Source organism: Ambystoma mexicanum, chromosome 6q (genome assembly GCF_040938575.1).
Source record: "Ambystoma mexicanum isolate Mex_15411 chromosome 6q, UKY_AmexF1_1, whole genome shotgun sequence".
Taxonomy (NCBI): domain Eukaryota; kingdom Metazoa; phylum Chordata; class Amphibia; order Caudata; family Ambystomatidae; genus Ambystoma; species Ambystoma mexicanum.
The window spans coordinates 20,820,118-21,731,646 of NC_090937.1; the positions used below are offsets into that span (position 1 = coordinate 20,820,118).

Below are 911,529 nucleotides of genomic sequence, written 5' to 3' on the forward strand. Positions count from 1 at the left end.
TCTTAGTGAGGAAGAATTTGCCACAATTGATTTATCAATCAGACCAAAATTGCCAATGCATTTCAGAAATAGATTTCCTTCGTCAGGGCCAGTCTGAGAATGGTAAGTTGCATGCAGAGTGTGTGGCACTCTCAACACACTATTTAACAAGCTGAAATGCCCGCCAGCAACTTGGAACCCCAACACCTTGGACGCTCCTGTTTCATACACACAAAGGTGTAGGTGCTGGTGCAAGTTTCACTCACTCCATTTGCCGCTTACTGCGGAGCTGTAGCAAGCCAGCAACGGAATCCAGTATATCCGTGTCAATAATGATGCAGTCGGTGGGGCCAGCAATCATTGGTAAAAGAAACCAGAACTCAGAATAGACACCACAAAATTCCACGGTAAAACAGCGGGATACACCTGAAAGCACCCACGCGCCAAACACTGCAAGCCGGTTATAGGAATGACCTAGCAACATGGAGACATAGGAACATGTCAAACTGCACTGAGTGGAATGGAGCAAAGAATTCAGCCTCTACCGACATGAGAATCCATTCAACCCATATTATCTATGTATAACACCTTCACTAAAATAAAGTTACGCTTTACATGACAAACACTTAACCTTTCAATATCAAGGAGCCAGCCAGTTTATTTTTTTACCGTTACAGTTTAACCACCCCATTCCCTGAATCTATTACCAAAAACATTCATCTTCATACACAGTCCATTCCACTCTTGGCCATCACATTCTGGGGTTTTACCTGTGGTGCAAACAGTATATTGACACCCAGGCAACTAAACCCGCCAAACTTCCAGGATTGTTTGTATTGGTTGGCTAGTTGGGGAGGGAAAGGCAGGATTATAGCACTTTTGTGTGGATGTTGCAGATTAGAATTAGCCCAAGCTCTGCATGCTTGTAAGCCTTCTAGGTATAAAGCAGCGTAGGAGGCAAGGAAGGATTGGTCTAGAGGGGTAGCTTTATGCCTGTAGTGTGGCGTGTGTTGTCCAGGGGTGCAGCAAGTCAGTTTTAGCAAGGTAGTCTGTGATGTTTGAAATATGGGAAAGGGTCTTTCTGTGCATGTGGCTGTGGTTGGTTTAAGTAAGGTGGATAGAAATTGAGGGTTAGTCAAATGGTGGGGTTTTATTTAGTTTGACCAATAATTAGTCTTGCTGTTGATTGTTATGATGAGAGGCGTTTGGTTTGAATGGTTGATGCATTAGAGATTTTTTCTATTGATGTTTCAATATTCTGAGACCGGAAGTGCCATGCAATGTGTTCTAGGCAGGTCGGGGGGGGGGGGGAGGGGGGGGGAGTATTCTGCCCCTTCGGTTGTTCTGTGCATGAAGTCCAACAATTGAGTCTTTTTCAGTGCTTAATGGGTGTCGGTTAAACTTGGTAGGTTTCTAAGACCTACATTTCAGGTGGTGGTGGTTTTGGGGTTGCAAATTTCGATTGGTAGCAGCATACTGAGATACATGCGGTTTGCATAATCTATTCTTGAAAACCACCAGTACATTGTGTGCCTACTAGTTTGCCAAATCCAACTTATAAACAAACCAATTGCATCACTTTCAGACATCTGCCACTTCCCCTTTTACAAAGTATCTCCCTGCAGCACCACTCCCTATGTTTATAGAAGCCTTTTAATCTTTCCCATCCTGACTTACTCTTCCTCATCATCTTTCTTCAGCAGTCTGTGGTCTGGATACCCCAGGCATGGGCACGGACAAGCCTAGGTGCTCCAATACCAGAGCCGTCAAATGACTCACAGTTTTGGCCAACAATAAAAGACCAAACCCTTGAGGCCACAAACAGTGTCAGGAAACCAACGAGCAGGACAAGCCAAGAAAACAAATACAAAAAAACCTTGTAAAGGGACGATCCTTTTAACATGCAAAAAAAGCCTCTCATGTTCATATGGCTTTGAGGTGTGCCTCTTCCTCATGCGACCTCCTTAAGTTGAGATTTTGCAGACCAGAAGTGTCTATGTCAGTGGTCTTCAAACTGTGGGGCTGGACCCCCGGGAAAGGGGGGGGGGCACAAAGCTCTTTCTAAAGGGATTATGGCGACTGCTTATAATAGCAGGTATGGCGTGGGGGAGGGCTACGAGAGGGGCTCGACAGCAATATTTTTACTCAAGGTGGCTTAGTATAAAAACGTTTGAATACCACTGGTCTATATATGGACGTGCTGTCAGATCACCAAAACGAGCATTGTCAATGACAACAGTTTGGGCTTTTGTGAAGGCACAGGAAAGGCACTTGTCCAGCACTGCTGTAGAGGTATTAAATGACTCGATGGTAGCAGTTGCAAAATGGTGTGAGTACCTTGGCAACTAATAGCAGTGCCTTGCAAATACTCAAAACATCCCCGGGCAACTTTGTCGGCTTTACCAATGCTTGATTTTAACAGGACTTCAGTGACAAAAATACAGTTGTCTGAAGGTAGAGCTGGTTAAGACATTGCACCAGCAGCGCGTTTACAACTCCAATTAAGTCATTAACTCTCTTAAGACTGTGCTCAGCCGGTCTGCCAGTGTTTTCTCAAGCAAGGCTTCATTAAAGCAAGCTCAAAGAGGTCCCATGAGTGGCATTTTGGGAGGGACAGGAACTGCTTGGGAATGGCCATAAGGATTAGCATGGCCATAGGCATGAAAATAACCAAACACCTACAAGCTTCGTGTCCTTCCCATTTCTCCTTAGCTTTCCTTTAATGCAATAGTTTATGCTTCTAGGACGCCACCTAATTGCTCAAACTAAAAAAACGATGGAAGTGCTTTGGGGGTCAGGTAATGGTGGCGCTGGGTTGAAAATAATGCTAACTTCTGAAAAGCCATGCACTGATAAATAGGTACTTACAATTGGGTTAGTTGCAAGTCCAGGTAATTGCATTTGTGCCATCACTACATACATGTATTGCTGATGTTTCACTATGCCAAGATAGCCACTGCTGGTGAACATATTCCCAGTTTTGCCCAATAGCACAAGACACTCCAGTGTGAAGATGCAGTGCTGGTCTGTCAAACTAAGAACAAATCTGTCAGCAAACGGCCACCCTTATGTTGGGGAAAATACACTTATCTACGCTATTAAAAAATAACTGAAAAAAGGTAAATGAGGAGAACTCTGCTGGTTTCTAATCATAATGCAATTGATGTGGTGGGGTCAAAGGGCATCTTGAACGTTTCGTGAGCTGGGTGGAGGTATGCAACCTTTTGGAGTGCAGGCAACACCTAAGTGAGCCCCTGAAAAGTTGGCATCTATGCAATAATACTATGGGAGAGATTTGGCACAGTACAAGAGCATATTAGCCCATCATTTATTACTGTGTATCACAGGGCTTCTCATACTACGGTTGCCCCTCTGATTCAAACGCTGTTGAACTGTAATCCCTACCACAGCATGTTGATTTGCTCTGTGCTTCACCTGGCAGAGGCAGACTTTGGATGATTGGATACTTAAGTGACTGCACTGGACTTGGAGATTGCCGAGCTTCTGAATGAACTAGCAATTGCTTGCCATGTGACAAAAATGATGTTACTCACTTTTTCCCCCCTAGTACTCTTAAGGCTCTCTGTCCAACAAGCAAAGAGAGAATTGGAGGCAATATTGTGCCGTTTAGTCGCTCTAGCAACACCCAACAGCAGTCTATCGAGTTAACCAAAAAATACAGGGTTTAAAAAGCCAGCAAACAAGGTGTACATATTGTGCACACAATGGGCAAAAGCATTTGCCCTTCTAACACAATGGAGCGTTAACTAAAATGAGCACAGCGGATTGTTGGCTTCAAGACTCACAAGTATACTACATAACAGATACCACCACAATCAAACACGAGCAGAAAAGTACTTGAAGAAACTGCACAGCCAGGTTTTTACAATCCTTTCATAAGAATTATGCTGCCACACATGTATAAGAAATTGGTCCAAAAAATGAAGAATTAAGATCCAGCAGGCAAAAACCAAGCAAACAGTTTTTTAAAAAAATAATTTTATTCTGATATGTAAAGGTACCAAGGAAGCGGTTTAGGTGATGCCAATCTCCAAGAAAAGAAAACACCTAGTTAGTTTCCGATTGAGTTTACAGCCACGTAAGTGGGAAATGACACTCAACAGCCCTGCACCACAACCAGACAACTTTAGCAAGGACGAAGTGTGTCCAATACGTAATAGACTGGCCCAAGATCACATGTAGGACACAATCAATTATATATAGCACTGCACCTATAAAACGAAACACAGGAGACAGTAAACAAATAAACGGCCGAGAGTATAGCTGATATCAACGTGGGCTTGGTTTATTTTAACCATACTAATGTACACTTCATCTGACGTTTCACCTAGCAAATCACTCTGGTTATTTGGTAATGTGGCCTCGCTTCTAGAGTAAGGTGCAATGGGGCAGTTTAGAGCCATATTGAGACACTACTGACAAAGGTATGGAGCATAAATCAAAAAATAAATGGAAGGAAATAATCAGTTAAGTAAGCCAATGGCAAAGGTGTAAGAACATGTAGACTGGTGGGACAGTGGGGAAATAATGGGAGGGTGTGCAGGGGGGAGGGGGGAGAGGGGTAGACACAGGCGAGGAGGAAAAAAAGTGCCCCAAAGACTGTTTTAAAAATTCCCAAATGCACAAGTTAATGTCACAAGGTATGTTTGTAGGTCACCAGTTGGCCCGGGGACTAAATACATCTCCTGGTCAATGTTGGTGTCAATGTAACCAAGCTCTCCTAGGCTAGGAGCAGGAGCTAAATAGCTCCTATCAATTTCAAACCCTGTGATAGGAAGTGAAAAGTATGGACCATGAGGCCAAAGAGCAATTCCTAGGGCATTTGTACATAAACAGCTTCATAAAGCTGTTTCTCAAAGCCCTGGGGGGAAAACCTCATGTCAGTTACTTGCACACAAAAAGCGATAGTTCAACCTGGTACATCAAGCCCATCAGGACATAAAAGTAACAAAATAAAGTACCTTGTTGGCCACATCCAATGCATCATAGTCCGGAGCTAGATGCACGTATGCCTTCTTCTCACCATCAGGCCTGAAAAGGAGAACCATTAGTACTACATACACTTTAGATAAGCTTCCCATTAAAATGTTCTTATGTGCATCAGTGGTTCCTTGGAAACATCACTGCTTTCAGTATAAATTACGTTTTCCATCATCAGAGACCAACTAACACTGAACAGGTACTACTAATGCCCACATACAAAACAGAGACCCCGGGGATCTATGCAAGTGGGTGCCCCTGGATTCTGGTTCTTTATAAACAAACACACATGCAAAATATATACCAAAAGAAAGTGAGCTGGTAAAAACAGTAACACAGATGCTAATACGCACACACAAAAAACAAGCAACGCCTAAAATGAATCATACCCGATTAGCGTGTTGACCTTGGCTACATGGATATCATACAGCTTCTTCACTGCCTGCCTAGGCTGATTCTTGTTGGCCTTCACATCAACAAAGAAGACCAGAGTGTTATTGCCCTCATTCTTCTTCAAGGCAGATTCTGTAGTAAGCTGAACTTTATGATGGCATACTGATCAAGTCTGGGAAGATTCGAGGAAGGGTAGGAGGGGGGCAAAAGCAAAGCAACATCACTTATCCAATCACAATCAGTCCAAATTAAGTGCATTAGTAAAAAAAAAAAAGTTGTAAGCAATGTTTGTTCAGGCTTTGATCACAATGAAACATCATTTGCACTTACACTGCAGTATATTGTGGAGGGCAAAGCTGCTGCCATGTTTGAGGCAACAGGTCTTAAAAAAAACAAGATGCTTGAAACAAAATTCTGCATAACCTAAACAAGTCTTGCAGCTAATTCTCTGAAGGCCAACCAAGGAGACCGTTCAGTTTTTTCCAGATACGTTTTTATGGGAGGGCACAAGGGGCCCTTGCCCCGGGCCCCCACCTTGGAGGGGGGTCCCACAAGGCTGTCTGATCTAAAGAAGTAAGATTCCGTTGTTCACCAGACTTAAATAGCACACGTTAGGATAATTTATGGCATGCTGCTGAGGCTCCAATCCTATTGCCTGCCAGTTGTTAAAAAGCACATTCTGCCTTGATCAATTCATCATGTTATGCTTTCTGTGCTCACTGTGGTATACAGTGTTCACTACTGCACAACTCCTGTAGCATTATTTTCTTCATGGGGAAATTATGTTGATCATGTGCAATAGCCAAAGCTAAAATTCATATTGATAAATTGAGTGCCACAATGGTTCAGAAGTTAGCTCAGTGTGTTAAGGACACATTGAAAAGGTATGTGTTCATATGTAAGATTAGAATAGCACATTCCAGCAAGGCTGGCTGAGCCTTTCCCATGGCTGAAGTTTATAAACCTACCTGCATATGTACTTGGTGTTGCAGCACAACATATGATATTATCAGCAATGCACCTGCAACAGATAGGGGTTGTTATACAAACTAACATGTCATCTGCACTGTGGAGGTGTAGAAATTGCTTTGTTCAGATGGGGTGTTTTAAACCCTAGGCAATCACCTACAGCGATGAGCATAAACTGTCAGACCAAGAGGTGAATAAGTATCCAAATTCAATACTGTGGAACCCAAAGCGTTCATGCTTGTATCCTGGCTTTGCCAGCAGATGACGGTGATCCTGGTCGAATCATCTTATATCTCTAACAATACTGCACTGTCTTCTGTGAGGTTTGTCTTTTCATGTGCTGGTAGCATCGTCTAGCCTATTACTTGATCTTTTTTCTTATCTAGGCCATTTGAGTGAAAGGGGTGGTAGACAGAAGAGAGCGGACCAGTGCTTCTAGGCTTCAGGCAAGCATATTTTAAAGTCTGCTCATTGGACACAAAACATTGTTTGCTTTTTCATAAAAAGTCAAAGGTTTTTCTGCACGTTTGTAAATGGCAATTTCCACAAGCCAGTGTTTTGGAAGTATTTAAAGCTTTAAAATACAAAAGACAAACCCAGGTTAAATCTGTTAAATCATATCAATTGGTATGCTGGTACTCGGATACTTCCCTTGATGACGGAGAGAATGAAGCTAGAATCATTCCCATTTTGCGTAAAACACCCTTATATATTATTTTGTTTTAAAACATTAATGTATGCTAATTTGATTTGTGTACTTTCCAAGTCCGTTTTATAAAATTAGATTATTTTAGTTCATGGTAAGAACTGGAAAAGAAAGTGTTCAAATGCAGACATTGCACAGTTGATATACATCCCAGCTTAACCCCATACCAATGTGTGATCCTGGGTATCTCATTTAATCTTATATTGCTGAACCTCTGAACATTGTCAGTCCCTAAACCTTTCAAAATTGCCAGCCCTTCAGAGTGATTTCCTTCTCAGGCCATGATCTTCAAAAAAGCCTCACTATTTGTTTCACTGAAATAGTGTTGCTTCCACTATAATAGTGAGCATTGCTATATTGCACATCACAGGCACGTGTTATTTTGATCTCTAATGGCAACACTATTTGACAACCATGCCCCACTTCTAATCCCAGTCTGTCTGAATACAGACACCCTCCAGGTAGCCTCTAATCTACATGCATTATCCATGCTACAGTATGGGTAGCTTTCTCTTCCCTTCCAATTGGTCTCCTCTATCCATGCTTGAGCACTTTTGCATTCTACGAGGCAGCTAATGTAAATTCTGTCTATTCTGGATTACATGTACCTTTTACATATGGTCCTGCATTAATACTAGAGGCTGCATACCTTCCTGGATGCTATTGATAAAACGTATCCTGTATCTATACTAGAACTGAAGTAACCTCTCCGTAGACTGCTAATGTTGGCCTTCAAATGCTACTTGTTTATCATTCTGATAAGAGCAAGAATAAAGAGGGTAAGGGGTCTTAAGGGAGTAAACATGCTTATTTTCAAAGCTGGAGGCAGCATATCAACCTATATGTTATAGGTTGTGATCACAACGAGGAGGCGGGGGGATTGAGAACAGATATTCTTGATCACTTCATTTCATTGATTTGGTGGAGGTGGTCCCAAAGGTGTCTGTGCCCAGGGTCCCAAAAGTGCTTAAAATGGCCCCGGTTTGTCCTCTTAATCCAGAATCATGTGCACATGAGGTCTAAAAACTTGCTCTAAAAATCACGTGGACGAGCCACCAGTGGGCGCTGAGATGGACTGACGCATCTCGGCCAGTCTCCTCATAATGGGCTGAAAATTATTGGGGATTGAGACCTCCCTATCCCCCCAGGAGTGAGCATCTGACACCTCTAGGAGCATCACAGAGCTCAGGAGCACTGGCGGGGAGAAAACCCAAAGCTTCTGCGTCCCGTATCTCCTGAGAACCGAGCATACGCAGTGGGGGCGGAGTTCCCGTGTCCTGCGGCCCGCATATCACCTCCGCAGTGGGCGTCCAGGGCCCGAGGTGTTCGCGAGGCCCCATCACCGGAGAAGGCTGTTTTCCGACGGGGAGATCAGTTGCCCCCCCCTCCGGGCCAGGCAAGCCCGAACCCCTGGGGAGCTGTAAATGGCTACTGGGGAGGCCACGGTGCAGAGCACGAGTGTCACTGAGTCTTGGTCACCCCTGCAGTGGTGCTTGGAGGCCTCTACTGCTCCACCCTTGGACCTCGTCGCTTCGGAGAGGGCCCCTATGCAAGGGGGGGCAGCACACGGATCCCTCCTTCCCCTGAACCTCTGACCGGCGCCTACCATCCCCTGCTGAGCAACAGAGGAAAGAGAGGGGACTTGCGGCAACTCCCGCTGCAACCGCCGTCCGGCACTACCGTCCGGCCACACCAGAACAGCAGAGTGGCCACCTTGCGAGGGACCCTAGTAAGTGACAGCTAGGCTGGAATGAAAGGGAGAAAACTGTTTAAAAGGCGAGCCTCCAGGAGTGGAAGGAGAGTCGACCACTGGAACGAAAGAACCGAAGACGAGCTGGAAGAGGACGGCTGCTGCAACCACTGGACCATTGGTTTGCCTGGTGAAGCCCTGCTGCAGGTCGAATTGTCAAACTCCATTCGGCAGAGAAGCTCCTTCAAGGACGGCTTCTTCCTTTGAGTTGGTGGGACCAATCAACTCATAAGACACCTGTATACCATTCTCAAAGCTGGTTAAGTTTAACCAGGGAGAGGGACACCAGTTCGTGTTCTTGAATCTACAGTTACTGGAACTGAAGGGACTCCATTTTGTTTGCTTTCTTCAATGTTCCCGTGCAGTGCAGGAGTCCCCCGACGTCCTCCCTCTTGTCACCACGGCTGAGGTTCAGGAACAGCGAGATCTGCAGGAACTGCCAGGAATCACGACTTCAGCAACATTTGTTTTCTTCACAAAAAGGTACTGTGCCAACCCGATTTGAGAGAACGCCACTCTTGTGGAGAACCCTGGGTGGGAAACGCTATGAACACTGCCACCTGTCCCAAGGGTACTGTGAGAGCCCCAGTATTTTTAACAGGATACTACATGAAGATCTAGGGAACATCCAAGTGCCCAGCACGATAATTCAATACGTAGATGACCTACTGGTCTGCAGCGACAGCGAGCAGAGCTGTCGAAGGGACTTCATTGCACTACTGCAGCTACTAGCAAGAAAATGGTACAAAGTAGATAAGGTCAAGCTCCTGTACTGCCAACTAGAAGTGCTTTACTTAGGGCAACTCATTTCCAAGGATGGTAAGCAGATAATTCCTGACCGGGCAGCTACAGTACGTGCCACTTCCAAGCCACTTACAGTGAAAGGCATGCACAAATTCCTAGGGTTATGCAACTATTGCAGAGCATGGATCTTAGACTATGCAGCATACACCAGCCCACTCCTACAAGGCCTCAAGGAAGCTCAAAAGGAGAGTAACAAAATAGAGTGGACAGCAGAGATGATAACCCATTTCAATGACTTAAAAGAGTTCAACAGCTCCTGTCCTTGCCACCCCTGATTACACACAGGATTTTTTTCAAACTTTATTTAGTGTAGTGACAGGCATACAACCTCGAAACACATGCATATATGAATTTGCTACAATCTAGTTTGAGCACAGTAATAATCAAACAAGCAGTGTATATTCGCATAAAAGTATTAGACATAACAACTTGTGATACAGTTACTAGATATTCCCGGAATGGTTCCCCTATGTCCTTAGTTCTGCAGCTGGGTGTCACCAGTGAGACGTGCCCTCCTCTCTTTTGTTAGCAAAAGTCAGTTCTCTGAACCATACAATAATATCAGGAGAATCTTTTGATTTCCAGTTGTTAATATACATTTTTTGTCAATCGTACATCGTACATCCCAAATTAAAGAGGCGGCGTATTTTAACGGGTACCTTTCCAATGTCTCCAAACAGGTATTTGGCGGGAGAGAGTGTGGGGGGATGTCCGTAATCCCAAGCAAGCTGTCTGCAACTGATCGCCAGAACTGGGCAATCCGGTGGCAGCTCCAGTACATGTGCATAGAGTCCGCCGCATCAGCACCCCATTTGGCACATTTGCTACTGGACGAGGGTGCAAACCTAGCCACATGTGCAGGTGTGTAATGGAGCTGGATTAGTACCTTAAATTGTATCAGTCTGAACCTAGCATTTAGTGCCATCTTTTTCATCAGTTGGCACCACCAAAGTCACGTTTCGTTGTCAGCCACGCTATTTAAATCTATTTCCCCACTTTGCTCTAGTGCTATGAGAGAACATTTGAGCGACCTGACATGTCTTATACAGCCTGGATATCAGCCTTATGGAGTCCCTGCCGGACACCACCATCTCCAGTGGTTCACAGTCATTGGGTTCTATGAGGAACGAGGGCCATCACATCCAGACCGCCGCTCTCATTCTGAAGTATTGCAATGACTTTATTGGGTTCTTACCCAGTTTTTCAGAAAAGTCCTCATGGGTGACAAAAGTCCTGTCTGGGAAAAGGTTGTGTAGCGTCAGCGTTTCCCCTGGGTCCCACGCTCTCTGAATGTCTTTGTCATATGTCGGGGGAAGGCCAGGGCCGTTCCACAATGGTAGCGCTCCACAATATGGAGCCAACACCGTTTTTTTCAACAATCTTGCCCACGCATTCATAGTTGTGTGGACCGGATTTAATGTGCAAGTATCAGCATGCTGGTTAGCTAGGCAATGGATTTCAGGCTCGAGGGGGAGGCACTGTACCTCTCCAAGGCCGTATGAATCAGGCACTCCTGGGGGGAATACCAGTAGCCGGCAAACTGTGCCTGCAAAACAATGTAGTATAGTTCTAAGTCAGGGGCTTGTAGGCCACCTTGTTCAGTCGGTCTGGTCAATCCCTCCCACTTCATCCACGGGGCACCAGATCGCCACACATAACCAATTGCCAAGGATTGTAATTTATAAAAGAACGTTCGCCCCGGCCAGATGGGAATGTTGTTAAAATAGTACAGTAATTTAGGGACCATGATCATCTTCATTATAGAGAGCTGGCCATATAGCGAGATGAGGAATCTTGCCCCGAGACCCAGTTTTTCCGCCAGTATCAGTAAGTATACTTTGCGGTTGTCTGTCAGCAAAGAGTGATGTGTACGAGAAACCACTATGCCCAAATATTGAAACTTGTGCGGGACCTATCTGAATCAGGTCAGTCGGGCACAAGTGGCATCGGTAAGTGTCAACAGCTCAGATTTGGATTTGTTGATACGATACCCTGAATGTGTAGAGAACTTACAGATCTCCTCCAACAGCAGAGCAAGATTTTGTGCCAGATTCCGGATGTACAGCAGCATGTCGTCCGCGTACAGAGGTATTATTTGTGGCGGGCCTGCTACATGTAAGCCTCTGTGGATGCATTTGAGTCGCATTATACATGCAAGGGGTTCGTTTGTCAGAGTGAAAAGTAAAGGGGATAAAGGGCAGCCCTGTCATGTACCGCGACCCATCACAAAGACAGGTGAGAGCGTGCCTACAGTGCGGACTCTGGTGGCTGGATAAGCAAATAGCAGACAGATAAACTGCACAAAAGAGTCCCCTAATCGCATCCGCTGGAGTACCGCAAATAGAAAGTGACAGGATACTGAATCGAAAGCCTTTTCGGCATCAAGCGAGGCAGCCACGGTCTGTGCTGGTGGATTAATTTGGGAAATGATGCTGAATAACCTGCGTAGATTAAACGCCGTGGAGCGGCCGGGAATGAACCCAGATTGGTCTGGGTGTACAAGAGACGACATTCAGGGCAGGAGACGGGTGGCCAGTAATTTAGCAAAGATCTTACTATCAGGGATCACAAGACCATCTCAATGCTGGTCTGTTGGGCTTTAATAAAACTGTAATTACAGCCTCTGAGACCGAGGGGGTAGCCGACCAAGCTAGAGAGATTCCTCCCATACCCTCAGCATTCTGGGGGCAAGGATGTCACAGAACTCCTTGCAGAATTCGATGCCTAAACTGTCGGGAGCCTTACCGAACAGGAGTGCCATGATCTCCTCCAGAGTTAGAGGTTGAGTCAGTGCCTGCTGAGCTTCTTGCGGCAACGCAGGAAGTGGTATCTCATTTAAATAACTCTCCGGCTCTGCACTAGTGCACCCATACGAGTTTGCATATAGAGTCTTGTAGTACTAATGGAATTCACCATTACTTGCCCCCTGAGTGGTGAGGAGAAGTCCAGATGGCCCCCTGAACCCTGTGATATGTTGGACCCCCTTCTCAGATCTAATAGCGTGAGCAAGAAATCGGCCCGGTCTATCCACCTCCCGATACCTCCTTGCCTGAATGGGCTAATATATCAGACGGACCTCCTTGTCTGCCAGTTCCATACATTTTAGTAAGTTTCCTTTAATGAGACCCAGTAGTGCTCTGTTGTGTATGGTGCCATATTCATTCTTCAGTCTTCTCAGGTCGGACTCGACTCTATCGAGCTCCCATCTTGTTTCCTTCAAGGCGCCCGAGGATATGGAGATAACCTCCCACCTAACCCACACCTTAAAGGCCTCCCAAACGGTAGAGTGGTGCTGTACAGAACAATCATTTCTATGAAAAAAATCGGCCACCCCTTTACGGAGTGTTTCCAAAAAGACAGGGGGCCTCATTACGGATCCGGCGTTAACAGTGCCGGTAAAACCGACAGGTAGCTGCTGGACTCGTAATGAATTACCAGCGCCAGACTTCCTGGTGCCACTGGGCTATTCCAAGTCTGGTGGCCGGGAAGTCAGGCGCCGGCAATTTCCTTAGTCCCCATTCCCATGGAGTCCCATAGAACTCCAATGGAATGGAGATACGGGAGCATGTGGAAGGCATGCGGCAGGGGGAGGCTGGCTGATCCCAGAGTACTGTCAGAGCAACGGGAGAATGATCCGAGATTGTCTGGGGGTGAATCCTGCAGTCCTGTACTTGTACCATAAACGTGGCCGGACCCGGGTAGTAGGTATATTCTCGCATACCAGGGTTGCGATCTCTCAATGAGTTAACTAGGTTGAGTTGTTACATAATATTCAGAATTGTGAGGCCTGCATTCGTCAAATCACGCTTTGTAGCCCTGAAGCGGTCGAGCACACAGTCCAGGATTGAGTTGAAATCTCCTCCCCAAACAATACATGAGCAAACTCCCCCGCCCAACAGAATGCCCAGCACCTGGCCATAGAACCCGGGGTCCTCTAGATTGGGACTGTATGTATCCACCAGAATTGCGTCTATGCCAGCCAAATCACCCTATAAGATCACGTACCTCCCTTGTGGATCTACGCAGCGCTTGGTTTCCTGAAAGGGAATCGAGCGATGTATGAATGCCATCACCCATCTAGCTTGGGAAGAGTAGTTAGTATTACAGCGTTGTGATCCCCAGCTTGCGGAAAACCGTTCATTAAGCGCTCCTTGGGCATGTATTTCCTGGAGCATCACCACTTTGGGGGCCTGACTGTTAATATATGCAACCATCTTGCGCGACTTGATAGGATGGTTGAGGCACCGGACATTTCAGGTCATGAATGAGATTTTATTGTCGATAGGGTCATGATTGTATTAAGTGAGGGCCCAAACCTATATGTAGAGAAACAAAGGATAATACTGCAATGTGCAATTGAGGGACAGTCTGCACTGGTATTTAGTAAAGAACATAATAATACAATGACAAAACATTTGGACCCCTGTACCTGTTGATTTACTTGTACATCAGTAACCCCAAACTCAACGCACTTCCTTTCCACCACCCACATCATCACCCCCAACTTGACGATGGACCCCATAATAGAATGAAAACTAATTGGAAATCCCCTGGGGTGCACTGTCACTATCACTAAGAATGCTGCAGTGTCTGCAGCAGGCCCCAGAAACACGGGGATTGCATATCCATGTTCAGGACTGTGAAGGGGAAGAACATTGCACCACAGATGTTGGTCATTGTCCATTGTATCAGGATCATTGTTGCGGGGGCTGTGGCCACCTTCACTGTCTCGCCTTAGAAGCGGTATGAAAATGGAGGCTTCTTTGTAAGCTGTGGCATCAGCTGGGCTCTCAAAGAAGTCTGCGTGTCCACCATGCCGGATACACAATTTTGCCGGATACAGTAGTGCGTAGGGGATTTGTCTCATGCATAGCAGTCTTTTAACCGGATCGTATGATTTACGCTTAGCTTGTACATTGGCGGAGAAGTCAGGGTATATGTGGATATCAGAGGCCTCATATCGCAGTACACCCTTTTCCCTGTCCAAGCGCAAAATGAGAGATCCCTGTCACGAAATTTGAGTAGTTTAGCCAGGGTAGTGCACAGGAGCAAATACATGATGCACCCTCTCCACCAGGAAATGTTGGGAGAAGGGTTGAACATTGATTTCAGTAAGTCTTCGATGAACGGTTCCATCGGGCCCTTGCAGGCCGACTCTGTGATCCCAATAATGCAGATATTATTGTACCTGGAGCACGACTCCAAGTCTTCACATTTATTGCGGATCTGTTGACCTCTTGTTGCAGCTGCGCTATATCGCGATCATGCCTGTCGACCTTATCCTCTGTGTCGCCAATCCTTGTCTCCGCCTCCATTATGCGTGCACCCTCCTTCTCCAATTTAGATTTCAGGGAGCCGATGTTGGGCACAATATCGTCCAGTTTCATATTGACTGCCATGAATCCATTTTGCATAGCCGCCAGCAGATGGTCATCTCCAGTAGCATCTGAAGCAGAGGGCTGATCATCACCAGTCGCCGATTCAGAAAGATACTCCGTAGGATTTGGCGGGGGTGTTGGTATAGGAGCCCATTGGGCCTTTTTTCTTGCCACCAGACCCGTTCGTCATGTTGCCTTTCTGCAAAGACAGAGCGAGATGCGTTGTATGCACAGGGGCGACAACGGGTTCCAGAGGGAAGTGAAGAGGGGTCTGTGTCCAGAGGGGTGATGCCGCAGCTATCTACCGGTAGAAGGTCAACCTATCCGCCTCCCAGCACTGTGTCCACTGGAGCATAGTTGGTGGAGCCCCGCAGTTATTCCCACATGTAGAAAATGCGTTGTACACTCAACAGAATTTGATGCAGGGCCTAATCGTCTTTGTAGCAGAATTCTTTGAGGCCCAGGCTGGTGTTATACGGATCAGGGTGCCTCCTGAAGATCTCTAGGGCAGCTTGTCAACAGTGCCCCATGCAGTGTAGTTTCATCAATGTACAGCTCATGAACAGGGGACCGTGCATGCCAGCAATCCCTCCGGGACCAAGTATGGGCTTCTGTGGGTACCTACGTAGGATCCAGTCGTGTAGATTTAATAGCACGCCCAGTGCGAGTGTTGGTGTGATTCACCGGGGAATTGAAACTGCTCCATAACACCCTCCGTACCACAGATGTATGCACAAGCCAGTTGCCCCTTCCTGAGATCGCATCAAGGGAGGGGCAGGGGCCCGATTCCAGGACCGGCCACAACAAAGAGGCTGCGCTGCGCTATGCTGCGGTATCCCCAAAGCATCTGGCTAACATGTGATGGTGAGCAATGCACGTTGCTCACGATAAACTATGGGTGCCCAATCGCGGAACAAAGGCAGTTTGGCAGGCATCCATGCAGGGCTTCTAATCTTGTATGCTGAGTGGTTTACCACTCAGGGACATCATACATACTTGAATTGACATTATTTGGGTTTAACACACACATGTACTTTATTATCTTGCTTTTGAATGCTGTGTAATCCTTGTTTATTTTTGATCAGGTGACAAAGGCCCTGATGAAGGACCATTGAGTTCAAAATGCATAGGTCGAGCTCGCATTTGCAACTAATTTCATTTTTAGGAAATACATTCTATATACCTGTACATTGGAAGCATCGTATTATTAAGACAATTGAAGCTACCCTAAAATTGAATGATCTTGAAGACAACATTAACGTACCCCAAGTGGGAAATATGGTGTGCGGCCCACACCAAATGCTAATCTGCCTAGGTCCTCTTTCATTGCATTACACTGAGTGCACAACACTGTGGCACTACTCAGTGGGCTGCACCCCACACACAAGTAGTGACTATACTTTACCTACTAGAATAAGTTTACATCAAGAACAAAGCTGTGCCCACTCACCTAGTCAATATTGATTTATCCACTGCTGTGTGATTCTTCTCTGAGTGGAGGCACGCAACTATGTCGTATGACGAAATTGAACACCTTACAGAAAATAGAGCTACAACACTTGGTTTCTCAACCGATGAAGCTAATGCGATATTGAGCCTGATCAAGAAAACTAATCAATCAACACAGCACTCAGACCCACATAAGAGGATTAAACAACTTGAATATGTCATATGTAAACCGATTAACAGGAAATTACATGCAGTAACCCTAGGTCAATATTACAGAGCACAAAGGATACCTCCAGGACTCCGAATTTCGCTTATACCTACGTTACGCAAAGAGAATAAAGATTTCATACAAAAATGGGAGCAAATCGTCATTAAATGTTCACTAGATCTAATCTTACTCACCATCAAAGAACTATCCACCAATATCGAAACCCGGGAGAAAGAAATTAATGAACTGTCTTCAGAGATCACAGCATTGATGACGACTGATGTCGAAACATTTACCGATATTTTGGCCGGAATTAACAACCGTCTACAAGGATATAAAACTGATTTAGAAGTAAGGAAAATCAGAAAATGTTGTCGTGACACATACGACTACTTAAATGACGAAGTGTATCCATGGGCAGATAAGTATCAGTTTCAGCCTCCAAGAACAAACAATCCAACATCAGACAACAGTAGCTCTGACTCTTATAGCACTAGTGGCAACAAAATCCCTGCAGTACCCACACAGGAACAGATGTCGACAAGTACAGTAACAAAGCAAGCAGGCAGTAGCAAAGCAGGAGGCGCAAGACCTTTTTTAGAAGGAGGTCAAATGGGAAAAGAACGAGGAGGGCGAAAAGGAAAAAAACAGGGAATGATGGCAAGATTTCAAATGCAGCAGACCTAATAGTTAATTTATCCAACAGAACACTCACCAAACAAGAAAATGACACTCTGCAAAAAGGATTGAAATTTGTTGCAACCTACAGTACGAGCATGTATGACACTAAGGTAGAATGACATACGTTGACTCGCAAACTCAAATTAAAAGATTTACTTCCCAAATTGCCTCCTCAAGAAACCAGAAAGACACTGTCAACAGACTATGTAGACTTCAAACCTAAGAGCAGCTTTATCACACATATCAACATACCAGCGATCGACATTTTCAAAAAAATGGTACTCACCGACCTCATAAAGATTCACTTTAGGAAATTCAAAAACAACAATCTGAGCAGAGGTGAGATGTCAATCATCAGAACACTCTACACAGATGAACAAATTACCATAAAACCAGGTGACAAAGTAGGAGCCTTCGTTCTACTCAACACGGATGATTATAAGAAGCAGTGTGCACGCCAACTAGAGGACAACAAAATCTATTCCAAAATTGATCAAGATCCAATTAATGACATTATGAATTTATCTCACACAAAACCAAGACGTTTCTGCTGACTAAACAACCACAAGTTCCATATTTCTATCTGCTTCGCAAAATCCACAAGAACATGACCGATCCTCCAGGTCAACCAAAAGCAGCAGCTACAGGAGGAAAACTGCAGCCACTGGGAACATATATTGACTACTTCCTCCAACCGTTCATACAGAAAACCGACACATATGTAAAAGACAGCATGCACTTTCTCAACATTTTAAATAAGAACAATCAGATGAAAGAAGACATCATTTTCACCATAGATGTAAATAGCTTATACACCACCATACCACACGACCTAGGGCAAGAAGCCATGGAATGGCTACTACTGCAAGAAGGAGAGATCAGAGCAGCTAAAGAATTTATTATGACTCTGCTCGAATATATTTCTGTTTACTCTTACTTCAGACAAGAGAAACAGTTTTACCTACAGACATCAGGAATGGCCATGGGAGGCCACAATGGCACCAACGTACGCAAATTGCTTTATGTACCAGTTCGAGAAAACTCACATACTGGAGAACCTATGATGGAAAAATCACATCAAAACATGGGTGAGATGTGTGGGATATATTGCCCCACTCAACAGGATTTCACCACATCACCAAGCTGCTTGTGCGCAAGAAACAGCAAATGGCTGCGCTGGCTCCTGTGCACACCAGGACCTCAAAACTGCATTTTTGCAGCAACAAAAAGATGGCTGCACCGTCCTGCCAAGCACACATCAGGCAGGATGGAACAAGGGGACACACTGAAGGAGCGTGCCAGTGTGTTCTGAAACATATAAATGGAAGAAAGTGAAAAGGCAGCACTGCTTTGCTGAAAACCCCAAATTCCCCTTCTAAATGAAACTTTTTCACCCTTTAAAAATGCTGCTTTGATGCTAATTCCATTTGTTCTCTCTTAAACCACTGTGATTAAAAAAACCCTGCCATGCCCAGGATATTTCATTGTGCCTCAGCAAAACCAATGACAGGCCCTGTCAAACCAACTCTGAGAGAACTCAACAAAAAACTTCACTTTCTGCTGTGCACGGGAAATGCTTTATTTTGTGCTATAAAGTGTCAAAGGAATGAACCCTGCAAAAGGAATCATAGCTCTGTGCACATGTCCATTCCAGGAGACCTTTGCCTTGTACAAACTGTTGTGTACAAGAAACGAACTATGGCGGCAAGGCAATATTGGGAAGGCAGATGGCAAAATCGAATTTGAAAGGAAATACTAGCAGTTTTCAACACATGTGTAAAAATGGGCTTTTGCAAAACTAAAGGAGAAAAATGCCCATGTATAAAGTAAACTGTTGAAGGAAAGCCTGCTATTACCTATCAATACAAAGGGGTTTGTGGCTGGTGAAAATATATACTGGGGCTATTTTTATTCCACAGGTTTGTTTTAATTCCGGACCCAAAATAAGAAAATAAAGATTTAAAACACATGGCCTGAATTTGCAAGCTCCCAAAAAAACCAGTTATTTCAGTTCCCAGCCCTGAAACTTCCCCCTAGGAAGGGGGAAACACCATAAACTTCCAGGACACGAAAGTGATAATTGCCAGTCTGAAAAACTTTGAATGGGCCAGGATAAAGAAAGTTCACACGCTCGTCAGACATTCACCTGCGCTCCAGGCTGGGACATTAGTAGTCCTGGGACACTAACCTGTGAAGTGTGAAGGGGCAATAAAACCTTCAATTAAGCTAAGAAACCACCACCTTGCTTTGAAGGAAATGACAGTTGATAACAGTTGAAGGAAGGAAAAAAAAATATCCAGTGACATGGACTGCCATCTGCTTCCAAAGACTATTTTATAAATAAACTTTAAAGACATTTTATCTCTGCAGCAAGAATTAGTAAAATTGTAAAAAGTTAGCAGTTTTAAATATAATGTTATGGGCTTTCTTATCAGACTTGGTAGAATTCATTAACACCTTGAGGACAGAAATGGCAAAATATGGCAGATTGCGAGAAAAGCATCCATATTGCAAATGCACATTTGTGTACATGCATCCCTTATGATAACCCATACCGATGTACAAAGTTATAGAATTTTGAGTAATATGAATCCCATTGAAACGTGTGGAAAACTGGTTGAAGGGCGAAACAAGGTCTCACAGACGGGAGGATTGGCTGCAATGTGCTGCACAAAATATGTAACCTGTGTGTATAATTTGCTAAGAGATTTCAATTGTATAAATGTATGTTTGTGGCAAAATCGGATTTTGGTTAAAGTAACTATGGGAGGTTTTTGGACATTGTAAAACTCACACCATAAATCTGACATTTTTTTTAATTCCAACCAGCTGAGAGCGAAGCAGAGACTATCACCCCTGTCCAATTCCGTTGTTAGAGGCATGTGTAGTTAAGCCTGCTCCAGTGATATACTTTGATGATGTCACTAGGCATTATAAATAAGACTGTGGGAGAAACTACAAGCGTGGCAATGCCCAGCGGAACTCCTCCAACCATTGTAGCCCTACACAACAATACTAGAATGCAGGTCCGCCTAAATCATCAAGACACATCATCGGAAGAAATATCAACAAACCGAGGAGTAAAACAGGGCTGCCCGCTGGCCCCAGCACTTTTCCTGTTTTACATGGGAGACTACTAGGAAGTAGAGGCAAGAGTCAGAGTGTTCCCTCCTCAACTTGGCCAAGAAAAAATATCCAGACTGCTATACGCGGACAATGTCATACTTCTCGACCAGACGGCTATTGGTCTCCAGAGACAACTGACCAACTTTGCGCAATATATTGCCACTAAACACCTGTAAATCAATAAGAGCAAGACGAATGTCTCTAGGAAAGGGGAGCGCAAGATCAGAAAAATTCAACTGGCAGCTTGACTGCGCAACAATTGAAAAGGTACCGGAATTCAAATACCTCAGAGTCATGCTGGACAGCTCACAGCAAGATATGGCTATGCAAAACACCTTTAAAGAAAAAATGAGAAGCTTAACTTCTCAGGCACAAGCAGTTGACAAAAAGTATGGCCGGTTCTCACTACTGCCTGTCATAAACTTCTACAAAGCCAAAGTTGTCCCATCGATCTGCTACGGTGCGGAAGCCCTGCCAACCCTGCCCAAAAAGATCTGGAAATCACTCGAAAGCTGCTTCTGGAGAAAGGTTCTCAACCTGCCAAATTAAACACCAATGGTTTTGATAAGACGCAAACTGAGCCAGCTGTCGCTGGAGGCAGTGGTGGAACGAAATGCCATGATGTTATGTAGGAAAACTCTGCTGGAAAACCACCCAGAGTTACTTGTGGCTATAAACGCGGAGCTAATGAGCAGACGCTGCAAACTTCTAAACCAGATGGAAAAAGAACAGGAGACAAAACTTTGTCAGATCCAAAGTTCGCAAAAAGAATTGATAGAGAATCCAACAAGGATCGAAAAGAAAATGAACAAATCGGACTGGATCGTAACGTGCGACTCGTCTGCAACATACAAACTGGTCGCCCATTTGCCGCTACAAGCACGGAAACTCCCCAAACTACAATCTTTCGTGGTCAAATATCCAAACGGAAAGCTCAGAAACACATTTTTGAGAGCCTGTCTGAATCTCCTCTATACAAATGAAATCCTAGCAATCAGAGGCCTGTCTCCATCCAATAAATGCAGTTTGTGCAAAAACCAGAATGAGGTCGAAACAACGAGACATCTCTTGCTATCCTGCCCTGGGATCGAAAACATTAGGAAACCCTACCTGGGAAACATCCTAGCCTCAGCCCACATCTACAAAGAAGACATTTGGTGGAGAAGGCGGATTGGAGGTGAAAAGACTGCATGGGTGACAGCCACAGCCAAAATCATGAATCTGATTTTAACAACTATGACAACAGACAAAGGAAACAAAAATGAAACAGAGACCTAAGCAAAACCTGTCGACTCATCAAGTAAAAACCACTTTGTGGTTAAACCAAGAATAAAAATAAAAAATAAAATAAAAAATAAATAAAAAATTATAAATAAGAGTCCCTGACAAGACTCTACACACTCTTCCTGATCTTCCTACGCCGGCGTCCTGTTCCTGTTCCATCCATCCAGATTCCAGATCTCAACTACAAGGCCAAAGCATTGCTGACCCTACTCCAGGGCCCACTGCAAAACGCAAGCATTGCTGATCCTGCTCCAGTAAGGCCTAAATTCTGAAATCCCACTAAAAAAAATAAGCCCCTGGAGGAACAGGAGGTCGCCACAGTGCACCTACCTCAAGGAGGGGGCAGCAGCAGCCGGGCGCGGCCACAGATGATAAGGGAAGATGGCAAGGTCAGATGTTGCAGGACATCATGTTCCGTGATACCAAAGAAGTATGAGACTATTAGAGGCACTGGGGCCTTCGTGAGGGGGCTGGCTAAAGCCTGCCGCTCATGAGTTGGCTGAGGAGAGGCACACAGGAAAAAATCACAGTGAAGTGGGGAGAAGAAGACAGCTCTAAAATACTTCCTTGAGCACAACAAGAAAATGGCGGCCATATTCAAAGTGCTGCAAGTATAATAAATAAAGCAGGCACAAAGTGAACCATGAGGACTTCCAGGTAAAGACAGCTCAGAATAATTCAGGAAAAACTCCAGCCAGCGCTTCGGCAATGCATGGCAATTACTGTTATTGAACTATGATTTTAAATGCTTTTTTTCCTAAATGTACAATTTTTGTAGAAACATCTTCTTTAATCCCCTGCAGGTACAGGGGGTCTCCACAGTGTACCTACCTAAAGGGAGGAGGGGCAGCAGCAGCCGGGCGCAGCAACAGATAAGGGAAGATTGCAAGGTCAGATGTTGCAGGACCTTGGGCTCCGTGATACCGAAGAAAGGATGACTCTATCAGAGGCAGTGGGGCCTTTGTGAGGTGGCCGGCTAAAGCCTGCCGGTCGTGAATTGGATGAGAAGAGGCACACAGGAACCGAACCAATCACAGTGAAGTGAGGGAGAAGAAGGCAGCTCTAAAATACTTCCTGGAGCACAACAAGAACAGGGCGGCCACATTCAAAGTGCTACAAGTATAACAAACAAAGCAGGCACAAAGTGAACCACGAGGACTTCCAGGTTAAGACAGCTCAGATTAAATCAGGAAAGACTCCAGCCAGCGTGTTGGCAATGCGTGCCAATTACTGTTATTGAACAATGATTTTAAATGCTTTTTTCCCAAATTTACATTTTTTGCTGAAAATTAAGCCCCTGGAGGAACAGGAGGTCGCCACAGTGCACCTACCTCAAGGAGGGGGCAGCAGGAGCCCGGCATGGCCACAGATGATAAGGGAAGATGGCAAGGTCAGATGTTGCAGGACATCGTACTCCGTGATATCGAAGAAGGATGAGCCTATCAGAGGCAGTGGGGCCTTCGTGAGGGGGCCGGCTAAAGCCTGCCGGTCCTGAGTTGGCTGAGAAGAGGCACATAGGAACCAATCACAGTGAAGTGGGGGAGACAAAGGCAGCTCTAAAATATTTCCTTGAACACAACAAGAACAGGGCTGCCATATTCAAAGTGCTGCAAGTATAACAAACAAAGCAGGCACAAAGTGAACCACGAGGACTTCCAGGTAAAGACAGCTCAGATTAAATCAGGAAAGACTCCAGCCAGCGCGTTGGCAATGCATGGCAATTACTGTTATTGAACAATGATTTTAAATGCTTTTGTCCCAAATTTACAATTTTTGCAGAGACATCTTCTTTAAGCCTCTGGAGGTACAGGGGGTCACCACAGTGCACCTAGCTCAAGGGACGGGGGCAGCAGCAGCCTGGCACAGCAACAGATAAGGGAAGATTGCAAGGTCAGATGTTGCAGGACCTTGTGCACCGTGATACCAAAGAAGGATGATTCTATCAGAGGCAGTGGGGCCTTTGTGAGGTGGCCGGCTAAAGCCTGCTGGTCCCTAGTTGGATGAGAAAAGGCACACGGGAACCAATTACAGTGAAGGGGAGAAGAAGGAAGCTCTAACATACTTCCTTGAACACAAAAAGAACAGGGCGGCCATCCTCAAAGCACTGCAAGTATAACAAACAAAGCAGGCACAAAGTGAACCACAATGTCAACGTTAGAGGGTCTCACCTGTGTCTCGCCATCGCTGTCGCTGGTGGAAACCTCGGATTCTGATAGGGCAGTTCGGAGTTCCTCTGGAGATCCCTTCTTCTTGAAGAGATAGGGTCTGTTCTGGGAGCTCGTCGCTTTTGTTGACCGTGAAACAGCACCATCACGAAGGGCGTACTCCCAGGACAGCCCTGAAAGGGAAAAAAAGCCAAGCGGCACAAAAAAACCCTGTTTGGTGTTTCGGAGTAAAATAAGGTTCAGTCCAGAATCCAGTTCTCCTGAGTCTGTAGAAGAAGGCACTGAGTAGAGGGAAGAATCAGTTCTGTAATACAGTAAATGAGTCTTAAGAAGTCGGCACTTGTTTAAGGGATGATTCAGTTCTGGAATACAGTAAACGAGTCTTAAGAAGTAGGAACTGAGTAAAGGGCTGCAGATAGGACCTAATGTGAGGTGGAAGCGGAACCCAAACTGAATAGGAGTTCCAAGAGGGAAGGTTCTTAGGCAAAGTAAACAAAGAATAGAGGAGGAGTGGGAAAAGAACAGAAGCCAGTCAACACCACAGCCAAAAGGGAAAGGAATGCAAGGAAGCAAGCAGTCAGGAGAGCAAGTAAGGGCGCTGCGTACCATTAGAGAGATGCAGAAGCGTAATAAACAGCTCCAGCAGGTACGCGTGCTGGCACTTAAGTGGAAGGAAAGCAAAGGCCGAAACAATGAGCCGAAGTAAACAGCAATGTGCCCCGATTCTGCGCAGATGGTAAAAAGCAAGGGAATCAGAAAGCAGCCCAAGGGAGGACGAAATGAAAAACGTGAAAGGGGAGAGAAGGGAAGAGATAAGAACAAGAGAGAGAGAGAGAGGATCACCGTGGAAGAGAGGGCCATAACAGGGAGGGCAAGAGATGAGGATCGCGACCAGCAGAAATTAATAACTGAAGGAACAAACACGAAAGGAGGTAGAAGAACTGCACAAAGAGATTGGAACACAACGAGGCATTGAGAAGCAGGGAGGATTACCCAAAGGCAATACGGAGCGAGCAGGAACGGAGAGAAAGTAACTCCTAAAGTTGCAATGCACAGAGGGGTGGCGCCAAAGAGCTAAAATAGGAAGCAATGCTAAAGGTCTAGACCGACACTCTGAACAATAATGGCAAGTTAATGGTGGACCTTCCACCTTGACCAGTGCTTCCAGTATCTGGCCCTCATGACACACGAGGACTTCCAGGCAAAGACAGCTAAGATTAAATCAGGAAAGACTCCAGCTAGTGCATTGGCAATGCGTGGCAATTATTATTATTGAGCAATTATTTTAAACGCTTTTTTTCAAAAACTATGATTTTTGCAGAAAATTCTTCTTTAAGCCCCTAAAGGGGTCGCAGGTCGCACAGTGCACCTACCTCAAGCTAGGGGCTAGCAGTAGCCCGGCACAGCCACAGAAAAGGAAAGATGGCAAGGTCAGATGTTGCAGGACCTCATGTGTCATGATCACTGCTTCCAAGGAGCCAGGACCAGCCCAACGTCCTTGGAAGCAGGCCCCTAACCCTAATCCTAGGCACCAGCCGGTCCCCACTGGGACCTTTTGGACCTTGTCCTGGCGCCGATGGCACCAGGCTCATCAAAACCATCGGTCCCGGCACTGGAAGCGCCGGGCTCATAATATGTGTGAAGATGCTTGGGTGGACTTACCTGCAGCAGACCATGCTGCTTACTTACCAGCCACTTAGAAGTCCTCTGTGAACAGGAACTACTTTCTTACCTGGGTGGGGCAAGCTCCACTCCCTGGATACAGCACTGGATCTCTTCTGGAACTGGAACTCTTTTTCTTACCTAGGCGGGGCCGTGGAGGAAGACGCCTCATCACTCCAAGGCTATTTAAACCACACCCGATAGATGAAACGTGCTTCGCGTTATTCTGCATCTGCAGCAGAACGCTCACCGAGTCTGTTCCAGCCTTTCTTCTTTCGATCCTGAACCTGCAAGAATTATACTTACCATTCCTGTATCCAGTCAACAGCAGCACCTGCAAAGACAAGAAACAACGGGTTAGCAAGGCAACCTTTACTCGCAGTGCTTACTCACCTGATCCATCGGCTGCAGCCATTTCTTCACGCTGCACCTCCGCCTGTGAAGACAAAAGCATTGTTATTACTTACCGGCACTCCGCGAATTCCGGATTTCTTCACGCTGCATCGCCGCCTGTGAAGACAAAAGCATTGTTATTACTTACCGGCACTCCGCAAATTCTGGATTTCTTCACGCTGCATCGCCGCCTGTGAAGACAAAAGCATTGTTATTACTTACGGGCATTCCGCGGACTCCGGCGCTGCAACCCAACTTCTGAAAGACAAAAGAAGAGACATTAGGCAGGTATTTACTAACGCCCATCGCGCTCGTCGCAATAGAACGCCTGCAAATACTCCGGCGTCTCTTCAGCACGAATTAAGCTGCAAGGGAAAAAGACAGTTAGAGCGCTTGCATTTACTTACGCATTTCCAGGGGCTCACTCCATCTTCCATCTCAAGAGACCTGCAAGACAAAAAGGGAAAAGCATTATACAGAGTCCTGTTCAATATTAACGTGCCACGCACCTAAAGACTATAAAGACTAAAAAGGTGTCTGGAAACTCACCGCTCGTGCAGTTAACGACGGTAACGATCCTCTGAGTTCAAGAGGCGTATGTTTCACCAGTGAAGGAACTGGCAACGGCACCCTGCACCAGACGCAGATGGAGAGTCCAGCATTCACCTATCTAAGGTGAGCACATTGACCTGGGGGCTCTACGGAGAAGCTAGGAAGAGAGAGAGAGAGAGAGGGACATTCAACAACCCAGACCATTAACCCCCATATTCTTTCACCTGCAGAAACCTCACCCTACGAGTTAGACACACAGTGCGAAGAGGTTCGACCCCAGAAGCCAATCGAGTCCTGCACATCACTTTTCGAGTCACAGACACCTTCCTGCCAAGACCAGCGCCTCCGTGGGAATCAGGTGAGCGTTACAGAACGCGAAGCCCACCGCAAAACTCCTACCCAGGCGCAATGGAAACCTCAGACACTGATCAATTAGCCCAGTTGCTCGGGGAATTAAGAGCAGAAGTACATGCAGCTCGTCAGGAAACAAACTCTCTAAGAAGAGAACTGATAATTTCCAAGGAGCGAACAGAGGACCTCGCTAGGCAATTGCTACAAACGCAGGCAGGACAGACACCTCTGCCCACTCCAGGAGGAAGTTATCCTTCTGCATCATCTTTAAATCCAGTGCAAATCAATCTACCCGGTAATGTGCCCTTAGCTCCGCCCGAACGCTTTTCTGGTGACCCAAAGAAATTTGCAGTGTTCATCAACCAGTGCCGCCTACACTTCTTATGTCGACCAGCTGCATTCCCAACAGACCAGACCAAGGTCGCTTTCGTGCTTTCTTATCTCAGTGGCAGCGCCGCAGATTGGTCGATCCCTTTAGTCCCCCAGGATGATCCGGTTTTACATGATTTCCAGGCCTTCCAGTCCAGCATGGAGAAACTGTTCGCAAGACATGCACAAGGGCAGGCCTTGGACAATGAACTTCTTTCATTACGACAGGGTAATCAAGACCTCTTGACTTATATAGCCTCATTCAACAGACTTATAGTGGAAACTCAATGGCCCGAGGATAAGAGAATAAAGCTTTTCTACAGAGGCCTGCGTGGAGAGCTCAAGGATGTGTTAGCTCAAGTTGTGAACCCTCCACAAGAATGCTCAGACTATATTGACTTAGTTTTCCAATTGGACCACAGATTACAGAACAGGAAGGCTGATCGTTCTAAATTTGATACCCAAGTGTTTCCTAAACCACAGACCTCTACTAAGGGAGCTGACACTGTGGAACCCATGCAAATAGGGGGCATGAAAGGTCCTTTAACCCAAAAGGAGCGGGAAAGAAGAAGACAGCTGCAATTATGCCTCTATTGCGGGAACTCAGGGCACTTTCTTCGAGACTGTCCAGTGAAACCAGCTAAGAAGGCTGTAGGAGCCGCAGATACCTGTACCACAAGTTCTGAGCAGGGAAACGACCTAGCCCGGCAAGTGTAGAGGTCCTCTTGCCGAGCGTTAAGTTCTGTCCCGTGACCTCGCATTTCGTGGTGCCCATGGTCCTCATTAGTCCTGAACGTCCGGATCGTTTGCATGCAATTGAAGCTTACATCGACAGCGGAGCAATCGGTAATTATGTGGACCGTGAAATGGTATCAAGGATGAATCTACCCCTTGTCCCTAAGGCAGTAAAAGACGTCATTACTACAGTGGATGGCACGGAGATAGCCTCCGGACCAGTAACGCACGCCACCCAAGAAGTGACGCTAGTGAGCCAAGATGGACACCGGGAGAAAATCGTGTTCGATGTGATCAAGGCCCCTCAGTTCCAGATCATTCTGGGAATCCCTTGGTTAGAGAAGCACAATCCTCAGATCGATTGGCGAGCAAAGACGGTTCAGTTTCGAGAATGTTTTACCACTTGTTATCCTCGGCCTGATGTTTCACTGGCGGCAATCTCTTCTGAGGTTCCCAAATTACCTCCCGAATACCAGGAATTCCAAGATGTCTTTCGGAAGGATCAAGCTAACACCCTGCCTCCTCATAGGTCTTACGACTGTCAAATAGATCTGATACCCGGAACAACTCCTCCTTGCAGTAGGATTTATGCCCTCACCGAGCCAGAGAATCTTCACCTCAGACAATATCTGGACCAATACCTAGCTAACGGTTTATCCGTCCTTCAAAATCTCCAGCTTCATCGGCTTTGTTCTTCGTTCCGAAAAAGGAAGGAGACCTTAGGACTTGTATAGATTACCGCGCCCTGAATCAAATCACCGTTAAAAACAGATACCCGTTACCTTTGATCCCTGAACTCCTGGACCAAGTCAAAGACGCATGTATATATACAAAGTTGGATCTCAGAGGAGCCTACCACTTGGTACAAATAAAAGAGGGCGATGAATGGAAGACGGCCTTCCGCATCAAGTATGGGCTATTCGAATATCAAGTGATCCACATCGCTGCGCGCCACAGGAGCAACATCTGCGGCCACCGAGATGCCGTGCTGCAGAGGTAAGCTCCAGGCATATTACCAGCTGCCTTAGAGCCCCTCATGCACATTGTGTCGCTTTCACTCCCAAGCCTCCTAAAATCGTTTTCAATGCCCAGCACCCTGCCTGCTTCATCCAGGTAAGCTGCCCACCTATCTGGATGCAATATCCACAAGCTTACCACCCCTGTGCAAACAAGATTGCCTGAAAGCCGGCTGATTTGTGCCTTTAAAGATGGCCGCCGCGCTTTGTGCCTCCCGCGCCTGACCTTGTCTGTTTTGTTTGCCTGACCTCACACGAGCCGCTGCTGCGACCGGATTGGCCCAATCCTCCTACTTTTTCTGGCACCAATCACCGGCAGGCGAGAGCCGGCCAAAGAGGTAAGGCCTAGAGACAAGGCCCACCTCTGACTGAGCGGACCGAGCGCTACCGCTAGGCGATGCCCCTATGCTCAATTTGGTGCAACTTCATCACGCTTCCATTGCCCTTCCTGCCCATCAACCAGCGGTACGTGCCCATTCGCAATGCAAGGTATACCTGCCACCTGCACTACCACTAACCTGCACTATTGACTGTGAATACTTTGTGACTCTGCCCACTTGCGATGCTCCCCTGTTGCGCCGGCCCACAGGCAGCGTGACACGTAAATCAGCCACTTTACTCTCGGCAGTGTCCTAACACTAATGTGTCCCCGCGCAACATACTTTTATAGCCACTAAACTCAATGCTGTGCTTAATCTGCTCTAAGTGCTACTCTGAATCTAGGTGTTACCTTGAACTAAGTGTTACTCTGAACCTAGGTGCTATTCCCAACCCAGGCGCTATTCTGAATACATGCTACTCTGATCCAAGATGTTAATTGGTACACTGGCGCAATTCTAAACCTAATGCTGTGCTAATTGACAAACGCTTACCATGACCACTTTGCTTACCTGTACCTGAGTCAGATGCCAACCTGCAACCTTGCGCTACATGGATTAGGTAGTATTCTGCTACTCCAAGCAGGCCGCACTGTCCACTGCTAGATTTCGACCCTAGACAGGACACACACTGCACCTTACCCCCTCACACAATGTTCCTCCCGGCCCTTTACTCTATACTACTGAGAACCATTCTCCACTTCACCAATTCCGCATGCCTGCACAGCTCACCCCTTAACTTGACCAGCCTAGGCACCGCATCACCCACCCTCACAGAGCCCAGCACCACAATCATGCTTACCCTACTCGCTCCCCCATGCCTTTCGGACAGGCTGACCAGATTACGAGCCAGACTTCCCAAAATACACGAGCCTAGAGCCAGGGACTCCACACAATCCATACTCACACACCGAACATCCATTAGCTCCTGCGCTAACCTTACGCTAAAAAAACCCGAACCTAAACCCGTCAACTCCACTACAACCAACAATAGAGCGCTCAGCACAGCTACCACCCCCACCCCTGCCAAAGCCAAAACCCTACCTATAAAAGGTGCCCTCATCAACGCACGCTCCATGATTGCCCATGCCACGGACATCGCTGATCTCATTTTAGCTGAAGATCTAGACTTCCTAGCCATAACAGAGTCCTGGCTTCATGCAGCCGCAGGCCCAGCCCTTTCGCTAGCCATCCCCACTGACTACACCATCATCCGAGCGGACAGAACTGAAGCTAAAGGCGGTGGTCTGGCCATCATTGCCAAGACCCACCTTAACATCAGACTCAACTCCGCCACACACCTCCCATCATGTGAATCACTTACAGCCAAGCTACCCATCGCTAACTCCCAAACAATATCCATTCACTTACTATACAGACCGCCCGGACCCCCGGGATCTTTCGAGGAAGACCTCAATGCCATCCTTACCGACAACCTAAAAAACTCCTCACAATGCCTTCTCTTAGGAGACTTCAATTTAGGCTACAAAGACCCCAAAGACAATCAAGCCACTCTCATCAGTAACACCCTGTCTGAATTAGGCTTCACACAAAAAGTAACCAACCCCACCCATAACAAAGGGAGAACCCTTGATTGGATAGCAGACTATAACTGTGCCGTATCGATCACTAACAACACTCCCCAATCCTGGACCGACCACCACCTCCTCTCCTTCTCACTTGAGGCCTCAAGCCCTACAACCAACATGGCACTAGCCCCAGCCATCCACACGAGAAGCAAAAAAAATATTACAGTAGAAAAACTGATCCCGCTCATTCTTCCTACACTAAGCCAACTCCAAGACTCTAATCCCTATGACCTCGTAGAAGGCTATAACAACACCATGCGCATAGCCTTAGACGCCATTGCACCATTGAAACTTAGAAAATCCAAACCAAAAAAGCACCTCAACCAATGGTTCTCCAGCCATCTTAAAACCCTTAGATTGGAAAAGAGTAAACTGGAACAAGTCTGGAGACAATCTCCGACTGACCACAACAAACTATTGCTTAACAAAATAACGGCCAACTATAAAAAAGAAATCATAGCGGCCAAACAAGAATCCTATAACCAGAGAATCTCCCAATCCAACTCCAGCTCCAGAGAATTATTTACTATCCTGAAAGAATTGGAAACCCCGGTAACAATCCCAGATACTTGCGTTAAAAACAAACAATGGTGCACCAGTGTCCAAAATGCACTAAACAACAAAGTCACTGGCCTTCAAACAAAAATTAAAAATAAGAAAGACTCCCTCACCAATCTTACCAACCCCATCAACGCCCACTCGAGCCCTCCACCCTCACACCACACACCTAACACTGCTCGCTTCAGCTTTTCCAAAGTCTCTTCTCTCGAAGTAGAAAAAATAATTCTTGGCCTTAAACCCTCCAACTGCAAAGGTGACCTCTGCCCCCCACAAATCATTAAAGACGCGGCACGAGACCTCTCGCCATTCATCACCAGACTCATCAATGCCTCTTTTTCCTCAGGATCAGTCCCCAGTAACCTTGAAGAGTCCTGGGTCCTCCCTCTCCTCAAAAAACCCTCCCTTGACCCGTCCATCCCAACCAACTACAGACCGATTACCACCGTCCCATTCCTGCTCAAGATACTAGACAAGACAGCATACCAACAAATCCAAAAGTATCTTGAAACAAACCACCTTCTAGGAATAAGACAATCCGGCTTCAGACCCCAACATGGAACTGAAACAGCCCTGATAGATCTGAAAGCCCAAATAGACGTCCTTAGAGATAACGGGAAAACTGCATTACTACTCCTGCTAGACCTCTCTGCGGCGTTTGACCTAGTTGACCATAAAATCCTATGTAATCATTTAGACTCAGCTGCCCACTTCTCACAAGAAGCCATCAGTTGGATTGAGTCATTCCTCAGCAACAGATCCATGCGAGTCTTCTCCTCCTCTGCCGCCGCCGAACCCATCCCCATTACATGTGGAGTCCCACAGGGCTCGTGCGTCTCCCCCACTCTGTACAACGTGTTCACAAAGCCCCTGTTTGATGATCTAGATGGCCTGGGTATCACCTACACTAACTACGCCGATGATACACAAATCCTCATCCCGTTGACGGGAGATTACAACCAGGATTTGGCCTTGGTGAACAGGGTGTATCTCATCATCCAGGCATGGATGGCTTCGCACAGTCTATGCCTGAATGATGACAAAACTGAACTCATCATCCTTGGTTCCACGTCCAACCTAACCAAACTCGACCACAATTATGCCAACTTCATCATAGATGGGAACCTAATCAAGGTTTCGAAAGAAGTAAAAACCCTAGGAATATACCTTGACTCCTCCCTAACCTTCCACAAACAGGTTAGCTCGATGGCATCCTCTACGGCCTACACATGTAAGCTCATAAGAGCAGCCAAACCCTTCCTCTCCACTCACAGCTGCACTACACTAGCCAGAGCACTGGTATTATCCAAACTGGACTATTGTAACGCCCTCTACATAGGAGCCACCAAGCAAATCACCAACAAAATTCAGACACTTCAAAACAACGCCCTTAGGGCAGCACTCAATATTCCCAGGAGGGAACACATTTCCAATATCAGGAAATCCCATAACTGGCTCAGCACAACAGACAAAATCCTGCTTAAAGTAGCATCGCTCACCCACAAATGCCTGAATAATGCTGCCCCACGCTATCTGGCAGACAGAATATGCAAACACACCCCCATCAGACCCACCAGAACCTCCAATGCTAATCTGCTCACCGTCCCCAGGTTTAAACGCACCAAAATGGGTGGCAACAGCTTCCAGGTGAAAGCACCTCAACACTGGAACTCCCTACCACCATCGCTCAGAACTCCCCAACCTTACTCACTTTTTAGACGCAACTACATCCATTGGTTAAAGAACACGAACCACTAACACCTCTAACACCACACGGCTGCTCTCCGCGTTGCATGCTTTAAGTGAATCTGTAAATTTGTAATACTAAACTTGTATATATTTGTAATTCTTTAAATACATTTACTGCATTCTCTCCTGCCAAACTGTACACATGTTCCTTCATCGTCACACTGTAATTATGTAATGTAAAGTACAATTATGTAATGTAAAGTATAAGCAACCTGTAACCAAGCTTTGAATCACCTTGCTGCTCATGCGCCCTCATACCCTCGGGTCTGGTGCGCAATACAAATGAATAAACTAAACTAAACTAAACTAAACTAAGCCCTTGGACTTTGTAACGCTCCTGCCGCTTTCCAGTATTTTATGAACGATGTCCTTAGAGAACTCATAGATGTGTGTGTTGTTGTCTACATTGATGACATCCTTGTCTATTCATCATCTGAAGAGGAACATCAGAGACACGTTAAAAAGGTTCTCGAGAGATTGCGTCAACATAACCTTTTTGCTAAGCTTGAAAAATGCGTTTTCAACGTAACTGAAGTTGAGTTCCTGGGATTCATATTGTCACCTAACAGAGTCCATATGGATTCAAAGAAAGTCGATGCAATCATCAAGTGGCCATCACCAACCTCTGTAAAAGGAGTTCAAAGCATGTTAGGCTTCGCTAACTTTTACCGCAGATTCATTCCCGAATTCTCTCGGATAGTCCAGCCCATCACCGCTCTGTTAAAGAAGAACAAACGTTTTGAGTGGTCTACTGAAGCAGAACAAGCTTTTCAGGACTTAAAAGCTAAATTCATTTCTGCACCTGTTCTAAAACATCCTCGCCCAGAACTCCCCTACATCGTGGAAACGGATGCTTCTAGTCTTGCTATGGGGGCAGTTTTATCACAAAGAGATCCGGTCACACACCAATTACATCCTGTAGCCTTTTGGTCCCGCAAATTCTCGGCTCCCGAGATCAACTATTCAATTACAGACAAGGAACTTTTAGCTATCAGATCGGCCTTTAAAGCCTGGCGGCATTATCTTTTGGGAGCCAGACACACAGTCACCGTAATGACTGATCACCGCAATTTACAATATCTGAAGACGGCCAAAGCTCAGTCTTCCAGACAGCTTCGCTGGGCTCTGTTTCTGGCTGAGTTTGACTTTATAATTACTTATCGACCAGGCAGTAAAAACGGAAAAGCAGATGCCCTCTCCCGGATGGGAGTAGATGAACATTTGACCAATCCAGAACCAATACCCATAATCCCAGAACAAAGGATTTTGGGTTTGGTCAGCGCTCAATCATTTGAAGACATCAAGACTACAGTCAAATCACTCCTAACTCCGGCCGATTTGCAGGACTGGCAATTAAAGGGAAAAGAATTCTCAGTGGATCAAGACCTACCATATTTCCGACGACGATTGTACTTGCCCTGTGAGAAAATACAAAAACAAGTAATCTCCTGTTATCACGACTCTCTAATGGAGGGTCACCCTGGCATTACCAAAACCATGGAAAACATCAAAAGACATTTCTGGTGGCCATCATGGAAGAAGGATATTAGAGACTTTGTAATCTCCTGCGGTGTGTGTGCCCAGAATAAAAGTCAGAAGGAGAAACCAGCCGGCCTATTTCACCCTCTAGACATTCCTCCTTGTCCATGGCATACCTTGTCCATGGATTTCATCACGGACTTACCTCCATGCTCAGGGTATAATACCATTTTAGTAGTCGTGGATCTATTCTCCAAGATGGCTCACTTAATTCCCCTGAAGGGCCTACCTTCGGCTTCAGTATTGGCCCGAGAATTCTTAGAAAACATCGTTCGGTTACACGGTTTTCCCTCGGTTTTAGTCTCCGATAGGGGAAGTCAATTCATCTCCCACTTTTGGCAAAGTTGCTGTCGTCTAGCCCAAATTGATGTAAGACTTTCAACCAGTCACCATCCCCAAACTGACGGACAAACCGAGAGGACAAATCAGACTCTAGAGCAATATCTACGTTGCATGCTCCAACAAACTGAAAACCCTTGGAAGGATATTCTTTGGATCGCTGAATACGCTTACAACAATTCGACTCATTCTGGAACCGGGAAGACTCCCTTCTTCCTATTATACGGACACCATCCTAGAACCTCTAACCTGGATCCTCCCCAAGAATTCAAAACACCTGCTGTGGATCACTTGCACTCGGCGATCACCCGTGCTTTTAAGGAAGCCACTGTCCATCTGCAAAGAGCTAAAGCTCAATTCAAAAAAGGAGCAGATCGACACCGTAAAGAGGCCCCTCACTACGCAGTAGGAGATCAGGTCTGGTTATCCACTAAGCACCTGCCTCTAAAAGGACCCCGCACCTTCATCCCGAGATACCTTGGACCCTATCTCATCTCTACCATAGTTAATCCGGTGGCTGTCAAATTGGAATTACCTGCGCATATGAAAATACATCCAGTATTCCATGTCTCCTTATTAAAACCAGTACAACCAGAAACCCGATTGACTGAACTCCCAGAACCTGTTTTGGTAGATGGAGAACTTGAATTCAAAGTAAAGAACATCCTAGACTCCAAAATCTCCAAATCTAAGTTATATTATCTGGTTGATTGGAAAGGATACGGCCCCCAGGAAAGGTCTTGGGAACCCACAGAATATGTCCACGCACCTCGTCTGGTCAAGAAATTCCATCTGAATCACCCCGACAAGCCAAAACCCCCGGAGAAGACACGCTTAGGAGGGGCCTTGAGGGGGGGTGCTGTCATGATCACTGCTTCCAAGGAGCCAGAACCAGCCCAACGTCCTTGGAAGCAGGCCCCTAACCCTAATCCTAGGCACCAGCCGGTCCCCACTGGGACCTTTTGGACCTTGTCCTGGTGCCGGTGGCACCAGGCTCATCAAAACCATCGGTCCCGGCACTGGAAGCGCCGGGCTCATAATATGTGTGAAGATGCTTGGGTGGACTTACCTGCAGCAGACCATGCTGCTTACTTACCAGCCACTTAGAAGTCCTCTGTGAACAGGAACTACTTTCTTACCTGGGTGGGGCAAGCTCCACTCCCTGGATACAGCACTGGAACTCTTCTGGAACTGGAACTCTTTTTCTTACCTAGGCGGGGCCGTGGAGGAAGACGCCTCATCACTCCAAGGCTATTTAAACCACACCCGATAGATGAAACGTGCTTCGCGTTATTCTGCATCTGCAGCAGAACGCTCACCGAGTCTGTTCCAGCCTTTCTTCTTTCGATCCTGAACCTGCAAGAATTATACTTACTATTCCTGTATCCAGTCAACAGCAGCACCTGCAAAGACAAGAAACAACAGGTTAGCAAGGCAACCTTTACTCGCAGTGCTTACTCACCTGATCCATCGGCTGCAGCCATTTCTTCACGCTGCACCTCCGCCTGTGAAGACAAAAGCATTGTTATTACTTACCAGCACTCCGCGAATTCCGGATTTCTTCACGCTGCATCGCCGCCTGTGAAGACAAAAGCATTGTTATTACTTACAGGCATTCCGCGGACTCCGGCGCTGCAACCCAACTTCTGAAAGACAAAAGAAGAGACATTAGACAGGTATTTACTTACGCCCATCGCGCTCGTCGCAATAGAACGCCTGCAAATACTCCGGCGTCTCTTCAGCACGAATTAAGCTGCAAGGGAAAAAGACAGTTAGAGCGCTTGCATTTACTTACGCATTTCCAGGGGCTCTCTCCATCTTCCATCTCAAGAGTCCTGCAAGACAAAAAGGGAAAAGCATTATACAGAGTCCTGTTCAATATTAATGTGCCACGCACCTAAAGACTATAAAGAATAAAAAGGTGTCTGGAAACTCACCGCTCGTGCAGTTAACGACGGTAACAATCCCCTGAGTTCAAGAGGCGTATGTTTCACCAGTGAAGGAACTGGCAACGGCACCCTGCACCAGACGCAGATGGAGAGTCCAGCATTCACCTATCTAAGGTGAGCACGTTGACCTGGGGGCTCTACGGAGAAGCTAGGAAGAGAGAGAGAGAGAGGGACATTCAACAACCCAGACCATTATCCCCCATATTCTTTCACCTGCAGAAACCTCACCCTACGAGTTCGACACACAGTGCGAAGAGGTTCGACCCCAGAAGCCAATCGAGTCCTGCACATCACTTTTCGAGTCACAGACACCTTCCTGCCAAGACCAGCGCCTCCGTGGGAATAAGGTGAGCGTTACATCATGCTCCGTGATACTGAAGAAAGATGATTCTATCAAAGTCAGTGGGGCCTTGGTGAGGGGCCCGGCTAAAGCCTGCCAGTCACCAGTTGGATGAGAAGAGGCACACAGGAACCAATCACAGCTCTAACATACTGCCTTGAGCACAACAAGAAAGGGGCGGCCATCCTCAAAGTGCTATCTCAAGAGGGTGCGGGGGGGGGCAGCAGCTGCCTGGCACGGCCACAGATGATAAGGGAAGATGGCAAGGTCAGATGTTGCAGGACATCGTGCTCTGTGATACTGAAGAAGGATGATTCTATCAAAGTCAGTGGGGCCTTGTGAGGGGGCCAGCTAAAGCCTGCCGGTCCTGAGTTGGATGAGACGAGGCACACGGGAACCAATCACAGTGAAGGGGAGAAGAAGGCAGCTCTACATACTGCCTTGAGCACAACAGGAACAGGGCGGCGATCTTTAAAGTGCCCCAAGTATATCTAAGAAAGCAGGCTCAAAGTGAACAACATCGACTTTCAGGCATAGACAGCTCAGTTTAAATCAGGAAAGACTCCAGCCAGTGCCTTGGCAATGTGTGGCAATTACTGTTATTGAACAATGATTTTGAACGCTTTTTCCCCAAATGTACGATTTTTGCAGAAAATTATTTTTTATGCCTCAAGAGGAACAGCAGGTTGCCACAGTGCACCTACCTCTCAAGGGGAGTAGGGGGCTTGCAGCAGCCCGGCATGGCCACAGATGATATGGGAAGATGGCAAGGTCAGATGTTGCAGGCACTGGTGCTCCATGATACCGAAGAAGGATGCAGTGGGGCTTTGGTGAGGGAGGCGGATAAAGCCTGCCGGTCCCCAGGTGGATGAGAAGAGGCACAAGGGAACCAATCACAGTGAAGTGGGGGAGAAGAAGGCAGCTCTAACATACTGCATTGAGCACAGGGCGGCCATCTTCAAAGTGCTGTAAGTATAACAAACAAAGCAGGCACAAAGTGAACCACAAGGACTTCCAGGCAGAGACAGCTCAGATTAAAACAGGAAAGGCTCCAGACAGTGCATTGGCAGTGCATGGCAATTACTGTTATTGAACTATGATTTTAAATGCTTTTTTCTAAATGTACGATTTTTGCAGAAAATTCTTCTTTATGCCCCTAACCTACAGCAGGTCGCCACAGTGCACCTACCTGAAGCTGGGGGCTAGCAGCAGCCCAGCAAGGCCACAGGTAAGGGAAGATGGCAGGGTCTAATGTTGCAGGCACTCATGCTGCGTGATACCAAAGAAGGATGCTGTGGGGCCTCGGTGAGGGGGCCGGCTAAATCCTGCCGGTCCCCAGTTGGATGAGAAGAGGCACACAGGAACAAATCACAGTGAAGGGGATACGAAGGCAGCTCTAACATACTGCATTGAGCACAACAAGAACAGGGCAGCCATCTTCAAAGTGCCGCAAGTATAACAAACAAAGCAGACACAAAGTGAACCACGACAGCTTATATTAAATCAGGAAAGTCTCCAGCCAGCGCGTTGGCAATGCACAGCAAATACTATTATTAAACAATGATTTTAAATGCTTTTTGTCCATCTTTACGATTTTTGCAGAAAATTCTTCTTTAAGCCCCTAAACGTACAGCAGGTCGCCACAGTGCACCCACCTCAAGCTGGGGGCCAGCAGCAGCCCGGCACGGCCACAGATAAGGGAAGATGGCATGGTCTGATGTTGCAGGCACTCATGTTCCGTGATACCGAAGAAGGATGCGCTGGGGCCTTTGTGAGGTGGTCGGCTAAAGCCTGCCGGTCCTGAGATGGATGAGAAGAGGCACACAGGAACCAATCACAGTGAAGGGGAGAAGAAGGCAACTCTACATACTGCCTTGAGCACAACAAGACCAGGGCGGCCATCCTCAAAGTGCCCCAAGTATAACTAGTAAAGCAGGCACAAAGTGAACGACAAGGACTTCCAGGCAAAGACAGCTCAGATCAAATCAGGAAAGACTACAGCCAGCTTGTTGGCAATTACTGTTATTGAACAATGATTTTAAACGCTTTTTTCCCAAATTCATGATTTTTGCAGAAAATTCTTTTTATGCCCCGAGAGGTACAGCAGGTTGCCACAGTGCACCTACCTCCCAAGGGGAGTGGGGGGCTTGCAGCAGCTCGGCACGCCACAGATGATATGGGAAGATGGCAAGGTTAGATGTTGCAGGCACCTGTGCGCCATGATACCGAAGAAGGATGCAGTGGGGCCTTGTGAAGGGGCCGGCTAAAGCCTGCCGGCCCCCGTGTGGATGAGAAGAGGCACAAGGGAACCAATCACAGTGAAGTGGGGGAGAAGAAGGTATCTCTAAAATACTGCCTTGGGCACAACAAGAAGAGGGCAGCCATATTCAAAGTGCTGCAAGAATAACAAACAAAGCAGGCACAAAGTGAACCACGAGGACTTCCAGGCAAAGACAGCTCAGATTAAATCAGGAAAGACTCCAGCCAGTGCATTGGCAATTTGTGGCAATTAGTGTTATTGAACAATGATTTTAAACGCTTTTTTTCCAAATTTACAATTTTTGCAGAAAGTTCTTGTTCATGCCCCTAAACAAACAGCAGGTCGCCACAGTGCACCTACCTCAAGCTGGGGGCCAGCAGCAGCCCGGCACGGCCACAGATAAGGGAAGATGGCATGGTCTGATGTTGCAGGCACTCATGCTCTGTGATACCGAAGAAGGATGCAGTGGGGCCTTGGTGACGAGGCCGGCTGAAGCCTGCCGGTCCCCAGTTGGATGAGAAGAGGCACACAGGAACAAATCACATTGAAGGGGAGAAGAAGGCAGCTCTAACATACTGCATTGAGCACAACAAGAACAGGGCAGCCATCTTCAAAGTGCTCTAAGTATAACAAACAAAGCAGGCACAAAGTGAACCACGAGGACTTCCATGCAAAGACAGCTTAGATTAAATCAGGAAAGTATCCAGCCAGCGCATTGGCAGTGCGCGGCAATTGCTTTTATTAAGCATTGATTTTAAATACTTTTTGTCCAGCTTTACAATTTTTGCAGAAAATTAAGCCCCTGGAGGAACAGGAGGTCGCCACAGTGCACCTACCTCAAGGAGGAGGCAGCAGCAGCCCGGCAGGGCCACAGATGATATGGGAAGATGGCAAGGTCAGATGTTGCAGGCACTGATGCTCCGTGATACCGAAGAAGGATGCAGTGGGGCTTTGGGGAGGGGGCGGATAAAGCCTGCCAGTCCCCAGTTGGATGAGAAGAGGCAGACAGGAACAAATCACAGTGAAGGGGATAAGAAGGCAGCTCTAACATACTGCATTGAGCACAACAAAAACAGGGCGGTCATCTTCAAAGTGCTGCACCTATAACAAACAAAGCAGGCGCAAAGTGAACCACAAGGACTTCCAGGCAAAGACAGCTTAGATTAAATCAGGAAAGTGTCCAGGCAGCGCCTTGGCAATGCATGGCAATTACTGTTATTAAACAATGATTTTAAATGCTTTTTGTCCAACTTTACGATTTTTGTAGAAAATTAAGCCCCTGGAGGAACAGGAGGTCGCACCAGTGCACCTACCTCAAGGAGGGGGCAGGAGCAGCCCGGCACAGCCACAGATGATAAGGGAAGATGGCAAGGTCAGATTTTGCAGGATATTGTGCTCCGTGATACCGAAGAAGGATGAGTTTATCAGAGGCAGTGTGGCCTTCGTGAAGGGGCTGGCTAAAGCTTGACGGTCCTGAGTTGGCTGAGAAGAGGCACACAGGAACCAATCACAGTGAAGGGGAGAAGAAGGCAGCTCTACATACTGCCATGAGCACAACAAGAACAGGGTGGCCATCTTCAAAGTGCCCCAAGTATAACAAACAAAGCAGGCACAAAGTGAACCATGAGGACTTCCAGGCAAAGACATCTCAGATTAAATCAGGAAAGAATCCAGCCAGCGCATTGGCAATGCGTGGCATTTACTGTTATTAAACAATGATTTTAAAGGCTTCTTTCCCAAATTTACGATTTTGCAGAAAATTCTTCTTAAGACCGTAGAGGTACAGCAGGTCGCCACAGTGCACCTTCCTCAAGGGGGGAGTTGGGTGCAGCAGCAGCCCGGCACGGCCACAGATGCTAAGGGAAGATGGCAAGGTCAGATGTTGCAGGACATCGTGCTCTGTGATACCGAGGAAGGATGATTCTATCAAAGTCAGGGGGCCTTGGTGAGGGGGCCAGCTAAAGCCTGCCGGTCCTGCGTTGGATGAGAAGAGGCACACGGGAACCAATCACAGTGAAGGTGAGAAGAAGGCAGCTCTACATACTGCCTTGAGCACAACAAGAACAGGGCGGCCATCTTCAAAGTGCCCCAAGTATAACTAACAAAGCAGGCACAAAGTGAATCACGAGGACTTCCAGGTAAAGACAGCTCAGATTAAATCAGGAAAGACTCCAGCCAACGTGTTGGCAATGTGTGGCAATTACTGTTATTGAACAATGATTTTAAATGCTTTTTTACCAAATTTACAATTTTTGCTGAAAAGTAAGCACGTGGAGGAACAGGAGGTCGCCACAGTGCACCTACCTCAAGGAGGGGGCAGCAGCAGCCCGGCACGGCCACAGATGATAAGGGAAGATGGCAAGGTCAGATATTGCAGGAGATCGTGCTCCGTGATACCGAAGAAGGATGAGTCTATCAGAGGCAGTGGGGCCTTCGTGAGGGGGCCGGCTAAAGCCTGCAGGTCCTGAGTTGGCTTAGAAGTTGGAACAGGAGGTCGCCACAGTGCACCTGCATCACAGTGAAGTGGGGGAGAAGAAGGTAGCTCGAAAATATTTCCTTGAGCACAACAAGAACAGGGCGGCCATATTCAAAGTGCTGCAAGTATAACAAACAAAGCAGACACAAAGTGAACCACGAGGGCTTCCAGGTAAAGACAGCTCAGATTAAATCAGGAAAGACTCCTGCCAGCGCGTTGGCAATGCGTGGCCATTACTGTTATTGAACAATGATTTTAAATGCTTTTGTCCCAAATTTACAATTTTTGCAGAAACATCTTCTTTAAGCCCCTGGAGGTACAAGGGGTCACCACAGTGCACCTAGCTCAAGGGACGGGGGCAGCAGCAGCCCGGCACAGCAACAGATAAGGGAAGATTGCAAGGTCAGATGTTGCAGGACCTTGTGCACCGTGATACCGAAGAAGGATGATTCTATCAGAGGCAGGGGGGCCTTTGTGAGGTGGCCGGCTTAAGCCTGCCGGTCCCTGGTTGGATAAGAAAAGGCACACGGGAACCAATCACAGTGAAGGGGAGAAGAAGGCAGCTCTAACATACTGCCTTGAGCACAACAAGAACAGGGCGGCCATCCTCAAAGCCCTGCAAGTATAACAAACAAAGCAGCACAAAGTGAACCACAATGTCAACGTTAGAGGGTCTCACCTGTTTCTCGCCATCACTGTCGCAAACCTCGGATTCTGATAGGGCAGTTGGGAGTTCCTCTGGAGATCCCTTCTTCTTGAAGAGATAGGGTCTGTTCTGGGAGCTTGCCGCTTTTGTTCACCATGAAACAGCACCAACACGAAGAGCGTATTCCCAGGACAGCCCTGAAAGGGGAAAAAGCCAAGCGGCACAAAAAAACCCTGTTTGGTGTTTCGGAGCAAAATAAGGTTCAGTCCAGAATCCAGTTATTCTGATTCTCTAGAAGTAGGCACTGAGTAGAGGGAAGAATCAGTTCTGTAATACAGTAAATGAGTCTTAAGAAGTCGGCACTTGTTGAAGGGATGATTCAGTTCTGGAATACAGTAAACAAGTCTTAAGAAGTAGGTACTGAGTATAGGGCTGCAGATCGGACCTAATGTGAGGTGGAAGCAGAACCCAAACTGAATAGGAGTTCCAAGAGGGAAGGTCCTTAGGCAGAGTAAATAAAGAATAGAGGAGAAGTGGGAAAAGAATAGAAGCCAGTCAACACCACAGCCAAAAGGGAAAGGAATGCAAGGAAGCAAGCTGTCAGGAGAGCAAGTAAGGGCGCTGCGTACCATTAGAGAGAGGCAGAAGCGTAAAAAAACAGCTCCAGCAGGTACGCGTGCTGGCACTTAAGTAGAAGGAAAGCGAAAGCCGAAACAACGAGCCAAAATAACCAGCAATGTGCCCCGATTCTGAGCAGATGGTAAAAACCAAGGGAATCGGAAAGCAGCCCAAGGGAGGATGAAATGAAAAACCTGAAAGGGGAGAGAAGGGAAGAGATAAGAACAAGAGAGAGAGAGTATCACCGAGGGAGAGAGGGCCATAACAGGGAGGGCAAGAGATGAGGCTCGCGACCAGCAGAAATTAATAACTGAAGGAACAAACATGGAAGGAGGAAGAAGAACTGCACAAAGAGACTGGAACACAAGGAGGCAATGAGAAGCAGGGAGGATTACCCAAAGGCAATACGGAGCGAGCAGGAATGGAGAGAAAGTAACTCCTAAAGTTGCAATGCACAGAGGGGTGGGGCCAAAGAGCTAAAATAGGAAGCAATGCTAAAAGTCTAGACCGACACTCTGAACAGTAATGGCACGTTAATGGTGGACCTTCCACCTTGTCCAGTGCTTCCAGTATCCGGCCCTCATGACACATGAGGACTTCCAGGCAAAGACAGCTAAGATTAAATCAGGAAAGACTCCAGCTAGTGCATTGGCAATGCGTGGCAATTATTGTTATTGAACAATGATTTTAAACGCTTTTTTTTCAAAAACTACGATTCTTGCAGAAAGTTCTTCTTTAAGCCCCTAAAGGTACAGCAGGTTGCCACAGTGCACCTACCTCAAGCTGGGGGCTAGCAGCAGCCAGGCATGGCCACAGAAAAGGAAAGATGACAAGGTCAGATGTTGCAGGACATCGTGCTCCGTGATACCGAAGAAAGATGATTCTATCAAAGTCTGTGGGGCCTTGGTGAGGGGGCCCGCTAAAGCCTGCCAGTCCCCAGTTGGATGAGAAGAGGCACACAGGAACCAATCACAGCTCTAACATACTGCCTTGAGCACAACAAAAAGGGCGGCCATCCTCAAAGTGCTGGACAAAAATAAGTTCCCAAGATAGGAACTTACGTCCCCTGCACACTATCTAGTATCTGGATGACCAGACCAACATTTATAGAAAGAGTAGTAAAGTAATGTAATAAAGTCTTAATACAAGTCGTGTTGGTATGAAAACAACAAATTCTTAATAAAGGACAACATTCAATCGTTTAAGGTCACAAGAAACAATCTTCATTATTTATTCTTGGTGGTGGAGCTGTGGTAGGCCCAACGCGTTTCGAGTGAAACAGACACTCTTCATCAGGGGCAAAAACAATGATTCTAGGAAAATATGCACAATATTTAGTTTAGAGTGATGTATAAATCCAAATGAAAACATTAACCAAATGTCTTTTCTGACTCGACAAAGCAAGTGGTCCCACGATTTTGTACAGTAATTCAATCCCTAGAACATTTAACATGTATGAGATTTGCTGGGTGCAGAAAAATAACTAACAACAAATATATACTTATTCATATATTTTGGAAAAAAGCAGACATTAGTTATTTAGATAATATATTACATAATTTAGTGTTTATGTGGATCACAAAACAAATAAGTCACAAAAGTATGAAAGATAAAAGTATGAAAGATAAAAAAGGAGGAAAGAGAAAAGTCTAACCTTGTGTGTTATATATAAAAAAGGGACTGGACGGGGACTGTGACAGGAAACCCAGTCATTCATGTATGCAAGGAACCCTTTATCTGAAAAAGTAGAGCATAACAGAACTCAGTTCAGTCAGAAGTGAGTTAGAGGTCTGAAGCAAATCAAAACATGGAGATTCACTTACATGCTTAATTGGTCATCCGAATGGGAGAACCCATCAATTGAAAAAATAAGCGGATAAGTAAGCAGAGGGTCTTGTAGTAGTGCAGGGCTTGAACACTATGGATGAAAGTCCAAAGACAGAAAGTCAGGGTGAGGAAAACTATATGGAAGGAGAAAAGCGGGTTCAACAGAACCCAAGGGTAATATAACTTACCTAACTTAATGCAGCGTTGCAGACAGAGGGCAGGAGACCGGCAGGTAATCCTATTCCTCCTACAACGCCGCCGCCATTATGTACTATTCGTTTGTATGACGTCACCACGCGCATGCGCGTGATCCGTCATTATTAGAGCTGCTGTGAAAGCGCAATGAAATTATGCGCGAATAGATGGCATTGCCCCGTGTACGGAACGGATAATGCCTTTGTATAAAAAGAGCGAAAAATAGGTATAGGTGAGTGACTACCAGCCTGGGAGTGTTTACACTCTGACGTCATCACGCAAACGTGTGCATGACGCCACTTGTAAACACACAGTTGGTATAGGAAAGAACAACTTAGAGGAAAGGAGGCGCTATGTTCAACAATGCCTAGAAGTTGTCCACGAAGTGGCATGGAACGATCAAATGTCAAAATACTGTACTCAAGGAATCGCTAAAGGTAAGGTATGAATAGAGCAGCACCTAAGGAAGGGCAAAAGCCGAAGGAGGCGTAGAAGTGTACGTCGGGGAATTTAAGAGGAGCTCACTGCAATCTGATGACTTAGTAGAGACAGTTAATGTTAGATGGTATAGTAAAGGTGTTTCTCAGGATTGACATAGTCCAGAACTGAAGAAGGACATCAATTCAAAAGATCATGGAACTGATGACTATAGAGGTATTAATCAAAAAATATGATTGTTATAAGGTGCCTTAATACATGTTCCATTAGGTCACATCTTAACAACATGTCTCAACATGTTAACATCTTACATTAGGTCACTTTTTAACAAAATGTCTCAAGCTCTAAAAGGCACTCTGAATGCACCACCAGCGCTATTGTCTAGCTTTATATGTAGTCAAAACATAGGAAAAAACACTGCCCACATATGTGGTTCACATACTTATGATTCTGTTATATTCTATTTAACAGAGAAACCTCATATATGGAAATGTCAGATGTGTCTACATGAAATCTTTGAGCTGATAGACATTTTGGACAAGTGTACCCTACAGATGAATGCCAACAGACTGCCCCTTAGAATGGTTCACAGTCTTTAGGTTAGGATCTGGTCTTCTCAACTATCATTAGTTGTAGAAGAATTTGCCTAATATTCACATGGAAAGATCCAGGTAATAGGAAGAGGAAGGAATAGTATATGTTCAGATAAATGGGCCTAGGTAGTAGTCCTCATTGAGCCCAAGAGGGGCCATTGCATCTAGCCTATGTATCCAGTACAGTTCCTTTTGTGCCAGTAGTTTTGGTAAGTCACCACCTCGTTGGAGGGGATGTACCACTTCTAGTACTGCAAATCTCAACTGTGAGATGTTGTGTTTATGGTCTCTAAAATGCCTGAAAACCGGTGATTTGACATTTTTAGTTCTGATTTGGGATTTATGTTCAGTCCACCTTTCCTTAGCTTTTCTACTGGTTTTCCCAACATAATATTTCCCACAAGGGCATCTGATAGTGTAGATGACATTTTTGGAATCGCAAGTAGCAAAGTTTTTTAAGGGGATCTTGTTGCCATTATTCGGGTGCCTAATATAATTGCCTTTAATGATGTTTGAGCAATGCTGACAATTTAAGCATGGAAAAGTGCCATTTTTTTAATTTTGTCAATACCCTTTGGGTGGATTTCTTAGGTCTTTCTGCTCTGATTAGCGTATCTCTGAAGTTTCTTCCCCTTTTATACGCTAACATTGGAGGAGTTGGAAAAAGGCGGTTGAGATTGGGATCTCATTTGATCAGGTCCCAATTCTTCGTAATGATTTTTTTGACTTGGTAACTCTGTGCAGAGTATTTCAATGTATAGATCAGATTCGATTTCTTTTGTGTGGGCTCAATGAGGACTACTACCTAGGCCCATTTATCTGAACATATACTATTCCTTCCTCTTCCTATTACCTGGATCTTTCCATGTGAATATTAGGCAAATTCTTCTACAACTAATGATAGTTGAGAAGACCAGATCCTAACCTAAAGACTGTGAACCATTCTAAGGGGCAGTCTGTTGGCATTCATCTGTAGGGTACACTTGTCCAAAATGTCTATCAGTTCAAAGATTTCATGTAGACACATCTGACATTTCCATATATGAGGTTTCTCTGTTAAATAGAATATAACAGAATCATAAGTATGTGAACCACATATGTGGGCAGTGTTTTTTCCTATGTTTTGACTACATATAAAGCTAGACAATAGCGCTGGTGGTGCATTCAGATTGCCTTTTAGAGCTTGAGACATTTTGTTAAAAAGTGACCTAATGTAAGATGTTAACATGTTGAGACATGTTGTTAAGATGTGACCTAATGGAACATGTATTAAGGCACCTTATAACAATCATATTTTTTGATTAATACCTCTATAGTCATCAGTTCCATGATCTTTTGAATTGATGTCCTTCTTCAGTTCTGGACTATGTCAATCCTGAGAAACACCTTTACTATACCATCTAACATTAACTGTCTCTACTAAGTCATCAGATTGCAGTGAGCTCCTCTTAAATTCCCCGACGTACACTTCTACGCCTCCTTCGGCTTTTGCCCTTCCTTAGGTGCTGCTCTATTCATACCTTACCTTTAGCGATTCCTTGAGTACAGTATTTTAACATTTGATCGTTCCATGCCACTTCGTGGACAACTTCTAGGCATTGTTGAACATAGCGCCTCCTTTCCTCTAAGTTGTTCTTTCCTATACCAACTGTGTGTTTACAAGTGGCGTCATGCACACGTTTGCGTGATGACGTCAGAGTGTAAACACTCCCAGGCTGGTAGTCACTCACCTATACCTATTTTTCGCTCTTTTTATACAAAGGCATTATCCGTTCCGTACACGGGGCAATGCCATCTATTCGCGCATAATTTCATTGCGCTTTCACAGCAGCTCTAATAATGACGGATCACGCACATGCGCGTGGTGACGTCATACAAACGAATAGTACATAATGGCGGCGGCGTTGTAGGAGGAATAGGATTACCTGCCGGTCTCCTGCCCTCTGTCTGCAACGCTGCATTAAGTTAGGTAAGTTATATTACCCTTGGGTTCTGTTGAACCCGCTTTTCTCCTTCCATATAGTTTTCCTCACCCTGACTTTCTGTCTTTGGACTTTCATCCATAGTGTTCAAGCCCTGCACTACTACAAGACCCTCTGCTTACTTATCCGCTTATTTTTTCAATTGATGGGTTCTCCCATTCGGATGACCAATTAAGCATGTAAGTGAATCTCCATGTTTTGATTTGCTTCAGACCTCTAACTCACTTCTGACTGAACTGAGTTCTGTTATGCTCTACTTTTTCAGATAAAGGGTTCCTTGCATACATGAATGACTGGGTTTCCTGTCACAGTCCCCGTCCAGTCCCTTTTTTATATATAACACACAAGGTTAGATTTTTCTCTTTCCTCCTGTTTTATCTTTCATACTTTTATCTTTCATAATTTTTTGTGACTTATTTGTTTTGTGATCCACATAAACACTAAATTATGTAATATATTATCTAAATAACTAATGTCTGCTTTTTTCCAAAATATATGAATAAGTATATATTTGTTGTTAGTTATTTTTCTGCACCCAGCAAATCTCATACATGTTAAATGTTCTAGGGATTGAATTACTGTACAAAATCGTGGGACCACTTGCTTTGTCGAGTCAGAAAAGACATTTGGTTAATGTTTTCATTTGGATTTATACATCACTCTAAACTAAATATTGTGCATATTTTCCTAGAATCATTGTTTTTGCCCCTGATGAAGAGTGTCTGTTTCACTCGAAACGCGTTGGGCCTACCAAAGCTCCACCACCAAGAATAAATAATGAAGATTGTTTCTTGTGACCTTAAACGATTGAATGTTGTCCTTTATTAAGAATTTGTTGTTTTCATACCAACACGACTTGTATTAAGACTTTATTACATAGAGTTACTTTACTACTCTTTCTATAAATGTTGGTCTGGTCATCCAGATACTAGATAGTGTGCAGGGGACGTAAGTTCCTATCTTGGGAACTTATTTTTGTCCTGTTATATATAGAGCAACCTAGGTGTCAAGGTTGCCTTTCTCTCCTCTGCACCTCTTACCTCTTTTTACTTAGTTTCCTAACAAACTTGAAACCAACCCCATCTTCTCAAACTTGTTACTCCTGTTACTAGGGTGTGCCTGTGGGTCCTACTCTCCTCTTTCCATCCTCAAAGTGCTGCAAGTACAACAAACAAAGCAGGCACAAAGTGAACCACGAGGACTTCCAGTCAAAGACAACTCAGATTAAGTCACAAAAGTCTCCAGCCACTGCATTGGCAATGCGTGGCAATTATTTTTATTGAACAATGATTTTAAATGCTTTTTTCCCCAAATTTACAATTTTTGCACAAAGTTCTTTTTTATGCCCCTAAACATACAACAGGTCGCCACAGTGCACCTACCTCAAGCTGTGGGCCAGCAGCAGCCCAGCACGGCCACAGATAAGGGAAGATGGCATGGTCTGATGTTGCAGGCGCTCATGTTCCGTGATACCAAAGAAGGATGCGGCGGGGCCTTGGTGAGGTGGGCCGGCTAAAGCCTGCCGGTCCCCAATTGGATGAGAAGAGGCACACGGGAACCAATCACAGTGAAGTGGGGAAGAAGGCAGCTCTACATGCTGCCTTGAGCACAACAAGAACAGGGCAGACATCTTCAAAGTGCCCCAAGTATAACAAACAAAGCAGGCACAAAGTGAACCACGAGGACTTCCAGGCAAAGACAGCTGATATGAAATCAGTAAAGACTGCAGCCAGCGCATTGGCAATGCGTGGCAATTACTGTTATTGAACAATGATTTTAAACTCTTCTTTCCCAAATTTACGATTTTGCAGAAAATTCTTCTTTAAGCCCCTAGAGGTACAGCAGGTCACCACAGTGCACCTACCTCAAGGGGGTAAGGGGTGGCAGCAGCTGCTCGGCATGGCCACAGATGATCAGGGAAGATGGGAAGGTCACATGTTGCAGGGCATCATGCTCCGTGATACCGAAGAAGGATGATTCTATCAAAGTCAGTGGGGCCTTGGTGAGGGGGCCAGCTAAAGCCTGCCGGTCCTGTTTGGATGAGAAGAGGCACACGGGAACCAATCACAGTGAAGGGGAGAAGAAGGCAGCTCTACATACTGCCTTGAGCACAACAGGAACAGGGCGGTGATCTTCAAAGTGCCCCAAGTATAACTAAGAAAGCAGGCACAAAGTGAACAACATGGACTTCCAGGCATAGACAGCTCAGTTTATATCAGGAAAGACTCCAGCCAGTGCATTGGCAATTTGTGGCAATTACTGTTATTGAACAATGATTTTAAACCCTTTTTCCCCAAATGTACGATTTTTGCAGAAAATTCTTCTTTATGCCTCAAGAGGAACAGCAGGTTGCCACAGTGCACCTACCTCTCACGTGGAGTGGGGGGCTTGCAGCAGCCTGGCACGGCAACAGATGATGTGGGAAGATGGCATGGTCAGATGTTGCAGGCACTGGTGCTCCGTGATACCGAAGAAGGATGCAGTGGGGCTTTGGTGAGGGGGCGGATAAAGCCTTCCGGCCCCCAGGTGGATGAGAAGAGGCAGAAGGGAACCAATCACAGTGAAGTGGGGGAGAAGAAGGCAGCTCTAAAATACTGCCTTGAGCACAACAAGAACAGGGCGGCCAGATTCAAAGTGCTGTAAGTATAGCAAACAAAACTGGCACAAAGTGAACCACGAGGACTTCCAGGCAAAGACAGCTCAGATTAAATCAGGAAAGGCTCCAGGCAGTGCATTGGCAGTGCGTGGCAATTACTGTTATTGAACAATGATTTTAAATGCTTTTTTTCCAAATTTACGATTTTTGCAGAAAATTCTTCTTTATGCCCCAAAACGTACAGCAGGTCGCCACAGTGCACCTACCTGAAGCTGGGGGCCAGCAGTAGTCCAGCAGGGCCACAGATAAGGGAAGATGGCATGGTCTAATGTTGTAGGCACTCAAGCTGCGTGATACCAAAGAAGGATGCTGTGGGGCCTCAGTGAGGGGGCCGGCTAAAGCCTGCCAGTCCCCAGTTGGATGAGAAGAGGCACACAGGAACAAATCACAGTGAAGGGGAGAAGAAGGCAGCTCTAACATACTGCATTGAGCACAACAAAATCCGGGCGGTCATCTTCAAAGTGCAGCACCTATAACAAACAAAGCAGGCGCAAAGTGAACCACGAGGACTTCCAGGCAAAGACAGCTTAGATTAAATCAGGAAAGTGTCCAAGCAGCGCCTTGGCAATGCGTGGCAATTACTGTTATTAAACAATAATTTTAAATGCTTTTTGTCCAACTTTACGATCTTTGCAGAAAATTAAGCCCCTGGAGGAACAGGAGGTCGCCACAGTGCACCTACCTCAAGGAGGGGGCAGGAACAGCCCGGCACAGCCACAGATGATAAGGGAAGATAGCAAGGTCAGATGTTGCAGGACATCGTGCTCCGTGATACCGAAGAAGGATGAGTCTATCAAAGGCAGTGCGACCTTCGTGAGGGGCCCGGCTAAAGCCTGCCGGTCATGACTTGGCTTTGGAGAGGCACACAGGAACCAATCACAGTGAAGTGGGGGAGAAGAAGGCAGCTCTAAAATACTGCCTTGAGCACAACAAGAACAGGGTGGCCAGATTCAAAGTGCTGCAAGTATAACAAACAAAGCAGGCACAAAGTGAACCACAAGGACTCCGTGCCAAAGACAGCTCAGATTAAATCAGGAAAGACTCCAGCCAACGCATTGGCAATGCGTGGCAATTACTATTATTGAACAATGATTTTAAACGCTTTTTTCCAAAATTCACGATTTTTGCAGAAAATTCTTCTTTATGCCCCTAAAGGTACAGCAGGTCACCACAGTGCACCTATCTCAACGATGGGGCAGGAGCAGCCCGGCACGGCCACAGATGATAACAGAAGATGGCAAGGACAGATGTTGCAGGACATCGTGCTCCGTGATACCGAAGAAGGATGAGTCCATCTGAGGTAGTGGGGCCTTTGTGAAGGGGCCGGCTAAAGCCTACCGGTCCTGAGTTGGCTGAGAAGAGGCACATAGGAACCAATCACAGTGAAAGGGAGAAGAAGGCAGCTCTACATACTGCCTTGAGCACAACATGAACAGGGCGGCCATTTTCAAAGTGCCCCAAGATAACTAACAGAGCGGGCACAAAGTGAACAACAAGGACTTCAAGGCAAAGACAGCTCAGATTAAATCAGGAAAGACTAAAGCCAGCGCATTGGCAATGTGTGGCAATTACTGTTATTGAACAATTAATTTAAATGCTTTTTTCCCAAATTCACGATTTTTGCAGAAAATTCTTCTTTATGCCCCGAGAGGTAGGGCAGGTTGCCACAGTGCACCTACCTCTCAAGGGGAGTGGGAGGCTTGCAGCAGCTCGGCACGGCCACAGATGATATGGGAAGATGGCAAGGTCAGATGTTGCAGGGACTCGTGCTCCGTGATACCGAAGAAGGATGCAGTGGGGCCTTGGGGAGTGGGCCGGCTAAAGCCTACCAGCCCCCAGTTGGATGAGAAGAGGCACACAGGAACAAATTACAGTGAAGGGGAGAAGAAGGCAGCTCTAACATACTGCATTGAGCACAACAAGGACAGGGCGGCCATCTTCAAAGTGCCGCAAGTATAACAAACAAAGCAGGCACAAAGTGAAACAAGGAAATCCAGGCAAAGACAGCTTAGATTAAATCAGGAAAGTCTCCAGCCAGCGCGTTGGCAATGCGCGGTAATTACTGTTATTAAACAATGATTTTAAATGCTTTTTATCCAACTTTACGATTTTTGCAGAAAATTAAGCCCAGGGAGGAACAGAAGGTCGCCACAGTGCACCTACCTCAAGGAGGGGGGGTCAGCAGCAGCCCGGCACAGCAACAGATGGGGGAAGATGGCAAGGTCAGATGTTGCAGGACCTTGTGCTCTGTGATACCGAAGAAGGATGATTCTATCATAGGCAGTGGGGCCTTTGTGAGATGGCCGGTTAAGCCTGCCGGTTCCTAGTTGGATGAGAAGAGGCACACAGGAACCAATCACAGTGAAGGGGAGAAGAATGCAGCTCTAACATACTGCCTTGAGCACAACAAGAACAGGGAGGCCATCTTCAAAGCGCCACAAGTATAACAACAAAGCAGGCACAAAGTGAACCATAATGTCAATTTTAGAGGGTCTCACCTGTGTCTTGCCATCGCTGTCGCTGGTCTAAACCTCGGAATCTGATAGGGCAGTTGGGAGTTCCTCTGGAGATCCGTTCTTCTTGAAGAGATGGGGTCTGTTCCAGGAGCTTGCCACTTTTGTTGACCGTGAAAAAGCCAAGCGGCACAAAAAAAACCCTGTTTTGTTTTCCGAATAAAATAAGGTCCTGTCCAGTTCTTCTAAGTCTGTAGAAGTAGGCACTGAGTAGAGAGAAGAAGGCAGCTCTAACATACTGCATCGAGCACAACAAGAACAGGGCGGCCATCTTCAAAGTGCCGCAAGTATAACAAACAAAGCAGGCACAAAGTGAACGACAAGGACTTCCAGGCAAAGACAGCTTAGATTAAATCAGGAAGGTCTCCAGCCAGCGCGTTGGCAATGCGCAGCAATTACTGTTATTAAACAATGATTTTAAATGCTTTTTGTCCAACTTTACGATTTTGCAGAAAATTCTTCTTTAAGCACTTGGAGGTACAGGAGGTTGCCATAGTGCACCTACATCAAGGGGGTAGGGGGCAGCAGCCCAGCATAGCCACAGATGATAAGTGAAGATGGCACGGTCAGATGTTTTACATTCAATGGCGGATAAATTGAGATGTCTTTGTGCAAATACAAGTGGGACCCAAAAACTTGTGAACTGTATATGCACCAAACTAACCAGTCCACCTTCCTCTGTAGTGTACTTATTCCTAAAAGTAGAAAAATGAGCCCTAGGAGAGATTATACTGTCAGGTGATTTCAACCTAGCCTGGGATCCCACTGGGGTCCGGAGCTCAAATAGTGCTCACGGTAACGGTTCCCCTCCTAAAAGCTTAAAAGAAGCCTCTGAGAACTGGCCCTCTAGGATGCCTGGCGAACAGTGATGGTTGTGGACAGTGGGTTCACCTGTTTTTCACATGTACACCAGACGCTTTCCAGAATCGACATTTGGGTCCCGTGTCCCTGTTGGACAGGTCGAACATATGGACCATGGGGCAATCTCTTTATCAGATCATGCACCGTCTCAATATGCAGATGGGAACTACGCAGAGGACTATGGGCACGGGCGCTCCCCAGGGAGATTATGGCCCTCATTACGACCCTGGCGGTAAGTAATCTACATTACCGCTATGGTGTAATCATCGTTTACGCCATGGACCGATGGCGTAAAGAGCGCCATATTCCGACCCATCGCGCACGAGCATTACGCCATGGCGGTAATGTAAACTACGCCATGGCGTAAACAGCCCTTACCGGCATCGAATGCCGCGCTAGGTGACCTACCGCCACCCATCATTGCACCGACCGTAATCAGCGGGCCCCGTAATTAGCGGGCCGCGTAGATCAGCGGGCACCACAATTAGCGGTCACCACAAATAAGCGGAACCGGAAGTAGCGTCATCGCGGCGGAACGGGAAAGAGCACAGCGGCCATCTTTAAAAACACAATCCATTGCCATCCTACCCAACCACACTACATTCGACCCTGAAACCCTGTGAATCCCATTACCCACCCATTTCCTCACCAAACCATGCCAAAAGTTGTCAAAAAAGCCTGCGACAGGCAGCGGCAGGACCGCTTCAGTCGCAAAGAGTTAACCATGCTTGCAGAAACGCTGCAGGAGAAGGCAGACGTCGTCTTCTCATCAGAGATGACGAGACCAGCCATAGCCCGGAAAAAAGCAGCATGGGAACTCGTGGCACAACGCGTCAGTGCCGTAGGTACCACCCCCCGCCAGACAGTGCCGCAAAAGGTGGGATGACCTCCGGCTCCGAGTAAGGGGCATACTGTCAGCAAACCGCAACCTGGGACTGGCAACTGGCGGTGGAGCAGACTCCCCACTGAAGATGCAGCCATTGGAGGAGACATGTGCCTCATTGATCGGCATAGAGTGCATTGAGGGCGTCGGCGGAATGGAGAGAGGAGCCCCGACATCAGGAGACACAGGTAGGTTCCTCCAATGCAGCCTTGCAAAACACCCTGAATCACAATTACATGGGAATCACAATGTCGCCCCATATGGCAAACGCAACACATCAGCAGAAGACCCACACCCTGCACACATGCAGCATGTACACTCTACAGCAGGCACACACATTCCTGCATGCTCAACCCACCCAAATGTGAGACAACCTGTATGTCACGGCCTACCATCTATCCATCAACCATGGCACTCATCACAATGCCTGCTCAATGTCCGTTGAACCATCAATAACACTTTCCCTCCTCTGCTCCACCACAGGCTCACACTCGGACACCGGCAGGGACGTGAGTGGCACCACCCCAGCCAAGAAGACCAGGACAGAGGGAAGAGGCCACCAACCATCCACCTCTGCTGGACCCATGGCCAACCCACAGCAGGCCAAAATTCCTGTTGCCGAACAGCCCAGGGCAGCAATTCCCCCCGAGAAAAAGGGACATGATGGCCCCCACGGCAGACCCACAACCACTGCCGCCCACTGATGGGATCGTGTCTGCGGGGAGCAGTACAGTCGGGGAGACTGCAGCCATCGCAGCCTGTTCTGACAGCGATGTGGCGAATGGGGATGATGACATGGAAGGTCCCCCCAACACCCAACCTACCTCCCCACACCTGTCCCCATGTAGCCTGCATGGACAGGACACACAGAGGCAATCCCCTGGAGGTTCATGGCCAGCCACTCCAAGCCCAGTGGGAGTAGGGGAAGAGGGGAGTAGTCCCATTGGGCCTGCAATTGCAACCTCCATTGTGCCTGATTTCAGCCAGGTGCTGGACCAAATATCAGCGAGGCAAGAACAACTGGCGTCAATCCTAACGCAGCATGTTGCTGATTGTGGAGGTGCCAGTTCAGGCATGGAGAGGTGTGCTGACAGCATCAAGGCAGCCATCCAATCAGCAAGCACGAACATATGCACAGAACTAGCCGCAGTGCGGAATATGATTGCTGAACTGATACGGACAATCATGGACACAAGGCGTACCGAGCAGGCCGGTACCTCCTCAGCTGCAAGTTCGGCCCCATCCAGCCCCGTCCGCAGGTCATCCAGGACCCGGAGGAGTACAGGCAGGGGGGCCCCAGGTTCCGGGACAGGGGGCTGCCAATAGTGCCCGCCCAGTGGACCACTAAAACATTACCCACTTCACCACAGGCACTGGCACTGCTTTGCAGGGATTTCTGGGGGGAGGAGGAGGGGGGATTGGGTGTGTTGGGGTGTTCAGGGGGGAGGGGGGATTGGGTGTGTTGGGGTGTTCAGGGGGGAGGGGGGATTGGGTGTGTCATAACTTTTCAGAAGCACAATAAACTTTTTCGTTTATCACAAACCAAATGTGTGGACATTGCTCATTGTGTATGTGTGCTTTATTGTTGTACAGTCTACAGTGTGCATATACCAGACACACACAGTGCCCCAAGTGCCGTCCACATGTTACACGCACACGCTGTGTGTGCTAGAAGTATTTGTCAATGAGATTCTGACGCATTTCACGCCCCTCCTGTGCATCGCTGCCTCCTTGAGGTGCTGCCCCATCCCCACCCTTATCATCCTCATCATCAGGTGGTTGCAGTTCTGCGTCAGGGGGCATAGGCATGCCATGACGATCTTTGCAACCTTCTCATGGCGGTACAGGAGTGCCCCGCCAGACCTGCTGAGGCAGCGGAAACGTGCCTTCAGTAGGCCAAAGGCCTGCTCTATCACCACACGGGTACGTGCATGGGCACTGTTGAAGTCCTCCTCATGCTGGTTCTGTGGGTTCCGGACTGGTGTAAGGAGCCACCTCTTCAGGGGATAGCCTGCATCACCTGTAAATGGGCAACAATGCATGTGTCAGGAATGAGATCGCTTTCTGAACATAACGCGCCACCATGCCTTGCATTCAACTGTTACTTTGCACCAAATTTAGTTGTGCTAATGGATTCACACTATGCAACCGGTATATGTTCATGGCTCTCATGTACTGTTTTGCATGCCAAGACACAATGCAGGGGGGACAATTACCTTGTGAGTGCCCATCCACTGTGTCCGTTCAGGCCGTTACTTTATGTGACCTGGCACGTGTCCTGTGATGTCAAAGCTCACATGATTGCAACATTGCTGTCTGGCTCATTATGACCCCAGGAAACAATACTGGTGTCAATGGGAGGAGTTTGTGGGTCTTGCTGTCTGTGTAGTGGTGCGTTGATGTTCCTGTCCGACATGTGCCTCCTTTGTGCGCAGTTATGGGGGACAGGCCTTTCAGTTGATGGTGTTTGGTGACATGCATGTAGGTGCGTTCCTTTGGAGTCAATGTGGTCACATTTCGTACGATGCACTTGCAGATGGTTGTGTCATGGTTGGGGTACACTTTCATTCACATGTTAGGGCTGATTAGATCAGGCATCATGTATACAGTTGTCAGATGACGTGAGTGCTGCCTCAGGGTATGATCTGGCTAGGCTAGTCGCAGCCATGTGACGTATGCATCATCCCCCCCCCTTTCTGCCAGGTGAAATATGCATTGGTACGTCGATCACCTACACACTTCGCATTTCCATGCTCATGACATTAGACTCACTGAGTAGGCAGGATCTTGGGCCTGCATGTCGCTCCATGTAGCGTGGCATTGTGGAGTTCCGAAGGACCATTGAATCATGGGTTGATCCGGGGAATCGGGCACAACAATGTGTGAAGATCCTGTTGGAGTCGCAGACCATTTGCACGTTGATTGAGTGAAATAGTTTACGGTTGCGGTATGGTACCTCCATGGCATGTGGGACCACCAATTCAACATGGGTGCAGTCGATGGCACCAATGCAACCAGGTATGCCAGCTAGTGCATGGAAAGCCACTTTGGTGTTGGCAATCTCTTGGGCAGACCGTGGCAATGAGATGTGGTCGTCTGTGTGCTTGAGGAGGGCATCGAGCACTTGGATCAGTGTACGTGAGAATAATGGTTGGGATATGCCATGCAAGTGGCCCACTGTGTGCTGGTAGGTGCCTGTGGCCAGGAAGTGGAGCACGGACACGACCTTCAGTAGGGGCGGGATGGCGGTGGGTGTTTCTATCATGCTGATGATGTCGTTGTGTATCATGTGCACAATGTTGGTGGTGGTGTCCCGGTCCAGTCGGTACAGGGTGTGGATCTGCTCTGCGGTGAGGTTGAATGGACTGGCTCTGATGCGTGGGATTGGGAGCTGCCTGCGTGGTGCCACTGGCTGTGCTGGTGGGGCTTGCTGGCCCTGCCTTGCCCTCCTTCTCCTCCTGCGTCTCCTCTGTGCAGCTTGTTGTTGTTGTTGTTGTTGCAGTTGTAGCACTCGCATTGCTATCAGGTCCTCCAGCCCCAACATTTCTAGTCCTATTGGTATCATTGTGGAGTGTGACTGGGGCTGGTAGGGGTGGGGTGTGCTCTTTTTGCACTGGGAGAGTCTGTATTGCCTCCACCTGTGCTGATTCTTTGACCTGTGGCAGCTGGGTACACTGCACATGGCCATTTACGGTTGGTTCGCAATGGCGGAATTAGCGCCATGGCGGTAAGGTACTTTACGGCCTTGGTGATGGCGTTGGGGGCATGTCCGCTTGGTTTGTGATCTGCGTACCTTTGCGCCATGCCGGTATTTACGGCATGGTGGGTCGCGCGCGCGACCTTGGTGCTGTTAGCGGCACCGTAAACTACGATGTCGCTAATTGCACTTTCGCAGGTCATAATCGGACCTAGCGGAAAACGATGCCGGTATTCATTTACCGGCATCGTTTTCCGCTTACCGCCTGGGTCGTAATGAGGGCCTATGTCCGATAATGTGGCTCTGGGCACCCTGGGAGACGAAATACACAAATACTTAGAAGAAAATGAGAACTGTAGGATTCACTGGAAGGGGTCTGGGAGGCCTTCAAGGTGGTTTTTTGGGGGTGTATAGTTAATAGAAGATGAGGCAAAGCGTACTATAACAGCCCTGAGGATGAGTGATGGCACGTTGTCGATCGAAATGGGCAAAATAGCCAACGCCTTTGAACTATATTATGGTGCCCTATATAAATCAGATCATGCCGACCAACAAGAGGTGAAACAGTACACTAGTGAGGAAGTGGATGCAGTGATTAGAGGTCTACCGAGAAGTAAGACCCTGGGTCCAAATGGCTACCCAGCGGGCTTTTCCCAAAACGTTCTGAACAAAGATGAGCCCCATACTAGCAAGACTCTACAACACGTTCGCTCACAGTGGCAGAATGACCCCCCTCAATGTCAGAGGCAAAACTTATAGTGCAGAGTAAATCCAATAAGGACACAAAGTTATGCGGATCCTACCAGCCCATAGTGCTTTTAAACTCAGATGCCAAGATTTATATGTGGGTGTTGGTGGCGTGTTTGGCACCCCTCTTACCAAGGCTAGTGGGAATGGACCAAGCTGGCTTCATAAGAGGGAGACACACATGGGACAACACTAGAAAGATGTTCCACCTGGTGGAGGCTAAGCACTGCTGCATTTCAGCACTATTAATCACGATCGATGTCCGGAAGGTGTTCGACCAAATTGAATGGCCATTTCTAATGGAGACACTTATAGACATGGGGGTGAGTTCGGGATTTGTACAAATGATAAAGCTCGTTTATAATAACCCCACCATGAGAATTTCTATAAACTCATGCCTATCTGACTCTATACAATTATCCCGAGGGACAAGACGGGTGCCCCTTGTCACCCCTATTATATGCTATATATCTGGAGCCATTCCTCTGGCCCATTGGACAAACTCCAGCTATACAGGGATGAGGCAGACAACACAGAGCTCACAGTGTTTGAAAAATTCATAACATCACACGCAGGGGACAAACAACTGGTATCGAACCTATACGCAATTTTACATGGGGTGGAGCCAGACCATATTTGGCCATACATGTTGAAATGGCAGAACACATAAGGTGTAGATATACTGATGCAGCAATGGGAATTTCTATGGGCACAGATCCCCAAACGTACTTGATCCATGCAAACTAGGGAAGCAGTGGCACTACACCCCGGAAACACGGCACGCCACGTACCCAGGAGAAAATCAGGAATGCTGGCGGGGTGTTTGGGGAGGGAGGATTGGAGACACATCTGGTGGGAGTGCTCAGTGGTGCCGAAAAACTTCTCAGGTAGCAATTGAATAGTCAAAAAATGTGTATTACTAGCTGCATGCAATGTTAGTGCTCATTTTATTTTCATGTTGTCACAGACTACTGTCTTCCATGGGCCTCCATCCACCACAGTGCCCCAGTTGTTTTTGTGTTTGTGCATTACCCTGTCTGCACGTTATGCCAGATAGCATACAATTCTTTAGTGCTGTTATCTTGCCTCTTAGGTCCGTGCTGTCGCTCTCATTCCGTTTGCATTGGTTTTCTAGCTTACTTATCTGGTAATGCCTTCTGAGTTGGGCTATTGCACGCCTTATTAGCCCACTGTCACAACTGCCTGTGCTCATACTCACACAGCAAATGTATGTAATGCCCACCTATCTTGCATTGTATGGAAACTAGCTATTGAACTCCTACTTAGCCTACCCGCTTGATTATTCTGTAGCATTTATTTTAGATGAATTGCTTAGCATGCTTATCCTTACAATACTGCCCTCTGCACTATACGATTGCAATTGTTTGTAAGTCCCAGTGATTTTGCCACCATGCACCTGTCTCCAACAGTCACTCACACTTTCCAGCCTCCTCTCCAAAAGTTACTTGCACTAGCCTTGGCTACCATACTCTACCTCACCCTCCACCTAGTGTTTGCATTCAAACACACCGCGACTTTGTTACCTTACACACGTTACCTCAACACTACAACTATGCCTATGTCCACCCATGACAATAATCCATACCATAACAACCCCGCCCTATGGCTCCAACATTTTACATCTAGACCCACTCCTATCCTACCATGCTCACTTGCTCTGAGAAACACCAGACTCGGCACCAGACTCACCCACGCCTCTTACCACCATTTGACACACATCCGCAAAAATAAACACCCTCAGCCTATCGCTAGAACTGTCTCCTCCCCACACACACTGACCTCCCAACCTAACAACCCTGTTGCTAACACTATCAAAGTGGCATTAATTAATGCTAGATCCCTCACAGCCCATGCTCTACAGGTAGCAGACCTCATCTTAACTCATGACCTGGACTTTATGGCCGTCACGGAAACTTGGCTTCATGCTGCTTCTGGACCTCTACTCTCACTAGCTATTTCAACAGGCTATAATTGTCGTAAATCTCCCCCCGTCTCACCTGTGATCGGGATCTCCCTTGTTCGGCCGCAGGACTCTTCCTGTGGATGGTTTGGCTCTTGAATAGGCTCGCCCGAGCCTCGTCAGGTTGCAGGACGCGTTCAAAGTTCCGGGAAGTTCGTGGTTCCAGGATATCCAGGATTAACGTAGAACGAGTAAGTAGGAGGGGGAAATCCGGGAACAGGATAAAGGCAAGGAAGGAAGCAAGAGGATCAAGGAAATCAATATAGAGGGTAAGCACACGTCGGGTCACTACTGTTGAGACGCGCGGACCCGCAGAGGCGTGACCAATTTATAGTACGTGCCACGACGTGAAAGCTAGTGCGTAGCACGGAGCTTGGTATGGCCATGTTGGGGGGAAGAAGGAGTACAAGCCCTTCGTGACAATGACCATGAGGTCCAGAAGGGGCAATTTCGCCGGGTCATTACAGCATGCCCCCTCCGAAGACTGGTTCCTCCAGGCTTGCCTGGGTGAATAAGATGGAATCTTCTGAGCAAACGAGGGGTCTTTAAATTAGAAACTGGTTCCCATGTTCTCTCGCTAGGGGCGTAGCCTTTCCACTCGACCAGATATTGTAGTCGACCCCTCCTATAACTGGAATCACATATCCTGGACACCTCATATTCCAAATGGTCGTCCACAACCACAGGTGTGGGTTTGAAGGGTTTTCGAGTAGAACTAACGTAGGGTTTTAACAGGGAAGTATGGATGAATGGATGAATCTTTTTCCAGGAATCTGGAAGCTTAAGTCGGAAGGAGACAGGATTGATGACCTCCTTTATAGAAAATGGACCATAATAGCGAGGAGCTAATTTGTTTGGTCGTAGATGTCGAGGTAACATTTTCGAGGCTAACCAGACTTGATCGCCAACTGAATAGGAAGGTGATGGTCTTCTCTTAGAGTCTGCATATCTTTTGGTTCGAGTCTGGGCCTGTTCTAACTGATCCTTTGCCTCTCTTTGTAAGTCGATCAGCGTCTGAATCCAAGAGTCAAGGGTAGGTACCGGAGTAGATTCGGGAAGAACTGATGGTAAAACAGACGGGTGATAACCTTGACTGCAATAGAAAGGGCTGATCTTGAGAGCTGAATGATCTGAGTTATTGTAGGAGAATTCGGCTAAGGGTATAAGGAGAGACCAATCGTCGAAGATATTGTTCCAGGGTTTCATTTATTTGTTCCGTTGCCCCATTGGTTTGTGGATGATAGCCTGAAGAAAGGGCACGTTGGATTCCTAGAACACGACAGAGATGTTTCCAGAATTGTGAAATATACAGGGGTCCCCGATCCGAAATAATCTTGGAAGGAAGGCCATGAAGACAAAAAATATGTTCCAGGAAAATTCCAGCAAGTTCCGAGGAAGATAGTAGTTTATACAATGGTGTAAAATGAGCTAGATGAGTGAACAAGTCAATGGTTATCATAATGGTTGAATATCCTCGGGAAGGTGGTAATTCAACAATAAAGTCAGTGGCAATAACTTCCCAGGGCGGGTTGGCAACGTAGGTTCTAGAAGCAGTCCCGCCGGCCTCTGATTATCGTACTTGTTCTGACTACAAATAGCACATGTCTTGATGTGTTGAACTACACTGGACTTCATCCCTGGCCACCAGAATTGTCCTTGTATAAGACGGAAGGTGTTGGTTACTTCTCGATGGCCGGAGTGAAGAGTATCATGGCATAGATTCATTACCTTCTGTTGAAGTTCTTTTGTCGGAATGACCACTGAATTGTTCTTGGATAAATATCCTTCCTTGATTGTCAGACGCCAGGGATTTTTCTTCGATATGTCCTTCCAGAGTTCAGATAATTGAGTCTGTGCTCTGATTTCTTTCAGGAGATTGATCGCTTGAGCTACAAAGATTGTGGGTGGAAACATTATTCGATAGATCTTATCCTCCAAGGGAACATAGTCGGGACGCCGAGAAAGGGCATCGGCAATCAAGTTTTGCGATCCAGGAACATGTGAAATTTGAAATTGATATTGAGCAAAGAAGTAGGCCCATCGAGCTTGTCTACTATTCCTGCACTCCATGGATTGTAGGACCTGAAGATTTCGGTGATCAGTACGGACTTGAACTGGATATTTAGCACCCAGGAGTAAATGTCTCCATTCAGTGAAGGCAGGACGAATAGCCAATAACTCCTTCTCCAGAACTGAGTAGTGAGTCTCGCTGGTGGTCAGGGTCCGTGAGAGATAAGCAATGGGATGTTCCAACTTATCATCGGATTCTTGTTTTAAAACTGCTCCTATGACGTAATTGGAGGCATCAGTTTCCACTAGAAAAGGACGATTTATGTCAGGTTGGGCCAGGATGGGGGCCTGGGTGAATTCTGCTTTCAAGCGTTGGAATGCCTTGTCTTGTGGTATAGACCAGTTAAATGGAACGTCTTTCTTCAGGAGATTAACAATGGGTTGAACAATCTCGGAAAAGGTGGGAACAAATTTCCGGTAGAAGTTGGCAAGCCCCAGGAAGGATTGTATTTGCTTAACAGATGTTGGGGCGGGCCAAGCCAGTATGGCCTTCACCTTTGAAGGGTCCATACTAATTCCTTCTGAACTGAGGAAAATCCCAGATAGTGAACTGATGTGACATGAAACAAACATTTTTCTGGTTTGGCTAAGAGTTGATTTTCACAGAGACATTGAAGTACTGCTTTTACATGTTCTTCATGTTTCAAGGAGTCCTTGGAGAAGCTCAATATGTCATCCAAGTAGACGATAACATTGAGAAATAACATGTCAGAGAACACCCTATCAATAAAACGCTGGAAGACTGCGGGAGCATTGGTCAGACCAAAGGGCATGACTAGGTATTCAAAGTGACCAAAGGATGTTCTAAAGGCTGTTTTCCATTCGTCTCATTCCTGAATACGGATCAAATGGTAAGCACCTCGGTGATCCAGTTTCGTGAATATCACTGCACCTCTCACAGCTTCAAGGATATCCAAGATCAGGGGTAGAGGGTATCTGTCTTTCAGGGTGTATTGATTTAGGCCCCGATAGTCCAAGCAAGGTCTGAGCTCTTTAGTATCCTTTTTCGGAACAAAGAACGATGAAGCACCAGCTGGTGATTTTGAAGGTCTTATGGTGCCGTTCTCAAGATTAGTGTCTAAGTATTCCCGGAGGGCTCTCTTTTTGGGTTCTGAAAGGATAAACATCCTGCCAAAAGGAATCACTGCTAAGGGTTCAGTATCTATGGCACAGTCTTCGGGTCTATGTGGAGGTAAGGCTTGAACAATGGAAGTAGAGAATACATCAGCATACCCTTGATAGATCTCTGGAACTTGTACAATATTGGAAACCATGAGTGGTGTCTCTGGACACCTTGGTAGACTTATAGGAGCTGTGACTGACGTATCCAGGTTTAAACAATGGTTCATACAGAATTCCGAGCCCAGGAATAAGGATCCGGCCATCCAGTTAATATATGGATTGTGCCTTTGTAACCAGGGCATGCCCAGAACCAAGGGGTAATGGGCTGATTTTATAATGTCAAACACAATCCTTTCTTGATGATGATTTATGGAAAGATGGATCTCCCTTGTTTGCAGACTTATGGGTCCTGAGGAAAGAGGTCTTCCGTCAATTGCTTCCACTGGCTGTGAAAAACGTCTTGCTTCATATGGAATGTTATGACTTCTTACCCAATCTTGATCAATGAAGACTCCCATTGCTCCGCAATCCACCAAGGCCAGTATGGGGTAGACCTTGTCCTTGGATGGCGATAAAAAGGCCTGTAATATCACCAATTTGTTTTGTCCAGGAGAGTTCAAGGATGGAATTGATGTGGGGCAAACATCGCTCTCCCGAAACCTTGCTCCATTTAGGATCGGGAGCTGCCGTTTCCCGAGCGTCGGGGCGGAGCCAGAGGACACTCTTTAACTAGATGTTTATCTGAGGCACAATACATACATAAGCCTGTGTGTATCCTTCTTAACCTTTCCTGCGGGGAAATTGGTCCACGAAAGGCTCAGAGTTGCATGGGTTCAGAATCAGTGCTCGGATTTTTGGCAGATTCGGTCCTTCTAGTATTCTCTAGGGAGTTTCTTTGAACTGAGACTTTATTCTTTTTCTTTTCAGCCTTTCTTTCTTGGATTCTGAAGTCTATTTGCATAGACAAGTCCAGGAGGGCCTGGAATGAACTGGGACGTGCCACTCTGGCTAATTCGTCCTTAATCTCTTCATTTAGACCTCTGCGAAATAAGGTAAAACTGGCTTCCAGGGGCCAGTCCGCCTCTTTGGCTAGCTGTTTGAATCTGGTAACATAGGTCAACATGTCTTGGGATCCTTGTTGGAAGTCGAGTAACTTCTCTTGAGCACCATGGACCAGCTCTGGACGTTCGAACATGGTCTTGAGTTCCGCGATGAAGCCTTCATAATCATCCAGGAGTGCATTCCCTGAATTGAGTAAAGGAGTGGCTCATGTAAGGGCATTACCGGAAAGATGCGATATTATGAAGCTCACCTTAGCCCTAGGAGTTGAGAAATAGTAGGGCTTGAAGGTAAAATGTACCAAACAAGAATCCAGGAATCCACGTAAGGTCTTTGTTGAACCGTCGTATTTATCAACCATTCCTCCCAATAGTACGCTGTCCTTGTTCGCGGAGTCACGTGACAAGACAAGCTGTCTTAGCGCCGCATTCTCGGCTTTTAAATTCTGCATCTCTGTGGAAAGTTCTTGCATTCTGCGCATCAGGTCCTGAATAGCATTCTCCATGGTAGAATCCGTATTGATCGTTTGGCGTCTCAAACTGTCGTAAATCTCCCCCCGTCTCACCTGTGATCGGGATCTCCCTTGTTCGGCCACAGGACTCTTCCTGTGGATGGTTCTGGTCTTGAATAGGCTCGCCCGAGCCTCGTCAGATTGCAGGACGCGTTCAAAGTTCCGGGAAGTTCGTGGTTCCAGGGTATCCAGAATTAACGTAGAACGAGTAAGTAGGGGGGGGAAATCCGGGAACAGGATAAAGGCAAGGAAGGAAGCAAGAGGATCAAGGAAATCAATGTAGAGAGTAAGCACACGTCAGGTCCCTACCGAAGATAGCGTTGAGACGCGCGGACCCACAGGGACGTGACCAATTTATAGTACGTGCCACGACGTGAAAGCTAGTGCGTAGCACGGAGCTTGGTACGGCCATGTTGGGAGGAAGAAGGAGTACAAGCCCTTCGTGACAACGGCCATGAGGTCCAGAAGGGGCAATTTCGCCGGGTCATGACAATAATATCATTAGTCATGACCGCAATACTAGTCAATCCATAGGTGGTGGCACAGCCATTACCCACAAAAACTCCCTTAACTTCCGCCTCTCCACTGTACATCAAATCTCATCTATGGAAGCTCTAACAGCCAAATTCACCCTTACTCCCAACCACACCATCTCACTTCTCCTACTCTACAGGCCCCCAGGGCCTTTATCCACTTTCACTGAAGACCTCTCCAGCATTCTGGCAGACCACACTAAAACCAACTCCCAAATTATTGTACTAGGTGACTTTAACTTGGGCCTTGCCGACCCCAACGATTCTGCTGCCATGACGATTGACAACCTGCTCACTAACTCAGGCTTTACTCAGCACATCAACACACCCACACACTCCAAGGGTAGAATCCTTGATTGGATAGCTGACTTCAATTGTGGAATTAATGTGGTATCTAACCAACCTTGTTCTTGGACTGACCACCACTTAATCACCTTCACCATCCCTGCCAAAACCATCAGTTCCACTCCAGACGTCGCTCCTGCTATTCCCACACGTAATAAGTGTGACATAGCTCGTGACAAACTTCTCCCGCTCATCCTGCCAGTCCTAAATGAACAAGCTTTATTAAGCACGAACCCTACGGTCCTGGTTGACACCTTCAACCATGCTATGCAAAAAGCCCTTGACCTCATTGCCCCATCTAAACTGAGAAAACTGAAACCACAATCTCACCTCAACTTGTGGTTTACACCCCAACTCAGAATCCTTCACAAAGAAAAACAAATCGGTGAATCACACTGGAAGAGTAAACCTACTGAAACTAAAAAATCTAGCAATCTAGCATTGTCCTAGCAACGTTAAACTATAAGGAAGCTATACTCCAGGCAAAAAGACCCTTATAACAAACAGATTGAGCATGCCAAATCCAATACTAAAGAACTCTTCAGAATCTTAAAAGAATTGGAAACCCCTGTCATGGCACCTGACACCTGCATCAAAGATAGCACTTGGTGCATATCCAAAACGCTCTCCATGGCAAGATTGCCACCCTCCAAATCAAAATTAACGATAAACAGACAAATCTACAATCTAACTTGCAACCCACTCTCTCCCAACTGTAAACACCTCTATCCCAGATTCTTTGACTCCGTTCAGCTTCTCATCCCTATCTATCACTGAAGTGGAAAATATTATGAATAGCCTTAAATCTTCCAACTGCCAAGGGGACCTCAGCCCTGTGCCCATCATCAAGGAAGCTGCACACGAGCTAGCTCCCTTCATTACCACTCTCATCAACTCCTCCTTCAGTACAGGGATTGTACCGGACAATTTGAAGGATACCTGGGTTATCCCGCTTCTAAAAAACTGTCATGAAACACCAGTGGAGCCTGTGGGAGAGATGGAAGCAATGGAAGAAGGACTGAGCTCCTCCTTTACCTGGACGTTACGTTCTAGCCTCACTGGAACAGAGGCTATAATTAGCTGTCAGGTGTGGCAACCGGTGCGTTGCAACTGATTTCTTTCCCGACGCTAGTTCACAGTGCTCCTGTCTCGTGCTACTTGTTATTTCACCCATTTGCCTTTACTCTGTATGTTTCCCTGCTTTTTATCGTGCATTTTGCCGCAGCGCTCCCTGCGGGGCATTTTTCTTCTTTATTTTTTATCTTTACCGGCTCGCGCTTTCTTGCTATTTTCCCAGCGTGTGTGTCTGTTATTTTTGCTGGAGTCAGCAGACACCTGCGTTCACTCTGGGGCCATTACTCAGCGAGCGTGAACTTGCTATCTGCAGTTCTTTTCTAACACACGCTTTTACATGCAGCTGCCACTTTCAACTCGCGACCCCTGAGTTGTGTGCTTCCTCTGACCTGTGTCACCTCCCCTTCTGTTTATTTACTCAACCTTGCTCACAGGGTTCTTGGAATCTTTTCCAAAGCCTAGACATTGCACCCAAGTGCATTCTGGTATATGTAGTACTCTCAAGAAGTCGGATTCCAAGAAGGATTGCGAATTACCCACTCACTGAACAGTATTCCAAGAAGGATTGAGAATACTTATATGAATTTAAGCTGTATTCCAAGAAGGATTGTGAATACCTATTTGAACAGACCAACTCACCTGAAACTACCCAGGGTTTTTCTGCTGCGGCTTTTCCCTGGTTTGGGGTGGGCTCCCCGGAGTCCCCACTGCCGGGCATATTGCCTTACTGGCAAAGTGGCCTCGGGAGGAGCTCGGCCCTATCTCTTCAAACAAAAGGGCAAGACGGTGAAGAAGAAGAACCCAAGAGCCTGGAGAGAGAAACCTGTGGAGACTTCTTCAGACGAGCCTTCGGAAGCCAACTCAGAAACCTCAGGTGAGGAGTGGGAGAGTGATACGGGTACAATTGTAGACACTAAACAGCCCAAACCTGAGAGATTGTAACGCCCAGAAACCATGGCAAGCCTTGAGCAATACCAGGAAATGGTTAATGCTATTCAAGCCCTCACAGTGGAAGTACAGTCACTAAGAGCTGATAAACCAGCTCTGCGACAACGGGTACAAGAGAGATAAGATAACCGAGGGGATCTACCTCCCATTGCATTACCTTGTGGCAAGTTTGACGGCAATCCCAGAAGAATGAAGGAATTCTTGGTTCCCTTTTTGGTACACTATACCTTTCACCCGAAAACATATGAACTGGATAGGGCCAAGGTGGGATTTTTGATTTCTAACTTAGTGGGGAATGTGTTGGCATGGGCTACTCCACTAGTTACCAACTCTGACCCAGCCCTCAATGATTACAGTAATTTTGTTCAATGCTTCTGGGATAGGTTTGAGAGACCCGAAGTTCTGTACTCTACTTTTGAAACTTTATTAGACATACGCCAAGGACCAGCTGATGTTCAAACCTATGTGATCAATTTCCAGAGGGTCGCTACAGAAGCAGGTTGGCCTGAGACGGCACAGCAAGCCATATTCCGTTGTGGTTTACATGACGATATCAAGGATGAATTAGCTTGTGTCGCTAGACCTTCTACGTTTCAGGAACTAGTCTCCTTAGTTCTGCAAATTGAGTTCCGTATGGCCGAAAGGAAGGAAGAAAGGAAGAGACCCAGATCTACTGTACCCAATCCTCACCTCCCTTCCTTACCTGAAAAAGGGTCTGCAGATGAGCCTATGCAGATCGGTACGGCCAGAGGCCCCCTCACCGCTAGTGAAAGAAAGAGGCGTAAGGATCTAGGACTGTGTATGCACTGCGGATCTGATACACATTTATTACGGGATTGTCCTGAAGTTCCACCCAGGAAACAGGGAAACAACAAACCCCGACCTTGAACAGGGAAAAGGGAGGGGTGTCTACAGTGAATGCCTGTGAAACTACTCAGCCAGCTATGATCAATAATTGGAGCCTGATGGTCATTAAGATCCACTTAGACTGGAAAAAGGAAAGCCCGGTGGAATGTTTGGCAATGCTGGATTGCGGTGCCGCGGGCAATTTAATTGATGACAAATGGGCAGGGGAACATCAAATCCCCAGGCACCAAAAGATACGTCCAATACCCGTGGAAGGGGTTGACGGCACACCTCTAACGTCTGGTCCTATTGTTCATGAAACCCAGGAATTAAAAGTCAGGATGGTTGCTCATCAAGAATACATGACTTTCGATTGAATACGCGCTGCTCATTTCCCGGTTATACTGGGAGCAGAATCCTTGTATTGATTGGAGACTTAATACAGTAGGATTCCAGTCTCAATATTGCGAGCAGAATTGTTTAGTACTGGTGGAAGCACCTCCTCTGATACACACGTCCCTTCAAGATACTTCATGCAGTTTAAACACAGTTCCAATACAATATCAGGAATTCTCTGATGTGTTTGCAGACACTCAACCACAAAGCCTTCCGCCCCATTGAAAAGAGGACTGTAAGATTGATCTTGTGCCTGATGCAGTAGTGCCATTTGGTAGGATGTTCCCGCTTTCCTTACCTGAAAAGGAAGCACTTAAAGAATATTTGGCAACCAATTTTCAAAATGGCCTCATCAGAGAGTCATCCTCTTCAGCCGGAGGTTCTCCTTTTTTTTATTTCCAAGAAGGGAACCACAGAACTCAGACCATGCATTGATTTCAGGGGCTTAAACAGCCTTACAGTACGGGAAAGATATCCCATGCCTTTGATGAAAGACATCATAGAGGCTGTCCAAGGGGCTCGTGTATTCACAAAGCTTGATCTCTGAGGGGCCTATCATCTTCTAAGAGTTTGTGAGGAGACGAATGGAAGACGGCATTTAAAACTCCTCTGGGCCACTACGAATACAGGGTCATGCCGTTTGGGCTGGTCAACGCTCCTGCACAGTTCCAGCGTTTTATGGATAACATCTTTGCAGATATGCTGTATAATACATTAGTGATTTATCTAGATGATATACTTGTTTATTCAACTTCCCTAGCAGAACATAGTCATCATGTTAAGGAAATTTTACAACGACTGCGACAACACAGTCTGCTAGCCAAGCCGGAGAAATGCGTTTTTGAAACAACCACAGTTCCTTACCTGGGGTTTATCCTTTCAGCTGACAAGGTGCAAATGGATCCAGCCAAGACTAAGGCCATCTCACATTGGCCTGTACCTAGTTGTGTCAAGGACACACAGAGATTTCTGGGACTCTCAAACTTTCATAGAAAATTCATCCCAAATTTCTCCGACAGTGCTCCCGATCACGCACCTACTCAAGAAAGGGGTTACGTTTGTATGGTATACGACGGCAGAGCAGGCTTTCCGACAACTTAAAGAAACATTTGTTATAGCTCCTATTCTCAGGCAACCAGACCAATCCCAGCCTTTTATAGTAGAGACCGACACTTCAGGTGGTGCAATTGGAGCAGCTCTGTTGCAGAGAAAAGAGGACGGGTTGGAACATCCCATCGCATATTTTTCTAGAACACTCAGTCGCATCGAACGGAATTATTCTGTACTTGAAAAGGAGCTTTTGGCCATAACACAAGCCTGTGAAGAATGGAGGCATCTGCTTCAAGGAGCTGTTTACCCATTCCAAGTATGTACAGATCATCGGAACCTAAAGGTCCTTCATCAGATGAAATGTCGAAATTCTAGACATGCAAGATGGGCTTACTTCTTTTCCCATTTCGATTTTGAAATCACTTATTTGCCTGGTAAAGACAATCAATTAGCGGATGCATTATCCCGAAGCATGGGAGAAGATACAGAGGGATTTCAAGGCCATGAAATCCTGCTTGAAGGAAAAAGATTCATTAACACAGTAAATTCCTTCCTCCAACAAGTACAAGCAGCTCAAAGGGAGCAGGGACAACAGACCAATCTAAGACTACTACGCAAGGGCGACTACCTCTTTAAAGATGAATCCCTATATATACCAACTCAGGAGTTACGTGATCTTGCTATGTCATGGTGTCACAACCTTCCCACCGCTGGACATAAAGGACAGAAAGCTACCCTAGAACTGACCTCTCATCATTTCTGGTGGCCTACGATCACCAAGGATGTTAAAGAGTATGTCACTACCTGCCCTAAGTGTGCCCAAAACAAATATCCATACTGCAAGCCCTTGGGTCTTCTACAACATGAGCTTCCAGCGGCAGGTCCCTGACAACACATTTCGACTGACTTCATAGTAGATCCCATTTCTCAAGGATACTCTGCTATGATGGTTACGGTGGACTCCTTCAGTAAGCTGGCTCATTTTTCACCACTCAAGGGAACACCGACAGGCTTCTACTACAGCTGAGGTATTGTTAAGGGATGTGGTTAGGTTACATGAACTTCCCAACACTATAGTCTCTGACAGAGGCACGCAATTTACATCCAAATTCTGGACAAGTCGGTGTAAATTGTTGGAGATAAAAAGATCCATGTCCTCAGGATTCCAACCAGAGAGCAATGAACAGACCGAACGCCTAAAGGCCACTTTGGAGCAATACATCAGACGGTTCTGTAATCAAGAACAGAATGACTGGTATCATCTTCTACCCCTGCCTGAATTTTCATACAATAACACAAGACATTCAACCACAGGTATGAGTCAATTTAATTTTACCTATGGCTATGATCCAAAACACATACCACTGTTCGGACATGTCTCTTCTAATGTTCCCTCTGTGGAAACACTTCTGAACAACCTACAGAACCGACAAAAGGACGCCCAGACCAATCTACAAAAGGCTCATGAAGACTACAAGAGATGGCCAGACCAGAAGCGAAGACCTAACCCCTCATGGGAAATTGGGTCGAAAGTATGGTTGTCGACCAAGTTTTTACCCAGATGGGTACATCATGGCAAGTACTCACCTAGATTCATTGGACCTTTTAAGATAACGGCGAAGATGAACCCAGTCACCTTTCATTTAGCTCTACCACCCAAGCTGAGGAGAATCCATCCAGTATTCCACACATCTTTACTGAAGGCATATATATGTACGAGATCCTCATGCTAGAAAGATGAAGAAGGCGAACTGCCAGCTCCTTAATGTGGATAAGGAATATGAAGTCTCTAGATTGCTCGATTCCAGATACAAGGAGGGTACATTACAGTACCTTGTGTTGTGGAAAGGATATCCCAGGTCAGAAAGCTTGTGGGAACCGATTCGCAACATATCAGCACCTAGACTCATTCAGAGATTCCTTCGAATGTATCCGGGTAAACCTAGAAGAAGGCCGTTGAGAAGGGGTCATACTGTCATGAAACACCCGTGGAGCTTGTGGGAGAGATGGAAGCAATGGAAGAAGGACTGAGCTCCTCCTTTACCTGGACGTTACGTTCTAGCCTCACTGGAACAGAGGCTATAATTAGCTGTCAGGCGTGGAAACCGGTGCGTTGCAACTGATTTCTTTCCCGACGCTAGTTCACAGTGCTCCTGTCTCGTGCTACTCCTTGTTATTTCACCCATTTGCCTTTACTCTGTATGTTTCCCTGCTTTTTATCGTGCATTTTGCCGCAGCGCTCCCTGCGGGGCATTTTTCTTCTTCATTTTTGACCTTTCCTTGCTTGCGCTTTCTTGCTACCTTCCCAGCGTGTGTGTCTGTTATTTTTGTTGGAGTCAGCAGACACCTGCGTGCACTCTGAGGCCATTACTCAGCGAGCGTGAACTTGCTATCTGCAGTTCTTTTCTAACACACGCTTTTACAAGCAGCTGCCACTTTCAACTCGTGTCCCCTGAGTTGTGTGCTTCCTCTGACCTGTGTCACCTCCCCTTCTGTTTATTTACTCAACCTTGCTCACAGAGTTCTTGGAATCTTTTCCAAAGCATAGACATTGCACCCAAGTGCATTCTGGTATATGTAGTACTCTCAAGAAGTGGGATTCCAAGAAGGATTGCGAATACCTATTTGAACAGACCAACTCACCTGAAACTACCCAGGGTTTTTCTGCTGCGGCTTTTCCCTGGTTTGGGGTGGGCTACCCGGAGTCCCCGCTGCCGGGCATATTGCCATACTGGCAAAGTGGCCTCCGGAGGAGCTCGGCCCTATCTCTTCAAACAAAAGGGCAAGATGGTGAAGAAGAACCCAAGAGCCTGGAGAGAGAAACCTGTGGAGACTTCTTCAGACGAGCCTTCGGAAGCCAACTCAGAAACCTCAGGTTAGGAGTGGGAGAGTGATACGGGTACAATTGTAGACACTAAACAGCCCGAACCTGAGAAAAACCCACTTTGGATGCCAACATACCTACGAACTACAGGCCTATCACCACGGTGGTGTTCCTTCTAAAAGTTCTTGACCAAGCTGCATATCTACAGATTCAAGACTACTTCGAATCTAATAAACTCCTGGGTCTAAGGCAATCCGGGTTCCGGCCGCGACACAGAACGGAAACTGCCCTTATCAACCTCAAAACTCAGATCAAAGATTTAAGAGACAAGGGTAAAATTGCTTTACTACTTCTTCTCAATCCCTCTGCAGCTTTTGATCTCGTCAATCATCAAATACTGTGTCGACACCGTAAACAAACTGCTCAACCCTACTGTTACCTGTGGCTAGACGTGTGCACCGTAGCTCGCCTTCGTGGAACTCTGTTTTCCTGGTTGCCGGACCTCCGCTTCATTCTATCCTCTCTCCTTCTTACCCAATCTTCTCCCGCATCCGTGCACCCGCCTCCGAGTGCTCCCTTCCTTTTTCCTGGATTTCCTGAAGTTTCCTATCGCTCCCGGACAAGAAGCTAAACGAACACTGGAAGCCGAAGACGGCCGAGCGGGATTGTACAAGACCCAAACCATAAGGAAGAAAAATTCTACTAAGGATCCCATCAAGCAGCGAAAACAGGTGAGAAAGGGGGAAACTTGTGACAGAATGCCGAAGAAGGGACAGCAGGAGAAGAAAGGAAATTGATGAGGCGCAGGAAGTGTCTATCAAAGAGGAAAAGGTTGGCTTGAGGGCCGTGGACCAAGACAGTACCCTTCAAGTAAACATTCATGATTACCTTAGAGGAGTAGAAGGAGGCCAGGTGATCCTCCCACCGGGTGCCACCATTAATGGGAGAAGAAGAGAAAGAAAAAGGTGAGAGCACAGAGACCATATGTAGAGTCCATAGGTCTGGTGAGGGAACGACAAAGAGGATGTCAGTGAGGGTTTGCCTGGAGGAAGCACTGGTATAGGTATCAGCAATGGGAAGGCCTGGGTTGGAGACAAGGATGTCCTTTTTAAAACTTTTCCTACCAGATTTAGTGAGGAGAGCAGGATAGCCGATAGAGAAGCAGTTAGAAAAGATGGGAGAGACATAGAGTGCCATAGAGTAGGTCAAGAGAGGATAGAAAACAAAGGGAGTAGGAAGGTGTGGGGGAGGGTGCGGGGAGAAACACTAGGGGAGAACACAGGGCGGGGCACAAGCAGACTAGACAGTGAGACTTGACAAGTAGACAGTTGAACAAGACAACAGGAGCTTAGATATGGTAGAGAAGTATGAGAGATGATTGCTTAGCTAGGAGGCAAAAAACCAAAGAATGGCAATACTTTCACAGAAGTTTTAAAAACCAGGGGAAAAACATACCTAAGTCAGAGAGTCCTGTGTCATGGGGAAAAAGCCTAGGTTTCACAATGCAATTTTAAATACCGGAGAAAAACACACCTAAGATTAAGATTGCTGTAACTAGGGGAAAAAGCCTAGGTTTCACAATGCAATTTTAAATATTTTCACAATTCAATTTTAAATACATTCACAGTGCAATTTAGATACCAGAGAAAAACACACCTAAGTCTGAGAATCCTGTAACAAGGGGAAAAGGCCTAGGTTTCATAATGCAATTTTAAATATTTTCACAATGCAATTTTGCAATCTCAGGGGATCATGCAATCTCGGGGGCTCATGAAAGCAATGGTTCCTTGTCGAAAAGGTCCAGGGAACTTCCCTCCTTGCAATACCCTTCTGTTTTGCAGTCTTTCTCCTCTTGTTAAACTGCCATCTTGGAAATGCTGTTTCCTCGTGTGCTTTGCCTCGCTGTCAAGGAGTTCCCCCCTTCTCAATTGAATCCGTTCTTTACCGGCGTCCTTGGATGCTGCCTTCCTTCGGATGGATCAGGTTTTGAAGAAGGCGGCCCGTGTCTCTGCCGAATCCAGAATGCGTTCAGTTTTCCAGGACGCCCAATCCAGGAATCCAGGAGGCAAGGTAAGTTTGCTAGAACTCGAATCCAGGAGGAAGGAGAAGGGGGGGTTCAAGGAAGGGAAAGCGGAGTGGAAAGGAGAAGAACCGCAAGCTACGGAGCACACGTCTGGTCGCTACTTCGCAATAGCATTGAGACGTGCGGAGCCGCGGAAGGCGTGGTCTAGAAATAGAGAAAGGTTACGTCCAACGCATGGAGCGAGAAGGGAATGTATTGGACGGCTATGGCCATGGACGGTATTAATGTGTATAAGCCCGTTGTGACAGGGACCATGAGGCCCAAAAGGGGTGCACCCTGTGATTCATGACAGCATGCCTCCTCCAAAGACCCTTCCCTCCTGGTTTGCCCGGGTGGATGAGGTGGAACCTTCTGAGCAGCCGTGGGGCCTTGATGTTTGAGAGAGGTTCCCAGGTTCTTTCGCTAGGAGGATATCCTTTCCACTCAACCAGGTATTGAAGCTGGCCCCTTCTATACCTGGAATCACAAATCCGAGATACCACATATTCCAATTGGTCATCGACCAGTATAGGAGGAGGTCTGGAGGTTTTTTGGGAGGATGGATAGTAGGGTTTCAGTAAAGATGTGTGAAAGACTGGGTGTATCTTCTTCCAGGATTCAGGCAACTTGATCCGATAAGAACAGGATTTATAATTGCTTTAATGGAAAATGGACCATAGTACTGAGGGGCCAGTTTACTTGGCCGTAGATGTAGGGGTAGTAATTTTGAGGACAACCAGATCTGATCACCAACTGCATAAGAAGGGCCAGGTCTTCCTCTGGAATCTGCATATTTCTTGGACTGTTTCCTGGCCTTCTCCAAAAATTCCTTGACTTCTTTATGTATGTTGACAAGGGTTTTGATCCAGGAGTCAACTGTAGGTACTGGTGTAGATGGAGGAAGAACAGAAGGTAGGACTGATGGATGAAATCCTTGACTGCAATAAAAGGGACTGCCGAATGGTCAGAATTATTGTAAGCAAATTCAGCCATGGGTATCAGGAGCGACCAGTCATCCTGGACCTTGGTGGCGAAGCATCGAAGATACTGTTCCAGGGTTTGATTGACACGTTCTGTGATTCCGTTGGTTTGAGGGTGGTAACCTGACAAAAGGGCACATTGGATCCCTAAGCATTGACAGAGATGTTTCCAGAATTGTGAGATGTATTGAGGTCCGCGATCCGAAATGATCTTGGAAGGGAGCCCATGCAAACAGAATATGTGTTCCAGGAAGATTCCTGCTAGTTCAGAAGAGGATGATAATTTACGCAGGGGCGTAAAATGAGCCATATGAGTGAACAAGTCTATGGTAACCATGATGGTGGTATACCCACGGGAGGGTGGCATTTCCTGTCAAGGAGTTCCCCCCTTCTCACCTGGGTCCGATGTTTGCCGGTGACTTTGATCGCTGCCTTCTTGCGAACGCTCCTGGTCTTAAACAGCACTGCTCGAGATTCGTCTGGTTCCAGGTTGCGTTTAGTTCCGGGATCAAGGAGTCCAGAAATCCGGGAGAGTGGAAAAGGCTAGAAAAACTCAGAAACAGGAAGGGGGAAAGGAAAATGAATGGGTAATAGCACTAGGACAAGGGAAACAATACAGCGACGAACACACGTCTGGGCTACTCTGCAATAGCATTGAGACGTGCAGAGCCGTGGAAGGCGTGGTCTATAAATAGACCACGCCGCGTTCAGCGCATGCAGCGAGCAAGGGCTTCAGCTCTGGACGGCCATGTTGGAAGTAGTACGGAATGCAAGCCCCGTTGAGACAAGGACCAGGAGGTCCAAAAGGGGCGTGATCTGAAGTTCATGACAGCATGCCTCCTCCGAAGGCCTTTCCCTCCAGGTTTGCCCGGGTGTATTAGGTGAGCAAGCGAGTTAGCCTTGATATTTGATATAGGTTCCCAGGTCCTTTCGCTAGGAGGATATCCTTTCCACTCCACTAGATATTGAAGATGGCCCCGCTTATACCTGGAGTCAGAAATCCGGGACACCTCATATTCCAGTTGGTTGTCAACCAGTAGAGGAGGTGATCTACTGGGATTTCGAGAGAACTGGATGCAGGGTTTCAATAGCGATGTGTGAAAGACTGGATGAATTATTTTCCAGGAGTCAGGGTGCTTGATTCGATATGAGACAGGATTGATAATCTCCTTGATGGGAAATGGACCATAGTAGCGGGGAGCCAGCTTGTTTGGTCGTTAAGTGTCGGGGGAGTAGTTTTGATGACAACCACACTCGGTCACCGACCATATAGGACGGACCTGGTCTTCTCTTGGAATCTGCATACCTCTTGGTCTGTAATCTGGCTTTCTCTAAGTGTTCTTTAGCCTCCCGGTGAATGTTGATAAGAGTTTCGACCCAGGAGTCAACAGTAGGTACTGGTGTAGGGTCAGGAAGAACCGAAGGTAAGACCGATGGATGGAACCCCTGACTACAATAAAAGGGGCTGGCCTGTAACGCTGAGTGTTCGGAGTTGTTGTAAGCGAATTCCGCAACGGGTATCAGGAGAGACCAGTCATCCTGGACCTTGGTAGCGAAACATCTGAGATATTGTTCCAGGGTCTGATTTGCACGTTCTGTGGCTCTGTTGGTTTGGGGGTGATATCCTGAAGAGAGGGCACGTTGAATTCCTAATACCCGACAGAGGTGTTTCCAGAATTGTGAAATGTATTGGTGACCCCGGTCAGATATGATCTTGGAAGGAAGCCCATGTAGTCGGAATATGTGTTCCAGAAATATTCCAGCTCGTTCTGAAGAGGAGGGTAGTTTCATTAGTGGCGTAAATGGGCCATATGGGTAAACAAATCTATGGTGACCATGATGGTAGTATATCCTCGGGAAGGTGGTAACTCCACTATGAAGTCTGTAGCGATGATTTCCCATGGTTTAGAGGGTAGAGTGGGCTGCAGAAGAAGACCCGCCGGTCTCTTGTTTTCATGTTTATTTTGGGCACAGGTTATACAAGTCTGGATGTATTGCTGAACGTCAGACTTCATTTTAAGCCACCAGAACTGTCTCTGTATAAGACGGAGGGTGTTGTTGATACCTCGATGCCCGGAATGGAGTGTGTCATGACAAAGGTTTCTTATGTTTTGCTGTAGCTTCGGTGTAGGAATGAATAGTGTGTTGTCCTTGAATAAGTAGCCTTCCTTGGCTGTTAATTTCCAGAGATTTCATGTTGAAATGTCCTTCCATAATTCCGAGGATTGGGTTTGCGATCGGACTTCTTCCAGGAGATTAACTGCTTGGGCTACGAATATTGTGGGAGAGAACATTTTAGGAAATGCTTTATCTTCAGTGGTCACGTAGTCAGGACGGCGAGACAAGGCGTCAGCGATCAGGTTCTGTGATCCAGGGACATGGGTAATGTGGAACTGATACTGGGCAAAAAAGTAAGCCCAACGTGCCTGACGACTGTTCCTGCACGCCAGTGACTGTAGAATCTGTAGGTTTCGGTGATCAGTACAGACTTGGACAGGATGTCTGGCTCCTAGAAGTAGGTGTCGCCATTGAGTGAAAGCTTGGCGAATGGCTAAGAGTTCCTTTTCCACGACGGAGTAGTGCGTTTCACTAGGAGTTAAGGTTCTTGACAGATGAGCAACGAGGTGTTCCAAATCGTCCTCCATCTTCTGCTTCAACACTGCTCCTATGGCGTAATTAGAGGCATCCGTTTCCACTAAAACGGGACGACTTGTATCGGTTTGAGCCAATATGGGAGCTTGTGTGAACTCAGTCTTTAAACACTGGAATGCAGTTTCTTGTAAAGTTGACCAGACAAATGGGATGTCCTTCTTTAGCAGAGCCACTATGGGTTGTACAATCTCGGAAAAGGTGGCTATGAACTTCTGATAGAAATTGGCTAGTCCTAGGAAGGATTGGATTTGTTTCACAGACGTGGGAGTAGGCCAGGCGAGAATGGCCTTTACTTTTGAAGGGTCCATGCCAATCCACTCTGGACTAACGATAAATCCCAGATAGTGCACAGAGGTAACGTGAAACAAACATTTTTCAGGCTTGGCTAAAAGGTCATGTTCCCGGAGTCTTTGTAGAACTGCCTTGACATGTCCTTCATGCTTTTGAGGGTCCTTGGAAAAAATCAATATGTCGTCCAGATAGACAATGACGAAGAGAAACAACATATCAGAGAACACCCTATCCATGAAACGTTGGAAAAGTGCTGGGGCATTGGCTAGTCCAAAGGGCATGACCAGGTACTCGTAGTGGCCAAAGGGTGTTCTAAAGGCGGTCTTCCACTCATCTCCTTCCCGGATACGGATCAAATGGTAGGCACCACTGAGATCCAATTTGGTGAATATTACGGCTCCTCTCACAGCTTCCAGGATATCCGAGATCAGGGGCAGTGGGTACCGATCCTTGAGAGTGCATTGATTTAAGCCTCTATAGTCGAGGCAAGGTCTGAGTTCCTTGGTATCCTTCTTGGGAACGAAGAACAATGAAGCACCTGCAGGAGATTTCGAGGGTCTTATGATGCCATTTTCAAGATTAGTGTCTAGGTATTCCCAAAGGGCCTTTTTCTCGGGTTCGGAAAGAATGAACATTCTGCCGAAAGGAATTACAGCTGAGGGATCAGTATCTATGGCACAGTCTTCGGGCCTGTGAGGTGGTAAGGCCTGGACTATGGCAGTAGAGAATACATCAGCATATCCCTGATAGACCTCTGGAACTTGTATGATATTGGAAACCATGAGTGGTGTTTCTTGGTCTCTTGGTGGTTCCTTAGGAGTTACCGAGGAGGGATCCAGGGACAGACAGTGGGACATACAGAACTCTGAGCCCAGGAATAATGATCCTGCTGTCCAATTGATATACGGATTGTGCTTTTGTAACCAGGGCATTCCCAAAACCATGGGGTAATGGGCTGACTTAATGATGTCGAATGTAATCCGCTCTTGATGATGGTTTATGGAAAGTTGGATCTCTTTAGTCTGCAGGCTTATGGGCCCTGAAGAGAGTGGTCTTCCGTCTATTGCTTCCACCGGCTGCATGGTGTTTCGGGTCTCGTACGGAATATGATGACTAACCACCCAGTCTTAATCAATGAAGATTCCCATAGCTCCGCAGTCCACCAAGGCCAGAATGGGATAGGTCTTGTCTTTGGAGGGCGACAGGAAAGCCTGTAGTATCACCAAACTGTTTTGTCCAGGAGAGTTCAAGGATGGAATTGATGTGGAGAAAACATCTCTCTCCCAAATATATCTCTCTCCCAAATATCTGTTCCATTTAAGATCGGGAGCTGGCGTTTCCCGAACGCTGAGGAGGTGCCAGAGGACATTCCCTGACTAAATGGTTGTCTGAAGCACAATACATACACAAACCCGTATGGATCCTTCTCAATCTTTCTTGAGGCAATATGGGTCCACGAAAGGCTCCAATTTGCAATGGTTCAGGTTCTGGGGCTGGACTTGGGTTTGCGTCCGATCTGGCTGTGCTCTCAAAAGACGTCTTGGGTGGGTTTCCCATGGATTTCTTTCTTTCGGCCTTCCTTTCCTGGATGCGAAAGTCTATTTGCAAGCCAGGTCCATTAGTGCTTGGAATGTATTTGGTCTGGCCACCCTGGCCAGTTCATCCTTGATCTCTTCGTTTAGGCCTCTCCTGAACAGGGTAAAACTAGCCTCAGGGGACCAGTCTGCTTCCTTGGCCAATTGTTTAAATCTGGTCACATAAGTGAGCATATCTTGGGAGCCTTGTTGAAAGTCCAACAAGCATTCTTGGGCAATATAGACCTGCTCTGGACGGTCAAGCATGCCTTTAAGGGCCTGTATGAACCCATTGTAGTCGTCTAGGAGGGCATCGCCGGAGTTGACAAGGGGTTTTGCCCAAGTTAAGGCGTTGCCGGAAGGGGGGATATGATGAAACCCACCTTAGCCCTAGGAGTCGAAAAATAATAGGGCTTGAAGGTAAAGTGGACCAGGCATGAATCCAGGAGTGTTTTTGCCGAACCATCATACTTCTCAAGAATACCGCCCAACAGGGCACCCTCCTTTGTAGCAGAATCCCGGGATAAGACCAATTTTTTGAGCGCAGCGTTTTCCGCCTTAAGATTTTGAACCTCGGTTGATAGTTCTTGCATGCGTAGCATTAAGTCCTGCACGGCGGCTTCCATCTCGTTTTTAGGTTCGGTCGGGTGGTGTCAAGTTGGCCCGACTCGTGATCAGGAGGCCTGGTAGAAGAACTCGAAGTGTAGCCGTTGAGTTCTTCCTACCAATGTGTCCCTTTGTATTTCTAAGTAAAATTACAAAGGAACCAATTAGTCGAAAGATGGTTCTACTGTTGTAGCTGGAGATGGAGACAGACGCCGTGGAGCGTAGAAAAGCAGCTGATCAAGGAACAATGTAATGATGGCTGATGAACACTGAGAATAGAGGCTGTAGGGGTTAAACCATATATCAGAAGACTCAGAGCATGGAGCGGAAAACAAACAATTTCAGGAAAGGACAAAAATGACAATTAGGAATTAGGTAATAGGCAGTGAAACTTACCAATGGTAGACAAGGGAAGGACACTACTGAGCAAACTCTGCAACCCAACCTATCCTAACTCACGACGAAACGAGGACACCTAGACAGAGTTTGGCAGTCTCAAGTCCACAGACTATCCGGACGAAACGAGGACGCCTAACGACCTGAGCGCCATGAATCAGTCTCTAGTTCGTTGCGCTATTCTTTCGGGCATGCAGATTTGCTCAGGTAGGTGATGATAGTGCCACAGTGTAAAGAGTTGTTGTTCCTTAATCCGGCGTGTTGACTCCGAAATGTTGAAAAGGATTTTGCTGGAAAGCCGGTGAGAACAGTAGAGGCAGAGCAGGTCCAATAACGTTCTGGGGTTCGGCAGCGTGCGCACAAAAGGCAGAACAGAATCAGCAGGGAAGGCAGGTCAAATTGCGTTCCGGGGTTCGGCAGCGTGCGGACAGAGATGCAGATCAGAATCAGCAGGCAAGGCAGGTCAAATAGCGTTCCGGGGTCTGGCAATGTGAAAGCAGTTCAGTAAGTAACAAACAGTAAACAAGAGTTCAAGAAACACAGACTGTGGTCAAAAAAGACCAGGAAAGGATAAGCGCAGTCACAGGGAACAAGACGTGGGTTCGGGAGCTTGCAGCGATTTTGACGAAAATCAGAAGCAGCGAGTACAGCTACCCGGAAGCGTTATAACGGGTAGCTGCAAATTTGATTGGCCCCTCCTCTTCCTTGCAGCATGATAGTTTGTTTGTGGAGAGGACGCCATAGTCACCATGGCAACATGGCAGCACGGGCTCGGAAAGGGTGTTTTGGCTTTTTATAAAAGGAACGGTTTTTCTTTGAAACGGGCAAGGGCCGTCGTCGAACACTTTGGGTTGGATGTTTTGCGGTGATCTTGACAGTTCCCCGCCCCAAAGAAGGCCTTCCTCTCCTGGACCAGAAATCTGCAACCAACCGGGGAGCATGTATATTCACAGCAGGCTCCCAGGTTCTGTCCTCCGGACCATAGCCCTTCCAATCCACCAAATAAAGATGAACCCCCCCTCGCCAGAAACGAGAGGTGAATTGTGATCGACGATCTGTTACAATCACCCGAGGAAGACCAAAAAATCTAAAAACATGGTGCAGGAATAGTTTAGCCAAAGCAGGTGCCGTAGGAAGCCCATTGCAGGGCACAAAAAGAGCCAATTTCGTGAAGTAGTCAATGACGACCCAAATGGTATCATGGCCGCGATCGCATGGCAATTCGACAACGAAATCCATCGAGATCATGACCCATGGTTCTCCAGGAGTCGGCAATGGTTGTAAGAGACCAATAGGTTTGGTTGGAATACACTTGCATTGAGCACATATTTCACAATAGGCTACATACTCCACAACGACCTTAGACATTGTTGGCCACCAAGACCAGCGTCGTAGCAACTCCAACGTTTTCCGACTGCCAGGATGAGCTGAGAATTTGGTCTCATGACACCAACGCATAGCAGTGGTACCAGTCTCCGAGTCAGGGAGATACACCATTCCATCATGGTAAGGAACGCCATGGACCACAGTCAAATTCAATTCTTGAATGAGTTGTGGACTGGATTTAACCCAATGTTCTAGGGCTAATCGTAAAGGTTTTTGTATTCCACAAGCACATGCTACTTGAGCAGGTCGAAGAACTGTTCGTTCGTCCCCTGATAAACGAGAAACACCATGTAATCTGGAAAGAGCATCTGCTTTAGAGTGTCGGGAACCAGGTCTGTAGGTGATCTGGAAATGATACATGGAGAAAAATTCATGCCAACGGGCATGTCTGGCGGTAGTGCATTTTACTGATTGCAGGGCCAAGAGATTGCAGTGATCCGTGAACATTTGAACTGGTAGAGCAGTCCCCAAATGATGAAGACGCCATACGAGGAAGGCATCCCTAATGGCCAAAAGTTCCTTTTCTGTAATAGTATAGTTCGCCTCATAAGTGGTGAGTTTCCGTGAATGAAAGGCTACCGGATGTAACCGAAGACTATCCTTGCATTCCTGTGAAAGGATGGCCCCGACCGCAATGTCTGAGGCGTCAGCCTCTACCACGAATGGTAGATCTGGATTCGGATGCATTAACACAGGAGCGGAGGTGAACGAGGATTTCAGATGATCAAAAGCCGTTTGGGCTGCTGGAGTCCACCAGAAGGTTTGTTTAGAACTGGTCAAAGAAGTAAGGGGAGCAGCGATAGTGGAAAAAGAATTTATGAAACGCCGGTAGAAGTTGGAAAACCCTAGGAAGGATTGTAACTGCTTAAGGGTAGAAGGAACCGGCCATTCCAAAACCGCTTTGACCTTGGTGTCATTCATTTGTACACCCTTGTCAGTGATGTTATACCCTAAGAACTCAATTGAGGTAGCATGAAATACACATTTCTCTAACTTTGCATACAAGTGGTTGTCTCTTAGTCGTTGGAGGACTGCAGAGACATGTTCAATGTGGGTCTGGTATGATGGAGAATAGATGAGAATGTCGTCAAGATATACCACCACATAAGTGTCCAACATGTCTCAAAAGACGTCATTGATGAAATGCTGAAAGGTAGCAGGAGCATTACACAGCCCAAAGGGCATAACACAATACTCATAGAGACCGTATTTTGTTTTGAATGCGGTCTTCCATTCATCTCCTGAACGCATTCTTACAAGATTGTATGCACCTCTTAGATCCAATTTCGTGAATATCTTGGAACTGCCTAATTGGTCTAAGAGTACCAAAATCAACGGTATTGGATATTGATTTCGGACTATGACTGCGTTCAATTCCCGGTAATCAATACAGGGGCGAAGATCCCCTTCTTTCTTGGGTACAAAGAACATAGGTGAGGCTGCAGGAGACCGTGATGGACGGATAAAGCCCGTACTCAGGGCTTTATCTATGTATTCTTTTAAGATAACATCCTCTTTGGTAGTTAAGGAATACACCCTTCCGTTAGGTATTTTAGCACCAGGGATTAGATCGATAGGGCAGTCATACGGCAGATGGGGTGGTAGAACCTCAGCTCCTTTGGCATCAAAGACATCCTGATAGGCTGAATACTCGGGAGGCAAGGACATGACAACAAGAGCACCCACCGCTGATGCTACTTCAATAAGAGCTCGACAAGGAGCTTCCTTAGCCACTTGGTGAGTTTTACAATGCTTTTCACAGTACTTAGAGTCAAAATAAACCCTCCCTTTGATCCAGTCAACAGTAGGGTTGTGAGTTCTGAGCCACGGTAAACCAAGGATGATTCTTAAATGTGGTGCTGCGATGACATCAAAGGTGATAGTTTCAACATGACCCGTGAGTGTGGTCATAATCAAGGGCACGGTTTGTTCAGTGACTAAGCCAGACAATAACGAAGTACCATCTACGGCATTCACTACTTCTGGGTGGGTTTTGGTCACAAGATTCACACCTTTCTCACAAGCGTAAGAGAGATCAATATAGTTTCCAGTGGCTCCCGAGTCCAGAATCGGATCACCAAACCAAGAAGAACCCGACACGGGTTGGAAACAGACATTGAGCGTGACCGGAGAGTGCATCATGGAGTCTTGGGGCACTGGACTGAGTAGGGGGACCCCTTCCACTACCGAGTCAATGCGTTTTCCGACTTCTTGGGCTTCTTTGGGCAAGCCTTCAAAAGATGGTTGGGAGACGCACAGTAGAAACAGAGATTATTCAAACGTCTCCTTTCTCTTTCCATGGAGGTTAAACGACCCCGCACGGCACCTATTTGCATAGGCTCAGGTGCATTAGAAAATGCAGTAGAAGGGGTGACAAAGACAGGCATTGTTCCTCTTGTTTCACCCTTCCTCTCCGCTCTCCGAGCATCTATCTGGAGGACGAGGTCTAACAATTCATGGAAGGCCGTAGGCACCACTGGAACCGTAGCAAGGATGTCTTTCATATTATCCGATAAGCCCTTATAGAATAATGAGGCCTTCTTGTCCTGAGGCCAAGCTGTTTCAGCTACCAGTTGGTTGAATTTAGCTATATATGATAACAAAGACGAGTCCCCTTGTTGAATAGCCAGAAGCTCAAGTTCGGTGGCTTGGGTTCTATAGCGAGCGTCAAACACCCGACCCATTGCCTCCAGCAAGGCATTACAGTCAAAGAGCAGCGGGCTCCCTGCCTCCAATAGAGGGTTAGCCCACGTGGCCTATCACAGGCTAAATGTGACAAGACAAAGGCTGCCTTTGTAGCCGAGTCAGGAAAGGCCGTGGGGCGACACAAGAAGTGCAGGTGACATTGCTTTAGAAAGGTCCGGTAAACTTTAGGGTCGCCATGAAAACGCTCAGGGGGAGCTAATGGAAAATGGGTGGCCATGACCACCGAAGGCTGTACAGCTGGCTGGAGATTCAGAGAGGCAGAACCTGAGGCCACTGCCGGTGGGGGCACTGGTGCAATAGAAGGGGCACGTGCTTGTAGTTCATCAATTCTTGCTTGAGTGGCATTATGAGCGGCCGTCATATCGGTCCTCAATTCAGCCATCAACTGCATAAGATTGACCAGAGTATCAATGACATCCATCTTTCTATTTTGTAGGCTTCTGATTATGTCAAGTTGGCCCGACTCGTGATCAGGAGGCCTGGTAGAAGAACTCGAAGTGTAGCCGTTGCGTTCTTCCTACCAATGTGTCCCTTTGTAAAGTAAAATTACAAAGGAACCAATTAGTCGAAAGATGGTTCTACTGTTGTAGCTGGAAATGGAGACAGACGCCGTGGAGCGTAGAAAAGCAGCTGATCAAGGAACACTCTAACGATGGCTGAACACTGAGAATAGAGGCTGTAGGGGGTAAACCATATATCAGAAGACTCAGAGCATAGAGCGGAAAACAAACAATTACAGGAAAGGACAAAAATGACAATTAGGAATCAGGTAATAGGCAGTGAAACTTACCAATGGTAGACAAGGGAAGGACACTACTGAGCAAACTCTGCAACCAAACCTATCATAACTCACGACGAAACGAGGACGCCTAGACGGAGTTTGGCAGTCTCAAGTCCACAGACTATCCCGACGAAACGAGGACGCCTAACGACCTGAGCGCCGGGAATCAGTCTCTAGTTTGTTGGGCTTTTCTTTCGGGCATGCAGATTTGCTCAGGTAGGTGATGATAGTGCCACAGTGTAAACAGTTGTTGTTCCTTAATCCGGCGTGTTGAGTCCGAAATGTTGAAAAGGACTTTGCTGGAAAGCCGGTGCGAACAGTAGAGGCAGAGCAGGTCCAATAACGTTCTGGGGTTCGGCAGCGTGCGGACAAAAGGCAGAACAGAATCAGCAGGCAAGGCAGGTCAAATTGCGTTCCGGGGTTCGGCAGCGTGCGGACAGAGATGCAGATCAGAATCAGTTGGCAAGGCAGGTCAAATAGCGTTCCGGGGTTTGGCAACGTGAAAGCAGTTCAGTAAGTAACAAACAGTAAACAAGAGTTCAAGAAACACAGACTGCGGTCAGAAAAGACCAGGAAAGGATAAGCGCAGTCACAGGGAACAAGATGTGGGTTCGGGAGCTTGCAGCGATTTTGACGAAAATCAGAAGCACCGAGTACAGCTACCCGGAAGCGTTATAACGGGTAGCTGCGAACTTGATTGGCCCCTCCTCTTCCTTGCAGCGTGATAGTTTGTTTGTGGAGAGGACGCCATAGTCGCCATGGCAACATGGCAGCACGGGTTCGGAAAGGGTGTTTTGGCTTTTTATCAAAGGAACAGAGTTTCTTTGAAACGGGCAAGGGCCGTCGTCGAACACTTTGGGTTGGATGTTTTGCGGTGATCTTGGCAGGTGGCGTCTCAAACTGTCAAGGAGTTCCCCCCTTCTCACCTGGGTCCGATGTTTGCCGGTGACTTCGATCGCTGCCTTCTTGCGAACGCTCCTGGTCTTGAACAGCGCTGCTCGAGATTCGTCTGGTTCCAGGTTGCGTTTAGTTCCGGGATCAAGGAGTCCAGAAATCCGGGAGACTGAAAAAGGACTTCAGCTCTGGACGGCCATGTTGGAAGTAGTACGGAATGCAAGCCCCGTTGAGACAAGGACCAGGAGGTCCAAAAGGGGCGTGATCTGAAGTTCATGACAGTTCCACAATGAAGTCTGTAGCGATAATCTCCCAAGGCCTAGTTGGCAATGTAGGTTGTAGTAGAAGGCCCACTGGTTTCTTGTTATTGTGTTTATTTTGGCTGCAGACAACACAGGATTGAATGTACTGCCGTACGTCGCGTCTCATCCTAGGGCACCAGAATAGCCTTTGTATCAGACAGAGGGTATTGGTGACACCACGATGTCCGGAGTGTAGGGTATCGTGACAGAGATTCATTATTCTCTGTTGTAGTCTTTTTGTAGAGGTGACTAACAGATTGTCTTTGAACAAATAACCTTCCCGGACCTTTACATTCCAAGGATTTCTTTTGGATTTATCCTTCCACAGATCAGAGGATTGGGTTTGGGCTAGGATTTCTTCAAGGAGGTTGACTGCCTGGGCCACAAAGATCGTGGGGGAAAACATCTGAGGATATGCCTTGTCTTCAGTGGGCTCGTAGTCAGGTCTTCGAGATAAGGCGTCGACGATCAGGTTTTGTGATCCAGGAACGTGAGTGATATGGAACTGGTACTGGGCAAAGAAATATGCCCAAAGCGCCTGACGACTGTTCCTACACTCCAAAGACTGTAGAATCTGGAGGTTCCGGTGGTCAGTACAGACCTGAACTGGATGTTTAGCTCCCAAAAGTAGATGACGCCATTCAGTGAAGGCTTGGCGAATGGCTAACAATTCTTTTTCCAGGACTGAATAATGTGTTTCACTAGGAGTCATAGTTCGTTTCAGGACTGCGCCAATGGCATAATTTGAAGCGTCCATTTCTACCAGGAAAGGACGGCTAGTATCGGGTTGAGCCAAGGTAGGAGCTTGCGTAAACTCTGTTTTTAAATGCTGGAAAGCCATATCTTGTGGTGTTGACCAGAGGAAAGGAATGTCTTTCTTCAGGAGAGCAACAATCGGTTGAACTATCTCAGAGAAATTAGATATGAATTTCTGCTAGAAATTGGCAAGTCCCAGGAAAGATTGAATTTGTTTCATGGACGTAGGAGCAGGCCAGGTCAATATGGCTTTTACCTTTGAATGGTCCATACCAATTCCTTCTGGGGTAAGAATAAACCCTAGGTAGTGAACGGATGTCACATGAAACAAGCATTTTTCAGGTTTGGCCAGGAGTTTATGGTCTCGGAGTCTCTGCAAAACTGCCTTCACATGCTCTTTGTGTTGTTTAGGATCCTTGGAAAAGATCAGTATGTCATCCAGATATACAATAACAAAGAGAAACAGCATGTCAGAGAACACCCTATCAATAAAGCGTTGGAAAATTGCCGGGGCGTTAGCCAATCCGAAGGGCATGACTAGGTACTCAAAATGGCCAAAGGGTGTTCTGAAGGCAGTTTTCCATTCGTCTCCTTCCCTGACACGGATCAAATGATAGGCGCCCCTGAGATCCAGCTTGGTGAATATCACTGCGCCTCTCACGGCTTCCAGGATATCCAAAATCAGGGGTAACGGGTACCGATTCTTGAGGGTACATTGATTTAGCCTGTGATAATCAATGCAGGGTCTGAGTTCCTTGGTATCCTTCTTGGGAACAAAGAATAGAGAAGCACCAGCAGGAGATTTCGAAGGTCTTATGGTGCCATTTTCAAGGTTGGTATCCAGGTATTCTCTTAGGGCCTTCTTCTCTGGTTTAGAAAGAATGAACATCCTGCCGAAGGGAATCACTGCAGAGGGTTCCGTATCTATTGCGCAGTCTTCAGGTCTGTGTGGGGGTAAGGCCTGGACAATGGCAGTCGAAAACACATCAGCATAAGCTTGGTAGACTTCAGGAACGTGCATGATATTGGATACCATTAGTGGTGTCTGTTGTTCCTTTGTTGGTTCCTTTGGGTGTGTTAATGGAGGTTCTATGGATAGACAATGAGACATGCAAAACTCCGAGCCTAGGAATAGAGAACCCGCAGACCAGTTGATATATTGGTTGTGTTTCTGTTTCTGTAGCCAGGGCATGCCCAATACCAAGGGGTAATGAGCTGACTTAATAATGTCAAACCTGATCAGCTCTCGATGGTGATTTATTGAAAGCTGGATCTCCTTGGTCTGAAGGCTTATGGGTCCTGATGTGAGGGGTCTTCCTTCGATAGCCTCTACAGGCTGCATGGTGCTTCGTGTTTCGTTGGGAATCTGATGTTTATCAACCCACTCATGATCGATGAATATTCCCATAGCTCTGCAGTCTATCAGGGCCAAAATGGAATAGTTCGTATTCTTGGATGGTGATAAAAAGGCCTGTAGTACCACCAAATTGTTTTTTCCAGGAGAGTTCAAGGATGGAATTGATGTGGAGCAAACATCTCTCTCCCGAAGCTCTGCTCCATCTAGGTTCGGGAGCTGGCATTTCCCGAACGCCGAGGGGGTGCTAAAGGACACTCCCTAACCAAATGCTTATCTGAGGCGCAGTACATGCACAAACCCGTATGAATTCTCCTCATTCTCTCTTGTGGAGATATGGGTCCACGAAAGGCCCCAATCTGCATGGGCTCGGATTCTGAGACTGGGTTTGGGTTGATTTCCGGTCTGGAGGTACCCTCAAATGATACCTTGGAAGGAGTTCCCCGGGATTTCTTCTTTTCTGACTTCCTTTCCTGGATACGGAAGTCAATCTGCATGGCAAGATCCATTAATGCCTGGAATGAGCTTGGTCGTGCCACTCTGGCCAGCTCATCCTTAATTTCTTTGTTCAACCCTCTCCTGAACAGGGTAAAGCTTGCCTCAGTGGATCAGTCAGCTTCCTTTGCCAGTTGTTTAAATCAGGTCACATACGTGAGCATATCCTGGGAACCTTGCTGAAAATCTAACAAGCGTTCTTGTGCGCTGTAGACCTGCTCAGGGCGGTCAAACATGTCTTTCAGGGCCCGTATAAACCCATCATAATCGTCCAGGAGGGCATCACTAGAGTTAACAAGGGGAGTGGCCCAAGTCAAGGCATTCCCAGAAAAGTGAGAGATTATAAAACCCACCTTAGCCCTGGGGGTCGCAAAATAGTAAGGCCTGAAGGTAAAGTGACCAAGCACGAATCCAGGAATGCACGAAGGGTCTTTGCTGAGCCTTTTTTATGTATTTATCCACGACTCCGCCCAGTATAACACTCTCTTTTGTAGCAGAATCCCAGGATAGGACCAATTGTTTGAGAGCAGCGTTCTCCGCTTTCAGATTCTGTACCTCGGTTGATAGTTCCTGCTTACGACGCATCAAGTCCTGCACGGCAGCCTCCATGTCGATATCGCTTTCGATTGGGTGGCGTCTCAAACTGTCAAGGAGTTCCCCCCTTCTCACCTGAATCCGTTCTTTACCGGCGTCCTTGGATGCTGCCTTCCTTCGGATGGATCAGGTTTTGAAGAAGGCGGCCCGTGTCTCTGCCGAATCCAGAATGCGTTCAGTTTTCCAGGAGGCCGAATCCAGGAATCCAGGAGGCAAGGTAAATTCGCTAGAACTCGAATTCAGGGGGAAGGAGAAGGGGGGTTCAAGGAAGGGAAAGCGGAGTGGAAAGGAGAAGAACCACAAGCTACGGAGCACACGTCTCGCTACTTCGCAATAACATTGAGACGCGCGGAGCCGCGGAAGGCGTGGTCTACAAATATAGAAAGGTTACGTCCAACGCATGGAGCGAGAAGGGAATGCGTTGGACGGCCATATTGGAGGTATTAATGTGTATAAGCCTGTTGTGACAGGGACCATGAGGCCGAAAGGGGCGCACCCTGCGATTCATGACACTCGTCCAGAGTGTGCTCTCGTGCTCGGCTTTTTATCCATTTGGGGAAGCTTAATGGAAGTCAGGTGTGTGTGATGGTCAGTAATTGCCTGACCTTGCCTGACCATTGTATTGGGACACGTCAGGTATTCGGCTCGGATGTTAGTCCGTTTTCTCTCATAGCGGGCTGTCCATGAGAAAGTGTTTGCGTTGTAACGGGGGGTGGGTGGTTGGAGTTCCTAAATATCCTAATTGGTAGGATGGGGTAAATGTGTTATAAAGAAGGGGATCCCGAGCCTCACCATACGTATTCCAATCCCATTCTCCGAAGAGCACTCACCCAGATGATCCTCCCGTACTAGTCCACCCCCAGGAACTGGATCCAAAAGCGATGGCCGTGGGGAGTCGATAAGGGGAGTGGAACCCCACATTTAACAAATAAAATGGTCAGCAAATGGGCAAACCTTCTCATTTTAGGGCATTTGGGAAGACCTAAAAATCACCAAAGTCTCAAGCAACTCTGTGGACAGCTATCATCTCTGTGTGATGTCACAACAGCCATTCAAATTAGACGACTGTAGTTTAGACTTTAGCATAGGAACATTTTAGAATAAACATCAGCACTAGATATTCGCCAGTGACGACAGATATAAAAACGTTTATAACGTTTGTACATCTGAACTTCGGTGACATACTGCGGTGGACTGTAAAGGACCTACAAAAGTGGGTAAAATTAGAGGACTGTCTCCGAGGTGGGGTCTGAGAGCCCTAATGCAGCCCAGCACACTGCCATGCATTAGAGTGCTGATGGCCTTGGGCAGGAAGAGATTGGGTGCATGTAGTCTCCAAGGGTATTCCAAGGCTAAGCAGCCGTGGACTGTGGAAAGGTGCAAATCACTGAGTCGTGCTCCTGGAGAGTCTTCTTGTTGCGGCTTTTGTCCTCTTGAACTGAACAAGCGCAACAATACACGCTTAATATGAGTAATAAGTAGACAAAACCCCCAACAAGCAACCTGCAAAAATTATAAGTGACTTTGGGCAAAAAGAAGCCCAAAGACGCTTATAATAAGCAGACCTGGAGTGAAGAAGAGAATCAGCCATTCCCAGTGACAGAGCTGTTGGAGGCCGGGGTGTATCCGCGTGGCCATGCTGTATTTTTCATTTTCATGCTGTATTTATGGCTCTAATCATCTGTGGGTGGGCGGGGCTACCCTGTTGCCCTATAGGCCAGTCTGACCTTAGTACCTGCATGCAGCAGAAAGTGGTTTACCATTTAACCTTGACGGGAAGGTGAATTGTACAACCGCTGGATTCCAGTCATGGTGGAATGTGCTCCTCGGCCAGCTGTAGTTTGGGAGGGAAGGTGGAGTAGACCAGGCGAGCCCAGGGCTTTGGATGCCATGCGCTGCAAGGCACACTTGTTCGCACAGCAGGATTTATTTTTCCCATGTGAACTTCCGTTTGGCTGCTTGCAAGCTAATTTCATTTTCACACTATCATCTAGGTATTAAAGGGAGTTTTCTTTGGATCCCAGCCACTTTTTGGGAAAGAATTTCACAGAGGTCAAGGTTTAACTCCTAGGCGAGAAGCCTGTAAATGAAAATCTGTTAAAAAGGTATACAGGAGTGACATAATAAGATATATGTAGCACTGTGCTTAAACTTCATGCTTGTGGCTAGTAAAAAGCACAGGATATGTGTGTGCTCTGTTACACGCATAGAATGCATTTTAAAATGATGGAAACAAGATACCCGTGGAGGTGAGGACCACAAGTAAGCTATGCAGTCCCCATATTTAAGTCCTTCGAATGGCAGTGTTGTTCAGGGGCGCAACGAAACCTACATTTCGGGGTGGGCTAACCGTTGATGGGAGGGAAAATGGGCGAGGCAAACTTGGAGGCTCTGCCCCCACTGTTCTACGCCCAAGTTGCCCATGGTCTGGTGTGGGGACCAACTACCAAATAGTATATTTTAAAGCGCAATATGCAGAGAGGCGATGAAAGTCTTTCTTGAAAGTATCAGCTTTAAAGATTTACTGAGTTTGTTCAAGTACATTTTTCTGAACAAGCACAGTAACATTTTAACACCGCCAGTTTTCGGCGAAATGCTTCCCTCACCTCTCTGCCTAACAAAATGCAAGTGCGCACATCCAGGGGTGCACCTAGACTAAACTTTAGGCTGGGGCTAACCCTTTAAATATTGGCCGAGGCGCTAACTTCAGAGACGTTGGAGGCGTGACAAACATACTTGTGTAGGGGCATCTAACTTGTTTACTCATTGTAATGAGACTATTATAGTGCAGCTTCAATGTTACAATGAGTTAAATCTCTCCTTTAAGTCTGAAAACACCCACTTCTTGCAGATCCTGACGGTTCTAGAAAGTGTGAAAATGGCAGATTTTGTGCAATGAAAGACTTAATATCATAGCATTACATTACATAGCAGAGTGTGGGGCAGTACTCTGGACGGCCCAAGCAACTTCAGTGGTTGGGAGCAACAGGAGAGAAAATGTAATGTTGGTTCTACCATAGTTAGTCCGCTACACTAGAATCTCTGGTGCACTGACTGGATTGTGAGATTATGGGCTTCATTATGAGTGTGCCGGTCCGGTAACAATGGTGCTGGTAAGCCTACCGGCACCGTTGTTACTGGACCAGCACACTATGCGCCTGGGGCGGGTGCCGTCCTGCCCACCAGGGTCAGACCTGGTGGGCGAACCAGTACCCGCCCGCAGACTTTCACGGAAGCACTGCCACTGTTATTATTGGTTCTGGTGCTTCCGTCATGCACATTGAGTCCTATGGGACTCAAATGGGAATGGGGATTTACCATTTACCGGTGCCTGACTTCGGGAACACGGGGGTCGTAATCCCCCAGTGTTTCCGGCAAGCCAGATGCCGGTAAATATTGCAAGTCCGGCGGCAACCCGCCAGTACCACCAGCAGGGTTACCGCCGGATTTGTAATGAGGCCCAGTGTGAGATTACATTATTTGCCTAGGATCACCCACTTACGCTAAACGGCGAAGCAGGGATTTTAACCCACTCTGCAATTTGGGCACGGACACCTTCTTCCATGCTTTACTTGGAACAAATATTTAAGTTTTGGGTGTCAAGACCTACAATAATACTGTCCTATACAGTTTACTTGCAAAATCCACAAATTGCATAGTAAAGCATCATGACAACATGTAAATACTTATAGCAGCAGCATGTTGGGCCACAATAATATCAGTGTACCTTTATTTTCCACATCCTGAATGGAAAACTATAAGATGCAAAAGGCAAAATATCTATGTGCCCACTTTATTTTCAGCGCTTTAAGACACACAATAAAAGAGGCGTAAAAAACTCACTTAGGTTTGGAGATTTGTCACAAACCTTCAGCGTGTTGTTATGTATGGTTTTAAGAATATTCAACTAAGGACATGAAAGCACACTTTACGTTTTAGGATATCAAGTTATTAGACATTATGGGTGTGAACATATTTTCAAAGGGTGCTTTATTTTGTTGCTCGCTTTAACTGTCACAGATTTGCAAGGTGAATGGTGGTCTTTCGTTGGAAATTCACCATTATGCATAAGAAAGCCTCTGCTGCTGATGACAAAAGAAACGTGTTGTCAGGTTTATTACGCAGCCTGTGTGTCTCGGGGGGCTGTGACACTGGGAAACGGGTAGTGCTTGATGAGCCCAGCAGATAGTAGATTTGCCTCAGAAGAGACAAAATGCATCCAGAAGCATGTTCCTGATCCTTTGAACTGTTAGCAGCTAACATTTCATTGCGCTACTGGCGTTTACATGTTATTCTGCATTCCCCACAGATGACAGGAATCGTCAGGGGCGGAGCTACAAAGACATCACTGGCCAATCCCAGGAACGGATTTGTTGGAGGGTGGGCTATCACGCTGTATTTTTACATTTTTCATTTTTACGCTGTTTGTATGGCTGTAGCCATCTGTGAAGATTGCCAAACACTCCCTCCTTCATGTTGCCATGGGGATGCATGATACCATACAACACTGTCTTGAACCCAGGACTGCGAGACTGAAGGAAGAGTTAACCACAAGGCCATAGAGATCTTAGCGGTTTCATATGCACAAGTTATATATATATTAATGTAAGTCATTTTTCAGAAAAACTTGTCCATATGAAAACGATAAGATCTCTATGGCCGTCTCGTTAACTCTTCGGACTGTCCTCATGCCTGGGTTCGTGACGGACCAATAAAAAAAAATATAGTCATGAGTGACATTTATTTTATTTATTGTTCACTTTTTAGGTGCTTATACAAGAAGCAATACTGTTTCAAAGCACCCACAGCGCAACAGGCAGGGGACAGGGGGAGATAAAATGCAGCTACAACACTGTTAAATAATTAAGCACAACAAATAAGAGGCAATGCGGAGGGGAAGACAAACCTACTACACCTTGTATGTGTTCAGAACGTGCAAGTGCTTAGGGGAGGGGGATATGGTATAGGTGCTGTGGTGCTCATGGAGAGCAGCAGGTGAAGTGCCAGGAGGAGAGTAAGTGCAATCTCCAGTGATGAAGGTTGAGCCAAGGCAAGTGCAGAGGATAGACAGCAGCTGGAATGATAGTATGTGGGAGGACAGAGCCCCGAGGATGCATGAGGGCCCTGCACACCAGTCAAACTTCTGTGCGATTAGCAGGGGGGAGAGGGAGGGAAGGAAGAGGTAAAGAGGAAGGTCTTGAGACATTTCCGGAATTTACAGAGGTTCTGTCCAAGGCGAAGATGGAGCAGCCGGCTGTTCCAAAGAAGGGAGCCAGCTGAGGAACGTGCTCTCTGTTTAGCAAACTGCTTCACACGCAAATGAGTTGGTGCCAGAAGAGCGCAGGCAGGTGTCTAGGGGCGAGTATTTACTCAGAAAGAGTTGCAGATAGAGTGGTCTCCGGCCCCAGACAGCCTTGTGGATGATGCAGAGGGATTTTAATTTAATCCGCGCTTTGATCAGGAGCCAGTGGAGACTTTGTAGGGCAGGAGAGATGTGGTTCCTGGGCATGAGGCCAAGGATAAGTCTCGCTGCCCTATTCTGGATTAGCTGGAGGGGTGACAGAGTGGACAAAGGTAGATTAAGGAAATTAATTGTTGTGCCCAAACATGCTGGCTCCAAAAGATTCCTGAGCCGGACTGGGCGTGACAAAACGGGTCGTGCAGTCAAACACTGGTGCCCAACCGGCCCGCACCGAACGGACTGTGCCGAAATTGGGTGTACCGCTCAGCTGCATGGGCCTTTTGGCAGTCACAACCTCCATCTAGTGGTGACAAATGGCGCTCCTCAAGCCTGTTTCCACGCATTGAGCATCTATTTTATTTCTCACTATGTTCAGGTTGTAAAGTTCTTTAAGGACTGTTGACTGCGGGCAGAGCTCAGGGATCCTGCTTTACACCCATCTAAAGAGCTTGTGCACACTGCCTAACTGCCCTTTTTAGGGCAAACCTGAGCTGTTTCAACTTTGCAATTACCCTTTTCAGGGTAATCAAGAGCTACCTAAACCTCTGACAAACTGTTCTGATAAGAGCAATTACCAGCCCCTACAAAGGGCGACAAGAGAACTCTACCTTCTCCCGCTGTCTCCCACTTTGTACGTCCCTCCTGACCTTCCTCCGTCCGTCTCCCATCTTCTATCCCACTCCTTTCCTGCTTTCCACTCCCATTCCACTTTCATTTCCCTTCTCTCCACTCTTCTCTCTCTCTTTCCCTAGAGTAATCATGGCTGCAGAGACATCCGAGACTCCCCACCTCCAGGACACTAAAGAAGACATGGTAGACATGAAAACAGTGCGACACAAGTGTAAGACTTCTGCAAACACATCACCAGCCTCATCACCACAAAAGCACAAGAAGTTGGCTGGACCATTAGCTGTGGGCCTGAGCACCAGCAACCCGTATGCTGCTCTGGAGCAGGAAGAACCCAGCACAGAACTGGGCAACACAGCGGATAAGCAGACGCACCTCCCACCCAAGAAGAACCAGATCCCGCCAGTCTTTGTGAAGAGCCTGTAGACTCACAAGGACCTGGTCGACTTTCTCTGTGAGCTGTGCGCCGCACCAACCTTCCCAACCAAGCCTCATGGTGAGCACGTGAAGATATTACTTACCACAGTGGAGGACTACAGGAGAGCGACGGGCGCCTTCACCAAGCAGGGTAGGGCAGTATTACACCATAACACTGCAGCAGGTGAGGTCCCAGGGGTTTGTGATCCGTGGCCTCCTGGCAAACGCCAGCATTAGAAACATAACAGAGGAGCTTGAGGAACACAACCTCCCAGTGAAGAGCATCGTACAGCTGACATAACCGGCGGACAAGAGCAAGGCGTTTCCTGTTTGTTGCCACGCTGGCATCAACCAGCGATGGACTGCCCACCAACCTTACAAAGGTCACATGGCTATTCAGCTGTGCAGTCACCACGGAAGTGCCAAAAGGGGAGCAAAGGACCGATCATGCGCTTCAACTGTCAGCGCAGCGGCCACACATCCGCCTTCTGTCACCATGAGCTATGCTGCGTGCAATGTGGGGAGAAGAACACAGCACAACACTGCCCCTCAGATCAAAACGAGTCGATAACGTGTGCCAACTGCAAAGGACCTCACCTTGTCAGCTACTGTGGATGTCAGGTCCTAGCCAGAGCCAAACAGGATGAGCAGCAGAGGAGGGTACCACAACCACTGCAGATACTATGGAACCCAGCAGCCACTGCACAGGACACACAGAAGAAGACCCTCACGCAAAGGAGCAGCGGACCAATCCAAGGAACTGCACCACACATCACCAGCACTCAGAACAGACAACTGCCACGCAGAGGAACAACCCACCTCGCCCGCCACAAGCCGAAGGCCAAGCAAAGACCCAGGGGACACCCACCACATCCAGGCTAAGCTACGCTGATGTTCTAAAGACGTCACCCAACCTGCCACAAGCTGTCACTCCAGCACAGGAAGAGAGAGCAACAAGCTCCATCAACTTTAAGACAATCATTGCGAAGATTGCAGCTGTTGCCGCAGAGCTGAACATCGACCCCAACATGACAATGGTGGCAAGGTTTGTCCTGAGCCTATTCCAGAGAGAAGAAGCAAACCAACATGGCATTTAAACGCAGCTACGCCATCATGATGTGGCATGCCAACGGTATCCAGAAGAAGACAGATGAACTCCTTCACCTGAAGGAAACAAGGAACATGAGGGCTGCCTTGCTGGCAGAGACCCACCTGCAAGGAAACCAGAAGCTGAGTCTGGCGAACCACATAGTGTACCGGACAGACCGAGCAGGAGGGGGCACACCAGTCATAGTGAAGAAGGTCGATCGACCATCGTGAGATTGCGCTCCCACCCCTCAGAAGTATCGATGCCGCTGGAGTGCAAGTAAAGACTGCGACAGGACCACTATGGCTGATTTCAAATCACTGATTCGACAATCAACAGAGACCTGAATACCAAACATCGATGCTGGAACTTCAGGACCGCCAACTTGAGGGAACGGACACTGCGGGTGTACTCCAGGAAGAACAACTGTGTGGTAGCAGGTCCCACTGACCCCACGCACTATCCAGGTGAAGCAAGTCACAACCCAGATGCCCTAGACATTGTGCTACTGAAGAACCTGCAACACTCAGTGGAGCTGGAAACACTGGAAGAGTTGACCTCGGACCACAACACAGTAGCAATCACAGTGGGAGATGAGATGGAACCCTACCAGCAGGCTGAGAGGTACAACTTCAGAAGAGCTGACTGGGGCCGCTACAAGGAAGAGCTGAGCAGCATGGTCACACCTAACCCCCCTGAGCACTAAGGAAGACAACAGCAAGGCTGTCGAGAGCAGCGTCACAAAGCAGAAGATGATGTGATGTTCCATCTACGACCTACCAAGAGGCATCCAGCATTCAATCGCTGATAAGAACCAGGTCTGCAGCCAGTGGCAGAAGCTCCATACACCTGATCTCCTGCTGTTGTACAAGGCGCTCACAAGGCTCCTGCGGGAGCAAATCAGACAGCACCGTGGAGAGAAGTGGAAGGTCTGCAACAGCCAAACTGAAGGAGGCAGACAACTCAGTGTGGAGAATGACTCATCGCCTGACTGGGAAGAAGGAGTCAAGCCCACTAATCCAGGGACGTACCCACCTCTCATGCAGCTACAAGGACAAGGCAGAAATCTGGAGGCTTTATTTACCCCGAACAAGGCAAGCAGGATTTCAGATGGAGTGGAGGAAGAAGTTGACAAGAATCTTGCAGAAGACCAAACCAGATGGGAGCAGAAGATATCAAGGAGTGTACAGGCTCTGAGGTAGCAGGACTTGCAGAGAAGCTGGCAAATGGCACCAGGGAGCAACGGAATAACCAACCTGGCATTCAAGAACCTCCCACCGGCATCAATGGAACACCTCACAGAGATCTTCAATGCATGCATGATACTTCAGTACTTCCCGCAATTCTGGAAAGAAGCAAGGGTCATTGTATTCCCAAAGGCCGGCAAACCACTGAGGGATCCTGCAAACTACCGCCCCATCAGCCTGTTCTCTAGATTATAGCAGCTCCTGGAGAAGGTCCTTCTTGTCCGCCTCAGCGACTTCGCATCCGAAAGAAACCTACTAGCAAAGGAACAGCTTGAATTTCGAAAAGGATCGTGCAATGACCCATCAGCTGCTGAGAGTGGTGGACACCATCAGCCACGTATTCAACATCAACAAGTCCAAAGGAATCATCTCCTTGGATATCGCCAAAGCATTCAACTGAGCCTGGCACAAGGGTGCACAAGATGATCGGCCTGGGTTTTCCGAACTACTTGGTGAAGACGATTGCAAGCTACTTGGGCGACCGCACCTTCCATGTCACCATATGGTCTGATATGTCCTCATCACGTCCCATCCGAGCGGGCATGCCACTGGGATCGAACCTTGGGCCCTTTCTGTTCAACATCTTCACCAACGACATTCCGACAGATCTCCACAAGACTGATCTGGCACTGTATGGGGACGATGTTGCAGTCATCTCCCAGTCATTCAGTCAAAAGGAAGTGGCAAAGAACCTGCACGCTTCATTGGACACCATCTTGATGTGATACAGCGATTGGTGAATAGAACTCAAAACCAGCAAGACAACTGCCACACTGTTCACGAGAAAGAAGATCAAGGAGCACCCGCACATCAGCTTCAATGGGGGGACCATCAAGTGGGAGAGCAGCAGCCTCTACCTCAGTGTGACCCTGGACAGCAAACTCAACTGGTGAAGGCATATCGAGAGGACTCAGCAGAAGGCATCAGGAAAGCTGGCGGCGCTGTACCCACTCCATAATACCAAGTCTGTGCCCCTCTGGACAAACATCAACATCTAAAAGGCGATCATCAGACCTACCATGACATATGCCTCCACAGCATGGATGACCTGCCAAGAGCGACAACGAAAGAGTCTTCAGATAGTCCAGAACAAGGCCCTGCAGATAGCGGCTGGTGCTACACTCTTCACAAGGACAGCTGACCTGCATAGAGAACTGGACATCGAGATGTTGGATGAGCATCTAGTGAAGCTGAGCAATAACTTCTGTCAAGGACTGGATCAGAACCCAACCCCTCTGATCAGGAGACTCACTGCCACAACTGCAAACCCTTTCGACCGCTACCCACAGCCCATCACAGTGAAGACTCTTTCAAACCAGCCTTATTGTGACAAGACCACATAGACTATGAAGAAAACCCACCCACGACTACACGCTAATGCCTTGGTATCCAATAATCATAGCGGATAGAGAATATCTGTCAGCAAAGAGAAGAAAGAAGCCGCACCTGCTTGGCAGTATAACTTCTGACTCCAGCATGTTATTGCAGCCACTGGCTGTGGCGCACTGTGCGCCACTCTGGAGGCAGCAGGCCTGCACCACACATACCTGCCATAACAAGTGCCGGTAACCACATCGCTGTGTCAGCTGGATACCGCCGATCCTCGTGGCCTTGCCGAGCACCCTCCTCACTGTTACCTGCTTCCCGGCAAACCAACAACTGGTGACAAGATATTGACAACCTGCGTCTATCCCAGGTCACAATCTCTGTCGGATCTGGCCGGATGACCATCTGCACCACTGGCGAGTTCCCGTGGTGCACGGGCACCCGTGCTGAATGTTATGTCCGCCTTACATCCCGCTTCTCGGTGACGTAAGGCGTCATCAATAAAAGCCCTGCCCCCGTGCAGAGAGGGCAGTTCCGGGGCATGACAGCAACGCAGCTGTGTCCATGTCTTGATTGTTCCTGCTGGAGCTGCGCAGCGCGGCCTGGTAGCCCCAGGCCCTCATCCCTGTTTCCCGCTGACACATCGGCTGGGAACAGGAACATAACATTTGCAACGAGGCAAGTGATACGAACGGCGCACGCAATGCCCAGCTAATTAAGCTCTCAGCAGGGGCACCATTTTTTGGAAGCACAGTGGGGGGCCCAACCCCCACCAGAAAAAGAAAAAGACCTTTTTTTTTCCTCCTCGTCTCCCTGTCTCCCTCATTCCACTCTCCAAATGGACTGGAACTGATTGGCACACATCCAGTAATTTGAACACAGTGGCCACACATCCAACCCTGAAGGCCCAGAAACAACTGGAAGGCGCTTTTGGGGCCCACCTGTTTGAAAAGAGGAGACAGGCAAGAGCATCGAACCCATACCTCCACCACACAACGTGGGAACCAAGCTGGGCTGCGAATACCAAGGTGAGGGGGCATCGTAACACGTGCACACAAGCAAGCACCGGAGCCATGCACCATGGCGACAGGAAGCTCGACTCCCAGGACTAACACGCCCTCCAGAATGGCCCCAAATTTGTCACCATCCACGCCACACGCACGCCCACAAGGGGGAACGTCGCTCGCACTTGGCCCTTTCGATCCATACACTGACCCGTCATTGGTTGGCCCCTAATGGCAGCTGTGGTTGCAAAAATTTGAGATGGCCATGGATTGCAAAGACATTACCACATCAAGGAAATTGAGGTCGCACCTCCTACTGAATGTTGGGGATGAGGTCCTACGCATATACAACTCGCTGGCAATAGCAGATGGCCTTGACGTCTACCAACAAACCAAGGACGCGCTCACGGCCCACTTCATGCCGCAGCTCAATCCCGACTATGAGACATTTATATTCTGCACCACTATTCAGCTAGAGGACGAGACACTGGATGCCTATCACACCAGGCTACGGAAACTCGCAATCTCATGTGAATTTACCAATGTTGAAAAGGAAATCCGATGACAGATCATTAATGGGATGCACTCAGAAAAGCTGAGGAGGATGGTGCTCAGTGAAAAAGGCATATCTCTGACCAGAATCCTGGCACTTGGCCGCCAGAGGGAGTTGGCATATGCCAGAGCAGCGCACATGGGCACGACCCTGCAGAAACTCCAACCGGCACTCATGACGGCGACGGTGGCCGAAATCACGAACTGTCAATACACGAGGGGTGAGGCTGGCGGTAACAATGCACACTCCAGATGGCAACCAAGGACACCAGGACCCACGGAATGTGGGTGGTGCGGAGGACCTCGCCATGGCAGACGCAATTGCCCGGCCCAAGGCACCACGTGCACGGCATGCGGCAGAAAAGACCACTACGCCAAGGTTTGCAGATCATCGGGGCTGCCACAACAACCCCAGACTCCCCAAGAGAGGACCGTAACCTCGGCAAAGAAGAAGAAACAAGCCAGTGCTCGTCGAGTTGAGACTGCAGATTCATCGACCGAGGAGGAAGGGGACGATGTAACACAATCCCAGCAAGGGGCCGCAAACGAGCAATGGAAAAAAGGATAGAAAGTGTACCTGGTCTCAGCACTGAACTACGGTGACACCACACCCAAACAGAAACTGAGAAGGCGGAAATGCCAAATAGCCATCCAAGGACAAGACACACAAATGACTATAGACACAGGGGCGTCCGTAAATGTCATGCCGCTCACCGCATTCAGCAAACTATGTCCCCCACCAGTCCTGAAAACCATGGACTCACTGTTGTTCTGCGTACGGGTGCAAAACTCCACTGGCCATAGTAGGCCGTTTCCAGACCACACTCAGCAAGGGTGACAAGTCCCTGCAGTCCAAAATCTATGTCTTAAACGCCGGAATCGAGTGTCTACTAAGCGGAGATGCAGCAGAGGACCTCGGTCTCATAAGCTTCATATGCGAGGTGACCGAGTCACAAGACGTTGACAGCATTCTCGGGAGATATCCGAACCTCCTCAAGGGGATTGGATGCCTAAAAGGGAATTCCATGAAGCTGCACATTGATGAGTCCGTCCACCCACGAGCAATACGACACTGAAGAACACCATTTCACATACGATGGCAGGTGGAGAAAGAGCTCCAGGGACTCGAGAAAGCGGGCATCATTGAGGAAGTGACAGTACCCACACCATAGGCGTCGCCCATGGTCGTCACCAAGAAACCCAAACAACCCGGGAAAGTGAGAATATACATTGATATGCGCCTCCTCAACGCAGCGATAAAATGGGAGCATCACATCACCCCGACCCTTGATGAGATAGTGGCGGACCTCACAGGCTCCAAGGTATTCTTGAAGGTCGACCTCAATGCCGGGTATCACCAACTGAAACTGCACTGTGATTCCAGGTACATCACAACATTTTCCACTCACATTGGCCTACGCAGATACAAGCGGCTCAGCTTCGGGATCTCCTCTGCAGCCAAAGTATTTCAGCAAATGATCCAGGAGGTGATACGCGGCATCCCGGGGGTATTAAACGTCAGTGACAACATCCTCATACACGCAGAGAACAAGGAAGAACACATACGACGGCTCCACATGCTACTTACCAGGCTAGAGGATGCAGGCCTAACAATCCACAAGGACAAGTGCGAGTTCCTAAAGGAGGAGATCTCTTTCTTTGGGTACACTTTCAACAGTGCAGGCATCTCGGTGGATCCCCAAAAAGTAGCAGACATCCAAGCCGCTTCACCCCCATGACACCAACGGAGGTACACAGTTTCCTTGGAATGGCAACATACTGCAGGAGGTTCATCCCCAACCTTGCGACGCTATCAGAACCATTAAGAGAACTCATAAAGGCCAGCCCGAAATGGGCGTGGGGCCCTGCCTGCCAAGAAGCGTTCAAGCAAATCAAGGCATCACTCTCGGCAGACACCACCATGGCATATTATGATCCCACATTATCGACCGAGCTGTACGTTGATGCCAGCCCAGTGGGCCTAGGAGCCATCCTCATACAAGTGGCCAACACAGGAGAGTCAATGCCGATCGTATATATGCCTCCCGCGCCCTGACGCTGACGGAGCAACGGTACTCCCATATTGAAAAAGAAGCGATCGCAGTGTTGTGGGTCTGCCGCCATTTTCATCTCTATCTACGGCTGAAAATTCAAGGCCTACACGGACCACAAACCGCTACTCCCCATCTTCACTGGCTCATCCTCACATCCTCCGGCTAGGATAGGAAAATGGTTACTACATCTACAACAATATGACTTTGAGTTAGCATATCAGCCAGGCACTGGAAACCCAGCCGACTTCCTATCGAGACACCCGCGAGCAGCCACACCAGGGAGATACACGCAGCGGAAGAAATGGAGGAACACATTTGCCAGGTGATACACACAATGAAGCCAAGGGCCATCGGCATTGAAGACATTGTAGAGGCCACGCAAGCCGACCCGTGTTGTGACTTAGTCAAAGACACGATCATCTCGGGGGAATGGAGGTCCTTCCTATGTAACATCCACAATCGAACGGCTGAGGAAAAAGAATTCCTACCTTGCATCTTCGCAGTGAGACAAGACCTATCGATCATAGAAGAAGGGCTCATTCTAAGAGGGACCCGATTCGTCATCCCCACAAGCATGCAGAACAGAATTGTGGCATTGGCGCACGAGGGTCATCAAGGAATTGTAAGAACTAAGGCCAGGATCAGACACCGCGTCTGGTTCCCACAGATCGATGGGAAAGTGGAGCAACTGATCAACACATGTCTCCCATGCCAAATAACGGGGGCGCCGCCCACTCCGAGCCCATACTATCAGCGGAGCGAGGGTCCTCAAGATGGAACGCCATCAGCATAGACTTTTGTAAGATACAAGAAGGCATACACCTATTGGTGGCGATCGACGACCACTCCAGGTACCCAGAAGTCGAAATTGTGACCTCCACAGTGGCGGAGGTGCTCATACCAGCGATGGAGAAAATGTTCGCCACTCACGGCCTCCCAAGGCGGATTCGGAGTGACAATGGTCCACCATTCCAAGGAGTTCAGGAAGTACCTAACCGAACTCAACATTCAGTACCATCACATTATGCCAAGATGGCCACAAGCCAACGATGACGTAGAATATTTCATGTGAACAATAAACAAAGTCCTGCGCCTGTCGCGTGAAAACTCAAGCCCCTGGAGAGTGGACCTCTACAGATTCTTGAGGAATTACAGGGTAGCACCACACAGCACCACAGGGATACATGAGCAACAAGAGGAACGCCAAGAGATCCCGCCACCGAGTAGGCGACCAGGTGGTGATGGTGAGAAACCCATCCAAGTCCCAACTAGACAAACAGTATGACTCCTTCCCATGGACTATAACACAAAGGCACGGGACCATGGTAAGAGCCAGGAGGGGACAGAAACAATTCACTAGAAACGCGTCTTGGTTCAAAACAGTCCCAAAAGATCTATGGATGGATGGTGCACCGCAACACGAAGAAGAAGATGACCAGCTAAGAGGAGAGGAGAGTAACCACCAGGAAGGAGAAATGTCCCGCGAAGACAGAATGGAAGAATTGCTGAGTGAACCAGAGCTGGGTGAGCCGAACTATGAAGGTGAGTGACCCGAGGGGAGTCAGGGGATAGCACCCAGGGGTGGACGATATGAGCTAAGAACTGCGCACCGGCCCCCAGCCAGGCTCAGAGACTATGAGTGGTAGAAGAACAGCCCGATTGACTACCGAACTCACTGTAAGAAACACTACCAATGTTGCATTGTTTTGTTAATGTTTTGGTTAAAATAAAGGAGGAATGTTATATCCGCCTTACGTCCCGCTATGCAGTGGCGTAAGGCGTCATCACTAAAAGCCCCGCCCCTGCGCAGAGAGGGCAGTTCCAGGGCATGACAGCAACACAGCTGTGTCTGTGGCTTGAGTGCTCCCGCTGGAGCTGCGCAGCGCGGCCTGGTAGCCCCGAGGCTCTCAACCCTGTTTCACGCCGACGCATCGGCTGGGAACAGGAACATAACACTGGAGTCCCCAGTCCGGGCACAAAGGGATTAAGGGCTGCACACGCTTCCGGAGAGCCCAGGACGCCTGTGGCTGAGAAAGAAAAATAACCCCTTCCCGACTGGGGGAGAGAGGAGCGGCGCAGCGAGGACCACTGATGCATTACAATATATTGAACTCCTGACTGGGGGAGAAGAACGGCACGGCAAGGACCACCACTGCAGTAACTTTTACAAAGGACCCAACAAGGACACTGCTGATTCTTGCAGCTAGGAGCAAGACATGTCGCTGGGTCCTTCCCAAGCACCTTTGACGTCACAGGCGAAGCCATTCCAGAGCCCCCCAACAATGACCCTGCCGATCCTTGCAGCACTGTCTGCTGCAGCATGCACCAGGAGCAGGCCGTGCCACGTGGACCTCCCAAGATCCCTCATCAGTGCAGCTCCGTGCACTGCGCCGCTGCTGCTGCCAAATAATGCTCCAGAGTGAAGGGGGCCCACTGAGCCGGCAATATGTGGTTCTTCCTATGTTGGGCCTTACCCGACCCCGTGGCATGCGGGCTCACACCGCTGGGGTCAGCTGAGCATGCCTACATGAAATGTCACCCGTTTCCACAGCGACCAGTGACGCAGGTACAGAGCTGCCTCCTGCATGACCGTAGTGCTTAAAGTGGACTCAGCATTTATGCACGTTGGATGCTGTGACCCCACACGGGTTACCGGGCTTAAAGTGGCAGCGGCAATGGTTTGGCTTAAAGGTGTGACCCTGCATGAGTGCAGCATGCTCAAAATGGACCCAGTAAGTTGCCTGGTGTTGGCGGTTGCAGAACCTCCCCCTCCACACGTTTCTTTCACTAACACAGTATGCAGCATTTTGTCTACAGCCTCCTAGTGAAGATGAGTGCCAGCACGTCCAGTGCACTCAAAGTGGGCCTCGCCAGCTTCGCCTACTGTTGCTGATCTTGCCCCACATTTCCTGGATTAACAAGGAGGGGCTGTCCCAAGGACTCAGATGCTGATGTATCCCTGGGTGCGGCTTTGCTGGCCAGTGGGGCGCTCCCCACTCCTCCCGTGGACTAATAAAGTTTTCCCCAATGGCAATGCCCCATGTGCCCACTGACTGAGTTGGAAATTTATTGATTTTGGATGTATGTCATTTTGCTTGGCGCAGGGTCCCCAAGTGCACCGCCGGTTGATGTATGTTTTATTGGATGTGCAATTATTATCATGTATCGTCGTTTCATTTTATACCATTGGCATGGGATGTTGTAACTTAAGCCCTGTGCCGAGGGCTCATGCTTTACAACATGTTTTTGCACCATGTGATGGACCCAATAAAAGGGCCAATTGGCTTCATGCTCGGCAGTCCAACCACTGACATGTCATTGCAGTCACTGACTGCGACGTGCTGCTCACCGATCTGGAGCCAAAGGGCCTGCACCACACAGCCCTGCCACAACGAGTGCTGGGAACCCTAGTGTTAAGACTGATTTCTGCACTCTGACCTGGTGGGCAGAGGTTCAGAAGGCCAGCCTAGTTTCTTGGAACAGGGTAACCTTCTGGACAAGCCAGACCAATCAAGGTAGCATTGGTGGTGGTCAAGACTAGGTCTCAGGTGGGGTGAAGGTGATTGAAAGCCCACAATGAGCACACACAGTAAATGACACTACAAATGACTGTCAGGTTTATATATCAAAAATACATATACATTTATTTCAAGGCCTTTGAGATTCAACACAAAAAAAAATCACAGTAATATTTCTAAGCCAACACAATCCTATCATTATACACATATACAAGATCAAAGGGGCCTAAAGGGTTAACACACGAAATGGGCCCACAACCTAGAAAAGGAAGGAAGCAGGTAGTGCAAATAGTATTTAGGCAGTTCTGCATCAAACACAATCCTAATTGAAAGGCAGTCCAATCCCTAAGATGTGGGGAGCCTAGTGCTCAAATGTGCTTGCGATGCTGGCGCACGCGGTAGTGCAGATGGGCGAAACAGGGTCTTTTGTAGGGGCTGTAGCAGCTCAGGGATGCAGGTGAGGTGATGCAGAATAGGTTCCCACTATTCGAGGAGGGTATCCCCTTGAGGGCATAACAGGTTCCAAGAGTTGGGAATAGTTTGCTAGTTTGCACTAGCAGTGGAAAGGAGAGGGGCACTCAGGCTAAAAATGAATGGATGTGCTACGGGCCACCGGTAAGGGCTGCAATTACTCACCGACCCCCAGCGCACTGCAGACCAAACTTCGGCAGTCGAGTCCACTTTGGTTGCAGGTTCAAATGCGGCAATCTGGCAGCGCTGCGGCTTTCAGCAACAAAGTTACAGCGATGATTCCCATATGGGACAGTGGCAATTTCTCTGCTCCTGGATGGGGCAGGGCAGTTTCACTGTAGCAGGCTTCAGGGCACAGAGGGGCACAGCTGCAATGAACTTGTGAACTTCATCTTCACGGCTGGGCGACACAGTAACCGTGTATACTCAGGTTCGGGCGCTCTCTCTCTACTCCAGACCTGGGAACGCCAAGTGTACAAAATTTGGTGTGAGAGTCCCGTGAACACAGAGCTTGCGATGTGCCAAGTTTCAAGGGCCTCCTTGAAACAGCGGCAGTATCAGGGCAAAAGTCTTGCGCAAGCTGGCCAGCCATTGGTTGGCCCAGGGGTACTTCCGAAAATATTACTTGCAGATTTGAATGAAGGTGCCGAGAATAGTTGGTCCCACTATTCCAATGGGTCGAAGCGTGTTTGCAGACCTTCTAGGATGGCTAGATGCAGAGGGGTCCAGCGGGACGACATCAGGCTCAGTGTGCCAAACCTTCCAGCGGGTCACCAGAGGTTCCTCGACTCAGCTTCTTAGTTTCAGGATACTTGGATCCTATCCTTCGTTCAGTGAGAATTCCAGAGATCAACATGGTATGGGTGTTTGGAGCCTTCTCTTACCCAAAATCTCCTTCGTGCCAAAACGAAGAGGACCCAATGGGAGATCTGCTTACATACAGGCATACCATATGTGGACCAATCATGGGCCACGGTGGTCCCAGGCATTCACAGCACACCAGACTCTCTGGCATCCAGGATGTGTATTGGAATCAGACAGTCCAGCCCACAACCTGGAAGCACACACACAAGGCATGCAGAAGCCTGCGAAAGCTTGGTGTTCCGAGGGAGAATGCATGCCCAAATAAGGACTGACCCGGGTCGGCTCAACCTGGGGAAGGTGAAGGGGCAAGAGGGCCAAAGGACAGGACAAAGAACCTTGTGGCATGGTCATTTTGGAGCTAGGCCAATGTGTGCCAAACGCGGTAAAGACGATTTACCTGGCAGGAAAGGGTTAAAATTATAAGAACGGATAAGCTGCCACCAGCCCTGTCCAGGGCACACCTGCACTTCTCCTAAAAAAACCTTCGAGAGTATCTAGGGCCTTTAGAAATGACAGGAAGACCCAAGTGCACTATACTCGAAGGTACATTGTGCACTTGCAAAATGTTGCAGAAAATAGGCAACATTGAAAAGGACTAAGGGAAACAAAGTCTCCCAGTACTGACGGTCTTTAAGGGCATGTCAGTTTTCCCATAACAAAGTGAGCGAAAAGCCCAGGGGAATGCAGCAGAAGGCTGGGCTCCCCTGGTAAAGTCAGACTGTGGTGTTCAAACAAAGCAAAACGTTGGGGGTACCGTTGGGGGTACACAACTGGAGGGAAAATTACACATGAAATGGAAATCTTTCCTAACACTCGCCCCTACCAGACCAAGGACAGGGGGAATTAATCTACCCCTGGATGAGTCTTATGATCTTGTTGGTTAAACATTCTGGACAACCAATCAGCTTTGCTATGTTGGACACCTGGCCTATGCTCAATAGTGAAGTCAAAGCCTTGAAGGCTTATGGACCACCTGAGCAACTTTGGATTCTCTCCCTTCATATTCATTAGCCACTTTAAGGGCTTATGGTCAGTTTGCATGGTGAAGTGGGTCCCATAGAGGTAGGGCCTCAGCTTCCTTAGGGCCCACACAACAGAGAAACATTCTTTCTCTACCTGTCCTCTCTGTCCTTAAGCTGGCGATTAATGAATCCAATAGGGTGTTTCTTACCCTTCTCATCTACTTGTGATAGTACAGCTCCTATCCCAGTGTCAGGGGCATCTGTCTGCACATCAAAGGCATTTGGTAATCAGGGGCCCGGAGAACAGGGGCCTGGCACAAGGAGTCTTTTAAGCCATTGAAGGCCTTCCCACACTCTTAAGACCAAGTTACCTTCTTGGGTTTCTTAGGAGTTGTGAGAGCAGTCAGAGGGGCAGCTATGGTGCCATAGTCTCCCATGAAATTCCTGTAGTACCCAGTGAGTCCTAAAAGGCTCTCACTTGGGTTTGAGTAGTGGGGGTAGGCCAGTCTTGTACTGCTTGTACTTTACTGGGTAAAGGCTGTATCCTCCCTCCACCTACTACATGTACAAGGTAGACCACTGAACCTTGTCCAATCTGGCACTTACTGGCCTTTATGGTCAAGTGGGCTTAAGAGCCTACAACACAATCCTAAGGTGTTTCACATGATCCTCCCAGGTGGCACTGAAAACTGCTATATCATCCAGATATGCTAGACAGAATTCACCCATAAAGGACGTGATTCACAAGCCTCTGGAAAGTCGCAGGGGCATTCCTCAACCCAAAAGGCATTACCCAGGACTGGTAAAAACCCTCTGGTGTTGAGAATGCTGTCTTCTCCTTGGCATGTTCTGCAAGGGCTATTTACCAATAGCCTGCAGTGAGGTCAAATGTGCTGAAGTATTTGGAAGCATCCAAAGTATCCACCAGCTCACCTTTTCTAGGCACATCTGTCTTGGTGACAGCATTCAGAACCCTGTAATCCACAGAGAACCTCAACTCAGAGGTGCCTGCCTTTGGAACCAAAACCACAAGGCTGGACCAAGGACTACTGGAGGGTTCAATCAACCCAAGATCCAACATTTTGTTGACCTCTGTTTTAATGTAAGACCTTAATTTGTCTGACATTCTGCATCCCCTACTTTTATGTTTGCACCAAGGTGTCAAACCAGGAGTTTGCCTGGGCGTGGCTTGAGGCTCCAACGATGCGGATGCCTCTCTAAGAGCTCAGTGGGATGCCAAGTTTCCCTGCCACTAAATGCCCATTAATAGCTTAAACTCCGGCATGGAGAGAGTCTAGCAAGCAGCGGAACACTCCAGGAAGCTGCAGTCCGACTCTGTGCCGAAATCGGAGCGGGGAAGCCCCCGTTTGCCTGGCTGAGGAGACCCGACCCAGGTCATGGAGGATTTGCCCAAGATGGCGGCCGCAGGGGGACGCAGACTCAGTGCTTCGAAACTGGCAATAGCAGCGTGAACAGAATCCATGCTGAGCCCCCCCCATCCAGCCTACCAACGCGGACTGCAGCTGCGGAGTGGCGAGCCCCTGAGAGCCGCAGCAACATCAGCGGAGTGGCTGCCGTCCTCAAGCCAGCCCACTGTCCGGCAGCCGGTGACAGTGGGGAAAGCCGTTTCTGGAGAGGCGAAGCACAGGAGGGCTGCGGCGGCCCAACGGATCTAGGGCCCAGCAGTGTGGGACCTCAAGCTGCTCCTTTACCCTGTGACCCCTGGGGCCTCGTGGTGTCACGGGGGGACCTCGGTCCGCCTGCCCTACGAAAGAATGGACAAGGTTGCAGCATCCATGCTCATGCTCCTAGACCTGTCAGTCGCATTCAACCTGGTCGATCATGCGATCCTGGCTGACAGGCTAGGGGAAGTAGCTAACCTTTCGCCTGAAGCAATTCAATGGACCAGATCCTGTGACTATCATTTGGAGTGCCCCAGTGGGTCTGCCTGTCCCCCTTTATCTATGACATCTTCACTGCCCCAGTTTTTAACACTTAAGAACAAGAGGGTGTGCTGTTTGCCAACTACGCCGATGACACCCATTGTGTCGACCCTCTGGCAGGCTCCCACTCCTGCGACGAGGAGGAACTCAATAGAGTTTATTCCATAGTGGAAGATAGAAAACAACTTCGCCCTTAATAGGGACAAAACGGAATTAATGTTGATAGGCACACAATCTATGATCAAGAAGTTGGGATCATGTTACTCTGAATTTCATCTGGGCGATGTTATCATTAAACCACAGAAGAAAGTGAAAACTCTAGGTGTAATATTTGACCAACATCTAGACATGCAAGCTCACGTGAAAAGTCTGGTTTCATCGGCTGTCTACTTTATTAAATTGCTCGCTCATCTGCACCCTTTCATCACTCAAGCTAATGCCGAGACTCTGGCTAGAGCTATTATGGGATCAAAGATGGATTACTGTGGCAGCCTTCTCATTGGATGTAGCAATAATACCATTAATAGACTTCAAGTAGTGCAGAACGGGGCTGTCTGAATAGTAGTTGGACTGACCCGCCGTGATCACGTCTCTCAAGCAAGAAGGTCCTTGCATTGGCCACCTGTGGCATCCCAAATCCAGTTTCGGTTATTAACAATAACCATGAAATGCAGGCTTGGCCTAATGCCAAACTACCTTCAAGGTCTGATCTCGAAATCGAACAGCTGGCCCTTTAGATCTAGCTTCCAGAACCTAATGAATATTCCTAGAAGCAAATCTAATAAAATGGAAAAGGGAGCTTTCTCTACGGCAGCCCCAGCAGCCTGGAACGCTCTTCCTCCAGATTTGCGGGATCACACGTTGCTTACTAGTTTCAAGAAGAAATTGAAGACCTGGCTCTTTGCATAGATCCCCCTCTGACGTACATTCTCTGGCCCTTCACTATGATTCCAACTCTGTGTTTTCTTGTTGCTGTCTCTGTTAAGTTTGTGCCCTAACGCCCATGGGTTCAAGGTTGCGCGGTATAAATGACATAAAGTAAAGTAAAGCTGAACACAATTTAACCTCCTGCGAAAATTTGGAATCGACATAGCAAAAGTGGTAGCACGTTTGTTTCATAGGATACAGGGAATAGACGAAGAGGCATTTTGGAAATACTTTCTCAATTCGTGTAATGTCTCTTTTATGATTGCTTTATAAAAATGTATAGAAGGAAGCTGGATCTATCTCTTCCTTGAATGCACATGACATTAATGAGGGTTTGGTTTTAAGTTATCTATGTTTCAAAATGTTTATCTTTGTTTAAGAATAACAGTGCACATGTATATTCTTTCTTTTGATGTGTTTTTATGTGATATGTGGAATCGATCTTTCAACTAATATACACATTATATCAAATCAAAACTTTCATCTGCTGATATTGCTCCTCCTGAAATCATTTAAAAAACTTTACAGTCGCAAGTGAAAGAGTTACGGATACCACAAATGTACCTGGAATTAAAAAACAAACGCTGATATAAAAGATCTTCTATCTGCGAGGTTTCACAAATGTTTCTGCCATATGTATGTTTTAGGTGATCAGCATTTATGTCCTACTATGTCTAATATACTGGCTTTATAAACTGGCCCCGGTTTTTTATTACACAAATCTGGTCACGCTATATCATTCCTGGTGCGTTTAGAAACACGTGTACCAAAACAGCAAATCACACTCCTTTGACAATGACTGTTAATTTATCAGATGATTTAGTCTCACAGAAGCGGCACATGACTACATCTCCCAGAACTCGCTCGTTGTAAATAAACCTTGGGTCTGGAAAAGCGGCGGCCTGTTGGAATGATGTCATCTAGGGGCTGTAGTCCAGAAGCCGCGGCGCCACAGAGCCACAGAACCTCGCGGAGCTGAAGTTTACGGAACCCGTGCTGTGAGTGGGAAGGATTGTAAGGGTTCTCCCCACCTGGGCAGCTGCCAGGAGTCATTATCTGGGAGGAGCAATGGGGGTGTGTCGGCGAAGGAGGAACTCGTTTTTTCTCTGCAACTTTGTTTTCTCCCGTGAAGTCAAAGATCAAGACGAACACGTCGCAGCAGGTAGAGCGTGAGGCTGCCGAGGTGTCGGCGGGTCGGCTCTCTGGGTGGCAGCAATGGAGTACTTCTTAGCGGTGGCGCTGCACATACTGTCGGTATGGCTGGCACTGATGTTGGTGCTAATAATGGTGCCCTCCATGTTCGGCTTCTCACTGGGGATCTCCGAGTTGTACATGAGGATTTTAGTTAAAACCTTAGAGGTGAGTTGCTGTTTCGGTAATATTGTGTTAACAAATGGGAAGCAGAGTTGTGTGGCTATAATATTTGTTTAAAAGTATGCGTGTTTACAGTTTCGGCTCTAATTCTGCAACAGTGCAAAATCAAAAGGGACAGTGGAGCATGAATGCTGGCACCGGGCAATGTGGACAGTTCCTCCGCTACCTCATTTGACAACCGAATGCCCGGGGCCTTTTTTCCTTTTTTCCATTTTTTCTTCTATTGGTGATACTTATTTAAGTCCAAAGTCAAGTGGGATACGCTGTTTGAGTTGTGAATTTCCGCGTCTAGAGCGAGTCGCACACCCCGCACTTTTATAATGTGTTAACGGTGCATAGTCGCCAACATTCTGTGACCAAAAAGATGTATGATTTTTCAGATATCAAAAATATTATTTAGCATAATAATGACATCACAGGAAATTACAAAACATACACTGTTGGCACCATTGGAGCATTCAAAAATGTGCAACCCAGCAAACAGCACAACATGGAAAGATGCTCACATGTTTAAAATGTATAATTGTGGTAATGGTAAGTTAACAGTGTTAGGAAAGATTTCATGATTGTATGTCATTTTCCCTCCATGTGTCAACCCCCAAACTTTTTGCTGCTGTTTTACACCTTGATCTAGACTTTGCCAGAGAAGCGCAGCCTTCCTCTGCACTCCTCTGGGCTTTCGCTCAATTCTTATGGAGAAACTGACATGCCCTTAAGACAGTCAGTACTGGGAGACTTTGTTTCCCTTAGTCATTTCCTCATATTGCAGCTTTTGTGCAACATGAAACAAGAGTGCACTGTAACTTAATTTACTGCGATCTTGGGTCTCTAGTCATTCCAAAGGCCCTAGAAACTCTTGCTGGACTTATTATGAACTGTGCAAGTGTGTCACGGACAGGACTGGTGGCAGCTATGGTTTCTCTTGTGTTTTGAACCCTTTTTTGCCATGTTATCCGCGCTTACCGCGTTTGGCACAAATAAGTGGCCTGGCTCCAAAATGGCCATGCCACGAGGTTCTTTGGCCATCTTGCCCCTTCACCTTCCCCAGGTCGAGCCGACCCAGGTCAGTCCTTATTTGGTCATGCACTTTCCCGCGAAACCCAAAGCTTTCGTGGGCTTCTGCATGTCTTGTGTGTATGCCTCCAGGATGTGGGCTAGGATGTCTGTTCCCGATACACATCCTGGGTGCCAGAGAGTCTGGAGTGTCCTGAATGCCTGGGACCACTGTGGTCCGTGATAGGTCCACGTATGTTGTGAGTGTTTGTGAGCAGATCTCCCATTGGATCCTCTACGTTTTGGCGCGAAGGGAACTTTGGATAAGAGGAGGCTAAAAACACCACTATCATGTCGATCTCCTGAGTTCACACCGAACGAGGGATAAGGAACCAAGTATCCTGCAACAAGAAGCTGAGTCGAGGAACCGCTGGTGACCCGCTGAAGTTTTGGCACCCTGAACCGCTGTCGTCCTGCGAGACCCCTCTGCATTGGATCGTCCTAGAAGGTCTGAGAAGGTGCTTCGACCCATTGGAATAGTGGGATCAACTATTCCTGGCACCTTCATCAAACCCTGCAAGTAAGCCTCTTCGGAAGTGTCCCTGGGCCAACCAGTGGGCTGACCAGCTTACACAGGACGTTTGCTCTGTCACCGCTGCCGTTTCGGGGAAGCCCTCGAAACTTGTCCTACTGCTAGCTCTGTGTCCATGGCACTCTCACACCAAATATTGTACACTTGGCAATCCCAGGTCTGAAGTGAGACGAGTGCGACCGGAAGTCTGGGTCTGCCTGCGTTGGGGACCGCTGAGTAGTCCATATCCCAACTGGTGGCCCCTAGCGCAGGAGCCCTTTCTTTTCTACCGCTGTTGCGAAATAGCGGATCCTTCCCGCACTCTCACTCTGCCTCTGCCCGCAAGTGGAGGCCTTGTTCGAGTAGTGGGGGACCTGTTCTTCATTGCTTCATCTACCTTCCTGAACTGTCAGAGACCCTTGAAGAGACCCTAATTTGTCCATTGGCACAAGCGCGTGCAGGTACTTTTGAGCATAAGGCTCCTCTCTTCGTAGGGCTCAGACTTCCTCCTAGTTAGGTGTATTTCTGATGTCAAACTGGGTCTAATGATTACTTGCACTGCCTGTTTTCCTCCCCATCTAGGTGGTCTACATATTACGTGCTCATAACTCCTTAGACCCCTCGGTCTTGTATATATATTGTATTGATTGTGATGTGTTGGTTTACTTTAGTATTATTGTGATTCTTTACTATCGTCGATGTTACAAAGGCCTTGTATTAAATGGGTCTATATTTTTAATGTAACGCCTGTCTGGAGCAATTTCTAAGTGTCCTTGCTTTGTGTGCTCATTGAGGTCTTTCAGTCACCCTCGCCCCTCTTGAGACTTAGTCTTGACTGCCGCCATCGCTATCCTGATTGGTCTGGCTTGTCCAGAGGTTACCCTGTTCCAAGAAACTAGGCTGGCCTTCTGAACCTCTGCCCCTCCAAGTCTGAGTTCAGAAATCCATCTTAACAAACACTGAATTCAATTACCTAACTTCACAGAAAATAATCACAAAGAGCTGGTAGGCAACGTTTTCCACTGCTCTGTAGCAGCAACCTGGGCAGTACATATGCATTACTGCAGTGCAGGATGAACACTGAACTACATGTAGACTGATACCCTCCCCAGTCTGATAGGCAGACGCTATGTGATGGTGGTATGCTCTGCCACTTGCCTTCACTGGTGGTTCACCTATGGTCTGTCCCGACAAGAGTGCAGGGCACAGTCATGTAGCGGTCAGGTCAGTGTATTGATCTGCGCCCATCACTCAAATGTATCGCTTACTCGCCCACCGCACAGACAGATTCATTGCCTTAGAGTCACATAACTTACCTGCCACTGTAAAAAGCAGTAGGATCTGTCACCCAAATCTGTAGGCGGTAGGACTTTTCAAAAAGCAGTAGCCTACTGCCTAAATCACTAGGGTTGGCAAGTATGACGGTGGTGTCTTGAAGCTGTTTTTGGAAAGCGGGGGATCAAGAGGAACTGGGTGATGATTATCTAGATATTAAAAATAATGCCACATCCCTCCCTTTAGTGTTTTTGATTATTTTTTTTTGTATTAACCAATGCAAAAAGTCAGTGTGAATTTGTAAGCTGTCTCCTCCATTATGTATCTCACAATGTCACTACTCCCCAAACTCATCGGCCAATACTCGCGTTAGCCCACGAGAGTCGGCCTACCGTCACCTTAAACGGATAGTTAGTAACCTTGTGTGTTTTCTTTGTTCACAAATCATTTAAGATGCTAAGGAGGAGTGCTCATCCGGATGCAATGCAATAGGCATCCGGATGAGCAGTGACCCATATCTGACATCCTGGTCCCCTCAAGACTAACTTGAGCTTTGTTTAAACTGCCCAGATTCCCATTTCCTTGAGGGGGGATGGCCTGCTTTTTAAGCTGGTACATACACATTGATCTCTAACAATATGAGCATGCAGGCCCCCGTTCGCTAGATGTCTGGTCAGCGATTTCTCAACCCCTCTATACTTTTGAGGGTTGAGGGCCTATGGAGATTATTGTTGCATTCATGCTGGGCCACCTTTCTTAGAAATTGTATCTGACCTGAAGTGATGGGGGGGGTTACAAGCCAACATCCAAGGATCCTAAGCTATAGCAACATGTAACATGCACAATGCTGTCCCATGCAGAAGGTTTTTGCATGCTGTCCTTATTGGTTGGGTCTTACCAGGCCTCTTCCCATGAGGGAGCTTTTTAACGCTATCTGCGGCATAGGCTTTTTCCGGTTGTCAAAGAGTGCGGGAACAGAATGAAGGAGCATGGCCTTAAATACTCCGATAATGGCAGAATCAATTGGCTGCCAAAGCCCTATATTATGGAATATGCAGAATATTGAATTGTATGTCAGTGTAAATTTCTCTGTGTCCTGAGGAAGTCTGAGTCTGAGGCAGTATGCCGGACAAAAATATGTGTAAATTGAGGTTTTGGGACATGACTCTGGCTGAAGATTACCACAGTTAAATAAAGGTTTGAGCTACAAGGTAAATCTACTTTCGCCCCTTTTTAGGATGGGTGTAAGAGATTGGATCTTGGGTGGTATAGCTGGAGTGCAGTGATTTCATTGGAGGGTTGCATAGAAAAGATTCGGCACACAATCAATAGATGTACCTTTTTTAGAGCAAACTCATATTGGGTGGCGGAACATGTATATGCATTGCTATATTTCAACTAGTTTCACGATTTGTTGTATATTACATGGATAAGGAATAATGGTTTAACTAAATTACTGATCTAGCCAGATTTGTTTGGCACAGGACTAACAAGGCAAATCAATCGGGGGTGCATATTTAATCAATGCTTAAAGATATAAAAAGCTTTTTGAATTTTTTAAATTGTTGTGTTTTAAACCTTCCAATATATATATATATATATATATATATATATATATATATATATATATATATATATATATATATATATATATATCTCAAAAACACACAACGTATCAAAAACCTGTGACAAGTAACATTTTTAAAAGGCAAAATGCAGGTGTTGGACACATGTTAAATATCCCTTTTTAGAGTCTAAGACCCTAGGGTCCTCTCACAGCTGACCCAATTATCAAGGACCATTACTTTATCCTCTGAAAACATTGAATATAGGTCCAGATACAGAGAATTTTGACAAGGGTCCAGAACTTTCCAATACAACGCCAGGGTTCTCCAGGTGACGAGCGCACCCAGAGAAATTTGTCCCAGTTTGTACCTCGTGGCCACCATGGCCATGCATTTGGGGAGGGTTAATGTCCTCCTCCAGATGATCCCTCTGAGTCTGGTCCAAAATTCGCTCATCATAATTTAGTATGAGCTCAGCTTCGTAAAGTAAACTTGGAATTACCTTCATTTTATATTATGTTAACACAGGTGTTGGAGAAAAGTGGCTGAATCTGGAATTGTCTTCATTTGAGATGAACATTTTATGCATTTATTACAAAGCCTATGAAATGTAAGCGAAGTCACAGGTTTTTTTAAAATCAAAAGTCAAACCTAGATAGGTGAATTATCAACTACTTCCAATTTAGTGTCTTCTAAGTGGCCATGAAAAGCTGCCCTTCCATCTGGCTTTACTAAAGATGAAACTCTTGGGTTTATTACAGTTAATCTTAAAATCATTTTGTAGTATACAATCGCGAAGGGCAGTCAGACTTCATTGAAGCCCGATAAATGTTCTGTTAAAGATCACCTGATCATCTGGATAGGCCAGGTAATGAATCTGCAGCTGATTTAGTCTAGGCGGGAATGCTTGTTATATTTAGTCTGTGACCCATGCCAGATCTATAAATGTTAAACCGGGCAGGGGCCAAGGCACACCCCAGTGAGTGCCAATTGGGTCAGACACCCTGCCTGAACGATTGAGCCTGATATTGATGTTTGTGTTAGAATGAAGTTGGCTAATAAAGCTTTAGCGTAGTATCCGGGGGACCCCAGAACTTCAGCATATTCCACCGTGTGTTCCTATTGGCCATATGGAAAGCACTTGATGGGTCAATGAAGGCCATGTAGATAGGCCAGTATTTACCAAAGGATTCTTGTATAAGGAGACGGAAAGCCATTTTGTTGAGCATCTCATCCCTTTGCGAAAACCTGAATGAAACTTATCACAACAGTCGTAAGATTTTGTCCAGTCCTTTTAGTTTTTGTTGTTGTTTTTTTGCAAATATATCCAGTGTTTTCTTATTTCTTTTTAAAAAAAAAATTATTTATAGAAATTATACATACAGTATATATGAATATCAATAACCTCACACACCTCAAAAGATTCGAATACTACAATATAGATCCCAATACATTGGTTAATAGAACCTACTATAAAACAGTCATAACAACATTTAGTAAACACTGTCCTATTATATTAAATAGCAGTTACCTCCTATATTGCGAATCTATGGACACAGAGTACAAAGACACATACAGCACAATACTAAATAAAAAGAAAATCATTCATTTCAGTTACTGAAAGGGCCCCATAATGTGAGATACAAGTCTTCACGATCCTTATTTAATAATAGTATTTTTTTCATATTTTGATAATATCTGCATCTCTACTATCCAATCTTCTGCAGTAGGCTTTTTCCTAGTTTTCCAAACTCTCACAATCAACTGCACAGCAACCACCAAAGCCTTATCAATCCATTCACCATATTCTTTTAAATTTTAGCATCTCCCACTACGTACCAATAAGACCACGTGCAGCTGACCTAGGGAAAACAGTATCCCAGATCATATCTATTCTGTCCAAAACCTCCTACCAAAAAGTAAACGCATGTGAACAACTCCAAAGTTGATGCAACAATGGTCCTCTACCATTTCCACAGCCTCTTCAATTTTAATATATAAATTCTTGGCGGAGTCCAATAAAGTCGCTCTACAATTTTTGTTGTCTTATTAATCACAAACATGTATCCATCTTTGACTTTGGGCCGTAATTTGTAATTGTAATGAGTAATTTATGTCTTCTGACCATGCCTCTCTCAATTATGTCCAGGATTCTACATGAACAGATTCCATAGGCATAACATTCATATAAGTATACACACCATGCTCCATCCCATCAAATGACGTACACATTTCTGTTCTAGATTCTAAAGCTTTATCAAGCATTCCAATTCTCTGGGTCAACTTTGACGGTAGTTCTACATAACAGTTCAACTCTTATTCCCAGACTAAATCTCCTCTGCAATTTGTAAAAATCCAATATTCTTTCATCCTTTAGCATGTAGCTCACTCTCAAAATGCCTCTCGTTATCCAACTATAACAATGTAGACTTGTATTTTGAACTTGAAATGCCGGATTATGCCAAATTGAAGCATCGTAATGTAGCCACACGGATTGTTCTCTTTAAATCATGTTACCAAGGCTGTTTTAGTTGCAGCTATCGTTTGTAATCTTCTATTTTTCCGTGATAGCTTTTCCATTGTGTATTTCACTCCAGTCGGTGACCACCTACAATTCCATGATGCCAATACGCCCTCAGCATTAATCGCAAAAAAGGCAGTTGAAAACTAAAAACTGGAAAAAGGAAATTTCCCAAGCTGCAATGTATGGTCCCAGAAATGACATATTGTTTAGTAATGGTGCATTAGACACCAAGATAATACTTAACGTTGAATTGGAAACAGTGGGTGGTGACATAACTAAAAAGATGGTGGCCATTAATCCAGGTAATGGGGGTTCTAGTTTAAAAAAGCCTGATGATAAGGTGAATACTGTGTTCGAGATACATCGTAACGCGATTTTAGCTGGTACAAGTCAGGCTGAGGAAATAGTACCAGTGAATAATATTCACAAATATCTGATTGACCCTGTTGGTGAGCCTGGACAACCAAGTAGAGAAATAATGAATTCTGGTGCTGTTGTCCAATTGAAAAAAATGTAGAAAGAAAACACCAATAATCAGATCTGGGTGTAAGAGATATTGGGCCTGATTCATGGAAGTGTTTTATAATGGTGCAATCCCATAGGAAAGCGTTCCATGTATCGGGGCCATTGAGTATTAGAAGCAGTGAAATTTATTTTTGTCGAAGGAGGTGAACAGGAAGCAGGCTGTTCTCTGCCTGCAGATGATATAGCACAAAAGAGAGTTGTGACACCTGGTGTGCAGACTGATGTTTCCCTTGTTAATACAGCCTCTCAAACACACCAAATTGGTGAGATTCAACAGACTGTAGATGATAACAAGAAACAAGTGTTGAGAAACAGTAATGGAAAGAGTGTGTTGGAGAAGGTGGAAATGATTAGAGCACTGCAGATGAGGTCTGTCTCCGGAATAGATTGACATCTTGCGCTAAATAGAGTAGCGGTGCGGCACATATTACACCAAATGTTCCCACTTTGTCATAACGAGTGATGATGTTTTGATTGTGGACCAACTAGAGGATGAGATCTATGTTACCTCTAACATATGGTGTAGATCAAAAACCACTATGGATTACATTTTAGTATATGAAGATGAGCTATTTAAACTAGGTTGTTGCTGTGCAGACGTTTGTATGAAGACGATCATATATAGTGCTGGTACCTCGCGTATAAATATAGATGGCATAAAGGAAGTGATATCAAAGCCACAGAGGGTAGGTGCCATGCCTATAGAAACTGGAACAAGTGTCAGGCCTTACATTAGTAGATATGAAATTATAACTGGAGGGGGTGTAGGCCTGACCTTTCCTGAGTGGATTCCTAAAAATGATTTCATTCCAGGGTTGCCCCACGCTAAGGTGATGATCCCTCCTACCAAGTGAGGATACAATTATATATATTCAGCCAAAGGAAGGGATAAACAAACTATGAATGATACAACATAATGTACCCTAAGATACGAAGTATCTTTACGTAACCACTTCCCAAATATGGGCTGCGTACCGTGTAGTCAATAGCAAACCAGATGTTTCCTAAAATATAATTTTTTAATTCATTCACTTATTCAAGCACAAGTCACAAAGAACATGTTTTTAAAAAAACACATATACACAACATAGCAGTAAACAATAATACTATTTTTCCGCCTCACAGAATCAAGTTCACAAATGCTTGATACAGAAAACACAGTGGCAACTTAATTTCTCTTGTTCCCCACTGTGTCAGTATAGCCCAACTTATATAAGTTTATGTCCTCAGTGTTGCAAGTTACAGACATTCTTCAGGGGCAGAAATTTGTCTTGTGTGTCAAGTATTTTTTTTTCCATTCCTCTACACACCAGATTCCTATATCTAAGGGTACATACAAAGACAAACCCATTACTAAATGGGCATTTTGGGTCCGATTATTCAACCTAGCCAAACCCTAATCACCAATAGGGTGGAAAGGTATACAATTAATAATATACCTAAACCAAAGGTTTGTAGCGATAAATGTCTTCAAACTTTCTCACAATTCCAATTCTTGTTGCTCTTCACTTATCTAGTAGGTAAGAGTTCACACTACTAGGACCGATACCTAAGACCAATTACTAACAGTTAACCTCAAAGAAAATGGTGTATGATTTCCCAACTTCCTCCACCAATTAGACCAACCCAAAAGGGACAATAAACAAACCCTGCCACTATCATTCCCACTCAGATTTACTCCTCTTTCGAATGCCTTGTCTGCAGGCTCTCAATCTCTCCTAGTCACTCTCTTACTGTTGCTACTCTCTACCTGCCCCCTTTTCAAATCTCCTCTTTTCTCTCTGAGTGGGCTGACCTCTCCTCCTACCTCCTGGTCTCAACCACTCAGCTGCTCCTCCTTGGTGACCTCAACATCCACCTCGATTCTCCCTGTCCCCCCATCTCTGCTCCTTCGCAACCTCTGCGATTCTATCTTTCCCTCTGGCACTACACACTCTGCAGGACACACACTTGATGTCTTCATCTCCTCTGGCCTCCCTTGCCCTATCCCTCTAACCACTCCTCTCTCCTGGCGTGACCACTGCCTTCTTTCCTTGCATCTCTAACTCTCTTCCCACCCCTCCAATCCCCAGCCAAGCTCACCCCAACACTGCCACCTACCTTCTCAGACATCCGACCTATGAAGCTCGTGTCAGTTGAGGCTTTCACTGCCACCTTCTCTTCCCTCCCCTACCCTCCTCCCCTGGCTGACTCACAGCACTGTCCCTTCTGTAATCTTCTATTTGTGATGCTCTTTCCCCGTCATGAGGAGCTGCTTGAAGTCCAAAGCCAAGTGCAGTTCCTGGTATGACTCCGACCTAGCTACACTTAAATGTAAGTGTAGGGTGGCTGAGAGGAAATGGAGGGCTTCCTGCTCATCCTCGGACATACTGGCCTGTCGCCTGCTCCAAAGGCAATACCGACTCTTTGTCCCCACCAAGAAGAGAGTCCACTTTCAAGCCTGTGTCTCTGCGTGTTAGGGAGAATTCTCTGTTTAGGCTGAATTTCCCTACCTAGTGAGTCCCCCAGCAGCTTTGCTGGATTTCTGGGGTTTAATTTTTTTCTCCTGCCAAGAGTGAGACTCTTTTTCCCTCACTCTTGGACATGTTGAAGTGTGTTATCTTGGTTAAACCTTGTGTTGAATGGGCTATGGGGTCTTTTACTCCATAGGGCCTCATGTATTTTTGTGATGTGGGTCACACAGCACCCTCTGTGCCGTGACCCAGGGGTGTCCTAGGGACTCCCCAACATAGACTCCATACCCTGGGACTGACTACTGTCTCCCAGGGCATGTAAAGTCACCAAAGACTTTGCTAGTCTTGAATCCTGAACAGAACCAGTACCAACCATCATATTGTGGACGTACTGGCTGGGGCAATTCGATTGCCCCAGGGTCTGTTAGTCGAGGGGGCACGTCTCCGTCCCCCCTGATCGAGTTTTGGCTGGTGGCAGTGGAAACTACTTTTTATATTCGACCGCGAATATTTCCCTATGGGATTTCCCATTGTTTTAGGCTAACACATTTAATTATTTATTTACGGTAGCCTTAAACACACCGCCGGTTTATATATTTATTTTTATAACTCCGGTTGGGACTTTTTGCCAAAACTTGATTCTAAAATGGCGTTGGTGTTCGCCTCTGTAACTCTGACCCAAAGTGGAGCCCTTTGTTCCACTTTTGGCGGGCTTCTCCACAGAAGCCCTCCAAAGTGGTGCCACTCTGTCTGGGGTACTTAGGAGGGGTGGAGGGGGATTTAGGCACCCTGGACTGAGTTACCTTGGTAACTCAAGTCGCACTCCGTCCTGATTGGCCCAAGTGGTGAGCCGCCCGGCTCACCACTTAGCATGTTTGAGTGACAGCTAGGCTGGGTGAATGGGGGTTTGCTGCATAAAAGCAGGGCTTTGGGGACTGGGACTTCAGAAGTCGCCACAGGACCAAGAATCCGACGAGGGAAGAGCTGAGCCGACCTGCTTCGACGACACCACCCGGTGGAGCCCTGCTGAACCGTCTCACCACTTTTTCCCGACGACCGAGGAGAACTCTTAACGGAGTGGCTCCTTCCCTTGACTGGTGGGGACAACCAGTTTTCGCCTTCTTTCCGTTCTTTTGAGGTATCTCGTGGCCGCCTTGCCTGTGCCAAGCACCCCGGCATCCGGAATACCACCCTTTACCCCCATACCGCGAAAGTCGGTACCAACCCTTTAACCGGAGGACTCCGCGGCTGGTTTCTTCCCGGGCAGTGCTACGACCTTTCTCTTCTGCTCTTCAGCGAGATATTCTTCTCCCCTGACCGACGTCGAGCCTTGCTGTCACTGCCTGGAACAACTGCCCCCGCTGGAGGATCCTTTCCGCTTAAGGTACTGTGTTCCGCCTGGCTTCCCTTGCTACCGACTGTACGGGGTAGATTTAGTCCCCGGCTTTCGAACCTGGGAGTGCCTGGGACACTTTGGCTAAACTTTCTGAGCCACTCTAAACTCTTTTTGACTCTTTGCAAGACTTTGAATCTCTAACTAACAGTGTGATCTTGGGCACATTTTCGCTCCGGCTACTCTAAGAGTGGGCCCTGCCTAGTGACTTTTGCTCACCTGTGACTTTATTCTTCTTTAAGCCTATTGCAAGTGTTCTGGACCTTAGAGTGGTGTGTCTAACCTATTTCTGCTTTTTCTCTCCCTTTCTTGGAAACTACTAGAGTGTCATCTAACGTTAAGCACTCACCTCTGTTTTAATTAAGTGGTGTTAACCTAGAGTTGTCTAGATAGGAGAAAGGATTGAATTTACTTTCATTATAACTGTGTTGGAGTGTTTTTACCATATTCGTTGTTAGAGTGTTTTTACTTATGTGTGTTTTTAAATAAATAACTATATTCTTTTGAAACCAAGCTCTGGTCAGTGTTTGCTTGTGCTATTGTGTTTTGGTACATATTGTGTATACTTTGCATACTGCCTAACTCTTCTTGAGAGAAGTCTGACTGCTCAGCCACAGCTACCAGGTAAATCTGGGTGGTGCGGACTGCTACCAAAGGGGTTTACTGCTCTACCTGTGGTCTTAAATCTTTTGCAGTGTTCCCCAAGGGAACTGCACAGGTTTCTGCCTAACACTGGTGTACAGCGGTGGGATTTGTATTGAGTATACATTTTATTGTGCTTTAGATACCTTAGTGCAACTAACCACAAAGCTTAGCACTGAAAAAGTAAAACCTCTAACATGTCAGTTATAGAAAGCTATAGTCAAGAGTCCCTTGCAGCCAAAACTGCTGATTGTTTAAGAGTGCTCTGTAAACATAAGGATCTCCTGACTAAGGGCAAGAAAATGGAGCTGATTGAAAGATTGTTAGCTAACCAAAGTCTGGGTGATGGTTCAGAGGAACCTACCACTCCAGCAACTGTAGATGACAGTATTGAAGTTAACATGGAGCAAAATGTTGATGATTCTGAGGAAGAGTCAGAAGAGGAGGGTGAGGCTGTTGTAACTGTCCCCCCTAGGCCTCTGCCTGCTCTACCTGCTGTGCCTACTGGACCTTTACCAGGTCCCACATTTAGTCCTCAGTACTTTGAACTGGAGAAAATGAAGCTAGAATTGGAGTATAAGAAACTTAATGCTCAAACTGACAAAGAACTAAGGCTAAGGGAAATGGAGCTCAAGTATGACTTAGAAATGAAGAAATTATCTGTTGAGAATGTTTCTCTCTCTGGCTCCTCTAGAAGTTCCAGTCCTAAAAGACCCCGGATGCCTAAAGAATTGGTTGGTATGTATGAGCCTAAGTTGGATGTGTTGGATTGGTTGTCTCTGTTTGAATATAATCATGGGCTCCAGAACATCACAGGAAATGACTTACTCACCTGGTTGTTCTCTAGGCTTCCCCCTGTTGCAACTGATGTGGTAATGGAGATGGGGGAGGAGGATAGGAAGGACTATGAATGTGTGAAACTAGCTTTGATAGCTAGGTTTGGGAAGACCCCTTCCCAGTATCTTAAGAGGTTTAGGAACCTCAAAAAGCATGATGGTACCCCTTGGGCTACCTGGGTGAGTGAATGTTTGAAAAACTTAGAGGGATGGATTAAGGGTTACAAGGTGAACACTTATGAAGGTATGAAGAATTTGTTTATGTTGGAGACTATTTATGATGCCTGCTCTCCTGAGCTCAGACAACACTTGGCTGATTCCAAGGAATTGGATTCCCGGAAACTGGCTAGGGCTGCTGACTTGTGGGTTGCCAACAGGGCCACTCACAAGGATTCTGGGGTAACTCAGAAGAAGGATGGGGAGAAACAGCCAAAAAAAGACTCCAAAGAGAATTCTAATAATTCCTATCCCAAAGAGGGCCCCAAACCACAAAATAACCAGGGTAAGCCACATGGGAAACCTAGTCAGGCTACTGTACCTTCTGGCCACAAGCCAGAAGGAGGTCAGAACAAGCCACCCTTCCAGAGAGCATTTGGACAATGCTATGTCTGTCAGGGTACTGACCATATCAAAGGAGATCCCAAGTGCAAGGGTAAACCTGCAGGGATCAGCACAGTCTCCTTAGCCTTCACTCCTGAGGATGAAGTACAGGTGGCTAGTGCCCACTTTGAACTCTTTGCTGAAGAACCCTTGGGTCTTCAAGCAACTGTAAACTTAGAGCCTATGGGTCTGGTTAGTCCCCAGAATAGGGTTGTGTATAACTCCCTACCTGTTAACTCGAAGGTGTATTATGTGGACAGTGTTCTTGTCAATGGCCAGGATACTCCTGCCAGGAGAGACACTGGGGCCAGCAGAACAGTAGTGGATGAAAGCTTCTTTCAACCTGAGGATGTGGCCAAAGCACCCAAAGGTCCCACTAAAATGTCTGGAGGCCCTGTCCAAATGGTTCCTATTCTACCAGCCCTCATTCAGTGTAACAACATGACAGTGAGGATCCCTGTCAGTGTTCAGGCTGAGGTACCTGGGAAGGTCCTGTTAGGGAATGACCTAAGAACTCTAGGAGTAGTGTCACATACCCCCAGGCCTCCCAGCATGGAGAAGCAGAACTTAACCAAATTGGCTAGAAAGGCTACCTTGAAGGACCCTTCTAAGCCTGTGGGACCCTCTACTGAGAACCCCACTACAAGCCCTGGTTTTAGTAAGTTGACCTCTAACCCAGGCACAGTTCAGGATAGTATGCTAGGAACATGGGAGCCCCAACCAAGCTCCACCCTTGTTCCCCTAGTTTCAGAGTCTCTGACCCCCCCTGCTTCTGAGGAAGAGGTGGATAGACCAACTAGGCCCCTATCTGCACCTGAGAGAACTGGTAATTCTCAGTGCTGGTGGAAAACCAGAAAAGAAAAGTCTAAGGCCAGAAACCTTCAGACTGTTGGACCTTCTACTGAAGACCCCAACTCAAATCCTAATATTAGGGGGGAAACTCCTAAAATAGGTAAGGGTAGATCTAAGAGGAAGGGGAAGCAGGTACATTGCCTAACCCCAACCCCTCCAACCAAGAGGCCTAAGACCCAACCTGCTCCCACAAGAGAGGTGGTGAGGAACCTTGGAGGCCCCTCTAGATCTCAGGGAATCCTTTATAGGGACCCCTTGAAAAAGCCTAACATAGGTTCAGAAGTTGTACCAACTTCTGAGGGACTGGTCAACCAGATCCCCTATAACAAAAAGACTGATGTTCCTCAAAGGGTCTGTAGGTCCATTAGCTTGCAAAAGAAAACCTTTGAGTTCTCCATTGAACATAGGTCAAGGTGTCACCATCAAAATGCTGATGGACTCTCTAGGATGTATATCATCGACTAGAGGTATGAGGTTCATCCAGGAGTGGATTAAATCCTCCTGTCCCTTAGTCTGGGGGGGGCGAGTGTTAGGGAGAATTCTCTGTTTAGGCTGAATTTCCCTACCTAGTGAGTCCCCCAGCAGCTTTGCTGGATTTCTGGGGTTTAATTTTTTTCTCCTGCCAAGAGTGAGACTCTTTTTCCCTCACTCTTGGACATGTTGAAGTGTGTTATCTTGGTTAAACCTTGTGTTGAATGGGCTATGGGGTCTTTTACTCCATAGGGCCTCATGTATTTTTGTGATGTGGGTCACACAGCACCCTCTGTGCCGTGACCCAGGGGTGTCCTAGGGACTCCCCAACATAGACTCCATACCCTGGGACTGACTACTGTCTCCCAGGGCATGTAAAGTCACCAAAGACTTTGCTAGTCTTGAATCCTGAACAGAACCAGTACCAACCATCATATTGTGGACGTACTGGCTGGGGCAATTCGATTGCCCCAGGGTCTGTTAGTCGAGGGGGCACGTCTCCGTCCCCCCTGATCGAGTTTTGGCTGGTGGCAGTGGAAACTACTTTTTATATTCGACCGCGAATATTTCCCTATGGGATTTCCCATTGTTTTAGGCTAACACATTTAATTATTTATTTACGGTAGCCTTAAACACACCGCCGGTTTATATATTTATTTTTATAACTCCGGTTGGGACTTTTTGCCAAAACTTGATTCTAAAATGGCGTTGGTGTTCGCCTCTGTAACTCTGACCCAAAGTGGAGCCCTTTGTTCCACTTTTGGCGGGCTTCTCCACAGAAGCCCTCCAAAGTGGTGCCACTCTGTCTGGGGTACTTAGGAGGGGTGGAGGGGGATTTAGGCACCCTGGACTGAGTTACCTTGGTAACTCAAGTCGCACTCCGTCCTGATTGGCCCAAGTGGTGAGCCGCCCGGCTCACCACTTAGCATGTTTGAGTGACAGCTAGGCTGGGTGAATGGGGGTTTGCTGCATAAAAGCAGGGCTTTGGGGACTGGGACTTCAGAAGTCGCCACAGGACCAAGAATCCGACGAGGGAAGAGCTGAGCCGACCTGCTTCGACGACACCACCCGGTGGAGCCCTGCTGAACCGTCTCACCACTTTTTCCCGACGACCGAGGAGAACTCTTAACGGAGTGGCTCCTTCCCTTGACTGGTGGGGACAACCAGTTTTCGCCTTCTTTCCGTTCTTTTGAGGTATCTCGTGGCCGCCTTGCCTGTGCCAAGCACCCCGGCATCCGGAATACCACACTTTACCCCCATACCGCGAAAGTCGGTACCAACCCTTTAACCGGAGGACTCCGCGGCTGGTTTCTTCCCGGGCAGTGCTACGACCTTTCTCTTCTGCTCTTCAGCGAGATATTCTTCTCCCCTGACCGACGTCGAGCCTTGCTGTCACTGCCTGGAACAACTGCCCCCGCTGGAGGATCCTTTCCGCTTAAGGTACTGTGTTCCGCCTGGCTTCCCTTGCTACCGACTGTACGGGGTAGATTTAGTCCCCGGCTTTCGAACCTGGGAGTGCCTGGGACACTTTGGCTAAACTTTCTGAGCCACTCTAAACTCTTTTTGACTCTTTGCAAGACTTTGAATCTCTAACTAACAGTGTGATCTTGGGCACATTTTCGCTCCGGCTACTCTAAGAGTGGGCCCTGCCTAGTGACTTTTGCTCACCTGTGACTTTATTCTTCTTTAAGCCTATTGCAAGTGTTCTGGACCTTAGAGTGGTGTGTCTAACCTATTTCTGCTTTTTCTCTCCCTTTCTTGGAAACTACTAGAGTGTCATCTAACGTTAAGCACTCACCTCTGTTTTAATTAAGTGGTGTTAACCTAGAGTTGTCTAGATAGGAGAAAGGATTGAATTTACTTTCATTATAACTGTGTTGGAGTGTTTTTACCATATTCGTTGTTAGAGTGTTTTTACTTATGTGTGTTTTTAAATAAATAACTATATTCTTTTGAAACCAAGCTCTGGTCAGTGTTTGCTTGTGCTATTGTGTTTTGGTACATATTGTGTATACTTTGCATACTGCCTAACTCTTCTTGAGAGAAGTCTGACTGCTCAGCCACAGCTACCAGGTAAATCTGGGTGGTGCGGACTGCTACCAAAGGGGTTTACTGCTCTACCTGTGGTCTTAAATCTTTTGCAGTGTTCCCCAAGGGAACTGCACAGGTTTCTGCCTAACACTGCGGCATCGAACAACTCGGCCAAACCCTTTTTTAAAATCTGCAAGGAGCTTGCCAACCCTGCTGCAGTCTCTACCCCTCCCAGGCTCTCTGCAATGCCCTTGCCTCTCACTTTATCACAAAAATCCAGGACATCCTGTCCACCCTCTCCTCCCCTTCCCCTCCTATTCCCTCTGAGTCTGTGCTTGCTGAAACCCCTTTACCCACACCCCAACCCTCCTTCTCATCCTTTACTCTTTTCTCCCCTGATGAGGTCGCTAGACAAGTCCGATCTATGAAAACCTCGTCAAAATAGGTTCATCCCTCTTCCTCTAAAAACATCAAGGACCACATTGACACCCTCGCTCCGGGCCTTTCCAATTTTTGAAACCACTCCTTTGCCTCAGGTTCATTCCCCTCTCCTCTGAAGCACTCCCTTGTGCATCCCTTTCTCAAGAAACCCACAGCTGATCCTTCCTGTCCGGCTAACTATCGCCCAATTTCCATTGCTCCCTTTTTGGGCAAACTCCTGGAAAAGCTGGCCATGTCTCCATGACCACTAGTCTGGCTTCAGAGCTGCCAGAAGCACAGAAACCGCTCTCCTGAACATCTGTGAAGATATGCTCTCTAACCTTGACTCTCACATTCCGTCTTTCCTCATCCTGCTCAATCTCTCTTCTGCCTTCGACACAGTCAAACCTACCATCCTGCTCAACCATCTCCGTGATAACCTGGTTATCACTGATCAGGCTCTGGCCTGGCTGACCTCTTTCCTCTCTGATCAACCCTCCCAGGTCCAACTTGGGTCCTTCCTATCATTTCAGCGCCACAATGTCTACGGGCTGCTGTGCGCTATATAAATGTTAATAAATACATCTATCTTCCTCTATACCTGTGGTGTTCCCTAGGGGTCTAACCTCTCCCCCTGGCTTTTAAACCAATAACTGGCAACTCTCACTGCATTGCCATTTTCTGCTCAAATTTCCAGTGCTATGCTGATGTTACAAATGCCATATCATATCATATCATATCATATCACTCTTCAGGCTGCCCTCGGCCACCCCCTCTCCATCTCTCATCTCTAATTGCCTAACTGTCATTCAAGATTGGTGTGCCGCCAATGATCTTTGTCTGAACGCCAGCAAGACAGAGATCCTCCTCATCTGCACACCTTCACCATCCTTTTCCCTCACTCTCTGGTCGGCCTCCTTTGGCCCTCCTCCTACCCCCACCTGCGAGGCCAAGGACCTCGTGGTCATCTTTGACTCCACACTTTCCTTCTCCACCCACATCTCTGAGATCTCTAAAAAGTCAAATTTCCTACTGCACCTCCTCAGAGGTACTCTGCCTTTCCTTTCCTTCCCCCAGAAGCTCACTGTCTCCCAAGCTCTGGTTCTCTCTAGGTTGGACTATTGTAACAGCCTCTTTCTAAATCTACCTGCCTCTACTCTCCGCACTCTGCAACTAATCCAGAACAGGACTGCGAGACTTGTCCTTGGCCTCAAGCCCTGGGATCGTATCTCTCCAGCTCTGAAATCTCTCCATTGGCTCCAAGTGGATGCAAGGATTAAATTCAAAACCCTCTGCATTGTCCACAAGGATTTCTGGGGCCTGGATCCAAAATACCTTCAGCTATCCCTCTGCAAATGCCTCTCCTCGCGAGCTCTTCGCTCCTCTACCTCTAACTCCCTCAGGGTCAGTCGTTTTTCAAAGAAACTGGCTGGGTGTAGATCTCTATCTTCGGCTGGGTCCTCCCTCTGGAATAGCCTCCCTGCCACTCTAAAACCTGAGAACCATCTCTGGTTCTGGAAGCACCTCAAGACCTCCCTCTTTGCTTCTGCCTACGCTCCCCCTATCCCCTGCTGATCTGCTCTCTTGGCACTGTGCACCTGGCCACCCTATGTCCCCTGGGCCCAGGTACCTGCTCACCCTGCCACCCTACTGGCCCCCCCTTGCTCTGGGGACTGTATCTGTACCCATAGAGTCCCCCACCCCGCCCCCATTTTCTTCTTTTTCTGCACTTCCCAACACAGCACTTGCTGGCTGCACTACCACTCTTTATTGCCTCTATTATCTATTTATTTTTATTTATTATTGATCTGTTCTCCTCTGCTCCACTCTCCACTCTCCCCCTCCATGCACTTCCCCCTTTCCCATGCACTTGCGCGTTCTCAATGTCACTGGGCCTAGTAAGATCGTTGTGTTCTCCCCTGTTCCCCTCCCTTGCCTTGTCGCGCTCTGAAACACTTGTGTATGAGCGCGATACAAATAAAATATTATATATATTATAACTAAACACGGCGAAGTGTGTGATAATGATGGCTATTGGCAATGGCTTCCAAAACCCTTTAAGGCCCATTTTGCCAAAACATCTCGATAACAAAAGTATTGTATGCCTGTGAAACACTAGGGCATTTGCCCATCTCTCAGCAGATGATGGGCTTTTTGGAAAACTCTTGATTTGCTTAGTATTGTAGCCCTTCAGGAGACCTGGATGATTGGGATCTGCGAAATTGATTGTCGTAGTACTTCACAGATGAAGGCAGTATGGGGTCCCATTGGTAGACGGAAAGGTGGACTGTTGGTTACTGTCCGACATCCCTGGAGTATAATTGAAACTCGGTGGTCGACCTCGATGGTACAAGTGGTAATAATTATCTAATTCCAACATCAAATCCACTGCAACAACATTGCGGGCCAAGGGCGCCTCTTTGTACTCCGCGAGCTTCAGGAGAGCGTTCCAGGCACTTCCACCATCAAAGGTAAAGCCCTGGGGTTATTAATATAAATGTAACATGGAGGATAAAAAATATTGAATGTGCACGCCGAGCTTCTCATGCACTTGTAATCTGCCTTATGCTGTCTTTTGCTGCCTCTCACTGTTACGCTCATCTGTGGTTAGCGCACTGAAAGTGTTTCGCCTCCCTGCAGCCAGTTGGCCTCGTCGCAGCATTGCCATTCCGAAATGGCCAACACAGTCTTTGTTTAGAGGAGCCACCTTCCAGGAGCAAGCTGCCCCCTGTGATTGGGCACCCTTGGCTACTAAGCAATCAATCACGGTCACCGGCAGGCGGAAGCACACAAGGCCCTTAGTAAGGCTCCTGTCTGGGCATTGTGGGCGCACACGTTTTCTTTGTTCCCAACTCCTCATCATGCACCTAGACGCTGGGTACCCTATCCTGGCGTCCTGGGATATTCTGATCACCCCCTCAGCAATCATGTAAGTGTGGTCCTTTTTCTTATGCTGCCTGCATCATTTTCTGTACTTCGAGCCTTTCCCGACACTCTATTAACTATCATCTGAGTACACCTTTCGTCTCAGTGTTGTCTGAAAAATACTGAAGCTTATCTACCACATCTTCCTGGACGTGTACCTCCACTGCTACACCCCTGTACTGTCCTGCTCATATACCTGATGACATGAAAAAGAAAACCTTTCTCTGGGCGCATATCCTGATTGCCTGCTGCTGCTTACATTTGTTATTAGCTGTGTGCACAACCTGATTTTCATGACAATATGTTGACAAGCCCATCCCCTCTGTACTCTGTCTAGTCTACCTGTTCCCTGACCCCCCTCAGCTCCCACTGTCTCGCTGTGCTGTTATTTCCCTCAGCCCTACACCCGCTACCCCCCTTCCTCTGCGTTCTCTGTTTTTCTGTGCATATTACCTCCTCCCAGCTCCCAGTGTTTTTCTCCCAGTCTTGTGCCCTGCCTCCCCACCCCCACCTACTGCTTTCCCCACGCCTCTGTGGCCTCAGCCGGGTTAGGTGTACCTCACTCTCTGCATTTTGCTATGGTGCTCTCAATCTCTCCTATCTTCACAAATTGCTTTTCTCTCTTATCCTTCACCCCTTACTAAGTCCGACAGGAAGAAACTCAAGAAGGATATACTGGGCTCTAACCCAGGCCTTCTGATTGCTGACACCTATGTCACTGCCTCTGCCGGAGAGACTCTCCCCGACATCCTCTTTGTTGTTCCCACACCGACCTATGGACTCTCCATATGATCGCTCTTCTCTCTCCTTTCGTTTCCTCACTCATCAATGGTTGCACCCGCTGGGAGTTCCTTCTTGCCCTCTGCACCCCTGGGGTCATCAGCAATGTTTACTGCAATGGTACCATCATGGTGTAGGGTCCTCATCCCGACCCTCTAGTCTTTGATAGACTGCTCCCTTGCCTTATCAACCTTCCTTCTCCTTATGCGCCAGCTCCTACGGCATCCATGGGTCCCTTGCCAGCTTTGCCTCCCTTGGTTCCTTGCCGCCTCCTAACTGCCTCTCTAACCTCCCTCCTTGACGTCACTCCCCACTGACAACCTCGTCAGCCGCCTCCGCTTTGCTGCACCTGCCACCCACTAACACTGTATCTGGGGCCCCTCTTGCACTGGCGCCTTTCTCAACCACTGTGGTCCCGGCTCCCCTGCCGACCTTGGCTCCTCTGGCCCCTTCTACCTCTGTCCTTCAGGCACTCTTACTACTTATGGGGGAGGGCATTGTCCCCTGCTCCCTCGTAAGTCTCTTACTGATGGCAATCTGCTCCACATTGCCACACTTAACACTCGCTCAGCTGTCAAACACTCCTCTGACATCTGCAACCTCCTTGAACTCCTGAATCTTGATGTTCTTGCCCTCACTGAAACCTGGTTCAAGGATAGCTCTGTCACGAGTTTTGACACACTTCTCCCAGAAGACTACAGGATACTCTCTCTTCCTAGACCAAACAGACCATGTGGGGGAGTAGCATTGATCCTTCCTGAGTAGATCCCTGTGTCTGGCATTCCCACTCCTCCTTTGAGTGCCTGGTCTGCAGGCTCTTCCTCTCTCCTAGCTGTTCACTCCTGCTGGCCACCTGGTCAGCCCTCCCACTTCCAATCAGAATGGGCTGACCTGGCCTCCTCTCTCCTTTCCTCCTCTTCTCAACTCCTCCTTGTGGGTGATCTCAACATCCATCTAGTCTCACCTGATTCCTCAGGACCTTTCCGCAATCTCTACGACTCCCTCTCTCTTTCCATCTTACCCTCTGGCACAACGAACACCATGGCCACACCTTGGATGCTCTCATCTCAACTGACATGCCTCTATCTATCCCTTGCACTACTTCTCTTTCCTGGACTGACCACTCTCTACTCTCTTCTCACCTGAAGCTCTCGTCTCCTCTGGCATCGGTAAGCCTGGCACTGCCTCCTGTTTACAAGGTCAGCTGACCCATGAAAAGAGTGTCTGTGGCTGCCTTTGCCTCTACCTACTCTGCCCCTTCTACTCCTGCGGCTGACTCCCATCCGGACACAGCCCTCTCTAATTTTAACCTCTCTGTTTCTAACAGTCTTGATGTTCTTGCCTCTGTCATGAGGGTACGTCTTTAGCCTACTAAAAAGTGCAACTCTTGGTATGACTCCGAACTGGCTACCCTTAAACGCTAGTGCAGGGCAGTCGAACGGAAATGGGATTCCTCGAGCGCACCCTCTGACAAACTGGCCTACCGCCTCCTTCAAAGGCAGTATAGACTCTGCATTCGCTCCAAAAAGTCTTTATTCAAGCCCGAATATCTGCAGCATCCAGTAACACGGCCAAATCTTTCAAAGTCTGCAAGGAACTAGCCAATCCTACTGCAGCCTCTTCCACCATTTCACCTAGCCAGGCCCTTTGCTCGGCCCTGGCTGCACACTTCACCTCAAAAACTCAGGATATCCTATCCCCTCTCTCTCTCTCTTCCTCTCCTCTGCATACACTAACATCTCTTGTATCACCCTTGGCCACACTGACCCCTCCGTATCTCTTCTCTCTCCCCTGTCACACCTGAGGAAGTTGCTAGACCAGTCCGGTCTACGAAAGCTTCCTCCAAACAGGTGGACCCCTGTCCTTCCAGAACCATTGAGGACCACATTGATTCTCTCACCCGAGTCTTGGCCGACCTCTGCAACCTCTCCTTCACCACTGGAATTTTTCCAACTGCTTTTAAGCACTCACTAGTGCACTCTCTCCTCAAAAAGCATTCTGCTGACACTTCCATTCCAGCAAACTATCGCCACGATCTCTATCACTCCTTTCCTGGGCAAACTCCTGGTGAAGTTGGCTATTTCTCAGCTTACCCTACACACTGAATCTGTTGGTTGCTTCCATGACCACCAGTCTGGCTTTAGAGCACCCAGATGCACGAAAACTGCTCTTCTGAACACCTATGTAGATCTGCTCTCAAATCTTGATTCTAACTCTCCCTCTGTCCTCATTCTACTCGACCTCTCCTCTGTTTTCGATACAGTGAACCACAGCACCCTGATCGTGAGTCTCTGTGATATCTTGGGCATCACTGATCAGACCCTGTTGTAGCTAATCTCCTTCCTTTCTGACCGCCCATCCGAGTTGGAATTGGGGTCTTTTCTCTCCTCGAGCACTCGCTCTACGTGCAGTGTCCACCAGGGATCTAACCTATCCCCTTGGTTTTTTAATGGCTACATGGACCCCTTGGCCCGTATGATAGCCACCTTTACCTCCAACTTCACTTCCAGTGCTATGTGGATGACACACAACTCTTCTTCAGGCTACCCTCGGCCTCTTCCTCCTCCTCACTCATACCCGACTTTCTGTCTGCAATTCAGTTGTGGTGTGCTGCAAACAACCTTTGCCTCAATACCAATAAGACAGAGATTGACCTCATCGGGACCCCTGCTCCCCACCCCCTTCACCCTTTCGCTCTGGCCGGCCTCCCTTGGCCCTGCCCCTCCACCTACCATTGAGGCAAAAAATCTGGGGGTCATCCTTGACTCCTCTCTGTCTCCTTCACGTCCTACATAACGGACATCTCTAAAAAGTCCCACTACCAACTGCGCCTTCTGAGAGGTATTCTACCTTTCCTCACTTTCCCCCAGAGGCTCGCCATCTCCAGAGCCCTGGTCCTCTCTAGGCTGGACTACTGCAACAGCCTCTTTCTCAACCTGCCCTCTTCTACCCTGCGTCCTCTTCAACTCATCCAGGAACTGCCTCTCTCTGGTGCTGAAATCCCTTCATTGGCTCCCTGTGGCAGCAAGGATTACGTTCAAGACACTTTGCATTGTCCACAAAGCTTTCTGGGCCCTGGGCCCATTCTATCTGCAATGCTCTCTTTCTAAATACTCTCCTTTTGAGCCCTCCGCTCGTCTTCCTCCAACTCTCTGCAGGTGAGCCTCTTCTCCAAGGCAGAGACATGGGTGCCGATCTATATTCTCTGCAGGTGCCTTCCTCTGGAATAGCCTCCCTACCTCTCTCCATCTTGAGACAGATCTCCTTAAGTTCCGGAAACTCCTCAATAATTTCCTCTTCGCCTCCTCCTTCTCTCTCCTTCTACCCTGCTACCCACCTCCTTCTGCTCTCTCTCTGCTACATCTGCTCAGTCTCGCTGATTGGCTGCCTAGGGTACCTTCAGAGCCTCACAGGTCCCAAGCCTTCCTCGCCAGTCTCCTGCACTTGCCCCCGGGCCTTGCACTTGCCACAGCACTACTGCACTTCGGTTACGACCCATGTGAGTGGCATCTCTCTGCACTTAACCCATGTTCTGACGGGACTGGGCGCACTTGGTCCTTTTTGCCCCCCCAGTCCCCCACACGCACTTCCTGCTCTGTTCACGTGCTTGATCTGAATGTACCATGCCTAGTAAGATCGTCTGTCCTGTCTCTCCTATGTCTTCCCGTCCCATGCATTGTTGCGCTTTTGAAACACTTGTTTGTAAGCACATAATAAATAATCAATCAATCAACGTCATTGAGTTTAGTAAGCTCCTTCTCATTAATGTGTATGATCACCCCCCCCCCCCCAAATGCAGTTGCGAGTAAACAAATATCTCAACAGTAAAAAATAACTCCTAGATGAGTTTAGTCGTGGAACACCAATATTGGTTCTTGGTGATTTTAATGCGAGAATAGGGCTAAAAATGGAGTCTTTCCATGATAACGGCGACTCTGGTCCTCTTAAATTGCTGGATTTTAATAAACGGACTGTAATGATCCCAGTCAGTGAGCATAGTCCTCATTCAGGCTAGGCAGAGCACATTATATCAATCGGCAGGTCAAAGGTCGGTGTTAGCCTGCCACATATGGCATTAAACCATTTACAGCATCTACTTGCATAGACTCCAGTGATGTTCAATAGTAATTTCATACACTTAAGATGGCCGCCCACAAAACCCTTTACAAGAAGCAGCACAGTTCTTTTCATATTAGCAGAGGGCGCTACTTAAGCCCTGCCGCCGCTGGAACGCGCGCTTCACGTCTGCTCCGCTGACAGTAGGTAACGCTACCGGCGTGTCTCCTCACAGAACCTGAGAAAAAGAAGATAATCGAGACATTAGTTTTACGAAGAGTTACAGAGTACCATAGTTCACAGAAGAGACTTCTTTTCAACATTGTTATATTCAGTTACAAACTTTTATTTGCTCGCAGTCGCAGCATCTTCAGTCAGAAGTTTCATCCGCAGCCACTGCATCTTCCTAAGGTTTTTTACTCAGCTTTCTGAAAACCTGCAGACAACACAAGAGGTATTTAATTAAAAAACAAACTTAACAGTTTAATAGGGAAGAAGTTTTATAAGCGTTTACATACCTGAAGGTTCCTCAAGTTTCCACCTCACGGTTGTTACCGCTCTCCACCTTGCAGGCGGCAGTTACTCTGTGTTGGTGAACTTAGGTTTAAAACGTTTTCTCATCCAGAGTAACTCCTCAGCCATAATTCTCTTCCGAAATTCCTTGAACCTGAGAAAAAGACAAAAGTAATTAGAAAGAGAGATCTCTCCAACGTAGGAATCAATTCAAGCCCTTAAAGATTACAGTATCTTCACCTGCTGACTTACCCAAAGACTCATTCTTAAAAGAATAGATCTTTCAAGGCAAGAAGCTAGAGTTCATCAGCATCCCAAGTTACCATTGTTTCTCCATCCCAACGCGCCCCTGTAGAAAAGCAGGATGGAGAGCTCCACAATAATAAAAAACGGGTGAGAAGGGAATTCAGCCAGAGAGTTAGAAGGGAGTATACACACCTCATATAGTATTATCTCAGTTAATAGATGTTCTAGCATTTCTATTGTTGTCATTTGTTTGTTCAAACAGAAAAATTATGTGGCATTAGGACTGGTGCACAATATGGCCATACTGATACGTGATGAAAGTGATAATTTGCATGTTTGTGTTTTGATAATGGCACATGAGAGCAGTAGTCAATTTGAATTAAACGGTGACAGCTATATAAATAACGGAACAAATCGAATAATGTGAAATCCGGTTAAACTGGAGAAGGCCAGCGCTGTCGCAGAGAGTTATCCCTCTGTTCTCAGAGGGATGGTGTAATGGGACTGGGAGTAATGGTTTGCCTTTTATTAGAGGATTTTTCCAAGTTGGTCATCTCCATCAAAGAGGTTACTCTAAAAAAACGTACCTATAAGAGCTCAAGTGAGCGTTGGAATCATGAAAACAGTCGAAATTGACACTGACCATAAAATACAGGCTGCTAAAAAGAAATTGAGGTTCGACATTGCTCAGACACTACAAATGGGAACCAGAGCTTTGATGGCTATTGACATACCTAAAAATATTAAAGTCCTTAAAACTATTAATCGTGGGTGGTTGAGAAGACCTAAGACCAAGGGAAAAAATTAGCTTTGGATGCGCATGGCATATCATGCCAGGACTAAAAATAATATTGGAATTTGGTCGGTTGTGAGGGGGGCCGTAAAGAAATATTTATCATCAATAGTGTCTCTGTGGAGTGGTGGGATATCCACATAGGAAATATATTGGGGGCTGTAGAACCAGCTGATGAAGTACATAACAATGTTGATCAGAAGTGGAAATGTAAATCCACAGTTTCTGATATTACCAAGATGATTGCTATTTTTTAAAAAAATGTAATGTTTGTTACAAACTTTTAAAAATAAAACTCATGTTATGAAAGAAGGAATATATTAAAATGATTCTTAAAGTTCAACGGCAATTTTTAGCATTTTCCCGGATCATCACCCAATGAAGAGACCTATTCGCCTCTAACTTTGCTTTCCGCAAAAGACTTTATCAAGGGCTGATCGCAGGGGCCGTCTGCATGTTATTAATCGGAGGGCAAGTGTATGGGTTTGGAAGGCAGAGCATTGTCAAAAAGGGGGAACAGAAGGAAGGGAATCATGATTGCTATACTACTAACCTCTCATGCTGTTGGGCCAAATGGTACTTGTAATGCTCACTTAAGGTTGTCCCCGGGGCTTTGTGCTAAAGCCCTGCATACCCTGTTTGTATGTATTGGGAATTATGGACAAGTGCCAATGACTTGGAACAAGAGCGCAATTTAAAAGGGGTTGCTGGAAAAACCCATCTAATTACTGCATGCTTGCCATGCTTGATATTCCAGCCAAAATATTTGCTAAGGTACTTTTGAAGGAAGTAAACCAGTGGAATAAAGAACACAAGATTCTCCCACCTAATCAGACAGGCTTTAGAGAAAAATCGAGCACTATCCATAATCTCTTGACATTGGTGTCAACCATAAAGTATGCTTGGGATAGACGCCAACTCCCGGTATATGGGGCATTCATACACTTCAGCACAGCTTTTGATATGGTCATGAGGAATAGACTATGGAACAAATTTGCTTCATGGAATATTCTTCAGGGACTGTTGAAAATGATTAGGCTGCTGCATACTGAAACTAACGGTAGAATTAGGCTTGATGGAGAGGGGAGGGTGTCTAACTTATTCCCTACTTCGAGAGGAGTTAAACAAGGATGCATTTTGGCATCCACCCTCTTTAACCTGTACTTAGCAGATTTTGGAGTGGGCTTAAATCTTGTAGCTGCTTGTCCAGTAAAAATTTTAGGCCTTCAAATCAATTGGCTTGTTTATGCGGATGTCCTTCTCCTGCTTGATTACACGCCAAAGGGGCTTTAATCAAACTTGATGTGCTGGTTGAGGGGCTTCAATCCAAACTTGATGCCCTAGGTGACAATGCAAGGGAAAATGGTCTATGCAAGGGAAAATGGTCTATGCGTTAATATTGATAAAACTAAAATAGTGGCATTCCTTGGGAAAAGGAAGATCAAAAAAACCACCTAGAACCATTTGGAAGTTAGATCAGAAAGTGGTTGAAACTGTGGAATGTTATAAGTACTTGGGTGTCCTTATTGTCAACAAGCTAAAGTGGACGTTACAATGTTACAATGGGAAGAGAATAAGGCCAACTGTATGAGAATAACACATGCTTTGAGTCATTTTGTTGGTAGACAGGGTGGATGTTCCATTAAGACCATATTGTTACTCTACACAGCTAAATTTGTATCATGCATTGTGTCGCAGTTTGGGGGACTACATTTAGATTGGAGCTGAATAAATTTGAAACAAAAATTCTGTGACTATTGTTTAGGATGCCAACATCCCTTCCAGTCGAATACTGATTGCTGGAATTGGACTTATTGAGAATATCAGCAGTACTCGACTGTAAATTACCCTTGGGATATGAGAAACTTATGAAGTTGGACAATGGTACCATAATGGTTGATGTTATACAGTTTTATAAAGCAATAGATGATTATGAGAGATTTGGCCCCATTGGCTATGTGTGGGCAAAACGAAATTCCTGGATGAAAGGATATGAATCTCAAAGCCTGGGTCCAGCTAAGGAGGTGTTGAAAGGATGGTTAAAGAAAAATATACGTAACTATAGTATGGAAAATGATCTTGCCCGGTTATCATCAAATGTCAACAGTGGACCCTTTATTCCGTATTGGATGACACAAAAGGTTGTTCTGAAATATATTGGGGCCTATCACAATAGTGGAATAATCGGGCAGTATATTCTGCTCAAATGTAATGGTACACAAGTCCTTGAGATTGAAGGTGCAAATCTGGGCATGTCACGGTATGAGAGACTCTGCAGACTGTTTTGAGAGACTGTAATTGAATCAGCCGAACATATTGTGTGCCAATGTAATAGTCTAAATGCTACTAGGATGAAGTATATTACAATGTATCATATTGTTAAATGCTTTCATACACTTCATCCTAATAGCATTTAGACTATTACATTGTATGTATATAATACATTTAAACAAAATAAAAATATGCCCTTATCACATGCAGCCGAGAGAGGGAACATTTCTGTTTTTTCTCCAATGAATTTTATGTCCTGGCATTTCCCAACCTCTTCAAAAATCAGTTTTAGAGCCGGCCCACACTCTGATGGGTTCGAAAGAAGTACCGTCATATCATCTGCATATGCCAGTATTTTCAATTCATTATCTCCTATTCTAATTCTATGTATTCTTCCACTTTGTCTAATGTATGCTGCCAGCGGTTCTAGAGCTAAGTAAAATAAAAAACCATTCCATCCTCCTAAAACGACTGTGACCCTGGCTCGGCATCACTGACCGGGCATTGGCTGGCTGATCTCTTTCCCCACTAACCGCCCTTTCTCCTCCACCACCACCCTCTCTACCTGTGGTGTCCTGCAGGGCTCTATATCTCGCCCCTCTTGCTCACCCGATCTCCTCCTTCTCTCCTCATTTCCAGTGTTATGCTGATGTTGCACAGTTTTCCTTCAAACTTCCCTCTACCCCCCCTCACCCACCCTTCTTCCTACTCTCATCCCGACTTGTCTGTCCGCCTTTCAGGCATGGTTTGCAGCGAACAATCTGTCTTAATGACAGTTAGACGGAGATCCTTCTCATCGGGACACCTGTGCCCTCTTTTCCTCCTACCCTCTGGCCACCCTCTTTGACCCTCTACCCCACCATCTTGTGAGGCCAAAAACCTCAGGGTCATCTTTGCCTCCGCTCTCTCCTTCACTCCTCACATCATGTATCATACCAGAAAGTCCCACTTCCAGCTTCACCTCCTCAGAGACATTCTTCCTTTTCTCACCTTCCCCCAGAAGATCAATATCTCCAGAGCTCTGGTCCTCTCCAGGCTGGACGAATGCTGCAGCCTCTTTCTCAATCTCTCCCTCTCTCTGCCCTTCGCCCCCTCCAGCTAATCCAGAATAGGGCTGCAAGACATATCCTTGGCCTCAAGCCCTAAAATATCTTCACTGGCTCTCGTGGCTTCAAGGATCAAATTGAAAACCCTCTGCATCATCCACAAAGCTTTCTGGGGTCTGGGGCCACGCAATCTCCAACTCTCCCTCCCTAAATATTCCCCTGCTAGAGCCCTACGCTCCTGTAATTCTGACTCTGACTGTCAAATGCTTCAGCAAGCAGAGAGTGGGGGCCCAGGAGATGGGGGGTTGGTCTCTCTCCTCAGCTTGTGCCTCCCTTAGGAACAGCCTCCATGACTTTCTCAGATTTGAGCCGGACCTCCTTTAATTCCAGAACTGCTCAAAACTCTGCTCTTCTCTCTTTCCCTTCCTTGCTAATCACCCCACTGCTGCTGTGACCGGTGGCCTGATCCTCATGAACCTCACAGGATCTCGGGCCCTTCATCGCCATGCATACCAGCACCCCTGCCCTGTGCCCACCCCCCAGTGCACTGCTCTGTGGGCCCCTGCCTGGTGGCTCCACATACCACCTCTGAGAGTTGCCTGTACTAACACTTAACCTGAGGCTCTCCTCCTGGCTCCCCTTAGCGCTTACCTCCCGGACCCTCCTCCAGCACTTGTCATCTCCTCTTCCTTCCATCCCCTCCCCTGCACTTCTCTTCAATGCACTTGAACGGCCGAATGCCACAAGGCCTAATAGGACCACAACTGTGTATATATATTACTGTTGTATTTTTGTGCCACTTATTATTTCCCCTGTTCTCTTCCCATTTAGGCTTGTGGTGCTTTGAAACAGAATTATATTGTATAAAGCCCTTTACAAATGACAGAATGTTGGGTAGGAGGGGGCACACCTGAAGGATAGTTTAGAGAGGAGTGTAGATAATATTAGGAGGTGGACAGTTCATATCGGGAGATGTTTGAGCAAAAGCTCAAGAGTGGGCAGAAAGAAGCTGAAGGCTAGGGGGTGAATGGACTAACCATATTGAAAGTAATGAAACATGAATCCAGCGGAGGAGAAGGATCTCAAAAGGAGACCAACAGTCATGAGTGAAAGAAACTGCAAGGAGGTGAGTAGTAAAAAGCATAAAATTGCTAAGGAGGTAGGAAGAGGAGGATACCGGGTGGCGGTTGAAGTGGAGGCATAATGTTTGTTTGGGAGAGTAGGCTGGGGGAGCGAGAGGGACCCAAAGGGGCGGAGGAGAGTATGGAGTGTAACATCAGATGAGAGGTAGAGTAGGAAGGCGAGAATCTAATGGCGAGATGAGGAATAATGGTAGCAGTTGATAAAGGAAGTGCAAAGCATACAGGATAATGGCAAGAAGAGTCGGGAGGGCTGAAGTAGCGAGTGCTAGGTCTAGAAGTCTGGATAACTTCTCCTAAGCACAGGAGTGCAGTTGGTCACCCTCGTCATGTAATGGCCTATATCTGGGCCTTTGAGACCGTGATATCCGCCAGGTTCCTGTTGCCTGGAGGACCCGCAAGAAGCCCAAACGAGAACCAGTACCGGACAGTGGGAGCATTATGAAACTATCAAGAGAGGAAGGCGTAGAGAGGTAGCAAGAGACGAACCAAGAAGGGTGTGGGAACTCATTAAGCCAGAGGCTGTGAAAGGAGGAAAAAAACAGACAAACCAAAGAAGCCAGAAAGACTGGCACAGACTTTGTCAAAAAGGCTCAGCCCAACTAGGACCCTGAAATGAGTCAGACTATGTAGAATCATCCTGAACGTTTTGTTTTTCTTGAATGTTTGTTTTCCTGAACCTTTACTCCCTTGAAGATGTGGGTTATTCTGATCAAATGTACATGTATGTTGCATTGCTGTGTATTATGTCCATATTTTAGAGGTCCCCTAATAAAATTGCAGTGAACCTGAATGTATTGATCATAACTGGTTATTCAATTCTGGTCACAGAGATTAGGACTTTGATAAAGATCATGGAACTGGGTCTGTGAAGGACTGTGACCCGGTCTTGGTCTGTGACCAGGTATATGATTAGGGCAAGGACTAAGGCCAGGAGTAGGACCAGACTGTGAACAACCTCCTTTTTTTTTTCTCATTAGTTTACTTCTGCCTCGATGGAGACCTGCTGGCAGAAGAAAGGCATGATCAGCAGCAGTACACACAAATATACATTCTTTGATGAATCCAATATATTCCAATAGCATTTCTAGGTGCCATGCTGCCCACATTTTCTGCTTCTCTTTTCCTTTTCTCAGTAGGATTGTTTTGGCCACATGGTCAAAAACAAAACGTTGCAAGGAGGTCTAGAATGACAAATGGTAAAGTTCTATTTGAGGAATATTTTTCTTTCATTATAACGGGTCAAAGAAATGTAAACCCGTTTAGTAGCAATTTGGTCTTTATGATGGAGCTGGAAGATGTAATGTTACACAGTTGATAACCCATAACTGGGGTTAATCATTTTTCATCAGCTGATACTCTAATCGCACAAGAGTGAGTATTCTCTAAAGTCTACCAGAATTGAGTTTAAGAACAAGAAAAAGAAAAAAGTACAAAATTGAAGGCATAGTAAACTATATGATAAGAAAATTCTGGCTCATTGTCTGCCCCACAGCAGGTCTTCAGCCATACACAGAGTAAAGTTCATACTTGTCCCAAATATCCTTTTAATGTTGACAGCAGATGAGAGGCTGCATGTCTGGGAAATAAAATATGTCTTGAAGGTAGCAATGGCCTTATCTATGGATCTATATAGTATATGTATGATACAGTTGCAAAATTGAAAAAAGTGCTCATCTGATGGGCAGTCAGTTTTAAGAAGGGGAGTGATGCTCCCTGTGACCTATTTCTATATTGAACAAGTGGCAGCATTTGTATTTGATGCATCGCCAAAATAGTCTATTTTAGATGCAGTGATGTCTTGGATCAATGCACTTGATTATTCAGAACTTTGAAGCCTGTTGAGGTGAAACGAATGTACTGCTACAGGTGCAACAGTCAGATTTTTCAGATTAATCACCTATTTTTGATTCATCGCACAATCGCCCAAGAACAGTTTCACATTAACTATTAAAAAAGCCAGTTGGTTGGGGTGGCCATAAACTGGGCGTCCCCGCATGAATCCATAATCTGAGCGGCAATGTTTTAGTTTGCTGGAAAATTGAAGTAATCCACTCCCGAATGCACTTTCTGCTCCAATGTATACACTTGGAGCAGAATGTATGAGTTTGAACCGCTGCTGAAGGCTTAGTTTTAAATTATTGTGCCCGAGGCCCCTGAAAAATGTCCCCCTTTTCAATTTAGTACATTGCATGCGACTAGAGATTACAAATGTAGCAATGTGCCTGTTTCAGCGACCTATCTTGCATTTTGGTGAGTTACTGCTTACATATTTAATTATTTTGCCCCTACAGTGGTTAGACCTGAAGTAAACTGACTATTTCGACAGTGTGGCCCGTGACTACCAATGTGAAGGTATTTAGCTATTCCTAAAATGTTGACTGACTGTACTGCAGTGGAGTCACTGAAGGTTATCTTCAAGATGGTGTCCCGGTGTATGTTGACGTATTGTGCTCTCCATTCACCTATTGTATACACTTGTAACATGAGCATTGCTGGTGTAGTGGTTTGAACTTGACTTTGAAAGGGGAGTAGCGTTGCACGCTTGGTTCAAACTTCTTTTCCAATCACTGTAATTTCGTTTTTTTGTTGAACTATTTTTATGCCTTTGATAGGGCAGATAGCATTTAGTATGTTAATGTATGTATGCTGCACATATCCCATGCTCGAAAATAGGCTAATGGTGTTTCATAAATAAAAAAACTTTAAACAAAATATTGCTACAAGCCACAGTGACCATGTACAGTAGGCAAAGGAGCTAGACTGTGGTGTAAACTGCTGCATGTACCTCAGATGTAATCTTAATGCTGTTGGTGTGTATAGAGAAGGATTGAAAGATGGAGTGGGAAGATGAGGCATAGCCGAACAAATAATTTATGTATACCTGGACCACATTGCCGTAATTTATTTAATGTAAAGACCTCTGGACAGATATGCTGTTTTTCTTGAAACAGGACATTATTTTGTACTAGTAGCTACCTTTTGACATAGTCGATCCAAAAATTGATGTGCCTACATTTTACAGAAATGATTCTTAGAAAACAAAATTCAAATAAAAATGGCTTAGTAGCCCTGGCAATGGAGCCCCTGGCCATAGCGGTCAGGAACGACTCGGAAATCACGGGAATACAGTGCGGTGAGTGTGACTTTAAACTTTCCCTATTTGCAGACGACATACTGAGTTATTTAACCAATATTCCAAAATCCCTACCGCGGTTGTTTGATCTCATACATTATTTTGGCTCCTTCTCTGGGCTGAGAATATACACATCTAAATCAAGTATCATGCCTATGGGCGCGGGGGACCAAGACAACGGGAGCAAAGAGGATATTCTGGGGGTCAAAATTGAACGAAAATCCACTAGATACCTGGGCACCACCATCCCCAGAGATTTATCACAACTATACCAGTGCAACTTCCCGGGGATCCTCGCCCAGGTCAGTAGCGATCTTAAAAGATGGGCACCCCTCACGCTTTCTTGGCTGGGGCGCATGGTCACGGTGAAGATGAATATCCTGCCACGCCTACTGTATCTTTTCACAGCTCTTCCCGCTGTGATACCCGAGACCTTTTTCGAGGTGCTCCAATCCCGTATCCTCCATTTTATTTGGAACGGTAAAAGGCCAAGGGTTAAAACATCCACCCTGACCCTCCCAAAGACTCATGGTGGCTTTGGACTCCCCGACTTCAGGATATATTACAAAGCAGCGCAGCTCAGGGTGATGTTGGAGCATATGCGGGACGACATGCGAACGTATTGGACATATGTCGAAGACATTCACGCTCACCCGAGAAAGGTTAGGGATTTTTTTTTGGACCGCTCCTAGGGCTATCCCCGTACAGCTCAGAAGGCATCCTACCCTATCAGCCCTGTGGGCGCTATGGAAACCCAGTAAAGCTAATAAACTATTGTCTACTTGTCCTTCGCCGCTTTCTTCGCTCTGGGGCCCTCCCATTGACCTGGGCACAAAGGGTTTCCGTGACACTCAGGCCTGGTCTGATATGGCGTTGGAAAGAGTCTCCCAACTCTCACGTGAAGAGGGCTTCATAGAGTACGACAACTTGGCCGAGGCTCTGGTGGATAGGCCCCCCACGGTCTTCGAATACTTGCGGTTGAAAGGGATTTTGTCCCAACCCCGGTGGACCGAACAGCTTAGTCGCCCCTCACCCCATTTGAACTCATATTGGCTAAAAGTACATCTCGAAAGGGCTCGCTGTCCAAGCTTTATAGTGTACTGATAACATCAGATCTAGAGGGTAGACAACCCTTCAAACGCGTATGGGAAGAGAGGTTGGGGATGGGATGACACTGGATGATCACACTTGGAGGGCGGTTTTTAAATGCATCTTTACGGGTTCCCTGTACACGGCTGCCATGGAACACAGCTTTAAAATCCTCCACTCTTGGCATCGCCCCCCGGCCCTGTTGTCCAGGATGTTTCGGGATGTGTCCCCCTTCTGCCCTAGGGGATGTCACCAAAGGGGAACCTGGTTTCATATGTGGTGGAGCTGCCCGGTTATACAGGTTTACTGGACGGAATTACTTAGCTGGTTCAAAGATATTGAGGGGTTTGGTCTGTCTCTGCACCCGCTGGAAAGCCTACTGGGCATCCCCATGCCGGAGTCGGAAGTAAATGTTTACCCCAAGGTCATCGGTGCCATGCTGCGAGCAGGGAGGTTGGCGCTAGCCCAAAAATGGAAGAGTGTCTCGGCCCCCTCCAAAGAGGAATGGCTCTGCAAACTCAGGGTGATTTTTACATATGAAAAACTCACTGCAATAGCAAATGATACCATGTCTGATTTTGCACAAGAATGGACTGCAGTTCTACTGCATAATGACTGTGTTTCCATGCGCCTGTAAATGGGAGATTGAACGGGAGAGAACATGGCACATTCCTTCATACCCCTCAAAGTCCCGTTCTGGCCCTTGCCTAACGGTTTCCCGGTTGTACCCCACTGTTTCAAGGAATGCTCTTAACCATGTGGTACGCAAGCGTCCTCCCCAATGTTATAACTATTAGCAACACCTCTAAACTTGGCATGTTAATCGTTTGGGGGTGTGGGACGGGAGGGGGGAAACGGGGAAGGGAGTTAAGGTAATGAAAAAGAAAATGTTACTGACAATGTGGTTCATTTTGCTGTTTTTGCCGGTTGGGTCGGCCGTTAGGCCCAACTTAATTTGTCAATTGTCAATAATAAAAACAAATTAAAAAAAAAAAAAAAAAAAATGGCTTAGTAGCGATACCCTCTGAAAACAAGTACATTCTTTTGTCATGACTGTTAGCGGTCACCGTGTGCCGTGAGCCCCCACACCCCTGGACACAGACATGCGGACACGGTACTGCTGGTGCAGGCTCCCCGGTGGCTCTGAGGCCGCTGGGAACGCGTCCCGTTTATTTGCCACTCCGTCGCGTGCGTGCCCTTAAAGGGCCAGCGCCACACTCCTCGTTTTCCATAACAACAACTGAAAAGGAGGACCTAGCTATCAAACATCACAGCACACAATGTCAACATGTCCCCATAAACCCCTTCAATGATACCCACCCTCGGTCCCCCGGTGGCATCATCTTCCACAGGCTCTGGGATCTTGACACCCTGACAAACATCGCTTAGTCCATGACATAGTCCCCAAGACGGGCAGGTTTCCCTCGTCCTGTCCTCGGGTGGTACCCCCTGCCTGTCTCTCTGGTTGGTGTTCCTTCACCATGCACAACACAGGTCGGGGACTCCACTTGGACTGGGGGTCCTCCTCCTTTGTCGGGCACCTCCTCCAGGTCCATGTCCACCATAGTCTCTACCATGGGCTCACCCAGCCTCCTAAAGAAACTGGCATTCCTGGTGACAGATGCCGTCCCATCGGACGCAGCCACCATTGACCCCTCGACCGCCACCACGACCAACGGAGCCGGCTCATAGATGAGGGAGAGCTTGCCCTGAGGGTGATGGTTTGTCACCAGAACTTCATCCCCCGGGGTGAGTCTTGGTGGTCTGAAGCCCCTCCGGGCATTCTCCATCTCTGTCCGTGCCCTTCTCTCCTCTTCTACCTGCTCATTATTGATGACGGGAGGTTCTCGCTCCCCCACCTCTGGTATTATGTCTCTCAGGCACCGCTGGAACAACGCCTCCGCTGGCGCCACTCCCTTGGATGAGTGTGGGGTGGCCCTGTACCCCCTCAGGAACACATATAGTGCTCTTTGTAGGCACTCGCCTTTGCCTTGTGCGATCCGGACGACTTTATTCAGCGTGCGCATCAACTGCTCCGCTTCTCCGTTCGCTCGGGGCCACAGCGGAGTGACCTTCCTATGGTGGATGCCATATCCTTTTATTAGGCCAGCAAAACTCTCACCCTGGAATGGGGCACCGTTATCGGAGCATATTACCTTGGGCAGTCCATGGGTGGTGAAGATTTTCTCCAACGCTAACGCCACTCTTTCAAACACGACCGACTCCACAAATTCTACCTCTGCATATCGGGACCACTCATCGACAACCACCAGGAAGTGGGTAACCTGGTCGTGGACCCAAAGTCTGTGTGGACCACTACCCACGGCCTTGTCCCTCTGGGCATGGTCTCGATGGTTGGCTCGCGCAGTGCCGGTGAGGCTGCCTGGCACCAAACACAGGAGGCCACAAATTCCTCCACGCTCCTTTCTAGCTCAGGGAACCACACTGTCTGCCGGAGGCCGGCCTTCGTTTTGGCCGAGTCTTGGTGTCCTCGGTGACATACAGTCAGAAATGTCTGCAGTCCCACAGCACAGCCAGCGCCTTCCGCTTGAATTGCGAATAACGCTGCTCAGTCTCAAAGTGCCTTGCTGGCATACGCTACCGGGCGGACTTCTTGGTCAGGCCCCACTTGAGTGAGGACTGCTCCAAGCCCGTAGGGGCTGGCATCCACGATGATCTCCGTCTGTAACGCTGGGTCAAAAAACGGCATAGTGTCCTCTGCAGTGAGGGTGCCCTTGATGTTGTCGAAGGCAGTTTGTTCAAGTGACCCCCACTGCCAGGTGACGTCCTTCCTTGTTAGTGTCCGCAGTGGCTCAGAACGGGATGCCAGGTTCCGAATGAACCAGCCACAGTACGTGACCATGCCCAAAAAGCTCCTCACCTCAGCCACGTTCTCTGGCTGCCTGGAATCCTTAATGTCTCTCACCCTGGCGGATCAGGGGACACTCCATCCGCCTTGAAAACAAAGCCGAAAAATTCTATGTTGGTTTTAAGAAATTTGCACTTGTCCCTGTGCAGTGTGAGTCCCAACGAGCGCAGGCGTTCAAATGTCTTTGCCAGACGGGCTAGATGTTCTGCCTTCGATCTCACGAACACCAGGGTATCATCACTGATATTAAGCACCCCTTCCAGGTCTGCAAGGGCTCCTCTGATGATGTTTTGAAAGACTTCTGCTGCTGACGACACCCCAAAACTGAGCCTTTTGTATCTATACAGCCCCCGGTGAGTGGTGAAGGTGGGGATGTAGCTTGATTTGGGGTGGCGCACCACCTGATGGTACCCGGCTCTGAGGTCCAGTTTGGAAAAGAACCTAGAACCCTGTAGCTCTGTTTTAATGTCCTCAATTTTGGGGGGGGGGGGGTAGGTGTCTCTCACGCTTTATCGCTTTGTTGGGCAGGCGCATATCCACACAAGTTCTCACCGAATCGGGCTGTTTGGGTTTCCGGGCAATCACAATTGGTGAGATCCATGGGGTGGGGCCCTCCATCTTTTCGATAATGTCCAGCTTGACGAGGGTATCTAGTTCATTATCCACCAGGTCCCTGAGGTGGAATGGCACTCGCCGATGTTTGAGCGCCACTGGCTGGAGGGACTCGTCAATGTGTAGCCAGACAGGTTCGCCAGCCATCTGTCCTATGCCTTCAAACAGAGGTGAGTGTTTGCTCAGCAGCACCTGGATGTCATCCACGTACACAGAGTATGCAAAGGTCACGATGCCCAGAGCCTCTGCCACCGCACCGCACAGTAAGGTGTTGTTACTCACTGGTGTGACGTAGAACCTGGCCCGGATTTTGGCTCCACCATACTTCACATCTGCGATGATCGCACCGTCCATCAGGATTGGCTGTTCCCCTCCGAACGTGAAGATGCACGCCTTTGGTGTGGATAGGCAAGGTGGGGATTGCATGGTGTCATAATGTTCTCTGGCCATTACGTTGACCGATGCGCAAGTGTCCACAAGCATTGTTATAGAGTCCCCATTCACCAGGACATTACATTTGGGCTGTCGCTTGGAGTTGGACCGCAGGACACCCACGCTGGATACGAAGAATACATTTTCTTCCTCTTCCTCCTCACCTTCCGGACCATTTCCATTGTCCCCTTGGTGCACCTGAGCCACATTTGACGATCGATGTTGGCGGAAGAAGCCCGCCCAGACCGGCCCTCTGGGAACAATTGTCGGTGTCGCGGTCTTGCACACGCGGGCGTAGTGATCAGCACCTCCACAGCGGCCACAGGTTTTTCAATGGCTGGGCACTCTGCCGGATGTGGGAGGTCGTACCCGCACTTCAGACACAAGTTGATTGATGACTGCCCTCTTAACCCTTGGTTGCCTGCTGGGCGTCTAAACCCTATGCCTCTGCTAATGGCGCAGATGTCCTCCACTTTGCTGGGGCGCACTCCTGCCTCCATTCGGGTCGCCCGCAACTCCGAGACCTCATGGCACCTCCCCAATTCCAGGATGCAAAGAAGGGTGATGCCCGGTTCCCTCAGGATCTGGCGGTGCAACTTGCCAGACACACACCCCTGGATGAGTTGGTTTCTTATCGTTAGGGGTCATTCCAGGCGCAGGGGACTGCCAGCCTGCGCAGTCTCCCATAAAATACATCCAGTGTCTCATTGTCCTTTTGGTGTGCTGCGCCCATGAGGAATTGTTCGTAATCAGCATTTGCCATGGGTAGAAAATGATTGTGGAGAGCGTCCTTGGCCGCTGCATATGAACCATTTGCCAGTTGGAGGGACAGGAACACCTCATGTACTGCAGGGGCTAGCACAGTACAAGAGTGTGGCCACCTTACTGTCATCACTGATCTCCATGGTGGCTCTAAAGTACATCTCCAACCTGTCCATCCACATTTTCCACCTTGGCCCCAGACTTGATGGCGCGCCTGAGATATCAAACTCGGGCATTGGCTGCAGGGCGCCAGGTGGTTTAAGCAATGGTCCTGGTGGTAATGCTGGCGGTGGATGTTGGCCCACTGCTGGAGGGGCTTGCTGTTGGTCAGCAGATGCAGCTTGTCCGGCATTCATGATGGCGAGCGCACAGGCAGCCCTGATGTAGTGAAAATAAACAGGGGGCGCAACTCATCACCATCTCCTACGCAGAAGGGCCTAGGCAGGCCTTGGGTGATTGACGGGCACCAGATGTAGCCAGTAGCTTCCAGGATCCGGATTCCCCACAGTCAAAATGCCCCTCAGTATGGCAGGGTAGATGCCAGGCAGTTAGAGGTCCGGAAAATTGAGCAGGGTGGGCCCAGGGTGTGCACACAACAGCAGGCCTTCCCTGGCTCCACACCCAACACTCGATGAAAAACAGTGCAAATGGCTGCCGACCGCATGGATCATTCCCCTCTCCGCGGCATGTTTCATGAAGTGCGCTTCACATCCGATCATTTGCGCAATGATGAAAGTCACTGCCTTTCCCGGGTATCATTAGTCGCCACAGTTGGCGGTCACTGTGCGCCGCACGCCCAGTGAGCCCCTACACCCCCGGACACAGTACTGCTGGTGCGGGCTCCCCGGTGGCTCTCAGGCCGCCGGGAACGCCCCATTTATTTATACAGGCACGCGACTGAGTGAGACGTCACTCCGTCGTGTGCGCGCCCTTAAAGGGCCGGCACCACAAATACAGTATTAAAGAAATTAGTGCATTGATAGCTTGGGGATTCACTTTTTATTGAAGCTACTGCAGTGGAGCACCAAGATCTGACTTTATTATTGGACGTCTTCTGCAAAACCCACGTTTGGCAGAATGTAGTTTAACTTAATAGAACGTGCCTCGTTTCTCATGCCATAGAATTTTGAGCATTGCGATTTGTCCATTTGAGGAAACTGCACAGATGTAAATGGAATTTGTTTCTCTGACTTTGCCAGTGATATAAAGAATAACATACACATTCTATATTGAGTGGACACTATGTGGTTTGATTAGTCTAATAATGTAACCATTATATTGTACATTTCTCACAGGACCAACTTTTATGTACTTATATTACCAACCTCTGCTAGGAATACCCATTCTTTAAAACTCCTGCTACAGTTTCTGAATGTGTCAATCATGTGACATCCCATGTTAGATACTGTCAATGTTTCTCACCTGTGATGAATTTAGGATGGAATGCTTATTTATATATTGATATCTTGCGGTGCGTAGTTCCTTATGCACATGTATGTGTCGCATGGATGGCATCAAGTACTTTTTGAGAAACCGATCTGCTACAGTGAGGTAATCCTTTTTTATTTTATTTTAGCGACTATTCCTGTAAACCAGTGAGTGGCGCCGCGGGGGGGCGGGGGCAGCAACCTTGCACCCTCCATGGCACTAATGGAAATTGGTGCTGTGGCTTTAATGCTTGCCCTAATGTCACCAAAAATAACCTACAAAAAGATGGCCAGCAAGGAAATACTAACAGTAAAGTTATTAAGGCTATTCTATTTTGATCTGGAAACTTGCTGCTGCTGTTTTCTATCTACTGAAAGCCACTTCAACTTCATACCTTTTGCTGAGGGACACTACGGGCTCCAGTCTGCTTTGCGGCAAATGGTGGCAACTGCTGGGTCAAAGCTCTTTGAACCACCCATTCTACAGTGCTGATAACCCCACATGAAGCGCTGAAGCAGCGCTTTTTAGAGCATGACAGCAAAGCTTGCACCATGCTCCATGCGCGGCGCTGCCACGTGTGAATTCTATGGAGGATGGCACAAAATGTTATCCGAAAGAAGTAGAGGCTTGCTGTTTGGCCTTAGAATCCACTGATATGATATGATCGTTTATTTATATAACGCCTATACACAATGTGTTTCAAAGCACTTCAAGGCAAGGGAGGGAACAAGGGAAAATACAATGACATTCTTACAGGCCATGAAAAATAAGGATGTGAAATTAACTATCGTACTCGGCCTGACGACATTTCAGATAGTGCAAGAGCTAAGGAAGGGAGGGGGAGAGTGGGAAGGAAATGGAAACAGACAGGTGACTACCGTACTAGGCCTGACGACATTTCTGGTAGAGATGGAGAAAAACAAAAGGTGAGGGAGAGGGGTGCAGAAAGGGATGGGAGGAACAAAACAAAGACTGATCATACTAGGCCTGACGACATTTCAGATAGTGCTGGAGTGAGGAAAACAGTAATGCGAGGGTGGAGGAAACAGACAAGGTTGCTATCATATTAGGTCCAGGGACAATTCTGATAGAGTAAGTGCATAGAAGAAAGTAAGGGGAGGAGATATGAAAAGGGAGAAGGGAAAGGAGGAGGGAACAGAGAGTAAGCAGTCAAAAAAGAGTGGAGAAGCAAGAGTGGAGAGCGAATACAATTGCAGAAGTCAGTAGTAACACATAATTTTGCAAGCCAGGATACACGATGAAGATGGGAACAGCATGATTCAGGGCCACCATGAGTACAAGATGCAAAGGAAGTCCAGCATGAGAGTTGAGAAAGAGTGACGCACCGTGAATGAATAAAGTCCATAAAAGTCAAATCTAGCATTGGCCACAAGACGGTGATGGTGAAACGAGAATGTATCAGGACAGACTCCTACAGAACTAGGCTGGAGGAGGTTGAGGGGGAGCAGATAGAAGAATCAAGCAAAACAGGCAACACCTGTGTGCGGGAAGGGGGGGGGCACAAGGGAACATCACAGGGGGGCCAGAAGGGGTGGAGTTGGCCTGTGGGGACAGAGGGGGTAACACATGTTGGTGCATGCTTACCTGCTGTCTGAGCAGGGGGGTCGGGCCCTGGGTCCTCCTGATCCGAACAGGTCCAAACAGGAATTGCCCTTTTCTTCATCTGCCCTTCACTGCAGACACCCGGGCGAGAGACGCCCTTGATCTAATAGTTAAGAGCAGGAAGGAAGAGGCAGGGCTAAGAAGGTGAGTAGTGCTTAGACCAGGTGACCTAGATCCACTTGCACCTGCTCCCCAACTGCAAAGGAAAAGAGGCTGGAGGGCTCCTTAAGTAGGGAAACGGAGGCACCAGGTGGGCGGGGCTTGCTAAGTGTTGAAAAAGAGCGGCAAGCAGGAAGGCACCAGGTGGGCGGGGCTTAGGCCAGGTGACCTCCACTTGCACCTCCTCCCCATGATCCCTTGGACATTCCTTGTGACTCTGTTGTGAGTGACAAATCTGCTTCAGATATCAGAAGTGCGATCATGTGTTTGTCCACCAAAAATTATAAAGGTTCCTGCTAAACCGCCTGCGGATTAATCTTCGGTGGATAAGATCACAAAGTTTTTCCCTTTGAGGGAAGAGTCTGTTGTTACTAATTCCTATTCTATTGAAGATGAGCTTAAAAATGCCTTGTCTTGTTTGAGTCCTAAATACCCTCGTCTGATATTGTTATTATTTCATGATTCGGACTCGCAAAGCGGTGCACAGGTGGTAATTCAGTCCATTAACACAAATGTGTCAAGTCCATTCCTGTGCAGATGCCGAAGGCTGTAATAGCGATAGCTGACTTGCATAATATGTTTGAACTTGAATCGTACATCGCTCTCTAAAGTGGGATCCCCTCAGGACCCGATAATTATCGATTGTAACCCCACTGCAAATGATTCAAATGTCTATAGCCCTTGTATTTATTTAACGTTTGTAGACTGTGCCAAACCCTTAGGCATCAGGGTGCTGGTTACATGAGTATAAACAGTATTGTACATCAAAGGGTCACAATCAACAGCAAAATACCTTTACGTGTGGGAAGAAAGAGTGAGATGATCTTGGCGAGCGGGCTACCACAGGATATGATATGATATGATATGGCATTTGTAACGCTCTTATACACAAGTGTTTCAAGGCGCGAGAGAAGCATCGTGGGTGAACGGCTGTGTCTGGAGGTGCTTGCAGAAAACCCAATATGATTGTTCAGCTCTGGGTTTGTGTGGGAGACCACTCCAGTGTTCTGTGGAGAAGCTTGCATCCCCAGCTCTTTTCAGTCTGTACCTACGGATCCCTCACTAACTCCCTGCCTAAAGTCTCCCCCCAGGTGGCAAGGGAAAGGCAGATGCTTCCTGATCCTGACCATGCGGGTGGTGTTCTGTGGGAGGATCACCTGGGCAGAGAAATGGCCCTGGGGAGCGTGAGGAATCTGTGGGATGAGGCATGGTATTGATCCTTTTATAGAGGATGGTTCCAGACATGCCAAAGTTTGTAATGGCTTGTAACAAACATCTGGTTGGCCCACGCGATATCCATACAAATAAGGGTAACCCCCCACCCCCCCATACATTCCTGGACTTGGAAAGTAATCAAAGTCCTTCTCAAGTTTGGGAAACCTACAAAATTAAGAACCTCCCTTACAACCAAGGAAGCGACTAAAGAAGGGAATAACAGTGTAAAAGAGTTGCCTTTTTCGGAACAAATCTGGGTTAATGACTCATTCTTATAAAGTTCCTTTAAAGAATGTTACCAGGAGCAAATTGGGGTTCGAACGTAGAACAACAGGAGTAAGAAAATCAAATGTTTCCTTTATGGACTTAAGTCCCAGAATTCCTTAAGTACTGCGATGAGGAAGAGGGCTAAAGACGCAATGTGGCAGGATTGGTCAGATCATTCGTGTAGATGACCCACACCTGAGGGAGATTGAAAAGCTTAAAAGGCCCCTTAAGGTGCAGGCCATAGAGAAGGAGCTGACTCTGCTAGTGAGCATCAGAGGAAGTCGGAAGCAGAAAGCATGTGGTTCGTGTTGGCAGCCCAAACAGAAGCTGGAGAAAGGACAGGACGTTTGGGCCATTACAAGGTAGATTTCAGCTGCCGGTCCTGACAGGGTCTGTTGACCCAGAAAACTGATGTGCAGAGGCTGCGCAGCAAAAAGCATGTGGAACAACGGCTGTCCGCAGAGCTGAGCAACGGGAAGCATGCAGGAGGCTGTTACGGGTGGCCGGTATGCACTTGTAAGCCTCAAGGCTGTCTCCGGTGGCTAGTGTGCACAAGGTCGTCTCTGCAGCAAGTGGCACTCCAATTGGAAGTGGCGCAAATGAAGACAGGCTTACCAGAGAAGTTTGCTGAATCGTGAAGAGTCAGAGAAGCAGAAGTCATGTGGACCGCAAGGGGAGCAGAGGTGCATGTTGAGACGGTGAGTGACCCCGGACTGCTCTGTCCCTGCACACAGGCGCGAAGCAGGCATGCGAGTGGGAGGCACTCGCATAGTAGCAGAACGAGGGCAGAGCTGCACGCGCATTTGAATAAAATTAACTTGCACGCTGATTTTTCAATACCGAACGTTATTTAAACAGAAGCAGTACTCTCAGAAGAGTAAAAGCGGTTTCCAAGCAATTGGTGGATATGTAGCTGGGGGAAAAGCAGCTAAGACTTGATGACAAAAGCCAAATTACTGTAATCTTGAAAGTGGGAGTTTTTGGAAAACCCAAACAACTGTGGGGTTGGTGTCAATAAGCAATACACAAGCCAAGAGAGTTTGGAAAGAAGACCAAATCAATCTTGCCAATATTCCAAACAGCAGAAGGGGTCTAATGCAAGGGATGTGAACTCGGAAACGAAGTGGCCATATTGTATACAACATCTGGTACATGTTGGGAGACCCACAGTTTGTCGAAACCAGGCAAGAGGTAAAAGGAGATCTTATCCCTGTCAGTCTTTGGTTGTTTGTGAAGTGGGGAACCAAGAGTGGTGGAAAGGCTACCCTTCTGGGGGCAGGTATTCAGAAGGACAGGAACATCATTTACAGAAAAGTGTCGAACATCCATGTGAACATAGCTTTAAGACTCTCAACACCTTTTTAGGGAAAACTGTCGGTTGTTGATTGCTGTTGAGCTGTTAACATCACTTGTCAGTTGCCATTTTAAATATCCAAAGCACTGTTGTGAAAAACAGTTTGGTCATGGGACATGGGAATATACCTGAATGGAAACCCTTTTGTGATAATAGGCCTGGCAAGGAAGAAGGGTGAGTCAAATTTGGAGAAGGGTTACAAGGTGGTCCTAACAGAGGCATTGTTTGTTTTGGTAGTACTGGAGAAGTTATATTTTCTGGAGATGTTGAAGCGGCTGAACATCCAGGAGCTCCTGCCCGGCTCCCAGAGTCTCCACTGCCCTTCTTGCTCGCACGCTGGGTTTCTCCTCCTGTTCCGGCGGCCTTCTCTGTTCCACCACACCTGTCCGTGTGACTCACGCTCGTGAGCCTCAGCATGAGGTTCAACGCCTTCTCCTGCACTGCTCGACTCAATAGTGCGGTTGCCATCTTTAAATATCCCACGCACTGAAGACTTGGTAAACCAACTAGCCTGCATGTTGTACTTGGAGTTCCTGTCACTTTGCACAAACTCCCTCTTCTCAGTACCTGGGTGGTTATGGGAATTGGAGTCCATGGATATTATTGGACTTTTAACTCTTGGATGGTTTTTCTCACAGATTTCACACAAAGGCACACAAAAACAAAGTGTTATGTGCGAGTTGCAGGTGCAGCCAACATTATCTGCTCTAACAGAGCAAATAACTAATGGAGCAACCTTAATGTAAGGCGATAGACACTTCTTGCAAAGCATGACCACCTAATCCTCAACCCGGGCAAATTGGAGATCCTAATATGTAGCAAAACTGCTTTGATCCTCCACCCTTTAGTGTGGCTGGCTGCCCTTGGAGCCCGACCTGTCGCCTCCTCGGTCAAAATTTTTGGATGCACCATGGACACAGACCTATCCCTCTCCAAGCACGTTAACTACGTATCAAGAACCTGTCATTTCCACCAATGCATCCTAATGCATCTACCAGGTACAATCTACCCTCCCAAGATATTTCCTCTACTTCTACCCTGTGCCTACATTTGCCTGCACACGTGCCGCCTGTGATGCTGAATACATCCTTTGCATACCTCACAACAAAGTGTACACCAATGCACAGGCATACCAAACATTTAATCTCTACCTCAGGACTATCTTCACACGCGGCAATTAAAATCCCTTCATTGCTACACAAACTCTGAGCAGTCTGCAAGTGATTCCACTCTTCATCACCACAAATTACCGGTGCCCATTGAATGACTAAGTGCATCCTACTGTAGCCAAAAGTAACTTAGAAATGTTGTGTTTCACACTGGTGCATGCTTTCCATGCTTGGAATGTGCAATCCCTAGCTACCATGCCATTGATTATATCCTTCTGACATGCTATATACATATAATGCCATTTGTATTCGTGGTTCTACATAGCCTGCCTACAACCATTTGAATGTTGATCTTACCGTATATTATCACATTCTCGTATTTTCCTGCACCACTGTACACGTATACTCGCCCTAAATTGAACAAGCCCATTGAAGTGTATTGCTATGCTATGCCTTGATATTGACCAAATGCCGAATTTGCTTATTGTGCTGCTAGGTACATCTGAACTGTGCTGCGATTACATGTCTAGATATTTCTGATGCCTAATGCCTAAATTAGCCTACTGTGCTACCAGGGACATTTGAACTGTGCTGAGATTACATGTCTAGATATTGCAGATGCCTATTGCCTAAATTAGCCTACTGTGCTACCAGGCACACTTAAACTGTGCTATTACTCCACCTGTTAAGCCAGTCATAACCAGCCTACAGCCTGCACATATGTACTATGTTGGTATACCTATCTGAACAAACTAACTGTGCCGCTGCGTTAATTTGATCTAGTCTAAAGTGCCCTTATGCCCACTTCACTTGAACAAGCCCACTGCCGACCTTGTGACTATCTTGAATTCTCTATTGAGTGTTGCTCAAAGGGCCATACGACGAACTTCCCGTCTGCCAAACATGCACATCATTACTCATAGCCTATGCACAACCAGCTTATTGTGCATAACCAGCCTCCTTACTGCCACACTACCCTTACCCAACCCGACTATGTCAGCAAATAACCCTCCTTTCATTAGTCATCCCGACCATCTAAATACCGTAAAACCTGACGGAAGCAACCCTTGCACCGTAATAGACAGAAACCGCAGACTCCGAGCCAGACTTACTAAACTACACGAACCACTCACGAGATCTCTACCCTCGACAAATAAGAAAACTAACCTCTGACTAATAAAAGGTTTAACACTACCAAACATGCCACCATCATGTCTTTTTTGCATGCCAACCCCAAGCAGCAGTCTGGACAACCCCAAGCAGCAGTCTGGACATATAGCTGAGATAGTTGAATGCACACCACCAACTTTAGCCATCCCACAGCCTTATTGGAGACACACCCTCTTAAAGCCCTCATAAATGCCAGATCCCTGGTGGCCCACACCACAGATATATCTGACAAGATACTAGCAGATAATCTAGATTTCCTTGCTATAACGGAATCCTGGCTACATGACGCTGCAGGGCCATTGCTATCACTAGCCATCCCAGACAGCTACACAATACTGAGACAGGACCGAGTGGAAACTTGAGGTGGCGGTATCACCTTCATAGCTAGATCAAACCTTTCTCTGAGACCGACCCCCCCGCCCCTTCCACTCATTTTACAATCCTGCAAAGCCCTTACAGTTAAACACCCCCTAATCAACTCCCAGACCCTTACCATTCACTTAATCTACAGACCACCTGGTCCACGTGGGACATTTGAGGAGGACCTCATACCCTTCTCTGCAACAACCTCAAAACCACCACCCAACTACTTTTAATAGGGGACTTTAAACTAGGTTTCAATAACCCAGCAGACAAAAACGCTACTACTATAGTCAATATCTTATCAGAATTAGGCCTTTCCCAAAAAATAAACAAACCCACCCATAACAAAGGCAGAACCCTAGACTGGTTGGCTGATCATAACTGCTCTGCCACCATCATCTCGATCACTCCTCAACTGTAGACAGACCATTTCCTCGTGTCTGTCACACTAGACCACTCCCAATGGTCTCACCTACCACCCCACCTTGCCTAACCAGGAATAAAAAGAATATTACAGTGGAGAAAGTGATCCCTGCCTGGACCACTGGTCCACGTGTATAACAAAATCATGCTTACTGCTCTCGATAAAATTGCTCCACTCAAACTCAGACCCAGCAAACCTAAAGCCCATCTAAACAAATGATTCACCCCCCAGCTAAATTACCTACGACTCCTCAAAAGGAAAAGTGAAACCACCTGGAGACTATTCCCATCAGAAGGCAACAAAACAAAGAAACCAACAAAGATAACTAAAATCTCCTCCATACAAAAAGGATATATATAGCTAAACGGAATTCATACAACAAACGTATTTCCAATGCCAATTACACTATGAAGGAGCTATTCCCCAGTCCCACACCAGATAGTTGCACCAAAAATAAAACCTGGTGCTCTGACATTGAACAGGCATATCAATAAAGTAACCACTCTCCAGAACAAAATACCCCTAAAGAAAGCTGACCTTAATATGCAACAACAAGCTCCCAACCTTATACTTCCAACTAGTGAAATACTATTTGACCGTCCCGCCAGATTCCACTTTACCAAAACAACTACATTAGAGGTAGACAGTTATTCTTTCACTTCAACCGTCCAATTGCCAAGGCGACCTTTGCCTAGCTAAGATTATAAAAGATGCTGCAAGAGATCTTGCCCCTTTTATCTCTAAACTGATCAATTCCTCCTTCTCAACTGGCACGATTCCCACCAATCTGAAGCAATATTGGGTACCCCCACTGCTAAAGAAACAAACACTAGACCCTCTCATCCCCACCAACTATCGTCCCATTACGACGGTGCCATTTTTGCTCAAGATACTTGACATGGTTGCCTACACCCAGATCAAAAATATCTGGAATTCCACAAGCTCCTGGGAACAAGACCATCCGGATTCCGTCCTCGTCATGGGACATAAACCACTCTCATCGACTTAAAAACTCAAGGGAAAACAGCCCTCCTCCTACAGTTAGACCTCGCAGCCGCATTTGACCTGGTGGATCACAAGGTCCTATGCGGCCACCTGGATTCAGCAGCCCACTTTTCCACAGAGGCTATCGGATGGATAGAATCATTTTTGAGTGATAGAACCATGAGGGTCTTCTCCCCCTCGGCAGCGGCTGACCCTACCCCTATCACGTGCGGTGTCCCCCAGGGTTCCTGTGTCTCCCAAACATTGTACAATATATTCACCAAGCCCCTGTTCGACGATCTGGACCTTCTGGGTATCACCTACACTAATTATGCAGATGATTCAGATTCTCCTCCCGCTTTCTGGGGATTAGAACAAGGATTTGGCACTGGTGAATAGTGTATCTCATCAACCATGCATGGCTGGCCAGCCACGGTCTATGCCTGAAAGATGACATGACCAAGCTCATCATCCTGGGCACCCACCTTAACCTCAAGAAACTAGGTCAGGAATACTCCTCATTTTCCATTGATGGGAACATTATTAAAGTGGCTAAGGAAGTAAAAAACCCTTATTTTCTATCTGGACTCCACCCCCTCCTTTGATAAACAACTGAAATCTATGGCCTCTACCACTGCCTACACGTGCAAGCTCATTAGGACTGGCAAACCCTTCCTATCAAACAGCTGCATGATCCTGGCCAGAGCACTAATATTCTCTAGGCTTGATTATTGTAACGCTCTTTACACTGGCGCCAACAAAGACATTGTCCAAAGGATACAAATCCTCCAAAATAATGCATTAAGATCCACCTTGGGTATCAATAGACAAGCACACACCTCTGTGATTAGACGCCAAAACAACTGGCTCTCGACCCACAACAAAATCCTTCTAAAAACTGCATCCCTGACTCATAAAGCACTAAATAACGCAGCCCCCAGCTATCTTGCAGATAGACTACACAGGAAAACGTCTATCAGACCCATGAAAACCAACAACGTCAACTGCCTCACTGTATCTAAATTCAGACTTACCAAGGTTGGCGGCAGTAGCTTTCCCGTGAAAGCAGCCAAACTTTGGAATTCCCTGCCACACCATCTTCGAGAAGATCAGCCCTACCAAAACTTCAGACAAAATTCCACTAACCTACTCAATTCCACAGACTCTTAGGTTGGATCTCTGCACATTATATTTAGGAAGTATAAATATACTGTACTGGAATGCTTGTTTCACCCGCTTACTATGATTATGTACCTACCGGTTGACAACTTACATATATATATGTAAATCACCTTGACCTCACCCTGTAACTTTGTAACTCAATAAGCTCTGTTACTTGTGATGGCATATATGCATGTGCAAAGCTAAGAAGGCATTTTTGCTACTGCCGACGGTAAAAAGCAAGATTCACCAAAACACTGAACTGGGACAAATCATGAAGAGCTGATTCCCCAGATTAGTCTTCAGGTGACCTGGTAAGTCTATGCTTAGTTTCTACACCATATCACCAAGGAAATACCACCAATGAAATATCACTAAAGTAGAAAATTGGGTCCTAGTGTGCACCAGGTACAGTTTTTAGCTTGCAGCTCATGATCCCAATATAAGAATAACATCAAGTAGCCTTGTGGCCTTGGGTCTGATAACATACCACAACGGCCTTGGCTTCATACTTCTCAACCAGACCTCAGGACATCCTGCCCTCACTCTCTTTTGCCCCCTGCTCAACCTGCTCTCCAGCCGCCTTTTGGCCCCTCTTTCCCCCCGCCTTCCTTCTCTCCTCCTTCTCACTCATTGTACCAGGTGAGGTTACCAAGACTGTTCGCTCTATGAAAGTCTCATCCAAACAAGTGTGTCTCTGCTCCTCAAGAACTATTGAGGACAATATTGCCACCCATGCTCCCTCTTTGAATGACTGAAACCACTCTTTTGCCACTGGCTCCATCCTACAACCTCTCAAGCCTCTCTTAAAAAAAGCCATCTGCGGACCCTTCCTGCCCAGCTAACTAACGCCTTATTTTGACTAGCCCCTTCTTAGGCAAACTGTCGGAGAAGTTGGCCATCTCCCAATTTACCCACTACACTGAAGCTGTTGGCTGCCTCCATGACCACCAGTCTGGCTTCAGAGCAGCCAGAGGCACGGAAACTGCACTCCTGAACACTCGTGATGATTTGCTCTCTAATCTCGACTCCTGCTCTCCCTCTGTCCTCATCCTTCTGGATCTGTCATCTGCCTTCAACACTGTCAATCATGTCACCCTCTTAAGTCACCTCTGTGATACCCTGTGCATCACGGACCGGGCACTGGCTTGGTTGACCTCGTTCCTTTCCAATAGGCCCTTCCAGGTACAAATGGGCCCTTTTCTCTCCTCTATCTCACTACCTGTGGTGTTCCACAAGGCTCTATCCTCTTGCCGTGGCATTTCAACATCTGCCTTGCCCCTCTTATCCACTTGATATCCACCTTCTCCCCTCATTTCCAGTGTTATGCCAATGATGCACAGGTTTCCTTTTAAGCTGCCCTCCCCTACCTCTTCTTTCTTCTCTCCTTGCCGATTGCCTGACTGCTATTCATGCAATGTGCGTTGCTAATGATCTTTGGTTTAATGGCAGTAAGACTGAGATCCTTCTCATTAGAACTCCTGCCTCTTTGTTCCCTCCTAATCTCGGCGGCCCTCCTTAGGCCCCCTTCCCTCACCCTCTTGTGAGGCAAAAAACCTTGGAATCCTCTTAGATTCCTCTCTCCTTCTCTCCTCACATCCCAGACCTTGCCAAGAAGGCCCACTTTCAGCACTACCTCCTCAGAGGCATTCTCCCTTTCCTCACCTTCCCCCAGAAACTCAATGTCTCCAGAGCTCTGATTCTCTGCAGGCTGGACTACTGCAACAGCCTCTTCCTGGCTCGTTCCTGCCTCCGCTCTCTCCAAATGATCCAGAATAGGACTGCAAGACCTATCCTTGGCCTCCAGCCCAGGGACTGCATCTCTCCAGCCCTAAAATCTCTTCACTGGCTCCTTGTGGTTGCAAGGATCAAATTGAAGACTCTTTGCATCATCCACAAGGCTTTCTGTGGCCTGGGACCACACAACATCCAACTTTCCCTCCCTAAATACCTCCCTGTTAGAGTCCTTTGGTCCTCTAGCTGCAGGTCAAACGAGAGAGTGGGTGGTAGATCTCCTTCCTCAGCAGGTGCCTCCCTCTGGAATGGCCTCCCTGCTCCTCTCAGACTTCAGCTGGATCTCCTTAGGTTCTGTAAACTCCTTAAGACTTCCCTCGTCTCCTCCTCCTTCCCTTGCCCCCTCCCCTGCTAATGTCCCCCCCACCCTGCAACGACTGTCTGCCTGGTCCTTTCCGACTCCTAAAGAGCTAGGACATCCTCCTACCAGTCTTCTGCAGTACCCCACTACCAGCATTTGCCTTTGGGCTCCTCTTTCTGACTAGCCTACTGAGCCTACTGAGTCTGTTCCTGAAAAAGGAGGATTAGCCTTCGTTGTGGGCTGCACACCCTATAACTCACCAGGGGTTTCTTTAAGCTATCCTGAAAGTCAGGAAAATCTTGCAATAAATTATGAATTATTGAATTTCTTTGAATGGACATGTGAGTAGTAGGATTTCGTGCTGTATTTAATTCATATCAATTTCTGTGCATATGCGAGAAATTGCCTATTCATTTTGGACATCAACATCCTTCATCAGGGCTTATTCTCCTAGCCTAATCAAAACCTTAATCAATCATAATTATTGGTCCTAAACGTCAATCAAAAATTCATGCAGAAATAATAAATCCATTACCAAAGCAATTTCATACATCCAATAAATGTATGTATACCGGCGCAAAAGATGTGTTGTGCATCATGGTGACATGATGCAGTAGTTCAGATATAAATCAGGAGTGCGAATCAATATTAGAGTATTATATCACATCATCGTTTCAACAGAACATTTCAAAATGTGTCATCAGAACATTAAATCGCCACAATACAAATGTACGCTTGGATCTACTTATGGATCAATCGTGCTATGATTCTGTTTCACCTCGTGCCTCTGTTCATCTCTAATTCCTGTTGAAAACTGCTACACCTTGTGTTTTTATTATCACATTACTAATGCTAAAACTGTTTGAGAAATAGGGTTCCTCACACTTTTACCCTTGCCAGGGTTCGCAGAAGACGCTGCCTGATGAAACATAGCACGTTTGCTACGTCCACGCTTCCGAGCCTATATAATTCAAGGTTCGGACCCTTTGCAGCAAAGCCCTTGCAGGACAAGCCTGCAGTGTTGAGCGACGCAGGTGCGCAGGAGACGCTGCCTAATGAAAGGTAGCACGTTTGCTACTTTCATGATTCCGAGCCTATATAATTCGAGGTTCAGACCCTCTGCAGCGAAGCCCACGCAAGACAAGTCTGTGTTGTGGAGTGACGCAGGTGTTTTGGCGGTGAAGGGTTCTGCGGTGTAGACGGTGAGCGCGGACGCCTCCTGCTCCTGTTTGCAGCTGCCAGGTAAGAAGTTGTGGGGAGCTTGCTTGCTTTGCGCTTCTTGCCCCTCTGTGCCCTTCTCCCCTGACTTGCATCCCCTTCCCCCGAGCCCTGTCCCTCTGCCTGTCCCCCTTGGCTGGGAGCACGATTCCTTCCTTGTGTTGCGCTCCCTCGCCCCTTCCATCCTTGGCTCCGCTCATGCCTGCGCGTTTTCTGCCTGCATGGGTCTCTCGCAATAATAATAATAATAATTTGGCACTTGTATAGCGCTACGAACCCTCAGGTATCTGAGCGCTGCTTATTACCCACGGTGTGTGGTGCTCATTTATAGACCTCGGAAGGATGAAAGGCTGAGTTTGGCCCCGCCGGGATTCGAACCTGCGTTAGCAGGCTCTGCACGGATGTCAAAGCGAGCGCTCTACTCGCTGTGCCACTTGACCGGCAATCCTTCATTGCGTGGCTCCTCACCCCTTCCATCCCTGCTTTGCTTGCGCCTGTGCGTCCTCTGCCCACGTGGTTCCCTCGCAATCCTTGATCGGGTGTGCTCCGCGCCCCTTCCATCCTTAGCTACACTCGCGCCTGCGTGTCAGCTTCGCATTCCTGCCCCCCCTGCAGGCCCCTTCCCTCCCTCCCCTCTCCTTTTCCCCATCCCACCCCCTGTTGCTACTCTGTGCTCTTCTGCTTTTTCTTTTCCTTCTAGGACCCTTTTTTTGCTTGACTGCACTGTTCTTGTGTCTGCTATGTTTGACTGGTGTATACTGTTCTTGTGTCTGCTATGTTTGACTGGTGTATACTTGTACTGCCTACTTCTGTATGTTATTCACTATTCTCCTTAGGTACCCTTGATCATTGTTCTTTCACTTGGTCCCACTCTGCCTGCTTGTTCTTTGTTGTTTCCTTTTTCTCTCATGTTCCCTCATTCGTATTCTGTTAACTGGCTTGTTTTTCACATTCTACATGACATTCTCTTCTTTTTTGTCTCATCAAGCCCATTGTGTATTTTATTAATTTGTTTGTCTTGTTCTTGTCTCGTTTGCTTGCACCCCTCCTCTTGTGCCCGCCTCTAGTGTCTCCTCCCCTTACCTCTGCTCCCCCTCCGACCCCCATTTTTCTTCACTCTCCCCTCCCTCTGCATCCTCCTATGGCGCTCTCTGTCTCTCCTATCTTCTCTAACTGCTTCTCTATTGACTACCCTGTCCTGCTCTCTAAGTCTAGTAGGAAGAAGTTCAAAAGGAATATCCTGGTCTCCAACCCAAGCCTCCGTATCACTGATACCCACACCAGCGCTTCCTCCAGACAGACCCTCACCAACCTCCTCTTTGTCGTTCTTCGCCAGACCGATGGACTCCACATATGGTCTCTGTGCGCTCTCCTTTTTCCTCCTCTCCCATTAATGGTGGCACCCGGTGGGAGGCACTTCTGGCCACCTTCCACTCCTCCAAGACAATCATTAATGTTGACCTAAATGGCACTGTCTTGGTCCGAGGGCCTTAGGCCAACCACCTCCTCTTCGATAGACGCTTCCCGCGCCTCATCAACTTCCTTTCTTCTCCTGCTGTCCCCTCTTTCCCTTCTCCGGCTCATTTGCCTCCACCCTCTTCCACCTCTCTGGCACCTTCATCCTCCTCTTTGGCTACCTTGCCCTCTCCTCCTTACTCTTCTGCCCACCCTTGGGCTCCTTCTAGACTTCTGCAGGGCGTACTTCTGACCTGTACCCCTCCACAGACATTTTTTCAAGGGTGGCTGCCTTGTCCACATTGCCACTCTCAACTCTCACTCAGCTGTCAAGCACTCCTCCGACATCTGCTGTCTCCTGAAAGAACTCGACCTTGATGTTCTTGGCCAGGTCAGATCTGTCACGAGTTTTGACCCTCTACTCCTTGGTGGCTCCAAGATCCTCTCTGTGCCCAGATTCAACCGTCCCCGTGAGGTGTGTAGCCTTGATCTTCCCGGAGTGGATCCCTGCCTCCATCATTCCTATGCAGGTGTACTCCTTCTTTGAATGCCTGGTCTGCAGCCTCCTCCCCTATCTCCCTATCTCCCTATCTCCCTATCTCCCTATCTCCCTATCTCCCTGTGGCTACTATCTACCTGACACCTGGTCAGATAACCTCATTCCTCTGAGTGGGTGGACCTCTCCTCCTCCTCAGAGATCTCAACATCCACCTGTTTGCTTCCTGTCCCTCCTCTGGACTCTTTTGCAACCTCTGCAATTCTATTTCTTTCTCTATTCTTCCATTTGGCCTGACTCACTCTGCATAGCACACCCTGGAGGTTCTGATCCCCTCAGACCTCCGCCTCTGTAACCTTTTTGCCACTCCTCTCCTCTGGAGTCACCACTTTCTCCTCTCCTCTTTCTCTACCCCTCAGGCTGAGCCAACCCCTGCACTGCTACCCACCTTCTCGGTCATCCGACCCATGAAACGTGTCAGCTGAGGCTTTCGTCACCACGTTCTTTCCCCCTTTCTGCACCTCTGGCTGACTCGCCTCCTGACACAGCCCTTGCCAACCTCCATTCTTCTATCTCTGACACTCTTGATGTACTTGCCCCTGTCATGAGGATCCGCTTGAAGCCTAAAACCAAGTGCAACTCTTGGTACCACTCCGACCTCGTAACCCTTAAACGCAAGTGTAGGGTGGCTGAGAGGAAATGGCAGACATCTTGTGCACCCTCTGACAAACTGGCCTGCCTCCTGCTCCAAAGGCAGTACCGACTCTGTCCACACTAAGAAGAGAGCACACATCCAAGCCCGCATCTCTGCCACATCTAACAACTCGGCCCAACTCTTTAACACATTGACACCCACGTTCCAGCCTTGGCCGGCTTCTGCAACCACTCTTTCACCACTGGAACCTTCCCTTCCCCCCTCAAGCACTCTTGTGAACCCTCTTCTTAAGAAACCCTCAGCCGACCCCTCCGGTCCGGCTATCTATCGCCCGATCTCCATTACTCCTTTTCTGGGCAAACTCTTGGAAAAGCCGGCCATCTCCCAGCTTAACCTTCACACTGAATCTGTTGGTTGTCTCCATCACCATCAGTCTGTCTTCAGAGCGGCCAGAAGCAGGGAAACTGCTCTCCGGAACATCCGTGAAGACCCGCTCTCAAACTTTGATACCAGCCACCCTTCTGTCCTCATCCTACTTGATCTCTCTTCTGCATTTGATACTGTCAGCCATGCCATCCTGCTCAACCAGCTCCTTGTTAACCTGGGTATCACTGATCAGGCCCTGGCCTGCCTGACCACCTTTCCTCTCGGACCGACCCTCCCAGGTACAACTTGGGTTGTTCCTCACCTCTAGCTCTCTCTACCTGTGGTGTTCCCCAGGGATCTAATCTTTCTCTCTGGCTGTTCAACCAATACCTGTGTAACGCTCACCTGGTATCCACGGGGAAGTCATTCAGCCTGTTCTGACCTCTTACGACCTCAAACCCTTCACTGGAGTCTACTCGACTGGAGACTGGGCCTTGTTTTCTTGGAAAGTGTGCTCTCCGTCCTGCTTTCAGCGCAGGGGCGCGTTGATTGATGCAGGCTCATTGCTGCCTAGTTACTTCACTGGCAAGAGTCTGACAGGTAAGTATAATGAGTCTTTTGAACTGTTCTCTAACTTCGTTCCTTTCCTTCTTTTGATGATGGCCGGCGTCCGGGGATGGCGACGTGCTGATGAGTTGAGTAGCGCTGAAGGTGAGTGAGAGTGCGATGCGCGATGCGACCCTTTCGTATTTGTATTGAACTGAGTTCCTTTTCTGTGTCTTTTAGGTGCCGCGACGTTTTCAGCGTGGAGGCCGGTTATGAAGAAGAAATGCGGTGAGTAAGCGTGGTATGCGGCGCCTCTAGATGTTTCCACGCTAACCTTGAGTGTCTTTTCCCTCTTGCAGATGGATGAGAAGTTCCGGAGACAGAGTTCCCCCAGAGCGGCTGGGATTCAGGTAAGCGTTTGAAGCTCGTACAGTCTTTAAAAATAAGCAAAGATTTGCTGAATGCTTACTAATGGCTTTTTTCTGTTCTTTTCCCTTTTCCTTAGGAAGCAGCGTGCCAGGATGGGAATGACACTGCCGAAGATGCCCGCAGAACAGAAGGAGCGATGAATGATGGGCAGAAGCGCCGCAAGGTAAGGCTGTTCCTAACGGTGTTCTTGTTCTTGCAGGAGCTGAGCGCAGAAGAAAGATGCAGGCCTTGTTCTTGCAGGAGCTGAGCGCAGAAGAAAGATGCATGCCTACTGGAGACCGATCCGAACACGGTGAGTGTCACGCTGCAGGTGCAGAAAACACAAAGCATGTTTCTCAGCCTGGGCATGGCTTAAATAGTCTCTGGGTATCCCAGGTGTCTCTGGGCTGAACCACACCCAAAAGACTAGACTGCATATGTAGTTCTGGGAACCGAAATATGTGGGGGCATCCATCTTGTCCCCATCAATGCACTTCAAGTCCAATCCCCAATGTTATCCTATGGGAGTGAGTGAGTGAGTGAGTCTGGTGCCACAAGCGCCAAGTCTGACTCAAGTGGGTCTTTGGAGGGATGGAGAGGCCCTTGAGGGCCATGTAGGTGATCGTGGCCTGGCTCCAGCCTGACATCTTGGAGGGCTGGAGACATGAGGGGCAGGAATCATGACAACCTGGCACCTCTCACCCATCGCATAGCTGCTTTCTGCTCCAACTTTGTGCTATGTGGATGACACTCAACTCTCTTTCAGGCTTGCTTTCGGGCTCTCCTCAGCCACCTCTTCTCCCTCATCCCGGATTGTCTGTCCGCAATCCAGGAGTGGTGTGCCGCCTATGATCTCTGCCTTAATTCCAGTAAGACAGATCCTCCTCATCGCCTCAACAGCACCTTCCTTTCCTGCCACTCTGTGGCTGCCCGCTCTTGGTCCTCTTCCTGCTCCCACCTGTGAGGCTAAGAACCACTGGGTCATCTTCAACTCCACACTCTCATTTTCTCCTCACATATCTGACGTCTCTAAGAAGTCACAATACCAGCTGCACCTCCTCAAAGGTATTCTTCCTTTCCTCACTTTCCCCCAGAAGTTCACGGTCTCCAGAGCTGTGGTTCTCTCCAGGCTGGACTACTGCAAAAGCTTCTTTCTAAATCTGCCTGCCTCTATTCTTCGTCCTCTACAACTCATCCAGAACAGGACTGCAAGACTTTTTCCTTGGCCTCAAGCCCAGCGATTGCATCCCTCCAGCTCTGAAATCTCTCCATTGGCTTCCAGTGGCGGCAAGGATCATGTTCAAGACCCTCTGCAGGGTCAGTCGCTTCTCCAAGCAATGAGTTGGGGGCAGATCTTTCTTCAGCTGGTCCCTCCCTCTGGAACAGCTTCCCTGCCTCTCTGAAACTTGAGCAGCACCCTCTCTGGTTCCCGAAGCACCTCAGACCTTCCTCTTTGCTTCTGCCTTCTCTCTTCCTCTCACCCTGCTGATCTCCTGTCTGAAATATGCACTGGTCACCTGGCTACCCTCTGAATTCGGGCTCAGGTCACTTGGTTGTCCAGCTGCATACCCGCACTGCCTCCTGGCACCCCCTGCACTTCTTATCTGTAACCCTACAGTCCCCTTTCCTGCACTTATTAGACACCTTTTGTCTGCACTTATAACACCTGCACTTGCCACCTGTTGGCTGCACTACTTGTTGTGTTGATTACTTGTCCTGCACTTGTCCATCCTCCCACTCCCACCCCTCACCTGGCACTTCTCCCCTCCCTACTCCCTTGCACTTGAGTGATCTGAATGTCACTAGGCCTAGTAATATTGTTGTTTGTCCTCTGTTTCCCCTCCCTTGTCGCTCCTTGAAACACTTGTGTATAGGCGCATTATAAATGCCCTATCATATTGTGTATCATATCATACCCCTTCCTCCCTTCCTAGGGCCTCCTCTTCCCCCCCTAACCCCCCATGCACTTTATTTAATACACTTGCACGAACCAATTGTCACAAGGCATAGTAGGACCGTTTCTTGTTGTGTTATCCTCCCCTGTTCATCCCCCTCCACCTTTGTCTTGTGGCACCTGAAAACACTTTCTGATGTGCAGGCACCATACAAACGTCCAAAAAAGAAGTTTTATTTTTATTTTTTATTAACTGCAATAAATCACAGTGCTCCAGTGTCTTCCTGTTTGCCTGTATTTCTTTTTTCACCAAGAAGCAAACAAAGAAATCCTCTGGGGACTTTGTGGTGGGATAGAAATTCTTGCTGAATCATGGGTGTGGGAGGTGGGCAGGTTTCAGCAATAGCGTTAGGAATGGAGTGAGAAGAGCAGGCATTTTTGTGACAGATATCAATGACTGATCACACGTGTGATATCTAAACAAAGCTTCATTTTTCTGTAACAGTATTTTGGGTGTTGGGTTGGCCCTCATCTGTCTGAAATCTATGCTGCTATGGATAATACATTTTCTCTTTTCCTGCCTGGACTTTGATTCTCTCTCCCAGTATGAAGCACTTTAAGGAAAGCAGAATTACATTTGTTCTGCAGTTTAAGACTCCCTTTTCCATCTTGCAGATTTTTTTTTTTTTGACAAATCTTGTGTTTGCTCCTGTTATGCAGTGTTAGACAAATGACTGCTCAATTGGGCTTTAAGAGACAGTTTCACGCTAATGTAGAGTTTGATGCACAGCCTCCCATTGCCTCACAGAATTTCATCTAACCACGATTCTTCGGGTGTCCTTCCTCCACCCCGTTTTGCAGTTTTACTCCTGGTCTGGCCTCCTTTCTCCCCTGGCTCTCCCAGTGTAGTCTTGTCCTTACTCGCTGAACACATACTGAGTTGCAAGTGCCTTTCTGTTCATCCCTGGGTAGAGTTTGGGATGTCTCATTTTTTCTGGCTTTCACCCCCCTCTCCCCTCTTCTCTGTTTGGGCAGTGTGACAAATCAAGGGAATTCGTCCGTTCTCCCCAAAGGGGGACCACCACCCTGCCCGTGAAGCTAGGGAGGTGAGTCTGCTCCACAACACCCTTCCTAGGGCTCATGGCAAGTGGGACCTTACCAGGAGAGTCTCCTTCCTGCCCCCCTTTTCCCCTCAGACCCCCACCTCCATTTAGGGGACAAGGACTTCCGTTCCTGTGAGGAACTCCCTAAAGCTTTACACACAGTGGCCAACATGGGATGCTCTAAAATACCAGAGACCTTTAAACAACAAGACTGGGATAAAGACATCACAAAAACAAAATATCCCTTTAAATCGAAGTATCCAATCCGCTGGGATGAGTACATTGAATAGCATGTACTTGACGAGCAACAGAAAGAGAGGAACGTATACGCAGGCAAGGTAAGGCCCCAAGCTGCGTAACATTGGAGAAGGTGGAGTATGCGTGAGCCGGGACGCCTGCAAGTTTCAACCTCGGACTATACTGCACAGGGAGACAGATGCCAGACCTACGGCGAATCCCTAGCATAAGAAGCCGAAAGGGCAGGATCCCAGAGGAAGGTGGTGGCGAGACCACGAAGGATCCGTGGTGGACAGCCGGTCCACAAACCATCGCTGATACCGCCGCAATCTTACACCGCAGGCATACAACAGCAGGGTGTCTGGTCACTCAGCAGAACACTGCGAGGAGAAAAGAAAACCAGAGTAAGAAGTACAGAGTAAGAGAGAAGCTCCCTGAGGAACAAGGAGCCCAAAGGCATTCTCCTTTACGTTTGAAGGTAACTTGGAGAACGGGAATAACGGGACGCCCAGAGGGAATCATTATACCGTGCAAGCAATTCATCCCAGTAGATGTCATGAGGCAACATTAAATCTGAAACTGAAAAGTGTTGGGATATAAGAGCACACATTACTGCAAATCTAAATACTGAGAAAAAAGAACAGGAGATAACAATACCCTGGGGAAAAAGGGAAAGAAACTTGATATTCTGTGCATGAAGAACATGACATAAAAGAGAGCAAACTTTAGGTGCCAGAGTTCAGAGGAACTATTCAGTTGAACAATGTGCAAAATCAAGTAGGCCAGAATAAGCTGAACTTGTCCGTCCAGAACAAGCAGGACTATTATTGCGTAGAAGGGAAAGCCTACCGGAGAAATGGGATTTGTCAAGGATACTCTGATACCAGCAACCAGAAATAGTGTTTACAAAAGATCCACGAAAGGTTTTCAAAAGGAGGGGGGGGGGCTAATCATTGAAGAGTTGCAGAGACTGATCCAAGAAATTACGAGAGAATATTTGAAGATTATGTATTCATAAAGAATACTACAGACTGGTACCAGAAGTTCCCTCCCGCAGAAGGGAGTCATTCTCTTGACCCAAGTTAGTTCTCTTAGTGGGAGGGTTGGTTGGGTTTGTTTTGGACAGTGGATGTATTCCTTTGGACATTCTCAAATGACTGATTCGCACCTTAGTTAGTAACGTAGGCAGGGACTACCCATAGTGATAGGTAAAGTTAGGCCTTATAATTTTACCTTAAATAAAATCTTGTGAAACATGCCCTCGGAGTGTCCACGTCCTCCTTCTGGCTCACCAAAGTAGGCTTATCTGTAGGCCCCCCCTCTGCTTTAGTTTCACAGCCAAAGAAGCTCTTGGGGTCGTTCTTTACTTGCCAGGGTTTACTGTCTTCTTACCTGGAACTCGCAGCTTCTGCATGAGACATCAAGAAGCCTTTCTGCTGAAGGCCTTGCCTATGGATTTCTTTTGTGCTTTCAGCTCTCTGAGTGACACGTTGTGCAAGTTCCTTTGGTTTGCTGGTGGAGTCTCTGAATCTGCTATCCTCTGAAGGGCCAGCCTACCTACAACTGGTAGATGAAGACTCTGCCACTCTTTCACAGTCTGCCTTTTGAAGCTGTCGCTGTGTCAGTAGTTTATACCCTCACTCCGGATTGTGCCGTTTTAGTGAAGCAAGCCAGGCTGCACAAATGCTCAACAGGAAGGAAAGGGTGAATTGAGCTATGCTGTGTCCTTCTACAATTCCAAATGCTCACGCTAAGGGATTACATTGGCCTACGTTACATACAGTACATGCCTTAAGTGATTCCATGACTCTTTATTAACTGCTGCGTCTCCGCCAGTGCTTGACAAGTCATGTGATGCCGTCCTGATGAAAACACCATAGAATATTTGATGCTCTGTTCAGGGTGGCACTGAATTGTTCTGCTTTGTCCTGTGCTAGGCTGTGGTCAGACCCACCATGATCCTCTGACACACTACACCACAATCTGTTTGAGAAAGCAAACCTATGCCATAATTACCTAATTGGGCTGTACTGTTATCCAATATATCATGGAATGCCGCAATAGGCTTTGCTATATAGAATGGCACAACCACTGTGCCATGACTGCCGCTTTGTCAGATGGTGGTGACGCTTTCCGTCTTAATTAAGGTATCCATCTTTATTCTGCGACTAGCACCAGCTCCAAACATTGATTACCTGAGCATGCCATGTACCATAACCGGCATGCAGGAACCCAGTGCCTTCATGCCAAACACCTAAACCCTAAAGCAGCATGATTGTACACCGGACATGCAATCTGAAATCCGAGAGATGCAGGCAGTGGGCCCCTGTCTGCGCCAATGCTCTAACCCACAGTGCTCCAGAATAGCCATGTGCACAGACCTGCTCCTGGCTTGCCTCACAGCAAATCAAGTATCGAAATATGCTCTCTACCTTAGACCCCAATAACACACTAGCCACTCCCAATCGCCCTGCCACTTACTTCATGCTAAGAGGCCATGCAAATGGCAGAAGCAGCTATATAGGAAGACCCAGTACCATGTTTTCAAGCCTTGCTCCAGGGACGTCTTTTGGGGGTCGCCAAGGGTTGCATCTGCGACCCCTGGGCGTCACAGTTGCAACCCCTGGGGACTCCCTTGAGAACCCAAAAATATATAGATTTCTTTTTGCAAAAAAATAAATAAAAACGGGTGCTTCTGGTATAGTGGGCCTTCCCACGGTACATGGGGCCCGCCACACCTGGTCTGGTGGGTCCTCGGCCGGGTCCTCACCCATCAGGGTGAAGGCTGGGACGGGGAGGCAGTCAGTAGGGGTTGGAGCTGACTGTGACATGTGGCACGTGTTACATGCCACGTTCAGTTCCAACCCCTTCTCCCTCGCTCCCTTGCAGCTCACATACAGGAATCCGGAAGCTCTTGCAGCTTCCTGGTTCCTGTTTGTGAGCAGCACGGAGGACCCGAGGGGTTCTGGAAGGAGGGACCAAAGCTGCAAGAAAAAGGTAAGAAGGCTTTTTTTGTGTAATATGTGTGTTTTGCATGTGTGAACCTGTGTCAGATGTGTATATATGTGAAAGGTGGGTGAGTGAGAAGTGATGTGATGTGTGTTTTTGAATTTTCTGGCTGAGTGCGTGTGTGCCTGTGTAGGGAATGCAATGAGTGGATGGGTGTGTGCCTGTGTAGAGAATGCAATGAGTGGATGTAAGAGAATGTGTGTGAGTGATTGCTGGGTGAATGAGTATGAATGTGATGTGCGTTTGAACGTTCTGGGTGGGTTGGTGTGTGCCTGTGTAGAAAATGCAATAGGTGGAGGTAAAAGGTGTATGATTGAGTGACTGGTGGGTGAATGAGTATGAATGTGATGGTATGTTTTTGAATGTTCTGGGTGAGGGGTGTGGGGGCTGTGTAGAGAATGCAATGAGTGCATGTAAGAGAAGGTGTGAGTGAGTGACTGGTGGGCGAATGAGCATTCATGTGATAGTGTGTGTTTGAATGTTCTGTGTAGGGTTTGGTGTGTGCCTGTGTGGTGAATCCAGTGTGAGTGAGTGTGAGAGGAGATGTATGGGTGAGTAACTGGTGGTTGAAAGGGGATGCATGTGTGTGTAAGGCCCTGGGAGACTGGGGATCACTGGAACATTTTTGCCACATCCTTTATTGACTTTGCATGTTTTCTGGTATTTTTGGGCAAAGGCAAGTTCATGTGTGCCATTCCCTGGCTAGACTGGCATTTTGATGCAGTCAGTCTAGCCATTGCTTACTGTGGCATGACATTTATTACTTGGCATGATAATGCATTGGGAAATGCCCTGTGCACTTTTGGTGACTTGCATCTATTATATATTTTTTTCATGATTTATCCTATACCCTACAAAACTGATTGTTGGCCTTTTACCCACATTGTTGGCCTTTTACCCAAATTATCCCAGAAAGTGTGCTATGTAATGCACCATTTTAACCCATTATTCAAAACATTTACTCTGGGGAGAGAGAAGGATCCCCCCCCCGACCCTCCCCAACCTATTTTCGTTAGTTCAGGCTCCCTAGCTATGCTCAGTCGCAATCACATCCTTGTGGTAAATATTTACACCCACCAAAAATACAACTCACCAGCCGCCACTGGTGACTGGTATATTTTTGGACCAGGTACCGCCCCCTTTTCTCTGTTAACGTTAAAGATTTAAGCTTTGATTGAAAAATATATTTACTTCTTTCAGTTTCAGTAGTGCTTCATGCCCCTGTAGCGGCATAATCATCATGGACATTGCGCACAGGTGGTGGTCCGGCCCGGTCCCGGGCGTGGTGTGCCATGTGCTTTAAGGAGCGGGCGGGGAGGGGGCCCACAGGATGGATCACATGGGAGCTGCCAAAGTTTGTGCTACGCCATTGGGCACCACTGGCTCTGACAAAGGGGTAGTGTGCAGTGCGTGCCTTGAAGTCTGCTAGTGAGTCCCTGGGTGAGAACAGTGTGTGTTTTCAATTTTAAATAGCTGTGTGGTGCTAGTATTACACATAGATGATACAAACTATGGGGGGTCTTGGGTATATTGAAAAAAACCTTCCCAGGTATTATACTCCAGCAAAGATAACATTATCAGTGCACTCCCCTCTATGCACACAGACCAGTCTAATAGGATTCTTCTATTGTAGTGGTAGCTGAATAATATCTGCATTTATAAATGGGGGATTTGGTTGATACTAAATCCTGGTCAATGATTTAATTTTCAGGGCTTGCTTGTGCAACATTTTTCTCTTGGTTAAACAGCAGCTCACGCCTCTGAAGGGGGTGTGGGGATACTCGCTGCCCTGTGTTACTTATAACGAAGTTACTTTCAATACTGTCATTATGAGCTGCACAAACGTCAGTATTTTATAAGCGTTCTCAGTTTTCAGTAATAACACACACTATACATTTCATAATGAATATCAATCTGGCTTTGAAGAGGTAAGTGTTGGCAGTATTTTAAAATGTCTACTACCTTTCCAGCTGTCCTCAATTTTAGCAACTGAAGTTCCCCGTAAAGATTAGTATGTCAAGAAATTAGCTTAAACATGTATCCATCATGTATTCTCTATAGTTTGGAACGAATTCTTTGTTTAATTAAAATAAGCCTTTATTCGTTTTTCAGTGGGCCACCTTGCGGATCCAGAGAGGGGTGAAAGATCGGCAAAAACTTCAAGCCAATGGTAAGAACTGGGGGTGGTCTTTTTTTTTTGTTTGTTCTATACGAGTGATTTCAGAGCAGAGCATTTGGTCTTGTTTACATATGCGTTCCTATTGGCTATAAATAGTACGATGTGTAGCGTCACGGCATGTGCTAATAAGGGTGGCGGGGGGGTTCACACCTGCATTGAATGTCCGTTTCCCATGTCTTTATAATTAAACGTTTCTTTAGAATTCAACTATACGAACACGGCGACCATGTACTGTATAGCCGACTTTCCACTTACATTCAGCTAAACCGAACAGGGCGTGTGCCAGTCTTACAAACGTGTCCTTAAAAAAAAAAAATGCACTGCTCTGGCGGCGGTAAACAAACACGACATACCTCTAGCGTGCTTGCAAGCACACTGGAGCGGGCTGGTGTTTGAATCAAACAAATGCACACATTACATTTTTTTAAACATTACGTTGTTCGTACTACATTTCAAAATTCATTGTAATGAGTTTTTTTTTTTTACTTCATTTTTTTTAGGTGTAGACACAGTTTACACCATAACGATTTTCTTTAGATAGGGGATTGCCTTCCATATTGAAGGTGCAGTAAAGAAGTGATACTCTCAGAGAGGGAGACTCGTGGAAAGAAATCTTACTGGGAAATTGCTTGGCTATTTCTTGAATGTAGAGAAATGCATCTGCAGATTCCTTGTCTGCTCCTGAATCGGAATGCGGTCGATAACCGTAGATGTTGACGCCATTTTGAGCATTCTGACTGGCACAGAGGAAGTCCGGGATACATTTCATGTGACGATGCACATTATGGAGAAATGTCCTTGACTCCTAAAAAGCTACACTAATTTGTCAATAATAGCGGTAAGGCACCCGGACAATACATAGTTTGTTTTCGATACTGCTGGCCCATTCTAAAGTGGCATCATTTTTTAATTTTTTTTTTATTCAATCCGTTGTTGTATTAGTTTGGTCAACAAACTTGACACATTTTTTTTGGTTATATATATTTCATATTTCTGCTTAATTTTTTTTTTTTTGCATGCAATGTCAATCTTTCTTTTCATCTCATTACAATTTGAATGAGTATACAAGTGATTAGTATTTTAGTATAGATTCTTAATAATAATAAAATAATATTGCAGCAGTTAATTACTGCATATGGTCACCTTTTAAAACACAATAATATTTGTCACAATGGATATAGTTTCCAATTAGACCGTGTTTAAGAACACATCCGTGGCAGATTCTCTACTCTGTATAACACATTTGGATATACATTAATTGATGTACAAATGCCAATATGGAAACCATACAAATATAAAATCAAATGACAAACTTATATTCAGTCCTATACAGACAAATCATATACTGACAATCATCATAAGCTATTATTTCAATCATTCAAGGTTTGATACATGGTTTCAAGTTTCAGATTAATAATTGTTAAAAATCTACAAAGTGCCAGAATAAGTCTTATAGTGTTGCCCCACATGCAAGCTAACCAAAGCCATTCTCTTTTGAGTGAATTCAAGCCTAATCCTTCTGTGTCAAATATTTGTAGGCAAGTTTCCTCAAAGTGTGGACAGAAAATGACTACATGTTTGGTTGATTCAACCTGCGCCCCGTTGTTGCAGAACCTACAGCCCAATAGACTAGCAGGTTTTAGAAGTGATTGCCAGCATCCAATTCTTCCAAGGGTCAGCAGTTGATTTAGTTTAAACCGGAAATAGGTTTCTCTAGCTTTATTACAAATAAATGGAATTATGTATGGTTTATTCGGTAATCTTGTAGTGCTAAATTTTGCTGCCTCTTTGTACAAGTTGAATTCAGACATACCATTTAAAGTCTTGCACCAATCGTGATCAAATATACAAAGTTTAACATGTGCTAATCTAAATTCCAAATCTGATGGTTTTAGTGCAATTTCAGCAAGTAAGGAAACCATACGATCGTAATATTTTGTAATTGACGGAAGGGAGGAGGCAATCGGCATCTGGCCCAGATCCTCATATAAGGAGTTAGTTGGAGGATATAACATTTTGGCTAAGTTTGACAATAGCCGCCAGTTATAGCATACAGACAAAGCTGGAAGTAATTCCTGCCTCAGTACTATGTTGGGGATAGACTTAGCTAAGCGCCGAGTACCTTTCCATAACTGTCTTTGAAGTTGATCAAGGAAATTATCGATGTGTACAAGGCACGCGTCTAGGGCAAACAAAAGTACGGATTCAACTTTAATGATATAAAATTGGATTAATGAAATTCATGAAAACTTACAGTACTTCACATAGACCATTCGCATTTGGGTTGCAAGGGGGGCCGCTTTTTTGTTCAATGTCTCTTTCCACATTGCTAAAGAATTTGAGTCTGAGCTTGTATAGCCAAGGTTTCGAATTGAGGGGACTACAGCAATTGGAAAATCTTCAAGGGTCCATTTATATGAAGAATATTTCCTCTTGATATTTCTAAATACCACAATGTTTGATTTTTCTACATTGCAGTAAAGATTATGGTTGCTACAGTAAGAGGCAAATAATGACAATTTGGCTTGTTGACCCCTAGGGGTGCGGTCAACAACGACGATATCATCGCAAAAAGCTAGCCAATGGATTTTTAAATGATCAAGTCTCGCCGGATACAAGATCTGCTTATGCCAAATTGCATTTATACCACATGTATAAGTTGAAGAGGTTGGCTGCTAAATTGCATCACTGCTTCACACCAATGTCGATAGTAATGGCATTAGTGGTTGCACCAGCATTGTTAACTCTTAAAAAATATGAGGTGTTTGCGTGAAGTTTAGAAATTAAGTATATAATATAGGGAGGTATGTTCATAGATGCCATTTTTTCCCAGAGCAGTGAACGTATCACGCAATCAAAGGCGGATGTAAGATCTATTGATGCCATATACAAAGGACCAGAGTTCTGCACTTTTGTTTTCGCTAAGAGATGGGCCTTTACTGTTGCATTAATTGCAGTCCCCATCCTTGCACGAAACCCAATTTGGAACTGTGACAGGATTTTGAGCTGTCCGATCACAGTTTGCAGCTCACGAAGCAATAGAATGGCAAAAACTTTAGCGGCGGTATCAATTGGGGCAAATGGTCAAAAGTTGGAAGGGTCAGAAGTTGGAAGGGTCCGATCTTAAGCCCTTTTTGTATATAGGAACAATGATAGAAGATAACCAAGAGACCGGAATAGATGCAGTCGCTAAGATATTATCAAATTGTTTTTTGAGAATCTGAGCCCACATTGCTGGGTTACGTTAAACGACACAAGAAGGAATGCCATCTGGGCCAGCTGCTCAGGAGTAGTTCAATGCGTGTATCCTATTTTCAATATCAATTGCGGACCATAATGGAAAGGAGCGGGTTACCGACCCAATATTCTTTAATCCTCGATCAACAAAACTTACAGGGAGGGACATTTTTTTTTTTTCTAAAATATTTTCCATAAGTCCGCAGATATCATTGATGCCCGGTCTGTTGGTAATGCAATTGAACTCGCCCTGAGCATAGCCCAGGTAGATCGTCTATGTGGCAAAGTGTGACAAACGTTTTTTGATTATTTAGATTATGCAAGAACTGTTTATGGTTTCTGCATTTGTTGAGATATGTATGAAGATTAGGTTTTTTTCTCTCAGAAATTCCTCCCATGGCAGGGAAGCTTTTCTAAGTTCACTCAGAGCCATGTTCTTGATTTTTTTTTTTTTTTTTTTTGGCTACAGAAATTGTTAGTATTAAATTCTTGTGGTAGAGGCAAAGGAGCATTACACATCTCTTGCAAGGTGGTTGTTACATTAGATATGATATTTGATAACCTACAAAGTTCAGCTTGCGCAGAGCAGTGAATGTGGGGGAATCTATGAAGATTCGAGAGTTGTGTAGTGATCATGTCATTCATTTTATCACAGTTTTGTAGACCAGCGAATTGATAAACCAGGATGATCCCCTTCAAGAAAAGATTGTTGCTGGTCATTGCGAAGCATAGCCCCATATACCAATAGAGACAACTGGATTATGAAGTGGTCACTACAGCCAGGATCGTAAATAGCAATTTTACTAGATATTTTCTGTAAGTTCGCTGAAATAGCAAAATAGTCAATACAGGAAGCAGCCAAACCCCTCCTCCACGTGTAGTAACCATCCTTGGCATCAAAAGAAAGAAAATCAAGTTCCCAAGGTGCTAAATAGTCTTGCCATAATTGATCTCTATAACTCTCTTGATATTGAGCATCAGTAGTACCATTATGCATATTCAATTTTAAGCAATAGGCATTAAAATCTCCTCCCAACAGTATGCCGCAATTTGGATATAATGCTATAACTTCATCAAAAAGTTTATCAAGCTCTTGGAAGACGGTTATTTTTAGTAGTGCTAGGCTGTGATAAAGAGGGACAATGAGCAAGGGATCCTACCTTTTTGTCATTGAATGTAACCAACAAGGCCAGTGTTGCCATAGATGTATATTCTGCTATAATGTGTATTTATAAATTGGTATTCACTCAAATGGCTATACCGGCATATGGCCTTCCAGTAAGGCCTCGTTTAGCTTTAATTTGGTAAACAGTATATCCAGGCATCAAAAGTTCTTGCTCGCACATAGTTTCCTGGCATAACATAATATCACATCTAATGCCTGAGTGCACATTATTAATCCATGTAAACAAGTTTCTAAAATCACATGAGTTCCATGACAGAATGTATAATGCCAAAGAGTGGTTACTGGGGAATGTTGTCCATCGCTGGATTTAAGGTAATGGCTAAAGCAGATAACCAAGACCAGTCCTTGCTAATATTTGATAGGCCTACAAGCTGAGCAATTAGAACCGCATTAATGCCGCCCTGTGAGTCGCCTAAATTTGTCTTAGGAGAATTTGGAGTGATGACCGTAATTGGAGTTTCATTAAAACAAATCACATCGTCAATAGAATCAAAAAGATGCGGCATCAGGCCAATAAATCGTAATTCTTCCATGTATTGCATCAGCAAGTTAGTAATAATGGCTGATTGCACTTTGCACACCATATGATGATTCTGAATTGGCGGCAAAGTAACCCACTCGATATCAGCTGTATTCAATGCGCATAATGCTGGAATTCTGCTAAATGCTTGCAACAAAGCAGAAGGATTAAGGCGTTTAATTCCATTTTTATCCAAAATAATTTCCCCACCTATGATAGTCATAGAATACTTATTTGTTTCACCCATCCCATCGTCCTCCCACTTTGACGCTTTGGAGATGGGGACCGTTGACAGTTCCCCAGTGAGGGACCCTGCGAATTGGGAAAGTTGATAGCAGACTCGCGGCCATTTTCGATATTTTGCAACTGAGAGGGCACATCAGTAGGTACCAATGCCAATCGGGGTGCATCGTTGACAAAATTTGAATTACTGGAGGTGGATGTCATAACCACCACCTTCCCTGTTTGGATGATTTTATTCTCGATGGGTTTAAAAAAATTTGATAAATGCGTCTTGAGAGGAGGGCTGTGATTTACCATCTGTATTCAGGTGAGTTGAGGGGAAGGAACATAGCCACAGCCATTCGAGTTTTCGACCGCCCTAGAGGTTTTTTTGGGAATGGTTATACCAATGCCAGTGCCACCTCTAAGAGCGATCTGTTCATCTGGGCTAAGGTGTTGCAGGGCATTTTTGGATTCAATGGACAGTTCCTCCAAATGAATACCTTTTTGTTCATTGGTGTCTAACTGACCATCAATGTTCATAGAGATATTGTGCTCATTGAGCTTTGAGTTTTTTTTTGATAGATTTATTTTGAACAGCAGTGTCTGGGCAAGGCACTTGGGCTGCAGTCTTCCGGTCAGCTTTTCTTTTCAGGGCTCGAAAGAAAAGTCTTTTTTCCTTCCTTGAGATAAAATTGCGCTCTGTACCTATCAAGGGAACTTCAGGGGGTGCGATAGCAATGCTGGCAGTAGTAGAATCGATTTGAACATTAGCATCCAACAGTTTTGTTATGGCTGAAGGACTATCCGGGTGGAAACTTTGAAAATCTTCGCTATTACCTGAGAAGGGTCCCACCTTCTGTTTGTCAGGTCCAGAATGTAAAAAAAAATAAGACCTGTTCTAGTTTCTCAGCATGTAAAGCAACCTCTTGGCATAGTTGGGCATGAGTGAGAATATGACAAGATGTTTCAGCCAGTGGAGCACTTACAGTCTGGGCAAATGATTGAGGAAATGTGTAGGTGAGACAAGGTGCCTCTTGATTCGATGTTTCATATACATCAGGTGATATGACATCTGTTTGCATAGTCACAGAAGCATAACAAGGCGCAGTTGCTTTCAGAGGCAGCTGAACACCGGGTTCACGTCTGAGACTATCTGCAAATATAAAACCCTCCAATTTATTGATTTTTAGAAGAATCTGAGTCAAGGAGGACTTGCAATCTCTGATCTCGTAATGCGTGTATTCATGTCCTCTATCTAACAAGTTTAATATCCTTGTTAGTACAGGACAAGAGGCTTCCAGGGATTGCGTGTCCTCAGATGGCTCCAACAAATCAAAACCCAAAGGATGATTCAGATGTTTTTTAGTGGGTGAAAAAACAAGACCTAATGCAGGATCCAAAGCTGCAGTTGGGTTTGAAGTTGGAGAAGAGGGACAAGAACTAGAGTAGGGAAGATTATGCGGGTTCATTTTGCGGACCTCTATTTCAGAGGGAATATTGAAATCATCAGAGTCAACAGCTTTCTTGCAATGAATATGCACGTCAGCTCTCTTACTACTTGGAAGTGTGACAGGAGTAGAGGGACCAACCGAGAGCCGTACCCGTTTTTCAAGTGCAGCAAGCACAACTGGAGCGAGAATAGAATTGTCAGAAGGAGAGGAGGGTAATTCCTCGTTTGGGCGGTTATCTGCAGCAAGTGGATCATCCATACGTATGCTAAGGAAGCTCTTCCGCGCGGCTTTTAAGAACATGTTAGCATTGCTTGAAGTGGAAGTGGTAGGCGGACAGGCACTACCGTCCTCTGCGGCGGCTTGCGCATGTGCATAGGAAAATTCTACCTCATGGCGTACCAAATCCTGATCAGTAATGGTGCCCCACGTTGCTGGCAATCAAGATACCTTACTGGGAATAGGGACAGTGTCATTACCAACATGCTTGGACAGCGCCATTCGTTTCCTTAATTGTGCTTTGGTTGTTTTTGTTTTTTTTAGAGTCGGTGAGGTAAGAGCATGGCCACTGCGAAGACTAGATACCATTTGTAATCAGTACGCTGGAATCGGCCAAAAACAGCCTTTGAGCCACAGGAAATGCAACAAATTTTGGAACACAATGTTAGTGCAAAATCACAATCTTTAAGTAAGCATGACCCACCTCCTCACCCTCTCATACTAACAGCCCAACAGCACTTGCAAGGCACTTCCAGGTACGCGCGCAGGTGCGCGTGCACAGTGCTCTTGAAGGCTGCTGGGAAGTGGGAGGCGTGGTCACAGAGGCGGGTGCAAAACTGAAAAAAGGAAAAGAAAAAACGTCGTAAGAGCGTATAATTATGTGCCAGCACAAGAATGAGAACAAGCACACTCACAAGGTGCCCACTGAAGCCTATAGGGCTCGAGCAAAGTCCATGGAGATAGCAAAGCCCAAAACTATGTAAATGCTACTGGCAAAAAGAATTACTTAGATCCGTAGTTGTTTCGCCTGGGCGAGTGAAAGCGGCTTCCTCTTGCTGACTGGAGACCTCGCAGCAAAGCAAAGCAGACCACACCGACCAGTGTTCCTCGTCGGGAAATGCAGGGAAATGCAGGGAAAAGCAACACGGCACACAAGGCGGGCAGGGAATAGCCAGTAAGTCAGCCCAACAGAACTTGCAAGGCACTTCCAGGTGCGCGCGCAGGTGCGCTTCCACAGTGCTCTTGAAGGCTGCTGGGAAGTGGGAGGCGTGGTCAGAGAGGCGGGCGCAAAATTAGATCCTTAGTTGTTTCGCCTGGGCGAGTGAAGCTGCTTCCTCTTGCCAACTGGAGACCTCGCAGCAAAGCAAAGCAGACAACACCGACCAGCGTTCCTCGTCGGGAAATGCAGGGAAAAGCAACACGGCACACAAGGCGGGCAGGGAACAGCCAGTAAGTCCGCCCAACAGCACTTGCAAGGCACGTCATCATTTGACCCTTGACCTCTGACATCACAGGAAGTGATGTCATTTGACCCCACCCCAGTGTGACACGGAAATCGATGGAACACGACCTTTCACCCTTTGACCAAACAGGAAGTGGCATCACATATATGGTTATGATATCACTGTAGTGATATACATTTAGCAAGAATGGATCTCCATAAGTACCATTAATATCAGCGAGTATAGGTCCATATTACCAAATTACTGTGAATGCCAGCAGACCTCGAAGGCCAAATGATAATGATGTGTTATTATGTAGCATTTACGCTTAAGTGCTTCACATAGAACAAATATACATACAATAGTACCCAACCTGTGTTTGCTACTCATTTATCAGCCTCCGCAGGATGAAAGGCTGAGTTGACCTTGCCGGGAGTCGAACCTGCAGATCACACACGCATTGCAGAAGCTAGCGCTCGACCCACGGAGCTATCGTAACGGCTATAGATGTCAGAAAACCAGCCACTCCAGAAACAAAGAGCCACATGCTGCTGGCCACAGCCTGGGAGCCCCGATTATTTATTTATTTATTTATTCGTATATATATATATATATATATATATATATATATATATATATATATATATATATATATATATATATATTTAACATTTTTTCATTTTTTTTAGGGGTAGCAAGGGAGACCTAAATGATGTCCCCGCTCTCTACGGGGAAGTCGTGTGCAAAGTCTGCCCAAAGGAGCAGTTTTGCAGTGGGCTCGTGGCCCAGGACCTGGACCACTGGTGTTCAACTTGTCCTATTATCTGGTAGGTGATCTACAGCTTGTCGTTGGGCACTGTGAAAAAGGCCTCAGCTATTTGAGCATGCAGGCTGCTCCCGGTGGCTGCTAAACAGGCTGGTTATTTCAATTTGCCAATTTATTTAGTTCTTCTGTTTTATTATAAATTAACAAAATAACTATTTATGACTTAAGGAGAGGTGCAAAAATTGGCCTGTTGGTAACCTCACAGACGCCTCAGCAGCGATGTCCTTAGCATTGGAATTACCATTACCTGTGTCGCTTGATGCGGCTGTGGTTGGCCTCCCCCAAGTCTGACCACCCTCTTATGCAGGCTAGGTTACAGGGGATTGTTGGGGCAGTGCCCAAGGAAGAAAATATGGGCTCCAAATCAATCGCCACCTATTTGTCAACAATGCAGAAAATTAAAGTGATGGACCCACAATGTCCTACCACATCAGGAGTGACTGGGGCCCATTGCTTGCGGATTTGGCCCAAAGGGGGCAAGTCTATTTGGTAACAGATCGGGTTTGCCGGATCAGAGGAAGATTTTGTTTTCTAAATACGCCTATTTTTTCTGAAGCTGCAGTTACATACTCATTGATAACATCTTCCTCTTCAACCCCTGCACAGCACAAAGGACTCACCAATAATTAAGAACATTGATCAAACGGGGGGTACAGACCTGATTCTGCTAGAATTAAATCAGTTCTTCAGTTCAATATTGTCGTTTAAGAACATCTACAGCGTGATTCTCAATCTCATGCCGTACTTTTGGATTTAATTTGGGGAAAATTGAATTCCATGCGTGTGAGTGCACAGAGTTCCACGGCGGAATTAATACCAAAGGACCAGGGTGTGGGGCATGAGTCTGTAGTAGAAAGGGGCACCTAACCCTGTTTATCTTTCGGCCAGGGGTCAAGACCACAGTTTAAGAACTGAGGATGTGGTTGTATTGGAGGGCCGTGGTATCTCAGATGCCCCCCATTCCATCTAAATGCTTGGTAAAATATATGGGCGAACAGCAAAGAAAAGCCTGAAATGTCAAATTAACAAAAAACTCCAATTCAAGTTCAAAGGTATTCTTTAATTCCCTATCAAATCCAGTAAGAAATGCACAGGCCTCTAAACCTAGGGGAAGACAGGAGGCGGCAGTGCTCTTTTCTGGGGAGGCTTTAGCCAGGGATAACCCTCCACTTGCCGTAGAGGGCGTAAGGGTCTCTACTAAGCAATCGGTGGCTCAGACTGTTTCTCTTGGTGAAAAACGAGCCCTCTGTGAACTTGGCCATCACATCTTAGTTTTGGTGGAGATGAGGCCACCTTGTGTCTTCATTTGTTGAGGGGGATGAGGGGGCAATTGGATCTGTGAATTGGGGAACATACAAAAGGAACATGGTCAGCTGTGAAGAGTTTCAAGGTGTGGGGAAGGGTAACGCAATGTGGTATACTAGGCAGGAGGCAGTGCTTCAAGCAAGACCCATTCAGATGGGCGTGTTGGGGTTATCAGATTCCCTTACGCAGGCACCTGGCTATGCCGGGTTGTCTGAAAATCTATTGAAGAATGAGGGGAGAAGATACGATTTTGCAACATTTGGTTCCCGCATAGGCCCAGGGGGCTAGGGATGAGTCGGGAGGAGGAAGAAGGCCCCTAATCCACCCTCTAGCATAAGTGGCAACTAGTTTGGGAAAAAGTGAACAAATGGTCAAACGCACAGTATGCAGAGGGGTCAGATGCTTAAAATTGACAGTGTACTGTATGAAAATAGACCTATTTTGCTGAATTGCTGTGGTATTCTGAGGGTGCTTTTCAGTGATCTTCTTAAGGGCTTTATCTACAAAAGACCTGGAAAAAGTTGATTTCCCCTATACCAATAGAACTGATCTTGCAACGAGTACAGTGCTTTCTAGGATTGTCTTTGACCTTCTATTGAGCGAAATAACCTCTCTCAGGCAACTGGGTTTCGAACTCACCCAGATGGAGCCCCAGGTGGTTCAGATTAGTGGGGAGGGGGAAGAGCGACGAGGTCAAATGACAGTGATTCATTTGAGTTAAGAGCTGGATTTAACTCAGAACCTAGGGATGGTACTATCATTCGGGAACAAAGGAGGGTGTTAAGATGGATTTCTGAACTCTGTTCTGGAGGGGCAGAGGTTCAGAAGGCCAGCCTAGTTTCTTGGAACAGGGTAACCTCTGGACAAGCCAGACCAATCAGGGTAGCGATGGCGGCGGTCAAGACTAGGTCTCAAGAGGGGTGAGGGTGACTGAAAGCCTTCAATGAGCACACAAAGCAATGTCGCTTACAAATTACTCCAAGCAGGTGTTATATTAAAAATATAGACACATTTATTACAAGGCCTTTGTAACATTGACCATAGTAAAGAATCACGGTAAAACCCAAGTAAACCAACACATCACAATCAAATACTATATTTATACATATATATACACATGTGTATATATATATATATATATATATATATATATATAAATTACCGAAGGGTCTAAAGAGTTTGAAGCACGAAATATGCAGACCACCTAGATGGGGAGGAAAATGGGCAGTGCAGGAAATCGTTAGACCCAGTTCGCCTTCAGAGGCCACCTAACTAGAAGGAAGTCCGAGCCCTACGAAGAGTGGAGCCTTGTGCTCAAAAGTACCCGCACACGCTGGTGCCAACGGGCCAAGGGGAGTCTCTTCAAGGAAGTCGGGCAGTTCAGAGCGGTGAACAAATGAGGACGAACAGATCTCCGCTACTCAAGCGCGGCCTCCACTTGCGGGCAGAGCACGAGTGGGGAAAAAGGCGTGCTGTTTAACACAGCGCGGAAAAGCTACAGGCTACTGCAGGAGGGCGACCGGTTCCTAGCGTTGCTACTCACCGGTCCCCGATGCAGGCAGACCCAGGCTTCTCCGTGTCAGTTTCAGTGCTGGCAGGTTCAGATACGAGCAGGGGACATCTCAGCATCGTGTAGATTCCGTGGCAGCAGAAGTTAGAGTTGAGGATATCCCAAACGCAGTGAACCCGCTCAGATTGTTACCACAGCAGGGCAACTAAGCGGCTGTGTGTATTTCAGCCCAATGTACACTTCTCACTTCAGACCTGGGAATGCCAAGTGTACGAATCGTGTGAGAGTGTTAAGGACTCGGAATACAGCAGCAACCTGACGGCGGTGACAGAGCAAGACTCCTTAGTAAGCTGGTCATTCCACTGGATGGCCCAGAGACGCTTCCGAAGGCTTACGTGCAGGAGATGAAGATGCTTCTAGGATGATCCGATGAAGAGGGGTCTCACAGGACGACAGCGGTTCAGGGTGCCAAACCTTAAGCGGGTCACCAGCAGTTCATCGACTCGGCTTCTTGTTGCAGGATACTTGGCTCCTTATCCCTCGTTCGGTGTGAACTCAGGAGATCGACATGGTAGTGGTATTTCCAGATTCCTCTTATCCAGAGTTCCCTTTGCGCCAAAACTGAGAGGACCCAATGGGAGATCTGCTCACAAAACACTCACACCATATGTGGACCTATCACAGACCACGGTGGCCCCAGGCATTCAAGCCACACTAGCCTCTCTGGCACCCAGGATGTGTATTGGGAGCAGACATCCCAGCCCACATCCTGGAGGCAAACACAAGGCATGCAGAAGCCTGCGAAAGCATCTGTGTTTCGCGGGAAAGTACATGCCCAAATAAGGATGGCCCCGGGTCGGCTCGACCTGGGGAAGGTGAAGGGGCAAGACGGTCAGCGGACAGGACAAAGAACCTCGTGGCATGGCCATTTTGGAAGACAGGCCACCCATTTTGGCCAAACGCAAGAAGCGCGGTTAACAGGGCAAAAGGGATTTCAAAACACAAAGAAACGATCGCTGCCACCAGTCCGTGACATACTTGCACAGTTCGTTATAAATCCATCGAGAGTTACTAGGGCCTGTAGAATGACTAGAGACCCAAGAGCGTGGTAATGTAAGTTACGGTGCCCTCTTGTGCCATGTTGCGCGAAAGCTGCAACATGAGAAAAGAACTACCCGGTACTGACTCTCTTAAGGGCATGTCAGTTTCCCCGTAAGGATGTAGCGAAAGCCCAGAGGAATGCGGCGGAAGGCTGCGCTTCTCTGGCAAAGTCTAGATCAGGGTGTAAAACAACAGCAAAAAGTTTGGGGGTTGCCACATGGAAGGAAAATTACCTACAAGTAAGAAATCTTTCCTAACCGAGGGGAAGGTCTTAGGAGAGCTACTGAGAGGAAGGACTGGAAGAGAGTTCAGTTCCAATAATGAAAATCCACAAGTGAGGCAGAGGGGTAATATGCTGTTTAACTATCAGTTCTATCTTGGAACAGTTGTCGTCATAGCCAATATACAAATATATACAAACCCTATTTTAGAGAAGTCTCTACGTCATTACCCTATTATCTTCATAAAAATACTTTGGGTGCTGTAGTCGCCTGTTGATGGATCTGTGTCACTATTCTGTCTGGCCAAGAAGGGGTCTAGGGTTAGACCCTCGGACGGTCTGGTAACACTAATAAAAGTAGCTGCTGGAGTAAGGGTTGACCATCAAACTTATGCGAATAAAAGCATGCTTGCTGGGCAAATGAGCATAATGAGGAGTGGTATTAAAAAATTATTCTTTTTTTTTAAAAAAAGGATGTTCTTGGTTAACATTTGCTGGTATAATGTAGCATGTAGATTGGAGACAATTGTGACTGAGGTGTCAGACTGTATAGGGAATTGGACCTCTATTTCGGTTGATGGATGCATAGTTGTGTCCGGTAGTCTGAATTTATTCTGCTTTCTTGAGGCGAGCAGTTGTGTTGGAGGGGGACAGAATCCATCAAAGTGGAACTCCAAAAATGGTAAGAGATGGCTGGAAATGTTAATATCATTGGGTTTGCATAGACTGGCCCGTTTGAGGGGGATCTTCCAAGCCAGATTACATGGGAAAGGGGACAGAAACAGTCCATTCTGGACTACATGTTTGTTGACGAGAGACCCCCACTTCAAAGTGATTCCTTGTGAGTGGAGTGATGATTGTCACAGAGTTTGATATTCTGCGTTGTAAGGATTTGGGTCTCAATCTTTCTCCAGTCTTGGTGAATCAGGGGGCCAACAGAATAACTTGGACAATCACAATGTGACGGTTAATAATAAAAGGGCATTGGAGATGTTGGGCTCGTCTACCTTTTGACTGGAAGATTGATACATTTAATTTGAACAACATTTTTCTCTTTTCCTTGGGATCTATTAACAGCAGCTGTGTCAAAGATTAAGTTGGGGCTTCCACAAACACTGCCATCAGTTTGACATTATGGTATGGGATGAAAAAGGGCCCACAGAGGAAAAATTAAGGTGAAACACTGAGTGGATCTCGTGTCCCAAGTAAAAGAAGTTAAGCAAGTCGAAGAAGTCTATCACAACTGAGCAAGATTGCATAAGGCTTAGCTTCTCCAAAATGATGCAGAATCAATATTGGAATCTCTTTCTAAGTTGGATACTATGTCTTTTTGGCACCTCATTAATGATTTAGGCAGAATGCAGTCGGGCTTACAAATGAATCCAATAGGGGAACAACAGTGGGTGACATTGTACGAGGCTAAATTTGGGCTGAATCGGGGTTTGGATGACCAATCTCCCATGGTGAGGGGGGAGAAAGGGGATTTCTGGCAGTTAACAATGACATTTGATGAAGTATTGGACATCATAATACGAATAAACGATATCTTATACCTAAGGACCCTGCAGCATTAATTGCTTTGCACAGAACCAATTACATGAGGGACTACTAAAAAAAGCTCCCACTTTTGGTAGCCATGATGTTAAATATCTATTGAACTACTATCAGGCATCTGTTTCTTTTTGCATCCCATCATTTGATACATATTCTTTTTTTAGTGAATTAACTAAATGACATTGTTCTCTTGCTCACTGTTTCTGCTTTTGCCATATGTTTGTCTCACAGTATTCCTTTGAACCTTTTGAATTCTTCACTATATGTACCATGTGGATGTATTTATTTTCTTTTATGCCCTTGGTTGAGATTGTAATCACATTGACTTTTTGTTATACGGTTTGCTAAAAATATATGATTTAAATCTTTTTTGAATTTAGAGTTGATTGTCTCTTCTTCCTATTCATAGTGTTTATTTACTTATTAACCACTGTTATTACCATTTAAATGCTATCCTTTCAAACATATAGCAAGTACACTCTATGAGTGGAAATTCCTGAATTGCGGTTGATTAAGTTTTAGGATTTCCGTTTTATGGAAACTTTACTTTGTTAAAGCTAGTTGACAGATATATAGAATCAGATATCTGTTCATCCCAATTTGTCTGTGTTCACTTTCTTAAAAGAACCATTAGTAAGGGTACATTCCGATGTTTAGATGTTGGACATTATAAAGGGCAAAGTCCAGAGCCCCGGGACCCAATAGATTAGCAAATATTCTTTTGAAAGACGACCCGGTCATCTGGTACACAATATTGACTATATATTTTTGCCAGATTATAAAAGAAACGCTTTTGCCGGACAATTGGCAGACGCTCACCAGATCCCCATTTTTAAGAGAGGTAATCCGAAGGACCAGAGGAATGACAGGCCTATTTCGGTATTAGACGCAGACAGCAAGGTCTTCGCAACCTTGCTGCTAAAATATCTGGAGGTCTGGTCATCCACCCAAGGTCTAATTCAGAAATGGCAAACCGGCTTCCGGAAACATACATTACTAATCTGATTGGCCTTTTGAGGTATGTCCAAAATCTTGCTCTTACTGGGAAAGGTAAGGCCACATATGTGGCCAGTATCAACCTAACAGCTGCGTCTGACATGGTGAATAGGAACCTTCTATGGCGGAAGCTGGCAAGCTGGAATATCCCGGGAAGGTTGCAAAGACTATTAATTGCTCTCCATGACAAATCAAATATCAGAGTTAGACTGAATGCCAAGGGTGAAGTTACAAGAGCTATCTCAACATTTCTAGGGGTTAGACAAGGGTGCATACTTGCTCTCTGTATTTTTAATTTGTATGTGTCAGATGTGGGCGAGACACTGGAACAGTCTTCTTTTTCATGCCCAGGCTTCATAACCAATGTCTAACGTGGCTCGCCTACGCAGACGATTTCTTCCTTTTTAATATGACCCGTATGGGGTTACAGAAACTAATTGAAGCTTTGGGGTTTATTCTTCGATAAACAATCTTATTATCAACCCTGATAAAACAAAGGTGATACGATTCACAAGGAAACGGAATAATAATTGTCTTGGTGGAGTGATGGGCATAAATTGGAGAATGTGGCTTTGTTGGTATATTTGGACTTTCATATAACTGTCAAGCCCTCTAGGGCATCTGCAAAAAAGGCATTGCTTGTAGAAAACCATTGGGTTAGTAAATCAAATGAAAAAGATGGACGGGAAGTATACGTTTTCAATTCTTCCGGTCTTGAAGTTCTATCAAGGCAAAATTGTTCCTAAATTACTGTATGGTATAGAGCTCTATGAATATGCAAGTTTGAGTCTGTTGACTGGCCTAGAATCTTGAATCTGGAGGAAATTGCTTAATCTTCCCAATTCACTTAGATCAAGGGGATGTGGAATTTCTTGAATTTAGACTGGAAAATGTTAACAGCAGAAGATGCCTCTCTTTATGGGGATGTCCTGAGGACAATAGTGCAATAATCCTTTGTATTTACAAAAGATTGTGAGAGCATGCTACAAGAGATAGGCTGCAATAGGGAGGAACTCAAAGTAAGACCAGAATATACCAAAAGAAGGTTAAGAATATGGGACTGGATCACAACAATAAATCAGTTGCATGGCTATCCCTCCTTGATACATCTTTGGATGGAGCATAAGAAACAGGGAATCCTAGCTCCAATTTTACCTATCTGCCAAAGTCGATCTGCTAGAAATTCCGGAGGTTTCGCTGGAACCTTAAACCGCAAAGTTTTACTGCGATACAAGACCATTGATCGAACTGAGACTATATGCTGATTTTGTGCGGAAGAGAAGGAGATTGAAACAATTAGGCACTTGGTGGTGGAGTGCCCTTCTCTTAAACTCCCTCGACAGAAATATTGTGGTCATTTCTTTTCATTGTTGGGACTTCACTTACCAGATCAATTTTTGAAATGGGTGCCTAGGAGGTCGAATAACCTCGGATCTGATATCAGTAGTGGGTTTCCTTAAGGTTCTGGTGTACTGGAAATTTGGATAGATTCTAATGCTTGATTGGGGTATTAATTCAGGCTTAGTTTTAAGAGTCAAATTGATTATGAATTTAGAAAATAAATAGAGCAATATTTTACTTTTAAAAATGTCTTTATAGGGTTAAATTGAAATAACTGAATTTTTAAGAAATATTTAATCAATTGTATGTGTTTAATTTGTTTAATCTGTTTAGTTTTTAGTCACACAAATTCAGATTTTGTATCCTTTCAGGAATTGTCTTATCAAGTGTTATTTATATTTTGTTAAAGATTGTCGGCCGTATAAAATACAAAATAAAACCTCTCTTCTACACAAGACCACAAGCAACCCCGACTTGTTTCAGCTGCATTGGGCATCTTCACCATGGTGCAGCTTCGGTCTCTAGTCTTCGCAGGCTCGTGACTCATGTCTGGGCATAACCTTCTCACTCTGGGTCACATTAAATGCAAATACTTTTAAATGACGTCTAGTTTCACAATGGTCGGGCGCATGTGTCTTATAACAGGGTCTTGCTGTTGTCTGTCAAACAAGAGTCGCAGGGTCAAAGCAAGCAGTCTGCAAGCCAGATTTTCTTTCCTGTCTCGTAAATCTTAGTGAAGTTATTGGGGAGGCACGGGGCTATGCCACGATCATTCTTGAGCCTAAAAAGTTAGCACAAAACTGCAGTTTTGTGGGAGTATCGACTTGCGTTTGTGTGGACCGACATTATATGCAGCAATATGATCATAGCTTAGATAGCTACATTAACACGTTATTTCAACATATAATTCACGGACAGTGTGCCTTATTATAATTTTGCTGGTCCGGTAACTACGGTACCGGTAAGCTTGCCAGTACCGTAGTTACCGGACTGGCAAACTACGAGTTCTGCTTTCGGGTGCATTCCCGCACGCCAGGACTGGCTTTGCCGCTTTTACCGGCAAGGCTACTGCCAAACTTGCAATGAGGCCCAGTAGGTGAAAGTGAAATGCTTTGCTAAAACGATTACTCTGAATGTGTTAAGACGGATTTCTGACCTCTGTCCTGGCGGCGCAGAAGTTCAGAAGGCCAACCTAATTACTTGGACCAGGGTAACCTCTGGACAAGCCAGACCAATCAGGGTAGCGATCGCGGCGGTCAAGACTAGCTGCCTCATTACGACCCAGGCGGTAAGTTACCGCCTGGGTCGTACCTTTACCACCATGGCGTAAACTACGTTTACGCCATGGTGGTTGGCGGACTTACCGCCCCATTCCGAGGTGAGTGGGGCGGTAAGTCCCCATTAACCCATTTACCCTTCCCCATTCCCTTTTTTGCCCCATAGGCCATAATGGGAGTGGGGAAGGCGTTAATTACGCCACCGTAAATTACGGTGGCGTAATTAACAACAAGGTCCCTTAGCGCCATGGATTTTAACACCTGCTAAAAGCAGGTGTTAAAACCTCCATGGCGCTAAGGGACCTCGGAATCAGGCGGTAAGGGTCGGCGCTGTTTACGCCGCCGTAAACCCCTTACCGCCTGGGTCCTAATGAGGCCCTAGGTCTCAAGAGGGGTGAGGGTGACTGAAAGCCCGCAATGAGCACACAAAGCAAGGACACTTACAAACTACTCCAAACAGGTGTTATATTAAAAATATATACACATTTATTCCAAGGCCTTTGCAACAATGACCGTAGCGAGAAATCACAATAAAACTCTAGTAAACCAACACATACCAAACCAATACAATATATATACAAATACAAACAAGTCTAAAGCGTTAGATGCACGAAATGTGTAGTCCTCCTAGAAGGGGAGGAAAACGGACAGTGCGAAATAATGATTAGACCCAGTCCGCCTTCAGAGGCACCTAACTAAAAGGAAGTCCAAGCCATACGAAGAGTGGAGCCTTGTGCTCAAAAGTACCTGCACACGCTGGTGCCAACGGGCAAAAAGGGGAGTCTCTTTGAGGGAATCAGGCAGTTCAGTGCACAAATGAAGAAGAACAGAGTTCCGCGACTCAAGCGCAGCCTCCACTGTGAGCAGAAGCAGAGCACGAGTAAGGAAAGGCATGCTGTTTTGACACAGCGGGGAAAAGCTATGGGCTCCTGCAGGAGGGCGGCCAGTTCCTAGATATGCTACTCACCGGTCCCCGATGCAAGCAGACCCAGGCTTCTCCGTGTCAGTTTCAGTGCTGGCAGGTTCAGGGGAGCAGGAGACGTCTCGTCGTTGTGTAGATTCTGCAGCAGCAGCAGAGTTGAGTTAAAGATGTCCCAAACGAAGTGAACCCGCAGTTTGTTACCACAGCAGGGCAACGGAGCGGCCGTGTGTATCTCAGCCAAATGTACACTACTCACTTCAGACCTGGGAATGCCAAGTGTACGAATCGTGTGAGAGTGACAAGGACTTGAAATACAACACAACCTGGCGTCGGTTACAGAACAAGTCTCCTGGGTAGGCTGGTCAGTCTGCTGGATGGCCCAGAGACACTTCCGAAGGCTTACGTGCAGGAGATGGTGAAGATGCCGAGAATAGCTGTTCCCGCTATTCCAAGGGTCGAAGTACCAGTACAGGCCTTCTGGTTCGATCAGAGGTAGAAAGGGTTTCACAAAGCGACAGCAGTGCAGAGGAGCAGTCCTTCAGCGGGTCACCAGTGATTCCTCGGTCCAGCCTCGTGGTTGCAGGATACTTGGCTCCTGTATTCCTTTGTTCGTGAGAACTCAGGAGATCGATATGGTAGTGGCGTTTCCAGCCCCCTCTTATCCACGGTTCCCTTCGCGCCAAAACAGAGGGGACCCAATGAGAGATCCGCTCATCAAACACTCACACCATACGTGGACCTATCACGGACCACGGTGGTCCCAGGCATTCACACCATCCTAGACTCTCTGGCACCCAGGATGTGTATTGGGACCAGACATCCCAGCCCACATCCTGGAGGCACACACAAGGCCTGTAGAAGCCCGCGAAAGCATCTGTGTTTCGCGGGCAAGTACATGCCCAAATAAGGAAGGCCCCGGGCCGGCTTGACCTGGGGAAGGTGAAGGGAGCAAGACGGTCAGCGGACGGGACAAAGGAGCCTTGTGGACTGGCCATTTTGGGAGCCAGGCCACCATTTTGGGCTAAGCGCGAGAAACGCGCTTAAACAGCCAAAAGGAGCTCAAAACACAAACGATCGCTGCCACCATTCCCGTCCGTGATTCACTTGCACCGATCAGTTACAATCCAAAAAGAGTATCTAGGGCCTGTAGAAGGCTAGAGACCCAAGAGAGCAGTAACTTAGCTTACAGTGCCCTCTTGTGTCATGTTGCACGAAAGCTGCAACATGATAAAGAAACTACGGAAAACAGCGTTTCCCGGTACTGACTGTCTTAAGGGCATGTCAGTTTCCCCGTAAGAATGGAGCGAAAGCCCATAGGAGTGCGGCAGAAGGCTGCACTTCTCTGGCAAAGTCTAGATCATGGTGAAAACAACAGCAAAAAGTTTAGGGGTTGCCACATGGAAGGAAAATTACCCACAATTACGAAATCTTTCCTAACAGAATGCAAAGCGGAACGTCCTCTCTCCCATCTCGGCCCCCTTTGCTCCTCTCTCTCCCTCCCGTAGACATTGGTTTCAACTTCTCAAACGTATTGATGGGGCCCAGGGAGTGACGTGAAATCACCAAAATTGGAGCGGTAACGGAAGTGATGTCATGTGACGGTTGACTATGACAACTTCATAGGAAGTGGTATCACTGAACTTAAACCCGAATAATTGTTAGGAAAAGATCATCCTTTGTAAACCAGATAAAATGTGGAAGGAAGGCGTTTGTGTATATGATATACATACTGCTGCCTGAAAGGTAGCATTATAGTATTAATAGAATGTATTAATATAGTTTAAATGGGGTAGCACTGTTTTCTTTTAAAGCACGCCCGAATGACCTTTTTAAAGTACTTCTTAGAGATCCTAATTTCGGCACTAACATTGCTTAAATTTCCCAGGATGACCAGTTCAGTAAGGAAGCCAGGATTGTTTCCCTGTCCTATAGTCTGCAATGCAGCCAGAGCACACTACACCATCCTATTTTAAGACTGCTTAGTTGTTTTCAAAAGAAAAGCTTCGTTTAATTAGTCTGACTTGCTATATGGTAAATTAATATTTCAAAAGTAAAATCTTTATAAAAATATAGGTTCGGCAAAATAAGCTGGTTTCACTATAAAAGAGCACAAACGAAAATGGCCACATTCAAAGTGATTACAAGGCAATCCAATCAAGCATTGGCAATGCCAACAGTTTTGGCTTTTGTGTAGACATGGGAAAGGCACTTGCCAGGCACTGACTTAGTGGTATTAACTGGCGATCGATGGTAGCAGCTGTAAAATGGTGAGAGTACCTGGGCATATAATAGCAGTGCATGGCACATGCCTAATAATTACACAAGTTAAAACTATTGGCTTTGCTAATGTTTGTTTTCAACAGATCATCAGTAAAGGACAAGCATATAGTGCTTAAAAATAAATCGAATGGCTGAAGGCAGATCTGGATAAGGCATTTTTATTACACGAGAAGCAGGTTTACAGGCTTCTGTGATATTTCTGCATATTGAAGGTTAAACACAAGATTTTTATATATTTTTTTTTTCTTTTTGTGCGGCATTCAATTGTGGAAATGACATATCTGAATATTTGGGCGTGGGGGGGTTTCACCCCACCCTCTCCTGCGCTTAAGGGATATTAGAGTCTCCAAGCCCCCTTTCCTTCCCCGCCACCTCCCTTCCTCGCTCAAAACATTGCTACACTCCCCACCACAGACACGCAAACACACATAAATGTACCTGCTCCTGCTCCCCACCACAAACATTCCCCCTCCTCCCTCATAGAAGATTATATATATATATATATATATATATATTTTTTTTTTAATTTAGACTCGCACCATTTATCTCATGCACCTGTGACTTCCTTCTTCCGCTCGGCTACGCCTCTCAGCCCCCATGCGCACTCGTGTGCTTCCCGGGGCATGACAGTTTGATTTAGAAAAACCACTTGGAGCGTCTTTCTGAATTTTTGGGAGGATCATGGGTGAATCGGTTTTTCACTCCACCCGGTTTACAGCTCCAATTAAGTCATTAACTCTCAGAAAAATGCATTAAACATGGGCAGGTACTTCAAACACAAAGTTTTATGGTAAGGCTTGATGAAGCGTAGCTCAAAAAGATCCGAGGAGGATGTATTTTCGGCAGAGCCGGGCAGAAAGTGGGTGCATTGGCTTATCTGCATTAAAATGGCCAGGGGCAGTCAACAGGTGGGTAAATATCCAAACACCTACAATCTTTGTTTCCCTCCTCATATGCCATTTCTCCCAAGCTGTACTCAAATGCAATCGTTTTGGCTGATGGGTGGAACTTTTGCACCACGTAATAAGCAAAATAAAGGAGTTGGAATAAAAATGCACCTTGGGTGTTTTGATAGTACAATATCGGATGCAAAGAAGGTTAACAGTTGTATTTGTGTTTAAAATCCAAGCACTGCACTGATTCAATATAAATAACTATTTAAGATGTTGACATACTTCCACACATTTAAAATTGATTAGTGTTGAGCTATTTTCAAACTTGTAGCCCTCTGCATCATCTAAGGCAAATAACTTGGAAGCAGGTAATTAGCATAAGCTTGTGATCCCTCCTTCAGTATCGTGATGCAGCCTTGCCTGCGGTGCCGCGCTTACCTTCCGTGGCAGTGTCCCTTCCCGGGTGTCTGCTGTGACGGTCATTCACGACGGCCACTACCCAAGGCTATCACAGGCTTGCGCATGCGTCTGGGACCTCCAGCTGAGTTCTGCGCATTCGAAGTCCACTTGGCTTGTCTTGATTAAGGGTTAACCACTGCTACTGTGGAGCCTCGTTATCACCCTGGCATACAAAGAGGAAGCGAACGCGGCTATCGGCGCATCACAACTTCATATGTTTGGTGGAATAAGACGCTGCCGGTTATCTGAGACTTTTCCTGCCTTAGCCTGTGCCTGCCCTGTTCTTTCTGATTCTCCTTGCTCCAACAAGAGGTTCCTTCCCCTGCCTTGGTCCTGGCCTGCTTATTTTGCTAATCTATTGTTTCCTCTGCTCCCTCTGCATTCCATCTGTTTACCTTATCTCCTGGCTTCAGTATTTGCTTCGTCTTGCTTTCTTACCCTTGGGCTCCAACATCCGTGTGTCCACACTGCCCGACACTGCGCTAATACGTGGGTGGTCCATTCCTGTGGTGTTGGGAGAGGGCTCCCAGTCTCTTGCAGAGTATGCAGTATCTTACACTAAGTGCTGGGGTAATTTTCCATACCATTCTTTCCCTTGGGCCGGAGGGACACTAAACGTCTGAGGCATCCTGGACCATCGGTCATGACTTACAGGTACGCAGGAGTCCCGGGGGGGGGGGGAATGGGGAGAGTTGGGGGCGCACACCTTGACATTTGATCTAAAAGTCTTGGTGAAAATGAAGATATGGGTATTTTTTGTGATGAGAACAAGTTCTAGCAGAGTCCACCTGCAAAAGTGTACTTTTTAACTTATTCCAGATGCACTCCTCTATCCCCTGGGTAAAACAAAGGTAAATATCAGTCTCTGTGTGACACATAGGTTAGCCAGAAACCTCTGAAGTATAGCATGATGAGATTTTCCATCTAGCAATGTGGGTCACAGGTATATGTGAGAAACCAGAAGGTGTCTCACCCACTAGTCCCTGGGGTTCTGTCATCCAAGTGGCCACAAAATGGCCATCGCTTTTGGATCCAGTTCCTGGGGGGTGGACCAGTGCGGAACGATCACCTGGGTGAGGTGTCCTCTGGGAGTGAGACACTGGATGGTGAGACGCGGTATACCCTTCCTTGTAAGACCTTTTACCCCATTCTACCAGGTAAAATATTTAGGAACTATACACCCCCCACCCCTTTTTGTTTTGTAAAAAAAAAAAAAAAAAACACTTTCTCACGGACAGCCTGCTGTGAGAGAAAACAGACTAACACCCGAGCTGTATACCTAAAGTGTCCCAATAAAATGGTGAGGCGAGGCCAGGAAATTACTCACCCTCACACACACACACCTGACTTCCATTACACTTCCGTCAGCTGAGCAAGAGAGGAAAGATTGCAAAACCGAAGGGGATCACAAGGAGGGAAGTTATCTTGACCTTTTTGACAAGGGAACTGTTACATTCCAGAGACCTCGAGAATAGAAAGCGGAAGACCAGGTAACCAGGCTGAAGAATCCTGTATTGTGTGTCGGAGATAGCCGTGGCCCTCCCGCGCCAATCAAGGCGGGGAGAATCACCAGCCGCTGTGGTTCAGACCTTGGCTCCAAGAACAAAGCAGCGTTGGTGAAATCCACACAGCCGAGTTGGGGTGACTGATAAAAGTCTGTCTTGAAGCCGTGGGTGCAAGCAGCAACATTGTATGGCGAGTGCTGGAATGACCATTGTTAAAATGCGTGTGATAAGAGGCGCAAGTGAAGTTGAACTGATGATGAGTGATTGAACTTTTAAGCAAGCTACAATACCTTTGACAGTGTGGTCTGGCACAGCATGAGTGCTCAATCGAAGGTCTCTGTAAGGTACCCAGCTGAGAAGTGACAAAAGGAGATAATTTTGGTCCGAGCCTGTCGGAGGGAGACCAAGTGAAGATTTTGTGTTAAAGTGGGTCTGAACCGGGCAGAGGGGGATCGAGATGAATAGTGAATCACCTGAGAAATTGTGTGCATGTGAAATCATAAGAAGAAAGGAACTTTCATTTTTGTTGTGTTGCATCAGGCCCTCTGAAATAAGAGACTTTGACACAGAAGGCCCTGATGTTGAGGTTTTGAACTCGTGCTAGAGAAGCCAGAGAGTGTGTTAAGCTTGAGTGTGCCACCTTGTCCCGTGCTGAAAATGTGGGGAAGGGAAGCCAATGGCTGGAATATCCCGACATATCATTTCTTGAACACTTTTCTTTTGCATAACTTTCTTTCCCACACTGTTTGTATTTAGAAGTAATGATTGGCAATAGGTTTATTAGTATAGGCCCTTTTATTTTGACAGACCTGACTAGGACTGCATTATTATTATTTCATGGTCGTAGCTTTCTCCCATCTTTAGATTTAGGATTAGATAGGCGTTTTACCAACCCCTTTGAAGTTCAATAAACAAGCTTGAACGGTGATCACTTGTGTCTATCTTACTGTTTGATACCATGCCTTCCTTACATATGCTTTGGGCTGGTTAGTGACATAATAGTAGGCTACATGCAAAACAACATTTTGCAGGCCAGCAAATGTAGTAAAGATGACCATCTACTGACACTATTATCTAACATCACACCTTTATTTACACTTTTTCTCAAAACTATGGAGCTATAGTGCTGCAGTCTAGTCTAGATTTGAGATATTCTGCTGATCCTGTATTTTGGTTTGCATGATTTTTTCCAGTATTTGAAGTTTCCATTTTTATCTTTCATAAATGCAGAACTAGAAGTGGCAGATGTGCAGGTTGGTATGGGCCAGATACCATTGCTGTTGCAGTATTTCATACTTGAGCAAAACTGAGGGATGATGACTATGTTTTCAATTAATCACAAGAGGCATTGCTCTGGGCAACCCTCAAGACCATTGTTTAGTTTGCCAAGTAATTACAGAAGGAGAAATGCCATATGCAAACTAGAATTGCTCCCACCCTAAAAGGGATAGCCCACCCGAAATGCTAGGTCACACCCATCTTCTGCAAGAGAACACAACCAAACCCAGTCCTGATTTGGCCTCCTGTAGCATTGTAACTGAGCTGTAGTTTGGGTCGCTAGGTCAAGCAGGCTTGGGACCCACTTCTGGGCATTCCTGTCCCACTTCGAGTGAAAGTTGCAAAACTGAAGGGTGGTGGCTGTAATGTTTTTTGAATGAATCGGAACCTTAAACATTGCTCTAGCCAACACTACAGACCATCATTTTTCAGCCTACAAGGCCACTTCATAAGGGGAAACCCCATATGCAAATCAGGTTTGGTACCCCAAAAAGGGCAGTACAGCCAGAAGTCCTAGGTCGCATCCCTTCTGCACAAGCATCAAGCAACATCAGACACATTTCTATTTCATTGAATGTCTTCACTGAGGTGTACCTTGGGTCTTTAGGCTCAGTAGGCTCGGAACCCAAGTCTGGGCTTACCGTTCCCACTTAGGGTGACCATCGCACAATGGAACGGTGAGGGCCGAAACGTGTTCAATTAATCATAACCACAGATATTTCTCTGGGTAAATGCCCCTCCTTTAATGGTTTGACAGGCTGAAAACTGATTGAAGGGGAAAGACCATATGTAAGGCAGGCTTGGCCCCATCCCAAAAGAGAACAGCGAGGTTACATCTATTCTGCATGAGGCCACAAGCAACACCAGAAATATTTCAGCCTCGGATCTGGGCCCTTTGCGCATTACACTTCATAAGGCCAAACAAGGCCAGAACATGGCTTGCGTTACTTGTGTTTCCATGCAGATGGGACATGATGTAGCTGTTCCCATTGGTGGTAGTTCCAATACTGATTTTCCTATGGTTGATTAACTCCTCCTCCCCCTTCTGCAATGGCGCTGACAGGCTAACAAACGATAGTGTGGATGGATGCCCAGAGCAATGCCAGTGGTTAAGATCAAATCAAAACATTCCACCATCACGTATTTTGGTTCGATTTCGCACGCTATGAGACCAAGTTATAGAGAGGCAATTTAATTGTACCATTGCTTTGCGTTCCACTGAGTGACTGCATGACATTTGTTTACCAATAGTTGACTTTTAAGCCGCCGAACAAGTGAACGCAGTCACTTCATTGCACCGTCCAACTCTTTGATACAGCACTGGCGTTTGTCACCTGGTTTGCATTTTGTGACCTGTAGTTTTGCTTTCTCCTTGGGCATGGGCGTACAAATTATTAAGTGGAAAGGGCTATTGGCTAAAAGCAAGAACAGCCACCTGCTCTTTCCTACTATTACTGCCTACGTATTGCCTAAGGCTGTTGGGGAGGAGAAATCTACTCCCCCCACACCCTGTCGGGTGCGAGTGGTTCATCCGGCTTTGCCTCTATACTTTCTTCCAGCCACACCTTTCCCTTATTTCACTAGAAATGCAGAAGTAGAAGTGCAAGAATGGCAAGAAACTAGAATCTGGTCTGTTGACACGTGATATCAGACAGCTGAAGTTCCATTTAAAATGTGGGCTAATGGTGCACAGCACAGGTGGTGTAGAGCAGTTTGATAACCTCCCCATCCCTTGTGTCGGAGGAGAGGTGCAACCTGTACTGTTCGCTTGCATGCATTTTGGTGCTTGTAGTTTTTCTGTTCCATTAAAAAAGCAGGTTTAAATGTGACCACGTAAAGGAAGCAAATACAGATGTTCTGTTGCCACTGTCATGAGACAACTGGCAGTGTCTGCCGGCACTCCTGTGAGGTGTAGGATTAAGGCACCTTCCAAGGCATGTACATTGCAATGATGCATTATATGAAGAAAGTGTTTAATTTGTTCAAAACACGATTTTTTTTAATGCGTAGGCAATCAGCAAGGCTATGACATTTGCTTTAAAATGCATGCGACCTATCGGCGTTAGCCACCAAGTGAGCAGTTCTCGTGGCAATCGCGAACTGCACATAAAAAAGTCACTGGTTATGAACTTGCCCTCTCGACCCCTGCCCCTTAAGTGCTGCCCTTTCCGACGGAAACTGCAAATAAGAGCGCATAGTGGTGGCCCGCCACGATGGGCGGCGGGTGTGCCCCTCTGCCTGAGTGGCAGGCAGCAGAGTCCACCCATGTGCTCTATTTGCAAATGAAAGGCGACGGGGCATGGAACGTCGGGCCCCACCACCTCTTTATTCTCAGGGCAGTTTCTAGCCAACTTGGTGCCCAGGGCGAAACATCAGAATACGCCCCCTATCCCCCTCCAGACTGGCACAAGTCACTCCCAAACTACACCGATGTGTCGTGCGACAAAACCCCTACTCAATAGGAATGAATAATTGCTATGAAGCTGGTTTCATTACATTGTAATGCAAGTACTTTACAGAAGATTTCTAATGTGAAAACACAGCTGTTGCTGCCCAAGTAAATGGTTTTTCTGTCACCTGATCTTAGGGAAGGCCTTGTCTGAATGCAGTTTCAAAGTGTCCTTACTGGCACACTGCGGTGTGACCAGCCTACCGGGGTCTAAGGGCCCACTGACTACTGGCCCTGTGTTGCAGGTGTTCTATTCGTACCACCTCATTTGTATTTCGCAAGGGGCACTACTAGACTAACAATATGAATTAGTTGCTGATGCAAGGTTATCATTCCAAGATGGACAGTCTGGTAAACTCCTATTGTACTCGCTCAAAATACCTGAGAGTGGGAAAGGGGACCAATAGCACCAATGAGGGTTCATGTATGCTTTGCATTAAATCACAGAGCATTTCAGGACTGGAACAGTGATCAGAGATCTCTATATTGGATAAACAAGTCTGTGATAAAAGTATTGTATTTGTGAATCTCCAAATTCATAAAAGATTCATGGCTCTGTGCTCGCATCACTGTTCACAACACTCACCCCAACATTAAAATGTTGGATGCGAGTATAAAATGGCTGTAACATCAGACGCTCAAATGGGGCACAAAGGCGCTTTTGCCTTTGGTTTCCGAAGAATTTTAGATGAGGAATGGCTGGGTCTCAATGTGAGCATGCCCAGCCCCCAATACAGAAACATCTTTAGGGAATTGTACCTACAGACCGGACAGGATACTGCACAAGAGCGACCCAATAAACAGTGCACAGAAAGGCTACACAGAAAGTATGGTACCTCTTACAAACTTTAGCCTTACCATTAATAAGACAATGATGCGTTTTAAACAAAACCCGGCTTCTAATGCATGGTAAAGGGTCCACAATTCCTCATCCATTACCTCCTCACTATTTCGCAGGCCTTGGGGGTTATTTCTGCAAAAACTAGCAGACCCGTGCTTTATTTAACAGAGCTGGCTTTAACATCTCTCATTAGTGCTGGCCTGCAGCCAGTGGAAATCATGGCGTGGCAGTGTAGAAAGGGTGTTTGGCCTAATGGATGTACAATTTGAAGCAACTTCTTTGATTGCTTCCTGCATTTAGTGTGGGCACAGTATGGCATGCTCATCAGAGCCACATACACAAAACGTTTCAGTATGCTATTGTATGGACATTGCACACATCAAACAAAAACCGGCATATGTGCCGTTACATTCGGGAGCGCCACATAAACGCCATTAACCAGGGTGGTGTGTGCAGCACACAAAACATTGCTGCACACATCACTGCATTGATTTGCCATGGACTCATGTCTGCATGGTGACATACAATGAACTCTACTTTCCTAATCAAGGTGCAAAGTGACATTGAGCTGCCATCTGGTGTGTGTGCTAGGCAGTGGCTGGCTTGTTTAGAAAATTAGACGACGGTTGATGCTGAGCAGATGTATTTAGGCCATGTCCCAAAGCAGCCACTAGAATACTTGAGCAAGAAAATGACAGTTAACCTTCCCAGGGATGCGCCATGCTTAACTAAAAAGTAATGTACACAAAATAAAAGTTATGGTGTGTCAAATAGAGGCATGAAAATAGTTTAAAACTTTTTCTGTGTGGCATTTTAATTTTCTTTGAAGAATGCATAGGTTTGGTCAGCTTACTGATAATTTTGCTGGCCTGGTGAGTAAAAATGCCCCATGTTCAGGTTTTAACACTGAAATAGCACATACCGTGTAAAAACAATGGCATCACTTATAAATTGCCCCACTTGAAAGGCTGTTGGCACAAAGAACGAGGGGCACAGGGTGTGGGACACCAGAACATCTCACAGGCTGCGTTTGGAATATGCATTCCTTTGTCTGCATATTCCAACGCATCGCGGTCATCCACAAGTCTGCAGAGAGCAGCAGCCGAAAAACGCAGAGGAGCACTCGCCGGCAAAATCCGACTCTGCTTTCTGTGTGGGCCCCTTACTGCGCCACCCCTCCTGAGCTATTTAGCTCTGCGCCTCGGGCTGTCGCCCACTTTGCCCGGGACAAGAAACAGGGCTGTTTATTCTGCTAGCAGGATAGACATGACTGACGGGAGAGGACTCCTCTGCTGTCGGCGTGTTCACGTTGCAGAGAAGAGTGCCATCTGGTCCTCTGTTGGTGCGCCACGTGTGGAAGGTACATGAACGTATGTTTTAAAAAATGTGTAATGCTTGTTGGTGTGTGTGTTTTTATGATTACGTGCATACAAGGAGTAGTTTAAATCATGTGTGAATGCGTGGGTGAAAGTGTTGTGTGTCAGCCCTCAACCCTAGTTTACACGGCCTTGCTTAGTGGAGACCCTAAATGTAGGGGTGGGGTGCTGCTGGGGGCATGCCATTTTTTTTTTCCTTTTAACCTTGATACACAGTAACTGTATCAACGGTAAAGCAATCCTAAATAAAGTGTTATGTGGCTAGACTACTTTGAATACAGGGCAGTCTAGCCATGTAATAACACTTCACTTGTTATACAAATATTAAAACAATTCCTTACAATGAATCCAAGACGCAATTTTTTTTTTTTGTTTTTACTTATCTTTAGTACTTCGGGCTTCCTGTTTAAAATACGTGTAAGAAAATGCCCACACATGATGAAATTTATAACATCAGGGGAAAAGGGTCCTATCCTAGACCGCTGTTAAGATGTCAAAATATGTCTTAATTCCTTATAAATCCCATTATTCTTCATTAAGCTATCCACTCCCGCCACCCTTCCTCCGTGTTTCATTCCTCTTGGCATTGCAGAACGTTTTCAAGGGGTTGAGAGGTACATTTACCTGCTAAGGTCATATCTAAAGAGTTGTTTAATAAATCTCATTAAAAAAATAATCTGCTCAATAAATGGACGTGCACCGCACCTGCCTATACAGGGTGCAAACAACTCTGTGGATATGGGAAATACCCTCCTGCCAATACCCAAACCCACACTGGCCAAGAATGCCTGTAATGGTCACTGTGAACTAAACAAAACAAATGCCTATTTGTAATATCTTAACTACAGATCCTAAGTTAAAAAAAGGAAACAAGCTTTTGTCGGCTTTGGCTTGGGATCTAAACCACTGACCTTCAATTTTAGAGCTTCCCCTCTGCTGCTCTCCAAAATCCGTTAATTATTTTGTTGTCCTCGTTTTCTACCTCCTGTCATTCTTCTGATTTGTATCTGCATAATTGTCAGGAGCTGTGGTTGAATCCTAAGATAAGGTCTGTAGTGTCTGTGCTTTTCCTATGGGTTAATTGGACTGAGAACTGTTTTCCCCGAATCCGCTTAGTTCTCGTGCATGCTACTGTATTCATATAGTGTCGGAAATATCTATTTTAAATAATTCATAGTCAACTTTTGTATCCCTTGTAAATTCCAGGATTGACAAATGTTGTCCTGCAGTGCCTCTAATTTTTTTTGTTCTGCATTGGCTCAAAGGTTTCAATGTAGCGGAACCTAAAGTAGTCAATTAAAACGATAGTAGGGGACAAGGGGATGTGTGGGTGAATGCATATAGGCCAGTGCTTTGCCATGTCCCCAGCATATCCATGCTGCGATAGTTCAGGCCCCCTGTCGCAACAGGACATGGCCAGCATTTGTCATTGATGCTTTGTTGCTTCTATTCAGATTTTGCAAGTGCAAGCTATCCAGGAAAGCAGTGTTGCTGAGTTTCACCTCTTCTTGTAGGTCTTCATTGTCAAGTTAAATTAATTTGTATCAAGGTGATAGGCTGCAGAAGTTCACTTTGCTCGGTTATTCTACCGCTCGGAGAAGTGATACATCTGCCATTTGTATTACTTCTCCATAGATGCTTAACTTGATTTCCCTATATGGTGGTTTTAGGGACTTTTTTTAGTCTTAGGTCTGGGTCAGTGGTTAATGAAAACGAAGCCTGACGGGTGTTGGCGTCCTGTGCTGCCTGGAGGAGCTATGCTTCTGCCTCACTGCTTGGCCACGCCCCCACTACAAATGCAGCGGACTCCCCCACCCCCCCCGACAGGGACCATGGGCGGTGGGTGTTAGCGTCCTACAGAGTGTTAGTGGATCGCAGAGGTGAGCACCACCAACCTGTTTTCCCAGAAGCCCGAACATAGGCTGCTGTTGAGCCACGGAGCCCCAACGCAGGGGCAAGAAGGTAACTTTCTTGTGGCCCTAACATAGGGTACCTAAAGGATTGGAGAGTTGTTGACTCGCTTTGCTATATCGCGTTAACTTTGACTAGAGCACCGCAATCACCTGGACCTGCCTGTGCCCCCATAAAGAAACTCATTTGTGGGAGGGAGTCTATTACTTAGCTAACTGGGAGGCGGCCCGCTACTCTGTCACTCTGTTATCCTGCTATCCTAATATACTTACCATGCTGCAACCTTCAGGCCAAGGAAACGGGGAGACCCACGTACATGCTCCACTACTGTTTTATGGGCCCAAGCTTGGCCCTGGTCCAGAAGTAGTTTCAAAGCTGAAACTCCGGACACTAAAGGGGTGTAAAAAAAATAGCAACTACAGTTGCTTCGGCCCCCACATGTACTGTTGGTACTACCTCTACTATCGCTGACGCTTCAAACATTTTCGGCAATGCTCATATGATGATCAGGGAAATCCGACAGTTCCTCTGAGGCCCTGGGGAGAGGGGTCTCAATTCATCTGGCCTGACGACAGCTGTTCCAGCCCCTGAGTCCCAATTGTGCACCTAAGCCGCTCAGTACGGTGCAGACTGCTTGGGCTCTACAGAGGTGGTGAGGCCTGCTGACATTTACTCCAATGTTCAGCTCACACAGCACCAACAGAACCCTCTGACAAGGCCACCCTGTATCCCCAGCACCACCCCCCCACCCCCCCAGTTTAGCCCCGCTAGTTGCTTGCCCAACTATTGGATCTGGGCAGACAGAATTTGAACCCGCTGCATCGATAACAAAATGGGGAGAGGGCCCATGTACTATAAAACCAAAAGGAGGGGAGACCAACTACAACAAAAGGTGGAGTTGGATGAGATAACAATTCCACGCTATGCCCATATAGAGAAGGAGGGTGCCCTGTTATCTGACCCACAGCCCAATAATGCCTCTTCAACAACTGGCCTGGACAGGCCAACTGCCACTCCAGTGGCTTTCCCTACAGCAGAGTGGACAAAGGCGGTAGACTCTGGTACAAGGGCGCGCTGCTGCAACTGCAGCTTGGTTTTGGCCGAACTTTCCTGGATAAAGAAATTGGATCCGTCCTTCACTGAAGTCTTTGGTAAAGGGGTAGATCGGCTGTACAGGGAAAAGATGTATGTAGTAAGCCTAATGGCTCTGATCCGAACTCCCCCCGCTCCCCCCTTCACTCAGACATTATCTGGAATCCTCTGCCCATCACACTGAACATCACACAGGTAAACAACCAGGAGATAGCCCCAGGGGAGGGGTGGGGGGGGTCGTCCTGCGACCAACTGCTATCGGACTCTGCCCCAAAGGGGCCCCTGCGCCATGGAGTCCCCACTAGGAAGGTGCCTCAGGACCTACGATATTCACTGCGCGAACAGAATAGGTTTTTGGCAACAAGGTCAATCGTTTGGTGTGGAGCACCCAAACCCCTCCTAAATCGTCCAGAACCAAGGGAAGCCCTTTATAACAAAAGCTTGCACTGGTTACGAACCACAGGGGGGGGTGCCCCTTTGTGAATGGGAATCATATCGTTGAGTGCACGAGAAGAATAAAGGTGGTAGTTATCTCAGACTTTGTGATACTGGAGTGGTAAGGAATATTCTGAAAGCCTATGGATCACACATTTTCCCTGCAAACTGCGTGATCAAACTGTGCCAATATATAGGGGTTCCTGAACAAGGGGCTCCGTCTCCAGAGGTGTAAATGCAACCACCTTGACAGGCGCCAATGTTACTCCCCTGGGGCGTACAAGGTCCAGCAGAATGTTCCAAATCCATTGGTGAACCTTGTGCGTCACGCCCAGAACTTTGATCATTTTTGCTAGCGGGTACAGCTGGAGATTCGATTACTGAGGTCCCGTCACAGTGCCATTCATCCGGACAACCATAAAATGCTAGGATTGTGGTGTATTATATGTTTGGAGATGTTTATACTTTCGTGGCTTTGAAACGAATAAAGTTATGTTGATTGCTAGAAAACTAAACCTAAATGCACAGATGAAAGGTTCGCATTGTACGATAAAAGGCTGCCGATTACTTTAAGGTTTCACAAACATTTTTTTTGTCGTTTTCATAGGCGTTTTATTTTTGATACTGCCTGTAAAATTCACTATATCCGGTTGTATTTATGTATTTTCATTGTTATTAGGTAATCTTATATGGAAGTAGAAGTGGCGTGACTGGTTAAAGTCTCTTTTTAAGAAGAGGCATTTAATTAGATGACGATTTGTTGTGCGTGTTTAGTATTATAGATCATGTACATGTAAGTAACATCTTTCCCCCCCTCATTAAAGGCTTTTTTGATGCTGCATAGAAGGAGCCCTTAACTGTACCTCGTTGTGTGTGAAGTGCTCTTCCGGCTCTATATGTGAGGGAAGCTTGTGCTGCCTTTTCTAGTGGCACAGCACTTCAGTGTGTCTGTCAGGAATTGCTTTACTTCTGGTCTGGGATTTTTGGTTCGAATTGCTTTCACATCATGTTACAGGGTACGAGCCAGTCACTTGTGGGTGCTATTTTAATAGATTTCTGTGGGTTTTAGGATCTGTTTATGCAGTAAATTTGAAAGATAGGCAGCACATGAACACCTTCTATGCAATTCACCCTACAGGCATCCTATTCCTGAAACTCCAGTGTGGCTGGGCCAGATATATTTACATGTTAGGCCTTGAAAATGCCATGCTAGTTGCTGTGTTTACATTGTATTGGTCAGTGCTTTAAGTGGGTCGGGCCCCGGAAGTCTCCCAAAAGTGGGGTTGAGCCGGGGCCCTACCGGCCCCTCTTCCCCCATCCCACCACAACATTGGCGGGATGCATTATCCCGGCGCAGCTCTGCACCCGCCATTAGGTCAGGTAAGCTGTCTGGCACTTCTGTCAGTCACTGTAACTTCCTATGGTTACCGCTCGCACGACGGGTTACCAGAGGAGGTTACTGTGCCTTTGTTTCCCCAGGTCGCGGAGGAGTCTTTAACCTTCGGCGAACCTGGGGACTCCTCAACATATTTCGAGGTTTATAAAAGATTGATTGAATTGTGCACTTTTTTAAGCCATCTTTTATAAACATAGAAATGTTTAACAGAGATGGCCTGGAACGTAAACAAACCATAAGGTACGCACACAAATATATAAATGCTATATATTTGTGTGCGTACCTTACTATGGTTTATGTACTCTTCAAGCCATCTTGAAGTACACAAACCATAGTAAGGCACGCAAACAAATATATAAATGTAAGCATTTATATATTTATGTGCGTACCTTACTATGGTTTGTGTAGTATGCAAGCCATCTTTTATAAACATAGACATGGGTAACATATTTCTGTTTATAAAAGATGGCTTGCATACTACACAAACCATAGTAAGGTACGCATACAAATATATAAAATATTTGCGTACTGTACTATGGTTTGTGTACGCTTTTAAGGCCACGCCCATCCCAGTAGCCACGCCCCCAAATGAGGGCCCCCTCGATTTCTTGGCCCACTTAAAGCCCTGGTATTGTTGTACGTAACGCCTTCTCAGCATTACAAAACGGGTGTTCAGAAGCAAGAATGTAACTTATTGCTCAAAGATTCATTTGTGGTGGTGCATGAAAAGCCTATCGATTTTCTATAGGTTACCTGATTGACAACTAAACACCTACATGTCGGCAAACCTTTTCATATTTTAAACATTTTCTAATTCTGAAAGTCTAGCAACACATGTCCAGATATGATAAAGTGCCGTGTGCAAGGCGATATATATGGTTTCTTCTGGATCAGTTGCATGTTTCAGCAACTCTACCAGCTAGGACACAAGTTTCGGTGCTGATTTTTGTCCCTGCCTGGCCATTGCAGCACCCACTTGCTCCCTGTGCGAACATATGTGCAGACAGCACCCATAGGGCCCCCCTCTTTCCCTCCTTCCCTCCCTCGCCCCTTTTCCTTCCCCCTCATGCTCTCCTTTTTGCTCGGTACTCGTTTCCCTCTTCCCCTTTCTTTTCGCTTCCGCCTCGTGGCTGCTTCCAAGGGCTTTGACATTGTAAGCATATTAGACATTTAGGAACGGTACGGTTGTCTTGCATAGCACCCTTCTGTCAGTAAAGTTGGCCTCGCTGCGTTTGGTTCTGTTAATAGCAAGGTTGTAGCACAGATTAGGCGGCCGGTTGGTGGTAGATGGGAGAGATTACTTTCTGTTTGAGGCGGTTAAAATATATTGATTTTGGGGGGCTTAAAAGGGAGCTATTTAAATTGGAGTTTTGTCGTAGGTTGTAGTCTACATATTGTCGGGGAAGAATACAACAGAAGACTTTAGGAGAATAAAGAACTCGTGTGACCCATGTACTCAAGGATGTCCTGCATGAGTACACGTAGACGATTTGTCTATTCAAAGGATGATTATGGCGCTCTATTGGCGATCTTGATGTGGTATTTGACATATAGCGCCAAAACCTGTTGGCTTTGCCAGTGCCATTTGAATGGTGAGCAAAAGAGCTGCGTTGAGAGCTGTTAAAGTTTTCCATTTTCAAAACGTGTCCACAAAAAGCTTAGAAAACAATTCTAGGTTGCAAAATACATTTGTAGCCTGTTACTCTGATGATGACTCATGTCATTTAACTCTAGTGAAAGTTGCACAACGAAGCCTGTTGGGCAGCTCAGCATTTCAGTATCTCTCCTCGGTTCTGCAACTTACTTTCACAACACTGGCCGGATGTCTTCCAAGTTCATGCCAGTCAAATCTGCTTTAAATTGCATTAAAATCGATGTCTTGTCCAAACACTTTGTATCTGTGCGAATGGCCCCCTTTGCTGCTACTATTTTTTTTGTTGTTTTTTTTACCTGTTAATAAAGGTGCTATGGCTTGTATGTAGCAGATTGCAAATGCTGCTGATATTGATATTGATATTTTATTCGTGTCGCGCTCGTACACAAGTGTTAAAGAGCGCAACAAGGCAAGGGATGAGAAAAAGGGAGAACAAAAAACGATCGTACTAGCCCCAGTGACATTGATAACGTGCAAGGGCATGGTAGAGGAAGAATGGGAAAGTGCATGGGAGGGAGGGGGAGGAGGAGAAGTGCTGAGCAAGGAGAAAAATAAATAAAACATAAATAAATAAGAGCAACAAACAGTGGCAGTGCAGCTGGCAAGTGCTGGGTATAAGGCAGCAGACGGGGTGTGCCAACAAAGTGCAGAAAAACAGGTGGGGTGGGGCTGTAGGCTAGCCAGGAGGCAGTGCGGGTGGGTGGCAGGGTGAGCAGGAACATGGGCCCGAACTTCATAGGATGACCAGGTGCACGATGCTGAGACAAAACAGATCAGCAGGGGAGAGGAAGAGAGAAGGCAGAAGCAAAGAGGATGGTCTTGAGGTGCTTCCGGAACCAGAGATGATTCTCCTCGAGTTTAAGAGTGGCAGTGAGGCGTTCCAAAGGAAGGCCCCAGCCATAGACAGAGATCTACCCTGAGCTAATTTCTTAGAAAAAAACGACTGACCCTAAGGGAGTTAGAGGTGGAGGAGCGAAGAGCTCAGGCGGGAAGGTATTTAAGGGAGGGAGAGCTGTAGGTATTTTGGGCCCAGGCCCCAGAAAACCCTGTGGGCAATGCAAAGGGTCTTGAAGTTAATTCTTGAAGCCACTGGGAGCCAGTGGAGAGATTTCAATGCTGGAGAGATACGATCTTAGGGTTTGAGGCCGAGGACAAGTCTTGCAGTTCTGTTCTGGATAACTTGCAAAGGGCGGAGAGTAGAAGCAGGTAGATTTAGAAAGTGACTGTTGCAATAGCCCAACCTAGAGAGAACCAGGGCTCGGGAGACAGGGCTCAGGGGAAAGGAGAGGAAAGGTAGAACACCTCTGAGGAGGTGCAGTAGGAAGTTTGATTTTTTTGAGACATCGGAGATGTGGGCAGAGAAGGAAAGCGTGGAGTCAAAGATGACCCTGAGGGTCTTAGCCTCACAGGTGGGGGTAGGAGGAGTGCCAAGGGAGGCCGGCCAAAGAGTGACAGGAAAGTAGGGTGAAGGTGTGCCGATGAGGAGGATCTCAGTCTTGCTGGCATTCAGGCAGAGATCATTGGTGGCACACCAATCCTAAATGGCAGATAGGCAGTCAGAGATGAGAGAAGGTGAAGAGGTGGCCAAGGGAAGCTTGAAAATGAGTTGTCATCTGCATAGCACTGGAAATTGGAGCAGAAAATGGCAATGCAGTGGGCTGGGCAAGAGTTGTCAGGTATTGGTTGAAAAGCCAGGGTGAGAAGTTAAACCCGTGGGGAACACCACAGGTAGAAAGGGAGATGGATGACAAGAAGGACCCAAGTTGGACCTGGGAGGGTCGATCAGAGAGGAAAGAGGTCAGCCAGGCAAGAGCCTGATCGGTGATAACCAGGTTGTCACGGAGACGGTTGAGCAGGATCGTATGGTTGACCGTGTCGAAGGCAGAGGAGAGATCAAGTAGGATGAGGACAGAGGGGATGTTACAGTCAAGGTTGGGGAGCAGATCTTCACGGATGTTCAGGAGAACAGTTTACATGCTTCTGGCCGCTCTAAAGCCAGACTGATGGTCATAGACAACCAACAGAGTAAGGGTGAAGGTTAAGCTGCGAGATGGCCAGCTTTTCCAGACGTTTTCACCAAAAAGGAGTGATTGAGTTTGGGCGATAGTTAGCTGGGCAAGAAGAGTCAGCTGTGAGTTTTTTGAGAAGAGGGTGCACAAGAGTGCTTCAGAGGGGAGGCGAGGGGAGGGGAAGGCTCCTGGGCTCCTGAGGCAAAGGAGTGGTTGCAGAAATCAGCCAGGGCAGGAGCAAGGGTGTCAATGTGGTCCTTGATGGTTTTGGAGGAACAGGGAAGAACCTGTCTTGATGACTTTCATAGATCAGACTTGTCTTGAGCCGTGGTCAGGGGAAAAAGAGGAAAGGACAAAAAAGTGGGAGATAGGTGGCTGTAGGAAGGCCAGAGTTTACAGAAGGAGACTGGAGGGGACAAGCAAGTTGACCGGATGTCCTGGGTTTTTAGATAAAGTGAGAGGCAAGGGCCGTGCAGATATTTTACTTATCAGAAAGACCAAGTAATAAAGGTCTCATATGTTTAACGAAGGGTAACTTGCCGTACTAGACTCTGGCGGCAAGCACTGCTAGTCTGAGATTTTTCCTCCTCTTTGCGTATTTGAGTTAACTATTTTGGAAAATTGTTTCAGAAATATTTTGGTAGATTCAGGGTGCAAATAGTCTAGCTTACTGACTGGGTGGAAGAGCTCGTTTTACTGCTGTGGCTGCATGGTAGGAGTCGAGATCTGCCTTTGGCTTTGCTCTCTTTTTCTTCACACAGTTTCACGAAGGAGGCTGCCCAAGGCCGAGAATAAGCACAACAGGTTGGTGGTGATCCCACCCATAACACTCCCTAATCAGTCTCCACTTTGCTGAAAGGTTGGGATGGGTGGGCCGCTAGGTGGGGACAGAAAGTAAATCTGGCTGAGGATCTGATTGCTTCGCCCCGTGCCCCCGGTTCCTACCCTTTGCAGCCTTCAATTTAGGTGTAGCAAGAGTAATGCAGTGGTAGCAAATCAGAGCCAGGGGCAGCAGCTACTCCCTTTGGCCACTCTCAAATGTGTCCAGTGGACTCCCATTGGAGGCTTGTGTAGTCCCCTACAGACTTCATATATGAGACCTTCCCAAATGTTTCTGGTGTCTAATACAAATTGCGACCCGCTTAGGCGGAGGCAAAACAGGGCGTAGATCGATGCAAGTGAATTGCCCTGATCTGATATTTTATTTGTATCGCACGCGTACACAAGTGTTTCCCTGAGCACACAAGGCCTTTTGACAACCTGTGGAATGGGGGGAACCAACAGAATGCCTTTTTCAATAGCCAAGCAAATGGAATAGATGGTGCTGGTCTCTGTAGGAAAGTGTCCTGTCCTAAAACCAATCCTGTGCCATCTACCTGCATAGCTTCTTAAAGTCCTCTGATATTCCAATTGTAGCTAGGACACATAGACCCTGGAGGAACAACGCAGAACGTCCAAGTGGAGCCATTCTGGAAGGGAAATAACTTGTTTTCCTTAGTTTATTTGACTCCTTTATAACATTTGGTTAGCAATTATCATGACAATTTTACTTGTCAACTTCTGGAACTGCGCTGTATTTCGCACACATTCATCTAATGCATTTAGGTAATTTAACTGCATGTGCTTTATCCCCCTGTTCGAAGGGTTCCTGTCCCTCTGATTCTGTTTGGCCTTGCCTGTGTGATGTGGTGACATTTTTTTTTATTATAATTATGAATAAATGTGTACATGCATTTTCTCAGATCTACAGTTTTCTGGAGTTTACGTGCCCACTTCAGACTTATTATCAAGACTACATGTAAATTAGAAACGGCACTCTGGTCATCTTTGTATGTACTGGATCGTGGCCATGCATGTCATCATTGTAAAGAGATTCTCTAGTAAAATGTTGCCTATTGTTTGGCACACCTTTGATTTGAGGTGAATAAAAATATGCACATAATCTAGTGGAAAATTGTGGGGTTGTGTGGTTCACAGTTCTGTGATCCACCGGACCTGTGTGCACCAGGTGATTTTCAGTTAGGTAGCATCTGCATGTCCTTGTAGTTGATCTCCTCTACTTGTGTCCGCTGTAACCTCTGCTGTGTGGTGGTACTTCCAGGAAATTGCTGCAAAGCTCCAATTATGTAACTGTCAGTAAGACATTTTAGTAAGCTGATATATGGCTTGTTGTTTAGGGTATCCCAGTTAAACAAATGCCGACTTGGTGGACTATAGGCTTACGGCATCAACAGGCTCATTGGATAAAGTGTCCCATGATTTTATGGGGTACATGACATGGAGGGACTTTTTGGATGCTGGGTACAAATCCTCCTCTCGAAAGGGTGAGTCCCACCCTTTAGTTTAACTTTAGAAATTAACCACTGGGGGCGCGCTGTTGAGCGCCAAACAAGATGGCCGCCTGAGCGTAGCTCTCCGTGGTCTGCAGATCCCATGATCCGTTTTTGGGCACCTTCCCGATCCGGCACCCTGCCCTGGAGGGCACGACTGATCCTCTGAGGGGACCTGGCACCACTTGGTCTTGCTCCTGTTTGAATCGGAGCTGGGGATCCTGAGATCCGGGCGCCCCTTCGCCCTTCCCCCTCCGTCGGCGCGGCTTCGCGCCAAATCCCGGCCTGAGGGAGACGCGCCTACCTTCCTGCGCTCCAGGGACTTCTGGCTGCTCTGGAGAGAGGCCGCGGTGCGCCCCGGGGCCCTGTCCCTCATCGCCTGCTCCTGTTTGGTCCCACCGTGTGTGATTGTGTCTCCCGGGGCCGCCTCCTACCGCTGCGGCCGCTGCTGCTGGGCGGCTCCTCGCCTCCCCTGGACTGGAGATCCTCCCCACACCTGTGTTGTGCCCACGGTCCCGGCCCTGTGGCTGCACGGGGACCCCGGAGGGTCTTCCTCTGCGCTGCCGCGCCCGGGCCTCCTCTGCCATTGGCCCGCACTCTGCTGGAAGGACCCCAGCGCCCTTGGACGCTGAGCCGGGAGTGATAAAGGTACGTCAAGGGGGGGTGCTGCTGCGCGCCACTCCCCTGCTTGATTCTGTGACTCCGGGGCAACCACAGACCCTTCCTGTGCTGGCTGTGCTCGGGCTGCGGGCCCTCCTGCTTTGTGGTTCCATCTTCACCTGTCCGCCCTACTGGGGGAGCCCTAATCTTCGCTGGCTGCCCGCATCCCTGCACTGGGGGGCCCTCTATCTCCTGAGTGAGCCGCGGCGCTCCTGGTGCCACTACTTCTTGCTGGATCTGTTGTTTACCTGGGGCCCGCCTTACCCCACATTGCTAACTTCGAGCCCGAGATCGGCCCGCCCTACTGCCAGGGCATTGAGCCGGGGTGCGCTCCTCCCTACTCAGTCATCTATGCCTGGGCCCCTGCTTTTACAGTGACCACTGGACATCGCCACCTCCCGCCCCTGTTGTCTCCTGCACCTGTGCTCCCCTGGCGTTGTCCCCCAGGTCTCCCTGGGCTAGCTAAGCTTCCACATTTTGCCCTGGCAGCTGCAATATCTTATACTCATTGATCCACGGCCTCTGGTCTCTTCGTGCTGCTCCCTGTTCCTAACCATACCTTGCACACTGTGTTACGAGGTGCGGGGTCCGTGCCCCCCCTGCCTTCTCCTCGACCTCCGTTATCGCCAGGATGACCAAGGGGGGCACGAGGAAACAGAGCTCCATCAACATGTTTGCGAAGGCGGCAGGGAGTCCGTCGGAGGAGGCTGCCGAGCAGGCCCCTGCTGCCTCATCTGACGCAGCTCCAGAATCCCAAAATATGTTGGACTTTATTCGGGAGGGCTTCACCGCACTACACTCCAAACTGGAGGACATGAACGGCACTATATCCTCTATTAAGGCCCACATTGAGAGGACTGATAGCCGGGTGTCGGAGGTCGAGACGCGGGTCGGCTCCGCTGAGGATGCGCTGGGTGCCCTGCGCTCTGAGGTTGTCGCCCTCTCCAACCGAGTCCTCGAGGTGGAAAAGAAAAACAAGGACTTGGAATCCCGTTCAAGGCGCAACAACCTCCGCATCATCGGGGTACCCGAGGATGAAGTCCGCGAGCCAATGGAAGATTTTGTTCAGCGCACACTGCTGTCGCTCCTCGACGAGCCCAAGCTTTCTCCACACTTCGCCATTGAGCGGGCACACCACGCTCTGACGGCTAAACCTAGGCCCGGTGCTCCGCCTCGGCCCATCATAGCTCGTGTGCTGAACTATCGTGACCGTGACGCCCTCCTCAGGGCCGCAAGGCTCAAAGGCGAGCTACTACTGGGCGGCGCAAGGATTCACCTTTACCTGGATTTTTCAACAGCCGTCCAACGGGAACGCAAGACTTTCCAAGCGGTGAAACGAAGGCTGCGAGACCACTCAATCAAATACGCTATGCTCTATCCCGCCAAACTTCGCATAGAACATGCTAACCAGGTGTTCTTCTTTACGATCCCAGAGGAGGCCTCCAAGTTCATTGACGAACATTTCCCTGGCTGATCCCCCTCCTCTGACCACGGTTCTGCAGTTACCCTAGGTTCCCGACGGGGAGTGGCCAGGCCCTGCCGCCTTCCCGTATCGGGGCCACGCTGATCCTCTATCCCGTAATCTGCTTGTTCTGCTCAACTTACAAAGGCGTGCCATATCACCATGTACAAGTACTTTGCCCAAGTTACATGCGACTCCTATTGTGGGCGCCTTTTGCTCTACTGGATCTGCAGCAGCCCGGAGCGACGCGGCCAGTCCGGCCTACAGGCCCCCAGGCGCTGATACCTCTGGTTTGGTTTTGGTTGATGGGGGTTGGGATTGTCATCCCTCTGTTTGGGGGGGGATGTGGGTGGGGGTGGGACATGTTTGGGGTTATGTTATTAAAAAGTTGGCGCTGGCAGCGAAGGCGGACTGTGGTGTGGCACTCAGGAACTGTTGCCACAGGGCTGCGAATCTGGCCCATTGGTTATTGACATTTTCTCTGTTTCAAACGCCACCGCATCTGTGATCCAGAGTGACTTGACCTTTATGAGCTGGAACGTTTGGGGGCTGGGTAATTATAAAAAGATGAGGCAACTCCAGTTGCAGGCCGAGCGCCACGGGTCCAAGATTCTTTTTCTACATGACACATGCCCGCTCGGAACAGTGCATGCGCTTCGCCAAAACCTGGGGCCCCCATAGATTTTTCACTGACTTCTCCACTCAAAGCCGTGGGGTCATGACCCTCATCCATAAGAGTCTCAAGTTCACCCTAATTTCCTCGTTAATTGACCCCCAAGGCAGATATGTACTGCTCCATGCCATGCTCCATCACAAGGAAGTGGTTCTGCTGAACATCTATGGCCCTAATCTAGATGACCCGGATTTTTATGTGCAGGTCACATCCCTCCTTGATGGCTTCCCCCTTGGTCCTATCCTCTGGGGGGGGTGACTTCAACACAATCTTTGATGTAGCTCTTGATAGATCTGGCTCCAAGCCCCGTCACCTCTCCAGGGCAGCTTACGCTGCACTATCATCCCTACCCCGTCTGGCCATGGTAGATGCATGGAGGTTCTTCTACCCGGATTCCCGCATCTACTCTTTCTACTCCTCAGTCCACGATTCCTGTTCCCGCATTGACAGATGGGTGATCTCCAACGAATTGGTTAAGAACGTTATACAGCTAATGATCCTTCCCAGAACCCTGTCTGACCATTCTCCAGTCGCTGTTACCATCGGTTGGGGTCCTGATCCCAGTCGGACTCGCAACTGGAGGTTGAAACCCCTTTCCTTACTGGACCCGGAGTTCTGTTCCGAGCTCGAGCTGTTGATTGAAGAGTTCTTCGAGACTAATACGGGTTCGGTAACATCTCAGGCCACTTTATGGGAGTCCTTTAAGGTTTAAATTAGAGGGATTGCGTTGTCCAAGGAGAATGGGGTCCTTAAGTCGATCCAGAGAGATCTTGCCGCTAGTGAATCTAGACTCTCGACCCTGGAAGCTACATGCTCACTTCACTCTACCCCGGGCAACCTGGCGGACATCGGGACGGAGTTGGACACGTTCCGATCCCTCGCAGATCGTGAACAAAGGTTTTTGGATAGCATGGCGAGGAGATACAGGGAGGGTGAACGCCCCGGTCGATTTCTGGCGCGACTGATCCGTCACGAGACGGGGTCCCCACACATACTTGGGATTGAGAGGCCTGACGGCTCCATGGCTGTCTCTTCGCAAGACATCAACAGGGAATTTTTCACATTCTACGAAACCCTATATTCTAACTCAGATGAGGTGTCAGTGGCGGAGATCGACTCCTTTCTCGATGCCCTTCCTCTGTCAATCCTGTCTCCGGAGACCGCGGGTTCCCTTGACTCCCCACTCACACTGGAGGAGCTGTCAGACGCTATTGACTCCTTATCCTCGGGGCGAGCCCCCGGCTCGGTCGGTATCCCAGTCGAATTTTAAAAGCATTTTAAGTCACAGCTGCTCCCTCACTTGCTTGCTCTTTGGGAGGAATCTGTGGAGGCCGGTGTATTCCCCCCTTCACTCCATGAGGCCACAATCACAGTACTACTTAAATCTGGTAAATCCCCTTCGCAATGTGGTTCATATCGCCTGCTCTCACTTATAAATTGTGATGTCAAAATATACGCCAAGGCTCTGGCGCTCCGGTTGGCTCCCTTCCTGCCATCTATCATCCATCCAGACCAGGCGGGTTTCATCCCAAGTCGCTCTACCTCCCTGAACCTGAGGCGTCTATTTAACATAATCAACAGAATCAGTCCCGAGACGCACGCAGTGGCTGTCACTCTTGACATGCAAAAAGCGTTTGACTCAGTTTCATGGAGGTACCTATGGCGGGTTCTCGAGAGTTGCAAATTCGGCCCCTCCTTTCTCTCCTGGGTCAGATTGCTTTACTCTACTCCTGTGGCTAGGGTCCGCACTGACGACCGTTGCTCCCCCCTCTTTGAGATCGCCAGGGGGACGAGACAGGGGTGCCCCTTCTCTCCCTTGATCTTCGCTATAGCAATAGAGCCCTTTGCTGATATGCTCCACCAATTCCACGCTCATAGAGGCCTCCGCACTGCGGGCCAGACGGACATAGGCCCTCATTACGACCCTGGCGGAAATCGAAAAACGATGGCGGAAATGCAATACCACCATCGAATAGCGCTCGGTGCGATTATGACCCGTCACCGTAAAGTACGATGCCATTAGCGACACCGTAGTGAACGCCAACGCTAACTGCACCAAGTACGCGCACGCGCGCCATGCGAAACCGTAATTACCACCATGGCGCAACGGTACGCGAATTCTGACCCTAGCGGACATATACCTAACGCCATCAAGCATGGCGGAAAGTACCATTCCGCCATGGTGAGAAGTATGGCATCGCGAACCAACCGTAAAAGGCCCTACTGAGTGCCTGTACACCACTCCCTGGCCACATTGCACAACTCCTCGTAGGTGCAATGAAGTCACAATGCAACCAGTGAAATGTACAAGTCACCCATGCATGCCAACGAACAAATGAATCTAGGGGCTCCAAGTGCCTTGTGAGTGGCCATCCATATTTGCCATGGCACCATTGCCGTACTGATGCAGCACAGGCATGTGAAGGTTCAAGTCCAGCAAAATGAACTGAAATATGAGACAAACAAAAACAGGCCCCCCATCGCTTGACACCAGTGTAAGGCAACATTCAAAGCAGTATCCTGAGTGAGACTGCACCAGCCCTGTACTCCTGCCAGTAAACAAACCAACCATCAGCATAAGCATGTACCACACAAGTTGGCAGAGTGACTGAGCAGCCAGGCTCATCTCAAGAGGGGCCAATGGGAGCTGCAGGGCACAGATGGCACGAATACAGAAGCTATTCCAATGGACATGACCTCAGTCTCCCTCCAAGAAACGCACGCAAACACAGGCACCTGTGACCAGCCATATTCTGATAATCACATCATTCCACCAATCCACCTGGCTGACCAGCATCTGTTACACAAAAGCTAATCCCCCGCCCCCGAGCATGACATCATTAAAACAGTCATAATGGCAGCCCCTATCCCTGACCTCACTGGGCTTCGTAGGCAAACGCGCCCAGTACAGTACCACGCAACTATACTCAGAAGCCGGAACCCAATGCAGATCTTCTCACAATACATCGCTCCACAAATAGGAATATGCTACATTACTTGCAAAGAATAACGCTACACGGTCAATATCATAATCAAAATTTAATGCACAACAAAATCACCAAGCCCATACAGCTATTAGGTCATGAACTCCAAAATATATTTCATTATTGTGGGCTGCATCCGCAATAAATGACCAGCTTCTTCTTGTGTGACGCCCTGTTCCTTCATGGTACACAGGGGCTACATTCACGTCCAAAAAGGCAACATGGAAGCGCCTAGAACCGCAGGGCCGTCCCATTAGGTAGGCACTAGTCCAGCTGAAAGGTCGATATGTTGCTCCTAGCCACTAGTACTGCGTAAGGGCATGTGGCCCATTGGCGATCGTCCCATAAGATCGTAATGGTGCTCCACTGATTAACACGAAGCAGCAGGTGTCGGGAGTAAAAGCCATCTGCAGGAGTGGCATACAGATGGCAGCGGCAAAAGGGGAGGAGATACCTGTCACCCAAATTAAATGAAAAAGAATAGTATGGGCATCAGAACTTCATTTGAATTACTCACTTCAATGATCACACTAAATCCACAGCCATATGCATGCTAGCCCACTCAAAAGGATTATTCCCACCCAAAAATCACTTGAGAATCATAACTATATAAATCGAGGTGAAAACACTATTACAAACGAGTGTTTGTGTGCATGCGTCTGTTAAAACAGAATCCATTAGATGGGATTAGTAACGTGCATAGACACAAGTGTTTGAAGGCGCGTCGAGACAGGGAGGGTTCAACAAGGGCAGATAGACGATGGTCCCACTATGGCAGCCCTGCATCACATAGCGCAGGGGAAGTGGATAGATTCCAAAAAGCCCTATACATGGCAAACTCTCCATTAAATCATCTGTCCATGCATCCATACATCATTCCCTCATCCCGGTATGAAAACGCCTGATTATTTACTCACATAACATGTGAAATTTCCATTGAGTCTGTGCGTAATGCAGTCTGCAAAATCCACTGTGCTCCAGCCCGGAATTCCAGTGTTGTGAAGTGACATGTATTTGGGAACGTCCTGCCTTATCGTCCACTACGCTATTGCGCATCCCATACTATTCATATCAATCATTGCATTCTCGCCATGGCCCCTGTCCGAAGGACATTAAACAATAGAACATTATATCTGCAGTCAGACCTGTGGGCGTCTCCTCGCCGCTAGCTGAAAACCGAAAGCGCTGTCCTTCGAATTCCTCATTTGCAACATCACGTCGAAAAGGCATCTGTGACCGCTTGAAATCACAAATTCATCCATGTAGTGCGGCAGTGTGTGAAAATGGCAACTGGCTTCACTCACAAATGGGACGCCCTGCCCGTCGGTGAACCTCGGTACAGTGCTGCATGAGGGTCCACCGTCAATAGAGTACTACATTCCACTGACCCTTCACAAGTTTGTTCGCGACTGCAAAGATGGTATGTGAAACAATAGGACCATAGCAGAATGAACATATGAACCAATATTTCACTGCCATCGGGATTAAATACATGATTGTAATAGCAAGATGCCATGCGTCGAATTGCAGCGTTGTGTGCGGGATGTGCTCGCCCAAAGGGGATTGCAGCTTGCACAGGTGGAATGAATCACCACAGGTGGAGGCTATACAGCCTGAAAACACATAAACTACACACCCAACCCCCTCCCACAACCACACCCACTCCAAAATGCTACCGGCAGGACTAGCGATGTTGGCCCTGGGGGACCTGATAGCACTGCAAGTACTCCAACTTCAAGAAGAAGACGAACACCAACTACTACAACAACCGGCCGCACAGAGGAGACGCAGGAGGAGGAGGAGGGCAAGGCAGGGCCAGCAAGGCCCACCAGCACAGCCACTACCACCACGCAGGCAGCCCGCAATCCCACGCCTCCGAGCACATCCGTTCAACCTCACTGATGAGCAGATCCACACCCTCTACCGTTTGGACCGGGACACCATAACCGCCATTGTGGACATGACACACGCTGACCTTGTCAGCATGATAGATAGCCCAACCGCCATCCCACCCCTACTGAAGGTGGTGTCTGTACTCCACTTCCTGGCCACAGGCACCTACCAGCACACAGTCGGACAGTTGCATGGCATTTCACAGCCACTGTTGTCACGGACACTATTGCAAGTGCTCGATGCCCTCCTGAAGCACGCAGACGACTACATCTCTCTACCACGCTCGGAGCAGGAAATTACGAACACAAAAGTGGGATTCCATGCACTTGCCGGCATACCGGGTTGCATTGGTGCCATCGACTGCACCCATGTGGAATTGGTTGTCCCACATGCCATGGAGGCCCAGTACCGCAACCGAAAACAATATCATTCTCTTAATGTACAAATGGTGTGTGACTCCAACAGGATCATTACACATTGTTGTGCCCGATTTCCTAGATCAACCCATGATTCTATGGTCTTGAGGAACTCTACAATACCACGCTACATGGAGCGACACGCAGGGAACAGATCCTGGCTACTCGGTGAGTCTCATTTCATGCATGATAATGTGGGGTATGTGATGCGGCAATAACCTGGCAGGAAGGGGGGGGTGCGTACGTAGCAATGTCATTCCACAAACATCCTTTATTGTCCACATACAGGTGATGCCGGGTATCCACTGAAGAGATGGCTCCTTACACCACTCCGGAACCCACAGAACCAGCATGAGGAGGACTACAACCATGCCCACTCACGTACCCGTGTAGTCATAGAACAGGCATTCGGCCTACTGAAGACTCGTTTCCGCTGCCTCAGCAGGTCTGGCGGGGCACTCCTGTACCGCCATGAGAAGGTTGCAAAGATGGTCATGGCATGTGTCATGCTACACATGTGCGTACGTAGAAATGTGCCCATGCCCCCTGACGCAGAACTGCAAGCACCTGAAGATGGTCATGATGAGGGTGGGGATGTGGCAGCACCTCAAGGAGTCCGGGAGGCACAGGAGGGCCGTGAAATTCGTCAGATTCTCATAGATTCATGCTTCTAGCACTCACGCCTGGTGGCTGATACATGGACACGGGACTTGTGGCACTGTGTGTGTCTGGAACATGCACAATATGGACTGTACGCCTATAAAGGCCTCGTACACAAAGATCAATGTCCACACATCTCATTGGATGATTGTGCAATGTTTATAGCATATGTGAAATTATGTTACACACCCCATCGACCCGCCACCCAAGTGAGCCCAACACACGCCCTCCACCCTCCTACCTCCCCCCCGAACACCAGTGTCCAAAGATGCTCATTGTCAGTGGGCAGACGCTATTGCAAGCCCCCTCTCCGGGTATCAGGGGCACCCCTGCCTGTGGAGCGCAGGTTCCTCCCAGATCTACGTTGGGGGCTGCCCTGGACGGAACTTGCAACGGATGATGTCTCTGCCTGCTCACGTCCATGCATGTCCCTAAGGGTTTGTGAGAGCTCAGTGAGCACACGGCGCACAGCGGCAAGTTCAGCACATACGTCTTTGGACGTCGCATGCAGTTCCCCCCTCAGGCTCTCGGTGCTTCTCTCCATTTGTACTCTCAGGCTCTCGGTGCTTCTCTCCATTTGTGCCCTTAGTGTCTCAGTTGATGTTTCTATGGCTGCCTTAGTACCCCCACATTCATCAGCATGGTCCTTGAGGAGCGTGGCCAGTTGCTGCTGTTGCACGATCACCTGGTCGAGGGACTGTTGCCTCTGCTGTGCCATGGCCATTTGCGGTGGTGTCACAGAGGGGCTGATCACCTCATGTTGCCTTACCACAGGGCTTGTGGGGGATGGCCAGTCGTCGTCTTGTGGGTGCCCCTGCGTGGTATCCTCATGGTGTACGGGATGAAACAAACAGGGGGATTGAGACAGGTCATGGATGGATCCTACATCGACATCACCGTTTTCTGTGTCGGAGCATGCTGCCATTAATGCAGTGTCACCTATGGTGCTGCTGCCACCAGAAGCAGTGCCTTCTGTGGCATCCATTGGGGGGACCTGTGGTGGTGCTGTTGTGGGCATGGTGGCTGCTGGGGTGCCTGTTGAAGTCCCCTCCTGTGTGCTGCCACTTGATTTGTGCTGCTGCCGTGTCTTGATCCGTGCAGCTGAGGTGGAGGGTCTTTGGCCGTTGGTCTTGGCCCTCTTTGCAGGTGTGCTGGTAGGGGTGTCCTGGAGCTCGTCGTTTGAATCGGACCCTGTGGTGGAGTAAAGGAGGGCGAGCGTTAATAATGAGTCTGTGGAAATTGGAATGGCAATGTATCACATGCATTGGGGTGGTACCTGAGGGTGATTTGGGTCAGGGCCTTGGAGGTGGTTTCATTTTTGTGTGGATTGAGGATGCAGTTGTTTTGCAGCCTGCAGTTAGGGTGTGCCTGCTGCACGTGTAGAGGGTGTTTTTAGGATTTTTAATTATTTATGTATTTAATGTGAGTTTTAAAGTGTGCTATCAGGCCAATGTATGTGGACGTTCTCCTGGCCATATGTTTCTGTTGCACTATGTGGACACATGGTACTTCACATGATTGGACATTGTGGATTTAGCATTGTTTTATTTGGGCCACCTACCTGATTCTTCGGATGTCTGCACTCCTTTCTCCATCCCTCCGACTCCCTCTATACTCTCCATTCCAATGGTGGAGGCACAGATTTCTTCCCAGGGGGTCAACTTGATGGGTGATTCCGATCCTCCCCCGGTAGCTGTGGCAATGTTACGGTTGGCGGATAGTATGCTCCGTACGCGTATCCGCAAGTCGTCCCATCGCTTTCTGCATTGCTGTGGGTTGCGGGGTGCGGTCCCCACCGCACTTACCCGCTGTGCCACCAGGGCCCATATGGCCTTCTTGTTCGCAAGTGCCGTCCTGGTCATTTGCGTCGAGAAGACGACGGCAGCATTCTCCTGGAGGGTCTCTGTGAGCACGGTGAGTTCCTCACGGGAGAAGTGGACCTGCCGTTTGCGGTCGCACGCTCATTTTGCTACTTTTCCCATTTTTATTGTTTTCCACTAGGGTGGATGACGGGTTGGGATGTGTCTCAGGGTAGTATTTTTAATGGTTGTGTGGGAATTCTGATTTTATAGGTGTACGGCGTGCTGTTTCCCGTTCCGGGACCATGTTTTTACTTCCGTTTCCGTATATTTACGGTGACCGTATTTTCCGATTGCCGCTCATTACGGTGACCGCTATGATGGGTGGCGGAATTGCACCTAGGGCGCCGTACGACGGCGGTGAGGGGCGTTTTGGGGACATTTCCGCCATCGCGGACTTTGCACTTCCGCCATGGCGTAGTGCTCGTGCCCGATGGGTCGGAATTAGCCGCACTTTACTCCGTCGTGCAATGGCGGAAACGCTATTTACGCTATGGCGGTCAGGTCAGTTACTTTCCGCCAGGGTCGTAATGAGGGCCATAGTGTCCCTATATGCGGATGTTGTTTGTGCGTTCTCCCTCCATCAACTTACCCCCAATACTGGAGGACATCATTCAGTTTGGTCGAATCTCGGACCTTAAAGTGAATTGCTCGAAATCCACTCTTCCCACTCACGGAATGCACTCTCCCTCCTCCTGACACCCTTGGTTTCACATGGGCTCAATCCACATTTACCTACTTGGGGATAGTGGTAACGCGCCAGCAGGTGCTGACCTTCCAGGAAAACTATCAGAAGTACCTCACACACCTGACGGCTAAGGTCCGGGTCTGGGACAAACTCCCGATTTCCCTGGCAGGCAGGATAGGGCTGTTGAAGATGGTGGTGTTGCCCCAGTTGCTTTTCAGGTTCACTAACGTACCCTTGTGGCCAGGGGGGGGGGCTTCTTCCGCGATTTGACCCGGACTGTGAATTCCTTTCTTTGGCACTCGGGTGCGGTCCGCCTAAAAATCCCTACCCTGTCTACCCCCATGACTAACGGGGACTTTGGTGCCCCTGACTTTCTTAAATACTGGCTGGTATCCCAAATACAATATACTTCTTACTCGTTTAATACAACAGACCTTCCCCCTCATGTCCGACTTGAGAAACTTGCGGTCTGCGACCGTGACATCCGCTCCTTGGTGATACAACCCGCTCCCTTGGCACTGGACTCACAGAGCCCGGTTGCCTGCACGTCCATCGCATTGCCGAAGATGTGGAGGCTGGCCGGAACTGCTTACGCCTTCCACGGCAACCTCCCTCTTTGGAATTTCCTCCCGGGGGTCCCGTGGGTTCCACCAGGCACGGTTCGTCGATGGGCGGACGCGGGCTACGAGTTGCTACGTGATGTGTTTGACCAGGGTATATTTGTTGAATGCCCCGATCTCCCATTGCCCTTGAGGAGCGGCCAGAGTGTATGGCTCCAATATACATCCCTCCGCAGGACCCTCAAGCGTAATTACCAAACGTTCCCCGCGTTGCCACCGGACGACCCTGCCATTGAGGAGCTCACCTCCCCCGGGCCCACAAGGGGCAAAATTTCCAGGTTATATACTATGTTACAATCCAGATCTGTCCCGGACTTTGTCAAATTGAAGCGTGCGTGGGAGGTAGACCTTGGTGTTGAAATGTAGGATGAGCGCTGGGCACACCTATGCGAGCGCACACATCGAGTGTCCTTCAACTCCCGGTTTAATCTCCTTCAGTTCAAAGTACTACATAGGTTTTATTACACCCCGATCAGACTACACCGCATGTCCAGTGATCACCCTTCCAGCTGCCCTAGATGCGGCCAGGACGATGCCGACTACATTCACATGATTTGGTCCTGCCCCCGCCTCTCACAGTTTTGGGAGGCAGTTTGCTCTACAGTGTCTGCTGTGCTCGACCATCCCATTGTTCCTTCCCCGGTGCTATGCCTCTTTCATGACCTCCCAGGCCTCTCCCGGGATTCCAAAAAACTAGCTGGCCTCTGCCTGCTTCTTGCGGTGCGCTCCATCCTGCTCTGCTGGCTTCGCCCCTCACCTCCCACGCATGCCCAATGGCTGAGAGCGGTCACGTGGGCCTCGGACTCTGAGGAAGCCTGGTCCGATATGCAACCCACCCACTTCAGGCCTAGGAATATCTGGCTCAGGTTCCGCCCTTATATGTCCGATCTTGTCGCGACACCAGATGCCTCCCCCCCCACCAGCTCGGGTCCTCACCCCTATCATAGTCTTCTGTTACCCTCTCCATGCTGTGATTGTGCCCATTGATTGTGTTATTATATGTAGCAACCTCTGCGCACCTACATTATGTACACTGTATTCATATTGTAATTGCCTGAAGCTGTTCGCCTGTGTTTTGCTGCCACGCTGAATAATAAAAAGAAGTTTAAAAAAAAAAAGAAATTAACCACTGGAGTCTAGTGCTTCTCAGGCACGTCATGATCCCCCTACAACGATTTGTGTCCTAAAGTTAAGTCAAAGTAAAAAAGCGCAAGTCTTCTTTTCAATTGTACATTTTTGGCAGCTACCCAGACAAACAAAAGTAAGCTCTGGTGCTCTACACCCTTTTAATCTTTTAACTGGTTGGTCTTGTGCCTCTGGATCCATGATTCCTTTGTTACACAGGGTGCTGGAGCTAATGGTGGTAATGTTGCAATGGGTGCGAGCCTCCCAATTGTTCCTGCTTCCAATTCCTTCATTTCAAGAGTACATCTTGATTAATCATATGGGATCAATGCATCCAATTTCTCTTCTGGTTTTGTAACCCTGGTACTGCTCAGATACCATATTGCCAGTATGCTGAAGCTTAATGCACTGAAAAAATATCCCTAACACCGATTTGGTGAACATCCCTTCCCTTTTTTTTTGTATACCAAAAGAAACATTGAAGGCCCTTATTCCCTCAGTAGATGAGTAACTAAATCCACATTTGGGTTTACCATTACAGCATCGGAAGTTCAGTCTCTCATTGGGTCCTATTTGGTATCACCACACACTGTGGGCTTTTCTAGCGTGGCAATCTTTGCCTAATGTGCCTTTTCTCTGTCTTTGGTCTTCTGGTATGGAAACATTCTTTTCACCTTAACCTCTGACATTGCTGTATGGGGCATGCTATGTGGTGCGATGGATTGATTTGAAATCACCACCTGACCTTATAATGAAGAGTGTGCGGTTTCTGCAGTATGCTATGTGAGGGGTCAGTAATGCAAGGCTTACAACTGCTTATAGATTTCTCAAAATATGCCATTTTACTAAAGAAATTATATAAATAAAACACCACTGCTACCCTACTCTACAGAGGAATTCTCTAACTGGTCTAAAGACTAAGGGAACATTCTCTAGCATGGGGAAACTGGCCTTCACACTAAAAAATAAACATGCAAAGGAAATTCAATAACAGAATATAATAAACTATATCAACACAATAGCTAAATGGCCTTCTCCTGTCCTGGAATTTCGTGGAATGCACTTTCCTCGTTAAGGAAAAATTGATCTCAATTGCACTTTATTCTGAAACTTAGAGGCCAATTCTCCGGAATAGTTGTGATTATCTCAAGGGCTGGTTTGCTAGCTGCTTCAAGTTGCTCCAGGAGCTTAATAGAACTAAAACACAGATAATACACTTCCCCTACTCTTGGGAAACCTCTGCTCTGGGAGTTAGGCTGTATAAGAACTTGTTAGGTCTTAAATAATTATAAGTTGTACAAGGATATTGCAGGCGTACTTAAAAAAACACGGAACTATACCCATCTACTTAAGTAAATTGCCTAATGCAAATCTGAGGTCGCTGTTCATGCGTTTTCACTTTAATCTGATATTGACTAGGGAAGCCAATTTTGCAAGAAAGTCTCTAAAAAGCAGACCTCGAGGCACTTAATGATTCGCAACAATTGTTTAGGGAAATATGCGCCTGACAGATTTCATTTTAGGCATCATTGCTTCACTGGCTCATTCGTTGCTCTGTCCATTAGTATACTTGGATTCTTGGGTCTCCTTGATGGTAAGATGAAACTTTTATTTTGCTGGACTGATTAAATTGATGGTATTCCATCTCACCCCGTAAAATCTTATACCCTCTTCTTCCCTCACATATGAAGAATTTGAAGGAGTGAGGGGGGGAGAGGATGAAAAGTTGCTAAAGGTAGGTGGGAGAAGAGTGTCGAAACAGATAAGCTGGAACATGGGAGGGGAGAAGAGGAAAGGGTGGGGGTCGGGGGGGGTCTAGGCAGTAGAGAGGAAGAGAGACTAGGAAAAGGCAGGGAGGAGCAGAAGGGAACGAAGAAGTAAGGGGAGAAAAAAGGGGACACACACATACCAGCACCAGTAATGATTAGCCGTCATTTGGGGGAATATTACAGTGGGGGTACCTCTTAGGGTGGATGAAATAAGATGGATCAGGCCTCCACCTTTTATGCCTTCCCATGGTAGAGCGAATACTCTAGACAGAAGGGGTTGCCCATCTCTAGTGCTCAAGCTGACTTTCGGTGTGTTTGGGGGAGGGGAAATCATGGAAGCCTGGGCTGGAGTGGAGGGGGCACACTGGAGATTTGAGAGACCAACTAGAAGAACCCTTTTTATCACATTATCACCCTAAACCACCTCATAACATAAACTCAACAGTTGGTTAATAAAAGCCCTTGAAACATCTATCACATTTGTGAATTTCTTAAGGCTCTCTGACACTATATTGTGACGAACAGTGGACATAATTCCATCCAGGAACAGCACTTCGTAACTTGCACTATATTAAGTAAGCCTATTCCTTCAGGGTGAAAATGTGTAGTTGCTTGCCACTAGCTAGGCATAAAATGTCATTCGCCCCTCAGTTCTCCAGATGCACAAAGTACACTGTGTCTTGCTCACCAAGTGTCAGTTATCGCAAGCCAATGGCTAGTGTTGAGACCAAATGTTCAGGTCTGCTTATTTCTCACTTGAAAAGCAATAACCATTGTGGGCTGACACATCTCTGTAACAGTACTCCCAGCCCCCTCTCCAGGCAACTATTCCTATAGTCTAAATCTCTAGACACCCCTGTCTTCGGTCGAGGTCAGTGACCGTCATGTCCTACTTTAGCTTCCTGAGGTTCCTTCTGGACCAGGTCAAGCAAAGCTGTGGCATCGTCTGAAATAGAAAATCATCCAACCTCCTGAAAACTTGAGCTTAGAAGGAAAATGAAGACTTGATCTAAACCCCTGTTTTAAAAGTGCTTCCACGGAGTTCAAAATAAATACTCTGTTTCTTGCATTTAACGATGGCTTTTGGGATCTCGATTTCTCAAAGATTGCATCCCTTTGCAATCTGCTCCCCACCCTAACCACTGCAGTGCCTCCAACCTCCCCTTTGTGCTCTTGAACCCCTGTACCCCATCTCTTTCCCACCATCCTATGGCTTAAAACGATGATTGGTGGTGAAGAATTAGCACCTTAAGCAATATTATTCTGTAGCCACTTGCTACAAATAGCTTTCTAGTCCAAACAAGCCACCCGCTCATGAAACCCAACCCACCTTATTGGGGACGTTCGGAATATGTTTTACAGCTTCTCCAGTCAGTAAACCTTACTCTGTTTTCTGTGACCATGCTGGAGATCTATTCAGATTTAGATCTGGCACAAAATCTGCCACCCCAACTGCTAAATGGGAAGTGAATCTGGGGTCAATCAGCCACCCCCCCAGTCTGTTCCCTATGCCTGTGACGATCCTGGGTCAAAGGAGTCAGATTTCTTATTTTCTGGTGCGAGTGGTTGTGAGACCTATTGACCCAGCGCCACACTGAAAAGAAATAAAATGCAAGCTCACAGCCTTAGCCATGGAAATTAACCTTTAAATTAAAGCTCCTAAAAGAAGCTCTCTAGTGCAGTCCAGGGGTGTTGCTAGGTCTGGAAAAGACCCGGGGCTTCGCTGATGTCAGAACTGTCGGGACTGGGGGCTAGCTAGCCTTTTGGTTGTAGCTCCTGAGATTCGATCCGGGGCTACAACCAAAAGACCAGGGGCTAGAGCCCCCTTAGCCGCCCCCTAGCAACGCCTCTGGTGCAGTCCAAAGCCTGGAATAAACAGAGGGATCACTTGAATGCATGGCAGCGTTGACCTGCACCAAAATCCATAATACCAATAATTGCTCTCCTCTAAAAACAGCAGGCTGGTGTTTAAAAATGCACCTTTGTACAAACAGCAGCCTGGCTTCAGCATCGATCATCTCCACATGGAACAAGCCGGTGAGTGCTAATTGCACTGACTTCTTACCGGCACAACCAGTGAATTTAGGATCAGGGTAGTTATCTTATGTTGATTTATATCCTGCACTGCTACCACCCAGGCACAGTCTCCAGGCGCTCACGTGGCTCTGCATGAAAGAGGACATGGTTGGTTAGTGTGGGTAGAGTGATAGGATAGGTCCAGAACCAGCAACAACTGGCATTTGTATGTGTTGGCTTGCAGATGGTTGATTGCCTGCACTGGCTTGTTTTATCCGTACGGGTAAGGCTCAATACCCGGGTAGTTTTCTATGTGAAGGTTTGTTATTTTAGGGATGTGTCTGTGTGTTTGATGTGATAAGTAGATTGGCTGGTATTTAGGATGTGGTTGTGTGCACTGGCTTGTTGTAGCCGTATGGGCAAGATCCAGTGTCAGGGATTGTATGTTGTATGCGAGTCATACTTATGTTGGGTGTGTGTGTATAATTTGGCTAGCCCAGTGGGCGTGTATAGTATTTGACTGTATTGGACGGAAGCAGGAGCGGGCGGTTAGTACATTGGCTACTCTCTAAGTTCTTCTAGGTGGCTAATTTTACACAATTCTATCTAATGTGAAGCATAACTAAACTTCACAATCCCATCTAGTTATACACATGGTTAATTTCGCCATCTATCTAACAGTGACTTGTGGTTCACAGATCTAAGTGTAACGCATGGCTAATGTTCACAAACCTAACAGTGACGGGCGGTTAATCTCTGCAAGTCTAAGTTTGATGCATGGCTAGTCCTTGTAATTGCTAAATGCAGAATATTGCTACCCCACACAATTAGGCCAGGTGCAGAATGTGTCTACCTTACACGATTAGGCTAAATGCAAGATATGGCTGACTAACACAATTGTAGTGAGGAGATCCACCTGCTGAGTGGGTGAAAACACAGATACCAACACTGAGGAGGCTAGACTGGCATAGGAGTGCTCTGCCCCATGACTATCTTAATCTTCAAGTTTGAATAATGGGAACGGACTCCGTCTACTTGGTTTGGAGGCTGGGTGATGCTGAAGAGAGCCAATACACGCAGCTCAAAGTCTGCAGACTGAGCAGCCATCATCTTTGGCTGCAGTCCCTGCCTTCGCCCTCCCACCCACAAACCCCTACTAAGGCTATTTAATGTGTTGACAATCTTGGGGAAATAAGATCATAATTACGCACTGGAAGGAGGCTTCCCTTTTCACCAGTGCTGGAACCTGATTTGTAAGATGCACAGGCTCGAAATTGCCTTTTTTCAGGAGAGGTTGTGGCCCTGTTTAGGAGTCCTTCATTGTGGGATTGTTTTGAATTGCTTTAAAAGACAAGTGGACCTATTAGAATGACCTTCAGCATACAATCTAGCCACTTAATGCAATATTATGAGGTTTACAAACCCCAATGAGATTACATGAAAATGTTATTTGGAATGATTTACTCAATGTGCATTAATGTCTACAGTATTCTTAAACTCATATTAATTTGTTAATCTATGTATTGTTGCATTCATTGTGTATATGTTACCGTAGCACTATATATAATGTTATAATTGTTTGTGTTGACTGTTCTTTCCATAAATGTAGATCTTCATTTATTATTTAATTATAGTAATTGTTAATGATTAAACTCTGTCACATATTGCACTAGATTATGTGGTATGCATCTATGTATGGGATGCATACACCACTATCCCAGTTAGTAAGCAACAAAATGCTGTAAATAGGGGGCACACCCAAGGGTTTTATGTCTGTCCCAGGGATAGCAGCGAGATGTAGCATTGGAAGGGGAAAAGTAGGGTTGAGTGGAGTGATCATCAGTTGGCGAGAGTTTCCTGCTGTGTTGGACATCGGGGGACAGTCTGATCAGTGTTGGTAACTTGTTCTAGCGAATCATTGTGTAAAATGCCTGGATTCCAGCTTTTGCATTTCTTTGTTTCAGGCCAAGTCCTGGCCTGTCTTCCTCGTGGGCTGACCTTAGATACTTTTGGATCTTTGCTGGGTTCTGATCAGACTTTCTTTGTGATTACTGTGTGTCTCGTCAATGTTCCCCTGACCTGACTTTCTGTGCCCCCTACAGCACATGGAGGCCTGCAGGTGTGTTGCGCTTTAAAAACGTAATAATAATAATAATGTGGTGATGTCATGGCTTCTGTTCCACTGGGCTGGTGGATTTCTCAGCAAGTAGTGGCAATTTGGTTGTGACTGTTTGGTAGGTGATGCAGGCTGTCTTGAGACATTATGCATGCTTGGAGGGGTAGTCAGGATAGCTCCTTGGGGATGAGGGTGGTGTGGCTGAAGTTTCTTAGTCCTATGATGCTGGCATCTTGCACTCTTGTGAGATGAGCTTTTTGCCACCCTCCAGATGAGAGATGACCAGACCTTGGGCAGTGGTTCTGATGCTCATGGTGACAGGTTTCGAAATTAAGAGTGCATAGGCAAGAGCTACAAGCAGGTCCTGGGTATCCACCATTTGTCAGTGACCAGGAGCTACCCCAGGTGGGACAAGGAGCTAGAGTATTCCACAAATCTAACCTCCACATAACGTGTAAACGTGTGTACATTATTTATAACCCCTTATGCTTTAAATGTGTTATACATTTGTTCAAGTGTACCGTAATGTTTGTTTATAAATTCTACCAAACACATAGTTAAATTCACATGGGGTGTGAGGTGTCTGTCTGATAGGTTGGCCTGGGGAGCCAATTCCTGGGACATGTTGGTATCAAGCTAGCCAGGCTCTTACTGGCTACAAGCAGGAGTTAAATCGCTCCCAACTCCTCCAATTTCGAACCCTGTGGCGAGGATGAAGAGCTTGCATTTGTGTGAAAACATGCTCTGATACCATGCTGTTTGAATCTTTGATTTACTTCAGACTGTAGTCTATTCCTTTCTTGTTTATCCCATCATTTGTATTCTTGTTTGTGATATTTAATAATTATCTGCATATAGTATTATTTTTTTGTTTTATCCTTTTGTGAACAATGCAATGCCTCATACTTTGGTTCACAAATGAAATTAGACCACCTATTCCATGTAAAAATATTATTTTAGTGAAATGTTGGCATCAAGCTATGAAATGCCACCATACAAAATTACATGTTGGTCACCTTGCAACCAGCATTGGTCTGAACTATGGTCAAAGCAACTCCGATTTGAATTCCCTAAAGCAGTGCAGACTAACAGTGATTTGTGTTAGGTTTCTTTACCAACTGAAAACAGACCTTGCTTTTTATGACTAATCTCATAGTTTAAATAAAAGAAAATGATAAATGAATTCCTCAGCATGTGTGCAGTAACATTTGTTTGAGTTGGATCCTCTTCAGTTCTTTGAGATCTGCATTTGGCAAAATCCTTCATATGAATTTGATGCACAAGATCTTTGGAGGAAAGGGTTACAACTGGTCTAGGTGTTTGACGTTACTTTCATTTAGTAATTCCCATATTGTTGGGAAATCCTGCTTCCTCTAGTCCTCTCCATCCGATCATCCTCTGGCCAAGACTCAAATGCTCTACTGGTTTCGGACAAACTAAAAGGTTATGCACATTGTTCAGAATCTGCGGCTTTGCCTTCTAATGGATTAATAACATTTAACATATTTGAGCTGTGGTAGACTGTCGGTCCCTTGTCAAACCCAGGATTTCAATTGGTGCTCCTTCATGTAATAGGAGATACGGGTAAAAGAGCATTTTTATCCAGTTCAATAATGACCTACATTTGAATGTATGTCATGTACACTTTAACAGGCCGATTCATGTAATTCCTCACAAAATTGTCGCGCGCGGCTGGCGCACAGCGTGCTTGTGCGAATGTCTGCGCCAGCCACGTGCGATAAAATCAATTTCTGCGCACAGCGTATTCATGGATTCTCGCCTCCAAAAGCAGACGTGGCGCAGCGACCCTGCAGCAGCACAAGTTACGCCCCCAAGAACGCCCTCGCGCAAGGAAAAGCCATCAAGATCGCAAAACCTTCGCAAAGGGCTGCGCCAACACTGTACCAGTTTACCGGACTGGCAAACAGCAAACGCAAAGCGGGGAACGCGTATTACGGGTGTCGGGAACACGCATGTGCGAGAAGATTCACACGCGATAGGTCCTGGGGGAGCGTGTATTTCAGGGGTGCGTGAGAAGTTCCACGCGCGATTGCCCTGGGCGCGTGTATTTCAGTGGTGCGCGGGAAGTTCCACACGCGATTGGCCTGGGTGCGTGTATTTCAGGGGTGCGCGAGAAGTTCCACACGCGATTGGCCTGGGCGCGTGTATTTCAGGGGTGCGCGAGAAGTTCCACACGCGATTGCCCTGGGCGCATGTATTTCAGGGGTGCGCAGGAAGTTCCACACGCGATTGGCCTGGGCGCGTGTATTTCAGGGGTGCGCAAGAAGTTTCACACGCGATTGGGCTGCGTGCGGGTATTTCAGGGGTGCGCGGGAAGTTTCACACGCGATTTCAGCAGGGTACGTGTATTTCAGGGGTGCCGGGGAGTGATTTGGCAGTGTGGGTCCTCCCAGGTGTGCCCTGTACACCCTCCACGGCCCCTGCAGGCAGCCCACACCACAGGGGACTACCCTGCATCCCTGGTCATGTCCCGCAGGCAGCCCACCCAACATGGGCATGCCCCCCAGCAAAGGCACATGTCTCCTTGCACTAATGATCACCAACTCATGTCCCCTTGCACTCCCACCCCCAGCATTGCGGGGCACATGCCAGCAGGCCCCCACTCATGTCCCACTCATGTCCCCACCACCCCCACCCCCCAGCACTGTGGGGCACCTGCCAGCAGGCCCCCACCCATGTCCAACTCATGTTCCCCACCACCCCCACCCCCCCAGCACTGTGGGGCACCTGCCAGCAGGCCCCAACTCATGTTCCCCAGCCAACATGTCATTACAATCTAGATCCCTGGTCCCTATGGTCAGCCTCCAAATGCAAAATACCCACCCGAGTATTGCATCCACCCACTCAGAAATGGCAATTACATGACAGAACACCAATTGCAAGTTTCGAAACAAACACATGTCCCTCACATACACCCAATGGGTGTCAGTGAATCTCAAAACCCATATCATGATATGCATGAAACCAATGAGATGATACTACACATTGAAGTTCGATAAAAAAATATGTATTAAAGGAAACATAAATAGATTCAAAAATAAAGAAACAGAAATGGGAATGTACAAAAATGAAAAGAAGCATGTCCGTGAAAAAAAGCAAAACCAAAAATCATAATCCAAAGTAATGGTGTCCAAAGTCACTGTCCACAAAAGAAAATCCAATGGGAAATAATAATTGAAAGCCATTGCTCCATGGGTAAATTGTGAAAGAAAAATAAAATCCAACAGTGAACTATGTACAGACGAACAAGCCAGGGTCCATTATCCCAACAAAAGAAATGAAACCTATCTAACAACACTAACTAACAAAATAAACTATATACAAAAATGTGGCCTATGTCCAAAAGGTCCAGAATAAATCAAAAAACAAAGGAAACCTAACACTACCTACATAACGATGTACAAGGGCAGCGGGCTAGTCTGACGGCTCACTTTTGGATGTCCCGGCCCAGGGCATCATCGAACTCCTGCTCAATGTCCTGGAGGTGGTCCTCCTCCATGGCCCTGAGGGTCCGCAGGGCCGTCGACGTGTCCACCTCCAACCCCCTGCGGATTGCCTCGAGGCACTCGGCCCGCCTCAGGGCCCTCCGCATGGAGTTCTCCGCCCTGACCATTGTGAGCCGTGCCTCTTCCGCCCGCTGCCTCTCCGCATCTATGGCGTGGCCCAACCGCTGCCACACGGAAGACACTCTCTGTCCTGGGTCCTCCTGCCCTCCGGCCGATGCCTGCCCCTCCGATGTTGAAGGCCCCGAGCCTTCATGGCTCCCACCACGTTGCTGCTGTGCCTCTGCCCGTGCACTGCCTCCTGCTGCCTGCACATCCTCCGCCAGCTGGGGTGCAGTCGTTGATGTGGCCACCCCTGCTGGACGTCCGACTCCCGACTGTGGCAGGGATGCCTCCTCCACCAGCCTGGCCGCACCGTCAGAGGCAGCTCCACAGGGCACCCAGGTGACTGATGTGTGGGAAGATGGCACGGAGGACGACTGGCGCGTAGGGGGTTCAGTTGAGGGGGTCGTAGCAAGCCCCATCAAACGGAGGAATCCGGCCTGGGTGACCTGTCCCAGCAGGCTGACGTGGTCAACGAGCCATTCGAGATGACGTGCAGTCTCCTCATGAAAAGACTGCAGGTCACCTCGCATGGCCCGTTGATGCAACGCCACACCAGTCAGGACAGGCTCAACCCGGACCCGGATAGCCAAGTCCGCAGGCAGAGGAAGGCCAGTTGTCGTTTGCTCATCCCCTGCCTGAAAACAGGTCTGGACGTAGGCATCCCTGCTGGTGCAAGATGATGCAGGGACAGGATCAGGGACAGGATTGCACACAGGCACCTCCGCGGCGGCCTGTGCTGCCTCCTGTCCCTGGTCCTGCACTGCACCACTAGCACCAGTGGGATCCCCACCTTCAGACCCCGTCTCTGTTGCTTGCACGGCCTCCTCCTCCACCAAACCCCCCACCAACCTGGATGACTCCGTGCCATCTTCCCCCCGTTCGGCCCTGTGGGGTCCCAGCTGCCCCTTCTGCTGCCGAGGAGTCCAACTCCAACCTCCGCCTCTTGGACCTCCCCCCGGCAGCTGCGGCCTGGGACGCGGCACCGGACGACTCACTCCCCGACAAGATGACAACATGGGAGGGGAGCCGGGCCTTGCGTCTCCGGCTGGCGGTGGGATCCCCGCCGCTGTGCTCCACAGCACCTTCTCCGCCCTCTTCATCAGTTGACGCTGCAGACAGGGAGAAATAAAACACAGGCATTAGGGCACTATACAATGGACACATACACACATGACAGTTGTACATGAGTGGCATTGGCAAACCTCAGACATGCCATCACAATCCCCAACACACGTCATTTCAACTCGCACACATGAGCCATACCACAGCCATATCGCAACTGCCAGCACCATCCATACCCATACAATAGCATGAGCAGGCAAAGCTGAGCCAGACATCACATGCAACACAGGAAGTGCACCACACATGTACACACACCACCACACTTGCATGCATGTGTACACCTCTGCCAAGTGTCGCAGTGTACAGATGGGCATCGATGTCACATCTGCCAATCAGGCTTCCACATCCCGCTGTCACATGCATCCATGTTGCATCACTGTTGCACCCTTGTCAAATACACACAAATGCACATGTACACAGTGCTGATACATGCAGCTGAAAACAACATAGATGTGTGACATCACGGACATGTCTACTTACATACACATTCATCCAAACATGTGTGCCCACACAACTGCATCTGGCATGCAAGCCTACACACACATGCACCATCCATGTCTCACACATTACAGCCCTCGCATGTGTTAGCCCCACGGCCCTGTACACCCCCACCCATACTCGACCCCATACAAACAGATGTGCAACCTGCACACTACTGAAACATCACCACACGCACAGCTCACAATCAGGATGCATGTACACTTGCCGCTCGACTCCAGACGGGTCTGCCTCTCAAGGACCTGGACGTGGAGCGCTGGGGATATGCGTTCCAGGACCCTCATCGGAACTTCTGACAGTGGCCCCGGCGCCCCTTGGCATCCGCTGCCTTCAAGAGGCGCCGGGCCTTGTTCAGGGTCCTGGACCTGAAGTCCTCCCAGCGCTTCTTGACATGTTGGAAGTTGCGGACTGCCACCCCCTCCGCGTTGATGGCAGTCACGATGTCAGTCCAGATCCGAGTCCGTCCTTCCTTGTCGGCACGGGAACTTCCGAAGAGGGGATCATACTGCCCCAGGACTTGCTCCACCAGGACACCAACTTCGGTGGCACTGAAGCTGGTGCCCCTCTGCCTCTCTGGCCGGGGGTTGTCAGTGGTGCCAGATGTTGCAGTGCCCGACATGACAACCCCAGAGGCAGGAGTGGGTGGGCAAGTGGGTCCTAGGGCTGGGCTGTGGAGCAATGGAATCCCAGTCGGGAGTCTTCGGTTCCAGCAGGGGTGGTCACAGCAACAGCACCCCTGGCTGATGTGCAGGCAGCAAATGGCAGGGCACGTGGGCAGCAGGCAGTCAGGCAGCAGCAGATGGCAGGTGGGAGCGTGCTCGGGGCTCTGGGGGGCAGTAGTTCGGCCTTCTGGGCAGGAGCGTGGTCTTCCGTGTGCTTACGCGTGGCCAGCTTGATACGGAGTGATTTGGCACGTGAAAATTCTGCACGTCAGCGTGTGAATCGAGAGGAAAGGCCCTTAGCGCGTAAGCGCGTCAGCACGCATACGCGATTCCATTGGACTAAAGGCCCTTAGCGCGTATGCGTGTCTGTGACGTATCTCGCACGGGCGTTGCTTTTCGTGGGGTGCGGTGCGTGTGTCTTGCAGGCGTTGGGGTTCACACGCTATTACTTCACAGCGGGTGGGTGTTGGCTACGTGTTCTTCTACACGCAAGGCAGACGGTGAGTGGTACCCTGCTCCCCCAGGCCCGATCGCGTGTGAAACCACGCGCGAGCCCCTGAAATACACGTACCCCACCCCCCCAGGCCCGATCGCGTGTAAAACCACCCGCGAGCCCCTGAAATACACGTACCCCACTCCCCCAGGCCCGATCGCGTGTGAAAATACCCACGAGCCCCTGAAATACACGCGCCCAGGCCAATCGCGTGTGAGAAACTTCTCGCGCACCCCTGAAATACACGCGCCCAGGCCAATCGTGTGTGGAACTTCTCGCGCACCTCTGAAATACACGCACACGCTCCCCCAGGCCCGATCGCGTGTGGAACTTCTCGCGCACCTCTGAAATACACGCGCCCAGGCCAATCGCGTGTGGAACTTCTCGCGCACCTCTGAAATACACGCACACGCTCCCCCAGGCCCGATCGCGTGTGGGCCTTCTCGCGCGTGTAGGACTTTGGCACACATCTTTTTTCCTGCGCAGGGACGCTACCGCCTGCTTTCGTGTGGCAGACATGTATGGGCCTGTGCGCGTCTTTGGCCGTGCGCTGTTTTTCCCTATTCGATTCCATGAATACGTGTTGTAGGCGAGCGTGTGGGCGTTCTGCGCACTTGCCTCCTGTACTTCCCCCATGACGCCCACATTTCCACGAGTTGTTCCCCATTCTGCGTGTGACGCCCCGTGTTACGCCTACTTTTGTTATGTGCACCGCGCTATGTGCGAATTCGCTGTGGCCTTATCGCACGGCGTTCGATGACCTGTGCGCCAGCGTGCACCGCGCACTTTTTCAGCGCACATCCCACATTTTGCGCGTGCACGGACTTCCATGAATTGATATGCGATGTTTTCTGTGCGATAATCGCACTTGCACTGCGATGTTCGCTATTTCACTGCGAATCGCACGTTTTCGCACGCGTGCGCCGTTTTTTCGGCGCACATTAATTACATGAATCGGCCTGTAAATGTCCAACTAACCAACTGACTGCAACTGACTGCATACTGAAATCCATATTTGCAACGATAACATTGAAGGATGTTTCCCACGGGCTGTCCGGGCAGAATGCTCCCATTCTGTAGCTGATTTTGTTTTGAGAAGTGGATATTTTGGTTGTCTGGTGTTATTGACCACCCATCATATTTGTTTGTAAAGCTTGGAATTACCCTACCACATATTTTTTTTTCGTTCTTTTTTTTTCTTTTTTAAGAGGGCACCCAAATTGTCCTCCTTTGTAAATCTAATAACCAGGTAGAGAAAAACACGGTCTCTTTCTAATCCACAGGAAGACTTCAGTTTCTAGTGAATTTGTGCGTTTCACCTTATATGTTTGTGTTGCTGAGGTAAATCTTAAAATTTGCTGAGCAGACGTTGGATGCTAAAGGGGGTTCTTGCATCGCCCAATCATCCACAATTAGTTGTATACAAGGACTTGTGCAATTATGTTTTGGTGCGTCTGCCGTCATAGACTGTTCTTGAAGTGCTTAATTGTTCATGAGTTTGACCAAGAAAATATAAACAGCGGGCGAAGACACACAGCTTTAAGGTTCCCGTTTTTGTAAACAGAAAGAAGAACATAAAAGGAACAAAGGGATAGCTGCACATTTTAAAGGAGAGTGATCACTTGATCACGTTGTTCAAAGAATGTTTTTTCAACGTTTTTAAATGAAGAAACAAGCAAATAGTCAAATTGAATATGAAAGTTTTATACTGTAAGCAAGTTGCTCAACAGAGCAAACAGACATATATACATGTGAATGTCATTATATAGAAAATCGAAAGAGATTAAAGCTTGAAGGCAATCTTAAACCCAAAACTTCACATTATAAAATAAAAATAAAAATGTTAAACCTGTATTGCTGAGAAAGGCAGCATTAATAAAAAACCTTCCCTGTGCACGCCCAACACCAGTGAACCTGCACCATCCAAAAAAACAAAGCACAGAGGGTCACATGGAGGGTATGGTCAAATGCACCCTGTCCGTTGAGACTGGGGTAAGTGCAGAGAGAGCCACTCTCTTGGGTTAATTTCTCAGTTTGTTGAGTGTGGGTAGGGGTAAAGCCCTGAGGCATGTGTGAGAGAGGACTACAGAGGGTGCCGGGGACCAGTGCGACTCTGAGGTACACGAGGCGGCCAGTCAGCATGCTGTAAGGAATAGGAAGGAGAGAGGTAAAGGACAGAGAACTAGGTTAGCAGGGTAGAGGGAGAGAGAAGGAAGAGGAGAAGAGGAAGGTCTTTAGGAGTTTCTGGAATTTCAGGAGATCCGCCTCAAGACGCAGGGCGGCAGGGAGGCTATTCCAGAGGGAGCCACCTGCTGAGGATAAGGATCTCCCACCAAATCTCTGCTTGGAGAACCGGCTCACTTGCAGAAGGTTGGAGGTAGTTGAGCAGAGGTCTCTTCGAGGGACAGTATTTAGGTAGGCAGCGTTGAAGGTAAGTGGGTCCCAGGCCCCAAAAAGCCTTATGGACATTGCAAAGGGTCTTGAATTTGATCCTTGCTGCCACAGTGAGCCAGTGGAGGGATTTCAGCGCCGAAGAGATGCAGCCCCTGGGCTTGAGGACAAGAATAAGTCTTGCGGTTCTGTTCTGGATGAGTTGCAGAGGGCACAGGGCAGAAGGGAGGTTGACGAAGAGGCTGTTGCAGTAGTCCAGCCTGGAGAGAACCAGGGCTCTAGATACAGTGAGCCTCTGGGGGGAAAGTGTGAAAGGGTAGAGTACCCCTGAGGCGGTGTATTTGATAGTGCTGAAACTGCCATGGACTTTAACGGTGACCCAGCCTTCATCAGGGAAAGATTAATTTGCAACCAGGGAAGTCAAAGTACACATACACACACATACAAAGCCACAGCAAACCTGTGTTTAAAAAACAAGGGCTGTCGAACACTCTTCAAACATAAAATACACATGAACATTTTGACGTGACGCATACAATATTTATGTTGTGATTAGCTTAATTCACATTACTATTCAATTAAAGAGCATGGCCCTCCCTATTGTGTCCTGGGTCGCGATCGCCATACAGAGTCTGCAAAAAGGACAACTGGTCCTTACAATCAAGCATGATGTCTTAATCAAGATGGAATGACTTGTGTCAAAAACAAACTGTTCAGAGGATTGACTCAAGAGTGGTTATAATGTAAAAGTGACAACTGACCTCAAGCGTGAGATGGGCCTTGCCTGGCACGGGGATCAGCGTGTTCACAACCTGCAATGGGCTGCAACAAAAAGGTTGCAAAGTAAATAAATGCTGTTTTAAGCGCATTTAGTCCGAGCCCACATCAGGAGACCGATTGTGCTGCATACTTTTCTTTAAAACGGAATGTTGCACATGCGGGGAGAGTCGCAATAACGCTGGGTACCCGGTTGGTCATCCAGAGTTTTCGTCAAAGGAAAAGAGTCACTGGGACCCTGCGTGCTACTAAGTCATGTGGACAACCTCTCCCTCTTTTAGTCTGTATCCAGAAAGATCTAATACTTTCAAGTACTGGTCCCACCTCTGTGAACCTTATACCAGGTATGGGGCATCGCTAGAGTTTGCGTAGGCAGGATAGTTTAATACCATTCTAACGTTAAATGTTTTTTGTTTGATCGACTTAATATAAAATAATTCTTTTTTCATATTGAAACTATTTCACCACCCACAAATGAAGCCAATCGTCTTGGTTCACTGAACTGACCATCGCGCAAATCCTGCTTGTAAATGGATTGAATATTGCAGGCTCTAAAATACGCACTCACATCTAGATAATGGTGTTTGATAATTGACTGTTGGCGAGTAAGACATGGGGTGCCGAATGTATGTATAGAATTGAGGTGGTGGGTGACTTTTTAGGGCTACCTACCTTGAAACTTGACATTTCTGCCCCTGGAATATTGTATTGTTGAAGACTGGACTCCAATAGATTAAACACAGCTATCCTGCACATTTTACTATTGTATGAATTAATGGGGATTTTTGGGTTCATTTTGATAGCCTTTTTAATGAATTGGGATGCATTACAACTCTGGCATTATAGCATTTAGGAGGCGAGAGATATGTGAGGTCAGTACTTCGGATTCTGTGTAAAACCGTTCAGGGGCTCCACTGCTTTTCATTTTTGTGAGACAACACTCGCACCTTATATGGTGGTAAAATAAAGGCAGTTCTCGGCTTGGACACTGTTTATCCTCCTTGTATTTCGTTGGTCACCTGTGCATACAGGCACAGTCTACTTCAGCATTATCCTGTCTTCATGCATACGAGTTGTACTTGATTCTTGTTGTTGGGTGGTGGATCAAATATATTGATCTATGGCTTTGATCCTACGCGTCAGAGTAATTCTTACCTCAAGTAGGGTTCATGCACCTCTTGTCTACGCCCACTACATCCTAAAGCAGGTTTGCTTTTAGGGTGCCCCAATGTTTCTCCTCATTGGCCTTCTTTTTTTATTGGCATTGAATATTTTGTGTTTCTTATGCAGTTGCTGTCTCAGTTTCCAGCTTTATCCTCTGCATTAATTTACAAGTTATTATATTGCAATGCCATGCTCTTGTTCGAATCATGTTTTTATTGTTTTGTTGCATTTGCCATTGTGGTCATACGAGGTATTGTTGCAAAGAGCGAAAGTGAAGTTGACCAGTCCTCCTATGTGCTGATAATCTGGCTGGGGTCTCATCTCTAAAGCTCTATGCTGTCGGAGAGATACAAACTGATATGGAAGATACCACCGATTTTGTGACTATTTAATTGATCAACAATTATTCATGCTCTGGATCGCAGTATTCTGACTAAACACTAGTGCTCTGTTCACTTGGTACAATACAATGTTATCGGGTTCGTATGGGGTCATGCTGTGCTCATAAAAGGACCTCTGGATTACAAACAATAGACCATTATTGGAGCGCTATTAAGATGAAATCTAAATGGCTCTCTCTTACATTAATTCTGAATATTAAGGAGGCTGGGAGGATGGTGTACCATCATTGCACACTGTAACCCCCAACACTCTTTTGCATTGCTACCATAGAGGGGATACCCCATGTCTCACCTAGTCACAATTTCATAAAACATTTAAGAGTTTCAAACTAAGACTTAAAACCGCTTAATGCTATTGTTAACTGGTTTTGCCACAACACTGCTTTCAGCATCTTTGGCTGCAGTAATACGGTCTAGTAAAGATATTCTAGTGGAAGTATGGATTGGTTTTCTCCACCAATTTCTGATGTTTGAGATTGATCCGGTTCATCACAAAACATATTTTAGTGGTAATCGAGTACCCCGACTCCAGGACACTGCTCTGGAAATTGAGTTTTCTTGGAAACCCACACAGCTATATTCTCTCTGAGTTTACCGCTTGCTCCTTGTTGCACATCATTGAAGTCCGCTCTCTCGCGCTCACAAAGACTGATATGCGGGGACATTTCTTCTCTGTGAAAAGAACAGTGAGCTAAAGACTTGGTTGAGACTCTCCGAGGGGCCATCCACCCAAGAACAAGTCAATGGGCTGTGTTCGTGCTGGTAGATAGTTTCTAAGACTCCCCCCCCTGTTTTGCATACCCAATAACTTTGGGTCTCCCCCTAAGTTACCAGGGGAATCCAGACGTGGACCCCTTGCTCACTGCTCTTAGAGAGGCACAGCTTCACCTCACTGATGATGCCCAACTAGGCTGAGACACGTGTATGGGGTTGCTGTGATACTCTTGTTCAGAGGAGAATTGCCTAGCATTTCGGTGCTGGACTGCCCCAGGGCAGGACAAAGACTGATATGCGGGCACATTTCTTTTCTGTGAAAAGAACAGTGAGCTAAAGACTTGGTTGAGACTCTCCCAGGGGCCATCCAACCAGGAACAAGTCAATGGGCTGTGTTCGTGCTGGTAGTTTCCCAGACCCCCCCTCTTATGTATGCATAATGTGTATATGTATATATTTATAATATGCTTAATACCCAGAGGTTTCTAAGCGCGGACCCGGGGGATCGAACCTGTGTTGCTCCCCGTCTTTCTTCCAAGGTGAGTGCATTGCCTCTGAGCTATCCTCCCGAGACTTAAAAACACTTGATGTCAGTTGGTTGCTCAGACTCTGCGTCAAAACAAAATCTTTGCTCCCTTTTCTTTTGAGGACAAAGTTTGCAGTTCATGATGTGGTGGAAGATTTAAAGCTATATTTTTTCCATTGAGCCCTGTAAGAAACTCCTGATTAAACACAGCATTGTCTATTTTCCAGACGTTTTTCCATGGCCGGTTAGAATTTTATGCCAATGGTTAAAGTTCCATCTTTGACAGTTTCTTCAAATCAAACCACCAAACTGCACAAAATTCTATATATAAAGGTGCACTAAATATTACCAGCATAACCATTCAACACAAAATAAATCTATTCGAACACGAGAAGCTTTCATTAGTATACACATTTCAATGAAAACAGACATTGCATACGGGGACTTGCTTGAATTCTGAGGAGTCAAGAGAAAAGCAACCATCGGGATGTGCTCATCAACACATATATATATATTTCACAACACCAAGAAAGTTAAGATGGATTTTAAAAGGTTTGAAAAACAAAACCTTTAACCTGAAATGTGAAAGTAGGACAGTTCATTTGAGCCAAGTCACAGATTCCACAACTCCACTTAGTAGCCATCGCGGAAGTTCACCTCCAGTTCTGAGCCACAACAGCAAGGCATTGTGGGTATGCACATTAACTCAAATGCAAACCTTTCTCTCCAGGAAATTGTCTTTATCTACGAGGGCAGTGCTATTTTATACATAGCCTTATCAACTGTCCTACTTTCACTTCAGGTGAAAGGGTTTTTTCAAACCTTTTTAAACCCACCTCAACTTTCTTGCTGTTGTGAAAACATGGCCAAATGCTCCAATCACAGGGCTGTCAGGACTATACTGCACTGATGATCCCTAATGAGGGTGAAACCAGGTATGTAGTTGTCCTGACAGGCCTGCAAAATGTATGTCTTGGGTTGATAAAGCTATGTACAAAATAGCACTGCTCTATGGCATAGTGTGCACGGCATGCTACAATGTATGTATACATGGCATAGCATCAGATTGACAGTTAAATCACTCGTCCTACCTAATGATTGAAACTTGTATCTAGAGTGTGCGTCTAGCATTTTTTAATTAAATGTATAATGCACTTCTAAATGCGTGACCTATTATATAGATTTTATTATTCGAGGATGGATCACCGTAGACCATTTTCAAATACAGCTCACTGCTTTGACAACTGCATTGTATTATAGGTTATGTATGTCACAACAACTCTTAAATTGACTAAAATTGGTGGAGATTCCTCCGAATTAGAGGCTTCACATTTTACAGTTTAGTGTCTATCGGTGTCCAGTCATTTAGTCGACTGAAAACTGGTCGAATGACATTTGGTCGACGCAATTTGGTCGAAAACCAAATGGTCGAATTTTTTTCTTTATTTATATATTTATTTTTCGGGTTTTCGTTTTTTAAAAAAAGGGGTTTTTAGAGAAAAAAAGGGGGTTGGGAAAAATAAAAAAAAGGGGTGAAAATAATAAAAAAAAAAAATTCGACCATTTGGTTTTCGACCAAATTGGTTCGACCATTTGTCTGGTCGACCAATTTTTTTCGACCAAATGTCTGGTAACCGTGTCTATCCACCACAAATGAGTCTTTATTTCACCCTGTGATTTTTGTAGATTTTGCAAGTACACACCGATCTTGTTCTGCATCATTATTGTGCTCCTCGTGGAAATATATGTTCACTGCTTACTTGCTAGTTTTATGTGCGCCAAAATGGCAGAGTGCCCTGAATTTCAATGTTTTAGATATAAGTAAAGACTGTTCAATTCCTACTACGAGGGAATAAACCAACGGGACCCCTCAACTGGCATTGTTTGTGTATTTGGAGGAAGTTCCTGGTGCTTTCAGAATCGACTCCCGATTTCGTTGGTACCTACTGAGCTGGGGTTGTTCCCCATTGGTATTCTGCAAGCTAAAGCACTTTGGTAGCTGCCCAAAGCTAATGGACATACGGCCAGAGGATTTAACAAAGCATATCTTTAAAGAGACCATCTGTTCAAGTGCAAATACTCGTATATTCCTCACCACTTTTCACACAGTGAGTAGTTACTAGCATAGATACCATAACTCAAGACCCATCTTGGGGCTCTTTATGTATATTCAAATTACTGGCCCTTCTATTTAATGGTCAAGGCAAACGATTTATCCAAAGCTAACGCTGTAATGAGCATCTGCCATAAATGGCCAATCCTGCAAGGCCTACATTGCCGTATGCTAGACTGCCTCAATATCTAAACCTGTTGACGTTACAGCAAGGACAGTTCAGAATAAGGTGGGTGGGAGTTTGTTTACTGGAGCCTGCATTTAACAAACTGGTACGCGTCTTTGATAGTCTGTACTTTTAGAGCCAGGACAGAAAAGAAACCAGGCATTAATTGAATTCAATGCAAACATTTATTTCATATTTAAAGCTTTAGCATTTAGAATGTCTACCGTAACCATTTTCACTTTGTCAACACGTTGCACTGGGGCTTCTTTGTGGTCCCTGTGATATTTTGTGAACCTATTTGTTTCAGAATTCGCCTGTCTCGCATACATTTCTATCTTGGATACACCTAGACCTTTTTGTAGTTCCCAAATTTATAATATTGACTTTCGAGGAGTTAATCTCAAGCTGCCTAGCCTGTGTGATCTGTAAGGCTACTGGAATTTGTATGATTCAAACTGCATCATCGATGTACAGTACTAACTCGCAAGCCATAGGCCATTGTCAAGGAGACCCCAAACCTAGACCACAGCACAAAGGGTTTCAGTTGCCCAAATAGCTACATGTGAGACTGACTTGATCCTATGCCATGAGGATTGCACTCTTTTCCCCCACTAAGCCATACTAAAACGCTCCATACTCTTGCAAACATAGCACACGCAAACTAACTAAACCACACGCACTATCTATAACGCACACCCCTACACTGACACCAAACAGCAGATCTCCAATCTTCTCCCAATAACTTACACAATGTCAACAGTACCAATGCATATTGACCCCAAGGGCACACAACGCCTCCCATATGCACTCAAGTGCCTGCACGCCCTCCAACCCAGCCCTCCTAGAAGCATTTGCACACAGTGACGTTTTTCCAAACTGAAACTACCAACACCAAAGCAAAAGCACTTGTACGCTCTCCCTCTCCTCCCACTAACAAACCCACCCCACAGGTACAGACAATGTAAATGGCAGCCGTGTACTGTATCAAATCCTGCTAATGTAACATAAGAGGCGAATAATTCAGCAAGCCGAACTTGGGTTTTCAGTGAGACTCCCTTTTCAATGAAATCCATGGTGTTTGCATAGATGTTAAACAATGGGGAGCACAAAGTACATCAGTAACAGGTGCCAATTGCACTGAAAAGGCATACGTGCCCCCCGCTGTGAATCTCGTCTTACCAGTGTTAGTGTATTTCTGCAGAAAGAAATAGTTTTAAAGTGAGTTAAGTTTACTACTATAAGACGTAAACTCTACAAGTGGTGGAAATAGCACTGTTAAGGTTAGTTTGAACAAAGTGTAAATGAAATATGCATAAACCTATAGTGGATCACACTACAAATGAAACATTTGCTCGTACAACTCATTTTAAATTTAAGGCAGTTAACTTCAGGAGTAAAAGCATAGTGAAGTATTGGTGTTGTGCAAGTTAGTTTTATTTGTAGTATGCCTAACCATGAATATTTAGTTCTACTGTGTGTTTGTTCATTGAGAAATTAATGGTGGCATTTCCACATTTTTAGGCTACTTTTCAGAGTAATAACCTTAACTTTTTCAAACATTTTCCAGTGATTCCTAAGTTACTGCATATTTGCTGATTGTGGCAGGGGCCATTGATTAGCATGGGGAAGGTGGATTAGGGTAAAGTGTGCGTATTATGTTGAAATGCATTGCTATTGTGTATGGTTGTGGATTGAGGCGGATGGTGTGGCTTGTGAGAAGCTGCTGGTTGGCATGTGTGGCTGGATCCGACTGTCAATCATATAGCAACACAATTGACTTTGAATGCTTGTTGTATGGATTTTTTGTTTGTATATGATATTACACTATATAAAATGAGATACAAAGCTACAACAATGTGTTGCAGAACAACTCCAAACCCCAAAAGTATTGTCTTTGCCAGTGCTAGTTAGATGAGTTTTCATTTGTATGGTTGTATCATAGTAAACATTTCCACTAGCCCTCTAATACCCTTAGGAGACTTTAATCTTCTCTCCTCTGTTCACTCGTGTCTTCAATTCCTTGCTATTCTTGTTTTTTATATTTCCTTTATTCTCTTTCCACAACCTCCTGGCTCTTGTCTTGATCACATTTTTATTTCTCCCTCTCTCCGTCTCACGTTTCATCTCTCCCTGTTTATCTTTCTGATCACAATCTTCTGTCTGCCTCAATTTTCCCCCACATCTCCAGTACTATCAGCCTCTTCTCCTTCATTACATCGCCACAATCTGCAAAGTTTTAATACCCTGTTTTTTGTCAATTCATGCGTCTCTGCATTACCTTCTGACTCCATTTTTCTCTGCCTTGTCAGCTCATGAGGCAGCTTCTGCTCTTTTCTCTTCACTTTCCTTATCCCTTGATACTCTCTATCCTAATTTTGTTTTCCATCCATCTCGTAAGCCCTCATAACCATGGCTTTCTGTCCACCTTCAGTTGATGCGACATGCTCTGCATCACCTTAAAAGGTGCTGGCTTAACTCTAAGTGCAACTATAACTCGTATTCATCATATTATACCTTGTATGAAGACTGCCTTCTTTCTGCTAAATGATCCTACTTTTCTGATCTCCTCCACGCACAATCATCTCATCTGCGACGTCTCTTCCAAACTTTCTCATCTTCTTTACCCTCCTACTCAAGATCACTCACTTAACTCTTCTCTATCAGCGTCTGACTTACTCTTTTTTTTCTCTTCCAAGATGGCCTCTCTTCGCCTTGCAATTGATTCTTCTCTTCTTCTACACAAAAAGCACATTTACATTTACCTCCTACCCTGCCCTCTGCTACCTATCCCATCTGTTCTTGTATCTAGAGTCTATACCTCTCTGAATGATTGTCTTGCATCCTTTTTCATTACTCTTAACCTCTGTTTTCCCTTCTTCATGCTTCTATTATTCCGATTCCAAAAAAAAGCCTTCTGCTGATTCTTCTCTTGCATCAAATTTCCACCCTATTTCTCTTCTACCTTATCTTTCTAAATTACTTGAGCACCTTGTCTATTCTAAAGTCTCGACTTTCGTATCTAATAGTTGGATTCTCCCTTGGTTTCAATCACGCCTCCATCCAATGCACTCAACTGAAACAGCCCTCTCATCTGTCTTAAATTCCTTACTCGTAGAACATCATTCTAAGCACCCTTCTTTCCTTATTTTATTTGATCTTTCTGCTGCATTTGACACTTTTTTTTTAAGACATTTTTTATTTATCAATTAGTCATAACATAGTCAAGACAACCAAAACCAAGGGAGAGGAACAAAGAAAGAAGAGGCAGCAACATCAAATGAGGCCGACACAGCCCGTTAAGCAGTAGTAATAGTAAGTCTTAGATCCCCATTCTTATGGAACAGAACTACAATTCACAGTGTAGATGTTCTGATTAGCGTCCCCAGGTCAATATCTCCCAGTGCCTTTCAATGTCTTTCAGGGCCCTCCCTCCTCCCATGCCGCCCATATTTTAGAGGCCTTGTTAGGACAGCCCCTTGCGTTATAGATCCGTCTTTCGAGCATAGCACATGTGTCCATGTCCAGCGCCCACTGCTCCATTGTCGGAGACTCCGGTACACCCCATTTCTGTGCTATGTTTCGCTTCATTAGGGCGACCGCCATGTGCAGTAACAGTTCCTCCCATTTATTCAGTTCGTGCTCCCCTGGCACTCCCAGGAGCATGACCTTCGGGTCAAGATCAATTGTTTTGGAAAGTATCCGGGCCAATTCCCGACAGCAGGCCTCCCAGAAAGTTTGGATGTGGGGGCAGGACCACAGAATATGGAAGAAGGTCCCCTCCTCGCCCCTGCACCTGAGACAGTTCGGCTTCGTTGCTTTCTTCCACCCAAACAGTGCAGTTCCAGGATAGTACACTCTGTGCAGTATTTTGAGTTGCACGTGTCTGAGTCTCGAGGAGATGGCAGTTTCCCGTGGGTGCATTAATACCCGTATCCAGTCCTCAGGGTCGATATCCCCTACATCTGTTTCCCACTTGGCTTTTAGACTGGTCATTTCAGGGGTCGCGAAGGATGTGATGGCATTATAAAGGATGGATGTGCATTTGGAGGGGATAAATTCGGGAAAAATGTTGCGTTCTATAGGTGAGTACTCCGGGGTGTTGTCTTCTGTCGCTATGTGGACTCTTAGGGCGTGGGACATTTGCATGTGATGGTATCTTTCAGTGTCCGGGAGCCGAAATCTGTGTCCCGTCTTTCAGGACATCCCCCACTTTCTGAATCCCTGCTCTCACCCAGGATGGCCAAGGTTCAAACCTCGCAATTTCTCTCAGGTTGGCGTTTCGCCATAGGGGCTGCGCCGCTGATATCTTGTTTCCCCATCCCACAAACTTATGTACGTTCTTCCAGATGGTGGTAATCTGTGCTCTTGTTGTTGGTGGGGATGGTCTGGGGGGGGGGGCTTGGTACAGTAGCTGTATTGGGTCGGTGTCGTGCATGGCAGCCACTTCAGCTTTGATATGGGGTAGTTCCCGGTCCCCGTGTAGTAGGTCATTGATCACCGCAAGTTGTGAGGCCCAATAGTAGGTTTGAAGGCGGGGCACTCCGATCCCACCCTCCCATACCGACCTCTGAAGTGTGGCCAGTGCTATGCGCGCCTGTCCTCCGCCCCACAAGAGCTGCCTAAGGAGGGTTTCCACCCGGTCAAATTCAGCCCCCGAGATCTGCAAAGGGGCGTTTTGAAGGACGTAGAGGAATCGCGGGAGGGCCAACATTTTGAAGAGAGCGGCTCTGCCCATAAGGGTCAGGGGGAGAAGCTCCCAATGTTGTACGTCGTTAGAGAATCGGTCCAAGATTGGTTGGAGATTATGCTTGCTTTAACTCGTTAGGTCCGTCGTTATCCAGATCCCGAGATATCGGAAGCCAAGTTGTTCTATTTGGTATGGGCAGTCCCTCGGGTCGGGCTGTCCCCCTCCCTTCACCGGGAAGAAAACAGATTTCTTCCAGTTGATCCTTAGACCGCTGAATTCCCCATACTGGACAAGAATCTGGGTCACTGTGGGGCAGGTTTGGGTGGGGTCTCCCAAGTATATCAGGAGGTCGTCAGCGCATAGGGATATCCGATCTTCGTGACCCTCTGGCCATTTGAATCCCACCCAGGAAGGGGGGAGAGGGGGCATCCCTGCCGTGTGCCCCTGCCCAGTCGGAAGGGGCGAGATGTCCACCCGTTCACCTTGACTTCCGCCCAGATGTTTGTGTATAGCAGCTTCACCCATCCCAGGAACCCCTCCCCAAAGCCCATCCGTGCCATGATCTCCCAGAGGCCATCCCATCGGACCGAGTCGAAGGCCTTCTCGAAGTCGATTGCCAGAAGAGCAAGCGGATTATCAACGATAGGGGCCCTCTCTAACGTTAAGTGAAGTCGGCGCAAGCTCATCCTCCACCTGCCGATTTGGCGAGGGTGGCCTGTCCGGGTCTCGAGGATGATCCGGCGGCGGCCTAGGATTTCTGCCCCTGTTGGCTCGGTGCGCCGACCAGTCCCCCTCAATGTGTTGCTCTGCCCATCGCCAGGCCTCCTTCGGGTCGTTAAAGTGGACCCTTGTGCCCTTGTGATATATTTTCAGCTGGGCTGGGAAGAGCAGGCCGTACTTGACCCCCATCCCTTCGAGCTGCCTTTTAAGTCTTTCAAAGGATTGCCTTGCCTTCTGGACCTCCCGCGTGTAATCCGGGAAGAAGGCGATCTTGGAGCCATTAAAGGTGGTCGTACCCTTGGTTCGTGCAAGGTGCAGCAGCGTGTCTCGGTCCCGATAGTTTAGTCTTGCTATCACCGTGCGCGGCGGGGCTCCTGGCACTGGTCTGCCAGTGGGCATTCGGTGTGCTCTCTCTATCGAAAAGAATTTGGAAAAGGATCGCTGATCGAAGAGGTCCATCAGCCACTGTTCCAGAAAAAGTTCCATACAGGGACCTTCGGCTTTCTCGGGGATACCGAGAATTCGAATGTTGTTGCGCCTGGATCTGCCCTCTCCCTCCTCAACTCTGGCTTTCAGAGTTTTAAGTTTGGCGGAGACTCCTTGAAGTTCTTGCTGTATTGCGTGCATCCCATCCTCCGTATTGGAAATACGCTGTTCCGCCTCGCCCGTTCGTGCCGACAGTTTCTGCAGATCGTGTCGAAGGAGGGACATATCCAGGCTGATTCCATCCATCTTCTGCTCCATCGACGAGCGGGAGTCTGCTATGGCCGCCATGACGTCTCTTAGGGAGAGCCCAGGTGCTGAATCCACTTCTACCGACGGTAAACGGTTGAATATCAAGAGATTGCGAAGGAGGCATTGTATACTGGTCGATTCTGTTTTGCGTAATGGGCCTTCTAATTTTGTCTTTCCCCATGGCCGCCGTCAGGCCCCGTATCTTGGGTACAATCCTGTTACGCAACAGCCCAGCCTCACCGAGGAGTCACACTGGACGGTAAGCGCTGCCGGCGCCCTGTGGGTTTAGGCCCAGAGCCAGATGGTGAGCCCGTGATATTGGGCGTGTAGGCCCAGCCGCCAGACGCTGGGATATGCCGGGGGTGTTCGCCAGTTCCAACAGCCCCTAAAGTGGTCACTCGGGAGTGCGGGGGGGCCCCCGCCGGCAGGGCCGCCTGCGCCACGCACGGGTCTCCGTAGCGGTGCTCTGCTCTGATGTAATGTTCTGTCGTTCGCACCCGTCCCTCCTGGTCTGGGCGGAACAGGGCCGGCGGTCCCCTCTCTCAGATTCCTCCAGGAGCCTCGCTCCGCTTTCGTTGCGGTCGCCGCTGGATGTACGGATGTACCGCTCCCCACTCAGTGCGCGCCCGATGGTCCGGCGGCCATCTTGGTTCGTCCTCGAGCCGAAATGGCGTAACTTTCCCTCGCTCCTGGTGCCGGAGCCCCTGCGAGTTTCGGGTTGGGATTCGCCAGACGTGCCCCTGGGTGTCAGACACCGGGGGTCTTGCTTTGGGGGTCATCAGATATTTCCAGGTGGTCGTTTAAACAGGATGTTAGGCTGCGGCCGCGGGATCTCCGAAGGCACACGTCTACTGCATCGCGCAGTCGGCCACGCCCCCCCCATTTGACACTTTTGATCACTCACTCTTAAAGCCTCTCTCATATCTTTTGGTCTTTCTGGTTCTGTTCTGTCTTGGTTTTGATCCTATCCCTCACAACGGACATTCTCTGTTTCATGGGGAGGGATTACCGCAGACTCCTTTTCCCTTGCCCATGGTGTCCTGCAAGGATCGGTTCTTGGCCCTTTCCTTTTTCCTATCGACACTACCCCCTTAGACCATAGGAAGAAATTACTTTAGCTATCTCACCATTTCTGTGCGGACGACACTTAGCTTTTTCTGCTGATATACACATTCAGCTATCCTCTGGCTTTCTAGCTATTACATCCTGGATGTCCTCTCACTATCTTACACTCAATACTGCTAAACCTGAACTACTCTTCTTCCCCTCTGTTCTCTCTCCACCTTTACTACTTCCCTTTATATCATTTCCTTCTTCCCAGCTTCCTAGATCTTCTACTGCCCGTAATCTGGGACTTTACTTTGATTCTGCTTTATCCTTTAAACACCACATCTTTCCTTACGTGCCTGTCGCTGTCATCTATTTAACATTGGAAAACTTTACTTCTTGTTTACCTTTGTTGCAACCAAGGTACTGATATCATCCTTTAATTGTTTCACGTTTATTTTATTGTTCTACACTTTTTGGTCTTCCCCTCACCCGACTTGCTCCTTTGAAATCTATTTTCAACGCTTCCATTTGTGTACTTTTCTGTCTGACCCCATGTGATAACATTTCTTTCTTCTTACTCTTGGCTGGTTCCCCTTTCAAGCTCAATTCAAATTTAACTTTCTATGTCTTGTCTTTAAATCACGTTATGGTCTTGCTCATGACTATCTCTCCTCATTGATTTCATTCTATACTCCTTCCCGTTCTCTTCCCTCTAGCTCTCAATTTCGATTTATAGTACCACTTCCTCCCTGTGCACAATCACGTTTTCGTACATTTGCTCCTCTTGCTCCCTTGCATTGCAATTCTATCCTCTCTCTCTCTGCTCTATTTCTGTTTGCTCTGTTTTGTAAATCGCTGAAATCTCATCTACTCCAGCAGGGTTGATCAGACTAATCGTGTTCAAACTCTCTATTGTTGTACTGTTATTATTGTGTTGTTGATATGTACAGTGCTTTGGGATATGGCCCTATAAAAGTATCAAATACATATGTACACATTTCTTTATCAATGAATAAATGCAAACTACAGAACTAATGGCTTTGCTAATGCTTGTTACAGGAGGTTTCATATATTATAATATTCTTCATGACACCAGATACGATGTTACAGGCATTTTTTTGACAGTGAACAACTAAAAGTGCAAAAACGATTAGCTTTGCCAATGTAATGGCTCAGAACGGTCATCTCGTTTGGGCTGCTATACTTGTAATGGCTCAGAACACACATCTCATATGGGCTCCTGTACTTGTAATGGCATATAGTGTTCGTAAAGCATCTGCATTCAAGCAAGTGCTGCATCTGATCAGACAAATAACTCTATAATTTCCAGCCTAATGGTCAAAAAAATGTTTGCACACATCTAAAAAGGAGCACCCAATGGAAAAGCTGGACTAGATTTTTAAATAAAAAAGTAATTTTCAGCTTTTTGGAGATTTATTGGTGCTATGTTATAAGACAAACAGGAGAACCTAATCATACAGAAGAACAAAGGTGTGGCGGGGAGGGGGTGGGGGGCCGAAGGGACAGCAAACATACTAGATGATCCAAAACAAGAATTCGAGCAACAGGAAGAGAGAGCAATGAGCTACATGATGGGCAACAAAGAAGGTGAGAAGGCAGACCGTTAATAATAGGACAAACTCACAATAGGAGTGGGGGATAGAAGCAGAGCAAAAGAGGAATTTGGAGACGGTAAAATAACAGATCAACAGCAGGTGGGGAGAGATGGAAATAGAAAAGCAAGACTAGAGAAGGGCAGGCCAATAACATAACGCAGTGTAAGAAAGATAATCAAAAGGAGTAGCAACCACAACTGAGAAAATGAAAAAAAACGATATAGCCAGAGTAATGACAAGAGAGGAAGAGGAGGTATATCAACCGATAGAGCAAGATATAGGAGGGAAAAAGCAACAATAGAATGCAGAGATGGGAGATGCAAAGTGACTGAGAAACTAGGCGTGTACCGAACTTCGGCTTCGAGTGAGTATTTGGCAGACATTCGGCTGAAAATCCACTATTCGGTTTCGGCCGAATGTTAACTGGACTCCTCACTCGAAGCCGAAGTTACACCCCTAGTGACAGTTGTTCTTTGACCTCGAGGGAGGCGCTAACACACACACCCTTCTGGATTGGGTGAAAAGAAAGCATTTACCAACGTGCAAACAACATGTGGGTTAGTTGCACTGCAGCTTATGTGGGAGGTTCTCGTGAAATAGGCATCCAGCACGAAGCTTCGACAGACTATCATTTAATAAAGGACAGGACCGGGTGCAATCATAAGTGCAAGAATATCTTTTCCGAAAATAAAATAAAATTAATACATAATGGCTTTTACTGTGTGGGCAAATGGGAATGCTTTTATAACATACGAAGGAGCCCTCATTCATTCACACCCCAGAGTCCACGAGTAGCAAGAGAAACCTAAATAGAGAGACACATTAATTTCCAGGGCTGGTGAAGAGGGGAGTGCAGGCTCTGGTCCCGTGCTCAGTGTCTTGGCTGTGGAGCCCTCTGGTGCCGGGTTGAGCATTTCTCACCGCCTCCTTTCTCAGCGCCTCTGGAGCAGCCTGCTCTATTAATGAAAAGCGAGTACACAGCGCTGGATGTGATTGGAGGATCATCTCCGGCTTACCCGGGGCTATCTGCAGTGACCACTCTGTCTGCTCCCGAAGCACAGTCTTGCCACCATCCCCCGTCATGAAGCGCTCACACCGCGACCCGGCAGAAGCAGGACAGCAACCACGTCAGAATCTGAGCTTTTGTCTGCTCCCATTTACACTACACGATTCAAAATACTAATAACAGCACCTTCTCTACTTAACATATAATGCCCTTGGCCCTCACAGACCCGAGCTCCAGTAGGCTGCGGGTGTCTTTAAATTCCCTTACCTAGTTCCTACATTAGGTTCACGTGGCTGCCCCCAGCCTCAATGGCATAGCGATATCCACTCACTGCTGAAAAAAGGAAACTGCCAGTGTGGCAGTAGTGATGTCCTCCTGTACTCCGCATTTGAACCTGGTGGGGGCTGGGGATGATTAGTGCCCCCAGACTGTCTCCTGTTTGAAGCTTAACATCAAATGTCAACCATACTTGGGTCCCTTTTATGAGCCACAGGGAGCCCAATTCAGAGGCACAAAGGTGCCCAGCCCGCCCCCCACTCGTTGGGAACAAAGACCACAACCGTGTACTTAAACAGCGCTTTTCTTTGCTCATTGTGGAAGCCATCATGTTCTCCTGATCTGTTGAACAGGAAAAGAGACGTCTGGCCGACCACCTGCGGGGAGGTGATTGCAGGGTCACCCACCAGTCCGCATTCTCCTTTTACACTCACTGCTGCATTAGGCAAGCTGCAGGCAGTTCAGTGATTGTTTCACAAAGACGCAAGTGCTATACCCCAAACCTGACACACCTAATTGTCTCTTGGCTACTGACTGCCTTTTATCCATGTTTTAACGCAGGGGCATTTCGGCAACAAACATTTATTTTGTCAAAAGCTCTAGGATGGGGTAGGGATGCTGCCCAGCCCTGCTTGTATGAAGCATTGGTCAGTTGTGTAATTATAATTTGGAGATGGCTCTCTCAGCCCGTGAATGGACAATGGTCGTTTCCCCTCTCCCTTCTTCTTTGAGGCTGCTGCTGTGAAATGCAGTTTTTGTGCAGGCGTATGGCCAACAAGAGCTGACACTAATAAATAAACGACTGGTGCCTGATCAGGATTTCAAACAAATATAAGATTGTCCACTGGCTGCAAAGCACATCTTCAAAGGCTGCAGTGTCACGAACATTTCTTTTCAGGAACATAGACAACTACTATCTAGTACCCTGTTGTGCACATCCTTTCAATTGCACTGGGTGGGTCTAAACTGTACAGGGCCAGTGGGCCTACATGTAGAAATGCTTTTGTGAAATTGTCTTGAACTTTTCAAAAACACTGCCATTCCAGGTAGGTTACACCTTAGAAATAGTTTATGGTGGTGACTCCATAATCTTTTCGACCCACTCTGCCCCCCGTCCGCAAGAAACCAGGAAGAAAACGAATTTGCCTCACATGCCAAAATGACTTGCTATGGTTCGGTTCAGACAAGCAGCAAACTTGCTGTTCTTGTTTCCCTGACAACACATGTTTCTAGATTCTATTAAACTTAAACGTGTTTTAAAAGATGGTGGCAAAAGCTCTGTCCTCAAAGATAATAAAACTCCCCTTCTAAAGCTTAGTTATGATCTATATAAGCATTATGCATGTCCTTCACTGACGTTCCGTTAAAACAAGCATTGGCAAAGCCAACAGTTTTGGCTTGTTATGCACTGCCTTTATATAACCAGGTAATCGCACGCTTTTGCACCTGCAACCATCAATAGCCAGTTACTACCACTTCGGGAGTGCCTAGCAAGTGCCTTTCTCATGCCTACTCAAAAGCTCAAACTGTTGGCATTGCCACTGCTTGTGTGTTGTTGCTACTAGGAGCAGTGTGCATCTTCCTACACACTTATGTAATGCCATTTATATATGTTCAAAATTACTGCTGCATAGCTCATTAAAGGGTGGCACTCTGAATGAATTTTTTTTTTATATACATAGTACAGCAATATCAAGTTCTTTCCATTTGTTTTATTTTGTAAAACCAAATAATGCAATGTTCCTATATTTAGATTTCAAAAGAAATATTTCTATACATATATTGACACATTTCTATTAGTAAACTACTATTCGGCTCATTATTCGGTTCCGGCCGAATATTTTGGCCAACTATTTGATATTCGGCCGAATAGTAAATGTACTATTCGGTACACCCCTATGAGAAACAGACTGTAAAATGTGGCATCGCAACACTTAAGGGTGAGAGGCAGAGCATCAGAAAGTGAGAGACCGGGGAAACAAAATAGTAATGGGAAGGAGAGATGGACTAACAACCTGGAGTGGCCCAAAAGGCAGAGAAGTGATGCTGGTAGAGTGAGGGACTTGATTTATGAATCGGCTGATGTAACTAGCTGACATCTGTAGTAACTTTTAACAGAGTTTGTGCCCAAGTATCATGAAGATCAAGCTGGGTAGTATGCATCTACAAGGTTCCTGTGTGGGGGGGAAAACGTTTTCCACAGGTGCAATAAATTTAGAACCCCTTTGAAAGACAGCTGTTTTGTCACTTATGTTTTCGAACAGTTTTAATTCTACGCACACATTGGATAGTTGTCAGACACTTTTTATTCTCTTGTGAAGGTGGAAAATCAGTTTTACTCTTGAAATTGAATTTACTCTTCAATTCAAAAAATTGGGAGTAAAATACTCACTACAAAAGCTTATCTGGAGCACTGGACAGAGGACCGATTTATTAGTTGAAAGGACATTATGACTAGACTGACCCGAGACTGTTTATTAGGTAGGGGAATAGAGTTGGGGATAGTTAGGTTTTCTTTTCCTTATAAATAAATCTCACTTTGAATCGTGCCACCTCTGTGTCCGACTCCTGCTTCTGGAACATTGTCACAGTATTGTGTACGAAAATACAAGCAGCATGAGAGTTCTCTGCTTGTACTGAAATGGAAGGACATATTTTCAGTGTGGATGTCCCATATGTTAACAGTGAAATATCTGTCCTGCAATATAACATGTGAAGAATCTTACGGATCCCTCACTGAAACCCTGCCTAAGTCTCCTACCAGGTGTCCAGGGGAAGGCAGATGCTTCCTGATCTTAACCCTGGGGGTGGTGTACTACGGGAGGATCACCTGGGATGAGATGGGGCCCAGCGTGGTGAGGAGATTCTGTGGGATGAGACACAGTATTTTTCCTCTGGAAGGAAGAATCTTCCAAAGAGACCTAAAGAGGTAATGGCTTATTGTCATTTTAATGTCCCTAAACCTCATATTGGATCTAGGGTTGTGGACTTGAAGGTTGGCAAATATGAGCACACTTTACCAAAAGAAAGATCTTTTTGGGTATCCCAAACTAAACACCTTTCTCAATCCTAAGGGTACAATGTAAAGGAATGCGGAAAAGTTGTTTTCAATAAACTACTTTCCTCTAACAACTAGTTTTCATAGCCCATCTCTTAATAACTGAGGGAATTAAATCTACACTTGAAAGTTACTTAAATGTTGAAAAAACTGTGTTGAAGGAAACAAGTCCCAGAATCCCAGAAGGACTGCAATGAGGAAGAGGGCTGAAGAGGCATGCTGTTGTAACAGTCATGCAATTACACCTAACAGCAATTGTAGTAGTCAGGCAATCGAGCCAAAAAGTCCACACCTGAAAGAGCCTGGGAGGCATAAAAGGCCCCCTCGTGGGCAGGCAGAGGGAAGGAGTGGAAGGAGTTGGATTGTTGGCTGGAGTTCAGGCTGCAGCAGTGGAAGCAGAAGAAGATACAAGGTTGGCCAAGCAGTAGTGAGAGAACATGAGGGACTCCGGAAGGTGGAGGCATCACATTTCACCTGTGTGTTCTGAGAGTCCTGCCCTCCCAAACTCTAGTGCAGAGGCTGCACAGTGGAAGACATGCCCAAGAACGTTTTTCCCCATGTGAGCTTGATTGCTGTGGTTGCCGAGCTGCTGGCGTGCCAGAGACTGAGGTGAGAAGCATTTGGCAAGCCAAGGGTCTCTGGAGTAGAGGAAACTCCCTAAACGGGTGGCCGTATCGGAGAGACCTGTTCAGTAGAAGGGTGTGGATGCCCCGAAGCAGTTGAAGTCATAGAAGAAGTCAGGATCGTAGTGCAACCCGCAGACCAAGTGTTTCAGAAGCTGGTGAGTGAAGCACAGCGTTCTAAAACATTGCGCAAGCCTGGCCGGTAACAGTAAGATGCGCCTTAGCCACTTGCGTAAGATTGGAAGCGAGTAGAAGTTGATTGCTGAATTGAAAATCCTTTGACAATGGAATTGTAGCACACATGTATAAAGTGAAAACGCTACTAACCTCTATTGTTCCACTGTTCAGAGACTATTACTGTTCCAAGAGTGGTCACATGTCCCTAATTAAGGAGAGGGAACACTGATATGACAATTTCCAAACATTTAACTTTAACGATCCAAGAGTTACAATCTTTACCGTGGCAAAACTACCTTAATGAATGTTCACAGGTGCCTTATTATGATTCCCCAAGGAGGCCTGAACTCTATACTTCTTTTGTACCAGAATACAACTACATGTCCATCTTTAAAGCATGAAAACTATATCAAAGAGTGGTTGTGTGTGCCTGATTGTAGTTTTTACCGAGGGACTGACCCTTATACTTTGTATAAAATTGACATTCCTTGCATTACACAATAAAGGAAGAGAACAAGCATTGCCTGAGCCAAGAGGTATCCCATGCTAATTGTGAAGCTGAACCTTTCTCAGAGTTTAGAGCAACCCATCTGCATTGTGAAGTTAATCAAAAGGCCTAAGATACAAGTATTACCTGAAGCTAAGAGTGTGGCATCAAGGCTTCAGTGTAATTGCTTGGGCTAATAGCTGGGGCAAAGGCAAAGGCAAAGGTAAAGTTGGGGAAGGGGCACTGGCTTCTTGTAAAGACTATTTTGAAGCAGACTCAACCTGTAATGCCCGAGACTGTGGGGGCCAGAGAGAAGAGTCTTAAAGGCAAACCCAGATTTTCATTGTGGCAGTTAGACAAGAGAGGCTAAGAGGCTGGCCCTTTGAAGAAATCAATCCAAAGGAAGAACATCTATCCTATATGTGGAGATTGAAGTACTTTAAAAATCTATCTGGTCTAAAAGTCATTGAAACTGAAGCTGTGGCATTTGTTAAAAGTATTGAAACTCAAGAGGTATACCTGGTTGTCAGTAGATGCTACATTGCAGTTGTCTAAACCAGGTGTCTAAACCAAGGTGAAGTACTGTGGGACAAATGTGGCAGTTCTCATGGTAACAAAATAGAAGTATAGTTGTTGAAGCGGCAGTATTGAGAAGTCATCCTGGCAAATCTACCATTTTGAATGTTGAAACTATAATTCAAGGAATCCTAACTGTTAACCAAGTACTGTGTATCATTGACAGTGTGGATATTGAATTTCTTTTGAACTGTGACGCATCTTTCCGTGTGAGCGACAACGAATCGTGGCCAGGATTACCATTGGGGATATTTTGCTAGAAGTAAAAAGTGGATAACTTCACCCAAAAGAGTAGATCTGTTGCCAGCGGAACTTTTGTTGATGATCTTTCACTTTGACGTAAAAATTTCAAGAACTGAGTTGAGACATTTTCTTTCTTAGATTGTAAATTTGCCAAAGTGACTTTGAATCATGTGGAAGGGAAATCTCCCAGGACATTAGGTCATCTATGAAATGTGGATATTGTTCATGTCGTATTGAATTGCCATATATATTCTTTGTTTGTTGGTTGTTTAGTGTAAGGGCCAGCTATCCTGTGTTCGTGTGTTCCTTGGGGACAGTGAGGCATTTTTATATATTTTCCTTAACAATAAAATTGCATATTGTGAAAGATCTTCACAGTTGTCCGCCTCGCATTACTGACCCCTCACAAACATTACACAATATGAAGGCACATGCGCTGAAAGGCTTTGGATGTTTTACAGTCTGAGGCTACATACGTATGTTTGTTATCACATTATGACTCTAAGGCACATGCCATAAATATAAATTTACATGTTTATATTTCAAGTTTGTCTGGGATTTTCAAAATCAGTTTCAACAGTCACAATTTCATGGTAGTGTTTGTGTGCTATAAATCTCGAAAATCGAAGAAGAAAATGTACAGAATTCATGTTTAGAAAATGAATTTCCCCTGTGGAGATTTCCATTTTAACAAAGTAAAACAAGCGAGAGTTTTTTACATTTTATAACCTTTGAACAAATTCATGTTAGCACATTTGGACCGCTTTTTTTGTATATCTCAGGATCAGCCACATCCCTTATTTGGTGACGATTGTGCGGAGGTGGAGCAAGGAGTCAGTCAAAGGATTGGCATGTTTTTACAGGTTTTATTTTAGAAATAAAGAAAAGGTCCTACCTCTCCTATCTCTGAGTTATCCCTACCTAAGCCAATATCAAATTGGGTGCTACTCATCAGGATGTTTGCCCAAATGAAAAAGTATCCACCATCTGTCCAAAAACCTACTCTAACCCTACCGCTAGTCTACAAAAGGGTTCAGCCTCCAAATGAAAATAGTATCAGGAAACTAACCCTCTACTCCTGGTGATGTCATGTTTCACCGCTGATGGTGCGGGTTTGAAAGCTGGTCCCTATGGCAACGCTGGTGGTGGCGGCGCCACGTTTGCCCAGTCCAATATGGCTGATCGACTACTTTGCGTCCGTACCTGTGCATCATGACGTCACGTACCCAGAAGTCCGATTTCGGTCAGATCACTACTTGTACTTCCAACATTTCTTTCCATTGCAGAACGCTAGTTTTCTGCTTCGGTAAGCCTTTACTTCCCATTACTTGTTTCCATGTTTCCTGTGCTTCTTTCCTGGTCCTCCTGTGTTTCCTCTCCTTTTTCCATTGTCCTTGGAGTCGTCTTCTTCCTGCATTGGATATCCTTGGAGTCATTGTCATCCTGCATTGGATTTCCTGCTCCTTGAACACCTAATTCTATTGACGTATCCTGACATATCCACTGCAGCACTGCTGCAGGTTTTTTTACCCTTTGATTGGGTTTTTTCCTGCTTTCTGGTTCTAGTTCTTCATTTCCTGGACAGAGCCAGGCATCAAGTACCCTCTTTTGGGTCACGGTGGCTGCCCATATTCAACCTAAGAAGTCGCCATCAGCTAGCAAGTTAAGGCATGACCTTGACAGGTGAACCAGCTGTCTTTATAACCTTTCCAACAATCCTTTGCTCTAGCTTCTGATTCAACAAAGAATATGATCAGGAGAATGACTCCCCTCACCTGACTCACCTCGCACAGCCTTTAGGACTGTCTTCGGATATTCTTTGGCAATAGTCCTCAAAACTCTTTACTTCACACAAACTTCTGAACTGAAAGCTTTCTTTACAGCTCAAGCAGCTCTGGCTTTCTAGTACCCCCTTTAATCCTATTTGGATTTTCACTGTGAAGAGGGAGATTCCTCCTGATGCACTCTTGATTCTTAGACCTTTTGGATATTGCTACTGTAAAGAGGGATTACTCCTGAGGCATTCTTGACTCTTGGCTCTCTGGGCATCACTACTGTGACGAGGGCGATCACTCCCAAGGCTCTCTTGACTGATTCTGGAGTTGCCCCAAGTCCCTACTGGGTTGCCCCGCTACTCCTGTTAACTTTGTTGTGTCAGGACTGCATCGCCAGTTATTCCTGGGGAGTTGGCCAGACTTGCGTTGCTTCAGCTCTTCCTGTTTTCTTCAATCTGCTCACTGCTTCATTCTTGCAACTCAGCTGGAACTTGGGTCACACGGCCCTGGCATAGTTGCAGGACCACACGGCCCACCTCCCCGAGGTCACACCACTGCTGGCTTCTCTTTCCCCTTTTCCACTGGTCAGGCGCTTGATTCCACTGCAATGCTCTGCCGACCAATCCTGGATGTCCCAGCCTTTGGGGATCCGTGTTCTGGCAGCTTTCTGTTCCCATGTTCGAATTTCCTGGGCTGGGCTGGCCTCAAGCCGGCTGCTCTCTCCATATTGCAGTCCTTACTCTTTATTTCCTGTAGCTGGATTCCCACCAGTGTAAAGTCAAAGTCCTTCTTTACTGTTTGTGATACAGCCTTTATGCCTCCTTGGGGCCAGCTCTTCTCAGTACTGTGGTAAGGCAACCTGGTGTTACTTTGCAGGTTTCTTTGACTCTTCTCTGTCTGGGTTATATTACTTTGTGGTTCAAAGATGGAAGAGACTTTAACATAACAGACAGTATTGTTATCAGGGATTTCTGACAGGAATTTGGCCCCAAGGTAAAAGGGGTTAGGGAATTCATTCACAGAATGGGAGTCCCTATCCTCATGAAGGGAGTCTTTCCCTGTGAGGTTCCACTTTTCACCCCCATAGGGGCTGTGTGGGGTTGCAGCCTCATCTCTGTAGCCTCACTGGGAAGGGACCTTCACTGGGGAGAAGTGACAAGACCATGTCAATCGTTGCACAATCCAGCAACGGGTTCAAGCTAATATAGGAAAACCAACTTTTCCATGTTCCCATGCAATGTGCTGTAGCCTTAACTGTGCTGCCACGTGTTGTTCTGGTCATTATTGAGTAAAGTTTGCCACACTTTTTCATGGTTTATGTAATGAACTGTGAATCTTGTGTCCATAAAAGCCATGCCATTTTGGCCCTTTGCACATTTGATATCATAACCATCCAAACGATTTAGATTAGTACTCCATTGGGTTGTGCTTTATCTCTTCGTGAACCTATATTTTAGGCCGAGACGATCTTTCTCGCGCACCTACCCTACCAGCCCATTGTGGAGGACCTTACGTAAACATTTAGCTGAAAAATATGAGGAATAAGGGAGTTAACATTTTGGTTTGTTTATGGAAGAAAATAAAATCTTTAGTATACCGCCATGATGCTGGGAAGACCCAAGCCACTATTGTAGCATTACATATATTTGACAAGAGCGGGACCAAATGTCCTGGCAAAGCTTAAACAAATCCATGTTTGTTGGCTGGACCTGAAAAACTATTAGATGCATGTGACACTTTGGTCTTCATGATGTCCTCCAAGATAACTGGAGGCATGCGGTATATTTTCCTGTGGATAAAGGACAAAGAAACATGGGAAGAAAAAAAACCTGTCCCTGGCTTTCCTCTGTAAAGTTTTGTAAACCACTGGGGGACACTAAAAAGCCCTTCTGGGCTCTCTTGCAGATCTAGTATTAGATCAATGTGCCTCAAATTTCCAAAACCGATGAAACACATGCAACTCGGCTACCATCTGAATGAAATGCCAACATTTTAATGTAATGTCCCCTTTACTTGCAGCAGTACACGTGTACTCTGGCCTGCTGGCTATCGTTTTGGATAGTGCATAATTTACAGTTTGGGTGTCATGGGTGTCATGGTTTCCCAAGTGATGATGGACCAGGCATTAAAATCACTTTTTTTTCATTGAATATTAGGTGTCCTGTAGTTTTTCCAGTGTGCCTTGGACATGCCCACATTTTGATTTCCTATTGCTGAAGTTATACATGTTATGTTATTTGATATTTGTACAGTGTCTACTGCCCTTATTATGGCTTCGAAGCACTGTGGGCTGGAAGGCCCTTTTGAAGACAGTAGTTAATGCAAATATTGAAATAAAAGAGAATTACATTGCATGCAAATAGTATTTGGGTGACTTTTCAATTGCTAGCTGAGGTGACTAGTTTAAAACCTTGTAACAATAAGGCAGAGCAGTGTTCAGGTGCAGAGATGACTGCTATGCCAGTGACTATGATAGCTGCACCAACACTTTTGTGGGACTAAATTGCTTTCTATGGGTTGCAGTGCAAGAGGAGGGTGTGGGCCCTATTGTCTATCCACCCCTATGACAGCTGTCTACAGTTGAAGGTTCTGCTATAATTTACATGCAGAACACATGCACACTGAATAACATGTAGTCATTGCAAAACAACCTTCTACCCCAGCATTCCCACCACAGGCTTCTTGTATTACAGGTCCCATTTCCCTAGTTTCCCTTTCCCAAACATGGATCTGTGTGTTGGCAGATGAGGGGCAAGGGCTAGGCAGGCAGTCTGTACACTCCAGTCAATTACCATAAGCAACAGAAAAGGGTTACGGGAGGCAAGAACCTTGGTTCAGAGATTGGGTTACTTGAAATTTGGGGGCTGGAGTCGCCCATTTTGACTTGCTTAGCATGCTGGTTGGCAGGCTGAGAGATGCCTGAAAGCTAGCTCTACCATGCTCACCTGGTGTGCCCAGTGGCCTGCTGTGAATTCTGCCCATCTAGGGCAGGGCATTAAAAGCATTTGTCAGGCATTGGTTGGGGTAAAGGCTAGAATCCCTGGTCATTTCACCCAGAGGTCTACCTTTGTCTTCCTCAATTCCCAAACTCTTCTCACACACTCTGCATTGAAAATCAATTCTCCACTGCCAACAACAGACACAAAATCATGGGTTTTGAGGTGGCCCCATGCCTTTGGTATCGGCGATGCTGTAGGGGATTATGATGAAATGCTAAGTAGAAAAGATGAAGGGAGGGTTGCGGATTCCTCAGAAATGTGCTTGAAGTAAAAAAAAAAGGGTCTTCAAAACAAGATGGCTACAAATTGATTTAAAAAATCTCTATTTGAATCAGATTTATTTTATTTAAATGTTCATTTAATTATTTTGAGGAAATATTGATCTAAAAGAGTTTTAATTTAACAATTGAGACAATCGCTTACTCGCACTATATTGTCTTGTAGACAGTCATAATTCTCATGTACCAGGGCCAATCTTTAACTGCTGGACAAGAGTTCACGATACATGGACATCCAGCAATTGTCAATTCATGGTGTGAACTATAATGAATTCAGGGCTAGGATTGAATAATTCAAGAAATGTATGTCGATATGCTTTTAAAGTAACACCTGCAGTGATGTACCTGAAACTCCTATGCAGGTGGCTTAACCCTGCCATTTTATGTCGAGACCTTCTCAAAATTGGAAGAACAGGCCCTGCCCGCTTAAAATCCCCAGAGAATCACTACCCTAGTAAACTGGAGAAAGTCACTTCAGCACTTTGATTTAGTGACTTTTGAAGTGATAATATCACTTGAACACCATTGGTTTTTCAGACTATAAACTGACAGGTACATGAAGGGTAACCTTACAGAGTTTACGGCAGAAGGCAATATTTTACTCCTGTACTCCTGGGTGACCATTTTAAACAAATATTTGATTTTACTATTTTTAGTTGAAAACGAAAAGCTATTTTTTGAAGTGATTGTTTAAATTAAGTCTGATTTTTTAAAAAATATGACATCTTTGTATGTGGGGATTTTGCGCAATGACACAAAGTACACTACGAGTTTTGGTTGAAAAGGTTTCATTGCAATTCAGAATGCAAGGTGTTGGGTTCAATGCTTAGAGGCGTTCTGGAAATATTCTAAACAAAATAAGGATACCCTGCATAAACTAATAACAAGGATGGAATAACTATTGGTCTCCTCTGGGTGCTCCCTACACCTCAGGGTGATCAGATTGTTAACATAAGTATTCAACCTTTTCTTGTGAGTTTGCCCCTCCAGGGACGCCCTATTCTAATAAGCAAACTTCAGTAGGCGATAGCCAACTGAATATATTAATTTTCCTTGATGTCATTTAGTCTCCAGGCTAGCCCTGATCAACAAGAGTTTTACAAATGTGGCCAACAAAAGTCTTCAAACTCTGGCCTCTAAGGTTGCACTCGTAACTAGTCATTGTCTAATGATGGACTGTTGGCGATGGAAATATTCTGTTCTATGTCACTGAGTGGTGTGAGGAGCCAGGAATGAGACGCAGACACAGGGGACTCATGGATTTGACCATAAACCTTTATTGAACAAAAAGGGGCTGGAAAATGCCTCTGTCCCCACTATGAGGTATTTCCCTGCCTAAAACAAAACTAAGGGTCTGTCCAATGTCAAGATTTCCAAAGCAAAATGTCCTATGCCCAAAGTACTAGTGTGGCCCTCACATTCTAAAAATAAACTCTAAGGTGACAAGGCGAATGTCTTTGGCCTTGAGTAGTGTACACATGTTTATAAAGGAAATGTGTAACTCTTAACACAAGTTACAGAAGGATAAAGTTCACCGTTCCAGAGGATAGTTCACTTCCCCTGGATTTCTCCTCACTCTGCAATATACTAGTAAGAATATCAATTACTTGAGTTTCTTTTGATCAACAACACATCTGGTATGCAAAACAACTTGGCTGTTAGTCTGGGTTTTAGTAGGACACCTGGTGTACTCTCCTATCCACTTTCTCCTCCTATTTAATATATTTCAACACAGTCTTACCAGGACGTCCTCATGTGATGTACTTAGCACACTGTTCAGCTTAACCTTGCCTGGTATACTCTCCTGCCAAGACTTTTTTCATAGGTATACTGCTTGACAGTCTCGTATATTTGTTCCATTCTGTCTCATTAAGAAATGTTAAATCGCTAGTTCTTTCTCACATGCTTAATTTACTTTTATTTGCCTTCGGTAGCATTGCCGAAAATAAATGCCCCAGTGTTGCTGCTTCCCTTGGGTGGACTCACCAGCTCTGTGTTGGTTCTCCCACTGCAAACTTGCAGTGGCTCTTTGGCACCCCACTTCCCTCTCTCCGGGTTCGCCACCTCTGCTATGTGGCTTTTGTGCCCCTTGCGGCTCCCGCTTGCATGCTCAGGGTTTGTCCGTGCTTGAGCGGTGAGGAGGCTGCCTTTTGGTCCCTGCTTATGCTCAGAATCCTTTCTTCCTCTTCAGGCGTCCTTGCAGCACACTATCTCCTGCAGTCTGCTCTCATTTGCCTCTTCAGTGAGCCGGTTGGCTCCACAGACCTCTCACAAGCCCAACGGTCTCTTGGTCGACACCAAGAGGACAGGACTTCTCCATATAGCGTCTCTCTCGTGTCAGCTGGTTCAGCAGTTTAAATGTCCTGGCATCAAGTATGTGCTTGGAACAACTAGAGCGCAGCTTGTGCTCCTGGCCGCCATTGATAGTCATTACTTGGCTTAGCTTCCTTGTTGCAGTATTTTTGTATTTAGGGAAAGGGAAGTATGCTCTTGATGTCTTGTATGCAAAGTCTGGGAAAGTATTCTCGGTAACCTTCATAGGTGGGTGAGGGGAGTAATTACAATATTCATTAAGGCATGGGGAATGGAGGGGGTATCCCTAAAGGAAAAGGAGGGATACCATGTCTCATCTGCTGATGTCGTGCCACTCCCCTGAGGTTTGCCCCCCCTCATGTGATCCTCCCTCATATAGCCCCCCTGCTCAACCCCCCCGGTCAGTTACCGGCTGCCGTCCCCTTGCCATATGGGGAGAGGCCACAGTTGGGAAAGGAGTGATGACCCCATCGGATTCATTGCAGGGGACAAGTGACATTCTGTGTCTGAATAGTATCTTGCAACTTGACCTTTTTGTCCTGATTTAAAAGGATAAGGCAAAGTCCATCCCTCTTCTAGAAAAGAAACATACACCCGTTGCTTTCCTAAGCCCGCTTCCTCTTGAGCTTACTCATGATTCTGCCTCCTGCAGTATTTCTATTCAGCAAAGATTCATTAGGCCTTCCTACAGTTTCTGGATACTTTCACAGATTAACCTTCTCAGGTCTCACCATGACCTTGGATCCTCTCAGGTTTTCCTCGGCTATCTCCACAACCTGGGATTTACTCTGGCATCTCTGTAATCTGGGAGAGGATATTCTCACCCTCCGTCCAGCTGCTCCACTTCTCGTGCTTCTTTGGGGAAGTGCCGCCTTCCGACTGTTCTCTGGAATCCAGTTTAGTAACTTGGACTTGACCCTGGGGTCTGCTTTTCAGTACAGTAACCCCTCTGCTAGAACCTCAGGCATAACCCTTGCCAAAGCAACTGTGACACAGCTTATAGTGAGTGTGCTACTTCTTCACAGCCTGTAGCGGTCTCCCTGTCTATCAGTGGGGCAGATTCTTGCTCTCAGTCTTTGCCCTTTATGGACTTACTCCAGCACCTTCTATGGGTATGGGCCATGGCTGCTTCCGTAAGCTCAGGATTGGTTCGCCCATGGTGTGTCTTGTTTTAGAGGCTCTGATTGGTTTATTCCCTCTTGATGTTTCATTTGAATTTTGAACTTAATATCACTTCCGGTTTGGCGTTGGTCTGGTCTTGCTATGTAAATGCTTTAATGCCGGCTATGAAGCTTAAAAATGGGGTTTGGCCGTCTGCCCCATTTTGTATTTGTAATTGGGACGCATCTGTGCTCATGCAGTGTTCCGTGGCGTTGAGTACCCTCGCTGTGAGCAGAGCCAGCTGCTTCAGCTGATCACAAGCGATTCAACTGCCTCTGAAGGTGCAGAGCTTGTTTGAATTCCTCATTGAATACGGGGCCTGAGTTTAACTTTCCACGGTTCGCCTTTCGTTCGTTATTCAGGTTTTGTACAATTGCTAGAGCCACATTTCTTTTCTCGACACCTGCTCCCTTTAGTTTTTGTTTTACTTGATGGTTTGATATCAAACATTGAGAAGCATTTACAAGTGCCATGCTCCCTAGTATTGGAGCGTGACTCCTGAGTCGACTGAGCCAAAATACTTCTTCTTTTAGTTAATTAAAACTTTTTAAATGTCTGATCTTCTCCTTAAACACCATGACTCAAAACCCCCTACAAATATTATTGGGCAGCCTGATTAATTTGCTATAGCTTTTTAAATATGTTAGTAACCAAACAATCATACTTTTCATGATATAGCTGTGTCACTAATCTTGATCGTTTTCAAAATACATCACTGTATAGTCCTCTGGTTGGCTGCTGCATACAGTACTGCCACAAAGAATTATGAAAGTTTTAGTCCCTGTCCACAGACAAGATAGCAGATGTATTTTGAAGGTGTTTTCTTTTTCTTACTTGTGCATCTTTTTTTCTTTTCATATAAAATTGTATCTATAAAGGTTTTCACAAAATTATATATTTTGATTTGGGTCAAATGTACTCTGCATCGTGCCACATGGCCCAGGGAAATACACAACTTTGACACCAGGTTACGTTTCAAGGGTATTATTTAGCAAAAGTAAACCTGGCACACAAACCGTCTGAGAGAAACATGCAAAGAAAGGTGAAATGGGGAGCCTTGGGCTTTTTCATACTGTGGGGAATCGTTCCTGAACTAAAATGATCAGGCCTCCCACAACCCCTAGCACTTCACTTAGGGTAAAGTGTAATTCACCACCCCTAATCTGCCACACTCTGAGGATTCTTTTTGCACTCTGTAGGCAACAAGAGTCGGAGGCAGTGTTTTGACCATGGCAAAATGTGATTGTGACTATAGTTGTGGTCTGCCAATGTCAGTAGTAGGAGGGTGAAGAAAGTATGCCATGTTGAGCCTTTTACTGCTGTGACAAATGAAGGGAATTCGTCTCTAGGGGGAGCTTCCCCCTTTGTGGCTAGGGATGTAAGCCAGCTCAGCAATACTCTCCCTAGAGGTTTGGGAAAGCAGGACATCACTAAGAGTAACCCCCCTTTAGGGGAAACAGACTCCCATCTCCATGGGGAACTCTCTGTACAGCAGGTATTCTCTGCCTATATGGGAGTAAGAAATACTGACACTAATTCTGTGTTTGGCTCAACGTAATGCTGAACTTCCAACATGCTGGACAACCTGTGATTAACAATATGCCCGTTTTGAACATCGGAGCAAGAATAAAGGGCCAACAAGACTTGAATGGAGGAGGATAACCCAAATGCTGAGGCGAGACTCAGATGTGAGAACGTCTGCAAAGGAGGAGCTGCACAGACCAACCTAGCTGGCGGCAGCACGGAAGGATATGGACGTCTGAGGGAGACGCCGTCCACTAGGCAAGGAACCACACAGGGCCTGAGGCACAGGCTACCCGAAGTGAACCGGACCTGGAGTTGCGACCACATACAGGACATGTGCCTTGGGCCTTCAAACAGCTGCCGAGTCCAGGGACGAAGGGTGGACTTGGTTCTGTGCTCTCAGACCGAGATGAGCAGAACGTGAAGACCACCAGCATACAGCACGGAAGAGTGGGCAGCCTTGGGGAATGCTGATGTAGCTGATGAAACGGACCCTCACTGGAGCAAGCACTGCAGCACAGCAGGTACATGGGTTGCACCGTCTGAGGGAGGAAAAGGGAAGAGAGAATGAGCAGGGAAAGGGATCTTTGGGCATTGCAATTCCGTTTGTGAAACTGTTCTCACTTTTCCTTTGTTTGGGCCTTCCAGTATAGACTGTCACGTCATCTGTGCTCCACCAACCCTCTGTCATTGTCTGTGTTTTCGTGTAACGGTCCTCATCTGGGAATATCTTCTGTATCATTCATCGTAGTGTAGCCTGCTTCCTCCGGGACCGCTATGGAAGTCCCGGAGGTGCTCATGGCCTGGGGAGTGAGGGAGCATATGCAGCAGCCCTCCCCTGAAGTCTCTCCCCACACAGGTCAGGCGCTGGTACTGTATATTGTTAGTGGTATAGGCCGAATTGGTCAAACAAGCACTTGCGTGTTAAAAATTGGTAATGATGCTAAATTGGAGCTGCTTCATCTCTTTTGTGATACTAGCAAGGGGGTCAGGTCATTACTTCAGTAACTACAGGGACACATGCCATATAACATATACTTTGTTCAGGTGCATAATGCATACATAATACATTGTTCATTTTCGTAATACTAGGAGGTTAAATAAGTCGAGGCAGCAAAATGCAAAATAAACATAGCTACAATTTTTTCAGCACTGCAATTCCATGTGTTGCAAGTGCACACCCATTACCATGTGTGCAATGTATACCTTGATACCTTGCAAAACCTACACCACTGTGTACCATCTATATAATTTCCTATTTTATCATTATTTATTTCTCTCTTTAGTGCATAACAGGGGGGGTCACTTAAGTGACGCTCAAATACCTTTGGTGGGGCTCAACAGCCCATTGCTAGTTCTTTTCTCATGTCCCCATCCTTTTTGAAAAGTTGTTGCTCAAAGTCATCTTCTCAACCCCAAAAGCCCTTCTCTTGTCCCTGTTGCCTTTGTCCTCTGTCTGGACACCATGTATAATTTTTTAAGACACTCCTAACGTAGCTGTGCAAAAACGTCTGTCTGCAAGCTGCCTCAAGTCCAGGAACCTTTCATCAGATGCTGGGTAGTAGGAAAATCGGTTCAAGGGGACAATAGGATTATGGGTGACAGAGGGTTGCAGGAAGTACACAATTACGAGGCTTTTTCTCGTGCTCCACCGTCGTGAGATCTGGGCGTAAGACCGGGTCCCACAGGCCCTCTTGGCGATGGGGCCTTCTATCCCTGCTCGTGGTGAAGCAGTGTAAAAACAAGAGGTTGGCTCAAGGGAAATCCCCCATGCCCAAGAAATGGAGGAGTTCAGAAATGTGACAAATTACTGCTTTAATAATAGATTTCAAAAGCAGGGATAGGCACACAGACATCTACAGATTCCAATGCACTATCAACTCATTACAGGCTAGTAATGGGGATTTATTACACAGTGACCTCACAAAACAAAAGTTACATTCCTGGCCGATAAATGAGACAGGATTGGGTGAACAGTATGGACAGACATATAACCTATATGGGATATATGATCTAATTGGTCTGGCCATATTGGGTACCTCCTCTTGAAACCACACACAAGAGGCCAGCGTGAGCCTTGTCAGCTTGGTAAATTACCAGCACATGAGCACAATGAAGGGTGGGGAGAATGGCCTCATAGTACCGCCTTTTCCCAATGAGGTTACCACTTCTCTGACTCCTCTGGCCTTGTGCAAGGACATTCTAGTTCCAACATCATGCTGATACCTTTTGTATCTTCTATCTTCATTTTGGTGGGAACAACAGTCTCTGCCTGCCTCGAATAAATGTGCCTTGTTCCCCTGGTTCGGATCACGTGTGTAGGGACTGTAAATTTGCATTTCTTTGCTTTGCATTTATGAAGTATCCTGCCCTTGCAGGTGTTGTATCTTTTCTTTTGGCTCGAAACACTTTCTTTTTGTGTTCTTGGCAAGGTTGGGTGCAATAACTGCACTGCCAGCTGTCTGCCTTTCTCAGGCAAATCAGTGTGTCTGTCGGGCCTCTCCCTGTGTTTTGTGCCTTCCATTCATTTTAATGCAGCTCTGTCTTCATCTTTATTTTCATGGCTGTTCATGTTAGTTGCTTTTAGGCGTCAGGGAGAAGTTTGTGTGTTCTTGGTCACCTAGCTAAATGAGTTATAAGCATGTTCTTCAGCCTAAGTGTCTGCGTAGCTTCATGCAGGAATGAGTGCGCTTCATGCCTGACACATCTACGTTCAACCATGTCACCTCTTTATGATTCATTTGGTGATGCCATCCAGTTATGGTCTGTGGGGCTGCTTCAGTGTGTCGCATCATCTCTTTGTGATACTAGTAAGGGGTCACGAAAGTAATTCAGGAGACATACTCGTTCAGGTGCATGATGCATGCAAAATAGATTTTTCCTTTTCGTACTCGTAGGAGGGCACAGATGTAGACAGCAGAATACAAAACTATCATAGATACAATGTTTTCTAGCAGTGCAATTCCACAGGTTGCAAGTATCTACAATATAATTTCCTTGTTATTCATTATTTGTTTACTTCCCTCTTTGGGTGACCCTTGCCACCACGAGCAGCGGAGGCCACTTTGATGCCCCAACACCTTTTAGTGGGACCCAACCATCAATTGGTAGTTAATCTTTTAAAAAAGTTGCTGCCGCAAAGTCATCTTCTGCACCCCAAAGTTCATTGTCTTGTCTGTGTTCCCCTTTGTCATCTGCCTGTACACCATGTATTTTGTGATTTGCTCCACATCCATGAACCTTGAGTCCAAGTGCTGGGTAGTAGGACAGTCTGTATGGGGACAACATGAGTATGAGGGGGACACGGGTTGGGGAGCACAACATCAGAGGGCTTTTCTTATGTCCCAATTTTGTGACATCTGGGTATTAGGCTGGGTCCCACAGGCCCTCCTGTCAATAAGGCCTTCTGTCACTGCGCGTGGGCTCGCGTGTGGGGGGTCATTCGCTGCAAATTCCTCTGGAATCTGGTTAAAAGTCAGTTTGCACCTGAAACACAGAGAAAATCGGGTGAGCTTCTAAAAGTGCATTTACATTTTACTTTATCATGTCCTACTATGGCCTGAGTACTTCTTCCTTTTATTTGTCGATTCCTTTCATCTAATTCACATTTAATGCATACTACCCAATCCACTTCTACCCTTAATGTCATTCATTATGTTGGTGCTCTCCTAATTTCTCTGAAGAATTAGCCGTCCCATTTTCCTTTAACCGCATAAGAGAGACAAAGAACACTAAAGAACAGACAACAACATAATCTTTTTCCAGCCCTTGGCAGTTATGCTTTTCTTCTGGGCGCATCCCTGAGCTGAATTAATGTATCCTGCAGAGACCAAATGCGGACAAAGCCCTTGGCCTTGCCGCTGTGTGGTTCCTCCATGTGACGAGCTGGCAATTTCTGTGCTCTGGTCCAATGTGATGGTGATTGTTTTCATGCGATGTACAAAATGCTTCGTTTTATTCCAATAACGCTGAACTTGTCCCTTTCTGTTGCTGTTTGTTGGTAGGTCTGCATGAGCTGCCTTTGTCTAGGAATTTTCCCCTTGTCATCTTCTTTATGCGGTGTTGTTCCTGCAAAACATGGCTGCTACCTCCCTAACCTTTCTTGATGTTGATACAAATGCATGTTATGTGTGAGTGCATGGAGGTGTGAGATGTGTACACACGTTTGCCTACCGTCTCTAGCAATAACATGTCTGTCCTTTCTCCAAATGCTTTAACTATACATTTTACTTAAAACATACTTTATATTTAAAAAAAACATTTCATACTATTTTAAAACCTTTTGCATTTTGTACACTTCGTAAAAATGATACTTTTCTTCTCTTCCTGTTGATGGCCACCTTCTGAGTACCCAACTTCACCTGTGCTTCTTGTCCTGTACAAAAAAATCCTCCTTATTGAAAACCCCTCTACTTCTCTTTCCCTTTCTACCTGTTACTCACCGGCACCTCCTTCTCTTCCCATGAAGACCAAAAGACTGTAGACCATGTCCCAGCAAAATGGCCATAAAATGTTGCTTGTGGGGGCAGCCCAGGACATGGAGGACACTGGCCACGTGGCTGTAGGCCATGCCCAGTGGCCACACTAGGTGGGTTTGTGGAGCCTGAGGCATCTCCATTGGCCATGCCTTAAGAAAAGAGGTCCTTGGCCAGGGGTGCAGGCCATAGGGAGGGGATGGGTTTTTGACTTTAGACACTTTGGATAGCTTGGGGATGCCTAGACAGGGCCTTGATTCCTCTGGCATGTGGCCACTGAAATGGACTACAGGCCATGGCCAGTGAGCACACCTTGATGCACGTGGGTGTATGGGGAATTGGTGCAGGCCCAGTGGGTCTTATAGGCATGATGGTGTATATCATTAAACCACCAATTATGGGAAAACAATCAGTAAACGCTTTGCTATTGCAAAGTGTGCATTAACAACATTGAAATTCAGTGAAATATGGTTAAATTTATATCATGGTTGCAGGGCAAAAAGCGAAATCCCACAGATTTGCCAGTTATGGCAACCCGTGCATTGATCACATTGACCATCTGGTTATTAGCAACACTTTTTATTTAGCATATTTGAACAACACTGGAATTATTTAGCAGTCTAGATTATTTGAGCGATATTTGGATATACTTTGGAAGTTGTCTGGCATGTGGTGGGGAGTACTGATACTAGTAACTATCTTTTGTTATTTCTCTCAGTTGTTATTGTATTTGATTAACAAGCAGCAGAGCATAGATATACAGTATATCTCCTTGCAGGGTATTTTAAACTCTTGTGGGATTATCACCTCAAAAGGGATTTCAAGATCACTCTGTGACCTACAATCCCTGTGAAGTAGTGCAGAGATTTCATCTCATGTTTAAATCCAGAGAACTGCCAGTGGCAGCCCTTGAAGGAGCAGGAGAGGCATAACCTTCCAATGAGTCCCTCACTCATCACCAGCAGTTCAAGACCTTTTTCAAAATTTTCTATAGTATTTCCGCATCTGAAAGGAAGTTGGTTACAAAGCCATGATTTTTGTAATATAATGAATACAATTATATTACTCACTTTCTGGTGGTGACGTGCCTCTCCCCCCCTCACACCTCTTTTGGCCAGGGGAAGGCATCGGCTATATGAGGGAGGATCACATGGTGGAGACAACCTCCGGGAGTGAGTGGTGGTATCATAGGATACATAGTATCCCCTTTCCCCCCCTTGCAGATTGAATCCCACATTTGAAACACTCGAATTACCTATTGGGATTCTTGCCCTGCTCCCTCAGAGTGCTGAATCTATTTCAATCTACTTTCAAACACAAAATTGTCCTCAAAAGTTATTATAAACATTCCTTCAATGTTTTTGTGCAAATTAACTAAAAAGGTCTATTGTTCCAGACACTCCTTGACACTGCAACAAAGAAGAGCAGTGGAGGAACGCAGAGCAGGAGAAGCCCAGAGCACAGGTAACACTCTAGTTGTTGGGAGTACACACCTGTGCTTGTGAAAATTAAAATGGGAGCGCCAGAAACTATTGGAGACTGCTGGTGGGAACGGGTTGCTCCTCTATGTGCGGCCGATGGGTGGAGAGAAAGACGGTGGAGCCAACTGGCTTAAGTGCTGAGAAGAGGAACGCTGCGTGAGGAAGACTACTTGTGGTGAGAACACCAGAAGCTAGTACAGGGCTCCTTGGTGTTAGACGGTAGAAGAGAGCAGCGAGACACTCACTGGAAACCTGTGCAAAGCAGAGAAGCCCAGCTGGCACCGTGAGAAGCAGTGACGCGGGAAGTAGAGTTGCGTCAGTAAGAAATCACCTGAAGACTATTGGGAGGCTGCGTGAAGGTGAAAGAACGCCACAATGAACCAGTGAATCCACGCTGGGCTGAAGGGAACACTGGGGAATATTGGCAAACATGCTGCATGTGAGTAATTGAACAACATAGAATGGAGAAAGAGAGAAAGAAGAGAAACTTTGAAGTTTGCCCATATGTCTCAAATATACACACAACATTACAAAGTCAGCATATAATGGACAAAGTGAATTGGCCAATAAGGCTAAACTGGTAGATTACCAAAAGTGGAAATGTGAGCAAAAAACTAACGAGAAAGTACGCTGTGGATGGAATGAATTAGCCAGAAGGGCTAATTTGGTGAATTGTCAAGAGTAGAAGTACAGGCCAGTGTGTGAATACAATAAGCCCTGGCAGAAGAGTATACGAGGCAATTCCAACTGTTTGAACAGCAGAAGCCCCGGCAAGAGAGTATACCAGGCAACCACAAGTGCATGAATCCAAGAGAGCCAAGAAAAAGAGTTTTTTGTATTGATGAAAAGATAACACAAGACCTGTCATTGTTAAGAATACATGAAGAAGGATCCGGGGGAAGGGAGACACCCTCTGGAGTTAGGAGCAACATCCTCAAAAGACTTTCTGTTGGAGTTACTTATTGCTTTGCCCATTTGCCCATTTGAACATTTCTAAAGCACAGACGGCCAAATACATTATACTTTTCACTTTAGATTTCTTTTCCTTAGAATGTGAGGGTCGGAATAGTACTTTGGACACAGGACAGTTTTGTTTAGGATATTCTGACACTGAAAGATCCTTAGTTTAAAGTATAGGTAGGAACAGCGAGGCATTTTCCCAACCCCTTTTTATTTTTCTCCAGCCAAAACCATGTCTAACTTGTGTTAGTTTCATTCCTGACTCCTCACAGTAATATGGAATTTTCTACTCTGAAGATGCACTTGCTCAGTTGCGTAGTGCTCCCAGCTGCTTTTTAATTTGATCATAGTTTAAAGAATTTAACATGTAATTTAAGTTATATTGAAATAATACTGTTATACTCTTTCGAATTTGTGCGGTGTTCTATGAGCCCATGGTTAAATATTTGTAGTTGATTTGCATATAATTTGTAATTTTTCTTAGTGTCCAAGTGGTACACTGTATCAAGTCAATTACTCGGGTGGTGTGGCACAAATGTTGGACTGTGTAGCCCGTTTCTTTGTCAACTGCACAATTTTCTGATGAGCTCATACATTTTTTTTCAGACGTTCTTGGGGGAACAGACACTCTAAAGCTCTTGTTCAGGCTCCCACCTGTTTAAAAGTTCATCACTCATAACTACCCTATTTTATGAGAATGCTGTTAATTCTGATTTGGTGTTGGTACACCCTTGAGGACGCTCTCAGGGGGTTAGAACTTGATACATGCAGGAAATTCATCCCTTCTCCCAAAGTGGGGAGTGTAGGGGGGTGTACCCGCTAAGCTTAAAACCCACTAGGGAACAGGGTAAGTGGGATCCCACTGGGGGTGACCCCCCCTCCCCTCTAACTCACTTAGAAGAAAGGAAATACCCTTGACCAAATTATTAACTTTGCATCTAGGATACTTCAGCTCCTTCCATCTTCTTGCTTCACTCATGTGGAACTCCCTTCCCCATGAAATTGTGTCCCTGGTCCAAATTGATGCTTTCAAAAGCAAACTGAATATACACTTCCTTGCTTCTGAACTCTCCACATGACTTGCTACTCCTTCCCTACGATACAACCTTCACCTCATCCTTTCCCTTCCTTACTTCTCCGCTTCTCTCTAGCTCTTATAACTGCCCTTCTCCAACCTGCTGGTTAGCCTACACACTCCTTAAATAATGTTGACTACGTGTCCTATGTATGCTGTGAGAAACCTGAGGGTATTCTCCCAGTAAAACCTTAAGAATCCCTTATTCGGGTGGCCAGGACATAGCCATTGCTGTTTGGTCCAGTTCCCGGGGGTGGCCAGTGGGGGAGGATTACCTAGGTGGGGGAACCCGGGGTTAGGCTCAGTGGTGTGGGGGGAATACCCCAGGTGAGACCATCACAGGGAGGATGGTGAGGGGAACAAAGGCCATGAAACTTTCATAAGCTATTCCCGCTCATCATCTCTTCCACTCATTGAATCTGCCTTACCCAAAGGTAAAACAAACAATCCATTTACTTCTGATAAATACCGTAGGAGCACGAACCCCATCAGGATCCAAAACCGCCTCTCTCATAATCCTTGCTTTCCTGTTTTCTATCCGAATACACCCAGTCATTCTTCTTCCCCTCCCTCTGACTGCCATCTTCCACACTCCCAAACTTTTCAGATAGAATACTACCGGTCCCACAATTCCCCTTGCTTATTTCGCAATCCCAGCTATTTCAGTTTGCCCGTAATTCCTACCAATCTCGGCCCTCTGAGTGTCACTTTCATAACTCCCATTCAAAAGTGACCAACCATTACAGCTCCCACAAACTCTCCAAAAGCCACCCTTCGGAAAACACCTACCCCCCTAGAACGAAGATTATAATTCCCAATAACACCTCTTCTCTCCATCATGTCCCATAGGATACACTGACACTTCAACCATGTTCTTTTCAAACACGAACACTGTCTTTCCTCATGAGGCAACGGACAAATATGCAACCTGTTTACCTGACATGTCCCGACACAAGGGTCAGGCAAAGTCAGGCAATTGACTTAAATCACACACACCTGCAAGCCGTTCCATTTCCCCACAGGGAGAAAAGGTGGAGCAAGAAAGCGCAGGATGAGCACGGCGAGCACGGCAGAAGAGAAGGAGAAAGGCAGCAGGAATCGAGAGGGTGGCGAGGAGAGAAGTGACCTTGTACTTTTTCGTTCCAGACCTGCAGAACCTTTGTGGAAGAGAGCCTGAGATCGCAAACGATAGCACAAGTGTCTTGCAGAAGATGTCAACGGTACACAGGGCAAGCCTATGCCGATGACCCATAGCGAGGGAAGCTCCAGCGCTTTTTGTACCAGCCTTGACTCTAGAGAGAAAAGCCAAGCAGTCCATCACAGCCGGCAAGTCGAGGGGAGAACCAGTAACAGCTGGGCTATGATGAATGAGAATCGCAGGAGTGGCAAGTTCGAACCATTTACAATGAGCTCTAAATGAACTGTAGAAAGTGTGAAGGGGAGACCAGCAACAGGGGGAAACGGGCACCACCTGGGTCTTACTCAAGAGGCTCTGGTCGATCCCCATCTGAGCGAACTGCAATTACCAGAAGGTCGTTGGAGGGCCAGCGAAATAGGTCAAAGTGGTCATACAGAGGTCAAGCAAAATCCCTGTACAATCAAAAGACTTTAATCTACAAGCAGTGTGAAAAAAAGGAAGGTTAATCCCACAAACATTGAACTGTGTAAAAAGAGAACATTGAAAATAAAGAGGGGTCAGCGCCCAAAAGAGGGGGAGCTAGGGGTGAGCCACTATCGCCCTGATCTAGAACCACATTAAACCCGGTGAAGGGAGGCTAAGAATTGAGAGGGGTCCGAGCCTGGCAGAGGAGGATTTAAAGGGTGAAAAGTTGTCACCCCAAAACTGAGAAAAGTGAAAGCAAAAGTTAAGAGACGTCAAGAGTGAACCCGAAGGAGGGATGCCAGAGTAGAAGGGTCCGAGCCTGGCAGAGGGAGATCCAGAGGTGAACCTATCATCCGAACTTCAAATAAGGCATTGACAAACGTGGGTGTGTTCATATCTGCTACTCTGTGAAAACTAGGCCTTTCTCCCGTTGTCTAGGAATCTCAATCTTAGCTGTGTTTAGATCTGCCATGTTGTGAAAACTAGGCTTTTCTCCCACTATCTAGTAATCCCAAATTTAGATGTGTTTTATATCTTCAATTTTGTGAAACCCAGGCCTTCACCAACGGTCCAGGAACGTATGGCTAACCGCTGAAAGCAACTAACCATAGCTTGATCACTACCCAACTAAGAACCAAGGTCCTGTCGTTCACCTCCAACAACCGACTGATAACCCAACTGCCTACCGTCTCTCTCCAGCGATTAATATCCCAACAACACTGCACCTAGACCCTCCACCCACAGGAAAGAGAGATACGAAGTCTAAATCCACTATTTAGGCAGCCACCCGGGAAACCCCCAGCAAACTGCTTGCACCCTAGAACAACCCAAGCCCAGAATCCCCATACTATCTCAATATCACTTATATGCAGACACCATTACCAATCTACAACAGCAGCCCACTATATCACAACTACCCCACAACTAGACCCGGATTATAACTATGTACAAATGAAGCGAGGCCACATAGTGCACCACGCAATCACAAGGCAAAAGGACCCAAACCAAAAAAGAAAAGAATACATAAATCTAAGCCATGCAACCACCTAGGACCACAAGATGCCCCGGCACAGAACAGGACACCACCAAAAAAACAAGGAACAAGATACAATACCAATGCAGAAGCTCCCTCTTCCAGTAGAAACTGCCACGAATTCAGAACACACTCTACAAAACACCACAACCAACAGAACAAATGTCATGAGAAGAGAAAAATCCCTACATCTAACACCGGCCCCTTGCAACTGCCTCACACCGCAACACCTCAATGCCACCAGCAGTTCTAGGCAGACAGAAAACCTATTGGAACCTTGCAGGAAAAGAAGCGATGATCAGAGAAGAGAAAGGAACGAAATCATCACCCTCCCTCCCTATATCACAAAAATAGAAGGGCAGCATCAATAACTACATCAAAATATAGAAGATGAAGAAGTAGAAGATTTCTCAAACACAGCTATCAATCTAACAGAACAATTCAACGACGACGCAGAGCCCACAGAGGTCCAACCCAACAGAACTATTGCAAGACAAAACGGACACAAAATAAAATTAACCCAAAGTTGAAAAGATCCATTGTAACCTAATCAACGCAAGATCAATGTCCAAACATGCCACAGAGATTGTTGACCACCTGTGCGACAGGGCTATTGACATCTTATTCATAAACTTGGCTAGGTGAAAACTACAAAATCACACTCCACAACTGCCTTCCTGGCAACTTCAAGTGTTCACAGGCAAGCAGAAAAGCAGAAAAAACAAAAGGAGCAGGACTGGCAGTAGCTTACAAGGAACACCTGAAAATTAAAACGGATGGACCACTAAGCATCGAAAACTGTGAATCCCTAATCATTCATCTAACAGCAAACCCCCCAGAAAAACCTAAAATTGGTGCTAGTTTAATGACCACCAACACATGATGCGATTTTCGTGGACGCCTTCACAGAAGTCATTACCAACCTAGCCATCGAACAGGGACACCTGATCATTCTGGGAGACTTTAGCATCTGGTTTAAAGAAGAAATCACTAACTCACAAAAATCGCTAGCCAAAAAATTGAAGACAATAAAACTACATCAGCTAGTAAAAGGAGCACCTCACATGGTGGGTCATACACTAGATGCAATCTTTGCCAACAAAAACCTCATCACCACAGCACCACCAATACAGATCCTCTGGAGCGATCACCTCATCATCCCTTTCGTAATCAAGCTACCGAGGACAACAGCCAAACAACCAGACAAAATGACCACCATCATGAAAAGAAACTGGAGGACCATCAAAGCTATCAACCTAATAGAATTGGAAATCAACAAACCACAGACAAGCGCCCTGGACGAAGCTTACCTCGGCAAAAAAACAGAACCACTGAACAAGTGGATCGCTGAAACAATCAACAACATCTCCAAGGACAAACCTTTCACCTCATCACGCAAAAGAGCAACAGCAAAATGGTTCAACCCGCTTCTCAGCGACTTGAAAAGACAAAACAAGACACATGAACTAGAGTGGAGGAAAAAATATGACCAGGCAAAGAAATTCCAATTACAATTACAATGACAAATCCACTCGTACAAAAAGAAAATCCACAAGGCCAAAAAGACATTCTGCGACAACCGAATCTCCAAAGCGAGCGACACTCGCAAAGAACTGTTTAACATCATAAACTAAATGAGAAACCCCCCTGGCTGCAGCAACACACCCTTGCAGTCACAAACTATTCAATGACCTTGCAGATCACTTCAAGAACAAAATCAGCACCATCCACCATATCTTACAAAGCTGACCAATCTACCACAACACGCAACTGACCTTGCCAGCCGAATATCGTCAGACCAAAGTACAAAACTTTCCCCAAATAACAGCGGAGACATGCGGCAAGCTGGTAAGAAACAGCAACAAAGCAGTCTCCACAAATGAACCATCATCTTCCCTATCTCCGCTGCTCTTCAACATATATCTGGCTCCACTAACGGAGCTCTTTAAAAGACATGGCCTCACATGCTACAACTACGCCAAAGAGACACAGATCATCTACAAAGTACATCACACACACATGAAGAAAAGGCAAACCTGCAAGAATGCCTACAAGAACTCTACGGCTGGATGAACACAACCTCAAATTCAACCCTGGCAAAACTGAAATAATGGTTATATCAAAAGAATAGCCACATCCCATGGCCAATAGAACTAGGAACAGCACCGACCCCATCAACAACAGTAAAGAACCTCGGAATCCAGATGGACAACAAACTAACACTTGAGCCGCAAGTAAATGCTATAATCAAGAAATACTTCTTCCTCCTGCACAGAGTAAAAAGGATCCTACCGTTCCTCTCCTTCACCCACAAAACACTCACCATCATCGCACTCATGTCCAGAGTAGACTACGCCAACAGCCTACCTGGGAATGCCAGAACGCTTACTAAAGAAACTTCAGCGTATCCAAAACGTGGTGGCCAGATTCGCAACACATTAGCCCAGCACTGAAAATACTACACTGGCTACCGATAAAACAGCTAAGGTTCAAAACAATGTGCATAATGCACAGAGCAATCTACGGCCGAGGAACAGAGTTCCTAAAGACGAAAATGACCATCTACCATCCAGGCAAGACAACTCGGATCAAACTACAATATTCGTCTAGGACCAAAACAATACAATAAAAAGAAATTCGGATGAGCAACTTTCCTCACACCTGGCTCCTAAAACATGGACTTCCCTACCAAAAAACATATGCAATACAAGGGATCATCTGGAATACAGAAAACAACTAAAACCTTGGTTCTTCACCCCAGAATCAGAAGGGGGGAAAAGTAGGAATCGTAATTTATGGCAGAAACAGGAAGCCCAGGGAGGGACCTACAATCCATTGCCTAACCATCCCCAACTGGTGGGCGTAGGGAGGACATTTTGGACCTCATGCGCACACACACCGCCAAGCTTAAAGAGGAATTCCACAGTAGGCAGGGACACCCCACTAGAAGTTAAGGGAGCGCCCCATAACCTTTCTAACCTAAGCATCTCTAGCCCTAGGGCAGAGGGGGGGGGGACACACCTCCACGACCCATGTCCACATACTGCTAGACTTCTACAGAAGATAATTACCACAACGTACCTACCGACTAGGGTGCCAGACAATATCAAAGCACACAGGATGGTCATAGATGGCGACCACAGAAACCAAAGTAAAGAGGCAAGAACTCCACCCCCTGGCTAACCCAGTACTAAAACCTAATTTTTCTGCAAACTCTTCTCCTACAGAACCTCAGATGACCACATCTCTACACAGCGACCTCACATACTTCACGACACTGCAACAACATACAAACAGCACATAACCATGCACAACAGCAGATGGGAATCGCTCAGACTCAAAAATCGCACCTAAGCTCAGTGAGTGGTGCAAACCGAACTGAAGCGGTCAACAGAACATCATATCTCACTTTCCTATTCCCACTGCACCCTACTAAACGCTCCCAAGCCTCCCTGTTTCACACCGTCCTTTTTTCAGAACCGCCAGAGCACCAGGCGAATACTCCGGTGGTGATAGTGCACGGTACAAGTAACCTTTAACATTAATCATTAATTGAGGAATAGATGCGTGTAGGGTCAGCCCCCGGAAGATGGGGTGACACCATCACCCTACGTGAACTGTGGATTACAATTGAGAAGAGTCAGCACCCAGAAGAGGGGGGACCCAAGGGTGAATCATTATCACCCTAACAAACTTTCATTTGGTTAAAGGAACTTGTGTTTTTGTTATTTAAACACGTCAGGCCTCCGAAAGGCGAGAGACTTTCAAAGGAAACGAGACTTGGCCATCAACAGTCCTGGGAACTGCCATTGGAACTATAGTCTCGTGCTGTAGAAGCCCGGGACTGTGCCCTGCTCCAAGCTCCCATTTTACCTTGTGTTCGAAATGTGGGGAAGGGAGGCCCAGGCCACTGCATCCTGACATATTATTTGAGAACACTTCTTTCTTTTCTTGAAAACTATCCCACACCCTTTTTGTTGTTTTAGTTGTTAGGTTTGGCAATAGAGTTCTTGGTATAGGCCCTTTTTGATTTGACAAAACACCACTAGGGCTGCCTTCTTTTTCATCTGATGGTTGACGCTTGCTCACATCTTAGATTTAGGTTTAGATTAGGTGTTTTTCCAACCTGCATACAGCATTCATTGTTAAATAAACCCGCTTGAACTGTGATCACTTGTGTCTGTCTTGTTGCCACCATGAGTTCCTTACAGTGTACACCATCATCCCCGGTACCTGTCCCACTTGCCCTTGCCCTTACTCAAACCCTGTCATTATGCCAATCAAACTCTTCCCATATATAATATTCAAGGAAAAAACTTTAGTTGAAGTGCAGTTAAGGTGACTAAACTTAACACAACAAAACTCTTGAAATAGTGCATTGGGGAACTCTGTACCAGCTTTAACCTCCATCTCCCAAATCTCACATGGTGGACTCCCACTGCCCACTTCTACCATGTTGTCCTTTCACCATTTTTCTGCCTCCAAATGCCATTTTTCGGCTTTTTCTTTTCCGATAATTATCAACATAGCCGCGGCTATCTCTCGCATTGGAAGGAAGAGGATGGCGGCTTTTATATTTATGAAAAGTCTCATCCTGCAATGCACCATAGGAGATATAGCTATAATTCTGGGAGAGGGGGGGGCACCCCATTCTCGGGCAAATATGTTTTTTAAAGTACTGGACGCAATAACCCCAAAAGTTGTTTCAGACCTGTTCCAATTCCGAGGAGCGGTTTTTGCTGGGCATTGTGACAAAAAGTGGAACTCGCTACACACCTTAACTATACTGCGGTGGCTATAATCTGCCATGCTATAGTTCAATATTGAGATGCATAGGAAATTGAACAAATGTATTGCTAGTAACTTTTGACTATTATGATGGATTTAGCGGACCTTTTTGCTGACAAAATTGTACTGAGCCCCACCAAAATAAACACTTGAAAAAAGGCCATTTAGAGGAAGAAAAAGAAAGAAGTGGCATCAGGCTAGAGGTGGGGAGGAGGAAAGAGGGACACCATGTGAAATTGGGGACATTGGGGGGGGCACTGGGGCGACGGGAATGGGAACCAAGTTCAGAGCTCAAATGTTTTTGCATATTCGTTATTTTTTTCATATTGTAGGCAATTTTTGAATGTGCATCACATGTGAAATATCTGCAAATATTTTCAAAATATTCTGGGCTATTTGTAGTTCATTGCTGAAATAACTGTAGTTATGGAAAAACGTTTTTTGAAATTTTTGTACAAAGTTTTTAGTACAAACGTGTGATTGAAGTGGAATTTTACAGTGAGATGGAGGATAACCTATTGGGGCAATATGTCAAGGGGTGCAATATGGCCCTGTCCAGTGAGCCTCTACTCCCTGCCCTCTGCAACTCATCCAGAACAGGACTGCGAGACTTGTCATTGGCCTCAAGCCCAGGGAACGTATCTCTCCAGGACTGAAATCTCTGCCTGGCTCCCAGAGGCTACGAGGATTAAGTTCAAAACCCTCTGCACTGTCCACAAGGCCTTGTGGGGTCTAGGGCCCCAATACCTTCAACTCTCTCTTCCTAAATATCTTCCTTCTCAAGCTCTTCGCTCATGCCCTCCAACTCCCTCAGGGTCAGTCGCTTCTCCAAGCAACGAGTTGGTGGCAGATCTTCCTCCGCTGGGTCCTCCACCTGGAACAGCCTCCCTGCCTCTCTGAAATTTGAGAACCATCTCTGATTCCGAAAGCACCTCAAGACCCTCCTCTTTGCTTCTGCTTTCTCACCTCCTCTCCCCTACTGAACTCCTGGCAAAATTGAAACAGCACTGGTCACCCGGCTACCCTCTGTTCTCGGGCCCAGGTCCCCTCCCTGCAAGTTGCACATCTGCACTGTCTGCCTGGCATCCCTTGCACTGCAGGGCTGTTCTGTATCCCTACAGCCCCCTACCTGCACTTGACACCTGATGTCTGCACGTTCCCTTGCACTTGCCACCAGCTGGCCGCACTTCTTATTTATTGTTCCTAGTTATTGTCTCTATTACTGTTTATCCTATGTACTGCTCTACCTTCCTCTCTGCCCTTCTCCCCTTCTCCCCTTCCCCCACCCCTGCACTTGTGCGATCTCAATGTCACCTGGCCTAGTAAGATCGGTATCTCTGTCTTCCCCGTTTCCCTCCCTTACCTCGTCGTGCCTTGAAACACTTGTGTATAGGCGCGTTATAAATGTCATATCACACAGCACATGCTCACTGGCCAGGGCTGAAAGCCCAGGCTAGTGGGCTGAAAAGACAAGTACAGTGGCCACACCTGAAGGCTGTGGCCACCTAGTGGGTCTCCAAGAAGCATATTGGAGGAACATGTACAGTGGAAACTGCCCTCAGCTGTGGCTAGTGACCGGATTCACAATGATAAAACGGCATTATGGGGGACATGGCATTATCGCGTACATTAACGGGAGAGCGTTGAGTTAAGCTGGTCATGACATCCCACATCTGCTGAATTTCAAGGTTGTGCTGCTTTAAAACTGAATCAACCGGCAGCGCCCAGTTACAGACATATAGTGTAAGCTTTGTAATCTGGCACCTTCTTAGTGGGTGACTAATGACCTGGTTAAGAAAATGCCAGATAACAAAGGTTTGACGCTGGATAGTTGAGCAAAGAGGTCATGAAAAATGGTTATCCAGACTTTTTTTCTTTATCCGGCCTGGATAACTGCAGTTTGGTTAATTTGCTTTCTTTGGTTCTGGATAATCGAGTATCTGCTGTAATGTGGAACAAAGCTTGTGTTTCATTCTCAGAAATGATTACTTCCTCTATGCATTGGGAAGAGTAGTAAGACTATGGGCCTCAATACGAGTCCGGTGGTAACGGCCGGACCCGTAAATATTTACTGGCGCCTGACTTCCCGGTGCCACTGGGAGATTACAACCCCGGCAGCCCAGAAAAAAAGGCATCAGTAAAATGTAAGTCCCCATTCCCATAGAGTTCCATAGCACTCTATGGCAGTGGGGACACGGAAGCACCGGCACTGTGGCTAACTGTGCGGTGCTTCCGTGACCGGTCTGCCTACCGTGGCTGCTGTGCCCGGCAGTGTCGGACTTGTTGGGCACAGCGGCTCTCGCAGGCAGACCTGTTATATGCCGGTCCAGAAACAACAGTGCTGGTAAGCTTACCAGCACCCTTGTTTCCGGACCGGCAAGGTCGAAATGAGGCCCTGTGAATCGTACTCTCTTCAGGACGGAAACACCATTGCCCCTGGAAATAACATTGACGAAAACATGACTTGTGGTATTTCTTGGGTGGAGATGTCGCTCACAACAAACCCGAATTAGGGATGACTTGTGTGCGTTTTCTTTTCAAGCTAAGCGAGTCCAAGAGCAGCTGCCACAATTAATTTCTTTTGTTGAAGAAAAGAACTGACCAGCCCTTTTCTAGCATGCCTCTTGCCTCCCTATCCCCAACCGTGCGCCCTGAGGCCCATCGGCATGTGGTGGTTTATAAAAATTAAATAACCCCCCTCCCCACCAACAAAAGCCAACGTACCAGTATATTATTTAAAAACAGCCTCTATTGATGAGGGCATTCTCTGTACTCTGAGCTCATAGTCCATTAGCAGCGTTGGCAACAGCCACCCCCAGAGTCCACTTTGTAGCAGGACCTGGAGTTTGAAGTTTGAAGTTTAGTTCGAAGTTTAGTTTATTTATAAAGCGCATACTCTTGAAGACAGGGTACAATACTCAGTAAATACACAATAAATTTACACACAAATACAACAATATACAGAAAAAATACCATTAGCAGATTATAATACAAGTACAATAAGAGGTGTGTGTATATATATATATATATATATGTATAACCTATATACACATGGAGGCAGAACTGAGTGAGGGGTCTCATAACTCATGAGAGAACAGCCAAGTTTTAGCGTTTTTCTTGAAAGTTAGGAACGATGGTTCGGTTCTGATGGGAGTAGGCAGTGTTCCAGTGTTTGGAAGCTAGGACAGGAAAACTCACACCACCCGCTTTTTGGACTTTGAATCTAGGCAGGGTAAGGCTGCGAGTTTGGGCTGATCTAGTGGGTCGAGCGGAGGTGTGGAGTGTAAGGCGAGAGGAGAGGTAGGGTGGGGCATTGTTATTCAGGCATTTGTGGGTCAAGGCTAGAGTTTTCAGGGCAATTCTTTGTTTTACGGGGAGCCAACGTAGGTCAGATCTGGCTGTGGAGATATGGGAGCGTCTCCGGATGTTTAAGGCTGCCCTTAAGGCATTATTTTGTACAGTTTGCAATTTATTCAGGTTGGACTGACTGGTCCCTAGGTAGGGAGCACTACAGTAGTCAATCTTGGCCATAATGAGTGTTCTGGCGAGGGTGATGCAGTTGATAGAGTTTTGAAAGGGTCTACAGGCAGTGATAAATTTACAAGTATAGGCAGATGCCAGCCTTACTGCATTTGTCTGTCTATTCAAGGAGAGCGTGGAGTCGAGATAGATGCCTAAAGTTTTAGTGTCTTTAGAGACCTTGATATCATTGCCATCGATGGTGAAGTACTTGTAAGTTGGATCTAATTTGTTAAGACGATGGCTTGATCCTAGTAGTAGGAGCTCGGTCTTATCGTCGTTAATGCAAAGTTCATTATGTGCCATCCAGGCCTGAATGACCAGGTAGACCTCATTCAAGGCTTTGGTGTCGGCTGTGTAGTCACCCGTGATAGGAATGAGTATATGGGTGTCGTCCGCGTAGTTAGTGTAGGAGACACCCAGATAGTCGAGCACATCGAAGAGGGGCTTGGTGAATACGCTGTACAACGTAGGGGACACACAGGAGCCTTGAGGAACGCCAAAATGAATGGGGGAGGGGTCTGCCGATGCTGTAGGTGAGAAGACCATCATGGATCTTTTGCTCAGGAATGAGTGGATCCAGGCATTGGCAGAATCAGAGAAGTGGGCTGCAGATTTAAGGTGGTGGCAGAGTATTTGGTGGTTGACCAAATCGAAAGCTGCAGAGAGGTCCAGGAGTAGGAGTAGAGCTAACTTCCCATTGTCCTTTAGTGACTCCATCTGAGTTTTCAAATCAATCAGGGCTGATTCAGTGCCGTGTTTAGGACGGAATCCTGATTGTCTTAACCCCAGGAGATTGTTGGATTCGAGGTAGTCTTGAATCTGCAGGTAGGCTGCACGATCCAGGATCTTAAGTAGGAACGGGACCGTAGTGATTGGTCTAAAATTAGTTGGGATGTTAGGGTCGAGGGAAGGTTTTTTGAGAAGTGGGATGACCCATGCATCCTTTAGGTTGTCCGGGTCTGTGCCCGTCTTGAAGGAGGCATTTATGAATGCTGTGATGAAAGGGGATAAGTCGTGAGATGCTTCCTTGATAGATGCCGGGCAAGGGTCACCTTGGCAGTTGGAGGGTTTGAGGTTGTTTATGATTCCTTCTACTTCGTGGGTGGTGAGCAGGGAGAAAGAGAGAGGTTTATGAGGGGGATTGGCTTGGCGAGTATTAAGTGTAGGTGTGGTCAGTGGTTGGTCAGACTGTAGGGATTTTTGTTCGTCTCTGATTTTAGTTTGGAGGGTGGCAATTTTACCCAGGAGTGCTGTCTGAATATTCGTGCACCAAGTACATTCTTTAGTACACGAGTCAGGGGGGGCTGCGGGTGTCTCAAGTTCCTTAAGAATTTTGAAGCGTTCCTTAGTGTTGGACTGGGCTGACACAATACGGTTGTTGTAGGAATCTTTTTTTCGCCTGGAGTAAGGCTTCTTTATAGTTAAGGGTGGCTAGCAGAAGACCGTCCTTATGGGTGTCAGAATGGTGGCTTTTCCAACGTGACTCTGCAATACGTTTGTCTTTGCGTAACACTCTGAGCTGAGGAGTTGTCCTGTTAATTTTTCCACTATTCAAGGACAAACACTGGAGTAAATGCCTCATTCAATATGTCTTCTCTGGGGCCACTGTTGAGGTGCATGTGTTCGTACACGAACCACTTGTATAATATGTGTCTGGACATTGCATTTCATTTACGGAAGTATTATGACGAAAATGGCAGCGGACGACAGGAGGGAGATGAAGGCATACCTTAGTGAGGCCCCAAGCTTTACGTTGGCTGTAGCCTGGGAGGCATATTTAGGCGGATTGGGCAAAATCCCACGAAAGGAAGGGCATGCAGTGACAAAAGAGCTGAAGAGGAAAATGGCAGCGCCCACCAGCGAATAAAGCAATTTGCCGGAATTATTTGAAAAGGAGGAAATGCATGGAAGCAACCAATGGGGGGGAAAGCGGTACAGAAGTTTAAACGACCAGCACCACTGGAAGAGCCTCACTTTCAGAGAGCGGCAGTGGAAAGCGGAAGGAGCGCTGCTTTAATCGAACCGTGTAGCAGGACATTGATTTTGAAGCACCCGCAGTGCGCCACAACAGAGCAAAGGGTGGCCGGTTGGACATCGGTATGGGCGTCTGCCAACTAAGGCCACGATGAGCGACTAGTGACGTAGCATCTCTTTGATCTGGCTGTGCACGAACGGGCCGACCGCAGAGCCAAACCAGTGAATCATCAGGGGGGGGAGAAGAACTCTGCAGCAGGCAGCCATTGCTGCGGTTCCGAGAAGCAGGTCTGGAGCCTGTGGCAGAGTACACTGGTGCGCCACCAGGGCTGGGGAGTAAGTATCGCCCCGGGCATCCACAGTCGACTGTATGTCAGAGAGCAGACCAACAGACATATGATGAAACCCACCAACCCCCCCTCGCACTGCCCTGTTTAGATGAAAACTGCTGCTGGGATCCATAACAACCACCCGCCAGCAGGAGCGGAGCAGCTGCAGAGTATGCATCCGCTGCACAAGGAATGGTGGCCAGTGTTCCGCCACCTTACACCTGCTAACCAGATGAACCGAGCTTGCCATGAGACGAGCAACGTGGGCGGTGGAGAGGGCCGGGCCGCGGAAGTAGAGCACAGTGAGGGTGACCTGAACCGGCTGGACTGGAGGAGCGCAGGCGGTGGCTACTAAACATACCCCATGTGCCAGCTAGAGGATTGGGCACTGCTGCACTGGGCCTAGTGCGCGGGGGAAACGGACTTGACACGCACAATGAGCAGGGGGCAGCCTACCTTGTGCTTCGTGGTGGAAAGGCCAGGGTTTAAAGAGAAGCAGTGAAGCAAGCAATGGAATCCCTGCTGCCCGTGAGGTTGCTGATTTGGACCTGCAACAGGTGATGAGATTGGCAAGAGCAGCAGAAGCACAGCATAGGCTGGCTCACAAAAATGGCAGCCGAAGTGTATGAAGAGAGCAGGACCGTTGCATATCTCACCTCAATCCCCTCTGCTGTTTCCGGCATCAACTGAAGTGCGAGCTTTGGAGGAATGATTCATATTTGGGGAGGAAGAGCCAGGGGAAAGTGAAGAAAAACTATGAGAGAGAAAGCACTGTCAATGAGGCAGCAGAAAGAAGCCTTGTAGAAAAAGAGACACTATGCAAAAGAAAGTAGCGAGTAAAGGAAGGAAGGGGACTGTGGCCATTACGGCTGAACCAACAAGAGACATTCCAAGGCCAATCATTATAGAGCCCTTCACGTCTGAAGCCAAGATGGCAGTGGAGGGGCTGCAGGGAAGGCCCACTGTGGAGCAGATGAAAGGTATTTTTATGCAATGCTGGCAAGCATGGGACGGGGTTAGCAAGGATCAGCTGCTGTTATGTGGGAATGTTAACGCATGTAAGGTAAGCCTGGGGCAGAGCAGTTCAGCAGCGAAGGAGCCAAGTGGCACAACTGCTCCTGCAGAAACATAGAATGCACAGCCAGTGCAGCAAACTGGGCGGGGGATACGCAACAGGGATGCAAAGTGCTGTAGTTGTGGCGCATATGGAAGGGCCACCCCAGGCTTTGCACCGATCAGGTCAAAAGGGAATGTTTTGGTGTGGCATATACCACTGCACATCAAAGAGAGGAAAGGCAAAAAGAATTCACAGACCTATTTACACTATTGGAGCCTGAACAGGAAGGGCTTGGCATCAAGCAATTGTCCAAGAAGGAGGAGGAAAAAGAGAGAGCACGAGTGATGAGGGAGAAGACGATCGATAACTGGCTCGCGGATTTCAGAATGCTGGCATTGATAATGATAGAGAAATTCCTAGGGGACACAGGGGCGCTATGGGCATAAGAACAGTACATACTGATGCATACTTGACACATGAGGAAGAAGCATGGCTCAATTATGACCAGGTGTTTAGGCTAAATATGCACGTATGGCCGTCAATGCCCTGGTGTGAAGTGGACGTAATGGGTTGAATAGAAAAGATGGTAGCAGCCAAAGAGTTTGGTAACAAAGCGCTGCTCGAGCGGTCATTTCGTCAGAAATATAGGTTTTGGCCTTACGACAGGAAACTGAGCTCCTTTCGGGGCCTGCTTCTAGGGGAATAACCGAGCTAGTTACAGGCAGAGGGAGAAAGCCACAGGTTGGAAGTTCGAGCAAGGGTCTTGCTTATTTGGCAAAGCCTTCAGGTACAAACACGTATGTAGCAAATGCAGGGGGGGGGGTCACAATACAGCAGCATACAACAGGAAAATGAAAGGGTCCTGGCCCAGGAGCAAGGAGCCCCCAAACAACCATGGCACATTCCAACATCACAGGACGCACAGCATCGCCCCCTCCCCTGTACGACTACACAAAATATTGCCAGTGCTTAAATATTATCACAATAAAGAGGCCTCAATAACCATTTTGAAGGTTTTTCTCAAGGAGGGTTCAGCATACCATACACAGGCACCACAAAGGGTAGGGAAGCCGAGAACCTCAAGTCAGCGAAATTAGAGCCGGAGGTAGAGCAGCAAAACATTCTGAAAGATGCAGGCTTTGGCAGGGTAGCAGACCTGTTTGTTGCTTTCTCCTGGCTAACCTAATATCGCTGCTGCTGGATTTTCAATTCAACGATAAATACTAATATGACACATGCCTCCCAATGGGCTGCGTTGTTGTGTGAATTATTTATCCGGCTTGCAGATGAGTTGGGGGGGGGGGGGGTTCCAAATGATAAAACAGTTGGCCCACTCAATAGGCTAACATTCCTGGGAATAGAGATTGAAAACAGTTTAAAAGAGATGTTTTGAAAAGACAAGCGACGCTGAGAGTTCCAGGCTCTAGCTGTCATGAACCGTTATTCCTTTTGGTCCTTGTGGCAAAATTGGAAATTAATGCGAGTAAAATCCTTTTATTCCTCTCTTAACATGGCGCCCAGATGCTCCTCTGAAGTGAACCAATTGCAAGTGTCTTGTTTCCAAGATGGCCACCAGCAAACTTGTAAGTGGACCAGAAGCTCTCTGACAAGCTATAAAGAGGATCTATCAGGCCAGCCCAGTGTGTTGCTTCTCCCTTGACCCACGCCTTGTGAGTAATACCCCTTAATGCTCTCCGCCTTTGCTATTCTTAAATCAGTTGTCCTATTTCCCCCTTCCCATCTCTATATTGTCTCTCTTCCTTTCTCTCCACTAGTTTTCATTCGGAAGCTCCACTGCATCGCGTCATCGCCGGGATTCCCTGGATCTACATTTCAACGTCTTGCGCAGCTCATTCACCATTAGTCTTTGCTTGGTACTTGTTACTTCTACATTATTGCCTTTGCTTTATTCAAAATAACTATTTTCTGAACATCGTCATTACTCATATAAGCGGCCACATGTTCCTCTTTGAATCTTCCTCCGGTTCGCGTGCTATCGATCTTAATTCCATTTACCGGAGCAGGGCGTAACAATTGTCTGAGAGCGCACCTTTACAGCACCTGTGCCAATTGTGTTAACACTGCCTCCCATTTCTTTAGAGTGCTGGTGTCTACTGCACCGCATGCACGCTGTTAGGAAAGATTTCATTTTTGTATGTAATTTTCCCTCCAGTTGTACACCCCCAAACTTGTTGCTGTTGTTTAAACACCTTTGCCAGGGGAGCACAGCCTTCTGCTGCACTCCTCTGGCTTTCGCTCACTTTTTATGGGGAAACTGACATGCCCTTAAGACAGTCAGTACTGGGAGACTTTGTTTCCATTAGTCCTTTTCTAATGTGCAACATGTAACAAGTACACAATGTACCTTGCATTACTGTGTACTTGGGTCTGTAGTCATTTTACAAAGACCCTAGATACTCTCGATAGACTTTTTGTGAGATGCGCAGATGTGTCATGGACAGGGCTGGTGGCAGCTACTTTTTGCATTATTATTAACCTTTTCCTGCCATGTCAACCGCCTTTGGCACAAATAGGTGGCCTGGTTCCAAAATGGCCATGCCACGAGGTTCTTTGTCCTGTCCTTTGGCCATCTTGCCCCTTTTGCCTTCCCCAGGTCGAGCCGACCCGGGTCAGTCCTTACTTGGTCATGCAGTTTCCCACTGGCTTCTGCATGCCTTGTGTGTGTGCCTCCAGGATGTGGGCTGGGGTGTCTGCCCCCAATACACATCCTGGGTGCCAGAGAGTCTGGAGTACTGTGAATGACTGGGACCACCATGGTCCGTGATTGGTCCACGTATGGAGATCAGATCTCCCATTGGGTCCTCTCCGTTTTGGCACAAAGGGAACTTTGGATACGAGGAGGCTGAAAACACCCATACCATGTTGATCTCTGGAGTTCTCACTGAACAAAGGATAGGATCCAAGTATCCTGAAACTAAGAAGCCGAGTCAAGGAACGGCTGGTGAACCGCTGGAATGTTTGTCACCCTGAGCCCGCTGTCGTCCCGTGGGACCGCTCTGCATCTGTTCATCCTAGAAGGTCTGCGAAGACTCTTTAACCCATTAGAATAGTGGGACCAACTACTCTAGGCACCTTCAACAAAACCTGAAAGTAAGCCTTCTCGGCAGTGTCCCTGAGCCAACCAGTGGGCTAACCAGTTTACGTAGGACCTTTGCTCTGTCTCCGCTGTTGTTTTGAGGAGACCCTCGAAACTTGGTATACTGCTAGCTCTATGTCCCCGGCACCCTCCCACCGAATTTCGAACACTTGGCATTGCCAGGTCCGAAGTGAGACGAGTGCGCCAGGACCGGAGCCTATGTGGTTACCGTGTTGCTCTGTCGCGGCAGCGACCTTTGCAGGTGCGCTGCATTTGTGACCCACTTGCCCCTGAAGCCTGTTGCGGTGACACTGGCCTGATCCATCCACCAGGAGGGGCGAAATCGCCACTGTCCCGTTTAGGAATGCTCGCTGTATCGCCGGAACTGAAAGCCGCAGAGATGTCTTTTTTTTGTTGCATTTGAACGTGCAGCCGCAGTGGACGCAACTGACGAAGTTTGGTCCGGAGTGCGCCTGGGGCTGGTGAGTAACCCTAACGTTAACCGGTGGCCCCTCACGCCTCCATCTGTTTTTACCCTCTCCTGTCCACTGCTAGTGCGAACTAGCGACTCCATCCCGCACTCTGGAACTGCCTCTGCCTTCAAGTGGAGGTCCTAATTGAATAGTGGGAACTTATTCTTCATAACCTCATCCACTTTCCTGAGCTGCTAGAGACCCCTGAAGAGACCCCGTTTTGCCCATTGGAACAACCGCGTGCACCAGCACTACATGTACTATTGATCATAAGGCTCTTCTCTTCTTAGGGTTTGGACTGCCTCTTAGTTAGGTGTATGTTTGATGTTGAAGGGGACTGAAGACTATCTGCACTGCCTATTTTCCTTCCCCTCTAGGTTGTGAATATATTTCGTGCCTTTAACCCTTTAGACCCCAATGGTCTTGTATATATTTTGTATTGATTGTGTTGTGTTGGTTTAGTGGGATTGCTGTGATTCTTTTACTGTGTGTTGAGTTCCAAAGGCCTTGTAATAAATGTGTTTATATTTTTGATATATACACCTGTCTGGGAGTAATTTGTAAGTGCCCTTGCTCTGTGTGCTCATTGAGGTCTTTCACTCACCCTCACCCCTCCTGAGACTTAGTCTTGACCGCCTGCCATAGCTACCTTGATTGGTCTGGCTTGTCCAGAGGTTACCCTGTTCCAAGAATCTAGGCTGGCCTTCTGAACCTCTGCCCACCAGGTCAGAGTTCAGAAATCCGTCTTAACACACGCTCGTAACTGTCAATACCGTTACCTAAATCTAAGCCTTCCTATTTCTTCCCCGATATGCTAATAGGCCTTGAATACTCCTGAACTTCCATCTACTTCATACTGGCTCTAGGGAATATCATGGACAATAGAAGTTACGGTTCCTCTGTTACCTGCTCTTCACTGCTGAGCATCCTCCAGCACCACAAGTGGGTTCTTCCCCAGGAGGGTTTCCCATGTTCCCCACTGGTGGGTGTTAGTTTATCATTCGGGGACCGGTTTGGGACGTGTAAGGCTCTCCATTTCCTGAGGCAGCGGAATACAGGTAAGAGGGCATTGTGTTTAGTTTGTGTAACACTTTTGTGGACATAACTCTAGGGGGAAAGCTTAACTTTGCAGGTAGACTGATCCCTGCTGGTAGGGTCTTCGCGAGATCTCGCGATCAAAACAGCTGGACGGCACCACACAGCGCATCATGTATGTCTAGAGGCTGTAGCAAAAGCTGATTTTAGGAGGAGGGCCATGTTTCTGGGCAGGTTCATCCTCATTTGGAAAGAGCCTTGGGAAATCAGTGAGTTTGGGGCTATACACGGACGCACATGGCAGACATGGTTTTGTGGCACTGCTGTAGAGTGACTGGTTTGTGCATGTCCCAAAGAATGGCACGACAAGGGGCTCATAGCAGATATCATGCTGCTGGAGCGGTTTCCCATTGCCATGGCATTCTGCATATAGGATAAGCAACTGGGGAACAAAAAGGTGATTTTGTGGTCTGACAACTTGGCAGTGGTTCAGTTTATTAACAGGCGACGGACAATCTGCCAGACAGTGCTGTGATTACTCAGACTGCTAACAGCAACGCTGATTATAATAAATGCTGAAGTGATGGCCAGGCACATTCCAGGGATACAAAATCACTCCGTCATTTGCAGTGGACCAAGTTCAGGGAGCTGATGACCGAAGACAGAAAACTGACCCCTTTCCAGAAAGACCTATGGCATGTTGTTGGGAAGATTTAACCCCCCTAACAACACGGCCTTAGCACAGACCACGGCAAGGAGATACAAGGCCTGCTGGCTGACATTTAAGAACTTTAGGCAAGGCTTAAAGGAGTGGCAGGCAGGGCATTCAGTAAGAGTGTTCATAGGTTAGGGATTTGCCAGTAAAATTCAACGGGATGGACTGCCACCCAGCAATATCGCAGCATAACAAAATAGAAGGCACTGTCGAGCCAACAAAGGAACACCACATAAAGAAGGCAACCCTCAGCGACTCCTGGACCTCGCAGCTGTACATTTGGCAACACCTCATGTGACTCCTGTCTTCAAACATGTTGCTTTCCTAGCCCACATCCTCCCAAATTCCTCTTGGAATCAGGTGGCTCTATATAAAATGCAGCCGAGGTACTGCTCTTGAGGACTAATTTCTTGGACTTATTTGCTCTATTTAGCCTGTCGGCTGAAGTTCCAATGGTCCTACCACTTCTCAATGCGGGCAGTATAACCGCAACTTTGTTCAAAATCCTGGCTAACTCTTGTCTCTAGGCCTTGTTCACACCAAAACCTGCCCTTCACTGCCATTACATTTATTTAATGTTGGGAACCTAGCATTGCGTATCTCCTGCCTGAATCATCTTGTAACTGCTACATTTAAGTGAAGAGGGGCAGAATCACATCAAACCATTGCAAAATCCAAGAGAAAGCTGAACAAGGACATGACCAATTACTGCAAAGGAATGGGGTTCACATACATACACCATGGCCTTATAAACCTGGAAGTACCAAAGCATTGCTTGGAAGTATGATTGCATCTGTCTGAGCAAGGCATGGATCTTTTTCTATGGAGCATGTCCACTAAGTTAATGGAGCTGTGAAGCCAAAACCGGAGTGTGGGTGCCAAACAGGGACCGGGACCCCCATTTTTCGTGGCAGTGTGCAAGCACCAGTTTGACTAAAAATGCATCAAAAGCAAGCTTCAAGAGAATTGGGCGGTCGGGTGGTTGCGCCCCCTCAACATAAGGGCCCCTCTGAGGCCAATCGACGAGGGCGCTTCAATAAAAGAGAGCTAGCTTGACTTCTCCCCGACATGAACGGCTGTCCTTCCATCCCAGGACAGATGCAAAAGCAGGACAGTCCTCGGAGTCATTCAGCTCAGGAGTTTTGACCAACAGTGGACTTGATGGTAAATACGAGGGGGAAGGACAACATTATTGTTATGCAATGTTAAAGAATTTTGCATAACGCGACCGTAATGATGTGGATTTGCTGTGAGGAAAGCATGCAATGTAGAGATTAAGATGTAGCGTTTGAAGTGTAAAATGGAATCAAACCTGCCGCCATGTAAAACACAAAAACGTTCACGGCTTACATTGCCCTTGTAAGAGGTCAAACTGGGTCGCAGGGGTAAGGGTTATGGAATTGCCTGCGAGCCAGCAAGCAGCCTAGTGCCAAGGTTAATTCTGATGAACCTTGTAACACTTCATTAATCTGACACCCGCATCCTGCGTGGCTTTCTCGCTCATAAATGGGGCCTGATGCAATAATTCGTTGTGATACTGTATTTCATCAGACTGATAAGATGTTTCATACTGTCAGCAATATAAGCAGCAGACATTACAGTCTGCACGCCAGTGAACTGTGAGCGAATGAAGCATCACTCTTTCGTTTACTTGTTGGAATCCATTGGTTTAAATGTGGATGTGGTCTGTAAATCAGCCAACTGATACACAATGGAAATTCTTCGTCCACCTTTCCAAAAGTGTAGGGTTTAGGGGACAGGTTACAAGAACATGAAAGGAAGTAGGCAGTGCAGTCAGAGGCACTGGATCTGCCACAGAAGTGCCTCTCCTTTTGAAGTGCAGTGTGGGTAATTTAACGGGACTATTTCCAAAAATAGCCCGTCACCACACCTTAAGTGTGCGGCATAAAGGTTTGTACTTGTTACCCCTGGCAGTGTTACTCGCAGGGCATGGGCTATACTTATGCACTCTGGCTACTGCTCACTCAGCCCCCTTGCGTAGTTCCCTCCGGACCTCATGGCATGGCCTGCACTATACCCCTTGTAGCCTCTTTTCCCAACAGTAACCAGAGACTATTGCCTCTAGGCTTTACTGTGTCCGGGTCATGACCTTCTTCCATGCCCCTGGTGCAATAACACTGGTTGCAAGACAAGCGCGTTGCCCCTGAACTATCCTCCCGGGCCCATTAAAACGTCTTAAATGCGCACAATCCGTCAAGAAGGTGTGTTTTTGAATAGTCATTTTAATGATCCCGTCGGGTGGGACTGTTTCTGGATGACTAAGGATAGCTGGAGCTGGGTTATTTTACATCCCCATGACTTGTGAAATCATTGACGGGTAATTCGCATGGAAATGTGGTCGGACTTTATCAGTTTAGGGTACCATTGCTTGAAGATTTTAGAAGTGTTGGGCATGTGAAAAGCACGCTTTTATTTGTCTAATATTTCTTTAAATGGCTTTTAAAACTGATCTCCAAGTTGGTTGCCCTGAATTATAACAACATTTCATGCAAAGTTCTTTTACCTGATCTGATGCTCTACGTGACCATGTTGAAAAGTGCTGTTGTCGTTTTGGAATGGGAATACTTGTATTTACTTTTTTAAAATTATTAACATTTTAAAAAACATAAGTTAAACAATGCAATAAAATGTTATATATTGGAAAAATGAGCATGGCTAGCACAAAACTAGAATGCGTTATAAATCCAATGGCTGCTCAAATGTATCATTTTTTAAATTTGTGATTTCTCTTTATTAGATTTTTGCAAGAACATACAATTTTTCAAAAACGATAAATTGAGGGAAGAACCCTCTCAGCATAGAAAATAAAGACATGTCCTAGTATGTCCCCAATTCCTCCCCCTCCCCCCCGCCCTCCTCTGACACGGGCGGTGATGCATTTCGGTTACTGATAATTGAGGCATCTTCTCGGTAAACAGTTTCAGGACAGGTTCATGCACCCTATACGCCATGAATATCATTGAAGGTGCTTCCCTGCCAAGCTATGCGTGTATCGGCCTGGGTGGACCTTTCCCCTTTGAGCTTGTGCTTCTCCCCCCTACTGGAACACCTTGTTAAATTGTAACCATTCAGTTTCAACCATAATGCTGCTCCCATGTAACGCGGCAGAAATCTTTTCCATCAGGTATATGTCTTTGGCTGTTGGCGACCATTCCTGTACCGTTGGGAGGCGTTCCCTTTTCCAGTGTCTGGACCTGCGAACGCTCGCCGCCAGCAGAGGAAAGTGGGCCATTGGTGAAGGTGTCCCCAGTCCTCTGCCTGTCTTTCCAGCCCAAACACAAACGGTGGGTCCAGCACATATGTTCCCCCTCATGCATCTCTGATCCAATCCAGGACCTCCGACCAGAAGAACTGAATCTTGGGGTAGCCCCACCACATGTGCCAGTAGTCAGCCCTGGCCCCGCACCCGTGCCAGCAATTGAGGGCTCACCGTTGGGAACATTCTGGACAGGCGGATATGGTCGTATTGCCATTGGTGGAGGAGTTTTACAGCATGCAGTTTATACTGGCATGAGATGGAAGTCTTGAAGGCTTGCCTGCACATTTGTTGCCAGAGGCCGTCCCCCAGTTCGATACCCTGGTTTCTTTCCCAATGCGAGCGGGGAGCCCCTGTGGTCCCCCTCTGCGGTTCCAGCAATGCCCCGTAGAGGCGTGAAGTTAGGCCCCCCATGTCTGCATAGCCATCCAGTACCTTCTCCACCGGCGTAAGTTCCCTCTGAATGTGTTCTCTCAATTTGTCCGACATGAAAACTCCCTTAAATCTCGGGTATAGGAGGACCGACAATTTCCCTACCCCCAGGGCTTCCTGGAGTTTTTGAATATTGATGAATTCCCCATTGTGGACCAGTTGGCCCTCCCTCGTCAGGCCTACTTCAAACCATGACTGGTAAGTCAACCTCTGGTATCTCATCCCTAACTGGGGGTGCCCAGATGTGGCTCATCGGGGAGGGCCACATGGTGAGCTCCCCCTCCCACCAGCCATAATTTCCCAGTGAACACCAAGGATCAGGTGTTCTCTAATATGTTTCGGAAAGTGATGCTTGGGAACCCAGAGCCATTCCCCCACTGTTGCTGGGAGCAGGCGCTGGGTCTTTAAGAAGACCCACTGTTTGTCTGGGTTTTGGCTTAGATGTGGGACCAAAGTTCTGAGCTGTGCCGCCCTATAATATGTTGTCAAATATGGCAGTCCCACTCCCCCACCTCCACCCCCCCATCCTTGGGCAAGTAAGTGTGTCATAGCTCACCATGGACTTGCAACCCTGCCAAAGGAATCGTGTGATGTGCCGCCTGGTTTCTTTGAGGTGTTCTACTGCTGTTCTGATTGGAAGCATCTGGAACTGGTTTAAAACCCTCAGCTGTCGTGGATGGGCCAGTTTAATGCTATAAAGATTAACCTCCTCCTATCTTTCCCTATGTCTCAATGTCGGAATATAGTTTCTCAAAGAGAGGTGGGTAGTTGGCCTGGCCCAGGTCCTGGTCTGGGCAGACTAAGTTAATTCACAAATATTCCAACCCGTTTAGCTGGATCTTCAGTCCGAGGGGCCCCCCAGCTCCTCTAGATTCCTGTCTGTGTCTGGGAAGAATGGGAAGACCACTCCTATGCTTGTATTCACCTTGAACCCGGAGAACCTGCCATATTCCCCAATCACCTCTAGGGCCGCTGGAATGGACTGAGCGGGATGCCTCAGATGGAGCATTACGTCATCCGCCTAGAGACCAAGCTTGAATTCCCTGTTTCCCACCCTAATGCCCTCAACCCGTGGTTCTCCCCTCAGATATCCAGCCAGGATTTCCATAGTCAGAGCAAAGAGCAGGGGTGACAGAGTGCACCTCTGCCTCGTGCCCCTCTGTAAGGGGAAATATTGGGACAGACGCCCGTTAACTGTAACTCTAGCTGATTTGCTCTCATATAGAGGCTGGACACCCCGCTGAAGCCCCTCCCTGAAACCAAATATCCTAAGCACCCAGTTGAGGAAGTCCCAATCTACACGATCAAAGGCCTTCTCTGCGTCAATGGCCACCAGTACTGGGTTTCCCCCCCCTCCCCCGCTGCTGTTCTCATGAGGTGAAGGCTCTTGCGGAGGGTATCTGCCCCCTGCCTCCCTTGAATAAACCCCACCTGGTCAGAATGAATAAGTTTTGGCATTAGGCTCTCCATTCTTGTGGCCAGTATCCTCCTAAATAATTTCGCATCTACGTTGAGCAGAGAGATAGGCCTGTTTGACTTACAATCTGCAGGGTTTTTGCCCTCTTTAGGGATAACTGTGATCAACACCCTCCCTGTGACCATAAGGCTAGTTAATAGGGCAGCGAAGTGCCGCACGAGGGGTCCTGCAAATGTCTTGTAAAATTCTGCTGTGTATCCATCCTCGCCGGGAGCCTTCCCCAGCTTTAGACCCGATATCGCGCTAAGGACTTCTTCATGTGTAATTGGCCTGTCTAGAGTCGAACTCTCCCCTTGCCTGAGTTTTGGGAGTGGGACGTCTGCCAGATACTTTTCGAGGTTAGCCTCGTCTAGGGTTCCCTCCTTGCCATTGAGTTTTTCATACAATGCTGCAAAGCCCCTATGACCTCCCCTGGATTTGAGAGCCTCTGCCCTCCCTCCCCTCGAATCCCAGTCACCCACCTGTCTGCTCTCTGGCCTATGAGTTTGGCAGCCAACATGGCTTCCACCTTATCTCCCTTTTCATAGTACTTTTGCTTCAGGTACTGAAGACTGGCAAGGACCCTCCCCATCTCAAGGTCCTTCAATTCCTGGCACTTACCTCTAGCCACTCTAAGGTCCTCTTCCCTCTGCTCTGCCTGTTTGTCCTCTGCTCTTTCTAGTAGGCAAATCTCCCTCCTGAGGTTTTCAGCCAGCAGGGACCTAATCCTCTTCTTTATGCCTTCTTCCCTAATAACCAGTCCCCTCCAGGTTGCCTTTGCAGCATCCAAACCACCCCCCTATCAACCTACCTTGTGTTGTTAATATGGAAGAAGTCCTCAAAGGCCCCCTTCATTTCCTCCACAAAGACTTCATCCTTGAGGAGCAGGTCGTTGCACCGCCAGAGCGACTCCCTGAGTTTCAGCTCCGAGAGGGTCATCCTCCGCTCCACCAGGTCGTGGTCTGACCAGCTGATTGGGACGTGTATGCAAGAGTTCACCCCACTGAGGTGTCTTTGTCTAAGAAGAAGTAATCCATCCTTGTTCTGGAGCCATGGACCGGGGAGTAAAAAGTGTGGCCCTCTTCAGGATGAGGAGTCCTTCTGCTCTGTCCAGAATTTCTCTTGTGGCCTCCCTCAGGTACTGCATTTGGCCCGTGTTGGGGCTGTATACTGAGACTAGGGTTATTTTCATGTTGTCCAGGGACCCAGAAACCACCAGTACCCTCCCGTCCATTCAACCCAGGCCACTGGATCAATGAGTCGAAGCCTCTGGCTCAATATAATCCCCACTCCCCCTTTCTTGGTTGGCCCCGAGGCCCAAAATGTTTGCCCAGTATAAGCCCCTGGGATGCGTCTTTCTTCCCCCAAGGCTGTGTGGGTCTCCTGCACTAGGAGTGCATTGAAGTTTCAATTTTTCAGTTCCCTCCCCAGTAGGGAGCGTTTAGTGGGGGAATTGAGACACTTTACATTGAGGGAGTCCATTTTAAGGATCTACACCCGGCCCACCTTAAGGGGCGCCATTCAGCTCTGGTGTGCCCCTCCGAGACCCTTCGATGAGACTCAACATTATGCCTCCCATTGATGCTCTGATTTCACCTATCCGTGCATCAGGACCTGTATCCGTCCCCTTACCCCCTCCTTCAATCCCCCTGAAAACTTTACATGTTTGGAGACGCCCACCCTTGGGTGTGCCGCTGGCTCCTGTGACACATCATCTCTTGTCGGTAGGAGTAATGCACTTTTGTTTTCCCTCCCTTCAGTGCTCTCTCCAGCTGCACCTCTTTGCCCCCCTCAAGTGCGAATAGCTGATTTATCAGGCCCTGCACTTTGCGTCCAACTTCCACTGCCGATTTACCTTTCTGTTCACTCACTCCAAGTATTCTCAAGTTGTTGCGTCCCTCCCGGTTCTCCAAGTCATCTACCTTCAGGAGCTTTTCCTCCTCCCTAAGCTCCAGGGCTGTCAGTCGAGCTTCGTACTTCATGTCGAGAACGTCCATTTGCAACTGGTTATGTTCGAGTCCTTTGATTTTGTCCTCAATTTTGTCAACCCTGCCCTTGAGGTCACAAATGGAGGCTTGTATGTCCGTTCTGATGCCCCTGATCTCCTGAAATATGTCTTTGAGATCATCTCTGGTCAACGCTGGGGGTTGGGTGGGATTGTCTTCTCCTGATGCCATTTTGTGGGGAGTTCAGGTGGGGATGCCCCTTGCAGCATTTCTGGGGGCCTCTGGAATCATTGGAGTGACAGGATCTCTGAGTGGGCCTTCTTCTCCCTGGGAACCTGGTTTTGTACCTCCTCCAGTGTGGTGCCCTGATGGAGTACACTGGTGTTGCTCTATGTCTCTCAGGTTATGGTGTCGCCCGAGGTAGGAGGCCCGCTCCCATGTACATCGTATGGTGGCAGGTTTATATGTATCGCACCCAGTTTCTGGTGCCTGTCTCCCTCTGTGTTTGGCTCAACAGAGTGCAGAGGGCTCTGTCCACTGACTGTCTAGCTTGTGGGGGGTATCCCCCTTTGGATTCTCGTCCTCCCTGAGCCGAGCGATGTACTGCTGTGGGTTGGGGGCCGTCACCAATATCTGCTTCCCCTCCTGTGCGTCCTCAGCCCCAGCGAGTGATCACTCCAGTTTGTGTGCCTATTTGTGACTGTAAGGCTCTTCTGGGGGGGGGGCAACCTTTGTTCTGGTCATGCCCCCGTGACCTCAAGTCTGCCAGGCCCTCTTGCGTGTCCCGTTCCTGCCAACTGCCAGGGGGGGGCAGTTGCCCCTGCCCTTGGAGTCCTCCTTGTCACCTCTTGTACTCTCCCTCGTTGCACGTTATCCAGCAGGGGTTCCTGTCTTTGCCCTCAACTGGTAGGTCTGTGTCTGGGGTCCCTTTCCATCTCACACCCACTCTCCGGCGGAGTGCGCTGAGATCCCTTTTAGTGCTAGCCCCGTGGCCCCCATCCGTTTTCTCTGGGTTGCTACATGGGCTTGTGATGCTCTCGGCGCAGGCCCTGTGCGTGCGGCCACCTATGGATATGTTGCATGCTGAGGTGGTGTCTCTGCTTTGCTCTGCAGTGCTGGGTTCCCAAGGCCTATCTCTGGCTTCTGAGTTAGTGAGGCCCTAGGCTTCCTGGGCCCCCCATCTGTGCGATTCCCCTCGTGTCCGGGCCGTGAACTGTCTCGGGGAGGATAGCTCAGCGGGAACATGCACGCCTTGGAAGTAAAACGACACGAAGCAATGCAGGTTCGATCCCGGGTCCGCGCCTAGAAACCTCTGGGTATTAAGTGCATTATAAATAACCTATCCTATCATAACCAAGAGAGGTGGGGCTTCAGGCCATGCTCCAAGCCCTCGTGAGGGTCCCTGTGGGCTTCAATCCTCTGAGGGCTCCCCTATGTCTGAGGCCTCTGATGGCGCCATGCGTGGCCCTCACCAGACATGGCTCTCCTGTTCCCGGGGCTCTTTATGTGGCCTCCCCCATTGCGGATGAGGTCTCTGTGGCACTCCCTTTTGTCGGCTCCCCCTGTGGGAGATTGTGTGCTTTCTCTGGTACTGCCTGGGCCCAGCTCCCTTCCCTTTGTTGCTGGGTGGCTCCCCTCTTCCACCGCCTGTCTCCTCACCTCTTCTTGGCGTGTGCTCCGGCTGGAAACTCACCCGCGTGGGCCTTGGCGGGAAGCCAAGGGTTGGCCGAGCTCCCGCAGTGGCCACCCGGGCTAGCCTGGTGGTAACTTCCCGATTGTATGTGGGGGTCTGCCCAATCTCCCGCTTCTGCTAGTAGGTCTCGGCGTGGACCTCCTCTTTTCAGGCTCCAGCGGCGTACCTCTTGGGCTCCCGGTGTCCTCCACACCACTGCCGGGACTTGTCAGTGCCGCTACCTGCATTTGGAGTACGGGTCCCCCACAGCGGGCTCCTTCTCTGTGGTGTTGGCAGGGGGGGGCCAGCCGCTTCTCACCCACCAGCCATGCCGTCAGATCAAGGGTCTGGGTTGTCCCTGATATACGCCCTAGAGCCGTGTGGCTTGCGGGTTGTGAGGCTCTTTTGCGTATCTCGTTGCTTCACGCTCAAAACGCCTCCACCGGTCCCGGCTGGGGGAAGGGAAGCACCGTCCACAGCCCTCTGGATACCTCCGGAGAGGGTGGGGAAAAGGGGCCCCGAGGGTAGGCCCGGATGGTCGAACCCCCACCGGAGGGACTCACAAACTCTAAAGGCCCAACGTCTGAGAGCGGAGCATGATCTTCACGCGTCCATCTAGGTATGCACCTCCTAGCGGTCTCCCAAATGTATCATTTTGAAATATGAACCCTGTTAAATGTGATTCTTGACAGAAACCTGTGCCCGGCTCCACTGGTATATTTGCTCCCTAGGCCTTTACTATCTGAACCACTCCTTCTTGCATGTTAGGATTCATGAACCTGTTAACAATTTGCTTCATGAACCCTCTTGCCTTTCCGATGACTTTGCTATTTCACGCTTGTTGCGTTCTCTAGAAGCGGTTCTGTTTGTTTAGCCACCTGTTAACCCCCTTGCTTGTTCTAGGTTCGCTGGTTATTTCTGTTGCTGCTGCACAGCAACCTTAATTCGTGGACAACCCGGTAACCCTACTTTTTTCCCAGGGCTTAACGGTTGTCTCTTATGCTTTTTCGTTCCTCTCTGCTTTACTGTACTGCGCCACAGTCCCATGGTGTCGGTTTTTGTGGTGCACAGTTCCCACAGCTTTCTCGAAGTAGTGGACCGCCTTCACCCTGGCTTCTCCATTCCTTCACTGGGTCTGCCTTTCCGACTTCTGCCATGGCGTCCCTGCCTTCAACGTGGTGTTCAGCAAGCTTACGGTTCACGAGGTGATGCTGCGTCAGCAGCATTCCTCTCTCCTGCTTGCTATCAACTGCGACTGGCTTGCATTTAAACTTCTCGGTTTGCTTACTCCTTTCTGAACAATTAGACTGCGGCTTTCACTCCCTGGTCCTTGTGATCATCATTACTCAGTCACTCTTCTTCGTGTCACTGGTTCTGTAATTGGTTTCTGAATGTCTTGGGAGAAGTGGATACCGAGCTTCCTGGGGATTGATATTCACTACTCCCTGCCTCTTACTCGTCCCAGTTATCAATATATTATCCCGAAAGGGAATTTGTGGTTTTGACACATTAGCTTTAAACAGAGGTGGGAGATTAGTAACAATATGCCATTAAGGCATGAGGGACTGAGAATTCCTTGAAGGGGAAAGGAGGGCATGTGTTTTCCTCCAACAATGTGATTGAGTCTCCCTGAGAGTGCCCCCACCCCCCAGGTGGTCCTCACTCATATGGGTTCCCACAGGGTCCGGATCAGGTAGCGGCTGCCGTTCCCTGGCCACATAGGGGGAGGCTGTCCCAGGGGAAAGGAGTGATGAGATCCTTGGATTCATCACACTAGCCTGGAGTCCTGATCCTCCTCTTCTGTCCAATCTTCTAAAATGTTCAAGAGGGCACAATGTGCACTTGCTACTAATAATTGCAGGGGGTAAGTGGAATTCATAGAGCAGGAGATGGAGGCAGCCAGGATTTCCCTCTGGCCAGGAGTTACTTATTTCCCAGGAGCTATTCAAATTCAGCTTCTTCAATGAGAGCCAGAAAGAAGGGAGAACTTGTTTTATTTTGCCAAACTGTGACATGTGCCCATAAATGCATATTACTTGAAACCCTTCCTCTATTGATGTTGCTTTGTTTTGTAATCTATTGCTGACTTTATCTATTGAATTCTGTCTCTTGCCATGCTTCTTTACAGGTCTTCACCCTTTTTTATGTTCTCTTTAAATTGCCTTTGTTTTTATTTCTCTTCTTGCTGCTACTTCTCATTTAGTCTTTCCTATCTTTCCTACTTCACAATTCAGCCACTGCATCAGTTACAGCATTAATCTGTTAATGTCAATCTATTACTGCTACAACATTTTCTCTGCTAGCACCCCTTTTTTTCTGTGCTCATACACTGTAAAAATCAAACTTCCAAATGAGATGCAAGTATAACTTTGTCCAGTACAGGCGTACTTTTTCCATTCATGCTTTACATGACTTATAGTGGTTTATTATTGCAATCATTATGAATATTCCCAGATACATAGTTAAGGCCTGATGGGTATATTTGTATGGCACCAGTTGGCTTGAGGAGTCAAATGTAGCTCCTCGTACTGTTGGTGTCAATCTAATCATGCTTCTATAGGCCCTCTATAGGAATTAAATAGATCCCAACAATTTCAAACCCTGCATTGGCCACTGATGTTTGACTCTTGGTGAGAAAGAAATGGTGTGTATGTGTAGAATTAGGGTGGCAAGTGACTTCTGATGACTGGCTAGTACCTTGCAACTTGACATTTTTACTCGTGTGTTCAGTATCATTTCCCAAAGATTTTCGTTAAACTGTATATTCACGGCAGGTGGCCTTATTTCATGGGGTTCAATCAATCTCCCTTGTTAAGGATGATTATGATTGTCGGCCTACCTCAAGCTTGCCAGGAGTACACCCAGTTCTAATAAACCATTAATCAATTTTGTTAGGACAGGTACCCAGATCATTAGCTTGGTTTGAAATGGGTTTGCCAGAACTATGTCAGGGTCAGGGCCAGGGACTTACTCAATTTCATGCTCATTAGAGCATTAGCAGCCACAACTTTAGACTGAACACTAGGGTCTACTACAGACCTGGGAGAAGCGGCGCTAGACAATAACATGACTGCCTGACCTCCAGCATATAAAGCTTTAAAATTGTTATACAGCTCGTCTTCAGCTATGTTGGATCTCTGGCAGAATCGCCACATTAATAGCTCCTCTCATTACAATTAACAAAATATCTCGAGCACCCTGATATCCCAGCTTCCTTTAATAAAGCCCAACTTCCGTCTTGATCTTCTTCAGTAAATTATGTTCTACTTAAGTTGCAATGTTTTTCAGGTAACACTATGATTGTGGCACATCTCAATGTTTTTGTAGAGTGTTTCAGGTTTGAGCCATTAAGACCATCTTTTTTGTATGGGAGGATTAGAGTTGGAAAGTCACTGTTTAATTTTGTTTTTATAATCTGAGGTGGTATTGAACATTGATTCCTCGTGTTGTTAACCTATTTCAAGCGTATAAAAAGCTTTATTCAACTATTTGTCATGAAAGCAAATCTCTTAAGCAATGTAATGCAAATAATAAGCATTCAATTCCATGAATATTAACTATACAATCTCAGCAGTTGTAATTCTATTCAGATCCATAACAACTCATACTTAAAATACTACTGTATATGCACAATTTACTATGTTCTATTGCATGGGTACCTTCCGGTGATTTTACTAAGTGTCTATCTCCGCAACCATGTGCTGGACAGGTAGGTTGCCACTGCGAAGATCACAGAATGTTTAGATTAATACTTGCAGAATATTTCAGCTTGTAGAAGGTTATTATATGATTAAGGCAAGGTTTTAACTTATTTTTGAAGGTCTAAATTCATAGAGCAATTAATTGTTTTCCACGTTGCATAAAGGCCAGCAGCCCCTTGTTTCAGGTTTTAATCCCTTGGTAACTGTGGCTCATAGTGAAAGGTGCCCAAATATTTTTACAAAGAATATTTTAACAGGGGATATTTCAATGTGACTTAAATGCTCCCCATAGCCTAATTAAATTAAAAGTTGTTGTTCCTACAGCGTGCTACTTGAATCAATAGCCAGGCAGATTCCCCCAAAGACCTATTGAACAAATCTCTCTATTTTCCGTTGTCCGGTCAGGAAGACTTATGGGCAATGCCGGAGTGTAAACAACACGCTGCTAAATAATTTCCTTGCTGATTCTTTGATCATTTTTACCCATGGTAAGGAAGTACCACCACTCGTATTTCAAATTTCTATGAATGCATCTCTATTCTTGCAAGGGAGAGGTTCTTCCATGATCGATCACAATATAGCAAAGGTTTGCTACAAGGGACATAATGGATTCTTATACGACCTATTTCAAGATGAAGCAGTTTGTTTGGTGCAGATTTAGGTAGGTTTAAAACCTACTTAAGAAAGTTAACATCCCTTGAGCATATGCTTGTTACATAGCACTGCCACCACTAGGCCTGTCCGATAAAACACTGCTGGTAATGCCTGCACCCTGCATACATTTAAGGTCTCATTCAGAAATCTTGGTGGCACAGAGTTGTACACACTCAGTGCATCTCCTTCACCTACCGTCTCTATGTAATTTAAAACCAAAATAGTCAAAACACGCGATCTCCTCTATTGCTTCATACATTTGTAACCTGTTTGTCATGAGACATATTAAGAAAGTAGGTCATGGCTTTCGTTTTTGAATTATTCATTACTTTCGGAACAAGATGCTCACATTGTATCTAACTGCTTTGATACTTTTCTGGGTGTTGTAGAGGAAAATAGTGCATCACCCGCATCATTCAATTGATAGAAAGGCAAAGCAAAAGTGGTGTCAAAATACAGCTCCGGCTTGCCCCTCTAACCACTGTCAAGGCCCTGGTGGTCACTGTCCATTGGCCCATCTTACATTTTGGGGGGGGAGGGGTCCTCATGCAAAATTATCAGAGGTAATTAAATGTTGGGTTTGGTGGGTTATACGCAGCTTGTGCCTTCCGCAGCACTCTATTGGCATCAACGTCACCAACAGTTTTTTATTATAAAAACCACTTATAAAAACATTCTCTTTTCAAAACCACATATTTCTGTATTAACAGTGCAAGTCTAAAAATCTGACCGACTATGCAGACTTCTTTCGGAAAGCCCATCTCAAGGTTGGTTGAAAAGTTTTCCAAATTGTACTAGAGTTGTCTGATTTTATTCTTGTTTGACCCCTCGGTTGTTTTTTAAGCACTTGGATTTTTCACCTTTTAGACCCATGTTTTTCTGTATCTTGGTGTTACGGACATTGCATTGTGTCCAGTAAAGTCAAGTTGGTTTCCATGGCTTTTAATTCGGCCCGTAGTCTTGGATAATCAACCATGTCAAATGACTCGGAAAACTCAAGAAAGGCTGTGTATGTTGGTTGTTGTGACGTTACCTAATATTTATCTAGGTAATGCAAGAAGTTAAAAAGCTGGTCAATTGAGTAATAGAATCCTCGTTAGATTATTATCTTGTTCTCCTCAAAGTCAAATTATTTTTCTTCTTTTTTTTCTCAAGTAAAATATTTTGTTCAAGGTTGACCTATCTGTACTGTGGACATGCGCAGCCCCGAGTCAGTGAAAAGTATGAGAATAATAAGTAGGAGTTCTCAGGGGAACCTACAAATAGGAAAAATATAGAGAAAAATGTTGCTGCCCATCATGACGTCACCCCTGTTAGCTCAAACACAGGGTTTATTATTTTCTTTTTCAATCTTGTGGAATCTGGTTAGCACACCACTCTGCCTCTATTGGCATCAGGCTTTGCTAGATACTATAACTTGGACTTTGCATTTGCACCCAAACTGCTGAACATAGTCTTTCGGCATGCCTCAAGTGATTGGGGCAAGGTTGCTGGACTTGAGCCAGTGGATAATGCCATAAACCAGCTCCAACAATAGACTTCACACCAACACCGGATTTACATTAGAAGATGGATGTGAACGGAAGTGTGTGTGCACCACCATTTTTACCCAGAAGAACTCAACCACAAGACATCTAGTGGACATTGACATTGAGGGTGGACTGGTCCCTCAGGACAATAGAGATCTTTGTCTAAGCAGGAGGCAAGAATAGCATGTCAGAAGGCCAACTTGGGGTTCCTGGAAAATTTGGAGTCGAGCGTACGACAACCGAACAAAGAAACTGGTCTGAGGGTGTGGAGGGTAAGTTGGTTGGGAATGGGTTAGTAGTGTTGGGATGCAAATGTGATTAAAACCTTCTGTCTCATCATAACCAGAAATTTAAAATTTGTATTTTGATGTTCAGAGTATCTAATTATTCTTTTATAACACGCTTGGCACTGGTATTCAAACCTTTGTTGCTCAACATTGCCTTACTTCCAAGACAAACACTTTGCTCCTGAGCTATCCTCATGTCCTGGACTATACTTGTTTTATATTTTTTAGTTAGTCTAGAAAATAAAACTCTAAATATAATAATGTTCAGCCTTTTATTGAGATGGTGCATAGATGAAGAGAAATGTATGATAATAAGTAATACCTAATAAGTCTCTTGGAAAGAAATACAGTTTCAGTTGAGAACAATTTCCATTGGTGCACACACACCTACACCCGACTAGTTTTGTAACACATGAAGGTGCAGTAAACTCTAGGGATTTAATAGGACATACATACACACTGTTTTCTTTATCACCAATTCAGAGGTGGTGGTGTTGCTCGAGGGTTTTTGTAACCTTTATGAATAATGAAAATTATGTTTGATCTTCGGATATGTAGCTTCAGAGCTCTTGGGGCCTGTAGTAGGTTCTCTTCAAAATAATTTTGTTAATAGCTGCCACCTTAGCTCAGGATAGTCGAGAATTGGTAAAATAAGTAATCCAGATGGAGTAATGGATCCCCATTATTTTTCCTACATGTTGAAAGGAAGGATGTTAAAACCTCACGGTCACATGGAACAGAAGGATATGTTGTTACTTGGGGCATCTAATGAGGTCTCTGTCCATGTTGACCCTAAGCTGAAAATGTTTTTTAGATCCAGAGTTAAAATGCACAAATGGTCCAGTTGGATCAAAAAAGGTATAATCTGGATTCACCAAGTTTTGGTGGGCAACTATGCTTTTATGAATTCTTAAACTTCAACTATACACTGGGTGGGCCTGAGGAGGGGGAATAGCTAGTTTATTTTGCCTGTTCGTCAATTACCACCAAATTTGTATCCATAGCAACCAGTCGGTGAAGAAGATGAAAATGGCAGTAACTGATTAAAAAACGAAACTGACTTCTTTCCCATGAGTGTCAAGATTAGGACAGGAAGAAGTATTTGGCTATTTACCTATTCAACAGTGTGCAGTTGGATCATATACAAGGCATACATTAGTTTTCCAAAATCGATTAGCAGAGTTTGCTAATTAAAATATTTTTGATTAGCAAAGAAACATATTTGATTGCCAATTTTGTACTAATAATCTTAATGTTACCACTGGTTATTTGGTCCCAAAGCAAAAATGAAGTATTTACGTGTACCGATGAAGTAAGACATGAGATGAGTGTAATATGTGTAAAGGTTAGCTGTATGGATGTACGTCAATAAATAGATATGATCAAAGGCTCTGACAACTGTTTCCAGTGCAAGGTTCTGTGCAGCTGTGTGCAGTCTGTATTGCACAGTGCCCCGTATATTGTAGGCTCGGCCCATCATTTGCTCTGCAATGAGACTTTCAGATGTTTCATAAACCAAAAAAGTTGAAGGAAAGTCCTAGCCTGAGACAAAGTAAGTAGTATGGTGTTGCCACAGGCAGTGTAAGTGGTAACTTCAGCTGGACAAGATCGGCCTTGTCTGTCATTGATGCAAACTGTCTTCAATATAGCATTAAATACCACTTAAAGGGGAGGGCAGGACCACTAACGGCCCTCATACCCAAGCCAGGCTAGGCCCAAATGCAACATTCCAGCCCTGTGCACTCATGAAAGCGGTATGTATCACTAGTCACTCAATACGCAGCCATCTGGGGTATTGATGCTTTTTTTTTCTTTTTAAGGGGTGCAGGCTTTGTGCAATTCATGCTTCCCTTAAAAGGAAATGACACCTATTTCCACGATTTGGAAATAACTATTTCCATGACCTGGAGGTGAGCCAGTAGGTGTGCAGGTGAGTGGGCAGAGGGCTGAGGTGTGGCACTCAGTAGCGACTTGGCTTGGTGCATTGGCTCCAAGGAGAAGGTGAAGGCTGGGAAGAGGTGCACAGGGCTAGCAGGAAATGCGGGCGGCTACTTCGAGATTCCGCTTGCGTTCCCACCCTCTGGATTTTCCTGCACACCCCCGCAGGTGATATTAAATGATGTTGGATTTTAATATAATTATTTATATAAATGTATTGATGATAATGAAATCATGGTGTTACCTTAATGTTATTATTTCTAATGTTTGTGGACTTTACATTTCTCTTGGTTTAACCTGGACTCTTTTGCAAAAATATTTTTCATAATTTCCTGTTTTTTAAGGTTGTGCATTTTTGTACTATTTAATTATATTACTTTATTTTTCATTTTTAATAAACATATGTGAATTTAAATGTTATTTTGATGTAGTTGTGTAAAATTGAAATTATTTGTATTTTTTTTAACAGCCTCCACATCACCACTTAAAGCTGTCACTTAACTCCAATTTTAATAAGAACTTTTAAAAAAGTCCAATTGAATATATCAGAAATTAAAAAAAATTCCAATGAGTGTATTTATGTATAATGGCTTTAAAAAGAAATACCAATCAAAGATTTTTGAGCTCATAATAAGAATACTTTTATGTACGTTCAATATTTCTTGGGTATTGTTACAAAAATCGCCAGAAATTGAGGAAGTAGGTAAAAGTAGACTTGCATGTTATTCATATTTAAAAAAGTCTATTTGTTTGACTTTTATTTTATTTTTGTTGGTACTTTTTAAATGTTTTTCATTAGTTAAAACTGTAGTGTTAATGTTTTGTACACCATAAAGCACAATTAAACTATTTTTTATTTGGTTTCACTCATTATTAATATTTAAATTGAAGATATTAACATTTTTCAGATGACTAGCTGCATTTGTTCTCCTACTTTGCCTACTCCAAAGGCAATATAGTCTCTTTATCCTCTCCAAAAAGGGGGCCCACATCCAGACCCGTATCTCCGGAGCCTCTAACAACATGGCTGAACTCTTCAAAATCTGCAAGGAACTAGCCAATCCATTTGCAGTCTCTACCTCGCCTCTCCCTTCTAAGGCCCTCTGTACTGCACTAGCCACCGATATCCCCTCCAAAACTCAGGACATTCTGACCTCTCTCTCTCTCCTTCCCCTTCCTCCACTCCTCACCCCATCCCCTTGTCTCGCTTAGCTGCTCTTCCACCCCCACCTTCTTTCTCCTTCTTCTCGTCTATCACTATGATTGAGGTCTCTAGAGTAGTTTGCTCTATGAAAGTATTGCATGCTCTTCCAGAACCATTCAGGATAACATCTCCTCCCTTGCTCTGGCTCTTGCTGACTTCTGCAACCACTCCATAGCCTCTGGTTCTTTCCCTTATTCTCTCAAGCACTCCCTTGTGCACCCCCTCCTAAAAAATCCTCTACTACACCCTTCCTTGGAAAACTCCTGGAGAAGTTGGTCTTCCCTAACTGACCCAACACACTGGGCTCGCTGGTTGTTAATATGACCATCAATCTGGATTGGGGCCATCCAGATGCATGGAAACTGCTTTCCTGAACACCCATGAAGAAGTGCTTGCAAATCTTGACTCTAACTCTCCTGCTGTTCTCATTCTCATTGACCTCTCCTCTGACTTTGACACAGTCAACCACTCTCTTCTCACAAAGCTGCTGCATGATACCCTCGGTATCTCAGAATGGGCACTGGATTGGTTGACGACCTTCCTCAATGATCGCCCTTCCCAGGTGCTCTTGGGCTCCTTCTCCTCCACCACCACTCTCTACATGTGGTGTTCTCCAGGGCTCCATCCTCTCGCCGTGGCTTTTCAACATCTACCTTGCACCTCTTGCACATCGGATCTCTGCCTTCTCTCCTAATTTCCAGTGTTACGCAGATAACACCACTCTTCTTGAAGCTCCCCTCTTCTTCCTCCTCCTCCTCCTCTTCTTCCTCCTCCATCATCCCTGACTGCCTCTCTGCTATTCAGTCTTGGTGCGCCTCCAATGATGTCTGTCTTAATGCCAACTAAGACCGAGAATCTTCCTATTGGGACACCTGTTCCCTGTTTCCTTCCTGCGCTCTAGCCGCCCTCTTTGTGTTCACCTCCTTCTGCTTCCACTGAAGCCAGGATCCTTGGGTTCGTCTTTGACTCCTTTATCTCCTTTACTCCGCATCTTGCCAAGAAGGCCCACTTTCAACTTTACCTCCTTAGAGGCATTCTCCCTTTACTCACCTTCCCCCAGAAGCTCAATGTCTCTAGAGCTCTGGTCCTCTCCAGGCTGGATAACTGTAACAACCTCTTCCTCAACCGGCCTCTTTCTTCACTCTTCCCTCTTCAACTAATCCAGAATAGGGCTGTGAGACTTATCCTTGGCCTCAAGCCAGGTAACCGTATCTCTCCAGCCCTAAAATCTCTCCACTGGCTCCCAGTTGCTGCAAGGATCAAATTCAGGACCCTTTGCATCATCCACAAGGCTGTCTGGGGCTTGGAACCACACTTCCTGGAGCATTCTCTTACTAAATACTCTCCTTTCAGATCCCTTGGATGCGCTCGCTCCAACTCTCTGCTGGTCAAATGCTTCCCCAAGCAGAGAGCTTATGGAACAGTCGCCCTCTCTCTTTTTCTCCGCCTGGAACCAGACCACCAGTTCTGCAAACAACTCGAGACCTTTCTCTTCTCCTCCTTCCCTCTCCTGTGCTAACCATCCACTCTGTCCCTGCGATTGGTGACATGATCCCTCAGTAGTCCAAATAGGATTTTAGCCCCCTGCCCAATCACCACCAGCATCCCCCCTGCACTGCCCTCTGGGCTTAAACCCGCCTGTTGGGTGGTCTGCCTTTGCCCTGCACTTACCTGTTGGACAGTAGACCTCCCCCCTTCACCTGGAATGTCTCGGCTGATGCACTTACCCGTTACGTTCCAACAGGCACCTCTGGCACATTGTCGTCCCCCGGGGACCCTAATAGCGCCCCCACCCCACCCAACCCCCCTTTTCCCTTCGCTTCCCTTCACTTAACTTGCACGCTCTGGATGCCAGAAGGCTGAGTAGGGCTGTTTGTTTCTTTTTATGCATTGTCAATTTTCAGCGTTTATTTGCTCCCTTGTTATCTTCCCTTTTGCCCTGTACTGCTTTGAAACACTGTCTTGCTGTATAAGCACCTTATAAATATCCAATAAATACAATGCTCCACATTTTAAGCAGCCTGAAAAAAAAATAAGCATTCTTAGGATCAATACTTGGCTAATTTGGAAGTGAGACACAATCACTGACTTAAATCTTTAAGGAAATGTAGATGGTTGAGGTTCTTGTCCTTTTTTCTAAAGTTACAGTTTCTATATGTTTTGTTTTACGATTTGCTTTTTGTGTTGTACTAATTACAATGGAACTACTTTTTGTTATTGAAGTTTGTTCAGTAGTTTGATTTTCATAAACATTTCTAAAATATTGCTTATTTTTATTTCGCATATGTGCCAACATTGGTGAATTTCCTAAATTATATTTTTGAGGGTTACCCCTTTTCCTTTTGATTTACAGATGGTGCAAATTACTTCAGTTACAAGTCACAGATCATCTTTGCAGGAGTTGGAAATAAGTCCTAAATCCAAGATCTTAATTAGCCAAATTGAATTATTCCAGAGGTAGTTATATATTTAGGATGTTGATTTTTGTTTTTGCTAGTAGTAGCGCTTGAAATGCTTTGACTGTCAGTAGTACAACTGTTTATTTTTTCAGTTGTTGAAGTTTATGATGTAGACGTTAAAAGGAGCAGTAGTAAGTTAATGCTCCTTTTTTGTTTTGTGTGCCCCGCTGGTTTGACTTTTTAAAATACTACTAGTTCTAAGTGATGATGTTTTAAGTGTTTTTATTTTGCTGTTATACGATTTTGTTATTGGGCCATTGCTTGTTTTAGAGATACCTGAAGTTTTTACAAATAAAGTGCTTTTTTTGGTGTTTCAATAATAGTAGTTTACACCATTTAAATAGCACTAGTAATAGTATTCATTCACAATGTATTTTTATTATCTTTATGGATTTGTGGACTTTCAACTGTTGGAATTGGAGTATGTTTATCATTAGGTGAGGTATGTTTTATTTTTTGTGGTGCGATAGCATTTTCAATTAGTGCTAGAACTAGAAATGGTCACTGATGGTTCGTTTTGATAGGTGAAGTTTGTACTGTTGTAATACATTTGGATTTATTTTGCGTGTTTTTCTATGTGGTGTATGTGGTTTTTGGTCATTTTAATTTATTAACTTCAGGTGATTCACATGTTGAAATCACATGGTGAATTTAATTAATAAGTGGTACTGGTAGCCTCAGTGGTAATATTGGCATTACTTATTTGTATGGTTTCTTTTAAATGTTTTTAAGGACTTGCGGATACAAATGGTGAGAACCCAAACAGTGCAATAAATGTTATTTGTGTTGCAAGTTGTTCTTTTAAAATACATTTAAACTACTTATTTAATATGAGCTTTTAGTTGTAACGTCATGAGTGGGAATGTTTATTTGAACATCCAGTTGGCTAGTTACACGTGTGCTTTTATGTTTTTTTTTATTATTTATTTTTTATGAAGGTTTGTGGTGGTTTTTTTTTCAGCTTTCTTTTCATGCTTCTGTTTTTGTTGCTGCTATAAAATAAAAATGGATAAATAGGTTATTACAAGTTATTTTTTTTGGAGGTATTTGTAAATTTATAGGTTTAATATACAATTGTGTTTGTGAAAAACATACATTTTGTAAATGTTTTTTCATAATAAATTATACTTACAAGATTAATGATTTTTTTTCTGTCTTCATCTTTTAATTTTGATGTTTCACCTGTACAGAAAACATGCAAAAATATGCAATGTTGTGCTAGTGGCATGTATAGTGTGCTACAGATTGTAAATTTTGCTATCAAAGTATGCTAGTGACTTTGAGTATTAACTTGTATTTATAGTATTAGAAAGACGTGAATGTTGTATACACATTTATTGAAACTATGCAGCATAAGAAGCGTATTGACGCTTCCAAATGTTTACAGTACAGACCTGTATGTTATAATTGTAAGGGGATTACATGCTAGTGCTTACATTTGTATTCACATTTTGTATTATTCTTTATAGCACGCTAGTGCGTACATTAGTAGTTAACTTTATCATATCCTCTTTTTATTGATGTTTCACCTACAGTAAAATACATGTTACTTATTTACAGTATACAGTTATAAACAGTAAATACATTTTATATTGTGTGTTTTCATTTTGAGGACATTTGGTGCTACTGCTTATATTCATATTAACATTTTCTATATATTGGTATGCATAGTACGCTAGTGCCTAATGTTGTTTACATATTAGGTATAGTGCTACTAATAAGTTGCATTTTTTAAGTTATTTGTAATATTAAAAACATTGTACCTGTCTCATCTTCTCTTAATATTGATGTTTCACCTAGAGAAGAAGAAATGTTTCAATTTAATTTACTGTATACTTTTTTTTACTTTTATGTTTGTTTTACTTGGGAGGACATTTGATGCTACAGCTTACATTAATATATATATTTTTTATAATGGTATGTATAGTACACTAGTGCCGAGAGTGGTATTTACATAATAGGTATGGTGCTAGTAATGATTTCCTAGTAGCTACCTGTGTATTACTACGCTATTGCCGAAATTTGTATTGACATTTTGTGTATGGGGGAATACCATGTCTCATCTGGTGATGTCTCTGCCATCCTCTGAGAATTGTCTCCCCCTTGCCCCCTGTGGTCCTTGCTTAAATAGCCACAACTGGGTCAAAGTCGATAACTTTTGCCTTTCTCTGACCACAATGGCAGAGACTTTCCCCAGGAAAGGGATGATGATAGCCACAGATTTATCACAGCATGTATGCTGCTTTGTATATAAGGCAAATTATTGTATTTTAGCCTTCCTGTATGAATATTTTTATGCACATGATTATTATTGTATTACATATGCATGTTTGTTTTTTATGGCTGTGTAGTTATTTAAACAGTTTCTTATAAAATGTAGGTGAAAACTCTTAATTGTAGGAGATTCGTGGGTCCACTGACTGGAGAATTATATTCAGCAAGTGCACAGTGTTTCACCGTTTGGTGGTGAGATGGTGGAATAGCTTGCTTTTTAGAGGTGGCAAATGGCAAGATATTACAAAACCACTTTTTGTTTATTTTGACAGTGTTGTGAAGCTGCCTGATTTTGTCTTAATCACGCTGGTGGTAACGACATTGGCTATGAAAGAGTATCAGACATTTTGTTTTTGATATTAAAAGTGATCTGCTACATCTAGCAGGATTATTCCCAGCAACCAAAATTACATTTTTGTGTTTGGCAGCACGTAAATGGTGGATGCGGGGAGCAAATTATATAATAATCGTGCAACTGTAAATGGGTGTATATATACATTTTCAGATGAAAAATGTCTATTTTTATTTTTCACTAGAACATTAGGAGTAACATTGACATTATTTTTCAGATCGATGGGAGTACATTTGACGGATGAGGGGAATCATTTATTTTTAGCCAACCCTTTTTGAAGGCCGACGTTATGTTTCCCAGTAATGTGGTCCTTTACTTTTTTTTTTATAGCATACTTTTTTGTTAATACATTTTTATGTTTTGCCTTGGGAAAATGATGCATTTCCTTGTGTATGCAGTATATGGTAATGCTAATGTGTTCTGAATATTTTTCCTGGAATTATGTGTTTCATTGCTTGAGTGTATGTTGGAATGTGTACACTAAAGGGTTTAACAGTACGTTTGGAATGTGTATGCATTTTGTACGCAGGGGGACAGTGCGTATGCTGTGTATGGTTAGAGTAATGTCTAAATTTTGTTGCTGCAATTATGCATTTACTTACTTTAGTGTATGTTGGAATACGTACACAGTGGGGGTAATTTTATATGCTGTGTTCGGTTATGGTAATATCTGAATATTGGTGGAATTGTTTTGTAGTTTCAGGGTACGTTGTGTTGTGCGCAAGTGTGGGTGGGTGTGTATATGCGTATGTTGTTGTGTGTAAATTCTGTATTTCCTTGCTTGGGTGTATGCTGGGATGTGTCTGCCATATGGGTGTTTGTTTTTGGTTCTGTGTTTGATCTGTTCGAAGTGTGGGTGGCTGCGTATGTTGTGTATGTGTGTATATTGTGTGTGAATTCTGGATTTCCTTATTTGGGTGTATGTTGGGATGTGTTCGGCGTGTGGGTGGGTGTGTAGGTCATGTGTATTTTTGTATTCTGTATTTTCTTGCCTAAGTGTATGTTTTACTTGTTAGTGTGGGTGTGTGCATATTTGTGTGTGGTCCTGATAACGTTTGCTGCATGTTGTTGCTTCAATTATATTTTTTTGCGTGGGTATGTTCATAATGTGTATGCAGTGGGGTGAGTGCGTTTGCTGGGTATGGCTTTGGTTGCTCTGCATATGGGTGGCGTGGGATTTCAGTGTGTAGCTTGTGTGTATATTTCACTAATTTCTTATTTTTTCCACAGGAAAACGTGGTTGTTAGTGTTCATGTGTCATTTATAGACTATTTTAAATAGTTTTTTCAGTGTACCAATTCATAGTACAATATAGACACCTGCCAAAAATCTGGAAAATTGAAGCAGGACATTTTGAGATATTTGGACCTAGAAAATATGAAAATGTGTTAAAAACACTATCAAAGTAAACATTTTGAGTTTTTTTTAAATAAAAAAAAAGCATTTCATAGTGCAAGCTTTGCAATGTTGCTGGAGGCTTTCTTGGCCCTCGTCCTGCTCCCACCTGCAAGGCTAAAAACCTCGGGGTCATCTTCGACTCCACACACTCCTTCTCCCCTCACATCTCTGACGTCTGTAAGAAGTCACACTACCAGCTGCACCTCCTCAGAGGTATTCTTTCTTTCCTCTTCTTCCTCCAGGGCTCTGGTTCTCTCTAGGCTGGACTATTGCAACAGCCTCTTTCTAAATCTGCCTGCTTCTACTCTCCGCCCTCTGCAACTCATCCAGAACAGGACTGCAAGACTTGTCCTTCGCCTCAAGCCCAGGGATTGTATCTCTCATCAGGACTGAAATCTCTGCACTGCCTCCCAGTGGCAGCAAGGATCCGGCTCGAACTGCCTCAGGGTCAGTTGTTTCTCCAAGCAACGAGTTGGTGGTAGATCTCCTTTCTTCGCCTGGGGCCTCCCTCTGGAACAGCCCCCCTGCCTCCCTGAAACTTGAGGAGAACCATCTCTGGTTCCGGAAGCACCTCAATACCTTCCTCTTTGCTTCTGCTTTCTCTCCTCCTCTCCCCTGCTGAACTCCTGGCTGAGACTGCAGTGATTACCTGGCCACCCTCTGATCTCAGGCCCAGATCCCCTCCCCCACCAGTTACACACCTGCACTGCCTCCCTGGCAAACCTGCACTTGGGGACTGTTTACTGTATGCCTACAGTCCCCCACCAGCACTTGACACCTGATGTCTGCACTTACCCTTGCACTTGCCACCAGCTGGCCCTACTTCTCTTATTGTTTTTATTTGTTCTATTATCCCAGGTACTGCACTGTCCCCACCCCCCTCTGCACTTCAGCCTCCCCCTGCATTTGCGCAATCTGATTGAAACTTGGCCTAGTAGGATCGGTGTCTCTGTCTTCCCTCTGTTCCCCCTCCCTTGTCGCGTCGCGCCCTGAAACATTTGTTTTATAGGCATGTTATAAATGCTTTATCATATCCTATGTCATTTAGGAAAGTCATTTTCTGAAATGCCATAAAGACTAAGTTCTAACCATAAGTATACATTGCGTGAAAGCATAATCTACAACACACACATTCTTTCTCATTGTATAATTGAACATTCTGCTGACTGCTGTTAGGGTAGTAATATTTTCACCAATCTTGAATAGTCTCCTGGAGGCATGTGCTTAATGTTTGACACTTTTTTAAAAAACTGTATACCAATTGTTTTACCCTCTAGTCTAGTTTGGAAAAGTCACAGAATTATGTTTTTCGAGGAGATTGTGTAAGGACGTATTCCGCATCTATGACAGGTAATGACCACAGCTGTGCTGGTTCTGAAAATTCTTTGGCGTAGGCGTCCTGCGTCGATACGTTGTCCCTCAAGGGCCTCCGTTGAGGGTCGACGTCCCCGGATGTTATATATAGGATGCACGGCGCCCGTAGCCTCGGTTCTGATTTTCCGCAAACATGTTTGCTCGGAATCTAGGCGCGCTTGATTCTTCTAAAGTGATGTTTCGTCTTCTAACCCGAAGTCGGGCTTTAAAAAATGTCGGGACTAAGGGTCGAAAATGTCCATTACGGACCCGCATGACGTCTGCCTCTGGTGCTTTGGCGAAAGCCACACCACCGACTACTGCGATGACTGCCAGTCCCTGACATCAAAGGCCTTGCAGGAACAGAAGAAGAAATGAACGGTAGGTAGGGTGTCTAAGCCCCATAAGTCGACATCCACAGAGCTTTCGACAGATGACTCAAGGGGCAGCTCTCCGCGTCGGCGAAAGTCCAGGGGGTCTCGGTCTCGGAGTGGTTCCCGCCATTCCTCTGCCTCTTCTAGGCATTCTCGGAAGCGCCATCACCGGTTGCCTTCCCCGTCCTCGTCGGAGGACTCCGCCAGAAGGCAGTTGATTTGTCCCACCAAGTCTTCGTCGCCGGCCAAATGGGAGGCATTCCGCCAGCAGATGGTGATTTTTCAAATCCCAAGGCACTATTACATCCGTGCCTTCGAGAGAAGCCGGCAAGGAACGGGCCTTGGCCACCACTCGCACGCCTTCGGGCTTGTGTGGTCGGCGCGATCATCGGGAGCCATCGAGGTCGGACAAGGTTGATCGCCACAGCCGTGCCAGATCCAGGTCCCGGTCCTCGACGCCATTGAGACCGTCGGAACCTGTGAAGCCTTCCAAGAAGGCATCAACGTCATCAGCGCAGGCTCCGGCTTTGAAGAAGTCGTCGGCGCCGAGGCCGAAGGACACTCTCGGGGCTCCGGCCTTGAAGCAGTTGTCGAAGTCCTCTGCACCTCGGTCGACGTTGTCGCCGATTCCATTGGCGCCCTCGACGCCGTTTGTGGAGGATTTGCCGGAGGTGCCCTGGAGGGCTGTGGAAACTCGGAGGAAGGCTCCCAGTAAGTCTGTGGGGCCTCTTTTTGAGCCCTTCTCTGTTCCTCCACCCAGATTGGATTTATTCCAACCTTTGGATTATATTTCGGAGGTGAAAGAAGGGTCTGATGAGATGCTTGTGCCTCCTGATGTCCCTGATGACCTGTTGTCTGGTCACAGTCAGAAGGAAGAACTCAGTCAGTCCTTGCATGACGCCAGTGGGCTTGACACCTCTCCAGAGGTGGAGTTTGGCAGGCCTGAGCTTGGTACGCATGCCAAATCCTCATATAGGCATCTCATGTCGAGGGTGACTGAATACTTGGGGTGATCTGCTCCACCTGTTGATTTTCTTCAGGATGATCTGATGGATATCCTGGACCAAGGTCCACTCACTGACCTGGTGTGTTGCCATTTCATATGGCTTTGCAAAGAAGGGTGGCAGCGGCTTGGACTGTTCCGGAGAGTCTGCTGGCAGTGAATAAGTCACTTCCGAAAAAATACCATCCAGCCAGTGGTGACCCCTGCTACTTGTCGACGCACCCTACTCCGGAGAGTTTTGTGGTGCAGGTGGCTACGGCCCCCGCAAATCAGGCTGCGTACCCTACCATTCCTCCTGATAGGGATGATAAGCGCTTTGATGATTGGGCGAAGAAGGTATTTTCATCTGGGGGTATGGTTTTGAAGGCAGCCAACTCAGTTCGTGCCTTGGCAAGATTCACTCACACTTTGTGGAATTGTGCATCTTTGGCGGCTGAGCATATTCCCGAAGGGCAGGAACGGGATGGTTTTCTAGCTCTCACGCAGGACGGCACGGATGCCACGTGTGAAGCCGTTCAGTCAGGTTTGGACACTGCAGACTGTGTCAGTCGGTCCATGGTTGCGAGCACTGTGATATGCAGATTTGCGTCGTTGTGGAAGTCTGGGTTTGCTCCTGATGTGCAAGCCCGGCTTCTCAACATGCCCTTTGATGGTGTTCATCTGTTTGGCAGCAAGGCTGACGAGAGCCTTGAGAGGTTGCAAAGTCTTTGGGCACTGCAGTGCGTCAACCTCCACCTTTTTGTCCTAAGGGACAGCAATGGAGGGGAGGTTCCTTTCGGTACTACTCTTCTTTTGGTAGATCGAGAGGAGATGCCAGTCAAAGGGGCCACCGTAGGAGTACCAGAGGTGGAAGCAAGGTACTGAAGATGCCAAAGCCGCTCCGGCAGTTGCCTCTTTGCCCTCAGGCACTGCTGCAGCCGCGTCCGCTCAGTCATGAGGCCATGTCCCATGGTTCGCCGGTTGCGGGCAGACTTGCGCAGCATCTTGGAGAATGGCGAGCCATTACTTCAGATGTGTGGGTTCTGGAGATCATAACCCACGGCTACTGTCTCCCCTTTCGGCAGAGGCTTCATGACAATCCACCGGGGTAGCTCTCTTTGAAGAGTCAGGATCCGCTCCTTGCGCAGGAAATCCTATCCCTGCTGGAGAAAGGCGCCATAGAACTGGTGCCTGTAGCGGAGAGGAACAAGGGATGGTAATCCCCTTATTTTTTGATCCCGAAAAAAGACTGGGGATTGAGACCCATCGTGGACTTGTGTGGGCTGAACAAGCTCCTCAGGAAGGACAAGTTCAAGATGGTAACTCTTTCTCAAGTCCTCCAGGCCCTTCAACCTCAGGATTGGTTGTTGTCTCTTGGCCTCAAGGATGCTTACTTTCATGTGCCGATTCATCCAAAGCACAGGAAGTACCTGAGGTTCGCGGTTGGCGACTCACATTTTCTGTTTCAGGTCCTGCTGTTCGGGTTGACCTCCGCCCTGAGGGTCTTCACCAAGCTGATGGTGGTGGTGGCAGCGTATCTCAGGAAAGTGGGATTCACATCTACCCCTACCTGGACGATTGGTTGATCAGGGCACATTCTCCCGAGCAAGCCCTGGATCATTTGTCTGTCACCTGCCACTCCATTCACAAGCTGGGCTTCTCCCTCAATTTAAAGAAGTCCCATTTGACACCTACCCAGCAGCTCTAATACATCGGAGCAGTGCTCGACACTTCCCTGGGGTTGTGTTTGCCTCCCCAGGTGAGGGCTCATCACCTTCTGCAGATGGTGGACAGATTTCATTGTGCCCAGAGTCTCCCAGCGTTCGAGTTCTTGAGGCTGCTCTGCCTCATCACATCCTGCATTTTCCTGGTGCCAGAGGCCAGGCTGCGGATGAGATCTCTGCAGTGGGCTCTCAAGATGCAGTGGTCGCAGTTCTCCGGCAGGATGTCGGATCCCGTTCAGATTCCACCCTCAGTCACCCAGGATCTTCTGTGGTGGGCCGTCAAAGGCAATCTGATGAAGGGAGCTCCATTTTGGCAACCAGGGCCGGAGGAGACGATTGTGATGGACGCATCCCTCATGGGTTGGGGAGCTCATACCAACGAGTTGACAGCCAGCGGCCGTTGGTCTCCGTCGGAGTCCAGACTCCACATCAATCTGTTAGAGCTGAGGGCCATCCGACTAGCCCTGAAGGCTTTTCTACCGGCTGTGCGGGGGAAGAATGTCCTGATTATGACAGACAATTCAGTGGCCATGCACTACCTCAACAAAAAGGGGGGGGGGGGCAGGGTCACTCCCGTTGTGTAGGGTGGGGATGCAGCTCTGGTTCTGGGCAAATCAGCAGGAAATGTCATTCTCGTCAGTGCATCTGGCCGGAGACGAAAACGCCGTGGCGCACGCTCTGAGCAGGCAGAGCACAGTCTCTCACGAGTGGGAACTGGCTCAGGAAGTTCTTTTGGAGATCTTTGCCCTTTGGGGAACCCCACAAGTGATTTCTTCACCACCAGTGTCAACCGGAAGTGCAAAAGATTCTGCTTGCGGGCATTTCCTCCAAGAGGAGCCTTAAGGGACGCATTCGTAGTGGAGTGGTCCTTCCCACTGCTGTATGACTTTCCTCCAGTCCCAGTCATTCTGTAGATGTTACGGAGGTTCAGTTCCCGGATGATCCTCATTGCTCCGGTATGGGATAGGAGAGCGTGGTACCCGGACCTTCTAGACATGTCCATCTGCCCTCTACGCTGGCTTCCCTACTGAGACGATCTGCTCTCACAGGAGGGGGTTCAGGTTCTCCATCCAGAGGTCCAGTCTCTCAGCCTTCATGCTTGATATCTGAAAGGTTGAGGTTTAAGGATTGGGACCTCCCCGAAGACGTGATGCAGGTGTTGCTTTCTGCCAGAAGGCCTGCAACAAAATCCCTGTACTGTTGCTGTTGGAGAACGTTCCGCGACTGGTGCAGGGTACAGAATGTGGATCCTTTCCAATGTTCCATTCCTTTGGTCTTTGTCTTTTTTGCTTTCTTTAGCCCACAAGGGCCTACATGTAGGTACCATTAAGGGTTACCTGGTGGCGCTGTCCATATTTAAGTGCTCGTCTGAGGAATGTTCTTATTTTAAGATCCCTTTGATTTCTCAGTTTCTAAAAGGGCTAACTAATGTTTTTCCACCGTCACCTTTCCAGGTGCCGGGATGGGATTCCAATTTGGTTTTAATGTTCCTACTGGGAGCTCCATTTGAGCCCTTACATTCTTGTCCGTTGCAACTGTTGTCCTTTAAAACTGTATTTTTAGTTGCAGTTACTTCCGAACGCAGAGGGAGTGAGTTGCAGGCCCTTTCCGCCAAACCACCCTTCACTGTGTTCCATAGGGTGCGGCCTTCTTTTCTTCCGAAGGTTGTATCGGAATTCCATTTGAGCCAGAAGGTAATTCTTCCGGCGTTTTATCCTCCTACACAGCCTGGTAAGGAAGAGGAGAGGCTCCATAGGTTGGATACTAGGAGAGCTTCGAGTTTCTATCTCTCACGGATGGCCTGGGTCAGAGTGGACGATCAGCTCTTTGTTGGTTATGCTGGAAGGCGTTTAGGTCGGGTTGTTTCCAAGCAGACCGTGTCCAGATGGATTATTTTGACGATCTGAGTGTTACTGTTTGGCGGGAAAGGACCCTCCAGTAGGGTTACAGGCTCACTCTACTAGGGGTATGGCTTCCTCCACTGCCCGACTTAGGGGTGTTCTGATTCGCAATATTTGCAAAGCAGCCACATGGGCCTCTGTCCATAGTTTTGTGAGACATTATTCCTTGGACTATATCCGTGGGCAGGATTTGGCCTTTGGTAAGGCAGCCCTCTGTTCAGCAATTTGATTGGGCATTCTAAAATTATGAAATTGTAAATTCTTTTCCCACCTCCATACGTTGGTACTGCTTTGGGAGTCTGTCATAGATGTGGAATACGTTGGAGGACACAATCCCCTCGAAGAACAAGTTACTTACCCTATCTGGGAATGTTCTTTCGATGGGATGTTTCTCCGACGTATTCCACATCAAACCCTCACAGCCTGCCCCTCTACAGAATTTCTTATGCGATTGCAGCTTATGTTTCCGCAAGTCTTTCTGCAGTCATACTGGCAGGATATTGGTGCCACACGTACTGGGAAAAACTACAACCGAGGCTATGGACGCCGTGCGTCCTATATATAACATACAGTGACGCCAACCCGCAACGGAGGCCCTCGAGGGACAACGTATCGACGTCATCGACGCAGGACGCCTACGCCGAAGAATTTTCCGAAGCAGCACAGCTGTGGTCATTACCTGTCATATATGTGGAATATGTCGGAGGAACATCCCATTGAAGAACGTTACCAGATAGGGTAAGTAACTTGTTCATCTTCTGTGGTCTCAATTCAGAGTATCATTCATATCAGAATCTGGAATCTTCGTAGATTTGTCATGTTATCGGTTTCCATGACAATGAACATACATTCATTTTTTAACAATGGGTGCATCTTGAAGTCGGAGGTTGTTACTGCAGGTCTTTGAATTTCTATCTCTCCCTAACTCTAAGAGGGGTTTCCCTATCTCAACTAAGGAACAATGCCTATGCCATTCTGCCTTACTATATCCCTTCTCCTTAATGCATCTCTGTGCTTTTTTTGGTAAATTTGAATCCTGGTGTGTTTTACACCCCCAGTTTGGTACTCTAGTGTTTTCTATTGCATCTGGTTTATCTTGCTGCTAGGGCACCTGGTGAATTTGTGTTTGTGCCGTGCAGTCTCTCCTCATCTTTCTGCCACCCCTATGGCACTCACCATCCCTCCATCTATTCTAACTGCTATACTATCACCTATCCTCCTCTCTCACAAAGTCTGGAAGGAAAACATTTAAAGGCATCCTGACCACTAAAACCGGTCTACCTATTGCAGACACCTACGTCAGCGCAACTTCCAGACAGATTGTCACTGATATCCTCTTTTTTGGTCACCTCTCCAGATCTTTGGACTCCTCATCCTTTCCTTACACTCTTTCCTCACATCATAACCCATTAATGGTGGCACCAGAATGGAAGTCCTCTTGGCGTGCTTCTCATTATCTAGGTGCATCATTGTCTATTGCAATGCACTATCATGGCTCAGGTCCTCATCCCAAGCTCCTCCTCTTCGACTAGCGCTTGCCATCCCTCATCAACTTCCTTCTTACACCTGCTACTCCTTCTCTCTCTCTCTCTCTCTGTCCCCTCTCCTCCGACTGGTGTACCACACTCCTATACCCCTAATCGGAAAACCTTCAAGGGGAGTGACCTGCTGCATATGCCACACTTAATTATCACTCTGCTATCAAACACACTGTTGACATCTGGCTCCTCCTTGAAGACCTTGATATCGATATCCTCGCTTGTACTGAGACATGGTTTAATGCTAGCTCATTCTCCCTGATGGCTGCAAGATCTCCAAGCCTTGCCCTAACCGTGCTAGCGGTGGGGTTGACCTGATCTTCCCTTAGTGGGTTCCTTCTTCCCTCATAACAACCCAGCCATACTCCTCCTTCGAGAGCCTGGTCTGCAAGCTTGTCATCTCTCCCACTTCCTCTTTGACCATTGCCACTATCTATAGTCCACCTGGCTCTATCACCCTGTACCTCTCAGATGGGCTGATTTCTGCTCTCTCTTCACATCTACCTCTAAACTCCTTATCCCCTCAATCACAGCACCCACTCTCTTCTCTCTTGCTTGACCTCTGCACCTCGCTCTCCCTCTCCATTCTCCCCGCTGATCCTACCCACTCGGCTGGACATGCTCTCGATGCCTTGATCCACACTGATCATTTGCTCTGTGTTCCACTCGCCACCCAACTCTACTGGTCAGACCACTCCCTTTCTCTGCTCAACGGGGTCCTCTCTGCCATTTTACCGCACCTCCCCCAGCTCTGCCAACCTCGCTCATGGACATCCGCCCAATGAAACAATTATCAGCTGCTGCCTTCGCATCTACCTTCACCCCCCTTTCTCCCACTGCAGACTCTACCTCGCTCTCAGCACCCTCCATCTTGCCATCACTAACACTCTCGAGATTCTCACCCCAGTCATGAGGATCCACCTGAAACATGCCACCAAGCATAACACCTGGTACGATTATGAACTTGCAGCCCTGAAACTCGAGTGCAGAGCAGAATTGGTAGACCTCCGGCTCACGCTTTGACAAACTGGCCTGTCACCTTCTCCAAAGGCAATACCGACTCTCCATTCATACCAAGAAAAGGGCCCACATTCAGGCTTCCGTCTCTGGTGCATTAAACAACACGGCTGAAATCTTTAAAATCTACAAGGATATAGCCAACCCTTCAGCAGTCTCAACCTCGCCTCTTCCCTCTCAGGCCCTCTGCAATGCATTGGCCACACACTTCATTGCAAAAACTCAGGACATCCTGAGCACTCTTCCTTTTCCCACTACCCCCATTCCCCTGCCACCTAAGTCCTCCCATCCTTCCTCTGCTTTTCTCTCCTCCTTCTCTCGTATCACATCCGATGAGGTCACTAGAGTTGTCAGATTTATGGAGGTCTCCTCCAAACATGTCTCCCCCTATTCTTCCAGAACTACTAAGGATAAAATCTGCTCTCTTGTCCCTGCAGTTGCTGATTTTGGCAATCTCACTCTTGTTACTAGGTCTTCCCGTCTTCTCTCAAGCACTCTTGTGTGGCCCCTCATGAAAAAACCTTCCACCGACCCCTCATATCCGATTAACTATTGCCCCATCTCCATCACCCCCTTCCTTGGGAAACTCTTGGAGAAGCTGGTCTCCCCCCCCCCAATTGACCCGGCATACTGAGCTTGTCTGTTGCCTACATCACCATCAATCTGGATTCCGAGCATCCAGAGGCAGGGAAATTGCTCTCCTGAACACCCGTGAAGAACTGCTTGCATCTCTTGACTCTAACTCTCCAGCTGTTCTTTCTGCTTGATCTCTCCTCTGCATTTGATATGGTCAACCACTCCATTCTCATAAAACGGCGCTATGATACCCTGAGTATCTCAGAGCGGGCACTGTTCTGGCTGACCTCCTTTCATCACTGGCCATCCCTCCCAGGTTATCCTGGGCCCTCTCTTTTCCCACCTCCATCTCCACCTGTCTCGTTCCCCAGGGCTCCAACCTTTCTCCCTGACGCTTTAACATCTATCTTGCTCCGCTTGCACACCTAATTTCCACTTTCTCCCCTTACTTGTAGTGTTACACAGATGACACACAATTCTTCAAACTTCCCTCTGATCCTCTCCTTACTTCCACCATCATTCCTGACTGCCTATTTGCCATCCAGTCCTGGTGTGCCTCCATTGATCTCTGCCTCAACACCAGCAAGACTGAGATCCTTCCCATTGGGATACCTGCTCCCTCTTTCTTCCCTTCACTCTGGCCACCCTCTATGGGCTCTCCTCCTTCTCATTCATATGAAGCCAGGAACCTTGGAGTCATCTTCGACTCCTCTTTTCTTCCTCGCTCACATCCGGGACCTTGCCAAGAAGGCCCACTTTCAACTCCACCTCCTCAAAGGAATCCTTCCTTTCCTCACTTTTCCCCCAGATGCTCAATGTCTCTAGAGCTCTAGTACTCTTTAGGCTGGATTTCTGCAACAGCCTCTTCCTTAATGTACCCTCTTCCTCTCTGTCCCCTCCAGCTTATCCAGAATAGGGCTGCAAGAGTTATCCTTGGCCTCAAGCCCAGGGAACACATCTCTCCAGACCTAAAATCTCTCCAATGGCTCCTGGTTGCTGCCAGGATCAGATTATTCCCTCTGCATGATCCATAAAGCTGTCTGGGGCTGTGGACCATGCTATCTCACTCCAGATCCTTACACTCCTCCGGCGCCAACTCTCTTCATGTCAATCGATTTTCTAAACAGCAAGCTGGTGGCTGATCTCTATCCTTGGCTGGCTCCATCCTCTGGGACAGATTCCCTCTTTCTTTCTGTCTTGAGCTGGATCTCCTCAAATAAATTCTGGAAGCTCCTAAAGACTTTCCTTTTCACCTCCTCCTTCCCCCTCTCTCTCTCCCCTTGCTAAACACCACAGATGCTGAGATTGGTGACCAGGGCTCTTATGTGTCCTCCTTGGTGCTGGCCTCGCCTCCCTCCCCCCGCACCCTCCAATCGCCTTCAGCCTCCTCCCACTCCTAGCACTTTCCTTTGGGCGCCCACTGGCCTTTCTGTCTCACAGGCCTGCACTTATTGTATTGCCAGTTGACTATTCTTACCGAATGATCTCTGCCAGGCACTGAACAGGTGCTTGCAACTTACTCCCTGGCACTTTCATCTGTGGAACTCCTTGCACTTAGCCCCTCCCTCATCCCTTCTCTCGCTGCACTTGCACGTGGCTCTTTCTTTCACTTCATTGTTATTATATGTGCCTTTTATTCCTATGTTCCCTCCCCGTTGCCCTGTGGGCACTTTGAAACACAATGTACTCGATGTATAAGCGCCTTACAAATGAAACATGCAAATAAAACTAAACATTCTGTCCGAATGTTCAAGTAAATGGAGTCCGTCAAGTGTCAATATGCCTTCTTCTGTCCCTCACACTTGTGAAGTAGTGGATCTTCTTGGTCCAGAAAAATGCCCCCCTTCATCTGGACAATGGATCATAGTTCCAATTAGGCAGGTGGGACCTTCGCCTGAGAGAATTACTCCATTCACCAATTCTCTGTTCCTTTCCAAGAACACAAACAAAACAAAGTTCCAGCTTGTGATGTTGTAAAGTTCCCAGTTCAAAGTAAAAAGGTGAAGTTCGAACTCGAACATCATTCCGTATCCCCCATAGTTTTCTTCACTATTTGGTTCTTGCAGAATGCCGCCCTTCTCCAGGGTGTTTGATCTCAGTACTCTCCCTGTGCCAGGGTAATTACTCCCTTCCTCAGGCCTTCCTTGGCTTTGCTTTATGATGCACAACAGCAGGGGTATGGCTACCTTCCTCTAATCTCTCTTAGCCTGCAGTTTTACCATAGTAGGGGGAATGTCCTACTTCTCCTGGCCCTTCTCAGGCTCTTCACCACAGTTCGCAACGCCTGGGGGAATGAGTGGATTTGGTATACCAAGAACATTTCTTCTTTCTCTTGGTACTGTATTCTCACAGTTTTACTCCACCAGGGGGAATACTTCTCTTCCGCTGGTCTTCCTTTCACCTTGTTTTACTGTGCTGTAGGTGTGGGTCTCAAACCTGTAGGGTTTTGCTGCTTTCCTTTGACAGATCTGGTTCAGTTTCCTGCCAAGTACTGCGCTGAAGAGGATTCATGATTCTCTTCTCAACTGAGTACGGGTGTCAGATCTTGCTGTGTCGTGAAGAGTATAAGGGCCTCTGTTCCCAAGTTCCACACAGAGGAGCAAGAGCACTCTCTGTGCGAGCCTTGAGGCCACAGGTGTGGATGCCGGTTACAGGAAGCACACGACGCTGAGGACCCCAAGGCTGTTGGAAGGAAGCAGGAATTAGCACAAACAGGCACAGTATATTGATAGCAGGCGTGTAATGATAAGAAAGGCGCTTACCTAAACCCAAAAGGAATGGCCTTGGAAGTCGGGAACTGTTGTGCAAGGAGGGCACGTGAACAGTGACTGCAGCCTGGTAAAACATGGTAGGTACCGGTTACACACACCCGATTAGTTCTTATGAGTTCGTGAGACTTGAAGATAACGTGGAGCCTGAGTAACGCGTGGAAAAGCCAGTAGTTCAGGGTTGACACGAGAACAAATCCATAAAGCAATCCAAATGTCAAAATCCAGGTAACGGTAGAAATGCGACACAACCAGGGTAAAAGAAGCAGCAGTCCGTAAGCGAAGGTCAGAAGTCCAGGTATCCATGTAGAAAAAACAATATAACCAGGGAGCAAAGAGGAAGCAATCCAAAGTCTGTGAGCCGTAGTCTTGAAGCCGTGAAATCTTGAGGTAATAACGCTGAACAGAGTTGCGAAAACAGCTGTGAAGCAGCGAGCGTTTGAACTGTCCGGGCTTTTATGCACGCCTCCCGTTCACGTAAGCGGAAGCTAGATCGGGGGGAAGCGTCCCGTAACCAGGAAGTGATCGTGGCAGGCTGATCCGGCCTGCTCATAACCTCCATGGTAATTGCCAATGTAGGTGAGGTACCCAATGAAGACGTCATCCGCCCCTGCCTCGGGACAGAACCTGTTCACGCGACCCTCGTTCCACAGGTAGTGTGTTACTGCTAAGTGCTAGGGGTGCCTTGGAGAATCTGGTGGAACGACTGTGTGATTTGTAGGGAGTGCGGGCGTAACTGCGTCTGGTGCCATGGACAAAGCGCATGGTGGTACACTTTTTGCTGCACATGAGAGCCCCCCCAAAGGCCCACAACCGCGTGGGCAGGACGGGTTCTCCAGGTGAAAACGGGAGACAAGGCGAGGGGCATGGACGTCACGGGCAGGAACCCAAGAGCGCTCCTCCGGGCCAAACCCAACCCAATCCACCAGATACTGAATTCCCCCCCTACCCATACAGGACCCCAGGATTTCAGAGACTTCAAACTCCTCAGACCCACCCACAGAAACAGGACAAGGGGTATCCCGAAGACGGGTAGGAGCGGGACAGGGCTTCAGTAGGGAGGTGTGAAATACGGGGTGAATATGCCAGGATTTGGGAACCGAGAGCCGATAGGCCACCGGATTGATCACCTTGGAAACCTTATAGGGACCCACAAACCATGGCAGCAGTTTGCGACAACCGGGCAATCGGAGATGGCGAGATGATAGCCACACCCTATCCCCAACAGCATAGATAGGAGCGTCAGCTCTCCTTTTGTCAGCTGAGGATTTCAAGGAAGCCTGAGCCTCACGAAGGTGAGCAAGAGTCTGTGCATGAACAGTCGTTGGGTCACGGGCACAAGCCACAGCTGCAGGATTGTTAGCAACGGTGAAATCGGGGAGAGGCAAAGTACGAGGGTTCTGACCGTACAAGGCGTACAAGAGAGAGGAGCCAGTGGATGAGTGTAATGCATTATTGTATGCAAATTCTGCAAGGTGTAGGACGTTGAACCAGGACTGTTGGTGTTGCAAAATGAGACAGCGTAGGTATTGTTCCCTGGCATTATTCACCCTCTGTCTGGCCATCCGTTCCGGATGATAAGCCGAGGAAAACCAGGAGTCAATCCCCAGGAGCCCCGACAATGCTTGTCAAAACTGAGATGTGAATTGAGGCCCCCTGTTCGAGATGATTATGGTAGGTAACCCAAAGAGACAGAAGATGGACTTGAAGAAGAGGCCCGCTAACATGAAGGCAGAAGGAATGCCCGAACAGGGAATAAAGCGGGCCATCTTTGTAAAGGAATCGACCACTACCCATATTGTGTCAAAACCTCTGATTCGTGGTAAATCTGTCACAAAATCCATTGTAAGGGTGTGCCATGGTCTAGGGGGGCACAGGCAATGGATGCAGGAGTCCTACAGGGCGTCCCTGACGATGTTTACACTGGGCACACACTGAACACGTGTTCACATAGCATTCGACATCCTGTTTCAGAGACGGCCACCAACACCATCGTTTAAGGAGTGCCAGTGTCTGCATCTGACCGGGATGTCCGTTAATGGCAATGTCATGGGACCATTCCAAAGCGAGGTTGCGAGTGTCAGTGGTGGGTAGCAACAGTCTGTTTTGGACGAATGGTAGGCCATCATGAAACACCGGGTCCCACTCGGACAGTTGTTCAGGGTGTTGTGATACCCATGCACGGATCAACGAAACCGGGGGCAGAGGAGGGGTACAGAGACAGATGACATGTTTGTCTAGCAGTGTTTCAGGGAACACGGGCAAGGAGACCCCGCCAGGGGAACGAGAAAGAGCGTCAGCCTTTCCGTGATACAGACCCGATCGATGTTTGATTTGGAAGTCATAGGCCACAAAAAACAAATGCCACCGCACCTGACGACTACTCAGACATTTAAGAGAAGCCAGGTCCTGAAGATTGCAGTGATCCGTGAATACAGTGACTTGATGCTTTGCCCCTAAAAGATGATACCGCCAGACTTGAAAGGCATCCTTGATCGCCAATAATTATTTTTCTGTCACTGTGTAATGACTTTCGGGAGGTGAAAATATCCGAGAATGAAAAGCCACCGGATGTAATTGACCAGAAGTGGGACAATGCGGAGATAAAACAGCGCCATGGGCAAAAGAAGACTCATCTCCTTCCACAATAAACAGTGGTTCCTGGTCGGGATGCTTTAGAACGGGGGCAGTGGTAAATGCAGATTTCAAGGCATCAAAAGCTACTTGGTGTTCTTTTAACCACAAAAACGGTACACTAGGGCTAGTCAGTGCAGTGAGTGGGGTTACAATGGATGAAAAACAGTGAATAAACCGCCTATAGAAATTTGAGAAGCACAAGAAAGACTGCAGGGCCTTAAGGCTACTAGGTTTCGGCCAATCTAACAATGCCCGGACTTTGGAATGGTTCATGGCTAAACCCCCCGGAGTGATGTGGAAGCCTAAGAATTCCACACTGTTTGTGTGGAACTGGCATTTCTCAGGTTTAGCGAAAAGCGAGTACTGGGGGAGACGGGACAATAACTCACGGATGTGTGCCACATGGTCTCATGTTTTGTGAAAAAATGAGGATGTCATTGAGATAAACCGCAACACACACGTCCAACAAGTCATTGAATATCTCATTCATGAACCGTTGGAACGTGGCCGGGGCATTGCAAAGTCCAAACGGCATAACCACATATTCGAACAACCCATAGCGAGTGCAAAATGCCATCTTCCATTCGTCTCCGGGACGGATCCTGATTAGGTTGTATGCTCCACGGAAATAAAGTTTTGTGAAAATGGTGGCATGGCTCAATCGGTCCAGTAACTGGGTGATCAAAGGTATTGGATACCGATTCTTTATTGTGATGGAGTTCAGGCGACGGTAGTCCACACGGACGCAGATCGCCCTCCATCTTGGGGACAAAAAAGATAGGACTGGCGGCTGGAGAGGTGGAAGGGCAGATGTGACCTAGTTTTAGTGCCTTCTAGATGTATTCCTTCAGGGCTTGTTCCTCTGAAGGGGACAGTGAGTAGATTCGGCCAGAGGGAATGGTGGAGACGGGGAGTATATCAATAGGAACTATGAGGAGGAAGGAATTCAGATGAACCTTAATCGAAAACCTCCTCTAAGTCCTGATATACCACGGGAATACCTGCTGCAACGACCTCTACTAGGTGCAACTCTGAAGTGGAAACGTTGTTATCATTCAAGGCGAGTTCAGCAGTGGCACCCAATGTGAGCGGAGGTGACCCAATATCTTCAGGTACGGTGAGACAAAAATTCGGACAAGTTCGGATTCAAAATGGACTTGCACAGACTTCCAATCAATCAACGTGTTGTGCTCTCTCAACCACGAAATACCCAGGATCAGCCCGAACTGGGCATGGATATTAGATCGAATGTAATGGTTTCTTGATGGGTGTTTTGGATATTCAACGTGTGTGGTGCTGTCTTTTGCCTGATCAGGCCTGATGTCAAGGCCGTGCCATCAACTGCTTGTACGGGTTCTGGACGGTGTTTGTTAACCAACGGAAGATTCAAAGATCCTGCTAACATGATATCTATGTAATTTCTGGTGGTACCTGAATCGATAACGATGGAGACTGGAGGGTCATATCTGGTGTGGGTTTCAAGGTGGCTTGCACAACCACATGCCTAACATAACCAAAGGCTGGCACTGATTCCGAGGAAAAGGTAGGTATGCTCGACCCAGCCCACGAATCTAGGGTCGAGCATTCCGAAAAACCTGATTCTTTAACTTGGGACGTCGGGGACAGGTTTTAACAAGATTCCCATTCAAGCCACAATAGTAACAGGCATTATAAGTTCTTCGGCGTTCCCCCTCAATGGGTGAAATATGACTGCGGATCCTGCCTACTTGCATGGGTTTGCCGGCTTTGTCTGTGGAAGGGGAAGCCCAGGGTATGCTAGAGAGCCCTGCTTCGGACTTGCGTTCAGCACGCCGAGCGTCTATCTGTAGGACGAGATCCACTAATTCAGTATGCTGTGCAGGTAGAGAGGGAACGACCGCCATGGCGTCTTTCATGGAGTTGCTCAACCCCCTATAGAACACCACCGCTTTTTCAGTCTCAGGCCATGAGGTCTCGACAGCAAACTGATTGAACCGGGTGATATATTCTATGAGAGAGCCTTTGCCTTGGATTAGGTCTAACAATTCAAGGTCTCGGGACTGGGCCTTGTGTCTGGTGTCAAAAACGAGTAATTTCTGTTACTAGCAGATCGAAATTGTAAAGTGCCGGGCTGTCATTTTCTAGTAGGGGATTGGCCCAGGCTGCAGCTGTACCAGCTAAATGAGACCAGGTAAATGCCGCCTTTGTGGTGGAATCAGGGAAGGCCAAAGGTCTACATAGAAAATGCAATTTACATTGATTGAGGAACGTGCAAAACTTCCTGGGATCTCCATGAAACCTTTCCGGGGCTGCTAGTGGGAACGGAGTGGGTACAATTACAGGAACCTGTGGCGCAGCATTTGAAACAATGGGTTGTGCTGTCGAGGGTTGGGCAGCTGAGTCCCCGAACTCGGCGTCTGCGGGTAAGGGATGCTGAGCGCTTTGAATAGAGTCTAGGTGTTGGCGTATAGCTGTATTGGTGGCTGCCATGTCTGCCCTTAGTACTGCGGTTGCTTGCACCAAGGCAGCCACAGGGTCATCAGCTGAGGCCTCCATACAGCATGACAACAATGGCTTCACAGTCTGTCAGATCTTGCTGTGTCGTGAAGAGTATAAGGGCCTCTGTTCCCAAGTTCCCCACAGAGCGAAACAAGAACACTCTCTGTGCGAGCCTTGAGGCCACAGGAAGCACACGCCGCTGAGGACCCCAAGGCTGTTGGAAGGAAGCAAGGAATTAGCACAAACAGGTACAGTACAGTGATAGCAGGCGTGTAATGATAAGAAAGGCGCTTACCTAAACCCAAAAGGAATGGCCTTGGAAGTCGGGAACTGTTGTGCAAGTAGGGCGCGTGAACAGTGACTGCAGCATGGTAAAACTGTAGAAATGCGACACAACAAGGGCAAAAGAAGCAACAATCCGTAGGCCGTTAGCGAAGATCAAAAGTCCAGGTATCCGTGTAGAAAAAAACGATACAACCAGGGAGCAAAGAGGAAGCAATCCAAAGTCCGTGAGCCATAGTCTTGAAGCTGTGAAGTGTTGAGGTAATAACGCTGAACAGAGTTGCGAAAACAGCTGTGAAGCAGCGAGCGTTTGAACTGTCCGGGCTTTTATGAACACCTCCCGATCACAGTAGGCGGAAGCTAGATCAGGTGATCGGGGAAGCGTCCCGTAACCAGGAAGTGATCCTGCCTGCTTGTAACCTCCATGGTAATTGCCAGTGTAGGCGAGGGACCCAATGAAGACGCCATCCGCCCCTGCCTCGGGACAGGACCTGTTCATGCGGCCCTTGTACCACAGGTAGTGTGTTACTGCTAAGTGCTAGGGGTGCCTTGGAGAATCTGGTGGAATGACTGTGTGATTTGTAGGGAGTGCGGGCGTTATTGCGCCTGGTGTCAAGGACAAAGCGCATGGTGGTACACTTTTTGCTGCGCATGACAGCGGGTCCCAGACCTGTACTTCTCTCCAATTGCTCTGGCAGTCCTGGCTCACACCTATGCCAGGTACTATACTGAATAAGAGGTTTTGTGACGCTCTTTTCAATTGAGTCTGGGTCCCATGCTTCTCTCTCTTACAGCCCCACCTACTGTTCCGGTCACCCAGGTACCTTTTAGGGTGTTTGCCGGTCCTCTCTGTTGGTCTTGGGCTTTCCCGTAGGCTTCTCTGTGCTCTCTGCTGCTTCCTGCGGCTGTCTGGGGGCTGCAGCTGTGAAAACATAAAAACAATATGAGGCCGGGAAGCCCAGAAAGAAACACACCAACACAGGTTACAAAGAACATACAAGTGCTTTATTTAAAAGCTACAACAGTTACCAAAGTCAATTGACAAACGGATAGCTATTCGGCTCTCATAGTAACGTAACGAACTTCAACGAAGGTTCGATGCATTAGTAGAGAGACCGTACATTGGAATATTTAGGTCTTTTATACGCTTTATCCAGCCCTTGGCCAACCCTCTCGCGGATTAACCATTCTAGGAGTCGGCCCATGGGTTCCTTGCCAGGTCAATCCTATAATATATGCATTTTGATTAGTTTTGCTGATATAGTTGTACATTTACACATAGGTCAACAGTAGGACAAGGTCTCAGTTTGCGACCCCGACAAGTGGCCTGCAAGCATATTAATTATTCGTGTGTACGGAGGTCACAACGGCCAGAATTTTACTCAGAATGTCATTCGGCCTCCATTTTGATGTTCAGGGTGACTTCCATATAACAAGAGAACCTAAAATGGCGGCTTAATCCAAGATGGCGACTTACATTACTTTCTCTAGGGTCAGGACCTTGCCGCGGAGTTTGTTAACATATGATGTTTAGACAACTTGGCGTAGGCCAATACACATACAATTGTTGCGATAGGAGGCATAACATTGTTTCAATTCCGACAAACCCTCCTTTTGGCCTATGCCAAGTGCTAATATCATTTCTAATATCTTTGTAAATAACTCCATGCATTGTCGTCCATACATCCTGAATCATTATCTGTAATGTCTATAGCCATTAGGTCGTTCATCAGAACCTCTTGTAACACACTCTTTAAATGCTGTGTCTGGGGCATACATTTTGTGCCCCACTGTGCTCACTGCCTGAGCACAGCGTCCCCCTAGCATTGCACATACACTAGGTAGACATTGGAAACAGCAACAAAGGAATAGCAGGATTCCCAAAATAACCAGGATAACAGAAAGCACCTTCCAACCCCAGGATCGTAGAGAATCCCAGAACCAGGCGCTAATATTCCAATCTCCCACAGGAACATGCACTTCAGAACTAAGGATGTGCAAGTTCTGTATTGCTTTGAAAATTGTCGGTGAGGAATCTGGTACGAAAACACAACAAGCGGACCCCACTAATTTGCATACTCCACCACGTTCTGCCAGAATGACATCTAATGCCATCCGATTTTGGAGTGCTACCAATCTTATTGCCTTTTGTTCTAGTGTCATATTGTAGAGTATATCCGTGGTCCGGTTGATGGTTCTCTCCAGTACTCTTGCTAGACCCCTAATATTTTCAGAATTTGCTATCTGTCCCCAAAATGGCACAACTGATTTTGCTATATCTCCCAATACTTGCCCAGGGGTATCTTCGTCCTCGTCCCGCCGTGGGCGAGCCTTAGAAACTTCCAAAGTACTAGCTATAAATACCCCAGGTAACAGGATTCCTAAATAACAACAGGTTCCCTGCCAATCCTTGGGCAACCAGGGAAATACTGAATTACCACAAACGAAATAAACAGGCCCCCCCTACATACAGAGGCCTGTTCTCTCCGGTCAAATTTACAATGTTCACACAACCTTCAAAATCTCCCATTGGTAGAGTGCCATTTCTTTGTACACAGAAGGGGACTAAATCGGGGCTATGATTAATAGAGTAGGAAGGAGGCACGGCGTCTTTATTGCCTATCGGAGCCATTTTAAAGGAAATTAGAGTTTGAAAAGGAAGAGATAGTTTATCAGATGGCCTAATAGAAGCAACATTAGGCTTACTTCTATTTGCAAAAAGCGAGCATCCCAGGGGAGTCAATTCACGTTTCTCACAATCATTTAAATTAGTTCCATCAAAGTTCCCTGAGATGCTATCATTCCAACGGCCAAAGAATAGTGCTCTAAGAGAAGCATAGCAAGCAGCCGTTAAAGATAAAGGGTGAATATACCATCCTAGCCCCTTGTTCCCATGTTGCGGTAAATGGGTACAAATCCAGCAATTACTCTTATTAAAAATGGCATGCGTTGAATTCATTATTATCATTAAAGTGTTATTATGGTACTTTCGTCTATGCTGGGAGTCTCTAGGTGACAAAGTGTGAAGGTGTACAGAGGGAGTCGAAGCAGTAGGTACAATCTCAATTGGCAGTAGAGGTTTTAGAGGGTAAATTTCTTCGAGGTACCAAAGTCCTACGGCAGTAATTATACAAATTCCAATTATTATTAACACAACACAGCAATACGTTTTCGGGGCCCAGGAACATTGTTCGTTGTCCGAGTTGGTCACCCCCTTATTTACAAGTCCAATGCGGGGAGCAGCGGTGGAGGTGGCAGGCATCGTAGTTTCTCAATCGACGACCCCAATGTTCGTTGTTGGCAACACTACGGTCGTGCGACTTCTTAGTCCTTCCCAACCCTAGCCAGCAAAATCCCTTTTTTTTCCTTTTGTTCGAAAGGAACTTTCTTTTATAAGAGAAAACTTTCAATCACTTCTTCTTTTCAGATGCACGGAAAAGACCCGTGCCGTAGTTCTATTTTCTTCGTCGAAGGTCATACCTGGTGGTACCCAGAACGGTTTGATCCGGAAACAAGGTAACGTCACTTCCTGAGGGAAGCGACGTATCGGAGGCGACGGAGTCGCAGAACTTGAAACAGTGTTTTCCGGAAGTGTCTTTTTCAAAGAGTGCGGGGATGAAATGGACTGTTCCCCAAGCTCCACGGGCTCAGAGAAATTCTCCGACGCACTCACAGCGCTGTTTGCTACCCCAGGATCAGAGATTGTAGCATCAGCGAGGGGTTCTGCTTCTTCTGTAACATGTGGCGTCGGGTGAGAAAGTTTCTTGACATGTGTCGCGTGGATCCAATGCTTCTTTTCAGCCACCCGCCCTGCTGTTTGGGTGACCAACAGTAGCTGATAGGGTCCCCTCCAGCGAGGAGCGAGACAGGAAGACCTTTCGTAGGCCTTCACTAGGACCCAACTTCCAGGCTGAATATCGTGTCCTGGGCCCGTAAACCGTACAGGTAAAGCTGATTGGACCTGATGATAAATGAGATACAGATTTTTAGTCAACTACTGTAACCAGTCTACAAGCAATACATCCTCGACCTCCCTTAAGGTTTTGGGCTTCGGAAGGCCCCAAATGTTAGCAGGTCTCCCCATCACTACCTCAAATGGAGAGAGCCCAGTCTTAGTTTGAGGTGTGGTACGCATGGCTAACAATACAATAGGTAAGGCATCTGGCCATTTCAGTTTGGTGTCGGCACATGTTTTTGCAATCTTATACTTCAGGATGCCGTTATGTCTCTCTACCAACCCAGCACTTTGAGGATGTCTAGCTGAGTGAAATCGTTTTTCAATGTGTAACGCTGTGCAAATCTGCAAAATTACTGCTGCAACAAAATGGGGACCATTGTCCGACCAAATTACCCTTGGAAGCCCAAATCGTGGAAAGAATTCTTTTACCATAGTCTTTGCAGTGGGCATGGCAGTAGCATCTTTAATGGTGAAAGCCTCGACCCATTTACTGAAAGCACAAATAATCACAAGAACATATTTTAGATTGTTACACCGTTCCATTTCAATAAAATCAAAGTGAATGACCTCGAAGGGGAGAGAAGGGGGCCCAAAACTACCCCTTGGAGTTACCGTCCCCTTCCCCACATTGTGCTGTAGTCAAATCATACAATTCTGAACATGTCGCTGTGCAATCTTCAAAATTTTATCATTCACCCAGACTTGTTCTAACATTTTCGTGATCTGCTGAGCACACACATGCGTAGGACCGTGTGCCATCGTAACCATTGCCAGCACATATGAATCAGGGAGCAACCATGTTCCTTCAGATGTATCCACCCAACACCCATCGTCATCCAGTTTCCCCATCCTTCGGTACACTTTTTAGACTATTCTATTGTGGCATCAGTCTGGATATCTCGCACAGACCCGATACCCTCATCCATTACATAGGCATCTTTTGTTTCCCTTAGAGCATACATGCCTGCGCTAAGGTCTGTAGCCGTTTGCCTGGCTATCTGGTCAGCAAAAGCGTTCCCTTTTCCCACATCATCTATGACCTTATGATGTGCTGCACATTTCATGATCGCTAACTGCCTAGGGAGTGAGAGTGCCGAGAGCAATTGCACTATCAGGGGACCATGCTGGATCTTGGTCCCATGTGAGGTTAGGAACCCTCTTTCCGACCAGAGCCTCCCAAAGTTGTGAGCCACCCCAAAGGCGTACTGGCTATCAGTATATATGTTTACTGTATGCCCTTCGTAGAGTTCGCAAGCTCGGGTCAACGCTATAATCTCTGCGGCCTGCGCAGAGTTATGCGGAATTCTCTTAGTTTCAACAACCGTACTCAACGTAGTAACTGCATAGGCAGCTGTAGATGTACCATTTGGGAGTTTGAAGCAGGAGCCATCAAAAAACACCTCCGCTTCTGCATTGCCCAAAGGAGTATCTATAAGATCTATCCTGCCCTTCGTTTCCTGTTCAGTGGTATACAGGCAGTCATGTAATTCTTCGTCACCGCAAACAGTATTTTGCGGGAAAGGTAGAAGTTCAGCCGGATTAAGAACACAACACCTCTTAATTTGAATGTGAGGAGCAAACAGAATTAATTCATACCTTGTCAGCCGTGCAGAGGTGAGGCGTTGCGTTTGAGTCTTATTCAATAGGACATCTACAGAGTGAGGTACCATCAAAATTAAATCATGGCCTAGGACCATTCCCTCACTCTGTTTAACAGACGCGGCAGCAGCAGCGACAGCTCGCAAACATCTTGGCAAAGCGCATGCGACAGGATCAAGGGCGGAGGAGTAGTAGCCGCACGGCCTATTCTTCCCTCCGTGTTCCGGTGTTAACACAGCCAAAGCACATCCATCACATTCATGCACAAACAACACAAAGGCCTTGTCATAATTTGGAGTACCCAGAACCGGTGCAGAGCATAAGGCGGTTTTGAGAAGCTCAAATGATCGTTGATGTTCCGATTTCCATGGCAGCAGCAAAGAAATGCCCTTCTTCGTCAAAGCCAACATCGGTTTTATCACTAGTGAAAAGTTCGGGATCCACAACCTACAGTAAGAAGCCATACCTATTAAGGCTCTGGCTTCCTTCTGTGTATTTGGAACAGACATGCCAGAAATGTTTTATTCTTTCAGGTGTCAATCTTCTCCCCTGCTTTGACAGGAGGTAGCCTAAATAGGCGACCTCCTGACAACAATATTGAAGTTTTTTGAGCGAAGCTTTATGACCATTTTTAGCTAGATGAACAAGCAACAGTACAGTGCCTTCTTTACAAGCACTTTCAGAATCTGCGGCCAAAAGCAAGTCATCGACATACTGGAGCAGTGTACAAGTAGGTGGCAATTCAAGGGTATCGAGCTGCTCTTTCAAAGCTCTACTATAAATGCTTGGACTTTCAGTATACCCTTGAGGTGCACGAGTAAATGTGAATGAACGTCCTCCCAAGGTGAACGCGAACAAATATCTACTCTCCTTGTGTATAGGAATACTAAAGAAAGCATTCTTTAGATCCACAACACTAAAGTGCGTAGCTGTAGCAGGGATTATTGTTAGTATCGTTGTTACATCAGGCACAATTGGAAATTGTGGGGCGACAACTTTGTTAATAGCACAAAGATCAATTATGAAACGGTATGGGATTGCATTGTCGCCTTTCTTGTATACAGGGAAAATCGGGCTGTTACATAAACTACCTGCAATCTCCTCAATCACCCCTCGATGCACAAAATCGGAGACAATGCACTTCAAAGCACGCTCGCCCTCAACTGATATTTTATATTGCGGAATGCCTGGTAGTTTAACTCCATGCTTCAAAACTATTTTAACGGGCTCAATCTGCAGCACCCCGACATCATTTTCGTCAACCACCCATAAACATTCTGGAACAACACTAAACTCGGGAGGCAATGGTTAGTCAAAAACTGAGAATTGGGAAGTTGCTGTGGAGAAACCGTCAGTCGTACTCCATTAGAGGAACAATGAATTACTGCATTCAATTTCTTTAACAGATTTAACCCCAGCAAATTCTCTCCACAGTTCGAAGTCAGAAGGAAGGGACAATGGTCCGTAAAGGGACCCAAAGAAACAGACACCGGCGAAGAAACCGGGCAAGCAATTGGTATACCAGAAAACCCTACAGAAACATTTGTTTGCCCTGACAGTGGAATGTTTGGAACCCGGGAATGATCAATGGAGCACTTCTGTGCTCCAGTGTCTATCAAAAACTGATGTTTCCTATTCCCCACTAACATTCAACGTAGGGACCTTTCTGATTAACGGGAATAGGTGAGGGTTCCAAACCCTGCTTCGGGCAGTCCTAACGAAATAAAATGTCATCGGAAGGAAGCTCTTCAGAAAGGTAGGCAGCAGAAGGGTGATCAAATATGTTTCTTTCGTCCACACTCGAAGTCTGATTTTCCCGTGAAAAAGGTTGCTGAGGATCTTGTGAAAACTGACCTCTATCAGGGCCCCCTGCTCCAGGGCGACCTCTAGGTCGTCTACCCATACTCCCAAACGCATTGTTTGACTTTTGTCGAAGGACGGGGCACTGTGCTCGCCAATGACCTTCCTGGCGGCAATAGGCACATTGATTAACATTCACAGGACCCAAAGGAGCGTTTCCTTTTGGGACATACTGACCTCTGATCTGTGACATACCTCGTCTGGGATTTCTAACAATTTGTTGTAACAATACTTTAGTCTTCAAATCTCCTTTCCTCTTCTCTATTTTCTCTTTTTCATTATTAACACGGTTCTCGTAATACTGAGCCATGTGCAAAACTTCAGATTGGGATTTCGCCTGCCAAGCGCTCTCAGAGGACATAATTTGTGACTGGATGTCGGGCAACAACCCACGTACAAATTTGTCCACAAACAACCTCTTCCCAGACTCTGTGCCCAAGTCCTGTCCACTGAAGTCAGAGAATACCTGTTCGAATCTATTAAAAAAATCGGTGGCACCTTCAGTTTTTCCTTGAACACAGGCCGTAAGCTTGTCCCAAATAATTCTTTTCTCAGGAATTATGGTTTTCAATTTTGCGACAATTCTATCAGGCAAAGTAAGTATTACCTGAGGTGGTTTCTCACCAGCTGGTCTTTCCCCATCAAACCTAGTCATGTTAGCCCACGTATCTCCCAACCCTGGCACATAGTCTATTGTCTGAACCTGCTTCCATAAATCTACAGGCAGGAGTACAGGGAATAGCAGGTCAATATCACTTAAGGTGAACACAGAGGATTGCAAAACGGACTCTATCTCTTTGTAAAATCCTGTCGGGTTTTTCCTGATATCGGGAATTGATTGTCTAATAGTGTTCACTTCCTGTCGTGAAAACGGGACGTGAACAAATCGTGATACATAATGTGCAGGGATATCCACAGCGGGTGCACCAGTCCCAGCGTTAGCGGTAATCTCAACCTTTGGGACAAATGTCGGAGGAAGCTCTCTCATAGGCAACTGAGATATAGGTAACTCCAACCGCTTACCAAGCAACAGAGCCAAGTCGAGCGCTAAGGCAGTCGAAGTGTCGGGTGAAAAAGCCCTTTTCCAAATTCCCAATAACTCTATAGGACAACTAACCTTCTTCCTTACACATTCTTCCTGCAGATACTGTACCATTACCTGAATCACCTTCCTTTGCATTTCTACTGTATACTGACTATACGTGTCATATACTTCATCTGGCGGTATCGATGAATCCGAGATCCATCGAATCGCATCTTTGGTACAAATTCGTACTTCCTCAGGTGCCGATCTACCACACGGAAGGAACCGTTTCTGCACATACATACTATCGTCTTCATCATCCTCATCCCGCAATTTCTCAAAGTCCCTCCTATACTCAATCTCTCAACATGACCATGTACTTTCTCCTCTGTATCCCTCGAAAGTGCTAAAGTATTTAGATCCCTCACCCCTTGTGGGGGATCCGAATTATGTAATCTACCCCACATTACACATAAATGAGTCCCCAAACCTTCAATAAAAACATTTTTCTCTGGAAAATTGTCCATATTTGATGATGTGGAAAAAACGTTGACTTGATCACCTTTTCTCCATACAGTGCTTAGCCCATGCAAATAATTCCTGTTTCTTGTCTGCAGAAACAGTATTTCGTGTGACAATCTTTGACCCCGCACCCCGATCAACGTTAGTCAATACAGAACCACTCGGGAGCGGAGATATGGGCAAATTCAATGAGGGTGCAACTATCGGCGCAAGAGGAAGGGGTGGCGGGATAGGTGGAGGAACAACAACTAGAGGAATAGGAACAATAGGTTGTACAGGGGGAACAGGAATAACAGCAGGAACCACAGCAGGAATGGGCAGAGCACCCGGGAGAGGATCATATGGAGGTGGCGCAGAGGCACCAGGCCTGCGTTCGTTTAACAATTTTTCAATAAATTCTTCAGAAACATGGAAATATTTAGAGGGATACATTTTCTGGATACCGAGTGAGAAAGCCCTTTCCATATTTTTAACTGACTCTGAATGTTTTTCCTTATCATATAACGACACCTTTTCGGCATTTGTTTTATGACGGCGTGCATGTTTATCCCTACTTTTAAGCTGCTGCAATGCTTCTTTTTTTCAATTATGCAAAACATCAAATGCTGCATGTCTGGCCTTCTTTTTTAGCAAGACCGATTCTAGGTATTCAATACGGGGGATCTCGAAACTACCATTGATTGGCCACTGAAATTCGGAGGTATGTCTGGTTTGTCTGTGCCAAATATCATTAAATGCTATACTTCCAATGCCATACTTACAGTACATAGTACACGCCAGCGACCCCTCCTGTGGTGCCGGGCGGCTAAATTCCAAAGATTGTCGATCGCTGCGGAACAGAGCCCTAAAGCAGCTAGACAATTTCCCAGGCATTTCACAAAAAATTGGTGTTACCTGGTCAATAATTGTGTCTACAGATACAATACGCCAAATTCAAATTGTCAGGGTTAAATTAAGAGCCGGGTCACGACTGCACCTGACCAAACCTAAGGAGGACCGTCGGTTTACCAAAGAACTTACCTAACAAATTTTACCTTGTGTTTGGTGGTTTCGACAAATCTGCCCGCCTCAAAGATGGACCCTTGTCAAGATGCAGTGTCAGACCACACGACTATCGTCCAAGGATCGGATCGTGCAGCGCTGCAGAGGTATCGCGTCTCATTCGGTCGGGCCCGCAGTATCACACCGTCCGATCCCGGTTCGATAGTCTGCGTCAACCTTCAATGATCCGGCATCAATCTTGAGGGTCCCTATTCGGGCGCCAACTGTGAAAACATAAAAATAAAATGAGGCCGGGAAGCCCAGAAAGAAACGCACCAACACAGGTTACAAAGAACATACAAGTGCTTTATTTAAAAGCTACAACAGTACCAAAGTCAATTGACAAACGGATAGCTATTCGGCTCTCAGAGTAACGTAACGAACTTCAACGAAGGTTCGATGCATTAGTTAGAGAGACCGTACATTGGAATATTTAGGTCTTTTATGCGCTTCGAGCCCTTGGCCAACCCTCTCGTGGGTTAACCATTTTAGGAGTCGGCCTATGGGTTCCTTGCCAGGTCAATCCTATAATATATGCATTTTGATTAGTTTTGCTGATATAGTTGTACATTTACACATAGGTCAACAGTAGGACAAGGTCTCAGTTCGCGACCCCGACAAGTGGCCTGCAGGCATATTAATTATTTGTGTGTACGGAGGTCACAACAGCCAGAATTTTACTCAGAATGTCATTCGGCCTCCATTTTGATGTTCAGGGTGACTTCCATATAACAAGAGAACCTAAAATGGCGGCTTAATCCAAGATGGCGACTTACATTACTTTCTCTAGGGTCAAGACCTTGCCGCGGAGTTTGTTCGCATATGATGTTTAGACAACTTGGCGTAGGCCAATACACATACAATTGTTGCGATAGGAGGCATAACATTGTTTCAATTCCGACACAGCGACTCTGCAGCGTTCTGCTCCTCTGGGGCTGTGCCGTTTCACTCAGCAGCATGCTTCCACCACTGCTTTTGCCTTGACGCAAGGCTTCCCTGTTCGCTGGTCATTCTTTCCTTGGTGAACTGATTTGGAACCTCTCCTGGGTTCCGGCTAGCAACCGCGTAGCTTCTTCGCTCTGATCAGCGTCTGCACTTACAGTTCCTCCAGGGCGGGTTTCTCTCTCTGCTTGGTGTTCCCTTTTCTATTTTGTATTGGCTTTGGTTGGTCAGAATTCCTGAAACACTAGATTGCTCCAGTGTTTTGAGGATCGATCTTCATTCCTCTGCACCTCCTCACAGTATTTCCCTGAGAGATCTCTCCAAGATAGACCTGACTCTTCTTTTTTTTATTTTATTTTTTAAAGTTTTTATTATTTTATTCAAACCAAACAACAATACAAACCAAACATGCAGTGCAATTTATAACAATTCAATTAAGCACATTTAGAATTTAGACACTGCTCTCCCAGTCCCACCCGCCTTTATGAGCCTGTTTGTTCTTCGCATTCAATATCTGCTCCGTGTGGCAGGGTTTCGCTGCCCCCGGATTCTGTTGGATCCAATACTATTCCAAACATTTCAGCTATCAATCCTTTCCATGCCATGAGGGAGCCCATTTCTTCATCCCCACTCGTGTTACTAGCATCTTGCCACACCATTGTTTCAGCCTCCGCCCATTTCTATCGGTCTTTCCACCAGACCTCCACTCGTGGCTTATGGCACTTCTTCCATCCCATAGCAATCCTTCGTTTTGCAAGCACATATGCCAAATCTTTCAATTTCCCAACATGTTTGTTTTTCGCTATCTGGGATACCCTCCCAGCAAGCAGGCCCAGGCCGTGTCTATGACGAGCGTGACCCCCTTCCCCGCTAGCTTTTGTGCTACTTCGCCCCAGGAGCATTCAATTACCAGGCACGACCAAAACATGTGTATCATGTGGGCGTTCTCCTCAACACACTTAGGGCACGCCTGGTGCCCAACATTTCAGAACTTTGATATTCTCAGAGGGGTCATGTATGCCTTGTGTGTTATATATAGCTGTATTTGTTTGAACTTGGCATTCCTTGACACCTTCTTGTGATATCCCAAAGCACGTTCCCATATCCCATCTTCCATCGGGACTCCCATCTCCGTTTCCCATTCCAATCCTTCCCAACCTTAGTCATCAACATCTCCTACAATCTAGAGATCTCATGCCCACCCTCTGATATATCATATATTGCCCCAACAGTAGCATCCGGTTCCTCTGTCAAAATAGTTTCAGGCCACATACTTCGAATCTTCTGCACTATTTCATGATATGCAACATATTGGCCTATATGCAATCCCGCTACTTTCCCAAGTCCTTCAAAATCTGTAATAGTCCCATCTTGCCAAATGTCCCCGAACGTAACCAGTCCCACTGATTCCCAGTAGGTCCTAATAATAACCCTCAGCTGCTTATCTCCCTTTGCCAGTGCAACCAACGTTATCTGCGGGGCACATGGAAAAGGGTCTCCCGTCATCCGGCAAACTCGACGCCACATATTCCACACCAACAACATCATTCCAGGGCGCTCCCTCATGTCTGGGCCAACCAACCAGATCATTTCCCGCAAGTAAAAAGGAGTACAGTTCCGCCCGAACAACCTATGTTCAGGGGTCTCTTCATCAGAGAGCCACTTAGCCACATATTGCAGTTGAGCCGCAACATAGTAAGCCTCAAAATTAGGCAGTTTAATACCACCTTTTTCGTAGAATTTCTGTAACTTCCATAATGCCACTCTATTCCGGGTACCATGCCACAAGAACTCCCTGCACATACTGTTCAGCTTAACAAAAAACTTCTTAGGTATCATATATGGAATATTGCTAAAATAATGTAAAAGCCTAGGTAGAAGCACCATTTTAAGCATTGCACTTCGTCCCATCATTGCTAAGGGCAACCTCTACCAAAACCTCATGCATTTCCCAATGGCTATTTCGGTATTACACTTATGTTCCTCCTCAGCCGTGTGATACACGTCTATCCCAAGGAGCTCACTGCCCAGGGTGTCTGTAGCACCGGCAACCTTTCTACAGGGATTCCCACATAGCTACCGAGCGGGAATATGCTAGATTTCTGGGGGTTCACCGCTATGCCGGAGAGCCTGGCTTACCTCTCCAACACCTCCAAAACATATTGGAGATTTTCTTCTGGGTATTTCAGATATAGTAACAATATCATCTGCATACAAGGATATTAAGTGTCGTTCCCCTCCTACCTCGGGTCATATTGTTGCCTGAGGTATATTGCTAAGGGCTCCAGGGCTAAAATGTAAAGCATCAGAGACCAGGGGCACCCCTGCCTAGTGCCTCTGCCAAGCTGCCATCTCTCAGATATCGCTGAACCTGTTTGAACTCTGGCCAACGGCTCACTGTATAGCATCTTAGCCCATTTAATATAACATGGCCCTAGTCCATATCCTCCTAGGGCCGCCAACAACCATGGCCACTTAACAGAGTCGAACGCTTTAACTGCGTCTAATGACACAATCGCCATTTTGCCTTCACTGCTGCACCCCTATTCGACCACTCGATGGAGTCGCCTATGGTTGTGAGTTATGTTCCTGCTCGGGACATAGCCCGTTTGATCTGGGTGAATTAATTTGCTAATTACTCTCCGCATTCTGTTTGCTAGGACAGCTGTCAATATCTTACTGTCCTGGTTCAGCATCGACAAGGGCCTGTAGGAGCCACAACTGTGTCCTGGTTTATTGGGCTTGGGGAGCGGGATTATGATCGCTTCCCTGAGCGACTCCGGCACCCGTCCCACCTCAAACACCTCATTAAGCATTTCTAGCATGGGGGAGCACTTCTTCCCCATATACTTTATAAAATAAATTCACCAGGGAACCCGTCTGCTCCTGGAGTTTTGCTAGTGGGTAACTGCCTCACAACTTCTTTCAGTTCCTCCAAAGTAATCGGTGCATCCAGCTCTTCCCTCTCTTCGTCACTTATCTTGAGCAGACCTATATCTTCTAGTGTTTCATTTATCTCCTCTTGGCTGCCTCACTCTCCATCCTCATATAGCACCTTGTAATATTCCGCAAATTCCCTATTTACACCTTCTTGGGTATCTACTGTCTCGCCATCTTCTTTGGTTACAATCCGAATCGGGGATCTAGGGGTTTCGTTCTTGTACAACCACGCTAGAAGCCGGCCCGTTTTATCTCCTCCTGCATGCTGCCTCTCAATATACTTTTTATAATTGAGGTTACAAAGCGTATCCCAGTATTCCACGCGCTGCTGCTGTAATTTGAGTACTAACTCCGTATCAGCCCCGCCCCCTTCCAATACTCTTTCCAGCTCGATCTCTGCTTTTTGCAGATCAGCTAGAACTCCACCCTGCAATCCCTTTGAATTAGCTATGGCCACCACACGCATCGCCACCTTAAAGGCTTCCCATAAAGTACCCGCAGACTTCACGCTACCAGTATTCACCTCAAAATAAGTAATAATCTCATCTCTTATGTCCTCTCTAAAGACTGGATCTTTGGGCGCTTCTGCCCGGAGGCGCCATGTCGGTGTCCGCGCCCTCGGGAGGGGGGGGGCAATATTGCCATCCGAGGACCAGGGGCGAGTGATCCGAGAGGACTCTCACCTTGTATTCTATATAGATACTCTCTGTGACTACATCTGGAGTGGCAAAGACATAATCAAGCCTTGTATGCAACTGGTGCGGAGCCGAGTAGTGCGAGTATTGTCCCTCATCAGGGTGTTTTGCTCTCCACACGTCTACCAAGCCAAAATCCGCTAATAGGGTCTGCAATGCTTTAGCGGCTGGGGTGGGCCTGTCAGTCCTATCATCCGACCTGTCTACCTTAGGATTCATTACACAATTAAAATCCCCGCCACAGATCACCGCACTACCCACACACGCACTTAGTTTGGTGCACAACGTTCTGAAGTATGCCGTTGTGTTTTGGTTAGGGGCGTACGTATTCACTATGCATACTTGTTTGTTCTCGATCAGCCCTCTCAATATGACCATCCTCCTGTCCGCCTCCACCACTTCCTCAGTTAGCTTAAATGGGACATGCGGCGCCACCCAGACAAGCGCTCCCCTAGCATAGGCAGAGTATGACGAACCCACCACAATCCCTCTCCATTTTCTCCCCACCAACTCCACTTTCTCTCCTGTTAGATGCGTTTCCTGTAGCAGAGCGACATCTATCTTCAGCCTCCTCAAATACAGCAAGACCTTATCCCGCTTCAAATAAATGTTAAGTCCTCTAACATTCCACGTTATTATCTTAAGATTCCCTATGGCTCGTTAATAGTTCCCCCGCCCCCTTTCAATCAGCCCTCCCACCCACACAAAACAGATTCCTGACTCTAGTACTTCCGCAAATGCTCATGTGTAAACTTAAACTCCCCATAACTATGAGGCTCGTACCCCAGTTTAAACTCCCTTTTAACAAAAAACTCCCCGTTCCTACCCCCTCCCCCCTCTCATCCCTTTCCCAACATCACTCCCCTCAACTGTTGCCCAGCTCCATCCCTGGATCTCAGGCATCCCCGGATCTAGCTTTTTCTGGCTTCTACCTGTACTCGAAGCTCTGCAGGGTGAGGCCGCCCTATTGGCTAACCTACTGCTACTACAACTATAATTCGGGGGGTAGGTTGTTTCCGCCCTACTGCTCCAGTTTTATTTCAGATCAACTACACATTGCTACCCAATTTACGTATATATACTTGCTGCTAAATTCTAGTTCCTCAAATTCTTTACAGTCCACGATGTCCCAGCCAAATATCCACCTTACTCAGCCACACCCCATAATCTCAATCTTTATCTTAGGCTCTACTGGGTGCTCTCGCTCTGCGCCATATCGGTGTGCAAACAGTGTACTAGTCACTTATCGTGTTCCTTTTGAGCCTGCTCCTCGTCTCATTCCGGGTAGCCCTGCAGGTCCAGCCATGACGTTGCTTCCTCCGGAGTATCAAAAGAAAACATTTTAATCTTATGCACCACCTTCAATTTAGCTGGGTACAGAAGCATGTATTTTATCCCAGCAATGCGTAGTCTCCTTTTGATTGCCACATAACTGTACTGTTGCCTCTGGACCAGCATTGTATAGTCAGGATATGCTGTAATGATGCTTGAGGCCCTTTCAATCGTTCCCCCTTTACGAAAGTGCTCCAGTATCCTCTTGCGATCTTTATAGTTCAGTATTTTTGCAATTATCGGCCGGGGAGGGGCCCCAGGCCTTGGTTTCCTCATGAGGGCTCTGTGTGCGCGCTCCACAGCAAATCCTTGCGAATGTTTTTCAGCCCCTATTTCTTGTAAGAGGAGGTTTTCCACGTAGTTTGTCGGATCTTGTCCTTCTTCCCCCTCCGGCAGGCCGACCACGCAGATGTTGTTCCTTCTTGCTCTCCCTTCTGCTTCCTCCGCTCGATTCTCCAGGTTAACTACCTGTTGTTTCAGTACAAGAACCTCCTTTGCGTTGTTTGTGCTAGTGTCCGTGTTGATTTGCACCGCACTCACCAGGCTGCTGGTTCTCTCCGCCAACCCCCTGACATCTTGCCTCAGCAGGGTGACTTATATACCTACTGCGTCTATTTTGGCTTCCAGGGAAGTGCGCAGGTCAGACATCGCTATCCCCCATGAGTCTCTCAGCTCTGCAATGGCCGCCAGTATCTGATGATTTTCAGTCGCTGCGGTGCTCTCTGCTGGTGCCCCCACGCCTTTGGGTGCTACGGTCACAGGAGATTGTTGCGTTTTAGCGAATGTTTCGATTGTGGTTTGCTTGTTCTTATTCTTGTTCACTGCCCCTCGCCCCGCCATCGTGCGGCCTCAGTTAGGTGCCTAAGGTTACTGCTCTCAGATGTGGCAGTTCTACACCTCTGTGTTGATTCGACACCAGTGTGTCTGTTCAGGTCCAGGGAAATTATCTTGGTAAAACCCCAACGTGCGCTTATTTTGCTGGGCTCTTTATCAGAGTGGGTTGCGTCCTCCCACGTATCAGTGTCTCACCGTGACCTAAAAACCACACTTCCCTTTGACGTAATCCCCAGCTTCCAGGCGCTTTATATTTTCCTCTTCCCCATCTGCATACACATCCACCTGACCTCGCCCCACACGGCGTGTTTTTTATGTGGTGACATACACTGTTTACCTCTTTGGCTACTCGTAGGCCATCTGCATATTTTCTGTCCCCCTGAGTGCCACCAGTTCCCTTTGTTTTATTTCTTCTCGCCATCAGGAGCACAAGAACTGTACCTTAGAGTCAAATCAATACTCTTTCATCGTGTTTCCAGGTAATCCGCACTACCAAGTGCCCCTTTTCCCCAATTGTCAGCCACTTTATGATCCCTGAGCAGCACGCCGCTTATGTGTGCACTCTTACAATCATTTAACTTGCTAAGGAACATCTCGTGTGCTTTACAGTACAGGTGCAGCCTGCCCGATCATATCGGCGGAGCTGCACGGGGTCACACAGTTCGGCTATTTATTGGACACGCACCTCGCGCCACTGCTGTCTTCGGGTGCACGCAGCCTGCTTTATTCCTCAGATGGTCCCACGCACACCTGCATCTGTGCGCCGCTTTGGCCCCCGCCGTGTGCGATCGCGGGTTGCTCAGCACAGCGAGCCAGTCGCGCGTCTCACTCTCACTGCTGTGGGACCCACGCTTCCAGGGCCATCCCGCCTTCGCCAAGGGCCACGACGCAGGCCAGCACTTTTTCTTTAAATCGCTTGGCTTGCCGCCCTAGGGGCTCCACGTTGTTCCCGCAAGCCGGCGTCCATCATTTCATTCGGCTGCCAGCCTTATTCAGCCGCTCCGATTGTATCCGCTACGTTTCCTTTGTTGGCGGCCATTTTAGGAAACAATGTATCCAGCTGCCGCAGCCTCAATCGAGTGTTTTCTACCCAATGCCATACCAGATTCTCCCGTTCTTTACACTGTGTACGGAGCACACATTCTGACCCCTTCAGAGCCAATCCTGGAACTTGTAGATCATTTTAAAGGTCGTTTTCGCAAATCGGTTGTCGGATCGTCTGCAGCCATGCAGGAAAGGATGTCCTACTCCATTGCCGTCAAACTAGACCTGACTCTTCTTAGTCCCAGTACCTTTACCATAGATCTCTTTTGGGTCGACTATGTTAATCGTCCCAGTAGTAACACTATGTAAATGACACATGTACACCGGATGACAAAGTAAAGGAGGACTAGGTGAGGGGAAGGATACAGCGTTCTCCCTGGCTAGTTGTCCCTAGTCCAATGCGGGGGGAGGGGTGGCGCCTGCCTCATGAGATCCTCCTGCTGAGTACTACCCCTAGTGGGACTACCGGGTAGCAGCCTCACTTCCCTGGCCTTATGGAGAGGGGCTCCCCCTCCGGGAGAAGTGACAAAATCCAAGGATTCATCACAGTATTTAATAGTTCCTCTAAAATATCATCATTCCTAATCTCACTGGAGAGTCATACTAATTCAAATTCATTAGAAAATGAATTGCTTCTGTGGTGGTATACCACTTATCAGCAAGCTGGAGGGGGTCCTGGGAACTCTAGGGGGCAGGGTAAGCAGCCTGCTACTCCATGAGTCACCTGGAGGTGGTACATGGTTGCTTCCCCGAGCCTCTCTCCCCTTAGCCAGCTTTCTAATTAACATCCCCCCAATAACCCTACCACCCTGTAGGGGTTAGTTTAATTATGGGAAGCAGGAGACAGAAGAGTGGTCTGTGAAGTGGGACCGCGAGCAACAGATCAGTTCTGAGGAACTGATGTGACACAAGCAGTCCATGAGCCAAACCATAGGACACCTCTGAAACTCGCCATCTTTGCAAGGCCCCTGTCCGTGTGACTTGGGCCACAGGCGAAGCATGTGGGAGAACGGGAACAGGCATGCAAAAGTGCTGGGGCACCATGGCAGGGAATCGGACAGCCCAAACGCATTGTAGCTTGATTTCAAAATAGCAGCAGGCCACTTCATGCTCTGGGCTCACAGAGCCGCTTGATGAGCAAGCACATTTGGAGCAGACCAATCGTTAAATCCCTAACTAATATGCAAATAAGCACGCCAAACACCAAAGCTTCAGGGAAGTTCAAATTGGGAAGTTCAAATTGGAATCCCGCTATAAAAGAAGGCAGAAGCAATGAGCTGATGGAATTAGGACTCTAAAACGCTGGTGACTAACGGTAAAAAAAATAAAACCATGAGAGTCAGACAGGACTGAGCTTTGATATTCTTGCCATCACGGAACCTGCACTCAAGATATACGGTTCTATATAGACTAAGATATGCTGAAACTTCACTTTTTTCTTTTTTGGGTGATCCTCTACCCTTGCACTGATGTACTGAACTACACGCCTCTTATGCTCTAGTCACCTCCCAGTAACCCTAGGAGGCCTTTTCCCAATATTGACCAACCGCACAGTACAAGGTATTAAAAATAAGAAACGTTGGCCTGTTCTCTGTATCCATTTCCGCAGTGTGACTAGTCAGAAACGGTAGTAAAAATGTTGCAATCTCCACATTTCAATATTTCACATGAGAAACAGCAACCATGAACTGCTGCACTTTGTTCAGACAATCGTTTGGATTCACAATTGTACATTCTTCCCTGCCGTTTTTTTATGTAGTTTCAGGAAATTAAGTTAAATTTGAGTTTTGAAAGAAATCTTATAATGTGCCAAAGTAATAGTTATACATTTGATGAATGGTGGTTGGCGAGTACAGACCCTTTTCAGTACATACAAAATGAAGTCCAGTGCATGTACAGGTATAAATAAACGTGACGTTTTTCCACTTAGAGGGGCCAATTTTGTTTTCTTAGTAGAGTGCTGAATCTTCGGCGCATGCCTATTATTAATATAGGTTTACTTGATGTCCTATTACCTACTGTGGTGATGCCGTGCGCATAGCTGTGTATAGTGCATACTGTGAGGAACCTGAAGCCGTCCTCGCTTCTTTTCCCCCTGTAGCCTCCTAGCGGGTGGCCAGGGAAAGGCCATCACTTTTGGATCCTAACCCTGGGGGTGGAAATGCGAGGGAGGAACACCAAGGTGGAGGGGACTTGGAGAGTGGGGAGATGACGTCCTTAGGTGAGACATGGTATACCCCATTTCCCTTTCACAATTAACCATCTATCCTTCAAGTCTGTATAGTCAGTCAGTCAAACAACTTTATTCGGCCGAAAAAGGCCCTCAAGGTACATCCTATCAATACAGTTATGAAGCTGAAAATACAATTCAAATACATGATTACAAAAACACAACAAACGATAAGCCACAGGGCATTATAAATTACTGTCCCCTTCCTGGAAGCCGCCAAACAGAACTTCTGAGACAGAAATTATTTTTCACCATCCCCCAAACCCTGCTATTTCCCATGACGCCTCGGACCCAATGCAGTCAGGTTTGCCCCTGAAAGGGGACTGTTGCTAGGGGCAACCCCAATGTGGCACACAGTGACAGTGATGGAGAATGCGCTAACTGCAATGTCGCTTTTCCTTGACCACTCAGGGACATTGCATTTTTCTAAGACCGCCCTTTCGATGTGGGGATCCCTCAAGACGAGTTTGACAGTGTCCGTATGTGCTATGGGATTGGACAGTCTGGTACATTCCAGCAAAGAGTCCATGGAGACAAACCCACTTCACCCACTGCCCGCTGCCAGTGAAGACATTTGTTATGGAGGGCGTCCCTTGGTTCTTTTCTTATAGGTTAATTTTGGGACACCATGGAGAAACACCCTAGAGGTGCTGCCATCTTCGAAAGGCTGGTACCCAGACAGAGGTCTACATAGACCAGGGATTATGGTACCGACCTCCATCGCCCCTGGGCGCAAGTTTCCCAGAACTCTCCCATTTGGGTTTGGCAATGCTGAAGGTTCAGACCCTGAGTTTAAAGACCCTGTAATCCCGTTGGTCTCCCTTCATTCGATTAGTACTGGGAGAATGACCGCCTCTGGTCCACTCTTCAAAAAAGGGGTGGAACTATCCACAGAGACGGGGAAGTTCAGAAAGTGAGGGGTTGCTTCCCTTGGCCATACCAGGATTTGGAACCCCAGGCCCACCCCCTGATGAACACATTCTTCCCACTCCTCCTTCCCCCTTGCCGCCCAACACCCCTTAATCAGGACAAGTAAGAGATTTTTAACCTCAGACAGCTCTGAGAGCAAAAAAATGAAAGGGGCAACTTGGTGAATCTGTGAAAGCTAAGGAGGTGGGACTGATGGACAAGATTCTCCTTTAGTATTGGAGTTGGAAGCCCAGCTGGGGTTGAGAGGAGGGGGTAGGCTAACACCGGGCAGAAAATGACTCCTATTGCTGGGTGGACAACTGGGCAATTCAATTAAGTCCAAACCCAGACCATCCATGCCCACGTCTCCAGCATCCAATGTCACATGCCCAGGGGGCGGGAATGAGTGGGCTTCAGGAAAGTCCTGTGTTGACTGCAGGGTTTGGGTATCGGGGCCTGGGTCTAGGCCCAGGTGTGGATGAGTGGTGGCCAGTTCTAATTCCAAAAGGGGAGCACAGGGTAAAACCGAGGGTTGAGCCAGCGTAACAGAACCTCCAGTCAACTTTGATATGCCTGATGAAATCCTCTTGCACCCGCCGGTTCACAGTTTGTTCAAAAAGTCAGTAGTAGGCTCACTGTTAAAACCCCCACCGGGAGTAAGCAAGTTGGCAGGGTGTGCAGAGCCTTCAAAAGAGGGGCTGGTCAAACTGATTGTTGGGAGAGGAATCGGCCCAGTACCACGAGACCCAAAGGGACCTGCCAACAAACCAGAAATTTGGAGAACTCGCTCTTTGACTCTTTTCTTCGCAAACAGTGGTCTTAGTCTCTCCCTTTCCACAAAGGGTCCCATTCCGTGGTTCATTGCCCTGCGCAACCCCCGAGGTCGTACACAGGGACCCCCTCCTCGATCTTCTTCCAATGATCGGCTAACGGTGAGCCACTGGGACCGGGGGACCATGAAGCTTTGAAAGAAGGGAGGATTGCGATAGGTGATCAGGGGAGAAAGGGGAGGAAATACCTCCTTCTGGGGCTCCTGAGATTGTGCTCCGAAGTGGGCCCACCATCATATGACTAGTATACTAGGGGGCCCTGAGGGGCCACTCCAAAGTTACAAAAAGTTGCTAAATTTGGGGGGTTTCCAGGGGTGGGAGGGATGGCTCAACACCCCCCAACGCTGAAGGCCCACGGCAGTATGTAGCTCACCTCACGGTCCAGTCCAGCAGATATGGCCCTGTGGAGCTGCTAACACCCCCAGCGGGCTGCCAACACCCCGCACCCTTTCCCCGCGGGCTTTTGTCAGCCCTTTCCCTGTTCTTCCCCTAAAACATTGCCCAAGAGACACCAGTATGCTACTGGGATGAGGAAGAGGACAAACTAGTACCACACATCCTCATTTTGTTAATGCAGGCACATATCGACCCCAGCTAGGTACTGAGATGAGGGGGGCGACAACATGAGTAAAGCAGGACTACTACTTCAGTAGTGAGCGGTCTAGTCCTTTTTAAATAATCATGGAGGCGGGAACTTTAAAAGCCAGAATCAAGATGGAAATAGTCAGCTGTGGGAGTACGCTCATAAACTACTGGGTGCAAGCAGACCTCTCCATTGTAGTGTTGTGGCAAGCGGAGGGCTCGCATTGTGGAAAAGTGCAGCGTTTATGCAGCGGAAGGTGAAGGTAAAGGATGCTGGTGGCAAGCCGCAAGGAGATCGGCGTGACCGAGCAAAGCGGTTGTGTGAGTCCTGAGCTGCAGAAGGAACGTTGCTGAGTGAGCGCAAGCCTCTGAGGACCGCTGGGAGAAAACAGAGGGTACCGCACAGAGAGAAAGGAACCTGAGGAGGCGGAGGACCTCGCAAGAAGCCGTAAGCTCTGACCGGTGAGTGAAACCAGAAGGGGGAACACTGGGTTGGCAGCCGAACATAGAAACCAAGTCATGAACATTGATTTAAATGGAAGCATGTGTTGCTGTGAATACCAATTTGAATGAAAGCAGATTTAAGTAATTTTGAACACAGAACGAAATGAAAGCAAGTTTTGAGCATTCTTGAATCTTGAGAGGAATGAAGTTTGTGAACTGTACGGAAACGATGTACTGCATAATATGAAAAACCAAGCATTGGCAACAACCAAAATACAAGGAACTGTATTACCTTAGAAACGAGTGCTGGCAAAGCCAAGAGGACACAAACAGTTGTATGGTATGAGAAATCCAACATTGGCCAAAGCCAAGAGAGTTCAAAGAACTGTATGTTATAAGTAAACCAGCATTGGCAAGAGCCACAAGAACGTGTAACGAGTGCATGGTGGCCAACCAAGCCATGGTACAGTGTCAGAGTGCGACACACATGAAAGAAGCAAGCATCACTGTTAAGGAAAAGCAGTCAAGAAGGGGTACCGGTTGCGTGACCTGTAATGAGTGGACCGTGTGGCCCGACAAGTGCGCCTAGACCGGGTGCCCCCTGAATGGAAAAGCCACTGAAAACACCCATAAAGAAACTTGTGTTTTGCAATAACCTTTGAGGTGATTTTGAAGTCCAGTGTTGTTTTGAAAGCTGGAAGATTTGATCTCTTGTGGAAGGGAACCCCTGTGTTTTATGAAATATTCTGAACTTTGGGAAGAGGAAGCTAATTACAAGCCAAGCCTTGTATGCAGTTAGTTGTGAGGGCAAGTATAGGTTTTGGACACAGACAGATATTTGCTTTGGACTTCCTGACGCAGAGTATTCAGGGTTTTTTTTAGGTAGGGAAAACCCACCTTAGAATAGGGCAAGTTAGGCATTAATCAATCTTTGTAAACCTGTTGTCTGTGTCTGACGCATGATGCCTTCACAGTATTCTGTGTGGAAAGATTGCCTCTGGCATGGGGCAAGCCTGCATTTCACACATTTAAATCCTAAATAGGGTCAGCTCAGCCCTTGATTCTTCTTGGGTCAATAAATTGAGTTCCATTAAATTAGGAAATATCAGCTGTTATTACAACACGTAGAAGTGGGACGAATATGACCTCTGTTGGGTGTCCTGACCCACGTTTGAGCTATCATGCTGCAACATTTGGTGCTGTGGGCTTAGAAAATCCAAGATGGCCAAAAAGCCCACATGTGCGCCAAAATCCAGGAGAACCACACAGTTTGTGCACACTAAAATGGTTGCCTAACTTGCCACCCACCAGTGCGAGCAGGATGGGCCGGGGTGCCATGAGTGAAATGTGTGCCAAAGGAAAAACCGCACTGTAAAATTACCTTTGGTTTCTCTGAATGCCAGCTCAAAATGCCTATTTTCAAACATTGCAACACATCCAAAAATCTCACTGAACACCAGCGGACATCTGGCAGAATGAAGTATGTGTGCATACTAAATCTGGGAAGTTGAAGAGCCCCAAAACAATGTTCATAACAAGACTGGCTGAGCTCTGCAGCAGCCTAACTGAATCTGGATTTAAAACTACCAAAAATCGAAAATGTTTAAATTAACTGAGTGACCTACTTTTGAGTGTCACATAGTTTGTAACTGTTAAAATGTCATAGTTTTGAACTTAGAATCAGCATTCTAGCTGCATATGTAAAAATTGTCTTGACTTAAACTGGGGAACAAAAAGTGACATTTTACCTGAAACCTGGCTTAAGGAAACGGGAATTCTGCCAGACAGCTACCCCCGACAGGAGTGGGGGCTTACCCAACAAATGCATTCCCAGGCCTGGCTGCATTCTGTTGCTCCTGCCAAAAGGAGGTCACACACTCTGATTGAATTACCAGGGGATTGCAAGAAACTAAAGAAAGGGCCCAGGCAGATGGTTTATTAGGGTGGTCGTAAATGGCTTCCTTTTGAACAAAGCCCTGCCTTGACTCAGGCAGATGGTTTATTGGGGGGGACCGTAAAACAGCTTCCTCTTGGCAGAAGCTGGGAGGGGCAAGGTCTCTGAGCTTGGCAGAAACTGGATAAACTGGTTTCTATACCATGTGACCTGAAAAGACACACCCCTGTTGGCCAGAATATGATTCTAAGAAAGATGTATAACTCACAGTGCGGACTTGTCAAAATTATTTAAATGATACCATAATTCTTGTGATTTTTCGGTGCACGTTTTAAGACGCGTTGGGAATTTGTGTGATGTTCTGGGGCAAAACCCTGCTATTTATTGACACCACAGACTCTGTGTTTAAGCTAGAGACATGGGAATTTACTGGAGTATGTATGGACAGGCCGTGTACATGTGTATCATTTTTAATGAAAAACCAATGTTGCAAAACCAGTTAAAAAACGCAAAATGATGCCAGTTCTGAATGCGAGCTCTTAGAAACATCAGAGTTTGAACAGAGTATACCTCATGTGATCCGTGATGGGTGCATGTAATTTCAAACCACTGTGTATCTATGAAATATGTCTTTAGGTCAATTATAGATTTGTGTGTAATTTGACAGGGCAGTGTCCTTTCTGCAAGCCATTAAATGACATCATTCTGACACACAATCCTGTTCTCCAGTGAGAACGCAAAGAGTTCTCCAACCTATCAGAACTCTGAAGGAGTTGGGCCTAGAAAGCTAGCCTCTCCACCCACTTTCAAAACCCATAACAAGAGACTGCTGGGACAAGTAGAGACATTCAATTCCATTTGCTGTGAAGCATGCTTACCGACGACTTCACATCCAGAGATCCTACACTTAGACTTCCAAGCTAAACAGAGACTACAGAACTTTGAACCAAGAAGGCCCACTGCAAGCAAAAGTATTTGTCAGCAGGCCCAAAAATCATTTGCAGACTATTCACAGCCGGACCCAGGTGTTGATTCTGGCCTGAAACCCTGTGCCAGAAAGATCCAGAAGCAGTGCTGTACCCAGAGAAAGCAGAGCAGTATCCAGAACCAGAGGCCCGAGATCCAGAGTGACCCAGACCGCTGTTAGCAGAACCAGAGTTGATCCAGATCACTGTGAAGTGCCGAGACCAGAACCGGAGTCCAGTCCAAAACCTGACCAGATCCGTGGCGAGGCCTAATTCAAAAATATATTGTGAGTACCTAGCAGAACTGTGCAGAACCAATCTCTTAGTTAAAATAATCTAATCCAAACTATTTTAATCTAACCAGAACTGCCTCCTAGAAGTTCTCACTTGTTGTTTTGCAACGCTGTCACCTGTCATTTTCTAGCTGCAAGCTGTAACCTGTCGCTTTGAACTTTTAAAATTTCAAATCCGAAAGACAACCTTCACAAAATCGTTCATAACTCCGTAACCGTTTGGGCTAGGAACTTGGTTTAACTTTCCTCTGAAAGCTTAGAATCTTACATTTCCAACAAGCCTAGAACCGACTTCCTACTCCTTATACTTTCTCCGCAATCACGATTCACGCATTCGCGAATTTTGCCGCGATTTGCGATTTGGCCCGATTTCTTTACTTGTAAAAAGATAGTTTTTTTTGCCTGAACTGCTAAATTTCGTTTGTCTCTTAAGAACCATCCCTGAATCATTGCTAGAGTGAGCCTGAACTCATATTAACTAGATACCACTCACCCTGAACCTCCTGAAGGGAATTAAACGCATTTTCAGCATATTTCTCACTGCATTGTCACCATATTCAAAGCATTTTGCCTGTGTTTCAAACTTCTGTAGTCTAAGCTTGCTGGGGTGAACTGAATTACATTTGATTGCATTTCTAAGAACTGTGTGCTCTCCTCTTCATTTCCTTACATTGTATAAGGGGGGGGGGAGTGGATTGCCAGAGAAAAGTGATTACATTGTTTTGTTGAAATCATTTTGAGTATTTTCTGTATTGCATTTTCATTCAACATTGCATCCATCTGAAACTAGATAAAGCATTCTCTACCACCTTATTCTTCTGTTCCTATTCCCAAGCGTGCTACCTCATCCTTTATACTACTCCTGGGTAATCAAATCAGTTTATTAGTAGAACATTACCCATTGCTGTTAACTGCTCATGTTCTGAAGTGTGATATTAATTATTAATTTATTATAAAGTGTGATATATATATATTGTTTACATTCTCAAATAAACCGTTTAAACTTGCAAAACAGAAATACTTCTTGGCTCAGTGGGGTCAGGGGGGTTCCAAGAGAGGGGTGTTATATAGGGGTAGTCATCCAGAACTCATGAACTGGACATAAAGATATATCAATAAGGGTTTCCATTCAGTATCCCAGACTAGGTATTGACTTAGCTGTAGTGCTGGATTGAATCCTCTTACACCTCAGATGCTATATGGTAACATGAAATGATTGCAGTCTGTTGGAGGTATTGTCATTACTGGTGCCACTGTATTCCTGGTAGTTTTCCTCATCTGATCTCCATCTCTGTGACGTTAAAGCAACGCATGATCTCTTGAAGTCCATGAAGATGTTGTCTTCTTTTTTTCAGAACTCTCCATGCATGATTTCATTTATCTCAGGCATTTCCCTGTCGCTATTAGTGCTGTTGATGGACCATCACTACCAGCCTGAATACAAGTGTTTTCTCAGTATGAGTCAACCATACCAAATCAGATACTTGATAATCCCAGTAACATGGTCTAAAAACTAATGTTGTTGAGAAGCAGAGTCTAAATGAGGGCTTTTCAGGAATAATTAGATCCTTGTTCATCTACACCTTATTTCTGTTGTCCTCTTGGTAACTTGCTAGTTAGCAGGGTTCTATGGACAGTTTGTTGACCAATTGGAGTATATTTTTTTTAAAGTCCATGTTCATTTTTAATATTAAATTGTCTGCAGCTTTTTCAAGTGGCCTAGAGTAAAATCCTTCTGTTTGTAACATTTATTCAGAAACTACTGAACCGCTCAGTTCTAACTGTTCGGTCTCGCTGTAGATGGTGGAAGCATCCAAAGGACACAAGTTATCAATCAAACCTTTACTTCAGGTTTTTGGTGATCTCCCAATGAGTCTCAAACTGCCAATGGTGTCTCAGATTTAGTGTGCAAACCTACTGTTAGTACGCTGGACAATTGGTCAACTTCACCACTTTGGGTTTCTGTTGACTGTATTTTTTTCTGCGGTTACCCACTTAATGAAAGAGTGATGTTTGATAGATGGTTCGTAACCTTCAAATACCCAGCTACTGCTACGCCTTGTTTCACACTTTTTGATGGGCTTTTAACATCTTCACTAGTTGTGGATACATGGAAATCTGTCATTACTCGCATGATAAATTTGCATTCTTACCTCGAATGTCCTGTTCGTTCACACATTCTTTTTTCAGGTGAACGGCAGTCATGATGGCATGCCATGTCTGCACAATCAAGTGATTCATTGACCATTGGCAGTGCAGCTCATATTTCTTTATTACATTAATAACAAACCAAACACAAGGGAGCAGTGCACATAATTAGGGATATCAAGGCTTTTTTTTTTTTTTTATAAAAGAAAGGTGGGCTCAAAATGCAGTTTTTGGGAAAAATATGAAAGACAAAGTTAATAATGGTGTCAATGTATGTGGATATTCTACTGTGCTATCGGAGTGCCGAATTAAATGCAATATGAGGGAAAGATCAACTTCGTTTTGTTGATGTTATTCTAAAAATCATTCAATCTGAAAGGCGATGAATATCTGGTGGAGGGTCGTGGGGGTGTATAGAATTCCGAGTTCCGATTCCTCCCCTTCCCATCTGGTTTTTATCTCACCTGACTGTTCGAGCCAATCTAGACAATGTTCGCAGATGTTCCTGCAGTCTTGGTAGTCCAGGCAGGTTGGCGATCACTGGTAAATTTAAAGGTAAGCTTAAATTCAGATTGGTAAACTGGAGATTAGTGTGAATGGTAGCATCTTGGTTGGCGTCTACCGCTGTATTGGATTCTGGGCCTTACAATAATGTAAAGGGCAAAAGGGAACTCTGTCCAGAAAAGACACTGGAAGTTATCGTGTGATAGGCACTGGTATGAACAGTAGCAAACAAAGCACATTTCACTGGAGTGAGGGTTTGTGGCCCCCAAACTCCTTAACCCCACCTCTGGGGCAGGATCGGCTCTGGCATACCCCTTGTAGGCTGCATACCACAGGTCTGGAGGGTTTCCTTGTCCCGAACCCTGACAGGAACAAGCCCCAGATTCTGTCAGAATATCCACATACATATCTGGTCTCATAAAAACAAGAAACAATTACTAATAAAGTAGTGTACTTCTAAATCGCAGGTGATCAAATAAACTAGCAAAATTCAATATTGTGCCAGACGCTGCTCTGACATTTTCGCATCATTTTTTGTAAAGAAAATTTAAAAAACGCATACAATAAAAAGCATGTACTAAATGCATCCTAAGTAAACAAGGGAGGAGCAGATTGAAACCTGGGGTCCGGTGTTGATCCTACTGCTGCGTCACCAATTACAGTAGGATTTATAGGCCCAAAGCTCTGTTGCATGGTGCTCCCAGGTGTAAACGGGTATGTCATGCGAGGTGGGCTAGCACAAGGCACTTCAGCTGAACACCGCTTTTGAATGACGTCTTTCCCCCAACACAAGCCATGCATGTTTTCGAGGGAATCCCAAACCATGTTGTCCGACCTTGTTCCTCAAGAGTGGTCAGTCTTGCTGTCTCATGGACCAGCTGTTGGTATAGTTCTATGTGAGGCCAAAAGGTTGTAGCTGTTACTAAGTAACCTTTCACCGTTTCTTAAACCTGTGGCCTGCTTCCTCAAGGTTCCAGACAGTTTGCCTAGGCTACCCTGCTCTGTCCTTCCTGCCGTAATCTAATTACTTCTCCTGAATCCCCAGCCTTCCTTTTGCGCCATCGGAGTGAAACACTGCAACAAAGGGCATACATTGTTCCCCGTCGTGCCACATAAACCGACTTGTATCACTCTGCACTTTTATAGTGTAATCCCATATGCGTCAATGCCCTGGCACGCCGGTTAATTTCATGCTATTACTACGGCTGGAGTGAAATGCACTCCTCTTTAAATTGGTCATATCTGTCTCATTTGCAAAGCGCTATATAAACTCAATAAACATAATAACATAACATAATTCATTTCCCCAGGGATAGCGCTGCATATTTAGTGCCCAATGTCTATCCTAGTGGCTGCTGGTGAATGTTTTAAATTGGAGGGGCATAAATCTTTCTGACGAAAATGTGCAAGCGACCGAGCGTTGCGAGCGAGCCCAAGTCAACCACGGCATGGGGGAAGGGGGGAGAGAGGAAGGGGGCAGCGTGGGGTGGGAGGGGCGATGGGGAGTTTGGTTGGGCACCCCTTAGGCCCCCTCGTGAACATTTAAAAAATAATGGGTTAAAATGGTGCATTATTTCTGTGAAGAATTGGGTACAAAAATCCCATTTTGTATTTGCTTGAGTAGAGTAAAGCATGAACAATTCCAATAGATGAGTCACCAACCGCTCACAGAGCATTTTCCAATTCATTTTCATGTTTAATTTGCTTATAATATATGCCAGTATTTAACAAATAGAGATTCATGCTGGCTGAGCCCATACATATGCAGGCTCCTTCAACACATGCCACAATTACCATATAAGAACATGCTCCTGTTGGCTTTGCCAGTAACAAATGCCATGCTGCAGTTATTAAATATATCTAGACTGGCTGCAGCAATGTAGGCTCCTCAAACCCTTAATTGCTCAGCCAATGAGCACACAGATGCCACAAATGGAAACAGGAGTGGCATCAGAAAATGTCACCATGGATGACCTCAGCAGGGGACTCGGAGTTCAGGCTGATGTCACTTTCAACACCTGCAGAATTTGACGGGCTTCGTTGGCATTGAATTGTTTCACCTTAACGGTCTTAACTAACCTTTTTCACTGATCTATAAAAGTATGATAAATTACTTCTTGCAGACTGACTCGGATGTCGTTTTGTACATCCACATTTAACTCTGGTCACCCATATGACCCAGTGGCCAACTGTTCCTCATAAAGGATATCTTTTGAGGGACAAAACTGCCTTTCTTAGGAGTACATTTTGGACCCACATATGCAGGAGTCATTACAGAGAACTTTTTGGCCCTCTGTCCACTGAGCCTGTAGCACAGATTTCTAAGGGGGGTAAAGTTATATGCTTTGTTGGACTGGCTGTGGAGGTTTCCTATATTTGTAAGTGCCTAGATCTAACTTTGTTCCCCTGTAGCTTTAGAGAATTCAACGTGAATGTCCTTACTGGAGGCTCCTTGTTTCTTCTTGCCTGCCTTTTGTCTTGGAGTCGTTCGCTGATTAAATCAGTCCTTTCTCGACCTTCTGTCAGTGTTGCCCGGACTAACACGGTACAACCATGGGTGCGGATTGAAGGAAAAAACCTTTATGGGGAAAAAGCTGACGAGGAACAAAAAAACCCTGTCGACTTGGGATGAAGAATCTTGAATAAGGAATCTAACTTGTGCTGATGGTGGTTAACAGGAATCCAAGCAGGTATGGTAAACAGGGATCCAAGGACTGTATAAAATGAGGATCCAGGCATAGGGAAACTGTAGAACGGGGGAAAGGCAGCAGCGAGGAGGAATAGGAGTAACGTGTACACATAAGGAGGAAACGGGGCAACCAGGAACGGACGGGAAAGTAGGATCGAGCAGGAGCTAGGATGACCAATAGGGGGAACAGCATGTTACCCAGAAAAACAAGGGTTGCAACACACCAATTCGGCGTCCGACACCAAATGAAATAGTTACTGGGATAGCGGCTCTGAAGCGCCACCATCGCCACAGTGAACACAGTGCTGTGACACTAGAGCATTGGCTTATGGAGTCCGTAAACACTACTTCTGTCTTTGGACCCCCCCCCCCTCTGACCTGTAGAGTCCTAGTCCTACTATAGGCTCTGATCTTCCTATTGGGGTACCCTGCTTCAACTCTTTCTTGAGATTGTACAATGTGTTTTTTATTAAGACTATCCCACCAAGGCATGTATAGCTCTCTATATTAACTTGGCATGAAAACTCCACCATTGCGAGCAAATCTTTATAGTTGCGCTTGCCAAAGTGGAGCATGTCTTTGCTCACACCTGTTCAGCTCTGGTTCTTCTGTCATTGTGGATTACTGTTTTTCAGTAAGGCGCCTAATGGACAAACCTTGGTGTATTGTGTTGGCACATACAAAGGATATCCTTATAGACCATATTACTAAAAACGAAGGGTTTCTTCAACGGAGTGGGGAAACCAATTGTGAAAAGTCAGAGAATAGTGGAAAAGAAATGACAAGACTTCACTTTTATTGTAAACAAAAAACGTTTAATGACTACAAGAAGCACTGCATTAACAGAAATAAAAGAAAGCACGTCTTCACATGTATTCACATTCTGAGTGAGTAAACCATCTGCTATGATCACAGTTGGGACCCCTCTGGGCCAGACACGCCTGTTCCCTCTTGTTTATAAGTACATGTGCATCTAATAATTACTCGCTAGACATTAAAAACAAACTCCTGTTTTTTTTTTGTTTTTACATTGAGGGAACCCATGAACACTCTGGCTGTTGGCAAAGACACTCAAAAACAATATCCTTTGTCCTGGTGAATGCAATAAATGATTACATTGCAAAAACTGGAACGACGATTAATTGTGATTCAATATGGGTAATACTTGCAGCTGCAGAGAAGGCTCAGCTCCATCAACAAGCGACGATACCGAGACTTTCAGGAAATCGAAGTTTTGGGATAAGAGAACATTTACTTAAGATGTGATGACATTACCCATGTCTTACCTGATAATGAAGATTGCATAATTATCTTGTAGGAGAACAAAAAGACGTGGGGCGTGGATTCGCAACTTCATTGTTTTGAACTAGCTTGCTGAAAAGTATGTCTACTTTAGAAAGAAGAGTATACAGTCCAGTGGGGCCCGATTCATTTTTAATTGGAGGGGCGTATTTCTTTGCCACAAATATGCGAGAGCGACCCAGCAAAACGAGGTAGCCCGAACCTACCGAAGGAGAGTTTGAATAATGGGGTACAAATGTGCGTTCTACAACACGCTTTTTGTGAAAAAGTAGGTAAAAACCAGACAGTTTGCAATCGGTTTTGTGTGGTATCTCATGAAAAAATCCAATTAAATGCACTCCACCAACATTACCCAGGAGAATTTCCCAACACGCTTTCATGATACATTTCCCCACAATATATAATAGTTGTAAGGAAGGCAGGGTATTGAGTGGTAGACACGGACACAATGGATCCAATTTTTGCAAATCTTTATTAAATATTTTGGTTGGGTTGGTTGAATTCTTAACTGGCCCTAACTGTAGAATGGGTGTAGTCTCGACCATTAAACAAATAAACAAGTCCAACTCAGTCTAGTCAAAATAAAAAGGCCTATACTAATAAACCTAAGCTTTTCCTCCTTCTCAAAAGGACAAATGTGTTGAGGGAATACAAAAGGAAAATAGAAAATAGTGTCTCAAAAGAAATGTCAGAATGGCTTAGGTGTAAACTATCTTCCCAATGTTCAGCCCCACAGGGTCTAGAAAGTTTCTTAAAGGATAGGTGGATGGCACAGTTCTATCAGTCTTGCACACTTTGGCTTACTCGTACAATTCAACAGTTCAATCTTGGCCTTCAAACTTCTGGTAGTTCAATCACTTCTTAAGGCTTGGTCTGTCTTGTCATCAATACTCTGTTCACAATCACTTTCTCAATTTCTCATAGTTCTGCACAGGCTTCCCTCTGCCGGGCTCACGCCGTTTTTTTCTTCGCGGGGGTTCCCTTCCCCACGTTTTAGCTTGCATATCTTTTCACTGTTGAAGACTTTTGAAACTGCAAGGATTTTACAAAGACCTCTGCATGATCACTTAGACCTCTCTTTCAACGATTCTGCAACTCAAAATCTTCATCTTGTAAAACTAATGCCTCTTGGTACTTGTAGTTCTTATTCTCTTTAGTTTGCCTGCTTGACCTTTTTCACATTCGTATACTTTCCCCTCTTGGAATATTCAAAGTTCACATACTTTGCTTTCCTTTGGTTCCCGCTGTAATATCTTTCTACTTTCATAGCATTTCCCAAGAGACATTAGAATGTGCCACTTCACCTTCCAGGACCACTCTGTTTCTTTGTATCCTTTCCTTTTTACAATTCAGCAATTGTCCTTTCCATTTGTGTTTCATCAGAACACGTACAACCTTTAACTTTCGGATTACAGTTACTTTTGCTTTTAACACAAACCAGACTTTTGTTGCCCTCTAACTCACCGGTCGTGTTAATTGGTCTTCTATCATCTTATTCATGCAGAAGTCAAGGCCATTACCAACGCCTCCTCTGCTCCTCCCCCACTCTGACGTTCACCCAGGAGGGTTGCAGCCGCTTTCATGCACCTTGAAGGATTCTTTCCTCTGCTCACTCGGTTTCAGTCTTGGAACGCTTATGGCTCCTGAAATTGTGGATTTCTTGCCGGGATCTCTCTCGATCCGTGCAACTGCTGCTCAACCCATTGGCCTTCCAATTTCCACAGCCTGTTTCGCTTCAGCCTCGAAAGAGCTGTTCCTTCTCATGCCCAGCCTCGCTCCCAGTGTGCCTGTGCGTGCCACCTTTTATTCTCAAAGGGTGTCTTAACAAGTGGCAGGTGTGCATTAAGACTACGTGCCTGACTCTGCCCGGCCTCATTATGGGGATAGAGCCAATGCAAGCCAATGGAAGTCATCTTTCTGACCTCATTCCTCATCTTCCTCGGCTCAGTATTGTTGTCAATATAATGTGGGGAGGAATTATGGGAGCTGTAGTTTCTCATAAAATAAGCAGGGATAGGGGGTTAGATGGGTTGTGGAAAAACAGGTACCATGTCTCATCATTGGGTGCTTCCCCCACTCCCTGAGGACCCCCTACCCAGGTGAGCCTCGCTTGGCCACCTACAGGGTTCGGATCCAAAAGCTATGGCCTGTCCCTGGCCACATGGGTACTAGGTTGTGAAACACCATGTGGTGTTTCACAAAGTATAAAAACATTTTCATGCTGGCTGTGCCCATAAATTTCCATGCTGGCTGCACCAATGTATGCCAGTATTTCCATATACCAACATAGAATATACATGGGAGTCGGGCACACAAGATTTGTAAATGTTTTTGATCAATACTGTTAAGTTATTTATAGCTTGGTAGAATAATATTAGGTGTTACGGGTTGAATCCTGGCCACACAGAAAGAAATACACTAACAATTTATATTCATCAAAAACATTGATGAAGGACCCGTTCACTCCAAACAAGTTGGTAGCCTCTTCCTTTGTTTATATCTTTATTTGTCTTTATTAAATAACAGAAATTCAATTCAAGTAATAAACAAAACTTAGGAATCAGTTGTCTTGTCCATCTAGTCCAAGAAATGTATTCAAAAAGAAAAAAATGAAATTTCTCTCCTTTATAAACTTCACAGAAGAGATTATTTTTCTCAAACAATATGGCTAATCAACAATAATATATATTGTACAATACTTAATAGGTTACAGCTTGGTGTCACAATGCAAGTGGTACCACACCAACGAGACATAAGTTCCCTTAGTGTGGTGCTTATAAGGGACCCCGCACTATGCGTTTCGGGGCTGGATGCCCCTTCTTCAGGTGTAGCTGCTACCAATAATTAGTCTGAAAAAGTCCAAAATGTTTTTTGTATAAGAGATGATTCTACTAATGTAAAGTGTTCCAAAACATGAATCTCAACATGGAGAGGACTCGGTGTGCTTACACTATCATGACTGTTATCCTTGTCTCTCAGTACCCTTTATGTGCTCACAGGATCAAATGCCTATGTTGAAAGCTGAAACAGATATATCACCTTCAGTACATGTGTTCCCATACATTAGTATATTAATTCAAGAAATTTGAGCTTGACCTCTTTAGAAGGTCTACCTTCTAGGTGGCCAGTACACTGGTGGAATCTTAACTCTCAATCTGTTAACCTCCTTGTTGATGCCTCTCTCTTCTCAATCTGGAATGTGATTGGAAGGAAAGGGATCAATTCAATATATAATCCCTGTCTTCTGATTTTAATAAACTGCACAAAACATACTTTACTTTTACTTTACTTTTATTGATATACCACGCTGTCCATGGACCTGGAGGCTTAAGGGCACCGACAGTAACGAGAAAAAACACAAATAAAGAAAAATACATAAACGAATCTGAAAGACTACAGAAAATTTGTTTTAAAAAAGGCAAGTTTTTAATGTCTTTTTGAAAACTTCTGTAGATTTAATACTCAATTCAGGGGATAGTCCATTCCAGCGTCTAGGGGCAGTGCGCAGAAAAGCACCTTTGCCTGCCATGACAGTATTACATTTGGGTAAGTTGAGCTGATCAGTATTATTGAACCTGAGTTTCCTAGAATGGCTCTTTCTTCAATGAGGATCTGAAGATAATTCGGCAATTTGCCCAACCAACATTTATGCACCATTAGCAGGAGGCGGTAAAGCAGCCTAGATTCAACTGGCAGCCAGTGGAGGCTGCGACGGGCCTCAGAGATATGATCTCTACTAGTGGTACCTGTTACCACTCTAACTGCGCTATTTTGGATTACCTGCAAACGCTTACACTCCCCCTTGTTAATGCCTGATAATAGACTACAACAGTATTCTATCTTTGTGCCCACTATCTCCCTCGCGATAGTCTCAGCATTCTTTTGGGTAATGAAGGGTTGCAAATGAGTCAAAAGTTTTATATAGTAAGCAAAAGACGACACAAGAAAATTAACATGGGCCTTCATACTGAGATGCCGATCGAGCAGGACACCCAGTGTTTTAACATTTTTTTTGTGTAACAATCTTAACGTCCTCTAGGCTGGAATTCTCATACGCTGGACCAAATTTTTAAATCCTGTTCTGAGTGCCCACAACCATTAGCTCGGTTTTATCCCGGTTTAAGGCAAGGTTGTTCTGAACCATCCAATTTTCTATGATATTAAATACCTTATTAAGATATAGTTCATCCTTATGGTTACCAGATAGTGGAATGAGGCACTGTGTATCAGCATAGTTGGTGAATTCTATGCCATTTTGTTCAAGGTGCTTACAAAAAGGAACAGTGAAATGTTATAGACGCAAGGCGAAAGACATGCTCCTTGTGGTTCGCCGAATTCTAGTATAGTAGGAGAAGAGACTGCCTCCCCACAATAAATGCTACACTTCCGATTGCTTAAAAAGGAGGAGAGCCACGTTGCTGCCTCGTCAGAGAAATTGGCCACCTCACGCAACCTGGGGATCAGGATGGAATAATACACTAGGTCGCAGGGTGCCGAGAAGTCTAAAAGCATAGTAAGGGATGGCAGGCCCCTCTCCATATGGTCAACTAATCTTAACTTGCGTTCCATGAGGGCAAACTCTGTACCAAACCCTTGCCTGAACCCTTATTGAAATGAATGAAGAATTGGGTGAGCATTAAGATGGACTGAAATCTGGGCATAAGCCACACAATCCAGGATCTTTAATAAGAAAGGAGTATTGGTAATTGGTCTGTATTTTAATAGATTATCTTCAGGCAGGCCAGGTCTTTTCAATATAGGTGTAATCTATGCCTTTGTGAGATCCGTTGGCACCAAGTTCTCAGCAAAAGATGCATTGATGAAATTACAGATGGCATCTAATAAGGTGGCAGAGCAGGATTTGATAATCGGCGCAGAACAAGGATCCCATTTGCAGGTAGTGGTCTTAAGCTGCTTTATAATGGGGGCCAGTTCCTCTACAGTTATCACAGTAAAACTAAGCACGGGAACGTGAGGGTTCATAATTTGAGAGGAATGGTCAGTGACTCCCGGTATATTGGTTTGAGACTTTTTTTTCCTGACCATGTCCAGTCTAATTTTATCTAATTTACCCTGTATGGCTTCATGGATGGAAGTACACAGGCAGAGTCCTTAGTAACTGAGGGAATATCCTGCCTGTACGGAGTTGCTTGTTCCTTCCAAATATTGAAATGTTCCTTGACTTCTGATTGCGCATTGGTGATTCTAATATTAAGACAATTTTTTTTGCATTGATAATGGCAAGTTTGTATTCTTTAGCAGCAATTTTATAAGTGCCTAGAACGGAGGCAGACATATCCTTTTTCCACGCATAAAAACTCTTGAGCAAATAGGATTTGAGTTTCCTAAGCTCATCCATAAACCAGGTGTTTGAGGGACGATCAGCTTTTTTCAATTTGGTCTTAAGGAAGGGCTATAGAGTTTGTGAAATTGTCGAAGGAAGAGGTCAAGGCTTTGAACAACTCTCCAGCTGATTCTATGCTATTGCTCTTCCCCATGGAAAACTCAAGTGGTTCAATACGATCGCTAGTTAGATTCCTCAAATTTATACAAGACAGCAATTGCTTACACAAGCCCTTCCTTTTTATAGGATGTTCTTACTGTAGTGTGAAATGTACAAAAGAGTGGTCCGACCAAGGACAAGGGAGTACAGAATGATCTTCTGCTTCACTTAAGTAGATGGTACGTGGCATGATGCGGGAACCGGGACATGGCGGAAGAAAACTGCCTCCCGCCCGCTTCCTTCTGTTGTCATGTGATCGCTTTGCAGCCATGTGATATTGGCACGTGATTGCCCGATCAAAGAATTTGAAATCTGTTTATAGTGAATCTAGCCCACTGCTTAATGAGTCTAAGTTCTTTTATTTTCTGACCAAAATGATGCATAGCGCGATGTGTGAGTCGGGACCTGGCTGCAGATTAGACTTCCATCCCGCATCTGCTTCCTGGTATTGTCACATGATCGCTATATGGTCACGTGCATGCACTCTACATACTCATGTTTGCTTTGTGCATAATTCCAGTACTGATTTTGTAGGAAAACATGTCCAAGCAGACGCTGCCAATATATGCTAGCGACCACATGCAAGAACATACTCCTCTTGGCTTTGCCATTAAAAGTGCCATTCCACAATAAGAAAACCCAAACGTACTGCACCCATGTAGACCAATCTGTCTAGAAAGTGAAAACACTTATTATGTTTACTTTATCGTAGCTGCCCAATATAAAAGGCCATGCCACAGTAAGAAGTGGCTAGACCTTCTGCACCAAAATGCCAGCTTAGCCACAACACTTATCGTGCTTCTTTTATCATAGATGCCCAGTAAAAAGATATCCCCCATTCCTTGTGTGCCCCCGCTCGAATATGCACCCTGGCCAGCACACACAGATTTGCTTGCTCATTTACATGCGTACGCATACACTGTACATTTTCTCTCACACACACGCATATACAAATTCATGCATACAAAATAAAATTCTGCTCTTACCTCCAGCCCCAATTCAAATTCTCCTGCTTGTCATGATGCCACATCCCATGTTGAAAGCCCTCCTGCGCACAAGAACATGGAAGCACAGAGCACTTACAGGTTATTTTACAAATGCAAGCAGGAGCCGGGGTGCTTCAAAATTAGCATCATGGGCAGTCTGAATGTGCTGGAGCGTCCACTGCACACATTGAGAGGCACAGTTCCCCAGCCTCCATGACTAATTGGCCATGCAAGACTGGGAAGCAAACTCCCTCCCTCCCCCCCCAGCCTTGCATAGTTGATTGGAAATGCATGCTGGCGAATAGAATTGTCAGACGTAAAACACAATGAGTGCAGTGGCGTAACACAAAATGTGGGGGCCCCCCCTGCGAGCCATGCTGAGAGCCCCCCCCCCAACTCGGCAACAAATCGCGGGTCGTGCCACACTCTGGGCGGCCTAGATTGTCACGCTTGCACAATACGCATGAAAGTGCTGCTGAAGGGGTATATTGCATACTATACTAGGAGAAAGATATGAATATGTGTTGTAATGCAATATACAGCACACTTTCTGAGAAAAATTGGCTAAAAAGCCAGAGTGTTTGCCATTGTTTTGTAGGGTAACACCAATCCAATACATACAAGTCACCAATAGTACACAGGAACATTAATGCATTGCTATTAAAAATGCCATGCCACATTGAAAACATGTCCCACTGGCTGTACAATGTAGACCAGTGTAGATGTTATAACATTACAGTAAAGCATGCCAGTCCACATTTAGAGATACCTAGACTGTTGCGCAAAAAAGCCAGTCAAAGCAATAACACTCATCAAGAAGAGAGCACACATTGAAGTCCGGATCTCTGCTGCCCCTAACAACACAGACAAACTCTTTAAAATCTGCACCGAACTGGTCAATCCTGTTGCAGTCTCTACCTTTCCTGTTAACTCCCAGGCCCTCTGTATGGCTATGGCCTCTCACTTCTCCGTTAAAACTCAGGACATCCTGTCCACTATCTCCTCTCCCTTTGCCTCTTCCTCTCTTGGCCCCCCCTTTGGCCATCTCTACCTCTCCTCCTCCTTGCTCCTCTTTTTCTCTGACAACATCTGACAAGGTTACTAGACGAGTCTGATCCATGAAAGTGCTGTCCAAGCAGGTGCTCCCCTGCTCCTCCAGAACCATCAAGGACCATATTGACACCCTTGCTGCACCTTGGCCGATTTCTGCCATCACTCTTTCACCACTGGAACCTTCCCCTTTCCCCTTAAGCACTCCCTTCAGCAGCCACTCCTCAAGAAGCCGTCTGCCGATCCTACCTATCCGGCAAACTATCGCCCAATCTCCATCACCCCATTCCTCGGCAAACCCATGGAAAAAAGCTGCCCATCTCCCAGCTTACTCTCCACATTGAATCTGTTTGTTGTCTCCATGACCATCAGTCTGGCTTCAGAGCTGCCAGAGGCACCGAAACCTCTCTCCTGAACACCCGTGAAGATCTGCTCTCTAACCTTGATACCAGCATTCCTTCTGTCCTAATCCTCCTTGATCTTGCCTCTACTTTCGACACAGTCAATAATTCCATCCTGATCAATCGACTATGTGAGAACCTGGGCATCACGGATCTGGCCCTGGAGTGGCTGACCTCCTTCCTCTTGGACTGCCCCTCCCAGGTCCAACTTGGTCCCTTTCTCTCTGCCACCTCTCTCTCTACCTGTGGCATCTCGCAGGGCTCTATCCTCTCACCCGGATTTTTCAACCTCTACTTGGCCCCTTTGGCCCACCTGATCTCTACCTTCTCCTCTAACTTTCAGTGTTATGGGGATGGCACTCAGCTTTCCTTCAGGCTCCTCTCATCTCTTGCTCATTCCTGAATGTCTATCCGTAATTCAGGATTGGTGCACCTCCAACGATATCTACCTTAGTGCCATTAAGATGGAGATCCTTCTCATTGGGACCCCTGCCACTGCTTTCCCTCTCTCACTCTGGCCGCCCACCTTGGGCCCTCTTCTTTCTCCTTCCTGCAAGGCAAAAACCTTTTGTCTCATCTTTGACTCCACTCTCTTTCTTTCCTCGCATCTCGGACGTTGCCAAGAAGTCCCACTACCTACCAGCTGCTCCTCCTCAAAGAAACTCTTCCCTTTCCCTCAGAAGCTCACTGTCTCGAGAGCCCTGTTTCTCTCTAGGCTGCACTTCTGCAACAGCCTCTTTCTCAAGCTGCCTTCCTCTACTCTCCGCCCTCTGCAACTAATCCAGAACAGGACAGCAAGATTTATCCTTGGCCACAAGCCCAGGGATCATTTCTCTACAGCCCTGAAATCTCTCCACTGGCTCCCGGTGGTTGCAAGAATCAAGTTCAAGACTCTTTGCATTGTCCACAAGGCTTTCTGGGGTCTGGCCCACAGTACATCAAACGCTCTCTTCCAAAATACCTTTTTTCTCTAGCCCTTCCCCCGGCTACCTCCAACTCTCTAAGGGCTAGACGCTTCTTCAGGCAGAGAGTGGGGGTAGATCTCTCTCCACTGCAGATTGCTCCATCTGGAATGGCCTCCCTGCCCCTCTCAAACTTTAGCGGACCACCTGATATTCCGGAAGCAGCTCAAAACTTTCCTCTTCTCCTCTGCTTTCACTTTCTCCCTCCCCTGCTGACCTACCCGTCTTCTGTGCTGACTGGTTGCTTGGCTACCCTCACTCTCACTGAGTCCAGGCTCTTTCTTGATCAGTCACCCTTGCACTGCCTCTGGCCTACCACGCACTTAGGGACTGTAACTGTAACCCTACAGTCCCTTGTTCTCCTTGCAATACCGAGAGCATCAATGTCCTGGCTGCACTTACTCACAGAATTACAGCCCTGTTTTCCCCTCCCTTCTTCCTTGCACTTCCCCCGTCCAATTCCCCTTGCATTTCTCATTCTCGCACTTGCACGATTTGAATGACACAAGGCCTAGTAAGATCATTTGTCTTGTCCACCCTCGATCTTCACTCCATTGCTTGTCGCGCCAAGAAACACTTGTGTATAGGCGTGTTATAATAGACTTATATCATATCATTTCATCACAGATGCTCAAAAAAATATACAATGCTGCAGTAAGAAAGGGCTAGACTGGCAGCACCCAAATGGCAATCTAGGCATGTCATTACACTTAGCAGGACTGCTTTATCAGAAATGTACAGTTAAAAAAAAGTCATACCAAACTGAGGAATAACTAGACTGGGTGCACCAAAATGCCTCTCTAGCCACTAATGCCGCATATCATGCCTGCTTAGCCTGAACATGGACAACCATTATGATTTATCGCACAATCCCACCGCCCACACATCCCCTCTCCCTCCCATGCCCTACCCCAACCTCCAAAATCTGCTCCTTGGCCCAGAATTACCTTCACTTTCCTCTTCCTTGTCCCAGAGCTTACGTCTCCTTGCCAAATAGGGTAAGTACTGGGATGAGGAAGAGAGGGATTTGGAGTAATGAATATAGAGGTAGCTAAGTCAGGCATTACCTCAATGTACCTCTACCTCATTCCAGTGCTTGTGTATGAGGCATATTCCCCCCCCCCCCCTCACAAGTACTGCCTCATACGCAAGTACAGGGACAAGGAAGAATAGGGCTAGGAGTAATGACAATTGCTAATAAGTAATTAAGGCATTAAACACAAGTAGGGGCTTAACAATATTCAGTTGACTGGGCTGCAGCACTCACCCCCAGAAACTTTGGGCTATGTTGACTCCACCTGGCTGAACTTCAGAGCAGTTACCGGACAGAACAGGACACAAATGTTAAATGGCACCTGGGTTTCGCTGTTAACAAGGGCCTAGTAGTTAGTAACGTAAAACATTTCACTGTTAGTACCTGCATCCAAATGCCAAATTTATTAGGCAATTGAAATTGTGATGTGAGTTTAGTACTTTCATGCCAGGAAAGTGATTGGAAGGCTTAGAAAGGGAACACAAGACCGTTCATTCTCACAACAGTTCATAAGTGGGTGCTTTCACACTTAAAGGAGAGAGTTAACTGCTTGTAACATTGAAGCTGCACTAGACTAGTCTCATTAAAATGCCTAAAGAAGTTAGATGCCCCCACACAAATAAGTTTGCCTCCCCACCACCCGTGAAGTTGTGCCTCTTCCAACATTTGAAGGATCAGCCCCCCGAAATGTAGGTTTTGTTGTTGAAAACAAGCACAAACGCCATTCACCATATACACGCATGCACGCTCAGCCATCCTTACATTTAAGTGTGCACTCTTTCACTATACAGGCACACACAGGCAGCCATTAATACATTTAAGTGTGCATCCTTTCACCGTACGCACACCCAGTCACCCATACATTTGTGTGCACCCTTTCACCGTACACTCACACAGGCAGCCACCGCCACATTTAAATGTCCACCCTTTCACAATACACTCACAAACGTCATTGGGTTGAGGGGAGCCCTATCACTTAAAAAACAAATTGGGCCTCAGTATAATTTTGCTGGCCCGTTAACAACGGTACCGGTAAGCTTGCTGGTACCATTGTTACCAGACCAGCAAACTACGAGTTCTGCTCCCGGGTGCCTTCCCGCCTGCCAGGTCTGATCTGGCGGGTGTACTGGCACCCATGAGCAGAGCATGTCGGATGCACCGGCACCATTCTGAATGGTGCCGGTGCATCCGACATGCTCTGAATGGTGCCGGCGCATCTGAGCTACCCATTCCCATTGAACCCTACGGGGATCAAATGGGAATGGGGAGCATTTTTTTCCGGTGCCTGCGAATGGGCGATTACCGGGTCCAGCGGGGCTGTAATGACCCGGTAATTGCCCATTCACGGGTACCAGAAAAAAGTGCAGGTTTAGCCGCAGCCTGCCGGTTTTACCGGCAAGGCTACCGCCAAACTTGTAATGAGGCTAATTGTTTCTTTTTGAAATCACTCTTACTTCATAAAGAAATGTATTTCTGTTAAGGACCGAACCATAACGGAAATCATTTCTTTATGAAGACAGAGTGACTACGAAAAGAAACTTGTTGAAGTCATAGGGCTCCCCCCACCGCATGACATGGAGGCCTCCAGCCTGGGGTCTTCCATGTCATGGGGAGCCCTCAGACTTCAAAAAGTTTCTTTTTGTAGTCACTCTGTCTTCATAAAGACATTATTTCTGTTACAGAAATAATGTCTTTATGAAGGCAAAGTGATTTAAAAATGAAATTAAATTTTTTTTGAAAAAAAGATTTTTTTTCATTTTTTTCTCTAAGTGGGGCTCCTCCCAGGCATGTGCTAGCGGGGCCTCCCGCACCACGGGGGTTGCGGGGGCCCCTGTTACACCAGTGAATGAGTGGCAGTTCTGGTGGGCGTTAGCTGCCCCTGGTACAGTCCATGTACTAAGTTCTTGTGAATATAATGGAAGGACCTGTATGTCTGGGCAATGTGGTTTTGCTGTGTTTCGAAGTCATATTTTCGGAGATTTTTTTTTAATGATGATTTAATGTTTCTTGAAGTATGAATAAAACGATTTTAATTCAACTGGTTTTTGTATTTGTGTTACTTTGTTTTGTACTGTAGGCATATTATGCTGCTTTTGTTCTCTGCATATACAAAGTAATATGAAGGGTTCATCAGAGAGTGGGTTAATTTGTATGAATCCTAACCACTTGCATTGCCCTGGGCAACCCTCCAAACCGTTGTCTTTCAGCCTGCCAAGCCATTACTGATGGCAGGAGAAGGGGCTGGAGGGGAACCTACGCGAATCGGGCTTGGTCGGACCACCACATGGTTGCCCAGCCTGAGCTGCTAGGTCACGCACACCTCTTCTGCATGAGACCAGAGGCGGCCACAGACATGTTCTAGTCTCATTTGGCATCGGCATCATAGACGAAGTGCATCGTGGGGCAGCGGCAACTGCATGCTTGGGGACAGATGTCTGGGAATACCTGTACGACATAGGATGACCTATGCAAATACTGAAGGGTGATCGTTTTTGACTAAACCATGACCACTTTCATCCACTCTGCGTCCCTTTAGCAGATAATACAAAGTGCCACGGGAGTTGATTAGATAGAGAGAATCACATCTGGTGTTGATGGCAGTAGCAGCTGTGTCAGTTGCGGCGTTTGCTATGTGACCCGTGTTTTGTCTCTTAACAAAATGGAACGCTTTTTAGGAGAGCGATGCAATTGGCAGAGATGCTGCTGACCGGGTTGACACCTTTATGCATTGTTGGGTTTAGTCCATGTTTTATGAGGCAGTTAATAAGTTGCTGCTTCTTTTACTTGCAATAGTGTTTGGCGACCATTAAAGTTTGTGAAATCCTTGCTTATTGTGCCACCATTTCTACAGACAGGAACATGCCGTTTACACTTTGCTAACACTTTCAGATTGTATTTCGGACTGGCTTTCTTGCAATCATTGCAGGGAGAGAGTACAAAGTTCACAACAAACTTTATAACTGGTATTTGCAATGCAGAGATAACGATGTGGGTGCGAGTCCGTGTGTGTCCTATTATGTAATTTTCTTTTGTCAAGTCCGTTCTATGAATGGTGCACTGAGGCTAGCAATTAGCAGAATCCAGGTTTGATTTTTATTTCACATTTTTGCAAGTGTTGGTGCTACAGATACTCAAATTAGCTATTTAGTTAGGTTTTATGAATCGCACAACTTGGCTTGGGGTCATTTCAGACGGTGCTGTTGGTTAAAACAATTTATCTTGTTGGTTAAGGTAGATGTGTGTGTGTAAGGCAGGGTCGGCATCGCCAGAGTTTCAGCCACCGTCACAGGTAATTATCATGTAATTGTGCCTGCCGTACACCCTTTCGTATGGAAGAGACTGGGGAAGCAAACTCCAGTGGTGGTTCAGGATTATGTTGCCTCGAAAGGATGAGAGGCTTCTACTGGGTGAGAGTGAGCCCTGACTGAGAACTCCCAAAATCTCTCAGTGGACTGTGCTAGCTAGGGTTGATGGCAGTTGTAGTAAAATCTGATGACTCAAAGATTGCACACCTCTTGCCTAGAGCATGGATGCCAAATCTGTCCCTTGGCCAGAGAGCTTCCTGTATGCCTCTCCACCTAATGCCCTAATACCTAGGTTAATTCACAGAATCGGGGGCAGGCGGTTGGCTCCATATCGTAACCCCCTACTGGATAAGGAGTACCTCGTTCTTTCTTCTTCTGAGGCAAATTGTCAACCTTTTCCTTAACAGTGCCTGGCTGTAGGAGACCTCCAAAAATCCGTTCATACGCTAACCACTGAAGTTCACAAGTCAATTGGTGTTGCCGGAACAAACTCCTTCCCATTAAATGAGGTACTGCCAACATAGCCGAATTCCTTCAGGAGGGGTTCAACTTTAGTTTGGTCCTCTGCACTCTTAGAGCACAATGGGCAACCATTTATGACTTCAGAGGCCCCTGGGTAGAGGCTAACGCTGCCAATCTCCTCATCTCTACAATCCTGTGAAGCTTCGCTATGAATTGTCAAGCCATCAAATGTCAGGGGCCTGCGTGTGTCGCCACTCGAGCTTTTACTAGCCGATTTAATGATCTTTGACCGACCTCCAAAGAAGCTTAAATGCTGAGTCTCATGACGGACCACTATACATCCGACACAACCTGTATTATGCAATTCCAGAAATTGAAATTAATTAGAATACATCCTCTGGACATCTTTACTCTCAATCTTTAGTTGTTGGGGAACATGCTGCTTATCTAGGTTTTCCAATTCTAGTCATGGCAAGGTAAAATGTTATGCCAAGATGAAATTGAAAGTTTGGCTATTAGTAATCAAGATAAAGATGTTTCATAAGGATCATGTGGGATTTACTTGGATGCCACTCATGCTGTATTATAAGCAAAAACTGCAGCCAGTATTACTTTATGGCACTGAACTCCGCCCTAAGATAAATAAAGAATAGCTAGATTAAATCGAGAGTTGGTTTTAAGATATCTTCTCAATCCGCTTCAGTGTCGCTGAACAAGCGATCTACACTAAATTAAGGCCGATCCCTTGCTACACTTCAGCAATGTTCAAGCGGTGCACGTTTTATTTCAGGTAGAGATGCCCGCTAGAAAATGTAGTGCTGATTTAATCACGTGAGGCTGTTTCATTTCAATTTAGTTACTGTCCCCTCTTGGCTTTGGCAATGTGAGTTACAATAAACTCCTGCTCGCTTTAATTGAATGGTTTGGTATTCAAAATGTTGCCCTTGTACCCAGTGGTCTACTTTGGAGTGCCCCGAGGTTGACTTGAATAGGCCAACTCACTGGTGTGTCTTGGCGGCTCCTGTGGACTGGCTGCTTCCGCTTCCTTACACATCGGGCCCTCACCGATGTTTGAATGCTCTGGTTCTTCCTCTGCTCATGCTGGCTGTCACTGGAGCACCTGCTGTACTGCTCCACATGCACTTCGGTGGTGACTTTTCACCAAAGCCAGATGCAGGACACAGAGAGTCTCTCTTCTCTGGGACAGCTGGCTTCCACACTGCTTGCCGCTGTGCGTCCCCTGCATCTAGTGGGTGTCCAACCTTCGCCACTTGCTATGCACGGTGTCTCGCTGCTGGAAATGTGTCGGTCCCCGTGTCTGGTTTCTCCTGCTGCGGCTCACGTTGCTCACACAGCTTCCACTGCTCCAACTGCTCTCCCCATTAACCTGCACCTGAAGTACCCTTTGAATGTTTAACGGTCCCGCTCAGGTGTGGGTGGATACAACTAGACTGTTAGGCGGAAACCTGTGCAGTTCCCTCTGGGACCACTGCAAAAGATTTAGGACTACAGGCGTTGGCGGGGAACCCACTTGGTAGCAGTCTGTACCACACAGATTCACTTGGTAGCTGTGGCTGAGCAGTCAGACTTCTCTCAAGAAAAGTTGGTCAGTATGTGGAGTATACAACATAGGGCAATTCTTCACAGCAAGACAAGCAAACACGCAACGAGGCTTAGTGTAAAGATAGTAAGTTATTTATTTATAACACAACATCTATGGAAAACACTAAAGCAAATCACGGCAAACAAATCAAACACAATTACTCTACGGAGTAGAAAACGATCAATCCCCCTAGCAAAATATCGACAACTCTAGGTTCTACCGGTACCACTTATTTTCAGACAGAGGTGTATACCTCAACCTAGATGACACTCGAATATTAATTAGGACGGGAGAGAAAAAGATAGGCAGGTTATGAAATCGACACAGTTCAATCCTATGCGGATAAAATGCAAGGCAGGAAGGCAAGAATCACAATAGATCATAAAGTTCAGAGGCCCGGCCCACTCGGCGAGAGGCAAGGCGCGATGTCCCAAAAAGTCTCTAGTGGAGATGCATTCAAGTCTTTATAGCAAATTGTTATCGGCAGATTGAACCAGTTCAGAACAAAGAATGAGCAAAGCTTGGAGGCGACCCAGCGGAACGGAGAGGATTAAGACACCTCGCTCGAACCGAACGGAAGGGAAGCCAGGCGGACACGGTACCTTGTTGTGGAGGGCAGCTCCGGCAGGGGCAGTTGTTCCTGGTGGTGGATGCACGTCGGGTCTTGGCCAAGAGTAGAGATGATCTCGTCGTCGAAGGAAAGTAAAGTCCGTTGCACCACCAGGGAAGAGACCAGCCGCGCAGTGCTCTGTCACAAGGCACCACCTTTTGGTCGCGGTACAGGGGTAGTGGCTATCCGGTTGCCGAGGTGCTCTGCACGGGCAATTCGACCACTGCGTCCTGAGGCGAATAAAAAGCAAAGGGGACTGGTTGTTCCCACCAGTCGGGGGAAGAGACTCTCCGGCAGGGAGATCTCCTCTGTCGTCGGGAAGTGGTGAGTCGGTTCCGCAGGGCTCCACCGGAGGTGTCGTCGTGCAGGTCGGCTCAGCGTTACCCTCGTGGGATTCTTAGGTCCTGTGGTGACTTCTGAAGATCCAATCCCAAAAGCCCTGCTTTTATGCAGAAGACCCCCATTCATTCAGCCTAGCTGTCAATCAACACATGCTAAGTGGTGAGCGGGAAGGCTCACCACCTGGGCCAATCACTCCAGAGTGCGACCTGAGTTGGCAAGGCAACTCGGTCCAGGGTGCCTAAACCCCCTCCCACACCCCTGAGGTAACCCAGACAGAATGGCATCACTTTGGAGGGTCTCTGTACAGAGGCCCGCCAAAAGTGGAACAAAGGGCTCAACCTTTGGTTTAGGAGTCACAGAGACGAACACAGACGCCATTTTAAAACCGAGTTCTGGCAGAAAATACCACTCGATAAACTTATTTAAGATAAGTAGATCGGTGGTACGTCAGAGATTAATGAGAAAAAGTATTAATCTCCAACAATGGGACGAATCCCATAGGGTTATGTTCGGGATCGAACATAACAAGTAGTTTCCACTGCCACCAGCCAAAACTCGACGAGGGGGGACGTGACAGTGCCCCCTCGAGTAACAGATCCAGGAGTAATCGAATTACCCCAACTAGTACGTCCACAATAAGATGGTTGGTACTAGTTCTGTTAGTAAATTTAGGTCTAGTAAAGCCAATGGTGACTTTACATGCCTGGGGAGACAGTAGTCAGTCCCCGGGTATGGAGTCTATGGTGGGGGACCAGCTAGGGCGCCCCCCGTGTTACGACACGTAGGGTGCGGTGTAACACACATAGAAAAACATATGAGACCCTATGGAGTAAAAGACCCCATAGCCCATCGAACACATTGACATTTCAAAGGAATTACACACATACATGTCCAAGAGTGGGAGAAAAGAGTCTCACTCTTGGCAGGATGGAAAAAAACAAACTCCAGAAATCCAGCAAAGCTGCTGGGGGACTCACTAGGTTAGGAAATTCAGCCTAAACAGAGAATTCTCCCTAACATAGACCATTCACTACGGTTTAGTAACGCTCACGTTCCGCTGATGGCCTTCTCCTCCCATGTGATCCACCCAGCTAATACCACCACCAGCGTTAGGATCAGGTAATGGCTGCCTTCCCCTGGACACATGGGACGAGACGTTAGGCTGGGATTCTGTGAGGATTCCACAGGATTCATCACACCGGCTTGAAAGTCAGGCTTTAGTCTGGCCCCTCTATGACACTTGATAATGGACGCACCAGCTGCACACATATCCGGTGCGCCCACGCACCTTACGAAACTCTCTCTACTGACTTGAACTGCGTTTCCCGAGGGCGTTCAACCTACCAGCGCTTTGAGGTCATACCAATGATATATAAGGTTCTATATAAATGCCAAATAACATAACATATAGACTTAATGTTGTCAGACTAGTGGATATATGTTACGCCATTTTCTAGCTCGACTGTGTAACTTTAAAACAGAGGCGGTGTTGAGGGGGAAGGGGGTATGAGGGGGCTATAGCCACCCTCCCCCCACCACTAGCAAAACCGTCTTTTGGTTGTAGCCCCGGATAGAAGCTCAGGGGCTACAACCAAAAGGCTATAGCTAGCCCGAGTCCCGACATTAGCTTAGCCCCTGATCTTTTCCAGACCTAACACCCCTGCTTTAAAACAATTATAAGACTAGTACATTGGGATAAAGTAAGCCTTATAACAAATAGAGCTGTGAAAATGTTCTTTCCTAGCACTTCGTCTATGGCTCACCCTCTACCTCGCAATCCCCAGCATTTACCACCTCTTCCCACTTCCTTTCTGCACTTGCACGTTGTGAGTACTCACATGGCATAGTAGGTTCGTCCCTCCCCCCTCTTCTCTTAAATATTGTATTGCATTTCCCTCCCTGCCCTGTGGGCGCTTTTAAACAGTATTTTCTTATTGTATAAGCACCTAAAAAGCAAACAATAAATAGGATACAGTTATTTTTGGACATTAGGCTATTTTCCTTTAGCCTTCGTTTGTTAGGTAGGGAAATCCTTTATTTATTTATTTATTAAATTTATATAGCGCGCAGGCAGCCCAGGGGCATTGTGGCGCTGTTACTTGCAGGAAGACTTGGTTACAATGTGTGCAGGTTGTGCCTTGGGTTACAGAGAGGCAGTGACCTCTGATCAGATATACCACATAATACATCATACAATACAATTATGAGTGCTAGGCCATGTAATTGTTAGATGAACAGGGTCGTTTTCAGGGTTTTCCAAAAGGCGGTCAGTGAGGGTTCAGAGCGCAGGGAGCTAGGGAGGGTGTTCCAGTGTACGGCAGCGAGGTACGGGAAACTGGAGCCCCCTGCTCTAGTCCTTTTTACCCTAGGTACTGAGAGCATGCTGGCATAGGGTGATCTAGTGGGTCTTGTGGAGGAGACCAGGTGGATCCTTTGGGAAAGGTACATTGGGGCGGCAAGATGGACACATTTGTGGGTGATGCTTAGAGCCTTGAATAGGATCCTCTCCTTTATGGGGAGCCAGTGGGATGCTTTTCTGGCAGCAGTGATGTGCTCTCTCTTGGCAATGCCTTGTGCAGCGCGTAGGGCATTATTCTGTATTACTTGGAGCTTCTCAAGATTTTTGTTGGAGGTCCCAAGGAAAAGAATATTGCAGTAATCAAGTCGCGAGCCGGTTATGGCCCTGGTTATGTTAGTGCAAGTGTCTTTTGACAGATAAGGTCTGATTGCTTTAAGGAGTTTTGCTTGGTAAGCGGCCGAGGAGGCAATGGCGTTTACTTGTCTGGTCATGGATAGATTGGAGTCTAAGTAAACGCCTAATGTTTTTACCGTGTCAAGTACTGGTATCGTGATTGAGTCAATGGTGAAGTGACTGAACTGAGCGTCAAGTTTCTTGATGGTGTCAGGGGAGCCTACGAGTAGGAGCTCGGTTTTGTCAGAGTTAAGGCAGAGGCCGTTGATAGCCATCCACATTTGAATTGTGTTGTAGATGTTGTTGAGGGTAGCGGAGTCCGTGTCATAGTCGCCTGTCAGAGTGAGAAGGATCTGTGTGTCGTCGGCCTAGTTGGTGTAAGAGATGCCCATGGCGTCAAGGATGAGGAAGAGGGGGCGGGTGAAGATGTTGTAGAGGGTGGGGGAGAGGCAGGAGCCTTTGGGCACCCCACATAGCATGATAGAGGGTGATGCAGTGGCTAGGTCAGAGAAGACCTGCATGGTCCTGCCTTGGAGGAAGGAGGTGATCCATGTAGTGGCTTCTTGAGAGAAGTTGGCTGTGGAAGAGAGGTGGTGGCAGAGGATGTCGTGGTCTACTAGATCAAAAGCTGTCGACAGATCCAAGAGAAGGAGCAAGGCAGGTTTGCCTTGGTCCCTTGCGTCGTCCATTTGGTTTTTTAGGTCGAGTAGGGCGGTCTCTGTCCCATGCCTAGGGCGAAAGCCGGATTGTCTCAGTCCAAGGAGGTTCTGTTCTTCGAGGAAGTGCTGGACCTGCAGGTAAGCTGCTTTGCCTAGAATCTTGAGGAGGAAAGGGACAGTGGTGATGGGGCGGTAGTTATTAGGGGAGGTGGGGTCAAGTGTGGGTTTCTTTATGAGGGGTCGGACCCATGCTTCCTTTAGGCAGGCGGGGACTCTCCCTGTGGTGAAAGAGGCGTTGACGAAGGCTGTTAGGAAAGGGCCCAGGGTGTCTGCGCAGTCTTTGATGATGGAGGCAGGACAGGGGTCGCCTTTGCAATTGGAGGGTTTTATGTTCTTCATAATGTTGATCATGTCGTTTTCTTGGATGGTTTTAAACGAGAAGGTGGGTGGGGCCTCAGTGGGTGATGGGGGCAGTGGTGGTGGGGAGGGTGTAGTGTGGGTGGATAATGTTAGTTTGGTGTTCAAGATTTTGGCTTGGAGAGAGCTGATCTTGTTGCGCATGGCTGTTTGGATGTTGTCACACCATTCTTTGTCCTTAGTGAAGTTCTGGGGGGTGGGAGTGGGGTTCTCAAGTTCCCTGAAAATGGCGAACATTTCCTTGGTGTTCGACTTGGCCTCAGTAATTCTCTCTTCGAAGGATTTAGCTTTGGCTTTAATGATGGCTTTCTTGTAATTAGTTGCAAGGGATTTGAAGTTGAGTTTGTCTTTCTCATCCCGGGATGTTTGCCAAAGAGCTAATGCTGCCCGTTTGTCGGAGCGTAGTTTTAGAAGGTCTTGGGTGAACCACGCATTAGCATGTCTAGTGGGTTTGGTTTTCCGAGGTTTAAGTGGGGCGATGGTATTGATAGCTGCTGTGATGGCAGTATCATAATTTTTTGCCAGAGTTTCTGGGTCGTTGGAGAATGGGGCTGTGAAGGCAGGTCCCAGTAAGAAGGGTAGGAGTCTTTCTTTGGTCAGTTGACGGGCACTCCTTGTAAGGGCGGGAGGCAAGGGAGGAGGGGGGTGGGATGTGGTTGTAGTGGTGGGGATGTTAAAGGTGATGGTGTGGTGGTCGGACCATGGGGTGGGGGTGTTGCCCGTGACTGTGATGGGGCAATTGTGGTGGGCGATCCAGTCTAGTGATCTGCCTAGGGAGTGTGTGGGGTTAATGATGGTGTTGACGAATCCTAGGGTGGCTAGAGCTGTGTCAAGTGCTTTGGCTGTAGGGTCTTTGGCGTCATTCAGGCCAAGGTTGATGTCTCCAAGGAGAATGGCTTTGGATGACTTTTTGAGGTTGTCCGCCAGGAGGTGGGTGATGGAGGCCTGGAAGTCTCCTAGGGGGCCTGGTGGTCGATAGATGAGGTGTAGGGTGATGGTGCATTGGTGCGAGATGGTGAGTTTTAATTGAAGGTAGTCGCTGTTATTGTTGATAGTTTTGTCAGCCTTTCTGATGGTGATTGAGTCTTTGGCTATGAGTGCGACACCACCTCCAGTGGTCATGCGATCTTGTCTCGTGATGGCATAGCCAGGTGGGAGAGCGAGGGATAGGGCGGGGCCTGAGGCTTCATGTAGCCAAGTTTCGGTGACCATTAGAAGATCTAGATCTAGGGTGGTAATAAGGTTGTGGATGTCTAGTGCATGCGCATTGATGGAGCGGGCGTTGATGAGGGCACATTTGAGGTGTGGTTCAGGGGTGACATTGATGGTCGAGGGTGGCACATCCGAACCGGTGGGAGACATGTTTCCTGGGGTCATAGACACAGATAAAATGGCATTTGCATCATTAGGTAGCAAGGCAGTGGTAGAAGAATTGCAAATAGCGGTAATTTCATTCAAACCGGTGGGAGGCATGTTTCCTGGGGTCATAGACACAGATAAAATGGCATTTGCATCATTAGGTAGCAAGGCAGTGGTAGAGGAATTGCAAATAGCGGTAATTTCATTCAAACCAGTGGGGGGCATGTTTTCTGGGGTCATAGACACAGATAAAGTGGCATTTGCATCATTAGGTAGCAAGGCAGTGGTAGAAGAATTGCAAATAGCGGTAATTTCATTCAAACCAGTGGGGGGGTATGTTTTCTGGGGTCATAGACACAGATAAAGTGGCATTTGCATCATTAGGTAGCAAGGCAGTGGTAGAAGAATTGCAGATAGCGGCAATTTCATTCATACGTGTGAGTGACACATTAACAAGAGTCTTAGACATTGTAGCCAATGCAAATGGCTCATGGTGGTGCTTGATAAGTGGGCTCAGCTTCGATGTGTGGCTTAGTTTATGGTATAGATGCAGTACTGGGGAGGTGGCCTTTCGGTTAGTTGTAGCTAAGGTTCTCGACTGAAGTCGTGCATTGCGTGCACTTGTGGGGATGGGCAGAGTGACCAATACGCTAGGTAGAGTACGTGTGCGTAGACGGTCTCGCCTTATTGCGAGAGTGTGGGGTAGTTCCGGAGTGCGGGACTCCTTACCTTGTGGTTCCGGCAGGTGTCCGCGGCAAACGGCAGACTTCGAGCAGCGAAGAGCTGCAAAGAGCACCGGAGGCCTTTCCTTACGGCCTTCCCTGCTCGGCTTCGCCTCTCGGCCCTCTCCCCCTCCATTTAAAGCAGGAGGGGAGGGGCGGGCGGGGTGAGGCAGCGAATCGGGACACGGGCCCGCGGCGGTGAATTCAGGAGCACATTTTGTTGATTGTGCTTCCATGGAGACGGGGGCCATCTTGTCTGGGGCTTCGGTGCACGCGGCCTGCAGCGTGGGTGGAGGGGAACACGCGGCTGCTCCGAAGTGGATCCGAGCAGCTGATCGGGCACACAGCTGGTCGGGGATGCTTCGTGCTCGCAGCGGAGCTGCAAAGAGCACCGGAGGCCTTTCCTTACGGCCTTCCCTGCTCAGCTTCGCCTCTCGGCCCTCTCCCCCTCCATTTAAAGCAGGAGGGGAGGGGCGGGCGGGGTGAGGCAGCGAATCGGGACACGGGCCCGCGGCGGTGAATTCAGGAGCACATTTTGTTGATTGTGCTTCCATGGAGACGGGGGCCATCTTGTCTGGGGCTTCGGTGCACGCGGCCTGCACCGTGGGTGGAGGGGAACACGCGGCCGCTCCGAAGTGGATCCGAGCAGCTGATCGGGCACACAGCTGGTCGGGGATGCTTCGTGCTCGCAGCGGAGCTGCAAAGAGCACCGGAGGCCTTTCCTTACGGCCTTCCCTGCTCGGCTTCGCCTCTCGGCCCTCTCCCCCTCCATTTAAAGCAGGAGGGGAGGGGCGGGCGGGGTGAGGCAGCGAATCGGGACACGGGCCCGCGGCAGTGAATTCAGGAGCACATTTTGTTGATTGTGCTTCCATGGAGACGGGGGCCATCTTGTCTGGGGCTTCGGTGCACGCGGCCTGCAGCGTGGGTGGAGGGGAACACGCGGCCGCTCCGAAGTGGATCCGAGCAGCTGATCGGGCACACAGCTGGTCGGGGATGCTTCGTGCTCGCAGCGGAGCTGCAAAGAGCACCGGAGGCCTTTCCTTACGGCCTTCCCTGCTCGGCTTCCTTGTTGGGCTAGGGAAAGAAAGGTGTTCATCTCACCTTTTTATTATTTATTAAAAATAGTTTCTTGTGAGAAAACTGAATCTACGTGTCCGTCCTGCATTTCTGATCCCCCACACAGGCCACTGACTCCTCTCCACCAGCCCACTAATTCCCCCTGCACACTGGCCCACACTGGTCCTTGCTTGGCCTCATCACCCCTATTCCCTTTGTCCATCTCCCATGCCTCCCTCCCCCTTCGTCACCTCTGACCCTGAATTTCATCCAGTTTCATCTCTCGCCAGACTAGCATTGTTGCTATGAACATGAGACTCCTTTTCGATGTGCATGGTGGGCATTTTTGTTTGTAGATTATTTGAAGATGGTTGGCATATATGAGCCCAATTCCTTCGCTCTTGGCACAGTGGCTTGCATACCAAGGGTGCTAAGATATATGCAACTCAGACAGGGTCTTTGGTGGCCAATAATGGCACAGAGGCCACGCTAGGTTAATGGCTGGTAAAGTCCCCTCCTTGGTACATATTGCGGCGATATGCCCCGGGGTGGAAGGCCCACCCTGTGCATAACAGCCTGCCACCCAAGTTAAGGGCCTGAGCGAAGTGAGTCCTTAATGAGGATGGCTGGTTGTTAACCACAGGTTGGACCCATCCACCGAGGGCCTATCTATTTTTTTTTTAAAAAAAGTGTTTTCCCTCCATGAATGGAACACCTCGCGGCATCCAGTTCGCGGAGAGAAAATACTATACCAACATGGCTCGGCAGGAAATTGAAAGGCAGGGCTCCATATGGAGCCCCTCTTCCATTTCCATGGCGGCCACACAGGGATAGGAGCTGCAGCGGCGGATCCCCACCACCGTAATCAGTTAAGTGGGATGGGCAAGGGATAGGGAACCAAAAAGAAAAACGGGGTTGGCGGGGGAAGATGGCGGGCGGTGGAGCCAGCCATCAGGTCGCTTGGAACACAGGCTTTCACTTGTATTGTCAGCCCGCGTTCCTAACCACCTGATTGACTGGCTCTCCCACCCAGCGTGCTAATTTTGGGTCTTGTGACATGGCACTCCAACCACAGTGTTCCAGGTCCTGATCATAGCAAAGCCATATAGGCTGATGCTTTTGGGTAGATGCACTGTGAATAGTATTGTCACCTGTCTGGTTGTTATCTTTTTAGAATGTGTGATAACCTGGCATGTGGGAGCACCACACCTGCCCCATTGGAGATTATTGTGTGATTAAAGAGTAATAAAGCTTGGATCATTTATGGCTTGATCAAACGGGTAATTTATAGTGTGGACAAAGTTATCATGGGTTGCAATAATATTGCCAACTTGTAAACCCCAGCATGTAGGGTCTGCAAAAAGGACTAGATCAAATTCCTTTTTCTGAATGTTTTTATTAATTGTGCAAAATATTTCTTGCTAAATTCCTCATGTAATTTTGTCAGAGCACAGTAGTCACTAGTTGAACTAGTACACACACTGAAATTCACCCTTTAAATATTGTATATTCTGTAAAATAATGTTAGGGTAGTAAATATTCTAATCTGCAACCCAAAGACTCAGAAACATGAATGGAAGCTTCTTAGCATTTTCATATAACAAATGCTTTATTTTAACACAATTGTATCCTTCTTGAAAAAATTATTGTCCAATTTCTTATTATGAAGGTATTATCCAGCGAGATTTGTCACCGATGGAGGAGGAGATTGTGGGGCTACGGAAAAGTAGAAGTGATTGCCTACAGAGAGGTGATTTTGAGCTGTCTGACGTTTTCTATTTCTCGAAGAAGGGATTTGAAGCCATTGTGGAAGATGAAGTCACTCAGCGATTCTCGTCGGAGGAGCTCTTTTCCTGGAATCTTCTCACAAGGACCAACCACAACTTCCAGTATATCAGCCTCCGAGTCACCATGATTTGGGTACTTGGAGTTGTTGTCCGTTATGGCATCCTTCTGCCACTGCGGTAAGAAAACATGAAATAACTTGATGCTAGTAAGTTTTTGGACGAATACCCCATTCAATTTTTGCCATTTCAGGGTGGGATTTTTAAATATTCATCCTGTAAGATTTTGTTGTCCTTTTAGATGTACATGACCATGATACTTATTTGAACTAAATCACCATAACTGCACCTGAGTTTTGTACAAGGGCACCATTCCCAAGGAGTTTTGCAGAATTTGAGTCAATTTTAGAAACTATTAAATGCTAGTCAGCGTTGGCATTTCACTTGTTGATCCTGAGACATGGTTAGTTGAATAGTGCTGTCAGTTAAATACTATAGATATAGAAAGTTGGATTAAAACATCTGTGTAGTGCCTTTTTTGCATTACTAATTTCTGATAAAACCTTGGTAAATGTCTTCCAAATGAAATATGTTTTTCCACTCAAGATTTGTTGCTCCTTGTCTGGATTGTATGTTTGTGGACTAGATTGCTCACTTAATTTCAGATGTTATCCAGATACTTTTTCCCCTCTATTTTGCAAACTAAAAACTCAAGGTGCCAAACATACTAATGAAGTCTCCCTCTTTCCCCCAGAAAAGCACTCTGAATCCACAATGTTTCTTCCACAGCTCCAGAGCCTATCTGATAGCGGGCAACATCCTCTGGTACTCTACACTACTGTAGATTCTGTAAGGGGCTGCGAAACCCCTGCTAATAAAATCTGTCTTCCTTGTATTTGTTAGTGGAGTCAATGCGTGTATTGCTAACGTCTTCTGTTGGTGCATCAGTAATGGTCTGCAGTACAACAAACCTCCTTCATGAGGAATTGCACCATACCAGTTGATCTGGTTTCCACTTGTTTTTAGTAGACAACGATAAAAGACAAGGTCACAACACAGTTTGTGCTCACAAACCCAAAGCATTAACATGGGCATGCTAACATTCTCCAGTATGGATTTTGTTACCTATCAACCGCGGAGCTTTTTTTGTCCCAGTTTACTTAACAGAAAACTGACTGCGATGGAGCGTGAGCAGGACAGCGAGAGCTAGGTAGTGAGAGGGAAGACCGCCAAGGAGGAAAGTGATGCCAGAAGGGAGCTGGTGTGATGAGGAAGGAGGCAGGCCATAGAACGAAATCTTGAAGCCGCAGAGAGGATGCAGCCAAAAGGAACGGGACCAGGGCAGGCGAGGATGGATTGGGTGGGGGAGGAAGAAGACTAGCAGTGGGATATGAACCGAGACAGTGGCAGCAGCAGAACCAGTGGGTGACACCAGATGAGATCAGTGAGCCGTACCATGAGGTATTAATACTGTTTAATGTATATCCCTACCAACGTTGCCTTCTGGACTTGTGCCGCCGTATAGTCCTCTTGGAACCATTTGTTTTTGTGATCCTGCTCTGCGTTTGTTTATTATAAGTGCCCTCACCTTCCGATTCCCAACTTAACTGGGGCCTGCCAGCACTGTGTGACAAGGACTGTTAACTAATACACTGATAAAAAGCTAGAACACAGATTCTGGAAGGCCAGATGAGCAGTATTCCATGACACGCTTAGCACTTGTGTCTACTATCTTTCAGGCTTCCCTCAGCCGGTGCCTCCTCCACCTCGCTCATATCTGACTGCCTGTCTGCTATTCAGTCATGGTCTGCTGCAAACAACCTCTGCCTCAACGCAACTAAAACAGATTGTGCGCATTGGGACCCCTGCTCCCGATTTCCAACTTTCACTCTGGCCAGCCTCCCTTGGTCCTGCAACTGCACCCACCTGTGAAGCAAGAAACCTTTGGGTCATCTTTGATTCTACTCTTTCTCCTCTCAAGTTTCAGACATCTCTAAAAAAAGAAAATCTAACCATCAACTACACCTCAGAGGTATTCTACCCTTGCTCACTTTCCCCCAGAGGCTCACTGTCTCCAGAGCCCTGGTTCTCTCCAGGCTGGACTATTGCAATAGCGCCTGTTCCTCGATCTTGCTTCTTCTGCCCTGCGCCCTCTGCACCTCATACAGAACAGAACCGCAAGACTTATTCTTGGCCTCAAGCCCACGGACCACATTTCTCCAGCGCTGAAATCCCTCCACTGGCTCCCTGTGGCTGCAAGGATCAAATTCAAGACCTTTTGCATTGTCCAGAAGGCTTTCTGGGGCCTAGGACCTACCTACCTGCAACGCTGCCTACATAAATACTGTCCCTCACGAGCCCTCCGCTCATCTACTGCGAGTGAGCCGGTTCTCCAAAGAGAGATTTGGTGGGAGATACTTATCCTCAGCAGTGGCCTCCCTCTGGAATAGCCTCTTTGCCTCCCTACGTCTCCTGAAATTTTGGAAACTCCTCAAGACCTTCCTCTTCTCCTCTTCCTTGTCTCTCCTGCTCTACCCTGCTAACCTAGTTCTCTCTCCTTCCCTCTCTCACTCCTATTCCTTACAGCATGCTGACTGGCCGCCAGGTGTACCTCAGAGTCTCACTGGTCGCCCCCGGCACCCTTGCCAGTCATCTAGCAATTGCATCAGGCCCCTACACCCCACCCTCTCTCAACACACTGAGAAATTAACCCAACAGTGGCTATCTCTGCACTACCCCAGTCTCAACCGACCGGGTGCACTTGACCCTCCAGTCCCTGTGACCTTCTGTTCACTACTCGAGCTGTACACACCATGCCTGAAGATCGTCTTGTCAGTTTCTCAACTTTCCTCATCCCTAATTATACTGTTAAAATTGCAGAATCGCCATCAGGCCCATTTGCTATATCCCACACTGTTAAATGTATTTTATGCACTTACTCTGCCTGTGCTGACTATTATTGTCTCCGAGTTTCAAGGGCTCTGAGCGACTGTTGTTTTTTCCTTGTGTTCCCACCCTCCTTGAGCACTTTGAACACTTGCCTGTGTATAGGCACTATATAAATATACAATACATGAAAGCTCTAGAATGTATTTCCACCTTATTTACATTTCTCTCCATTCTCAAGAAGTCCTTGCGATCAGGGTATTTCGTTTGAATGTATGTGGTGTTGGGATGCCACAGTCAAAAGGCCTGAGAGATTTGCTGGCACTACTTGTCCTGTCCTGGGGCCTGGAAATGAACACCGATACCAGAACTGAGTGGAGGAACAGAGCGGAGGAACAAATAATCTGTTTGCAGTATGAGAGCCCACGAAGATGCAGAGATGGGCAGACTACAAGAAGCAAACGCTTCTATAGTGGAGACCACGAATAGAGGAACGAGCAGTAACGTCCACCTGGCAAGGCCATCCCGCTGGAGCACACTCGACAACCAAGAAGGTAGCAGCGCTGCCCAGTGAGGAGGGATGCAAGTGGGACACAGCCCAAAGATGCCTGGGAGAGTTATAGGTGCCCGAGAAACCCGAATCATGAATATTGGCAGGGGCCGCCAATCCCACACACCCAAAAATCCTGGGGGGGGGGGTCATCTGGTAAGTCCTGGGGAAACAATTAACTTGTTAAAACTGATAGAGAAGATAAAATGGAGGGTTCAATGAGTCTGGTCAAGACTCCAACAGTGGTGAAAAGAAAAGTGCCAAATGGGTGGAGAAGGAGGAAGGGAATGCTGGTTTCCCCTCCCGCCCCCCCATCCACCTTAAATCACATGAGACATTTGGTTTATACAGAGACTTGCAACTTTTTATGAGGCGCCTAAAGAAAGACTGAAGGAGTTTGCTTTGGTAAGTGGCCGAGAATATTTCTTTGGTGAGCTGTGAACACTGCCCTCTGAGTGATACCAACAACATTGGCTGGATAAAGCCTGACCTGAGAGGCCTGGGTTCTGGCCTAATTTTCTGTTTTGTTAAAGTGGTAGGGCCAGATGTTGGATAGGTTTTGGATTGAGAACTATCTTTTCTTATGTTGACAGAAGCCAAGCACCCTTAGTTTTAGTTCATAGGTAGGGAAAGCCCCTTTAGCATTAGGGACAGATCTTTAAGTCCAATAAAACAGCCTGAATATGACATCCCTGTGTCTGCTTCCTCCTTCTGGTTCACAACACAAGCCACAAATGACAGTGAGTCTGGGAAAGACCGACATGCAAAACAGAAAAAGCCCCTGATTCTGGCACTTTGTGCCACCTATAAGGTAACGTATGCATTTTTACCCATGGAAGCACCAATTTGTTTGATTAATACATTTTGTTTCCATTAGTAAAAAAGTAGTGATGCTATCATGGAACAAATACCACCATATTTTTGTACATAAAACAACATATACAGATGTAATCAATCCACATATTTTGCAATCTTGTAATCTTGCATGATTATCCACGTTTACAGTGTAAGAAGCCTGACCGGTTTCATTTCCCATGTGGCTTTGGGACCTTCTTTGGGGGTAGGTGGAAAGGTGTTGGCCTGAGTACAAAATAGTATAAAGGTAGAAAGGGGAACCCATAAAGATACTGAAAGGAACACAAATATCTAATTAAGAAAAAACACTCTTACCTCGTAAATGGGTAATTTTGTTAGTCTTCTACTAAACCTAGATGGATTGGAAAGAGGACCTGAGGAGAGAATAGAATATGGAGTTTCAAAAATAAATTTCAACATTTGGAAAGGGTTCCCAAAGTAGAGTAGATTCCCCCCCCCCCCCCCACCCCCAATATGATGGGACAGCCTGCATGATTTCCCAAGTTCTTATGTATTTCTTGTGTAGAAAATCACAATTCACATGTTGCTTTGGGCAATCAATGAAGCTGCTTGTGAGGATAACCAACCTGTGTATACTTCTTTTTGCACTCATGTGGCTATCATGGTTGCCAGGGCACCAGAAGGGTTTCTTTCAATAGGTTAATAACTTCCGATGGATCTCGACTGGAAGAGATATTCTTGTCCATATATAGATTTATTGATTTATCCAGAAGAAATATCCCTCTACTTTATCGGCTGCTTTGATGAGAAGTTCTTTGTTGGATAGATTTATCAAAGCTTTCCTTTCATGTCCTGTATATTGATATTATTGAAATGATATTTTCTGGTTTAAGTACGTTGCAGATCTTATAAAACTGTGTTCACGCCTCAGCGAAGTGACTGGAATAAAGAGCTTCAAACATGGAAAGGGTCAGACATTTTCATTTGTTGCTGATTACCATGGGTTTGATTGTCAAACTAATCCCAGAAAATGTATTTTTCTCATAATATCATAATACCTTGAATGTGTATAGTGTCACCAGTAGGTAGTGACAACCCCTAATCCCTTCCCCAATAGATATTTCTCATTTTAAGTAGGGGTATGCATGTACAAAGATGAGCTACCACTGTCCACGCTTCAAGTAGTTGTTTGATTGCTCCTATCTGGAACTGACCACTGCCCTTTCCTAAAATGACTTCTGATGTGAATTATAACTTTCATTTACCACTTCTGTCTTGTCTGTTATTGCCCCTTGGAGCTTGCCCCCAGGGAGAGGTATCGGTGGAGGGACAAGGTGCAGCAGTCTGTTTTGCCTCCTGTGTTGTCCTTTATAGAGCTGTATGATGTGATTATAAATCAAACACAACTGTTCTTTTTATTATTTTAATTCCAATTCTGCTGATTGGATGTGGTTTCTGGCTTGCAGCAGTGACCCAAATGGGGAAAGGCTCAAATGTTGAACTGGCTACTATATGTTTTGATGTGTGTAATTCTGTCACTCATACTGTAACTTTTAAATTCTTTCATTTCAATGTCCTTTTGATCCAGTCTGTTGACAAACTTTTTTTAGAGGTACTAATTTGTTAATATCATCTTTGCATCACTATAGGTCTTTGATGATGTGTTAGTGACCCCTATAGAAGTGATAGTGATGGCGACCAGCCACTCTTAACCACATGTGAGTTATCTGGCTCAACGTCACTCCAATCGTGAGATTTTCTAAGAAAAGGCACGGTTAGTGCCTTATTTGAGAAATTGTGGATGGCTTTCTCTTGCTGGTAAGCTAGCATTATTGATCCACCCTGCTCTGTACTGATAAACCTCTTGCTGAGCTCTACTATTTCATCCAAGTTTGAGGCACTGGTACGTGTTGCCCTAGTTTTCAAGGATGGATACCCTGGCTAGCAATCCCTCTACCATCAATCCCCTCTGAAGCACTGCCTTGTGCATCCTCGTCTCAAGAAATCCACAGCTGATCCTTCTTGTCCGGCTAACTATCACCCAATTTCCATTAGTCCTTTTCTAGGCAAACTCCTGGAAAAGTTGGCCATCTCTCAGCTTAACCTTCATTCTGACTCTGTTGGCTGTCTCCACGACCACCAGTCTGGCTTCACAGCTTGACAGAAGCATGGAAACTGTTCTCCTGAACATTCGTGAAGATCTGATCTCCAACCTTGACTCTAACATTCCCTCTGTCCTCATCCTACTCGATCTCTCTTCAGCCTTTGACACAGTCAACCATACCATCCTGCTCAACCGTCTCCGTGATAACCTGGATATATCGGATCAGGCTCTGGACTGGCTGACCTCTTTCCTTTCCGATCGACCCTCCCGGGTCCAACTTGTGTCCTTCCTATCATCTATCTCCTTCTCTGCCTGTGGTGTTCCCCAGGGGGTCGAACCTCTCGCCCTGGCTTTTCAACCAATACCTGGCAACTCTTGCCCACTGCATTGCCATTTCTGCTTCAATTTCCAGTGCTATGCTGACGACACTCAACTCATTTTTAGGCTGCCCTCGGCCACCACCTATCCATGTCTGATTGCCTTACTGCCATTCAAGATTGGGGTGCCACCAACGATCTTTGTCTGAAAACCAGCAAGACAGAGATCCTCCTCATCGGCACACCTTCACCCTCCTTTCCCCTCCTCTCTGGCTGTCCTCCCTTGACCCTCCTCCTACCCCCACCTGCGAGGCTAAGAACCTCAGGGTCATCTTTGACTCCACACTTTCCTTCTCCGCCCACATCTCTGATGTATCAAACTTCCTACTGCACCTCCTCGGAGGTACTCTGCCTTTCCTTTCCTCCCCCCAGAGGCTCACTGTCTCCCAAGCTCTGGTTCTCTCTAGGTTGGACTGTTGTAACAGCCTCCTTCTAAATCTACCTGCCTCTACTCTGTTCCATGTAATAATGTCCCTTCAAAAATATCGGCATGCAAACAAAGCACCCAAAAATTGCTGTTTTTTTGTAGGGACATTATTACATGGAACATGCGGGGGACACTCCTGCAACGCCCAAACCTTTTTTTCTTTTTTCAAAGGTAGCGGGGGACACCCACGCAGGCCCCGCTCCCCATGTCCCTATATATATGGTCACCTATATGTCACCACAACCTTTTCCCAGTGACATTATATACAGTGACCATATATATAGGGATATTATTACCTGATACCCTCTACTCTCTGCCCTCTGCAACTAATCCAGAACAGGACTGCGAGACTTGTCCATGGCCTCAAACCCTGGGATCGTATCTCTCCAGCTCTGAAATCTCTTCATTGGCTCCCAGTGGATGCAAGGATCAAATTCAAAACCCTCTGCATTGTCCACGAGGATTTCTGGGACCTGGGTCCAAAATACTTTCAGCTATCCCTCCGCAAATACCTCCCCTCTCGAGCTCTTCGCTCCTCTACCTCAAACTCCCTCAGGGTCAGTCATTTTTCAAAGCAACGAGCTGGGGGTAGATCTGTCTTCGGCTGGGGCCTCCCTCTGCAACAGCCTTCCTGCCACTGTGAAACTTGGGGTGAACCATCTCCGGTCCGGAAGCACCTCAAGACCTTCCTGTTTGCTTCTGCCTTCACCCCCCCCTCTCCCCTGCTGATCTGTTATCTCTTGGCACCGTGCACCTGACCTACCCTCTGTCTTCCAGGCCCAGGAACCTGCTCACACTGCCACCCTCCTGTACTGACTCCGGCTCCTTGCACTGGGGTATGTATCTGTACCCATACAGTCACCCTCTCCCCCCTTTTCTTCCTGCACTTATCAGACATACCCTGTGTGCTGTCTTAAACCCAGCACTTGCCACTTGCTGGTTGCACTACCTTCTTCGTTGCCTTTATTAATTAATTAATTTATTTATCTGTTTTCTCCTTTGCTCTGCACTTTTCCCTTCCCCCTCTCCCATGCACTTGCGCGTTCTCAATGTCACTGGGCCTATTAAGATCGTTATTTTGTTTTCCCTTGTTCCCCTCCCTTGCCTTGTCGCACTCTGAAACTGTTGTGCACGAGTGAACTATAAATAAAATATCAATATCGATACGTATTCAACATGAGTACCTTAAGTATCCCTCAACTGTTATCCCCACACGCTATATACCCTTGATCTACTAAAATGTACATTTTGTCCAGGATGTGATTTAAACTGATAAAATTGAATGTATTCTAAATAGCCTTTCAATCTAGTGGCTGTTAAGAGTCTGAAATACAAAGAAAGGGAACCCAGATAAGTGCAGTCCAAGAAAGTCATACAAGGTATAAAGCCCCTATTTCTGGTAAAGTGTATCTCCTATTTTTCAAAGCTAATCTGATATTGTTTACTCATTGAATCAACCAATCAGTTTGCTAACAACATCTTTAATTTGCTTCTATTAGTAAAACAAACTATGTTGATGGAACGAGAGCACGGATATCACTAGTGACTAGCGTGATGGAAAAAGTATCCCGATTGGTAGTACATAAGGAACCTGAAACGATGCTTGTTCTTTTTCTACATTAACAATGCAAACTGATGTAATGAAACAAAGAACATGGTATGCAATCTTGCAATCTGCACACTACTATCCAAGTGCATTTATTAAGAGGTGCAACATGTTTCAGTCTCCATGTGATATGGCTCCTTCTTAAGGGGGAAGCCTTAATTCTGTGACCTAAAAACAAAAAATAGTAGAACTATAAGAGGGGTGTTGGGTAAAGAAACTGAAAGACACACAAGTATCTAATGAAGAGAGTCCAAAGGAGAAAAACCCTATTACCCTGTAAATGAGGAATTCTGTTTTTGAAGTAAGTAGTTCACTGCTAAATCCAAATGGATTACAAAGAGGACCTTAGGTGACAACGCATACTAATTATGGCATAGGGATCTCTCAAAATCAGTATAACACACCTGGCGCTGACTAATCGCCAGGCTCGTATAAAGAAGTTTGTGTGCAGTGGGAAATTCTTATTCACAGACTGGTGCTCTAGAGAAGGGATTCCATGCTAGCAGCTGTGACATTAAAGGATGCACAACAAGTTATTGCAATCCTCTTGGAAGTTAAATGTGGATTAGTGCAAACAGTATAGAGGATCTTTGAAAAATTGCACTCCCCGAAATATGTAGAAGAGAACACATTTTTTTCAAATTTATTTGCAACTTGTTGCAAATACAAAGACAGATATAATAAATTTATGGTACTTTAAAATGTTAGCCTTTTTCTAATGAACAATGCCTCCACCACCCCTTTCCCATTTTAGATCCAGCAAGTAATTTCAGATGTCTGATTTATTTACAGTTGGGACTGGAATATCCCACTGTCCGAATGCCTCATTGGTACTGGGTAGAGTGAGTATCCACATTGGCAAATTTGTGTACCAATTATGTTGACTACAGGACTAGTTTGCTGTATGTGTTTTCACCTTTAATTTGTACCCATAAATTTGGTTGGGGAAGCAATGATTAGTGGTGGTGACAGGCCCCATGGTCAGTAATGTCGCTGTAGGACAGTTCCTCTGATGGACGGCAATTGACCCAAGGCATGGCCCATGACAGTGTACCATACATTGGTCAAGCACTTTAGTCATCCTAGAAAACAATTCACTGATTCTTCAGACGCTCATGTTAGGCCCATTAGATTGAAACACTATGTGGCTGAAACTGAAGGGGGCACAATATCTTTGCTCTCCAAATATCCTACTTCTGCAAATCTGTTTGTCTGCTATAAAGTTATGTGGGTGATCAGTTCTGTGCCATGAATTGATTTGCAGGCACAGTCCCTCCATTTATGTAATGGAGGTGATTTGGTCAAGGCAAATGGTGAGATGGATATCTGATTGACCCTTCCTCCCGATCGGGGCCCACAGACACATTGTGAAGCATCACTGTCTTGGGTTATTTGAAATGGTACTTCTGATGACTTGCGCTTCAACAGTGCATTCTGTGGAGGCCTCTTACATCAATAGAACCCCCTCCTGACTTGCATTCTGTGGATCAAACAAGTTTGACAGTTGCTGTCACATTAGTAGCCTGCTAGGGCTGTGGATTGCCCCTCCCCAAGAGTTCAACTCTTCCAGCTTTCAAAAACAACACAGTTCCTTAGGACACTTCCAAGCTCCTCTGATAACAATACTTTTCACCACTTCACATAGGCAGTTTGGTTCTTGACTTCTAAATCATATACAATGTTGTTGCAAAACACAAGCTTCCTTATGGATATTTTCATTGGCATTTTGATACAAGGACACTCTGTCTAGGTGCAGTTGTTGTACCACACGGTCCACCCATTACAGGTCACGCAACCGATACGCTTGCTTGACTGCTTACATCAACAATTACCCACTGTGTCCATCCGACAGTGAAGTTCAGTTGATTCCACAGTGTCAAACTCTTCTGACACTGTACACTGACATGGTTGGCCACCATGCACCTTGTTACACTTTTCTGTTTTCCTCTGGCTCTCGCCAACACAGGTTTCCTTTTAACCTGCAAACATTTTAGCGTTGGGCCAGTGCTTGCTTTTTCATTTCATACCGTTCTTGGCATTGTCTTGACTTTGCCAATACATGTTTCATACAATACATTCCATGGTATCTGCTACATGCACCACCTTTCTTTCATTCCCTTCACAAGTGCTCAACTTGCTTTTCACTCTGTACGGCATTCAAAAAGTGCCTACAATAACTTTTAGGACATTCAATATTCAAAAGAACTTGTTTCAGTATTCAAAAGTACTTGAATTCTCTTTCAGTTCATTCGGTATTCAAAAGTACTTTTAAAGGTTCCCGTAGCTCCCCGGTATGAGTGTTTCCTTAGTTTCCATTCACCGGTCACACACAGCATCTCCTTCATGCTTGGCTTCTTTCACGGCGGGCCTCTCAACTCTCCTTGTTTCTACTTTCTGACTTGCCCGAGCTTCACTATTTTCTTGCGGCAGCCACAGACAGCAATGCTCGCTCTCCTGGTTTCCCATGCAGCAGCTGGGATCATTGGGAGGTACACAGCTCCTGCTGCATGGGCCCAATAAGGATGGTAGCAGGACCCCAGACCCTCTTGCAGCTGACCTCACCCTCAGTCTCTCTCTATCCTGCTTGACACAGCTCCTAACACCATGGTCTACAGTTCCCTTCTCTCTAGACAGTTCCTTCTGCTTGCCAGTGGAAAGCATTTTTATATCCATTAGAAGTGTTAAGTGAACCCAGGTATGGGACATAAAGTCCAATTGCCTGGCTATGGTGGTTCTCATTAGGTGGACATGCCTGGTTGTTCTACCTGTATACCTCCAGAGCCGCCTTCTTCGTCTCAGTACCAGAGTGGTTTTGCGGATATTAGATTTAATAAAAGTATGTATTGCTTTCTGTTGTTGCTGATATGTGTTTGTCTCGGTCAAATCCTCATTTGTCCTCTTATTTGGTCTCTTCCTCGTCCCAGTATTGCAGTGGTGTGTTTTGGGGGAAGAAAAGGGAAAGGGCTGAGAGGAGGGATAGAGGGTTCATTATGAAAAGGGAAATGGGGCTTCCATGCTTTCTCTCTCTCCCTCCCTCCCATGTTGACTCACCTGTTTGCTGTGCTGACTAGTTGCCTGGCTACTGTAAGGAACACATAGTGGCAACAGTAAAGACAGACACAAGCGATCACAGTTCAAGGGTGTTTATTAAATTGTATGCAGGTTGGAAACATGCTTACTCCAAACCTAAATCTGAGATGGGAGCAAACATCGACCATCAAATGAAAATAAGGCAATCCTTGTGGCATTGTGTCAAATAAAAAGGGCCTATACTAAAACTTATTGCCAAACCTTACAACTAATACAAAAAGGGTGCAGGATGGTTTTCAAGAAAAGAAAGAAGTGCTCATAAATAATAGGTCTGGATGCAGTGGCTTGGATCTCCCTTCCCCACATTTTGAGCACGGGGTAAGATGGAATCTTGGAGCACAGCACACACTCTATCTTTCCCAGCCGAGTCGACAGTTCCACTTGCAGCTATCAGGACCAGCGATGGCCAAGTCTCGTTTCTTTTGAAAGTCTCTTGCCTTCGAGGGCCTGACGTATCCAATACCAAAAAAAATAACCTTCAACAAACAAAGGTTTGTCTCCTGCTTTTACTTGGGATGAGGATTTTCCACACCTGCCCCCCCCCCTCTTCTGGGTGCAGCCCCCTGTTCCTTGGTGTCTTGGGTGATAGGTTTTCACCCCTTGAATCTCCCTCTTCCGGGCTTGGATTTTAAAACCGTTCCTATTGATGTCAAGGCCTTTGGGGTTGTGGTTTTCCTGGTCCTGTGGGCATGATAGGGTTATCAACAAAAACTAAAGTTCTGGTCTATGTATTTCTCAGGTGATGGATTGACTCCTGGGTCCCCCTCTTTTGGGCGCTGACCCATCACAAATTGTATTCCACAAATCAAATAGTTCCTTCTCTTAATGGACTTTGGGGGATGGCTTTACCCATGGATCGCCCACAATCGGGCTCGGACCCCTCTCGACTGTCAGCCTCCCTCCACCGGGTTCACTATGGCTTTTCCAGCATTCGCTAATTATAATGTCTTTTGAAACAGTTCCCGTGGACATCTCGGCCGGGTTCACTTTTATCAACACACTGTTTCTTGGGACTTTAGACTTTGCCCCCTTCTCGTCAGTATCCCTCTTCTGGGTTCACACTTGCCAACTTCACCTTCACATTCCCTTTCAATGTTTTCAGGATTCACTTCCCTTGCTTTCTTTATAGTTCATAGATCAAAGGCTTCGACTTTGTGGGGATTTTGCATGAACTCCTGGATGACCACTTTGACCTATCTTGTTGGCTCTCCTACGGCCTTCTGGTGTCTGTAATTTTACTCAGATGGGGATCGACCAGAGTTTCTCAGAGCAGCATGCCATGGCGCTGGTCCCCTCCTGCAGCTGGTCTCCCCTTTACAATTTTACAGTTCTTTGAACTTTCTCACTTTGCCACTTTCATTCACCACAGCCCTGTTCTTTTTGGCTCGCCCCTCGACTCACCGGCTGTGATTAACCGCTTGGCTTTCTTCTTTACTGGAGTCAAGACTGGTACTACGGAAGCAGGAGTCTCCCTCGCTCCGGCTGATCGGCGTTGATACGCTCTCTGTACCGTTGACATCAGCTGCAGCACACTTGGGCTATTGTCCTCGTTCTTGCGTTTCTCTCAGTGGAGGGTTCACTGGGTTTTGTCAAAAAGAGCAAGGTCGTATCCCTCACAGTCAGCCTCTCGATATTTGCCACCTTTCTCCTCCTTTTTGAACTGCCGGGTCTGGATAGCTGTCTTGTTGTGCGGTCTGCTTTGCTCGTACTGTGCTCTCTTGCTCCACCTTTTATCCCTGAGGGGAAGGGAAAAGGGCCGTCTGGTGTGTGTGATTATGATCAATGGCCTGACTTTTGCCTGACTCTTGCATTGGGACATGTTAGGTAAACAGCTCTACTTTTAGTCCTTTCTCTGGTGTGTTGTGAGTAAGTGTTTGTGTCGAAAAAGGGGGGGTGGCAGTGGTTTTTAATGTCCGACGTGGTAGGATGAAGAAAAGGTGTTGAAAGAAGGGGTATACCGCATCTCACCCGTCGGTGTCCCAGTCCCACTCCTTGAGGACCACCATCCAGGTTATCCTCCCTCACTGGTCCACCCACAGGAACTGGATCCAATAGCGATGGCCATGTCCTGGCCACTGCAATGACAGATCACCAGGGTTTAGTCATGGAGACACCTTCAGGTTTCTTACACTAGCCTCAGAATCTCAATCGGCACCTGGCTCCTCTATGACCAGTGGCCCCTGCACTGCCTCCGGACCTACCACGCATTTGGGGCTATATCTGTAACCCTACAGTCCCCTGACTCCTTGCACTTACCCAGAGCCTGGCTCCACTTACTTGATGGCACTTCTCCTCTCCCTCACCCTCTCCCCCCTGCACTTGCACGATCTGAATGACACAAGGCCTAGTAAGATCGTTTGTTTTGTCCTCCCTCTGTCTTCCCTACCTTGTCTTGTTGCACCTAGAAACACTTGGGTACAGGCGCGTTAGAAATGACTCCTATATCATACCATACCTAAGGGCGTCCTCTTCCCCCACTCCCCAACTTCCCTCCACCCAGGTGAACCTCCCTCGCATATCCACCCCCAGGGTCGCGATCCAACAGCAATGGCCTTTCCCTGGCAACCTTAGAAGAGGATCCAGTGGGAAAAGCAGTGAAGACACCCTCCGGTTCCTCACACAAGACACTGCATCCATCAGTGTAAACATCTGTTGCTACTGTCGGGTTTTTCTCACACCAGTTCTACTAGTAACCACAGATAAACACAAAATTACAGAGGTAATCGCAAAAGGGGCAATCAACGCGTTGGATGTCAAAAGGACCAGTTTGACAATAAGACGGTTCTGAGCAGCTGTCAAATACAGCAGGGAAACTCCATGGTGTGGTCTCATTGACCTCAAATAATATCTTTCCTCCAAGGGTGGTGGACCTCAAAATGGCACTTTGCCTGTGGTGCAATAAATCCTTACACTGGCTCTAGATGCCTACATACATGATATCTTATTGGAGCTCTTGTTATTTAGTACCTGTAGCTTTTGGAAGAATGAACTCCCTAAATCCACTTCTTAGTAAACACTTTAAACGTTATGACTCTCATTTCAATAAGAATGTTTTCAGAAAAAAATGTATTGCCTTTGAACTTTTAAAATCTGCATAATGTGTTGTCCGCCAACGAGACTTAGTCTGTGTCCTGGTCCTGGTAACATGCTCTTATTTGCAGAGTGTTTTTACCTAGGCTCACAGATATGCTATCCGGTTTATTGTGATAATACCGAACTTTAAAATCTCCACAAAAAAAAATCTCGAAAAAAAGGCCGAAAAAAAAAAATCAAATTTTTTTTTATGATGTTTTTTTTTCGAAATGGGGGGTTCCCTCCCATCCCCCCTTTTTTCCTATTTTTGTTTTATTTTAACCCTTTTTTTTTACTTACCTGACCCCAAAAACACATATAAACAAATAAATAAATAAATAAATAAATAAATAATTCGATATTTTTTTTTCGAGATTTTTTTTTCGAGATTTTTGTAATTCGGTATTATTTTTTCGGCCTTTTGACTGACCACCATGCTATCCCTTCTTGGTGGGAAGGACTGAATCCAACAGTCTTATTATTGGGAAGCACTGTTGTAGAACTGTGATGTGTGAATCCACCTCCTCTAGGTAAGCTATCAGAAACGGTGCCTCTAGGCAGGATAGCCTTGGTGCTGGTGCTGCTGAAGTTCGAAATGTCATCTGTACACCAGCCAACTGCAGCATGCTGTCTATTTCCCCTTTGGCTTTCATACTCCCAAATGAGAACTGGAATGCAAGAAGTTAACCTGAATGATGCAAAAGTATATGACTCTAATGTTTGCTTGGGGCAATTTCTGTTTTATCTTTTTCTTAGAAGGGCTTTGATTGTTTTTTTTTTTACAATTAGTTTGGTTGATGTTTCTTATTTGGTGTCAGATCATATGTAAAATCGGTTGTGTTCGGTTGTCGAAGTGTACGAAAAGAAGTAGTGGAACTGTGTCCCTGCTGGCCCACCCCCCACAAAACCCACCCCCTCCCACACCAATACAAACCCCACACCTGGTTCCCGCCTTTCTGCAATTCTACCCCCAACATTGTGTAAAGGCAGAAAGAAACAGCGAAAGAAAATGCAAAATTCATTTTAAATAACCCCATTACCTTTATTCGTTGCCCCAGCTGCATGCAGCTTTACGCACCCTGCCCTTTCTAATCACCCACCATTGGCACCTCTTAAGGGCATGCTAAAGGCCACCCCTCCCACCTACCCCTGATGCAGTGCACTGAAGTGCAAGTTTTAACTTCTTACACTTTTATTTAAAAATGAAACGGTTTCTTTTTAAAAATAAAAGTATAGGAACAGTGAAGCTTAATTAAAAAAAAAAGTAGAGGAGCACCGCTCCCACCCACTTCGACTACTGGTTGTGTTGGACTAACTGGGTAAACACAAGGCATCATTAACAATGTCAGAGATTGGGAACACAGACATTTGTTACCGCAATCATGGCCAATGTACTATAGAGGAAATATGTAAATAATGCAGTACTGTGTGACGAATGAGGATCGTGATATGCTGATTAGTGGATAAGTGCTAATTTGTGTTATGCTAGTCATTGCAAATACCAGACACAGTTAGTTTAGCTGGGTTTTTCAAGTCAGTACTTCGATACCAAGGGCCATCCTTTGTTTTCAGGCTCTTCACACGAAGTACATTTGTATGCAGTGAATCTGACTGGGTATTATTTACATTATTTACGTTATCTATTCATCTTCTGAAAACCTGATGGGGCTTGGCCTCTTGATTACTGGAACTGTTGGTCCACTGAGTTAGTGAAATGTAAAGGCCATTGGAAAATGGCTGATGTAGCTTTTATATTCGAGACCGCCATCCATTTCTAATTGACTCCACCTAAGCAGCCTGTTATTACTTCCCATCATCGAGTGGCTAATATTGGCACAGGATCAACTAAAAATCAAATTCACCAAATGTGATGTCAAGGCGTAGATTTGAAGAGAATAAAAAACGGGCAATGTAGAGGCGGAAGTTTGTGTGCATGTCTCTTAGGAAGTCCATCTGATTGTGATTTTGGGGTCACCGCCTGTCATTTGTATTGCAGCATTAGCCTGGCCACCATCGGGATCACCTTTCTAATCATAGGAGCAACACTGGTTGGGCAGCTGCCAAACAGCAGGTAAGCATTCCACTTGACCTTTTAGTCTCGGTGCAGTAGTAGAATGTGTGGAACTCAGTCCCTTGTCATGCATGCACATTGAAAGGGAAACATGCTGCAACTTAAAGAATCTTGAGTTATAATATCTGTAGCCATGAATGTTCATGCTTTTGAACAATTGAAACATGCACACATAGCTTTCAGAAAATGGGCAGTAAATATTTGCTTTCCTGATAATGAGGCATTCATTTCGAGCTGCTGTACTACCTTCTTCCTTAAGAAAACACATGTACTCTTTTGTCTTCTCTCTTTTGTCTTCTCTCTTTTGGCTCTAGTAGAGCCACTCTCATAATGATGGTCAAATCCAGTTTTTCTTCTATATGTGTATATAGTCTTCTTGTACAGTACTTAATGCTACTTTCTTGCCATCTTAAAGGACTATTGAACAGAAGGGAAAGGGTGGGGTAGATTAAGATAGATGGGAGGAGGGGGAAGAACATGTAGAGAGGTTGGAAGAGAAAAAAGACTTCACAATATTGGAACCTTAAAAAAAAGTCAGATTGGTCCATGGAAAGAGAGGCTCTGAGTTAGCAATACTTTCCCTCCCTAAATCAGCGTTCTCTCCCAGTAGTACAGCAGATAGGTGAAATATTGAATAATTATAGTTATTTTACTTGGTTATTTATACCATGCTTAATATCGAAGAGGTTTCTAAGCGCAGATGCAGGATTCAAACCTGTGTTGCTCTGCGTTGGCTTGCTTCCAAGATGAGCACATTGCTACTGAGTTATAGTACCCGTGCAAGAAGAATTGGAAGAATTATGCTATTGATGATAGAAGCATGAAACTGTGGTACGTATACTACATATGGAAATGTTTTATTTTGGCTATTAGGCCATCCCAGATTTTCCCCGTAACGGTAATGGCGGGCATTCAAAATGGCGGCCTCGGAAAATTGTTAATCTGCTCTTGCATATGTTATTTGTGGCTGTCACTTCCATATTAAGTGTGATCTTCCGTGAATTTGTTATAAATGTGTGCAAAACATCCACTAGTTCATAAACATGCATACACAAAACAAAGGTGTGAAAGAAAGTCGTTTATTATCATTTTTTTGTTGACCGACTAAGAACTTTGTATGACAATTTAAGAATAAGAAAAAGAAAATGGCAAATATGCAGAAAGTACATGAACTGGTTAATCCGTTGTAAACCGATACTTTTAGACAAATCTCAGAAACTGAGTGGAACAAGTGTTTCATCTGCCAAGGAGAAGATTCAGAGGTTTTTCACTGTCCGTCAGAGACTAAACATGATACAAAGGGACCTGGTTATAAGACAATATCCAATCTGCTTGTGGTGTTTAGTAATGTTGGGTGTTTACTAAGGACAATTAATCTGTCACACCTAGATGAAGATGAAGTTGGAGGTATCGAGGCAACATTGGTATGAGGTAAAGCTCGGTTTCATGAATCATGTAGATTGCAGTTCAATAAAACAAAACTGCAAAGAGCAGAGAAAAGGAAGATATCACCAGCAGATAATGCTGACAGATCCACAAAATGTACCTGTTTGAGTGTTCATGAAAAAAGTTCTGTGAATACAAAACAATTATGTTTTTTTGTTGCATGCCTGTCCCAGGATCTATATTCGGCCTTGATACTCATGATCATCACTGTGCCTTTAAACTAGAAGACAAACCCCTGCTTGCTGAACTGAGTGCAGGTGATCCTATTGCACAAGATGCCATGTACCATATTCATTGCCTAATATTATATAATAGAGCAAGAGACAAAAGAAACCACAAGAAACTGAGATGGAAGAAATTAACCATGGTATTGCATTTGTAGAACTTGTATCATGCATCGAAGATGCACAAATGGACAATGAAATTGCACCCATATTTAAATGTATTCACCTATGCAATATTTGTACCGCATGAGGATAAAACAACTTGGCAGTGAACTTTCAGGACACATACATGCCACAAAACTGAAATATAGAATCCTTGCTTTTCTGACATGGAAGCACCCAAGGAAGACATTCAGATGATAATTATATTTAATGATGATATTGGATCTGCATTGAGCAAAGCATGTGAATACAATGCAGATAGTGACGCTGTTCATCACTTCAACAGATGTTTTGGAAACAAGTATCGGGCAGACTCTGTGCCAGCATCTCTGTAGGCACTGGTTCTTAAAGACTGCCCAAACATTAAAGCACAGTCAAGTTATTCAACAATGCCACAGCCAATCCTCACTGTTTCACAGTTACTAATGTACAACATAAGTGTGAGTCTGTAAGAGCCTTCAGGCACAACCGAGAACAGGGAAACTCGTTTGCCTATCTACTTGGGTAATGTAATTCATGCAAGAACTCGCAAGCATGAACTTGTTGAAATCCTGCACAAGCTGATGTTAAGCATATAATTTGACCATGTGCTAAACATCTCAGCAGAACATGGCAATGAAAATGAAGTATGTCATCACTATCACCCAAAAATGCCATTATTCCTCTCCAGTTAAAAGGTGGGCTCTTCATGACGAATGCGCCTGATAAAATAGACCACAATCCAAGCTCTACCACAGCTCATGACTCTTTCCATGGCACAGGAATATCAATATTTTAACATTCAGATAATTTTATGGGGGCTGATTGGACTATGACTAAAAAATTTTTGTGCTGAGAATGAAACTAAACATCTTCTGGAGTGCCCTCTTTTCCTCCTATGAGAACTGATTGTCCTCTACAAATGGTAGAAGAGAACTTAGTTGACTACCAAGTTACGCCGCAAGCTATGGTGAAAGAATACAGCTGGCTGAAGCATGTAACACAGGTTCTGGCTAGTGACAACCTACAAGGGGATCCTGGGCAGCATACCACACAAGTCAACAAGAAGAAACTCAAAAAGACTGTGAAATAACACTTTCGTCCCTGCTTCCTCAATTTTGCGAGTATGATATGTCAGTGACCATGAGTTGCCATCCAGTGGATATTGTGAAGACTGCAGTTAAATGCCTTAATCCTGGACCGAATCCAATAATTAGGTTTGACCAGCCACTCTACGCATTGGCAAAACAAATCCAGTTGAAGTGGCCAACAGCTCATTGCAATTCATTGTAATATTTGGTGGGCTGCATATTGAGATGGTACTTTCAAGCAGGGTCGGATTGGCCCCTCTGCCTTTCGGCCCGTGGCCAGACCGAAATCGTCCCTGGGGAGTGGGGGCCGGTTTCTGTCCACTCTTGGACCAGTTTGGAAAAAAATAATTTGAAAACAAATGCTTTTTCTCCAAAAAGCCTTCTATCCTTCTTAGGTCGATAAATGAGTACCAAAGCAAGTTGGGTTATATTTTATGCATATTTGTTCTATAAAAAAAGAGCTTAAGCGTTATACAATAACAGATTATCATTTGGCCTTGGATATCTGCTTGCATTCACAGTAATTTGAAAATATGGATCTATACACACTGATATTAATGATACATATGGTGATCCATTCTTGTATGAAATGTATATCACATTAGTGAAATCATAACAATATTTTTCGTAGTGTACAAAGGAACAAAGCCATTTGATGCTACTTCCTGTTTTGTCAAGGGGTGAAAAGTTGTGTTTCATCGCTTCCCGGGATGTCACTTTGTGGTGGGGTCAAATGACCTCAATTCTGGTGATGTCATTAGAGGTCAAGGGTCATGAGACGAGGGGTGGGCCGCTTTTTTTCTGGGTGACCGGGCCTATTTCTTGTCCCAGTCCGACCCTGGTTTCAAGATTCTTGGATGAAAGTGGGTGGCCTGGAACACTTTTCGGGCTGATATTACCACAGTTGGAAAAGCGGATTTATTTATAAAAGGTTACCATGTGACTTGTACCCGTAGGGCTCATTAATTTACAACCAGCAGTCTCTATTTACTTCTGCAGCAGGCCTACAATGACTATAGCACAGACATGGAGGATAGCAGCCAAGTTAAGTCCCTTGAAGAATCTGGTGTAAAGAAAGAAGTGATGTATGTACGCAATTTATATTTTGGTATATCAGTCCAAAACAAGAACTCCTTTCAATGACTTTTGTAAGAGTGATACGAGAAGGGGATTTTCAGCTTTATTTGGAGGTGCTATCTAAGATTGTGTCCTGGTTCTTTTCCTTGGACCATACTCACTATCCACATTGGAATCCTGTCCATGTGCGTGATATGGTTTTACATAAAAAGCGTCACCTTAACACCTATGCAGAATTCATGAACATTTGTCACAAAACATTCAAAGCGTGTGTTCTCTGCTATTGCCATTGAACAGGCCAATGAACAGCATGGTGCATCAGTCAAAAGTGATGGAGTGGTGTAGACCTGACAGAAAACCCAACAGGTCCGCATCGTTGGATGGTCTCTGGTCCTGAGATGGCCCGCTTATTTGAAGAATTTAATTCTACAAATACGAAGAGACGGGGGAAAAAGATTAGCGTCACCACAGGCCAACAAGCATTTACAGATGACTTTTGCAAAAGATATCAAGTCTCTTACTCATGGAATACAAGATCTGGTAAAGCCATTTAGTGAAACCACCTGTGATCTAATGGTACTTGACAGAAGACATATAGTCCACCTAGCAGTTGCAGATACATTGCTAAATATTCAAAAAAATGGAGTTGACCAGTATGAGATATGTCAGCAACAGGTTCATTAATCAAACTAAACAGATCGCTGATCTTGTTAAGCGGAATAACCTCCACCTCTGCAGCCGTCCTCTAGTTTGTGAAAAACCGTTAATGATTACATGGCTGAAGAATGACTGCATGCTATTTTCTAGACTCTATATTCCATCACAGATCCGTAATGGAGATCTGGATGATTTCATTAGACACAAAAGGACCCAAACAAAGTCTTATTTATTGCTTTGCCTGGAAGAACTCGCAACTAGAAAAAACACTACTTCCAAACCAACAGTCCAAATGACCATCCGTGATGGCACTGCAATTGTCAACATGCTGTGACCAGGATTTGTGAAAACATTTGACGATTATGCCAGCAAATCTCCGCTTCAATATGTTACAAGGCTAGATATCATCTGGGATGTGTATAAGCCTGATAGCTTGAAGATTGATGCATGCTGTAAAAGGGGAAAAGGTGTTCTGAAACCTGCTCAACCAAGAAATGCATTTCCTAAAAATTGGCAGGATTCTCTAGGGGTTACTGAAAATAAGACCAATGTGTTCTCTTTCTTGGCAAAAACTTTAACAACTATTGACACGAACAAGCAAGTAATTACCAAAAATAGTACCAATGCTTTGTCTATAAATCGTCAAGATACTGGCTCCATGCTCACATGAAGAAGCAAACACTTGCATCCTACTCCATTTATGTGATTCTGTGCAGCAAGGATATAAGAAAGCTGGAATACAAACTGTGGACTCCAACGTAGTTCTCACCATCACATCTGCACAACCTCTGAACATTGAGGAACTATGGGTCGCGTTTGGAGTTGGGAAGAATTTCCGGTTCTTTGCCACTCATGAGTTATCAAGAGCTTTGGGTCTTGATCGTTGTACTGCCTTACTGAAGGTTCATGCAATAACTGGGTGTGACATTGTGCCCTTTTTTGGAGGAAGAGGCAAGAGGACTGCATGGGACATCTGGAATGCATATGAAGATGTCACCTGAGCTTTTAGTGGATTGGCTTACAGGTCTAGTCAGCAGGCAGTAGAGTAAATGCTGAAGCAATTGGAGAGATTTGTAGTTTTGACCATACTAGCAGTGATGAACATGTTAATGAGGCAAGAAAACACCTATTTACTCCGAAAATTAACGCCATTGACAATCAACCTCCCACGCAAGATATGCTCATTCAGCATACAAAAAGGGTGGTCTACCAAGCTGGTTACTGCTGGGCCCAAATGACGGTCTCCACACCACAGCTACCATTGCCAAGTGATTGGGGGTGCAAGAAGGATGAAGGCGGATGGCAAATGGGAAATGTCCTGGACAACTCTACCAGAGGCTACGCAAGCTTGCAGGGAACTCTTTTGGTGTGGCTGCAAGAAAGGCTGCACACTACAATGTAAGTGTAGGAAGGCTGACCTACAGTGTACTGCACTTTGTATTTGTGGCGCTCTTTGTACTGACTGAAATAAGGGGGTGAGGGGTTATTACCAATACTCTGTTTGAGGAATAGTATCAATGTTCATTCAATAGCCTAACGATCGGTAATGTAAGACACTATATGTGCACTACATAAGCAATGAACTGTTAATGGTTTTGTTTTCCTTCCCTTGTCTGAATGAATTTATATATACTGCAATAAATTATGGAGAAAAAAAACTTGATTTACTATTGGGCTTCATTTATACTTCTAAAGTGTACTATAGGCGTTGCATGACCACAAGTAAATGATTGATCAATGAATATCTACACAAATTATGAATCTAAATGCCAACATTGTTACAGGAAAAATCTGAGATTGACTCATAGCCAACAATATTCAGTAGGGTGTGGTCTAAAAGTGTGCCAAAATTCATGCTTCTATCATCAATCAATCATCAAAGGCACAATTGTGTCACCTACCTGCAGTACTACAATAGATAAGATTTTCTTGTAGAGCCCAGAGCTTCTCATATAGAGGTAGGGAGAGCACCCTTTCTCTTGCCCACTGGCACCATTTCTCTTGCCCGCTGGCACCCTTTCTTGCCCACTGGCACCTTTTCTCTTGCCCATTTGCTCCCTTTCTCTTGCCTGCTGGCATGCTTTCTCTTGCACAGTGGGACATGCTCTCTCTCTTGCATGCTCCCTGTTGCGTGCCCTTGCTCTGCCTCTCTTTTTGGGCAGTCTTGCTTGCTCTCTCTCACATGCTGGATCGGTCTCTTGCATGCTGGCTCTCACATGTTGGTGGTCTCTCTCACTTTTGTGCACTGGCTACTTCTCTTTCATATGCTGGCACTCTCTCACTTGCACGCTGGCACTCTCTCACTTGCACGCTGGTTCTGTCTCGTTTGCACGCTGGCTGTGTCTCGTTTGCACTCTGGCTCGCTCTCACTTGCACGCTGGCTCTCTTGCACGCTTGTTCTCTTGCGTGCTGGCTCTCATGCAGGCTGGCTTTCTCCCTCTTGCGCGCTGGCTTTCTCCCTCTTGCGCGCTGGCTTTCTCCCTCTTGCGCGCTGGCTTTCCCCCTCTTGCGCGCTGGCTTTCCCCCTCTTGCGCGCTGGCTTTCCCCCTCCTGCACACTGGCTTTCCCCCTCTTGCACGCTGGCTTTCCCCCCTCTTGCGCACTGGCTTTCTCCCTCTTTGCACGCTGGCACCCTCTTTGCACGCTGGCTCTCTCTTGCGCGCTGGCTCTCTCTCTTGCGTGCTGGCTCTCTTGCAGGCTGGCTCTCGGTGCGCTGTTGGATCTCTCTCTCTCTTTGTGCACCGCTGGCTCTCTCGCTGGCTCTCTTTGTGTGCTGCTGGCTCTCTCTCTCTCTTTGTGCGCCGCTGTGTCTCTCTCTCTCTCTCTCTCTCTCTCTCTCTCTCTCTCTCTCTATCTCTCTCTCTCTCTCTCTCTCTCTCTGCGCCGCTGGCTCTCTCGCTCTCTTTGTGCGCTAGCTCTCTCGCTCTTTGTGTTCTGGCTCTCTCTCTCTCTCGCTCTCTTTGTGCGCTGGCTCTCTCTTTGTGCGCTGGCTCTCTCTTTGTGCGCTGGCTCTCTCTTTGGGCGCTGGCTCTCTCTTTGGGCGCTGGCTCTCTCTCTTTGGCCGCTGGCTCTCTCTTTGGCCGCTGGCTCTCTCTCTTTGGCCGCTGGCTCTCTCTCTTTGGCCGCTGGCTCTCTCTCTTTGGCCGCTGGCTCTCTCTCCTTGGCCGCTGGCTCTCTCTCCTTGGCCGCTGGCTCTCTCTCCTTGGCCGCTGGCTCTCTCTCCTTGGCCGCTGGCTCTCTCTCCTTGGCCGCTGGCTCTCTCTCTTTGCGCGCTGGCTCTCTCTCTTTGCGCCCTGGCTCTCTTGCTCTCTCTCTAGTGCGCTGGTTCTCTTGCTCTCTCTCTAGTGCGCTGGTTCTCTTGCTCTCTCTCTAGTGCGCTGGTTCTCTTGCTCTCTCTCTAGTGCGCTGGTTCTCTTGCTCTCTCTCTAGTGCGCTGGTTCTCTTGTTCTCTCTCTAGTGCGCTGGTTCTCTTGCTCTCTCTCTCACCCCCTCTTGCGCGCTGGCTCCCTCTCTCCCCCTCTTGCATGCTGGCTCCCTCTCTCCCCCTCTTGCGCGCTGGCTCCCTCTCTCCCCCTCTTGCGCGCTGGCTCCCTCTCTCCCTCCCCCTCGTGCACACATGTATTGTTCCTTGCTGCAGGAAGAACTGTCAAGTCTGGGGGTGAGTGAAGGCGAAATTGTTGATTGTTCGAAACGTTGTTGCTAAATACTTGCATTTTGATGTGCAACTTTAAAAAAGGAACTGGGTAGCTCTGCTAAAATGTAATGCGTTATATTTTGCATTTCAATTTACAACTTGGACACAAGGTACCTGTTTTTTTCTGTTAGCAATATATTCCCATAGTGACAAATTCTAATGATGGATTACTTTTTTGATTACTGTAATTTGTTTGATAACCATGAAGACGAAAGGGAACCTAAATGAACATTTTTCTTCAAAACTTGCTTTGCATATGCTCTTATTTCCAAAAAGGACAATTTCTGTGTTTTATTAAAATGTACACTTATTTTGATACCCAAATGTAAGCAAGCAAATGCTTTAGACGTGAAGGCCTAAATAAATGGTGTTTTAATTAAAGATATGTCCACAAAAGGCTGTTAACTTCCTTAAATCTGGTTAAGTGAAATAATTGTGGTGTACAATTAATACCCTTTCATGCAACATTACAACTGAGTGACGAGTTCCTCTTTTTCCATTAGTAGCCTACACGTTACCTCAATCAGGTCTTTAAAAAGTGAACATGTGTGATGCCCTCCTCTACCTTTCCCTATAAACACAGCAGAATATTCGCAGTTGGGCTACATGCCCACCAGGTCAAGTACAGCCATCCTTTATCATTCGGTAACAGAGAAAGATTTAACTCCACCACCTAGCCATGTACTGAATTGAAATGGAGGATGTGGTGGGAACATAGCAGTCTTTTCCCTGAATGAGCCAGCACTTCTTTAGGGCAGTGATATTTGGCTCAAATTTCAAATTAATTTGTGGAGATGTGGTCAGTTTTTATGTGACATACAAATACTAACTAAAGACTCTTTAGACCTCACGGAATACTTGCCACAAGGACACAGTGCCGTTGGTTGAACTCCTTGTCACTAATGCCAGACCATGACAGGCAGGCCCCATACAAAGGCCCATAGAATCACACCACAGAGAGCCCCAAGGGAATCGGGCAGTGACGGATTCAGCAACCAGAGCAATGCAAGTGTGTTACAGCACAGTAAATTCACACGAGTATCTCTGTTCACATGTTCTATGTCTGACAAATTACACAAAGTTGGGAACAATATATATATTTCCTATTTCCTGGATGATGCTAACACGAAGTGCTTTTTGTAAATATAATGTTTGATTGCACGACTCCTGTGCGCCTCATTGCTTAATAAAGAAGCGTAGCCATTGATCAATTCCTAGTAAATTTTTGTAACATCAAATCTTTGCTAAAATACAGACTCTAACAAAAAATCAGCACCTTCTCTTACTTGAGTAAATTGGTGGTTTATCTAATATTTATTGGATAACAGCTGCATGCACACACACTGAGAAGTACAACTAGATATAGCTGTTAAATGTTTACCACATGGAATTTGCCACAGCGGTTGAGGTTTGGGTAAAATAGGCATTGCTGTAATCAACATTTTCATTTGATCCCTCCGGGGTTTTTAATGTGTTTGAAAGACGTCCCAGGTGATCTACTGCCAGCATTGCAGTCTATTCTGCTTCTGGTGAAGTGCCGAACCCTTGGTGGCAGCTCTGGGGCAAAATCATTTGTGTTTTGACAGATTTTAATGTGCATCTTATGGCTTGTAGTCATACATTTGTGGAAACCCCAATTTCTGACCCCATCCTGATGGATTTCCATACTGAAAGGAAGTTTAGTTGGGGGCAGAAGGTGAAAAAGGCAGGGAGGGACAGGAAGATTAAGGAAAATAGCTAGGGGCAAATGGGGTGGACCCCCGTGTGTGGCACCACAACTCTTATTTGGGACATGCTACATATATGGCTCTGTCATACTGATGTAAATTTGTATTCGTCTGTTATGCCACAGTTTTCTATGGGGCTGTTGCTAGGATATGCCATACTATATTTGCTCTAACAGACTTTGAACATTTTAGGCTTTCTTAGGCTTGGAATGCTACTCCAGGCTATGTTATCATTTGTAATGTTTACACTGCGGGGATATGCTGGGCAAAGTTCGGTCTGTTGGCTTTGTTGCTAAATGCATCTTTGCTGGCAATGCGAACTTGAAATTGTGATATTTGATGCTAGCCTTCCCTTAGCTACTGAGGGTGTTCTTCGTTTACACCACCACCAGACCTCACTTGGGACGTCCATGTCCTTCCTCACTTCATCTCTACCTGACCCTGTGCCACAATACTCATTTTTATTCTTCACTTTTCAATTACAAGCTTCTAAACCGAATTGCATGTTTGGCTTTTATAGCAGTTTTTCTCTTTTTAGTTTTCAGTGATTTGTTTATTTATTTACCCTTTTATTTTGTCTTGGGACATAGTGCTGCTTTCTTTAACAAGCAGACTATGCTGCTTCATGTCCTGTCATATTATGTTCTTTCATTTTTCTCACATGAATACACTGTTGCTCTATAAAAGGCCAACAAAGTTTTCGAAGTGGACCGGTTACAGTCCCCAAAACACCCAAGTACGTAAATGATGCATCTAAACTGCACTCGAGTTCATGAAAAGGGCCAAACGGTGCAAATGCACTGATGGGCAGTCGTCCACCCCTTGCTGATTGAATATCTGCATGCTGCCCTCTTTTACCAGAACAAGTTAACTGCATGTCGAGAAGGATGTGGGAGGCTGGAGTATGCAGAGAATAAGAGCCCTGATTCACATACCACTATATAAGTTGCCAGCAGCCCTCGGCATCTTCCAGGAAGCCCGATCCAGGGCTTTGCTCCCAGAGGTGCCACAGTTCATTTCAAAGCACCCATAGTAGTGCAGAAGCAGGAAGTTGGTGGCTATTTGGGGTATTGGGCAGTGAGTATACGAGCGTGTCGCTCTGTTTTCCTTTTGCATGGTTTCGCACCCAGGTTCACGATGACACAGTGGCAGTGATGATGGCTGAATGTGATGACCACTGCTGAGCCAAAGATGTGCTAACCATTCTTAGACCATTTTGTGCAAAAGGGTACAGGACTGTCGCTGCATAAATAGGGACAGATATCTGGCCCATCTCTCTCTCCCTCCCTACCCTGTTTGTCACCCTCCATATTCTCCCTTCAAAGATTCTTTTCTTCGCTTGGCTACTGCTGGCCAATAGGCTTGGCAGTCCCAGAATTAATGTTCTGGAGTTAGTTTTGTAGAAGAAATGAATCCTGCTTTGGGAATAAAAGACATCCTCGTTCAATGGGTACATCTCTGATCCATCGGGCATTGTTTCACTACAATGTGTGTTATTCTCTATTCAACCTGCCTTCAAATGATTTCTCCCTTAGCTACGGCCACTGTTTAACTTAATCTACACTTTCAGTGCAATTCTTTCATGTTCTAGGCTCATTAGAGCACCATGAGCTAACATTTCAAAACTACTACCCCAGTATTTTGCTTACTAGTTCGTCCTTCCCTGTTCGTCCTGTATTTGTTACCTCCTTTTTCTCCACTCCCACTCATCTGGAATCTTTTTTTCTTTGGGCTAAAAGCCTGTTCTGACACTTTGGTTCCGAAGACTGCTCAGTGCTCTACAAAGAACAGACAGTCCAGTAAACTGAGACGTTTCCCCCCCAAAACTATCTGTGTCCATCCCAACACCACCTGTTTACCCAACTAGGTAATTGCATTCCGGGCAAGTGGTTGGAAAGGGGTGGATTGTATGCAGATTATTTCAAGACGAACTTATCAACTGTCTAAGAGGGACTTTGTCTCCCCGATGCCCCAGGAATGCAAAACTGTTTGCTGGCAGGGGCCAAAGACTGCTCTCGGCATCCTCAGGGCTGTAACCTCAGCAGGAAAGCTGCGTAGGGAAAGCCACCCTAGCCTGGAGGGGTCTCCCTACTACTACTGGCCATTTGGGGGTTGATTGACCCTTTAGTGCATGTTTTTGGAGAAAGTGGTGTTTACCATGTTGGCGTGCAGCCTCAAAGGTTCCCTCCAAGCTTCTCACTCGTGCGATGTGGGTACACGGTGGCATCAAGTGCTTATACCAGTAATGAGCACATCACAGTCTTATAGTAATGGTCATTTAACACATAGTCCCCTGCACAGGAACCTGGCAACAACTGCACTCTCAGATCGTACAAATTTCAGAGAGTCAAAAAGACCACCACACTTTCAATAGGGGGCTGGGGCACATCTCAAACACATCACTCACCCCAAAACTACATGTTATCAACTAGCTACTGCCCCTAGGAACTGCTTTAGGTGGACAATTCTTCTGATGTCAGACAAGGTGTGATCATTCCTTTCTTTCTGCAATCCAGATCTATGGTCCCCCCGAATGGATTCACAAAAGCAATCGCAACATTTTCCTTTCCCCCTTCTACATCACCCCCATCCCTGTCTTTATTTCACCTGTTTTCGCATCTCCCCTTACTACATCATTTCCTCTGCTTGTTAAGGTCTGGGTACCAACGGCGAGGGCACAATACACCAACATCAAGACGAGTGCACAGAGACCCCTATGGTGCTAATTTATCACAGTATTAAAGCCTTGTGACTTCACCTGACCTGCACCTTCTCCCACTAGCCCCTTTCACAGGCACTCGTGACAAGAGAATTGCATACATGTTTTGCCTGAATTTGCCAGAGCGAGCATGTCCAAACAATCTATGGCAGTTTAGGGACGAGGGTGAAAAAGCAGATCACTAGGCCTATGAACACAATATGCCAGTGTTGCCCCACTTTCAGGCTGGCAATGCTCAATATATGCCAGTATTGCCATTGAAATAGCACGATTTTATGCTAACTGTGCCAATTATAAGACCCCATTGCTATTTAAAAAACACAATCTCTTGTCGCCTTTACCAACCATGACAGCTTAGCATTGGAAAAATACATTTTCAAAGCTGCATTGGTCAGTAAAACATATTTTCATGCTTAGTTAATTCAACGTTCATTTCAGTCTACAAACGATCACTTTACTTCCTCCCCTCAAACCAACTCGCACCTGGGCAAGCTCTAGCCCATGCATACCATGCATGCACACAAACACATTTATTTTACACATTTCTAGTGGTTGTTCCTGCTTCTCTTTTGTTGGAATTCAGGGTTAAGTGGCCAAGGCACTCTCTACACTGCTTCCTCTCCATGCTTGTATACATCATGTGGGTGGACAGGCATCCATCCCCACATGAAGATGTTCACTGTATCCTGCGGGACTGCGATCTTTAGCACCCATTGAACGCAAAGAAGCCATGCCATCAATGCCACGGGCCCTCTGGTCTCCCTGAAGCCTTCTCAGGGCTGCACATGCTTTGTGGTGTGTCTGTTTTGCACTGGCCGTGGCTCGTACACAACATTGTGTCGAGTGACAAATAGCCTTTGCATATACAAAGATGCTAAACATGTTAAGATTTGCAAATGGGAAGATTGCACTGCAAACTCCCTTTGTGGTATGGAACGAGTGAAAGATACTTGTTCAATAATACAAATGGAATTGAGAGTTCTGTGTGGCCAGCAGCCACTGTCCACATGAGCTCTAGGGAGTCAGAAAGCAGCCCATGGACAAGTGTACACAACATCAGCGTCCTAGCATTCCCACCGAGAGGACTTAAGGCAAAGTGGCCACTGTGGCATTGCACACAGGGCTTTGTGTAGCCTTTGCATTTCTGCTTGCCCTGCATGAGAACTCGTTTCACTTGATTCCACCCACATTGACTTTAGTGACTGCCAGCAGTGTAAAGCCCATGTACAAGCATAGTAGTGTGGCATACGTTTCTGATTGTTTTCTTATGGATTCATGTAGGATCTTTTTGTGAAATTAGCTATCCATAACCTGTTAACATTTATTGTGTGCAGTCTTATTTGTGTGACTTTTCTTTGAAGAAATGTTTTTACTCAATTCCCTATTTCTAAAATATTAAAGATTATTAAGGCAATTTGAGTTGGAGGAATCTGTTTCATTTTCATTAAGTAAGGTATTAGTGCAATGTAGTCATTGGAAAAAGCAAGCGTTTGAACCATTTCAAGGGTTGTAGCCAATCCAGTGTTCAGTTAATTCATGGTCATTCCTAGCAGTAATCTCTTGGTAGTCCTCCCCAAATAAACCAAGTAAAAGGCAAAGCGTTTATGTAATACAGCACCATCTCCGCATTGAAATACTTTAAAGTACAAATAAAATAAGGAGTGTAGCCATATTCAAGTTACCACAGGCAGCCCACCGTGTTTCGGGACCCATCAGATCATCTCAATTGGCACGTCCGTGGATTCAGGTAACATGTAAGGCAATAATGGTTGTTCAGCTTACCACTCTGTGTTCTACATGGCACAGGTGTAGTAAGCGATGTTGGGGAACTCTCTTCTCTTTTAGCCAAACTATTGCACCATTTTATCCCTAAATTTCAACCACTCTATTGCTGCAGGAATGTTGTTCCTCCTAATATAATCAACAAAGCTAACGTAGCAAAATTTTCAGCCAAGCTAGACCAGTATAGCATAAGACACAATTTCTAAAGGAAGGCTTATGTTAAATGCTTAGGGTTGTCCGTTTCATTATTTTCTTTATTCTGTGGTTGTTTTATGCCAGTGTTTTTAACAATTTTCAGAATCTGTGTTTATCAGTATTTCCCCCCCTCCCCTTTTTTTGTTTTGTTTACTACAAGCAAATTGTGGACTACTGTGTTTGTGCAGTGTTCCAAAAACGGTGCCGTTTATTGCTGCATTTATAATTCGGAAGCTCAAATGGTCTGCCAGTGCTAACAAACCCCTACCTTTTAGTGAAAAAGTACATACTAAAACAACCTGATAGTCTACAATACGTTCTGCAAACCAGCATCATTATATCTCCATTTTCCGCATTCTGAACAGAAAACAAACCCCGGAATACAAAGGAGTTTTAAGCCGAAAATGTCGTTTTACGCTACAAACTTCCAGCTTGTTGTTAAAACAAGATTGTGGCATATATACAACACAGTTTAGCCTTTATTTGACCTTCCAAAGTAGCAGAGATGAAGGATGTAAAAGAAGCATTTTATATAATAACACAGATTGTCTTGGATGGCAGGCTTGCAAGGCAACTGGTACTTTTTTGGCTCTTACAGAAGTCTCCCACTGCTAAATCACGTTTGAGTTTAAAATAAAGCCACTTGATATCTTTATTGTTTCCGTCCTCATTTACTAGTGTACCTCAACACAGAAAATGATATTTCCTAGCTAGTAAAATATTGGCCTGCCAACTTACTCCAGCACCTAACTGCCACTGTAGACCTAATGTTAACAACACGTCTTAGATCTTACAGTGAAGTACATCTAAATCCAGTCACCATCTTCACAGTAGTAAGACTGGTACAGCTGCTCTTCTGTCATTAGGACTTTAACATATATAATTAAATTATGGGATGAATGTTCCATATATAAATAAATTATGGGATGAATGTTCTTAGTATAGTCTCAGAGCCAAGAGTTGCTTCTGACTGAAATTTGGGGGACTTAGAGGATTGCCATCTGGCAAGGGTGTCGAAGCCCTGACTTTTCTGATCTGTATTAAGAAGGATGTGGGTAATTCTATCTCCAAAAGGGTGGCCTCATATCCAGAGTTGCCCCCCCTTCTGCAAACTCCATACCAAAATCACTATTGTGCCCGGCTCCATCAGTACCAGATCTATGGCCCCTGCTCTCCAGTAGCACAGAGAAGGTTTAGAGATCACAGGTGCCCTCTCGACAGCTGCAGTGACAGCCAAGTCACTCTAGCGCATGGACTGCATTTAAAATATGGACCTTTGTTCCCAAATCACATAATTACAAGAAATCATCATTCTGGTGGCAGTTATAATCTTTAAACCTAAGACGTACCTGAGTTTGGGGTATGGTAGCTGGTATTTTCTATAATTATTAAAGACACACCTAAATCTGAATCATACATCTGTCAGCACTATGAGCCAGCCCAGCCATGGACGGGCATTGTGTATTTCCCCCAGTCTGGCTGGTTGTGCTGCACCCAGCAGGTTGAGCAAGTAGGGGCTGCCTTCTTTTGATCCTTTGTGAGGTTGGCTAGCAACTTGCTGCAGCAAGACAGACGTTCAGCAAGAGCTGTCCTGGGAAACTGGAATCAAAGGGCACACCCTACACAACAGGACTTGCCTCACACCATGATGTTGTATATCAAAGGGTCTTTGAAGCTATGGGTCTGAGAAGGGGCAGAGTTAGGGATGTCAGGGGGAGAACAGCACACATGGCGAAGGGTTCCACCATCTTTTCTCTATGTACCTCTCCTTACATCATATCACCTTCACTTCTTTTAGCACCAAGCACTTGGAGTATGATGCAAGCAGGCAAGGCCCACTTGCTGCAAGAACAGGGGTTAGACCACTTAATTCAGGCTTGCTTTTGTCCAATCACTTGTGAGCTTTTGCCTACAAAGATGAGTCTCCCACACCTCCTCTGATTCACTTTTGGACCATTCAGAATGTAAGGCAGAATTGTTTCGGACCTCTTTTGGGAGGGTTTGTCTTTTCAATGCCCTCCGTGATGGATTGCTCTAAAATGGAGGCAAACTTTGCTTAATATCAAGCCCTGGGGCACATTGGGGATGACTCTTGCTGAGGACCAAAGCCTGCCACTCTACTGCAACCCTCCCGAGAGTGGGAGAATAGAGACTGAAAGGACACACCTGGCCCAACAGCCGCTGTAGTGGGTTTCACAGCATCCCAAGAGCCAGAGCAGCCGGGATGCCTGTTTTTCGCACTGAACTGCCATCTACCTTTGAGCCACCTTCGTTGCTGCCAAGTCAACAGGAGCTGGTAGTGCTGCCTTTGGCACTTGCGCGAATTGGCACCACCATTCTTCCATCATCAAACCGGCTCAATGTCATAGCAGTCCACCAGTGTCTCGTCACCTGCCATGCTCCAGCACCGGCGCACTATGCCCTCATTTCCGAATCGCTGCATGGGACACCGCATCAAACCACCAGGACTTGACATCACAGCTTGACTCAAATCACTGACTCATTGCATCATTCATCAACCTGATCCTGCATTTCTCATTGTCTCGAAACATACTCAGTTAACAAACCGCTCCTGTTGAATTCTCAACTGCACCACTCGATACTGCTCTGGAACCACAGAGGAGCTCTTGCATGAACCAAACTATATACTGACACCTTTGCCGATTTGACCTCGCAATTGCAAATGCACGAAGCCCGGCTCAACACTGTTGACCCCGTAAATTGGATTAAGGCAGTTTTTACTGGCCCTCTATCCTTGGTCCACTCTTTGTGGTCCTAGCTAACAACCTTTGCACATTTTTCAACCAAGAACATATCCTTTTTAAATTCCCTATTGCGTTTCTGGCCTGATTTTTCTTCCTGCCGAATACTCAGTGCTGCACCGTTAAATATTGAATTTCTCTGCCTTTTCTTTACATGGGTGGTTTTTTTTGTAGTGTTTTCTTATAGTTATTCATACAATGTGTCTTTATAGTATATATATTTTTCATAGATCCTTGATTTTACAGTCCTTTTATTTTGGAATGTGTTACTTGGCTGTTTTGGCAGCTACTGGATCACGTTCACAGCCCTACTGAGAGTATAACCTTCCCACGGCTCACCGTACCACAAAAGGCAAAGGAGGCATATCTCTTGGCTGTGCCTGTTTTACATTCAAATGGATCACTGTTGCTTTGTATAAGTGTGGGGGCTGACTGGGCAGTGTAGCCACTTTGCATCCTTATACTCCTGTAGAGCAGAAGTCATTTTGTCACAGCAACACAAAAGGAGAACATCTATATTTATAAAACACGTAGGTACGATTCCATAATCAGCTGATGAAATTAGTCAGTGTTAGGTTGCCCTCTGCTTTGCAAATGTCAAAGTGCACCTCTGTGTGCCCTTCCACTTCAACATCATCTATCATTTTAACAAACAAAAACCATGGTTCCACGCGGTCACCTTCACCTTCCACTATCGCAAACATTCAGAATAATCTCAAATTACTTCTTTCCATGCCCAATCCTCTTCACACAGGGCACAGCGGTTCCAGTGTGATGAACCGTTAATTACTGGCTCAACGTTGCAGTATCCAAAGAGCGAACACTGTAGGACAAATAGCATCTCATGAGCTAAAACTGCAAGTAGGTGCTGTAATTATGCTACTATGCAATCTTATGCTTTCACAGGGACTCTGCAATCTAACATATTGACAATTACGCATCTACAAAGACAAATTATAAAGGCTGGTGTAATCGGTGGAAGTTAGATACTGTCCTTATACCACACATACCTCTCATTTCATCTAATACAAATATGTCTTTCAAAGTCAAAAGAAGAGGGTTACCTATACGTTTAGCCTTTTCAATGATAATTAATAAGTCACGGGGACCTACGCCCCTTCCTGGAAGTGATTGGAAGGTAATTCTGATATTTTAGAAGGGGGTTAGATGTGACCCTATGAATTACCGACCAATATTTACCTTTAAGATATGCTACAATGACGTATGTTATGACGGGAATGGCTAGTAATAAAGAAACTCCCTAACTGAGCCATACTAGAACAGCCTCCGGGAGGGAGTAAAACCCTGGTATACAATTAAATGGTCTGACCTTTACTTTTTTTCTATAGTGGACCACAAGGCATTATACAGAAAATTCCACTTCACTGTGCAGTGTTGTGGTTTGGTGCAGAGTTTGATTATTTGATAAAACCCTGTGCCCCTTCTTGTGCTTTCTCAGAGGCAGGTGATGGTAGGGCATGCTTAAGGATATCCTTGGGCATTGGCATGTATCTAAAACATCAGACTAAGCATAGTGTAGGTCCGAATACCCTAGTGTGTCTCAGCCTATCAAAAAGGCAAAAGGTGAGGCTTGAATAATACAGCAAGTTACGGTACTTCATACCATTGCAGATGGCAACACCTGCTAGCACCTAGTCTCACTGTATATGCATAGGCCCCACTGAGCTTAATGAAGTCGGACATCATACAACATAGTGTAAGCCCACATGTGGAAACACTGCATAACATCATGGCATAGCATGAGAGCAAATGTATTCATCTAGGTCTTAATATGTCATTGAAAATGAGAAATACAGTATTGCCCATGCTTTCAAACGTTTCTAAAGTTATTCACATGAAGTGGAGGAGTCCAAATCCTCTTGGCACCACAGGAGGTTTGACATAATCCACAAGCCACTCTTCCAACCATGCATTACTCACACTGTTTCTAAAGCGTGATCAAGTGCGGGAGGGGTAAGCTTGCCTTGCAAAGTTGTCCTCGATGCCGTGAACCGAGCTCTAAAAGTATCGCTATACTTATTTTGCAGAACTAGCAAGGGTGTCTAGTCCATGCTCTATTCTGTATATTAGTAAGTGGAAGAAATATGAGATCCAGTCAGAGAAGAGCTCCTTTCATACCCTTCACTTTCCTGGCTCACCTACTACCTGATACTACTCTAGATCAACGTTTGATTTTGTCACAATTTTATAGAAAATACTTGCCACATTAAATAGTTGGTGGACCTGTTGGTTTTGGCTTTCAGGACCTAAAAATGTCGGTGTATCTCTCTGGCTTGATCATAATGGAGGCACAACCCACCTGGCTGAACCAAGGTCTACAACATGGGAGAGCTAGGTTCCTGGTAACATTGCAAGTCAACTTTCTATTTTCTGGAATAAAATACCGTTTTGTTAAACTTTGTCAAGTGTTGGTCTGCTTTCCCAGAAGATTTGTAGGAATGTATTTTTATGCTGTTGCTGTCAGTCTAGATAGCTCGTCTCGGAACTATGCAGGTGTTGAGGAAGCGTTCTTTCTTGCACAGTGTACCTCAGCCGTCTCATTGACTCTGTTGTGTGGAGCATTGGCATACTTTAGACTAATAACCTTACAGTGTGTGTTCTCAAAATTGCAGGCCGCTGCATTTCTAGGAGTTATTTAACTTTTGAAGCTGAGAGGAAAGTCAGAATGGGTAATTTAGGTGCTGGTTATCTTGTTTAACTCGTTTAACTTGTCGCTGCTGCCGTGCCTGGGAATATGAATCGGAATGTAAGATCACACAGCCTTACTCCAGCACACCAAACTTGCCTTGCGGCAAAGAACGTGTCAGAGTGCACTAAATTGCCTCGCCACCCGGCAGACTTCTTCCTCTCTGTCCCTCTGCAGTTGTGTTGTACCCAGAATACCCATGCATGCGTCTGCAACATACAAGAGAGCCCTCTGCCACACCCATATTACTTGGCTCCGGTTCCTTTGATAATGTTCCCTGTCTCCTCGGACTTGTACAAACATGTATGCTGCCCAAGATAAAGGGATATATTGTGCGCCCCAAACTCCAACTCCAAGGTTAAAGGGGCATAGGCAGGAATCTAGCATTGCCACAATTCTGATGCCCAAGAACCAGCTTTATTTGATTCTCTGGACAGCCATTTTGTGCTGCACTAGATGATAACACCATCCCTGGGGAAGATTCTCTTCTTCGCCCTCTGGTTGCACACTACTCTGAAATACGTGTCATATGTGTATTTGTTCTTAGCATGCACTGGCTAATGTACCTTTCCGAAATGTGGCATTGATATCGAGGTGGCAAGGATGACGTTGAATATGTACATTTTGTGTTTACTTTCCTGCAGTTTCAAACATTGGCTGAGCGAGTTGGTCCACCTGACTTGCTGTCGGATATGTGCCAGAGCACTTTCCAGTGCTATTCAGTACCATAACAGGTGAGTCCTGCAGCTGATGTTTAACATTCAGTTGTAATGGTATCAGATTGTCTGCTAGCATTGATCTAGCATACAGCAAAGATTGTGCTACAAACATAGGGTTGGCTACCGTTAAAGGGCATTGCGTTTTCTCAGTGTGTTGGCTCTAGCTTCTTTTACAACCTGTCCACAAAGTTCAGACTGAAGACCTATTTCAATAATCGTCAAAATTAAATATATACACATATATGTATTGGGCACTTTGTAATTTCTTGCAGGCTGCTAATCAATTACATCTATTTACAGGATATGTAGCCCACTATGGTGGTCTTGTGATAATTGAAATCATTTGTCCCCAGTTTCTGTAAGACCTCATTTCAATGAGGCATTTTTTGGTGGCATTAATGTTGAAATACCTGTAGAATGTAAGAAACGGGTGTACAGTTTGTCTTTAAATCATGGTCTTCAGGAAGAGGGAGAACCTGTTTAACTTGCAGAGTCCAGTGGGCAGAGTTCCTTAGAATGTTGATAGACCTCACAGCCTAAAGGCGGCCGTGTGTGCGTTTTCAGTTGGGATTGACTGTATTGGAGCAGAACATGCTCATGCACTCTGCCGCTCTTACTGAAACCATCAAAACCATCTGAGCAGGAGTCTTGGACAACCTGCTCTGTAAGCAGTCTCAGCTTAGCCGAACCAGTGAGGAACCAGGGGGTGGAGGTGCAAGGGTTGGTGTCTGGTTCCCACTTGTATGTCAGGAGGTGCTCAGGAAGCTGCGATGCCAGTAGTTTTCTAAGTCCAGTAGAAGCAAGCTTTAATGGCTGAGTAGGTTTCTAGTAGGTCAATACATGATGCATAGCCCACCTGGCCTGTGGCATGTGGGAAGGTGTAGGTGGCATTTTTGAAGCAAGTTGTTTTACCATGTTTACATGACCTGTAATGTATTGTAATGACCTGCTTAACACATGAGATCAAAATGGATTTGAACGCCTTTATTTGAAAACCGGTGTGGTGGGGTAAACATCTATGCAGCCTTGGTGTTCCACTAAATCTCAAATGGAATAATTGTTTTAAAAGTATTAGGATGGATTCATTGACCCGTGGGGGGATCTTGAGAGTAAGTGTGACAGTGCCTGGGACTGGTCCCTGACAACAGGGAGCAGGGACCCCTCCTGACATAGGGAAGGGGACCTACTAAGGTGAAAGCCAGAGCCACCCTCGTCATGGAGGTGGAGAAACGGATTTGTGGGGGAACACCAGTCCCTAAAAGCCCCTCACATGCCTAGAATTTTAATGTGGGACCACCCTCTGTCACACAAGGCCTCCCTCTAGTGTCTCTGCCCAGAGTTATCTTGTCTTTTTTCAGGACAGCAAATCCCAGAATGCATCTGGGCACAACGAAGAAAACCCAGATGAGATGCAGGGGATACCTAAAACCTGACCTAACCCAGATGGTTCCCAGGCGAATTGTGGCTCCACAGAAAATATAGTGAGTGAGAAGGGATTGCAGGGAGGAGCAGGTGGGATGCAGAAAACCTCCACCAAACCGAATAGGAGGGAAAACATCCTAGCACATGAAGAAAACCACAAGGAAAACTAACAGCCTGAGCACATGGCTGCTATTTTGCAAATGGAAATTAAGAGGGTGATGCTAAGAGGATTATTTTAAAGCTCTCTGTCTGTGTAACCCCGCCACAGATAGGCCCATGGATCAGGTGAGTGCTGGAACCAATGGAAGCAGAGAATTGATCCAGGAAGCAAACAGCATAAAACGAGTGAATGAGAAACTGTGTTGGTTGTAGGGGTGAGGCCAGGAGGCGTTTTGGTGGACTGAGAGGCTAGGCTGACGGAGACGGACGGACGGATGGTGAAGTGAAGTGAAGAGTTGGTGCAGCATGTAGGTGAGGTACTGATTGTGAGAGTGTGTTGGGCCTGTTGAGCGTGGGAGGGAGGGAGGGATAGAGGGAGAGGGAGGGAGGGAGAGGGAGGGAGGGAGGGAGGGGGAGGGAGAGAAGGAGAGAGAGAAGGAGAGAGAGAAGGGCACACCATATGCAGTCATCCTCTATTATACCGGGCCTCTTGCTCTAATGTGTTGCAGAAAAATAGTTTGCAGTCTATTAAAATGAATTTAAAAGCGATTTGTGCTTGAAGTTATTTGTCACATGCATATTCTTCCTCATGTGTTAAACTCTAGAAGTGCACAAAATGAACACTATTACAAAGAGTTATTCATCAATTAATGGGTGTAAATTGAAAACACTTTTCTACAAGAAAGGAATTTGAAAAGGTTGTCATGGCTCGAAGTGCTGCAGTGGCAGCTTGCATTCTGCTCTGCTCTATACTGGCTCCAGCAGCAGGTTCTGTGAAATCACAACTGAGGCGTAGTTACAGAGTACAGAGCCGCAGTGATGTCCTAGCTAGCCTGTAATAAGAACATGATTTACAGAACCTTTATACAGATGCTGCGGGCTGCCATCAACTATGCCCATTCTAATACCGGTTTTAGTACAGCCAAATGCTCAATGCTGATCCAATCTAGCTCCAGCCATATTGCCGAATTAGGTGTACTCGTTGACAGGCCTAATAACTTCAAAACAGATTTTCCAACCAGGCCAATGCTTGGTCTTGTAATGACCCCAGATGTCTGCCCCATACAATGACGCTTAGTCTTAAGTTGCACTAATTGCATTATTACCACAGTGATTGGCACATGTCCTCCCTGAACAGGTATTGTGGGTTAAGATCAGGGTGCTCTTTTCTACTTGCCCTAGACCATGATCCATTTTTACTGAATTGTAACTTTAAGGACTTCTCCAGGTAACCTTGTAATTTATCTCTAATCCCTTTGTCTTGGCAAGTGACTCAAAGCTTGCAAATTGTTTATGCTGCTACGACCTTCAAAATAAGGGCTGCATCATCCAATAAAGTAGAATGCTGATACTCACACCCTTAGCTTAATGGAGCATAACCTTTCAGGGAGAGCAATTCTTTCATCATACTACTGACTTATAAAAACGGAACGGCACCAACATACATCCCTGTCTTACTTCGTCGTACTCCCTTTCCTACTTTGAACAGGGCTGTTCCTTCTTCTCCCACCCCCTTATCACTGATGCCCTGTCAGCAACCATGGAATGTCTTACCTTGTTATGAAAAGCACTCTTCAGGTAAATAGATGCTAGATAAAGTTTCTCTTTTGACAATTGTCTGGAAAAGCACATTTATTCCAAATGATTCGTCAATGTTACTTAAACCTTTCCTAAAACCCGCCTGCTGATGGGCAGTTGTTTTTTTCTGCCATCCAGATTTCTGTCCTCTCTAAAATAGCTCAGCTGCAAATTTTGCCTGCAATGTCAAAAAAAGAGAAATTGGTTTACGTTGTGCGTCACAGTTGGAAGGTTTTAGCTTCCAGATTTGACAAATATTAAGCTTTATGGTTCAAATCGGGCATAATACTTGCGATGTTATTGTTTAGTACACGCCAAGAAATATTACATTTCCGAAAATGTGGAAACTTACGTTAGATGTACATTTTTACAGTAACATGTGGCAATTGTAATACAATGTACATGCACAAGATCACGACATGGATTCTTTGGCCCATTCACAACCATTGCTTGCTATTGCGATGTTACGGAGTGACGTGGCTATGCAATGTGATGTATGCTAACCTTCTTAACAATCTATTAGAAAAGTAGAAAAGAGTCTGAGTCAAAAGACCCCAATACAGCTCTGGAGACAGTAGTGCTCTCATTTAATAGCCAGGGTCCCTCACAAATATTTCATCTGTGCATTAACATCCCACAGGGATCTGAACGTCCCATGATGCATCTGTAGGTGCTACGTGCATAGTCAAAGTTGAGAGATCTAATGGTAGACCCTCAAGACTGTGGGTACTTTGTTATGGACTTTCTTTCTCAGTATTCTGCCATTTTCAATTTAGAAGATGAAGCCAAAAACCGTGCTGACAAACGTATACAACGAACTGCTTTTTTTAACCTTCTCTTTCCTTATTTTGCTGTTGTCTGTTTCTCCTTTTCTCAGTTAATGAAAGTGCTTAAGATGCCTCCAGTGTATCTTGCAAACGTATGACACTAGTATACTTAATACAGTGGTCGAAGTGGGCGGCGGCGGTGCTCCTCTACTTCTTTTAATTAAATTTTACAGTTCCTATACTTTTATTTTATAAAGAAACCGTCCCGGAATGGTTTCGTTTTAAAATAAAAGTGTAGGAAGAAGTTGAAACTTTCACTTTCAGTGCACTGCACTGAGAGTTCCCCTAAACAGCAGGCACATGTGTTTTGGGGTTTGTATTGTGTGTGGCGATGGGGTTTGTTGGGATCGGTGCAGGCCAGTAGGGTATAGTTCCACTACTTCTTGTCGTACACTTCGAACACTGACTTCATATATTGTACATGGTAAGTAGTGTACCATCAACTAGACCCATGTGAGGAAGGGGTCGTCCATCTAGTTACGCTCTTATTCTGAGCATTCCGACAGTTATAGTTTTGCTTTTCTCATTATAAATGCCAGCTACAAATTCCAGACATTCTGTTATTGTTAGATTCTTTGCATTTCAAATTTTTCCTAGTTTAGTTTGACCACATGAGTGCATATGTCAATTATCGGGTAATTCAAGATGTAACTTGAGCAATATCACCAAACAAAATGCACATTTTCAAATGAAAATCAATAAGGTTTCCAATTAGGTTTGCTTGTTCAGCACTGTTGGCAATTAAGTCCACTCTGCAAAGAAAGTGCAACTCACATGCGTCTTCCCCTCGGGTAATCCTCTCCCATGGCAGAAGGTGAGGAGTGCAGCAATCCTCAAAGCGTGGTAAAGGCTCGTCCTTTTGCCAATGTATTTGACCGGAAGACTTTAAGTAGCTTTTCTACACATGTGGAAGCTGTTCGGTTATGAATGCATTCTGTGCCAGGTTTGGCTTCTTATTGACTACGGAAAGGTTCATTATATGAGGAAGTGGTTGAGGAAATATTTGAAGATGCACAGGAAGTTCTGTGTTCTTATTACACTGATGGTTACATCTCTAATCTGCCTGCTCTATTTTTACACAATGTGTGTACTTTGTATTAAAAACGAACAACCTATATTTGGAAAGCAAAGCTAACGCACCCTTGCCGTGTACTTATGTCCATTGGTTCTGCAACACCATAACTCCTCCCTAGATTCCACTCAGAATTTGCTATTAGTTTATGAATGGAAATTGTTTGTGATGATCACTTCCTTTTCAGTGATGTTCAAAATCAGAAGCTGGCATGTTGACATAACTTACAGGGCAATGTTTTTCTTGACCAACTGGTTGAAATTCAGTCGTCTTTACGCCAACGAAAGAAACACTGAATAGGTCAACAGAGCATGCTTGTAATTTGTTGGCAAGATTCTGTGCAGAAGAAAGGTAATTGTGGAACAAAATGTTAAATCACAGTGGGCAAAGCAAGCCTTTGAATGAAAATATGTGACGAGAATGCAAAACATCCTGCACTCTATGCAAGAAGATTGACACCATGGGTATCCAATGGGGAAAGCTCAACATATGTCGGAAAGTGACATGTAAGGGATCCTAACAAATCAGCATCCAAGGACTGTTTGCGAGGGAGTGCATATAAAGCTCAAGTCTGTATCCATCAATAACAGTTTCTACTTCCTATACCTTTTGGTTCTTCCTCCTGATGCTTCACGCGCCACTTATGACTAACAAGCTAAAAATATAAATGATATTGGATCCAAGTAGAAGGCAGCTGGGATTAGCTTGGAGCAAATTATTGCATTTGATAGCTAGGATAAATGGCATGCTGGGTAATAATTCCAGTCCTGTTGCCAGGCTGTTCACAATGAATATGACACATGCTTAAATATTAGTGTTCAGTGAACTGTATTTGCATATTTGGAGGTAATGCTTAAACATACTGCACTGTTCAGTGGATTGACGAGCCCAGTCTTTGGTTGCATACATGCGTTTATTATTCTGACACAAGACCAAGTACCTCTGAAATTGGCAACAGATACTGTACTGGAGGGAACTATCCTGTTAACATAGTTTAGTTTATTTATAGAGCGCACCGAGCCCTTGGGCAACTGGGCGCTAGGCTTGAATGTTACAAATGCAGACAGTTATAAGGTACACTCAGATTAAGGAAAATACAATAAAGGAGCAGGACATTTACCATATACATATAATATACAAAGAAGTTCAGTGTGTGGCCAGTGGCAAGCAATATATAATATACAGAGAGATTTCAGTAAGTAGATGCATTAATGATGTGAATATCTGGATCAGGGAGGGCTTCAGGCTATTAGGTGGCTATCTTGCTCGTAAAGCCAGGCTTTGTTTTTTATATCTGAATGCATGAGCGGATGGTTCTTCCCTGATGGAGAGGGGGAGAGCGTTGCATTTTCTAGCAGCTAGGACCGGGAAGCTTGCCCCACCTGCACGTTGCTGCCTGAATCTGGGTATAATGACACTGTGCCTCATAGTGGATCTAACGGGTCTTGAAGATGTGTGGCGAGAGACAGTGTTGGACAGGTAGATGGGTGCTTGATTGGATAGGCACTTAAGAGTGAGAGACAGGGTTTTCTAGGCTATTCTCTGGTTAATCTTGAGCCATTTTAGCGAGGAAGAAGCCAAGTATGTTGCATAAAGATAAGATCATATAAACAAGCCAAAGGAAACCAGGAATTGCAGGAGCAAAAAGGTATAAAGCATGTAACCTCGTCATACCAATTGTGCTTTAAGAAATGCATTAATCCTAGTGGTGTTATGGAAAATGTGGGTTGATATGCTACATCTGCAATGATGGGTCAGAGATTAATATCTAAACACGAGGTTAGCAATTTTGCTGAAAGTTACCTTTTAAATTTGAAATGAATATCCACTTTAGGCAAATCTACCACCAGACTAAGGACTTCGAAACGTACATTCTTGGAGACGGTCAGCACATCACCCCTCCACATTAGTCATCGTTGTGCCAGAAATGACACTCAGGGTCAAGGCTTTTATTATCAAGATTCTAAAGACTACAATGCCCTTTGCTCACCAGATAAGCAATCAAAGCATGCAGATAAGCCCTGCAAGACTCTCGTAAACTTTGCTCACTGTCTTGTAAATGAAAGAATATTAACCATGACAATATGCTAACACTACATCAATGTCACTGGGGTTCTACATAACCATAAAGGACAGCACTGCTCAAAGTAAAGCCATACTCCTTATTCAAAATTTAAATGATGTATTGATCAATTAAAACCACTGGGCAAAAATGTTCGTCTTCATTCTGCTACATCCATTGTTTATTTTGGCAAGAATGAACAAGTACAGTTCACAACCACACGTTGAATCAACACGGTCGTAATAAATAGAAGAAATTAAACTTTTCCTTCCATAAAGTAGTGTGAAGAAAAGTGGACCAATGCCCATGTAAGAGTGCTCTGTTTTGAAATAAGGGAGTTAGGAGTGCTTCCCGCTCCTATGCAGCTGCTTCTTGGGAGCAGTATATTTCTCTGTACATCTCTTCTTATATACCCCCATCTCTGCTTCCCACAGCAGGATGAAGAACAGAGCAGAATGAAACTGCTGCTAAGTCCTACCAGGTGGGTGTGGCACTGCAGCTTCTCAGATATCAGTCCTCTCCTGATGCACCGTCAAAGAAAGCTGCTGTTGTGCACCTCATTTACCATAAGGTCCAGGAGACAGCGGATGCACTGCATAAATAGCACACACTTTCACAGTCCATAAAAGCTGGGTGAGCATGGCCAGAAGCCTCAAACTCTGCCAACTCTATGCCCAAGCTCCTTAGCACTGGCGCTGTAAACACATTGAATTCCTTGGTCCCGCTCAAGACTGTTGGAAATGAAGAAAGGTACACAATGCCCCTCAACATACTGGCAAATATAGCTTTTTTTGCACTGGCAATTATTTTCATCGTGGATGAATACAATCAAATATCTTCAACATCTTCAACCCGTGTAGACGGTATACAAAATATCTGCTGTATATCGGCACTTGAACTGCACTCTACATGCAACCACTAATCTATAAAATGTACTTGTCAATAGTAAGTATATTGCTGGACACAGATGGGTCCATTCAATGAGGCAAAAAGACCTGCATGCCTGATTGTTTTTGGACAAGCCTTACTTGCATCATCTAGCAATTCAACTGTCTAGGTTAAAGTATAGTTCAAGGCAAATACACAATTCTGTTTATCTACATAGTAAGATCAGTAGTACAGTACAACGGATGACAAATGTAACAAAACATCCCTTCTAAAAAAAAGAAAATGTCCAAATGTACACTCAACCTTCTGGCAACAATTGAGACCTACCCAGAACGTAGATTAAATCATTGAAAATGACGTTAACCACAGTGATTACTGTTTCACGACACATAACAGGGACTTGGTTTCTATCGAGGCTAACCTTATAATGGTTATGTGGGTTTTGATCTGCCAAGGCAATTTGAGACCTTTTCTAAGAATACATCTATGGATTGATGGTTGAAGCATTTACTTTTAGGTTCTAGCATTTATGCCTCTCTTCGTGGAGACTGATCACATGGATCATCCACTTTTCCCTGCCCTCTGAACATTTGGGCCATCCACTTCCCCTCCCACCTTTTCTTCGATACTTGACCCAGGTTTGCTGACTGGGTTGAGCAAACAAACCTTAGGTTATTTGGTCTTCTGACTTCATATTACTTACACAGGACTGACTCCTGTGTAAGCAAGACAAGGCCTGAATACAGTAATCAAATGCCCATTGACCACAGGCACACCCATTTTATAGTATGAATCGAGACCCCTTAATATCCTTTTTGGGACTCCTGCCCTTTCTCCATGGCCCAGGGTCCCTCCCCATAGAGGAACAGCCTCATTTTTGTGGACTGAAGATTGCCAAAGATGTATGCTATAATAGGTTGGGTGTGGTGGGTTACGTTGTTGGTGGAATGGGTGATATGGGAGCCTACCTTATGAAACACTGACAACAGTGTAACGGTTATCTGTTAGTTGTGGGAATATGGTGCTCAGCTAAGGGTGTCTTTGTAGCTCAATAAACAGGTCATTGCTGTTCCTTCCGTGTTCTTGCGGGTGCGATATGGCAGAGAATCTACAGTCAAGGGCACACTTTACCCATTGGTTGCTGAACTTGTGTCCACAAGTTTGTGCAAGACTGTTGTCCAGGTGCGACTAAAACTGCAGGTAAGCTTTTGTGCTACTGTGCACCTGAAGACCATTTGTGGTCGTCTCAAAGTGGTGAATTGGACTTAATCTGTCCCTTGCAGGCAGTTACTACAATTAATCACTTCGTAAGGGAGTATTTTATTTCTGCATTGTCACTAACACCCCCCAGTGGTCACGTGAAGCTTAAAGAACACCTTTGTATTTGTATTTTACATTTGTATCGCACGCATGACGGACCAAACCGTGTAGCAGCGCAGTTGGAACAACAGATTCATGTAAAGCAGAGTTAAGCCCAAGAAGGGATGCAAACAGAAATACAGCCATGAGATAACCCTATCTAAACAAAAACGTCTTCAAAGCCCTACGAAATTGATACAGTGATTAGAGGGTCCTGATTTCTATCGGAATAGTTCCACAATTCTGGACCAAAGACTGCAAATCTTCGGTCTCCCCTTGTTGTATAAACTGAATGGGGAATAGACAAAAGATGACAGTCTCAGGATCGTAGACATCTGGAAGGTTGGTAGGATTGCATTTTTTCCCTCGGGTATGCTGGAGTGAGTCCATTCAGGCATTTAAAGAAAAGGCAGGCTACTTTAAATCTGAAGCGATCATCCAATGCTAGCCAGTGCAGGGCATGACGAAAGGGTGAGACATGGGCAGTTTTGCCCAACTTGAAGATCATTGTAATTGCTGCATTCTGGGATTTTTGAAGTCTCTGGACTTGTTTAGACGGAATACTGATCAGCTGGCTATTACAGTAGTTCAGATGTGCATTCGTTAGGGCACCCACCTCAGAGGCATTTTGGGAATATAGAGAATTACCTGCCGTAAGAGTCTCAAAGCATAGTGCACTGCCTGAACCTTGGCTCCAACCTGACCTTTGCTACTAAGATCATCCTGCCAAACACAACCCAAGTTCTTAATCTTAGAAACAAAATTTAAATTGGTTCCTAGGAGGGTCGGAATAGGCAGTTTAGTGGCAGCATTAAGTAGGTGTCTTGGGGCAAAGAAAATAAGTTCAGTTTTGGTTGCATTTAATTGAAGTTGATTATTAGACATCCAGTGACTGACATCCAAGCACTGCCCAAGTCTACTGAATGCTTTGTCAAACTTGACGATCCTGATGAAGAGTTGTGTCATCCGCATAGCAATGGAAACTCATCCCATGTTGTCTTAAAATCTCCATCAGTCGGCAAAAATATAGGTTGAAAAAAGCAAAGGTGAGAGTGATGATCCCTGTGGGACTCTACACTTCAACTTAATGGAGTCCAGAGAAACTCATACAATCTCACCTACTGTTGCCGTCTGTCAAGAATATTCTGAACCAACCAATTGCTTGGTCAGAAACCCTTCCTACCCCTTACAGTCAATCTAAGAGGATGTGATGGTTCACCGTATCAAGGGCTACAGATGGGTCCAGCATCACCAAAAGGGAAAGCTCACATTGATCCGTGGCTTCCAATAAATCATCCTTGACGGATACAAGGGAAGTCTCGGTTCCAAATCTCGGTTTGAAACCTGATTGGAAAGTATCCCCCTTTCAAACATTTTTGCAGACCAAGGGAGACCTGCAATGGGTCGATAGTTCTGCGGGATCTCCGGATACAAGTTTTTTTTTTTTTAATAAAGGTGTAATTATACAGTATTTTAGATTTTGAGGAACTTTCCCCTGCATCAGGGATTTATTGATAAACCTAGTCACAAAATGAGTTAATTCAAACGACAGGCATTTTGCTGCATAAGCAGGAAGAGAAAATGGGAATCATTGGTAGGTTTGAGCGCCTCAATCTGTAGGTGTACCTCGTTTTCGGATGCTTGATGAGTCAAAAGTGGGTGATGGGCTCTGCATTAGTTTCACTGAAGGCTGGACAGTTGTCAATGCAGGTAAAATTGGAGCTGGAACCTGAATTTTAGTTGCAATGTCAGCTTTAATAAATTCATTTTTATCAATAAAAAAAAGAATTTAAAAGATTGGCCTGCACAGAGGAAGATTCAATTGAAGTGACTTTACAACTAGGTTGGCAGAATTTAGAGACCATGGAGAAGAGCTCTCTGGGTAAGTTATTTGCGGCGACCTTTACCTTTTTACAAAGAAAATATTTCTTTGCTTGAAAAATGGCCTGCTTGTAGCAAGTCAAAGCCCTCTTTGCCTTACTTGCTCCAAAGTTTTTTTCTCCTGCCACTTTCGACCTGTCAAGCTCAGCAGCTTACGCAGGCGGATTAGATGCTGCACAAACCAGGCTTTAGAAGTCCTATTCTTAGATTTTAAAGGGGCCACCTTGGAGCAAATGGCATCCAGGATCAATGCTCCTACCGCAAGGAACTCTTCATTCGTAAGCAGAGGGTCAATGGAAGCAAGTGCCTCCTTGACTTCTGCACAAGTGATCCTGTCCAGATCTTTGATTTTCCGTGGGAAAACGGCCGGTCTATCCTCAACACTGGCCTTATCCCTCTTAGGCAAAGTCAAAGAGAGAAACTGTATAAAATGATCAGACCAATAAATTGTTGCGAGTGTCGAAGTATTTTAGTGCCGCTTTTTGCGCTGGGTGTCCAGTAGACCACATTCAGCAGAACCACGCTAGCTAGAACAGAGCGTATTCTGAACCAGTGTGCAATGCAGTGTCCTCAAGAGGTACGTTTAAGTAGCCAGTTCAGGTTGCGAGCCATCTATGCAGCAGCATCCAAGAATTAGCATGAGCTGGAGCACTGCATGATACAGCAACGCCAAGAGGCATGAACTCATTAATCTATACTAGAAGTCTGCCAGCGCCCCAGTTCTCCCTTTCAGCTACTAAACATAACTCATCGATCAACTTAGTCAGTGCAGTTTCCTAGCCCATTAGCTGTTGTAATGATTATATGGTGCTAGTGAACAGATAATTTTTATAGAATTTGGAGAAATGAGACAAAAATTTGAAGTACAGGTCATGGCGAAGGGAATGGCTTCTTTCAAATTCAGAATAGGACCACATTTTTGACATGTTGTGCGACTGAGTCATAGGCCTGACCCTGTCAAGGGAGGCCAAAAACCTCAGAAGGGGTCTGGAGGAGTTAATGGAGACTTCTGTTCCCTGATGTTTTTTCTGTCTCTGACCCGATGTTCACTAGCCTCTGTCCAGGCCAGGGTGCTTTAGTTTTTCAGGTGGTTCCATTGTCGTTGTATTCAGTGAAGCCTAATGTACCAACTCAAGACCCAGTAACTGTAGTTACCTGCAGGCACATTGCTCACACCTCAACATGTACAACAAACAACCTTGATGCCCGGTTCATCGCTAAATTATGCTTAACACCATCTACCCCCATATCTATTTTATATCCTCCTACACTCAGGCTACTGCAACCAACATGCCAATCGGGCAGGAAGGGCAGAAGGCAGAGGGGCAATCATCTACAGGAACGATTGTCCAAACTCCATTATCTCCTCTACCAGAACTAGCTTGAATAAATCACCGACCTGCCGGTCCCCTTTATCTCGTTAGGAATCCATCACTTTCTGGCATCTAAAGACCATCTCACAGGTGTGACTTCAATTGCCGTCATCTTCACCTTACTCTCCTCTACCAAATTAGCCCACAATAATGATGTATTTCTCAGAGATTTTAATGTCCCCACGACTCACACCGACAACCACATTTGAAGTATGCTTTTCGTGTTCACTGGGCCCATTGACCATATGCAAATTGTGCTCTCCCCCCACACACCCACAGCAAAGGCAACACCCAAATATTGTCTTGACTTCATCCTCCCACATCACCTATCACCTTAGCAGACCCTATCCCACTCGACTGGTATGTCCGCATCTAGGTTACTTAAATTGCCGGAGGGAGTTGGAGACAATGCTACATACTTTGGGCCCTACCTTGGAGAGGGACACACTAGAAGACAGTAGGAGTCACCTGGCGATGGAGAATTTGTACTGTGAAGACCTGTTGGGAGTTCAGAAGGTGAGAGCCCTCTTCAAAGATGAGGGGAACGGGTACAGGGACATCCCCTAGACCTGAAGTCCCAATTGTCTCCTCTTTGTACATTTTTCCTTTAACATTTGAAACTTTTACATTGTCACGTGACTCATTGAAAACCTTGTCACCGTTGTTGTGCAACTTCTTTACATGATGCAGTTTGTGGGCACCCAACTTGGTCTGAAAGCCTTGCCAAATCATGGGCAGCAGCAACATCCGAAACGTTTCGAGAAGAAAACAGGATACTTCTTGCTTGCAAGCTTGCTTTTCATCTTAAAGCAAAGTGGCCTTCATTCGCAAAGAGAAACATTCCAACAAATGTGAGGTCTTTGCAAAACGGATGCCTTCAACAATGAATAATAAACACGTTTAAAGCACATTTTCTAACAAAGCAACACTGTTGGACAGCTTCCACCCCGCACGCGTCATTTGGCCCACTGTGCTGCAGTTCCCAATGTATTCATTTTGATAGTACAACAAAAGGGCCTTGTTTGGGTGAGTCCGGAATGTACAGTCAAAACTGGGCTGCCAGATTATTGTGCTATCCTGTAGACCGGGGTTTCGAAGCACTGCATACATCTAAGAGAATAGCACTGACTAGCCTTGAATCTAATGCTTGTTTGGTGAGCACGGGCATGCTTTATCTCTTGTTGCAGACTATTGTTTTATCAAAAGGCCCATGTATTTTTGTTAAGCGTTTTTGCAAGTTTTCTTTTATTTAAAAAAAAAAATGTATTGAAAGCATTACCCACTTCAGTAGGTGTAGCTGGGCCGGTTTCTGTGCACTGATGTGTGTGGTTGGAATTTATAGTGATCAATTTCTTTATTTTCATTGGAAAGATGTTTTTTTGTTGTACCCATGTGTTTAGACAGAGACTGTGACCTTGCATCGAGAGCCATGCACCCACGTGAGTTGTAAATCACTGGTGTGAGTTAGAGAGCAGTGATGTGGGGGAACAATTTGCTACACATAACCCATCACATTTCTATACTAGACAAGGAAAACTTACATCCCGAATTATGCTCCAATCGAACCAAATACTAATGTACCATTCTTGCTGCAAGTGCTCGTTAAGGTCACTGCGCCTCAATTTCCTTGGTGATGTCAGACTGGGTTTCGACATACCAGAAATACTGGACTTGCCTCGATTGATATCATAGATGTTACTTAAAAGTATTGATGATGGAGACTCGATCATTTTTATGTTACTGAGGCGATATGACCCAAGGTGATGACCCGACCCTGCTCGGTCCCTTAACTTGAGCGGCGGTGCCTTTAGCAGCAGGGTCCTCCAACTCTGAGGGTCATATCGCTATTAGCACCCCTGAGTTACCAGGCTTGTGTGCTTATGGTTAAGGAAAACCCTACCTTCACCTGTCCTTTGATGCTGCAGGGGTGGGTTTTCAGTGTTGATTATGGTGACTTAACATTGAAATTGGACTCCTGTATTAGACTCAGTGTTTCAGGACACGAGACAGGTGCGTTTTCCTTTGTTTAAAAGATGTTCTTCTACTCTAGCACCCGCATGTGGTTACTTCTGGGTGCTCATGGAGGTTAGGTGTATCGGGAGGAGGGCGGAGCAAGGGAGGCAAAGGGCTCGGAACGCACAGCTGTGGTGTAGCTCAGATCACTGGCTTATACAAGAGGATAAAGCTCATGTTCTGAGCTCCCAGATTGTCCAGCGCCCCCACCCAGGTTGCTAATAGAGTTGTCATCTGCCTTTTGATTCTTTAGGTTATGATTCCCTTATCAAGCGCATTAAACAAGCGATCCCGATCTCTGACAAATGTGTTCTGTGGCTAGCTTGCTTCATCACCTATCGGACACTATTATGAGTCCACTCTGCCACCATTTCCAAACCATTGTAGGCTCTAAACTAGATTATTGTAATGCCCTATATGCTGCCCCCCCCCAAATAGCTCTTATTCCGTTGCAGGTACTCCAAAATTTAGCGTGGTTACCAATACTCCATGCTACTTCCATATAGCGTCTGCCCGCAGAAAATTACATTGCTTAGCGATTGACAGGATCTCTTTTTAGCTTCTTAGCTGATAACGTATTGAATGAAAACTGCCCTTTCTTTAGTAAAGGCTGCATGAGAAAGTATAACCCTTCCTGTAATCGAAGATTTACAGACTCCTGCGCCTTCAGTATTCCTCGATTTTGACGTGGGACTGTCGGAGGGCGAAGTACTTTCTGTCCGCCGTAACGTATTTGCATAATATTTGGATACATAACCTTTTCTAGAATAAACTAGAGCACTTTTTGAACCAGTAAGAGTGCCTGAGCAATTTTTGTCCATGGTGAGAATATTGTTACTTCTGGTTGATACCACGAGGCATGTTTTATATTTATACACAGGCCGTTGTCCTATAGCTGAGAGAAAACCTGTTTGCAATGACATTTCCTAAAATTCTATTGCTAGTAACTTTTGAAACGATGGACGGATTTGGAGAAAATGTTCCAAGAAGAATGCTTGCCACACCCATCTCTGTCCCAACTGTAACTGTTGTTGAAAATTCTTTAAACGGTCAAAAGCTATTAAGAAAAAAACAAAAATATGGTTTCCGCATACTCATTAATTTTCCTTAGAAAAAAAGGGGCTTCCATTAAACACATGTAGCGCGCAAACTGCTGGACGGATTAGCACTAAATAAGAAACCACTTGGGCGCAAAGTCATGTAGATGTGCCTTTTGTTGGGGTAAAACAGTGCAGTAGTTTATAAATAGTTTGACAGAGAGGGGGGTGGCCCGGTCCCAAAGAACATTTAAATATATACCCCATAGTGCATTGCAGCACTGAGGCTTTTCAGTAATGAATAGTACAGCAGTTGGGGGTGTTTTAGAATACCAACCATCAGTGTCCTGCGCTAGATTAGCAAAGGTGGCAGCTGAACAGCGGAGTGACAAAGTGATAAACCCCCTACTCCGGTAAGTGTAAGTAAGTATATGGGGCTCAGAAAGAACCCTACTCCACATATAGGTCAAGTGCCACAAAATAAAGATAATACAGCAGACTGTTAGATTTTCATAAAATGTATTTTGCAGACAGTTGCCCTATAAAGACACGTGTTTCGGCGAATCACTCGCCTTTTTCAATCAGGGCTAATTGGTGAGAGCTATAATTCACTTGTTCAAATGTGGTGATGAATTTCATGGGATTAATCCCGCCTCACAAGAGGTGGTCTCCTTCACAAGCGTCGGCTAGATTTTTATGAAAATCTAAGTCTGCTGTATTATCTTTATTTTGTGGCGCTTGACCTATATGTGGAGTAGGGTTCTTTCTGAGCCCCGTATACTTATTTTCAGTAATGAACACTTGGCATTTTCTTTTTTCCTCAATACAAGTGATTCTCGCTGTAATTCAGAAGAAAGCAGACAAAAGTGCTCAAAACGACGTTATGAGGGGGGGAAAGGGTTGGTTTCACATTAGGGTAGAGGATGGGAGGGGGAAAGAGGACTACTTACGTATGTATATTTGGAGCGCTTGAGGTGGGCTAGGGTAACAGTTTGTGCAGAATTCATTTGAACACATGGGACTCTCACAGTACCGTTTCAAGATGCACTTGCGAAATAAATGTCACACAAGCGGGAGAGTGAAAGGGGGTTATGGGAGAGCAGCAAGGAGGATTTGCACAAAGATGGGTAATAGTGGACCTACAAAGGAGGAGGGGTGAACATGGAAAATGGCAATGTTGAAGAGGAAGAGTTTTGATTTGTTGGATGTTTTCCCATTTCCGCATTAATGGCCAAAGAATGTATTACCACGGAAATGATTATCGGGAATAATTAGAGCAGTTGGAAGCAGCAGTGTTGGTCTGTCCAGGTGGGAAATTACTGGGGAAACCAAATTAAAGAAAGGGCAAAAGGAGAGCATGGCTCATGGATCAGTGGGATCTGCTTGCTTACTTTGGCTGGGAAATGTGGGCTTCAGTACTTTAATAATTGGTGCTACCAGGACAATGGAAATGGACAAAAGTCCAGGGAAGACATAGCATAAACAAACCGTGAATTTCAGTGAAAAGGGCAGAGTTCAGATGATCTGATTTTTAGCAACAAATGACTCATGAAATTTGTCAGGTGTGGGATGTGACAACCATATTAAATTGGAGTCCCTGCCCATTGCCAGCCCATGATATCGCAACATGGATCAACAACGAGATCGAAAATGACAACATGGCAGACCGTAAGGCCTAGAGGGACTCAGGTTAAGATGGTTGTCACTTCCCCAACCTGTGGAATGCAATCGGTTTAGTTGAAATAATTCAGATTATAGTCATTCTGCCTTAACTAAAGTATTTTCATTGAAACTAATATATGTATTTCTGGGGCTTGTGGATCTCCTTAGAATCACATGCTGTGCATATAGTACGGCATCTAGTGTAAGTCGTAGAGTATTGTATCTTGTTTTCGAAGTTCGAAAATGGGCGTCACTTGGGTGTAACTGTAACACTAGGTTTGCTTCGACCTTCGCATTAGGGACAGTGGGGGTCTCTTTACATTGTACCGATATTAGAGAATGTCTCTTCTCATACTTCCCTTTGTCTGGCTGCCCCTTCAGTTTCTGCTAAACATGGCAAGAACACGGTTTACATTTTGCCCTTCCTGTAACATGAAGTCCTGTTGGAAAGACACTCATAACAAGTGCAATAATTGTCTTCTTCGAGACCATGATGAACGTAGTTGCAAAGCCTGTAAACTCTTGAAGCCCAAGACTCTTAAAGACAGGCGCACTAAGCGGTGGGCGGCCTATGCCATGTTGGGTGTCCTGACCCACGTTTGGACTATTATGCTGCAACATTTGGTGCTGTGGGTTTAGGAAATCCAAGAGGGCGGAAAAGACCACATTTTGCGCCAGAATCCTAGAGAACCGTGCAGTTTTGCGCACAACAAAGTGGTCCCCTGACCTGCCACCCACCAGTGCAAGCATGATGGGCCCGGGGTGCCATGAGTGAAAGGTGTGCCAAAGGAAAAACAGCAGTGCCGGTTGGCTAAAAAAGCGCTTTAAAATCATCTTTGTTTCCCTGAATGCAAGCTCAAAATACCTATTTTAAACATCACAAGATATTCAAAAATCTCAATGAACACCAGCAGACATTGGCAGAATGTATTCTTGCGTGCATACTAAATCTGGAAAGAGAAAGAGCCCAAAACCATGTTCATAACAAAACTGGCTGAGCTGTGGATATCATCAGCTTAACTGAAATTGAATTTAAAACCACTAAAATCGAAATGTTTAAATTAAATGAATGACCTACTTTTGAGTGTCACATAGTTTGCAACTGTTAAATGTCATAGTTCTGAACTTACTTAGAATTGGCATTATAGCAGCATGTGTGAAAATTGTAAGTTTGATTTGAATGAAGAAAAACTGGGAACAAAAGTGACATTTAGCTGACGCCTGGATTAATGAAACTGGATTCTGCCTGACAACTACCCCCGACAGGAGAGGGAATTCAGCAGCTGGCCTGGCTGCATCCTGCTGCCCCTGCCAAAAGGAGATGACATCTCTCTGATTGAATTAGGGGAGTGGCACCTGGGTACTACAGGAAACTAAACAAACCACTGTCCCTGGCTCAGGCAAATGCAAATGCTATATTGGGGGGGGGTCGTAAAATAGCTTCCTCTTGGGAGAAACTGGGAGGGGCAGTGCCTGAGAGAGCAAGCTGAGCTTGGGGGAAGTGGATAAACCAGAAATTCCACCATGTGCTTTGGGAAACCATACCCCTTTGGGGCCAGAGCATAATTTTAAAAAGATGGATAATTCATAGTGCAGACTTGTAAAAATTATAAATAACATCATTCTTGTGATTTTTCTGTGCACATTTTAAGAGGTGTTAGGACCCTGTGGTATGTTCTTGGGGATAGTAGCGGAAAAAAGGTTGTTACTCCAAATGTATGCATGTTAAAAATCTGACACTTTATCATCTGAAACCCATATCCCTGGTGCACATTTGTGTAAAATCTGGAAAGGTTTAGAGGTCGTGATCTGAATGAAAAGGGCAGAATTCTGTCATCAGTGGACACAACATCTTACAAAGACAGGGATCGGATGGTTTGGTGCTACAGAAAATGTTAACTTGACATATAATATTAGAAAAATGGTACATAGATAAATATGTAGTTGGATCAGAAATAGTGTGCAATTTGACAAGGGGACGATCCTCTGACCATAAACCTATCTCATCACTCTGACTCACAACCCAGTTCCCCCAATCAAGGAAGAGAGGAGGAACTGGCCAATGGTAAGTTGAGAGGGTTGGGCATGCAGAATGAGCCGACCCACCCACTTTCTAAACACACAAAAAGAGCCACTGGAACCCAGTTAGGGAGATTCACTTTCCACTTTCTTGCGGGACGCTTTGCCGGGAGACTCCAGACTTCAAATCCAGAACTCCAGGGACCCAGAACTTTACTTCAGAACTTGTAGCAGAGAGGCTAAACCCACAAGCTGAGTTCTCTTCAGCAGGCCTCAAAAATAATTTGCAAACTATTCAACCACCGGGCTGTGCGGTTTGCTGCTTGCTAAGAATCCACTTGATCCAGACCCGTAGAACCATAGACCGCTGTATCCGGAACCGCTAGCAGAACCAGAGACCCAGAGACCAGATCGCTATGAAGAACCGCTAGCAGAAGTCCAGCCAATCCTGACCCGATCGGTGACGAAGTCGCATTCCTGTCCAAAATCTAGTATGAGTACCCAGCTAGCACTGTGCCAAAACCAATCTCTTAGTTTAAAATAATCTAATCCAAACTATTTTAGCCTATTAGAACTGCCTCCTTGAATCGTGTCATTCTGTCATCTTTAAAACTGAAAACTGTCATCTGTCATTCTGAGCTTTAAAATTTCAAATCCGAAAAACTACCTTTACTAAATCGGCCGTATCTCCGGAACCATTTGTGCTAGGAACGAGATTTAACTTTCATTTTAAAGCTAAGATTCTAGGCTTTCCAACGAACCTACTCGATGCACGCGACTAAATTTGCCGCGATTTGACATTTTGCTTAATTTCAGCCACGTGTAAAAATATTTGTCTTTACTTCCATCCCTGAAATCTGTTTTCAACCTAATAACCATCCCTGAATCATTGATAGGGCTGGCCTGAACTGATTGAAAGTATCTACCACCTACCCTGAACCTCCTATAGGGAATTAAAAGCTTTTTTCGCATATTTTTCACTTCTTTGCATACCACATCAAAGTATATTGCCTGTGTTTCAAACTCCTACCTGTTTTCCTCTAAGCTTGCTAAGGGGGAACTGAATTATATTTGATTGCATTCCTGAGAACTGTGTGCTTTCCTTCCATCTCTTTACATTGCATAAAAGGGGGGGGGGTGAATTGTCAAAGAAAAGTGATTACATTGTCTTTTGTTGAAGTCACATCAAGTTTATTTTCTGTACTGCATTTTCATTCGTCATTGCATTGTCCTTGAAGCCATAAAAGCATTCTCAGCACCTTTATCCTCTCTATATCACTTCTAATCCATCAAAAAGAGTGTACCACTGTAACATTATCCATTGTTGATCACTATCATCTTCACAAGTGTGCTATCCAACATTAATTTATTATAAAAGTGATATATATATATATATATATATATATATATATATATATATAGTTTAATTTTCAAATAAACCTTTTAATTTGCAAAACAAACCTACTTCTTGGCTCAGTGGGGTGAGGGGGATTCTAAGAGAGGGGTGTTATATAAGGGTTGTCATCCAGAGTAAACGAACTGGACATAAAAATATATCAATAAGGGTTTCCCTCAGCATCCCAGACTAGGCATTGACTTAGCTGTAGTGTTGACTTGAATCTGCTTACAGCCATGCAGGCTGAATCCCTTTTCCCCCACCGTTACTTCAGATATAGAAGACTACAGCAGCTGCGGCTCCAGTTCTGATGCTGAAGACAGCCGGTGGAGTCGGTAGACTGACGGATGCCCTACCCCAGCCCCATTAGGTTTGCCGAAATCATTGCTATGGGGTGTCTGCTGGTGACAAGGACAAACATGCACACACTCCCTCTAAACACACAACCCATGGGCATTCTTCAACTGTATCAGCAAAAGAAACAGTGGCACCTACGGGTTTGTTGAAACACGAGAACGTCCTTGTTCTCGGCCATCAACTCTTTTGCAATTGTGTCAAGCGCATGGTTCTAAATCTGCCTCATCACAGGGTGCCTCTCATAAGTCTTCGACAGCCGTTTCAGAGACGCCGAAACTCAAGTCGAAACAGCATTCTGTGAGACCGGCATGGTATCAAGAGAGACACAGACACAGGTGATCCTTTCAAAACCATTACTCAATGAATCTGGATGGGTGAAATGCCTTCCTGGCCATATCGCTATTGCGGGATTGCCCTGCCTAAATAAACGAAGGATCGTCAAAGTCAGGGTGTCCAAATCAAAAAGTCTGTCTGTGTCCAAACCTATGCTTGCCCTCACAACTAAGAGACAACTATAGTTAAGGGATGGTTCAACTGAAGAAGTGAATAACAAAAAGTTCAGAGCAATGGCTAGCTCCCTTTCCCAAGTCAGGATACAGTTCAAATAGTAGGATCTTGCTAAGCTCGAACCCTTTGGGGTATAGTCTCTGGTTATAATTCGCACAAGGTTTACTGCCAAAAGCATTGGCGGTTGGTTAACTTTTAAAGTGGTGGGGCGTTCATCTATTTTCCAGTGAAGTGCGAACGAGCGCAGCGGGCAAGCTTGACTTAGAATAGGGGCGTATGGGGGGAGAGGTGGAGGAGTTCTCCCTCGGCAAAATTAATTTAAATGAAGAGTGGAAACTGCATTTTAAAGAACATTGTATCAGAATGTTTAGCATTGTCCCCAGTTGCCCTTTTCACTGAGAGTTATCAAAGTGGCCCTCTTGGTCATGGGCCCAACATTGGGTACAGACTGCCCAGTCGGGATGTCCCTATTTTGTGCAGTATATGTAAGCATGTTGTAGTTCACGTACTGACCTGAAGGGCAATAGGACCTTCTGAACTACAACCAGAGATCGAAGTGTAATATAAACCATTGGTACGCCTGCCACTGGTTTGTTTGCTTTTTACAGAGCATACCTTTCATTCAAAAGCGCAATAAAAAAATCTTGGACTTTTTTCTTTTCTTTTTTCTCCTGAGCCAAATATAGAATTGGCTCAGTCTGGATATTCAAGCACTGCCAGTTTCACAAGGCACAGCCAGGCACGGGAACACACACACACACACAAAGCGTCTGTGGCTATGCAGCATGAGCACCTTAACGACCTGCAAACACATTTCTTTTTTTTGTGGCAGAACCTTTCATGTGCATGATGGAAAATGTCCAACTCAAAGAGCTCGCAAAGCACCTGTAACCTTGTAAGTTCGTGATAGTTAAGTGAGCAACACAAAGCATCCATTTAAAGATATATTTATATCCATGATATCTACTAGCTTGACATGCACACAAATAAAGTTGCTTTCTCACTGATCAAATGTTTTCAACATCATGAATAACAACGAGCTGGAGGTCTGTGATAAAGATTCTCCATATCTTTCGGAGATCATTAAACAACTTCTCTTATTGCATGTCTTAAATCACTGAAAGTACAGTGGGGTTATCTAGTTTATTCAGGTGGGCATTATGTTGCATTCTGGGACTTATAGTTTACCATTCAAGTCCTGAAAATTAAAGCCACAATGGTGTTCTTTTGGCTGAACATGTTGCTATAATGATTTACATTATTACTGAAGGCCTAGAAATATAAACTATTTGTAATCCTGGTCCCCCCACCCTCCGAACTCTGCAGCCTCTGGGGAAGGGGAATTCAATCACATTAGAACGAGAAACAGTTGTCCTGATGCGAATGTAACAGTTATATGTGTTGCCTTTGAACTGCTGTATATTGCCTTGTTTGTGTATGATTGTGTGAGGGACAGAATCCTTTTGTTAGAGCGTTTCCTTTAGTTTATTTTAGGCAGGGAAATTCTCATCAGGGTAGGTATAGTGAGGCAATTATCCAACCTTTTGAGTTAATAACATGTAATTTTTTGAAAAGCCTTTCCAAAATTCAGTCTCCCATTTCTGACCCCTCACATGTATTACCTCAATAACACAAAACCACTGAGAAAGACAGATCAATTTGTCTCCATTGCAACCGTTCGAGATGGTGACCCAGTCTCTTAAATCAGCATCTCTAAATGGATTATCAAATGTATACAAATGTGTTACTCTTTCCAAGAGAGTTTTACCTTTCACGCATAGAGTACTATACTCTAGGCACAGGAGCTACTGTAGCTTTCTTTGCAAATGCATCTCTAGATACCATTTGTAAGGCAGCTACCTGGAGTTCTGTGCACACCTGTACAGAACATTATTGCTTAGATACTCATTCTAAAACTGATTCACAGGTGGATCAGGTGGTGTTCAAATATCTTTTTGCAGCTGTACCATCAAACATCTTTCCGCCATCTCCTGGTACTGTTCTCTAGTCCATACACAGCATGTGATTCTAAGCAGATACACAAGCCATACATTACTTAATCATATTTCTGATGCTTGTATCTGCTTAGATTCACATGCACCCATCCTTCCTCCCCTCTTGCAGTTGAAGGTACATAGACATCTTACACCTTTCCTTTATTTTCTGTACAATCTCTTGATGCTCCTGCATGGCAGAAACAGACCATTAGGGTGACCTTGACGCATTAAGACTCATGAATGCAGTGCATGCCACGTTGCGCATAGTGTTAGTCCCGGCCAGTCGACGTCCCTATTTGAACTTTGAAAACAAGATGCAATACTCTGCGACTTCCACTGGATGTTGGACTATATGCACAGCATGTGAATCTAAGAAGATACACGCATCAAAAATAGGATTACGAAGAGTCACAGGGTCAAGACTAGAACGTGTCGAGAGGCCTACCAGGGTACTTGTTAGAGCCAGTCCTGCCTTATTTATTTTAAAAATTTATTTATTGGCATTTGTGGTTATATGCATTGTACATTTTCATTGGTCAGGTCCTTAACTCAGGTTGACTGACTTACTTGCAGTTAACATGCCATTATATTCAAAAATGGCTAACAACATTTATACAACAAAATAACATTAACTGTCTCCTTATGGGGGATAGCTGGAGGTTAGTCTGTCCCTGGAGGGGGGGGTGGGCGGTCGACCCGGCTTTGGGGGGTCATCGGGAATCTTTCCTGAGATGGCCTGGTTGACGGGGGGCCGTATTCCGATATTTGTCCATTCTAGTGGGTCAATAGGGTATTCGGGTTCATTGTTCAAGGGGGTTTATCGTCGGAGGATCGAAGTATTTTAGACATAGTGTCTTTCCATGCCTCCAGTGCCATGCTTGATTCTTCAGTGGATCTGGCTATGCTGTCTTCCCAGACTCTGGTTTCAGCGTTTGCCCACCTTTCCAGTTCGATGCGCCAAGCTTTACAACTCGGACCCGCAGGTTTTTTCCATGCCATGGCGATGGTCCTTTTGGCTGTTATACATAACAGGTCCATCAATTTCACAGCGTGTTTAAGTTTGGCTAGCCTGGGGTAGCTACCCAGGAGGCATTCTACTGGGGTCCATTTGTATCTTGTAACTTCAGCTGCTTCGCAGGTCTGCTTTACCTTTGCCCAGAGAGTTTGTGTCTTAACGCAGTTCCATAGCATATGGATCAGATCTGCTCCTTCCGTCCCGCACCAGTTACATTGTGCTTGATTGGTCTTATTAAACTTTGCTATATTACTTGGGGTCAGGTAGGTGCGGTACAGCACATTGATTTGTATTAATCGGAATCTCTGGTTCCTTGACACCTCCTTCGGGAACGACAATGCCCTGAGCCATTCGTTGTCAGACATTTCCTGTCCCATGTCCGTTTGCCAGCGGGTCCTCATTGCTTCGCTTCGAGGGTTGGGGATGTTGCGCAAAATACTGTATATCTGTGATACCACCTTCCCACCATCGTTCAGGTTGTACATCAATGTCAAGAAGGGATCAGCCTCCGGTTCTTCAGGCCAGGTGGCCCATCTCGATCGGGCTATGTTCCGGAGCTTTTGGTACCACAGGAATTGTCCGGCGTGGATATCTTCCTTCTCCCGTATTTCGGTAAATTCTCTAAATGTGCCGTCCATGTAGAGGTCGCCCCAAGTATATAGCCCCTTCCTTTCCCACGATCTGATGTTGTTCAGGCTAACGTCTGTTTCGCTCAGGCCAGACAATATCGGCACTTCTTGGAAGTATGGTTGTTTCAGATGCTGGATCATCATAGCTCTGTGCCATATTTTCTTACCCAGGTCTGCCAGGAATGGTGGTCTGCACATAAGGCTTTTAGGGGCCCAGATCAGTTCTTTCAGCCGAAGCGGCTTTATCAGCGCTTGCAGCAGGGGGAACTCGGAAGTGACATCGTCTGCTAGCCATTTGGATACATGGCTCAGTTGGGCCGCCAGGTAGTATTTTTCTAAACTTGGTAGTTGAATTCCGCCCTGCTCGTACGGCAGGACCAGCGTGGATAAGGCCACCCGGTGTCTGCCATTTCCCCACAGGAATTCCTTGATTATTGCGTCAAGGAGTTGGAAGAAGGGTTTTGTGATGTAGAAGTGCACATTTTGAAATCCGTATAGGAATCTGGGGAGAATGATCATTTTAGCTATTGAGGCCCTTCCTAGTATAGACAATGGGAGCTTTGCCCAGAATTTTATGGATTTCCGAAGTATGGGTACCGCAGCCTTCGTATTGTGCTCATGCATCAGCTCCGGGGTGTGCATTATCAGGATCCCAAGGTAACGGAAAGCGCCACTCGACGCCCACCTTGGGGAGTTCATCGGTACTTCTATTTTTCAATCCTGCTAGTGGGAACAAGCAGGATTTGGTTCTGCTGAATTTAATGCCAGAGTATTTGGCATAATTGTCAAGAACATCCAATATTGTCGGGACATTCTTATGGGGGTTATTTACGTATATCAGGACATCGTCGGCATATATTGAGATGATGTGGTCTATTCCTGCCAGTCTAATCCCTGCATCGAAGAACTGCTTTCTAAGATAAATTGCTATGGGTTCTAATCCCAGGACGTATAGCATGGGAGAGAGTGGGCAGCCCTTCCTAGTGCCCCTTTGGATGTCCCAGGCTTCTGACACATATTTCCCGGATTTAAGCCTAGCACTCGGATTGTTGTTTAGGATCTTAACCCATTTGATGAACCTTTGGCCAATTCCAAATCCCTCCAAAACCGCTATAAGCCACTCCCAGTATATGCAGTCAAACGCCTTAATGGCATCCAGAGATAGTAGTGCTAGTTGTTCATCACATGTGTTGGTTTGGGCTATGATATGTTGAAGCCTTCGCAAGTTCAGGGACGTGCTTCGGCCGGGTATGAAGCCATTCTGGTCTATGTGTATGACGTCTCCAATCACTTTAGAGAGTCGGTTTGCTAGGATCGTCGTCAATATTTTAACGTCATAATTTAGCATAGCGAGCGGTCGGTAGGAGTCGCATTTATCGGGAGGTTTATCAGGCTTGAGCATTGGTATCACCAGGGTTTCTCTCATGCTGTCTGGTAGGATGCCTTCTTCGTAGGCTTCTAAAAAGACCCGGTGTAGTAGGGGGGTCAGGGAAGGTTCAAATGCTTTATAGAACTCGGGGGGGGGGGGGGGGGCCATCGGTCCCCGGGGTTTTACATGTGGCCAGGGAGCGAATGGCTTCTGTTATGTCCTCTTGTGTGATGTCAGAGTCTAGGGTGTCGGATCGTGTTGGCGATAGTCTGGGTAGCCCTATTTCTTCTATGGTGTCCAAGATTTGTTCTTGCGGGACTTTTTCTGTATGTGAGTATAGTCTGGCATAGTAAGCTTTAAAGGCATCATTGATGCCCTGTTGGGTTCTATGCTCTACACCATGTTCATCCTGTAGTATCGTGGTTATGTGTTTAGGGTGCTCTCTTTTACAAAGCCAGGCTAGTAACCGGCCAGGTTTGTCAGCTTCTGAGTGTGTCCTGTTTGTTCTGCTTATGAAATCAAATTTGGCTAATCTGTCCCACGCCCCTGAGCAGTCCTCCCTAAGAGTTCTAAGGTTATTTTCCCTCCCGGGGGTATCCACTGGGGTGGATTCAAGTTTTAATATCTCGCATTCTTTCTGTTCAAGTGCGGTCTTTAAGGTTCTCCTGATTCCTCCGGCTTTCGCTATAACTTCCCCTCTCGTGACTACTTTAAGGGCGTCCCATAATGTACTGGCATGTTCGACACTACCTGAGTTTTCCGTTATGTAGTTCTCTATAACTTCATGTAGTTCCTCCCTGAAGGCTGGATCTATTAAGGCCTCGGCGGGCATTCTCCACATGGGGATGGGTGGTCTGGGGCTGTTGTGTTGCCAGTCTAGCAGAAGAGGGGAGTGATCGGAGATAGTCCTCCCTAGGTATTGCGTATCTCTTACTTGGGGTAGGTGTTCTTTGCTTATGAAGAAGTAATCGAGCCTGGTGTGGAGTTTGTGAGGTGATGAGTAGTATGAGTAGGCCCTTTCGACTGGGTGTAATTCCCTCCACGTGTCGGTCAGATCTAGTTCCTTTAATAAGGCGTCTAGGGATAGAGTGGCTGCGGAGGGACCCTTCTGTGGGGACCAGGATCTGTCCAGTTCTGAGTCATGGACACAGTTAAAGTCGCCTCCCCACAAAAAGAAGCCCTCCCTGTACTGCACCATCTTGGAACCTAATGTTTTCAGGTGGTTGGGGATGTTGTTATTGGGGAAGTATGAGTTAACTATGCAGATCTCTCTGTGCTCGAGGGTGCCCCATATTATGAGGTATCTGCCCTCTGGGTCCGTTTCCGTTTTATGCAGGTGGATTGGTGTCCGTGGGTTGATCCAAGTGTAAACCCCTCTGGCGTATTTAGAGTAGGGTGCTCCAAAGCCCTGTCCCCCCCAGTGCTCATTAAGCTTTGCGTTTGTTTCCGTGTTGCAGTGTGTCTCTTGTATCAGGGCTATGTCTACTTTTTTCCTGCGTAGGTAGGATTTGATTCTGTTCCTACGAAGGTAAGTGCCCAGGCCCCGCACGTTCCAGGTTAGTATCCTAATGTGCGTTGCCATTTAGGTTATGTTGAAGACATGGGAGGGTCTTGCTTCTCCCTGAAGTGTTTGCAATCTCATCTAGGGCCTCAAGGTCATCACTTGCTCGTGGATTCCCGCCCCTCTCAGCCGCCGTTCCAGCCCACCGGCCCTCCAGTTGTGCTTTTTCATTTGGAGACCTACTAACTATTTCAACTACCATTCCGGGGAATGGATTAACACTACAAATCAACAAGAAGAAACTGCCCCCAGCAGTTGTTTCAAACTCACAACGCTCGGGGGCTCCCAAGCCTTCCATACCTCTCCAGGTCTTCGGGTTCGGGCAGTGTGTAGCTGCGTTGACTACACCTTGTCGGTTGGGGGGGTTCAGCAGCTGTCTTGTGAGTGGGGCTCCTGTTTCCTGCCCAATCTTGTTGTTTCCTTGATGCGGGTTTGGATTCAATCTTTGCGTTCGGTTTCATTTGCATTGGACTCTTGCAGGATCATCATTTGCTGCTTTTCGCCTGCTCCTCAGTGTCTTCCGCTAGGTTATTGTGTTCGAGCCATAGGTTTGCTGCGATTGGGGTCTCCAAGAAGATCGCCTTCCCTTTGTGTATTATTTTAAGTCTTGCTGGGTACAGCAACATGTATTTAAGATTCAGTTTGCGTAGTCTGGCCTTTATAGGTACGAAGGAATTTCTTGCCCGCTGCACCACCGGCGTGTAGTCAGGGTACATGACTATTAATGCATCATTTCTTTTGATCTCTCCCCCTTCTCTGGAGAACCTCAGTATAGTCTCTTGGTCCCTGAAATTCAAAATTTTTGCAATCATAGGTCTCGGGTAAGACCCTGGGGGTGGCCGTTTCTGGAGAGATCTGTGGGCACGTTCCACGGAGAACCCCTGGGTGAGGTTGCCTGCCCCAATTTCCTGTAGCAACAGCGATTCTATGAATTCTGTGGGGTCTGAGCCCTCCATGCCCTCTGGGATTCCCAAGATTCGAATGTTGTTCCGTCGGGCCCGGCCTTCTGCTTCCTCGGATCTTGCTTCTAGTCTTGCCACCGTTGTTTCTAGCGCTTTGACTTTCGCTTGTAGCCCCTGCGTCGCCTCTGAGGTCTCACGTGTGGTGACTTCTGTGACGGTGACTCTTTCAGCTAGGTTCCGGGCATCTTGCCTTATTAATTGGAGGTCTGATATTATTCCCCCCCACATGTCCTCCACCGTTGTTCTCAGTGCTGCGATTGCCTGAAGGATCTGTGAGTCACGAGGGTCCGCCGCCGGTGGTGGTGCCTCGGCCATGTTGTTCTCTGCGTGTGGTATCTGCTGTTTTGGTTTGGAAGTGGTAAATGAGTCCATCGTTATATTTCTTGATCTGCCTTTGGGAGGAGACATTACACCGCCTGATGGTTCTGGTTTTGCCAGTGCCAGTTTTTGGTTAGTAGCCCCAATGAGTTGTAAGGATCTCTCCTCCGGGCATCGTTTCAGAGCTGGGTCACACCTTAGTTTGGTGTTCGTGCTCTCCCCGGTTGGCCGTAAGGGGTGGTTAGATGGATCCGCGGTCCTGCTACAACCGCGTCACCGTCCGCCCGTGGCGCCCTCCCGGTGCGATCCACATGGATTGTCCGTGGCCTCACAGTTCGGGTAGCTGGGAGGACGATAGCCCTCCCCGGGAGTTGGTGGTGTGGGGCAGGTCCGAGGTGCGACCTCAGTTGTGTCCCCGTCTTCTTGGGTCTCCCCCCCCCCAACGCTATCCGCAATGCATTGGGTGTTGCCGCACAGTGCAATTGGTGGGGTGGGCGATGGCCCCTGCCGGTGGGTGATGGTGTGGGGCCGTGTGCCCGCTCGTAAGGGTAGGCACTTACTTCTGGTATGCTGGTCGGGGATGCGGTTGCCTTTCCCAATCCGGGCCTTGTCCCGGGATGGGGGATCCGTGGGTTTCCGGCTGGGGCCCCCACCGATACCCAGATGCGTCGCTTCTGCGTGTGCTCGCGCCGGCGGGCCGGCAGGGACAGGGATCGGAGGCGCAGGATCCCCGAGGGTCTTACCGCCCGCCGCCTCTCTCCGCTTTCTGGTCGCCGCGAGATTCTCCGCTTTCTCCCTCCGCGGGGTGGTGCAGCAGGAGCCCGACGGTCGTTCGCTTCCTGCGCTTGGTGGAGGAGTGTGGTTGTGGCCGCAGTCCGCCCTTCGATCCTACGCTCCCGACAGGCCGTAGCGTTGTGGGTCCCTAGGTCAGGCCGCCATCTTGGACGTCATGGGGGGGGGAGTCTCAGGGCGCTTCGTTTTCGACGTTGCCCGCGCCGATTTTCTCCGGTATTTTCGTCGATGCCCCAGAAGTGGTTCGTCTATGGCTCAGCTGAGTTTCAGCATCAGAGCTGCATTATTTCGGCCGCGATTGTTCGCGCTTCAGGATCATGGGCAGGAGCTTCGTGGAGATCAGTCTTCACTTCATGCGTGCTGGCCACGCCCCACCAGTCCTGCCTTATAGCTGGTGTGTGGGAGTTGGGAGGGCTTCTGTCGCTATTCCTTCAGCTTTGCTTGGATACATGATAAAAGTACCATTTCCTGCACCATACGTGTTGCACACAATGCTGGCTAGTGATCTTTCACAAGAACCAGGATTCCTTGTGCTAAAGACACAAGCCTGCACCATACTGCAAAGAGAAGCGGCGGCAAGCAGAGCAGCTGGTGCGTGTTGCACACATCCAACCCCCAGTCCAGATGCTCCACTTGATCAAGGTACAAACTAATAACTCAACTATACCTTTAACAGTCCACCATTACCAAACACTGTATACAAAAAGGGTGACATGCTTCAAGTTCATTAAATGCTCTAGGATCACTGTAACCTCGTCCCTGGCGTAAAGGAAACCAGGGGAACAAGCATAGAGGGGCAGACCAATGAAAGGAGAAGGGGCAAGTATAGAAAGAGGCAAATGGATCAAGGCAGTCAGGGCTGTTTTAGTGAGGTCAAGGTAGGAGAAGGCGGACCAAGAGACGAGGTGGAGGAAGGACTCTATAGAGTAGCACAGAGGAGGCTTACAGAGAAAGTGTGCAAGTTGAGTTATTGGTTGGTGATGGAAAATGTTACTTGGCTGTGAGAGTTCATGCAAGGTGAGTTGGGGAGGCTAAGGGAGAGTATAGAGGTGTGAGTGATAGTGATTGGGAAAGGTTACTGGGCGAGTCAAAGTACAGTCACAGGGTGTGATAGAGTGTAGTTGGGAGAAGTAGGATATGAGAATAGGAGGGAGTGCTAGGAGAGGAAGAGTAGAAGGAAATAGTGCAAAGTGAGTAGCAGAAGGGGTGGGCTTTTTTGCACCTACCATCAATTGAGCTATTTTTAAAAAAGATGTATGGGTTGATGCATGTCAATCCTATATTATCGTATTGCCATTATCAACATGTGGTAGGACCAGTACATCACTAGTTCATCACAGGGTGCCTCTCATAAGTCTCATAACCAGTGCAAAAGGAATTGGGTGGTAAAAAATGTATTCCCGAAAACCTTAATAGTTGATAGTGAGTTTCTTGAACTTTCTTATTGACATGAGAAATAAGTGAAAGAGAAAAAACATAGGGATTTGGCTGAGGCTATAGCTTCTAATGTTGAGTTTGCAGGGAGAACATTAGAAATCCAGGATTGGGCTGGATTTAATATTTTGTCAGAACCAGTTTTTGAGTGGTTACATTTTGAATGCACGGAAGTCATCCAGTTGTCAATACCCAATTGACGGACACCATCTGTTGATGCAACGGATAAATATAGTTGGCTATCAACATACTGAGAGATGGAGATGCCATGACTCGAAACCAGACACCCACCCCCCAGTGGGGGGATTGAAAATGATAGGTGGTGAGATTGATCCCTGGAGAACCATTTGATGTCTTCTGGAAAGAAAATATTGAAACCAATCCATTAGTTCACCCCCTAAATCCATGTGGTTAGACACAATGTTCAAATGTATTGAGTGCCGTACAGTATCAAAGGCTGCTGAGAGATCAAGCAGCCCCAGGTTGTAGGGCCCGCCCTCATCAGTAATATGCAAGATGTATTCCATTTCCTGAATTGTAGCCGTTTCAGCGTTCCGGTTGCGGCTGGACCCCAATTGGAACTGATCTGAACAACACCAGTGCGCTCCTACTCCAAATTTATTACACTGAAAAATCAAAATACAATAACAAATTCCAATTAGCTCTTACCTCCAAATGTGTAGATTATCTCTCTGATGACCCTCTACAGACTGTGCTGTAATTGACATGGCATGTTCGAGCCTATTGTGAATTCACATCTGCTTGGCATGTAAAAGTCACTTAGCGCTGTTTATTAAAGCACCCACGCAGGCATCCTTTAAGCCACTAGTCTAGACTACATGGCGCCATACCCCATATTTCACCTCCAGCACCAGTGAATCTTTGTAAGGGCTAGTTTACCAATTTAGCATTACTCTGTGCAGTTGCATCTTTGTGAGGCAGTAAGAAGTGCAGTGAGGTCTTGTGTAGTAAACAGCGTTTTTCTTCTACAATGATTAAAATTACCTGGCTTGAGCCGAGTGCCATCCTGGGTGCCCTTTTATACCCACACTATACATCAAAGAAATTTAGCAATGTTTTTAAATGATAACATTTTCACTCAAAGTACATTCTGTTGTAGCCCATGTCCCCCTCGAGGCCGGCTAGTAAGGGCTACATGCTCTAGGAAAAACATAGAAATTAAGACGCAGACACCAGGTTTAATAAAAGTACTTTGTATATGTAATTTGTGGGTTTCATTTTATGTGTGCATGTGTTTTATTTTGGGCAAGTCCATCTAGCCCACCATGGGGATGGATGGGAAGTTAAGCAAAGGTACAGAAACCCCCTGCCCAAGAATGGGCTCCGTAGGGGAGAAGGGAATCCTGAGAGGATTGAAAATAAAAGTGACAGTTGAAAAAGAGATTTGGAAAAAGAGCAGAAAAAAACAAGCAAGCGAAGGAGAGAGGAAAAAGAAAATAACTCCCTCTGGGGCTGTTGCCTCGAGTGGCTCCCCCAGTGCCTTAAGGATCTTAACATTACTGGGCTGTGCGAGAGGAGCCCCCAGGAAGTGAACCAAGGTGCCGAGCTGCTAGGCAGGGACAGCTCTGCCGCCCTGGGGCCGTGGTGAATATAGGCGATATGTAGCATTTGCTGTTGACATGAATATATGTACCTTATGCATTTATAATTCATATGATTTGATTAGTTATGTTTTTGGATTGTATGATTTCTTATGCTGTTTCTCTTGGCAGGCTCTCCATTTCTCCATCACTATTCACCTTTTTATTGTTGCATCATATTTATTAATGCAGTCAGTCTGGATATTTTAATTGAGCCCTATAGCTTTTTTTAGCGTGATATATATATATATATATATATATATATATATATATATATATATATATATATATATATATATATATATATATTTTAAACAATATTGGTTGCATTTTCATCATTGATCAATCCTATGCACCACTGTACCTGTATTTACTAATAGTATGTGTTTAAATCTACTCCTGTGGCTTTATAAATGGCTGCCATATTCACATGAATGTAATACTCTTGACCTATATGTAGTCTCTTTTTTATGTTTATGGTTAGATGCTGGCATGTTGGTGTTTGGTTTGTTTGAATTGTGAAGCACTTTTTATATGAAACGCTGTACTACTGTGTATGGATTCAGCCTGTCAAAACCATGTATGGGGTGGAATGCTTGTCTTTGGTGGTGGTAGGATCAGGGGGCATCTGCCGTGTTGTTCTGGATAAAGGGTCTATTTTTGCACCAGTACCAGCAAGTGCCTGAGTTTTCACCACTGCTCTGCAAGTACCATGTGACATGTCTGTGGTGCTTGGAGTGGTTTGCTGTTAGTTATAGGAGGAGTGGCTCCATCTTTTTTTGCTTGTGCCACCCGTTCCTTTCTTGGAGTTTTGTTGTGTTGCATAATATATATTTCTGAGGCTTGTGGAATCTGCTTAGGTCACATGCTATGCATATGCCGACATCTAGTGGAAGCTGTGGAGTATTACAGTTGTTTTCGAAATTCAAAAAGTGATGTCGACAGGGCGTGCCAGTAATACTATCCCTAGTGTGACGTCCACTGTACCCATGGTCCTTCACACGCTGAGGTCCCTCAGATTGTTTTTTTCCACCATTGTGAGCGGTTGCTTATCGCAGAGTTCGCTTTGTTTATGACAAATTAAAATTATTATACTCTTTCTGTCCTTTTCCTTACTGACTATGACGAATTCATCAATGCGGTGGAAAAGACAACCGTCGGATGAATTCCAGACTTGACTGACCCTTTCGGCCTTGGAAGGCCCATCGGGCCTAGGCCCTTACATTAGGGAGAGTGGGTCGTGGTCATTGTAGAATGCATTCTCCCCTCCCTTGCCATTTTCGCCTGGCTGCCATTCCCCTTAGACATGGATAGAACCCCATTTAAATTTTCCCCCACATGCAATAAAAAATTCCTGTGGATAGATAAGCATTAGGTGTGCAACTTGTGTCTAGCCCGCGACCACGACGAGGGGTATTATCGAGCATGCAAGCTCTTCAAACCAAAAACTCTTTGAGACCGGAGAACGAAATGCTGTGCCCATTATGCCATGAAGACCGAGGCAGAGGCCGCCATGGATGTGGAGGGTGCCGCCAGTGATGGCAGTGTCGTGGTCTTAACATACAGCAAGGGCGACGGGGAACCGTTGGGTTCCCAAGTGTAGGCCTGACCCCAAGAGACAGGCTGGTGGCTCTGTTACGGGGACGACCGAGCGGGGAAAGCACTACTCCTGTCACTAAACACACATACCGGGGCAAGGATTCGACACGGTCGACCAAACTCCCATATGGCATCGACAAGGGGGAGATGCACTGAATCCCTGTCCTCTGGGCACTCGAGGTCCCGATAGCCCCATGACAGGCCCCACAACTCTAAAGACCGTCAAGACGCTGGCCCCAGAACATTAACAGAATGTCGAAAGACAAGGCAGTGGTCCGCTCCAGTGCCGAAAGTCAACAACCTATGTCGAAAACGGCCATAGGCTAAAAAAAAAAATTGTTCTTTATCCCACCTAGTAAAAAAGCACATCCCCGAGAGCCTGCTAAAGTCCAAGCACTCCAAGAAACACTCCTCCAAGAGACCAATCATAAAGATAAGTAAAATAAGGACAAGTCTACCCCTACTACTCTGTCCCACAAGAAGAAGGTTCATGGCAGAGGCCTTAATGAACAAGGGCCAGTCCACACCACAGGGCCATCCTACACCCCTAGGACAAGACTCTACCCCTCAGTGTCATTCCCAGCTCAGCCCAATGGACTGCGGAAGACATAGACAGGGTCATGACTAGAATTATCTTTATGGCCAATTTCTTAGAAAAAAAAAACACAGGCTTAACAAAACTTTCAAGTTACACCTCCTTCAGCTGAGGCTTCAAGCTTGTCCTGAGTCTCTACCTGTGTTAAGTACAGTCCAAACAGTACTAGGTGGTCTGTATGATGTTCATACAGACACTGAGGATGATAATGAAAACTATCAGCAGTCTGATCATTATTATGATTATGATGAGGAGGAGGAGGTGCATACCCTGGCCTCACCAATTCATCAGGACTCACCAGTGGCCGATTTTTCAGTGGACAATCAGCCTTTCCATAACGACATGTTAATTAAAGCAGCTGAACACTTTTGTATGCAAACACAAACTCAGCTAGACAAAGACTTTGTTGAAGATATTTTGGGAGCCAAGAAGGATGCCACCCAATTCATCCCAATTTGACAGTCTGTCCAAAGAAGGATTAAACCTTCCCTGGAGTCATAAAACCAGAAACGGGCAGTAAACCCATGGGTAGAGAAACCTTTCTGCCCAGCACAGTCTGACCCACTCTATATCAGGGGCCATCTTAAGCCGGAGTCACTCGTATTTACCGCAACCCGTAAAATTGCAGGGACAACACTATAGAGATCGTACCGTCGATCGAAGTAAACAAGGGTATTTAGTCAACCTACTTCCTTGTGCCAAAAAAATCTATCAATGCGCCCAGTGTTAGACTTATGCCCTGCAAACACTTATGTAAAGCCACAAAAATTCTGCATGACAACCCTACAAGAGGTAATCCCCCTGCTAAAGCAGGGAGACTACATGGAAACACTGGACATGAAAGATGTCTATTTTCATATTTCAATGTTCCCAGCGCACAGAAAACTCTTGCATTTCAAGATAGCAAACCAGCACTACCAATTCAAGGTGCTACCCTTCGGAATAGCATCAGCTCCAAGGGTGTTCACCATGTTACTGGCGGTGGTGGCAGCACACCTACGCAGTGAGGCAATCCCAGTGTACCCCTACCTTTACGACTGGCTGATCACAGGGGAAACACCCCATCTTTGCAAACAAAACGCGCAAAGAACTATAAACCTTCTCTTCCAATTGGGCTTCTCAATAAACGAGAAAAAACCAAGCCTTGTACCAAGCGCAACAAAACAGTTCCTAGGAGCTGTCTTAGACACAGAAGCAGGCTTGGCTGTCCATTCATGGAAAGAGTACAAATCTTTCTATGGCAGATACCTCAGTATCAAGCCGGTCACCCGATAAGTGTACGCAAAGCGATGGGTTTACTAGGCATGATGGCATCGTGCATATATCATGCAGGAGTGGCTGGTGAAACAATGGTCTCAGGCAAGCGATCAGTGGGACGGTCTAGTGATCATCTCACCAACTCTAGTACAAAAGATACACTGGTGGACAAAGGAAAACCTGTTAAAGGGAAAACCCTTCCAAGAACCGGAAGCGCAAGCAATCATTAATACAGACACATCACTCACCGGGTGGGGGGCACATTACCTTCACCACACAGCCCATGGTCTGTGGACTCGCATCACGGCACTTAACCACATCAACCTGCTGGAACTCCTGGCAGTATTCAAAGTGCTTCAAGCATTCGAGGTGCAGCTGAGGAACAAGGCGGTTCAGGTCCTAACAGATGGCACCATTGCAGTGTTCTATGTAAACAAACAAGGGGGCACACAGTTTCCAAGTCTGTCCAAGCTGGCACTGAAAATATGGAGATGGGCACACAGATGAGGGATGTTCCTATCCTCCCAATGCGTTCCAGGGGTACTCCACACTCTAGCGGACTCTCTAAGCACAGAGATCCCCTACCAAAGGAACACCAGTGGCAGCTAGACTCAATTGTCATAGACCACATCTTCTCTCAGTAGGGTTATCCCACAGTGGACTTGTTCGGTACAGGAGAAAACGAGCAATGCCTAGACTTCGCGTCCAGGTTCCCCAAACCTGGCTCTAAGGGGAACGCCCTATGGATCAACTGGTCTGGGAGATTTGCTTACTCTTTTCTCCCGACTCACCTTAAGGAGCAGGGTAGTGCACAAGATTCACAGAGAACAAATGACGCTCATCCTAGTTGCTCCCATGTGGGCAAGACAGCCATGGCATCCACATCTGCGCAAACTGGAAATGTGCAATCCCATCAAACTCCAGTGCCAGACAAACCTATTGACCCAACATGGGGGAATAACGGTACACCCTCAACCACATTCTATGAACCTGGCAGCTTGGCTCCTGGGGTCAGAGTTCGGACACCTTAATCTGCCACAACAGTGTATGGATATCCTCAAGGAGGCCTGTAAACCAAACACCAGACACTGTAGTTTTGACAAGTGGAGGAGATTTGTAATTTGGTGCAATTCTAAACACATAAACCCCATAGAATGTACTCAATCCCACATTCGAAATGGTATGCTCCACTTGTTGGACTTTGGGTTAGGTTTCAACTCCATAAAGGTCCACCTGGCGGCTTTATCAGCATACACCACCTCTCAGAGTAAGGTATCATGGTGGAAAATTCCAGTCATTAGGGCATTCATGGAGGGGGTATAGAGACTCCACCCTTCAATTTCAAACCCACCGAGATCTCAATGTTGTACTCGCTAAGCTCATGGGGTCCCCATTTGAGCCTATGCGTAAGTGAAGGCTTAAACACCTGGCATACAAGATTGCCTTCTTAGTGGCTATTACTTCCATAAGAAGAGTTGGTGAATTGCAAGCTTTGTCAGTGGAGGACCCTTTCTTTATCATTCATAAAGACAAATTGGTTTTACGTACACATCCAAGGTTCTCTCCTAAATTCATTTCCAAGTTCCATGTGAAACAATCCATTGAGCTACTGGCCTTCTTTCAGAATCCAACTAGCTCAGCTGAGGTAAAACTCCACACACTGGATGTGAGGAGGGCGGTCCTTTACTACGTAAACAAGATCAGACCCCTGAGAAAAACAGACCAACTGTTTGTCTCCCTAGCATGAGGCAGAGAGGGAGACCACATTTCCAAAAATGCCATCTCCAGATGGATAGTCAGATGCATACAACTATGCTATTCATTATCAAACAAAACACTGCCTTTCACACCAAGATCTCACTCCACAAGGATCACAGAACCCTCTCTGGCTTTTATCGCAAACATCCCCTTAGACAGCATTTGAAAAGCAGCTACATGGAGCTCAGTACACACTTTCACTCAGCACAACTGCATTGACACCCATTCCAAAGCAGAAACACAAGTGGGACAAGCGGTTATAAAACATCTATTTGCCGCTGCTCCTTCTCACAACTCACCACCTTCTCCTAACAATGCTCGCTAATCTATGCATAGCATGTGATCTATGCAGATTCCACGATCCTCAGAAGGGATACATTACTCACCGTAATCTTATTTCTGATGCTTGTATCTTCTTAGATTCACATGTGCCCACCCCCCCCCCGAGAGAAGGTGTATATGTTATATGAGCTTCTCTGATATTGATATGCTTGGAAACACCTGTACTCGCGATACACTTCATGCTACCTCATATCAGAAACAAAACAATCTGAGGGACCTCGACGCGTGAACAACCATGGGTTCAGTGGACGTCACACTAGGGACAGTATTACTGGCATGCCCTTTGGACGTCCCTTTTTGAATTTCAAAAACAACTGTAGTACTCTGCAGCTTCTACTAGATGTCGGCATACGCATAGCATGTGAATCTAAGCAAATACAAGCATTAGAAATACAATTTACAGTAAGTAATATATCTAATATTGTGAGAAACCTGAGGGCTTCCTCACTTCTTTCTTCGCAGCATCCTCTTCTCAGGCGGCCAGGGAAAGAGCATCACTCTTGGATCCCGTCCCTGTGGGTGAATATGCGAGGGAGGATCATCTGGGTGCAGGGAACCTGGGGAATGGGGAAGAGGACGTCCTTGGGTGAGACCTGGTCCCCCATTCCCTTTTCATGATGAACCTTCCATCCAAACCACCTTTATAGGTTACTGTCAACCTTTTCCTTTTTCTTCCTTTCCAAATGGCTCTCCGAAATGTCACTTTTATACTGAAACAAGGAAGAGACCAACTAGGACACAGCTTCATTTAGGTTAGGCGGGGTCAACGGATATCAGCCTCCTCATGTTAATACAGACATATGTCGGCTTAATACCAAAAGGAGACCTGAACAACCGGGAGTTAAGCACCCTTCCATTCATTCAAACTTCCCTAAACACTACTTTGGTGCTGAGACTAGGAAGAAGGCCTTGTAGGAGTTCAGTTGTAGCCAGACATGTTCAGCTAATGTTTCATCATGGTCAGGCAATCAAAGTTAAGGACTCGCACCAGCAGTCATTTGCCAAGTCCCAGGTATATAAAAAGGGTAACCGCTCAACACAAGTAGAGAAACAACCTGGAGAGAAGGACGTGGTCAGGAGAAGAGAAGCAGGCGGGAGAGAAGCCGTGCAGAGCAGGAGTGCAGAAAAGACGCCGGGGCCAAGTCGGGCCATGAGAGGGTCTGGGACCCTGCTGTCCTTCCTTCCTGGTGCTCACAGCCGGAGCTGGGGAGCACCAAAGCCTCCCGGTCATTGCATTTCTCGTGGAAAAAAGTGAGGCTTTCTGTAGCTTCTGCTGGGGAAGATCAGAGTTACGCAGTGCGACTTTCCAGGATGGCAAACGCTACTCGTTGTAGCTCCCAAGACAGGATGGTGGAGCGGAGTGCAGCTGAGATGCAAAGCCGGGAAACCCAGATGAGCCGCCGCACAACACCGGTGAGTGACGAGAATGAAACACTCATACCGGGGCACACCGGTGATTGGAAACAAACATGTATGCATGCTGAACAAGCTAAGAATTGCTATAAGTATTGTGTAAGGTCATAGCCAGTATATTTGAATACCAAACAAGCTGCAAGATATTACAAGTGGTTTTGAAAGTTGAAACACGAAGCATTGAATAACAAAGTGAATGGAAAAACAGAAAGAATATATTTGAAGGCTGTATAAAGCGAAGTCACATAATGAACGCTTATGAAGTAAAATCAAGTAAGGTGGTACTGATGGGAATTACCACGGAATGAGAGGTGTGAGACACAAGTGGTGGCAAAGCCAAAATGCTGAGAATGAAAGTGAAAGCCACTAGTGGTGGCCAAGTTAAAAGATTGCTACGAAAGATACGAGATGTGGAATTGAACACTGGCCAAGGATAAAAGAATCCAAGGAATTGCAGGTTAAAAGAGAGAAACCCTGTGGTGTTGAAAGTCAGTGGAATACAGAAAGAATTTTGCAGTGCACAGCAGTATCGGTTGCACGACCTTAATGGGTGAACCGTGTCGTCCGACAACTGTGCCTAGACCAAGAGACGCCTGTTGAGAAAAGCCAAGGAAAGTAAAGGTGAAAAAGTTTGTTTTGCAACAATCAAGTATACTGAGGTATTGGCGGCGTGACCTGTAATGGGTAGACCATGTAGCCGAATAACTACACCTAGACCGAATGCTCCCACTTGAGAAAGAGTCAAGAAAAGAGAATATGAAGAGATTTGGGTTGAACCATAGTTGTTGAACTAAGCTTCAAATGAAGGAACAGACCAGTAAATGTGAATTATTGGAAAACCAGGATGACAGTAGATTTGAACTAGTTTTGTTTTGAATGCTGTACGGTGTGAACTGATTATGTTTTAGAAAATTGGAATAGTCAAACCTTTGGGGAAGGGAGCACTGAAAATCTAACCAGAGGAAACCCTCGATGACTAAATATTTGAACAGATATTTTTTTTTTTTAAAGCTGAAAGAGTTCAACTCTTGGGGTAGGGAACCCTGAGATTTTTCTGGAACTGTTCTGAACTTGGGGAAGGGGAAAATGGGTTTAAGACAAGAAGCTGGAAGAAGCTTGCAACTTTCTTTTTAAACACCATTTGTTTTGCTGCTGACAACCCTACACATTGTATACAGTTAGTTATGAGGGCAAGTATAGGTTTTGGACAAACCTTTTATTTGAGCTTACTGACGCAGACTATCCTTAGTTTTCTTTAGGTACCGAAATCCCCGTTAGGCCTTACTCTATCCTGACATATAATGAAAATGATGCTTAGAACGTTGAATCTGTTGTCCGTGTCTTACTTCTTGATGCCTTCACTATATATATTGATGGGTACATCTTTTTTGTCATCCCCTATGATACTGAGCCTTGTAAATGCTGTCCGACGTCTGCGGACTACCACGCTGTCCGCGGACTCCATATCTGCCATATTTTGGGGGGTATAATATAAGGGGCTTATAGCAGATTAAAGGTGCATAAATAAAAACCTATGAAATTCACTGAAAAAAACTTTGTTAAAGGGACGGTAAGGTTAAGTTGCACAACAAAAACCCATGAAATTCAGTGAAAAAATGTTGTTAAAGGGACGCTATGGTTACAAGTAAAACCGAAAAACCTCAGCAATTCGCCAGTTATGGTATGCTAAGCAACCATAACTCACACCACCTCCGTGCACTGCTAAGACGAACACCCAGGACATCAAAGATGATATGACATCACATATGAATTTAATTGTGATAAAGTCTCTAAAAGGGGCTGTGTTTATAATGTTTATAATGTTAGTAACAAGATGTGAGGGGTGATCGGGAGATCTATCGTGAACTACTTTATGTATAAAAGAATGTACTCAGCTCAACAAAATATGATATTTGAGTGTTTTTGGTAATATAGTAACGTAATCTGACATACACACAGGCACATGCTGCAGCATGCACTAAAGAAGTACAATATTTTTTATTTTGTAATTTTGGATTTGGATTTTAAGCGCAATGTTCTTGCATCTTGGCGCTCCCCACAGAACATGACCCTAAAAGAGAAACATTTTCTGAGCTTTGCGAAACGTTGAATGAACACAGATAGTACGAAGAGACAAAAGAAGTGAGTTCCAGAGAACTGTAGCAGCCACCGAAAAAGAATGCCTGCCAATGTGACTATACCTCACCGGAGGGACAGTCAGCAAGCAGGCATCAGCTGACTGCAAGGCACGTCTCGAATATAAGGCATACATTTAGCAATAAGATGTTCTGCCCCCTGGCCATAGAAAGCCTGGTGGACCAGGCAAAGGGCCTTGAACTGAGCATGTTTGACCACCGGCAGCCAACGGAGTTAACAGAGAACTAGGGAAAATGTGACAGCTGCGTGGCGTTGAAGTCACCAGCTGTGCAGCAGAGTTCTGAAGAACTTGCAAACTATGGAGTACATAGGCATTCTAGCCTAAGTAAAGAGTTGCAATAGTTCAACAGGGACGTGACCAAAGCAGAGATAACAAAGGCACAAAGGAGCTCTAAAATATGGGGGATGACCCGTCGCAGGGGCCTGAGCTGGAAGTGGCCACGCTGACGCACAGAGCCAACCTGTGCTTCCATGGACAGGTACGTTTAACACCCAGATACTTAACCTTGGGAATTGGCTGAGGAAAGAGGCCCAGAGAAGACTGCCAAAAGGCAGGCATCCAGAGGGAGGTCGCTGCAGAAGGCCTACTACCATACTCTCAGTCATATCACTGTTCAGTTTCAGCCAGTTGGCATGCATCCAATCTCCCACAGCCTCCAGACACGAAATCTGGCTGCAGACTCAGGGCTGGAAAGATCCAGCCTGACAAGATGTGTGTGTCATCTGCATAAGAATAGCAGAGGAAGCCGTGGGAGAATATCAGCTTGGTTAGAGTCTGAACGTAGATCTTAAATATGACCAGGGATATGGCAGTCCCTTGAGGAACTCCACAGGAAATGGCCAACACTGCTGAGAAGAAAGGAGGAAGCGAGACAATTTGATAGCGGTCAGAAAGAAAAGAAAACCAGTCCAGGACATTGCCCGAGAGAGGAATAGCAGGACTCCATGATCATTGGTGTCAAAGGCGACTGACAGGTCCATTAAGATTAGAGCACTGAAGCCGCGCTCGTCCTGAATCCATGCCAGGGCATCCATGACGGAGACCAAGACACTCTCGGTCCCACACCCAGGTCGAAAAACCCAAATGAGAGGGGTGATAAAAGATCCATCAAGGACAATTGAGAATAAACGACAGACCAATGACTCAAGAGGTTTCATAGGAAAGGGAAGAAGAGAAATAGGCTGAAAGTTGGAGGGAACCAATGGATCGAGCAAGGGTTTCTTTAAGAGCAGAATGACCATGGCCAATTTGAGGGAAGCAGGGATCACTCCTGTAGAAAAGAATGTATTGACAGCATCCGTCAACAAATGAGCAAAGTCTGGAAGAATATCCTTAATAAGATAAAGAGGAATAGGGTCAAGAGGGAATTACAATCTCGGTTTGATAACGGCTGTGGTCACCTCCGAAAAAAGAAAGTGGGAAACACAGATCAGGAGGCTGTGTGTGGAGGCTCAGGTGGCCACAAGTCAATAACAAGAGATGGGTGAATTGCAGCAATATTTGACCAAATAGAGCTGTTTCTGTCCTTATAAAATTGGGCCAAGGAGTCCGCGGATCTGAGAGGAAAGGTCTGGGGGCAGTGACATAGTGGAGAGATTCCAAACCACTTTAAACATTTCTTTAGTGTGGTTCACAGAAGCTTCAATAAGAGACCCATAATAAACGTGTTTGGCACAGGCGATGGCGAGATGATACTTGGAGGCGGCCTGGGATAAAGCAAGCTTGTCCCTGGGAGTATAAGAACTCCATTTAGGCTCCATCTGCCTGCATAGCAGGTGAAGGGCACGGAGCTCATCCGTAAACCACTGCTGGGATGGGTGCAAAGAGACCCTAGATTTTTTTTAAGAGGGGCAAATTTATCTGCGACTTCAGTCGGAGTAATAGTTGGATGACTCATATCTATAGGCAACAGCCCTAAGTGACGGGCACGTATAAATGAAACCATGTCTGTTTTAGATAAAGAGCGCCAGCCATGCTGCATGGTCCATTTCATCTGCGGAATCAATGGCAGGCCCTTCATGGCCTAGATGAAAGGGACAACAAGTTGGTCAGACCACAGGGCTTCAAAAGCTGTAGAGACAGCCACCTCGGCCTCTGGTGAAAAAAATCAGGTCCGAGGTGTTGCCTAACGAGTGAGTCGGTTCTCTGATCCACTGGGCAAGGGAGAGCTCCTTCATAGAGGACAAAAAGCTTTGAACCCTGGAGTTCTCCACATCATTGGCTTTAAGATTAAAATTGCCCAAAATAATAAGATGCACATGCCTCAACTGCAAGTCTGCAGCAAAGTCAAGAAAGGCATCCATAAACGGGTGTTCGGGGGGGTCAGGCCCTGGACGGCGATATACCACTAGTAGATAGGCATTTCTCTCCCGGGCAAATTTTGTGTCTATATTAATTTTGGATATTGAAATAATAAATGGTACCTTATCAGAGTTGTTATTAATGATAAACATGGAATAAATAGGTAGTAGCTAATTGAAGACTTGCTACATACTTGTGTTGGTACAAACAAACATCAAAAGCTAGAATGCATACAAATCTGAGACACACACAAGGGAACTTAAGTTAGGAGTTGAGCAACAACACCACAACAAAATTACAGTAGCATTAGACTTCATCATGAAGTACACAAATTATTCATGTGTTTGAGGCTTGCTTATTTCACCTTGTATCCGTACCATGAACTGAGGCCAAATCCTAAGTAAAGTGTCTTAACATACAAGAAAGTAAATGTGTACATATGTAACACCTTTTAAGTTGTAAAATAGTCTCCATCAGTGAGCAAAATCATGTGGCCTACATGTCGGTGAACAAAAAAGGGGGCCAGATATGTGATGTAATCAGTGATGTCATCAATGACATTTGTGATGTCATCTTTTATGTCCTGGGTGTTAGTCTTAGCAGTGTATGGAGGTGGTGCAAGTTATGGTTGCTTAGCATACCATAATTGGTGAATTTCTGAAGTTTTTCTGTTTTACTCGTAACGATAACGTCACTTTTAACACATTTTTTTCACAGATTTAATGGGTTGTTGTTAGTGCAACTTAACCTTACTGCCCCTGTAACAAAGGTTTTTCAGTGAATTTCATAGGTTTTTACTTGTGCAGCTTTAATCTGCTATAAGTCCCTTATATTATGCCCCCCAAATATGGCAGATATGAAGTCTGCGGACAGCGTGGTAGTCCGCGGACATCGGACAGCATTTACAAGGCTCAGTATCATAGGGGGTGACACAAAAAAGATGTACCCATCAACCAACAAACAGATGTACACAAAATCCCAACTAATGTTTACAACATGCAAATATACCATTTTGTACAAACATGCTAATTATTTTTTTTATTTAGCACTCATTACAATGGAATGCACCAATCACAAACCATAACTGTACACTTCATATAATCTCCTCACTATAACTCTGCATACAGATCAAATACTCACTTAACAGTAAGTGCATTGCATTTATTTCTCTATTATTAGCTTTCATTATATAAACATGTTATAAGGCAAAAGCACAGAAATGTCAAGCACACTTGAATGGTTAGAGGAGCACTTCCCAAAAGAGGTAATGAGCCACAGTAACATCTCCAATGGTACACAATACACATTTTAATATAAACATATAATGTATTTTGTGGTTTATAGTGAAAAAACCGAATCACAAAATCTCAAACAAAAATATCGAATCCAAAATCTCAAACAAAAATATCGAATTTTTTTTAATACGTTTTTATTTCGAAATGGGGGGGTTCCCCCCAACCCCCCCTTTTTTTTTTATTTTACCCTTTTTTTTTATACTTACCTGAACCCACAAATACATATAAATAAATAATTCGAGATTTTTTTTTCGAGATTTTGGTTTCGATATTTTTGTTATTCGAGATTTTGTTTTCGTTTTTTTGACCGACTACCGTATTTTGTACACACCTTACTAAAATAATCATTTCTATTTTCCTTACAGTACATAGTTTTCATGAAGAAGCCACACCCCAGTTTAATGATACAAAATCCCAAGATTCACAAACAGTCCTATCCCCAACTGTAAATAATCAAATCATGAACTTGTCTAAAAAAAATTGGATGAACTTAGTAATGATTTTAAGACTTTTATTTTTATGAACTGTCATTACAAATGTTCCCTATCACTGTCCTTCTTGCACCTGTCCCCCTTGGCCCCAGCAATCATCCCCATCAAATTCTGAACATTTTAATCAGACTCATTGATGAATCCTCACTCCATTTCGATACCCCATCCCTTTCTTAAATATGTATATTGTGTGTACTATAAATGTTTAGTTTTTTGTTGTGATATTTACTTATTTTTTTTAACTCCCTCAATTGTACTACAATCATAAGAACCATATACAGTCCAATTACATCATTCCTCCATATTACAAACACTTTGTACTCCCAGTACATTACCTATAATATCTTACAAATATTACTACTGTGGTGATTCTGGCCATACTTCTATTATATTAATTATAATTACTATACACATAATACGACTGTGGTGGTTGTGGCCAGTGAATATATTCTTGGGGGCCCCCAGAATCTGGTCACTGGCCTCAACCACTACAATTCAATTAATTATATAACCAGTATGTTCCATACATTTTCAACTAATAAAACGCACCCTAACCCGCTGCAATCAAAATTATGTCAGCGAACAATGAAATTGACAGCAGATTATGCGGCATCTGCAAACCCTTTTTTCCACCTATCGAAACAGGTCCATATCTTTTTCCACTCCCTTACGCTTTCCAAACCCTCTTTTACCAACCAAATAAGTCTGTGTTTCCCAAGCTGTCTGTTCACCTACCAAACCTTTTTCCACCTACAAAATTAGCCCCATGTCATATTTTTTTCCACTCCCCCACCCTTCCCAGCCCCTCTTTCCACCACCATATAACCCAAAAGGTGTTTTCCACACTTTTTCCCAAGCGTGTTGTCCGAGGACACCGGCAACTGTCCGTGGTTTCAACATGGCGGGCGTTTCCAAAAATCTGACGTTCCTCAAGCTTTTTGCAATCAAATCAGCGGGCACGTCCAATGTCCCCGGACCTCACGCCACCCTCTGGACCAATCGGAGGCCCGTCCATGGACCAAACAGGGGAATACGTCTGCGGACCGAACCCAGATATCAGTAGTTTATTTTTACCTACTTGTTGGTCGTTTAAAAAAAACGAATGGACAGATTTAGACCAAATTTACAAAAGCACACTTTTGGGACAAAGCTGCCACTCCTACCACAGATTTGGTGAAAATCCGTCCCAACGGTTTGGGCTGTAGGCATGAGCAAACATTTTTTTCCATTGCGTCTTTGAAAAACCACACATTTTGCCCCCCCTCTATATAACTTTGCTCCCCCTTAACGAAACATTGGCAAACTTCGCAGGAACAATCTGACCGCGCCATATACTTGTTTTTACAAAGTTTTGTGAGGATTCGTCGGGGGGCACAAAGTTATTTGAAAAACATAACCAGAACTACAGGGCTGCAAACGCAGGCCCTGTAAAATATATATTGCACAGCTCTGCCTCGGAAACCCAGAAGCCTGCCATCTTTTAAACATAACAATACCACTGTCAAAACAGGTCTAAATCAGTCTGTGAGTGATGAACGTCTTTAAGTGATGGTTGCATTCGGGTGGATTTCGAGGTTAACCTTACAAACCTGGGCATATATTATTCTTGCAGCTGGTCATGAGAGATATTACTTTACTTATGCATACAATGAAACAATAAAAGAATATGTCAGTTTACACTGGAAAAACAGTTATCCATGATTGTTTGAAGGGGCACCTGGGTAAACACTGATTAACACAGATACTGAAATGTTTTGAAAACACCAGTAAAATACCACCAGAAGTAAAACAATTTTTTAAAAAAAAACACACTGAAAACTGTATACCCTAATTATAAGTATACCCGTGGCAGAAAACTTAATACAAAAGGTGTTTAGCAACTTTAACAGATACAGTGAGGTCGGGGGTGAAACATCACTGGCCATGACCAAAGGCCATGGCTTGTGGAGCTGCAAGTGCTTTAAAATATGCAGTGGGCAGGGCCAAAACCGTGGTCACTGGCCATGACCGAAAACCATGGCTGGTGGTCCAGTTGTGTTAAAATATACAGTGGGCACGGTCGAAGGCTGTGCCCACTCCACCATGGCAAGTGGCCTGTGTTAATTAAAATATATATTTTCTTTAATGCAGTGGGTACGGCTGAAGGCTGTTGCCACAAGGCCATGGCGAAAGGCCATGGCGAGTGGCCATTCAATGAGTTAAAATATGCAGTGGGAATGGCCAAAAGCCATGGCCACTGACCGTTGCCAGTGTTGTGTGAAAGAAAGTACACTATAACAGAATCATTGGTGCGGTAAAGAAATGTGGTATAACTAAACCCTTGAAATTCAGGGAAAAAGCTTTAGTTGCAGGGACGATAAGGTGACATTTTAACTCAACAAAACCCCTGAAATTCAGCTAAAGCCACCTTAACTTTGCCCCCCTCGTTGCACAGTCTATCACTACAATGATATAAAGAAAATAAACTGAAGCAAAGAGTGTTGGGTGACATGCTGCATCCTCGACAATCCTAAAACAAACATTTCAAAATAACAGTGTGTGTTGTGCAGTGAAAAAGGGCTCCTTTACATGAACTATTAACACTGTTCAGATGTGTTATTGCCGCCTAATTTCGTCTTGGGTGGAAAATGTAAGCACACAATAACTTTGATAACTTGCCAGTAGTATCGGTCCTTGATCAGCATTGAGTTAACTTGCAGCACTAAATGTAACACAGAGACAAGCAAGACCGTGGCTAAATACTTGCAAATCAATGCTGTTTGATGTGTGCTAAAAGGTGTCCTAGATGGCTCAAATAATGCTCCAACTCTGAGGTGGTTCTAGGGTTTTTATAAATATTACAAAGGGCAATATATCCTGCTCACTCACTCTCTTCTCAAAAAGCATCTCCTCCCTAACCCAGGCATCCCCTAGTCCCAGGTTAATAGATACTGCTTAGTAACCTCTACTGTCTATGATCTTAGACACTGGAAGTGAGGACCTAAAGTCAGTGTTCCACCTCTATCTAACTCCATCAGAGACTTCATAGTCTCCCTACTCTATCCAGTGGCCATTTTTCTAAAGGGAATGGGATTCTGTCTTACCAGCACTTTGCATGGCTAGCTGCTTCCTGTCACGCACACATGCTTCTGTGTCTCCTAATGTTCTCCTTTTGCACCTCACCTTTAGACTCTACCCCCTTATGTCTTCCTCCACTGTCCCTCCAGTGTCTCCCACTTGTTAGAAGCCTTGCATCCACTTTTTGATGTTTCTACTCCCCCCACTACTTTACTACTCCCTCCTTCACACTCCACCTCCGTCCTCCTCACCACGGTGGCTCCCTCATCTAGACTGCTACTCCCTCCTCCACATCACTTCTTACTTAAACATCTTCCTTTCGCTCATACAATCACTTCAGTCACAAGACAGTACCACTTGCACTCACTAACTAATTCTCACCCACTCCAAAATGGACTCCAGAATCCTCTCCACCATTCTCCCTTCTTCTGGTCTCTTGGCCCTTCACCTCCTAGGACTGCTCCCGAACCACCCACAACTTCCTGCTAGCCTTTATATGCCCTCCCCTGCATTAGATTACTTGCCCTGTCCAATCTGGTCCTGCCCACCCACACCCTCCTTCCAGGATGTTAGAAATTGGAGAGATATTAAACAGTGGGCTAAACCCCACCCCTTTGTTGGCCAGCCCTGTTTTGGCAATGGCGGCTTAGTTCTAATAATGTAACAATTCTGGTTATGCAGTTTATGATGGCTTCCCCTAGGGTAAGTGAGGTTTTAGCCAGGATTTGTATGCTTGAATATCGTCCCTGGTGGTCTAGGGGTTCGGTCCCACGCAGATTGCAGTGTGTGTGTCTCTGGAGAGCCGTACACGGAATGCTCCAAGACCGCACAGGCTCTACGGCGCTCTCCGCTTGCTCGCTCTCTGGTTGCCGCTTCGTGAGGTCTGGAATTGCTGTCTGATCAGTGTGGAGGGCTGTTGGTTTTCGGATTTCTCTTGCCTTGAGTCCTTCCAGCCAGCTGTGGAAATGATTGAAAAACCTGTCCAGCATTCTGGTTTAGAGGCATAGGGTGATGCAATTCGGTACTACTTAGAAACCGACTGCCACTGAAATAGGAGGAGCATCATTTGGACCCTTTAAACTGACATCGTCATCTGTTTGGGTAGGACTGGCTCTGAATTTCTACCTGGTAGGCCTCCCAACCCTGGCTGAATGGGTTCCCATCCCCATGACCAGGGTACTAACTTTGCATACAAACTTCTAGAAAGGTTACTGTGCATATGTTCAGTCCAACAAAAAAAAACAGGTCCCCATTGATGACACTACATAATGAACTGGAATATCAAACATGGAGAAGTAGGGTTGTAGGGAAGGTGGGGGGAAAAGGGTCACACGATTAAAAATGGGAAAAGGGAAGAACATGAATTGAAAGAGTGGGGCTATAGATTGTGAATCCCCCATTTCAAAAAACATTTTCAAAATAAAACCACCATACATAAAGGGTCACTTGTTGCCAATTTGTCTCATATGGCATTCAGCATTGTGACATACTACTGCTTGCCTGCCCTGTGAACTGAGGGTGCATTTGCAAACAAAAATGATTCTCGCATGAGGACACCTACTGGTGAAAGGAGAAACTGCCCTGTGTTGGTGTACTACTTGCATCACAGGTAGGTTTGGGGAGGTAGTTGTTGGCGCTATGTTAAGATGTGGGGCCTTTGCAGGTGGGAAAAGTGGTCAGTCCAAATTTTGATTTCAAGTACACCACCTTCTCCTCCAAAAATGTAGTTACACAATACCTCCTCTGCCATGAGGAGCAAGGCATTTTAAGTGTACATATCATTTACAAAACTGAAAAGAGTATAGAAATTAACACTGCACCACTTACATTTTGCACGTCAGATTAGATCTACGTAGCAGCACTAGGACTTGCAATTGGAAACGCTGCATAAAATTACATGACGAAGAATGCGGACGAACATTCAAGAAATGGATCCACATCTGTGGCAGTATTGAAGTGGATATCTGCATCAAATTACTATCTTTTGTTCTGTTAGAGCAGCTCTCATGAAGGTGAATTGAATAGTAGACCATAAATCCAGTCACAAGGCTTGTACCCATGGCGAGGAAAAAGAGAAAATAATGAATACAAAAGAAAAGGGTTTAAAAAGAATGGGCACAGTTGGGGAAGTAGTAGGCAAGAGAAATCATCATACTGATTGTGTTAGTAGTCATAAGTAACACCCTGCACTGGGAGTAACTCTCAGGAGAGATGTCCAGTAGAGTAAATATGTATAAGCCCCATACACCTCACTAATGAGATGTAGGTCTAAACAATGAGCGTCTGAGTGCTGATAAACTTATCCGGTGCGATCCGGTATGTGCACCCTGAAACGCATGGGTAACTGATACTGATATCCTAACTGGGTTAGGATGTTTGTGGACACTTTCTGTTAGTGGAGTCCATGGGTACATTTCAGAAGATAGGGAAAGGTTCCCATCAGTGCAGTGGCAGAGCCAGGTTTTGGTGCCAGGGGGCTGGGGAGGAGGGGGGGTCACTAACATTTCCTTAATTTTGCAGGTATAACTAGGAACTGTTGATAGGGAGGTATACTTTTTCATGCATTAGTATGTTGCATCATTTATTTGGTGTTCAATTATAAATTAAAACAATTACTATAATTTGTATCTCTTGTATTATTTTTCTCCTTCACTGTCTGCAATGCAAACTGTTAATTAGAATGCTTAATAACTGGCATGTTTTATTTTATTCGCTATATGTTTCATTTATAAAACCGTACACTTCTACAAGCCACATCTTTTATCACACCACACATTTGTTATGGAAGGATCGTCCAATTAAAATTTAAAGGGTAAGTTCGGTCGAAAATTGTATTGTTTAAAAATATGGGCCATAATCAAAAATATAAAGTGTCTATGTAAAATGTATGGGAAATGAGGCTCAAAGTTTTGATATGGGCATCCATTTTGTGAAATGAAGCAGCCTTCTCTGTTTATGTTAAGCTCTGCTCTTGCGGCACTAATCAAGCAAAAGCCTCCTACGGGAGCTTTTGCTTACTGCTGCCGGAGAGCAGAGCTTAACGCAAAGAAAGGAGGCTGCCACAGTATTCATAATTGGCTTGGCTTGACTTTTTGTTTCCTGTGCTCCCCAGGTCCAGGGCAGCACTGAAAACGTAAAATGAAAGGCATTGCAATTAAAAACACTGACTATTGAAACATCTTACAGCTCTCCTTGTGCACCTTTGTGTGCTCTCTGTGCTGATAACCCTCCTACAGTGCCACCATCTTCTCCGTCTCACTATCCTTAGCCTGTTATTTGTCGCACCATTATGTCCTCCTTCCACAAAGCCACTTTGGCCGTAGCCTCATTCCTTCCTCTAGTTCAAACAGTCACCCCTTCCTACTCTCCACCTATACTACCCACTCTTAACCACACAGCTTAAAGTACACTAACCCCTATCAGAGCAACCAGTGACCTACTCACCCCTCTCGAATGGTTACTTCGCTTCACTATGCCACCAACACCACTCATCCCACTCTCAGTCCACATCAGAAACCAGAGACTAAGCTATCGCTTCCCAAAACACAAAAGTACCTCCAAAACTAAAAGCCTGATACTAGCAAAGACATAGCCTGTCCTATCCCCTGGACCCTTACCCCCACTCCTAACACGATCACCCCACCAGCCACTAATATCAAAGGAGCCCTCATCAATGCTAGAACCATCGTCACCCATGCCTCAGAGATTGCAGATCTTATCATTGCAAACAGCCTAGACTTCCTGGCTATTACTGAAACCTGGCTAAACCATGCAACAGGCCCAGCACTCCATAGCCTTCCAGAAGGCTACACCATTATCTGAGCCAACAAGACGTCTGGTAAAGGCGGTGGAGTGGCCTTCATTGCCAAAACATACCTTAACTTTAGACCTATTCCCACCTCCAGCCTCTCCTTCGTCGAGCTCCTATCAGTGAAACTTACTCTCTCTCCCACCCAAACTATACTTTTACAACTCATTTATCGGCCTCCCTGTCCCTCTTCCTCTTTTGAGGACGACATCCTAAATTTCCTCTCCACACACACCAAACTGGGATCCCAAACTATCCTCCTCTGTGATCTGAATCTTGGACTCCATGACCCTAACTATCATCCCGCCTTAGCAGTGGACAACACTATTTCTAATTTGGGATTTACACACAAAATCACATCACCCACCCGTGCAAAAGGCAGAACGTTGGACTGTGTGTCGGACCTTAACTGCTCTGTCTCCATTACCCAAAACAAACCGGTAGCCTGGTCAGATCATCACCTCATACTATTCTCCAACCCTGGACCACCCCCCCTCCAAAGCAACACTAGCACCCCCCTCACTCTCTAGAAACTGTCGCGATATCACCATTGACAGCCTCCAACCGGTATGCAGTGATAAAATCGTGGCAAAAATGTTACCTATACAATAAATTGCAGCAAAAATGCTGTGGTTTGACCCGCTAAAGGTGAATCCCGTTATACCATTTAAGGGGAGCAGAGGTAGCAGGGGTGTTCCCCGCGCCCCTTAAATGGTATAATGGGTCTGGAGGTTGCGGGGGTGTCCCCCGCATCCTCCTTTACATGGATTGTGGTGGCAAAACCACAGCATTTTTGCCGCAATATTTTGTAACCACAGCAAGTTTTGCGGCGATTTTAACACATGGAACCTTCCAACCCCTCATTAATGACATCCTCAACAAGACCAAATTTAGCGAGCTCAACCCTTCTAACCTGGTAGACCTCTACAACAATACTCTCAAGTTGGCACTAGACTCTGCTGCCCCTCTGAAACTCAGGAAGGCCAAACCCTTGGCCCACCTTAATAAATGGTTCACCCCAGAATTAAAAAGTCTCATAAACATCAAAAGATCTGCTGAATCAACCTGGCGCAAATCACCTACTACCAACAATAAAACTGCACTTACCTCAGCCTCCACTATCTACAAAGCAGCTATCCTCTCTGCAAAAAAATGAACCTATAATTCCAGAATCCATAATGCCAAATCCAGTACTAGGGAACTTTTTAGCATCCTAAAAGATCTTCCAGAAAGCCCTTGCAGATAAAATCTCTTTCCTCCAAAATAAGGTCAAAGGCAAAAAAGCAAGCCTTAGTATCGATCCTCACACTGCCCCTAACTCACCGAAAAACACTCAACCCTGCACTCACTTCTCCTTTTCTCAAGTGACTCCAAAGGAAGTTGTAGACATCATAAAGCGTCTAAAACCTTTCCACTGCCAAGGAGATATTTGCCCAACCTCCTTCATTAAAGAGGGAGCTAAAAACCTAGCACCTTTCATCACCTCCTGATAAACTCTTCATTCTCATCCAATCAGGTACTCAATAACCTCAAGGAAGCGTGGGTTATGCGGTTACAAAAAAAAACAACTTCAACCCTAATGTCCCCACTAACTACAGGCCCATCACTACCATCCCGTTCCTGCTAAAAATCTTGGATCAGGTGGCCTACCTGCAAACCCAGAAGCACTTAGAGGAAAATTAACTCCTCGGACTCAGACAATCTGGATTCAGACCCATACATGGAATTGAGACAGCCCTGCTAGATCTTAAGATCCAAATGGATGAGGCGGGCAAGCTAGCAGTCCTCCTACTTCTAGACCTCTCTGCGGCCTTCGACTTCGTCGACTACCAAATTCTTACCAAGCACCTTAAAACAGCAGCAGCATTCTCCACCAATGCATCGGACTGGATTAAACGCTTCTTCTCAAACCGGACCACAACAGTTCCCCCCCCCCACCACCCCTCCTGCTTCAGCTGATACTCAGATCCTGTGTGTCGCCCACACTATACAATATTTTTACAAAGCTACTCTTTGACCGCCTGGACAAGTTGGGTGTCATCTACACCAACTATGCAGATGACACCCAAGTCCTCATCTCCCTCACTGGCTGTTATGACCACGACTCGAAACTGTTAAACAACATCTATAGCATGGATGCCCACCCATCAGTCTTTGCCTCAATGACGATAAGACCGAGTTAATGATCATTGGTACACAGGCACGCCTGAACAAACTCGACACTAGATACACTTCTTTCGTCATTGACAGCAACATAATTAACGTCTCCAAAGAGATAAAAACATTGGGGGTCTATCTTGACTCAACTCTTTCTCTTAAGACAGGTCAGTAGTGTTGCGTTCTCCACGGCCTATACTAACAAATTGATCTACAGTTGCAAATCGTATCTTTCCACAAACAGCTGTCTGACGCAAGCTAGAGCACTCGCTCTATCTAAACTAGATTACTGCAATACACTAGTCCTTGGTTCATCTGAACAAAATCTAAATAGGCTGCAAGTACTCCAAAACAATTCACTAAGAGCTGCACTCCGTTTCCCCAGATCCTGTCATATATCCACTCACAGAAACACCGCCAACTGGTTGCCCATCCATGATAGAATCACACTACGCACCCTGGCCATCATGCACAAATGCCTCACAAATTCAGGGCCGAAATATTTGGCAGACAAAATCTGTGCACACAAACCGACATGTAGCACCAGATCTTCTCTCTCCCATAGTCTGGTGGTACCAAGGTTCAATATCAAAACCGTCAGAGGAGCTAGCTTCCCTGTCCAAGCCGCCAAACGTTAGAACTCCATCCCAATCCCTCTCAGACAGGAACCCTCCTTCCTCTCCTGCAAAGCCAGCATAAAAAACTGGTTGAGCCTCTTGCCTCTCCACTAAGATACTGTTATCTTGTTGTCTGCTCACTGATTATGCATGATATCGATTTACTGTATGTAACCGTTTTTTCTGTTATCCATGGCTTCATCGGACCTAAATGTAACCAGGGTCCTGTTAAGACGGATTTCTGAACTCTGTCCTGGAGGGGTAGAGGTTCAGAAGGCCAGCCTAGTTTCTTGGAACAGGGTAACCTCTGCACAAGCCAGACCAATCAGGGTAGCGATCGCAGCGGTCAAGACTAGGTCTCAAGAGGGGTGAGGGTGACTGAAAGCCCGCAATGAGCACACAAAGCAAGGACACTTACAAATTACTCCAAGCAGGTGTTATATTAAAAATATATACACATGTATTACAAGGCCTTTGTAACATTGACCGTAGCGAGAAATCACAATAGAACTCAAGTAAACCAACACATACCAAACCAATACAATATATATACAAATACAAATGAGTCTAACGAGTTACATGCACGAAATGTGTAGACCACCTAGATGGGGAGGAAAACAGGCAGTGCGAATAATAATTAGACCCAATCCGCCTTCAGAGGCACCTAACTAAAAGGAAGTCCAAGCCCTACGAAGAGTGGAGCCTTGTGCTCAAAAGTACCTGCACACGCTGGTGCCAACGGGCAAAAAGGGGAGTCTCTTCGAGGGAATCAGGCAGTTTAGTTCGGTGAACAAATGAAGATGAACAGAGCTTCGCGACTCAAGCGCAGCCTCCACTGTGGGCAGAAGCAGAGCGCGAGTACGGAAAGGCGTGCTGTTAGACACAGCGGGGAAAAGCTATGGGCTCCTGCAGGAGGGCGACCAGTTCCTAGCGATGCTACTCACCGGTCCCCGATGCAAGCAGACCCAGGCTTCTCTGCGTCAGTTTCAGTGCTGGCAGGTTCAGATAGGAGCAGGGGACGTCTCGTCGTCGTGTAGATTCCGCAGCAGCAGAAGTTGAGTTGAGGACGTCCCAAACGCAGTGAACCCGCACAGTTTGTTACCACAGCAGGGCAACGGAGCGGCCGTGTGTATTTCAACCAAATGTACAGTACTCACTTCACACCTGGGAATGCCAAGTGTACAAATCGTGTGACGGCGGTTACAGAGCAAGACTCCTGGGTAGGCTGGTCAGTCTGCTGGATGGCACAGAGACCCTTCCGAAGGCTTACGTGCAGGAGATGGTGAAGATGCCGAGAATAGTTGTTCCCACTGTTCCAAGGGTCGAAGTACCAGTACAGGCCTTCTCGTTCGATCAGAGGTAGAAAGGGTTTCACCAAGCGACAGCAGTGCAGAGGAGCAGTCCTTCAGCGGGTCACCAGCGATTCCTCGGTTCAGCTTCGTGGTTGCAGGATACTTGGCTCCTGTATTCCTTTGTTCGTGAGAACTCAGGAGATCGACCTGGTAGTGGTGTTTCCAGCCCCCTCTTATCCACGGTTCCCTTTGCGCCAAAACGGAGAGGACCCAATGGGAGATCTGCTCACAAAACACTCACACCATACGTGGACCTATCACGGACCACAGAGGTCCCAGGCGTTCACACCACCCTAGACTCTCTGGCACCCAGGATGTGTGTTGGGACCAGACATCCCAGCCCACATCCTGGAGGCACACACAAGGCCTGTAGAAGCCTGCGAAAGCATCTGTGTTTTGCGGGAAAGTACATGCCCAAATAAGGAAGGCCCCGGGTTGGCTCGACCTGGGGAAGGTGAAGGGGGCAAGACGGTCAGCAGACAGGACAACGAGCCTCGTGGTCTGGCCATTTTGGGAGCCAGGCCACCATTTTGGGCTAAGTGCGAGAAACGCGCTTAAACGCCAAACGGAGCTCAAAAACCCAAAGAAACGATCGCTGCCACCAGTCCCGTCCGTGATTCCCTTGCACCGTTCATTATCAATCCAAAGAGAGTATCTAGGGCCTGTAGAAGACTAGAGACCCAAGAGAGCAGTAATTTAGCTTACACTGCCCTCTTGTGCCATGTTGCGCGAAAACTGCAACATGACAAAGAAACTACGGAAAACAACGTTTCCCGGTACTGACTGTTTTACGGGCATGTCAGTTTCCCCGTAAGAATGGAGCGAAAGCCCAGAGGAGTGCGGCAGAAGGCTGCACTTCTCTGGCAAAGTCTAGATCCTTGTGAAAACAACAGCAAAAAGTTTAGGGGTTGCCACATGGAAGGAAAATTACCCACAATTAAGAAATCTTTCCTAACAGGCCCCACTTATTTATTGTCTTCATGCCTGATTGTATTTTTCTGCCTTTTTTATGTTTGTAACCCTAAGCTTTCAAGCGCCCAGCTACCTCAGGGTTTGGTGCGTGATATAAATATTAGACAAATACAAAATACAAAAAATACTTAGCTGACTGCTGGCGGAGTCTTCCTAATTTCTGTAACTTTTACATTTCCCGAGCACAGGAAACTTGAAACGAAAGTATCATCATTTATGAATACTACATTGCTCGTCAGCGAGCTGTGCAGTATTCATAATTGCCGGTACTTTTGCTTTAAGTCTCCCGAGAGTCTTAAAACGAAAAGCACAGCAATTATAATAACGTTCATTAATTAATCATTAATTTTACTACAATATTTGGATGCATCAAATGACTCCTCATTGCAGAACAAGACGTGGTTTTGGAAATACTGACCTTGCACCTTTTTTAGAGGTCTTATAATGTGTAATGCCAAATTAAAATAAATGGCTTACGTTGAAAACAAGAACGGGCAAAACTAGAATATGCTACCAGCATTACAGGTGCACAGCCGTTATGATCATGTTTATGATGAGTGACTGTAGAACCATCTTAAGCCATGTCACTCCAAAAACAGGATAAACGCTTGAGCTGTAACTGCTCTTCCAACCGAGCTACCCTGAATACAAAAGTAGCAGTAGTACGGTACGTGCACTGAAGAGAAAGATGCTGCACCACACTGACCAATGCTCTCTCTGACACCTCTTTCCATGAGTGTATGGTGCATTTAAACTTTGACAAGAGGATTTCAAACCCACTTCACGCAGTCTGGATCTTCTGTCTTGCAGAAAACAGTGTGTGTAACCCACAGCCCTAAGAAGCCCTTGTCTCTGACTGTACACAGCACCAAAGTACTCTTTATTTTAATTTTATTGTGCATTTGTTAGGTGCTTATACAACAAGAAATTGTTTCAAACCGCCCACAGGGTAAACTGGGAGGGAAAATGGGAGCAAAAGGGCTAAAAGAAATAAGACTGATCAACAGAAAAGAGGCAGTCCTACTAAGCCTTGTGAGCATTCAGAACGTGCAAGTGCAGAGAGAGGGAAGGGGGTAAGTGCTAGGAGATTCCACAGATGGGGGGTCGGGGGGAGTGCCGGGAAATCTGTTGCACGCAACAGGTAAATGCCTGGCAGAGATCACTTGGTAAAGAGTGGTCACCTGTCGGTGCAGTAAGAGCAGGCCTGTGAGGAACACAGGCCAGTGGGTGCCCAAAGGCAAGTTCTTGGAGAGGGCAGAGGCTGAAGATGATTGGGGAGGGGGTAGGCCAGGGTCCAGAAGGACACGTAAGGGTCCAAGCCACCAATCTCAGCAACTATGGGGTTTAGAACGGGATGGAGAGGGGGGAAGGAGGAGGTGAAGAGGAAAGTCTTGAGGAGCTTCCAAAATTTGGGAGATCCATCTCAAGATTGAGAGGAAGGGAGAGGCTGTTTCAGATGAGGGAGCCAGCGAGGAAAGAGAACGGCCACAAGCTTGCTGTTTGGAGAGGCGATTGACGCTCGGAGTTGGAGCCTGAGAAGCGTAAAGCTCTGGAGGGAGAGTATTTGGTGAGAGCAAGTTTTAGATAGTGATCCCCAGGCCCAGGCAGCCTTATGGATGATGCAGAGGGAATTTAATTTGATCCTAGCAGCAACTGGGAGCCAATGGAGAGATTTTAGGGATGGAGAGATACGGTCCCTGGGTTTGAGGCCAAGGATAAATCTCACAGCCCTATTCTGGATAAGCTAGAGTGGGTGGAGAGAGGAAGAAGGAAGAGGCTGTTGCAGTAGTTCAGCCTCGAGAGTACCAGGACTCTAGAGACATTGTGCTTCTGGGGAAAAGTGAGGAATGGAAGGATACCTCGAAGGAGGTGGAGTTGAAAATTGGCCTTCTTGGCAAGGTTCAGGATGTGAGGGAGGAGCGAGAGCAGTCAAAGATGACTCCAAGGTTTCTGGCTTCTGATGAAGTAGAAGGGTGAGAGCCCATAGCAGGTGGCCAGATTAAAGGGGGGAAAGAGGGAACAGGAGACCCAATAGAAGGATCTGTCTTGCTGGCATTGGGGAAGAGATCCATTCGTGTACATTGTTTCAAAGATCTGATTCAGTACTAACATTGCTGATGCTGATAAATGACAGTGCTCTGCCGGCTTAAGTGCCTGTGGCCAGGATCTCTTTGCAACTCGTGGGTCATGGCAAATGTGAACCGCATTTTAACAAGACTCAAAGTGATGTATTAGAATGCGACAGAAGCTGTATTTTTGGGCAACTGATGACAGCGTCTTGACTTTTATGCGGTATCGCTTTCCAAATTAGCTAGGTTACTGCGATTGTACGGGAGGCATGGTATCACAAGTATGACACTGACACAATAGATACAATTTTTAATACCTTTATTTAAAATGTTGGGGCTGGAGAACCTCCTACTTTGCCCTTATGACTAAGATGGGAGTAGTCTTGACCATCAAACGGTAGACCAAGCAGTCCTAGTGGAGTCTGTCAAATCAAAATGGCCTATGCTAATAAAACCTAATGCCTGCCTTATCTCTTGTACAAAAAGTGTAAAATGGAGAAATGTAAGCAAAGGAAAAATCTGTGTTCAAAGAATAAATGCGGTTGAAACAGCTCTCCTCCCCATGTTAGATTTCATGGAGTAAGGCTATGCCGGTAGGCAGGATGACACGTTCTGGCTTGGTTGCCAACACTATAAACAGTTCCCAACTGTGGATAACTCGTGGGAAGGTAAGATTGATAAGGTCTGAGACGGGATATGGGTGATCACCTTTGTATCTTCCCAGTGGCAAAAATTCTCTGTTTGCTCATATTTCAGCTCAATTAGCGTCAACCCTGCTTTACTAAATTAATGAACAGTGAGACTTCTAAACGTTCCCCATCCGTATATTCCAGCTGGTGAAATTAGTTCCCCTTTGGCAGACAGCGGTAGATAATCATCAGGAAAGAGAGGTGTTTATAACACTGTTCACGCTACTATTGCCGAATTGCTGAGCCACTTCCCAGTTAGAGTACAGTGTGCTCGGCATCCAACCGTTTGAACGTACACGTTTTTTTAAGCAATAGAAGTTTTAGTAGGTAGAATTGGGGTTTTTTTTGTATTGAACAATACAGATGGTACAAGGTCAATTAAAAAGACATGAGTACACTTGATGGTAACTTTGGAAAACCTAAGGAAACATGTTGTTAGATTAAGATCCATAGGAGGGCTTGAGGATTCAGCCAAAGTGGAAGAATTAAGCAAATGAACTCTGGAATCCATTGAAATCAACATCGGCCATCTTTCCTCAGAGTGGAATAGGAAGCATACAAGACCACCCTGCAGGTATAACTGATCTAGCAAAATATCAGCAAAGAGGAGAGGTGGAAACATGTAGAGCTAGAGAACATGATGCAGGTCAAGCAGGAGGTTGTAATTAAGGGTCATAAAACAATGATCAAATGAAGCTCATAACTATTCGGGCGGCACTGCAGGGTTAATTACTGAAGGATGAAATCCTAAATAGGAAAGTTGGCATGGAAAAGGGAATTGTCGAAAGTCGGCTGACTTAGCATGGCAACCTATGGCCTGAGCTGCTGGCTTTAAAGTAGATGAGATTATCATCAGCAACTAGAAGGGATACAGAGGTGGCTAAGCTTTTTTGTAGCATTTGTAAATCAAATCTATGAAGTGTTCTTGCATCCATACATGACCAGACCTGCCACTTCTTGGTTGAACTGGGGATTACCTCATCTCTTAAGAGGCAGCAAACAGCCTGTTTTTGCCCATTAGATCAAGAGGAAATGGCAAGGAAGGGTCAATCTGTGGTTGAGTAAGGAGAATCTCTATACCTGAATCTGAGCGAGACAGAATGCTAAATCCCTGGCAATAGCAATGGAGACGCCCTTTTGGTATTACTTCAATTTTCCATCTGCTTTTAGCCCAGCAGATCCAAAATGGGTGCTTCTGAAATTAAGCAAATTGGGAATGTATATAGTGGAGCAGAAATACATTTCCTCGGGGAAATAGCCTGACCTAATCAAGACCATAGGTGGTTACTGTTCAAATATTTACAACTATTCAGTGTTTTGCAACAAAACCAAAATATTATGGAGATTTCCTCCTCACTCTTCCCATTCATGACATTAATGGGCAATGTTGCGAGTATTGCGCGGGACTAGCAAATTATGGCGGATGCAGATAAATTAAATAATGCAAATGTATGAGATCTCTGGTCCTTGTGTATATGGACAGAGTTTAGTGCTGAAGATTGGCAAAGTTATTAATCAATTCTCGGTTGATACCACTGAGTGCCAACTTATGGATGATCTAATACTTTTCAATGTATTACCTGTAGCACACCCCTGAACACATATTGAGAATGGTCCCGGTTGACGACCAGACTTGTTGGAGATGTAAACGGTGGACTAAAATCTGACTGCTCTGGAAAGCAGGAGCAAAATATATTGAATGTTGACCGAGAATACTAAGGATCATTAGCCAGGCTGGGAAGTGCCTCATGGCTTAGAAAGTGAAAGGGATGGTGAAACTGATATATTTGTAGGAGCGTTTGTTGCTCAAAGCTTTATAGCTGCTAGATGAAACAATACCTAGAGCTTGCACCCATTAGTAATAGAGGAGTATAATGGAATGCATCATAAGAATGGAGAACGTATAGCACCACAGAATCCTCTTGTGGTATGAGTTCTTAAAAACACAGGGAAGCCTTTGTATACATCTTCTACAAGATAAGGATTTGCAGAATTGGGGCTTATGCTGACCTTCCTCTGCATTACTATTATTTATTTGTTGCTGACTGGAAAAGAGTACTGTGAAGGCATCGTGAAGCGGATACAGACAACTGACTGAAGTTTGGGCTACAAACCTTTATTCAAATAAAAAGAAGGTTGGAAGAAGGCCTAACTTGCCCTATGCTAAGGTGGAATTTCCCTGCCTAACAAACTAAGGATAGTCTGTGTCAAAGTCCCAATCAAATATCTGTCTGTGTTTAAAACCTATACTTGCCCTCACATCTAATTCTATATAATGTGTAGGGATGTCGACCTCAAATAAAAAGTATTCAAAATAAAAGTTCAGAGCTTCTTCCAGCTCTTAAATGGAAAAAGGTTCTCCCTTCCCCAAGATTCAAACTGTTCAGCTTCCAAAAGAGGGATTCCCTTCCCCACGCTTTCAAGTCTTTCAAGATTTCACAAAAACACCATTCTTTGGGATTTTCAATGTTCCAAAACATAACGCTCAGTTCCTCAATTGCAGTTGACACAGATTTTCTTCCTTTATATTTATTCAGTCACAACAATCGCAAAGTGGCTTTTCGTTAGGTAGATGTTTTTGGTCTAGCCGCAGCTGTCGGACCATTCAAATGACGCATCTTACTTGCATCTGTTTCATAAAAATCTTGCCACAATTTTAGCTTCACCCTGACGCTTCACTTAATTTCCTTTAAAGTGCCCTTTAAGCTTGATGTATTACTTGTTTGCTCCTCATTCACTTGTTGAATAGCTTCCACTTATAAAACCCCCATAGGCTTCCCAGTGCACTTCGCTGATAGGAAATAAAATTATTGTCACAGTTCCTTTGTATAATTCCTCATAAGCTTTCCAGTACACTCTCCTGCTAGGAAGTGTATTCACTGTCAGTTGTTAATTATCACACATGGCATCCTTCTCCCAGGTTCCTTTTGCATATAGATTTAATTACAAGTATCTTCCTTTCGCCCAATTCTTGGCTCTTGGAAATGCTTGATTATTTAACTCTTGCCAGTGTTTGCTTATTCAGCTCTTGCTTATGCTGGCTTTCATGGTTTCTTAATGTACTCATTGGTATTCACTTATTGTTATTTTGCATTTATATAGTGCCTTATATACCATTGGTATGGTCTGAAGGCGCTGGTAGGTTGAACGCCCTTGGGAACCGAAGTTCATATCAGTAGAGGGAGTATAGAGAGTCATAAACGGTGCATGTGAGCACCGGGTATGTGTGCGGCTCGTGCGGTATCCGTGTAATAGCTGCTTTCTAGCGGTAGGTGTGCTGGTTGAGAGGTCAGGAGTATGTGTTCGTTCTGGCAGGATTATTCCAGATCGGATGTGGCTGCGTTAGGCCTGAGGAGAACGCCAGGCTGGGGGGTATATTACCAGCAGTGATTACTTAGAATGATGTGGAGTGAGCGGCGAGTGTTGATATGAGAACAGTTATACCGAATGGTGACATAGTATCACTGTGTTCTAGTTGAGTGGTGATGTAAGGAGAGAGTAAGCGTGGTGGTGGGATAAGATGGGTTATATGCTCTTTCAGACATTCTCTGCATGCCTAAATCATACTATATACGTCGCAAGCTCTCGTCCGTTCCATGCACTCCTATGCACTCCATGCATCTCAGTCTGCTCCATATATTTTGGTCACGCATTCATGCATTCCGGCCTCTACGCGCTCGCCCTCTCTACGCGCTCGCCCCCTCTACGCGCTCGCCCCCTCTACGCGCTCGCCCCCTCTACGCGCTCGCCCCTTCTACGCGCTCGCCCCCTCTACGTGCTCTCCCTCTACGCGCTCAACCCCTCTATGCCCTCTCCTCGTCTATGCCGTCTCTCCCTCTATGCACTCACCCCCTCTAGGCACTCACCCCCTATACGTACTCACCCCCACTATGCACTTACCTCCTGTATCCACTCACCCCCTCTACGCGCTCGCCCCCACTACGCACTTGCCCCTTCTAGGCGCTCGCCCCCTCTACGCACTCGCCCCCTCTACGCACTCGCCCCCTGTATGCACTTGCCCCTTCTATGCACTCGCCCCTCTAAGTACTCGCCCCCCTCTACGTGCTCACCCCCTCTATGCACTCGCCCCCTCTACACACTTCCCCATTTCTCTACGCACTCGCGCTCTACACGCACTCGCGCTCTACACGCACTCGCGCTCTACACGCACTCGCGCTCTACACGCACTCGCGCTCTACACGCACTCGCGCTCTACACGCACTCGCGCTCTACACGCACTCGCGCTCTACACGCACTCGCGCTCTACACGCACTCATCCCTTCTACACGCACTCATCCCTTCTACACGCACTCATCCCTTCTGCGCACTCATCCCCCTATGCAATTCTACCCCTTTACGCACTTATCCCCCTACGCAATTCTACCCCCTTTACGCACTCATTCCACTACGCGTTCATCCTTTCTACGCAGTTATCTGATCCCCGCACTCATTTGCTCCCCGCACACATCTGCTCCCTGTACTCATCTGCTTTTAAGCACTCGTGCCTTTCACGCATTTAACATCAATAACCTGTCCTATATATTCATCTCTACACTCATCTGTTCTACACCTTCATCCGTTCAGTGCACTCATTCACTCTGTACATTTATCCACTCATACGCTCTATCTACTCATCCGCCTTATCCATTCATCCACTCAGTACACTTATCCATTCATAGGCTCTAATACTCAACCGGTTTATCCTCTCATCCACTCTATTCACTCATCCTCCCTATCCATTCATCCGCCCTATCCACTCATTCTCTCATCCGCCCTATCCATTCATCCGCCCTATCCACTCATTCTCTCATCTGTTCTATCCACTTGTCAGTCCTATCCGCTCATCCCGTCTATCTGCTCATCCCGTCTATCCGCTCATCCCGTCTATCCGCTCATCCCCCTCTGCGCATTCATCCCCCTCTGCGCATTCATCCCCCTCTGCGCACTCAGCCCCCTCTGCGCACTCAGCCCCCTCTACGCGATTCACCCGCTCTATGCACTCAGCCCCCTCTACGCGATTCACCCCCTTTATACACTCATCGCCACTACGCGCCACTATACACTCCTGCGCTCTATACACTCCTGCGCTCTATACACTCCTGTGCTCAGTACGCTCGGCATGCATTCATTCCATTTGGGGAATTTAAATCTGTTTCTTATTCCTGTATGATTTACTTTTCTTAACCATTTCACTGCTTTGATCTACATTGTTCATTTAATTCTGTCTGCCCTTCTGGTTTACATTAGGGGTCGTTAGCTGTCAGTTTCTCGCATCAGGTGGATTGATGGATTGGTGTCATTGAGTTGTTGTTGGTCAGTTTGGGTTAGTTTGGTATGGGTTGGTTTTAGGGGAAGAGCCAGGTTTTCAGCAGTTTGCGGAAAGCCATTAAATCCTCAGTCTGGCAGATGTGGGGTGGGAGTGAGTTCCATAGCGAGGGGGCCAAGGCTGAGAATGCTGATCCGCCTAACCTGATTGAGTTTGTCTTCGGAATGACTAGGAGGCCGGCTGAGCTTGATCTTAAGGTGCGTGGGGGGGTTGTAGGGATTTAGCTTGTCTTTAAGATATTGAGGTCCGGTTTTATGCAGTGCTCGATGGGAGATGCACAAGGTTTTGAAAGTCACCCTTCGGGCTATTGGAAGCCAGTGCAGCGTCTTAAGGGCTGGGGAGATGTGGTCTCTTGGGCCAAGCGCAAGAAGCAATTTGGCTGCCGTGTTTTGTGCCCTTTGGAGTTTATTCACTTGGTACTCATGGACTCCGAGGTATAGGGGGGTTTGCGTAGTCCAGTCTTGATATAACGATTGATTGGACCACGGAGAGTCTGTTGGGAAAGGAGAGATGAGGAAAGATGCGCCTAAGGGTTTTAAGGTGGTAGTGGCAGGACTTTGAGACGTTGACTTGGCGCGAGAGTGTTAGGTCAGAGTCGAGGGTGCATCCAAGATTTTTCACTGAGTCGGAGGGGGTCGGAGACTTTCCCATGGCAGCTGGCCAGAGTAGTGGTTGTGGAAGAAGTTCTAAGTTCCCACATACCATGATTTCCGTTTTGGAGGGGTTGAACAGGAGGAGGCTTTGGGTCATCCAGAGTTCTATGTCAAGGAGGCAGGAGGCCAGGTCTGGTCGGCAGTTGGGATTTGAGTTTAGGAGTTTTAGAATTAGTTGCGTGTCGTCGGCGTAGTTGTAGCACAGGATGTTGTGCGAACGAATTATTGGTGGGAGGGTGATCAAGTAGAGGTTGAACAGGAGGGCGGATAGGCACGCTCCTTGGGGGATTCCCGTGTTGACTGGTCGGGCTTGGGAGGTATAGTTGGAGAGTATCGTTATTTGGTACCGATCCTTGAGGAATGAGGCTATCCATTTAAGAGCGGTTCCACGAATTCCTAGGGAGTGGAGGCGGTCTAGGAGGATTGAGTGATTGATTGTGTCGAATGCGGCGGTTAGGTCAAGAAGGATTAGTGCCGTGCATCCCGCAGAGTCTGCAGTCATTTTAAGGTCATCCCAAATTGAGGTTAGGGTGGTTTCAGTTCCGTGACGGGCTCTGAAACCTGATTGAGCGGGGTCTAGGAGATTGTTGACTTCGACAGAGGCATTTAGTTGGGAGTAGGCAGTTCGGTCAATGAGTTTGGCAAGGAATCTGGTGTTTGAGATGGGGCGGTAGTTTTTGGGCTCGAGAGGGTCGAGTGAAGGTTTTTTAAATTAGAGGTTTGACATAGGCCGTTTTGAATGCGCCGGGAAAGATACCAGAGGAGAGGGAGGTATTTATGATGGATCTTGCGTATTCACCTGCGCAGGTGGAAGTGAAGATTTCTTTGAGGGTTGTGGCTGGGCAAGGGTCAAGTGGTGAGCCAGATGGTTTGCGGGCAGATAGAAGTTTGTGAAATTGCTCTGGTGATATTGGGCTAAAGGATTCAAACGTTGGTTGCGTGATGGTTGCATCTGGTGCGGTGGTCGGTATGGGTGGAGAATTGCTTGGAGGGTGTAAGAGAGCTAGGTTGGTGGCAAGAGTATTTGTTCTTTTGAGAGCCGTGGTGAAGAAGTGGAGGGAGAGTGAGTCGCACAGTGATTGTGAGGGAGTCGGGACGGTCGTGTTGCAAGCCGGAAGGGTGAATTCGGAGATGATCTTGTGGAGTTCTTTGTTTGGGTTTTTGCAGTTTTGGATTCTGGAGTTGTAGTGGGCTTTTTTTGCTTTCTGGATTTCGGCCTTGTACTGATAAAGGTGTCGGGCCAAGGTGTCCCTATTCACCTGGGTTTTGTTCTTCCGCGTTCTAGGTATTTATATAGTTGTTTAGTGATCTTCAACTCAGGAGTGAACCATCTGGGGAAGAGGCCGCAGCGGGTTGATGGTTTGGAAGGGGGTGTGAGCCGCATCAGAGATGCATTGAGCCATGAGTCAAAGGCGTCAGGGGTTAGTTGGTTGCTGAGTAGGCAGGTAGGTGGTGGAGATTGGAGGAGTGTGTCGGCTAGGTCCGGGACGATTACTAGTTTTTTTTCCAGCATTTGCGTAGATTTGGAGGTTCAGATTCGAGTACAGGAAGGCGGTCGGGGGAGTGAATGGTGAATGAGAGAATGAAATGATAGGACCAGAGGCTAGGGGTGGGGGGCTTTAAATGAATCAGGATGTTGGAGCTAAAGATGGCATCAAGAGTTTGTCCTTTATAGTGGGTCAGGCCGTTTGTGTAGGGCTGGAGGTTAATTGCCTCCAGACCGTCTACCAGAGTGTGTCATAGGGTTGGTGGGGATGTCGAGCCATATGTTGAAGTCTCCAAGAAGGGTGAGGTTGGGGTTGGTTAGTTGAAGGGTGGCAATAGTCGCAGATGTTATTTGCGAAATGTCTATCATAGCCAGGGGGTCTGTAGATTATTAGGAAGCTGTGTGAGAGCGACGGGGAGAGGGATAGTCTAACGAGGAGAGATTCGCAGGATGGAATGGACGATTGGTTGTCGATGATTGAGGCGTGGAAGAGAGACTTGAAGACGAAAGCTACTCCTCCTCCTCTAGTAGGACGGTTCAGCGGGATGAGGGAGTATTCGGGGGGAAGGCTTCACTGGCGATTGGGGCGAAGTCGTCCGAGAAATAGGTTTCGGTGATGAAAACAAGATCTGGTTTGTCCGAGGTGAGGAGGTCGAAGATGCAGTATCTGTTTTTTGCTACGGAGCGGGCATTAAATAGGATGCAGTTCACATCGGGAGGCGAGGATGGTCTCGGAGCAGGAGCGGAAGGTGGTGGTGGCAGAGAGAGAGGAAGCTGGGGAGTGAGAAGGGTAGGGTGGGAGACGATCGATGGGAACAGTGGCCGAGAAGCAGAGTTGGCGGGATTCAGGCGGGAATGGGTGGCTGTGTGAGTTGGGAAGCTCGGGATTGGCTCAGGGGAGTTGAAGGTAGGGTGAGGGTGGTTAGGACTTTCAGCTGTAGTTGAAGAGAAGTCGAGGGAGAGGGGTTTCAGGCAGGGTCATGCTACGGGGGAAGGAGGTGATTGGGGTACAGAGGTTGGGGGTCGAGATATGAGAGGCGAGGAGTGCTGAGAGATTTAGGGGGACCAGGTACGGTTCCTCTTTGGTTTCTTTATTGCGATTGGAGTGTGGGAGAGGGTAGGGGGGGTCAGACTGGGAGAGGGATGTGGCTTCGGTTCTTGCTAAGGCTTGGCGTGCAGATTTTAGAGAGGGGAAATGGCGTGTTCTGGATGCGGAGGCGGTGGGGGATTGTGGGCAAGGCGGGGTGGGGATGCTCGCAGGGTGGTGTGTGCTCGTTATGGTAGTATGGGGAGCGGGCATAGTTAATGTGGGCAGATCAGTGGTGCTGTTCGGGGAAGGAGTGTTCTTGGGGTGGTGTTTGGAGAGGGGAATGGTAGGGAGTGTGAGTGAAGCAGGGAGTGATGATTTGGGAAGGGGGAGGCGGGAGGGAAGGCTGATCAGGGAGTGGGGGCAGATTATGGTGGTGATTTCTGGCAGACTCTGGAGGAGTGGGTGCACTCATGCTTGGTACGAGCTGTTTGGTGTAGTCTCAAGTGCACCTTTCAGTTTATTGGACTTTATAAGTTCCGCTGTTTCACTGGCTGCGAGTAGTCTTGTACTCAAGGTTCCAAGGAGTCGGGTGATATTATTCACTTATTATAGGTTTTAGTGTACTATTATGTACTAGCTTGCAGATATTAGGCCATTTGAGATAAAGCTAGATCCTAGGATATTCTAACTGGGTAGTCTATTTAGTTGTAGCCATAGCACGGTTACGCTGTTGGGTAGGCTTTCTTCTAGTAATCTGTAATACAGTGAAGCTTATTATTAATTTAGGCGGAGTTTGGGAGGGCTTTCTTATTGTAGTTCTAACTTCAGTGGGGGCACACTATTGGCACCCTTCCAAGTTCAGTTCGTACAGCGATGATATTAGGCTATTAGGAGCACTTCTAGCTTCAACTGTATACAGAGATAAAAATTAGGCTACTTGGTACTATTAAATATATAGTAAAATTCTAATACCTTATTGTCGTTCTGATTTCAGTGGGGGCATGCAATTGCCACACTTCCGAGTTTGAATTGTACAGAGATGAAATTAGGCTATTAGGAGCACTTTAGCTTCAACTGTATTTGGGAGGGCTTTTCTATTGTAGTTTTAAATTCAGTGGGAGCACGCTATTGGGCACACTTCTAATTCACAGAGAGGTTATTGGGCACGCTTCTAAATACCTCTTTTCACAGAGAGGCTGTTGGGCACACTTATAGATTCAACTTTCACAGAGAGGCTATTGGGCACACTTCTAAATGTAACTTTCACAGGAAGGTTATTGGGCACACTTCTAAATTCAACTTCTAGATGTGCTTCTGAATTCAACTTTCACAGACAGGCTGTTGGGCATACTTCCAGAATCATAGCGAGGCTATTGGGCACACTTCTAAATTCAGCTTTTCACAGAGCGGCAATTGGGCGCACTTCAAGTTCAGTTTCCACCTAGAAGCTATTGAGCACACTTCTGAACTAATCTGGAGTCTATTGGGCACAGTTCTAAATCACGGAGATGCAATTGGGCACACTTCTAAATTCAGAGATCCTTTTGCGTACACTTCTAAGTTCAACTCTTCACAAAGAGGCTATTGGGCACACTTCTAATTTCAATTTTTCACAGAGAGGCTATTGGGCACACTCCTGGATTCAACTTTTCACTGAGAGGCTATTGGGCACACTTCTAGAATTGACTTTTCACAGAGAGGCTATTGGGCACACTCCTGGATTCAAGTTTTCATAGAGAGGCTATTGGGCACACTTCTAGATCTGATTTTTCACAGAGAGGCTATAGGGCACACTTCTAAATTCAACTTTCACAGATAGGCTATTGGGCACACTTCTAGATTTAACTTTCTACAGAGAGGTTATTGGGCACACTTCTAAGTTCAGCTTTCACAACGCGGCTATTGGGCACACTCCTAGAATCACAGAGAGGCTATTGGGCACATTTCTAAATTCAAGGAGAGGCTATTGGACACACTCCTGGATTCAAGTTTTCATAGAGAGGCTATTGGGCACACTTCTAGATCTGATTTTTCACAGATAGGCTATTGGGCACATTACTAAATACAACTTCTAGATGTGCTTCTGAATTCAATTTTCCACAGAGCGGCTATTGGGCACACTTCTAGATGTAACTTTCTACAGAGAGGTTATTGGGCACACTTCTAAGTTCAGCTTTCACAACGCGGCTATTGGGCACACTTCTAGAATCACAGAGAGGCTATTGGGCACATTTCAAAGTTCAACTTTCACAAAGGGGCCAATGGGCACACTTTTTTAAATTCAACTTTCACAGACAGGGTATTGGGCACACTTCTAATTCATCTTTTCACAGAGAGGCTATTGGGCACACTTTTATAATCACAGAGAGGTTATTGGGCACACTTTTAAACTCGGCTTTCACAGAGAGGCTATAGGGCGCACTTCTAAATTCAACCTCTAGATGTGCTTCCGAATTCAACTTTCACAGACAGGCTGTTGGGCATACTTCCAGAATCATAGAGCGGCTATTGGGCACACTTCTAGATTTGACTTTCCACAGAGGGGTTATTGGGCACACTTCTAATTCAACTTTTCACAGAGCGGCTATTGGGTGCACTCCTGGATTTGACTTTCACAGAGAGGCTATTGGGCACACTTCTAGAATCACAGAGAGGCTATTGGGCGCACTTCTGAATTCAACTTTCACAGGGAGGCTATTGGGCACACTTCTAGATTTGACTTTTCACAGAGAGGCTATTGGGCACACTTCTAAGTGCAACTTTCACAGAGAGGCTATATGGCACACTTCTAGAATCACAGAGAGGCTATTGGGCACACTTCTAAATTCAACTTTCACAGGGAGGCTATTGGGCACACTTCTAGAATCACAGAGGCTATTGGGCTCACTTCAAATTCAACTTTTCACAGAGAGGCTAATGGGCACACTTTTATAATCACAGGGAGGTTATTGGGCACACTTTTAAGCTCGACTTTCACAGAGAGGCTATAGGGTACACTTCTAGAATCACAGAGAGGCTATTGGGCGCACTTCTAAATTCAACTTTCACAGGGAGGCTATTGGGCACACTTCTAGAATCACGGAGAGGCTATTGGGCACACTTTTATAATCACAGAGAGGCTATAGGGCACACTTCTAGAATCACAGAATGGCTATTGGGCGCACTTCTAAATTTAACTTTCACAAGGAGGCTATTGGGCACATTTCTAGAATCACAGAGAGGCTATTGGGCACACTTCAAATTCAACTTTTCACAGAAGGAGAAGATGAGCATGGAGATCTTAATCCACCGCAGTCTCGGCCACCGGCACGTGGTGGGCTTCAGCGGCTTCTTCGAGGACCCGGACTTTGTCTTCGTGGTGTTGGAGCTGTGCAGGCGGAGGGTGAGGACCCCCCCCTTTGTATAGTTATGTGAGAGTGGTGGAGGTGCTTTGGCTCTTGAATTCAGATAATAAATTCAAATTCTTTTCCACTATGCCACCCATCCACGGTGACCGTGGCCCCCTTTTCACCCAGGTGGACTCACCGGTCTTGTCACTGTCTGCTTTCTGTGGCTTTTCAGAGACTTTTCTCTGCTCGCCTTTGGCTTGCGATGTTTCTCCTGGGCGTACGGCTTATTCTACGGCTTCCTCACTTCCCTGATGCTTCCGTTGGAGTCCCAGTAGTCTGTTGTCAGCAGTCCTGCACCTGTGAGCATTCGGGAGTCCTTTCGATGCACCCGGTACCATCGCTCTGTGCCGCACTGCTTCCTCAGCTCTGCCTCAGACTGCCAGCGAGCACCTCTCACTTGCTGTACCAGACCATGCCCTCCGAACCTTCCAGCATCTCAGGAAGGTGCCTTCTTGCTGCCACACCTTCTGCCCTGGAACTCTCCTTTGCATGCTTCTCGGGGCAACTCCCTGTGCGTCTCCCCGGGCATCTCTGCTTTCCTTTCAGCTGTGCCATTTTCAAAGTTCCCAGCGCTATAACAATTAGGCCAACAACTAGACCACTCCTGTTTCGTCATCCATTTTGTTTTCTGTGTTAATGGTGTCAGCCTCGTCCCAGTACCACAGTGGTGTTTGTCTGAGTTAGAATTTACAAAGAGAGACTGTATGTCTCTTATTCATCCCAGTACCCGCCTGATATTCACTGGAAGATGATTTATGGATAGAATAGGGAAGGGTGTTGATAGTAGCCTATAAAGGCCCGGGGGATGTTGGGTTGACTACAAAAGGGAAATTGGGCATACTGTGTCTCACCCAAAGGTGCCTCATCCCCACTCCCCAAGTCTCCTCGACCCATGTGATCCTCCCTCGCATATCCACCCTCAGGGTCGGGATCTGATAGCAACAGCCTTTCCCTGGCCCCCTGGGAGGAGGATATTTTGGGGAAAGAAGTGAGGAAGTCATCAGATTCCTCACAGTAAATTGTTACAGGCTCATCCTGCTCCCCAACTCCAACTCAGGCACTCCGATGCAAATAATACACAGGAGACCAAAAGTACAGAGAAATGGGCTGTAATGCAAAACACCCAAGTACATGGGAGGGCTGCTTAGTGCTCTACCCCCGTTCCAGGCCGGACTCATCCTTATATACAAACGGAGTGGCTAAATCCATTCTCCACCCATAAAACAGCACTTATAAAGCACGTATAATAACAAACGGGTCCATTTCGGATAAAAGGTGGAAGGAGTATAGCCTGCAGTTGCAAAATGCACTGTCATATATCTGAGTCAGCCTCTGGCCATGGGGATTTGATCCAGCAGTGCTGTCACTTGTGTACTTCTCAGGAGGGGCTCATGAACTGGCCAGGTCAGCCTGAGGCATCATGCATTCCACAGCTCAGCTCCAGGCCAGTCGGTAGGCCAGTCTCATTGCATCAGATGGGCCTCAAAGAAACCAAAAGAAAATTAGAGTTGGTAACATTCATACATGATAGTCTTCATAGCAGAATCTTTATGACACTAAGTACCTTGCTTTCCATTTCTTTTCTTCATTTGATGAAATTATGATTTATATCATTGTATTTTCATGATTGATGAAATCTGGGAAATAAAAAGAAATGTATTTTAAAAAGGCAATTGCTACACCCAAAATACCCAAATATGAGTAGAGACGATATAGAACAGAATGCAGAGAACGGTAAACTGGATGGTCTCCAGCCAGCCCTCTGACTGAGAGATTTCCAAACAGCCCTTTAAGATGAGTAGCAGTACCCTCGAGGTAGATGGGGATGCAGATTCATACTCGTGCATCAAATAACTTTGACACCAATAGTTTGGCAAAGGGAATCCGTTTAATGACAAGTACATAAAACAGGGAGTACAACGAACACCGGCAACCGCTCGATTTTCCCGCTCTCTTCACTTTTAGAAAAAAACACAGTATTTATAGCAATAATTCGTCATTGCTGACATCATTCTACATGGCATTTCATAAAAACCTAACATGCAATATGATTGGTTATAGGAAGGTAATTTTAACATAGGTACTATATCTGTATGTGGTAACGGGGAGACGGTACTATATCTGTATGTGGTAACGGGGAGACGGGATTGGATAATCAATGTCAGGTGGGGCATCCAAGCCCTCCCTTCAAACTGACCACTCTGAACGTCACTAAAAGTACAATGTCCCATTGGCTCTTTTCGCTCTTGGACCCTAAATTACATGGTCCACTATCATTGGGTTGGCATCAACCCCACTCATACATTTCCATCTATGTCTAGCAGCACGCAGAAAGAACATCCAGGTGCAGAGGAGCTCACCTTCACCCCAGCTCTCCACCAATTATGTTACAATCAATCACTTCAGTAGCTATGTGTCAATTACTGCTTTGCGTTTTGTCCTTGAGTCTGCTCTGTGGTCTTCTGAACTTTCAAGGAGTATGGGCATGGCAGAGATCCATGAGTAGGTGGGAAAGTCTCACTCTTCCAGTCTGCCTTGTCACGTGATGACACCGTGAAATCAGCTTTTCTATGTGTCTTTTTGTATATTTGATTTGTTTCTACCAGTCCTCCACCATCTGTGGCTTATCTTGACCTTCCTGAACAGGATCTTCTGTTCTTTTCTCCTTAATTGTATCCGATGTCTGCCCTTTCCAGCCAGATGAGACCTCCGCTTCTTGGCATGATCATCCTCAGATGGGTTTCGTTATGCCTTGATTGTCGATTTCTTTCTGCGACACACTCTTTATTGAGGCCTTTAGTGTCCTTTTGTTCATTCTGCTCATGTGAGTAGTGGAATTATACTTATATATAAGTACTTTTGAGGTATATACTTGTACATGTTGGTGCTTGCCGCAGGCTATTTACTATTAAGCATAAGCAAGCTTCACAATTTCTTTGCTTCTTGCGGTTATTTGCATCTGTACACGTTTAAACTGACTCAATAGCTTCATCATGTATGTGGCATGAGTTTCTTCATTTTGGCATCAGTTTCTTCATCGTGGGCTCAAAATGTCATTCATCCATAGTCTCTCGTCTTTTGTCCGCATTCTCAGGTCATCATATCTTCTATATGTGTGTCAGTCCGATTTCTCATGACGTCACCATTCATCTTCCTTCATTATCTTCTTGGCTTCTTCAGGTATTCCCTTCTGACAACTGTCATATTGTCTCGACTGTGAATATGGCTTTCTCAATGGATACCTTACTGTCTGTGTTTTCTTAGATGTTGGTAATTCAAAAGGTACTGCTATTCTGATAGGTACTGGGCAGAGCCCATGTGCTGCTCTCTGCTGGTTTATATGTTCATCATACCTCACAAATTTTGGTGTGAAAATACTGGGCACTACGAGGGGGGCAATTGGTGTGGGGATGATACTTGACACTTCCTCTTTAACGGAAGCCAGGAATAATGGAAAGAAACAGAGATACAGTATTGCCACAGAGCTACGAGGGACTTTGAGTGCGAGGTGGTGGTAGCCGCTACTCTGTTTAAATTCCCAATACACTACGTACCCTCAAAGGAATTAAGCTGCATGCTGTTATGTGGTAACATAGCAGTGTTCCCGTGTAATGTGTTGTTAAAACAATAGGCCATTTTCTAATCTACAGAATGATACAGCTATACTCCTATCACTGCAATCCATCAGAACCAGGGAACAAATTGCATTGTGTATGAAAGTATGTGCTGTTCTAAAAAGGAATTCATTCTTCTAGGAGATGGCAACCAAGCAAAGTGCAATAACCATATCGCGTTACGAATGCATACATTTACATGATGCAGAGCTCATTGCGGAAAGCTGTAAGGACAAACGGACCACACCAATAGATCATGATGTCAGTTACACATGGAGAATGAAGTCAATGTTTCAACTGCCGCTTCAGTTAGCGGACAATGCAGCAGTTCGTTAGATGACCATGATCCGGCAAAGGCAAAAGCCAATCACAGGTTCCAGAGCTGGCAAAGATGGTATAGAAGAGCAATAGAATGGGTGGTTCCCTTTTGAGTTCAGTATAGTGACCCCAACACTAGTAGGAGCTGTCAAATCACTGGAGTTCATAAGATCCCCAGCAAACTGCAGTGGGATTTACATAAAGGGGGACAGCAGTGGCACCTTGGCTCAAGCTCTAGGCAAGAAGGATAGTGTATGTCGCACATCAAGTCTAACCTACTGCTTCTGTAGTTCCCAATTGCATTTCCGGGCACTGTATCCTACTAACGAGTTCTCATATAGGCTGTTCCTTTCTGGTGTTGTTACTGGGAATGGCAACCTTAAAATGACACAGATTTTATGATACATGTTTAAAGTCTATCGCAAGTCCTGTTGTAACGCAAAAGAAATAATGCAAAGTCTCAATATGGTTGCTCTTGCCTCATCCTGAGGTATATTCGTTTTATTTCCATTACAATCCATCTGACTTTTCACCTTGAGCTCCTTACACAGTTGCATATATTCAGGAGCCATCATCATTCCTCTGGGGGCATTCCTTGGCAATTTGATAGGTGAATAAGTGCCCCGGAGGTGAGCAATTTGAATGTTTAGCAGCCTCCCTGGTGTCCTTTTGCTACATTTTGGAATCCATTTCGTCATGATAGACCTTCGATGTTCTCTGGGAATCTATGCAGGTGTGCATTCTTCTTTCCTCATGCTTTTATTGTTGACATGCTCGTTACGTTTTTCCCGCCACATCTGTTTCTCGTTTGTCCAGTCTTGGTTGTTTGACCTTCGCAACCATCTTGTATGTTTTGTCCTGCTTGTCCTCTATGGATTTTAGTTGCTTATTGGTGGTGCTCATAAAGGGTTGAAGCACCCCTACTTTCTCAATCATCTGTATTGTGGGGTCAGACTGTTGGATAAGCGGGAGGAGGGTCTCTTTTAGCTTTCTTAAGAGAAGTTGCACCAGGAGGATGCAAACCTTCCTTGCTAGCACCAGGCTTTTGCATTACGGAGAAATTGTAATTTGCTTGCAAGCTGTAAATGTGTTTTTTAAAAAATATATATTTGCATTTAAAACAGAACAGTGTAACTTTATCAAGAGGTAAACTTACAAGAATCATAAACCTAGAGATGACCTAAGGTATCTGAGTCTTTAAAAAAAAGAATTGTAATCTAGTGAGTGGGGATGTTTAAGTAGCGCTCCAAACTAGAGAAAAGAACATGCTATTACGATCCGACTCCAGAAGGGGAGGGTGATAGTAAGATACACTCCAGGGGCTACCCATGCGAATGGATAAATGAGCACCAAATTTCCAAATACAGCTTCAGGCTGCGATCCCGTGACTGACAACAGCACCGGGCTTAATGAAGCACGACACTTGGCACCTCCGCACTCGATGGTGAGTAGTTGTGCCTTGTGAGCAGAGAAGAATTTTTAGATTTCAAACTGCATTTGCTACTGTAAAGACATAAAGAGGGTATGAGGGCAGAGAGCTAATCCGTGCCACCCACTAGCTCAGTAACCATAGCTGTTGATTTACAGCCCGCACATGCATTCCACCCATACTGCTGTTCTGCGCCACACATTGCAGTCTGGTCTGGTAAACTGATCCAACCGGCACCGGAAATGGCTGTGCTTTCGAAGTGCTCAGAGTCGCACTGTGGTTGGCCCGACACAGCTTTGTTGGCAAATATTTGCATGAAACGTGGCAGAACAGTTTAGAAACATACAATTGGATACAAATATTGAAGGTTAACTAGAACTAATTCAAGAATGTGAGGGAGAGTTGCTGAGCGTGAAAGGTTAGCAGTATCTTGGCTGGGCTTGCGAGTACCCCCATGATATAAATGTTATGCAATAGGACTTTGAGAAATAGGAAGCTTTGTCTAAGCAGACCTAAAAAAAACCAGAGAAAGACGGGTATGCACAGAAAAAAGGAAGAACGAACGTGCGTGAGGAATATTGCCAGTCATGCCTTGCTGCTACGTGCATTGTCAGCGAAAAACGATTTCCTTATTGTGTCTGTTGCTTCTGAAAGAGTATTTATGTTTGCAAGCTTTATATACAAATTAGAATGGGGCTTTTACGTTTTTGTGCACTTTGTTTGTAGGAAATGTGAACATGCCGTTCTTGCTATTCAGATCTTGGTGATATGAGTGTCTAAGCTCTTGGCTAGAGACCCGATGCTGGCTTGGTCACTTGTTCAATTGTGTGATTTTGTGCAAGTCTCTTTATTTCTTCATGATCACGTTGCCTTACTGTGAAAACTGATATTTTTCTAGCAATGGGGTGAATGCTTGTATTAGACAGTGCACATTGACACCAGAATGCATTGTTTCTCCATGGTCTGATTTTGATGGCCAAGGCAAACACTTGTGCGAGAATGAATCCAATTGCAGCCTTTCACTCGCTATCCCAAATGCCAATGTGCCTCAATAATTTCAAACGCGGATTATACTGATCGGACCAATGAAAAAAGTGTATGGTAGGGCACCAATGAAACATGGTGACTGCTGCAGTATATAAACCAGAGAAATGGTGGCATCCTGGACTCTAAGGGTTGACATCGGAGATATATTTGTATTCATGGCAGAGCCCGCATGTGAAGGGTCTCAAGTTTGGAACTGGAAGGGGTTGGATATCACATTTTATGCTATAGGAAGGGTCTCGGGTTTGGAATGGGAAGGGGTTGGATATCGCATTTTATGCTATACGAAGGGTCTCAGGTTTGAAATTGGAAGCATTGAGATATCACATCTCATCCTATAGGAAGTGTCTTGGATGTGGTATTGGAAGGAGTGAGAGAACAAATATCCTATTGGAAGTGTCTCGGGTTTGGTATTAGAAGCATTGAGATATCACAACTCATCCTATAGGAAGGGTCTCGGGTTTGGTATTGGAAGGAGTAAGATATCAAATCTCATCCTATTGGAAGTGTCTCCGGTTTGGTATTAGAAGCATTGAGATATTGCATCTTATCCTATAGGAAAGATCTCAGGTTTGGTATAGGAAGGAGGTGGTGCCACGTTTCCAGTACTGTGGTGCTCATATACTGTTATTTTGAAAGCTGAAACAACACACATTGGTGTTGAAATCAATTCCGAATTCCATATCCTGTATTTTTAAGGGTGGAGGAATATACAGTTCATATAATTGCCATCTATTTCAACTTTTCATTAAGGGATATCACCTCTTCCCCTGGACTCATTGGCCTCTCTTCCAACAATCACCTAAGAATTACGTCATGAAACCCTTTAAACAACTAAACATGTTGTTAATCTGACATGCAGTAACACGGTAAATCCTAGAAATCAGACCACAAAACCATGTCAAACCTCAGTCAATGATGTAGTTAAAGGGTTTAATGGTAATGCAGTGCCTTCCCTCTCACACAAAAAAGCCATTTGGAGGGCTATGAATATACATAGGGTTCCATGGAATCGGTCTCAAGGTTCTTCAAGTGGTAGGATAGGAGCAGCAAGTCTGAAGAGTGATGTCTTGCTCGGAGGTCAGTACTTGGTTTCTTTTGGGGGGTATACATGTTGCTGTTTTGGAACAGGCTGGAAAGAGAAGAAATGTTGAGGGAAAGAAGTTGAGGGTGGAGATGAGTGGGAGTGGCAGGTGCATACCCCTTAAATATGTGTGGTGCAAAGGGTTCAATCTGAGAGAAGGAATGTTAGAAATTCAATGGAGGAGGTAAGGTAGTAGTGAAAGGAGAGAGTTGGCGGAGATGGGAGAACGAGGGAGCTTGTGGAGAGCTAGAATAGTGGACAATGTCTTACATATTTTGGTTACTGTAGTTGAGAAGTAGGAGTCAAAGTCATCAGCAGAGGGAGAGGAGAAAATGGAGCGGTGCTGGGTGTGGGAGGGGGGTAACATGGCTTGGAAGGCCTTGGATAGTTTGTGAGGGTGCAAGAGGAGAGTGGAAACAGGATTAGTGATGTAAGAACATTTGGTGCGTTTTGGTCAGGATAAGTAGAGAGTCCTTGTAGAAGTGAAAAGAGTTGGGGTCATTCTTTGCACCAATGACTTATGCAGTGATGCTTTATTGTTGCCTCAGCAGCTGCATGGTGGGAGAGATCTGTGATTGAGGATGCGGAGGGAGGTTTTAAAGGAGCCGGCAGGGTATTGATTATTGAAGGGTGTAGACATTGCAGAGTTGAATTCGCTAAAGGTAAATTAAGTGGAGTGAATAATTGGAGGAAAGAGAGCTTGGAGCAAGATCTTGACTTTTTTTTAGAAACAGGATAATGGAATCGGACATGAATTTACGGTTCTATGTGATATGTCTTCATTTTAAAGGCCGAACCTAACAGTTTTTGGGCCGTTTTTGTGTGGACTTTAACAAACTGAAATGTCACATATTCACCCCCCCCACTCCCCCGCCACACCCCACCTTCCCCCGGAAGGCAATCCTGTCTGCACCCTCTCTTGTTGGATTTCTTGTTGATCAGCGGGTAAACCCCCTCAAACTCCCTGTTTCCTCACCCACCCCCTTCCCACCTCAACACACACACACCCTACCTCGATGCGCTTTTCCTCTCCTGCCCGTGGTTGTCAGCCCCTGCATGCACTATTTTTTTGTTGTTGATGATATTCAAACTACTTTTTACTTGATACCGAATTTATGTTGGACGATACGAGTATGGGAGAGGAGGGGGGAGAAGTGAAATGGAGTGGACAGATATGGAGGGATCAAATGTGGGACCAAGTTAGATGATGTAAATATGAGATCAAGAGTTGTTTTGTTGTGATTTAAAAGGTTATCTATGGTGACTAGTGAGTTGTCACAGTGGAGTCAAGTTGGAGATGTGTGATGCTCTAGTCCTTTTGCTGAGGTTGAGGTCAGCCATAATGCTGGCAGGAAGATCAACTGGGAGTGTTTCAAGTAAGAGGTCCCGATCAGAGAAGGTCAGTGTGGATGGTGGATGGTGGATGGTAGATGACTAGGATAGTAAGAGGGTTGGGAGTGAGAAGTTCAAGATATTTTGAATTGAGGAGGGAGGGAAATAAGACAAGGGAAGGAGGTGCCTGTGGTCTGTACTTGCTGATCATGAGGCCAACGCTGATTTTTTTTTTCTTTTTTTGTGTGCTGCATCTAGGGGAGTGAGAGAAAGAGGCAAAGTCAGTGTCAAGGGCTGCCTGGCGGGTGCTGTCATGGGTGCAGGAATCCAGGTTTTAATGACACTGATCGCTGAGAGTGTGGGGTGATGGAATCAAAATTATTTGTGAGAGGTTTTTTTCTGCAGAGGGATTGAGCATTAGTGAGGTCAAAAGAGGGAGCAGCGGTAGAGGAGGTAGTCACTGGAGTAGATGAAGGGAAGCAGGTAGGGTAGGGTAGGTGAGGTCGGAGTGCGTGAAATGGGAGAGAGTGGAGCTGCCTGATTGGGGTTTGGAAGGAGACTGGAAGGAGACTGAAAAATGGGTATGTTGAGTCTGGGGAAGAGGAGCGGGGGGAGTGGAGAGAAGCAAGAAGATGGTTGGATGCCATGGGGGAGAGAAGTTTTTCGTACTCTATGTGGGGTGGAAAAGCTTTGCACATTTGTAATGAAATACAGTATTGTAATAAAAGGATGTAAAAAAAATAGAATATGATATAGTAAGATTTAAAGAACAAAGTGATATGAATTAAAGAAAGACCAAGGTCAGTGTTGGCAAACACAATGAAAATAGGACTTGCCTTCAATATGGAAGATGACCAAAGGAGGACAACTTTTTGATAAATACTGCGGACAGAAATTCCAGACAAGAAGTAGATCAAAGGGTAGTTAATTATATGGATCACCAAACTCGTCAGTACACATGATGGACACTAAAAGCAGACCAAATGTATGCATACCGAAGGATGATTGCATGAAATTAGAATGTGATAAAATGGATACATACAAAAAAAAGACTGTAATACTGGGATGTGTAGATGGACAACAAAGAGGGACGCAACTTGTAAACAGTGAAGAAAGACTTCCAAAGTAGGTTTTTTAAAGAGGGGAGAGGAAGAGGAAGAGGATTTGGGTTGTAGAATTGGAGCAAAGAGGGTCAACACTAATTGAACAAGATGAATGTTACAGTTTAGAAAACTCTTTTTTAGGTAAGCAAGAAAGATATGGGGTATATGAAAACGTGTGTTGAATGTACAGCAGTCCCGTGTTTCTGAGGGTGGTTGATTGTATGTTTGTATTCTCCTGAAGCTGGTTCATTAGTTTGAACCAAAATGTGCTGAGGAGTGCAGGTTATTTTTTTCATCCTCAGATTAATATATAACAGATTTTGAAGTAATGTGGACATTGTTTATGAAAAATGTATTAAAAAGTAAAGGTTTTATTCACGAAGACTGCATGACTGTTTGGCCTGAACTAACTACTATCATGCAGTCTGTAAAACAAAATCTTGTTATCTTGTCTGTCGAAAGAGGTAAACCCTTGAGTGGAAAGTGTAGGCTAGACTGGATAGGATTCATTGGACCTTAAGCACACAGAACCGCATGAACCACTGTGAGGAACTCATGGTAGTAACAGTAAAGACAGACACAAGTGATCACAGTTCAAGGGTGTTTATTGAACAAAATGTTTCCAGGGTGGAGGAACGCCTAAACTAAACCGAAATCTAAGATGGGAGCAAATGTCGACCATCAAATGAAAATAAGGCAGTCCTGGTGAGGTTGTGTCAAAATAAAAAGGGCCTCTACTAAGAAACCTATTGCCAATCCTCACAGCTAATACAAAAAGGTGTGCGGCATAGTTTCCACGAAAAGAAAGTGTTCTCAATATGTCAGGATGCAGTAGCTTGGTTCTTCCTTCCCCACGTTTTGAGCATGGGGCAAGGTGGGATCCTGGAGCACAGCACATACCTGAGCCTTCCTGGCATGAGTCGACAGTTCTGTTCCAGCTTATCAGGAGCCTTGATGGCCAAATCTTGTTTCCCTAGAAAGTCTCTTGCCTTTGGGGGCCTGACGTGTTCGAACAACAAAATAAAAGGTCCTTCAACAAAATGAAAGTTTGTTTTGTTTTCTGCTTTTGCTTTGGGGGTGGATTCTTCACCCCTCGGCCCCCCTCTTCTGGGTCTGACACTTATTCCTTGGTGTCTGTGGTGATTGTTTTTCACCCCTTGGATCTCCCTCTTCCGGTTTTTAGATCCTATAATAGTTTATCGATATCAAGGCCTTTGAGGTTGTGTTTTCCTGATCCCTTGGGCCTGATATGATTCTCAAGAAAAACAACAAAAACCAAGTTCTGCTCTACGTATTTCTCAGGTGAGATTGACCCCTTGGGTCCCCTTTTCTGGGTGCTGACCTTTTCACAAATTGTATTCCACAAATTATTTAACAGTTCATTTCTCCATAAATTATGGGTGGTAACTTTCCACCATTGGGTCTCCTTTGGTCGGGCTAGGACCTCTTAAATGACAATCGGAATTGTACTTCTCTTTGTCTTATACTGTCTCTTAGTTTCTCCCTCCGTCGGGCTCGGACCTCAAATGACGACCAGGACAGTGTACTTTTCCTTGTCTTCCTAATGTCTTTTCAAACAGTTCTTAGTGGACATGCCCCGGCCGGGTTCACGTTTGTCAACGCGCTGTTTCCTGGGACTTTAGACTTGCCCCCTTCTCATCAGTATCCCTTGGTCGGGTTCACTCTTGCCAACTTCACATTTGTTTGTGAGAATCACTTCGCTTGCTTTCTCAAGTTCGTAGATCAAAGACTTTCGACTGTACTGGGATTTTTGCTTGACCTCTTGTATGACCACTTTGACTTAACTTGGCGGCTCTCCTACGAACTTCTGGTTTCTGTAGTTTCATTCACACGCGGATCAACCAGTCTCTCTTGAGTTACCACCCATGTGGTGCTGATTTCCCTCTGCAGCTGCTCTCCCCTTAACACTTCTCACAGTTGAAGTTGGTTCAAACTTGCCACTTGGCGGTTCTCATTCAACACAGCTGGGTTCTTGTAGATTCTCCCCTCGACACACCAGCAGTGATGAACCGCTTGGCTTTCTTTGTAACTGGAGTCAACACCAGTACCACAGTAGCAGGAGTTTCCCTTGCTCCTGCTTGTCAGCATCGACACATTCCGTGTACCATTGACATCTGTTGCAGCACACTTGGACTATTGTCCTCGGTCTTAAGATTCCCTTTGTGGAGATTTCGCGGGTCTGCGTCGGACAGGGCACGGTTGTGTCTGTCCTTATCAGCCTCTTGATATTCGCGGATGCTCTCCTCCACTTGAACTGTTGGACCTGGATAGCTGTCTCGTCATGCGGTCTGCCTTGCTCGTATTGTGCTGACTTTCTCCACCTTTTATCCCTGTGGGGAAGGGAAAAGGCTGTCTTGTGTGTGTGTGTGTGTGTGTGTGATTCTGATCAATTGTCTGACTTTGCCTGACCCTTGTATTGGGACATGACAGGTAAAAGGCTTCATTGTTAGTCCGTTCTCTAGTGTGTCGTGCAAAAGTGTTTGTGTCGGAAAAAAGGGGGGGCGGGGGCTGGTGGTTTTGAATGCCCTACATGTTAGGATGGGGAAAAGGTGTTGAAAGAAGGGGGAACCGCGTCTCACCCGCCGGTGTCCCACTCCTCGAAGACCCTCCATCCAGGTAATCCTCCCTCACTGGTCCACCCCCAGGCACTGGATCTAATAGCTCTGGCCGTGTCCTGGCCACCTGGATGGCAGACCCCTGGGGACTAGCTAGTGAGACACCTTCAGGTTTGTCACACCACACTCTAATTGATCTACAGTTAAACATTGCCTAGACCAATGAAAATATGGAGAAACCTTGAGGAAAGGGAACCTTGGGATAAAATTTGAGCAAAGGCGTAGATGAGACAAATTCTCTCGTCTGTTTGCATCAATATCTGTGTAGCACTAATTAACAATCTGGATGCAAGCAAGATAATCTAAGGGGTACTCCGAGTTGGACAGAGAAGAGAGGATACAGGGATATGATATAAGTTATTTATAACGCGCCTGTACACATGTGTTTCTAGGCACGATGAGACGGAGGGAGATTCTGACTTTACATTTAAAGAGCAAATTTAAAATAAAAGGAAATTACTTTGTACAATCAGATATGCTGGAGCATCATATAGGATAGTCTAGGTCTTGTTGATGGCAACTATATAGGAGAGGAGCCTGACTAACCTAGAAGTAACAAAGTCTACAGTAAGGTTTTGTTATCAGTGAACTTTTCCTTTGTGGATGGCCTTCGCCTTGTATGACCTTCACTACCACGTGTTTTCAAGTGAATTGTGAGCATTCTGCATGTTAGTATTCTTGAGGCGTACAGAGTGAAAGATCAACTGAGCCAGTATACAGGTATCTTGTGCTTGCAAATAACATTAGTGAAGTGAGGGAACCAGACCTGGGTTGGGCGGGGGTGTGCAAAAGGCGGGTGGGACACAGGAATTAAGTGGACGATTGTTGATTTGGCTGTAATGCTCAAGCTTGCTTTAATTCTCCTACTCATTTCAGCAGGCATGTGAAATGCAGGCACAGTGTGATGCAGTCTTGGAGGTTTGACATCAAAGAAAGTGAGATCTGCGAGGATGTTTTTAAAATGAACATGAATATTATGCTTTTGCTTAAAGTTAGTAGTGGCCACGATGTTTGCCTATATGTTTGTGTTTCTTGCCTTGTGGCCATTCTCAGATAATAATGTGCGAAGCGCTTTACATAGAACATGTATACATACAATGATGATCCTGATTGGGGTGGAAGACGTCTGTGTGGGCTTGCTTTACTTGCAGCTGTTGGGATGCTGCCAAGTAATCTGCAGATAGTGTCGGGAATAAAGGGATATTGGGAGTTTAGGTGCCATGGCAGTACTTGTGAGTAAATTGGAGGTTTTCTGTGGTGTGATGGTTAACGGGAAAATACATTTTAGAGATGGTTACGCTAATAGCCATCAATGTTAAGTGCCTTAATTCCCCTAAAAAGAGGGTGATGAATTTAAAGAAGGTAAGAAGCTTGGTGTCTGTCATTGAGTCTCTTCAGGAGACTAACCTTCTCAAGATGAGCTAAATGTGTGTAACTGGCAGACTTTGCCACATGTCTTGCCTTGCTTGTCAGATAGTAAAGCAGGCATGGTAGTTATTCTCGTCAGTACATAAGTCTGTTTCCATTTTAGTGCTTGTAAAATTGAACCCAGGGGTTTAAATATGTTGGGTTAGATTTGGCTGGGGGCATAGAAGTGACAGGGATTTTGATATTTGTCTAACATGGGTACATTTGATTTTAACATTCGGTTTCACCTCAGCTCATAGAGCAGGTGGGTAACCCACGGCCGAAATTGGGATCTTTCAGGTGGCTCGGGGTTATATACAAGAGCAGGTAAGGGAAACAGTAGAAGAATAATAAACACCAGGACACATACGCTTTCTAAGTCCTTTTATTAAATGTGAATGTGAATGTGTTGTGTTGTACTTGCACTTACCGGACTGTACCATGTGTCTCCACCATGGGGGACACATAGAACACTTGGCATGAAGACAATTGAGCAGGGCACTTCAAACAACAAGAATGGAGTGGCTTCCCAAAAGGGCATGAAAGGAAAAAGAAAGACAGTTGGAAGTCACAGTTGGAGTAAGGAAAAACAGAGACCACTAAAGAGATATAAAAAAAAATGAAAAGAAAAGAAAGGCAAAGGCACTCCCTGGGGGGTCGCAGCCTTCAGCGCCGCCCCTCGCATCAAGGAGACAGCTGCATGCGTGCGGGTGAGCCCGAGACCAGTGGCATGGCCTATGAGGCAACTGCCTGCCAGGATGCTAGTCTGGGAATCAAAGTTCTGGGCCACCTGGCACGGTGACCCAGGTGAACAAACGAGCCCATCCTGGGGCCGCTTGTCAGGTGACCTGAACTGTGTCGTGGCTGGAGAGCTACAGTCTGCCCAGGGCCATTCCTGGTGGACCAGAGGAAGTAAAAGTCATGGCCCAGGTGAAGAGTGCGTGTCAGTCAGAGGCAGGGCCAGATGGGGCGGGTGGTGAAGATTACTTTATTGGCTGCGTGGGGCCACGAGAGTCACTGTGTGAGGCCTCCCTGGGGCCAGATGGGGAGGGCGGTGTGTGGCGAGTGCTAAGGACTTACCTGGAGCCACAGCATCCTACACAGCCGGGGCTCAGCGCTCACTCCATCCAGGTGGGCGGGACCTGGGCAGAGTCCAAAAAGGACTTTTCCTGGTCATGCACCGCCAGGGAGGAACTGATGAGGGCTTCCAAAGTCCCATTGAGCAAACACTTCCACAGAGGAAATGATAGGCTTTTACAGGCCTCAGTAAAGTGATTCACTGTCACGTTTTTCTTTCAGCATTATCCGAGTAAAGCCCATACTAATATAGCCTTGCAGTGAACAGCAGTGCTTAAGCCCTGGTAGCCACCCCTGGCAGAGAGGGGGTCTGCAAAGTTGGAGGTGAAAGGAACATCAGAAGGACGGATGGTGAAGGATAGAAAAAAAGATAAAAGTACTGTACTTTTGGGGAATTACTGTATGTTTAAAGTGACTAACAAATGGGGACATTGGACTCAAAATTAAGATGCCGTCTGCAGCTGCCAAGGTTATTTAAGTGATTGCAGCAAAGGGTGCATTGGATGAAATGGGAAAAGTATGGAGCCCTGAGAAATGTGATATTAAGGACTTGCTCAAAGTTCCCTTAGAGTGTTTGTTACGCGGGATATCTTCTACTTTAATAAAGAAAACATTTTAGTAGCAAACGTTGAATGAGAATATGGAATGGGGCAGTATTGAATGCCAGAAAGTATACCGGCTAATTGGCTTGCATTGCCTTTTTATAGAAGTGCCTGCAAGGATACAAAAATTCCCCTTCCAGTGTACTGTACCTTATTTAATATCTGGAGCCCAGGATTGTGGCCTATCGCATGTACTAACCTCTTTAAATTGCAGGTTGCGCAGAGCCTCACTGTAACAGCAGTTCTGTGATGGTGATGTGGTTCCAGTGTGAACCATTACGGGCCCGGGGGTCATTGCAAAGGGTGCTCGTATGAGCCTGAGCTATAATTACCAGGGGCTACAGATATCTGCAACATGTGGCTCTCCAGATGTTTTGGATTGCAACTCCTACCATCCTTAACTGTTGCCTATGCTACCTATGAATGAGGGAGCTATGGTCCAAAGTATCTGACAAGTCAAATGCAGACCAAAGCAAAAAATGAGTGGGCACCACAAAGTTTTAATCACGTTGACATTTTTTCCAAGAGTATGAACAAGTTTACTCAGTTTACACTTTCATAAACAATCTTGATGGGAGCTGACTGTGAAGCGTCTGGAGACACCCTAACTCTAAGAATTCACAGAACAGAAGGCTAGGTAGTAAACCGAGCCACGCAGTCGCTCTCCTTTTGGTCCCAATGGGGGTAAGAAATTTAAAAATACTTTGAAAACCACTAATTGTTAAGTTGTGGATTGTCTGTTAGACATAATGAACTCGAATGAAGTTGTAGTGAATTATTACAAATGACACTGTTCGTAGTTACACAATAACTAATTTATATCCAAAGGTGAATTTTCAAAAGGAAGGTCACTAATAAATTCTTAGTGAGGAAGCAAATATGTCACAGCATCCAAAAATATTGACTTAGTTTGCCAATGCATTTCGGAGAAAATCTCCTTCATCAGGGCGAGTCAAATACTGCATTGAGACAATTCATCAAAAATACATACATAAACATGCAATTTGTGAATGAGGATTGTTAGGAAGAAACCTGTGCAGTTCCCTTAGGGACCACTGCAAAACGTTTAAGACTACAGGAGTAAGCAGTAAACCCAATTGGTAGCAGTCTGCACCACCCAGATTTACCTGGTAGCTGTGGCTGAGCAGTCAGACTTCTCTCAAGAAGAGTTAGGCAGTATTCAGAGTATACACAATAGGGCTAAAAATACAGTAGCACAAATACTGACCAGTGCTTGGGTTTAAAAGTATATAATTATTTATTTAAAAACACACTTGTAAAAATACACTGGCACTAATATGTCAGGCAAGTTCAAACACAGTCACTATAAGTATATACACCTCCCTAGTTAATTATTCAACAAGTCTAGGTTAAGACACCACTTATTTAGCAAAACAGAGGTGAGCGTGTAACCGTAGATGGTACTCCAATAATGTGTTTAAAAAGGGAGAGAAAAGGCAGAATAGGAAAAACACACAATACCAACACTTAAGAAACCACAGCAAGTGAAGAAAGGCAGGGTCTACTGTAGAGCAAAAAGTTCATAGGCCAGGCCCACTCTTGGAGGGAGCAAGGCGGAATGTGCCCAAGATCACACAGTGGAAATGCACTCAGAGTCTTTGCAGAAAAGTCAAGAGGTTGGATCAAGTCAGAAAGGTAATGTTAACAGGCCCAAGGTCACCCCAGGATAGAGAGTCAAGGATTTACGGGACACCTTGGACAGTCTGTTGCAAGGGAGACCATGCGGGAAACAGTACCTGAAATGGTGAGAAAGCTCCAGCGGGGGCAGTTGTTCCTGGCAGCGGGTGCAAGTCGGAGCTTCGTCCAGGGGAAAAGATGATCTCGACGTGGAGGAAAGCTGGAGGTCGTTTCACTGCCAGGGAAGAAACCAGCCGCAGAGTTTCCCGGTTAAAAGGTACTACCCTTTTATTCGCTGTAGTGGTGAAGCGTGGCTATCCGGCCGAGGGGCTGCTTGGCACGGGCGATTTGACCACGAGACGATCCAGGAAGGCGAAAAAGGTGAACTCGTTGGTCCCACCAGCTCAAGGGGAAGAAGACTCTCCTGGAAGAAGATCTCCTCTGTCGTCGGGAAAGTGGTGAGTTTCGTACAGCAGGGCTCCACCGGTGGTGTCGTCGTCGTAGATGGCTCAGCTTCTCCCCGCTTCGGATTCTTTAGGTCCTGTGGTGACTTCTGAAGTTCCAGTCCCCAAAGCCCTGCTTTCATGCAGCAAAACCCCCCTTTCATCAGCCTAGCTGTCACTCAAACATGCTAAGTGGTGAGCCGGGTGGCTCATCCCTGGGCCAATCACACAGGAGTGCGACTTGAGTTGCCAAGGCAACTCAGTCCAGGGTACCTAATCCCCCTCCCACACATCCTGTTGACCCCAGACAGAGTGGCACCATTTGGAGGGCTTCTGTGGAGAAGCCTGCCAAAAAGTGAAACAAAGGGCTTGACTTGGGTTAGAGTTTCAGAGGCGAACACAAACGCCATTTTAAAACTGAGTCCTGGCAAAAAGACCCAACCGGGGAATAAATATTAAATAAATAACCCAGCGATATCTTTAACATTGCACCAAAAAGTGGTGCGTTTATAATGAATGGGAAAATCCCATAGGAAATATTCCGGTGGAATATTTCGCATGGTATCCACTGCCACCAGCCAGAAACTCGACAAGGGGGGACTGGACAGTGCCCCCTTGGAAAACAGACCCAGGGCCAATCGAATTACTGCTAGCAGTACTTCCACAATATGATGGTTTGTACTGGTTCTGTCCACAATTTGAGACTAGTAAAGCCAATGGTGACTTTACATGCCCTGGGAGACAGTAGTCTGTTCCAGGGTATGGAGTCTATGTTAGGGGGTCACTATGACTCCCCTGTGTTACTACACTGAGGGTGCTGTGTAACACACATACCAAAAACACATGAAGCCCTAAGGAGTAAAAGACCCCATAGCCCATAAAACACATTACATAGTCAAAGGACATTCTCAAATCATGTCTAAGTGGGAGAAAAAGAGTCTCACTCTTAGCAGGAGAATAAAATAAACCCCAAAAAATCCAGCAAAGCTGCTGGGGGACTCACTAGGTTTGGGAAATTAGCCTTAACAGAGAATTCTCCCCAACAAGGATATCATTTGTGAAAAGTAAGCATACCAAAACATACCAATCGCCAATTGTTGTAGTTAGTCATGTGAGGATAGCAAAAACCAGAAAAAAAAAATAGAAATGAAAGGCAAATTAGTGAGATGAAAGAAGTAAAAACGAAAAGAGTGGGATCTGTAGGTGGAAGTAAGGTGAGAGTTATCTGAATGATATGTGACATATCACAAAACGGGAAGAATCCTGAGTGTGGTAAGGAAGCTGAACAATCCACCTAAACTGGCGTTATATTGCGGCTTGGCAACATGTGTGGGGCAGAGATGTACAGATTAGAGTGTGTTTAAGCGCTACATGTTAGCTGAAATGAAGGACTGCTCAAAGTCACGTACCGAACAGTAGAAGAGGCAATAGCCTGCAGTCTGTGTCCTGCCGCGGCTGGGTGCGTGTGTGGAGCCGGAGACTTCCGTGTTGGGCCGTTGCTAAGCAACGGAACTACTTTAATCCTCGCCTCGCGGCGCGGTGAAGGGTTTCCTCACATGACTGCAACTACAACAATTGGCGATTGGTATGTTTTGGTATGCTTACTTTTGCACAAATTATATCCTCATTCACAAATTGCATGTTTATGTATGTATTTTTGATGAATTGTCTCAATGCAGTATTTGACTCGCCCTGATGAAGGAGATTTTCTCCGAAATGCATTGGCAAACTAAGTCAATATTTTTGGATGCTGTGACATATTTGCTTCCTCACTAAGAAGTTATTAGTGACCTTCCTTTTGAAAATTCACCTTTGGATATAAATTGGTTATTGTGTAACTACGAAAAGTGTCATTTGTAATAATTCACTACAACTTAATTCGAGTTCATTATATCTAACAGACAATCCACAACTTAACAATGAGTGGTTTTCAAAGTATTTTTAAATTTCTTACCCCCATTGGGACCAAAAGGAGAGCGACTGCATGGCTCGGATTACTACCTAGCCTTCTGTTCTGTGAAGCCAAATGCAGACCCCTGTTTGCCGAAGGGACCCTTTTATGAGTGTGGCAATCTTAAAGTATTGGTAGAGGGGGTGGTGGATGGATGGCTCTGCAGGGAGGGGTGAGTGGGATTGTGGAATTCAAGAGTCAACTAGCAAAGTTCTATCTGGTAGCTATATAGAGACATCCCCATCTAGTTAAGCAAGAGGTTTCTTTTCCTACTACAGGGTGAATGGGGCATTTGCTGGTGTAGATTGTTGACTGCTATGGTGTCCTTTGCCCCTTTAGTCAAAGGAGGTAGCAATTGAAATGGTCCCTGTTTATGATTATGCTCCGATAATCCTGGATGTTGTGTTTGTGCCACAAAAAGAAGCCAGGGATATGGTTGTTTAGACCCTCTCTATATTAGGACCATGTCTCTAAGAAAGAGATAGACAAGCAGATTAAGGAATATGTGGACCCACAGATTAGTGTCAGAGCATGGTCTGAGGTGCCCCAAGTTAGTTTCTAGGGCAAAAACTGTTGGCACGCACCACAAATGTAAAATGAAGGCACATTGGCAGGAGAAATTAGAAGGTCAGCAGTCAGAATTTTATTGAAGGAACAAAGAAGGGGATGTTGAGACCAATATGGAGGAAGGTTATGTATATTTGAGGGCAGCTGAACATTGTGTTGATCATGTAAGCTTAATTTAAATGTCTATTGTCTAATGTCTGATGTTACCGAAAATGGTAATACCGATCAATGTTTCAATTAAACCTTTTTACCGAGAAATACACCAAATTCTGTTTTGGTTTTTTGGCAGAGTCCCAGTGAAAATGTTTTCTTTGTAACCTTAAATATTACCCATTCAGTAACCTCACTGCATCCCATATGGATGCAGTCAAAGACTTTTAGACACTAAACTGAAAGCTAGAATAAGACATGGGGGCTTAATCTGTAAAGGCATATGAAGATGCATAATATTTTTGGGAATATGTAAATCTAGTTTAATTTTGAGTTTTTACCAAAGCTTGTGTGTGCAGAGAATAACACTGAAGTCAGCCCAGGGAGATGGTTTGGAAAGGATGGACCTGTCATCATTAACAGCCTTACGGGATCACTGACAGCTTTATAAAGAACAATTGGGTACCCTTGTAGAAGTCTGCTCTCTTATTTAAGTCCTTTCCTGTTGACGGCTCAGTGATGGTGGCAGTCATCTTTATGAAAACCAGCAAAGTTGGGCATAGTTGTCTTGTGCAACTCAATCTCTCTCTCAATGCAAAATCATTTATGAAGGTCTAGGGCACAAACCTTTATGAAAACCAGCAAAGTTGGGCATAGTTGTCTTGTGCAACTCAATCTCTCTCTCAATGCAAAATCATTTATGAAGGTCTAGGGCACAAACCGTGAAACCTTTTTCCTGAGTTAATAGATTCAGGCAAGATTAGATGATGGCCTGGCAGGTGGTAGAAATCATATGCAGGTCTTGTGCTTCATGGAAGCAGCTAAGCATCTCTTGATCCCCAGCCCTGAAAAGGTTGTTGGCTGGTTTGAATGGGGATTTTAGGGGTAAGTGTAGATGCATCTAAATTTTGACTGAACTTTGTTAGTTTGGTCATGGCCAAATATAAGGCCATGATGACCACGAAAAGGGTTGATCACCTAGCCAAGGAATTATGCCATGGCAGCAAATCCATTGGTAGCCCAGATCAGGGCTATGCTGGGAATAAAAGCTTTTAAGTGGGTTGTATAGAATATATATCTACATTTTTTGCTGATATTTTAGCATCTTTGTCTAATCCACCACTTTTGATGCTGGAACAAATCACCAAACTCTGGGTGTTTACAAGCCTGTGAATTTAAGATGAACCACTCTAAATTGGAGATTGAGACCACTGTATCTGTTGCACAGGAGACGTCTGGAGGGCTGCAAGGGCAGTTGGGTAATTAGATATTCGTATTATGGAAACCATTAAGACACTTTTGTCTGTGAACATTGCAAATGTTACGTGGTGATCTTAAAGCTGATCTTGCCTGCTGGAAGTCTCTCACAGGATCATGACTAGGTAGAACACGGGTAGCATAGCTCAGTCGCAAAGCGCTAATCTTGGATGCAAGACAACACAGCAACCCAGGTTTGAATCCCGGAGCCGCCCTTCGAAACCTCTTCGTTATTAAGCACGTTATAAATAAACAATTATAAATTATAAAAATGATAAACGGCAATAGTTAAAATTAATGATTCCCAGTGTATCATTTTTCAACTTGCTGCTGATTGTGCCCACGAAGGCACTGCAGATGTTTCAAGCATTGATTTTGGACTTCATTTGGCCGTTAAATAGCAGATGATTGCGAGGAAAGTTATGCTGGGAGAAACTAAAGATGGAGGGATGGCTTGCCCTGATGCGAGTGGGTATCGTGAAGTGGCTCCACTTAAAGCCATTAAGAAAGAGTAGAAGGTGGAATCGGGCATATGGTGCTGGCAACTACAGTCTGTATTTTGGGGCTTTCCTCACAGATTGTTGCTGTGGCTTCCCAAATAGCTTAGACCAAACCAAGCCTATAAGTAATGGGATTGGGGAATCCATGGTAGAGGTTGAATTACATTTTCCAGGGCCTTCTATCAATATTTTCTCCAATGCAAGGCTGCACTGTCAAGCATGGGAAAAGCCTTTGCAGGGTGGGGGAGGGGTGAGTGTGAAAGAGCAGTTCAGTTGCTTTCCAACACGCAAGTGAACTCTTCCTCGATGCAATGAGGAATGTGGATCTTGGGAGGGGAGAGATTTGGCTATTACCGGCTCTTGCAATGGGTAATGTTTGTCTTTGTGATGATTTTGTACATGAGTGTTTGTAAAGATGGATGGGGAGATGTTTGACTCTTTCTTTTGATATTCTGCTGGGCTCTTATTCAGTAGATGTACTTGACTGGCCCCACGAGCTCAGTATGAATTTCTGTAGTAGGTTCTCCCTGAAAAGACTTAGAATTGTCTTGTGACAACGTTTGAGGCACGTCGCCTCTGTCTCTGCTGCCTTCCTGGCTGCCCACTCCAGTGGAACTTCACTGCTGCATCAACCTTCCCACTCCATGTGGCCCCCATCGGACCCTCCTGCCGACATTAAGGACTTCCTCCTGCCTACTCCTCATCCTGCTTCTGTCTGACTTCACCACTACTGGGTGGCTACAGCAGCTCTGCGGGGCATTCCTCATTGGGCCCTCCTGCCGGCATTAAGGACCCCTCCTCCTGCTTCCTCCTCCTCCTTATGGAACTTGGCTAGAATCAACAGTACAATTATACCTACAACTCTGTACATCTCTGACTGGCATTTCGATTACTCCTACCTGGTCTCCTCTGGCTTTTACCCTACCACGCCTATTCACCCAATTACACACTTCCCTCCCCTCCTGAAACCTTTGATCTTGGATCCACTCCCCTTTTTTATTCCATCTTCTTCTCGCCACTCTCCTCCCTGTTATGCGTATTACCAAACTCTTCCCTCCCCATCCTCATCCCCCCTCCCCCATCTACCCCTCTCTCCCCTTCTCCCTTCCTCTCCTGCTCTCCATCTCCCTCCTCCTTATGTCCACTCCCCTCCTCATTCCCCTTCCCCACTCCTCCCACTCCAAAGCCACCCCCCTCACTGTCCTAACCTTATCTACCCCCCCATTGTTCACCCCCCCCAGTCTCATCAACATTGCTCTCTGGAACGCCATATCCCTCTGCAACAAGACCACTGCCGTCCTGGACATGTTCTTTCGTCTCAACCTTCATTTCCTATGTCTAACTGAAACCTGGATCCCCCTCCACAACTCTACTGTCCCTGCTTCACTCACTACCTCCTCTTTATCCTTCTCTCATATCTCTCACCCTTCTGGTCGTGGCATTGGCCTTCTCTTTCACCCTAAATACCTTTCCTCTACCTCCTCAACCCCTCTTCCTACTTTCCCTTCCTTCGAATACCTATACAAATCCCCACCCCACCCTTTCTCCTTTCTAATCATCTATCGGCATCCTGGCCCCCTTTCCTCCTTCTTAGACGACCTTGACCACCTCCTCTCACTTATCTCTCTTTACCCCTCTCCCCTAAATGAACTTGGCAACTTTAATCTTCACCTCACTACTCCCCCCTCAACCCTCCCCCCCTTCTCTCTATCCTTGACTCCTCTCTCCTTTCCCCTCTCCCTTCCTCTCCTACTCACTCTTCTGGCTCCACTCTTGACCTTATCTTTAACTCAACCTACCCCTCTTCTACGGTCTCTACACTACCAATCTATCTCTCTGACCATGCTTTACTCTCCTTCTCCCTCACTCCCCACCCCCTTTCACCTTCTCCTTTACCCTCCCCTACCATTTTTTCTCGACATGACCTTCGCGACTTTAATCCCTCTCTTTTTTGACACTTGCTCTTCCTTTCTTCCCCCACTCCCTGATTTCTCCTTGCTTCCACCCAGTGAAGCTCTATCCACTCTTTCCTCTTCTATCTCCTCCACTCTTGATCTACTCTACCCCCTCTCCTCTTTCCGTCCTACCCGTAAACCCTCTCAACCTTGGCTCTCTCCTCAACTTCTCTCCATGCCTTGTCTCCTTCGACGTCTCGAGCGACTCTGGCTCAAATTTCTCTCACTATCCAAACAAACTTCATATTTCTCTTACCATTCTCTTTATGACTCATGCCTTGCCTCTGCCAAACGTTCATACTATTCTAACCTTCTCCACTCCCAAGCCTCTCAACCTCTCCGTATTTTCCAAAGCCTCTCTCATCTTCTCTCCCCGCCTACCCCTGACCCCTCAGCCTCTTCTACCCTTTCTCCTTCTGACTTTGCTAACTTCTTCTCCTCCTCTAAGATTCTTTCTCTTCGTCAAAAAATTAACAGCTCTTCCTACTCGCCCCTTCCCTCCTCCCTATTCCCCTTCAACCTGCATGTCTGACTTCACGCCTGTCTCCCCTTCTGATGTGTCCCTCCTCTTGTCCAAAGCCCATCCTACGTCTGCCCCTACTGATCCTCTCCCCTCCCTTCTTATCCCCAAGATCTACCCTCTTCTTATTCCTTACCTAACCTCCTTCTTCAATACCTGCTTTTCCTCAGCCACCTTTCCCACTGCATTTAAGCATGCCACCATCATTCCTATTCTAAAGAAACCCTGTGCTGATCCCCTTCTTACCTCTAACTTCCGTCCAATCTCTCTTCTCCCATTCTTCTCTAAACTACTTGAACGCCTCGCCTATTCCCAGCTCTCAGCCTTTGTCACTAATCTTTCTCTCCTACCCCCCTCTCAATCTGGTTTCCGGCCTAAACACTTTCCTGAAACTGCCCTCACTTATATCCTTAACTCCCTCGTCTCCGCTGGATACTCTAAGCAATGCTCTGTCCTTATTCTTCTTGACCTTTATACTGCTTTCGACACTGTTGATCACCCCCTACTTCTCAACACTCTTTCTTCCTTTGGTTTCAAAGGCTCTGTTCTCAACTGGCTCTCCTCTTACCTCTCCTCCCGCTCATTCGCTGTCTCCTGGGGCGGCTGTTCCTTGCCTACCCTCCCCTTGGAATATGGTGTACCCCAAGGTTCGGTTCTTGGCCCTTTCCTATTCTCCCTCTACACCTCTCTCCTTGCCCCTGTTATATCTTCATTCTGTATTTCTCACCATTTCTATGCTGATGACACCCAACTCTTCCTTTTTCTCCTCCTTCTCCTCTGATCTCCACCTTAAACTCTCTTCCTGTCTTACTCCCATTAAAAACTGGATGTCATCCCGCTTTCTTTCTCTCAATACTGATAAGACTGAAGTCTTACTCTTTCCCTCCAACACTCTTCCCCCTCCTTCTCCTCCACCTTTCATTCACTTTCCCCCCCACTGATATTCCTATTTCTGCCCACGCCCGCAATATAGGCATTCACTTTGACTCTTCCCTCACATTTTCCCACCATATTTCTCTTACCTCTCGCGCCTTCACTACCACCTCTTCAATATTCACAAAGTCTGCTCCTCCCTTACCTTCCATACAACAAAACTCTTAATCTCCTCCCTTATCTTCTCTGGCCTCTTCTATTGCTCCTCCCTATTCTTTGGACTGCCTGCTTCTCATCTTGCCGCTCTCAAATCTATCTACCCCTCAGCCGTCCGTACCCTCTGTCTCCTTGCCCCGCATGACTCCATTTCTTCTTCACTGTCCTCCCTTGGCTGGCTTCCCTTCCACTCCCAACTTAAATTTAATTTCCTCTGTCTTGTCTTTAAGTCTCTCCATGACCTGGCTCCCCCTTATCTCTCCTCTCTCCTCTCTTTCTACAATCCCTCCCGCTCCCTCAGTTCAGCTGACCACTTCCTTCTCACCGTCCCCCCTTCCCTATGTGCTTGCTCCCATTTCCGCTCCTTTCAGCTCCTAGCCCCCCTGCACTGGAACACCTTAACTCTCTCAATCTGCTCCATTACTACCTTTTCCTCCTTCCGCTCTTCCCTGAAATCTCTCCTTCTCCATTCCCCACCATGAAACCTTCCCCACCTCTCATTCTCTCTCCTTCACTCAAATCTTCCCTATTATCCTCTCTTCCCTCCCCCTTCCTCTTACCCTCCCTCATTTTCACCCTATTCCCTTCCCGTTTTCTCCCTTCTCCTACCTTCCTCACCCCTTCCCCTTCCCCCTCCCCCTCCCCCTACAGATTAATTGCTCTTACTGTTTTATTGGTTCGATTCTTGATTGTAAATTGCTTCTACTGTTATATTGTTTATGTATTCTGTTGTTTAATGTAAAGCGCTTTGGATGAAAGCACTATATAAACTAAATAAATACAAATTGTATTTGGACCCGAGTGGCCTCTGCCTTTAGAAGTATACATTGAGGAATGTTACCTTTGACATTTCTTTAAGGTAATAGCTCACTACTTGAGAATGTCATCAGATGTGGCCAAAATACTGTGCGCTGGAGGCTCTGTGATAGATGGTGCCCAAATGTCCACATTTTGAGAGATTACCCTTAAATTTAGAGAAATTCTGAAGGAAAGTACCGAGATGTTTAGAAGTTTATTTAATATCCACATTGACCTGTGGGTGATCAGCTTATCATGCCCTTGGATCAGGCTCCCACATGGTTCAAAGCAGCCTGAATTCCAAAATGACTTGCTATGGAAGGCCAAGGTTTGGGATCCTCAAACGTTTATACGATGCTACACTGATTGCCTACAGTGGGACCACAAGTTCTGGGAACCCTTTTGGATTTTGTGAAAAGGACATAGTTAGGCCTCACCTGTCCTAAGAGACCAGCAATTACAAAGCTTTCCTAGACAGACCAGTGCAGCAGACCAAGGATAGTCCATGTTCTTTCTCAGAGCATTGAATGGATTCATACTTGGTTCCACTCCCATGGCGATTGAGGTGTATTTTGAAGTTGTGGAGACGTTTTCTGAATTAAACGTCAAGCTGATGTTTGAACAAATTCTCATTTGTTGGAAGTGTTTATTTGTACCAAGAACAACGTGACTCACAAAGTAATTTTCACAATCCCACGGAATCCAAGCAGCCACGCATTCTTTTTTTTATCAATCATTAACCTGACTCCAAGTTCCAGAAACGATTCAAGTATAATTTTGCACAGAATGAGCACAAGGGCAAAAATTGCCCTTGGGTTCTTTCAGTGCACTTTTGCACCACTACAAGGTTGGTCCTATTGCTAATATATAATGGCCTTGTCACGAGGGAAGACTTTGTCCTGGTGCAAAAATGCATTGAAAGGGTATGTTTTTGCGCTAAGGCAACTTTTTGCCCAAATGTGAATAATGTGCATAATTGCACTGGCTCCTGTTTCTGTAATCTGGCTCCTAGGTCTATCGCCTTTTAGGGCATGATCGTGAGCTTCATGTAAAATTAGAAACGTGTCCTTTTGTGATGGAGCGTCACTTTTCTAATCTGCTCCATAGTCTGTAATGTTAGCAAATATAGGCACATAATTTGGAGCAAATAAGAAAAGTGCTGTTCTATCACGAAATGGCGCATCTTATTTTAAATGGAGCTCAGAATCAGGGTCTCAGACGTCAGACCAGCATCTTTTTTGTGTGCATTATGTGCCAAAAGCTTGGCTCCCTTAAATGGGTACTCTAGTGACGCAGCCAGGGTGTGGCCTGGTGATCAAGGCTTGCCCTTTCTTCCCCAAGGCCTGACCTGCCTGTTAGGAGAGGTCATTGAGGGTTGCAATGTTCTTCTGCAGTCTTTACGCTTATCGACACACACTTCCCCATTGCCACTCTCTACCTCTCACGCCCACTTTTTTGTCACTCATTCTTTGCCTCACACCCCCTCATGTTCTGCTCCTCTTAATATTCGAGGTTCTTTTTACCTCGCCTGCTCTCCTGAGAGTCATCTGCCCTGGCTGTATCGCGTAACCCCTTTGTTCTCACCTTTCCCTGCCAATATCTTGCTTCCTGTCTCAATTTGCCCTCTTTCACTCTGTTAGCTGAACCTTCAGTGTGGACTACACTTTAACTGTGGGTCCCCCTTTCAAGTACAAGGCATTTTCCATTCGGTTGCTTTTTAAATTGAGTTCCTGTCACATAGAAGTTAAAAGTTTCCGCCATGTCCCGGGCTTGCAAACAGTACAGCCCATGGGACAGCATATCGATTTTTCCCATTTCGGGTGAAAAATAATCAACCAGCCCACCCACCCAGAGTGCATTCTGTTACCTTTAGTCCTGCATTCATAACCTGGAGTGCGTGATGGGGTGTACTAAAAATGCCACGACTCGCACGACATTATTTGGAGGGCCTGTTCCATCAGAATACATTGCCTAATTGTGTCGGATTTAAAGCCGGCCTTTTTATGAAATAGCACTTATTTTAACATTACCATTTAGTTGGGTAATAATATCTGTAATTATTGCTATTGAGGTACCCTATGAAGTACTGCGCCCTTATCCGCAGAAGCATGCAATAGAAAACACTGGTATGAAATGAAACCTATTGTCCTTCTTTTTGGGTGAATGTACCATAGGTCCACGGGTATTTACCCTGCCGAGTAATCCCAGCGACACCACCCACTTGGGCACATTCTTGTATTGTGTTCCTTTTAAGATAATAAAGAAATGCACTTGGTTTTGTTCGCATAACCTGCGGGAACTATGCTACATTAAAAGGCGACACTAGATATATAGTTTCAAGGGTTCTATGTCGTTTTGCAGACAGGAGTTTTTTTCGATGGAATTGTTACTGAAAGAATTGCAATGGAAAAAAACTAATATATAGCAAATGTCTTTTTCATTTGGCTTGTGTCTCCGGAACCAAACTTCCTCCAGCCATGACGTCTTGAAATAATGTATGAAACGTGTTGGTTTGCCATCTAACATGAGTGGTGCATTTGTGGAGCACAGGTTCATGCCTGAGGGGCATTGTGCCGTTCTAGTCAGTAACATATGCTTGTTGTCTTACTTAATGGTACTTGTTTTATTAACCTACCTACGGGTGAAAGGCTGAGTGAACCTGCTTGGATTGGAGCCTGTGACCTTGAAAAGAACCGAGTAATTGATGCGTTTGTCCACTAAGATGCATACCAACCTGCTGTCACATTGTAGTGCCTCTGTTTTCTAGCTAACATGCATTGCGCCCTTGTCTACAAGATTGGGCACGTTGTGTTCTGTGGACATTTGCGCTCACACGCGGGTGTTGCTCCGAAACTGCTAGGATATTGGTAATATATATAAAACATGGAAGCCTGGCATCCTTCTAAAATATCACATTATCAATTCAATTAAAATCGGCTTTATTTTGGGTGTCCACCATAAAAGCAGAGCAAACGCACCTGTACAAAAATACCTAAAAACAGAGCTAACAATATTTTTACAAAAGTCATTAAAACAATAGAAGTAGATACAAATTCATCCATATTGTTCAGTCCTTCAATTCCTAGCTCTAGGTATATTGTGTGTTAACATTTTAGTATTATAATTGTTACACATCTCCTCACCTGTAATAAGATGATGACATCACTACTATTAAGTGTAGCAAAGAACTCTGAAACACCTTACAGAGTGCTGCAAGTACTGCCTAACTATACTTCATGGGATGTAAAGCTTAGAAAATACCAGTCCTTAGACATTTGAGTCACAACAATTAGTTTACTATCATGTTAGTCCAATAGAGGAACCTGACACAGTAGCAACTAGCGTTTACTATTGTAAATGTAATAACCTATTGCAGCTGGATTATGACGCCAAAGTGTATGGTGCTTGAGCCAGCCCAGAGGTGAATTCCAGCTGCTCTCTGAACACTTCTGAGGTCATTTAGTTAAAAATGGTAATTACATGCATGGGACCATGAACACTGAAACTTATAGGTCCTTTGCATGAGATTTCCAATGTGTAAAGGTGGAGCGTAATCGGAAAGAGTAAAGCAAGGTAAAATCGCCTTTACTTTAATAAAGCAGTGCCCGCCACTTTTCAGGCAGCGTTTTACAATGGAATCCGCTTGCTTTACAAGCCCCAGGTGTAAAAGCAAGCCGTACACGCCAGCATGAAAATGTCATGCAGGTGCAATACCAGATGCTCTCCTGAGACCGAGGAGGAAAGCAAAGTGGAGATGCTTTGCTGCCCTCATACGCTCCAGGGCGGCTATAAAATGAACTGGAGCGTACATGAGTTTTCCGCGTTCCAATTAAGCCCCAGTTCATTACAAAATGGCCCCGTAGTAGATACCTTTTCAGATTCCTTTCCTCTGTATGAACTTATTGTGAGTTCTTTACAGCCACCAATTGATAAGGAGATGACTATGGTAGTATTTTTCCTGCGATGCTGAAGTTTGGCACATGAGAGCAGTAATCTATACCTTAACTTATTTTAAAAACATAAATGGCTTTTATGAAACTGAGTAAAACATTTTCTTCCAGCACATTACACTCTTTTTCTATCGATGTGTGTATCAACAAGTGGAAGATCTCTTGCTTTAGATGAAGCCAGAGACTGTGGGCCTGGTTCATGGAAGTGTTTTATAATGGCGCAATCCCATAGGAAAACATTCCATGAATCGGGCCCTAAGAAGTATTAAAGGGGATGATGGTGAAGCCATGAATACAGAGTATAATGTTGACCAATGCGGTTCAGTTCACTGCTGAGATGAATTCACTGATGATTGTTGTAGAGTGCCCCAGATATAGACAGCGTTTAGTGGGTTGTTACTTTTTCCGTGCCTCCACACCACAAAAAAGGGGGAATGTTGTGTTTTAAGTGCAGTTGCTTGAAATTGTGATTTTGCCAGTTCTAGATAATGTTCCTATTAAATGCTGTCTCTGTTAAATGTGTCTTTTGTGACCTCTGCCTGTGTTCGAGAACTCACAGTAAATATTGTGCAATTGCAGGGAGAACAAACCAAAGAAAGGCGGCATTTGCGTGGCCAACCACACCTCCCCTATTGACATCATCATCTTGGCCAACGACGGATGCTACGCCATGGTAAGAGCAAGAGAGGCGGGAAGAGCTTCTGCAAGGAAGCATTGGGTTTCTCAGGACCTGCCCACTAATCAAACAATCTGATTGCACAACGCATTTTCTCGCAAACAGATCACACTAGATAAACAACTGTTTGAATTCATTCAGCATGCTTACATGAAAGATACGATTCAAATAAAGGGTGTGGTGCGTTGTTATTGAAATAAGATTTAAGAGTATGTCCCTTCCAGGTTCACCAAATCCTGAGGTCATTTTGAGTTCAATTCTCCTGCATGGTTCACTGCGTCACAAGCAGGAGAGGGCTCTCCTAGGTGGCAGAAGCCGGCTTTAGACCTGACGCAGTGAGTGAAGCGGTGAATCGCTTGGTACAGTAATACAAGGTTTATGCATGGCACTTAGCAAACACAAAATGTGACCTTATTTGAATCTCAAATGATTACACCCCAAATCTGAAAAGACAGCAATGTTTTAAGCATAACAGCAACATTGAAGGTTGTGTATGGGCGATTCAGGCTTCCACTCCGACAAGTAGCACCTAACACGAGTCCGCATTGCACTTTACATAATAATTCGATGAAACCTACTTGGAAAGGGGGTAAAGATGGCTAAGCAGTGGTGGCTCAAAGGCAAGGCCATGACCTACCGGAGGGTGTCTAATGGGGCCCACAAGAAGCAACTAGAGCATAATTGCAGAGACCGGGGCCTGAAAAATGTCTTCTCCCAAGAATGGCCAAACCCTCAGTATTGACCCTGTGTGAGAAATTCAGAGAATCTGTGACGGAGAACTACATTTTGGGGTACTGTTGCTGAAAACATATCAGGGCTAAATCTTATAAATGTCAAATATGTTTCTAACGCGTATGATGGTGGTTCATCTGCAATGTATAATACGAATCCAGAACTCCATTGCCTTTTAGTCCAGAATACTGCTCCAGTTTATTGTTGGGCGACCTCTATGCATGTAGCTGTGTTGGTGCCTTGAGTAAAAAGGAGGGGAATTCCTCTCCACCCCCTCTGTCATTATGAGGTGCAATGTACGGTTGTGCAGATTCCTGGCTTGCTCCTCCACAATCAAATTGCTTAGCTAAAGCTACTGTGCTTCACATTCTAAGAACAAAGCAATCTTGATGTGAGCTGCAAAGGGAAAACATCTTAAATGGGAAATTATGCATGCTGTTCAGTCTATGCAATACCTGTCCAACCCCGTTGCACTTTCACTGTGTTGCTATTCACTGAATTGCTTTCACGATTCACAATTGGACGATCTGCTTTACCCCTGCTTTCCAGTTTTCATTTGAGGTGTAATGGGCCATGTGGGAAACCTGAGGGTATTCTCCCAAGTAGATCCCAGGAATCCAAGACCATCTGGGTAGGGGAACCCGGGGTTGTGCTTGGGGAAATAACCCAGGGGTGAGACACAGTATTATACCGAGGAAGGAGGTGAGGAGGGTGAAGTTGATGAAGCTTTTGTAGGCTACTCCAATTCTAACCCCTCTCCTCTCAATGAATCTCCTTTATCCGAAGCCAACCACCCATCAGTCTTCTGTAAACCCTGTAGGAACCGAAACTCCAGTGCCGTGGGAAACTACATCTCCCAGGATTCCTGTCTTTCTGTTACATACCCGAATACTCCCAATTATTCTTTTCCATATCCCTCTTCTGATTGTCATTTCCCTCGCTCCCAATGTGCTCGAACAAAACACTACTGTTCCCACAATCCCCCCTGTTCATCTTATGATAACAATTCTGGTCATTCCCTTTTGTTTCTCAAACCCTACAGAGCTCCCCCCTTCTAAGGTCACCAACCCTCCTGATACAAGGTTTTTAATTCCCTATAACACCTCTTCCCCATCCTACCTCATAGGATAGTCGGACACTCCAACCCCTGACCCCTTTTCCAACCTAAACACTTTCTCACACCGTAGAACACAACGCTAAAGCCGTTTACCTGACATGTCCCAACCCAAGGGCCAGGCAAAGTCAGGCAATTGACCTAAATCACACACACCTGACGACGATTTCCTTTCCCCATAGGTATAACAGGTGGAGCAAGAGAGCATACTACGAGCAAGAGCAAGGCAGACCGCATGATGTGAGAACTAACTCGGACAGCAGTTAAAGAGGAGGAGAAGAAAGATGGCAATTTCCGAGGGGGTGACGAGCAGAGAAGCGACCTTACCCTTTCCGACCAAGACCTTTGAACCCTCCGCAGAAGGAATCGTAAGACCGCAAACAATAGCCAGCATATGTTGCAGCAAATGTCAACGGTACATGAGACCCTCCTCCTCTGATAACCAAGCCAGGGAGAGACGCTGGACTCTGGGGTAACAACCTTGACTCCAGAACAGCCAAGCGGTTCATCATAGCCGGCGAGTCGAGGGGAGAAGCGATAAAAAGCAAACTGTGTTGAGGGAAAGCTGCAAAGTAGCAAGTTGAGAGAAGTTCGTAGAATTGTTAAGAATAAAGGGGAGACCAGCTACAGAGCGATTCAGCACCATGTCGGTGCTCAATCGAGAGACTCTGGTCTATCCCTTGGTCTATCCCTTGTTTAGTGAAACTGCAAATACCAGAATGCCTAGGAAGGCTGTAAATGAACGGTTAAAGTGGTCATACAAGGGTCTTGCAAAATCCTCTGTACTTTCGAAAGATTTTGACCGACAGGTGATTACGAAAGGCATGATTGATGAAGTTGGCAAGAGTGAACCCGGCAGAGGGATGCTGACAAATAGGGGCGAAGCCTGAAGTCCCCTAGAACAGTATGTTGACAGAAGTGAACCCAATAGAGGGATGTGAACTGTAGGTGGAAATTTGGCAAGAGTGAACCCGAAGGAGGGATGTCGACAAGAAGGGGCGAGGCCTGACGCCTAAAGAAACATTTTTGTATGTACAAATGTGAACCTGCGATAGGGTGGTTCACAGTGAACTGTTGAAAATACATTGTGCGAAAGTGACAGAGGAGATTGTTCTTGAAGCACAAGCCAGAGTGAACCCGACAGAGGGAGGCTAACGTTCAAAAGGGGGCTGAGTCTGGATAGGGGAACCCAGGGGTGAAGACAGCATCACCCAGAAAGAGAAGAACTGTTTAAAAAGACATTAAGACTTATGAGTGCAAGGAAAGCCATAGTGAACCCGAAGCAGGGAGGTTGACGTTCGAAAGGGGTCCGAGCCTGAGAGAGGGAGATCCAGGGGTGGAAAGTCATCACTCAAAGTTCGCTGAGAAAGGAACTGATTTTTTTGTTTCATTTGTTGAATACAATTTGTGAGGGGTCAGCGCCTGGAAGAGGGGGACCCAGAGGGAAGCCATTACCCAAAATATACATGGAACAGAACCTTGTGTTTTTTTTTTTTTTGTGTGAATTCATCAGGCCCACAGCGGCAATAGACTTTTGATAGAAAAGAGACTTAACCACCGGATATCCTGATTGCTCAAACCTTGGCTCATGCTGGGAAAGCTTGTGTGTGTGCTGTGCTCGAAAGTAATATCTTATCCCGTGCTGAAAACGTGGGGAAGGGGAGACCTCAAGTGCCGCATCCTGACTTATCATTTTGTGAACACTTCTTTCTTTTATGAGAACATCATCCCACACTTCTTTTTGTACTTAGCATAAGGATTGGCAATAGTTTTTTTTTTCTTCTTATTATATGCCCTTTTATTTGACACAATGCCACTAGGACTCAGCGACGTCATTTGGGGGTCGCCAATAAATTGGTGCTTATTTCAGATATGTTCCCCATAAAACAATTAGTATAGCCGTATGCAAGTGCCTATAGATTCTGCCAAGAAAAAAGACGCATTAATAAAATATAACAAATACCCATCGTCCAAAACTATTGAATTTCATAAAACATTTATTCTAAGCAAGTATAACATTTATCTAAACCCCATCTCCCACAACAATCGGATCAATGAAACCAATTTTACAAATGCTAGTGCAAACGCTACAAAACCAACCTGTAAACATTCTTAAAGTGCACAGAGTAATCTGCCATAATCAAATAATGTGTCCAAGATTGTGCGTTACCATGGGAGCCTACACTATTGTAACTCCAAGTAACCATGTACGACTAGGTGAAAAGATGATAAGCTCATTGTTCAGCTAGCTGGGCCAACTTCTGATTCCTTATCAAAATCCTTGCTTTAAATATAAGAAGCACGTTTGAACAGAGTTGGGAGTGCCGCTTCTTACAAGAGTGGATTTGGCCGTTGTTTTCTCCCAACAAAAACAAAAGAAGGGAAGGGGCTCTCCTCTCAACCACCTCTCTATCACAAAGGAAAATTATCGATTTGATTGCCAGTCCCATATTGACATATGTGCTGCAAGGAACTCATGGTGGCAACAGTAAAGACAGACACAAGTGATCACAGTTCAAGGGTGTTTATTAAAACTGTATGCAGGTTGGAAAAACGCCTAATCTAAAGCTAAATCTAAGATGTGAGCAAGCTTCGACCCTCAAGTGCAAATAAGGCAGTCCTAGTGGTGTTGTGTCAAATAAAAAGGGCCTATATTAAGAAACCTATTGCCAAACCTTACAACTAATACAAAAAGGGTGTGGGATGGTTTTCAAGAAAAGAAGGAAGTGTTCACAAATAATATGTCAGGATGTGGTAGCTTGGGTCTCCCTTCCCCACGTTTTGAGCACAGGGTAAAGTGAGATCTTGGGGCACAGCACACACTCGAGCTTTCCCAGCACGAGTGGGCAGTTCTGTTCCAGGCTGTCAGGAGACTCGACAGCCAAGTCTCGTTTCCCTGGAAAGTCTCTTGCCTTCGAGGACCTGATTTATTCAAATAACAAAACAAACGTTCCTTCAACGAAATGGAAGTTCGCTTCCTGGTTTTACGTTGGGTGAGGATTCGTCAACCCCGAGTACCCCTCTTCCGGGCGCTGTATGGGGATTTTACTTGACCTCCCGTATGACCACTTTGACGTATACTGGTGACTCTCCTACGGCCTTCTGGTATCTGTAGTTTCACTCAGACTGGGATCAACCAGAGTTTCTCGGAGCAGCCCCCATGTGGTGCCGGTATGCTTTTGTAGCTTGTCTCCCCTTTACAATTGTACAGTTCTTTGAACTTCTCTCACTTTGCCACTTTGAGACTTTAATTCACCATGGCCTGGTTCTTATCGGCTCCCTCTTCGACTCACCGGCTGTGATGAACCCCCTTGGCTTTCCTCGTAACTGGAGTCAAGGCCGGTCCCATGGTAGCGGGAGTCTCCCTTGCTCCGGCTTATCAGCGTCGATACACTGCGTGTACCGTTGATATCTGCTGCAACACACTTGGGCTATTGTCCTCGGTCTTAAGTTTTCTTCTGTGGAGGTTTCGTGGATCTGCATCGAAAAGGGCAAGGTTCCGTCTCTCCTTGTTAGCCTCTCGATATTCGCTTCGTCGTGTGGTCTGCCTTGCCCATACTGTGCTCTCTTGCTTCACCTTTCACCCCTGTGTGGAGGGGAAAGGGCTGTCGGGTGTGTGTGATTCTGATCAATTGCCTGACTTTGCCTGACCCTTGTATTGGGACAAACGGCTCTGGTGTTAGTCCGTTCTCTTGTGTCATGCCAAAGTGTTCGTGTCGGAAAAGAGTGGAGGGGGAGACAGTGCTTTTGACTATCCTACGTGGTAGGATGGGGAAAAGGTGTTGAAAGAAGGGGAATACCGCGTCTCACCCGTTGGTCTCCCACTCTCCAAGGACCCCCCCCATCCAGGTGATCCTCCCTCACTGGTCCACACCCAGGAACTGGATCCAATAGCGATGGCCGTGTACTGGCCACCTGGAGGACAGATCCCCAGGGACTAGCTAGGGAGACACCTTCAGGTTTCTCACAGTGCAGATTGAAACTGGTCTTTGTGCATTTTTGAGACTAGTAGCCTATGTGGGCTTTTCGGGATGAGTTCAAGATACAAAGGCAATCGTTTCAGGTAAAAAACAGAGAATAAATGAGCACATTCCGAGTTCTATGAGGGCCAATGGGTTTGCCGTTAGTATTTCTCCTAAAAGGCTAGTGCTATAAGGTGGCTTGCAGCATAGAACAACCAGAGTGAAAATGGCAGAGGATATGGTGTAGCACAATATGTGCTACATTTAACCTCTGCTTTTGTGCACTCCCAAATTTCCACAAATGCTCCACGCAACTTGACACTGAAAGTTTTTTCCTTACTGGCCTCTTTCACAAGCCTCTTTCCACCCCCAGCTTACCTCATGACGTCCATTCACCAACATACATTTCGGTAGTGAAAGTGACACCACATAACCAATAACATCACAGGAAGTAGAATCACAAGACCTTTTAAGCTTCTTGAGACCGCGTGGATTGTTGCTGATGTAAAAAAAAAATACTATGCTTAAAATGAATAAAATAAAAATTGGTTACTGAAGCTGACGAGTGGCTATTTCATTTACTAACTATATTTTAACCAATATGCTGCCTTGATATGCGGGTCCATCATATGGCGGGCCTACACCCAGAACATGCACATGCCAGTACAGTCACATATAACCATTTCCTGCCATGTTAAGGAGGTTCTAGCTTCAGTCTTTCTGCAAATATTGTTGTTTTAGGCCTTTTTATAGCCTCATATTTGTGGTGACTTGACAGAGCACATGACTCGAAGAGATGAATTTGACAGGTTTTAATTTGTTTGGGATAAACACCTATAGGAACTAGGGAAGTAGCTAAAGCGAAAAGGTAACTTCCAACACCGGAACACTCTAAACGTAAGGTGCAAGGATAGTACAAAGTAAGTGCGTAAGAGTTTCCTCTCTTGACCAGGGGTGTCCTGATCTTCCTCCATATCGCCTGTCTGACAGTCTCTGGGGTATAGCATCTAGCTGCTCACTGGCCCTCAAACACTTTGAGATATAGTCTGCAGCTTGTTTTTAGTAATCAACCCAGAGTATAGCGCTTGGCTCCCTGATTTACCATTCAGTCCCTGGCTTATTTATTTGCCCTCCTAGCTCCCTCTCACGGATTTAGTGCCCAGTTCACGGTGGTCGCGATTTGGTGCCCAGCTCACTGTTGCAGTGCTCCAGGACATCTGGCCCCAATATGTCCTACAGATGTGTATAATTCACTTTCAGGAACTGCTACAGGATGCATACTTTGCACCCTGGTGTTGTCTTCTACCAGTGTGCCTGCTATCCTGTATTCCCCCTGTGCTCCAGGTCACTGCCTCCCCAGTCTGACTTGCTCATGGCCTTTTATAGGCCCCTACCACTATTAGCCCTCATTTGCTCCTCTGGCATTGGACATCCAGCTTCCTCAGTTGTCTCCGGTTCTGCCAGTGGCTGCCTTCTCCTTTCTTGCTTCCCACTATCTCTCAGCCTGACCCTGAGGTTTTTTAAAAGCTTTGTTCGCCATCTTGTGGCCAGGTAGAAGTCATCCCTCACCCCTCAGGCTCTGCAGCAACCAGCTTCTCTGGCCACGCCCTTCTACAGGATCGCTCTGGTTTTCTCTGTCTCTCCATGAAGGTGCATCTTAACATGTGACTTCTCTGGAATATGGGAACCTGCGTCACGTGTCGGCAAGCTGGCATGACATCCCACAGCATTGCCTCTTCCTCGAGTTACCGGTAAGACTGCAAGGGTTCCATCTGACACATGGCGCTCTGAGATGTAGAGGAGCCTCCCCGTTTCTCTTTCCTTTGGCCCTTACTGGCATCCAGGCCCCAATAGTACCCAGTATGTCGCATGTGACTTTATTTGGTGGGCTTTCTGTTCCCTCAGTGCGGATGGTTGAATGCGGGGGCCCTTTATGGCATACTTGACCGTGAGTCTGGTGCATGTGTATTTGGCATTCATTCTCTTAACTGATGGTGGTTGGATGAACGTGAGTGTTCCGACATGCATTGATGACCCTGCATTTTTATTTCCGGTACCTGAGGCTTCAGTTATTTATTAGTTCAGTAAGCAATAAATAAAATGGTTTCTCCTTTCTCGCAGTGAATGGTTTAGAATGGGGGTCCTTGCTGGCATGCATGTCCCTGCAGTCAGTGTTGGCCAGTATGGTTTCTTTCCTCTAGTGGTGATCGGTTTGGGTTGCTAGTTCTTTGGTTCTTTATTGGCTGTCCTGAGGCTATTACCAACCAATTATAAATGGGGTTTGCCTAAGGCAAGGTTGTCCAACCTACGGCCCGCGGGCCACAATGCGGCCCTCCGAGCCATTTCATGTGGCCCGCGAGGCCGAACAAACAAACAAAGGAAATACTAACAAACAAGCCGGCATGGGTTGTGATTTCCATTGGCTGAGAAACAGCCAATGGAAATACTGTTGCCATGCAAGGTACGTCATATTAAAAAAAAAAGAAAACCTTGCATGGTCACAGTATTTCCATTGGCTGTTTCTCAGCCAATGGAAATCACATACGTCATGTTTATGGGCGGAGTGAAGGTAAGGTATACCGTGCCGGCACCACCTTCACACTTCTTTTCCTGCCCAGCCCAGCCAAGCCCAGCCCAGCCAAGCCAAGCCCAGCCCAGCCCAGCCGAGCATTACGTGACCAAGCGAGGCCTGGTAAGTTTTCTTTGTTTTTTTTTTTTTGGTACGTGACAGCCCAGTTTATTTATTTATTTGTTAAACATTTGTCGGGTCCGTGGACCCGATTAATTTATTTATTTCCGCAATGTTGGTTGGGCCCAACATTGCGGAAATAAATAAATTAATCGGGTCCACGGACCCGACAAACGTTGACTAAATTAATAAATAATGTGGGCTGTGACTGGCTCTGGTGCCCCCTTACAGGGGCCGTGGCAACGGAGCACTGTGACTGCCTCTGGTGCCCCCTTACAGGGGGCACCAGAGGCAGTAACGGGCATCGGCCCAGTTTATTTATTAATTTATTCAATGTTTGTCGGGTCCGTGGACCCGATTAATTTATTTATTTCCGCAATGTTGGTTGGGCCCAACATTGCGGAAATAAATAAATTAATCGGGTCCACGGACCCGACAAACGTTGACTAAATTAATAAATAATGTGGGCTGTGACTGGCTCTGGTGCCCCCTTACAGGGGCCGTGGCAACGGAGCACTGTGACTGCCTCTGGTGCCCCCTTACAGGGGGCACCAGAGGCAGTAACGGGCCACGGCCCAGTTTATTTATTAATTTATTCAATGTTTGTCGGGTCCGTGGACCCGATTAATTTATTTATTTCCGCAATGTTGGTTGGGCCCAACATTGCGGAAATAAATAAATTAATCGGGTCCACGGACCCGACAAACGTTGCCTAAATTAATAAATAATGTGGGCTGTGACTGGCTCTGGTGCCCCCTTACAGGGGCCGTGGCAACGGAGCACTGTGACTGCCTCTGGTGCCCCCTTACAGGGGGCACCAGAGGCAGTAACGGGCCACGGCCCAGTTTATTTATTAATTTATTCAATGTTTGTCGGGTCCGTGGACCCGATTAATTTATTTATTTCCGCAATGTTGGTTGGGCCCAACATTGCGGAAATAAATAAATTAATCGGGTCCATGGACCCGACAAACGTTGACTAAATTAATAATTAATGTGGGCTGTGACTGGCTCTGGTGCCCCCTTACAGGGGCCGTGGCAACGGAGCACTGTGACTGCCTCTGGTGCCCCCTTACAGGGGGCACCAGAGGCATTAACGGGCCACGGCCCAGTTTATTTATTAATTTATTCAATGTTTGTCGGGTCTGTGGACCCGATTAATTTATTTATTTCCGCAATGTTGGTTGGGCCTAACATTGCGGAAATAAATAAATTAATCGGGTCCACGGACCCGACAAACGTTGCCTAAATTAATAAATAATGTGGGCTGTGACTGGCTCTGGTGCCCCCTTACAGGGGCCGTGGCAACGGAGCACTGTGACTGCCTCTGGTGCCCCCTTACAGGGGGCACCAGAGGCATTAACGGGCCACGGCCCAGTTTATTTATCAATTTATTCAATGTTTGTCGGGTCTGTGGACCCGATTAATTTATTTATTTCCGCAATGTTGGTTGGGCCTAACATTGCGGAAATAAATAAATTAATCGGGTCCACGGACCCGACAAACGTTGCCTAAATTAATAAATAATGTGGGCTGTGACTGGCTCTGGTGCCCCCTTACAGGGGCCGTGGCAACGGAGCACTGGGCACCAGAGGCATTAACGGGCCACGGCCCAGTTTATTTATTAATTTATTCAATGTTTGTCGGGTCTGTGGACCCGATTAATTTATTTATTTCCGCAATGTTGGTTGGGCCTAACATTGCGGAAATAAATAAATTAATCGGGTCCACGGACCCGACAAACGTTGCCTAAATTAATAAATAATGTGGGCTGTGACTGGCTCTGGTGCCCCCTTACAGGGGCCGTGGCAACGGAGCACTGTGACTGCCTCTGGTGCCCCCTTACAGGGGGCACCAGAGGCAGTTACAGGCCCAGTGCATTGTAGGCAGCACAATGTTTGTCGGGTCCTTGGACCCGATTTATGTGCCGTGGTGGGGGACTGTTACTGCCTCTGGTGCCCCCTGTAAGGGGGCACCAGAGGCAGTAACAGGCCACGGGCCAGTTTATTTATTAATTTATTCAATGTTTGTCGGGTCCGTGGACCCGATTAATTGATTTATTTCCGCAATGTTGGTTGGGCCATGTCCATGTCTGGACTAGCCAGGGTACCTTAGGGTGAAGCCTTAAGTCCCCAAACATATATGATTTGGGATAAATATTCACTCTTGTAGTTGCAGTGTTCAACTTAGTGTCACATGTGTTTTGTGAGTTGGGACAATCTTGCGCCAACATGTCCCATTCAACTTGACATATTTCCATATGGTAGCATTTTATTTAATTGTTTTTTATAAGCTAAATGTAATACCTGAGTTCGGTTTCTAAGTGCGGATCTCAGATTTAAACCTCTGTTGCTCTGCGTGGCCTTGCTTCCAAGACTATCTGCCAATGCTATCCGCCGTTTTCCATTGCTCCGTTATCGTGATGTGGGACACCTTGATGGAACGTGCATTATGGCACCATCATGCACCTTCTGGGTATCATCAATGCAATGTTCACATACCAAATCAGTGGGTGTAGTTGGTAATTTCCATGATATGGTAGTCTTGAGTAATTGGTTCATGGACTGCACAAAGGTGGACATTGTACCACCCAGTGCCAGAGAGCAGGCCCTCAGAAACAGACACATGCAGCACCTCATGGAGATGACAGGTGTACAGAAGCCTACTAGCAGCCTGTGTTGGCCTGGGTATCTTCTGGAACTTGTTTTTGTTTCCTTTCGCTGTGCAGTGTTTCCCTTTTGATTAAATGCCCTTGGACGTCTGCTTCCACTCATAGTAATTTGACAATATGGATCTATACACAAAGATATTAATGATACATATGGTGATCCATTCTTGTAGGAAATGTGTTCAGTGTTTGTGGGGTACGTGGACCCGAGTTATTTTATTTCTGGGCCGTGGCGGTGGACTGTTACTGCCTATGGTGCCCCCTGGACCAGTCACCTATGGTAGCAGACATATAGGCTGAAATGGATCTAGTTGCAGCTCACTAATTTTGCCCCCTGCTCCTCATGAGCCGCCATAGTTGGTCAATCTAGTGGTGTCATCAGGATTCAAATTTAGGAGGGGCAAAGAGTGGGCCAAAGGCAAAAGTAGGGGTCATGGGCTTTGGTCATGGTCATATATACTTTGGGGAAAAAAGCATTGTGAAAGAAATTGCGCCTTCCCACTTATACAATGATATTATGTGTACTGGTTAATAGCCTTGCCTTTAATTTGCAGTACTACAAAACTGGAAGACTCTGGCAACTAGCACGCCGTAACAAATAAAACATGTTGTTCTCTGAGTTTATGTGCGTTAGAACAAAGCTGACAGAGCAATTACTATTTTTTCTGTGGCATTTTAGTGTTTTATCTCCCTCTGGCTGCCTGCCACGTGAGAATAAGAGCATTCCTTTGCATTAATTCATATTTAAGTAGCATCACAAGGGTGCCACAGCCTGTGTCCGCACCCACCCCCACTGACTTGTATATCACGTGCCAAACACTGCTTCTCTACAGGCATTGTTATAGATTTGTGGGACAATAGTATGAGTGAGGCTTTTTTAATCATGCCATACAGTGTGGCCCAATGTTCTGCCTATATTAAAACCACTACATTATTACTTAGCAATACAAGTAAGTTTGAATTGATTTTATTGTAATGGGCCTGTGACAACGTAGCTTTCATATGACTAAAACCTACCCAACTCTCAATAGATGGCGAATCAGAAGAAAAGAAAGATTGATGCTGAATGTCGTGTTTTCAAGGATAGTTGGGCCAAGGATTTCTTTGTGTGTGAACAAAAGGGGAACATCTTGTGTCTCATTTGCCAGGAAAAAGTAGCTGTCTACAAGGAATACAATGTCAAGCGGCATTATACCACAAAACATGCCACTGAATTTGACAACCTGATTGGCCAGATTAGGATTGATCGGGCGAACTCGCTGAAGCAGGCCCTGATCGGGCAACAGTCGTTCTTCAAAGCTGGCAGACAGAACTCTGAGGCAGCAACCAAGATAAGTTACTTGATATCCGAGGCCATAGCGAGGAGAGGGAAACCATTGTCCGATGGAGAATTTGTCAAAGATTGCTTGGGAATATTGACATCTGTGGCATTCCCTGACAAACAAGCAATGGTGGAGAAAATCAGTCTCTCACATCAGACAATTGCTAGACGAGTAGATGACCTATCATCAAACATTGCAGACTCACTGACGAAAAGATTGGGTGCCTGTCAGTTTTACAGCTTGGGGGTGGATGAAAGCACAGATGTGAGTGATACCGCCCAACTGGCAATCTTTGTACGAGGAGTGACCAAAGAATTCCAAATTGTTGAGGAGCTACTTGACCTATGTTCAATGAAAGGCAAAACAACAGGACAAGACATTTTCAATGAAGTGAAACGTGTCTTGTTGAAATTCAATCTGCCAGAGGACAAACTCTGTGGTCTGACAACTGATGGGGCCCCTGCTATGATCGGCAAACACAATGGATTTGTCAGTTTAATGGCAAAGTCAGTTCCCCAGAATGTCATCACGCATCACTGCATCATTCACCAGGAACAACTGTGCGCAAAGGCCTTGGAGATGACGCATGTGATGGAAAAGGTTGTTTCTACAGTGAATTTCATAAGGGCAAAAGGGCTCAACCATAGACAGTTCCAAGCATTTCTTGCGGAGATGGGAGCAGACCATGATGATGTGATCTACTTTTGCCAAGTTCGTTGGCTTAGCAGGGCAGCCACACTATCCAGATTCTGGTCACTGCTTAATGAAATTAAAACATTCATGACGAACAAAGGGAAAGATGTCACCTTCTTGGAAGATGCGAGCTGGTTGAATGACTTGGCATTCCTTGTTGACATAACAAAATATCTTTCAGACCTGAATATAAAACTGCAAGGGAAGGAACAGTTTGTGAACAAGCTGTATGAGCACATCCAATCCTTTGTTCATAAGCTGGAATTGTTTCAGAAACAGCTGAATGAAAAAAATGCTACTCATTTCACAGTACTGATGACCAGATCTGCTCACAGCATCAACCATGACAAGTATTCGGCACTGGTTGGGAATCTTTTGAATGAATTTAAAAACCGATTTTCAGATTTCAGGGAGCACAGTGATGAGCTGAAGATTTTTGCAGATCCGTTTGGTACTAATGTCACCAATGCTCCTGACATGTTTCAAATGGAATTAATTGACATGCAAAGTAATGGTGACCTGAAGAGAGCCTTTTCTGAACATACCCTGCATACATTTTATAGTAAATACATTACATGGGACTCTTTCCCAAATCTGTCTAATCATGCACTTCGGTTCATTGCACTTTTTGGCAGCACGTATTGCTGTGAACAGCTTTTCTCAAGATTGAAGAGCATAAAAACTAAATCAAGATCACTTTTGACAGATGGACACCTATCTGGAATACTCCGCATTGCCACATCAAGTGTGCCAGCGGATATTGAGCATTTGTGCAAGCAAAAACAATGCCAAGTGTCACACTGAAATATGTTCAGTGTTAGAATTATTCTTAACTGTGCTGAATGCTTTACAAGTTGCAACTTTACAAGTGACTAATCATGCAATAAAAAAAGTCCTTCATACTTTTAGATTGGGCTCGCATCGCGTTTCTTCAATTGGGTTCACCTTTGGGTGATCAATTTTCAACAGTTTATCTTTTGAATGGGATTATGCTTCTTTCATTACCACAGAAGTAATGAACGTTTATTACAGAGATGAGCTGCCATATGTATTGGGCACACTGCACATGCTCAGGCAGCATCAATCATGCTTTGTACAGGACAATGCTGTCCTGAATTTGGAACAACTAGCATAGACATGTTTCTACAGAGGCATATTTTGGCCACAACCAGCATGCCAATGCGTTACATCAGTGACAGTGCTGTCTTACACTGAGGACACATTGATCATTAAAATGTGGTGTTCTACAATGTTCTTGTCTGCTGTTGGTGACATGGAATGTACATGTTCCCCTTTAGAACTGATTGTAAACTTATGGCTTTTTGGTCACTTTTCCTGCTGTAAAATGCACCATTTCATCCCCATATTTGGAAAAAAATCTTGGGGGGGGGGAACCCCCCCAAACCCTCCCTAGATCGTTATATCTCCCTTGCTACGCTCGGTCGCCCCCACCGTTTCAGTAGAATATCACAAACTGGTGGAAGAAATCACAACAAACTAACCTTTGATCACTGTCCCTGACACATCTTTGGGACTGCATGGCTATCACTGCCTGTGATGCAATTGTGTCAAAAGTTACACACCATCGATTTTGAATATACTGCTTTGGGTGAGGGTGTTGACTTTTGGCTCGCCGGCCCTCCGGCCCTCCGGGTGACAAAAAGTTCATGCTTCGGCCCCACATTCAAAAAGTTTGGACAAGCCTGGCCTAAGGGATCAAGCCAGGGATTACCCAACTGGGCCTCTTCTTTGGGCAGAAATTAAATAATTCTGCCGATACTTTTTCTGGAATGGTTGCTGCTCTGTCGCTGGACTATGCTCAGACTTGCTACAATATGGACATTCAAAACCGTTGTGGGACTTTGACTTTGCTCACCCCCTCCAGGTGACGGAAAAGGGGTTTGGACAGAAAGCCCCCAACCACATCACTGCTGGAGTAAAGTAGTGGGAAACACCATTTAAATCGAGGGGTTAAAGACAACGCTATGGAAATAGGAATGAGTTAAATGTAAGAATTTGGGAATCCGCTACATGGTAGGCCATTGAGTCTTAAAACAGCAACTTGAATGAGAAGCAGCACCAGGAAGTTGGGATGCTCTTCCTCTGGAAAGCCCTTCTTAGGGAGAATTTTAATTTCTGTGCTAATTCCCTTCGACCTTAGAGACCCCCAGTTCTTTTGCTGGACTTTTTAAATTGAACTCCTTAGTGATTGAGACCTTTTTCACACTGTCGTGTGTTTTCACCTGAATTGGATTTTGTGTTTTCACTGTTTTTGGAGTCTGACAAACTCCATAGGCATCTGCTTTTTGTATGGTGACACATAGCACCATCATTGCAGTGTCACTGAGAAATCATTTGCCCAGTGAAGCCCTGCTGCTGTGCTGACCGCCTTTGAATTTCTCATAAGGTTTAAATACCTTTTCTTGTGTGTACTACAGTTCCCAAGAATAGTAAAGTGAAATTGATTTACCTTTTCTCTTTGTCGGTCCAGTGCACACCATGTATGTGCAGTGCTGGGGGGGGCGGTGGGGGGTTTACCTAGAAGCCATGTATCCTACTTTTTCATGTAACATTTTTATGGGACCATCAGTACTTAAATGGCTGGTGGCAGTGGTTTAATGTTTCCATTGTGCTTTTCTACTGCAGGCTGAACCCTCACATGCAGTACAGCACCCATGGGTGACTATTTTGTCAAAACAGCCCCTCCTTTTTTCCGTTTGTGAGGTCTTTCCTGGCTTTTACTCTGTGTATTGAGACAGATTTGAGCCCTTTGTTTGTCTTCCCTTTGGCAGGCTTCAGCCCTGAATCCTGCCCCCGACTCCAGTGTGTCTGGAAGGACAGGATGTGAGGGAGGGTCCCTAAACTCCCCTGTTCAATCTCTCTAGGAATGCCTGAGTGAAACTAGTCCTGATGGGCTGACTGACCCTGCTGTGTGATTGACAGCCTAGGCTGTGCATGAATGGACAAAATCTGCTTAAAAGGCGAGGGTTTTGGGACTACAGACCGAGTCCACCACTGGAAGACCATCCGAAGAAGAAACTGTCAACGTAGCTTGTTGCAATCTCCTGGACTTTCAATTGCCTAGTGAAGCCCTGCTGCTGTGATGACCTCCTTTTTCACCTTGACAGAGAAGCTCCTCAGGAACGACTTCTCCCCTTGGGTTAGTGGGACCAACTAACCCCAAGACAAACTTTACTTGGCGCCCTTCCCGACTTGATATGCCTCTCCGTTGCTGCAGAAGCCCAATGCCCAGGGTCAGGGGACCATAATCGAGTGCAACATCTGCTGTGGAACAAATCTGGCTAAAAGCTCCAGGAGCCTCCTAAGGACCCACCAGAAGCAGGACATCCCGATCCAGATTCCCATCACCAGAGTGCAGGACCAAGGGAGCAGGGAAAATCCAACCGGTGTCCAGCGATCTGCATCGGTGCTGTTTGCTAAGTGCTGAAACTGCAAAGTGCTGCTGAAATGAAAAGAGCCTGTAGCTGCCGACGACCTTTCCGAGTACTGGCGCAGAAGCCCTCCAGACATCCTCCCTCTTGTCCCCATGACTGAGGCTCAGGAACCAGGGTCTGCTTGGCTGTAGCAAGACGGAATCCAGCTGGACCCCCTTTTCTTCTAACCAGAGGTACTGTTTGGGCTTGGGGTACTTACCTTCTTGCCTTAAGTCGTGCTGTCTCACTTGAGACTTGCACCTACTTACTTTGAGTTGATTGCAACTCCCTTTTTAATAGGCTTAACTTCTTGTGGCCGTACAGGTGATTTTTCTGAACTCTCTAACTTTGTGCAAGACTTTTATCCAGGAAGTGCATCAGATCCATAGATTGTGTTCAAATGACTTTGGCTGTCCTGACTCCCTAAAGGCACTCTTCTTAATCCATTGACTTTGATATTGCTTGGCCCTCATTGGTTGTGGCTTGTTAAACACTGTTACTGCTGGGAAAGGCTTATCTAGACTTCATTGGAGGATTCAGCTGTCCTCACATACTCTGAGAATCTGTTCTAACCTTTTTGCCTCCCTTAACCTTTCCTTTCTGCAACTCTGAAGCTGCAAAGTATGCTAGTGTAATATATAAATGCAAATACTATCCTTGTGATTGAAGTCCCCTCCGGGTGCAGGAGAAGTGTATGAAGCATATCCAAAGATTATTCACTGGTTTGTTTGATTCTGAAAAGTAATTTCAAAGTTTATTCATATTGTTACAATCTCTTGCCATTTTAAAGTATGTTTATTTAAAACTAACATTAAATAACTATTTATAACTGAAACCTTGAGTCTAAGTGTTACTTGGCTACTAGTATTTACGGATTTCAACTGTACAGCTCTGCAGCTCTCATTTACCCCTCTTGAGATAGGCTTGGCTGCTCAGTCACACTACCAACTGGTGTAATACAGACCTATACCAAAAGGTGGGTTACCTAATACCAAGCAGATGCATCTTGTGTAGTCTCACACAGTGTGACTGCACCAATTCTTACCTAACAGCTCTTGCATGCGACAGGTTACGGCTCTTGGGAAATGTGTCTGTGACTAATCCAAGAGGCTGATTAAGTCTCCAAATGAATCCATTGTCTCACAAAACCACTGAGCTAGGGGGAAGTCTTAGAAAACATTTCTTTGAGCAACTGAAGAGAATGTTGAAAAGCCTTGCAAGGACAACAGAAAAATTCTGCTAAGCAGCTAGAGGGACACCTCTCCAACACATTGGTATATGGCCAGCAGAAGTTTACTGATGGACTGATGGACTGAGAAACTGAGATGGGACAAGTTCTGAATGTGGAGAAACTGCCTCTGTTCCAATAAGCTAGTTGTTTACTGATATTGCTTTAAATAAACAAACTCCAGCTTCCCCTGCATATTTTGAAGATGTCAGTTAATACAGTAACTCTGCCACTTGCACCTGAAAGAGTCACTGTATAAAAAGCACAGTCTTCCATATGCAGCTTCTGCCACTCAGCGGTGGCCATAAGGTGACTTTACCTTTTAAAGTACAGTGGGGTAGTTTGCTCCTGGCAACTGAGCCAGGGGGACCTTTGCTGCTCAGACCTGAATGGCACCCTGACATATGGATCGGGCTGTAGAAATCTGCAGCAGGAGTGCAGACAGTGCCCAAGCAGTGTGACGTCCAACACTGGAGTTAGCTGCTGGTGTGCCTTATCCATTGGGAATTTGAATGGTTGCTCCATAATTTGTGTCATTACCCCATGGAATGTCCACCATCACTGTGCACCTCTACATGTACCGCAAAAGAACAACAATGAGGATGCATCCCCACCACCGCCGTCACTCGCACAGAAGGGCGGACAGACCTGGTTGTAACCTTGCAAGCCAAGCAGGAAGCTCTTGCTGCTCCCTTTGGGCATCACAGTCCATGGCAATGGAAGCAGCCAATAACCAGCACCTGTGACATGCATTAGCTAGCAAATGCCACTAAGAAACATAGTTTGTGGCAGGGACCGTTACTGGTGAGGTGTTGGTAGTGAGAGTGGTACCAGATAGTGAGTGAGTGTTTGGTGGTTTGTGTATGTGAGAGGGCATAGGTGTTGGACTGAGAGGGGTCAGTGAGATGAGGGAAAGAGGGTGAGAGGAGAGATGGAAGAGGAGGAGAGAGAAGGGGAAAGGGGAGAGGGGAAAAAAGGGGATTGAAGGGAAAGTTCTTGAACTTCAGAGGGACAAACACAGGGAGAATGTGGGGAGAGAAGAGGAGTAGAGACAGAGGGAGAACAGCAAGAATAGAGCCAAGGGAAGAGTATGCAGAAGGAACATCAGGGAAAGGAGTGGGAGCGAGCAAATGGGGAGAGAGAAAGGAGTCGGGTACCTTTTTTTTAAGAGAAAATTAGAAAACCTCTTTCCATAATCTGACCTTGGGATTGTTAGGGTATAGAATAGCCAGATGAACCACATTCGGCCTGATGGAGAAGGCTATAGCTTTTCGGCCCTCGCCCTATCTAGTCTTCAGAAAGTAGGGTACACTGATTCCTAGTGGACAATCTAAGGGGCGGGGATCATGGATGCCTGGGCTAAGATGGTGGGAAGCCACGGAGAGATGAGACGCCCACTAGTGTGCCCCAAAACCATATCAATCTGTTAGAAGTCTGAATATAATATGTTGTGTTAAATTCAAACACTTGAACCCTACTTTGGAGTCTGAGTTTGAGGCCAACCCTGACAGTGCATGCATGAACATCAGAGAGAGGAGCAATAGAAAAGAAATGCATGTCTTCACTAATAAAACACCTATCACGTAATGACAGAATCAAATATTGTTTTCTGGGAACAAAGTAAAGAATTTGGACGAATCTAGCAATATCGTCACCAATTCTCTGGAGGGAAGCTTCTCTTACATGGCCAGGGAAAGGCAGAAAGCTGACTCTGACCTTGGAGGGTGGCTAGTATTTGGAAAACATTAAGCAATGCCGGGAAGTTTAAAGGTGACACAGCTGACCAGAAGAGGGAGAGGGAGGGAGAGGGAGAGGGAGAGGGAGGGAGGGAGAGGGAGGGAGAGGAAGGGAGAGAGAGAGGGAGGGAGAGGGAGGGAGGGAGGGAGGGAGAGGGAGGGAGGGAGGGGGAGAGAGGGGGAGAGGGAGACGGAGGGAGAGGGAGGGAGGGAGAGAGAGAGGGAGAGAGAGAGGGAGGGAGAGAGGGAGGGAGAGGGAGAGAAGGAGAGAGAAAAAAAAGAAACTGTTAACTTTTTTCCTCTGACACCGGTCGGAATGCTAAATGTGAAAAAGACTGCAAAAAGCAGTACAGAGACTGACACGAATGGCATGCAAAGAGACCGAACCAAAGGAAGCTCATTGCTTGATGGCCTTACGTAGCTGAAGCCGCACAGACCAGAAGAAAGTGAAGTGAGGGCTAACCGGCTAACAGGACGCACGCCCAGTCAGTGGACCGAAAAGGAAGGGAAGGGAAGGAAAGATGCGAGAAACACTGAAGCCACCTGGTAAACCCACAGAAAGCAAATGTGTTACTGGATCGCTTGAAGGTGAATGCTGTGTCGCACTAACAGCACAACAAAGTCTAAGTGATAACATTAAAGAGAATATGGATGCCAACAATATTAAGAGCGTGTCAGTGACCCAATATTTTAAAAGAAGAGTTGAAACTGGTTTGAACTTTGATGAGAAATGGTTGGTGACCCAATATTGTAAAAGCATTATTACGTGGATGAAAGAGATTGATTGGAGACCGGAAAAGCCCTAGCAGGTTAGTGAATCAGGCAAGCAGTGCGTCGGGGGTTCACTGACAGGTAGATCAAGCGAGACAGTACTGCAAGATCCTGGAAGAAGAAGAAGTGAACTTGAATTCATGAAACAATGTGACATCTTGACAGTAGAGTAAACTAGGAGTGAGAAGGGAAGTAAATCTGAAATTCTGAAACAGTGACACATGGATTTAAAAGGAAAGAATCATCCCCCTTTAAGGATCAGTGAGACAGTCGCAATTACCCTGGCAGCAGAGTACACTAGGCAGATAAAGAGGCTAATGGAAATGCAAAGTGTGAGAAACCTAAAGGAAGCTCAATGAAAGACGCATTACCCATGGAAAAACTTGAACTGTGATAAAGTGACTTTTTAAAACTACCAGAAGAAATGTAGGAGAAAGGAGACTCCTTTCCTGGTGGAACTTTCTTTTCTGCACCTTAAAACTTTATATTTTGGAACTCTGAAAGAAAAGTTAGAAGCGCATAGCTTACAAAAACCCTGTACACATTATATTGCGTTTAGAGTGTAAGGGTCAGTTTAGGGTTTTTGGACACAGGACGGAGGACGCTCTTTTTAACAACCTGACCCAGACAATCCTTAGTTTTGTTGAGGCAGGGAAACCCCCTTAGGTTTGGGGATAGGTGGGAGTTCCTCCAACCTTCTTATTACTTTAATAAATAAAAGCGCCTAACATGCCACTGTGTTCGAGCCTTCCTCTTGATCCTTACAGCATATAAAATAGTAACTCATGCATAGGTGCTTCTAGGCCACCAGAATGGCATGCACATGGCATTTTGCTTCTGTCCGAGCCTTGACTTCTCCCAAGAGTAGTAAAGAAAGGAAAGCTATGAAACCTAACTCTAGTAAAAAGAATACTACGGTGATGCTTATTTTGTACGATGGGCAAATAGCATGCTATCCTTAACCCATAGCAAGAAGGGTATATTCTTTAACACAAGCATTAGACCAGGTTATGAATTCCCTATGGTTTACTAGCTTGACTTTTCTGCCTTTCAAAATCAGCTTACCATTATCAGAGATGCCTTTTTGTATCGACAAACCAATCATGAAGGCCCACTTTTGGAGGGTGCTTGAAATCTACCAGGGAATTCTTCTTGTGAAGCCTGCCTTTAACACAAGATATCTCAAATTTGATAAAGTGGCCATATCGTTCAACCATACTCCTGTCCATAAAAAAGTTGGACAGCAATTCCATCTGTGATAAAAACAAAACAAAAAAAAAGACTAAGAATGGACAGTATGAGCCTAGTTAGACTTCGGGACACCCAACAAGGAGGTTAAAAACTTATTTTCTTGGTTTCCTGGTTTTTATTTACATTTGAAAAGCTCATATGCCAGAACCTAATTTTACTTTTGCTGAGGATTTTATCAAGTTAATGCGAAGTACTTGGGTAATGTCTACTTTTAAAGAGTTATTTAAGGCACTAAGAATGGCTATGCTGCTTTGTGTCATAAAAAGGGGCACTTTATTAGTTTAAGCCTCCCACCAGAGCGAGTCTGCAAACCGAAGAGCCAAATAATTGTACCGTTTCCTTTGTAATGACAAAGATGTGGAAATAAGCATAGGCTTACATATTTTTACTTTTTGCAAGTACCATAATGTTAGATTTCTTTGCATTAACCTCCAAACTTTGCAGTTTCTTGAAGTGAGTTTATTTAATAACCAACTTTTGAAAATCAGACGAGTCCTTTTTGTAATAGCATTGTCTGTGTATGAAAGAACCTGTATTCTTCTATTCACAATTCGGGTAATATTCACCGTAGTTTTCTCCAGAGCTTGTGACAGTGAGACAACGTGAAGGTTGAAAAGCACTGGTGCAAGAATGCACCCTTAAAGTACACTCTTCGTAATCTTAAATACATCAGACCGCTCACCATTGGCTAAAAATCGAACTGTGGCGAAACTGGAAGTGCAATGCCATTACAACTGGTAGTACATATTGTGGTATCCCCAATTTTGTTAATTCTTCCCACAACAATTCTCTATTGGCCTCATCAAATGCCATAGTGGATCCATGAATGCTAAATAGATCTTTCAGGCAGACTGCCAAACTTATTTTGAACAATGCAAGGTTGATCTTAAACACTGCAGTTCAGTTCCTAGCCAGTCTCTTAAGACATACTGTATGTCATCTAATGCTGGCAATCCTTTACTCACTCTTCCAGATGAAAATAAATGACTTGCAATAACCTTTGCTGTACCATTAATGAGAGCGATGGCCGTATAAGAGCATGGATTGACTGGGGGCCTATTTTCTTTGTGGGAACGATTGCAATAGTGTTCCACTGAATGTGAATATCTGGACTATCAAATTACAATTAAAGAAAATGAGTTAGCATGGACACCCATAATGCAGATGGATTGGGACTGCATCAGGATCTGGGGACCTACCCGAGGACTGACTATCTAGAGCACTTTTGACTTCCTTATTAATAAATTGAAGATCCCCAAAATTAATTTTGCATATTGGTGCCCCTGCCCCCGCAACATACTACTTGCCAGTTGTGGACAACATGCTACTGTAGAATGGGTGATCCAGTCTTCCCGCCTGGGGAAGTATTCTTTAAAGATAATGCTTTATTTTTGGCCCTGGGGGATGAGAGCTTTTGGGACTCCTCTTTGCTGCCAGTTTTTGAGGTAAATATGTGATCTTGCAACATTATTAGATGGCAATTGAAATCTTTTCCATTTGCATTATAAATGTGGATGATTCTGATGTTTCTATGAGCCCCATCCACAAAAATGAATATCTTGTATGTTGGGGCTATCTTCAATAAAGCCATCCTTTATCAAGTAGAGAAGCAGTTACTGGCTTTGTGAAGCCTGCCGCAAAGCCTGTATAATATACAATATATGGTCGAACTCTGGCATCTAATGATTTTGTGCTCCAATAAAGCATTTTCGATTTCAAATGGCTCACAAAAACCTCGGAATGCACTGAAATTACATTTTGCTTCACACCTATCCGCTCCTGGCCCCACCTATCGCCTCTTTGGTTCTCTCGAAGAACACTCTGCAAAAGTGACCTCAGAGCAGTTGTGGTGCAAATATCTCTGTTATCTGCTGGGCTCAATTTAAAGACTGAATTCTTTTTAAGTTCAAGAAGGACCCTTCTACTCATAGTTGAGCATTTAAAAACCTATATTTCAATACTGGACCATCTTAAAATTCAAACAAAAAGCAGCCAAGATTTCTTTTATGGACATCAAATTGAATAGCTTCCTGCCAGCACACTGATTTTACTCACAGGCATGGAGATGTACTCCATGTAGGGTATTCAGCAGCTTTTTGCTAAAGCACAAGTGATTGTGTTTTGGAACCGAGGAAGTATTTGTAGCCTGTATAAAGGCAGCCCATGTCCTGTGACTGGTATTTCTTCTTTGCTGACCAGGCCCCTACCCTGTCATGAACCAGAGGAGGCAAGCCTGTTGAGTCTTTCAGGAGGCTTGTGAGTGGGCTGGTGTTGAGTGGATGTGACCATTCTTTTATGGAATCGAACTACACTTCAGACCATTTGTTTCGTAGGTGTAGCTCGAGATGAATGCCTTGAGCAGCCATTATAACGCATTCCAATTCCTGACCCCTACTGATGTCCAGTGCTCCAATGCTGCCCATAGCTTGGTGGTTGGCCATGGATACATGCCAGAAAGAAAATGAATAACAATAGGTAGCAACAGCCTTGGTTACTACTTTTGGGCCGTGAGCTATTTAGCTCCTGCTCCTGTCCCGGGAGGATATCTCAGCGGCAGCGTGCTCGCCTTGGAAACAAGACGACACGAAGCAACACAGGTCCGATCCCCGGGTCCGCGCTTAGAAAACCCCTGGTTAATAAGCATGTTATAAATACACAACTAAGACATATTCCTATAACAGTGCCTCGATGCCCCCCGGCTGAGTGAGCTCTTTAAAAATGCAAAAATAAAAATAAAATAAATAAATAAAAAGACTAGAATAGCCTGGTTAGCTTGACACCAACAGATACCAGGAGCTACTTTTGCCTCCCCACGCCAATTTACGCAGAACAAACACACCCATGTGAACTTAACTCTCTGCATTTGGGTCAATCTCTAAATACCATTAGGACACACCTGTACAACATTTGAAGCATGAGGGGTCAAAAATACTGGGCACAATTATATGTTTGGATCTTATGTGGATGCTAGATTTGTGGAACGCTATGTACTAGCACCTTTCCCACCGTGGTAGCTCCTGCTCACTGGTTAATGCTAAATACTGAGGAGCTGCTTTTAGCTCCTTCTTAGCCAACCTTAATTTTGGTCCCTGGAAGTACACACCAGATTCTGCATTTACCATGGCACATTACATCCCACGTTCTCCCCTAGGAATTCATAGTTTCCCAAACATTATGTGGGAGGTGTTTTGTTATATAATTATTTTGGCCTCCCTCGATTGACAGTTGTTTTTCCCCCATTCAGGGAGAACTGAGATTGGCCGAGTCAGCTGCATCAATCACACTCACAGGATTCCCTTTAAATGGTCCATTCATGAGATCTTGGCACCTTTTTGGTGTTCCTGCTCCTTTGGGAGGACAGAACCTTATGAGTAAGATTAACTTTAAAACAAAATTGCATCATTGGCAAGTCGGCCTGTTCTGTGACTGATCATGAGGAGCAGGATGATCCCTCTGCCTCGTCGAAGGGCAGTGGGACATGGGCATGGAACATGGATGTTGCTTGGCTGAAAGACCTTGAAACTCATCCCCCTCGAGTAGGCAGAGGATGAATATTTCTGAGAATATTTCCACCAGAGTCCAGCAGCCTCCTGTCAGGGGCCTGTAGCTGATCTCCAAGAATCGCTGAGCCATCCGAGATCTGGCATAAGGGGAGAAGAATGGATGCAGATGGCGCACACCATTACTTCCTAGATGAACTGGATGTTTCATGCAGGAATGGAAAGAGATTGTTTCTCGTAAGTGGGTACAGTTATTGGTGAAATATAGGCAAGGGAACAGCTTAGCCTTCATTCAAAAAGAACATAGACCACTTTTCCAATTGCCATTGGCAGCTGGATTAGAAGAGCCTCTGGTTCTTGTGAATATTGTGCTTGGTGCTTATGCAAGGATCAGTGAACACTTCTGAGGACCTATTACTTATTCTGGTAGGTTCTGTCTAACAATATTGTGGATCACCCAAAGGACAGAGCAGCCCACATGCAGCGTAGAAAGGGCACAGACGAACAATTTACTAAGACACTAAATGCAATGAGATATTGGCTGTTGGTATGTAAGCCAAAGATAGACACATAACATCGAACTAGCTCTCCCTCTTTGCCCACAACCTCAACTCCTAGGTATCAATGATGAACCGCTATCTATGAACGGACAGAAGAATTAAAACAGCCCCCTAGCTTTCATTTGGCGTTTTCTGAACTACTAGTTCTAACTATTTTTAAGGTATTCTTGCCATTCATTCATGAATTTATTCACTCACGCATACAGTTGACATTCAACGAATCACTATAAATGTGCCCCCTGTTTCAGGTCTAATTCTTTTATTCTTCCTGGATCATAGGGAATCGTGCAAAACTGTCTCCTTCATAGTTGTGACCAATACTTTTACTGCGACTTTCGGGCTTACAATTTTACTGACTCCATTGCGACTGCAACTCGATTATATTTTATTTCAAAACAGTTGGGCGGTTTTTCGGCTCCACTGCTCTGCTTTCTCTTTATTTGTTGGTATTGCTGCGCTGCCGGCAAGTCGTTGTATTTGAGACCAAAACGGTTGGGTGTTTTTGCGACGCATTGCAACTGCTTTCTGTCCTTTATTGTAATCCACGTGCAATTTATAAAATGTATGCCCCATATGTGCCCTTTTTGTAATTGATAGTCACGGATTAGAGAATACTCCAATGTTTTATTATTAATATAACATAACATCTTATTTGTTTAAACAAAGTGTATGCAGTCTAAAATAGCTGTATAGTTTCTCGATGTTTGCGCGCCTCCAGCTGGTTTCTCTTGCCTTGGTGTACTTTCTTATGCCTTTATTTTTCGTTTGGATGGCACCTTGGATTTTTTATGCGCGCAGGGCCGTGAAACGTAAAATGAATCTGCTTTCTGTTTCACCGCCACGTACGTTCACTTTGGACATCGTCTTCGGAACGCTGCAGGGTTTTGAGACAAAACATGCTACTCAGTCCAGCGCACAAAAACAAGGCTAACGTTCCATTATGTGCACTTTACTTTGGTTTTACAATTACTTTATTTCATTTAACAAAGTAATAGTTTTTATTATATTAGTGGTATACTTATATTTTCACCATGTGATCGCTGCGTCGCAGTGAATGAAGTCTGCAATTTCAAAGTCGCCCTTTTCGGTGGCGCAGTGATTACATAGATCCGATCATAGGACACTACATTGAAAAGTGACTCATACAGCGCTGCATAGTTCTTGTGACAGTTGCCTGCTGGCTATGTGGTGCTGTAGCCTATTCATTGATGTGTTTGGTACGCGCAAGCATTTTATTGAATTTCATGCTTTCTTGAATGTCCCCACAATAGTCAGGGTTCTGAACAGCCCAAAACCTTGTATGTGGTCTCTCTCCCCTGTTTTCGGGGGGAGGGATTTAAGGGCTGGTGCCTTGATAGTTTAGGGTTCCCTCCCAGTCCCTGCATGTGAAAACCACAGTCACCCTCCCCTCTCAAGCCAATGTCTGCAACAACAGAAACACAACTATTACAACACATAACTAAAGGGTGTGTGAGACTTCATGCACCCAGACAGATTTGAACAAAAAGTATGTAAAAGGAGACCACACCACCTGCTTCAACACACAAGGAGGAGAATAGACAACCAACCCACATTAACCAATCCATCAGAATTAGAACACCTACAGAGCGCGCTACAATAGAACGGCGAGCGCATCGCACCAACTAAAAGCCAACCCACAACACTCACTCCATCAGAATTGGAACAAACGGAGCGTGTTAGAACAGCACAGGGACCACCTCACACAAACCTAAAACCCTGCCAGGCGTAACCCCTTCGCCCATCCTGATGAGATTGAGAGGATTAGCGAGTGCCACACTTGGACAGAGTTCTGAATGTTAGCATATTAAACTTCATATAACCCACTAACAAAAAACTCAGCATTTCTGCAGACTTATCTCACTCATAAATCTCACACAACCATCTCTCGTACAACAACCCGCACGCACTTCACAACAACACATAAGCCGTACCAACAGCACACGAGAACTGACATCGATCCGATACTCGCACCAAAGCTCAGCACCCGGTGAATACCGAGTTGGAGCTGCCAACAGAACACCACTCCTCTCACTATCCTACTCCCGCTTCACCTACTAACCCATCCCACACTCTCGCTTGCAGATCCGCCAGAGCGCCTGGGGACCAACTCCGGTGGTGACGGTGCGCGATACAAATACCTTTAACATTTAACATTCACAATTCAAGTACTGTGTAATCCTTCTGTGTTGAAAATATCTGATTTATCAGAAGAAAGCAGCTGCAGTGTCTAATCCAAACAGGGTTTTATGGGTATGCCTATGATACCTGGATGGAATATTCACTTTACCAAAGTTGGAAGGATAAGTCAGCACTGAAGGGATTCAAACAGCATGACACAAACTGACATAGCGACACGGCCCAGGATTACACATGTCAAATGTTAGGGAGAATTCTAATTCTATTGCTAATTTCCTTCACCTAGTGAGTCCCCCAGCAGCTTTGCTGGATTTCTGGAGTTTATTTTTCTACTTGGTAAGAGTGTGAGCCTTTTTCCCACTCTTACATGTTTTTTGCCATGTGTATTTCTACTGGTTGTGTGATCTTGGGCTCTGGAGCACACCACCCCATGAGCCCCACTTTTTGTGTGTCACACAGCACCTTCAGTGCAGTGACACAGGGTTGTCTTTGAGAGTTCCCTCTGACTCAATTTTTCTGGGGCTGACTACTGTCCCCCAGAAACGGGTAAAGGTGCCATTTACTTTATGTAGTCATTTTAAAACTGCAGACCCAGTATACCCCATCTTACATGGAGTACTGGAGAGGATTAATTCCTATCCCTTTTTGTCTGTGCCTCTCTGAGCTTTGTTTTGCTCTTTTAACATTTGGACTTGGCTGGTGGCAGTGGTATCTACCCTAACTTTTCTACCCCAATTATATTATATAATCGCGGTACTGTTCCAGGCTATCATAGTGGCCTCGAATATAAACCTGCTTGACCAAATACTCTTTCTTTTGGCATTGGTCGGGTTTATTCGCCATTTCTTTTTGTTAAAGTCCTTCTTGTGATTTACTTTGCGCAGCAAACCAGGTTTGCCTCCTTTGTTTACCGTCTTTTGGCGGGCTTCTTCCAATAAGCCCTCCTCTTGGCACTTGGGTTTCCAGGTGGGCTGTATGTGAGGGAGGGGTGTAGTCACCCCCTGCACAGGGTATCCGTGGAAACCCAAGTCGCACTTTGGCATGATTGGCTAAGGTGGTTGTCCGGGCCGGACAACCCCCCTGCTGGGAGATTGACAGCCAGGCTGTGTGAATGGGGGATTTTCGCAGTAAAAGGCAGGACTCTTGGGCTGGAAGTCAGTCGCCACTGGAACTGCAAGGAACCGAAGAGAAGCGGAGAAGAAAACGGCAGCTGCAACCCCGAGTCCCGGGAAGCCCTGCGGCAGTCCCGAGCTATCTACCCTTCAACGACAAGAGAAGATCCAGTCCAGAGTCTTCTTCCCTTGAGCCTGGTGGGATCAACCAGCTCATCTTCCTCAGGCAGAGGATCCCCTTCTTGGTCGAAATCGCTGCACACTGCTGTAGTGGTCCGGATAGCCACCTGAAGAGCGTGTTTTAAAGGAGCACACCTTTTATTCACCGTCGCTGCTGCTGGCCTCATCCCTGGGTAGTGCAGCTCACTCCAGATGTCCTCCTCCTTGTTCCTATGACTGAAGCTCCAGGAACTGTGAGTCTGCAGGAAACTACCAGGAACAACTGCCTTGGCACCAGCTTCTTCAAAGAATAAGGTACTGTGTCCAGCTTGGAGGAACTAGGGTGAACCCTTTTCCCCTCATCCAAGGCTTGCCCTTGTCTTCCTTCCCTCTTATAACTTTTGCTTCCTCTATTGACAATATCCAAGTACTCCTGGCAATCTTCATTCGTGAACTAGCTGACTGTGTGATCCTCGACAACAGGAATCCTGTTCCATGTGACACTGGTGCAGGCCTATTGACTTTTATCTTCTTGTCAGAAAGTGTTCTCTAATTCGGTCTGCCTTGACAAAAGTATTGCCTATGATTTTTTTTGTCCCCAACTCTTTTTTGTTAATTCGGGTGCTAAGTGTGTTTTAACTCCGGTAATATTTCTTCTCGCGGTTATGCGTATCTTTAGTAAGACCCAACTGTCATTACTGTCAAAAAGTGATCACATATGTATTCCTGGTAACGCCTTTTGATTCATAACACCGGTCTGTCGAATCATAAGGTACTTACCTTGAGTTGTTCTGCACAAAGAGAATTGGTTGTGTCTAGTGTATTTTTCGTGTGGTTTTAATTTGATAGAAGTGAAGTGTTTTGCAACAGATGGTCTAGAAATAAATGTACTTTTACTTTTCAACCAAAAACCTTGAGTCAGTGTTTGCTTGAGTCACAGTAGTTGTGGTCCTTTGTGTAATCTCTACTACTGCTCATTTACTCTTGAGATAAGCCTGGCTGCTCCGCTATTTCTACCACTTTAACAGTGTAGTACAGGTTTGTACCAAAGGTGAACTTGTATTACCACTTGTTGTCTTAATTGTGTGTAGTGGTCCCTAAGGGCACTGCACATGATTCTGCCTAACATCACACACAGCCAATAAAACATGTAGATGAAGGACTAGGTGTTATGTTTCTGTAGTCTGCAAGAATTATGCCTTCCAGGTCTCCATGAAACTCTGAAATTGCTCCTGGAAATCACCAACCACCCTGCATACCACACATTCCCCCTGAAATGAATGTAAAGGCTCCAAGTGCACCTCACTTTAAAGTACCCCAATCTCTCTCAGATGTACTGACTTCCAAATTTTCTTCTGCATCCATAGTGACTTACATGACTTCCAAATCTCCGACCCTCACACGCAACCCCTCACACACAAACACATGAATATTGGAAATATTGTGCATTATTAAACAAGTCTAGTAACTCCCGGCTGCTGTGGGATTCCCACAATCCAAAATCCCATATATGGGATATCTGGAAAATAAACTCTTCCAAACTGGAAGTAGTCTGCAAAATAGTTGTTAATGTACCTTCTACAGAGATCCTAATGTAACCTGTACTTCTAAAGTGTGACTTCCTAAGGTAGTCTGCTTTTCATCCCCCTTGAGGTAGGCTAAAAATGACACCATCATCAAGGTCTGGGTGCATTAAAGTTATGCTATGTGATTTATATTTTTTGTATAGATACTATTGTTATGGACTCCAAACCCATTGGGTTTACTGGGAATTTGGCAGTCTGTAGTCTGAACATTACATGTGGTAGAGATACAACTGTGCAAGCGAAAATAAGAGTATGTATGATATATAAGTACCACCAGTCAAGCAGTGAATGCTGGGTAACAAACAAAACACATACATAGGGTGGTTTATGAACTTGGTAACAATTAAACAATTAATTAATTAATACATAGTTCATTGTTTACATTCGGATTTGGATCTTGCTCAGGGCTGGATGATCCCGAGAGAGGAAAAAGAAACCGTACTTACAACAAATGTAAATAGGGAGATCTCTTCAGTGCTGTACACAGCCAATGCTCCTTCCCCAGCTGCATAACAGACCAGTAGCTAGGTCTGGGTCTGTACATTTTAAAAGCCAGTGCCATCAGCTTCAACAGCTACTTGTCTATAGTGGTGAGCACTGGACTAGTATCTAATTCCTGAGCTCTTTTATTTTTTTTTTCAAGCCACATACCTGTCTGCAAGCCAGATACTGTTGAAGGTTGCAGGTATCATCAAGCAGCAGACCACTATATCTGTCACCTAAGCTCTACATACCTGGTGGCACATGCTCCTGGTGCAGCAAATAGACCAACCGGCTCGAATCACAGCTCCTCTGCATAGTACAATCCTTAGCAAACAATCCTTCTTTTTTCGTGCATGCACCCTCTGCAACTCGATCCCGGTATCTATGCAGAATGCCCCCACAATTCTCTAATTTCCTAAATCCCTCGAAACTTGGCTTTTTCAACAACCCCTGACCAAGGACTAATCCTAATGGATGCATAGACCACAGGTCCATGGTACTGCACTACTGTTAAAAGATGCAAACCCAAACACTGGCAACCCACACCCTGTACAGCGCTCCACTGCTCTCGAGCTGGGTCTGCACTTTAAACAATAAAATAAAATAAAAAGAAAAACATAATACAACCATAGCCGTAAAGGTCATCTTCAAATCTATTCAAACATTATGTGAAGTATCATAAAACAATGCTGAATGCACACTATGCCTCAGTGAAAGTGTAGAAAGTTTGTTTGAAGGCATTTTTGCTTCAGAGAGCACTATGAAGCATCCACCAGCCAAAAGGCCATATTAAGGTGTTTCAGGGCCAAGTTCTAAATATTTTTTTAATTTATTTCATTGGCTTCTTTTAAATTGTATTTATATGCAGGAGGAACAATGCTCTTTTGATGACACAATAACGTACAATTGATCCAGATGAACATCACCTGGCTGTTAAATTAATGTTTTTTAATGTATATTTCTTGTATGTCAATTGTAAGAAGCCTCATCTCCCACTACCCCATGTTATCTTGCCCTCCAATTACAAGTATGAGGTTCCCTTTTCTGTCCTCCCCTTGAAAAGCCAGGGCTCATTGGGATCTTCTACCCACACTTGGGTCTGTGCTTGCCACATTAACCCTCTGAACTACCTTACTGCACTGGAGTGCATTGCTTAACGTCCGTTTTCAAGCCTTTTAAATTTTCTGATGACAAACCCTAATGTGGCCGATGTTAGACATATGTGCGTAATATCTGGCTCTCGTGTGAGCAGATTCCCAGTGCAATACTGTTCAGCATATCCATCCAAAGTATCATGAATTATTTGTCAATGCTGTGTTGTCACCCCCCCCATACCTCCCAAGCGGGTGCTCCTTCCCATGAGACCAGCGTGGTAAAGCTGCTATCCGATAGTCCCCCAGTGGGTGGTGCACAGCAGGAAGATAAAATATCCAAAAAACGGAGCGACTACACTCTGTTAGGAAAGGCGCTTCTCAGTTAGCCCCAATTAGGTTGCTTATATTAAATTCACTGTAGAGTATATCAAAAAATGTTAATCAAAGAATTCTCAAAAAGTAACAAGTTTCATAGCAGGAAATGTTTAATGCACATTCCTGAAGTATCTGCTGTTACAGTATATCTTTGTAAATCGCACAATGAGTGTTCATCTGAGATTGCCCATAATACTCTGGTGCAGCAGGAAGATGCCATGGAGAGAGACTCCTCCTATGGGGACAAAGATGAACTTCTGGGAAGAATGTGGAAGAACACCCCTCACCCAATAGTGTACCCACCTCCATACCCCCTATACCCTAACACTTTATCTAGTACTCCCATGTACCTTTAGAAGTCTGTGAATAAGAAGTACAGGGATGAAGAAGAGTTTAGACTAGCCAAAGGAAGTGTACCAGACAAGTACTGGGGCGAGGAGGAGGTGCAGAGCCATAAAGAACCCTACATGTAACTTTGGTGAGCATGCTAGTCGTCCATGGCAGTGCGAGATAAAAAGCGATTATGTGGACTTGCAATGTGGCTCAGCCATCCCAGGAGGAACTGAGGACCAGGAAGCTGCTCGGCATGGGAGATTAAATTGGCTGCAGACAGGGATGCCAAAAAGAAGCAGACTGCATCCCCAGCGGGTCTGATGCTGGAGGACCCTTGGTGAAGCAATCATTTGACCTTGCAGGGGAGGTGGACCACACAGTCTGAAACGGGTACACGTACTGCGGCGAGACAGAAGCTTCAGAGCCGCCGCAATTACTGAGAAGCTGGTTGAAGCCGCGAGAGGCCCAAGCAGACTGAAGCGCACAAGAGAAGTTCTGGAAGGTACGTGGGCGAATGGGCTGGCTGGTGGGGGTACGAGAGGGTGTTGGCTACCACATAAGCTTGGAAGAAGACAACATCCTAAAATCAGGGGATGGGATGTAACCCCTGACCCAGAGAGATGTAGGAAGAGCCTTAAGGAGAAGTGGTTCCTGTGAGAAACCTGAAGGTGTCTCACTCGCTAGTCCCCGGGGATCTATCATCCAGGTGGCCAGGACACAGCCATCGCTTTTAGATCCACTTCCTGGGGATGGATCAGTGTGGGATGATCTCCTGGATAAGAGGTCTTAGGTGAGTGGAAGTGGGACAAACGGACGGCGAGACGCGGTATCCCCTTTCCTGTAACAACTTTACCCCATCCTACCAGGTAGGATACTTAGGAACTCAACTGCCCCCCCCCCTTTTTAATGACACAAAACACTTTCTCACGGACAGCTCACTATGAGAGAAATCGGACTAACACCCGAGACGTTCCCGTGTCCCATGCTAAAAACGTGGAGAAGGGAGACCAACAGCCTGACCATCCTGACATATTTTGTGAACACTTCTTACTTTATACTAACGCTGTTTCCCACACTATTTTGTATTTAGAGGTAAGGATTGGCAATAGGTTTATTAGTATAGGCCCTTTTATTTTGACGAGACACCACTAGGACTGCGTTATTTGGTGGTCGTAGCTTGCTCCCATCTTTAGATTTAAGTTTAGATGGACGTTTTTCAACCCTTTTTGAAGTTCAATAAACGCCCTTGAACTGTGGTCACTTGTCTGTCTTGCTGTTGATACCATGCTTCCCTTACATTCCCCAATAGGGGCACATATAAGACCCCCCAACTATAAAGACATTTCAAGAAAAGGACACAAGTCCACTTCCTCGTGGTAGTACTTGGCAGGCAAGTACACCAAGTCTGCGAGAGCAAAGAAGTAGAGAAGTACGGTCTGAGACCCACACCCGAAACCGAAAGAAAGCACAAATCATCTTCCTCGTTAGAGTACTTGGCAGGATAGTGAACCAAGTTTACCAAACTCAGGATGTGGAGAAGCCTGGGTCTGGGACCATGAATATCATTGATATTGACTATTGCAAAATATCCTTAAAGAAGGAACAAGGATACCAGTGGAAGGGAGTTATTCCCCCTGGTTGTGTTGAACTGTGAAATCCAGATACCAGGAGAAGGGAGTCACTCTCCTGGTACCCAGTGCTGAAAAGACTTTGATAGAAAGTATTGTGCCTGACTGAGAGAAGTGTCGGAACATTGCCTTTTGTGTTGGAGGATCATTTTGACCCAGGGAAGGGAACCATTCCCGTAAGAAGAAGCCAAAACCTGGAAGTGAACTTTTATCCCCAGTCCGGAAGAAGGGAGTCATTCTTCTGGACCAAGAAGGTCTACTTTATCTCTAGCTTAGTTTTATGTTTAAGGGACAGAAGTAGAGCGTTGACACAGGATGGTGGACTATTGATTTACATGGAAATTCTGACAGAACCCAAAGTGTTTTAGTTGAAGCAGCCAACTCCCTCTTAGAAATCTGGAAAGTTAGGTGTTCCCTTTATTTTCTTGACTACTAAAGTCTATAGCAATCACCATGCCTCCTCTCAGTCGCCTCCTTCTGAACCCTTATAATGCTTTGACAATGTTTTCTATGATCCTACCAGTTAGGTTCATCTGGGAACTGGCCGCACATATGCAATTTCTTTGTATGTCTGTTGAAGACCCCCTTCCCTCAAAGTCTATTGCCACACACTCTTGTACTCCTGACCCCAATTTAAAAGTGCCATATGGAGTGAGTCCCTTTATTTGCTACCTTGACTTGCACAACTGGTTTACTTTTTTGCCCTTGCATGTTTCACATAGCCCTTTACTCATTGGAACCTCTACAGTGCAGTCAGTCTAGCAGCCTTGGATCAGACCTCAGGTTATGGAGCCTCTGTGTGGGCACACACATGTCCCTTAGAACCCCTGGGATGGTGTCCTCCCTCAAGCCCTGATTTCCTTTTGCTACCAGAAGTCCTGTTCTCCTAGAGAAATCAAGGGGCTACCAATTCTTCCGGTCGCGTACTGACAATGGCTTTTGATTCTGGTGCAACAGAATCCATCAGGGACAGAACCATGAAACGGGGTGGGCCTGTGTGGTGACTGCCCACAGTGTCCCAGGAACACTGATAACTTGTTCCTTAGACAAGAGTTGAAACTATTGGCTTTGTCAGAGTCTCTTCTCTTTTGAGGCTCGGAAGGGTGTAGGAGGTTTAAACTTGAACAAAGGTAATGTAAGGAAAGTATGTTTATTTTCTGTCTTGTACTTTGGGCTCTGTGACACCCGTGGGTATGCCCGACCCATGCGCTTGTGACATTATTCACTTTCTAATGAAGAAATTAATAAATCGGACCTCTGAGGTTGTTGCTATGATTGAACTAGGTGTGCATTGTTGTCTTCAATGCAATAAGTACAACAAGACACCTCGCATGAGATTACCAAATGATTTAGAAAAGTGGACAAATGTAAAGCAGACACCACTGTGATGGCCAGGATCGGTCTAATTTATTACCATTGGGCATCCACTGGCCTGGGTGTTCAGAAGATATCGCCTCTGGCATAGCAGCAAACATTAGGAGTGTGGCCAGAGGCTGTGAACAGTCACCTTTGTTATTGATGAGGTGACAAAAGACTTCACTCTTGGATTTCCGAACGTAGTGTCCTTTGCGCAACACTTGTGTTTTAAAGTATGTGTTATAGGCCTGGCTAGAGCATTATTAGTTCACAAAAATAAATCGGCCTGGGAATTCAATTGGCAATAGTGGTTTTTGCAGCAGCTTGTTTGTGTACATTGATTACCAATTTATTACTGCAATGGTGACCAGTCTGAACGCTGTTAATGTCAAAGTTTAGCCAATACCATTGGCAGTGCTCAAAAGAAAATGTGATTTCTTTAAACACTTCAAAGTTACTACTGGTGTGTGTTAAGATGTAAGGCAATCTTTCTGTGCATAGATCGGTTTAATGGATAAACAGAGGCTCTTCCTTAGATGAGCTTCTCAGTATAACATGTTCCTTGTGGTGTGCAGGTTGGTCAGGCCCATGGCGGGCTGATGGGAGTCATCCAGAGAGCAATGGTGAGAGCGTGTCCCCACGTATGGTTTGAACGTTCAGAAATGAAAGACCGGCATCTGGTCACTAAAAGGTAAGCCGAGATTCGGACCCAGGGAAAGCACCTGGCCAGGGGCGGACTGGTCTATTGGGAACTCTGGACGTTTCCCGTTGGGCCGCTGCACCCACTGCCTCTTTTGTGTGGTAACCTATTTTATTTCCAAATGTTCTCATAGGAAAAGTGTTGGGCTTGCTGAAAATTGGTAATATATGGCCACTTTAAAAGTTATTTCCAGGACCACTATTGGTTCCCAGTCCATCTCTGCACCTGGCCATGGCTGGGCACGTGTGCAATATCCAACAACACCCTGCCCCAGTGTTTTGTGAGCAAGATACCTCCACGCCACCCCTCCCCCCCCCCGCTCTTATCTCACAAACCTACCTCCTGCAACTCTGCCTACCTGCTCTTCTGCCAGTCTTCTCCACTGCTCTCCCTCCCAGCCGTGCTGTGGAAGTAATAAAAGGACTATATGGTGGACATCTTAGTTTCCTTTTATTGCAAAAAATGGAGCATGCATAATTATCAAGGATGCAATGTTCTAGAACAGAAAACGATGTGCACCCTGGGCGAATACACAGCAGTGCTGAAGTAGCAATATGAACCCTGTTTTTCAGTTCGGAAAGCACTTGGATGGCCTGCAGGTAAATATTGATTCTGTCCGCCCTGCACCAATGGGTTTATTGCTATAGTATTGGATGGCCTTCCAGAATCCTTGTTATCCTTAGAATGCATGTATAACCTTATTAACTGCACCCTTATTAATGGGCACAGTAGTTCATCGGCAGGTATTTTAGTAGGTTAGCAAGATTCCTACATGCATTCACCTTGCACCCCTGCATACATTTTGACGATTTTAAAATTAAACAGTTTGAACGCTGACATTCCCTCAATTACATGCAGAGGAAATAATCCATGACCCAATTTGGGTAAGGGTTTGGCGGGCTCTAAAAAGGAGGCATGGCCTAAGTGTGTGTGTGTGTGTGTGTGTGTGAGGGTTGGGGGCGAGGGGGGTAGAGAGGGAGTGGGGATAGTGGGAGCCAAACAGGAGAGGTGGGCACATCTCCTTTTTTTTCTTAATCACCTGTCCTGGGAAAACAAACATGCCATTTCTCTGCCTGAAGGAAATAAACCTATCACCATCCATTAAAACTTGCTGGGGTTGTAATAGCAATACACCCTTCTGGGTGGCATTACCTGACCCAGTCATGCCCCCACCCATTGGGGTTTATTTCTTAATTCTGGATCTCAGAGGAGTAGTGAATGGATGAGTGTGACACTTGGTGATACTAAATGACATCCACACCAGTAGATTTGCACACCCCATCTTGGTTCGCCCTCGTTTATTTTGTCAACACTGTTAAGTCTTAGTGGGAACTGAACCAAATGCTCGACCACGTTGGAATCCAGTATGTTTTCAAAATCCCACAGCGCAAGTAGTTGGCTTTGCTTGGTATTTTTTATTTTTTATTTTTTAGTATGGTGCTCGCTAGTAATAGGGGTTTGTATTAACCAAATGACTTGTTTTATGTTTGGAAGGGTTAACAGGGGAGCCAGCCCTACAGACCCACGACCTGTAATGTATACAAATCACCCACCTATTTTAGTAATAAAAGGTACATTTGTGGAGCTATTTTACCAGGTTAAGTAAGACGATGTAATTGCAGATCTAATTTAAACGCAGCCACTATGTTTACATTTAGAGGATACGTATTTTCTTTGAACTAAGTAGCTAGATATGACCATTTGGGAAAGGGGTTGTTCTGAGCAATTGATTGTTTGGCAATTGAGATACATTTGTGACAAAAGATTGTGCATTACATGCATTTTGGTAATGATCAAATCGGATCAGTGTCACGTGTACGCATGAATCCTTACAAATAAGTAAGGTGGTTCTATGTAGTATCTGTTGTAGGTAGGTTAGAAGTGCGCATTTGATCAGATGGACACGAATAACGCATCAGAATGCGATTGGCATCCGACTCCTCTGTGGCAGACAAATGGACATGTGCATTGTGTGTAGGTGAGCACACAGTACTTCAGATTTCAGTTTATGGGGTTTGCCAAAAGAAAGGAGTAGAGACTAGCAATTGTAGGCATTTGTGGGTTGTTGCTTGGATTTAATGAAGTCATGGATTCTTAGAAATTTTCAGCGATTTCCAGTTGTGCAGTGAACCTATTTTATAGGGATGATGGACTTGAAGATCTTCTAGAAAGGAGCACACTTTTTAATCTGTATACAAAGGATTGTCAAGGGTGCATGTCGGGGCATTCCACCATAGGGTGGTCAAAATGTGGATCGGCCACAATATAGAGGTTGGGCTTTACAGCCATTTTTTTGTCGTAGATCAGATGATTTATTTTCCATCAGTACATGGTGCGGCAACAAAATTGGCTGGATTCCGAGCCTTACCTGATGGTAAAACCGATCACGCACCGGCATGCAGATCGCTATCATCTCCGACAGCATTTTCATTCCGGAATGGCTGCCATGGAAAGGGAGAAGGGACTACGCGTAGTGCCTTCTCCCCTTCCATGGTGGCCATTTTCTTTGTTTACTATGGCTGCCACGGAAAGAGAACACAGACTACGTTTTCTGTCTGTGGTAGCCTTTCCAGCTGTGAAACGCAGCACGTCTCGTAGCTGGGGAAAAACTACTAGTGGAAATAAACCCCTCTATGGCGGGCCACTACGTCAAGTGGAAATGCAGAGTGTAGCCCCTAGCCCAGGTAAGTTCCGGGTAGAAGGGCTGCATTGGTTGTCCCCTGAGGGAAAATAAATGAGACACAGATACCAGGGATGGGGTAAAACTGTTTTATTAATTGTTTCAATTGAACTTATTTTTGTTATAATGTATTAAACCATCCATGCCTTCCGTCAGGCCATGTGGAATGTTTAGCCAAGGAAGGAAAAATGGGCCAGATTAAAAAAAAAATATCCATTTTTTTTTTTAGTTGTGCATATGATTTAAAATAAACCTTACACATAATCACATTTATTAAGTCCATATCAACAATGATCAGAAAACCATAATTTAAAGATTATGAAATACATAATATAAAAGCTAAAAGAACACACCATCGACCCAATACATCAGATGGACTGCATCCTGTTTTGCCTACACCCCTTTCGATACAAACTGAATTCTTTAAAAAAAAACTCATAAAGGTGCAAGGCAGTTTTGCCAATTCTCCTTAAATGACTTGCTTCAAAAAGTTTTCCCTAAAAACACAAGAATGGTTAGAAATAAAACGACCAAATCATATGGTCCAAACATGCATTAGTACTGGACATACCATGCCTAGATGTTTCAGACTGTCAGTGGTTTTATTACAAAATCCGCAAGAGTCGACTCTTTCCCTGAGCACAAATGCACAAGATTTCTCGTGTTTTAATTGGATTAAAGCTACATCGCATCATGGTATTCCTTAGGAACAATGATGGGGATTGGGTCAGATAGGGTCTTCTCTCTCCCAGCTTTTTGTGATCCATGGATCTCTTATTCAGCAGCTTATAATTTTGAATAAGATTGAACGTTGCACACCAATCCTATATTTGTGATATTCTTAGTTTTATCTCATTGTTCTATAATAGTATCTCATGTCAATTTATTCTCCATCAAACTCAATTTGTGACCTAGCGTTTCACTACCAATCAATTCATAAAGGGAATTTGGAGGTGGTAGTTTAAAATTTCTACATAATGTCAGCCTCCTACATAAAAATGTGTAAGGAGTGAGGAAAGTCCTAACTCAAAATTGATCACACTGACTAGTACACAATTTGAGATTCCTAGTCTGTAGCACCAAATTATGCCCTCGATTTTTAGAGCAATCAAATCCCAATAATTGCTGATAAATATCCACTCTGTATAACAACACCAGGATCACTTTTCCTTCATAACATTTGATTGCTTTCCCTGAGAACTTTCCATAGTTCGTATTCGGGAATCTCATCCGAGTGCGTAAATGGTAAGCCTTCTCTTTAAAATGTTCCACCAAACGTTTGAGTTGTTCTGGTGAAAATCATAAAACCCTAATATTCGAATGAACTCACGATTTCAATCTTTTCACCCTGCAACCACCACTGCAACTTCAATTTCTTTATTTTAGATCCAGCAAATTGTATGACCTTGGTCTTAGATGTATGAATGACCAAGTAATTTGCCTGCGTGTACAGCTGCAAACAGTGAGTAGTCTGAAACCAAGTGCCAGTCTAGCGAAATAATAACACTTATCGTGCTTGCTTTATCATACATGCCCAGTAAAAAATGTTATGCCACATTAAGGGATGACTAGTCTGCTGTGAGAAACCTGAAGGTGTCTCACCCGCTAGTCCCCAGGGATCTGTCATCCAGGTGGCTAGGACACAGCAATCGCTATTGGATCCAGTTCCTCGGGGTGGACCAGTGCAGGAGGTTCACCTGGATGAGGGGTCCTCGGGGAGTGGAAGAGGGACACAGATGGGTGAGACGCAGTACCCACTTTCCTATAACAACTTTTCCCCATCCTACCCTGTAGGAAATTCAGAATTTCTTACCCCCCCTTTTCCAACACAAACACTTTCCTACACTGTAACAGCCAATAGACTAACACGCGAGCCAATTACTTGACCTATCCCAACACAAGGGTCAGGCATTTAACAAAAACTACACACCTCTGACGGCCCTTTCCCTTCCCCAAAGGGAAAAAAGGCGGAGCATGAAAGCAAACTTTGAGCAAGGTCGAATGCACAAGGAAGCAGCTATCCTGGACCGGCAGTTCAAACGGAGGAGGAAGTCAGAGAGACCTGGAGGGACGGCGAGGACGGAATTGCCCTTGTCCTTTTCACCTCAGACCCGCAAAGCCGCTGAAAGGGCAATCATAAGACCCGGAAGTCCAGCTGGCATGTGGTGTGATGGGCGTCGATGGCACACAGCGCCCTCCTGCACTAATGGTCAAAGCGGGGGGAAGCACTTGCCACTGTGGTGCCGTCCTTGATACCCGAGACAAGAGACTCCAACAGTTCTGCACAGCCGGTGAGTCGGAGAATACAGGTGGTGAAACCGAACTGTGCTGGGCCCAAGGTTGCAGGTGACAACCTTGTTGAACAAAATTTTAATTGAACTTTGAAGAAACCCTAGTAAAAGGTGTAGAGGCAGAGTGGTGAGGCATCGCGGGGGTGCTCATTCGAAGCACTCCGACTAAATACTTTTTGGGATTGTGTTTTCTTGAAACTACGAAGACAAAGAGGCCTTAGGAGAGGCTAGTGTAAAGTGTCAAAGTGGTCCTAGAAGGGTCGAGCAAAACCCCTCGTACACTCGAAAGTCTTTGACACATGGGAGAAAACTGATCAAACTGTGAAACTGGCAAATGTGAACCCGACAGAGGGATTCCTGCAAATTGAGGGTAGTGATAGACCTGTGAACATTGTGATGACAAATGTGAACCTGGCTGAGGTATGTCCACAATGGATAGTTGGTGCAAAGGACTTTGAGACTGTTAAGTGATAGGAGGGAGGTTGACATTGTAAGAAGGATCAGAGCCCGGCTGAGGGGATCCAAGGGGCGAGGAGCAGTCTCCCAAGGTGAAAAAGGAACTTTTGTTTATTGTTTTGGTACAGCTGGCCTTACAAGGCAAGATACTTTTGCAGGAAAAGAATCTTGGCCCCGGAAGGTCCAGCATCATTGAAAGGAACTGTAAACTCATGCTGGCTCAACCCTGGAGTGTGCTGTGTCCTGTGCTAAAAACATGGGGAAGGGAGACCCAGCCATACCATCCTAATTTAGCATTTGTTGAACACTTCTTTCTTTTCTTGAGAACGTTATCCCACACTATTTTGTAACTTAGTTGTAAGGATTGGCAATAGTTTTTTTTTTAGTATAGGCCCTTTTTATTTGACAAGATGCCACTAGGTCTGTTTTATTGTTATTTGATAGTCGTAGCTTGCTCCCATCTTAGATTTAGGTTTAGATTAGGTGTTTTTCTAAACCATTAAACAGTTTAATAAACACACTTGAACTGTGATCACTTGTGTCTGTCTTTACTGTTGCCACTATGAGTTCCTTACACTGCCTGCACACAAATGCCAGTGTAGCCAGGTATTAACTCTTGTTTTGTAAACACTTTACTGTCATGATGACTATTCTGACAGATGAAATGAGCATCTGCAGGTCGTTAAAGCGCTCGGGTTACAAACACTGTTCTTTTATCACTGGCACAGCCTGTTATATGCATGATGGAAAATTTTTAACTCAAAGACCCTGCAAAGCACCAGTTACTTTGCAAATCTGTGATAATTAAAGTGAGCAACACAAAGCACCTATTTAAAGATTTGCTTGACATACAAAAAAATGAAGTTGCTTTAAGTCACTAATCAAATGTTTTCAACATCATGAATAGCAACATGCTGGAGGTTTGTGACAAATAATCTGCATATCTACCATTGTTTATTACACAACTTTCAGGTTGCCATTATCTTGCATTCTGGGACTTATAGTTTATCATTCAGGATGTGAAAATTAAAGCCACAATGATATTCTTTTGGCTTAACATGTTGCTATAAGGATTTGCATGTTGTCATGTGGCTTTATTATGCAATTTGTGTTTTTTGTAAGTAAACTCTATAAGACATTACTATTAAAATTATTTGAGCCAAAGCTGTGATCCTGGTCAGCCCCTCCATTTGGCGGCCTATCCCACTCCCTCCTTTTTGGATGCCAGCAGACTACTAGTCCCTTTTTCCACTTCGACTACTGGTTCAGTTACATGCACGCCCAGCGCCAGCATACACTCGCTCAATCACATACATTGCATAATTAACCCTTACATGCACACATACATACATCCATCATACACATGAAAACACCCTTGCTCGAATGCATGCACATACACTTAAAAAAAGATGTATTTTTGTTTGATATGATTTAACATTTATAACACGCCTGTACACAAGTGTTTCTAGACCTGACAAGACAAGGAGGGGGAAACAAAGGGAGGACAAAATAACGATCTTACTAGGCCTTATATCATTCAGATAGTACAAGCGCTGGGAAGAGGGAAGGGAGGGGAAGGGGAGAGGAAGGGGAAGGGGAAGGGGAGTGGGGAGTGCCATTAACTCTCAAGTGCAACCAACAGATGCTCATAAGTGCAGAGAGAAGGGACTGTAGTGTTGCAGATACAGACCCTTAAGTGCTGGGGAGTCCGGAGGCAGTGCAAGGGAAATTGGACATGCAGGAGCCTGGGCCTGAGTTCAGAGAGTGACCAGGTGACTAGTATGCGGAGCAGTCAGGTGCATCAGTAGGGGAGAGGAAGAGAGAAAGCGGAAGTGAAAAGGAAGGTCTTGAGTTGCTTCCGCAACCGGAGGTGGTTCTGCTCAAGTTTGAGAGAGACAGGGAGGCTGTTCCAGAGGGAGGCCCCAGCCAAGGACATAGGTCTGCCCCCAAACTCTCTGCTTGGAGAACGCCTGACCCTTAGAGAGTTGGAGGTGGATGAGCATAGAGCTCGAGAAAGCCGTGTGGACAATGCAGAGGGTCTTGAACTTGATATTTGCAGCCACAGGGTGCCAGTGAAGAGATTTCAGAGCTGGAGAGATACGATCCCTGGGCTTGAAATAACTGTTTATACAAAATATTAGTCAATTTCAGAGGGTTTCCTTTCAGAACCAAGCTGCAGAGGCCATGAGGACCATGGGCCCTAGACGTATTGCATTTATTGATCATTTTAAAAATATCCACACTTTCAACCTGCAATTTTCAAACCTCAGAGGGCTCAGGTGAAAATACAACAGCGTCTGCTGGTTGCACATACAGTTTTTCATAATGAGAAATCAAACTCTCTCCAATATCGGGTTTTGCTGAATTACTTCTCATCTCTCGGCGTTAATATTCACTAAGTCCCAGAATTTCCTGTCCGATTACGTTAATAAAGAAGTTAACATAGCCTCTGCATCCCTCTATTTAGACTCCATTTTAGTGTCTTAATTTTATTCTTATAATCGTGCTGTAATTTACTAATTATTTTCTTCCTATCAGTCTCTGGAATATCACACTTTTTGACCTTAGTAGTCATGTCTCATCTTTTTAACGGCCTGAATGTCTACACTAAAGCTATGAGGTCTCCTTCTACCAACCGGTCTCGAAGTTTAAAATGTGTCCAAAATTTATTTCACGAAAGTAGGAAAGTGGGTGGGTGAGAAATCCAGCATTGCCACTCATTTGAAGTTGAATCACATGTTTCGTTAAGCGCCTTGTTAACCCTTAGAAATATACAAGAGAACCACTTAATGGTACTGTTAAGATGGATTTCTGAACTCTGTCCTGGAGGGGCAGAGGTTCAGAAGGCCAGCCTAGTTTCTTGGAACAGGGTAACCTCTGGACAAGCCAGACCAATCAGGGTAGCGATCGCGGCGGTCAAGACTAGGTCTCAAGAGGGGTGAGGGTGACTGAAAGCCTGCAATGAGCACACAAAGCAAGGACACTTACAAATTACTCCAAGCAGGTGTTATATTAAAAATATATACACACTTATTACAAGGCCTTTGTAACATTGACCGTAGCGAGAAATCACAATAAAACTCAAGTAAACCAACACATACCAAACCAATACAATATATATACAAATACAAACAAGTCTAACGAGTTAGACGCACGAAATGTGTAGACCACCTAGATGGGGAGGAAAACAGGCAGTGCGAATAATAATTAGACCCAGTCCGCCTTCTGAGGCACCTAACTAAAAGGAAGTCCAAGCCCTACGAAGAATGGAGCCTTGTGCTCAAAAGTACCTGCACACGCTGGTGCCAACGGGCAAAAAGGGGAGTCTCTTCGAGGGAATCGGGCAGTTTAGTTCGGTGAACAAATGAAGATGAACAGAGCTCCGCGACTCAAGCGCAGCCTCCACTGCGGGCAGAAGCAGAGCGCCAGTACGGAAAGGCGTGCTGTTAGAGACAGTGGGGAAGAGCTATGGGCTCCTGCAGGGGGGCAACCAGTTCCTAGCGATGCTACTCACCGGTCCCCAATGCAAGCAGACCCAGGCTTCTCCGTGTCAGTTTCAGTGCTGGCAGGTTCAGATACGAGCAGGGGACGTCTCGGCGTTGTGTAGATTCCGCAGCAGCAGAAGTTGAGTTGGGGACGTCCCAAACGCAGTGAACCCGCACAGTTTGTTACCACAGCAGGGCAACGGAGCGGCCGTGTGCATTTCAGACAAATGTACACTACTCACTTCAGACCTGGGAATGCCAAGTGTACGAATCGTGTGAGAGTGACAAGGACTCGTAATACAACACAACCTGACGGCGGTTGCAGAGCAAGACTCCTGGGTAGGCTGGTCAGTCTGCTGGATGGCTCAGGGACACTTCCGAAGTCTTACGTGCAGGAGATGGTGAAGATGCCGAGAATAGTTGTTCCCACTATTCCAAGGGTCGAAGTACCAGTACAGGCCTTCTCGTTCGATCAGCGGTAGAAAGGGTTTCACCAAGCAACAGCAGTGCAGAGGAGAAGTCCTTCAGCGGGTCACCAGCAATTCCTCGGTTCAGCCTCGTGGTTGCAGGATACTTGGCTTCTGTATTCCTTTGTTCGTGAGAACTCAGGAGATCGACATTGTAGTGGTGTTTCCAGCCTCCTCTTATCCATGGTTCCCTTCGCGCCAAAACGGAGGGGACCCAATGGGAGATCTGCTCACAAAACACTCACACCATACGTGGACCTATCACGGACCATGGAGGTCCCAGGCATTCACACCACCCTAGACTCTCTGGCACCCAGGATGTGTATTGGACCAGTACATGCCCAAATAAGGAAGGCCCCGGGTCGGCTCGACCTGGGGAAGTTGAAGGGGACAAGACGGTCAGCGGACAGGACAACGAGACTCGTGGTCTGGCCATTTTGGGAGCCAAGCCACCATTTTGGGCTAAGCGCGAGAAACGCGCTTAAACACAAAATGGAGCTCAAAAACACAAAGAAACGATCGCTGCCACCAGTCCCGTCCGTGATTCACTTGCACCGTTCATTAACAATCCTAAGAGAGTATCTAGGGCCTGTAGTAGACTAGAGACCCAAGAGAGCAGTAACTTAGCTTACAGTGCTTCTTGTGTCACGTTGCGCGAAAGCTGCAACATGATAAAATAACTACGGAAAACAACGTTTCCCGGTACTGACTGTCTTAAGGGCATGTCAGTTTCCCCGTAAGAATGGAGCGAAAGCCCATAGGAGTGCGGCAGAAGGCTGCACTTCTCTGGCAAAGTCTAGATCCTGGTGAAAACAACAGCAAAATGTTTAGGGGTTGCCACATGGAAGGAAAATTACCCACAATTAAGAAATCTTTCCTAACGGGTTCAACCCTGGTTTATCACTTCAATGTTAAAGAACACTTTCCTTATCTTAACTTGATTTGCAACCAAGCCCCTTGGCACATTAAGATCACTTAATTTGGTGCAATCTATTTTTTAACTAGTCCCTAAAAATCCTTTCCGTGGAGAAGATCCAGTCAACTGTTGAGAATTGATCATGTCTCTGCCAGGTTTTCTCCCCCTCCCTATCTCCCATGATATTACCGTTCCATCTGTGTAAAGACATTCTCTAAGCAAATTATTTCATAATTTCCCTTTTTCTATAAGCTGCAATTAGTCTAGTAATACCCACACAGCCACGATCCTTTAGGATATTATGAAGACAGTCTGCATTCAAGTCACCAGCCAATAACATACTCATGCCCATATGTTTCAACCCATCTGATTAAAATCCCATGTTTTTCTTCAAAAAAGTCCAGCAATTTCGCAAGCGACTCCTTAGAATAGACATTCATCAATAGTACGTTTTCATAAGTTCCATCAATCAATACATGAACTGCTAGGATACCCTCTGTATTGTCATCAAATATGTGTACCTACCCAGGTAAACCTGTCTTTACCGCAACCTTTAGGCCACTCTCATGCCTCCCCTCATTTCCTAAAGAAGCGAGCTGAGACACCACACAAAAAACGTCCAATGTTGCATCCTAAATTAGCCTTGTTTCTTGCAATATTATGATCTCCTGGGAGCAAAGAAAGGAGCACAAACATTGCTCGTTCAAAAAAATTAGTATGACCTTGCATGTTCCATGAGAGAATTGAGATCTCATACGTGCTAAAACCCTGGCAGAGAGCTACAACCCTGGTTTCTGGTCAATGCCAAAGCCCCAGGAAGCAAAGACCAGACCTCTCCCCATGGCCCATCTATAGAAGCACCGGCTGTACAAATGACCCCATGTCCCACATTTCCCTGATTTGTGTGCATAATCTCGATCTACAAATCATTTGCCCTTTGCTTAGATCCCAAATAGCCTTTCAAAGAATGATGCATAGGAGGAAAGGGTCCATAGGATTCAAGGTTAAAGCCCATCTGCCTTATTTCATTCACCTCAGCAAAGATGATCTTTCTAATCCGAGCAGAGGGAATAGTTAAGACCACCACGTTCATCCCCCTTTCGTCAATGAAGTCCACCAAATCCAGATCTGAGGAAAAGATTAGCTTCAGTGAAGACATTTCTTGAAATAGACGCAATATAGGATGATGCTATTTTCAGTGGGGATAATCGCTCTCACCCAAATCCGCTCTTGTGGCCCCAATTCAACATCTGGGCTTCCCACCCTTGCACCTTTACTTGGCTTCCAAGTTGGAATAACTGAACCGTGTACCCATGATTTCTAGATCGTAAACCTCCACGCAAATTGGGTGCATCTTCTATCCTACATATAGTTTCAGCAGGAGCACCATTGTGAAATGTAGATGCAGAGTTCAGTTCTCCCGTTTGAGTCTGGACCTGTCTCGTATTATCAAACACAAGGGGCCTTAACTCTGACGGCCCATTGGTTGGTCATTTCCTAACCCCCTTTGCAAAAAACCTTTCAAGGCCAAGTCTTTGAGTCCAGGATTGTTTCCTCTATATCTCATTACTATGAACTTTTGTACTAGGAACTTCCGAATTGGTAATAAAAAATATTCGACTCCATCAAGGCTGCAAACCACATCAACCCCTCATTAAAATCGAATAGAGAATGTTTCACTGTTTGAAAAGTAGTTATGTTTTGGCCTTTTTTCTTTTTGCTTAGCCTCGAAGTGGGTTTGAAGGGGGCCACTGATATTTTCCTCTCCGAGGTGGGTGGTCATTTGTTTAGCATTTCCACACTTGTTGTATGCACTTTGTTTGAGCCATCTTAGGTTTTTCAAAGAGGGTCTTGAAGAACTTAGATGAAGCGTTATTATTGATTTTACTAGCCTTCTGATTCTTTGTCTGCTTAGTGCAAGGGCACATTATGTTAACTATTGACTTTTTCCAGCTAGCGCCCACTTGTGCGGGGGTACCACTGTATCGGAACTAGTCACCCACTCACAGTCAAATGGGGGTTCAGTGGGGAGCTGAGCCACTCCCTTATAAAAGATACAGAGGGCGGGGTATCCTGCAGTTCCCTCTGTGAATTCACAGTCACTAGAGTTTGACATTCAGTTCCTTCCTGTGTGAGGTCTTCAATCTTCGTATTCAAGAACCCACCTTCTTGTGGTTTCCAACATTCTCCCGCAATCAAATTGATGTTGCCTTTCATCTCATTTAGTATATAGGAATCAGTTTTTACTTCACTCCTAATCTGCTGATACATGTTGACCAGGGAGTTTAAAACAAAATGTAAAGCAGTCAGAGAAGTTGCTGATAAAGTACCATTAAAATGTTCTATAGGGCTTGTCGGCCAAGAAGATAAACCGAATCAATGGGTGGGCCAGATGCAGGGGAATTCCCAGGCCGCTTCCTTGAGGTGGCCCAGGTGATGATGGCAGGGCGCTGGCCCATTTGAAGTCAGGAGGACGTGTCTGGGGGAAGAGCTCCAGTGCTTCTGCCACTGGCGCTGGAGCACCGGAGACCCTACCGCGGACCCACCCACTGCACTCCCCGAAGGAGCAGAAAGATGTGGCGGGTACAACAGCAAGTGTGACAGCCACCAAGGACATGGGGTCAATACAATTAATGGATCTGTCGGCACAGTGGCAGTCAGTATGATGCCCACTTGGGGCATGGGCCCCGCAAGAAAAGTGAAAGGCGCACAGGGCCTGTGGCTCTGATAATGTTGACCCATGTGGTAAACGGGCTGCAGTCTAATTAAGACCACTTTCTCCAGGTCCTCTGCAGCAGTGGTGACCGTGGCTGTGCCTCATTTGGGCCATGGGCACTACAATGAATTTGAAAGTGCCTGGGGGACAGAGCCAGTGCCAGCCGCACCCCCACAATCGCTGCCAACATCCACCAGAGGTACTGTGCAAGAGTTAAAGGGTCCAAGGTGTGACTAACTACACCAGTCACACATATATAATCTATACAATTATGAAATGCGTACAATTATGAAAAGTGTTTGTATGTATGTGTTTACATTATTCATTGTTAATGTGGTTATTAGTAAAAGTGGCGGGTAATTTTTGTGTGTGGGTTTTCAGTAAGGGGAAAAGTACCGTGGCATGATGGTGGAAGTACATCCAACGGCCTGCCAAATTCTGACAAGGGGAAGTCGGCAGCCACCAGGAACATTCTTTAGTCCCTCTTCCTGCGTGGGTAATTCTGGGTGGGTCTGTTCCATTAGTCCACCCTAAGGGCTTTTCTGTGACCCCACCAAGGTGAGGTGGGCTGGCGGAGCATATCGCTGTGAAGGAAATCACCCCGTGGTGTAGGGAAAAGCTGAAGGAATATAAAAAAGGTGTGTTAGTTTGGTAATTGTTTCAAATACAGAAAAGGGGATACCCATTCGGGCTCTAAAAATCTACACCACGCCTTCCAACCCATCGCATGTTGCAGGTAGGGTTAACAACTGTTTTATTTTGAAGGTTGAATAGCGCCCTTCTGTTTGCATCATGTCTGTGGGGAGTGAGGTGGCGAGTGGTCCCTCCCTAGACTGGGGGTGAAAGAGTGCGTGAGCCACTGGGCTAAGGCCAGTAGAACCAGGGCTGCACTGGAGGCACTGCTGCAATGGGTGAGGGCCCTCGGGATGATGTTATAGCTATACCCTCTGGTGTTGCTGGAATGGGCAGTCCTGAGGATAGGAATGTTCCTAGAAGGTGGGGAGGGGTCATGCAACCCTTCACGTAATTAGGGACCTGCTAGAATGGCTGCATTGCTCGCTTGTCCCCCTGAGCGAAAATGAGACGTAGGTGTTAGGTCAGGTATTAAAGTATTTTATTGATGATTTGTTTGTGTGCTTTACCTACTTTTGCGATTTATAGTATTTTAAACCATCCAGCCCCAGGGGTTGAGCTACAAGTGTGGCAGATGTTTCAATTGGTTGATTCTTGGAGCATGTGTTTCTTATTTAAAAAGTGCCAACATACTGTTTGAGGCTGTTCCGAATGCTCACTGAAATTTCAAAACATACATCACATAATAAAAACGTAACAAACGTAACAAACTTCCAATACCTTCTTAAGTAGGGAAGACCCTGTACCAGAGCATTCTTAAATTGCTTGGACCGACACATCGAAAAAGTACATCAGGTTTTATGAAGATTGTCGAAATAGCCAAGATAATGCGGTCTCCTAATAATTCCCGAAATTTGCCTTGGAAATTGCTTGCCTCGTTATAGAGATTGCCAAGATCAGTTATCAGTTGGTTGTTGCGTTAAATGTGGCATGAAGTTAATGGAGGTCCTGCTTAGAAAAGGGGGCATGTTGGATATTAATTGCATTTCTTGCTCAGTTTTTCTGTCCTCTGTGCTTTAAACTGAAGATCGGTCTTACGACCCTAGTTTGGTGTCTTTTGAGCCAGCGAGGATTAAGTAACTAAGCGTATAAAAATGTACATTTTCCAGTGTTTTTCATTTTAGTCATGATCTGATTCAATCAGACACACATAGTGGGGGGAAGGGGTGGGGTTTGAGAAGCATTTAAAAAGTGCAGAAACTCAGCTGGCATTGTGAGGCACAGGCCACCAATGTGAAGCATTCAGAATTTGCTTCAGAGCATTTGTTCTCTAGTATGTTAGGAATGTGGAACAATGACTGGCATGGGTTCAGAGCGGCTATTTTAAGCAATGTTTTCTCCACTCCATAGACTGCGGGAACACGTTGCAGATAAGACCAAACTGCCGATTTTGATTTTTCCAGAAGGTAAGGAGCCATCCCATCCTCATTCTTATGAGTGCCTTGTGTACACAGATATTCCTCTTTGCCCATTTTTCCTCTGCGTTGCTACCAGTTCCTACCCTTTGCTCGCTCTCTTTACATTGAGTAAAACTGTAATTAGTTTTTCAAATGTCATATTGCCTTCTTTTAAAACCGAATTGAGTTGGAAGCTACATTTTGATGAGCTGAGATAATTTTCTGGAAAACCTTTCTTTTTGGACAGGCACGTGTATTAACAACACTTCTGTGATGATGTTCAAGAAAGGAAGCTTTGAAATTGGAGGCACTATATATCCAGTGGCAATCAAGGTACTGCACATACTTTTCTGGTCACTTCCTGTGTCATGGAAGGGTGGCAAGGGTGGCTCAGTCAGTGAGTCAGGTTGTCCTTCAAAAACTGAAAAAATGTGGCCTACCTTCAAAGTCTGCAGGGCATCATTACTACACTGGTGGACCTATGTTGTTTTCTTTTGCTCATTTTTTTCCCCAACCAAATCTTTATTGGTCACATCATAACATTGGGATAATTGATCATGAATCCAAAGCTAACAGAATACATCATTCTGATAAAAAAAATATATTTCCGCAAATTAAACACCTTTGCCGTAACGTTTGACATACAAAAATGTCAGTTTGTGCAATCAAAAAAAAAAAGTAAAGATACTACTAAATCTTAAACCAGCCGAGAGCCCTCAGCAATGCGGGCAAAATATACTATCCCTATTCACATAACTCAAAAAAGGTGACGGAGGCAAAAAAGTTACAGAGCATATTACGTATAGAGTGTGGAATACTTTTCATCACCAAATGTATATCCCATGCTTTCATTCTGAAGGTTCCAGACCGCGATCTCCTCTATACTAGTCCTAACTTCCAGCCAGAAACCAAAAGGTTGAGTATTTGCACCCGATGTGGTAAAAGGTCTTGCACTCTCTACAGTTCCTATAACACTTTAGTGATTGATGGGTTTCTTCACTTTTTATGGAATATCTTTTCCACTGATTTAAAGGGAGTACATCCAACCAAAATAGTTACAAAGGAAGTAACTAACATTATAATATGCTAAATGACGGCAGAAAATTGCTCAAACACCCTCAGCGGCTCAAAATCAGATGCAATGCTCAGAGGCCAAACACTGCAGGATGAGCTGAAGGTACAGCTGAAGGTACAGCTCAAACACCCATGCAAGCTGAAAAGGAGCAGAAAAGTGAAGAGGCCTCAAACATCTTATAAAGATCTCGGGAGTCGCAATACAAGCCAAAACATTTAGAGTTGGAAGAAAAACGAAAAATCGCCCTGGGAGGTACAAAATGAGATGAAAAGTGGAGAGATTAAAAAACAGCTTGAAAAAAACCATGCAGCTCAACAATAATAACGTCTACCTTGTATACCTTCAAGTTCCCCTGTCAAATAACTAGGCGGAAGCGGAAGGAGGTTTTACACTTGTTAAATAGGAAATTGACAAGATACAGATGGTTGGGATAGGTGAGAAAACCCCAAAAATGAAATCCTGTTTCTTTTTATTATTTGAAAATATACAGTTTTCTTCAAACCAACATTGAATCTAAACTTTATATTCTGTAATTGACATCCACATAGGCACAAAAAGGTTAGAGTCGATGTCCTTGAAAGTTGCAATTTCTCCTTGGTTGGCAATACATTGAGACTACAAATCCAACCCTCGAACAATGGCTTTTTATTAAATTTCCTTCTATGAAAAGGCAAATGTTTTCAACATTTATCATCAAATGATATACTGCTTGACCCAGAATGTCATTCAGAACTGCTAAGAGTGGTGTTTTTTGGCATAGTTGTGTTAACTTTAATTTCAGTCCTCAAAAGTAACACCTGTCAAAATGTTATTTACCTGTAACATTTCCAGTAAGTATGCTGTGGAAAAATTGAAGACATGTGTATCAGTGACATGTCTTGCACCTGTTGGATGCTAAAGCCTCCATGCATGGCAATTTATTGATTATGTGTAATACACTGCTGCTGTAGTTGGATTTCTGCTGGGATAGCTGTAATAAAGGAAGCCTAGAGAGGAATTGTCTATTTAAGCAATAAGCACAGAGCAGGGAGGCATTTACCACTTCAGGCAATGACCCAGAGTCGTAAGACCGGGGTACTAAAAGCTTCTTTTTTTCTGTTCTGAAACACTCTGGAGTTTCAGAACAGAAAAAAAAAGTTTCAAAAATAACCACTGGGGAAGGGAAATCTAATTCTGTTTTCCCTTTCCATGGCAGCCATTGAAAAGAATTAAAAAAAAAAAAGTAAACTAACAAAATGGCTGCCATCGAAAGGGAGCAGTCCCTTCTCCCTTTCCATGGCAGCCATTCCAAAAAAGGAAAAATGTGAACGAAAAATGGTCGCCATGGAAAGGAGAAGGGACTATGTGTAGTCCTTTCTCCCTTTCCATGGCGGCTATTCAAAAAAAGGAAAAATGTGATTAAAAAAATTGCCCGCCATGGAAAGGAGAAGGGAATACGTGTAGTCCCTTCTTCCTTTCCATGGTGGCGTGTCACAGATCGGGAGCGGACGCAGTGGAGACAGAAGTGTTTCCAGCGCATCTGCTCCCAAAGAGGAGAAAAAAAAAAGGTAAGTGGAGGGAATGGGGGAAGGAAGGGAAATCTGTGGAGGAGGTGAGTGGGGAGATGGCGGCCTCCAGCCATGAGCTGGCTTGGAGCGGGGTGATTACCGTTTGGTAATTCCCCCGATTCCGAGCTAGTCATTGGCAAAGATGCTGCCACAACTCCCTGCCCCCCAAGCAGGTTACTAATAGACTTTGACAATCTGAAATATAAATGTAAACTCTCTGACCTTATGCTCGAGCTGTGCCAACCATTACATGTAATACTACAGCGACTGGATGGCATGAGCTCTTAGACCTGCATTCAGCTTGCCAATCCTTATCACTTTTAAAAAATAGACCAGTAACTGGTCAGCCAACATTTATATGGCTGGGTACAGAGATAAGTGGGCACTGCCTATTCTGAATCTGTAAAGCTTTTGAAACGAATAAAGTTTCTCATTTTGAGAGATTGGCTACCTATTGCCTGGAAAACAGAGAGGCAGTCTAAAAACAGCACTTTCAAATTCTTACACGTAAGGCATAAATGGCTTTTCCTGTTCAATTTTTTCTTTTCATTCTGGTACTTGTACTTTCCTTTTCAATTATAAATGCAGGACTGAACATGCAACAATGCATATAAAAATAGTGGATAGCCTTCTCGCAACCCAAGAGCTATGCACTCAACTATCAGACTTTTTGGCTTTCTAAGGGGACCTAAAATCACCATGTATTTGCAAGCTTTCACACTCTGAGAAGCTTTATGGGCCTTCTAAAAGAATCTGTTTTACGGCTAATAATTTTTCTTAGCGAAAACATACAATTCCAGTAACCATGTTTAAATTGCTAATATCGAGCACTATTCTACAGTAGCAATTTAAAAAACAAGCTTTTGTCCTCTAGGCACAATACCTGTGACAGTGATACATGGTCAGTAGCCTGACCCTGTCAGGAAAGGATGAGGAACCCTCTCTGCATGAGGTATGAGGCCACCAGTGTGTAAACCAGAGCCATTCCTAACCAAGGGGAAGATGGCAGTTGAGCAGGTCCCAGTTCCTGCACCTGTGTAATGGATAATGGTACTACACTTGTTCACCCTATACCTCTGGCTTCAAATACTGGCCAGCACTTTTTCTGTGGGTTTTTAGAAAACTGAAAGAATCTGCAACCTGTGATGAACCTGAAAGAGCAGCCCACCAGAGATCCTTGGAGACTCCCAATGTTGCTGCAACCCAGTCAGCGGTGTCATTGAAGTGAACCGCTGTGCTGCATGGAAATTGAGCAACAAATGTGCGTGCGGCGTGCTGCTATGTGCTCACCTGAATCACAGATGCTGACCTACCTCGTAATGAAGACTATCAACCTCAGCCACTCTTAAGCCCTATCGGAGCCTCAGGGCAGTTTATTTATATGAACTGTCACATTTCCGCTTTGGACATTAACACAAAATGGTACTCTGATTGTAGAAAGATGCCATTACCGATCCATGGCGGGCCCGTATGAGAGAAGGGGGCAGATCTTAGATGGCCCTCTTCTGTGCTTTACTGTTTGTAAGACCTTCTGGGCAGGGAAGACTGCAAGATTGGCCCGGTGTACCAGAAGGGGAAAACCAATGAAGACGAGGGGAAGGATATATGAGACAACAGGATGCAGGAAGCTATAGTTTGTTCAGGTGAGGCAGGAGGAGGAAGAGTTGGCAAACCAAGAGACCAGAAGGAGGAAGGACCGCGTGGAGGCAATTTCTAGAAAAGGTGAGGTATTGGCTGATTTTAGAAAGTGATACTGTGTTGTGAATGTGTGTTCAAGTTGTGTGAGTGGGAGCGGAAATAGAAGAGTAGGGTGTGAGTGGATGGGTGACTGAGATAGTTAAAGAAGGGTGACTGAGATGGTGGGCAGTAATACATGTAGCGCAGAGGGAGGAGTAGTAGTTTGGAGGGAGGAGGACGTGGAATATGGAGAAGGCTGAGTAATACTGAGGAGGAAGTAAGACCAAATGGTAGAAGTAGACCATAGAGAAGGAACACCAGAAGGACGGAAAAGAAAGAACTTGGGAGAAAGGTAAGCCAGTGGGCAGAGTGGGAGGGAGGAGAGTAGGGGGAGAAAAGGAGAATTACAGAGATAAAGGGAGATGAATATAGAGCACAGAAGGATCCGCGAGAGTGATGCTCTGGGTGTGTGGAAGAAACAACCCTTAAATCTTACCTTGTTGGAAAACTGTTGGATAGGAACCCTAGATTGTTCCCTGGTCAGGCTAGATAGATACAGCATTTGCATTATGGGCCATCATCTAAAGCTTTCAGATAGTAGGGCGTTACTGATCACTAGCACCAATCCATGTGTTTAGGGAAGTCTGGGATAGGGCGGGAACACCCGCCGCTTTGTTGAGGATGAAGTCCCAATACTTTCTTTAAAAATAAAATCATTGACTCTCATCTGGGAATTGGTGTGTTCTTGAGACCATCTATAACAAACAGTTATCAATCAGTCATCTTATGATGTTAATCTGCTTTCAGTTTTCTATTATAAAACACCAAACAAGAAAAGGCAATTGGGGTTCCAATTCTGAGGGCAGTCCCTGTACGCTTTCCCTCAATCTTGAAGTGGGCTTCCTACTCTCAAAGATCTTGATACACTACGAGTTCACTACAGCCAGGGTATCTATGCATGTATTTATATTTGTAAAGCCCTAACTATCACCTAAGGGCATCTAGCCACTAAAGGCAACTGGGGAGATCGTCACAAGAAGCCACCAAGTAACTGTAACAAATAGGTTTTAAGAGATTTCTAAAATCTATAATGATCAGTAATTTCATGAAGCTGGTAGGGAAGAGAATTCCACGGGGTATGGGCAAGAACAGAGAAGGAGTGACTTCCAGCCCGCATTTTGCAAAACCTCAGAACTTTCATTAGAAGGTATTCTTTTCAAAGCTGACCCTAACCTATGGGGTGGGCCTAAATGCTCTCGCATTCTCTGTAACTTCGTCAGGGACTCCCGAGATGATTTAAACTGGGGTAGCCTGAGTGTCTTGCTGTATCCTTCCTCTTGTGACAGTCTTTTAGTCCCTATCCTCACTCTCCCTGACACTCTGCCTTTTTGATCATATTTTAATTAGGTTTTCTTGTGAGTTATTTAGGAAAACAAAATCTCATGCTTCTGATACTAGTTTTTTCTTTTTTCTTCTTTCATCGACAATTTAATTCTTTGAAGTTCAGAGGGGTTTAATGTTAGATCACCCCTTCCATACTATTGCTGATTTATCTCAATCTCCTGATACTCTTCTTTCGTACTTCAATGCATAGATTATTACTATTTAAATTATTAAATTCTAGTAACAATGTGTCATACATTTATTGTATATGGATATAACTATTGGTTTACCCGGGACCTCTTGATTGGCGACATTAAGAGTTTTTGGTGGAGAGTTTCTCCCTTAGCATCTGATGAAATGTAATGTAGGGAACATCCTTTAACCTACAAAATAAATCCATTCTGCGTGCTAAATAAGTATACTTTTCATCTGCCCAATCTAGTTCTGCTGAACGTTTTAAAAATTGTACCAGGATCATTCGTGATCCGAAGAGAGGAATTAGCTAAGGTAAATTCTTTCGAAGCACTTTGTGAAAACCTAGTTTCTTTGTTTACTAACAAAATCGGTTAACTGCATGAAATTGCAGCAGAGGCAAGGGTTTCTGATTCTCCCTTATTTGTATTATCCCAACCAGTTGCTGGGTTTTCCTTCTTTGGATTTTTGACTGTAAGGGATATTCTAAAACGGGTACAGGGGCTTAAACACTTCAACCTCCTGTGATTTTTCCCTGCTAAACTAATAAAATACCACATTCACACTTTGGCAGGTGACCTTTCTGTTCTTATTAATACCTCATTACAAAGATTAATTTGTTCAACCAATTGAAGGAAGGTTTAGTTATTTCTCTTTTGAAAATCCTGCAAATTTTAGTCTGATTTTGAAATATCCTTTCATTAGTAAAATTCTACAAAGAGAGGTTACATGTCACCTCGGCATATCTTGAGAGAGAACATCTTCTCGCAGATAATCAGTGACATTTTCAATCGGGCAGGAGCACAGAAACTCCTGCTTTGATCATCTGAGAAAAAAACGGTTCCACCTTTGTGATGCAGGGATGCCGGCCGCATTGATCTTATTGAATCTCTTGGTGGCTTTTGATGCTGTGGACCATGGTATTTTGGTTTATCAGCCTGAAAAAAATGAAGATAAGCGGCACAACATTGACATAGATGGCCGCCTCCTTGAAGGATTGAAGTCAGAGGGCGCAACTGGGTGATGTTATTTTGCGCAGTTGTTAGACTCCCTGTGGAGTTTCACACAGATTGCCACCATGTCCCTGGCTCCTTTTAATATCTACCATCGCCGATGAGCACAGGTAGTGAACACTTTCGGCCTTGGGTGTCAAATTTGAAGAGGGGACACAGATTCTGGTAGATTTTCATGTGGACTTGGAGGCTGTTTGTAGGGTGGAGGCTTGCTTTGGATGAGTTCAAAGTTGGATGAAAACGAATTGCTTCCATCTTAACAAAGACCAGTTTGAAGTAATGCTAGTTGGTTGCTCTTTTCACTCTACTCTTAATTTCAGTGGCCAGCGTCTCTCGGCCCCTCTGCGAAAACATTGTATTCATTCAGGAATCTTGGTGTTCTGTTTGATAGCCATTTGCCTTTTTCTCTTTAGGTGGAGGCTGCTGTGAAAGCTGCCTATTTCCATGTATTTAATTAAAGTAGATGCACTCATCTGCTTTTCAAAAATAATTGTAAAACTTTAGTGCAGGTTCTTTTTACAATCCAATACTGTATGTCGCTCTAGTTGGGAATTGCTAAGTAGTCTTTAAGATTTAAACAGTTTAAAATACAGCACTAATGGTGATCATGTTGCTAAGGAAACATGATCATGTTTCTCTGGCCTGTTGTTGCTTGGGCTGGATTTCGATTGACAACCAAACATATGCATGAGCAGTGCATCAAATCTGGACATTTCTCAATGGTCACCATTTGTCAACCCTTATCCATCTTTCTGTTTCAAAGCTGACACTTGGTTATACTTCTCAGAATTTGTTTCCTGTGGTTGGTGGGGGAATTTTAAAGAGCTTGGTTGCCAATTTATGGATTATGTTGCCTTTCTTTGGAGATATTGACCCATTGTTTAAAGCAGCACCTGTATTTGTTAATAGTACTTTGTTTTTATGTTCTAGTTCTCCTTGAATATTGATTAGTGTTCAGATGGAGTTTGACTTTTATTTTATATATCTTTGTGGTATTTCAAATGTTTGTGTATAATCCATCTACTTGTTAAATTTTACAGCGCCTAGAAACTAGTTTCATATTGATATATTATTTTTACTCCTCCTCCTCCTCCACATGTGCCTCTCACTCCACCTCACTACTCTCCCGGTCTTGCCCCTACTCTCACATCTGCTTCAGTTTGATTCTTCCTTCCTGACCTTAACTCCACCTTCCCCCTTCTGGTCTTCTTGCTCCTCTCACTTCTACTGTCCCCTGTCTCCACTCCCCCTAACTCTCTTGATGTTACTCCTCTCTCCGTCTCTTTTTCTGTCTCTCTCTGCCACCCTTTCTCCTCCTTGCTCTCTCTTCCCCTCTCTCACAATGTAATTGTTACCACTCTCTCAATCCCAGCACCTTACCTTCACTTTCACCATATGCGGCAAAACTCTCCTTCAGGACTCCTATCTGGTGTCTTAGTCCTCTTTCACCACCATTAACCTCACCTAAACATATTTTCCATTGCAGACTGACTCTTTGTTTTATATAGCCCCTCCTTTCCTGTCTAGAAAGTTCTCTTAGATGTCATTGGGTACTAGAGTCAGCTGCTTCTTTGGCCAAGCTTTCCGATAAATGTTCAACTCCTCCCCTTGTGGGCTGGAATTTACCATGGAAGTCTTTATAAGGGCCTCTAACCCCACATATTTTCAGCCTCCACTTTTGGCCATCCTGCCATACAGTCGGGCATAGGTTTCTTCTTGCTTATTCCTGTTCTCTGTATGCCATTATCCAAAAAGGTGCTTGGGACTGCTCCCTGGTCTCCCCTAGTATTGTGCTGCCCTTGTTGCTTTCAGTTCTGTGCGCTCCTGCTCCAATGCAGTCAGTTCAGGAGTTGCGGGATAGGTGGCCGGGGTCACCTATTCTCCTGAATAGGCGAGGTTGAACCAGAGCAACAACCTCATGGTTCCAGTTCACACTGGTTTCTGTAGTTCCTCATCTAGATATCAGGCCGTTCTCTTCATCATGCCTCCAGGAATCACCTGGAAAATGTGAGAAACCTGGCCAGGAAACAGGCTGATTGGCACCAGGACGGGGAAATAAATACTGATACCCAAGTGTGATTGAAAAATACCCGGGAGCCAGTCCTTCTGAGCTCCTTCACACCACCTTTTGGGCAAGTCTGCCATGGCCCTGGAAGGCCACCTACCCTAGTATGAGAGGGGTCCTTGCAGCTCTCTAATAGGGGCATCTCCCTGACCCTGTCACATACCAAGAAGAGCAAAGCTATCACAATTTGAAAATAATCCATGCCGTGGATTAAAAGCAGTCGGTCCTTCAATTTAAACTTGTTTACATATGCATACCATTAAGGACTTGAAAAGGTAATGTCCTATCACATTGTGAAGAACCGTTTCTGGATCATAGTTTAATGAGTTGTTCCAATCTGACTGCATGGTTATTTTTTTAAACCCTCCATGTCCTTAGCTAGGAATTAAAAAAAAAAAAACAATCCGAGAACATTTTGGGAAAGAGGTAGGACTGATAACATATCTTTGTTTTTAAGGACACAATAATTAAGTGTCCCCAGTTCTAAAAAGGTTAGAGGGCATAGCTAGTTTGCACAAATCTTGTTTCCCATGTTTGTTTTATTTATTTGTTTTATTCATTTGTAATGCGCTTGTACACACGTGTGTCTCAAGGTGCAACAAGGCATAGGTTGGGGCAGGTGGGAACGATCCTAGTAGGCCTTGTACATTCGGATTGTGCAAGTGGAGGTATTTATAATGCACTTAAAGGGATAGTGCGCTCAAAATTGTATTGTCTTAAAAGGTGGGCAATAATAAAAAAACATATATTAAACATCTTTTTAAAAGTTCCTGTGTCAAACTTTTGGCTCAAACCCAATAATTTCAAGCACTAGGATGCATCCATTTTGTGAAATGGATGAGCCTCCTGTGCTTATTTTAATCTCTGCCCTTGCGGCACTAATGAAGCAAAAGCCACCCGCTGGTAGCTTTTATTACAACGATAAAAACTTTGTTACTGCTGGAGAGCAGAGAGTGCAGGCAGGAAGGCTGCTGCCGGTAAGTGCTTTCATAAATACAACGTTGTTGTATTTATGATTGCTGTGGTTAGACAAGCCCGGAAATCATAAATAAACAAGGTTGTATTTATGATTGCAGTGGCTTTCGCCTTGAGTCTCCCGGGCTCCACCGGCCGGGGGAGCCTGTGAGACTCAAAGCGAAAGCCAGAGTAATCCTAAGTACAACACAGTTGTATTTATAAATGTGGTTTTCTTTTTAAGTCCATGAAACTTAAAGAATACCACAAACTATAAATAAAACCGTGTTGTATTTATGATAGCAATGTGGCATTTCGCTTTTTGGCTGGAGGAGCCTGGGTAACTTAAAAAGAAAAACGAGGACATCATAAATACAACCGTGCTGTATTTATTCAAATATTAATTATTAATCAGTTGCATGAATAAATCTACAGTACACAATATTATCTCTCCCAAAAATTAGGCCTGTGTCTCAAATTGTGTTTGTATTTTTTGAATGTGTGTGTTTCTGGCCTGGTGCAGATTGCTTTTTCCATATTACACCCTTTTTCATTATGTTCCTTCACATTGTGCTCGCATGCTGCGTGTGTCAATACATTAGGGATGCTACAGGTCGCCACAGGCACAGGGGCTGACACACTTCTGTTATCTGTGGGACCTGTGGGAGACAGTGTGATGAAGATTCCTTTACTGAGTCCTTTGTGTTCAACTAGAGCATGGAAAAGAAATGTGGGCTATGTTTTAGTGGGGGATTTTTGGGGGTGGCGGTGTATGTGAGAGCATCCTTCTGACATGAACAGGACTGTGTCTCCCATGCTAATTGTGTTTTCCACCAAATATCCAGGCGATTGTAACCACTTGCAGCCGCTTTTGATCCGGGTCCATATCACATGAGCCACTGCCCCTAAGATGAGTCTTCTTTAACCTGGCAAACCTTTGCAAACATGCACTGTAGATGTTGCAACTTATTGGTTGCCGGGCTGCGCTTCCCATCTGCGGCCTTTGTACATTTTCGGTGTTGGAAGGTATTTACAGAAGGACTGTTGCAAGTTCTCGACGTCTTTTCCATGTTTCTTTAACATGATCCTCTTTTGCAGTATGACCCGCAGTTTGGGGACGCCTTCTGGAACAGCAGCAAGTACAGCATGGTGGAGTACCTCCTGCGCATGATGACCAGCTGGGCCATCGCTTGCAACGTGTGGTACATGCCTCCCATGGTCAGAAGGGTATGTCTTGTGATTGGGTTCTCTTCACTGCTTGATGCCATGCTAGGGCGCCTAGTCATTGCCGCTGCAGGTGTACATGCACACTATCATCACATCCATTATATGCCTGTTTACACCGCTTGCTCTAACCCGTGTCGAGCAGAACTGGGTTACAAGCGGCACTGGCGCGCTCATTGCATTGAAGAACAGGAATCAGACGAAAGTACCACATATAGCAAACCTACAAACGCATGTGCTTTTTGATACCTTTGTGGAAACTATTTCTGTTCTTTTAATGGATGTATGCGAATGTATGCTTTACTGTACCCCAATAATGTTCTTGAGCCATAGAGTTCGGATAAGCGGGCAGAACTTTGCGATACGTGTCTGCTTTCTACACCACACTTGTATGTGCTTCTAGAGTCGTGCACTACTTTAGGAGTGAGCCTGCCTAAACGCTCTGAAGATCACAAAAAGGCTCACTTTTTACCCATCTGGCCATTCGACCCTTTCCTCTTCCTGCTTTCCTTTGCTTCCTGCGAGATGTTTCCTTTTATCTTGCCTCCCCTGAACGACTACATTTGTACGGAAAAGACACGACTAAAAATAAATGGTTATCCTACAAATATGTACATATTGGGTACATGTTGGCGTGTGTGTCAAATATACTGTATCTTTTTGGAAAGGAGAGCTAGTATAGAGGGTGGGGGCTTTATTCAACACCCCAAAGGGCAGCAATCGATTAGAAAATGGCTCATGTTGTTGTCTTGGCCTTTGACACAGGGTTCTCTAAAGGGGGCGATGAGGGATCTCAAAAAAGTGATTTGTTTTGTGCTTTGCGCATACAGTAGCTTCCAAAATTGTTGTCAATAAAGACAAAAAAACACCTGTGATGCATCTGTACTCCTTGGCTGAGGCACTGCCCCCAAGAGTTGCAAGATCCTCCCAAGCACACAATGACTTGTTTTATCCAGATGTTGTCCTGGCATCTTTGGTGCTGTGTGTGAAGACGGATCAGTATGAAGTGTGGTTAGAGGGAGTGGGCACCACCTAAAAATTAATATCATTAACAATTTTATTTGATACTACACCGTAAACCACTTAGGTACAAAGTGGTTCTATTTCCCAGCAAGACCAAAGAAAATATCTCCAGTACTGCCTGCATCTCTGTAGTCTGTACTAATAAAAATACTAATAAAATTCATTAAAAATATACATGACTCGTATTCAAATTTCAATTTTGTTGTGCATCTTGCTTTTAACTTTAATGTACTTGCATCTCCTTCGCTAGATAGTAGGCAGACAAAATTGGCCAATACCTTTCGGACTCGAAGTCCCTCATCAGGGCGATGCCTGTGGAGTGTACAAAAATTTCATGTAGAATTATATCAAAAGTAATATTATGCAAACCATCAATATACATATGTGCAATAATTAATCAGTCTTAATATGGTTCCTGCAAAGGTATGTTGACCTTTTTGTGGAAACAATATTGCATTTGCAGTAGTACAGACTGCAGAGCTGCAGGCAGTTCTGGGGACATGTTCCTTGGGTCACATGGGTTTTGGATAAACTTCTATTGGTTCTGGGAAGTCACACTAGAAACACTATTTGGTACAGTTAGATAAAGTGCAGGGCTTGTTTACCTATAGATGACTCTGTAGCCAAATAGAAAGACTGTTCATCTTACCCAGCTTTGTGGATTCAATGCACAGTCTCACAGCTATGTAGGCCCCAGCCCCTTCTTGACTTTGCCTGTTAACCAGTCCTCTTCCACCCTTGCTATAGGGTATGCAGGGCTTGGATATTTCCACCCTCTGGCTGAACGTCTCTGTCTTTGACTAATGGAAACTGCTTTAAACCCACACTGGACACCGAATGCGGCAAGGATTACCCTTACAGGGCATCCTATACTAAGTTTCGTTATACTTCATTGCACATTATTGTACTGAACTTCACAGAACAGTGGAGACCTATTTATAGGCTACTTGTAGCTATTATAAACTGAAACATGAACACACACCTATGTGCAAGGCTGATATGGTAGCCTAGAATGAGCATTGCAACCGTGTAATACGCACAAACTACAAATCTCATTTTATAGATCTCTTAATTTAAGGGGGTTAATTGTTATCATATGATACTTGCCATTGGATATCCTTGAGAAAGACCAAAGTTGGTCGAAACAAGTGTCAGCTAGGACAAGACTTTGAGGTTCTTCATGTGTGAATATCAATATATTTTTAGAAAACAGTTTGGACAAGTGCAATGTTATGGTGTACTTGTATGTAAATTGTTAATTGTGTGACCCCAGAAAACTTAGAAAGAAAACCACAGCAATCATAAATGCAACCCAGTTGTATTTAGAATTGCTGTGATTTGCTAAGAAAAAAAAAATAAGCACTTACCCGCATGCAGCCTTCCTGCCTGCATTCTCTGCTCTCCGGCAATAATGAAGCAAAAGCCACCTACTGGTAGCTTTTGTTTATTACAGCTGGCTGGCTTTTGCTTCATTAGTACCGCAAGGGCAGAGCTTAACACAAGCACAGGAGGCTCATCCATTTCACAAAATGGATGTCTCCTAGTTCTTGAAATTTTCGAGTTTGAGCCTCATTTGCTCAAAACGTTACATAGGAACTGTTTTAAAATATTTTTTATATATATATATTTTTGATTATGGGCCATCTTTTTAGCCAATAACATTTTTGAGTGAACTATCCCTTTAATAGACAGAGGTCTTTTTGTGAACGAACCTGGTACCAGAGATAGTGGTCCAGCTCCACGTGGTTGCTCATTCGAAAGTCTCTGGCTGGTACCCCTTTCCTGGAGAAAGAGAATGTAATGAACTGAGATTGTTGAAACTACAAGTACCAAGAGACCCTAAGGCTGGCGTGAGGTGTCAAGGTGGTCATACAAGGGTCAAGACAACCCCCTTGTACAATCGTAAGTCTTTGATGTGTTGCAGAACCCTTTGAGGAATGTGGAAGTGTGAACCCGACTGAGCGAATTGTGAAATTGGCGTTTGCGTCTGGCTGAGGGGGAACGCTGTGCGAACTGTGATATTGTGAAGCACGTACTTGCCATAGAATAACAGAATGACCCAGCGAGAAGTGATCGTCCTTCAGAAGTCTCTGTTTAAATTGGCAAGTTCTTTGGGAGGCTCACGTTGAAAGAAGGATCCGAGCCCGGCTGAGGGCGATCCTAGTGTGAAGAGTAATCTCCCGATGTGGAGATAGTAGAAGAACCTTTTTGTTGTTTTTGGCATATCAGGCCCTCTGAAGCAAGAGATTTTGCATAAAAGAGACTTGGGCACAGAAGGCCCTGATATTGAGGAAAGGAACTGTAACCTTGTGCAGGAGAAGCCCAGGAGTGTGCTGTGCTCAAGAGTCTCACCTTGTCACGTGCTAAAACGTGGGGAAGGGAGACCCCAGCCATAACATTTCTCAAAGAAACGTTTCTCAAAGAAACGAGCTGGGGGTAGATCTGTCTTCGGCTGGGGCCTCCCTCTGGAACAGCCTCCCTGCCACTCTAAAACTTGAGGAGAACAATCTCCGGATCCGGGAGCAGATCAAGACCTTCCTCTATGCTTCTGCCTAGCCCCCCTTCTCCCCTGCTGATCTGCTCTCTCCTGGGACTGTGCTCCTGGCTACCCTCTGTTCCTGCTCACCCTGCCACCCTCCTGCATTGCCTCCAGGCCACCCTTCACACTGGGTTCTGTATCTGTACCCATACAGCCCCCCCCTTTTTCTTCCTGCACTTATCTGCCCTACCCTATCTGCTGACATAAACTCAGCACTTGCCACTTGCTGGCTGCACTGCGACTTTTGTTGCTTTTATTATTTATTTATTTATTATTTATTCTGTTCTCCCTTTGCTCTGCACTTTCCACTTCTTCCCCCTTCCTTGCACTTTCGTCCTCTCCCTCCTCCATACACTGTCACTGGGCCTAGTAAGAGCGTTGTTTTGTTCTCCCTTGTGTCCTTCCCTTGTCGCGCTCTGAAACACTTTGTGTATGAGCACGATAGAAATAAAATCTCAATTGCATTCAATAACATCCTGACTTATCCTTTTGTGAACACTTCTTTCTTTTCCTGTGAACATTATGCCACACTATTCTGTAGCATAACGGTAAGGATTGGCAATATTCTTTTTTTTATTATAGGACCTATTTATTTGACTAGACACTAAAAGGACTGTATTATTATTATTTGATAGTCGTAGCATGCTTCCATATTACATTTGTTTAGATTCAGCCTTTATCTCACCCATTTGTACAGTTTAATACTTGTACTGTGATCACGTGTCTATTTTACTTTGATACCATTCCTTCCTTACACTTGGCATCTTCTTGTAATGTAACTACACCTGATCCCCGTCAAGTATCAAAGACTTGTGTCACACCTCTAGACGTCATTTTTTTGTGATGTTCCAGATTGCAATACATATGCAATTTTCTTTTCTGAAAAGGCCTCAAACGCTTTAAGCAGATCTGCTTGTATAAAATGTATGAAACTATTGCATTCAAACAAGCGATAGTTTAACCCCTCCCTTCCCCCCTGGACCTACGCTGATAAGATGCTTAACCTCCATCCATGTTTAAAAAAAAATAAGGGCGTACATTTCTTGGTGCTATTTCGTCCCAGCCCCATAGCACTACGAACAACCTTAAATGGTCTGCTAGGGGAAAATCAGATGTTCCCATTAACCCCTCCACCATTATCCGCTAGTCTTTTTCTGCCTCTGTCCTTTTTAATTTTATGCAAATTTAAGAAAGCAAGGAAATAGATATAACGTAAACCATCCCACCCCCCCATCAACCTGCTGTTATACCTATTACATGACCCAGACTGTGCTAGCTGTTTTTCCGAATTATGCTCATCTGTGTAGCTCTATTCTAATGTCTCAAACCTCTTTGAAGGTCTGGAAGGAAGAAGTTCAAGAGGGACATCCTATGCCAACTTTGGCCTCCTTATCGCCGATGACTACATCCGTGCCAGTGCTTCCTCCAGACAGACTCTCACCGACATCCTCTTTGTCATTCCCTCACCAGACCTATGGCACCCTCATATGGTCGTGGCTGTCTCTCCTATCTTCTCCTCTCCCATTATTGATGGCACTCAGTCGGAGGTCCTCTTGGCCTTCTTCCGCTCCTCCAAGACCGTCATTAATGTCTACTTGAATGGCACTGTTTTGGTCGATGGCCCTCATCCCAATCTCCTCCTTTTTGATGGGCGTTCCCTGCGTTTTATCAACTTCCTTCTTTCTCCCGTTACTCCCACTAGCAGCTCTCTAGGCCCTTGGCCACCTCCTTCCTCTGCCTCCACTCTAGAACCTTCCTCCTGCTCTCTGGCTACCTTGCCACCACCTGCTTTCACCTCTGCCCACTCTCGGGCACCCCAACCAATTCTGCCAAGTGTACCTCAAGCCTGTACCCCATCCCAGAAGTCTTTCAAATGTGGCAACCTGCTCCACGTTGGCACTCTCAACTCTGGCTCTGTTGTCAAACACTCCTCTGACATCTGCCTCCTCCTTGAAGAGCTTGACCTGGATGTCCTCACTCTTACTGAGATATGGTTCACGGCCACCTCTGTCATGATTTTTGGCACTCTCCTCCCCTCCGTGCCCAGAACCAACCAACCTGGTGTGGGAGGAGCTCTCATCTTTCCGGAGTGGTTCCCTGCCTCTGTCCTTCCAATGAAGGCCTACGCCTCCTTTGAATGCCTGGTCTGCAGGCTCTTTATCTCTCCTGGCCTCTCTCTGAATGTGGCCATCATCTATAGGCCACCTGGCCAGGCAGCCCTCTTCCCCTGAGTGTGCTGACCTGTCCACATCTCTTCTTGCCTCTATCTCTCAACTTCTCCGCAGTCTCATCAACATCCACCTGGATGCTTCTGAGCCCTCCACAAGGCTATTCCACAACCTCTGCGACTCTCTCTCCGTTCTACCCTCTCGTCCAACACACACCTCTGGACACCCCTTGGATGTTCTTATCTCCTCAGACATCCCTCTGTCTAACCTTTTCACTACTCCTCTCTTGGACTGACCACTGTCATCTTTCCTCTCACCTGACACACACTGTCCCCCAGGCTAAGCCCACCCCACCGCACCCCACCCCAGCACTGCCACCTACCTTCTCGATCATTCGGCCCATGAAGCATGTGTCAGGTGATGCATTTGCCTCCACCTTCTCTGCTCTTCCTACTCCTGCGGCTGGCTCAAACCCTGACACAGGCCTCTCTGGTATGGTATTGTTTATTTATATAGCACCTATACACAGGCAAGTGTTTCAAAGCGCTCAAGGAGGGTGGGAGCATGGGGAAGAAACAAACAGTTGCTCGGAGCCCTTGAAAGTCTGAGACGATAATTGTCTGCACAGGCAGAGAGTGCGTAAAGAGTATATTTAACAGTTTGGGAGACAGCAAATAGGCCTGACAGCAATTCTGCAGTTTTACTAGTGCAATTTAGGGGTGAAGATAAGGGAGAACAGACAGATCTTCAGGCGCAGTGCGTGCGGATTGAGCAAGTGCACAGAGGGTCATGGGTGAGGGGGGGGGAAATCAAGTGCACCCGGTCGGTTGAGACTAGGGTAAGTGCAGAGAGAGCCACTCTCTTGGGTTAATTTCTGAAGTGCATTGAGTGTGGTTATGGTGTAGGGCCCTGAGAAGTGCGAGGGCGGACTGGCGGGGGTACCGGGGACCACTGATAGTCTGAGGTACACCCGGTGTCCAGTCAGCATGCTGTAATGAAGAGGAGAGTGAAAGCAGAGAACTAGGTTAGCAGGGTAGAGGGAGAGAGAGAAGGAAAAGGAGAAGAGGAAAGTCTTGAGGAGTTTCCGGAATTTAAGGAGATCCGGCTCAAGATGGGGGGCGGCAGGGAGGCTATTCCAGAGGGGGGGCACCTGCTGAGGATAAGTATCTCACTCCAAATCTTTGCTTGGAGAAACGGTTCACTCACAGAAGGTTGGAGGTAGATGAGCGGAGGGCTCATGAGGGACAGTATTTAGGTAGACTGTGTTGCAGGTAGGTAGGTCTCAGGCCCCAGAAAGCCTTGTGGAACAATGCAAATGGTCTTGAATTTGATCCTTGCAACCACGGGGAGCCAATGAAGGGATTTCAGCACCGGAGACACGCAGTCCATAGGCTTGAGGCCAAGGATAAGTCTTGCGGCTCTGTTCTGGATGAGTTGCAGAGGGAACAGGGCAGAAGGGAAGTTCAGGAAGAGGCTGTTGCAATAGTCCAGCTTGGAGAAAACCAGTGCTCTGGGGACAGTGAGCCTCTGGGGGAAAGTGAGAAAAGGAAGAGTACTTCTGAGGAGATGTAGCTGATAGTTAGACTTTTTAGTGATGTCTGAAATGTGAGAGGAGAAGGAGAGAGTGGAGTCGAAGATGACCCCAAGGTTTCTTGCTTTGCAGGTGGGTGTGGGCGCAGGGCCAAGGGAGGCCGGACAGAGCAAATGTGGGAAAGCGGGAGCAGGGGTCCCAATGCAAACGATCTTGGTCTTACTGGCTTTGAGGCAGAGGTTGTCTGCAGCATACCAAGACTGAATAGCAGACAGTCGGATATGAGCGAGGAGGAGGAGGAGGAGGCCGCCTGGCTGAGGGTAGCCTGAAAGATAGTTGCGTGTCATTCACGTAGCACTGGAAGTAAGAGGTGAAAGTGGCGATCACATGTGCCAGGGCAGCCCTATAGACATTGAAGAGCCAGAGGGATAGGTTAGCTCCCTGGGGAACGCCACAGGTTGAGAGAGTGGTAGTCGAGTGAAATGCTAGGCGTTCCACCTGGGATGGCGGTCGGAGAGGAAGGAGGTTAACCATGTCAGAGCCTGACCTGTGATTCCCAGGGTGCCAGACTTGCAGTCAGGATGTTGTGGTTAACAGTGTCGAAAGCAGAGGAGAGGTGAAGGAGAATGAGGACAAAGGGGGTGTTAGTGTCAAGATTTGAGAGCAGGTTTTCACGGGTGTTCAGAAAAGCAGTTTCCGTGCCTCTGGATGCTCTAAAGCCAGATTGATGGTCGTGGAAGGAACCAATAGATTCAGTGTTGAGGGTCAGCTGAGAGATAGCCAGTTTCTCCAGGAGTTTGCCCAAGAAAGGAGTGATGGAGATTTTTGCTGGAATGGAGGGGTTGGCAGAGGGTTTTTTGAGCGGAGGGTGCGCAAGGTAGTGCTTCATGGCCGTTGGGGAAAGTTCCAGTGGAAAAGGAGAAATTGCAGAGGTCGGCCAAGGCTGAGGGAGGCAAGGGAGTCGAAATAGTCTTTAATGGTTTTGGAGGAGCAGGGGTCCAGCTGTTTGGATGAAGCCTTCATAGATTGGACTTGTCTGGTGACCTCATCTGGTGTGATGGGCAAAAGAGAAGAGAGGGTAACGGGAGGGGGGTCAAGGGAGGCTCCGGTGTTGGTGTATGCTGTGGTGTGGAAGAGAGGATGGAAAGGATGTCTAGGGTTTTTGTAGTGAAGTGTGCAGCCAGGGCCAAGCAAAGGTCCTGGGTGGGTGTGACAGAAGAGGAGGCTGCTGCAGGATTGACCAGTTCTTTGCAGACTTTGAAAAGTTTGGCCATGTTGTTTGATGCCGCAGAGATGCAGGCTTGAATAAAGACTCTTTTCTTAGTGTGGATACACAGTCGATAAAGCCCCTGAAGGAGGCGGCAGGGCAGTTTGTCAGATGGTTTGCACGACGCATTCCATTTCCGCTCAGATGCCCTACATTTGCGTTTAAGGGCAGCCAGGTTGGAGTCGTACCAAGAGTTGCACTTTTTAGAAGGCTTCCGTCGGACCCTCATGGCAGGGACAAGAAAGTCAAGATTGTTGGAGATAGCGAGATTGAGGTTAGCGAGGGCTGTGTCAGGGTGGGAGTCAGCCAAAGGAATGGGTGGAGGAGAGTAGGAGGAGGCAAAAGCAGCCACTGTCATGTTTACCATGGGTCTGGTGACTTTGGAACCAAGTGGCTATTCTGTACGTATTGCTGCAAGAGGAGAGGAGAGCTTCAGGTGTGTTGACAGAAGTGAGTGGTCAGTCCAAGAGAGGGAGGTGGTGAGAGGGATAGGGATAGGGATAGGGAGAGGGATGTGGGTAGGGATGAGAATATTCAAGGTGTGGCCTGTGGGGTGTGTGGGGCCAGAGGGAAGGATAGAAAGGGCAAGAGAGTCGCAAAGGTTGCGGAGAGGACCTATTGAGTCAGTCCAGATGGATGTTAAGATCACCCATCAGGAGGAGTTGAGAGGAGGCCAGGTCAGCCCATTCAGAGAGAAATAGAGTGGACTACCCTGGTGGCCGATAGAAGGTGGCCATAATGAGAGAAGGTTTTGGGGATAGTGAGCGTCTGCAAACTAGACACTCGAAGCAGGAGTAGGCCTGATGGGGATGATGGACACGGGTACCCATTCTGAGAAGAGAAGTGCCACTCCCCCACCTGTCTTCTTAGGCCTGGGCACAGAGAGGATTTTGTAGCCTTCAGGGAGGAATGTGTCAAAGCTCGTGGCAGAGCTATCCTTGAACCAGGTCTCTGTGATGACGAGCACATCAAGATCCATGAGTTTGAGTAGGTTGCAGATGTCAGACGAGTGTTAGACGCTAGAGCGGGTGTTGAGAGTCACAATGTAGAGCAGCTTGCCATCTTTGAGGGTCTTCCTCAGGGGGGCACAGGGGACAGTGGTCCCCCACAGGGTGGCAAGAGGGCCAGGGGAATAGTGGAGGGTGGCAAAGGAGCTGAGGCCGACAAGGGAGCCGGGCCAGTAAGGCAGGGCAGGGGCACCTGTACAGAACAGGAAGAGGGCACAGAAGGCAACTGAGTTGTGCTGTGGAAGAGGAGGGCACAGAAGGCAAGGGAGCCTGTGCAGTGGAGGAGGGCGGCACAGAATGCAAAGGAGTCTGTGCAGTGGAGGAGGAAGGCACAGAAGGCAAGAGAGCCTGTGCAGTGGAGGAGGAGGGCACAGAAGGCAAGGGAACCTGTGCAGTGGAGGAAGAGTTCACGAAGGCAAGGGAGACTGTGCAGTGCAGAAGGAAGGCACAGAAGGCAAGGGAGCCTGGAAAGAGGGAGAGGTGAGGTTATAGAGGCGAGGGAGGAACCTGTTGAAGAGAAGATGGTTGGGTTGAGGACCCTGAACCATGATGGTGCCATTGAGATAAACATTAATGATGACTCTAGAAATGGTGAAGAGGTCAAGGAGAACATCCCAGTGGGTGCCACCTCTAATCTTGCAATTTCCATCATGCTGGGCATCCTTGCCCCTGCCGTGAGAATCTATCTGAAGCCTACCTCCAAGTGCAACACTTGGTATGACTCTGACCTCACGCCCTGAAACGCGGCCGAGAGGAAGTGGAGGGCTTTAGGTGCATCCTCTGACAAACTGGCCTGCCACCTGCTCCAAGGGCAATACAGACTTTGTGTCCTGTTCAAGAAGAGAGTCCACATCCAATCCCGCGTCTCTGTGGCCTCTAACAACACGGCCAAACTCTTTAAAATCTGCAAAGAGTAGGCCAATCGTTCTGTAGTCTCCACCTCTCCTGTTCCTTCCCAGGCCCTCTGTATGGCCCTGCTAAAACTCAGAACGTCCTGTCCTCCCTCTCCTCTTCCTCTCCTTCTACTGCTCTCGGCCCCCCTCCGGCCGCCACTCACTTCTCCTTTCTCCTCTTTCTCTCTGATAACACCGGACAATGTTTCTAGACCAGTCTGATCTATGAAAGTGTCATCCAAACAGGTGCTCTGCTGCTCCTCCAGAACCTTAAAGGACCACATTGACACCCTCGCTCCAACCTTGGCCGATTTCGCCACTGGTGCTTTCCCCTCTCTCCTCAAGCACTCCCCTGTGCACCCCTCCTTAAAACGCCTTGTGCCGTTTCTACTTGTCTGGCTAACTATCGCCCAATCTCTATCACTTCTTTCGTGGGCAAGCTTCTGGAATAGGTAGCCATCTCCCAGTTTACTCTCCACACTGAAACTGTTGTTTGGCTTCGAGCAGCCAGAGGCACAGAGACTGCCTTCCTGAACACTCGTGAAGATCTGCTCTCCAGTCTCAACACCAGCACCCCTTCTGTCCTCATCCTCCTGACCCTTTCTCTGCTTTCGACACGGTCAATCACACCATCCTGATCAATCGACTCTGTGAGAATCTGGGTATCACAGATCAGGCCCTGGAGTGGCTGACTTCTTTCCTCCTGGACCGACCCTCCCAGGTTCTACTTGGATCCTTTCTCTCCACTACCTCTTTCTTCAGATGTGGTGTTCGCCAGGGCTCTAACCTCTCACCCTAACTCTTCAATCTCTGCGTGGCCCCTCTGGCCCCCCTATTCTCCACCTTCTGCTCTAATTTTCAGTGTTTTGCGGATGACACGCAGCTCTCTTTCCATCTACCTACAGCCTCCTCCTCTCTATCGCACATTCCAGACTTTCAATCCGCGATACAGGATTGGTGCACCTCCAACAATCTCTACCAGTATGACGGAGATCCTTCTCATAGGGATGCCTGCTCCCGCTTTCCCTCGCTCTGGTCGCCCTCCATGTGCCCTCTTCCTCTGCCTTCCTGTGAGGAAAAAACTCTTGGTGTCCTCTTCGACTCCACTCTCCTTCTTTCCTCACCTCAGACTGTTACAAGAAGGCCCACCACCAGCTGCACCTCCTCAAAGGTACACTTCCTTTTCTCACTTTTCCCCAGAAGTTCATTGTCTCCAGAGCCCTGGTTCTCTCTATGCTGGACTACTCTAACAGCCTCTTTCTTAATCTGCCTTCCTCTTCTGTCCGCCCTTTAAAAACTAATCCAGACCAGGACTGCAAGACTTATCTTTTGCCTCAAGCCCAGGGACCATATCTCTCCAGCCCTGAAATCTCTTCACAGGCTCTGGGTGGCTGCAAGGATCAAGTTCAAGACCCTCTGCATCGTCCACAAGGCTTTCTGGGGCTGGGGCCCGCACTACATTCAGCACTCTCTTCGTAAATACCTTCCTTCATGAGCCCTTCACTCTGCTGCCTCCAACTCTCTGAGGGTCATACACTTTTCCAGGCAGAGAGTAGGGGGCAGATCACTTTTCTCTGCAGGTGCCTCTCTCTGAAACGGCCTCCCTGCCCCTCTCAAACTTGAGCCGCACCACCTGAAGTTCCGGAAGCAGCTCAAAACCTTACTTTTCTCCTCTTTCTCTCCCTCCACTACTGACCTACCTGTTTGCTGCACTGACTGGTTGCTTGGTTACCCTCAGAGTCCCACTGGGTACCTGGCTCCTCTTGACTGGTCTCCCCCGCACTGCCTCCGTGCCAGTCACGCACTAGGGGCTGTAACTGTAACATCTTACCCAGAGCCGCACTGTCCTGGCTGCGTTTACTCAGAGCAATGCTGCCCTGATTGCACTTTCTCCTCCCGCCTCCTTGCACTCCTCGATACCACGCTTGCACGATCTGAATGACACAAGGCCTAGCAAAATCGTTTGTCTTGGCCTCCCTCTGTACTCTCCATTGTCTTGTTGCACCCAGAAACACATGTGTACAGGCACGTTATAAAAGACTTAAATCATATAGAAAACACCGACATATATGAACACAAATCTTTAGACGCAACGTTGTTGTTGTGGCTCAGTCAGTAACAAGTATATGTTCTAGACGAAAGTGCACTCCTTGTACAATACTGACCTCTTGTGGCTATTTTGTAAAAGTACATCATGTTCAACACACTGGCGTGAAAATGTCTAAATCTCAGGCACATTCGATTTAGGGTCTTTTCGTATTGGGAAGTTTGTGATCCAAGTCCTCTACCATAGCGCCTTCCTCTTGTTTCTATTTACTACAATTCGCCTTTGCTAACTTCCCTGTTGTACTGATCACAGATCTGGTCTTCCTCACGCTTCTATGTTGGTCGTCATCTCTAGTCTGTGATCGTTCCTCCAGTATCTGGTGTGTCTGCGTTTGCACCTTTGTTTGCTCTTAGAACGATGTTTTGCGAGATTAGACCGCCTCGTCTGTAGGTCGTAATATTTTATGCACATGATTTCTGAGTTTGCCAGTGAACAGCAGTGCCCTTTACACCGCGTTAGTGCAGGTTCATTTTCTGGGTTTTGCCCATTCCGTTTTTTTTGGCTATGTCTTTATTTGCTTTAAAATGGTAAGAGCTACCATTGCTTTATTTTAGGTGTGCCAGAACGTCATCATGATATGTTTTTATTTCGTGTAGTGCAGGTATCTCCCCGGTTTAGCTGTGAGTGGATTTCTGTGGATCTTAATCACCTTTTGGCAGCTTAGTAGTTGCACGTTTTCTGTTGGAGTCTTGTTCCTATAATTCACATATTTGTGCAAGAATTGGCTTCAGGATTCAATCAAATAATGTTAACCAGTGTCTTATGGGTGGGTTCAGTCTGAGAAGTTTGGATTTTATCAAAACAAAAGTGATAGCTGGAACATTTTAGCAGTGGTCGAAGTGTACGAAAAGAAGTAGTGGAACTATGTTCCCTGCTGGCCTGCACCCATTGCCACAACCCCTCCCACACAAAATACACCCCCAAAACACTTGCACCTGCTGTTTAAGGGAACGTTCAGTGCAGTGCACTGAAAGTGAAGGTTTCAACTTCTTCCTACACTTTTATTTTAAAAAGAAACCATTCCGGAACGGTTTATTATAAAAAAAAAAAGTATAGGAGCTGTAAAAGGTAATTTAAAAAAGTAGAGGAGCACCGCTCCCGCTCACTTTGACCACTGCGTTTTAGAAAATATAGCTTTTATATCGCGCTTCAAGTCCGAGAAAAGCCTATAATTGTGGGACCGGAATTCAAACCTGTGACGCTCTTCGTTGACTTGCCTCAAAGACGAATGCGTTGCCCCAGAATTAACCTTCTGGCATTGCTCTAGGCAACCCTTCTGCCCATCGTTTTTAGCCTACCATGTCATTACAGAAGGGGAAAGACCATGACTAAATCAGGCTTGGTCCCCAAAACGGGCAGACAAACCCGAACACCCGGGCCACATTCCTTCTGCACAAGATCACAAGCAGCACCAGACATATTTCAGCCTCACTGGGCATCGCCAGGGAAGAGTATCTTGGTCTCTGGTGAGTTCGGGGCCCAAGTCTGGGCATACTTGTCCCACTTTGGGTGAACGAAGCAAAACAAGAGGGATGAATACATCATAACCCTGGATTTTATGGCATAATATGCCCACACTGCCTTCTCTTAGTGCTTTTGAGAAATAACCTGATGCATTAAAAATTATTCCCAGGTACATATCATTATAAGAGCTAGGATTTTTTATTGACATAGAACGGATGTTTACTGTTTCAAGCTTTCTTTTGAAAAATCGTTACTTGGGTTTACGTTATGATTTTTATATCTCATTGTTGCACTGTCTTTCGGGGATATCCAGGTTTTTTGTAGTCCATCTTGTGTGGGTGATGATAGTTCCAGGTCATCATCATGGAGGTTGCAAGTGACCTTTGCATCACCTAGTAGTAGGACCTGGCATTGAAGCTTCCAATGTGTTAGACGGGACATTCAGGTACAAGTTAAACGAAACGGACTTCTGCAGTGCCCTGTTTAACTCCCTTCCCTTGTATTTGTCTGCCTTCACGTTCTTTATTTTTACATACAATTAGTCTGGAAGTACATTTTCTTAATGCAGGCCTGGGAAATTCTTAAATATCCCACTACTCCTGCAGGGCGAGTTCCTTAGTGTACATACTCGAGAAATGCACTCACCCCATGGTGACGGGTTGTGAAATGTTAACCACTGCTTTCTGTAAAATAGTGCATGTCGTAAGCAAACGTCATATTTGGTGCAATGCTGCCAGCCATGCACAGTGAAACTTGTATTTGCCACTTACTGCAAACAAAGTTTGTTTACAGTAAATGGCAAAGAAGTTTCCAACATCCCCATACTCACCAGCAAGGTCGAGCATAGTGCACCAAACACTTTTGGGTAATTCACGAAAAATGCAAACAAATATTTCTCCTTGGGGGAGTGTGTGGGGTGGGGGTTCTGTGGACATGTTCGGATTAATTCAAATGCAATGTAAGTTCTGTCAACTGAACACTAAAGAACTGTAGGAAATGATTTGAAGCGATGGGGAAATTGAGGCATGGTATCAGCATCTCTGAGTTTAGTCCACCTAACAACACTTTTTGGGTATGCATTGTTGGTGGGAGGAAAGTGGAAATACTGAATATTCCAATACTGTGCGAAGAGGAGCAAATGATGTGAGGCGCTGTTATGGAAGTGGTTCCTGAAAGGACGGAACGGGTGCCATACCTTCGGCACAAAATACACATCCAGCTCAGGAAAGGAAAACTTGCCAGGTTGAAAGGGATATGAATGGAAAAGTTCAGTCTGCTTTAATGATGCAAACGTCTGATGAAAAGCCGCGCTTAAATGTCCTGAGTAGCACGGCCGAGGCCGAGGCCTACCCCTTGTGAGGAGGCTGCTGCCACTGATGGATGAGTGGGTAGCAGTGGGTAGCACTGGAGTGGAAGGCCAGATGGGCTGGATTCACGTTTCTGTACATGGCATAGAGTCGCCTGTCCAGGCTTCTGTGGCTCACTTTGCCTTGAGTCATAGTGTGTGTGTCATGGCTGTCGAGGGGCGCAATGTAAAGGGAGGGCAGGACTCTTTTTAAGCATTGGTAGTTGTGCAACAATGATGGATTTGCTAAAAAAACCAAATGGAGCATCGGTATGATATATTGCTGTCAGTCAGTAGGTTCCCACACTTCGTAGTAATAAAACTCAACTATTATATTGGTTCAAAACATGCAAGTTTGCAGTAAACCTGGCATTTGAAATATTGCTCTGTATGGGGTAACTAGATGGAGTACCTTGTGTATTCATAGAGCTTGGACTGTGCCCTGGCAAGTTGCTCGGGTTCAGGGAGGAAGAGGGATACGCTCTGGGCTGGGCTCTATCTTAGCCCAATCTCTGGGCTCAGCTGCATATCATATCTGGACTCAAAATTGGGCTAGACGTGATGTGACGTGTATTCTATGCAAAAAAGATGACCTGGACTATGTATGGGCTTGGCTTCGGGGCAAGTTTTTGTTTCGGTTGAATCTGAGCTTTAGCGGTGAGCTATGGGCTGGCCTAGACTCTGGTTATCACTCTGCAGGGCTCAGTTGCGGGGCGGGCTTCATGAAAAGAGGGGAGCGTGTAGTTGGCTTGGTTGCTTCTGATCTGGGCTCTTGGCTGTGATCCTGGTGGGGCCTCGCTGGAATCGAGCCAAAGCTGTTCTAAGGCTTCATGCATAAATTGCCTCCGGGCTCGCTCTACTGTCCTCTGCGTTAGACCTTTTTTGACATCCCTTAAGTTTACCTTGCAGAAAAGGGTGAGCCCAAGGGCAGGGTTTGACCGCAGTTCTGGGCAGGCAGTACAGCATGATCTGCATCACAGCCAGGCCAAGAGTGCTCAGTGCAGGCCATGAGGAGTTCAATTTAAACACTGATATTATTTAACACTGACAACATTGCTAATCACCCAGTTTGTGTCTGCGCTTGCTAGTCCTACTGATTAATCAGTGGCTTTGAATAGCCTAGATGTTCTGAATACTTTCATGGTGATGTACCCAGAAGCAGATAAGCAGAGGCCTGGGTCTGTTCAGTTATATGGTCTGCATCCTCCGACTAAGCTGCATCACAGAGAGCCCTTACACAAGCGACCTTTTTTGGACTTCTGCTGTCAGTCTTCCCGGCCCATCAGGCCTTTACAGGCACCAGCCCTTCAGGAATCCTGCATGCAGAGTTCTTGATGGGCCAGTCCACCTCTGCTCTCCTGTGAGACATTAGATTAAAGATCAAATTGGCATTCAAGGCTTCTTGGGAACCATTCTTTGTTAATCATTTTGTGGCAGTCATTCCATAATGGAGAGGGCGAGGAGCACACTAGTGAGAACATGTTGGTTCGGCTTAGATCAAGGCGAGTATACTTGGATTTGAGATGATAAATGATACACCGGTGAAGAGGGGTTGTATCACTTTTGGGGGAGCTGATCAAGGCTCACCGCAACCAGGACGAGGGCAAAACCATACTAGGTTACCCGTTGAAATGGGGCAAATGAACACCTACAATAGTGTTCCCTGTGAAGTCAGTGAAGCAGTTCTTTTACACATCCGTTAAGCATGTTTTTTTGTTGAAAGCTGTATGTTACTGGGCATGGGGGCACACAGATCATACCTATCCCCGCAAGCCATTAAGCGTCTGGAATCCTAGCAACACTTAAAGGGTTAAAATATTACCACAAAGGCCAAGTGAGGGTACTTTCAAGATAAGTCATTAAGACATCTGCATTAGCTCCGAGGTTACTTTGTCCCATCTCGTTCTTTTGACGTGTACATGTTTGTGCACGTGGGCGACTGGTCTGGTGCTCCTATAGACCTTATTGTAGTTCTGGGTGCCCTGCGTGGGAGTAGGAATTGGCGTTGCTGCTCACAAGTATGAATGTGGAAGGAGTCCTGTCGGTTTGGTGATGGGGAGATTTGGCATGCTGATGGGGAGTGTGTGTCATTGGATCTCATAAATGCATGGATAATGCCGTTATTGAATAAGCCTGGACTAGACCCCGGAATACCAGTGAATTACAGATCAATTATGCCTGGAGGGCTCGAATACATGTTACCTGATAGAAAGGTTAATTAAGAAGCCCATTGTCAAACATCTGGGATCAGACGACCACAACATGCTTGTGCCAAGAGCAAAGTTGTGCCAAGTCAACAAAGTGCATTTTATATAGCAGCACCCAGACTTTGGAACTCTATCCCGCCAGATCTCAGAAGTGTAAAATCCTTAGGCGTATCTTCAAGAAGAAACTGAAGGAAGACCTTTCTCTTTAAGTAATCCAGAGATCTAGCTAGCCTCCCTCACATGTATTTCAGGCACGGCCCATGAGTAATGTATGTTCTAGGTTGTATGTCATGTTTCACTCTTGCTAGGATTCTCTCCTCCAGTGTCATATGCCTATGGGCCTTTCTGGGTTGCGTGGTATACAAACATTCAAGTGGGATCCATGTGGGAAATAACAGAGGATGGATTCCGACTCTGAGAGCATAGGGCCCCATTTGACTTGTGCTTCCTCGTTGCTCACGAAAGACCAGAACATTTTTGTGTAGTTCTGAGGTGCCCGTGGCCCACTGTGGCCTTTCCGGAGTCTGTGGTGGAGCTTCTTAAAAGTGGTAGATATGGCTCAGAAGGTGGACATGGCTATGGAGTGGATGGTGGTCTGAGCAAGGATGCCATACACGACTATTACAAGGGCAGTTTTTATCTCCAAGATTGCCAACCACCGGAAACTGGACTCCATAACTTCTCAAATGGAATTCCCTTTTCAACAGGGCCTGAGGAGACCAGACTGGCACTGCCAGAGGCAAGGCTTCCCAGGTTGTCTGAACCTCAATATGGTGGGAGACCAAATAACATTATGATGAGAAATAACTGACTCACAATTATAATTTCATAAAGTGGATAATCTGGTTGGGCATTTACTTTTTTTTTACCAACTTTATTTATTTTGGTTTTTCAAAGGTATAAGTATAAACATTTGAAATATTCCCTACCCCAGCCACCTAACAGTCCCAACATTGGATACGGTGTACCATATTTCAACAGTTTGAGTCTCTTGGATCGCATATTCTTCCAGTTCAGAGTGTGTCTTTTTAAATAACAGAAACGCTGCGCAATAGCCTCGGCTTAAAGTACATTTGTTATCTATCATCTGTGAATTCGTGTAGTGGCATCCAGGTGTCCAAATATTTTGTGTAGGAGCCGTGGTGGGCATTTACTTTTAAAGGTTTGTTCAAAGGCTTGCACTACTGAATACCGTCCTGGTGAAATTGCCAGCAATTGAGAGCACACTACTCGGGGCACAGGGCCTACCATTGCATTCACAGCAGCAACCTGGAGTTCTGTACACACCTTTCCACACCACAACTGCCTAGATACACACTCTACGTCTGATTCTAAGGTGGGACAAGCAGTGGTAAGACATTTCTTTGCTACAGTTCCTTCACACATCCCACCACCATCTCTGGGTACTGCTCGCTAGTCTATGCACAGCATGTTATTCTAAGCAGATTCTCAAGCATCAGAAGACATGCATTACTCACCGTAATAGCATTTCTGATGATTGTATCTGCTTAGATTCCCATGTGCCCACCCTAGTTCCTTCTACTCCCCTCAAGGAGTAGAATGAACATAGACCTCTTACACCTTTTCTCTTCTGTACTCGCTCACGCTGACTTTTAGGCTCCCTCATGGCAGAAAAAACACAACCAGAGGGACCTCGATGCTTGAGGGATTTTGGGCACTAAACGTCACGGATAGTGTTACTGTAACGCTCACCTGGTATCCACGGGGACATCACTCAGCCTGTTCTGACCTCTTACGACCTCAAACCCTTCCCTGGAGGCTATTCGACTGGAGACTGGGCCTGAAACACAGGCTTGGTAGAGTGTAACTCCCTGTCGTCTCTGTGTGCTTGAACCCCTTCTTCCCCGGGGTCCAATCCTTCCCTTTGATCCAGAGCTCACCTTGTTTTCTTGGATAGTGTGCTCTCCGTCCTGCCTTCAGCGCAGGGGCGCGTTGATTGATGCGGGCTCGTTGCTGCCTAGTTACTTCACTGGCAAGAGTCCGACAGGTAAGTATAATGAGTCTTTTGAACAGTTCTCTAACCTCGTTCCTTTCCTTCCTTAGATGATGGCCGGCGTCCGGGGATAGCTGCGTGCTGCTCAGATGAGTAGCGCTGAAGGTGAGTGAGCGCGCGATGCACCCCTTTCGTATTTATACTGAACTGAGTTCTTTTTCTGTGTCTTTTAGGTGCCACGACGTTTTCAGCGTGGATGCCGGTTATGAAGAACAAATGCGGTGGGTAAGCGTGGTATGCGGCGCCTCTAGATGTTTCCATGCTAACCTGGAGTGTCTTTTCCCTCTTGCAGATGGATGAGAAGTTCCGGAGACAGAGTTCCCCCAGAGCGGCTGGGATTCAGGTAAGCGTTTGAAGCTTGTACAGTATTTAAAAATAAGCGAAGGTTTGCAGAATGCTTGCTAATGCCTCTTTTATGTTCTTTTCCTTAGGAAGCGGCGTGCCGGGATGGAAATGACACCGCCGAAGATGCCCACAGAACAGAAGGAGCGATGTCTGATGGGCAGAAGCGCCGCAAGGTAAGGCTGTTCCTAACGGTGTTCTTGTTCTTGCAGCAGCTGAGCGCAGAAGAAAGATGCAGGCCTACTGGAGACAGGTCCGAACACGGTGAGTGTCTCGCTGCAGGTGCAGAAAACACAAAGCTTGTTTCTCAGCCTGGGTGTGGCTTAAATAGTCTCTGGGTATCCCAGGTGCCTCTGGGTTGAACCACACCCAAAAGACAAGACCGCACATGCAGTTCTGGGAACCGAAATATGTGGGGGCATCCATCTTGTCCCCATCAATGCACTACAAGTCCAATCCCCAATGTTAGCCTATGGGAGTGTGTGAGTCTGGTGCCACAAGCGCCACGTCTGACTCACAAGTGGGTCTTTGGAGGGATGGAGAGGCCCTTGAGGGCCATGTATGTGATCGTGGCCTGGCTCCAGCCTGACATCTTGGAGGGCTGGCGACATGAGGGGCAGGAATCATGACAGCACTCCCCCCAACCTCCCCCAAGGCCCCTCGCAAGGTGCTCTTCTGTCTGGTCCTGGTGTGGTTGGATGGTTTTGATGAAATCGTCTAAGCAAGCGAGGTGCATGGATGTACTCACAAGGCTCCCATGTCCTGTCTTGTGGACCACACCCCTTCCAGTCTACTAAGTAGTATAATTTGGATCTGACGTACTTTCAATCTAGGATGTCCTTGACTTCAAATTCTGGCTCCCTGGCGACTACTACTGGCTGCGGTGGCGTTGCTACCCGGGTCCCAGGTTGAACAGGTTTAAGGAGAGACACGTGGAAAACAGAATGAATTTGCATGTTTGACGGCAAAGCTAGTCAGACTGCCACAGGATTTATCACGGAGGTGACGGTGAGTGGACCCGGGTATCTTGGACGGAAAGTTCGGGCTCCTTTAATGGACACATGTTTAGACACAAGCCAGACTTTGTCTCCCACTTGGTAGTTGGGGGCCTTTGCTCGGTGTTGATCAGCAAACTTCTTTTGGCGATTCTTAGCTTGAAGTAGGTGTTCAGCTGCCCTTTTAAAGGTTTGAGAAATGGTTGTGTGCAAGGTTTTGACTGCTGGCATTTCCAGGGTTGTGGGAACGTCCAATTCAGAAGTACATGGGTGCCTGCCATACATGGTATAAAAGGGTGTCTGCCCAGTGCTGATGTGTAGGGAATTATTATAAGCATATTCAGCTATCCATAATAGGTCGAACCAGCTTCCTTCAGCTTGGTGTAATATGCAACGCAGATACTGCTCGCGCGTATGATTTGTCCTCTCAGTTTGACCATCTGTTTGGGGATGGTGATGTCATGGGCGCTACTCCCGAGGGGCCAGGACTGGCCCAGCGCCCTCGGAAGCAGACCCGTCTTCCACTACTCCGGACCCAGCAGACCCCTACAAGGGGCCCTTTGGACCGTGTCCTGGCGCCTTTGGCGCCAGGCTCATGAAGGGTTTCAGTCCCGGCGCCATAGGAGCCGGGCACATATTGATAAACAGTGTAATAATGCTTGGGTGGATTTACCTGAGGCAGATCATGCTGCATATTTACCCAGAACAATCCAGTCTGGTTGAAGTCCCCAGCCATCAGGGCTGGGAGGAACTATTCCCTCCATTCAGGAACTCTTTTCTTACCTGGGTGGAACCGGTGGAAGAACACACACTGGAAGCACTTCTCTGCTATTTAAACCACGCCCGATGGAAAACACGTGCTTCGCGTTATTCTGCAGCAGCAGCAGGACGCTCACCGAGTCGGCTCCTGCATTCCAGGTCCAGAGTCATCTTCAGCTTCCGCGCAGCAACCTGTGGATGAAGAAAGACACAGAACAATACTTACCAGATCCCGGAATCCAGTCACCGACAAAACCTGCAAAGAATAAACATAAGGTTAGAAAAGTGCAACTTGCTCGCAGCCGCGCCCGCTTACCTGATCCATCCGTGATTGCAACAGAGCTAACCGCGGCCTTCTCTTCGGCAGCTTCTCTGCACCTGAAAGGCAAAGGACATAATTAAAAAGGGGTTCGGGTGAAGGCAGTCGCATTCATCTTAACTTACCAGTTTTTGCACGCGCAGAAGCGGCCGCATCAACCGCAGCATCCCAGCACCTGAAAACTAGAAAAAGGACATTATTAGAGGTGGCATTAAAAGCGTCCAACAAACATTATACTTACGTGCATCGGCACGTGCAGCGGCAACGGAAAACTACGCCCACAGCATCCCGAGGCCTGAAACAAAGGAAAAGGGACATTATTGAGGTGCCCATCTTTTAAAGCCTAAAGACTACAGTATACTTACAGGCATCCGCTCGTGCAGTAACGGCGGCATCGCTCTTCGGCATCCCAGCACCAGTGCCACAACTAAGGCCGCAAAAGACTTGAGCCTCAACACTGAACTCATCCAGTGACGTAACTGGAATCCACGCACCCCTGCACCAGACGCAGGATGGAGAGCTCAGCATTTATAAGCCTAAGGTGAGAGCTCGCCGAGACAAGTAGAAAGCTAGGCTGTGGGAGAAACTGGCGATTGGTGGGAGAAGGAATCCCATCAAACGGTGATTAACCCTTTTTCTTCCACCTGCAGAAAACTTACCCTGCAAGTCAGACATTCGACAAGAGGCAGCCCAGTCCTGAGAGTCGTCCGAGCTCTACGCTTCTCAATTGAAGAAACGATAGCAGCCCAGCCGGGATCAGCGCCTCCGTGGGAATCAGGTGAGCGTTACAGGTGACTGGTGGATTGCCAGATGTCGATCTGGGCCATAGAGCAGCATTTTCTCCAGAAGTTAGATACGAATTGAGTATCTCGGTCTGAGACCAAAACTGAAGGAAACCCATGGAGCCGTACGATGCCTTCAAGAAATACCTTTGCCAGAGTGGAGCATTTGGGACCCCCTTAAGAGGAATGAAATGTGCCATTTTTGAAGAATAGTGTTAAACCCTTGACTGGGTGGTAAGTCAGTAATAAAATCGAGGGACGTGTGCCAGGGTGCTGGTGGGATTTCCAATGGTTGTAATAGCCCAGCCGGTTTCTGCTTGGATGACTTGTTTTGAGCACACACTCCACAAGATAGGATGAATTGGATAATGTCTTTACGCCACGTGGGCCACCAATAATTTCGTTTTACTTTGGCTAGGGTTTTAGCGATTCCGGGATGGCCCTCGATCAAGGAATCATGATAACCGGACATGACTTGTTCTCGTAGTTCTTGGTTTGGTAAGAATAAACAATTCCTGAAGTAGGGCAAATGATCTTTTATCATGTAATGTTCTCCTTGTGCACTCCACGCTTGTAATTGCTCCGGACTCATCAGGTTTTGGATTTCTTCATGTAATTCTTTCTGAGTTATGGTTGCTGTGATTCCTAGGAGCTTGTCACTCGGGATGATTGCTATTGGGTCAGGGGTCTGATACCCTTGCTCTTCCACCCCCATACGGGAAAGGGCATCGGCCTTCCCGTTTTTCACCCCTGGTCGAAATGTAATCACGTAGTCCTATTCAGCAAAAAAAAGAGCCCAGCGTAGTTGTTGTGAGGATTGGGCCTTTGCCGTTTTTAGGTACTGGAGGTTCCGGTGGTCAGTTATTACAGTGATTGTGTGTCTGGCGCCCAAGAGGTAGTGCCGCCATGCCTTAAAGGCTGACTTAATGGCCAGGAGTTGTTTGTCTGTGATAGCGTAATTGAGTTCAGGGGGTGTGAATTTACGCGACCAGAAGGCAACAGGGTGTAACTGTCCTGTTTTGGGGTCCTTTTGTGAGAGGACTGATCCCATAGCCATGCTTGAGGCGCCCGTTTCCACTAGGTATGGGAGATCAGGATGATGGTGGTGTCCTGGAAAGCATCCTCGGCTTCTGTTGTCCACTGGAACTTTTTGTTGCTTTTCCTTAGTAATGATGTGATGGGATGCACGATTTGCGAAAATCCTGGGATGAACCGGCGGTAGAAGTTTGCAAAACCCAGCATAGTTTGTACCCCCTTGAATGAATTTGGGGATGGCCAGTTCAAGATAGCATCTACCTTGTGTACATCCATTCGGATTCCATTCGGGCTGAGAATAAAGCCCAGGCATTCCACCTCGGAGATGTGGAATGAGCACTTTTCAAGCTTGGCGTAGAGCTGGTGTTGACAGAGTTTCTCCAATACAGATCGGACGTGTTTAACGTGGTCCTGCTTTGATGCGGAATATACTAGGATATCGTCGATGTACACTAGAGCACAGACATCAATCAATTCCCGTAGGACATCGTTCATGAAGTATTGAAATGCAGCAGGCGCGTTGTAAAGGCCAAAGGGCGTTACTTGATATTCGTACAAGCCGTATTTGGTGGTGAAAAGCGGTTTTCCGTTCATCCAAGTTTTTTACGTGAACAAGGTGATATGCCCCCCTCAGGTCTAGTTTTGTGTAGATTTGGGCATCTTTGACTTGATCAAGCAATCCAGGGATCAGTGGCAGGGGGGTCGCGATTTTTTACGGTAATCTGGTTCAGTGCGCGATAGTCGATGCACGTTCTCAAGTCCCCCTCCTTTTTCGGTACGAAGAATAGAGGACTGGCTGCTGGAGACTTCGAGGGACGGATGAACCCGTTGGCCAGGTATTGGTCAAGATAGGCCTTCAGATGCTGGTTTTCTGGTTCCGTGAGTGCGTAAATTCGCCCACAAGGGATTTGTGCGCCGGGTATAAGGTCGATTTGGCAATCGTATGGTCTATGCGGTGGCAAGGTATTAGCCTGTTCTTTCTGAAAGACATCTTGAAAGTCCTGGTATTCAATTGGTAGGGTGCCGATTGCCACAGTCGCAAGCGTGGAGGTTCTGGTGTCTATTGGTTGTTTCTCTTGGCGATAACATGTGTGGGCGCAAGTCTCGGGAAAGGCCAATTCTTTTGCTCGCCAATCGATTCGAGGATTGTGAGCTACCAACCATGGCATTCCCAAAATCAACCGGAACTGTGGTGCCTTAATGAGGTCGAAAACGATGGATTCTTGGTGTCCATCCTGGCACAGAAGGGTTAAAGCTGCAGTGCATTGGGATACTGGACCAGAAGCTATTTCCGTGCCATCGACTGTGGTAACAGTGTCAGTGGTTGATTTAGGGTGTAATGGAAGCCCCATCTTTGCCGCAAGATCTTGGTCGATGTAATTCCCAACGGCTCCACTGTCTATGTACCCTCTTACTGCGTGCATCCAAGATGGTTGTTGGTGATTGATCAAGACCACAGTGCAAAATGGGAGGTCTGTAGTTCACTTTCCCTGCTCGACAAGTGGACCCCTGTCAAAAACACCATAGGGGAGGAAAGTGTCGACACACTCCCCCGAACCCCGGAAGCCAAATGAAGTCGACCCTCCACCCGTGGTTGGCACAGATACCTGATATTCAAAACACAGGATACCACGTGGCAGCCAATGGGGGGGGGGGGAAGAGGGTTAGGGAGAGGTTGTGGACGGGGATGGGGAGGTTAAGGAAAACCGGATAGAGGGTTAGGAAAAAACCTACTGTGGATAGGATGGGGGAATAAACAGGGAAAAACCCTACACTGTCTAATATGATAAACCATGAAACATAACACACACGTAGATCACCAATATGCCCCCTTAATACAGGCTGAATAAGGAGGACCTTAGATAGTGTAATTGTTCTCTCTAATAGCCTCTTGATACAGGCACATGTAGTTATTACTAGGACATGGAATACATATAAGCAAGCGTGAATGAAACAAACTCATGGGCTATGATTGCCCAACATGAAGAACATGACACATGGCCCTTTTGGGCAAGCAAAAGCAACATAAACACTCATAAAACATGTAGGACCAAAGGTCTGATTTTCAACACCCACATAGTATGAACTCCAACACACATATATAATGAGGTAGCAGACCCCTAATGATAAACTGTATGTTGTACAGCGTGACCGCTGATTGCCTCCTTAGTATCAAACATTCAGTAATTCCCAGACCTGGTCTAATCAAGAGTTTGACCCATATGATATGCTTATAGAAGTCCTGCAAACATTGTCCCATCTTTAATTCATGAAAAGCAACAAAAGCATTGAGCACTTCTCTGTGCGTCTGGGAGACTCGCAAGCCGTCCCAGACGAGAAACGATGACGCCTTGATGGAAATGAGAGCGACCCCGCTCGCAGTGTCCGCGCCGGGAGAAGAGCAGAGCTTTAACGAAGCAGCGCGTGTCTTCTTGCTTCATGTGCTTAGCCGCGCGTACTTTCTAGGACCGCATAGTTCTCCGTGTGCTGCCAAGATTCCTGAATCCTGCTGTAAGCGCGCGCTGGACCGCACGAACCTCTGGCATGGCTTTGCCTCGTGGAAACAATAAGCCACACCTTCCGTGCGCCGTTGGCCCTTGATAAGCTGCTGTTAATTACAGACAGCTGGCCAACGCACACAGCAAGGACTACGATATGACAAAGGGCTGCTGGGAAATGTAGTTTTTCCAGCCCATGTACCAATACTAAGCTCTTTTCAGCTTTAAACACCTCTTTCGCCTCCACCATCCCATATTCCTGACAACCCCTACACTTGCCGAGGTGGGGAGTTTTCCGATTCCTTGATGGTATCTTCCTTGTCCATGTCCCCTACCGTCCTCCTCGGTGGCTTCACAGGGCACTCTTTAAGGAAATGACCTGACCTTCCGCAGTACAGACATAACTGCTGCTGTCTCCTTTTATCCCTTTCCGCTTTAGTCAAGGGGGATCTGACCCCCCCGTTTTGCATTGGTTCTCCTGAACCTTCCGTTTGGGCAGTATTGTCCTTTGAACGCACATACATAGGGCGAGGGTCCGGTCTGGTTCGATCTGCTCTTCGGTCCTGCAACCTATGATCTAGTTGAACAACAAGGTCAATGAATTCTGAGCAGTCTTTCGGAGGGTTCACTACTTGTGCAAAAACATCCTTGAGCTCCCCCCGTAACTCCTGATGAAATAACGTGGTTCTCTTCTCCACTGGCCATTCTGCTTCAACTACGAATCTATTGAACGTGGCTATGTATGTTAATAGCTCTTGATTCCCTTGGCATAGGGACAGAAGTTTGTTGTCTGCCTGCCCATGAGTATGACGGGCGAACAGCTTTTCCATCTCCTGCTGAAAGCCCCTGAAGTCATGCAGCAAAGGATTGTCTTGGGCCACAAAGGGTACAGACCAGTCCGCGGCGCTACCACTCGGGTAGGATAGCATAAAAGAGACCCGTGATTGGTCATTCGGAAAGGCCCCTGGCCTACAAAGGAAGTGCAGGCGGCACTGGTTCATGAACGTTGCAAACCGCTTGGGATCCCCCGTAAATCGTTCGGGCGGGGCCAAGGGACCTGACCCAGGAAGGGTTATCTGAACACGATTGGCTGATGGCGCTGGCATCGAGGGCACGCTTCCCGGCAATGGTGCATGCCCTGCTTGTGACTGGAGAAGTTGCCAGCTTAAATCATCAGTGCGTTCTTTGGCTACTATCAGCTCTCTCCTCAGGGTGTTGGTCTCCTGCCAGCTGCATGTATTTCGGAACGTAGCTGCCCCAACATGTGGGCTAACTGGTCGGTTTCTGACGTTTCCATGACGCCCAGGTGGATTTTGATGTGAGGCTTTGCGTTCTGTAATGCTCACCTGGAATCCACGGGGACGTCACTCAGCCTGTTCTGACCTCTTACGACCTCGAACCCTTCCCTGGAGACTATTCGACTGGAGACTGGGCCTGAAACACAGGATTTGTAGAGTTTAACTCCCTATTGTCTCTGTGTGCTTGAACCCATTCTTCCCCGGGGTCCAACCCTTCCCTTTGATCAACAGCTCACCTTCTTTTCTTGGATAGTGTGCTCTCCGTCCTGCCTTCAGTGCAGGGGGGCATTGATTGATGCAGGCTCGTTGCTGCCTAGTTACTTCACTGGCAAGATTCCGACAGGTAAGTATGAGTCTTTTGAACAGTTCTCGAACTTCGTTCCTTTCCTTCCTTAGATGATGGCCGGCGTCCGGGGATGACTGCGTGCTGCTGAGATGAGTAGCGCTGAAGGTGAGTGAGAGCGCGATGCACCCCTTTCGTATTTGCATTGAACTGAGTTCTTTTTCTGTGTCTTTTAGATGCCGCGATGTTTTCAGCGTGGATGCCTGTTATGAAGAACAAATGCGGTGGGTAAGCGCGGTATGTGGCGCCTCTAGATGTTGCCTCGCTAACCTGGAGTGTCTTTTCCCTCTTGCAGATGGATGAGAAGTTCTGGAGACAGAGTTCCCCCAGAGCGGCTGAGATTCAGGTAAGCGTTTGAAGCTCGTACAGTATTTAAAAATAAGCGAAGGTTTGCAGAATGCTTACTAATGCCTTTTTTCTGTCTTTTCCTTAGGAAGCGGCGTGCCGGAATGGGAATGACACTGCCGAAGATGCCCGCAGAACAGAAGGAGCGATGACTGATGGGCAGAAGCGCCGCAAGGTAAGGCTGTTCCTAACGGTGTTCTTGTTCTTGCAGGAGCTGAGCCCAGAAGAAAGATGCAGGCCTACTGGAGACCGATCCGAACACGGTGAGTGTCACGCTGCATGTTTCTCAGCCTGGGAGTGGCTTAAATAGTGTGTGGGTATCCCAGGTGCCTCTGGGTTGAACCACACCCAGAAGACTAGACTGCACATGCAGTTCTGGGAACCGAAATATGTGGGGGCATCCATATTGTCCCCATCAATGCACTACAAGTCCAATCCCCAGTGTTATCCTATGGGAGTGAGTGAGTTTGGTGCCACAAGCGCCAAGTCTGACTCACAAGTGGGTCTTTGGAGGGATGGAGAGGCCCTTGAGGGCCATGTAGGTGATCGTGGCCTGGCTCCAGCTGACATCTTGGAGGGCTGGGGACATGAGGGGCAGGAATCATGACAGCTACGCCCATGTCAAAGTCCCCTTTCGATCTTTGAAAGAAAGATGCAATACTCTGCAATTTCCACTAGATGTCAGACTATATGCAGAGCATGTGAATATAAGCAGATGCAATCATCATAAATGCTATTACGGTGATTAATGCATGTCGTATTGCCCATTCCTAGTGCCACGTGGCCCCTCGTCACAACACCAAATAAAGTTCTGGACATTTAATAAGGTTGTTTTTACAAATGAAATCCCAATCCCAATGAGGACCTAATCCAATTACCCTAGGTTACATTCCACGATGGTACAAGGGGCTCAGGCATGTAGAGGGTACCTAAAGATCATTCACCTTTATCGGGGCCTAGAAGACAATGCTGTTTAATATCATGGCAATTTACCACGAAGGAAGGTACAATGTGTTGCCTTGGTAGTCTACGCACTTCATAACTGCAGAGTACCAAGTGCCCCAGGACCAATAGCAAAGTGACTGTTGCAAATTTTGAGACATAGGCTAGCACAAAGGTTCTCTAACAAAGTGTTTTCATATCAGCTTCTCTGTATATTATTGTTGTGCATTGCAGTCCATGTAAACCAGACAATTATTACCAATGCCACCTCTTATGGACAGGGTTCTTCTGTTCTTACTGTGGCAAATCCATGGAATTCGTCCCCTTTCCCCAAAGGGGGAAGCACCTCCTTTGGGACTGGGGTGGTGAGACTCCGCTTAACATCCCTGAGGGTACAAGACAAGCTGGATCCACCTGGGGGTGACCACCCTCTGGGTACTGGCAATCCCTAAATAGTGATATGCGTTACCCTCTGTTATCCCAGGGCTCTGTTTTGTTGGTTACCTTGGAATTAATGTGTGTAATGATTTACCCCGTTTTACACCGATGGCTGGTATAGTTTCAGAACCCTTGCAGGCACTGTCTTCTACACGAGGCAGAGAATGGGGGAAACCCCCACTCCTCTCGTTACACAGGAGATGAGAGACACAAACTCAATGTGTGTTTTGGAAGGGGGCTTCTTGTCACGTGGCACAGTTCAAATAAAGTCACCAATAAATGACTGTACGGCTCCTCACCCGTGACACAGTTCCAGTGCCGTTCTCAGCAAAAGTCTTTTGGGCTTCCCGCCCGATGCACAGTGCAAGTAAAGCAAGCGGTCTACACATGTCCCATTGTTAACTATTTGAGAATTCTCTATACATGGTCTTGGAGGGACCAGCGCCATACTCGGCTACCCAACCCAATTCTTGCAATTCAGAATAAGGTTTGGGTATACCTTATAGTACCTGGGGGAGCGAAAGTCCATGCCTTTCAGAATTTCAATGGTTAGCGCAGAGTGAGGAAAACGACCCCCATTTTTACTAGAAATAGAATAGGGTTTTCGTTGTGCTAAAATAAAACCACATTTTCAAAATGTCATCTTGTCAGTCTCCTGTTTGAGACTTACCACACTGTTTCTGATGGGAAGTATTCAACCAACTTATTCAATTATATATATATATATATATATATTTTTTTTTTTTGTTTAGTCTAGTAGGCTTTTCACAAATAAGAAACCGATACAAAGAACAAAATAACGAGATAAAAGAAGAAAGAAATGAGTACAATCTTACCATAATTAAAAAAGGAAATTATTACATTTCTTCAATCTTACATAGTCATGAGAATAATGAAAAAGAAAAGCAAATGGCAATCATCCCATTAATCGCAAGAAAACACATAAAAATGTATACAGCGGCAAAATCAATTTGACCAAGTTGCCCCTCATGCGCCTAAGCAAAAACATAACCGTCAGAGTCACTTCGCCCAAGTACAACAGCTTCAGCTGCCCAAAGCCTGTGCAAGTCAATGTGTTTGAGTGTTTCAACAGAGATAGACTTGCAAAATCTACAATGATTGTCTGTAATTGTTTTGTCCCACTTTGATCTCCTTTCCAGGGTTGCAAACTGGTTAAGGCGAAATCACAGGTGTTCTGTATCTTTGGGCAAGGAAATAGAGAGATATCTATAAAAGCCTTGCACATCAATACAAAAAAGCTATTATTCTAGCTAAGTCGGCATCCTACAATGACAGGATTTCCAACGCCACCTCTGAATCTAAGGAGTTGTTCTCAATATTTAAAGAACTGGCCTTCCCGTTCACCAACACACAACCAGTCATCAAAGACGAGTCCTGTTGCACCAATGTTCAAAAAGCAATGATTAGCAAAATTGAACTCCTGCAAAAGAAAATCGACGACCACCACAACTACCTCTCCAAAATACAGATGTCCGCCTGCTCCAGCACAGCCAGCCAGCACAGCCACTGCAGTAAAAAAGCTCTTCTCCTTTAGGGAAGTAACAGAGTCAGAAATTCTTGACATCCAGAAAATCAAACTCTCAAATTGTAAAGGTGATGCCTGCCCAGCCACTTTAGTCAAAGATTGTGCGGATTCCCTAGCCCCATGCTTGACATCCTTCATCAATGTCTCCTGCAACACTAACGCAGTCCCTTCCTGCCTTAAAGAAGCTTGGGTTCGCCCATTATTAAAAAAAAGCCCAGTCTAGACCCTGAATCTCCCAACAACTACAGACCTATCACCACTGTCCCATTCCTTCTAAAACATGTAGATAAAGTTGCCCACCCCAAATACAACAGTTCCCTGAAGCAAACAACATCCTAGGCAAGAGGCAATTGGGCTCCCGCGCAGGCCACAGCATGGAGTCCACCCTATTGGATCGCAAGATCCAACTGTGTAACCTAGTTGACAAAGGCCAACCGGCACTGCTCCTCTTACTGGATTTGTCGGCTGCCTTTGATCTCGTGGACCATGACAGCCTGTGCAAACACCTTACAAATGTTGCTTACTTTTCCACCGAAGCCACAGCCTAGATCTCCTCCTTTCTCAAGGGGAGACTCATAAGGGTCTTCTCAGATCAGGCATGAGCAGCACCCACCACCTTACTCTGTGGTGTCCGCAAGGTTCTTGCACAGCCCCCATGCTCTACAATATTTTCACCCTTCCACTCTTCAAGGACTTGGATGATCGTGGGATAGCCTACACAAACTATGCCGACGACACCCAAGTCCTACTCCCCCTCACATGCTCCTATGCACAAGATGCTGCCGCCCTGGACAACATTTATGCAGCCATACAGACATGGAGGTCAGCTAATGGACTATTAACAGGGACAAAATAGAGATCCTCCTTGTAGGCTCTAAAGAATTGCTTAACAAACTTGACCCGCAATATCAGACTTTCATTATTGACAACACACCTATTAATGTGTCCCCAGCAGTCGGAACCCTTGGGGTCTATTTTGACTCAACACTATCCATGACTATCCATGACACTCCAGGTGAGTGCTATTGCCTCCGCATTCACCACCAAAATAGTCAATGCTGTGAAACCCTACCTATCCAATACTAACCGTTTAGCAATAGCTAGAGCCTCAGTTGGGGCAAAACTTGACTATTGTAATGCCTTACTCCTGGTTACCTCCTCCCAAAAACCTCCATAGGTTACAAGTTACAAAAAAAAACGCCCTCAGAGCCGCCCTCCGCATCCCTAAAAGGGAACACCTCTCTCAAGCTAGGAGGGATGCACATTGGCTACCAGTTAAAGAACGCATCCTTTTCAAAACCATGGCCATCACGCATAAATGCATCTCCCATACTGTCCCCCCCCCTACCTAGCAGAAAAGATAATTCCCCTCACTGCTGCCAGACCCATCCGCTCACACCGTGCCAACATGTTTGTCCCCACCTTCGATAGAACTAAAATGGGAGGGACCAGCTTCCATCATCTAGTGCCTAAACATTGGAATGCCTTGCTCACAGCTCTCAGAAATGAAGCCTTTAACACCATCTTTCACAAAGTTCTTAAAACCAAACTGTTTAATTTGCATAAGAATTTCATAAACCCGGATTCTGTTCCAATGTAACCAAGGGACATACTGTATACCTCTCTGCCTGAAACATACCTATACTTTGTATTGTACCCTATACTCAAATGTCTGCATTCTAATTTCTCTGTATTACCCCAGCAACGAAGTAGGTTTTCTGCAACAGCACCACGATGCCTAAGGGCCGATGAGCGCTTTATAAATGGAAATAAATAAATATACATAAGGTTGGCCCCTGCTTTCTTCTAAACCTTGCGTACTCTCTATATAATGTTACATTTCCTAGTAAATCAGCGGTTTCAGCCTAATAAGCAGTGTATAGTTTGCGCTTTACTACTCCCGGCATATACCTCCGGTCTTCCTGAGAAGAGCCAATCCTAGTGAGTATGCCACACACAGTATGCTTAAAGTGTGTCAAAGTTGTATGCTTATTGCATTGTTGACAATTCACCCAAGGGTAGATGGAGAGAATTGGTCGGGTGATTCAGCATTTTTGCATACTCAGCTAATTTTTTCCATAAGGCTCTCGCTGCTAAGGAGGTGAGGCCCAGCTCGTGTCTAATGACAACGATTGGCACAGAGTTGCTCTAACCCAGGGTTCTCTTCCATAATTGCCCTTAAAGAATGTTGAGCGGGGCACGCAGTTCAAATGGGACTATGCTCAAACCATATAGAAATACTGGTTCGGTAATTTGCAGGTAAAACTTAATCAGGGGTACCAGGGAGAAGCAACACAGTTGGTAATAGACTTGCTTCATCTTAGCCAGTAGGGTAGTGAAGCTCTCTCTAAAAAGGGCAATCCACACCCCCCTGGAAGCATTGTTGGTGAGATTGAAACCCAGGTACCTCATTGCTGTCACCCTTGGAATAGGTTGTTCTCTCACCCTCCAGCATTAAGTCTTGGTAATTCTCCTAGAAGAGAAGACGACCACCCTAGATTTCTAGCCATTAACCTGGAGATTGTTCTGTACTGCATATTGAAAAAATTGTTGCAGTTTTCTGTGAAGGCCAATCACTGTTTTGTTGAAAAGAATAATATGGTAGTGCCCGCCTCCCACAAAGCTGCAATGTCGGACACATACAGATTGAAGAGGGTCAGTGCAACCACACAGCCCTGCCTAAACCCAACAAATGTGAGTACAGGGGCAGAAGTTGTCCCATCCCTCGTCAACCTGACTCTGTGATAATTCCGTGTAGCGGCGCCAAGACCTGCACAATTCTCAGGGGGACCCTCCACTCGAAGAGCTTCCTCCAAAGCATTTCTCTCCTGACCGTATCGAAGGCGCTGGACATGTCAATGGATGCCATATAGACACTGCAACTAGTTTGTTCAATCTTGAGATGACCCTCACATGAACTTCATTCCATGGAATCCAACCCTTCCTCCAATGCAAATAGATGTTGCAAAAATGCCTCAAATATGTGGAAGTATGATTTCATTTAGTTTTAATGTACTGTTGCGTGCCAAATAGAAGTATAGGTTCACCCCTGGCCCTTGATCTTGCGACCCAATTCCCACAATGTGTCGTAAAGCGCTGCTTCCGTCATGCCCTTGAGGTCAGCGCTTGTGTGTTTACAGCGACCATCCCCCCCCCCATCCCCTTGCTCGTTTCACCTTGACTGACTTACATTTCTCATAAGCTTGTATCGTCCTGCCTCATGCAAGTTTCTGCAAAAGCTAAGCATGCCGGTGTCCACATAACTTTCCTCTGCCACGAGCCCTGCGAGAAGTGCTCGTGCAACAAGTCACCTTTCTTAAATCACATGTGCTCATTTGAAAATGTAACGCATGTTCCCATAGCACCTGGGAACCTATGTATAGTAATGTTATAAGTAACCCCTTATAGCGCACTTAGTCTCCGGTGACCTTTGTATCGAGTGTGGAAAATGAAGGGATGTGCATGTGCCACAGTGAAAAGTGCCTAAACACACAATTCCTAAGTGCAGCGAATCAATGTAGAGGGTTAGGGACACAGTGCTACGTCATGTTGATGCTATCACACAGGTTTAATCCAAAGAGGCACGTTTGTGCGCATGCGTATTTATCAGGACGTGAAGCAGGTTAAGTGGAATATGGGTTCTGGTGTGGGCAGTGGCATTTAATGCAACTAGAACTCCATCCGCTTGCACTCCGAAACACGCATGTCCAATGCAGCTTCGGCTCCCACGCTAGCCGCCTAGAGGTCATAAACTCTCACCTTTTCATGAGGTTTGTTATAATTAATATAGAACACATATGTTGGAAGAACAGACGTAACGTCACCCTACGGCCGGAGCTGTCATTAAGAGTGTGGTCTAATTCAGGATCATGCTTGTTTCGGGACTATGAAATGGAAGTGTAACACCCTATCACACTCCCTGGAACAATTGCCTGTGTGCCATATTGAATGTAATCTACTTCACTCCCGGACGAAGGCCTGTTCATACACTTCTCAGATCCATACGCAAGATGCACACATGCACTAATCAGCCATCGATGCACTCGCCCACCTCCCAACCCAACCGCAGGCGCACTCACTCAGCTAGCTAACCAACCAGCCAGCCACCCACTCAACAACCCACTAACCCTTCCACACAACCGCAGACCCTCTGACCTCTACATGGTTTCATGTATAACCAAAGCCAGCCCGATTCCCATGATTGAATGCTTGATGCATTGTTATTTTCTATGTACCTTTACCACTTCTGAGAGACTTCATGCGTTTCCCACCATCTTTTTTCATGCGAGCTGCACCGAGGGTATTAAATGCTGAGCTAGCGCTCTCCTGCCCTCTTGTTTTCTAGTTTTCTCACGCGCTAACACTCGTCCCTTTCTCTCACTCTGTCGCTTTTTTTTTTTTAACTATGTGGGTGATAGTCATATGGTCAGTGCCCCCTGCTGTTGCTGACATCTGCGTGGCCAGGGGGGGTAAAACAGATCTGGAGGTGGGAGTGGGGTTGCGGGGAGGAGTGGGGGGGTTTGGGGCGGGGGACAGTGTTTTTTTGCCAAAGCGGTTATTTACAAAAAAGGAAATGATTTGATTGTACTGACATTATGAAATGAGTGTCTTTAAAATGTGTAATGCCCATTTCTAGTGTTACCTTCAAGTATATTTTTTAGTTATAATATGAATTTTATGCTGGTGTTACTCAGCAAAACCCATTATCATTATCTACAATAACCAAATCATTTTTTTTGACGCGCGATCATCCTAAGAACGGCAGTCTGGTACATTCCATATCTACTCTTTCAAAATACCCTTATGAGACAGTATAAGAAGACCAAGAGCAACAGTTTCTATTTGCTTGAAATATCTGCCTTAAAATGGCTGTATGTTTAAATCTCAAAATACTTCATGCTCACAGGCCTTGACACTCTTTTCCCTTTTCACAATCTTCGCCCTAACATTAAAAGGTTTGTAACGTTGAACCATCAATGATGCCTTGGGCAGCCAATGGGGTCCAAACATCGTCTTTATAGGTTTTCCCCATGTTGCAGTTGTCTCTCCCACCACCGCCACCTCCTCTGCTTGTCTCATGTCAATAATCGCAAGAGGTTCCTGAATGAGTTCCTCTTCAAGGTATACCGTTATTTTAAGTATGGTTTAGTTTATAAAAACCTTTTCTACATGAAAATATCACCCTTTACATATAACTAATCCAAATGCATTACTATTCAGTGCTTCTGTATGTGCGTGTTATTCATGCAACGTCATTTCAATGATGGTAAACGGTCAACAATAAAACATCAAGTACAGCAGAAATCTCTGTAATATGATTTTATAATCCATTTCATTCATGCAAACTCAGCCCTGCAAAGTGTTTTGGCAGTGAAGGCCCAAATCAAATAGGTATCCTCGACTTGTACGTAATGTCGTCAACATGTTGCCTGCATAACTGTACCGCAGTAAATGAACTAAAACAGTTTGCTATTTAATGCCGGTCCATGCTGCGAAACCCTAGTATTCTTTTTTGTTTTTGTGATGTAAAAAACAGTTCAAATGCGCATATTGCTTTCAGTGATTTTCCTGTGCTGTATTGTTATTATTATACATTGATTCACAACAAGTGAGAGCAGCTGCCGCAGGCTTGAGGGGCACAGCCTTAAGCCCAGCTTTGTTCCAGGCAAAGGATGTTCCTCTTTTCGCACTGAAATGTGTTGCACTGTTTGTCCAGTGCCTAACCCAAATGTGTATTTGCAAATTCCCAGTGCAAAATGTAATACATTTTAAGTCCCATGTGAATTGATGTGCTTTGTTTACACAGGACGACGAAGATGCTGTTCACTTTGCCAACCGAGTGAAATCTGCTATTGCTAAACGAGGAGGACTGGTTGAGCTTTCTTGGTAAGAGCAGACCATGATTATTTCAACACTATCTTCAGATGAGGTCCATTTCTTGTGGATTGACGATGAAAAGGCGTAAGAGCACATTACGTAGGATCTAATGCATACAGGGCACTAAACCGGAGCATGCGTGGCCGGCTGCATAGGAACACAAAGCGGGGTGGTGGGGAAGTGTTTTTGCTGTGATCTGTTTTCTTATCCTGGGAACAACAAGAAACTTCAGAAGAGCCATTATAGCTTTTTTTTTCTCACATCTTGATTTGTATTTATCACCACCATCGCGGTTTATTCGGCTATAAGAATCCATCATACCAATATACAACCAAAAAACCAGTGGCCAATATAAACTCATGATTTAATTTAAAAATAAGTTAAAATCTAAAACATTGCTGAAGCTGGTCAGATGCCATACAGTTTCAAACATCGCATTCAAATCATGACTCCACTAATTCCATATATTGAATCATGGACTGATTTCCCTGTCCTGTATAACTGAAATCCGCTCCGTTTACCATCAACTGTAATTAACATAATTTAACTAAGTTGCTTCTTTCTGCAGCTCGCTAGCGAATGTCTGATCGCATACAACATTTTAATATATTATAAAGCCTCAATTTCCTGATCCACCTCTTCCAGGACCAGCTCAAATATTTTGCCAGTTCAAATGTCAAAAAATGTAATGGTGATTTACACACAAGTGGCACACTTGTAAGTCGGCGTATGTTTAGTCTTCTCAGTAAAAGTCACAACCTGGATTTATTGCCCTTCTATAGAGGGAGACATGAAGAGGAAGTTTATTTATTCTGACCGTGAGGGCACATGTTGCCTACAGCCCTATTCCAACATGAGGTGAAGTTGCTAACCAAAGCATGCTACAGTGTCCCCATCGAGGCAGGTTCTATGCTATCCAGGTAATCTTCATATTTGTTGGGCTTTTTTACCTCCAAATACCAGAAGAATACGTAATCAGGTTTACAACTAGTTACTGAATATAAGGCCCTTTGGGTAGCGTGTCATGCAGTGGATGGGAAGCAGAGTAACTCTTGCACCAAATAAGGGAACCAACTCAGGAAAATGGCAAAGGTTTCTGTTTTAATATCAATTGTCTAAAACAAGGAAGTTACAAGAGACATTGCACAAGCTCTCGGCGCATCATACAAATAAATCAGTTGTATAGTAAAAATTTGTCATACGTGACGTCGTACTACGTGGCAAATAAGAGAAACCTACGGGGGTTGTGAAACGCTCATGAGGACCATCTAAGTATACTTTCTATAAGGGGTTGGGTTGTGATTGGGTCTCTGTCAGGTGGACAACTCATGCCCATCCTTAGTGCAAGTCATCTTCAATACTACTCGGTGCACAGTATATCATTGGCTCTCAAACTAGAAGGCCCTTAGTTATATGTCCCTCTACAATTGGTTGGCATTCTTGTGCCAGTCGAACATTCGGCTCACTAGCAGCACGTAAGCTCATGCCCCAGGTGCCAGAAGGTGGACTTCACTGTACCTCCCCACCCAATCACCCATGCCTTCTGCATTGAAAATTGTCTTTGAACTTGGCCTTGCAAAGTATCCTTGCCACTGGGAATATAAGGGAGTGCGAGCATGCACTATCGTTATTCTGTGACTTCACACCCGCTTCTATTTCCATCCTTGGCTCACGTGACAGGAGACCCGATCTGGTCTATTTTTCAGCATTTAATTGTCTTAAAAGATTAATACTTGGCACCCGTGGTGTTCTTAACAAGCGCTGATGCAGCATCTCATGTTCACTGCCTTCAAGAATAGATATCCAGTCATGGCTGCTTCAGCCTTGACACCAGGCCAGACAGCCCTTCCAGACTCCTCCATGATCTCGGCTAATTCTTTGCTGCGACACAGCACTCGACTCTTCTCTTCATGGGTTTAAGATTACTAAAGTTATGACACTGATGTCCAGTTTCTATACAATGGCGGCTTCACCTGCAGTCTATTCACTACTCATAGCTAGCTTCTAAGATTACTTAATCTACTTGCATTACAGCATCTGTACAGTTATTGAACGACTTGCATTTTTGGCAGTGCTCTTCACACATGCAGTCTTTTTGCATATGAACGTTTACTTGATACTTTATTTTGTCCTCAGTTTCTATAAGGGTCCTACATCTTCTTCAGCTAGTCTTCTCTGTGCATCACGCTTGCTTCGTGTGACGTCACCAGCTCCTTTTCTTGCTCTTTTTCATATTCATTCAGGGATTTCATCCATGAGACTGTTATCTCTTCGGGAGTACATCTGATAGGGTTTTCTTAGTGAATACCGTCTTTGAATATTCTCCACAGAATGGTCACAACTGCTGGTGTCGAGCATGGCATAATCTCAGGCTTCCAGCATACCAGTGGGAGGCGGACGGGCCTTCCTGCACAGGCATTTGGCTGCTCCTCTACATTATCTTCTCCCTCAGATACCAATATTTCAAGGTTCATTTGTACTCACCCTTGTTGTGCTTGTTGCGAACATCTGGGCTAACCCATTAGTCACTCATCTAGATCTATGAGCATTTACTCACAAACTTTATCCAGGGTAAACTTTGTTCTTGGAATCTTAAGTATGTCTTTCGTCGCCCTTCTGCTGTAGATACAGGCATCCATGCAGAACTGCAAATGCTGACCTAATGTAACAAAAGTTTTAACTTGATCTTCTCCAGCATGGGGCCTGGCATGGATTCACATGCTAATGAATGTTCCCCGCCATGAAGCTGGGAATCCTCGGTAAGAAAAAGAAAGCAGTCTTGCTTTTAAAAGCTTGAACACTGCTTTTCTCTCATTATGCAATCACTGGAGAATGAGTCATAGTGCACCCATTCAATGACGATCGTCTCCCTGAGTCCCGCTCCTGGTGGCTATCTTCAGATTTTTGCTGCACGTTTTGGTGCAGGTAGTCCTTGTGAGTTGCTATTTGAGCTATTTTTCGTAATTGTTGTTTTTCAACGCCACAAAAAAAAAACAATGTGTCCTAAATCTTACGTCTGATGACTCGTAGTTAGTGCCAGTAGCAGCGAGCCGTTGCCAGTGAAGATCGACATCTACACCATCTGATTTTCATGTGAAGGCCTAGTGAGGCCTACATCACGCCTCGCCATGTGGGAGGAAGGCAAGATGAGTCTGTTCAGGCTCTGCTCCCGGTGTGGCTTGAGGAACATTTACTGGACAGGCACACAAGGTGCCTCTATTGTCTATATCCTGACCATGAGGAAGACCTATGCGACATCTACCAAAGTTTCCCAGCCAAGACTAAGAGGGACCGTTATTGACGGATGGTGGCGTGGCTGAAAGAAGACTGGTCCCCTGATGTGGCCTCTGTGCATGCTCAGGTGAGCCCCAGATGCAGATAGTCTCTGGAGCAATCGCCCTCAGGTAAGACGTTGAGATCGGCCGAAGGATGCATCCCTGCAGGGTGTCCTTTAGGCCAAGCGTCATGCTGAGGAGCCTTCAATATGGACGCTGTGGGTCCTAGTTCGGGGCAGATACGCTCTCCGTCACCATGTCCATCCATGGTAAGCTTGCCGGTGGGTGGTGTATTGTCTGTGAGACCTTCGAAGCATGGCTTTTTGACGAAGGATAAACCGGAAAAGCAAGGAGGCCACGTCAAAGTCCTCGTCGACATCTACGATTTCATCAGTGCCGATGGCACAATAGAGGCCCCCCATCGACGATGCCTTCGACCACAGGCCCCATCTATGACTGGGACCGGCACACCCCGTCGACGACCCTGTCAACAGTTACCCTGTCAATGACGAGGGAAACATCCAGGGTGTCTCTGCCCCCAAGGCCCATGACCACGACTACTGCCTAGTCAACTACCACTACCGAGTCGATAAAGACTCTGATAGCGTCAGCTGCTTTGAAGGAGGTGGCAAGACCAAAGGATCTGTTGCCTTAAATTCATTTTCTTCACAGACAGGGCGTTTGGGGGGGGGGGAGCTTGGTGTCTGAAGTAGGTCACAAGCAGCTCAATCATGTTGATCTACCTGAGTTTGGAGGAGGAGATGTTGCAGGAAGGCCTGGACATGGGTGGAAACAGCCTGATAAACATGCAGTCACCAAGGCATACTAGCCCAGTGAGATGTTTTAGCCCTATGCCAGTGCTCCTGCCTGTGCCCCCCCCCCACCCGACAAGCCTCTAGAGACATGTCTCGGGATATGTTCACTGTGCTGAGTTCTCTGTCTGGTCTCAGAAATACAACAGTGGCTGCCGCCAATAGCAGCCCTGTTGTGATGCAGCCCTGGGTACAGCCCTCCAAGACCTCCGCACCGGCATTGCTCAGCTACCCCGAGGCGACCACCAACACCACCTCCTGTGCCAGGGAGAGTAGGGGACGCACCACAGATGGATAGCGCAATGGGCACTGATACTGGCACCACAGACACGGATGAGTTTGATGACTTTATTCCCGTGGATGGGGTCCCAATAGGTGTCGACGGTACCCCCAGGGCTTCTACCCGAGATGAGGTGGAGCCGTTCCATTCCATGATGGCAAGGGCATCTACCCTCTTCAACTTAACACCCGAAGAAGAGAAAGGAAGGTTTTCTTTACCAGAGGCGCACGTCGGCCAGGAAGATATTATCTGTCCCTTTGCTTGATGAGGTGTGGAGGAAGGCCTCGCAATGATGAAGCGCTGCACCAGCACAATGGGACAAGCTAGAGAAAAAATACAGGGTGCCAGACACAGCCCCTACGTGTCTCAGATCACAGCCATCACCGGATTCCGTGGTGTCCGCCACAGCAAGCAAGTTGTCTGCTAACCAGTCCTACAAGTATAGGGTTCCACCAGACCAAGAAGGAAAAAAGCTGCATGCAATGGGGAAGCATGTCATATAAACGGCAGCATCAACCATCAAGGGTGCCAACGCTCAAGCCATTCTAGCCCAGCATGATAGGGAGTTATGGTTTCAGCTGGGTCTACTCCTAGATTTCCTTCTGGAGGACAAAAAGACTGAGGCTCTCGCTCTCTTTTTCAGGAAGGAGAGGTGGCGTCTGACCACGCCATCACAGTAGCCGTAGATGTCGCACGCAGATTCAGGTTTTCGTCAGATGGGTAATGATGTGGGGCTTAAGCTCCAAGGCTGGCTGAAAGCCACTAACTTTAGTCCAGACGTCCAGGCCAAGGTGGTCGATATGCCCTTTGATGGGAATAACCTCTTTGGAAAGGTAGTGGATGAGACGCTGCACACAGAGACAGCACGATCCCTAAGGACCCAGTAACAGCGCCGGTCCTCTTCCTTTCGATCTTCAAGTGGAATGTCCAGCAGATCTTCCAGAGGATATGCCTCCACCTTTTGCCATTGGCCCTCATGCTCCACAGTGCAGGAAACATACAGGGGCCGGTCGCAGGCCTTCGGAGGAGGGTTGCAGAGTCGCTGATGCCGACTAGGCAATACGCAAACACCCAAGCAAGCCTCACTCTGCCGAGGGCCGGGCTGTCGTACCCCGGTGGGGGGTCAGGGTCGGCTATCAAATTTCATCAACGCTATGAATAACTTCACCACCGATGAATGGGTGCTGTAAATACTTCATCAGTGACACACTCTGAAGTGCTTTGAAGCACTTCACTTGTGTATAAGCGCTTTACAAATAAACAATTACTCTTTAGTTTGAATGCAGGAGCCCTTGTATCCCACATGTAGGCAGGAAGGAGCTACGCATGATCCAGCTGCTCCAAGAAGTGCAAGCCACGCCGGCAAAAGGGGAAATAGAACCCCTTCCCCTGTGCCTCTGGGGCTTCGGAGTATACTCCAGATACTTTCTGGTCCGAAAGAAATCAGGAGGGTGGCGCCCGATCCTGGATTTGCAACGCTGCAACAAATACCTAAAATACTCGGACAACTGGAGGAAGGGGGATTACATGACAACACTGGATGTGGAGGATGCCTACTTTCACATTCCCATACACCCAAAGCATCGAAAGATGCTGAGCTTCATAGTTCTAGGATGTCATGATCACTTCAAGGCTCTGCCCTATGTCCGGAAATCGGCACCAAGGGTTTTCACTGTTGGGGTGAATTTTCATTTCTGTGCCAATTCCCTTAAACCTTAGACACTCCCAGCTCTTTTGCTGGACTGAAAGCTTTTGAATTTTTACTCCTGAGTGAGTGGGACATTTTCCTCACTCTCATGTGTTTTTTTTCTGACTAGGATTTTTTGTTTCTTAGTGTTTAATGGAGTCTGGTAAACTCCACTGGCATCTGCTTTTTGCATTGTAACACAGCACCGTTTGTGCAGTGTGACTGAGAAGTCCCTTAATGTTTAAATACATTCTCTTGGGTGGACAACTGTTCCCAAAAATAGTAAGATGACTTTGTCTTACTTACCTTTTCTTTTGTGGGTCTAGCACACTCCACCCTATTTGGAGTGATGGGTGGGGGGTGGAGGGGGTTACATAGTCACTCCTTTATCCCACTTCTCATGTAACATTCTGTTAGGCTAACTAACTTGAATGGCTGCTGGTAGTGGTTTCTTTTTTACTACCTTTTACTACATTTTCCCAAAATGGCGCCTGTCTTCTTTATTCACCATTTCCTTTCAGTTAGTTCCTTCTGGGCTTTTACTCTGTTTAATTTGGGTTTTAGTCTTTCGTACATTTTGCCTTTGGCGGGCTTCAGCCCTGAAGCCTGCCCAGGCTCCAGTGTGTCTGGAAAAGCAGGAAGTGAGGGAGGGTCCTGAAACTTCCCTGTCCTTTGTCTCTAGGTGTGCCTGACTGAAACCAGTTCTGATTTGCTGGCTGGCTGTCCACCCTGCTGGGAGATTGACAACCTAGGGCTGTGAATGAATGGGAACTTGCTTAAACTGCTTAAAAGGCAAGGTTTTTTGGGACTAGGGCAGAGTTGACCACTGGAGGACAACATCTGACAAAGATGTAAAGAGACGCCAGCAGTACCCTCCTGAACCTCAAAGTGCCCAGTGAAGCCCTGCAGGTGTGCTGACCCCGTTTTGTTCTGACTGGGAAGACCCGCAAGGGGTGACTTCCTCCCTTGGGATGGTGGGACCAACTAGCCTTGAGATGAGATTCATTTTGGCACAACCCCCAACTTTCTGTGACTTTGCAAGGCTGCAGAATCCCAATGCCCGGGGACCCCTGACTATCATTGATTGCATTGTCTTTGGAAGTATGAATCCAGCCAAAACATTGTAGGCATCCAGAGGACCCTACAGAATCAGGAGATCTTCATCCAGAGGCCCCTCACCAGAGTCCAGGACCGAGGGATCAAGTAACTTCCAGTCTGAGCTGGTTGTTCTTCTTTGTCGCTGAGAAAAAGGAACCAAAACCACACAAAGCTGCTGAATCATGGAGAATCCATTGCTGCAGAGTCCCTCTTGAGTTCTGCTGCAGAAGCCCACCACACGTTCTCCATTTTGTCACCAACAACAAGTGTCTGCTATATTGCAACAGGAAGGCATCCAGCTGGAACCAATTCTTCAATTGTCAGGTACTGTGGGGTTTGGGGTACATCTACCTTTTGCCTTTTGTGGTGCTTTCTAACTTGGGGCGTCATGTTTTAAACCCTTTTGAGTTGACCTCATCTCACCTGCACTGGCATCCCAGCTTCTGCTTCTTCAAGGTGGCTCATCTCTAGCTTCTGTGATTTTCTACTGAACTACTGACTATTTTAAAACCCTTTTCTAGGAAGAGAGCATCAGAACTCTTGAACAGGACCATTGACGTTGGCTGTTCTGGCTCCCTAAAGGCCCCCTTATGGACATATTGGCTTTGGCAGTGCTTGTTCCCTTACATGTTTTAATTGTTGAACACTATTATTGCTGGGATAAAAGACTACCTGTATCCCTCTGGGAGAATGTGTTTTACTACTTACAAAGTATGTTCTGATCTAACCTTAACGTTTCCCTCCTTAAAACTCAATATTGTAATGGTGATCAGAAGTCGGTGCCAATAATGACCACAAATGATGTCACTCGGTGTGCTGGGATATGTTTAGCATAAGAAAAGTGTACTCACCTACTTTATTGCTCTTGTTGAATTGAATCCTAACTTTGGGATTAAAGTTACTATTAGTTTAAAGATTGTCTAATCATCCTTGTGTATATATAAATAAATATTTATACTATAACTCTAAGTGTGTAAGTGTTTACTTGGATACCTGTATTTACTGATTACATTTTACAGCTCTACAGCTCACATTACCCCTCTTAAGATAAGCCTGGCTGCTCAGTCACTCTACCAACTTGTTTAGTACAGGTCTATATTAAAAGGTGGGTTACCTAATACCAAGAGATGTCTTTTAAGGTCCCACACCAGTTGGACGTTTACAAATTCTTACCCAACACTGGTTGCTGTGGTGGGATTGGTGTAGAGTGGATTACAGTGACTATTGGTTATACTTGTCCCCAAATAAACCATCCACAAGGCTAACTCCACCAAAAGTAAACTTGTAACAGAAAAATGCCAGAAACTGATAAATGAACAGTCCCTTACTACACTTACAATCGAACACTTGGAAGATGTATGTAGAACAAGGGGACTGAGTTTGAAAGGAAAAGCTAATGAGTTGATTACAAAGTTATTAAATCACCAAAATCCTGGAAGTAGGTCCATAACCCCTACCTCCAACATTGATATGGAGGACATTGAAAAGAATGATAGTTCAGAGCTTAGCCCCAATCTGCCAAATGGGTCAAGGTGAGGAGGATCCTCAAGGGGTGAACAACTCCCCTCCACAGCCTTCTCCTGTTCTTTAACCTCCTATCACAACCCCTGTGGGTCACAATGTAAGCCCAGGATATCTCTTACTTGAAAGAATAATGAGACTGGAACTAGAATTGAAGAAACCTGCCATACAGTTTGAGGACAAAGAAAAAGGAGAGGAGGCTCAGAGGAAGGGGAATGCAGCATGATTATGATATGAAAAAGATGTCCCTTGAGTCTGTTTCATTTACAGGGTCTTCATGGTCTATTAGTCCCAAGAGACCTCGCCTACCAAAAGAAGCTGTAAGCATGTATGATCCTAAACTGGATATGTTCGATTGGTTGAGTACTTTTGAATTCACCTATGGTTTGCAGAATATTTGTGTGAATGATTTAGTTGCATGGTTGTGATGCCATTATGGAGTTGAATCCTAATGACAGGAAATATTATGAACTAGTCAAACGGGCTCTTACAGCCAGGTTTGGGAAGACTCTTACTCAATACCTTTAAAAGATTCTGAGACCATAAAAAGAAGAATAGGACACCTTGGGCTACCTGGGTTTGTGAATGCCTGGAAACTTAGATGACTGGGTTAAGGGTTACATAGCAAACTCCTTTGAAAGAAAGAGAGATTTATTTTTACTACAGAAAATCTTTGATGCCTGCTCTCCTGAACGGAGACGGCACCTGGCTGACTCCAAGGAACTTGATTCGAAGGAACTAGCCCAAGCTGCTGATTTATGGCTAGCCAACAGGGCCACTCATAAGGATTTTTGGGCAACTCAGAAAAAGGATGAGTGGAAAAAGCACAAGAAAAATAGTAAAGAAAATTGTAATCCACCACCTAAAGAGGGCCACAAAAACCATAAGGGTAAATACCAAGGGAAGCCATACAGATCGGGTGACACCTCTGGGGCCAAATCGGCCCCATTCCAGAAAAACTTTGATAAATGTGTGGTTGTGGGTCTGGTGACCATATGAAAGTGGATCCCAGATGCAAGGGTAATCCTTCTGGGGTCCACACTGTTTCCTTTCTTTCGCCTTCATTCCTGAGGATGAAGCTCCAATGATACATGCTCACTTTCACCTACTAGCTGAAGAAGCCATTGGAGTTCAAACTAGTGTTTCTTTAGTGTCCTTGGGTCTGTGGGAACAACCAAATATAGATGTGTATAATACCATACCTGACAACACAAAGGAATATTACAAGGACAGTGTACTTGTAGATGGACACTGGGGCCAGCATTAGTTTCTTCAAACCTGACAATGTAACGAAGGCACCCAAAGGTCCTACTCGACTTGCTGGAGGCCCTATCCAAATGGTTCCCATCTGGCCAGCCCTTATCCAGTGCAATAACACGACAGTGAGAATTCCTGTTAGTGTGCAAACCTGAAGTACGCTGGGAACGCTGGAAAAGTGACTTTAACTTGGAAGACCAGGCAGGCCTCGATCCACGTTGTCAACTGCTTTGTTTTGGGAACCTGAGCCAGAGTGTGTCATCCTGCCTACGGGGAACGTCTTACTCCGTGCTGTCCAACGTGGGGAAGAGAGCAGACTCAGCCACTTTGATTCTTTATATTCTAACACTGATTTTCCTTCGCATACATGTTCCCCTTTACACTTTTTGTATAAGAGATGGGGGAGGCATTACGTTTTGTTTTTGTTAGTATAGGCCAATTTGATTTGACAGAGACTGACTAGGACTGTGTTTTCTTTATTATTTGATGGTAGAAACTACTCCCCTACAAGCTATAGGGCAAAGCAAGAATTTATTTTCCAAACCCTGAGAATTGAATAAAGGTTTTACAAATTGTACCTTTTGTGTCTGTGTCATACTTGTGATGCCATGCCTCATTTACAGTCCTCAAATATTTCAGGTGCATCTGGATAGATTCATGACCCAGAGTTGGGGCATCCGTACCTGCAGCTGTGACACTAAATCTGTGGCAACATTAATAAAGAAGCAGAAGAGAGTGGGTGGGAGAACACAACGTGGTCTCAATCCCCTCTGCCCCTACAATGCCCTAGTGGTCTTAACCAATAAAATCCTCTCAAGCAATTGTGTTGGAACCCCCATATTTCTTGATCTGTTCCAGAGCAGAGATCGCGGGACACAGTCAAAAGCTGTCTTCAAATCACATAGATCATCATCCTGATTGTTGCATATTTAATTATAATCAAATACAACCTGCAGCACTGTTCCACTGTCCTCAACCCATTTTAGAAACCTGCATGCAAATGACAGATTCCCGAATTGTCTGCAGTCCAGCTGTTAAAAAAGTATATTTTGTCCACAGCATCTAACAAGGATATGGGTCTGTAATTTCTAGGCAAGTCTCTACAGCCCTTCTTTTTGTGTATTGGGATTATCCGAGCTTGAGTCCATGAATCCAGGACAGTACAATCACTGGTAAGTGCATTAAACAAGAGATGGAAAGAAGGTGTGCATACCTCAATATCTTCCTTGAAGTTATCGATAGTTATTTTATCAAAGCCTAGAGTCTTCCCCACTTTCTGCTACTGAATAGCTAGAGCAAACTCATCAAGAGCGTATCAGTAGGGGTACACATACTACTGGGGGCAAAGTCCAAGGAAGTGACTTAAGGAACACCTGGTGGCAACAGTAAAGAGGGACACAAGTGATCACAGTTAAAGTGTGTTTATTAAACTTTATAGGTAGGTTGAAAAAATGCCTACTGCACCCTGCACGAGCTCCCCAATGGTCACAACAATCGGCACTGAGCACTGGCAGGTGCAAAGCTTTTCAAGCCCCAGCGGCACGTACTGCCTGCACGTTGCTGCCAGGGATTATGGGCAGTGTAGTTTCCAGGCCTCCAGTGCCCCCACAGCCCACAAACCCTTACAACTTGAAAAGGGAATCCAAAAATGACCCTCAATGGATGACTTTTGAGAATCGCGAGAGGTGTTATAATCTTTGTTTCTTTGGATTCCAGGAGAAAGAAGGGGAAACAAGCTTCTGTAAAATTGCCAAACCCACAATAGACAGGGCCCACCGTGAGGAAGGAGGGGCGCAGAGGCCCAAGATCCTGGACAAGACGAGAATGGAAGGCCTGTTCTCTCTGGACCCTGACAAGATAACCATTTCAAAGATATCTCCACTATTACATTGGCAAGAATGTGACTGTGTGCCCTCCTCACACAATGGCTTGCAGAGAAGGGGATACGCTATCGGTGGGGATTCCCTTTCTCTCATTTGAACATGAGGGACATAAATACAAATTGATCACAGAGGATGATATTTAGGAGTGAACTTATGGGTCTTCCAGAAGAGCGAGCCCAGGAGTGTGAGGGGTCCCACAGTGATATCTTTCAGAGTCGGGGGAAGCAGATGGCGCGGAGTACCGGGATCAAGGAAGCTTTAAAAAAACTGAGCACCCACCCAAGGGGTGATCCCTGACGCGGTTTATGTTGGCATTTTTTCTACTCTTGTCCATCCTAACCGCTGGTCGTGCCCACATTTTCCTGTGCGGCCTGGGCTTTGTGTCATTATGGGGTGGCGAAGGGGGGAGGTGGGACGGTAGATCTCCCATACTGAGTGGCAAGGGGATGAGGCATGAGTGGCTCATGCACAAATTACCATAGAGGACTAGGGAGTGGCGCATGAGGAGGGCTGAGTGTACTGTTGACATTTTGGGATTTTCGTGTGGGGGAGAACAGGAAGGTGAGATGGAGGTGTGGCTCAGAAGAGGTGGTGTGTTTTAACTCAGGGTCTGGGGGTTTGGAACCACTGGTGGTCCGGGTTGGTGCGGTAGGAGTCTGCTGCTCAGGTCTGGATGCCTGTAAAGGCGGGATGTAGGGGTTTGGAGGGTTCTTCATTGAAAGGGAATTTTATCGGTTGATGAGCAGAATTAGTCCTGCAGGGGTGGGGGGGGGGCATGTTGGCCTTGGAAAGCTAGAACTTCTTTTTGCAGTTTCTGTGGGTAGATTTTAGCTGCCACTTGGGTACACTAGGGTCACTCTTTTTGAGACCAAAGTTGTTTGATGTAAGGTTTTCACAGCAGAGGGGTCTAGGGGAGGTCATTCACTCAGGGAAGCTCAGGAGAAAGAGACATAGGTACAGGCTGTGATCTGGGGGTTGGCTCCCTCAATGCTCGAGGGGGTTAATTCACCAACTAAAAGGACATTGGTACAGTTGGAATTTCAGAGAGCAAAGCTGCACGTTCTTTTTTTCTTTTTGCAGGAGACCCATTGGCAAAGGGGATGGAATCAGATTTGAGAGCAGAATGTATTTTTGAAGTAGATGTGGCCTCGTGTCACGGTGGGGGGGCGGGGAGGGTATAGAGGTGTTGCTGTAGTCATTTCTGCCCGGCTGGGATTTGTAGCTGATGAAGTGTTGAGGGATTCAGAGGGCTTGTACGTGTTTGTTAAGGGGACTCTCAATGGCATAAGATCACTATTGATTCAGTATATTGCCCAAACGCGGGACCAATCCAGTTCTGGGATGGGGTGAAGGAAAAGTTAGTTCTTTCATGGAAGTTAACCTTATTGGGGGCTGAGGGGGATTTACTATCATGGTGGACCCATTTAGAGACCGAAAGTGGTTGGGGGATGGTAGGCGTGGAGGGCAGGAGGGCCGTTCAGTGGTGGTGAATCTAAGCACTTTGGGAGGGTGAACCATTAATTGGGTCTGATGGATTCATTACACCCTTCCACTGAAGGGGACAGGCTGTCCACGTATCACTCGCAAGTACACAACTCATACTCGCAAATAGATCTAATCTTGGTGGTTATTGAGTTGAAAGCGCAGGTCGGAGAATCTTAGGTGCTCCCATACCCGTGGTTTGACCACGACATGGAGCAGGTTGGCTGAAACAGAGGGTTTGGGGGCGATGGAGGTGTAACGATTTCCTGCTGAAGGATAGGGAACTAGCCCAGTCACTCCTTTCAGAGATTGCAGAGCATTTTGAAGAAAATGATAATGGCAAGGTTACGGTGCAACACCTTTGGGGAAGGTTTCAAGGTGATTATACAAGGGGGATGCGCTCACAGAAAAGGAAAGAGAGATTGAAACAGGAGGAGCAGCTCAGGAAGAGGTTGGGGGAGTTAAACCGGGTGGGGCCTCAGACAATTATCTTTCCCCAGCACAAGCCAGTAAACTGTGACATAATAAGGCAAAGCTTAATTCTATTCTCATCCAGGATACAGAAAAAAATGATTACTTTTTAAACAGAAATATCATGAAAAAGGGGACCAGGCAGATAAGATTCTAGTGTTGTGATTGAGGGAGGAACAGAAAAGAAGAATGGTGACCTCCATTACCTTTGAGGGGAATCTAACGGTAAATGACTCGGAGAGCATCAGGAGGGAATTTGCCACGTACTATGAGAAATTGTATACCTCGGAATATTCAGGGAACACTTCGGAAATAGATGCATACCTTGTCCAGTTGTGTCTCCTGGGATGGCACGGGATGTGGTGGAGGATTTAGATCAACCGATAACCCAGGAAGATGTTATACCGATATTAAATTATGAAGGATGGTATAGCTCCGGTTAGCAATGGCTTATCTTTCAAGTTTTATAAACTCTATAGGTCCACCTTAGCTCCCTACTTGGTCAGAGTATCTAATGATGTATTGCAGGTTTGGACCCTGCTAGATAAAATGATGGAGGCAAATATTGTGACCATCCACAAACAGGGTAAGGATCCGGCACAATGTTTTTCTTACCGCCTATCTCTCTCCTGAACAGTGATGTAAAGATCTTGCCAAAAATCTTGGCCAGTAGGTTGGAGAGCCTTCTTCCCTCCTTGGTCCGGGGCGCCAGGTGGGCTCCATTTGGGGGTGGCAAAGCCCTGACAACATTAGAAAGATGATTGACTTGATGTACTATGCTCATGCTGTAGATTTTAATGCATGTTTGATTGCTATTGACTCAGAGAAAGACTTTGATAGTTTGGAATTGCCTTACATGATGCAAATCCTGGCAAAGATGGGGTTAGGGGCAGCTTCCTGAGATGTGTGGCAGCATTGTATAGAGCTCCAACAGCAAGAGATCAAGTTAATGGTGCCTTTCCAATTCCATTAGGGGGACGAGGCAGGGATGTTCTCTGTTGCTGCTTCTGTTTGTGCGCACTATGGAACCCTTAGCCAAATCTATTCGGTCCAATCGGTTAATCATGGGATTCCTCTGTGGAGAGGTGGAGTTTGTTGTCTCTTTGCCGATGACATCTTGGGGTATGCTACCGACGTCTGCTTCCCCGGAATTGTTGTCTCAGATCTCCACTTTTGCCTGCTACTCTGGACTAAACATAAATGTAGATAAGTCCTGTACAATGCCAACAAGGGTGGGTCATCCAGCCTAGATTCCAGAAGAGGTTTCATGGAAATGAGGGTAGAAAAGCACTGCTTATGATATCTGGGGGTTCAGTTAACTAGGGATCTTTAGGCACTGGCTACAATGAATTTCGATCCACTGATGGTCAGAATAAAGGTGGATATTAAATGCTGGGAACTGTTGACATAATTGTGGTTTGGTCGCATAATATCAATCAAGATCAACGTTCTCCCCCGATTTTATGTATTTGTTCACTGCTCTCACAGTACTAATTCCGGACAGTTATTTTAGGGACTTGAACGGTGTACTGAGCAGATTCATCTGGCAGAATAAAACTGAGGGTTAAAAAGCCCTCTTATGCTTCCAAGAGATGAGGGGGTATTTGTTCTGCCCGATTTCTATTTGTATTATAAAGCCTCCCAGCTGCAGGTTATGCTGGAGCATATGAGGGAGGATATGCAGACCTATTTGGTATATCTTTAGGATTCCCCCATGGAACGTAAGAGATCACCTGTGAGCCCTGCAGGGGACAATCCCAGAGAGACCGAGGGGACCTCCCACACTGGGTGTTGTGTGTGCTACATGGAAGAATCATAACAAGAATAGGTTATCTTCGTGGCCTTCCCCGATGTCTTCTGTGTTGGGGACCCCTGTTGGATCTGTCACACCACGGATTAAGGTGCTCCTCACAGTGGTCGATAGGGGGTTTGAAAGGGTCGGTCAACTGTTTAGGGAGGGGTTGTTTCTGTACTTTGAGGAGTTCAGGGAAACCCTGGGCAGAGATATGGTCTCGATCTTTGATTATCTCTGGATCAAGAGGATATTAACAGATCAGAGATGGACCCTGTCCTTATCTAGAGAGCGGACCCCGTTTGAGAAGGTACTGGATTCATCGGTTTCCCAGAAGAGACTACTGTCCAGACTAAATAAAGTTCTCGTGACAGCGGGCATGACTGGAAGGCAGATGTTTAAGAGATTCTGGGTTGGCCTAACCGGCAGAGATTTATCGGACAAAGAGTGGGCAAATATTTTCCGGGTGACTTCATGGTAATCTGTTTACTTCCACAAGTGAACATAACTTCAAAATGCTACACGGTTGTATCTGGGAACCTCTGAAAATTTTGAACATTTACCAGGCGGCCTCCCTGCAGTGCCCGAGGGGATGTGGACAAGTGGGCTTTCTCACATGTGGTGGCATTGGCCCAATATAAGAATATTTTGGGAGGAACTTTTAAATTGGATTAAAGTAATCACAGGGGTTCAGCTTAATTTGGATCCTCTTCAGATGCTCCTGGGTATCCTTGCAAGGGAAAGGGAGGAATATAGGTTCCCCAGAATGCGGGAGGCGATGCCGAGTGTGGGGAGACTGGCTATAGCACAGAATTGGAAGGGTACCTGCGAAACATGAGTTGAAGAAGTTGCAGGACATTATGATTAAAGGAAAGTTGACGGCAGTGGTTGATGATCATTTGGGTTCCTTCCAAGAGAAAAGGGGTCTGTTGCAAAGTAATTGGGGGGGGGGAAGACTGTCAAGATCGTGCCCTTGGGTTTGCGGGATAGGGGGTGGTGGATGGTGCCTGTCGTGGTGGGGAATCAACCAATGTTGCTTGTTATGATCTTCGTCTGACATCCCTGGACCTCTATAAAGTGCTGATAGTGACATAGTTTTGCCCAGAAACATTAGGATTGTTATTGGGGGAGGTGGGAGGGACGCACTTTTCTGGAGATCGGTATTGTACATTTTGTGAATGTTTAAGATTATAAATGCAAAAAGAAACGTTTAAAAAAAAGGGAAATGGGAGAACCACGTATCCTCAGTAATGCTACCTGTTTGGGGGATAGTAGCATCAAAATACCCCTCCGATAGCACCTTCTACAAAGCTACAGTGTGTTCACTAATAGCATCCAACAAAAGGCTGCATCTGCCCTCATCATAAGTCCTCTTTTTGTGTACAATTACATTTTTGTACTTGGATCTGAGCACACTAATGTTGCCACTATCGTAATTACCTAAGTTCTTAGTGGCCATAACTACATCTTTTTCTGCTTTGCAACAGTTTTTATCACGCCAGCGAGAGTATTTGAGGGTGGCCTTTTCAACATTAGAGCAAGGCTTGTTTACCAATGGATACATTAATGAACAATTAATGGATAAATTAGCGCACAATATTCCCAAAGTTGGTTAACATCTCCGTGCTCGAGTAGTGACAATCGATGAAAACACTTTCATGTGTTGCAAGCTATTGAGATAAATTAGCGCCCGAATTATAGCTAGGTTAAGGAGCTGTCCTCTCAGAGCTGTTCTTCTGATTCTTCCAACTTCGACTGCCATACGTCTCTGTTCAGAGTTACTATTCTTACCCACCGTCCTAGGGAGTAGGTATTCGAGAGTTAGCACTCTATGATCACTCTTGGTCATATCACAGATGACAAGGTTATTCACGGAACTCCAGTTACATGCCACCACCAATTAATAGTCTATATGCGAGGATTTGGTGCCACATAGATAGGCCCATGTACTGGGTTGTCACCCATTTCTCTCCCATAACAGGCACGCAATTTGAGATTAAATAATATTCATGGCCCTTGTGGAAGGAATGGTTGCTGGCTGATTGTTGGGAAGGGTTGTAGGGCATCGTCTTCATCATGCCCCTTTGCCTGATGTAGATGTTATGATGCAGGGAAAACTTTCCAGGTGTGATGTGCCTTAAGGTGCAATGATAGAATCTGCTTTCACAATTTGCCTTAACCATGTCAAGTCTCCTTTAAAGAAAACGTATTTAATTTGACCACAAAAAACGTCAGCATATGAGGATTGCCTATTAGCATGTGCTCATAAATTGACTGAAGATCCTGAAGATTTCTGAAACTAACTTTGGCTCCCTCTTTCTTTGCGTCATAGGGACGGCGGCCTGAAAAGAGACAAAGTGAAAGATTATTTCCGCGAGGAGCAACAAAAGAACTACAGCAAGATGATTGGAGGGCATGAATGAACCGATTCATTAGAATCGCTGTCGTAAATGATTCCTAAGTCATTTCCCCAAAGCACGTCCATCAATACAGTTTCACTATTGATTTGGTTTTGCCGTCAGTGCTACATGTTTTCAGTCGGTGCTGTGCATTATGATCCGACTTTCCCTGCTTCCTGAACCAATCCCCTCCTTTCCTCTGACAGTGTTGTCTTCTGCTATGCATTTTCAGCACCCGGTGTATACATCTGCTCTTACCGTTTACTCTGGGCTATAGGATCTCCATTTGGACAAATTCGGTTTACCTCATCAGACCAAATCCTCCACCTGTGTCCATGCAGACTTGCCAGACGCAGCAGAAGTCAGTGCTTCAGAACACAAGGGGAAATTCCGGAGCTGGATTTACGAAGGCTTGCTTTTTACTCACACTCCTGTTGGTTCCCCCACCCCATGTATTCCAAAAAAAAGCTTCTGATTCAAGGCTCCACGTCCAGGACACTGTTTTGGACACATGTTTGTTAATTGAGTGGTATGAGTACATAGAATAACTGAGCAACAAAACCTGCGTTTCAGAATCGCTGCCCTCAAGGTGACGTATATATAGATGCGGACTTGAGAAAAAGCAGACGTTAGTGGAGGTCTCTAATACAGATTGAGCATTGGGTGCACAACAAGGAGATGGATGCATTAGGAAGCAGCCTTGCCAAATGGACGATATTGCTGCAGAGTGATGCGTCACCCGTTATAAACCCGCCCTTTCAGAAATGTTGACGCTTATCTGGAGAAGTCACTTATTTTTAAGCTTTAACTGCACTCTTTTGTGAAACCACTGTTCTATTTTGTGTACCACTTGTAAGACTTGTTTAGGGGCAGCAAACAGACTTCTGTGGAGGACGTACCTGCAGGGGAGTGCCCCTCCCTGTGCATTGTTCCTTTTAATAGCAGATCAACGAATGTAAGCATGCTTAGTCATGGCTTTTGCAGTTGTGATCAGCATCTCTGGTGTTTTCAGCTCAAAGACGCACTCTGTGATCCGGTCCCATATGTCCCGGGAATCATGTGACAGAACTGGAAGCGAGTCGGTTAGAATTATTCAACCAAACGGTCCTCCTCATTAGCGGCACACTCCATGCACCTGCCTTTAAGGTCTCTGTTATAAGACGGCCTCCGATTCTCATTGCAACTGCGTGGCTTCTAGTACCAAACTCGACTACTGGTGGCAGGAAGTATCCTTTTCTCTAGGGTGGGTATGCCCATTTCGCACTTTTTAGAGTTTGCCACCAGTGCATTGCAACAAAGTGATTTTGTGCATGTAAACATGGGTGCAGGGGCCACTGCTTCACTCTTTACCCAGTATTATTTAAACATGTTTGTTACTAGCGGCAGATATTGGGGTGTCCTGCAGAGGAGCACTTATCTTTTTACCTCCGCAAACTTGATTTGACGCTCTGTTCCTAACTCTCAGAAGCAGTGTACAGCACTCCTTGCAAACCGCACTTTAATTGCAGCTGTGTGCCAATCAAGGTGGATTGGATGCACTTGGTACTGCCCTTGCTTCTCTTGTAAGCTTGCTGTTTGCTTCGCTGTGCTGGAATACCAAACTGTTTCAACCCTTTCCATCTAGTCCGCTGTGAACACGGGTTGCTATTGCGCCTTGCCCGTGCTGTCCTGTCACACAAGCAGGGTTTCCACGCCATGCTGCGCTGCACTGCGCACAAGTCGTTTTATGTTGTATGTGCTGTGCCTAAGGGTGAATGTACGGAAAGAAAAACAATAATAAAATGCACTTTAAAGCAACTTGTGTTGTTTTTTTTTTAATTTGTTTGAATTTTTCGAGCATTGCATTTTATTACTACGCAGGCCACACGAGATGTGCATAGATTGTGCCAAGATTATTCACACCACCTGGAATGTCCCATCTGTGGGCATGTTTGGTGTTGAGCAAGTCTCCCCCCCCCCCCCCTGAACTTTGGCGTAAAGGGTGGGTAGTCATGGCACGTTGGGGCCACCGCCCGCTAAGCGATTATGGGCCCGGGGGAGCAGTAAGGCGGAACCTCTGGGCTCACGCACACCCTGTTCGTTATTTGGCAATGGCACATCACAATAAGCGGAAACATGTCCCTGCCCCTTTAAGGGAATCTCCTTGAATTGCCAGAGCCTTAGAAGGATTAGCGCTCCTGTGGCACAGTATGCCCCAGGTTGAATTAGTGGCAACTAGAGTTTTGGGATTGGGCACCACTCTGAAGTACATCTCATTTTACTTAGAGTCACTGTGGAGATTGTGTATCCCTGATAGGTGCATGTCAACAATCCCGCCTCTGCGCGAGGTGATCTGAATATCATGGGACAGGAAGGGGCTGTCCACCTGCGGGGAAGGTGGCTCACTTGTGATCAGCAGTAATGCTTTGCTTTTCTACTAAAGTAAACCTGTTTGATTGTGTTTCCAAAAGCTTTAGAGAACCAAGTGGTGGAAAAGGTAAGAATGTATTGACATGTACAGGCAGACCACAATGGCCCGTGCATTTCGGACCTGCAAGGGAACTTCTGTAGGGCAAAATCTGCATGGTACAACGCCAAAGGAATACAAGAATGACAGAAGTCACAGAAAAGCCAAGGTTCAGAGACCAGCAAAACCAGCAAATGCAAAACTGTACCTGACTTGTATTCATGGGTAAAAAGAAACTAGCAATGAAACAAAAACATTCTTAGATCTGAAATAATAAATCAAAAACAGAGCAAGAAAAATTAAGTCGTGTCGTACAGAGTAAAAAGCAACAAGACTATACATCATGAATAGTAAAGTAGGCGCGTGGGCGTTAACATAACGTGATGAAGTCATTGTGACGGTAAGACCGTCAATACCTGTCAAGGCAAAAATAATTAATTTGTAGAGACGGGGAGGTTAAGAAGGGAGAAGGGTTAGTCATAGTAAATAAATCCAGTGGTGGAAATGGAAAAAATGTGGTGGGGGATCCCACAACACAAGGGTGGGGAGGGAGGGGCGGTGCCCTGGGGGCGTGGCCTAGAGTGGCGGGTTCGTAGTGGCCATCAAGCAATGCTGGAATACTTACAAAAAAAAAAATAAGCGCTGCAGCATTGCATTTTACCGCTGCTTTGGCACTGGTGTGTAATGCTCAATGCTTAGCATTAGCGTGAAAGGAATCGGTTGTGCATGTAGCGAGCATTGTGCATTACACACCAGTGCCAAAACCGGTGGTAAAAGGCAATGCTGCCGTCGCAAGCACTTTTTTTAAATTTAAGTATTCCAGCGCGGTTCATGGGCTTGGGCGGCTGACTCTGGCCAGATCCCGGATCCGCCGAGAGCCGGCCCAATGACCAGCACTGAATAAATACAAGAATTAGGTAAAACGCAAAACTAGGGATGTCCGAAGTATGTCACCAGGTAGAAGTAAAAAAATAAACTGTATAGATAAAAGGATGGTTAACAGCTAAAAAGCCTGTTCTCCTACTCCCAGTCAGACCACATAAGGTTTACCAGTCAAAATCGGGTAGAAATCTAAACCCCAAAATCAATTAATGTATTCATGGAATAGACAATAATGAACAGTGCATAAGAAAACATACTGACGGAATTCCAAAGTAAAAATGCATTAGAATAGACTGATGAATCGTGTCAAAAGACCACATTTACAAATTCAAAAGAAAATGTAAGTCTGCTGAGTATGTACATAGTACCAAAAGAAATACAAATAACTCCCATCTTTTACATATTCATAGATCCTTTTGTATCACGCAGCAATGTTGTCGTACCCAATTCTTATAGGTTTGTCTCACGTATTTGATTTCAACGTTCTGCTTTGTTGGATCAAAGCCATCATTCTTAATCCTCTTGATTTGCTGCATTTTTTCTTTCCACTTGAAGACTTGCATATCAAATGAAAGAGGGTGTGCTTTATTCGGTTTGAAATTATGATTTTTATCCCTATACTTAAAAAAGTTTTCCTTAATCTCGTTGTCAAGAGTACAGACAATCTGAATGGAACGGGTTAAATTTCAATTCAAGTGTTGAAGGTTTAAATACTTCAGTTATTTTCCCGATGCATTTTTTGAGTTGATTATAGCCCCACTTAATTGTTTTATTACCAGAATTAACTGTTGCATTTTTTGGGGCCACCACCTAAACTCGTATTAATGTGCATTGCAAAAATGACATTACAAATTATGGTCACTAACTTTAGTTTCGATTACTTTTAGTCAATTGTTGGACAAATAGAGACGCTTAAAAACGGAGATGTAATCTATTGTTGGTTCTTTGGCACCTCTGTGCCAGGCTGAATTTCTGGGAATACATTGAAGAATATTTTCTTGAGCATACACGGCCCCAATAAAGTCATGCAATACACCCACATTTGTCCAGGGCGTGTTTTAAGAGGTCAATCTGTTGAATCACAAATGTATTTCAATTCCTCCTGAGGGTTTTCCACGTTATGTCAAGTCAAGTTGAAATCACTTGTGATAATTATGTTACCATTAGTTATTAAACCCAGCCATTCCAAAATATAATATATGCTGTGAGATTATCAAGAAATGTGCACAATTCACTTATACCTCTGTGCCAATAGAATTATTTTTTTTAAATAGTGGCTAAGGCACACCTGACGATACAGCACTCCTTTTTTAAATTGTTAAGCCTACATTGGATTGAACAGCCATGATTAAACCCCCTGATGGGCGCCCCAACTTGCCCTGACATGCAGGCTGGAAGCAAGTGACGTAGCCGTCTAAAAGAGGGCACTTAGTAAGCCACGTTTCTTGAATTAAGATGATGGTATGAGCCGTTATGGTACTCCTCAAATGCGGATTCATAAAAAGATGCTCATGGCCACAGGTGTTCCATGAAAGAATTTTTAACAAATCCAACATAATAAAGATGCTTATGAGGTCTTAATGTGGTGGAACCTTCTCAATGTAAATATTGTCCAATGATTCGCAAGGCACACCGCTTTATTTTTCACCTTCCTTCCCAATAGATATTACTATATCAAACATGATCTCTAGTTATTATTGCACCAGTTTTTCACATGGAGATCCCCATAGGGTGTAATGTTGTAGTCCAATTGTTTTAAGGGGGAGGATTAATGATGACTTCATATACAATTTTAGATGGAATGTCCAGGGTAACTCTATCCGTCCTACGAGGATCTATACATTCAATGAAGTCAATGTCTTGAGTAGTGCTAGAGCGATGGTTAGGTATTATAGAGAATAGTGCCAAGACATTCGATCTATTCAAGGGGATAATAGAGTTAATATGTTCTTTCCACTAGACCTTTTTGCCACCAACCCACTATTTGAAAACATCATCTTCTTTCCTGGTATAATTGGCTGCCAGGACTAACTACTACTGATCCCTTTCCTGGTTTTCTCTCCTGCCAGGAAGATAAACTCCTACAACTACAATTAGTCTCAGTGGCAATATTTGTTTCAAGACTCTCCACACCAGTATCCCTTGTGAGGATGGCTGAACAATGGCTGCATCTTTATATAGTCTCTTAACAATATGGGTTACAGGGTCCCCCAAACTGGTACCCCGAAAAAGGAGGATTGCACCCAAATTGCTTCTTTACTGCTTCTTGATAACCCTTTGGCTGTTGGCAGTGCGGGTTACAAGTTTCCCCAAGTAGGTGCCCCAAAAAAGGGGAATGGTGCCCTTGTCACCTTTGTACTGCTTCTCTACAGCGACTTGGCTTTTGGCAATGCAAGTTACAGGTTTCCCCAATTTGGTTTTCCCAAAAAAGGGAGATTGTTGCCCTTGCTGCCTCTTTACTTTCTGCTCGATATTCACAATTATTGGTTACTGCCCAACGTCCTGCTCGGTGTGCCTCGGGGTTACCTAACCTCAGGCCAACTCACTGGCCTTCTTTGGCATCTCTGCTTTACTTTCTGCTTCTGCGGCAGACTTTCTGTATTCCGCTCTCTCTACTGCCAGCTCCTGTGTAACTGGAGCGGTCTGCACAGCTCTTCTCCGGAGCTCTGATGGCTCTGTTGGACTTCTGCCAAAGCAGCTCACGTTGGGCTGTGCCAAACAAAACGGAGATTGGGCTGCCCTAATTGGACAAGCAGCAGTGTGGGCACTAGTAATACATATATAAAGGGCGAGGGAACTGCTGCTTTGTGCTGATCCCAATGCAACTAGTTTATGCAAAATTATATTAGTACCAAACCTTGGGTTTTGAATAATAAACCAATCCCAATAGGACGGTATATTATGTGCCAAACAGAGAGATGGCCGTGAGTCTACCAAACGTGGAATTATTATTATTGTTTCAGAGGATGGAGTACTTCATGGAAAATACATCACTACATATTAAAAATGTGATCAGTACAAAGTAGAAACAGCTCTGAATACATTTGACATGCTCTGAAACTGTAATGTAGCCTAAGTGTGGAAAGAACACCCTTGAATCATGAAAGAAAAGAGAAATAAACAGTGTATGTGAGTGAATAGACAAGACCCAGTGTTAAAGGAAAAGTGAATGACCTAAAAGTTGGTCATGTAGGACTACAAAAAGGAAAACATAGTACAGCAGAACCATAGAGAATATAGCATCCATTTAACAAATAATGGCAACTAATTCAGCAGTCATGGGGCTAAATTGGGCTTCATGCATTCAAAATTCAAATCCTTCGTCCAGCTGTCTATCTCATCATTCAGAAAAAGCTGGAGAATAATACATTTCTTAGACAGCTGGAGGCTAGTTCACTTCCATTTATATAGTATTCCAATATCAGTGCAACAGTTCTTGGAAGTGAACATCCAATGGGCTGTCGGGCTGTGAGCAAGTCTCCCATATGGCTGGGCTTCTCTTCCTGTAGCCGTCCACAACTCCGCTTCCTGCTGCACACTCTCTGCAATGCTGCACGCCCTTTCTTCCTGCGTCAGCTACAGCTGGCACACTTCCTGTTGCTTCTGCAGTAGACCCCGAATACCGGACTGTTTCTGCCTCTACTACTCCTTCAGTGTCTCCTCTGAGCTGCCCGCTCAGGTGCCTCACTTTACAATAACTAGACAGACCAAGTTCAAATGCGCCTTTAATCTTTACTATCGCTGAGTCCCTATTCCTTGTCACAGTACCACAGGAATTATGCATCCTGAAGTCCATAGTGGTTTTGGTCCTTTGATATTTAGTTAGTTTTGATTACGATTGCTTTGCGAGCTGAGTTAGAGTTAGGGGATGTTATGTAAACGGTTTGTGATTTAATATTGGGGTTAGGACTTGTGTAATGCCAGCATACCATTAGGTATTAGGGAATTATAGGACTTTAATCCTCTTATGTTCCATCGTAGTCTCTTCTGCTCCCACAATTTACACCTGCCCCACTCATCTCTCTTATTCAATTCACTTTCTAGATCTTCCCACTCTCCTATGCCCCCTTCATCACCAAATATTAAATACATTCAAGCTCAACTCTATCGACCTTATCTCAACTAAGTCAACATCTCCCTCTAAGCTCTCTCCTCCACCTTCTCACTGCATTGAACTTGGCTTTACCTAATTCAGATCTGCAATGTCTCTGCCTTTTAATGATCACTAAGCTACCCGCTCATTTACCCTTCCCTACCGTGCACTCAGCCATTTGTCTCTCTTCAATCCTGTTGCGTAAGACATCAATGGGTCACTACTTACACCATTGCTACAAGGTCCTCTCTGCCGCACTTCTCCCTCACCCATCCTTAACTCTGCTAACCCCTCATGTGTTCCATCTGAACCCTGTGCATCACAAATTGTTAAGGAACTTACACCTGTCACCTCTGTTCACTCCCCTCCCTTACTCAACTGGCATCTCTCTCAACTGGCATCTTCCCAGACCATTACAAAACATGCACATTCATACCTCTCCTAAGGAACGCAATTACTGACACCAAACACCCCTAATTCTACAGACCTGTCTAGCTCCTTACACACCACTCTAAAATTCTCGGGCTTGTCCTCGACTGCAAAGTAACTATTTTGAGATGAACTCTTCCTAATCCCAACTAGTATGGATTCTAGTCCAAACGATCTGCCAACACTGCATTCATCCAAATGTTCAATATTTTACCATTGCCGAATAATAATCTTTCTAGGTCTTTTCCCCTGACCCTGTGGATCATCCCTCCCTCCTTACAACTCTTTCCCTCCTTGGCTTCAAGGACACAGTGACTGGGTGTCTTATGATTTCTCTGACTGATCTTTCCCCATCTCATGGGACTCCAGCACCACCTCCCCAACACACCCGTTCTCATTGGAGTTCCTCTAGGATCAGTCCTGGTCCAGCTTCCCTTACCCCTTTATGCCTCATCCCTTGGCAAACTCATTCCCCCCCACCCCCATTGGCTTTAGCGACCACCTCTTTGCTGTTGATACTCGGATATTGTTCTCTTTCCCCTCCTTCACCCCTGCAATCTCCAAATGCATAACCAACTGACTAACCACCATCTGCCAGTGGATGGCTCCCTACTGTTTCATGCTAAACTCTTCAACGATGAAAGTCCTCTTTCTCCCTGCCTCCAATGCCAACACCACTCCCTGCTCTTTCTCCTCTGACCTCCTCACCTGCTCGCAACCTTGGCATTCTCTGACAGTGACCTGAAACTTTACTAATTCATTCTGACCACTGCTGCCAGACTGAACCCCCAAACATTGGGGAAATCCACTGATATCACTCGAGTAAAACCCTGATCTCTACTCTTGTGATTATCAAACTGGACTACTGTGCAAGCCTATTTCTTAGTCTACAACTCTACTCTTTTGCTACCCTAAACAAAGTTCACAACTTAGTGACAAGATCCCTTTGCAAACTACCGGCCACACTGGATGGCTCTGCATGCAAAATTGCTCTTTAAGTTCCTACTGCTTGTCTCAAAATCCATCCATAGTCTTACACCTCACTGTACTCTTTCCCCCTTGAACTCTCGGCTCCTAAACTCTGCACATCCTATCAGTCCGCTAGCCCAACCTTGCCTCCTCATGCTTTCACTCGTTTTCCCTGCTTGCAGCACCACATGGTAATGCACCTCCCGCCAACCATCAAAGGGATATCTTCAGTGGAACTCTTCAAAAGGCATCTCAAACTTCACCTGCTAATATTGGAAAGAGCCAACTAAAACCATTCAGCCTCCTGTCCAAACGGACCTCCAATGCACCTCTCCTGCCCGCTGCCCTCAGACTACTGTGTCATTTGTACAGTTGCACGTACTGGTCTCAGACTCTCAATGTTAAACATATTGTAATGTCCTCCAGTCACTGTGCCTGGTATATGTTCCTATTCTTACCCCCCTGTGCCATCTCAGTCAATGGAACAATGGCCTTATGTAAAGGCACCTTCCCTTTTGGACGGTCTCTAGTCTTGGCTACTTTGCAAGTCATTTCTGTTTGAAATAATATCTTGCTCTTATATAAATAGGCTTACATGTACAGTGACCTAACATCAAATCACTGAGACACCTTACAATGGGCCACAGTGACCACACCAAACGTGTGACTATTTTACCAACCTGTTTCATTAGTTTACCAACCAAATATGGACAAAGGAGGTTGTCTGGCACATTTCACATGCCATTGCCATTTAACTCGGTGCCTGTATTTTTTACACTCCTTTCATCAGCAGATATTAAAACAATGACAAATAATGCTATTAATATGACAAGCGTCATTTGGTTGTAAATCCTTTTAAAATAAAGTGTTACATTCAACTAAAGCCAGTAAGGAAAAATGAATACACTGGGCTTCCAGGGGCTGATCAGTGGCAAAGGCAGCTTTTGGTGCCAGAGGAGGGTGGGCGGCACTTGGAGGGGTTGGTTTGGGGTTAGTGGAGAGGCACAGCATTCTAATTGAGTCACTGTCCGATGCAGCTGGTGAATATTAGTATTGCTGCTGTTATTCGTTTTCACGAAGATGCACCCACAATATTTGTCTGCATTACCTCACATATCACTTTGATGAAGCTGTGGGCTCAATGTATTCGGCATTGCCACCTTAAGTCTCATTGATAAGGTTTTGCCCACCATATTGTCTTAGGCTGTAGGTGGGAGTTGGTGCACCAGCATCATGGAAGTGATAGAGAGAGCGAGGCAAGGTGGGTTTTATGTTTTGGGCGCAGCATCGTGGAAGCCATTTATAGTGGAATGCCGCCTTATATAGTGGGCCCACGAAAGTAATTTACAGTGACAATTGCGCATCTATAGTCGGGGCTACACCATCAATTTGACAGTGTTGCTACTGTAAATTAAATCGGTCTTAAACATTCTAATCTAAAAACACGAGATGAATGTCTGAAAAGGTAAGCAAGGTTAAGTATTAAAACCCCAAGTCGAGGGTGTGTGCGTGTGCATGTGTGTGTGTGTGTTTTAAGGTTCTTAAAAGCCACTTGTAAATTATGAATCTAACAGTTAAAAAGAAAAGAGGCCAATACACATCCCTGTCTAAGACCACGATTGCTCTCAAGCCAATGACTGAATATACCTTTGTCAAGTTTGATGCGAGTGAACGTTCCATTATGAAGAGCGATAAAAATGTTCATCAAGTTATGAGGACAGCTTTTCGATTTCAGCTTTACCCAGGGCTTATTACTATCCACACAATCAAATGCCTGGGCTAAATCTAAGATGGCGAGAAAGAGGAGTTTATTCTGTGCTCTAGCCTGGGAAATCAATAATTGCAAAATAAAACAATTTTGAGGTGTTCCCACTCATTTTTTTAAACCTGATTGGAATGTGCCCATGACCCCTTCTTTGAAAGCCCACTGTTTTAAGTTATTTAAAAGAATTTTGGAGAAAATCTTACTACTGGCATCCAGGATAAAAATGGGGATGCCAGGGAGAACAGAGACCGGATGGCAGCTGGCTAGGACTGTAGGGATGCCAGGGAGAACAGAGACCAGGTGGCAGCTGGCTAGGACTGTAGGGATGCCAGGGAGAACAGGGACCGTTGGCAGCTGGCTAGGACTGTAGGGATGCCATGTAGAACAGGGACCGAATGGCAGCTGGCTAGGACTGTATGGATGCCAGGTAGAACGGGGACCGGATGGCAGCTGGCTAGGACTGTATGGATGCCAGGGAGAACAGAGACCAGGTGGCAGCTGGCAAGGACTGTAGGGATGCCAGGGAGAACAGAGACCGTGCAGCAGTTGGCTAGGACTGTAGAGATGCCAGGGAGAACAGACTTGGTAGCAGTTGGCTAGGACTACATGGATGCCAGGGAGTACAGAGACCGGTCAGAGGCCAGGAAGGACTGTAGGGATGCCAGGGAGAACAGAGTCTGGATGGCAGTTGGCTAGGACTGTAGAGATGCCAGGGAGAACAGAGACCAGGTGGCAGCTGGCTAGGACTGTAGGGATGCAAGGGAGAACAGGGACCGTTGGCAGCTGGCTAGGACTGTAGGGATGCCATGTAGAACAGGGACCGAATGGCAGCTGGCTAGGACTGTATGGATGCCAGGTAGAACGGGGACCAGATGGCAGCTGGCTAGGACTGTATGGATGCCAGGGAGAACAGAGACCGTGCAGCAGTTTGCTAGGACTGTAGAGATGCCAGGGAGAACAGACTTGGTGGCAGTTGGCTAGGACTACATGGATGCCAGGGAGTACAGAGACCGGTCAGAGGCCGGCTCGGACTGTAGGGATGGCAGGGAGAACAGAGACTGGATGGCAGTTGGCTAGGACTGTAGAGATGCCAGGGAGAACAGACTTGGTGGCAGTTGGCTAGGACTACATGGATGCCAGGGAGTACAGAGCCCGGTCAGAGGCCGGCTAGGACTGTAGGGATGCCAGGGGGAACAGAGACTGGGCGGCAGTTGGCTAGGACTGTAGAGATGCCAGGGATAACAGAGACCGGGCAGCAGTTGGCTAGGACTGTAGAGATGCCAGGGAGAACAGAGACCGGGTGGCAGATGGCTAGGACTTTTGGGAGGCAATTGCAGGAAGAAGGCATATTTCATCAGAACTTTGCTGATGGGAGTCCACTCTTCTTACATACGGTGGGGGTACTGTGGGGGTGCTTTATTCCTTTTATTAAATGCTTTCACCATCAACCCCTTTAATGGGTGGTCTCCTGTTCACCCTGATGCTGGGGATCTAGCAGTTATTGATGGGTAGAAGACATGTAGAGTCTGTACAGTCGGAAGGAATGCACCAATCAGCAGCAAGTAACATGTGGCAAGCACATATTTTGAGCAGTTTGATGAGCCTCTTCAAAACTCTGCATTCTTGTTTAAAATGTATATGGTAACATTCGGATAGATATCTCCTGTTCTGTAGAGAACGCCCCAAATAAATAAGATTACCAGATGAAACCCTATTCCAGTCCCGAGCTTTGCATTTACTTTAGCTGTACTTCCGTCCATTTTAGTGACTGGAACTGACCAAAAACTACAAATGCGAGAATGGAATTGCAGGAGACATGAACATCCAGGACTGCAGCATGGTTTCCCTTATGACTTGAATTCCTACAATCTTAAAACCATATTGACATAGGTGCCTGGCTATGAACAATAACTTGCATTTCGGAGAGAAATCCCCTAGAAAGGCCTGTCTTTCACACTGTGCGCTGGCTCGGGCACCAGCCATTGTGACATCACAATCAGTAATAATTAGATTATTACAGATGGATAGTTATCTCCTTTTGATATCAGTGATGTCACAACTACACTGCAAAAATAAAATGTTTTTAAAAAGATAATGTCGGCATTCCCATCTTATAAAGCAATTCCACAGGAAGTCGGAGAACGTATTGGCCTGCAGCACACAGACATTCAGGCGAGTTTTGCATGGCAGTGTGAAGGCCAGTCAGTCACTGTCTGGGCGTTTTGGCTTTGTCAATGAGGCCTTTCATGTACCACAGAAACCACTCTGATCCAGCACGGGTCTTTCTAAAACCTTGGCTGCTTTTTACTGTTCTTCAGGACAACTAGATAAGTATGTCCTTTTGACGTTGGATCCGGTTCTATTTTGTGGGTGCCCATATTACAGACCATGTATTTATTTATTTATTTATTTATTTATTTATCAGTTTTGTATCATCTATACCGTAATGTGCATCCCAAGCTTGCTTCCGTCCCGATTCCTCTTTCCACGGACTAAAATAACAAGGTTTCTAAGGAATCGCTCTCAGTAATATGACGTGTATTCGTGGCAGCGTGCGTTTGGTAGGTCTGCCTTCGGAATACATTTACTTTGGGGGAAAGGGTTAACCTCTTGCTCAGGGTTCGGAACGAGTTACCGGAGCGCACACAGAGCCCCGATGACACGTCCGCGCAGAAGCCTAAATTGTTTGAATAAATGTTTGTCTCGGGCTAATGGGATTATAAATTATTAATCGCATGGTAAACTGATTTTGATAACCCGATTGTTGGACTGGAATTCCTCTTTGCTGTATGCCGGCCGCCTTGCGCTGTCTTCTCTGATAAATGTGTCTCTACGTCCTTAGATTAGATTTCATGCCATGCGAATTTTTTTTTTTTTTGTTCTCCAAAAGAACATCATAAAAAGGCCGAATGTGACCTCAGACGGCAGAATACAGACTCCAAAAGATTGTTCACTGTCTCCATCTTTTGATTAGATTTTCTGCCTTTTTATCCCCCTGTTTGCCGGCTAAAATCCATACAAATGAAATACAGGCACACTCAGTAAATAATAAAGCAAGCGGAAATTCATTTTTTACTGAGAATCCCACGTATCCGCAGCCTCATCCAAAATGACAGCGATTCTACTGGGATGCAGCGTTTAAAGCTCTGATTGCAGAGTGCCATGTTCTCCATGTGGCCTCTGCTTTCTAGCTCTCAAAGGCCCTAACAAATGTAATTTGCTCCCGAAAGCATGGACACAAAAATGAGACTTCATTTCACAATTCAAAACGGGTACTCAGCATCTTTGATGCATATTGGAGTGTGTGTGTGTGGGGGGCGGAGGATATCTTAGCTATGTACTATACCTGACCCTGAAATCATTCCTCCATTCTCATCAGTGGGGTAAGACAGAATAATGTCCCCCTCCCTCAAAAAGTGTTAAGCGGACAGTCCTATCCCTCGAACCCATGTGAACCAGACTCGCTGATTCTCCCATACACTTCTAAAATTAATTGAAAACTAACCTGGGGTGCGTTACGAGTCCTAATATGGAAGAGTTCCTCTCCTCAGGCCCATGGGGGCTGCAATATATCCATCCCATCTACCATTTTGCACTCGAACAGAGTTTGTGCCATGGGCAAAGGTGCTTACTGCCAACCCTCTTCCCGCCATTAGCTCAATTCTCACTGCTCCCTCATGTGTGCCTCCAGCACAGGATGGGACATTACATGTAGTGACACCAGTAATGTGGTTAAACACTTATAACAGTAGCACTGGAAGAGAGAAACAAAAACGTGCTAAAATAAAACGTCTTAAATCTTTGTCGGGTACACAGATCTCTCATGCCATGCACGCCACACCCTCCGCTACCCCCTTCTAACTTTCTGCTGTGGTCCTTCTTCCTGACCTCCCCTACTGTGTTGGCTCACATTCTCAGGGCAACCGACCCATGTGGTGTTCTTATGAACCCCTTTGTACCATAGAGGATCAAAGACCTTTTATGACTAGGGTATGATTATTGGGGTGTTTATGGAGCACGGACCTACCTTCGAGAAGCGACTTGGCGCTTTACAATTATAGGGGGAAGAACATGGTGAGGGGAATAGGGAAACAAGGGAGTGGGGAGCTAACTATAGGGGAGGGATATGGTGGTCCATTTGTCAAGAAGGGACCTACAAGCAACCAGTGGAGAAACTATTCTCATATTATCCATGAGGTCAACCAACAGTGTAAGTTACCAGTCAATTGAAGTACGAAAGCTGCCAGCTGGTTAGCAGGGCCCAGATTGGACACATTTCACCTATTACCTGCTTAACTCACCCCAATAATAAACATCACTCTTGCAACAAGGATATTGCCTGCATGTAACAATGTTGCAATGGATCTATTTTCTCTAAAAAAAAAAAAAAAAGCCTTCTGCCCAACCCAACACCCCTCTCGACACATTCACCCTGCATTTATTAGGAGTTTAGCTAACATTAGTTTAAGTGTTATGGTTTCTTTCACCACTGGTGTACGCTGGTTGCACTCTTAATTAATCTGAGTGTATAGGACTTGTCTTTCGTTAGCCCGTACTTTCACTCTGCCGTTCCTATCCTCACTTATTCATGGGAACCGCGGCTTGGGCTGCTAGCTACTGTCTGAGCTCTGCATGGATCTATATTTGTTATTTCAGCATTTTGAGTTCTCTTGAACCTTTGAGACCTTTCGTTTACTCTGAAGCATGGTGTGGCTTCCGTTTTGGAAAAGATGGCTGCCATTACTGTTTAGTGTCGTTCAGGTTGCAGTCGGTTTATACATTGCTTATGTTAGTATTCTTCATGTCTTATGGATGCTACGTTAATATTTTTCTTGTATAATGCATGTGTTACTTGGTGTTCGTGTTCTTCATGTTGAGCACAGATTTGTTTTGTGTCTAATGCATGCACATGTATTGTCACTACATTAGTTTGGTTACTCGTGCCATCTTCATCCTAGATTGTGTCCATCTCCTGTTTCTGCCTCAGATAAGGGTTAAGGTTGTCTCACCTGTGCAGCATTGAGATGGGGATGGGGCAGACGCTATGGATAACGTATTTATCTGTCTCTCAACTTTCCCCCCCTCTGGTAGAGTCCTCGAACACACTCTTCCTTCTGCTCGCCCCCACCAAGGGCTCTTTGGGCAGCCATATCTTAGTCACCCCCCTCAAGCAGCCTGTATGTCTAACATGTTCGTCCACACTCCAGGTCATAAAGTAGCATTCCCCAATGAAATCACTATATGCCCAGTGCTCGGTGTAATTGGGAGGGTCATGAGGACAAATACATTCTGATTCTCGAGGTGTGATGGGGCTTTCCATGGCCTGGGCACAGGGAGGTCATCTGTTTGGGCATACTCGTGTATGTGAGTATCCAGGTTTATTACTGTTTTCCTTCCTACTGCCTTTTTGTATTGGCTTATTGCAATTCTTAGAACACAGAACCCAAATAGTAGTAGTGCTAAAATGGCCATTGATGGGTAAAATTTCACTTACTGCTATTTTACCTCTATATTTGTGGACCCCCCCCAACGTCTTGCTTTTGTTTAAGCATCCTGTCTTGACTTCCTGGCAGTGAAGCGCACAGTCTTCAGCTGCACTCCACTGGGCTTTCACACATCGTTATGGGGAATCTGACTTGCCCTTTAGGCAGTCAGTACTGAGAAACTGTTTTTCTTAGTCTTATGACTTTATTGCCACTTTTGGCAACTGTATTTCACTGTGTAAAAAAGTACATTATTGTACCACGCACTGGGGTCCTTGTGTATTTTGGGCCCTAGACATCCCTTAAGGATTTTTTGTTAACTGTTCAAGGTGCCTAGGAGTAGACTAGTGGCCGCAGAAGATTTTTCATGTATTTTTACATTTTTATTTTCGAGCCATACCGTGCTTACTGCGTTTGGCTCCTGACTGTGGGCAGTGTCCATCATGGCCGTGCTACAATGTCTGTTGTCGTTTCCTTTGGCCATTTTGTCTGTTGGCCTTCCACATGGTCTTTGTGACCCAGAGAGTCCTTATTTGGACATGCATTCACCCGCAAAAGTCGGCGCTTTTTGTAGGCTAATGTATGTCACGTATGTAGGTACCCAGGAAGTGGGCTGAGACTGTCTGATCCCAATCCACTCTACTGGTGCCAGGATGTCTGGTGTGCACAAGAACATGGGAGCTGCAGTGGTCCCTGATTGGACCACTGCTGGCATGATGGAGTGGGGCAGACCTCCTCATTGGCCAGCTTGGTGCGAGCACTCACTGGACTTTGGGATATGAGGAGGGGGCCTGAGTGTAGACCAGCAGATCACCCAAAGTGACCTATACACAGAGCCGTATCCAGAGAAGTGAATCAGACCCAAGGACTATCTGGAACCACTCAGAGAAGGTTTGGCACCCTGAGCCCACTGTTGTCCCTGTAGAGCCCTGCTTTGCGCTAGATCTCTGAAGACCTGAAAAGGTGCTTCAACCGCTTTGGGGTGGTGGGACCAATCCCTCTCAACACCTCCTTTTTGCCCTGCAAACAAGCTGTGTCCTGACCAGCTTGTACCTTGGCACCTGTGATGGAGTGTTGCTACATCGAGTTTTGCCTCGAGCTTCAGGGAAATCCTAGTACGCATGGCAAAGTATCTCCTTGTCAAATTTCGTTGACCCAACTGCTTTGGGCCGCGAGAGAGGAGCTTGCATCAGACTGTGAGACTTGGGTGCCCCTCCGTCACTGTGCGACAGTGGCGGTCACTGCTGGCGACTTTCCTGCCTTTCTTCAAGTGGTACTGAGACCAGCTGCATTGGTTTTTTTTGTCCTTTATTTGGGACGACAAATCCAGCTGCAGTTTTAAATGGGACCCGCATCTGCACCCGCAGCACCTGTGCACTTTGAACCTTAACCAAGAAGGGGATTTCGTACTCCAGGTGACCATCTCCAAGCACTTTGCCACATTGACCAAATAGTGATTGTACATATATTTTACATAGTGTGTGTTTAAGTAGTGATATTTCTGTGTTTTCCATTATTCACTTGTTTGTTCTGGGCCTAATAACGTGTATATTTTTGATATACTACTGTCTAAGGCTAATTCTTTTTGTCCTACTGTGTGTGCTCATCCAAGACCTCAGATCACCCCCACTTCTCCTGAGACTTAGCCTTGGCTGCTCTTCAAGCTACCTTGAATTGTCCTGGCTAACTTTGCAGAAGTGTTCCCTGTTTCACTAACAAGGGTTGCCTCGTAAACATCTGTTCACCAGAGCAGAGTTTAGATATCCATTCTAACAGCCATCAGTACTTAGCCAACCAAGAGGGGATCCATGAGAACAGGTAATTAAACCAGTCATCACCAATATTGTCTACTTCCTCCACCATTCCTGTGTGTATTTCTGTTAAAGTGGCTATGGCCTCTGTGAGGGTTCCATTATCCTCATCCTGGGCAGTTGGGTATGTGCAGCAAGAATGCCCAATATTTGCGCACACTCCCCAAGGCCCCCCCCCCCCCACCGCCCACAGCCGTTATCAGATCGAGAACATACCTGTTCTGGACGGTAATGTGTCCTATTACACTCAGCTCTTCTCTTATGGCATTATTTCCTTTTACTGTTGTTTGTCTGCAACAGCTCCCAGTGGGTTATTTGCAGCCATTTTACATTCATGTTGGCCTGCAACCCAGCAGTAAAGAGTTGCAAATAACATCTGTTCTACCAAACAATTTGTTAATTTGGTATGGCATCATATGCATCATCCATTTTCATTGAGGTCTAGTTGTATTAGCATTTATTTCAGTGCGCACAGCCCAGAGGAATCTAGGTGCTATTTAGAGAAAGTGCATGGCACAGGGTACAGTTCAAAAGTGCAAGAATACAGCACATGGTTACAATATGTCATAATACATATTGGCTCAGCCTCACCTCATGGTGCGGAGGGCTGCATCATGCATGCGACAGGCAAACATGTCAGAATAGGTACATGTATAAATACTGGTGCAGCCTCACCTCATGGTACGGGGCTTCTTCATGCATGTGGAAAGGCAAGGATGTCACAATAGGTAAATGTATAAAAACTGGCCCAGCCTCACCTCATGGTGCGGGGGCTGCATCATGCATGTGGAAAGGCAAGGATGTCACAATAGGTAAATGTATAAAAACTGGCCCAGCCTCACCTCATGGTGCGGGGGGCTGCATCATGCACGCGACAGGCAAAGATGTCGGAATAGGTAAAAGTGTAAATACTGGTGCAGCCTCACCTCATGGTACAGGGCTACTTAATACATGCAGACAGGCAAAGATGTCACAATAGGTAAATGCATAAATACTGGTGCAGCCTCACCTCATGGTACGGGGGCTGCTTCATGCATTTGGACAGGCAAAGATGCCACAATAGGTTAATGTATAAAAACTGGCACAGCCTCACCTCATGGTGCGGGGGGCTGCATCATGCCTGTGACAGGCAAAGATGTCAGAATAGGTAAAAGTATAAATACTGGTGCAGCCTCACCTCATGGTACGGGGGCTGCTTCATGCATTTGGACAGGCAAAGATGCCACAATAGGTTAATGTATAAAAACTGGCACAGCCTCACCTCATGGTGCGGGGGGCTGCATCATGCCTGTGACAGGCAAAGATGTCAGAATAGGTAAAAGTATAAATACTGGTGCAGCCTCACCTCATGGTACGGGGGCTACTTAATGCATGCAGACAGGCAAAGATGTCACAATAGGTCAATGTGTACATTCTGGCGCAGCCTCACCTCATGGTGCGGGGGGCTGCTTCATGCATGCAGACTGGGAAAGAGTTGTGATAAGTCAGACAGGTTATCCAGTACTGGTATGGCCATGCCAGGGGTGCTGGGGCCACATCGGTAGAGCAGGGAGGTTGCAGGTAAAATTTGTTTGCAGCAAAATGCTGCTCGAGTCAAAGTAGGTAGGTTAAAGGTAATTCATAATAGGTAAGCATATACATACTGGCACAGCCTCACCTCATGGTGAGGGGGACTGTTTCAAGCATGCTGCCAGGCTAGTTACTCCTCTTTATGTGTGCAAGTGTGAGGAACCTCTTTTTGTGTGTTTTCATTTCAGTGAAATTGCAAATCTGTACTTCACTCGGGGGTACTACTAAATCTGGTGTACTTATTACCACCAGGGAGCACAAGCCTTTCAAATTTGGAGGGAGCTGCATATAAGCCCTTGAACCACAGTGCCAATAGTGGTCCATTAATACGGTGGTGCCTATTTTCATGCCTGGTGCATCGAAAATGTGTTTGCACCATTTGTTTTCCCCTACTTTCACTGGACCAGTATTCCTGAAACATAATGTGGAATAGGTTAGGGGTAGGGGACCTGCTTCATCTTCTACCCCTATGATGCTTTCTGCACCACCTCTACTGGTACTGTCAGGAGTGCTTGTGATGTGCACCCCATAATTCCTTCAACCCAACCTTCTGAGGTAAATACCTGAGCCTATATTAGTAATTGGGGTCTAACCCAGCACCCAGGTATCTTTACCTGCAGCACTTATACACTGTAACAATGTATGGTCCGTTAATCTAACCTCTCCTCTATTTGGGCCTTCTAAAATGCATTGCATCACTTTATTTTTTCTTCCAGGATCTTCCATCATAGCTTTCAATTTTTTGCAGCTATGTCTTTTTTGCCATCTATCGCAAAGTGGCCCATCTTCCTTGGAATAGTCCCTTGGTCATGCTAAGTGCATTGGGCAGCGTCCTCCATGGCAGGTATTTCTATAGCCAAACATGTCATGGAAGCGCTCATGGCACAGGGGATGAGGAACACAAGACCTCATTAGATATCTCTCTGCCTACTTTGCTCATGTGCTGGTACCACAAATAATTAGTGACATGAGTAGAATCAGCAATATATTTGCTCAGGTGCTTATAGTCATCGAACACACGTCTTTTCATCTGTGTGTTTACTACAGGGAATTGTTCTGGTGTCATTTTGTTTATCATTGTTACAGTGCTTATACTCACGTTTACTGGTCTAGCAATATTATAAATTATCATTTTTTTTGCTTCAATAAAAATAATTATATAAAGACTACAAAATGTAAGTAACATTGCTATTATCATTGCTAGAGTATCTTCTGCTAGCAGACTCTTCTAGGCACTAAAAGATAATATTTTAAATTATTCAACACATGCATTCTTCTATCAGGAGAAGTGTTTTCTTTGCATTCTTAAAAATACATGTTGTGAGAAACATAGGGCTGCTCTCCCGTATAGGGCCCAGGAATCCCTTATTCTGGTGGCCAGGACACGGCCATCGCTGTTGAATCCAGTTCCTCGGGGTGGACCAGTGGGGGAGGTTCACCTGGGTGGGGGACCCCAGGGTTGTGCTCGGGGAAATACCCCAGGTGGTGAGATGCGGTATGACATGGGGGAAGAAGACGTGGAGGACCAAATCACTGAGGTTTTTATAGGGAGTTCTAGATCAAACTCCCTTCCACCCAATGAATTTCTCTTACCGAAATCCAACAACTACTAAACATCTGGTAAACCGATTAGACATCCAAACCCTGCTGCAGTGGCAATCTACATCTCCCACAATCCCTGTTTTTCTGTTGCCTATCCGAGTTCTCCCAATAATTCTCCTTCATGTCCCTCTGATAATTCATGCCTGAACACCGAATATACCCCGACAAAACACTACCATTCTCACAATCCCTTCTGTTCACTCCACAAACCCTACCCTTCTGAGATCACTACTAACCCTCGCAGTGTGAGGGTTACAATTCCCTATAACACATCTTCCCTCTTATCACGTAGGATACTCTGAAATACTGCCCCCTTCTGACCTAAACACTTTCTCACACCGTAGCAAACAACTGACTACTAAAACTGTTTTCCTGACATGTCCCAATCAAAGGGTCAGGCAAAGTCAGGCAATTGATCTGAATCACACACACCTGATGGCCCTTTCCCTTCCTCATTGAGATAAAAGGTGGAGTACAAGAGCACAGGACGAGCAAGGCAGACCTCACAACGTGAAGGATAACTCAACAAGGCAGTTCAAGAGGAGGCAAAAGTGACAAGGAAAAAAGTGACCTTGCCCTTTCTAGTCCAGGCCCATGAAACCTCTGCAGATGGAAACAAGCCTGCGAACAAAGTCCAGCTTGTGTGCAGACGTCTACGGTACGTGAGACCCTCCTCTGCTGATAACCAAGCTGGGTAGAGACGCTTGTCTCAGTGGTACCGTCCTTGACCCCGAAGCCAAGCGGTTTATCACAATCGGTGAGTCGAGGGGAGTGTTGATAAGAAACCGAACTGTGTTGAACAAAAAGTAGCCAAAGGCTCATTTGAACTTTTAAAGATACGATTGAGAAAGGAAGTGGGACAACCAGCAACAGAGGAGGCCAGCACCACGTGGGTGCTCAAGCGGGAAACTCTTGGCGATTACCCAATGGTAAAAAAAAACTACAATAACCAGACGGCCCTAGGAAGAGACGAATATAGATCAAAGTGGTCATACAGGGGTCTTGTCAAATCCCCAGTACCATTAAAAGTCTTTGACCAGCAGATGATCGAGAAATCTAAGAGAAGTGAATCCTGCATGGTAAACATTAATACATGAACAGTGTTGTGTAAAAATTAACAAGGGTGAACTCAGTGCGATGCTGATGAGAGGGGGCGAACTCTAAAGTCCCATGATGAACTGTCTATAACCTTCGGTGAGGGTGAACTCGGCAGAGGAAATCTGACAACCAAAAAGGTGAAACTGTCTTTGTGCAAAGCCATAGTGAAACCGGAAGAGGGAGGCTGAGAACCAAGACAAATATTTGAAAGGGGTCTGCATCCAGAAGAGGGATCCAAGGGGTGATGAATCCTCACCTCAAGTGCAAAAAGCAAGAGGTATTGCATGACAAAGGGAAGGAAAGTGTCCTCCTTGTCAATTGGGATCTGAGCCCGGCCGAGGGAGATCCAGGGGTGGAACGCTATCACCCAAAGTTCCCTGAGAAGGGAACTGTCTTGTGAATTTGTTGAATACGATATTGTGAAGGGTCAACACCCGGAAGAGGGGGACTCGGAGGTGAAGCAGTCACCCAAAGTCTACGTGAAGCAGAACTTTGTGTTTGTTTGTCTAATACATCGGGCCTTGAAGGAAAGAGACTTTTATTGAAAAGAGACTTTACCGTCGAAGAAACTGATAGCTGGAAAGGAACTGTCAGCTCGTGCTGGGAAGGTTCGAGCATATGCTGTGCTACAAAGTCCCACATTGTCCCCTGCTAAAAACATGGGGAAGGGAGACCTCAAAGCAATCACATCCTGACTTATTATTTGAACACTGTTTCCTTTATTTTGATACCCTATCCCACACTCTTTCTGTAATTAGTTGTAAAGAATTGGCAGTAGGTTTTCTCTTAGTATAGGCCTTTTTATTTTGACACAATGTCACTAGAACTGCCTTATTTTTCATTTGATGGTCGACGCTTGCTCCCATCTTAGACATAGGTTTGGGTTAAATGTTTTTCCACCCTGCATTAATAATTCAATAAACACCCTTGAACTGTGATCTCTTGTATCTGTCTTTTCTGTTGCCAACATGAGTTCCTTATATATGGTGTCATGCGTGGGATCTGGCTCAACTGAAACAAATTGGGGACCTTATCACAACGGAGACCCAGGTTCTAGGAAAACCAACTCGGAAGAAAGTGATCAGCCTTACAGGGACTCCACATTTAGAATGGGACTGACCTTTCTCCCTTTAACGCCCCATGTGAATTCCCCTGAGCGGACAACAGCAGAGGGAAATAGTTACAATCTACGATGTCCCCACAACTATTGGATACCAGCGATAGATAAACCTGTGCTCTCTCTAGGCTTACAAATTGGTTGTCCTACTACCTCAGCCACATACGTGGTACCCTATAAGAAGAGGGGTGTGGAGAAGTTTCCCCTTTTATTTGGTAGAAATAAGTTAAAGTTTGCTCTTCTTAATTTCTCTCTAACTCCCAAAGAAATTAATTGAGGTGAAATCCTGGGTACTCTTATATATGACCACCCGTGGAACCCTCCCTCTAAAAGGACCACTCAAAACCCAAGTGGGTTCGATAAGCCTTCGATAGACCATTCCTTCCTCTCCCCGGATGACCCAAATCCTGTAACACATTAATCAAAAACACTAATAACGCGCCATCTCCCATGGCATAGGAAATACAAAATCCTGTCGTTGGAGAGGTTACTCACGATTGCATTCCAGGGGAAAGGAGGAAGTGTAGAGGATTTACCAAGTCCCAACCTCTTAAGAGCAAAGGAAGATGGAAAGGTAGAAAACAAAACACCTAAGGAACCCGAGTTGCAGGAAAATATAAGGCAAATACCCGAAGAGAACACAATATATAAGATCTTGGCGGGATGGCGGAGGAAGACTTCAAGCCCCTTCTATCGAGAATGAAATTCAGGAATCCCATCTTTACTATTTAGAGGGGAAAATAGTAGACAAACAAATATGAGAAGTGGAAGAACCAGCGAACCAGAACTCCATGGAATTTCTTTTTAGCCTCATGATTAAGACCAGAAGAGGGTCAACATCTACTGTATCTCTAGAGGAGTCAGCAACCTCTCAGTTTGGACAGTGCTTATTTTTTTGGAGAGTGGGGCCACAGTAGCGAAATCTGCCCTGATAAAATAGAAGAACTTGGGGACATTCATGAAAAGGGGAAGAAAATAGAGAGACAAAGAGAGGTGAAAGAACTCTTAAAATCATCTCCTACACAAACCTTGATCAACAGCGGACACTGTGAGCGGTGTCTCAGCTCTGGGTGTGTTGGGAAGGGCATTCCAAAGTTTGGGTTCAATACCTGGGAATGCAATCCCACCTGCTTTGGCCCTTTTGATGGGGGGGATATGCAGTTGGTTGGTGTGGCAGGTTCATTTTGGATGTGAGGAGGTGTCTCTGACTATGGTTTGTGAGAGGTAAGGCGGGGCTGTGAGAGTTAGGCACTTATGCGTCAAAGTGAGTGTCTTAAATGTGATCCGATCCTTAACAGGGAGCCAGTGGGCAGTTCTCCTGGCTTGCGCAATGTGGTCCCGTTTTGGGATGTTTAGAGCTGCTCTAAGAGCATTATTTTGTATGACCTGAAGTCTGTTTAGATTTTTTGCAAAAATGCCTGTAAAAAGGGCGTTGCAATAGTAAAGTTTAAATCCAAAAGTGGCTCTGGCTATTGACAAGCAGTTCTGTTTAGAGATGAAGGGTTTTACAGCATTTAAGAGCTCGGAGGAATACCCCAGGTGAGACGTGGTACTATGCTGGAGAAAGGGACGAGGAAGACAAGGTCCTCGAGGCTTTTGTGGGCTGTATCAACTCGACCTCCCTTCCACCCAATGAATCTCTTTTTCTTGAATCCACCATCCCCTCCGCATCTGGTGAATCCATTAGAAACCCTGTTGCACTTAGAAACTACATTCCCCAGAATCCCTTTGTCCTACCTGAATACTCCCGGTCATTCTACTTCACAACCCCTTGATTATTCTTTCCAGAACACCCAATCTACCTTGACAAAACTCTACCAATCCTGTCCCTCTGATTACCATTTCTTGAATTCCCAACCTGCTCAGACAAAACACTATTGTTCCCACAAACCCCCCTGTTTATTTTTCCAACAATAATCCTGGTCATCCCCGTTTGTCCCATGAACCCTACAAATCTCACCCTTCCGACCATAGATGAACTCCTTTCCAGAGTACTATAATCCCACGCAACACCTCTTCCTCTCTTCCTCTATCTACCCCATAGGATATTCGAATACTCTAACCCCCCCTCCTTTCCGACACGAACACCTTTGCACAGCACGGAAGACAACAGACTAATTCTAAAACTGTTCACGTGACATGTCCCAACCTAAGGGTCAGGCAATTGACCAAAATCACACACACACCTGACAGCCCTTCACTTTCCCCACAGGGATAAAAGGTGTAGCAAGAGAGCACAAAATGAGCAAGGCAGACCGCACAACGTGAGAGCTAACTCAGCACGGCAGTTCAAGAGGAGGTCGAAAGACAGTGAATACAGATAGGTGACAAGTACAGAAGTAACCTTGCCTTTTCCGATCAAGGAATGTGAAACCTCTACAGATGGAAATGTAAGACTGTGAACAATAGCCAGTGTGCGTTGCAGCAGTCATCTACGGTCCGCTAGACTCTCCTCTGCTGATAACCAAGCTGGGGAAAGGTGCTTGTCTCAGTGGTACCAACCTTGACTCCAAGGATAAAGAAAGGCAAGAGGTTCCTCACAGCCAGTGAGTCGTGGGGGGGAATAGATAAGAAACCAAACTGTGTTGAACGAAATGTAGCCAATGGCTAAATTGAACTTTGAAAGGCGCAAAGATATGATTGAGGAACAAAGGTGAAAACCAGCAACAGAGGAGGCCCAACCACGTGGGTGCTCTGGCAGGAAACTCTGGCCGATTATCTGATGGTAGAAACTACCGGAAACAGAAGCCCTTGGGAAGAGGCAAAAAGAGGTCAAAGTGGTCATACAGAGGTCTTGTAAACTCCTCTGTACCGGCGAAAGTCTTTGACCGACAGATGATTGTGAAAGAATGGAAATTAATCCAAATTGGTGAATTGAGCACTTGTACAGTGTTGCAGAAGGGTATCCAGTCATTCTTTCGAAAACATAGTTTCGAAAGACAAAAGTTCCAAATACAAAGTTTTGAAAAACATTTTTTCGAATGCATTTTTTTTCATGGTACAGGTTTTATTTTAGTTTCGTCTAGAAAAAAAAGTTTGTTTTAAAAAGAAAACAGGGGTTTGGGGGGAACCCCTCCATTATTTTTTTTTTTTTTAAATGCATTCTAAACTTCTTTTTTCGAGGCTTTTGTGTCAAAACTTTTGTATTTAGAAACTATCACTGTTGAAAAAATCACTATAAACCTGCAGAAGTTAGCAAGAGTGAACCCGGCAGAGGGATGCTAACGAGACAGGACGAAGTCTAAAGTCCCATAGTGAACTGTTTGGTAAAAAGTTGGCATGAGTGAACCCAGCGGAGGGATGTTAACAAAAAGGGGTGAAGTCCAAAGTCCCGAAGTACAGTGAACTGTGTGTAGAAGTTGGTGAAAGTGAACAAGGTAGAGGGAAGCCGACAATTGGAGACAAAGCCTCAAAAAGAAATAAAGACTTGTGAAAGTAAGAGGTATTGGAAGACCATGGGAAGTCGGTCCGAGCCCAGTCGAGGGAGATCCAGGGGTGAAAAGTCATCACCTTAAGTTCATTGAGAAAGGAACTGTTCAATTGATTGGTTCAGGAGTCGGTGCCTTCAAGAGGGGAACCTAGGGTTGAAGCCATCACCCAACGTGAACTGTGAACCAACAATGTTATTAAACCAATGTTATTACAGTCTGTCCATTACACATACATAGATTTCACCAGATATTTTTACAAACTGACAGCTGCCAGAAGAGGAGCTTTTAAGAGACAAACTGTTATGTGAATCTGATGTATCTGGTTTATGTACTTTAAGTAGTTAATTGGTACTGTAAGGAACTCATGGTGGCAACAGTAAAGACAGACTCAAGTGATCACAGTTCTAGGGTGTTTATTGAACAATGAATTCAGGTTGGAAAAATAGCTAATTTAAACCTAAATCTAATATGGGAGCAAGCTACGACCATCAAATAATAATAAGGCAATCCTAGAGGGTTTGTGTCAAATAAAAGGACCTATACTAACAAAAGAACTATTGCAAATCCTTACAACTAAACATAGTGTGGGATAAGATTCACAAAAAAGAAGTGTTCACAAATTATAAGTCAGGATGTGGTATCCTGGGGTCTCCCTTCACCATGTTTTGAGCATGGGACAAGGTGGGACTCCTGAGCACAGCACACACTCGAGCTTTCCTAGCATGAGATGACAGTTCAGTTTTCAGCTATCAGGACCTTCAGCGGTTAAGTCTCATTCCTACAAAAGGTCTATTGCCTCGAAGGACCGGATGTGTCCAAAATAACAAACAAAAAGTTCCTTTACAAATGTACGTAGGGTGATGAATTTTCACCCCTGTGTACCACTCTTCCAGGCTCAGACCCCTCTGGAATATCAACCTCCCTCCGTCGGGTTCACTACGGCTTTTCCTCAAAACAATTTCACCTGTGGCATTCACAAGCCTTAATGTCTTTTTAAACAGTTCACTGTGGACATCCCTCTGCTAGGTTCAGTCCTGTCAACCTACTGTTCATTGGGACTTCAGACTTCGCCACTTTCCATCGGCATCCCTCCATCGGGTTCACGCTTGCCAGCTCTTGTCACACAGTTCTTTCTCTTTGCGCAATATGTGGAATTCATTCCCCTTAGTTTTCCAATGGTTTGTGTGTCAAAGACTTTCGACTGTACAGAGGGTTTTGCTAGGACCCTGCATAACCACTTTGACCTTTCCCTTGCAGCTCTCCTATGGCCTTCTGGTTTCGGTAGTTTCAACAAACCGGTCCCGGTCAGTGTCTTCCGAATGAATGCCCATGTGGCGTCGGACCGCTCTGCATCTGGACCTTATCTAGGCTTTCCTTAAAGTTCAAAACACAAGTCCTTTGTTCACTAGTCCTTGCATTCACAATATGTTGCTGATTGCAACCTTCAGCTCAACACAGTCCTGCTTACTATCAGCTCTCTCTGACTTACCGGCTGTGATGAACCGCTTGGCCTTTCTTGTCTCTGCAGTCAAGGCTGGTACCTCGGTAGCAAGCATCTCTCCCTGTTCTGATTATCAGTCTAGGCGTGCTCTGTGTACTGTTGACATCTGCTGCAACACACGCTGGCTATTGATCGCAGTCTTAAGATTCCTTCCATGGAGGTTTGGCGGGACTGGGTTGGAAAGGGCTAGGTCACTTCTCTCCTTGCCTCTTTCTCTGCCTCTTGACCTGCTGTGCTTGTATAGCTGTCTCGTTGTGCATTCTGCCTTGCTTCATCCCTGTGGAATAGGGAAAGGGCTGTCTGGTGTGTGTAGTTCTAGTCAACTGCCTGACTCTTGTCTTGTGACATGTCAGGTAAACGGCTCTAGTGTTAGTCTGTTGTCTTAAGTGGTGTAAGAAAGTTTAAGTGTCGGAAAAGGGTGGTGTTTGAGTATCCTACGTGGTAGGCTGAGGAAAAGGTGTTATAAGAAGGTGGATACTATGTCTCACCCATCAGTGTCCCGCTTCCACTCCCTGAGGACCACCCAACCAGGTGATCCACCCTCACTGCTCCACCCCCAGGAACTGGATCCAATAGCGGTGGCTGCGTCCTGGTCAACTGAATGACAGATGCCTGGGCACTAGTCAGGGAGACAACTTCAGGTTTCTTACAACTCCCGGCAGGTCAGTGCCGCTACCGGCAGACTCGCAGTGACCCAGTCCCGGGGCACCTTTTTTTTTTCCAAACCAGGTCACTTATAATGAGGACCATTTAGATGACTAACACCGTCAGTCCAAAACAAGCTGAAATCTTGTCAACACTTCATCTTTAAAACTTAAATCATTACACATACAGGACAAAAATATATTTCCCGCCCCATGTGGCAAGCAATGGAACATCAGCAATAACTTGTTAACTCTTTGCTTTAACATGGCACAGATGATTTTGGAGAATGTTGTGAATTCTGTTGCTAACAACATTTTACCAACATTTGAGCAAGTGCACTGTTCCTTAAAATGTGCCTTTCCCTCCCCCAAGGGCAATTTGTGAAATATATGTATAAGATGACAAACTACCTTTAAACTGTGCATTTATGATCATTATTAGGCATTGTGTTTTTCACCACATCACAGCTATTAATATTGGGCTCAGATAGAGTTCACCCAGAAAGGGTTAAATGTTCTCTGTTTGGGACTCATGTTCGTGGAATAATAGTTGTGTGGCCCATTTTCTCCAGTTGCCGCGGTGTGATCCCTTTTGGGTTATTTCCTAGCTTTGCACACTACTGAGGGATAACAGGTGTTATCTGTGTTGGAGATGGCTGCCCTCATGACCCGAAGGCTAGAGGACAGAGCAGTAGAAAATGATGTGTCTTGTTGCCTGGTGACGAAAGAGGAATAAGTAGCAGAAAGTGCTGCAGCGTATTCTGTAGACAAGAGGTAAGAGTTGCAGAAATGGTGGCCTTGTTTAGAATTTTGGGCAAAACCGGACAAAGTAGAGGAAACTTTGGTGCCCTGTGATATGAAGACAAAGGAAGACCGAGGCGACTAGGGAAGTCTCTAGCGACGTGTGACCTGACAACAAGAGGACAGAGAGGCAGGAAACAGCGTGTCCTGTAGCTTGAAGTCAAGACTAGGAATTGTGCAGTGTATTCTGAAAACAAGGGAATACAATTGCTGGCCTCTTTTTGGGTTTTTGGACAAAATATGACTAAGCAGAGGGAACTGTATAGACAGAGAGAGAGACAGAGAGAGAGAGAGAAAAAGAAAGAGAGAAAAAAAACTGTGATGGTTCCCAGAGGCAGCTGGAGCTGTAAAGGCAACCTGAACCACGAGAGACACAGTCTGCGTCTATGGTGAAGTAAGCAGGTGGGGAGGGAAGGTGTGAAGAGCAGTCGGGATGTGCCCAACTAAGGTGGCAGTCTGTTTTCCCGCTCCGGAGAAGGGGAGCGAAAGAAACAGGAGCAGCCACTGTGAAACAATGAAACACTGGTGAGTGTCCGAGGACACAGAGAGACTGGAGTGCTCTCGGATACCGCAAGCAAATAACGGTCCAAATATAAGTTAACAATATTGAATACCAAACTGAATTAAAACTATTAATTAAACATCTTGAATACCAAACTGAATTGAAACTACCAATTAAATATCCAGAACACCAAATTGAATAGAAAGTGTTATTTGAACACTATATTGAACGCCGAACTGAATTGAAACTAATTATTAAGCATTTAAAACATCAAACTGAATAAAAAGTGCTATTCGATTAAGATCACGGTACATTGAATGCTAACTTAACATTTGGAGTTAAACAGACATACTGAATGTCCGATTGTGCACAAACATCACTGTGGGCAGAACGAAAGCATATGGGATATTGAACCATCATTTGAATATTCTAATCATCACTGTGAGAAGGCCCAGAAGTCTATGGTAAAGCAAAATACTGCTACAAAAGAGTGTCACAACAACCAAAGTTAATACAAGTGTGTGCAATCATACCCTGAGGCAGAAGAACCTAAAAGGAACCCAAACACGGTTAAGGGAACTTGTGGTTGTGCGACCTGTGATTGGTGGACAGCGTGGTCTGACAACTAAGCCTAGTTCAGAGAGCCCCAAATAATATCAAGCAAAGGACATTGGAAATGATTCCTGAGGAACTGTGAAACCTTTGACAAAGCACATCAGAAGGTGGGTCAAGTAGACCTATTGATTTCTTGTTTTGAAGATTCAAAAGGACGAAATCACTATAGGTGCGAGAGCAAATTCTTGGGGAAGGGACCTCAAGATTTGCTTTTGTGTGAACTATACAATATTGAACTTTGGGAAGGGAACCCTGAGATTTGTAAGAACTAAGAAAAGCCATCTTGGGGACGGAAACCTCAAGACCTCCCTTTTTTGTGAACTATACTGTTCTGAACTTGGGGAAGGACACCCCAAGAACAACTTTGAGCTAAGACAAGATGAGACTTTACTTTCGAACATTATTTTATTGGATAACATCCCATACCAAGATTTTCTTTAAATGTGAAGAGAAACATAGATTTTTGACCCAGACAGACCTTTTGCTTTGGACTTACAGACACAGACTTCCCTTAGTTTTCTTTAGGCAGGAGAAATCCCTACCCTATATAGTGAGGCATTTTTTTACAAAAACAGATTTTAACATTGAATGTTGAGAAGTATTGCATAGGCATTTCTCTTGCACACCAACCTTTTTCATTGCCCATACTGGTCACATCCCTGCCGGGACCATGCTTTTCTTCCCCCTCCTTCTCCTAGTATTGCCAGTGCTGTACAATGTTGTACTCCTAGCGTCCCAAGTCTTTCCCTCCTGTGGGGCACTGGTTCTTGGATGGCTTCCCTCTCTACCCTCCGCTTCCCCTGCCTCTTTTCCTGCCTGTTTCTTGTTGGGGTGCAGCTTCCTCTTTTCCTTGTTCAGGGGTTGCTAACAGCATGTACCCCTCTTTCTTCTCCCAGGGGTATGAGATGGTAGCAACTCCTTTTTATTGCCCTGTGTGATGGGACTTACTTGTGTGAGTGCAGTGGTTCCTCTCCTTCTTCTCTGCACCCCCCGCAGCAGATTGGTCACCTTTATATCCACTTTTTTGCCACGGAGGTCAGTTTCTCGTCTTATATAAGACCAACTCATCGTCAGTGTAGAAAAGTAAGTTCCTTGGACACATCTGTCAGGTTCCACAAGTAAGCTTTATTCCAGTCAGGTTGTGATCCATTAAGATGAAAAGTATTGAACTGCTGGGCCCCATCACCCAAGTTAGTGCTCTCCAACTGACAAGCAGTCATGTAATCCTACTGCGGGGGGTTCAGAAGAAGAGGAATTATTGGAATCGAAGTCTAAAACATCTGGAGAGTTACATGTTGCGCACCCCTAGTTTACACAGAAGAAGAATGCTAATGAAAAAAGTCAAGATAACTACCCACATTTCAGACTGTTACTAAATAACATGTCCATGTGTTTTGCCTAAAATATTTTGGATGTTTCAGATTGGATATCTTGTGGCTAAGGCATATGTAGGCTATGTTTTGGGGTTGTATTTTCGCTTTTTATAGAAGCCTGTGCAGACAGAGGCCTGTTACTGTGACAACATTGCAGTAGGCATACATTTCCTGGCTTTAAAAAACAATTTTAAAGAAAAACACTTCTTTTGCAGTAATAGTGGAGTTGGGGTCTTGGCATTTGTACCTTATCAGGAAATCACTTTTTCTAGGAGGGGTTATCCATGGCTGATCCCTTCTGCTCACATTCTGGGGAAATGTATTGCTGCTTAACTAAGACATTGGCCCATAAGGCATGTTTCTCTTTCTAGCCCTCCCTATCAGCTTTCTCTGTGTCTCACCTCTGCTTCTATTTACATCTGCCTCAAGTGCTGGTGACGTGACAGCCTCAATCAAATGACAGCAGCAGCAGGTATTTACAACTCTGTATAAATGCCAGTATGGAGGTCTCAGCATCGATGGTGAAGTGTTGCAGCCTGTACAAGATGACTCTATTGTATGGTAGACGACCGCTGCCCAAGTTAGTGATCCTGAGCCGAAGGAAAGGGCATCTAATGAGGATTAAGTTCACACTATAGAGCCAATGGCAAGTGCTCTCTTGCTTTTAGAGCTTGTGCTCGGGTAAAAAAAGGAGACTCAAAATGGAGCTTGTTGTGACGGAGCTTGTCCATGTCTCCTTGCCCTGCGTTTACACAAAGGAAACTTGGAATTAGCCTTTTTCAGGTGGTTAGAGCCTCCACTGCAAGCTTTCTGATTAGCTAGAGAGCATTGAATAGTAAAAAGAACAAAAGAAAAGCATGGAATGTAGGGTTCGAAACGTGGCGAGATCCTGGATTCCCTGCATTCTGATAATAAAACGGGGGAAAAAACATTAACTAATCAAAATAAATGCAGACCAAATTTACACTTATGTGTGAACAAGTTGAAATTAATGTGGTGGTCCTTAAAAAATAAATCGGAAAGTCTTGAAAAGTGAATGCCATGAGATTTTGAGAGTGAAAAAGTGAATGCCCCAGTATACTTCTTGAAAAATTCAGTTATGGAAGCTGATTATCCTAATTTGTAAGTCGAGTTCTTATATCCAAAGGACATTTGAGTGTTTTTGAAAATACAGTCTTTAAAGTTGTTGATGGGCGGAGTAAGCCTTTTAAACTTGAAATCTCTTTTCTTGAAAGTGCTTTAAGAGCCTGCCCCTCAAAAGTCTTAAAGACTCAAATCCCTGGCAAGGGTCTGCATTGACAGTCACCTTGCATTTCCCACAGCGGGGTATTAAAAAAAAAAAAAAAACATGCCAGATTCCTTAAGACATGCTAACAGAGTACACTACCTCTCATCACGACGAGCGTTATTAATACTAGCTGCAACGTTTGCCTTCTGATGCAAGGTCCTAGAGGCTTTTTAAAAACTGCATTTGGACTGTTTGATTGTTTGACTGTTATGCACAGCCACGCATATGATTCAATATTGCAGGACGTTAATCCATTCCCCTATATACATTTTTTGTTTATTTATTCAGAAAAAGTGTTTTCAGTTTGCATTTAAACTTTTACTCTATAATTTTATGAAGCTCAGATAATCACACAACAGAACACATAAGGAAAAGCAGACCAAATCCAACATGAACAAGAATCCATCATGTCTCAACTATTTTGATTACAACAGAGAAAACACAGTTAATCCCAAATAGCCCGCCATTCATTCCCCCCTGCTGTACAATCAAATAAAAAAATTAAATAAACATTTCCCAAAAGTTTACCCAGAGCTAGTATCAGGGCCTGACAAGCGGTAGTCATAACCCTATTCCATAACAGAGGAGTGAGCAATGGACTGTATATAGGGGCCCAGTAGCGTGATCCTATCTTCCCTGAAAGAAGTGCATCTTATTTATTTATTTATTAGATTTTCATACAATCAGATTACATATCGCCAAAAGTTTAACAAAGTATTGAACTCAACACACAATAATACATAGATAGGCAAGTAAATGAAAGCATTTTGAAATATGCATAAACACGGAAACATTTCAGATAATGCAAATCAAATTTGAAACCACAACCAAAATAAAACACCTATTCACATTCTCACGTATCGAAAATGAAGACACAGAAAAATACAAAAACAGAAAGACAACACACACACTACACAAAACAGAACAAAAACAAGACTGGGGGAACTCTCAATTAATACGCACCTATAGAATCAGGTGATCAGGTCCAATAGGAGTTGCTAATCCTTAGATACACAGTCACCATATAAGTCTGTAAATGGCTTCCAAAGGGCTTGATACTTATCTTCCTTCCCTTGTCTCACAAACATCACCCGTTCAAAGTTCGATAATACCAACAAATCATGAATACAATTCTCTATGCGTCTTCCTCGTCTTCCACACCATCCGTACTAGCTTCACTGCAACAACAAGAGCTCTATCAACCCATTGTCCATACCGACGGGCAACCGCACAACGCCCTTTACCTGATAAAAGCAACACCTGCATCGGCATCCTAGGAAAACGTATAGACAAGATCGCCTCCAGTCTATCTAGCATACCCACCCAAAATTCTAACACCCGAGAACAATACCACAACATATGAATCAACGTTCCCTTCCCCTTCCTACACCCCCAACACAAGTCATCACCAGCCAGTCCTAGCTTATACAGTTGAATCAATCTCAACCTTAGATCCAACCTGCTTCTATACCCTACACCCCACATGCATTCCCATTCCTTTTCCGTAATATCACAACCTAACTCCTGTCTCCACTTCTCCAAAGCTTTTCTCCCAGCATCAACATCCTTAGAACATACCGGCATCAAGCTAGTATAAGTGCATACCATCCGTGGGGATAACATAAGAATCTGACCACACGCTGATATCTCTTCCAATGGTCCCACCAACATAGTCAATCTTTCACTCAATAGCGTTTTCAATTTCATAAACCTATTCAGGTCCCGCCTTGCCAAATGAAATGTCCGCTGTAGCTCCTCGAATGATAAAATTCGACCATCATGCACCCTATCTCTGATACACAAAATCCCTTTCAAGATCCAACTCCTCCAACATAAGGGTTTATTGGCTATTTGCAAGCTCGGATTCAGCCAAATAGAGGCTCCATAGTGTAAGTACAAGTTCCCATGAAAAAGACTCATCCACCACACCAAGACTTCTTTAGACACAGTAATAGTTGGTAATCTACTTCCCCTCCCAGGTAGACGGCCCATTGAGGTAACAGCATGTAACGGAAAACCATTCAGCTTACATCTTTCAATTAGCACCCAAAAGGGCTCCAGCCCACCTCCCACTGAAAAATAATATGCTGCCTTTTTCAAAATAAACCCTTTATAGTAACGTTCCAAATCTGGGTATCCAAAACCCTGCATTTAGTACTACGCATCAGAATAAACTTCGGAATCTTAGGTCTCTTCTTGTCCCCCCACAGAAAGTTCTGAAAAACTCTATCAACTTTAGCCAGCATCTTTTGTGAAAATCTCAAAGGCAAAGACTGCACAACATAAAGTACCTTTGGTAAAAGAGTCATCTTAATAGCGTTGGCCTTAGCCCAAATCCCCATTGGTAATCATTCCCATCTTCTAATATCCGCATTCAAGGTAGCCACCAACTTTTCTACATTGAATTCCATCATTTTTTTGACATCCCTAGTCAGATAAACACCCAAATACTTCACATGTGATGTAGTCCATTTGCAACACCAATCCAAAAAACAATCACGCACACAAGTACTCGTAATCGGAAACACCTCCGTTTTGTCCCAATTAATTTTATGTCCCGACAACTTACCCACCCTATCAAAAATACTTTTCAGAACTACACTACTTCCCTCAGGATCCGCAAGAACCACCACCATGACATCTGCATATGAAAGGATTTTAATTTCCATATGACCAAATTTTAGGCCCCGAATACCTCGTTCCCCTCGTATATATGCCAACAATGGCTCCAAAGTAAGGTTAAACAAGTAGGGTGACAATGGACATCCCTGCCTTGTCCCCCTAGTCAATCCACAAACCTCAGACAAATCACCATTTACCCAGATCCTTGCCTTGGAACCACTCTGAAGACAACTTATTATCCCCAGAAAACCATCCCCAAATCCCATCCTCCTCATTGTAAATTGCAAAAATCTCCAACTCACCCTATCAAACACCTTCTCCGCATCCATAAAAATCAATGCTGCGTCTGACAAATCCTCCTGTTTTAAACTCATTATATCAATCAAAGTTCTAATATCATATCCAAATCTGTTCCGCAAGAATCCCACCTGAGATGTATGAATCAATTTCCCCATATATTTTTCCAACCTATTAGCCATAACTTTAGCAAACACCTTCACATCCACATTCAGCAATGAAATCGGCCGATAATTGCCACAATTTTTCTGATCTTTCCCTTCTTTCGGAAGCAAGGTAATCATTGCCTCACATATCGATTGACATAAATCACCTTCATGTATAAACATATTAAACAACCTACATAAAATTGGAGCCAAATAAGATGCAAATTTCCTGTACAACTCCACTGGAATACCATCCATACCCAGAGATTTACCTACTCCCAACTGTCCAATAGCCATCAAAACCTCATCCACCTCAACATCCAATTCTAGTTCTCCACTTTCCTCCAACGTTAACCTAGGAAGATCCAAATTTGCAAAGAAATCCTCTAATTCCACTTGAGTACAGTTTCTCATAAAATTCCTTAAAACACTTACAAATATCTACATTCTTCACCATCACATCACCATGCTCATTAATTAGACTCTGAATAAATGTTTTTTCTGTCATACCCTTTAATCTACTAGCAAGAAGCCTCCCACTCTTATCCCCACATTCCCAAAATTTCTGCTTCGTATAAAAAATACCCATCTCAGTCAAAAGGTCAGTCTTACTGGACAACAACTTCCGAACACGTAACATTTCCATTTTATCCTCAACCTTACCTGACTGTGCATATACCCGTTGCAAATCGGACAGCCTACTCTCCAAATATTTCAATTCACTCAAATGTTTATTTTTTAAGTGTGCAGTTCTACTTATAAATTCCCCCCTCAATACAGGCTTAAAACCATCCCACACCACCCTGAAGTCTGTCGACCCCTCATTCTCATCAAAATACCTCCATTAACATCTGGATGGTCTCACAAATCTCATCGTTCAAGACCCCTACTTTAAGACTCCACCTAATAAATGTTGGAACTTCTCGATCCATAATCACCTGTAAGTCCATAAGGGTGTGATCTGAGAACATGGTCCATATATACACCCCAACGTGATTCTTTTACCACAACACTGGATATCAACAAAAATCATCCTACCCTCTCCGTCCATCACCACTTTATCAACATTGAATTGTAATCCTCTTCTAAATAGGACTGACCCCTCTCGATTTAGCCAAATAACAATTAGAAAACTGCCTACGAAATCTCGAATTAAGTAATAGGTGAATATCCTCATTCACCAGATGAGTCTCCTGTAAGAACACAATATCTGCTTTTGCTCTCCACAATCTCGCCATAACTTTCTTATGCTTGCATGGGCAATTCAAACCCTTAACATTCCAAGTCAACACCGATAGTGAACCCATCCTCCTACAGTAAACTAATCAAAAATAGCATTGCACAGGTCTCCATCATAGGTTAAATAAGACAGTACTGAACCTAGTAATGATATATACATCTAAAAAATACAAGAACCCAATCCACCACGGCATCTAAATGAGAATCCCCAGTAACAAACAACCCATAAAGACAAAACAAAACAAACACAGACCCTCGAAGAACAAAACCATTTTAGTATCTGGATGTAACCCCCAGATTCCACAAGAGTGCACATCCCACCCGCAGATAGCGCATTCCAACCCATCTCTTCCAGGATCCCAGCCCAGAAAATCAGCAGCAATACTAAATTCCTTCTCTCCAAACAAACCCTCTAACCAGTTAACACATGGAACCCTGCAGTGAAGGAAAAGACTAAGTATGGCCAACTTAGTCACACAGCCGCTCTCCGTTATACCCAAAACAGCGGGTTATGAAGTTAAAAAGACTTCCTTCAAAATATTCCTGTATATAGGTAAACGTGCTTGTATCCAATTTCAAAAATGATAGTCAAAAAGAATCCAAGTCAGAAATAAATTCAATAATAATTTATCAAAAGATCATTGATAAGAGCACAACACTAATGGAATCTTAGTGAGGCTGCAGCTACACATCACATGTTAGGTATGGACTTAATATGCCAATGCATTTCGGGGTATACAAACTCCTTCATCAGGGCAAGTCTGTATTGAAATAATGTGTGAACACAACATAAAAACACATGCATAAATCAATAAAGAAAATTTAAACACATACCAGAATGTATAATGTTCATCTGAGCGTTGGAATATATGTTTGGAAATAAACAACAAAATAAATGCAGTAAAGAACAAGTAAATCAACAACATAATAAGGCTATAGGAGTGAAAAACAAATAACAAATGGTACCTCTATACCGGTGTGTAGCCAGTGTAGCTTTTTTTTTAGGAGTGTCAGGCTGTCAGTAACACCCGTGGTCCAATAAAGGACAGCGGTCACAACGGCTTTCTAAAAGCATGAAAGTTAGAGTAATCGGAGGGCTACATGTGTTTAAGTGAAGCAGTTTATCTATTACAATCTAAAATGCAAAGATACCTGTAAACGCAGCACGGCCGTGAGACAAGCCGCCTGAACGCTGCAGTGCATCGCCGTATTGTGGTGTTGCTAGGAAACGGGTTATTTACATAACCACGTGACCGCATGGCGTCTATAAGACGGCGCGATGCGTGTGACTTTCAAATAGCTATGCTATCTCGATTTGTAAGTCCCCAAGGTGTAAACTAAGTAATTATATAGTCTAATGGTGGTCAAGTACTAATTCTAGGGTGCATAATGTCTGAAATAAAATTTATAGAATCAGCATAGAAATTAAAGAAATACTCAGTGAAAACAGCTATGTTGTTTACATACAAAAAGGCAAATATAAATAGAATCAACAAAAATAAATAAAATCTGCCGCTAATGGTGGCATTGAAAACAATGCCACCTTGGGTCCCAGACTGGACATCCGGGAGGCACGGCAGCAAAGTGTATACATCTATGTAAATATAAATCAACCAATTTAGCAGATTTAGAGCGACATGAACATTTCTCAATCAGGGAAACAAACATAAATATTATATGTCACCTGGAAACCTAGGCATCAAATACAGAAAAAAACAACTTCTAAAGCAAATGAAATAGCACAAGACAGTGGAATACTGTCATACGTAAAGCATGATGTCCATGAACAACAAATCTGAGGTTCAAGGGAAAGTCTATAGAGTATACTGAACCTTCAATATTGGTTGCCACTGAATCACTATGTCATAGTTAAATGTAGCAATGATAGTTAATCTCTTCATTGAGTCCATGAGGAGATAAACTACCAAGTTTATCTATCCAAAGGGTTTCTCTCCTATTAAGCCGCAGACCAAGGTCCTCATGTGGATTTTTCTTGCTCAATACCTCTAAGATCAAAAACTTAATTTGGGTTAGGTTATGTCTATTTTCGATCCAGTGGCGGGCCACCGCTGAATTCGAATTGCAGTTCCGGATACAAGAACGATGTTCATTCCAACGTACTTTCGCTGCTCTTGTGGACTGACCTACATAGTACTTCCCGCAGGGACACTTGATACCATATATAATGTTCGTGCTATCGCAAGTTCCAAATGTTCTCAACAGAATATTTTGAACTGTACGGGGATGGTGTATTGTGTTCCCTTTCAATATTAAATTACAGTTGGCACAATGAAGACAAGGATATGTCCCCGTGCGTTGGGTAACAGGTTCTTTCAATCTCGGGCGTGTATGTACCAGTTCATCTCGCAAATTTCTGCTCCTTTGATATGCAAAAACCGGAAGTTGGTCAAACAGATTCTGTACTCTTGTGTCATTTCTGAGGATGTTCCAATGTTTCTTAATTGCATTTTTAATTTTATTGCTCTGTACAGAAAATTTTGAGACGTATACTGGTGATTTCAATTCCCTTGGCAATTTAACAGTGTACGATAGCAAAGTGCTGCGATCACATGCATTCACTCTCTGGGATGCAGCATCTAGTTCTGATGATTTGTAGCCACGACATAAACATTTTTCTTTCATCAATAATTGTTGGGCTAGACAGTCTTCGGGATCACTCACTATTCTTTTCACACGCAGTAATTGACTGTATGGCAGATTTCTCAGGAGACTAGGTTGATGGAAACTCAATCTGTGCAATAGATTATTGCGATCAGTAGGTTTGCGGAAAAGTGTAGTCTTGTAACCAGTATCACTCTTGAGTATTTGAAAATCCAGAAATGTAATCCTGTCTTTGGATGTTGTGCTGGTAAACTGGATCCGCTGGTCAATACTATTCAAATAATTAAAAAAAAGCATCAAAAGTAGCTTCTGTGTTCGTCCAAATTCCAAAAACATCATCTATATAACGTACCCATAGATGTATGTGCTTGTTCCAATCTGGCTTATGAAGTACGTTGTCCATTTCAAATTTGTGCATAAAACAATTTGCATAGGACGGTGCCACAGTCGCACCCATGGATGTTCCGGAAACCTGTAGGAAGAATTTATTGTGAAATTGAAAGTATGAGTTTTCTGCTATAAACTGGAGAAGAGCCATTATGAATTCTTTTTGTGCACGGACCTCAGGTGACTCCAACAAAAGCCATTCTACTGATTCCATTCCCAAATCATGAGGTATCGATGTGTATAAACTTTTGACATCAATCGTGAATAGTAAGTATTCTGGTTGAAAAGTGGCAGTATTCAGCTTTTGTAGAAAGTGTGTAGTGTCCTTGATATAAGTGAAAGTCTTTTGAATCAAAGGTTGGAGAAAAAAGTCAATGTACACACCTAGTGGTTGATTTATGCTATTCATACCAGCAACAATGGGTCTTCCTGGTGGTCTGACTGTGTCTTTATGTATCTTAGGTAGTGTATAAAAATTTGGGATTCTTGGGTGGTTATTGTATAGAAAATTACGAGTGTGTTCATTGATCCATTCAAGTTCCATAGCCTTGTCAAGTAGGACTTCAAGATTTTGTTTAATGGACACTGTGGGATCTTGATCCAAAGGTGCATAAATGGTGTGATCCTGTAATTGCCTGTTACATTCAGCTTCATAATCAATGGTGTTCATGATCACCAGCGCACCTCCTTTGTCCGCAGGTCGTATTGTGATGTTCTTGTCACAGTAAAGATTCCTAATAGTTTTCATTTCATGGGGTTTGAGGTTCTTATGTGGTGAAGTCTTGTAGCTGATGCGTTCAAGATCCCTGGTCACTAATTTCTGAAAAATGTCAATAGATGGTACAGAAATAGGAGGTATAAAGCCACTCTTGGCTCTAAATTCTTGAAAATCTGGTGCATCTGATGTTTTTTCATGGATTTCTAACTCATCAAAGAAAACCTTTAGTTTCAATTTCCTCACAAATTTGTATAATTCAATTTTGGTGTCAAACAATGTAGTACTGTACGTCGGTACAAAACTCAAGCCTTTCTGTAGTATGTCTTCCATCTTATTTAAGGTCCAGTGGGAAATATTAATAACTAAGTTTTCTTGAGTTGTAGTCGTGTTTGTGGTTTGTTTCTGGGGTTTCCTCCTCCCCCGGCGGGTTCTTTTGGTCTTGCGCCTAAAAAAAGTTGTAGGTGTTTGTGTGGATGGAGCCCTCATGTGGCTAGAATCGCTGTCCTGTGGCTGCTCTTCACATGGAACCCTCCCAGCAATCCCTCCACATCCTTATACAGTGCACCTACAGAGGGATTGAAGTACCACATTTAATATGCAGCATCGAAAAGGACAGTTAATTGCAGTACTCTACACTAGAGAAAATAAATGTCCCCACCACATCAAGTTAGACAGAAACCAAGTCAATATCATAACAAATGCCAATTCCTAATCATATGCCAAAATAATTTCATTCAAATCCAAAATGCATAAACATCACTCACACCCATTCCAAACCCTAAAGCCATTTCCAGACCATTACACAAGATAACAACCAAACAGCAAGTATCTAAACATATCAAGTATTCACACAGAAAACCACCCAACATATATCTAGAAACACAGCCCACCGCCCATAGCCCAAAATTGCATCAATGAGTCTACACGACCCTCCTACTCTTAATTCAGTAAGATGTAACACAACCATTATCCCCCCCCCGTAACATGTCGGTGTACAACATACGGATAAGAAAACACAGGTGCAACATCCAATAACATAGACCACCTCAATGTTAAAGCTTCAATCACCAAATTGCACGGGTAGTTGGGGGACAAATATTCCAGAGAACAACAAAAACCACTACATTCCAATAATTGCAGAGCCTTTAGGTGCGTCAACATGTCAGGCTATGTGGCATGGAGATGAGCTGTTGGGACACTCCCCCAAGAAAACATGATGCATTAGATATGATTGGAGACATGGTTGCATCAATCCACCCAACGCTGTCACTTCCTTAAGGAATTAGTATTAGTGCTCCAGGTTGCTATTACAGATCAAATACGATCAATAAGGCCCAACTCACGGCAGTAATACAAATCAACCTACAGTCTGGAAGATGAAAAGCATACGAGCACATAAGATTACATTGGTGAAACAGAAAAGTAACCAAACAGGGACTGGCCGTATGTAACCAGAACCAGCAAGTAGTACAGCAATCCTGAAGTAATAGTTGCAGGAGTCATCCCCCTCTGCCTCAATAAAGGCAGTGAAAAGATACAATCACCAACAGCCGTCAATCATGATAATGTTTTTTGCCATAATGACCCACTCTGAGCGCTCCGTAGTGCAGGTAAATCTCTATAAGGAACTTCCACTTCTTGTCTGTATAATATATCTCATTGCCCAATAGAATATCACACGGAAGTTGGTGGCTCCTGCAAGTCCATGAGCATGTTGCCATAACACACAGTTCTTCAAGTTCCCTCTCACGCAATCAGAGCCCACTCCCATGGCACTGTCCCTGCGGACTCTTTATCAACATACCCAAGCAGCAAAGCAGTTAACACTGGATGGCAGTTGGAGCACCAATAACGGGCGCGTAACAGCTTGTGGCCATAGGACGATAGATAAGGGCGCGTAATTGACAATGCAGTCATAGGGACCCCAGCCCCAATTCTACTCCTCACCTCACTGCCACCACAGAAGCACAGGAGGACGCTTCCAGCCAAGCACAATATCTCTGCATTCCAGGCGAGCGCGACCATGCATTTTGATTCCTTGCCTTGTTCCGGCACCCATTCCAGATGGTAAAAGAAGCCATCTAACCTATTCCGGCAGCAAGTGTTCAGTGCACCCTAACCAGTCGCTGCATTCGAATGTACATCCCTGCCCAGAGGCACCGAACGTACAATGAGTAATAAGTGCAGATCCAGCAAGCACATCACGTACATCATGTTGAGTAGGTCCTTTTCTGTAGTGTTTACAGTTGCGAGGTCCCGTGCAGCGAGCTATGAATACAAATAAAAACATGTCAACAGCATTTGGCTAAGTTATAAAGCAAAAAAAAAAATAATATATATATATATATATACTGCTAATGAATATATTAAATAAACAAAACAAACTAAATAATGCCAACAGTAGAAAACCACACTCCAAAGGCCTCATCTTTTCTTTTTCCCATGCAATCCATTTCTTTGTGAGCTTGAATCTTCCATGGGTTCAACTTCCAGATCAGAAAGAAAGGTTTCTGCACTACGAAAGTCAGTGAATGAGTGAATTTGTCCATTTAAAACCACCCTCAACACTGCTGGGTGCAGCATATAGTACTTTAGATGCTTATTGCTTTATCCTTGGCCACATTGAATGCTCTCCTCTTCTCCACAATAGCCTTACTAAGGTCACCAAAGATCATAATTTTGTTGCCTCCCCAGTTTAAATCCTTTAACTCACGAGCTCTTTTCAAAATCAGTTCTTGCACTGGAAATCTCAAAAACCTAACAATGAAGTGTCTTGGTCTCTGTCCAATTGCAGGCTTGGGTCCCAAGGATCTGTGGGCCTTCTCAATTTCCAGTGGGGTTTTCGGGTCCAATTTAAGAATCTTGAATAAAGCATTTTCCAAAAACTCTGCAGGACACCCTTGTTCAATGTTTTCTGGAAATCCTGCTATGCACACATTATTTCTACGTGAGAAATTTTCTTGCTCAGAACATTTCAATGTCAGTTATTCTGTGAGTATTTGTAAATCCCTTATTTGTTCAGCCATCCTCCTTGAATCCTCATCCATTACAGTTAAATGAGTCTGCACAGAGGCAACCTTGGAAGTTAGTTCACCATATCTCTCTTCTGAAGCAAACAGCTTGGCTTTGATCTCAGCAGTCATTATGGTCAGCATACCCAAAACTTTGTCTTCTCTGCTCTCACCATCCACTTTGCCGCCTTCCCCTTTCTGTCTCTTTGAAGGCTACAGTTTCTCAGGGGTTTTCTCAGCCATAATTAATCAAAACAACAAAGAGAATAAGTACAGGGCTCAGGAGCTCAGCTCTCAAGCTGCCATTCCCTGGAGCTGCAGGTTCTCTGTCCAAGATGTGCATCTTAATACCAGATGAACCAATTATTTTCTTTTTCCGTGTCAGATTTGTAGTCTTAACTAGGGCTGGACTGGGAACCAAAAGAGGCCCTGGAAATAATTTTCAAAGTGACCCCCTATTACACATTTTCAGCAAGCCCAACCCTTTTCCCAGGAGAATGTGGACATAAAATAGGTTACCACACAAAAGAGGCCCAGGGAGCAGGAGCCTACTGGGAAACAGGAGCCTACTGGGAAATCTACAGAGTTCTCTACAGGCTACTCACTCCTGGTCTTAACGACTTTTAGAGCAAGGGGTTCTTTTTTTATAGGAACGTCTGTTCATGATAACATTCACACGGCCAGATTTAACAGTCTCTATTCAGTCTCACATTGGCACTGTTCTTGAATAATCAAATACAGAAATCGTAACTTTAACAAAAAAAATGCTGTCGGCTATAAAAATCAGTAACAGGCATTTTCAAATATTAACAACTGCAGGTTCATTTTCAAATTTTAACAACTGCAGGTTCTCCTTTTCAGTTCCATCCTAATTTTACCAAAGCACCTGCCTCCCGAAAAAACAGGTATCTGACCAACTTTTTCAGAAGCAAGTCCTTTCACTTAGTTAAGATATATTTTAGGCTTGGATAGTCCCATGCCAATTAAATGTTATAAATGTTGAGGCATAATATAAAATAAATGATATATTCGTAGATCAACATTTCTATTTGGGTTGTCTATCAAATTGTATGACCATGTGCACTTTTTTCTCCTGTATTACAGGCAGAGAATTTAAACAGTAACCGTTGTGCTATACCAATCCTTAATGGTGCAGAATTCGATTCCAGAGAGCTGTGTGACCTGGGCTACTCCCCTTCTGTATCAAAGCACCCACAGGGCAACAGGGAGGGAACATGGGATTGAAAAACAATGAATACAGTGGAAGGTAAAGACAAATCTACTATGTCTTGTGAGTATTCAGAACATGCAACTGCAGCGAGAAGAGGGGAATTGGGGGGTTAGGGGAAGTGCTGGAATGTCTGTGCTCATGGGTGAGCAGCAGATGAAGTGCATAGTGAGGTTAGTGCTGTGCAGCCTGGGGCCGCATTGGGTATAAAGTGCAGGCCTACAGGATTCAGGCTGGTGGGTGCTGAGATTTAGACAGAGGCTGGGGCGATTGGACATGGGAGGCCAGGTCCCTGAGAGATACATAAGCGTCCTGGCCACCAATCACAGCGACTGTGAAATTAGTAGAGGAGGGACAAAGCGAAGGAGGAGGTGAAGAGGAAATTCTTGAGGAGCTTCTGGGATTTGAGGAAGTCCTGCTCAAGACGGAGAGATAGAGGGAGGTTGTTCCAAAAGAGAGAGCCAGTTGAAGAAAGTATTTGGCCAGCGGCACTCTGTTTAGCAAAACGCATTACACACAGAGAGCTGAGGCCAGATGGCCGCTGAGGTCTACAGGAAAGTATTTAGTAATAGAAAGTTGCAGATTGTGTGGTGTACTTGAAGTCCCTTGCACATGAATGGCTGGATTTTAAACACTGAAACAAAAACGGCCTGCCCTTTGTTTTTGTTTTTCCAAGTAAAATTAAAGAGCCATGTGGAAAGGGGCCTACCTGTCATTACCAAAGGATAAGCAGCATTTTAATTTACAAAAGAAGGCGGAATCAAAGATCCCTGTCACATGGAAAACAGGAATTTTAAACATTGAATACAAAAACGGCATGAACGTGTGTGCAAATAAAAACGGTCTGTAAAAGTGAAAAAAATATCACTGCTTTTGTTGGCTGTGGGCAAAACTTCACAAGGACATCTCCCACTTCCAGCCTGGATGTCACATCTCCCATTTAATGTATAAACGCAATAAAAAAATGTCCTGCTGAAGGCATCGAAATTCAGTGTTATCCAGACCTGCTGGCTCTGAAAGCATGGGCTTCAAGAAAAGTCAACGTTGGCTGGAGCATGACTAACCTCAAAAGATAAAGGCACAGGCTGACCCAGTGAAAACAAATGCCCGGAAGCAGGAGCAGGACCATTTGTCCCACATGAAGAGTCACAATTTATTTAAAAGGACAATTATCATTTATTCCTTTTTCTCAGTTATCAGAAGGCGGATGGATTTCATCTATATACCGTTTTTGTGTAATTTCCAGGTGATTTGGGGGATATAAAATGCATCTTCCTGTGACTCTGGGAACTTTAAGGGTCAGTTAAACTAGGTTTCTGGCTGATCTGAACATGCTCCAAATATGAGAGTAGGTGAGCGGGTGGAAATTAGGGATATGCTTAATAACTTACATATTTATAACTGTTGTGCTTTTTATGGAAATGACAGAAAGGTGTCCCATGGCTGAACTGGATATCCCAGCCCCTTTGATGAGTAGCAATTACCCTGGAGAATAATGGGGATGCAGATTTGTATTCATACCTCAATAATCGAAACGACCCAGGCAGTTGGCAAAAGGAAGACTGTTTTAATGTCAATTATCTAAAACAGGGAGCATAACGAACATCAACAAAATCGCTAGATCCTCTTATTCAAACATTCTTAGTAAAAACTGAGATCTTATACACAAAACTCATCATCAATGACGTTAACCTACGTTGGTTACTAACGTCATCCTACGTGGCAAACTACAAAAACCTATGCTTATGGGTGATTGGCTCTGAGTGAATATCGAAGTATACAATCCATACTGATCTAAAAAGTGTGAATATGTGATTGGTTACTCAACATCAGGTGGGGAAACTAAGCCCTCCCCTAAACATGACCACTATGAATGTCACTAAATACATGACATCCCATTGGTTATAGGACCCCTAAATGCACAGTCCTCTACAATTGGTTGGCACTCTAACCTCCATCAGTACTTTTCCACCTCTGTCTATCCAGGTGCTTGTGAGCTCTCCTTAACCATTGCTTCCCACCAATTGGCATATCAATCCATCATAACCTCAGTGGTCTACTGTCAATTACTCTTTGAAGCTCAGCCTTGAGAGTGTTCTTAGCTCTGAGAAATTTAGGGAGTGAAAAGCATGGTCTGCCCTTGTTTAGAGGTGTGACCATCGCGTACATTCAACTTCATGCTTCCATGTGACTAGAGGCCATGGAATCGAGCCTTTTGGTATATTTAATACTATTTTTTAATAGACCTCTGATGTCTTCCTTGTTATGTTCATGCCTTCTGAACAGGAGTTTTGTTCTTTCACATGATTTGTATCCAATTTCAGCTTACTCAAGTTTGGTAAGACCTTGGCTTCTTTGGCTTACCCAGCCTTGTCTGCTGAGATTCACTTTGTAATTCAATTAGCTTTTTAACTGCGACACTCTAGAAATGAGGCATCCTTGCTACTGTCCAGCACTGCTATAATGCGTAGTGGAAACATCCATCCTTTACTTGTCGATATATATATATATATGGTGCTTGCCGCAATCTATTCACTATAAGCTAGCCTTACGATTACTTTGTCTGCTTGTGTTTCTTTTGCATCTGTACACGTGTAAAATGACTTAATATCGTCATCTGTTTCTGTGGCATAAGCTTTGTCACCTTGATCCCAAGTTGTCACTTATTCTTGATACTTTCTTGATGACTTATAGAATATCTGCATTCTCTGGTCTCTGCATCTCTTCTATGTACGTCATTTCAGCTCTGTGTGACGTATACTGGCAATGGTTAGTGACGTTACCTTTCTTCCTTGTCATTTATTACCTCTGCTTCTTCAGGGATTTCATTCAAATGTCCATCATATTTTCTTGTATGCAGGTATGGTTTTCTCAATGGGAACCTTGCCTCCAAGAGTCTCTTTGCTGTCGGTATTTTCACTGGTACCACACAGAGTCCATATTCTGCTCTTTGTTGGTTCAACTGTTCTGTGTATGTCACATGCTCTAGTTTCCAACACACAGGTAATAGGGGCCGGACGGTTGAGGTGGGAGTACTTAGCTCCTGCTCTACATGGCCGTACTACATGATACAGATGTGGTGGTCAGTTTATCTAATGCCCCATGATTAGTGGAAACAGAAAATATGTTTGGTTTGGCAGCTGCTAGTAAAATTATGAAGTTGTGATACATAACTAGTTTTTGCCAAAAAGTTGAAAGGAGAATAAAGGATGATGACAAATGGGAATGGCCATATGTTGCTCCAAATCCCTAAACCAATCTTGACTTGGAGGCTGGGTTTGGGAGGAGAGAGAAAGGTAACTGTCCAATCCTAATGGCAGGGAGTATTGAAGAGTACCTCCCCAGGATTGTACAATTGGTGGTGTCATCGCTGCTATATAAGGGGGACTGCACTGGGATGGGGGAGACAAAAAAGGAGAAAGACAGGAGGACAGAGAGAAGAGACAGACCATCAGGAAGGCTGCTGTGACTTACCATCTGAGAGCTGTAAGGAGACACCAGAGGAGATTACTGAGAGTGCATCTGGGTGGAGCTGTCTATCTCTAGGAGGGCTTCAAAGCTGACTGGGTCCTCTGGTGGAGAGCGGGAGGCCATCTTTGAGAGTGGAGTGACCAGACCCCTGCTCTATCTTTCCAGTGTGCCCTGAGATGAAGCTGGCTTTCCTGAACCTTAACAAGAGGCTTGCTAAGTAAGTAGAACTGAGCCCTGGGAAACCAAAAGGTGGGGGATTCTGCTGGCCCCAAATCCTTTCCCATTATAGTGGGCAGGCGGGCAAAACTGTGTAGATCCTTAGCCTATTGAACCACATATATTTTAATTAATTCCCCATTTGGCAGAACACTATGGGTGCATTTTGTTAACATTCTAAATTAACAAAGCTCACTTCCCAGTGTGCACTGAAAACTATAGCCTATAATTTGATTGGGCAATCCTTATTGTCAAGTTGACCCCGACTTCTTTAAGGACGAGGGGTGTTTTTGTTCTTAAATCAATCCAACCTTTTTATCCAGCTTCCCCAAAACAGGCCTTTCAGTGAGAGGGGTCTGAAATCCAAGATTCCCCAAAACATTACAATTTTTCTGTCTGACTTCCCAACATAGACCATCGCAAGGGGGGGGTCTGAAAAACAAAATGATAAACCACCATGTGTTTTTTTTTAAACCAAAATTGTGGGTGAAATCATCAATACCAATCTTGAAATCCTACTGCTAGCCTTTTAAGACTGCAAGAAAATCAAAATTACACAACATTACATAAGTGCCTTCTTTATTGATAAGTGTAATTATTTTGTGAAGTGAAATGTACATAAAGTGAAGAATTGTGGTGGTGGTCTTTTTTAACTCAATTTTGTGATTTGTTTATGCTGAGAGAAGTTGATTGTGTTGTGCCACTGATAAAGTGGTGTTTTGACCTTTTCGTGCTAATTTCTATTACTTTTAATTTAAATAAATGCCAATATCTTTCCCGTACAACGGCCTGGTTCTTGGCTCATTGCTAGTTCAGGGGTGAGGGATCCAAGGGGCATGATATGTGTCTGAGATGGGGCTAAAAAAGAATCTGTTAAACAGTTTGTTGAATAACCACTTGAGTGGAGAGGGAAGGAACTCCCTGTGTTGAGGGTGGCTTGTCAATAAACTGTTACAAATTGGGGGCTTGTCCGGGATTTAGCTTCCTTCCTGACCCATGACAAGTACATTGTGACAGTTTATTCATTTAGATGCAAATGCATTAAGGTGGAGCGAAAGTCATCTTTGTTTTGTTAAAGTGCTGCTAGGACTTGACTCATGAGTTCCATGGAGTTGTATAGGTAAAGAAATTAAGAGTGTGTAAGAATTTGAGTGGGGAAATCGAGCATGAACAGGGGGATTTTGCCCCTGAATAAAGATAGTTTTATTAAAGAGCAAAAAAGCCAATTGTGAAAATGACTACTGTACAAATTGGGGCAGCCAGGGAGCATCTCCTAACTAAATTATTTCTCAAAAGAGAATGGATTGAGGATGATGCAGGAAACTGGCAAACCAGAATTGGGTGATAATATTTCACTTGAGGCCGGAATATTACACAAAGCACTTTATATGACCACAACTGCTCGTGATGAACAGATACAAATGGCTCAGCTAAGTTCTCAGTTATATTTTCATTTGCTATTAGTAGAAGATCATTGGCAAACTAGTGAGGCTAGTAGGATGAATCAGGCTGGAGACCTGCCACAGGCCTAGGATCTTGTTCAACAATTCAAAGCTGAGTTAAAAACACTGCAGCAAAAGAGTGCAGAGCGAGAAACCCAGCTGTTTGCACTGAAAAATTCACAAAAAGAGTATGTAGAAAATCTGAGCGCACTGCAACACAAGCTAAATGAGCAATCTGCTCTTAATAGAGTCTTTTTGCAGGACATTATTGAATTCCAATCAGAAATAAAACAATTGAAAACTGAAAATAGTCAATTAATTATCAAAGGGGTTGATTGCCAAATGACTTTGATCAACTACATTAGCAGGTAAGTACTCTGAAACAACAGAGGACACAGATGGCTTAGGAAAAATACCTCTTGAATCAGGTTAACCGCGTCCTATTACAGTGTATAAATCAGTTGGAATGGAGGTAGAAAAAGGACAGTCAGGTTCTCAGGAACTTACCAGAATTAGAGAAGAAAGGAATTAGCTTGTACAGCGAGTGAGGGAAATAGCAGCTGAACCTTTAGAGGCAGCAAAATGTGGGGATGAAAAAAAGAAAGAGATTAGTCTCCTGAAGGAAACACGTTTTGAATATGCATGCAGCATGCAAGGCTCACAGAGGGAAAATGAATCATTTCAGCAGGAGGTACAGCAAACAAAGGATCGGTTGGTAACTCAGAGCAGGATGCATGAGATTAATCAGGCCTTACTGTCAGAATTAAAAAGCCAGCTCTCTGACTACGAACAGCAAATAAATAAAGAGAGACACAGGTGTGAGAGCCTCACCAAGGAAATCGAAAATGATAAACCGGACCTGCGGCACCCTGATTAATAAGGATATGGGGGCAAGGCCCACTGATCAAGGTGTGCCACACTTCCCAATAGGGGCCTCATGCCGGTCATTTACAACCTCTCCTGCACATATGGGAAACAACCTCATGCATGCCACCAATCAAGAACAGGGTGACATGAGGCAGTTAGACTTACCCAGGCCTAGCCCAACTGATCAAGAAGGCCAGTCCCTGTCTGATATTGGTGAGTATTCATCTCTTCCACACAGAAGGGAAAGCGACCGGACCAGTGTATCCTGAGAAGTAAGGAATACTATGGTCAGTACTTCAGATCAGGAGAACTCTTATGAGGAGAAAGTCAGGGAATTAGATTGGCTGAAGATGAGATTACAAAGAGACCACCTTGTCTTCTTCAGTGAAGGAGAAAATCCAGACCCTCAGCCTAGGAAGGGCTTTCTTAAAATCTCTGTGTATTCAGGGGGAGGGGGGAATTTCCCAGACTTCTTGGTAGGAGGGATGAGGAAACTGGGTTCTATCCTGGACCTGAAATGAACTCCAGGGAGAGTGACCCGGGGGGTTTACTTTGGTCCAGGTGAGAGGAGTGAGACCCTGTGCTTCTGGGAGATCGTCTCACTTTCATAGAGATTGGGAGCACCTAGAAGACAGGAAAGGGAGTACCGGTAGCAGTTCTGAGTCAGAAGGTGAAGGGACTCTGGTGCAAAAGAAGAAAAATACAGGGAAACAAAGAAAAGGTTTTGTCAAAGATCAGATAGAACACATCAAGGCCATAAAGAGCCTCCTGACCCCATACCACAAGAATGCCAAGTATTCAGTATGGGAGCACCTGGAACTTTATTAGCAGATGATGGCATCATTCCAGATCAGGAATGATGTGCATTGTATAGCATTTGCTAAATGGACGTTCTCACCTGAGTACTCCAGTTTCTTTGCAGGACTGGACAACCAGGATCATCATAAATGGTCCACTTATAAGGTGGCCATATTGAAAAAAATGTCCACCCATAGGAACCCAGAAGAGGCCTGTAAGGCTACATATAACTTGCAATGTGAGGAAGATTAGGTGTCTAGGGAATTTGTGCAGGAGTTAAAGCAGGCATTTGCTCAGACTTCCTGGGGGGTGTACGTGTACGCCAATAGCAGGGAGTTCATAACTACATATTTCTGTGCTCGCCCCAAATACATAATGACTCAGTTGGTGCGCAACTTCCACAAGCATAGGACCCTGAATTGGGTGATTGAACATGTCCCCAGGATTTATGAGGTTCAACAGCCTGCTGAGAGTAAAAATACTGTTAAAACCCCCAAACCATCTAACACCCCTGCTGTTGCGAAGGTGGCAGAGATAAAAAAAAATGATCCCTCCATTTGATCTGGAGACAGGGGCTTGTGGGGAGGGGCCCTAAAGTAACCCTCCTTCCAACAAGCAAAATGGAAAGCAGAAGGGACCCCCCAACCCAGCCCAATCGAATGGTAGTCAGACGGGGCCCAGAATAATGATCCCTCTGACCCTGAAACCTATTTAAGTCCTAGGTACAAGAGTACTAAACCAATCCCAGGGTATGTATACACTCTCCCGGTCCAAGGGGGGAACTAATCAGGTAAGTATTGCCCCGGGAAACTACCCTCCAAACGTCCCTCAGGAGAGAAGTATCACTTCACCTCCCAAACCAAACTTTTTCCCCAGATGTTCCACAAACTAGAATTTCCAAAACATTCCTCCTCTCTCTCCCCGATTCCAGGACAATAGACCCCTGAACTCGGGAGAAGGGAGATTAAGGATGGAAAATTATGGAGGGAATTTCCAGTACCCGCGCTACACCGGGAGAAGAGACAGTTACCCCTTTCAGGAGCAGCCGAGGTATGACTTGAGACCTCCCTACCACCCAGATAAGGTCTCGCAACTGAAGCGACAGGTCCAGCAACTGACCACTAATCTGGGGCGCATGCTGAGGGCTCAGTCCAACTCTCAACCTAACCCTATTTCCCAGAATTCCCCAACACCCAGGTCTGATGCCCTAGTGGGGAGATGATGGGAGGAAACCTCTTACAAACCACAGGTCCCAGAGGAAGGGGCCTGGGTGGAGGGGAAATGCCAAGCCCCTGAGGAAGTCTCCTTTCTCACCCAAACAAGACCCCTAAAAAACTCTGTCTGAAGAGTCTCTTCTACCACCAAAATGATAGAACCCGAAGAGCAAAGGGTAAGCAGGAGAGTCCAAAGAAGAACCCACTTTGTGGAGGAACTCTGGATTATCCGCTCTGAAAGAAGAGAATCCCTGGAAGATTCAGGTAGACAGACCTTCTCTTTCAAAAATGGGGGATCCCTCCCAAAGGAAAATGAGCCACAAAAGACCCTAAGTGGGACAGGGTAAGTATGGAGACCGACCCAGAACCAGACACAAATCAACCCCAAACATATGAGTCACACAGAAGTGAAACTGAGGGGGTGTCCTTTCTCCAAAGAGGTTCTGAGAACTGTTGCCAGGTAACAGGGACAGCCAACTCCCATTACGAGTTGCAAATTTATTTTTACAGATTCCTGAACTCGGACACAGAAAACTGTCCAAGATCACACAGTGCCAGAGTTCAATATTAACAAAATGACCACCGGGCTGTCAACAACTCACACTTTGCAGTTTGGAGGAGAAAGAAGGGTGATTTTATGCACCGGCTTAGGTCCAAGGTCAGTGTGAATTATCAGCTCTGGTGGATACTGGATCCCAAGCCACCCTCCTGTCAAAAGGGGGCTTTGACCAACTGAACTCAGGACGGGGGAGGGCCACCAAATTCCACTCACACCACTTCTCGGACAATTCAAAAATTTTGAGGGGAATGATATTTCCTTCAAAGGACTGTGGATTTGAACATAAATTTGGACGACACCCAGCTGAAACATCAGGTGTTTGTTGTGACTCCAGAAGGCACACCTTGTTTACTGGGAAATGATCTCCTGAGGAGGTAATCACCTCTGATCGACTGTGTAAACAAGGTCCTCTGGACTCAGACTCACGCCCTATCAAATAAAGAATTAGTAACAATATAGTAACCCTGAATGGTACCTGTCACGTAATTGATCAACGTACTGAGAACATAGAGGTCCATTAAAAAAATAACCTAATCCCAGACATCACAGTCTTCTCTTTAGGAGAACAAAATGGCCATTGGCAACAAAAGCATAGACCATAATTGTTGGGTTGTGAGAGATGTCCCTTCTGCCTTTAATCTGGGATGTGACATTCTCAACCGATTCACAATCAATTTGGACCTAATTAATAATAAACCCTGGTCCTGTCTGGGGAGTAACCCCATGGGCTTTGAAAACATTGAAAAAGCATTCCGGTCAGCTCAATTGCTGTCTTATGCGGTTGAAGTTCAAGTGCAAGAGGAGGGTACCATCCCACGACAGGTGCGACAATTTACTCTCCCCCTCAAAATTAGGTGAGGACAGAACCTCAAACATCAGGACCCGTATATAAATCCAAATGCCATCTCCAACAACAAGGTTTATATTTAAATCCGACACCTTTAGAAGACCTAGACCACAACACCTCACGAATATTGGTGGATAACAGCAAACCTCGAATTCTCACTTTGGGAGCTGACACCTTTATTGGAAAGGTCAGTTGACGCCCACAGTATTCTATTGATTTAGGTAATAATGTCATGGGACCAATCCCAAACTACTGTTTCGACATCAGTGACGGTATTCCTCCAGAAAAGATTTTTACTAGGCATGGGGGGAATTTCCTGGTGTACCCTTCCTGCCCCTACAAGGTGGAAGAGGTGACCTGTGAAATTAGGAGGGAGGAGGTAGTGTTCAGAGTTAAGGACCACTACCTCGAATCCACTGTCCAGGTCAACACCATCAAAAGAGATCTCACCAAACAACTGGAGGATACCACTGAAATTGCCAACCCGAAGGTCTTTCCAGGTTTCAAGCAGATGGATGAGGAAAGGATCAATGTGCCTGATGCCTGTGAGGCTGAGGAGTAAAGACAAAAGCTAAAACAGGTCTTCCTGGAAGTCCAAGATATCTTTTAAGTGGACTGGTATGACTGTGGACGCACATCCATTCATTAACTACCATTCCCACGGACTCGGAGATGGCTCCCGTATTTGTGAAACAATACCGGTTACCTCTCGCATCCACAGTCACTCAGAGAGATTGCTAAGAATTTAGAATCCCGTGGGATAATTTGTCCGATCCACACTACCTTCAACAACCCGGTAATGGGGATCTTTAAACCAAACGACCAATGAAGACTATGTGCAGACCTGAGGGAGTTGGACAAACGGGTTCACATGTCAAGATGGCCCTTTCCCTATATCTATTAGGGACTGACCTAGATCAAAGAGTCAAAGGTGTACACCACCATTGACCTGACTTACGGTTACTGGACAGTACCTGTGAGTAGGGAAGACCAGTACAAGCTTGCCTTTATCTTTGGGTTGGGCAGCAGTACACGTGGACCCAACCCCCATTTTAATACATAAACTCTGGCAATGAGATCAACATCTTCCTACATGAGGCCATGCCTGATTTGGGCAAAAGGGGAAACCTTGTCTATGTGGATGATGTTTTGATCAAGAGCTCAACTGTGGAGGAACACATAGCAGAAATCTGCTATGTTTGTACCCAGTTGCAGAAGGCCAGAGCAAAACTGTTGTTTTCAGAAGGCACAGTGGTGTAAGACCCAAGTGAACTTCTAAGTGCCAGAGATCACGCCTGAGGATCTTGATCCCCAGGTGAAGAAGGTGGAAGCCTTATTGAAATTAAAAGACCCTATCACTCTGCGAGAATTAAGAGGCCTTCTTTGACTTACTAAGTATAGTCGAAAGTTCATTGAAGACTACGCAAAGGTCAGAGTTAAGTGGGAATGGGGTCCAGCCAGAACAATCTGAGGTATTTAAACAACTGAAAGAAGCCTTTCCAAAGCTCCTTGTTTGGCTTACCCCGTAAAGAACAAGGAGTTCTTCTTGAAGACGGGGTTCTAAGATACTTGTCTAACAGTGGCATTGTACTAAAAGCATAACAAGGTCATCTGATATGCAAGCAAGACTTTGTCCTCTGTGGAGGAAAAATTCAATGACTGAGAGAAGGCACTCCTGGCAACGGTGCGGGCACTGAAAAATTACTACCCATTAATACACTGGGAGCACATCATTGTCGAAACTCCTCATCAACTCTTGTGATTTCTACAAAGTGACAGAATCAAGGCAGGCAACATTAGTAATTCCAGAATTACTTCCTGGATTCTGTCTAAGCAAGGCTTTCCTGTGGAGGTGAGACATGGCCAAAAAAAAAAGAGTCCCCTAGCGCAAGGGTTGGAGGACTCGCATGATTATGCTCAATAATAATTTCTTGAGGACAAAAGTGTAATGACCAACAACTATATGGAGGTGTACTTAACTTCCACACACAAGGTCTATGAAGAAGACATGTGTCAGTTTATGTGGATGGGTGCTCCACCCATGTTGATAGCAATGGGGAAACAGAACTGGTGGCTGACATTGAGAATGCCTGGGTGAATGATAAAATAGGACCCCCAACTTGTCAAGTTGCTGAGTTGATGGCTTTTTATCAAGCCATCCTCACGGCAGTCAGGAATGGGTTTGTGGAGCACCTGATTAACTAGAAGAATCGAGGCATGCTTTGTGCCGACATCAAACCCCTAAAGCATGCCAAACTGATCCAGTCAATCGATGACCTGGTGACCTCCAATGAGATGACCATCTATTGGAAGAAGATAAGGGGTCATTCCAAGATAGAGGGTCTAGATAACACTGGGAATTACCTGGCTGACCAACTGGCTAAAGGTGGAGCTCTGCAGGGTGATTTCATAGAAAAGGAATCCCTGCTGGGTGAAATCCAAATGGCAGCTGTCACCAGGTCTCACACTCTGGCTAATATCGAACTCTCAACAGCCCAGTGGAGTAAAGATACCCCAGATGCATATTTGATCACTGCACAGAAAGAGGACCCGATCATTGGGAAATTTGATCAACACATTGAAGACCCCGGAAGTTTTCCTCTAACAGAGTTGGATTATGCTGGTAAAGAGGATCTCCAGGTGTTGATAAAGTTTAACAACATGTTCCGGATCCAAGACTGTTTGTTGGTAAGGAGAGTCCTATCTGGCTGTGACCAGTGGGTGGTACCTACCTCATTCCGAAGCCTAATCTTGAACCATGCCCAATGACGTGAACACTGCTGGTCATAGGGGGTTTCATATGACATTGAACATTTTGAGCATGGTCGCCTACTGGCCACACATGGGCCAGGACCCCCACCTCTTGTGTGGACCTCTAGCACACACAAGACACTAACGGTGGGTCTTGTGTGTGTTAAATTCCAATCCAGTTCATTCACACACAGAGCTCCCCTATAAAAAAGGGGAATGACACTGCCTTGGTCAGATCTGCAAGTCGATTTCATTGGGCCAGTAATTTGCTCCTCTCCTCTAGAGGAAACAAGTACATGTTGACTCTGACATGCTTGTTCACGAGGTGGGTAGAATATCTTCCAGCCCCGAATTGTAAGGCAGAGACAGCTGCTGCACTAATCAACCACATCTTCTCTCATTTGGGCCTCCCGTAAAGGATTGAGTCAGACCAAGGAAGCCGTTTTACCAGTGAGGTGATGGTGAAGATGTCGGAGATTCAAGCGAGAGGTCGGAGAGATACAACAAAACAATTGTGAGTATTTTAAAGAAGTTAGTGGCATACTCGGACATCTGATCACCGCTTGTCCTTATGGCTATTAGGTCTAAAACATCTTCTGCAACAAAGATGTCTCCATTTGAGCTCATGACCGGACGGAAATTGGTGTTACCACAACATCTGCTCTGTAGGACTCAGCAGCAGACACTGATAAATGCGTCCACTACTCATGAGTACTTTGAAAATTTAAGATAGCACCTCCAGCATGTCTTTGCTTATGCTCAGCGCAATTTGGAAAAGTCAACTGAAGAAATGAAGACCTACTATGATCTAAAGACCACCAAGAAAGAGTATGAAATAGGTGACAAGGTTTACCCGTACAATTTTCAAAGGAATCAGGCCAAAGAGCGGGAATTCCTCCCATCTTGGCGTGGTGCCTTTGAAATTCTAGATAAAATATCACCTGTTGCTTACAAGATCCGCAACCCAAAAGGAGAACTGACAGAAGAAAAATGGGTCCACATTAACCAGTTGAAAATCTGACATCAAAGACCCGCTTTATGACTGATTGATGAGCCAAATAAAAGTCAAGCAAATGAGCCATCTGAAGAATTTAAAGGAAGGATGAAAAATTGGGTGGAAATATATTACACGACCTGTGGTAGCGGCCATGTAGTTATCGTTAAATTGCTGAACTCATAGAGCACTTTTTGGGCGGCTTATAACTTTTCTCTCTCTGGAAAAATCCTTACGAGACTTTGCAAAAAATGTATATGGCCCACTCTGAATTTGTTTGCCAATTTTGGTGAGGTTTACTCAAGGGGGAGCAAAGTTATAAGGGGGTCCCCCATTTATTTTTCCATGGACGCAATGGAAATAAATTTGCTCACACCTACAGCCCAAACCACTGGACGGATTTTCGGCAGATTTGCAGCAGCAGCTGCGGCTTGGTCCCAAAAGTGTGCTTTTGTAAATTTGGTGTAAATACATCGAGTAGTTTTTTTAAAAAAAGTCCAAAAAGTAGGCAAAAAAATGTGTGATATCTGGGTCCGGTCTGCGGACCACCTTCCCATTTGGGTCCGCGGATGGACATTCCATTGGCCTAGAGGGTGAAGTGATGTTCGCGGACATCGTACACGCCCCCTGATTGCATGGTGAAATCGCCGGTCCGATAGCACAGCGAGTAGAGCACTCGCTTTAACATCTGTGCAGAGCCTGCTGATGCAGGTTCAAATCCCAGCAAGGCCAAACTCAGCCTTTCATCCTTCCGAGGTCGAAAAATGAGCACCACACACCGTGGGTAATAATAAGCAGCGCTCAGATACCTGAGGGTTTGTAGCACTATATTAATGCTAAATTATTTTATTATTATTAATCATTATTAAACGCGTGAAGTGCGTCAGATTTTTGGAAATGCCCGCCATGTTTGATTCGAGGACATCGGCCGGTGTCCGAAACATCGCAGCAAAAACATATTAAATCACTCAACATTGCACTTGTCAAACTTATCAAACAATCTCTGAGGAGGTGAGGGGTGATGAGGATGGGGTGGGATATGGCCATAAGAAGCCAAAAAACTGGTGTTTTCCACCCCCGAAGTCGGCAAACAGTCGGGATGTTCGGGGCAGTCCTGTGATGTTCATGAACACTCCAGATGTTTAGGGACATCTATGCCTATTTCTGCATTACAGGGTTGATGAAAAGCAGTTTGTGGATGGCTTATAACTTTGGCACCACTCAATGAAACTTCATGAAATTCTGGAATGTTATTCTAGACTTGATTCTGAATGGTTTGTGAAAGTGTGGAGCAGGTTTGTCAAGAGGGAAAAAATTGAGAGAGGGGTCTCACAATATTGTAAAGGTTTATAAATGTCGTGCCATTTGACGAATCTGCACAAACGTTTGCAAAACAATTTTAAATCTAGATATACATGTTTTTGCAAAGTTTGGTGGGATTCTGTCAAGAAGGTGCAAAATTAGAGGGTGGTGCCAACTTATTTCAAAGGCTTATAAATGTGGTGCCATTTGCCAAATCTATACAAAGTTCACAAAACGATTTTAAATATTTTTGTAAAGTTTGGTGGGATTTTCTCAAGAGAGGGCTAAATTAGAGGGGGGGTCTCAACATTTTTAGATGGTTTATAACTTTGTTGCCGTTTGATGAATGAGGACGAAGGTTTTCAGAAAGATTATAAACCCAACATTCAATGTGTGTGTAAAGACTGAATAGATTTTGGCAAATGGGGGCTAAGTTAAAGGACTAATGTATGTACATACATTTTGACACTTTTGAAAAAATAAAACATTAGCAGATTTCAAGCAAATGAGCATTGGCAAGGACCTTAAGGCATTGTTTTGCAAATGTGCCCACGTTTTATTTTTTGATAAGTGTCATAATGTAGGTACAACAAATAGTGATACACCTTTGGTGACTGAGGTATAGCCTGTGGCCATGGACAGTGGCCAGATTGTCCAGGTAATGGTATAAGGTCATGTCCCGGACACTCTGGCTACTGGCCATGACCGCGAGGGATGAAAAATTGTGTGAAAGTGGCCCTGTCCACCTGGGACCGGCTATGTGGTAAAGTTATTCGAAAGTGGGATAACAAATGTGCTCGTGGTAATATGGTCATAGGGTTCTGTGTTTGAATTCTGCAGGCTGCCATGGAAAGGGAAGAGGGGCTCTGTACAGAGCCCGCCTTCCATTTCCATGGTGGCCATCTTGGAAAACTACTTTCCAAGTAGAAAAATCTATTTTTTAGCACCCCGTGTTCCCGCTTTGGGAACCAGGGGTGTTAATGGCCTTTAGCCCCCATTGCAGGGGCTGCAGTGGAGGATAATGGTCCAGAGGCCTCTGTATTTATTTATTTATAACCCACCAAAGCCTGTAGGCCTTAGGGTTCACACAGACACACTTTGCTTGGCCCGATAACTTGAGCTGCCAAGCGTTATCCCCCTATTCCGGTCCCTGGAATGGGGGATGAATGCCATATTATTCCAATTAGCAGAACTCAAAATGCTAATGGAATGGTGGAAAAACGTATTGAGTCTATGTACTTTACTGAGAAATGAACTGTGAAAGGTGGTTCCTAAAGGAACCTTTCTTTTGTTGTTAAAAAAAAAAATGTTTGCAGGAGAGGTTAGAACGTAAGGTGAGGAGGGAAATGAGGGAAGAGGCACCAAGCACTAAAATGGAGGGGCAGGTGGACAGGGGAAGATGTTGCACATGTGTTACTTCTAAGGTAGCAGGCAGTGTTTCTCATGCTCCTTGATTGCAGCTTCAAACGCACTTCAAAATTGCTAACCCCTGCAGAGTGGTGGGTTGCAGTATATACAGAGAACTGTTGTCTTCCAAAGATATGGATCAACAGCCTCTTTTATTGCTTAAAAGGTAGCTGGTGGGATTTTGTGTCCCACAGAAGTAGACTGTGTGGTTACAGTATTGGTTGAGGAAGATGATGTGGAGGAAGACAGCCTACTACTTGCTAAGAAAGGAACAGTCATTCTGAGAGCATTGCAGTAGTTGGATTTGGTATGGCAGCGCATGGAGGTGGTCCCGTAGGAGTATTGTCCAGGTAGTCCGCGACTGAGTACAAACACTCAGTGCATTTCACTTTTGTAGCTTTAGCCTTTGGTACATTCCCAACAGTGGTAAAGAACTGCCACACTCCTGATTCTCTCTGGGTGCAAGAGGTAGGCACTTGCCTCATCTTCTTGATCCTCTTCATTGTCTTTGGAAATACTGCACTTTTTTTGTTTTGTGGGTCCTCCAGCTGGTGGTGGCTGTTGGGGAGGAGGGATGGCAATAGCGTATGCCATTTTTAAGATAAATAGCAGTTTTGCTACTATTCTTCCAAGTATGTGCTTTGTACTAGATTGTTAATGGATAATGAGTAGGAATATGGGTAGGAGCTTTGCAAAGGCACGTTTTGAGGTTGAAAGTTCCTAAATCAGTAGAAAATGCAGTTCAGAAGTGTCCTCGAAGCACGGACCCAAAAGCGAAGTGCAAACATGTTCATGGACGTGTCATTATGCTGCGCGCAAGCGCATGGTCATGTGGCACTGTCCGGAAGGTCTGCAATGACGTCAGATGTTCGCGGACGTTGACGGAAGGAAAAACAGTGGAAAAAGTATTGAATGTGTTAAAAATGATGCTAGACGGTGGTAAATGGCAGAGCTTTAAGGTGAAACTTAGTAAACCGGTCACAAATGTTGCTACATTGGGGTAAGTATGATAATAGTAAGTTGTAGGAAATTAGCATGCACTGGTAAGAACCCATTGAATTCTCTGAAAACAAACTTTGTTAAAGAGACGTTATGGTTAAGTTGCACCAATAAAAACCTATACAATTCAATGAAAAAACTTTGTTAAAAGGACGTTATGGTTAAGTTGCACTAATAAAAATCTATAAAATTCAATCAAAAAGCTTTGTTAAAGGGACGTTATGGTTAATTTACACTAATAAAAACTGCTGTGATGTGCTTGGAATGAATGCAGGTGCATGTGATGCTGAGAGAATGTTGGTGTGCCTGTGAGAATGTTTGTGTGTGAATGAGGGATGACTGTCATGAAGGACCTGGGAAGTAACAGATGGAAGAAGCTAGCTTGGGTAATGGGACCCAGTGGTTCACTGTTAACAGCTTATCATTGTCACTAAGAATAAGGTTTACCTGAGGAACCTTGATGAAGTGTCTTAAGGACCTGCTTTACAACACTGGCGATGAGTATCAAGTAAAGGAAACAAACCTACATGCAAAAGAAAAGGAAAAGATGACAAGTTTGCTGAGGGGTGAGCAAAAGAGAAGGAGAGGAACCCTAGCCCCCCATGAAAAGTAAGTCCCATCACCCAGGGCAAATAGAAGGGAAAGTCAAAGAGGCCCGAAGGTAAAGAAGCTTATCCAGCTTAAATTAGAAGATTGAGGCCTGCAGAGCCCAAAAAGATAGGGGAGTTAAGAAAAGAAGTATGGTGTCGGGCCCAGGAAGCTGCACCATTAGCCTTCCCCACAGAAGAAATAGCAGAGAGCTGTTTTTCAGAGTGACGAAGTAAATGTGGTTAGCATGATCAAGTGATAAGGGGAGCTGGTCTTGCAGTCCTGCTCAGGCGAATTTTGGAGTTCCCTGTGAGGGGAGAAAAACAAAGGAAAATAGTGAGCGCTCCAGGGCAAAGTATAGTGGCCACAATTGCGCACACCAGTCGAAGTGCCCTGGTATGGCAGTGCACCTAATTCAGAAGTCCTGCATTTGGGTAGAGGCCAACTATCCCCAATGTCATACTCGTTTATGAAGAGAGGACGCAACATGCCCAGAGAGTATTTCTTCAAGTGTGTTACGGCAGAGGGTAGTGGTGATGCGCCGGAGGGATGTGGCGGTGCGTTGGTTACCCTGGAGCATGTATGTTTGCTACGACAGGGAAGCTGTGGTGAGCTGGCTCCGGTGATGCGCCAGCTACAGAGAGCTCCATAGAGTCTGCTGTCAAGGACAGAATGATGACGTTGGTGCTGTGCCGACTAGAGTTGACAAACTTTGGAGTGCCGGAAGGGTAAACGGCTCCACATCGGGTATGCCTCATAGCAGCTCCAGTTTACATGGGTCAACTGATACGATGCAGAACATTTTTTTAATGTCTAGAAGTTTGAAGAAAGGACCTATTAGTGCGTGACGGATTCAGTGCACGGCCTCAAGATCAGGAAGTGGAAAAGAGTTATGAAAGGGGATGCGTTATGGTGTTGTTTGGACATTATTCCCCTGGAGTATGGAGACGTGGTCACAGAGAAGCTGGACATGGTGTCACAGGGGTTCCGTACAAGACTCTTCTCTTGCAATGGAGGTGGGAGGACCATAACATTGGTTGGTGAGACAGCATCCTCATGGATACTGTGCGGTAGGTTTTGTACTGTGTTAGTGGGTGCACCAGGCTGAATTGCGTAACCTTTGAAAAAGAGGGACAGGTATCACGCAGGGGTGTTGCAGCTGCAGTAAAAGGAAGTTTGGATTCCACAACTGAAGAGTGATGTGCAAGCAAAGCAGAGTATGGTTTGTTTGTGTTGAAGGAGATGTGGAGCAGCATTCATCGTCCATGTTTGGTAGAGCAGTGATGGTGATGGGATGGAAGAAGGTCAACAAATAAATGTAAAGAGTAGTAGTGTTAAAAGAGCGACCCAAGTGATGCATGAGTGAATGTGGTAGTCTAACTCCATTGAGGAAGTTTCAGTTTAGTTGTTGTTGCCGCATCAAGGATTTATAGCTGTTGGTCAGGCATGGACTTCAAAGATGCGGGGCAACATTGGACTTTTAGGTTAATGTACCACTGTGCGCATATTAGTATATGTATGGGGATAGGTGCGATGGAAGTGGTGGTATGTTATGTGAGCATTTGTAGGGACTATCAAATTTGAGAATTTGTAGGTTAGAGCCACATGGCTATGGATATTTAGGCCTTGAAAAGTGGGCAATGTTAGTGGTATGTGGGTACACATATATGATGTATTGTACTGCATAGATGTAAATGCTGGGGGATGTGCAGGTTGTTGCATTTAGTTTTCATTAAGAAAGGTTGGGCGAGGTGGGTATGCCAACGAGGTTAGTTAGGGCATAGATAGGGGGTAAGTCGCTGGCATGTTCAGAGTTGTTGTGAAGTTCCCCGCATGTTCAGATTGGTTGGGTAAAACTGTGAGAGTCAACCAGGTTAGAAAGGTGTGTGAAGTACCCTGCATGTTCAGATTGGTTGTGAAACTCTGTGAGTGTCAACCAGGTTAGATAGGGGTGTGAACTTCCTACATGTTCAGATTGGTTGTGAAACTCAGTAAGTGTCAACCTGGTTAGATAGGGGTGTGAAGTTCCCTGCATGCGCAGAGTGGTTGTGAAACACTGTGAGTGTTAACCAGGTTAGATAGGGTTGTGAAATTCCCTGCATGTTCAGAGTGGTTGTGAACCGGGTGAGTTCCCACCAGGTTAGATAGAGGGGGTAGTCTCCAGCATAGGTATGTTGGGGGGGCGCCCTCCACTTTTTGTTGAGTTGCATTTCTCGTAAAAAAGATGCTGTGTTGAATGTTCCTTGTGTATATTCCCTTTTGTGGTTTTTGTGTGAATGTAAAGGAGGGAGATGTGTTGTGATGTGCTTGGAATGAATGCAGGTGCATGTGATGCTGACGGAATGTTGGTGTGTCTGTGAGAATGTGTGTGTGTGTGAGAATGAGAGATGACTGTCGTGAAGGTTTGAAGGTTCTGGGAGGTAACAGATGGAAGAAGCTAGCCTGGTCGATGGGACCCAGTGGTTCATTGTTAACAGCTTAGCATTGTAACTAAGAGGAAAGCTTACATGAGGAACCTTGATGAAGTGTCTTAGGAACCTACTTTACAACAAAAACCTATGACATTCAATGAAAAAACATTAAAGGGACGCTATGGTTACAAGTAAAACCGAAAAACCTCAGAAATTCGCCAGTTATGGTAAGCTAAGCAACCATAACTCGCACCACCACCATGCACTGCTAAGACTAACACCCGGGACATCAACAATGACATCACAAATGTCATTGATGACATCACTGATGACATCACATGTGAAATTAATTTCGATGAAAAGTCCCTACAAGTGGTTGTGTTTATAATGTTAGTAGCAAAATGCCAGGGGTGATTGTATAATGTTAAACATGTAAAAACTAGCTAACAATTCAAGACACTTGTGCTAGTACAAACAATACATATGAAGACCCACAATGCATACAAATCAGAGGCACATACAGGGAAACTAATGTAAGGAAGAAAGAAGCAGCATCATCAGAAAATGTTAATAGCATTAAAGTTTATCTTCATGTACACACATGAATTGTGTGTTTGAGGCCTGTCTATTGCCCCATGTACGTGTACCATGAGCTGAGACCAAACCCTAAGGAAAGTACTCTATGAACATATGGCAAGGTATATGTCTAGATATACAGCACCTTTTGAATTTTAATATTCTGACTGTGAATGAACAAAACCACCTGGCCTAGATTTTTCAATGAACAAAAACAGGTGGCCCAGATATGTGATGTCATCAGTGATGTCATCAATGACATTTGTGATGTCATCTTTGATGTCCTGGGTGTTAGTCTTAGCATTGCACATTGGTGGTGCGAGTTATGGTTGCTTAGCTTACCAACATTAGACATTTCTGAGGTTTTTTTGGTTTTGCGTGTCACCGTAATGTCCCTTTTAATAATGTTTTTTCAATTAAATAAATAAATAATTATTAAACAGAAAAGAGACTGAAATCCAGTCTTGGGCGCAGCGGCACTCCGGCTGTAGTTGTGCTGAAAAACTTCATTCTTGCTCATAAATCCACACGCAGACCATGTTTACTGTGCAGCCAGAAAGTCCTTTATTAATAAAAAGGTATATGGAAAAGGAAGGCAGCAGCAGCATTCACAAGAAAGAACAACGCGTTTCACCCTACACGGGCTTCGTCTGGTATGTGTAATGGAGAGAGGAGTGCATTATTATAGACAAGTTGTGTAAGTCCATCTTCACTGTTTAGCACTCTTGCGTGTTAGTCTAGTATCTAACTCTTTCCTATAGAAACAGGTGGCCATTTTTAAATGTCTTTAACAATGCATTTGTTCTATTTAAATGCCTGTCATTAACAAAATGCAGATGAAGAATACATGTTATGCATATCCCATGATTTTCACAGCACTTCATTATCCCAAGTGGATTTATACTAAAGTGCTCAGTGCTTTTGATTACAATATTATATTGGATTATTAACAATCCATTCGTTCTATTCAAATGCCTATCAGTGAATGATGTAAACAAAAGTAGTTTCTTTGCATGTACTACAGTGTTCACTAAGTTTCATTGTCCCAAGTGGGTATAATAAAGTGCTTAGTGCTACTAATGACATCACAGTGACCCTTCAGAGCCGCTTGTTTATATAACTATTGTAAGGTGCACAGTGCCTTGTTATTACAGTTGATGTTATATACTAAAGTGCTGTGTGCTATGAAAACACAGTTGGACTACTAAACAATAAAGTGCTATGTGCTTTCAATGTGAATATTATAAATCTGTGGACAGATCATATGTTGGAATTGGAGACTGTGTTGCCCTTGCGGGTGCCTCTATAGTATAACTTTACCAACTTGATTTTAACATTTTTTAAAAAGGGGATCTTTAGATAGATCATTGATTCGAATTGGACACTAGGTGTTACCCTTGCGGGCGTCTCGCTCGAATCATATATTTAAAAAATGTTTGAATATGTGGCAATTTAAAGTGGGGGAATGTGTGTTACCCTTACATGTGATCCTTATAATTCATAGGACATACAATGTCCCTAATGGGTTGCTTTGTAGTAAAAAAGCTTAAAAATGCATAGTGCATTGTGCCCGCATCACCTGTTAAAACCAAAAGGTAAAACATAGTTATTTGTTTAACTCACAGTGTCAAAAATGGGTCACTTGGTGGTAAAAAAAGATTTAAGTGCATGTTAAAACCAAGGAGTTAAACAAATTAACAGAATTGTCTCCAGAGGTAGAATTGCCACTTTTTCATAATAATGTTGGTCATAGTTTTAAAATCCCATCAAATCTATTCACATTGTTGGAAATGTGTGTGAAATTCACAGATGTAAATTTGTGGCACATTGCAAACCTGCAAATGCAGCATACTTTGGGGCTGATTCATGGAATTTGTGCGCCGAAAAACTGGGATTTGTTCACCATTCTGCCCACAAATCCCTATTTGGTAAACAGGAATTTGAGGGCAGAATGGCGCACAAATCCCAGTTTTTCGGTGCACAAATTCCATGAATCAGCCCCTTTGTCTATAGGTGCACATTATTCTCTCCTATTTACAAGTGATAAAACAATAATATGAAAAAACTTTTAAAGAAAACCAATAAGAAAAAAGGGTGCAAAAACTGCAACCAGATGTTTAGACGTCTAATTCGTACTTAGTGTACTATAAATCTTAACTTTTTCTTTTTGCACACAAAATGCAGAACATGAGATCTCTAAGAAATTCATTGTCAAAAACCAAGGATAAACAAAGTGTATACTTGATGAAACATTGGAAGTGAAGAATAAAGGATAGAAGTTAAAAATACAACTCATTTTCATATTTGCCTAAATATTCAAAATGCATTTCATTCATCTTTTCTGGATCTAATTGTGGGAACACAGTGTGATTATCGTGGTGGTCATAGTTTCGGGGTCCCAAGAATACATATAATTCTTTCTCACGATTGTGACCTCCCGGAAACTTGGTGTTGAAATCCACCATGTATCTTGATTCCATTTGTCTCAATTTTCGTAATCTGTCCCCACCTCTTGGGTGTACTCACACTGAGTCAATAATGAAATATTTGAATGATCCAATATCATTCTGATGAATGTCTTCAAAATGTTTGGCAAGTGGATAGGACATGTCATGATTCTTAATTGCACGTAAATGTTGTGTAGAAACCTGGTAATCTTTTTGTTAACCAGGTACTGGTGCTCTGTTTTTAGGTGACTGAAACATACTGGGTGACAGTTTTGTTTGTATTGATGATGGCTTCTATAGGTTATTGTGCATTGTGACGGCAGGTGTGGACTGATATCATGATTGTAAAGATGCCGGAGGGGGATGTCTGTACTTCCGCTCTCTGTATGGTAGAGGAGAGGCACAGAGGATCTCAGCCGAGATTCTCTATTATTGATACGTGGTCAAGCAATCAAGGCCTAGCATCTCAGGAGGTGATGCGGGCTGGTTCTTAAGTACAGGGTAGTCCCCAAGCACCCACAAAGGAATGTCCACACACTGTATCAGTTACAACACAGTCTTTATATAATTAATATTCAGAGGTATATACAATATCACGATAACTCACTTTGTACTCTGAAAATCAGCAATGGTAAATATATACAGTTCTAAACTGGTACCACTAACGTTGTCAGAACGCATTAAAGTGCATATGGTCAGAATGACACAGAGATCAAAATAAAGAGGAAACCAGCAGTGGAGAGTGGAAGGAAAGCAAGATGGTTGAACAATTGACAGAATACTGGTCCCGCTACCTAGACACAGTTGTGTGTGGAGATCCCCCCACTTGGGCAACCTGTACAGCAAAGATGTATCACAAGCCCAGTCCATATATTGTTCACACTAGAGTTTCCAATAGCTCTGCAACCCCAAAGTACCTTGGCATTATAGCGTTCCTCGTCGAGGAATCGACGGCCCTTCTTGAGTGCCCTCCCTTTAAGGCAGGAGTCACGGGTTGTCGAACGTCCGACGGAGAACAGGTTGAGCTACGACGTTGAAGTGGCTGCGTCGTTCCTAGCGGTGCTCATTGACGGGGAAGCGTAAACGTCTTGCAAGGAAGAGGCGTGTGGGGCACCTCAATGTCGATAGTTCTGGACCGCAAAGAGTTTGAAGAACTGTGGCCCAGCAAGGGCGTTGAGTCGTCTGTGGTCTTTGGGTGGCAGGAAACCCACCCGCGGATTCTCCTCGGCGTGTCAACGGTCAGGCCTTCTCCAGCAGGATACAGCGGCGACCATGCGAACGAGAGCATCCTTGGATCAATGAAGTTCTTAGGCAAACGGGAGCACAGCGGGTCCGGTCAGCAACGGCGGTCGTCGACAGTGGCGGACAACAGTCCGGGTGCTTCTCTTTGGAGTTCAGCAGCAGTCCCTGTATCGGGTCGGCAGCCTGTCGAAGGTCTGTCTACCAGGGGGCTTTGGCAAAGGTCAGCTAGTGCATGATGGTCCCTCATAGCTCGGGAAGAGGGCGCCTTACCAGGTCCTCTCTGGGTCAGTCCTTGGAGTCACAGCAGCTTTCAGATTGTGAAGGAGAGCAACAGCAATTCTTCTCGTCCAGTAGGACTTCAAGGTCAAGCATCAGTTTCACTCCAGTTACTCTTCGTAGTTTGGACTTCAGCTCTGAACACTTCTGAACACCCTTTCTAGCAGTGAGAGGTCCCCCAGATATACTGTTGAGCAGTGAAAGAGATTGTGCAGTAGCAGTGGAGAGCAGAAGAAGAAATTCGAATTGCTTTGTAATCTGCAGCGAGAAGAGAATCCATTTGGAATGCCTTACTTTGTGAACTAGCACCACACAAGTTTGTGCCTGAGCAGCAATGAGCAGGAAGACACGCTCTGAAAGCATTTCTTGCCTGATCCACATTTGAAAACAGTGTAGCTCTTTTATCTTGAGCGAAGGAGACAGTGCATGTGGTGTAACGCTGGCTGTCCCTCATTTGAAGAGCATGGGACTGGCTGGCAATGGCATGGCAACAGCATGACAACAGCATGACCTGGCAAGAGGAGAGAATTTGAACCTGCTGGAGTTTGGGCCTACGGAGAAGGGCCACACTGTGTCCAGAGGAGAGCAACCACCTGCATGTCTTGCAAACACTCTGAATGAGTGCACCTGTCGCCTTTGTTCATGAAGGCTTTGGGAGAAAGGAGCATAAGCATGGATTGGCATCAATTGAAAGTTCTGACACGCGGTTTTCCCTGTGCTACCTTTGAAAATGAAGGGCATATGGTGATCACTCCATGGGGACGAGTGCGGCTCATATGGTACCTGACATTTGCTTGCCCCTATCTTTTTGGAGCTCTGTGCAAAATCTTGCTGGCTCTTATCAAGCAGGCCAGCCTGAATTGGCTTGTACACGTTTCTGCTGCCTGAACATTGATTGCCTCAACATTGATTGGCTTGAACACTTTGCTGCTTCACATTTGTTCACACGTTTGCTGTTGTGGAGAACACTTTGCTACCTGAACTTTGACCTTTTGCTGAACTCTGATATGCTCATTGTGAACACATGATCCGTTTGTGAACACTTGCTTTGTTGACATTGCATCTTTGTTGACATTCCTTGGTGGAATCTTTTGCATTAGAACTATTTGTACTGAATTTGTACTGTGCACGGTTGTGAGGACACACATACCTCATGTAACTTGGAAATACCTTGGACTGGAATATAACTGAAATGGCCTATATGACCAATACACTGCATGTATACACTGATATGTATGCATTGATCACTGAATGTTTGGCCTGTTTGGCTACTGACATCTGTACTGACCTTTGAAACCTGTGAAAGTCATTGTCATATTTTGTGCTTGACACATTGAGATGGAAACACCTGTATGCACAGTACTTATGCATTGATTCTATGCATTGCATTTTCTTTTTCTGCTTGTAGAGACACTTTCACACCTTTGGCTTGTAGACACTTCTGACTTGACCTTTGGCTATGCTATTCTGATTTCTGACACATTCGCAGCTTTGCATTTGATATTTTAGCTTGCCACTGATAGAGTGGAATGCTTGCATTTTTTTAGAAAGGTTTTTTATGCATCATGATACATGCTTTTTCCTTTCTGTAACTTTGCTTGGTATTAGACTGCCACTATTGCTATGTTATGTATGACATATGCTATATTTTGTTATGATTTATCTAACGATAAGAGGAGAGAATTGTGAATCTGATAAAATGAGGAGCCTGGTATTGTTATCGTTAGACTCATCATTAGTTTCTGTTAGAATCACCATTACCCAATCATTACTCTTTGCTATGGAATCATTCCATTATTTGCATTCTGTTTAGTTATCCATAGTACATTGCTGAAGTAGACCCTGTCATTTGCAGTATGCTTTTAGAATGATATTGCCTCCACTTGCACTTGCACATATTTGAAGTGCCATGTAGTGTTTTAGAGACACAATATATACTCAACATGATATGCTGTATTTATGTTTGCATTAGAAATAGCACTTAGGCTGAGAGAGAAAATGCATTGCTTGCACTACACACACTGGCATATTTGAAATGCCATGAAAATCCATTTAGTATAGCACACATGTATGCTTTGTAGAGACACATTTAGAGATATGATTGACACACATGTATGTATGTATGTATGATTGAGTATGCACCTAGAATGATTTTGCATTTAGTTAGTGTTTGCATTGCGAGAGATTTGCGGTAAACACTAGGAAGCATTCAGAGTGAGACACGAGGCCTATGAGCCATTTTTTGATGGAGAAAGACAGAAGTTGCTCAGTGCGGAGAAATGTTATGGTACAATGTTCGTAAACATTGGCAGACATACACAGATAACATGAACCCTTGTCCGAGAGGGAAGCTTATCAGCTTGGCTGGTGTGCTTTGCGGAGAGACTGCAAAGGTGTGGGCTGCGCCAAGGGAGTGGGTAGACAGGAGAGAGGGAAGCCTTTTCACACAGAAGAGGTGCTTTAAGAACGGGGCCTAAGAGCCTTTTGTAATACAGAGTGAAGCCTACAGTGGAGAGAATGGAGAAACATTGAATAGATGATGTATTTCGCAAACATACTCGGAAGGCCAAGGTAGAGAGATATGAAGTCACGCTGACAGCACACGCAGTAACAGGACATGCCGAGACAAGTAACACGCAAGGAGACAGGCAGGCATTTTGCTAAATGCTGAGGGAGAGACATTCTAAGACATTCTGTGCGTCATTGGAGACTATAACCAGGAGGGCTGGAGAGAGAGAGTTGAGAGAAGTTCGGAAGAGTTGTGAGAGACAGAAGAGTTGGGGGACTGCACGAGAGATCGAGAGTTGGCCAGAGAGATCGGGAGAGCCACACAGAGAGAGAGAGAGAGTTGGCTGGAGATGGTGCTTGGTGCAGCAGACTGATGGGCCTTGATGAGATCGAGAGCTTGGGAGTTCGAGTGACCAGATCTTGAGAGGCAGACACTGACTGACCTCACACATAGCAGAATGGGAAGTATGGGTTTGGCATAGGCTTAAATTGATTGATAAGAAAAAACACACACACACACACACACACACACACACACACACACACACACACACACACACTCTCTCTCTCTCTCTCTCTCTCTCTCTCTCTCTCTCTCTCTCTCTCTCTCGTGAAGGGGATTGTTTAGAGTATGAAGATGGTGTGGATTTGCCCATGAAGGTGATGGATGCTAGCGCTTGCATTAGAACCACACACTCGCAGCACAGGCTTACATAGTTACTGCATGGTAGCTTTGCACCAGAAGTATAAAAGGTGCAAATTAGACATAGCATTAGAACTACCTGCATTGTCATGTATTATGCTTAGCTGTGTGTATATAAATAAATGTATCCCATTGTTATAAATTGAATCGATTATTTGTCTCTTAATGTTATTTATTATTGCCCACGGAGGTAAGATAGGAGTATGTTATTAGAACACATTGCACATAGGGCCTGATACGAATGCAGTCAAGGGGGGGTATAGTGATCCACACCCCCAATAGGAGGTTGTCAGATTGTCAAAGGTTCTCTGAAGACCGGAGAGCGTGCTTGCCCAAAGGGGGGGGGCAACACAACGGTTAGGGGTTTGGGTTTTTCAGACTGACCATGATCTGTTTGGACCGTGAAGGTAGACCCGGTAAGGTAGGGCCTAAAATGCCTAAGGCCCCAAACTATACTAAAAATTCCTTTTCAACAGTAGCCCACCTAAGTTCCCTACCCTTAAGTTGTCTACTGATGAATATGATCGGATGTCCTCTTCCTTTGTCATCTAACTGGGACAAGACAACTCCAATTCCGGTGTCGCAGGCGTCAGTTTGAACGATAAAGGGCTTGCTGTAATTGGGGGCACACAACACCGGGGTCCTACACAGACTTCTTTTCAAGCCATCGAAGGCCCTTCAGTCCAAATAACCTTCCTAGGCGGTTTGGGTGAAGTCAGAGCTGTCAGGAGTGCAGCTATGGTTCCATAGTCTGCCATGAAATTGCGATAATACCCACTGAGGCCCACAAAGGCTCTGACTTGGGTTTGAGTAGTGGGAGTCTCCCAGTCCTGTACATCCTGTACCTTACTGGGGAGAGGTTGGATTCGACCCCCTCCTACCTCATAACCAAGATACGTGACTTTCCCCTGAGCTATCTGGCACTTGGTGGCCTTGATAGTGAGGTTAGCCCTCTTTAAGGCCTGCAACACTTTATCCAGATGCATCAAATGCTCTTCCCAGGTGGAACTGTAGACGGCAATGTCGTCTAAGTAAGCCACACAAAAGGCTTCCAGCCCACTGAGCGCATGGTTGATCAATCTCTGGAAAGTGGCAGGGGCATTCCTCAACCCAAAAAGTATGACCCTAAACTGGTAGAGTCCCTCTGGTGTTGAGAACACCGTCTTTTCCTTGGCATGGTCCGTCAGAGCTATTTGCCAAAAGCCTGAGGTAAGGTCAAAGGTGCTCACAAATTTGGCACCAACTATGGTGTCCACGAGCTCATCAGCCCTGGGCAATGGGTGCGTGTCAGTTTTGGTGACGGCATTGACTCCTCGGTAGTCCACACAGAACCTACCGGCCTGGGAACTTGCCCTGGGGACAAGGACCACTGGACTGGACCAGGGACTGGTTGAGGGTTCAATAACACCCAGATCCAACATCTTGGCGACCTCAGCCTGGATGTGGTTCTTTACAGTATCTGACATACGGTAGCACCTGCTTTTGACCGGCACACTGTCACTAGTGTCAATCTCTTGCATACACCATGGTGTAAGGCCTGGTGTCAGTGAGAACAGAGAGGCGTACTGCCGAAGCAAAGTCCTGCAGGCCTTCTGCTGCTCTGTCGTCAGATTGGGAGAGAGATGTATTCCCTCCACTGAGCCATCCTGAGGGTTGCTATGCAGCAAATCAGGACCGGGCTCACTCTCATCCTCTTCTTGCTCTGAAGCTAGCAAGAGACATGAGACTTTGGCTCACCTGTGGAAAGGCTTGAGCTTATTAACATGGAATAGCATAGGGGCTACCCCGAGGCTCCCATGTCAACCAGATAATTGACCTCACACATCCTGGAGATTATCCAGAAGGGTCCAGTCCATTTATCTGCCAAAGCCCAAGGCTTGGTAGGCTCCATCATGAGGACCTCCTGTATCGGAGTCCAATCCACTTGCGATGACTTAAGGTCATGCCAGTACTTATTCAATTCCTTGCTGGCCTTGAGATTCGCTGTTACCTGACCCATCATCTGTGTCATCCTCCGACTGAGGCCTAACACATAGTCCCCCACTTGCTTGGCGGGACCTGGAGGGGTGGCCTCCCAACCTTCTCTGATTAAGGCAAGGGGCCCCCTCACAGGATGTCCAAAGAGTAACTCAAAGGGGCTGAAACCAACACCCTCTTGAGGTACCTCTCTGTAGGCAAACATCATGCATGGCAGGAGAAGATCCCACTTCTTCCTTAGGGGCTCTTCCAAAGCACCTAGCATGCGTTTGAGAGTTTTATTAAATCTCTCAACCAGACCATTTGTCTGGGGATGGTAAGAGGTGGAGAACTTATAGGTTACAAAAAAAGGTAGCAGGCGCTCCTCTCCAGAAAGAACATGGCATGATAACCTGTTCTGAGATGAGAGTTTGCAGCACACGCTTTTTGCTCACTGCACCTTTCACAGATGGGAAATATCCATTTGCATATCAGTCTTTGTCCCGCCCACATAGGCAGTCCAGCACCGAAATGCTATGGAAATTCCTCTCTGAACAAGAGTACAACCAGCAAACCCATACATGTGTTTCAGCCTTGTTGGGCCTCATCAGTGAGGTGACGCTGTGCCTCTCTGAGCACAGTGAGCAGGGAGTCCACGTTTGGTTGCCCCCAGGTAACTCAGGGTGAGCAACCCCAAGTTCCTTACAAACATTTAAAAAACAAGGTAGCAGGCGCTCCTCTCCAGAAAGAACATGGCATGATAACCTATTCTGAGATGAGAGTTTGCAGCACACGCTTTTTGCTCACTGTACCTTTCACAGATGGGAACAAGGCTGAAACACGTGTATGGGATTGCTTTTGGTACTCTTGTTCAGAGAGGAATTGCCATAGCATTTCGGTGCTGGACTGCCCATGTGGGCGGGACAAAGACTGATATGCAAATGGATATTTCCCATCTGTGAAAGGTACAGTGAGAAAAAAGCGTGTGCTGCAAACTCCCATCTCAGAACAGGTTATCATGCCATGTTCTTTCTGGAGGAGCGCATGCTACCTTTTTTGAAATATTTGCAAGGAAATTGGGGTTGGTCACCCTGAGTTCCCTGGGGGCAACCAGACGTGGACTCTCTGCTCACTGTTCTCAGAGAGACAAAGCTTCACCTCACTGATGAGGCCCAACAAGGCTGAAACACGTGCATGGGGTTGATTTTGGTACTCTTGTTCAGAGAGGAATTGCCATAGCATTTCGGTGCTGGACTGCCCATGTGGGCAGGACAAAGACTGATATGCAAATGGGTATTTCCCATCTGTGAAAGGTACAGTGAGCAAAAAGCGTGTGCTGCAAACTCTCATCTCAGAACATGATATCATGCCATGTTCTTTCTGGAGAGGAGCGCCTGCCACCTTTTTTGAACTTATAGGTTACCCCGCACTCTTTCCACATGGTTTTCATGTAACTCGACATGAAGTTGGATCCTCTTTCAGAGACAACCTCCTTAGGGAATCCAACGCTGGTGAAAATGCCCAGGAGAGCCCTGGAAACCACCTTGGCAGTTACAGTCCGAAGGGGTATAGCCTCAGGGTACCTGGTGGCATGATCTACCAAGACCAGGATGAACCGATGTCCACCTGATGTGGGAGGGTCAAGGAGATCGACAATGTCGATGCCCACCCTCTCTAACGGTGTGCCAACCACTGGCAACGGCTGCAGTGGGGCAATGACACTGCCTCCAGTCTTGCCAGACAACTGACAAGTTGGGCAGTTCCTGCAGTGGGCCTCCACTTCTACTCCCATCCGAGGCCAGTAGAAATGGGCAGAGAGCCTCTGCTTAGTCTTCTTGGTACCAAGATGACCAGCCAAGGGCACCTCATGCGCCAACTGCAGCAGGAAGGGCCTGTAAACCTGGGGCACCACCAACCTCTTGAGGGCACCAGGTTCAGGCTTAGTGGGCTCACTAACAAGGAGCTCACCCTCCCAATAGATTCAGAATGTCCTAGGCACTTCTTCTTGTGCCTGCTGGGATAGGGCCTGTTTCCTCAGACCCTCAAGAGAGTGGCACTCTCTCTGTCCCTTAGAGAAGTCTGCCCGGGAGGGTCCCCCTTCAGCTAACAAGCATTGAAGGTCGGGATGATCCTCCGGGTTGAGAACCTCTCCCACGGGAGAGTCTTCTGTCTCTTCTCCCTCAGGAGTTGAGTTTGGGTTTTCCACTGGACCCAGCCCGTCCGGAGCATGGATCCCAATGGGTGCTGTAGGAGCAGCAGGAAGAGAAGGAGCCCCCTGCACAAAGGTGGACTTCTTGTTCTTCCTTCTTCTTGCCTTAGGCCTCGCCTTTGGCTCGAGTACCTGACTCACAGCCAGACCCTGTGTCACCTGAGACCTAGTGACTGCAGCAGCAGTCAGGGGAAAACCATCCGAGGTCAACCCTAACTCTACTAGATCATTGCCTAACAGAATGTTAGCAGGGACATTGTCCTGAACCAGGACAGGAAGCTTTGCTGTCTTGCCTCCAATCATGAGTGTGACTAAGGCTATAGGCGATAATTTGGGAGGCCCACCAGCTAACCTGGTGGTTCTCAGAGGAGCACCTACATAGTCCTCTGGCTTGAGCAGGGTCCTGTTCACCACTGTCATGCTTGCCCCAGTGTCTCTCAAGCCAGTAGAATGCTGGCCATTCAAGAGGACACTCCTCAAAAACCTATGGGTGTTCTGTGAGATAGTCGCCAGTACTTCTGCGTACTGGTCCCAGGCCCCAAGGGACACTAAGGAAATCTCTACAGGAGCTCCGAATGTGATCCCAGTAGAGGAGGGGAGGACAGTGGCCCCCACCTCAGGTACAGAGTAGGGGTAGGTCAGGCGGACAGCCAGGACTCCAAGTGCCTTGCCCTTACACTTGGGGTCACCCCTTTGTGGTCCAGAGCCCCACAATCCCAACAAGTGCCAGGAGTGCGGGGTATGGTACTGGAGCCACTGGGACCCTGCTTTGCAGCAGGCGGACCACAATTCTTACTCCCACCCACAACAGACTTATCCCCACTAGGTTTTTGGGTCTTCGGAGAGGAAGGTTTTGGTTTACCCGACTGTGACTGCTTTTGGGAATCCTCAGCTTTCTGAGAGGTCCCCTTTTCTTTGTCCTTGTCCTTCCCACTGGAGTCCTTAGGGGACACCCATTGGGGAACCCAATTGTCAGCCAACCTAGCCAGCTTAAAGGGGTCCAAAATGTTCTGGTCAGCAACATACTGACGCAGCTCTGGTGAATAGGCTTCCGAAAAATGCTCAAAAAACAAAAGGTGGGACAATTCAACAAACGTTTTCACTTTGTAACCATCAATCCACCCTATCATGTTCATGTGCGCAGCACTCACCCAGTCAATCCAAGACACATTCTCTCGTTTCTTAAAATCCCTGGACCGTTTTAGGTATTGGGTAGGCATTTTGCAAAACTTGGCTATTAAAGCAGACTTCATGCACTCATACTGACCCCTTTCTTCCACACTCATTTTCAGAATACAGTCATATCCAGTTTGAGGCACTCTGCTTAACAAACACTTAGCCCAATCTCTTTTATCAACATTGTGAATTGCACAAGCCATTTCAAACGCTTGAATCCATTGGAGGATATCAGAGCCCTCCGCATACACACCAACCAAATCTTTCATAAACTTGGTTGCTGGAGACCTGACACTCTCAAATGGTTTCACTGAAGTCTCCACTCGAGCTTTCTCTAACTGGATTCTCTGACATTCAGTGTCCTTGTCTTTGAGTTCAAGATCCCTATTCTTCAGTTCCACTTGCTGTGGCAACTCCTCTTTCTTAAGCTCAGCATCTATTTCTAACTTGCGATATTCAAAGGCCAATTTCATCCTTAATAACTCAAGCTCCAAGGAACTGCTGGGGTTTGGAACAGAGGCAGCAGGAATGGTGGCATTCCCAGAATCAGATTCAGCGACAACCCTCGGGGTAGAGTCCTCACTGGTTGCATCCCCCCTTCAAGAGCTTCACAATCAGTCTGGTAGTCCACCAGGGCAGCTATCAGCTCAGCCCTAGTCGTATCCACAAAGTCTAACTCACTGGCTTCAGAAGCACTCTCGAGAGCCTCTAAGCTCATCTGAGTCAATTTACCATTCGCAATAGATTCCATTGCTTGTAATGCAGTTATTTTGTACACAACTAAACCTTAATTTAATAAAGTGCAGATATCCTTCGTAAGTGGCACAGTTATACACTGATTCTTAAAACCATAAGCATCCCACCGCTGCCACCAGTGTAAAGACGCCAGAGGGGGTTGTCTGTACTTCTGCTCTCTATATGGTAGAAGAGAGGCACAGAGGACCCCAGCCGAGATTCTCTATTATTGGTACATGGTCGAGCAATCAAGGCCTAGCTTCTCAGGAGGTGATACGGGTACCCCAAGCACCCACAAAGGAATGTCCACACACTGTATCGGTTACAACAAAGTCTTTACATATTTAATATTCAAAGGTATATACAATATCACGATAGCTCACTTTGTACTCTGAAAATCAGAAATGGTAAATATATACAGTTCTAAAGTGGTACCACTAACGTTATCAGATCTCAGTAAAGTGCATACGGTCAGAATGACACACAGATCAAAATAAAGAGGAAACCAGCAGTAGAGGGAGGAAGGAAAGCAAGATGGTTGAACAATTGGCAGAATACTGGTCCCACTACCTAGACACAGTTCTGTGTGGAGATCCCCCCACATGGGCAACCTGTAAAGCAAAGATGTATCACAAGCCCAGTCCATATATTGTTCCCACTAGAGTTTCCAATAGTTCTGCAACACCAAAGTACTTTGGTGTTATAGCGTTCCTCGCTGGGGAATCGACGGCCCTTCTTGAGTGCCCTCCCTTTAAGGCAGGAGTCACGTGTTGTTGAACGTCCGACGGAGAACAGGTCGAGCTACGATGTTGAAGTGGCCACATCGTTCCTAGCTGTGCTCGTTGACGGGGAAGCGTAAATGTCTTGCAAGGAAGAGGCGTGCGGGGCACCTTGATGTCGATAGTTCTGGATCGCAAAGAGTTTGAAGAACTGTAGCCCAGCAAGGGCGTTGAGTCGTTGGTGTCTCTGTGGTCTTTGGGTGGCGGGAAACCCACCGGCGGATGCTCCTCGGCGCGTCGATGGTCAGGCCTTCTCCAGCAGGATACAGCGGCGATGATGCGTACGAGAGCGTCCTTGGATCAATGAAGTTCTTAGGCAAACGGGAGCACGGCGGCTCCGATCGGCGACGGCGGTCGTCGACAGTGGCGGACAACAGTCTGGGTGCTTCTCTTTGGAGTTCCGCAGCAGTCCCCGTATCGTGTCAGCAGCCTGTCGAAGGTCTGTCTACCAGGGAGCTTTTGCAAAGGTCAGCTGGTGCACAATCGTCCCTCGCAGCTCGGGAAGAGGGCACCTTACCAGGTCCTATCTGGGTCAGTCCTTGGAGGCACAGCAGCTTTCAGATTGCAACAGCAATTCTTCTCGTCCAGCAGGACTTCAAGGTCAAGCATCAGTTTCGCTCCAGTTACTCCTCGTAGTTTGGACTTCATCTCTGAACACTTCTGAACACCCTTCCTAGCCGTGAGAGGTCCCCCAGATATACTGTTGATCTCCCATTCATTCCGCTGGGTCACACTGAAGCATCCTATCACTACGAAGGGCATTCATGCAGGCAGGCAACCAATGAGGCACACAGTGCATTCAGGCCATTCACTTCTCTCCAGACACTCACAACAAGTTATGTGTATTGGGACAAGTACCGAGCCATTCAACACTTCATACTGCATTCATACCGGTTTCGGGCAGGGCTGTCTCAGTCATTGTGTCAACCACCAGATACTAGACACCCACAACATAGAATGCTTATTCGTCACACACTCCATTCACCCAGGTCCCACCCACAGGCGTACCCACAACATACAGTCGTTGGGAAGGCTCCAGCAAGTCTGGTCAGCACTTCCCCACACTACCATTTATAGAACTTCCACCCAACAGCCAGTCAGGAGGAAGGGACAGAGTCAGGGCTTCCCGGGACTTCGGGAAGATCAAGGTAACAGGCGATGAAAGGCAAAAGGCCATGGGGGCCATTTTGTCTCCATCAGGAATCTACCGATTCCAATGACAGGGCCTGGGCATCCCAAAATGGAGGACGCTCAGGGCACCAGTCATTTCAGCATGGAGCTGCCACCAGCCCGTACCCTGCTCTGTGGGTCACATACAGGTACCCAAAAACATACACTAAGGTTGCACCCCTACCCATGGGTGCCATAAGGGTATCCCATGGGTCTGTTCACCAAACCAAGAGAGAGAGCTGCACCGCCAGCAGTCCCACACGAACTCCAGCGCGGAAAACATGACAGGACACGATAAAAAGCAGTAAAGGACAAGGATACGGAGGCCCTGTCCTCCCGATGCATTTCCAGCATCACAATGATCTCGTTTCAAAAGATACCAATGCGTGTTCAAAATCTGTTTTGTTTCTTTGGCTCCGGAATTCTACATAGTGATGAATCTAATAGTGGAGTCCTCATTCTGTTGTTCTTTTGTCTGTCCTTTATGCAAGCTCTTTTTTGCTAGAATCATTATTGCAGCTACGGTCATAGGCTTTACTTATGATTCCTTTCTTATATCCTCGCATTAGGAATTTTGCTGCAGTCTTTTTTGCGTTGATCTCCCACACTTCATTCTCGCTGCAATTCCTTTTAATCCGTAAGAACTCACCATACGGAATGCTATTTTTGAGGCATTGTGGGTGAGCGCTTGTCGCATGTAAAAGTGTATTGGTGCTTTTTTCTTTTCTATGTAACGCTGTACATATGCTGTTTCCAGTAACTTTCACTTTTATGTCTAGATAGACTATTTTTGACTTGTTATGTTGTTCTATAAATTTCAGATTCTGATGGTTAAGGTTCAAGCTGTGAAAAAAAAACAAGTCCATTCATTTGCCGTTCCATTCCAGATGATGAATAAATCATCAATATATCTTTGCCACATAATTATTTTGTCTGTATGATTCTTCTGGTTGTCACTGGAAAAGAGTTCTTCCTCCCACGCACCCATATACAAATTCTCAAAGGTTGGGGCTACTGCTGTGCCCATTGCTGTTCCACAGATTTGATTATAGTATGTGGAATCGAACATAAAAGAATTGTGGGTCAGAATAAAGGACAGCATGTCCAGAAGCATACGTGAATGTTCTCGATAGCTTAGTGATCTGGTGGACAAAAATCTTTTGACTGCATCTATGCCCTTGGAATGTGAAATGCAGGTGTATAGGGAAACTACATCCAATGTAACCAGAAGGAAATCTGGTTGCCAAGGGATGTGTGCAATTTGATTCAAAAAGGCTGTTGTGTCCTTGCTGTAAGAAGGTAAAGTTTCCACAAAAGGTAACAGAAAATTATCTACATATTTCGAGGTTTTTTCTAGTAAGGAGTCTATTGATACCACAATCGGTCTTCCTGGAGGTCGGGACATTGACTTATGGATTTTCGGTATGAAATGTATGATTGGAGTCTTTGGGTAGTTTTTGGTTAAAAATTGTTTCTCTTTGATTGTAATGAGATTCAAATTGTACCATTTGTCCAACATAGTATCATACTGCACTTTATATTCAGGATACGGATCACTGGGTAATCTGACATAGCTACCGGTGTCTTTCAATTGTCTTTCTGCCTCCCTTTGATAATCCATGGTATTAAGGACTACAACATTGCCACCTTTTTCTGATTAACTTATTGTGATGGAGTTGTCTGCTTGTATATTTTCCATGGCTGTGTGTTGTAGTTTAGTTAGATTATATTTCAGTTTGACTGCTCCAGGTCCAACCGCCAATTTTTTGAGGTTGTCCACAACAAGGTCCTCAAATAAATCTATTGTAGGACATAGAATATTGGAGGGATTGAATTTTGATTTATTTTTCATTTTGCTTGGAGCGGCCATGCCGGTATCAATTTCTGTTGATAATTCTATTTGCCACTCATCTTGTGCTTCAAGGGGGGAAATGATAGTAGCTTCCTCTTCTCCTAGCATTGCTAGGTCCCTTAGTGCCGGTATGTCACAAATGTTGAGATCTGAGGGAATTATCTTTTCACTTGGAGATTGTATATGGTCCAAGTTGGCATGGAATTTTGTTAGTCTTAGTTTGCCAATTAAACAATATAAATCAATTCTTGCTTGGGAATAATCGAATTTGGCGGTGGGGCAGAAAGACAGGCCCTTTCCCAATACTTCATGTTCATTTTGTGTTAGGTTTCTGTCCGACAAATTGATTACTTGCATTACGTATTTCACAGTGTGTTCTTCTTGTTTCTTCCAGAGCGTGTCCGATGGCCTGTTGATTGGTCCCGTTTTCCTCCTCTGTCCCCGACGCCCCTTTGTTGACCTCCTTTTGCTGACATTGATTTCTGGAATTGTTTGCCTTTGTTTGTATTTCGCACTTGTGTTGTTTTGCCCACCTGATGTAATAGTCTCATTCCTTCTAAAAAATGTAACCTAATAGGGGCATCTTCATTGCTGGAATTTGAGACATCTGTGGAAGTGCTGGCATTTTCCTCTATGTCCGATTCAGTAAGAATTGTGCTTTCATCTTTGGCATCTACTTTCTTTTGAATAACTTTACTGACATCATCATATTTTCTTGCAAAGGTGTAGATACGCCCTGTGGCGTAGTCTTCTTTGTCTCTCAAGAATTTTCTCTGTTTCCGTTCTTTTATTTCTTCTTCATATTTGCTTATGTTTGTCTGCATTTGAATTTTTATATTGTTTGCTGACTCTGCATCTGGACCATTGTGTACATCTTGTTCAAGTACTTCAATCTCATTGAGTGCTTTAATTCTGTTGCTTTTGGCATATTTGACTAAACTTGTCAGCATTTTAAAAGAACATTCACTGGTTGCTTCCCCCCATTCATTCAACATTGCAGGATCAGGGTCCTCATATGTCGGTATGGTGAAGATTATAAGACCTCTAGGTGTTCTCCCATTATCCAAATAGTTCTGTGGGGATTTTATTTCCCACCACGTGTTAGTTTCCTTTTTGTGTAATTTCTCTAGTTTAAACATTTTTTGTTGTATAGTTTTCATTTCCTGCGGTTGTGCACTTTCAATTTGTTTTGGCATAAATTGCAAGGTTTCATTGAATAAAATAGACGCCTCTGCATCTCTACTGCCTTCCTTGTCTGTCATTACCAGGTGTTTGAATTAATAAATAGACAATCAAAAAACATGCTGTATCTGTGGATAATGATTGCGTTTTTCTTCTTCTATACTTCAAATGTGACTATTGATGCAGTATAGTCCATTGTCAATATTTTCAGGTATAGAGGATATTGCCACGTGTTGTGGAAGCTTTATAAATGCACTGTTTTTGTGCTGCGCCATGTGGTATTGTTGACAGACAGAGACATATATTGGCTGTTGACATCAAAATGCGGGTCAGGAAAACAGCTACCTTACCTGTGTTGTTCAGGTCCTCCGACTCGTGCAGCACAGGTGGCTGCTGACCAGTAATGCCAGTCTGTCCCACGGCCAGTTTAAAGCTTCAGCTGCATTAGAACGCAGGGCTGCGTGCGTTGAAAGTTCACCTTTCAAAAAAACATCTGGCTGGATCGCGTTGCGCTCCTGCTGCAGCTTGAAAAATGTCTCAGATGAAATCCGCACAGGTGCTCGTTGCTGATCGCGGCCAGACCGCGTTGAAAACATTAAAAAGAAAAGAGACTGAAATCCAGTCTTGGGTGCAGCGGCACTCCGGCTGTAGTTGTGATGAAAAACTTCATTCTTGCTCATAAATCCACACGCAGACCGTGTTTACTGTGCAGCCAGAAAGTCCTTTATTAATAAAAAGGTAAATGGACAAGGAAGGCAGCAGCAGCATTGCACAAGAAAGAACAACGGGTTTCACCCTACACGGCCTTTGTCTGGTATGTGTAATGGAGAGAGGACTGCATTATTATAGACAAGTTGTATAAGTCCATCTTCACTGTTTAGCACTCTTGTGTGTTAGTCTAGTATCTAACTCTTTCCTATAGAAACAGGTGGCCATTTTTAAGTGTCTTTAACAATGCATTCGTTCTATTTAAATGCCTGTCATTAAACAATGCAGATGAAGAATAAATGTTATGCATATCCCATGATTTTCACAGCACTTCATTATCCTAAGTGGTTTTATACTAAAGTGCTCAGTGCTTTTGATGACAATATTATATTGGATTATTAACAATGCATTTGTTCTATTCAAATGCCTGTCGATGAATGATGTAAACAAAAGTAGTTTCTTTGCATGTACTATAGTGTTCACTAAGTTTCATTGTCCCAAGTGGGTATAATAAAGTGCTTAGTGCTACTAATGACATCATAGTGACCCTATATTACAGGGAGTAATGTACTTGGTGTTGTTGTACAAATGAAGAAAAGAAATAAAATGTGCTTTGTGAATTGGAAATGTCATGTTATAACTGTATGTTGTTGTAAATTCTATGTAAATCTTCCCGGGGGAAAATGTGTGTAAAAAGTACTGAAACTCTTTTTCTATCTTTTATAAGAGAACAAACCTCCTTAACTTCCAGCCTGGTGGTGAGAGTGGAGTCTTGTGAGAACCGCACAGACCTGGAAAGGAAGGAAGAAAGAGGGTGCTGTGCCACACCCTCCAACCTAGAGATGGAAGGGGAGGCTGGAGTACCTACTCCCAAAAGAAGGACAAAAAGGGGTTGCCATGCCATCCTCCAATCCAGAGATGGAAGGGGAGACTGAAGTTCCCACATCCTGATGAAGGAAATGACTCCTAATGAAACCCCACTCTGCCCTGCTCTTCCCCAACAAAGAGGCATGGAAGAACAGGGGGGCATGTGGGGTGCATATAAAGGCCCCAAATAGAAGCCTCATGCACATGAATGGCAGGATTTTAAACACTGAAAAAAAACAGCCTGCCCTTTGTTTTTGTTTTTCAAGTAAAGTTAAAGAGCCATGTCGAAAGGGGTATACCTGTCATTATCAATGGATAAGCAGCATTTTTATTTAAAAAAGAAGGAGGAATCAAAAATTGCCGTCACATAGAAAACAGGATTTTTAAACATTGAAAACAAAAATGGCCTGCACATGTGTGTGCAAATAAAAACGGTTTGACAAAGTGAAAAAGATATCACTGATCACAGAAAAATATCAGGAAAACAAAACCTGATGTGTGGGTTGACAAAGAGCAATGTATATTATGTTTCAGCGACAAAACTCCAGTGACATTTGAAGAGCCACTTTGTCTTCATGAAAAAAATGTCAGCCCAATTCAGACCTTTTTGCTGGCTGTGGGCAAAACTTCACAAGTACATCTCCCACTTCCAGCCTGGATGTCACATCTCCCATCTAATGACCAGCCGCAATAAAACTGTCCTGCTAAAGGCATCGAAATTCAGTGTTCTCCAGACCGGCTGGCCCTGGAAGCATGGACTTCAAGAAAAGTCACCCTTGACTGGAGCATGATTAATATGTGTGAAAATGGGGGCACCCACTTGAAAGACCAAGCTTCCAACACAAAGGCTGATAAAGGCATAGGCTGACCCAGTGAAAACAAATGGCCGGAAACAGCAGCAGGACCATTTGTCCCACAGCCATCATAAGGAGGATGGATTTCATCTATGTACCATTTTATATGTAATTTCCAGGTGATTTTGGGGATATAAATTCATCTTGCTATGACTCTGGGAACTGTAATGGCCAGTTAGACTAGGCTTCTGGCTGATCTGAACCTGTTCCAAATGTGAGAGTTGGTGAGCGGGTGGAACTTTAAATCAGGGATATGGTTAATAACTTACATATTCATAACTGTTGTGCTTTTTATGGAAACGGCAGAAAGGTGCCACATGGCCGTGCTACCTGATACAGATTTGGTGGTCAGCTTATCTAATTCCCCATGATTAGCGGAAACGGAAACTATGGCCCTCATTCCGAGTTTGGAGATAATCATGGCGCTATTTGCACCATGACTACCTCCAATACCGGTACCGAGTCCGCCCTGGTTCAATGGGGACTTACCGGTCTATTCCGACCTTTACGGGACTGGTAAGTCCCCATTGAAAAAGCCATTCCCCATTCCTATTTCAGCCCCCATAGGGCTCAATGGGAAGGCGCTAATAACGGTACCGCAAATTGCGGTACCGTTATTAGCACTGAAGTCCCTGAACGGGCCCCGTCCATAACGCCTGGTAAAACGTACAGGGGCTTGTAGGGGGAGGTATGGTGCCTGTGTGACTCTGAAGGCACTAGGTCACAGTCGCAGTGGCAGGCAGGGGGAAGCGTTAGCAGGGGAGAGGGGGGACAAAGAGGAGAAAAGGAAGGTCTTGAGAAGTTTCCCGAACTTGAGAAGATCCATCTCAAGTCTGAGGGGGCCAGAAGGAGAAACCAGTCGAGGAGAGGGATCTACCTCCCACTCTCTGCTTGAAGAAACATTTGACCTGCATAATTGGAGCCAGAGGACCGAAGGACTCTGGCCGGGAGGTATTTAGAGAGGGAAAGCTAGATGTAGAGAGGTCCCAGGCCCCAGACATCCTTGTGGATGATACAAAGGGTCTTGAGTTTGATTCTTGCGGTTACCGGGAGCCAGTGGAGGGATTTTTGGGCTGGAGAGATGCAGTCCCTCAGCTTGAGGCAAAGGATAAGTGTTACAGTCCTATTCTGGATTAGTTGAAGGGGGCAGTGGGAGGCAGATTGAGGAAGAGGCTGATGCAGTAGTCCAACCTAGAGAAACCCAGGGCTATGGAGACATTGAACTTCTGGGGAAAGGTAAGGAAAGGAAGAATGCACCTGAGCAGATGGAGCTGAAAGTTGGACTTCTTGGCAAGGTCTGTGATGTGGGAAGAGAAGGAGAGAGAGAGAGGAGTCCATGATGACCCCACTGTTTTTTGCCTCACAGGTGGGTGAATCGGGATCCAAGGAGGCTGGCCAGAGAGTGGAGGGGAAGCAAGGAGCAGGCATCCCAATTAATAGGATCTCAGTCTTTCTGGTATTAAGGCAGAGATCGTTGGCAGAAAACCATGCCTGAATAGCTGACATGAGGAGATTAGTGTATTTAGTCCATATCCCTGTCCCTGTCTAGTCCCTGTACTCAGCTTCCCTCTCCCTGTTATCTAAGGCCAAGCTTCTTTTCCGATGCTTTCCTGATACTTAATGCACAAGAAGAACTGCATCATTGTTTGTGTATTGATCTTTTGGAGCAGATACAGATACCACCACTAGGAGGCTCTATCCCTCCTTAGTGGGTGAAAAGGCAGGGTAAGACATGTGAGCAGGTTACAAGTACATACACCAAGTCTCCGCTCTGGGATTTACAACGGGTGCCCACTGGGTCACTGGTACCTTTGGGGATACTGGTGGGGTAGGTGCTCTGCGCTCTTAGTAGTTTCCAGGCTGGTTTCTCTGGGACACAGGATACTAAATTGGAATTCAGTATTATTTAAAGTGTAACTACTGGTCAGGAACTAAGCTCTAAAATGAAGCAAAGTTCCATAATGGGCTTTGTCCAGAAGAAACCTTTGGCTTATTTCAAATCAGAGCAGTGTCTAGAAACTGTTGCAGAGCACCTGTTGCTAACTGAGGGGCACAGTAAGAGCAGGAGTGCAGGAATAGCGGATGTTGAACTAATTCCAAAAGTAACCACAACATTTGCCAAACGCCACCTGGTGGGACCCGGCATACCTCAGGCCCCAGTTTCTTTGTCTTCTTCATAACCTGCAAGTGGAATAGAACCAGCTGCTGCGGATTCTGCCAATCCAGTTTTGTCCTTCACAAATATACCTGCAATGAAGATAGCTGAAGTGGCAGCGATAGTTCATGATGGCGAAGGATGGCAATGGGGTCCAGCACCGACGGGAGAAGGATTAAAAATTAACTGGATCCAGCCCTCACTAATTCCCTGACCTATCTCTCCTGCCTCGCATCTTTGAAGGATAGCTTCAGTTTTAGAATTCCAAGCGCTCATGGAAGAGACTATGAATTGTCATCTCCCCCTAACTTAATGCACATCCATAGTCTGACAAGAAAACTGGATTTTAGCCAACCGTTTATTGTGTCTTACACTCGTACTCCATTGACCTCTCTTAATGATCTAGAGCTTGCCCCAGAGCTTGGGAGGGTCCACGAGCTGGAGGTCCATCACAACAAGTCAGTGGGTGTTCAAATGGATCTGCCCCCCATTTGCCCCATAACCCCGATATGTGCCAACCCTTTTGATGAAGCAATAGCTAAAATTGAAGCCGGAATGAGAAACTTGTACAAATGTATAAGTCATGCCAAAGCTGGAGCAGCTTCCAGTGCCCCTACAACTCAGAAGCCTGGAGTGGGCTTAGTGAGCGACTCTGCTACAACCACTATGTCTATAGGAGCTCGTAAATCACTGTGTGACCATGGCACTGAAGACGGGTTTTTGTTTTACTGAAGAAACGATATCTGCAGCCACCTGAGGCCTCACATTCCTGCACAGAGACCACCCCCTTGAGTTCAATAAGTAATGAAGATGAGCAACCCGTAACAGTGTGTGAGAGTGTCAGCCCTATGAAGCTGGTTCATTCCTGTGAAACGGGGACACATGGGCTGAAATAGCTAGTGACACTTCATGGACATTTGACCTGCCTGAAATTGCGAACTTTTTCATCTAGTGTCAGGAGTAAAGGTGATTATCAGGCCCCAATTTCTGGTGCAAACAATACTGCTAATCCTATATTGCTCCAATTCCAGACTGCAATGTCTGAGGTACATTTATGCTCCCTATCACTCATCACCCTTAACACATCCATACTAGTGCTTAAATCTTCAATTGATCAATGGATCAAACTGCGTCATGAATCTCTTATGAAATGGGACTCAGGCGAGCAGCTGAAATGTTGAAATGATCTAAGAGAAGTTTTGAATGAAACCGTTAAAGCTATGGGATTAGGACTGGTCCCAGAAATGGTCTTGTCCTCATCTGTCCCTACGGGCCTTAAGATTGCCCTTCTCTTGGAGGTTCAACAGAGAGCAGCAGTGCTAACTTCTATTCAACCCACAAGAACCCCAGACTCCAAAGTTCCTCATTATGATGGAGGTGGCAGCCCTACATCATTAGGTCCTTCTATTGGGCCTGTCTCAATTGCAGCTTCTTCTATGCCCTATTTTACTCAGAGCAAGAGTCTCAGTTGAGGCCAGGTGAAAAATACAGGGCATGATCATGGGCCAAATAGTATGAGGACACATATATGTATTGTCTCGGAAAGGGAACTATACAATTGCAACCTATGCCGGCCTTGGAAGTGATGGAAGAGACAAAACTGTGCAGACAATTGGAAGACTCAGGTATTTGCCTGAGGAACCTATCATCTGCAAGCTCCTAGTTGAAAAAAGAAACATGTTAATGATCAATGTCCCCAATCCCACCGAACAGAAAAATTGGTCTAGTCTCCTGAACAAGCCGACAGGTGGAAGTAGTAAACTTGGAGAGAGTACAGGCATGAGATTGGATCTGAAACCTGTAAAGAGGCTGAGTTTAAACATTTCAGCAAATGGCCCCGATAGCAATGCCATCTGGATCGGTTGTGGAAATGTCAGGTTGATTTCCTTCATTAATCCTTCCTCCAAAATTCGGCTGATTCTACCTTCGGAGGAGACTAGTACTGTCTTATGGCACCCTAGGAGTGTTCCACCAGAAGTACCATTGGAATTATGGAGAAAAGAGTTAAGATCTACTTCAAGTACTCCTGTCCTCCACATGCAAGTGCTTCCACCTGTGTTCCTAGTGGGATAACACAGCAGTTCCACTTAAAGGGAGTCGTCTAATCCTCAAAGCTTCAATGCAATGGACTCCTATCCAAACTGTGTCCAAAGATGCCTTGATCAACTGTAACAATGTATTGAGAGACCCCCTATAACCTGGTGACTTCCTTCCCCCAATCAAGGTACCACACAGTAAATCATGAATATAGTTCAAATTAGCCCTATCTAGGATTCATATAGAATAATGTAGATCCCTCCCCTTGTGTGAACAGTTAGCCAAGAACCAGGCTGGGGTACAGAAAGAATATATATTTATTTAAATGATAGGTCCAATGAATGTTTGCACTACAGGATTAAACACACCACCTTCTCGGTGGCAGAAAATAAAGCTTCAGTACAAAATGAACTGTTTCCTTTTTGTATCAGGCACATGGAACACTGCCCAAATAAACAGTTAAATTCTCTTGTCCCATGAACCCCTTTGATTTCAGAATTAAATAATACCTTGGAACATTACTAGATCATTAGCATTTCTTGATAACGGTTAGATATAAAACAACTGCAATGTATTCTGTGTTCAGAATCAAATTCAGGTATGCAGTGCTTTAGATATTTAGTTTCCCTGCATATTTAAGAATGCTAGCAGTTTTAAAATCACACAGACTTTTGAGAATAGATTGGATTGATAGAACCCTCCTGCCTACTTCACCCCAAATACAAAATCTTTCTGAGATCAGGATCACTTTCTCACTCTCAGGAAGAGTGAGCATTTTTCAATGGAGAATTACACTTGGTTTCACTTGGCAAATCACTTCTCTCCTTACCACCAAAAACCCAGACTTCAGTAATTTTCAGAACCCCTCTGTTTAAAGGCCAGGTCTGGGGAGTGGGGGCAGTCAGGAATTTTGTTTTTGGACAAGGACACCCTTTTCCAGTTAGGGAAGTCAGGGGAGGAGTGGTTGACCAAAAAATAGGAATACCCAATTACATTATTATTCAGTACAGTATGCTAATGGTCTACTCAGTTTGCCCCGCCACCTACTTGTGAGGAAAAAAGATTAAGGCACACATATCCCCCACACACTGAGTTCTGTTTGGATTAAGCTACTTCCATTGGATTTCTCTGGGTTTGGAGCATAGGAAAGACAGCCGGGTTACAGGAGACTCTCTTGGAGAAGCAGAGGGATCTGGTCAGGTACGTCTGACAAAGATAGCCCCCTGCATACATCCCTCTTTTCTTGCTCTCCTTTAAAAAATCACAGCTTCTTTGGTCGTTCTCAATTGCTGTCTCCCATGCAGTGTTAAATCTCCATTCAGCTTTCAATAGTTGCACCCAGATAATTTTTAGGCAGCTATCCTTGCAAGGTTAAATACTGCCTCCTCCCTTCAGTATCTACCCAGATGATGTTTAGGCAAGTCTTGCTCAGGATTTGCCCAGATGGTTTTTAGGCAAGTTTTTCCCTGATTTTTAGGAAGCGCTCCCTTTCTGGATTATGCAGCCACTTTTTAACCTTCTAAGTTCCACCCACCGAAATATTAAGATCTGGAGGTGTTAACTTATTAGCACTGAATTTTCATTCCACCCCTTATGGTCGACTCCTCACCAAGGTTCAACCTCTCTCTGCCAATAGGTCCTTGGAGTTCTATAATTTAAATGATGCAAAGGATGGATCCACCCACCTGCATGACATTTTGTTACGCATGTCATTTTGCACTGAAAAAGTCCTAAGTGACAAAAACCTTTACAAATAAACCTAACTCCTTATATATTTTTGTGTTCCCCTAATCATGGCTGACTTATGACAATTATTCCCATTTTGGCAGGATATTTCCTGTACGAATAGCATTTTATTTGCGCTTATAGCAGCAACGATTATAGCAGTTATCAATGTGAAATGTTCTACTCGGATATCTGGTTTAATAAGCCACAAGCTCCTCAAATTCCAGCTTCATCACATTGTGTGGAAGCTAGAAACACATTTACGATTGTTTCAGGATTTCCAAATATCAAACTTAAATACAAATGACATCAAAATAACAGGCTTGTCATCAGCTTCAAAATGCCACTGAAATGGACTTGGTGCGACTTATTGTTGCTGAGAAAATGAACAGTTATGATAGTCCATTTAAACTAATTGGAACCTTCAACATGTATGCAGATCTTGACTTTCATTTCACATTGTTCCTATGTTTTAGTTTTCATTTCCCCTCAGACCACAAGCACTGGGCATCTACCTCATCATTGTTGCTCCAATGTTGATTTAGCCTGCAAATATCCCATCAGTCTTTGTTCTCTCACGGCTAAGGGTCAGCCTGCTGTTTTTCACAGAGACCAGACCCCCAATAAATTCCTTAATTTCAGGAATCGAAACTTAGTCATACATTTTCTGGGCCCATAAAGCCTTTGCATGTTGCATCTGAAAAAAATAGCCCTTTCAATCTGTGGCATGTATTTTGCATGTGAATACTTTTATTTATTTTAATTAATTGCATCTCACAGTCAGTGTTTAGGCCCTTCTCATAATATGTTCATTTTGGCTAGGGAACATTTTTCTCCATGTCTTTATTGCCCACTGCAAAATGCACATCTAAGGCCCTTTTGAATCAGTTCCTCTTACACACAGCATTTTATTTCAATGGGACATCTGAAAGGGAAACACTGCTGTTTGTCATTCACAATATGCATTTTAAATTCCTTTCTGCAGTCTGGATTTATTTTTCAAAGACTCCTTGTTTCACTTGCAGAAAGACACACACTCTGCATTCACTAGGCACCTTGGCTGTGTTTAAAGTTTGAGGCTGGCTTTTCATTCTTCCAGTGCGCCTTTCCATAAGAAGAATATGTTTCAGCACATCTCCAGCCCACCTGACCTTTCTGTTAATTTTCCTGGGCTGAAAATATCTCACAGAACATCTGCTCCTGAGGGTTAAAGCTTTCTTCAGGACACCCTAAGCTTGATGTGAATAGGCACAGACTCCTCAAAGCATCTGTTACTTCTACATCTGACCACAGGCGTCTATCATTGAGGAACTCCTGCCCCATGCCTGATAATTCTGGCAGGGAGTTTGTCATTGGTTCAAGGCTTGCTGCAAAAAACTTGTGATCTGGAATTTGGCCTGCTTTCCACAGAAAATGGGTGATCCGGATGTAACGCTAACCTGATTCCCGTAGAGGCGCCGGTCTTGACTGGGCGTATACCGTATCTTCAAAGGTGATGTGTAACACACGGCTGGCTCTTTGGGCTGGACCTCTGTGCACTGTATGTCTGACTTGAAGGGTAAGATGTCTGCAGATAGAAAATATGGGATTAAGGAACTGGGTTATTGAATGTCTCTCTCTTCTTCCCTTTCTCTTCTCCTGTAGAACCCCAAAGGTTAACGCTCTCACCTTAGGTAAGTGAACGCCGTGCTCTCCATCTGCCTCGGGGCAGGGTGCTGTAACCAGTTTCTTCACTGGATAAGGGGAGCAGGCCTCTTGACTTCAGAGGACTGCTGTCCGTCGTTTACTGCACGAACGGTAAGTTTCGAGTAATTCTAATGTCTTTAAAGTCTTTAGTAATGATGTTTCTTGTTTTGCAGGGTTCCGGCGATGGCGAATGACGGGCTGAAGTGAGTTGAAGATGGAGCCCGTGTGATGAATAGAAGCGCCTGGAAGCACGTAAGTAAGCGCTTGTTGCCTGCTTCACGATGCGCTCTAACTGTCTTTTTATTTTGCAGGTACAAGTTCGGAGCGGCTGCAGGGTGCCGGAATACCCACTGGGTTAGATGTGGAAAGGAGTAATGGCACGTGAGTATTAAAGTTCCCCAATGTCTTTAAACGCACCTTGTTTTGTCTTTCAGATGCGGGATGCAGCGCCGAAGGCCTCCGGAGCGTGCGAAGAGTTGGTAAGCTTTTGTCTTTCAGATGCCGGACTGCAGTGTGAAGACCTCCGGAGCGCACGAAGAGTAGGTAAGCCTTTGTCTTTCAGATGCCGGAATGCAGCGCGAGGCGTTGGTGACAGCCGATGGACCAGGTAAGTGAAGAGCTGTCACTGAAGACCGTAATGCTAACCTGTTCTTTCTTGTCTTTATAGGTGTTGCTGAAGACTGGATTCAGGATGGTAAGCCTTTTTCCTTAGGCCCAGGATCAGATGCAGAAGACACGATGAGCGTTCTGCTGCAGAGGATGCAGAATAACGCAAAGCAAGATTCATCCATCGGGTGTGGTTTAAATAGCCTCCTGTAGTGCTTAGGTGTCTCCTTCCACAGCCATGCCTAGGTAAGAAAAGAGTTCCTGCTTTCCAGAAGAGTTCCAGTGTTCTGAATCTAGGGAGTGGCTCCTGCCCCACCCAACAGGAAAAGTAGTTCCAAACAGAAGAGGATCAGAGGCTCAACTGGCAGGCAAGTAAGCAGCATGGTCTGCTGCAGGTAAGTCCACCCAAGCATTATGAGCCCGGCGCTTCCAGCGCTGGGACTGGGCATATTTATGAGCCTGGTGCCACAGGCGCCAGGACTGGGTCCAAAAGGTCCCAATTGGGACTGGTTGGCACTCGGAACCTGGGTTATGGATCTGCTTCCAAGGGAGTTGGGAAAACCCTGACCTTTTGGAAGCAGAGATCATGACACCGGACCTCAAGGCCTTCGTCACTAGCTTTGATCTTATATTGTAGGAAACCTGGTCCTTGAAACCGTGGGTACTGGGGGGTTACTCACATTTCTTCAAAAGTGCAGGAAAAGGATCTGCATTAATACCGATGTGTTTATCTAAATACCTTGTGGACAATAGTGATAGGCCCATGGAGGTTTTGGCAGAGGTGGACATGAAGAACAAAGTAATAGTAAGGTGGGCCCCATACTTGAGGAGTCCATATCAGAGTGGTTTGAACAGTCTATGGAAAACAGGGGTTTGCACGAAATTCTGAATGCCTCTGGTGTAGGGGCAGAGTCCGGTTTATCTACTTGTGCAAATCTTTATGAAGGATACAATCATCTGGCATCTTCTCTGCTCCCTTATGTGATCCAAGAGCCAATGCTAACAAGAGGCTCTGAGAATTGGAAAATCTGGGTTGGTTCTCTAAAGAATTCACAGATTTGAAGGGTCTGCTGCAATATAGGGTCAGGCGGGGCAGAGGGAGAGCAGAGGGCTGCACGATTGAAAAAAAAAAACTATAAATCCCTTATTACTGAAAAGAAAAAAGAATTCTGCAATCGTAGTTGGCAAAACCTGATTAACGGCAGCAAATGAGAGGGACATGAAAACATTATGCAGAGTGGTGTCATAGGGATTAGGGAAGTACTATTAGTGTATCGGACCAAATATCGTAGCGTCTGAGTGTGTTAACAACTTTTCTCTGATCTTTGGAGGAACGGGGGTGGAGACCACATGACCTCATATTGATAAATTGGGCCAATTTTCCTCTGACACGTTTGATGCCCAGAGCGGGGGGTCCGCTTCTTTATCTACTGGGATGGGAAACCTCCTAGTAGATCAAATTGGTCCATTCAAAAGAGAAGAATTACAGAAGCTATAATTAGTAAATCCATGGACCACCTGGCATGAAGTAAAGCTCCTGGTCCTTATATGATTCCCACTGAAGTTCTTAAGGGACTTGTTGGTTCAGATCTTTAGTGTTGTCTTTCCCCTTTTTGTTAGCAGCGGGATGTAGCCATCATCTTGGTTGAATTCAAACATTATCCCACTGTATAAGAAGGGTCCTGCAAATGAGGTCAAGTCTTATCGTCCAATCAGTCTGATCGATATATTGACTGCAAAATCTTTTCTTATATAATTCGCCAGGAATTGAACAGGTGGATTTGCAGTAATGGACTCTTTAATAGGGGCCAAGGTACTGTTAGAACGGGGCTCTCAACTATGGATCAGTCCTTTGTCCTATGGCACCAAGCACACAAATATGCTATAGTTAAGAAATTGTACCTCTATGGAGCATTTTTAGGCTTCTCTTCAGCTTTCAACCTGATGGCTTGAAAGACTGTGGGTGAAATTGCCAACCGTGGGAATTGACAAAAAACTGCTCGACATCATCAGGACTCTATACTACAGTACCTCAGTACAGGCAATGGCCTTCATTACAGGTATGCCGGTCTGGAAATAGCGTTATCGTTATTTCCGTACCGGCACCCATTCCGGACTGGTCTAGTACGAGTCGCGATGCCAGTGTTACCGGCATAGCCAGGGACCCACCGTGCCTGGCAACACCATTGCCGGTATCAGTGTTGACACGCAGCAGCCGTGCCAGTGATACCGGCATGGCATAAGTAAGGTCACATTAAGAGGTACATGCATGTGCAACCACCGGCATGTACATGCCGGTAATAACAGGTACAATGATGCCGGAATTACTGGCATTGCGGACCAGGTGTTAAGTGGATTCTGGTGTGTAGAAACCTGCCACAGGTGCTCACAATCAGCACAGGTGGAGCCAATGGTCTGTGGCACAGCACAAAAGGACCACTTCCACACCCCACACCCCTTCCAAATCCACAATGCTACCATTAGCACTAGCAATACTGGAGCTGGAGGACATGCCTGCAGAGCTTCTCATTGAGGAGCTAGTGAGGTCGAAGACGCAGCGGAGGCACATTAGGTGAAGGAGGGCCATCATGGCCCTGCAGATATCCAATGTGCAGCCAGTTGTACCCCACAGGCAGCCACCAATCCCTCGCTTACGGCTACCCCATTCTCATCCCCGCTCAGATCCACACCCTGTACCAGCTGGACAGGAACACCATCACCACAATAGTGGACCTGATACATGATGACCTGGTTAGCCTAATAAATATCTGAACAGCCATCCCCCCCCCCCCCCCTTGCTGAAGTTGTGTCTGAGCTACACTTCCTTGCCACAGGCACTTATCAGCATACAGTGGGTCAGCTGCATGAAATCTCCCAACCCTGTTTCTCCCATGGGCTCTCCCATGTGCTAGATGCACTCCTGTCCCACGTACATAATCACAACAGTTTACCACAGACTGCGGAGGAGGTGAATGCAACAAAAATAGCATTCCATGCCCTTGCAGGAAGGCCTAATGTAATAGGTGCGGTCAACTGCACACATGTGGAGCTGGCTGTATGGCATGCTGTGGAGGTAGTGTGCCGCAACAGGAAGCTGTACCATTCCCTCAACATACAGATGGTGTGCGATGCCTGCAAAATAATCACACATTGCTGCGCAAGATTCCCTTGCTCCACACAGGACTCCATGGTCCTGCGCAATTCCACGCTGTTCTGCTACATGGCACGACAAGCTGGACACGTACCTGGCTGTTTTGTGAGTCTAACCACAAGGCCATGAGGAGTGTTGAATTGGGGGGGGGCAGTAAACAGCATCAGCAACCTGGCTGCTGGGTGAGTCTAACCACAAGACCATGAAGATTGTTGAATTTGGGGTGGGCAGTAAACACCATAGGCAACCTGGCAGCTGGGTGAGTCTAACCATAAGGCCATGAGGAGTGTTGAAACATAGCACAGTATGAGATGCATCAAGAGCGGATGTGCACACTGCATGCATTAATCCAGCATTACTCCATCTGCAATATCCTGTAACCTTTACCAAGCACCTGTTTAAGCGCACAGAGGCTGGATAGTCCAACAAAAGGCAAAGGTCGATGACGAATAAGACCAAGGAACCTTATCATCCGCAACCTGCACATGAACAAACCTCACACATAGAAGGAAACATGACTATACACAGCGTTGTGAGTGCATTCAACTTGCTAGTGTGTAGATGAACCTGAATGTGCTACACAATATTAGCATGCCAAAGCGCAAGGCATTCCCATATGTGTCTCCATGCATGTAATACATCCAGTGCATACATTACTACATGTATTTGGGCCTGCAGAAAACTCAAACCACATGTACCAGAATGCACCACATAATAGTGGCAATGAATGACATTAAAAAACACAGTGAAGTAAAAACACAAGTCATGATGATCAGCCAGAGATAAAACTATCTGCCGCATTGAAATGATTTGTGACTGCCCGCACATTTCACAGGTACACCGCTGCTCAGTGCGCTTGTCCTTGCTCCTTAAGGGACACCTTCAAGTAGAATTTGTTTAGTACAAATTTGCAAAATGCAACAATCCTTGACTTGAACCAATACATGATTAAACTCTGGTGGCCTCACACAATTAAGCTTTAATCATCCATGCAAACACCTACCCAGCCTTAATGCTATTACGTAACCCTTTACCCCTCACAGATACAACTGATCGATAGGTTTCCTCGTCATATGTGTTACGATGTAGATGGATCATAGTTGCTGGACCAAGTCAAGGATATAAAGTCCTGTAGATGGAGACTGCATACCGTGACTACCACTAAATAACAAATGGAAATCATGTGAATGTCTAAAGTCCCACTGTATAAGCACAGCCCACTTTCATTGGTAACACATTAAGGACATTTACATCCATTGGTGTCAGTTGTATGGGATATGACAGAGGGCAGGTTGACAGTGAATGGTCCATGTGACAGCCATGCTCCACATGCATCCAGCCTAAGTTCCCTTAGGGGTACATAAGAAATAACCTATGCCATAAAAGTATTAATTCCCTATGCATGGTGGTCTTCTCAAATGAACACTGTACACCCTGTGCCAACATGAAATGAACACAAAAATCACATGCACCCTTTCTCTTGCTCACGTGCAGGTGATGCCGGGTATCCCCTGATGGCATGGCTCATGACCCCCCATCGGGCAACCCCACAACAGGAACGAAGAGGCGGACAACCGTGCACATCTACGCACTCGCTGCACCATCGAGCAGATGTTTGGCCTGTTCAAGGCCAAGACCCGCTGCCTCAGCAGATCTGGGGGAGCACTCATTTACGGCCCAGAGAAGGTGGGCAAAATGGTGCTGGTATGTGCCACGTTGCACAACATGTGCATCCGGCGCAACATCCCCCTGACATGGACATGCTGCCACCAGAGGCTGAGGCTGAGGACGAGGATGATGAAGATGGGGATAATGGACTGCGCCACGTTGGCAATGATGGACGTGCCACACAGCAAGACTTAATTCAACACTACTTTTGATCAACTATTATAGATACGGCACTGGAAAAGGATCAGACTGGTCACTGGGCATGGATCACACTGGGCACTGGGCACTGCACATGAATAAATGCACTCACACTGAATAAGCAATGTCCAGTCATATTATTTTTAAACCCCAGGTGTATTGTGACATGAATAACTATGTACAAATGTGATTGCCATTGCCTACCACTACAATCCTGTACTACTGGCCCCACACTCCCTCCCCAACTATCCCCACACTCCCTCCACAATTATCCCCACATGTCACGATCCATGCCCCTGAACCCCTCAGGTATAACAGCTCCCTGGAAGCAGTGGGGCTAAAGCCCTTCACACCGACCCGAGGGCCTTAAAACTCCATCAGAAACATACATGGAGTCAGTCCTGGTGCGTTTGGAGCCAGGCTCATTATCAGGAATAAAGCAATACCAGTTTTTGGACCTTAATCCAACATGGAGGCCTATTACACAGCTCAGTTCTTTAGAGCCAACCCATGCGGTCTAGTGTATTGGGTGTGGCTGGGCCTGAACTACTTGGCCTGGAACTACTTTACCTAGGCTATTTAAACCACACCCAAACAGCAGAACACGCTTCACGTTATTCTGCACTCCTGCAGCGTAACACTCACCGTGTCCAGCTCATGCTCATCTGCTTCTCCGATCCTGAAGCCCTAGATGCGGATTCCATTAATAAACTGGAAGAACAAGAAACGCATTAGCGAGCAAGAACACTTACCTGCGCTTCACTTATCTCTCCCATCTCCGGAGTTCGACGCAACCTGCAAAGGTAAAGAAACAAGGACAGCATTAATAACAATTCTTACCTGGGAAAGCAGCACCCTGCGCTTCTCTTACCTCGCCAATCTCTGAGTTTCACCGCAACCTTCAAGGGAGAAGGAACAAGGTCAGCATTAACAAAGCACTTTTCTGGGCAAGCAGCGCTTTGAACGCTCATCACTCCGGAACATCACTGCAACCTGTACAAAGAAGAGAAGAGAACCCAGGTTAGCAATTAACACCAATAAACAGCGCAGCGCTCCACGCATCAATAACTCACCGTGGTATTCACCATCGGAGCAGCAAATCAGAGACCGCAACTATCCCTGTGAAAATAAAAAGAGACATTGTTAGGGAACGGCGTAGTGGAGCAAGACACTGAGAAGACAGAGGAAACAGAGGGAAAGAAAGAGACAGAATAAAGATGGAAAAGACATTATAACTCACCTGCAAGACAGCAAGCAGAGACAGAGTCACAGCTGGTCTGTACCTGACATAAGGGCACACGGACTAGTGAAGCAACTAGGTCCACGGAACGCCCGCACCAACCACGCACCCCTTCACAGAGACGCAGGACGGAGAGTTCAACGCACAAAAACCTATGGCACTACCCAACATCTGGCACATAACCAAGCAGAGAGGGGTCCGGGATAGCACTTAGACCTCCTTCCAGTATCGTGTGGCACCCCTGTGGATACCAGGTGAGCATAACAGAACGCAAAGCCTCAATTAAAACATCCACCTGGGCATCATTGTTAGACAGAATTATATGCAGTACCCTTTGGGAACACTACACACAATTAAGACTACAAGTGACAGTACAATTTCACCTTTGGTACAAGCCTGTACTACACAGTTATAGTGGAAGCAGTAGCGGAGCAGCCAGACTTATTTCAAGAGTAAGTGAGCAGTACAAGAGTTACACAAAGGGCAGCAAATACTGTGGTTCAGGCAAACACTGACTCAAGGTTTCTAAGTAAAAGAATATATATTTATTTACTTATCAGTTGTATAACAGTTCACCTTTCTAAGCAAGTCAAAAATCACAATCATAAATACACCACACCACTTCCCTTCAATTTCAGACAAGTTAAGCTCACAAAATGAAGTGGGAGCAAAATGGAACTCCAGCAATTTAAAAGGGAGGGAAAGACAAAGTTATTAGAAATTAGGCAAAACCAACTGGTAAGTAATGAGGGCAATAAAACAAGAGAGGCTACAGTGATGAGATCAGATAGAAAAGGCTTAGGGCCAAAGTCAATGGGACAAAAGTCTTTTGCTCAAGATCACACAGTTCAGGGTAGTTTGCGGTAAAGTTCGTGGCACAGATTCCGGACGAGGTTGGTTGGTAGAAAAGTTAGTTCAAAGAGAAGAGAAGGACAAGCCCTCGGATTGGAGAAAGATTGCAAACACTTTCACTGCGGCTGACCGAAACGGACAACTGGATTTGCACAGTACCTTAAAACGGAGAGGGAGATGTAGGTGAGGCGGACGTTCCTAATGGCTCCTGCAGGCTCACGGTTCCTGAAGCGACTGTCGGACTGACACGAAGTAGGAAGACTGGAGGGTCCTGCACCACCTAGGGAAGAAACCAGCAGCAGAGCAAATCAACGAATAAAAGGTGCGCTCCTTAAAACCCAAGCAGGGTCCGACCTTCCTGGCTATCCGGCCCACTGTAGCTCTGCACAGCAAATTTGACCAGAGGAGGGGTCCTGACTTGCAGTTTGGGCAAACTGGTTGGTCCCACTAGCTCAAGGGAAGATGTTTCCTGGAGGATCTTCTATGTCGTCGGATTTGGAGATTCGGACCTGCAGCTGGGCTTCACTGGGTGGTTCAGCCGTGGTAGGGGTCCTCGTCTTCCAGTTCCTCATTGGTTCTTTCGTTCCAGTGGCGACTCTGCTCTTCCAGTCCCAGAGACCTGCTTTTTATGCAGTTCTCCCCCATTCATGCAGCCTGGCTGTCAATCACACAGCAGGGTGGCTGGCCTGGCAAGGCCAGTCCCCTTAGCCAATCAGACAAGAGTGCGACTTGGGTTACTAAGGCAACCCATGGCAGGGGTCTGAAGATCCCTCCCTCACATCCTGCCTCTCTAGACTATCAGGCACCTTAAGGAGGGCTTCTGTGCAGAAGCCCATGAAAAGACAGCAAACAAAGGAATCATCCCAGGTTTGGCGCACAGAGAAAAACACGAGAAACACTTTAACAAAAAGAAATGGCAAATAAACCCAGCCGGAATCAACTCTGCTCTTCCAGTCCCAGAGACCTGCTTTTTATGCAGTTCTCCCCCATTCATGCAGCCTGGCTGTCAATCACACAGCAGGGTGGCTGGCCTGGCAAGGCCAGTCCCCTTAGCCAATCAGACAAGAGTGCGACTTGGGTTACTAAGGCAACCCATGGCAGGGGTCTGAAGATCCCTCCCTCACATCCTGCCTCTCTAGACTATCAGGCACCTTAAGGAGGGCTTCTGTGCAGAAGCCCATGAAAAGACAGCAAACAAAGGAATCATCCCAGGTTTGGCGCACAGAGAAAAACACGAGAAACACTTTAACAAAAAGAAATGGCAAATAAACCCAGCCGGAATCAAAATAAAATATATTTGGTCAAGCGGGTTTATGTTCGAGGCTACTATAATAGCCTGGAACAATACCACGTTTATATGAGATTATCGCGGTAGGAAAGTTAGGGTAGTTTCCACTGCCACCAGCCAAGTCTTAAAGTTAAGGGAGCGAAACAAGGCTCCAAGAGGCACAGACAAAAAGGGATAAGAATTAACCCTTTCCAATACTCCATGTAAGATGGGGTGCACTGGGTCTGCAGTTTAAAGTGACTATATAAAGTTAATGGCAACTTTACATGTTTCTGGGGGACAGGAGTCGGCCCCAGAAAAATGGAGTCAGTGGGAAGTCTCAAAACAACCCTGTGTCACTGCACTGAAGGTGCTGTGTAACACACACAAAAAGTGGTGCACATGGAGTAAGTGAGGCTCCAGTGCCCAAGATCACACAAACAGTAAAAATACACACAGCAAAACACATGTAAGAGTGGGAAAAAGGGCTCACACTCTTACCAGGTGAAAGAAATAAATCCTAGAAATCCAGAAAAGCTGCTGGTGGACTCTTTAGGTAAGGGAATTCAGCCATTTATGACAATTCTCCCTAACAGTCATGGAAACATCAGAGACTGACCAACTAGCCCAGTTACTGGGAGAATTACGGGCTGAGGTGCACTCCGCCTGGCAAGAAACCAACACCCTTAGGAGGGAGTTGATTGTCACCAAGGACCGGACCGATGAATTAGCCAGACAATTGCTCCAAACACAGGCTGGGCAGGCTCCATTGCCAGGTAGTATTCCGTCGGTTCCAACCACATCCGTCAATCCAGTGCAGGTGGTCCTCCCTCGGGAAGTTCCTTTGGCCCCACCAGAACGTTTTACAGGGGACCCAAGAAAATATGCAGTAATCATGAACCAGTGATGCCTCCATTTTCTTTGTAGACCCGGAGCCTTTCCTAACGATCAGTTGATCAGTCGCGGGTTGCCTTCATTCTGTCATATCTGAGTGGCAGTGCGGATTACATACCGTTAGTAAGCCAGGATGACCCATGCCTGCGGGATTTCAGGGGGTTTCAACAGGAGATGGAGAAGCTGTTCGCCCGACATACCCAGGGCCAAGCTCTGGATAACGAACTTCTGTCCCTCCGCCAAGGCAGCCAAGATTTGTTAACATATATCGCCACTTTTAACAGACTTATCGTTGAAACTGGGTGGCCTGAGGAGAAACGAACAACGTTATTCCATCGAGGATTATGGGGCGAATTGAAAGACGTCCTAGCTCAGGTGGTAAACCCACCAAAAGACTGTGCAGAGTTCATCAACCTAGTAGTGCAGCTAGACCACAGGCTGCAAGATCGATGGACAGATCGAGCCAGAATGGAGAATCGGACTGTGTATGTACGCTCAAAGGAGAACAGTCCGCGTTCATCAGAAAACACTTCGGAACCCATGCAAATTGGGGGGTACGGAGCCCATTAACCAAGGCCGAAAAAGAAACAAAAGGAGACAACAGCTATTATGCCTGTACTGCAGGAAATCAGGTCACTTCCTCAGAGAATGTCCCGTAAAACCCCCTAGGAGAACAGATGGAGCTACAGAGAAAGAAGGAGCAGAACAAGAATCAGAAAACTTCCAGGCCCGACAAGCGTAAAGGTCTGTTTGTCGAGCGAAGGAAAAGAGCCACAGACCTCACACCTTACCCTGCCTGTGATTTTGATCAGTCACCAACAACCGTCTCGGATGCATGCTGTGGAGGCATAGATAGACAGTGGAGCTGTTGGTAACTATATAGACTAAGGCCTGGCAACAAGGATGGGGCTTCCCCTCTGTCAGAAAACAACAATTGAGAAGGTCACCACTGTCGACGGCATGGAGATAGCTTCTGGTCCTGTAACTCAACGCACAGCAGAATCGACCCTTCTGTGCCAAGACGGACATTGGAAAGCCATTGCCTTCGACCTTATAAAGGCCCCTCAGTTTCGGGTGATTCTAGGGATGCCGTGGTTGGTAGCTCACAATCCTAACATCGACTGGCGAGCCAAGAAATTAACCTTCTCCAATGAGTGTGCTAATGCGTGCTACCAAGTGGAAATGCCATTGCCTGACCCATATACACCTGTCCAAGATAAAGAGGCGTTGGTACTAGGTGTAACAAGTACACTACCAAGCGAATAGCACGATTTCCAAGACGTTTTCCAAAAAGAACAGGCTAATACCTTACCCCCTCACAGGCCATATGACTGTCAGATCGACCTTGTACCTGGTGAACAAATCCTGTATAGATGAATTTATGCACTCACCGAACCTGAAAATCTCCACTTGAAATAATTTCTGGACCAATACCTGACAAACGGTTTTATCCGCCCGTCCAAATCTCTGGCAGCCTCGCCCCTTTTCTTCATACGCAAGAAGGAGGGGGACTTCAGAACGTGCATCGACTACCGCACACTAAACCAGGTAACAGTTAAAAACCGTTATCCTCTACCCCTTATCCCAGAACTGTTGGACCAAGTCAAGGATGCCCATATTTACACCAAATTGGACCTCAGGGGGACATACCATCTTGTGCATGTAAAGAAAGGAGACGAATGCAAGACCGCCTTTCGTACTAAGTATGGGCTGTACGAATATCAGGTGATGCCCTTTGGGCTTTGCAACGCTCCCGCCGCATTCCAGTACTTCATGAACGATGTACTACGGGAATTGATCGACGTATGTGCCCTAGTTTACATTGATGACATCTTGGTGTACTCCTCTTCTAAACAGGAACATGTCAGGCACGTTTGCTCCATCCTTGCAAAGCTCCGACAGCACCAGCTATACGCCAAACTTGAAAAATGCTCCTTCCATGTCACCAAAGTCGAGTTCCTTGGTTTTGTCCTCACTCCCAGAGGCGTCCGGATGGATATGCACAAAGTAGACTCCATCCTTAGCTGACCATCACCGTCTTCAGTCAAAGGTGTCCAAAGTATGCTCAGCTTTGTGAACTTTTATTGCCGTTTCATCCCGGGTTTCTCCCAGATTGTGCACCCGATTACTTCTTTATTACGAAAAAACAACAAACTGTTCCAATGGACAGAAGAGGCGGAGAAGGCCTTACAGGAACTCAAGAAAAGATTTACCTCAGCCCTGGTGCTACGACAACCCCGCCATGGCAATGGGGGGTGTTCTTTCCCAAAGGGACCCCGAAACAGGCCAGTTACGTCCCGTGGCCTTATGGTCACGAAAATAAACTACACCTGAACTTAACTATGCAATAACAGACAAGGAATTCCTAGCGACCAAGGCAGCCTTTAAGGCTTGGCGGCATTACCTCCTAGGCACCAGACATACCATCACAGTAATCACCAACCATCACAACCTACAATACCTCAAGACGGCAAAGGCTCAATCATCCCGTCAACTCCGATGGGCTTTATTCTTTGCAGAATATGATAACATAATCACGTACCGACCTGGAGTCCAGAACGGAAAAGCTGATGCACTATCCCCCATGGGTATTGATGAGAATGCACATTCAACCCCAGACCTGGTGGCCATTATTCCAGGTGACAAACTAATAGGACTTACAACAACGTTATCTCTGGACGAACTCCAAAAGGAAATTCGGCTCCTAATGAATACCGAGGCTCTACAAGACTGGACCACTCAAGGTGAACATTACACAACAAAGAACCAACTCCCATATTTCAGAGGGTGCTTATATCTACCGAATAAGGCACTACAAGAACAAGTCATTTCTGGTTATCACGACCCCCTGATAGAAGGACATCCAGGAATTGCCAAGACCCTAGCCAAGGTGAAAAGAAATTATTGGTGGCTGACCTGTCGAAAGGACATTATGCAGTTTATGCTGTCATGTGGCATTTGTGCACAGAATAAATCCCAGAAACAAAGACCTGCAGGCCTTCTTCAACCCCTGGAAATTCCACCTGCACCTTGGCACACCCACTCCCTCGATTTCATCACAGATCTGCCTCCCTTTCAAGGGTTCAACACTATCCTAGTGGTTGTTGACCTATTCTCTAAAATGGCACATTTCATTCCGCTTAAGGGTCTACCAAACGCATCCAGTCTGGCAAAGGTGAATTTAGAGCAAATCGTATGATTACATGGTTTCCCCTCTGTCCTGATTTCTGACCGAGGGAGTCAGTTTTTGTCTAACTTCTGAAGGAAGAGTTGTGCAATTGCCCAAATCGATATTTGTCTGTCCACTAGTCACCATCCCCAAACTGATGGCCAAACAGAGCGGACGAATCAGACACTAGAGCAATACCTACGGTGCATGTTACATCAAGTTGATGAAAGCTGGAAGGATGTGCTGTGGATAGCCGAATATGCCTACAACAACTCGCTACACACCAGTACCGGACAGAGTCCATTCTATACCGTTAATGGAAGGCACCCTCGTACTTCCGAATTAGATACCCCCATGGCCTTGGAAATGCCTGCGGTGAAGACTTTACATACGACCATCACTTAAGCCTTCAAAAAGGCAGCTGAACACTTGATCCAAGCCAAGGAAAGAAAAGATTCTCTGATCAACACCGAAGAAAAGCCCCAGACTACCAAGTCGGAGATGAAGTCTGGTTGGCGTCTCGGCACGTGCCCATAAGAGGAAATCGAACATTTCGTCCCAGATATCTAGGGCCCTTTAACATCAAGGCTATTATAAATCCTGTGGCAGTAAAACTAGCTTTACCACCAAATATGCCAATCCATCCGGTATTCCACGTGTCACTCTTAAAACCTGTTCAGCCTGGAACTCGGGTCAAAACACCACCAAATCTGGTACTGGTTAACGGAGAACCCGAATTTGAAGTCAAGGACATCCTAGATTCTAAACTCACCAGGTCCAAGGTATATTACTTATTGGACTGGAAGGGATACGCCCTCAGGACAGGGCATGGGAGCCTAGCGAGCACGTCCATGCGCCATGCCTGGTAAGACGATTTCATCGGAACCATCTGACCAAACCAGGGCCAGATGGAAGAAATACCTTGAGAGGGGCCTTAGGGGGGAGTGCTGTCACGATCCATGCCCCTGACCCCCTCAGGTATAACAGCCCCCTGGCAGCAGTGGGGCTAAAGCCCTGCACACTGGCCCAAAGGGCCTTAAAACTCCATCAGAAACATACATGGAGTCAGTCCTGGCACCTTTGACGCCAGGCTCATTATCAGGAATAAAGCAACACCAGTTTTGGACCTTAATCCAACATGGAGGCCTATTACACAGCTCAGTTCATTAGAACCAAGCCATGCGGTCTAGTATTTTGGGTGTGGCTGGGCATGGAACTACTTGGCCTGGAACTACTTTACCTGGGCTATTTAAACCACACCCAAACAGCAGAACATGCTTGGCGTTATTCTGCACTCCTGCAGCATAACGGTCACCATGTCCAGCTCCTGCTCATCTGCTTCTCCGGCGGCCCGATCCTGGAGCCCTAGATCCGGATTCCATTAATAACCTGGAAGAACAAGAACAGCTTTAGCGAGCAAGAACACTAACCTGTGAAGTAACCGGCCTTGAATCGATCCTGCGCTTCGCTTACCTCGCCCATCTCCGGAGTTCGCCGCAACCTGCAAAGGGAAAGAAACAAGGACAGCATTAAAAACAATTCTTACCTGGAAAGGCAGCAAGTCCTGGCAGCACCCTGCCCTTCTCTTTCCTCGCCCATCTCCGGGTTTCAACGCAACCTGCAAGGGAGAAGGAACAAGGTCAGCATTAACAAAGCTCTTACCTGGGCAAGCAGCGGTTCAAACGCTCATCACTCTGGAACATCACTGCAACCTGTACAAAGAAGAGAAGAGAACACAAGTTAGCAATTAACACCAATAAACAGCGCAGTGGTCCACGCATCAATAACTCACCGTGGACTTCGCCATCAGCGCGGCAACTCCGAGATGGCAACCATCCCTGTGAAACCAAAAAGAGACATTGTTAGGGAACAGCGTAGTGGAGCAAGACACTGAGAAGACAGAGCAAACGGAGGGAAAGAGACAGAATAAAGACGGAAAAGACATTATAACTCACCTGGAAGACAGCAAGCAGAGTCGGAGTCACAGCTGGTCTGGACCCGACATAAGGGCACACGGACCAGTGAATTAACTAGGTCCACGGAATGCCCGCACCAGCCACGCGCCCTTGCACAGAGACGCAGGACGGAGAGTTCAACGCACAAAAACCTAAAGCACTACCCAACATCTGGCACATAAGCTTTCAGAGAGGGGTCCGGGATAGCGCTTAGACCTCCATCCAGTATCGTGTGGCGCCCCTGTGGATACCAGGTGAGCGTAACAATATGGAGGAAGGGTCATGGAAGGTGACTGCCGTAGGTACGCCACCACATAGTGTGAAGGACTGCTAGAAGCGGTGAGACAACCTCCGCTTGAGGGTACGGAACATCATGGCAGCACACCGCAGACACTGCACGTCCACAGGCAGCGGACCATCCTCCCCCTTGAAGCTGCTGCCCACGGAGGAGAAGTGCAGCAATGTGCTGCATATGGAGGGGATAGAGGGAGTCTGTGCAGCGGAGGCCTGAGCGGGGACACCTGTCGAAGCCGGTGAGTACACAAGTGCCCCAATTTAAACCACACACCTACCCACTGTGGCCCCCCCCTGTACCACCACTGCACTGAAATGGCCATAGCACTAGTATTGCCACCCCACCAATTCGAAATGAGTCAAGGCAAGTCACATGCCCTGCCACCTGTGCATGCCCATAACCAACCATATGACATGGCACCGCACAGTGGCCCACTTCCTGAGTGTGGCAGTCCCGAAACAAGCGTACTTGTAAGGTCACCGCGACACATGTCACTGGACTGGCACACTCATCATGAGGACCCATCACACTGGCTGCCAGTGCCGCAGTGCCGAACAGGCATGTCCCTGGCAGGTGCAGCGGCCCTGGGAGGCTGAGCTGGCATGGAAGCATTGGCACCTCTAGCAAAGCTGCAGGTGTCTGAAACTCACCATACCCCAAGCCCCCCCACACACCCCCTACACCACCACACCACCACCACCACCACCCCCCCACCCCCGCTGTTCCATGTATTCACAAATAATAACTCATAGCGACACATCAACATGCCAAACGTACATGCTGAAACAATGTAGGAAAAAGCACCAAACCTCCCCACCCCCCAGAATCTACGACTGGTGTACTAATATATTCTTGTTGACAGAGAAGGGGCCCTAGAAATGGAACCAGCCTTGCTGAGCTCTATGTTTATATAGTAAACTTCTGAGTAATGGCATTTGCAAGGTCACAGGTTTGTTTTGAGTTGAAGCCCACACCTCATTTGTTTGAGTGGCACAGGGGGTTAACCTGAATACCTCACATTTGTTTTTAAGTTTGTTAATTTTCTTGACGAAGAAAGTGATTTTCCACACAGTTGCCTGTTTTGTTTAGTGCTTGGTGCACAAAGTTTGTTTTTATTTTGTGTTTTTGAGTTTGACCATCCTACGCCCATTACGTGAGCCCATACTGTGTCCGTTTACATAGCGTACATTGGTCATCACTACCATTAAATCTGGAATGCCACATTCTGGTTTGCATTCATGTCACATGCATATGGGTATGTGCTCCTGTGACAGGCATGTGTACTGGCTACATGCTGTGGGGTTCACTGCTGGTGGTGAGCAGGATTGCATTAAATTGAGTTGTCTGTGATGCAGTCGGTGGGGGATGTGCCTAGTTTTATTGCAGGGATTTGTGCAAATAGTGTGATGCATTCTGGTACATGTGGTACTTTTGAGCTGCCTCTCTGGCTTTACAATGATTGGGATTTGGCGTGATCCGTCTGCCCATTTGATACATGCGTTCCATGTCATTCATCTCAAGGATGCTATTAGTGTGTATTAGGTTGCATTAAGCACATGCCTGTGCCTGTGCCACAGTGCCTGTGGATGTACCCCCAACTACACAGAGCTCATGCATTGGTCAGTCTAATAACCCACCAGCCAGGTGCACTGTGGTGAGTGTGAATTTACCCCCCCCCCACTACACGGAGCTCATGCATTGGTCAGTGTACTCACCCAACAGCCAAGTGCACTGTGGTGAGGATGAATTATCCCCCCACCTACACAGAGCTCATGCATTGGTCAGTCTACTCACCCAGTAAAAGCTGCATTGTTCCCACAGACAATCGCACAGGGACGTCATTTCACCAAAATGCCAGGGGTAGCGGAAGTGAAATCACACGACCCTTAACCCCCTGATGACATCACAGGAAGTGATGTCATTTGACCCCACCCCGAAGTGATATCGCGGGAAGCGATGGAACACAACCGTTTACCCGTTGACAAAACAGGAAGTGACATCACATAGCATTGTACACTACGAAAAATATGGTTACAATATCACTATAATGTGATGTACATTTCATGCAAGAATGGATCACCATATGTAGCGTTAAGATCAGTGTGTATAGGCCCATATTATCAAATTACTGTGAATGCAAGCAGACATCCATGACCAAATGATAATGATGTGTTATTATATAGCACTTACGCTTAAGCGCTTTATATAGAAAAAATATACACCCAATATCACCCAACCAGTGTTGGTACTCATTTATCGACCTCACAAGGATGAAAGGCTGAGTTGAGGCGTTTAAGAACAGACTAAATCAGTGACTCACCCCTGAAGTGTGCCTGAAATAAACCTTTAATGAGTCTAGCAATGATTGTATAGAATTCCAGAAAGACACATTATTTGGTTTCCTATTCTTTCTTATTTAGGGTCAGTGACTTGTGGCACTCCTGTTCTTATTTTTCTTATTTTTTTTTAAAGGGCCTGAACATGAAAGCCAGCCAGTCCAGGAGCTTGCATTACAAAAAACGAAAAAATGTTTTTAAAAAAACGCATTTTTTAAATTTGTTTTTTTTTTACAGAGGTTGCAAGGGAGACCACAGAGGTCGCACTTGCGACCTCTGGCGACCCCCAAATGACGTCACTGCAATCGCATCCTACTCTAAAGAAGGTTGAAATCAGCACCCTAAGTTCCAGTGATTATAACGTTCTGGACTCTAAACTTTAAGACTCCAAGACTTTGGAAATGTTCTATTTGAAGAAAATAAAATAACCTTTGAAGCACACACAAGTAATTAAAACTCTGCAAGATACTCTCCTGACAAGCCCTCTGAATCGAAAAGGGTGAAACACGTGTAGAGAGTTCACACTGAAGGCCTTTAAACAAAATAAAAACTTGTATGATTAAACAAAAACAGTGTAATTGGACGGCTTCAGCTCTCACCTTGAAATTGTATATTCTATCATGTATGGAACAAACAGAATGATACCAACCCTCAGAAACTACTCACCCAACAGCCAGGTGCACTCTTCAGTGTACCGTGCCATGTACCCTGGCAGCATGGAGTTCCCCAGTACCATTGAGTCACGGGTATATCCCAGAAACCAAGCACAACGATGGGTGATGAGGTGTTCAGCATCACAGACCATCTGCACATTTAGGGAGTGCTATAGTTTCCGGTTTTGGTACACTACCTCAATGGCATGTCTGGCCACCAGCTCCACATGGGTGCAATCCAACGCACCAATGATGTTGGGCATGCCTGCCAGGGCATGGAAGGCGACTTTGGTGGCATTCACCTGGCCAGGGTTTGGGGGTAGGGCAATGTGGTCTGCCACATGTCATAGGAGTGCATCCAGGACCCTGGAAAAACAGGGTTGGGACATCCGTGCAGCTCACTTACGGTATGTTGGTAGGTGCTGGTTGCCAGGAAATGCAGTAGCAACACTACCTGCAGCAAGGGGGGGGGCGATTGCAGTTCATATGTTCATCAGGCAGGCTAAGTCATCATGTAACAGGGTGACAATTGAGGTTATGGTCTACCTGTCAAGCCGGTATAGGGTGTGTATTTGGCTTGGGGTCAAGGTCCATGGCATTGCCAGGATACTGGGTATTTGTGGCAGCCTGCAGGGCGCTGCCTGCTGGCCATTGATGTTCTGCATGGCCCTCTGGTTCCTGATTCACCTCCTGTTCCTGCGCCGCCTCATCTGCCTCTCTACTGCCTCCTCTTCTATCCCTCCTTGCAAGGCCCTCAGCCAATTGCTGCTACAGCACCTGCCTGCATGGTTGTGTTGGGAGGGGGTTTGGGTGGGAGTGTGGTCCTTTTCTACATTCCCTGTGGTCAAGGGTGTGCAGCTGGGGTGATGTTGGGCACCTGGGGCCTGTTGCTGCACACCTGGCACTGTTTAAAGCCTGGTCCGCGGTACCGGTATTACAGACACGATCTTCACGATGCTAAGACAATTTTTATGGCGGTGTTTCCATGTACTAGCTACTCGGAATGTGCCTGTATTACCACCGTACTGGTACTTCAGGCACGCCCGGCAGCACATTCTGCTGTTTACATTCACGGTGCTGCCGTATGCAATTACCAAAATGTCACTCCAGCCATGCAATATCACTTATCATACTTATTTTATCATAGATGCCCAGAATAAAATGCTATGCCAGAGTAAGAAATAGCTAGACTTGCAGCTTCAACATTCCAGTTTAGCCACATAATAACTGTATTATGGAGGCTCAGAACAAAATAACATTTCACTGTAAGAACTAGCTAGGCTGTTTGCACCAGCATGCCAGTCTAACCTCATACTAACCAATATAAAGCTTGATTTATCATAGATGCCTAATACAAATGGTTAGACTGGATGCACCAAAATGCCAGTCTAGCCAGGTAATAACACTTAACATGCTTCCTTTGTCATAGATGCCCAGTAAAAATGCCATGCCACAGTAAGAAAGGGCTAGACTGGCTGTACCAAAATGTCATGACTTGTAGCACGAATAGGAACAGGAAAGCCAAGAGTGCCTCCTGGTTGTCAGTGCCCCAAATGGTCTGAATGTGCGGGGAGGCACAGGAGCACCTCTAGGCACATTCAGAAGTGCTGTTCCACAGCATACACCCACAATGGGCCATTCAAGGCTATGGAAATGAAATGCCACAGACCTTAATGGTCCATTGGACATGCGTGCTGCGGAACTAAACTGTCAAAGGGGAAACAAGGTTTTCCTTGACCATTTAACTCATCCCAGGAGTGTTACCATAGCTGAAGCAAGCAGCTTAACAAGTGATCAGTGTTTACACTGGGCTGGCACGGCTCCTCCATGATGGGCAAGTGTACTGACCCATTATAGATGGACCAACTCTAGGGCATAGAATAGGCATGGACCAGGCAAATCCCTAATGCTCCTACCTAGCCATTAGATGGTAACAGTCGCACAATTTGTTCAGTACTTGGGCATATGAAAGCAGTGCATTACAATTGCCTACCAAACACCTACACACACACCAAAACTATTGGTTTTGGCATTGCTTGTTTTTAACAGGACTTCAGTAAAAGGCACACTTGTCAAATACATTTTTATTACACAAGTAGCATGCTTATAGCTGCAATTAAGCCATTAACTCTGCCTTGATGTAACAATGGCAGGCACATAAAGCATGAATTTTGATCCCACTGCTTAATGAAGCTATCTCTTAGAGATCTCAGGAGGTTGTGTTAGGAGGGGTGTTGAGTATGGGTGTGGTCCTTTTCTACATTCCCAGTGGTCAAGGATGTGCAGCTGGGCTGCTTTTGGGCATCCGGGGCCTGTTGCTGCACACCTGGCACTGTTTAATGCCTGGTCTGTAGTGCCGGTATTACAGGCGCGGTCTTCACACTGCTAATGCAATATTTATGGCGGTGTTTCCATGTAATCGGTACTTGGAATGTGCCTGTTTTACCGCTGTACCGGTGCTTCAGGCATGTCTGGCAGCACATTCCGCTGTTTACATTCACGGTGCTGCCGGATGTGGTAGCACCGTGGCTGTGGGTTTGCGGTAACAGAGTTTCCGCCATCGTGAATCGTGATGTGCCGGTCTGGAAAACAGTGCCGGTATGGTGCTACCGGCACCGCTTTTTCTGGACTGGCATGCTTGTAATGAGGCCCATTGTGAACTTAGGATTCTGGGTTGCGTGACCTGTGATGGGTGACTATGTGGTCTGACAACTGTGCCTAGACCCAGGAACTCTAAAATTGGAAAAGACAAAAACATTGTGAAAGAAGAATCCCAAAAAGAGTATTCAATAGACTAGGAATTGTGCTTTGTTTTCCTGTAAAACTGAGTTGCTTTGAAGTTGTCTAGGGGAACCCTGAGACCTATCTGTGACACTGTTTTGATCTTTGCGAAGGGAGCCCTGAGCTCCATCTGGGATATTACTTTGAATTTGGGGATGGGAACCCCGAGGCCTAGCTGCAATATTACTTTGTACTTGGGGAAAGGAACCCCGGGGGTTGTTTTGAACTGTATCACTTTGAACTGGAAAAAGGTAATCTTGAGACTTTTTTTGTGGAACATACTTATACTTGGGGAAGGTGAGCTGAAAGAAACCTGTGAGCTGGAAGAAGCTCAGAACTTTGAGTTGAACACAATTTATTTTGATTTTGATATCCCTAGACATAGGTTAAATTTAGCTGTGAGGACAAGTATAGGTTTTGGACACAACAAGAATTTTAAGTTGAACTCTTGGACTCAGACTTTCCTTAGTTTTATTCAGGCAGGGAAATCTCACCTTACTATAGGGCAAGTTAGGCATTTTTCCATCCTGACATTTGATTTAATAAAGTATTTTAGTTTGTACTTTAAGTCTGTTGTCTCTGGCTTGCTTCGTGGTGCCTTCACAGCCTATACATTTTTGGGCTGTTGCACCAATGTTTGGCAGTATTCCCTTATAAGAACATACTCATGTTTACTTTGCGCATGATGCCAGCAATTAAACTATAATAAAACGTGTCCCTGCTGGCTCTGCCAATCAATGGCAGTATCTCCATGTAAGAACATACTCCTGTTGGCGTTTCCATTAAAAATGCCATGCTACAATATGAAAACACATGAAAACTGGCTGCACAAAGTAAGCCAGTCCAGTCCCCTAATAACACTTACCATGCTTACTTTATCATTGAACCATAGGAAATAATGCCATGCCACAGTAAGAAATAGCTAGACTGGCTGCACCAAAATGCAACTCCAGCCATGCAATACCACTTATCATGCCTATTTTATCATAGATGCCCAGAATAAAATGCCATACCACAGTAAGAAATAGCTAGACTTGCTGCATCACAATTCCAGTTTAGCCACATAATAACACATATCATGCTTACTGTACTATTGATGCTCAGAATAAAATAACATTTTCTCAGTAAGAAATAGCTAGGCTGTTGTACCAGAATGCCAGTCTAACCTTATAATAACCAATATAATGCTTGATTGATCATAAATGCCTAATACAAATGGTTAGACTGGATGCATCAAAATGCCAGTCAAGCCAGGTAATAACACTTATCATGCTTCCTTTGTCATAGATGCCCAGTAAAAATGCCATGCAACAGTAATAAATGGCTAGACTGGCTGTACCAAAATGCCAGCCTAGCCACATAATAACACTTATCATGCTTGCTTTATAAAATTACCCCAGTAAAAATGTCATGACTTGTAGCATGAATAGGAACAAGAAAGCCAAGAGTGCCTCCTGATTGTCAGTGCCCCAAATGGTCTGTATGTGCGGGGAGGTACAGGAGCACTTCTAGGCACATTCAGAGGTGCAGTTCCACAGCATACACCCCCAATGGGCCATTCAAGGCTATGGAAATTAAATACCCCAGACTTTAATGGTCCATTGGACATGTGTGCTGCGGAACTAAACCGTCAAAGGGGAAACAAGGTTTTCCTTTGACCGTTTAACCCATCCCAGGAGTGTTACCATAGCTGAAGCAAGCAGCTTAAAAAGTGACCAGTCTTTCCACTGGGCTGGCACGGCTCCTCCATGATGAGTGAGGGTATTGACCCATTATGGACAGGCCAACTCTAGGGCATAGAAATGGCATTGTCCAGCCACTTCCCTAATGGTACTACCTAGCCATTAGGTGGTAACAGTCGCACAATTTGTTCAGTACCTAGACATATGAAAGCAGTGCATTACAAATTCTACCAAACACATACACACACAGACACCAAAACTATTGGTTTTGGCATTCCTTGTTTTTAACATGACTTCAGTAAAAGGCACACGTGGCAAAGACATTTTTATTGCACAAGTAGCATGTTTATAGCTGCAATTAAGCCAATAACTATGCCTTGATATGACAATGGCAGGCACATACATCATGAAGTTTGATCCCACTGCTTAATGAAGCTAGCACTTATAGACCCCAGAAGGATGTGTTCATCACTGCATCCCATCTCCCTCCTAGGTGTGCTCCAATGCAATAGTTTCGGCTTATAAGCGACACTTTAGCAGCACATAATAGCTAAAACATAAAACATATTAATGAATCCGAACAAAAGACCCCTATAAAACTTACTTAGTGTGGCAAGGTGGTAGAGAGCAACTCCAGATATCAAAAGCAGTTTGATTAGTCAGACACCATGAAAGTATGGAAACCTGTAGCATTGGATGGTATTTGGGGTGTCACTGTCTCTGTATAGTACATGTTGTATGTGGAAAGAAAATCCAAATGCCAGTTTTTGATACTGTATACATTTAATGGTAGAGTACTGGCACTTTTTTACCAGAGCTGCAGTAGTTTTAATGGGACTCTAATATCACATCTTCACAGGCCTGCAATTTGTGGACTTGTCTTGCTCTATTGAGGAGGTCTACTCTTCTTTTAATGAGGCAGTACTAGTATCAGGCCTGATATGGTTATTGTTGCAAAGTAATGGGAATTCGCCTCAGTGTGCTATTGTATTACAAAGGTCAGTCTCTGCATTTTCAAGTAGGCTGCTATTCTTTTAATTGTAAAGTATAGGCACACCATCAAGTGGTTGATATACGCTTAATACAAGTTTATCTGACAAAAAGTGTCAGTAGAAGCACTTGTTCATAAGGGCTGCTAAACATTTTATGATGCAAAACCAGCGCTATCAAGGGTGGCTGGTGCATAATGGGTAAGGAGCACCGACCTGCCAGGGCCCTCACCCATCATTGAGGAGCCATACCAGCACAGTGGAAACCCACACAATACATCAACATGAACTGTCTGGCAATGCATAAGCAATGCAACTGGCTATGAGCCTTCTCTCATCCTTCCAACATGATCTACACATTGCTGGTATGCATATTTTTCTTGGCCAATGGTTTAAAGTCAAGGTGACAAGCTTTAAACAGCAACTAAGTAAGAATGAGGAAAATGGCAGCATTGTTTGTCATTCGCAGGGGCGTGTGCTAGCCTTGTATAGCAATGCACTAAGGAGACATGTAAAAGCCCGGCAAGAACAAGAAAAGGTCAGAGATTCAGAGATCACAACATGCTCCACCACAGCAAAGAAGGTCGTCTGACAGTGCATACTTGTTCTCCACAGCTCCTGACTCTAGTTCTGGCTGCACTAAGGGGGGCTTTCAGAAATGAGTCAACTAGGCTGTGTGACAGTCTATTCCCACAGTCTGGCTTAGTATATGCAGCGGGGTCCGACAAGAATTCCGTTGGCCCACTGCAGACCAGATGGTTGATGCCTATGCTTTGGCAGATGCGAACCTGGTAGTCATGATGATTTGCTTCAATTTTGGCTCTTCAAGTGGTCATTGTTGCCATCTGTCCTTGTTCCATTATCTGTGGAACACCTAAGAAGCCGCAGGCAACTGTCAAGTTTGAATGGGTTTTTAGCACAGATGAGGCCACAGAAGGCATCTCAATGATGCACATGCAAGAGAGCTTACTTTCATTAAGTGAACACGCATCTTATCGCTGAAGACAAGGTCAGGAGAAAACACCAGTCCCTTTGCTTGGAAAACCACACAACCGATTCCCCAGATGATGAAAATGTTCGATGCAGCTAGCTACAGTCACTTGGTTAGAGAAGAATGAGGGGAATGTTGTAGAGATTTAGACAGTAGTAGTTGAGTGCATTACAAAAGTAAATATTTAGTTCTCTCATCCTAAATGCATTTTACTCTAAAGGCATAGTCACTCTGAGTCCTAGTATCATGCTCACAAACTGCAAGTTTTGCCTCAATTTATTTGGCTCTACCACCCACAGGAGCCACTAATGCCTTTTTACAGCACTCTCCCAATGCACCATGCCCCCTTTAAGTTCCCTCTTGCACAGTCATCTAGAAGAGGGGAGGGTGGTGTGGATGCATGCCACTATCTTGACCTCAGCTCACACTGACTGAGAAAGGTCACTCAATGCACGCAGTATGTCCTGCATTTATCTTCACTCTGCCTTCCCTCTTCTGCCCAAATGGCACCAGACCCTGAATTGTGCCACCTCCAACAGGAGGCTGCAATGTTAGAAGTGGTAAAGGGGTCCGAAGAGGGTCAGACTGTGCTGGGCCAGACGTGGGGAGCATGGGGATGGTTGGGCTGGTCCAAAATCCGGGAGGGACAGAGGTAGCTTTCTAGTGCATGGCCGGTGGAGAGATGAAGTTTCATCTGACTATCCCCTCCTGTCACCCTCCATTATTGACATCTCCTTCCCTAGGGAAGAGATGGATATGATGGACACCTCAGTTCTTCCAAGAGGGGGGCGAAGAATGTCCTTGCTATTGTAGACTACGCATCTCGATATTCTGATGCTTTCCTCACGGGATAGTAATATAGAACACATAATTTGAACACTTGATCCTGTACATCTCTCTAGCGGGATCCCCTACATTTATTTTGACCAATTGGGGAAACACCTTCATGTCTAAGCTTATGGCTGACCTGAAAAACCTTCTCCATGTGGACACCTTATGTATCTAAATGTACCATCCCTGAAACATTTGGCTTATTTGAAATATTAAACCAAATCCTTGCAGAATTTCTGTGGAACCCCATTGACGAAGACACCAAAGATTAGAAGGAGCTGATACCATGGGCCCCCCTTGCCATGCGGAACACACCAAAACATTCCACCACGTTCTCCACTTTTGAGCTTGGGTATAGTAGGGAGCTTGGTGACATCTTGAACATGCTGCAAGAAGATTGGGAGAGCCAGGAAGACGTTGCCCGTATGCATCCACTTGGTATGTTCTTTGGTGAGGCAGCATCTATAAAGCAGCCATAAGAATACAAAAATACTTTAATACTGAGAAATACATCAGCAAAGGTTCAAAGCAGGTGACAATGTCCTGGGTCCTTGTACAATATCTGGAAACAAGTTGCCAGCTAAATGGCACAAACTGTGCAAAACTGTCGAAGTACTAGAAGACCACAACTATTGATTCTGAGAAGTTCATCACTGGATGCCTACATAGTTTCACCATATAGACTGGTTTTAAGTCTGTAAGAAATCCCAAAGCCTCCCATCAGAATCATCCTTGGAGGCACTACTTACCGTGATTTTACCTAAATGATTTGGGCAAATAATTATGGAGTACTTCCTGCATCATTTCCAAGACACCTTTGTCAACAAACCAGGCATTCCCAGAGTCTTTGTTCAGTGGAATAAGACTCCCCCATTTAAAGCTGTGATATTGAGACCCTGTTGCCTATCAGGAGAGAAGCAGCATGCATTCCAAGAAGAAGTCATGTCCCCAGAAGGGTTGGTTGTTAAGGTGCCATGTGGCTGCAGCAGCAGTTGTGAGTAATAGTGAATGGAGGAACCAATGGCAGAGCTGTGGTGAGCGTAGAATCCTTAGCTGCTGGATGGTGCAGAAGGCTTTACGGTGTAGACAGTGCGTCACAGGATAGCCTAGGACTGAGTGGGTTGGGTATGGCACTGCTGGTGAGGGTGCGGACAAGTGCAACAGGATATCTTTGCTTCTTTGCCAGCATGGTTCACCGTTGCCTGTCAATGGATGTAGGCTAATATTTCGGTCCACCTCTCCCAGTCTGTTATTGAACATGTGTGTCTTCTTTCTGTCCTTGCTGATTTATGCTCTGTGGTGTCCTTTCAGACTGCTCATTTTGTCATGCACATTTTGAAGGCTGTCCCTGTTTGAACTCTGGACAATCTCCTCCTCCCTCTCACCAATTGCTGGAGCTCACCCCTGGAGTTGTCATGGACCAGGTTTGAACTTTAGGGGGAGACATCATTGGTGTGGTCTGTGTATGCCATTGGGATTATGAAACCTCTTTTGATGATAATATCCCCTAACCATCTGCATTAGTTTCATGAGCTGGGTCAGACTTTTCCCTTACTTCTGCTTTCTCGATTAGAACTAACTTTTTATTCATGATGTTGTGCCAATACATTTTTTTTGGGCTTTTGGCTCACTTTCATTAGGGGTGTACCAAACGTAGTCTTTGAGTAAGTATTTGGCCGAATTCTGGGTGATGAATAGCAGTTCAGCCCAGAGAAACACTTTCTTGCTATTCGCTTCAGCCAAATACTTTGGCCCAGATTCTCAAAAAGTAGCAGAAATGAAAGGAATGCAGAGAATGCGCTTATTTCATTTGCACTACTTTTAGAAATGGTTGGGGCACATTATTCTCAAAGGTGACTTGAGCATTTCAGGAGGGGCTTGGCAGTGGCGCAAAGATGTGCTTCCCAGCCCTCTTAGATGCATCAGTGTCTGCAGAATATGACAGGCTCCGGCAACCACGTAGTTTCTGGGAAAACATTTCACCGAGACAGGTCCTTATAGGGTCCAACTCAGCCAAATGAGCGAAAAACAAAAAACAACAAAGATTTCCATCCCTGTTTGGGGGGATGGAAATGCAAATGCAACAGCCACGGTTTAGACAGCGGCTGTCACACTCCAAAAAACGACTCCACTCTGTCATGATTTGTGCCTCCACTGCACCTGTTTCCAAAAGCGCAGGGGGTTGACTGCCCTTTAAAAGCGAAACTGCTTGTGATTTTGGGATGTTTATATAAGCAGGTACTGGATTTATAAGGCTCAAAACATTTTGCCACCAGAGGGCAGCAAGACGCAGAATATTGAAGCATAAAGCATACAGCAAATACTAAGCCGACCTAGATCAATTATCAAGGGAAAAAGCAGTGTTTTCAAAGTTTTCCTAAAACACAAATTATCCTCCAATAAATGACGAGGTGGAGGCAGATTGTTCCACAATTCAGTAGCTTGAACGGAGAAAGCCTGTCCACCCAACCTTTGAAGTGTACATTTAGGAACTGTGAGAAGCCTGGCGGAGGATGATCTAAGAATTCAGTGGTCGAAGGGGGTAGGAGCGGTTGGGAGCGGTGCTCCTCGTCTTTTTTTTTAGCAAGTTTTACTGTTCCTATACTTTTATTTTAAAAAGAAACCACTCCGGAATGGTTTCGTTTTAAAATAAAAGTGTAGGAAGAAGTTGAAATTTGCACTTTCAGTGCACTGCACTGAATGTTACCTTAAAAAGCAGGAACATGAGTTTGGGGGTTTGTATTGTCCGTGGGAGGGGGCATGGCGATGGGGTTTATGGTGAACGGGGGCAGGCGAGTAGGGAACCTAGTTCCACTATTTCTTTTCTCACACTTCCACCTCTGTCTAAGATGGCGGCAGGAGACATAGTGGCTGCAATGCCTCAACAGAAAGGGTCCTTTATGATAGTAGGACTTATGGACCAAACAAAGGGCCTTGAATTGGACGCACTTTATTTCCAGGCGCCAATGTAGCTCATGCAATGTAGCTCATGCAATGCCTGCAAAATGTGTTCAGATTGATTTAGCCAAAAAATAATCCTAGCTGCTGCATTCTGGATGAGCTCCACTTTTGCTAAGGATTTTATCAGGAGACCCAGACAGAGTTGCAATAGTCTAATCAACTCAAAACAAATGTGTTCATCAGTTGCACATTTGCATTGAAGGCAAAGTAGTCCAGCCATCTTTCCAGACTTTTAAACTGAAAAAACAGCTACTGGTGAGTTTTCCTCATCTGTATAGACATGGATAGGTCTGACTCCAACCAGATTCTTAGTTTGAAACCAAGGCTGAAGGGAATGGATAGGGACCATGAGAAGCAGGCCAATAGACATCTTGTCAAGTTTGCCCGTTCTTAAAAAAGACTTCAGAAGACCTTGAGTCAATAGAATAAGTGAATCCTACTTTGTACAAGTAAAATAAAATGTCTCTTTTCTGAATGTTTATTTGCAAGCAATTATAATCCATCCATTTTTTAACTTGCACCATACAATTTCTAAATGACTCCATAGCCGCAGCTTCTGGGTTACCAAGATGGAGAATCAATTGGGTGTCGTCTGCGTACACAACAAAAAAACAAATCCAACATTGTGAATTAAATTAGCCAATGGTCTCATGTATAAAATAAAAAGAAGTGCACTCAATGACGAGCCAAGGGGGATTCCACAGGAAATGGTTTTCAGAGAGGAGAAAAAAGCATGCAGAGACACAAGTTGTGCTTGGTTTTTAATAAAGGATTGCAGATTTCACAAGGCACTGCCTCTAATACCCAACTTGCATAGCCTTTCCAATACAATTTTATGGTCTTCCATGTCGAGGGCTGTGGACAAATCCAATAGCACCTGCTTTTCCAGTACCCGCCCCTCACATCTGAGATCATCAAGTGCTGCCACCAACACTGATATGATATGATATGGCATTTATAATGCGCCTATACACAAGTGTTTCAAGGCGCGACGAGGCAAGGGGGGGGACAAAGGCAGGACAGACGATCCTACTAGGCCAGGTGTCATTCAGATCGCGCAAGTGTATGGGAAAGGGGGAAAGGAAAAGTGCGCGGGGGAAGGGAGAGGGGAAAGTGCAGTACATGGGAAAGTGGAATAAATAAGATAATAAGACACATAAAAAAGCCAGCTGGTGGCAAGTGCAAGGAAGTGCAGACATAAGTGCTGGAAGGAGGACTGAGGGGATACAGAAAACAAAAAAAACGGTCCCCAAGTGCAGGGGTTGCCAGGGAGGCAGTGCAGGTAGGCAGATGACGGGGCCTAGGCCAGAGATCAGAAAGGGTGGCCAGGTAACCAGTGCAATTTCAGTCAGGAATTCCGCAAGGGAAAGGAGGAGGGAAAGCAGAAGCAAAGAGGAAGGTTTTGAGGTGTTTCCGGAACCGGAGATGGTTCCCCTTGAGTTTCAGGGAGGCAGGAAGGCTGTTTCAGAGAGAGGCCCCTGCCGAAGATAGTGATCTGCCACCAACTTGTTGCTTGGAGAAGCGACTGACCCTGAGGGAGTTGGAGGCAGATGAGCGAAGAGCTCGAGAAGGAAGATATTTCGGAAGAGGGAGTTGAAGGTATTGCGGCCCCAGACCCCAAAGGCCTTGTGTACAATGCAGAGGGTTTTGAAATTAATCCTCGCAGCAACTGGGAGCCAGTGCAGAGATTTCAGTCCTGGAGAGATACGATCCCTGAGCTTGAGGCCAAGGACAAGTCTCGCAGTCCTGTTCTGGATAAGTTGCAGAGGGAGGAGAGTGGAGGCAAGCAAGCAGATTTAGATAGAGGCTGTTACAGTACTCCAGCTTGGAGAGGACCAGGGCTCTGGAGACAGTGAGCTTCTGGGGGAAGGAGAGGAAAGGAAGAATACCTCTAAGGAGGTGCAGCTGGTAGTGTGACTTCTTAGAGACGTCAGAGATGTGAGGGGAGAAGGAGAGTGCAGAGTCAAAGATGACCCCAAGGTTTTTAGCCTTGCAGGTGGGAGTGGGAGGAGGGCCAAGAGAGGCCGGCCAGAGAGCCACAGGGAAGGAGGGAGTGGGTGTGCTGATGAGTAGAATCTCAGTCTTACTGGCATTAAGGCAGAGGTCGTTGGCGGCCCACCACACCTGGATAGCAGACAGTCAGAGATGAGGGAAGGAGAGGAGGAGGCTGAGGGTAGCCAGAAAATGAGCTGGGTATCATCCGCATAGCACTGAAAGTTGGGACAGAGAGAGCGGCGTTGCGGTGGGCAAGGAGTGCCAGGTATTGGTTGAACAGCCAGGGAGAGAGGTTAGACCCCTGGGGGACACCATAGGTAGGTAAAAAGATGTCGGAGAGGAAGGACCTAAGTTGGACCTGGGAGGGTCGCTCAGAGAGGAAAGAAGTCAGCCACGCCAGAGCCTGACCAGTGATACCCAGGTTATAATGGAGATGGTTGAGCAGGATGGCATGGTTGACAGTGCAGTGTCAAAGTCAGAAGAGAGATCAAGCAAGATAAGAACGCAAGGGGTGTTAGAGTCGAGGTTGGTGAGCAGGTCTTCACGAATGTTCAGGAGAGAGGTTTCCGTGCTTCTGGCAGCTCTGAAGCACGACTGATGGTCATGAAGACAACCAACAGATTCAGTGTGGAGATTGAGCCGGGAGATGGCCAGTTTCTCCAGGAGCTTGCCCAGGAAGGGAGTTATGGAGATTGGGTGATAGTTAGCCGGCAGGAGGGGTCGGGTCAGGTCATTCCGAATTGTGGCCCGGTGGGAAACCTGCCTGCAAGTCACCCAGCCAACCTGAGGTATCAGAAAGTGTTGCAGCTGAGAGGTCACCCCTGCTTCTATCAACTTATTTCTGTACATAAGCTGGGACATTTGGCAGTCTTTTGCGCGGTCACTGGGATCAAGTGTGGCTTTCTTCAGAAGTGGAGTCACTATGGAAATCTTGAGAAAATCTGGAAATATCCCAGAGGAAAGTGAACTATTTATGATCCAAAAAATATATGTCAGGGTAGAGATTCAAAAATCTTTCATGAGCAATGCGGGATAAGGGTCCAGTGGTGACCCCGTTGCCAGTTTCTTTGACATACATTTTAACAGGGAATCTTCAGTTAATAGGTGAAAAGGGTCGAAGATTATGTAAGGATGATGAATGAGTATCCTGTTCTTCAGACACAGCTTTCTCTGTGTGCTTTTCTCTAACTGAGGAATTGAATTGATCCCTGATCTTTCTTATTTTATCCTTGAACGCCTGGGCTATCTCTTCACATCTTTTCTGAGATGGAGGGATGCACATTTTGGGCACTACAGTTGAATGCAGTTCGGACAGTAAAGAGCTTCTTAAACGTATTGGTGCTGGAAAATAGCTGCACCCTATCGTACTCTCGTTTTGCCCTTTCAAGCATTTTTTTTTATAGGTGTAAAGTTGCTTCAGATAAATTGCCCTAAGGCTCTGTCCTTTCTTCTTCCGTCATACTCTTTCTGTCTGTCTAACCAACCTATTTGGGGCACACAGATTCTCCTTGTGTAAAGGTTTGCGTGTGGTCTGAGTAGTGCAAGTAATTTTCTTTTTAGTCGGGGCCAACTGGTTCACCACATTTTTTAAGCTTTTGTTAAAAGCATCCAAAAGAGTAGAAGGGTCGCTACACTGAGAATCACCCCATAAAGGGACTATGTTTGAAGAAAATGTGTCCAGAAACTCTCCCTGATTTGTGCAAATGCACTTATTCAGATGCCTTTTGTGAGTTGGGGTTCTCCTTTTTTAGCGCAATTGGAGAGATGTGCTAGGACACCTGCCCACTACACCAAAACAAGTTTTGGGAAACCTACCCTACGTTTTCTCATTTTAATGCAATGTAACAACTCAGAGAGGCACATATGAAGTGCATGTTACAAAAGGAAATTAAATTAAACATTGTCTGAAAGCATTCGTGAGTAAATATAAGAATAATGTGCATATGTTTTCTGTATTGATAGAAGGAGTGGTGAGGATGTATGAGAGGTGAGCAGGGTTTGTTCCTATGGGAACTGCCTATACAGAAAGTTGAATTCATATCAGGTAGGGGACACCAGTAGGGCTGAGGTAGTTACTTGTATGGCCCGCAGAGTTACATGCCCCTGCCCAAGATCCCTGTAAGGTACTTCATGCTGGGAAATCTCTTCAGTTTCTCTGTGGGCCAGTCTGCCAGAGGGAGCTTGAAGAGATATAGGTCTGAGGGCTTTGTATGGGCCATAGTCAACAATCTATGATGTATTGTTGAATTTGGTAATAGGGGAGGATATTTGCAAAGCAGAAGACTTCAAAATATTTGGGCTGGCTCTTCTGCATCAATAAGGGCTGGGGATGAGTGAGCTACATGGCAGGCAGTGCAAGATGCAGCCGACATTTCCCAACCCACATTGGATAAACTTGCTTATTGGAAAATATATTGAATAACATTACAGGCCTCTCTGTCCCAACAGGAAAGGTGTGAAAGATGGCAGGGAGTGATAGCGAGTACTGTATCTGCTAGTGTTGTGGGATACAGGTTTGAAGAGTGAGAGACACATGGCCTAGCATCTTCTTGTTTGGCTGTAAGGAGGAGGTGTATATTGACATGGATTGATATTTTGTGGAATTGAGCGACAGGCAAGTACTTTCTTAGAGCTTGTTGGATTTGGCCAGATTCAGCCACATGTCACTTTATGACGTGTGATCACCCCTGCCCTGAACTTGTCGTTCTCTCTGGGAGAGTCCTCTCTCATGTTTGATGTATGGGTGATTTATTCCCCTCTTTAAAAATAATAGGGAATCCATGTATACATTATGAAGTGAACTGAATGGAACATTCAAAATTCACATTCCATGTAAGCTAACTTGCAACTCGCAAGAGGTTGCAATGTATGCAGTTCGCACTTGCATTTGTAAATTGCAGCATCCATTTTGTTCATTGCAGCCTTGAACTTTGCATTCATGAAGACTGCCAATGTGAGAGGCACCGGTTTTGCATATGCATCCTCCTTCCATATATATAATTTTTGATTAATCTGTTCTTTTCTGGATTGGTTCATTAAATAAAGATGAGATGTTGATTAACATAAAGAGAATTAAAGAAGACATGGGACCACAGATATCCGATGGGGCTTAGATTCTTTTTTCAACACGTGTATTTTTCAAATTTGCATCATGATTTATTAAATAAAACAACTATTTGGCTTCATATTCGGCTTTGGCCGAATACTTGACAAACTATTCAGTATTCAGTGGAATACTATGCGCCTGATTCATAGAAGCCTTTTATAATGGCGCAATCCCATTGAAAACTGATTTGTGAATCAGGCCCTAAATATGCTATTCGGTTAACCCCTACTTTCAATTGAAAGACTATTTGGACAACCATTTCATGTTTTTCTCTTCCTTGGCTTTCTCTTTAACTTGGGTTATTTCTTGCTTTATTTGTTACTTTTGTACATTAATATCCTATCATCACGTTTTGCTCAACTGATGTAATTTAAAATAAGTGCTTTGGTGTAAAGCCCCATAAAACATGATAACAAAAATATGTAAATGTGCCTGGCAGGCATTAAGCCATCCCAGAGTCCATGATCACCTGTAATTGTTCTAGAGGAGAAACAAGACAGCACCTGGAGGCTCTTCATAGACTTTCAGAAAATTAATAAGATCTCCAAAATTAACACAGATCCTTTACCTTGCGTAGATGAAATTATTCCAACAAATTGAACCATTTCAGTACATGTTGGTACTGCACCTGACCAGAGGATATTGGCAGAGTTCCCTGGCATTGAAGGTCAAGAGAAGATAGTCTTCTCTACACCCTTGTGACTGTTTCAAATGACTGTGCTCCCATTCAGGCTCCATGGCACACCAGCCACTTTACAGTGCATCATGAATCCAATCTTTCTAACCCATTGTGGTGCCTATGAGCCAGCATGGTTGAATGCTATGGTCATATACAGCATTACCTGTGGTACATATATTTGACATATGTATTAAGTCTTCTAAAGCCTACAGAGGGTTGGTCTGCAAGCCCATCCCAGCAAGTCCAAACACGTTACATGCACGGCTACGTGCATGGTTCTATCTTGACTTCAAGGTGGGGAAGGGTACCATACAACCCCAGCAAGACAAATGGAAATGGCACAAAACGTTCTGACCCCCGAGAAAAAAACCTGCAAGCCTTCCTTTCTTCCTTTGACAATTCAAATATTATACAAGAATAGTACCCGGCGAGGGGGGTGTGGCGGCCTCTCAGCCATTGGGGGGGGGGCTCAGAACGTGGGTGGTACCAGATGGTAATCCTGCCACCTTAAGCCTCCTCAGGGTTGGCAGCCGCCATCTCCTCTTGCCGGGGAATGGGGTAAGTCTTCCCCTACCCCCACCCCCATTCACAGAATTCCCTCCCTGCCCTCCCACCCCCACTTACCTTATTTTCTGTCCATTTCAGGAACGGACATGCTGGGAGCCCTTGTGTCCCCAACGCGTCCGCTCCCGATCTGCGACAGGATATCATGGAAAGGAAGAAGGGACTACACATAGTCCCTTCTTCCTTTCCATGGTGGCCATTTTTTTTGTTAACTTTTTTTTAATGGCCACCAGGGAAAGAGAGTTGGGCCTACATGTAGTTCCTTCTCCCATTTCCATGGCGACCATTTTAAAAAAACGTTTTTTCCAATGGCTTCCATGGAAAGGTTGATTTACCAGCCCCCCATTGTGTGCTCCGATGTATGTCAGCCAGCCATATACGCTGATTCTCAGTGCCGTTTTCTTTGGAGTGCAAAGCGCATCAAGCGATAATCGGAGCAGCGACGTACGGGATCATTGATTTTCAACAATTTACGACAGTGTTATCATGTCTGTCCACAGAACCTGTTCCGAGAATGGGAACTTTTTGCTAGTACTAATAATAAAGGTGAAGAGAGGGCTTCCAGAAAGAGATCCAAGAAACATAAAAGGGACCCTTCTTCTTCCCTGAATCTGAGGAAGACTCGAAAAATGGCCACTGAGGAAGGAAAAACGAAGTCCATTTTCACTTCCTCAGTAGCCATTTTTTTTTTCATTTTTTTGTTTCAGTTCTGAAATGCCGGAGCGTTTTGGAACAGAAACAAAAATGCTTTTAGTACCCGGTTTTATGGGCTGGGGTACTAATAGCATTAGGCCCCTCGCAGGTGGGGGGCATTACCACTTCAGGTAATGGCCGGGGCCTTCATTAAGGTCCTTGCTTCGCTCAGGCCTGTAACTATGGCCCCCAAGTCATTACCTGAAGTGATAATGCCCCTCTGCTCGGGGCCTATGGCTTAATTTATTCCAAACTTTCTAATGCTGGCAGCACTGTTGACCGACAAACTCAGAAGGAAGAAGCCAAATCATCTGAAACGTAAACAGATGCAGGGGAAGCTTTTGGGAGGTTCAGTCGCTCCCTTTGACAATGGGAGAGACCCAGAGAGATTTTTGGGGAAAACCTTTTTCTGAAGGAAGAAGAATGTCTTTTTATTTGACCTTTGTTAACCCCTGTGCTTGAGTTATCCAACATTTGTGTAAAGGCCCAAAGAAAACCGTGTAAGCATATCTATGAGTTGTGTCCTCTGTGGAGTCCACATTGCTTCGTAAAAGGACACAACTAAACAACATCAAAAAGCAAATGAACATACAGAGAAACAAATAATGGTACACGCCCAATTTTGGATGATCCATCCATACCATCTTGGCTGGTTGAGATACTACTTGGTATGCAATTTATCAGAACATCGGCCATGTTGCAAATTCAAAGGTATCACACTGTAAGGTAAGAAAAGCCCCAGAGTTCATGCACTCACTGTCAGACCATCTTATCTGCATCAATCAATCACAGCATTCTGGCGTTAGAAATTCGCAGAGTGAAATCTACAATCCCTTCCCTGTCATTGAGGGGTCATGCTTACTGCATATTTCTGTGTGGAACCCGTCTTGGTGAGAGTGGAGGGCCATCTGCTTCCATCCTTGAAGACAGAGTGACCTTGTCCTGCACTGACTTGGTAGCAGGGTTTGTTTTGCTCTAGGCAGGCCTTCTTGGGATGTGAGCGTGCTTTCCATTTGAGTGTGTCTGCATTTTTGTATTGCTTGTGGAACTTGTTCACCTTTAATTCCAAGTCGTTCCCAAACAGCTTGATCCATAGGAAGGGCAAATGCAAAGCCACAATTTTCTTGCCGTTGCCTGTCTTTAACACTCCAATACGGATCTGACTTCTGTGTGTGAAGGTTACTGCCCAAACACCATCAAAAGCCAGATCCCTGCCTCCATCATGTCCTAAAAACACTGCATATATTCCAGCAGGGTTTTTATATATGAGACAACCATGTGCAATATCTCAAGGTGTGAGGCCCATTCGCAAAGTTATTTTTAGGGGCTTTATCTGCTGTGTGATCCACATGGTCTTTAACAGCCGCTTTCTCGGTGGCTATACCCCAGAGCAGACATTGGGGGAAGCAAGAGTTGGTGTGCTGCTGTGCTTCCTCCCCACCTGTTGCCTCATCCTGGCGTGATGCAGTTCATTGCGGTGCAAATGTCCTAGAAATAGTGCATTCGAGGGTTGAGGACCGGTCCGTCTATGACCACATTGATGTTTCGTCAATTTCAGGCAATTGTCTCATGTGTGAAGGTGTGGAAATCTGGGGAAAGGGGTTGGGGTGTCCAAATGTCCTGTAACCAGTAATGTCAGGAGGGTCCTAACAGGTAACTATGCATAATTTGGTGCAGATTGGTGAACCCGTGTGGAATTGCATAAGGAACAGCGCTTTGCCAAGCCACAAACCAACAAACAAATTTGAACTTTTGCTGAAATCTGGGGAACGGGTTGGGGTTGTACAAATGTCATGTAGCCAGTAATGTCCATAGGGTCCTAACAGGTAGCTATGCAACATTTGGTGCAGATTGGTGAAAAAAGTGTGGAATTGTATAAGGAATAACGCTTCACCATGCCACAAACAAACCCACAAATGTTCACTTTTATAAATATAGATAGATTATTATCAGGGTATTTATTGAGCATGGACATACCTTTGAGAAGCAACCATTAGGGTGGGGCAGATGGTTGCTTTGATAACGTCTTTTAACCATTCTGCTCTCCATTTCTTCCTTGCAGGTGGAGAATCATTATCAGAAGAGGAAGAAGAAGACAGCATTGCATGATTGGCATTTGTCTTGGACTTGCCCAGCATGACTCTGCATGCTAATACTGACACTAGGGAGGCTTCACTACTATCCACATCCTACGAATGCTAAATTGTGAGGGCTTGCCCTTTAAAGGATCCAGTCCGGGCTGCCAGGCTTGATTGAGATCATTCTGCCCAAAATACAGGGTTAAGTATTCTCCACACACCCTTCCCCACCTTTTACCTCACCTGGGTGAGGAGCAAGGGGGCTGGAGACACCAATAACTCATCTTTCACTGACTTAGGTGAGGAGTACTGTCTGGTCCCCAAGGCTACCGCACATATAATAGCACCATGAAGTGCAGGCAAGCCAATGTTCCACCAAGCACTGATGCTGCTGATGCAGTGCTGTCTTGGCTGGTTCACTCCAGTGCTGACCCACAGGGGCAAGGGGAGGAACTCACCATGAAGAACCTCATTGTGCCTCTCTCAGCCCGGGGCTGAAACTCTGAATGTGGTCCCTCTGTGTTCTAAACCTCAAGTGTACCTGGCCCAGCTTGAGCGACCTGAGGGCCATAAAACTCACTGAGCTTGATGGACGCATGACCTCCATTATCCTCATACCCCAGTCAGGAGGATAGGAGATCCCCTTACTTGATACCGCTCACATGCCAGCAGAAGGGGTCCCCGATCCATGAAATGGAAAACTAGTCCAGCAGGCCTTCCTGGCCCTCTGTAAAAGGAAAGAAAGAACACCAGGAAGTGTTATGGTAATTGCCTTACTGTGCAGGAGATGAAGGGGTTAAAAGGAAATTCATAAATGTATTTGGGTATCTCTGTGGGGCAAGGCAGAGAGCCCTCATGTGTAAAGGAGTTGGTTGAGGAAGAGGAACATGAAGGTAATGATACTGTTGTTTTTTTCTTTGGAACTAATATTTCGACCCAATTTGTTAAACTACATCAGCTGTATCACAGGCTCTGATGATTGGACTGTGACAACGAAAGGTTACTTGCATGTCACCTTATATGGGAACTTTTGAGGGCATTTATTAAATCAAACTATTTTGGCTGAATCCATACACTTTAATGATATCCAGAGCGAAAGCATGGGAAAAATATTCACTGTGAAATGCAGTTGAAAATATCACACTCAAAGGTTTGACAATACTGCGTTCCTCCCACAGCTCACTGCCCGCCCACAACAATCACGACATCGGACCAAGATTCTACCTGTCTTGTGCTACACTCAATTATGCCGCAAAGTACACATCCACACTGGGCAGCTCTATCAGAACTCTGCCTACACCTTACAAGCTTAGTACTCAACCACCACAAAGCCGTCTTCAACTCTGTTTACCCAATAGTAGCACAAGCCCCAACCACCATTGTGAGGCCCTCGCCACTGTGAAGTAGCATTGTGCGACCAAATGGAGGCTTTCGCCACTCTGAACCCTATACAACCAACCACAAAACCTAGGTTCAGCTGAGAGGCCTTCTCCACTTGAATCACTTCTGGGCAACAACAGGGAGGCTTCTGTCCCTGTTAACCCAATACAGGCACACAATCCAACTACCACAGAGAGGCCTTCAATGTGAAGCAGTACTGGGTGACCACAGGGAGGCTCCTGACACTGAGAACCTGATAGCACAAAATCCAACTACTACAGAGAGGCCTTCACCATTGTGAATCAGAGAACTACACAGCGCTGCACATGTCACCACACCAACTCAAAAGGAAACTGTGAAGGCATGGAAACAAGACAGGAGATCAGGAAACAACCGACCCAAAAGGGCACCCACTCTTGGAAACACACTAAAAGACATTTAAACCCAAAACTGAAATGGAGACCATCATCAACAACCACAGCGAAGCTGACGCTGCAGTGGAAGGCCCCATCTCTTATTCTAAATAAAATATGTAGGACCAGACCAACTTAAAAGGAAACCGGGAAAGGCATGGAAACATAACCAGAGACCAGGAAACAACTGACCCTAGAAACAGAATAAAAGATCTTTCAAGCCAAACCTGAAACAGAGTCCATCACAAGCAACCACAGCAAGGCCAACAACACAGTTGAAGGTCCCATCTCTTATTCAAATAACAAAAAACCCAGGAGGGCAAGCACACCTGGAACACATGCATACATCACAAACCCAACCTAAAGACAATAAACACATACCACCCACATGCTTCAATACAAGAAAGACAAATAAACAAGAAAGGAAAACAGGAAGAGCAAGGAAACCACATCCCAACAGAACAGAAACTACCCACCAGAATTCACAACACCCAGAAACCCTGTGGGGACACCACTAAACGGACTAAGGCTAGGGACCAAGAAAAGAGCAAACACAGAATACATCTCATGTTACTTCTCTACCTAAAACTCCAACTCATCGGAGAACAAACAACCGACAAACAACACACAAGAAAGAAACCAAACAAACCTGGATTCCAACAGGATGCCAAACCAACATACCAAAACACAAAACGCTGCGACTCAAAAACACCTTCAGCAAGACCCCAATAAGAATCAGGGGCAAACTTGAATCCATAACCATTCACACCCCCTACATAACCAAAGACTGGAAAAAAGTGCCCACATACAAACAACAAACCAACCACCATGAACCAGAACCAAGTAATTGGGAGGATAGCTCAAGCGGCAATGTGGTCGCCTTGGAATCAAGACGACAGGAAGCAACACAGGTTCGATCCCCGGGTCCGCGCTTAGAAACCTATGGGTAGTAAGCGGGTTATAAATACACAACTAAGACACACTCCTGTAACAGGTCCTCAATGCTCTTGGGCTGGGTGAGCGCTTTAAAAATGCAAATAAATAAATAAATAAACCTGTCAACCTAATTGAACTCCTCAATGAAGACACAGAGCACCCAACAACAATCTCAGCAAACAACCTCACCCAACAGAGAATCTCAAGAAATGTAAACCCGACAAACACCACCCCGGCTGAGACTCATGAAAGGATAGACAACAACCCACAAGGGAAAACAGACGCACTGAAGCTTACTCAACATAAGATTGTATTGTATTGTATTGGGTATATTTACAGTGCAAACACTATCGCCAAAAGGCATCTAGGCCGTAGAAAGTAGTAGTGAGAGGATAGAAATGCTGCACAGATACACACAAACTAACTAAAACAAATAAGTGTTCAAGGTTTTCCGAAAACTCAAATGATATGATATGATAGGTTATTTATAACATGCTTAACACCCAGAGATTTCTAAGCACGGACCCGGGGATAAAACCTGTGTTTCTCTGTCTCGTCTTGCTTCCAAGACGAGCACGTTGCCCCTGAGCTATCCTCCCATAACCAGATGGTCAGAGATATCTGTAAGCTGAGGGGGCAGAGAGTTCCACAGCGTGAGGGCCCGAACAGACAAGGGACGGCCTCCAGCATTTTCTTTTACGGTACCTCAGGATCCATGGCAAAACACAAACCAGAAATACATGACCTCCTAAGTGAGGGCGGCACAGATGCATTTTTCTTCACAGAAACATGGCTATCGGACAACTACAAGACAATTGCCCACAAAGTCATACCAGAAAACTTCTAACTAATACATGCCAACAGAGAAAACAGAAGAGGAGGCGGAATCGCAATTGCACACAAAGACCACTTCTGCCCCATGTCACTCCCCTCAATGGACATAGAAGAATGCAGATCTCTCATCAAGATCAAACTCAATGACAAAGCCAACATAGTGTTCCTTCTGATCTACAGACCCCCATACTACAACCTGAATTTTGCAGCAAGGCCCACTGACTCCATCGCTAACCTTTCCACCTATCATGATAACCTAATCGTCCTGGGAGTATTGAACATTTGGTTCAAAAAAGAGAACGAAGCCACAGCAAACTCATACTGTGCCCTCCTGGAAACACTCCATTTCAAGCAAATAGTGAACGGATCCACCCACAATGCTGGACACACCTTAGATGCAATCTCCTGCAGAGACAGACTCTCTACCAGTGCCCCACCCGCACCAATGATATGGAAGGCTAACCACATGATACCATTCTCTGTCAAACGTCTGACCCGCATATAGCTCAGAAACGCAATATTGCATACTAGAAAGAAAAGAAACTGGAAGAAGCTGGACCTGGAATCCTGAACAGAACTGCTGGAATCAACTCAAACAAACATCGCCAAACTGAACAGAAGGACCCCTGATTTAGCAGAAAAAATACTTGACGCCTGCATCAATGAGGCCCTAGATCAATTAGCACCGTCAAAACCTTTCAATGCCACTGCAAAAATAAATGGTACAAGGTTTAGTTTAGTTTAGTTTCTTTATTCATACTGCGCTCAAAATCCTGAGGTACTGGGCCCCGGCGACTTAGAGCATTTTACAACAAGATATAGACATACAAAATCTTACAGTAAGTTACATAATGGTCGAAGGGCAGACAAAGGATAAAAGTACAGTGAGTAGAGCGTCAGACTAAGGAGGAGTTCTTGTTGGGTAGCCAGGACTTAGTTTTTGCTCTGAAAGTCCAGAAGGAAGGTTCTGTTCTAAGGTTCAATGTATAGAGTTCCATTGTTTGGTGGCTAGAACCGGGAAGCTGGATCCGCCTGCTTTTTTTAGGGAGAATTTGAGGATGGAAAGGCAGTGAGAGTATAGCATTCTGGTTGGCCTGTTGGAGGTGTGTTTGTTGAACTTGTCTGCCAAGTATTTGGGGGCGTCATTAGAGAGGCATTTGTGTACGATGACGAGAGATCTAAGGCTGATTCTGTCTCATACGGGCAGCCAGTCAGCCAGTGCACATCTTGTCTGAAGCTGGAGAAGTGTGAATGCCGCGGGATACTCAGAGCCGCTCTGAGGGCATTATTTTGCAACACCTGCAGTTTGTTCAAGTTGCGTTCTGAGGTGCCAAGTAAGAGGGTGTTACAGTAGTCAATTTTTGAGAGCACTAGCGCTCTGGCTAGTGTGATACAGCTGGAGGGCGAAAGGAAGTCTTTGCAGGAATTGATGAGCTTATTTGTATAGGCTGTGGAGGAGGCTGTGGCGTTCACCTGCTTTTTGAGCCAGAGTGTGGAGTCAACCTAAACCTCAAGAGTTTTGATTTCTTTGGCCACAGTGATTAGGTTACCATCTATGTCGAGAGATGTGTAACAGGGGTCCAATTTGTTAAGCCGTGGTTGGGAGCCGACGAGAAAGAGCTCAGTTTTCTCATCGTTGAGGCATAGGCCGTGTTCTGCCATCCAAGCTTGGATATCCAGGTAAAGGTTGTTGATCCGTGTGAAGTCCTCTTCATAGCATCCTGACAGGGTGATGAGAACCTGGGTATCGTCAGCATAATTAGTGTATGTGACACCCAGATTATCAAGGCAGTCAAACAATTGCTTAGTGAAGATATTGTATAAGGTCGGCGAGACACACAAACCTTGTGGGACGCCACAGATAATGGGGATGGGGTGGGATGAAGCCACTGGTGAGACGACCCGGGTGGTTCGGTCTGCTAGGAAGGATTGGACCCAGGCAGTCACTTGGGTGGAGAAGGCAGCTGAGGCCGTCAGATGTTCCGTGAGGATCTGATGGTCGACGAGGTCAAAGGCTGCCGAGAGGTCAAGCAGCAGGAGAATGGCTAGTTTTACCTTATCCTTTGCCTTGTCCATCTGCATCTTTAAGTCCAGGAGTGCTGTCTCTGTTCCATGCCTCGGTCTGAAGCCAGACTGTCTGAGGCCCAGAAGGTTGTTCTCTTCCAGGTGCTTCTGGATTTACAGTTAGGCCACTGTGTCTAAGATCTTTAGGATGTAGGGGACGGTGGCGATTGGCCTGTAGCTGGTGGGGTTGTTAGGGTCTAGATTGTGTTTTTTTAGAAGGGGCATGACACACGCCTCCTTGAGGCTGCTGGGGACTCAGCTAATTTTGAATGAAGAGTTTATTAGGGCTGTTATGAAGGGGGCATATCGTTGGCGCCTTCCTGGATGATAGGAGCTGGGCAGGAATCCCCTTGGCATCTGAAGCCATGAAGCCTTTGATGATGCTTTCCACTTCTTTCGTTGACACCGGGGTGAAAGAGAAGGGAGGGCATGTTGGCGTTTTAGCGGGTAGGTGGTGGCGGAAAGTTTGTTTTTTGGCTAGGCTGTTTTTTCTGTTCAATTCTGGATTGTAACATGGCAAGTTTGTCTGCCAGGGTTTTTTGGGTACTCTCACACCAGTCTGCATCTTTCACGCAGGTTTCTGAGGGTGAGGAGGGGGATTCAAGTTCCCTGAGGATGGTGAAGAGCTCTTTTTTTCTAGATTTGGCATTCTCAATTCTGTTGTCATAGGTCTCTTTTTTGGCCCTGAGGGCATCGGTTTTGTAGGAGGTGGCCGCAGCCGTGAAGAGTATTTTGTTGACCTGGTTGGTTGTTTTTCTCCAGGTGGCTTCCTCTGCTCGTTTGGCGTTTCTAAGGATTTTAAGCTCAGGGGTGAACCATTTGTTCAGGTGGGCTGCTGGTTTGGCTTTGGTGAGTTTGATGGAAGCAATGATATTTACTGCTGAAAGGAGTGTTTTATTGTAGAGATCAGTGAGTTGGTCCGCATCAAGGTTGTAGTAGTTTGCAGGAGCAAGAATGCTGTGGATTAGAGGGTGAAGGCTCTGCAAAGTGATGTTGTGGTTATTCCTGTTGAGAGTTTGTGGGATGGTAGCTGGAGGGGTGTTTGGTTGCATCTTCCCTTGGATGGAGAAGGAGTTGGGTTGGTGGTCAGACGACGCGATTGGTTCATTTTTAAGGATGTAAATGGAGCAGTTGTGATCCGCCAACCAGTCCAGTGTTCGGCCTTTGTTATGAGTAGGGGCTGTAATCCTGTGTTTGAACCCTAGTTGGGAGATCGTGTTTTCTAGGGATAGCGCATTTGCATCTTTAGGATCACCAAGGCCCAAGTTGAGGTCCCCTAGTGGGATGATTTGCGATCCTGTTTTGGTGTTAGTGGTCAGGAGGTCTGATATCTCTTCCTCAAATGATGAGATGGGGCCTGATGGTCTATAGATGAGGTGCATAAGGATGGATTGTGTAGCAGAAAGTTGGAATTTACCTGACAGAAGTTTGGCGGACTGGAAGCTGGACAGCGGGGTCGTTCTAAGGCCAAGGGATGTCTTGGCGATAAAAGCTACTCCTCCTCCTTTACCTGAATCCCTGTCGTTCCTTAGTATAGAATAGCCCTCAAGAATGGCGAGGGATAGCGCAGGGCCTGCTGCTTGATGTAGCGATGTCTCAGTAATAGCCAGGAAGTGCAGGCTGTTAGCAGAGATGAGGTCATAAAGTGCATGGAGGGCCAGTGATCGAGCGTTGATGAGAGCACCTTTGATTATAGGGTGTTCAGTTATGCCGGTGGTTTTTTGGGAGTTGTCCAGGATTTGCAAGGGGTTGGCTTGTACTTGGTTAGAATGATAGTGGGAGGGGTGTTTTTTGATGGGGGATCTGGGGGGTATGAGCCGGGTACTGAGTCTCAGGTTTCTGTCCTTTAGAGGTTTCTGTCCTTCCATGGAGTGGGAGGGGCAGAAAAACGGCGGATCCATTCTAATGGGCTAATGGGGCAGTTTGGGGGCTCATTTTGAATGGTATCAACATGCCACATAGTTCTGGTGAGGTGTTGAGGTAGGGGTAGTTGAGGTGGAGGACTTGTGGGGAGGAGGGTTGTGTTGTTAGGGTGGGGTGGGTGAAGCATTGCCGTCAGGGTGAGAATAGTTATGACAAGGTTTGCCATGAACAGACTGTTTGGGTCTGGGGTTCGCTGGAGTTTTGCTCTGGCACAGTGGGCAGGTGCGAGCAGGAACCGTGGCTAGGATTTTGTTGAGCAGAATGGGCTATCTTAGTTGTGGAGGTGCAGTTTAGGCTAGTACCAGTTGGGTACAGTGTACAATGTGATATGATAGTTTATGATATGATAGTTTATTTATATAGCGCCTATACACAATGTGTTTCAAAGCGCTTCAAGGCAAGGGAGGGAACAAGGGAAAATACAATGACATTCTTACAGCTTATGAACAGTAAGGATGTGAAATTAACTATCATACTCGGCCTGACAACATTTCAGATAGTGCAAGAGCTAAGACATAGATAAGGAAGGGAGGGGGAGAGTGGGAAGGAAATGGAAACAGACAGGCGACTACCGTACTAGGCCTGACGACATTTCTCGTAGGGCTGGAGAAAAACAAAAGGTGAGGGAGAGGAGTGCAGAAAGGTAGGGGAGGAACAAAACACATGACTATCATACTAGGCCTGATGACATTTCAGATAGTGCTGACCGGGGGGGGGGGGGGGGCAGGGGATGTGGGGAGGAAAAAAGCAGTAAGGGAGGGGGGAGGAGAGAGACGAGGTTGCTCTCATACTAGGTCCAGGGACAATTCTGATAGAGTAAGTGCATAGAAGAAAGTAAGGGGAGGAGATAGGAAAAGGGAGAAGGGAAAGGAGGAGAGAACAGAGAGCGGCAAGCAGGAAAGCACCAGGTGGGCGGGGCCTACTAAGTGGTAAAAAAGAGAGGCAAGCAGGAAGGCACCAGGTGGGCGGTGCTTGCCAAGTGGTGAAAAAGAGCGGCAAGCAGGAAGGCACCAGGTGGGCGGGGCTTGCTAAGTGGTGTAAAAGAGCGGCAGGCAGGAAGGCACCAGGTGGGCGGGCTTAGGCCAGGTGACCTAGATTCACTTGCACCTGTTCCCCATCTGGAAAGGAAAAGAGGCTGGAGGGCTCCTTAAGTAGGGAAAAATAGTGGCAAGCAGGAAGGCACCAGGTGGGCGGGTCTTGCTAAGTGGTGAAAAAGAGAGGCAAGCAGGAAGGCACCAGGTGGGCAGGGCTTAGGCCAGGTGACCTAGATTCACTTGCACCTGCTCCCCATCTGGAAAGGAAAAGAGGCAGGAGGGCTCCTTAAGTAGGGAAAAATAGCGGCAAGCAGGAAGGCACCAGGTGGGCGGGTCTTGCTAAGTGGTGAAAAAGAGTGGCAGGCAGGAAGGCACCAGGTGGGCAGAGCTTAGGCCAGGTGACTTAGATCCACTTGCACCTGCTCCCCATCTGCCGATGTGGAAATAGTAGGCTGGTTCACTTGGGTAGGATACCCTGTATCCTAGTTCAGAGTGGGCACAGAGGGCTACAGAAAGCTGGAGGTACAATCATGCAGAATTTCGCATCAGGGTAGACCTGGCTGGGCACAGAGGTACACTCAGATAAGATTTGGCAGCATATAGGTATACTCAGATATGATTTGGCAGCAGCGCAGACCTGGCTGGGCATGTAGTGTTTGGTAGGTGGGTGTTGGCACTATGGTACGCTATAAGCTACAATTGCTGATATATGTGCCGCCGGCACAGTATGTGTGGAGCTGGTCAGAGATATTGTTGGTCAGTGGCTGCCCATTTAGGGTGCGGGCATATTGAAAAGTCTGGTAGGCCTTCAGAGTCTGGATGCTGGCTGTCTCTAAGGGTTTTTGCATTTGCAATGAGGGGATACTGAGCGAGTGCGGCAGTACTCACGTGGCAGATGCGAGGTTTATAGGACAACAGTGGTTTACAGAAGAGCTGAGATAGCTTAGAGAAACAACCCACAAATTGGAAAAACTATGGAGAAACCAATACAGTCAGTCTGACAAAATAAAAATACCAAAGACAACATAGAATTTACAAATCAGCAGACACGAGGCAAAACACAACAAAATCATACTACGGCACGAGAATGCAAGCAGCAACAAACCCACAGAACAAACTCTACTAAATCATCAAAGAAAATAAAAACCCTACAATCTGCGACAAATGCGTCTTCCCATCACAAGCACTATGTGACAAAATCACTGACTACCTACAAACAAAAATAGAAACAATCCAAGAGACCGCTTAAGCAACCCATGCAACTATGAGCATAAATACAACCACAAAACCACCAACAAATGGCGATCCACCAACAGCAGCAACACTTGACTCATTTAAACTCATGGATAAAGACGTTTTCTCCAGCCTAATAAAGGACACCAACCTTGATGGATCCCCAAGCGATCCAAGCCCCTCCAGGCTTTAAAAAAAAAAATACTGAAACACAAAACCCCAGAATCTTACTTCCGGCTACTGAAGAACCTATCCCTAAACACTGGAATAGTACTGAAATCCTTCCAATCAGCGTACATCAAGCCACTCCTAAAAAACAAAATGGGAAGCACGGAAGACCCCGACAACTACAGACCTATATCTAATCTACCCTACCCAGCGAAACTACTGGAGAACCACATATACAAAATTCTTCTCAACCACATAGAAATAAACGGAATACTCGACTACTCGCAAGTTGGCTTCAGACCCATGAGAGGAACAGAATCAGCACTCCTATCCATATGGGATGACCTAAAAATAAATGCAGACAACAGCAGAGGATCTGCTCTCATACTACTGGACATAACAGCAGCGTTCGACACAATCAGACACTCAGCACTAATTGAGAGACTATCAGAATGTGGTGTAAAAACTGCTCTTTAATGGCTAACATCTTTCCTCACTAACCGAACCGAAAGAACTTACCTACCGCCATTCACCTCTAACACCAAAAACATCTCCTGTGGCATGGCACAAGGCTCTAGCCTATCACCTTTCCTCATCAACATCTACATGCCCCCCTTAATGAAAATCATGTGAAAGCACAAACAGACCACCTACAACTACGCAGATGATACCCCACTCATTGTCAAGCTAGCCACAACCCAAGACCCAAACAACACCTTCAACAGCTGCCTCATCAACATATACAAAGCACAAAAGGAAGGGTTCCTGCCATACACCTATTTAATATTATGAAGTACCTATTCATTTACAGTGAAATTGCTTCCCTATTTTCATCGCATCTAAAAGGGCAAACCCATTAGACAATTGTCTTGAATAAATCAAAAGACCAATTAATTTGAAAAGAGTATTTGTTTATATATAAATAAATCACAATCATTTATAATGGATCCATCAATCTATGTGCAGTGGACATATACAACACAAACCATCATGGCATACATACATTTGTACAACATAACAAAGTGAAAATACATATCAACTAGTGATTGTAAAACAAGTACCATATCAACAAACCACAGTTATGAGAACAAGATTTAAAAAGCTCATAAAACTCACAGCAAATCAATTGGTGAAATGAACAAGAGTTGACACACAGAAAATGCGTTTTGGCAGAATTGAGTGTACCACATCCTTCAGGACCAACACCCTAGGTACTGCTGCTCCAGATGCGCAAAAGAAACAAACAATAAATGCAGCCTGGAAGGTGCGCTGACCCTGGTTGATATGTATTTTCAGTTTGTTATGTTGTACAATTGTATATATGTCATGATGTTTGTGTTGTAAATAAATAGGTGCTTAATATTAAATATGTGTCTTGCAGGAACTCTTCTTTTTGTGCTTTGTTAGTTCAACCCCAGTTCCTGCCATTGTAGGGAATTTTCCCTACAGTGTTCATAGCACCGACATATACGGCTGGATGATGACCAACAATCTCAAGTTAAACCCGACCAAAACAGATATAATTATCTCACCCCCAGAGCACAATGCAACAGACACTCAACTGGACTGGCCGCCTGGCATGGAAACCCAACTGGAAGCATCAGTCATAGTAAAATATCTAGGAATACTTATGGACAATGGGCTCTCACTGAAACCCCCAGTCAACTCTATAGCAAAGAAATGGGGATCCTCCCCTAACTCTTCTTACCACACAGAACCCTTGCAATCATCTCCCTAGTATTATCAAGAATCGACTACACAAATAGCCTCTACCTTCCAGAGCCGCAACAACTCACTAAAAAACTCCAACACATCCAAAACACTGCAGCAAGGCTAGTCCTGAGACTAAACAGAAGAGATCACATTACACCAGCCCAGAGAAGTCTGCACTGGCTCCCAGTAAAAAAAAAACACATCAACTTTAAAGCCCTCTTCATTGCCCACAAATCACTACACAGACAAGGAGCTGAATTTCTCCAGGTCAATATCAACCTCTATCAACCAGGAAGAAACCTAAGATCAAGCAACGACTTCCAAATTGAAACAAAACAATATGAAAAAAGGAAATTCAGTGGAACTGCATTCTCACGTCTAATCGCTAATTTATGGAACACAATCTCGAAGGAGATAAGAACGACAGAAGACTACCTCACCTTCAGACAATGACTAAAAACCAGTTGATTTCACAAGGATTAAGATAGCGACCCCAACAGGGACCCAAGACAACTCAATGACATTACAAATTCCAGAACCAACAATACAGCTAAACAATACACCAACTGCTAACCCCACCCGCTCCTGACTCCTTCTCCAGCATATCCCACACTTACGGCACATGATCTAACGGATCAGTCTAATATCACAAAAACACACAACCACACATCCACCATGAAACTAACTACCACAAACAAACAAACAAACAAACATCCCAATCACTGGAGGTTGTCCTTCCAGAAACAGTAACCCCAGTGTGCACAATTCAAACAGACCTACAAAGCAGACTCAGACAAGACGCCAGTTCCTCCTGGTTCTACAAACACCAACATAAAGGCTTAAACACCTCTATCCTACTCCCTCTTCCCTCACTAATTCTACCCAACCCACTTCTTTACAGAACCATGTGAGCACCTGTAGACCATGCCAATGGTAATGGTGTGTGGTATAAGACAATTTAACATGACATAACATATACATTTCAAATGAAAATATACATGGTTGCCGATTAGTGTGCTGCGTGTGGTAAGGCACCTGTCCATTTTGTAATATTATGGTAAAATTGGGTGGAAGAGCTAGGAAAGTACGTTCGTGCGTCCAAACCGAATTACTGAACAGAATCAACCCTCCGCTGTATCGTGAGGAATGTAAATTGCATCTATATATTATGGGTTTTAGTGGATTAAGTTAAAAATAACAGTGTGTGACTGCATTTTGCAATAGAACGCTAGAGGGCAGCCCAGGGCCAGCTTAGCTTGCCTGGTCAGCTGTTGCGTGTTTCATCTGTTCCCACACGCTGTCGCGGCTCTTTTGTACAACGCACTACGATATTTGCATACTCTAACGAGATGAGATATAATTGGCCTACATTGATTTTGTTTTCATTGAGCTAAAATAGAGTCAGGACGTCTTAGGCTAGAAGCGCTGATTGATCGGTGGTGGGATTCAGGACTATTCGGTTGAAGAAATAATTAATTATGCTCTTATTTAGCAATTATCAGGGTCCAGGCAAATTGCTCTACATTAGTCGGCATGGCTAAATTGCATATTTAAGGCTGAGTTGTTGTACAGGAGACACCACTACGCCACACAAATGTACAAGACTATAAAGTAAAACAATAACATTCCAAATCGCCACACAGTTGGTTTAATTTAAAGAACTTCAAAAAATAATCTATGATGTAAAGTCCAGGAACCCTAGTAGCCACACTTTAAAAAAAAAATCCTGAATGAATCTTTTTTTAAAACTTTCAGGACTCTTTTGCATTTTCATTGTTTAAATTTAATTACACACATTTATCACGTAATTGGTGAATCATTAACATTTCTCTCTAGCTCCATTTTCATGTTTTTTAAATTGTAAACCATTCTAAAATCATCACAGCATATTGTTTAACAATACATTTTTCATTATGTTCTTTTTTATTTTCACTCATTTAATGCCAGAATTGTCTGCTGCACTTCCGATTTTAACTTCTCTTAATGGAACGTTTTATACGTTGGGGGTTCGTAATGGAACCCAAATACAGTATATGTGGCAGGATAGAACCTTCGTGAAGTGTGTATTGTGCTCTGTCATACGGACTCATGCCAGGACATTTAAAAGCACGACAATAATGCGATCTAATCTATGCCGATTAGGGCACTACCTTTAGTGGTGCTCTAATCAATGCGAATTGAAGAAAACAAAATGTAAATCTATAGACGTCCGTCATAAGAGACGCCAACATCCCTGCGTCACGTAAAACATTCAATTCATGCACCATCATTGCTTGGGTTAAAATCTAACTACTGTCTTTTACATCCATACCCTGGCGCGCGAGAGTCTGTTCACAATGAGGGGGTCTTGCTCGTGAATTTTGTGTATTTCTTGTGGTCTACCCATGGACAAGCAGCACGGCCCTGGCTTATCTGCGGGAGCTACGCTGATAATGTGTGTGTTACAGCAAAACCCAGAGTTTCAGACCAATGACCCCATCACCGGCTCTACCACCAGCTACCCTAACACAACAGTGAATGAAAAATGTGTTCTTTGGAGCTGGCCTTTGAAGGTGCGGGAGACATTTCCTTTTACATATTTAGACGGGTCTGACAAAGTACATAGGAAAACAGCTATAGATTAAGAACACACTTCACCACTCACAATAAGCAAGGGTGACGCTGGCAAAGTATACAAGAGAGTCATAGGATGGTATATTAGCATACAGTTGACCGTGGAATAAGGTGGGCACATTTCCATAAGCGAAGGTCAAAGTGGGCGGGAAGTAAAGGGTTCGACATCCCCTTTTTGGGGAAATCAGTCATGGTTCCCTTTCCTTATTAGAACCGAACACCCTCCCAGGACTGCAGTGAAGGACACCTTTATTTATTTAAATTCTCCCTTAGTGGGGATTTGAACCCAAGCCGTGCTGGTAACACACCATGCTGCACTATCTTGTAGGTGCTGTTTCCTTCTTGTTCATTCTTTAGACTGCCTGGGACATACCGCTCATTACCAGTAGCCACAAAGCATTGCTCACACCGCATCTGTGTCTTCTGCAATTGACACTGGGCCTCATCACGAGTTTGGCGGTGGCCCTTAAATGCGGCAGTAATTTTATTACCGCCGCATTTAAGCGTCCATCCAATCTCGGCCTGGCAGCATTTACTTGCAGCTCTAAGCTGGGGGTAAATGCTCTGCAAAAATGCTGATTTCTGGTGCAATTACCGCATGGTAATAGCACCAGCGGTTATCATGCAGAAAATTCCCCATTGGGTCCAGTGAGGAATGGGGAATTACAGTTATCGCACAACCCGTAATCTGGCGGTAATACCGCCGGAGGGTTGGGTGGTAACGCAAATACAGTTGGGCGGTATCGCCGACTTGTGAACGAGGCTGACAGTGTCTGTACAGATAATAGGCCTGGGGTAGGGCTATAGCCGTATGAGTGTCTCTTAAGTGGTGGAAACGATGGCTGCTTAAAGCTGCATGCTGTGGGGGACAATGACCAACTAAGGGTGGTTATTTAAATGCATTTTCTTTCCTTGGCCTCATTACAACTCTGCCGGTCCGGTAACAACGGTTCCAGTAGGCTTACTGGCACCGTTGTTACTGGATCGGCAGAGTAAAAGTTTGCGGGCCAGGTGGCTTTCCCCCCACCAGGTCTGACCTGGCGGGCGGAAAGGTACCTGCTTGCAGAGTTTGACAGTAACACCGGCACCATTATGAATGGTGCCGGTGCTACCATCCTCCCCATTCCCGTTGGGTCCAATGGGACTCGAATGGGAATGGGGAATTCCTTTTTCCGGTGCCTAGCTTCAGGGACCGCAGGGCTGTAATACCCCAGTGATTGCCCATTGCCAGGCCCTGGAAAAAGACATGACTCCGGCGGCGGCTGTGCCGTTTTTACCAGCACGTCTACTGCCGGGGTCGTAATGAGGCCTTTTGTGTTTTAATACACCATTGTGGCATGGAGAAAAGGAAGGCATGGGGCCTCATTACAACTTTGCTGGTGTGGAATTAACATCCTGGTATTACTGTATACTGGTATGTTTCCGCACTGGCAAAGTACAAGTTTGCCAGTGGGGTGGAGGAATTACCTACCCGGAAAAATAGCCGGTATTACAATGGTAATCCATGGAATGGGGATTTACCACCAACACTGGCAATCTGGCAGTAATACCACTGGGTCAAGTGCCGACATCCGTATTTCCGTTTGCCAGTATACGGGCATTTACCGCCAGGATACCAGCAAACTTGTAATGAGGCTTATGGTCTTTGAATTTTGGGAGGGTTGAGAAGGGCTCGGAGGGGAACAGGAGGGAGGGGGCAATTGGGGCTGTGGGGAGAAAGTAGAAGGGGCTGGGCACGTAGATTGTAGTTCCACTTCATTTTTGTTTACACAATGAGCACTGTCCATAAGGCTATCATTATAGTTTCTCCATTTATGTTGCATGTGATGGGGACTGAAGAGCTTTACACTGACTTACAGAGTTGCCTGCTTCCTAAAACTACCTGCGCAAGTTAGGGAGTGCCATCCCCACACGGGCTCATTAGGAAAAAACTGCACTGTCTTTACTGTTCATTCTACCAATGAAGGATACCTTGTAATCATGTGCTACTCCACTCCATAGTTCTGTTTGTCGGGCGTGCCGCCTCAACGCTTAGGCGTATACATTTTATAGTCCTGTCTCATGTTCCACTTATCAAAATTTATAAAGGGTACCTGGTAATAATCTATCATCCTCCAAGTGTATATACAATGAACAAAGAGAAATGGACCAATAGATTGAGGATCACAAAGTATCCTTCAAACTAATTCTTCAGATAGATCATTTTATTTTTATCAAAATAAATAATATTTTATCACAACATTTAAAAACATCAATTTACATGTATATATTAACACTCTCACAATCAATTTCCCTGCCGCTCATACGCGTTCATACATTCAACCATAGCTCTCTCTCTAAGTCAAAACCTGGTATTAATACATATATAACTCTCTCTCAAAACAAACATGTAATACAAAGTTCTAACACATTTTCTTTAGTATAAGTGTGACTAATCTGTGAAAACCACAGATAGTGTACTAAAAAGTCGACACATGTTTCGGTCATTTCATCTCAGGCTTTACAACTCTAGCCCTTTTGTTGATTCGACCTTCGTTAGGACAGAAGCTCAGTGCCAAATGTGCCTTGCTTCAACCATGGCTGGGGTGAGAGCCTTCATCTCCATTGTACACCTTGTGTAGTAAGTGCAACCAGAATGGGTGTAGTCCCATGCAGACTCAACCAATTCTCCATGCATCAAAATGCAAGCTAGTATCTCTTCTGACACCTTGTGTAAGGCAGAATTTGCCTTTGTCAAATTTTCCAGTATCCAATGGAATAGTTTGAGAGTGTAAGACGCCTGGGCGAACACAAAGACGCCTGGCGGTTCCTCATCAACCAGAGACGGACATTACTGAAGATTTCACTCGTGGTAGTGCTGCACATGCAACAGATTTTGAACGTGGTAGGACCCCTACGGAGATTTGAGGCGCATGTAGAAATACTTGACATAATTTTGAATACACCAAAACCTTAACAAGATAGCCGATGGGGAGGATGATGGTTTTGTCTCTCTAAGTTGAGATACCAGCACATTGGTTGGATACTGGAAAATTCGACAAATGCAAATTCCAGCTTACACAAGGTGTCGGAAGACATACTAGTTCACATTTTGAATATCTGCTAATTGGTTGAGTAGGCATGGGCCTACGCCCAGTCTGGTTGCACTTACTCCACAAATTGTACAATGGAGATGAAGGCTCTCACCCCAGCCATGGTTGAAGCAAGGCACATTTTGCACTGAGCTTCCGTCCTGACGAAGGTCGAATCAACAAAAGGGCTGGAGTTGTAAAGCCAGAAACAAAGCGACCGAAAGATGTGTCGACTTTTTTGAACACTATCTGTGGTTTTCACAGATTAGTTATACTTGTACTAAAGAAAAGGTGTTAGAACTTTGTGTTAGATGGTTCTTTTGAGAGAGGTATATATGTATTAATACCAGGTTTTGACTTAGAGAGAGAGAGAGAGAGAGCTATGGTTGATGGATGAATGCGTATGAGCGACAGGGAAATTGATTGTGAGAGTGTTAATATATACATGTAAATTGATGTTTTTTAATTTTGTGATAAAATAGTGTTTATATTTGATAAGAACAAAATTATCTGTATGAATAATTAGTTTGAAGAATACTTTGTGTTCCTCGATCTATTGGTCCATTTCTCATGTTCCACATGTACCTCTACTCCTTGTGATCCTGCCCCATTACTCCCATCATTAAAAATAACTGACAATAAATGAAAACATTTTTAGATGTATTTTATGAAACAATGTTTCTGCAGCGCCTTACACACAGCATATTTGTTATTTTGGAATCCAGGCAGATTCTGCATTGATTATAAGTATCGGCAAACTGGAAGATCTCTTACTTTAAGCTAGAGGCCAGGTATTAAAGGGTTGACAGTGAATGACCATGTGTTACAAGGAATACAATGGGCCTCATTACAAGTATGGCAGAGCGGGAAAAAAAATGTCGGTAACGGAATTACTGCCAATATTCCCACTCGCCATGCTATGAGTATGGCCCTGGAGTGGAGGATTTACCTCCGGCATTATGTTGGAGGTAAATGCTCCAAGTCTCTGCTGAAAAATCAGCAAAATTGGTAGAATTACTGCAGCGGAATTACTGCTGCAGTAATTCACTATGTACTCATTAAAAAAAGTAGAGATACCAGCACATTGGTTGGATACTGGAAAATTCGGCAAATGCAAATTCCAGCTTACACAAGGTGTCGGAAGACATACTAGTTCACATTTTGAATATCTGCTAATTGGTTGAGTAGGCATGGGCCTACGCCCAGTCTGGTTGCACTTACTCCACAAATTGTACAATGGAGATGAAGGCTCTCACCCCAGCCATGGTTGAAGCAAGGCACATTTTGCACTGAGCTTCCGTCCTGACGAAGGTCGAATCAACAAAAGGGCTGGAGTTGTAAAGCCAGAAACAAAGCGACCGAAAGATGTGTCGACTTTTTTGAACACTATCTGTGGTTTTCACAGTCTAGTTATACTTGTACTAAAGAAAAGGTGTTAGAACTTTGTGTTAGATGCTTCTTTTGAGAGAGGTATATATGTATTAATACCAGGTTTTGACTTAGAGAGAGAGAGAGAGAGCTATGGTTGATGGATGAATGCGTATGAGCGACAGGGAAATTGATTGTGAGAGTGTTAATATATACATGTAAATTGATGTTTTTTAATTTTGTGATAAAATAGTGTTTATATTTGATAAGAACAAAATTATCTGTATGAATAATTAGTTTGAAGAATACTTTGTGTTCCTCGATCTATTGGTCCATTTCTCATGTTCCACCTGTACCTCTACTCCTTGTGATCCTGCCCCATTACTCCCATCATTAAAAATAATTGACAATAAGCAATTATGCTTCATTTGTGCTGTCACAATGACTACTGACTGAGCCAGCACAGAGCATAATTCTAGTTGCGACTGCAACATTTTATTTAGGCTGTGACAATCTTTACAAATTAATTTCTTATACACTTAATTTCTGTGACACATTACAGACATTAACTGATAAATAACTGTTTGTGGTGCTGCCACAGGAGAACTAGAAAACTAGAATCAGCGTGTCATTGTTTAATTTGAAACAAAAAATGAAAACATTTTTAGATGTATTTTATGAAACAATGTTTCTGCAGCGCCTTACACACAGCATATTTGTTATTTTGGAATCCAGGCAGATTCTGCATTGATTATAAGTATCGGCAAACTGGAAGATCTCTTACTTTAAGCTAGAGGCCAGGTATTAAAGGGTTGACAGTGAATGAACATGTGTTACAAGGAATACAATGGGCCTCATTACAAGTATGGCAGAGCGGGAAAAAAATGTCGGTAACGGAATTACTGCCAATATTCCCACTCGCCATGCTATGAGTATGGCCCTGGAGTGGAGGATTTACCTCAGGCATTATGTTGGAGGTAAATGCTCCAAGTCTCTGCTGAAAAATCAGCAAAATTGGTAGAATTACTGCAGCGGAATTACTGCTGCAGTAATTCACTATGTACCCCTTAAAAAAAATGATTTACACCGGTACCGCCATGTGTAATCCGGGTGTAATTCCGCCGGACTAAGTGGCAGCAACGTAATTCAGTTAGGTGGTTTTCCAGCAGATTTACCAGAATACACCTTGGAGTTATGTGACCTTATAAAAAACCTTCAGCTACGCTCCTCTACTTGGTTACAGAACTCCTCAGTGACTTGCAATATCCTCATAGCATACAGTGAGGGGGTACTTTATCCCACGTATTACTTAAGCATTATGCCCCAAGCGGCGGGGGCATTACCGAGTGTGGTAATGCCCCCGCCGTGAGGGGCATATTGCTAGTAGTACCCTGACCCGCAAGATCTGCGTGACCGGGGCACTTAAAGCTGTTTTTTTGTCCCAACATGCTGCAGCGTTGTATAGTTGTATAGTACCCATTGGTACTATGGGTACGACTGCTACCGCTAGTAGCAATTGTACACCATTTACTACTATGATTACTGCATTATTACCACTAATGATGTAACCTCCACTACTTAGCCTACTAAGGATAATATAATTTATGTGCATGCTCCTACTACACAATCTACTCTATGGTACTACTAATATTAGTGCTACTATTACTGTAAGCACTGCTATTGCCCCTTTTACCCCGATGTTACTATTTGTCATAGGACTGCTAGTACAACTACTCAGAAAGCTCCTATTACTGGTTATACTACAATTCCTGTTATCTTTAGGATTAATAGAAGGTACTGCTGCCACTAATACTTCTGTTATTGGTCATTTTGTTCTGCGCTGTAATGCCAAATCTAGGAGTGGAGCGGTTAACACAATCTACGGACGTATGTTGAGCCAAATGTAAGTTATTCCAGAAACAAGAGCTAGCCTTAGTGGGATACGGTGGGCAATAGAGCCAATATCAGAATATCTAGATAACATCATTCGCCCCTTAGTGTTGAAACTACCACCTTATTTGAAAGACACTACGCAAGTCTTGAATATAATAAAGCTAACCGTGTGGGAACCAGATTAACTCCTGGCCATTTTAGACGTGAAGACGTTGTATACGGCGATAACACATGAACCTTCCTTAACAAGAAGGTAAGTGGGAGCTTTTTCGTGGGTTTTTCGGTCTTTTTCATTTTTTGTGCTTATTACAGCAACATGGCTTATAATACTTTTGGGAATAGATAAGACATCATAATAACGCAGTGGCGGTAGCTATCCTGGACACGACGTCTCAATGAACAAACAAACAATGATTTCATGATAAATGACACCAGGAATAGTGTTTGTACTTTAAGTACAAATGGATTTATCATATAATGTCCTCAGATGAATGTAAACGTTACAGCAACACGTGAATCTGAATGAGGTAGATACTTGTTAAGTTTCCGCCTTTGGCATGGAATAGTGTGCATGCACATCAGCACATTGGGTAAAACGTAACGCTACCAGAGTGATAGGGTTTCTTTGCAATGGCTACACACCAGATGTGTCTACTGATAAGCAGTTTTATTATGAGGCACTTCGTACATATATATTATTCACAGTCAAGGGAACTATCGCCTATATTTTAATGGAATAATCTCACACTGACATCATCGATGAACAATAAGAAAACAAGGTGAGCATCCACCTGGGCCAAATCCCAATTGGGGAAGTTATACAGATGAATGCTAAATGCATGATATGCATGATCTAGAATGCCCTGTTTTGAAGACATTGGTAATAGCCAGGATCTAACAGGCACTGACCTATGTGAGTAGGTCATGTTTGGACAATTATAGAACAATGTTAAATGCATGACCCACAACAGATCAGTTATTGGTCCTAAGCACCTTCAGACACTTACAAAGGCACCATCTATTGCGAATTGACAATACAGGTGGGTATTCATGGGAAACTATATTTTTACACTGATCATCCCAAAAGGTAATGTGAAGTCATTATTTGGTATTTAAGTGTGTACATGGACATACATTGATTGTGAATTCTATTATTTTTTGTTTATACCTTTCTCTCCCCTAACAATCCTCCCCTTGCAAACCTCTCTTTTCTTTGTGTTTACTTATTAATAACAGTTGTTTGTATTAATACTAGGCATTTCTTTTGCTGTGGTTTGATTGGTATGATGATTTTCATGCTTTTTGGTTTAATGATTTTTGATCTAATGCGTATTATCTTGTTTATTGATACAGGTTGATATCATGATGATGCAATATATACATTTTATGTCATTTTGGTTAATATGCATAGCCAAGCTTTGAAAAAGGCCTAAGTGAGGCCGCAACACGGGTCGCTTATGGGGATATGATAATGGGCAATTTTCCGAAATAAACATTGTTCATCTGCATCTGAGTGCTAGAATTCTGGCATATTTTATTGATTTAATAACCAATCTTTAAGATAACTTTGGAGTGCCTGGCACACCATTCGGGGTACAACATCACAAGCTTTATCAATTCTAAGGATTGGGTAAACCTTAAAGCACATGACCAGCAACTTGAAGAATTTAGGACCTTTCGTGGTGCAGTTACATTCTATACCCACCATACCCTTTGGATGTTGCCATTCTCTTTATAAAATTTACTGTAGGGAAATTGAGAATGCAAAAACAAAATCGAGGCTGGAAAACACATACATGAACTGCATACTACATACAGCAAGTGAAAGAAACACATGAGAGGAAATGTTGAAATGTTGTGATGTCAGCAGACCAGCTACAACAAAAGTGCAAATGTTTACAGGAAATTACATTGCTCAAAACAATACATCTGCTGAGTTCCATGGAAGAAAACAGCAAACTACAGTTAATCTGGGATGCAAAGCACAGCATTTTATAATAAAGTTTTTTTTGAGGCTACATTATTTCTGTTTCCTCCGTGAAACCTACAAAGACTTGAAGTGTAGATTTTTATCCAACGAGCCTGATTTCAAAACTGTTATAATTGCCATGATTAAAGAACAGCATTAAACATGAATATGTGGAAAAGAAAGTGACTTCAAATTCTACATTTGTGAATGAAACAGCAACTTTGGGCTAGAAGTTAAATTCTATTTCATCTGACTCCAGCGACAGTGCTGGGGAAATGTTTTCCAAGGAAATGAAAACCAGTCCTCTGAAGCAGGGTTTTAAACTTTATGACACTGCCTGGATTCACTAAAGGACCAGATGTTCTCTTTGTTCCTATAAACAAAGCCTTGTGAGAATAACAAATGCTACTCATTAACCTGCATTTGTCACTGGGTCTAACCAACTATTCAGTAAAAATACAAGGAATTTATTCAAAAACCAGGGCTCACTGTGGAGGTCTCCCCCAAGTAATCTGTAACTTTCATCAAATAGGTCTTTGATTAAGGATGAAATTCACTCTTACTCAGGCATGAAGTCTGGCATTTGTGACAGCCTGTTTGCATAATCACTCTGAGCAGCTGAATTTTAAAGAACTTTTATCATGACAACCAGCCCTCTAAGAGGCCATAAATGGCCCCGCTCTGAGCCTCAAAGGGGCTGGTGCCATATGGCCTCTTACCAGGCTAGGAACTGGAAATACCATTCATATTTTGTGAACCTGTCACATGGAAGGAACATAATTACAGTTTTACATTTTACACATGGAATCACATTTTTTGAAATTTCTTTTGATAGGAATGTCATAGCAAAATTGTTCAGGGTGAGAAACTATAAGCTGAATGTAAAAGATGTTTTTCTGACATTTTGTTAATTGTGCAAATTTCACAAAAGTAGATTAGTATGCCAGAGACATAGCAAATCAGTGGTTCATGTATTCTGGCGTCCTAGGCTGATATTCTGAGATGGGAATAGAATATTTACATCAAAGTATAAGATGATAAAAAAGCACGAAGCAGTCACACGCAGATCACTTGTCTTGCCTAGATGAGATTAGGATCATTTGATTCACCTGAGTGAAAGCAATCCGGAAAATGAATTGGTAACTGAATTACATGAGTGGAACATACTGTTCCAGAAACCCACAATTGTTTATTGGTCATTTTACATAATATAGTTATATAAAGCTGTTAACAAACTTTGCAGGACAACTGGGGTTTGGTCCAAAAGAACTGGTTCATCTGCGTAAACTAGTCAATATATCACAGTAGGACCTAAATGAGGGTGGAAGGACTTAACCTTATTCAAGGACTCTCCCAAATCAGAAATATAGAGGTTGAACAGGGCTGGTGCTAAGACACACCTATGCCTCAAAATCTTTACCTTGGCGCACATAGATCCTCTTCAATCCAATCTGATCTGGATGTCAGTGTTATTATGCCTGAGCTGCAGACCGGAAGTCCCCAGTCACGCAATTTAGACCATAATTTGCCCCAATTTACACTATTAAATCCCATTGAAAGATCAACAAAGGCCATATATAAAGTATGCACCTTCAACTGTACCTTTTTTGTAATACAAATAATAATATCCTATTTTACAATGTCCCCAAACCCTTTCTGAATCCTGTGATGAATATGATGATGTCATCACTTCTTTCCTGGGGGTAACCTCTGCTCATGAGGCCAGAAGATGGCTGCTGCTACTTGTCATGACCACTGCGAGGGGGCACAAGTTGTGCCACAAGCAGGCTCCCATCAGAACCCTGAGGGCCTTAAAACCACTGTAAAAGGGCTCCTGGAGCCAGTCCTGGCGCATTTGGCACCAGGCACATATGTAGGAAGGAAGGGCTGTTCAAACTAGGTCCCATTTATGTACACAGGCCTTTAAATCCAACATGGAAGCACCCACACAGTCTAGTTCTAAGAACCAAGCCATGCGGTCTAGTGTTTTGGGTGTGGCAGGCCTGGAACTACTTTCCCTGTGTTGGGTGTCCTGACCCACGTTTGAGCTATCATGCTGCAACATTTGGTGCTGTGGGCTTAGAAAATCCAAGATGGCCAAAAAGCCCACATGTGCGCCAGAATCCAGGAGAACCACGCAGTTTGTGCGCACACCAAAATGGTTACCTAACTTGCCACCCACCAGTGTAAAGAAAGATTCAACCCTTTTGTGGGGTTCCACATAACCATTTTACTGTAAGGAGCCCCATCAAAAGAATGTTAAGCAAGGATTATTTACTACCATGTAAGAACCATTCCTGTTTGGAATGCATTAATCCAAGAAAGATCCCAAAAATGGATGCAGTACCAACAAAATCCGCAAGGCGGCGCTAGTGGTCTAAACTCTGACAGGAGAACTGAGTGCAGTTGCTGACAAAGGAATTTGACTCAGCTGACTTCAAAGGCTGCATTTTAATCAAAAATTAGCCACCTGCTGTCATGATCTCTGCTTCCAAAAGGTCAGGGTTTTCCCAACTCCTTTGGAAGCAGATCCATAACCCAGGTTCCGAGTCCCAACCAGTCCCAATTGGGACCTTTTGGACCCAGTCCTGGCGCCAGTGGCACCAGGCTCATAAATATGCCCAGTCCCAGCGCTGGAAGCGCCGGGCTCATAATGCTTGGGTGGATTTACCTTCAGCAGACCATGCTGCTTACTTGCCTGCCAGTTGAGCCTCTGATCCTCTTCTGTTTGGAACTACTTTTCCTGTTGGGTGGGGCTGGAGCCACTCCCTAGATTCAGAACACTGAACTCTTCTGGAAGGCAGGAACTCTTTTCTTAAAAAAGCAAAAGACCAAGTACGCAACAAGGTCACTCAGCCGCTCTCCAAAAAACCAAATCCGGGTAAATTAATAATGCAAATTTTCCAAAAGTTTAATGTATTTCCGAAAATATATGTTCACATATAATAACCACGATGGTCCATTGATTTTTCAAAAAAAGAGTTTTTATCAACAAGTAGTTGCGTAAAAGCATAATAATCCGCCTCGTGGTGTGAGGCGTTGCTAATGTTTATTTAGCGAGGAAGGAAAAGCCACTTAGCATCTCATATCAGACTAAAACATTTGCCAATGCATTTCGGATTCATATATCCTTCTTCAGGGCGAGTCTGCAAATAGTACATGTGTCATTCCATAATATTCCAAAATTAGTGTATCGACAATAATCATATGAATAAAGTAAATGACATACCAATAGTTGTGGTGGTGGAAAAGGTAAAGATTGATAGATGCGGATAACAGGAAACAGAAAAAGAAGAAACCAGCAGTGAGAAGGCTGATGCATATGAGATTGACAGAAGTATGAAGTTCGAATAGCATTTACCTGACTGAGTGATAAAATGCTTGCATACGTGGTGGCTTGGTGTGCGAAAACATGTAGACGGCAGTGAACTGCCCGGGAAAATGTCAGCGCCGTAGCGCAGCCTTCGGAATGGGCTGAAATGTAATAAAAGTACCATGAGCTATAGAAGCAGACAGGTACGATCAGTGTAGAAAAATCTTTAAGAAGGCTTACCGTGAGACCAGCGAGCGGTGGAACTGTCCCTCTCGCTAGCTCGCCTGAAACTGCGGTGCACGCATCGGCGCGTTGTCAAGACAACGCCTCTTAAATATTCCACGTGACCGCGCTCCCGAAGGACACGCGGCTAGAGATAACAGACTGTGTGTGGATCTCCGGAAGGGAGTGCAAAGTAAAAAATTAATTATCTTTCTATCAAAAGGTGATCACGGAATAATGGTGACTCAAAAATATAATAATGTAATTAATGGAAAACATGGAAACAGAAGAAATACTGACATTTGAAGCAGAAGAAAAGAAGAGTAAAGACAAGCGATGGCAAGAGGTGTGAAAGTAAGATGGCAACTAATAAGGTGCCCAATCTAGGAACGGGCTACTAAATATGTTAAGCACAGTATACATGATATTAGTAACACATAGTTGTGGAATTACACTCTGAAATTGCAATCGACATACAATATGCAGTGTCGAACAGTGACGACACCAAAGAGAGGAACTCTTTTCTTACCAGGAACTCTTTTCTTACTTAGGCGTGGCTGTTGAAGGAGACACCTAAGCACTACAGGAGGCTATTTAAACCACACCCGGTGGATGAATCTTGCTTTGCGTTATTCTGCAACCTCTGCAGCAGAACGCTCATCGTGTCTTCTGCATCCGGTCCTGGGCCTAAGGAAAAAGGCTTACCATCCTGAATCCAGTCTTCAGCAACACCTATAAAGACAAGAAAGAACAGGTTAGCATTCCGGCATCTGAAAGGCAAAGGCTTACCATCCTGAATCCAGTCTTCAGCAACACCTATAAAGACAAGAAAGAACAGGTTAGCATTCCGGCATCTGAAAGGCAAAGGCTTACCTACTCTTCGTGCGCTCCGGAGGTCTTCACACTGCATTCCGGCATCTGAAAGACAAAAGTTTACCAACTCTTCGCACGCTCCGGAGGCCTTCGGCGCTGCATCCCGCATCTGAAAGACAAAACAAGGTGCGTTTAAAGACATTGGGGAACTTTAATACTCACGTGCCATTACTCCTTTCCACATCTAATCCAGTGGGTATTCCGGCACCCTGCAGCCGCTCCGAACTCGTACCTGCAAAATAAAAAGACAGTTAGAGCGCATAGTGAAGCAGGCAACAAGCGCTTACTTTCGTGCTTCCAGGCGCTTCTATTCATCACACGGGCTCCATCTTCAACTCACTTCAGCCCGTCATCCGCCATCGCCGGAACCCTGCAAAACAAGAGACATCATTACTAAAGACTTTAAAGACATTTGAATGACTCGAAACTTACCGTTCGTGCAGTAAACGACGGACAGCAGTCCTCTGAAGTCAAGAGGCCTGCGCTACCTATCCAGTGAAGAAACTGGTTACAGCACCCTGCCCGAGGCAGATGGAGAGCTCGGCATTCACTTACCTAAGGTGAGAGCGTTAACCTTTGGGGGTCTACAGGAGAGGAGAAGAGGAAAGAGATAGGGACACCCCAATAACCCCAGTTCATTAACCCCATATTTTCTATCTGCAGACATCTTACTCTACACGTCAGGCATACAGTGCACAGAGGTCCAGCCCAAAGAGCCAACCGGGTGCTACACATCACCTTTGAAGATACGGTAGTCGCCCAGTCAAGACCGGCGCCTCTGCGAGAATCAGGTGAGTGTTACAGAACGCAAAGCCTACCGCAAAACTCTCGCCCAGGCGCTATGGAAACCTCGGATACTGACCCCCTAGCCCGGTTACTTGGGGAACTAAGGGCAGAAGTGCATGCAGCTCGTCAGGAAACGAATGCTCTAAGAAGGGAACTAATTATTTCCAAGGAGAGAACAGACAATCTTGCTAGACAAGTGCTACAGTCACAAGCCGGACAGACCCCGTTACCCGCATCAGGGGCAAATCTTCCTTCAACATCCTCTATGAATCCAGTGCAGATCAACCTACCTGGGAATGTACCTCTGGCTCCGCCCGAACGATTTTCTGGTGACCCAAAGAGGTTTGCAGTATTTATCAATCAGTGCCGGTTGCACTTCTTATGCCGGCCAGCAGCCTTTCCAACTGATCAAGCAAAAGTAGCTTTTGTACTTTCGTACCTTAGTGGCAATGCGGCAGACTGGTCGATCCCTCTAGTTAATCAAGATGATCCGGTTCTCCATGATTTTCAAGCCTTTCAGCTTAGTATGGAAAAACTGTTCGCAAGACATTCACAGGGGCAGGCCTTGGACAATGAGCTTCTTTCGTTGCGACAGGGTAATCAAGACCTTTTGGCTTATATTGCATCTTTCAATAGACTAATAGTGGAAACTCAATGGCCTGAGGACAAAAGGATTACGCTGTTTTATAGAGGTCTACGTGGAGAGCTCAAAGACGTTTTAGCCCAAGTAGTGAATCCCCCACAAGACTGTTCGGATTATATAGACTTGGTCGTTCAAATAGATCACAGGCTGCAGAACAGGAAGGCCGATCGTTCCAAGTTTGATGCTCGAGTATTTTCCAAACCGCCAACTCCTTCCAAAGGAGTAGACTCCGGGGAACCCATGCAAATAGGGGGTCTGAAAGGTCCTCTAACACAAAGGGAGCGGGAAAGGAGGAAACAGTTGCAATTATGCCTATATAGCGGAAACTCAGGGCACTTTCTTCGAGACTGTCCGGTGAAACCTGCCAAGAAGGCAGTAGGAGCTGCAGTTACCAAAGTTACAAACTCTGAGCAGGGAAACGACCTCGCCCAACAAGAGTAGAGGTCCTCTTGCCGAGCGTGAAAACCAGTTCCGTGACCTCGCATTTCGTGATACCTATGGTCCTCATTAGCCCTGATAATCCGGATCGATTACATGCAATTGAAGCTTACGTCGACAGCGGTGCCATCGGCAATTATGTGGATCATGAAATGGTTTTGAGGATGAATCTAACTCTTTGTCCCAAGGCTGTAAAGGACGTCATTACTACGGTGGATGGTACGGAGATAGCCTCCGGGCCAGTAACGCATACCACTCAAGAGGTGACGCTAGTAAGTCAAGATGGACACCATGAGAAGATCGTGTTCGATGTGATCAAGGCCCCTCAGTTTCAGATTATTCTAGGAATACCTTGGTTAGAGAAACACAATCCTCTGATCGATTGGCGAGCAAGAACGGTCCAGTTTCCAGAATGTGTCTCTACTTGTCACCCTCCACCTGGTGTTGCACTGGCCACAATTTCTTCAGAGACTCCCCAGTTACCTCCCGAATACCTAGAATACCAAGATGTTTTCCGGAAGGATCAGGCTAACTCTCTACCTCCTCATAGGTCTTATGACTGCCAGATAGACCTGATACCTGGATCTACTCCTCCTTGTAGTAGGATTTATGCCCTCACCGAGCCTGAGAACCTTCACCTTCAACAATACCTGGATCAATACCTGGCAAATGGGTTTATTCGTCCTTCCAAGTCCCCTGCTTCTTCAGCTTTGTTCTTCGTTCCAAAAAAGGAAGGAGACCTTAGAACTTGTATCGATTATCGCTCCCTGAACCAGATCACCGTTAAGAATAGATATCCGTTACCTTTGATCCCTGAACTCCTGGACCAAGTCAGAAAAGCATGCATATATACAAAGCTGGATCTTAGAGGAGCTTACCACTTGGTACGAGTAAAAGAGGGCGATGAATGGAAGACGGCCTTCCGCACCAAGTATGGGCTATTTGAATATCAGGTCATGCCCTTCGGACTTTGCAATGCCCCGGCCGCCTTTCAATATTTTATGAACGATGTCCTCAGAGAACTCATAGATGTATGTGTTGTTGTTTACATTGACGACATCCTCGTTTATTCTTCATCGGAATCTGAACATCGGAAACACGTGAAAATGGTCCTCGAAAGATTGCGTCAACACAAACTTTTCGCTAAGTTGGAAAAATGTGTTTTCAACGTGACTGAAGTTGAATTCTTGGGATTCATATTATCACCTGGCGGAGTGCGTATGGATTAAAAGAAGGTCGATGCAGTTCTCAAATGGCCATCACCATCCTCCGTAAAAGGTGTGCAAAGCATGTTAGGCTTCGCTAACTTTTACCGCAGGTTTATCCCCGAATTCTCTCGAATAGTCCAGCCCATCACTGCCTTGTTAAAGAAAAACAAACGTTTTGAATGGTCTACCGAGGCGGAACAAGCTTTCCAGGATTTGAAGACTAAATTTATCTCTGCACCAATCTTAAAACACCCTCGCCCCGAACTCCCCTACATCGTGGAAACTGATGCTTCAAGCCTTGCCATGGGGGCAGTTCTATCACAAAAGGACCCGGTAACCAATCAGTTGCATCCCGTGGCATTTTGGTCCCGCAAATTCTCGCCTCCTGAAATCAATTACACGATTACTGACAAGGAACTTCTGGCTATCAAGTCTGCCTTTAAGGCTTGGCGGCATTATCTGCTGGGGGCCCGACACACCGTTACTGTGATTACGGATCACCGAAACCTGCAATATTTGAAGACCGCAAAAGCCCAATCCTCTAGACAACTCCGTTGGGCATTATTCTTTGCCGAGTTTGACTTCATAATTACCTATCGACCTGGTACAAAGAACGGTAAAGCCGATGCCCTTTCTCGGATGGGAGTGGAAGAACACTTGGTCAACCCTAAACCTGTACCAATCATTCCCGAACAAAGAATTCTGGGTGTAATCGCCACAGAATCCATAGAGGAAGTTAAGGATAAAGCCAGGCAACTTGTAACTCCAGCAGACATACAGAATTGGCATCTGCAGGGAAAGGACTTTGCAGTAAAGGACAACTTATTGTATTTCCAAGAATGATTATACCTACCCAGCACAGATTTACAGAAAAAAGTAATCTCTTGTTATCACGACTCTTTAATGGAAGGTCATCCCGGTATAGCCAAGACCTCAGAAAAGATCAAGCGCTACTTCTGGTGGCCGTCTTGGAAAAAAGATATCAGAGACTTTATAATGTCCTGTGGAGTATGCGCCCAAAACAAGAGTCAAAAGGAAAGACCAGCAGACCTCTTACGCCCCATTGACATCCCGCCTCGCCCTTGGCATACGCTTTCTATGGACTTCATCACCGATCTACCTCCATGCTCCGGATACAATACGATTCTAGTAATCGTGGACTTATTCTCCAAGATGGCGCATTTCATTCCGCTCAAAGGCTTGCCAACAGCAGCAACTCTGCCCGGAGAATTTCTCGAAAACATCGTCTGACTGCACGGTTTTCCTTCGGTTCTAATTTCGGATCGAGGTAGTCAATTTATTTCTCATTTTTGGCGAAGTTGCTGTCGGTCGGCTCAAATTGATGTGAGACTATCGACCAGTCACCACCCTCAGACCGACGGACAAACCGAGAGGACCAATCAAACTCTGGAACAGTATTTACGCTGCATGCTGCAACAAACTGAAAAAACTTGGAAAGATATCCTTTGGATAGCCGAGTATGCCTACAATAACTCTGTCCATTCGGGAACTGGGAAAACCCCGTTTTTTCTTTTGTACGGCAGTCACCCTCGAACCTCGGAGTTGGATCCCCTCCAAGATCTTGAAACACCAGCAGTAGACTACCTGCATTCTACAATCACCCAAGCCTTTAAGGAAGCTGTTTCTCACCTTCAAAGGGCTAAAGAACAATACAAGAAAGGAGCAGATCAACATCGGAAGGAAGCCCCTCACTATCAAGTAGGGGATCAAGTCTGGTTATCCACCAAATATCTATCTCTAAAAGGGCCACGCACATTCAACCCAAGATACCTTGGTCCCTATTCCATCACTACCATAGTAAACCCAGTAGCGGTCAAGTTGGACTTGCCCCCGCACATGAAGATACATCCGGTCTTCCACGTCTCTCTATTAAAACCCGTGCAACCTCAAACCCAACTAACCAAATCTCCAAAACCTATCCTAGTGGATGGAGAACTCGAGTTTGAAGTCAAAAGCATTCTGGACTCCAAGATCTCCAAATCTAAACTATTCTACCTAATTGACTGGAAAGGCTACGGCCCCCAAGAGAGATCCTGGGAACCTGCTGAATATGTCCACGCTCCTCGCCTAATCAAAAGATTTCACCGAACATTTCCTGACAAGCCAAAACCCCCGGAGAAGCCCGGTTTGGGAGGGGCCTTGAGGGGGGGTACTGTCATGATCTCTGCTTCCAAAAGGTCAGGGTTTTCCCAACTCCTTTGGAAGCAGATCCATAACCCAGGTTCCGAGTGCCAACCAGTCCCAATTGGGACCTTTTGGACCCAGTCCTGGCGCCAGTGGCACCAGGCTCATAAATATGCCCAGTCCCAGCGCTGGGAGCGCCGGGCTCATAATGCTTGGGTGGATTTACCTTCAGCAGACCATGCTGCTTACTTGCCTGCCAGTTGAGCCTCTGATCCTCTTCTGTTTGGAACTACTTTTCCTGTTGGGTGGGGCTGGAGCCACTCCCTAGATTCAGAACACTGGAACTCTTCTGGAAGGCAGGAACTCTTTTCTTACCAGGAACTCTTTTCTTACTTAGGCGTGGCTGTGGAAGGAGACACCTAAGCACTACAGGAGGCTATTTAAACCACACCCGGTGGATGAATCTTGCTTTGCGTTATTCTGCAACCTCTGCAGCAGAACGCTCATCGTGTCTTCTGCATCCGGTCCTGGGCCTAAGGAAAAAGGCTTACCATCCTGAATCCAGTCTTCAGCAACACCTATAAAGACAAGAAAGAACAGGTTAGCATTCCGGCATCTGAATGGCAAAGGCTTACCATCCTGAATCCAGTCTTCAGCAACACCTATAAAGACAAGAAAGAACAGGTTAGCATTCCGGCATCTGAAAGGCAAAGGCTTACCTACTCTTCGTGTGCTCCGGAGGTCTTCACACTGCATTCCGGCATCTGAAAGACAAAAGTTTACCAACTCTTCGCACGCTCCGGAGGCCTTCGGCGCTGCATCCCGCATCTGAAAGACAAAACAAGGTGCGTTTAAAGACATTGGGGAACTTTAATACTCACGTGCCATTACTCCTTTCCACATCTAATCCAGTGGGTATTCCGGCACCCTGCAGCCGCTCCGAACTCGTACCTGCAAAATAAAAAGACAGTTAGAGCGCATAGTGAAGCAGGCAACAAGCGCTTACTTACGTGCTTCCAGGCGCTTCTATTCATCACACGGGCTCCATCTTCAACTCACTTCAGCCCGTCATCCGCCATCGCCGGAACCCTGCAAAACAAGAGACATCATTACTAAAGACTTTAAAGACATTTGAATGACTCGAAACTTACCGTTCGTGCAGTAAACGACGGACAGCAGTCCTCTGAAGTCAAGAGGCCTGCGCTACCTATCCAGTGAAGAAACTGGTTACAGCACCCTGCCCCGAGGCAGATGGAGAGCTCGGCATTCACTTACCTAAGGTGAGAGCGTTAACCTTTGGGGGTCTACAGGAGAGGAGAAGAGGAAAGAGATAGGGACACCCCAATAACCCCAGTTCATTAACCCCATATTTTCTATCTGCAGACATCTTACTCTACACGTCAGGCATACAGTGCACAGAGGTCCAGCCCAAAGAGCCAACCGGGTGCTACACATCACCTTTGAAGATACGGTAGTCGCCCAGTCAAGACCGGCGCCTCTGCGAGAATCAGGTGAGCGTTACACCTGCTGTTCCCAGAGGCCAGAAGCCTGGGAAACCCTCTCACCTCAAGAGATTCACACCACAGCCCAGGATATCACATGGTCATAATAACCAAAAGCAAAGTGACCCCCTGGTCTGCTGACCTAAGCCTCCCAGAGACCACACAATAGGCTCTTGCACTTGAATAGAATATGTTGATTTTGACTGTTTCCTGTCAACAAAGGCCTGCCTGCCAGCAGAGGCATGGTTTCTGACCCACCAAAGTCTTGGAGGCGGACTCCAACATTCTGAGAACTGAATTGAAAGCAAAAAATACAGTTTATAAAAATACTGATAACTCTTTGTAATCAAATGACAGGAATGTAAAACTTTGAGAGCCGTAATTTAAAAAATGTACCTTCGATTCAAGTCCAAACTCCAATTTGTGTGATGTTCTGGGGCAAAACCCCGCTATTTATTGACACCACATACTCTGTGTTTAAGCTAGAGATATGGGAATTTACTGCAGTAGGTATGGACAGCCTGTGTATATGTGTATAACTTTTAATGAAGAACCAAGGTTGCATAACCCACTAAAATCGAAAATAATTTGCCATTTTTTAATGCAAGCCCCCAGGAAGAGCAGAGTTTGAACAGAGTATACCTCATGTGATATGTGATTGGTGCATGCAATTTTAAACAACTGTGTATCTGTGCAATATGTATTTGAATCAAATATAGATTTGTGGGCAAACTGACCAGGGGAGGATCCTCTGACCCATAAAACCTACAGCATCACCATGACACACATTTCCTTCCCCCAATCAAAGCAGTGCGGAAAGCTTGACCAATGGGCAGTTGAGAGAAAGGCTGGCTAGTGATGCTGCACACACACCCACTTTCAAAAGACATAAAAAGAGCCACTTGAAGCTAGAAAGGAGATTGAAATCCATTTGCTGCAACGCGCTTTGCCGGACCACACAACATCCAGAAGATACCAGATCCAACACTTAGACTTTAAAACTCCAAAGAACTTGATTCAGAACTCAAAGCAAGGGCCTAAACCCACAAACTGAGAACTCTTCTCAGCAGGCCTCAGCATCCAGCAAACCTAACAGCGGTAGCAGCATCCAGGAGCCGTGCAGATCAGCGCTGTGTCCAGAGAAAGCTGTGAAGAAAGATCAAGGAGCTGTGCAGAGACGCTGTACCCAGAGACCAGACTGTGCCAGAACCGGTGCCGGACAGAACCAGAGACCAGATCGCTGTGAAGTGGTGTGCGCAGAGACCGTCCGGGGCGAAACCAGAACCGAAGCCATCTTGACCCGATCCATGAGACCTAGACCTTCCAAATACATTGTGAGTACAGCTAGGACGGTGTGAAACCAAATCTCTTAGTTTCCAGTGATATAATTCAATCTATTTAATCTAAGTAGAACTGCCTCCTAACTGTCACTTGTCAATTCTGCAGCCGCATAGCTGTCACCTGTCATTTTTAAAAGCTGTCACCTGTCAATTTGAGTTACTTTAAATTCGAAAAATGACCTTTACAAAATCGCTCATATCTTTGGAACCGTTTGGGCTAGAAACTTGCTTTAACTTTCCTCTGAAAGCTTAGAATCTCAGCTTTTCTATGAACCTAGGAGACTTGCTACTCCTTATACTTTTGCCGTAATCGCGATTCACGCATTCGCGAATTTTGCCGCGATTCGCGATTTGGTTAAAAATCCAGCCACGTGTGAAAACAGCAGCTTCCTTGCTTTCCTTTGCCAAAAATTCGTTTAACCTGCTAGTTACTCCTAGATCATTGCTAAAGTGAGCCTGAACTCATCCCAAGTATATTTCACTCACCCTGAACCTCCTAAAGGGAATTAAAACCATTTTCAGCATATTCCTCACTTCATTGCCAGCACATATAAAAGCATTTTGGGCCTGTGTTTCAAACTTCTGTAGTCTAAGCTTGCTGGGGTGAACTGAATTACATTTGATTGCATTTCTAAGAACTGTGTGCTCTCCTCTTCATCTCCTTACATTGCATAAAGGGGGGGGGTGAATTGTCCAAGAAAGTGATTACATTGTCTTTTGCTGAAATCCTATCACGTTATTTTCTGTACTGCATTTTCATTCCACATTGCATCTATTTGAAACCATAAAAGTATTGTTGCTATCTTATCCATCCTATACCCACTCATCATTGATTATAAAGAAGTGTGCTAGTGCCAGACTATCCATTATTGATTACTGCTCAGATTAAGTGTGATATTCAATTATTCATTCATTATAAAAGTGTGATATATATAAACTGTTTAATTTTTTTCAAATAAACCTTTTAAACTTGCAAAACAGATCTACTTCTTGGCTCAGTGGGGTCAGGGGGATTCTAAGAGAGGGGTGTTATACAGGGGTTGTCATCCAGAATATGAACCTGGACATAAAGATATATCAATAAGGGTTTTTCATTCATAATCCCAGGCTAGGCATTGACTTGGCTGTAGTGCTGTATCGAATCTTCTTACACCTGGTACTACTTTACCTGGGCTATATAAACCACACCCTGACTGCAGAACATGCTTCGTGTTATTCTGCAACCAGCAGCGTGACACTCACTGTGTCCAGCTCCTGGTCTTCAGCATCTTCCTGTAATCCTGCAAGAACAAGAACAAGGTTATTCTGTTTTACCCGAGAAAACACCATCCAGCACTCAACATCTCAACTGGGCTGCAATCTGTGGAAACCGAGAGAAGAAGAAACATCACTCACCTGTGAGTACTAGCTTAATGACTTGCTACCACAGCTGCTGTTCGAACATTGCGACCTGCAATAACGAGAAAGGTAAAAACAATATTAGAACGCACGTTTCCAAAACATCAAATTTTATCAGTCTGACCTGAATTCCATTGCGCTTCGCCACGCTTCCATCCGGAGCACCACAGCAATATCTGCAAAGGAAAAGAGACATATTCAGGTTTGCTTTCAATATTAAGCAACCACACATCGCTGTTCTAGCTTAACGGATTCCGGGGGCCTGTTTTTCATCACGCTCTCATCCACTTGCAGCACCACAGCGGCCTGTGAGGAGAAGAAGAAGAAAACACAGGTTAGCTTCAAAAGACAATAAAGGTGCTGCGCTTTGCGCTTTCTCTTACCTAGAAACGTACCTCTCAGGGACGCCATTTGGGGGTTGCCAGAGGTCGTAACTGCAACCTCTGTGATCTCCCTTGCGACCTCTGTGGTCGCCCTTGCGACCTCTAAAAAAAATAACAAAATAAAAAATCTTTTTTTTTTTTTGGTAATGCAAGCTCCTGGGCTGTGGCCAGCACCATGTGGCTCTTTACTTCTTGAGTGACTGGCTTTCTTGTTCAGGCCCCTTAAAAAAAATAAGAGAAATAAGAGCACGAATGCCAATAAGAGCAGAAGTCTGACTAACACTTTCAGCAATGACCCTAAATAAGAAAGAATAGGAATACCAAATAATGTGTCTTTCTGTAATTCTAGAAAATAAATTGCCAGACTCGTTAAAGGTTTATTTCAGGCACACTTCAGGGGGTGAGTCACTGATTTAGTCCGTTCTTAAACGCCTCAACTCAGCCTTTCGTCCTTCTGTGGTCGATAAATGAGTACCAACACAGGTTGGGTGATAGTGGGTGTATATTTTTTCTATATAAAGCGCTTAAGCGTAAGTGCTATATAATAACACATCATTATGTGCTTACAGGCTGGCTGAGGTTCGAGCAGGAGCTCCCTCTCCCCCAAGCTGCAGGAGCAGCCCAATGCATCCACAAGCACTGCCTGGTGCAAGGTAAGCCTGGAGGCTACACCTTCATTATTAGGCACTTCTCATCACCGCTGTCCAAAATCCCATATTTTTCCATTTAAATGAGGCGTTATCCAAGCGTTGCCTCTGCAAGCATTCTGGCCCTCTGCACTGCCGAACAGAAAAACAAAACTAATGCAATCTAAATTTGTATTTGCAAAAACACGAGGTTTTTGCCACTTTAAGATGGCCACCGCTGCTTTGGCTGCTTGATTTCTACTTGGTCCCAAGGCCAGAAGCCCGACTTGCTCGTTATTGGCTGGCCGCTTCCCCGTAGCCTATCGGCATGGACCGGCAGGCGAAGCCGGCCCAACGAAGGCGACCTACAAAGGCTGCATCCTGACTGAGCCTGAGCTGCTTCCAGGCTGGCTGAGGTTCGAGCAGGAGCTCCCTCTCCCCCGAGCTGCAGGAGCAGCCCAATGCATCCACAAGCACTGCCTGGTGCAAGGTAACCCTGAAGGCTACACCTTTATTATTAGGCACTGCTCATCACCGCTGTCCAAAATCCCATATCTTTCCATTTAAATGAGGCGTTATCCAAGCGTTGCCTCTGCAAGCATTCTGGCCCTTTGCACTGCCGAACAGAAAAATGAAACAAATGCAATCTAAATTTGTATTTGCAAAAACACAAGGTTTTTGCCACTTTAAGATGGCCACCGCCGCTTTGGCTGCTTGATTTCTACTTGGTCCCAAGGCCAGAAGCCCGCCTTGCCTCGTGATTGGCTGGCCGCTTCCCCATAGCCTATCGGCGTGCACCGGCAGGCGAAGCCGGCCAGACAAAGGCGACCGACAAAGGCTGCATCCTGACTGAGCCTGACCGAGCATTGGCCGGGCTTGCCTGCTCCAGCGTCAGCGTTAGCCAAGTGAGACACTAGCCATTACTGCAACTACTCCATATTTCATGCCTACTAAATGTGCCTGCTGAGCGAGGCCCGCTCCCTCCCTCCAAATGACAGCATAGTCTCGCTCGCTCCACTGCGAGGCAGCACCCGACCCAAACACGTGGCTGCGACCGCACCACCCTGCCAAAGAACCTACTTCCACTTCAACCCCATGCCGGCATGTAAGACAATACGATACCCGCTGTGCGTGACTAACGCTCTGGACCACAAATGTATTTTATGCTATTTTGTACGCAATCGAGCGCCTAATGTCACTTCACTCCTGGTAATGCTATTGTGCTCATCATAGCTTACGCACCAGATGTACAGCTAACCATGCCCTGCCTCCCTATCAACGCTTAAGCGCTCCACTTGCATTACTGCTTAATTGGCCGTTCCTTCTGAACCCTGTACCATGTACATGCCCCTAGTAGAAGCTTAGCAAACTTCAGTGTCCGTGGAACTACCGTACACATCTGTGTGTACCTACGCACACAAGACAAGCCACGGCCCCCCGACCAGATCCTTCCTCCTGTACCCTAGCAGCCATAGTACCCCTCCCACTTGCATGGGGCACACCACAGAAATGATCCCAAACACTGCACCAGTTTACCTGTAGCGCATCCAGCCATTGTGCCAGCTTATTTTAAAAACTGACGGCGGACACTTTGTCAGCTCACCTGCACCCTGAACCAGCCTTTTTTGCATTTTGAACCTAGCCTCTGTGCCAGCATTCTTTGCATTTTTAACCTAGCCTTGTGCCAGCATACTTTGCATTTTGAACCTAGCCTTTCTGCCAGCACATCTTGCATTTCAAACCTAGGCATTGTGTCAACATACTCTGCATTCTGAACCTAGCCTTTGTACCAGCATACTTAGCATTTTGAACCTAGCCTTTGTGTCAGTATACTTCACATTTTGAACCTAGGCATTGGCCCTCATTACGACCCTGGCGGAATTCGCGGTGCTAAATGCACCGCGGAGCACGGCGGAAAGCTGCCGATAGCGCCATGGGGGTTGGCGGATTTTCCACCCCATGCCGACCTTGGCGGAGCGGTAAATCCCCAATCCCCATTTTGCCCTTCCCCATTCCCATTCTTGCCCCATAGGGTATAATGGGAGTGGGGAAGGCGTTAATTACGCCACCGTAAAGTACGGTGGCGTAATTAACAACGAGGTCCCTTAGCGCCATGGATTTCTCCGCCCGGTAAAACCAGGCGGAGAAAGGCTCCATGGCGCTACGGGAACTCGTAGTAGGGCGGACGGGTCCGCCACGATTACCGCTGGCGGTAACCCACTCCGCCAGGGTCGTAATGAGGGCCATTGTCAGTATACTTTGCACTTGTGAACCTAGACACTGTGTCAGCTCGCCGGCATCTTGAACCCAACTTCTGTGTCAGCCTACTTTACATCCTGAACCTTGCCACACACCACCTATATAATGTTCCTACCAGGTATCTATTCAATACTGCTGAGAACTATTCTCCACCTTATTAATCTTTCATACCCGCATAGCTCCACCGTGAGCCTTGCCACCATCGACACCATCCTACCACCCATAGAACCCCACGCCACAACCATGCTGCCCCAATCTTCCATACCATGCAGCTTCTCCGAAAGAAATATCAGACTACGGTCCAGACCACCCAAACTGTATGAGCCGTGAGCCAGGGACTCGATCCAGCCCAAACGTACTAACGGTTCCACCACCACTAGCACCTGGGACAACCTTACGTTGGAAAGACCAAGTACACTCCTCCAATATTACGCCCAAACACAAAACTCACAACACAGCCATCAAACACCAAGAACACTGCCACGCCTATTCAAGGCACCCTCATTAATGCACGCTCCATAATAGCCCATGCAACAGATATAGCTGACCTCATTCTAGCAGCAGATCTAGATTTCCTAGCTATAACTGAGTCCTGGCTCCACGCAGCCGCTGGACCAGCCCTCTCCTTAGCCATCCCAGACGACTACACCATCCTCTGAGCGGATAGAACAGAATCCAGAGGCGGTGGCCTGGCCATAATCGCCAAAACCCACCTTAACATCAGACTTGACTCCTCGACCCAGCTCTCATCATGCGAATCACTCACAGCCAAGCTGCCTACCACTAACTCCCAAACGATATACGTCCACTTACTTTACAGACCGCCCGGACCTTTAGGAACCTTCGAGGAAGACCTTAGCACCATCCTCGCCAACAATCTAAAAAACTCCTCCCAGAGCCTTCTCCCAGGGGATTTCAATTTAGGCTTTAAAGACCCCAAAGATCACCACGCTACCCTCATCAACAATACTCTCTCTGAACTAGGCTTTACCCAAAAAGTATCTGGCCCCACCCATAACAAAGGGAGAACCCTTGATTGGATGGCAGACTTCAACTGTGTAACCTCCATCACTGATAACTTCCCCCAACCTTGGTCAGACCACCATCGCCTCTCCTTCATCCTCAAAGCCTCGAGCCCCATCACCAACAACGGGATAGCCTCTGCCATCCCCACGAGGAGCAAGAAAAAGATCACAGTGGAAAAACTGATCCCTCTTATCCTCCCCACACTCAACCAACTCCCTGCCACTTCCAACCCACACGACCTCGTTGAAGGCTATAACAAAATCATGCGTACAGCCTTAGACTCCATAGCACCATTAAAACTAAGAAAATGCAAACCAAAAAAGCACCTCAACCATTGGTTCTCTACTCACCTTAAAACTCTTAGGCTAGAAAAACGCAAAATGGAACAAGCCTGGAGACAATCTCCCATAGACCACAACAAAACCTTGCTCAATAAAATAAGATCCAACTACAAAAAGGAAATCATAGATGCCAAACGAGAGTCCTACAGCCAGAGAATTGCACACTCTAACTCCAGCACCAAAGAGCTATTCACAATAATTAAAGAACTGGAAACACCAGTGTTAACTCCTGAGACCTGCGGGAAGGACAAACAATGGTGCACTAGTGTCCAAAATGCCCTAAACAACAAAGTCACAAGCCTTCAAACTAAAATTAAAAACAAGAAAGAGTCCCTAACTAAACTAACCAACCCCACTAACACGACCTCGCACCGCATGCCGCAACACCCATTGTCCAACCCATCTCGCTTTAACTTCTCCAAAGTCTCCACTCTAGAAGTGGAAAAAATCATTCTCAGCCTAAAACCATCCAACTGCCAGGGCGACCTTTGCCCCCCACAAATCATCAAAGACGTGCAAGAGACCTCTCACCATTCATCACAAGACTAATCAACGCCTCCTTCTCCTCAGGCACCGTCCCCAGCAACCTTAAAGAGTCCTGGGTCCTCCCCCTTCTCAAAAAGCCATCTCTTGACCCCTCCATCCCCACGAACTACAGACCCAATACCACTGTCCCTTTCCTGCTCAAGATCCTAGACAAGACAGCATACCAACAAATCCAAGAATTCCTTGAAACTAACCATCTCCGCGGTATTCGGCAATCAGGCTTCAGACCCCAACACGGGACAGAAACAGCCCTTATCGACTTGAAGGCACAAATTGACACCCTGAGAGACAACAGGAAAACTGCCCTACTGCTCCTCCTAGACCTCTCTGCAGCATTTGATCTAGTCGATCACAAAATCTTATGCAATCACCTAGACTCTGCTGCCTACTTTTCCCAAGAAGCCATTAAATGTGGAGTCCCTCAAGGCTCATGCGTCTCACCTACACTGTACAACGTGTTCACAAAGCCCCTGTTTGATGATCTAGATGGTCTGAGTATCACCTACACTAATTATGCCGATGATACTCAGATCCTCATCCCGTTGACTGGAGATTACAACCTCGATTTGGCCTTGGTGAACAAGGTGTACCTCATCATCCAGGCATGGATGGCATCTCATAGTCTATGCCTGAATGATGACAAGACGGAACTAATCATACTTGGATCCACTGCAAATCTAACCAAACTGGACCACAAATACACTAGCTTCATAATAGACGGGAACCTGATTACTGTAGCTAAGGAAGTGAAAACCTTAGGAATTTACATTGACTCCGCCCTCTCCTTCCATAAACAGGTTAGCTGCATGGCATCCTCCACGGCCTACACATGTAAGCTTATAAGAGCAGCCAAACCTTTCTTATCCACCCAGAGCTGCATTACATTAGCCAGAGCCCTTATATTATCAAAACTGGACTACTATAATGCCCTCTTCGTAGGAGCTAGCAAACAGATTACCAACAAAATACAGACGCTACAAAACAACGCTCTCAGAGCAGCGCTTAGTATCCCCAAGAAAGAACACATCTCCAACACTAGGAGAGCCCAAAACTGGCTCAACACTACAGACAAAATCCTGCTCAAAGTGGCCTCACTAACACACAAGTGCCTCAACAACGCTGCCCCCCGATATTTAGTCGACAGAATAAGTAAACACTCATCCAACAGACTTACCAGAACCTCCAACGCCAACCTACTCACTGTTCCCAGATTCAAACGCGCCAAAATGGGGGGCAACAGCTTACAAGTGAAAGCAGCCCAGCATTGGAACTCACTCCCACCCCCGCTAAGGACACCCCAAACCTATTCACAATTCAGACGCAACTACAAACACTGGATAAAGAACAATGACCGCTAATCCCATCCTTGTAGGCATGTTGCCTACCTACCGCCATCATCCACTTTGTAAATATGTATACTTGTAAATCTGCAAACCTTTGTCTGTATCGTGACTGCTGTATCTATCCTTGATCTGATTGTAACTACTGTAATTACTGTAATGCACTGTAACATGTAACTAAGTCGTGAATTACCTTGTTGCTCCTGCGCCCTCATACCCTCGGGTTTGGTGCACATTACAAATGAATAAACTAAACTAAACTAAACTATTATCATTTGGTCATGGACGTCTGCTTGCATTCACAGTAATTTCGTAATATGGGCCTACACACACTGATCTTAATGATACACAATGTGATCCATTCTTGTATGAAATGTACATCACATTATAGTGATATTGTAACTATATTTTTTGTAGTGTACAATGCTATGTGATTTCACTTCCTATTTTGTCAACCGGTGAAAGGTTGTGCTCCATCGCTTCCCGCGATATCACTTCGGGATGGGTTCAAATGACATCACTTCCTGTGATGTCATTGGGGAGGAGGGGTCAAAGGTCATGTGATGTCACTTCCGCTACCCCTGGCATTTCGGTGAAATAATGTCCCTGGTGCCTCTCCATCCGGCACGCCAGCCTCAAGACCTTTGCACCCGAAAAGAAGGATTTTCAATACTCCATGAATAAGCTACCAAGAACTGCCTACCAATCCCATGTCCGTAGAAGTATTGGGATGAGGAAACCAAACAGAGTAATTAAGATCACTTTTCAAACCTCCCCCAAATCTAATAATGACATTTTTGAGTACTCCATGAGTAAGCTACTAAGAACTACCTATAAATTCCATATGCATAGAAATACTGGGACGAGGAGACTGAACTGAGTTATGAAGATCAATGAGTCAGAGAAGCACATCACATGCTCTAGTGTTTGCAAACCTGTTATGGGTGCCGGGACATTTAACAATCCCAACCAGTATGGAGAGGAGAGATGCTGCCTGAGAAAGCTTCATCCTCTATGTTCGGACCGAGGGACAACCGAGCCACAAAGCAGACCACGGGGCCAGCTGTCTCAGCGGGACGGTGAAGGAAGGAAAACTGCAGATGCTGGTTTGCCATGTCAGAGCCATGACAGGAAGAAGAGGGAAGTCTACCTGAAAGCCGCAGTAGCGGAGCAGCAGTACTAAAGCTGCCCGACCATGGAGAAGGGCTCCACAGCAAGCAGGAGCCGTGAGGGACATGGGAGCAGCTGAGCAAAGCCAACAAGCCTGTTAAAGGAAAGCAAGACCCTGCAACGCTGCAACCCATTTACCGCGGGAGAGCTGGAGAATGCCAAGAAAAGCTGGTGAGTCCCAAGTAACGCAAGTGGTGCGCTCCAGAAACATTATCAAGGACAGATGAATGCAAGCAAAGTGAATGAAAGGGAATTTGAGACACGCTGTATTTGGAATGATAACAAAGTGAATACGAGAAATATCCAACAAGGTGACTGCAAGGAAAAGTCAAGTTTGTAAGTGTGTAAAGTGAATCACATGAGGAAAGCCCTCACAAGAGAGCATACCAGGCAAAGTCAAGTTTGCAAATGTGTACATTGAATCACAGGAGAAAAACCATCACAGGAGAGCATACCAGGCAAAGCCAAATTTGCAAGTGTGTAAAGAAGCCACATGAGAAAGTCCTGGCAAGGGGGTACACCAGGAAGAGCCAAGTCTAAATTGCTTTGTTGACCAGAGAACCCCTCCACGCCTGCCAAGGAAGACTCATACATACTCCCAGGAGTTTCTAAGTGTTTTAAAGAGACCTGGGGAAAGGGAGACAAACTTCCTGGGAGTGAACTGCAACAGCAAGAGTAGGGAGTAATCCTTGTGGACTAAAAATTTTTGTTGTGTAATTGTTTCAATTTGCTGGTGAAGAGAAACCTGGGGAAGGGAGCCACCTCCTGGAACTTTGAACTTTTGTGTTGGAGTTTTTGTTTGCTCTTGAACATTTGTGTACTTTCAAGCCCATTAAAGTTTCTTGTAGAGCTTGAGGGCTAGGATAGGATTTTGGACACAGGACATTTTTGCTTTGGACATCTTGGCACGGGACTGACCCTTAGTTTTTGGTTGAGGTAGGGAAACACCACCTAGGATAGGGGCAGCCAGGCATTTTCCAACCCCCTTTTATTTCTAATAAAATTCTCTAGCCAAAGCTATGAGTTCACTGTGTCTGTGTCCCATTCCTGGTTCCTCACAATCCCAACTGGTGCCTACCAAACCTCTCAAATGCTCCAGCCCACCTCTCCAAGTGACTTAAAATAATAGATGTGAAAAGCTTACTACTTACATTGAGGAGTGTAATGGGACAGTAATTGTGTTCTGTCACACTTCTTAAAGTTATGCACCGGTTAAGATGTTTTCTAAGATGGGAGTGTTTCATTTAGGGTTAAAATCCTTCTAAATAACATAGCCAGATGATTTTCCCACATCAAGTGGTTGCCTTTCATGGTTGTGTTTGCGAGACAAACTCGTCCTGCTCTACATGAGCCCTTGGCCTTATGAATTAGGACCCTAATAGCTTCTAAACTGGATTCTAAATTCCATTTGTTGACATTGGCTCTGTTATTAGAACTTTATCATTTGGATCACTAGCATCAAGCTTCTCATAGTGATTTCTCCATTGAACTCCTGATATCATATTCATCTGAAGATATAAGTGCGATGTGTTGCCACCATTAAAAATGCTCCAAAAATGAGATGTTTGTTTTTTCATAATGAGGGAAAGCATTAATTCACTCTCCTTTTGCCAGATAAAAGGTTTATATCCCTTCAACCAATTTGTATATCTTTGTTTTTATGCCTTCTGCCCTAATTCGTGCTTTTTCCTCTGAACCTCTTCATCAAACACATGAATATGAGGGACACCCACATGCAAATTATTATTATTATTTCCTGTAATTGTAGTCGGCGTTAAAAAGTGCAATGTTTTTTTGAAAAAAATCAGCAGGGGAAATAGTGTGTTTCTCTGTGTGCTGGACTCAGAAGTAAAAAACATTGACAGAGTAAAACTAATTTAAAAGGCTTGGTTACCAAATAACATTTCTTTTTTGTATTATTCACTAAAATCGATGCCGGCCCCAGTATTCTTTCAAATTTACAGGTTGCAGATAAAGTTCACTCTCTACATTAGGCAATGTACCAAATGCAAAGCATCTGTGAAAAAGAGATTGTGATGTAAATTCGTAATCATTTGTTGAGGAGGTATTTCCCCTGTGCAAAGTAGGTCTGGCCGGAACAGCTCCCAGAACGTTACCATTTTGTAACACCCCAAGTTCCCATTACATTTAACCATTAGAGCCGCAAGAGTGAGGTGACGTGCTGATCTAGAAAATTAGGGAAATTCATGCACATGATTTCCCTATTGCTATATACACAATTGATGTAATCCACTATAACAACAGTCAGAATTATGGCCTTCATACCACTCAGATAAATTAATATGTAATAACAACAATATAATTTAGCATTTATATAGCGCTACGAACTTCCAAGTATCTGAGCACTGCTTATTATTACCCACAGTGTGTGGTGCTCATTTATTGACCTCCGCAGGATGAAAGGCTGATTTTGGCCCTGCCGGGATTCAAACCTGCATCAGGAGGCTTTGCACAGATGTCAAAGCGAGCACTCTACTCGCTGTGCTATTGTAGGTTAATGAGAAGCACCCCATTGATCAACGAGGCTGAATTCCAATTAAGCAATAAGCCCTGAGCAGGGGGACATTACCATTCCACACAAAGTCTGTTTCTGTTTTCCCTTTCCATGGCGGCCATTGAAAACAATAAAAAAAGTAAACAAACAAAATGGCTGCAATGAAAAGGGAGAAGGGACTACACCTAGTCCCCTCTCCGTTTCCATGGAGGCCATTCAAAAAAAGGAAAGAAATAAATGGCCACCATGCAAAGGAGAGAAGTCCCTTTGTCCTTTCTATGGTGGCCTGCGCAGATCAGGAGCAGGCACACTGCAGCGCATTCAATCCAGTGAAATGCAGGTAATTATTTGTGGGAGGGAGGGAAGGGAAATGTTGGGACTTACCTCATTCCTCAGAGAGGGTATATGGCGGCCTCTAGCCCTGAGAAGGCTCAGGGCGGCGGGATTGTCATCTGGTAACGCCCCCATTTTGAGCCTCCCCATTGGCTGGGAGGCCACCACACTCCCCTTGCCGGGTACTAATACATTAATAATCAACAAGTCTTTAGGTTGAAAGACTTTCTCACAATGCCTAGACAGCACAAAAGCCAAAAGGCTTGGTAATCCATTATAATAACAGCTACCATATGCCCCAATGCCATTTTCTTATTTTAGTTATAAGACCCCTGTATGGCTTCTGTTCAGAACTTTTAGAGCTAGTTGCAAATCTATATTAAAAATCATTGAAGAATGGATGAGTTCTCTCTGAACCATACTTTCTGAAAAAGAATATAAAAATCACAAACATTCAAGGAGCCCGCATTGTCTCTAAATAAGTGGCTGTAACACAAGTATTCCAGGATTCTAATCTTATTATGGACACATTAGTGATTTTCTTTCTCAGGTGGACCTTTCGACTATAATGGTGAGAAAAATCCAAGGATAACCATGACCGGTCTACATTTTGTGATTGCAACTGGGATTCTCTCCCAGAAAAGTGCTGCCCATAGTGGCCCATTTCCTGTAGCGATTTAATTCTGCAACATACTATCCTGTATGATTCCCTCAGAAGGCCGCTAGAGGAAGGGAAAAGATCATATCCCATAGCACTGAATATATCTGCTTCATCCCACAGCTTATCAGAGACTAGTCTGGATGCTACGTAAATTAAAAATAAATCAGTCCTTGCATCATCCACGAAGTAGACTAAATCAATGTCACTGTTGCGATTGCGTATGTCCATATTTCTGATATGATATGATAGTTTATTTATTTAGCGCCCATACACAATGTGTTTCAAATCACTTCAAGGCAAGGGAGGAAACAAGGGAAAATACAATGACATTCTTACAGGCCATAAACAGTAAGGATGTGAAATTAACTATCGTACTCAGCTTGATGACATTTCAGATAGTGAAAGAGCTAAGCCATAGATAAGGAAGGGAGGGGAAGAGTGGTAAGGAAATTGAAACAGACAGGCGAATACCGTACTAGGCCTGGCGACATTTCTGGTAGAGCCAGAGAAGAACCAAAGGTGAGGGAGAGGGGTGTAGAAAGGGAGGGGAGGAACAAAACAAGCGACTATCGTACTAGGCTTGACGACATTTCAGATAGTGCTGGAAGGGGTGGGGTTGGGGGGAAACAAGTAAGGGGATGAGGGAGGAGACAGATGAGGTTGCTATCATGCTAGGTCCAGGGACAATTCTGATAGAGTAAGTGCATAGAAGAAAGTAAGGGGAGGAGATAGGAAAAGAGAGAAAGGGAGAAGAGGCGAGAACAGAGTGTAAGCAGTCAAAAAGAGTGGAGAAGCAAGAGGGGAGAGCAAATACAATTGCAGAAGTCAATAGTAACACACGATGTTGCAAGCCAGGATACAAGATGAAGATGGGAACAGCATGATTCAGGGCCACCATGAGTACAGGATGCAAAGGAAGTCCAGCATGAGAATTGAGAAAGGGTGACGCACCGTCAATCATTGAAGTCCATAAAAGTCAAATCCATTATTGGCCACAAGACGGTGATGGTGAAACCAAAATGTATCAGGACAGACTCCTGCAGAAATGGGCTGGAGGCGGGAGATGGAGCAGTGTAGAAGAATCAAGAAAAACAAGCAAGAAGTGTGCGAGAAGGGGCGGGGCCACAAGGGAACATCACGGGGGACCAGAAGGGTGGGGATGGGATGTGGGGACAGATGAAGTAAACACATGTTTGTGCATGCTTACCTGCTGTCTGAGCAGGGGTTCGGGCCCTGGGTCCTCCTAGTCTGAACAGGTCCAAACAGGAATTGGCCTTTTCCTCGCCAGCCCTTCGCTTCGGACGACCGGCGAGAGACACCCTTGATCTAAGAGGTAAGAGCAGGAAGGAAGAGGCAGGGCTAACAAAGTGGGTGGGGTTTAGGCCTGGTCACCTAGATCCACTTGCACCTGCTCCCCATCTGCAAAGGAGAAAAGGCTGGAGGGCTCCTTAAGTAGGGAAAAAGAGCGGCAACCAGGAAGGCACCAGCTGGGCGGGGCTTGCTAAGTGAGGAAAAAGAGTGGCAACCTGGAAGGCACCAGGTGGGCGGGCTTAGGTCAGGTGACCTAGATCCACTTGCACCTGCTCCCCATCTGCAAAGGAAAAGAGGCAGAATAGCATGTAGTAATGCAAGAATATTACTAAGATCTAGAACCACTGACTCTGGTGAATGCAGCATACAGTCTATCCATAAACAACAACCATTCAAGGACCTTTGCTGTTGTTGCAATACATTAGATACAACATTAGATTTTAGTTCCCAAATCCTAGAGTGGTGTGAAACTCTTGACACAATCAGTTTGGAGGACTGACTCTTTGATTGAGTTCATGTGGAAGGGCTAGTGTCATTAAACACAAAGCTGTGGGGATCAATAAACCCTTTATTCTCTGCATGCAATTGTATGGAATTCATATCCATAACATCTATTGTTTCTAAATCCACTTCTTGCATATTCACGGTAAGTTAAAAAAGGTACGGTAGAATATCACCATCAGGGGCACTCAAGTTAGATTTCATAAGATGTTCCTTTTTGTTCTTCACCTTTTTATGAACTCTTTTTGTCCTTTTTACTCTTTACATCTTGAGGATCAGTTTTAGAAGCACTAAGGCGCAAGGCTTCACTGTGTCTGCTGTGTTGTTAAAATGAATGCTCCGTAGAAAGTGTCTTGAATCGCTGTTCTTAAGCGAGATTACATATTTTTTATTTTTATGATTTTTTGCGTGTGGATGATTACGTTGCTCCTGTTACATCTCGAGGATCTCACCCCCTTCCTCTGTTACCAGATCTACGTTAATTATGATAGAATTGTTCATTACTGCTTCAGAAACCATATGCAGCTCATGTTCGTTGGGGGCATAACGTGAATGAAAGGTGGGGTCCAAATGTAAAGCGAAAAAGGTGGTCTACAAGCATGTAAGCTGCCTTTTGTCAGCTGCCTTTTGTCTTTCACATTTGCATTCCCCAGTGCAAAGTGAGTGAACGCTACCTAGCAGGCAGTCATGTCAGGCAGAGTTTACATTTCATTGGGAGCACCGCTTGCGGTTATCCCAATTGAAATGAAACCCTCACCGACATGTCAGGGAGGGTTACATTTCAATTTGGAGCACCGTTTGCCAATCAAGCATGGCAAGCAGTGCCTACAATGAAAAGTAAACACTGACTGGCATATTGGAACTTTGCACTGCAGAGTGCAAATGTAAAGGACAAAAAGCGGCCTACACGCTTTTACACCACCTGTTGGCCTTTGCATTTACACCCTGCAGTGCAAGCGACAAAAATTTTGCGGCAGGGAGGGAGCCGTTTACATTACAGTGTAAACAGAACAGTTACCCGCCGCCAAATTACCCAGTTCTAGAAAATTAGCACCTAGGTGTTTTGGCAACTGATATTCAGCCTCCTCTGAGCAATCCGAACCAATTATGGCAACATGACTTGTCATTAACACTTTTCTTCTAAAATGTTATTTGCCAGACAGCAGGAGATCATCTAGAAAAAATATTTTGGAATTTATTGAATTCAAAAGACCTTTTTATCTTTTAGGTCCTCGTTGATATTGTCGTATAATCTTCCTAAAAAGTTTAAAGCAAAGTTCAGTGCCCATAAAGAGGCTGTGTCCAGATTTGTAACAAGTTCCAGGGACTACAGGAGATGGAGCGAGGCTGGGAAGAGGGGGGCCAGATTACACAATTGCAGGTAGGTGGTTTCTCTTAGAATTTGATCCAAAAATTAGGAGGTGGAATCGTGCAAAGAGCCAAAGAATACTTGATGGCAATCCAAATTAGAATAATTGGGATGAAGCCAACAGGAACCCCCAGACCTACAACCCACTGCACCGGGGTCTCAACATTGATTCAAATACATGTTCTGAAGTGGTAGCGGCTGCTGGAAAAACTCATAAATTGTATCCTGCTGCATGATGTGCCCTCAAGGACGAAGGAAACAATGGCATACATATGCGCTGCATTCATATTTGTAACTGCAGTACGGCAGAGGGCTGTAACTGGCCAACTAGCACCTGCAACAGCTAGAAGAAAGAAAAAAGAGAGGGTTTATAGGCTGAGGGTGAACACATTCAACATATCTGAGAAGAAGGTGTTGGTAGCCCATACGGTAAATGGAGAGTGCATAATACACTTGTTGGACCTTCTGTTAGCAGGCCTAGAATGACAAAGCTATTGGCCCGGGGTCCCTCCCATCATGACATTTCTCCCTTTTCTGCTCTTTTTTGCTACAGGCTTCTTTTGGGGCACAATAGCATTGAACACTGCCAGATCAGCCTGCATTCCTGTGAGAAACGTGCATGTTGTATAGAAATAACTGCAGAATCACATGTCAAGATATAATCGCTTTCCCTGCAGTTGATTTGGTGATGGTGAGTGCAGCATTTTACCACATTGCTGTCTTCCTCAATGATGTGTGGGCATTTGTATGCACGTGTATCTGAATCATAAACCTTGAGCAATGCAGCGAATATACAGGAACCGCAAAATGCACTACTCACTGAACATATGGATGTAGAGTGCTGCATATTGTGAAGAATCAAGGGAATTCGCCCCCCCCACTCCCTGTTAGGCTCCAGCGACATCCTCCCTACACATTGAGGCAAGTGGGACCTCACCAGGAGAGACTCCCCATTAGGGGACAAGGACTCCCATTCTTGTGAGGAACTCCCTAAAGGTGTGAACACTGTGGCCTACATGGGAGGCTCTACAATACCAGAAAACATTAAACATCCAGACTGGGATGTAGAAACACTTAATAGACATCATTATCATGCAGAAAAAGAACACGCCCCTTTAAATCGAGATATTCAATCCACTGGGATGAGTACGTTAAATAGTATGTCCACGACGAGTCAGAAAAAGAGAGAGGAATACATACACAGGCAAGGGAAGGCCCTGAGCCATGTAACACCTGGAGTAGGTAGAGTAAGCACAAACCTCGAAGCCCGCAAATTTCAAACTTGCATAATACCGAAGAGTGGGATGCCAAAGCTATTGCAAATCCCCAACATGAGAAACCAAAAGAGCAGGAGCCAGAGGAAAGCGGTGGCAAAACCACAAAGGATCTGTGGTGAACAGCCAGACCACAAATTATCACCAAAATCACTGCAGGCAAACAGCAGCCCGGTGTCTGATCAATCTAGGAGAAGAGAAGACATGAACAAAGAGAACACTGATGAAAGCAGGCCGGTGGCAGTACGGGACCTGAGAAAGGGTCCCCGAGGTACAAGGCTCCAGGAGAAGTTCTCCTTCACAATCAAAGTTAACGTTAAGCACAGGAATAACGGGAGGCCCGGAGAGAATTATTATACCATGCAACCATGGAAGTAACTCGTCTCAGTAGAAATCATGAGGCCAAGTTAAATCTGAGACTTAAAATGTCATGATACAAGAGAAAGGAAAAATACAATTTGAATATTGAGATAAGAGAACAGTGGATAACAATACCATGGGAAAAGGGGGAATAAATTCACATTCTGTGCAAGAAGAAAAGAATAGCAAAGATTTTGAACATCAAGAGTATCAGATATAGCAGAGTGGAGAATAGAAAGGGCTGTGTCAGGGTGTTAGTCAGCCAAGGGGGCGAAAGTGGCGGCGTAAGCCTCAAATGACAAACAATTCATCGGTCGGATAACTGAGAAGGTAGGTGGCAGTGCTGGAGTTGCCTTGGCCTGTGTGGCAGATAGGGTGAGATGAGAGGAAAGGAGAAAGTGATCACTCCAGGAGAGAGGAGTGGTGAGAGGTATCAAAAGGGGAAGGTCTGAAGAGATCAGAACATCCAGAGTGTGCCCTGCAGAGTGAGTTAGGCCAGAGGGGAGAATAGAGCATGAGAGAGCGTCACAGAGGTCATGAAAGAGTCCAGTGGAAGGACAGGAAACATCCAGGTGGATGTTGAAGTCTCCAAGAAGGAGTTGAGTGGTTGAGACCAGGAGGGAAGAGGAGAGGTCCACCCACTCAGAGAGGAAGGCAGAGACCTGACCAGGTGTCCGATAGATGGTAACCACAGTAAGCGAATGGCCAGGAGAGAGGGAGAGCCTGCAGACGAAGCATTCAAAAGAAGAGTAGGCCTATATAGGATGACAGAAGCAGGAATCCACTCAGGAAAGATCAGGGCTACACCCCCTACGGACCGGTTGGATCTGGGCACGGAGAGGATCTTGTAGCCATCTGATAGGGGAGGCTCGTGACAGAGATAGACCTCAGTGAGACTGAGGACATCAAGGTCAAGTTCCTGCAGTAGGCGGCAGATGTCAGAGAAGCGTTTGACAGCTGAGTGAGAGTTTAGAGTGGCAATATCAAGAAGGTTGCTGTGGTGTCGGCACATTCTCATATTACGTGGGGAAGGCGGCAAGGGCAGGAGCCAAAGGAGCGGGGAACGGGCAGTTCCAGTTTATGTCACGAAGAATAAAGTTGTGTTGCATCCCAGCTCCTGAGTCCGGCTCTTCATGGTATGCATGAGCTGTGTGCCTGCAGGAGCGTGAGGCTGTCCACAAGGGACTCAACATTGGCAACGAGGCGTGGATTCACATTCTGCGCACCACCCGCCGTGCCTGCGGAAGCAGCTGTGTTTTGTGACAGTGTCACTGGCACAGCAGTAAGTCATGCGGAAGACCACGGGGAGGTCTGTGGGCCCCATAACAGGCTCGACATGCCGAGCGGTGGAGGCGCTGCCTCCCCGCTCAGCCCAGCCCGCATCACCGCGACACGGGTAAGAGAGCGAGTGCACTTCCCGTTCGTCTGAGTGTCTGGGCGGTCGGAGGAGTCGCCTCCCACCCGTGGACAGCAGCAGAGGCTGCAGAAGGCCTAGTAAAAAGGAGGGAAAGGTTCCCGCCCAGCGGCAGCACCAGCCCACCCCAGCGGGTAGGAGCACAGAACGCTCCCCGTTGGGACAGCAAGGTTTCTGCGTGTCCGGGTGGTTGGGGGAATCGCCTCCTGCCCGTGGACAGCAGTGGAGGCAGCAAGAGGCCAAATATTAAGGCAGGAATGCCCTCGCCCACCAGTAGCGCCAACCCACACCAGCAGGTGGGAGCACAGAATGCACCCCGCTGGGACAGCAAAAAAGAAGGACAGAGTTATCTGCCCCACCCAGGCTCAACACTGTCAAAGTCACACGCACGCCCAGACGCGCTACACAGAGCCCGCCAGACACAAACTCTTCCATCCTCTGCACAGGAAAGGGGAGAAAGTCGCAGCAATTACACCGTGGGGTGGCAGGACTGAAACAAAACCAACCAGGAAACCACATAACACAGGAAAGATCCCTAGCTCGGAAAAATACATTTACTCTGCATGTCTCAAGGGGGCATATAAGGGGAAGATTCCCTAACTGTACCAGTAACACCTGCAAGAATACCTCCACAGAAAATGTCTGACAGCCTACTGTCAGAACTAGCATCAGACTTTGACCTCAGCGACACCAGCACCCTAGGATCATAGTGGAAGAGGTGGCTGAGGGACTTTGAAGTATGCCTCAAGGCCGTTGGACCCATTGTTGATGAACAGAAACATAGTTTACTCAACCACGCAGTGGGCTCAAATGTGGGAGACATACTGGATGAGATCCCAGAGAGCGACATAGACACCTACACTAACCTGAAAACTACCCTCACTGACTATTTCACACCACACACAAACGTGGACTATGAAAGGCATATCTTCCACACCATGAAACAAAACAAAGGTGACACCATGGATGCTTTTGTGATGAGACTTAGACTAAAGATGAAACACTGTGATTTCAACAAATACTCAAATGAAGAAGCTCTTCAATCACAGATCATAGTTGGGTATGAAAGCACAGATTTCAGGTAACGGCTACTACAGAAGCCACGAAACCTGGAAGAAATACTACGTCTGGCATGGTCGGACGCTGCGCTGTCGGCACAAGTAGACGGTCTAGATGACATCAAGATCACGCACGGAAAACATGAAACTCTCAACAAATTGGAAGGTACCTCAAGAAACAACAGCAACCCATTCTGCTACAGGTGCAGTCACGAGTACCCGCATGAGGGGCAATGCCCTGCCATGGGCCAAACATGCTCCACCTGTGGAGGAGTGAACCACAACAAAGCGGTTTGCTTCATTTTTTGAAGCAAAATGAAAGGAGCGGGAAGAAATGGATGGCCAACACCAGAACAGGAGCAAGGACAACCGAGCCAATTCCGAGCAGCACTCCAAACCCACGACCCCGCACGTCGCAGACACCGAGACGAGCAACCAGATAGAAGATCAGACAGAAGTGAATGGAGAGACAACAGGACTCCAGCATCCAGACAAAGGAGGAGACCCCGCAGGTATATCAGATACCTCGTGGAACAATCACAGTCTGACAGTGCATCCAGCGCCTCGTCGGAGGACAGCACCCGCAGAAACGAGAGGCACGAAGAGGAACCACGAAAAAAAGGGTATTTGTACGCTCTAGGAAATACCACTGTGAAGGAACATAGCCCAATGCTGATGATTCAAGTCAACCAAACAGCAGCAGAATTCCTAATCGACACGGGAGCCACTGTAAATGTGATCAGTGAGGAAATATACAACCGCATACCAAATGCACCCCGTCTACAGCCAGCCCGAGCGCTCATATTTCCGTATGGCTCCACGACACCCCTGGCCTGAAAAGCACTCTTCACAGCGTCATGCCGCTACAAAGACCATGCAAAAGACACACCCATGCACGTCCTGGAAGCAGCCACAGACTGTAGATACATCCACAGCTATAAAGCAGCCCTCGAAAGGGGACTAGTTCACATATTATACCGACTCATGGTGCACAAATATCTGGACCCCACAGCAAACATCGAACAAGTCTTCCCCACATTGTTCAAAGGTCTGGGAAAACTAAAAACCAACAAATAGAGTTGCACATCGACACCAGTATCCCGCCAGTAGCACAGCATTACAGAGGAATCCCCATCAATATACAAAAACAGGTCGAAAATGAACTAATGAAACTGTTGGAAGCAGACATTATAGAACAAGCGGAAGGTCCCCCGCTGTGGGTCTCCCCCATAGTGCCTGTGCCCAAGAGAGATTCACCCGACATTCGAATATGTTTGGACATGAGAAGACCAAATGAAGCCATCATGAGGGAACGTCACCAGGCCCCACGCATCACCGACATGATGCACCTCTTGAACGGGGCTACAGTCTTCTGAAATCTGGACCTTAACAGAGGTTATCACCAACTGGAACTCAGCAAAAAGTCCAGATACATAACAACTTTTGTCACTCACCTCGGACTATATAGATAGAAATGACTAAGCTTCGGAGTCTTGTCAGCTGCAGAAATGTTTCAATCGGAGATCCACAACGTAATCAAACACGTGCCAAATTGTCTAAATTACAGTGATGACATCCTTGTATTTGGACAGACACAGGAACAGCACGATGACAGGCTCATGAGAGTATGCATGGCTTTGGAGTAAGCTCAACTCACACTAAACAAAGAGAAATACAAATTTTGAAAGAGGAATCTCTATTTCTTTGGACACATCTTCTCTCAAAAGGGTATGACACCAGACCCGGAGAAAGTTAATGCGCTCACAAATGCAGAGGCCCCAAACTCTACCTCAGTCCTCAGATCCTTCCTAGGACTAGCAAGCTATTGCACACACTACATCAGAGATTTCGCTTCCGTCAGTGAACTCCTCAGAGCACTCACCAAACTCAACGCTGAATTCGCCTGGTCCACCGAGTGCCAAGTAGCATTCCTACTCATCAAGGACCGCATCGCAGACAGCAAAAACATGGCCTACTTTAACCCTAGAAAGACCACTGAACTCATTATAGATGCAAGTCCAGTAGGCCTAGGAGCCATCCTAACCCAACTGGACAAAAGAGAAGGACACTACAAACACATAGGGCCTCATTACACGGAAGGCGGAGGACCAAGGTGCTATTAGCACCTTGGTCCATGCCGGTAAAATACCGGCACCGCCTTGGTGGAAAGGGGAATTACTGCCCTATTCCAAGGTTGGCGGGGCGGTAATTCCCCCTTCCACCACTGCCCTTCCCCATTCCCATTTTTGCCCCATAGGGCATAATGGAAAGGGGGAAGGTGCTAATTACGGCACTGCAATTTTGAGGTGCCGTAATTAGCACCAAGGTCCCTTAGCGGGTTGGTTTTTAACGCCTGCAAAAAGCAAGCGTTAAAGCACCAACCCGCTAAGGAACCTCGTAGTAAGGCGGTAATGGTTAACGGTCACCGCTACCATTAAGGGTGACCGTTAACCATTACCGCCTTCCGTGTAATGAGGCCCATAGTGTCATACGCAAGCCAAAGCCCGTCGAAGACCGAACAGGCATACTCCCAAGCTGAAAAGGAAGGTCTTGCCATAGTTTGGGCCTGCAAACACTTTCATTTATTCCTCTACGGTAAGCCTTTCACAGTCATCACGGATCACCAGGCACTGACTTTCATCTACGGCAACCCCCAAGCCAAAATGCTGCCAAGAATAGCAAGGTGGGCACTACGCCTCCAAGACTACCAATTCAACATAGTGCACAGACCAGGGAAAGAGAAAAACCCAGCGGACTACTGCTCGTGACACCCAAGCAGTGAATACAAAACGGACTTTTCAATAGCAACTCATTTCATAACCTCTCTTACCATTCCTCTGCAGATGAGGGTTCCCAAAAGAAATCTTTATGGATCAGCGTACTGCCTTTATGTCCCACCTGATGCAAGCGGTTGCAGAGATACTAAATTTCAAAACCTTAAGGATGTCAGTGTATCATCTCTAGACCGACAGTCTCGTAAAGTGCTTCAACCAAACATTCAAAAGAATATTATGGAAGCTGCTGGAGACCGACAGGAAAAACTGGGATGTGATGATACACTGGGCTCTCTTTGCAGCCAGAAAAACCCCCCAAGCCACCGTGGGATATTCTCCATTTGAGCTTCTGTATAGAAGAGGATCCCGAGACGTCTTAGACATGCTGAAGGAAACCTGGGAGGAAAGGGAGGAAGCAATATTGCTAAAAAAATGTAATCCCATATATAGGTAGTGCAAGACATTGATAAGAGGCATCTGGGACAGACCCGGCACCAACAACAGGCTGTATATAATAGAGGTACAGACACCTGTCGTTTTCGGTCAGACAGTCAGTATTGGTCCTCTTACCCACATCAGAAAACAAAATGATTTCTATGGTATGGTGCCTATAAAGTCCTTGAACGAATAGAAGCCAACAGCAGTCTGGAACACAAAAAAGGGTCCCTGAGGGACAAGGCTCCCAAAGACATTCCCCTTCACAATCAAAGGTAACAGGGGGAACGGGAATAATGGTAGGCCACCAGAGAATCATTATACCATGCAAGCAACTCGTCTCAGTAGAAATCATGAGGCCAAGTTAAATCTGAGACTGATTAACTTAAAATGTCATGATACAAGAGAAAGGGGTAATACAAGTCTAAACATTGAGAGAAGAGAACAGTGGATTACAATACCCTGGGAAAAGGGAAAAGAAACTTGACATTCTGTGCAACAAGAACAGAATAGCAAAGATAGAGACCATTGTGAGCCAGAGTGTCTGTGGAACTATTCAAGGGAACCAAGTACAAAAGCAAGTAGGCTAGAACGTGCTGAGCTATAATTATCCAGGAGTGAAAGCCTAGCAAAGAAATAGTGTTTTACAAGAATACTCTGAAACCAGCAGCCAGGAAAATAGATCTTATAAAAGGAATCCCCAAGAATGAGTGAAAAGTCAATAGTCCATTTGAGGAGTTACAGAGACTGATCCAAGATATAACGAGAGACTATGTGGGGATTATATATTAATCTAAAATCCTACAGACTGGTATTAGAAGTATCCTCAGGAGAAGGGAGTCATTCTCCTGATCTAAGTTAGTTTTCATAGTGGTAGGGTCAGTTAGGTTAGTTTGGACAGTGAACTTATTCCTTTGGACATTCACAGATGACTGATGAGCACCTTAGTTAGTAACATAGGCAGGGACCACCCATAGTGATAGGAAAAGTTTGGCCGTATAACTTTTCTTTAATAACATTTTGTGAAAAATGTCATCAGAGTGTCTGTGTCCTCCTTCTGGCTAATGTCCTCCTTCTGGCTCATGTGAAGGCATCATGAAGCAAGACACAGACAACAGACATTGGACCACTTACCCTCCAACCTTTGGGAAAAAGACTGGTGACTGAAAACATTCAGATTGTCTAATTCGCCTGATTGTTTCACTTCCTCCCAGTTGTTACTTGGGTTCATTTTAATGGGTAGTGGATTGGAGGATCTAGTGAATTTTTCACTTTCAAGGGTTCCCCAACTTGTATCGTTTGAGCTGCATCCCACTTCTGACACAATTTGTGAAGGCATCATGAAGCAAGACACTGACACCGGACTTAAAGTTCAAAATAAGATGGTTTATTAAATCAAATGTTAGGATGGTTGAAAGTCTAACTTGGCCTATGCCAAGGCGGGATTTCTCTACCTGAATGAAACTAGGGAAAGTCTGAGTCAGAAAGTATGTCTGTGTCCAAACCCTATCCTTACCCTCACAACTAAACCTAAACAATATGTAGGGATGTCAATAATACAAAATATGGTGATCAACACAAAGTTCTGAGCTTCTTCCAGCTGTTCAGCCTCCCTTCCCCAAGTTCCAAAAAGTTCACAAAAGTCTCAAGATTACCTTTCCCAAGTTCAAGGCAATATAGGTCCACACATCCTTGGGGCTCCCTTCTCCAATTTCAATGCAACACAGTTGAAACGAAAAAGGTGCCTTGAGGCTCCGTTCTCAAGGCAATATTTGTAGTTCATCAAATCTCACGGTTTCCTTCCCCAAGACTTCACTGTAGCAGCTTGTTGTGGTTTCAATCTTTCAAAGTTCAAACAAACCCAGGCCAAATGGACCTTCCTTCTGGAGTGAATTACCATTTCACTCACAGTGCTCCTTTTTGGCTTATTTCACAATGGCCCTCATTAGGAGTTTGCCGGTCAGGAAACAAGGGTGCCGGTAAGCTCACCGGGTCCCTTGTTTCCGGACCAGCAAGCTACGTGTTTGCCTGCTGTAGCTGTTGTGCCCGACAGGTCTGACCCTGCCGGGCACAGCAGTCACAGTAGGCAAACCCTTCACGGAAGCACCAGCACCGTTAGCAATGGTGCCAGTGCTTCTGTGTCCCCACTCCCATAGAGTCCTATAGGACGCTAAGGGAATGGGCACTTACCATTTACCCGCACCTAACTTCCCAGGCTGCCGCCGGACCCGTAATGAGGCCCAATGTCTTTGGCTTTCACAATTCAGGGCTACCTGGTCTAGACATAGTTGCCACGAATAAAAGGTGCGCTCCTTAAAACCTAAGCAGGGTCCGACCTTCCTGGCTATCCGGCCCACTGTAGCTCTGTACAGCAAATCCGACCAGACGAGGGGTCCTGGCTTGCAGTTTGGGTGAACTGCTTGGTCCCACCAGCTCAAGGGAAGAAGATTCCTGGAGCATCTTCTCTGTCGTCAGAATCTGAAGATACGGACCTGCAGCAGGGCTTCACCAGGCGGTTCAGTCATTGTAGGGGTCCTCTTCCATCAGCTCCTCATTGGTTCTTTCATTCCAGTGGCGAATCTGCCTTTCCAGTCCCAGAGACCTGCTTTTTATGCAGTTATCCCCCATTCATACAGCCTGGCTGTCAATCACACAGCAGGGTTGCTGTCCTGGCAAGGACAGTCCCCTCAGCCAATCAAACAGGAGTGCGACTTGGGTTACCAATGGAAACCATGGCAGGTGTCCGAAGACCCCTCCCTCACATCCTGCCTACCCAGACTTTCAGGTGCCTTAAGGAGGACTTCTGTGCAGAAGCCCGCGAAAAGACAGCGAACAAAGGAATCAACACCAGTTTGGCCCGCAGAGAGAAACACGAGAAAGACTTTAACAAAAAGAAATGGTGAATAAACCCAGCCAGAGCCAAAATAAAATGTATTTGGTTAAGCGGGTTTATGTTTGAGGCTAATATAATAGCCTAAAACAATACCATGGTTATATAAGATAACCGCAGTAGAAAAAGTACGGTAATTACCACTGCCACCAGACAAGTCTTCATGTAAAGGGAGCGAAACAGTGCTCCAAGAAGAACAGACACAAAGGGATATGAATTAACCCTTTCCAATACTCCATGTAAGATTGTTTGCACTGGGTCTGTGATTTAAAGAGACTACATAAAGTTAATGGCAACTTTACATGTTTCTGGGAGACAGTAGACAGTCCCAGAAAAATGGAGTCAGTGGGAAGTCTAAAAGACAACCCTGTGCCACTGCACTGAAGGTGCTGTGTAACACACATAAAAAAAATGATGCTCATGGAGTAGGTGAGGCTCCAGAGCCCAAGATCACACAAATGGTAAAAACACACACAGCAAAACACATGTAAGAGTGGGAAAAAAGGCTCACACTCTTACCAGGTGAAAAGAAAAATCCTAGAAATCCAGCAAAGCTGCTGAGGGACTCATTAGGTAAGGGAAATTAGCCATTTATGAGAATTCTCCCTAACACTCACCTCCCCGTCCCCAGACTAAGGGACAGGAGGATTTAATTCACACCTGGATGAAACTCTACCTCTAGTCAGTTAAAAACATCCTAGAGAGACCATCAGCATTTTGGTGGTGACATCCTGCTCTGTGCTCCATGGTGAAATCAAACCCTTGCAGGCAGAGTGACCATATTAGAAGTTTTGGGTTCTCCCCTTTCATTTGCATTAACCATCTCAAGGGTTGGTGGTCTGTTTGAATCACAAAGGTAGATCCATACAAGTATGGTCTAAACCTCTTCAGAGACCACACAATGGCAAAACATTCACTCTCTATGGTTGCCCACCTTGTTTCTGGTTCCTTCAGTTTCCTACTGATGAAGCAAATGGGGTGCTCCCTACCTTTCTCATCCAGTTGACTAAGGACTGCGTCTATGCCTATATTGGAAGCATCTGTCTGCACAATGAAGGGTTGGTGATAATCAGGAGCTCTTAGGACTGGAGCTTGACAGAGGGCTTTCTTCAGGTTTTCAAAGGCTTGATTGCACTCCTCATTCCATTTAACCTTTTTAGGGAATTTTGGAGAAGAGATCACATTCAACGGAGAAGCTATGGACCCATAGTTGTCCATAAAATTCCTGTAGTACCCAGTGAGACCTAGGAAAGCTCTCACTTGGGTTTGAGTAGTAGGGGCGGGCCAGTTTTTCACAGCTTGTACTTTGCTGGCCAATGGCCTTATCTCACCTCATCCTACCTCATGACCAAGGTAGACCACTTTACTCTGACCAATTTGACATTTGCTTGCCTTTATGGTCAGATGGGCCTGCTCAAGAGCCTGCAAAACACATCCCAGGTGATCAATATGTTCTTTCCATGTAGGGCTGAACACTGCAATGTCATTCAAGTATGCCATGCAGAAGCCCTCCATCCCATTCAGAACGTGATTAACCATCCTTTAAAATGTAGCAGGTGCATTCTTTAGTCCAAAAGGTATAACCTTAAACTGATAGAGGCATGCTGGGGTGGAAAATGCAGTTTTCTCCTTGGCATGGTCTTTCAGTGCTATTTGTCAATAGCCTGAGGCTAGATCAAATGTACTGAGGTACTTGGCTGAACCAAGTCTATCCACCATTTCATCTGTCCTTGGCAAAGGATGGGCATCAGTCTTAGTGACTGCATTTAGAGCTCTATAGTCCACACAAAATCTCAACTCATTGGATCCTGCCTTTGGTACTAGAACAACTGGACTAGACCATGGGCTTGTAGATGGCTCTATAACCCTGAGATCAAGCATCATGTTGACCTCTCCTTTGATGTGGGATCTCACATGTTCTGACATTCTGGAACCTCTGCTTTTCACAGGTAAACAGTCACCAGTGAGAATATCATGATGGCCCCAAGGGGCCATGCCTGGTGTTAGTGAAAACAGGGAGGCAAACTGATTCAACAGAAATGTGCACTCCTCCTGTTGTTCAGGAGTCAGCTGAAAAGAGAGATTAACTCCTTCTATTTGTTCATATAAAGGTTGGCTTCTGAGGAGGTCAGGTAGAGGTTCACTCTCCTCTTCCTCTTGAGCTGAAGCTAACAGCAAAGCTCCCACTTCTGGTCTCAAGACATAAGCCTTTAAATGGTTGGTGTGAAAGACTCTGGGAGCCTCCTTAGGTCTGCCTAAGTCCACCAAATAGTTCACCTCTCCAAGTTTGCCCACAACCTTGAAGGGTCCTATCCATTTGTCCTGCAGGGCCCTCTGCCTTGTTGGCACCAGAACTAATACAAGCTGGCCTTGAGTAAACTCAACCATGCTGGCCTTCTGGTCATGCCAAATGTTTGACCAGAGCCTGACCTGCTTTTAAGTTATCCCTTGCTTCTGCCATCATGTGTGACATTCTCCTCCGGAAACCTACCACATAGTCAGTCACTCTGACTGGCTTGGGTGAAGGAGCACTCTCCAACCCCTCTTGATCAGGGCCAATGGACCTCTGACTGTATGGCCATAGAGAAGTTCAAAGGGACTGTAACCAACTCCCTCCTGAGGGACTTCTCTATATGCAAAGAAAAGGCATGGCAGTAGAAGGTCCCACTTTTTCTTAAGGGGTTCTTCTAAAGCACCTATCATGCTCTTCATAGTATGATTAAACCTCTCTAGCAGTCCATTTGTCTGTGGCTGGTAGGCTGTAGAGAACTTGTAAGTGACACCACAGTTTTTCCACATGGCTTGCATGTAATGGGACATAGAATTGGATCCCCTGTCGGATATCACTTCCTTAGGAAACCCTACTCTGGTAAAAATACCAAGTAGAGCCTTAGCCACAGCCCGAGCAGTAACAGTTCTCATAGGTATGGCTATTGGGTATCTTGTAGCATGGTCTAATACAAACAGGATAAACCTGTTCCCTGAAGATGTGGGAGGGTTAGGGGGACCAACAATGTCAACACCCACCCTCTCAAAAGGAACTCCCATCACTGGGAGAGGCACCAGGTTTGCCACATTTATGGTTCCACTCTTGCCAGAAGTTTGGCAAGTGTGACAGCTCCTACAGAATTTGTCAACTTCTGCACCCATCTTAGGCCAGTAGAAGTAGAGAGAGAGCCTTTCCGTGGTCTTCTTGAAACTCAAGTGACCAGCCAAAGGTATCTCATGGGCTAACTATAGGAACTGGAGTCTGTTGGCAAGGGGCACTATAATTCCTTTGCAGTCCCCAGGGATAGACTCAGTTGGTTCACTGTAGAAGAGGCCATTTTCCCAGCTTAACCTCTGCTTTCCAACTTCTTGCCCATCAAGTTGGTTAGCAGCCTGTTGTCGAAGACCTTCAAGAGTAGGACACTCTTTCTGTCCTCTGCTGAAGTCTGTCCTGTTGGGTCCACCTTCTGCAAGTAAAGACTGTCGCTCAGGATGGTCAACAGCATCACGATCTCCAACTAAGACAGTGTCTTCTTCCAGATCTGATTCTCTGATACTGGCTCAACCAGACAAGGTTACACCTCACACTCTGCCTCAGCAGGTGGAGTAGTCACAGGTGTGACTTTGGACAATCTCGGGGATGTCCTTGTTGGTAGCACAGGGGCGCTGTCTGGATTGTTCCTGGAGGTCTTGGGTTTCCCCCTTGCCTCTGTTTTCTTAGAAATAGCAGTGAGCAACTCCTGTGGAGTGGGAGTGATAGTGTCCTCTATCAACTCCTCTGGAGAGCCTCTCAAGGTTCTCTCCCTTGCAGACCTAGTGAGCTCCTGTTTCCTTTTACTGGGAGGCCTGGGGGTGCTTGACACAACTCCAAGAGTTTTCAGGTCATTACCCAACATGACTCTCCCAGGCACTTCACTCTGCACACTAACAGGTACTTTGACAGTCATATCATTACACTGGATGAGAGCTGGTAACTGGGGAAGCATTTGCACAGGGACTCCAGCTAACTTGGTGAGGCATTTGGGTGCCTTAGCAACATCCTCCACCTTGAAAAATGATTCATCCACCACAGTTATGCTGGCTCCAGTGTTTCTGATGGCAGGAGTTTCCTGACCATTCACAAGAGCACTATCTTTATAATACTCTTTAGTATTATCTGGGATGGAATTATAGACATCTAAATTCTGTTGTTCCCACAAGCCCAGGGACACTAAAGAAACACTAACTGAGACTCTCATGGGGTCATCAGCCAGTAGGGGAAAGTTTCCACTTGCCTTGGGTACTTCTTCCTCTGGGAGAAGGCTAAGGAGACAGCGTGGACCCCTGAAGGTTTACCCTTACATCTGGGATCCCCTTTCACATGGTCAGTTGACCCACAAACATACCATTTCCCAAATGTCTTGATGAATGGGGATTTGTTCTGACCTCCATCTGGTTTGGGTCCAGATTGTGCACTAGCCTGATTTGGTTTCCCTTATGGTTTACCCTTATGTTGTTGTTTGTGGCCCTCTTTTGGATTTGAGGTATTAGAATTCTCTTTGTTTTCTTTCTTTGGCTGTTTCCCCTCATCTTTATTTTTAGTAGCCCCAGAATCCTTGTCAGTAGCCCTGTTGGCAACCCATAAATCAGCAGCCTTAGCTAGCTTCTTTGGATCTATCTCCTTAGAATCAGCCAAGTGCAGTCTGAGCTCAGGAGAGCAGACATCAACAATAGACTCCAACATAACAAGATTTCTCATTCCTACATAAGTGTTTACTCTGTAACCCTTAATCCAACCATCTAAGTTTGTCAAAAAACTAACATACCCAGGTAGCCCAAGGGGTACCATCATGCTTTTGAGGGTCCTAAACCTCTTAAGGTACTGGGAAGGGGTTTTCCCAAATCTAGCAATTAAAGCTAGCTTTACACACTCATAATCCATCCTATCCACCTCCCCCAACTCCATCACAACATCAGATGCAACAGTGGATAGCCTAGAGAAGAGCCAGGGAAGCAATTGATTCCCTGTAAGACATTGAATGTCATGGTTATATTCAAACATTGCCAGCCAATCCAAAATACCAAGCTTAACCTCATACATACCCACAATCTCTTTAGGCATATGTGGTTTCTTAGGACTGGAAGACCTAGAAGACTCTGGGAGAGAAGCATTTTCAAAAGACAATCTTTTCATTTCTACTTCATGATTCAACTCCATTTCTCTGAGCTTAAGTTCTTGGTGTTTTTGTTCAGCTTGAGCATTTAAATGTTTGAATTCCAGTTCAAGCCTTATTTTCTTTAGAGCAATGAATTCAGGACTGAGTGTAGGACCTGTGGCGGTCCCAGTGGATAAGGGTTGAGGTTGCTGAGCAGGCAAGGGAGCAGAGAGACCTACATTAAGAGACACATCTACTTCGTCCAACTCATCATTAACAGACATGTTATCATCCTCAATACTTTCCACATTTGCTAGTGGGTCAGGCATTTCAGACCCACTCCCTAGGCTTGGATTCTTTAACAACTTTTCAATCAATTCAGTCTTTTTGCCTTTGGCAGAGAGTTTCCTTTCTTTACACATGTTTCTTAAATAATCAGCAGTGTAACTCAGGAGGGTCTCCTGATTGTGGTTTTCCATATCAGACATGATTAATATTGATTTTAGTGATGTTAGCCTTGTGGTTAGTTGATCCAAGCTAATAGCAGCACTCCAAGTGTAATTACTATACTTTGATCCCACTCCTGCCACCAGTGTTAGGCAGAATTATATGCAGTACCCTTTGGGAACACCACATACAATTAAGACTACAAGTGACAGTACAAATTCACCTTTGGTACAAGTCTGTACTACACAGTAAAGTGGTAGCAATGGCTGAGCAGCCAGACTTATCTCAAGAGTAAGTGAGCAGTATCAAATAGTTACACAAAGGACAGAAATTACTATGATTCAGGCAAACACTGACTCAAGGTTTTCAAGTAAAAGAATATACATTTATTTCACTCTTCAGTTGTATAACATTACACTATCATAAGCAGTTTAAACATTGTACACTTAATAAACCACGCCACTTCCCTTAAATTCCAGACAGGTTAAGCTTACAAAATGAAGTGGGAGCAAAATGGCACTCCAGCAATTTAAAAGGGAGGGAAAGACAACGTCAATAGAAATTGAACCACACCAACAGGTAAGTACTCAGGGCAATAGAGCAAGAGGAACTACAGTGATAGAATCAGATAGAAAAGGCTTAGGGCCGAAGTCAATAGGACAAAAGTCTTTTGCTGAAGATCTCACTGTTCAAAGGGAAGAGAAGGGCAAGCCCTCAGATTGGAGAAAGATTTCAAACACTTTCACTGCGGGTGAACGAAACGAACAACCGGATTTGTACAGTACCTTAAAACAGAGAGGAAGATGTAGCTGAGGTGGACATCCCTGGTAGTTCCTGCAAGCTCACAGTTCTTGAAACGACTGTCAGACTGACAAGAAGTAGGAAGACTGGAGGGTCCTGCACTAACCAGGGAAGAAACCAGCAGCAGAGCAAAGCAACAAATAAAGGTGCGCTCCTTAAAACCCAAGCAGGGTCCAACTTTCCTGGTTATCCGGCCCACCGTAGCTCTGCACAGCAAATTCGACCAGAGGAGGGGTCCTGGCTTGCAGTTTGGGCAAACTGGTTGGTCCCACCAGATCAAGGGAAGAAGTTTCCTGGAGGATCTTCTCTGTCGTCGGATTCTGAAGATTCGGACCTGCAGCAGGGCTTCACCGGGCAATTCAGTCGTTGTACGGGTTCTCTTCCATCAGCTCCTCGTTGGTTCTTTTGTTCCAGTGGCGACTTGGCCTTGCCAGTCCCAGAGTCCTGCTTTTTATGCAGTTTTCCCCCATTCATACAGCCTGGCTGTCAATCGTACATCTTAAAAATCTTCACAGGCTGTAAACGTTAATTCTGGTCGCTCAAAAGTCTGTTTCAACAGTGTCTGAAACCCTGTGAAGTCATGCAAGATAGGGTTAGCACTGGTAACAAGAGGGGTTGCCCATGACAGTGCATTGCCTGTCATATTCGAAATCAAGAAACCAACCTTAGCTTGGTCAGTTGCAAAAGAACAGGGTCTAAAAGTGAAGTGCACAATGCAAGCTTCCAAGAATTCCTTCATCTTTTTGGGAGATCCATCGAATTTCCCAGAAGAGAGAGACATAGCTGGCAATTCCACCGGCGGGGCTTCCCGTGAGGTAGCCATTTGCTTAAGAATGGCATTTTCGGCTTTAACAGTCTGTAGCGTTGCAAACTGTCCTGACTAGGACGTTCTCGCCCTCCTTCCTCCCCACTCTCCTCACCTGATGATAGGATATCCAAATCTTCTGGGTCGAAGTTTCTTCGAATGAGGTAATCCTTCTCCTTTTTATGTGGAGGGGGCCTGCCACGAGAGGAAGCCACAGTGACCGCTAGCTATTACAGCAGTCCTGTGGCCTCGTTCCCGCAGGCAGCCAGGAATAAAAAGGGAAAAAGCCGAACGGCAGAAAAAACCCTTTTTTGGCCGTAGTGTTGTTCTGCTCGAAGGAGATCCAGCAATGGAATGAGGTCCGGAGATGGCAGGAGTAACTGGTAGGTGGGAGAAGGCTTCAGGAGCAGGCGACCTCTGAGGCAGTGACAGGGCTAACCACAGCGAAGGCGTGGAAAGATAAGAAGCCACCAGAGAGGGCGCCGGCAAAGAGGGAGGCAAAGCAGAAATGACAAGGCAGCGAGCAATGAGAATAAGGGAAGGAAAGACGCCAGAAGGGCGTACGAAGAGGAAAGCAGGAGGCGGCTAAAGGATAAGCCGAAAGAGGAAAACAGCGTCTGACCCAAAGGAGAGCGAAGCGCTAATCTAAGGGGGTTGCAACGCAACGGTCCTCCAGAAGTAAACAGAATATATACTTCCCGGTGGCCGTCAGGACGCAACCGTCAGGACGCAACAACTAGACCTGCACAGAGTGGAAACTAACCCTGCACTCTTCCGTGACGAAGCTGCCAACGCAGAAGTAAACCCCATCCGGCACAGCGGATGACAGAATTAAAAAGAACAATCTGTACAGCTCCAGTTTTATGGATTCCCAAATATAGCGAGGAATTTTATTTGGGGTATAAGCCTTTGGCATAAAACAGTGGGATTTTAGATCCAGTTTTGAGAGGACATTTTCCATGCGAACAATCTTTGGCTGCTGCTGCCTTTGCAATTGAGAAGCCCACAAGTATTATCATGGGCTGGTCAATGACTCTATGTGGAGCATGCCTTATTTGCCATTTTAGAGAAACCTAAGGGTACGTCCAGCAATTAAGGTAGTGAGGTGTAAAATAGTGAATCCAGCCACGTTTGTAGCTAAACCTGTAGAAGAAGGTGATCATGTGCATAATTGTTGAAATTATGTCAAATTCTATGATGCTATAACCCGTGTGAAAGAAAATTCTCTAACGGGTGGGGGGATTCTCTTTATTAATGGTTCTTCAGAAATTGACCAGACTAGTGGGGAGAGGCATTCAGGCTCTGCAGTTGTGAGGCACAGGTTAAACGATGAATTTGAGGTAGTAGCGAGTGCCAGACTAGTGTCTAATTTTTCAGCACAAGCAGCAATAAGTAGCGCTTATTGTTCTGCTCAAGAAACATGAAGTGCAGGAAGTGAAGGTGTACAGTGACTCCGCCTATGTGATGTCAACTGTACATGGGGGCTGTCAAGCTAGAAAAGGATGGGTTAATTCTGCGCAGAAAGCACTCCAATGCATCCAGAATCTTTATTGGACAGGCTCAGTAAAGCACTACAACTCCCAAAAGCCATAGCAGCCATAAAATGCACAGTGCATACTACACAAACAGACTTTATCTCTCACAGAAATGAAGCCGCAGATGTAGAAGCCAAAAGAGTTGCATACTTTTCAGAAATTTCGAGGTTTTATACTGAAGATACTAAAGACCTTTTGAATAGGAGCATGCTAGTATGAGAAGGGTCTAACATGCTGTCAATTACACAACTAATCGAAATTCAGGGTAGGACCCCAGAAAAAGAGCAAGAGCTATGGAAATGTAGGGCGTGTTCTTTATCCCCACGGAAGCACTATGGAGAAAGGAAAGCACTGGAAAGCCAGTGACATCAGCTGCATTGCTGCAAGACGCACTTGAGCAGTTGCATTACCCTGTGTATATAACAAGAGAAAGTCTTGCTGCCACAACTGCAGAAGAATGGTGTGTTCCCAATTTATTGGAACATGTTGCATAGTTAATGGTGAATTGCATCGTGTGTCAGAAGATTACTGCTGGGCATAGACTGAGAACAATCAGATGAATAATGGTCCATTTCAACATTTACATATCGATTACATCGATATGCTGCAGCCATGTAATGGATACAGGTATCTATTAGTGTTGGTGTGTCCCTTCTCCAGGTGGATCGAAGCCGGTCCTTGAATACATCCTGATACTATGTGCGCAGTAATGTTTTTAGTGCGCAAAGTCTTTCCAAGATGGTGTGTGTGCGAAGTACTTTGGTCCGATAATGGCCCACATTTTGTTAATGAGCTATTTGAACAAATAGGACTTCTATTGAGCATAAAGCATGGGTTCTCTTCTGCTTATCACCCACAAGCAAATGGAATATGTAAGAGACTCAATGGTCTCCTCAAAGAGAGTATAGCCAAAATCAAATTAAGAAGGGGTGGCTATATTGCCTATACATAGCCTTATATGCCCTTCGGAATTAGCCAGGTTCTGACCATCATCCTATTCCCCATGATTTAGTGACAGGGCGGCGCATGTGACCCCCTCTTATGCCTCCATCTAGAGTCAGGAGGGATGCCCAGAATGTGGCAAAGGATCTAGTTGATGAAATGCACGATTATTTGACATGTATAACTACCAGTGTTTCTTTTATTGCAGATCAAGTCAAGCATCAGAACGAGGGGTCATGGAACATGGAAAGGACAGTCCAGTAACTAATACAAGTGAACTATTGCCCCTGCCAAAGTTTTATGTTGGTAACCAGATCCTTATTAAGGACTTCACCCCTAAATGGCACGAGCCTAGGTTGAATGGTCCATTTTATGTTGATGAAGTCTTGCCTTCCGCAGTTAAGGTATCCTGAAGAAGAGCTTGGTTGCATTTAGGAGCTGTCAAAATCTGCAAAGGCAAGACCTTCCCCCCAGCATTCACTGACCAAGAAGCAAGACAAGAAGAAGAATGTTTACGTGTGCAGACTCAATCGATGACCAAGAAGAAGGACGATAAAACAGTGAGTCGTTACCACACATTTCTTTTGGACTGGAATTCAGTGAACACTCTTTAAACCATTTTAGCAGGAAGTGCATGGACATTCAGAGAATTCCAGAGGCTGAAAACATACTGGGCCTCATTCCGACCCTGGCGTTAACCAAGGCGCTATTAGCGCCTTGGTTGACCCCGGTATTTTTCCGACTCCACCATGGTGAATGGCGTAATTACCGCCCCATTCCAAGGTTGGTGGGGGCGGTAATTCCCTATTCACCATGGGCCCTTCCCCATTCCCATTTTTGGCCCATAGGGCTCAATGGGAATGGGGACGGCGCTAATTACGGCACTGTAAATTACGGTTCCGTAATTAGCTCCTAGGTCCCTTTGCGGGTTGGTTTTTTAACGCCTGCAAAAAGCAGGCGTTAAGTACCAACCCGCAAAGGGAACTCAGAATAGGGCGGTAAGGGTTTAACGGTACCGGTCTCGTTACCGGTGACCGTTAACCCTTACCGCCCTACTCGAAATGACCCCCACTTTCTAGAAATTTTTGAAGGAATAAAAATTGCATCAGAACTATGCTTAAACGTCAGTTCCTGATTAGAAATTGGAAATTAAATCAGTACATAGATTCATTTTTAGGAGAATATCTGTTTCAATAATAAATATATGATACCTGTCAACAGTGACACACATCAGCTTGTAGTTGCTATTTTTGTGTTTATACTTCAGTCCTACCTGCTCTTGTTTTGAGAGATGTTGATAGTAAGACCTTTCTGCATGACCATAAAAATGGTCCAGTGATATGGAGACGCTTAATTGGTATAATTTAGCAGATTGTGCAACTATGAATGTAAAATTGAACACATGTACCAAAATGATTCACAAGGAAAATAATGTGATTATAGAGAGAGCACAAGTTCAACTAGTGGCACACCAAATGGTAGTGGCCATGTAGTTATGGTTAAGTTGCTGTTTCCATAGGAAGAACAGTTTTTGGGCGGCTTATAACTCCGATCCCCCTGGACGAATCCTCACCAAACTTTGCAAAAGAAGTATATGGGGCACTCTGAATTTCTTTATAAAGTTTGGTGAGAAATCGTCCAGCGGGAGGGGAGTTATAGGGGGGGTCCCAAAACATCTTTTTGTTCGCATAGACTGAATGGGGGAAAAACTTTGCGCATGGATACAGGTGAAACCGCTGGATGGATTTTGACGAAATCTGCGGCAGGTACAGGGGCTTGGTCCAGAAAACGTGCTTTTGTAAATTGTGTCACCATACATGCAGTACGTTCATTTATAATTATGAAAAAGTAAGTCTGAAAAAATGTGTGATATCTATGTTCGCTCCGCGGTCACACTTCCCTGTTCGGTCGACGAACAAGAAACCGATTGGCTAAGGGGCTGCCATCATGACCGCGTACACGCAACGTCTCTGTCCATTGGCTGCTTTGAGACGTCTTCTGTGTCAGATGGTTTTGATGCGCCCAACATCTTGGATCCGCGGAAAGCGGAGTAACAAACAGCATACACATGCTTTTTTCATTACCCTATTTTGCTGTGGCACAGAGCATTGGGAAAGGTTCACACAGTAAGAAATGGGTGATCTATGCATTTGTTCCTCGGCCGTCATGATGTAATTTCTATGGACACCTTGTACGTACAGTAAATGTGGGGGATAATAACGATAGCACTTCAGTCCATATAGGGGGCAGGAAATTTGTAACACTTGGCTGCATGTAGTGGATAGGAAATTTGTAACTCTTGAAAGCACACAGGTATAGGTAGGCAACATTGAAATTGACAACATGCTGTGACCGTATTATTTTTCGGAATGCCTATTATTACAATCATTAGTACGCCGCCATGGGGGGCACATGCTACGGTGGTAGTGGCCAGGGGCTACAGTCTTCAAATATGGGTGATTAATGCACTTGTTCTGGGGGACGGTAGTCATAATCTAATGTGTATGGACATCTTGTACGCACAGTACACTTATACCTACTTACTGACGTATGTTCTACAGCCTCCTTGTACGCACAGAAAAGGTGGGGTCCAATAAGGGCAGTATTTGAGGCTGTGTATTGCACGGGGGAGTTGTTACATTTGAACGGACATGTCTGGTGTTAGGGAACATTGAAATTGCCTACATGCTGTGAATACATTACTGTTTCTAATGCATATTATTATATTCATTAGTACGCTGCCATGGTTGGCACATGCTACGGTGGTTGTGGCCAGGGCCTAGAGTGTTGGATGCATGGCTGTCGGCCGAAGGCCGAAGGCCTTACCTCCAAGACTCTAGGCCCTGGCCACAACCACCGTAGCATGTGCCAACCATGCTTACACCGCTTGTGTTGCATTTTCATTAGCAAGTTGTGGAGAGTGCATGCAGTGTTGGGGGCATGGCCAAAGGCCATGCACCCAAAAACAAAGAGGTGGTTGTGGGGACATCCTGCACTCGTGGGTGCAAGGCCGAAGGCCATGCACCCAATAATACACTTATACATACTTACTGTTTCCAATGCCTATTATTATATTCATTAGTACGCTGCCATGGTTGGCACATGCTACGTTGGTTGTGGCCAGGGCCTAGAGTCTTGGATGCATGGCCGTCGGCCGAAGGCCGAAGGCCTTGCTTCCAAGACTCTAGGCCCTGGCCACAATCACCGTAGCATGTCCCAACCATGCATACACCCCTTGTGTTGCATTTTCATTGTCAAGTTGTGGAGAGTGCTTGCAGTGTTGGGTGCATGGCCAAAGGTCATGTACCAAAAAACAAAGAGGTGGTTGTGGGGACATCCTGCTCTCTTGGGTGCAAGGCCGAAGGCCATGCACCCAATAATACACTTATACATACTTTATGACGTATGTTCTGTGGCCTCCTTGTACGCACAGAAAATGAGGGGTCCAATAGGGTCAGTATTTTAGCCCGTGCAGTGCACAGGGGAGTTGTTAGATTTGTAGGGACATGAGCATTACTGTTTCCAATGGCTATTATTATCTTCATTAGTACGCTGCCATGGTTGGCACATGCTACGGTGGTTGTGGCCAGGGTCTAGAGTCTTGGATGCATGGCCGTCGGGCGAAGGCCGAAGGCCTTACTTCCAAGACTCTAGGCCCTGGCCACAACCACCGCCGCATGTGGCAACCATGCATACACCCCTTGTGTTGCATTTTCATTGGCAAGTTGTAGGGAGTGCGTGCAGTGTTGGGTCCATGGCCGAAGCCCATGCCCCCAACAAGAAAGTGGTAAGTACTACACTTGGAAGACACTGCACACCCATCCCATGTAAGATCTGTAGACATACAGCTAGGAGGGAAGCCTCTGGGCAGAGATACAGCAGGATAACACACCTATAGAATAACCCCCACTACCACACATCACGAGGTGGTTGTGGGGAGACTCTGCAGTCTTGGGTGCATGGCTAAAGTCCATGCATGCAATACTGAAGTCATAAGCAGTGGAGTTCCAAGTTAATAGGGGTGTGGTGGATTCTGGTTGTTGTTTTGATGCCCTAATTTCTTCACTTCATGGCTGCAGACGATGGTCCAAAAAATAAATTTATAAGCAGTTACTTTACAAGGACCATGTTTCACATATGGAGTTATGGTTGTGGATAGGACCTGTACTCTTTGCAACTTGTTTGTAAGGCGTAGGTGGTAGGTTACTCACCACAGACGAAAGGCCAGCCTACAGGCACTGCAGCATATTACTACCACACATTAAGCGATTACATTCCCATGTGTAGAAAATGCCTGCCAATATACTTACTCCTTACTTTGTTTAGAATCCAGAAACATTTTTTTGTGTTTGGTTTTCGTACTTGGCGGAAGCATCACTTTTTCCATTTCTGTGATGAAAGAAAAAGGTGTGTTAATGTTTGCAGATTTTCCACATTTACCACATTGCTTAATAGACAGTTAATTAATTTTTTTAGACCCTCATTTTTACTTTACAAACCAGTGTACTGTGCATTGCGCTCAGTTTCTGTGTTTGCTTTTCTAATCCTTAGGTCTGGGGAAAAAAATCCTTGTGGGATTAAAAAAACCCTTCATTTCTTATGCAAATAAGTACTTCATTTTTTCCTTTCAGTGCGTTCTTCATTTTTCTGATCAATGTTATGTTTGTTGCTTTCCTGCCCATTTTTATCAACAGTTAGATACCTTTAGGCGTATTAAAACTGTACATTTGTTAGTACAGATTTTCGATACTCATTCATTTGTGTCGTTGACATATCTTGTTTCCTGTATCTTTCCCATTAATGTTTTCTTTGTTGCCTTCCTGCCCATTTTCAACTACAGTTGGATACCTATAGGCATATTCTACCTGTGAGTTTGTTTCCAACGATCTGTGATAATCATTTATTTGTGTCATTCTTCCATCCTGTTGAGTAGTTAGATACCTTTAGGTGTATTCTAACTGTGCATGTGTTCCTACAGATTTGTGATACTCATTCATTTGTGTCGTTGACATATCCTGTTTCCTGTATCTTTCCCATTAATGTTTTCTTTGTTGCCTTCCTGCTCATTTCAACTACAGTTGGATACGTATAGGCATATTCTGCCTGTACATTGGTTTCCAACAATCTGCTTTAGAGTAATGGTGCTATCATTGCATTCAAACCATCCACAATTCTTTTTAATGTATGCAGTGTAGTGACCTGCATTGGTTGTAGCTCCTGCATGGTAGATTATTCCTACTGTTGTAAAGGTTTTCTTTCCAAGTGACACTTGACCGTGTGTAAATCCAGTTAGTTTGCAGTTGTTTTTGGTGCCATCTGCATTGTAACGTAGAAGCATAAGTATTATGTAGGCACTATGTGATTGTATTAGTAAGGTAGAGCGATTGTCTGAATTGCAAATACTACATAATCTGCCATGGTTTGCATTTTTTACAAGTTGCTGAAAAGGAATGCTCTCACAATTTGGTATGGAAATATACACAAATCTCTCATTTGGGATTTCTTCCTGTATCACTTTGTTACAGAGAGTGCATGTATGTTTCCACATGTACGAAATTTGCAAGATTTCATTTACAGGTATAGTTTTGTTTTCCAATACTAATAGTGTGTACATTAGAAATTCATTGGGGATCTTCTTGTGAATTCATAGTGAATCTCACCATTCCAGCACAGTCATCCAATTGTTGCCTTACTCCATAAACACTGTGGCCCTCATTACGACCCAGGCGGTAAGGGGTTTACGCCGGCGTAAACATCGCCGACCCTTACCGCCTGAGTACGAGTTCCCTTAGCGCCATGGCGGATATAACACCTGCTTTTCGCAGGTGTTAAAATCCATGGCGCTAAGGGACCTTGTTGTTAATTACGCCACCGTAATTTACAGTGGCGTAATTAACGCCTTCCCCACTCCCATTATGCCCTATGGGGCAAAAATGGGAATGTGGAAGGGTAAAATGGGGATTGGGGACTTACCGCCCCGCCAAGGTCGGAATGGGGCGGTAAGTCCGCCAACCACCATGGCGCGGAATTGCACCCTTAGCGCCATGGACCATGGTGCTAATAGCACCATGGTCCTCCGCCAAGGTCGTAATGAGGGCCTGTATGTGTTGTCAGGATTGCTTGTTGTATTTCTATGCAGTACTAACATTTGCAAACACAATTGGTCTGTGCTGTGCAGGTAAATATTGTTAACAATTGGTAGCAATTGAAATAGAATATTCATTGCAACATTTGCATAGCAACTTACCACACTTTCATGTGTACATTTGAATGGGCCAGCAAGTTCTGTACCTGAGTGCATTTTTCTGTTTTTCTGTTGCTTCTTTTCCGCCGTGCCTGGTTCACATTCCCTAATAGGTTCTTCTATGTTTGCGGCAATTGATGGAACTTTAGCTTCTTTTCTTTTTTTTGCAGAATTTCCTGTTGCATTCTGTTTCATTTCTGTTTCATTTACTTTTCTTTTACCACATTTCACTTTATCTGGAACAGGGTATTGTTTCAGATGAGGGGTGTACAGTGAACGCAATCTATTGTATTCTAGAATGCAAGGAATATCAGCTTTGACTTTACTTGAATCAAAGTTAATTAACAAAAGACTGTCAAGTGTACTAAGCGTGATAATGCTACGTAGGTCACGCCTTCCTTAAACACAGTCTTTCCTATATCTATCAATACTTTATCTAGGGTAAGACCTTGGAATTTATGAATGGTAACTGCATATGCAAGCGTTAGAGAAAATTGCTCTCTACGTACATACATGTCTTTGAAGAGAAGGAATCGAGCCATTGAGCGCCCTATCCTTTTTACTTCTGAAACTTTATCAAAGCGAATATTTACAAACTGAATGCTGTTATGACGTGGGTATGATTGAAAGCCAACAACTGTGCCCAGTTCTCCATTAACTAGCCCTTGCTCTACGTCAAGGTTACGTTTAAACATTACACTACAATTTAATGATAATTTCAATACTTTTTCCAACCCAGCTGTGTTGGAGATTGAATGTTCTAAACTATTTACAGGGTAATTCATAGAATTTTGCAGAAAAGTGTCGCAAGCGGCTGGCGCAGAGTGTCCGCGTGCGATTGTCTGCGCCAGGCACGTGCGCTAAAACCGATTTCCGCGCACAGCGTATTCATGGATTTTAGGCTCCCAAACCAGCCGTTGCGCAGAGTATCGCAGCGACCCTGCAGCAGCGCCAGTAACGCCCCCAAGAACGCCCTCGCGCAAGGAAAAGCCATCAAAATCGCTAAATCATCGCAAAGGGCTGCACTAACCCTGGACCAGTCTACAGGGCTGCCAAACAAGGAACGCAAAGCGGGTAACGTGCATATCAGGGGTACGCGTGAAGTTATACACGCGATTAGCCAGGGTACGTGTATTACAGGGGTACGCGGGAAGTTCTACACGCGATTGGCCAGGGTACGTGTATTACAGGGGTACGCGTGAAGTTTTACACGCGATTAGCCAGGGCACGTGTATCACAGGGGTACGCGGGAATTATCACACGCGATTTGGCTGGGTACGTGTATTACAGGGGTACACGGGAAGTTCTACATGCGATTCGGCTGGGTACGTGTATTACAGGGGTGCGCGGGAATTCTCACATGCGATTTGGCCAGGTACGTGTATTACTGGGGTGCGCGGGAATTATCACACGCGATTTGGCTTGGTACGTGTATTACAGGGGTGCGTGGGAAGTTACACACGCGATTAGGCTGGGTGGGTCCTCACAGGTGTTCCCTGTACACCCTCCACGGCCCCTGCAGGCAGGCCACAAAACAGGGGACTACCCTGCACACCTGCTCATGTCCCCCTGCACCCCCACCCCCCAGCAGTGCAGGGGCAGCCTCCACCAGGCCCCCACCCATGTCTCCCACCACCCCCACCCCCCAGCGGTGCAGGGGCAGCCTCCACCAGGCCCCCACTCATGTCTCCCACCACCCTCACCCCCCAGCATCCAGGGGCACCCTCCACCAGGCCCCCACCCATGTCTCCCACCACCCCCACCCCCCAGCCACCAGGGGCACCCTCCACCAGGCCCCCACTCATGTCCCCTATCACCCCCACCCCCCCGCCACCAGGGGCACCCTCCACCAGGCCCCCATCCATGTCTCCCACCACCCCCACCCCCCAGCAGTGCAGGGGCACCCTCCACCAGGCCCCATCCATGTCTCCCACCACCCCCACCCCCCAGCAGTGCAGGGGCACCCTCCACCAGGCCCCCACTCATGTCTACCACCACCCCCAGCCCCCAGCCACCAGGGGCACCCTCCACCAGGCCCCCATCCATGTCTCCCACCACCCCCACCCCCCAGCAGTGCAGGGGCACCCTCCACCAGGCCCCCACTCATGTCCCCCTGCCCACAGGCCCTGACAATCCTCAAGCATGTGCCTCATGGCCAGCCACCACAGCCCAAAGACACAACCAAGTATTACATGTGCCCATGATACTACTCCTATGGAAACAATGTAAATCAACACATGTGTCTCACACACACACAATGGAACCTGAAAACCCATATCATGACATGCATGAAAACAATGAGATGAAACCACACAATGAAGAATGAAAAAATAAAAATAATGTATTAAAAACAACAGCAATGGCTATCAAAATCAACCAAAATACACAAGTAAAATAATTAAAAAATTAAGCAGGCTGTCTCTTTTCAAAATGAAATCAATAAATGACAATACGAAAAAATATCTTCCAAAGTTCAAGTCTCCCACCCTCACCCCCCAGCATCCAGGGGCACCCTCCACCAGGCCCCCACCCATGTCTCCCACCACCCCCACCCCCCAGCCACCAGGGGCACCCTCCACCAGGCCCCCACTCATGTCCCTTATCACCCCCACGCCCCCGCCACCAGGGGCACCCTCCACCAGGCCCCCATCCATGTCTCCCACCACCCCCACCCCCCAGCAGTGCAGGGGCACCCTCCACCAGGCCCCCATCCATGTCTCCCACCACCCCCACCCCCCAGCAGTGCAGGGGCACCCTCCACCAGGCCCCCACTCATGTCTACCACCACCCCCACCCCCCAGCCACCAGGGGCACCCTCCACCAGGCCCCCACTCATGTCTCCCACCACCCCCACCCCCCAGCCACCGGGGGCACCCTCCACCAGGCCCCCATCCATGTCTCCCACCACCCCCACCCCCCAGCAGTGCAGGGGCAGCCTCCACCAGGCCCCCACTCATGTCTACCACCACCCCCACCCCCAAGCCACCAGGGGCACCCTCCACCAGGCCCCCATCCATGTCTCCCACCACCCCCACCCCCCAGCAGTGCAGGGGCACCCTCCACCAGGCCCCCACCCATGTCCCCTATCACCCCCCACCCCCCAGCAGTGCAGGGGCACCCTCCACCAGGCCCCCACTCATCTCCCCCACCACCCCTACCCCCAAGCAGTGCAGGGGCACCCTCCACCAGGCCCCCACTCATGTCTCCCACGACCCCCACCCCCCAGCAGTGCAGGGACACCCTCCACCAGGCCCCCACCCATGTCCCCTATCACCCCCACCCCCCAGCAGTGCAGGGGCACCTTCCACCAGGCCCCCACTCATCTCCCCCACGACCCCCACCCCCCAGCAGTGCAGGGGCACCCTCCACCAGGCCCCCACTCATGTCTCCCACCACCCCCACCCCCCAGCCACCAGGGGCACCCTCCACCAGGCCCCCATCCATGTCTCCCACCACCCCCACCCCCCAGCAGTGCAGGGGCACCCTCCACCAGGCCCCCACCCATGTCCCCTATCACCCCCACCCCCCAGCAGTGCAGGGGCACCCTCCACCAGGCCCCCACTCATCTCCCACACCACCTCCACCCCCCAGCCACCAGGGGCACCCTCCACCAGGCCCCCATCCATGTCTCCCACCACCCCCACCCCCCAGCAGTGCAGGGGCACCCTCCACCAGGCCCCCACCCATGTCCCCTATCACCCCCACCCCCAGCAGTGCAGGGGCACCCTCCACCAGGCCTCCACTCATCTCCCCCACCACCCCTACCCCCCAGCAGTGCAGGGGCACCCTCCACCAGGCCCCCACTCATGTCTCCCACCACCCCCACCCCCCAGCAGTGCAGGGGCACCCTCCACCAGGCCCCCACCCATGTCCCCTATCACCCCGACCCCCCAGCAGTGCAGGGGCACCCTCCACCAGGCCCCCACTCATCTCCCCCACCACCCCCACCCCCCAGCAGTGCAGGGGCACCCTCCACCAGGCCCCCACTCATGTCTCCCACCACCCCCACCCCCCAGCCACCAGGGGCACCCCCCACCAGGCCCCCATCCATGTCTCCCACCACCCCCACCCCCCAGCAGTGCAGGGGCACCCTCCACCAGGCCCCCACTCATGTCTACCACCACCCCCACCCCCCAGCAGTGCAGGGGCACCCTCCACCAGGCCCCCACTCATCTCCCCACCACCCCCACCCCCCAGCTTACCAGGGGCACCCTCCACCAGGCCCCCATCCATGTCTCCCACCACCCCCACCCCCCAGCAGTGCAGGGGCACCCTCCACCAGGCCCCCACCCATGTCCCCTATCACCCCCACCCCCCGCCACCAGGGGCACCCTCCACCAGGCCCCCATCCATGTCTCCCACCACCCCCACCCCCCAGCAGTGCAGGGGCACCCTCCACCAGGCCCCCACTCATGTCCCCTATCACCCCCACCCCCCGCCACCAGGGTCACCCTCCACCAGGCCCCCATCCATGTCTCCCACCACCCCCACCCCCCAGCAGTGCAGGGGCACCCTCCACCAGGCCCCCACTCATGTCCCCTATCACCCCCACCCCCCAGCCACCAGGGGCACCCTCCACCAGGCCCCCATCCATGTCTCCCACCACCCCCACCCCCCAGCAGTGCAGGGGCACCTTCCACCAGGCCCCCACCCATGTCCCCTATCACCCCCACCCCCCAGCAGTGCAGGGGCACCCTCCACCAGGCCCCCACTCATCTCCCCCACCACCCCTACCCCCCAGCAGTGCAGGGGCACCCTCCACCAGGCCCCCACTCATGTCTCCCACCACCCCCACCCCCCAGCAGTGCAGGGGCACCCTCCACCAGGCCCCCACCCATGTCCCATATCACCCCCACCCCCCAGCAGTGCAGGGGCACCCTCCACCAGGCCCCCACTCATCTCCCCCACGACCCCCACCCCCCAGCAGTGCAGGGGCACCCTCCACCAGGCCCCCACTCATGTCTCCCACCACCCCCACCCCCCAGCCACCAGGGGCACCCCCCACCAGGCCCCCATCCATGTCTCCCACCACCCCCACCCCCCAGCAGTGCAGGGGCACCCTCCACCAGGCCCCCACTCATGTCTACCACCACCCCCACCCCCCAGCAGTGCAGGGGCACCCTCCACCAGGCCCCCACTCATCTCCCCACCACCCCCACCCCCCAGCTTACCAGGGGCACCCTCCACCAGGCCCCCATCCATGTCTCCCACCACCCCCACCCCCCAGCAGTGCAGGGGCACCCTCCACCAGGCCCCCACCCATGTCCCCTATCACCCCCACCCCCAGCAGTGCAGGGGCACCCTCCACCAGGCCTCCACTCATCTCCCCCACCACCCCTACCCTCCAGCAGTGCAGGGGCACCCTCCACACGGCCCCCACTCATGTCTCCCACCACCCCCACCCCCCAGCAGTGCAGGGGCACCCTCCACCAGGCCCCCACCCATGTCCCCTATCACCCCGACCCCCCAGCAGTGCAGGGGCACCCTCCACCAGGCCCCCACTCATCTCCCCCACCACCCCCACCCCCCAGCAGTGCAGGGGCACCCTCCACCAGGCCCCCACTCATGTCTCCCACCACCCCCACCCCCCAGCCACCAGGGGCACCCTCCACCAGGCCCCCATCCATGTCTCCCACCACCCCCACCCCCCAGCAGTGCAGGGGCACCCTCCACCAGGCCCCCACTCATGTCTACCACCACCCCCATCCCCCAGCAGTGCAGGGGCACCCTCCACCAGGCCCCCACTCATCTCCCCCACCACCCCCACCCCCCAGCTTACCAGGGGCACCCTCCACCAGGCCCCCATCCATGTCTCCCACCACCCCCACCCCCCAGCAGTGCAGGGGCACCCTCCACCAGGCCCCCACCCATGTCCCCTATCACCCCCACCCCCCGCCACCAGGGGCACCCTCCACCAGGCCCCCATCCATGTCTCCCACCACCCCCACCCCCCAGCAGTGCAGGGGCACCCTCCACCAGGCCCCCACTCATGTCCCCTATCACCCCCACCCCCCGCCACCAGGGTCACCCTCCACCAGGCCCCCATCCATGTCTCCCACCACCCCCACCCCCCAGCAGTGCAGGGGCACCCTCCACCAGGCCCCCACTCATGTCCCCTATCACCCCCACCCCCCAGCCACCAGGGGCACCCTCCACCAGGCCCCCATCCATGTCTCCCACCACTCCCACCCCCCAGCAGTGCAGGGGCACCCTCCACCAGGCCCCCACCCATGTCCCCTATCACCCCCACCCACCAGCAGTGCAGGGGCACCCTCCACCAGGCCCCCACTCATCTCCCCCACCACCCCCACCCCCCAGCCACCAGGGGCACCCTCCACCAGGCCCCCATCCATGTCTCCCACCACCCCCACCCCCCAGCAGTGCAGGGGCACCCTCCACCAGGCCCCCACTCATGTCCCCCTGCCCACAGGCCCTGACAATCCTCAAGCATGTGCCTCATGGCCAGCCACCACAGCCCAAAGACACAACCAAGTATTACATGTGCCCATGATACTACTCCAATGGAAACAATGTAAATCAACACATGTGTCTCACACACACACAATGGAACCTGAAAACCCATATCATGACATGCATGAAAACAATGAGATGAAACCACACAATGAAGAATGAAAAAATAAAAATAATGTATTAAAAACACAGCAATGGCTATCAAAATCAACCAAAATACACAAGTAAATTAATTAAAAAATTAAGCAGGCTGTCTCTTTTCAAAATGAAATCAATAAATGACAATACGAAAAAATATCTTCCAAAGTTCAAGTCCATGAAAAGTAAATGAAGCTAAAAAAGAAATAGAAAACCATTGCTCCATGGCAAAAAATATTAACAGTCAAAAAAATATCCAAATCCAAAGTCCAACTATGTACAAAGTATTCAGGGTCCATCATCCCAAGAGAAGAAATGAAACCTACCAAAAAACCTATCTAAAATGGAACTATATACAAAAGGTGGAGCAGTGTCCGTCGACTCCAAAGAAAAATAAACTGCAAAGGAAACCTATCACTAAATAACTATATACAATGGCGGCGGGCCAGTCCAGCGGCTCACTTAGTGGTGTTCCGGGCCAGGGCATCATCGAACTCCTCGTCTATGTCCCGGAGGCGGTCCTGTTCCATGGCCCCGAGGGTCCGCAGGGACGCCGACATGTTCACCTCCAACTCCCTGCGGATTGCCTCGAGGCACTCGGCCCGCCTCAGGGCCCTCCGCATGGAGTTCTCCGCCCTGACCATCGTGAGCCGCGCCTCTCCTGCCTGCCGCCGCTCCGCATCTATGGCATGGCCCAACCGCTGCCACACGGAAGACACTTCCCGTCCAGGGTCCTCCTGCCCTCCGGCCGATGCCTGCCCCTCCGATGTTGAAGGCCCCGAGCTATCGTGGCTCCCACCTACAGCCTCCTGCTGCTGCAGCTGCTGCTGTCCATGTGCCCTGTCCGATGTTGCCTGCACATCCTCCTCCAGCTGGGGTGCAGTCGTTGACGTGGCCACCCCTGCTGGACGTCCGACTCCCGACTGTGGCAGGGATCTGTTGTCCACCAGCCAGGCCGCACGGTCGGAGGCAGCTCCACAGGGCACCCAGGTGACACATGGGTGGGAAGATGGCATGGAGGACGACTGGGGCATAGGGGGTTCTGTGGAGAAGGGGGTCGGAACAAGGTCCAGGAAACGGAGGAATCCAGCCCTGGTGAGCTGTCCCAGTGGGTCAACGCGGTCAACGAGCCATGCGAGAAGACGTGCAGACTCATCATGAAAAGACTGCAGGTCAGCTCGCATGGTAGGTTGACGCAACGCCACCCCACCCTGGACAGGCACAACCTGGTGCAGGATAGCCACATCCGCAGGGAGTGGAAGGCCAGGTGTCGTAAGTCAATCCTCTCCCTGAGAACGGGTCTGGAGGTAGGCATCCCCGCTGGTGCAAGATGATGCAGTGACAGGAGCAGGGACAGAATTGCACACAGGCACCTCCGCTGCGGCCTGTGCTGCCTCCTGTCCCTGATCCTGCACTGCACCACTAGCACCAGTGGAATCCCCACCTCCAGACCCCGCCACTGTCGCTTGCACGGCCTCCTCCTCCACCAAACCCCCCACCAACCTGGATGACTCCGTGCAATCTTCCCCCGTTGGGCCCTGTGGGGTCCCAGCTGCCCCTTCTGCTGCCGAGGAGTCCAACTCCAACCTCAGCCTCTTGGACCTCCCCTCGGCAGCTGCGGCCTGGGACGCGGCACCGGACTCCTCACTCCCCGACGAGATCACAACCTGGGAGGGGATCCGGGCCTTGCGTCTCCGGCTGGTGGTGCGACCCCTGCCGCTGTGCTCCACAGCACCTTCTCCGCCCTCTTCATCAGTTGACGCTGCAGACAGGGAGAAAGAAAACACAGGCATCAGGGCACTGTAAAATGGACTCATACACACATGACAGTTATACATGAGTGGCATTGGTAAACCTCAGACATGGCATCACAATCCCCAACACACATGTCATTTTAACTTGCACACATGAGCCATACCACAGCCATAATGCAACAGCCAGCACCATCCATTCACATTCAACAGCATGAGCAGCCAAAGGTCATCCACACATCACATGCAACATAGGGAGTACACTACACATGCACACACAACACCAAACTTGCATGCATGTGTACACCTCCGCCAACTGTCGCAGTGTTTTGATCGACATCCATGTCACACCTGACAATCATTCCTCCACATCCTGTGCCATGCAAGCCCACAAACACAAGCACCATCCATGTGTCACACATGAGACCCCTCGCATGTGTCACCCTCACGGCCCTGTACACCCCCCCTACTTGGCCACATAAAAATACATGTTCAACCTGCACACTCCTGGCACACCACCACACGCACAGCTTACAATCAGTATGCATGTACACTTACCGCTCGACTCCAGACGGGTCTGCTTCTCAAGGACCTGGATGTGGAGCGCTGGGGATATGCGTTCCAGGACCCTCATCAGATCTTCTGACAAGTGGCCCCGGCGCCCCTTAGCATCCGCTGCCTTCAGGAGGCGCCGGGCCTTGTTGAGGGTCCTGGACCTGAAGTCCTCCCAGCGCTTCCTGACACGTTCGTAGTCGCGGACTGCCACCTCCTCCGCGTTGATGGCAGTCACGATGTCCATCCAGATCCGAGTCCGTCCTTCCTTGTCGGCGCGCAACCTTCCGAAGAGGGCATCATACTGCCCTAGGACATGCTCCACAAGGACACCAGCTTCGGTGGCAGTGAAGCTGGTGCCCCTCTGCCTCCTTGGCCGGGGGTTGCCACTGGTGCCAGATGTTGCAGTGCCCGACATGGCAACCCCAGAGGCAGGAGTGGGTGGGCAACTGGGTCCTGGGGCTGGGCTGTGGGGCGATGGAAAATCAGTCGGGAGTCTTCGGTTCCAGCAGGGGTGGTCACAGCAACAGCACCCCTGGCTGATGTGCAGGCAGCAAATGGCAGGGCACGTGGACAGCAGGCAGTCAGGCAGCAGCAGATGGCAGGTGGGAGCGTGCTCAGGGCTCTGGGGGGCAGTAATTTGGCCTTCTGGGCAGGAGCGTGGTCTTCCGTGTGTGAACGCGTGGCCAGCTTGATACGGAGTGATTTGGCACGTGAAAATCCTGCACGTCTGCGTGTAATTCGAGGAAAGGCCCTTAGCGCGTAAACGCGTCGCCAGCGTATGCGCGTCTATGAAGTCACGTGCACGTTGAATTGGGCACACGTTGGAAAATGTTGCGTGTGAAAAAAATGAAAGACATGTCCGAGTGTCAAAGCGTGTAATTGGTGGGAATGGGCCTAGCGCGTACACGCGGCAGTGACAAAGCGTGTAATTGGTGAAAATGGACCTACACGCAGAAGTGACAAAGCGTGTAATTGGTGGAAATGGCCCTACACGCAGAAGTGACAAAGCGTGTAATTGGTGGAAATGGCCCTAGCGCGTACACGCCGCGTAAGTGACGCTGGACGTGTGGGCCTGCATAAAAGGTACGTGTAGAACACCATTTCCTTGTACGTGCTTTTCGTGGAGAGCGAGTGGGTGAATTCTGTACTTCTTGTCGTTTCACACGCGATTTACTTCACGGCGTTTCAAGTTCGTATTCCCTGTTACCTCTGACAGCTTTTTCTCTTTTTTCTCTTTTACTGGTTTACCTGGGCCTGTTCCCTCAAACAGTGTTCCCTTCTACTGTTGTCCTGTCTCCTCAGACAGCGTACAAATCTTCTTTTGGCGGGGGTGTTGCCAACCAAACGCACTCCTTTTTCACGCTCTTTTACCTGGCAGACGGTGAGTCACGCACGTATCTAACATCTGTGCTTGCCCCGTGTGTAGCCTACCCCTTCAGAGGTCATTCTAGGCTGCGTGTGACACGCATACGTTCATTCTTGTGTTACTGGGTGCCACAGCGTAGTGCAGGTTTTTCTTTCTGCACATGTGGTCTAGGAGGGGTTGCGTGCACGTCATCTCCCTTTTTTGGGGCTCCTGTGCGTAGCGTGACCCGTCATCTTTCCCCAGGGGTTACATTCAGCCTTGCTAGAGCACTAGGGTACAATTACCATCTGGTACCCAACCCCTTTGACCCCCAATTGCCCAGGACAATAGTTTACAGCCACTCCCATATGCACATTAACATCACTGCCATGGCTGGGAGGCGAGGATTCCGTAAGGGTGGCAAAGGTGGAAGAGCCACAAGTGGTGGCCGTGGTGGATCCGGTAGGGGACGTGGTCGTTACTTGCAGGGTGAGCCTGTCCCCCCATGTGTGGAGGACCAGTCAAGGGCACCCATAATCCCCCCCCCCCTCCCGTTGAGGCTGATGTGGCTGACACCATCCATGCTCAGCCCTTGTTGGACCAGCCCATTGTGGCACCAGACCTGGCTGACTCCATGACTGACTTCCAGGTAGGCAGGCCTATGACACGTGCGCTGGTGCACGTTGATGTCATCATGCCACGTGCATCTGGGGCAGCAAGGTCATCTGCTGCCCCAAGTAGGCAGGGCGGAGAGGCTGCAGGGGCAGCTGCGGCTCCATCCACCCCAGCTCTCACACACCCAGCCAGGACAATGTCGGTCCTAGTCCATCCTGCTGATATTCCCCCTGACACCATTACACTTGAGCCAATGCCTGCACCAACTCCCAGAGCGGCGCAGGACACTCAGGATCACCACCACCTTCCAAGCGGAAGAGGAAGAGTGCTCGTCCGGCACAGGCTGATGCCCCAGACACGGCTACACAGTCCGGGCCGTCGAGGAAGCCCAGCTTCACGGATGACGAACTGAATGCACTTGTCGAGTATGTGTCCGGACATGATAACGAGATGGTCATTGTTGCAGGATCCAAGACCACACCTGCACAACGCCAGGCACACTGGCAGACCGTTGCGGACATCGTAAGTGCCCTTGGAATCGTGAGGCGCACAGCCAATGATTGCTATAAGTGCTGGAATGACCTAAAGCGCAGGGCAAAGAGTAAGCTGGCCTCAAGTCATGCCGCAACTCTAGTGACTGGAGGTGGGTCTCCAGTAGTAGACATGGAACTCACTCCACATGAGTCAGTCGCTGGGACCTACGTCACGGAGGAACAGATCCAAGGCGTGGGAGATCTGCCTGATTACGAGGCATTGTCCGGTGAGTGCACATGCATGTGTGTGTCATCCATGTGCATGGTGTGTGTGTGAGGGCTTCTGTTTGTGTGCCAGGTGAGAGTGTGTGCGCCTTAGTCGTATGGGTCAGCCATGTGCTTCATGCAATACATCCTGCGCAGCTGCATTTGGCCATAGCAGTATCCCTTCTGCCAACAGTAGACATCTAGCCCAACAGCACGCCAGTTGCCCTTGAAGTGTCACCTTGCCACAACATTGTTGCTTATTTTTCTCTGTTCATTCAGGCAGATTGTTTGCATTCCACCACTTTTACTATGCATTTCTCAGTCCTCTAGTCACATGTCTGACATGGCTATGGTAAAGTGGAGTGACTTTGTTACCTGGATATCATTTGTTCACACATGTCCCTGTGCAATTGGACCATTTTGGATTGGCAGCTCCAGGTGAAAAATCTGACCTGTTTGAATTAGAAAAGCTATCACATGCGGGAACTGGACTGAATGAATAGGTGCTGCCCTCCTCTCCATCTTCACTCAATAGCAATGGTACATGCCATCTGTGTGATGGCATGTGTGTTTCACCTGGCAATCACAGGCCAATGTGTGATGCCACTGCCAGGCAGCATGCAGAAAATGTGTTCATCTTCCATCTTGGTGTCATCAGTGTGTGCCATTTGCCTGCCCTTCATATGCAGTGAGGGTGCATGCATGGGAGGGTTTTAGTCATGTGGGACATGTTTCAATCAAGTACTGGTTCTCTTGCTTCTCAGCCCTCATTGTGTGCCATGGTGCTAATGCCTGTTTCCATTTCTTTGTTTTTATGTCTTTGCAGGGGAAGACGCACCTGATACTGCTGGGGTTGTGGAGATGGTGCAGACCCAGGAGGGGTCCGAGGGCCGACCAACCACCAGTGAGGGACGTGGTGTGGTGGTGGGTGAGAACCCACAAGTGCTGCAGGTCGTGCTCTCAAGGGGTGTCTCTGGCTGCACCTCCCCCGAGCTGTACTCAGGTGTTGATTCGGATGATGAGACCTACGTGCCGTCGCAGGTGAGTGTTCCAGGGAGGGATTCTGTTCTGTCCCACCCACCTGCACCAGGGTCAGAACCCTCAATGGGGATGTCAGTGTTGGCAGCTACGTCTTTGGTGGTTACGGATGCAGGGTCACACTCCGCGACATCTGATCCTGTTCCTGGGCCAGCAGATCAGAGGGGGAATGCAGTCCTGCAGCCTCAGGCAGTGCCGGCACAGCAAGGCGCAGTTTGCCTTGCCCCAGACAGGTGTGGTGCCCGCCGACGTGGTGGCCGTACGCCACCTGGCAATACCGCATGGGAGCAATCCATTTACGGTAAGGCAACCCAACAGGCAGCATCATCCGAGATGATGGCTCATGCCATGGATAGGGTGGCCACTTCCATTGTCCCCCCTGAAAGGCTGATGGAGCGACTACAGCAGGCAACCGACTCCATCTGCCAGTCACACAGGGAGGACATGTTGGCGTCCAACAGGGACAGGCGGGCGGCACTGGCGACTCTGCAGGAGGCCATCTCCATAGAGTCCCAGGGCCACAGGGAAGCCCTGAGGCAGGAGCTCCTTCACCTCAGGACGACTCTAGTTGAGCTTGAGGCTTCAACACACCAAAGGACAGAACAGCAGCTGGAGCGTCTCACCCGTACGCTCTCAGCTGAGATGCAGGCAACGAGGGCGGAGGTCCGGGCATCCCGTGAGTTGTTGCATGGGGACCTCCGCACACTCATCCTCCAGAACCAGACCTACCACACCCGCATGCTTGCAGCCATGGAGGAGCAGACTAGGGCCTTGCGTGGCCTGCCTCCCACCTCCGGATGCAGCTGCACAGGGTGATAATAGCGACAGCAGTGATACTCCCACAATAGGGTAGCCGTGTGGGCCATGAGCCCATGGAGGTGTTTTTTTTCCCAGGATCCACACAGGTGGGTTTTGGTGTGCACCCTGTCCTCGGACCTCCTGGGTGGCCTCCCCAACCCCCCCCGGGCCCATGAATGGCCATTTTTGATTTTTTTTTATTTTTATTTTCATTTTTATTTTCATTTTTATTTTTATTTTTATTTTTATTTTTCCCAATTTTTTGGGACAATTTGTTGCCTTCCGTGGTTCCTGTGGGCATACGCTGCATTGTGGTTGGGCACATGCAGGCTTGTCATGTATTTGGTTCAGATGCTTGGGTTTGAGTCACACACACCCCTCCTGCTTCCCGTTTCCATGGGCTTGCAAAGGGTGTGCCCAAGTGACATTGACGTACATGGTGACATTGGACTCCCACTACATGTGTGGGTAGTCTAGTCAATACTGTGTATACATTCCTAGTGCATATTGCTGTTGTGTTGTACACTGCATGTTGCATTGATGTGTAACTCATCATCTGTGTCTACCTCCCAATTTGCAGGTCCCTTCCTCATGTCTACACAAGGCCCTCTAGTTTGGAGATGGGGTCCATGTTGGCAGCAGTGCACCTACAACTCTACATGGCGCCAACACTGCACAGTTGGAAGTGGTGGGAGTGCAGGCATTTCCAGGTGGTGAGACTACTAATTTATTACATTTGTGATGTCATGTTAATGGTAGTACCTGCTCAAGTTTGTTGTTGGTCCTGCATTACTGTGAGCATGTCAGGTGTTGCAAGTTTCAATTAGGTACACTGTACATTGTGACACTTGTGTCATGTTGTGGGGATTGCTTTGTTTACCTGCAAATAGCATGACATGGCACGGTGTGTCGTGTGGCGGTGCTGGGGATGGGTTGGCTGACATGGCACTGTCCTCTTGTTGCATTTTGCAAGTGGGTATTCATTTTAGCTGCTTGAATGTGTTTCTTCACAAAACTGCATTGGTGGTGTCTGTGTGGGTAGGGATGCACACATTGTAACACTTCCAGGTGAACAATCTCAGGCTGATATGGTTTTCACGGTTGATTCTCCAGACATTCAGGATCAGTGTCAGGTTGAGTCATCATTGATTGTCAGATGGAATGTGCCAGGGCAGTGTGCACTCCACAGGGGTGTGATTTCTATGTGAAGTAATTAGCCACTAGCTGTGTACGGGCTGCCTCCCCCCGTGCCCTTTCCCCTCCCATGCGCAGCGGCTGTGCATGTGGTTGGGGATGTGGGGCCACCACCATGTCCACGGCCAGGCCCCGGCGTGTTGCAACGTTGTGCAGGACACATGCTGCCACTATGATCCTGCACACTACTGGGGGAGCGTACAACAGCTGCCCGCCAGAACGGTCAAGGGAGCGAAAGCGTGACTTTAGCACTCCGAATGTGCGCTCCACTATGCCCCGGGTTGTAATGTGGGCTGTGTTATATCTTACCTGGGGTGGCGTGGTGGGGTTTCGAATTGGCGTCATCATGTGGGGGCTGAGAGGGTAGGCACTGTCCCCTGTGGAGGTGGTGATTGGTATCATTGGTGGGGTTGTGACCTTGCTCAGTATCTCACCAAGCAGCCATGTATCGCCATGCCGCCCAGCTTCTAGGTCCCGGCTTAGGGTGGACATTCGGTAAATGAAGCTGTCGTGGGTGGACCCAGGATAGTTGGCATATACTGAGGTGATGATTCCCTTGGCATTACATACTACCTGCACGTTGATGGAATGCCAGTGCTTGCGGTTCCTATAGATGTGCTCTGATGCCCTGGGGGGACGTAGAGCCACATGGGTGCAGTCGATGGCACCTAGCACTTTGGGGAATCGTGCCACACCGTAAAAATCCAGGGCGGCAGCATGCCTTTCTGCAGGTGTTCTGGGCAGGTATATGTGCCTGCGGACTGATGGGCGTGCAGTGATGATGTTCAAGACCTGGTGAAGGCAGCCTGACTGGGTGGCCTGTGATACCCCACCCACTATGGCACTTGTCCGCTGAAATGATCCAGTGGCTAAGAAGTGCAGTACATTGAGGACCTTCTCCAGGGGGCTGAGTGCTTGGGAGCACAGGGTGGGTGATGTGAGGTCATCCTCCCACTCACTCACCAGGTCCAGTATTATGTGTGGTGGAAACCTGTACCTCCCATACACCTGGTCATCAGGCATCCCGAAAAGGCTGGTTCTGGGTGTGAATATTCTGGCCCTGACTATCCTCCTCCTCCTCCTTTGGTAGCCCACGCCCACTGCTGCTAGGAACGGTATGTTCATCCTGGGTCTGAGCTTGTTATTTAGTTAGCGCGCAAATTTATGCGTTGCACGTGTTGTAGGCGAGCGTGTGACCCGCGCACCCCAGAAATCCAGTACCCAGTCCAATAGCGTGTGGAAATTCCCGCGCACCCCGGGATACAGGTGCGCTGACGTACTTGCGTGTGTAAGTGCCCACGCACCCCTGAAATACACGTACATAGGCCAATCGCGTGTACGCGCACTTTTGTCCAATTACACGCGATGACACTCTGACGTGCAGTCTTTCCACGTGTGCTCCGTCATCACGTGCTGTGTGGGAAACACCCGTGCGGGTCACGTCACAGACGCGCTTACGCGCTGAGGGCCTTTGTTCCAATAGAATCGCGTATGCGTGCTGACGCGCTTACGCGCTAAGGGCCTTTCCTCGAATTTCACGCTGACGTGCAGGATTTTCATGTGCCAAATCACTCCGTATCAAGCTGGCCACGCGAAAACACACGGAAGACCACGCTCCTGCCCAGAAGGCCGAATTACTGCCCCCCAGTGCCCCGAGCAGCCTCCCACGTGCCATCTGCTGCTGCCTGCCTGCCTGCCTGCCTGCTGCCACCGTGCCCTGCCATTTGGTGCCTGCACATCAGCCATCTGCAGGGGTCCAGTTGCTGTGTCCACCCCTGCTGGAACTGAAGACTCCCGACTGGGATTACATCGCTCCACAGCCCAGCCCCAGGACCCAGTTGCCCACCCACACCTGCCTCTGGGGTTGCCATGTCGGGCACTTCCACATCTGGCACCAGTGGCAACCCCAGGCCAGAGGGGCAGAGGGGCACCAGCTTCACTGCCACCAAAGTTGGTGTCCTGGTGGAGCATATCCTGGGGCAGTATGATGCCCTCTTTGGATCGTCCCGCGCCAGCAAGGAAGGACGGGAGAGGATCTGGGCCGACTGTGTGGTTGCCATCAACACGGAGGGGGTGGCAACCCGCGACGTCCAGAAGATCAAGAAGCGCTGGGAGGACTTGAGGTCCAGGACCCTCGTGAAGGCCCGGCGCCTCGTGGAGGGGGGCCGGGGCCGCATGAGTTCCATCCAGATGAGGGTCCTGGAACGCGTATGCCCAGCGCTCCACGCCCAGATCCTTGAGAGGGAGACCCGTCTGGAGTTGAGCGGTAAGTGTCCAAGCATTGCTGTGTGAGACAGGGCATGTTGCGGTGTGCTGGTTCTCTGATACTTGCCTGTATGTGTGACATAGGCCATGTATGCATGTATGTGTGCAGGGACATCATGGTAATGCATGTGCGACCAGTGATGTGTGAACCACATGGTTGTTGCATGTGTTTAAATGCCACATAGGGAGCCCTATGCAGATTTTAAACATGAGAGCATGCCAGTCTCTGTTCCTGGACATGGGTGGGGGTGAGGGATGGGTGCTGATGCCAGGTACATATATGGTAGCCATGTCTGTGTGCCTGACCTGCGTGTCTGTGACTTGTGCATGCCATGGATGCATGACACATGTGTGTGACAATGCACAGATTCACTGATGCAGCCTAGTTACCCTTGTATCCGCTGTGTTTGGGGTGTATGGGGCCAGATGGATGTGACTGAGGTGAAGTGTGTGCATGTGATAGGCATGACCCATGATGCATGTGAGTTCCATATCATTGTATGTTTCAAGAGTCCATTGGACATGTATGGAAATGTCCATGGCATGCACCATGCCTGTTACTGTGTGTGTTTTGCCTGGACTGACCCATGTGTTGTGGAGGGACATGATGGAAGTGTACTTTGACAGTGGTACTCATCTGCTATTGCTTCCTGTCTAGGGGACCATTGTACAGTACCCTGATGCTTGTGTTCTTTGTCTCCCTCTACGCAGCGGCTAGTGAAGAAGAGGGCGGAGATGGTGCTGTGGAGCAAGGCGGCGGGGATGCCCCCACGGCTGCAGCGGAAGGGGTGGGTGAGCCCCCACAGGGGCCTGCTACGGTGGAAGATGGTGAGGAGCCATCCAGGTTGGTGGTTTCCACAGAGGAGGAGGAGGCCGCCACAGGGGCACACATGGGGCCTGGTGGGGGCATCCCTGCTGGTGCAAGTGGTGCAGTCCAGGGCCAGGGGCAGGAGGCAGCACAGGTCACCGTGGAGGGGCCTGTGCATGTCGCTGTCCCTGACCCTGTGAGTGCACCACCATGCACCAGCAGGGTTGCCCCGTCCCAGGCCCGTCCGCAGGTAGAGGGGATGTCCATGTCACCTGACTCCCCTCCACCTGCGGACGAGGGGACCCGTGTCTGTATGGAGAAGGTCCTGATTGGGGTTGCGATGCGCGCGGGTGCAATTCGTGATGACGTGCGTGCTTCCCGGTAGGAGCACGCACATCATCACGAAGAGCACCGTGCCGACGTGGCCCAATTGGGATCTTCCATGTTCGGGGGTTTCCTGCATGTGTGGGCCAATCTGGCGGCCCTCTCCTCCTCTGTGGAGGCTATACGCCGGTCGTTCTCCTTGCCGTCTTCCGGCCCAGATGCCACCAGGACCCCCTGTGGACCTGCCCTGACCTATGCAGCCAGCTCGGTGGGGATCCCATCCCTGCCATAGTCGGGAGTCGGAGGTCAAGCAGGGGTGGACACCACAGCAACTGTACCCCAGCAGATGGAGGATGTGCCGGAATCATCAGGCAGGGCACGTGCACGACGGCATCGGTGGATTCCATCAGCCTGGATGCCGTCGTGCTGGCAGAGGCAGTTGCGTCGGAGGCAGCAGCAGAGTCAACGTGGGAGGCATCATGGCTCGGGGCCATCAACATCGGAGGGGCAGGCATCGGCCGGAGGGCAGGAGGACCCAGGACAGGAAGTGTCTTCTGTGTGGCTGCGGTTGGGCCAGCAGATAGGTGCGGAGCGGCGGCGGTCGAAAGAGGAGCGGCTCACGATGGTCAGGGCGGAGAACTCCATGCGGAGGGCCCTGAGGCGGGCCGAGTGCCTCGAGGCAATCCGCAGGGGGTTGGAGGAGCAGATGGCGCCGTCCCTGCGGACCCTCGGGGCCATGGAACAGGACCGCCTCGGGGACATAGACGAGGAGTTTGATGATGCCCTGGCCCGGAACACTACGGAGTGAGCCGCTGGACTTGCCCGCCGCCTTTGTATATAGTTCCTTAGTTTTAGGTTTCATTTGTTTATTCTTATGATTTGGAGTCGACGGACACAGCTCCACTTTTTGTATATAGTTGCATTTTTGTTAGGGTTTTTTGTAGGTTTCCTTTGTTCAGTTGGGCTCATGGACCCTTGGATATTTTGTACATAGTTCTTCATTGGATTGTTTTATTTTTTTATTTTTTATTTCTTCTCCATGGAGCAATGGTGTTTGGAATTTTTTTTTTCTGTCGGATTGATTTCATTTTTAATGTGACTTTGAAGTACATTTTTTTTGGATTTGGTGTTTTTGATTTTTTGGGACGGACATGCACCTTTTATTTTTTTCATTGGCATTGTAATTTGTTTCATTTCATTTGCATTCATATTTTTTTAATACAATTTTGTTTTCATACTTCACTGTGTGGTATCATCTCATTGGTTTCATGCATGTCATGTTGGGTGTTTTCCAATTCATTTGCGACCATTGTGTGTGACAGACATGGGTTCATTTGCTTTATGTACGTTGGGGGTGTAACATGTAATTTCCATTTCCATGTGGGTGAATGGGTTACTTGGTAGGGCCTTTTGGCTGTGGAGGCTGACCATTACGCACATGGTTGGTGATTGTGAGGACCTGGGTGCAGGGGGACATGGGTGGGGGCCTGGTGGAGGGTGCCCCTGGTGGCTGGGGGGTGGGGGTTGTGGGAGACATGAGTGGGGGCCTGGTGGAGGCTGCCCCTGGTGGCTAGGGGGTGGGGGTGGTGGGAGACATGAGTGGGGGCCTGGTGGAGGGTGCCCCTGCACTGCTGGGGGGCGGGGGTGGTGGGGGAGATGAGTGGGGGCCTGGTGGAGGCTGCCCCTGGTGGCTGGGGGGTGGGGGTGGTGGGAGACATGGGTAGGGGCCTGGTGGAGGGTGCCCCTGCACTGCTGGGGGGTGGGGTGGTGGGAGACATGAGTGGGGGCCTGGTGGAGGGTGCCCCTGCACTGCTGGGGGGTGGGGGTGGTGGGAGACATGAGTGGGGGCCTGGTGGAGGCTGCCCCTGGTGGCTGGGGGGTGGGGGTGGTGGGAGACATGGGTGGGGGCCTGGTGGAGGGTGCCCCTGCACTGCTGGGGGGTGGGGGTGATAGGGGACATGGGTGGGGGCCTGGTGGAGGCTGCCCCTGGTGGCTGGGGGGTGGGGGTTGTGGGAGACATGAGTGGGGGCCTGGTGGAGGCTGCCCCTGGTGGCTGGGGGGTGGGGGTGGTGGGAGACATGAGTGGGGGCCTGGTGGAGGGTGCCCCTGGATGCTGGGGGGTGGGGGTGGTGGGAGACATGAGTGGGGGCCTGGTGGAGGCTGCCCCTGGTGGCTGGGGGGTGGGGGTGGTGGTAGACATGAGTGGGTGCCTGGTGGAGGCTGCCCCTGGTGGCTGGGGGGTGGGGGTGGTGGTAGACATGAGTGGGTGCCTGGTGGAGGCTGCCCCTGCACTGCTGGGGGGTGGGGGTGGTGGTAACGGTTTATAGACATAATTTTGAAATCAAAAATTTCGAAAATCAAAAAGTCGAAAAAAAAAATGTCGAAAAAAATAATGTCGAATTTATTTTTTATGACGTTTTTTTTTTTAAATGGGGGGGTTCCCCCCCAACCCCCGTTTTTTCTTTTTTTTTTTTGTTTTCACCTATTTTTTTTATATAAACTAGAGCCCAAAAAAAAATATCGAAAAAAAAAATAATTCGACATTTTTTTTTTCGACATTTTTGATTCGACATTTTTGACATTCGAAATTTTGTATTCGATATTATGACTGGACACCGGCTGTAACATATCGTGCAACAGCAGTTGAATTGTCTGCAATGCAGTGCACATCTATGTTTGCATTCCATAATAGGGCAATGATTGATATATATTTATATTTTTATTTGTATTTGAATTCGTTTGATATTATGATATTGACTTCTGAAGAGGACATTGTTTTCTGTGTTATATCAATTTTATCAATTTGTCACTAATATTAAGTCTAAGTTTAAGTTTAAGTTTAAGTGTAAATCAAGTTTTAATTAGGTAGATAAGTAGAAATGCGAGATTTAATTTTTTGCTGTTGTTTTGTTTTATGTATATTCTATTTTCTAAGCAGTATTGTTTTATTTTGTAACTTATCAATATGTGTAAAGGTTAAATATAAACAATAACACATAATTAATAAATAAAAAAAAATTATAATCATTGATATATTTTGATTCTTCACTTCTTTTTATGTTTACTTTGCCTGTTTCTGTAACTGGTCTGGGGAAACCAAAGCAGCATTTGGTGTAGTATTTATCTTTGTTTTTGTATTTACGGCAACAATATTTGCCACATTTGTGTCTTTGAAATTGTAGACATGAGTGGGGGCCTGGTGGAGGCTGCCCCTGGTGGCTGGGGGGTGGGGGTGGTGGGAGACATGAGTGGGGGCCTGGTGGAGGGTGCCCCTGGATGCTGGGGGGTGGGGGTGGTGGGAGACATGAGTGGGGGCCTGGTGGAGGCTGCCCCTGGTGGCTGGGGGGTTGGGTGGTGGGAGACATGGGTGGGGCCTGGTGGAGGGTGCCCCTGCACTGCTGGGGGGTGGGGGTGGTGGTCGACATGAGTGGGGGCCTGGTGGAGGCTGCCCCTGGTGGCAGGGGGGTGGGGGTGGTGGGAGACATGGGTGGGGGCCTGGTGGAGGGTGCCCCTGCACTGCTGGGGGGTGGGGCTGGTGGGGGAGATGAGTGGGGGCCTGGTGAGGGTGCCCCTGCACTGCTGGGGGGTGGGGGTGATAGGGGACATGGGTGGGGGCCTGGTGGAGGGTGCCCCTGCACTGCTGGGGGTGGGGGTGGTGGGAGACATGGGTGGGGGCCTGGTGGAGGCTGCCCCTGGTGGCTGGGGGGTGGGGGTGGTGGGAGACATGGGTGGGGGCCTGGTGGAGGGTGCCCCTGCACTGCTGGGGGGTGGGGGTGGTGGGAGACATGGGTGGGGGCCTGGTGGAGGTTGCCCCTGGTGGCTGGGGGGTGGGGGTGGTGGGAGACATGAGTGGGGTCCTGGTGGAGGCTGCCCCTGCACTGCTGGGGGGTGGGGGTGGTGGGAGACATGAGTGGGGGCCTGGTGGAGGCTGCCCCTGGTGGCTGGGGGGTGGGGGTGGTGGGAGACATGAGTGGGGGCCTGGTGGAGGCTGCCCCTGCACTGCTGGGGGGTGGGGGTGGTGGTAGACATGAGTGGGGGCCTGGTGGAGGCTGCCCCTGGTGGCTGGGGGGTGGGGGTGGTGGGAGACATGGGTGGGGGCCTGGTGGAGGGTGCCCCTGCACTGCTGGGGGTGGGGGTGGTGGTAGACATGAGTGGGGGCCTGGTGGAGGCTGCCCCTGCACTGCTGGGGGGTGGGGGTGGTGGTAGACATGAGTGGGGGCCTGGTGGAGGCTGCCCCTGGTGGCTGGGGGGTGGGGGTGGTGGGAGACATGAGTGGGGGCCTGGTGGAGGGTGCCCCTGGATGCTGGGGGGTGGGGGTGGTGGGAGACATGAGTGGGGGCCTGGTGGAGGCTGCCCCTGGTGGCTGGGGGGTGGGGGTGGTGGGAGACATGGGTGGGGACCTGGTGGAGGGTGCCCCTGCACTGCTGGGGGGTGGAGGTGGTGGTAGACATGAGTGGGGGCCTGGTGGAGGCTGCCCCTGCACTGCTGGGGGGTGGGGGTGGTGGTAGACATGAGTGGGGGCCTGGTGGAGGCTGCCCCTGGTGGCTGGGGGGTGGGGGTGGTGGGAGACATGAGTGGGGGCCTGGTGGAGGGTGCCCCTGGATGCTGGGGGGTGGGGGTGGTGGGAGACATGAGTAGGGGCCTGCTGGAAGCTGCCCCTGGTGGCTGGGGGGTGGGGGTGGTGGGAGACATGGGTGGGGGCCTGGTGGAGGATGCCCCTGCACTGCTGGGGGGTGGGGGTGGTGGGAGACATGAGTGGGGGCCTGGTGGAGGCTGCCCCTGGTGGCTGGGGGGTGGGGGTGGTGGGAGACATGGGTGGGGGCCTGGTGGAGGGTGCCCCTGCACTGCTGGGGGGTGGGGGTGGTGGGGGAGATGAGTGGGGACCTGGTGGAGGGTGGCCCTGCACTGCTGGGGGGTGGGGGTGATAGGGGACATGGGTGGGGGCCTGGTGGAGGGTGCCCCTGCACTGCTGGGGGGTGGGGGTGGTGGGAGACATGGGTGGGGGCCTGGTGGAGGCTGCCCCTGGTGGCTGGGGGGTGGGGGTGGTGGGAGACATGGGTGGGGGCCTGGTGGAGGGTGCCCCTGCACTGCTGGGGGGTGGGGGTGGTGGGAGACATGGGTGGGGGCCTGGTGGAGGGTGCCCCTGGTGGCTGGGGGGTGGGGGTGGTGGGAGACATGAGTGGGGGCCTGGTGGAGGCTGCCCCTGCACTGCTGGGGTGTGGGGGTGGTGGGAGACATGAGTGGGGGCCTGGTGGAGGCTGCCCCTGGTAGCTGGGGGGTGGGGGTGGTGGGAGACATGAGTGGGGGCCTGGTGGAGGCTGTCCCTGCACCGCTGGGGGGTGGGGGTGGTGGTAGACATGAGTGGGGGCCTGGTGGAGGCTGCCCCTGGTGGCTGGGGGGTGGGGGTGGTGGGAGACATGAGTGGGGGCCTGGTGGAGGGTGCCCCTGGATGCTTGGGGGTGGGGGTGGTGGGAGACATGAGTGGGGGCCTGGTGGAGGGTGCCCCTGGTGGCTGGGGGGTGGGGGTGGTGGGAGACATGAATGGGGACCTGGTGGAGGGTGCCCCTGGATGCTGGGGGGTGGGGGTGCTGGGTGACATGAGCAGGTGTGCAGGGTAGTCCCCTGTGGTGTGTGCTGCCTGCAGGGGCCGTGGAGGGTGTACAGGGAATACCTGGGAGCACACAGCCAAATCGCGTGTAGAATTTCCCGCGTACCCCTGTCATGCACGTGCCCAGCCAAATCGCGTGTGGAACTTCCCGCGCACACCTGGAATCCACGTACCCGGCCAAATCGCGTGTGGAACTTCCCGCGCACCCCTGAAATCCACGTACCTGGTCAATTCGCGTGTGGAACTTCCCGCGCACCCCTGAAATCCACGTACCCGGCCAATTCGCGTGTGGAACTTCCCGCGCACCCCTGAAATCCACGTAGACGGCCAAATCGCGTGTGGAACTTCCCGCGCACCCCTGAAATCCACGTACCCTGACAAATCGCGTGTGGAACTTCCCGCGCACCCCTGAAATCCACGTACCCGGCCAAATCGCGTGTGGAACTTCCCGCGCACCCCTGAAATCCACGTACACGGCCAAATCGCGTGTGGAACTTCCCGCGCACCCCTGAAATCCACGTACCCTGACAAATCGCGTGTGGAACTTCCCGCGCACCCCTGAAATCCACGTACCCGGCCAAATCGCGTGTGGAACTTCCCGCGCACCCCTGAAATCCACGTACACGGCCAAATCGCGTGTGGAACTTCCCGCGCACCCCTGAAATCCACGTACCCGGCAAAATCGCGTGTGGAACTTCCCGCGCACCCCTGAAATCCACGTACACGGCCAAATCGCGTGTGGAAATTCCCGCGCACCCCTGAAATCCACGTACCCGGCCAAATCGCGTGTGGAACTTCCCGCGCACCCCTGAAATCCACGTACACGGCCAAATCGCGTGTGGAACTTCCCGCGCACCCATGAAATCCACTACACGGCCAAATCGCGTGTGGAACTTCCCGCGCACCCTTGAAATCCACGTACCCGGCCAAATCGCGTGTGGAACTTCCCGCGCACCCCTGAAATCCACGTACACGGCCAAATCGCGTGTGGAACTTCACGCGCACCCCTGAAATCCACGTACCCTGACAAATCGCGTGTGGAACTTCCCGCGCACCCCTGAAATCCACGTACCCGGCCAAATCGCGTGTCGAACTTCCCGCGCACCCCTGAAATCCACGTACCCGGCCAAATCGCGTGTGGAACTTCCCGCCCACCCCTTAAATCCACGTACATGGCCAAATCGCGTGTGGAACTTCCCGTGCACCCCTGAAATGCACGTACCCTGACAAATCGCGTGTGGAACTTCCCGCGCACCCCTGAAATCCACGTACCCGGCCAAATCGCGTGTGGAACTTCACGCGCACCCCTGAAATCCACGTACACGGCCAAATCGCGTGTGGAACTTCCCGCAAACCCCTTGAATTCACATGCCCTGCCAATTCACGTGTGAGACTTCCCGCGCACCCCGGTATACACGCACACGTATATTTTTGTCAGTGGGTGTCCGTGTTTGTGGGTACCCCTTTGCACGTCATTTGTCCTGGAGGGCCACAGTATAGGACATTCATCATGGCTGTATATAGGTGCTATTTGTTGGCGCACCTTTTGGCGCACATTTCTTACAGGCGCAGAGACGCTACCGCCTGCTTTCTTGTGGCGGTCGTGTTTGTGCCTGTGCGCTGGTTTGAGCGTGCACTTTTTTGCCCTATTCTATTCCATGGCGAGCGTGTGGGCGTTCCGCGCACTTGTACCCTGTACATCCCCCGTGACGCCCACATTTTGGCAAGTTGTTCCCCATTCCGAGTGTTACGCCCCGTGTTCCGCCTACTTTTGTTGCGTGCGCCGCGCTATGTGCGATTTTCGCTGTGGTCTGTGCGATTTTCGCTGTGACCTGGCGCACGCAGTTAGATGGCCTGTGCGCCAACGTGCGCCGCGCACTTTTTTATCGCACATCCGATGGTTTTCTCGCGCACGGCCTTCCATGAATCGATGTGCGCTGCTTTTCGTGCGATTTTCGCACTTGCACTGCGATTTTCGCTATTCCACTGCGATTCGCACGTTTTTGGCCACTTGCGCCGCGCTAATTATTCCATGAATCGGCCTGTTAGTCTTGTTGTGGCTTGCTCACACATGGGTACTGTCAAACCATGTACGTCTAGTTTGTCTGTGGCGCTAATTTCTATTATTGCTTGCATTTCTTTCTTTAGCATTGTTTCCTTGAATTTGAAACAGCTTGCAAGAGTTGGCATTAAGGCCATACAATTGACATTTTTGTGCGCTATTTGTTCCATAACATCAGTTGCGCATGCATTATCGCCATAAAGTGCATGTATATGCCGCTTTTTCAATACAGCTTGTGCTTCTTGCGATAATACACCAACTCTAATACTTTTTAAGATGTTGGCATAATGGAGATCTGCATATTACCGCATGTTCTCAGTTAATTCTCTGTATTGGAAATGTTGCCAAAGGTCAACATTACCTATGCTACCAACAGTTTTCCGGCAGAGTTTGTGGCCTAAGGTTTTAAAAATCTTTTACTGGTGTCAATTGTAGAAAATCTCCGAAAACGCTAATGTGTTTCCCAGCAAAGAGTTCTTCCTTATTACTTTTAAGTACTTCTTGCAATCTGAGATTAATCAAAGCCAACATTAGATTGGAGACCATGCTCACTTCATCTATTAGTAGCATTTTCATTTGCTTCAATACTCTCCGTAATTCCATTGCAGCTTCTGCAGAAAGTTTGTAGTAAAACTAACTTATTTTGATGCTCTACTGGAAGTAGTAGTAATCGGTGTAAAGTCACACCGCCTATTTTGTAGGCTGCTAAACCTGTGGGGGCTGTTACAACAGCTGACAGTTTGTTGTTTGTCAATTGCTGCAGGAACTTGCTAATCATTTTCGATTAAGAATGTTTTTCCTGATCCAGCTTCCCCACTGACGTACAGCAGTATAGGTTTGTAATTTTGGCAGGTACATTCTTTATTTTTGTGCTGTACGCCATGCACAATTTGTTTTGTTACCTCTTCAAAAATGGTGCGCTGATCGTTGTTAAGTTTTCCTTGTTGCACAGATAAGTCCTCTGTATCTTCTTGATACTGATACATGGTGTTCTCTACTTCTGCCATAGCAACTTGAGCCTCATTTGCTATCAGTGGTTGTCCTAAGGGCTCTTGACTTCCTGTTACAGAAGGTTGACTACTGTTGTAAGAGTCTTTATCTAGTTGGGCCTGAATTTCTTCTTCTTGTTGCTGCTCATTGTGTAACATTGTTTTGTACTGCGTAAAGTTAATATCGGTGATAGTGCTTTCATTTGCTTTGAAAGCATCTTCATAGCAATCATAATTATCTAGTATGTCTTCCTCTTTTCTCCATGGTTTGAAAAGTTGTAAAAGAGACATGTAATATAGTTCTTTCTGTTGAGGAGTTTTTAATGACAACTTCACATGATTAATTAAGCTTCGTTTGTTAAGTTTCACTAAGCTCCCTTCACAATCGGTTACCCAATATCTACGTTTACTTTCATGGGGTTTTACATTATTTTTGTATGCAAAGTTTTGAGCTATGTGGTACAGACACATGCTTTCCAGAGTGGTACTTCTGTTCGGATAGTATGTGTCCAGTAAATTGTTTTTCAGAATGTCTTGGCTGTTGGGATCATTTCTGGTAATAGTTTCTATGTCCTCATATGATTTTAGCACTCTTTTTCTAGATTTTGCAGGACCAAGACTGAGCCATATTATGTTGTCTGATTTTCCGTACAAAGCAGTGCTGGTTAAACGATCTGCTGCTTCATAGGCCCCACATTCTCTATGAGAGAGCATTTTTAATGCCTAGGCTGTACACATTCTGTGATAATGTTTTGTCTGATGCTAGGTCATCCCAGAGGTCTTGACGCTCTGTATTTTCTGCTTTTGTTAAGTAGGCTGTAACGGTTTATAGACATAATTTTGAAATCAAAAATTTCGAAAATCAAAAAGTCGAAAAAAAAATGTTGAAAAAAATAATGTCGAATTTATTTTTTATGACGTTTTTTTTTTTAAATGGGGGGGTTCCCCCCCCAACCCCTGTTTTTTCTTTTTTTTTTTTGTTTTCACCTATTTTTTTTATATAAACTAGAGCCCAAAAAAAAATATCGAAAAAAAAAATAATTCGACATTTTTTTTTTCGACATTTTTGATTCGACATTTTTGACATTCGAAATTTTGTATTCGATATTATGACTGGACACCGGCTGTAACATATCGTGCAACAGCAGTTGAATTGTCTGCAATGCAGTGCACATCTATGTTTGCATTCCATAATAGGGCAATGATTGATATATATTTATATTTTTATTTGTATTTGAATTCGTTTGATATTATGATATTGACTTCTGAAGAGGACATTGTTTTCTGTGTTATATCAATTTTATCAATTTGTCACTAATATTAAGTCTAAGTTTAAGTTTAAGTTTAAGTGTAAATCAAGTTTTAATTAGGTAGATAAGTAGAAATGCGAGATTTAATTTTTTGCTGTTGTTTTGTTTTATGTATATTCTATTTTCTAAGCAGTATTGTTTTATTTTGTAACTTATCAATATGTGTAAAGGTTAAATATAAACAATAACACATAATTAATAAATAAAAAAAAAATTATAATCATTGATATATTTTGATTCTTCACTTCTTTTTATGTTTACTTTGCCTGTTTCTGTAACTGGTCTGGGGAAACCAAAGCAGCATTTGGTGTAGTATTTATCTTTGTTTTTGTATTTACGGCAACAATATTTGCCACATTTGTGTCTTTGAAATTGTAAAATCTGCCCATGCAGCTCATTATGACTCTGTTGTGAAGGGATTTCACATGTGACATATTTTTGGATAAACTGCAAAACAGTGCTATCACTATCGTGGCCACATTTCGGTGCACCTTTGATCCATAACAGCATGTGAATATGTGGTGCTCCACTCTCTTGATATTCTTTAATCCAAAAGAAGTGTTGCACTTCTCCAAGGGGAGGAACACTTTTATTGCAAATAAAGTGTAGCATTGCAATGAAACAATGATGGAAATATCTTTAGACATTTACTGGATCTAGAGAGCAAAGTTTTCCAGGTGTTAATATATCTATGTTGCTTTTGTTGCTGTTTGCTATGCGTAGGAACCCATGCAAATCTTCCCATGCGTATTCTGCACAACTTAGCGTAACAAACCAAGTTGGTGGTCCAAGGTTTCTGATCATGCAACTTACGTCTCTGTGCTCTAAACCAGTATTCCTTTGTACCGTGCATGTTTGCAAACAAATTTGTTATACTTGATTGTAAAACCTCATCTTTTTCTTGTACTTTTTGTATTAACTGCGTAGCTGACATATTTTGAAAGTGCGTTCCAGATTTAAGAATGTGTGCAACTCCATAACATAGCTAATTCACTTATGTACAGTAGGTGGAATATGTATTCCACATTTTGTCTAAATCTGGGATCTTGGGAATACATTCGTAATGAGCGGTATTCTGATGCCCCAATCTGAGTGGGTCTATCATCGTACCGCCCACCTTTGCCAGTAGGAAATAGCAGTGGAAAAGCACATGCTGCTATACTTTTTTCCCAAATACTCATTGGTTACCCTTTGGTTTGTCGCATTTGGTAAGTTTCTAGTGCATCATCTATACTTTCATTGGAATGCAATGGATGAATTGTGTAATGGTCTAACAGAGTGGATACTGTAGCTGTATCCAGAAGTTCGAAATGTCCAGTTTCTGATGGCTCTTGAATTATTTCAGTTGTTTGCCTTAAGCTTTCATCAATATTTATTTCCTTGTAGTACTCATTGTTGTCTTTTAGATATTGCAATGCTTGTGTAACTTTGTGTAAGTGTACTAATTGTTGCCAATTTTCTTTGTCCTTTGTTCGTACTCCATTTACCAAGACTATTAAAGAATGCTCTATTGAACGTTCCACTCCTAGAGTTGTACATTTTCTGTTAGATCTAATGGCAAGTACACTACTTTGCCATGAATGCCTTTCACCAATTCAGAGGGAGGTAAATTTGCTGTTTTTGGATGAAGGCGTGTAATTACTTGAAATGGGTGAACTGTTTGAATTATTATGCTCTCATACAAATTGACCAGTTGCAGGATTTTTGGTAATGGAAACAATTCCAAATTATTGGTAGTTGCACGTGAAGGAGTGTGGTTTTTGTCTAATTTTGCAGTACAATAACTGCAACATATTAGACGTTCAGTTACTTCATATTTGCTTTCAGCTAAAAGGTACAAAGCTAATTCAAACCATTTAGAGTCTTCATTGTTTTCTATTTTGTATGCTATGTCCACATTTTTGTGTTCCTTTTGTAAAACGTTCTGCGGCAACATACACACACACATGGCCTTTTCTGTCATTTTTGTTGTTTTTACGTTCATTGATTAACAGCACTCCACACACTAGGAGAAGAGGCGAGAGGAGGGTAAGGAAGGGACACCAGCCACAGGGATAAGAAAAGGCAACTGAACAGATACATATTAAGGGTGAGCTTTATTTAGGTAAGGAGCAAATCTTCTGGTGCTCGCTGACTGCAGCCTCAAAAGCACTTCGAGGACTCTCCCCCCTGCAGAGTACTGTGTCACAATACGTGCACACTACTGTCACCTTCGAAAGGTAAGGGTCCACAGCATTGCGAATGGCTTGTGAAGCAGCTGGAGGCAGGCGCTCCCCCACAGGAGTGTCTCTTGTGGTGGGAGGATCAGATTCCGACGATGCTGTGGAGGAACTCAAACGACTACGCTCTTCCCATGGCACCACCTTGCGAATGTCCACAGTGTGGAACAAAGTGAGGTGGCGCTTCATGGTTGTTGTACCAAAACTGTATGCTCCAAATCTCCCACGACTCAACACCACAGCGCACTGGTTACACTTCACCAGTTTCGCACGTGCTTTTGGTACGATCCCATACACGGAAAACAACCGCCACACCCATGACTCCCGGCGAGTGCTCCTAGTGCTGAGTTCCTCCACTTCATTCTCTTCCTCCTCTTCTTCCTCAATCTCTACATCCTCACCCAAATATCTCTCTGCAGGCCCTTGGTGAGGTGGTGAGGTGGTGATGGTGGCGGGTTTGGGGGAGGTGCAGAGGCTAATAACCCAACAACAGCCATGGAAGTCATAGTAATTTGTTTCCTTTTTGTCACTACAGCAGTAAAGGCAACACACCTCTATCGGCTATAGCTAGAAGGACAATGAAGATGCGCTCCGGGGGTGTGGCCTTTTGAAGGGGAGCATGGGCTGCCTCGTGACCCTCTTCATCCTTACAAAGCGGTACACTCAATTTTACACAGCAACTCCTGAGGTGGCCGATTGTTTGGGATGTGTGAAATTACATTTTTCCACTCCACAATACTTTGCCTTGTGTCTACAAATTCATTTTTAGTGTTGCGGAAGCACACAAACTGCGGAAACGAGTCCCCACGCTCCACGTAGGTGCGGTCACAAGATGACGTCCTGAACACATCCACCCCCTTCATGAAAGTCCCCTGGACAGCAAATGCAAAGAATCACACATGTGCATGCGCACAAGTGTCCTACGGACAGTGTTCGGGTTCTCGAAGTACTTCAAAGTGCGACACAAGTGAGACGGACAGTTAGGAACTGACGCAATGTTGCCAATCCTTTCGTTTGTACTGCGCATGTGCTCGCATGCTATGTTCACTGTATGGACAGTTCCAGTGTCCTTAGGACAACTCCAGTTTGTTTGCCTATGACCTTGTAGCCCACCGTGCCTGTTCTACGGACAGCACCATTTTGACTGCGCCCAATACAAACCGCTATACTGTCCTTCACACACTCCCTTTCTACTCATTTACACCCATTCCAGACATCTTGTGTGTTCTACCACCATGCATTATCTCGTTCCCAAGCAGTACACCGAGTTAGTATATCCTTTGGACACCCCTTTCTGTTTATGTATGCACATTGTGAAAAGATGGTGCTGTCACACATCACATCCATCTTACCTGGCATTAGACAGCACCCACATTCCATTGCTTGCGGATAGGTCGAACAGGCGCGCTGTTCGCGAACATTTTACGTCTTTTAAAAAAAAAAAATTAAACACATACTCTATCTCTACAACTACTGTACAACACCATTTACTATATACACAAAAACACACATCAATCTAAAGAAACAGCAGGGAAAGCGGACACTGAAACAAATATGGGGGAATTTGGATTTAACACGGGCTGGTTATGCGGGGAAGATTTGTGAGGGGAAGAAGGGATGGATACTTCGTTGAAACGTCTATTTTCCTGTTGCAGGTTTGGGGATGGGTCACTAGGGAATGGAGAAGCAGGGCAGGTGCAGGTGGGGCAATGGTACCAAACTTTCCCTCTCACCACGTCCTCCACAAACTCCCGTAAACTTTGAAAATTGTCATTCAAAGCATCCATTTTCGACTCTATCCTTTTAATTCTGTCTTCTTCATCTCATCTGTTGCCCTTTCCTCTTTTTTTTCCTGGTCTGTTGAAAAAATAAATACCACACGTTAAATGCCTATAAAATACTGGTCACTATTCTCCATATGCAGACCAATGTGTACCATTGTTGTCACTATTTTCAGACATTTCCTCCTTCGGGAAATACTCCTCCAGCCTCTCCAAAGTACTAGCCATTTCTGAGTCAAAACAACAGAAA

At 46.0% G+C, this 911,529-nt stretch overlaps 1 protein-coding gene across 2 annotated transcripts; it reads left to right on the forward strand.

Annotated features, from left to right (window-relative positions):
* The first annotated feature begins 115,760 nt into the window (after positions 1-115,760).
* Positions 115,761-672,070, forward strand: GPAT3 (glycerol-3-phosphate acyltransferase 3). Of its 2 annotated transcripts, XM_069630394.1 has the most exons (12): positions 115,761-116,210; positions 182,897-182,954; positions 410,121-410,415; positions 427,160-427,234; positions 448,101-448,190; positions 552,323-552,416; positions 588,937-589,052; positions 604,056-604,111; positions 604,350-604,435; positions 615,107-615,235; positions 652,246-652,325; positions 670,207-672,070. In XM_069630394.1, exons 1-12 carry the CDS (start codon positions 116,067-116,069, stop codon positions 670,295-670,297), a joined length of 1,314 nt encoding a protein of 437 aa, XP_069486495.1. In that variant the 5' UTR covers positions 115,761-116,066; the 3' UTR covers positions 670,298-672,070. The 2 variants fall into 2 exon arrangements, with proteins under 2 accessions (XP_069486495.1, XP_069486496.1); XM_069630395.1 differs by lacking the exon at positions 448,101-448,190 and having other exon boundaries at positions 115,928-116,210; positions 670,207-670,442.
* Positions 672,071-911,529: the final 239,459 nt, after the last annotated feature.

Excerpts from the sequence above, each read along its gene's own strand:
- GPAT3 (XM_069630394.1), top strand. The coding sequence starts at position 116,067 with ATGGAGTACTTCTTAGCGGTGGCGCTGCACATACTGTCGGTATGGCTG. Across the intron at positions 589,053-604,055 it reads CGGCATCTGGTCACTAAAAG|ACTGCGGGAACACGTTGCAG; the intron begins GTAAGCCGAGAT and ends TCCACTCCATAG. Across the intron at positions 604,436-615,106 it reads TATATCCAGTGGCAATCAAG|TATGACCCGCAGTTTGGGGA; the intron begins GTACTGCACATA and ends CCTCTTTTGCAG.